Raw genomic sequence first — 1,019,462 nt, forward strand, 5'->3', positions numbered from 1 at the left:
AACATCATACGGCCCCCAGTGGGGAGCGGGGGGCCACTTAAGCCAGTTCTGCTTAGTGAATGGGTCCAACTCTTAACTTTTTCTTCTGGCTTGAACCAGACTCAAGGCAGCTCGACAACGGAAGGACCGGGGTCACTTCAAGGGGCAGATCTCCTGCTTCTTTCCCCCAAATAGCAGCTCAGGGATTGCAGGCATTCCAGGGATCAGCATTTTCCCAAAAAACTCCGCTTTCTTCCTAAGAACCCACTCGATCTGCCAATTTGCTATGTATATCGGTTTTGGTACATTTACCAGACAAATGTGATTCAGAGGGAAAAGTTTAATTGTGTTGGCGGCCCAGATGGACATTTTTATTGTCTGTGGATTAAACTGGCCGCCTCGCTTAACAGAGCCAGGAAGCTGCTCCCTGGTCGCTCCTGTACCCTGCCAAGAACATTTTAGACGCTGATATTTTTGGTAAGGCCGTTTGGATAAACAAACATGAAAAATGTCCACTGTCCAGGAAGTGGATGGCGTCCGGGGAGGACCAACAATGGTGCAAAAGAGGCATGTATGTGATCAGGAGCAATTCTGAAGCAAAGGCTGAAGAGTGATCTAATCACCATAGCAGTCATTCAAGGGTTCCAATCAGCAGGAGCATTGTATTGGTTGCCATAGTGATAAGATCCATTTTACAACTTTGCTCCATTATACGTAAAGCCCCCATGGTCTTCATGCTGGATGACCCATCGCACAATGTGCTCAGATCGATACACAAAATTAGGCAACATCCATATTCTGTCCCAAGGGACTGGAACAAATGGAATAAATACTGGCCTAGGACCCAAATCCGGTTGTCCCTGGATTGTCGACCAGGCTCCGTGTAGCGACACTATTCAAAGGGCTGGTTAAAAGGGATATCGTTGATCTCCCCAACCAACCCACTGCCTTTATGGAGTATGCCAATTCAGCACAGCCCCCATAGCTTGCTTCTAGCGCCGCACGTCTTTAAAAGGTGACATCATATCTCGCCACTCAGCGTTAGAGAAGGTCAAGGGCAGCACTGAAGATAAGCACGGCACTTGGTACAGAATGTTGACAGCCATGTTGGTATATAACTAAACATTTTCCAGCGTTTGCTTAGAAAGTCTGGTCAGCAGGGCCGGACTGGCCTGGGTCTATGTTTTTGCCGCCCGACAGCCACCTAGCCCGGGCTTGCAGCTTACCGCTGTGGAGCTCGCACACTGTGCCAGGAAACGCTCTTTCCCCGCACAGGTTCCTGCTCCCCTGGGCGTGAAAAGAGAGGTTCCTCACACGGTGAGCGGGAGCCATAGCTGCGGGCCTGCGTTAGGCGGCCATCGGGCTGCATAGACATCAACAAGGCCCAAGTGTTGCTCGATAAGTGAATGATTGTGTAAGTGTTTAGGGGCAGAGGTGGCACAGCCAGGCTGTTTAGGGGACAGAGATGAGACACACAGGCTGTTTAGGGGATAAAGATGGCACAGACAAGCTGTTTGGGTGCAAAGGTGGCACTGTGTGACATGTTGCTTGTGAAGTTGTGGTGCCCTGGGTCCGCTGCTAAAAAATCCTCACTGGTTTTTCTTAAACAGAATTCTTAACAGAAGTCGATAGCGGAAAAGTTATTTTTTTTTCTCTGTGAAGAATGGAATTTGGCTAATTTATTTTTCTTTTATATTTTTTTAATGAAGTGCTGTCAGATTATCAAAGTGATCACAAAAATAATAATTAAAAACAAACAAACAAATAAGACGCCTTATTTTCTGATCTCTACAATATGTCTTCACGATAAATCTTTCTTGGCAGATTAAACCAAGACAGACGTCTTCGAAACTGAACACCTCGAGCTGCCCTTCTTCTTAAGGTCTTGCAATGCCCAGCTGCATTCAGGAGTATTTTTAGATCTTCGGTGAATGCTAAACTTGGAGATAACAAAAAGTCGGGTGTAGGGCAGTGGGATATATATACCGATATATATATATATATATATATATATATATATATATATGTGCTTCGGACAGGGACGGTTGAGTTACCTGAGTCTTGAACGTCACACTTGATAGATAGAACCAGAACGAAATCCAGACCTGAAAACATCTAGATATTCTAAACGCTACATGCACCGCTAACGTGTGGCTGCCTGAGTGTTGTGGGAGTTGTTGCCTACAACTTTTGGACTTGCAGAGTCACACACAAACAGTCCGTTTCCTTATCTAGATCGATGCCCTGATTTATTATTCACGACAGAGGCGCCTGAGCAGGCCCTTCCCTTTTGTGTAATTATACACCCGGAAAGTGTAATTAGTATACAGCGCAGGATAAGGCATGGCTGGAATGATTAATTGCCAGGGAAGGAAAATATTGTGCGGTGAAGCATCGCATTTGTTAACCCTTCTGTTTCCACCGTCCCTGGCACATCCACAGCACCCGCTGTGTCTAAGTATCACACGTGGAATCATCACTGGTGGAAAATAAATATTTTACATTATATTCTTATAAAGCTGTATTTCCATTCATAATGAATACGGCAGATTGGGGGGGGGTAAATATGTCACGTCTGAATTTTTGGGGGAGTCCCTGGGGGGATACGCGTGTCTTTGTGGGCAGTGATTTCTTTCTTCTCCCATAACTCACCAGCCTGACGGGTCTGTTCACTAAAGTTAGAGTTTGCAGGAGAGTTGTGATTTCAGCTCCCTCACTTCACTAATCATTATTAACCCCTTATGGAGAATGGGTTGTCCTTAAACCCATTAAAAACAATGCATTGTGAGTTTCTCCAGTCTGAAGGGCTGAGCTGGCCCTGTATAATGTAAAATTTAATGTGAAGAAATCTATATGTTATACAGGGCCAGCCAAGCTCTTTTTGCAGCAGAGGTTTGCTGGGGGTGGCCCTTCCTAACGTATAGTGAAGTCATGGAGCGGAAACAGAACTGTCCTGTAAATATGTGAATCGCGGAGGAAAGAAGAGAAAGAGGAGATGTGATAGAAACATTTAAGCACTTCAAGAGATTTAACAAGGTACAGGAGGCAAGAAGCCATATCTAGAACTAGAGAATCAGAAGATTAGATGTAATGTAAGGGAGTTTTACTTTATAGAGAGGGTTGTAGATACACGGAACAGCCTCTAAGCAGTGGTAGTGATTAATACAGTAAGAGAATTTAAACATGCATGCAATAGGCATATGGCTTTTAAAAATAAAATAAGACCTTGGACTGATTAAAGTACAAATCTTACATCAGAAAAAAAACCAGGCAGACTAGAAAGGGCCAAAAGATTCTTATCTGCTAAATAAATACTCTCTGTTTAGTGAATAGACACTTTCAGTGTCACTAAGGTCTCTGAACCAAGTGACATGGCTACTGAGTAGTGTTATAATATATCTTCTAGTCTACTTGATTTGAAATGAAAATAGATGACATTTGGGGTTTTAAGCATTTTTCTTTCAAAAACGCTTTTTGTTTAAACATAACAAACACTGCCATCTGCTGGTCACCTAGAATATTACACTGTGCATAAATACACCTAGTTACCAAATAGCAGTGCACGGGATTGGATTTGATCATTAGTAAATTTATGTAAATTAGGGCAAATCTGCCATGTTTAAGTCGTGAATCTTTGATTAATTATTCCTAAATATAATTGTATAATTAGCTAAAATAATCAATTATACATTTTAAATAAATTTTCAATAAAAATATTTGCTCAGAACCATAATAGCTAATTATTTTTATCAATTATTAATTATTTTATTTTAATTCAAATTATGGACTATATTAACTGTCTTTTAACCCATTATTTCCTTATTTGTTTCAAATTATTGCTTTTTAATGTTGATTTTTATTTGTATCGTTCTTAAGTTTTAATGAAAATAAATTAGGGATTGGTCACTTTAAAAATATTTTATTAGATGTAGTTTCCCGAATGAATTAGTTGGATACAATTAATTCTTTAAAAATTTTTTTTTTTTTTATAGAAAATTAAATTCAATCAAATAGATCAAATTCGGCATTCATTCCTCGTGGAGTTCGTATTTTTAACTTGTGTACCCACTTTATCTCTACTTCACCCATTTTTGTGATAAAATTCTTCCCTATCTTAAGCTTTTACTTCCTGAAGGAATGATTCCGCCGAACTGTTCTTATATTCCTTTATCTACAATACATTTTTAATTGACCTTCTTGTTGATCGTGTTGGGTGCAAGCTGTTACAATTTCTCCTGGCATCCGGCAAACCCAAATTCGTCCATCAGACTTCCAGCTGAAACACCTTAACTCGATAATTAGGAGGGGGTCCACATGATTTCGGTCATATAGAAAAGCCCTCTCACGATTCTCTGTTAGTTTTTAATAGACTTGGGCACCAGGGGGCTCTTCGTGTTCGTCTTCGTGCTCGTCTTCGTCAAAAAAAAAATCTTCGTATTCCGCGAATATTCGCCCGTTCCTGTCTTCTCTTCGGGCGAATATTCGTTTTTTCTTCGTTTTTTCCGGTTAAGGGGTTAATACGGGGTTAACGCGTACCGCAGCAGCTCTGCTGCAACTCTATTGGTCGCCAGCAGGGGGCCTCCTGCTGGGGACCAATGAGCTCACTACCATATATAGCTAATATATTCTCGGGCAGAATATTATGCTACTCAGAGTAAAACCAACAGAGGGCAGCATTCTGTCCGAAGATATATTAGCCATATGTGGCAGTGTGTTCATTTTCATCTATTAATTATTTAAATAAAATATATCCCCATGATCCGCTGGTCTCACCGCTGCAACAGTTAAATGTCCGCACTCGCAGACATTAATTCTGTCGAACTTGCAAACTCTTTTTTTCTATTTATTTTGGGGGTTTTTTTGTATTAAACCATTACACGAAAGGATCATGGGAATATATTTTATTTGAATAAATGCAAATGAACACACTGCCACATATGCCTAATATATGTTCGGACAGAATGCTGCCCTCTGTTGGTTTTACATTAAGTAGCATAATAACTGGATTTCTTTCAAGAATATGGAACAATGCTACTTAATGTAAAACCAACAGAGGGCAGCATTCTGTCCGAACATATATTAGCCATATGTCTTCGGACAGAATGCTGCCCTCTGTTGGTTTTACATTAAGTAGCATAATAACTGGATTTCTTTCAAGAATATGGAACAATGCTACTTAATGTAAAACCAACAGAGGGCAGCATTCTGTCCGAACATATATGGCTAATATATGTTCAGACAGAATGCTGCCCTCTGTTGGTTTTACATTAAGTAGCATTGTTCCATATGCTTGAAAGAAATCCAAAGTTATTATGCAACTTAATGTAAAACCAACAGAGGGCAGCATTCTGTCCGAACATATATTAGCCATCTGTGGCAGTGAGCTCATTTGCATTTATTCAAATAAAATACATTACTATGATGCTTTCGTCTAACAGTTTAATACAAAAAAACCCCAAAATAAATAGAAAAAAAGAGTTTTCAAGTTCGACAGAATTAATGTCTGCGAGTGCGGACATTTAACTGTTGCAGCGGGGAGACCAGCGGATCATGGGGATATATTTTATTTAAATAATTAATAAATGAAAATGAACACACTGCCACATATGGCTAATATATCTTCGGACAGAATGCTGCCCTCTGTTGGTTTTACACTGAGTAGCATAATAACTTTGGATTTCAAGCATAAGCTACTTAATGTAAAACCAACAGAGGGCAGCATTGTGTCCGAAGTTATAGTAAGTTATTTATGCTAAGTTAAATGTCTGTACCGGCGACTTTGTTGGTCGCTGGCACTGACATTTAACTGACACAGCGGGGAGACCACTGGTGTCCCTGCTGTGTCAGTTAAATATCCGTACCAGCGACTTTCTTGGTCGCTGGCACGGACTTTTAACTGTTGCAGCAGGGTCCCAGGTTGATTTTTTTTTTTCTGCCTAGCAACTAGTGGTAAGGGGCTGTGCGAGTGAGCCTATTGGTCGCTTGCACAGCCCTTTACCCTACGGATTTCTGCTCCCGTTATCCAACGCAGCATCGCAGGGGTTAACGGGAGCGGAAATCAGGAGTTAAAAAGGCCGTGCGAGTGAGCCCTATTGGTCACCTGCAGGGTCCTCCTCTGGCATCAACCAATTGGTTGATGCCAGAGAAAGACCCTGCAGGTGACCAATAGGCTCACTCGCTCTGCCCTGTAACCCCTGACGACGAACCTGCGGATTTCCACTTCAGTCAACTCCCGCGATGCTGTGAAGATAAGGTAAGTTAGATGGGGAAGGGACCGGGGAGAATAGTAGACGAAGGCGAAGATTCTTCGTGTGTGAGTCTTCGTCTTCGCCTACGTTTTACCGGCACTGTCTTCTCTTCTTCATGTCTTCGGAACGAACACGAAAACGCACTCTTCGTGTTCGTTTTCATGTTCGCCCGAAGACGAATGCACAAGTCTAGTTTTTAATTGGTTCTGCAACAGGATCTGTTCATGTGATATTGAATATAATAATATAATCCTGGGGTAACCATGATGCGCACGACTCACAGGTCTCTATAGTCAGCTCTCAGAATAACATCTACCAGAAGCTTTTGGGTCTTGGTCCTACATTTAGCTGCCAGGCTATTGACTGTTTAAAGGGGGAGTGCTATAGAAAATGTAATTTTAATACACAGTCATTCTTTTATTGGGCACAGGGCAGTATGATAAGGAGTGATGGTGTTTGTCTAGTAGATTTAGAACACCTGCAAATGGCTGATAAGCAGTTGTAGAATGCATTAGAATGTGTCCTTGGTCTTATATTCAGGATAGCTTTATGTCTCTCTTTGTTAAAATTTCCTTACTCTATTAGCCTCTACCACTTCTGCTGGAAGGCTATTCCATTAATCTACCAATTTATATATAAAGTAACACTTCCTTACATTACATCTAAGCCTCTTACCCTCTTGTTTTAGATTATGGCCTCCTCTACTCCTGTACTTTATTTAATAAATGTTTATATCACATCTCCCCTCTCTTGTTCTTTTTTCTTCTTTCTTTGTCAGCTTCTCCCTGTGTCTTCAATGCATCCTATATTTTGGCACCCCACTTGTCACTGCACTGGCACACATTTTTACACAGACTCTCCAACACATACGGACACACACATACTCATACTCTACACATACTTACACCCTACACACTCATGTTAATTTATACTCCCTCTCACACACACTGTGGAGGAAGCAGGAACCTGGTCGGGAAAGAAAAGAGAGTTTCCTCGCACAGTGTGCAAGCTCTACAGCGTTAAGCTGTGGCCCCTGTTAGGCAGCCGTTGGGCCGCATAGACATCAGCTTGTCTGGCCCCCAGCCCCCCTTAGGTACACTACTGCACATAGCACTACAAGCTGGAAAATAAAATAAAAATTAACCAAAACATAATACATTTTTTTAAGAATTCTACTGTGTTTGGCCACTAGATGTCACGTTTCTCTAAGAAACGCCTTTCTAAACCGGGCATTAACAGAGAACACATACACATAATGTAGATTCTATATGGCCTGAAAATAAATGACTACAGTATTGAAGTTGAGAGCCACCAGGTTGTTTTTTTACACTTCATCACAGAGCCGTCGTTGAAAGAAGTAGTAGATGCAGCCATCCCTCACCAACTGATCTAGTACCAAACAGTAATGGTCTGTGCATTAGTAGCTAGTATGTATTCTGGTCTAGGTTTGCCTGGGGCGGCAGCACCTCTGTTACAAAAACAGCCAAACTGGCTCCCTTTTCTCGTCTGCTCAACGCATTGTTACAAGGGAGATCTCCCAAACTGTTCCATTTATCAATGGAAGACAGTGTCTAGCTGACATAGCCCCCGTAGTTGGCTTTTCCCAGATGCTGTGCATACTTTATAGGCAGAGCACTGAGATATGATGACATATCCCACCGCTCAGTACTGGGGACAATGGCGTGGACAGGGTTGCTGGGGGTTGCGCTCCCTGGGACAGGCTTACGTCAGCATCAAAAATAGTATTAGTTGGCAGATTTTCAGGGTGACACCGTCTGGGGATTTCTTCTTAATCAATTTTTTTCTTAGTGCTCAAAAACAGGTGAAAAATTCATAACTTTCTACCTCTTGGCAAACAGAGGTATATTCTGGCCAGGGCTACCCTGGACTAGGTCTTGGAACCCCTGGTGCTCTACCTTCTAGGGCAGATCATCCTACCAAGTAACTCAACTTCCTAAAATTGTACTCAACGGCTTATTAGGTAGATCAGAGATCTATCTTGTAGCCAACCTCCATAGTATCTATTTTATTGCACCACTTATATGTATTTCCAACGGGGATTGGGGGCCATCTTTCTGCATTGAGCAGAGAAGACGAGCGGCACAAGTAAGAGGAGTAATTGTTGAAGGCATGTCCTGGAGGACGGCCGGTGGCTTTGACAAGACATAGACCCTTATGTGATTGCCTCCATTAGCAAGTCACAAAAAAGTTAGCATTTTATAACTCTCACGGTCATCCCTTTTAGAAAGTTCCAAGGAACAGTATCTGCTGTCTAACGTTTTCATTTAACCCCTTCAATCCCCTATAGACGTACCGGGACGTCCAAAAAACGCCCACAAAGAAACCCCTATGGACGTCCCGGTACGTCCAGCCCTTCGTGCAGCGTCAGGGACACATCCCTGCCGCTGCACGGGAGACCAGGCTGTCGTTTGACAGCCTGGACTCCCCACTGACAGCAGAAGCCGGCTTTGCTGGCTTTCTGCTGTCCGATCGCCTGTAACAGCTTCCGGCATGAAAGCCGGTAAGCTGTTACCGGTAAACTGCCTGATCGCGCGATCGCGCAGTTGCAAACGCGCGATCGGGCATTCCCTTCCGGGTTACGTCACTGCTGACGTAACCCGGAAGGTCATCGGAGGACAGGATATCCCCTGCGGGGATATCCTGCCCTCCGATGAGGCACAGAGACGCTGCGATCTCTATGCAGGTCTGTGAGGACCTGCATAGAGATCACAGTGTGATCGGTGCAGGGGGATCGCGGGGAGGGGAGTGAGAAACCATCTCTCTCACTCCCCCTCCCGTCCTGTAACAGAAAAGCTGAAAAAAAAAAACCGGTTAGTCATTTAAAAATAATATTAAAAAAATCATTAAAATAATAATATAAATAATACTAAAAAAAATTATAATATGAGCTGTGACATCACTGGTATGTTCAGGAGGTCCCTAGGAGGACCTCTAACCATTACTGTGTAAAAAAAAAAATGTAAAAAATACAAAAAATGTAAAAAAAATGTAAATAAATTTTTTTTAAAAAAAAATATATAAAAAAAGATAATAAAAAAAATTCTTAAAAAAACCTTACATCCCGTTGCCCTAGCATAACATCTAGCCAGTATAACCCTCCTGCCCCCGTTCACAACCCCCAAACCCGTTAAGCCATAGGCATAAAAATTATACAAAATTGTACACCTAATAGTATGCTCCCTGGTGCTGGGAAAGTCTGGAAAATCTATATAAATTAGGTATTTCTGAAATCAGGACACCTGAATTGATAAACTTGGAGGGGATTTTCCATCACTTTACCTAATTTTGTGAGGATTCAGAGGGAAAATGTAAAAAAAAATTAGTTTATTTTTCTAATCTTCGCTAGTTTTTACTAAATTTCTCATTCTAAATTTTCAGCTAATCATCCAACTATGGTATCAAACGAAAGCTCTATCTCTCCTTGAAAAAACAATATATAGTTTACATGGGTACATTATTCACAGGAAAAGAGAATCATCGCTAAACCGACATACCCCAAAAATGGCAAAATTGCTCTGGGCTTTGAGGTACCAAAAACCCCTGGGATTGAAGGGGTTAATTTCTATAAAACAGGACGAGTCATGCCGTTTATATACAGATACGTGTAGTTTTAAAAAAAGCCAAATATGAGTGTTTCATGAATGTGAAACTTTAGTGAGAGGAAGGAAAGCACTTTAAATTGTAAAAGTAAATTTAGGAATAATGGCTCGAACAAACATGAATTGCCATCCAAATAACCTAAAAGTGTTTTTTTTTTTCCTATAGATGACACTTTACTGGCTCAAAGCAAGTAAAAAAAAAAAAAGACGTCTTTCTAAAAGGTTACTAAGCAACAATGTTTTATTTTAGAGAAACACAATTTGTCCCTGACGTCCTATTATCAATGGTGGACACAAAAGTAAATGAAATACATATAAAAGGTCTAGTAAACTGCATAGAACACCATTAAGTACCGACAAAGCCAAAGAGTCAAGATACTCATCTAAACGAATGTAAAAATAATTATCTGAAAGGCTATTTTTGAAGATGGGAAGTTTAGAATTTCCGGTAACTTTGAAATGGAATTTTCTCCACTAGGTCTTCTGTAGAGTTTATAAATTCAAGGTTTTTTCACTCATCCCTGTATTGTAGATGAGTTGGGGGATATCTAGTGTATAGAGATAACTACTTTAGTGGTGTAAATTTTAAGGTTTTCTTACATTTTGAGGAGGACCTTTGGTGGGTACAAAAGGGCTGCTTCTTGAGTAGGTGAAAGCTGATCATAACTGTCCCCAATATATGAAGATTGTCCCCCCGAGGACTCCATCAGGACCATTATGCACCTGACTGTGGGGGAGAAACCCTAACGATTGTGGAGGGGACTGTATATGACCTTAAAAACACCTTGTAGTAAGTTTCTTGTATTTTATTAGTTACTGAGCAATATGACTATAACATTACTGCTAAACCGGCCCGTGGTCACCGCTGCTTGCAAAACCAGGACCGTGGGGCAGCCAGGTGGCACAGTACTGAAATATCAAGACTGCTCAGGGGAATGTGAGACAGTTGGGAGTCATGGTTATTGTGACTCACCTTTTTACCTTTTGGGGCTTCCCTAGGCCTTATCCATGACAGCGCCCCCAGCAGCTGCCTCTATGGCCGACATCTGCCCTGCTCTACGGCTCCGCACAGCCTCCATATTGTTTCCCGGCCCATCAGGGTACAGCACGCTGGGGGCATGATCACCCAAAAAGACAATCTATTCCCTGATCCCCGACTTCTGCCCTAGGCCAGCCAACGTTACATCTTCACTATATATATATATATATATATATATATATAATTGTCTTTTTAAACAGATATTTTTAACCCCTTAAGCACAATGGGCGGTCCCTAAACCCATTGAAAACAATGCATTTCGATCCCATACATGTACGGGCTTTGTCATTAAGGGGTTAATATATGTGGCAGGCGGAGAATACTGTTAAACATGTACTGCAGGCTTTGTTACAATAATTTGTAGACAGGAGATTAATTTAATTATGCCCCTTGTTAATATTTCTTGTCATTAGATATTTTTATATTTATTTTTTTTCTGTATTTTCTCATTTTTAATTTAACAAGTAATTGCTGCTTAAGGCGTTTCATTTCTTTCCTATGCTCATTTGCTTATTTCATTTGGGAGCACGCATTTATTTTTATTTTTTTTTAATATGCGACGCTTGCTTTCCTTCCTTCTTTGTTAAGATCGGTAAAAAGTAATACTAATACCCTGTCCCCTTGGGAATTTTAAGGACGAGTAATGTATTCTTCTACATAAATACATTGTTATGGTATTTTAAATAGATTTATGTTTCAGATAACGCTCGCTCTTTACATCTATCAGATAAATTCTACTTTCAAGGTGTGCTTTCAATATCATGAAGCGAGGAAGGTCCCATGGGTACATCTAACGTCGTATGAAGGTTATGCATTAAAAGTGGTTCTGCGGCAAAGCTTTAAACGCGTTCCTGCCACCATAAATAGATTTACTAACATCATATCTGAGATCTGACCATTGCCTGTAAGGAGGGCTTGGGGCAAGGAGTAAGGGCTTGGGACAAGAAGTAAGGGGTTGGGGCAAGGAGTACGAGGTTGGGGCAAGAAGTAAGGGGTTGGGGCAAGGAGTAAGAGGTTGGGGCAAGGAGTAAGAGGTTGGGGCAAGGTGTAAGGGGTTGGGGCAAGGAGTAAGAGGTTGGGGCAAGGAGTACGAGGTTGGGGCAAGAAGTAAGGGGTTGGGGCAATGAGTAAGAGGTTGGGGCAAGGAGTAAGAGGTTGGGGCAAGGTTTTAAGGGGTTGGGGCAAGGAGTAAGAGGTTGGGGCAAGGAGTAAGAGGTTGGGGCAAGAAGTAAGGGGTTGGGGCAAGGAGTAAGAGGTTGGGGCAAGGAGTAAGAGGTTGGGGCAAGGTGTAAGGGGTTGGGGCAAGTAGTAAGGGGTTGGGGCAACTAGTAAGAGGTTGGGGCAAGGAGTAAGCCCCAATCTTGGTGAGTCCTATCAAATCCTAACCTGGCTTGCTTTCCATAGAACCGGGCCATTGTTAGGTTCCAAAAAGATCTATGGCTAAGTTCTAATAGTAATAGTACATGTTATTTAATAAATTTTGTCCTCATGTTTTGCTAGCTAAAATAACAGCAGAACAAATACCTCTTAAGCTCTTTGTATCCCTACACAGCTGCTTCTTAATTCACTTGTTTGCTTGTGGCTTCCTTCCTGGTATCAAAATGGGGCCTTTTGTATCATGGGCAGCCTGCAGGAATACCCTGGTGTCTGGAAGGGGGGGGGGGCAGATTGATGTCTCTATTCCCCTATACAGGAGGATCAGTCCTGAGTGGGTTCAGTTTACTTGCTCTAACACACACTCACTCTAACACCATAAACATACATACAAACATACATACATACAAACATACATACATACATACATGCAAACACACATCCTCTCCTCCTCTTTTCCCCTCTCTCACTAACCCTTGGCTCACCCCCAACACTCTAAAATTAAAAATCTATATTGGTCATTTCTACAGCAACCTAAAATCTGAGTTTATATGCTTGTTTAGGGTGTACTTCCCTTGTATTTTTTTGACTAGCTAGGAATAAATACCGTATTTGCTCGATTAGAAGACGACCCTGATTATAAGACGACCCCCCAAAATCTGAATATTAATTTAGAAAAAAAAAGAAAAAGCCTGAATATAAGATGACCCTAAAGGAAAAAAGTTTTACCAGTAAATGTTAATTCATGTAAACTATTTTTTTAAGTAAAAGCTATGATTGAGAAAAATATTTTTTTTGTTTTTATTTCCTTTTATTTTCCAACCTGCCCCCCAGTTAAGCACATACGTCCCACGGCTTGCTACTCAGACCCCTATATGCCTCTGTGCCCCATGATATGCCTTTTAACCCTCTAAATGCCACTGTGCACCATGATGTGCCTTTTAACCCTCTAAATGCCACTGTGCCCCATGATATGTCTTTTAACCTTCTATATGCCACTGTGCCACATGATATGCCTTTTAACCCTCTATATGCCACTGTGCCCCATGATATGCCTTTTGACCCCCTATGTGCCACTCTGCCTCCAGAAATGCCTTATACCCCTATATGCCACTGAATTTCTAGCGCTAGACACCACTACTGGCATTATGAATTTGGATATTAATTGTGGGTAATTGATGTTTGTGAGATAATGAGACCTTTTCGTAATAATTCAGCTTTTTTGGCATTTATTAAAAATACATTGTATAGTTGTATGTGTCTTCCTAACCGTTTGTCCAGATGATTGTTTTCACCTTCAAAGACAAGCAGTGATTTTGCATGAGAGAAAGGAGATATGATAAGGTGGTGAGAGAAGGGGTGGAAAAAGGGACAACAGGAACACTAAAGCTGAGAAAGGCAAGCTGATTTGTGTGTGTATGTATGTGTTTATGGTCAAAGCATTTTTATTCCAAAAAGAGGCCCGGAAATGAATCGTTGATCTTTTTTTTTGAACCTTTACTCCATGTAACAATAGAACAGGTGCGGCACTTCATGTATATAAATGGTTTAGAAACATAATATTGCAAGCTGATATGGCCTCCTCAAAGAGAAATACTCTACTCACTCACTAACATCCAGCGCAGGTCCAGTGGGGGGTCCATGATAGTGTTGGTGGGCTATTTATGGGTGCTCCATATTTTGGAGGAAAGAGAAAGAAGAGATGTGCTGGAAACATTGGTTTCTGTGTTTACCGTACCAAATGATCCCTGCGCGTGGATTTCATGCCCCGCTCTCTGCGAATTTTACATTTCGATCTGCGTGTTTATGATACAGGTCATTATTAGAGGTAACGCGATGCGCATGAATCGCCTCTGAGATAAACCATTAAACGCCCCTAAGGGATGCTATTTAGATCTTAATAACAAGTCGTTTCTATCTGACGGTTTACAAAAGCAGAAAACTGTCATGAATCTGAAATTGTATTATTCCGTCTGCGCATTCAGAAAACGCACCAGCGGATCTAATCGTTTTTCATGAAATATTTTGAGATTTTTAATAACAGTCTTTAAAAGTCTGTCAAAATCTTATGCATTAATCCCAGGCGCAGAAATGAGAGCTAAAGCCGAAATCGTAAAGAAAAAGGGCTCATTTTAAACATAAACAAGATAATATAACCAGACGCCAGATGGGAATGAAATTCCGGTAAAGATATACTAATAGATGTCAAATACTATATAATAAAACATTTATAAAACACATTATTTGTATTTTAAAGGTAACACTTTTGTAACTTAATTTTTGTGTAGGGAACATTTAATTTATGGCCGGACTAGAGATGACTAAGCAGCCCTAAATAGACATTATAAGGCCAGGGCCACCAAATTACTTAAATGTGGTCGTACGTTAAGTTTTTTAACCTCAGGCAGTGTGCGGCTGGGCATATTCTGCCGCAAATTACAACACCCGATCTACTACTGGAAGAGTAGACCACTTAAGTATAGGGGTCGTCCATTGGCCCAACGGGCACTTGCCCAGTGTGGTCGAGAGCCAAGTTCATGTGATTTATGATTGAAAAAAACAAGCAATTTGCAGATTCGTTAACCTGCTTGGAAGTTGCAAATTGGGACACACTTAATTGACTCGATTGTTTACGGGCGTAATAAAACATTTTTTATTAGACGTGGAACCCATAAATTAATTCTATGAAGAGGAAAGTGAAATCTAGCGGAGACATGTATATGCCAGCAGTGCAACGGACCTCAGACGCTTCTCCTTTCTCCTTTCTCCAATAGTCATTTTTCTCTTTTAGAATAGCTACCCAAAGTGTTTTTAAGGACAAGTAGGGTTTTCATTTATCTGTCTTCCTCTCTACCTCCTATCTCTCTTTCTCTGTATCTACCTCACTACCTCTTTCTTTCTTTCTTTTTCTTTCTCTTTCTTTCTTTCTTTCTTTCTTTCTTTCTTTCTCTCTCTCTCTCTCTCTTTTCTTTCTCCTTTCTTTCTTTCGTTCTTTCTTTCTTTCTTTCTTTCTTTCTCTTTCTTTCTTCTCTTTCTTCTCTCTCTCTTCTCTCTTCCTTCTTTCTCTCTTCTCTCTCATTTTAACCTCTTACAAATCATGTATTTAATTAATTAATTATGTTCATTCACATGCCCACTGGCCTTGCCTCTGACCCCACCCCTCCTCTCTCCAGCACTGCCCACTTCCGCATTTGGCCACACCTCCTAAAACAAGTTTGCCAATTTGGACATTTTTTACGGGCCATTGTGTAGGTACTATTGGAAATATTCAAGGAACTGAACTTCACGCTATAATCTCTACATTGCTCCTCAAATCCTCTGCGCTGGACAAGGACGCCAATATAATTACATCCACTTCTCCCACCAGATTCCCTTTGAAAAATCAGTGCAGGATTACTCTATTTGAAAACTGGAACGACAAATCATATTTTCTCTTCTTAAAATATATTCTTTTTAATAAAAAAAATGTTGCAAATGGCGTGACGGTCTAATTCAACCAAAAATTACAAAAAATCATTTACCTTCAGGGCTTGCATTATACATGTAAAAATATCCCTTTGCCGGCAGCTTTATTGTCACATAACTCTATTTAAACCTGATAAAATTGGGGCAATCATTAGCAAATTTGATACAGGGAGGAAATTGCATTACCTTTGTGTTTAAATTGATTCATCTACAATAAAATGTTCTTTTAAAATCATTATTGGTACATATAAAAGCGATGTTCTGCATTTATTTGTGCATATTATACCAATCTCACATTATTATTATTCCTCGGGTCTTAGGTACAATCGAAGACATTTACTGTTACCTTGGACAATATCAGTAGGGCTGCTGGATAAAATTACCCAAATTAATCAAAAGGCTTAAGTTGCTAATTAAGAAGAAAATGCAAACCAAGTGCCTAATAACTTTCATACTGGATGATCGTGTCTTCTGGGTATAAAATAAACTTATAAAATTGGAAAAAATGGCAACAGTGGAACTGCAGCGAAAGTGGGATTCAGATGGTGAAAAATCACTATGATGAAGGAAAGTGTGAGTGAAGGAATGATATGTATGGAACATTTGACAAACATCATCTAGCAGGACAGCGTTAAAAATATGTATTTACGTGAAGATTTTGTTTGATATTATTATAATCTTAAAAATCCCAAAGATTTGGGTTGTTTTTATGTACTGATGTGAGGTTTTTGTAGGTGAAAGTTCCTCTTTTTTGTTATTTACCGCAGCATATAACCTTAACGCCATCTTATATTGGTTCTCTCCTCACTATATACACCCACACACTCCAACAGCCTTGAATTTAGCAACAAAAATATTGGGAAAAGATTCAGCCGATTCTGTGGGCAGCTATTTATGTAAATTTAAGTTTTTTGTGTTTTTTTTAAGTGTAACAATTTGCCTACTTTTGTCGGGTTTGGATGAGATGCCAAAAGTGCTTCAATCTTTAATATTTTCTTTTTTTAAGTTTCATTTTTCTTTTCTCCTCTGAGAAATAGACAGACAAGCATATTTCCTTTTCATTCATCTACTCCTCGATACATCCTTTCGTTGAAACAATAGCTAATGATTGAGGCATTTTATTTACTTGTATTTTCAATCATATGTTATTAAGCAAAATTCTAGAGCTTCGGTTCTTGCCAAGGGGAGGTCCAAAACCCTCCATATGCTTTAGACTATAGAAAGTCCTTTATGATCATCAGACCATTTTTCAAGGGAATCAGGAACCTCCTGAATTTTTCTCATTCATAAACAGAAAATCAACAAAATGACTGTATTTTCTTTTCCTCGTTGGTTTTGCACAGCTAGATGGAACCTTTAAAGAACGACCATCTGCAGAGATACAAGTCACTCCAAGCGGAATGATTGGTTCTTCCTTTTTATTTTAGAACATTTTATTTATCGTGTGGTTTTCAATTAGTTTTAATTATCATAGTCGCATGGAAATGCTTTTCTGCAACTTTGGGCAGAGTTGTGCTTCAGATCTGGAACTTCAGCTTCTCCCAAAGTGCTTTTATTTATTTTTTTCACCTTTTTAAAGAGTGTATACTGAAGGAATCATGAATAACTTTGATATGCATTGTTTGGTGAGGCTCCCAGTGACCTTAAACTGTCCCTTTCACAAATGTCTGTGCAATCTTATTTAAGTACATAGTTGCTGCTTAACTTTTTTCATGTTTTGTATCACTTTGTTTTACCATAATGTTCCTGTAACACTCAGTTACTATATTTTTTTACAATTCTATCCATTATAATCCTTTAAAAGGTGAAAACAGTTCTATAACAAGAACATCCATTCCTCCCAGACGTTTCTTCTGTACCCTGGTATTATAGAAAGATATTTTACAGTTTTTATGTGTCCTTGGTACACAGTGTGATGGAAACTTTTTTATTTTCTATTCGCTTTTATGTTCATCAAGGTTTTCTTCCCTACCAGTTAGTGACAATACTGTATCGGTGAATATATATTTTTTTTCTGCCAATCTTCCAAGGTTATTCGAAGGGTTACTGAAGGCGGACATTCAAGAATACATCTTGAATCAGAATATAATTGGTAGTCAGCGTGGATTTGTGAAAGACAGGTCCTGTCAAACTAACCTAAAAGCATTCTATGAAGAAGTCAGTAAAAATATAGCTCTAGGAGCGACAGTAGATGTGATCTGTTTGGACTTTGCTAACGCATTTGATTCAGTACCACACAAGAAGTTACTGTAGAAATTGTCAGAAATATGCTTTGGGGGCGAATGTATGTATTTGGATTAGAAACTGGCTAAAATATTGAATTCAGAGTGGTTGTAAATGAAAAATTCTTAAACTGGACCAAGTTATTAAGTGGAGTACCTCAGGGGTCTGTCCTGGGTCCTCTTCTTTATAACTTCTTTATTAATGATCTCCCATATTGCATTGAGAGCCATGTCTCAGTGGTTGTTGATGACACAAAATTAGGTGGGCTAATACAGTCTAACTTTGATGCTGCTCTGTAGGAGGATTTAAACAGAGTGGGGGGCTGGGCAGGCACATGGAGGACTGGGTAGGCACGTGGGGGACTGGGCAGGCAAGTGGCAAATAAAGTTCAATACGGACAAATGTAAAGGATTGGAAGATGTTAGTTATGAAGAGAGACTAACACTACTCAATATTAGCTATGGTGTGCTATGGCTTTTTTAATCCTGCTCCTGCTGCTCCCGCTGATTTTTTTCCTGCTCCGCCCGCTCCCGCAATGTGGGTGCTCCACTCCCGCCTGCTCCCGCCACATTTGTGGCCAATTACGCCCACCTCCTTACCTGAACTGCAGATTTCCCACGCAGTCCTGCAAGGCTGCCTTCTCGCTGCTCCCTCACAGTGTCTCTTCTCTTGCTCCGCCCAAGAACAAGGCGGAGTCACGGGAAGTGACATCACATCACATGACTCCCTTTTGTTCCTGGGCAGCCTTGCGGGACTGCGCGGGATTACTGGGACTTGCAGGTACAGTGTCTGACCGCCCCTTCCCGCCCGCAGCACCAGCAAGACCGCCCGCGCCCGCAAGTTTTTTGGCGGGACCCACGGGACCCGCAGGACCCACCTCCCAATGCAGTCCTCTAGTGTGCAGTCCTCAGGGTCCCCTGATGAAGGTGCACACCATAGCACCAAAACACACGGGTTTATTGGGGGTGGGCACACTCACTTTTGGATCATGATTTAGCACCTAGCTGCACTGGCCATGTTGTGCCAAGGAGATAGTTTTAACAATTATTTTTCCTTTTTTATTTTACCTTAGCTAATACTGAGTAGTGTTAGTAGCTAGACTGCTGCAACTAGGCATATATTTGAAAGGCTGTTACCTCCAGCACAATGTTGCATAGTCCTTACCAGCACTACTACTCCTAGCAATGCTGTTTTAAGCTACTATCAGGATTAACCCTATATTCCAGTCTTGAGTTTAGAATTATTTTGATTAAGGAACCGTTTAGTAGGGCTTGTCCCGTATCAATAATTCAGACAAGATTCCTTCCTTTAATTCCTTAAATCGTGAATAAATCGTATTAATTTTTCCATACTTTTGACACTCCATTTTAGCACATCTTTGCAGACGAGAGGGTTTGCCTCTAGGGTTAATCTAAAAGGGTTATTTGTTGGCCTTATAGAGGAGGCATACACACTATTAAAGCCATTAACCTCTATTTAGGATTATACCACTTATACCCATTTTTAACGCTAAGGTATTTAGACCACTATTATAGTGGTCTATAGTGTTTGTGCACCACGGTATATATTTATTATTATTTCTTCCTTTTCATCTGTATTTACCTACATTAGCATTCGGGAACTTGTCTTTGATATTCAGGGTTCACAATATTTATTTGTATTCTGTGTTAATTAAGGGTCATTCCCCTTTCCACAGCTAGTGCTGGAAGTGACTGTCAGTGTTGCTCTGTTTCCACGGAAGCCCGAGCTAAGAGAGCGACATATCTCTTCTAATTTTCCCCCTTTTTCCCCTTTGGGTAAAAAAGCAGGCAACTCCAGCACAGCATATCTGCTCACATCCCAGTCCTGATCAGCCCCCTAAAACAACCATGCATATCAAAGTACTTTCTAAGTAATTTCACATGCAAATAAAATTATTATAAAATAATAGCAGAACAAATGTTTATGGGGACCATTAAAGAGAAGCTTCAACACATATATATATATATATATATATATATATATCCTACTTTGAAGGTTTATATTAAAATCAATCAATTTGCAAAAATATATTCTAAAGAGCGCCACCTGGTGGCTTAGCACATTTTTTTTTTATCAGACTGCACCAGGCACAAGGCTCCCATGTCTATTTATTAATAGTGATTTATTTTTACTTATTATTATTATTATTATTATTATTATTATCTTGTTGTGTCCTCCTGTTCAAGCAAAAGACTTTTGTTGGTTGGAAGTTCTGGAAACAGTTGTTCATGTCGGCTCAATGACCCATCATGCAGGACCCCTCTACTTGTACGTATCCTATTTGGGGCCACTGAAAATCATATTTTGGTACGATTGAAGTGGACGTTGAAGTTAGACAACTTCCCAGCTTGATGCTTTGATGTGAGTAGTTGATGTTAATAAATATTTTTATGAACATTTTAGAAAATTGAATTTGGCTGAATTTTCTGCTATTACAAACATAGTATTTATAGTTATAAAAAGGTTGTTAGTGTGAAAACAGTATGTTTGTTACCTCTAGGCATAATGACACTCCTTAGCAATTAACAGTGTTAAATTATATGAAAAATGGCTCTCAGGAAAAACATAATTACTGCGCCAGCTCTATTATTCCTCTTCTTTCCCCAAACCCTTGAAACTGTCTATTGCAGCTGTGCCTGTTGTGTGCAGATAAAGTGAGCGGCTTTTGTTTTATAACACACATGGTTCTCGGTGGGTTTGTAACGTCTTCCTTCGCAACATGTCATCAGCTTTCTGTGGCGTGATCTGCAAATCCGCCTGTGAGGCTGTTTCCTGCATTTAAATCACTACATTCTATAAATTAAAATGTTTGTTGATGATAACGCCTTAATGTAATGATGCAAAATTAGCCTGATGCTACAGAGTTTATGAAAAATATGAAATCAACATGAAAAATAAGACTTTTGTTCAGATTTTTCAAGATCCACCTAAAAGTTTAGATTTATCCAAAATGTCAATTTCATTATTCTTATTTGTTAAATGTTCTTTCTCAAAATTAATAATGAGTTATTTTAATTGTCTAACACAGTTTTCCAAGATAGCGTCCCCTCTATTGTAGATGTAGCGCTATCCAACCCAAATGTTGGGGTCTTATCTATATATAATTTTAATACTTTTCAATGACGGAACTTTCCCACCAATTTCTACTTTATTTTTCCATACATTTCCATTTTATGTTAGTATTCATATGTGTTAGGTGTATCCATATCTATTATTACTAAATAATAATTTAGTCATTCTTTTTTTCCACTACATCAACAATTGCATTATAGATACAGATGCATTTGCCGTTTTATATATAGACCAAAATATGTACATAACAAAAGGAAATATATTAGAGAAACAAAAAACAGTACAGAAGATATAATATAACCAAATAGTTCATATAAAAAAAATAAAAAATGTTACAGTAGCTTCAAATATGCTTATAGACAAAAAAACACGTTAGATCCATTAAAAGCTAAAAAATTAAAATGTAATTTACATTTTTTATTGTAATTGTAATAAACAATATGTAGGAAAAACTAAATGACACCTACAAATACGGATTAATGTAGATCTTATATACCTAGGAGATCAGAAAAACACCCTGTTTCTGTTCATTGCTGTCAGTGTCCATTTTTTGTTGGAATAAATGAGTTTTTTCGGGATAGAACATGTTAAAGTGGATCTGAGTGAGGCTGATGTTATCCAAAAGCTATTTAAAAACCTTAATACATTCCGGTTTAAATTTAGGAATTTAAAATATTTATGATATTGTCACGTACAAGTAGTAGGAGACACCGTGGTCGGGTAGGACTCCAGGACAGAACAGTTCATACAAGCCGAGGTCAGGATTCCGGAGAGTAGGATAATTGATAAACGTAGCCGAGGTCAGGATTCAGGAGTTCAGGATAAACAATAAACGAGCCGAGGTCAGGATACAGGAAAACAACGTAGTCAGGCAAGCCGAGGTCAAACACAGGAATCAGGCAGGTAAACGCTATCTGGGTGCTAGCACAAGGCATAGACGACCATCAGAAGGCAAGATGTAACTGGTCTGAGGGGTTTAAATGGAGAACCGCGGAGGAAGTCAGAATCTCCCATCAGCCCCTCATGACATCACTTCCGGTGTCCAGGAATCGCGACCATCATGAGGGTGGTGTAATCTTCCTTCATAAAGTCCTGCAGTTGGTGAGCGCTGAAGCAAGACTCCGTGTACCAGGAGGTCTGCCTCTCCTGTGCTGCACTTCAGAGGATGGCAGCTGAAGTGATCGTGCGGTGGAGGGGGGTCTCCCTCTCCTTCGTGGCGGCTGCTGCGGAGGTGGCCGTGCGTTGGAGGGGGGGGTCTCCCTCTCCTTCGTAGCGGCTGCTGCTGAGGTGGCCGTGCGTTGGAGGCGGGTCTCCCTCTCCTTCGTGGCGGCTGCTGCGGAGGTGGCCGTGCGTTGGAGGGGGGTCTCCCTCTCCTTCGTGGCGGCTGCTGCGGAGGTGGCCGTGCGTTGGAGGGGGGTCTCCCTCTCCTTCGCGGCGGCTGCTGCGGCAACGTGGGACCCGAGGACAGGGGAGTAACAGATATGATGTGTTTTTTAGTATAATTTTTAGGTAGGTTTTTCTTTGATTCACATTCGGATATCACTTAAATGTTATAATAATATATGATATGTGCCCCTAAATAGGCCATTTATATTAATGATAATACACAAAAAAAAATCACAACATATGGAATTGAAAGATTAAAATAATAAATATATTTTGCATGCATAATATATACATACTAATAATTATAACAGTGATTACGATTTAATCAGTTTGATCATTATATGCACACTTGATAGAATTCATTTTACTTGGTATGGTACACTTTACACAAAGTTGATATCATACAGGTTTTAGTAAATTATTATGTATTTGATTAGTATTTAATTCGTTTTGATTATTAACCCCTTAAAAATAATAAACAGAGCTGTTTTTTTATTTTTGTACCCTTTGTGACAATTTCTGCAGTGTTTGTGTTTAGGTGTAATTATATTCCTTCCAATTTTCGGAACCCACACAAAAATGTGTCCTGAATTTAGAAATACCCAATGTTTTTTGCTTTTTTACAATTTATAGGGCAATAAGTACAGCGTATTGCTATTTTTCAAATCTGGTCATACTGCACCCATGTCCTTTTTGGGACATCTTTGAAGCTAGACACCCCAGGATATTTTAAATAGTGGTGTTTTAACGCTTTCCACGCACTAGATCTACCATTACCCTTTGCCAAATTTAGCAGTAGCAAAATAATTTTTGGTTTTTTCACACATTGTTTTTTGCAATGAATTTACAGCTCCTGGTATATGTCATTGTCAAACTTAAGCAGTCCCAGGGACCAGGATAACTTCTCTGGAGGATGCATGTGCCCTCCCCAGGATCTCCAGCAGCGAGGTACTGCCATTTTTAGCAATGTAAAAAGGGATTGTATCTGAGCATCAGCCATTGCTGTAGTACAGGATTCCTGTCCAGAAGGAATCAGCCAGAAAAGCTAGGACTGCTGGCATGCCCCACACTCCAGGACTTAGCCAGCAGTCATATTCCCCTTTTCCTAATGGTCTGGGGAGGGTGGCTTGTAGAGGGCTATTTATGTTAAGCAGAGAATCAAGCCTCCTGCAAAGTGAATTTCATAATCATATAATGATGAGATAAGGGATTTTAAAAGGGACAGTATAAATTGAATACCTCAATGACTGTTAACAAGCAAGATTGGTAACGTTGATAATCTCAAAGCACCAACCCGAATTCCAAATCCATATTGAAACACTTTGTGGTCTTGGCTGTATACCTTGTAAAATTGTAGACTGATTAAAATAAAAATAAGTCAAATAAAATCGGCATGAAATAATACAGACATTAATGATTCATGACTGTATCCTTAAAATACAGAACATTTGGAGAGTATAAATTAGACAGTTTTTAAATTTGTTCCCAAATGGCAAATAGTTTTAGAGTTGCCTAATTGTCACTAAATGATTTAACATTTAGATTTGAATACTTTTTGCCAAATTCCCTGTAGTGCCATCTGAATCTGACTGTTCCGCTTTAATCAGTTCTAATTCCTCCAAAAATCTTCAGTTGCTAGGGACCTGACAGATTCTAATCATTAGCATACTTAAATATGGCCCTCTTACCTAGACTCTTACTGTTGCCAACTAAACATACTATGAATATGAAAAAGCATGATGACATAAATACCGCTGCAAATCGTTTGGTTTCCTGCAAAACTATTTCAGCATTTTGTATCGCCAATGTATTAGCGTTTCCAAAATAATCAAATGTGTGGTGACATCTAAGAGGTGTGTGCTCATGTGTATTGTGTCACCTATAGACTCCAGTGCATGGAGGATTCTAATACAGGTCCTGTACCCCAAGATCTAAATAGATCCCAAAGCTTTCAGTGTGACCTTCAGCAGTATGGGTGGAAGAGCATTATCACTCTGGAAAGAGGTAAAAGGAAAGGGAGGAAAGGTGGGGAGTGTTAAGGAAGAGCGGGTGGCCCCTTAGTGATGTATATAACCAGGAGCCATTTATATCCTGATTGTTCTCCATCCTTTATTTATCTCTTCAGTCATTTGTTTTCATTTGTAGACTGTTCCGAGGTCATGGTGGATAAACTTTTGCATAGCACTAAGTACATTTTGACAGTGGGGTACTAGCGGTACTGTTGTATCTGTACCTGAGAGAGCAGATAGGCTGGGCCCCTCTTCTTGGCCACTAGAAAGCGAGGCCCCCGTGGGCCCCTATCACCAGCTCCCAAATAACACTAGTCCAGCACTGCAGGACACGTTTCCTTAAGTTTGAGCACCGTAATATGGTCATACCTGGTTCTGAGCTCCGGCTACTCAGAGCCTTCCCTTGACGTCTGAGGGCAGTCTTGTGGCGTCAGTGGGTGGTCCCGCTGACATCAGGGGGCAGTCCTGCTGCCATCGGTGGGCGGTTCCGCTGCTGTCAGTGGTGTTCTCGATTATGTCAGGGGCGTTCCTGCTGGTGTCAGTGGGCGTTCCCATTGATATCGCAGGAAACGCTCCCATTTAACTCAGAAAGGGGCAGGGAGTGGGACGTATCAAAACCCCTCTCCCGTGACCCGGAGGATTCAGGTGTGGACCCAGAGAACCGGGGAAGCGGTGCTTCACTCAGAGTTCTCCGAGTCAAACCCGGAGAGTTCCCAGGTATGAATATGGTATAATTTCCCAACACTCAGACATAACATTTGAGGATTTGAGGGAGCAGAAAACCTGGCACCGGCCTACCTGCTCCTGAGCCAACAAAGGTAGGTTGTTCGTGTGTAAGTGTAAATAACTATGTTAGTGTGTGCAAGTATGTTGCTGTATGTGTGTAAGTTAGTATGTGTGTATAAGGATGTTAATGTGTGTGTATGTTGGTATATGTGTGTGTGAGTATGCTTTGTGCATTCGGATGAGGGGCATCATAGATGAAACACACAAAAACGAATGTCAAAAGTGCAGAACTTTCAGTAAGATTCGCCTATTTGTTTGCCATGTTTAGCCGCCATAACAACCTGTTTTGGCTCTCTTTAAAAAGGTAAAAAGGGAAGAGACTGTGTGTAGGAGGGTAAAAGTTCATTTATCAATAACATAACACCCTGGACCAAGACCTGGACCTTTCAATTCTAGACTTTTTTTCCTGAAACATTTACTAAAGAATAATCACATACCTTCTAAAATACCAAAAATGCCATACTGGTGGATTTATATTATCTACATACAAAATTCAATTTTAATTTAACCCTAACAAAAATATGTTCATGTATTAAAAAGTACTTATTATAAATATTGCCCACTGCATAAACATTTAAAACACCACAGTTCCAGAAGTGGATAAATCAGTTACAAAGTTCTACTAGTTGCTAGGGCGACTACTCAACTTTTATCACTCTCTCGAATCTATAATGGTGCCGATGCAGAATACGGCAATATCTGGCCAGGAAATAGTTAATATGTTACTTAAATACCAAGAACACTATATTCTTTTCCGATATTTTTAAATAAATACAAAATGCATTATTAAAAACAGCTGTAAAATATGACAAAAAAAGCCAATTTCCCTCTTGTTAAAAGGCACAATGGATTTTAAATTACAGGTTTTTTTTATATTCCAAAAATTGACCTAATACACGCGGAATAATAAAAAGCCAGTAATTCAGTATTTGCAGACCATGGTTTTAGATTATGTCAAAGTGGATAATTGTTGTTATCATTCACATGTTTCAAAAATAAATGGTGATTATTTGCAAACGAAAAGGTTAATTTATCGAGCCGAAAACACAAAAGGCTAATCCAACTCTCCAAAATCTGAACAGTAAGCAATAAAAGTTAGAAATTATTATATGATAATATTAAACATTTAAAGGTGCATGATCAGCATACCTGGGAACTCTCCGGGCTGATCACTGCTCCTCTGGCTCTCCGGGTCAAGACCCGAATCCTCCGGGTCGCGGGAGCGGGGTCTTGACACGCCCCGATCCCCGCCCATTTTTTCCTTTACATGGGGGTGTTTCCCCCCAGCCGTCAGTGGGAACTCCCCTGACATCAGCGGGACCGCCCACCGCAAGGGAAGGCTCCGGGTAGCCCGAGACGAGAAGTACCCAGGTATGATGATCAGTCATACGTTTAGGATTGGCACACTTGGCTGGAATTGCCCATCAGTCATGGAACTTTTACCCCAATTCCAGGGTCTCAGAGGCAGCTTCGAGACTTGTGCATTCAGATTCTTACAAAATATATATATTTTTTTAACAAAATCAGCCTGCTGTGCATTCGTACGAACCTCTAATGACGAGGAGGGTCCCCAATGGAACAACCAAAACCGAATGTCAAAAGTGCAGAACTTGCAGTAAGATTCATCCATTTGTTTGCTACGTTTAGCCGCCATTACAACCAGTTTTGATAAGGTAAAGTGGGAAGAGACTGTGTGTAGGGGGGCACATATGAATGGCTAATAGGTATTGTAGAAGTATCCATATGCTTATGGCTGTGATTGATGGGTCCAACAACCCTTGGAGTTATTCATTACTTTTTTCACTCCGGCATTTACAAGAAGAAGGGACAATCATTGGATTCTAGCTTGTCAGTTGTAGTTACAGACTGATGAGAGTTGGAGTGTGAGTCAGTGACCGTTGGTTAGCAGAGGCTGAGATTGATGCTCAATCATTGCTCACCCTATTGCGAGTTAACTCAATAGTGCAGAACAGAAAATGTGCTGGGGTGGAGTGGATTGGAGAAGATGTAGCGTACTGTATATTAGTTACCAGCAACACAAAAAAAATATTATTATATTCATTGATATTGATTGATTGTGTTTTAGTTGTTTAAATACCGTTCCTGAGCTTAGTAAGACAGTTGTCTATTTACTCTACCAGCAAAACCTCTAGTTTGTGGGCAACGCAAATTTTGTGGGTCGGACACAGCTGGCGGCAGGCGTGTTTAAAAAAAGTAGTCAGATGACCCCTGGTATTTCAGTCCCAAGTAGGCTGAAGTCTTCTTGCTGGGAGTCAGAACATGAGTTGCATGGAGCAGTTCCGAAGATCCTTGCTCTTAGTAATGCTAAAATCTTGTCCACCCGCCTTCCAAAGTAAGGTGCAATTTTAGTTACTACCAAGGACTCACAGAGGGGCATGTTCTGGTGCCCGGGTGGGATCTAAGTCCCTGTCCATTTTTTTTTGGGGGGGGGGGTCAGTCCTATAGCATGCCGCTGGATATGTATATCCATTGGTGCAGTGCTGATGTTGCTGGTGGCCCTACGCAGCAAAATCTAGTCTGGATCTCTTCCTAACCTTGTCATGGTGCTGCTGTAGGCGAGTTCAGAATGTGTCAGATACACCCCCCTTTTGAAAATGCCCCCCAATGCCGTTTCCGAATCAAAAAGACCTCCAAATCTATAAAAAAAAACTAAATTTCATCCTAATCCATTTTGCTCACCATGCACATGTCTACCAGACTCTCATGAACACACAGAGCTAACCCATTTTTTATTCTACATGGATGATATCCGAGCTTCATATTTGGTGCTTTCCTTTCTAAACAGGGACTAGGCAAGTAAAGCAATCTAAGGGAGAGCACAAATAAAGAAGATGAGAGAGAAGGAAGGGGGAGATAGAAGAAAATAAAGAGTGGGAGGAAGATGAAAGTATGAGGAGGGAAAAGAAAGAGTAGGGAGGATAGAATACAGAGGGGGAGAGAGGAGAAACAAAGAGGGTAAGTGAAAGAGAGAGAGAGCAGAAAATAAAAGTGTGGGAGAGAAAAGAAATAGAGTGATAATAAGAACACGAGAAAAAATGTACATCATTTTAAGGACACCAGTAATTAAGGAAGCTTATTTTATACTAATAACCTATGCCTATTATGGTGCCTGTTCTGATTGATTCTGTGTTTATATATATATATATATATATATATATATATATATATATATATATATATACCCACTTTAAAAGATGTTATTTATAAAGACCAGCTCCACTTGTTGCTATGGTGATAAGATCACTTTTAAAACTGCACCAGAACTACTTCTTTCAAATACCTCAAATTTGCTTCCTTCTCCCAACTTGGTTTTCAATGGTTAGATATACAGTAAAACAACATAAATAGAGCTGCCTTCTCTCTAAAATGTAACAATAAACAATAAACATAAGCTATGGTATTTATTGTTAGACTTGTTCAAATGGACCAAAAACCATTGGGATACAATATTCGGTTCAGGGAAACTAAACTCACTCTCATGCACTCCCTCACACTCTCTCTCACGCCTCTTCTTGTTCTTCACTTCTGCTGTCCTTCCTTCTTGTTCCGCATCTCCCCACTTCTTTATTCAGGTCTCCTGAAGTGCTTTTGCAAAATGGCAGAACCTCCATGCACACCCTTTCCCGATTGGAGAAATGGAGGAGAGGCCATCCCAGTGGGACGCACCATGGCTCCATCCTTTTGCGTAAGTACTTCAAGAAGCCAGCATAATACAGACAGATCCGAGGAGAAAGAAGTGTAGAAACGCTTCTCTTTCTCTACTGATCCTTCGGCATTATTTTGGCCTAGTGTAGTACTTCCTCAACAGGGTGTAGCTTCTTCCCCCATTTCTTCAAGCAGGGGAGAGGGTGTGCACCAAGAATCTGCGGAGAAAGAGAACTCATGGAGTACTTCCTCAAAATGGCGGGAACAGCCTCTGCCACATTCATCCAATAATGGGAAGAAGTGGGCGAAGAAAGAAGACCGAAGAACAAGAAGAGGCAAGACAAGAGGTGGAGCATGAGAAAAGAAGACTTGGACACAGAAGCGGTTGGCAGAGTAGGTATGCAGACATGGAGAGAGTGTGAGAAAGCGTGTAAAAGAGCATAAGTAAAAAAAAAAAATGAAATACAAATGAAAATTTGGACGTCTGTGCTTTGTTTTTATTTGTCTTGTTGGGGGCCCTCCTCGTTTTCGGACATTCGGACAAATTAACCAATTGGCTAATTTCATTAAAATTGAAATTTGTACAAATCCGAATGCACAAGTCTATTTATTATTGAAGGGCAAATCTTTATATGCGGTATAGAAATATTAAATCATAGTAACATAGTTTGTAATAGATTGTAATAGAAAATCAATTATTTGTCTTGTCGCTATTGGGTCAGGGAGGAACCTTAACATAACATGGCCATGATTGCTTTTCTCGCTTAGCCTTATATCTGATTGAGCTTCTAAACACTTCTACATATTGGAAGACATACTGAAGCACTTCCCGGGGTGAGATTATTCTTTTTTCTATTTGCTTGGAGGTCTGCGTGTCTATACTGTTTATTCGGCTATGACATATATCCCATAAGTAAATTTAATGATGGATTTTTAGATTTTTTTTTCTCTGGTGAAATATTTATGAACTCTATACAGAGTCAAAGTCATCCTCCAATAATACCATAAAAGGTGATGCTTTGCTCATGGTTATTGTAAAATTATAGCGAGAGCAGCTCTACTATTATACTATTCCACTATTATGTATTTAATATCGTATAACGTCTCATCTAACATTGTGAATGGGAAAGAAAGTCTGTTATAACGTTTAATATGGTTTTAATATGTCAAAAAAGGTTACATTTGAATAATTCTATTTTCTTACTGTCACACAATACACGTGAAGACTATCTAAACCCCAGAAGTGAAGAGTGAAAAATCACATAAACGTCGATCAAAAGAATAAATCCAATTTTTCACCAGTAAAGAAAAAAAAATTACAAAAATAAAATCCATTTCCTAGCAATTACTGTTTAGGCAAATGGACTTATACAGATCTAACAAGCATAAATGGCATGTTTTTAACACCTTTTCAGATTTTTTTTATGATGCTGTTATTAATGATTAAAAATGAAAAAGCCATCTGTTACAATATGAAATCCCTACTATAAATCCTACATTTTACATTTCGCTACGCTTGATAAATCTGTGTAATGTTTGTATTGTGTTTACAGAGTAGCAATGGAATTAACTGTGTGTGTGTTAGCAGTCGGCTCGAACTGGCCATCTGGCACTCCGGACAAAAGCCAACAGCACATTCAATCTGCCGCCCCAGTGGTATAAAAACACAGTATATATATAATTATGTTGTTTATTATCGGGTACTTTATACACTGGCGTCGCTCTCTCTCTCTCTCTATATATATATAAATAAATAAATAAAATTAGAGACGCTCTTGAGTGGGGACCACTTTGTTGCCTACATCCTTCATTAGAAGCATCATCTAAAAGGTTGCCTTATTTTAATTTTTTAATTTTTAATTTGCCATGACCATTGAATTGGCACAAAACCAAGAAACTTATGGATTCTGTATTGGTTTCATAAGCGTTTAAAAATTCAGAATTTCATATTTTATTTGCTCAACATACTAGACAGTGCGACCGATGTTTTGCTAAAGTAAAATATTTTTTATTAAAAATATAAAAAGATCTAAGAAAAACAAAATCAGCAAAATGCAGGGGGTAAACGTGACTTTTATGCATTTTGATTTTTTTATGGAACTGTGGGATGGATTTTGTTTGTGGAGATAAATTCATCCCTAATAATTAAATAAAAGTTCTCAAAATAAATATAAATAATACATCTTATATCATATAATAGAACTTGGAACTTTGCAAAGAGTCATCCTAATAATACATTACAATCCGTAATTGATCTAGTGCTTGAAAAAATTGCAAAAGATAAATCATATGTATAAAATCCAATATACTAAACCTTCTATAAGAAAATATATCATTCTATAATGATGAATTTTTCTCCTTACATTTTTAATTTTGCATGTTATGTTTTAACAATTTTTATAAGTTTTCCCAAAGAAAAGAAGGACAGAGGTGTCCACATACCTACAGTTATAATATTTTGGAAATGACACAGTATACCCTATGCTTTCATAGCTCCTATAGTGGTGACCCTTATCTCTCTTCTTATGATGGTACGCATAGTACCGTATTTGATCGATTATAAGACGACCCTGATTATAAGACGACCCCCCCAAAATCTGAAAATGAATTTAGGAAAAAAAGAAAAAGCCTGAATATAAGACGACCCTATAGGAAAAAAGTTTTACTAGTAAATATTTATTCACATGTAAACTATTTTTTTATACTTAAAAACTATGATTAAGAAAAACGCATTTCTTGTTTTTATTTTCTTTTGTTTGCTAACCTGCCCCTACATATGCACATCTGCCCCCCAGCTTGTCACTCTGCCTCCCTGATATGCCTAATACCCCCTATGTGCCGCTCTTCCCCCCTAATATGCCACTCTGTCCCCCAGACTTACCAAGGCATCCCCAGACTTGCCCACCGTGCTCCAGACTCCTTGGTGTCTAGTGAGGGCAGCCGGTGAAGGTCTGCGCAATGCTCGTAGACGACCTCTGCTGCTGCCTGGCACTTCCGCCGGGCTTCTATGACTGACGCTCCGTCATAGAAGCTCCAGAGGAAGTGCCGGGCAGCAGCGGAGGTTGTCTACGCCAGCTGCCAGAGAGGAGGATCCAGGTTCCCTGCAGCGCTGCGGTGGATCTGGATCTTAGTCTTATAGTCAGACCTCTATTTGAACTCGGATTATAAGAAAACCTCGAATATAAGATGAGAGGTATTTTTCAGAGCATTTGCACTCGTTTTATATTTGAGCAAATACAGTAATTCCAATCAGGTGTGATATATACACATTTATGTAATGTATTAACTAATGCCTATATCCTATCTGCGGCATAGAAATATCCTAAGGAATACCATATTGTGATTATTTTCTGGTCATTCTACCTTGTGACCATTGTTGCGGCTTTCCCGGTATCTACATTGCAGAAAACATAAACACAAAAATTACCAAATAACATGTTAACGTACAGTATATCCATTTAAATAAAATAACCTGAAAAATCCTTTTGGCCTATCTTGAGTTTAAGGATTATTCATCGGAAGGTAACATCTGTTACGATATTTATAACTTCTTAGAACACTGGCAATGACAATGTATTTTTACCTAGAGCTTAAAGGAGCAGACTGTACGATCCTAGAATACAAAAAAACAAAAAAAATCACACGATCCACTAATAAAAGTATCGTGGTTTGAGAATAATCACAATAATGTAATCAGGGTTCATCATGAGAATATTACTGTAAATGCTACATTCTATAGTTTCATGAAAATGATAGCCTAGTGTTTGGACTGGAAATAAAATATCCGTACCATGATTTTTTTTAAAAAAGGAAAATGATTAAAATAGTAAAATAGCTTTAGCTATTAATTTTGCGGCCGCGATGAACATGGAGTAATCACATTAAATGCAAAAATAAGAACCCAGAGAAAAGGGAATCTATTTTGCTTCATGTTCGTGTTATGGAGTCTACTGCGAGGAACTGCGGCAACAACAAAATAATAAAGGATATTGCTTATAGCTTATGGAGAAGATGGAATCTGGAAAAAAGGGACCTCTGGAACATGTTTTGAGTCTAAATAGTGTTTAATGAGCAAATAGTTCCATTAAAGGCGTATACTAACTCCTAAAGATTTAAAGGAACACATGTGAGGTCATGTGAGGTCATGTGAGGGATGAAGGTGTGAGAATTGCCATTGATACCAACCAGATTTAATATCCCTCGAGTAATCCCAAAATGAATCAGGCAAGCTCAGATAATGCCCCATGCCCAAAGGGACCTCAAGCGTAACTTAATTGCCACACGTGCAGCAGACCCCATCTTCAAGTTTGGGGCAACAGGTGGATAACGCAGGGTGTAAGAGGGTAGAGTGTGACTGCGTGTAGGTCGTTTATCATCAGAGGGCCATAAGAGTCCGGGACGATTTCATTCTTAGTCCTCACTGCAGAACATAGAGGTGGCAGGAGAAGATAGTTCTGTGTCATCAGACTCATCAATGAGTCCTCCACCACCCAAGACACGCCAACCCTTGGTCAACTCTGTCCGTCCCTTGTATGGATGGAATGTAGTTTTTTTAATATGAAATCTACTTTATTTCCTTTAATACAAATCGCAGATTCCGTGAGCGTTAATAACTGTAAGTGGAAGCAATTTACAGTCACAAAATAGAACCAAAAGTTAAGACCGTCAAAAATGTTTGCGAAAATGATGTGAAAAAAACCCCAAACATTAAAAATAATCACAGACTCGTAATGTCAGGTTCACGGTACGAATAGCAATTATCTAATCACTACAAACAGAACCTTTTTTCCTCACTGTTGACAGGAAAATCACCTACAATCATATTGATTTTTTTTTCTTTCATTTAATGTACTTGTAAAAGTTTCTTTGATTCTCCACGGAGACAAGTCAAGCTTTTCTGCAAGTTCAACATGAATGGAATTTATATTTTTTGTGTTAAGATGTTATGTTTGAAAATTATTTAAAAAATGTGTATCTCAGCCAACCCAAGCTGCTCATGTTGATGGCACAACAATATATATTGTTTTCAGGACCCCTCAGTTGTCTTCCTCCTCCACAAAACCTGCCATATGTAATTTTTTTAATCTTCAGTCTACTCTGAGGGTGAATTACAGGTGGATGAGGTGGTTCAGCCGGCTGATGGTACAGCCAGAAGCTCTACCGCCGAAAGCAGAGTCTTTTTGGCCCATTACGTAAGGAATGTCCTTCCCTGCGTTTGTATAGAGGAGAGGGATCACCAAAATACTGAACAAAATGTCCAAGTCCAGCATCACGTTGGATCCAAGCCACCAGCAGCCATTGGTGTTTGAACACAATCTACCTGGTTTATCCATTTCCTATCTCAGTGCTTTCTGCAACGTTTCATGTGTCAAGAGGCAGACATGGGACTATTCAGTTGTATATTGAATATTTAAACTTCACTTAGGAGAAACCTCCCTTCTCGCCTGCTTTACAAGCTGTTTCCTATACACTGGTTTCCAGAACCGGTTGTTCAGAGATCCTATTATTGGATTTGTTTCTTTGGACAAGTTTTCCTTTTTTGCCCCTTTGTAGCAAAGACATGTGTGAGCACTGAGCAGCGAAGTTCCAAAAGAGGCAACATTCTATTGAATGGATCATGGGAAAGTAGGGATTGTCCACCTCTAAACTGATGGAGCGGTGCTGCATTCTGTTCTGAGTTTTAATGGCCATTTTTGTGACTTTTAAATATTATGAAAACTCACTAAGATCACCCTATTTGATTTATTTGAAGATATGTCTCAAATCTATAGTATTTCAGACATAGAGATAGGACTCTTTTCTTGGTGTGCTGTTGGTTGAAATGTGTTCGTAACCAATGAATTACTGATTTCAATAAAGGATTTTAGCACTGATAAACTATGAAAGTAATCTAAAAACAAAACGCTAATCTCCAAAAACACACAAACACACAAGAGCAATAAATGTCTTTTTTATAGAGATTACTAGTGAGAAAAAAAAGATTTGACTTTCTCAATAATTAACTTTTGGGATTTGCCATCACCTAAGAACAATACGTCACTGACGCGTTTCACAATCAGCCTCCTGCATTCTTCTCACGTTCTCAAAAAAGTAAAATAAGTCCCAGGCATGTCACAGATGTATAGTTAATAACGAAACTGTTCTGTAGAGCTTAAAACGCCCGAGGACTCTTGACACTTGGCCGATACTGTTGGATTATGAATGACTGAAAGACACCTTATTATGTATCTACGTGTGCCCACCAGACTCAAAAGCTGCTTTCAGAGTAAATCGGAGTGTATAAGTCCTCGCATTTCTTTATACCACTCATCTTTATGCAAATATAAGCCAGATATATGATATCCTCAGCTTGGTCCCCATCAAGTTAAACAATGACTGGCATACAGAGACTATGACAAAAAAACCCACTTTCTAAACACTTTCTATTCTCTAGCAAAAGCCACAATGAGGTTAAAACAAATGATGTGTAAATAGCTATTAGAACATGTATTGGAATGAGAATCCTTAGAATTTTTGTGGCTGATACAAAAGTGTAGTATGTGGACACACGTACCCAGCAAGCTGCCTCAAACCTGTGATTTATCATCCGCTGGCCTTAAAGCGCCGCAGTCCGTTTTTACTGCCAGCCCAGTCCTATATATTAGCCCTATTTTCTATCATTCATAGAATGTCTGCATGATTAAATCATTCTAAATATCAATATACTATTAATCTTCTTCTTTACCAAAATTGCAAATAGAGAAAACAAAGTGAGAACAGTAAAATGTGCGCTGTCACTCATAAATAGATTATAATAAGATATAAATAAGTGTAACTGAGAGAGTGTTGGGAAAGCGGACTCTCGGACGGCGAAACGCGTCGAGTGAAGACTGTGGGATATCCTCACTTTACATTGAAAAAGCAAGCTTGGTCTTGTAAGTTTGATCCGACTATTTTGGACTCTTTATCGTGGACTGGAGGTTCTCCTGGGACTTTTAACCGGTCTGCAGACGGCCCTGATAAGGAGCGTGTTAAATCGGTTTGAGCGATTCCCAGTGATTTAATCGTGACTCCAGTATAGAGCGCATATAGCTCTTTTACTTTTGGAGGTTTAAATTGCATCTTTTTTTGGATATACACATATATGGTAAAATTGTTTATATTTCATTTTATCACATTATTTGGTTTTGTTGAATATTATTTTGGGTGGATGTTTATACTTATAGTACTTTAGTTGGAATAACTACAACTATATTAATTTATTTTATATTTATTTTATATTTTCCCATCATATTCATTAAAGCCCACGTTACAATGCTCTCTCGAATATCAGAACCAACATTTTTAAAGAAGCGTAACAATGAAAGTACAATGAAACACAAGGAATGTCCATGTCTATCCCAAAAAAATATTGACCTGCATCTACAACAAACATTTTTATGTTTGTTGTTCTCCAAGACTTAGGTTGGTCTGCAAGTAAGGAGCCCTACTTTCTATGAAGGTATGGATCATTCTCATCTTGGGTTGTTCACTTTTGCCTCCAGGAATGACACGATCCGTCTGTGGTCTTGTGGTCACTTATTCTTCTCTCTGGTAAATATCTGAAGATATTGTTCAAAATTAAATTATTGTTTCCATGTTGTTTCACAGTATATTTATTTATTTGTTCTTCTTTTCCTATTTTTTTATTTATTTGTTCAGCAGTGCCTATGGCGGCGGGTCCAGGGGGCTGCAGTCTGCTTTAATTTGATATTGCCCCTCCCTGCCCATATGTCTCCTGCCCATATGTCTCCTGCCAGCGTTCCAGCATCCCACTTTTGCTTACTTTTAACTAGACTTTGGCGCCGGCCAAGTCTTCCTGTTCGCCTTCGGGGAAAAAAAAATCTTCATATTCTACAAATATTCACCCGTGTCCGTGTTCCTTTTGGGCGAATATTTGTATATGTTTTCCTCTTAGTTTTCTAGCAGTGGTTAATACGGGGTTAACACTGTTAACACTCAATTGGTCACCGGCAGGAGGCTCCTCTGGCATAAACCAATGAAGGGAAGCTGCCTTTTACGGACCTTTAACTCTTGGCGCTGAAGCCATTGGTCTCCCCAGGCTATTATAGTGGATAAATTAACAAAATAATCTCAGTTTACAGTATATTACTCTGGGGGTCTTGAAACATTTTTCACTATAGTAAATTATAAAAAAAAATGACATAAATAATAAAAACAATAAATACAATGGAAAATATTGTAATAGTTGAAGAAGTAACTTTATGAATTAATTTTGAAGCATCTGCTGCTTGCGGCAGCAGCCAAGTCTTGTCTTAATATCAGTAACTTCTTACATTAACACTGAATGACAGCGAGGAATCAGAGGCTAGAATTACTAAGGAGATGAGATCGGTCCGTATGTTACAGCCTAATGTTTCAAACTCATTGTTATGACAGTTTCCAACTTGCTACACATTTTAAATTACTTCTCAAAATGGGCCATATTTCAATTATTTCTTTTTTTTCCTCCCTATCAACAAAATAGAATATTAAGGGGAACTTTTTTAGTGTAAATAAATCTATTTCTTAGGATCACGGTTTACTTCGCATGTACCTCTCAACATTCAAAATGGCCAAAAGTGGGGAGGTCGTTAGAGCTGTGGTTAGCAGTGGGGCTCTATCAAAACTTAAAAAATTCAGCAGTGCCTATGGCGGCGGGTCCAGGGGGCCGCAGTCTGCTTTAATTTTCCATGTGGATTCTGCAGAATCCCCTAAATGAATGTGCCCCTTCCTCTGCCCCCCCAAGTGAATACCCAGTAGGAAATGCATTCGGCTGAATGCATCTCTGTGCATGTGATATACTCATCTCTAGCCAGATCCAGCTCTGACTCTGCAGAATTCTGTATGTTTTTAAGAGTCTTCTGAATAACTTCATCGGAAGTCCTGTATTGCCACTGACTGACAACTTAAGCAGCCAATCAGTGGCAAGAAATTTGGGATGATGGAGGAAGAAAGCCGATTTTGCAGAACTGCTGCAAATTCTGTATCAGGTAAGTGGGTTTTTTTTTAAGAAGAAGAAGAAGAATGCTCAGAGAGGGTTAGTTACTCATGGAACATTAAAATGCAGTAGGGGTGTCAGAGATATTAGACTGTCCCTTTACAGATTATAAAACAGGACTGACTGAGTGGTGCGATCATTCCTATACAGGGTAAGGGCCTACCAACGAATCACTTACAACATATACTGTATATACCACCCAACGTAAGGACCATATAGCATAACCAGTTCTTCCGCTTCTTTAAAGCAGAGAGGAACACTACCTTAAATTACCCTCTACATTAATAGGTTTAGAAACAGAAAGCAAGACATATGTTAACACGCTTGAAACAAATGTATTTCGCGAAAGGCAGGCAAGGCTGACTCCCTACTTGCAAACAAATTCAGAATTAAGACGGCACAGTCACATCCGCGGTTCATAACATCCCTAATGAATGAAACAATTATTAGCCCAAAAGCGGCGCCAGATGCATTTGCTACGTGAAATGCGGAGTAATATAGCCTGCTATCCGAGATCCTACTGCTCATCATCCCGGCCCACGAGAAAGTGATTTATTAGCGCCATTCGATTCATTTACCAAAACTACCTCAGAGTGTCGAGACGCTCCATGAGGTTACACTTTATGTGAAGACGATTAAGGCAGCAATCAAAAATTCTAAAGCGACACTCATGGTATAAGATGTTTGTACCAAGAGCAAATAGTTAATGTACACAAACCTGGGAAAACTCTGGATATTTGCCCAATTTTAAAACTATTTCATGATTAAATGCTGAGATTACAATTTAGGCTAAAATCGTTGGATTTAGAATAGTTCTACATTCTTCCTCGTTTATTAGATTGTGACCAAGTTGGGCAGACAAATCACTGAAAATACTCACAAATTTGTTGACATTATTTAAGAAGCTCCTCGGTCCAACATTTCATGTATTTTACTAGAATTTCATGCTGAAAAGGTGAAAATTTTATTTTTTCCCCCCTCCAGATAATTCTCCCAAGATAAAGGGTTTCTCAAAACCCATTTGGCAGAAAAAAATATCAATTTAGGTCTCTAAGCGGTTGTTATCCTGGCCTCTATTACAAATCCCCAAATCCCACTGAATAGAGTGAAAATAGTATCACACCGTAATATGAATACCAATAAAAAAAATAAAATTGAGGCTTTTCAAGCCAAACTGTAATAGCTATTAATAATCAATATGCATTTGACCTACGTAGCGACTTTTTATTCTATTTAGGCATAGAACTAAAAAAACTCTGTTGCCTTAATGCTTTAAATTTTAATTCTATTTGGAAACCGGTGGATGGAAACAATTTGATTTATTATGGCTAGGCCCAGTCCCAGCCATACAAACGACGGCCCTACTAAAACGCTTATATGTATGGAGAATGGTTTCTACAAGGCAACTAATGAATAACATTTATGAAAATACTGGGTAGATTAAGAGGGTTTTAGATAATCCTTACTCCTTTATATTTATAAGTTTGCTTAGAAGTCCCCAGCATTGAGGTTTTTTGATATAGCCTCAAACCTTTTGTAGGCTATTCAAAGCCACACGTGGCTAGGGCTTGATCTATAGAATGAATCTGCGTCTGTACGATATTGCCCGATTACTATGGGAAGATTATTGTTATCTTACTTTCTACACGCTATGGATAAGACTTCTTACTCTTTTAGGCTACGTCATCCCAGTCCTTTCTACTTCACACATTAGAACTTCTAATGCAACATCATTGACTGGAGATGTTCGGGGACATTGGCCATTTATTTGAAAAGGCAGATTTTCTTCGATAAGTTGAACACCGTTACCTTCCCAACTGTGATTTTGTACAATTTTGGAAAATTGGATGTTACTTTCAACACGACTCTTGGTGAGCCTATCATATACTTAATCAATACCATAATGCTACCATAAGCAAACTATATCAGTTTGTTATGGCAGAATACTTGAAGCTTTCTTATCTTACCTTAAATGCTTAATGAGGTGTTGAAAACGCCAGAGGGGTATCAATTAACCTTAACCATTTAGAACTGTATAACAAACTAGCTGCGGATGGTACCTAACTCCAGTATGTCTTCTCTCCCAAGTATCTAAACTTCTCTCCTGCCTGTTGGAGTTTCTATTCTCATAAAGGTTCTATGCCCCACATCTGGTGGTCCCTACTGAACACCTCTCTGGTGCTGTCACTAATGTGACACTTACTAAAACACAATAAACTAGTTCTGTTTTACCATTCATGTTAAGTCTTCTCAGTATTTTAATTTTTAATGCGCTTATTAAGTTGGTCGTTAGAAAAAAACTTGCAGGTGGAAGTCAACTACTAGACCTTCCCTCTATTCTATCGAACACAGAAAACTTGAAAAGATGTCACATAGGGTTAGTTTTTTTAAAACAACACGAGGAGTGAGCATGTTTTCTTGTCCGGAGAAAAATGAAACTGACCCGGAGACCCAGGCAAGCAGGGCTTCACCAGGAGACTTTGGGTCAAATTCTGAGAGGACCTGGTTGTTCCAGTTGATACAATGTATTCAATTAAATGATTGAACTTTTAAACTGCATATTTTCAGATGCACTACTTAAAAACCACAAGCTATAGATAGAACTCATAAACTAATCTAATTGCGACAAAAGCAGTGACAGTTTCCCTTAAATTTTTTTTGGGGTGCTCCAGAGAGGTAACTCGTTACGCGTTGAACACCCCCTGACATTGATTATGTTAATCTATGGCCGCTTACTGTTTATGAGCCCCCGGGAAGCTCAGTCAAGCTTAGTATGCTCAAAAATCTACAAGAAATGAGTGCAAAAAATGTGAACTTTTAGCTTGATATGATTCATCATTTAACAAGCGTACTCATGCAAATTGCAAATCAGATCACAAGTTGGAAGAGTAATTCCTGATAAGTTATGGGATAATTTTCACACAAAATCATTGCATTAGCAAATGTTTAATTTGCATAAATATTTCTATTGCATCTGTTCTGTTGATCTGCCATAATGTGCTGCCCGAGACATTAGGGACTAATTAAACCAACCATAATGAGCCAATTTAAATGGTAAATTGGCTAATGGTTACAAAAAAAAAAAGGCACTCAGCGCAGTACTTGTAACGGAGCTCTCTAAACTTTCAAAACTCTTGTGATTTTGGATTAAAGCAGCCGGTTCAGTACTTAGAAAAGCTTGTTTGATCGACGTCTCCCACTGGTTGACTGCATAGAAACTCTGTGAAACATGGAACTCTTCAACCTTGAGCAATGCTTCTTTATTTTCAAAATGCAGATACACTATCCTGCCTGCCTGCCTGCCGGACGTGGTATGAATCCTACTCACAACTAATCCAAACTTTTCTTCATATAAAACAGTAATCATCATTTTTTTTTTAAAGTACCCTATATACTTTTAATATAACTTGGGCTTGTAGGGTCGATCTGTACACTATTATGTTACCAATATTGCTCTACTCTAGCAATAAAAACTTAAAAAATATATAACTTTTGGTTGCTTCTGGCTACAAGAAGTTAAAAGTCGTCCCTGTTCGCGACCCGCACTGTTGGCTAGCAACGGGCTCCATTGTCACCAAGACTGGGACAGATGACCTTAACGCGATCCTCTTAAAACAGTTTGGAGTCTAAAAATCTGTTGCCTACTATAGGAGGGGACATCACGTCGTTGGCATTCGTTCCTCGGCTGATGGCGGGCTGTGGCCAGCCATCTGGGTCCTGGGTAATTTCCCTGGTGGGCTGCCGACCAACAGCCCTGCATGTTTAGCTTTACTCTTCGGTGTGAAGCTGAAAGCTGGATCCACAAAGCCGCACACTGCAAGAGTAAAAAAGCTTGGCGTGTGGCCATGTGCCCTAAAGTGACACGGCCTCTTCTTCTCTTTTTAATAAATCTTTTTAATTATAAATAATTTTTCTATCATCTTTTATGTCTTTATAGTTAATTTGCCCTCCTTCTCAATCCAGGCTTACTTAAGGCATAAAGATAAACGCATTAGCCAACAGCTACCATCTTGAAAGGTCTCTTCTTGGTCGTCACATATAATGATCGGTCGGGCTAGATGGACCCAAGTCGAGCTACAGTATTCTGGTAGACAAGGGGTTAATTTCTCAATCTGCCATCCCCTTTCTTTTCTGTAAAATTCAGTGTTTTTGTATCTGGCAGGGAATAACGCCACAATTTAAATAATACTGTGCTGTACAATGTGCCATCATGCTAATTAACTCAATTACAGCTGCTATGTCTGCATATGATTATCTCCGTAAATAAAGCTTCAACTTCTGCAACTTCATAATATTTGTCTTGATTTTACCCGGCATAATCAAGCGAGTTCTTCATACCTTCAGTATAGCGTAATATAATGTGAATCCCTCAAATAGCCTATTTTGTGTGAATTTTATTGACGTCCGGCAATGAGTGGTTCCAGTGAGATGCACTTGTGTGGTTGGTGTATCGCAAACATTTACCTCTTATACATATACCAGAGACCGCCTTACATTTTCCGTAACCCCAAATTGTTATATTATTATTATAATTGTTATAGTTATGCCCTGTTTACTCATTGTACAACCCTCCAGAATATGATGACGCTATATTATGATAATAGTGCCTACAAATACCGTATTTGCTCGATTATAAGACGAGGTTTTTTTCAGAGCAAATGCTCTGAAAAATACCCCTCGTCTTATAATCGAGGTCGTCTTCTAATCAGACCTCAAAATGTCCGCTGGGGCCATGCTGCTTACCGGGCTTTGGTCGTGAGCAGCAGGAGAACAGGAAGCTAGCAGAGTGTCACATAACTCTGCCTCCCCCCTCCTTCCTCTGGGGGCGGGGCCCAGAGAAGTTGCTGGCACAGCCGGGCCCCTGCAGAAGTCTTCCAGTGAGAGATCTGCAGTTCAGGTAAGGGGGTGGGGGAGGGTTTTTGTGATTAATGTGTGAAATATGTGTGATTAATGGAATGAATGAGTATTTAAATGTTTGTGAATGAGTGTGTGTGTGATAGTATGGATGTGTAAGGGGGGTGGTGGTGGTAGCATGGCATAGGGAGCCTGTACTCACACTCCTATCATCCCCAGGTTCCAGCATGTACTGGCTGCCTTGGCTTGATAGGAGTGTGATTGCTGTTAGCAGTTTTATATATATATATATACCTCCAGAAATGCCTTTTAACCCCCTATATGCCACTCTGCCTCATGATATGACTTTTAACCCCCTATATGCCACTCTGGTATATAGGGGATTAAAAGGCATATCATGGGGCAGAGTGGCATATAGGAGGGTATAAGACATTTCTGGAGGCAGAGTGGCATATAGAGGGTTAAAAGGCACATCATGGGGCAGAGTGGCAAATAGGGGGTATAAGGCATCTCTGGGGCAGAGTGGCAACCCTGGGGGCAGATGTGCATAACTGGGGGGGCAGGTTGGCAAATAAAAGGAAATAAAAAAAGATATATTTTTCTCAATCATAGCTTTTATTAAATATGAAAATATTGTTTACATGAATTAATATTTACCAATAAAACCTTTTTTCCCATAGGGTAGTCTTATATTCAGGCTTTTTGTTTTTTTCCTAAATTAATATTTAGATTTTGGGGTGTCGTCTTATAATCAGGGTCGTCTTATAATCGAGCAAATACGGTATATATAATAGCAGCAGAGAATAACAAATTGGTCGTCCTTTTTTTACTCTTCTCTTTGTTGTGCCTTTAGTCTGGAAAATGTTCGAGCGCCATTATTTAGTCTCATTGACCCAGAGACGCAGACTCACATTGAAGTGCTGTGCTGTCACGTTGGAGGCTGGGGGGGGGGGCACAGAAGCATAGCTGGAAACTTCCCAAGGCAGGCTACCTGGAGCTCTTCCTCCTCTGGGAGAAGGGCTTTATGAATGGTGGGGCTGGGCGACTGTATGGGCAGGGCTAGCCTTGCATAGGGGTGGGGCTCGTCCTAGACAGTCTTAAGTAAGTGACGAGTAGGAGGGGGGAGTGGGCGTGGCTAAACACTGCTCCCCTTCCCAGAGAAACATAAAAGTGACCCAGAGACCCAGAGAAGTGGGGCTTCAGCTGGAGACTCCAGGTCAAACCCAAAGAGTTCCTAGATATGGACACCAGCCATCCTTTCCATGTGTGTCCTGGAAAACATGGGCGATGTGTTGACCTTAGTTTTTAATGTAGTTGATGCCGTCCCTAAATGACAGCACATAGAATATACATAAAGTATTTTAGTAAATAGACTGAGTAGAATCATAATAGCTACGCATTATAGTCCCAATGAAGTATGCAATAAGGTCTAATTTGTTATAACACTGTCGCTTTACGGCGAAGTGGGATTTCAGCGCACTAGCACTTCTTATTATTTAGAACGTAAATTGATAGATTAACTTAAAATACACATGTGGTTACACCAGTTCTAGCTAATTGAGTTCCATTTTATTCAGAGTATTAAGCAGACATTAAGTAAATTTAGCCGCTTGTTGATTGTACTGTTTTAATACCTTGGCGAGAGAACAATTCGTTTTTGTTCTTTGGAGCAGTAAATGGATTTAAATGCAAAAAAAAAAAGCTACCTACAATAATTGCCAGCTCAGGTATGACTCACGTGTCGAGCTTCTAAATAATGACAGCTGTTTTTCTGCACAAATAAAGGCTTTTGTTGTTGTTTTTCCAGATTTTTGTCTTAATATGTCTTTTTTTTTATTATTGTTTATGGGTTGCAATAAAAAATAATACCAACAGTTTAATGAAGAACACTAATGTCGGTTATTAAAAATGGCCAAAGAGTGACTTGAAGAAAATATTGAGAGGATGAAGTAGGGATATTATGGTTTAGGACTGCTCCTCCTAAACAAGGTCACTTGGGGAGTACGAGGAATTGCAGGACAACACAAGAATGTTGGATGATGTTCATAGGTATTCCATGGATTGTGTAGAGGCTCTAGATGTGATGTTCATGGCCAAAGGGTTGTCCTCTCTTTCTGCACCAGTGTGTCTTAACATATGTCAATGTGTGTCCACGTTATGACATACCTGGGAACTTTAAAGAGCATGCAACCTGCAGCTCTCCTTCTTTAAGAGGGAATGGGGCTAGACAAGCCTGAGGGTGTTTTTTTTTGTTGAACCAGAACACTGACCATCATGTCTTTTTAAATTCCTGTAATTGTCAATTTCTTCAAAAACACTCCTATTTTAAAAAAAAATAGTAATAAAAAGATCACATGAATAATGATATAAAACACAACTTTGAACAGAATCGGTAGAAATCCTAACGCATTGCTTCAGTCAATTAAAATTATCAAAAATACTTTTTGGAAAAACTAATTTTCTTTTGATTTTCATTCTGTGTAAATTCTACTTAAAATACATTTGGCACCTATTCTCTGCGGTTTGGGTAGGATTGAGGTATTAGAAGATTAGTGATATTAATGGATTAAGGAGTATTAATTTAAATGCATGCTCAAACCACCAGTATGTTATTTAGAGATATTTTCCACTTAAGTTACGGAGCAGTTATGCGTATATCCCCATCATTAATATGACATGCACCATTTTCTCCCCACTCTCCTCCTTTTCTATATTCTCTATTGCTCTATTTTTGAATTTTCTCAAATTCTCTATCTTTTTCCCCCCCACACACAACACTATCAATCAACCTACAGAAACACTGTATGGTACTTCTTTCCCAAGCTCTGCTACACAACACTATCTGGCAGTCCCTCCATTTACACACAACACTCTATAGCAGACCCTCCCCAACATACAATATAATCTGACAGCTCCTCTTTCCCTCTGCACACCATTTAATAGCCAGGACTTCCGTACTTCTCATACTATTCTCTAAGTATTTGTTCTTAGGTATACATAGAGTATAGGGTTATGTTAGAACTATACCAAACACAAAGCAAGGCACATTTTTTTCATGGACACAACTATGAGCCTTCTTTATTTTTCATGAATAATCTTTTTTTTTCTATGTGACCCAGGTTGATTTGAGGACCATAGTCTATTGATTTATTGAACGTCAGTGAATTATTGTTCAATGTTCTGTACCTTTGTAATTCTTATGCTTTCTCGTATGGGTTAGTATTTCATCAAGTGTAAAGAGAACTTGACAGCTCACCACTGACTTTCTTACAAAGTAATGGAATATTCTAAAAGTGGAACTTCCGGTTACAAACCCACCACTCCAGAAGATGAGACGCCACTATTATATTTATTCTATAGATTGGTACTTTTTTAGTTTTGCCATGGTCCCATCCTGCTTGTCATGGATAATACCGATTGTGGTGCTATTTACACTTTCTGTCTGAAGTGGCCACTCTACATAGTTTTGGAATTCTCCACTCAGATGGTGTCAGCTGGGGCTCGTTATCTTGTGAAGTCCTGTCCTTCCAACAACCTGCTGCTCACTGCAAACTGGCCCATTGAGTTGGGGTTTTTGCCTTGTGATTGTGACCTGCTTGATCTGGCTTCGTGTTTGGCTTTTTCTCCTGCTGCTGCTCCTAATTAGTGTTTCTTTTCCAAAGGCTATCCTGCCGTGGGTCCTATCCGAGGGTTTCCTGCCAAGTGCACTATCCAAGAGCTTACTGCCAAACGCCCTATCTGAGGGATTCCTGCAAAGTGCCCTCTCTGAGGGTTATCCTAACAAGTGCCCTGTCTAAAGGCTATCCTGCCAAGCACCCTATCCGAAGGCTTTCCTGCCAAGCATCCTGTCTGAAGGCTATCCTGCCAAGCGACCTCTCTAGGGGCTATACTGCCATGTGCCTTGTCCTGAGGACTATCCAGCTCATCCGCTGTCTGTGAGCTTCCTCTGTGTCATAGTTGCAGCCCTGCCTTGGTGCACAGGCCTTTCTCAGTGCTAAAAAGTGCTGTTTTTGCTAATCAGTCATGCTGATACCATACAATCTTGATTGTAACAATCGGCCTTGCCTGTACCTACCAATCCTGTTTGTATTTACCAGTCCTGTCAGCACTCTCGAGTCCAGCCTTCAACTTCCAAACATTTGTCATGCATCGTGGAGTACACAGTTCATCGGATCCCCTCCCTGACCTCCTTAATTTTTGTTTTTTTTTAGAAAAAGTTTTAGAATTTATACAGTACTTAAGAAAATATAAAACATTAGAATACAAATAATACAATGAGACATCTCAATATTTCATCACTGCTGTTGAGTTTGTGATCATAGAGTCCTCACATTTAATTTTCAATTACGTGTCCGCCCAAGTTTAGTTGAACTTCTCATATTAGCCACATGGTGGCGATGATTAGCTATTTTCCACCACAGTATTAAGAGATTCTGAAACTTTTTTTTTTTTTAACATATTCATTTTTTTTCAGTGTATCGATCCCCTTCTGGTCTAAAATATTGTAAACACATTTCTCATACAACAAACCAAACAATCAGCGCACCTATCTAGAAAATATATGACGCAAGTTGATTCCTTACTTTTGCTGCTGTAATGGCCAATATGTATTTACAACAAATCAAACTTTCTATTTCAATGCTTTTAGGGCATGCGTCTCTCTTTGTAGTCTTATAGAAATTGCTCAGAACTTGGTGAGAAAGTCAGAACGCAATATCCAGGGAAGCACAGGCACGCTCACAGTAACACCCACTAAAGCGCACACTAACATACACACTGACTCCATTGGCTTAAGTGAGACCCCCTCAGCCCCCACACAAACTACTCCAGCCCACCATCGGGCCTTCCATACTGCTAGTCTTCCCAGAAGAGTGGAAGCTGTTATAGCTACAAAAGGGGGGGGGGGTCAACTTCAAATTAATGTATATGTATTTACAATGTGATGTCATCAAAGTCCTTCTTGGTGTAATGGTCAGGTGTCCCAATACTTTTGTCCATATAGTGTATGTGGCATGGTCAATGCGATTTTATAAGATTATAAATTAAGTTTCTTTAGCGATATCCATTAAGGGTTCGGTTTTATACATAAAAGTATTTTGCTCTTTTTTTAGGTCCTTATTCACTCCCTCAGTGTTTGTCCCCAAAAGTGAGTAAGAACTCAGTAATTAGCAGATTCATGAAGGTTAAACAGGATCTAGCTCTTGTGATAATAAGCAGAATGCTATGCCGAACTTTAGACAAAATACAGTTTGACGTCTTACAGCAAGTAGAGGAAAGGGCAGAGTAGGTGGTCCTGACGACTCTTATCTGCTGAAAGCGTCTATCGTTATACGTTAGACATACTCCGTTAAAAAGAAAAGTTTCCAGTTATTTGTTTGTTTGTAAGTAAAAGATTTTCTGCAATATTATTATAGGTTAGACTGACCCATGAAATTATTGCATAATTAAACTGACACCTACCACATATAATGTCTTAATTACATACCATTATTTATAGTCGATTCATCCAGATATGTAATTTACATCATTTCAGGATGAGTCAGCCTACGAGGGACAGATACGTTATATATTGTACATTAAATAACATGAGATTGTTCTGCTAATATACATTTTACCGTGAAGGATACAAAATGTAACTAACCAGAAGGTAAGTCCGTTCGATTGCTAACTTTTTTCCTAACTTAATGCGGATGGCTATACAAATTTAATATATGGATTATTTGTTACAGACAGGGTAATGAGATTTTTATGTTTTCCGTATTTCCCATGTTTCCCATTTTTAGTCCTTCTGTAGCTATTTGAAATGTTAGAAGGTGTGCTTTGTACCGTCCACTTACTCATAGTTAGGACGTGTCTTTTAGAACAGAAGCGAAGGAGAAAGAAAAAGGTCTCTACAATTACAGGATGAATGGTAATTATCGGTCACCTAAGGGTTAGGGAATAACAATCATTATTCCAGAACATGATGGCTTTTTGTTATAATTTAACATGGAACACTGACTGATCGTTCCTAAAAGGCCATAAGTAGTTACATAGGAACATCATATTATTTCAACATACTTTTCTATAGTAAATGCTGTATCCATAAAAAGACCCTACGTGAATGGTGGAATTTTTAACCTTTGTGGCCAGGCCAAGAGGGGCTTATGGCTTGAGCCCTACACTGAGTCATAGTCTCTAAGATACAACATCATATCCAAGGGCTCAGCTTAATCAGGGACGTAGAGAACACAAGAACCAGGGAGAGCAGCACCCCAGCATGAAACCCTGAGAACCCTGAGAGCAGCCCTGAGTGAATCTCGCAACCCGAGTGGGTTCCAGTTGACCTGCCCCTTTTAGAACGTTTACTCAAATATGATAGGATTAATGGAAGACCATTACAGTCAACATTCTACTGGCGATGCAGAACTAAATTTAAAATTTCGTCCCTTCTCAGAATTAAAGACACAGTTCCACCAATCATCTTGTGTTTCATCCGTCATCCGTTGTACTTAGTTTGCCTAAATCTGTGAGAATTCCTGTTGCTCCCCCCAAAAAACATGTGCAGCAGTATGTAGAGCATAAATAACACATATATCATGTAATCATCTTTACATCAGACTTCCAAAATTATCCATGTAAAGTTCTATATGTCATGTTTCTATAAAAACCCACGTTACGCGGATATCTCAAATACCTGAATGTGGTGGATGTTTTGCTTTATATTTACATAATTGTATAGTTTTCTGTTTGCTCAGAACAAAAGGAGAGGTATACCTTAGATATCCGACATTTGGCTTGTAACTGCGCACATGCTTACCATACAGCTGCATGTTTATTATGAACTTTAACTATCCCAGGGACAGAAACATAGAATTTGATGGCGGATAAGAACCATGCGGCCCATCCAGCCTGCCCATTTTCCCATGTCAGATAACGTTGATGTCAGATAGCGTTATGCCCCGTCCCATTGCTAATGCATGACAGCAAGGAGAAGATGTATCATTGACCACCACAGAGGGTATTTATTCCAATACTAGGGAATTCCAAGGGTTAACCCCGGAGTAATCAGAGTCCAAGAAGAAGCAGAGCTTTTGATATCCAGGTGGGGAATTAGCATTTTTTTACAGCCGAACAGTGTGAATTGGCAGGTTTTAAAGCTTTGTGTATTTCTCAAAAAAATCCCGATTAATTTTCTGATTTACGATGATAGGACGGTTGGGACCCTTTAGAGACCCGCAGGAGCATAACTAGAAGCATAACTAGAAGCAAACTAGGAGCATAACTAGAAACCACAGCGCCCTGGTGCGTAAATTGCCCCGGGGGCCCTCAACTTCAACAGCTGGTATGTGCCTTCATTGTCCCTAGCCCCCCCTTCCAACATACACAAATTTCCCACACTTACTCATACTCACTAACACACAAGTACGCATCCGTGCTCACACACACAATTACACATCCGTGCACACACACACAATTACACACGCATGCTTTCATACACACACAATTACACATCCGTGCTCACACACATAATTACACACGCATGCTTTCACACACACACACACACACACACACACACACAATTACACATCCAGGCTTACATACACACACACAATTACACATTCGTGCTCACACACACAATTACACACACATGCTTTCACACACACACACAATTACACATCCAGGCTTACATACACACACACAATTACACATCCGTGCTCACACACACAATTACACACGCATGCTTTCACACACACGCAATTACACATCCAGGCTTACATACATAACATTGTGTCTTAGCATGTCTTATTGTTATTGTCATATTAAATTCTGTTTGTTAAACATTTTTCACTGTCCCCTATTGTAACAGCGCTACGGAATCCGCTGGCGCTATATAAATAAATGTAATGTGGTGGAATTCTGAAGGCGAATCCTGCACAATAGCACCATTATCCCCGTTCGCTGAGCACCTTTTATATGATATTTAGAGTCTCTGAAACAGAAACATGGTCCATGCCACATTTTCCATGAGTCTGGCACACAGATTCGCACATCACATAGAGGAGGGTTTGCAGCTCATCCTGTGAACGTTGGAGGCATGCAGCTACCGCGTATCACCGCAAGTGAAGTCTCTCTGCTTCTTCGCGAAGAATTGCAAAGATTCTAATGTAGAATTAAGTGTGTTTTTGCCTTCCAAGTTGGATGCCACAGTGCTTCCTTCTGTGAAATCTTTGCTAGTTATTAAACGTCGATCACTGAGGATACTTTTCCACTGATAGTTCCTGCATCTTCTGTGATTTCTGGGGGGTCTCCTGTCCCCCCCCATTTGTATTCATTTTCTTTGTTTTTCTGCACTTCCAGAAGAGATGCTGGCACATCTGACCAATGTGTTTCCATTATTAATTCTTCAAATAGCTACTGTTTCTACAGGTAAGAACAATATCAATTTCATCTTGGGTAGCACTGGGGGGGATATAAAATCATATTTTTACATAATTTGGGGTACGGTTGACCACATGGCGATACTTGTAGTCTACTCTTTTTCTTTGATGGGTTTAATAAAAATGTTAAAAATATTATTTAACCCCTTAAGGACAATGGGCGGTCCCAAAACCCATTGAAAACAATGCATTTTGAGCCCGTACATGTACAGGCTTTGTCATTAAGGGGTTAAAAAAGTATTGTTAGTTTAATTAGTTTTTGGTTAAAACATCTTGATATGTGTAAAATATAACAGCACTAGAAAAAGTAACCTTGGGGTGTCTTGTAATATTATCAATTTGTAGAAAAAAAATTAATTAGGAATATTCTAGTGAAGTATTTGTTGTCTCCGAATCAACAATATCACAGTTTCAATCGGAAGGAATTTATTATGAAAAAACACAAAAAATTAAAAAACAAATGACACGTAATTAGATCTCGAATTAGTTTTGTTTGTGACATATCCGAGAAAGGAGTAAATAAGAAAAGAAAGTGTTCTAGAATCTGCTTCAGTATAATTAGCTCTTTACACACTTTATATCATTGTTTGCGGGTTTTACTTTTGTCATTGTGTTGTTTGCTAAAGGACTCCTTCACAACACAATGTAGCCATCAAGTGGCACTTTAGTCACATGGCCATGGAATCGTATTGTGATTGGTTAGCCAGTCTTTGGAGTACAATAGTATGAAAATAGTTTTAGGTCCTGGGGGACCCCCAATGTAGCAAGATGATTGTTGGCTGCTTAATATGCAACCCCACTCTACTATCTCCTTAGCTACTGTCCTGGTAATGAACAGGTTAACCATTAAACAGGTGGGAGAGAAGTAAAAAATAGACCCTAATTTACCCAAAGAAAAATATTTCTTTTTGACTTCTCCGAAGCCAAAGGATTAACTATATATATATATATAGATGTACTTAGCACTTTACAGTGTAATAAATGGGAGGTAATAAGTGTCATCATAATATGTCATTTTATAATATGTAATATGGAATAATATGTACAGTAGCCAGATATTATGAGTTGAGTACAATAGGAAAGGATATTCCGAAGAGCTTACATTCTATCGAACCGATACTGGAAAGTTCAGAAAAAAATATATACTTAAATATAAAAAGTATAAAAATATAACTATGTAAATAACTTGCTTGGTCAAGAAAAAAGTTGTAATTTTCCTCGAATTCTTTATTGCTGTTGAGACAGTTTTGCAAATATTACTATTATATTATTTAAGACTGATGTTCAATATCAGTAATAGTTACCGTTGATATGTTTTATGACATTTAAACCATTAACACAAAATATCAGGTTTCTTATTAAATATATAATTTAGCTTTCAATTTATTCTGGTGACAGAAGTCTCAACCAAAGCCTAGGATTGGGGGCATGTGGTCACACACAGTAAGAAAACCACATTTCTATAGGTTACGACTGCCATGTCCAACGAAACTACCCTGTTTTTTTGGTAATTTCCTGAATTTGTTGTTTTTGAATATGGTACTTTTGGGGAAGGTGGGATGTTCCTGTAGAGTAGACCCCGTAGGGTTTCTTAAATAACAATTGTGTTTTTTATGTTAGGGTTAGTTTTTTTTCTACTTTTTCCCCCACACGGGCAATATAAATATATATACTGTATATTGTTTTAACAAACTTTGCCTGGGATAAGCACTTTTCAGGAATGTATAATCTATGTGAAGGTATGCAATACATAGATACAATAAATAGATGAAATAAATAAAATAGTAGGCAGCTTTAAGCTGTTTGGGGGCTTTCAGCTAAATAGCAAAACTGAGATAAAAAAAGAGCATATTGTTTATTTGCTGACACAAACTATATAGAAGTTGATGTAAGTGGAACACTACAAAACCCCTCTTCACATGTCTCCATGGAAACGCTACATCAAAATACAAGCAGACGATAAGTTATTGCTCTGTCTTACTTCAGTAACCGTGAGATTACATTTATCTTTACCGCTCCCTCTGGGGATCAGCCTTTCATCTGCCAGGGAACATCACCAGATGTATTCTGCTAACGCAGGATATAAATGATCAGACTCTCGAAAACACTATTGGCTCTGGGTACCTGAAACCAACGCAGATATCTGATTGGTGCAGATGCAGTGTCGGGATAATCTTTATAAATGCATACATCTCAGACTCTTTGTAATATTAACCATTACTAAGCCATTAACTTTAATGCATATAATACCTGTGATGTCCCTTTAAATTTTTGGGGTGTCACCCTTCCCAGTGCATGGGGGGCATTCTGAAGAATCCCCTATACACATTTGCCCCTTTTCCCACCTGCATCTATTTGCCATGCAGGAGAAGTGTTTGAGCTCCAGCTCTGGCTTGTCAAGTCTGTTCAAACCACCAAGTGCATGTGTAGAAAGCGGTCTTATTGATGTCAATGGGAGCACTTTCCTGCCACCGGTTCAAGAACAGTCAGACCATGAAGAAGGAGGGCAGCTACAGATTAAAGTACTCACAGATTGTGAGGGTTACTCACAGAGTACTTTAATATATATTCCTCTTAGTGAGGCTCTCATGGACAGTGAAAAGTCAGTTTAAATATCTCATTACATGAGAGTGTGTGGAGTGGAGTGGTTAGACACCTGCTGTCCTCATGGAAACCTCAACTTGCTCAAGGTTTTTTTAAATTGATTTTTCTGCATTGAAACAGGTGTTCCAGTTATACTGTTCTAGAAAGAAACACGTCCCTTGGGAGGCTCGGGTAACATTAAAGAGTTGTAGAACATTAAGGATTCTGCACACGGCTTAATTCATTCACTGGGAGCTGGTGAGAGCACTACATGGCGTAGACGATTTCTAGGGCAGGAAATAGAAGAGTGCAAGTGAAACAAATGTCACTGAGATACATATAATGCTAGACAGCAGAACAAAATAGCAAGTATGCCTAAAACACTGACATTAAATAAAGGAAAACTTCATATGCAACAGAAAGCTGCTTCTTATTCTGGCATTAGTGAAGTGAATCATTAGTGCATCACTGTTCCTGTTTAATTTGAGAGGAAACCAACATTAGAGTGGGAAGCACTGCTCTGGTATGGTGTGGTTCATGTTTTGGTTCTAGGTTTGGTAAACTCAACAGTGTTAACTGTGGGCATGCACAGGGCTGTCGCTTGGCCTATGCCGACTAGGACTAGGGCAGCTTTTTATGCTGCCTGTACCCAAAGCCGGCTCTTCCATGGGTTCCGGGGTTCATTATGTTTCTCACAGAATAGATCTTTACTTGGTGCACTTTTGCAAAAAGGCAGAGCCTCTTCCCTGCTCTTCCACTTGATGAGGAGAGGGTATGCACAAAAGCTCTGCCCTTTTGCAGAAGTGCCCCAGAAGCAGTGATGTACTTGGGGGGGGTCCAAAATTATTCACAAAGGGCCACCCCATGTTGGACCAGCCTGAGGGCAATTTGTCCTTGTGTGCTAATGTGGCATACCCTTGATAAGTGTCCTGGCCCCAAATGTAGCAGGGTCATGTAACGCTAAGTTATGTGACCTGGAGGTTAAATGCGAGGCTGCTTACAATCCGAGGGAAAGCTACGGTTGACATAAGGAAGAAAGTTAGGAAAGGAAGGAAAGGGGAAGGGAAGGAGTATGCATGTATGACTGTATGTATGTTAGCGTATATAAATGCTTGTATGCGACCATGTATGTATGTGTGTAAGCATGGATAAGGATGATACTATTTGGGACCAATATGGCACTGTTAAAGCTGTTTGGGCACAGCGATGGCACTCTTAAGCTTTTTTGGGCACAACAATAACACTGTTAAGCTGTTTAGGCACAAATATGGCACTGTTTAGATGTTTGGGGACAAAGATGTCAGAGACAAGCTATCTGGGCACAAAGATGGCACTGTTAAGCTGTTTGGGGACAAACATGTCAGAGACAAGCTATTTGGGCAAAAAATATGGTACTGTTAAGCTGTTAGGGGACAAATATGTCAGAGACAAGCTGTTTGGGCCCATAGAAGGTACTGTTAAGCTGTTTGGGGACAAATATGGCACTGTTAAGCTGTTTGGGCACGAAGATGGCACCGTATGCATGGCGCAAATGGTGTGTGAATGAACAGTAACAGCAGTTGATGTTCCACATGTGTAAGAGTGTTGCTTTATTTATTGCATGGTCATTTAATTAAAGCTAAATATAGCACCCAAATTGGTCCGATCCTTACCCTATGATGACAAAGTAGTGGTGTCCATATTGTTCTAATATGAATTTGATGCATAAACTGCTGGCGTTTAATTGCCAGGGACAATTTGTATACCCTGTCCATAACTACACCAAAAGTTGCTATTGTTTCTCCTTAATCTCCTTTTGAGACAGCGGGTTTCCAGTTTATGGTTGAACACGAGGGATGAGTCTATAATTATGATACTGAGCGCCATAATCTTCTGCTTACTTTGCAACTGGGCAAATTATTCGGGTGTATGTACAAATATTGGTTACGATAAAACATTTGTAATAAAGGAAAAACAATTAGCTCCGTAGCTGATACTAGAGTTCAGTTCAATATATTAGAGGCAGAATGCGCTATTGATGTTTTCGCTTGAATGCTATTGCGGATATTGATCTGTGGTTCCTTGCTCTAGCCTGTAGGATATCAATATTCACGCTGTTTCAAAAACCAGAGACATTGAGCAATGGTATGTAAATCAATGGCGGTAAATAGTGATCTCTGCGTGTTAAGTACTGGTTAAGTGCAATAGACAAGAAACCTTTAGGGCACAATTAGACAGCAGGGCTTCCAACGTTGTTTTTCTCTGTGTTACAACATCGTTGTTACATTATCCTTGTAATAATTCCTGTGCAAAGTTTTAAAAGTAGTCTTGTCACCATAGCAACCAAGGGAATATTCCAATTTGCAGGAATACTGATTGATAAGATGATTAACATTACTATATTTGGCATAGGATGACCATTGATTGCCCGGGACAGACCCTAAACCTGCGTTCCGGGTAACCTTGATTCAAGACCATGTCATGTCCTGGTAGTACAGACTGCTCTTTGCAACCCATGTCTGGAACCAACAAGGTGGAGGGCAGGAAAAGTGAAGATTCCACCTTGAAGTAAGCTCAAAGGCCAACTAGAACCTCTGATGGGGCAGCTCAAGAAGCAACCTTTCTTCCAAGGGTGTCTTAAATCAGTTTAACAAGTGTTACTGCTGTTGGAGGATTCAAGCTCCCTGGTTAATAATTTCCATGCTGAGCTGTCTGACAGTTTCATGCAGAATATTAAAATTAGAATATTAAAATGGTAAAGAAAATGCAAGGGGGTATGATAATTGGCCTTGACCTGGTGTGCTACTCCAGTGTTTACAGAACCGCTCTCAGTCAAGCTCCTTTTTTAATATTAGACACCCTCTGATTTGGGGCTGATTTCCCAGGGATTCATACTTTTTGCTGGTTGTCTATGACGAATGAACAAATGTATAGAAAGGGCCATTCTCATGGGCTTCAAAAACTCTGAAAGGATACATTTGTGCTACCACTGCTTCTTTCTGGCACTGATGGATAATTTTGTTTCATAAAACAAGACTTTTGTGTATATCTATACTTTAATAATTCAGTTTATTTGATCAAGTGATGGCTGCTGAGATTGGACCACATATTTGACCCTGTCTTGTCTTATTTAGGGAAGTATGGCTGGTATTGGGTAGTCCCAGCACCACATTATGTGGGATTTTCAACTAGGCTTATGGAGGTCCAAGGCTACATGCTCTTTGGTGTAGCTTCCTCCAATGCAAATGCAACACTGGACAAAATGCCGTATTTTCATGGTTAGAAGAAATAGAGGTCTGACTATAAGCCTAACATCCAGATCCCCGGCAGTGTTAGGGGGTTATAAGGCATTTCAGGGGGTGCGCAGAGTGGCATTATGGGGGTTAAAAAGCATATCATGGAGGCAGAGTGGCGTATAGGCAGGTATAAGGCATATCTGGGGGCCAGTGGCAACTCTAGAAACTGTAAGTTAAGTGCCAGGAAACAGATGACCAAACACACACACCAACACAGGCTCTGTCACACCGACACCCAGACACACACACCAGGACAGGCTCTGCCACACAGACAACCAAACACACACCAGGACAGGCTCTGCCACACCAACACCTATACACACACCCGAGTACAGGCTCTGCTACACTGATAACCAAAAACACATAAACAGCAGGACACAATCTACATCACAGACGTCTACATCAGGATGGATTTTTCACACTGCATTGTCGTTTATACCCCCCTTAGTGTTTTTGCCTCTTGTGTATTGATGCCCCTGCTGCCCATATATATTAATATTAACCCCAGTTGCCGATAGCAGGTATAGATCAACACATTAACACACAAACCAAGCTTTCCATGTATAGATCAACTGAAATTCACTTGTGATCTCAGCACTGAAGGTATATATCAAATTAACAGAATCAGACATACAAATCCTGTATTTGCAGGTATACAATAATAGTATATGAAACGTAGCATTGCAGGTATTAATCAACTGAATAAGACATACAAACACTGTATTTGCAGGTATACATAAATAATGTATGGAAATATATAGATATGGATCTACAGAATAACGCAAAAACCCAGCTTTGCAGGTATAGATCAATTGAAATTCACATAAAAACACGGCATTAAAGGTATATTTAAAACCCCCTAAATTACAAGCATAGATCACAGGTTGCACACCCCAAAGCCAGCCCTGGCATCCACACTGCCCACACAGCAATCACACTCCTATCATACCCAGGCAAGCAGTAAGTTGCTGGTACCTAGGCATGATGGGACTGTGCTTGCTGTGATTTCTGTTATCAATCACACTCCTATCATGCCAGGTCAGCCAGTACATGCTGTTACAGGGTGGCTGTAAGTGATGTGTAGACCCCATACTGCTGGCAGCATCAATACACAAGGGGGGCAGCTAGCTAGGTTTCAGCATGTACTGGCTGACTTGGCATGATAGGAATGTGATTGCTAACAGCAATCGAAGTCCCATCATGCCTAGGTTCCAGCACTTACACATCCAACCAGTAAATGCTGGAACCTAGGCATGATGGGACTGTGCTTGCTGTGATTGCTGTTAGCAATCACACTCCTATCATGCCAAGTCAGCCAGTACATGCTGGTACAGGGTGGCTGTAAGTGATGTGCAGACCCCATACTGCTGGCAGCATCAATACACAAGGGGGGCAGCTAGCTAGTACTGGCTGACTTGGCATGATAGGAGTGTGATTGCTAACAGCACTCACAGTCCCATCATGCCTAGGCTCCAGCACTTACACATCCATGCTATCACACACACACTCATTCATTCATATACTCATTCATTCCCTCAATCACGCATACTCATTCAAACACCCTCCCCACCCCCTTACCTGCACTGCAGCTCCTCGATGCCGCCCACAGACTTCAGCAGAGGGCGCGGCCTCCCACTGCGTTTTCTGGTACTGCACAGAGGAAGCAGGACTGGAGCAGAGTCATGTGATGTCACGTGAACTCTGCTAGGTTTGGCTTCCTCTATGCAGTACTGAAGACCCTCCCACAGGTAAGTAGCAGGGCTCGAGGTGCGGCCCGCGTAAGATCGGTTGCCCTGGCTGCCGATCTTACGCGGGCCGCACCCTCTCTCTCCTCCGCATAAAAAAAATAAAAAAAGACGGGATTTAAAGTTGCATTGCAACTTTATTCCAAATTTCGGTAGGGGGGCAAGGATTAACCTGGGGGGGGCAATTGCCCCCCCTTGCCCCCCTGTAGCGACGCCACTGCTGGGGGCAGAGTTGCATATAGGGGTATATAAGGCATATCTTGGGGGCAGAGTGGCATATAGGGGTGTATAAGGCATATCTGGGGGGCAGAGTAGCAAGCCGTGGGGCAGATGTGCATAACTGGGGGGCGGGTTGGCAAATAAAAGGAAATAAAAAAATATATATATTTTTCTCAATCATAGCGTTTATTAAAAAAAAATAGTTCACATGAATTAACATTTACTAGTAAAACTTTTTTCTTATAGGGTAGTCTAATATTCAGGCCTTTTCGTTTTCTCCAAATTTTATATTCAAATTTTGGGGGGTTGTCTTATAATCAGGGTCTTCTTATAATTGAACAAATACAGTATGTCTCGTAAAGCAGGCCGTTGGAAAGTAGACTATGCTCATGGGAGTTCCTGAGCCATATGTTCACATACGATAACATGCATGATTCACATAAATTATCACATACTCTTTCACTGAGCACACATCGTCTTGCGAAGAGTATTTCCAGTCTTGCTTTAATATCACATATCATTAATTACTTTTAATTAAAATAATAAGATGAGTGGCACAATCATCCTCTTTTGTCCCTCGTCAGGCTGTAATTGGAATTAGAGAAAAATGTGTTCTGCATTCTAGAAGACCATGTTAAAATGTCTGCTAATTAAGAAATAAAAACAGCGGAATGTCTACCTAATTTAACTAATTTTCTAAGGAAGACCTAGCATATATGCTATGCCTAAAGTCATACGCTCTGTAATAGTTACCAAGGTAACTGATTTGACTCATAGCAATGATTTCATGGCTTCTGGGACTTTCGCTAAACCTTTGACCAGATAGGACAAGACCTTGGGAAAAGGTGGCATGATGGCCAGGGTTATAAAGCTCTTTTCTAGATGGTACGGTGGATGCCATTACCGGAGCTAACTTTATTTCTCAAGCAGCAGCATATAGTAATGTGGGGACACGAGTAGGGCTGCAACTAACGATTATTTTCATAATCGATTAGTTGGCCGATTATTTTTTCGATTAATCGGATAAAAAATGTACATTTTTCATTTATTTAAAATAATTTAATAAAGTAACGTAGGATGTAAAAAACAAACCGCAGAATAAAAAAAACTTTGATAAAAATGCATTTCTTGTTTTTATTTCCCAACCTGCCCCCCCCCCAGTTATGCACATTTGAGCCCAGGCTTGCCACTGACTCCCAGACATGCCACACTGCCCTCACCACATATGCCTTATATCCCCTATATGCCATATATCCCCTATGCAGGGCCGGCCCAAGGCAAAGTGCCGCCCCCCCCCCTTATCTACCCTTTCTTTCCCTCCGTCCCTGCGGCCCCCCCTCCTGTACTTACCTTTCAGCAGTCCTGCGGCGAGTCTCCCTGTTCGGTCTCGGTGCCGGCTTGTAATGCTCAGCATTACAAGCCGGCACCGAGACCGAACAGGGAGACTCGCCACAGAGGAGAGAGAGAGAGGGGCGCCGAGCGGGTACTGACAGCTTGGTAAGCAAAAACCACTCGGCGCCCCTTTCTCTCTCTTTCAAAAAAGTGCCGCCTGGAGCGGTTGCCCCACTCGGCTCCATTGTCGGGCCGGCCCTGCCTATATGCCATATATCCCCTATATGCCTTATATACCCTATATATCCTATATGCCTTATACCCCCAGATTTGTCACTCCGTCCTCCCCAGGTATGCCGTATACCCCCCTGATATGCCATAGTGCCCTCATAGATTTGCAGACTCGTTCACAGACACAATACTTTTATAAATAAATACATGGTTAATCTTCACTGCCCCCAGGATTTAGATTCCCCTCAGTTTGCCCCCCTTTACCTCTAACTGCACCTTAAGTTAACTTTATTCAATTAATTAAATTAACCCTCAGTCCTCAGCATTAAATTAACCCTGAAGAGAAGACCCCATCAACCACAACTGCCCCTAAATTAACCCTAAACACCCCATCAACCACAACTGCCCCTAAATTAACCCTGAAGACCCCATCAACCACAACTGCCCCTAAATTAACCCTAAACACCCCATCAACAACAACTGCCCCTAAATTAACCCTGAAGACCTCATCAACCACAACTGCCCCTAAATTAACCCTGAAGACCCCATCAACCACAATTAACCCTAAACACCCCACTAACTATGACTGCCCCTAAATTAACCCTAAACACCCCACTAACTATAACTGCCCCTAAATTAACCCTAAACACCCCACTAACTATAACTGCCCCTAAATTAACCCTAAACACCCCATTAACTATAACTGCCCCTAACTTTCAGCAGCCCAAATATAAATTTTATACTCACTAGTTAGATGAGTTCTTGAGCCATGTAGATAGTATAGGAAATGGGCAGGGCCAATTGGCACTTTGGCCCGCCCCTTTCTTTCTCCCTGTCCCTCCCTGCAGTCACTGCCGATTGGCCCCGCCACTTTCTCCCTGTCCCTCCTTGCAGCCAATCGGCAGTGACTGCAGGGAGGGACTGGAAGAAGGAAGTGGGTGGGCCAATCGGCAGTGACTACAGGGAGGAACTGTAAGTAGGAGCTGCTAAGTCAGACTAAACGGATTATAAAACGAGGGGTATTTTTCAGAGCAATTGCTCTGAAAAAACCCTCATTTTATAATCGATAAAAATTGATTCAACTAATCGATAATGAAATTCATTGGCAACGATTTTCATTATCGATTATTATCGATTTTATCGATTAGTTGTTGCAGCCCTAGAAACAAGTCTCAACTTTTAACCTAGGGGCAAACCATGGCCATGTGGCCCAAAGCTCATATGGCCACCTTCATATGCTTCATATGCACACCTGTTCAATACACAGCCACTAAAATGTATTGCACATAAGAGAAGGAACGGGGTATATGTGCTGTCTATGGTTCTTGCTGTTCGTAGATACCCCAAGAACCATATGGAATTACAAGTAGAGCACACAAGTGGGAAATACAGTTTCCTGTTAAAAGGGCAGCCCAGGGGCAACTGCCTATCAGCATTGTATAGATCAATGGTGAGAGCTCATTTAGAAGGACATAAATGATTTAGACAAACTTCAAAGAAGAATCATTAAAATGGTACATGGTCTCGATGACATCACATACCAGGAAAGAATGTGTCTAATTTACAGAAAGGGTAGTAGTTACCTGGAATAGACTTTATATAAAAACAATAGATGCAAACATGATAACTGACTTCAAGAAAGCTGGTAATGAACGTAAAGCTATTCTAAAAAAAAAATAAAAGTGCTCCAAATACTTTAGGCTAGATGGGTTGTATAGTTGTTTGCTGTCATCATTATGTAGCTATGTAAAATACATAGTTTATCATGGACATATAAACAAGAAGAAAGTGAAAAATTAGGTTATGGAATGAGACTTACAAAGGGCAATGATTCTTACAGAAGCTCGGTATATCTCTTATACATTATTAATGAATGAATGTAAGTATCAGTTCCGTTTCTAATTATTTGGAAGGACTTTGGATTGTGTTTACTTGTTTTACAGGCAAAATGTCCAATCCCTAATAATTTATAAGAAGGTCATAAAGATGGAGGTGTTCTGCTTGAAGTAAAATATTGGAAATGTTTAAGGTTGAAAAAAAGAAATGCTTTTAACAGGTCAAGCCCACTGAGGCGTAGTGAAAATGGAGAAATAGCCCAATTACAGTGGGCTCAATCTACGGTAGATTAGAAGGGCTCACAACAGGTAGAGCACAAGCAATCATCATACAAGAATTAGCCGACATTGAAATGTGATGTTCAAAGCAGCTGCAGAGCCTTTTTATAAATGCCGAGTGCGACAGAGGCTTGAAGACAGAAAACTGAAAAAAATATGCTGGTGATTAATCACAATTAATTAGTTGATCTGGTGAGATATTTTTTAACATTATGTTATGAATACTCCTTTCTGTATGCAAACACTATGTCCTCTATGTACCATTACTCAATACACAGGAATTCCTAGACTTATAATATAAAATCCAGTGTTGCTCTATCACACACCTACATTTGGTCTATTCACAAAGAAATTAAATGGACAGTCAAGTTAAGAGTTAACTCGAATGACCAGACTTTACTAAATTCACATCCCCGGACTTGCTAACACTTATAAAACAACTTAAGTAAATGAGACTTTCCATCTTGTGAGTTACAGGCGAGGACATGCGAGGGTATGCAAGTTTATACCGCCTTCTAGTACGAGATAAATATCTAAAAAGCCATAGATATGCCCTTCACAATACTTCACACCCTTGCCCATCTTTAGCCATAACTCCCTGACATTTTAGGTGTCCCAGTTTGGACATCTAAAAGGTTAGGGGTAGGCTTCAACATACCGTATGGGGCAGTACTTTACATGTGCTGGTCAGTGTCACGCGCACCGCCGCGGCTCGTACCCTTGCCGCTTGCGTCGGCTCGCCTGCCGCCGGCATCTCTGTCCCTGCCTCCGATGCCGTACGGACGCGTCTGCGTCGCGGCTCCGTCTCCGCCGCGACCACACGCCGGCAATGCAGCCCCGCCTCCACATCCTCGGCCGGGCTCGCGCCTACACGTCACGGAAGTATCACCGCGTCCACTACGCATGCGCGCCGGGACAGCGGTGATGACGCACCGAAGGTTCGCGTCGGCCGCAACAACGTCACACGGCGCACACAACGCACGCCACGCACGCAACGCCCGCAACGCCCGCAACGCCGCGGCCTGTAATGTGAGTACCATCTCCTATATAAACCCCATTGGTATCCCCTGTCTTTACCCGTTCAAAGTGTTTTATATACTTTTGGGTGTGCTGTTCCTTGATCTACGGCTATTGCCTTGTGTACCGAACCTTGCCTGTTTTTTGACCATGACTCTTTGCTGCCTGCCTACGACCCCGGACCTGTTTAATCGTTTATGCTTCTGATCTGCCTGCCCTGACCTCGGATACGTTTGACTTCGCTGCTTGCTATTTCCATCGACCGCGGACTGTTTACCGGACTTCTCTAACAGTGCATATCTGCATAATTGGATCCACCTTCTATACCCGACCCCGTGACAGTCAGCAACATGTGAAATGTATGTGTCCTTAAAAAATAGTTACGGTAGTAACCCTATGTTCTGTACATTAAAAAAAAATTACTTGAAAAGGCTTTTACAGTAAATGGTGATCAAAACACCCTATTGCCCCAACAAAACAAAGTCCTTCAGTCCAGTAGGTGGTCTTCTTGTGGTGCGTCGACACTAGGGTTTCAGTAAGACATCTAGAAAAAGAATAATGTCTTATTTTTATACAATTGAATGTATCAACATGTTCTTGCTGTTTCTTAACACATTACTTGACTTTTAGTGGGACGTTCTGATCTCTCTTAGGCTTTGGGTCCCAAAGAGGGTCTGTCCCTCTTAAAGAGGATATGATAGGGAGGCAGAACCATATCAGACCTCCTAATCCCTTCTTCAGAATTCTGAATTTCATTCAGATGAAATGAGACTGGCCTAAAGTGCAAATGTCCCTCTGTAATAATTTGTGATCTGCCCCACTGAGCCTTCCAATGGCACAATCTGACAGTGAGATGCTACACAGTGAATAGATCAAGCTTAGCTCTCCAACCTAATGAAGTGATGAAAGACAGCCATTTGTGTCTTGTCCAAAGCTTAAATTCTTTTATCTATTTTCCTTTTAATTAATAATAACAGCTTCCATTTTATGCAAAAATGAAATATGTCAGTGAATGCCAGAACAGTGTGATATATCATTTTTATCATAAAAGAGCTCTAAGCCACAAACAGCTATCAGTGTGTGTTCAACCATAACGCATCATCAGTTTCAATGCTATTAGGTCGTAATTAAGTTACACAGTGTCAAAATACACTTATCGTAAGGACCCAATTATTCTTTCCACTAAAGATTCCAAGACGGATTGATGAATCAGAGTACATTTTAGAATACTGCATAATCATTTTAAGGTGGATGTTAAGGAAGCAGCTAAAGAAACAGTCCCTAAAAAAATCATTTTTATTTTCAACACATGTTGGAGTCCATTTGGCATGGAACTCTGCTACAGATTGCGAACGCTACTGAGCATGTGCAAAAGCTGTACTGATGAATGCTTCCTGGTTTCAGTAGACACAGCTGATGGATGAGTTTAATGAGAAAGAGGTCTCTTTTCTAAATAGTTCATAGAAAATTTATATTGGAGGCCATGCAATATGGACTCCAATATGGATTTTCCATGAAATATTTAGTGAGGGTCTCAAATGTCTTTCTTCAAGAGGCTACTTCCATGTGAATTAGTCTTCAAGTTATGCATAGCAAATTAACGCCTCAATCGGCCTCACATTTTTATAATCAATATTATTAATAATAACATAATATTCTAGAGGTTCCGGCAGGCCCGGACTGGCCATCTGGCACACGGGGGCAAATGCCTGGTGGGCTGCTGGCCGACAGCGCTATGAACAGCAGCAGATCGGGTGCTGAAGTGTGCCTCCAGTGCTTAGTATGCAGTGCTGTCCAAAATGTCTGTTTGGGGTGCCTAACTATTTTCCAATTTGTGAATGTCAAAAATAAAAAAGGTATATTATATATGAGCTTATTTTTGTTGCATTTATGCTCAGTTTTTGTCTTGAAACTTGTTGAAAACTACAAATTATCCTGTCTCCAATTTATGCTTGCCTGCTCGGTAAGAAATTTGTATTATGTCCATAAAAATAGCATGAGGGAACACAGAAAATGATTTTTTATAGTATGTAATTTATAGTATCCTGTTATTTTAGCTAATTTTAGCTAATTACATTGCATGTAGGTCATGCCTGTGGTCCTCATCATTATCATCAGCATAGACAAGCGCTTTTTATCTTGTGTGTTTCTTTCTTATGACCGTTCTTATCATTATATATATATATATATATATATATATATATATATATATATATATATATATCCTATTATATATTTAATAAATATTAATTATTTGATGTAGAGGTCCTTCACTTTTTATTTGGTTGATCTTCCAATGTCTCAGAAACTTAAAAAGATATCGTAAAAGAACATTTTAATATAATTACATTTTGGTACTTACATTTTTGTTTGTAATAATAGTGATTATAGTTTGATGTTATTTTGCAATTAGCATTTTTATATTTATTAGAATACTGAATTAAGAGTGAAAAAGATTTAGCTTTGTGGCTTGTGAAATGTAAATTGTATTGTATTCCTTAACTGTACTACCTGGCACATATCAAAAGTATGTCAATCAGAGGTTTTGCCCTGTGTCTAGATACATATGTATCCCATGTGCCACGTTACCAAAGACAAATCATCCTATTGGGAAATTGGTGAGTTGGCTTAGCTGGTACAGCCTCCATACAACCTTCCATACATCTTGAGGCAAAGCATTGGGATATAATGCCATGTCCTGGTGCTTAGCCCAGAGAATACACAATGTGACAAAGAGGAGATCCTCCTAGAGGTCAGCCTACGGGGGGTAATGCTGAGCATCATCCTGGTATGGACACGCCGAAGGTCAAACAAGAAGTCCACCTAGGGGTATGTCCCGGAGTACGCATTTACACATAGCATAGCTCAGAATAGAATACTAAGGGTTATAAATGTTAAGTGTTATGTTTTTTGGGTGGTTTTTTTTTTTAGCAAGTCTTCTTGCCAAGGTCTGAAGTATTATACACAAATCAGTCCAACCAGAATCTAATAATACTTAACATGGCTCCTACTGACACATAATAAACCCTACTTATAGATAATACAGGGAAATGCATGATCTGTCATATTCCTTTTTATATTATTATATTATATTATATTCCCTTTGACTAATCATAGGATACGACTCCACTTCCCCTCAGCTAAAGATCATATAATTTTATCATTTTATGGTTCTTCAGACAGGCTATAGAACATAAATACCTTCTGTGTCCCAATGCAGATGTTCCAAAATATCTACAGTCTTCAGCACACAGATAAAATGCCTCATTGCTTAATTATTATGGTAAAAGAACTTTATCTAAATATCAGATTTTTAAAAAGCTGTTTCATTTTATATCTTTTGTCTAAACAGATGACATACACTATGTGTAAAGTTAAATAGAATAATAAATTTTTATTTCAGCCTAATCAGAAAAAAAATGTGCTTTGTAATATACAAATTTCTTGATTTCTGTTCTTGCTTAAATTAAAATTCCAATTGCATTATTAAAATATGAATACAAAAATAATTGCTAAACCCAGCGAGGGAATTTAATCTAAATCTTTCATTTAAAGTAAGAAAAATTGGCATACTATTTATGCCAAATAATTATTATGTGCCATAAAATTCTTTCTTTCAATAAAACATCCTGTGGAAATGATTTATTTATTAAAAGGTGAGTTGTGTATAAATTCTTCTGTAAGCTCCACTTACTGCAAAGGCAAGATCTGTATTATAACATAGGAGCAAATCATATAAATGTTTACAGACCTGGATTTATACATTATACGGATTTTATGAAAAACAGTATTAGCTAATTATTACATTATTTATATGGGTTTTACAAGGTCTTACATCTGAATGCTGCATCTTATTGGCAGTATATAACACAGTGTGTTATGCCTTCCTTCCCAACTAATTTCTAACCAAATCCCACCATTCCCATTTGACAATTTACCGTATTTTTCGCTCTATAAGACGCACCTGCTGATAAGACGCACCTAGATTTTAGAGGAGAAAAAAAAGGAAAAAATATTTTGAGCTAAAAAATGGGCTAAAATATTTATTACAATAACTGAATAAGCTATGAACACAGTAAGACACACGCAGTAAGACACACACAGACACAGTAAGACACACACAGACACAGTGAGACACACACACACACATACACACACACACACACAGTAAGACACACACACACAGTAAGACACACACACACACAGTAAGACACACACACAGTAAGACACACACACACAAACACAGTAAGACACACACAGTAAGACCTCCCTCCCTAACCCCCCTTCTCAGTATCTCCCCTCTAACTCCCTAACCCCCCCTTCTCAGGATCTCCCCTCTAACTCCCTAACCCCCCCTTCTCAGGATCTCCCCCCCCCCCGCCCCGGTCACTTACCTTAAACTCCTGTGTTGGAAGCGTGAGGCGTTTGTCTCGGGTGCCGGCGCTTCACTGCTGAGCGCCGGCGTCTGACGTCATATGCCGGGGCCCAGCGTAAAGCGCCGGCACCCGAGACAAACGCTTCCAACACAGGAGTTGAAGCGCTGAGGCAGGCGGCGGTGGCGGTGGCGGCGGCTGCCGCCAGCAAAGGATTCCTGTATATCTGTCAGGCAGAGGGGCCCGAGAGTTGCCGAGCGGTTGTCTTCAGCAACCGCTCGGCACCCCTTGGGCCCCCCTGACTGGCAGAAATCCAGGACTCCTCTGCTGGCGGCCGCCGCCGCCTGCCTCAGTTGCGACCCCCGGATTTATCGGCGTATAACACGCAGGTAGGGTTTAAGCTCCGGATTTTAGTTAAAAAAGTGCGTGTTATACGCCGATAAATACGGTATATCGTTGCCCCCCCTCCCTCCCTCCCTGCCTGCCTGCCTGCCTGCATGCATCTTCGCTCCATAAGACGCGGCTGATTTTTCATCCTACTTTGGGAGGAAAAAAACTGCGTCTTATGGAGCGAAAAATACGGTAATTATGAAGGTAAAAAAAAGGCAAAAATTGATGGAAGGATGGAAAATCCTAATTGATGGAAGGATTATCCCAACAGTCTTAGCATAAGATATAGTAACTCTGGATGCTCCCAACATCCATGCTTCCATTCAAGTGCCTTGGGTGGACTTATTCAACCTGTAGGTCTCCTGGAATGGAGAGAAAGGATGTTATAAAGAATGAACCATAGTGGCTGAGATCTGTAGATTTCTGGACATCTGCTCAATCTGGAGTTTTAAGCTTTACCGGCAAATGACCTGGATTTATACATTATACGGATTTTATGAAAAACAGTATTAGCTAATTATTACATTATTTATATGGGTTTTACAAGGTCTCACATCTGAATGCTGCATCTTATTGGCAGTATATAACACAGTGTGTTATGCCTTCCTTCCCAACTAATTTCTAACCAAATCCCACCATTCCCATTTGACAATTTAATTATGAAGGTAAAAAAAAGGCAAAAATTGATGGAAGGATGGAAAATCCTAATTGATGGAAGGATTATCCCAACAGTCTTAGCATAAGATATAGTAACTCTGGATGCTCCCAACATCCATGCTTCCATTCAAGTGCCTTGGGTGGACTTATTCAACCTGTAGGTCTCCTGGAATGGAGAGAAAGGATGTTATAAAGAATGAACCATAGTGGCTGAGATCTGTAGATTTCTGGACATCTGCTCAATCTGGAGTTTTAAGCTTTACCGGCAAATGACGCATTGAGAGAGTTTTGGATAGATGCTGTCTTTATATAGGTTAGTCTTTGAAGGTATTGACCAAAGCTAGAAAATTCTGGGCAAAAGTTACAGATGTTCCTTAACCCCATACAAACCTTGTCAAAGACACTGTATTTGGGTCGAATACAACACTTTAATTAAACTTCACTAACTTCAAATGCAAGCGACAATCGAGAAAAGTAAGTGTATGCTTTTGTAAGACAGGCAGGATAGGTGGACAGCAACAATCTATACATTGATCTTCAGCAACAAGACATAACAGTGCTTAAATTACATGATTTATCTTTTCACACTCATTGACAGAATTATTATGTGTAATTGTTTTTTTGCCAGTATCTGAATCTGGATAACACTTTGGGATGAGGTACAATTATTTTCTGGTTGAAATCTATGAATCTGGTCACATATGGAACCTTACACCAATTGTGCACTCCCCTCCCCCCCACTCAGCAATTTAGTTTTATATGGGTACTATTTGTAGACTAAGGCTTATTTTTAAATACTAGACCTTCCACAATTTTTGCTGCACCCTTTGCTAACAAGCGTACAAAATCAAGCCCATAGGCTGCCATCTCTATAGACAAACATTGGCAGTAGAATGGGTCGTACCGAAGAGCTCACGCACACTCTAACACCATACGCTTAAACATACATACACAGGCCCTCTAACAAAATACATTTATACTTATATACTAACATACATGCATTTTTATATATATAGTTATTCACAAAGAATGCACTTGAGTTAAATCCTAGAGAATGCCTATTCTCAAACTCATTCTATAATCAGTTTTCTTTGAACACTTTATATCACTAATATGTATAATATCCACAAAGTATAAATAAATTATAAAGTAGGATATCATAGCACTGTTAACAAAAAGCCATTAAACTGAATTCTAATGACTGTAATTAAAATACATTTTGCTTTGTGTTTCTAGCAGCAGGATTAAGGTATGATAATGAAAGAACATTCTAATTATAAAGCCAAAACCTACCTAGAAAAAGATTAAATATTATACATTTGGGTCTATAACATCTAAACATTTTTTTTCAAGAAGTTTAGGCTATTTTATTAGTTATGATGTTTGCTTTACTCTTACATTGCCGCTAGGATAAAGACTGTCCAATAGGAATTGTAGGAAATTGTCCAAGAAGCACCAGTAATGGTTGTCCCCTACAGTCATAATTGTATCTAGAAAGAGTAGATGGTTACACAAGTAGATACGATACCAGGTAATGTCATCAAACCAAAGTTTGTTTCTTTTTATAATAATAAAAAAAGGGACAAGGATTCCTGAGCTTCAATTAATGATTTACTTTATATCAACAAACCGCTGCTTGTCTGCTTTTATCACATCCAAGAGATGATTACATATAATGCTTGACTGTTAACTTCTGAAACAATGACCGGCAAAGGTAAAGTTACACACAGCAAAGCCTCAATAATAAATCCATTATATAAAATATATTAATTTCCTAAAGCACGGTTATCTGCTACAGATGAGTCACACGTTACTGTTTAATGTTTGAGATGGTTAGTATGTATAATGGGCAACAAAGCAAACTGCATTTCTGTTACGCAGGTGATGTAAGAAGGCAAATCACAACTTAATTTAGTATAGTGTCAATAAATGAGTTTTTTGTTTAAAGTGTTGTATTAACAAATTGCTTTTATTACAATGCCAAGAAGAAAAAAACAAGGCTCATTGATACAGTAAATGGCTAGATTTAGTGATATGAGATCAAGCCTACCACTGATTTGCATCTCAGAATTTTCTATTGGAATCTGGAAAGCTCATATTCAATAACCAGAGATAGTTTAAGTTAAAGATAAAACCTTCTGGCACTGAAAGTGGTTTGTTCCATGGGCACTTCCTGAGTATAAGCAGACAGGAAAGTAGTTGATTCCAAGGGCATTTCCTGTTTGGTGTGTAAGTAGACAGGAAAGCGGTTTGTTCCATGGGCACTTTCTGTTTGGAGTGTAGGCAGACAGGAAAGCGGTTTGTTCCATGGGCATTTCCTGTTTGGAGTGTAAGCAGACAGGAAAGCGATTTGTTCCATGGGCACTTCCTGTTTGGAGTGTAAGCAGACAGGAAAGCATTTTTTCTATGGGCACTTCCTGTTTGGAGTGTAAGCAGACAGGAAAGCGATTTGTTCCATGGGCACTTCCTGTTTGGAGTGTAAGCAGACAGGAAAGCGTTTTTTTCTATGGGCACTTCCTGTTTGGAGTGTAAGCAGATGGGAAAGGGGTTAGTTCCATGGGCACTTCCTGTTTGGAGTGTAAGCAGACATGAAGGAGTTTGGCTTTGTGAGATGTCTCTTGTTCGAATGCAGTTGAGTGAGTGAGGACGCTATACTTATTATTAATGTTCTTGATACATTCCTGAGTTGGTATTGTTAGTGTTGATACGGTATATACCCCGGCTGGGATGGTCACAGTAAACAGAAATAATTATGGAATCGTATAAAACACACATAAAGACAACTTTAACAATAATGTTAAATCAACATTTTAAATTGTTGCCTTAATGTCTCCGAATGGGTATGTACCGTCCCCCTAATATACATTAGGGCCAGCTCCAGCTATCATACAAGGGATACTCCAGCTATCATATGCACGTTAATGCATACGGTAGGTGAGAGGACCCTTTACGTTTTCATGTGATCCCCCTTGGAAATGCAGGGGGAGATTCTGCAGAATCTTATTTCAATGGGAGCGCTTTCCTGCCACCGCTGCTTCATCGCGAATCGGCAGGCCACCGAGAAAGCGCTCTGCTGCTGTCCTGGATCTGCAGCTTCTCCCCAAGGTAAGTGCTTTTTGCCCTTTTTCAAGTAAAACACAAACAACTAAAGTTTAAGTTCATTACAATAGGCACATCCCTTTTGAACATATTCATGGGGTTACAGAGGTGTTTGCAAAACGTTAAACATTTGCCTTCTGAACCAATTATTAACATTCTCTGACTAGCAAATATTAAACGCAGACACCACAATCTCCAACGCCTCCTCTGCATGTAGTCATCTTTTTGTACCAAGACTAGCTTTAATTAAATGCTAATTACGGTTTATACATTTTCTCTTTTACCTTGCTTGTTAAAGTTTCATCCATACTTTCCAAACCTGTGTTTTATAAAAAAAAATCTTCCTCAAGCCTTGCATTATTTTATAATAAATCTTCCTCAAGCCTTACCAAACTAATTTTTTTTTTTTTATTTTGCTGGAAAATTGCTTAAAAAAAAATGAAAGGAAGAATGCCAGACTAGAATACAAACGAAAAGATCTCATTAGATGGATAGAAAACGAAGTCGTTCCGACTGGATACGTTTCTCAACTATTCCAGGCAAGCCAATAATTAATATCCTCCTTGCTGCATAAGTAACTTACATATAGTAATCCATTTTTTTTACATAATAAGACAATATTTGTGAAACTCAACTTGTCAAGTTACTTGAAGTATGTGGAAAATGTAAAATGTAGGATCTCGCTGAAATACATTTATCTGAAATAAGTCATACGTTCTCAACATTCCCAAACTTGGAAGCATGGCTTTACTATATGTAACTATATGGAGACTATATGTAACCGTGACCTATGGGTTAGGTAACTATGTAAAGCATTTAGAAGAAGAATAATGTATTTTTATTAGACGGGTTAATGTATAAACGCTTTTTCAGCTGCTGCTATACACAGTATAATAAAAATACTTTTAATGGGACAGCGGGGAGGAAAGCAGAGCAGAGGGGCTTTTGAGATGATTACTAGACTAGAGTCTATAGGAGATTTTTATAGTAATTAGAGTGGAAAGGAGACCAGAATGCTAAACGTCTAACATTCTTCCTTTTCAAAATTGGGCCAATGGGAAACCATAGGGCATGCTAACGCTTCGTTTGTGGTTTGGCATATGACATATCATGTCGCTCGCCAAATGATGTGCAGACCTCTAGGAGGAAGCGTAGCGAAGTGGGTGCAAAGAACGTCTATTCCGGATTACGGTAATTGCTTAAAATAAAGCGTTCTGTGGCCTGGTGGACTCGCCGCTCTACTACAGGAGCGGACTGGCCATCTGCCTTTGCCCGGTGGCCCACTAGCCAACAGCGCCAGGCACTCACCCGAAATGCCACTCCAGCTGCCCACCTGATCTAGTGTAGTGTGCGGGCAGCGGATGGCCGGCAGCACACTGTGTGAGCATAGAAAATAAAATAATTCATGTTCAGGGACAAGGTGGTAGGAACGCCTCTTCATCACCAGTCTGGCCCTGCTGTATTATTAAAGCTGAGGCTGAAAGTTCACATAGACCTAGACTAAAGGCATTCGAACTCAAATACTAAAGTGTATGTCAACTTTTGACCCATTCTTTCGAAATTCTGATATAGTGCATTAGAGCTGAAAGAATTCTGTTTGTAATTGATTGTTTTGAAAATTACAAAAAAAAAATCCAGAACATTTGTTGTGCAAATAAAAAAAATAAAAAATGGCATAGTTATTTGTTGCATTGAAACATATAAATTGCTTGGTTCCTGCTGCCCAGAACATCAATAACAGAGTGCAGCTGCGTTACTCAGTGTCAAACTTGGGATGGAGATCAAGTAATCCATTAAAAAGTAAAATATTCCGAGACGAATAAAACAAAGACTTTTGTTGTGTTACACAGGTGTATGCACAATGTCAAACATTCGTCTCTGAACGGAGTATTTACAGCGGTGTATCCAGACAACACTCCTGTCTGCCATCTTCAGAGGCGGATTAGAGCTCCATAGAGTCCTAGAACCCGTGAAAAATGTTTAAAAGTAGAACAGTTTACCAATTATTATGCCTGTGCAGAAGCGCTCAATGTATTCCACAGAGAACACACTGACAATGCAAACCATATACCGTTAATGCTTAGATTCAAGCTCCAAGGTGATACTTTTTTTCATCCATAGGTCCACGACTTTGAAAAAACTGGCCAAGAAGAGATGTTTTAGATCCATAAAATAAAAAATTAGCATTTTTGGACTGAGATTATATTATGTTGAACTGTTTCTAATACTATTTTTCCTTTCTTCCCATTCTATGATGTCATTTCTATTTGATCCTGCTGTATGTGTAAACATGGTTAATTGGGAAACGTCTGGGTTGGACCTGGAGTCTCCTGATGAAGCCATGTATCCCTGGGTTAGTTTCTTGTTTCTCCAGACAGGGGAGTGGTGTTTGTCCCTGCCCACTCCCCACCCATTCCCCACCCACTAAAGGGCTAGCCTCGCCCCTGCACAAAACCACTCCCAGAAGAGAGAAAGCTCCAGGTGGCCTACCCAAGAGCCAAGAGATCAACCATGACCATTACCTTGGTCTTAGTCCTTAGATGCTGGAGTCATATGCCTATCCAATGCATGTCATGCAGACACAGCTATCATACTGCAGAGTTATAGAAAGTAGCTTACAAGTTTGGTTTTCTGCACAAAAATTAATGAGCAAATCCGTTGAATTAATTGCTTTTCCTTCCAAGTCATTATGAGATTCGCAATCCCGTCACACTTTTCTAATCCAATTTTTTTACCCAGGTTTGGCTGGAAAGCAATAATTCTAGGCAAGCCTCAGTCTGTATTTATCAAGATAATATCATATTATTGTGCAGCCATTTATTTGACCACGATTCACGTAAGGTAAACCTTGTTTTCCGCAAACATAGAGTAATAAATACAAAGCAGACCTGTCACCAAAATGTAAACTTACACTATGGAGAAACATTTAAACCGCTTTCTATATGTTAACATCTTTAAACTTGTATTGGAGTTACAGAGTATGTCACAGAGGACAGTAAAGATAGCTGAGAGAGAGAGCGGAATCAATAAGTAGCTTGTAATAATCAATAACTCAAAGTGTAAGCCTACGAAATCAAAAGAAGGGCCAGAAGTTAGAAGTAGAAGAAAACTGTAAGAACAGAGAAAGAGAAATTGTGGATTTGTTGTGCTTCATTGTGGATTGATGTTCATCTGTATGCATTATAAAGATGTATAGAAAACCTCTTTTCCACTGTGGGCTGGCCTGGAAGTCTGGCCAAGCCGTGACAACATGGTGTCCCATTCTGGTACCCAACCAAGACATTTGGAGGAGAAAAAGTGCCTGACCTGGCATCTCAGCTTTGGAGGGACAGACAGGTCTTCTTGAATATCTATGCTGTAAGTTTCTCCGTTTTGAGAATCTACAAAAGTTGAGCGTTAACTTTAGAAGGTGTTCGTCTTTTCACCCTCCAATGTTGAGACAAAGGCCACATTTAGCTTCTGAACGTCAATATCTTTGGGTTTAAGTAACTAAGTGCCAAGTTGCAAACAACTTGGGGAAGCAAGGACCCTACCCTGCACCTCCACTATACAACACACCCAAACAAGGTCAATACATGCCATTAGTATTACAAAAGACTTTGGCAAGTATCGTTCCAAATACTTTGGCAGTATAGACCAGTCTTTACAAGTATAGTTCCATAACTTTTTAAAAATACACATCTTTGTATACCTACCAATTGCTTCACAACCAATCTCCTTGTAAAGTCAGAAGTGAGGGGGTTTGTTCCCACTTTTGTAAGCTGCGCAAGGTAGCCTACCTTATTCTTTGGAGTGGCTTTAAATTGGCTACCTTTGGTGGGTGGTTATGGATGATAGGAAGGCTGTAGATTGAAGAATTGGGCATAAAAATCAAGATGAATAGCTATTATATCCTGGCAACAACAATACTTTCAATTTTCTTGTAATGTTCAATTTAGGTTTTTGGTTTACATTATTATTTATTGTTTTATATAGCGCCATCATATTACGTAGCACTGTACAATGGGACATTTGTCCTCAATCGAGACTGGGTTCTTGATTGACTGCTGGCTTTACATTTTTGCCTGTTCCGGACATGCTCCCAGTCTGCTGTTGGCTTCATTAACGGGTCTCCAACCCTAGGCTGCTCATGTTGAGATCTTCTTAACTCCTGTCTCTGGTCTTTCTCCCGATCCTGCTGGATTCCTGCCGACCTGGTTTCCTTGGGCCTGAGGTTCTACCGCTGTTGTTCTAAAAGTAGATAGCTACCGTTACCTGCAACATGCTCCTCTACTCCAGCTATCGGCAATGCTTGGTTGTTTGCGCGTCTCACTTTTATTGTAAAAATCTTAAAAACTTCCATATGGTGTTTTAAAAAAAATATAACAGACATATTTATGCTCCACTAAGTAGTTTTTAAGATGACGGAGCTATTTAAAAAAACATACAAACTTTACACAACCGTTCAACAAGGGCCCTGAAAACGTTTTTAAATAGCGGGCAGCTTTTAGTACAGTTAGTACTGTAAATAACTAAACGACGACAGCTTGTAGTCTGAACATTCTCAGATTATTGCGAAATAACAAGGTGGCAAATGTCTGACGCGTTTCAAAATATGTTTGTTTTCTTCTTCTGTATCATTTTTCCCGATAAACGGTAATTAATCATTCAATTACCAAATCATTTATGCTTCAGTTCGGCTTGTTATGACAGCTCACCAGAATTCTAAACTATTCTATGGATTCTGAACCTTTAAACAGGGGAAAGCAAAACAGATTACATCTAAATTGGCTTTCAAACCTCCAAGTTAATGGGTAATTAAGGCTAGTGTCGGTGTATAATCCACAAACGTATAAAACGAACCTGGCTTTCCCTAGCTCATTTTGTTGGGCAAATGAAATGTTCAGCTGTAGGGAAGATAGAAAGCTTGCAATTAATGTTTAAGATACCCGTGAGGAACAAAATTCTAATTTAATTTGTGAAATCCCTTGCAAATTAAACCCTGTCTGTCAATATATCAAAATTCCTTATCGCTCTGTAGACATGATACTCATCAGACTGGCGATGAAGAGGCCAGGGCCTGATGAAGTAAGTGTGGCCAGATGACCACTCCGGATGACCACTTATCTTAAGTGTATCTTGAACATTATATTTTAAGAGATTAATACAAGCTACACGATGTCTCTATGAATGTCCTCGTAGAAAGACAATGTGCGTTAAACGTTTCGCAGAATGGTTACCGGAATGAGTCACGTAGTCAACATCTCCTGACCTACGATTGTGACCACGTTATGGTGGGAGGACGGTGATGATTGAGTGATGGTTTAACATCTAGTGATTAGGTTAATAACATCCTCAGAAAGACGTGGAAAAAGAGCTTCTTTTTGTCATCGCTGCATAGATTATTCCGTGTGTAGGTTCACCAGATGGCATCACATTGTTATCGTTTTTTGTTTCTTTAATTATACTCCTGCTTGCGTTTGGTAAAATAAAAAGTGCACCCGTACAAATTACTACGCGTGCGAGATTATATAGCAGGGGTCTCCAACCTTTTCTTTAGTCAGAGCTCCTTACGATTAGTTATTGAAATTACATTTTGGGAAAGCAAAGTTAAAGGTCAGTACAAGCGACCAGGAGTTAATGGTCCGTGCGAGCGACTCTATTGGTCGCCGGCAGGGGGCTCTTCTGGCATCAACCAATTAAGGGCAGCTACGCGATCCTACGGATTCCCGCTCCCATTAACCCCTGCGATGCTGTGTAGACAAGGTAGGCTGGAGGCAGTGACTTATATGGGGGGAAGGGACCAGGGAGATTAGTTCAGAGATATTAACGAAGACGAAGATTCTTCGTGCTGTGTGTCTTCATCTTCTTGTATGTTCTGCCACCGCCATGTTGGTTTCTTTGGTATTCAGGCTGAACAACAAAAACGCACCCTTCGTGTTGGTTTTCATGTTCCCCCGAATACGAATGCACAAGTCTAATAATGATGTATATAGGGGTAGTTTTAAACTAATTCATATTACCGAGTGTATAAAAATTCAGGCATAGTGAGGTCTCTCTCTTCCATCCAAGAAGCATATCCTACAGTGTAAATGTTCCACAGTCCTACTAATACTATCTTTTACCAAATCTGTGGCTTTATTGTATCCTTTGTCACTGAGTCTTTTAGTCAATCCCAAAAGAGGAGATCTAACACCCTCTATGATACACTATCATGTCACTGGCATGGAAGCCGGTCATGTGGCATAGGTTGATGGGGAGAGAGTTGGACTTTCTGCATAAAAAGGCTCATGGTGAAGGACTGTTGAGTTCAGTTCACAAAACCATTTGAAACAAACACCTAATGCTAAACTGTACAAGCTAAATAGAGAAGGATATGTGGGTGATAGCAAACGGATGGGTTCTTTGGGTGGGTGATAGCTAACTGTTGGGTTATTTGGGTGGGTGATAGCAAACTGCTGGGTTCGTTGGGTACAGTGTTGATGTTGGGGAGTGGAGAAGCCACCTCAACCATACAGAGCAAAACTAATGGTTTTTTTGGGGGGGGGGGTTGATTGCTGTTGTTTTTTTAAGAAAATATACAGACTTTAGCTTGAATTGGATCAGCTATGTGCTTTTTTTCACCCAAGGAAAATAAATTAAGGCTCTCCGACAGATCTTGTCCTTTAAAGCATATTTTATCACAGTACTTCATGGGGAACTCATAGTCCTGATAATTCTTAAACCTATATATGCTTTCTTTTACTTTTCACTTAAGTATTAGTGTTAAAAAAGTAATTTTCTGTAGTGCTGTAGACGAGATCTGTCATCTTAGTGGCACAACATGTTTTAAACGGCTTCCTTGCCTAAAGATATCGGTAGAAGTCACTTGTACTACATTACGTCTTTCGTGGTTGTCGGACCTGCAACATATTAATCTGAAAAATCATATATTAATTAATGAAATTAATAATAGTTTCAGTGCTGCAGCCAATTATGGATGTGTCTCGAGTCTGAGAATTTCCCTTGAGACTGGATTTTTCTACTTGGGTTCTTTAGAAAGCTCTTTACAAACAATAGAAAATGCAAAACGTGTAAATAAGATTCCGCGGGTCACTGAACAAGAACCTAATTAGGAATATATTTTTTTTTTCTTGTATATAATCATAGATGTATAATTTACATTTTCCAATAAGGAAATGTTCTTAGAACTAGAATTAGATCGTCTGCCTCCCTTACAGTTGATTCCACTTGATTGATAGCTCAGTTTAGCTTTGATTTCTTGTTATTCTTGTTCATTGACTTTGCTTTGAGGATGCATACAAACATCCAGACTCCTGCCATTCGCTGATTTGAGGTTTGCATGATTAACAAACCATGATTTAGACTCCTACAGATTGCTAAGTAAGACAGCAGTAAGTCATTAACATGTACAACGTCGCTTTTAAGGAACAGCTCAAACATAAGGGTTTGTTTCGTTGAAACCAAAAAATATACAGAAAGGGGAGCACAACCAAAAATTGTTAAAAAGGCATACACATTCAGATTCCTGGGTTGCTGCTAGAATAATAATGACTGATAAGTACACAGCGAATACCATAAAAAAAACATAAAGCATAAATATTGAGGAGTACTTCACGGCCATCTATTGCTTTGTCCGCCACTACCCCATCAAAGTGCCCCAAGTTTGGTCACTCCTATCTAATTTTTTTTTCTAAACCTGCCTTTTTATTTACTAATTTCCAGCCCTGACCACTATAAGCCTGGTCCCTATGTCCGCGATATTACAAGATGACTGGGGGAACTTCTCCGACATACACATAGGAGTTTAACACATTGAGGTCTGTTCGCTAAGCTGCAGGTACACGCGATTTGTTAAAATAAAAATCAAAAAGTTTTGCACTACAGTTAGACAAAAGTTCCGCCTGCGTAGTCGGTGGAAACATGTCGAATTTGCATTTAAACTGCGAACATTCAATTGCAGGAGAGTGAAGTTGATGTGAGTTTGAACTGGCACGGGGAGACTGGAGCGTATCGGGGTCACGTTACATCACATGACCCTGAAGTGAAACAGAGGCTGCTCATACAGGCAGAAAGCTGCTGGAGAAGGAAAATGTAAGCGGGGCGTTGTGTATGTATGTATGAATGTTTGTTTATATAGACTGTATGTATGTATGTCTAAGTGTGTAAGCATGGATGTGTTACTGTGTGTGTGGGTATGGATGTGTAGGTGTTTGTGTGTGAGCATGGATGTTTGTTAGAAGGCATGTGTAGGTATGTGTTAGTGTGTGTAATTCATGTAAGCATGTTTACATATTTGTGCCAGAGTGTATGTTTGAAGGAGAGGGCAAGGGGCAAAGATGGCACAAACAAGACTGTTTGGGGGTTAGGATGACACTGATAAGCTGTTTGGGGGTAAATGCACTCACATGCCCTTTAATAGCCCATACTAAGCATTCTATGCAGTGACACGCCAAATGTGTTAACCAAATGTCTCTAATACTGGTCCTCATGGAAACCGTGACTTGTCATTATTTAAAATACACTTTATTGGGTCACCTGCATTAAAGCAGGGATATCAAACATAACATACTGGTAGCAAAAGCACCAATTAGCAGTCTTATATATGATCACAACAGTGTATTATAGGAAGGAGTCAGCTCCAGACTATGTGACCTTGAGAATCTACCCCTTCACCCTGAGATTGGATCAAAAACCCTGAGACTCGGGGGCAAACTCTCTTTTTTTTCTCTCAGCTAAATTCAGGACCTATATCCAAATGGCCTTGCCTTGTTATTGTATGTATGTTATTGTATGTATGTTATTGTATGTATGTATATCACACTTTCCTTAGTGTCCATGCTGCTAGAGTTAAAATAACTAACCGTTCTCCAGTGCTGCCATTTCTCACAGAGTCAGACATAATTACTAACATAAAATACAGAGCACTGTCTCGGAGTTGCATTATAGCTTCTTGGAACTCTATGGTTCATCAATGTTGTTTTCTTTGGGGATTGTCAAGCAACAGCAAAATGTTCTGCTCTCTCTCTCCATAATTCAGACTTCGGCTGTCAGAAAAGCACGTATAACATGTAAGGGTTAAAAAAAAAATCTATAATTTCTTTGTTAGATTTATAAGACTTGATCGAACAGACACTGCTCATAGACGTTCATAATAAGAACATGCTTTTTAATGGCGGATAAAAACCATTGGCCTAGATTATTGCCTTTTGTTCCAACATTTTTCCTCCTTGGAAATAAACTTCTCTCTTTTTACTTAATTTTACAAAATTAACATGTAAATTACCGTATTGGCTCGGATATAGGCCGCACCCTAAAAGTTTGGTGCTTTTTTAAAGAAAAAGTTTTGGAATAGATATGCTGCCACTCTGTCCCCCCCACCCCCGAGATATGCTGCCACTCTGCCCCCCCCTGAGATATTCTGCCACTCTGCCCCCCCCCCGAGATATGCTGCCACTCTGTCTCTGTCCCCCCAGAAGTGCGGGCACAGGAAGTTGTATATGCGTATTGCGTAGATGTCCCCCGCCGGCCCCGCAAGACACCCAGGAGTCTGCTCTGGTAAGTCTTGGGGGCAGAGGTAAAACGCATCGTGCGGACGTTCACCGGCTGCGGCGATGCACGTAAACAACCTCCGCTGCCGGCACATCTGCACGATGTGCTTTAACAACCTCCCGTGCCGGCACCCCCCCCCGTGGGAAGTGCCGGCAGGGGAGGCTGTCTGAGCGTATCGGGGAGTAGGATGCAGGTCCCCTGCACCGCTGCGGGGGATCTGTATCCTAACCCTGCTGCTTGCCCGGCGCCCGAAACTGCATGTCCCGGGCGTCGGGCGCTAGACCCCGAATATAGGCCGCACCCCCACTTTAAAGACTTAAAGTGGGGGGGGAAAGTGCGGCCTATATTCGGGCCAATACGGTACTAATTGCCTTGTGATCAATGAAAATCCCGTGTACAAAAATCACACGTCAAATTTCTCTTCTTTGAATCTTTTGTTTAAAAACTTGTATAATATAATGGGTATTATTAATTGTGTGAAATGCAATCACCGACCACATTTAAAAAAAAAAGATGCTATTCGTGATGGATCAAAAATTAGATCTTTCATTCTCCTTAACCTGTTCATGCAATGAAGAACGTAATTGGCTTTCACTGATTTATGCAGCAATCAGTGAAATTGACACATCCAGCCATTTATTTACTTACTCACCATTTACTTACATCCCGATCTTTGGTGACGCCTAACGATTACATTTAGTGGTTTCAAATCATTAACTCCATGTTAACTGATGGAAACCGTCACTGCGAAGTAATGATTAGTGTTCTTACACAAAAGGCATAATCCGCAATTTCGCCACTTTCACCCCTAACGCTAAACCTCGCATTTGGAATGGTTTTTATTTCGCAGCACGGCCATTAGCATTTGGGGAAAATATAGCATAAGTAGAAATAGTAAAAATGGCTGTTTATTGGGATTGAGCTTTTGTATATAAGTGTTTTTCCTATTGTCTGCTTCTTTACTAATATTTTTTAAAGTAAGTTTTAAAAAGCAGCATGCTGTTTTCTGTCTTAAAACAGTTGTAGTTTATGTATAAAGTAATGGCTGCATATCAGCCATTTGTATTAGTTAATGCTCTTTTATTTGAGTCCAATCTACTAGATAAACACCCTGACACCTAGGCACTCTGACTAATAAAAGTCTATGGCGGAACGGACTTCATTAGCATTGCCATAAAGCATCAGCTCAGTGTGGTGTTTTAGCAGGAAAGTTCCCCGAAAATATCACATGACTGCCAACAATAGCAGCAGCAGACTGGCTTTAAAAGAGCAGTTTGTCAATTCCTCAAAATCGGCTCATCACCAACACGTTTTAGAATTGACCCAACTTCTAAGCAATTTCACGCAGCTATGGAAAGGATGACGAGTTCAAGTGAAAGAAGCACTCCAACTCAATAGGGTCAACTTGGGATAAAGTCATTTGATCCAACTCAAACTCTCAATGCATCAAACAGACCTAGCAATTTGACTTCCAACCCAACTTCAAATTTGAAAGCTATTTGAAAGACCAAAAATTTTAAACTCGACCACCACTTGATATTCGGCCAGTAGACACATACCTGTTCAAGTTCTAATCAATAAAGCTCGAATTATTGGTCAAGTTACAGAGTTGATTTGACTGACCTAATGCAAGAGCTCTAAACTAAAAGCCAATCAACAACTTGGTTACTCACAAAAAGTCTGATGGACCCAAAAGAACACAACTAAATCCAATTCCCTGTTCTAGGTGGACCTTTAAATGTTTCCTAGAGGTCACCATCTCACTCTTCACATGGAAGCCAATGGAGAGGCTGTGTAAATAGAGGCATGGCTAGCACCGTTTGGGGAAAAAAGGGGCAAAATCAATAGAAAGTGGGTAGAACAGGACAGGGTCCTAAATATTTTTACCCAGCGCTGAAACGTCTGCCGTCGATGCTCGGTAAGCAGTTACGTGGCGCTTTGAGGTACCTATTCTTTTATAGTCCGCTTAGCACACCAGGTGAAACCAGCATCCAAATATTTATATATTTTCCGCCACAAACATCGAAAAGAGTATAAAAAATTGATATTTTTGCTCATGTAAAAGTGAGTTATTTTGTAAAATGTTTTCTTTATTTCCAGTAAGCAGAAAATTAAATCATGAAGCATCAGTGAGGCATAGAATTATTATAAATATCGTCATACTTCAATGCCTCGTCAGTTTACAATGAAAAAATTGTTGACTATACCTATCATGTCCACAAGCCATTTAAATTGTAGCATTTTTTGTTCAAATTCATTTATGTGCTGGCTGATCTAAATAATGCATATCACAACGCCCACGAGGCAGAATTAGATTGTTCATAATGCTGTTTGCAATTTTATAAATCATCCTAGTTATTACATTTTAAACTTGCATTTATTGTTTTCAAACCTTACACTAATAAGTTTTTGATAAACGTGATTATTCTTATATGTATTTACTATTTTCTTTCTACTATTTAAGGCCACAATACTGCCACCTAGTGTTCAAAATCAGATTGCAGCTAATTACAGAACAGTCTAACACAAATAGCTACACCTAGATGGGAAAACATTTGGCAGTCTTTGGAAACATTACCTAGGGAACTTCCAAAACCATGCCAGACATTAAATTAATTTGAACTAATAAAACTGTTTGTCATCAGCAAGAACCACCTATATTTTTGGCTTCAAGGTGCGCAACCTCCTTTATAATACCTATATATATATATATATATATATATATATATATATATATATATACTATATATACGTACTGGCCACTTTATTAGGTACTCCTGTTGAATTGCTTGTTAACACAAATAGCTAATCAGCCAATCACATGGGAGAAACTCAATGCATTTAGGCACGTAGACGTGGTCAAGACAACTTGCTAAACTTCAAACTCAGCATCAGAATGGGGAAGAAAGGGGATTTAAGTGACTTTGAATGTGGCATGGTGGTTGTTGGTGCCAGATGGGCTGGTCTGAGTATTTGAGAAACTGCTGATCTACTGGGATTTTCACCCAAACCATCCCTAGGGTTTACAGAGAATGGTCCGAAAAAGAGAAAATATCCAGTGAGCGGCAGCTGTGTGACGAAAATGTCTTGCTGATTCAGAGGTCAGAGGAGAATGGGCAGACTGGTTAGAGATGACAGAAGGGCAACAGTAACTCAAATAAGCACTCGTTACAGCCAGGGCATGCAGAATTTCATCTCTGACCGCACTAAACGTCGAACCTTAAAGCAGATGGGCTACAGCAACAGAAGACCACACCGGGTGCCGCTCCTGCCAGCTAAGAACAGGAAACTGAGGCTACAATTCACACAGAATCACCAAAATTGGGCAATGGAAGACTGGAAGAACGTTGCCTGGTCTGATGAGCATCGATTCCAGCCGCGACATTCAGATGGCACCATGTAGAAAGTATGCCATGAAGAAAGAAGGCACGTGATTTGCACGTTTTTAATGAGGTCAAGTAGCTTTGTAACGTAAAGTGTGTAGTAAAGTTTCTGGTATTGCCATAGTAACAGAGTTGTCAAAGGCAATATTTTTTGCTACTTTATTGCTACCTATGGTTTAGATCTAGTGCCCAAAATTGCGTCACATGTCATTAGCAAAAGGGGGAACGCCATTGGAGGTCCACTGATTATACAGCTCCCTGGGCCGGCCGGGGATGATCAGAGGATCTCCCTGAGTAGTAGAAATCTCTGCCCCAGTATGACTTTTTTATACATTGTGCCAATGACTGCAACAACTTCCACAATCTATCTATCTATCTATCTATCTATCTATCTATATATATCTATATCTATCTATCTATATATATATATATATAGATAGATAGATATAGATATATATATAAATTTATGTAAATGTATGAGAATCTAAGTATATATATATATACTTATATTCTGTATGTATAGATATATATATATATATATATCAAAATGATATTTTAACAGCAAATTTCAAGAACGTTTCATTTTACAAAACATCCTACACTTTAAACTCTGAAGCCCCCACACGGTGTCACATCAGGCACGTAAAGTGACATTATTCAAAAAGATCTGTCACAAAAAAAAAAAGCATTTTGTATCATGACATTTTGCATTATTATTTCGAATTACGATGCCAAACACAATGCAAGTCCCCGGCTCTGCTCATTACTGTAAAAATCACACGCTCAACACCTTTTTCTCCCTATTTCGGGACACTTAGAGATGTGACGCATATCGTGAGCCGATACAAAGTAACATTCTCTGTATATATATATTTTTCCTACATAAAAATTCCTCTTCATATTAATATTTTATTTTGCTTTCACGCTAATATCTCCTTACTGCAGATATCCCTTTCTTGTTAAGTTTAGATTTCTCCTTATATTATCTTCCCCCGGTACGACGGTTTTTTGCTTTAAAATAGACAAGGTTTGCGTAGTATGGCAAGATGCCCTTGACATTAATGATCCCTGCTTTGTACAGACGCTATTTGCTTCCTATATTTGAAATGATTGCTTTTTCTCAGTCTTCCCTTCTTTTTCATCATATAGATTGTATATATTGTAGCACTGATATAGGTGTCCTTCACGGTCATAAATGCACTTTATTTAATGGATCTGTCCCATGATCGCATGGGTCTGCTATGATCGCATTTTCCCTGGTATGAAATTGCGTCCATCTATTCACTTCTTCCTCCACTCATTCGTACTGACACCAGGAGTCTACTGGTAACCCAACTGACCCAGAAGTATTCAGAACCTAAGAAGTCCTTATCAGGGGTGTATTTATGGGGAACAGCAGCCCAAGACATCCTCTGTGCACCCTTTGATCAAAAAGGTACTTGTTACATTTAATTTCCAATAATAATAATAATAAAAACAAAATCAACACATGTTTTTTCTTTGTTTTGAAAAATCTACAGTATGGGTTTCATCATCATCAGGATTTGGGGGAGCGAGCCGTCCTGGCAGTGAGAACATGCTGATAACTCAATTAAGGCTCAAAATAATGACTATTAGATTAGCTTAAGTCTCAGCGCTTTTAGGCATTATAAGGCAAATGCTGTGCCTCTCCAGGAACAGGAATTACACTATTAACACGTCAAGAATAATAATAATCCTCAACTCAAAGTATTTCCCACAGTAAAGTTAAAATAGAAGTCTTTTAAGTACGTATTATATATCTTATAATATGATGAATATACATATTCTAAAATAGGTTTATGTTTAAAAACCACTAGTTTCGGTAAAATAAAAAGAAAACTTCTATTATAAATGGAATTCATATTCAAATATTTGAATACAACATTTCTAATTGTTGCTATGATACTCATGTACATGACTGTTCCTTAATGGGTTCCAGTTTTCTGAATAATATAATCACTTTCATGCTTTAGAATAAATCCTGCATTTTATTTAAATTGTACAGTGTTGAGGAAGATATAATAGCGCTTTATAAAAAAAAAGAATGACAGTAATAATAAAGGTTACAATATGGAATTTAAAAATATTTAAAAATATTCTTTTCAGATCGTTACGGAATTATGTTTTTACCCCTTTTATTCATTCTCTAATGCATTATGACTTCAGTGATTTAGTAGGGGTGATGCATTTGACGACGAGCCATTTGGCCCACCTGGTCTGCCTTTTCTTCTGTAAAGATTTCGGACCTTTTTTCATTTCTTGGCCTTGTCTTATAACTTCCAATATGGGAGGGAAGGACGTTGACTCTCTGTATTGGTCCATGCGGGGATAACGTCACTGATTCACCTTCTTGATGTCCCTAAAAACCTATCAATGTATCAACAAAGCAGGTCAGAATTCCCAACTCTACAAGTTCCTTGGTTTCCATACCTTCAATTACAGATTTGTGCCTCTTCACTTCTACACCATTTCATAAGCACAGACTGAAATAATGCTCTTGCCATTCTTGTTTTGCATGGACATTCTTCAGGTTGCAATATTGGGTGACCCATTTACATCAATCATCAAATTAAGACAAGAGTAACTCCTACCCTCTTGTTCAAGATGTTTTTTTAATAAAGCACTAAGTATGTAAATAAGCTACGTACAATGCTTTAGCTTACCTGCCCCCATAATTATTACATTTCCACTTACCTAGTGTGCGAAATAGGTGAATGATCATGATAATGAGTAGGTAAATACCTACTCATGATCCACTTGTGCTCGTGAACCTTGCCCTTGTGACCTGAGAGCCTCCTGTAGATCGTTTGAACACGGAAAGTAATTGTGTAAATATGAATACTGTAAATGGCATCTGGCGTCCCTTACTTATTCAAAATTATTATTATTATTACAAAAAGGTGCAAAATTCAGGTTTATTTTCAGCAAAACGAGACATGATGAACGGGGTTAATGACACGACTAGGTGTCCTACTGGCTAAATGCCTATGCTACAAAGAATAACTATGCCACCAAAAAACAGGTGCCCTAAGTATTTATCAGCTTCTCCCTATTAAGAGATGATATATTAGATCATACAGTGCATCTACTAATATCGTATGGGTCCTACAAGAGCGACAAGTAAATGCTTAATGCCAATGTATCGTTTCTGATCTTGTCCAGTCAATTGAGAGTTTTGGAGAGACACACACTCCTTCACTGAGATTTTAACATATTATACACATTCATTCTATGGCCTGAAAAGACTAACCTCTGGGTACATAATATCCATTTCTCTATATCAAGAAATAAGGTTTATAGTATCATACGGAAAACTCCTTTACATCATCGGGTACATTCCACATCACCTACTCTTCCAGAATTGAAAAAGATCCTCTGACCGGGACAGAATGTCCGAATGCATCTCCTTCCAAAAAGATTTGGACAAAAACATTTTCGTTGTTGGGCTGAACATGTATTGATGGTTGACCAACCTCTACAAATCCATATCCATAATACATTTAATGAAACACAACTCAACTCCACAACTCAACTTCAAGGCTACCATGCCATGTGTTCATAGCAGGAGCCACTATATGGGTGGTATGCCAGCAGGCCATTGACCTCAACAGAGATACATGAGATACAGGAGACCTAGGAGAGAAGTGACAGATTACTTTGAGTTTTGTGTGATTCTTTTTTTTTATTTTTCTTTACTTTTGTTGACAACAGAAACAATTAGACTATTTGCTATATCTGTAATTGTGTTTAGTCACTGACACGGAATACGAAGGGCATTCTATTGTATTTTAAACCAAGGTTGAAGTAACTAGGCTATAATGAGGAGCCGACAGACAAGAATGAGACATATTGTTGCCTAACTGACATCCTTAATTGTCAAAAGATGCCCCATTAATAATATTGCTTTGCTAATACTTATTCCTGTAATGACGCATGCTTATCCTTTTTAATGAAACATTCCAAAAAAGAGATTTAAAAAAAACTCTGTTAAAGAAAACCCACCAAAAAGCAAACTGAGATGTGTTTTTTTTAAAGGAACACAGCTCAAAAAAAAAAAATAAACACCCAACAAGTTTCACTTTAAGTACCGAGGTATATCCTAAATACGCTAATGACGGTGTTGAAATACATAAAAAAAATATGCATAAAAATAAAATACAGTTGCAGGCATTTAATCACCCATGAGACAAAGAATAATGTGTAAGAAACAACCAGTTTGCTTTTCTGCATCGTAGTTGGTTTTACTATGATATTTCATTTGGCTTATAATGATTATATATGTAATAAATCCCATGTCCATTTTATACCATCAGTTTCTTTTGCCCATGCTTAACCATATTTACCTTTTTATATTTTTTTTTAATAATTGAACAACGATTTTGGAAAATAACTGCATTTACCAAGGTGCTTATGATACCTTTTGGGCAGATACTCAATGTAAAAATGAAAATGACACAATAAAAATTATTTTTTTTGTTTTGTTTGTTTTTTTGGCAATTATCCATTATTTATGATTTGGTGGATTTTGTTTTTATTTTGTATGGCTCTTGGCCAGGTTTAAGCTGGATAGGTATCTAAAAATGTCTTAGAAAATAAGGTACAAGTGCCTTTGGCAATGTGTTGTGCTGCCGGGTCGGTCACTTTAAAAATAAATAAAAATAAAAAATAATTAAAAAATAAATATAAATATATAAGACAAAACCATGTGCTTTTTGTTTGAATTGCCCAAAAAAGTAACCGTGTCATGTTGGAAATATTCTAAATTCCTTTTTTATTTACCAGGAATAAACTAAGTTTGTTGCCCAACTCCAATATCCCCCTTTTGTTAGGCACAAAAAAAGTGTTTTCTTATCCCCCTCCGACAAGCTAAATCACAGCTCAATGGCGAGGTGTTGACGCGTAGATTGTCTCTTTTGTTATGGTAAGTCCACTTAAAATACCAGACCACTTATAATAGCCAGACGGGAGCATGACCCAGCTGAGACATTGCTTGTTCAAGTGGAAGTTTTGTCATAACAGAAGCCAGTTACTCATTTCCACCATTTCCCCGACATCCACAGAATCAAGACGACCGGTAATGGATGGGTGTCATGGTCCTGAGTCCATCTTATTAATCTTGGGATATCTGAGATATCAACCGAAGGCAGTAACTGCCAACGTAATAAATTCCCTGAGTTCTACACCCAAACAGATGTTAAATTGTCTAATTCTTGTGTTATTTTTTCCGTTAATCTGTTGTGAGCTTTCTGAGCACTACTAAAGAACAAACTCTAAAACCATGATCACTAGGAAGTGATTCAACTCCCAGGGAATATAGTCAAGTAGCAAGCAATAACCGCTCAACCTCGTGTACAAGTTTAGCTAATGGAAAACAAAATTTCCCCATAGCAAATGGATAGGGGCCAGCATTCAAATGGTTATTTAAAAAAAATCTCCCTTAATTGACTTCTGTGCTTTCTGTTGCCTCCCAACTGTCCCACTTAAAAGGCAGTGGGGTCATGGATCAGTTGAGGAGATCCTGGGATCTCCCCTGACCGCCCTAGGGAGCTGTAAAATCATTGCTCCATTGCAGCCCCCATTTGGCCTCCTTACGACGCTCTGAAGCTGAGCATCGCGGTGGTGTAATCTTCGGGTAAAATGGGTAGGTGGCCATGCCCACTTCAGCCACCAACCTTATCAATCCCTGCCTCTTGCCATACCCTCAACAAGTGTCTCGATTTAGACTCCAAAAACTATGTCTCTCTTACTCACCCGCTCACTTACTCACTTACTTACTTATACACACTCTTACCTTCGGCTCAAAAACCCAGAATTCATTGGTAGATAATGAATCTGTTTTGGACTTTCTCTATGCCTGACCAAGCCTACCATATCGCATTCAGAGCATTATCACTAATGTTCTAAGACACTTAAACTAAGAATAAACTAAATATTTCTTTGCCTCTCAGTAAGACATTGATTGATTATATCATCAATAACATACTTTCTCACCGATATGCACAGTATTTTAATAATGCATTTCACTTACATAACACTTACTGTAATGGAATCTCTACATTAAAAATAACATTATTATTATCTTTTATTTTAATAACACCAACAATTTACGCAGCGCTTCATACAATACATATATTTAAGGGGTACGACAAAAGTAGACTTGACACACTAAGACAATTACATTAGGTAGAGAGGGCCCGGCTCGCAAGCTTACAATCTAGAGGGAATGGGGTGAGGAGAAACATAAGATATGGAGATCATAGGGAAGGATAGTACCGATGGCAGATTCAAACCCATTGGCAGAGTATGAGCGCTTGGCTGTAATTATTAATAGTTCTGGGTAATGAATGGATGAGACACGGAAGGGAAGTGAACTCAGCAGGGTCTCCTCGGCAAGCGAATTAGAGTGAGAATTTAATCAAGCGGGATTTGGGGCCTAATGAGATTATGGCGGCTTCCTAGAACCAGAGCCATAATGACTACGGGAATTTAGAAATGAGAGATTAACCCTTTGTAAAAACCAATGTATCACTACCTATCTAATAACTAGCTTATAACCAAATTAACAAGATGGCTCAATAGCTCAAAGGGATTTTTTTCTCTAAAATATTTTTCAGGTGATTAGTACTGCATCATTTTTTACCTTGTACATCATTATACAATTTGCAACCACTAAATGTATTTCTTTGGCAAATCTCGATATCTTCTGTTTTCTTCGACTGGCGGTACCGAGGGGGCCCCGGTACTTTAAGGCCATCGGCCGCCTGATGACATAAGTGCGGCCAGGCACATCCAGCCGATCTGCTGTTGGAGCGGTGGTGCTGTCGGCCAGAGGCCTACTAGACATTTGCTCGGTGTGCCAGATGGCCAGGCTGGGCCTGGTCCAACTTGTCATTAAATATATAGCAAATCCAGGCTTTGTGCACCAGCTCTTTGCTGTAATCACTACAAAAACAGTCAAATTTTTAGGGAGAGTTGGCAGTAGTGTCCCTTTAAAGCTTTGCTCTCATTTAATTAAAAACAACATCCAATATTTCATAATTAATTACGAAGTTGGCATTTTGATAGGACTCAGAAGAACATGAAAGATGATGAAATCCCGCATCCACAAACATAGTTTTTTAGCTTTTTCAGCAATCATAAAAAGTGGTGATTGTATCTCCATGTTCTCTCTAAGTATTGATTCTTCTTTCTGTCCTCGTGCTCGTGACATTTAGTGTATCTCAGGTATGCCTCCAGACTAGAAAACCAAGAATAAAGAATCTACCGGGAGGAAGACAAATGGTACTGAGAAATCAATATAATATAACATGAATACTGTCAGAAAATGCTTTCCAAATGCTGGTCAGGAACATGTGTAAGTTAAAAAAAAAAGGGTGATGGTGTAACCCTACTCTTCGGAGTCGGTCAGCCTTGTTGGGAGGTATACTATAACAACATCTGAAAAGTCATAAGGAGGGTCGGAGGTGGGATGGAGTGGGGTCGGAAATGGGATGGAGTGGGGTCGGAGGCAGAAGGGTAAGTTTGAAGGCAGGGAAGGGGTGAGACATTACTGGAAGAGTTACCTTACCTTATACAGAACTTTGGGTCTCTTGGAGGTTTAAGTTTTTGGGGTGCATTCTTGATAATTACTTGCAATGATTTTTTTTATTTTAAATATCACCTCAAGCTTACTTTTTTTGTTTAGTGAACAATGTAGTTAACTGTACCTGTTTTTTTTTTTTTATTTGACAGGTCAGTTTTAACATTTTATTCAAGGTTTATGGGGTTATATTATAATGAATATACATTAAAAATAAATAAATAAATGTGTATAATAAAGAAGGTTCAGTTATAAAAAAAGAGACCTTGTTTTATTTTCTTTATTTTTTTTATAGGAAATAAATAACTAATTTCACAAGACCTGAATAGATCACACGGAAAGGAGATTTGTGGACTCAGAGTTAAAAATGTCTTTTTTTAATTCATTTATTTTAAAATACTTTATTTTTAAATAAAGTATTTCAGAATCTTGAGTTATCTAGAGAGTCCCTAGAAATAGTCATGGGGTACATGATATGTGTGGGAAGGCGAGCGGGCCCTTTGGATACCCATGGCCTTACAATAGCTTTCAATTGTCTTTAGGATTGCAAGATATTTGAGAAAATATAGGTTACCTATATCGTATGGACAACCATGCCAGCAACAATTTGCCACTTGAGAGATGTGGAACGTCATACATTTTTGGTCATTTTGTATAAATAATGAGTGTAGTCCATGCAAGTTGGAAAAAACAAGCAACTGTCTACAACTTTAAACACAAGTTAGATTTTTAGTTTCAACTCACAAATGCCACCTCCCAACTCCATAGGGCTTTTAACCTTTACCTCCCACCAACATCGCTCGTGGAGGAGGAGTGAGTGTTAGTCCCACTTAGTTAATGAGGACCCGAGTTTCGTTCATAATATACATTTTTTTATCGTGTGTTTTTTAAGTGTAGGTAGGGCTATTTTGCCAGTAACAGCGGAGGATGTATGCAAGTTCACGTAGAACTTGCATGCCCTCACCTGTAAATCACAACATCTAAAGTCACAGGCACTTGCGTGCCCTTGCAAACAACTTGCAGATTAATAAATCTGCAAGTTGTTTCTCAAGTGTTAACATGGAACTTGAGTCAAGTCTGATCACTCCAGTTAACCCTTAAATGCACGTCTTAGTAAAAAGACCAAGTTTTTCTTACACTAACGCACACACTCTCATCTCATACAGTGTTACCCACACATTTGCATACAACATACACCCACACATGAGACATCCAAATACAAAGTGAGTGAATAGAAGAAAAAATCTAAATCAAATCAATATTTGGGATGACCACCCTATGCCTTCAAAACAGAATCAGTTAGAGTGTGGGAGGAATAAAACTGAGTGAGGAGAAGCCAAACTCACTAACGAAGGTTGAGGTTGGCGAGACAACTTAATTTCAAAAGTCATACACCATGGCAAGACGGAGCACAGCAACAAGACACAGGGTAGAGAATATACCTGCCAGGTAACCACAGTAGTCTTTGCTTCACTGATTCCTGAATGAAAATTGGTATGACTGTCCCTTTAAGAACCACTAGTCTAAATTAATACCAATCACTCTACATTATTAGACAACATCGGCTGTAAAGTACTGCAATTTCTAATCAAACACGATTCCAAGCCAACCAATGAGGACAGAACATTTAATGAAACCTTTATCGCAGTATTTGTTCTGCTTTCTGAAGAGCTTGGCTGGAAATCTGCCATAAAATTCAATTGGTACGACTGATTTATTATCTAAATTGGATTATACTTTGCAGAGAAAAAAAAAACTATCTGGGTCATTTTTTATAGAATACACGAAGATATTATATTTAAAAAGAAGCTTTGGGTAATAGAGTATTAGAATATTTTAATGAGAAGGAACATGATATTATGATATGTAGAAAGCCCTTATGAAATGTTCAATTTACCATCAGTATCATTGTTCAAAGCTTAACCTTAACGAAGTATGTTTAAATGAACTGTATTTTTATCAGTACTTATGAGATCAAAGGGCTCAAAATATGAAGAGATTAAAAAGTTTGAGTCTTTTTTTAAAGAAATAAACTGAAGTTCCATCAATTTTAGTCTCTTAAAAAATCAAGCCCCCTTTGCCCTTTTTCACGTCCTCATCCCTAGGTCATACCAATTGTCTCTCACCGCCATGTTACAGAACGTAGGGGCAGGGCCTTTAGTGGACGTAGAGTGCGAGGGAAGTCTTTGGGTGTTGACAGGAAGTGAATAAGTAGTGGGCGTGGCCAAACACCACTTTCCTGCACTAAAAACAATATAAACGGACCTGGAGACCCAGGGAAGCAGGGCTTCCACCAGAGACTCCGGGTCAAACCAGAAAAGCTCCCCAGTATGATTATAGAAAAAGCCCAATGGCCAGATGTTGTTCTTCGGTTCCTTGTTGTTGAAGACCACTTCCAATGCACACAACACATGTTGAAAATATTTCCAGAGGCCAAAACTCTTTGAATTATAAGAAAAATCCATTAAAATTCTCTCAACAAGAAAGAAACGTATCAGACAGATGGTATAATAGCACTGTGTGCATGGGTGACGTGGGCCGTTTTCGGACTCCACCTGCTGCTTGGATAATGGTGAAAAGCTGGGCAAATGACATAGCTTCCTAGGTTAATGTTAAGTCACAGGTCAAGAGTCACGGAACAGAAAGGATTCCTTCTTCTTTGTGGAGCTGAGATAATGCACCACTTTCCCTCAGAATCCGAACAATAGTGAATTAGCCAGCTTTTCATTTGTCTTGACGTTTGTGATTCATTACAATGTTTGTCAACGCTTGCTGATGTTAATGGCCCTCAGACAGTATACTCTTCTATTTGTTTATAGCTGTGGTTCACATTTTCCAGTTGATGGAATATTTCCTGATAATTACTCCGTAACATTTTCTTTTACGCAGTACGACATTCAGAAACATGGAATTTGATAGAAGTGAGCAATCATCAGGGCTACAAATATTCTACGCAACAGACCTATATAGTCTACATAACAAACCATACTCGGTCCTTGGCCTTTCCTTATGTTCAGGAGTAATTTTTGTAGCTGAAGAAAAGGTTGTAGAAACAAGACCCCTACATACATGGAGTCCGCAGAAATGTTCATGGAGAAGTCCAAAACATTTTTTGTCCATCTTTTTGTCCTTGGCTTCATCTAATACCGATCGTTTCTGTCCAGTTCCTCCTTTGTTTAACTTCATCCTAATTCACATGATTTGTTCCCCTCCTAAGTAAATCTATTTAATTTCTTTGCATATTTGACACCGGCATTAGTAACCTGAAGCCTTTATCAGTCTACATCTCAGATCAACCAATCACATGTTCCCTTTTTTTGTCCGTAGAGGTTCCATAAACCAGCAGATGAAAGTCTGCATAAAACTTAACATAATAAACTTGTTTTTCTTTTGTTTTGTTTTAGATGGCAACACAGAGAGGCCGCCATTAACAACACATGGAGGGCTTCATTCCATATTGGATGACACGGTTTCCCCTGCTTTCGGAGCAACCGTGATTATAATTGTAACAGTTGTCATATCCGGCAGTGCCTACCTGTGCTTTCTGAAATACATATGCTCCGGGTGTTGTAACGCTACACAGGTTGTTCCCATGAGAAGGCTTGACCCTTCAAGATCTGAAGAGCAAGTATGATTCCAAATGGAGCCAAACCACCCCCAAGACTTGGAATTGACCAACATTCTACAACAAGCAGACCAGCGCATATCTGTAAACAAAGAAGGATCCCTGATATACGTACGATATCACAAGCCATAAGACCTATTTCAACATTTCTACAAACGTTCTAGGTCTCTGGGCATGCGCTGTATCCATGGATTTCTTTAACGATAAATGCCCTTGATTTAGAGATACTTCGTGTGTCTAGAAGAAGATCGCTGAAGAAAACTAATAAGTAGGACAAAATAAACCCTTGCAAAGTAGCCGAAAGACTGGATGGTGCTCTGATTAATAAGACTTCTCTTCTGGAAAACAATTTACGAAGACAAAATATTCTAGGTCAATAGTAAAAGGAATCTACGACATGATGCGAAAAAAGGCTAATTCAGACAGAGACAATTTAATAATCTGGGATAAACAGGTTTTTTATGGAATTTGTAGCCTTCAAAGTGTATTTTAATATTCTATGGACCTCCAAGTGTATTCGACCAAATGGAGTGATTTGAAATAATTGGCAATGGTTGGATAAATTAGTATTCATTGCAATATGGTTCCCTCTTACACTGCGGCAACGCATGGAAGATGGTTAAGAGAATCATCTTTTTGATTGAATTTCTGTATTTTTTATTTATATTTTTTTTGACATTTCCTGAAACTGTTGTCCTAATAAAAAATGCTGTGTTTGCAGTCACGTGGGCCACTGATTTTCATAGTTATCCTGACTGTGTTAATAATTAAAGCGGAACTGTCAGCCTTTCAGAACTGTGATTTAGTTCAGGCATCCATCTTGGCCTCATATGCATAATTATTCCTCCCCATTAATGTATTCTGCCCCTGAATTGTCCTGACAATGTCAGAAGGGAGGTGAGCGTAGGTTGGGTACATGAATAATTATGCTGCATTTGAAATATCAGGCACAGGGAGGCATACGGCAGAACTGTGCAATGGTAAGATTGCCCTGGGAATATTGTTCCCATATGTTGCAAACTATTTGGGGGGGGGGAATAAAGAAAATGTAGCAGATCTGCCATATGTGGGCATTATTTCTTTCTGTGGAAACAATTGTAATCTATTGAAAAATATTGTCAACAGGAGAGTGTGGTGTTCTGCAGCTCTGGAGCTGCAGCTTCTTTTGAAGGTAAGTTATATGTTTGGAGGTGTAATGAGTAGATGTTAAAAATTACAAAGTACTCTAATACGCATTGTTTGCTTAGGAGGGTATCTGGGACAATGGAGATGGAATGGAATCCCCATATATCCTGAATATCCATATATAATACCAAGTATCCATCGGGCAACACAGTATAAAAGGACATTTTTACATATGTCTAGGACATTTTTCCTTGTGTTGCACATACATGCATACACCTATATTTAATAATGCTTTATATAGCGCCGCCATATGCATAGTGCAAACATATCACAAATACATACACAATGACTTTCATGAACACAGATGGAATCTCCTATCTCTTTTCCTCTAACTGTAGGCTGCTGTCAGGAGGGGGCCTTGACACATTAACTCTGAGCCTTGCCACACAGCCTCCACTCCCACCGACTGCAGCATGTGACTACAAAAGGATCTTCCTATTGGCTGACCCTTTCACATGTCAGTTTAATGTTGCTAAATATAAAATCCGAAGGCAGAAAATAACATTGTGGGCTGTTCTGTCAGTGACAACGGAAGAAAGGGACCCTGGGAATAATTATTTCTGATGACTAAACGGTAAGCAGGCCATGCAATAAAGAGTCGGAAGAAGCGTCGCAGGGTGCTGGGGTGTATGGTCGGTGGCATGAATAGCAGGAAGAGGGAGGAGGTTCTGTCACCTTACAGATCTCTGGTGAGGACAGTTCTGTAGACCCCATCTCCAGAAGGATATTGATACATTGGAGAGAGTTCAGAGGAGGGCAACAAAAATGTAGAGTGGTTTGCAGGATAAAAAATATCTGAAAAGACTAATGTCCGGCCTGGAGGAGAAAAGAGAGAAAGCAGAAACATTCTCCTCCAACAAATTACAGAGGGTGGCAGAGGTTTAGAGGTAACGTAAGGAGGTATTTTTTTTTTACTGAGAGGGTGGTAGAGAAATGGAACCGCCTCCCATCAGAAGGGGTAGATCCTAATACAGTAAGGGAATTTAAACATGCATGGGATAGGCATAAATCTATCCCAAATCTAAGAAAAGATTGAGGACCGATTACGTTTTCCAGGTGAAACGTGCAGGTTTCCATGTAAATAGGAAGCTAACTACTAAGTAGCCATAACTGATCATATAAGACTATGCAAAGAAAATTATGTTTTTAGTTTACTTTTGCCATCTTTGAGTGATGAGGGAACTTTTTAAGTTTTTATGCTAAATTTTAACACACTGCTGCTGCAATCTGACTGACACCAATTGTGTACACTCACGTAAGCAGCTGAAGAAGAGACCTCTGAGGCCAAGAAAGCTTTTCCATGATTAATACCGTATATGCATTTTGTACCATGTAGTAGGAAACCAATATCCAGATCTCATCCTCAATCCGCTACATAAAACAACAGGCTTTTTGAGTCTATAGCATCCAACCCATACGTCCTCTTCCTAGACGATGACTTAATCCCAGGAAGTTATATAAAAATGGGAATTATTCATGTGTGAGCGTTTCAGAAGATGCTACCTCAGCTCTTTCAACTGTTAATAACAAAAACATATTCAAAGCGGGACTCACTTAATATTATTCATATTCTAAACATCTTTATGGAACTGTAAAACCCAACTTACTGTCAACTCTTTCCTTTAGACAAAGACATTTAGAACATGCGGAGAACTTTCAATAACTTTGGTGTATGCAAGAATTTAAAGATAATAATCTTACGTGAGATCCCTGAGAACTTTTTTCCCTTAATCAATACTATATATAAATATATTTCATACATAATAAAGCATGGATTGTCCTGGAAAAACACAATATATATATATATTTGTGTGGATACACTAGTAGGTGTTCAGTATCCTGGTTCTTAAAGGGTTAATGATGTCAAATATTGTCTCATTTATTTATGTCACAAAAGCTGGCGCTAATAGGGTGTTGCCATAGAAACTGGAAAAAAAACCTTCTTAACATTTTTTGAATTTTTGAAGTGATTAAAGGAAAGAATAAAATGACAGATCTGCTAATGCCTATTTACTTAACATACTAGGCCAGGGGTGTCCAACCTGCGGCCCTCCAGCTGCTGCAGGACTACATCTCCCATACTCCTCAGCCAGCCCCTTCGCTGGAAGAGAATTATGGGAGATGTAGTCCTGCAGCAGCTGGAGGGCCGCAGGTTGGACACCCTTGTACCAGGCAAGGTTCAGCATATGCTCAATGAATGGCTATCTCACAGGGCACTAACCTAAGGTGAGAGCCCATCATTCACGGTGCAAATCCCAGTTTCTTAACATTTTCGTGACTTGACTACCCAATGAAGCCCAGTCTTCCAAACAGTCCAGGTTCGATCTCTCCTGACGATCTCTCCTTACGCCGGTGGGTGGTCTTGCTGATGTCAGTGGGAATTCCCACCAACGTTAGTGGGCACTCTTGCTGACCTCAGTTGGCGTTCCCACTGACATCGTGGGGAAACACCACCATTTAAAGGGGAAAAAGGTGGGGAGTGGGGCATCAGGACTCCGCTCCCGTGACCTTGAGGATTCGACCCAGAGAACAAGAGACGTGGCAATTCTCCCAAAGTACTCCGAACCAAACCCGGAGATTTCCCAGGTATGGTGATCAGGTGGCCATCCCAGACCCTGCCAACCTCTGACAGTGACCCCATCCCTACCACTTGTCACACACCCTAACACAATGGTGTCAATGTCCTCATTTGGACTCCTGAAATATAGGGGGTATAGAAACTTTATTCTCCAAAGAGAACTCACTGTATTTACAGCATCTATCTTCAATCTGTGAAATAACTGATAAAGCGACCATTTAATGCTCAGAATATACAATTGATCTTTTGGTTCCTGGAACTTAGTGTTCTCAGAGAATTCTATTCAGGAACTTAGTACAACAAAGATGTACTTAATCAGGGAAGGAACGCTAGCTTACAATCAAAGAACTTTTTCTGCTGAGCTCGGTATCCAAGGCGTGATTCGTGTTGTCGCTTATAGAGAATAATAAAGAAACGCTTGAATTCATTGCCTGCTACTTTGTCTTTTGTGAGGTTTTTATTATACGCTGCACTTAATTTTCTATGATTACGTGTGGCGTCTGTTGTGTGCTAAACAAGAAAGAACTCAGATGGAGCTTTTGTTAAATAAATACTGCATGGATCATCTGAAATCCTTGATTTATTAATGATGAAAGTCCAATTTTATGTTCTCTCAGGAGATATGTTTTTTTGCTATAAGAAAGAAAAGTAACTCCGATGGCAGGAACTCTGTAGATTTTTGCGAAACCAAGGACTGATTAAAGTTGGGTTCTTTACATCAAGAAAAGTGGGCAGACTAGATGGGCAAATTGGTCGTCAAGTTCTGTGTTGAATAAAAGGAAGAGAGTGAACTGAAAATCAAGGTAGTTAAATTATATACAAAGGGAATCTAGACTAATACCTTGCAACCCTAGCCAAGGGGGACAACAGGCTCACCCTTTCCAGGTGTCCTCTTAAGAAGAGACCACAGAGGCTCAAGAAGGTTATATGACTTAGTTTTTAAGTTATACACAATATAGGTATGATTAAACTTGGGGAATGGTGGAACTTGAGAATGATAGTGACTTAGCCCTGTTATCCCCTGCAGTTGAATACGGCTGTGCATAAAAAGGCAGCGTACGAAACCGTTCTAATGGAACAGAAATGGTGAGTATAAATAGACGTTGAATGGCTTAAGAAATTACCGTCGGAAATTATGTTCTAAATTGCCGAATGTATCTCTAATTAGATGGAACACATTTACAGGGGCGCTGGGTTTTCTTCAAATATGTTCTCCTTAAGAAGAAAACCACAAAAAAAAAAAAAATATGTGGAGTGTCAGCATGCCTCAGATAATAATATTTCAGCCAAATAGCTTAATTTCCAAAAAATTTACTTAACAACATAAAAGTATGTCTTAGGTTACTTGTACCAGAACAAAATGTTTTGCAGGAATACTTATCTTGCTGCGGACCCCGCGTCCTGCTGGCTGTTTGGGTAAATTCCGCGTGCTGTGTAGGCAACAAATGCCTTCCAACGTAATCTTACCGAGTGGGTGGGCAGCGTGCTTTCTTCTTAACAAAATATGTAGTTATGGTTTTTAATAGTTCCTCACAGAGCTCCTGGAGGAACATTTTTAATTCTAATAACCTAATTGTCCAGTTTGGGGCATTTCATATACATTCCGACTTTTTTTTATACAATAACCTTTTGTGCCGCTGAATCTCTTGCCTTGATACAATGTTTGTTGGCCGGATCAGCTTTCTGTTTTATTAATTACTTTTCACAGAATGTAGTTATATTGTTTGAAGGACCTAAATGTTGGCATCTGTACAAAATGCATAACTGGATTCTGTGATGACTCCGTCATCACAGGTTGTTAGGTGGGCAGCAACGGGATGTTACTGGGTATTTCACCCAAAGAACCCCATATCGGCCTCGTTTTCATAGGCCTGGTGCTCGATTTAGACACTGAGTATGCTAAACCATCGACAGTCCTAATAGCGGGACAAAAACACTTGTTGGGACTAGGGCTTCATTCCAGGACTGTAGGGAGCATTAAAATATCCTTTATCTTCAATAATTTACAAAAAAAAAAATTCTCAAAGAAAACAGCAGTGTTTAATGCACAGTATGATCTCCAAAGGAAAAAGAAGGAAGGAAAGAAGGAAAGAAAGAAAGAAAGAAAGAAAGAAAAGAAGGAAGAAGTTAGAGGTAGAATATATAGCCTGGGATGGAAAATCCATGGTGTCCAAATTTATTGTGCTGGTAGTGGTGTGCGTAGTGTAATTCCTGGGAAAAAAGGTATTTTTTCCCAATAATGCTTTTAAAATATGTATAAATTATACCACTGCAGCAGGCAGCTCATAAATAACCAACTAATAACCAACTTTTTATACAATCGCTGCCTACCATGTTTTCATGGTTTTCTAGATTTTAAACGAATTTTTAAATAACATTTTTTCTACCTTTCCGTTATCCACAATTATCCGGGTTTCAGTTTTGCTCACTGAGTAACTTATTGAACGTTTGGTTAATCTCTTTGCCACCTCGTCCCTTTTGAGTTCTCTCTATCACGAGGGTGCTGATCGGATACGGCACAGTTCGTCTGCCTTTGTGTAAAATTTATAACAAAACTTTCCGTTAAAGCGAAAATTGATTTCTTTAAACATTGTTTCCGCACGGTGATGCTGAAGATCTTCCACTTATCTTCTGTTATTCCTTTCCGAGAACATTTTGTTCAAGTCAATAAGCTGCACAGACACCCTCAACGTGCCAAAGTTGACCTTTGTAAAATACGGTGTCAAGTTCAAGTTACTGAACCTCGACCTTATGACCAGAGAACCAAGCGTTTCTCTCCCTAACAGGCGCTACGCTTGATGTCCCATTGTAGCCATTCTCCTGAAACGTTGCTACGTTGCGACACGGGATATAACGACGGACGATTAGACCCAGTAACAAAATCACTTCGGAGTAAGGTTTGGCACGGTAGTAAAAATAATCAGAGTTTAAGGAGGGCAGAGAAAATGAGAACATAGTGGACTGCATCATACGGCCTTTATTCCAGCAAAATATCTCACGTAACTGTTGTATTTCATGCAAACCGAACGTTACCCCAAAAGCAGAGGGCTCTTGACGTGTAGACGGGGTTCTATCACCTTTTAGCGATGACCTTTAAGAAATTATAAATAATCATTGGTGTCTCGGATGTAGTTCTTCATTCACCTGAAGGATCAAGGACTTGCTGGAGATTAAATGCTAGACAATAATGAGACGGTCTGTTGAATGTGCCCGAGGGTAAGCGTCGCCAATATATCACAGCCCTGCTGGCATCGATAGGTGTTAGCTCAGTAAATTAAACTCTTATCGGATTCTCCTTGAAAACCCTTTTCGTTTTTTTTTTACTGATGTGTGGATTCACAGTGCTGAAAAACCCCGCTGGTGAACGCTATAGGCAATCGTGCGCCACATGCCATGCCTACTTTAACCCCTTAACGTCCATTGCCGGGTCAGGCACGTCATGCAAAACGGTCACTTAACGACCTATGACGTGCCTGACACGTCATCAGACTTAAACAAGCTTAGAAAGTGATCAATGATCACTTTCTAAGCTTAAACGGTGTTGCTGTAATGCCTCGATGTCGAGGCATTCAGCAACACCGAGATCGGCATGATGGGCCATGTCTGGCCCCTCCCCGGGCGTCAACAGCCGCCATACATTGTATGGCGGCGGACGCCCGTTTTAAAAGCGTTTAGGAGGCGATCAACGATCACCTCCTAAACTTCAATGGTGTCGCTGGAATGCCTCGATCAGGAGGCATCCAGCGACACCAAACACTTACCTCTTGATGGACTGTGACCGCTCCGGAGAGCGGTCACAGCCGCAGCTGCACGCAGTCTTCACCATCCGCAAGATGGCGGCGGTCCGGGAAAAAAATAATAAAGTTGAAAAAGTTCGCTAGACAGTATCCTGACCTTCTAGAGAACTCTGGCTCCACTTGCTGGTTGAATACAGGTACTGCATTCAACCATACAAGTCAATGGAGGCCAGCTTTCTAATCACTATGTGATTAGTAAAATATTTAAAAAAAAAAGAAAAAAAATTAAAAAAAAAAAAAGAAAAAAAGAAAAAGCTTAAAAAAAACATGGTAACATTTAAAAATTATTATGCTTTAGAGGAACTATCCAGTTCCAGCAAAATGTAAAAAAAAAGTCCAAAAAGAGTAAAATAAATAAAATAAAAAAATAAAGTTTATTATTATGAGCAAGTGCTAAAATTAGCGCTGTATCTTCCCAAAAATCCTGACGTGGAAAAATTTAAATAAAAGCATTTCAAATACCCAAGGGGTGTCTAATTTAAAAAAATGAATGGTTTGATGGGGTAAATTGGAGTGGCCGGGCTCAAAGATAGGGCATAGGCACAGACTGACCGAAATGGGGGGAAAAAAAAGCGCACTTCCAAAATGTGGCATTTTAACCTCAAACACCAGACAAACCCATACATGTGGGGTATGAATGAACTCGGGAGATGTTCCTGAACACATATTAGGGTGTTGTTTGATAGTGACGTATACCTGGAGCTATAAATTTATACCCAAAGTACAATTTGTGTGAAAAAAAAAATAAAAAAAAATACTACCACAAAGTGTGGCAAAGGCTGGTGGTAGAATCTGATGCATGGAAAGGGTTAAATACTACCATTTTAAGTACCTTGGGGTGTCTAGTTTTCAAAAATATATGGTTTTATGAGGTAAATTGTAGTGGCCAGGCTCAAAGATAGGGCATAGGCACAGACTGACCAAAATAGGGGAAAAAAAGCGCACTTCCCAAATGTGGCCTTTTAACCCCAAACAGCAGTCAAACCCATGCATGGGTGGTATCACTGTACTCGAGAGATGTTATTGAACACATATTAGGGTGTTGTTTGATAGTGACGTATACCTGGAGCTATAAATGTATACCCAAAGTACAATTTGTGTAAAAAAAAATACCAAAAAAATACTAACACAAAGTGTGGCAAAGGCTGGTGGTAGAATCTTATGCATGGAAAGGGTTAAAATACTAGCATTTGAAATACCTTGGGGTGTCTAGTTTTCAAAAATATATGATTTGATGGGGTAAATTGCATTGGCCGGCTTCAAAGATACCCGAAATGGCACATGGGGGGAAGAATTACCAGATTTGGAAAAAATGGTTTTGAAATAGCAAAACGCTACCTGTACTTATTGCCCCATAACGTGCAGAAAAAAGCAAAAAAACATAAAAACATTGGGTATTTCTAAACTCAGGACAAATAGTAGAATATATTTAGTAGGTTTTTTCATTAGCTTTTTTGGATGAGTAAAAGATTTTTGGGGTAAAAGTCAGAAAATGTGGGGTTTTTTTACATTTTTCATCATATTTTATTATTTTTTTATGGGAAATTAGATAATATGATTAAAACAATGGTATCTGAAGAAAGCCCTTCTTGTCCTGAAAAAAACAACATATAATTTGGTTCACTAAATGAGTGAAGAGAAAATTACATCTAAACACGAACACCGCAAAAGTATTAAAACAGCCTCGGTCCCAATGGTACAATAGGTAAAACACAGCCTGGTCCTTAAGGGGTTAAACAAAAAAAAAAAAACAAGAATGAAATTGTCTTTTATTATACCGGTGGCTGATTTTTTTTTTTTAAATATAAAAAAATGGGTTTATTTGCCTAATAACAGAAATGCGCTAAGGAAGTAGCAAATTCAAACATGTATAAAAAGACATCCTTGGAAACTTTTGGATCCACTGATGTGGTGGATTTAGACCCTCCAGGGGCCCCTAGGCATTCTCGTTATATGTGATCAGGCAGCACTGCTTTAGTGAAACTGAACTATCTACTTAACCCCTCGGTGGCCCCAGAGCTTAGGGTACCTAGGCATGTGCCTAGAGTGAATAATGAATATTTGGACACCGGTCACACCGCTGGCTGGCTGCCTATGATAGGAGTTCTTTAGTCTACAGAAGTACAGACCAGAAATTGCTTTTTTCTACATTATTTTTTATTTAATGAAAAACACTCTAAAAGTCAGCACATCAGATTTTAATTAATTTGCAATGCATTTCTAAGATATGAAAATATTAATATATATCCCCCATTAAATAAAAAAAAATATTTATAATTAGGAACGGTAATATATCCCAGATAGGCGTTGACAGATTTTAAGTATAAATTCTCCTCTAATGATGAAAGCCATTTGCAAAATCCCATTATTGACTTGTTGTAATGTTAGAAAAATGTTCAAAATTCGCCCCGGAGTATGTTCCTTGTCTCAGTGCTGGTGGCCTTTGAAGATAAAGTGAGCTCTTGTGACTTGTGGCATTTTGTAATATTTGAGTCCTTAATGGTGACATTTGCCTCCCACCCTCAACTGTACTGAGTAAAACTGTTGTGAAGTCACACAAAAAAAATGCCTTTTGTTTTCCCAAGGTCACCAGTTTTTGTAATGCGGGGTATTGTATAAAATTATGCTAGAGATCGTTCAGCATCAGAATTTGCGAATCTGCTAAGAAAGTCATCAAGAAGTTGGTGCTCATTGAGCTCGCTCTACTGTGGCACATACAGCTTTAATTTAACCATCAGATTCCCATAGGGAAGTGCAATCCATTGTTACAGATCTCTATTGAAAAGGGGCTTAGGAAATATAAAAATTTTTTTTAATTAAAATAATTTAATTAATAAGCGTATTTAACAATTTATTTTATTTATTCTAACGAAGCCTGCATGAATTTCCCCTTATGGTGTAATGTTTTATATTGAGAAGAATATCAAAAAGGTAAAGTGACAGGTTCCAGAGAAAAAAAGTATTTAATAATGAATCAAATGACCTAATTAATATAGTGAACCAGACATTAGTAACATAAATTAAAAACTAAAGAAAAAAAAAAAACTGTCTGAAAGCACTAGTAATTGGTATCCACCTACCCAGTATAAGTAACTGATAAAAGGAATGGATAGTGCTGAGCCTACGGAGTTAAAATAGTTAACTACTTAAATGTTTTAATAACAAATATAACCAGTGAGGGGTATATTGAATATAAAATGCTTACAACCAGACAGATGAAATCCGAAAAAAAAAAGTCAATGAACAATTAACAATTAAATCCCAGATAGTCCACATACGTAAAATCTCCAATTGGAATTCTTAATGTCATAAATCCAGGAACTTTATCTGCAGCTTAAAAATAAAAAAACAACTGGCGTGATACAAAAGCCTTTAATACAAAAAATAAAACCGCTCACTTACATTGAAAATGGTGAACTCGCACTTATTTCCGAATAAGTAGTTTGAAATAAACTTCCATGAAATCATCAATAAGTGTGTATGTATGCATGTGTGTATATGTATGTGTATATGTATTAGGCTTGTGCAAATGGGCCAAAATTATCTGGACAAATTTTCATTTTCATTTTCGGACAACAAATTTATTCTTGATATAGACACAGACAGTGGTACACCATGACTCCTGTCATTATATAGTAATACAGACAGTGGTACAGCATAACTCCTGTCATTACATAGTGAGCCAGACAAAGGGGGTGGTACAGCTTGAGTCCTATCATTATATAGTGATCCAGACCCAAATAGTGGTACAGCATGACTCGTATCATTATATAGTGATTCTGACACAGACAGTGGTACAGCTTGACTCCTATAATTATTTAATGATCCAGACACAGACAGTGGTACAGCAGATGAAGAAAGAAGAGAACCTGACAAAGAAAGAAGAAGAAGAGGCAAGAAAAGAAGCAGAGTGTCAGACACCTGTTTGGAGCACCTCTCCCCAATACCCCGCCGTCCCCTGTGCATGGGGACCTGTCCCAACTACTTAACTCCGCAGTGTCAGAGATGGATGTATCCTTAGGCGTGCGCCACTCTCTCCTTCTATTCACAGCTGCCTGGATCGGTCACGCGTGCCTCCCCAGAGAGTCACAACCCGACTACTCAGACACGAGCCCTGGGAACATTTAAAACGCAGCTTCTCCTTCTCCTTGTTGTCCTGTTGTCTGCAGTACCTAGCGTTTCCTTATCTATTTACTGGATATTTGTTGCTGACCATGTAGCGTTTGATTTTTGCTTGTTTGCCTGTTGCCCCTGACCTTGGGACTGTTTTACCATTTTGCTGTTTTTCTGGTGTCCACCTTAGCTAACTTTAGTTGTCCTTTGCTATACCCTGTGCCTTACCCTGCATACTGGGCTCTTCACCTCCAGACTACCTTACACAGAGCTGCAAAAAAGAGACAGGGACACGGTCGTCGGAAAATGTACATTCCGGTACACATGTGAACTTTCTAAATGAGCTGACCATGAGCCTGTCATGGTCCATCACAAAGACTCTACTGCGGTAACTTGTCGACGGTGGGGAAAAATGGTTCCAACAACCCCTGTGAGGATGTAAAGATATTCTGAATTAAGTTGCTTGAATAAAAGCAGGTATTTCCTCTGTGATATAGCGGTAAGCAAAGCCCTAATTGGAATGCTCAGATGTCATTCACCCTAAGATTTGGGGTAAAAAAAAAACCTTGGCACTTAAGGGCAACCCTGGATGTTCCCAGGTATGCTCAGTTGGTCATGTGTAGAATTCTGGCCTGATCTTGTTCTTCCTCTACTTTCGTCGCTCGGTATAATTCAGAAGCCATGTGCTGGATATAGAACTTCTCTGTAGAGTATTGGCCTTGGGGACCTGAGTAACAGCAGCTTGGCTACAGCGGCCAGGATGTGCTCATCTTCAAAGTATGACCCATCGCTCAGCCAGTCCCACCACTGATGCAGGACCTAGTAAAACTTGGCAGTCCGCTTGTCTGTTCAAATAAACATTTTTCAGGAGTTTGGCTTCTCTGCATGTAGGTCGATAAAGCACAGAATTCAGTGTTATTTTAAGTCAAGCACATTGTCTCCTCGTCCTGGCATCCAGATGATTATTTTAACCTTGTTCGAGATAAAAATCCGGTCTGCGGTTAGGCGAGACTGCGTGTTTTCCTTGTATATTAAAAATTTTTATTTTAATATTTCTTTTTTTCCCCCATCATATCCTGTTTCTATTCTCCTAGCGGAAGGTAAAGTGTGTTTTCCTGTTGTTTTGTTCTTAATTAATGTATCCAAAAAAAGGGCAAACTTTATGAAAGTGCTAGCTCTACCGAAAACATTAATTTCCTTTCATGCTGTAGTTATTTTAATCATTTGCACCAATTTGTTAGAACGTAACATCTTCTAATATGAAAAATCATTTTTAATATCTACTCAGTGATAAGTCTAAATTACCGAACCAGGGTCACGTTAAGCAGATCTGTCACTTTTTCAGAATCCTGCATTTTATAGTTCAGTGCGCTTAATAACCACATGTAATGTCATTTACTGATTAAAATAAAACATAGAGATATTTATGAGAAAGCAACCGTATGTGTATACCATGGGAGCAGACATATTAAATCTTCTCAGGATCTGATTGGGTATACCTTTCTAATAAATGAAGCTAAGTTTCTGATTTCATTGCCCCCATTTGTATGAGGAGAGAACCCTCCTCCGTCAAATTAAAGGGCGGCTATCACATTTTGGAAAACGAGCGTGTAATACACAGGTTATACCCGTATTAGAGGCAGATGTGATGCCAGCAGAGTCTCATCCCAACACAGCTGCAATGACTGGAGCCACCAAGGAGGCACGCATCATCCTACCAAGGTAAGGAACTTGGTGAGGGTGACTTTAAGCATGAGGCATAAGAATGGCTAAGCATAGGGACTGTAGTTCACAGCAAATATGTAATTTCACCTACTGTTGACCACTTTTCACATGATTCTCAGCCAGCATTATGTGAGTGATCTGTCTACTGAGTACCTGTAGTTCATAGCAGCCCCAAACAGCTTGTCTGTGCCATCTTTGTCCCAAAACAGCTTGTCTGTGCCATCTTTGTCCCCAACCAACTTTTCAGTACCGCCAAACAGCTTGTCTGTGCCATCTTTGTCCCCAAGCAGCTTATCAGTACCGCCAAACATATTTTCTGTGCCATCTTTGTCTCCAGACAGCTTGTCAGTTCCCCCAAACAACTTGCCCGTGCAATCTTTGTCCTCAAACAAGTTGTCTGTGCCTTACTTGTACCTAAACAGCTTGTCAATGCCCCCATACAGCCTGTCTGTGCTATATTTGCCCCTAAACAGTACAACGAGTAGAAGAGAAAATCCTGGTGGTGTGTGGGGTCATTTGGGCAGGCAGACCATTTGTTCTGAAACGGGACTCAAACATTTCTGTGTAACTTAAAATGGATCATTAAATAAAACTAATGATAACAAAGGTAATTTGTTCCAGTGTCAGGATTTTACCTTAGCAGTGTCAGTTCCCCTTTTAAAGAGGACAACAAAGCTAATCCCTGGTAGGGAAAAACAGTATTTTGTGCAAATATATGCATAATGTATTGAAAATAACTGGGGGGGTTTTGTACCAAGGGTAAGTTTGGTTTTCAATTGGAAAGTCGGATGAGCTCCCCTTATGGGAACAATGAATATTACCTTTTATTTATGGAGGGATAAGAGTGCGGATCTGTTCTGTCGCGCTGTTACAATAAGGGACAGTGAACATTCGCAAAACTAATATTGGCAATACCCAAAACCGACTGCAATATTAACCCCTTAAGGACCAATGTTATTTTACAATGTTTTCAAAAAGCAAAAAAAAAGAGAATTTTTAATAGAGAGTTTGTGCTATGTATTCCCACTAACCAATTTAGTGCGCCCCCACAAATTCTATATTGTTTGTATTTTCCAGGACTAGTAGGGCTTTTAAGAAAATATTAATTATTGTACACAAACCATGGTTTAGTATGAAAAACAACACAAAAAAAAAAATCTAAGCCACATTTCTCACAGTTTTGTCTATAAAGACACACATAGCAAGTGAAAATGAAAAGAAAATACAAACAAAATGTATTTAGGCATTCTAGGTGGCACACAGCACCGTTTTACCTTTCAACTACTTTTTGGGATGGGTGCTGCATGCTGGAACATTAAAGAATAAAAACACAAAAGAGTTATCTCCCACTTCTCCTGAGCACTTAACTCAAAAGAGACCCCCGAATCATGAGAGTGCATGATTATGGTTGAACCAGAAAGGTGCACCTCATGCTTTTGGGGGTAAAACTAATCCTAAACCCCACTTACCTTTCTAGGCGACTCACTGCAGACACAAATCTAATGGAAACACAGAATTTTGTAGGGTTTTTTCTCTATTTTTTCACCTCAGGCACATTTTGGGATGGATGCTGCACATTGGGTTACCTGGGACAAAAAACAGCAACAAATAATATCCGAGGATTAATAGTTATAGTGATTTGTCCCTGAAGCTGCCTATGGCAGCTGGGACAAAATCACTGGTAAGCCGGGCATTGCATAGTTTATTGATTGATCACTCTCATAGGGGACAAACATTAACTCCTAAGATGTACCAGGTACGTCATTGGTCCGCGGGGGACATTTTTCTCATGACGTACCTGGTATGTCATTGGACACGAAGGGGTTAACACATGTTATGACATGCTGGTACTAAAGACCCAGAGAGCTTACAATCTATTAAGGATGGGGGGGTATTTGGAGATAGGAGAAGAGATAAAGAGGGTCCGGTGATGTTACGGGGTCTACAGGTAAACCATGGCAATTATTCTTCAGATACATTGATCCCAGTAGCTCCATCGTGTGCAGGGTAAGGCTCACCAGCGGCTATAATATATGTCAAGAGATGCTCCCAATGGGGTAATTCTGATCAGTTTTTATAATATCATTTAAGAATGATTTGGTGGACAACTGAACCAATATGCTGTCCTTTGCTCTTCTGTCTAGCCTACTGAACTAAATGCAGCACAAGAAGCAAGCTCAAGGCTAATTAAGGTCTTTAGCGCAGGAACAACAACATGGCGCCAAATGGGAATGATCTACCCGCAAATTCTGTTTCTTTGTTTTACCGCTAATGGGAAAAGCATTTAAAGGTGAACATTATGCTAGTTTTAAGAAGGTTTCTAGAACTATTTATTAACTATTATGTGTTTGTATTTATTTTTGGTATTTCTGATGGTAGTTTTGCATTTTTATTAAATCACTGGAAAGATGATACTACGACCAGGGGAAGACTGGCTATAATAGTTCTAAATGCCTCTGTCCGCCCCGCTGGCACATTTCGCTCCTGTAAACTCTTTGACAAAGACTCCATACAGTTTCAATAGGAATTCCACCAAGGGGGGGATAAGAAAAGGCAGATTAGATGAAGAATTGAGAAGAAATTCCTGGCATGCCTTACACTTCACGGGGGTGATCACAAAAAGAAAGTACGCTCCCAACCTTTCCAATTAAAGGCTAGTTTCACAATCTCCTTTTTTTTATACAGAGAATACAAATTCTTTGCATTTTTAAGCAAGATCTCTATTTTAATTACAAAGACTACGCAAATGTCTGATTATATTTTCTACATTTTTAATGCTTTTATGTATGTTTTAACTTTTTTTTTTTTCCGGGTGCACCTGTATTGCTTTATTAGCAGACAAATGCCTTCCACGACATTGCAAAGTACATTTTCTGTTAATTACAATCATCTCCCCACTGGAGGTAAATAAGTATTCAGCGCAGGACCATATAATGAAATTATTTATATAGATTAGAACTACAGTATAATGTTTTGTATTGTCGTGTATTTTATATTGTATGGTATTATACTGGACTCAAGCGTCTTATGTATCAACAATGATATCAGTTCAAAGTTCTAAAAGTGGTCTTAACACCATCAGAAACAAGTTCACGTTTCTGCTAATTGGACTTTTTAATAAAGGCAGGGTAATGAGTCTAACATAACAGTTTCAGATATCTGCCACACAAAGCGTCGTTATATTCACGTTTCATTGACACCACTCAATGGTCATCAACAGAATTGCTCCGCCGGAGCTTCCGAGCCTTCTTCTTTCCTTTTATTTAGTATTTTTGTTTGAGGTTATATTGTTGGTGACTCCATGGGGCATGAAGACACATATTCAACATAAAGAAATGCCCAAAGCAGAGGAAAAGAGGGTGCTGTGACCTCAAGGGGTTATCCTCATGGGGCAATACAATAAATACCTTAAAATAACACTACAAATAAATGTGCTAGCATACACGGTTTCACTCGCCGTCATTGAAGGAACGTCTTCCATATAGCCAACTGGTGCGTATCCGTGGAATTGTCTCTAACGATAATGTCTTTGTGCAGCGAGCTGTTGAGCTCCTTCCCTTAGGGGTTATAGTGATGATATATTACAGCAATATGGTGATTCGGTCTAAGAGAAACAAGTTACTTAAGCAAGGAAAAACTCTCAGGAGGTTAGAAATATTATACACAGACATTGGCATTTATTACAGCTGGACAACCAGCTTGGCCATATATTTAGAAGAAAAAAAAAGCTATTATGGCTTACAAGAGATCTGTCAACCTTAAGAATAGATTCAATAACAAAACGAATGCTTGTGTACGGGCTGATACTTGGCTTAGTTTATCAAAGGGTATGTACCGATGTGGTCCTTGTGTCAATTGTAATAGTTGTTATGGTAGGTGAGGCTTTTTTCCACAAAAACATTCCATGGTTTGGTTAATTTGCCATTCGTTTTTTTTCGATACTATAGATAGTACAGGGTGATGTGTTATTTACACTCCCTCTGTGTGTATTGTTTTTAATCTATGTTATTTTAATTGTGATGTTTATGGGCCCTCTGCTTACATTATTGGAATATACATTGCTTAACCCCTTAATGACAAAGCCACAAAGTACATGTACGGGCTCAAAATGCATTGTTTTCAATGGGTTTAGGGACCACCCATTGTCCTTAAGGGGTTAAGGACGTGTGACTTATCTACGTGAGGATACCTTACCTGTTAACCATATGAACTATCATCTTTATTCTTCCCCTTTACTGTAGGTGAATATCATGTTCAGGCATTAATTGAAGATACTCACAACATTCATATACAATGTTTTGGACATTGGGATTCTCATGGAGATTTTCATTGCCATATAATCTTAAATACTGCATTTTCTGGACATTTACTACTCTATTTTCTTTCTGATGTTGATATCTGAGTTCAAGAAATCTGAACACCTCATGAATTATTGATGAATTATTATACTTTTAGTTGATTATGTTTGTGATGTTCTCTTATGTTTAACAAGTGGAACCAATCATGCCCGTTCTGTGCTTCAAGGGTAACGGAATCTCCTAGGCCCATCGATTTATTCTGCTTTTATATCATTTTTATACACTGCTTGATTATCCATCGGGTTCGACAATCTTCTATGCTATCACATTTATTTGTGTGTTATTTTTGTTTTGCTTTTTATCTGCTAACTTGATGGAGCAAGTTGGAGAAGCCCTCAAAAGTATCTTCTTCAGCTATAACCTGAAAGGTTTTCCAAGGGGTCCAATGCCATTTGAAAATGGTTCCTTGACTTAGGGCATGTGTTGTATAGACCATTTCATTCATCTTCTTCAAATTTTATAGTGCATTTGAGTTTTCTATGCAGTGGGACGAGGCTACGGAATGGGGCATCTACTAATACAACTTCATCGCCAGGTTTAAATATCACTAAAGAGAGGAGCATGGAATGAGGTCTATGGAAGGCCTCGGACACCACATTGGGTGAAACACAAGAACTCGTATGTATCTCCCTTATCTGCACCCTCATTCTTATCATCCGATAGGTCCAGGATAGAATTCCTCATCCCCAAATGAGGTTGGATGCTCATTTTCTATCTCTTCTTAAATCTCTATAATGTTTTAGAACAGGAAGAAAAACAAGGAGATTTAGTAATTGTTTTTGATCTTTGCCCTAAGCCACTTTAGCTTAATGAGTTCCAAAATAATATCTGCTTTAAAAGAAAAATAATACTTAACCAAAATGCCAACCGCATTCCGACAGTTTTTCTCACGCTCCGGTGGTTAAAATACAAGAATTTGTTGATGTGTATTTTTTAGAAGATGCAGATATAGAAAAAAAAAGATGCTTTGTTTTGACACCGTCTTCAAAGTCTACATTCAAAAGATTTCTAGATCCCCCAGGAAAGAGACAATGAAACTACAGGGTAAGCAAACTATTATTTTTATTTGCATTGATGGAACTTTGTGTTTTTTTTGCCTTAAATAGATCTTTATTATTCTATCCCCAACAGGATGAAAACAAAATATAAAAAAAAATGAATTACAGAATTGCTTATGTCAGCAAATATTATATCTTACAGGAAGGACACACATTCAGAACAAAAAATGCTATATCTTGAGACATTAAGAAATTTAAATACAAAAAAAAATACACACACACAAGGTCCATTTTTTTGGCATTTCATAACTTTTTTGTTCTGTGTTATACATTCAAAAGAAGTGCTGTGGGCAAAACGTCCATCATAATAAACATTGCAACATGTCGTTATTAACTAGAAGTAGTAATTGTGCAAGTTTAGATTGCCGGTTCTCGTTGAGAACTCCGATAAATGCACCGATTATTAAGAACATAACTCAAACATGTACTGCAACTATATACAGTTTTGGCAAGACACTATTCAAAGCACCATAAAAAATTCTGCCAAGCAAAACTACATAGTTTGCTTTTATATTGACGCTTTCTGTTGGATGTCATCGCAAAGCCCCTGGTAATCCAGTATTCACCGACTGGTTTTGAGCTCCCCTATGCACAGACCTGACTGATCTTTATGGAGGCTGAAATAGAAATTTGGATGGTGGATTAGGATAAGCTACCCTTGATTTGAGCATCTTGGAAATCTTGATTGGCTTGTATTAGGAAGCTGAGGGACCCAAGGGAGTATTGTCCAAGTTCAGCCTCTTGACTCAAGTTAGCATAATATTTGGCAATGTTGGAATTGGCAGTGTGATGTCATTTATATAAACTTAGTGGTCATTTTGTTAATCTAGCACCAAGAGCACAGAGTGTTCTAGAAAACATAGTGGAAGCTAAATATGACTTGGAGGTCCTGGTGGGTCCATGGCACCTACGAGGATGGCAATTTGCCACTCCAAGGCATGTTCTTGTTCATGTTAAAGTATATATTCATGGAGAAAGATTCACAGAAAAACACTCTATCTGCATTGTTGTGGCCTCTTACTGCACTTCCCCATAAAGGCTCCAATCGAGGAAGAGGGTGCGCCCAGAAGCTCCACCATTTTGTTGACGTGCACCGGGAGGCCAGATTTGTGGAGGGGTGAACAAAGAAAGAAGACAGAAGAACAAGAAGAGGCAAGAGAAAAAGCAGAGCTGCAGGAAAGTTGACAGGGACACGAAAGGAGTAGATGGAGAAGGTAGGAAGACGTTGAGAGAGAGCGAATGGGAGTGTGAGAGCATGAAAACGCGAGTATATCATGATATAACATAATGGATGTGGTTTTAGTGGAGGCGGCAGCATTTCATCCTTGAAGATAATGAGGCTGTTTTCCAAAAGTACATTTTCAAAAACATAAAAATTTTTGTAAATCAGTTATATCTATCATCCTCAAAGGCAAGTTTTAAAACAACTTTTTTTTTTGTTTAATTTAATAAAAAAATATAGAAAAATAATAAAATTTAAGTGATTAAAATAGTTTAATGTAAAACCACAGTTCTGTTTTTAGTGCATTTATTCTTAAGTTTAGAAACTGTTCATTGAAATGGTTTATATTAATTTAGTAGTCAATCATTGTCAAGATATTAAAACGTATATATTATTCTACTCAGGAGCATTTTAAAATAAATGTCTAAATTATACTTTTCTAACCCAGAGGTGACAATTTGTATAAATTGCTATGACTTGTCAGCCTAAAATAGGTAGTACTGACCCTACCCTTGACAGGTGTTTTGAAGCTGTAATTGAAGGTTGTGTTCGCTACAAAACATGTAGGGTTGTAGTATAGAAATAATGTTGAAGACATTTGTGGCTGGGATATTATCACTAGTTTTTATACCTGGGAACTCTCTAGATTTACAGAACCTCTAGGGTAGCTTTTGTTCTCCAAATTGTAATTCCCCACCCCATAACTTCCCACCTACTGGGTGCTGGCCCCACCCACACTTACAGCTTTACCCTAAACCCTCCCACAAGGAGCTGGAGAGGAAGAGCTCTGGGGTCCAGACTTTCCAAGCACACCATTTATGGAGAGCTCTGCAAGATTTCAGAAAACACACAACACCCCCACTCTTTTGGGTCTTTCCAGCAAGATAGCAGCTGATTTGAGGATTCCCAAACCGGGAACGTAACTGGACATACCTGGTGGCTCTGGGTATGGCAGATGATTGCTGTTTTTTGGGGGACCTTTTTCAGTTCTGGATTGGGTGGTTCTTATTTCTGCCCCCCCTTCCAATTTAGCCCACCTGTGGCTTACCACACTTGTTGGTATGTCTAGCCCTGCACCCTCCGACACAGGCCCATAATTTCTGGTTCCCATATGGATTTAATCCTAAAAGTAGCCTTTACTGGATGATAACATTGACTAATCTGCCTAATATAGACATTAAGGGATAACAGCGTCATTTAGTTGACATGCTGCATGTAAACTGTATAGTTCAAAAAGAGGAAAAGGTTAAAAACGATAGAAACGATTAACCCTTTGGGTGCTATGACTGATCATTGATTACTTGAATGTCACGGTCTATTCAGGATTGCTCTAGCCTGAGTTGTTAAATATTTATGTCTCCCTACCACCAGGAAACAATCAATAGAAAACTCATGCCTCGTGGGTAGGAAACCACATGCTTGATATCTAGAACAGACATGAATTGCAATTATATAGAAAAATAGATATTAGCGCTTCTGCAAAGGTGGCTGTAAGAGGCATTAAGAATGGGAACTCAAGGGATCGATTTGTTTCTTGTACCTCCGGCTTAAATAATTGGAACACAAGGTCATTTATGTCTACAGAAATGTGTCCAAGGAGAGGTAAAGCCAAGATCAAAGCATTGAGTCCTTCCGTCCGGTGGATATCCGTATTATAGCAACTTGTTATTGCAAGTTGTTATGAGAGCAACTTGAGTCTGGCACGTTATCAGTCCCTAAAATCGGTATTCAGTATCAATCTATTCCCCCAGCAGACATACATTTAATTGCACTTTCTTATTCCCTTTCTACTTGTTGACCCGAGTCCTTGTTGTTCTACGGTTCTTTTTCATCTGCTTTTAGTTTGCATTTTCTTTATAACTTTTCATCTCTTGTAAGTGAAGGCATTTGCCTGCTGGTTTAAATGTGGACTGTCAAGATCAAAACATCAACCTAGATTGTTTTGAGGTCTTTCTGATTAGATTGGAGTAAGGACACAGCCGATGACTATCCATCCCTACAGTCAAGGTAGTTCCCTTTGATCCAGAAACATATCTGAGCGTATTTTAGTGGCGTGATACGCACGGCTACATTAAAATCTTGCATGTTACCGTTCTTGTCAACCCATTGGTTCCCGGAAAATATTCCGATGATCTTTCTTTCCCATTTTTGCTTCTGTCTCTTCCACATCCTCACATAGACCCCCGATCCACTAGCACCGGGCTGAGCGTCACACTGCTGGTACATAAGGTCGTACGTCTCATCTTTAACGTCGCAGAACCGGTACACTAGATTACCTGGTCTATCATTATCATAGCCAGAGAAATGGATCCTCCCGCCTGGTAACTGCCGACCACTGGGGCTGACACCGATCGTCATGAACTTTCTTTTGTGGGGTTTCTTGAGCTCCAACAAAGCATAGTCATAATCCATCCCGATATCATTCGCATTGCCTTTGATCCAACCTTTCGGAACATGTGTCCTTTTCACACGTATCCATTGGAACTTCATCTTATCAGGAGTTCTCGAATTTGTCTTATTAAGTCCTTTTTCGCCGTCTTTATACTTGGGTTTTAGGAACCCCACTCTTAGCTTCTGTGCTCCTTTAACATAACTCTTACCGTCGTGGATGCAGTGAGCTGCCGTGAGAACATGCTTTTCGGCCACCAGAGTTCCAGTGCAGCCGGTGGATAGTTTCACAGATGTTGAAAAAGGATAATTCAACAGAAAGTCTTTCCCGTATATGTTAAATCTGCTATCATATCCATAGATCTGTCTCTTGGTGCGGGATTTACCAGTGCTTTGTTCCGATTCAACCCTGTTGCCAAGCACATAAATGCCTACATTGGTTAAGGTACGGCTCCCGTTAGAATACAACGTTTCGTAGGACATGTACTCTTTAAGTTCCTCAAATGTTGGCATCGGTGAATGTTTGTGGCAGTCCGGGCCACAAGATGAAGCCACATCTAGTCTTGGCACTGCGTCAAACTGGGCTTTCTCTAAACCTGACGTAGACTGGGGAAGAACAACTGGAACTTTGAAATTGGGCCAGGTTGGTTTCCAGTTAGGGCTGTAAGGTTCCACATTGGATATTGCCAACAGGAGAAGGCAAAGAGCAGGAATTCTTGCAGGCAACATTATGGATTTAAACTGTGGGAGGAAACAAAAAGAACAAATATTATAAATAGTATATAACCAATAATCAACTTTACATTCATTATCCGCCTGATTGCCTATATGTTGTTAATATTTTAATACGCAAGAGAGAAGTTATAAAGATGTTTGCTGAAAGGTTGAGGAGCACCATCATGGCATTCATCTCCTCTTCTACATTTCTGATTATTTTAATAACTGGTGGAAAAATGGAAAGAAGAAGAGATTAATATCAGCGCCCACAATCCTCAGAAGAAACCCGGCTTCTCAGGAAATTGGACTCTTCTATTTTAAATATAGTTAAATTGCCTTAGGAAGGTTTAAAACACAGCATATAGTCATTTTTTACAAATAAAACACAACTGGGAAATAATTATGATGTATAAAACTAAAAGGAATCTGTACAAAGCGGGAGGCTCTATGTTATTTCATATAATTTAATTCACATTTAGCATTTTATTTTCTACAGCTGGAGACCATCCCTTTGTTTTCTTGAAGGCTGTTTCTACTCTACCTTTTTGCATTTTACGAACCAAAATAACTTTTAATTTTTATTATTTGTGCCTGGCATAGTTTGTTTGCTCTAATGCAGTTTGTGGTTGAATATAATGCGACATTACCAAAAAACAGTGCATGGAATAAAAAGTAACCTGTGGTTTAACATAAGACCTACGGGTTTTGAATTCAGCCAGCAGAGGGCAGTATTCCATGGCATAAATAGAGTCTGCCCCCCCTGTCTAGCATTTAGACCTTCGCAAGAACAAGTGTATGGAAAATCTAAGTCACACAAGTAATGAAGTGACTTCTTTCTGTGCAAGTTTCCAGCCCCTTGGAATTACTTGCAGTGAAGCCGTTTCCATTTCTCTTTCTTCCCGGGGTCATCCCGCATACCAAAGTTCAGAACACAGCTGTTTATTGTGCTTGGGGCTCTATGAAATTAATGAACGAGGAGCTCTCCTATTAAAAATAAATGATGCTGCACCAACATTTATGATTGCTTTATTTATCGGTTGTAGAGACAAAAAATAATGAACACACTTGGCACATGTCTAAGGATCTGCTATAGCAATAGAAATGTTAATTTAAGCCTTTCTGCGCTGGCTGAATAGCTACAACTTTTACATGCAGTTTTTCCACGTGTGATACTTTTAATAAAAGGAGACATGGCTGTCAATCGTATCATAGCCACACGCTACCATTTTTTTTGCTTTTGTAGTAAGTGGTCGGACATATCCAGCTGCTACTGAAGTGGCAGATCAGGTGTATACGGGGCGCTGTCTGCCAGCAGCCCACCGAGCAGTTGCTCAGTCTGCCAGATGGCCAGCCCAAGCCTGATTACTTCTGTACCTGGTGTTCTAAGGGTTAGAACACTACTTGCTTCTCATCTACCTTAAACATCTCTAAGCACATCTGAAAACGCCATCTACTTTGAAATTTCTGCCTGGGTGAGATGTTCCTGACACGGTATAGCTACCTTGTGGGTTGTTGCTGTGCTCAGTCTTGCCATGGTGTATGACTTTGGACAGTAAACTTTCTTCAGTTTGTTGGTGGGTTTGGCTGTTCCTTACCCCATTTTATTCCTCCTACACAGCTGTTTCTGCTTCAGTTAATGATTGTGTTTCAACTTACATATTAAATTGATGATCATTGGCACTCGTTTGGTATAATTGTTTAATCATACACCTAACCACATGCCTCCAAATCCCTGACTGTGTGCAAGCGTATAGGAATTTATATTCTGATATTTTATAGGAATTTAATAAATTTATTGTGTTATCAGTCATGCAAAAACAGGGTTTATTTTACAGATCCACTAATTTCCTGCTAGACTGCAACCAAAAAGCAGACAGTTCTGACCCCGAGCGAACGGTACTTATTGGGAATATGATACATTCTCCATGTGGTTTGCAATAGAACCTAAATTAACATTATTTAATGGATATAGAAAAAAACCCATGCATACTAACCATACAATGCTACAAAAGCAGTGTATAACTGACAGAAAAGTATTAACACTTAACTTCTAAACGGGATGCACACTTTGGGCATAATTTCCATCACATTTTACCCAGGAGACCTTTAATGTTGGGGAACTTGAAATTAAATATGTGGGGGAAACACCCTTTTTTTTTTTACCGGTATGACTCATTCTCTGAATCATTCACAGGAGAATATGAGAACATGTTAGTTCACAAATTAATGGAAAATCCCCCAGATGTTTGAAAAAAAACAACCAACAATGACGTTTTCAGGGAAAAGAAGGTATATTTCCATTATAGAAGACTCATAAAAAGTTCCATAGTAAATACTTGACACAATTTTTCAGTTTCACATTTTCCATAGATGGGTGTGTAAAGTTTACAATAAAGGTAGTCCTCATATGAATTGTGGGATCCTCTCATGGTAAGGAACTTAATTTATATTAAAGGGATGCTCCATACATAGTGAAAATGAGGACTGAGAGGTCCCTTTAAAGTTTTCTGGTTTCCCCCTTGCCTGCCTTGTTTAAATTTACGTGGTGTCCCCTATTTTCCAGGCAGGAGATGCGGGGCGACCGTGGCTGCCTGATGACCGGCAGATTGGGTTAGTCTGCCAGGATTATTTTACTCTGTTTTTCTACAAAAAGTGATCACGTTTCATACCACATTATTTCTGGTGAGCCTCATGGCTCTCAGCATTTGCCAGATGGCCAGTCCATGCCTGTGGCCGCATATTAGTAAACGTAAATATTATATATATGATATAATTATATATTATAGATAAAAAATTCCATTACTGCAATACTTTTACCAAATAAGCGAGCCAAGGTCATCTCCTATCTACAGTAGTATTATCAGTAGCATGTGAAGAATGCTATGTACTTGTGTAGTTCTTTCTTAATAGACGAAGGGTAACGGGTCAAGTGCTGACCTCAGAAATCTGACTAACAAATCCTTGGACCTGTGAAGAGGGAAAATAATAATTAGAATGCCAAAAAGCGCACCTATTTTTGTGAGTTACAATCTTATTTGTGTATTAGTGTCGCACTACAACACACGTGTACAATTTAAAATATGCACAAAAAATTATTGTACAAAATGTTATAATTCTATTCATTAAATAAAGCTATGTATTGGTGATTCCTAATTAACATAAACAATATATATGGCGTGTTTGTCCTTTAAATAAACCTACACTTTATCCCTGGGACCTCTGGGTATGCAGATAATTTAAAAATTACAAAAGGAAACCTGATCTTTCATCAGTGCTACACAATATTGCTATAGCTATAAACTGATTAAATTAGCACTCTAGCCCTATGTTCATGTTGGGTGTTGGTGCGTGTGGCCAGTGGCTTGAAATGCCTGGCCACACACTGATTGAAATCCATGACAAAATAACTTTGACATTCAGCTAAAAAATAGAAAGTACATTTAAAGAAAAAAAACTTCTTTGATGTCATATATCTCCTTTAATACATCGACAAAAATCATAATAATGAGCTGAAAATATAATCCAATGCAAACAGAGAGCCCACATACCTGCATCTATTCCAACTTTTTTATTTGTTCTAATTATTTGATTATAATAAATATCAGATTTGGTATACTATATTAAAAAAGAAGCAGAAAAATAAAAAGTTTTGGGACAATATACATTGTTTTTGTAGGGTTTTCAAAATGACATTGACAAAAAGGGACCATTCTTGACAACAATTAATTTGTATTTCCTCTTGGTTTTTCTTAAGAAAAACGATTGGATGCTTAGATCAAGCTAGGTGGAGGTAAAGATTCCAGAACCCCCGGGGAAGATAATGCCAAGGGGAAACGTACCTTAATTTAACTATATATGGAAATATGATGCCAACCTATGGTTATGACGATACGTTGGGGCCACTTTGACACAAAATAATAACTCGACTTGCATTCATAATAAAACTGCTTAAATGCTGTTACTATTTGTTAACACACCATATGGGAGCTTTTACGATATTTGCAATAAAAGATTTGCACTTACGCTTCCTGCCTTCTCCGCCGAGAATATAAGGTATCCCCGCTTTTAATTAAAACCCCCAAATTTTGGGGGGCTGCTCATTTACGAGCTTTATAACATTTTAGAACGGTGTCCAATGCCAAGGAAATTTTGTTTCAGGTCGAAATCTTTTATTGCAAAGATGTTAAGAACTGCCAAGTGCCGTATTACAAGATGCTAACGCAAGCATTGTTTATGCTCTACGGATTAATGATAAATATGTGTTTTGGTAAGAGAGTCCCCTGGGCAATATTATGGATCATATTTACCATAGCAGAGAACCTGCTCAACTAAGTTTCTAACTGTACCTGATTGTCCATCACCGCTGCCATTATAAATTGCCCGCTTCATCATATAGCTGAATTGTGATGGAATATTAAAAGGTGAGTCCCATCAATATGCAACATCATATCATACCCCAGGGAGATCAGTAGCGACCTCAGTAGCGGTTCTAGAGGGGGAAGCTGGGGGTGCTAGCCTGAATAAGGTAAATCCCCCATATATCGGGTGACACTACACAAAGCATAAAAACATTTTCTGATCTAATAGACCAGATTTATGCTGTTATAAGAGGCATGTAGATAGAGCTGATGGTCCCCAACCCAGTCCTCGAGACACACTAACAGTGCAGGATTTAGTAATTACCACGTTCTATTCCCATAGAGACATTCCAAGACCTGGACCATTGGTGTGGCTTGCGAAATGAGTTGGGGACCACCACAAAGATCTGTAAATCATACATGCTATAAGCTGTGCTTCTATATTAGTAGGTGTCTAATAGGTGTTTTTCACTCCTGTATTTTCCTTATCTTCAGACTAACCTGCCCCTTATCAGGGTAAACACAGAGCAGGAGAGAGCTAGAGGGAGGATCCGGCTGTTCTTGTGATTTAATAGGAAAGTACATAGTTACTTTGTTTCAAGAGTGAAACATTCCATGGTTCGAACTCCATATGGTGTGTAAATTTTTTTTTATTTAATATATTATGTTTAGGTGACAGGCCTCCTTTAATTTTGCTGTTATTAGTGACTAAGTAACCAAAATCATAGCTATAATGAGCTTTTCTAGAGATTTTACCCCCAATCTCAGATTTTTAGGGTGAATGGGCAGATTCTCAGGGTCACACAGTCTGGAGCTGACTCCTCCATATTCTAATCTGATTTCAAGATAAAATAGGCATCCCGTGGCTTTCTTGCTTTTACATTACCGCTAAATTCCCTGCTTGAGTACAGGTGATTTAATCCAGAATATATTTACCTCCTGACAAGTCATGGCTTTTTATAAGGACCGTTATTAGAACCATTTGGTTGTTACCATTATTGAGTCGCTACAATAGAATCTTTGTAGTAAAGGGTTAATATTGAACGACAGTCAGGGTCCCTGGATATTCATGCAGCCTCGATACATGGACATCTGGATACATGGACACCCAGGGACTTTTTAAATGAAAAGACCCTGGGAGTCTGTAAAAAAAGACTACAAAGCACCAGGGGATGCAACTAGACATGGGGGCTAAACCATAACCCAAGGAGATCTGCTTAACCCTTTCAATGACAACCACATATATGATACGCGGCTTTAAAGCAGACCAAGAGAGCTAAGGTCATCTTGGACATCTCTGTAGTATAGTGATGGCTGTTCCCATTGTTATACACATAGCATGGGTTTCTAATATATATATATATACACATTTACTGTATATATATATTTATATATTGATTATTTTACAGTATAAACACCATGAAGTATGTGTATTTAGTGGATAGAACATGAAGGACCTAAAAAGTGACATATTGATTTTAAACTTCTGAGAAAAGAAAAGATTCCTCACATTCTTTTAATCTCGTGTCACTTAAACCCTTACCCTGATCTTGCAAAATACACATGAAAGCATGTAATAAAGGTCAGCCCGGCCATAAACATTCACAGAACAGTTTATGGCTGCGAGTGATTATATAGACTGACGATAAAATATTAATACCGTTATGAATATATGTTTTTATTACAAAAACATCGAATGGAAAAACATGGGGCTGAAAAACATTTATTAATAACAATAAGAGACAACTGTTTATATGTAAACAGAGGACAGAAGATATTAAAGGTGCTGTTCCACCCAAATGCATACCTCCCAACTGTCCCAATTTGCGCCGACTGTCCCGATTTTGCCACTGTATCCCGTTGTCCTGCCAAGCTCTACCTCTGTCCCAAGGTAGACCTTGGCAGGCCTGTGCGATTCAAGACCACAATCTCTCAGTCCCAATTTCATTTTTTTGTGTCTAGGACACTGGAGAACGCATACTGTGCATGCGCAGCGCTGCCGGTGACACTCCACCTCCTAGGCTCCACCGCCAGGGGTAAAAGTTGGGAGGTATGTAAATGCAGCATTAGAAAGATCATTCCCCGTACCCTCCCCAGGAATTTTTCTTTTATCATGTAAAACGTATTATCTTTTGCCTGCTAGTCATGTGACAGAAAGGCAGATGCTCATAGGCTGTTGCCATAGAACTGGAAAAGATTCTTACATGCTTCTGTGTTATTTTTATGTGGTTAAACATTCAGAGGAAAGATTAAAATGGTCGATCTGCTAAGGTTTATTTGCTTAGTACCCTGGAGAATGCAAATCATATTTTGTGTCAGTGGAACGGCACCTTTAAGATGGCAACAGAACTGACACAGGCGTCCCTGTCCATCTCTCAGACGCTTCAAAGGTCACTTATGAGGTCATGACTTAATCATATGCTGCATTAGCTGAAATGGTTTCGATATAAACCCTTACAGAACAAAATCAAAGAGGGTTCCTTTGCAGCGATGTACTCTGGCCTGGGTCTAGAACGGCAGGTCCAGGGGGCAGCAGTCTGAGGGACCACCCGCGGTGTCCCCCCACTCAATTGGCCACTTACAAGGTAGATCTCCAATCTTCCCAAACGGCCCATTTACACTATGGAGGACTGCGCCACGGAATAAAAAGCCCTGTGCACCTTTAAGGCACGGAGCGCCAGGATATGACATCATACCCCAGTGCTCAGCTGTCAGGAGGGGGGGCTGCCCTGGGTCAGCCATAGGTCCGTAGCCATGGTAAATATACACCACTGTTCTTTGGACAGGCAGATGAGAAAAATAACACTTCTCGGTCCTGAAAATATTCCACATGATAAAGAAATATCTTCACGATGATGTTCTAAAAGTGTCTCCGCGCCGCAAATCAATTCTGTTCTCTACAGGTAACCATGACAACTAATGTATACATCATCCGGATTTCCAATATGGCCGCCTGAGGGATGCCCGCTCACCCTCCGAGGCCATCTTCTGTACTATTCCGCAAATTTACCCTTTTTAAATAACCTTCCACCTATACATTTGCTAGCCAGTTATTTTGAACAATGTATAGATGAAATATCACAGGTACATTTCAACAATTTTATTACATAATAATTAAAAAAATACCATAGAATACTAAAACATCAACACTATATTTTAGGATGTTTTTATGCAGGCGCACGCCGGTATATCTACTCCTTTGGGCGAGACCTTGTATTGTGACGCGCTCAGACTTTATAATGATATCACAGAGTTAAGATTGATTGACACGACGTAGAAGAGCTCCAACCAACTGAATAAACAAGAGAAAAGCCACAAAAGACGACATTTGCACAAAAGAGTGAGATGCCGAGGGCCTTTTGCCTTTCTTTGGTATCAGAACCACTGAAGCGTGGCATGAAGAACCTCCCAAATCCAGGCAGAATAAACGTAAAAGTGTGGACGATGGTGTCGGAGGCCAACGTCAGAAGGTAAATGTGGAGAAGAAGACCGTCCGACAAATTATAGGTCGAGCTGAGATCTGATGATAAAAAACACAGCGACAGCCCCTGAAGTTCTAAATTGAAGGGATGGTTCCTATGAAATGGTCCTTTGTGGAAAGTAAAGGGTTTGCAGGAAAGTTGGCTTTCAGCTTGAAGGACCAACAACCCCAGTGAGCTTCCGTGTAGTTAGATCAGTGCGAACTTTTAAAGTCTCTTAACCCATTGAATTACACATTATACAGGGCCGGGTCAGCCCTTACTTGCTGGAGACACCAACCAGCACTGGTGCTTCATAATAAAAAGCGAAGTGTAGGAGTTAAAATCACAAATCTCATACAGATCCCAATATCTCAAAAGTCTCACCAATCTCCATTAGACATCCGTGATCTCCTGCATCAGAGGACTGAGCATGTCAGGCAGATTTATGTTACTATTTACGAAGAGGCAGGGGTATCACTGGTTTTATTGGCTGCTTGGAGCAGCGTTTGCTTCACTTTTTGTTTCTGGAAGTTCATGTTATGTGACGCGCTACTTTTTTATGTCCCGTTTACTGTTTGTACAGCACTGTGGCATATGGGGGCGCTATATACATCAATAAATAATAACAATAGTGTGGTATATGAAGAAGACGTTATGGGAATATTAAATGGTCACTAAAAATGTGGGCTGGGGAGCCTTATTGTTGTGTATTTGTGACATTAACCCCTTTAATGACAAAGCCCGTACATGTATTGTGGGACCGCCCGTTGTCCTTAAGGGGTTAATGTAACGCATGGCTCTGTTGCCGTGTTGGTCTCCATTAAAGCTGCTGTTCTACCTACTCTGCTGAATTGAACTTTTTTGCAATTTTTAGAAAAATCACTGCTTCTTCTTTCAAATGCTCTGAACTATTTATTCAATCTTTTAAACATCTGCTTAATGCGCTATTTTTGCCTGGAACACTTAATTGTCATGGGAAACGAATGCAGGTGCTGATAGGTGCTTAAAATAATTTGGCTTTGCTGTTATGTAAAGATCTAAAGCTAGGTTTTAATGGAAGGAAGCTTTACTTTAAAGAGAGGATGGTAGATAAGTGGAACAGCCACCCAACAGAAGTGGCAAAGGCTCATATTTAAGAGGAACAGAGGCCATAAGAGGCTTCTATGCAAGTGGTTTATCCTGTGAAAGGTAATATTATGTTGGGGGGTGGATAACGCTGTAATACAGGATTACAGGTATCCAAAGCACATCCTCAAGACATACAGTACTTTCATTTGCCACATAATACAGTACTGGGTCATGTTACACCCAGTCCGGCAGACATGACCCCTGGTAAGCACTTTTCATTTCACGGCACTGAGAACTAAACCGGATTAACCTAGATTGAAAAGGCTTCCGAGAAGAAAACAGTTCTTATTTCTCTGCCGTCCCTTTTGCTCAAAAAGCAATATTGTCAGCCGCCGATAAACCGACGAGCAGACCCCAGGGCTCCCCTGCACCGAAACACGAAACGCAAGCCGTCCGGGAGCAGCGAGAAGCAAGACTTCTTTTGTAAATCAAAATAGAAAAGTTGGTTTCTAGTTTCATTTTACTTTTTTATATCATTTCATCGAAACAGAGAATTTGCCAGCAGATAAAGCCCATCTGGTCTGCCCGTTTTTCATGGCGTAGAGACTTCAGCTCGTGGTCTTCTCTTAGATTCAGGAGCCATATGCCTATGCCATGCATGTTTAAATTCCCTCACTGTATAAGCCTCTACCACCTCTGCTGGGAAGCTGTTCCCTTTATGTACCACCCTATCAGTAAAATCAAACATCCTTACATTATAGCAAACCTCTGACTCTGTAGATTTAGATTATATTACAGTCTTTGCTTATAATTACCTCTTACCAAACCAATCACTATTGAATTTAGTCTAAGACTACAAAAAATATTTCAATATACTTTCATTCTTATAAAAAATCCCCAGGTATTCACAGACTATTTTTCATTGAGTTATCGCTGCTGGTCACTCACCTACTGCCAACAGTCTCGTACACAGTCCTACAGTACCTGCCAATCATCTGCTGCCTACCATTTATAGACCAATTATATTCTTAAGAGAACATCTGAAGAAGGGACCTCTGAGGTCATGAATGCCTATGTGGCTCTACATCTGGGGTCACTAAAGGTATCACTGACTTCTTTTCTGGACCATTAAGTCCATGGGCGTCTGCAGGCAAGTAACCCCCCATAATCAATTGGTATTTATAGGGAATTGCTAATTTTGCCACAAACCGTATATACTTATTCATGCACTATTCACTCTCATCATGCACACACGTGTACTGCCAACATTCCTTCACATGGACAACACATCTGCTGCTTGGATTCCAACATGCAGGTCCATTCCTGCCAGCTGTCCCCATACAGAGAACCCATATGGCCGAGTATCTACTGCCAAATGCTCCTCATATACAGATATATCCAGCTACTGCCCCATTCTCTCACCCGGACATTGGGGTCACTTTACCAATGGCGAACCCCAGTAAGCTCGTCTTGCAAGAAGGACTGACCCTGAACAACACGACTAAGAAACGTTTTAAGAAGTCACCAAATTATCAATGTATTAAATAGGACCTGCAAATCCGTTCTTTAGTGAATAGACCTCATTATTACTTCACCAAGGTCCATAAATATAATGCCAACATTCTCACATTGACTCATAATCATGGAACTAATCACACCTTGTAAAGCCTCCTACAGGCTGCTCAGCCAATGTGATTAATACACAAACATAGAGAGGATCTGAGGTCAGATCAGACCCATTCAGCCTCGTCTAGCCTGCCCGTTTTTCCTGATGTAAAGCCTCAAACCTTAATCAGTCGTTGGTCTCGCCTTAGATTCAGGAGTCATATGCCTGTCCCATGCATGTTTAAATTCCCTCACTGTATTAACCTCTACCACTTCTGCTGGGAGGCTGTTCCACCTACCTCCTTGCCTACCAGTAAAGTAAAACATCCTTCTAAACCTCTGACCTTCTAGTTTTAGATTATATTTTCTCTTCCCTGTAAATAAACTTCCCTCCTGCACTTTGTAAAATCCCTTTAAGTATTTAAATGTTTCTATCACATCTCCTCCAAGCCAGACACATTGAGACATTTTAACACTCGCAGTCCAGGATTAATGTGATTCCTTCTCAATATGTTAATAATCACTACCTAGCTTCACAGCAACAGGGACAGGCATTGTGTATGATCATACATTTAAAAGACATTTAATCAGCAAGGAGACCCTGCATATATTGTTGGTGCAAATAAAAGATCATATTATTATTATGAATTATTATTATTTTTATTATTATTATTATTATTATTATTATTATTATTATTCAGCAGCTTCAGGGGGTGATCTGGTAACATAGTGGAAACTGTTTAAAGCAATAAGTTTGTTACAATGTGTCACTTACCAGATGTCTGTAACCAGTTAATGCTGCAGATCCTCATCCAGACTGTGCTGGGCAGCCAGGATCATAACTCCAAAATGAACTTATGCCAGGAGGGTGGTAGTTATCACAGGTCACAGAGCTGTCTCTTCCTTCTCCATGACACAGCTCACCCTGTCATCACCCACTGGGCTGTGCATTGGCTGGGCTGGGAGGTATCACAGAGCAGGTGCCTTTCTCTCTCCCCTTCTCTCTCTCCCCTTCTCTCTCTCTCCCCTTCTCTCTCTCTCTGCTGGGATCAGAGAACTTTTCCTGTGTTTAAGTCACTGAGTAAGGAAGCTCCAACACTTTCAAGGCAGCAGCAGCAGCTCCAGCATCACGTGACCCCTCCCACCCATAGGCTACTGCCCCAGAACAAACAGCTCCAGTGGGAGTGGGAGTGGGAGCTGTGTCCCTGGAAGGGGCTGTTCCAACTTAATCTGACACTTGGACTCACAAAAAAACTTGTTGAGTGAAAGGCTTCTGGTTGTGTCATGTATTCACTGCATACCCCCCCTCCAAACTATGCAAAAAGTGCCACACAATGGAAAAAACCCATGCACTGGGATTTGTTCCAGGAGAGAATGCAGAGCAGGCTTTGGGAGCTCATTTTGGCTGTTAAGTGATCTTTCTACAGAGAAAACTTTTCTGTTTCTATATAAACATGGAATATAAAGACAACACACATCATAAACTGGGATCTTACCTATACACCACACCTGCCAACTTCCTAGGGCATTAGAGACTAGTCCCTATTTTGATTTCCTTATATAGTATCCCGCTTTCCTAGAGGAACTTGTCCTGAGGTTTAAATGCATGCTTGTCTTTATGGGGTTAATACAGTTTAGTTAACCAATTGTTACTAAGCAGCATTGTGATAAATGGTTTCAATTGTATTAAAATCTAACAAAAAAAAAGTAAATCCACTAGAATTGGTAGATTTAAAGTGAATATGTTAGATTTTCTGGAGTGTATTAATCCAGCGAGGCAAGCCTAGCCTGGAATAGGAAAGTGGCGAAAATAATTACAGCCACACCAACTAAATAGAGAATTTTTTATTTATTATTATTAATGATTTGTATAGCGCCATCATATTCTGCAGCGCTGTACAATGGGAGCACGCAATATAAAAGGTACAAGCTTATGATCTAGAATTATGGCAGTTCTTATATGTGAAAAACAACCCTGCCCCTGCTAATAATATTTTCCCTAGTGTTATTAATATTATTAGTGTTATTAACCCATAAACTAGTGAGTATTTGTATTATAATTATTAGTAGTAATATTACACTAAACTAACAATTAGCCATGGAGGGATAAGCGATGCATTGCTGAGGGTGCACATCTGCACCAGAGGAATTTTCCCTGTGGAAATCCCTGCTTGAACACAGGTACATTTCTAAAACAAATAGGCTATAATGTAGAAAGAAAATCTGGCTTAACCAAAACTGAGGAAATCGTACATATTATGGTGGAGATACATACATACTATAGTACATACTAAGGCACATATAGTACATACTAAGGTGTAGATCGAGCATTTGGGGAATATGTAACATGGGAAGAGTATTATTGGAGGTAACATGATTTGTCACACAACCACAGGGCCCATATAAAATGTGAATTAAGGAACTGTCTAGACTTTTTATGGGAAACCAGATCTGTTGTTCAAAAAGTCCCTGAAAGTGACCAAATTTACCCAGAAGTAGCATTATTCACCAAGGTTAGTCTCTTTCTTCATTCAGCCCTATTGAGCTGGAACTAAAAGTCAGTTGACTATTTGATCTATACATGTTGCAGGACCAGCTCACCTCCCTGTTCAAGAAAAAAAACAAACATGCAATGGCTGGCCCTTCATAATGCATAATGCAAGCTGGAGCTGCAGCTTCCATGTAGACACCTACTTTTTGTAATGTACTAAATCTCTTGATTTATTTGACGCTGGTCCCTACGCTGTGATTGGGATTAAATGTTGACCCTATGAACATAGCCGGGGTGTTAACTAGAAAGTCCACCCTGTGTGGCTTCTGTGGCTGATTTATGAGACTCGTCATCTGGTCGCATGTTTGAGAGACGGATTCTCTGGAAGCGAGAGGTCAAGCGTAAGCATTCCTCATGGATGACACTCTAATATTTGCTTTACCTGCGGCCCCTAATAACTTAAATATTCCTCTTTAATCTACATAGACCTATAAAATGAGCTCTAGACAGGAAAAGCACAGTCAGTACAGAAGATGAAAGCTCTCTTTAATAAACAGCCATGTCATTGTTTTCTGGCTCAAATGTTCCTTTATCCCAAAAATCGATTGCTTCTAAAACGATAAAACAAGTACTAGAAAGTAAAGGACTTGCATGAGTTAAATTCTCCCAGCTGTACGAGGAGCAATGTGCTAAATGGGTTTTTCAGGATTTTTGTGAGGTCCAAACGTTCACTTTTTTTCTTTGTACAATGTGTCAAACAAATATAAATAGAAATGTATTATATTATTATTATATTTTCCTTGGGAAGCCCTTACAAAAAAATTACTGCAGTTTTTCTGAAGTAATACTGCAGTTTTTTGGACATGAAAAAACTGCAATACTGCACTTTTACTGCACTTTTTTTTTTTTATATTGCAAACCTACAGTTGTGCTTCAATGTACCGCAGCTTTATTGCATTTGTACTTCCGTACAAAAATAACTGCAGTAAAACTGCAGTACAGTGAAGTACAAATGCAGTAAAACTGCAGTAAAAGTGCAGTATTGCAGTTTTTTCATGTCCAAAAAACTGCAGTATTACTTCAGAAAAACTGCAGTACTTTTTTCGTAAGGGAGGTATAACGAAGGAAATTTGACATTAAGAAAGCCTTTAGTTGGCCTCGAGTGTTCTGGAACCTAGAAGCATGAAGGATAAACATCAGAGATTAGCCCTTTGTTAGCAATTGGCGAGCTTTTGTGGTTTCTCTGTCCCTTTCCCTTCAATTCTTGTTTGCGGTAAATCAGTGTTTATTGTGGAATGTGAAAAGTTGGCTTTTTATTGACCTCACGTTTGGCATGAAAAACACCCTTTTGCAAAATACAGAGTCCGCCGATCAATGACACTATGTAGCAAACACGGGTGAACAATTACGTACATGTAAGAATCATCTTCTTAACAAAGTTAAAAAAAAAAAATGACAGTTCTGGAATATATTGAGATTTGTATCATGATCCCGATTCTTCTGCACCTGCGAAACATGCGGGCACGTTGTAAATTAATCAAAATAATGTATTACATGCAATTTGCAGAGCGTATCCTACTTTGCAGCTCTCTCTAGACATAATACCCTCGTATCTCACGTAGTTATGATGGGACCTGAATCCAAAGATGACAGGTAAAGCCTATGAAACGGCCAGTTTAAGGTATCTAGCACAACTTTAATCTACCTGTTCGTCAGACCTGAAAAAGTCCCTTCTCTGTGTAGATACCTACTGCTAGGGTCACCACAAGGTAGCTACTACTACTACCAATGTATGAGGACTGGGCAAGGAGGGGTCCTAGCATCCCTGATCTTCCACGTAGCCCACTGCTCAGTGCCTCTTAACATGGACTCGGCCCTTACAGGCTTTTGGGCCAGGATGATCCTCATCCAGGGATTTGAGGCAATCCAACTACCTGGACACAAATCCAAAAAAAGATTGCTAACTGCTCAACTGCACGTACACCTTTAGGAAGCGTATCTCATAATCACAGTCCGGTCGATGATGTTTCCATGTTTCGACCACTCCAAGTCTAATAAGATCAAAGGAAAACTTCTATTGACATTGGAGCAGGTCATTGCCACAGCAGAAGCTCATTGTAATGATTAAGGAACAGCGTGTACTGTACTGTTTTTTTGTTTTGTTTAATGTTGCATTTTTTTTGCTTTATCCCTGTGTCAAGTATAGAAATTCCTTTGACGCTAATAATATGTATTAAAAAAACATAAAAAACTATAACATTATTACATTTAATGTGTCAAGTATTGGGATCAGCGTCAGAAATACATGTCCCAGGGAGTTCTTTCCGCACTCGGGTGTGTGGGGGGGGGTGAGTTAAATGTTGTATTGCTATTGGAAACTGTGGATTCTCATGTAAAATGCATATTGTTCACTCCATTCTAATCCTCAACGACCAGCATGATGCATTTTTTTTTTTAAGGGCTTCTGGTTCAAAAAGCCACCTGGTCACCCTTTAATTCTAAGTCATTCCAAACTTCGGAAACTATGAGCGTAAAGCGATGAAATTTTATAGCTTTCCAAGAAAAAAAATGTTTAATGTGTGGGTTATGCAGAGGAGCGGCGTCTTTAGAATGTAGAGTTAATGATAAACTGTACGAATAATGCTGATGTAACGTGTAGGCTGAAAAATTTGTTTTTGTGGAATTTATAGACTCCGGTAATCCATAGGAAGCTTAAGTTACTGAACCTTGGACAGGAGCTCCATAGCTGGGTACTTGTGAAAAATATATGTATAGTAGTGATAGAGGTGTGTTGTATCAGCTGGGCTTAAAGCGACACCTTACCCTCCATATTTTATATGATGCAATGGCGTCCACTTTGAATTTAGGAACATTGCAATTTGGTGCATGCACTTCTTTTTTATAAGAGCGAAAGAATGAGTCTTATGTACTATTTTCCTCCCCTGCTTGCTTCTACTGGATGCTTCTCGACTCTCAGGTATGTAAAGTGAACCTCTATTCATTTCAGTTGAGCTATCATGCATTACTGCTCGCCATGCGCAGGCACAGAAGGTGTAGAAGCGGAGAGGAGGAAAATACGACAGAACTCTCATTCCCTATTATAAAAGGGGAATAATAGTATATAGGAACACAATAAAATTCACCGCACTCCATGTAAAATATATCTTCCATCAGTCCAGCTTTCTCTAAAATATAACATAATGTTACATAATTATACTGACCCCACCGTCCCGGGTTTAACTGGATAAGGAAGGATTCATTAATACACTGGGCTGTACTTCTAAAGAACATTTCTGGAGGAAAATTCTAGAACTTGGCCCCAGAAATGATGTTGATAAATGTGAACTGCATACATATGCAACACTTAGTTATATTTGGAGTAATAACAACTTAGTACATCCGTATATCTGTCACCAGTTAGCCCCTTCAACTGTTCTAGAAGTATGAGCATCGATGTGTAATTGTGTGTGTGAGCATCGATGTGTAATTGTGTGTGTGAGCATGGGTGTGTAAATGGTGTGAGCACGGATGTGTGTTAGTGAGTATGAGTGTGTAATTTGTGTGTTTAGATATGTTGTATGTTGGAAGGGGGGCAAAGATGGCACAGACCAGTTGTGTGGGGGCAATAATGGCACAGACTAGCTGTTGAAGTTGGGGGTCCCCGGGGCAATTTTCGCTCTAGGGTCCTGTGGTTTCTAGTTATGCCCTTGAATACAACATGAGGTTTTCATGAATATGGGGTTTATTTACTAAAGCTCATGAATATGGGGTTTATTTACTAAAGCAGAAGTATTATGGTTTTAACTCCCAGAGTTATACTATAAGAGCCACGTCTGGTAAATGTATCTACAAAAAGGGCTTAGCTACCCTGGATAATGCACAGGATCTGCCAGGAAATTTGCTTGACAGATCGCATGGAATAAAATCATCCAGGTGAAAATGATCAGATATCAGCCAAAAAATAAAATTGGCATTATTTTGAAAAACGTGAGCAATTCCGACTCCATGGGACATGCCTTCTCGGCATTCAAGATCCGCCGCTATGAAGCGCTTGCCAATACTTGCCCTATTCTTCCCAATTTTCTTTTGCCTTGCCAAATATTTGTAACAATGAAGCCATGGTACAGGTAATCACCTGGGCTATTGTTGCAGCCTGTCAGTGTTATTTATAGCGATGACTTCAGTATAAATGCAGGTATTGTGTGGTTCCTGCCATGGAATGGGTAAACCAAATGAATACATCACGAGATAATGGCAGGGGTGGAAATGATTAACTTAAGACTAGTAAAGTCATACTGAAAATGAGCCGATTGGAAAAATGTGGAAGAATCCGGATATTCCTCACTTGTAGATGAACGTAAAGGATACTGGGGTGTATTCACCAACTTTGAAGCCATTTGAGAGTCTCCATAAGCGGGTCAGACAACAGATGTCCGATGTTGGCTCTGGTGGACGTCATGTCCAAGGGTTTGTTTAGACCCCATTGGGCGCTTGTCTTCCCATTGATTACATAATGGAAGCACTTTCCTGCCAGTGATTGGCTGCTTAATGACGTCACTTGACTTCTTCATCGTATTCGGTTTTTCTTATTATTAGAATGATTACACAAATAATAGGGGGTCAAAAAGTCTGATTGTAAAACATTTTTTGTGACGTGAGTTATTTTTTATGCAACACCCGTGGTCTGGCAAGACAAGGCAATAGCGAGGAAATTCATCCACAGCGTTCCTCCTCAAGGCCAAGTCTAAGCAATGAGACAACCAGTCATTGTACAAAAAGGTAATGAGAAAAAATAAATGGAAACAGAATTACGAAAATGTTAAATCGGCGTGTTGGCTCCGTAAAAGTCCAGGATCAAAAAGTTGAAGGCTATTATTATTTATCCGGAAAACTCACAAAACACTGATGTCCCAGGAACAATAGGATGTGATACGACCGACGGAGCTCACAGGATTCTCTAGAGTTACCCTTAATTGCAACCCTTGCCAGGTTATGACTTAAAAGGACCTCGCATGGCTAAAAATCAACACTTGGCAAAAAAAATGTTCCAATCGGACAATTCTGAACTAGACAAGAAACTTCTGGCCATATGGAGCAAGTGGAGGCTCATACCAACACTACAAGCAATAGTATTCCTATTTTACTTCTTGAATAGTCTATAAAAATTGCATTTTTGGTCATTCTGGGAATCCTGAAATCGAGTGGCAAAACGTGTTTTTTTCATTCTGTATAATATCATGATTTTAGTTTACCGAGGTGATCTGTATGACGGATAGACATGGTTTGCTGTGTTCTGATATGTATGCGCCAATGCTTCATTTTACCATTCAAGTTATATCTTATAACATCCCATGAACATAGCTGCCAAGAGTCCAAAAAAAGCTCCTGTGACTCATCTCTCCAGAAAACAAGAAGGCTGTTCCAGAAAGTTTCAGACTGCTTATAGTTGGATAACGCATTGAGAATCAATTACATTTTCTCGTACTGTATGTCTCACGCCTCACTTCTCTTTTAATGATTAAAGTATGAATAATAAAAAAAAGATAGGGATGAAAAGAGTAATCTTTAAAAAACATTGAGCTTTGTAGAGTATATTGTCAAGTTTAAAGGGACACTCTAGACATCGTATATGCTAAGTGTCCCCTTTAAATCAACATTTATTTTTCCGCGTCTTCCTGGCTTCCAAGATTTTAGTAAGGAGTCTAAAGATACTGGATGTACGGATGAGCAGAAAATGCTCTCATTCATTTTAAAGGGAACACTTTCTCACCAGCAAATGCTTTTTTTTTCTGTATCAACCCTATTTATTGGCAGATGTTAAAACCTTTTTTTTGTTTAGCTTTCAATCTTCTTACAGTTCTTATTCTTCAGCGGGTAGGACAGATTGGTGTCCGATGAATTGAATAAAGAGGTTAGAAGATGCTTGCGCTCTCTGTCACTCAAAGGGTTAAACTGAAATAGACACACTGGGTTTGTGCTTTGGGGAAGGGAAAGGAAAGGCAAAAGATGTAATAGACAGGGACATCCATGGAACAATCCGCCTTTTCATCTTAAAGTTACACAGCTCAATGACATCCAAGGAAGGAGATTCTTTTCTCTTTAGGTCTTGCTTGGTTTGTTGATGATGATGACGAAGAGCTTACAGTCCAAATACTTTTGACCACGTGGTGTATTATCTGCAGGCAGAATTTTTGAGATTAAATAGGTGAAAATCCGGTACCAGGTCACGCCGGGTAATATTATCGAAATGACGCAACGTCTGATCCTTCATTTATTGGTAAACATGCGTCTCAGATTTATTAATTTGCTGAACGCTTTACGTCTTTAAAATCCCCTTATCTGCCTGGTACCGGTCTGCTTTCTGTCCCAGAGACACTGATAACGTGCCTGAGCTGCCTAGTCCTTGTCATTCTCAAGTAAAGCACTTCTGCTGACCTCTCGCGTTGTGTATCGTTTAATTAAAGCAAGACGCTCCGCTCAGCGCGGAGATTCCTTACCATCTGATACGGACTGTCACGGAGAGAGAGGTCCGACATCAGCTGCCACGTAAGATACCGGTACTATATATAACGTATGATTAGAACGATGATTTATTTCATTGCAATTCTCCTGGTTCTCTTTCTGTTTGATTTTGGCTTATTTTATCCTATTCGTATACCTTCTTTTTTTTAAAGGCGCTGTTCTACCTGCTCTGCAGAATTTAAGACTTTGATAACTAAATGGTGCACTAGAAGCTTTAGGCTCGATTCAGCGACCCGTCTAAACCATAAATGATTTTAATTGTAGCGTCCGTCTGCGGATATCCAGCCATCGGCCGCACTTATGTCATCAGGCAGCTGCTGGCCTGAAAGCTATAGAAATAAAAGATAATAATAATAATAATACTTATAATAATTAATAATAATAATTAATAATAAAGCGGCATTGACCTGTCACGGTTCAAAGAAACTAGATTATGGCCGTTATTATGTTATTTATTATTAAGTTATTTATGGGGTCTGTAGAAGAAATAGGCGCCATTTAGTCGGATATTCTGTACGACCAAACACCACCCCTAGAAATTTGCCGACAGGTCTAAACTCAATAAATGCACCGTTAAAAGATAAAACGAACTAAAATGAGTTTTATGTTACAGTTTTAAGTTTCTTCAGTTCTCAAGAAAGAAAAAAATGATAGATCTGCTTAGGCTCATTTACTTCATATTCTAGAAAATGTAATTTTAATTAATATGTTGTCTGAGTGGAACAGCACCTTTAATGGGGTCCCTTAATCCGTCTTGTTAGAAATATTTTCATGTCTTCTGGGTGGGCTTTTGGGGGATCTTGTTAATGGAGCATCGGCGGAGGTGTCTTTCTGTTCCTCCCCCGCAAACACATGCATGACTTACATTTAGATTGCAAGCTTTATGGGGCAGGTTTCTTTTATGTCTGTATATGACAAATGATTATTGAGCCTCTGGTTATGTGCCAGTTAATTGCACACAATATACAGGAAAATTCAGGAAAAATTATACCTACATTTTTTTGGAATAAATAGGATCCTTCCGGGCCGCAAGAAGTAAGCATGTGGAACAACAATTTTTCCGGTTCGGGGTAATAGATTTATCAGCTGCTACGGCCATTAGGTTGTCCCACTGGAGATTTCCGGGTCCAAAAAACAGATTCTCGTATGACTCAGAGAAAACCGTCTGATCTTTTTTTTCCCATCGGTCTTTTGCTATGTTTATGATAACCGTGTTGAGTCATAGAGGTAATTATTATTATTATTATTTTTTTTTTTTTTTTTTTTTTTACTTATTGGTTCCCTAAAATGAGGCGATTGAAATCCCAGCTGTCAGCTTTCTTACATTCCCATGTAGGGCCGTTTATCAAGGTCACGTCTGCCTTTTTTACGTGCTTACATTTTCCACAAACGGTAATTTGGGATTCCTCTGACTCATTGCTAAAATTTGTTGGTTTCCTATTTTATGAGAAATACACTTTTTTTTTTTAAATCCAATTTCAGGTCTCCATGTGAAAGGCACAGAATATATCCACTCAGAAGACTAGTTTTTTCCTTTGGAATTTTAAGGTTTAAAAGCCCAAAGGACAGGTTTGGGAGATTTCTACATAATGTGCAAACTTATTGTTAAAGGGTAATAATTGTCACCCTTAGCGTTAAGCGTAACTATATAATAATGAAGATCCCTCGATTTATACCCGTGACTTGTTTTTAGAATCAGTTTGGGGCAGTTTAAGACCTATTTTGGTTTTCTGATAACATTATACATTTCTGTAACTGTAAATTGCTGTGGGAATACAGCGAGAAGAACACATTCCCCCGAAACGCACTGGACGCACTTTTCTAGCCGCTGCTTTAGAATGCGGCTAATTGCAGCCGATGGCGCAAATCCATAATGTCACATTTATGGTGACATTTAGCAGGCCTCGATATTTGTCAGTGACGCACTCAACAGAGAGACCGCAGTTATGTAAACAACACTTATATGAAACGTTAAAAAAAAGCACTTTTCTCAACCTAATGAAATACAGGAGTGATTTTAGTTTCCTTAAACCAAGGCAAATATATCCATTTTGCATTTAAAGTGTAAGTTTGGTTTGGCAGGATCGTTCATAGACGTCCGAGAACACTGCTTCGTGTGCTTCTATGGTTATATTGCGCTAGAATTAGGTTCTAATTTATGTCTTTACCAAAGCCTTGGACGACAAGAACTAAAGTAATGGAATGGAATGGAATCCAGGCTAGGGGCAATATGGGACCCATTGGTCACCGGTTCTTAGGGAATGGGATGATCTGCTATTGTACCTCTATATTTAGGGAGGAGGTCCACATGTTATTATTCTGATGAGATTTGTTAGCTAATAATTTAAGATAAATTCCTTAGAAGTCAGTTATTTCGCTATTCACAAGGATTGTCGTTAATGGCCAAGGGGTGAAAGGTATCTGCTCACTTGGCAAGACCTCCAAGCTCTTTAAAGAGTCACCGTACTTTTGAGTAGTCGTTGTGGGTGGGTAGAGGAGAACTCCATGGCTCTCTCCACCCTCTCAATGCTCGGAACCTTTATCTCTTGGTTTTAGACAGACGTGTTCCAGGAATAATTCCCTGTAAAGAAAGACTTCTCACGTTTGTACGGTGAGGTCTTTCCACTTACCAAGTATCTGCTGGTCTACAGACTAAAGAATAAAACGAGAATAAAAAAAAAAGCTCCAGATGTACATTAATCTCTGAATCAACAAAGCAGCTGAACAGCGTGCCCAGACACAACCGAAGTAATACAAAGACTAGACCAACTCGCATACTTACACTACATCTAAGTAATCCTCAGAATCTTATCCTTGTGAATAAATTGCTGGTATTTTGTAACTTTAACCCTTTATGTGGAAGAATTGTGATTAGAGAGAGGCAGAAATACATTGGTATTATGCTGGGGTCAGGTGAGGAAACCAGTATGCAGGGATAGGGGCGAGGTGTATAGCCGAATGTAGGTAAAGTCCAGTAACACGTACCAGAACAAGAGCAGCCAGATGGTAAGCGAGGTCTGGCAACAGGTATAAAGTCCAGAGTATTCAGGTATCAGGTGAGAGTAGTCAGATATCAAGCAAGGTTCGGCAACAGGTATCAGGTAAGAATGGTCAGGTATCAAGCAAGGTTCGGCAGCAGGTATCAGGTAAGAATGGTCAGGTATCAAGCAAGGTTCGGCAGCAGGTATCAGGTAAGAATGGTCAGGTATCAAGCAAGGTCCGGCAACAGGTATCAGGTAAGAATGGTCAGGTATCAAGCAAGGTCCGGCAACAGGTATCAGGTAAGAATGGTCATGTATCAAGCAAGGTTCGGCAACAGGTATCAGGTAAGTAAACATCCAGGACAAGGTAACAGGGAGCTCAACCGTTAAAACAACCGAGCACTGAATGAGTGTCAGTGCTCGGCTTTTAAATGTGCCGCTTCCCCAGACCCCGCCTCCTGTCTTGCCGGTGTCCAATGGACATCCCGGCGTCTCCACAGGGGTATGAGAGAGGAAGGGGGGCGTGGCGTGCAGCACTACGCACGTCCTTCTCTCTGTGGCGGTTCGTTGTTACGAACCGCCGAGCACCGGTACCGCGAGGCATCGGTGCCGCATCGTTCCGTGCATCCGGGGGATCGTGGGTGTAGGAGGACCGAGGAGGTAAGTATCGAGTACCCGCTAGCGGCGGGTACTCGGGGGACATGCTCCGTACGGGGACGTTACAATTGGTAACGATGTCTCCTTAATATTAATACATTGCGCAGGGTTTAATCAGCTAAGTAAACATATAGAAGTGATTGTCTGGTGTCTCGAGCTTTAACAGTGCAGAAAAAAAAACAAAGCATCAGCAATCAGTATGTATGTGGAGGTTGAAGGACTTTTTACGGACCTACCTGGTCTGAGCTGCAATACTACTTCTTCTTGTGGTACCTTGAAGCTGCACTCATCCCTCTGGGAGGCTGTCGAGAGTAAAACAAAAAACATTATCGATGACTGGAGTGGACGATTACCTGAATCACCACCCGGCTTATTTCTGGTGGCCATCGTCCACTTGACTCATGCACAAAGTAGGTGTGTAGGTAGAGAGTACAAGGGCTGTAATAGTATTGGAGCAGGACTCAGACAAAAGCAGCTGAAGTGTATAGTGGAACGCAACCGTGAACTAGACAGAGTAGCTGAAATACAGGCACAAAACTTGGGGCTAGGGGATAACAGGGAGGAATTATAGAGAAAGAGGTGCCAAGGGGTGTGACTTGGAGTAGGTGAAGGCCAAAAACAGAAAAGTAGTCCAAACAGGAGTTAACAAGCCAAAGTCTAAATTAACTAGCCTAGGATCTAGGCTAGGTATTACTCAACACTGGCCAGGCCTGATGGAAAGAGGGAGCAGGTAGAGGTAACAGAGTCAGAAGGAAGGGTAGGAGGGCATTGGAGAGTTCATGAATTCAGGTTCAAGCCATCTTAAACAACTGAGTGCCCTTAAGATATGACATTGCATCTTATTACATTAAATTCTAGAAGTTTTGGCCTTGGGTTTGGTGAGATATTCTTATAAATTGAATCATTGGCAGATTAGTGATCTTTTTACCAAAGCAGACAGAATTCGATCATCTTCTAGTGTGGTTAATTGGCAAACTTCCAGAGTAGGTTTTGAATCAGTGGGGGGGGGGATTTCAGAGAATCTCAAAACTGTTTGGTTTGAACGGGTTTGGAAGGTTTTGGAAAGCTCCCCATAGTTCTCTGTATCACAAAAGAAAATGTATCTCCTTGCACGATGTGGAACTTGCCTGCTAAAACTGATAGAACTCTTATTCATGTAAAAGGTCAAAGAAAGAATTGCATTTTTGCTCAAGCAAACTATTTGGAATGAATCCATTTCCATGGATTTGGGAAAGTGTCCCGAGCGGGATTGTGTATTGTGAGATCTATGACCTCTGGGTCCAGAGATTTAAAGGCTTACAATGTTCTTTGACCCCGGTAGCTGTTAAAAAATTTACTTTATTTCAGATACTGGTACCATAACATCCCAAAAATACATATTAAGTTATCCATTAGTTCTCAGAAGCATTCCACCCAAGAGTCTCTTGTTAAGAGTAATACAGTATTTTCTCTTTGGGTCCCAAATTCCCCTGTTTTTCTGCTGATGTCACTCTATGAGAGATGGTTGCTCTTTGGGCATAAATACCTCTGTTTATGGTCTCCTTATATATGTTTTTTTTTTCTAGGAGCCAGAATCTTTTGTGAGTATCAGTCCCGATTATGTTTCTGTCTCTGATGAAGCTGACTGAGTCACCTTTCAGTTCTTTCAGGTTATTTTACAATTTCAAAGCCCACAATTACACTGCGAGAAATTTTGGGATCAGAAACGTAAATCTTCTCTTTTATCTCTAAATGTAATTGGAGGGGATAAAAGGGATAATTGTCCATAAATTGATTTTTTTAGGCAGGTCTGTGAGCTTCCCGGGTATAAAACTAAGCCTAAATTGTAGTAATGGTCAATAGATATTTTAATGGGGGATGATAGTCCTAATTTTTAAAATGACCCACATGGAAATTAGGGGCTATTACCAAATTATGACACAAGTTAATTTTTTTTTTGAATAGTTGAATCCCCTCCTGGGGAGAGATAGAGAGAAGGGGAGATAATGAGAGAGAGGAGAGATAAGGGAGAAAGAGGATAGATTGAGAGAAAAGGGAGAGATAGTGAGAAGGTTGAAAGAATGAGAAAGGTGACAGATGGTGGAAAGGGATAGAGATAGAAAGAAAGAGGAGAGAAAATGAAGGAGAGAGATTGGGCAAAAGGGAGAAATAAAGAGAAAGAACAGAGATAGACATAGCGTGGAGAAGCGAGTAAAAGAAGAGAAATAAAAAGAAAATGGAGATATTAGATAAAGAGAAAGGAGAGAGATCATTAGAACAAATTAGAGAGATGGGGAGAAAAGGGAGAGATAAAAAGGCTAACATTTATTTTTATAAAAAGTATGTGGGGGAGGCCACATTTCATCCTTGGACCCAAGCAACACAATGGCTTGGGCCGGCCCTGGGCCCAAAGCAGCTGTCCCGTTAAGCCCTCAACAAAACCCTAGAGGATCAGGACTTGCACATCCATTCTGGGGGTGCGCTCAATGCAGGAGTTACGCTAGGGTCTGCAGAGCCACTGTAGAAAGTACACATGACCCCTGCATTAAGTGCCCTGTCAGCTAATAGTCACGTATTTATTTATATTATATAAACAAATACTAGCCTTCAGAAGTGTGGTTGGGCAAGTGAGTGGCACACTCACCACCAGCAAGCAAGCAAACCTGGTCCATCCATCCATGCTGCTAGGAAGTATGGGGGTCCAATCAATATGAAAGACGGCCCCGGTGCCCCAGTTTGTCCATTTGAAATGTCGGGAGGTTTGCAGAGGGCTGGTGAACTTATTATTAAATGGGAGTTTATTTGGCAGGAGTGTAGGCCGCAGCAGGAAATGTCTCTGTTTTTGGCCCCCTGAATGTACCGGGCACTTTGCTGATTCCACACTTCATTTTGCCAAACAGTAATTGTATTGTTGAGAATATTATAAAGGCTTATTGTAGATTTTTTTTTCTATAAAACACAAGAATGTTTTGGCAATAATTCAGTGGATAGATATTGGCAAGTGCAATATATACCATGATGTTAAATGTTACATTAGCAGAGTCTGCCCTGCGTGCTTTAACCAAAAGGATTTGTACATCAACATATATACATATATACATATATATAGACGTAGCCAGGGCTGGACCGGGTACTGCAGCCTCCTCGACATAGCTGAGTGCCACAGAGACAGTTGGCCATGAGGTCATAATCATACCTGGTAACTCTCCGGGTTTGACACGGAGATTGTCGGGTGAGCGCCGCTCCTCTGGTGCACCGGGTCAAGAACCGAATCCTTTGGGTCGCAGGAGCGGGGTCTTGACACGCCCCGCTCCCCTCCCATTTTTCCTTTAAATGGGAGTATTTCCCGCTGCCGTCAGCGGGAACACCCCCGACGTCAGCCAGAACTCTCCCCGACGTCAGCGGGAACTCCCCTGACGTCAGTAGGAACGCCCACTGTCACCAGGACCGCCCACTGACATCAGCAGGACCGCCCACCAACGTCAGCTGGACTGCCCGCTGACGTATATATGTGGTCACATTATATATTATGACCATACCTGGGAATTTCTGAGCTCCGGCTACTCGGAGCCTTCCCTTGTGGAAAACAGCCTGGACTGCCCAGTGACGTCAGTGGGCAGTCCCGCTGATGTTGGTGGGCGGTCCCGCTGATGTTGGTGGGCGGTCCCGCTGATGTTGGTGGGCGATCCCGCTGACATCATGGGAAATACCCCCATTTAATTGGGAACTGGGCGGGGACCCTGCTCCCGCGACCCTGAAGACCCAGAGAGTTCCCAGTTATGTCAATCACAGATAGGCCATTGCTATAGAAACCGAAAAAATTCCCTTGTGGATTGTAAACTCATTTGAGCAGGGCCTTTTGTTTCTTTAAATCCAAATTGTTATGTGATGTACTAATTGTCATGTCCTATTTACCCATTGTACAGCGCTACAGAATATGATGGCGCTATATAAAATAATATAATAATAATGTCTGTGTTATTTTAATGTGGTTAACAAGTTAGAGGAAAGAATGGAATGTCATACTTGCTTAGGTTTAATTTTTTTTTAAAGGAAAACAAGAACTTTTAATAAATGTTTCATGTAAGAAAAAAAAAAACATGGTGGTTCCATTTAAGTCTCCCTATATACTTACAAAGCACTCGATGGCGGTTTATCAAATTTTTGTATGTATAATTTACTCATTTTACCAGTCCCACACCCACAAACCCATAACGGCTCTGGGAAGAATCACATATCCTGCCTTGTGGATAATAAGAAGACGTTCCAAGAATATTTCTCAAGTAATAAGCCAAAAATATTTATAATTCCAGCTGTTTTCAGATAACAGATAAGTATTTTCAATTTTTTTTTTTTTAAATTATAAAAGGTTATTACATTTTATTTCCCAACTCAAGGGAGATCATTATTGTAACGTAATATCAGGAGGAAATAAAAGACTGATGAGAAAGAATAATTGTGAGAAGGGTTATAAAAAGTTTAGGGGATTTTAATGCAAAATTATCCTCCTCTGCATATTCAAGATGGAAGTAGTTACTTGTCATTTCATCTGGTAAATTTTACTAATTATAGTTCAAAACAAGATTTCTATTTTGAAAGGAACCAATTATGAATATTTAGAAACACATATGTGAATATGTCCTACTTTAACAGAAATATTTAAACAGGAAATATTTGAACTTCTGGATATAGTTATCCTACAGATTGGGGGAAGCTTTTTCCCTCTGCACTCTTAACTTCCTGCTCTGCTGTTTAGTAGCTTCCTGCTCTAATAGGGAACACATAACTCTAATTGGATGTGGAGAATTGTGTGATTTGTGTAGCCTGTAGCTTTTGTACGTAAATCAGATGTCAAAAGAGAGATATTTGGAGATATGTCCACCTTATATATACCATACAAAGGGGATGGCAAGCATTATTTAGCCCATGGAGCAGATCTGTCCAAGTGGCCAGTAATTGCCCTCCTTGCCTTCTCTGAGTCCCTATGCCAGCATTATAGAAACACAGAATTTTACGGCAGATAAGAGCCTTTTGGCCTATCTCCCCTGTAACCCACTGAGCAGTAAGACAGTAGGAGGGCTGATTGCCCAAGGCTGCCACCGTCCTAGTGGCCTAGGCCAGTATACATCACTGCATATAGACAAACTAGGGAACCTCCTAGGGATACCTGGGAACGTTCCAGCTTTTGCCTGGGGTCGCGGGAGTGCCATTGCGAAACATCTCACTCCCCTCCAACGTCCCCTCCAAAAATGGCGTTTGTCCCGCAACGTTAGCAAGATCACCCATCGACATCAGCAAGACCACCCACCGACATCAACAGCACCTCTTACCGCATTCTGCTAGGGGGGCTCCAGGTAGCTGGAGAGGTCCCAGGCTTGCTCCTAGGGCATGGCGATGGTGGGGGGCCTAGCCAACACAGATTGTATAGTTACCTTCCTTAGCAGCGCCTTTCTGAGAAGAAACTTATCAGAGAGTATGGCCATAAAGGTAAGCTGTGAAAAGGGGAAAATTACCGTATTTGCTCGATTATAAGACAAGGTTTTTTTCAGAGCAAATGCTCTTATAATCGGGGTCGTCTTATAATCAGACCTCAAATAGGTCTGACTATGAGACGACTAAGATCCAGATCCCCCCCAGCTGCAGGGGACCTGGATCTTCCTGTCTCCCCCCCCCCCGCCCCACTTACCGGTACTTCTGAGTCCCCAGTGTGTAGCTGGGGCAGCGTGTAGATGTCTACGCAATTCGCGTAGACAACTTCCGCTGCAGCAGGAAGGAGGTGTGGCTAGCAGCGGGGGCTGTCTGCGTCCATCGAGCAGACCTTCCCCGGCTGTCAGAGATCAGAGTTCCCCGCACTGCTAGCCACGCCTCCTTCCGGCTGCAGCGGAAGTGCGTGGGATCTTCACGCTGCCCCGGCTACATGACAGGGAAGAAGCACCGGTAAGTTGGGGGGGGGGGGGCGGGGGAGTGTTAAATGGGGGGCATAAGGCATTTCTGGAGGCAGAGTGCTCTGTGAAATGCCTTTTAATCCCCTTAATGCCACTCTGCCTCCAGAAATGCCTTTTTAACCCTCTATACGCCACTCTGCCTCCTGAATGCCTTAAACCTCCCTATATGCCACTCTTCCCCATAATATGCCTTTTAACCCTCTGAATGCCAGAGTGGCATATAGGGGTATAAGGCATTTCTGGAGGCAGAGTGGCACATAGGGAGTCAAAAGGCATATCATGGGGCACAGTGACATATAGGGTTAAAAGGCATATCATGGGCCACAGTGGCATATAGGGTTAAAAGGCATATCATGGGGCACAGTGGCATTTAGAGGGTTAAAAGGCATATCATGGGGCACAGTGGCATAGAGGGGGTATAAGGCATTTCTGGGGCAGATGTGCATAACTAGGGGGCAGGTTGGAAAATAGAAGGAAATAAAACCAAAATATTTTTCTCAATCATAGCTTTTATTAAAAAAAAATACTTTAGATGAATTAACATTTACTGGTAAAACTTTTTTCCTATAGGGTCATCTTATATTCAGGCTTTTTCTTTTTTTCCTAAATTAATATTCAGATTTGGGGGGTCGTCTTATAATCAGGGTCATCTTATAATCGAGCAAATACGGTATATATTTTATATAAAGAATATTGTGACTTTTATAAAGAATATTGTGACTTTTAGGGGTCTTGCATTTTTTTAATGTAGTTATATTATTTTTATATTTTAGGTTACTTTGGTCTGGGTTTGTGTTGTTACATTTTTCTTTCAATTATTTATGTTTTCTGATTTGCTCTGATTTTTCTGTTAGGCACTTTTTGAATTCTTATTTATGTTATTTTTTTAATGCAGTGATTGTTTTATTTTGTTATACATTTTTCAAAGGTTGCTCAGTCTCAGTCTGGTATTTTTACAAGCTGTCTTTTTTAAACTAACATTGTCTAGCGGCTGCATCTATCTGACCTTTTTTTCTTCTGTGATTGTTTTTTCATGTTTGTAATTGGTTTGATAAATGGTGCAGATCTTATCAGTGAAGGTAGGGGTGAGCGCATGTTGAGCATTTGCTATGATTTAATTATTAAAGCCAGAAACTGATTATTAAAGCTAAATGAAAAACATTTAAATAAAAAACATTTTACAAAACAGGTTATGCTCTATTGGTTGACATGATATTTCTGTAACAAATTTTGAATTTATTTGTGTTTGTTTAGCTCTGTTGATGTTAAAAAAGTACACTTTGTTTCCCTTGGCTGCCAGCAGTCCTGAATTCACCAGGGCAGTCCTGACAACTAAAACGTCTCCCTGCTGTCAGTTGTCCTAGCAAAGACTATCTTATTGGGAAGAGCATTTGTGAGGTTAGCCTATGATGTCGGATGAGCATGCTTGGGTTGCAGTCAACATTCCCATTCATCCCAAAGGTGCCCAGTGGAGTGGACCCAGTGGAGTGGACTGGGGCAGACCTAGCAGAGCAGAAGTTTCTAGGACTGATTGTGGAGTCCTATGAGAGCGCCACGGTTAAAATCACTGAGCTCTTCAGTATGGGCTGTACCGAGCTCAGGGTTTTTAAACATTCTACTTCCAATGTTTGTCAATAGAGATGGGTGCCTATGGGCTTGGTTTTATACACCTGTTAGCAATGGCTGTGGCTGAAGCACTGAAGTGAAAATAAAAACTTTGGAATGGGGAAGGGAGGGCCAGGGGGTGAGAATTAGACTTGGGCACCAGGGGGCTCTTCGTGTTCGTCTTCGTGCTCGTCTTCGTGCTCGTCTTCGGGGGAAAAAAAACCTTCGTATTCCGCGAATATTCGCCCGTTCCTGTCTTCTCTTCGGGCGAATATTCGCGGACATTCTTCGTGCTCGTTTAATCTTCGTTTCCTTTCCAGTTGCCTAGCAGGGGTTAATACGGGGTTAACAACACATCGGAGCAGCAGCAGCTGCCGTGAAGGAATGTGTGTGCAACTCTATTGGTCGTTTCGGCAGGGGGCTGGTCTGGCATCAACGAGTGAATTGCAGAACGCACTTAATTCGTTGATGGCAGGCCAGCCCCCTGCCGAAACGACCAATAGAGTTGCACACACGTACTGAGGTGTACTGTACACAAAATGACCTAGAGACAAATGCTCCAAGGAACTTGGCCTCCGTTTATCATACACAATCACACATCCATAGATGTTTAATAAAAGAATAGGGATTATTTTACATTTTTAAATTGATTTTGGACCACTTGTAATACATGGCTAACATTTGCTACCTATTCACAATGGCATACTTTGCAACAACCCAACTTTTACTGGACAGGACTGGAAAAAAGCAGGACTGTCCACCAAAATCTTGGGTGTGTTGGCAGGTATGCAGATGGAAAAATGTTGGACAAGAACTAAAAAAAAGCTTAGGGTTAATGTATGGTTATGTTTAAGATTAATAGCAGTGCACTGGTTTGGTTAAAGATGTATTATGTCTAAATAATAATTTCATTTTAATTTTAATGGGTTTTAAAAAAAATGAGGGGTTTATTTAAATGTATTTTAAAGTTAGATTTATTATTTAGTACTTTATTATATTTATTTAAAGTTTATACTAGTGCTACCTACCGAGCTATAACTACCAACGTGTATTTGCATACCTAGTTTAGCTAAATTAGATGGGACAGGACTGGAAAAAAGCAGGACTGTCCCTGAAAAAGTTGGGTCTGTTGGCAGGTATGTGGATGGAAAAATGTTATAGTATGAAGTGTGAGTTATAGCGTTAATGCTAGTGAGTGTAGAAGTGAAGGCCAGGACAAATAACAAGAGGAAAGGTCCTTGTGATTTGTGCATTGTACGTGTATGTGTTATGTGTGTTATGTGTGTTGTCACTGTGTTATATGTGTTATGTGTGTTATGTGTTATGTCACTGTGTTATTTGTGTTATTGTGTGTGTTATGTTTGGTTGGTTGGTTGTGTATCAGAAGGAAAATAATGAAATGGAAATGGACAGCATTCCCATTTTAAGCTGCCAGTCACGCACCTTGTTGGCCAATTGCTCCCGGTAGCTACTGAGAACATTAAATTTCAAAGCTAGCTTTCCCTTAATCCTTGGATCGCAAAGGCACGCTAGCATCATTTCGGGACTTTCTTCCATACGTTTGCGAAGGTGTACTTTTAGCAGATCCTTCAGCTTCCTGGCTATGGCTGCTACGTCAGGATGTAGAGTGCCACCTTGAACAGCCTCACGGTTTCCAAGGAACACATCCATCTTGCTGCCTAGATGGGAGAACACTGGGATTACCTGGGCCAGACTGGCAGTGTTTGAGCTTAAATTTTCTGTGGCATCCCTGAATGGTTTAAGGACTGCCACTAGCTGGGCGATCACTGTCCAATCCTCCCTATTCAATGGAGAGGTAATCCCAATATTATGCTCTGAGGCAAGATTATGGATTGCCCTCTGCTGCTCCAAAATCCTCTCCAGCATGTCTAACGTGGAGTTCCACCGTGTACTGACATCCTGGCGTAGGCAGTGTACGGGAAGACCTGACCTCTCTTGCTCTTCCCTCAAAAGTTGGCTAGCCTTAACACTATGGTGAAAGTGCCCAGCGATCTTTCTGCAGCGGGACAGAACTACTGCTGCTACATTAGTTCCTTCTGACATTGCTGCCTTCACTACAAGATGGATGATGTGGGCTGCACAGCGCACACCAACAATATGACCATCTCGCAGCGCTTTCACCATATTGGCACCACCGTCAGTTACCACAAAACCAACTTCAACATTGGTGCCCGCCTCTGCTCCCACCCAAAGGCTAAACATTTTCCTCATTGCATGCAGAATATTTTAGGAAGTGTGCTTTTCATCCATCACTTTTGCATGGAGAAGGAATGATCGGTAGCCTGCTGCAGCAGCTTCCTTAGACACACCGGGCTGCCACCAGTGTGCTGTCAAAGAAAGAAAGGCATGCTGGCCGCTAGGTGCACTCCACAAATCTGTAGTGAAATGAACACACTGACCAGCAGCCTTGGGAAGCTCCTCTTTCACTGCTGCAACACAGGACCGATACAATGAGGGGACAATGTTCCTGCTGAAAGTGGAACGTGACGGAACTGTATATTGTGGAGCCACAGCCGCCATCAATTGTTTGAAAGGATGCCCCTCCAACAGCAATGAACTGACCAATCAGTCGCGTTACTTTATTGGCCTGCTGTTTGGGCATTGACCTTTTGTTCCAGGGTGGGCTGGGCATGCAGTGCTCCAACCTGCCTTGGTCTCTGGCTGTCAGCACTAGCTGCTGCTGCTGCTGCTGCTGCTGCTGCTATTGGCTCAGAAGAAGAAGAAGCTGTTAGGGTTTTTCCACGGCCACCAGCTATGCTGCCTGCACTAAGTTTTACTTCTGCATCTTTCCCCAATAGCACAGCGTTGTGTTGAGTGCTGAGGTGATGCTTCATGCTAGCACTGGTAAAATGGCCAGACACTTTCCCTCTGCTTATTAGCTTCCCACAATATTTGCACTTTCCATAGCGCCCTTCTTCAACATTTTCAAAGTGCTCCCAAATTGGGGCGCGCATAGCCTTGGAGTGTGCCTTGGGTGCTGCTCCTACTGCTCGGGGTGGATGAACAGAGGTAGAACTAGTGGTGGTGGAACTGGTGGTAACAGTACTGGCCATAGTGGGACTGCTAATTGCTTTAGATTTGCTAGGTTTTCCCTACAAAGGAATGAGATCGCTTTAGTTTGGGACCCCTCTGAGTCTTGCTGCTAATTTGGCTCTGCTTGGTACCTAGCATGCTGCTCGTGGATGGGGAAGATGCTGCTTGGGGCAATAGGCACTTCTTTTTAGTCACTGGGCTGGTACTACTTGTGCTACCCTTTAACTTTGAACGTGCTTCTGGTGCTTTAGGCTTTCCGTAAAAAACCATAGAGCTTGTGGGCCTAGCCGCACTACTACTGCCTGCTTTTGGTGCCTTTCCTTTACTTGATGATCCTTCAAGCAATGCTTCCCCAAATGATAAGCGAGAGCTTGGCCTACTTGGCCGACTAGACTGACGCAAAGGCTGCATCTTAGAACTGGTGGTGGTGCTGGTGGTGGTGAAAAAAAAAAGGAAAAACGAATTAAAGACAAAAAAATTAGAGGAAGTTCTCTTCAGTGCTACTGCTTAAAAAGTAAAACTATGCACTACTGCACTGTGCTGTGTGCAATCTGCCAAAGTGCTAAAGTTATTTAAATTATTAACTCAAGATTAACTATTTAATAACTAGCAGTATTTTATTTTTAATTTGAATTTACACGGGCCTAAGAGCTTAGCCTACTACTATGCTAGCCTAAAGCTATATTTCCCTACTATAAGTCTACCTCTAGGCAGACGCTCCCAAACCCACTAAGCTAAAGTGAGGTTAAATCAGATTCAGTATATGATTTATTAATTAATATTAAGTTATATAATATTAATAGATTAGAAATAATTTACTTATATATTATGTATTATAGATAGAATAGCCTGGTCTCCCGTGCAGCGGCAGGGATGTGTCCCTGACGCTGCACGAAGGGCTAGACGTACCTGTATGTCCATAGGGGTTTCTTAGTGGGGGTTTTTTGGACGTCCCGGTACGTCTATTGGGGATTGAAGGGGTTAAAGATCCTCCATCTCTGATCTTTTATCATATATGTAGATATCTTACTTTCCATCTAAAATATTTTGCATCATTTAGCTCAGTAGGTGAACACCCCCTTGAAATATAAAAATTACAATTATTAGGATAACAAAAGAAATGCTTTTTCCGCTATATCTTTACTTTCCCTAAGGCTCTACCAGAACAAAAAAGAACAGATAGGTGATATGCTTCATCCTTAACTTTTTTTTTGTTAAATACCACTAGTAATATTTCTGTCCTTTGATGTTGAATTGTACTTACATTTCACGCCATGTAAACTGGATATCTCCCGTCAAGAGCTTTACATTGATGCAGTCGTTGGCTAGAAATCTTCCGGTTAAAGAAAGAATCATTAAAGTACATAGCGTGGGATTTTTATTTGATTTGCCCAGGAGCTATGAAAACAAAGACAGCCATCCAAATGAAATGTTCAGGTTCAATTACTTCTCAATACAATACACTAGGTTTCAGGTGTCTACCTGGAATATGGAACTTTAACATAACTGTGATGGTTGATGATTACAACTTTCTAACATTAGCGAGATTGCTAATAGTCTGTTGGCCATATTTTATCATTATGATTGAGAAAATGTGTCCATGCTAAACCACTTGAGAAGTTTAGTATAATGCATTATATCCCTCTACTGTGGAAGACCTTTAAGATCCGCTTATATGCTGATGTGTGTTTGGGGAGAGATGTCCAGGGGATGACCTTGTTGAGTAACACTAGGAAGGGCTATACCTAGCCAGCAGATGCTTGATGGGCTGGTGGCCAATGACAGCCACTTTGCCATCAAACCAAGGGCAGATGACCTTGTTGAGTAACACTAGGAAGGGCTATACCTAGCCAGCAGATGCTTGATGGACTGGTGGCCAATAGAGCCACACACTTGCCTTTACCGCCATTCGAGAAGCAGATCTGGTGCTTCAATATATGGCCGTAAAGCATAACACGCAGTACACAAGTACACAAGGCTCCTAGCCTTTAAGTCCTAGGGATCCTTTTCATTTGTAGTCAAGCCCTGATATTGGGTGTAGTTAATATGAATTTGTTTATTTCACATTTGTTACAAGTAAAGCACCAATCAAAGTTTCTTTGCCCGTTGTCCTACCCGATAAAATCAAGCCGAGCTTTAGGGTCTTTCCCATGTTCATGACCACCTTCAAAGTGAAATACAATAGTGAATACAATAGACTTCCTTCTGAACAATGAAAATTTCTGTGTAGAGAACAGATTTTACTTTCAATTTTATGTAACTCTATTATGTATTATAACTGAAACAATTTCCGTGATTTTCGACATGAATACTTAAAGATCATTAAATATAAATGTTAAAATACACAAAAAAAACATTGCTGCCTGTTTCTCAATACATTTCAATATAATGAATAATACATAATTATGACAATAAATCAGACAAAAGTGTTCCCGCTGAGCCAATATGGCTAGTAATGTACGAAAGTTAAGTTCATAGAACGTACATCTGATCTGATTACTCTCTTCACACGAAGCTGTCCTCACTCAAAGGGAACTCATTTCATTTAAAATATTTAGAGGTAATCATCGCCTTCTCAATTATTTTTTGGCACGCCAACAGGTCGGCTCTTGCGAAGCAAAACATTACTGAAAATTCAATTTAAGTACAATGAAAAAGATGTTCCGTGTTACCCATAGGAGCTCTTCAGTGTCATTCACGAAACATGATAGTAAATGTGTAAAGGAAAAAAATATATGCGACAAATAATATATATAAATATATATATATATATATAATATATATATATTATTTATATATATATTATATATAAAATAATGCCTTTTAGTATTATAATAATTATTATTTTTGTAAATATTAGTATTATACATACAGTGTTAATGAAGAATTATATATGGATATGGTATCCTTGAGTACTGTTAGAATATTGATAAGAATATTGAGAAGAAACTGGTGACTCCATGCCACCACTTTCAAGTATATTATGCATTACGAAGAACTATGTCTGGTGTGAAGAGGTATATTTTTGATAGGAGTTGCCCTAGGCTCCCCCAGTCGCCCCATATGTCCTATCCCTAGCAGATTCCCACCATAGTGTGACGTGCGGGGTGGGTAAGGTTACTACTTAAACAAATTCCAGGAATAACGAGATATGTCCTGGGTTCCAGGTTTATTCATGTATGCCCTAGAAAAAGCTGGGCTGGGAGCCATGTGAAGTGAGGTGACCTTCAGGAAAGTGAAAGGGGCTGTTATCTGCACTTAGCACGGCCCTGAAATGTGCACAAAACACATGTGGAGGTAGAGACAGTGCTCGGCATAGGTGGTAGATAGTTGGTACTCCTTTTTTGCTTGCAGTGATGCACAGGTAGAGTTGCAGTACTGGTGTGCGCATGTGCTGGAGATTTGTAAACTATGGGAAGGATCCATGGACTTCCCAGGGCAGATTCTGTGTAAGAACATACTAACTGACACCACATAAAAAGCTAAAACGTGTAAGATCCCCTTTTATTCCTTCCTATATAGAAATTAGACTTGTGCATTCGGATTTTTACGAATTGCAAAATTACCAAAAATGAGACCAGATCCCCACAAAAATGAGGCAAAAAGCTCCAAATTCACTCACACTCTCAATCTCTCACACTCTCATTCTAGTCTGCTCTCTAAATGTTTCCCTTCCCTCGCTGCCGATCACTTTCTCTTCCGCTTCTTTTCTTCCATCTTCAGTCTGATATCTTCTATAATTATCCACACCTCTGCGGACATAACCCACCAAAATGGCAGTGTATGGCGTCACTTGTAGTCAAATGTCAACAATTTCCCTTAATAAACAAAGAAATTTGTGAAGCCCAGATGGAAATAACTTTTAAATTACTTAAATGAGGCATGAAAAATATAACAGAAAACAAATATATATATATACAAATAAAAAAAATAGGATTAGGCCAGGAAAATGTAATAATAAAAACGTTACAATGTGATCACATTCAGATATGGATTGGTTTTATGAAACAAAAATGGCTAAAAATGTTTAAATTGCATAAAAAATGTTCTTATATCACATTTGTTGCATTGCAGACTAATTTTTACATTTTCCCCACAAGAGTCAATGAATAATTTCTTTTTTCTTGCTTTACATATATATATATATATATACAAGGATGAGACCATGTAAATATAATTCTTAGTTAAAGTCCTCTCCCCTAAAAAAATAGAAGTTCTCAAGTCATCGTCACCCATCGTCTGACCAATGAAAGTCAGGTTTGCCACAATACCCCAAAAAGCTAATAGTGCCCGGAAATCTAAACTCTTTATCCTGCCTTGTCTGCATTTTTAAATCATACATAATTAAGTTTGTCTTTTGAGACATAACTGTACATTCTACGAGAATGTTTCAAAGTCTTATTTTAAGGTATGCTGGCCCAGTTTATGTGATCAACGAACAGCCAATCAATTTCTTGCTACTGCTTTATATTCATGGCTGAGTGTCATGGGAGTCATGGCTCACTGACATTTTTCATTGATTTTTATTTTTAATCTCACATATAAATGTTACGGAGACTCAATCACTGGTCTTAATAACATGTTTTTAAATAGATCAAAGGACACAGTGTCTTTGATCGATTTAATTTATTCTAAGAATCTCGTGTCATATTATGGTATCCAGATCTTAAATCTAGTAAGTTGTACACATAACTACACTGTCCCGCTATTATTCAACATCCATAAGATCACACAAACTCATCATATGCAGGAGCAGGTATGTTAAAACTTTGAAACTAAATAGTAGACTGGGATTTCCTCAATCTAGCAAGGGTAACATTATTAAACTGAAACTCTCCAATATAATGCAAATAGCACAAAATAGTTAATTAAGATACTTAGATAATTGGTTAAGATAATATAGTCTGAACTAGACATTATTTCCCTGATCTCGTTAAATTGGAGGATTGGGCAGCACATGAGATTAAATGTTGATAAATATAAGGTTACGCATTTTGAGAAAATAAATAAATGTGTAAATTATTCCTTAAATGGGGTTGTGTTAGGGAAAGTGAAAAGAACTTAAATGTCAAGGAGCTGCTGCAAGGGCCAGTAAGATATTGTCCTGTATAAAGCAATATGGAGCTTGAAAAAGTTCAAAAGGCTAGAAAAGTTTATTTGGTTTACACTACAAAACAAGAGGTCACCCATTGAGATATCCAAGAGAGGAATTTTCACCCAAAGCAGCAAAAAATTTATTCTTTACCAATTTGCGTGATAAATGATATTTAATTTAATAGAGAAATATATTCAGAGTGCGTTGGGCCCTAATACCACAGCTTTACGCCAGCTGGGAAACAGTCCACAAGACAGCGGTCCAGTCGGCCACCCGGCCGGCCAATGTATTTTCTCGCAAAATAAATTACAGAGATATTAGCCGGCTGAGAAATGCAAATATTTACTCATTCTCAACTTTATTTCCTCATCTCTTGTAGGCACTCGAAAATTCAACACAAAAATCAAAGGTCGATTCATCAAAGTGAGATTTTTTAAGTTAACAGCTACACACCTTATAAAGCCAAAATAAATATAGACTTTATAAAAGAAACAAAAAAAAACACACGTTCTTTGACACATTCGTGATCACGAATATCAAACGGATATAACGCACGTGGTTCATTTTCCTTTATGGTTGTTCCAAGGTAGGTTTAATATATGTGTTTGCAACCAGATTTTCTGGATATTTGCAGTTTGGAAACAGCCAATTTTTAATGGAATCTCTTTATAGGCGTACAGAGGCTCTTTATCACTCCCATCACTCCTGTGTTCCAATGGCCCTTTATCACTCCCATCACTCCTGTGTTCCAATGGCCCTTTATCATTCCCATCACTCCTGTGTTCCAATGGCCCTTTATCACTCCCATCACTCCTGTGTTCCAATGGCCCTTTATCATTCCCATCACTCCTGTGTTCCAATGGCCCTTTATCACTCCCATCACTCCTGTGTTCCAATGGCCATTTATAACTCAAATCACTCCTTTGCCCCAATGGCCCTTTAGCACTCCCATCACTCCTGTGTTCCAATGGCCCTTTATCACTCCCATCACTCCTGTGTTCCAATGGCCCTTTATCACTCCCATCACTCCTTTGCCCCAATGGCCCTTTATCACTCCCATCACTCCTGTGTTCCAATGGCCCTTTATCACTCCCATCACTCCTGTGTTCCAATGGCATGTTGTGTTTGCTGAAGTTTAAGTTTAACCTAATTGATGGTTAGAAATTAGCAATTATGTTACAGACAGAAACGTCCCACACAGTGGGGTATTTTACTTCAGTGCTGCCCTAGGCCTAAGCCTGAGAAGCGCTAACACCTCCCCACCCCCACCCCGAGTCGTATTCTTCTTCCATATGCTCGTCACAGTCCTCCATAGTGTTAATACCCTGTTGAGGAGATCAATGACTTCTCATTTAAGCAGCTGGTTGAGCAGCGGTGCTACACGGAGTCTGATCCCCAGTAGGGCTATTGGCTCCCTTTGGGAAAACCAAACATGAACGGCACATTGCCACAAAATAAACCGGTTTTTTTTTCAAAGCACCAAGTTACTTTGCGCCCCCCGAGCCAAATTCCGATTATGGCAACGTTACTTTAAATGTGCAGCAGTTGGTGGCATCTCTTTTACCGAGGAGGCTTAAAGCTTAAGCACAGATCAAAAGCAGCAAAAGTGTTTTCAAGTCTGAAACATTCAAAGTGCTACCGAGGATTTCAGACAACGAAACTGGCGCTGGAGAAGAAAGCAATTACGTTACACAGCAAAGTAGCTTATAATCATAATAATAATTATTATGAATAATAATAATAATAACATTAAAATTAATATTTTAACCCCTTCTTTATGCCCCCAAAACCCAACACTTTTTTGGCATTTTTACACTATGATTCTCCTTTTTTAAATTTTTCGTGCACCCACACAAATTATATATATATATATATTTATTTATTTAATTTTTTTTATTATTTTTTTTAAGGACAGATAGACTTTTCTTTTGATACCATCTTTAGAGTTCAAATTCTAATCTGTTACTACGAGAATGGCCTCCAAACCAGTTTATTTGACCAAAATACCACAAAATGATGCAAAATATAATATTATATATTATATTTTTTTGGACACTTTGAAAAAGCCTTTGTAAAAGCAAAACACGTAGTGTGCTGTTTTATACTATTTTATACTTTTTATTCTGCAAAGTATAAATAAATAACCTTTTTACATTGCTCTTGGGACCATTTTCTTTTTTATCAAGACGAACACCTGCTGTTCCGATATCCTTGGCGGGGATCATAGCACCTACACCTGTAGGAAAGAGCAACCTTCAAATTGCTCTTAACCAAGATTTTAACCAACACCTGAGTGCCACACCATTGCGGCTATTTCATCCTTGGGCGAGGATTGTAGCCCTAAAAAATTGTGAGTACCACATTTGTATCTCTTTTTATATATATCTGCCGTACAAACATACTACACCATTGTGCTGCTTTTCTTTTTTCTATTTTATATTGTTGAAGCACAACCACTACCCCCTTTGTGAAGGTTTTAAGGAGTTAACGTGTTAGAACTACTAGTACAGAAGCACAAAAGGATCCTGCCCTTCTGCACTAGTAGTCTTTACAATCTATTAGGAGGTTGAGGGGGAAATGAGACACAAAGAGAGGAAATCAGTATTAGGTCATAAATTAAAGGGGCTGTTCTTTACACATATAATATATACACTTCTAAGATGATGTCATAGATGGGGTATCCAAGAGTAGCCTAGGTTACTTAGCACTTTCCATCAGATTGATTCCTACATATGACCCTTATTAGCCAAAAATGCAAAATCTCCCCTCAAGGGCACTAATGTTACCAGTTACAATGAACAATCTGTATTATTGAGTAATGGGGCATTTTGTAGCTGTTTCTCTCTTGAATCACCATAGTAACAAATGTTTCTGATATGAAAACTTTAGGTTGTTCTCCTGGCCTGGGGTCCTTCTTGAGGTTCTGATTCCTCGCTTTGTGAATGTATATCGTGTTATGACAACCAAACAAAAGGGGCGCCGAATACTGGAACATGCTAAGTGACATAATTCATTTGGAGGAAGCGATTGTCAGAGTTTCCAGGCATTTTGTGAAAATGGGTCCCAAGGGTCTAAAATAATTTTTTGGATCCATGGGCACAATAACCCTTTGACCCCCAGAGTTATGTGAAACCCCTGCTGGGGAGATTTCAAGCTCAGAAATCTTTACATTAACCTATCAGCCCTGCTTCCATATAAGCTACACTTTGGTTAATCAGCCCTTATGGCATATATAATAAAATGTTATGCTAAGTCAATAATAAAAATACCAACCCGTTCATAGTTGGAGGACTGACACTAGAGGGAGCTCCAGAAACCTGCCAAAAGGGGAATCATCTACTATTATTATTATTATTTATATAGCGCCAACAGTTTCTGCAGCGCTTCTTACAGTCCATACATTCAAAGGGTCTGACCGATCAAGACAAACCGATACATTAGGTCCCGGCTCACAAGCTTACAATCTACAATTTATTTTTGCATAATTAAATTGATTAATTAAAAAAGTAGCAAATAGGTACATATATGGGGCTGAACTAGTCCAACAGCTGTCCTTTCCTTTCTCCTCACTTGCCATTATAAAGCCCTCTAGAGTAAGCTTACATCAAATGGGGGGAATAACTTAAAATACAGGAGCAATCAGGGGGAGCTTAGAGGTTCTGACCCAGGGGGCAGGTAAATCCAAGCAGCCATATCAGCCCCTTGCCCCCACGTAACTTACAAGCACACGGGCACAGATACTTACACACACAATCTCACATTTAGACAAACCTACACACTAAGGCTTACGCATACTCACTAACACACACACACACACCCTCATGCAAACACATACTACCTCTCACACAAACGTAAACAATACACATTCATGCTCACAATCATTGAAACATACACATTCATGCTCACAATTACTGAAACATACACATTCATGCTCACACAAACATTCTCACTCTATCATGCATACATACAGGTATGTACACACTCCCTCTGTTACCCACACACTCATTTGAAAGTCAGTAAATGACTTTAGAGAGATTTCCCAGATGCATAGAATCACAGACAACATTTAGGCTTTGGACAAATGTGCAAACAATGGCCAAAAACACATTCATCAGATAATCCTCCTTAGCCAGTCCGACCAAGCCACAGTCACCAAAAGGGAGTGTGTTGAAAACCCATAAAATGAGCACAGAAATGATTCAGTCATGGTATAATTGCTGCCTAATGCCCTCTTATTCTAGATAATCTCAGTGTCATATAAAGAATAACAATGCACATAATAAGTTTTTTTTAATATTTTGCTAAAAACCTCAAATCGCACAGCGGGAACTGCCTTCCTTGCCAAACACGCACCGCTCAGATTTTACAGTAGGGAATACATAATAAATGTAGGAAATAGGGGTTTCGGTAGCTCTATGTCATTAGTGGGTGGGGCCGATGTCATTGTAGGGCAGGGCTGACATTGTTCATGGGCGGGGTCAGGGACATTGTGGGCAGGGCTAGCCCCAACCACTTTTTATTTCTATAGTGGTAGGAGGGAAATGGCCTTGGGTGGAGAGTGTGGCATGTCTGAACGGCGCTACCGAAACCTGGAGATTTTAGAACGTGACTCGGAGACCCAGAGAAGCAGCACTCCACCCGGAGTCTCTGAGCTAAACCCGGAGAGTTCCCACGTATAATGAATATATAATTAGAATATGTAGATGACACCACCGTAAGTGTATACTATAGAAAACGACCTGTTCCTAAAGGGGTCAAATAGTCCCTTACATTTAAGCCAAATATATCCACAACAATCGGCCACTATTTTGTATAAATTAATTTAATTGTATTAAAAGCAATGTTGGTGATAGGCCAACTTTAACATTACTTATCACAGAAAAAAATGCCTGATTCTACCTTCAAACTATTTAAAATAAATGTAACTAGTGTCAGACTTGAAGAATGGCGAATAACATATATTTATATATATATATATATATAATAAGTATAATAGGTATAATAAGTATATCTACAATGATTCTCAACTAAATGACAAAAAAAGAGCATAATATCTAAATATGTAATTTCAGTCATATGGTTAGGATTCGGAAAAGCCTTTAAATTTTGGTCTAATTAAAAATGATGGAGTCCTCCCTATACACGAACATTACGTATACCTATACGTCTTTTTGAAAGAAGACATTTGAGATCAGCGAGATCATTTAGAGTCACGAGTACATCTGGTCAAATCAATGCCTATGCGAGAGCGGATAATCCTGAAAACCGTTTTACTGCATTTTTCTTTCTAATTTATTGAGTTTTTGTGGCATAATCCAGCTACAGATACAAAACTTAGTTTAAAACTTGCTTCCTTTATTCTGCTTTATTGTCCTCCTGGTATTGAAAGAGCATTCCAATCCAGAGCAACCTGAAGTAATCTATTATAGTCCTCCACCCAGGCTTTTGGGACAATAATTAAGAGGAAAATATTCAATAAAAGACGGCCCCAAGGGAATTTGGATAACAGCTAAGAATTACAGCAAATGAGTCAGTATGGGTGTTCACTGTTGCACTTTTTAACGCTATGGTTGAAAAATATCACAAAGCCAAAAGACAGGGAGTATAATCTATGAGAAGAAAAAAGAGCTCAGCTCTTTATATATATTTGCTAAAAGAGGTCTCCGTGCTCAGGGTCAACGCCAACATGAAAACTGGCCAAACTTATTAGTGGAACTCGGTAGAAGCTCCTGGAACCTTGTCTAATCCAGTTTGACCTTTTGTAAATGTAGGAGTTCTCAGAGCTCACAACTGATTTCTTGGGTACCTCGAAAGTGACTCGTAAGAACTTGATACATGGGTCAACAGCACCTTGTCCTAATTTGGGGTGTAATCTCAGATTTTTGCCAATCTGTGTCATTATTAGGGGAGGGCTTGTAATCCTCATTTTGGAATCAAGACCTCCCAAAGGACCCTGTAATACAGTAGCTGAAAATGACAATTTTCTAAAAAATTAAAAGGGTGGTCCTGACGTCTTGCTCACTAGAGGGAAACCAGCCGCACCTCCCTAGCAATGACACAAGATAAGTGAGCGTAACTGTTGAGATGCTCATCAAAGTGCAAACTACTCATGCATTTGAATTCCGATGAAATAAAATGTTGCCAATTGGTATGAATGTCCGAAAACATGAGGGTCCCCAACGAAACAAAAACGAAGCAGAGAGCTCCTAATTCTCTTGGATTTCATTGTTTTTTTTAAACTAACACTCAAACTCTCTCTCATGCTCTCTCACTCTTTCTCAAGGTTTCAACATTTCAGCACCTCTCTTTCTCCAATGGAAATGAATCTGACCTTTTGGAGTACTTATCCAAAAGGACAGAGCCACGGGGGGGGCCCATAGGGACAGCCTTTAGCAGGTGGGAAGCAGACCAAAAAAAAAAAAGAAGACAGAAGAACAAGTAGCAGCACTACTGCTGCTACTTAACATGGAAGACATGGAAGAAGAAGGTAGGGAGACATTGAAAGAGAGTGAGAGAAAGCAAAGTTTCCACTTTGCACACATTCTGTGCAAAATAGATGCTAACATGCATTAAAAATATAATTTTAAGAACTAAATTGTTCTTTTTATTTATTTTTTGTCAAAATGAACTTCCAATCTCCTCGATGACTTTCCGCAAGGAACCCATTGAAGATACAGCTGTCTTTGAAATCATGACACATCACTGGCATTTTTCCTTGCTGACATTACAAATAATTAAATGAAGGAAAAGTCTGGTTCTCATATAAAAAAATTATTATGGTTTTTTTTTTATCATCGCTGGTTGGCGGGTCTTTGAAACTTCATTGTTTATCTTTTCTTCTCTGTGAAGCTTTTAAGAACTTGATTTACAATTGTAATTGCAAATTAAACTTATGGACTCAAAATTCTCCCTTTTGAAAGAAAATTATCTTCTAAAAAAACACAAAATAAAAGCATGATTTCCAGAGGTCTGCCAAACATGCAAATTTGTCTCACAAGAGAAAACATTGATTTTATTGTATCCTTTTGGCCTATTATTTCTCATAACTAGAAAAGAGACATCTGGACACGCAGCAGAACAAAGGGCCCCCATACGTTAATTTATTTGTTGTATATGCTAATAGAGCCCTTCTCCCTGGTTTATATGCCGTTCCATGTGAAGATAGACCAGGGTGGTGAATTCTGGCCTTGGGTGGCATGTCCAGGGGAGGGCAACAGCACCAAAACAGGAAGCCTATCTCCCTCTTTGGGTGATTAGGCTCCCTGTAGCACCAGAGTTTAGCAGGTCAGGTAAAAGGGAGATAAGTGATCTCCCCAGCCGGCCCAGTAGCTCAATGGAGGACTGCACAGTCGGTACAGCCGCCATAGTTCACTTCCACCCAGTGCTGTAGGTCCTGAGACTGCGGAGGACCAGGATATGACATCATATCCTAGCACTGAGCAGTAAGGAAAGCAGCATGAGGGGACAGCTGATGGCATTGCCTTGGGTAATGCCTAGTCAATGCTGCCCTGTAGATATGATGTACGTTGGCAGACGCGCAGAGGAAGACTGCACCACAGACTGCCAGACTCAATGGACAAGGACAGGGAGATAAGGGAAGAAATATGTTTGTATGAAGATGATGGGAAAATAATGCTGGGTGGGTATGGAGATGATGAGAAGTTATATTAGGGGGAATGAAGATGGAGGGGGATGATTGTAGGGGATGAAAATTTTGGTGGTTGGGATAATTATTGTGGTGGGGGCTGTGAATGAATTATGATGTGGGGGGTATGATGGGGGGTATGATGATTGCCAGGGCAGCTGTACATTTACACATACACACATACATACACAAACCGCCACTCTAACACTATACACCTACCCATACATACATACATACATTTAGTGCACACAATCTTTTGTAATATGAAAAAAATAGCATAACATAAGAATTTGGTGCACATCAACTTCTAAAACTTAGATCATAGGAGAGCTTTGGAGACCTGTGTACCAATATGGCATCAGCTTTTCAATGAGCCTTTAGCTTGGGCGTTCATTTAATATCTTTTTTCATAAAAAAAGTCTTATTTGCAGTTAATAAATAATGTATATTTGTATCGTCAGCATCTACAGTCCAGCTAATTAAGGGTGTGAATCCCATAACATTGCTCCTCAGTACACCCTGAACAATTCTATAATATAATTCTGAAATAACTCAGAACTGAGAACTGCCAACAAATCATTGCCATAACTGATGTCACTGAAAGATTCTTTTGTTCTTAGTTTCTGCTACAAATTAATGTTGCTCTTCCTTAGAATGTGGATAATATGACACAATCCCCTGGTTAATTTGATGCAATCAAGTATGAGAAACTGTAAAATGTAGTGAAGTCAATAAGTGTCTGGTAAAACCACTGGATTACTAAATGTAAAATTAAGCAAATCAACAACACGGCACTAGAAGCAGATCTGTCTTCTTCCATATCATAGATTTTACAGTTTAATGCACTAAATAATGCTATGTAATTGTGCCCTTTAGTTTAAAATATGGTACGTATAAGCAAGTGTTCCTTGTGTCCAACCTTTCCTATGGCTCCACCACTCCCTGCCTCCAACCACACCAACAAAGATGTCCTGATTTTGATAACTGAAATGTTGGTGGTCACTCAATCACACAAGATATTCTGGTCATAGAGCTACGGATCCAAACACCCCTTGTGGACCTGTCTGGTGATACATAAGAATATACGTTGCTGGTGCCCAAACCATCTATAGGTCAATGTCAACTTTTACCAAGAGCAGGACACCACTAAATCCACATTGAGCTTTTGGATTATGACATGTGGTCACCATATTTTGAATGATTGTCTTTACATTTCTCGCAGTGACGTTTGAGGTGGATATGTTTCTCTTTTTATTTCAGTTGCAACCAAATACTTCCTATATAAATATTTATTCAGATTCTCTGTAAAACTTAGTTGGCTCCCTTTTCGACGGCTCAGCAGTTTGCTTGATGAAACAGAACTAAACGTAACAAGGATTAGCCTGACAGATTCCACTCTTGGCACAGTTTCAGCAAGATTCCTCCTTAGCAGATTTTCAGCACCCAGCCTCTATATTTTAAGACTGAGATGGATTTGTTTTACATGTAAACACATTTTTAGTAACGAGATTAGGATTTTCTGGTTCTGGATTTGTGGATCAAGTGTATCCGAGACCCACATAGGTTTATGGGCGATGTCCTCTTTGTTGAAAGTATTACATTGGTCCAGCCAGGGCTGTCTTTATCACAGTGAGAAAGAAGTAACACAGGGTCTAAACATCCTCAGGGGCCCATACACAGCTGCCCCTTTCCCAACCAATTGTATTCCCATGATCTGCGGGGCCCTGTTGGGGATTAGAGGCAGAGAAACTGCAGGGGAACCATGGAGAATAGATTCCACCACCCTTCCTGACTCAAATGGTTTGCTCCATGGGCACTTCCTGCCAGAAGCAGGGAGTGCTTCCTGTGATTAGGTCACCTGGGCTGTTGTTGTCGTTTAGTATTGAGTGGGTCTCTGTTCCATGCTTGCTGTCTGAAGCTCATTGAGATCTGGTAAAAGGAAAAGTAAATGATGTCCTTCAATTGCTGACAACTCTTTCAAAGGACCATCAACCTTCTGCCCTGTCGCCCCACATCGCACAGATGTGACAATATCCATAGAATCTAAAGAACCAAGCAAATCTCTCCCACTCCAGCGGCTATCGACTACAACCCCTAGGAGTCTTGCTAACCATGTTGGGCGTCACCATCTGTGACTAGGGAATCACATGGCAGAAGATGTGTTCGGCCAACTATAAAATGTTTAATGTTTCATGTATAAGGGGTCTGGAAATACGTACTGCATATGTAATGTTGCCAAAACATACTTAGCATACACTGACACAAAACATGCACTACAATGATACATTTTATGTTAACAGTATATCTAATTCTAAAGACAAAGACGAGAGAATATCTCCAAAAAAGGGGACATAATTCACTGCAGCGCTAGGTAAATACGAAACGTTTGTGTCTTAAGCACAGGTTTTCAAAAGGTACGTTTCCAGAACATTTAAACCCAACGCTGCATGTATGTGCTTGAGATCGCTGCTGCTTGTGGTTGCATGATTAGAACACCAAAGAGAACATACTCACTTTCACCCACTGTCTAGACAAAGGTGCCAATAAAAACACAAGTAGTTTATCTATGACTAAATGATGTCTTTCAATATGTTTCACGGCAGCAACTGTAAAAATATTCCCACTTCCTTCTGAGGTTGTAAAGAAGACACAAAACAGCAACGCCTGATGTGATAATTGAATGAAACTCGTTTTCCACTAACTGTGTATATTGGGCAGCGCAATGTCCTCCAGCCATCTGGTTAGAGATGGCCCTTGTCAGCTATTTGGGAACAATACAGGGAACAAGTCCAGCGGGTAAAAAACAGAAGATTCTTATCCCAAACAAAAGTAAAAAAATAAATTTCTGTGGATTATTATCACCCTTGTACTGGGCTCCCTGTTGAGTCCTACACCTGTCCTGCCAGTGATAATTACCTATTTCTCGGGATTAGATAGGAGATGGCTGGCCCAGTATCTGATATTTGAAGGAACGCTGATCCATGACTATAGATTGCAGCAAATCTTGTATTCTGATTAAGGGGGTGCTGGTACCCAATGTGATTTAATGTCTCACCGCCTCAAAACTCTCATAAATCCTTGACAGAGAGTCCACAGCAGACAGTATCCTGTCCTACTGAGACACAGTGCTGGTTTTTCTTGGTCAATGAGGAGGTTTCTTTTATTTTATATTTTATTTTTTTTATGTATTTTATAAATTGTATTTAAATTGAAAACCAACTGCTACAGGTGAGCTAGGGTGCTAGGACCTTCTTTACGAAGCCTAAGACTGGCAACTTCTGCTCTAAAATTCTACAGTTGTATTAGTTGTATTAAGTATTAGAAACAATGGTTTGTATCAGATTTGACACGTACAGAATTGTTTCAGTTATGGCTTTAAGTCTTCTAATCATTTTACCCAAGGAACCTGTGGTTTGCAGTCGAATAGGTGGGAACTTGGCAGGTTCCTTGAAAGGTTCCTTCTCTTAACAGCTGGACCTTTCATTCTCCGCATTGAATTATTTGTAAGCTATTTTAATATTTTATGACAATATTATATATAATAATAATATTATTATATATATCAGTTTCTTAATCAAGAATCAAACTTGGGAAGGCATCGCATGCTACATTCAGAGGCTACTAGGTGATTAACTGTTTTTGCTATGGCCAGTAGAGGGCAGTAGTTATCAGGCTGCATTGTTCTTCACCTGCTGTCAAAAGGCCACCTCCGTAGCTAAGCTTTTTCTTTCAGGTTAGGTGATGGTTGGGCATTCATACAGTCAGTTAAGTCCCAGGAGGGACTTGGGGTTGGGGGAACATGGCAGAGAAATTATAACGAGTGAGGCCTCAACCAAAAGGGTCCATAGAGCATGCTCTGCCCCAGACCCTATATCACTGGTACATTCCTTAATGAAATTAATTCTTATTTTAATGCAAATGTTGACATGCCCTTTCTATCGATTGACACTGATAATAAAAAAAATAAAAATAAATAAACAATACAGTGAGTATCACTTTCATGAATGAGATGTGCAAGAGATCCCTAAAGGTTGCCAAAAAGGTGCAAATAATAATAAAAAATAAATACATATTAGAAAGCCCTTACATCCCATTGCCAAGTCATGGTGTAGACATTATTTCCCCCTCCAGTTCACTACCCCCAAACCCTCCTTAGCCAGCAGTGTTAAGAAATAATACCCTATAGGGTACAATGTAAGGGATGGGTGATCTAGAACATAAAAAATATGTATGTGGGATATGGTGCTGAAAAATAAATGTGGTTGTAACGGGTTCACCAAGAGAGCTGTAGTAACTCCCAGAGATCACCCACATGTATCCTCCTGTTGTCCCCAGAATCACTTCCAGCACCAGCCAGCATGCGCACCTTGGAACCCTGCTATGTGTACCCAATAAGTAGACACAACTACCTTGAACAGTACAGCAGGAATGAACAGTTTATTGTTGTAAAACATAGACTGATATAGCCACAGAACTTCATTAACATAAATCAACATTGATAAACAGGTAGACAACCCAACCTTTAATCCCCTTTAGCTACTGAATCTCCCTCTGGTAGCCACCCTGTTAATGGGATTAGTTTAACAATGGAGTTCCTGCCTGTTTGGCAGCCAGACTGGAGCCATCTCTGACTACCTTGGGGCCTTGTATGACAGCTCATTCTGTCACAGTGGTCATTGTTCATAAGTGGCACCTACCGTGTAGAAGAAACTAAGCACAATTGCAAAAATAATTGATTAAGTTATAATAATTGATAATTCAAGTATAGTTCTTCTACATACCCGCACACACAATTATTATTTTTTCTAGGATTCCAAAGCCCTATGTTTCCAGTAAAAAAGGATGTACAATTTGTGTGGGTACAATCACCATCTTAAATAAACCCACATATGGTAAAAATGTATGTTTACTTCTGCCACTGAAAAGCCTTGGTCAGGAAAGGGTTACACTGTATCGGATGACATATTTGCTATCAAATTCTATATTTCTATGCAGGGTTTAGCAGCCAGTTGTGGTGCGGAGGGCCATATAGCCCTAAAGCGGTGGCAGTTGGATAACCCATTTTTACAATTAGTGGAACCACCAGCTCTTCAACATCTAGGACAGCTCCAGGAGACCACCTGCTGGATCAAGTCATGGGGGCTAAAGTCCAGAGCAGCTGTGGTTCCAGACGTTTCCTGAGCCTCTTACACAACACAACACAAAGCCACTACAGTTCCAATTGCAAATGACAATAACGCATTGTATCCAAAGCAAAGATGAATTGGCGATGAATGCGCCTGGAGAGTAATGCGCTCCTCAATGGCTTGGTTTGAAAAATGTATTTTAGTGGCAGATTTATGGTTTAATTCATTTTAATAACTCTCTTTGCTTGTATTCATGCTGGGTGGTTTGCTTTGCTGGGTCCTGACATCCAAAGCTTATAAACAACATGAATCATGAATTCTCGTATAACTTATTGCAAGGTCAACGCAACGGGGCCGCACAAATCATTTTGGTGGAGAAACCACTGGTTTCACAATGGGGTCTTATGCCTCAAGTGGGTTCATGTTACACACTACACTTGTCTAAATTTAATTGAGAAATATGTTTTAGTATTCTACCTCCGCCACCTCTTGGCTATACACAACCCGATGATCAAATAATACATATAATAAAGAAAATTCAGATCCCAAAAGTTAGCGTGTGTAGCAATGAGATATGGCATAGTGATGTCCTTTAAAAAGCAGAAAAATATTTCAGTAAAGAGTATATATAATAAGGGTATGTATAAAACCTGACAGGTGTATATTAGAAGCATATTGAAGCTTCTGGAACATGCGCAGCTTAGTGGAGGGAGCCTTGACAGGGCTAGGAGGTGGGCCCTAGGAGTTTTGTTTTAATTTAATTGGTTTGCCTGGTTAGGGGGTTGGGTCTTATAAAGAGTGGAAGCCATTTTGTGAGCTCACTTTTTAATCTGCTTTCCAGACCTGTGGTTGTCCCTCCCTCCCTCCCTATTTATGGTTTGGGGGGGTGTTTTCCCCGTTTTGTCACAGCGGCGGGGTGGAGAGGCAAGTTTGGAGAGTTTTGAATGGGGGTCTGAGTGGTAAAAGTTAAATGAAGGTTGTTGGTTGGTATGTTTTTTGTAGGTTTCGAGCTGGTCTGTGGCTCAGAACCTGGGGGTGTAGGGGTAGCTGGGTATACCCCTAGTAGGATTTGTGGCAAAGTAAAGTATTGGCACTTTATTGTTATGTTTTTGGTTTATTGTCAATTTATTGTTTGGGGTCATTGTCATGGTGGGTGGTGTTGGGATACTATTGTTATATTGTGTTTTGTGTGACAATGATTTTTCGTGTATTGGTGTTTAAGCTGTGGACTTATAAATAATTTTCCACTGCAATTTGGTGTCCTCGTCTTAATTTGGGGGGTTTGGGTATGCTGGGAATTTTTCCACAGGGGGCACACGGATCGACTATGCTCCTGTCATTATTCTTCACTCACAGACCACAAGCAAGAAAATAATTTTTTTTTTTTAAAGAAAATATAAGCTTAAATTGCTTCAGAAGTGGAGAGCAACCGGATTTTAAAGAAATAAAAAATTGTAACCCAGAACTTATCAATATAAAAATACTTTATTATATTTTATAATATATAAATACTTTATTATATATATAATAAATTGAAATAAAAACAACCATTCAATAAATATTTCATATATATATATTGCAGAGTATGCGGTGATACCTTTTTTATTGGACTAACATAATATTAAAAAGACAAGCTTTCGAGAGTTATCCTCCCTTCATCAGGTCCGAAGCAATACTGATCAACATGATAGAGGTTAGAACTTTAAAAAAAATTGATGGTATAAGAGAAGGGGGGGGTGAGTGGGGTGTCGTAAATAATAGAGAGGTAGAGAGATAACCCAGGGACAGAACAAATAAACTTAGGGAAACCAATAACCACAGTAAAACATCAAAGATAATAACAGCAATTAGACATTGGATGTTTAGATGAAGTTCATATGAAGTTCTGGTAGTGTGTAAGGAAACCAGAATCCACATTAAGTCCCTCTTTTATGGTGTTAAAATGTGTAGTCATTTTCTTCTCAAATGTTTTTCTTTCCTGAGAGTCTCTGAAATTTCCTTTGAGTACTTTCATTTTTAGGTTTTGGATGGAGTGATTGTTCTGTGTGAAATGATGTCCTACCGGGGTGCAATATTAAACCTAAAAATGCAATACTCTGTTTATTGACATTGTGTCTACTGGACTAATACTGCTTCACCCTTTTACATTATATATATATATATATATATATATATATATATACACAACATACAGATATATTAGCAGAAATTAATTAATAGCAGGAAAGAATGATGTAGCAATTTATTGCATATACATTAAAAAAAAAAAATAATCAGCCCACTTACACGTTTAAAAAAAAAATGATGTTCCTGGCCGGGTCCTTCAGCTGGTGTTGGGGTAAGTCTTTGATGGATTCTGGTCTTTGAAGTGGGTGGTTTTGATCCGCTGCAAAGCTCTGATCCTCTATATGGAACTAATTGGTCCTTTCATAAAAAGAATGCCGGTCATGGGAGAACTGAACGATCCAAAAAGCGCAGTAATATTCCACTTTAGAGATTTTTATCCCCATTTTTCCACCATCCAAATATGAGTAGCAACAAACAAACACCAAAGCAAGGAACCAGCAGCAAATAGTACGGTACTTAAAAACACCAGTTGGAGATATCAGCGTTAGGCATTCCATCACATTCTACGGCCATACATTGCTTAACCCATTACTACATGCACATTTTGTTGCATTTAGGGTTTGTGCATCACTAATGATGTGTTTAGCCAAGATGGTGTCCAAAACCTGATTTCAGGTGCCACCCATTGTCTCCTTGGCATGTATACTTCCCAGTTCTAGCTCCTACAATTAGGTTCCCCAAGGTTTCTGTGATGGCCTAGAAGACATCTTCCTCTGGCATACAGATCCCTTGACCTGCTCCCTTTGGGGGCTACACTGCGCCAAGATACAAAGGGTATTCCAGCATTCTGAACAATACAAAAGTGCAAGAGAGCTAACACCAAAAGCTAATGGAGCAGAGATCTCTGATCCTCCACATGCTTTACCACTCGGATAGTCTTCCATCCTATTGATGGTGCCATTCAACCATCAGTTATGTATTGGGAACAAAAGTCCCTTTAGAAAAACAACGGTGCGGCAACACCATACAAATTGCCATGTCCCAAATAAGCCTTTCTAAGCTCCCTCAATGGTCACCTTTCCCCATAACGTTTCTTATCTGATGCTTTGTCTCATGTTTCCAAGGGTGGATAGTATATTGTACTGTCTCTGCCCCTTAGCCCCTGAAGGTGCTAAATAAGAAACAAACTGATTACTGCTAGATTCTATGTCAGCTTTTGGTGTTCAACCTCTAAAAAAAAATTTTTTAAAAAAATATATGCTGATATGGCAACTAAGCATTCCAGCCTTTAAGGGCGTATTCCTAAAGTCGTATTATCAGGTGCAATTTGGCCGAACAATTTACAACAGAGACCTAATTATGCAGCTATAGCAAGAGTTTACAATATGAGCAATATGTGATTTATTAGTGTGTTTGCGGTCAGATATTCGTTGCATTACGAGGTAATAATTTACTACACGAAGAAGTCCAGACGTGCAATCTGTTCTGATCAATAAAACAAGACAGACAATTTCTGAACCTCACGATTTCTTATCTCTGTTCCCTGTTTTCTTTCCAAGACACCTTTATCAAAAGAACTTCAGGTCAAAGTATGTTATGGTGATCACATGAATCAAATTCATGTAGATTTATTCATTTAGAGAGTGCACAGTTTGAGTTTCAGTGCTTTGTACACATAAACATTATACAAAGTTTGTAAAGTAACCCTAAAAAACAAAAAGGGAAGCAAAATCATTAAAATTCAGATTCCGGGGGTGCTTCTGAAATGACCAATATGTATACTCAATAAATCAAGGAATTAGTGCACACTCAACAAATACTATTTAAAAGCCCCGATCTAGGGCTAAACATTGGGGATTCCGTCACACTACATGGCCATATATCGTTTAGCCCGTTACTACGTCAAAGTACCCCAAGTATGGCGAGTCCTATCTGATTTTTCATGGATATATCGCTTACCAAGGAGGAGAATCGGTGGGACAGTACTGCACCTTAACACACTATGACTCTCATACAATTAAAAGCCCTCTCCAGGCATCCAGCCTCCAGGTTCTTCCCTGACCGGAATGTGGTAAACTTTAGTTCTTTATATAATTTTTTCCAGTTTTCATCAAATTAGCGAAATAACTCTCCAGCTCCATAATACCCCATAATGCCTTTTTACATTCATTATCAGGCAATACTTTCATCACCAGGACTATTGTTCTGCAACCAGCCTATTGTTCCTATACTAGTTATATTACCATTATTATTATTACTATTATATATTGATTTATACAGCACAATCCAAATCAACAGAGCTGTACAATAGGACAAGTCTTTTTGTGGTCTTTCTGCATCTTATTCCCTTAGTAGACCCTACTTTTAATCACTTAGAAGTAACATACGATACAGTGTTACAAGAAATGTTCCCTGAACCATCTATCCTGGCTTTCAGACAACCACCTAACCTAAAACAAAATCCGGCCCATAGAAAATTGCTTAATGGACAAAAACATTGGAAATGACCTCAAACCATACAATATATCTCGCTGCAAACCATGTCAAGACATCTGTAATGACAACGCTGCCCATCACAACACCAAAACATGCAACATCAAGGGGTCATACGCCAATGTCATGTATATGATCCAGTGTTCCATTGGAGAAACCAGCCAGAAACTGAACACTCCATTAACGGACACAACGAAACTTAGACTCCCCCAAATTCTTCCCACACTGGCTAAACTTATGTATGACCACCTTCAGCCGCTATCCTTCTCCTTAACCCTATACAGTGCTTCCCATGTCTCACTTAGATGTATTGTTTTTGATAAAGCGAGGTTAATTTTCTCGAAAGTTATTTTATATTGCAATAGTCATTTTTTATGTACACTGCTGTACATTAAAAAAAACATTTTAAACACTTTTTAATGTAAAAAGAATGGTAATGTGTACCTATTTACACCCTAGTGATCTGTGAAAGCTTTCAGGCACACTTGAAATTTTCCAAGTTAGTTATTCACATATAATGGATCTGATTAAATGATCTTTCTAAACCCTAATTGGACTTAGGTTGAAAAACGCACGGTTAGCAATTCAGTGTACGATCTATTAAATTAAGATGTTAAGTACCACAAAACTCTACATGGAGATCAATTAAAGCATCCAGACCCAATCAATTAAGTAGAGTGTGCTAAATTATAGCATGTCTATTTTATACAGAGAAAGAAGCTGTTCTGGAAATGTATATACACGTTTTAAAAATAACCTTTGCAATACTGGCATAATAAGAAAAGACATATTTTAAGAGAAACTTTGCAGTACTGGCACCTTTTGAAGTTTTTTATTGCATTAAAATTCACCCTTTTACAGTTATTATTTTATTATTAGTATTTATTATCACATTACTACATATACACCTATTTAAATGACCACACTCATATGTATGCAAAACAGATGTAACTTCAATAGAATGCCAGTGTGTGTGTGTGTATATATATATATATATATATGTAAAGGTTGTATCTGGACACACTATTTGCCCTGTAAGTTGACTCATTTTTAATTGAGAATGTTTCATATTTTTTTATTTTTTTGCGTGTTTTCCTTTCATTCAGTCGATGGCGTCCTTAAGTTTTTTAAGTTAAAAAAAACAATAGTTTAAAGTTATTTGGCTTAAGTGAATTTCGACCAATCCACGCAAAAGGCTTAAAACATTTGCTTTAAAAAGGTCCATGGATGGGTGATCAGTATGATCGCTGCCATTATAATTAATGGAAGTCTGCATGCTGTTTAGTGAGGGGTTATTTTGTTAGATTGACTACTCAGTCATACTCAGAGCTGGACCGGGGATATAATTTGGCCCTGACACTTTAACACCAATAGCCGATAAGTTATCTATGTGCATATATATTTGGCTTGACACTTACACTTTTGAAGAGTGCAATCGCAGCATGAATCCAACCATTGCTGCATACAAAGGACGAGACCAGCAGCACAAATGGCCGTGAAGGTGGTTTGGAGACATCAGCCAATGGTTCACTGGGCTTGATAGGCAATCCAGGCCTGATGGTACTAAACAAGAAGTTGGTGAAACCCTTCAGTGGACAAACACTCACATAACCTTAACAAAACCTCAGCATTTAACCATACGATATAAGAAGAGACATTCTATATTTAATAAATGAACCTCTAAGGGTATTAAAAACCTCTTTACACCATGAACATTCATCCACGCCATCTTTGGACATCTACAAGACCTAGATACATCATGCTACATTTTACTTAAAAAAGTATGATTTGCAAAAATCCTTCTATATCATTTCTATATTTATTTTGCAAATATGGATTAACCTGAACTGATCTAATGTTTTAAACACAAGATGCGCTCTTTGTACTCCAATGGGCAACTATTCTATAAAGCACTTTGTTTTTTGGTGTCTAGGATTAGCTTTTACAGTGGGAAACATATCGATTTGTTTAAGGAATTAAAGAAAATGGAATTCAGCACTATTTTATTGCCCTAAAATGATTCACTATAGTATATAAACAGAGCGTTTGGTTAGGAGAACCTTCAAAGGCTACAGATTTCTTTCAGTTGGAATTGGGCTCGGAGCGGAGCTCCTCAAACTTCTGCTAAAAGTGTGAATTCTGAATTAATAAATGGAAACAAGAACATTTTGAATCTTACAGAACATTACACGGGTTTCACCCATAATACCCCAAAGCTTTTAATTTTAAGGAATGGTCAGAATATTGAGTTTCCCAAAACATCACATTTTCTTGTGTAGCTGTAAATTTCCTAAATGGACAGAAATGAAGGAGATCCTTTTTTTGGTAGGAAAACAGTTATGAAGAAGAAAATAAATATAATTAGACAGCACAGGTTCCACAACAAGTGCTCTAGTTCCAGGTACAAGGTGATAACCCAAGCTATAGGTCATGTTAATCCATGCTAAAGACTTAACGGTTCCTCTTTAAAGGAGCTATGGCCGCCATACTCAACATATAAGCCCACATTAAAGACAATTCCAATGGTGTTTCAAAAAGGGGAAAAATTGTGATTTTGGTTAAATTATATGTACTTAACCTTGTATTAACCCGATATTATATGTAAAGCGTTTGCTTTAAAAATGGTCACAGGGCAGGAGGTTAGATCATATTAATAATGCAGTTAACGATGGTTAATTGGAATAAAGGGGCAGCCTAATGTCCCACACAGCCTCAACAAACGTCAACGCATATTAAATACTTTATTAATACTTTATGTATTCATGATTTAGTTAAGAAATATCATTAAGCCACTTATCTGCTGAAGATCCTGTAGCTGCAGAGCGGCAAAGGAAAGCCTGAATTTTGCAGCAATTTTGGTTCCTAAAAGCAGCCAAGGGGGGGTCTCGTTAGAACCCCCCATAACGCTCCCATAAGTCAGCGCTGAAGCAGGCTGATGGCCAGTATTTAGTTAAACGAATCTCGGCAACGCAAATAGCCGGCAATGGGGAAAGAGAGCAAATGTGTAGAGGTGACTCAAAAAATTAGAGGTCACACCGATATATATATATATACATATGTATGTATACAGTATACTGTAGATATAATGTATACATATATATAAAAAGCCCCTGAAGCAACGTGTTTTACATTATACGTTAACACAAGGTCTGTACGATGGAAAGCGTGAACGCTGAGTTAAATTAGGAACACGTGCTGAGCTGCAGCCCCCATGTTTCTGGGTTAGGATTGGAGGGGCAGGTGGGAGTGAGAGTTATGGAATGGAAAACTGGATTCCAACCAGCTACGTCAGGCACGGCATTGGCATGCGCAGGGACCGAGTGTCACCTAGAGCTGCGTATTCAGAAACCGCTCACGGCACAGGCTGCAGCTCAGGCTGAATGAGGGATTTCAGGCTCACGCAGCACAGGTAATGTATCGGCAAGTAAGGAATAAACAAAGACTAACAAAGATCGAGAAAGAAAACATTGTATATAAATGGAGAAAAAATAGACATTGTTCTATGAAACACAGAAACATAGAAATCAACAGCAGATAAGAACTATTCTAATCTACCTATTTTTCCTGATGTAAGGAGTTTAAACCCATATCGGTCTTTGGTCAGGTCCTACAGTGAGGAAAGCTTTATGTCTATCCCATTTATGTTTAAATTCCCTCACTGTATTGCCCTCCACCACTTCTGCTGGGAGACTGTTCCATTTATCTACTGGCTTCTGAGTAAAGTAGAACTTCCTTACTGACCCTCACATTTTAGACCAACATTTTTTGTTCCAATTGAAATGTTTCTATTGCATCCCCTCTCTCGTCTTTCCTTCAAGCCGTACATATTAAGATCCTTTAAAAGTTCCTGATCATTTCTGTCCTGCAAACCACTCGCCATTTTGGTCGCCCTCCTCTGAACTCTCTCCAATGTATCGATATCCTTCTGGAAATGAGATCTGTAAAGTGGCAGAACCTCCTCCCTCTTCCTGCTATTAATGCCACCGACCATACACCCCAGCACCCTGCGACGCTTTTTGAGATGCTTTATTGCATTGTCAGCTTGCCCTATACATTTATTGATGTAAAATGTATAGTCATTTTTTTTACTTATTATATATATATTTTATTGTTACATTTGGTTATCTTTTAATACATTTTTTAACTTAATTTAAATTAAATTAATTTAAAAATGAAAATGATTTAAATAATGCTATGAAAAGTTAGTTGTCTTAAAAGCTATAAACCTGGGTCGAATTTAGGACAGCGCACAAGTTCTTTGATCAATTCATAAAATAAGCCATTTATATAAACAGCCAAATGTTAAAGTATAAAATCTAAAAAGTGTTATTTTACAACATTAAGTTACTTGTTGTTACAGAATATTTAAATGGACAAACATAATGCCCCCCCCCAAATACTTCTTGTTAATTTACTATTTAAATAACCGCGTCCATTTATTTCTGTTAAATTCTTGAAAGATAAAATCTGGACTCTTGAAACCAGGTTAGGCCTCAAAGTGTCACAAGTGCTATAAAAAAAACTCATTTTTACCTTACATTACTGACAACAAGGCACCAACAAGGTGGATGAGATTAGATTGTGGTTAAAAAAATATTTTAAATTGGAACTATATGTTTTAATACCAGCAGGCGGTGGGGCATTCATCATTTTTCGGGCGCTGGCCTTAAAGTGCCAGGACTGATTTTAATCCGGTTTAAAGTAAATCAAAGCTGTTTTAAGTGAGAAACCCTACGTGTTCCCAAAAACTATACGAAGTGATACACAAACATGTATGTAAAAGGTTAATACATGCATGGCAACCAGGGCTAGATTTTCTTTAATTTGCAATGAGGCTTAAGGACTAGTAGCCCCCCTCCCCACCCAACCCAAAAAGAGTTTGGTAATATCGGTGTCCCCTGCATTGGGTTTCCAAGTTGCTTTTGGCCCCTGTGAGCCCCACAAGCCATTTTATTTGGCCTAACGTTCCTGATTGCCACGTCAGACACAATGTGGATTTTCCGATGCAGAAAACGGGCTGTTTGGGCAAATCATGTCAGACGTCACAGGGTCATATCACCTCAGTGCTGTCAACACGCACAATCTGTATTTCGTTACAAAGCTGGTGTTGCGCATGGACAGCGTCGGAAACTCTGACCTGTTATTGGTTAGGACGTTGGATTTTATGTTTTACGTAATTGTTTAAGACGTTGTTTAAATGTCCACGGACTATTTTACCTCATCAGAGCCGAATTCACGTGGTCTTTACCCGGCATATAGTAACTACCGTATTTGCTCGATTATAGGACGAGGTTTTTTTCAGAGCAAATGCTCTGAAAAATACCCCTCGTCTTATAATCGGGGTCGTCTTATAATCAGACCTCAAATAGGTCTGACTATGAGACGACTAAGATCCAGATCCCCGCAGCGATGCAGGGGACCTGGATCCTCCTGTCTCCCCCCCACACCCGGCACGGGGAACTCTGATCTCTGACAGTCGGGGAAGGTCTGCGCGATGGACGCAGAAAACCCCCGCTGCTAGCCACGCCTCCTTCCGGCTGCAGCGAAAGTGCGTGGGATCTACACGCTGCCCCGGCTGCATGACAGGGGAGTCAGAAGCACCGGTAAGTTTTGGGGGGGGTGTTAAATGGGGGGCATAAGGCATTTCTGGAGGCAGAGTGCTCTGTGAAATGCCTTTTAACCCCCTTAATGCCACTCTGCCTCCAGAAATGCCTTTTTAACCCTCTATACGCCACTCTGCCTCCTGAATGCCTTAAACCTCCCTAGATGCCACTCTGCCCCATAATATGCCTTTTAACCCTCTAAATGCCAGAGTGGCATATAGGGGTATAAGGCATTTCTGGATGCAGAGTGGCACATAGGGGGTCAAAAGGCATATCATGGGGCACAGTGGCATATAGGGTTAAAAGGCATATCATGAGGCACAGTGGCATTTAGAGGGTTAAAAGGCATATCATGGGGCACAGTGGCATATAGGGGGGGTATAAGGCATTTCTGGGGCAGATGTGCATAACTGGGGGGCAGGTTGGAAAATAGAAGGAAATAAAACCAAAATTTTTTTCTCAATCATAGCTTTTATTTAAAAAAATAGTTTACATGAATTAACATTTACTGGTAAAACTTTTTTCCTATAGGGTCGTCTTATATTCAGGCTTTTTCTTTTTTTTCCTAAATTAATATTCAGATTTGGGGGGTCGTCTTATAATGGAGCAAATACGGTAATTAAGAACATCTGCCACATATTACATACGATGTGACACAAAATAACAACATTTGGATCCTCCAAGAAACTTAGTGGTGAGAAAAAACTCTCACCGTTTTTTATTTCTAGTATCAGATTAAAATATGTTTGAAAAAAATTGTGATGTTTTATTTTTCAAAAAAATTCTAGTTTTCATATAATAAAATGTTTTCTGGCAGCCCAATTTACTAGACAAACACCCTGACTCATTTTCATACTGTCTTGAGGTAACAATAGAATAGCTCAGTCTTAATCACCCAGCTAGATACTCTGACTTACACATACACATTCACGCTTGCAGAAACACGTACACATTCATGCTCGCACAAACACACTTAAACATACACATTCACGCTCGCACAAACACTTACACATACACATTTATGCTCGCAGCAACACATACACATTCATGCTCGCAGAAACACTTACACATACACATTCACGCTCGCACAAACACTCTTACTCTAACATACACAAACACACACATCCTCCCTGGCCTGTGTTACATGACCCTGCTGCATTCGCACCTCAGCAACTGGCCCGGTCCAGCCCAGAACAGCTCTTTGTGACAAATTAAGCCCCTGGCTATCCCTCTTGGACAGCTTTTGTGCTTAATTCTCTAATTCTGCGAGTAGCTTTTTGGTATTTTCTAAACACTAATTGATTGATTTCATACTCGTCGAGTGGACTCCCCCCTCCCACTCCTGTTGTTTTTCTCATGTTTTATTCAGTGGAGAATTATCGAGAATATAGAAACAAATGCTCCAAATCCTCTTGAATTTACAGCGATATTATGTTATTTTCACAGTACCCTGTATCATTTTTAATATTAATTCTGCTTTACAACATTTTATATGGAAGATTTACACAGTAGATTTTAGCTGAGAGTTGTGTGGGTGGTTAATGCATTATTTCACAGTTTTTTCTTTAGTTGTGCATAAATATGGCTCTCCGACCAGAGCCCTCGGATCGGTTCGTCTTAGCGCTACGGACATTGTTGGCGCTATATAAATTATAAATGATGATAATAATAATTCCCTATGCCTATCCTGGGCTTTAAATAAATGTTCTGTTTTACCCTTAATTTCTAAGTGCTTTATATAGACACTTAGTAGCTTTTTAGAAAAAAATTATAACATTACATACATCTGCACCTTGTTTAGGTATCTGAGAGTGACAACCTGTGGTCATGGGGTATAACTCCTATCACCCTTTCCCAGCATGGTTCTCCGTAACTGAATCATTCTCCAGTTTAATCCACCGGTAGTAATAGTACAAAGGAGGAGAAATGTTAAAACAAGAGGTCAGAGGGTTACATGGGATGTAAGGAAGTTTTACTTTACTGAGATAGTCGTAGATAAGTGGAACAGCCTCCTAGCATTAGTGGTAAAAGGTTTTAATAGAGTCACAGTATGACCCTGAGTCTCAGATTTTTTACCCCAAGCTCAGGGTAAAGGGGCAGATTCTTAGGGTCACACAGTCTGGAACTGACTACTTCCTATTCTCCCCCCGCCGTGATCGTAAGACTTCCAACTGGTGCTTTTGCTACTCGTACATTTTATTATTATTATTATCTTTTATTTATATAGCGCCAACAGTTTACGCAGCACTTAATACAATACATATATTCAAGGGGTATGACAAGAAGAGAATTGACAGACTAACACAAACCCATACACTAGGTGGAGAGAGTTATAGTTGATATCCCTGCTTGAATGCTGGTGACTCTAACGTATCTTTAAATAACGACAAGTCAAGGTTCCTATGACGACCAATGTTAGAGTTGTTCAGTTAATGCATTTGGTTACTACATACTATCCATGAGGGGCTATTAAAGGGTTAATATTTCCAGAGTCTCTAGAAAGTTCCCAGATGTGACGATATGCAAACATGTACGTGACGTACGGCTTCCCGAATCTAAGACGAGACCAACGACTGATTAAGGTCGGAGTCTTTACAGCAGGAGCAACGGGCTGACTAGACGGGGGCCGAATGGGTTCGCTCTGCCGGCAGATTCTGTTTCTATGTTAACTATGTCTGCGTTAGCATTTTGTACTGCTCAATAAAGTTGTTGAAGAAAAAAAAAAAAAGAGGCAGAAGCGGTCTCTGGCTCTGCCCTAATAAAGAGAGCTTTAGTTGACTTAACTCCTGCCGTGCCGTGTGCAGCTGTCGGTGCACGCAGAACCCCCGCAGGTAAACGCAACAAACGACGCCAGACCGGCAGCGCGGGGTCTGCAGCCGGGGTCTCCTCTGTGTGTTTTCACGCAGGTTTCAGCCTCGCTTTCCTGCACTTTTACAGAATTAATTAACCTTGTGCTGTTCCTGGCAGGTCTGTGCCTTGTATGTATGTATATAAATGTATAGAATAATAAATAAATGTATAAAATATACATATATATATGTGTACGTCTGCGCTCGTCGTGTAGATGTATACAGATAGATTTTTCTGTGTTTCTAGTATTTGTGGGATGCCAGGAGACTGCGGAAATGACTCATTTAAGTGATGCCCAAAGCTGTTTAACCCTTACCTCCCAGAATAAATTGGTATTGATTCTTTAAGATGTTTCCCCCCCCCAAATATAATGTATTTACATTGTACAAGCGAAGCCATTTTTAAACAGCGCGTGTGGATACCGTTGGATACAATGTAATATAGAAATGTTTATTTGTTACTTTGCTGGATCTTCACCCAGGCGCTGTCTCTTAGACGGTTATGGTAATTTTATCGCTAGACGAAGAACGGCGGTTGTTTTCTCTGTTAACTTGGTAATTGCAGTAAAAACATCTGAATGGTTTTATTCCTTTGTTTCTTCCTGGGCATAATCATCTCAGTGGGTAAATACGGTAATTTATCAAGCATTAAATATCATTTGATTTATAGAACATATATGTTTTATTCTTTTACTGGTGCAGAACGTGTTGTAGGTTCTGACATGAGCTCCTTATGTGAAGCTCGGGTACCAAACCTGTAGGGCCACAAAGCACACTAGCCTGAATGGCTTTGAGAGGTCCTAATGGTCCTTCTTCCAGGCGTTGGAGTCTTCATTGTTTTACAGTAAGATAAAGTCTTGGTGTCTTTATTTATTGAGGAGTTCTGCACAAAAGCTCCAGTGAAGAACATTCCACGACTTTCTATCTATCCAAAGGTCAACATGCGGTCAGTTAGTGGTCCATCCCCAGGAGATGTGGAGATGGATGCTTAAGATTCTCCGAGAGGTTTCCTCTGTTCTATAAGAGCAGGTGATCCCTGTAGAGCGCAAATTATTCAAACAGAGACTTCAAGGTCAACACAAACCTGCAAAGTCTTGGAGAGAGGGAGGTTTTTGTCACTCTTAATCAATGAGTTGGGTCACTCTGAAGCACCACCGGACCATGAATTATGTGAGGGTCACAAGGTCAGGATTTTGGTACATATTTTCAATGGAAATCCCGTAACTGTTGAGTATACGTGTCCTTTATTTACTATTCTTTAGATTCGGTCTTCCGAGCGAGGGTTAAATGGTGATCTATTCACAAGCCAAACACAAACTATTGTATTGTAAACTTTCAAAGGTTTGGGGTCACTTAGAAATCTCCTTGTTTTTGAAAGAAAAGCACATTTTGCCCATGAGCTTAACATCAAATGAGTCAGAAACCCAGCGCAGACGGGGTTAATGTTGTAAATGACTATTGTAGCTGAAACAGCTGATTGTTAATGGAATCTCTTCATAGGCGCACAGAGGCCCTTTATCACTCCCATCACTCCTGGGTTCCAATGGCCCTTTTTATCACTCCCATCACTCCTGTGTTCCAATGACTAGATGGTGAAAAGAAAATTGTAGCAATGCTTGACTCCTACATAGCTTGGCTGAGAGTTGTAGGATTTATAGTTCAAATATACTTGGACATGACATAACGGCTATTCCTTTCTTTTCTCATTTAGATAGAAGATGAATTGCTTGATTGGGAAGCACGTGATGTCCGCTCGAGCTGTCGGCTGCACAGGGAGAGCACCGTCCTTATTCGCCCTTCTAAAGAATCCCCACCGCGCAACTTTGCCGAGAGTCTGCCATTCAGGGGCAGGAGAAGCGCAGCCGGTCCAAACACAAGCCATTAAGAAGAGGGGCTATGACATCACGAGGAACCCTCAGCTCAACAAAGTAAGAGGAGACCCCGTCTGTTTGGGGATCTGAACCGATATTAAGGGTCTCGTGATCCGTAATGCAACTTATAATGTGAGGAAAAATATTAGACGAGTATGATCTCAAAGTTTATCTGGGACAATGTGTGCATTATTCGTGAACACGTAATGTGACACGGGAGCCGCTGCCGCCATGGAAATAAAATGACCAATCAGCTGAGGTTCATTTGTTGAACGTACCAGACTGTTTAATCAATGATTGTTTTAGTGGAACAGCACCTTTAAATGTGGTATACTCCAGCCTGGGCATTGCTAGCGAGATATTAAGCAGGTGGGGAGTCTGCCTGTTTTTTGTTTTTTTTCTGGGTGCTAGCATTTCCAGATTTTGTGTGTTTATTCCTTAAATCCCAATTCCTGCCCTTGAGGTTGCTTTCCCTTGGAAGATGTTTGTGTTGACCTTGTGTGTGCGCGATATGAGTTCGAAATGCCTTTTTTTATTTTAACTACAAACCTTATTTTTTTTCACCCCAATCTGCGTAATGCACTTTTGTCAATGAAGAATTTTTTTTACGTAATATACAAAGTTAGACCAAGTTGCTCAGAACCAAATTCCTTTTAGATTGGCCTTTGATTTACAGATGGGGTAGAAATCATCCATCCTTTACCCTTCATGGATAACAAGGCTGACTGGGTCCCCCCCTGGCTTTGCAGTGTGAGTGAGGATACCCCGTGTCCACCACAAATGGTATAAAATCCGTTTGATTTAACCCCCGCCACCCCATTGTGTTTATGATCTTATTCACAACCCTTTCCATCTTGGCCTATCCCACCAGCTCTCCTAATTATTCTCACCTTTTCCGATCCACTTCGTATGGATCATGAGGAGCCCATCCTAATGATCACGGAATACAGAAGGCCCTCACAGCAAAGTGTGGATTGCGCAGAAAGTCCATACATGGACCACACAAAGGTTCCAGTAAGTGCGTAGCTGTGACCCTTATTCTATCCTTTTCTATTTAACACAGTAAGAAAAGGTAAACATGCATGGGATACCCATATGGCTCCTAATTCCAAAAGACAATAGAGTAGTGGGCAGTTCTAGCACTTTTGTTGCAAATCTTTGGACCAGCTTGCTGGGTCGTAATAAACCTTGTAATCGTACTTATTCCTAAGATTGCCTGTTTTTGGTCGTATGATAACATTTGCTTAGGGAAACAGGTAGGGTTTTCACCAAAGTGATATGTCGTAAAATGCCCGTTACAATCGTCGACACGGCGGCTGTTATCTGCCTCGGCCGGTTTCATTGAACCATCTGAACGATCGCTTGCGGCTTCTGTTTGCTCACGCAGGATACGGACCTTATTGACCGATAACGAAAGCAAACACCGCTCCGGGGTTAAAACAGCAAATCGAGTAAGTGCTGGGTTAAAATTCCGTCTCGCACCTAGAAGCCATTACAAGGTTCTAACCTGTAGACACTGGTCGGATTGGCAAATCTTGCCATACCTGGGAACTCTTAGGCTTTGCCCCCCGAGTATCAGGGGTTTTGCCCCAATCTCAGGGTGATGGGGAAGATTCTCAGGTTCGTACAGAGCGGAGCTGACTCCTTCCTGTTGTACACGGCCGTGACCACATAGAAGACTCCCAAACTGGTGTTTTTGCTGTTATGGTTGATATCCCTGCTTGAATGTAGGTGACTCAATGAAGTTTATCTTTAAAGGATGTGTTTATTTAACGAGTCAGTACATGGGATCGTCATTATGGGCTATTAAAGGGTTAATATTTCAAGTCAGCTATTCTGAATAATTGTACACAAGAAACACATTTTTATTTTTAACAGAAGACAACCCATTATGTGCTTATTGTGTAGCAGATTATTATTATTATTATTATTATTAATAATAAATAATACAATTAATAATATTATATTTTATTTGTATAGAGCCAACCTGTGGCGTATTCTAAACTAAGCACAGGCTAGAGTGGCCGGTTCCTTAATCGCCATTTAAAGTAGAGCACCGGGTTATGACATCATAAATTGATTCCAGCTAGAAAGGACAATTTTTGCCACCTTTTAATAATTTTTGTTTTTCATTAATCCTTTTGAATAAGAAGAAACAAAGGTTTTTGCAATCACCCACACAAGACTTTGCTCAGCAGAAAGTTTCATGAAATCCACAAAGTTCCTGCCAGGTTTTGTTCCTTTTTTTTTATCAATAAATGTGTTTGCTTCAGCGAATCTGCTGCTTAGCCGCTGAAAATTATCCGCGCCAGCAGATCTTGGCCATAGTTATACTGTTTACTTGCGCAATTGTCAGAAACGTGTATACCAGTTAGTGTATTAGAATAGTGATGTATCATATGATGTCATAGCTCACTGTAAAAGGGTTTTAACAAAGTACAGGAGGGAAGTTTTTATTTCAAAAGGAGGATGAATTATAGAACAAGATGTTAATCTATAAATGGGGGGTTTAGATGGGAGCTTTTCTTTACTGAGAGGGAGGTAGATAAGTGGAACAGCCTCCCAGCAGAAGTGGTAGAGGCTAATGGAGTGAGGGAATTAAAGCATGCATGGGATAATGATTAAAGTTTGAGTCTTTACATCACAGAGAATCGGCAGACTAGACGGGGGGCCGAATCGTTCATATCTGTGTATCTTCAGTTTACGTCTTTAGGACCCGTCCTCGCCATAGAGACAATGGCGAGCATGTCTATGCCCTCCTTCCACATTCTTAACTAAAAGCTGGTGTCATCCCATGACCCTACCCAGACCGTGACCCTAAGACGCTGGAAATATTAACCCTTTAATAGCCTGTGATGAAGATTCTATGTAGTGACCCTGACTCCAGGGATCAGCCCTAGATCCAGGGGGTCACGACGGCTTCTCCTGACAAGCGCATAATTGAGTTTGTGCCCAGGATGACCGTACCCGATAATGACACACACACTTTATTGGGTGCAAACATAATTTCCACAGCCTTATTTAACTATACAATATTTAAAGGTCATTGTCAAAACAGACCACCACGGTTAGAACATAAATAAGATTTCCCTTTTATTAACAATGACAATGACCCCCCCCCCATAATAAATACATTTACCGTATAACAATGGCACCAACACGTACCAGGTGCCTCCACATTAACACATTGACCACAATAGGGGCATACCAAGACACCCCTACCAGACCATTTAACCAGATTATAAACCATGTAGGGGCATACCGAGACACCCCTACACCACCAACTTAACCAAACCCCCAATGCAGGGGCATACCGAGACACCCCTACACCACCAACTTAACCAAAGCACCAATGCAGGGGCATACCGAGACACCCCTACACCACCAACTTAACCAAACCCCCAATGCAGGGGCATACCGAGACACCCCTACACCACCAACTTAACCAAACCCCCAATGCAGGGGCATACCGAGACACCCCTACACCACCAACTTAACCAAAGCACCAATGCAGGGGCATACCGAGACACCCCTACACCACCCCAGGTTCTGAGCCACAGGCCAGTTTGAAACCTACCAAACTAACTTGAACCAAGTCAAATTAGTAAACCAAACCACAAAATCCACCGTACTAAACAATAATCCCCAACTATCCCCGCCGCTGTGACAAGTAGTCACCCCCACAACCCACTATTGAAGGGAGGGAGGGTGGGACAACCAGGATTTAGAAAAGCAGTTAAGTGACCGTTTACAAAATGATAGTAACCCCACCCATAACAAATTTTGAACCAATTAAATCACTCCTTATGCACACCACCTAGCTCTGTCAAGGCCCACTCCACCTAAGCTGCGCTGTTCCATGGGCTTCAAGACCCCCCCTATAGCCAAGAAAGTACCTAATTGTTATCGTTTGTTGCCGTTGATTTATTTATTTGGGTATTCCGTTGAGTATCTGTAGGGCAGCATCTGTAATTATAACAGGGTCCTGAGTTACCATTAGGGAAAATGGCTGTTTGATTTCATGATTGTTAATAGAGGAAAATGTGTTACTCATATATATATATATTTATTTATTTTTTTTAAGTATTTAGAACCTTAGTTCCTTCTCTGCAATACAAGACGCAGCATGCCGAGTAATCTGCTTTAAACATCTTGGGCAAAGTGAGAGTGAAACGGTAGCCAAATTCTACGCATATGCTGCGCCCAGGGCCGGCCTTAGGGGTGTGCGACCTGTGCGACCGCACAGGGCGCCATGGTTGCAGGGGCGCCTGACCAGGACTTAGATGAAAGCATCGGGTTTTTTTTTGGTTTTTTTTAAAACTTTATTTAACATCATTCATGTTAAATAAAGTTTTAAAAAAAAAAACGATGCTTAAATCTAAGTCCCGGTCAGGGGCGCCAAGCGGTTGCTCGTGAAGTTCTCGGCAACCGCTCGGCGCCCCTTACTCTCCGTGACTCCGTCGCTGTGCCGGCATCTCATGTTGAGCGCCGGACTATTCCGGCTCTCAACATGAAATGCCGGCACCGTGGCAGAGCGAGAAGACGGATGCCTCCCGCTCTCACCGCAGGACTCCGGCAACAAGGTAAGTGGGGGGGGTGTAGTTTGAAGGGGCAGAGGGGGGGGGTGTAGTTTGAAGGGGCAGAGGGGGGGTGTAGTTTGAAGGGGCAGAGGGGGGGTGTAGTTTGAAGGGGCAGAGGGGGGGTGTAGTTTGAAGGGGCAGAGGGGGGGTGTAGTTTGAAGGGGCAGAGGGGGGTGTAGTTTGAAGGGGCAGAGGGGGTGTAGTTTGAAGGGGCAGAGGGGGGGTGTAGTTTGAAGGGGCAGAGGGGGGGGTGTAGTTTGAAGGGGCAGAGGGGGGGTGTAGTTTGAAGGGGCAGAGGGGGGGGTGTAGTTTGAAGGGGCAGAGGGGGGGTGTAGTTTGAAGGGGCAGAGGGGGTGTAGTTTGAATGGGCAGAGGGGGGTAGTTTGAGGGGCGGTAGTTTGAAGGGGCATGGGGGGGTAGTTTGAAGGGGCAGAGAGGGGGGGGTAGTGAGGGGGGGCGCCAGAGGAGTAGTCCGCACAGGGCGCCACAACGCCTAAGGCCGGCTCTGGCTGCGCCCCCTAAAACTATCCAAAAAATTGCAATTGTCTTCAGTTAGAAAAATCATATTGTTTATTTGGTCAATTTATATTGAGGAACACCAGCCTAATCGCCAATTTGGGAATATTTTACTTTATTTTAAAGACACAGTAAGCGAAAAGCTGGCAGTGTTTGTAGCTTATTGTCGGATGGTGACATCCAACAGTGAGGACTCGACGATGTCTATGAACGCTGTGGGCGACCGACCGGCTCTCTCCTTCGGGACACTGAAGGAAATTCTCATTGAAAGATAAATTACTTTGTTTGAACCTTTTTAAGGTCATGTTTTCAAATGTACTGTCCCTTTAAATTGTCCAGAACACCCCTTTCTCATGGATCAGTGGAACTGTGTTTGTCTACAACTATATATAGCTATAGCTATAGCTATATAGAGCGTTTCTGATGATGGGGGGGGGGTGAGGGATTTTAAGAAGCCTACAGGAACAGTCACGAAATAAAAACATTGACGGGACTGATGCTTTATTTAAGGACATTGATAGTCGAGACAAAGCCGTGTGCCGTTATTCGAATCCCAAACCCGCTGTGAAAGCCTGATTGTGAATCCATCAAAGCCACCTTCATGTCTTCACAGAATGAGATCTCGCCTCGCTTAACGCTGCGTTAAAACGTTTTTCTCCGGGAGCTTTCCAAGGCAGCGGCAAAAGCCTGGGCCAGCCTTGAATAATGCCGTGAAATTTAGTGGGATTTACGGATTGGGCACCGCGGGCTGTCATTTAAACGTCTCGTTTCCCGCACTAGTTATGAAATGTATAAAAAGTTATTCAATTAGGAGTGGGTTAGCTGTGTGCTGGGATAACCATCTCACCACAGGAGACAGAAAATAATATTTAATGGCAAATATAACCGAAAGGCTAGCAATAGGAACTGAGAGGCGATTATTTATTTATATATATATATAATATAAGAGGATGAGTAACGATCATATTATATGTCACACAGCGATGAGCTTTATGCACCTAGAAGGTTTACTTTACTAGTAGTGGCTTCCTTCCCGAGACTGCACTGCGCATGCCCAATCACATTTACTTCTCTCTTACCTGTTGCTTTGTAACCTCTATTGACATTTATACGCAAAGCATTGATTCCAATTCTTCCCCGTTCTGTGCCATTTTTTAATGATACCTGGTCTTAACGTCCCAGCCTGGGTAACGTTAATTTGCCTTATCTTTGTGGTTTTTGCAGATTTCCTAGTAGCCTGTGTAAATATTTCTTTCTGCTCTGAGTACTAAGATCTATCATGTTTGTTTTTTTACAGAGCCTTTCCAATGCTCATTAAAAAAAAAAATCACAGCCATCCATCAATTACTCTTCCGCCCGTATGGAATCTCCTTGGGGGGGGGGGGGGGGCATTTTGCAAGCAGTCCTGCTGTTTGTTTGCACAGGCAGTTTTAATGCAAGCAATCTCCATATCATCAATTATTACCAGCGTTCTATACATATATTTAACATCTCTGTAAGCTGACTTATTTACCTAAATTACACTTTTTTTGAGCAACAAGTTTTTTTGTTTTTTTTTATGCGTTTGATCTATGACTATAACCGGGCAAATATGGTAAATATATATTTATTAAAACCCCACTTTATGTGTATCCCAAGGGGTCCGGATGATTATCCATCATCATTAACTCCTTTGTGACCATAGGACGTACTATTTGTATAAATATTTTTTTGCCCCGGCGGTGACTTTTCTCGACTGGTACGCAGGAGATGAGACTGTTGTTCCTTATCAGCAGGTACCAGCGTTGCTGTCTTCAGGCTGATAGAATAAATGTAATAACACTCAGCCATTATTATTTCCTTTTTTTATATTTTAGAGGGATAATCTTATTTACGGTTTACACTTTACCTGGGGGGAGATATATATCAAAGATATATATCAAAGATAGATAAAAGATCAAAGGCTGCCCCATGGATATATTTGGGAAAATATATTGTTATTGGTTACCTAACATTGCTCTGTTATACAGAATGGCACAGAAAATGGTTAAGGATCATAGCTGTTCGGACATTTTTAGATCAGACAGCGGAAGAACAGGGAAGCCGAAACATCAATATTAACTTTCAAATTCTTAGTTTCTAAGTAAATAAACACATGGCTCATTAAATATCTCTCTAAATACTGAAGTTTTCTGTTACTGTACCAGGGGTGTTTTTATAGAAACATTGTATTTGACGGCAGATAAGAACCAGATCTGGTCTGTCTGATTTTTCTGCTCAAACCTTAGTCAGTCGTGCATCTCGTCTTAGCTTCAGGAGCCATATGTCTATCCCATGCATGTTTAATACCCTCGCTGTATTACCCTCTACCGCTTCTGATGGGAGGCTGTTCCACTTTTCTACCACCTCCTTACATTACATTACAAGCCTGAACTGAAACAACATTCAGCCGTAATGAATATTCATTCATGCACCTAAAGTGCTTAACCCAGGTATGGGGCCTTTTACTGATGGAGATTTTAATTATATATTGGAAGACCCACTCACAGTAACTGTTAATTTTACACTCATGAATGATTTAACATGACTCGTTGCTTCCCACTTACGTGACCTGAAATGAATGATTTACTGTAACAGTAGGGGGTATTTTGTGCCTTAAAAATTAGAGCATAATTGATAAAAACTATTATTATGAAAATAATTAAGCCCGTCTCACTTTTCCTGTATGTCAGTTTGTTACCCTTTAATGTAGTGGGAGATGGGCTGAAACAACATATATTGTATGTAACTTCATACAGTATATCCATTGCTCATTAGAAGTCAGGTGGCAGCCAGGAGCCGAGTAACACCTTGTTGATTTTGGTGGAAAAACGGTTCATATCTCCTTCAGAAATGGATAAAGAGAGGCAAACTTGCCTTAAGCAACTCTCTAGAGTCTACTCTCTAGTGTCTATTTACTAAGGCTAAGTTGGAGTGATGTCAACGTTAAATCAAGCTGCTAATGTTGGTTTTAATGAAGCATCTCAATAAAGTCAACTTGGCTATTGACGACCAGATCCAAACTCGTGAAGAGTCGCAGTTCTGGTCACAGAATCCAGAATCACTTCCATGTACACGGTCTGTAGCTTTTTATGGCTTTCTATCTTGCCTATACCCACCTCATCCATTCTAGACATCTTGTGATGTAATCGTCTTCATCTTTTTGTAGATTTTTTTTTTAGAATTAAAATAGACATTTTGTTATTTCAAAGGAAAAGCATAGGGCAATTTAGTAATTTTAAGCTTTATTAAAAGCAATGAATTTTGTTATAGAAATGAGCTTTTATCCTCTAAATATATGCCTCATTCATGTTTCCGCCCTGCAGAAAGTCATTTTACAACATATAATTAGAAATAATAATAAGAAGTTATTGAACGTTATTAAAGGTCAAAAATATTAGCAAATCCCTAACCACAAAATGATTGTAATTGCATGTGAAGTAAAAGGCTGTGGAAGTGGCATTACATGACTCGGGCTCCTTTTTGTCCAGGTGATGAAGAATTCTGCCATGTGTTAATCAACGTCATTTTACTTTTGCTGAAAGGCATGCTACGTGACTTCTATACAGGCTATAGCAATGGTCTCCAACCCAGTCCTAAAGGCACACCAATGGTCCATCTTTTCTGAATTTGGCTATTGAACTACAAAGTGGTAATTGGGAAATCGGGCACTGTTAGTGTGTCTTGAGGACTGGGTTGGGAGTCTCTGCTCTTCAGGGCATTGTCTACATCTAGACCGGGAACTTGATTAGAATTTCAATCATGAAGCCCTTGTAATACAACATAGTAACCTCATATTACACTGCCTGACAGCATATAGTTTTAGCATTAAAAGCTGTATGTGTCCCTCAGCTCCTTCTTCACAATTTGGGCTTTCGACTTTGAGGTCTAGTCACTTAAGGAAGAGTTGTGGTTTCAACTCCTTGACTTCACCGTCCATTATGAGAGGCCAACGCTGGAAGGTTCCTCCACCAAGTGGGACTGAGTTGACCCTTCATAATGTATAATTTAATGTGTGAGGAAACTTTGAAAATAATCTCACTGATTTCACTATGCATTATACAGGGCCAGTCAAACTCTTGCTCCAGTAGAAGCTCCCTGCGGAAGGGCCTTCATGATATAGAATTAACGCAAGCAGCTGATATCACAGCTCTCTGTTTAGTGAATATACAGCATTGTCATTTGTCCCTTTTCTGTCCGTGTTTCCTTTTTTTTTTCTTACCGAGTACCCATATAGTTACAAAAAGAGAAATGTGCTCAGAATTTGCTAAGAGCACTGGGGGGAAAAAAGAAAGTAAAGTGTTTTTTACCATTCCGTATTGTGTGAAATAGTATCTATAAGTTGCTACAGTCTTATACTCATCTAATTGCTACAAAACCGTTGCTACATTTTTCATAACTGAAATTCAATTTTGCTTTATGAACGTTCGCTTCTGTCTGAGGCCTGAGGGATTCCAGTCTTAGAAAGAATACAAAAGCAAAGAAAAGATCAAAGAAAAAGAAAAGGTCCTGTGCGTTTCGCCAACATCATTCGGCTTCGCCAGGGAAAAGACAAGAACCGCCATTACCAGGCGCTAAAAGTTAAACAAATAAAAGATCTGATTGGACGGTGGGTGAAGCTTCTCTGTCCTCAAACGCCATTCATTAGTATATTAATAATATATAATTATGATCATCACAACATTTATGCTCAACAAGGGGCAGTACACCCTCTGTATATTGATGGAGCATCTATACCGCCTTGGAACGCGTGTAATAGTTCTCTTGATGATGAAGTTTGTTGTTATTCTACAGACGATGGCGGGTAATGGATGAAGGGCAAAACTGGACAGACCTTAATTTACAAGGAAGGGTAAAGGTGGAATTAAGGAAACAGAACTCTGTTTCTCACGTAACGCAACACAATTACATTGTGGCAAACCAAGAGCACATCAGCATATCTAATAATGTATTATTACTGAACTGATGGGGTTTTTGTTTTTTTTATTGGTCATCATTGAATTTAGTGCAATAGCAAAGTCGTTATAATTTCAGATTTATTTTTATCATTTAGCTTGGAACCTCATTAAATGGAAATCTCATGACAAACATGCGCTTTGTTTTAATGCCTTACAAAGAACACTAAGATTCTAAACTGCCCCAAAGGAGCCCTTAACCTTAGCCAATGTGAGGATGCTCCATCGAAGCACTCAATAGGAGCAATGTTTTAAGATTAATTAAGGGTTATATATTAACATAATCATCATATATCATACTAATATATTGAGATTAATTATGGGTGTAAAATGCTGGGGCAGGGCTTTGTTGGGTGTCGGGGGGGGGGGGGCTGTTGAGGTCCATACTTATTCAGACTCCTATCAACACTGTGTATAAGATTTTTATTTTTAAAGGGCCAGGATTATGGCTGGCTATACCCTGCCTCATGTGCTTGAACCAAGGAGCCTCTGATGACCCTTCTAGCAGCCCCATGCTCCAAATTGTGCTTTGAAAAAGGGTGACATTATGGTTTTAGTGGCTCTTAAAGAGGCAGTAACCTTCAGATTGTGTTTGATAAATATATATGCATATAAATGGCTTTGGAGGTTTGTCAGCATTATGTTGTGATTTGTTAGAAAGGGGACAGAGTCGAGGAAGACACCTGGAAATAAACCTTTTGCTACCAGTGCCTACACCATCCCGTTACTATTTTAGCATCTAGAAGCTTTACTAATTAGATGAGTCTTTTCTAAATGAAAGGACGTGCTATACTAGGGAGTTCCTTCTGTGCCTGTCATGGTCACTTTAATTGAAACCTGTTTCTTTTCTGACCAAGTATCCACTATGTACCGTATTTCCCCATGTATAGGATGCTCCCATGTATAAGATGCACGTTCATTTTGGGGCCTGACATTTAAAAAAAAAAAAATAAAAAAAAATGATTACATAAAGTTATTGAACTCAAGTTTTATTCATCATAAAATTCATACTCCTCATCCTCATTACTCCCATCCATTAACTGCCCCTAAATTAACCCCCACCTCCCCTAACTTTCAGCAGCCCAAATATTAATTTTAAACTTACTGTTAGATGAGTTGCTGAGCAGTGTGGATGCTATAAGGAAAGGGGCGGGGCCAATCTTCGGTGTGGCTGCAGGGAGGGACTGGGAAGCAGAAATGGGCGGGGCCAATCAGCGGGACTGCGGAGAGGGACTGGGAAGCAGAAAGGGGCGGGGACAATCAGAGTGTATGCAGATAGGGACTGAGAAGTAGTAACTGCAATCTACACCCACTGTATAAGACGCACCCGTTTTTAGACCCCTCATTTTTTTAAAAAAAAGATGCGTCTTACACATGGGCAAATACGGTACATTCCTTTACCAAGTATCAACTTTTATGATTGCTTCCTATAGAATACCACTATCTTTGAGGACTAAGTAGGTTTTGGAGTTTGTTCTTGACCTGCTGTTAATCCCCCCCCCCCCCCAGAGGACAGTCATAATACAGAAATTGAGAAACGCCAAATTAAGTTTTATGTTTTACTTTGTTCTAACTTTTTCCAACTTCAGAAGATGCTCTGAAAGTAATAGGCAGCTGTGACTTTGCTACATTTAGTTATCTTTTGTATTATTTAGGTTCGCTTACCGATGCGTTCATTTACGATCGTTGTGGGGGGTTTTTCGCCTTTCAGTCTGTGTAATAGGGCCTGCTGAGAAAGAGATTGGCTTATCATGCGCTTGAAATATGGCCTTTGTCACACACAATATTTTTTTTTTTTTGAGTGCTCAAGAAGGATGGATATTTCTTAAGTTAATGCAAAAAAAAAAAGTACACTTGATAATTCAGAGGTGAAGAAATGAAGCCATTCGCTGTTAACAGCAAGACTTCCAACCCTCTTCAATTGAATTTGTTCTCTCAACTTGTCTTTAGTTTTTATTTGTTTTTTTATTAGTAGTAGTTATCCAGCAAACTCAACACACTTGAAGTACAGAATAATACATCGACCACTGATAATATAATATATAACTTCATAAAATTAATTTCCCATATAGTATGTGGCGCTTGACCAGCGGAAAGATTATATATCACTGAATTTTCTTTGAATGTGCAGTCATTTATTTTACAAATCGTATATATGCTTATTTCCTCAATGCGTGGGATCCAACACCTACTTATAAGAGGGGAGATATGATCTAATATGATATGATCTGACACATGTATCTGTTATTCTTACAAATGGAATGCGGAAACGACCAGCGAATTGTGAAATGACTGCTTGAATGATATCCCAATGGGAAGGCAGATCTAACTTCTCGTTTGCACTATCCCTTCCTGTGCAATTGATGGAAACAAAAGATATTTTGACAGGGAAGGACAATGAGGGTGTCGAACCATACATCAAGACGGGTGTTCCCGGAAACGGGAAATGTGGCATTGTTATAACACTTAAAAAGTGGGGTTCATTCAAGGGTAGCGTAGAGCCGGACTGTAGCTGCTCATCATAGGGGCTGCCCCGTGTCTGATACGGGTATTTAATTTAATTTAAACATAACCAGAGAGCGTTCTCAATGTAACGGTGGGACTTTTCAGAGCAGCAAAATGTTGAGGGTGTTTTTTTTTTTTTTTGTTTGTTTTTTTTGTTTTTTTGTTGAAAGCCTAAATTTTGTTATATGGAGGCCACACTTGATGGACGAATAGGGCGCATAGAATAGCTTATGTTTTATGTGATGTAAGAGTCTATTGCTTATTTCTGCTCCATGTCATCTTAGAACATGTGGAGAGAGTCCCAAAGAGATGGGGAGTGGGATCATACTTCTATCTCTCTGTAGAAGGCTTGCAAGCCAGTATGTGACCACGTTAGAAATTGACTGACCAAATAGAGTGTTTTTTGTGGTTTTTTTTAAAGAAAAATAAGAATGATAAAATTTATTACAAATAACTTTTAGCGTATAAGGTTTGCAGGATCTCCAGGCTGGTGGGGTAGGAATGGACAGCAATGACTTCTTCTCTAGTTTGAACCCTATACAAGCTCTCCAAAGGAGATTGCAAGGACATTATATTCTGGTACTGTGCATATGGCAGAAGCCCAATAAAGCAGATGACAGAGATCCTTGCTGGGTAAACACATCTCATCTGCCTTATAAGCAGGATCTTCTGGATGACTGCCATCACTCCCAGGGCTGTCCAAGGCTTAGGCTTCATACTACCAAATACTCTTTCATAGCAATTCATTAAATAGGTTTCCAGGAGAAAATACAAAATAAAAACATGATATTGTGTTACTGACTGCATAGGGCAGGAATTTATTGGGTTTGTGTACAAACCTAAGAGGTTTTGGCTCTCGTTGGACTCCTCCCCAGCTGTCTCTTCTGAATGGATGGAGCATACCATGGTATGCTCTTTGGACATGGTCAATGGGTGAGCTCCCATTGAAATTAGCGATATGTATGTATGTATGTATGGTGATGATAATGTCCAACATGTATTACATTTTCTTTTTTTTAAATACACAATTTTGGAGACTATTCTGTTAAACTCCACTTCTTGAATGAAATTTGCATTCTCATAATCTGAGAGTAACAAAGACCAGTTTATTGTAAATATTTTTATTGTGTGATATTTCTGGCTTTATAATTCACTCTGATCTTTCCGCTGTTATACTTTTTATAAGGGTCCCGTAACCTTCAAATAGTTCTGAGTAGATCTTTTATGGATATTCCTGGCACAAGAATAGCATACGGTGCTATACAGACTAAGATATTAGGTCATTAAAAGAAATTCCAAGCTAATTTTACAGGAAATCGGCAAATCAATCAGCTCCTATCTGCCATCAGATCCTACCAGTTGACTTTTTTCCCCCACCCACACTCTACATGCTTTTTGGCCAAAGGTTATTTCTAAATTCTTGCTTCCGTTCCTTGTTGGTCTGTGTTTGTAAATAAAAGGACGGCATTGCGGTTTTCACTGTTCAGTGTGTTTTCAAGGGAGTTCTACTGTGTTTTTTTTTTGGGGGGGTTTTAATATAAATTCATGCCAAATGAGTCTCACTTCTGTTGTAGAGACACATTACAAATTAAATTGATCTCACATTGGCGATTGCGACATTTGGTACATTAAAAGTATCGCCTTCAAAATAATTGGCCGACTTTGTACTTGTTAGTGTCCATGTCATCATTCTTTGATGTATGTCTAGTAGAAGGTCACTCACGTGCTCCAAGGAATTATACTGAATCATGAGCTCAAAAGATTAGCCACGACTATGGATAAGAACAAGGGCAGATAAATATCGGGATCTAGGAAATCTAAAGATCTCCCGACCTTACTGGGAACTTTTTATGGTGTTTTGCATCAACCTTTTTGACCTGCTCTAGATCTGTGATTCGTGACTCTATTGTGCTTGTACAATGTTTGTTGGCTAGATTTTCTGTTATGAGGATCCATTAGCGTGAGACAAAGGATTTGGCTGAGTAGACAGACATTTCTTATACTTTTGGGGCCACAGGTTAATGTTTTATTGTGGACTGCTATCTACAATAAAATACTGCTTAAACTATTCAAGTTTAATGCATTTTACTACTCCTGGTTGGTGTATACTGACCAAAGCCTACTTAGCAGCCCCTTGGTTGTTTAACTAGGGGCCAATTGCCCCCTTGGGGAATTTACCCCATAGTACACCTCCGCTTTCAAATGGCTGGTTGGGGAGGTCAGAGATCCCTTCTGAAACTTGTCTATTAAAGTCAATGCAGACCACCTAAGGCTCTTCAAGAAGATGACTCTAAGTGAAGGAGAAGGACTCTGTATGGTAAGTCTATGATGTCTGGGTTAGACCTAAGGTAGCAACCCCTATAAATGCCTAGTTCGACCTGTTTTGGGGTGACAAATTCAGGCTTAGCGGGTCAAGCTGTGGTCAAGCTGGCTTGTTTGTGGCTCTCAAGGTCCGCAGTTGAACACCCTTGATGTTTTTATTTTTTTTTTCAATTGCATGACTCCCAAATAATAACGCACATTTAATAGAGCAATAAAATATTTTACAACCCAATGGCACGGTGATATTTTCCTTCAAACCCAACGCTCTGATTTTAAGCCTGTCCAAAAGAGGAAATTTATTGTGTTTACGCTCCTTCTTTCCAAAGAGCTTGAAATTTCCTACCATCTCGTATTAGTCATCCAAGCCGACTTGAAGGCCGGTTTTGGAAATAGGCAAATATGAGCATGTTAGATCTGTCTGGCATTCCCAAGCATTGAAAAACCACAAATAGTTTTCCTGGCGGAAAGGTGCAATCCTGTCCTTATTTGTGCTAGAACAGCTTTCCGACGCGGTGACTCAGGAGGCAGAAATGCGATCTTGCATCCAGCTGACTTTAAAAAAAAAAACATTAACACCTGTTTATTGCAGAAATATTATTATTCTCGTCTCTCCGCCATGTCCGGTCGTTAGACATGAGCAGTAACTTGATGAGAAATATACACGTTTTTACCCACATAACACCTCCTAGGGTAATTCTGCCTTCTATAGTTTTTTTGGGGGGGTAAAAGGAGGTCCACCCCATCCCAGTTCCCGTATTTAACAGCGGGGAGCACCGACAGGCCCCTTTTACCTTGAAAGTGCCTGTATTTCATTATTGATCCTAAGTATAGGGTATTATTCCTGGACCTGCCTTTACCTTAATTTCCTGCAAATATTTTGGATATTGGTGCAAATCACTACGTATTGTGGTGAACAAAAAAAATTAATATTGGACGCAATAAAGACCAGAGCTATAAGAAGGGATGACATCACAGCCATTCCAGCTCATGCCACAAGGCCTAGGGTGGCAGTTCTAGTGGGTAGTAGTCAATCTGCCCGCATACCCGAGGACATACACATATAGAGTATGCGGAACTAACTCGTCAAACCTCATTAGTGAACTTACGGTGTACGTCCTTAGTGAATATGGAATATTCCCGCACTCGGCATAGAAGACCGAGACCATGGGGATGACTGGTGCGGGAGGCTGGAGCCTATGGCCGCACCCAGCCAACATACGTCACTAGGCACAAGGCCCTGCACCTTGGGCATCAACCCCTCTTGCCCAGCATAACTTATGGCCCTGACAGAGACTACTCTTTGTAGAACTTCAAACCTTCTGCCATAATAGTCAAATTGTTATGTTATATACTACTTGTTATGTCCTGTCTACCCATTGTACAGCGCTACGGAATATGATGGCGCTATATAAAACAATAAATAATAAAAGGCCCCTTTTTTTATATATAGGCTGTACTGAAGACAGCTCCGAGAGTGGCTGCCACTCTTCGTTATCTGGCACTCGTGTCCGTGTTATTCCAAAACCCACACCTAGTAAATAACACATTGTCATCAAGAATACCGATAAGCCCTCGCCGTGTACAGACGAGGCTGCTAGCACCAGATTAACGTGAATAATGACAGACGAATGGAGCTCTCAGATCAACGGGGGATCCTGACAATTCGTGATACATAAACTCTTACATGTGAGACGGTGACGTGAGCGGAGCTTCCCACGTACATTCCCCGTCCATGAGCCGCAGTCAGGGTTCATCTCCATTCACACACATAGCGTTTTCTGTGTCGGATACGACGTTTCTCAAGTTTATTTTCCAACCACGCACTCCGAAAAGCAAAATGTCGTTTTAGGGAGAACCCCTGTTCTCGTGATTTGAGGAACTCTTTCAATTCAATCATTACCCACTTGCGTATGGAATACCCTATAGGGAGTACGTAGCCCTATATGTGAAGGTTTTGTGCAAACGACTCTTTTTCTTTAAAACTACTATAAGGCTTTGCTGTGTTTCAGGAGTGATTATAGTTTAAAGGTGCTGTTCCACTCTAACTGCACATACATGCTTAGTAGATTGGTCATTTTGGTCTTTGCTCTGAGGGTTTCATCTTATAAAAATAACATGATTTTGGCCTCCATACGTTGTATTGGTTATTTACTAAGCGCCGATATATTGCGCAGCGCTGTGCAGTTTAAATACGACGTGGTTACTACTTGGCACAGCCAATCAACCTTGTTTTGAAGGGACACGTCATTGTCCAGACAGCCTCCTCCGTGCTCCAGGATTTATCACCACTCATCGTTTCACTGCTTGGAGCAGCCAACCGGGGGGCCGGAAAGTGGAGTGAAAGTCCACTTTCTGCCCAAGCGTATGGGGGGGGGTAAAGTGGGGTTCATTTAACTTGTTATGTAAGAGGAGCAGCATATTCAATCAGGTCTTGAAGTACCTCTCGGTACATTGATTCCCACCTTTAACAGGGCCCTCTTTGAGAGGTTGGGCTTGACTTGTGTGGTCAGTAAATAGAAAGTAGAAGAGACAGAGATGAGAGATCAAAAAAGAAAAAAAGAGAAGGGAGAGAAGAGAACGATAAACAATCAGAAAGAAAGGATAGAGAGGATGAAAGAGAGAAGGGGCAAAGAGGAAATGAGTGAAGGAAGAAGAGAAGTCTCTACAGAACAATCATCTGCCCAGTCCCCACTCACAGGGCCACATCATTTCCCGGGGAATTAAAATGTGTTCTTATTGATGTCTTATTTCCTAGGCTGTCAACACGAAAATGGGACAAAAAATAGGCCAGGGCATTTAAGCCCGAGCAGCCCATATTTATTTATTGTTAAAGCCCATCCTTCATGTACCATCTTTGCATTTACTCATTCACACAAATCATTAACACATTCATTAATGCAGTCTCACAAATCATTCAAGCAATTCATCCACACATGAATTCATTAATTCTCATACACATTCACACAATTCATCCACACATTTATTCATTCATTCATTCTCATATGCATTCACACTACCCCCTCTCCCCATCTTATCTGCCCCTTCTCACTGTTCCCCCTTTTCACTATGTACCCCCTCACTATCTATCCCCTCTCCCCATTTCTCACTATCTAACCCCCCTCTGCCCCTTCTCACTGCACCCCCCTCCCTCACCCTACTTACCTTGTTGCCAGAGGAAGCAGCAACTGCGGCCGGGCCCGTGGCAGGACCGGACTGACTGGGCCTATGCGGCCTCTACGGCCGCATTAACGCAGGGCATAAGGGGCACCTGCCCCTTAAGCCCGCCGCAACTGCGACCGGGTCCGCCACTCTAAGGGGCCGGGAAGCCCCCACCAGGGCCGGCCTTAGGGGTCTGCGGCCGCACAGGGCTTACATTAAAACATCGGGGTTTTGTATTTTTTTTACTTTATTTAACATCCTCCATGTTAAATAAAGTTAACAAAAACTTTCTTTAACATGGAGGATGTTAAATAAAGTTAAAAAAAAAAAAAAAAAACCCCGATGTTTTTAATTTAAACCCTGTGCAGCCGCACACTCCTAAGGCCTGCCCTGGTGGGGGCTTCCCGACTGCAGCTCCATCAGCCCCTAAGCCGGATTGGGCCTGGAGGCATCCTAGGGGCCATTAAAAGTATACTTGTATGGTGCTACATATTCGGCGGGTTAAGAAACACCGGATTACAGTCTTTGGTGAAGTTTACAAGGACCCTTGGATGACTTCTGTTAACCCAACACATTTGCCTTCACTGATATTCAGCTACTTACAAAAAACATTTCCACTTCATAACAAGATATTTATTATTTTTTTATTTTTGCCACAGGATTAATGACATGGAATCTGTCCAAGTTATTGACTGAAAACAGCTCGCTGGAACATATCCAGAAAAACGCAGTTTCTACCGTCTATGTATTTTTATCATTTTCCCTAAAAAGGTTCATGTAATATAGATGAGATCTTGAAAGTCGGGTTGATACGACTTGAAAAACAGATTTTATTTATTTTTTCTTCAAGATGGAGTGATATCTGCGGCGTAACTAGATTTGTAATGTTCTGCATCGAGACGGGGAATGTGAGAGGAAGATGACCTTCTGATTGAATTGTTTAGAGCAAACACGATACGTCGTTATTGAAGATGTAGAACGCAAGATTGCCACTGTGTGTTATACGAAACCCTTCAGAAACGAGCTTGAAAAATAATATAAATTCCGTAGCTGGGGCTTTTGAACACGAAAAAGAATAAATCAGATTGATTGTACAGAAATAGCCGTAATCTTACCTAGAAATACAATTATTTTTCAGAAATAATCCACAATATCTTTTAGATTTGCTTTTCTTGAAGGGGAAAGGTGACCGTTTACAGAAACCTTATCCTATATTAAATTATTGGAGGTAAATGGCTTACAAGTGATGGTCTCTTTGGTAGAATATCTAATGGGGAGGAATAATCACGCAGGCTATGAGAGCTCCATTGGTATATGGTATATATTGCTTATTTTAATCTGTACAAAAAAAACCAACATTACATAGGTTTATTTAGGGTATTTGGTCTGGAAAATGTATAATTTAGGGACGGATCCACTTTATTAAGGTACGTTCTTTTTTTCTGCTGTGTGATGGAATATTGTAGAAATTTAAAATAGAAATTATTAAAATTAAAATAGAGAGGCTGCAAGAAAAGCGCAACCAGCGTTTCCAAAACCTGTAATTTAATGTTTAATAAGGAACAATCCTAAAGATATAGTCTAAAAAAAAAAAAAAACTGGATTTTTAAATTAGATATGGTCCAATTTGTTTTCGTAAAAAGTCATTATAACATAGAAAGAACCATGTTTTCTTTTTCTGAAAGAAGCCAAATAATTTTTCAGATGCAGGCTGATTTTCAGAAAATTTAGTTTTTCTTATAACAAAAAAAAAACATTTTTCTCTCCCTGCCACCCCTCAGCTGAGGGGGTATGTAAACCTGCCAGCCAGGTCCTAAAGAAATGCTTTTTGGCCCCAAATCTACGGAGAGGATCTCGGTAACGTCTCCCTCTGCTGCCTGGGCAGACAGTCTTGGTTGGTCAGAGAAAGCAGCGAGTATAATCACACCTACACGCTGCTTTATCACAACTTTTTTAAAAGCTTTGGCCTACACATGTGTGATTTTTAAACTTTATTGATACTTTTAAATAGGTTTTTTTTTTGTGTGAATAGCTGTCTTCAGAAAGGATATTTTTTTTTTTTTTTTTTTTTTGACCTGATTAAAGGTTGGATATTTCAGAACTCTAGTTCATCATCTGGTTCATAGTGCGGTTTTATTTTACTTGACCCAATCCAGGGGTACAAAGATTAATTGGAGAAACCCCAGGTAGTACGTTTATATTGCCATGGAAGTACACCTTTGCTGGCTACTAAAAAGTTTGTTCAAAGGTAGAAATCTCCTTGTTTCTGAAAGAAAAGCACATTTCATTCATTTAAACATGAAATGGATCAGAAATCCAGAGAAGACGGGGTTAATGTGAATAACTATTGCAGCTGGAAACAGCTCATCATAGCTGTGCAGTGGCCCTTTATCACTCCCATCACTCCTGTGTTCCAATGGCCCTTTATCACTCCCATCACTCCTGTGTTCCAATGGCCCTTTATCACTCCCATATACTCTTAATAAAATAACTATTACCAGAAAGATTTGTACGATCATTATCGTTGCGCTTAATTTACCGCCTCTGATCACGTCCTGTCAGATGATCAAATATAAATATCTGTTATATTTATATTATATTTTATTTATTGAAAGCTAGCTATCGTCCTAATCACTTGCACCTCGATCCGAGTTACATTCCGTCCTGCGGTAACCTTTTCCGTGACCCTTGGCTCTCGCTCGAGGCAATGTCAGGATTCCGAGGTTCAAATATCTAGGCAAAGATTTCCTCCGGAAAACATCAAGCCCTGAATCATCTGGGAAGTGCGTGACATCCCGTGCGATAGGCTTCGGCCATTGTGTTTTTTTTTGCACAAGGAATTTAAAAATTTGTGTATTGTTCCAAATGCTGTGGATCAAAGAGTCAGTTTATCCTTTTCTAGTGGGAAAAAAAAGCAAACGCAAGGAGTTAAAGGTGCTGTCCCACCTAGAGTGCCTTATAAAATATCACCGGATAAAGAGAAGATAAAATAAACAAATCGCCCTTTTTAATGTTCTCCTCGCTGCATTAAAAGGTTTATTAGGATACTGGAGATCAGTTCTGGGATCCTTCAAAAGTCCTGCTCTACGTATTACATCCCAGCAGTCTGACCTCCCGCAACCAAGCCCAGTCCCCTATAGACCGTCCAGCAAATGCCTCCTTCTGTGATGTTGGAAACTGGCAGGCAGAGCAGAGGGAACAAATTAATAGACTCTGCCGAAAGGGTTTTAAACTACAAAAAAAACCAGTATATCATTTTAAACAAGAATGTGTTTATTTAACGTTTACAAGAATAGTACGTAATAATTTAAGTATAAAAGTGGGGAAAACGCATGCGGAGCGGCACCTTTAAAAAGTAGACACGCAGATGGTCCTGAGGTGCTATTATTTCTTAAAAAATGGTTTTATGGTTTTCTGTTGCTATGGCAACAAAGCTTGTCTTTTATTTTATTTTTTTTTGCAATTTTAACTCGCAATATAAATATAATATGATATGGAATGTGTAGAGCCAACCCCACAGAGCTTCTCGGCGAAGACCTATGTTGAGCCAGAATAGGTTTCATTTAACTATAAGCTAATATCTTAAGCATCACCTTTCTGAATTATACATTATACAGGGCCAGCTCGGCTTTTCTGCAGCAGAAACCTGTCCGGGTTGGCCCTTTATAATGCATAGTGAATTTGATAAGTTAAATGGGAAATTGGTCACAAACTCTAAGTGAAGTCCCCCTAGTCCACATGGTCACGGTATTGATGGCATTTTTTTTATAGTAGATGTCCATTCAGTATTTGTTTAGATGTCTGGAATACGGAACCTGAAATGGGCTGATTTGTCCTATGCCTTTTTTGTTTCAGGGGATGGCGTTTACCCTTGAAGAAAGGCTTCAGCTTGGTATCCATGGCCTCCTGCCCCCTTGCTTCTTGAGCCAAGATGTCCAAGTCCTGCGTGTTATGAAGAGTTACGAGACCAAGTCCAGTGATCTAGATAAGTATGTTATGTGACCATTTTACATTCATATTAACTCCAGTTACTAGAATGCAGTTGAATGATTTCACATCCTGGAAATCCATAACCCAAGGTGGGCTGGCCCGGTGGTGGAATGGCCCCTGACCAGATCCTCAAGGGTTGGCCTTCAATCCTAAAAGAAGGTCAGCCCAGCTTGAGCCCACCAACGTTGGAAGGTGGACACTGAGCAGGGGGACATAATGTTCCATGGTTTGTATGTGTCTACATGCACACTTTATAATGAATATGCTAGGTTTGACATTATCCTTTATTTCTTTATCGTTTTAGATATATTATCTTGATGACCTTGCAAGACAGGAACGAGAAGCTTTTCTACCGAGTTCTCACGTCCGACATTGAGAGGTTTATGCCGATTGTATACACCCCCACCGTGGGCCTGGCGTGTCAGCAGTACGGCCTGGCTTTCCGAAGACCGCGGTAACTAATGCCAGTTTCTTCCAGTTATTATTATTTATTGATTTATATAGCGCCATCATATTCCGCAGTGCTGTTGGTGTTCATCAGCATGAACGTACGTGGGTAATAATTGAGGGGCATGCCTGGGAACACTCCGGGTCTTTCCCGGAGACTCCCAGAGAGGTGGCGCTTCTCCGCGTCACCGCCCCTCTGACACGCCCCACTCCTCGCCCATCTCCGGGTGTCCTACGACATCAGCAGAGCTCTCTGCCCGCATCCTACAGAGGGGGGGCTCCGGGTAGGCGGAGCCATAAGGTTCCCAGGTACGCAGGTGGGTAAGGGGCAAATGCATTTGGGGGCAAATCCTGCAGAATCCCCAACGTGCACATGAGTTGTTGCTTTACGGCCGTCCATTACTGATTATTTAGATTAATGTGGGATAGACAAAAAAAATTTCTAAAAAAAAAAAACAACCCATTTTGAAGCCCCGTATTTTCTATACATCTTATAACTTCCAGAATGTTTTCGTGATGCCAGGTGGCTGAATCATGGGGGTATACACAGAGGTGTTTTCCTTGCTTGGTAGCTATAGAGACGGGGGCTTTCTTATTGTTTCCGTTCCCTTTTTTATTTTTTATGCATGGTGTTTTTTCAGTATTATGGCACCCCAGTGCCTCATTAGTGAAGACAATGTACTGTACATAGAAAAAATATATATATATCCCACCCTTACGACTTCCTGAGATTAACATCTTCCTTCTCAGAGACCCCCCTTGTACCGTGACCTCATGTTTTAAGTTTAAATTAAATAGCCTTGCATGTTTTCTTTGCTCACTTTGTTCTGATCGTAAATCACCTGGAATGCAGGCAGATCCTCTTTGTACCGACGTAAAAAATCGGAGTGATGTAAGGTTTTTTGTCTTATAAAAACAAGGAAATAGGGGTGTATGCGGGGTGGAGGGGTATCCTTGATCTCATCTCTAAGACATGTCGTCGGAGTTTAGTTCCTGCAGGAACAGGATGCTGATTGTGCGCAATTTTCATGCAATACTCACACTAATAGTGGAAGATTCGCATCTTTTGGCCCAAGGGACACGTACAATCAAGTGGGCCCCCTGCAGACCCCCACCATATACGTTTTACATATTGCTGACCAGCCCAGATGAAATACTGCCCTGCAGTATGTGGGATGTATAGACTCATGGAAGGGAACCAACTAGTCAGTTATACATGCCCCATACTGAAGGGCAGCATTTTATCTGGGCTGCTGAGCAATATAGCTACATAGTACATATATTGAAGAAAAAAAAAAAAAGACAAAAGTCCATCAAGTTCAACCATTCTTCCTAACCTTCCTACTAGAGCCATGCGCGGGACTCTTTCTTAATCCACCTTCTGCTGAATTTCTCACCGTTGCCGCAAACGTGTGTGATCCACTCCCGCAATATGTGTCCAGTCCCGCCTGCTCCCACAAACATCATTCACAAACATTCATTTGCTCATCCATATACTCATTCATTCCCTCATTCACGCATACTCGTTCATACAAACCCCCCCCCTTACCTGAACTGCAGATTTCCCGCGCACTCCCGCAAGGCTGCCTTCGCGTTGCTCGCACACAGTGTCTCTTCTCTTGTCCCGCCGGAATGGAGCAGAGTCATGTGGCATGACGTAAATTCACGTGATTCCGCTGGGTTCCTGGGCGGAACAGGAGAAGAGACGCAAAGGCAGCCTTGCGAGAGTGCGCAGGATTACCGGGACCTGCACGAAAAGAACCTCCGTGGATTTCAACCGGTGTAATGAAACAACCATCCGTTTATTATTATCTTTTATTTATATAGCGCCAACAGTTTACGCAGCGCTTAATACAATACATATATTCAAGGGTTATGACAAGACAAGAATTGACAGACTAAGACAACCCGATACATTAGGTGGAGAGAACCCGGCTCGCAAGCTTACAATCTAGAGTCCATGGAGGGGGTGTTCTGCTGCAGCTTCTACTTAAGGCAAGTGGATTTTTTCCCTTTTTTTTATGCATATGAAAGTACTTCCAAAGTAATTTCATATGCATTGGATGTTCAGGGGGCTCCGTGGGACACCGCAGTGTCCCTTTAAATTGAATTTACAGAGATAAAGCCTGAGCACGGTTGATTTCATGAATTTTCCTGCAGGAGACCCCGGCGCATTATCCTTATTTAACACCGGGGCAGTCTCGGAGCCCGCCGTCGGCGCAGCTGTCGGAGTAATGATGCCTGTAGACGTCTTCCCATTTTCTTCTTCCTTCCCCGTTGTTCCGTATTTCCCATCCTAATTAAGCCTGTCGTGTGATGCCGAATCCAAGCGCCTTGCGACGCGTCACGTCTGTTGTCTTCCTGTGTTCTCGGTCCAGTAGAATGGTTTATCAAGGTTTATTTAAACATTATAAGAACATATTCTGTATTAATAGAACGTTAGCAAGCTGCTTCCTGCATGGCAGCCTCCTGTTTTTCTATGTTGAAACAAAAGTCTTGTTTATATGAGTTTATTCCAATTATTGTTATCGTTATGCGAGTTCACTTCGGGACAGCGGAGGATAGGAGGCTGCGATAGTTTTAGGCTACCACCACAAACTTGATATCTCCGTAGGACGCTTCAAACGATAACTTTAGGTTATTGTCCTCATAAAAGGATCTGTTTACTACAATTGAAGTCATCGTCTTCTTTCGTTCCCAAGTCAGATGAAAGCATTGATTCCTCCGGTCATAACCTTAAAAGAGAATGCGCACCATCCCCCACCCAGCATCAGGTTAAAATACATTTTTCAAACCATTTTGCAGAATAGAATGTTTGCAGGCAGCTGCATATCAGCCATTTGTACGAGTTCTCGCTCTGTTATCTGAGCTCCGATCTACTAAACACCCCGACTCCTTATGTCTGTGAGAAACAATGGAATGGCTCAGTCTTAATATCCAGCTGGACACTCTGGCTAATGAAAGGAAAGTAGGAACAGATTTAGCATTGCTATAAATAATCAGCTTAGTGTAGTGATTGTGCAGGGAGAGTCAACTAAAATACCACTAGTTGTCAAAGCCGACCAACATTACTGTATACAGTGCTGGGGGTTATATTACTGTATACAGTGCTGGGGGTTATATTACTGTATACAGTGCTGGGGGTTATATTACTGTATACAGTGCTGGGGGTTATATTACTGTATACAGCGCTGGGGGGTTATATCACTGTATACAGCGCTGGGGGGTTATATTACTGTATACAGTGCTGGGGGTTATATTACTGTATACAGCACTGGGGGTTATATTACTGTATACAGTGCTGGGGGTTATATTACTGTATACAGTGCTGGGGGGTTATATTACTGTATACAGTGCTGGGGGGGTTATATTACTGTATGCAGCGCTGGGGGTTATATTACTCTATACAGCGCAGGGGGGTTATATTACTGTATACAGCGCTGGGGGTTATATTACTGTATACAGTGATGGGGGTTATATTACTGTATACAGTGCTGGGGGGGGTTATATTACTGTATACAGCGCTGGGGGTTATATTACTGTATACAGTGATGGGGGTTATATTACTCTATACAGCGCAGGGGGGTTATATTACTGTATACAGTGCTGGGGGGGTTATATTACTGTATACAGCGCTGGGGGTTATATTACTGTATACAGTGCTGGGGGTTATATTACTGTATACAGTGCTGGGGGTTATATTACTGTATACAGTGCTGGGGGTTATATTACTGTATACAGCGCTGGGGGGTTATATCACTGTATACAGCGCTGGGGGGTTATATTACTGTATACAGTGCTGGGGGTTATATTACTGTATACAGCACTGGGGGTTATATTACTGTATACAGTGCTGGGGGTTATATTACTGTATACAGTGCTGGGGGGTTATATTACTGTATACAGTGCTGGGGGGGTTATATTACTGTATGCAGCGCTGGGGGTTATATTACTCTATACAGCGCAGGGGGGTTATATTACTGTATACAGCGCTGGGGGTTATATTACTGTATACAGTGATGGGGGTTATATTACTGTATACAGTGCTGGGGGGGGTTATATTACTGTATACAGCGCTGGGGGTTATATTACTGTATACAGTGATGGGGGTTATATTACTCTATACAGCGCAGGGGGGTTATATTACTGTATACAGTGCTGGGGGGGTTATATTACTGTATACAGCGCTGGGGGTTATATTACTGTATACAGTGCTGGGGGGTTATATTACTGTATACAGCGCTGGGGGTTATATTACTGTATACAGCGCAGGGGGGTTATATTACTGTATACAGCGCTGGGGGTTATATTACTGTATAGAGCGCTGGGGGTTATATTACTGTATACAGCGCTGGGGGTTATATTACTGTATACAGCGCTGGGGGGTTATATTACTGTATACAGCGCTGGGGGTTATATTACTGTATACAGCGCTGGGGGTTATATTACTGTATACAGCGCGGGGGGTTATATTACTGTATACAGCGCGGGGGGTTATATTACTGTATACAGCGCTGGGGGTTATATTACTGTATACAGCGCTGGGGGGGTTATATTACTGTATACAGTGCTGGGGGGGTTATATTACTGTATACAGCGCTGGGGGGTTATATTACTGTATACAGCGCTGGGGGTTATATTACTGTATACAGCGCTGGGGGTTATATTACTGTATACAGCGCTGGGGGGTTATATTACTGTATACAGCGCTGGGGGGTTATATTACTGTATACAGCGCTGCGTCTTATGCTAAGTTGAAAAATATTTTTTCCAATAAGACTTTCTCTTTAAGAATTTGTAGAGTAATTTACCTATTTCAGTGGAAGTTCTGCCTTATAAGCGTCTGATTAACCTGAGTACAAGATTCGGTTAAAACACATTCCTGCGGTAACTCTTTATCTTATCGACATTCCAGAGCAGAAGTGGCTTACAATATGATACAATATGATACAATATGCCACTTGAGAGCGTGTAAGAGCTCTAACTCCGTACATCGTGAAAGATCATGACAACCAATGAATTGTTACAAGCCGCGGAATTCTTTCCAAATCATTTACAGAGATCAAAAAGATTCCATTCCAGTGGCTCGCCAGTGGTGTCAATCAAATAGTTCTAATAATGGTCCTATATGAAAAAACCTGACTTGTAAAGAGATATTCTGAATTAAGTCACCTATATTCAAGGAGGGATTTCAGCTGTTATAAAGTAATGAGACCAGCACTGCAGCACTCAGGTGTCATTAAATATATTCTTAAATCTAGTAGCATCTAGTATGGCGGAGTCTGCTGCAGACTGTTGGACCTTAGAAAATGCCCATTTGTGAGAACCTGAGATTGAGATAAATATCCTAAGATAACAGGGTCTTTTTTTTTTTTTTTTTTTTTTTTTTTAGACACAAAGCCCTCCATGGTACGGCCCTCATAACAAAATACTCCCCTACTCGATCTTTACCCTCTTCCCATGAGCCAAGGCTTTCCTCCTCCCTTATAACCTCTTCCGTTTCACCCTTACAAGTTACAACCCTCTCAATATTCAAGAAAATAACTCAAAACCCACTTCTTTAAAAAAGCGTACAACCCATTCAGCTAGATCTGCCACTTTTACAACAACAACTCCCATACTCATCTACGGTACTATCTACACCTCTTATACCTTATTTCTTCGACATTCCAAAAATAATTATAATAAAATGATAATTATATGTTTTAAAAGGACATAGCTATTTTTATTCTAAACAGTTTATGTAATATCTTTTCTAAAAAAAAAAAAAAAAAAAAAAAAAAACCCACAAAAAAAACAAACAAAAATAAAAGAAATCTGAATAAAAACATAAAAATCCACAGGCTTATGATCTCCGGTCCCAGTGGGAGGTCTTTAATTCTATAGTTTCAAGCAAAAATGTGGCTGAATCCACACTATAGATGATTCTGGCACACAACCTATTGATGGTTCCCTCTGATTGTGCCGGATCAGGTAACCAGCCCCATCACAGACTCTATTTCTTTTCTGCAACACTTTATCCATTTAATTATAAGACACTTAGTAGCGATATCAAGTCTCCAAAACGTACAGATGGTAATGAGATAGACGGCAAAAGAACAAGAGCACGTTTGCTTTGGTAATGGCCTTAATCCACGTGTCCATCTCATTCTAAGAGAAGGTAATGAATGGCTTCTATTCACTGAAACACCCTTTTTTTTTTTTTTTTTTCAGTTCCAAAAATCCAGATTAAGAAAGAGAAATGTAGCTAGAAAGACAAAAGATACTTCTTAAATTTCATCTCTAAAATATCTCATTTAGGAAAGTAAAGCTCGCGCAGCGCTTTATGGACACATCTGGTATGAGTTGAGTTGGTCAAAGACCAACTTCTGTAGAGAAGCGAAGGACGAGACGAAAGGTGGAGGTGAGCATCAGCGTTTTTCTGCCGAAAACCTTAGTTTTAATATTAGTAAGGTTTGTGTAACTTTTCTAATAACAATTTAAAATCTGATAAAATGTAGGGTTATGTTTCAAATGATTAATAGCTACTAGTTCCTCCAGTCTCCAGCGCCCGGGTATCGCGTCCAGCTAGTTGTCCAGATGTCGGAACGCACTATTAGCATCGGTATGAAGCGTACTGCCTGCGTTCGTTTAACCAAAGATATTTCCTCTTTAATGTTAATTATGAAGCCAGTAATGTCTAATGGAACAAGTTTCCCATGGATATATCGACCCCCTTCTGTGTTTATTTAGATTTAAATTAATCCCTTTAAATATTAGATTTTCAGTACATTACAGCAAAGAATGCATGGGGTGGTAGATTAATGGTCTACAAAGAGACTTTGTTTTTACAGAAAAAACGCATATTTACATAGTTTAATCAGACGGGTCATTGACTCGCGACAGATATAGCGCATTTACTTACGAATAATAGTATTTTTATTTATGTGTTTTACTGACTATAAAAATATTTATGCATCTAATCTGTGAAAGAAATCTGGTGGCAAATGAAAGAACTTCTCTCATGGCAAATTCTCTTGCACCTGATTGGCTGTTTTGTCCCTTTTACCTTATTGAATCCCTAGGTCACCATGAATCCAGCTTTGCTGTAAGTCAGAGTGCGCTGTTACTCATGTATGACCTCAGCTTTCCAACGTTTACAGACCTTTCTCTTCTGGTTTTGGTGTTTGGCCATTCCCACCATGTTTGACCCCAGCCTACATTCAACTATATGAGTACTTCTTGAACCCACGGCTAGATGTATAGTCACACCTGTCCCTACACCACCACTCTGTGCGTCTCTACAGTTGCTGTCGCAGAACCTCTTCAGCCCTAGGTGTCCAGTGTTGGTCGGCAGCTAATTCCTGGCAACATTTCAGTACCTAGGGGCTCAACTTGAATGGGAAACAGGGCTGTCGCAGGTGAATTTCCTGTGATTAGCATCAGACACCTAGTCCGTGGGTCTGCCTTGAGACATACGTTACACCAGGTAACAGTCTATATCACCATGGATCTATTAAAAAAAAAAAGTCCAAGTAAAGTCCTGAAAGCGCTGACTAAAAGCAGGATTCCAGTAGGAGGGAGTAAATGCTATTTCAGACCACCATGTGTTGCGCTGTTGAATACCAACACCTCTTTTATATGTTTTAACACATTAAATACCAGTGTGCTGTACCACTTAACAGGCTAATAACGTTTGTAAGTGTGGGAATGTTTCCTCTGATTATGACCCCCCCCCCATACCATTGATGATCTCTCCACAAATTGTCTTCTCCAATGGTGGCTTGAAACATGCAGCATGTCTTCCTTGACCTCACGCCGTCTTTGTGCAAACATTATTCCTTTTATCCGGCGCCCATAAAATGTCTATGCTGATGCCAAGAGTGGACTTGAAATCTCTAAGTGATGTTCTGTATCTTCTCCGTGCTGGAATGCCTTTGGAGTTTTACAAGACATGCGGCATGTTACGTTTCACCATATAACAGGGCTTTGAAATGTTGCGTCAGAGGAGCTTGAAATAAAGATAAAGTTTATCTAAGCGTGATGATGGTTTGAAAGGTGCAAATATTTGCATAAAACCCGATCCACTGTAAAGGTTATAACAATAAGAGGCAGCCATCAGTAACATTCTACAGCTTAATGCAAACATTCTAAAGTCAGTTTTCCTAAATCCTACATTTTACAGTTCTATAATATAAATACGGTATATATTTATAATACACTTTATGCGTATACCACGGGGAACTGTATCTTAGTTTCAGATTCTAGTGCTCTGCATCATTTTTCCTCCCCAATAGGTTAGAAAACAATTGCACTTAATGACGATGGTAGTAATACAACTTTTTCACCGCATTATCCAAAATAAGATGTAGGACATCACCAAAATAGCTGCATATTTTAATTAATAATTAAAATACCGTATTTGCTCGATTTATAAAGACAAGGTTTTTTTCAGAGCAAATGCTCTGAAAAATACCCCTCGTCTTGTAATCGGGGTCGTCTTATAATCAGACCTCAAATGAGGTCTGACTATTAGACTAAGATCCAGATCCCCCGCACCGCTGCAGGGGACCTGGATCCTCCTGTATGGTAACCTCAGCTGCTGCCGGCGTCTATCACCGAGCGCCGGCGAAAGTGCCGGCAGGACCCGAGGTTGCATACGCACGTACCTTCCTGCTCCTGGGATAGCAGAGCCGGTTGGGGAGATTGCTGCAGGACCGGGACCCGGCGGCACTGTGCCGTCCCAAAGCAGATCCGGTAGACCTCTTCAATTTTCTGGAGGAGGCGGGGCCTAGCGGGGTCACACAGCGTCATGCCGAAATCCCGTGGGAGCTGCAGCAAGCGCCTGCTGAGGCCAGAGTGGCATATAGGGGGTTAAAAGGCATAACATGGGGCAGAGTGGCATATAGGAGGGTATAAGGCATGCCTGGGGGCAGATGAGCATAACTGGGGGCAGGTTGTTAATAAAAGGAAATTAAAAACAAAAACAAAAAATAGACATGAATTATTATTTACTGGTAAAACTTTTTTCCTATAGGGTCGTCTTATAATCAGACTTTTTCTTTTTTTCCTAAATTAATATTCAGATTTTGGGGGGTCGTCCTATAATCGTGGTCGTCTTATAATCGCGCAAATACGGTAATTAATTTATTGTCCTGATCATTTTTTTCAACCAGAAAGTGGGCTGATGAGACACTCAAAGCCATTTCACTTCCTGTTCACAATGTTCTACTTCCTGTATGACGTATGCATGACACCATCTGAACCATGACGCCATTAAAAGCAGCAGAAAGTTAATGTTGCTTTTACATTCCTGCTTTCTGTTGGAGAGAAGAGTTGACAGCCTGGTGGATTGGTTCTCGTACCAATATTTGAGGGGTCCAGAGACCTTCTTTGGAGGGCATGGTTAGAGGTGGACCATCCACCGGCACCTGGGAACTTGCCTGGAGACTCTGGGTGAACCGCTGCTCCTCCAGGTCACTATGGGCATGCCCACTCCCCGCCCACTTCCACATTAAAAATAGTGTGTGTTCTGTGCCGATGTCAGCCAGACCTCCTACCTGCATCCGGCAAGGGGGGCTCCGGGGTGGTGCACCCACCTACCGTGCCCCTCCAGCCTTTTAATAATGCTCAGCCTCAATATACTGTGAGGCCGCCACATACGAGCTGTGGTTGAGGTCTGTGTAGACTTCTGGGTTTCTCTGTAAATTCTTGAGGTAGTGCATCAAGCTTGCCATTTCTATGCTGTTTTTTATTATATTTTTATTTTTGTGTAAATTGTTAAAGATTCAAGACTTTATCATAAAATAATTGGAATCCCATCACATTGCCATCTTCCTCGTGCCAGAGGCAAAGTTCAAAAGTGTTCCGGAGTTCTAAAGATTTTCCAGCCTCATATAATAATATAATATTTAGTGAGGTCATAAAGATGTACGTATAGAATGGTCTTATAGGTCTCATATATCCGCACCAATTTACTGCTAGTCTAATTAACCTCCCCTGTGTTGGCTGGGCATCCTATGCGTCATCATCCGCTGTAGCTGGAGAGATGTAGAAAATATAGTGATAAATAAAAACAGATGTGCAAGTAAACCGATCATTAAGAAATTACTACAAAAATGTTTTTTTTTTAAAAAACAAAATTTTGTAGATCTTTACTGTCTGCTTATGAAGAAACTTTTTTTTTTTGTGTCATCAGCTCTATGGCTTACAAATGCTGAGCAACACTCGGTTTGTTCATTCTAATTCTAATGTAGAATGTCTGTACACAGGCTGACCTATAAAATAATGCTTCTTAAGGAACCTGGCTGTATCAAATAGTAACACATATTGTATTCTATTTCTATCTACATAGTTGTCAAACCCTTTCAGATGCTTATTCTACACTTGACCCGTCCTAAGGAAATAAATTGCTCTGCTTTTGGGCAAAAAGAATGGAATCTTGGCTAAATCATTGTCGGTTTATTACAATAACACAGTGAGTCACTACATAGACTCTGGTAATCGAAATAGCTGTTTTGTCTCAAGTATATTCAAGTTTTAAACTGGCATTATAATACTTGGCACCAAGGAAGAGTTGGGAAATTGGAGGGCAAATATAAATATATCTTTGAAAAACCTATAAAAATGTCTTCACGCAGATCCCTGCTTCGTCATATTTAAAAAGCCAGTGCTTCCGTGTGGGATGTACTGGGTCACAAGGATCGATCCCGTAACCGTAGCAGCTTTTTATATAAATTTTTTTGGTTTGATTTTGGGCACCTGTCAATGATTTCCACTCAATGAGAAGATTAAGTGGAACTGTAAAGGAAACTCATACTTTGAAGGAATATAATATAATCACACCCACAAAACCAACTGCACCCCTTTGACTGAGGTGTTCAGTGGGGTCACGCAACGCATCATTATCTGAAGCCACACAAAGTAAAAGTGTGTTGGGATATGGTGTTAGAGTAAGTGTGTGTTAGCATACGGTGTTAGAGTGAGTTTCTGTGTTTGTATGTGCGTGAGTTAAGATGGGATTGAGTGTTGGTGGAGCACCAAAGAAATCCTGCACCCAGGCGACAGTAACCCTAGGCTCACCCATGTACGTTATAGACCCCATGGAGAGGAAAGTGCCTTGCTGTATAGATGTAAAAATGTTTTTGACCTGAATAATCCACCAATGCTATACATTGGTCTCATATGACTTTTGTTTCATTTTCAGTGGTCTTTTCATTACTATACACGATAAAGGCCATATAGCAACCATGCTGAATTCATGGCCGGAAGACGATATCAAGGTAAGAGCTTTACTTCACAATCTAGCAACGCAGAACGGTTAGTTTAATGAACAATGTCACAAAAAAATTAAGAAAATCAGTTATATCCTTAAATGTTGTATCATCTTTTCGTCACTACAATACTCTTTTTTGTTTAGAGCTGTCCCTCCCCACCACCATTCCTTCTCCTAAAGGGTATTTCTTTATAGAAGGGACTTCATCTAATCAGGAACCTCACCAGTGGCCCATAATTATAAAGACCAATATTAGGGGCAAAGCTCTAACTGAATTATTCCTCTGGTTTCCCTTGGGACTCCACTTCTCGGCCGATAATAAATAAGACCTCGGCAGGTGATGTGTAATGAGGCCAAGCTGTGGTCCTAGGATTAACTTTTTTTTTTATATAGAAGTGGAAATATTCTGCATTTAGATGCATGCCAAAAATATTTCAGTATTTCTGCACAGGCAGTATTTTTATGCCAAGACCAACCTGAATTTGATGGGACAGGACCCAAAAAACAGGACTGTTGCAAGAAAATTCGGCACTGTTGGCAGGTTAATACAGTGAGATATTTAAAACACGTATGGGACAGGGATATGGCTCCTGAATGTAAGACGAGACAAAAACAACCTTTTTTTTCTTTTTTTTTTTGTTAGTAAGAATTGTAGCAACCAGAATGTTCTATTGGTAAGCAAATGGATTGCGCATGTGCCGTTCCACAAAACGCTTCCATATCGGATGCGGTTTCAAATGCAACACCTGCCCGCAGGGGCCACGAGCGTTTTCTGCCAAGAAAAACAGGAAACAAAATTCAAATAAGATTTATGTTGTTTTTTTTGGATTTTTATCCCTAGCTTGAAAAAAAAATAATAGGAAAATGGCCAAAAATACAAGAGAAAAAAGTTAGACTCAAAGGAGAAAGGAAGTATCCAGCGTGCCGGTGATTAACTGTTCATCCAAAGATCAGTGATTAAGATATTATGAACCGTACATTAAGACGTCCGGGACGGTAAAAGCTTTTTTATGACAAACACCGTAATTGGGCCATTTGGAGATGTTTCAGCGTAGGAAATGTGCAGAACAAATAGGGCATATACATTGGAAATTGTGCGCAAAGGACATTAATAATGATAATTCCGCGCCCATTACCTATTTATGCACCTCGCTAAAAAAACAAACCCTATTCTGATCATCTTATGTATTATCCTGTCTTCCCCCCCCCATGACTACATATTGCAGTGAACCTGAACACATTAACACAGCGAGAATATAGATATTTACCAATCCCATCATACACAGCAAACATGGCTGCCTCATGGTACTGGGAGTTGGAGTTCAAAAGCAGCTGGGAAGATAGAAGTTACCTACTCCTGCTGAAAAATATCTTTTAACAAAAATAGTCGTTATCGATCCTGGTAATTCTTCTTGCCGCATGGCGGCTTTTGAAATGTGGCTTATATTTCTCTGTTGTAGATCGTTAATTTTTTTTTGTTTATCAGATTAAAAAACAATTCTAGTGTTTATATAATGTTTTCAGGCAGCTGCATATTAGCCATTTTTTATGAGTTGTTGCCGTGTTATCTTATCCCAATCTACTAGACAGACCCCCCGACGTACTGCCTTATGGTCATACCTGGGAACTCTCCCGGTTTGACCCGGAGAGTGCCGGGTGGAGCTCTGGTTCTCCGGTCAAGACCCAAATCCTCTGCCCCTACTCCCCACCCATTTTCCTTTTTAAATGGGGGTGTTTTCCGCCCACTGATGGCAGTGGACCACCCACTGATGTCACGGGACCGCCTGCAGACATCAGTGGGCAGTCCTGGCTGTTCCCAGGTATGCTTATGGTAGACTCAGTTTTAGTCACCCAGAAGCATGGGCGTAGGAACCGGAGGGGACGGGGGGGGGACAGATCCCCCCCAGTAACTCATGCGGGGGGGACCGATAATTAAGAAATCCCCCCCAGGCCCGTAGGAACCCCCCCAATAGAAACGCCGCAAATCCGGCCCGCGAGACCTCGAGGTGCGGCCCGCGTAAGATTGACAGCCAGGGCAACCGATCTTACGCGGTCCGCACCTCAAGCCCTGCTACTTACCTGTGGGAGGGTCTTCTGTACTGCACAGAGGAACCGGAACCCAGCAGAGTTTACGTGACATTACATCACATCCTCTGTGCAGTACCAGAGAACGCAGAGGGAGGCCGCGCCCTCTGCTGAAGCCTGTGAGCGGCATCGAGGAGCTGCAGTGCAGGTAAGGGGGTGGGGAGGGTGTTTCAATGAGTATGCGTGATTGAGGGAATGAATCTGTGAATGAATGAGTATATGAATGAATGAGTGTGTGTGTGATAGCATGGATGTGTAAGTGCTGGAACCTAGGCTGTGATTGATGTTAGCAATCACACTCCTATCATTCCAAGTCAGCCAGTACATGGTAAAACATAGCTAGCTGCCCCCTTGTGTATTGATGCTGCCAGCAGTATGGGGTCTGCACATCACTTACAGCCACCGTGTACCAGTATGTACTGGCTGACTTGGCATGATAGGAGTGTGATTGCTAACAGCAATCACAGTCCCATCATGCCTAGGTTACAGCATTTACTGGTTGGATGTGTAAGTGCTGGAACCTAGGCATGATGGGACTGTGATTGCTGTTAGCAATCACACTCCTATCATGCCAAGTCAGCCAGTACATGCTGAAACCTAGCTAGCTGCCCCCCTTGTGTATTGATGCTGCCAGCAGTATGGGGTCTGCACATCACTTACAGCCACCCTGTACCAGCATGTACGTGCTGCCTGGGTATGATAGGAGTGTGATTGCTAACAGCAATCACACTCCTATCATGCCAAGTCATATTGCTATTTTTTTTTGTCCAATTGTGGTGTGTTACCTACTTTTATTAAAAATGTGAGTTTTTATTATTTTTTTAAAAGGTGGGGGGTCATTTTCGGTTTTGGCTAAGTGAACCGTGAATATTTTGGTCCAGAATTTTCATTTTGGTGCATCCCTAGAATAAATAGAACTATTTCATTTTTAATTATCCTGAGTCCTGAATTTGTAGTCACAAAACTTTCTAGGCCCAGAAATCAGTGAGAGGAAAAGTAAAGGTTTTGTGTCATTTACTTTATTTTAATCTGCATATTTTATTAAAGGCCATATTTTCTCTCAGTGAAAAATGAGTGCGGCCCGCGCACGTATACAATTCTGATGAATTCAGAAAAAACTTGGACACCCCTGGGGTAGACAGTGAGAAGGGGGGGTAGGGAGAGGGTAGCTTGTAAGAAGGGGGGGTAGGGAGAGGGTAGCTAGTAAGAAGGGGGGGTAGGGAGAGGGTAGCTAGTGAGAAGGGGGCGTTAGGGAGAGGGTAGCTAGTGAGAAGGGAGGGTAGGGAGAGGGTAGCTAGTGAGAAGGGGGGGTAGGGAGAGGGTAGATAGTGTGAGAAGGGAGAGTAGGGAGGGGGTAGATAGTAAGAAAGTGTGAGAGGGGGAGAGGGGGTAGATAGTGTGAGAAAGTGGGGATCTGATGGGGGAAAATGCTGTCCCCCCCCAGATTTTTAGGGGTTCCTACACCCATGCCCAGAAGGACTACTGAAAGTCTATGGAAGACTGGACATCTTTAGCATTGCCATCAAGAATCAACTCAGTGTGATGTTTATGCAGGGAAAGTCACCAAAAATATCACATGACTGACAACAATGGTGGCCCCCTGGTCTGCAGATAAAGGGAGTTTATTGGTTAGATAAGAACAATGTATACAATGCTGTATATTATGCTCAAATAGACAAATAGTTTCTTCAATGGGACTTCCCCTTTAACTTCAGTCAGTAGAGATTCAAAATTGCCAAAATGTTAATGTATACTGATTATGATTTGTTCTTAAATGTACTCTTTTGTATTCATGTTAAATACATACTGAAGTCCTTTTTGGTTTTACTGCATTTTAATATAGTCATGATTTTGGTTATTTAAAGTCTTCTGTCACATTTAACCCCTACTCAAGGCCACGCGCAGTGTCAGTAAGGAAGATGCAGGCCACATCCTGTAAATACCACGGCCCCCCCTCACTGTACCGTGTGCCAGGAAATGATGTCATTTTCCAGTGCGCAGTGTCAGCAAGGGGACATTATTGCCATATCTGGGAACTACTGGGCTCCGGCTACCCAAAGACTACCCTTGCAGGACGCGGCCAGGACTGCCCACTGATGTCGGTGGCCGTTCCCGCTGAAGTCGGTGGGCGGTCTCGTTAATGTCGGTGGGCATTCTTGCTGATATCTCAGGAAACACCCCTATTTAAAAGGTAAATTATATATATATATATATATATATATATATATATATATATAACACCGCTTCAGCGGGAGTAAAATTCATTGGAGTCCATGCAAAACATAATTGAAACCCATTTTGGAGTTTAACAGCAGCACACATCAAAAAACCATATTGTTAGCTAACATTCTTCTGTGTAATAAACAAGTATTTATCGCCGCAGGACCTTTGTTGTAAATTCTTGTCCACCAGAGCATTACTGCAAATTCTCCTATTCGCATTATATCTTTAATACTTTAATACTTCCTTCTGCTTACTCGCAGGCAATTGTAGTGACGGACGGCGAGCGTATATTGGGTCTGGGTGACCTGGGAAGTTACGGCATGGGCATTCCTGTGGGAAAACTTGCCCTGTACACAGCCTGCGGTGGGGTTCACCCTCAACAATGTCTACCTGTGCTTCTAGACGTGGGCACAGACAATGAGGTATGGTTCCTGATAATAATTGTGTACATTCCTTCAAATGTGAGGGTGGAAAGTTGGTAAAATGGGCTCTCCTTATCATCAAGGCTTAATCCCAGACCCCTAGGTGCAATAGGGGAATTATTTTATAAAATAACAGAAGCTACCTTGTTCTTAGTCTGATCTTAGATCTTCAGATCGTGCAGAAATATACACTATATGACCAAAAGTATGTGGACACCACACGGTTTTTAGCAAGGCCTTCTCATCCAACATCAGTGGCTGACCTCACAAATGTGCTTTTGGTTTAATGGGCACAAATTGGTCAATAATCCAACATTCTAAACGCTTATGTGATTCCTAACCTATAAATGTTGGTTCCTTTAAAGGTTTCGTACACTTTGTTTTATTTTAGGGACAAACATTTGGTGAAAAGGTGGGATTTCATAACTGGGGTTGGGGACAATGTGAAATGCCGCAACTTCAGAAATAGTTGCAGGTTACTCCTGACTGTCTCCTTCGTGGGCAATGGCATATTCTTTACCACAACAGCAATTAAACCATCAAACTATATTTCTAGAAGAAAACTTGCACCAAAATATACTTACAGCTTTTTTATATGAAAAATCAGAACCGAAAGAGAGAGGATTCAATTCAAACCATCTTTGGTTAGGAAAATGCAGCCCTAGCTAAGAAAACAAGACTGAAATAATGTTTCCCTGAATAAACCTTTGCTAACCACTGATGGAATCCTAGAAATCCTGTTACAAGCCAAGAGAGAGTAATAAGCAGAAATAATAGATTAAATATAATATTGATAATATACAGGGCGAGAGAAGAAAAAGGGGACAGAGAGAGGAAAAAGCAAAAACGAGAAGGAGAAGAAAAGAGGAAGACAAAAAAAAGAGGGAAGTGAAGAAGAAAGAGGGATTGAAAGAAAAAAGTGGGAGAGAGAGAAAAAAAAGAGATGATAAAAAATGCACATCAATTTAATGGCTGCATATATGATAGTACATATAATAAATATATTTGGAATTCCTATTTAGAAAAACACATGGGGATTGAGAAAAACTGAATACTACATTTTAGAGGAAAGGACATTAAATGGCATTACAATTTCTCACTTATTGGGGAAATGTAGATTTTAATAATTACCCTATTATTCAAACAACCAGACATAATTTGCAGTTGTTTGCATGCTACCTCCATAGTTTCCTCATGTCGTTATGTTTGATACATATCCATTTGATCCATGCATTTAAGTTCCACTTGGGTGAGTTGTGATATATCTACGATCACAGGTGGCACCTTGCATGTATAGCCAGCTAGAATGGTGCGTTATGGATGGGAATAATCCATAGTGTTTTTTATATTTGTGTAGGTAGCATAGAGATCTAGAATCCCTATAATGTCTGAAATTAATACAAAGTAGAGAGGAACCTGAAAAATCACCAGATGCATCTGTCTGTCCGTCTGACAGCTGCAGTAGCACGAGCAGCTTGTCCAAAAGTCAAACATTTCGATCCATTTGAAGAAGTGCAGCATTTGTCTGATCAGACTCAAAAGTCTGCAGGAACTCCCATTATCCTCAGGTTTAATGCCCATGGTATACTCGGCCATATGGGAAATCGTGTGAGACCTGCAGGTACTTATACCCATGGGACCCAGTGGGGTCACATAATATGTGAATATGTGACCCTTCAGTAGTAACTAGTAGCTGGTATTGAGTGTGAGCAGGAGTGGAGCCATAACTACAGAGTCCCGCAGGTACATGTATCCATAAACTAAGACTCATAGGTTTACAAAACTTTACATACCTATGGACAGAGACCTGTAGGTACACAGACCCATAGATCGAGATCTATATGAATCAATACTCTTTGACAGATCTATAGGTATCTGTGCCAATAAACTGAAACCTATAGGTGCCTTTACTCATAGGCATCTATAACTATAGAGATCTGCAGGTACATGTATCCATAAACCTATAAATATACATGCAAATGGAAATAGACCTGTAGGTGCACAGAACTATAGATTAAGACCTATTGGAATCAATACTCATAGACTTTACAGGCATTTGTACCCCTAGACTGAGATCTATAGTTATCTGTACTGATAGACCAAGAACTATAGGTACCCCTACCCATAGACAGAGCTATAGGTACCCCTACCCATAGACTGAGAACTATAGGTACCCCTACCCATAGACAGAGCTATCGGTACCCCTACCCATAGACTGAGAGCTATAGGTACCCCTACCCATAGACTGAGAGCTATAGGTACCCCTACCCATAGACTGAGAGCTATAGGTACCCCTACCCATAGACTGAGAGCTATAGGTACCCGTACCTGTAGCAGCAAAGAAATAGCCATGGCAGGAGCTGATTTTTGTATGCTGGTTCTGTTTTAATATGGGTTGGTTGGTTGCATATTCCTTTGCCATTTCTTTATTTGCACTTTGTATAACTTTCATACAAAAAAAAAAAAATTGTTTCCCCAAAAATATTTATTATGCTCCTTACCATCATTATGACACTTACAGGAGGCATGAACTTCAGTGAATTAATGAGAGAGAATAACCATGTAAATCAGATCAAGATGGCTGCCCCACCAAGTCAACAAGTAAAGCGACCCTCTAGAATGTGGGGAATATGTTACACAGATGTGCAGCGTGTGCAACGTTCACTCTGTTTATATAAGTGAATAATCGCAAGTAATTGTACCTCTGATTACCAGCTAATGATGGCGGACAGTTATTGGATGCCTTCCTGTTTTGATTATTTTATTGACATCATTGTATGAAGAGGAACAGAGGAGGCCCATGTAAGACGTGTGGGTTCCTTTTATTTGGATGGATCAGCTGTGACAACAGCTGTTTATTATCCTGCGATGAAATACGGCCTCAGGAGGGCAGAAAACCTATGACCTGGAACACTCGATCATCATCTCTAGGAAAAGCATTTATAAAAATCCTTTCAGCTCCTGGGGAAGAATAATCATGGAGATCCTAAGAACAAACAGTTAAGATGGCTGCTCCTATGGAACCTATGTTTAAAAACATATATTTTATTTTAAGTTTGTGTGCTCTATCATATAAGATATGTGGTGATCAGTTAAATTTAGGGTAGGGGTATAGACGCTCTGTTTAAATGTCATTTTGACCTGTAAATATTTGACCTATACTTTAATTTTCTGTTCTTTTTTTTTTCAGATCCTTCTGAACGATCCCTTGTATATTGGTTTGAAACACAAGCGGGTTCGGGGGAAGGAGTACGATGAACTGATCGAGGAGTTTATGCAAGCAGTGACCAACAAGTAGGTACACAGGCATGCAATAGCGTATCTTCAGGGGTGCTGGGGGACCAGGTCCATATGGTCCATCTGGTGGGATGATGTGGGCTTCTTCCATTAACTGCCACTTCTGGCCACGCGCTGCAAGTGTAAGCATGTAGCGTGTTGCATTGTGTGTCCAGTAGGCACATCCCAGGTACAGGATCTAATTAGTACTGATATATAATAAGCATACCAGGTGAGCGCTGCTTCTCCGGGTCAAGACCCGACTCCTCCGGGTTACGGGAGCGGGGCCTTGGCACACCCCACTCCCCGCCCATTTTCCTTTAAATGGGGGTGTTTTCAGGGGCGTAACTAGACGCCTCAGGGCCCGGGTGCGAGAATCTGTTAAGGGCCCCCCAACCCCCCACCCCCTCACCCCCCCACCCCCCCAAAAAACCATGATTTTTACCCAACAATTTTTTTTCAACAAATTCAACAAATTCAATTTACATATTGAATCATATCTGTAAAAAAATCAAAGAAAAAGGGGCGCATGTACAAAGGGCATAATCCAGGGGTGTCCAAGTTTTTTCTGCAGTGGGCCACTTCATCAGAATTGTATACGTGCGCGGGCCGCACTCATTTTTCACTGTGACAAAAAATATGGCCTTTAATAAAATATGCAGATTACAATAAAGTAAATGACACAAAACCTTTACTCTTCCTCTCACTGATTTCTGGGCTCACTTAGCCAAAACCGAAAATGACCCCCACCTTTAAAAATAATAATAAAAACTCACATGTTTAATAAAAGTAGGTAACACACAATTGGACAAAATTAGCAATATGACTTGGCATGATAGGAGTGTGATTGCTAACAGCAATCACACTCCTATCATACCCAGGCAACCAGTAAATGCTGGTACCTAGGCATGATGGGACTGTGCTCTCTGTGATTGCTGTTAGCAATCACACTCCTATCAAGCCAAGTCAGCCAGTACATGCTGGTACAGGGTGGCTGTAAGTGATGTGCAGACCCCATACTGCTGGCAGCATCACTACACAAGGGGGGCAGCTAGCTAGGTTTCAGCATGTACTGGCTGACTTGGCATGATAGGAGTGTGATTGCTAACAGTAGTCACAGTCCCATCATGCCTAGGTTCCAGCACTTACACATCCATCCAGTAAATGCTGGAACCTAGGCATGATGGGACTGTGATTGCTGTTAGCAATCACACTCCTATCATGCCAAGTCAGCCAATACACGCTGGTACAGGGTGGCTGTAAGTGCAGACCCCATACTGCTGGCAGCATCACTACACAAGGGGGGCAGCTGGCCAGGTTTCAGCATGTACTGGCTGACTTGGCATGATAGGAGTGTGATTGCTAACAGCAATCACAGTCTGATCATGCCTAGGTTCCAGCACTTACACATCCATGCTATCACACACACACACACACACACACACACACACACACACACACACTAATTTATTCATATAATCATTCATTCACAGATTCATTCCCTCAATCACACACACTCATTCAAACACCCTCCCCACCCCCTTACCTGCACTGCAGCTCCTCGATCCCGCTCACAGACTTCAGCAGGGGGCGCGGCCTCCCTCTGCCTTCTCTGCTAAAGCACAGAGGAAGTAGGATGTCACGTGAACTCCACTTCCTCTGTGCAGTCCGGAAGACCCTCCCACAAGTAAGTAGCAGGGCTTGAGGTGCGGCTCGTGTAAGATCGGTTGCCCTGGCTGCCGATCTTACGCGGGCCGCACCTCGAGGTCTCGCGGGCCGTATGTTGGACGCCCCTGCCTTATTTAAAAAAAAAAAAAAAAAAAAAGGAAAAAAGATTTCGGGCGGCCCCTTGGCTTGGGCCCCCCTGCAGCCGGGGCCCGGTCGCAGTCGCGACCCCTGCGACCCCGGTAGTTCTGCCACTGGGTGTTTTCCACTGTCATCAGCGGGAACTCCCATCAAATTCAGCGGGAACTCCCATCAAATTCAGCAGGAACTCCCATCAATGTCAGCGGGCGGTCATTGTGCAGTCCTGGCTGTGCCCCACAAGGGAAGGCTCCACTTAGCCGGAGCCCAGAAGTTCCCAGGTATGATAGTAAGGTATAACTGTGACCATTCATTATTGGGGATCGATACTATGTGAGGTACAATGCAGACGCTATGGTTAGTGCACACTGGCTGATTCCACTGCAGGTACTTACAGGACTGTAATTCCCTGACCTGGACCTGAAATGTAACCCATGCCCTGCTGTTAAATTCTGAATTATTTTTTTTAAGAATAAGTCTAATTTGGGGAAAAAGTTAAATATGTAATTATTTCTTTGGTGTGCCTTGGAATGAAAAATATATTATCTTTTTTCGTCCATTAAAGATATCATATTTGGTATATTCTTTACATTTTTAGGTATAGTTTATTTCTGTTTTGTTCTGTTTCTGTGCTGTAAGAAAGCTAGAACTTTACATTTTTCCTGGTTTACGAAGCAAACCAGAATAAAGATTAAAATCCAAGAAACAACAGTTTTGTGTATCTGAAGTTTTACTTAATGTTTTTAAAGCATTTTCAGAATGTCAAAAAACGGGGTCTTTGGATCCTTAGATCAGAAGTAAACTGTAGTTGCCTATGACATTGAATATACACAAACCAAACACAGCATAGAGTTCCAATGAAGCCGATGGCCATGTGGGATCGCTTAGCGTCAAACTATAGCCCCGTTTTTTTGGCAAGTAAAATGTCTTTTGTTTGATTTGGTTTGGGTTTCTGTAGATTTGTTCTTTAGACCTCTATAGCGTAACAGCACATATGTAAAATAAACTTTCTGACAAGCGTCGTCCCGTGTTTCTGATCTTTCACAGGCCCTCAACAATTCCTATTCTTTTTGTAGGGTCAGCAAAATGTTCCGTTTCCTGTCGTTGTACTTTTTTTCTATATATATGAGTTCTAAGAACAAATATATTATTTTTGGTTACTTGTGTTTGGAGAGATTTGATTTTTTCCCACCAAACTTATATATTTCATACTGTGGAGACATGAATGATAATTTACCACACAGCTCCTACGTCAGACTAAATTTAACAAAATGCAAAGTGGGTGAACAGAATAAAAAAAAATAAAAAAAAATTAAAATCAATATTTGTTGTGACCACCCTTTGCTTTCAAAGCAGCATCTATTCTAGCATACAGATTTTTAGGGAACCCGGTAGGTAGGTTGTTCCAACCATCTTGGAGAACTAACAACGGTTCTTCTGAGGATTTAGGCACCACAGTTCTACTCTCTTTATGTAATCCCAGACAGACTTTATGATGTTAAGATCAGGGCTCTGTGGGGGCCAAACCATCACTTCCAGGACTCCTTGTTCTTCTTTACACTGCAGATAGTTCTTAATGGCTTTAGCTGTATGTTTGGGGTTGTCATGTTGCGGAATAAAGTTGGGGACTCGGATGCCTCGCTGATGGTTCTGCATGATGGATAAGTATCTGTCTGTACTTCTCAGCATTGATGCCATCATTAATTCTGGCAAAATCCCCAACTTCATTTGCAAGGAACACCTCCACCATGCTTGAAAGTTGTCTTCAAGTAATACTCTCCAGCCCTTCGGTGAACAAATTGCCTTCTGCTACAGCAAAGCATTTCCTCCAGGGCGCCTGCTGCCATCTTTCTGCACCTCAGTTCCTGTGTTTTTGTGAATAGTTGAATCAATTGGCTTTGTTTCCACTTCGGAGGTATGTTTTTTTGGCTGCGAGTCTTTCATGAAGGACACTTCTGACCCAACTTTCTCAAGCAGTAGATGGGTGTAGCAGGGTCCCACTGATTTCTGCCAATGCAGAGCTGATGGCACTGCTGAACCTTTTTGACTACGGTTCTCAACGTTGCCTGTTTCTATGTGCTTCTTCCAAAGAACTTGGACATAACATCTGTGCTCGGTTTTGCCATGGTGTATGACATTGGATATCAAAATATCTTCCTAGGTCACCTAGTGAATGTGGCTGTTTCTGCCCAGTTTTATTCCTCCCACATAGCTGATCATTAGCACCTGTTTGATATAACTACATGCCTCCAAATCCCTGACTTTTTATCATCGGCACCTACCTTGGCTTGACAGTATCCCCAGCCACCCTCCAGAGCTGCCATGCTTGCTGCTCAGGTTATTGGGAACAGCATGCTTAGAGTCCTCCATAGTAGAAATTGGCCACCTGGGGGAATCGGAGATCTCCCTTGTAACCAGCACATTGCGCGGCACCACATTGGGCAATCTGCCCTCATCTTGCCCTCGCCCCCACTGGTCCTGCTGCCCCACGCCAACAATTTCAACGGTGAACCCCATCCAAGATAGCTGATGAGGAGGAGGAGGCCATTCAAGTTTTGCACCACTAACGATGTTAGAAGAAGGACAAAAAAAGTTTTTTTTTCTAGAAAACTTTAAACACAAATGCACTCAAAATAAACTCCCCCTTAACAAACCTTCAAAAAACAGAACTATGTAGTAATTTTTCAGTAGGGGCAGTAGGGTATCCTGACTCAACTAAGAAAAATCCTTTGAATAAGTTAGCCCAAACTTTTCCTTTATTATTCTTCTCTGGTTTTCTTGATTAACTTTGTAACTATGTTTCATTCCATATTTTTTTCTGATCCTTGTTATTGAAGATGTTACAGCGTGATGTGATGAGGAATTTCCCTTTGTATGTGGGAATCACTAATGCTTATCTCTCTTTTTCCTGTATGGGATTTCCCAGAGCTCTGCGTTACGGGCCGTGTCTTTCCCTGTTTCCAATTACTACGGCAAAATGAAAACCATGTGCTGAGTGTTAGAGGGATGTGCTGTGTCACCACATCGGCTACGGGGGTTTAAAACCGCTTGACATTCAGCCAACTTCATCATGAACAGCTGCATCCCTGATCACCCCCCCCGGGGGGGCGACAAATTATACAATTTCATACTCTTGTCCAAAAAAATGCTTTCTGAGCAAAGGAACTTGTGTTTATCAAAGATATTAACTTGTTAGTTCAATTAACCAATGATGAGAGAATTATGGATACAGTTTGGCTTGACTTTTAATATAGGAGATAACACGGTTGCTGAGTGGTACCCATGTGCGTTGTCATGGTAATGTCAATATTTACCCCATGGGAGCCTGAAATACATCCAACCCAGCCGTGTTTGATTATCGTTTGAGGGGACCTGCCACTTTCAAATTTATCCCAAATTCTAATTTTTATAGCCGTAGTTAACACATTAATCAGGTTGTTTTTTTTTTCTTTTCACTTTAATATAAAATTAATATTTATTTTCCGTTTCACTCTATGCTGAGCTTCCATCTTGCTGACACTTCAGGTCTTTCTGTGCCGAGATTCGCTTAAAAATAGCTTTTCTAAGAAAATTACGCAGTTGCGACACTCCTGGTGGAATCCAGGAAGTTTGTTACAAATTCCTATTTTAGCCGACAGTAAGATTAAGATACGTCTGTGCAAGTTGTGAAGGGCTGGTCATTTGCACCACAATGTCTGTGGTTAGTATAAAGTTAGAATAAAGTGGTACACCATCAGGATTTTTACTTACAAATTGTGGTTGACCACAACAGGAGACTTAATCCATTGAATGATCCTTCTTTGAGGTTTGTAAGAAGGTTTCTGGCACAGTATACGTAGACCAGTATGCCCCCAGTCTAACATGATTTGGTGGATTAAGCTAAAGGCAGTGGCAGACTTAGTGAGGACACAACTCATCAAGTGGGTGCCACACTTGGACACAGATGTCCCAAGTGTCCCGGAAATTCCCTCTTGCTTAAGGTCCCCCTACCTTCTCTGCCGACCGTTTCCATGTCTTTGTCTCCTTTCCCGCAGCTCTACTTCTTCTCTTGCCTCCTTTCTTCTGTCTTCTTTCTTCAGCCGCATCAGCTCTGTTGACCAGGCGTCCCGGAGTACTTCTGCAAAAGGGCAGAGCCACGGCGCGCACCACGTGGACAGTCTTTCCCCTGTTCCTCCAAGCAGGGGGCAGAGGGTGTGCGTGGAGGCTGCTTTAAAGAAGTGCTTTATGAGGCCTGGTCAGCAAAGCTCGTACCGAGGAGAGGCGGACTGTATACTTTATATAATTGAGTAAGAAAACATAGAATTTAATAGCCTGTCGCTGCTTCATACCTCGTTACCAAGAACACTTTTATGGTGATTTGTACATTTTCTTGGAACTTTTCCTGTTACATTGTATAGTCCAAATATTGCCTAAAGGAACATGTCATGATCGCTTTCAATGTTACATCTGCATGATGCTGTTTCTAATTTAATATCCTGCCAACCCATGTTAGCAATTAGGCTAGAACGTATTCTTATCTGTAGTACAGAGCACTCTGTTTCCGTTCTGTCGTTGGCCTGACCCCTGACTATTCGAGGAGGCTGTTTGCCGCTTGGGTTTTGAAGAGTCCGGTTAATTATTGTTTGCTCTGATTAATTAAACCAGATTTCTTTGTTTCAGCAGCTCCATCTGTAAGGCATTGCTTCCAATTAGGAGCATTGAAGCTATCTTCATTTCTATTTCATTAGACCCTCAACTGATTTACATCTTTCTTATTATCCCTTTGGTTGCAGGGAAGACACGTAGGGCTGCATTGCAGCTAAATTCCATACGATATAACCCTTATGTCGCCGTACAATAGTTTGAAGTTACTTTTTTTTCCTCTCAATAATTTAATGGTAAAACATCTATTTCCCCCAGCTTTTATTTAATTTTTGCGAACAAAACAGGCTTAGAAGTAAGCTGCGCTTAGAAGGTAAAGCCCCATATTACTCTGGGTTTCTGTGCTATTCTCATTACTAAGTATGATGTAAAAAGAAACTTGTTAAAGAAACATAGAATTTTATGGCACGTCCATTCGGCCCATTCAGTCTGCCAACTTCACCTGCTGTAAAGATTCAGACCTTAATCAATCCTTGGCCTTGTCTTAAATTCAGAAGCCATATGCCTTTCCCATACATATTCAAATCCCCTCGCTGTATTAGCCTGTGTTACTTCTGCTGGGAGGCAGTTCCACTAATCTACTACCCTCTCTGCTTCCTCAAATCACTAACCTTTAATTACTGTTGGGGTAAATAATGCGACAATTAATACTACAAGAGAGCCATTACTGCCTCTTTTCACCCCTCCTTGATTTTAAACAATCGTGGGCTCTCATAAGCCTATCATATGGTATCACACAACCACTTTATATTAAGGAATCTTTTGCGGTTCACGTTTGTAGGTGTCCGTCATCTGCCGTCAGTAATAAACGCCATTAGTTCAACAGTGGACATCCGGGATAGTTGTTACGCAACATTAAATGGTCTTATATGATACATATTATCAAAACATTTTGAGGTTTAGCCAAACGATATATGCGGAATTTCCAAATCCCTGGCCACACTGACCTGTCTGGTAAACAAAGGGGAATTTGAGTTTGCGTCTCGACATTCTTGTCCTTCGCAAATCCTTAGTCACTTATCACTCAATAAAAAGAACCACACTCACGCTCTCTTAAGTTCAAGAAGTCAGTGTTGGAGAATTTAGATTTATACTCCCCTGGATCGCACAAAAGTGTTTTATATATATATATATATATATATATATATATATATATATATATATATATATATATATATTAATCATGTCTTAGGGAGGGATGGGTGTCTATAGAACAAAGGACGTTGAAACCTTGAAGACCTCTCAAGACCTTGGAAGTTCTTTTTTTATTTAGAATTAAACGAGGCCAAGTACTGTAACTAAACACAGCGTTACTGGTAGTCTTTCCAACTATAAACCAGATTCTGCTTCAATACCGAATCATAACTTACATCTCAAAATGGCAGTTTCTTGGCGCTTATTTTTTGGTTATGGGATTTATTGGATCTAAATGTACCGGATAAGCATAACAACGATCTGGCTTTGCTTTCAATCGTGTATTTTTTTTTTTTTTTGTCTATGTCCTGAGCCAAGCTCTGATTTCCTGTGAAAGGGGGAAAAGGAAGTAAATACTTTTATTAGATAGTTCAGCGGCGTTTCTATTATTATGTAAAATGTTTCATATGGTGCATCCTTTTTATCTGCTAGTTGATGTTGAAACCTCATTCTTTCAAATATTGGAAATCATGGGAAGAACAAGCGCTTCAGAAGATTGTGATACGGAATGTTATCAGTCAATCGTAAGGATAGTCGAAAGAATATCGATGGTCATTACCAGAATTTAAGAAGTCCAAAGCTAAACTAGTAGTAGTAGAGAACGGCGTAGAAGACAAAGTCTTGGCCAACTTCAAGAGCAGAAATAAGAACTGGAAATTATGATCTCCAGGGAATTTTTGAAGGACAACTAAGATGTCCATGGACTGGTGGAGCGGAATAAGGGATTAGGAATGTTAGATGCTTAGGAGTTCCTACATCTCCAATGCTAACGTTCCTCTGAAGAATCTTGATGACATGAGGTGTGAAAATAATAAAGAGAAAAGTTGAGGGCTACACAGTAGTTCCTGCACCCACTGAGGCTTTTTTGACCTCCAGTTAATGCCACCAATTGCCCTGCCTCTAATTAATAAGGAGCAATAATTATACGTCTAATATACAAGTTTATGCCTCTCGTTTTTTCCACATAAAAGGAAAAAAATATTGTTAGCTTAAGCAGTTTAAAATATCGTTAGTAAAGCGTGGCTGTTATGTATGTTATGACATCACGTTACATCATCTTTTGTACATCCCTGGTCCAGCTGGTCTGCTTCCTTTGGACTGGCGTTTCCCTTAATGGACAGGCCTTTAATAGCCCGTATGCTTCAGAGAACTATTAGAAATAATATGGCAATCAACCGCACATTAAGAACACCATCTCCCGTTATTTAATGTAGCTTTATTATACAGAATAGAATTTAATTTCCTGCATAACCATTATAATACTTAGCAAAATAATATAACTCTCTGAAGTATTATGGACATTTTATATTAAAGAGAAACCTACACTGTACATTAAAAACATTTAATATATATATATATATATATAGTATTTTACGCTCTTTAATGCTTGAAAAAACTTACATAGTTTTCTTTGTCAAGTTCTCTGCTCATTTTATTTTGCGAGTATAAAGTGACCCCTTTGTGCCGCTGATGACCTCATCGTCATATATTCTGGGATGAATAGCATTAAAAAGGCTCATTTAAAAGTCACCTGCGAAATTGCTCCAGCCATCATTTTGGAGATGACCCGGCGCATCATTCCCCTGATCTTCACGAGAGAAAGAAAAAGAGAAAAAAAAACCCCCGCCACATGTCGCCAGCACGTAAACCGAGAAGCTCCGAGAGGCGTGAATAGAAGTTTTTGGGGACAAGTGTTCTAAATGAATCTCGTACGGTATCGGTTTCTGCTTTCAAGCCGTAGTCAATGCAATGTGTTCACTTCGCGCGTCAATAGAAGAAACGGCAATGAATGCTAGTCTTGTGTGCGTCGCCTACGGCTGAAAAGCAAAATATCTTTTTCTTTTCTGTCCTTTCTGAAGAACGGTAATTTAAACTCATCCGAGCATAAAAACGCTCGTCACATAGAACCTTTATGGGCTTTTTTTTTTCCATTTGCGATTCAGTGGAAGATCGTTCCTTGTCCTCGTATTATAATTTTAATCCATTATCATCTTGTGCGGTTTGCTGACGATATCGAGTTCGTATTGATAACATCTGTGAATGGGTGTCGTGATTACTTCGGGGGGGGGGGGTGTTCTGCATAACCTGAGAAAATAACTCGATCTTATTTTAGTTTCAATAGAAATTCTTTCTCGTTCCCTAGATATTCTGGGTTTTTTCTTTTAAGCAAATAAAGAGTTTTTTGTTTGGTTTTTTTTTCTGGGCAAGAAACTCAATAAAATTGAGTTTTGGGAGTTGCTTGATACCGACGGATGGAGTTACAACATTTTCAGCTAATACACCAAAAAAGTCGTCTTCCTCTATATTTTCCAGAATTATATATATATATATATATATATATATATATATATATTAGATACCCTATTCAGTACGATTAATACGGACACCTCAGAACTTTCTAAATGATCGGACCTCAAGACTAACATATTAACCCTTTAATGACCCAACATGAAGAATCCATGTAGCTTCTTACCAAATGTGTTCACTAAATGGATCTAATATCATGGAACCTTGACTTGTCATTATTTAAAGATACATGTAATTAAGTCTCCTGCATTCAAGCATATCAACAATATAAAATATTAATTAGCAAAAGCCCCGATTGGGAGCGTTCTATATGATCACCGCAGTGTAGAACAGGATCTCTCTTTTGGATTGAAATCCCTCTTTCCTCCCAGAACGTTTGATATGAGTGAATGACAAGGTTCTACAGCCCTAAAAGCCAAAATAATATGAAATGAAACTAGACCCGATCATTCGTACAGTACTGAATAAACAACAAGACTTGAAGAGAGGAATTTTCACTTAAAGCAGGGGAAAAAAAGGTTCTTTACAGTAAGAACAATAAAGAATCCACATCCACTTGTTTGCCTTCTTCTGGGTCAACAGTGGGTTGAACTTGATAGACTTTTGTCACACTTCTAACCCAAAACTAATGTCCCTCGTGGCCATTTGGAATGGTGGTGGATAAGAAATATTATTACGGTGAGACCCTATCGCTGTTTGGTGTATCCGTGTATTCTAACTACCTTCTCATAATCCCTTTTCAATCTCTTTCCAGATACGGGATGAATTGCTTGATCCAATTTGAGGACTTCGCCAACTCCAACGCCTTCCGTCTTCTGAATAAATACCGCAACAAATACTGTACATTTAACGATGACATTCAAGGTAAAAAAATTATGTTTTTCACAGTTTCCTTTCCTATTGGAGATGAACTTAAAATGTAAGGTTTATTACTCTAGAAAACAGTGTTTTTTACTGAAATTGGGAAAATTATTTTGGAATAATGGGAAAAAAAACATACAGAAAATAGACCCATACATTAATGTATATGGATAGTGAATTCATTTGATAATATTTTTATATGTAAGGTCGCTGTGACTGATCAGCCTGCAGAGGGATCATCGGAGGGGTCAGAATTGACAGCGTAGGATCTAGTTTCATCTATTCAGTGTTTCCAAAAGGTGTCGGCATCGACACCAACAGAAGCCAATGTCTGAACTGAAGTTTGGCATTCTAGCCAATTTCAAGAATAACTAATGGCCGGCGATACTGGCTCATTCTCCAGGCTGTCATCAGGCTAAAGGTTTTTGCCCCAATCTCAATGTGAATCAGCAAGCCCTTACCACCAACAATTTGCCCCCATTGTTAATCTGTCCCTGGGCAGAAGGGATGCAGGCTTATGCATTGTTATATAAAGCATGTAATATGCATGAGGCTATGCTGAACATACAACAAAGACCAATGACTTTGCCCCCCCCAACATGGCGTGGTTGGGGCAGAATCATAGCCCCAGCATACCTAAGAGCATCAGCCCAGACATTCATTGATGTTGCAGCTCCCTGGGCCTGTCAGGGGAGATCAGAACTGGTCCATGATCCCCACTGTCGGAAAAAGTAGGACAGCGGGGCAGCTACTGGTACACTCAGGAGGTGTGCAACAGGGCGTACTAGATGGACCAAATGGCCTCCTAATTATGTTTTTATGTAACAAGCAACGCAGAAAACAGACTTAAGGGTTTATGTTTGGTGGTCTTTGTATGAAACGTATTCTATTGCACCGCTGATGTCGGTCTTTCTGGAAAGCCTGCAAACAATTGGGATAAAATTAAAGAAGGGAATGTGGGAATAGCATGAGATTCGCATTTGGGCCAAATGCCTGGTGAACAGGTCATCCTCCCTTACTATCGCTTCCAAACTCCGCTTCCAGTCCCATCTGTTGATACAGTTACTTTGAGACGGAAACAATGTTGTCCTAAACGCCAGAAGAATAGAAACACCGGTCTGCGGAGATGGCTGCTATGTTTATTCTCGACACACAAATGAAAAGAGACAGACGTATACAGTATAATAAATGTACAGAGCTTGCTATTTGCTTTTATATTCTATTTTTTAAGGAGGAACTATGGGACACTCCAGCCATTATATGCACTTTAAGGCACATGAAGGGTACAAGGTCCCTTTAAATGTTCGTGTGGTCAATTTTACAAATATACAGGGATTCTACAGAATCCCTTTAAAATTCTTTATATGATGATAACAAATTGCAACGCTTTATCCGACGCACAAAAACAATTAATAAATACACCATAAATTTAATGCCAGATTTTTTCCCCAACATGTTTTCCTCTAAGGCGTAAATATTTGATTCCTGTAATGTGTATATTTTAGCTCGGCAGAATACAGCTGTTACTTCTTCGCTGTTACACAATATGTTTGGTACCGTTCCTATACACTGCTGACAAGAAGTAGGTGTAAGAAATGGAATTGCTAAAGCTACGGTTCTATACCCAAAATAAGACTAGGTACCGACATTGAGACAGTTTTACTAAAAACTCACCTTAATTAGGTATCTCGGGAGCAGCAAGTATAACCTATATGATTATTCCTCCCCGTTAAGTTAAACCTTTTCTGTTGTTTGGTTAGGAGAAGGGAGAGGAGATTGATGAGATATGCTGGTTCCGATACAGATCTAAGCAGAGACGGACGGACGGGCCAGGGGTCAGGGGGGCAATTGCCCCTCTGGCCAGTCCAAGATTAGTTAAATGCCCCTGTGTTAGTAGATCAGGAACTTACTAAAGACTGGCTCCACTTCTTGTATTGTTGAATATATCAAATTTTTTTTGATGTATCTCTCAGCGCTGCATTAAAACTCTGTCAGCATGAACAGTAACCCAACCCAGTAAAAAAAAAAAAGGATTTTTGGGGATTATTTGTAAAGCCTGTATTTTTGCCAGGTTATCACAGCTGAGCCAAGCTGAGCGAAGGTCATCCCAATGGGCAGCCAACTCATGGACGTTCATTGCTTTTCTGTGACCCCTTCTCATAGCGCCGGAGAACGGGCAGCTTCGTTCCACTGCCACGACGGATGGAAGATAATAGAATCTGTTATAAAATGCACAGAAACTTGGGGGGCTGGAGGTCTGTGTCCCCTTTGACATTCATCCTGCGAGGCTGATGGAATTTTGGGTGATTGAGCAGATGGCTTATGGAAGGTAGTCATTCGTAAAAGCGGACAATGTGAGTTATAGTATATATGTGTGTGTGTGTGTGTGTATATATATATATATATACGTGTGTGTGTGTGTGTATATATATATATATATATATATATATATATATAATTACACTGACAAGAACAAGAATTCATGCAAACATGCACATATCAGACATTTGGGTCTATACACAAAGACATCAAGTGGTCGGTGGGGTTAAGGGTTAATTCGACTGACCAGACTCAACTCCAGTTGCATGCCCTCGCATGTTTAACGCTCACGAAACAGCTGGCAGGTTCACCAACCTGTGAGATGTTTGCAAGGTTAAAAAATTAACAGGGGGCCACAATTGCCCCCTCTCTTGCCCCAACCTGTGCACTGTGGAGGTGGGAGCCAATGAAAGAACCCTGTGGCAGTATACTAACCATATTGTAAATGTATATGAACAAAAATTTTTATGGAAAATATTTCATTTTTGATGCTTTGATTGTGTGGTTTGTCATATGCTGAGAAATAATGGGGAAAAATACACAGTATGCTAAAAACTGTCACGGGGAAAGTTTTTTATTGTTTTTTTGTTTTTTTTAAGGACATCTTGGGACTTGTAGTCCATATTAGCAGGACTTCCAGCAGTAACCTATCTATAATTACCTATTACTTAGTCCTGAACGTACCCGTATAACCATATAACACATTCACTAAACCATGTTAGTTGGTATAGATCTCAATAGCAGGGTGGGGATCCAGGAAATCCTTTCATAATGTTGGTGGATCCATTAAAAACCTGGATCTTGACAGCAAAGAAAAACCAAATATCACTTCTGACCTTCCACTTCCCTATCGCCAAGTTGCAGCCTTAATTGTCATGTTATTTATTCCTTTGAACAGCTGTGTCTGTCTCCTAAACATTGTAGAACTCCATCAAATCAATTCTTTCACCACCTCCCCTGGAAGCTTTTAGCACGATTCCACCAATTTATGCAAAATAAATGGAAAATTATTTTGTATTTTGAAGCATAAATTTCACACAATCTCTTCTTCTTCTGATGGTCTGTTTTCTTTTGCTGATCCTTCCTTTCTTTAACCTCTTTGCGACCAATGACATACCAGGTACATCATGATAAAATGGCCCTACGGGACCTATGACATACCTGGTAAGTCATCTGTTAAAATTGCTACCAGTCATCATAATCACCACTGTGGCTGAATGTTCAATGGCCCAAGTGATAGCTTCTACAGCTCATTTTTTTTATTTTTTTTTAGCATATTTTACTTGACCTTAAGAGGTTAATATAACAATTGGGTAAAATTCAGGTCTCAAAAGCTTGGCACAATATTCTAGGAGATATCTTTCTTGTGCCTTGGTTTTTTTCTATATGCAACCTGCAATCTTCCCACCTTCTTTTATCGCACTATTAAGTGTTTTCTGATACTGAGACCGTCTCCGCTCCTGTGTTGTGATTCCCTTCAATTACTTTCACCCTCTGGATTTTCGTACCCCCAATGCATGTTTTTGTACAGTTAGCTGTTTTAGATCCCACTTTTTTTTTTTTGTGGAAAAGTTAATTTAATCTTGTTAAGACGTTGTTTATTTGATCACGAACTTGACCACATTTTTGTGTGATACTTCACTGATCACAACCATTGCCTGGTTGCCTTTTTTTCAGCCAGTACAATCTGAAAACTGTATTTTCGTATGGTTTTGAACAGAATGTTAAGTCCATGAAAAACCTAGACAAGCCACGTCTACTGCATGACCCACATCTAAAACTGCAGTACTCTTCATCCTGAAAGACTAAATACTATGTATCTAAACACAACTTCACCGTCTAATGCTACAGCACTCCCAACTAACACTACACAGCAACCATCTAATTCTACACCACAAACAACTAACGCTAAACAACCATCTAACCCTACACTACTACCATCCAGCACTTCACCATGCAGCCATCTAACCCTACACTACTACCATCCAGCACTTCACCATGCAGCCATCTAACCCTACACTAGTACCGTCCAACACTTCACCATGCAGCCATCTAACCCTACACTACTACCGTCCAACACTTCACCATGCAGCCATCTAACCCTACACTACTACCGTCCAACACTTCACCATGCAGCCATCTAACCCTACACTAGTACCGTCCAACACTTCACCATGCAGCCATCTAACCCTACACTACTACCGTCCAACACTTCACCATGCAGCCATCTAACCCTACACTACTACCGTCCAACACTTCACCATGCAGCCATCTAACCCTACACTACTACCATTCAGCACTTTACCATGCAGCCATCTAACCCTACACTACTACCATCCAGCACTTTACCATGCAGCCATCTAATACTACACTACTACCGTCCAACACTTCACCATGCAGCCATCTAACCCTACACTACTACCGTCCAACACTTCCCCATGCAGCCATCTAACCCTACACTACTACCGTCCAACACTTCACCATGCAGCCATCTAACCCTACACTACTACCATCCAACACCATTGAAAACTAACCGTACACTGCAGCCATCTTACCCTAGACCACAACCAACACTACACAATCGGCTAATCATACACAACAGTTATCTATAAAAACATAGAATATCATAGAAGAACCACCCGGCCCATCTAGTCTGCCGATTTTTCCTGATGTAGAGACTCTGACCCTAACCAGTCTTAGATGATGACCTCTTGTTCCAACATGTTTCCTCTGAAATAAATGGCCATTCTGTACTTTGTTAAATCCCTTTAAGTATTTAAATGTTTCTATCAGATCTCCCTTCTCTCCTCCAAGCCAGACATATTCCTTTTCTATTTTGTAGCTGAACTCTCTTCACTGTCCCCAGTACATTGGCTGATGTATGTAAACTTCAACATTATGCTACAAGTTACACATATAACATGTGTGTGCTGAACACCATCAACTGTACATGTCCCAGTGGGCATAGTGGGATGAATGATAGACGATGTAGTGTGAAAGATGATGGAAGGATAACTGGGCATGAAGCAGTGAGAAATGATGGGGAATGTAGATGGATAGGTAGTGAGACAAATGATAGAGAACTAAGAGAGAGAGAGAGAGAGAGAGAGATAATGATATGAATGATGAGGAATGGAGAAGGACAGATAGTGAGAGCAATTAAAGGTAATGGAGAAGAATAGATAATGAGAGGAGTGATGGAGAATGGAGCCGGATAGATAATGAGAGGGATGATAGAGAATGGAGCAGGATTGATAGTGACTGGAATGAAAGAGAATGGAGATGGATAGATAATGAGAGGGATGATGGAGAGTGGTAGACGTTGAGAGGAATGAAGAGGATTGCAGCAGGATAGATAGATAGTGTGAGGAAATGTAAAGAATGGAGCAAGATAGATAGTGAGAGGGATGATAGAGAAAGAAGACAGGCAGACGGTGAGAAGAATGATGGGGATTGGAGCACGATTGTTTTCAGAGCAAAGAGGTGATCACAGCGTTACTTATTTGGCAAAAAAGATCCACACTCATCTTCCTTAGATATAGAAAATTCCTTTTTCCCCATGGAACCTCGGTCACACCTACACATTGAATCCGCCATTGTGTTTGCTTTAAAGATCATTGCCATGTATATTCTTTATATTATTACCAAACAGAGCTGTCAAACTGGTGTCACGGTTATTGATTCCTTTTGCTTTTTGTGCTAAAATTCCAATTTTTCTCCTGTGTCATTGTCATGTTGGCCCCTTTAGCTTTATCTGGGTTTTGATCTCCCATAATTCCAACCTTTCTTCAAGATCTCACTCCTCTATAACTGATTGGTAATAGGACACTGAGACCTAATGGCCTTCTCCATAGAGTTCTCCTGTAACTCAAGGAGGTAATTGCTAGACCTCTTTTCTTAATTTCTAAGGAATATATGTCTTCTGGCTTTAACTGACCTAGAAGTGGGTATTGAAAACAAAATGTGGGCACTGGGCAGAAATATAGCAGATGGAGGTGCAAGTAGACACAATAATAGTACACAATGTCAAGTGGCAGCTGCTAAAGCAAACAAAATAATAGTGTGCATAAAAAGGGTATTGATACAAAATCTTGTGTTACCATTACACAAAAAACACTGGTTATACCTCATTAACCGTGTGCAGCACTGTTTTGTACACAAAAAGGCTACTAAATATATGAAAGGAACAAAGGGATTGATTTATGATGAAAGAAACAAAAAAGCTAGAATCTTGCATATAAAACATAGCTTTTATTAGTAGGACGGCTATATCTATTTTGTTACAAAGTATCAGTTCTCATTTTAGTGGATACTAATAAAACCATGTTTTAGATACATGATTCTGGCTATTTTGTTTCTATCAGTTACTAACAGGGTTTGATTACCTTTTCAGAATCCTGCAGTTATTTATTTTTGAGCCATCTTTTTGAATAGTGATTTTTGATGAGCGCTGGGCCAGATTGGGTTTAATTACCCTGGGAAAAGGTGCCGTGGATGCAATTCCATTTCAGAGGAAAATTCATTTTTCATCTGGCGAAGAGAGCGCATTACAGGAGACCGTCATCCAAGACTGGAAGAACAACAGTTCCATCTTAGGGTATTCTTTACAGTGAGGGAAGTAAAGCTCTGGGTGCAGATGCTGCAGATGCTTTTACCTTGATACCTTTTAAAGGTTAAACATGATGAACTGACATTTTCTTTCAGCCTCGTTACCTTTGAAAGAATGATATTGCCATATTATTTGTCCACATAATCTCAGTACCTCACCTCTTCACCATTACCACCCTTAGTCTTCTTGCCGTGATTATAATTGGTTCGCACATACAGATACAGCTATAAAAAACACAAAAGGCTAAGGCATTTATTCTTACGGTCTGTTCATCTAGTCTTTGTTGCAGCGTGTTTGTAGGGCCGGACTGGCACTTTAAGGCCAGCGGCCAACCGATGACGTAAGCGCGGCACGTGGTTTTTATGCTCACGTAGTATGTGTCTGGCAATATCCAGCCACTGCCCGCACGCTGCAGCCCCTGCTCCTCCGCCGGACGTCAGGTGAGTGTGTGTCATTGTCGGCCGGCAGCTCTTCAGGCATTTGCCCGGTGTGCCAGATGGCCAGTCTGGACCTGTATATACGCAAATATAAACTTGTTTTAACCATTTTGGTGCCACAGGAAGCATAGTCCTATAAAAACTATACGATGACTGGTAATGAAACCACATTTCTTGCGGCAGGGCCTAATGAGGTCAAGAGATGCAGAGGTGACCTGGCTTGACCTCGTTAGAGGTGACCTTTAACGAGGGACGTGGGTGCAGGGTGTATGATGCACGGCTGCTCTAGGAGTATTCCTACGCTGGATGGTTTTTTAATACGTGTGAAAGCGGGCATCTGGTCACCTTAATGCACGGGGTGCGACTGATCGCTCGGGGACGGCTGTGACTAAGCTCCACGCTGCGGATAATCATGTAAGTGGAGTAATTAGAGCCACGGCGGATGACTAATGGAACTCCCTCTCCCAGCGGCGCGTTTCACTCAGAAGACAAAGCATACAATATACCGAGTCGTACGAATCTCTCCGCTGATGGTTAACGTTCTGATGCGTCAAGAAAGTGCCAAGACCAATTTCTATTTCCACTCTGGGTTCTGAATGTTAAAACGGTCTGAACGAATGGATCCTCCACGGCAGGTGTTGGGTGTCCTTTACTGTAAAGTAACTTACTGCTTATATCTCATGAAAAATTAGACAGGACTCACCAAACTTGGGGTACTTTGACATCATGGCGGGCTAACCAATATATGGCCATAAAGTGTGACGGAATCCCCAATATTTATTCCTTACCGCCCGTTTTTGCTTATTTCTGCTCAAGAGCAGATTATGCTTGATCCAAGGGGAACACAGGCCAGCTGGGCATAATGGGAGTTACCGGAGATATTCAACCCTGCTGTACAGTATAGTGCTTGAAGTAGAGCCCAAAGATCCGGTGGGCATGATAGGAGTTGAAGGTACGTTTCAGATAAGTTGTGCAGCCAATATTCCATATTTTATATGAAGGTGTTTTTTTTAATGCAGTAATACAGGTGTGCAGCATATCCGTGAAGCAATGAGGAAATTCTGATTGCTTTTTTCGAAATTATTTACTGTAATAATAAAGACATGGTCATAAATAGTTAATATTTTAAGGCAGTGATGATGGGAACACAGTGCCACCTAGTGGTTACTTACATATAGCACTAACAATCATCCCTTCTCTCGATATGCAAAGATCTCCCCTTAAAACTGTTAGTTGTACTACAGACCTACATAGTATCACTTTAATAAGAACTAACGCAGAACACTGGGATATGACATCATATGATGACATCTAGAAGAAGAAGACCCAGCAGAGGATGAGGTCAGGTCAGCGGCCACCTAACTACGCCGCTGGTCAATGCAAAACGGACTTCACTGTGCATTTAACTTGAAAACAGGCTGAAATGGGCGTTTAATAAATAATACACTCTTTTTATGGGCTCAATAAACTTTTATTTTTCCATTTATTTGTTTTTCTTTTGAATTCCAGAATTTTATTAGCCGCCTTGAAATACCTGTATATTTTTAGGAGGCAATCTTCCAGCCACCCACCAATTAATACATAATTAATAAAATAATGCGGCATGTCTCTTATATATATTCCTGTCTATATTCATTTCCATTTTCAGAATTTCTCAGAATATAACAGATCTTCCTGTCATTGAGTTAAGCCTTTGGCTGTTACCTCCGAGAAGAGGAAGAGCTGGGTGTTTTGATAAACGTTCAGTGTTTCCATGTATTGTTACTTACACACACTCACACACACCGCACACACACACACCGCACATACACACACACACCGTACATACATACACACACACACATACCACACACAACACACATATCACACACACACACACCATACATACACACCAGGCCCGGACTGGGACAAAAAATAGGCCCGGGCATTTAAGCCCGAGCAGCTCATTTTTATTTATTTGCTGTTAAAGCCCACCCTTCATGTACCATCTTTGCATTTACTCGTTCACACAAATCAGTAACACATTCATTAATGCAGTCTCACAAATCATTCAAGCAATTCATCCACACATGAATTTATTAATTGTTATACGCATTGACACAATTCATCCACACATTTATTCATTCATTCATTCTCATACGCATTCACACTACCCCCTTTCCCCATCTTATCTGCCCCTTCTCACTATGTACCCCCTTTTCACTATGTACCCCCTTCCCCACTTCTCAATATGTACCCCCTCTCACTATCTAACCCCCCTCTGCCCCTTCTCACTGCACCCCCCCTCCCTCACCCTACTTACCTTGTTGCCGGAGCAAGCAGCAACTGCGACCAGGCCCGCGGCAGGGCCGGATTGATTTAGGGGCTGATGAAGCTGCAGCTCCAGGCCCCTACCTTAAAATAGGCCCAGTCAGGACCGGACTGACTGAGCCTATGCGGCCTCTACGGCCGTATTAACGCAGGACCCCTTAAGCCCGCCGCAACTGCGACCGGGTCTGCCAATCTAAGGGGCCGGGAAGCCCCCACCAGGGCCGGCTTTACTTTATTTAACATCCTCCAATAATTTAAACCCTGTGCGGCCCTGGTGGGGGATTCCCGGCCCTTTAGGGTGGCGGACCCGGTCGCAGTTGCGGCGGGCTTATGGGGCAGATGCCCCTTATGCCCTGCATTAATGCGGCCGTACAGGCTGCATAGGCCCAGTCAGTCCGGTCCTGACTGGGCCTATTTTAAGGTAGGGGCCTGGAGCTGCAGCTCCATCAGCCCCTAAATCAATCCGGCCTGATATACACACACACACTATATTATATGTATTTGTTCTTTACATTGTCGTTACTCTGACCGCTATGCAGCCTACGTGGTATATGTACTCCAAAGAAATGATTAGTTTGAATCAGGCTGATAATCGTGGGCACTCATAGTCTTACTATTTCTGAAAACATGGGAGTGATGAAGGGCCATTGGAACACAGGAGTGATGGGAGTGATAAAGGGCCATTGGAACACAGGAGTGATGGGAGTCATAAAGGGCTATTGGAACACAGGAGTGATGGGAGTGACAGAGGGCAATTGGACAGGAGTGATGGGAGTGATAAAGGGCCTCTCTAAGCCTATGAAGAAATTCCATTAAAAATCAGCCGTTTCTAGCACTAGGGGTTCACTCGCAGGAATTGTGGAAGAACTCACTTTTTGGGGTGATAGTATAAATTGAAGATAACAAGAAATTGAAGGAAAGTTTTGCATTCCGTGGTCTGGCAATTCCTTGGCTGCAGGGGGTGGCAAAAAACATAATTGGATGAAAAACACCATTTAGCATGTAGAAAAAAAAACTTTTCCATAGGAAATTAATTTCACACTTTTTTTTATCACCAAAAGTATAATCATATTGTGTAATTTCCTAAGTCTTTCTTTCATGTTTTTGCGTAGGAACGGCGTCTGTGGCCGTGGCCGGTATTCTGGCGGCACTGCGAATCACGAAAAACAAGCTTTCTGACCATAAATTTGTTTTCCAAGGCGCTGGAGAGGTAACGGTCACCTTTATGGATAAACTACGCTCCGCGATATTTTTCATGTAAATGGTGGGTACTGAGCAGCCCCGTTCGGGTCAGAATCCAACGGGGTCCTACATACTGATATTTAGTGAAATTCATATAGGACACTCCTATGTATACATCAAGTAACTTATATAAACCCGTAGTGGAGATTATTCATTAAAGTACACATTGAAATGTAGTGAATAAGTCATTTTAATCTAACCTGCGTGTCCTTGAATCACAAACTCAACATCATGTCAGCTTTATCGGGAGAGACTAAGAGACAGAGGCGTATCTACTGAAAAAAGCGCCTATGGCAAGCACACAAGATCAACACACATAGATCAACACACAAACCCAGATCAATTGAAATTCACTTGTGATCTCAGCACTGAAGGGATATATCAAATAAACAGAATCAGACATACAAGTCCTGTATTTGCAGGTATACAATAATAATATATGAAACGTAGCATCGCAGGTATAGATCAAATAAATACATGGAAACAGCATTGCAGGTATTAATCAACTGAATAAGACATATTAACCCTGTATTTGCAGGTACACATAAATAATGTATGGAAACATAGCATAGCAGATACGGATCTATAGAATAACACAAAAACCCAGCTTTGCAGGTAAAGATCAATTGGAATTCACATAAAAACACGGCATTAAAGGTATATTTAAAACCCCTTAAATTACAGGCATAGATCACAGGTTGCACACCCCAAAGCCAGCCCTGGCGTCCACGCTGCCCACATAGAACCTGACCAGCACCCAGATAACACACATTGGATTTGCAATCTTTGTCCCCAAATAGCCCACCACAAGTCAACTTTGTCCCCAAACAGTCTGGCCTGTGCCATCTTTGTCCCATATACACCCTGCCTGTGCCATCTTGGTCCCCAAGGCTCAAACCTCCTGTTAGTGCCATCTTTGCCCTTCCACAATTATACATCTATGATACACAAACACTTTTACAGTCACTCACTAATTCACACTATAATTCAGACAACTCATCCACACATTAACTCATGCTCTCCCTCATTCAGACAATACATTCACATATTAATGCACACTCTTTACTTATATCTACCCCCTCTCCATCCCCTATCACTTTCTACCCCCCTCTCCCTCCCCTATCACTTTCTACCCCCCCTATCACTTTCTACCCCCCTCTCCCTCCCCTATCACTTTCTACCCCCCTCTCCCTCCCCTATCACTTTCTACCCCCTCTCCCTCCCTTATCACTTTGTAACCCCCTCTCCCTCCCCATAGCCACTATATACCCTCTCCCCCCTAGCCACTGTATACCCCCTCCCCCCCGTAGTTCTCTCACCTTGAAATCCAGCGACACGATGCTGCTGTCATCCTGCACCACTCGCTGGTGCCCTCTGCTTCACTGCTGAGCGCCGTAATATGACGTCATATTTCGGCGCCCAGCAGTGAAGCAGCGGGCACCAGCGAGCGGCTTTTAAACGCTGTCTTTTTTTTTTTGATGCGGGGGAGAACGAGGGGCGCCGAGCGGTTGCTAGGCACCCCTCTCTCTCCTCCCCATCAAAAATAAATAAATTAAAAAGACGGCGTTTGAAAGCCGCTCACTGGCGCCCCCTTCAAATGGCGCCTATGGCACGAGCCATAGGTGCCATACTCTAGATACGCCTCTGCCAAGAGATCTCACTATGTCCGGCTTGGAGGAAAGAGAGGGGATAAAAATAGATAAAGGATACAGGAGGGACGTTTATTTCAAAGGAGGAGAAATGTTAGGACAACAGACCGTCATCTAAAATGAGAGGATCAGAGGTTTAGATGTGACGTAAAGAAGATTTACTTTACTAAGAGGGTGGTGGGTAAACGGAACAGCCTCCCATCATAAGTGGTATATATTCACACATGAGGCATATGGCTCCTTAAAAACATGTACATTTTGCTTTGTTCACATTTTTTGTCGAGAATATTTTATCGTCATGTGCTACAAAAAACAGGCTCTGATAGGTGGTTGCCATAGATACCAAAAAGCAATATTCTTAAGTGGTTTCTGTTGTATCTATGTGATTGAAGTCCCAGCACACACTGTTTATTAATAACTGTGCTGTTTAGGCTGCCATGGGAATAGGGCACCTTATTATCATGGCCATGGAGAAAGAAGGCATTTCTAGAGAGGAGGCCACCAAGAAGATCTGGATGGTGGATTCAAAGGGGCTGATTGTAAAGGTAATTAAAAAGAATACTCTCTGTACAGAAACGTATACACTGCCAAGTACCGCTTTACTTAAGTGTTTAAGAACACACACACCCAAGTGTCCCGTTTAACACAGGACAGTCCTGATTTTGGGCTCTGTCCCATTGTCTCTCTTGTGAGCCTCTTAAAGAGATCCCCTGACTGGCTCACTGGGTCTAGAAAATGATGACTGCATTGAGTGCTGCGATATGATGTCATATGCAATACATCATTAGGAGGCTGGGTGGGTGGATGGTCCTGTCCCCAGCCCTGTCTCTAACCCCCCCCCCAACAAACGTGCCCTGCTTCGGACACCTGAAATGCCCAGGAGGGGGGGTATGGATGTAGGTTAGGGCTTTATTCACTGAGTAGGAAAAGGAATGCCTCTCGCCCTCTTTACAGAAGGGCTGCACCTGCCCTTAGGAGCTTTATTTTAGTGTTAAATACAAAGGAACAATCCAACCCCACGTGTCTCCACCTATCCATCAATGTCACCTAAACTGGTACAAACATACGTGTAACACTGTGATGTCACAGCTGCACCATCTATATAAAACGGATCAATACATCGTTACAAATAATAAGCAAGAATAGAAAAAGAAATATGAATATCAAATTCCAGAACGAGAAGATTATCATCTCTTTATAAGCCACCAAAGAGCCTGAACGTTCCCAGTAGGAATCTGGCGGATTAAATACCCGGCAATATTATCAAATAACTACAATCACAAGAAAAATGACTAGTGACGGAGGATAGAGAAGGAAAAACAGGCAGACTGGATTGGAGGAATGGTTCTTACCTGCCGTCACATTCTTTGGGATATTCTTGGCATCTCGCTCATACGGTCTTTGGGATGTATATTATTAGTGATCGGCGCAGTTACATTATATAAAAGTGCCGTCATTTAGATGGGGAAAAATAAATCGCCAAAATAATCCTGTATAAAAGAAGAACGGATCATAGCGTGAATATAAAAGGGACCGATTTACTGACCATTTATCACCTAGAAACTGCATCGAGCTCTAGAGACCTCTCCAGAAAGAAGACTATCCAGTAGAAAGTGGCAATAATGTAACTTGTCTCCGTCTATATTGCTGTTCCCAGGAGGTGCGTTTTATCACCAGTAAGATAACCGGTCCCTAAAGACTTGTAAATGATATATTGTGGCGGCTGTGTGCTATTGGGGGAAGAATTGCCGAAACATAATGTGAAAAAAAGCCATTCTCATCATATAAAGTTCTTGAATGTTCAGTCAATATTTTCATATACAGTTAAGTTTTCCCAAATTCATCTTGAGAATGTTTGTTTTTTGGAAGAATGAAATATGATGGAAATAGTGGGTTGTTTTTTTTAGTACTTTTGTAATCTTTTATATCACAAAAGTATACTAGAATCTATTTTCTTTAACTTAAACTATTGATATTTAATTCAGAGGCTGTGAATGGAAATTGTTTTTTCCCAGGTAATTTAAAGCTGCCGTAGACCCGATGCTGATTAAGGGCCGCCCCAGTCAGCTTCTCTTGAGGGTGAAGCAATTGGATAGAATATATGTGTTTTCCTGTAGGAAGAAGGTTTCTTCACGTAGTGCTGTTGTGTTTCTGAATCACCAAAAGTTTCAAATGTTTACAATGTAAGACAATGTAAGAGGTCCCTGCAAATTCCCACCATGAAGGGAAGCGGGAGCAGGACCTTCCATGAAACCTTCTGGAAGCCATCAACAGCTGTAAGGCGCCACCAGTCATCTTTCCTAATAGTCATTCCTCTTAGTATGTTGCCCAAAACCTTAGATAACGAAGCTAGAACGTTAGCTTCAACTCTTCTACCCGGAGATCTTCTGGTTCTTGATTCTCCAGGATTGTCTTCTCCTGTATCCCGGCCACGTTTGAATCGTTTTCTTTAATATTTCACCTATGGATTATTTATCATGCGCTACGTTAAACATTTTACGGCATCAGAGGCTGAATCTCACACGTTCTTGGTGTTGTTTGTGTTTTGCCTCCTGGACTGTTGATCTTCTTACAAATATTGGTGTTCTCTGTCAGAAGGAAAGTCTTTCCTATGCCGTTAGTTTCACAGATTGTTACGTGTTATTCATACAAGTCACCTCTGAAGCAGCATGTTTTGTCATTGGCCTGACGTCGGCCATTTTTGAATGCCGACAGATATGTTGGACTGGCTAATAAAGAGTGGCTCCTGTTTCAATGTGACGGTCCTTGGAAGGACATTTGCTGGGAATAATTGTTTAGTTTTTATTGGTTTCCAAGACACCTGAATTTTTACGTATTTGCTCATTGCATGATTTATTAATATATATTATTTATCCATAAAGCCTGTATTCAGTGCTGTAGATGTGAACTCTTGGAAGGAGGAAACTCTCTTTTCACGGGAGCTCCTTTTAAAGTGTCTTTAAAAATAGCTGTCAGTTCTAAGAAACTATTCCTCATCCAAAAAGCCACAATAACCCTTGTTATGGGGCACACAAACCCATTAAAACATGGAGGGAAAGGAAGCGGAGGGCAGTGAAGAAAGGAAAGAAGAAAGAGCCTAAACAACCAATCGGAGCGCACTCTGTTACCTAAAACCCTCCCACACAGATGGAAGAGAGGAGCCGGCTCCGAGCTGGGTTAATCGGGTTATATCCATACTTGCTGTTGAGCGGCTCCTCTGACCGTCCCTCGCGTTAATCCAGAACTCCCAGCCGGCTCAGGCTACTACAAATCAAGTCTACGACACGATGGGGTCTCAGGGGCCCTTAACACCCTAGGGCCCTTGAGCAATTAAATCAGCTAAATACAACCCAAAATTCAAACTGATTGGAAAATAATATAGTTCCTTGTTTTAGGACAACCAATTTTAGGGATATGTATATTGTGTTTACAGTTAAGGGTATTGGGGGGTATAGCTGTACTGTATACATTGAAGCCTTTCTCTAGGTCAGTATAGGTGCTCTACTGGATGGGTCTCTGCCTAACCCACCTGAAACCTCACTATGTAAAGACGGGGACCACATAACACAAACGGCAACCAAACCCGTCCTTATCTCCAAACACGAAACTGATTTTGTGAACTTCTGTTAAAGGGAAGGGGAAACCTGAACCACGAGAAGGAGATGTTCGCTCAAGATCACCCCCAAGTGAAGACACTAGAAGAAGTCGTAAAGATCCTGAAGCCAACGGCTCTGATCGGTAAAGTACAGACTGCCGCCAGCGTTACCTGCCACGCCGCGCGTGATTAACCTTCATCTTTTGACGGGGACATAAAGAATAGTTTTGTATCGTCGCCATCATTTGAATGTTATATAGTTGATACTGTGTCTCTGATTTACCTGAAACAAGCATGACATCACCCTGTTTATAGGGTTCTTTATATTCCGATCTATTCTTCAAGCCAAACATAATACAGACATAATGCGAGGAGATGAACAGTATATATAATGTGAAGCTAATGACATATGGGGGGGTTTATTCTCTGTTAACAGGAGCTGCGGCCATTGGAGGAGCTTTCACTGAGAGAATACTGAAGGACATGGCAGCTTTCAATGAACGACCAATTATATTTGCACTTAGCAACCCGACCAGCAAGGCCGAGTGTACAGCCGAGCAATGCTATCAGCTGACGGAGGTACAGTAATAAATGGATCCATATGTGACGGCACTCTCGTGTAACGTAATGGCGGACTCTTGAAGGTCCTGCTTCGGGTTCAGTTGGGTGGAAAATGCTACTTTTTCTGTCTGGTGAAACTTACCAGTTAACTCTTTATAAAAGAAGATTAATCAGCTGCTTATCACCCCGTTAGTCAAAGGGACCTTTGCAGAGCATGTAAGGGGGGTGGCACATAGATTAAAGCACCCTTACTTTAAAGCAAAGGTCCTTATTTATGACTGAGCTATGGTTATCGGTCCTCAAGACAAACCTAGATATTGTGGTATGGTCCATGTGGAGATTGTCTCAAAGTCATACTAGTTGGTGTGTGGAGGAAGATGCAGTTTTTTCTTATCATGTCTTTATCTTCTCTAACTAATGTGGTTTCCTTAGGGCCGTGGTATTTTTGCCAGCGGAAGCCCATTCTCCAAAGTGACTCTTCCAGATGGTCAGACCTTCTACCCAGGGCAGGGAAACAATGCGTACGTGTTCCCGGGGGTGGCGCTGGGAGTCATCGCTTGTGGCGTCCGGCACATCTCTGAAGATATTTTCCTCACAACCGCTGAGGTAGGATTCCCCCTGCGGGACCTACTTATATTTGTTTTGTTACACAACGGAAATGTAGTAGAATGTAACTGAGCAGCGGTCGCCCACCACATTCTAAGTCTGATTAGGCTCACCACCGTACGGACAGCGGCCATGTTGTTGAACATGGGTTGGGTTATTTGGGGTGAACTGAAGGATACGGAAAGGAAAAACAGTACAAGAAGCCTCTCTCTCTTCACTAGCCACAGGTGTTGTTGAGACTGATTGTTGTCGTAGTTCTATATTTTAAAGCGTTAGATTTGCTCATTTTGTTACCTTTCCGTGTCAGGCTATCGCTGATGATGTCACCGCAGAGCACCTGGCAGAAGGCAGACTGTACCCTCCGCTGAGCACCATCAGAGAAGTGTCCTTCAAGATCGCTGTGAAGGTAATTCCTGCACTAACCGAGCTCCGAATCATCCGCCGACGTCTGCCGTATCTTCTAACACATGATTTGTCACCTGTTGGATCTTTATCCCTCGAGCCGTCTGCCTTGCGCGGTATTTTGCCCAAGGAAGAAGCTTTCTGTTCCCATGTATTCGCTTATAAAAGAGAAAAGCCGTCAAAATAGGGATATTCTTTAAGCCGTCTTGGGGGCACCAGATATGAGAGCGCAAGGTCAGATAGAATGCGCTTCAGGTATTAGGGTCATGGGTGCCGAAGGAGAGCACGCGACCGACTCGAGCAGAGACGTTATGAGCTTTCTAATAATAAACGCCTGCGTTCTTTTTTTGTTTTTGTTTCTTTTAGATTGTTGACTATGCCTACAAGAACAACCTGGCGTCTTGGTATCCAGAACCCGAGGACAAAGAGTCTTTTGTGCGGTCCATCATTTACAGTCCCGACTACGACTCTTTCACAATCGACAGCTACCAGTGGCCTAAGCCAGCAATGGAGATCCAGGATGTCTAGTTACTGGCGCTGTTAAATTAATACTCCAGACAGGGGGGTATGGGGGGGGGTTCACAGGGAAGCTCAAGCAGAGGGTTAACCGTCCCAACAAAAGCATATCCTTACTGTATAGCTCCTAAACAATGGTGTTTAATACTTTACCCAAATAGTTTATTTGCTATATATAAATTATTTAAAGGGAAACTCCAGTCTTTTTTTAATGCCCATCGGAGGTTCATCGCCTTATATTCGTACACCGCCTGGGTCCATGGAGACATGGAGGGCCAAAGGGCCAAACTCCATAAACACATGAAAAAATGGGCCCCAATATTCATTTTCCAAATCGGTGAATAGGTTGAGTGTTCCTTTTTAAACTTTTTTTTTTTATATTTTTTTAAGAAAAAAAACCATGTCCCACTTTTTATGTTTCCTCTCGGTGGCAACCGATTTTTTTAATTTCAAATTCTTTTCTGGATCTACATGATATTTTGGAGGTTTGGCAAATCTGAAGTCTGTACACCAGCACGTAAACTTGTAATTGTATTTTAAGCGCCAGAATGGTGCCCCCCCCCACACCCCACTTATGGGTACAGAACTGGCCTTTCCGGCACTCGTACTGGTAATTTTTTTATATATGTGTAGAATGCTGCCCCCGGCAGTATGTGGATGTATGAACTTGCTGATCAATAACATGTGACATATATATACGTGTCTCTTAAAATGAAGTTTCCCAGAAACCAACCAATATTCACCAGCGTCAGAATATCTAAATCCGGGAGTTGATCTCCTTAAGGTGGGTTACTGAGCTCTCACCGACATATACCGTATATATATATAGATACGGTATATAATTTCAGAATCCAGACATTTTGGGTGGACAAAACTATTCATGTTGCAGAATTCTTTGTTATCGTGACAATTATTCTGCATATGTGCTGACTTTGTGCTATTAGAAGTTCATTGGGAGTAAGCTGATAACCCAAAGGGTTAAATTAGGACAACTGAGCTCTTTTATAGCTAATGACAGACAACTTAATCATGTAATAATGTAGAATAATTTGAAATGTAACATTCTGGATCTATTGTACTTGTCATCAAAGATAAACCTGACCGATCGCTTCTTAACTCTGTATCGTGTGTAACTTTTATTTTATATCTTCTTATACTATATGGACAAAAGTATTGGGACACCTGAGCATTACACCAACAGGGACTTTGATGACATCACATTCTAAAAATAGACATAATTATGTAGTTGCCCCCCCCCCCTTTTGCAGCTATTACAGCTTCCACAAAATTTTGGGAGTTTCTGTGGGAATTTTTGCCCATTCATCCAGCAGAGCGTTTGTGAGGTCAGACACTGACGTTGGACGAGACGCCCGGCTCTCAATCTCCGTTCCAGTTCATCCCAAAGGTGTTCGATGGGGTTGAGGCCAGGGCTCTGTGCGTCAAGTTCCTCCACCCCAAAATCATCCGACCATGTCTTTATGGACTTGCTTTGTGGGCTTGGGGGGGTAGAGTCATGCTGGAATAGAAAAGGGTCTTCCTTCTCAAACTGTCCCCATATAGTTGGAAGCAGAGTCCAAAATGTCTTGTCATCTCCCCTTCAGCATACAAAGACATCTGGTTTAATCCAAAATCCCATCACCAGGGCTAGATTGAGGACGAGAGTGGCCCCTGGCACTTTAAGGACAGCAGCTGCCAAATGGTGTATGTGCGTTAGCATTAAGCCAGGGGCCACACGCTGAAGGATCAGATCTGCTGCTCAAGTGGAACTAAAGGTAAATGTGGGGTCCCACCTTCCTCTGGGACGTCTGAGCTTAAACTTTGCACCGCATCCAGAGGACGATCCAGAATAATTTCCAGCTCTAGTATGAAGGGTCATATGTTTAATACTCGCTCTGTTTTGGGATGTAGTAGTTTTATAGTTGGACGGAGAAGTTGTGTTAAGAATCGACATCCGCAAACTTCTAATTCAATAAGAAACACAACAACGCATTTAATGCACATCTAAGAAACCTTTATTCTATTTCTTTTATCTGTCACAAAAATTATTATCTAATCGGATTCAAGTATTTGTTGACTCAATGACGTTGGCTAAGAGGTAGAGTTGGATTTACCCAAGAAGTGCGAGTAAGAGAACCATGAGATGGATCAGAATAGTTCATTAGCGTTGGAACTTTAGGATAATTATCCCATTTCTTGTTTTCAGACCATTAAGCGAGATCCAGGAATGTATCTCGATTCGCACCATATGTTGGTCTCTCCGCAATTCGTGGTGCGTCTCTTACACTGGAAGCACCGGCGATACTTTTCAAACTGATCGAGGAGGAGGTGACTTCCAGCTCTGCAAATATAATGCGGTCACGCGGTTACATTGTGAGAGTGTATTCCCAGGAGCCGCGGTGACTGATGGAAAATAGCTACACTACTGTTCAAAAGTTTGGGGTCACTTAGAAATCTCATTGTTTTTGAAAGAAAAACAGGTTTTGCCCATTTAAAAAACATGAAACAGATCAGAAATCCAGCGCAGACAGGGTTAATGTTGTAAATGACTATTGTAGCTGTAAATGACTATTGTAGCTGTAAACGGCTGATTTTTAATGGAATCACTTCATAGGTGTACAGAGGCCCTTTATCACTCCCATCACTCCTGTGTTCCAATGGCCCTTTATCACTCCTGTGTTCCAATGGCCCTTTATCACTCCCATCACTGCTGTGTTCCAATGGCCCTTTATCACTCCCATCACTCCTGTGTTCCAATGGCCCTTTATCACTCCTGTGTTACAATGATTGTTAGAAGCCCTTTTTGCAATTATGTTACAGCCAGAAATGTGCTTGTTTTCCCATGAAAAAACTAAATGATCCCAAACTCTCTATTCTGTTATTAAACCGACTTATGTACCAAAGGACAAAATGAAAGTTACGACAGATATGGGCGCCTAAAAACAGGCTTTCTGCGGCGAGTCCGAGGCACATCTATAGTCGATGTGTAGTTCACCGGTATTAATACTGCAGTTAAATCTGTTTCTCTTTAAGCTATGACTTTAGGTCCCTGATCCAGAGACAAGATGTTTTAGGCCAGAGAGCATTGTGGCTACAGTTACTACTTGGGAGAATAAATCCCAGTTCTATTTGGATCTGTAAAGAAGACTCGTATATAATAATATATATAATTATAATATAATGTTGCAGACATGAATGCGCTTCTCCGGACAGACATACATCGCTCCGTTAGTGTTTCTGTTACGAGGCTTTCGCACCCCTTTTAATCTTTGCTGTTAATACAGCTGATGCCCAAATACCCCAATGAATCAGTGACTCTGTCGGGGGGCACAAGGAACTGCCCCGGAGCCGTAAAAGATTTTACCTCTCTGGAAACACTTACCGGATGAACTGCTGCTCCTCACAGTCCTTTTGACGCTTTATTTCAGAACTCCTGGCCCAGTTGTCCGTTAGAGCTTTTTGTAACTTACTTATCTTCTCGTACTGGGCTGTTCTGTCCGCCAGCATTCTGTGAATAGATTGAAACGGAAACCTTAATTCAAGTATTCCAGAGGATGAGAGACCCTGGATTATTGGCGAGAGATGATACCGGCAGACCTTTAGCTAAACAATCTAAACATATTATCTCTACATTGGATTAGCAGGGAGGCTGAACTCTGCCATCAGTTGTGCGTCTTCATTATACAGATCTATTTAATGGTGTATTCATCGGTGCCTGGGGGGGGCAGTACATGGGGAGATTTAGGTACATCCCTCGCTTCCCCAGGACTGGGTGTATAAACACAGCTGGGAATATACAGTCCCCCCCCCCTCCCCTGCTCAGAACCAAGCCAACACCACCTGTTAATAAGGAAGGGACTGGGGTTGAATATGAGCGCTGGTGCTTTAAGGCCAGCAGCAGACATTACATTTGTACGGCCGCCTGCTGGATACACGCGGCTGCCCGCTACACACCGACATCTCCACCCTAGACATGTGGGACCTTTCTGGCTTAGCAATGAGTCCGGTCCACAAGACGGGGAGTTGCTGCATTAAACTTGCTGGGTTCCAAACCAGAAATTCTTAATCGTAGTCAACTCAGAACCCTAATAGCCGCAGCTCGTGTGCGGACCGAAGCAATATTAATTCCGACAATACAGTACCGGTGATCCGAGCTCCTAATAACGAGGGTTAAATACATAATGCATGACCGGTGCGTACTGTTGTTTTGACTTCTGCACCATGTCTGCTTCGTTCCTTTGCTGGACCAGCTCGTTGAGGATAATCAGCCTCCTCCTCTCGGCTGCGGCTTGTGTCTGGTCTTTGTACAAGTCCTGGGCTCGCTTGCTTCTCTCCGCCAGCTTCTCATTGGTCATATCATTCTTACCGAACATTGATTCTGGCGGCGGCGGCGGCGGCACGAAGCTCGGCTTCATTTTCACCTATGAAAAAAATATTTGAAATGTATTTCTTTTTAACGTTTATAGAGAATTATCCAGGATGAATGCATCGAGAACCTGCGTCATTCTCCAGTCGGGGGGGGGCAATTAAAAAGGTTGGATATCCGAGCCGATTTCTGAAAGTCTGTATTATGTCTAAAAAAATGAAATTTGATGGCAGATGAGACCTGTGTGGTCTTCTAATTTTTCCTACCGTAAAGATTCAGACCTTGATCAGTCGTTGGTCTCATCTTAGATTAAAGAGCCGTATGTCTATCCCATGCATCTTTAAATGTAATCACTGTATTAGCCATTACCACTGCTGTGGGGAGGCTATTCCACCTATCCACTACCCTCTGACTAAACTAGTTTTAAAAAAGGTTTTAAGCCCTCCCTGTGAGGTTTATAAAGCGAATGTAAGTGAAGTACCTGGGTGTCCAGGGCAGTTTTGTAGCATTGGGTCTGTTCATTCCGGTCTTTGAAATATTTGGTCCTTTGAGCGGCTAACCTAAGAGAGAGAGAAACAAAATCACACAAAGTAAGTGGTCTCCTCCAGCATACATATGGATCGCTTACACCCTTCCAAAGGGTTAAAGTTTTTTAAAGCACAGCCACATTTTTATTTTATGTGTAAATTCAGCTTTATTTCCCGAAAACACGCACGTCATGAAAAAAAATAGAGTAACAGCTGCTGTATAAAACGTTACTGTGACATGTAAGACATTTACAGTCTCGGGTGAATTTGTCTTTTGTCACTTTTAAAGTGTCGTAGGGGTTAAATGTAAGCGAAAAGTTATTTAAAGGGACAGTTTAATGTCCCAGACACCCCCTGCATATAAAAGTACTCTGCGAGTAACCCTAACCCTGCTGTGAGTACTTTAATATGCACTCTTCATAATGAACAGTAAAGGGAGAGACTTTAAACCACAGCTCTCCTGCCAGCTCTCCCTTTTGTGAATAAACTCCAACGTGACGCCCGTGGATGACGTTAAACTCGTTCCAAGGGCAGGGACAGACTTACTCTTCTGCAAGCTGAACCTTCTCCAGTCTGTCCAGCAGTTCCTGGTCTTGTTTTTGCCGTACCTCCTTCTCTTTCCGCCCCGTCATCTGTTTGGTTAAGTACTGGTAATATTCCTTTTGTTTGAGAACCGCTGGAGGGGTCAGAGGCCTATCCTCAAAAATATAGGATTTCTGAAAGCGAGAAGATTCCTGGTTATGGAGATCGGGGGCGCCGTGAAAATGTTCAGCCCCAAAATAAAGAGGAAGGGCACCCCAATACAATGGCTGCTTCTTCTACGGGGCGCCCCTTTCTCCATTCAACGTGTTCTATTTGACTCTTTAAATCCTTCGTCTTACATCACTCTGCTACCAACTGGCCTATGATCCCCACGGCCTGTAGAGCACCCCCACAGATGCCCCCTATTAAACCCGCTATTCGGTCATATTTTATCCCTTTAAAGGCCCCATTATTTTTTTCCCTCAAGGATGAAGTGGTAAGTATGAGTGTTTGGAGGATAATGGGATGAATTATGATTTCGTAATGAAATAAATTATGTTCTTACATAAAATTCTGTATTTCTCCGATTCTTTTCATCTCTTATGGCATCAGCTATCCCCAGGTTGTAGGCGGCATCTTTCTGACTCTGTTCCTTATTCATGAGGGAAGCCACCTAAGATAAATGAGATTCGTAACATCGGGGTGAAGAATATTCTACAATGTACAAACGTACCAGGTGATGTAGGAAGAAGGGACACCAACCAATCAGATGAAGCCACTGGCTTACGTGTCTCCAACTGGTTGCTAGGTGTTCTACATTAGAATGTGGGCTTTTAGGACTCATCCACCCATAGAAAAGACACGAAATAGCAGAGCCACTATGCAGCTAAGGGGGCAACGTTGGGAAGGTAAATAAGAAGAAGGGTGAAACGCTGCACTTTGGCCAATAGCATTAAAGCCCCTTTAATACATGGCTATAAAAAGAGGGATGGAGTTAAAACTGAACGGACTGCTTAGCTTTAAAAGCCATCAGACCATTGCCATGTCCTTGGAAGCCGAGACACAAACATCTCATTTAGACAATGATTGGCCTTGTAACATCTAATCATAATTATAGATGTATCGATATCCATCTACTCTTAAAGATAACATTCAGCGTGGTTGGTCATGCGTGTTCTAGAATACCTGCGTCTTCTGGAGAGCTTCCTGGTCTTTCATGTGTTGGTACTGCTGCAATACCCGCTCCTCTTCCAGCTCCCTCAGTTTCTTCTGCTCCGTGAAGTACACGGGGATGTTCTTTTTGGCCCGTTGCGTGCACAGGTAGCACAGTTCCTGGTGGGAAAAACAAGACGCTAAGGCTTGGTCAGTCACAAGACATGCAGCCCATCTAGTCAACCTACTAGTCTGAGACCTTTGTGAGTCGTATGGAGCAGACTCTTCAGAAAGTCCACAGACTAGGATCGCTATCAGATTCCTCTTTTTTTCTAAAGGGTATATCCATCACGTTGGGAAAACATCTCCAACATCTGGTCTACAGGACCCAGGAGATGACTTCCCAAAGAGAACGATATCACAAGTTCTGGAACGTTCACCCGCATCTCCAACGCAGAAGAAGTAAATACACCAGGAGCCCATCACTCAATGAATGAGGCTGGTCGCTAATGGCTGTTCCTTGGGACTTTTATGTACAGACTTCCATTTTTTTCAGGAATCACCAACTAATAAGGAAGCTCATAGCTTGGTGACTCCTGACCTGCTTCATTTACTTTTGTTTGTTTGAGTTAGTATCACCGCTCAAACATTGTCAGTAAGTTCAGAGAGAAGAATGATAACATCTTAGAGGTGTGTGAATGTGAAAGGTGTGGGTTAAAGCAGTAGATGTGACATGCAGTCCACCTACCGGTCGGATTCCGTGCGAGTACAAATCTCTGAATAAAGCGTAATTATTGTCCCGGTACCTGGCCTGCCCGGCAGTGGTCCGAACACCCCGGGGATGGAGGAGGATGGATCTGCAGGACGTCGGCCCGGCTGCTGCATCGCTCGCCCTGAGCCTTCGGGACACTGGCCGAGAGCGATGACCTCAGTCTTATAAGAATAAAAAACAAATATGTCTGTTAGACCTTATTCTTCAAACCTTAACCCGTAAAAAACACGCTTTCCTCAAACCGTTCACCCGTCACAACAGTCCTGACAACTCCAACACCAAGTTCCTTCCATTTTCCTTTTAGCTTGTGATATCTTATTTATTTATTTATATATATATATATATATATATATATATAATTTTAGGCAAATTAGTTATCATCGATATATTGGAGAATATGAATACCCAGGACTTTCATGGGAATACTTTTACAGGGGTCCCCTAAATTTATTTTTTGCGTGGTGGCGTCTGGTCACAGCTCGGAGGCGACCTCCGTTTCTCTGTGTAATGAGGGCTCCTCTCGGACGGGACGCAGATCTCCCCCTTCTCTGCACAGACCCGTCACCGTCCCACTGACACGGATACTTCTGAATAAAGCTCAGGGCATTTTGTTAGCGAGCCTATAGTGTTTATGAGACACATGAGAATGGAGATCGGCGGCCTCGGATAATAAGTGAGGTCATCGCTCGTTCTCCGTGGTGAACGTAGAAAGACGGCTCTAAATTTTAAAGCAGAAAATGGTTTCTAGTTACGCCCCTGCGTTGCCCCCTAGTGGCGATGTTCAGTATTGAATCTGGTTATCAACCAGTACTATTGTCCCGGTTGCATTACCCTTAACGGGGTGGATCCAGGTGTCTCTGCAAAGAGTTGCCATTCACAACAGTCTGTGTGCAACCCTTCGTTCCGCGCGCCACGTGACTACTGTCCGCATCTATACCATATATAATATGGCGAATATAACACAGGACTGACAGTGAAGATAACTCACCTGCTGCAATCCACTCACCTGCCCCGATATAGTCACCTGCTGCGATATACTGACCTGCGCCGATCCACTCACCTGCCGCGATCTACTCACCTGCCGCGATCTACTCTCCAGGCTTTATATAAATATTGGGGGTATGTAATAAAGTATTCCCTGGCTGAGGATGATGGGAAATGTAGTCATGGCTCGGGTGCAGTGCTTTACCCACGATTCTGGCACCCATGGGTTACGATCACTGAAGCGTGAGATGTCACTCACCTCTCCGGGGCCGTCTTTGGTTTGATAAAACCATCCAGTTCCCCGTCGAAGCTGATCCCGGTTACTCTGGCCGGAACCATGCGCTGCCGGTTCAGCAAGCGGCGTGAACTTTCTGTGGAATGAATTAAAAGTATTTGATGAAAGTAATCGGTCATTTTTTGCCATTAAGTCACAAGCAAATTCTTCCTGAGAACCTGGAAGCATATAACGAACCCTCTTGGCAGCAAAGCCCAGGCCACTGGCAGCTTCCCTGGGGGCCGTGCCATTTATCTTCATATAATCTTTCTTCAACCCCAATTTTACAGATCACAGTCAGAAACCGGCCAGGGGGATTTTACATATCAAAAAAACCACTAATCGATATATCTTTATATTAAATATATTAAAACATTCCACCCAAGTAAGTTATAGAAACAGAATCTGACGGCAGATTAGAACCATTCGGCCCATCTAGTCCATTATTCCTGATGTAAGGAGTCAACTTGCTCCTTGTTCTTATCTTGGATTCCCATGCATGTTTACATTCCCTCGCTGAATTAGCTATACCACTTCTGTCGGGGGCTGATCCACTTATCTACTACTCTCTTGGTAAAGTAAAACTTCATTACATTACATCTGGTCCTTTAGATTAGGACCTTAAACTTCCCTTCTGTACAAATCCCTTTATGCATTTAAATGTTTCTATCCCCCCGCTCTCTTCTCCTCTCCAAGTCGGACACATTGAGACCTTTCCTGATAATCTCTGACCAGAGATCTGTAAAGCGGCCGAACCTTCTTCATCCCGTGACGCCTCTCGTTACACAACCCACTGCTTTTTCTGACACTTTATCGCATTGTCTGCTTACGTTTAAGTTATATTCTGCCTCGGGATTTTTATGTTCCAAGTGCATAACTTTACATTTATCAACATTAAACTACAGCCGCCACATTCTCCACCATTCTCTCATCTAAGAAGAGTCCAAGGACTGATTAAGGTCTGAGCCTTTACAGAAAGAAAAACGGGCAGACTAGACGGGGGCCGAATGGGGCCGATCTGCCGTTTCTTTGTAATTACGTCGGACCTGAGACATTTTCGAACGAACCTCTTTTCCTAGTATTTTCCTCTTCGCGTTCTTTATCCAAATGTCCGACTTGGTCCTCTGCGGAGTCAGCGCCGGCGGTTTCTTCTGCAATCGTCTCCATCGCGGGGGAATTATGCGCTTCTTTGACCTCGATCCTAAAACATAGAGGGGGGGACCGGCTAAGAACGTCACACAGATCCAGTCCGAATGCTTAATGTAAAGCGATCGTCACGGTAACGCGTCTCGCATTCATAATTCACTGGAATTTCGTCAGCACTTCTAACATTAAGCTAACAATTAACTTTCAAAGTCTTTGCGGCCAAATGATTGATGCTTTCCTCCCAACAGAGAACCAAGTTCATCTATAAGATGGACTTCTCATGTTATATATTTCTATACTTTCTTTATAATTAATAAATACATTTTTTAACTTCAACTTTGAAGAATGGACTTCATTAGCAGTGCCATAAAGCATCAGCTCAGTGGGGTGTTTGAGACCCGTCTAGTCTGCCAGCTGGGGGTTATATTACTGTATACAGTGCTGGGGGGGTTATATTACTGTATACAGCGCTGGGGGGGTTATATTACTGTATACAGCGCTGGGGGGGTTATATTACTATATACAGCGCTGGGGGGGTTATATTACTATATACAGCGCTGGGGGGGTTATATTACTGTAAACAGCCCTGGGGGTTATATTACTGTATACAGCGCTGGGGGTTATATTACTGTATACAGCGCTGGGGGGGTTATATTACTGTAAACAGCCCTGGGGGTTATATTACTGTATACAGCGCTGGGGGTTATATTACTGTATACAGCGCTGGGGGGTTATATTACTGTATACAGCGCTGGGGGTTATATTACTGTATACAGCTCTGGGGGGTTATTACTGTATACAGCACTGGGGGGTTAAATTACTGTATACAGCGCTGGGGGGTTATATTACTGTATACAGCGCTGGGGGCGGTTATATTACTGTATACAGCGCTGGGGGTTATATTACTGTATACAGCGCTGGGGGTTATATTACTGTATACAGTGCTGGGGGATATATTACTGTATAAAGTGCTGGGGGTTATATTACTGTATACAGCACTGGGGGTTATATTACTGTATACAGCACTGGGGGGTTAAATTACTATATACACTGCTGGGGGGGTTATATTACTGTATACAGCACTGGGGGGTTATATTACTGTATACAGCGCTGGGGGTTATATTACTGTATACAGTGCTGGGGGATATATTACTGTATAAAGTGCTGGGGGTTATATTACTGTATACAGCACTGGGGGGTTATATTACTGTATACAGCACTGGGGGGTTAAATTACTATATACACTGCTGGGGGGGTTATATTACTGTATAAAGCCCTGCAGCGAGGAGACGTATGCCAATGTATGTTCACTGTTGGTTCATCGACCCTCTAGAAATGCACTGAAACGTCACCTCTTATTATATACACAGAGGCTTGTATTTCATTTATTCAAAAGACATTTGTTTGAGCTGCTGGCTTTAGAAAACTACTGGACACAGGGTGAAAGAAAAGTAGAACAGCCTCCCAGCAGGTGTGGTAGAGGCCAATACAGTGAGGGCATTTAAACATGCATGGGATAGACACATGGCTATTTGACTCCAGAGATACTCTTTAGCCATTTAATGTATGTTATTAGTCTTGAGTTACTTACGCGGGGAATAAGACAGCGCTGCAGGATCGGGGGCGCTCCAGGACACTTTGCCGGTCTGACATTACAGAATCACATGTTCCAGGTCTCTGTACAGAACACAAAAGGTATTACAGGCCGGCGGTGCTGATTAACACAATAGGACAGTTATGGGGGGGGGGGGCATTATCTGTAATAGTTTATTTCTTATTCACTAAACTGGAAGTTGCCAGGAGAGTTATGGAATTCGCTATACTTTATAAAGGGTGCAAAATAAGCTGAGCTGGCCCTGAATAATGTATAGTTCAATCACTGATTATACTGACCCATCCCAGCAATCCTTGGAAGTGAGGCTCACTGGGATCGGCCGTTCATACTCCAAAAGTCAATAAGATGGAACTGCAGCTTCCCTGCCAACCCTCTCTTATGTGTCGGGTGGGCTGCGTGTCCTCTTTGGCACACAATGCTGCACACATGCTCACGATGGGACGCAGAGGACTATAGGCGCGCGCTTGCTGTCCGCCAAGTTTACATTTTAACTATACATAAAAGTATATGCTAGCACTGTATATAGGTGAAACGTCACCCTGCCCGCTGACAGGTGCATTTAAAGGGGTATAAACCCTTATAATTAAACAATCCTTCTTTATATTAGAAGTAAGCTTTGCAGAATCGCTCCCTAAACAGTGTTTTTCTTCTTGGACTTCACTGCCATTGCCGGCCCCCGACAACCAAGCAGGCTTAGCCGTCTAAACGTCATAAAAGCAGCAGTCGTGTAATTTTTTCTACATGAAAAGGTAATCAACTGTAAAAAGGGTGTTACTGTCCCTTTAAATAAAAAAAAAGGTACAAAAAAGTGCAAATCTGTTATTCTTATATTAATGGCATGTGAAATGTGAGAACAGTGCAGACGTACATTTGAAAGGGACTTCATCAAACTGCCGGTTCCATCCAGGGAATTAATAAAGTCTTTGAAAAACTTCATTTTGACCTTGAGGTCCCTGATGTGCAGAACCCCGATGCCTTTGAAATTAAATTCCACGTTTTGTTTGGTTGCCACAGAACGGGAGAAAATATTGATAGTTTCCTTGATGCATCCCTCCACTGTGTCTCTGGTATAGGGGGTCGCCAGCGCCACAGCTACGAAATTCAACGGAACAACGGGAATGTCACCTGTAAATAAAAGAGGAGGAAATATTCGCTTATCCTGGAAATTGCATGCGATGGATAGCACATCATAGGTGCCAGCAGTCCTGATAGGATATGATGTCATATCCAGAAGCTCAGCACTGAGGGATGAAGGTCTGTAATAACAGACATTGTGTCCCACCACAAGAGCACCGGGGATTAAAAGCAAAATGTAGGGAGAAAAAGAGATCGGACAAAAGGGGAAGAGATAGTGAGAAAAAAGGAAACAAGAGAGAAAAAAAGAATAAAGAGATAAAAAAGAGAAAATGAGATCGGAAAAAAGGGAAGCGATAGTGAGAAAGAAAGAAAAGAGAGAAAAAAGGATAAAGGGATAAAAAGAGCTCTGAGAAAAGGGAAAGAGATAGTGAGAAAAAAAGGAAGAGAGAGAAAAGGATAAAGAGATAAAAAGAGAAAAGGGGGAAGAGATAAAAAGAGATCGGAGAAAAAGGGAAGAGATAGTGAGAAAGAAAGAAAGAAAAGAGATAAAAAAGGGAAAGAGATAGTGAGAAAAAAAAGGAAGAGAGAAAAAAGGATAAAGAGATAAAAAGAGCTCTGAGAAAAAGGGAAGAGATAGTGAGAAAAAAGGGAAAGAGAGAAAAAAGGATAAAGAGGTAAAAAGAAAAAAGAGAAAAGGGGGAAGAGATAAAAAGAGATCGGAGAAAAAGGGAAGAGATAGTGAGAAAGAAAGAAAGAAAAAAGATAAAAAAGGATAAAGAGATAAAAAGAGCTCTGAGAAAAAGGGAAGAGATAGTGAGAAAAAAGGAAAAGAGAGAAAAAAGGATAAAGAGATAAAAAGAAAAAAGAGAAAGGGGGGAAGAGATAAAAAGAGATCGGAGAAAAAGGGAAGAGATAGTGAGAAAGAAGGAAAAGAGAGAAATAAGGATAAAGAGATAAAAAGAGCTCTGAGAAAAGGGAAGAGATAGTGAGAAAAAAAGGAAAAGAGAGAAAAGGATAAAGAGACAAAAAGAAAAAAGAGAAAGGGGGGAAGAGATAAAAAGAGATCGGAGAAAAAAGGAAGAGATAGTGAGAAAGAAGGAAAAGAGAGGAAAAAGAGCCAAGGAGAAAAGGATAAGAGATAAATAAAGGAAAGAGAGAGAGAAAAGGAAAGGGAAGAACGACAGAGAAGAGAGGGTGTTTTGAAAGGGTTTTATGTAAGGTGTATGTTGGGGCCGGTGTACGGTACGATGTTTGTGTGTAAGGGTAAGCGTGAATACGTGTGTGTGCGTGTAACACCATGCTTCTCTCCCTGCTGCTGCTGATATCCTGATCAATGGCACGACAGGGCACTGTGGAGTTCACTAACACTCTATTTCAGACGAGATATTGATATTGATATTGAACGCCGTATCAGTTACACGATCGGCAGACGCCACTCACCTGAGCTAAACGATTTACTAAACGCCACGCCGTGAACCTGCGCGAATTTCTCGGATAAGAGAAAAATCGGCCTCTGCATGACGATAAATTTATTGTTGCCCACGTCTAGTTTGATTCTTGACAGAGTAAACGTCCCGAGTCCCGGGATCTGTACGCCCTACGAAATATAAACCGGTTAATAATACACGTATGTTCCTGATTCCAGGTAACACCACAATTATATCACCCAGCCTTTAAAATGTTACGGTTGGCTGCATTCTGGTGTTTTGGATATGAATTAAATAGGCCTCAGAGGTCTCTTCTTCATCTGACTGTGATTAAATAATTATGTAGTTATTACAATTAGGTTATAATTATTATAATTATAGCAAAGTCAAAAAATAACAGCAATCTGACATCAAAAATCTTAATGCTGTGTAAAAAATATGTTAAAAAAGCAACAGGAACATACAATATGAATTAATTAACACGCTGACATACCCATACACACACTGACATACCCACGCCAACATACCCACACGCTGACATACCCACACACACTGACATACCCACACACACACGCTGACATACCCACACACACACGCTGACATACCCACACACTGACATACACACACACACACACTGACATACCCACACACACGCTGACATACCCACACACACTGACATACACACACGCTGACATACACACACACACACGCTGACATACCCACACACTGACATACACACACACACACACTGACATACCCACACACACGCTGACATACCCACACACACTGACATACACACACACTGACATACACACACGCTGACATACACACACACACACGCTGACATACCCACACACGCTGACATACCCACACACACACGCTGACATACCCACACACGCTGACATACCCACACACACTGACATACCCACACACGCTGACATACCCACACACGCTGACATACCCACACACTGACATACCCACACACACTGACATACACATACACACGCTGACATACCCACACACACGCTGACATACCCACACACGCTGACATACCCACACACGCTGACATACCCACACACGCTGACATACCCACACACGCCGCATACCCATACACACACTGACATACCCACACACGCTGACATACACACACACACACGCTGACATACCCACACACACGCTGACATACCCACACACACGCTGACATACCCACACACACTGACATACCCACACACGCTGACATACCCACACACGCTGACATACCCACACACGCTGACATACCCACACACGCCGCATACCCATACACACACTGACATACCTACACATACATACACACTAACATACCCAGACACACGCTCACTAACATACCCAAAGACACATCTTCATACCCACACAGACATGTTTGCACACTAAAATACTCACATACACTAACACACACACATACACTAACACACACACACATACACACACACACACACATACACTAACACACACACACATACACACACACACACATACACTAACACACAGAAACACAGTGATGATTACGTTTATTTCATATTAGAATAAATTACCTTCTGCAGCGCCAGCTGGTTTTCGATGAAGTCGGAAACGCATCCCCATACGGAGCAGACATCTGGAAGCAGCAATCACATGTTGGATTATTTCAGTATGTTATAATGGGGGGGGGCAATGTTAAAATCGGGTCCTCTTCGCTAGATTCCGGATTTGACGCAGGAGAGGCATAAGATTTTAGGAGAAAATTCTTAGCCAATCAGGAAATAGCCAGAATTCAGACTGTTCTGATTGGTAACAAAATTCACAAATAGGGGCAAATTCCTAAAGCGTTTACCGGTATATTTTCAGGCCGCTATGATGTCATAGAGTAAAATGATCACACGCTACATAGAAGTCACGTGATCCTATAAATATCTCTCTACTTTTTCATTGGTCTTTTTCCGTATCTGCTAAACGAGTACATCGATTATAAAACAAAGAGAAACTCAACGCTGCGGGTGGTTCTAATAAACTGATTGCGTTGTGGCAAAAGGTGGCATTTATCTTTCTTCTGTGTGGCGTGTGAGACACATACGTGTTGATAGAAGGCACGTGTTCACCACGTAGCAATTTAATGAGCGGAAAGGGAAAAGCGCCGGATCATGTTACACGGTAAGAAAGCCGCCGGATGTTACTAAAAGATTCAGCAGATAGAAACGTAACACCTTATTAATTACGTCCGTTCGCTTCCTTTGTCAGCGAACTTACTTTATCCTAGTGTGGAACAGCCTCCCAGCAGAAGTGGTAGAGGTGAATAGGTGAATACAGTGAGGGGATTTAAACATATATGGGGTAGGGATATGGCTCCTGAATCTAAGATGAGACCAACAAGTCTTTATATACAGGCAGACTAGATGTGGCCGAACGGGTCTGACCCGCCGTCACACGCGTGTGTCGTACACCGGAGTAAAGCCTATTTTCATTTTGCGCTAGAATTAAAATGTAATTTTATTGTCACGTTAATGTATAGATTATACCATCCGCCGACAGCTTGGAGAGCGCCGGGAAGCCGCTTCGGTTGGATTCCAGTAAAAAGTCCAACATGTTCGCCGATCTCGGAGACGCTGGAAAGAGAGAGCGTGTTACACGGAGGAGGTCATACCTTTTTCCCACGTAACTGTCGGAATTGACCCCCCCACACACGGCTACTGGCGGTGCCCCTCCTAGTGACGCCCTGGCACTAACTGCCAATAGATCCAACAAGGTGCAGGACTGCACACTAAACCCAGGACACCTGGCAGGTATGCAGAGTTATTCTGTGAGATCGGAAAAATATCTCAGTGATTTTAAAATTGACTAAAGAAACAAAACATAAAGAATCCGAGGCGTTTATTACGACTAAAACATCGACCGATTACACCGCAGCGCATGGATCCTTAACCCGTTCCTCTCCGGCTGTTTGTGAACCACAAATCCCAAGACTCTCTGGAGTTAATTACAGAAACTGCAACCAACGAGATGCCAAGAGACGGCGTTCCTAAAATAAGCCGACCGATGAAATGGTTAGTGCTATATAAATAAAAGATAATAATACTAATAATAATATTAACAATAATACTAATAATACTGATATCATAGCATAACAATAATAATAATATTAACCCCTTAAGGACAATGAGCGGTGCCTAAACCCATTGAAAACAATGCATTCTAAGCCCGTACATATACGGGCTTTGTCATTAAGGGGTTAACAATACTAATAATATTATTATTAACAATAATATCATAGCATAACAATACTACTACTAATACTAATAATACAGCATAACAATAATTATTAGTAATAATAATAATATTATAGCATACAAATAATATAACATTATTAATAATAGCATAACAATAATAACATTAATATTAACAATAACAATATCATAGCATAATAATAATAATAATAATAATAATAATAATAATTATAGGATAATAATATAATAACACTAATAATAGCCCGGTCATATGAATCTACATAAAATGAAAGAGGAGGCAGCGCATGTAGATCGAGGAGCGAGACAATACGTTCTTTTGTCTGCGGCTTGCATTTGCCCCGGAGATCGCTGCATTAGATTATTGCCCCAGCCAGGGGTATTCAGCGCCTCGTACCCAGACAGCAGTGCCCATGGCCAGCGGAAGTCATTGCTGGTTATGAGCCATTTAGTCAAAGAATGCCGCTGGCTACCAGTGGGGCTTCACCTGCAGCTCCCCGAAATATCACGCACACCCCAAGTATATTGGGCTACATTCTGTGCAGAGATATTGTGGCTTATTCACTATGAGTTATTTACTATGCATTATGAAGGGCTGACTGCTGTAAAGAGAACACAGGTGGCCCTGCGTAACAAATAACCAGACCTTCACAGAAATGTCACCGGCTGAACGATATACATTGTGCAGGGCCCACTCATATACCACAGGAACCACACCTCCCATGATCCTCAGCGTGTCTTACCTGACTTTCCAAAGCTAAGGACTGGGAATAGTGGGAGATGCAGATCTCCTCAGAGGCTGCCGGTTACCCCAATGCTGCCAAAGCGCGCAGATTATGGCTGCCCTCCCCCCTCTGCTGTCTCTCACCTCAGCGGTCTCTGAGTCGCCGGAGCTGTCTCACTGGGTGGGCTCAGCCTTTGCCCTCCATCCTGAGCACCCTCTCCGGCTCACTCACCCTGCCTCTTACCTGACTGCCACTTTCCCCGGGTGCGCGCCCCGTTGCTAGGACGCACAGTGCGTTGCTACGGGAGATCACTGTGACTTCTGCTCGGGGATTCCACAGGACGGGGGCGTGGCTGTTTTTATGACACGTGTGAGGGCGTGGCAAACAGCAGCAGTGGTTTGATGGCTTTATCTGGATTTTATAATAAATAATAACATGGTATGCACGGCCGGTTATCATTTTTAATATTATAATATATATAAATACCGGTATATATACACACATATATATATATATTATACACAGCATGTTATTATATTGTATATATATATATATTATCCACAGCATGTTATTATATTGTATATATATATATATATATTATACACAGCATGTTATTATATTGTATATATATATTATACACAGCATGTTATTATATTGTATATATATATTATACACAGCATGTTATTATATTGTATATATATATTATACACAGCATGTTATTATATTGTATATATATATATATTATACACAGCATGTTATTATATTGTATATATATATTATACACAGCATGTTATCTTTTATTATATATATATATATATATTTCCAAGACTGTGTGTGAATTTATGAAATTGGTGAGAAAGAGAATAGTGTATTTACAATATTTCCTGCAGTTTCTGTACACATTATCGGGGCTTTTAGCGATATTCTCATTCCCAGCAAACACTTCGCGCTCCAAGAGAAGACGCACTGGGTGATATGAATCCAGTCTGATCAGTCCTGTCATCCAGATGAAAGATATGGGGAGCGGGCACTCCATCGCAGGGAGCGGGCACTCCATCCAACGCGACTAAAAATGGACACTTTTACGACATGGATTCCCTCGGCAGCAGCTTTGACTTTCCTAACAATAGAAACGACGACCCAAAATACACGTCACGCCCCGCGAAACGCTAAAAAACATCAACAGAAAAAAAGCAGCCCGTGTTTTTTACATGAAGTACAGCGAGCGGCCCGTGTTTATTACATAAAGTACAGCGAGCGGCCCGTGTTTATTACATAAAGTACAGCGAGCGTCCCGTGTTTATTACATAAAGTACAGCGAGCGTCCCGTGTTTATTACATGAAGTACAGCGAGCGTCCCGTGATTTAATACAGAAGCCTTAAATACAAATGAATCCCGTTTAATTTACCATTTTCCCCAGTAATTTGTTTCTTATAAACCGGTAATCCGAGGAAATAAATCCCATCTATGCCGACACACGGCATCCCCGATCTGACAAAAAAACCCCACAAAAATCCATTTTAAAAATGTAGCGTTTATCCTATTAATTTTCTTCATAATTTGGCAGCAGAGCGAGGGCGAGCATCACGTGACGGGCGATTAACCTTAAAACAGGTTAAATTACATACTTAATGGAAAAACAAGAGACGCTTTAATCGGTAAAAGCCGCCGGGAGATTATCCAGGTAATACTTTATAACAGAGACGTGTAGAGGAACGCACGGCCCCCGACTCGGCCCCCTCGGGAATCAGGCTTCCGGAATTCAATCCAAAATGCGCCCGTTGTGTAGACTACCCTTAGCTGGAGGAGGCCCCTTCCAGTAAGGAAAGGGTTAAAGAGAGTCGGCACAATGTCTTCTTCGGGACCCCCAGCTCGGTCTATGTCTTCCAGAAGAATGGGTTCTGCGTCAGGCGTCTCTGGAAGTTCTCGTACCTGCGAGGGGGGAGAAGAAAGGAAGATCCGGACTGAGCGACGCGTTTCACTACAGACAGACTTCTGCCGCTGCAGGTGCGGGGTTTAAGCCGCTGGAAGCCGGCCCCCCGTCGCCAGTTTGTTACCGAGCGAGGTCGGGGGGCTCCACCGGCTTGTAATCGCAGTAAGGTGCCAGTGGTTCTGACACTTTATCGGTCCTGATCTAGAGTATTGGGGACCGTCTCCAGAGGGATATCGACACATCGTGGAGAGGTCAGAGGAGGAGGAATAAAACAGGGAATGGTTCGCAGGATACAAACGATCAGGAAAGACTAAGAGGTCTCAATGTGTCCGACTTGGGGAAGAGAAGAGGGGGGGGGGGCAGAATAGAAACGTTTAAATATATAAAGGGGTTTAACAAAGTACAGGAGGGAATTTAGGGGCATTTATGCTTAATGAGGTGTTTAGGGTTAATTTGGGGGCAGTTATGCTTAATGGGGTGTTAAGGGTTAATTTGGGGCAGTTATGCTTAATGGGGTGTTTAGGGTTAATTTGGGGGCAGTTATGGTTGATGGGGTGTTAAGGGTTAATTTTAGGGGCAGTCATGGTTGATGGGGTGTTTAGGGTTAATTTAATGGTGAGGGTTAATTTAATTAATTTAATAAAGTTAGCTTAAGGTGCAGTTGCAGGTAAAGGGGAATGTAAATCCTGGGGGCAGTGATTATTAATGTATTATTTATAACAGTATGGTGACATTCTCTGAATGATTCGAATCCCAATGAAGGCAGAGAGTCGTTCAAAGATCCGGATCTTACAGTGATCCGGATCTTACAGTGATCCGGATCACTGTAAGATCCGAATCTTTGAACGACTCTCTGCCTTCATTGACATCACTGGAGGCAGGGGGGAGGATTCATAATGAAAGGGGCGGGGCCAATCGTTAGTGTGCCTGCACGGAGTTAATGGAAAACAGTAACTCCGTGCAGACACACTGAGTGATCCGAAGATCCGGATCATGAATCGGATCATTTCAGTGAACGAATCGAAATGATCCGATTCACTTTAATGATCCTAACTTCCCATCACTACTGCACAGAGGAAGCGGAGTTCACATGACATCCTACTTCCTCTGTGCTTTAGCAGAGAAGGCAGAGGGAGGCCGCGCCCCCTGCTGAAGTCTGTGAGCGGCATCGAGGAGCTGCAGTGCAGGTAAGGGGGTGGGGAGGGTGTTTGAATGAGTGTGTGTGATTGAGGGAATGAATCTGTGAATGAAAGATTATATGAATAAATGAGTGTGTGTGTGTGTGTTAGCATGGATGTGTAAGTGCTGGAACCTAGGCATGATCAGACTGTGATTGCTGTTAGCAATCACACTCCTATCATGCCAAGTCAGCCAGTACATGCTGAAACCTGGCCAGCTGCCCCCCTTGTGTAGTGATGCTGCCAGCAGTATGGGGTCTGCACTTACAGCCACCCTGTACCAGCATGTACTGGCTGACTTGGCATGATAGGAGTGTGATTGCTAACAGCAATCACAGTCCCATAATGCCTAGGTTCCAGCATTTACTGGATGGATGTGTAAGTGCTGGAACCTTGGCATGATGGGACTGTGATTGCTGTTAGCAATCACACTCCTATCATGCCAAGTCAGCCAGTACATGCTGAAACCTGGCTAGCTGCCCCCCTTGTGTATTGATGCTGCCAGCAGTATGGGGTCTGCACATCACTTACAGCCACCCTGTACCAGCGTGTATTGGCTGACTTGGCATGATAGGAGTGTGATTGCTAACAGCAATCACAGTCCCATCATGCCTAGGTTCCAGCATTTACTGGATGGATGTGTAAGTGCTGGAACCTAGGCATGATGGGACTGTGACTACTGTTAGCAATCACACTCCTATCATGCCAAGTCAGCCAGTACATGCTGAAACCTAGCTAGCTGCCCCCCTTGTGTATTGATGCTGCCAGCAGTATGGGGTCTGCACATCACTTACAGCCACCCTGTACCAGCATGTACTGGCTGACTTGGCATGATAGGAGTGTGATTGCTAACAGCAATCACAGCGAGCACAGTCCCATCATGCCTAGGTACCAGCATTTACTGGTTGCCTGGGTATGATAGGAGTGTGATTGCTGTTAGCAATCACACTCCTATCATGCCAAGTCATATTGCTAATTTTGTCCAATTGTGTGTTACCTACTTTTATTATTTTTAAAGGTGGGGGTCATTTTCGGTTTTGGCTAAGTGAACCTGAATGTTTTTGGTCCAGAATTTTCATTTTAGTTCATCCCCAGAGTAAATCTAGGGAATCCTGAATTTGTAGTCGCAAAACTTTCAAGGCCCAGAAATCAGTGAGAGGAAGAGTAAAGGTTTTGTGTTATTTTACTTTATTTTAATCTGCATATTTTATTAAAGGCCATATTTTTTGTCACAGTGAAAAATGAGTGCGGCCCGCGCACGTATACAATTCTGATGAAGTGGCCCACTGCAGAAAAAACTTGGACACCCCTGGATTATGCCCTTTGTACATGCGCCCCTTTTTCTTTGATTTTTTTACAGATATGATTCAATATGTAAATTGAATTTGTGGAATTTGTTGAAAAAAAATTGTTGGGTAAAAATCATGTTTTTTTGGGGGGGGGTGAGGGGGCCCTTAACAGATTCTCGCACCCGGGCCCTGAGGCGTCTAGTTACGCCCCTGCGTGTGAGAAAGCAGCAGGTACCGTGTAAACCCAGAACGCTTCGGATCCCAAGAAACTCGCTAAACAAGACCCGTCTCTCACCACTTTAGGACGACGTTCGCTGGTATGAAGACTTCGGAAGGGTTTGGCGTCATTTGGGCTTGGGACACGGCGAACGACGTGGCGAAGTTATAGAAGTTATCCAGCATCTTCTGCGTGAACTGCAAGGAAACGAGACCGGAAACGGTTACTAAATCCACCGGTAAACAGATTAACAGAAACCATTCAGCCAATCAGTGCGTTGGGTTCCGTTTCCCATAAGCTTACAATCTATGGATTCAGTAGAAACATGCTGAAGGTCGCTCCATCCAACTACACCGGGAGCACTTTCTTGACTCTGGTTGGTTGGTTTAAGCAGCCAATCGGTGGCTTGAAAAGCAGACCACAGGGGTACGGCGCTGCAGCTTCCCCCAAACGCAAGTCATTTTAATTAACGGATACATATTGTGGGACCCCCACTACTAATTACCGATTAGACCCCCAGTAAGAGAAAATCGCGTTTCCACGTTGACCACTTATGCCCACTGTGTGGCTCAGAACCCCCACACAGGGAATATTCACCTGAGTGAACGAGCCCACCGTGGACGCGGCCGCGTTGACCACCGGGGTTTGTTGCGCCAACTGATCCAGAAGCTCCACGGAAATCCCGATCTGCGCCACGGACGGGGTCTGGGGTATAGTCATGGCTCCGAAGGGATGCTGGCCGCCTTCCCCTGCGAACATAACCATCCAGCTCGGGGAATAAGAGCGACCAACAGCGCGGGTACGCGACTCGCAGCCTCCAGGGGGCAGCGGCAAAGATTTGCCGGCACATCGGCCCCATTCGGCCCGTTTCTCCTACCATTCAAACCTTAATCAATCAGTCGTTGGTCTCGTCTTAGATTTGGGAGCCATACGCCTATCCCACGCATGTTTACATTTCCTCACTTTATTACCCTCTACCACTTCTGATGAACGTTTTATCCACTTATCTACTACTCCCTCAGTGAACTAAACCAGATTTAAAGCATCGATTAGCATTAGGAATCACAAATCACATGGGATCGGCATACGGCTCCTGAATCCAAGACCGGACCAGCGCTGCATCACTCGCTGCCGATTAGTAAATAAAATGCGATAATAATAATAATAATAATACCATAAAAGTCTAATATTTGAAGTTCTGCAGCAGCGACGCGCTTCTTATTTGGGACAAACTTTTTTTGGATGAAGAATGGAAATTTTCATCCTACTTCCCAAAAATATATTTTTCTTCAACGTTCTGCGAGTGTTTGCCGCGCCCCCCCCCCCCCCGGGACCCCCTGGGACCCCCTGGGACGAGGACCTCCGAGGATTAAGCAGCCTTTCCCCCCTTACCGGACTTCAAGCCGGAGATCTTGAATATGGCGCTGGGCTTCTCGTTGGTGATGAAGCCGAGGAGCTGCCACACCGGCATCCCGCTCTGATCCGGGTACGAGATGTAGACGGACCCCCCCATCCTCTCGGGGAAGGGGATCGTGCCCAACATGAAGACCACCACATGGTTAATGCTGTCGTAGTCGGGCAGGTTGAACACAAACTTGTCCTCCGCTACCTGCTGGGCGTCCGTCTGCACCTACGAGACAAAGCGTGGAAAGAAGCCGGTCACAAGAGAAACCCACCGGATCCCACGAGAAACCCACCGGATCCCACTCACTAAAACACAATGCACATGGGGCCCTATACAGACTCCGCCTGCAGCATCTGCTGAGTTGGCGCAGGAGCTGACACTCTAGTGTCCCACGCAGCTCCACCACCGCCTGGCGGGAAGTATATAACTCGCTCGGTGTTCGGCCGGTCACATGTCCTGCATGATAAATATCTGGGGGGGGGGGGCAGAATCCCCCCACGCATTCCCACAGGGGACGCTGAAAACATTTAAAGGGGCCACGCAGCGTTCATTTACATTACATTTCATACAAAAGCTTCATAATATAAACTAAAATCTATTAACCCCCGCTGGCCTCGCCCAGACCGCCCGCAGAACACGGCCCATCACTCTCAGGCATACACCGCGGCACGTTTATGAAAAGCAATTGCAGGGCTGATGCTAAACGTGAAGCGATCGCCAAGGAAACCGACAAATCGGAGCCGAACGCCTGCCTCCCAGCTGCAGTATCCTGCGCGGCCCAGCCACGGCCGCACAAGTCCATGGGGGCCGCTGCATTATACATTAGATTGCTGGGGGGGGGATATTGGGAACCACGCACCTGCCTAATGGATAATTCAGCACTCAAAGGGGTTTATTTACTAAATAACGTCATGCAAGTCTGCAGGAGCGCTTCAGTTTCAGCTCACTGTTATCATTAACGCATAATTAGAGTGTAAGCTCACGTTCGGAGCACTCATAACCCCACAAGCTCACGGGCAGGCTATGTGTAAATGTATCTTTATTGAGTATTTGTTACCCACCCCATATTTACATTGTACAGCGCTGCAGAATATGTTAGCTCTTCATCGCAGGGATCGCCTCGTCGGAACGAACAGTGAAGTCTGTGAGGCGAAACCGCATTGAAAAGGCTAGTGCAATTTACTGAGAAAGTGGAACAGCCTCCCAGCAGAAGTGGTAGAGGGTAATACAGTAAAGGAACTTTAACATGCATGGGATAGGCATACGGCTCCTGAATCTAAGACTCTAATTTACCCTACTAGGCTGGTAACGCGACCGCAGGGGGTATATAACCCCATAAGCACCCCACAAACCTACAGAGTTTGTGCTGCTAACGGCAATCGCCGATCCACCTGTGCGCAAGCAGACGCACGACGCCCCTGTCCATGAATGGGTTAAGTCTAAGTGACGGCGATCCCATTGTACAGCGCTGTGGAACATGATGGCGCTATATACACATCAATAAATATTAACATTATACATCCCGGACAGTCTGCAGTATCAGAGCAGATTAATAGATCGAGAGATGGAACCGATATGGTTAATGAGAACAACAATTTTATTCAGAAATACATTAACAACAACAATAATAATAAATATATATATTATATACACATACATTCTCTGCGCTGTCTCTGCTGCCCCCTCCCGTGGCAGGAAGATGCCAGCCGCCCCCCCCATCACACTCACCAGCCTCCCGGCCACTAGGCAGCCGAACATGTCTCCCTGTCAGCACTGGGTTCCGGGCCCGTGAAACAGACACCTATAACCCCTGTCCGGAAACTTCCAGAAACCTGGCGAACACACGGCGTGAGAGCACCAAAAACACACACACACACACACACACACCCCAATACGCAGACCCCGCACCGCCCCTGAGCCTCGCGCCGCCATGATGGAGACTGGCAAGCCTGCTTGGGCATACTCCATCTTTGCGTCTGCAAAGGGGCCTAGAAAAGTGTCGGTTGTCGGCCATCTTTGAAAAGGGCAAGAGGCTGTTAGTGATAAACAAAGTAACGCTTACAGCTGACTTCTTGCTGAGGCCGAAGTAAACCATCAGACCGGAGCAAGGTCTATTAAAGGGGGGGGGGGCTCATTACGGCCGCTGTCTAATAAGTCAAAACAATTGATATTTCAAGGCTTGGTAGGGGACGTTAAATGGGCGCGTAGATAGCGTTGTTTCTATAGTTACTACAACCAGCACTGTCCATTTAACGATTTCCCTTTCAGACTTTATTAAACCAGTTACCCCCCCAAAAAAAATTCCAAATGACCAGTGACGCCTTTACTCTAGGGGCGGGGCTGGGGGCGGGGCTGGGGCGGAGACATGAGCTAGGGGCGTGGTTTTACAAACGTTTCGCTATGGCTAGCTGAGTAAGGCATTTAGAATTAGCAATTCTCTTATTTACATTATTTAAAAAATATGTGAATTTTTGCTGTTTCTATACACATTATCGGGGCTTTTAGGGCTGTAGAGCCCTGCGATACCCTCATACCCAGCAAACATTCCGAGCTCATAGACAGGAGGCCTCTGGGTCCCAAAACATCTGGAGCGGAGACATTCAGCGGGGCCCTTCCAAAATGTGGCCTTTTAACCCCAAACAGCAGTCAAACCCATGCATGGGTGGTATCACTGTACTCGAGAGATGTTGTTGAACACAACATGGGCTGTCTAGTTTTCAAAAATACATGATTTGATGGGGTAAATTGCATTGGCCGGCTTCAAAGATACCCGAAATGGCACATGGGGGGAAGAATTACCAGATTTGGAAAAAACTGTTTTGAAATAGCAAAACGCTACCTGTACTTATTGCCCTATAACGTGTAGAAAAAAGCAAAAAAAACATTTTTTTGTTTTAGAAACGTATTTCTAAACTCAGGACAAATAATAGAATCTATTTAGTAGCTTTTTTTGGATGAGTAAAAGATTTTTGTTTGTTTTTTTTTTTCTTACATTTCTCATCATATTTTATTATTTTTTAATGGGAAATTAGATGATATGATCAAAACTACGGTATCCGAAGAAAGCCCTTCTTGTCCCCTGAAAAAAAAAAAGCAATATATAACTTGTGTGGGTTCACCAAATGAGCGAGGAGAAAATGACATCTAAACACGAGCGCCGCAAAAGTGTTAAAAACAGCCCCGGCCCCAAAGGGTACAAAAGGTAAAACACAACCTGGTCCTTAAGGGGTTAATATGTATTTTTTTTTGTACCTACACCAATAAAAAAAAAATAATAATCCAATTACACGAGTGTAAAAGGCGTGTAGAATTAGACTACAACGTACCAGGCCAGTGTTTAAGGAATTTGTTACTTTTCACAATTAATGTTTTTTTTAATTTCTATATTTTACACTCGTACACTAAATACGCCTCTATTATTTATTGTTTTATATAGCTCCATCAAATTCTGTAGCGCTGTACAATCCTATTTTACAGCTTAAATCACGTGAGTAACCATCTTTCACCTCCTGCAGTCAGGATCTACACGGTTATTCCTCCCCATTAAGTTATCTCCTCTACCGTTAAGCAGTTGATTAGTTCAGGCAGTGTTTGTAAGGAGAAGGTATTACATAACGTCGTTTTGGTGCATGAATTTAGGTGCCTCGTCTAGTCTAACCGTTTCTCCTTAATCAGTCGTTGGTCTCGTCTTAGATTCAGGAGCCATATGCCTGTCCCATGCATGTTTAAATTCTCTCACTGTATTACCCTCTGCCACTTCTGCTGGGAGGCTGATCCATTCACTGGAACATAAGTTATGAGGCAGGCATAATATATATTATATATTATAAATGTATAATAATACAAACACAACAGTTTCCTTTCAATGTATTTTTATTGGTTTCCAAAAAAAACGTTGCAGTGATAAATTTCAGGTCACCCTATTAAGGGTAGTTTTGGATTCTTACTGTAAGCATCCATTACAGTAAAAGTTTCACTTAAATTAGCTACTTCAAACAAACAAAAAAAGGATATTTACAGAAATCGGGTCATTCTCCAGGGTTGGAGCGCGCCCGCATTAACCAGACCCGCAGAAAATACATTACGATCAATACAAAAAACATACAGACGTTACAGGAAGCTGTACAAAAATAAAGTTTTATTAAAAGCAGCTGCATTGTAGCAAGAACACAGTACAGAGAAAAAGACGAGCTTCACTAGACTCCGCTACGGGCCGGCGGGCCGACTACGAGCCCCCGGCCGCAAAACGCCAAGGCGCGTTACACCCATTTCTTACAAACAAAAAAAAAAAAAAAAAGATTTTCTGCGCAGGGAGACGGCTCACCGGAGCCTGTCCCAGCGCCAGATGCTGGAGTCGTCACACACCGCTATGAGAACACTGCTGTCTCGGCTGAAGCTGGTCTGTCGGACGGCGGCTGCGCATTTGGGATGCGTTAGGGTCGTACACCTGCGACAAATAAAGGACAGGTTACAATGAATCAAGACAGAAAGCGACAGGAAACAGTATATCTGAGATAATTCTAAATATATTTGAGATAAATATTCTACATAAATATTATATAACTAATAAAAGGGGTGGGTGTCAACTGGATACCCTTTGAAATGAGTCAAAGTTAAAACGCATAGCGTGCTTTCTGTCATATCCTGTACCTGGCCAGTACACCTGTGAAAGCCGAGATGTGATAAAAGGTGGCGTGATTAGCATCATCCAATCCCTGTGGGATCTGTGCATTTGATGTCAGCGCAAATCGCACGTGTGCCGAGTGTTCTAATCCCGTGAGTAAAAGTGGCATTATCAGAAATACATATACTAGATAAGACGATCGAGCGTCCCAGAGTGCGAGTATGAAGAACTTTCACCTTGACTGCCTTTTCAGCTGTGGCAAAAATGCGCAGTATGTCCTCACAACCAAACATTTCATTGGTTCAACGACGTAAGGGCAAAATGGCAATAAACTTGCCTCCAGGGCACGACGCTGGTTATTATCGTATTTGCTCGATTATAAGACGAGGTTTTTTTCAGAGCAAATGCTCTGAAAAATACCCCTCGTCTTGTAATCGGGGTCGTCTTCTAATCAGACCTCAAATGAGGTCTGACTATTAGACTAAGATCCAGATCCCCCGCACCGCTGCAGGGGACCTGGATCCTCCTGTATGGTAACCTCAGCTGCTGCCGGCGTCTATCACCGAGCGCCGGCGAAAGTGCCGGCAGGAGCCGAGGTTGCATACGCGCGTACCTTCCTGCTCCCGGGATAGCCCGCCCACTGCGGGGAAGCAGAGCCGGTTGGGGAGATTGCTGCAGGACCGGGACCCGGCGGCACTGTGCCGTCCCAAAGCAGATCCGGTAGACCTCTTCAATTTTCTGGAGGAGGCGGGGCCTAGCGGGGTCACACAGCGTCATGCCGAAATCCCGTGGGAGCTGCAAGCGCCTGCTGAGGCATCACGGTGAGTGAAGTGCCTGAGTATATTAGTGTCTGGGTAGGTAGGTAAGTGTCAGAGTGGGTAGGTAAGTGTAAGTGTCTGGGTATGTAAGTGTCCCCCTATATGCCACTCTGTCCCATGATATGCCTTTTAACCCCCTATATGCCAGAGTGGCATATAGGGGGTTAAAAGGCATAACATGGGGCAGAGTGGCATATAGGAGGGTATAAGGCATGCCTGGGGGCAGATGTGCATAACTGGGGGCAGGTTGGTAAATAAAAGGAAATTAAAAAAAAAAAAAAAAAAAAGACATGAATTATTATTTACTAGTAAAACTTTTTTCCTATAGGGTCGTCTTATAATCAGACTCTTTTTTTTCCTAAATTAATATTCAGATTTTGCGGGGTCGTCTTATAATCGAGCAAATACGGTAATTATATTCAGTGTATCTTACCTAGAAGGTAAGCAGGAGCTTTGCTGATAGTTTAGCTTTAAAAAGCTGTTACTGCGCTCTCTCGGTTCAAAACAATGCGATGAGATGAGATGAATTACTCAATTACCTAAGTCTATCTTATTATATACACACATACGCTGTACGTTTTAAAAAGAACTGCGTTGTTTGCAGGTGGAAAATACACTACTTTGGCATTCTTTAAATAAAACACCTTTACTAATATTGTACTAATACAAAAAAATATCCAGAGAAGCCACTTACTTGGCCTTGTGCGGATCTTCTACTTCAAGGTCCCAAACATAGAGCTTTCCAACTTGGTTTCCTAAGGCGAGCATCTAGAAATAACAGAGACATTGAGATAGCTATTAACAGGAATATTGCCGGAGTTCAAAACATAGTGGGGGCCAACCTTATCAATGCAAAAAAATGTGGAGGATGGGTAGGAGGAAGGCTCTGTTTTGTTAGGTAGAATCCAGTTAGGACCGCAGAGGTATTTAGCACAAGAAGCCTTGCTATATTTACACCGCGCGTTAAATATATACCGTATTTGCTCGATTATAAGACGGTTATAACAGGAGGATCCAGGTCCCCTGCACGATTGTATCGCGTAGAGCTCTACACGCAGCCCGGACTAAGCACCGGGGACTCAGAAGCACCGGTAAGTTGGAGGGGGGGGCATAACACAGGAGGATCCAGGTCCCCTGCATCGCTGCGGGGGATCTGGATCTTAGTCTCAATCAGATTTTTTTGAGGTCTGATTATAAGACGACCCTGATTATAAGACGAGGGGTATTTTTCAGAGCATTTGCTCTGGAAAAAACCTCGTCTTATAATCGAGCAAATACGGTATTTTACAGAGTCAGAGTACCCGGGTAAAAACACTCACCTTTTGCCAGAAGTCCATAGAAAACCGCATATACCAAATATCACACTGGCTGTAATCAAACCTCCCGAGAATGGTTACGTTGGACTCGCTGGGTTTGATCTTGTCGATGTCGTCTTCCATTTTGCCCGGCTTCCAGCACACTATGGCGTTCTCACAAGACTGAAAAATCATCAAATCAAAATGAAGTCAATAAATCCGGATTGCTAAAAATATTTCCTGTAAAGTAGTAGGACTTCGGATTGGTCACTCATCTGCGACTGCCACTCAAAGGGTTAAAAGTAGGTTTCACTCTTATAAAAGAATGGATTTTTTTAATTTTCTTTTTTAACATTTGGAACCTAATTGGCATTTAAGAACAAAGGCTCACCTTGGACAATATCAAGTCTCCCAACCACCGCACGCAGTCAACATAATTCCTGTGTATGTCTCTCGTGGAAAAGTCAGGAAAATGAATTTTCTGTGAAATGAACGGCCTGCAAAGAGAGGAGACGCCGTTACACGAGAACGGAAGCAAAAAGAAACAGCTTTATAACCGTATCAGAGGACATTCACTGGAATTCACTGATATTCAATACTGTAGTCACCAATAGTCTGTTCTTGGAGGGGTCTAACGATCAAACCTTCAATCAGTCTTGTCTTAGATTCAGGAGACATAAGTCTATCCCATGCATGTTTAAATTCCCTCATTGTATTACCCTTTACCACTTCTACTGGGTAGCTGATCCCATTATCGTGGCACAAAACAGGCAAACAAGACTTTTTTTTTTTGTTAAGTAGACAAGGGGTTACCTGTTTGTTTTATTGGGGTTGTATTCGTAGGAATCTTTGATGGCCGTCTCCATGCGCTTGGAATTAATTCTCCACAGTTTGAGGGAATGATCCATGCCACATGACATTATTTTCTCCCCCAACAGATCATAATCCTAAAAACAAGGACAGAAACAGGCCTAATGTTACACCGCACGTCCTCAGAGTATAACGGATTGACTAAAGCCATCCGCTGTTGAGTTCTGCCGGTAGAAACATCTTCCCTGTCCTTATATCTGATACGCCATCTCCATTCACTTACCGCACTTAGAACTTCATCCCTGTGACCTTCTACACCCCCGAATATGGCAACCAGCGTGTCTGTCTGAATATTCCACAGCCGCAGCGCGTGATCTGGCGGCGGACACAAGGTTTAATAAATAAATCAATCAATACAAAAAACCCAATGTACGTTGCGCTCAACAGATCGATAAATCAGTGCTCCTGACATCTTTTAATCCTCAGAAACCAATACATTTTTTGCTTTTGTATAAGCTACTTTTAATAAGAATGCTTAAAAAGGAAGTCCCATGGGGGGGAAAAAAGCTAAATTCTCCTTGAGCATAAACCCCAGCTCTGTATAAAGTAATGTCGATACTGATTTGATCTCGTGTGATGTTTTCGACGAAACACCACACATGGATGAATCTCTCTGGCAACGCTGATAAAGTCTTCTCCTCCATAGACTTATTAGTCAGAGTGCCAGGGACTGGATGATTAAGACTGAGCCATTCTATTGTTTCCCACAAGTAGTATAATAAGGAGTTGGGGTATTTGTCTATTATACTGGGGCACAGGTAATAGAGCGAGAACTCTACAAACGGCTGATATGCAGCTGCACGAAAGCACTGGAAAAAATAGAAAACTAATCTGATAACCGTTACAAAGGTTTCCAGCATTGACCGTTGTGAATTTTGGAACATCAAGGACCCGCTTGCACAGAGCGCAATTACAGCTGGGGCTCGGTAGGCATGTTTTTTTGGATCAGCCCTTTGGGAAATAAATCCTTCTTTACAGAAACTAAATCACCTAAACCGACCTTTGCTCACTGATAAGAGGAGGTTCGGGTCCCTCGGGTGAAACTTGAGCTCGTTGATAGCGTTCCCATGACCCACATAGTGCTGGGGAGAAAAAAAAGGAAACATTGAACACATGCAACACTGACTATTCTGGCTGCATACAGTACTAAATAATCTATATAGCATTTTTTTATTTTTATTTTTTAAATACGGGCCAAAAAGATGTATATAGAAGAGGGCTCATAAAGACAAAGCAAATCCTCAATTAAGGTAAACAAAGTTGACCTGTTATACTGCAACTCCCATCATCCTAATCCCATTCCCAGCCAGATCATAATCAAAACAATATTGATATAACATACATTTAGTTTGTGTGTTCAGGTTTGTAAATGGATCCCATAGGGAAGCTTACCTTAATACACTGCATTGTTATAGGATTGATTATCCTAATAATTCCCCTGGAACCGGCCACAGCAAGGAGCGGGTGGCTTGTGTTGCTATCGTACGTCCACGCACAGGTGTAAAAATTCTCATCTGCCTAAGTCTCAGAATTAAGAAAAACTGGCTGTTTGGGCACTGCCGCCAATGTTTTCACGGAGTATTGATCTTTAAATGAACACGAAAGCCAAAAAAACGGTTTCCCAAGAGGGACTCTATAAAAAAAAAAAAATAGGATCGCAGATGTGAGCACTGAGACAAAGACGGGGGAAGGAGAATCGTCTGGATGGAGTATAGGTCACGGGAGGAGGCTGATGTCCAGCAGATATATAGACATTAGACACCCAAGTACACAAGACACAGAATGAGGGAGCAGTAGCTATGGCATGTGCAGCGCAGGCCTTGACAAATTTGTTGTGAATCTCGGCGCCAGGTAAAAAAGTTAGGAGCCAGGAGTGTCATTACACAATCGTGGCATTGAAGGGGTTAACGCTGCACTGTCGCTCTCAGGGAGCGATCAGGCAGCAGGGGAGGGTTGGGGCTGCTCTCCACACTCATGTGGAGACCAAAGAACCCTCTCCCCTGTCCCTGAAGCTGCCTCTGGCAGCTGGGACTCAATTGCGGGTCTATAGACCAGCCACTGCAGGGAGGGGAGTCTTTGATGACTGCTGTAGGCTTCCATGCTTCCAAGGGCTTGTGGGGCTCGTTTTTGCTGTTGCTGGCCTGCCTAACGATCACGGCATTGAAGGGGTTAACGCTGTTAACGCTGCACTGAAGGGGTTAACGCTGCACCGTCGCTCTCATGGAGCGATCAGGCAGCTAGGGGGTGTTGGGTCAGGTCCCCACACTTGTGTGGGGAACCAATCAACACACAACCCCCTTCCCTGAAGCTGCCTGTGGCAGCTGAAAACACGATTGCTGGTTTTCCTGCAACCGCGTTTTCAGCCTACAGGATCACTCCCGTGGGAGGGATCTCAGGCTCGGGGGCGGGCTCGGAGTGGCTGTGCTGTCTGCCCAGACTCCATTTTTTTCGGGATGTAAGAGGCTGACAAACACCTAGGCGCCAGGACAAAATGCTCTGTCGCCATGGCGACCTGGGATTTGTCGAGGAAGAAACAAGGGCTTCGGGAGCTTATTTATAAAAGGAATATAGTCTGGGGGAGTTGGGGCTTTGACTACAGGAAGGTTCAGCACAAAGGCAATGAAGCGGTGTTAATAAACACACAAGATGTAAAATGGTGGCTGCTATAAAGTTTCTATAGCCTACTGTATCTGTTTGTCTTTGTCAATTCTCATCTTGTCAGACCCCTTGAATATATGTATTGTATTAAGCGCTGCGTAGATTGATGGTGCTATATAAATAAAAGATGATAATAAATAATACATAATATAGCCAAAAGGATACATCAGCATCAACATACGACTGGAGCAGCCGGATTTCTCCCTGCGAGTGGCATTCGTATAAAGTGACCTAAAAGGAAAAACAAGAGAGACTTATCGCATCTGTGTGCAAGTATGAACACTCCAAGTCCTAAGAGCTACGGTACCTAACCCTACAAAATAAATGGATCTCACCGTCTTTAAAGCCACCATAAGGTCATTAAAGAGCGGCATTACACAGCGAAGCAAAAAGAAGAAATAAAGGAATCGCGGCACTTCCAGAAGGAAAATAATACAGCAGTTTATTAATTTACTGATCACATCAAGAATTACACAACATACTCTGTTACTGCCGACGGTAGCGAACACCAGTGGGTCTCCCTCCTTACTGTGCCAGTTAAATTGGACTCCAAAGAGCGGCTGGTTGTGGTCCTCCTGTGAAGAAAAGACAAACGGAGTCAGACACTTCGCACCACTAAAGGTCAGATGACCACGGACTGGGTAAAGCAAGGCTCCATCCTTGGGTAAGTTCTGGGGGCCCGCTGATTCCTGACACTGATTGGCAATAGAAGGAAAGAGATTCTGGAGAATCCCCCCATTCCTTGGGAAGAGGGACACCATGGAAAGTTAAATAGCCCTCAGAGTGCATGATGGCGGCATCTCCCTTCATGTCATGTTCTCTCTCTCTCTGAAGGTTTATTCTGGGAACGGTTTGTACATTCAGCAGCGCTCGGAGTTATGTTCAGACTGCTGCACTCCGTTACAAGGTCGAAAAGCACTATTACATACACACAGACTGCGTCGCACCCACCTTGAGGCTGTTTACACATTTGAACGAGTATTTGCACTTTTTGGATTTCCATTTTCCTTTGCCCCAGCCCTTTCTTCCAGGGGCATTTGCGGTATTTGTCGGGGTATCCGGGCGTTCGGTGTTCGTGCCGCTCTCTATGCTCACTGTGTCGTCCTAAAACAGGAGAAAGAAAACAAAATGAGAAACAGGATATAAATTACAAAAAATTACATAAAAGCTCTGAACTGCCATTAAAATGAGAAGAGGAAGCTTGGCGTACTTTCCGGGTAAGAGCGAAACTCCACTATTTCACTTTCAGCGATGAGCGGACAATCAGCAGCTGCATCTTCTGCACGTAGTCTAGTGTTTTATATTAGGAATTACGGCATAAGCTACCACTTGAGACAGGCTTAGGTATATTGTTAGGAGGTTTCACTTACTTACGGAGAGGGTGGAACAGCCTCCCAGCAGACGCGGTAGAGGTTAATACAGTAAAGGATTTTAAACATGCATGGGATAGATATACGGTTCCTGAAGCTAAGACGAGACTGATTAAGGTTTGAGGGGGGGGGGGGGGCGAACGGGTCTGATCTGCTTTCAATGTTTCTATTAGAATGCATTGAAGGTGCATAGGGTTTTTTTTGTTTGTTTGTTTAAATCTGTGATAAATGCCCCATTTTATCTCGCGGTACGGGATGCCCCTAATAGATGGATCCACAGGACAAACCTCTAGGTACATTCACAAAGCACAAAATAAAAAAGCATTATTGGAGATTCCCACGCACCGACAGAAGAGATTGCTGTAGTGTTTTTTTACTTTAATATAAATATACATATTTTTTATTATTATTATTTTTTTATAGACACGTCATCTTATTCAGTATGTAAGATGCAGGGGAGCTTTTTCTTGGTGCGTCACTCATCCTCATAATAATGATACTAAGAAACGGACTTGAATGTAATAACGCATCCCAATCCTCTCTCGACTCAAATATGTTCTTTCGCTTTATTTTAAGATAAACCAAAAATGACTAACGGCGAGTTTCAGAATCAGGTTAAGACGTTTTATTTCCCCGCAATATCTTCTGGGGAAAGGTCTGGACATTCAGAGCCGCCGGGTATTAAGTTTCTCATGCATTTAAAGTAACTGAATTAAGAGGAATATTTCTTTAGGGGTAATTATACAATTAGTGCGATATTAAATAATAGAAAACAATGGTGGAAAGTTGTCCACTATTCTCTTACACATCCATAACGCTTTATCTGGGAAAATATATTGTTATATGTCACAAAATCTGAAATACAAGGATCATTTCTTACTAATGACATTTTGTTAAATAAAAATTAAGCCGTCCAACTAAATATACCAAGAGGGCGCGGTACACCTAATAATGAATAAAAATAATTATAACACAGCACTTTCAGATTTTGTGACAAACAAGTATATACGAAATTAGCAATGGTGACAAAATGTAAAAGGAAAGTTAAGAATCGCAGATCTAATCAGCTAACATTTATGAAGATACAGGGGCCGGGGTTACATTATATATATTGCCTACGGCAAATGCTCCCAAGAGCCAACGGACTCAGCAGGCGATGTAGTTTTATATTACAGAGTTTAATATTCTTCCAGTATTCATTCACAAAATAACCACGTACCGAGTTTAGCTAAATAAGAATACATAGCTGCATAAGGGAGTGATAAGGGAGTGATAAGGGAGTGTGATGGGAGTGTGATGGGAGTGTGATGGGAGTGTGATGGGAGTGTGATGGGAGTGTGATGGGAGTGTGATGGGAGTGTGATGGGAGTGTGATGGGAGTGATAAAGGACCTCTGTACGCCTATGAAGCGTTTCCAGTAAAAATAGTGACAACATGGACACCGTCTGCGCTGTATTTCCATTTCATGTTATTTTAATGGAAAAACGTAATTATCTTTCAAAAAAGTACATTTTTAACTGACCCAAACTTTCGAATGGTAGTGTACACACACACATATATATATATATACTCAGATTGCAATTTCATTGTAAAATGTATCACTTATGTAAAAAAATTAAAGGCAATGAAGAAAACTCTGTGTATTAAAAAACATTTAATCGCCAGTCTGCACGCACCTGTAGAACGTGGAACACACGTCGTGGACACGCGCAGCCAGATAACATTTATTTGTTACGGGAACCGTATACTCGCTGTGCAAATACCTAGAGGATTCATATTAAAAAGCACACAAAAAAAGAGCAGCAGGCAGGCGCTGCAGCTTCCCTCACCTGATAATTCTAGACAGTTAAATGGCAGCCACCGAAATAAACGGGGGCACTTTCTGTGCCCCCCACAATGATCCGCAAACCAGCGGCAGCGATGAATGGCAGTCAGCACATCAGGTGGCATAAGATGCGTTCAGCCGAATACATCTCCTGCCCAGAAGAGAGCGGGGGGGGGGCTAAAGGGGCAAATGTGTTCACAAATGGGCAATTCAAGGAAATGAATTACAGTATCTGACGGCTGGGGTGTCCCTTTAACAATGACCGGGTGAACATGGCTCAGAGCCACAGTAAGGCAGTAACCTAGCAACACCATGGTGCATATCTAATGGTTACTTAAATTGCTCACCTGCAGTTACCCCCTGGCTCCCGCGCTCCAGGCTGCCTGATGCCCCTTACCCCTCTAGCTGCCTCTTGCACTCTGGCCTCCCGCCCCCCGGTGGCTTCTGGCTCTCAAGTTCATTCCTGCCCCCTCCATTCCCCTCCTGTGCCGGTTCCCTTCTCGTCTCCCGCTGTCCCTCCGTACCCGCCGGATTACCCGCTCTCCCCCTCCCATACCCTTCACTCACGTTCTCATCTCCGGACAGCTCCGGGTTACTGTTCTCGTCGCTGCTCAGCTTCTGCTTCTTGGCCGGCATTTCGTTTCCCGCCGCACGACCGGAAACCTCAGACATCTTCCAACGCCTAGATGTGACGTCAGTATAGCGCGACACCATAGAATATGGGGAGAGCACGTGACACAGAAAGCTTTCCCAGTTTGCGCATGCGTAGTGCGAAAATCCATTCTAAACATAGAAGTAACAGAGTGTGCGTTCTAAGAACATCGCAGGCAACGATGCTATAGTATTTAGAGCGTTTCCACGTGTACCATATGATGTCATTCACTTACTATATGATGTCATTCACTCCCAGATATCCCTGAATTTACATTAATTTTGTAGTTTGAGATTTTAGACCAGATCTTTTTTTATTAATTGGGCTTTTTACAGTTTATAGTATAGGAGGTACAATAGGCGCAGCCAAATAATAACCGTCATAACGTTTAAAAGGTTTAAAACAGCCCCCACTAGTTGTGCAAAATAGGCTATTTTAAGTAAAGAGCTTTTGGAAGATACCCTGCCTGCCTATCGTTCGTTTGTATCCAGCAGATGACCGGTTTTAAAACTTTGAGGTGGTTTTAAAAGTTCCAGCAAACCTCCAGGATTCCTAAGATCCCGGCTATCTTAAAGGCGCAGTACCTACTACAATCTTGTGAGTGTGACACAACTAGTGGGGGCTGTTTTAAACCTTTTAAACGTTATTGCACCATTTGTGGTTTTTATTCTTTTTACAGAGTACTTTTAAAAGCTGTATCCCCAGAATTTGTTCTGTTTTTTCCATATATCTGTTATAAGGGGCTTTTTGAAGGAAGAGTCCTTGGGGAAGCTACCACATATGTGGTCCGAGGAATGAATAGAGGGTTAAAAAGCTAAGTACCCTGTTTTTATGTTATTTTTCATTCTTGTAGAACACAGTTACAACTTTATTGTAAATAATAACCGTCGTCTACAAACCTTTTGATTGGGGGACATTAGGAAAGGATGTCCCTGCCCCACGGAGCTTACACTCAAAGTAGTGTAAATCTAGTGTAATCTGTGCGTTTACCATTGGATTGTCAGTATGTGCCGTTATATTAATATAGATAAGTTTTTTTCTGCTTTCTTGTACTTTTTCGACATCCTTGGAAACCTCTGTATTATGAATTAAAAGTACAGACTTTCAATTACACGTAAAAAAAAAACGTTATCATGTCTTCTCCACAGATCACACACATAGACGGTCATGCACATACATGTAAAACGTGGCAGATGAGCAGTGGACGTGGAGTCAGGGCAATTGAGTTCTAATTTATTGACTGATTCAAGACCGCAGTAAATCAAACTAAAATGAATATTTATCTAAAAATGGCTAGGAAATTACATCTGGTCGGAAACTGAAATAAAAATGTCTGCTCGCCAGTCTGCTGTGAGAGAATCGTTGGGCTGGATTATTAAAAGCGAACATACATAATGACATCATCAAGGCAGACTATGAACATCATCAGGATAACCAAGTATACAGAGGCGTCACATGCGTACGTTCAATAACAGGGAAAGCAGCAAAGACATCAACAATCATTTGAACGTACAACGGGAGGTGCGAAAGTGGAGTGTGTAGCAGGAATGACAACTGGGGGTGTGTAGGAGAAAAAATGGGGCAAGGGTAATGGTTTATGACAAAGGCCAAGGTCTCAGGGCAGGTGCATACCTCCCGGCAGTCCTGGTTTTTCTGGGACAGTCACAATTTTAAGGTTTTAGTGGGCAATGGTGGAGCATGGGCCGTTTGGGGAGATCCTCTGACGTGAACCTTCCAGATCAAATCAGGGAGGTGTAAAATCAATGGAGGTCCTACTTTGATAGCGCTGTGAGGTGGGTGGGTGGATGAACCACTTCTGGACCCGCTGCATTAGATTGATGGAGTCTTTGACGGAGTCTTTGAGATAATCAACAAAAGCCTGTGCAAAAGGAACAAGAACAAGTTATCAATAAATGGAGTAAAATCTCTTGCAATATGATGGATTGTGGGCAGTGTCTCTCTAAATCACCTTCCCTGCCATGGGGGATTCAGTTGACCAAGAAGAGGACATGGTCAGGAGTGGACCACCCAGCCTCATATCCAAAGATCCATCATGTGGCCCTTGGTTGGAGTAACACAGTGGCCACATGGTAGATCCAATGGAGGTCAGTGCTACAACAACATAGACCTCCGTAGTGTTCAAAGCTTCCTGGGCTGGAGAGATCAGAATATCTCTAAGACTCGTCCATGATCCCCACCGTCCGCAAAAAAGCAGGGCTATTATCTACGCCCTGTGCCAGGAATATTAATAAAATAAATATTATTATCTTTTATTGCCGCAGAGCTTCTTACAGCCCATACATTCAGAGGGTCTGACGAAACTAGAACTGACAGACTAAGAGAAACCGATACATTAGATAAAGAGGGCTCGGCTCACAATAAATATTCCTATATATTTTTTTTCATTTTGTGATGCCATTTCCTTTTGAAAAATGCATGGAGTATTGAGTTACTTAAAATATTTATGATTATTATTACTGAGTTTTCCCAGAAACATCAATACCTGCAGATAATGGTCTTTCATCTGAACTCTTGTTATGCGCATCTGCTTATTCAGTTGTATTGCCGCATTATGCCATTGTAATACCAAGTAATTGTCACTAGAGGGCAGCGGTGCCCAATGATGTAGTCTAAAAGTTTTTTATTATTATTTTATAATTATTAGAGCCAACAATTTCCGCATTGCTTCTTACTGTCGATACATTCAACGGATCTGGCAAATCTAGAACTGACAAACTACGGCAAAGAGGAAATGTGTGGACTTTGGGACAGCTGTCCGGCAAAACATAAATATAAAAACTGAATTTTTTCTACACTATAGGCAAACTATTTAAAAAAAGTGCTGACACTGTATTAATCTCAGGGGGTGGGGGACTGATTGGGTCTGTTATTTCATCCAGCAGATGGCAACAAAGGTTCTATTTAGAGGCAACGGAAGTGGCCAAAAATTATGCAAACAGATGGTGTATTTACTAACCCTCTTAACATCAGAAGATGAGCTGTTAGAAAGTATTTATTCGCTGAAATGGAATAGCCTTCCGCCAAATGCAGCAGAGGATAATTTTTTTTGCACTTACCCCACATTTTCATTTTTAAAAACTCAGAGCAGTGCACCGTAAGAGATGCTCTTGGGGTCATCATGAACCCCAGGAATATGGCTTGTAATATCCCCGATAATATCGTAGAGGTCCGTATAAGTCTTTATTTACTTAATTCTTATTTCCCTTTTTAAAAAAAATTTAAATCTATTTTTTTATTTTTAAAAGCAAGTCGTGTTAGTGCAATCGCCTTGAAAAGGTTTATAGGGTCCATACAACAGAGCCTGACCTGGAGGTGTATTATTATGTATTGTTTTATATAGCGCTATCAGATTCTACAGCGATGTACAAAGGGCAGACAGGACATAACAATTAGTATATTAAATAACAAGATGACATACTGAAACAACAGGTGAGGAAGGACCTGATCACAGAAGCTTACATACATAGTACATAAGGTAGAAAAAAGACCTAAGTCCACCAAGTTTAACCCTTCTTCCTAACCTTCCTACTCTTGATCCAAAAGAAGGCAAAAAAACCCAATTAGGCTACTTCGAATTCTCCCATCAGGGGGGAAAATTCCTTCTTGACTCCAAAAGGCAATTGGATTTTTCCTTGGATCAAGACGCTCTAAAATATTAATTCTATTTATAGCCCTGTATGTCATGCCTTTCTAAAGAAATATCCAGACCCCTTTTGAAGGCATCTCATGTATCTGAGAGAACCCCCTCCCTTGGCAGTGAATTCCATAGCTTTATTGTCCTCACTGTAAAGAATCCCTTCCTTTGTCGTCTATGAAATCTCCGCTCTTCCAGTCTCAGAGGACGACCTCTTGTTCTTTGTACATTTCTGTTAATGAACGGGTCACTGCAGAGCTCTTTATATCGGCCCTCCATATATTTATATCACGTAGCTATCATAAGATCAGAAAGCCTTCTGTACTGGGTGCACGACCCTGGAACTCCCTCCACCTATCAGGAGAACCGAAGACCACCCCACGTTCAGGTGAAAACTAAAAACTTTAGCAAGGTATTCCCACCCGCCACCTCCTAATCACCCTTACCTTTCCCTGACAAAGCACCCCTTACTCTCTTTGCCTTTTCTTGCCCCTTAAGCCAGGTTTGCCCTGTTTATGCGCTATATAACCCGATTAACAGATTGAATTGCCTACGATGGCTGGAATTTGCCTTTAAATAATTCTCGGCCACGTTCATTCCTTCTCGAAATGTTTTTCTGGCCGAAATACTTATTTTGGATGATCGTGATGTGAACGCTTCCTGTGGTTTGGCGAGACTGCTACCTGCTACATATGAGTCACCGGGTGACGTACGGGCTAAATTTAGACCTCTTCCCCCCCCCCCCGGACTTTGTATTTTTACAGGTTACGTGAAAACTAAAATACTTCACTTGTGTGTCAACCGGCAAAACAGGCCTTTAATATTACAGCTTTCCTTATGTTCCCGAAAAACATTACAAAAACAAGAGCTGCGCTTGATACGGCAGCAAATATTTTACTTTAAATTACACTGCAAAGCATCCCCAAATTTTCCTGGCATTAAAATGGATTTGGCAATGCGAAAAGTTAAAAACACACCGGGAAGGTATGAGTCAAGGGGGGATGTTTTTAGTACTTAAAGGGACAGTCGTAAAAAAAAAAATCTGTGAAGTGAAATTGTGAAGCCTACTCATCATTAAAGGGTTAATAGAGCAGGTCCTACATACAGTCCGAATACACGCGGCTAATTGAGGATATTTGATGATGTAATAAGTATGTGTGTCAATGGATACGTCTCGAAACAAAGGGAAATTGGAACATATAGAGTCTAAATGTTTGTTTAAAATAAATAAAACAAGCAATGAATACATTAAAATAATGGTCTGCAGCGGTCAGTGTGCCATATTTTTATGGAAACTTTGGAAAAGTGACAATCACTAAATATTGGGAGAACGTTTAACATTTTTCTTCGTTCCGTTGTGATGGTTTGGCCCCCGTAGCTTAGTTAAAGGGAAATTTCCATTCAGCGTGTGGATAATTTATTCTGGCTGTGGGACACCTGGCAGTGTGTCCAAGGTGGGTTACCTACTAATGTGTAAAGCAGAAGAGCAGAAGGACTTGGGTGACATTTTGCATGGACGTTTTCAGTTCCTAGTTTTTTCCCCGTGTGCATAACATGCAATAAAGGCTTTCCGAAGCTGGACTTCATTCCTTAAATTGAGGGCAATAAATTATTGTTTGTGTCAAGCGTCAGATAAGATTACCCTAACAGCAAGGCTGGAAAAGAGGAGAAGGAGCATGAACTGGACCTAGCCAAAGTGTCTCAGTCTGTGTATGGAGGGGGGTAGTTGGCTTGGCCCATGCACAGGCTCTGCAAGTCAGGTGAGGATCTGCGGTCAGTTCTTACTGGACTGACTGGACCACATCTAGCTGACCCTACCATTAGAACTGGAAAATCTGGGTATTGCCTATGGACCTCCATACCCATCAAACCTCCTATGAGGTTAGCATGGGAAGCAGCCAGACGGAGTGCGGTATCTCTGATTCTCCTGAATTAGTTTATTAATTAGATATATTTTAGTTTCCATCGATTTAGTTACCGTTCCAATATTCCTCAGCATTTGTTTACAGAGGCCAAATAAAAGTCTTCTGTTCACATTTTGTCAATTACACTTGAAATTCTTAAGATTCTGTTTTAAAAATAGAAAGGGGAATAGGCCATCTGGAATATTTTAGTTTGAGATAAAACATGTGTGTGACTTTGATCAGCTCAGTTAAAGTGCAGGAAACATCGTTACAGATAATACCGGGACCGACGCCAATATGACTTTCGGCAAAAGCCTCGCTGCTATGTATGAAGGTTTGAATGAGTTCTCGTCTATACACGTTACCAGCAATATAATCATTGAATTTCGAAGGCTGGTTCATGTCTACTGCAAAGAAACTGAGACGAAAAAGAAGATGTAAGGGGGGTGTCTGCTCAGGATCCAGGCTTACCTCAAGGGCCCAGAGTAGCCCTCTTGGGGCCCTTCAACAGCTGCCATAGTCTGGAAGTTTAAGTCTATGCAACCACCGGCACCGACCTCTCCACTAACCCTTCCTCTTAGAGGTCTGCGCCCCGTCGGCTGTTGTAGAGTGGCGGGATATTACATCTTATCTCGGCAGACAGACAGTGGGGGAAGCATTAGGAGAGAGATGTTGACGATAACCACATAGACCTCCTTAACACCTAGGTACTATGGCGGATGAGTCTAGTATGTCAATGAGTCTAGTCCTTTCTTCACTTACAACCTTCAGGTTGCCCTACATGATAACTACAAGGTGGTTGTTCCAAGTGTTGCCCTGCAAGTTTTAAGGGGTCACAGTCAGCCTAAGATATAGTCCCACGATGAATTGTTGCTCAGCCATGCCTTAGTAGATGGCATAGATGGACAAAACACTGGCTCCTAAAAAGTTGCTATAGCTGCCTATGTTTTTTTAGCTCTGCTATATTGATATCTATAGCAGTATCTCGATCTGGCTTCCAAAAAATAAAGCTGGATATTAAGATATTGCCTTTACTCCGGAAGTTTATATAGCTTTGTCCATTTCATTAATAAGAAGTTTGTGATTATTATACATAAGGATGGTTAATTATGAGCCCCCGGTTTGCAATGGTACAATAAATGACTATGTAGCAACAATTGTAATGATAAATATGATAATTTGATAATGAGCTGGTTGGAAGGGTAGCCAGCCTGGCTGCAGTATGTCTCCAAATAAAATCATTTTATATGAAATGGAACAGCTTGTAGCTGAAAGAATGAACTTATGACATCAAGAGAAGGCTTCATGCAAAGTTCTTATGTTTAACCCATCTCTTTCCAATTGTCATGACATTTAACAACATTCTTGTGTCTGTGTCCTTCTGAGCATAATGTGATATTTAGTTCCAAACGGATGGAGAACCCTCTGTTCGAAACAAAAGCTAAGCTGGTTCTAATCAAACTCGTCCCGTGAGTGAAAAAAGTGTTCTTTCTGGTAAATCTTCTTCCTGGCACGTATTTCCTTTTAACCAGGTGACCCAAGAGTTTCAGGTGTCATTGAGGCATCAGGTCATGTCGATACATGGGAACTCTTCAGATTACACCCCACAGTTCTGGAGCTGAATTCCAGATCAGAGGCTTAGATGTAATATAAGTAAGTGAAACATGTATGGGACAGGCATGTGGCTCCTGAATCTAAGACCAGACCAATCACTGATTAAGGTCTTTACAGCATGAAAAACGGGCAGACAAGACCGGCCGAATGTGTCACACTAGGTGGACCCACAATGCAGGCCCATGGACGCCAGGTACAGACAGGGCCACAGGAGATATCTAGAGACAGCACAAGTCAGCAATGGAATAATCAGACAAATCGTGGTCAAGACAAGCCTGGGCCAGGCAATGTACAGACATCATCATCTCTAGACTGTAAGCTCTTTGAGCCGGGCCCTCCTCACCTGTTGTCTCTGTTAGTCAATTTGTTATGTTACATACTACTTGTTATATCCTGTCTACCCATTGTACAGCGCTACGGAATTTGATGGCGCTATATAAAACAATAACTAATAATAATCATCATCAGGCCATCTAAATAGTGTTCCTGATCAAAAATCCCGTCTCTGGAGTAGGAACAAGGTGTGGAAAGCATTTGGAGCTTGTGACTTTAAGAGTTTGTACAGAAACCCTAAATCGTTGTTTTCAGGGTGATCCCAAGGGAGCGGCGGCGATTCCGGGGTATTGATGGATAGCCTGGGGTCCCTAGATGATTAGGTCCAAAAAGCAACTTGATACGTGGACTGGACCAGGCAGAGGCTCCATAGGCGCAGCTGCTAAATCCCGGTCAACAAACCGGGGGTTCCCAAGGGGGCTCCCAACCACCCCTAATCTGAGCCCCACCACATGTTGTGTATTTGTGCAAAGGAGCACTCTGGTGGGGCCAGGGGCATACAAGATATTTAGGGTTAAGAAGTCCAGCACGGAGTCCTGCCAATCCTAGCCGACAAACAGTTCCAGAGAATTACGGCTAAGTCAGGTACAGGGCAAGGGCAATAAAGATCCAATGGGTCCGGGTGACACAAGGGTGGGATTATACTCATGGGCACAACGACAACAGGTAAACACAACTGAAGAAGGGATTAAAAGTCCTCTGCAGCTCTAGTTCCCTGACAGTCTCCACTACTCAAAGGCCATCTTGTTGGCTAAGAGTTCATGGTTACCAATGTGGCAGTTTCTTCCTTGAGAGCTATTGAAAAAGAAGCCAAGTGCGCTTCGAAACGCGTTTAGCTTGCTATTCCCCCTGTGCATAATCTGCATCAATATCAACACTGCTCACTGCTCACGGCACTCTGGACAGAGTAAGATTGACTTGTTAAATCAGCAATTTCTTTCAATCCAAATTTTTTTTTAAAATCTTTATCGTGCCCATAACGCACGAGGACAACACTGCTGACACCAAGGACCTCCATTAACCTACTCAGCAGACCTCTCCCTCCCTGCATCCACAACTGCCAGCAATCCGCTAACTCGGCAGCGGCTAGGCACGGTCGATAAAGCCTACAGGGTAAGTGTGAGAGCTCCGCGGGACGCAGCATAAGAAGATCGGTGAGAGGTGCACAGCACCATATTTAATTCTCCCGAAAAATCATAATAAAGACAAACGGTATCTAAAAACATTTTCACAGAAAGGATCGCTAAGGAAGTCTACACAGGAGACACAGCAAACACTGATAAGCGATATCACCTACAAACTGTGACTAATATGATATGCTGGACTATATATGATATATATGGACTATATTTGAAGTACTTTACATAACAAACAGCAATATTATTGCGTCATCCACTCGGTCTTTGATATATTTATAGAAAGCAACTATATGAAATTTGTACATATTTCACACGAGAGAGACATTATCTCTTGATGTAATAATCAACTGCCTTGAGCATATTGTGTTATTTTAATAACCAGTTTTTTTGGGGGGGGGGGTTTCTCCCATTTTATACTTATTTTATCATAACGAGATACCCTTATAGATCTTATAGGAAAGTTATTTTATGCAATTTATTTTAGAGTCTAGCTGTAAGGGCCCTGCAGCTGACCCTATTTTTTGTATTTGTTTTTTGTATTAGTTTTAATAAATGTATCTGTGTTTCTAAACCACTGCACACAGTTTTACTGATTGGATACTTTTAAACATTCTATATCACCGCACACACAACACCAGCTGTATTCTAACGCACCATTCAGGGACCTTATTAGAGAACAGTAATAGTCTTTATACTCAGTTTCTTCCTTCAGCAGAGAAACTTTTGGAAAAGAACAGGGGTATATACGGTTAGATACCTGGTCTCGAGATAATATTGCCCTTTCCCCCAACTTTGAGGTATCAACCTCCAGGATGAATGGACGGGTAGCATCTGGTCTGTGGAGGACAGGAACGGATAAGAAGGCTTGTTTGAGGTTATCAATTACCCCCTTCTTAGTGAAAGCAGAGATGGTCACCACAATTTGGGAAAAGTTTCTTATAAAACAATGGTAGAAATTGGCGAAACCTAGGAATCACTGTTTTTTTGGGGGGTTGGTAGGTCATTACCAGTCTTTGATATCTGTGACCTCCTCTGGGTCCATATCTAATCCAGTCTATGAAATGATATACCCAAGAAAGGAGATACAGTTTTGCTCAACGCACTTCTCTGTTTTAGCAAATAGGGAGTTTTCAAGAAGGTTCCATAAAACTTGCCTAACATGTTTTCTGTATTTAGTAAGATCAGGAGAGTAGATAAGGATGTTGTCTAAATAGATCAACACATCTCGGAATATGTTGTTGACAAAACCTTGGGGCATTACTCAAGCCGAATGGCATCACTAGATTTTCATAATGTCCATATCTAGTGTTGAAGGCTGTCTTCCATTCATCATTCTCTCGGATTCTAATCAAGCTGTACACCCACCAGAGATCCAGCTTGGTGAAGACTTTGAAGCTGGCCACGGCCTGGTTTTCAGGTTCGGAAAGAGGGTAGGTATGGCCTGTTGGGGGGACGTGCCAAGCTGTAATGCTGTGGGACAGTTGTGCATGCCATGGGGAGGTAGAGTATCGGCTTTCTTTTTGGAGAACACGTCACAGGAAAGGTAGGAACCTGAACTAGAGGACAAATGGGATGGAAAGTCCTCAAGATTCTCGGGTAGATCTCTGTAAATAAGTGCGTCTTTAATGGAATAATTCAGACCCCTACGAAAGGCTGCCTTGAGAGCTTGGGGATTCAATCTGTCTCATAGGCCAATGTCCAGAATTCAACCACGTTTTGAGCCACAGATTTCCTTCCCTGGTGCAGGTCCATAGAGCTGGATTCAGCAGTCTCTACTCTCCCTGGAGCGTCAAACATGGCCTTGAAGGCGGCAATAAAACCATCTGCATCCAGGGAGGACGCTATTTTTAGGCGTCTCGTTCGTAGTGGTGGACGCTTAGTGAATGACTTCATTGACCAAAAGTCGGGTAAATTACTACCTTTTGCGCAATTACAGAACAAGTTCTCCCCTATTCTACTGCATCCTATTCATTATTTACAAATCCGTAATTACCTTTGTACGATTTCCCATGGCCTATCGACCAACATTACCAATTTATTGGATCGTTTCATGTTGCTGTCTTCTCTTAAGCGACTTAAAATGGCAACGATTTGTAATCTTGTTAGACCCTCGCTGACGTGGGATACACAGGGGCTGGTGGGGCATCATGGAATGATGAATTTCCCGATCTGGTTTTGGAATTAGTTTCTAGGGACTATAGTGAAATGTTTCTAAAATTACCGAATAAAGCTTATGTTACTCCCAGACTCCGGTTTTTGATGGGCCTTGCTGACCACTCACGGTGCCCAACATGTCAGTCACCAGATGCTGACCTTTTCCATGGTTTGTGGTCATGCAGTTCTCTTGCTGCTTTCTGGGATGAATTACAAGCATATATATTTCCAGGGCCTTGGGTATATGTTTTCAAATTACAGTGGAGTGGGCGATTTTGGGGTTATTTTCACACAATTTACATCCTGGTGCTGTGCGGGCTGAACCCCTTGTCAGTTTCCTCTCGGCTGTGGGCAAGCGGGAAATACTATCTCAATGGATATTTCCTCAGCCGCCTTCCCTGGAGCTGGTCTTGTCTCAGTTGCAATTTCCGTATGGATTGGACTGAGTCCATCCTTCACAAGCAAAGCAAAGTTGCACACCTTTTTAATCGGTGGTCACCTTATATTGCAACTCTGGATAGGGCTACACAGCATACTACTGAATGGTATTGCGGTCAGGTTTTGAAAGGTCTACATCCCATTGCAGGGTTTAATGGTTAGGGAGGGTTTGGTCTTGGGATCTCTGGGAGCACCTGGGTGACTTTGCCTGATCCTAATACAGTATGTTTTGCTAGTTTAGTTTTGTGTTTCATTCTCTCAACTTGCTTTTCATTCCATGGCTTGTATAACTTCTACTCTTCCAATTACCAGTTTTATGTTGATGGGTGTCATAACGCACATTGTTACCAACATGTTGGACTACACTTTTCCTACCAATAAAGAATGTTAAACAAAAGCATCTGCATCATCCAGCATCTGGGAATTGTGTTCCGTCAAAGGAGAGGCCCAGGCTAAAGCCTCCCCACGAAACAGATTTATAATGAACCTTACCAATTGGTGTGAGCAGCAAAACCCTGTGGTTCGGTTTGAAAATGAAGTTGACACTGGTTCAAAAAGCCCCGACATTCCTGATGGTCGCCAGTGAATTTGTCAGGCACAGGCATTTTAGGGGCCTTAACGGATGTACCAGCGGCTTCTCTAAGTAAAGGGTCGAAGATAAAGCAGAGGAGGTTAGAACTCTGAGCAGATTGGTGATGGTGTCCATCCTTTGCTCCAAGGACTGTGGTCCAGTGGTCAGGGCAGGCTATGCAGGTTCACTAACGTAAAACAAGCCGAGGTGGTGGGACAGTAGTTAGCTGCGAAAGTCCAGAGTCGAGCCAAAGTCAGAAGCCGGAAGGTCAAACATGATCAAGCGGGTTCAGCGAGCTAGAGCACTAGTGTTGGGATGAATGGCTCCTGTACAAGACACTCCAGCTTAGAACACCCCGCTGGCAGAGAAGTCACCTCGCGGGATGGGGCGTGCAAGCAACACAAGGCCAGGAATGTGGGCCTCGGGACCTGACAGTAATTTTATTGCAAGACAGGAGGCTCATATTTGCATAGACTTTCTTTACTGTCACCCTAGCAGCAAAGACAAAAATAGAACATTGGTAACCAATCATATAAAAGTTCAACAATATAAACGTGGAAGCAGCCCCTCCTTCTTCCGCTTTCTTTGCTGCTCACCATGAAGTCAGGTCAGCCTTATTACATTGCATTGTGTATGCTTTCTCATATTTATGAGTAATTGTGTTGTATTACCTTTTATATATATTTTGGTCTTTTTTCTTCATTTTTGTCTATTGATCTCGTCCGTTATCTCGTCTGTTTGCCGTCCGCTTTATTTCTATTGCGGTCGCCATTTTAAAGATCTCGTTCCAGCTCTTGTGAGATTTCCGACGCCATTTTGGTTTTTTCTTTCCTACACAGCAACGTTGCAGCGCAGTTGTAATTTGATTCTCTTAGGTGCTGGTTCTTCTCCGTGCAATTACCTTACATTTCGAGTCCAGGCTGAGCCCCTGTTACTCGTTTCGTTTACCGGAGGTGCTATTTACCTTCCGGATCATCCATACTTCAATTATATATAAAAAAACAAACAAAAAAAAAAAAGGCTCGATGGATTCGTTGGCTTCTCACACTTGCGGGTGTCGATCGTCATTTTGGAGCACATTCTGTCAGAGGGGCAGCGGCCTCGGGTGCTTTTTTCGCCGGAGCTTCTCTCTCAGATATTCTTCACACAACTGATTGGTCTTGTGCATCCACTTTTAGATCTTTTTATTTTCGGCCATTATCTTCGGCTGTCTTGCCTTTATTGGCCCGACGTTAAAATCGCAAATATGAGCCTCCTGTCTTGCAATAAAATTACACAATTATTCTAGACTCGATGACCGAATAATTGGAATTTTAATAAAGCCAGTAGGCGAATATTTCCCTCCCTCCCGCCCTTTTGATTGATTATTCTTATCTTCTATTACGTTTATTGCTGCTTGGTGGGATGTTATACCTTTATTATATACGTTTTATGTTACTCTTGGTATATTGATTATCGTATGCTTCTGCTTATGGCATTCAGATACTGTCATGTGTCTCTCTTCTTTTTTCAGTGTAAGCCATTGTGTGAGATGTCCAGGTTCCAGTTTTTCCTGAGTTCTCAGGCTTAACTTTGATGCTCCGATCAAGTTTTTCTTCAGAGGGTTCCTTACCTGTTTCATCTTCCGTTCCATGGTTCGCGTACAGCAGAAAGAGGAAGGAGGGGCTGCTTCCACGTTTATATTGTTGAACTTTTATATGATTGGTTACCAATGTTCTATTTTTGTCTTTGCTGCTAGGGTGACAGTAAAGAAAGTCTATGCAAATATTCGCCTCCTGTCTTTATTAAAATTCCAATTATTCGGTCATCGAGTCTAGAATAATTGCGTAATTTAGTGCTAGCCCCGCCCCTATGTGTATCTAGCCATGCCCCTTTATATTGGACACACCCTTCCTGCCTCCTATAAAATGCAGATGAAGGATCGCTCCGGGGCTATCTCCAGGTATAGGCTGTGTTTCTGCCTTCACTACCCGGGTAAAAAGCCACCGCTGGGGTGGCGAGCCGCGATCCTGGCACCGGACGAACCTGAGTGAATGGGAGCTTAATGTGACCTTGGATAAAAGCATTCGTACGCAACATACGAGGAATGAGCATGCATATTAAGCAAAGCCAATGGACTGGGGCCGCTGTTGGGGACGTTCCAAGCACACTTTATATCAGTTTGTATTTTAACTCCACGGAAGGTTTCACTGATTACATTCTTGGGAAGCTACAAACCGACAAATATTCCGTTCAATGAATCCAGGGGACTTTTTCCATCTCAGAAACAGAATTTAACCTGCTCCAAACTTGACACTAGAATACCTTTTTATATACCGTATATATATATATATATATATATGTAATCCCCTATGAGTCGCTGTTACATTATCATTGTAACTTACCCTACAAAATATACCTACACCATACTCGCCAGCAGTCCTGATTTAGCCCTGACAGTCCTGACAATTAAGTTTACATCCCAGCTATTGGTTGTCCTGAGAACTTAACAGGGATTATTTATTAGAAATTCTTGTGCAATGGTTCCAAAGTGGTTTTGTCACCATAGCAACCAGAGGAATGGGATTTCCTTTGGTTTTAATAGAACGATTTTTTATCATCATTATTTGTCTTTATAAATAACCCCCAAAATATATTTTCTCAGAAACAGGTCTTCGGTGGGAATAGCTGCAGGCACGATACTAGCCAAAGGACTGCAGCCGTGCACCTGGCGATAACACGCAGTGCGTGTGCTGATCCTACAGACCTCCGGCAGTAATAGCGTGTCTGAACAGTACAAAAAAAAAGGCAACGCACCTGGACTTACATTGCAATGAAGCCAACTTCCAAGGGTCCAAGGAACGCGGCGTCCTGCTATTCCGATAACATACCCGAGAACTTGCCGGGTGTGACCCAGAGCCCATACAACACCTTCCAAGTGTCCTTATTGAAGAAGGTCAGTCCCTCTTGGGACTTGAACCCTCAATCCTGCTTTCTTGTTTGAGGGCATCACAGCCCTGTCTTTGGGTTGCTTTATTACTGGGCCACTTGGTATGATTTGGCCCCCAGCTTTTTAAGAATATATTGAGATGGCCGAATAATGGCATCTGGTTTTATTATTTTTGGGTTTATTTCATGTTAACTGATGCGACATTATAAACATTTTCCTTATAATAATAATAATAATAATATATTGAGATTTCTCACATTTTACTTAACTTTGTTCCAAAGATTACACAACATGTCAGAATGTACGCGCTGCTACATTATAAGAATTACCGGTAATATTACGATTTAATGACATGAGACATGTCAGCTGCTGATTTATGTTAGTATGTCTTCACGCTGTCCGAAAGGGCCGCAAACAAATGAATAAGCTTCATTCCCTGCCCATGGCCAGATCACCCTCCCACCCTCATACAAATATAAAGAGGTTTGGGGTTGGCCCCGCCTACAGCGCCCTTGCCCGCGGATGCCATTGGGCTACTCGAAGAGGGAGAGCTCTGGCAAAGAAGGCAAATAAGTGATGGGCAAGGGCACTTACTTTTGCCCCGACTCGCGTGACAGGTACAGCAGTGGGGGGTTGAGAGGCAGAAGATTGAGTGCTCTCTGGCTTTTATTCCAGAAACTGGCATTAATGCGCATGCACAAGTAGAGACCAGGGAATAATAATTAAAAAATCAAGCAAAAAGGTACAACATTTCAAAGGAACGGGATAAACATTTTTAAATGAACGGGCCGCTGATTAAAGCGATAATATGAATTGTACCGGTTTAAATAAAATCTACTGATGAGAGGGGATCAGCTCCCTGAACGTCCTCCTTGTGCCCTTGAAGCTCTTGCGATGTTAAATTTTGGCATTTCCTGTTTATCGCGTAATTGCTGGGTTAACGACCCGACGATTGCTCGTACAAACTCGTTTTTAGCTGGGAGGAAATGCCAGCCTCATTAACTGCTGGAAACCTACATTTGTTTTAATTTGTTTGCTGAAATCTTACAAAAAAATAGTCTGCTGCCTTATGTTTGATGCGCCTGCGGAGACGTCTATAAAGAAAACATATGTTCCCCGTGTAAAGTTTTGCTGTGTATCGTACCGTATGACCAGTCAGTGGGGTATTTTTGAGTCCTTGCCCCATATCTCCCGATTCGCAGGGGGGAGCTTACTGTGCATGCGCACCTAGGGTCATGTACTAGTGCACCATCATGTAGGGTCGTGCACATGCGCACCATCATGTAGGGCCGTGCAAAAGCGCCCCATCATGTAGGGCCGTGCACAAGCGCCCCATCATGTAGGGCCGTGCACAAGCGCCCCATCATGTAGGGCCGTGCACATGCGCCCCATCATGTAGGGTCGTGCACATGCGCAGTATGCATTCTCGCTGCACTGCTGTCCTGCTGAGCAGGATTGAGGGGGGAAATCAGGACAGTTGGGAGGTATGTTACCCTATCATCCATAACCATACCTGACTCTCAGGGTTTCACAGTGACAATTGCATTTGATCTTTAAATAATGACAAGTCAATGTTTCCATGACGATTGTTATTAGAGCCATTTGGGCAACACATTTGGCAAGTCACCATGTAGAATCTTCATGATGGGCTATTAAAGGACTAATATGTCAGGAGTCTCGGGACACTGTGCTGGGTCAGGACTTGGGCATACCTCCCAGCTGTCCTGTTTTCTGCATAACAGTCCTGATTTGCAAACACTGTCTCCCGGAGCTGCTCAGCTGTCCTGCTTTTTTTACTTATAGATTCCATAGCGCTATAACACAATTGACAGTAACTATACAAAATGAAAGTGACGTCCCAGCATCCCTTGCAGCCCCATCAGTGAAGAGTATATAATACGTATGGTATTCATTCCTTACTGGAAGAGAAAGGAGGCTCTTATAGCATTAAACGGAAACGTAGCTACTTGGTTTCTAGAGGATGAAAGCAGCTAAATCGTGACTGGAGCTCTGTTAGAGGAAATGTTTCAGCCTCAATCTGCTCCATTAATAAAACGGATATAACGTATGAAATGTTTTATCTATTTATCTAGAGATATCTGGTTTTATCCCTGCTGGGGGTGATCTTTTTGCTATAGAGCTGGACCTTTTAGATGATATACAGTTAAAAGCTTATGGGTTACCCATTGTACAGCTTTACAGAATATGATGGTGCTATATAAAACATCATATAAAATCAGTCATCACCAGTGAGTAGCCTCTGCCTCATTATCTACTAAAACTGAGCCATTAAGGAGCAACTCGCCGCTCTCCTGACATGCGCAGCCCCTGTTCCGTCAGCCGACCTGTGGCTTGGCACGTTTGGCATAGAAACGGTGTTTGCCGGCAGACAGGGCCAGCCCAAGACATTGTGTTGCCCCACCACCAAAACCATGCCCAAACCCAACACACATACACAAATCCAGGAAAATGCACAAACCCAGACAGACACACATATAACCAGACACACACACAAACACACTGACACTTACCCAAACATACTAACCTAGACACATACCCAAACATACTAACCCAGACACACAAAACACCAAACATACTAACCTAGACACACACATACCCAGACACACTGACACATACCCAAACATTCTAACCTAAACACACATACACCCAGACAAGCACATTGACACATACTAACCCAAACACACACACAAACCCAGACACGCATACACCCAGACAAACACACTGACACATACTAACCCAGACACAAATGCTAACATATGCACACATCCAGACATATGCAACTCACTTAACAAGTGTTCAGCTTGCCTTCCATGCAACAATGTTATATGACCCTGCTCAACCAAGCCTCCTTGAAACTAGGGGCCTAACTCTTTAGCCCTACTTGTGAAGCATACTGTTGGATTTCAGTTTGCCACCCCTGTCAAAGTGTCTCCTGGGACACACCGAAACCCATCCCGTCCGTCTAGTCTGCCTATATTTCCTGCTGTAAAGATCCAGACCTTAAATCAGTGGTTGATCGTGTTTGAATCAGGAGCCATATGCCCGGCCCATGCGTGTTCCCTCGCAGGGTATGAGTGAGGAGGTTGGATTGTTTGCTTTTCCGAAGAATGTTTTAGTGAACATTTATATTTAAGATAAATTAGTAGACATAACAAGGCTGGGAATTACAGAGCATGGGTGCGCCACAGATGAAGTCCGGGAGATGCAAGTGCGAAGAAGATAGGTTGAGAATAGAGAGAAGACAGAAGAATGTTTCGAGATAACCGCAGAGATCCAGAAGGATGTGGTGTCAGCCGCAGTTAAGGATCAAATGTTCAGATTTTCTCCTAGAGGATACTCATGGAGGCACGGTGGGGTCAGAGGTGAAGATCAAAGGGGGAAAAGAAATTAGTCTGGCACAAAATTTGAAAGTTATTACATATCAGATGTTCCCAGTTCGTTGTTTTCTGCAATAGAAAGTCTGGAATTTGGTGGCAATTGGAATTCCGTGTTAGGTACATTCCGTGTGCATGTTGGAATTCCGTGCTAGGTACCTTCCATTTCCATGTTGGAATTCTGCGTTAGCTGCATTCCGTGTCCACGTGGACATGTGCTACACACTGAAATGATTACCGAGCATTTGCTGCTCATTTAATTTAACCCATTCACTGCCCTCCACCGATTCCTCTTTCAGTGAGAACCATCTGTGGCTCCAAAGATGGACCCTTTTCGGAGGTATCTGAACCATCATCATCATACGGTGGTGCTGCTCCAATGCTACACAAAGTAAATTTAAACATGCATGGGATAGGCATACGGCTCCTGAATCTAAGACGAGACCAACGACTGATTAAGGCTTGAGTCTTTACAGCAGAAGAAATGGCCGACTAGACAGGGGACAAATTGGTCTGATCTGCAGGCAAATTCTGTGTTTCAGGTAGCCACGGAGAGAGCGTGGAAAGCAGGACCATTAAGGACCCACTAAAAAATGACCAGCAGGCCCTGTTCTCAGTAACCAGGCCCTGGCAGTGAAATTTGTGGGAAGGACTCCGACTGTATGGAGAGGTGCATGTAACCACGGACTCTTCAAATATTAGCCCTTTAGTAGCCACAGTGACCTCAAAAAATGCAACCAAATGGTTCTTATGAACACCATGACTTGTCAATTATGCCATCTGTATTCAAACAGAGATACCAGCTGTGACACAACACGAATCCAGAGCAGAACATGAAGCAGTCAGCCGTGTGCCTCACAGAATCTGCCATTCACCCTAATACTGAGGTAAAACCACCGAGACTCGGAACCACACACACAACATAACGGTGTCTGGCTCTGGCGGGCTCTCGCTTTTAGTAGTGTAGCAGTCATTAACTCCGCCCCCAAGCTGATCCTCCTCCCCCAGTAGTTCCCGCCCCCAGGACGAACCCCTGGAATTCTCCACCTCTATTCTAAACGCTCTCAGAAGCCCCGCCCGCAATCTAGTCACCAGTAGTCCCCGCCCTCAGCTGGATCTCCCGGCAATCTCCGCCCTCTAGTCTAAACTCTCTAGGAAGGCCCGCCCTTGGTCACGTGACGCCGCCGGGTCCTCGCACGGAGCCGAGGTGGAGCAGGTCCGCCATTTCCCCGCAGCTTCCCGTGCGAGTGACTTTAAGTCCCGGAAGCGGCCTGTCGGGGGCCTGCGGCCAGCGTGCGCCTGCGGCTTCCGTCCCTCCATGGTCAAGTTAGCGCCGCTGCTGGTCCCGTTACCCCTGAGTACCCCCGTGCCGCCAGCCTCCGCTGTTTAAGTCCTAGCAGGCGCACCCCGGAGCCGCCATGTCCGGTCAGAGCATCACCGACCGCATCACGGCGGCGCAGCACAGCGTTACCGGCTCCCGCTGTGTCAAAGACTGTATGCAAGGCCACAACTCACGAGATCATGGGGCCCAAGAAGAAGCACCTGGACTGTGAGTAATGGGAGTTGGCGACTGGAGCCTGTGTACTGGGCTGGCTTTTATGGGGGACTTGCTGTTGAGAGCCCCTCTGTTAGGGAAGATGGTTGCTATGGAAATAGCCTGTTACCCCCTTACTGGTAATGAATTCCTCTGAATTGAGGTGTCTGGCAGGTCGGGGGTCCCGTCAGCTGCCTCCTTTTCTAGTGTCTGTATCAGGGGGTCTGCAGCCGGGATGTTTCCGGACCCCCCCCGGGGAAGCAGAGCACCGGCTCCCTGCTGTATCGGTAAATGCATAAAACGCTTTAACTAAGTACAGGAGGGAAGTTTCTTTCAAAGGAGGGGGAATGTTACAGCGAGAGACCCGAATCTAACACTAGAGGGTCAGAGGCTCGTATCCCATGTAAGGAAGCTTTACTTTACGAGGGTGGTAGGTAAGTGGAGCAGCCTCCCAGCAGAAGAGGTAGAGGCTGATCGAGAGGGGCTTTAACATGCATGGAATCGGCGTACGGCTCCTGAATCTAAGGACTAGATTTGCCGAATGGCTCAGATCCGCCGGCAGGTTCTGCGTCTCTCAGCTTCCTCCCAATATTCTGCTTGTGGCATTTTGGGCTGGAATGGGCCTGCTTGGCTGAGCTGCAGAATTCTCCCCGTTTCCGGGTTATTATTCAGGATACGGAACATTATTTAAGGACTTCAATCAATCAAATTCTGTAGTGGCTGTTAGATTTGTTACATTTTATGGTCCCCGGGTTGTGACGGGTTCTCCCGGCTCTTGGTGGCCCCCCGGGGTTGTGACGGGGTCTCCCGGCTCTTGGTGGCCCCCCCGGGGTCTCCCGGCTCTTGGTGGCCCCCCGGGGTTGTGACGGGGTCCCCCGGCTCTCGCAGATACATCGGTCCTGTTACCGTGGGACGTGCTCAGTCCCCTTATTCCCGACGTATTTAGTTGTGGGGGGGTTTGTGTGGATGTTCGGTGTGGGAGGGTGAGTGGGCGAGCTCAGTGGTGGGAGTCACCGGTGGATCGGCGCTGCCGGTTCTCGCACCGTGTGTGATACGCTGTGTGTAGATGTCCTGTTTGCGCTCGGTAATCTCTGCTGCTGACAGTCTGTAGCTTCCCCCGCTCAGGGACCCCTGACATCCTGCCATGCTGTTTTGGAGGCATTGGCTAAAACTGGTGAATGTCATGAAGCCCCCCCCCGGCAAAAGCCTGTAATACCCACCGTGTCAGCTGTGTAACAGGTGACCCCAGCAGGGCGGTGCTGTCGGTGCGCTCGGCGTTGTGTGCCGTGTCACTCCGCGCTTGTCTTATTTCAGCCTTTGGACTGTTACCCGGTGAGCTGGAATATAGATCATTCAGACAGTCCAGGCTACTGACCCGGGCCCCTCGCCAATTAGGGCCCTCGGGCTGTAAAGGACACCCTGCTGGGGGCATGCCTTCAGAATGCAAAGCTATGCAGCGTGGCGTAGTCAGGGGCCCCGGCACCAAGCCCTGTACTGTGAATATAGTATATACTTATTTTGTTTCAGAGATCTGTGGCTGGCCGTGTAACACACACGCGGTACCCCGTTTGCCCCGTGCATGCGCAGCAGTACCGGCTGCCTGTCCTTTACATGTCGCCGAGCGGCTTTCATGTGTTGTAATTTATGGCTCTGCGTGTCGGGGGCTCCGTGATCTGTACGTGTTCCAGAACACGGAAGGAAGCGTTCAGTTCGGCTGCGGACCCCCGATACAGTCGCCCTCCTTCTCCAGGCTGAGTGAAGCGCCTGTTCTGCTGGGACTTCGTCTCGTTGGCGTTGCTGCGCTGGAGGTTAATGACCTTACAAGGGAACATACATAAACACCGCACTGCATACGGTATCATGTCCCGGGGGCAGCCCTTGCGATTGGTCAGCTGGAACACCACACTGAGCTGATGCTTTATGGCAGTGCTAATGAAGTCCGTTCCTCCATAGACTTTTGTTAACCAAAGTGTCCGGCCAGGTGATTAACACCGAGCCATTCTACTTGTTCCCCACAGGCAGTGTAAGGAGTCAGGGCGTTGGGCGTTGATATCCCATCTCGTGCCCTTTACCGCAGGGGCTGCCGGCCTTACGGGGGCGCTCCAGCCATCATACGCTTCGAATTCTCTGCGCATGCACGCGTATTTTATCAGCTCGTGTTTCCGGGGACCCGCATTACCGACGGACCCCGCTACAGGAAGTGACCATAGTGCACCATCCTGAATATCTACCCTCCCCAACTATAGAGCAGCCTATAATCAGGACAATATGTTATTATTGCACCTGGGAGCATTGGCTTCATGAACAGCAATGGTGCAGACTCCTGTGGGAGTGGGTGGGGTGAACACCAGGACTGTTGGGAGGTATGGTGACCCACAGGGAGTTGTAAGCAGCTGTAAGTGGTCTTCGCTCGATGCGTTAATGGACTACTCCATATATATATATATCTGTTACTTATTTCACCACATTATCCTGCAGCAAACGTCATGCAATTGATGCGACAAAATAATGCATTTTCCGTGTCTGGAATTTTGGGGAATTTTCTGGGAATTTCCTGCTTTAGCGCAGGTTTTGCTTTGCATGCAGAGTTGAAAATATCATCTCTTTGCTTTATAATCAGGATTGCGCAATCTGTCAGGCCGGCCATGTGCTGTGAATGGATTGGTGCCCTTAGGTGACCCCGTGCGTCGGCACTTAATCAGTCTGTCCGTATTAACGTGCAGATGGACCCCCAGGAAACATCGGAGCTAAAGTGTCAGCCAATCGTGTGCATGTCGGGTTCGGTTTGTGGCTTTGCTTCTGTAAGTCTTTTCCAAAGAGGTCAGCGAGTCCTTCGTATAGATTAGAACCCAGGAATTCTAGTGTCCAGAACAATGTAGTGTAAATGTAATGTGAATCAGTATAAGTTAGAGGGGAGCCCCCGCTACACTTGTTGTTGTCGCGTGGCTATACGGAATGGGTGATATTTGTTGCATAAATAGTAACTTTATCACTTCTTGCGGCTTCGCCCGACTCCTGGCCTGCGATCCTTTGCTGTTTGAGAAGCGGCTCTTCAGGACATGGAAGCCTCTGGGCTTGTGACTTAATGCCACTAATGACATCACAAATCCTTAATGCAGCCGCGCCTCGTCACAGAAGTAACAAAATATGTGTAAAATCACTCCGCCGGCAAAAAAAGACAAAGCGACACCTGAGCAAAACTCTGCATATGTTTTCCAGCTTCAAGTAACAGAATCCTACGTGGCGCTCCCTGCCCGGCAGCCTGCGGGTCACGTGAAGAAGCCACGTGCGGGGAAATAGCGAGGCTTCCCCAGCAGAGAGTTGGCTTGACACCCAATTCTTGACGTTTCTCTGGATTTGCTGCCGTGTTCGGTACCTGGAGGACCTTTCGTTTAACTGCCGGGTGTCCAGCAATGGCTCCCAAGATGGTCGGCCCGTCATGGGCTAGCTGAGCACCATAGTTGGAGACTTACGTGGGTTGTTGTTGCTGGATTGGGCTCTACAAAATGCGTGGGGGGGGGCATAACCATTTGTTAGGGGATTCTGAGAAAACTTTACTCTGCACAAGCATACATGTCAGTGTCAGTAAGTCCTCCCCAGCCTCCCTGGCAGCCCTTTGGGATAAGACCTTAACAAATTCTCTTACTTGTCGTTGAAGAGGATCCTATGGATGTTGTCCTTTACAATCCGCCTTTTGTCGGTGCAAATTTATGGCTTTATCGGAATCCCGCTTGCCTTCACACAGTTTCCCGGCTCCTTGGCCTGTAGGCGATGTCTTCAGCAATAATTCCAGCGCTGGCTCGCATAAGAGTTTCAGGGGGTCTGATGAGGCCCCCCCCCCCGAGCGATGAATGAGTGCGCCACGATGAATGAGTGCGCCGCGATGAATGAGTGCGCACTTGTCACTGGGGCATTTTCGGAAGTTATTGGCGGGCGTATAGAATGCAGATGCTAAGATGTTTAGTATGCCTTCTCCAGGGCAGCTGTTTTAAGTGTCGACGCGCTGCAGTGGTGAGCCGTGTCATGATTAACTCATATAACGTAGTGGATGCATGGAAGGGTAACCCAGCAGAGGTGGTTAGTTTCTTTGTTTAAGCATTCAATGAGTTAATCTGAGGTTGATTTAAATGTGTTTCTTTGTGAATGCCCTCTGTATCTGTTCTGGCTAGAGGTGTCATCTTCCCAAAGGACCCCTGTGGTGATTCATGGCCTAACAGATAAGGACCCTGAGTTATAGGAATTCCATTCCTATCTTAAGAGGGGGGGTTTCCATCACCTTTACCCCACCATAACTTATTGGCACATCAAAGATGGGACCCGATTCTTGGGGATGGTGTCATATAATCAGTCATGTGGTCAGAGGGGCGTTTGTTTGCAAAAGTCTGATTTAGGGACAAAGCAGCGACCTCAAAGCAGAACTCCATGATATACTCTGATCGGAACAACATCGTAAGAATCCATCTGGACTTAAGGAGTTCCCACAGGCCTACTTATTGGAGAAACTCGTGAGTGAGGGTCTTGTGTTTAAGTCCTATTGTTTTTAAGAACTGTTTGCTGTTTTACTTTTATTTTGTATGTCTTGTTTTTGTAATTCTGGCACTGTGTAATCTTTGTCTTTTTGTTATTAAAATATTCATAATCCAAGTCTGTCTTTGGGCTCCAGTATCGATATCCACGAACCCTAAGAGAGGATAACACGTTACCATATTGTTATTAAGTTTTACAGGATATATATATATATATATATATATATATATGTTAGTTGCCCGGGGTGGGTTGATATATATATAGAGATAAAGGTTCTAATTCGGATTTCTCACGAATCCGGTATCAAAATCGTGAGTGGTGGCAGACTACCTGGAGGGATACAGGCAGGATTTGGGGGGTAATTTGGTATAGCTTATGCCTTGTTAAGGGGTGAAGTTAGTAAATCCAGAGGCCTGGTGCTATTAACCCCTTCATGCCCACGCCCTCCACACAGTCACGGCTTGGCAAGTAGTCCTGACCGTGACAAGCCGTGTCTATGGATAAAGTCTCGTCGGTGCTTCACCGCATTACCACGTTATTTTCTCCATGGAATTTCCCCGCGCCGGGAATAGTTGCACCTTTTTAGTCATCCGTCTTAAATATCCACAAAAGGTACCCGGCAGGGGTCCGTGTCGCTCCTTCGCACGCCGCTTCGTGTGGGGTTCCCTGCCATGCGCTGCTCATTGAGTAATGTTGCTGGCGGCTCCGCGCGCCGGTACAACGTATCGCCTTCCCAACTTATGGCTCGTCCCAGAATTTTCACTCTGCTCTCGCGGAAGTTGGCTGCGTCTATTTAATATTCCCCCCTCCCCGTGTGTCAGACGTGTAACGCCGGAGTGCCGGCAGCTGAACTTCCCGCCGAGGGCGGCTCGGACTTTGCTTCGGCAAACACTGCTTGCGTTTACTAACGTTGGGAAGAAACGAGGACCCGGGAGTCAGGAACGGCCTGGAACGCCCGTCGTAGTTTATTCCTCCCCATAAAGTTATCGCACTTTTTATTGATTTTTCTGATTTGTTCCCTCTGCGTCTGTAAGAGTTGGTGTAAGGAGAGTGCAGAGGCGTTAAGGAGATGAAACGAATATGCTAATTCTGCCACATTCTGCCACAAATCTCAGCTTCCATGAGCTCAAATGTATTTCCAACCAAGTAGCTGCAGGTAGTTTTTATGACTGCAGGCGCTTCTCCGTCAGCGCGGAAGCTGCCCTCTTGCTCCCATGTTTCCATGCGTAAGCAGCTAGGGCGTACGGTGGCCGGCGTGTCCTTTTAACCGCCTTGTTGATGAGTGGGTGACAAATGGAGTCCTGCGCCGGTCCTCGAGTCGTGTCACCTGGCAGCCTAGAGGAACGAATCTCCCATAATGTATATTAACGTATCTTTGTGTAACACGGTTAGTTTGCGGGGACTGCATTTGGCAGGCGTGTTACCGATTTTATATAGCGCCATCATATTCCACATCTCTGTACAAGGAGGGTACGGAGTTTACGTCTAACGTCAGCTGATCACGCAACCGGTGCCTCGGAAACTCTGCCCCGTCTTCTGTTACCGATAAGACGTTGTTTGCGGTGGACGTGCCCGGCGAGCTCTTCTGCTCCGGGTTCCCCTTTGGTTATTGCGCAATCACATTTTTGACGTGGAAGCTAAATTCCAAGATCTTTAACTTTTTTTTTTCTGTCATTGGGAGAATAAAGCTCTCGGTATCGAAAACATACGGGATCTGTGCAGGCATTTAGAGATTCCAGGTGCAATGCGAACGTAAGGACTCGGCTGATTGTGTGATTGTGTGTTTTCTGATTGAAATAGGTTATTTTATTTATATAAGGAGTATTGTGAAAGGTGACTGTTATATCAATGGATAATGCCCACAATGCTGTCTTTGCCCTGTGTGGTGGTCGGGGGGGGGGGGGCATTTATCAAGGTCTTAGAATAATAGGAATTCACGTAGCAGAGTCCATAGGAATCCATGGAAGATAAGATCTCATAATGATGTCACTGAGTGGTTGAATGTAATGTTCGCTGACGATAAAGTATGTTGAATTATATAGACGCGTTAAGAATCTATTGCTATATATATATATATATATATATATATATATATATTATAAATGGGTTATAAATGTGTGTATATATATATATAATATAAATGGGTTATAGATATGTGTGTGTATATATATAATATAATATAATATAAATGGGTTATAGATGTGTGTGTGTATATATATATATATATATATATATATATATATATATTATATTATAAATGGGTTATAGATGTGTGTGTGTGTGTGTGTGTGTGTGTGTGTATATATATATATATATATATATATATATATATATATATATAATATAAATGGGTTATAGATATGTGTGTGTATATATATATATATAATAAATGGGTTATAGATGTGTGTGTGTGTGTGTGTGTGTGTGTATATATATATATATATATATATATATATATATAATATAAATGGGTTATAGATATGTGTGTGTATATATATATATATAATATAAATGGGTTATAGATGTGTGTGTGTGTATATATATATATATATATATATATATATATATATATATATATATATAATAAATGGGTTATAGATGTGTGTGTGTGTGTGTGTGTGTGTGTGTGTGTTATATATATATATATATATAATATAAATGGGTTATAGATATGTGTGTGTATATATATATATAATATAAATGGGTTATAGATGTGTGTGTGTGTGTATATATATATATATATATATATATATATATATATTATATATATATATATATATATATATATATATAATAAATGGGTTATAGATGTGTGTGTGTGTATATATATATAATATAAATGGGTTATAGATATGTGTGTGTATATATATATAATATAAATGGGTTATAGATATGTGTGTGTATATATATATAATATAAATGGGTTATAGATATGTGTGTGTGTATATATATATATATATATATATATATATAACATCTGTCTGCTTCTTTTCAGATTTGATTCAGTGCACAAACGAGATGAACGTCAACATCCCGCAGCTGGCCGACACGTTGTTCGAAAGGACGGCGAACAGCAGCTGGGTGGTGGTCTTCAAATCCCTCATCACAACTCACCACGTGATGGTGTACGGCAACGAGGTAACCGTCTGAACAGTCACCCGGGACCGACGGTGCTACTATTACCAAAACGTACAAGCAATTCGCACGGACGAGACGTGCGCGACCCCACGGTGTTACTATTCAAATAAATAAGGTTCCCGCACCATTGGTGGGCACTTGGCGTTGAATAAATTAAACAGTCTTTAATTAAATTGTAAATAGTCGTACTTGATAAAAATATCAAATATTTAGATTCTAATTTAACTGAAAAGACCTGAATATGGTGCAGAGAGCCTTAGGTGGGGCGTTGGTGCTCCGGGATTGTTGGCTGTGTGTATTCGGGTCAGTTTTCCCTGATCTCGTCATTGGTGTGCCCACAGTGCCGGCGGTACCGAGCACGCGCATGTATTGGGGTATTTATTTTTCTATATGCTATCCGTTCCTGGCTTCCTGTTTCTGGTCGCTCGGCTAGAATGGGGTTTATAGGAAGATATCCTCCACTTTTTATTTACACTTTAAGTAAAAAAAAACCATAGTGAGCTGGTAAGCTGTTTTGTCCGGGGTTAGCATTATCTTTTGTTTGACGTGATGAGAATTTCCTACCCATAGAGCGCTCTAGTTTAAAATATTTTTTTGTTGCATTCAACATATAAGACCAGTTTGCCTGGCTTCTTTGATACACTGATGTTCAAAAGTTTGGGGTCGCTTAGTTCCTTGTTTTTGAAAGAGAAGCACATTTTTGTCCATTAAAATAATATGAAACGGATCAGAAATCCAGCGCAGACGGGGTTAATGTTAAAAGGCTGACGGATGGTTAGAAAACCCTTTTTACAAATGATGTCACAGCCAGAAGTAATCTTGTTTTCCATGAAAACAGCTGAGTGACCCCAAACTTTTGAACCCAAGTGTTAACGTAAAACCTATTACCGGCTTCCTTCTGACACGCTGATAGCCGGTGCTGTAGCTTAGAACATACTGGCCTCCGTGTGGCAGGACGTTCCGTTGACTCATCGCACGGGGGCAAATATCTTTACAGAAAGGGCAGTAAAGGCACGACATTTATTACAATGCGTTTCTTTATATAGCACCAGCAGATTCCGTAGCGCTGTCACAACTGAGTCGGTAAAATCATTTTGATCCAAGGAGAAATCCGATTGCCTTTTGGAGTCCAGGAGGAATGGAGTAAAAAAAAAAAAAAAATAGCTTAATTCTGGTTTTTTTGCCCTTTGGATGAAAATATTCTGCATAAATCTCTTTGCCGGCAGGACGTTCTGTGTAAAAACGCCAAAACGCGGCAGCTTCCACGCGAACGTCCCGCCGCGGCGTCGGTTTGTAACGGTTATCACGTCGCCGGAGTTACCGAAAGCCCCGGTTTGTTAAACGTGTAACATGGCGGAAAAATTGTACGTTTGCACTTCTAAGGTGAATAATTAATTTGAGCAGCGTTAAGGTAATAGCGCACACTTTGGGTGAGAACACGTAGGAACCCTGACATGGAAGATGGCAGCGCATGGCGGTCACCGTCGGCACCTTTTATATAGAAATGCACGCTTTCTTCAAAAGCTATGGATAAAAAGAGCTTGCGGTGCAAAGTTAGAAAAAGTGTTATCACCATGGCAACTAGAGCAATACGACGTTTAGTGACCGTTCCGATAAGCGTTCTGGCCACGACTGCGATGTGAAGTTATAGTCGGCGTGTTGGGGATATGGAGATGTCACGACTGCGGGTTTTCATTCGTGGTTTGATGTCCCTTTAACCCCTTAAGGACATCGCTGTGTTTTACTTTTTGTACCCTTTGGGGCCGAGGGCTGTTTTTAACACTTTTGCAGAGCTTTTTCACGACAGGAAGGGCTTTATTTTGATCACACAAAATAATCTATATAAAAAAAAAAAAAAATCTCAATTTTATTTGAAAAATCTTTTACCCATCCAGAAAAAGCTAATGAAAAAAAACCTGCTAAATAGATTCTATTATTTGTCCTGAGTTTAGAAATACCCAATGTTTTTGTTTTTTTTTCCTTTTTTTTTCTGGCAATAAGTACCAGTAGCATTTTTTTCCCCAAAGCTGCTCATTCTGCCCCATGTGCCATTTCGGGTATCTTTGAAGCCGGCCAATGCAATTTACCCCATCAAACCGCGTATTTATGAAAACTAGACACCCCCAAGGTATTTCAAATGCTGGTATTTTAACCCTTTCCGTGCCTGAGATTCTACCCACCAGCCTTTGCCAAAGTTTGTGGTAGAAGAAAGTAATCGTAGGCTGGTCGTTACCTGACCGTTTGTGTCTGACGTGCCTGGCCCGTCATTGGACGCTAAGGGGTTAAGTGAATTCAAAGATACCATGAAACATGAGGGCGCTGCGTGTTTTTTTTTTTTTTTTTTTTTTTTTGTGTCCACGTGGATTCTGGGATTTCTACATGAAGGGCGTGCTGGGACCCCGGAGCGCACAGCGAACTCACTGCCTGCCTGCCATATGTGTTCCGTATAAGGTTTCAAATGCCTCAAATGATTCAAATTCTTTCGCGTGTAACAATGCGGCCCTTTTGCTGATTAGCGGTCAGCCTGTAGCCAAAGTATTTTGGAATCCGACACGCCAGCAAGCAAGCAAGCAAGCAAGCTCTGACGTGCGTCTAACGCTCTTCTCATTTCCACCCTTGGTTTAAATGGCTTCGCCCGTGACGGGAAGCGCGTTCAGGCATCTCACGGCGCGCAGCTCGCGTCCTGGAGATGGTAGAGAGAGCTCCCGACTCACAATGGAATTTTAATATCGTTTGCCTAATTCCGTCTCAGACGGTTATGATGCCCTTTCAGCCGTCATGTTTCCCAAGAAGCGCTGCGTAGAGAAGAACGGACTCTCCGGACTTCTCGATGTAGGATAAGCTCGGTAACGTTGACTCGAGGTCTGGTCCCAGAGCCGGGTGATCGGTGTTGTTTCACTTTTGTGATATACAAAGTGTGTTAGAATTGGTTATTGGCACATCTGGGCATTTTCCCCCCCACAATGTATGCGAACTCGCATCTATAAAATGAACGATTGGTCCGTAGTGGTGGTTTAGGAGGCACCAGAGCACGGAAGCAGGCGCTGACGGTGTTGCCATAGTAACTGAAGAGGCTAAAATGTTTGGCGTCCTGCTTTTGTGAAATGCGTCGTCGCGGTCACTGCGTCCCATATGATGTTAATATGCAGCTTTTAGATTCCTATGGTCAGGTCGTGTGGGCCCTGAATACGAGGGACACGGCCTTTATCTGCCTAAGACCCGTCCTTAGTCTTGTTTATGTTAGGAGTGGACCCCTGAGTTGATAACAGTCCCTGAGTTAAAGCAGCAGTCCCTTTATCATCGGTCTGGAGTAACCAGAGAGGAGCGCCGGCACGTCCTGTCCTCCCGACGGGTTGTGAGCCGCCCGTGAAGGGAAGGGGGCTGAATAATTTTGTTTGAAAGTTCAAAAGTCAAGATCAGTGGCAAAAAGTGGCCCAACTAGCATTATCTAACCAATTTGCATCACCACCTAGAGCCGATGTAACTTAATGGGGAGGAATGAATGGGGCGTTACGTCTGCTTCCGTGGGATACGTGTGCGCTATATTACTAGTGTATAGAAATGAGCCGGTGCTGCTCTTCTTGCTTCGAGGTGTATTGTTTGTGTGTATTTGCTGTTGTGTCGCACACTGCGCTTGCGTGAGTTTGTGGTAGGTGCTTGCGTGTCTCCTGATCGGCCATGACGTGATCCTTGACCTCACTATACGTTATGAAGGTCCAAACATGCATCGGACGGGCATTTGGATCCTGAATCTAAGACGAGACCAACGACTGATTAAGGTCTGAGTCTTTGCAGCAGGAGAAACGGGCCGACGGGGGCCGATCTGCCGGCCAATTCTGTGTTTCGGTACATAGACACCTCGGGTCTATTCAATAAAGTGAGTTTCCAGAAGAGTTGATCATCTCAACTCTCTGATATCACTAAAGCTTCCCGGTAAATGAAGAGCAGCCCTCTGAGGTCCCAAAAGCTTATATCACATGACATCTTTCTATGTTGACCCAACAAAAGGTATCAACTTCAGTTGGTTATTTAGTTGCAACGCTGCGTAGCGGTAACATTGTGTCTGGAAACATGCAGTCTCTTTGATCTTTGCGACATGTGAATTTGTTTGCCTCTCCTTTCTTGCAGCGGTTTATTCAGTATCTGGCGTCTCGGAATACCTTGTTCAATCTAAGCAATTTCCTGGACAAAAGCGGATTACAAGGTGAGATTGGCGGCCCCGATGGGGGCAAACGAACTTAATGGCGTTCATACGTTTTGTAGATGAAGAGGAACGTTCTTTAGGACGGACCCGTGTTCTTCACTTTAGTATCACGCCCTACCTGCCGCGTTAACCTTCTTCTCTCTCTGATGGCCCTTTATCATTCCCATCACTCCTGTGCTCAAATGGTCCTTTATCACTCCCATCACTCCTGTGCTCCAATGGTCCTTTATCACTCCCATCACTCCTGTGCTCCAATGGTCCTTTATCACTCCTGTGTTCCAGTGGTCCTTTATCACTCCCATCACTCCTGTGCTCCAATGGCCCTTTATCACTCCCATCACTCCTGTGTTCCAATGGCCCTTTATCACTCCCATCACTCCTGTGCTCCAATGGTCCTTTATCACTCCCATCACTCCTGTGCTCCAATGGTCCTTTATCACTCCTGTGTTCCAGTGGTCATTTATCACTCCCATCACTCCTGTGCTCCAATGGCCCTTTATCACTCCCATCACTCCTGTGCTCCAATGGCCCTTTATCACTCCCATCACTCCTGTGTCCCTGTTTTCTATGGAAACAGCTGAGTGACCCCAAACTTTTGACACGGCATCGTGTCCGTGTGATTTAATGCACTGCGTAGTTTCCTGGCTGACCGGATTTTGTGCGACACAAACATCTTCTGATGGCTGTTTTTTCTCCCGTGTTGTCAGGTTACGACATGTCCACGTTTATAAGACGCTACAGCCGCTATCTGAATGAGAAAGCCGTGTCGTACAGGCAGGTGGCGTTTGATTTCACCAAAGTAAAAAGAGGGTGAGTTTGTCTGTTTTGTGGATGTTTTGGGCCATACGAAGTTCTTGCGTTTAGTAACTTCCCTGATGCCCGCATGTTCCTCCGACACTCGTTCTCCGGCACGACGAGAAGCCTCATTACACCGGAGACCACCTCCTGTTTCAGTGTTTGGAACTCTTTTTACTTAATCTTTCTCATTTTATGGTTATTTTTAATATTTTTGATAACGCTCCCGTGTTAAAGCTGTCTGTCTGTCTTTAGGGCCGACGGAGTCATGAGAACAATGAGCACGGAAAAGCTCCTCAAAACCATGCCCATCATACAAAACCAAATGGACGCCCTGCTGGATTTCAATGTAAGTCGGGGATGTGCCGACGTTTCATTAACGCCAGAAACCTCGAATAAGGAATAAGCCCGGAAGTAAGGGCGAGATCCTAGTCCTGATTTCCTTTTTTTTCTCTGAATCCCAGGTTAACGCCAACGAGCTGACGAATGGCGTCATCAACGCGGCCTTCATGCTCCTCTTCAAAGACGCCATCAGGCTGTTTGCTGCGTATAACGAAGGAATCATTAACCTGTTGGGTAAATATCTCCGCGCATGTCCATCGGCTGCGGGGGGGGGGGGGGGGGGAGTCGCTCTTTAACTAAACGCAGATTACGAAAAGCATCCAGTAACTGTTCATATCCATCGGCTGCGGGGGGGGGGGGGGGGAGAGTCGCTCTTTAACTAAACGCAGATTACGAAAAGCATCCAGTAACTGTTCATATCGCAAAGCAGCCTGGAAATAAACCTTGTTCCGGCTTCGCTTATCTTTGTCTTCTTGGTGTCCCGACTTTACCCCCAACTAAAGCCGGCGGTAGTGTAGCGGGTAAACGCTCTCTGGGGCTTCTGTCTCCTTCTTCCCCAAAGAGTTTCCCGCGGCCCCTAAGTTTATTTTACTGATTTATTTGTTTGTTTTTTTTTGTGTATTCTGAATTTATCAAACTCGTTGTGTCCGTAGAAAAATACTTTGACATGAAGAAGAATCAATGCAAGGAAGGCCTGGATATCTACAAGAAGTTTCTCACCAGAATGACGCGCATCTCGGAGTTCTTGAAAGTAGCAGAGGTGAGCTTGCAATTCTTTGTGGGGCGTTTGGGCTACTGAGGTATAAATAAGACGGTTCAGCCACGGAGCTGAATTGGTGGACTAGTGGTGGCCCCAGTTTGTGGCGTGTGCAAGCGAGTCTCCCTCTGGTAAACGGCACTGTATAGAAACAGAATCTGACAGCAGATCGGCCCCCGTTCGGCCCGTCTAGTCTGCCCGTTTCTTCTGCTGTAAAGACCTTAATTAGTGGTCTTGTCTTAGATCTAATGCATGTTTTAAGTTCCCTCGCTGTATTAACCTCTGATTTCTGCTGGGAGGCTGCTCCACCTATCTACCACCCTTTCAGTAAAGTAAAACTTAAGTTACACAGCAGCTGTGTTAATGGAATTGCAAGGGAACGTGTCAAATGTGCAAATAGATCAAGATAGTTGCATTTATGATACTTATGACGCGTCACGAGGAGCCACGGGCAAATGTAAGTTAACAAGCCCACCGTATTTGCGAGGAGCTGCGTAAGGCTTGAGTGTAAGCTCATGTGCAAGCTTGCAAACTCCTCTTTTACGTTCGTGTTAAAGTGTTTGCTAATGTACATGTTAAACGGCCCATATACCCTGCGTAGGGGCGCCTAACGGTGATGACAAAAATGAGATCCAGGCACGGCATATTAACCAATTTAATGGTCTTCTGCGATGTCACCACATCTCCCAGTTGTATGATATTTAGTCCTGTAATCACATGACAGACTTTTATCCAATCAGAGCCTTCGCTTAACACCCCAGCACCCAAAGAAAACGCGACGTTTTGAAAGCCGCGCTCACAGCATTTAGGGCAACATTTTAAGCTGTTTGTTTTGGGCAGAAAATGTTTACCATAAAAATAAGGTTTAATTAGACAGTAAAAAAAAAAAAAAAAAGTACTTTCCTTGTTACTGTAACAGCAAATAAGCAATGTAAAGAATACAAAAACCCAAAAAACTGTAAATCAAGGAGACTTCTCGCTGTAACATAATTGCAAAAGGGTTTTCTAACCATCGATCAGCCTTAGTAAACTTAAACTTGGATCAGCGAACACAACGTGCCATTGGAACACAGGAGTGATGGGAGTGATAAAGGGCCACGGGAACACAGGAGTGATGGGAGTGATAAAGGGCCATTGGAAGACAGGAGTGATCGGAGTGGTAAAGGGCCATTGGAACACAGGAGTGATGGGAGTAACAAAAAGGGCCATTGGAACACAGGAGTGATGGGAGTGATAAAGGGCCATTGGAACACAGGAGTGATGGGAGTGATAAAGGGCCATTGGAACACAGGAGTGATGGGAGTGATAAAGGGCCATTGGAACACAGGAGTGATGGGTGTGATAAAGGGCCATTGGAACACAGGAGTGATGGGAGTGATAAAGGGCCATTGGAACACAGGAGTGATGGGAGTGATAAAGGGCCATTGGAACACAGGAGTGATGGGAGTGATAAAGGGCCATTGGAACATTAACCCCATCTGCGCTGGATTTCTGATCCATTTCATGTTGTAATGGGCAAAATTATTTTCTTTCAAAAGCAAACAAGTAACCCCAGACAAAGTGTGTGTGTGTGTGTGTGTTGTAAAGGCAAATCCACCTGGCGCCTATTAACCCCCACTTTGGCTATTAGAATTTTGTGGGAATTTGTTTCCTACGTGTGAATATATTAACCTGTGTAAATCTGTCGTTTCAGCAAGTTGGTATCGACAGAGGAGACATCCCGGATTTATCTCAGGTAAGGACGTTTGCGGTCCCCTTTCTTTTACTCTTTTTGTGTATACGCTGCGTGGAGAGAATAGGATGGGGTCCGGAGAAGACAAAACTCCATCCTTTGCCCAAAGATCAATCGCTTCCTGGTGAAAGTCACAGAAAGGTCCGTCGCTCAGGGCACCGGATATCACCCGTCGGCTTGGGTTCTCTTATCCCCCCGTCCTGAAATGGTTAAACCCAGACGTTTATTACTTTTTAAAGTTACCAAAACTCCTAAATGTGTTTGTTTTTCCTGTTTGTGATCCATTCTCTGTTTTGTGGAAAAATACGTTTTGGGGTTTAATAAGCCAAGTAAATAGCGCCCGTGTCATGGGAAAATATTTCTGTCGTCGGTTCCAGAAGCAGCAGATCTGGACTTTGCACAGCACACTGTAACGAGCCAACATACGGAATGAATTCAGGGGTCGGTTCGCATTCCCTAAAAATTGTTAAACTGCCAGAGAAAAAAAGACACAAAGCTTTCTTAAGGCGCTGGTCCGATGGGAGCCGTCACAGCTGCATGCGGGGCAAATGGTTCGGAGCAGAAGAGGCTTCTCATTGCTGAATGGCGCATGGACAGGGGGGGAGGGGGTACTCCTATTGGGTCCCTCCTTGGGCCTGCAGAGCACCCCCTACCCTGCTGGGCCCTTCCCAGGGGCTGCGCTGCTCTTGTTGTGGGTCCCTGCCGGGTGAGGTGCGGATCTGCCCCGCTGGGCCCTTCCTGGGTGGGGGCTGCGGATCACCCCCTGCCCCACTGGGCCAAATCGTAGACCTGGTTTGCATGGCTGGCGTTGTAGACCTCGGTATCTTTGTGAACCGAATCGCAGTACCCTTTTAATAACATTCAAATATTTTTTAACCAGTCACCAGGAGGCTTGAAGTGGCGAGTGGAAACCTGAGCGAGCACTCAGCGAGCAGACACTAAACTTAAGGCAGTTCCTCTTTCAGTAAATCGCCTCTGCTCGCGGGATCATTAAAGGCCGTCTTAAAGCGTTTTTTTTTGTTTTCAATAACTTCTCGGGCTTTATCCGCTTCTGTGTCGTATAAACTCAAAAAAAAAAAAAAAAAAAAAGACAGCGCTTGAGTAGATATAAAAACAATCATTTTAATAAAAAGACAAAAATATACAGTGCATTCAATCAAAAGAATACACAAATAAAAATAACACATTAAAAAACCTCAATATTTGAATATAAATATATTTAAAAAAACAGTAGTGATATTCAACCTGCCCCACCGGGGGTTAAAAAAAAAATATACACGAAGAACAAAAGGGAAAATATATTTCAGTGGTAAGTGTCTTTTTATATTTATATATATTTTCCTTTTTATTCTTCCTGTATATTTTTTTAACCCCTGGCGGGGCGGGTTGAATTTATTTATATTTAAATATTGAGGTTTTTTAATGTCTTTTATTTGTGTATTCTTTTGATCGAGTGTACTGTATATTTTTGTCTTTGCATTAAAATGATTGTTTTTATATCTTTGTAGGCTTTCTCTACCTGTTGGAGAACGTGTACTTATCATTTATTGGTTATGAAACCAGTTTATTGTCTATATATATATATATATATATATATATATTTTTTTTTTTTTATTTAAACACATAAGACTGGTAACTCTTATTGATTTAGATTTTGTTTACGTCACTTATTGCTGCGTGGGGTTATCCCTCCCCACCTTTGTGTTTTTTTTCCCCCCTTTTAGTGGGTCACATTAAGCGCTGTATTTCCTGTCTCTTCTGTTTCATGTACTCTTGATACGACGGCGGCGGGTTCTTGACTAAGCGCTTCGCTGTTGGATTTGATTACGACTTGGATTTGTTCTTTCGCAGGCTCCAAGCAGTCTCCTCGATGCTTTGGAGCAGCATCTCGCCTCCTTGGATGGAAAGAAAATCAAAGACTCGACGGCAGCGAGCAGGTACTCGAAACGCGCCGACGGGGATCGACAACTTTTAGCATTTAACGTGAATAATCGCTCATACTCTCGTTAGCTTATTTAACCTTTAAAGGGACGCTTCAGCTGTCATACGCCCTTTAATGCATAGGATACCTGCTTGGTCCCTTTAAGTTCTTGTAGTGTACCCCTAGCCAATTAATGGGGGGGGGGGGGATCCCGCAGAATCCTCCGCATCCATTTGCCCCTTTCCCTGGCTATTTGATCTGGCGGGGTTAGAGTAAATGATCGCGTCGCGTATGTTCTGCGAATTCCTATAAATGATATTCCTGCCGGGGGCCGAACATAATAATCGGTGGCGGATCGAGGAGCAGCAGAAACTTTCCGCTGCGTTACATCCACACCGCTTCAGAGTGACCTAGATCCTTAGACGCCCTCATAAAATATTAATCCTCAAAAAGCATTTGTTTGCGGAAATGCATTAAATCCGAGGTTAATGTTATGGAAGGCATCCTGGAAAGTGTGCCAGGTATAGCCCCCCCCCCTCGGGTCTCTTCCAGAGCGAGATATATTTGCACTCGGCGGGCGTTATTAAATATGAATGCGTACAAACGGATTTCATTTCCGCCGACTCTCGAACGACTGTTTATTTGTAAACCGTCTATCGATTTTAAAGCGGGGGGGGGTGGAAATCAGTGTTTTTATGGAAGTCATTAATTGATTTTTTTTTTTCTTTTTATTAGATTCCTGAAAATGTTGAAATCTAACTCATTGGTTAAATATTTTTTATGGGCTATAACATAAAAAAAAAAGTTTTTAATATATATATATATATGCACTTAGAGCTTTTTTATTATTTTGCTATTATGTCTTTAGCGATGTAACTTTACCGATATTGGCTTTAGGTAAAACCTGATTTTTCTTTAAAATTAATACCGTATTGGCTCGAATATAGGCCGCACTTTTTTCCCCCACTTTAAGTTTTTAAAGTGGGGGTGCGGCCTATATTTGGGGTTTGGATACAGATCCCCCGCAGCGGTGCAGGGGACCTGCATCCTACTCCCCGATACGCTCAGACAGCCTCCCCTGCCAGCACTTTCCACGGGGGGGGGGGGGGGGGTGTTTAAGTGCATCGAGCGGAACGTCCGCACGATGCGTTTTACCTCTGCCCCCCCCCCCCCCCCCGACTTACCGGAGCTGACTCCCGAGTGTCTTGCGGGGCCGGCGGGGGACATCTACGCAATACGCGTATACAACTTCCGGTGCCAGCACATCAGCTGAGTGCCGGCACCGGAAGTTGTATACGTGTATTGCGTAGATGTCCCCCGCCGGCCCCGCAAGACACCCGGGAGTCAGCTCCGGTAAGTGAGGAGGACAGTGGTAGCATATCTCGGGGGGGGGGGGGGGGGGGGACAGTGGCAGCATATGTCGGGGGGGGGGACAGTGGCAGTATATCTCGGGGGGGGGGACGGACAGTGGTAGCATATCTCGGGGGGAGGACAGTGGCAGCATATCTCGGGGGGGGGGGGGACAGTGGCAGTATATCTCGGGGGGGAGGACAGTGGCAGCATTTCTCGGGGGGGAGGACAGTGGCAGCATTTCTCGGGGGGGAGGACAGTGGCAGCATATCTCGGGGGGGGCAGAGTGGCAGCATGTTTTTTTGGTGCTTTTTTTAAAGAAAAAAACTTTTTCTTTAAAAAAGCACCAAACTTTTAGGGTGCGGCCTATATACGGGGGCGGCCTAAATCCGAGCCAATACGGTATCTTTACCCTTTGGTCCGGTAGGGTGGCTTTTGTTTTTTTTGGAGAAAAATTAGAACTTCTAAAAAATATATATATTTAAAAAAAAATAAAAATCCTTTTCCTCGTGATACTGCGGAGGGAAATCTCCCATATGGCGTGCAATCGATTTTCCGGCTATTTTAGTGACCGTGTGGGCTTCTCTCTCTTTACCAAATAACGTTTTAAGGCAACACTCAGCGACCAGACAACCCGCAGATGGAAATAAACTAATTGCTGATGTTGTTAATATCCTTTTAGACCCTTGAGTGAGAACATCTCTGGCGGTGACGGCAGGGGGGGTAGAGCCAATTTTCCTGGGGGCGCTTTTAGAACGGGCCCGGAGGGTACTTCGCTGCCTGCCTGTTTTCAGACGTTGATTGCTCTTGGGAGGAAACTCGCTGTTGATGTAGTCGGTTGGCGCCAGAAGAACCCAGTAAAAGTATACAAGTTTAAAGTGCTTAGAGATGCGGGGAAAGCTGCCAGTCAGTGATAGAGACGAGAGAGCGGGGTCCCTGGCTCTGTACATGCGCAGCCGAAGGGTCTGCGCCCCACAGCCGGTCGCTCCGTATTCTACAGGATGGATCACGTAGAAGGCAAACTATGAACGTGGACGGTTTGGGAGCGATCGCTCTGTAGTGTCCTATATGATATATCGGTATCGGTAACCGTTTTAGGAGCGCTTGCTTGCTGCATCTGCAGAGGAGTCTGAATGCGGTGCGCGGCGCTTATTCTGCGTTGCATCCACGGCATTGGAACATCGTATTCTTCAGCATTATACAATATGAACGTCTAATCTCTATATAGTTCTGAGTTCCGTCGATTTGAGAGCTTCGGAGATGGGCAAAGAATACTTTACGTTCCCAGAGGTGCCTCTCGGCGAATGTTCTAAGCTTCTGATTCGGACACAAAACCCGTTTAACATTTAAAAAGAAAATGGACCCGTTGCAGCTGTTGTGTAATGAGTATAGTTAGATGTTCTGTTCGATGCACTTAGCGGTTAGTAATGCCGTGTAAGCGGCGCACCAAATATATGACGAGGAACGTGCCAAATGTGGAGGGCGGGGGGGGGGAGGTATAAGCGAATTGTGGATAAGCAAATGAAACTGAATTCTCCATAACTCCGCCGTCATCTCGAGACACAAAAAAACCTATTTCCATAATGCTTAATGTACTCGCTCACTGCGCACGCATATAAATTGATTGAGGTGCGCTCTACCCGTATATACGTTTACCTCCCTGTTTTGCGATGGAGCGGCGTAAGCTTAGATTTACCTTGCATATGATAATTTCTTTCCCTGCCCATTTGGTTCGGCCAAAAATTCGAGGGCCTTTTCAATTTTGGATCGAAATTCGGTTCCCTCGTTCATTCTCACTCACACTCTCATTCTCATTCACTCTCTCACATAAGTGGTCGTTAGGTAGGGAGTGTGAGAGCAGGAACGATGTGTGGGGGAATGTGGACCCATGAATTTTGATTCTTGGGGGGGCTCTGGCCTTGTTTTTCGGGGCTTCGTACGAATTCAATAAATTTGCTATTCCTATGGATCTAGTCTAGAATATAACCTTGCTTTTCTTTGTGTTAAATTTTGAAGGTTAAAGTCGCAGCCAGGTGTTAATGTGCTTTCCGCAATAAAACCGTTTAATTTCTGTGAACAATGGTGCCTGTTTCCCCGTTTAGGGCTACAACGCTTTCCAACGCAGTCTCGTCCCTCGCTAGTACAGGCCTCTCACTCACCAGAGTGGACGAAAGGGAAAAGCAGGCAGCTTTAGAGGAGGAGCAGGCCCGATTAAAAGCTTTAAAGGTGAGCCCGCGATCGACAAAGAGAAATAACAGAAAATTTTTCTTTGCCAGCGGTAATATTAAAATGCCGATTGACGTGTTGTGAATGTAGGCGCTTTGTGTGCGGATGAGTCCCCGTTCATCTTTACATCTTGTTCCACCAGACACCTTTCAGATAAATAGTAATGCGTAGAGTGTTGAGAGGATTTGTGACATTCCGTGAAACTCCTATTACACTCAGACGTCCGTGCGAGACGTCGGTGTAGTGTGTGTGGCAGTGAGTTGTGATCTCTGCTACTTGTCAGATGCTCGGTAGCAGCTATACAACGGTTATGTAATACAAATTACGCTGCGATGCAATCAGTGCGTTCTTAGTTATGCAGGTCAAAAAGGACTTAGTCTACCAAGTTCACTAGCAAGAAAACTATATTTTCCCGAGATATAATAAAAAAGAAAAACTTTTTTCCCCTTGAATCTCCTTGAAACTTTTACACTACCGTTCAAAAGTTTGGGGTCACTCTGGGAAAACAAGAATTTCTGGCTGTAACATAATTGCAAAAGGGTTTTCTAACGATCAATTATCCTTTTAACGTTAAACGTGGTATCAGCGAACACAACGTGCCATTGGAACACAGGAGTGATGGGAGTGATAAAGGGCAATTGGAACACAGGAGTGATGGGAGTGATAAAGGGCCTCTGTGCGCCTATGAAGAGATTCCATTAAAAATCAGCCGTTTCCAGCTACAATAGTCATTTACAACATTAAGCCCGTCTACGCTGGATTTCTGATCCATTTCATGATGTTTTCATAGACAAAATCTCCCATTGCGAAGTGACCTTAAACTTTTGAGCGGTTGCGTAATTTGTTAAAGCTCTGAATGTCTGTTTTCGCTACAAAGCCCCTCAGCATTTATTTATTAGCCGAAGATTCCAAGGCATGGTTTTAGGGTTCTGTCCGGATCATGGATAAAAGGACAGAACCTTGGGATGCTCCACTTGATGCTTTAGTCCAACTGGCCCAATTTGTTCCAATTCATTCAGTACGCCGGGGAGGCTGTCCAGTGTTTGGGGTTCCGGGTAGCTCGGTTGTCCATGATTTCAGTAACTCTGTATTTTTCAGGAGCAGCGTCTAAAGGAGCTGGCCAAAAAACCCGGTAACACCTCCACGACCGCCTCATCGCCCGTGTCGTCCTCGGCTGGCAGTATAAACACAATGGCTGCCGTGGACATTTTTGCAACGCCTAGTTCTGTAAACAGGTAATTGCATCTGTAGTTAGCGGAAAAAATAAATACATGGATTACGTACTTTTCTTTTTTCATCTCACTACATTTCATTAAAGAAAGGAAAAGCTGGTATAGAGGATGCATGCGCTCAATAAACCCACCGACCTTTTATGCAACCCTAGCTCTTAAAGATGGCAGACAAGTGACGCGATCGGGGAAAAAAGAGGATTATTGTGTAAATTATGTCTATGTAATATATAATAGTATATCAGGATAGTATAATATATCACATGCATAATGTTATGTTTCAAAGCCGCGGGTGAGCTCCCCCTGAACAAACATGCGCCGTCTGGGTTGGGTTCACTCGGACGTGGTCTCCGATAAGTGAATGCTTTGTTCTTTGAATCTTTGGCAGTTCCAAGTTGGCGAATGACCTCCTCAATATGCAGCCATCTTTCCAGCCAGCGGGGCACCCGCTCACTGGCATACCACATGTAGCCGGGACATGGGGAGGTAAGCAATTTTAATAGTCTATGGGGGGGGGGTACCTTCTTGCATTTAATGTTTTATTCTCTTGTTTTTTTTTTTTTACTCTATTCCTCTGGTTTAACGACTTTGGTTAACCCTTCAAGTCTTCTTACTTAACCTATACGCTGGTCTTTAAGCGATGCATACCTTTGATTTGTATGGTGTGCTTTTCTTTGGTTTTTTTACTCTTTCCGCATTAGCATGACAGTATATGGTGTGATCAACCAGAGTTTTGGCATTGTGGGGGATAGGTGTGTGAAGGACTAAATGTTTCCTGGAGAGAATGGATATCTGGTAATCACTGGGCCTCCAGGACCTTGTAACATAATTCTGCGCATGAATGAAACATTTTAGACACTTGTGGGCTTCCCTTGTTGATTATCTTCAGGATACGGCCAGTATTTGGCTATGTCCGTATATCTTGATCATTTTATTATGATCAGAGGAGAGGTTAGACTGTCCTTGGGCATTAGTTCTGTAACTGGCCCGGCGTGCAGCCTCCCACTGGAAAATATTATAAAAATGGTGGGTCCTGCTGCACATATTTACTGTAAGAGAATGAAACCAACCAAGCCCCACTTCTTGTGTCACACGTAACGGTTGGTAGTAGATTGACTCTGTTCCGTTCCAGCCTTCCATATTCCTGTCTGCAAGCAGCTGGCGTATTACGTTATTTAATGGTCTGTCTGAGGTTTAACCTAACCATAGAAGCCCTTTTCTGCCGGTGTGCGCCAGGAATGAACGTCACTGCGCTCAAACTGGTTATTGCCTACTTTCTGAGCTTCGACAAGCGAGGAGATGGCAAAATATTCAGTCTGTAGAGGCACGCAGTGAAATATGGACCGGTCATAAGGAAGCATCTGCGCACATAGGAGCAATCTATATAACATTGCCATGCTTTGTGTGTATTCACCATCCTAGTGATGCCCCGCAGCAGTTATTTCACATTGAAACAGACCTTAGGCTAGAGTTTTTGTTAAAGTTCTACGTACAGATCCAGACGGAAACCAAGATCCTTCCACGATCTATTCCGTGCGTACCTCATGGGAGTTTCGGTTCGTCCACGTTGGCGAGGTGGCAGGTTTATATGGCATATGGGCCCCTCTTTCTACCTGGTGTGTAAAATCAAGGCTCCATTCCCTGGGACACCGAGACGCCCGCTGCCAGGAGCTTCCCATGTTTTACTTCTTATGGCCCTGTCTCCCAAAAGATAAGGGAAATCGGTCTCTGTATAAAGCTGATCATAGGAATCTGTTCTGTATAAAGGTGAAGCCTAGACACCAAGTAGCAATTCCTATCAGCCGCGCCGCCTGGGGTTCATCAAGGACCACGCAACGTCTCCTGGGTGTTCCTGATGTTAATCGTGTCTGTTCACCTCTGACATGTTTCTATTGTGTTCTGTCTGTTCTGTTAAACTTTCCCCTCTCTCTGTTGGGTGTGCAGATCCTTTCTCTTCTTCTGAAGCTGTCGACGAACCCATTCCGAGCCTAAATCCTTTCCTCGGTAAACCTGGTGATGGTGTCCATCCACCAGTTGTAACCACTGATGCCACCAGTTTTACAGCTAAGACACCTAACCATGACATATTTATTGGTAACGTACCGTTTGATCACTTTGCACCCATCTAGTTCGTTAATTTGAAAACAAACTTGTAGTATTTGAAGTGTTCCGTTCAAAAGATACCAATTCTCATGAGGTATATGTGGCCCTTCACTCCTTTTTCACATTGTGATCAGGGCCGTGGGGCGCTGCTGACTGATCGCTGTCCATGAACTACACAGGAGGATGGCTTCCATTAATGTTAGTTACATATTTGCTACATGGGTTGTGTTTTAGGGAGACGCGTAGCAAGTAGAGTCCCTTCGTTGCCAGTAATGATGGAAACCATGTAATAGTTGAGGCTGCTATCGCTCAGCTCCCTTTTCCGGTGTGTGGGACGACGTTCTGTGTTGTCTCTGTTTGTTATAAAGTGTCGGGGTGTCTTTCTAGGATCTTTGTGTAAAGCTTTTGTGGGTTTAGTTGAGTTGCTGTAAGGGTAAAAGGTTTCGGGAGCCGGTTCCATGCTGGTGGTGGGTGCAGCCGTTGGTCTCCATGCCACGATATGGTCCATCTCATCAGCGGTCTTCCTTGGCTCCTTATATTATGAAGCCGTGTCATACTGTCTAATGACCTTAGTTGTTTGGCTATTAACGCTTCTGACTCTCTTATAATTGGGAATATACTCTTGGCTGTGTGTAGCAGCTGGATAAATATCATTCTGCCGCCTAGAAGGGAAACACCAGCTTGGTTTGACCCGGCCGAGGATGAGGGACCTCCAAGAATTCTCCGAGTGGAGGAACAAGTAAAAGCTCTTTATTTTCTGGCTTCTGAGACCGCAGGTTTATCCTTCTTGAAGGTGATTTATTTTTTAAAATGAAACCTTCAGAGGACAGAATAATACGAGAGATCTGCTAAGGTTTGCATCTCCGAGGTTCGTAAAATCACCTCCTAACGCCTCCAGTCTCATTTTATAAAGCAAGAGGCTGGAGGATAACAGGCGTATGGTTTATATGAAAGGCTCTATAAAGTCAGATCTTTGGCCCCGGCAGTAAATGTTTCTGGCCCCCGGTCTATGGGATTTGTCAGGCCAGGATTTAACGATCAGCGGCATTTACATAAGGCTGATTAAAGAGCCTGGCCGCGTTTCAAGTTTATGGAAAGTAACGGGATAGCAGTCGCATTTACGGCTCTAAAATACACAAATTTCTGGATTACGCGAAGTAGCGTTTGTTTGAATCCGTCGGCGGGATGACCCGTCATCCTCCCGCGTTCCAGTAATCCGTCACCGGGGATTTGTCTTAACGCTGTTCTTTTTAGAACCTCGTACTCTTGTCAGTGCTGTGTAAATTATTTGGCTGTTATTTAGGGTATCGGGGAAAGGCAGTAACTTGTTTCACTTGGGGGTTCGACGGTGAAAAATTGCTTTTTATCCACCGATAAAAAGTAAAACCAGAAGCTCCAACCTGCAATTGTGAATCAAATAAAACGCTCGCGTAGGCCCCAGTATGGCTCTCCTTATGTACGATAACAATTGATGGCATCAGAATATATACATAGTCCACCTGAGCCTCCTTTCTGCTTGCGCTCAATGGCCCCGGCTGGCATATTGTATCGTAAGGTAGGAAAGATTTGTAGCTCTACAGACAGGGTGGTAGGTAAGTGGAACAGCCTCCCAGCAGATGTTATGGAGGCTAATAAAGTGACGGGGTTTGAACATGCATAGGATAGGTGTATTGGCTGCAAGGACTGGTTAAGGTCTGAGCCTTTACATCAGAAAGAACAGGCAGCCTATATGGGCCGAATGGTTCTTATCTGCCGCCATGTTCTATGTTTGTAGCCTCCTGCCTGGTGAACGCCTCCATCCTTGGATCTGGAGTGGATAGCGCGTTCGTACCGGTCTCGGAGACATCTCATAGGCTCACCCTGGTTTTGGAGCAGCTGACTTTGGGGACATTGTCTTTTTCGATTATGTACTTGGGACATTTTCACCTTGTATCGTGGGTTTTGTTTTCTCATCTACTTTTAGTGATTTCCTTTTATCTTTACGATGTGTCTGTCTTTCTCTAACACCTATCCTTCCTCTCTTCTGACCTGACTTCTCAGATTCTTTCTGTGGTCCTCAAGTCTATCCTAATGCTTCCCAATTCCGTACTGATCCTCTTGATCCTCCTACAGTAGCTGGCCTATTTGGAGGTAGGTGAGATGTGATCACTCGTGTGTATAACCATCGTATTGCATGAAATTGAGCGTTTGGCCCTCCATTGATGTGTTATGGAGTTGGAGAGTAGAAACGGTTCTTCTGTCACACAAACCCAAAGCTTTGAAGTCTGAAGACTTGTTGTCGGTAGAGAGTGGTATGGTTGCCTTGCTGCATCCAACTTACCGTATTTGCTCGATTATAAGACGAGGTTTTTTTCAGAGCAAATGCTCTGAAAAATACCCCTCGTCTTCTAATCGGGGTCGTCTTCTAATCAGACCTCAAATAGAGTCTGATTATGAGACCAAGATCCAGATCCCCCGCACCGCTGCAGGGGACCTGGATCCTCCTGTCTCCCACCCCACACACACCCCACACCCCACACCCCCCACACACACTTACCAGTGCTTCCTGCTGTATTGCCGGGGCAGCGGGTTGACGTCTAAGCGATTCACGTAGACAACGTCCGCTGCAGCCGGAAGGAGGTGTGGCTAGCAGCAGGGGTTGTCTGCGTCCGTCGCGGATACCTTCCCCGACTGTCAGAGATCAGGGGAACTCTGATCTCTGACAGCCGGGGAAGGTATCCGCGACGGACGCAGACAAACCCCCGCTGCCAACTCCACCTCCTTCCGGCTGCAGCGGAAGGAGACGTCAACCCGCTGCCCCGGCAATACAGCAGGAAATTGGAAGCCCGGTAAGTGTGTGTGTGTTAAATGGGGGCGTAGGGCATTTCTGGAATGCCTTATACCCCTATATGCCACTCTGGCACTTAGGGGGTTAAAATGCATATTATGGGGCAGAGTGGCATATAGGGAGGTATAAGGCATTTCAGGAGGCAGAGTGGCGTTAAGGGGGCATTTAATAGAGCACTCTGCCTCCTGAAATGCCTTATACCTCCCTATATGCCACTCTGCCCCATAATATGCCTTTTAACCCCCTAAATGCCAGAGTGGCATATAGGGGTATAAGGCATTTCTGGAGGCAGAGTGCTCTATACAATGCCTTTTAACTCCCTTAATGCCACTCTGCCTCCTGGAATGCCTTATTACCTCCCTATATGCCACTCTGCCCCATAATATGCATTTTAACCCCCTAAATGCCAGAATGGGAAATAGGGGTATAAGGCATTTCTGGAGGCAGAGTGGCACATAGGAGGTCAAAAGGCATACCATGGGGCACAGTGGCATATAGAGGGTTAAAAGGCATATCATGGGCCACAGTGCCATACTGGTGTGGCAAGCCTGGGGGCAGATGTGCGTAACTGGGGGACAGGTTGGAAAATACAAGGAAATAAAAACAAAAAAAAATTTTTCTCAATCATAGCTTTTATTTAAAAAAAATAGTTTACATGAATTAACATTTACTGGTAAAACTTTTTTTCCTTTAGGGTCGTCTTATATTCAGGCTTTTTCTTTTTTTCCTAAGTTAATATTCAGATTTTGGGGGGTCGTCTTATAATCAGGGTCGTCTTATAATCGAGCAAATACGGTATATGGTTGGATGCAAATAGTGGGGTGTAAGCTTTATAACTAGCTTGAGATGGTAAACCTTGTACACAGATGGTTTTCTGCACACTGAGGGCCGTTGTGTCCATGCTTTTGATGCACACAAGAGAATCTTGGCGACTCTTGGAACGAGTCTTCTGTGCCTGAGCAACGTCTGTCAGACTGTGTGTAACGCTGTTCGTTGTGATATACATGTCGTGTTTGCTTTAGCAATTTTTGTGTGTTACAAACTGTTGAATTTTTTGTTTTCAGGGTTCTCACCATCTGCAGCTGTCCAACAACAGACCTCTGGTGGCCTTAACGTTGACTTTGATTCTGTTTTCGGTAACAGATCTCCTACCAATGTCAACCTAGACGCGTCTGGTGAGTACCCATCTCCGGGTCATCTGCTATATGTTCATTAAGCGTTATAATAATCATGGCATTGTTACACTGTTGCCGACGGCATATTTGTCTCAAATGTCTGAGAAATAGTTTGTATGGACTTGACTCAGTTTGGGGTTTTTAGAAACCTAGAATGTGCCGGCAGATCAAATCCTATTCTTCCCGTCTAGTCTGCATGTATCCCCTGCTCTAAAGGCTCAGAATTTAATCAGTCGTTGGTCTCGTCTTAGATTCGGGAGCCGTATGCCTGTCTCATGCGTGTTTAATTCCCCCCCCCCCCGCTGTATTACCCTCTATAACATTGGTGCACTATAAAGGCCTTCATTAAATCTTATACATGTGCCAGAGTTTTATTGAACCTTGTCCAAATCCCAGAGTGTCTCAGGTCCTTTGCTCCACTGTCTACACAGGCCTTTTCACATAAAATTTTTTTGTACTTTTGGACTCCATGAACCCCTTGCATTTCTCTTAAATACCTTTTTTTAAAATACAATTTTTGATGTATAATTGTTTGCACATATGCAGTTTTATTTAGCGGTTTGCGCCAGGATTACATATAAATTTTGTACAAATGATAACATTTTACGGAATTGGGTATTTTTAAAGTAACCGTTCCTCCTCCCCCTGGCTTCCCTGTACTGAACGCAGGAAGTGTACTTAAATATGCTTCCTGTTTACTTCCTATTTTCCATACACACTGCAGCACAGAAGTATTCCACTATGGGGAAGTGTCAGGGAATGGAGTGAACCTCACAGCAGCCAATAGAATGCTCCGATCAGCAGGAATGTTTTTTATTAGTTGCTCTAATTAGAGCTCTTAAAAGAATCTGCTTTATAAACTTTGCCAGAGGAATAGCAATGAATTGGGAGATAACTAATAAATCTGTTAACTCTTCGAAGGCTTTGAAGACCTGGGCGGGCTCCTTAAGCCAACGGTAGCTTCTCAAAATCAGAGTCTTCCCTCCGCCAAGAACCTGCCGAACAAACTAGTGTCAGATGACCTGGATTCATCCCTGGCCAACCTCGTGGGCAGTGAGTATGATCATTCACCCGTCCGGCGCGCAAATAAGAAGCCAGCTTACACTCAGATATTTGTTTTAAGCAAAATACCTTCCCAAGGCTCCTGCAAACATAACCATGCGCGCAGAAGCCCTGCTGGTGGCATTTAGGTTCTTTACACGTGCTTGGTCGCATGTGCTATAAAACAGTAATGGTTGGTTTGATGAATTTGTTTTTTACGAGCAGCCAGTTCATTATTTTTTATTGAATTTTCTAGATTTGGGCATTGGAAATGGAACGACAAAGAAGTAAGTTTCCTTACCCGGCCGAAATGCACGCTTCCTAAATCTAGGCTCTAAGTCTCTCCCGCCAGACTCTCTGATATGAATCCTTTTTCACAGTGATGTACATTGGAATCAACCAGGAGAGAAGAAGCTAACAGGGGGTTCCAACTGGCAGCCCAAAGTGGCTCCCACCACCACCTGGAACCCCGCCACTCTGGTGAGTTCATTGCCGCTGATGCGGATTTCTGCCTCGTATTATATTTTCTTAAATATAATTTAAATAATAACACTACATGTCGTGGAGCTTATTCTGTTAAAGGTATTATTGGCACCAATTTAGGCGCCTGCTTTATACAGCGCTTTATGCTCCATTAGAATAATAGGTAATTCTTACCAATGACACTATTTTTTAAAGAACTATATATATATAATTCTTAAAACCCTTTCCAGGAGTTTAAGAAACACATTGATCGCATGACCCGCGTTGACTCCAACGTCCGTCTCTTGTGTGTATAAATTAACCCGATAACCCAACTGCTGTTTGTTATCTTGTACATTGTGCGAGGATGTATTCTAATCCTGTGTTATTGCATCGTATAACTGTCCTTCCCGGTGAAACATAAAACAGAATGGCATGCATTGTCCACAATACGTAAGTTGAACATCCCCCCCCCCACACACACCAAAAAAAAAACCCCCAAGCAATGAGCCTTTTTTGCGATAAATCGGCATGCTGCACCGTAACCGCCGCTAAAGCAGCGCTCCCGTAAGCTGCAGCTTCACACTAATCACCGGTGTGCGCCCCGATCTCGCTGCCTCCTCCCATCGCTGGCATGGACTGGTGATTTATTTCTCGCTTACCCAACGGCGTCTCTTGCACAGCTTTGGTGTAGGAGTTTGGTGCTCCCCCCCCCCCCCATGGTTTTGTTGCCTTGCTACTAATACAAGTTGGGTGAGACTCGATACTTGCAGCCAGAAGCGCTGCCTCTCACCGGTCCGATGTTCAGCCTTCTGGCTGCAAACCTGATCTGTACCTGCATGACTTCTCCTGGGTTTGGTGTGACGAGACAAAGGGTCCTCTTGGGGTTTGTTTGATTTCCTTGTTGTCCGAGGACTCGTTAATTCCGGCTCTTCCAGGTTTTTATGCCCATTAGGCTACTGTCCTCAGAAGAATACACAGTTCCCGGCCCTAAAAAAGACTGGAGTTGTGCCTCTCTGGACTGGAGGGTCTCCATTAATGGTGTGCGAATGGAACGATTCCAAACATCTTCATTGTCATCTCGGGGAGCGTCGGGCGCATGTGGGGTGAACTGGGGTCCTGTTTTGGTAGAAGTAGCAGAAGACTTTGACTTTGAAGCATTTATCAGCCGCTCGTTCCTCCCCAGTCGAGGGTGACCCGAGATGTGGCGCTCCTGGGTCCGTTGCCTGTTTGCCTTAACCTCAGCGTTATCCCGGGTCACAAGGGACTGTGCCAAGTTGGGCCAGGGACCTTTAAACACGTAGCCCGATGTATTCGTGGTGTATACTTGCAGGTACAGCTGAAGAATAAACCTGTATCCAGAAATGTCAAACATTCCTTATTTTGTCTTTAAAGAGAGACAAGCAAATGAGGAGCGCCCTTGTGTCAAAGAATGTAGGTTTTGGGTCGTCCCTTTAAATGTTGGCCAACTTCTGTATTGCAGCAGGTCTGGGCCCAAGCAAAGGAAGAAGTTATAGGTTAAAACCTTCAGAGTCCGGGTGTATGATGAGTGAGTCCGGGTGTATGATGAGTGAGTCCGGGTGTATGATGAGTGAGTCCGGGTGTATGATGAGTGAGTCCGGGTGTATGAGTGAGCGAGCCCGGGTGTATATGTGAGCGAGCGAGCCCGGGTGTATATGTGAGCGAGCGAGCCCGGGTGTATGAGTGAGCGAGCGAGCCCGGGTGTATGAGTGAGCGAGCGAGCCCGGGTGTATGAGTGAGCGAGCGAGTCCGGGTGTATGAGTGAGCGAGCGAGTCCGGGTGTATGAGTGAGCGAGCGAGTCCGGGTGTGTGAGTCTGGGTGTATGAGTGAGTGAGTCTGGGTGTATGAGTGAGTGAGTCTGGGTGTATGAGTGAGTGAGTCTGGGTGTATGAGTGAGTCTGGGTGTATGAGTGAGTGAGTGAGTCTGGGTGTATGAGTGAGTGAGTGAGTCTGGGTGTATGAGTGAGTGAGTGAGTCTGGGTGTATGAGTGAGTCTGGGTGTATGAGTGAGTGAGTGAGTCTGGGTGTATGAGTGAGTGAGTCTGGGTGTATGAGTGAGTGAGTCTGGGTGTATGAGTGAGTGAGTCTGGGTGTATGAGTGAGTGAGTCTGGGTGTATGAGTGAGTGAGTCTGGGTGTATGAGTGAGTGAGTCTGGGTGTATGAGTGAGTGAGTCTGGGTGTATGAGTGAGTGAGTCTGGGTGTATGAGTGAGTCTGGGTGTATGAGTGAGTCTGGGTGTATGAGTGAGTGAGTGAGTCTGGGTGTATGAGTGAGTGAGTGAGTCTGGGTGTGTGAGTGAGTGAGTCTGGGTGTATGAGTGAGTGAGTGAGTCTGGGTGTATGAGTGAGTGAGTGAGTCTGGGTGTATGAGTGAGTGAGTCTGGGTGTATGAGTGAGTGAGTGAGTCTGGGTGTATGAGTGAGTCTGGGTGTATGAGTGAGTGAGTGAGTCTGGGTGTATGAGTGAGTCTGGGTGTATGAGTGAGTGAGTGAGTCTGGGTGTATGAGTGAGTCTGGGTGTATGAGTGAGTCTGGGTGTATGAGTGAGTGAGTGAGTCTGGGTGTATGAGTGAGTGAGTGAGTCTGGGTGTATGAGTGAGTGAGTGAGTCTGGGTGTATGAGTGAGTGAGTGAGTCTGGGTGTGTGAGTGAGTCTGGGTGTATGAGTGAGTGAGTCTGGGTGTATGAGTGAGTGAGTCTGGGTGTATGAGTGAGTGAGTCTGGGTGTATGAGTGAGTGAGTCTGGGTGTATGAGTGAGTGAGTCTGGGTGTATGAGTGAGTCTGGGTGTATGAGTGACTGAGTGAGTCTGGGTGTATGAGTGACTGAGTGAGTCTGGGTGTATGAGTGAGTGAGTCTGGGTGTATGAGTGAGTGAGTGAGTCTGGGTGTATGAGTGAGTGAGTGAGTCTGGGTGTATGAGTGAGTGAGTGAGTCTGGGTGTATGAGTGAGTCTGGGTGTATGAGTGAGTGAGTGAGTCTGGGTGTATGAGTGAGTGAGTGAGTCTGGGTGTATGAGTGAGTGAGTGAGTCTGGGTGTGTGAGTGAGTCTGGGTGTATGAGTGAGTGAGTCTGGGTGTATGAGTGAGTGAGTCTGGGTGTATGAGTGAGTGAGTCTGGGTGTATGAGTGAGTGAGTCTGGGTGTATGAGTGAGTGAGTCTGGGTGTATGAGTGAGTGAGTCTGGGTGTATGAGTGAGTGAGTCTGGGTGTATGAGTGAGTGAGTCTGGGTGTATGAGTGACTGAGTGAGTCTGGGTGTATGAGTGACTGAGTGAGTCTGGGTGTATGAGTGACTGAGTGAGTCTGGGTGTATGAGTGAGTGAGTCTGGGTGTATGAGTGAGTGAGTGAGTCTGGGTGTATGAGTGAGTGAGTGAGTCTGGGTGTATGAGTGAGTGAGTCTGGGTGTATGAGTGAGTGAGTGAGTCTGGGTGTATGAGTGAGTGAGTGAGTCTGGGTGTATGAGTGAGTGAGTGAGTCTGGGTGTATGAGTGAGTGAGTGAGTCTGGGTGTATGAGTGAGTGAGTGAGTCTGGGTGTATGAGTGAGTGAGTGAGTCTGGGTGTATGAGTGAGTGAGTGAGTCTGGGTGTATGAGTGAGTGAGTGAGTCTGGGTGTATGAGTGAGTGAGTGAGTCTGGGTGTATGAGTGAGTGAGTGAGTCTGGGTGTATGAGTGAGTGAGTGAGTCTGGGTGTATGAGTGAGTGAGTGAGTCTGGGTGTATGAGTGAGTGAGTGAGTCTGGGTGTATGAGTGAGTGAGTGAGTCTGGGTGTATGAGTGAGTCGGTGTATGAGTGAGTCGGTGTATGAGTGAGTCTGGGTGTATGAGTGAGTCTGGGTGTATGAGTGAGTCTGGGTGTATGAGTGAGTGTGGGTGTATGAGTGAGTCTGGGTGTATGAGTGAGTGAGTGAGTCTGGGTGTATGAGTGAGTGAGTGAGTCTGGGTGTATGAGTGAGTGAGTGAGTCTGGGTGTGTGAGTGAGTGAGTCTGGGTGTATGAGTGAGTGAGTCTGGGTGTATGAGTGAGTGAGTCTGGGTGTATGAGTGAGTGAGTCTGGGTGTATGAGTGAGTGAGTCTGGGTGTATGAGTGAGTGAGTCTGGGTGTATGAGTGAGTGAGTCTGGGTGTATGAGTGAGTGAGTCTGGGTGTATGAGTGAGTGAGCGAGTCTGGGTGTATGAGTGAGTGAGCGAGTCTGGGTGTATGAGTGAGTGAGCGAGTCTGGGTGTATGAGTGAGTGAGCGAGTCTGGGTGTATGAGTGAGTGAGCGAGTCTGGGTGTATGAGTGAGTGAGCGAGTCTGGGTGTATGAGTGAGTGAGCGAGTCTGGGTGTATGAGTGAGTGAGCGAGTCTGGGTGTATGAGTGAGTGAGCGAGTCTGGGTGTATGAGTGAGTGAGTGAGTGAGTCTGGGTGTATGAGTGAGTGAGTGAGTCTGGGTGTATGAGTGAGTGAGTGAGTCTGGGTGTATGAGTGAGTGAGTGAGTCTGGGTGTATGAGTGAGTGAGTGAGTCTGGGTGTATGAGTGAGTGAGTCTGGGTGTATGAGTGAGTGAGTCTGGGTGTATGAGTGAGTGAGCGAGTCTGGGTGTATGAGTGAGTGAGCGAGTCTGGGTGTATGAGTGAGTGAGCGAGTCTGGGTGTATGAGTGAGCGAGTCTGGGTGTATAAGTGAGTGAGCGAGTCTGGGTGTATGAGTGAGTGAGTGAGTCTGGGTGTATGAGTGAGTGAGTGAGTCTGGGTGTATGAGTGAGTGAGTGAGTCTGGGTGTATGAGTGAGTGAGTCTGGGTGTATGAGTGAGTGAGTCTGGGTGTATGAGTGAGTGAGTCTGGGTGTATGAGTGAGTGAGTGAGTCTGGGTGTATGAGTGAGTGAGTGAGTCTGGGTGTATGAGTGAGTGAGTGAGTCTGGGTGTATGAGTGAGTGAGTGTGTATGATGAGTCCGCCAAAGAAGGACTGTTTGAAAGTGTAAAGGGGCCGCCATGTTGGATGTGGACACTTGGAAGTCATTAAATATGTCTGGCTTGGAGGAGAGAAGAGAGATAGATGTGATGGTAACGTTTAAATGCACGGAGGGTTTTTTTTAGGAGGGAAGATTATTTCGAGTATGGACAAATGTTAGCGCAAGAGGCCATAGGTAGCCAAGTGGAACAGCCTCCCATCAGACGTAGAGGCTAATACAGTATTTTAGGGATAGGCCATATGGCTTTTGAATCCAAGATGAGACCAACGACTGGTTAAGGTTTGAGTTTTAGAGAAGGAAAGCTGGGGGGGGGAACGGGTCTGACCGGTTTCTATGTTCTATGAAATCACAGCAGGAAAGACGGTGCATGTGTGTGATATAATGTAAAGATGGGAGAAAATAATCTGGCATCAAATTGTGAAGAACAGGCATTGTGGAGTAAGTAACCGGCGCTCTCGTGATTGCCCAGAACGCCGTCGCCGGCTCTGCGCTCGGAATACATTTTCAGAACATCTGACCTTTCAAAGCCCTGGAAGCGCTGAGCCAGCGTTCTGTGTGACAACGAGTCCTTTCAAACCCCGCTTACAAATCCAAACCCTGCGCGTCAAAAAATACATTTCTTTTAAACTCCCAGAATGCTTTGCTGAAAAGGGAAAATAGTTTCCCCTTCATCCCATTTCTTTTTTCTCCTCTGAACTCTCCATCCAACCCACACCCCTCCCCCCCTTCCAGGCGGTTCTCAGAAGAGGATCCGTAAAAGGATCCTTTTACTTGGGAACCGGCTCACCCCGTGTCTGACTCACTGAAATGTGCAGATGTGCCCTCCATCTGTACAGCACTGAGCATACTGATGCCTGGCCTAATGCCAAATAATGCTACTCTGCATGGCCACTAAACAATCAAGTGCTGATCTGTGACCGGTGTGACTGGTGATATTGTATGAAATGAATGCCATGTGGCGGTCGACGAGCTCTGCTTACCTTTTGTCTCCGTTGTATCAGGCACCCCCCATAATGGCGTATCCGGCAACCACCCCCACCGGAGTCATCGGATACGGAATGGTAAGCGATGGCCGGGTATCTTTCGTTGCCGTGCCCCTTATGTACACTTTGGACAGTTTGAAGAATTACAGCTCCTTGACTTTCCTATACATTATGGAGTCCAACCATAGTGAGCTGCAGAAAGAGCTTGGCAGGCCCTGTATAATGTATAGGTAAATCAATGACATACAGTGAGCCTTCTATAGGTATAATCCCCATTCCTTTCCATGATGTGCCATCCTGCGTACCCCAGCAAGCTTCGATAAATGCCCCGGCAGGGTACTAACACCAGAAGCCACCTGCTTTCCTTATCCCCCCCCCCCCAAACATGACCTTAACATGTTGGCTCCTTCTGGTTGTATGTATCGTATCAGGCGTGTATTTCTGTTTTTTAATGCGGTATGTATAGCATTGCTTCTTCTTGTTTTTTTTCTGTAGCCACCTCAGATGGGACCCGTCATACCCCAACAGACATTATTATATAACCAACCTGTCCTGAGACCAGCAAATCCGTTTGGCCCTGTATCAGGAGCACAGGTGGGTAGTGAGACACGGAACGCGGTGGGTAGTGAGACACGGAACGCGGTGGGTAGTGAGACACGGAACGCGGTGGGTAGTGAGACACGGAACGCGGTGGGTAGTGAGACACGGAACGCGGTGGGTAGTGAGACACGGAACGCGGTGGGTAGTGAGACACGGAACGCGGTGGGTAGTGAGACACGGAACGCGGTGGGTAGTGAGACACGGAACGCGGTGGGTAGTGAGACACGGAACGCGGTGGGGCCAAGCAAGACCATAATGAAAAGCCCAGAGCTTGCCAGTGTTTTACTCCTGGATTATTCTTTAGTTTTATAACTATTTTATTTTGTGGCAATAACCGCTGTAAGTGTTTGGGTGGGAGCTGCATGTAATACGTGCGCCGGGTTGGGATCGGCGTTCCGAGGCCGGGTTGGGATCGGTCTTCTGCTGAGAGCCCAATCTCCTCCCTGGCTTCGGGTTTTTGTGGTGGCCAGAGGCGGCTTCTCTCGCGTTTCCCTGTTTTCTTGCTTCATCCGATTTCGTCAACACGCCCCACCGATGAGAAGCATCTCCAAAACGTGATGCTGCTGCCACCACCATAAGTCACCGTAGGGGTGATGTGCGGTGAGGCCACACAGAGCTCTTTGGGTTTTGGTCAAGAAGTGCCATTATGGTTTCATCCGACCACAAAACCTGACCCACATCACAGCGCAGATGGTACTTTTTGAGTACTGGCTTCTTGCCACCTTCCCATAGAAGCCACCGTTACAATAAACTCTCAATAACATTGGTGCGCAGTTACCCCACTCCCCGCCTCAGAAGTCTGTAGCCCCTCGAGTGGTCGCTAACCTCTCTATGGCTTCTCTCGCAAGCCCTCCTTGTTTGATCGCCAAGTTCTGAGGGACAGCCTTCTCTTAATAGTTAAATTATATTGTGCGCAGCAGGGTTTTTTCTGTAAAGACATAGCCCAGAATTAGACTTTATTATAGCAGGGTTTTAAAGTGCACGCCCTGCAAAATGTACAAAATAAGAGCTGCGGCTTTTGAGGATCGCCTCGTCCGTATCTTATATTCTGCATTCAACTAGACGGTGAATGATTAACCGATTATTTTTGCCTTCGTGGATTTGGGATTAAAAATGGCGGCACAGCGTCACTTTTTTTAGTTAAATGTCCTTTTGGGGTATGAGTGTTCCTTTTACAAAAGATGGCTTCCCTCGCCCCCCGGTGCCGGTCACGCTTTCCCCCGTTCTTCCCGCCATGAGTGGGTCTTGTGTCTGGTCTCAGGTTGGCGCCCTGTTCTTTGAGCCGGCCTCACCTGTTGTCTCTGTAAGTCAAATTGTTATGTTACATACTACTTGTGTCCTGTCCACCCGTTGTACAGCGCTACGGAATTTGATGGCGCTATATAAAACAATAAATAATAATAAGGTCCTCTAATCTCGATTCCGATGTTTTTATGCTCTGTAGCAGACGTTGTTTGCAGTTCTTTCGCTCCGCGTTCGTCCTTTCGCCTGCTCACAGTAGAGAAGCGATCGAAGTTTCCCTTTCCAGCTGTGGCAGGTGGCTAAACGGCGCTCTGTGAGTTCCCGCTGATCTTTACAGCGTTCTGTTTGCGGTGGCCACGCTTCCGATGGAACGGCAGCGAGCTGAAACAAGTCCTTCTCTGTCGTCTCCGTCGGTTCTGAATCGAGCCGCTGTTGCCCGAGCCGACGCAGACTATAATGCTCTCTCACACCGCAGTCCTTGTGTGTTTTGGTTTCCATCCCTGTCTTTTATTCCGGCTGTTATTGTAAGCCTTGGCGGTCGGTGGCACGCCGCCCGTGTATTTGAGGGGCTTTGCATCCGAATCACAAAAAATATCGGAAACGAGAAGCAGTCAGTAATGGTTCCAGGATGCCATCTGCAACCGGGGGGGTTGGGGGTCTGCAATTCTGTAATTCTGTGTTCTGGGGCTAAAGGTTCTGGATTGGATTCAGTTCATTCGGTCTGTAGCCGAAGCTCGCTGGGCTCAGCGAGTCGTCCAGCTCTATCTATATATTTATTTATTGACCTGTGTTTCCTTAACCCCTTCAATCCCTTATAGACGTACCGGGACGTTAAAAAAAACCCCCACTAAGAAACCCCTATGGACGTACCGGTACGGATAGCCCTTCGTGCAGCGTCGTTTGACAGCCTGGACTCCCCCCTGGCAGCAGAAGCCAGCATCGCTGGCTTTCTGCTGCCCGATCTCCTGTAACAGCTTCCGGCGCGAACCCGGAAAGCTGTTACAGATAGAAATGCTCGATCGCGCGATCGGGCTTTCCCTTCTAGGTCACGCCACTACTGACGTGACCTGGAAGTTCACCGGACGATCAGGTATCCCTGCATGGTCTGTCTAGACCCTGCTGGGCTACCCCATCACTCAGATGGGGGAGCTGTAACGGTTTCCGGCACTAATGCTGGTAAACTGTTACAGCTGGAAATGCCCGATCGCGCGATCAGGCTTTCCCTTCCACGGGAGAACAGGGTATCCCCTGCAGGGTCTGTCCAGACCCTGCTGGGCTACCCGATAGCTCCGATGAGGGAGCTGTAACAGTTACCGGCACAAATGTGTAACCTGTTACAGATCATTCCCTCCGGTCTGTTATTAGCCCTGGGGGACTGCCCCACACCCGGGGCAGTCCCCCAGTGCCACACATCCGGCAGCAATGGCACACGATCTTTGTGACGAGTAATCACAGCGATCGTGTGACCGTTACTGCAGATGCTCTGCCTCTCTCCTCCATCTGAGAGAGAGAGAGACAGAGCATCGTGCAGAGCTGCAGGAAACTTTCTAAATTAACCCTTTACTCCCCACGATCTTCAAAAAAACCCAAAAAACAAAAAAATGTAAAAAATTTGGGTTTAGTTGGTGGGTGCCCTGTAATGTCCAGAAAACCACAAAAAACTAGGCATGTGGGGTATTTCCGTAATCAGGAGAGGCGGCTGAACAATTTAGGAAAGATTTCTTTGCCGTAACACATACCCTGTGCAAAAAATCCTAAGAATACTACAAAATACTAAGACGCGTTGGTGAGAAAAGTGCAGGAACTAATTTCTGTGGCCAAATACCTGCATGTAGAAATCCCAAATACCCCTGATAGGATAGCCTGGGTTGTCTGCTTTACAGAAATATATACCTTTGTGGGTGTTTTTGTTTTATTTGTTTAAAATTAGAGTTGCGGTCCCATCATACCTAATGTAAAAATGTAACGGCTTTGTATAAAGTAATGTACGCCTTATAGTATGTTGCCTATATGTGCTGGGAAAATATGGAAAATCTACATGAAATTAGGTATTTCTGAAATCAGGACACCTGAATTGATAAATCTGGATGGAATTTTCTGTCACTTTACCTAATTTTTTGAGGATTCAGAGGGAAAATTTAAAAAAACTTAGATGTTTTTTTCTAATTTTTGCTAGTTTTTACTAAATTTCTAATTCTAAATTTTCAGCTAATCATCCAACTATGGTATCAAAAGAAAGCTCTATCTCTCCTTGAAAAAACAATATGTAGTTTACATGGGTACATTATTCACAGGAAAAGAGAATCATCGCTGAACCGACATAGCGCAAAAATTGCAAAATTGCTCCAGGCTTTGAGGTACCAAAAACCCCCGGGATTGAAGGGGTTAATAGTCTAAACCTGATGCGGCTCAGATCCAATCATTTGTGCTTTAAATGCATCTCAAGCAAAGGGATCCGTGTTATACCGTATCTGTTCGATTATAAGACCCCCAAAATTTGAATATTAATTTAGGAAAAAAGCCTGAATATAAGACTACCCTATAAGAAAAAAGTTTTATTAGTAAATAATTAACATGTAAACGCCTGTTTTTCCTGCTGTAAGACTCAGACCGTAATCAGTCCTCGGTCTTATTTTGGATTCGGAAGCAATAGGCTTGTCCGCGCATGTTTAAATTCCCCTCATCACTTCTGCTGGGAGGCTGTTCCATTTATCTACCACCCTCTCAGTGATATAACTTCCTTACGTTCCATCTAAGCCTCTGACCCTTTAGTTTCAGATTATGGCTTCGTGTTTTCTCCTTTCTCTTCCTTTGTTTCTATTACATCTCCTTCTCTCCCTCTGTTGAGATCTTAGTTCATCCTGCAAGCCGCTCACCTTTTTATTTATTTTTTGACTTTTTCTATACATTATTCAGGGCTCGGTTACATTAGATAGGAATGATCAACATCAGTTGTGGCTAAAAATGGGATACATTTTCGAGAAACTGGCACGCGAGGGTTAAGCAAAGAACGAGGGGCAGAGAATCTGATTATCTAACGAGGTTCACGTCCAGAAAGAGGAATTCCCCAGCAGCCATTCCGGGTATAATTGTAATATTTACTGACGGGTATAGCTTTGTGATTTTTACATTTATCCTGCCGGTTCTGATTGTAAAGCGCTACGGAGTCTGCTGGCGCCATATAAATAAACGTAATGTTCGCTTCTCCACACGACGCTGCGGAGCTTTCAGAAGGTAGAACGCTGAATCCGTGCGATAGAAAAGAATTCTGGTTGGGGGTTTGGAATACTGGAGACAGTGTCCACAAATTCATTCATTCGCATCTGGTCATGTGCTTATAGGTGATGGCTGGGCAGTAGAAGCCTATGACCCACATGTTACTGGTGGCAGCACGCAGAGGCTTCTGGGTGACGGACCTCATCTCCGTGTTGGGTCTACTGGCCTTCCTAAACCCGACCTGCGGGGAGCGCGTGAACGTAACTCTGCCCACCTACCGTCTTTCCAGTCTCCTAACATTTCTTCCATAACTGCTTAAAAACCATGTTCTCTGCATTTTGGTCGTCATATCCTGTCATTCTCAGGCGTTTTTTCTCTTTCTCTCTCTCCTCCCTTGGTTCCTTTTCTTTCTCTCCCCCTTTGAACCCTCTTCTCTCCTCCTCCACCAGCTGTCTGCAGCATCCAGCCCTTCCAGTCAGAGTCCTCACAGAGCACCCGGGAAGGACCCTTATCCACAGCTCTCTGTACAGGATTTCTTGTAGGACACTTTAGGTACAGTCAGTTAACGGAGGACATTCTGCTCATTATCTATGTAGACTTGGTTGACTTGGTTCCACCACCGTTCCTTTCCGTTGGGTTGCGCTTTTTTTTTTTTTTCTCTTATACGTTCTGTTACGTTTTGAAGCCTATGACCAGCACGGCTCTCTCTGCCTTCCATCGTAGTCCAAAAATACTCCGTAATCTGTTAAATTGATGGGAAGTGAATACTTTAGCCCAATGACGGGTGGGAGAATTCATTCTTTCGATGGACTTTGCTTCTCGACCTGACGTCTGCTGCCATTTTTGTTTTCCAGATGCAGTTCATGTAATCTAGATGGATGAGAGCAGCCTTAGAACGGGCAGCGCCAAGTAACAAATCCTACTTCCAGTCCAATCCAAGCTGCTGTTAAAGCTCTATTCTTCTACACGAATGGTACAAGAACCGATCCATGGAGTCCAGAAGGCAATAGGAAGCCCCACCACCCGTAGCAAGAAGACGCCCCCAGTCTTAAGTCATTTAGTGTGATGGTAACCCGTCACATGGTGGTAGGGGGGTACTTCCCAAATATCTGGCTAAACTATCGTATTTGGCTATGCCGTGTGACTTGCAGAGGTCTTCATAGTCCAGGTACAGTAACCCAATGATCCCGTGGGTGATACCGGGGAGGAACGAAAGCCAGGACCCATGTCGCTAATCACGCCGCCATTTTTATTTTTTTATTACACATTTAGACAGTAATCGAAGTTAACACTTTTCCCCCCCCCCTTCTCGCCATCCTTTGAAATATATAAATATATATATATTCAGTTTGCAGTAGACATTCCTTATGTATTTGTATTTATTTATGATTACCAGTTTAACAATTAATGTATCAAACACCTTATGAAATATGTACGGATGTATACAGGTTTTGTTTTTTTTTTATTATAAAAATGATTCCATTCAGAGCACTAAATATTTCAGAGAACGGCCGTATGCTTTTAACGGGGAGTTAATTGAATTTTTATTCCTATTTTATTTTAATGGACTTTGAGGAATCCGTTGCATTAATCCCCCTATAGTCAATATTGTGCCTAGGATTCTGCACGGGATATGAGGGGAACGGGTCATTAAAACGCACTACATTTTAAATCCGGGGGAAAAGGAGTTTATCGCTTCGTGCTTGGCAGGTAATTATTCTACGTTTGACGTGTTATTGCCTTTTAAAGAAAAAAAAAAATTGAATGTGAGGAATTGCTTTCATTGTACCGTTTCCTTTTATATTTGCGGGACAGGAAAAAAAAAAAAGGCTAGCCGTGATTATACCTTCACTTATAAAGTGCCATAACACTTAATCTATGACGCAGAATGAGGTCTTAGCCAAAAAAAAAAAGCCATTTCTAAAAGGATTCATTTGCTTAGATTTTGAGGATTAGCCTTTTTTGGTCCTAAACTCCCACCGTAGGCGTTTGGCTTGCAAAGCATGCTGGGACATGTAGTCTACAGACATTGGAATGGCACCGGCTGCCTCTCCCCGCTCCCAAGGGGGGGGGGGGGGAGCTGTAGATCAGACCCATGGTTTGCAGCGCCATAAAGGCCAACAACACGTTATCGGCACCGAGTGCGGCGGCGGCGCCTTTCGTCCGACGTTCTCCTTTCTGTTTTAGCGAGCGCTGTTGATCAGCGCCTTCCATGTAAATATACCCGGGTTTTTAGGCGGATGCGAGGAAAGTTGGCCACGTGAAAGCAATTCTGTACATGAATGCATACTTGCTGCATTGTCTCTGCAGATTCTATTTTTGTTTAAAATATTAAGAAAAAAAATTGTACGTGATCAAGAATTGGTGGATTTTGAAATAAATTCAGCTTCAACAGACGTTTTTGAACGTTTCCCTGAATCTCGTGCTCATATTTTGAAAGGTGAGAAGGGATAGTAGTTATTAGCGATGTCCGGTGTTTCTATGTATTATGTGGGATCTGTCGCTGATATAACGAGTAATCCTCGTCGCTTTCACTCATCGGAGACTCTGCTTGGAGGAGAAAACTCATCAGGTTTTTTCGACGCTGGATGTTTCGTCCCTTGCCTTGGTGCCGCGGGGGATCATGGGAACGGAAGGAACGTTTGCATGGAATGCTGTTGCCGCTCATAAGTTACAAACGTGATATCACCGACTCAAATACACAGAATACACCTAACACGCGCGGCAGACGGCTTCTGGTGCCATGCGCTATTATATCCGTTCTTCTCAAAGGGACACGCCGGCCATCGTGTGGCCATGGAGTTCGTTTGCAGATTCCCGCCATATGCATTTGAACCGTGTCCCCTGCAACCCAGGAGATGTGGCCGGCCGAACACTGATGTACTTCAGATCGGGCCGCGGTGTGCATGCGCGGAAAGCGTTCACATTGATTCCAATAGATGTCTCCTGTCAAAGCAGCCAATCAGTGGCAAGGGAGACTAGTACAAAAAGTACTGCGCTGCTGAATATGACGCCGCCATGTAATACAAAGCATTCCTTACTATGCGTTGTGCTGAGAATAGCCATAAAAAAACCAAATACTGCTTAACGGGGAACGCAATCAAATCGATCTCACGCTAATATTTTTTGGGTTTTTTATTTTTATTGACTTATCACTAATAAGATACAGTGGATTCCATCCCGTGTGCTTTTAAGAAGCCCTGTCCATCAGTAATATGCCGCGTTACGACATGGCCATCCTTCTCATCGATGGTGTTATGGTCCATTTCTGTCTGCTGTGAGGACGCGAGTGGCGTGGATTTTCTGGATCGTCCGTTCGAGGGTCGGGTGGATGTATTGGGATAGCCCGACCTTCTACGGGTAACCATTTCTCCAGCGCTGGGCCGCGCAGTTCACCGTCCTTTAAAAAAAATGTATTTGTAAGGGCCGATGAAGACCTACGTTATAATATTCTTAACAAACATTATCGGGGGGAAAAGACTTCATTCAGTTAACTTCATCACCACCCATCCCTCAGCCCCGCAAGAGTTAATGCCCGTTATTCCAAGAGCATACCTTGATGGCTTTCGTTTTATATTGTGCTATCTGCATCTCCAGATTTTCCTGCTCAAGTTTGTGAACCTTCTCCTCCAGCTCCTGGACCTCCTTCCTATAATATGCAATCTGCAGAACAAATTAAAAAAAATATGTATTACATCATAAGTCTTAATTATCTGACCCTACATATACCTATGACATGGCTCAATCATTTTTTTGATGAGCCTTTCCATATTCTCCAAGATAAAAACAAATAATTTAAGAGAAAGTGGAGGTTTTTTTTGGCCTAAATATTTGTTTAGTGGCCAGTTTCCAAAACTTTTCAATGTCCCTAATAAAAGCAGTCATAAAGCAGTCCTTCATTATTCTTCAACAGACAAAAATAAAATGAAATACTTGGCTCTTCAGCCACGCGTTCTCATCAATGGGTTTCTGGTTTGCCGCGCTCAGGTGTTCCAAAGCTTCCTGGAAAAGAAGAATTAAACGATGAGAATCATAATAGTTTCCGATCCTAACGTCATTTATTTTTAGGGAAACATAAGAATGAAAGGGACCCAAACCGGTCTGAACATTTCTGGCAGGGGGGCGTCCTCCAGAACTTAGAATAAAACAAAACATCACCAACTTCCAAGACTTCTAGTAAGGTAGGAAATGTGGGGTCGCCCCCTTGACGGCATATAATCCGTGTATCTCTTAGTGGGAGGAGCCAGCTAAACCACATCAGCCTATGAGAGATCTCCATACTCAGGAACTCTCCAGGTTTGACCGGAGTCTCCGCGTTAAGCCCGGATTCTTTGTGTCTCCAAGTCGGTTTCTTCTGTCTCCTGGCCAGAATGCCATTCATCCAGAAAAGGGAGAGCTCGGGGTAGCCTAACCTTGGAAGTACCCAGGTATCGAGATCTCCATGTTGGGAGCAAACCTTACGGCATAAATCAAATACGTTTTATATTTGTTTTTGGTGAATTTCCTTAGGCATATAATCTGTAACAGATCTTCATCTTGGTTCCCCATATATTCCCCGTTTTGGGAATCCACGGCTGGCATACTTCCCGAATGTCACTCTAAAGGACACTCAGAGGTATGAGGACATCACCACGTTCTAACGCCCTAAAGCTCACAATAATGTGTACAAAAGCAGCACAAAATGGGTTTATAACTTAAAACTGTATACATAATATACATTATTCTTCAGTCATATATATATATATAATATAATTTAATATACAGTATACCTTAGCGGCAATTCCCAGTTTCCTTTTCTTTAACGCCTCCATTTGTCTGTTGACTTCGCCTTTAGATGTTTCCAGTTGTTTTTTAAAATATCCTTTTTGGTTAAAAGAAGAAAAATAAATGAATAATTTGCATCAAAACCCAGATTATATACCGAAAACCATTAATCACTTGTGTTATTTTTAATTTTACAATCTGTTTTCACTTTATTCGGGGTTATATTATAAATATTGTACGTTCTGGCATCATCCCAATGACAGTTTACCTTAAATCATGTCTATTAATCACATCGAGCGATTCCATTATTAATCTTTAGCTTCTACATAAAATAACACAGGGACGCGTTTATATTAACGATTAAATAATTAAAATTAAATTGTGAGACTGACCGTCCACTTCTGAGAAGCTCTGTGTAAGACTCTTGATTTCTTCTTCCAGAAGTCGGATCTGTCTGGCGTGTTCTCGGCTCCCTACGTTCTTGTACTGGAACCAGTAATCTCGCTCGCGCTGTTTTTCCGCATTCTGTTCCGCCAGACGTTTTATTTCGGAACGAAGCTCTAAAAGGCAAATATTTAAAATAAAGACGAGCGAAATAAGTGGCTGTTTTTTTTTCTTTTTCCGTACACCAAGTACAGTCATTTCCAAAGCACTTTTAGGAATATTACATAACTGCCCTCAGAACGTGGAAGAATTCCAACTGTCAGCATGTTGGTGGCCTATATCCTTAAAATAAAACCTTTTCCAGGTTGTCCCTCTAAGGAACCGGGCTGTCGGCATCGTGTGAAATCAGCCGACCCTGGATTCTCCTCCAAGGCCTCATCCACACTCTATATTATCACATTAAACTGCGTATACGGACTCAATAACTCTTCTTCTTACATGGTGTGATATGAATGTATGCTAATAATGTTACCTTCAAACAGACGTCTCTTCTCACGAATAAAGTCCCATTTCTGCTTGATCTCCATCTCTACCTGCTCTCCGTTGACCACTTCTTTCTTAGAAAGTTCTTCCTCCTCAGCTTTCGCTTCATCCAGAAGAACTTTGACGTGAGCCTTCTGCTCTGCCCGCAGGCGCTCATTCTAATCGGGACACGACAATAAGTTATAAATAACATCTGATGGTTAAGGCACTTTATAGTAACACATAAACCGCGCCGAAATAAAACCTTTCCACTGCGACAACCAAGAAAAAAAAAAATCTGAAAAGCCGATGGGCAACCAAAAGTGTGAAGCTAAAGCCGAATCAGGAGAATGCTACGTAAAAAGAATAGAACTGCATTCCTTACGTTCAACATATAAGAAATCCATGCGGTTTATACAACCCATATAAGATCAAAAAAAATACATATTAAAACTAAACGGAATTACAAAGTGACGATCGGTAATAGAGGTTATTTTAAATGAGCCGGGGGGGGGGGGGGGTCACTTACCCTTTCATTAAAGCGGGAATGCTTCTCCTCGAGTTGGGTAAACTCCGCTTGTAATATTTCAATCATCGATTCTTTTGCCTGAATCCTAGAGGAAATTTTAGGAAGAAGAGGTTTATATATATATATATATATATATATATATATATATATATATTGTATATATACCTATACATGAAATAATACATGAAATAATATAAAGGACAGTTCAAACTGGATGTAGGGTCAGCCTCAACATAGAGGTAAACCGTAAAAAATAAAACAGTGTTATAAACTCGTATAACACCATAAAACCCAAGTCCCTTTGACTTTAACCCTCTATGACATCGTACTAGGTGTCATGGACCCATCTCTGGCCTGCTGTATAAGCATTGATGGTCAATGAGATTAGAGAAGGACCTCGTTTGGCGCTCGGACCTCTCAACTCGGTGGTGGAATATTTTTCAAGTCCATTCATTACAGGAATTGGAAAACCAGCGCCGGGGTCCATCTCAGGACTTACTTAGGCTGATCCAGTCTGCATACAGCAGGGGGGTAGACAACAAGTACCTTAACGCGACCTTCATTCATTAACTGGCACCCGGGGAAGTCACTTAAGCTCCCGTGGTGGAAGAAATGGGGTTACCCTCCACCCCTGGCTGACCCCACAGCCGCCGTCCCCAGTAAAAAATAATGGATTCCCAATAGAAGGTGATAAGATTTACGTACTGATAGGCCAAGAGGGCTTCCGGAAAAGTCATGTTATCCCCCTTCTTGGCAGTTGTTCTCTTCTCCTTCTTTTTCTTTCCCTTTTTTATTGATTTGTCCATGTTTGGAAACAAGGCTCAATATCTAAAACGATAAAGATTACAATCTGCTTTAATCTTCTATCAATGGAAGCGAAGAGAATAATGTAACTTGTGAACACATTTTAGCGTCATTAAATATATTTACTACAACTATCTCCAGCCTCTGCCTTTGTTTGTTTTGTCTGTCGGTAGGAGTTGGTGGCGCTACTTCCATAATTAATTAATCTCCTGCCCTAAGCTTGCCCACTTTCTTGCCTTTTTACCATGTTTATAGCCATGTGTTTTTGGAGATAGGGTTTGAATGCCACCGTGTCATGGGTTCACTTAGTCAACTGCTTATTACATACATGGCTGGCCCTTAAAGGGTTAAGCCTGGAAGAACCGATCCCTCACAGAGAAAGAAGAAACTAACCCGGAGACCCAGGGAAGCAGAGCTTCACCAGGAGACTCTGTGGCAAACATGGCGTTCCCAGGTATGGATTTTGGGATTCAACCTAAAACACCAAACCTGCCAAGTAACCAGCGGGGGTATTTTTTCATCTTTCCAATAATTTTTTTTTTTTTCTTCTATGAAACTTTTCTACTGGCATCCAACCCAAAAGGAACAGGTTATTTAATATGGAGGGGGTGAGATAAAGAATCAATTCATTTATGAAGTTAAATAGGGATTTCTCTACTTTGGCAGCTACGCCTGAGTATGGCGAACAGCTGAACAGACAGGAAGAAGTCGGCATTGCTTCATTCTAGCCGCGTTTTATCCTGGGTTTAAACGCAGCCTTTCATTCAGCCGCTGAATTAACAGGTTTTAAGGCGTCACGTGGGAAATCCAACTTCAAATGGGCTTTTCATTGGCATCTTCAGAAATGCTAACGAGCCTCAGACAGTAGAAGGCGATCAATAGAGTTTAGTTATTTGCAATTAGAGGTTTTATCTCCATAAAAAGAATGAAAGTAGGCGGCGGGTGTTTTATAGTAACATCCAAAATTATATAAACGGGAAATAAAAGGTAAAATAAATTATCCGAAGCTGAGAAGGAACACGTTTACAAAGGGGAAAGATCAGTTAATGCACAGAATGCATACCTCCTGACTTACACCCCGAGGGACGGAGCTCGGGAGGTAAACAGGGTCATAGGTACAGCTCAGTGGGAGAGTGGGATAAAGTGGCAAAGCGGGACAGTTGAATTTCAGTATCAGGCTTGTGAAGTGGGTCCTTAATACACCCTTATATTATCATAAAAAGGCACTGTGTAACAGGAAGGGTACAGCGGCATAAATGTAAAATCCTGGGCCCCTGCGAGCTTTGCTGGGTGGCTCCCTGCATGATGTGGGCACTTGAGGGCAGAAGAGCCTCAGCTGAGCTCTCCTATTGCTCCCTCTGCTGGCTGATCCCAATTATTGCAATCTGCAATGCAGAGCTATGCAGTGTGATCAGCACAAAGAGATCAGGAGGAGTAGAGGGACAAAAATAGTTTCTCCCACTTCCAAAAAATGTAAAACATGTAAAAAAAATACAAATAAATTAAGGGATTATTAAATATAAATGAAATAAATAAAAAAATATATATATTGTTTGAGAGCCCAGTGATGTCACCATGTCATCACTGGCATAAAAATGTATGAGAGATCCCCAAAGGCATCTCGAGCCATACTGTGCTGGGAACAGAACTAACAAATAGAATGGAAATAATAATAGCCCTTCCAACTAAATGCAAAACTAAGTACTATTGTCAATAGTATTAAAAATATGTATTATGGGGGAATATGTAAAGCATGGCTGTGGCCCTCCGGAACATAAAAAATCTGTATGTGGGGTATGACTGTAATCAGGAGATGCTTCTGAACATAAATTGGGTCATTGATTAGCTGCGGCAATTTAAGTAAGTAATGTTAGCATAGGGTTTTTTTTATTTATTACCATTAATACTTAGTAGGTATGGGCTACTTCTCCTGAAAGATGTATAATTTGTGCGGGTTTATCTAATATCGAAAAGGGGAATCACAGTTTAGCAAACATATGGTAAAAATGACAAAAAATATTTTGGTCATTTGCTTATGGAATCCCCCCGGGTCTGAATAGACTTCCAGCAGAGGTGCAACATTGCTTTTCTATTATTTGCGTTAGAAGAGACAGATGTTGTTCTACAGGAGCCAATTTCACATCTTGACGTATTATAAGCATTAACTCTTTGAGGGCCAGTGACATACATGGTTGGCCAAATGAACTTAGAATGCCAACCATGTATCCCAGCTAAAAAAAAGTTAATCAAATTGCACTTTTGCTGCATGGCTGTAACGCAATAGAAAGTCTGGGTTTTAACCACCAAAATGTCTTCTAGAATTACACTGAGACCAATAAGTGATTAATGCCCCGAATGTTTATCGCAGGTTTCATTCCTGGGTTTCACGATGTAAGCTTTAGCAGTACAAATATAAAGCTAGAATGTCAGCTGTCCCAACATAAATTCTTCACTGTATTAGCCTCTATCACTTCTGCTGGGAAGTTATTCCACTCATCTACTACTCTCTGAGTTAAGTAACACATTCTCTAAACCTCTGACTCACTTATTCTAACATCCCTCCTCCATTGAAATAACCTTCCCTCCGCTACTTTCATTATTTAAATGTTTCTATCCCCTCTCTCTCCTCTCCTCCGATCTGTACATTCTGGGGTTCATAGTTTGCTGGGTATCAGAGCTCCACAAAAGCCTCATCAATGTCTATAAAACCCACATAATGTGTTTAGGAATTAAATGATGAGAATAAAATGCATTCACTTTCTAAACACATAAAGCACAGTATCAGCAAATCAGATAAAGCCTCTGCGAAGCCCCGCCCCTTATCTCCTCCTCTAACCACACCCCCAAACGCTTGACAGAGTGAAGGAATGTGTTATATTATTATTATTATTATTATCTTTTATTTATATAGCGCCAACAATTTACGCAGCGCTTATATTCCTGACTTTTCCTTCTAGGGAACCGATTTGATGACCTCCGGAGGGAGCCTCTACAACCTACCTGTGCTCTGCAGCCGCAGTCACAATGTGCGACTCATCTAACGCGTAGCGGACATTTGTAGCTGCAGCGTTCCAAGGTTACCATGGCAACCTCTACGTCACAAAGCCCTAGATAGTTACACGTTCGTGTGCTTACACCGCCACCTGGTGGCAAAACACATTATTGAATCATTGAAACCAGAATTCCATTGACTTCACACAGCCACTGATTTTATTATTATTATTGATATAATATGATACTTTTTTGACGATTTTTTTCCTATATGGTGTCTTGGCTTCTGTATTGCAATCAATTCATTAGGCACATTATTTTACCCATTGATAAACATATTTATTGCAATTAGGGTTATTAATTACTCTGTGTGACCACATTGAGCCATGTTTTCTGGGACACAGATCCATTTCACATTTTGCAGACAACACATGTACAGCGGATATATTCCCATATATGTACAGCGCTACACAATATGATGGCGCTATATAAAACAATAAAAGTAATAATATATGTGAATGAACTCACAGGATGAGTACATCACACATGCTGCAGGGGGCAGCACTTTACATGTGCAGGCCAGCAATATGTGACTGAATGTTGTTTTATATAGCACCAACATATTCTGTAGTGCTGTCTGGGACTAATTTATAAAAATCAAGTGTAATTTGTTTGACAGTAAGTCTGTTGCAAATTACCGTATTTGCTCGATTATAAGACGACCCTGATTATAAGACGACCCCCCAAATCTTAATATTAATTTAGGAAAAAAAGAAAAAGCCTGAATATAAGACGACCCTATAGGAAAAAAGTTTTACCAGTAAATGTTAATTCATTTAAACACTTTTTTTAATAAAAGCTATGCTTGAGAAAAATATTTTGGTTTTATTTCCTTCTATTTTCCAACCTGCCCCCCAGTTATGCACATCTGCCCCAGAAGTGCCTTATATCCCCTATATGCCACTGTGCCCCATGATATGCCTTTTAACCCTCTAAATGCCACAGTGCCCCATAATATGCCTTTTAACCCTATATGCCACTGTGCCCCATGATATGCCTTTTAACCCTATATGCCACTCTGGCACTTAGAGGGTTAAAAGGCATATTATGGGGAAGAGTGGCATATAGGGAGGTTTAAGGCATTTCAGGAGGCAGAGTGGCATTAAAGGGGTTAAAAGGCATTTCACAGAGCACTCTGCCTCCAGAAATGCCTTACACCCCCCATTTAACACTCCCCCTCCCTCCTCCAAACTTACCGGTGCTTCTGAGTTGGGGGGGGGCGCATAACACAGGAGGGTCCAGGTCCCCTGCATCTGAGCCCCAGGTGCTTAGTCCGGGCAGCATGTAGAGCTCCACGCGAATCGCGTAGAGCTCTAAGCACCGGGGACTCAGAAGCACCGGTAAGTTGGAGGGGGAATAACACAGGAGGATGCAGGTCCCCTGCATCCTCCTGTGTTATGCCCCCCCCCCTCCAACTTACCGGTGCTTCTGAGTCCCCAGTGCTTAGTCCGGGCAGCGTGTAGAGCTCTACGCGATTGTATCGTGTAGAGCTCTACGCGACTATATCGCGTAGAGCTCTACACGCAGCCCGGACTAAGCACCGGGGACTCAGATGCACCGGTAAGTTGGGTCGGGGGTTAACACAGGAGGATCCAGGTCCCCTGCATCTGGGTCCCCAGTGCTTAGTCCGGGAAGCGTGTAGAGCTCTACGCGCAGCCCGGACTAAGCACCGGGGACTCAGAAGCACCGGTAAGTTGGGGGGGGGTTAACACAGGAGGATCCAGGTCCTCTGCATCGCTGCGGGGGATCTGGATCTTAGTCTCATAATCAGACCTATTAGAGGTCTGATTATAAGACGACCCTGATTATAAGACGAGGGGTATTTTTCAGAGCATTTGCTCTGGAAAAAACCTCGTCTTATAATCGAGCAAATACGGTAATAAAATTACCAAGGATATTTTGCACAAGGAGTTCCCAGGTATGAAAGTAGGGAATACACATACCGCCCAAAATCTGTTTAGATGCACAAATGGTTGGTTGCCATATCAGCCAATTTTTTTCCTGGACACATCTAATTTGAACAGGTTGCTGCTCACCACCTGCAGTTCTACCTGCCATATGTGGGATCCTCAAAGGAGGAACTTAACTACTTAATCAAATTAATTTACCACCCTCCCTATGTAGGATGATAAATACATTTAGTTGTTTCGCCTGCTCTGCAGGGAAGCTCATAATAGGTGGTGGTCACCAACATGAAAAAATTAAAGGTGTCCAGGAAATAGTAGTCAATAGTGCAACCCCCCACTCCAAGGTCCAACTCACTTGTATTGATAATCTGCTTGATATTGATCAGAATGTAGATAATGTAAGTAGTGTATAACGCCTATGACCATGCATGGGTCTTCTCCAGTTCTCTGGGTCATTGGAGAGGGGTCCTGACTCACCCCACTACCCACCCATTTCACCTTTAAATGGGCGTGTTTCCTGTGATGTCAGCAGGAACACCCATTAACGTCTGTGGCACCACCAACTGATGTCAGCAGGAATGCCACCCTACGTCAGCGAGGCCGCCCACCGACATCAGCGGGAAGCCCGCCACATCAGGGAGACCGCCCACTGACATTTGTGTCCCGCAAGGGTAGGTAGGGTCCGGAGCACACAAGTTCTTAGATATACCTATGACTAAGTAATTTGTTCCCACCATGGATGATATTTTTTGGATGGAACTCTCCACCAATGATTATACTGAGTTACAGAACCACAATATTCGGCCAGAGCCGGACTGAGGATGATGATGAGGTCCTGACACTGTAAGGCCATCTGCGGCCCCCCGCAGGGACCCCCAGATACGAGGGACCCCCATGCTACGTTTTTATGCTCACATAGCGTGCGGATGGACATTTCCACCTGGTGGCCAGATGCTGTAGCAGACTAGATAAGTATGGAGCGATGTCATCCAGCAGCCCATTTGCCAGATGGCCAGTCCTGTATTTGACTACGAAGACTCAGGACTCCTAAAATATTAAGAAGGAGAGCCCTCATATTTCTGAACCCGGTATACACCCTGATATACCCAGCAACTCTCAGGGTTTAGCCCCGACGCTCTGAGAATTAGATAAAAAGATAATTGAACAGGATGAGGGGCTCAGATCAGCGGGGTCTGCAGGTGAGCTCCACCATTATCCATAGAATAATTGCAATTATTTTTATTCCTTTTTGCCCACTTTGTAATGGGGCCGAAACATTGACTCTTTCATGAAATAAAATAAATTGTGTCATTATATATTTTCTGTGAGAGTGACAATTTCTACATGTGGCAGATATCACATTGTGTGGCACCCAGATGTTGCCATGCCATGCGATTGTCTCTGCTGCCAGCCCACACCAAGTGTCTGCAGTGTGGCAAAGAGGCAAGTAGGCACTGTGCGGTGTGCATGCGCGGTAAGGTTCAGATGATGTCAACAGAACCCAAACTGCTAATAAGGGGCTGAAGGCAGCAGCAGCAAATTCTGGACTAGACCTAGGATGGCCGGTCTGCTACCCCTACTACCAAACTGGGGCCAGATCACCCTATTGAGATATTAAAATCCCCATCTATCTATCTGTGTACCGGGTGGCGCGCTAATGATTTATGATAGTCATTTTCTTCTCTCAATCCCCTATAGCCTGCTTTGTAACGCTTGAAGTATGGCAGGAACTTTCTCATGTGAAATCCTTCTCATGACTCAAATTTTTGTTCAAGGCTTTGGCCAAAGGAGCTCTTTAAGAATCAAAAATATTTCAGATTTTTTGCAAGTGACTAAAAGAGGTCACTTTATGTCCTCTAAAGATATACAATGTTTCCAGACACGTTAAAGACTTTCTATAGTCAGGCAGAGAAGGGATTCACGAAGTATGACGTGTTCAAAAGAAGAAGTTAAAGGGCTCAAACATCAACAGAGGCTTCTTGGGGGTATTTGGCGACACGATTAGCTTCAGTGGTCGTTTGATTTGTTAGTGTTCCATAGAATCCAGAATAATAGAGAAAGCGTAACAGATGGGGTTTTATTGAGTTGTGTTGGGTTCCAGGTGGCTCTTGCCCTGTAAGTAGACTTTAGCCTGGCCCATAATGTACAAGATACGTTTCGAAAGATAAGAGATAGACGGAGGTAGCGTCCAACCTGGGTTCTGAAGGGTAAGCTCTCCATGGTAAGCAGTTCCTCGGTTTGTCCAGATCTGGATTCTGCTGTCCCCTATTTTCATCCAACGCAACCCCAAAAAACTGTACGCCTTACATACTTCTGGTTACCTTGGAGAAGAAGGTCCTGACATATGTCTCCTGTCTGCCTTACTTCGCTGCCTTCTCTAATGTTCCTCTGGGTGTAGGGATGATAAATCTATCATGCTATCTTGTTGCGTTCTTCACTAATGGCACTTATTACAAAAATCAACATAGTATATTTTGGCCACTCTTCTGCTGTGCTAAAATCACCATAAGGGGGCAGCTAAAGTGCCCCATTTACAAGAAGTCTGACCATCCTCTTGTTCTGTATTCTGTTAATTGCTTTGGAGATGTGTAGTAACATTAAGATTGGTGGCAGCGTGTGGCAGAGCCAGCCTTAGGGAGAACCCAAAGATCCATTTGAATCTACTACAAATCTTATACCCTATGCAACGTTAAAGGTAGCCACATATTTACCTAGGGGGTTGCCGTAGGTCTGCCCCCCCCCCGCTTTCCTCACCGCAGACACTGTGTGCCTTAAAGGTGCAGGCCCACTCCTGTATAGTTTAAATAGGCTGATTAGCGGGGTCAATATGCCCCCTGTCATTTTTAGAGTGCTGCCCCCTGCATCCACCGCCCCAGGCCTAGGCGAGAATCCGTTGTTCTTTCACACATTGTTATCGTGACATTTGACTGAAGCTGCAGTCTAACTTCGGTGATTCACGAAACCTGAAATTTTGCATTAATTTCAGAGGCGCTCAGCGAATTCGCAGAAAGTAAAGAGAACAATAAAATGTTTATACAAGCTGCGGCGAAACAGCTGTGGTATGTTATAAAGCCGAGGTGCTCAGTTTGCTGGGTGGACGTAAGTAAAAGTCAATGTATCTATAAGCCGTACCAGCCATACGGATAACAAACCAATCACAGAAGGTGCGTTACTAGAGGTCCTTATGGCTGAAGTCCCACTGTTACTCTCTTTTGACCACAGAAGGCAAAGTATTTATCAGGACTGGCCGTTGGGGACCCTGGGCTAGTGCCCCCCCCCGAGGGCCGATGCCCAGGAGCTTGGGTGGCTTATATAGTGTGTGGCTGCGTGTATATACAGCAAGCGACCATATGCCATTGGCCTTAAAGTGCCAAGGGGCAATTTTCCAGTCCGGTCCTGTCTTTAATAAATGTAATTCCATAACTGTATTGAAACTGAATGAAAAGATTAAAAACAGAGATTTTTTTATATTCACTCAGCATACAGAATTTTTAATCATGTTGATAATAATAAGTATTATTAGAAAATGCTACCCGCTGCCCGGACAACCTCCTCTCCTGCTACTGTGTCATTTCCTTATGTCTATCTGTGGGTTGTGGCTGTTACAATATATCACAATGAGTCACGATATATCAAGAATGAGATCAGAATGTCATAGAATGTCATTGAGTGTCATAGAATGTCATTGAGTGTCATAGAATGTCATTGAGTGTCTGCACAGTACCCAAGATTGGCACCAGAAACTCTTGCTAGCCCTTAGTTCCTCTCTAGATTGTAAGCTCCTGTGACACTATTCACCTGTTTCTGTATGTCATCTTGTTATGTTATATACTAATTATTATGTCCTCTCTACCCTTTGTACAGCGCTGCAGAATCTGATGGCGCTATATAAAAGAATAAATAATAATAATAATATTAGAAGAATAGGAACTTATAGAACTATAGAACAAGTATACCTTATACAACTTTAGGGTTATGAAGGGTTCTTGCTTCCTTTCCTTCTCTCTTGACAGTCGGTTGATTACAGCACCCACTCCAAGCCCCCTTTAAAAAACACTCTAGCTGCCATCCTATACTCTGAGTGATCCTTTTACAATTTCATGGGGTCCCCTTTGCAAATGCAATGGAGGTGTTCTGCACCCCCCCCCTAAATGCATTGCCCCTTTCCCCAACCCCCCAGATATTTACAGCTTTGGCCAAATACACCTCCTGCCATGTGATATAACTACGGCTTCAACCATTCAGTGGCGTGAAATATGGGACGACCGAGGAGGCATTCAGCTGCAGCATCTCCTAAGGGTAAACCATTCTCTCTTTTAATAAATACATAGAACTGACATCTGCGTGTCCATTTAAGAAGGAGGTAATGAGGTGCCCAATGTAAAACTAGGATTGATTGAGCTTGTTGTCTTGGGTGGACCATGCACAGACTTAGTACCACTCCTGCTAGCTCAGAGATTAAAGGCTGTCCCAGAAGCTCAGAGATCATCTGCCATACCCAGAGCCTCAAGGAAGAACCATAAATTTCCTGGTCCAATAAAATATTAATAAAAGCTCCACTCAGGCTGGCACAACTGGGAAACGAGGCGGCGGCGGCGGCATTATGCATCTCTGCCTATAAGCCTAGCGTAGTATGTTAAACATTAAATCTGAGCCTGGACAACAAACTCAAGGCTCCCCTAGTAGAAAACCTACACCCAGCCATCAATCACCAGTCATCTGCAGTGAAACAATTCCTTTGAAAAGAAAACAAGCTTTGTCTGCAAAGAATTTCATAGTCTTCTGATTGAAAAAATGCAAAGAATGTTGCTAAACCTTTTAAATCAAGTTAATCCCTTCATGGTAACGGGTATGGTAACCACAATGTTCTATCATTTCCATTTTGCCTTCTTTCTACCTCAATCATCGTTCTAGCTGGTAGGACCACGGAGGTTCCTCCTTGGAGAAAGTTCCTTCACCTTGCTATAAAGATGAAAGAAATGGCCGCTCTAGTTCTGCCTCTTGTGGCATAGCATTCTTCTTTGGGTCAATTTGAATCTACAAACTCGATGTCCATATATTGAATACGTCATAACATATACATTCAGCATTCTGATGCTCTCCATTGGATCAGATATTAAACTTTCATACACAGAGTTCAAGCCTTGACCAAATCACACTAGTCTTGAAACAGTACCGTGCAGAAAGCATTGGGTTAATCTGATGATCTGATTAGGTTCCCTTCGATCAAATACAGTATTGATTATATGTCGGCAAGAACAATTACATCCGATATAAAAAAACTCATCGATTTCAGGTATTAAGGTGTTTGTGATGCTGTTCGTGTTCCAACATCACTCCTGCCTCCATAAAGCTGTCAGGGGTCCTCTGGGATTTAAACTGCCATGTTCACATGCTGGAGATATCTCTTCTGGGATGTCTACCTGGGTGAAACTGCAACTCTAGGTCCCACGTGCTCTTAACCCATTAGCCAGGCTCTAATCTGTCTAGAGAGTATCACTAGTATGTGCTGCCTACATTGATCCTAGACTTCTGGTACCTTTGCTTGTCTGACCATTCGTCTGGGACACAGGCACCAGCTTATCATCCGTTTCTATACAATTTAGTATGGTTTCCACCCAGATTTACCAACTTGGAGGCATCATCGTTCCTGACAACAGACGAGGAATTCCATGCGAGTTTCCTTTTGTTTCCCACAATTGAAGTTTTCATTGTAATTTTTCAGTCCAAGTAGAAGGTCATAATAGACTGACCCCCTACCCCAGAAATAGTAAGTAGACACGATAAGTGCCCACAGCCTGGTTGTATATTAAATACATAGAAACGGCACTCTACACGTTTCCTAGTGGAATTGAAGACTCTGCTTTTGGCCACCGTCCCCACCTTGGTTGGTCTTCTCTTGGGAGGAGACCCTAGAAGATCCGGTTCTTCCTTGATGTCGGACTGGAAGGGAAGGAAGGGGCTGCATGTCCACTAAGGGAAGAAGAAGACCAGGGACCTGGTTTTCCTGTGGCCCTAAAACCACTTGGAGCACTTGAAAACATACATTTCTAACCACCCAAAATAAACACATGGTTAAAGATTAACTCTCGATAAAGGCGTTAAGACATATTTTTGAAAAGGCTGTTTGCGTGTTGGTCATTGATATGTGATAGCAAAAAAAAACGATGAACTTCTGAGATACTATTTGTTGGGGGTTTTTGACTTCTGTAATTAACAGCTGACCCTCTTCAATCCAGTTCTACTCGTGACTCCGCATTGTACAGAGAAATATGTGGTTCAGCAGCTCCAGGAATGGCATGTTAATCGCGTACAGCGCATGGATGTGTACAAAACAGGTGTGTGGCCATGAGCGCACCGATACCTTTCGCCACATGTGAAGTACTGGCCTAGCCCCGAAGACACACTTCGATACAGTTTCTGTGTGTCGATATAACCCAGTATCACCGACGTTCAGAATAACTAACAGGTTAACGAATCCACAAGTTATTTGCCTCCCCCCCCCCGATTTGCATTAATTCAGAGCTCACGCAGGGGGGAGCGTCTGCGAGTCCAGAAAACATTATTTTTGTTGGCTTTGATGAATCGGCGACTTGGCCTTTAGTCGTGTTAAGTTTTGCTTTTGCCAACGATCTCAAATAGACCGGCGCACTCCCTTTCGCTTGTTTCTTGCAAGTAGACAAACAAACGTCCCATACTATTAACCGTTTTGTTTATTTATTTGTTTGTTTGTTTCCTTTTGTTGATATTTTTTTAAAAAAACCATATATTTCATGGGGCAAACCTCAGATTCGTGTCTTCGTAGTTTTTTTTTACTTGTGGATCCAGCAGAAGTAAGGAAGGGGGGGGGGGGGGCTCTGTGATTATTTCCAAAAGCTTTTTCTGTTTTTGTTTTTTAGAATCATAAAAGTAAGTGCACCAAATGTACCGAAAAATGCCCCGACTACGTTTGTTTGGCATCAATAGAAGCTATATTCCCAATGATAGGCCGCGTTTCAATAGGCAGTTATAAATATCTTATACTAAAATAAAATTAGAAAATATATATGATATATAATATATATAATATATATATAATAAATATATAAATCTTTATATGTAAAAATGTGCCCCGAGTCCCAAGCACTCAAAGAATGAAATACATGCAGTATATGTATGTATATGTGCGTGTGTGTGTGTGTATATGTGCGTGTGTGTGTGTTTTATGTGATGAAAGGGTTAAATCTATTTTTTTGATTGCGATGAAAGTTCTCCCGTTAAATTATTCAAGGACAAACGCTAAACAAGCATTCTGAAAGGGCCATTAATATGCGTATCGCATTCCTCTACGTACTCTCTGCAACAAAATGAACGAAACGCAGGCATTTCACTCCCGAGGCTGAAATTACCCTTCTGCTGTGCGCCGGTGAACCGCCAACAAACCCCGACCTGTAATTTTAAACGGGATTTTGTAAAAAGGTTCTACAATAGTTGCCATTTATATGTTTCGTGTTGGATGGGGGGGGGGGGTAGTCCCTTGGGCTTAAAAGCCTATTATAAAACCGTTGGTATGAAAGCCTAACTTTGGCAACACTGATGTTTTATTCCTCCCCTTTTGTCAGAGGGGCAAGTATTGAATTACCGGTAGCTCAGTGGAAGTCTGGAATATTTTTAATGCCGTGGATTGGTTTCATGCGTATCACATAGTGCCATGAACATAGCCGGTATTTCTGTACCCCCTGTGCCCCTCGCTCTCTCCTCTGCGGCGAGTCTCCCTGTTCGGTCTCGGTGCCGGCTTGTAATGCTGAGTGCCGGAAGATTTCCGCATAGCCGGCACCGAGACCGAACAGGGAGACTCGCCGCAGGACAGCTGAAAGGTAAGTACAAGGGGGGGGGGGGGCGGCAGGGACGGAAGGAGAGGAAGGGTAGATAAGGGGGGGGCGGCAGGGACGGAGGGAGAGGAAGGGTAGATAATGGGGGGGCGGCAGGGACGGAGGGAGAGGAAGGGTAGATAAGGGGGGGGGCATTTTAAAATTCGCCCCAGGCGGCATTTTGCCTTGGGCCGGCCCTGGCCCTCTCTCTTGTATCTGGCCGATACGATGGGTGGAAGATCGTAGGATTCGGTTGATCTCTGTGTATAACTGTTGAAAAGTTAGTAGAAACATCAAGACTGCGCATGTTTCCCTGCTGTAAAGACCCCTAAAGCTACCACCATTTGGAAATTGACTCGAGATGTAGCATAGAATGAATCCAGAAGTAATCTTCTAAGAGAAGTTCCCGAGGGGAATGATCCTGGGTTCCTCTTATTGCTAAGAATTTGAGACACAACCCAAGGCTCCCAAAGTCGCCCTAAGTAAGAGAGCTGTACACTTACCCTTAATTCAATTATTAATACAGCAATTCGTCATTATTGTTTGACTTGGACGTCCTTCCTAGTTAATAAATACTAGCTATATGTTTCAGAAGTTTAGGGTTTAAACTCCTGTTTCTTACTTGGTAAATTTAAGCTCTCCACGTCTGTAAAAGTCAACAGCTCCTGCCGAACTGGCCTCAGTGAGGACAACCTTTATTATTTTTAATTAATTATTCTTAATTAAGCATACATTTCAGATTTTATTAAAATGAATATATAAAACAGGAGAACCTATGGGGTCATTAAGGTATACCAAAATCTTTGGAGGTGTAGAAGAATCTTTTGAGGGACACGTGTCCCGAGGTCAACAGATGGACAACCTTTCTCTTGTAGAAGAAGACAATCCGTTAAGCATTCAATATCAAATATCCAAAGTAATCAAAAGGGTGAAATTTAGGGGTTAAATCCTTAGACAAATGTCTGCCAAGTTTTTTGCAAACTTTTATGTACTCAGAGTAAGTGATAAACCCGAGCAGATTAAAGAGGATTCCACCTTGAAGAAGCGTTAGGCCACCTCTTATCCTTGTCGATGTCATCAGCTGACATGTTAATGATGAGAGAGAGAGGTGATGACATCACGTGGAGGGTTTGTGACACTCAATGAGTTAAAAAAAGTTAAGTATTCCAATAAATGCCTGCCAAGTAAACAGAAAATTTGTTTATGGAGATATTTAAACGTTCCCAGTAGAATCCTAGCGAAAGCGTGTGTTCTAGAGGTTAAGAATCCCCCTGGGAAGAACCAAGGAAGTATTCCAGGAATTTATCTCAATGGATTTTGTATCAACGCAGAATGAACTAATTGACTAAAAGTCCAGACGGTTTCATAGTCAGGAGACCCTCTTCGTCCAAAGATAATTTTTTTCCCTTTAATGTAAAAACGTGTAGATCAATGATAACAGCACAACGCGGCGTATTGTTTTATTCCAGAAAGGGGGCTATTTTTCGGCATTTTAACGTTGCTTCCCAAAAACATGTGTTTTCAGGTTTGATAAGGAATGTAGTAAGATTGAAGACCATGCATCAGATTTTTAATGCCAGGCTGTCGCAATGGAACCGGAGAGCCAGATGTAAAGAGCCCATGAATGTCCAACACAAAGCGCCAAGAGGGGGGTAACACAACAACTAAGTGCTAGGTTAGTTATCCGCTGGTTTTAAATAGTCGTTCTTTGTACCCGTGGACTGTCTTAGTGTCACTTTTGATTGGGGTGTTTTGCAACTTGTTACCACACTGCCAAGACATACATTGGGTATGTAGCTCTTTAGCATTGACTAGCTGAGGTATCACGAAGCCCTCTGAAACCATGATGGTGGCCCAGTTTCCACAAGTGTATAACAGGAAGGACACCAATATCAAAGATCTCTGGCGCACAGAGCACGGGCCTCTTGGTGCCATAAATTTAACCAAATAATAAAAATTGCTACTTTTGAGGTCCTTTTATGAGAATGCTGATCTGCAAAGTATGTTCTCTACTTGTCCTCAAAGTCTCTTTGTGCTTCTTCAAAAGAGTTTGGAAAGAACACCTGGAGACCCCTGTTTGCCTTGAAACTTGACTTGAGTCTGGCTGTTCCTCGCCCAGTTTTTTTCAATAATGTTAATTTTTATTGAAGCATTTGTATTTGAGATACCAGATATATCTATATATCTATAAGTGGTAAGGGATACAAAAAGAAAAAAGGGGGATAAGGCATGGGGTCATAGGCAAAACAAGAAGATGTCCAGTGGCTGGCATTATGGTATTTGTTGACCCCAACATACATAACATGTGCCCACCCTTCCTATATTCCATATGCACCAAGCACGGTATCCCATATTGAGTAAATAATGTTTGAGCGGTGGATAGAGTATAGAAAAGTTATTTCTGCATTGCATATTTCATTTGGGAGCATAAGAACTTCTATGCTAAGGGGGTCTGGGATGACGCCAGTTTCTGGCCATAATATTTTTTAGGGTTAAGCATGGTTAGTTTCCTTGTGTTTCCTGTGAGGAGGGGAACATGTTTAACAAGCATTTTTCTGGGAGAAACAGAATGTCGTCTGAAGGCACTTAATGATAGGTTGGAGAATGGCTTTCCATTGTAGTGTTCCCTAACCCATGGTCCAGCATGGGTTAAGGAACACTCCAATCCTTAGCAAAGGGTGCCAAACATTTTCTAAAGCTTGCTGATTTTTTAAGACAAAAAGGGACTGGATCTTTCTGTTTTGGCAATTCTTGTTATTAAGTATTGGTTTATGTAGTGGCATCAATACCCGGGAACAGGGCCGGACTGGTGATGGCGAGGTGGCCCTGCCACTTCAAGATCAGCTGATGGCGTAAGTGTGGCCAACTGCACGTTACATTTTTATGCTCAGGTAGCGAATTCTCCGGGTTTGACCAAAAGTCTCTGGTTGAAGCTCTGATTTCTTGGGAAATTCTCCTCAATCTCATTGCACAGGAGTGGTGGTCGGCCATGTCCACGTTCTCTCCCACTTCCCATCCAGTTCCCTGCCCTCTTAAGGCTGTCTGATTCCAACCCCACCACTCACAAAGCCAACAAGAGGGAGAACTCTGGGTAGAGTATTCGGCAGAGCCTTACCATTAATGGATAACAGAGAAAATATCGATGTACCTCGAATGGAACCTTTCTTCTCCTTTAAAGGATCCTGGTTGTCTAGCTGACAAGACCCTCCTGAAAATCAGTCCTGGTGCTATTACTTGAAACTTGGGTCATCCTCTCTAGCCTGTAAGTCAATAGGCTGTATTCTGATCAATCTCATTTATTGGTTTTATATTCAAATATCGGGATAGACCAATAAATCTGTACAGGATTTCAAGCAACACACTCTTTTTGCAAAAATAGGAAGAAAAAAAATGCTCAAAAAAGAGTCAAATAGTTGTACATTTTTAGAAGGCAAATAAAAGGATACCCCGCGATACTTGTGTCCCTGTCAGAAAGAAGTGTAGGCTGGTGTTTTTTGTATGTTTTTTAGAGATGTATTCCCACAGGAGAGACAGTAGTACTTGCCTGTCTATGCCTTCCAGACTGCTTGTATTAGGTGACACCAATGGCATGAGCCATTCCATCATCATAACCTAGAACAATGGAAAGGAAGAGAGACAAAAAGCCAAGGGTGAGGGAGGGATAATGGTTCCTTTAATCAGGGTGCCTATTAAACACGGATCCTATGGGACTGCAATGTATTTAATTCAGCCCCGCAGTAAAATTTGCTGGAAACATAACCTGGTGATGTCTGGTTACCCTAATTGTAATGGTCACTAAATTAATTAAACAAATAAAATATTAATTTTGCTTTGCTCTCTTTTTACCGTTTATTTTTCGTAGCCATCCCAATTAGCCATTTCCCGTTGTAAGATTCCGTAGGAAGCCGAGAAAAATATAGCCATGCAGTTCACATGGTGACAGACATATCCTTATCAGTGCAGTAAAGCCGTACAACAAGAAAATCATATAATACGCCTAGGAATTCCAAAGTCGTCCAACCACAGGAACTGAAATGGTTCAGGATCTTGGTGCCTGACCCTAAAAACCTGTCACATGCAGCTCAACTCAACTCAACCATCTTCAAGGTCTACTCCAAAAATTAATTGAACCTGGTATCCAGGGTGCATATTAAAAATAAGTGTATTTGAATCTTTTATTATGCTTAATAATTAGAACACGGGAAACCTCAAGGGTCAATTAACATCTTTGTAAATCACAAATATTGGGAAACAAGGAAACTGCATATCAGCAAAACACAGAACCGTCATACAATGTTAAACTTAATGGACTTAATGGACTTCAACAGTTATTAGGGGTGTCCATGTGCTTTTGGTCATATAGTGTACTTCAATGTACCACTGAGCTAAATGAGACTCCTGGCTATGTCCCGAGACATGACATAATACATATTATTACATATTAACAAGCACTGCTACATTCTGCACAAACACACTCCCAGAGTGTAAATATTGACTCAAAGTTAATATCAACCCAGCTGTACAAAAGAAAAAAGATTGGCCATAAGATTATTCGCTTTGTCATCTGATCGAGGGCTGGTGGCCCTTGGATGTGCCACATTTATCGCACCCACAGGGGCCCAGTATGCTAATGGCTGCAGGTACAGGTGACACGGCTCCGAGGGAGTGATTTACAATCCGTCGGGTTCCAGATTAGGTGCTCCTTGACCACTGGCATATCATGGCTGGGCATTGCCTTAGGCCTGACCCATGCCATTGCCCTAGCTGCACCCTTGCTTACCTCCCTGCGTGTTGAGATATGATGTCATAACCTAGAGCATTGTAATTTAAAGATACGCTTCACAGAGTAAGATCATTATAGAATCTGTGCTGCCTAGACACAAAGCTCCATAGCGTACCTGGGCTGATAACAACTGGAGCCCCGGGGTGGCAGATTAGCCCATAGGGTGATCTGCCCTCCGGTTATTTGGCGGAGGGGCTCCCACCACCCCCCTGGAACTGTCACCCTAAATTCAGGATCGGGACCTTAAATTCCCTTTGCCTCCAATGCAATCTACTGCATGCAAATTGGTGAATGCATAATGTATATAACAGTAATAACTATTACTGTTATAGTTGTACTTTCTCTATAGAGTGCCGGCAAATTCCAGGAAATGCCTGCAAATACAAACAGTAGCATTAAAATTTTAATGAAACAAATTAACAGTAACACAGATAAAATATACCGGTAGAGATGGAGAAGAGGACCTGCTTTTGCAAGCTTGAAGCTTCTGTTTTATTATCTTATTATTGCTACCTGCTGCTACAGGAAGCAGGAAGTGTACTTAAGTATGCTTCCTGTACATGAGCTATAGTACATCAAGTCAAAGGGTAGCCTATTGCATGCTATCTGAACATCCTAACATGCTTTAAAAAGTGTAAAAAGACAGACTGTCCCTTTAACCTTCTTTTAATAGAAGTATTTTTATTAGTAACTTTGTAACCGCAGTTATTGCATGCGTGTAAAACTAACTCTGATAGGCAGCATGTTCATAATAACTATCCTAAAAGACCGACATAATTAGGAATTAGAAATGCCCTTCTTTGAGCTTAAATTGGAACAATAACACTCAAACTAAATAAAGCCCAAATGTTTGGAAAACGGTACTCCATGTAGAAGAATAGGAACATTTAATAAATAGGCCAATAATCGATGATTGGAAATAATGTTGCAAAGGATTCACAAAGAAAGCTTACTGATCACGCCGCCTTTTATTTTAGACTCTCGCACTATACGGTATTCATTTATTTTTACATAAATACATTTATTCTTTAAATTCCGACCACCGCAGTAATTCTGTCATATAATATAAAGTTACAGAGTAGAGCACCCAGGGCTTATCGTATAAAATCTCACCCACGCGCTGTGAGAAGAAGAGCTCCCAATCATCTGAAAACATTATCTGTCATGTTATCTTTTAACTGAAATGTCACGCTGCGAGGAGCATCTGCCCTAGAATGAGCGACCGAGGATTTATTATGTTCATGAACACAGCCTTCCATTTAATAAATATCTATATCCAACAAAGCCACCCAAAAAACTCTAAAAGGCCCAGGAACAATCCATACAGCGTGACGGAGCGCCCGATATTTATGCCGTAGGTAACGCTGGGCACGCGCTGAATTCTTGCTGTGTTTTGTTCTCTTTTTGTCAGGTTTCTCAGGGAGCCACAATGGCGGCATCTCCGCGTTATACAAAGTGCCGCCTGTTGTTGCGGGGACATAGACTCAGCGGCATCCCTCTGAGAAATGAGAATTATGGACCTAGAAGATACTTTTAATAAAGTGCGAGCCTAAAAACCCGATTTTCAAACATGTTTTAGACCTAATCAGAGATGTATGTTGCCCTAAACAGTCTCAGGCCTGACCCAGGTCAGCACTCCGGCTACCACTTACCCACCACTTACCTCTGCCGCCACCGTCCACGTCATTGAGTCCTGGGATATGATGTCATAAGTAAGGTCACTATGAAGGATGTGCTGGTTAGGGCCGGGTTACAAGATCTCAACAGGGCAATCTGCCCCCCTAGGTCTAGTTAGTCTAGGCCAGAATACGGCAGAGAATGTTATATTTGGGGGCTCGTGTGGTAGACGGGCTCAGCCCAGTACGTGCCCAGAAAGTCCACAAAGGTATATGGTTACTTCTCATTCCAGAAGCACAGCTCAATAGAGTTTTTGTTTCAGTCCAGAGAACGACGTTGCTTACAAAACAAGCGCCTTCCTAAAATATCTTTATTAACATGTATTGGAAAAAGGGAAGTTATTGTCTCATTTTAATGCAGGCATTGTTCTGTCTGAAAGGAATCTTGGAGAAAGCTTTGGTCATTTTAGTTTTTTTTTAACTTGTGTTGGAATATTGAAGTTATTCACAAAGACGGACCAGAACCGATCCCTCAGCTACTGTAATTATGAGTTCTCTCTGGACCCTGCTATGCCGATCCAAAAACAATACCCAACAAAGTACAAATATGATATTATTAAATAATAATTACTGAAATAAACTTCCCTTCCTGATCTCGTCTTTCTCTTCTCCCCTCCAGGCTTTTCATATCGAGATCCCTTCGTTTTTCCTGCAAACCATTCGCCATTTCAGTCGCTCTACTCTGAACTCCCTCCAGAATGTCAATATCCTTCTAGAGATGGGGGTCTCCAGAAGGGTCCCCAATACTCTAGGTGAGGTCTGACCAGAAATCTATAAAGTGGCATTTATAGCCTTACATTATACATAGTTAGAAAGACTGGATAATTTAGCTATACACTATACAGGGCCATCTTTGCCATTCTTCCAATAGTTTTTTTTCTATTAAACTTTGGGTTACAATGTTTCATCTTGCCTTAAAACATACAGTATATTAAATCGGCCCCCCGTACCGTATCCGCATTGCATGATTGTTTTTTTAGAAGTTGTGATTACCGGGAATATAGGAAATGTAGAGGTTCCTAGCGATCCGGTGATCTTCTGCTCCCCTACATCAAATAAACAGCAGCTGTTTCTCTGAATATTGCAGTCTGGTTCCCTAAAGCAAGAACGTTCCTCCAAATATTATATATGTGGGATACAGGGAAGCCACCGCCTCTTCTTTTATGGACGTTTAGGCATTGAATCTGATTTATTTTAAGGGAAGAAGAGGAAGCCGTGCCGTCTGGTGATCGAGTTTGTATGTAGATTTAGAAGTGAGGAGAATCTCACCCCAAGAGTTGGCCAAGGAGGACCTCTGTCCAGTTCTGCCAACAGCCGCGTCAAATGGCTAAACATTCATGGAAACGCTGTGTTCATGCAGCCATTGAATAACTTTTATATCCTTCCCTTTAAGTTCATTTGCCAAGCTGGGATCTTCTTTACAGCCATTTAAATTCTAGCTGCAGGGAGATTACTGGAAAGTCATCTCAGCATACCTCCCAACTGTCCTGGTTTTCGCAGGACAACTATGTTTACCCCAACGAAGGCAGGCTGGTCTAGCAGAATAAAGTAAAATAAGAGTTTTACATGCTATTTACAGGTTATTTTTTTAACATAAACCAGTAAAAAGGAACATAATACAAACCCTCAGGCTCTCCAGAAAGGTATAGGAATGGTGTGTGCGGAATGCTTTACTTTGTGGCTATTCAGGCGGAATGGCATTTTTTTTTAAACGTTTTCCACGTCGGTGTGAGAGTTGAAAGCGTTGATATGTAACATGGTTGTAGCCGGTAACCGGTGTTGCTTTTTTCGTACCAGTTTCCCCTGCGCCCCATGAGATTAGCTACACAAATCGCTAACACTCGGAGCACAGAGGCAGATTACTGGCGTGTCCCAGTCATGTGATCATATTAACCCTTTCCCGTTGCTTCAGTTCTATGTGCCATTGGAGAGAGGGGATGGGATAGTATTTAGTAGTCTTGGAATGGGCTCAAAACCCGGGTATTCTTATTCAGTATCGCTCTAGCGCTGTCACTTTCGGGGCAGCAGGTGCCGGGGGTACAATGTACCCAGCCCTGGGGTTACTTTTACTGCTTCCTCCTCCGCTGCTTCCTAACAAACATGAATGTCAAAGTCCTTTCTGTGCTACATGGCATTGTTGTGTCACTTCACATGACCTAAGGTAGCCCTGTGTCAAAGGAAGGTACCCCCCCCCCTCGGAAACTAACACACACACCGTCACACATATTTACACAAACACTCATGCTAACACACACACGCGTACACATGCACACTCATGCTAACACACACTCATGCTAATACACACACATACACACTCACTCTAACATACATACTTGTATATGCACATAAATACACGCATACCCTCTCTTACCCCATTACCTTCCTACCCCTTTACCTTGCCCGGATCCTTCTTCTTGTTGCTTCAGGGTAACACGGGTTACATGACCCTGCGGCATTCTCACCTCTGCAGGTTGGCTGGTCCAAGTCGAACTGGCCCTTTTTGCTTATTTTGGACGCTGGGCCAGGCTTCCCCTGCCTGTGGTGACATCCAGCACAGCTTCGGTACATGTCCTAGAGGTGCACAAACGGGCAGGAAATCATGTTTTATGTATAGAGGGCAAGCAGATCCTGCAGCAATGTTACAGCAGGGGGCGAATACAAGATTACCTATAATATCACATCCAACAACATTAACACAAACACTTATTAAGCGGGCCTCGCTCCCGTGAGTTTACAATCTGATGTCCTACGGTGTGCCCCCCCACCATAAAAGCACACTATAATTAAAAAAATAAATAAAAAGAACACTCAAAGAAACCAATTTATATCAATAAATAATATTATTTATATTTTATACAAAATAAAGTGATAAATATTAGGAAAAATATTTTGAATGTAAAAAAATAAAATAGAAAAACTCTCAGCACTGGCACGCAATGGGTTAAACAACTTGCTTGCTTTTCCTAAAAATGAAAATAAAAATAAACCCCGATTGATCGGCCCTATCAAAATAAAGGAGGCCCGTTTAATTGAACGTCTCATTGCTTATCATAAGTATTGTTCAGTAAAGGCGTTCCTGCCGGCAGTGCATGCGCAGGCACATTACAAGGAAGTGTAAGCAATTAGGGAAGAGAGGATTCCGCAGAAAGAGAATTGTAACAAAGAATGGAAAACAATAGCAGGGATTGTACGGGATATAACAGGGCGACCCGTGCTGATAATAATAATAATGATGATGAGAATAACCCCAGGCAGGTGTTTCCTGATATCTGGAAAATTATGAGAAAAATACAGTTTTTTTATGCCTTTTTAAATTGGACAATCACATAACTTCACGCATATCATAGCAAAATCCCCTGCATATTGATTTGCCCCCTTGCCCGCCACATTACCTGGACCGAGATATATATAACCGGATGAGGTGTGTGTGTGGGGGGGTTTAATAAGACCCCCACATTGCGCATGTCGAGAAAGCTTTTCCTGCCACTGATTGGCTGTTTCAAATCCCCAACTTGGTTACGCTTCATGAAGGGCCAACACTGAGAAGTTGCCTCAGACTAGGTATCTATGAATAGCTTAACTTTTCCTATTATATATAATATATATAATATATATAATATATAGTGTATATACCTCCCTAGATAAAGAATAAACTGCTGATACAGTTGTCAAAGCAAAACTAAGAGAACTGGCCTGGTTTTTCATAAGAGAATTGTGCCCAGGACACTCAAAGAGTTAAACTATTCATCTCGGAACTGCTTAATTTGCACTGCTGGGAGGCTGCTCCGCTTACCCACTGCCCTATCAGTAAAGCAAAAAACATGAATAAAATAATGGGAAATAAATTGAAGATGCACCAGGACTAACAAGCAGAGCAACTCATGAATTCCCTTCATGCTTCTGTGTTGTGTTGTCCCACTAGTTACCTCTGCAGGGCAATCTTATTGCATCAGAGTATTGTGAATTGCCTGCCTTAGGGTAGTACACAGGGGAAGGGCAGGGAAGGAGGAGGAGGTAGGGAGCAATCACTCAGAGCCCTATGGAGTCTCTCTTATTGGTACAAAGTTTTAGAGTCAAGTCTCCTCCTTCCTGCCCTGCAGAACAGCTCTGAAGACACAGCACTGATCTGGGAGCTGCTCAGGGACTGGGGAGGAAGAAATCAACTAATTAAATCATCATCAGAGGGTATTAGTACAAGGTGTGCTGGGAGGACCAGGCTGCCCTGCAGGGAAGAAACTAAGTAACAGGCACAGCAGTTGCAGTAAGTCATTCCATGACCCCCTTTTCTTGTTATTTTATATCTAATAAGTCATTTAGTTGCTGCTGTTAAGATGGGGGTGAGTCAGGAGCTGCCGCCTCCTTCATTCATATGCACATGAATAAAATACAGACAGGAATGAGACTGCATTCTAGAGCTTTGGTATAATTTACATGGCATTTAACCTGCGCTAATTAGTAATGGCTCTTCTAATGCTATGGAGTTTGGGGGAATCAACAATGTAGAACTATTAATACTATATACAGTATATGCTATGTTACTATTATATATATACACACACATACAGTAAATGCTATGTTACTATTATATATCTATATACAGTATATGCTATGTTACTATTACCGGTATATACAGTATATGCTATGTTACTATTATATATACAGTATATGCTATGCTACTATTTAGAGTATCTGCTATGTTACTATTATATACAGTATACGCTACGTTGTTAATCTTCAAGGTTGTCTGCGAGCCAATGCATCGGTTTATCTTGTCTGACCCTTTGAATGTATGGACTGTAAGAAGCACTGCTTATACTGTATACTATGCACTATGTTGGTAATACTATATACAGTATACACTGTATTAGTGTTAATATTATATGCTATGTGCTATGTTGGTAATGCTATATACAGTATACACTATTAGTGTTATTGAATGCTATGCGCTATGTTGGTAATACTATATACAGTATACACTGTATTAGCGTTAATATTATATACTATGCGCTATGTTGGTAATACTATATACCGTATACACTGTATTAGCGTTAATATTATACTATGCGCTATGTTGGTAATGCTATATACAGTATACACTATTAGTGTTATTGAATGCTATGCGCTATGTCGGTAATATATACCGTATATACTGTGTTAGCATTAATATTATATACTATGCGCTATGTTGGTAATACTATATACCGTATACACTGTATTAGCGTTAATATTATATGCTATGCACCATATCATCCCAATGAAGTGAAAAGGAAGCGCTCTATCCTCGGCACAGTGCGTGATCTGGGTGTGGAGGCATTTATTTCCAGCACATACCTAATACTCTTCACTGACTCCTATTCTTTGATTGTGAGATTGGCAGCAGGAATAACGTTTCATTCCAGATTATGTGGCCATTCCGTAGCCCTTTTGGATTTATAACCATGTTTTATGGCAGATCGGCCCCATTCGGCCCGTCTTAATCAGTCGTTGGTCTCGTCTTCAGGAGCCGTATGTCTACCCCATGCATGTTTAAATTACCTCACTGTATTACCCCCTACCACCTCCGAATCTAAGACGAGACCAATAAATTATTTATTATTATTATTATTTATCCTGTGATAAAGAGCTTGCGTTGTTTTGGCTGGCAGGGATTAGATACAGGTGTGTGCGGACCACTAGGGGGCAGTCAATTAAATTTGCTGTTAGCAGGAGGGGCAGATTCCTTAGAGGGCTCTCCTGTCCCCCCCCCCCCCCCCCCGAGGCTGGAAACAATCCCCGCGCAGGTAAATGACTGGTGGAATGCGCAGAACAATCTTCGCAATGTTTCCATTATTCCACCAAAGACATGTAGCCGGTTGTCGAAGCCTTGTCTGCAGCACGAGTCCCGGCCCTCGGGCTCTGGAATAAGTAGATGGGGTTAAAGTCGTAATAAGGACTTCTTTCCTGCAAAATGAAAATACATATTTTTTATTATTGCTTAAAGTGGTTTAACAGCACAGGAGGGAAGTTTATTTCAAAGGAGGAGAACCAACAAGAGGCCAGAATCTAACGCCAGAGCGTCAGAGGTTTCCATTCAATGTAAGGAAGTTTTATCTTACTGATAGGCTGGTAGACAAATGGAACAGCCTCCCAGCAGAAGTGGTAGAGGGTAATACAGTAAGGGAAATTTAACCTGCATGGGATAGACATATGGCTCCTGAAGTGAAGTGGCCCCGGCTCGGGGGGGGGGGGGGGGTTGTAAAACCAATGCTTTAATTTATAGCATGTGTTTTTCTCTATGTGTCTACATAGAATTTATTTACCCTTATGATGAACATCGGTCCATGACCCTGATGTTTTCATGTCGGTTGCTGAAATTATAGATTATATATTGTTTTATGTAGCTCCATCACATTCAGTAGCGCTGTACAACGGGACAGGACATAAGTAGTATATAAACATAACAATTTGACTTACAGAAACAGGTGAGGCGGGCCCGGCTCAAACGAGCTTACATATAATGTGTGTGTGTGTGTATATATATATACACACACACACGTACACGTATGTGCAATGGAGCAGCCTTGTTACTCAATGACTTAGAAATGGAAACCCTTCGTATCGCTCTTTTCAGTCTTGTCCTCGTTCTTCAGACCATTGCCTTTGAAAGCCACAAAAATGTGTTGGCGAGGCAATCATGATTTCCCTGTATCTGCCCGGAAGTGTGACTCACATATGGTTAAATAGGGAGTTAACCCCAAAAAGTAAATATAACCACCCATGTCCGCTGAATTCTAGAATCTAAGTATTAAGGCGTATTAAGTATGTTATCGGAGATAAGAAGAATCCATCATTCATATAAATGTAACATATAATGTTAATTTTTTTTATTATTTTTTTGCTTTTGATAAAGATCTCTCCGCTCGCTTTTCTCTTCTCTCCTCTCTGCTCGCTTTTCTCTTCTCTCTTCTCTCCGCTCGCTTTCCTCTTCTCTCCGCTCGCTTTCCTCTTCTCTCCGCTCGCTTTCCTCTTCTCTCCGCTCGCTTTCCTCTTCTCTCCGCTCGCTTTCCTCTTCTCTCCGCTCGCTTTCCTCTTCTCTCCGCTCGCTTTCCTCTTCTCTCCGCTCGCTTTTTTCTTCTCTCTCTCCTCTCCGCTCGCTTTTCTCTTCTCTCTCTCCTCTCCCATCGCTCTCGTGTTTGGCATCTCTGTGGGAAAAGCAATTTCCTGCTAAGTCTTAAAGCGCCCCCCCTTTTCCTGGTTCAGGAAATATATTAAGTGTGGCTACTGAAAATAAATTTTAAAATGATTTCAAGTATCTTAAAACAAAATTTATATTCAATAAGAATCCAAACATATTACCGGTAACTTGTTTGCCATATTTGACAATATTGTATGAACATAGAAACAGAAGCTAAGAGCAGATCAGACCCGTTCGGCAGCCCATCAGGTTAAAATGTTTTTATGTAAAAGTGTTGTGTAAAAGGTCCAATAAACAAAAACAAAACAAAAAAAACTGACCAGAGGTAGGAATTGGTTTTATGAGCTGTGCTGCGTGAACGTGGCGGGGTCACCCTATGTGCCAAGGCAAAGAAACTTTTACACGTCTATCTGTGAATGCTCGTGTGTTACTGTTATGTCATAAGCATACGTATTTCCCACATACCTGGGAATATGTATGTAAGGTACAGATACTGGAATCAGATTACTTACAGATGGGTATGTTCTAGAGATAAAAGGCCAGCATAAGGTATATAGAGTTAAATTGGGCATTGTACTGGGGACGTGGCTAGAGGCACACACGCATTTCACGCAACTTCCTTAGGCTGCCTCTTGTATGACTCCAATGGTCTACGAGTGTAAGGTTCAAAGATTTGATCTATACTCCGTTTCACTAACACAACCCAAAAACCTAATTGTCTTTCAAAATACACTGTTTTTTGCATGGCTGATTTGTTTCAAAGACCATTGAGTGAGGTCTGTTCACTAAAGCAAGCGTTGTAGGATGAGTTTGGTTGGAGAGTTATGATTTCAGCTCCTTGACTTCACTATACATCGTGGAAGTCTAGAGCGCTGTAAGATGAGCTTGGCTGGCCCTGTATAATGTGTAGTGAATTCAGTCTCCCTACCTATTCCATTATTCAGGCCAGCTCAGCCCTTGATGGAGAAACTTGCAGGTTGAAAGATCTTCAGCTGTTTAAAGGTTGGCCGAGAATAGTGGAAGCCATATTTAGCAGACCTACCTTTTGACTTCTATATCTGCCGAACCAGCGGTTGGTGTGCAGTTGGTGTGCATCCAGTGAGCTTCTCCTGCACGAAGGCCTGAGCTGTATAATAAATAGTTAACTCAAAGCAGATTTTAGCTCATTATAGGTGACCAGGGTTGGCCATTTCTTTTTAGAACACGGTAACGTTGTCATTGCTTTTTATATGATGATGATGTCATTGTTGAGGAAGTAGTTGTGCATATTCTAAGTGCGTCTGGACATGTCTACCAACCTTACAGATCCTGGACCAGCTGTTGAATTGCTCACAACCTGCTGATTAGTGTTGAGTCAGCTTGATTGCAAAACTTCTTTTGTTGAACAGACAATACTTTTCTAGCAAGTGACCTATTTACTAGAGCAAACGCTGATGGTTTCTAGACCCGGGTCTCTAAATAAAGGCAGTGGAATACCCTGAAAAAACACAACGGAAAAGGAGACTATTATGGCAAGCTGTGGTGGAAGAACCATTTACTAAAGGAGCACCCTGGGGTGATTTTATTTTTCCTTCTTTCTTTACTACAGACCTCATGAGTGAGGGTTGGCGTAGCAGTTAAGGGGCATCATAAAGGTCTCCCGTTTTCCTCTCCTGGGGGTAGAATTCTGGTTTGCCCATAGACTCCTACAGAAATAAACGAGATGAATAATGGCCGGTTTTAAGCTAGGTCATAGTATCTAACCCCAGGGGGGGTCTCGTTTCATATCAAAATGGCTTGACGTTTTTAAATCACTCGTGTTCCAAGCTCGGATGAACCTAAATCCTGGACTATTTGTGGCCCTCGAGGCTTGATGTTTGACACACCTGGAACGTGTCCTGGGGCTCCTTTTTTATCCTAATAATTTTTGATCATTGAATCTATACCGTATATAATGTTTAAATTGGTACATTTTCTGAAGCTTTTGTAAAACTTTTAGAAATATCGCAACCCCCCCCCCCCACACCAAAGCTTATGAATGGAAGAATATTTTTGTAACGTTAAATTCCGCCAGCTGTTCTGAGCTCCGTCTTATAGATAGTAGGGAGTCATTTGCCAGTTCCATACCATGACTTTCTTCCTTATAGCGAATGATGACTCTTGTTTGTTTTTTTTTGCTGAAGACGTTTTGTTGTGTTATGGAGCAGCTCGGTGTTATAAAAGCTTATTTTGGGATTCTGTAATGAGGCATTTTTATTTCTTACCTGGGATTGCCGTGTTTAATACGAGAGGATTGCACAATCAGGAGTGAAACCCAATACCTTTTTTCTTGTTGTGTAACGTCTCGGTACTAGGTGGGGCTACCTGTCCAACAGAGTCTGTAAAATATAATATAATTTACCTTGCCCAAACTTAATGTCTATGTTGTGATTGCGGCTGGACCTTCATTACTTCTTGCGTTTTGGGGATTTAGCATGGGGGGCATCGGCTGAGCGTTGCTACCGCTCCCAAAATATGGTCCAAAAGCGACGTACTTTGTGTCTGTGTGCATGAATGAGATACATTCACATTGGTATGATTCGATTATGCTTACGAGATATAGACAGATCTCAAGGTTTTATGTCTGGATTTGATTATTTCTTCTCGGAATGTCTGAATTTTTTCGGCTATTTGACCCTTAAATCCAACATCTCCGTTTTTATTTATCTTAAAGATCTTCTCAGGCTTTAACATATTTTCCATTTAGCGTCTGTGAGAATTTGTTAGCTTCTCGCCCCGTAATGACTTTATAATGTCACAGGAACATCTGGGCTGCGTTAACGCTTGGATTTGCAGTGGGATAAAGATCTTGGTTTGTGTGATTGTTGGGTTTAGATTCTTCTAATCCACCTCATGTCTTAATATGTTCAATTTATTATTTTTTTTTAACCAGAAAAAAAGCTGTTTTGGGGCCCGTGGTGTATTGACCCAGGTCTAGTACTTGAATACTTTTCTGATGCCATCGAGAGATATCTTTGTCCCCCAAAGCCTGTATCAAGGGGCAAAATGCCAAATTATTATAGCGGGGCTGGAGGCTATTGTAGAGTGTAGAAAACTCTTTATTTTGCATTGATCAACAAGTTAAAGGGGTTGACCAGATTGAACCTAAAAGTCTCAAAATTCCCTATTTGAATGGTCTAATTACTGAACCCTGGGTTGATATATCTTCATGATGGGGCAAAAGAGGTTGTTTAAGGTGCCAAGCTATAATAATAATAATTTTCTTCCATTCTGACCCTCACCTGCTGTGAAAGTGTTCATATATCCTTTTTCTCTTTATTACCCTTAATAGGAACAGATTAAATGCTTAGTCAACTGGAGATTATCCTCTCTAATTCCGGTTCCTGTGACTATTCCAGAACCTGACAAATCATTTTAGATGTTTAAAAAAAAAAACAAAAACAAAAAAAAAACCTGTAAAACTTTTCTTTACGCAGGCATGGAATGATCAATTTAAAAAAAAATAATATATATATATTTATTTATTTTTTGGTAGGGGTATAGATCAAGAAGTTTTGTGTTGGTTTTGGTTCTTCTGTGACCCTTTTTGTAGAGGTGTGTCTACTTTCTGTTTTTTTTATATAATTATTACTTACAAAAGTTATAAGTGAATATTACGGTAGCTGTAAGTAAGTCTTAGTTGAGCATTAGCCGTAAACCCGTGAAAGAAGAATGGGGAATCAGAAAAGTAGACGTTCCCATAACACAAACACTGATACCTGTGTAAATAAAATAAGCTCGATTTTGTCGTATGCCCAGCCTAGAAGCTTTGACAAGCTTTCGAAGTACATACCTGGGCTGTGACTGTCGCCTACTTTTTCTACACTCCTCCCTTGCGGTGGATTTTATGTTTGTGTATCTAAATCCAGTCCGACAGCCATATACCTTAAGGCTGATGTGATCTATATCGATGAAATATAAGCTTGAAAAGGGCCACGTTTCTAGAAAAAAAAAAAATCCGGTCAAGAAGCAGGAACGTTCTGTGGCGGTTGCTCTACACTTAGCTACTTGGTCCATAATTATAGAGAACAACTTGATATCACTATGTATCAAGGTCTCCGGTGAAATACTTCTACGAGAAAGCGCTGGGTTGGGTCTGTATGGCGTATAAATAGTTGAGGAGCATTTTATGGAATCCCCAAGCTATCTAGGCATCCTGTAGGTTAAGCTTCACCCTTCTTACATGAGAAAAAGGTTGAGGTTGTCTGCTTATAATCCACAGTGATTTCAAGAACTCTCCCTCTTTAGTGAATAGGTTCCTCTGTGTCTGAGCAGACCTTCCAGGAATCTACTCTTGTAGAACACCAAGGCATGACCAAATCACCCAACGTTCTTGCCTATGTATATTGTAGCCTCTCCTCTGATAGATACATATGGCTTTGGCTAAGAGCAACTTTACAAAATTATTACCCGGCTAAGATGAATCCGATGAATCCCATAAACCCCCTTTAAAAAAAAAATTAAAACTTGATAAAGACCTCATTGTGAGGTCGAAACGTTGTTGTCCGTTTCCTCCAATAAAGCTGTCTGATGGAACCCTTGAGTGCCTGGAGCCTTTTTCTATTTATATTTACAGCGGCAGACGTATTTGTTAATAAGATGTGGCTTTTACGAGAACGTTTATTGTCTTTACGAAGGAGAATACGATTCAGACGGAAGACGTGCTACGCGTGTGCGTGAAGAACTTGTAAAAGAGGCTTAGTTGTAAGAGTCTTACTCTCGCTAGGGGGTCGGGGAAGCTGAACGGTTTTCAGGTAATTTAGGACCTAATCGAGCATTATTTGTAAAAGAAAATAAATAACCGAAACAGAATATGTCTTTGTGGCTTTACAGATTCTTTTATTTTATCTTTATTGTATTTATTTTTTTGTTGTTTGGGAGGAATCTTGTGTACACCACAAGTTTCAAGAGCCAAAATCAGCCTGGAACTGTGAAAACCGGTTTTGCTGGTTAGGAATGTTTTATTTTTAATTTTATTTTTTTTTTTTTTTATCACTTCTGTCAAACTTTACAAGGTGTCAGCCTTTTTGGTAATTGTCTATAAAAACCTAGTTTTTACTGGATCATTATCAGCTGAGCATAAAGAGGGATAAAGTTTAGGGCCACACAGATATCCATTGCGTTAGGCCGGGGTAATTGCTGCTCATCTTGTTGGAAGGTTGATAAACCATATTTTTTTTTCTGATCCCCACTATAAATGTAGGTTTTCAAGCAGATGACTTTTGCTCTAGTTGAAACAGGCTATCATATGGTGAATCTTGGCGTCTGCCATTTGACCTTGAAATGTCCCCTGAACTTTGCTTTTTAATCTGTCTGTTCTAAAAAAGCTTGACGTTGTTCTATTGACCCTCGACCTTCCTCTGAGCAGATTCTACAGGACCCCAGAAGAAAAAGTCCTTACCCCAGGCCTATAGCATGCACAGGAGGTTAAAACATGTTCAGACTTATTTTAATATTTTAAAAAAAACCTCAAAAAGGGTATATTTCGTTCAAGTTAATTATATTATGATTGTTTCGTCGGGGGGGGGGGGTAAAACCTCAAGTACTCTGACCACTTTTATTTGGGTGACAGGCTGCCGGCATCTAGTAGTCCTGCGAAAAAGCCAAACAAAATGTTGTAGCCTCCCGTGATGACGCTTGGAAGCAATTTAATGAATTATGTGAGAGGGTAAAATGAAGTTTTACACATGCCTGGAACGCTAAAGGTTTTCTTCCTTGGTGTTCCGCTCCATTAACCGTGAGCTGCAACTTAATTATACCAAATTATACTGAATTAAATCTTTATTCAATTTCTTGCTGTATCGATGATGTACCGGGTACGTCATGAAAAGATGACCCCGGATGACAAACGACTTATCACTTTCACAGCCAATCACATGCAGGCATACTATCAGCTGTAAGCACTGCTCTTGTCTTGGCCTCTCCCAAGATTCCCAAGACCCATGTTAAAAAAAATAAAAAAATAAAAAAATAAAAAAAAAATAATAAACCCCTTAATTGGTTAATCTTTAAAAAAGAAAAAATTAATGAAATTGCTCTGGTCCTATAGTGTAAAAAACAAAACATGGTCCTTAAGGGGTTAATTGGTACATTGTTTTAATAAACTATTCCATACAGAAGTAAAGCCTCCTCGGTCACCCTACTTGCACTTTGTTGTCTTTGCAGCGATGCCACAAAGTAATGACAACATGACTCTTCGACCAGCAACAAGTGTCGCTTAACCCTTTGCATTACAGAAAGAGATTGAACAACGATGGTGGCTCACAGAACATTTAATATTCAAGCATGCGTTTGGATTGGGATTAAATAGCCGCGCATGGTTCCTAACTGAAATGCGTTCTAGTGAATGATTTATTAGAATGTCCTGCTTCCGTGGGCAAATGCCAAATGGATACTTCGGAGCTAATTCCTTTTTTGGCAAAACTATTCGGCCGACGGCTTTTAATCCACTTCTATTTTAAGGAGCAGTGTTTTGGCTTCCAGGAGTTCTTCAGATCTCCGATCACACAAGCTTTGCTACTTTAAAGTTCATGTTTAATTCTAAGTTCTGTTGACAATAACCTTCTGATCCATCTGTTGCTCATTTGACATGGAGAATGAGTTTCTTTAGGTAAACACGTGTTTAAAGGAACAGCCAGATCCTGTAGCACCCCCAAAAGAATAAAGTGCAGCATCGTAAATTCCCTTAACTATGGTGTCGTCGGCCATACATTATAAAGTTCATGAACTTGTCCTACTCTTGTTTCCTTGTCGTCCGTACTTGGAGGTAACCCAAGTCTCATCTGCCGCTGGGGAAAACTTGTATTACATTGCTGGGCAAACCAGCAGAGGTGTGGGGAACTCCATCCAATGGTGGACTATATCCATCGGGCACAATAGGCCCGTGCCTAGGGGACCCTGAGACTTGGGTTCCCCATTGACTGGAACTGCAGTAGCCTCAATGCGCAGGCTGCTGTAGCAGAGTTGCATTGACCCCCCCATAGTGTTCACCACAAGGAGGCAGTAGAGGACTTTGGGGGGCTTGTAATCCAGCCTTGCCTATTCTGGTTGAGCCCATAAAAAGGGGTACTCTACCATTTTTGGATGATTGAGTTGGTGGCTACATGTTGGTGATCATTGGCGACAAAGGATATAGAAGAGGACCTTTTAAGCTGGAAGAACTTATCGTAAAATGAGGTTCTTGACTTCAGAACTTAACCCTGGGCATTTTTATTTTGTACAAAGTATTTTTCATCCCTTATAAATATAAAAGAAAAAAATGTGAAGGACGGTTTGAATCCCTGGTGTTCTCATGCGTAATGTCTATGCCTTTCTTCACGATTCTCCTTGTATCTCCTTGGACCTTTTGGTTATTTGAAGGAAAGCCGAGGTGAGGATTTCGATAAACTGGTCTCGGGTACAATTTGTAGAACTAGAAATGTCGAGGGCCTTTGGGCTGATGGCAAGCAATCCAATGGAATACTTTGTGGAACTTGTGGAATTTTGTCAATGTCTGTCGTAAAAGAACAAGGCAGGGCAAGTTAGATGGAGGAGGGAAATGGCTTGAGGGTGGATAACCAGTTGTGGCAGTAAGAAAGAAAAATGGGGTAGGGGAAGATAAGCTTGTAAAAGCAGTTTGCCGCGTACCGAATGCCTTTCCCCGGCCTATCCGTCTTCCCCTGCCTTCGGTCATTCCAAAAATCCCTCAAGACTCACTCTTTTTAAGGACGCCCATGAATTTACGCCTTAACGCCTTTCCTCCCATATTGCTTTAACTCGCCTTTCCTATAATATAGTCTGGCTGGTCAACGGCGACACTTGTACCTCTTGTGTGATACACTCCAACTCCCTCTAGATTGTAAGCTCCTTCGCGCAGGGCCCTACTCACCTGTTGTTCTGTAAGTCAATGATTTGTACAGCGCTACGGAATATGATGGATCTATATAAAAGAATTAACAATGACAATTTGTTGGCTGCAGCAAGCAGAACTCTTGCCTGGTGGGCGATGCGCGCCGAGCTATTCTGGACATACAAATCAGAGGAATAAACGTACACGATGTACCAAGTAATACAGCAGACAAGGCATCCGCCTGTGTGTTTTGGGGGGATTGTGAGGTTTGGGGGCGCCCGCAGCCTGGACCGGCGTATATCTCGCATCTGTCGCGTCTGGGTTTTTGTAGAATAACTTCTGCAGAGAAATGAATGATGCCAAACCAGATCTGGTGAGTCCCGGCAGGTCACCGTAGACCTGTTTTCACAGGCGGCTCACTAGGTAGCCGAGCAGCTACCATGAACGCCTCTGCTTCCCGTAAATCTCCCTTCTGCTTCAGAAAACATTATTTATTAATAATTCTCTTCACGTTATTCATGGGTTAACTCCAACCACACCGCCGGAATACGGCAGCGATAAAGTTCACCGCACTCCGTGTTCCTTTGATCCTCCTGCTCTTTTTGGATGTTTTTGTTGTAATTATGCATTGAAAACTTGTGTGAGACTTTGACTTTTCTGGCAACTCCTGGATAGAATCCACAACCTTTTTTCTTTCCCTTTTCTTCACTAAATTTACGCGTTTTGTAACCGCAAAGGCTTTATTATATTTTTTTTTTATTTTTTTTTGAAATTTCCATTTTTTAGTTTTTTTTATTTATTTTTTTTACCGCACCTTCTTGTGTCTTTACCAGTAGGTTCCAATTACCTTGCCTTAAGGTACAGCCAATAGACTGTAAGCTCACAAGGTTAGGGCCCTCTTCTCCTTCAGTATCATGTCTCAGCTTGGTTTAATGTAACTTTTTAAATTGTCTGTTACTTATTGTCACTGTCCTCTATTGTAAGAGCGCTATGGTATGTGCTGGCGCTAGATAAATGTAATGTAATGGATAGTATGACAGTTGACTATAATTGTAAGTGGAGGTTTTGGGGGGTGCTTTTTTTTTTATATATATATATAAATAACATAGAAGTGTTTTAACCTTTTAACAAACGGTTAAGCTTAAGGGTCCCGGTTTTAAGGGTCCTTCAGGAATATACAGGGGGTGGACATGCAGATTCCTCATTTAAATGATGAACTATTTTGACCGCTACTACAAAACTGACTTATGTGTAAGAAGTAACGGTTTAGGCATTAGGGATATATTAGATATTTTATTCCATTATTGTGTAATTATATATATATATATATATATATATATATATATATATATATATATATATATATTTTTTTTTTATATATATATATATATAATTAAATTTTTTAGAATAGAAACCTGTATCACACCTTACTCTCTAGGCAAGGGGTGCTGGTCGTTCTACTTGGTGGTAGCCGCTACCAGTAACTCGACAGGGGGTCTACTCTTTGGAGACCCTTGTTACAGATATGCCCAAGCATCGCACTAAATGAAAACATAAAGCGAAATGTTTATGTATGCAGAAATATGGATGGAAACATAGAATTTAGCAGATAAGACCCATTTTTCCTGCTGTAGAGCCTCAGCATCGGTCTCATGAATCGGGAGCCGTAAGCCTATCCCATGCATGTTTAAATTCCATGGCTGTATTAGCCTCTACCACTTCTGCTGGGAGGCTATTCCATTTAGCTACCAGCCTCTCCATAAGTAAAATGAGTGTGTGTTTCCTGCTAAGGCTTATTTGCTTAGCGTGCTTGTACAGTGCTGCGGAATCTGATGTGCTTTATAACTCAATGATTTAAATAATTGAATGATTTATCTGTTTGTCTCCGAGTTAGTAATTTTATATATATATATATATATATTTTTTTTTTTAGGTGATGCTTTTTTAAACGATGAACGAGCCTGTCCTGTGTCACCGGAATACTGCCGTCAAGAGCATGTGATCAAGAGAAATCCGGAGAGCGGCCCCCTTTCTCGAGAACTTGATAAGTAATGCTCGGTTCTGCTGACCCCCAGGCCAGGACTCCGCACGCGTTCCCTTTAGTAAAGTCTGGACCCTTCCGTCTGTCTGCGAGGAGTCTGATCGCTCTGTGACCCGCCGGACGGAGCCAGCGCTTCATCGTCGGCTGATATTGATTGAGAAACTCATAATGATTGATCTGAGCTTCCTGACGGAGGCTGAGCAGGAGGCGATCCTGCAAGTTCTTCAACGAGACGCTGAGCTGAAGAAGGCTGAAGAAGATCGGATTCGGTAAGGAAACCGGTTTTCATGCTTGTTAAAGACCTTAATCAGTCGTTGGTCTCGTCTTAGATTCAGGAGCCGTATGTATATCCCGTGCATGTTTAAATTCCCTCACTGTATTAACATCTGCCACCTCTACTAGGAGGCTGTTCCACTTATATACCACCCTCTCAGTAAAGTATTGTCTCGCTTATTTTGATCTCAAAGGATTTCGCTTTTTAACCTTCTGTAGTCTCTTGGTGCATATATATATATATATATATATATATATATAATACATACATACATACATAAAATAATTGCCTTGTGAGATTTAAATAATGTTAACGTCTTGCTGGGGGGGGGCCTCGTTCCTTAGGGGTTTAAACGATGACTGGAGTTCATTGTTACGTTTCTCTGAGGATTTCTATCGTAAGTCATGGTTTTTCTGTAAATAGTTACCTGCAAAACGCGACAAAGTGTTGGTTATTCACAGACACGTAACGTAACTTGCAGCATCGCTTTGCTATGAAGGACTAACCCCATTGAGGTCCTCCTGCCAGAAGAGTTGGTCCAGCACCATATTAGTGACTTTTCTTTAATTATCGTGCTTGATATTATACAACAACCGCTCTGCCCTTGCCGGAGAGATTAATTTTGTGAATAAACCCCATGCAGTGCTGTATATCCAAACCAAAGGAATTATCGCTATGGTGACAAGTTCACTTTTGAAACTGTATTGGCATTGAGCTATACCAGATTGCAGGGTTCTCCGGTTATTTGGATTTTCCGCAGGTCAACGCGAGGCTCTCCAGCTGCTAACTTTCTTTGTTTACCCACCAAGAGCATGTTTGTCTGACCCAAAGGGCCCGTTAGACATACAAGGTAGTGTTAGCGTGGGTGTTAGTGTGCGTGTGTGTATCGGGCTGAGGATGTTGAGGCAGCTTTAAGGCCACCAAATGACAGCGGGGCGGCTGTTGGCAGGATAGAAGAGGCCACACTTTATATCTTTGTGCTTACGCAGCGTACGGCCTGGCATATTGAGCCTTATGGGTCGATGCCGGCCGGCAGCCCACCGGGCACTTCCCCCGGTATCCCAGATGGCCAATCTAGGCCTGTGTATGTCTGGGTGTGGTTGAAACACACTCCTTGTTTACTTTTTACCAATGGCTCCAATACCGGCCCTAATGAAAATGTGTTTAACAATATGCTTAATTGAGTCACCTGTATTCAAGCAGGGATATAAACTGTAACATAAGAGTAGCAAAATCGCCGGGCGTCTTTTATATATGACCGGAGTAGGAATGAGTCGGCTCCAGACTGCGTGACCCCAAGATTCAGCTCCTTCACCCTGAGATTGGGGCAGAACCCCCTGAGAGTCCCCATGAATGCATTTTTTAAGAAAAAGTAGCTTGGAAACTTTCAAAAAATTAAAAAAAAAAAAAAAGTTAAAAAGGAATTTAGGAAACTACCCGTATAGCTTCCTTACAGCACTTAACGGGTTACGACGTCTTTGCAGTTTAACCTCGTCTCCTGTAACTTAGAGGATTGGTTGCATTTGCCCTTCGGGACGTCCACCGATGTCACCGCAAACGTCTTTCTGCCTTCGCTGCCTTCCTGTTCCTGCAGAACGCCACAGAATGGGTATCGATCCGCTTAATGCGTTCTTTTTTTGGGAATCCATGCCCTTGGTCGGAGCAGGGGGGTGGGGTACTAAAGACGGGGGATGGGAAGCTTTGGTGGAATCCAACACGACGAGATGACTTTTAAGTAATATTTTTCTTTTAAAGGGACACGTACCTGCAGTTTATTATTCTGCATTGCTAGTTAGTGGGGCTGACGGGGCAGTAAACTGTACATTTAAAAATAAATAATAAAAAAAAATTCCTTCTTTCATAAGTGCCTATATAGTCCAAGAACTATAATAAAAAAAACAAAAAACCCATATTTTTGTGCGTGAGATTTATCTGTGGAATTGTTTAAAGGGAAACTGTCAGCTTTTTGCATAATTAAATGTATTAACCCTTTTGAGTGTTGGGTGATTTTTTTTTTTTTTTGTAAAAACCTTTTACTTTAACTTTTCAGGACAAGGTATTCATAAAGACTCTGTTAATAGTACAATAGAAAAAAAGACAATCCCGCTTAGTAAATATATCCAGTGTAAGTAGTTATACATATATGTAGATTGCCATAGCAGGACGCGCTCTGGGTTTGACCCGGAGTCTCCAAATGAAGCACGGCTTCCCTGAGTCTCTGGGTCACTTTTTCTCTTTCTCTTAGCAAAGTGTTGGTGTTGAGCGTTCCTGTCCGCTCGCTACTCTCTAGGGGCTCGCCCCACCGCCCCTTGAAGCCGTTCCTCCAGAAAAGGGACAATCCAGGTAGCCTACCCTGAGAAGTGCCTCCAACCTGGCTCATAGCCCGTGCATTGTCCCTTTTCCCGGGGCTGATGGGCCGTATGGTCTTTAGTCCTGTGCCTTTAATACACCACGTATTCAGGTTTCAGCATTGAGCCCGCGTTGTCTCGGCATCTCGCTCGGCCGTCTCTAATGATATTACCAGGGCTGGGTAATTATAGTTGAAGAAACTACCAATTTTTTTAAGCGACCATAATTAAAACCCATAACACACTTTTTCTTAAATGCACGCCAGGTTTACTTGGCACGGTTGGCACTTTAAGAGGTTAAATGCTCCTTATTTGAGATGAGCGAGGGTGTATATACACTTAATATACAGTAAATGTTACTTTTCCACCCACTCTGTGAATATAATCTGCTGTTTTGTATCTAAACACCGCGTTGGAGACGCAGCCGGCGTAGAATTTGATGGCAGGTCGTCCCCGTTCAGGTTCAAGAACACATACGATGCGATGTTGTGGTCTGGCTCATCAAATGGCGACATAGCTTCTGCAACCTTAGTACTGGAGAAATAAAAGATGCTTTAAGGAATGTTGGGAAAGCTCCGGAGATGACTTCTTTTTATAGAGATCCCTATCTATTTAATCGGTTAAACCTCTCCGCGCGTTCTCCTGCCGGGCTAAGAAGTCACTTGACGTACGGATTGCTTCGGCTGATCCGCTGAAATCTCCTTGGCTCTGGTATTTGCCTCCGGTTTATACCTTTCATCGTGTTCAAAGCTCCGGGTCAACGTTGTGATACAGCTGCTTTAACTTTAACCCCGCGGGGAAGGTTCCCAGGGATGTAATATTTCGCTGGACACTGTGTTTGCACCGTCTAGTAGAAAAATAAGCGGTACGTATCCTTTTCTGTAATCGTTTTTTTTCTTCAAGCCACTTTTCTAAATCCAATTGCGTTGCGCTTTAAACAGAACCACCGAGAGGGTGGTGGATAAGTGGAACAGCCTCCCAGCAGAAGTGGTAGAGGTTAATACAGTGAGGGCAGGCGTACGGCTCCTGGGTTTAAGACGAGGCCAACGACTTATTATCCTCTTACATCGGCAAGAATGGGCAGAATTCATGGGTCTGATCTGCAGTCAAAATTCTAGACTTTGAAAAGTGTTTAACGATTGTATTCTAACCGTTTTTAATTCCTTATTTTTTTTTTTTTTTGCTGTGTAAATGTACATTATCGTAATTGGCTTAAGAACGGCATGTTTAGTTTACATTTTATGCATCCATTTGTGTCCGTGAATGCTGATGTTCTCCATACTATTGGAGGATTCTTATCGGAGGATACGGTTTAAATATTGAGATTATGTTGCGATTCCCTTGAGGTTTTACGTTCTTTCTCTTTATTCTGAGCTTTCTTTGCTTGCTTAGTTTTTGTTTAGGATTATAGTTATAATAAAGTTAATATATAATAAAATAAAAAGCAAAAAAAACTATACTTTGATGTTCTAATATATAATTTTTCTTTATCCGTTAAATACATTTTTTTTTCTGCTTTTGTTTATTAAGCGGAACAGTACATTTTTTGACCCTGAAACTTTAATACTTAATCGCTCTGGTTATTCAGGGCAGGGTGTCCGTAATGTCACACTTACGCATGCAACGCAGACTCGGGCTTACACATACACTATAACTTGGAATTTCCGCGTTGCAGGTCGGTGGTATGGGGGGGGGGGGAGGGGGTATTTTTTATCTGTAATAGTTAAAAGTTCAAAAATGATCTTTTCTCACAGCTAATGAAACTAGAGTATCATCTAGGATGGGGCTGCCCTTCTTGGTCCTTCAACGGCCTTTCCGTCAGCTGTTGGACGACATGTTGGTTTGAGTGGTCTCTGATTTCATTTCTCTCTATTCTAAAATTGTGTGTGGGGTCTTCAAGGACCCCAGCGCTCCTTGTCCTGACTACATTAGCAGGGGGGGGGTGGTTCGGCTCCTTCGATGATTAACCGGGGTGCGGTTCGCCATGTTGGCTCAGGCGTAGGGCAGCACGTCGGCAAGATATGCCCCTGTATGGAAAAGTAAGGAAAGTTTACTGGTTGTAAATAACTGGAATTTAGGCATGTATGAGATGGGCATATGGCTCCCGAGTCTAAGACGAGACCAGTGATTGAGGTTGGAGTCTTTACAGCAGGTTCAGTGATGTATTGACCTCTTGGACCTCTTGGGCTGCCCTAGGGCAGTTCCTCAAGACGCCATTGGCATCCTTTAAGGCGCGCATCTCCTTTTATTGGTGTACTGGCCATAACACACGAGTGCGTTAAGGGGAATGCTGTGGCCCTCGAACCGCCGTCCCAGAGCTAGGCCAGGATAACGTCACTGAATGTAATTCTAGTCCCCCTGGGCATGATCTATATTTCAGTGTTGGTCTAGGATTCTTCTGCTAGAACGCTAGGAATGTATTTTTCCAAACAAACTGGTTTCTTTTTAAGATGACTTTTTCAAATATTACATTTTGCTGTCTTTGTGTAGTTTTTACCTTTTCCTGGAATATCCTACTTTTGTATTGTTCTAGAAGACGGGTGAACCACCACTAAAACACTGTAGTTTAATGGTTTTTTCCTCCCGTTTATATATATATTTTTTTTTTATTTTTTTTTATTTTTTGCAGACATCTAGAAAATGTAATTGATGATGAGAATGAGCTGAAATATAAAAGCGGGCAGTGGTTTTATGAGGCCAAATCAAAGAGGCACCGAGATAAAATCCATGGAGCCGATCTGGTCCGAGCATCCATCCGAAAGCGGAAAAAGCCGACGACCCTAGGTAGGTGCTGCGTCTCCGCTAGAGATCGAAGTGTCTGAATTTGGTTGATTCTTTCTGCCAGTCTGCACAGTTAAACGCTGATATTTCACCCCAAATCCTACTGATGGTACAAAAATCAAGGCGAGACATGATGAAGGCTGCCATGTGGTGGACATGTTATGGATGGATCATTCAGACCCTTCTAAACCTTCTGCCCATTTTATATAGGAATTGTATACTGTTTGTTCATATGGACTGATGTAATCCTAGGAATGGATTTACCTCTTGGGGCTACCTTAGGGCAGTTGGCCCAAGCCAAACCCTTACCTTTTAAGACACGGAGTACCGAAACATGACTTCTACCTACATATATGGTATTTCAAAGCATTTCTTAGTAGGCACACTGCATCTGGTTCCTTTAAAGCCCTCCTGGTTCTCCTCCAGCTCCGGGGGAAGCAAAGGAAGGGGGTCACTTACTTTTGTCTTTTTTAGTGTCTTTTGGGGTCTTGCAAATATATTAGTTTTCATTTTTTCCCCCCAATTCTAAATCTCTGCGTTGAGGTTAGCCCAATGGCTAATGTGAGACTTTCCATGTTGTTCTATGAAACCTTTTGACAGATGAAGCATCGTGGGGATTGTAGTACCATAGCAGCGGGAGATCTACCTGCCAAGTACCTCCTGTACTCCGTAATTGTGTTTTTTTTCTTTTCTTTTCTTTTCTTTTTTAACATTCTGTGACCATTTGGGTAGAAACGAAATTCAGCAGCTGATCCGAACATCACCGCGGGGTAGAGTGTGTCCAGTGTTGACCGGGCTTAATCCTTTTAATTAAAATGTTCTTACAGCACCTGCTGAGTAATGAGAAGATTGAGCGGCACAGTAAGAACGCAAATTATCCCCGAAGGTCCTTCTATGCGCTGGCTGGCGGGGCCATTCGCTTTAAAGCAAGTGAACGTTAACAGCCAATTTTTATATTTTAGCAGAGTTAAGTAAAAGCAGTAAGAACAAAGGAAAGAAGAGCTGGGTGAACAGTGTCAACAAAGACCTTTTTATCCCTCCAGAACAACGTGGTGTTATGGAAGACTCAGAAGATGATTTAGAAGATCTCAGACCAACTAAGGTGGAAACCAATCAAAGGTAATTGATCATTTTTAATTTTTTTTTTTTTTTAACCAAAAGTAAACATTGTGCTGCGTTACAGAGGAAAGTTTGGGCATAAATAAGCCATTGTGGGAGTCGGTGGGGCTTGGCGGAAGTCCCCTGGATTTTTTTGGGGGGGATCTTATAGTGACGTCCAACTCTCTAGACCTTGGGGTTTGTTTTTTTTTGGTAGATCTGGAATATCACTACTAAATTCTATAGGACTAAACTTCCTTTGCTTACATTATCGAATTCTGCAGATGTGTTCCTTCCATCAGTTAATAGAATTTAGTTTTCTAAGGATATTGTCACCATGCATTGAGCCAGTCCATGGATCATGGATGATCTCACAGAATCTTTAGGAGAAAGGAAGATGTTTTTTTTATGTTCTTTCAAAAAAAACATTTTTTTTCCTGCTTTAAGTAGACCGAACTTTGATGTATTGTTGACCTGTGTAATAGTGAAGGCATTGATCACTTTCGCTGGTATGTGGTGCGTTCGGCTGATATATTGACATTGAGTCACTCTTCATATTTGCTTAGGTCGCGATTGCCCTCCCAAAAGTAAACCTCCCACACCTAGCTCACTTGTGCCGTCTGAATGTCCTTTACAGAACCTATTTGTTTAAAAGGAGCGTGTTTTCTTGATATGAAAAATCTATATATTCAGCTACCTGGTAGCCCTGCCTCTCATACCATTGTACTCGGAGCGGAGAGTTCGATATTTCTTTATAACAAAACAGAAATTTGCTATAGTTATCGAAGAAACGTTTACAGATCCTTACTAAAGCAAATTGCTTATTTCACCCCGACCAATTTAAGTCTTAAGGTCCGTATACCCTGGGTTTACCTGGCCATGTGTCTAATCCTTAGAAGTCCCATGAAATCAAGCTTCAAGTTCTGTTTAAAATGTTTCATTAAATGTTTTTCCTAATCTGATTTATTCATTTATTTTTTTTTTTATATTAATTTAAAAAAAACAAACAGTGCGAAAAAAGTTAGCTTCTTCCCAACGGATAAAGAGAAGGATTCATTAAACAACGGGACCGCATCACCAGCAAAGGTAGGCTTCCTCACCTCACGGGAATCATTTATTTGTTATAAAATACACTGCAATTCTGTGGATATTTTTAAATGGGGGGGGGGGATATTTTATTAATAAAAGCTACCAAATCTGAAATAGCTGGGTGGAATCTTTGGTTAAATATAAGTAAATATATCTATTTTTTTTTTTTTTGTAGTAGATATTAAATTTTTTTCTACAGCACTAGAAATAGTACATTTTAGTTTGCATTTCCATAAAATCTTTTTTTATGATTTTTTTTTTTTTTTTTTTTTTTTTAGCAAAGGAAAAATCCATTTAATTCAGCAAACTTAGAGGAACCAGATTTTGAAAATGAGAACCACAGGCCGGGTCTGGAAAATGGCACCGGACCAGTCAAAGACCAGCAAAGAACAGGTATTGAATTTATTTCTTTTTTTTTCTCCTAGTTACCTACTAATCTGCATTGTTTCTATAATATCTATTTTTTTTTTCTTCTCTATAATATAATTTCTTAAGGGTAGCCATCACATGATCAGTCGCATGATTCCTGTATGTGTAGCAGGCACTCCTTTCCAACAAATATTTCATATGCAATGAGAGTTCCTGTATAGAAAATGTCAGTGACTCTGATATATATTTTTTTTAATATATTTTTGTGAAGGACCGGTTGCAGACTTGAAATCCACTCTAACTATACTAACTTGTACCTGTGTTAGAAGCCCTGATACCGTTTACCTTGCACGCAATGTAAGTTTATTAGGATTGTTTCTTCGGCCAGCTTGCTAGGTTCTGGGACCCCTAGGTACATAAAAGGGGAGAAAACCCACACAAAATGCAGCTTGTTGCATACGATGCTTGTGACCCCACTGAGCACGTCTCCCAGCTATATTGTAGTGTAAAGCAACAAGGGGCCCCAGAACACAGGGGTCCCTAGACACGTTTTAGTGTTCCTAATGGATGATGACGACAACCTTGTAAAACCAGGGTATCTCCTTCCCGCCTGTGGCAGCTCAGCTGCTACTTCCTACCGCAAAGCAAGTCCATGCGTCTTCTCTCCGACAACCTCATGTGCAGAGGATCTTGATGGCGGCTCACAGGAAGTGCTTGGAAGTTGACCATCCTTCTCGCTCTGGCCTCTGCTGTCTGTTTTATCTGGGCATCTGTGTTCCTTAAGGCAGTATGGTGTGTCGCCATCTTTGTGGAATCCATGACAGATCATCGCGTTACTCCGTTACGCATTAATCGCACGCCAGTTATCTGGTCTTATACCCTGAAATGAACATCCCTCAGAAGATGGAAGCAAAGGCGTTCTGTACAGTACTTCATTCCATGGACCCTTTTTGTACAATATGCATGCAAATAGGCTTCTTTGTAAAGTGAACAAAACTTTGGTTTTCCAGCGTTCAAATTTAGGTTCCTTTTTGAGTCTTAAGGCACAATTTGGTTTCATTCCAATACCAATATCACGCTAAACGCCGCCATATTGGGGTTTGTTGGCCTTCATACCGTACTTAATGATTTTATGGAGGGGTCAGATGTCATTTGTAACATTGATTGCGTTTCCTGTGGATCTTTTCACTTGTAAAACTTTACAGATAGCACAGAGACATCATCTAAGGAGAAAGGGGGGGGGGAGATCCCCTGTTAAGTTAAGAAAAGGTAGTTTTTGAAGTGTATGGAAATGGTGATAAATAAATGGAACAGCCTAATCGCAGAAGTGATGGAGGATAATGGTGAGGGAATGTAAACATGCACGGGATAGGCATATGACTCCTGAATCTAAGACGAGACCAACGACGGATTAAGGTTTGAGTCTCTGCAGACTAGACGGGCCGAATGGGGCCGATCTGCTGCCAAATTCTCTGAATCTGTGATAAACCCCAATAAGTTCGGGATGGCTTTCAGTTATGTTTTTCTTTAACTTTCTTTTGCATCAACCGATGTGGAAAGCGTAAACTTGATGAACTTAAGTCTTTGTTTTTTTGTCTCAATAGTAACTACTACTTTAACAGAAAAATAGCATAAATATCCCACATATATTAATATGATAAATAGGTATACTACTTGAATTTAGTGAGCCACTTAGTCTGTATAGGCTGTGAAAAATAGTAGCATGATGGTATTTCTAGTCTATTTTATTTTTATCTACCATTGAATGTCGAAGTTAAAACCTCACGCATTTCTTGGTCCATAGCCTTGCCTAATGTCTGTCCCGTGTATGTTTAAAATCTTTTGTAGAAGTAACCTAAAATTCATCTGCTGCATGTCTTCTCCTAGTAGAAGTTATGACTTCCCACCTTATTTCTACTGAGAGACAATAGAATTCCTTCTTTAGGAATCTATTCCAAACCTTTTCTTATCCGGACTACCGACTCTCCCTAACTCTTCCGTCTTTTTTGCACTTATTGCTATCCGCTGACCGTTCCTAGGTGGTAGTTCTACGCGCCCTTATTCATCCGTTCAACTTTGTATTAGCACGCTGATCGCTGCTATGCCTTGTGCAGCGATCGGGTATCTTCTGGTTTTCTTTGTGGTTACTCGGTGTGGGTTTCCTCTTTCCGGACCTGCCCGAGGCACTATGCGCTCTTCTCGTATGCCTTTTTGGTTTCTGTAGCTTGGCCAAATCAGGAGCCATAATAAACTAGTCCAAAGTACTTTTTTCCCCCCAAACAATTCTGAAAAACAAGACAGTTCTGCCTGGATCCTTGACGCCTTGTTCTAAGGAAGCTGCCAAATAGTCCTTATTCAGTTAAATTCTTGCCAGCCAGATAATCCATTTGGATAGTTGAAGCTCAGTCTACAGGTGTTGTCTCGATACCACCATGGTTTTAACTAGAACTCTGCCATCTTGGGATAGAGAATGCCATTGTTTGGGATTCCACTTCTAGCGCCCCCCCCCCTCCCCCCCCAGCTATAGTGATCAAGAATTGTCCGTGTCTGGACTCTCGTTTCGGATCTAGACTGCTCTAGAATGGAGATTCACCATGAGGCAGGTCCTTTAGGTGCCGTCTGTTCTTGGCCGAGCTAGTCCCGTAAGCCAATAACCTATTGCATATTTATTTTCAATGCCTAACGTGTCTGGTAAAAATTTTTTTTTTTTATATATAAATTAAATGATATTCTAACAATTGAATGTAGGTAGAGATAAATGTGTTTTTTGTTTTTTTTTTAAAAACTGTTTTTTTTTGTTTTTTTTTTATCCGGTTTGAGGAAATCACTTTTAACCACTTAGACATCTTTATTATATATACCGTATTTGCTCGATTATAAGACGAGGTTTTTTTCAGAGCAAATGCTCTGAAAAATATCCCTCGTCTTATAATCAGACCTCAAATAGATCTGACTATGAGACGACTAAGATCCTCCTGTCTCCCCCCCGGCTGTCTGATCTCTGACAGTCGGGGAAGGTCTGCGCGATGGACGCAGACAACCCCTGCTGCTAGCCACGCCTCCTTCCGGCTGCAGCGTAAGTGCGTGGGATCTACAAGCTGCCCCGGCTACATGACAGGGGAGTCAGAAGCACCGGTTAGTTGGGGGGGGCCAGGGGAGTGTTAAATGGGGGGCATAAGGCATTTCTGATGCCTCCAGAAATGCCTTTTTAACCCTCTATACGCCACTCTGCCTCCTGAATGCCTTAAACCTCCCTATATGCCACTCTTCCCCATAAAATGCCTTTTAACCCTCTGAATGCCAGAGTGGCATATAGGGGTATAAGGCATATCATGGGACACAGTGGCATATATGGTTAAAAGGCATATCATGGGGCACAGTGGCATATAGGGGGTATAAGGCATTTCTGGGGCAGATGTGCATAAATGGGGGGCAGGTTGGAAAATAGAAGGAAATAAAACCAAAATATTTTTCTCAATCATAGCTTTTATTAAAAAAAAATAGTTTAGATGAATTAACATTTACTGGTAAAACTTTTTTCCTAAAGGGTCGTCTTATATTCAGGCTTTTTCTTTTTTTCCTAAATTAATATTCAGATTTGGGGGGTCGTCTTATAATCAGGGTCGTCTTATAATCGAGCAAATACGGTATATATTTTTTATGTTGAAGCCCATTTTAGACATTGCACACAGTGACTTGTTATGCGGTCTATGCTGATATATATATATATATTAGCAGAAATAGAGCAACGTGACTTTTTAATACTACCTTTAATGGAATATTTAAAAAAAAAAAAATTGCATCCCAATTTAACCCAAAAAGAGGGGTTAAATAGCTTTTATAATCAAATTTTCTCTGCATTGTAATTTTTCTTGTATAATTTAACAAATAAAAACCGGTCTAAAAAAAAATCTGCCTGCTTTTTAATTCATTTAATCATTCTTTTCATACTTCCCTCTCCTTCAGAGTGCATGCTGCTTTTTTTTCATTTTTTGCCCTTATTGCATGTTTTTTTCCAGACAATTTGTCATCAAAAGTAAAATTTGGTGTGAAATTACCTTACCCCGAATTAAACGAAGGCTCACAGACACCGAGCGCTGCTGTCGGCTCACCAAAGAGTGTTGGCCAGGCTCCGTTACCAAAACCAAGAAAACTGTTAAAAAATGCTCAGAACGGCCAAAGTTTGGACGCCACCTGCACGTCGCTAAAAAGAGGAGACTCTGTCAATAGTACGGGCAAACCAAGAGGGATTTTGAAACGTTGTTCAAGCTCCAGCTCTACGGACTCTGAAAATCTAAGATTAGCGTATAATATCGACAGCAAACTGGCTTTGCCCGTTTCCCATATTTCTGAAGTTGGCGGAAAGAGCGCGGTAACGGCACTGGATTCATCACCTGAAAGCACAGCGGACAAACTAAAACAAGTCAGGTTTTCTTCGAAAGTTCTTCAGAAACCGCCTTCTCCGGGTCTGGAGCCCTTCACTGGCCGCGAAATTGGAGAGTTCAGAATCCTAGAGCCTAAGTTATCGCAAGCAGAAGGCCACCATGCTGTTCATGATCATACTACATCTTCCCAAAACCCCGTTAATGTTCAGGATTCTGTGCCTAGCTTGGATTCATTAAGTGTGTCTGCTCAGAGAAATATTTTAGAGGACATGGATGCTCGGGTTCCGTCAAATGCGTCGGTCAATTCTGATGTAGAGGAGGTATTAGAGAACGCCACTTACTCAACTGGAGTAGAAAACCAAACTAAAAACATTGGAAAAGACTGTCCCCGAACTTAATCTTGTGTTGCAGACTAATTCCTCTACTGGTAAGGGAGAATGTAAAATGGCTATGATGCCACTGAACACCCTTTTCTCTTTTATTTATTTTATTCTTTTAATTTAATAAATACCTTACTTTGAACGCATTATCAAATTACGTTAATCTGGAAAAAAATCTAATTGTCTAATTGATCCACTGAAAATAGTTTGGCATGTACATTTATAATTTTCTTCCAAGAATCTCTGATCAGATTTTTTTTTTTAATTTTTTTTAATTTATTTTTTTAATAACAAACATGTAATTCACGTTAATTGCTTGTAATTGTACTTATTTATTCTGCCATACTGGTCTTTATCAAATTTTCCAAAGTAGTTTGTAAACTGGAGCCTGGTCTTTTTATTTTATATATATTTTGGCATTTTATTTAAAAAAAAAAAAAAATACATTTAAATACATCATTCTATATAAATAGTAATGAAGAACATTTTACTTTGAACCTGCTTTTACAAACTATTTTGGTGACTATGTTTTATCTGTCTTATTTGTAATTGTAGTCAAAGAAAAATATATTAATGTGCAGCGTTTAATAATAATATTATTACCTCTGCAGGTCCAGAGCCTATTTATGCTCAAGTGAAGAAGATGCCAAAGATCCCATCAACAGATACATCGACAGGTAATTTTTTTTTTTTTAATTTTTTTTTGTGTGTGTAAAACCTTTGGCTACATGGATGACCCACAGTTTGTTGAATCCTTTGAAACTTAGGTTAAAAAACTAAAAATTAGAGGGAACGGATGATTTATAGTCGGCTTGGGTGTATTAATGGACATAATACTGACAATTCACCCAAATAAATGTAATATTGGAAATTAGCCTTTTTTATCGTGGAGTATTGATTGGGCTGATGCTGGAAACTTTTTTTTTATATGCATATGAGAAACTCGCGTATCAGTTGATACAACTTTGCTGAAGCTGTGTTGGCAGAAGCTGATATTTAAATGGGACCCTAAAGAAAGGCGTTCCACAAGAAGGAACATTGTAATAGTGGTGAGGCAGGGCCATTTTTTTTCCTGGCAAAAATCTGATTTCATAGTGGTTATTGGATATATGAAATGGCATTCCAGCAGAAGTGGTAAAGGTTAATACAGTAAGGGGATTTAAACATGTATGAGAAACTAAGGCTATCCTCCATATAAGACAAGACCAAGGGCCAGGTAAGATTTGAAGTCCTTTGAGGACCAAATTGCACATTTTGTTTGGGGGTCTGGCTTTCTTTGTTTGATTTATTATTCCGTATAATCTGTGTAGTTTCTATGGACAGTTATTTCCATAGCTACTTGTAATTTAAAGTGCACTTTAAAGCTATGAACTTTAACCCACAAGGTTTATGTTTAACTGTACTTTTTATTACACATTTTATTGATCTCTTTTGCAAATACAGCTAATGTTGATTTTCCCACAGAGTTTGATATGGAAGACTCACATATGGCACCAAGATTCATTGGCCAGAGAGGGAAGATTCAAAATATTGGTGGAATGGGACAACCACTGGAATTTGGAAAGAGTTATGGTGGCAGTGGTAAAACAAGGAATGTAGTTAGCCCCCTGAGTCGCACATCTCAAGGTCCATATACATTCTTAAGTGAAGAGAACGAAAAGCCAGAAGACTATAAAGTCGATCAAGTGGCGTATAGTGGCATTCAGGTTGTACAGATGCCTGAAATAGAACGGGGCAGTGATGCAAGTGGATCCCCGCATTCTCTTCTAGAATGGAAACGACCACCAATGTTGCGAGATGAAACCTGGAATCCATCCTCTGCCACCTTAGGACCAAGGATCTATGAGCATTCCCAACAGGAAAATGCTAAAGCTCGCTCAGATTCCAGTTTTGATGGCACAAAGTTTGGAACATCTTACCTAGGGGATACCCAGCATTTGGGTGAACTGAGAGGAGAGAGCAAGTATATGCCTGTAAATAAAAAGATTGTACGTGAAGTTGAAGAGGATAAGCCACGTAGCTTGGTCACGCTTTCTCCAGAAAGACCTCAATTATCAAGAAATAGTGGTGATAGATTAAATGTAACATTTTCAAGAGACTATCAAAGGGAAATGTCGCCCAAATCCGCCAACTTTAAAGTCATGTCTTTGAAAGACAGGATTCCTGATGCTTCAGTGGGAGAACGACCTAATCCAACACAATTTCAGAACATAAGAAGCTTCTGGAATGTGGAAGGAAAAAGTCCACCTTCGCAGGATATAGACGGATCGCCAAGTAAAACTCTTGATAATATGTTAAACAAAAGTAGGCTTGAGGAAAACCTTCAGCCCAGAAGCTCTAGAGAAGATTCCATAGATTACCTTCTACCAAACTCCTACGGTGTCCTCTCTGAAGAAGAGCAGACTTCTCACAAAGTTGCCTCTTGGCTAGCACAAACCCCTGCTATTTATGAAAATGAACAGGCTGATCCAGTAGAACAAGCTGGTCCTAGTGAGGAAGTTGTGGAAGAAGTTCAAAAGTCTGTGTCAAGGCAAAGAGTGAAGGATGAGGAGTTTAGCAATGCTTTACAAAAGCTCCGAGAAGAGGCATCTCAAATTCCTCAAGTTCCTAAAATGGAAAAGAGTACATCAAGCGGAGATGTGAAAGTGTTGCCTGTAGAGGAATCACAAATTCCAGGCTTCAAAATAAAGACAGCCACCAAAATGGATTATAATTCAGAAAATAACCCATTAGGTTTGCCCCCTGTAGAAATTATAGAGAAACAAGTTGTCTCCAACAAGATGGCAAGTGACGACTTTAAAATTGGTCTTGAGAAACTTTTGGCAGAACATGAATCACTTGGTGATGACGACAAAATACATGAAAAGCCAACAAAAAAAAGTGAATTAAATGAATCAAACCGAACCCAGAATATTACGTTTAATAATGAAATGAATGACTCCGATGGAACAGTTGAGAAAACCAGTGTGTCGTCAAGAAAAGGCCAAGATGAGTTTGCAGTTTCCTTGAAGAAACCAGATATTGAAGTATCTATGCCACCCAGTGGTATAGACAACCATGTTGATGAAGAAAGTTCTGAAGAATCTGGAGAATCATTTGATTACCATCCAGAAGAAGAAGTGGTTGAAACTACTGCACCAATGAAATCTTCCAAAGCATTAAAGATTGGTTTTGAAGAATTTTTGGACTCTGAACAAAGAACGCATGAGGCAGAAGAAGTAATTGAGAAAACCATAGTGACCAAAAATGATAACCTGGAGTTTGTTTCTGCCTTAAACAAGCTAAAAACTGAAGCGTCGTTACCTGAAGATACTCCAATGGTTGAGCAGAATATTGAATTTGAAAAACAAGGAAAAGATGTTTCTACAAAAGAAGTCCCAGAAAACATTGGTAGTGTCGGGAAAATATCTTCAATGGTTTATGAGAAAGATGAAAAGGAGAAAACTGTGAAGACACAACACTCAATGAATGAGGCAACACCAGTACCTGTTACAGAAGAAACTGTTGTAAAGGATGATGTTCAAACAAACGAAAATGCAGATTTTTATAAACGATTATTGCAACTTCAACAAGAAGCATCTGATCCTTTGCCACAAGAGCTCGACAAACAAGTTGCATCAAAAAGCATTGAACAGAACACCAAAGCTGAGGAGCCCAAAGATCTGACAGCTGATAAGAACATCACGGTTTCGTTGTTTCCAAATAAAGAAGTCTATATTACCAAAAAGGTGTATTCTGACATTGATTTAAAGCAATCTTCTAGTGAAGAATATCAAGATGGAGAGACAACCAAAGAAACTTCAAGTGATTTGTCCTCTCCAGGAGAAACCAAATCTGAGCCACCAAACAAACCTACGGAAAGAACCCTGCTGGATATTTACCTTGCTTCCAATGCTAGAAGCCGGGCTAAAAGCTCTGGCTCTAGCGCAGATCAAACTGGCTCAAAAAGGACAAGCTTGGGGAATGTAATATGTGAGCATTTCACTTTAATTTCACTATCTCATATTTGCACAGGCAGCTAAATTTAAAGAAGGAATCAGCCTTGTTGGCTGACTACAACGTAACCACAATTTGTTTCCTTGCCATTAAAGCCAAAATGACAACGCATTTTAAAAGATATTTTATAATTATTTTTTGTAGTAGTTTTTCTTTTTAATTTGAGCAACTACACACCACGTTATTATGACCAAATACCTCCAATATTTATATTATCTAGCAGTGAGTGTTGCATATTATAACAATATGTACAGTGTATTATCTACAAAATGTAGTGTTTTTTGTTTTGTTTTGCTGACAAAAATAAGTGTTAAGTGATCTAGAGTTTTTCAGCTTACTGATAACATTCAAAGCATCATATGACTTATAAGACTTGAAGCATTCACCAGAATTACAAAGTTTTCTCCGATATTGGTTCATAGTATAACTGTGCACACCGGCCATTTAAAAAAAAAAAAATAATTATTACGTTATTTTGCTTTTGTGTTTTTATATTTTTTATATGCGTAATAAGTTTAAAATTATTTAAAGCAAGTGGAAATCAAAAAAGCTGTGTGGCAATACCATGTCGTAAGCTTTTGAAGCTACAGTATAAGACGCACTTATAGGCTGTGAGATGCCACCTTGTCTGTGTATCTTATTATATTTCTCGCAACTTCATTTTTAACATTTAATGGACTTAGATTTGCTTGATGATTGAGCTTGGTAGCATGGAAGCAGTTAATAGTTTCCCTAGTTAGTGTTGCTCGCTTGTGCATTACTTGTTTTAATGAACAATTCTGAATGCATTTGTTAAATGGTTTTAAAACGCCATGCAAAATTATAGAAAGGCATCCATTTTTGTTGCAGATAAGAAGCCAGTAACTGAATCCCCTGATGTGTCAAAAGCCAACTCCGTAGACACTAAGCAAGGTAAGCCAGTCCAGGTAGTCATTCCCCATGACGCAGACTCAAGCAAATTTGACAAATACACGATCGAGGTCATGAAGGCAAAGGATGAATCCATATCTAAAGTACTAGATTGGTTTAATAGAAGCTCTGAGACGACTGATGATGAAAATCCTGCTCTAGGCATGGCGAAAACCAAAACGGACAACAATGATCAGCCAATGAAGGTTCATCAATTTAAAGAAGAAAAGGGGAAAAATGTAGACATGGTACCAGTTGCCTCCATATCAGAGAGAACGCCCATGTCTGATCTTGACCGACCTTTGATAGACAAACCATCTCAACCAATAAATCTCTCTCTAGGTCCTGATAATATCAATGGCCAAAAAGATACTGTAAATCAGTGGTTACAGACCATTGCCACTTTAGAAAGTATTCCTGTTATATTGAGAAACCCACCTTATCAGTCTTCAACCCTTCAAGCTGGCAAAGAGTTGGAATTTGGAAAGAGCAATAGTGGACTTGGCAAAATGAAGCATGAAGTAGACAAGGTTGAGAGCATTGCAGAGCCTGAAGGAACACATGTTTTAGAGAAAATTAAGGATTCATATGTTGAACTCAGACAAAGTGAGCCTGTCCCACTGGTTAAAGTAAGTACAACTGAGTTTGCTGGTAAAACTCCAGTATTACTTAATCAGGAGAGTGGAGAAGAGGAGATTCCAGTAACGTGGAAAAGACCTCCTATATTAGAGAAAAGCGAATCTCTTCAACAACCTGTTAGTCAGGAACCGAAGTCACCAAATAAGGTACAAAAGAGAGTTAGTGAATTTAAATTGCTCTCTGAAGTAGATAAAAGGGCTCAATATGGGGACGCGGCAGGTAGTCCAAGTGTAATCGCGGTGGCCGACGCAAACAAATTGACCGCTCAAAGTTCAACTGAGAGTGATGGAAGCCTGGTAACATTTAAAAAAATCATACTGGAAGATGAACATCCATCCCACATTTCTCAACTGAAGTCATTTTGGGAGAAGAACAAAGCCGAAGCAACAAAAGATGATTCACGGACAAATGAGTTAGAGAATCAAGTTCAGAAACCCGCTATCAAACAGTCTTCAAAGGAAGATGGCTTGAATGCTGACCAATCACGCTCTACCAAAGAGCACAGTAAGAAGGTTCGGAAGAGGCATACATTACATAATTTCTTTGAAAAAGATCTGGCTACCGAAGAAGTGCAGAAGCATTCTGTTAGGAGTTGGTCTGTAAGTGAGAGCACAAGTAATAAGGTAGATACGTTGTACAAACCCTCATCTTTCCAAAACCTGAGAAGCTTTTGGAATGTTGGAAATAATTTGAAGGGTAATATGGCCCCACAAGTTGAAAGACCCTCCTCAAACACAGACAGGCCATCTAATACCTCTGACACCGTTAAAAGCAACAAACCTTTTTTAATAAAAGACAAGGGTAGGCAAAGCACAGGAAGTTTAGAAGACCTGTGTTATGATATGCAGGCAGCTCCCCAGAAAGAGATTACACAACCCTTAAAAACTGACCTTAAAACAGAGGTTAAGGTTTTAAATCAACCCAATAGGGTAGACGGCTATGGTGGAAAAACAAATGACTTCTCTAACATACAAGGTGTAACAGAAACTATAAGCAAAACAACTGTAGTACCTAATAAGGACTTAACTACAAGACTTCAGAAGTTAAAAGAAATGTCTGCAGAGCCTCCTCTTTCTGTAGACAACAAAGTAGAACCATCTTCTCCTGTGGCAACTACTCAGTCCAGCCCACCGATCCATGGCAGACCTTCTGGGCAAACTGAGTACTTAGAAATTACAAGGCAGGAAAAAACCCTTGCTTCAGAGGTGATGGAACCTCCTGATCAATCAGAGCTTCAAATTGCGCAACATATCTTGGAATTTGGAACCCCAAAACTAAACATGGAGCCTAAATTGCAAAAAGCTTCTTTAGACGAAATGAACGATGGTGGGCTTTGCTCAACAACCCAAACCAAATCATCTGACAAAAAAGAAATTGAGGAAGTCATAGAAAATTCTGTTGTTCCGAAACCTCTGTCAAGTTCCTTGAGTTCTCGGCTTCAAAACTTATACGACGAGTATTCCAAATCTAAAACTGAATCGGAGGAGGTCGCTGGGACAGATGAGGTTCTACCTACAAGTGGGGCTTTGAGTGAGGTTTATGGGACTCCTACGTTGGGTAAAGAGGACAACTCCCCTTCAACCCATGAGAGGGACCATTCTGTTTCTTCTAATAAATCAATAGAAATACGGATTTCATCAAAAAAGGACAAACTTGATGAATCGAGAACGTGCCACAACGAGAGCGTCCATTTACAAAGTCCTTCCAATACTGTTGTGCCTGAAGTAATAATAAAATCTTCTATTCCCTGTAAACCAGAGTTTGGGGAATTTAACATAAAGTTGCAGAAATTGAGTAAGGAGTTATATGAAGAACCCAGTACTACCTCTGAAAATGTTCACCCGCAAATTGGAAACGTTGATGAGACGCAGTCTTCACAAGATAATATTGAGGAACAGCAGAATGGGGTAAAATCGCATCCCCAAGAAGTAACAGAAATTGTTGAGAAATCATTTGTTCCCAGGAAATCGGATCCATTTAATGTAAGTCTTGAAAAATTGGCTAACGAATCCTCACTATTGGTGCCTCATGACTTTGATCCGGATCACAGTACATTGGAGAATGAGATCTTTAGTCAAGATGATTTAAAAGAAAATCAAAACGAGGAGAAACCGAACCCTCAAGAATCAAATGAGGTTGTTGAAAATGGATCTTTAACCAGGGAATCAGAAAATAACGCCTCATCTGCTAAAGAGGCTACAGAGGATGAAATAGTAAAAACTACTACGCGGCCCGGAACTTGGTTTAATGATTTTGATGCAGGCCTACAAAAACTGTACAAGGAGTCTTTGAATACGGTACCTATTATTGGTGAAAAGGGGAAGAGTCTGGAAATTGTAAACAAAATAAAACCTGATGGGGAATCTACCAATGTCTTGGTTTCGCCTTCAAGTGGCACTGAGGTGCGGAATTCGGCACTTCCAAGTGACGGCACTATGTCTACTTTTCATCCAGTTGTAATTAATGTCGCTGACAAAAAAGGTGAAGGTGACTCTTTGAGTCATGAGTCGCAATCACTAAAAACACCTGGTTCCTTTGTGGTTAGACACTCGTTGGAAGTTTCCAAAGATGTTCCTCACAAGATGAAGGTAACTGATTTGAAACCAGGGCAAGAAGAGGTCCAAACTATTGTGGGTACAAGTGAATCTCCAATAGCTTCCTCTATGGGAAGTGTTCAACAATCAGTGAGCAAATCTGATGGGAAAACAATAATTACTCAATCTAACCAAGATATCGATGTAGAATCTGATGATTCTGTTTCTCTGCCTGAAAAGGTAAAACAGGAGGAAAATGTACAAGGGAGGGTTGCTATACCGGAAAGACAAAATCGAAAGGAAATTATAGAAAAAATTGAGAAGCCGGTTATTCTACCCAGAACTAGGTTAAACTTTGCAACAGGACTTCTTAAATTGTACAAAGAGGCATTGGAAGCCGATAAGACGCTCCTGGTAACCAAGGATGACCTTAAACATACGGAGAATACTGAAGAAGTGCCACAGAATGCAAACAAGGAAGAGGTGTGTTCCTCGGAACAAAAAACGGCTTTCACAGAAAATGCTGAGCCAAATTACAGCACGATACCAGCAAACAAAGTCGCAGTTTCCGATGAACCCATTGCTTCTGACTCAAGGTGTCAAGGCATAGAGGAGACCGTTGAGAAATCTGTTGCACCACCAAGACCATCGTATGCTGGGAGTTTGGAAAAGCTTAAAAAGGAAGCAATGGATGATGAAAGCGGGAAATTTGGTGGAAACCCAACGCTTCCCAATTGTAATAGACTTCAAAGTGCCTCATTGGAACAAGAAATTCCTCCTTTGGGAGAATATGGAATATCTGAGGATAGCCCACTAGAAAGAAGGTTTGGCAAAGGAACCATAAATATAACCCTTTCGCAGGAAGCAAGAAAGAAGTCGGAATTATATGAAGACCATCTCGAGCCTACGGGTGGTACGCCTGTGAGCAGCAACGCATCTGTCAATGAGTCCAACAGTTCGCTGAGGAGGAGTACCCTGGAGCTTTATTTAGAAACTCCGTACAGGAGGGAAATCTCCGGGAGTATGGATTTCGAGCTTGCGGGATATGTCACAACACAGGCTGGCAATATAAGATGTATGTCTTGTGTTATTACCTACCCATGTTTCTGTTTAGTTTTATTAGCATTTTGTGTATTTTAAGAAATTTTTTTTTTTTTTTTTTTTCTCCTATGTAGAATATTCCAATTTGGAAGACTCTACATAATAATTTTTCATAAATATGATGGCACACAATAAATCTTTTTTATATCTATGAAAAAATATATAATCTTGTGTGTGCGCAGTCCTCACGTGCTTTGTTTCACAACAGGTTCAGAAGATTCTAATCCCATATTGACCGCTTTGAGAAGGAGTGAAGCTAAAGCACTTTCCAAACCTCTAGTGGAAGTTGCCCCCACAAGTTCAAGTGAGAATATAGCATGTCTGCTGTCTCTTAAGGCCCAACTAAACCAGCTAACGTGCTCTAACCTTTGGTACGCCGGCCGTTGCGGACTCTTCCCAAAAATGATTCACACTATATGTTGTGGAAACCATAATCCACAGTAGCCGGTGTACTAAAGGCTAACTATTGCTGTTCTAAACTTTCACTGCAATATACCTACATCACTAACCCCTGAACAATCTGGAGTATCTCTAGATTTGACTATATGGATGTCACCAGAGCCGTTGGATTATATCTGTGTAGATTCCTCCGCTAAATCACAATGCATTGAGTCTTAAGAGCATTTATATATAATAAGCCCATTGCTCTGATCACATCCGTGTAATGCAGCTTCGCATGAACGTTTTTTATATTTGTAACGTAAAAAAAAAAAAATCCTTCATATTTAACATTGTCGTTTTTTTTTTACTTTAGTATTTTCTTTAACATTTCGTGTCATTTTCTCAATCGCAAAATAATTTGGGTAAAACAGCTAAGGCACTCTGTTAATTACATAAGGGGCAAAATCAATTAAGCTGCCCATGTTATTTCTTTATCCAAAACATGGTTACCCTGCCCTGGGATTGAAATGATATCACCTTTTGTCTGCATTTGGGACATATGGCGAAGATACGCTTCATGATACGTAGATATCAGGGCTGACACTACTCCCTAGTCTCTCTTACTATTTTAAACCCATGGTAGATAACGTTTGCACTTATCCCAAAATAACTAAGCCTAATTCCTAGAAATGTATCAATATCAAAAAAGTTAAGTCTTAAATGTTTGGCAAGGAGCCATAAGCCTACACAACCAGCGTCTCCTCTTTCCACTAGATCATGGAATCCCTACATTGTGAAGCCCAATTGTTGGCCATCTAACCAGGCTTATCAAACCACATCTTTTGTCCTCATTTCCCCATGATGTACCACCCCTATTCTTCTTATGATCTATTACTGTAGATCACAAACTCGATAATCTTCACAGGTAAAAAAATAAAGTTTAAGTGAATGGTCCAAGATAATTGCAAGGTCCATCGATTGAGAAAATGGCACATCTTGCATAAAGCGCATGGTAGTAAGTTTAAAGGGAACGTATCACTGTTCATAGAAAATGTGTATCGATGGCTCTCCTAATCATTGACATTATAGATGTTTCTTTATAGGAGAACCCTGTCCCGCGTGTGGTACACGGATAACTTTTACGAGCCAAATATATTCAGCAGTCGGTAGCTCTAGGGATGTCTGCCAAATCACCTACGAGAGTCATGGATGGACATTTACAGTGATTTTCTCTTTAAATAGCTCATTTTTACTGTACTATTTTTACAAAATTGTTTGTTTTTTGTGTTTTTCTTTTCTATATCCAAAGCCAAGAATGTTTTTAATGTAATGACTGATAGGGTCCTTACTGTCTTTTAAAACAAGGCAAACAGACATAGGAGTGGCTTCATTAACCTGGGAGTTTGCAGGAGAGCTGCATAGTCCTGCTCCCTGAGTCGCTATACATTAAAGGACCAAAGCCACCGAGCTTCCCCTGCAAGAAGAGCTGATCTGGCCACGTATAACACACAGAAGGATAAATTACCGGATCCAGACCTACAAACCGGTGCCTTTAAAAAAACATGAAGCTTTAGTTCTATATTTTGGCCAAATCACATAAGCTCACCTGCTACATCAAGGCACCCCATGAGAGAAGAGTCCCGAAACCGATAAGACTGTTGGGCTTCCAAACCAAAAATATACAATCAGCTGGAGGACAGACTTTAGATACTTTGCATAATAAACCCTTAAACCAAAAAGGGGGGGCTTTTTCTCGTCCAGCCTAATTGTAGGTGTGCTTTTTTTACTTAAAAAGGAAAAACCTTAGAATAGAAGGTGAGTGATCACAGATACAATGTATAGGTTGATCAGTGAGCATTATACAGGGCCAGCTCCGCTATTCTCGCTGGAGAAGCTTGCTGAGGTTAGTCCTTCGTAACGCACAGTAATGTGAGGTTACTAAACTGTCCGCCCTAAGTTTAAGAATTTAGCTATATTAATGTTGTCAGAATTGGCACCAGAGCCTTTAAAGTTTGCTAAAAAAAGGTAAGTGATAAGGAAATGGGCAGACATCTCGTGCGCCAACTGCCATCAGAGTCTATTTGTGAGACAAAGTAGAACATAAGACAATTCAGTGGAACATCACGTAATCATTACATAGAATCTTAGGTGACGTTAGACCTTAAAAATCAAGGTCCATAATAAGCTTGCGCAAGCAAATTGTATTCACTATTTCCGTTAACGATCCCAGTTTTTTGCGGACTGATCTAATTAAGTTTATATTCTAAAAGTTTCTAATTAGCTCCTGAAGAAATGCAGAGATGAGAGACGGTGAGAGGTCTGCTTTTTCTGACCGAAAAAAATGTGACCCTATTTTTTAGTTTAAAGTTGGGTATTTTTACACATATACATATTATTTTACATTCTAATATGCTGCAGTACCTTGTAAATGATATTGTAAAATGGAGCTGTTAGGGGTTCATTTAGGGAATAAAAAAGTTTCTTTTGTATAAAGTGCAGTTGGCTGCCCTACATCAGGTGGCTCAGCGACTACTGTCTAATCGCCAGGGATGGGGCAGATAAGGATGTAGGGACGCCTCAAGGGTTTTTAATTCTGTTGCACCCCCCCCCATCATATAGCCAATGGCTTGGTGCTATGTTGACAACATACTAACGTAGACGTATAACTAAAAAAAACAACCTGATAATTTGTACAATTTTTCTTTCACTCCATAATATTTAGAACCTCGCATCTGACCCATATTATTTATATAGCTATATATAAATATGTATTTTTTTTATAATTTGGTGATAACTGGAACAGAGCACTGATTAAATTGCTCTATGCGTTCCTTTATCAGACAGCATTAAAAAAAACAAAAACAAAAAAAAACAAAAAAAACAATTATGGGATTTTAGAATTTTTATGTTAAAACTTCCTTAAACTTATTTTTTCCGTGATACCCCATTTTATGCTCTATTTAAATGTAATAAATTTATATAATGCATTAGGTCTTCCTGTCCAAGTGTGTGTTAACATGTTTATAGTATCTGTATCCTACTAATATCCAACTCTGGTTGCATGTTTTGATATTTGTACTTTTTTTTTCCTGGATTTCTGGCTGCGTTTTACTAATTACCTTAAAAACTGAAGTCTTCCTTTTGATTTAAAATGTAACAAGGTAAGTGGTGTTCAGATATCTACGTCTGGCTTTATCAATTAACCTTTTTGCGCTGTCTTTCTTACATGAATAGATCAGAGCCAGACAGATATCCCAAAAGAAGATGTAGAACTTGGTAACCCAGAAGGTATATATCTTAATTTTAATTTTTTCTTTCAGTTATATTTCTTTTGTGAACGCAAATACTTTGTGTGTTCTTCGTGTGTCCCTCTGGGAGCTCTTCCTCTTCTGGTTCTAATGTCTGAAGGAGCTCTTCCATGTACCCTTCTCAATTTAACCCTTTTGCAATGAAATAAAGCATTAGACTCTAAACGTATAGTTTAAAAAAAAAAATAATAAAAAAAAAAATGTTTTTTTTTCTTAAATGTTTGCGAGTTTTTGTAGGAAAAAGAAATAATATTATAAATCACTAAAATAGAACATCTGAAGATGTCTTAATGGTCGGTATACCTGCAGATACAGCCATTTAAAAAAAAATTATTCTTTATTCTTTTTGCACATTTTTAAATTTCTTCTACACGCGTAGGCCATGTAAGCAAAATAATTTAATAGAATTTGACAGCAGAGAAGAACCATTTGGCCCATCTAGTCCGCCCGCTTCAGGTGAACGAATAGCTTTTAGAAAGAGGGTTGCTATAGAATTTTTTATTTTTTATTTTATTAATATATATTTGCGGATCCATCTAATCTGAATTGACAAATATGTAAAACTACCAAATGTAGGAAATATTTACCAAAAAATCACACAATAATGGTGTTGAATTGAGACTTTATTTTATTAATATTTAAATCTTGGATCAATGACGTGAGGGGATGTATGAACACCAGAGCCAGTGGTTATGGTATATGTACAAACGCCCCTATTTTTTTTGGAGGCTATATCATTGCTGGTCCTATACAAGTAGGCAGGGTTCTCCACCTTGTCCTGTCGTTCAGGTTGTGTCGGGCTGAGGTGTGTGTCGAGTCCTTTAACCTGAATATCTGACATAGCTGGATTAACAGGAAGAAATCCTCTACCTGCCGGACAGGTTCATGTAATGGGTACGGAGGCTTTGCTGGTTTGCACGTTAGCAGGGTTTTATTGGGTAATGGAAATTTCTGTAGTGCCTGAATGTGTTTATGAAACTCACTTTATCAATGGAAATAAACCCAATCTTAACTGCCATATTTAAGGCTCTTCATGTGCTATGGTTGCACATAACCTACACAGTCTGCCTGGCACTGAAAAGATTAACCCTTTTGCTTTGCTCTGTTAAAAGGACTGTCTATTAGCATTTTAGCGCATGCGTTCTTTGGTTATTGGCGTAAGAAAAAGGAGACTTATCTAAACCCCCCCCCCCCCCACCTTAGCTGCTTCTACTGAAACCAGGAAGTGAAAGCAGGAAGCATACTTAAGTACACTTCCTGGATATGAAACATTAGTGTTTAACATGTAATTGGCTACCACTACTCGTCCATACTAAGCATATGCAGAAAGTGTACATAACAATCCTTTCAGTGCCACTCAAGTTTAAAGTCAAGTGGGAGCCAAGCTCCCATTGAAATCCATGGGACTTTTGGCACACATGCTAACTGAACATCCGTGTGCAGCTGGCCTACACGTGATTGACTTCATGCATGTAGTAAAGTACATTGGAGTCCATGTATGCATTTCACATTACAACAGAGCTGGAGTGCGCCTTTTAAAAAGAGTATTGACGACAATAACTGTTCCGCTCTATCGAGAACCTTGTAACACCTAAATGTATTTTTATTTAAAGAAATTTAAAAAAAGTTTTTCTTTTTATGCAAATGAGCATTTAGTGAAAGAAGTAAAGATTTGTATTTAAGGTGCTGCGTTTGTTCAGTTCCCACAGAAACCTCGTTCTCGGAAAGCCAGTTTTCAAACCCAGAAAAGCTCAAACGACTGAGCCAGTCTGTCCCGTCATTCCTTCACGAAGAGGCAAGTTTGAAAAATGAAACTATTACTGTTTTATATTTATTTTTCTTTTTTTTCATCACTATTCTGATTAGGGATTGATTTTTAAGGCAGAGAAGTCAGATTTTGTACAAAGAAACCTATTATTCCCTATTTAACAATACAACATGTACGAGACACTTATGACGATGCAATGTCTCTCTTGCATGAGCTCATATAAGATATCAAATGTCAGAATTCTGCAGCCCAAGCTTGCTTAAGGAATACTACAGCAAATGATGTGTGATGTGATATGCGATGACATAATAGCCCGAGACTTACTAGAGGTAGAACGAGTATTTAGTTGAAGGTGATACGGGGTCACCAAAGCTTTCATTCCACGAGAAGAAGACATCTCAGGTCCCAGAAGCTTGATTGTGATTCCATCTTTCGATACGATGAAAGGTATCACATAATATAAGGGTGGAGTGGACCCACCAAACATTGATGCATTTACCAACAGATACTATTCTGGATTAATATATAATCTGCCTTTTATGTAAATTAACAACTTTATGAAGCGGTGCTGAATAATATTTTTTACTGATATGCTATGAAGCCGTTCAGTTACATGCCAATGGTTTATTCATAAGCGGGTAAGTCGAAGATTTCAAATTGCCAGTTTCACCGAAGATCATAGTAAAATTAACTTTAACGGATGCAAATTGTTCAGTGAATACGCCCTGATGTGTTTAAATTCACAGAATAACCTTTTTAGCCTTTTAACATTGCTTGACAAAATATAAAGGCCTGAAAAATGAAATCTAAAGAAACGCAAAAACTTTTATATTCTGGCAAGATCAAGAAGCTCTTTATATGTGAATATAAGTGGAAGTTGAACAATTTTTTTTTTCTGTCTAAGTGTATATAAATAATTAAAAATAAATAATAAAAAAATAAATATATATATATATATATATATATATATATATATATATATAAAATATAAAACTAGACATTATAAAGAATTACTTAAAGGTTCCCAGACACTTTCTTTGCAACGTACAGACACATTTGCTATTTTTCCTCTTCTGCCCTTAACATTAACCTCCATCTCTTAACTGTAGAAGAAACAAAAAGCCTTTGAAGTGATTGTTTTTCTCCCTTTTTTTCACGTGAAATTAACATTATGACTTTTGGAAATGTAGACCCCTTTTTTTCTTCAATTGTTCCTTGATGTTTAGGAAGTAACCCCCCCCATGTTCCTGTAAATGTTGTGCTGGAGCGCTGTCGTGTCCACCGTCTGCGAATGACTCTTCCTAGTGGGGAGGAAATACTGCCGTTGTCGTTTTCTCGTCATTTTGTTGACCTGTAGTGTGACTTTTGTGTATAATGTCTTCTAGACTGATGGCAGAGACACTGATTCAGCATCAGAGAGCAGTTTTAGGATTGGCAGACACAAGAAGAGTCCCAGCTCTCTAACCAATCTTAGTGGCTCATCTGGCATGGCGTCCTTGTCCTCTGTATGTAAAGCGTAACGTCGTTCTGTATTGCACGGCTTGTACTAATCCTGTCCTTGTTTATTAAAGACTGTAACATTCTGTGTGCCGCGTATTAACCTAAACAAAAGGCATGTTGGTAAGTTTGTGTTTTCGTTGCCTTTCTGGATTTAGGGATTCTAACTTAATATTGGCATGCAATTACGTCACACTTTAGGTTTTCCAAATGCTCACCTTACAGTGGTCGCCGTTATATAGTGAATTGCGTGATTTACATCCCGAGTAGTGAAATTTTGTGAAAAGAAAAAATTGTTGTTTTTTTTTTTTACATTTTTTTTTTTTTTTTTTTATAAATAAATATTGGGTATAGTTTTTTGTTTTGTTTTTTTAATTGATTGAAGACCCCAAAGTTAATTTAATTTTTGAACACCAATTTTTGTAACTAATAGACATAATTCTCAGTTCTCTTTAACATCCCGATGTTTCCAAGAAATCTTTAACTGCGTTTAAACAAAAAAAAAATAATAATAATAAAAAAAAATGGCTTCAGTCATATATTTGCTGGGAACACTTAATTGTCACATGACACGAAAGCAGGCATTGGTAGGTTGTTGCCATAGAAACTGGTAAAGCTCTTATGTTTTTGTTAAACTAGAAAAGAAAACATGAAATGGGAGAGGTTGCTAAAGATTTATTCGCTTAACGTGGTAGACGGTGCAATGAATGGTTCTTCCTATCACCCGATTGATGGCGTATCCTTAATGAGACCGTATACAGCCATCAAAATCACTGCAAAGAGAGGGCATTAATCAGACTTTAGTAACTGCCCAGAGCGTGGAACACGGCCAACGATTATTTCAGGAATATTGAGGATTACGCAATCTATTTGAACATGCGCCCAGGACGCTCTTTTCCTAATGTCCCTTTTTTTCGTCTTAGTCCGTCAGTTTTTGTTTTGTCGGCCCCTCTGAATGTATGGACTATAAGAGGTGCTGTGGAAATTGTTGGCCCTATATAAATAAAAGATATTAATAATAATCCAAGTGGAAGACGGCTTGGGAATTGTTATTTAAAGAATGGTAGATGAGATACGTTTTGATCTGAAATCTTTTATATTGTTTATATCTCTACGCTGGTGGAGATATTGAGGAGGCGTTATGTATATTCTGTTCCTTTACTGTGGGGTGTTCGTTCCCTGTGTTTCCAGGTGAGTGGAAGCGTTATGAGCGTATACAGTGGGGATTTTGGCAGCGTGGACGTTAAAGGCAACATCCAGTTTGCCATCGATTACGTGGAACAGCTGAAGGAGTTCCATGTCTTCGTCTCCCAGTGCAAGGATTTGGCCGTGGCTGATGTGAAGAAACAACGCTCTGACCCGTAAGTTTAATTTGCACTTTTTTTTTTAATAGAGTACAATTCTAAAGATGCGTTCTTGGCAAACCGTTCCATGAAGCCTTTAATGTACCGGTATATGGCGTTATTTTCCTTCTAGATATGTGAAGAGCTATTTACTGCCAGACAAAGCAAAAATGGGCAAAAGAAAAACGGCTGTTAAGAAGAAGACCCTGAATCCTGCGTACAACGAAATACTACGGGTGAGATATCGCTTTCTTGATTTCTTTTGGTATTTAAACTCGGGCTTCCATTTTTTTGATGGTTCCGTTCCGTGCCTTGCGGTTGTAAGTAGTAAGAATGTATATAATGTGTGGTCATTATTGATGTTTAGAAGCCAACTCAAGTTTAAGGGTCTTCTAATGTACTTTAAATAGGAACGGAGTAACTGGATGATCTTAAGACAGAAGTCATAATGGCGGAATGCTGGGAGCGTCTTATTATTTGATTATTATGTTAATATTTATAAGAGTGACACCAAATCTTCATGGACTTGGGGGTCCACATTTCTTCAGCTTGCCAAATCCTAAATTCCATAAATAATAATAAAAAAAATACTTTTCTTGCCATTTTTCTGTATAACCAGTATGTTCATTTTTTATATAATTGCATTGATTTGGTGAATTTCTTTCTTTCAGTATAAAATAGAAAAGAATGCGCTTCTCAATCAAAGATTGAACCTCTCTGTCTGGCACAACGATGCCCTCGGCCGCAATAGTTTTCTGGGTGAAGTTGATATTGATCTGGCAACGTGGGACTGGAATAACAAACAGATGAACTGGTATCCGCTCCAGCCGCGGGTAAGAAACATCCGCGCTTTTAACACTCGATTGCTCTTTTCGTACTGTTGGGGTCTTTGTGATTCAAACGTTGTTTGCACGACCCCTTTGAATCCCACTGAAACGGGAGCTCATTGATGATCCAATTTATGATGATTCTGTTCAGTATCTTACAATGTTAAGTGCTCTTAAACAGTTATGACTTTTTGTCCATTGAAACCTAGAGTCAGTTTCTAAAGTTTGTTGATATTTAATGTAATTTATTTTTTTTTAAGACGCCTGCAGCTGGAATTGGATTGGAAAACCGGGGCGAGATGAAACTGGCTTTAAAGTATGTCCCAGCGGCGGTTCTGGGTATGTGTTCGCATTTTCAAGTAATCACAAGTAGTTCTTCTAGATGTGAAAGCGACAAGAGGCAAAAATATATTTTTTAAAGGCATCTAGATTCACCTGCTGGTATAAGGGAGGCAAATCCAATGGAACACTCTTGAATCGAGTTTAGGGGTCCCTATAGAGTCGAGTTATTTTGATACATCCTGAGTAGAATGAGAATGCTACTGAGCATGTGCAAGATGTGTTCATAGGAACGCTTCCTGCTTTCGGTATAAGCAGCAGGAGGAGGAGCACAGCACCTATTTGCATGCAGCAGAATACATTATATTCCCAGCATGCATTCATCATGTCCCCTTTTTCCGGTAACATACCATTGTCTCAGCTTGAGTTCCTGTAGTCGTTAATTAGTAAATGGGTTTATTGTGTTTTTGAGTGTAAATGTTAATTTCTATTTTAAGCAGGCAGAGGAAAGACCTCCGTTTCTGGCGAGGTGCACATCTGGATTAAAGACTGCAGCGATCTGCCCCTGCTCCGAGGAAACAAAATAAACTCCTTTGTGAAATGGTAATTCGGTTTCGCCGCTTCTGCCTATGTAACAGTTTGATTGTTCGTTGCACGGGTTACAGACGTAGCACTGGAACCTGAAACGAATGACCGTTCCGAGTATCAGTCGGGCCAGATTGAAGCGTGTTCCGTGTGATGTTACGTTATTATGACATCTTATTATTAAACGTAGAAGTCGATTCAGAACTTTTAATGTTTCCTCTCTTTTTTAGCACAATACTCCCAGACACAAGCAGAAAAAGCCGGCAGAAAACACGGACCGTGGACAAAACGCCTAATCCGCATTTTAACCATACGATGGTTTATGACGGGTTCAAAGCGGAAGACCTGAGAGAGGCTTGCGTGGAACTCACCGTCTGGGACCATAACAGATTGACAAATCACTTTTTGGGAGGCTTGCGAATTGGACTTGGAACAGGTAAGGTTTTGTGGTTTCAGATATTGCCCTCCGTTCTAGTGAAAGGATTTCATAGGCCATGTGGTTTATACTATGCAGGACAAAAATGGATATGAGAGCCCCCCCCATCTAAATCAGTCTATATTGTTGTGGTCATTGAGTTGAAGACCTCTTTGTGCTTTCTGGGCACTCTTGCATTTGGTTTTTTACTTCGAAGAGGGTTCAGTTTCTGTGCGGATTTCAGGTATGTCAACAACAATGTCCGCCTCCAGGCCTGCAGACAAGAGAAGTTTATCCGAACGCTGGGAGATAAAAATCTGTTTTTGGCAATGCTGACCTACATTGCTGTACACAGCGCTGGGTTTTATGCTCAAGTTGAACATGTATTTTCCATCTGACTTTTGCTTTAAGTCCCGGCTTATAGGTCACACCAGTGATTTATGGGGTTAACCTAAGGGAGAAAATTATGAACTAGGACTTTATAGTAGGTTGGAGCTATAAACTTTACATTCTTAATTTGTCCACAGTTTGCCCCATAAACCTTTGCACATTCTCCCTGCAAGGTTGTTGTTGACGTTTAGTAAAGTTTAGGTTAACATAATGTCTCTTTTTTTGTAAACTTTTAATGTAAACAAAATTTACATTTGGCAACCTTGTGCCCCCCCCCCCCTCCCTTTTAGGTAAAAGTTACGGGACTGTCGTGGACTGGATGGACTCCAGCATAGAAGAGTCTACCGTGTGGGAAAAAATGATGAGTTCTCCAGACACGTGGATCGAAGCTATATTGCCACTTAGGATGCTAAAAGTAGCCAAACTGGTGAAATAAACCAGAGCTTTATGTCCATGAGCCTTCAACCTCCATTGCTACTATAGCGCAAGATGTTGTTCATGTGTTCTATGTATGTCTATACTGCCAGGTGAAGCCTGTAGCACGCCATGACATTTCTGTGCAGGGTTCTTTAGGCTGTATAATCTATGGATTATTTGTCGCTGTACATTGACCGGTGGTTGTGGCAATAATTGCATTATCATGTGGGTTTCCCCACACATTCCATTACACTTTGCTACATGTGTTTACATTTCTTTTTTTTTTTTAAATATATATGCTTTATATCAGGATTCCTATTTTAATACATTTTCGTTTAGAAACTGCCCAGACAAACAAAGGGTTAAAAAGGGATCTTGGAGGTTTACAATAAATGGAATCGAAACTTAAATCCTGACGGATTTACAGATCTGGTATTCGCTGTCTGCTTGGCCATTGGCTGTGTTCCGTGTGGGTTCATAGCCAATAGCAGTCCTTGCAGTTTCCAGCCAGGGCGAAGGGTACGTCTGATTTTCTTTTTAGGACTTCTGGCTTCTAAAAGTTAAAAGTGTCCGTTCTTTTAATGTTAAATAAGCGTGTTTATCTGAAACTACGTAGCCTTTACGCTATGGCTTCTCCCCCCTACCCCATTTAACGCTGCTATGGAACTTTTGTTCCCGAAGTAAATCTGTTTTGGAATTTGGATCTGTTTTGTTCTGAACTCCCTTTCTGTCGTGAGTGTAACTCGGCTTGGATCCTGTGTTTCCGCCCGCAGGTCCTTCCGCTTTTTGTAAACACTCGACAGGAAAGGGACAAAAAGGTGTAAAATATGGTAAATAAGAATCTCTATTATACATACTTTGTAAAACATAAATGTATTAAATATAAAAAAAAAAAAGCCAGCATGGTGTACTCATGAATGTTGCTGTTAATGGGTTAATAGAGTAGATCTTATTATTCCTTTTTTTCCGGTACTTGAACCAAGTAATTTACGCCACGTACGTGTATAGCGGGTACTGTGGACAAGAGATGAAACTTTTATAATAATTATGTAAATATGTGCTAATAATTTCAATAAAATGATTTAATGCTCTAGATGTGTCGTCTCCTTTACATATGATAAGGAAGGCGAGTCGTCGTCTGTGCGCTTGGCTGTAGACGGCATTTTAGATCTGTACCTCCAGGCCACACTCCCCGGAGATCTGTCAAGGAATTTAGACCCTGGAGATAACAAGTCTTTAATTTGAGTCCCTCTTGTTGATGATCATTGGGTGTCTCTTTAAACACTTTCTGAAGAGGGATACACTGTATCCTCTTCCTGCTCTGATCTTAGTATAAGCGGTGCAGTGCTTTAGTTGAGTAGGGCACCCCCTCCCTCTTTTTGCTCCTGCTGGGGCAGTAAGTGGCTTCTCCCGGGGGGGGGGGGGGACATTTGGTACAGTCCCAAGGGGTGGGAACAATATAAGCAGCTGGCAGATAGTGCTGGGCCTGTTTCAGGAGGAGGTTAAATCACGTTTGGCCAGATGTTAGAATGTGATGGTTTACAAAATCACGTTTTACTCTTATGTAACTAAGTTTCAAATGCGTTTTTAATTTGGGAATAGAATTTGTTTCCCATTGCCCGCATTCACTCGCCCTCGCTAAACATTAACTATATTACAGAGCCAAGGTTTCTTCTTTTTTTATTCTTTGAGCGTGAGGTTTAAATTTCAGTTGAATTTTTTTTTTTCTTGGTGTAATAAAATTTTAGATTTCTCAGTATTCTCTGCTTTTCCCCGTCTTAATCAGACTTTCTTCCTTGTACTCAATTTTAAAAAGCTCTCTGAAAACCCACCTTTTTCGAGAAGCGTACAACCGTTCCTCCTAACACTCCCAGCATCCTAACCAAGCCATCTGAACCACCAACATTCTCTACAGATCATCCGGACCGACAAACTCATCCCCCTCCAAGCCGTCCTCTACTACTGTTTCACTTCCCTCTAAACCACCAATTGACGAGCCACGACCGTCATGACTTCAAAAGGGTACAGAAAGCGATCTACGTTCGAGGCATTCAGCAACACCGTGATCGGCATCAGGGGCCATGTCTGGCCCCTCCCCGGGGCGTCAACGTCTGCTGTGCGCTGTATGGTGGAGGACGCCCATTTTAAAAGTTTAGGAGGCGATCAACGATTGCTTCCTAAACTTCAATGGTGTCGCTTAAATGCCTCAATCAATAGGCATTCAGCCACACCGAACTCCCACCCCAGGACGCGCCGTGTCCGCTCCAGAGAGTGGTCACAACCGCCACTGCCCAGCTTTCTAATCACAATGTGATTAGTAACATAATTTTAAAAAAAAAATTTAAAATTATTTCCCACTGATGGCACCATCAAGGGAACCTTCAAGTTCCAAAAAAATTTGATAAAAATAATTAGAAAAGCAAGTCCTAAAATTAGCGCTTTAGCTTAAAACAATTCTCGCATGGAAAGAGTTAAAATACTGGCATGTTAAATGCCCATTGGGGTGGCTACTTTTAAAAATTGTATGATTTGAAATTGAATTGGCCGGGTTCAACAATGTCCCAATTAACACCGGGGGAAATTTCCAATTTGAAGAATGCACATGCCCCAAATGTGGCCCCCAACAGCGTGACAGCGGCATATACCAGGACCTGTAAATTCATACCTAAAGTAGGTGCGTGGGGGAAAAATACACACAAAAAAATACTATTGCAAACTTTGCATGCACACATTTTACCAACAGCATGTTTTCAAAGAGTTAAAATACCAGCATTTGAAATACCCTGGGGTGTCTAGTTTTCAAAAATATATGGTTTTATTTGGCACACTGAAATGGCCCGGCTCAAAGATGTAGGGCATGGGCAGTGGATCTCCAGATGTCAAAGTTTAACATTGAAAAATGCACATGCCCCAAATGTAGCCCTTTTGCCCCCAGCAAGGCAAAGCAATTCATTTTTATGACAGCGACATATACCAGGATGTGTTAATTCATACCTGAAGTAAAATGTGTGTGTTAAAAAAAAAAAAATAAAAAAAAAAATGCAAAAACATGACTACCACAAACTTTAGCAAAGGCTGGTGGAAGAATTTCATGCATGAAAAGGGTTAAAATACCGGCATTTGAAATACATTGGGGTGTCTAGTTTTCAAAAATATATGGTTTGGTGGGGATAAATTTAGTTAACCGGCTTCAAAATGTTCCAAAGAGGGCATGGAGGCAGAATGACCAGATTTGGGAAAAGAGGTTTGGAAATCATAAAACACTACTTGTACTTATTGCCCTATAACAATACCTGGGAACTCTCTGGGTTTGACCCGTTGATTGCAGGGAGAGCACTGCTCCTCCGGGTCAAGACACGGTCTTGATGCGCCCCGCCCATTTCCCCTTTAAATGGGGTGTTTCCTGCTGCCATCAGCGGGATCATCGCCGACGTGAGCAGGACCGCCCGCTGACGTCAGTGGGCAGTCCTGGCTGCCTCGAGGCAAATAGCAGAATATGTTTAGCTAGTTTTTTTACTTGCTTTTGTAGGTGAGTTAAAAAAAAAAAAATCCAAGTAAGTCATAAAAGGTGTTTTTTTTCAAATTTTCACCATGTTTTTTTTTTTTTATATAGTAAATAAGATATGATCAAAATAACCGTATCTGACGAAAGCCCATATTGTCCTGAAAAAAACCCAACATATAACTTGTGTTGTGGGTGAAGGGTGTGGGGAAAATTACATCTAAACACGAGCTCCGCAAAAGTGTTAAAACAGCCTCGGTCCCAAAGGGTACAAAAAGAAAACATAAGGGGTTAAATAAGCTTGATCTCTTTATTTATGCAACTATGAAGTAAGAATAATGCATTTTATTAACATAACAATTTTTAATCATTGCTGCTTCTTTATACATTATCGGGGCTGTAAAACCCTGAGATACCCAGCAAACAGTCTAAAAGAGGGGGACTGGTCCTGCAGGAAGGGGCACTTGGGAGGTATGGGAGTGATATACCCTTTGCCTTTTTCCATCTACAGTGAGTCGCGCTCCCACTAGAGTCCCTCCCCTCATTATACGGCACTTCCTGCTCGTGTACTTCCGGTACAGGGGGTTACCCGCCATCTTCACGTTTGACGTAGCGGTTGGGTCTGGTCGATCGCAGGCATTACGCGGCTGTATACAGAGTGAAGGGCGGTATGAGTTAACCAGGGCCGTCGACTAACCACCAGGAAGCTTACCCGCTGTCCCGTGACCATGCGGCACCGGCTCAAAGACGACCGCGCTAAAATCACCGCGTCCCCACCCTCCCGCCGCCGTACAACGGTTCGTAGACGCGACAAAAAGGCCTCTAGCGCAGAATGGCCCGAAGTGGACGGCGTTTCAGTCATAAAACGCGAAGAAAGCCCCCAGGTAGACGCTGGTGGCTGTACGGAGTGGCGCGGCCAGGGATATGAAGGGAGTTTCCAGTCAGTCGCGGACCTCGATGAATTGCTAGATATAGAGGAGGCCTCGGACTGGGGGGAAGAGGGCGACCGCTCCCAGTCTGAGGATTCGCCGTTTGCTGACCTCCTGCAACAGCTGGTAGGCTGTGTGGATATTGACACCACCGAGATTAATACCCGGCCTTTTCGCAACGCGGCCTCTTCGTCTGTCTCGGGTACTATGGCTCGCTCTAATGAAATGGCTGCCCCATACACCAAAAAGATGGCGGCTGCAGGCTCCCCTACCGTGTCATCACGGAAGAGCGCCCGTTATGAGGGAAACAAGAACGCGCTTGCTGCGCGCCTCAATCGCCTCCGCAAGAAGGAGTACGTGAGTGGACTGGAGGGCCGGGTCACGCGCCTGGCCGACGAGAACCAGCAGCTTCAGAGAGAGCGGCAGGCCCTGGGAGCGCGCGTCCGAGAACTTGAGCACGAGGCACGCTACCTGCGGGCGGTCCTGGCCAATGACAGCGCCCTGTCTCAGCTGCTGGGGAGACTGACGGGATTTGGCGGGGTCCGCCTTACTACGTCACTTTTCCGCGACCCTCCAGAAGTTGGCGACCACGATTATGCTTTACCGGGCGTCAAGGGGAATCAAGAAGACGAGGAGGAAGAGGCGCCGTCCAGCGGAGTGTGTCTGCATGTGGACAAGGAGAGGGTGTCGGTGGAGTTCTGCGCGTCCTGTTCCCGGAATGCTTCTTCTGCAAACAAAATGTAGGGTCAAGTACCTCTTGTGACTCACTGTGTTGGACGTCTGCTGCCAGAGGACACATGCTTAGAACCATTAACGCTTTGTCATTATATTGTAGGGTGGTCATCGCTGCTGGGCATCTCCTTATACTCTGACCGGTTTGTGGCACAATATGCCACCCCATTCATTAATGTATTCTATACCCAATGGGTGCATGCCTTTAACTGTGAATTATAAGAGCGCCAAGCTGGTTGGGTAACCCGGGTATGCGTACGGACGAGCGGCATGACCAAGAGTTATAAACTTTAAATGACTGACATTTGCTAAAGTCTCTATTCAGCGGGGGGAAAGGGGTTGATGGGAAATGAAATGTTGATCGCGGGTGTTAATGCATTACCAGATCTGCCTGCATAAGCTAAATGGTAAACACAACTGCATGAAGACTGTCTGCATCCATTTTACATTACTAGTAAACCTCTCTGGCAGTTTCTCTTTTAGGTGATTTCTCGCCTTGCTCCGTTGTAGGAGTTAAAGAGCAGTCGATTCCGTCTCGCAACCTGGTAAGGATCCCTATAATTACCCTAACGCAGCACTAAGCATTTTACAGGGGGCTGTTTATGGACAGGGACAACATACATTGCAGTTCTATTGCTCAGATGTTTCAAACTGCATATCACATTATTTTAGAATGTTGAACTACAGAATTCTCACCTGATGGAGAACTTACCTTGGTGCTTTGTCACCTGTATTAAGTAGGCGAGCTCCCCCCATAAAGCATTTTTATATTTTTTAAATAAGTCAAAGATCTGGTGTGAGAAGCTATCATTGCCCGTTGGAGGTGGCCACCATGCAGCTAAGGGACTGATTAGAAGCTACATTAAAACTCCTCTTTAATTTTGTTTGTTGTGTAGACATATGAAGCTAAAGTGCCATTTTATTGCTTTTTCACTTTTTTTGGTCCTTTGAGGCTCTTGCTTCTTCCCTCCCTGGAGTTATCAAACTGACTGTTAGGCCGACGCTTCCATAACTACACGTATATTTACAGCCCCTCTAAATACAGCCCTAAGCTGGATGTCGTGTCTGATGTCTCTGAGCAGAGCTTAACAACCAACGAAATCAATCTTTGCGCATTATCGCACTGCCCTTGTTAGATTGATGGCACCGGGGGCCGGGCAGCAGCACAAACTCCAGCAAAAGTGAACCTGCATGATGGCTGCTTTCAAATGAGGTTGTGTGGTTGGTACACATTAGAGTGGCCATCATATAAGAGGGTCGATACCCTTTCATTTTTTCGAGCTTTAGTTCAGTGTTAATGTTAAATATTAGGTTTTACGATGATTTGTAAAGTGAGATTTCACAAAGAATCTGAAGTGTGTTGATGCATTTTCCAAACAGCCGTACTCATCATCCTGCTTTTGCAGTAATGCGTATCCGAGCCCGTTGGCGTAGTAACTCGCAAACATATCAATACCAGCTTATTGTATACAATAATAGTCTGCAATTCAGCACTAAAATACAAGCGCTATCCTATTTTAGGATAATCCTCTTGACTGGCAAAATCCAACTGATGGTTTTGAGTAATAAGCGCGCGTTTTACGTCAACACACTGCTCTATTCTTTTTGAAATTTCGCTTCCCTTTCGAACATGTGTATTTAGCATCCTTGTTTTTCTTTATGCTAAAGTGGATTCAGCGGTGGGCAGAAGATTCGGGACCGGCTGCTGACACCCTGCTTTGTTTTAAAAGGTAGTATGGTACATGAGGTAACTGGGGTAATATCAGGGGTTTTCTCTGTTTATGTTCTGTATGCAGATGCCGGGGTGGAAAGAGATTGGAAATTGTCCACTGTTGAGAAATAACTCATTGGGTCGGACCTTAGTCTAAAAGCAGATCATCTTTAATTATCATAAGGCTGGAGCTTATTTACTTTTATAAATGTCCAGAACACTTAAATCTGTTATCACCGGGAAATGTAATTTTTATTTCAAGTTATTTAATTGTTTAACATTGAAGAATGTAAATTAGAAAACGGTATTTACGTCAGTTTATCAGGGTCTACCTCTTAACTATTAATATGGCAATAATGTACTCATTCCTTGTCTGTTTGGCCCTTCTAAGTAGGGTATCCAAACCCCAGAGAACATGCTGCTCATTAAGTACTCGCATCTCCGGGTTAGTTGGTAGTTATGTGTAGGAAATAACCCAGTTATAGCTGTTATTGTAAATGGCGGTCTCTTAATTTTAGTCCCCAAGGGTCTTCTCCTAGATGGAGTGTAACTTCTATGGGTTGGGATTGTGTCCAATTATTACTGTTGCTGAATAGTAATTTCTACTATAAGACTTCTTAAAAACTTGATCTGGAAGAAAATCCATATCGGTGGCACTAGAAGCCGCTACAGTGGGGATAGCACTTACTTGTGATGTACCGTCGGTTACATTCTGGGGATATACTTGGCAAAACCTCCTGCTTTTAGACTGAAGTCCTTCGCCATTCTATTTACAAGATTGTACATTTAAACTTTGCTTTCTTTATAGTTGACATTAGAAATGATGCTCAGGGAGGTCCAAGTTCTGCATCGTTTGCTTATTATTTACTAAATAGACCATTGTCTTTAATAATGCAGTCTTTTGTTTAAAATATGAAACACAAGCCTTGATTAATGTTTTAAATACTTGAATTAGTGATTTTTTTTTGTGTGTGTGTGTAATATATACAGTATGTTTGTAAATGACTTTGCAAGCAGTGCAGCGTTACCCGGCTGTTGCATCCATACAATGCTCGCGTTTTACTGTAGCCACATTGAGTTTCATGATGTTTGATTTAGAACAAACAAGGACAGCCATTCGTCTATTAATGGTTATGATGGAAAGCCGGCTGATTGCAAAAAAAAAAAACAACAAACCTGTAAATTGTTCTATTAAATACTTTTCTTTCTGAAAATGTGTTCTTTTGATTTGTTTAATCTTCAAGATCTTGAAGGTTTATTTGTGAGCGTGTGACCTGCAAACTCTTTGCTTCTGTACTCTGTAAACGGTAAATTAAAGGGAGTAATCTGAAATATGCCTTTAGCTGTGTCATAAACTAATGCAATTTCTTTTTTTTTTTTTCCTTAAAACAGCTCCACACCACAGTCCAGATCTTAATTATACACAAGTGGGGAGTACACAAAAACAAACTTGATGTGAGGTTTTTTTTGTTTTTTTAAGGGTTAAGACGATCTTGGTATGTTTTTTTTCAGTTAATTTACATATGAGCAGCGTTTTTATAGAAATGTTTTCCCTTATTCTTTAGCAAGGAGAAGGATACCGGTGCTTCCCTGCAGCACCATCTTTTAACCCCTTAAGGACCAGGCTGTTTTTTTTTTTTACTTTTTGTACACTTTGGGGCCGAGGCTATTTTAACACTTTTGCGTCCGCTGATATACAGTGTATGGCGGATGTTGATGCCCCGGGGAGGCATCGAGGCGTTACAGCAACACCGTTTAAGCGAAGAAAGTGATCGTAGATCTTTCTAAGCTTGTTTAAGGAAATGAAATGATGTCATTGGTCGTTATGGGGTTAATTCCCAATGACACACAGTGGCAGGAAGAAGTGATCCCTTTGGCATTACAGCGGTTATGTATACACTTAAAGTATTATGTGATCTTCTAAGTTACAATGACGAACAAACACAATCTGTTTTAACAAATCATACAAAGGTGTTGTATTGTTCATGTCCACGTTCAATACATCATTCAAACATTCAGAGTGGGTTGGAAAAGCCTGTACCCCAAAAACATCCTAAAGCAAAGTATGATGGAAGGAGTAGCATAGTTTAGGGCAGCTTTGCTATCTCAGGGCCTGGAACGCATGCCATCATCCAGGGGACAAGGAATTCCCAGGTTTAACAAGGTATCGTACAGGCTGACTGTCTGCCAAGGGAAGCTCAGTAGAAGTTGGGTGATTATTTTATTATCCTTTATTTATAAAGCGCCGACAGATTCTGCAGTGCTGTACAATATGAAAATTTTACAGATAGCGACGAATACAATACAGCAACTGACCTACAGATACAAGAGGAATGGAGGGCACTGTTCCCACAGAAACTTACTATCTAGGTGGATAAGGGTGAGAAACAGGAGGTGAGGACTGCGTGGTAGTGAATGATGTTAATGTTGGACGAGATAAGGGTTGTAGGTGGGTGAGAGAGAGAAGTTTTGATGTTTGTCAGTGGTGGGCTTTCCTGAAGAGAGGTTTTTAGGAGTTTGAAGGAGGGTAGAGTTGGTGAGACTCGGACAGCACGGGGAAGAGAGTTCCAGAGGGTTGGTGCTGCGCGAGAGAAGTCCTGTAGGCTGGCATGGGAGGAGGTCATTGTTGGATCTTAGAGGGTGAGCTGGAGTACATTTGCTGATGAGGGAGGAATAAGTAGAGGGGATTGGCGTTAGTGAGAGTTTTGTAGCATAGAGTTAGTATTTTGATGCAGCAGGACAGCGACCCTAAACAGTAAATAATAAAGAATCTGCTTTTTGGAGTTGCTCAGCCCGGACCTCAACTCATTTGCGATGCGGTGCAATGACCTTAAGAGAGCCGTTCATACCAGACATCCTAGGCATATGACTGCATATGTGTCCACCCCTCCAAAATTCCTCCTGAACGCTGCGTGGGTCTGATCGGCAGTTACCGGAAGCGCTTGTTTGAGGTTATTGCTGCCAAAGGAGGTTTCGCTGGTTATTAACCCCTTAAGGACAATGGGCGGTCCCAAAACCCATTGAAAACAATGCATTTTGAGCCTGTACATGTACAGGCTTTGTCATTAAGGAGTTAAATCCAAGGGTTCACTTTTTTCCCCATGAGCGCTGTGAATGTTTAATAGCGCGTTCAATAAAGACATGAAAGATTATCATTGGAATTCCAAAGGGTTCATTGACTTTTTCTTGCCACTAGTATTACATCCTACATTGTTTTGCATTAGTCGGCAGGCTCGCTGCTTTCTGCTGCAGGCAGCTTTGATACATGTAAGCAATTTTTTCCCCCTGCTAGGTCAGTAGTGACATAGATAGGGAACACGGCGTGGTCTCTAAAAAGGACCATAGTGTAAAGTAAATGCATATTCCCCCAATGCGCGGCGTTATACGTATTAAAATGCATATGGTGTTTCTGATGACCCCTGTTGAAAACACAGTATGAAAAAATGTAGAATCGAAAATAAAACCATTTCAAAACTTTTAGATCGCTTGCACTGTGGCTGCCAACTATAAATATATATAGGCTCCCTAAGGCTACGTTTCCACTTGGGTTTTAGTCCTGCGTTTTTTTCTTGAAGAAAAACTGCCACTGCATTCTCCTGCGTTTTGGAGTTTTTTTTCGGGCGTTTCAGCCTTTCTGTGGAAATTGCTTTTTTTGACCTTAGGCAGTTTTTCCAGCCTTTACACGTTAGAATTGTCACCCAGCTAAAAGGGATTGGGATAAATGGCAAGAATCTGCCCCCTCCTGATGTCATTTCCTTGGTAGAGTTCTACGCCCTTTTGTCTCTTTTCTGTGGTTTGTAAGGCATGCTTTATTCCGAATGTCTGCCCCTCTAGGAAGATTGGCCCCAAATGATGGTGCAAATTGTTTGCTGTTGCTTTTGGCAGGCAGGATCCAGTTGGTTTGTTTGTAATGGGATGTTTGTTCCAAATGGTGTAAAATTCAATATGAACTTTGTTTTGTGTGAAACTGTTTGTTTCCCGCCTATTTCTCGTAGGACACACAGATACTGGGTCCATCCTCTGCATTGTAACTGTGGAAAAAAACGCCATAAAAAACGCCAAGGCAAAACCCACATGGCTTTTTCATGGCGTTTTTTTCTCTCCCATAGACTTCTATTGGAGAAAAACGCCAAGATTTCCGTGCAAAAAACGCCAGAGCGTCAACATGCTGCGATTCTGAAAAACTGCCACAGAGCCCAAAAAAGCAGAAAAACGCCAAAGAGGACTGAAAAAACGCCAAACAGAAAAACGCCAAGTGGAAACCTAGCCTTACAGACAGAATTACATTTATCATTTTGTCCGTAAGGAAGTAATCCAGGCCTTCAATGTCCTCTAAAACCTGTCCATGTATAATGAAAATGGGAGCTTTCAACTGCAGACGAGTGATTTGTATATCTGTTTTTTGGTTTTTTTAATATCAAATTAATCTTTTAGGGCAGGAAAAATTCATTACATTTCCCACATTTGCTCTGTTGAATAAAAAAAAAAAATATATAAAAATGCATTCCACTAAAATTTATTGGGACAGTTCGCTCTCCTCCGTATCCGAAGGCAGTTGAAGCATTTTTTCATACAGTACGAAATGCCGAGAGCTGATATAAACCCCAAACATTGCTTGAAGGATGAGGGCGAAGGCCATTTTCTTAACGACCGGCTGTGTGACTGCGGTCCAGAAGCGCACGATATTCCCTTTCTCCGGCAGAGGCGCTGTCTGGTAGCTGAAAAACGTAAGACAAAAAACGTCATGTAAGCAGAAGCATCGAACACCATGCAGCTCCCGGGCGGTTTTGGAGAACTACGACAAATACCCCACTAAATCCATATGCATCAAAAGAGATAGTTATTAAATATGTGCCTTGACATAATTACGTCTTGTGGAACTCGTGTGAGTTACAAAGCTGGTTAGTAGTGGGGTGCTTTAGGCCTATGCGTTTAGGGCAGGGGTTCTCAAACTGCGGCCCTCCAGCTGCTGCAGGACTACATCTCCCATAATGCTCCTTCAGCTAAGGGGCTGGCTGAGGAGTATGGGAGATGTAGTCCTGCAGCAGCTGGAGGGCCGCAGTTTGAGAACCCCTGGTTTAGGGGTTCAGCGTATTTTGTGCCACAGAGCAATCCCTCAAGATTGTAAGCAGGGCTCTTGCCACCTAATGTGACGGTTTGTCTTTGTCACTTCTCGTCTTGTCAGACCCCTCGAATATATGTATTGTATTAAGCGCTGCGGAAATTATCGGTGCTATATATATAAAAGATAATAATCTCGGGATATATCCCGAGGGTAAACTATTCCAAAGGTTCCTTGCGTGAAGCTTACCGGGCCGCCAGTCCTCCGTTGATAGGCAGAGCTAAGAGAATTGGATAAAAACCGCCAGCAATGGATCCAACTAATCCTCCCCGAATCATGGTGCAGACGGAACAGTTCAGATCACCTGGAAACAGGGAAAGCAAATAATACAAGTCAGCGTGCAGTCCAGTTTATGACGAGGAGGAAGTATAAGATGTTTAAGAGATCACGTAAACTCTGAAGAACATAAAGATAATGTAAGGCTCCTTAACATACAATTTGCTGGCGCATCAGACCCATTTGGCCCGTCTATTTGCCCGTTTTTCCTGCTGTAAAGACGCAGCCCTTGTTCGGTCCTTGGCCTTGTTTTAGTTTCAGGAGCCATATTCCCTATCTCGTGCATACTTACATCTCCCACTTCTGATGGGAGGCTGTTCTACTTATCTGCCACCCTTCCTGTAAAGGGGGTATGATTCCAGAGACGGGGATTTTTTTTCTAAGCCTTTTATCATCTCGCTGATGGAAACTCAAATTAAAATGACGCCGGTGTTTCTGCCAGGGCTGCATCAGCGGCAGGAAATATAAACTGCGAGGCGTAACTCGCCGAAAGCGGATTAGAATGACCATTAACAGAAATTACCGGGAAATGCCAGCAAGCACAACGTAATCCCATCATACTAATCCGCTGACAGCAGGACGTGCACTCAAATGGTTAATCGCATCATGTTATTCAAACAGCAAAGACATTCTGAGACACACTCCCCTGTAAGCACTACTATACTGACTAAACGTAAAAGGTTTGTGAGAATGGAGATCACGACCGTAAGCCACGTGCCCGGTTTCACTGCCAAATGCGGTAATTCTCATTGTGTGGGACGCGTGGGGCCCCCCCCCCCCGTGTGTACCGTGAAGGAGAGGCTGGGATACGGTGCCGTTGTAGGTGACCACGGTAGTCAAGAAGGGAAGGATGGCCATTGGAAGACTGGATGTAAAACGAGCCTGAGAGATGTTCAGAATTCGTCTAAACAAGCTGTTCGCGATGAGCCCGGCAAACGCTGCGTTGATCCCGAGGTAGACCGATCCGTACGAAAACAGCTTGCTGCAGAGCATATAATACGGAATTATAGCCCGGGTTATAACAGACAGCCAGAAACATGAGAGCAGAGTGTGACACAGCGCATACATTAGTGCATAACACACATGTATGGACAACTACGCCTAACGCATGTGCTTTATTCACTAATCACGACTTAATATACAAGGCGTATATCATATCACCTAAATAAAAGTATAGTAAAACTATGAAAATTGGCCTTGGGGTATAGATGTGTGTATACGTCATGGCCCCTGGCACTTACATGGTTAATGCACGGGGTCCAGGAATATAATCCGATCCCTGCACCTTTTTCTACCCATCAAACTACAGAAATGATTTGTTTCCAAGTTCTTACAAACCGAGGCTCCCGCTTACCGTTCATTCTCAGGAAGGCGAGCAAACCGATCGGCCAGGAGTTTCACGATGTCTTGTTTTGAAAAGGTTTTTTCTTTTTCCGCGGGCGAGTTCACTAAAGCGTTGTCCTCCTCTGACGGCGACATGCTGGCCCCCTGGCAAAATGAAGCGGCGTGTTACAAACATGTGAATGCGCGTCCTTACACTAGTACTGAGCTCACATCAAAACAGAGGTAAAACATGTCACTCGGGCTATACATTTCTATACATTCACATTAATTGCTTTCTCATTCATATCACCGTTCTATAAAAGCTCTGGGACGCTTCATCGACAACTATACATTATAAAAGCTGCAGCCAATCATACGCAGGTTAGCTGAACAGTGCTGAATACAGCAGTGTAGTGTACTTAAGTATGCTTTCTTTTTGAACATCTTAGTTCCAGCAGAAGCAGCCGGGGGAGAAGGGAAATGAGACCGCGGACATTTAATTCGGATGCACAGACCAGGTCGCACGCAGTAAAAGGCATCGGACGCCGTGCAAAATAAACGCATCAGACGCGTTTAAACAAAAAAAAAAACCTGGGGACTTGACTGTCCCTTTAATGTAAACAAAAACTCGGAATAGGTTTCTATACACTGTAACAGGTTGGGGGGGGGGGTATATAATGTATCTCTAAAACTACTTTGGCAGTTAAAGCGTAAGTTGCACAAAATGTTTATCTAAAAACACAGAAAAAAAACTTATCAGAACACAAAAGCTGCACAGTAAAGTCCCAGAGAATGCGTTAAGGAGGCATATCAAATTATACAAAATGAATATTTTGTTCATTATATGTTCACCAAAATGAACTGTATAAAAGAAGCACAGAAAGGATCTTGCCAGGGTGTAAATGCTGCCCGAAGCTCCGAGGGACCGATGGTAATATGCAGAACTACAAATAAAACACAGTGACCCGAAAGCTTTCGGAGGAGCCCAGGGAGTTATTGCCTCCTCCCCCTGGACAATCCGATGTCCATAACTTTATGGGAATTTGGTCATTTTACTCCAATCTAAACAAAGGGAGTAGAATTTCTTGTAAAATGACAGCATTCCTCTGTGTGACGCGCATATTCTACTTCACTGTCATCCTACATAAGAGGTTCTGCAGCAGCCAGGGTCTCGGGTACACAATACCCAGTGGGCCACTAGTCACAGACCAGAGGGCTAGTGAGCTGTATGAGCCCAATATAATCAGACATGTTAACATAATACACAGCAGCTCTGTATGCCCGATATAAATCCACGGTTACAGCTCAGCATGTTTCTTTTTAGATAGATATATATATATATACCCCAGTTACCCGACAATGTTACTGCCCCGCCACCCCATGACCTTGACCTGATGTCTCTGTCAAACCCAAACAAGCCACCCCCGGGCCTTCTATCACCCCTTTCACCTCTCACCTTGTCTCCGGTACACGTAGGGTGAACCAGATACGATTCCCCCGCGCTGGAGTCGGTGAGAAGAAGCTCGGAGTTTCACGAATCCTGCGCTTCCCTGGGCGCCGCCATGTTTGCACGTCACGTGACAGGAGCCGGGCGACGTCACGTGGCCGCCCGGACCTGGCGCTCGCGTGCGGTGTGTGTGTATATGTTCTCAGGACGCACCTGACATGACCCCCTTCGCGGTGCGTCCGGTCTGACAGAAGGGGGCAACTACTCCCAGAGCCATGAGGTGACCGGATTATCTGCCCCTGCCGCGAATAATCCTCCCCACCGGCGTGGCATGGTTTCCTAGAGCAGCGATTGGCTCCCCTGCCTAATCCCCCTTTCCCTGTCAGGGGGCAGGAGACCCCAGGGGGCATCAGTGCGAGTGCAGACTGCAACATGAGGGGCAGGAGCTGCTGAGGATCCCACCCCGGCATATAGAGGAGTCCGGTTCGGGGGATGCTGCTGATCCATAGGTGCTTAACCTGGTGATCTATAGGGGCTGCTGGATGCCCTGCATGGTGCTGGCAGACTGGAGTGAGCCTGGATCCTGCCCTCATCAAACTGCCATCCTGGGGGGCTATTGTGTGATATTACCCTCATCAAACTGCCATCCTGGGGGGCTATTGTGTGATATTACCCTCATCAAACTGCCATCCTGGAGGGGCTATTGTGTGATATTACCCTCATCAAACTGCCATCCTGGGGGGGGCTATTGTGTGATATTACCCTCATCAAACTGCCATCCTGGGGGGGGCTATTGTGTGATATTACCCTCATCAACCTGCCATCCTGGAGGGCTATTGTGTGATATTACCCTCATCAACCTGCCAACCTGGAGGGCTATTGTGTGATATTACCCTCATCAACCTGCCAACCTGGAGGGCTATTGTGTGATATTGCCCAATTCTGGAGGGGGCAAAGCCTTAGACTCCGGCTGCCGCGCTCTGCGATGATCTCCTGTCCTCTCAGGCACTGATTTTGTGAAACTTTGGGCGGTTTTATACCCAGATGGCATTATTTTTATAGCTTTTTTTCTTGTTGCGGTCGGATGTAATTCTCTGCTCCTTGGCATACAGTCAGATACGGTGGACGGCGGTGCCCCTGTGTACATGCGCGGCTGCTGATAATAAAACTGCCCCGTGCCCTGCGGGTAAATACCTCCGCATACAGCCGCTGCCACTCTGAAGAATCTTTTTTTTTTTTTTTTTTAAGAATGCCAGTGAAGAAGAAAGGTGGGCAAATAAATCCTCATCCCCCATCTCGCTTTGTATGGATGTGCGTTCATTATCATCGAAATTAAACCCTAAATGGCCGAAGTCTAGGATTTTTGGCTAAATTTCATTTATGGTATTTTCTCTCTCTGTATGGTTTCCTTTTAGATTTGAAGTCAATCTTTGGTGCACAAAAGCATCATATTGGTGAAAAAGTACCCCATGGTGCTATCGCTCCATCTAGTCTGCCGTAAAGATGTAAATCAGTCGTTGGTCTCGTCTTAGATTCAGGAGCCATATGCCTATCCCAAAGATGTTTAAATCCCTTCACTGGATCAGCCTCTACCACGTCAGATGGGAGGCTGTTCCACGTATCTACCACCTCACTTACTCACCTCAATCGCCTGACTCTTTTTGTTTCAAAGGTGCCGTTCCTCGATAAACTTTAGCAGGTGTGTCGTCTTATTATTTCCGCATAATGTTTTTAACCCTGAACAACAGAGAAACATCTAAGGCTTTTTTGGTTTGTATGGCAACAAGCATTCCCGGAAAAAGACATGATTAAAGAATTGGGGTTTTGGGGGGGTTTTTTTTGTTTTTTTTTTAAAGGGTTTTGGCATCCAGCGGTGCCGGGAATTGTGCTTGTAACGTTGCCTTTATTTATGAAAGTGTTTAAATTCTGCGTTGTGTTTAATGTATACGTGACTTTTTACAGTTGTACGTCCATCAGACGACAGCAAGTGTGATTTCTTTTGTATATGTCAGGGTTTAACTCTATATTGGAACAGATATTATATATATATTTGTCTCTATATAGTGACTTAAAAAGTAAACAGGCCATGTGTTGAAGAGTCTGAGGAAGAGTCGCAGGGTGCTGGGGTGTATGGTCGGTGGCATGAGTAGCAAGAAGAGGGAGGAGGTTCTGCTACCTTATAGATCTCTGGTCAGACCTCACCTAGAGTATCGGGTTCGGTTCTGGAGACCCCATCTCTAGAAGGATATTTATCCATCAAAAATTCTAAGGAGGACAACTAAAATGGTGAGTGGTTTGCAGGAGATGTCCGGCTTGGAGGAGAGAAGAGAGACTTAATGTGAGAGAAACATCCAAATAATTAACGGGATTTAACACGATACAGGAGGGACGTTTATTTCAAAGGAGGAGAAATGTTAGAATAAGAGGTCGTGATCTAAAACTAGAGTTTCAGAGGTTTAGATGGAATTTAAGTAAGTTTTACTTGACTGAGTGGGTGGTAGTTAAGGGGAGCTGCCTCCAAGCAGAAGTGGTAGAGACTAATACATTGAGAGAATATGGGATAGGTGTACGGCTCCTGAATTAAAGAGAAGACCAACGACTGACTAAGACCTGAGTCTTTACATAAGGAAAAACAGGCAGACCAGACGGGCCGAATGGTTCTATTATATAGAAACATAGAACGTGACGGCAGATAAGAACCATTCGGCCCGTCTGGTCTGCCTGTTTTTTCCTGGTGTAAAACGACTAAATGATGCATTCGTTGGGAGACAGGTCCACTAAAAAGAAATCTCCTCGATTTAATGCCTTCCGTTCTTTTTATCTTTGCATGCGAACATTGAATAGTTTCACGTGTGTCTGGATGCCGCGTCCACGTTGTGGATCTCATTTCACATGCGTTGTAAAAGTGCAAATGTCTTGAATCTGTTCCCCCGGTCGGGTATTTTTGTCGTTCGGTGGCTACGTAGTCCCGGAATATTCTCTGTTTCCATATACCAGGAATCTTCCGCTCACCTGGCTGTATTTGTGCTTTGAGAAAGTTAATGTTTTATGGTAAACAAAAGAAAGCCTGGGCTTTAGTCACCCAGAGGACCATTTGGCTAAAGAAAGTCTGCGGAGGAAGATCTGCCGAAATCAGTCCGTACAGTAAGAAAGTGAATCGGGCAATACCTTGTACCTGAGCTCGGAGTCAGGAGATAAAGTATAATAACGAGAAACAAAATAGTTATATATATTATACAAAAACGCAGAACAAGCCTGAAACGTGAACAGCGTGTATTAAAAATAATATATTTTTTTGGGATAGGTTACAATTTATTACTGAATGTATCCGATAAACATACAACGGAAACATAGTATTTGCCAGCAGATCGGCCCCATTTGGCCCCCGTCTAGCCTGCCCGTTTTTCCTGCTTTAAAGACTAAAACCTTAATCAGTCGTTGGTCTCCTCTTAGAGCCATACGCCTATCCCATGCATGTTTAAATTCCATCACTGCATTAACCTCTACCACTTCTCCTGGAAGGCTGTTCCACTTATCTATCACCCTCTGAGCAAAGTAAATGTTCCCTACATTAGATCCCAGCCTCTGACCCTCTAGTTTTAGATTATGATCTCCCGTTCTAACATTTCTCCTCCTTTTGAAATAAGCTTGATTTACTTTTTATGGTGCATTAAGTATCTTTAGACTTAACCGAGGATTTCTAGATAGAGTTCTTCGTAAGTTTGACATTTTCTATAGTTTTTTTTTTTGGACACAAAATAATACAAGAAGGAAAGCACGCTGTAAAAAGCATATAAATTCAGATGTTGGGGTGCTGCTGAAATGACCAATATGTGCACACAACAAATTAGTGCAGATATTACATAAAAACACCTATATGAGACATAACTACCACGGATCCGTCACACTGTCTAACCAGATATTGCTCATCCCGCCACTATGTCAAAATACAGAAAGTTTGGCGAGTTCTGTCTAAGCCTAGCGTGGCTGTATCGCTTACCGAGGAGCTGAATCAGTGGGACAGAACTGCACCTTAACACACTAAGACTCTCAACGCTGTTTAAAGCCCTCTCGGGACCCCGTCAATGAGGCCCCTGTATGGTAGGAGGGGCACTCAACTCTAAGGTCTGGTCAGAACCTGAAATACCCATTTCTATATGAGTTTTTCTGATGGTTGGAATCTCGATTCTATGGGGGCCAACCTGTTTTTAGACATGTAGCTGAAGCACAAGCCATGCAATTAAGAATTATACATATTATGTCTCACCACACAGAGCTCATACTTTATGGCAATGCTGATGAAGTCTGTTTTTTTTCCCCCCTCCACAGACTTTCATTGGTTAGTGTGTCCTGCTGAGTGATTAAGACCGAGGCATTCTATTGTTTTACCACTAGGCATTCTATTGTTTTACCACTAGGCATTGTGGTAAGGAGTCAGGCTTTGTATAGTACATGGCAACTTATTCCCACAGTCACTTCTGTTGGAAAAAGCATGCTGTCGGCTGATCTGCTGTGATGTCGGTTTTCCAGCATGCAGGAGGGATATTTGAACAACAAGGGTGAGAAATATACCGGTAGTTGTCCGCAAAATCTGGTCCATACTCTTAAAAGTGAAGTAATCACTAAAGCAACCAAAATAATGTTTCTGCTGGTTGCGCCACACTTGGTACTTTGCATCAGAATTGCTCTTCATACGTATTTAATGTGCCGTTCAGACCTTATAGATATGCCTGGAAATTTTAGTTTACTGAGAGGGTGGTAGATAATTGTAACAGCCTCCCAGCAGAAGCGGTAGAGGTTAATACAGCGAGGGAATTTAAACATGCATGGGATAGACGTATGGTTCCTGGATCTAGGACGAGACCAACGACTGATTAAGAAGTTTCTACTACCGATTTAACAGCAAATTCTATGTTTGTATGTTTGCTATGAGGTGGGAATAAAATCAAGGAAATTCAACCCAAAACCAGTAGACTGTAGTCCTAGAATGGTGAATACAAGTGTTTACTATGAGCCAAGATAAACCAGTTATTTGAGTCCACATTATTGCCATACCTGGGAACTTCTGGGCTCCGGCTACCCGGAGTCTGCCCTTTGGGGGGGGGCAGCCAGGAGTGCACACTGATGCCAGTGGGTGGTCCCACTGCCATCGGGTTAAAAACCCCCAATTTAAAGGGTAAATGGGTGAGGAGAAGGGCCCGTCAAGACCCTGAGAACCAGAGAAGCGGCGCTTCTCCTGGAGTTCTCCAGTTCCCAGGTATGATTATTGCTATCGGTCAGTAACTCTCTTCATTCATTCTATAACCCTGCATTAAAATGATAGCAGAATCCCAGCAACTGCAAATAAAGGACAGCTGAAGATCAGATGAGCCTCGGGGGGGGGGGGGGGCAATGTGTTTGTTGCACTCCGCAGCTCGGCTGTCAGAGCGCCATGCCTGCATATCCCCCCCCCCCCACACTGCGCTACAGGTGCCTTTCCTCCAAGCCGGACATATTGAGTTTCCTTACTCTTCTTGGTAATTTTTATCCTGCAAACCCTAGAAAACAAAGGATTTCTATTTCAAGAGTCTCAGCATCAGCTCATTTAGAAAGTTCCAAGGTATGGCTACAGTTGATTGTCCCTTTCCCTGGTTGGACTCTTATTAGTTTAGTATTAGCCCAAGCTGGCATCAGAAACGCCGTGCGTGAAGCCACAGTATTTGCGGCATATTTACCCGATTACGTTGCGCGCCGCATCACGTGTGACACAATCAACGCCGTGTCCCGATCTCCAAGAACTAGCTTCAAATCGATGAGGACCATGGGTAGGTGAGTATACACGTGAGGCAAGAAAAGTTACCATCGATGAGACCTTTTTGCAGCAAATAATACTTATACAGAGCAATAACAACATGAAACTAAAGTATGGTGGAAGTCAGCAAGGCCTGAGAAACCTTTACCCCGTAGGTTTTATCTACTTACACTATTCCGGACTTTGAAAAACACACTTTTTGATGTAGAAAACTTAACTTTTTTAGTACACATGTCCATAGCTTAGGACATTTGCTACATCTACGCTATTCACAATCGTAATCTCAGCACCGTGGATGGAATGGATCTCTGGAGTTGGAGGATCTGCATCCCACCCAGAGTAATGTCTATCAACCAGCTCTCAAACCTTAAACCTCTACGAAATACGTAGGGATAATATGTACTGCAGGACAACACCATATGTTTCCAGCCATATCTTTTTATTTTAGCGTGTTTTGCAGTGACAGACCCATTTTAAGTACTTATATTGTTTTGTTATTTTAACAGATACTGAGCGAGCTCTGAAATTATTGGAGGAATATTGCAGCAAGTTACAGAAACCAGAGGAGCAGCAGCTCAGACAGGCCATCGAGAAGGTCATACGTATGTTTAAAAGTAACTTGTTCAAAGCATTGATAGGTAAGTGCTTGAATTACTCTTTGAATTCCTCGATAAGGTTGTTCCTTGTTAATTAAATGTATGAGGTATAGTTCTTCATGGTCAACCCCCATGGCCATTGTATCAAGTCATGCGTGCAATCCACCTCTGAAGCATCTACAAAGTTGCTATGGGGCTGTGACACCCAGTGGTGTATGTTGGCCCACGTCAACTAGTCCAAGGGTGGCAAGTCCAGGAATGATGGCAGCCCCTCTGCATCATAACAGAGAGCCAATCACCCTGTTGGGTAGTCAGGCTCCCTGTAGCACCACTGCTCAATGGGCTCACCGATGTCCCCAACCAGGCATTTATCGCTATATTGAGATGCTCGGAAGAAGGATCGCGGCAGAGAGAGAGCAGCTGGCGGTGCTATCTCGGCTTAAGCTTAGAGCACCACCGAAGATTAATACGTCACTGCTAGGCACAGATCTCCATGGTATAACGGGGACGGTTACAAGGGAGTTGCCTGATTGCCAAACAGATGATATTTCCCATGTTTTTTTTTTGGAAGAGGTGCTGCCACCACCCCCCGACCTGCTGTCCTATTTTTAGACAACATAGGCCAGTATAGACAGCTGAGCCAAAGGGGGTTATATACTGTGTATATATTTCTTCTAGACGGTAAACTCATTAAAACAGGGTCGTTGTCACCGTTTGTATCTGTGTGTGACAATTGTCATGTTATGCACTATTTGTTATGCTCTGTTTACCCGTCGTAATGTGCTGCAAAATATGATGACGCTATGTAAATAAATAATAATATTACCACATACAGATGGGGCATATGTGTGCAATCATGATCCCCCAATTCTTTATTTTACAGGTCAATGCATTATATGAAGGATATCTTATTGGGAAGGGATGACCCTCTAGATTCTACCTTCTCCATTCCACTTAATATATCAGTCTAGAGACAGCAACGTTGGCTCTTGCTGATAGAGAATGTGTGTGTGAGACCGCTATAAAAATAATTTGGCAGCTCTTGGCCTTCTATTGGTTGCTTAGTCCCCCCCCTCCGACCTGGCTCGTTTTTTTTACCACTTGCCTCAGATTTCAACTTCTCTAAGATGATATAATTGATGTAAAATTATCTTAAAAACAAATATGCTTACGTAGCCCAGTGACTTCGCTATACATTATGAAGGACTCCAGTGAAATTCTGCTAGACGAAATCAAAGTCCACCATAAAAAAAATCAGAGTCTAGTTCAGGGGCGTCCAACCTGCGACCCTCCAGCTGCTGCAGGACTACAGCTCTTTCAGCTAAGGGGCTGGCTGAGGAGGATGGGAGATGTAGTCCTGCAGCAGCTGGAGGGCTGCAGGTTGGACGCCTCTGGGCTAGATGATCATAATCAATGCGGTACAAAAGGGCAAAGCAGGATCGTTGCCGGAGCACAAGCCAAGGGTCCAAATAAAAGAATTAGCTATGATACCGAAATCCACTAGATCAACTATCAGGGCCAGGAACTACAATGTTCTAGCAGGGAAAGCTGGACGCATGCCCGTCATATAATGGTCCTTAATTGCAGAAATGAGAAAGGTTTGTTCAGAGCAGGTAGGCATCTTACGTCCAGGGGGAGGCACACCAGAAGCTACCTGGTGGAGTAAAGGATAGGTATGGTACCTTTTACACGCAGGATCGCTGGTTCAAACAACTGCACTGTAGTGTTAGAATCAGCGTGTGTGTGTGTATAACGCCAGAGTCAGTGTATATGTGTGTATGTGTATAGTGCTTGAGTGTATATGTACAGTGTTAAACTGGCTCCAAAATTGTCAACCCCTGTGTTAATTGGTCCAATTGTATGCCAGCTATAATTTGATATGTATATAGATTACAACCATTTTAACAGCCCCCAAAATAAACAGGACAATCAGTCACGAACAGGCCTGGACTGGCCATCTGGCACACCTTGGAGTTTAGCTCCCCATACTTATCCTGTAGTGTGCGGCCGCTGGCTAGATACACGTAGCCTCACAGTGTGTCGGCCGTGCGTATCTAGCCAGTGGCTGCACCGGCAACATTTTGTGGCCGCTGGCCTTAAAGTGCCAGTGCCACTTAGTCTTCCTTAGTCTGGCCCTGCTCAGAAACACAGCTGAGTTGCATGTGTTTGGGCACATTTGAAACAGGAAGTTAGTAACGATTTGGTCACTTCCTGTAGTGGGATAATAAAAGTCTAACCCGATTGGTCGTGGCATGTGACTGACTTACATTTAGTGAAACCAGGCTGATAAAATGTATGTATGTAATGCAGATCATCGTAGGGCTGCTAGCAGGCCATGGGTTAATTGCGAAAAATCCTTTTTGTTTTCTTATTTTGAGCGGATATTCCCCCCCCCCTCCAACATTTTCTATGACATTTGCTTTGGTCTTTGGTTAAATGCTAGCATGATCTTTGATTTGTACTGTTTTTGCAGGGAAACTTTGACCTTTTAACCAATTTAAATGGCAATAGTCACAAAAGCATCAATTAAACCCACTGTAAGCTTGGCATCAGAGCCATTTTCACTGTGAATCTGTCAACGTCTTCTAAGAGAACACTTCACCGCTGACAAGTAATTTAATATACTGCGTGGAGATACCTGGGAAATGTCTGCTCCCATTCCCCGGGCTCCTCCGATCCTTAAAGGTATAAGGGGGGGGGGGTTGGGAAGACAGTGTGATTACTATAGCTGGAGGGCTCCCCTTCAAATAATCTCCTCGTACATACCCTGGCCCTGGGGAGACGTAGATAGTCGTGCGGGATCATCATACCTGGACACTTGTGGGCTGTGGCTACCCTCTGAGCGTCCGGGGAGTTCCCGCAGGCAATGGTGGTCCAGCTGTCATCAGTCGGCGTTCCCGCCGACATGGCGGGAAACACCCCCTTTTAAAAGGGAAAATGGAGTGGGGCGGGTCAGGATCCTTCTCCCCTGTCCCAAAGGATTCAGTTCCCAGGTATGAAGATCATGAGTAGCCATGAGTACAAATATATTTAACCCCTTCTGTACCGGCGACGTACCTGGTACGTCCTGGCGATCCGTAGCAGCCACTCCCCCCTCAATTCCGTTCATTTAAAATATTTAAATAAAACTGCGGTCTTCAAGGGAAGACGCAGTACGAGAACGCCGATCCTGAAGGGGTTAATGTCCCTATAAGACCATCTAAGGGGAAGAACAAAGCAGATAAGAGGCCACATATAGTGAACCAGTAGAGAGAACTTCATTCTTTACAGTGAGGGCAGTAAAGCTCCAGAATGCTCAGCCTATGGTGGTGGTGACTATAGGGAATGTGGCGGTAAAAAAGAATAAACTGGAATACATTTTTTCTGCCAAATATTGGTATTAAGCAATACACTTTTTAACGTCTTTCTTGATCTATATTAATGCAATTTGAGATATTTTAGGCAGATTGAACTTATTTGGTTTTTGTCTTTTTTATAATCTTTGAATGGGAAGTGGCTGAAATGTCCTCAAATCACCTGTAGAGCTTTATAAAAAAAACTATAGCACGGATAATTAAACAAAACGTCACAATATTACTGCAGAATTTTTGTTTTGCTTTGTTTTAATGATCTTTTGGGAAAACTGAGATTTGTTAAGCGTAGGCTGAAAACAAGTGTTTAAAACAACCCTTTTGTAGCAAAACATATTCTATTCACTCGAGAGGTCTGCGTTATCAAAAGAAGTACATGCTGGTTTTAACTTTGTAATCAGCTTTTCGCGAGTGGAAAACCAAAAGAGGTTTATTCGTGGGGATATTGTGTGTTTGGACTCATCTCCATAAAATATTATATGTTTTAGTTTGGATTTAATGTGCCCCAAATAGCTCTAATCACCTTACGCAGCATTAGGTAAAGATTAATCTCTGTTGGCTCGCCCTGCGGGATGCAATGTACTGTGAAAGCACAATACAGACATTAAAAAATAAGTCTGATTTTTATTTTTCCTTTAAAATTTTTTTTCTAAATCATGGTTTAGACAGCGAAAGAATAATTTCCAATATTTGTGCCGACTTTCTTTTGTCATTCGTGCGGAACGTATTCCCTGTTAATGTTCTTATTTAACGAAATCCTATAAAATCGTTATTTTTCCTGTCAATATTTTCTGTAATTTTTATTTGAATATATTAATTTATTTAATATATGAATTTTAATAATAAAGATTTATTTATATAATATAAATATTATAAAAGACAACCTACTCTTCCATAAACGCAAAGCTTCTACAATGAACGTAAGGCTTTGTGGTTAAGTCCCTCGCGCGCTTGAACCACAGTCTGTCTGGCAGGTTAATGTGGTTTGGACAGGGAGCTGTTGGGTTCATTACTAATTTTTTTTAGCTTCAGAGGGGCAAGAAAAGCACTGGGACTGAACAGACATTGCCCCCCCAGAAAAATCTTGTTTCTGTTGCCGTAGATTTGACTGAGAGAGTCTGATTTGGTGCCCTACCAAGACATAGTCCCATAGCCCTCCGGTTTGGAATGGGCTTGTGTCCCAATGGTTGGCTCTGGGCAGGGTATTAGTGGTGACACCCAATGTTCTGATTGATTGAACTTGAGATACCCTTAAAAAGAAGCAACATCAAAAGCATTGAAGAACATGAATCAGGACCTCTGAGATATTGAAACCTTAGATCGCTCTATGTCTTGTTCTATGAATTTGATGACACACTCAAAGGCGTCGCAAACCTCTACAAGCTCCTCACTTGAACGTAAGGGCAAAATGGCGCCGGAAGTTCTCGCCAGGTTATGTCTGCGGAGATGCGGATGAAGACAGAAGATTGTAGATAAAAGATGAAGAAAGAAGATAGAAGACATCAAATGACAGGGAAGGTAGGGAAACATTTAGAGAGCATGAGAGACAGATTGAACGAGAATGAGAGTAAGTGCTTATGTGGGCAACAAAATTTCTTTTTTGCCCACTTGCACCTCTCTAGATCTGACCACATTAAGAAGACTGAAAATGGGTTTCATGGAGAATGAGATGGTCTAAGATTCTCACCCCTTGCAACCTGGTCCTTTATCACTTTTGGACTTCTGGCCATTTCAGAAGAGCTGTCAATACCCATAAATTAGAAATGATTTATTCCTGTAGAATTTGTACTCTGTATGCTTTTAGTAAGTTTCATGAAATTCAGCCAATCTTTCAATTAACGCTTCATGGCCTCTAATAATCATACCTGCTAATAATTACATCACAGCCGGTTCTAATTCAGAGTGTCGATCATTCCACACTGTTCAATGTTTAGCTGTTCCAAGAATGCCCCCTCTTTATTACGCCTTTCACTGGTGGGAGGTTAATGGAAATCCCGTAGTTATAATATTTAGACAGTTCCTGTTGGGTCACTTGCTAGTTGCCAGACTGCTGTAATTTTAATGACTGCATATTTTGCATTTGGCTGTGCATTTAAGAGAAATTCTATTAACCGTTCAAAATAATGTACAAAACAATTGTTATGTGTGGTGAAAAGGCTAACAAAAACTGTATGATCCATTTCTTAGGTGTTGAGTTGTCAGTCAAATGAAACGGTTGACATGACTTGATTCATTTTGATGATTGAAATTGTGAACTGATATGAGTGAATGTGACTTGCCTGTAACTTCAACTTGCAAATTGCCCCCATAGATAAGCAAATAGATAAGTAAATAATAAAATATAATAAGAAGTGAATTAAAAAGGGGGACCATAGGGACTCTTGTTAAAAATTGACCCCCACCCATAATCCCATTTAGAATTTTGTCCTCAGCATCAATATGAAATAATCCTATCCATACTAGTTTTGCATGTGTGTTTATGTGTATATATATTTATATATATATATATGTATTATGTATATATATATTTTTATATATATATATATATATTTTTATATATATATATATATATATATATATATATATATATATATATATATATACTCGTGTACCAGCAGCACCTAATGGTTGAAAAATGTATTACACCCTCCAAGCACCATCGGGTGCTGCGGTGTGCCTCAGCAGCATAAAAACGTAGCATTCCTACGTCATCATGGCTCATTATCACCAGTCCTGCTCTGATAGTGCCTTAACTACTAGTGCTGCTACTGCCACAGTTTCCAGCACTGCACACAGAGTTAATTCAACTGACTAGAAGAGTTTAAGTTTTCCAAGTTTCAGGCGAGGTCATGTTAGCTAAATGACAAGTTGTATATCCTTGCCTGCATCTTGCAAAATTAAAACAAATACCAAGTCTCTCTACCAAAAAAAAAAACGACAAAAAATGATCCTCTGTACCCTCTCTTTACTGGCAAGTGCCTCCTCATCTCTCACCATGTGTGCAGTATGGATTAAGAGAAAAAAATAATACCCAGGCAGACATAAAGCCCAGCTATGCTTCCTTGCCTACCATCCCATTTCTAATGGGATGCGGGAGGGGGAGTGAAAAAAAACTAACCCAGCATGCCTCCCACATTGCTCCCTATCACGTGTTTTATGGGATGGTTGAGCAAGAAAACGTTTGGAAAGGTACAAAGCCCCCCTCCCCTCATTCCATCACTCGTCCTATGAGAATATGTAAATTACATTCAAAACAGTAAACATAATGTGTGTATATATATATATATATATATATATATAATAGCAAATCAAGTTGATGCACTCAAAGCGAGTCTTCATATAAAATGTATTAACTTGTGGAAGGTCCAACGTTTCGGCTCTCAATGTACATACTTTTTGGATTGTTAGCACCCTGGCATATTACAAGTGCTTCCAGTCAAGTGAGTGCGTTACATTCTATATCTTTTGTTTTTATATATATATATATATATATATATATATATATATATATATATATATATCACACTATCTGCCAACGGGCATGTATTTGCATTTTAGTGAATAGACCTAGAGTAACCGATGAGCAAAACTATCGACATCAGATTCATTCAGGTAAGAGAATATGTGGATTATGTACAAAATATAATTTTGATCCAGTGTTATCACCATAGCAACTAATGCAATGTTCCTGCAGATTGCACAGTTCCAATTGTTGCTATGGTGATGAAACCACTTTTACCTCCTATGAATTAGCCAAATTAGTCATTCTCCCATAAGATAGCCTTCAATGCTTACCATTAATATTACACTTCAAGAAATCTATATATTTATATGTCTGGTTAAACGTATTGAAATTTTCTGGCTGACATCCATGGGAGTTGCAGTTTAAGATCCCCAAGAAATGGGGATTGACGGATCATCCACCACTATCTTTACTTGCATGCATCTAGTAGTAGAATTGAAAAGGCTGCGGTGGAAGTACAACTCCTATAATTCTTAGCCTGTACCCTCAAAGCATATGAGTGAAAATATACAGTAGCTGGCTGAGCATTGAGGGAGTTGCTGAAGAGGTACCTGACTCCTTGTAGTATAATTCCCACCACCAGGTGGCAGTGTGTTGCTACTTTTCCATATTTTATTTCTCATATACAAGTCTTTCATGTTAAGAACTTTACGAAAAAAAGGAATAATATTTATTTGCAGCTTTTATGCACTTTTAAAAGTTGATAGTACTAGATCATAAAATGTCTCATTGATTTAGCTTGATGGTATCTGACATTTGTCATCCTAATATAACAGTGCGAAGTGTTGGTATACGGTATACCACAATGCACTTGTTCATGTTTAAATCACATTTGAAACTATATGTAACATTTTAAATTCATTTTACAGATGTCTAAATTATAGCAATATAAATATGTGATTCTTAGGACTAAAGGGGCAGCCGTGCAGAATTTAGGCATCATTAGGGGCCCCTACACAGCTGTCCCTTTCCCCACTGATTGACTTTGCTGAGCCTTGAGTGTGATTAGAGACGGAATATCTGCAATGAAAGTGAGGTGTTTAGTAACTGAACTTTGAAGTAATTCAAACAGGGTCGGCCTGCTGATGGAAGCAAGTGATAAGCGGGGTCACGTAATGCTTTACCCGCAGCAACTGTGTGTGAGATGTTCTGAACGCAGGCTCTGCATAAGGTTAATGTATGTGGGCACTTGTCTTTAGTTGCGGGCCTCAAGGTGCCTGCCGAATACATTTTATAGATAACATACTTAATGTGCACAGTCTATTCCTGTCCAAAACATATGTAAAAGAAAAGGAATCAGTCAGGGTGTTAATGCTACACAAAGTCCTTTTTGCTTCAGACCTCCTAGTGGCTATATGAGGAACTGCAAGTAGAATTCATAAAAAACCTTCAGGGAGTGGCCCAAAAACTGCCCAAAAATCATGGCAGCCCTAGGGGTGATTCCTCTCCTGCCTCTTCCCTTTATGTTTAGATATCCTTAAAGGAACAGTCATGTGTGACATGTCTATAAATGTTTCTATATATGTACCAGTCCTCCCTTCTACCCTTTACAGACTGATGACACGTTAGCCTGTTATTGACACAGATGGACCAACCTTGAATTCCACTGCTAATGTAGGATGCCCCTGAAGGGTGCCAAGATAAACCGCCAATACCTGCATATACATAGATGTACAGTGTCTTCCATGCATGCATAGCACACTCAGACGCGCTCCCCGTCAGCTGACAACTGGAAAGAAAGTGGAACGCTGCCCATTTACCCAAAATAAGTGTATTACACTGAGAATAAAATACATGATCACGATGGCACTCTGTGCTGGTACAAAATCCCTGAATACCCAGGTATGCAAATGGTTGCTGCAACTGGATTGTTCAATGAACAGTTTTTTTGCATCTTTACTCAGCAAAAACCATGGTCCGTGGGTGTAAAGAACGTATGTGTGTAGCCGGTACTTTGTCACAATGTAGCCATTTAATGAAAATGTGTAATTTTCCTGATTACGAGTTTCATATTCCACACCCAACAATTAACGTCACCATGTGTTCTACAATCATGCATGGGCACTCCACGGGCACTTATGAAACACTGTGAACTCTGTAAAGTTATACAATTGTATTCAAGAGAAAATATTGTCCATTTGAATAAAGAAAAAACTAAACTACTAAGAAAAAAAGATCGAAGAAACAAGATTTTAAAACGTGATGTACATTAAGAAGTATACAAAAGTCTGTACATCCTCCATACGATTGAAGACAAAACTAAAATCTGAGCACTCCTCAAATGTAAGAAAAAATTTAAAATATTTATTACATCATCGGTGATGTCATCAAAATACACATTTTGAATGGACTTAAGTGCATTTTACTGCCTGTCTGTTATTGGGTGTATTCTTTATTTATTGGAGTTGGAAAACAAGACTTACGTCTCATCTAACTTTTCCCCTGGCTACTAAAACCAGGAAGTGAAAGCAGGAAGCATACTTAAGTACACTTCCTGGATATGATCTGTAGTACTCTCTATAAAACATCATACATGTGATTGGCTACCACTACTCGTCCTGATTTCTGTAAAGGCAGGTGAAGGAAGAGTTAAAATGATACAGACGTCTAATTTTCCAACTCCACCAATTCGCATATAGTAAGAAACCGTGGAATCCATGCAAAATGTTCCCCAATGTGCATTTAACATGCATAGTAGGGTCCTTTAAATTTATAAATTCATCAATTTATGGTATGAAGGCTCTGTGTTTGTTGAAAATATTGAGACCCTGATATTGGATTATAAATATTTGAGGGCCTGTGTATTAAAGTATTACTAGTATCATATTAAAATTACGTTTTTTTAAGCAGTTTTTAATAGTTCTGGTCCAATATACTGCTTATAGGAAGTTACATATTAGCCATTTGTATGTGTTCTAGCTCTGTTATCTTAGCTCAAACCCTGACACCTTATTGCCTGTGATAAATAGAATGGCTCAGTTGTGCCAAGATGCCTACAGTGTGATCAGCACAGAAAGGTTAGAGGGAGGAGAGGGAGAAACAAAATCTGAATAAGAAAAATAAAAAAATAGGGAAAAAATGAAATATAACTAAAACAAGTAAATTAAATGTGTCTGCCAGTTTCCCCTATCTAGTGTTTTTTAGTTTTGTACAATTTACAAACTGGTGTAATGTATTAGGAACTTAGCTTATTTGTATACCATGTGGGCGAAACAATTCACTGAAAAAAATCACAAACTATGCATACTTTAATAATTTCATGTAATGCTAATAATTAAGTCTGTGATGAGTCTGTGATTTACTCCAGATCAACTTAGGTGGGCCCCAGGTACTACTTCTAGGGAGAAATAATATTTCTTTACCGTTGCTGATTGGCTTGGGTGCGTATATTAATTCGGCAGCAGCTGGGGAGTTGCCTATTGGCTAAATGTGTGCCTTTTTGATGATGGTTTAACTGATGACCCCCTTTATGGCAAAGATTGGTAAATAAACTTTTTTTTCATCCTCCGAGCGTTACCCTATGGTATTATCCCTTTCTACACCAAAGGATAAACATGCCTGAAGACGAGACCAACGACTGCTTAATGTCTGAGTCTTTACAACAGCAAAAAACGGGCGTACTAGAAGGGGCCAAATTGTATGTAAAAGTATAGTGGAGTTAGTCTTTTTAGTTGCACCATAGTAACCATAACTAATAAATCTTTATCTATGTATAATCCAAACTAGTAAAGTTTACTGATCTTTATTGAAATTTCCCAGTTTCGCAAAAAATAACTTTGGCTTCTTCCAAAAGTTCCATATGAATTTTAATGGCTCTTTGAAACAAGCTGGGATTGGTTTTCCAGACTTTTTCGAGTTTGGGAAAAAATGGCCCCTGAAGAAAAGAAGGGAGCACAGGTCAGATTAAAAAGTCTACAAATCCCTGCATCTCGAAGAGCGTTCCACCCATGTGAAGTTTAAGTTTTTGATTTTAGAACTCTCCTATTCTGTACGTGATTCCAGATTCTAAATTCTCAATTTCTTACAAGAAAAGGGAAGACATTCTACAAGATCCACTTCACGAAGACAAACACAAACTTAAGCGCAGTTCATAAAGTAGACTCTTACTAACACTTCACAGTTGCCGGGGAATTCTGGTATTTTATCATTAAAAAGACTTGTTACTCTTTGGGGATTTCAGAGTAGAATTCTGAATAGACACAAAATAACTCAAGAATCTCAAAGTCTCCTATTGTAATAGGCTCGCACCATTAAACCTATTGGCAGGGTTTATCGTCATGTTCTTTGGGACTAAGTAATACTGATGGCATCATCTGCTTTTCATAGTAAAGCATATTTAATATTTTACTGTATAGCTTAATTACTGATTTGATAAGGGTTGGGGTGAACATTATAGCTTAAGGCAGGCCCGGACTGGGACAAAAAATAGGCCCGGGCATTTAAGCCTGAGCAGCCCATATTTATTTATTTATTGTTAAAGCCCACCCTTCATGTACCCTCTTTGCATTTAATCATTCACACAAATCATCAACACATTCATTAATGCAGTCTCACAAATCATTCAAGCAATTCAGCCACACATGAATTCATTAATTGTCATACGCATTCACACAATTGATCCACACATTTATTCATTCATTCTCATACACATTCACACTACCCCCTCTCATCATCTTATCTGCCCCTTCTCACTATGTTCCCCCTTCTCACTATGTTCCCCCTTTTCACTATGTAACCCCCTTCCCCACTTCTCAATATGTACCGCCTCTATCTATCCCCTCTCCCCCTTTCTCACTACCTAACCCCCCTCTGCCCCTTCTCACTGCAGCCCCTTCCCTCACCCTATTTACCTTGTTGCCAGAGCAAGCAGCAACTGCGACCGCGCCTGTGGCAGAGCAGGATTGACTTAGGGGCTGATGGAGCTGCAGCTCCAGGCTCCTACCTTAAAATAGGCCCAGTCAGGACCGGACTGACTGGGCCTATATGGCCGCATTAAGGCAGAGCCACTTAAGCCCGCTGCAACTGCAACCGGGTCCGCCACTCTAAGGCAGAGCCGGCCTTAGGTGTTCTGGTGCCCTGTGCGGACTACTCCTCTGGTGCCCCCCCCATCCCAAAAAAAGAAAAGAATAAAAACTTGTAACAAAACTCCCCTTTCTCACTATCTATCCCCCTGTATCACTATCTACCACCTCTGCCTCTTCTCACTGTTATCATTATATACTGAGGCAGACATTGACGGTGGTACAGCATAATACTTATCACTATATACTGAGGCAGAAATTGACGGTGGTACAGCATAACACCTACCACTATATACTGAGGCAGACAATGACGGTGGTACAGCATAACACCTATCACTATATACTGAGGCACACATTGACAGTGGTACAGCGTAATCCCTATCACTATACATTGAGCCAGACATTGACAATAGTGCAGCATAACCCCAATCACTATATACTACGCCAAACATTGTTGTGGTGTAGGCCTACCACTTCATTGTCTGGCTTAGTAGTAGGGATGCACCGAAACGAATTCTGGACTGAAACCGAAAATGCAGCATTTACCTGTCCGAAACCGAATATGACCTCCCCACACCATAAAAAAAACCCTTTTATTTAAAGTAAGTAACACACCAAAATAGGACAAAACAATTAAAAAACAATATTATATGTATATATATATGATTGTTAACAGCAATCACATTCCTATCATGCCCAGGCATACCCAGATTCCAGGATGTACTCGCAGACTTGGCATGATAGGAGTATGATTGCCCTATCTACCCCTTCTCACTCCCTTCTGCCCCATCTACCCCTTCTCACTCCCTTCTCCCCTATCTACCCCCTTTCCCCCTATCTACCCCCTTTCCCCGTCTCACGCCCTTCTACCTATCTACCCCCTCCTAACTATCTACCCTCTCCCTCTTTGAAGTTCACTTACCTTTCAGGAGTCCTGCGGTGAGGGTGCAAGGCCTCTGCCTCCCAGCTCTGCCACTGTATGGAACAGTATAGAGTGATGGGAGTTATGATGTACTTTTAGAGCATAATTAGATCATGAAAAAGACATTGGAAATGGTACAGCATAACACCCATCACTCTCACATACTTACCAATCCACACATATATACCAATCCACACATATATACCAATCCACACCTATACCAATCCACACGTATATACCAATCCACACGGATATACCAATCCACACGTATATACCAATCCACACGTATACCAATCCACACGTATATACCAATCCACACGTATATACCAATCCACACGTATATACCAATCCACACGTATATACCAATCCACACGTATACCAATCCACACGTATATACCAATCCACACGTATATATCAATCCACACGTATATACCAATCCACACGTATATACCAATCCACACATATATAACAATCCACACATATATAACAATCCACACATATATACCAATCCACACATATATACCAATCCACACATATATACTAATCCACTCTCACTGAATATTTTCCTACCTTTCCTCTTTTCTCCTTACAGCTCCTTTTCCTCCTCTTCGTTCTTCTTCTTCAGTTCTTCTGTCTTCTTCCGGTTCAGAGGGCACGGACAGCGGTGGGCGCGGCTTCAGTGTTGTGCGCCGGGATCTAACAACAAACCCCGGCGCACAGCAGCTGTTGCCGCGCGGATCACAAGGGAGCGGTATCGGAGGTCTTTAGCAGACCTCCGGCTCCCTTGAGTGATTTTAAGCCGGGTTGAACCCGGCTTAAAATCACTCAAGGGAACCGGAGGTCTGTTAAAGACCTCCGATACCGCTCCCTTGCGAGCCTGCTCCTCCAGCGGCGGACATTACTGTCTGTCTCTGGAGGGGTGCCGGGTGCCGCAAGTTGGCACCCGCTGATGAGCGGCACCCGGTGCGGACCGCCCCCTAGAGTGTGACGCCCTGTGCGGTCGCACACCCCAAAGGCCGGTCCTGCTCTGAGGGGTCGGGAAGCCCCCACCAGGGCCGGCCTTAGTGGTTTGCGGCCGCACAGGGTTTAAATTAAAACATCGGGGTTTTTTTTCAACTTTATTTAACATCCTCCATGTTAAATAAAGTTAAAAAAAACTTTATTTAACATGGAGGATGTTAAATAAAGTTAAAAAAACCCCGATGTTTTAATTTAAACCCTGTGCGGCCGCAGACCTGTAAGGCCGGCCTTGGTGGGGACATCCCGGCTCCTTAGAGTGGCGGACCCGGTCGTAGTTGCGGCGGGCTTAAGGGGCAGGTGCCCCTTATGCCCTGCGTTAATGCGGCCGTAGGTAGGATAGGGGCCTGGAGCTGCAGCTCCATCAGCCCCTAAGTCAATGCGGCCCTGCCGTGGCCCAATGGCCAGTCCGGGCCTGGCTTAAGGGATTTTTGGGGCTATTATGATGTGCGGGGTTTTAAGTGGGTCATCATATTTTGTGATCAAATATTTAATTTGTCATTGCAATGTTTTTCTTTTAAGAAGTATGTGTTTTCTGGTGAGCTTGGGTGGTGGGGTAATGTCACGGTTGAGTATAGCGCTTGAGTATAGCCCAAGAGAGCTGTGTGAAGCCTGGGATTTGTTTGAGTTGGAGTTCCAATCGTTCTCTTTTCAACTGTTTCCAGGTTGTCTTTAAGCTTATGAGCAGGTGGTCTCACTAAAGATCCCAAATCTCTCCTTATACAAGAAACTTCCATTCTATACCACTTTTGAACTACTGTATTGCCCGTGCAGCTGTAGACCCTTCTAACCCCTACTTTTGCCCACCACAAATACATACAGCATAGATTAAAAGATTGTATTTATTTCGGTTTAAACAAATGCACGCTGCTACCTGCCAAATCCCAATGCAATGGACTACCTCACACTTAAGGCGGTCCTCGGGAACCAGTATTGAAGCACCACGATTCATTGTTGCCTGCAAGCAACCGCTCTCCAGCTCTTCAACGAGCATACTGCCTTCTGCTACAGTCAAATATTAAAAAATTTGACTCATCAATCCAGAGCCCCTAGTGCCATTTTTCTGCATCCCAGTTGCTGTGTTGTGAATTGTTGAGTTGCTTGGCCTTGTTTCCATGTAGGAAGTTTGGCTTTTTCGCCACAAGTCTTCCATGAAGACAACCTCTGACCAGACTTCACCAAACAGTAGATGGGTGTACCAGGGTCCTACTGTTTTCTACCAGTGCCAATTAATATGGAGTTGGCCCCTTTTTGCGGCTGTAACAAACTCCACTCTTCTGGGAAAGCTTTCCACCTTTTGGAGTGTGTCTATGGGAATTTGTGCCCATTTAGCCGAAAGAGCATTTGTGAGGTCAGACACTGACACATTTGGAGTTCTAATTTATCCCAAATGTGTTCTGTGGCCTCTGTCAGGGCTCTAGGAGGGTTCCTCCACACCAAACTAATAAAACAATGTCTTTATGTAGCTTTGTGCACATGGGCACAGTCATACTGGAACAGGGAAGGGCCTTCCCTAAACTGGTGCCACCAAGTTGAAAGCACAGAATTGTCTAATTCTCCAGCCACTCCAGCCAACCCACGTATCTTTGACTTGGAAACCCACTTCATGTAGCTCCCGGCAAGCAGTGCTTGTACTGATATTTCAAACTCTTTAGTGAGTGATGCAACAGAGCACAAGCGGTTTTTACTCACTACTTGCTTCAGCGCTCATCAGCTCCACTCTTTGAGTGTGCGTGGCCTACCACTTACTGCTTCATGACTGAGCTGTTAGTCCTAGACGCTTCTACTTCACAATTAGGGTTGCTACCTTTTCCTAAAAGGAAAAAGAATGCCGGCCATAGTTGTGGATCTTGAGGGCAGAGCTACAAAAGGGCAGGGCCATGAAGTGTGGAGCCATCATGCAATGCATTAAAAGTAGTCTGGGGTAGTTTTGGGGCCCCTTACAAAACAAATGGCCTGGACCCCCCTACTCAGTGCCACTAGCCATACACATCTTTTTTGGTGGCAAAGATTGCTCATACAAGCAATCATGGTGCAAATATGGAGCAGACAAGCTGTTTGGAGGCACAGACATAATAGATGTGTCGCATGAGACTAGCGAGGCCTCTACCAGTCAGGGCTAAGGTGACCACATTTTATTTCTGCCATTCAGGAACATAGTATAGAATTGATGACATTACACACCCAGGCATGAATTATAATTAGCTTTTTGGCTTACCTTGGGCAGCCATTTTCTGGTCTCCTCTGATCTCTCTTTGCAGAAGTAGAGACCATGCTGATAGAAAAGGTGGGAGAAGAGAGTAAGCAGAAGAGGAGTGTCCGTATGTGAGATAATGCCCTGTCACAGGACAGGAAAAAGGGGAAGGGTGTAGTGTACAAAGTGCCTGCAATAGAAGCTGCCCTAAATTATAATGTAACACTGGCTTGTCTGTAGATAAATTCTTACAGGCACTGAAATTGTAAATTGTCATTTGCATATTAATTATGCTCCCCTGAGATTTTTACATTCTACTTAATGTAAGGAAGACTTACTTTACCGAGCCTCCCAGCAGAAGAAGCTTGAGGTCCACAGAACGTTTATTTAATGTAATACAGTCTTTGCTGTATTTGCTAATACTTAATAAGCAGCAGCTGTTACATTTATTGGACCCACTTTGAACCTTAACCACACTTTCTGGGAATGCTGCCAAAAATGCTAATCACAGCTTGTTTAAGCCTGCCTGATCCATCTTGGCAACTGTCCCAGAAAATGTAGAAGAGGTGCCGCTTGACAAAAAATACAGCTTTTGCATGAATTTTACTGATGCTGGTACCCCTATAACACTTATAGCGGTCCTGGAGCAGATCACTGAGCTGTTCAGTATGACCCATACTACTGCCAATGTTTGTCTTTAGAGATGGCTGCCTATGGGCTTGATTTTTTACACCTATTAGCAATGGATGTGGCTGAAACACTTGAACTCCATGATTAGAAGTGGAGACTAAATACTTTTGGTCATGTAGTGGAGCTTTTAGACCATAGCTTGGGGTTTTAAGTGCATGAGCACGAGTGTTCAAGCTACAGAGACCTTTTTCTGATCCCTTCAATGCAGCCCTACTCCATGCTCAGTCTTTATAAAAAGCAAAAAACATATGTATGCACATAAGATTATCACGCCGTCATGTTACATTTTGCAGCGTGTTCTGGATCCCTATATTTTTTGTTATGCAATCTTAGCAAAGTCTCCACTGTTGAAAGATGCGTCTTTTCATCAATCTGTTTCAGTTATTCCACCTACACACTCCCGGTTCCACGAAGACAAGCAGATATCTGTTCAGGGCAGATGCTGTATGGTTTGCCTGCTGCTGTTCTGATTCTTTTTATCTTTCTATAAATACTTATAATTTTTATAGGAAGTGTCTCAAATTAAAGGTGCTGTTCCACCTACTATGCCGACTCTGACACTTCTGTAACCGAATGCTTATAAACATAATTTCTAGTATCATTTAATTCCCAGAAATCTTTTTTTCCCCCCTTTGCCTTGTTCATAATTTTTGCCAGGAAGACCTAATTGTCATGTGTCCGAAAATCATAGGCTTTTGCCTAAGAAACCAAAAATGCTTCTTAAAAAGTTTCTATGTTGCTTTTATGTCATTTAATCTTGAGAAAAAATAATGAAATTACGTATCTGCCAAAGTTCATTTGCTTAACATACGAGTACAATTAATGTTTTCTCTTTATTATTATTATTAAGATAATTGGAGTTTCCCAGCCCCATGTGCCCTATATAATGCAGTAAAGCAGTGCGCACCGCGGGAGAGCAGGGAGACTCGCCGCAGAACTGCTGGAAAGTAAGTGCAGTACAAAGGGGGGGTAGGGTAGATAATAGGGAGGGAGGTAGATAATGAGAAGGTAGGGAGAGGAAGGGTAGATAATGAGACGTGGCATCGGCATGGGGGAGGGGTGTCATTTAAAACTTCGCCCCATGTCTTGGGCCGGCCCTGGCCCTCCAATATGTTCAGGATTCAGGAGCCCATTTGAAGAGAGCGTCAAAGTACCAGCTGAAAGAGAGGGCTTCTTCCCAGTGAAGTCAATAAAGCATGACAACGGACCGGCTGTGTAGGTCTGAACACAGCTCAGTGTTCTGCATCATTTTTAATTTTTTTTTTTTTAGATTTGTAGTTTAACCCCTTAATGACAATTCCCGGTTCTGGCACGACACGGAAAAACAAGTCGTTTACGACAGATGACGTGCCAGAACCGGCACGTCTTTAAACGGGTGCAGAAAGCGATCTACTGCACCCAAACGGCGCTGCTGTAATGCCTCGACCTCGAGGCATTCAGCAACGCCACGATCGGCACCAGGGGCCATCTCTGGCCCCTCCCCGGGGCGTCAAGCGTTTAGGAGGCGATCAACGATCGCCTCCTAAACTTAAATGGTGTCACTGGAATGCCTCGATCAGGAGGCATCCAGCGACACCAAACACTTACCTCTAGACGGAATGTGACCGCTCTCCAGCCGCAGCTGCCGGTGATGGCGGCGGCCCGGGAAAAAAAATAATAAAGATAAAAGAGTTCGTTAGACGGTCTCCAGACCCTTTAGAGAACTCTGGCTCCACTTGCAGGTTGAATACAGGTACTGCATTCAACCATGCAAGTCAATGGAGCCCAGCATTCTAATCACAGTGTGATTAGTAAAACTAAAATAAAAAATAAAACAAAATTAATAATAATTAGAAAAAAATAGTAAAAAAACCCAGTAAAATGTAAAAATAATTTCCCACTGATGTCACTATCAAGGGAACCTTCAAGTAGAAAAAATGTTTTACATTTTTTTTTAAAAAAGGCAAAAAAAATAAAATATATATATAAAAAATATATTTTTGTGAGCAAGTCCTAAAATTAGCACATTAGCTTAAAACAATTCTCGCATGGAAAGAGTTAAAATATTGGCATATTAAATGCCCATGTATGATTTGATGGGGTAAATTGAATTGGCTGGGTTCAACAATGTCCCAATTAACACGGTGGGAAGGATGGCCACAGATCTAATTTCCAATTAGAAAAATGCACACGTACCAAATGTGGCCTTTTAGTTCCCCCCAAAAATGACAAACCCATGCATGTGGGGTATCACTGTACTCAGGAGATGTTGCTGAACACATATTGGGGTGTCGTGTGACAGCGGCATATACCAGGAGCTGTAAATTCTTACATTACATAGGTGTGTGGGGGAAAAATACACACAAAAGAATACTACTGCAAACTTTGAAAAAATTCAGGTGGTAAAATGTGTGCATGCAAAGAGTTAAAATACCAGCATTTAAAATACCCTGGGGTGTCTAGTTTTCAAAAATATATGGTTTTGTTGGGCACACTGAAATGGCCCGGCTCAAAGATATACCAAATAGGGCATGGGCAACATTGAAAAATGCGCATGTCCCAAATGTGGCCTTTTTGCCCCCAAACAGCCAGGCAAAATCATTCATGTGAGGTATCGCTGTACTCAGGAGATGTTGCCGAACACATATTGGGGTGTTTTGTGATAGTGACATATACGAGAATCTTTTAATTCATACCTGAAGTAAAATGTGTGTGTGACAAAACAAATACAAAAAAATTACTACCACAAAGTTTGACAAAGACTGGTGGTAGATATGGTGCATGGAAAGAGTTAAAATACTAGCATTTGAAATACCCTGGGGTATCTAGTTTTCAAAAATATATGGCTTTATTGGGCATACTGAAATGGCCCGGCTCAAAGATGTACCAAATAGGGTATGGGCAGTTGATTGCCAAAGTTCAACATTGAAAATGCGCATGCCCCAAATGTGGCCCTTTTGCCCCCAAACAGCCAGGAAAAATCATTCATGTGAGGTATCGCTGTACTCAGGAGATGTTGCTAAACACATATTGGGGTGTTTTTGATACTGACATATACCAGAACCTGTTTATTCATACCTAAAGTAAAATGTGTGTGAAAAAACAAATGCAAAAAAAATTACTAGCATAAAGTTTGACAAAGGGTAATGGTAGAATTAGTGCTTGTAAAGGGTTAAAATACTAGCATTTGGAATACCCTGGGCTGTCTAGTTTTCCAAAAAAATATGACTTGATGGGGTAAATTGCATTGGCCGGCTTCAAATATACCCGAAATGGACATGGGGGGAAGAATTCCCAGATTTGGAAAAAATGGCTTTGAAATAGCAAAACGCTACCTGTACTTATTGCCCCATAATGTGTAGAAAAAAGCAAAAAAACATAAAAACATTGGGTATTTCATAATCAGGACAAATAGTAGAATCTATTTAGCAGGTTTTTTTATTACCTTTTATAGATGAGTAAAAGATTTTTCAACTAAAAGTTAGAAACAGTCATTGTTTTCTAAATTTTTCACCATATTTTATACTTTTTTTAATAGTAAATAATATGATACAGTCAAAACAATGTCACTAAAGAAAGCCCTTCTTGTCCTGAAAAAAACAATATATAATGTGTGTGGGTTCAGTAAACGGGAAAGAAGAAAATTACAGCTAAACACGAGCAGCGCAGAAATGTTAAAACGGCCATTGTCACGAAGGGTACAAAAAGTAAAATCAGCCTTTGTCACCAAGGGGTTAAACTCACCTAATATTTTTAAGGCTTTCACAGACCTCCAAAACATATCCCTGTATCGATAGTACTCCATCCCTTTCACAAGGGTTATTTGAGATGACATCCAACTGAGCATAACGTGTTTTATTTCTAAAACGGTTTTCTTCTTATTTTGCCTGTGGTTTCCCCAAAGTGTGATCTTTGAGTGAAGGAGTTTCTTTTTGGACAATAGAATCTATTCACAACATCAATTTAGCCTTGAAGTAAAATCTCCAAGTGGACGGGCAAACCTATTGGTTGTATTCAATAAGTTACATTTTACAGAAACGGCACTGAAGTGGAATAAAAGCTATCTGAGCACAAAATAACGGATCGGAATACTCAAGGAGAAAAGACACAGATAAAGAAATGTTTAGCAAAATGTTTTCTGAGTACTCAGCATTTTGGAACACCACGAATAGTCATTGTTGACTCTCTCTCTAGTCACCATTTGATTAATGATGCTTAATGCTTTAGGGGCATCACTAGGGATTCTAAGGTGAGATGAAGCCCAGACTGTCCCAAAATAAAAGACCTGAATCTCAGTTTGCAAGCAGCGGTCCGGTTAAGGGGGATCTGAAGATCTTAAGCTCAGATTTCATGGACAATGTCAGTTGCTCCAATATTCTATTTCAATGCATAATCTCAGCCTTTAAAGACAATTACATTCAAAAGAAATTAGTCTGTATCTCCTAACGGAGGATCTAATTAATTTTAAAAACATAAAATTGTATATATTTCAACCCTAATGTGAGGAAGTTCATAGGCATTCCCATGACTGTAATGCAGCGATGAGACTACATTGGGGTCCAAACAGAGAGCTACAGTCTCCTACCTTTCAAGAAGCCCTAAACAATCATGAGCTAAATGTGGGTATTTAGTAGACTTGGGCACCAGGGGGCTCTTCGTGTTCGTCTTCATGTTCGTCTTCGTGCTCGTCTTCGGCAAAAAAAAAAACTTCGTATTCCGCGAATATTCGCCTGGTCCTGTCTTCTCTTCGGGCGAATATTCGCGGACATTCTTCGTGTTCGGGTTTTCTTCGTTTTCCCCGGTTAAGGGGTTAATACGGGGTTAAAGCCGCTCTGGCGCCAGGAGTTTAAATGTCCGTATGAGCAACTCTATTGGTCGTCAGCAGGGGGCTGGTCTGCCATTGGTTGATGGCAGACGAGCCCCCTGCTGGCGACCAATAGGGTCGCTCGTAGAGACTGTTAAACTCCTGGTGCCGTAATTGTCCGGCAGATCCCGCTGGTCTCCCTGTTCTATCATTTATTAACTGATAGAACAGGGAGACCAGTGGGATCTGCAGGGTAAGTTGCAGCATTGGGATTTTAAAAGTCTGTACGAGCGACTCTGTTGGTCGCTCGTACAGACTTTTAGGGTCCTGGTGCTGTAACTTACCCGGCACATCCCACTGGTCTCCCTGTTCTATCAGTTAAATGTCCGTACGAGCGACCAATAAAGTCGTTCGTACGGACATTTAACTGATAGAACAGGGAGACCAGTGGGATGTGCCGGGTAAGTTGCAGCATTGGGGTTTTAAAAGTCTGCACGAGCCACTCTGTTGGTCGCTCGTGCAGACTTTTAAAACCCCAATGCTGCAACTTACCCGGCACATCCCACTGGTCTCCCTCCCTGTTCAGTTAATTAAATGTCCGTACGAGCGAACAATAAAGTCACTCGTATGGACATGTAACTAATGGAACAGGGAGGGAGACCAGTGGCATCTGCAGGGTAAGTTGCAGCATTGGGGTTTTAAAACCCCAATGCTGCAACTTACCCGGCACATCCCACTGGCCTCCCTCCCTGTTCAATTAGTAAGTCTGAGTTCGAAAAGAGTTCGTTAGACGGTCTCCAGACCCTCTAGAGAACTCTGGCTCCACTTGCAGGTTGAATACAGGTACTGCATTCAACCATGCAAGTCAATGGAGCCCAGCTTTCTAATCACAGTGTGATTAGTAAAAATAAAATAAAAAATAAAATAAAATTAATAATAATTAGAAAATTTTTTATAATAATTAGAAAAAAATAGTAAAAACTAATTGAACAGGGAGGGAGACCAGTGGCATCTGCAGGGTAAGTTGCAGCATTGAGGTTTTAGCAATATGTGTTTAGCAACATCTCCTGAGTACAGCGATACCTCACATGAATGATTTTGCCTGGCTGTTTGGGGGCAAAAGGGCCACATTTGGGGCATGCACATTTTTCAATGTTGAACTTTGGCATTTGGGGATCCACTGCCCATGCCCTATTTGGTACATCTTTGAGCCGGGCCATTTCGGTGTGGCCAATAAAGCCATATATTTTTGAAAACTAGACACCCCAGGGTATTTTAAATGCTGGTATTTTAACTCTTTGCATGCACCATATCTACCACCAGTCTTTGTAAAACTTTGTGGTAGTAATTTTTTGCATTTGTTTTGTCACACACATTTTACTTCATCGTTGATCGCCTCCTAAACGCTTTTAAAACGGGCGTCCGCCGATGGCGGATGTTGACGCCCCGGGGGGGGGCCAGAGATGGCCCCTTTCTGCCGATAATGGCGTTGCTGAATGCCTCGAGGCCGAGGCATTACAGCAACGCCGTTTCGGTGCAGAAAGCGTAAATAGATCGCTTTCTGCACCCGTTTAATGACGTGCCGGTCCTGGCACGTCATTTGTCGTTATCGACTTGAATTTCCGTGACGTGCCCGGAAAATAAGAAGTAGCCCCAATAAAGCGTAGGCTCTCAAAGGAATAAGCCACACTTGAATATGGTGCACCAATTCTTACATATCACCTTTAAGAGCCTACTTGGCAACTCATACCAGTTTGTTAACAAACCTAGCTGGGGCTAAAGCCAGGGTATATAGATTGCATGGGAATTGAATGAAAGATTATTGATAATAATATATAAGGCTACCTTATGTAACATCCCTTGGAAGAAGCTTCAGCTGCATCTGGTAGTGAAATGACATCTATAGGTGATCTATAGGTGATACAGGCTTATGTCATAACATTATTCTTTGATTACATGTCCTTCTTCATTAACAACACTTGGTAAAGTGCATTAGGACTAATGCCTTATTGCCGGAATACATAAATAGCTAATGGGATTATACCCATACATGTGCCAGATATACCGCTGTCTAAACAAACTATATTATCTGAGTACTAAAACCGTTTATAACAATATAATATTTTTGAAAATAAATTTTTATTGTGATTCAAAGACGGGCAACCAGAGTAATAAGGGGAATGGGAGGACTACAGTACCCAGAAAGATTATCAGAATTGGGGTTATTTAGTTTGGAAAAAAGACGGCTTAGGGGGGACTTAATAACTATGTATAAATATATAAGGGGACAGTACAGAGATCACTCCCAGGACCTATTTATACCCAGGACTGTATCTATAACAAGGGGACATCCTCTACGGCTGGAGGAAAGAAGGTTTCTACACCAGCACAGACGGGGGTTCTTTACAGTAAGAGCGGTGAGATTATGGAACTCTCTGCCAGAGGAAGTGGTGATGGTAAACTCAATAAAAGAGTTCAAAAGGAGCCTGGACGTGTTTCTTGAAAGCAATAATATTACAAGTTATGGATATTAGATTAATAGGGACAGAACGTTGATCCAGGGATTTATTCTGATTGCCATATTTGGAGTCGGGAAGGAATTTTCCCCCTGGTATGGGGCAATTGGCATCTGCTTCATAAGGGTTTTTTGCCTTCCTCTGGATCAACACAGTAGGGACACAATATGTATATAGGTTGAACTTGATGGACTTTGGTCTTTTTTCAACCTTATGAACTATGTTACTATGTTACTAGTAATAATAGATGTTGATGTTTTTTTGAAATGCCCCTTGAAAGAAATAGTCTAAATTATGCTTGTAAAAGTTAGATAATGCACATGATATCTAAAACCATAGAAACTCATGCATTTTGTGTAAACAAAAAATATATATATATATATCTTATATATATATAAGTATGCAAAATAAATCTACAATATGAAGCGGCCAACATTCTTATATCTGCCAATGGTGTAGCTTGGGTGCCATTGGGTTCATTAGCGAACACCCAAGTGGGAAAAGCACTGGGAGGGTATTTCTGCATGTCCCCGTTTGCATTGCAAAGCTGTTTTTAAAATATTAGTAATAATAACGTTGTGTGACATATATGCCCAGTGGGGCATAAAGGTGAATGCTGTGGGCACGTGGCACCCAGGCACCCTAGTGACCGAGGTGCCTAGCAGAGTCAGAGAAATGCATGTTACATGACCCATTGGTTGTAGATGATGGCATCAATAACGTTCAGGCACTGTGCAAGATAAGAGGGAGGGAAGGACAGGGAGGAACAACTGTGTGAGCTGCATGGATGGTGGAAGAGTGTTAGTGTGTGTATATGTATTCAAGTGTAAGTGTATGGTCTTAGAGTAAAAGTGCATGCATGTTAGGGTGAGCAGCAACATGTATGGCATTAGTGTGGGTTAGTGTATAGTGTTGACAAGTTTGAGTGTATGTTGTTAGCATGTGTGTTAGTGTACAGTGTTAGAGTATATGCTAGTGTATTCTGTTAGCATGGGTGTGCAGGTATTAGTGTATGATTTTAGTGTGAGTGTCAGCATAGGGTGTCGTCAGGGTGAACCTAGGGTTAGTTGTGAGGAGTTAGTGTGTATGTGTCAGAGTGAGTAAGTGACGCTTGGCGTTTAAACCATGCCCGCTGTGTTCCCGTTCCCCGAGTCAGTGCCGGAGCTGACTGGAGGGGAATATATCCCATGCATGTAGATGTGTTCAGCCAAACCTGTCCTGCACCCGAAATAGCTGGCGAGTGGGGAAAGGGCACATGCCTATATGTATACATCTGCAAAAGCAACACCACAAAGCCAGTTGAATTGATAGTGAGTATGGGTTCACTATCCATTACACGGCCATTAAAGTGTAATTGATGGCTGCGGTATCCCTTTAAACCATGCCTAGCTGCTATTTTTTGTTGTTGTTCGTTTTAGGACAGACCTTATTTGCAGCACCGCACATACCTCTGTATATTTATTCTCTTAGATCTCTATAAATAGAAACACGCATTTGTAAATTGTCCTATCTATTTAGAAAATGCCAAGAAAGTGCTATATAATTGTGCAGTTTACTTCGAATGTGTAAATATGTTCTGAAGTCTTGTCTGAAGCTATAAAGTCTCTTAGAGTTTCGTAAAGATAAAAAAATAACTACATTGAATTTGTAGATTGGCATAGTTACAAAGTAAGGTATAACGTGTAGACACGGGTTAATCATCTTTCTAAGATATCCCTAATTGTACTAATCCAATACATTTACAATTTAGTCACATCTTTCTTAATAATTGGTGCCCATCAATGAATTCCATAAAGTAAAAGAGACCTACTACTTCTTTATATAAAGGGACAATCACACTTTCAGAACATGCGTTGATATCCTTTTAATGCATGCTAGTAATTAGCTACCCTTAGAACCCACAACTTGGGAGTTTAAGTTGACTTGTGTCACCATACGTTTCTAACCTGGGACCATTAGGTTTATAGTTAGCATGTATGTTTATACTAACCAAATGCATTACTTTACATTTATCAATGTTGAATAACACCTGCCGTTTCTCAGAACTTTTCCCCAAATTAATCTAGTCGGCGGTTGATGGGGAAGTGAAACAGTAGTAAGAGAGGACGGCTTGGATGGGGATGAGTTGATTGAGTCAGGGTGATCTGTAGGGGTTGTTGGTCCTTCAGATGGCTTGATTGGGACGATGGCTAAGCGTGTTAAGAGGAAAGGTTGTATGTTTCTCGATAAAAGTGGGTTTTCAGAGCTTGCATATGAGATAAAGTTTGATGGAACGGGGATGGGAAATCCAGAGAAGGGGTGCAGCACGGTGAAATCCTGAATGTGGGAATGAGAAGAGAGGGTATGATGGTAGAAGAGAGATGCAGGTCATGAAAGGAAAGAAAAGGGGCGGATATAATAATGGGGTGCGGAGTTATTACGGGGTCTGTAGGTCAGAGTGAGGAGTACAAATTTGATTGGAACGATTCACACAGAGGAGCGGTGACAGAGAAAGATGAATCTAAGTGCAGCGTTGAGGACAAATTGGAATGGTGAAAGGTGGGAAAGGGGAGACCGGGAGCTGCAATAATCCAGATGGGATATCACAAGGACATGGATTATTATTTTGGTTGTTCTTGTGTGAGAAAGTGTGCTTGGGCCGCCTAGTCATTGGCCCTACCTGCATCTAGGTATACCATGTGTCAGCATATGTATTCAGCCGAATATCTCCTGTGCGACTGTAACGGGTTCACCAAGAGAGCTGTAGTAACTCCCAGAGATCACCCACATGTATCCTCCTGTTGTCCCAGGAATCACTTCCAGCACCAGCCAGCATGCGCACCTTGGAACCCTGCTATGTGTACCCAATAAGTAGACACAACTACCTTGAACTGAGTACAGCAGGAATGAACAGTTTATTGTTGTAAAACATAGACTGATATAGTCACAGAACTTCATTAACATAAATTAACATTGATAAACAGGTAGACAACCCAACCTTTAATCCCCTTTAGCTACTGAATATCCCCCTGGCAGCGATCCTGTTAATGGGATTAGTTTAACAATGGAGTTCCTGCCTGTTTGGCAACCAGACTGGAGCCATCTCTGAGTACCTTGGGGCCCTGTATGACAGCTCATTCTGTCACAGCGACCAATAGCGGAGGTGCAGGGAAAGGGGCAAATTAATCTGGGGGTATTCTGCATGGGGGTATTCCTAGTTTCTACATGTATAGAGTGCATGCACTTTAGTACACTTTACTACACAATATCGTAGTGTTATATAAAACCAGTATAGCATCCATTACACTTTTATTGTAAAGATTTTTGTACACAGAATTAAACCACGGCACATAAAACCATTCTGTTCAGTCTCCAGGATTGTGTGTCATTTTTGTCAAACATTTTCATTTTTCTTTGTGCTAACAAGCACCCTACAGAGCTGACAGCATTCAAACGGCAAGCTGTCACACGTGATGTCTCCCGGACAGATTTGATTGAGTCTAATGTACAGTTTAGAAGTAAAGGAGTGCAGAAGGTGTTCAAATACTACCTTGACCTCGAAGTCAATCGGTTTCACAGTTCAAGTGAGAAACGTAGATACCTGACCCTTAAACGCAAAGAAATATCAAGAACAAGAGGGTCTCGCTATGGTCTTGCCTGGGAACTTTGGCATTGAGTATTAACCCTTCATTGGCCCATCATGCAGCTTTTATTTATCGACCCAAATGGTTCTAATACCAGTCCTCATGGAAACCTTGACTTGCAATAATTTAAAGATACACATAAATGAGCCACCTGTATTCAAGCAGGAATGCCAACCATAACATACCAGGAGCTAAAGTACCAGCTGGGTGTCATATATATATAACCACAGCAGGGTAGAATAAGAAGGAGTCCGCACCAGATCGTGTGAACCTGAGAATCTGCCGCTTTACCCTGAGATTGGGGTAACCCTGAGAATTCCTGGGTACGGCTATGATGCCTCTAAGGACTCAACAAAATACATGTGTGGGCACACATACAGCATAAAAAGCAAAAAAAAAGGTTTCTTATAGCTATTAGACATACTACCGTATTTGCTCGATTATAAGACGACACCCCAAATCTTAATATTAATTTAGGAAAAAAAATGAAAAGCCTGAATATAAGACGACCCTATAGGAAAAACGTTTTACCAGTAAATGTTAATTCATTTAAACTATTTTTTTTTAATAAAAGCTATGATTGAGAAACATATTTTGGTTTTATTTCCTTCTATTTTCCAACCTGCCCCCCAGTTATGCACATCTGCCCCAGAAATGCCTTATACCCCCTATATGCCACTGTGCCCCATGATATGCCTTTTAACCCTATATGCCACTGTGGCACTTAGAGGGCTAAAAGGCATATTATGGGGAAGAGTGGCATATAGGGAGGTTTAAGGCATTTCAGGAGGCAGAGTGGCGTATAGAGGGTTAAAAAGGCATTTCTGGAGGCAGAGTGGCATTAAGGCACCCTGCCTCCAGAAATGCCTTATGCCCCCCATTTACCCCCCCCGTCCCACTTACCGTTACTTCTGAGTCTCCTGTCATGTAGCTGGGGCAGCGTGTATACTCATGCTGCAGCCGGAAGGAGGCGTGGCTAGCAGCGGGGGTTGTCTGCGTGCATCGCGCAGACCTTCCCCGGCTGTCAGAGATCAGAGTTCCCAGCGCCGGTGCCGGTGCTGGGAACTCTGATCTTTGACAGCCGGGGAAGGTCTGCGCGATGCACGCAGACAACCCCCGCTGCAAGCCACACCTCCTTCCGGCTGCAGCGGAAGTTGTCTACGCGAATCGCGTAGACATCTACACGCTGCCCCAGCTGCACACCGGGGACTCTGAAGTACCGGTAAGTGGGGCGGGGGGGGGGGAGACAGGAGGATCCAGGTCCCATGCAGCTGCGGGGGATCTGGATCCTAGTCGTCTCATAGTCAGACTTTGAGGTCTGATTATAAGACGACCCCGATTATAAGACGAGGGGTATTTTTCAGAGCATTTGCTCTGAAAAAAACCTCGTCTTATAATCGAGCAAATACGGTATTTGGCTATTTATGTTTAGATCACTGATCCTTCAGCTGCCTAATTATGAATATTTATGACAATAATATATTAATGAAGCAGCTACACATATAGAAGAGGAAAACAATGTTTATGATAAAGCAAACATGGTGTGGCACCATCCATGGAAACCGTAAGACCACAAAAGAGGACTGTATTTAGGGCCGGACTGGGCTTAATTAAGTGGCCATGGCACTTTAATGGCAGTGGCCGCCAAATGATGTACCGTTAACAGCCAGAACAGAAAAAAATAACGCATTGGATAACAATCTGAATATATGAGGATCGCTTCTATGACCAAAGTGAAGAATCCTGACATGGCTTGTTCATCATGGTCTTCAATCATTTCTATTCCTTCCGCTTGATACTTTTGTACATAAACATAATATCTTTCGGTGCCTGCTCGGAATAAACTAGGCAAAAACAAAGTTCGTTTGCCAAATACACTTCTAAGGTACTTATTGACTTAATCGTTCCATTAGCGCTACATTATCACGTTTTCTTCGACGGCTCGTCCGCAGCTACCTGTCTAATTGAGCATCCCCCATGTGTGGCGCATCGCTTTGAGTAAAAGTGCTTTGCCAAATTCAGTAATGAAAATAGCTTTGGCTGTGAGGTGCTGATGCTGATACATTAAATCATGTCTTGTCTTAATGATCTTTAAGCCAGTAGGGAGAGTAATTAAGATTTATCGCAAATGACTAATGTGTACTCTGGAATTTTTACTCATTGCCAAAAAAAATAAATAAAAAAATAATAATATTGCAGTTAAATGTTCAAGTAACAAAATATAAGCCATTTTTTCATTCTTTTTTTTAATGGATTTTGGATGGGTCTAAGCTTTAAAGTGGAGATTTTATAGAATGTAATATTTACAAAAGAGACTTTAAAAACTAGCCTGATTAAAAGTCACTGGCAACCAAGACCGTCTTAGTATTCAGTGCCAGCCACCCGGAGCTGTATCATCAAACAGATGGTCTTTTAATCAGTAGTCAATCGAATAGAAGAAGCTATTTAGCATAATTTTCCAGGAAATTAATTATTTATGTTCCACGTAAAGTGATAAGATATGCTGGAAATATTAAACACAAAAAATCATACATTAAATCTATTTAACTTACATCCTGTCTGAAACCTTTGGCTAAACTATATATATTTTTTCTATTGGTTCAAGGTCATATTTGCAATTGGGAATCTCAAAATTCTGGTTTCATTTATGGCAAATTTGCAGTTGAATGGACATACGTACAGTAGATGGTCCTAGCTGTAGAATGATCAACACATGGACATGATGCCTTCAAATATGGGATGGATGATTTTCTTTTTAACAAAGAAGAATATACAGGAATGTAACAGGTCATGAGGACAGAATTAGTTAGTTTTTGTTGATCTACTCGGGTCATATTTTGGAGTTGAGAAGAGATTTCCCCCCTTTGATACCTGGAGATCTAGAGCTAGTTTAGGTGTTGTGTTTTCTGTAGAAAATAGTCTGGGAACCATTGGCGCTGTAGTGCACATCCATCTACCCTAACTTCTGCACTAACTAGTTTTTATTGTAGGAAAGGATCTTTTACAGTTCTTTTGTCACCTACTCTACTATGATCCTCTGGATCCTGTCTGATATTTAGTGTTTAGTATAGGTTCTTGACCAATTACCATGAAAAGATGTCCCCAGAGGACCAATGGCGTACCCGGTACGTCATCAGTAAAAACTGGTTTTATGTCACCGCAATCAGGGGGTAGCGTCACCACCGTAGCCGATCTGTCCATGACTCGAGCAGTCAGCCTAAAGCAGATTCCATGTGATCGCTGTTACAGCCAATCACTTGCACGAATACAGCCTGAAGACAAAGGCAGTGCTTGGAAGACCCTTGTCCTAAGACCCAGGTTTAAATAAAAAAATAAAAAAAATAAATATATATATATTTTAATTTTAACCTGATGCTAAGGGGTTAATTTTTTTATATGTAATTTTTTATTTATATTGGGTAATTAATGTGTTGGGGGTTAGTTAGTAGGGAATTAGAGATATAGGGTTAGGTAGAGGTTAAAAAATGTAAAATATAATGAAAAAAATAAATGAAAATACAGATAAAATACAGAGTTAAATCAGGACAAACTAATGGATATATGCAGAGGTTGGGCAGAATGGTTTGTATCTGCTGTCACTTTCTATGTTTCTATATTTTTGGTACTTTGTAACATTTATACTATCTGTGGATAATTTATATGCATATAAAATGGTGATTTTTATTTTTCATAAAAAATAATGTCTTGCATATATCAATATAGTTTTAAAAAAAACCCTACTAAAAAAGAAAACATATATTTTGTGTGGGTACGCTAAATAAAAAAGAGGAAAATAAGTAACTGTTGAAGAAGGGCATAGAAAAACCCCAAAATCGCTCTTGTCCCACAGCGTAAAAAAGCCCTGGTCCTTAAGGGGTTAAAGTATGCAATAGTTTGTCAGCATTTGAACTGAACTGATTGGCGTCGATTCTCCGCAGCGTTAGTGACCGATAGGATGACAATGCCAAGCAATCTTCCGTCTCACAGCTGCGACCCCTGTACCTGTCGTTCCTCACCAACCATGGTGATTATCGGCGGATATTCAGAACAGATTGTTTTCGTTTTTATTTAGAATTCTGGCAGGAATTGCTTAATGGAAGACCGCAAGAATTATAATACCCTAATCAGAGGTCCATTAGGATGTTTAACGATGAATTCAGTAGCGCAGCCTTGATTGTTAATCAGCCTATTACAGACATGCTGTCTTTTTTCTTTTTTTTTTGCCACGTACATAATCCCCGGTGTTTGGAAAAGAGAGGGGCATGGTAAATATTTGTCATAATTTAATACCTTAACTCACTACAATTCCATTTAAATAAAACATTACATGCATTCTCATGGGTGTTAAGCAAATAGACCTTAACAGAACCGTTATACTTGCTCTGAAAGAGTAATCGCTTAAAAACAACTCAGCAGAAGTCTTTTTTTCCCCCTTTTTCATTTTCTATGGCAACAACCAATCGGTATCTTCTTTTGTGTCACATGACATTTAAGCATGCCCTGAGAAATTTCGAGCAAGATTTTGGACATCAAGCCAACCATACTAGGAATGATATATCTAAGACGGCATTTAGTTGCAAAAGTGCTCAAGTCAGCAGCGTAAATAAAAAACAGCACATTTAAATAAAAAAAAACCCCAGCATTATTACCCATTATGTCTTTGATTTTTTTTTTTATATCCTTTCTCTGTTTTTGACTACAGTAAACAGATATAACAGATTTAATAGGGCTGGGGATATAGCCATATGGATTGCATCACCATAAAACATCGGCCCTCCTGCTGCTGCAGGACTACATCTCCCATAATGCTCTTTCAGCTAAGGGGCTGGCTGAGGATTATGGGAGATGTAGTCCTGCAGCAGGTTGGACACCCCTGCTATATAATCATATTAATTGCACATCAGGCTTTTTAAAACTTTTTTCATTTAATTAATTTAGTTTGATTTCACATTGGAATCATTTTTTTTCACATTGGAATTTCCTTTTTGTACGATTCTAGGTAAATTCGACCATTTATATGAGTTTGCCCTTGAATTCCCAAAGGCTGTAATTTTTTGATCTCAATTTCACGGCACGGTAATCCTGCTCACTCTAGTTTATTGTGACCCCTGGAATATCCTCAAGGTCAATAGGGATTCTCCCTTCTCCTCTGCCTGCTGTGCCAACTACATGGAAAGGACATCGCTGCATCTATATAATCAATCAAAACAAAGAAACGGGAGACAAGAACTGATATACCGAGTACGGTATATAGATTCATAGCTGTGCAAACATTTATGTTTTAGAAGAACAATTAACATTTAAATGCTACATCCTCTAGTTCTAGTTTTGTCAGACCCGCTGAATGTATGGACTGTTAGTTGCGCTGCGGAAATTGTTGGCGCTTTATAAATAAAAGAATATCACCTGTCTATCTAAAATTGTTCATGCTGTTGTAATACAGGAGATGTGCCCCCATACTACATGCACCTCCATGACTGCCTATCATAGTTCTCTACAGCATATATTCCTATGGGTAAAAAAACATGTCCATAATGTCCATAATTCTTGCACAGTTGGTTAAACATTAGGAAAACGTTTGCTCGTTACTCTCCGCTCTCATCCCTGGATTCTGTCATCTATGATGGGTTCTCCTAACCTATCTGAATTATGGATGCCACTTCTCCCATCCCAGCTGGTTATTGACTTTCCCAAACCCTTACTTATCTTAATCTGTCCCTATCTGTAATCTGATGCCCACCAATCGGTTACCTTCCACATTGTGCCCATCTTTCCTAGCTTTTCTATGCACCTGACTATCTCCATAGACAAAGATTGAGGCAACATCAAAAAGTACCTGACTGTCGACCCTTGTGAGCTTTTGGTTGATGGGCAATACCTTTCTGCAGCTGTGGTCTATATCCCAAACTCGAGCCCTGACCAGCAACTAAACAGTTCCCAGCTATATGTGGTTATTTTACTTTAATTTCTCATGTTCCTATTATTTTATGTGTCCTACATGGCCATTGATATACTTAAATCACCGCAAGTGATTGATAGACGTAAATTACTGCAAGTTATTTAGCGTCGCGGCATCCATTTATTCCTACAGCCAGTGGGTTTTCCGGCTAGTCCGAGAAGGTTTGTGCCCCGGATTTCTTTCCCTGTAGATTTATACCCTTGATATACAGACATAAGCCTTTGTTGAATAAATACCGGTTTCAGGAATGTGATCATGTACCACGACGGTTTGCTGCGTCATTCAGTCGCCATAACAGTCGCCGGTTTCATTCAAAGCACAGCTAGAATTTAGTCTTGGTTCACAGACTTGCAGGCGATAGAGACAGCAGTCTGATTCTATATTCTTCTACTTAATAAGTATTTATTCATATTAATACTTCTGAACAGGGATTAAAAAATAATAATAATCTTATTAAGGAGTGCAATGTATCGGTCTTCTTCTGAACATGCTCCACAAAGAAACTCGAAATTCGAGAGACCCTTTTGCTCACACTCTCACTCACACTCTCTAAATGTTTCCTTCTGTGCCAACCACTACCGCTTCTGCTTCCGCATCTTCTTGATCATCTTCCCTCTCCTATCTTCCTTCTATCATTTTCTTTTTTATTTTCTCTCTTTTAACTTCATCCGCATCTCCGGGGACATAATTAAAAAGCCCCCCCCCCGTCTTGATTTTTGTCCGAACCCAATGGGCAGGGAACATAATTCATTGTCTTAAAAGATTGGGCCAAAACCAGAGACATCTAAACAAGCAAACATATTGTAGGATAGGTACATATAAAATGGGGTTCAATTATTTAGGGATAAAAAACACATTTCCACAATCATTACCGCCATTTTGCACTGCTGCTGTGCCTGCTTTTATGGATTATGGTTCTGATGACCCTCATCAAAATTTCAAGTGAGGGTCCTGGTAGTAGTTGCAATCCACAAGAGCTCATCCTCCATGTTTTGTATATATTTATATGAATATTTGTGTGTTTAATTTGTTTTATTTATTTATTGGGGTTTTGAAAGGTGAATAAAATAATGTTGGATTCTTGCATGTCAGCAGGGATTAGGCAATTGTTCCTGCATGCTGGCAAGTTTTTCTAAGAATATATCAGTTGCCGGCATGTTGTGCGTGTTCATTTAAACACGGGTTACCATGGAACAGGCAGCTACACTAAGCTGCTGGCTCCATGCACTGCTCACTGCCTACAAACAGGTATCAAATCGTTTCTTTTTCTACCCCGAAGAGAAGCTACTAATCACTAATCAGGGAAAGTGAAACACATCAGCTCGACTTAACTGCAAAAAGCCATACTGTGGGGGGAGGACATTGCCACCACATATTGGTTGTCCCACTTGGCCAATTACTTATAAGAGTTGGCACCTATCAATAGTTACATTTATTGATCGGAAGGACTTGTAGAATAACATGGATGCACATGGATAGAGTTCAAGATCGTAGGACCTTTGTTTAGATTGAGGTTCATGTGAGTCCACAATAGCAAAGACTGAGTGTAAACTCTTGGCTCTCTTTTGGATAATGCGAGTGCAGGGATACATTCATAGCCACCGGGGTGACCGTGCATGTAACTATTGTGGGGACCTATGTTTGCCCTGCTGGTATTGTAAGGTGAAGAGGAAGCTTTCTCTTCTCTTTTGACACAGACCTCCTTTATTTCAGCACCGAACCGGCTTTTGTCATTGTTGCTGACAGTACTGGAAATATGATGTCATATATACGGGCTCTATTTTTGTCAGTGACACATGGCACACACGTCTGCTGAATATAGAATGTGTGTGTGTGATATGATGGAGTACCTGTCATTCTCCTTTTGCTAGGCAGCAGGTCTTCTTTATACCTGCCTTGCCTGCACCCGCAGGAGATTTCATATACATATATAAACATTCTAATTGTTTGCATTTATGTATTGTATATTCTACTATATTCTACTAGCGTGCAGTTTATGTATTTAGAAACCTATGATTTAGCAAAGGTTTATGTTTTATCCTTTGTTTGTACCGTATATAGGTCTACCATCGTTGATTCTATTCTTATTGACTCATCAAATAATTTTCCCCAGAAGTCAAAATACATTTAAACCAGGCAACATTCGCTTTGGATCCCATTACTTCCAAATCTAGGACGCAATTTCCAATGCGATTATAGAGTTTTCTCCTTCAAAATTGAATTTTCTCTAATAACACCTTCAGGGGCATGTCCTGTATTTTCCTTATGCTGCGTTTGTCATGGGTTCCAAAGTGTGTCTAACTTTTTACGCAGACATAAATATTCCATGAATTTTGAAAGGAGTCCTTTTGTTCTTCATTATTTGATGTTTCTCATTTCTAGTAAGTTCTCTATCAAGATTAAAACTAACTAACTATACACACATATATATTTGAAAAAAACCCACCTAATGTGGATAACCATGGGGAAAAGTACTGGTTAACTTCCTGTTTCCAGAATCTGTGTGTTTAAATTGCTGATTGGTCAGTCTTTGTAAATGTGGGCGTGGATGAGGGAGGGAACGTCAGGACAGGAAATTGGTTATAGAATGTTAGCCGAGAAGCAGGGGTCAAGACGTTTAGATGAAATATAATGAAGTTTTATTTTACTGAGAGGGGGACAAGAAAAAAATAAGTGAACCCTTTGAAATTACCTGATTTTCTGCAAAATGTGATCCGATAGGCAAACACATTGTTGCTTAAGCTAATAACATGTCTTTAATGAACGCATTCAATAGAAGTATGTAATCAAGTGTAGCAAGTCCATCTCCTGCGATTCTAGTACTTGCCTGCAGCACATAGGAATCCTCAGCCTTGGTGCTCCACGCCGAGAATATAAACCAATAAATAAACCAATTCCTCCTCCACTCAGTAGCCGGTGCGGACCCCGAACAGCCGGCTTAAATCAATCGAAGCGCACCTTGATAACCATGATAATGCGTTTTGTCTTTCCGACACCGACTAAGGTTCTCTGACACACGATGCACTGTGCCGTATAATCCTGCTGCTGACCTTTTTAAATGGGAATTAATACATCTTTGATTCTTCAATGCTACATAGGAGTGCGCTTGGATATATTGAAGCCGGGTGGGTCCAACCTCCTTTGGCAGAGATAACCTCTAAGAAGCGCTTCCAGTAGCTGCGGGTCAGACCTGCACAACATTCAGGAGAAATTTTAGACTGTTCTTCCTTACAGAACTGCTTAGACTCAGCCATATTCTTAGGACGTCTGGTGTGTGTCTCTCTTGAGGTCATTCAACAGCATCTCGAATGGGTTAAGGTCTGTAGTAGATTTACTCTGATGTTTAGGGTCGCTGTCCTGCTGCATCACCCAACTTCTACTGAGCTTCAGCTGGCGGACAGTCACCCTGACATTTTACTGTATGATACCTTCATAAACTTGGGAATTCATTGTCCCCTCGATGATGGCAAGCTGGCCGTGAAGTAGCAAAACAGCCCCAAATCCAGATGCTCCCTCCCTTTTTATGCTTCTAGATCTCAGCTTTCAAATTAGTATTTATCAAAAAACAATACTTACTCACAAACAAAAAGTATAAGTAAAAGTAGATTTCTTAAGTGTATTTGGTAATGATAAGGTTTGTGTCTTTAACTATGACAATTATATGTTAGGGCTCTCCTGTATAATCTTCAATGCTGTACAGATCAAATGCCGAAAAAATGTATAAACTAGAAATGCTCCAAAAACAGCACCATTTGTATAGCAGATGTAATGTGTAAATTACACATGACCTGTTTTAACATACGGTAAAAAAAAATATTGCCTGACTAGAGAGATAACGGAACTTGGAGTGAATAATGTTCCTCAAGTGGTTTCCAACCAAGGTAACCAAGTCACCTTCTCCAATGCTTGGATGGGCACATCCACCATGAGCTGACTTCCATGAGAAGAAGTCAAACTTCAAGCTAAACATTTCTAAACAACTGTTTGTCAAATAATAAGTTAGTCTAAGGTAAATAATTTAATTATGCTGAAGTCGTGACAGTACCCCTTTAAGTTTTATATGCTTCCTTTAATTGTAGATACATTATTGTGACTTATATGTAGAACCTTGTGATGCCCAGCAAACCTTCCGAGCGCCATGAAATTCAGGGGCATCGAGAAAGGAGACAATAGAAGCTATTTTCTGTGTAGGCTTTCTACTGGCCTCACGTTCAATGTTTCCTGAGCTGGCACTGAAATACCATCAACTATCATGGACTGCTTAGAGTTAAGACCCATGGGATAAGATTTCTTGAGCACTTAATGTAGTGTTTTATATATTGATGTAGTGTAGCATGAAGTAAACGTTTCATTTTCTTCCAATAAACATCTTTTATCTGCAGATCTGAAGGTCGCTGTTTTAGACTTTCCCCGCTCAATCACCACACTGTGCTGATTCTTTATGGCAATGCTAATGAAGTCCGGCTGTAGTCCTTTGCCCCATAGACTTTAATTTGTCAAAGGTATCTTCTGACTGTGACAATCAATTGTTTGGCTTAGTGTGTTTGTCTAGTCGATTGGGCTACAATAATATAGCTAGGACATATTATTTTAATGATTATTATTTGAAAACTATTGGTTTTAAACAGAAAATAAGACATTTTTTTAAATGATTCTTAATAATAAAATATTGTGGGATTTCAATTTTAACTCGGGAACTTTCAAATAAAATGAAATAAACCGGAATTATTTTTATTGCTAAAATCCGCAAATCACAAAGTTCTTTCCAACATGAATGAAATCACCGCAGGTGCTAACAAGTCCAAGATACGTCTTAACCATAACAAAAAAATATAAATATAAAAATGGAATTTCAAGTGGGATTAAAGAATAACATGAATATATAAAAGTACTTTTATAAAAAGTTAGACAATGATAAAAAAATATGTTTCCCTAGTTACAACTTTTTTTTTATATAATTAGGAGACATTATCTACATTTTTTTTATATTGAAAAAAAAGAGATGTTTTACTCTTACTTTACTCTCTTTGAAAGCTGCATTTAGCAGATTGATTTTAGAATCCTTATTCACAAATGTATTTCTTATTTGATCAGCCTGCTCTTCAAGAGCTTTATTCTCAAGATAATTTGTTCCAGTCTTTAAAACCAGCAGGGTTATTGATCCGTTTGCTATCACAAATTCTGATGGGGTTCAAATTGGACTTCGCACATACATTTTTAAAAGGTGGATAAAGTACCAAAACTTAAAAGAAATGAAATATAAATTAGAAAAGGCGAATGGACAATATTTTTATTTATATATTATTATATTATACATCAGAATATCTGAGCTATTAGTTTTGGATTTTAACTTTATATATATCTTCCAAGCATATTTTAATCAAAAAGTGAAAAGCATCCCATCTTTTATATTAATAATAATAATAAAAACCCCCAAAAACTTAAAAAAAAAATGATTTATATAAACATGACAATAAAGAAAATAATCTAGATGTTTCAGTCCTTATTTGATAGATTTAGCAAACGAACAGAAACATACAAAACATAACAGCATGTTGAAGAAATAATAATAATAACTTAAAGGGGCTGAAAGTACAGGAGGGAAGTTAATTTCAAAGGTGGAGAAAAAGACCAAGAAGCCATAGTCTTAAACTAGTGGGTCATAGACTTACATGCAATAAAAGAAAGTTATTTTATTTAGAGGGTGGTAGATAAATGGAACTGTCCTGAATCTAAAATGAGACTAATTTAGAGTTTTTACATCTTTTCTGCAATGAAATTCTATGTTTCTTTGACATGAACCCAATAAGCCCTGGGAGCATAAAGGAACTTCTTCTCCGCTCAACATTCTCCCTGCGTGTCTTACCCCGAACTTTCCCGACTGAATAGTCAAAACTATTTGATTTGGGCAGAAATGCCACAATTGAATTAATGGTTGAGAACCAATCACGGTATTAACAGCTAGGAGGATATTTAAACCAGCCTTAAAAGAACCCCCCGCACTTCTGCTGCTAATGTACAATACATCAGTTCAGTTACTTTATTGTTATTTTTGGCAACTACTAACTTTTACTCGAAGTGTTACATTGTATAATTTACAGCGCATGACTTGGTAAAATCTGAGCCGAGTCAGCACGAAGAACACAGAAGGAGAAACATCGATATCATGCTGCACATTTAAAACTGCAGGTTTCAAAAGGGGCAGTAAAGCAATTTTTGTGCAACATTTCTTACAGAAATAAGGATTTGGTTCTTATTAGACTTGTGCATTCGTCTTCGGGCGAACATGGAAACGAACACGAAGAGTGCGTTTTCGTGTTCGTTCCGAAGACACGCCGAAGAGAAGACGGCGGCGGTAAAACGTAGGCGAAGACGAAGACACACACCACGAAGATCTTCGTGATTGTCTTCGTCTTCGTCTACCATTCCCCCCCTTCATCTTACCTTGTCTTGTCTTTGCGGCTTCGCGGCAGTTCCCGGAAGTGGAAATCCGCAGGTTCGCCGTCACGGGTTACAGGGCAGTGCGAATGAGCCTATTGGTCGCCTACAGGGACCTCCTCTGGCATCAACCAATTGGCTGATGCCAGAGAAAGACCCTGCAGGTGACCAATAGGCTCACTCGCACGGTCTTTGTAGCCCCTGACAGCGAACCTATGGATTTCCGCTCCCGTTAACCCCTTCGATGCTGCGTTAACACAGCATCGAAGGGGTTAACGGGAGCAGAAATCCATAGGTTAAAGGGCCGTGCAAGCGACCAATAGGCTCACTTGCACGGCCCCTTAACCCTTTAAAAAAAAGTTAACCCCTAACTAATTGAACAGGGAGGGAGACCAGTGGCATCGGCAGTGCCGATGCCACTGGTCTCCCTCCCTGTTCAATTAGTTAAATGTCCGTACGAGCGACTTTATTGGTCGCTCGTACGGACATTTAACCCGGCACAGACTAACTAATTGAACAGGGAGGGAGACCAGTGGCATCGGTCTCCCTCCCTGTTCAATTAGTTAAAGACCAGTGGCATCGGCAGGGCAAGTTGCAGCATTGGGGTTTTAAAACCCCAATGCTGCAACTTACCCTACCGATGCCACTGGTCTCCCTCCCTGTACAGAGTTAAATGTCCGTACGAGCGACTTTATTGTTCGCTCGTACGGACATTTAATTAATTGAACAGGGAGGGAGACCAGTGGGATGTGCCGGGTAAGTTGTAGCATTGGGGTTTTAAAAGTCTGCACGAGCGACCAACAGAGTCGCTCGTGCAGACTTTTAAAACCCCAATGCTGTAACTTACCCGGCACATCCCACTGGTCTCCCTGTTCTATCAGTTAAATGTCCGTACGAGCGACTCTATTGGTCGCTCGTACGGACATTTAACTCATAGAACAGGGAGACCAGTGGGATCTGCCGAACAATTACGGCACCAGGAGTATAACAGTCTGTACGAGCGACCCTATTGGTCGCCAGCAGGGGGCTCCCCCTGCTGACGACCAATAGAGTTGCTCATACGGACATTTAAACTCCTGGCGCCAGAGCGGCTTTAACCCCGTTTTAACCCCTTAACCGGGGAAAACGAAGAAAACCCGAGCACGAAGAATGTCCGCGAATATTCGCCCGAAGAGAAGACAGGACCAGGCGAATATTCGCGGAATACGAAGTTTTTTTTTTTGCCGAAGACGAGCACGAAGACGAACACGAAGAGCCCCCTGGTGCCCAAGTCTAGTTCTTATGATCGAGGCGTATTGTGGCTAAGGGATACATATTTGGGGGAAATAATGCTCCTCTTAGAACATTGTCTTCACTCCCTTTCTTAGGGTGATGCGACTCCAGACATGTGAGGTCACCTCATGTTCTGCCACCCCATGGCCAACCCTAGATCTCCTCGGCAGCCAGCCATTCGAAGGAGGCTTTCAGACCCCAGGGCAGGCAGCCTACCGTGAATGTCTCCAGTATTCTGGTAATCCGGTCCAGCCCTGGTTGAGAGAAAAAATATTAATAATCTCTCGCTTTAGGGTAGAATGTAAGGCACTAGAAGAGACCCTGCAATTGTTATCTCCAGTAACTTTGGTCCAAAGATGATTGTGATGTGAAGCCACAGAATCCAAGTCCCTGCAACACTTATTATAAATAATCGTGGGCTTTTGTGGACCAATACAACAATGTCCATTTCTATATCGTATGACCTTAAAATGTGTTAATTTTCACAAAATAAAGCAGGATCCGGTTTGCGTGAAGTTCTATACCACTCGATATTGTGTGGGCATTAAGAAGCCATGATCTACAGCTGGTGGGTCAGAGGTTTAGATGTAATGTAAGAAAGTTTCACCTTATAGACAAATGGAACAGCCTCCCAGCAGAAGTGGTAGATGTTAGTATGGTAAAAGAACTTAAACATGCATGGGACAGGCATTTGGCCCCCGAGTCTAAGACGAGACCAACGACTGATTAAGATCAGAGTCTTTACATAAGGAAAAGACTAGACGGGCCGAGTAGCTTTTATCTGCTGTCAAATTCTATGATAAAATTAACAAAATTAGAATACAGTTAAATTGGAAGTGGAATTTAAATCCCTGGAGAATATTATATGCAGGGATTCAGCAAAAATTACTTAAAATATAATGGAAAGGCCTGAGATACCAACATAATGCTAACATAAGATGATCTAAGTGGAAATTTGTTATGTCCTCAACTCAAAGGCGCTCACAGCAGGTTAACCAAATAAACCTTAGCAGATCTATCATTTTATTATTTATGCTAAAGGTTAAAATCACATAAAACAGAGAATGTTTTAAGAAGCCTTTTCAGTTTCTATGACAACAACTTATCGGTGCCTGTTTTTATGTCACATGATGACCAATCCTAAAAAATAAAAATAAAAAATATAATTTAGCAAAAAAATCTACACAATTAAGGTATTGTTTTGGGGAAGGATTTCAGCATTTGAGCAAATATTACATTTTTTTCCAATGCTGGGTATGCTATATATTTTCATTTGCTATGAATTATCTTTATGAAGCGTTGACCTATCTCACTTTGTTCTAATTAAATAATTATTCGCTAATAATATCATAGTTAAATATAATTAAATTCAAGAGTTTGATTAAAATGTAATGAATTACAATAAATAAATGAAGTCGTTAATTCACTCACCTCATCTGAGTTTCACCTGGTTTCTTCTCATGGAAGTCAGCTCTTGGTGGATGTGACCCGCCAACAAAACGAGAAGGTGACAGGTCTGCTCGGTACAGCGGTACTTGGATGGAAACCACTTGAGGAACACGGACATAAACAGCTTGTGTGGCTCCACGCCAAATCATTCACTCCTGGTTCCATTATCTCCGCGATACTTTTTCTTTTTTTATTTTTCCCTTTCATACCGTGTGCCAAAACAGCTCATGTGTAATTTATACATTACATCTGCTATAAAAACGCTGCTGTTTATAGTTTACAATTTTTTGGCACTGGATCCGTACGGCGTTGAAAATGATACAGGAGTAGCCCTCTCGTATAATTGTCATGGTTAAAGGAATCTGTTGCCTTCACAACTTTTATCATAACTAAATTCACTTAAACAAAACTTCCTGAAGCTTGAACTTTTCGTTTTTGTGATTCCCCCCCCCCCCCCCAAAGAATACTTGGCTTTAGAAGCTGAGATCTCCATCTGGGTATGGAGCCTCTCAACTAGCATTATCTAATCAATGCCCTGTCCTGAAATTCTTTGCCTTCTCCGCACCATTAACTAAAGGATGGAGATAACAATGGACAGGAATAATCATGTAGATCCGGAATAGGGCTGATTTTGTCGGTTCCTAATACAAGGGAAGACAAAGCACTCCTCATTGTAATGTTGTCATGGTGGCTTTCCGTGGAAACTAGTAGGTAAAGAAGTGTTCGTGGAGAGAAGATGCCAATTTTTGTTCACTATAAGTTTCGATGAGGAGATTAGGAACATTTGGGGACAAAGTCAGCAGCATATTCTGGGCTTGACTGGCTAGGCCTAGAATGGCAAGTCGGCATCCTCAGGGACAGATCGACTTGTTGGACAATCAGGTTCTCCAGTGATCAGAGATCTCCTTTATAACCAATCCATTTACTCTATGGTGCTTTGCTGGCACAGACCTGCATAGCATTTCTTCCTCCTGATGAGTGACTTTATGAGGTAGAGCGTCGGGATGTGATGTCATATGCCAGATCGCAAAAGGGGCTGTTTAGTACAAGGACAAGATCTGAGTTAAGCCAAGGACAGTGCCGCTTACAAATTCACCACTAAAACAAAGCTGGTCATTTAAAATAATCAGACATACTTTCCATTCCAACGGTGCGCTTCTCCCCTTTGTTAACGTATTGTTCTCATACTGATAATTGTTCCTTTTTAACTAAAAACACGGCTCAGCGTAGAACCTGTTTGAAAAAAGACCTACTTGCAACTAGAGACTATAAAGCTGATTTAACATACAGAGCCATCCTCATTTTCCTGCACAAACGGCCACATTCTTAATTAAAAGTGGCACTACTGGGATTTAATTACTTATCTCGCACAATAAGGTGATTGGTAGCATTTTACAGCCGAGAGTTCACTACGCTGAGATAAAATGACTTTGGCTGTTCATCTGCTGCCAATTAACATCTATCATTGGCTGGTCTGAATCCAAGCAAATCTATTAATTTTGCTGATGGGTTACCATTAATATTGCCCTTTGGGGAACAAGGGTAACTTCTAGCTTAATGAGCACATAGCTGCTATTGTCTGAGTCAAAGAAACAAAGTATATCAGAGAATACCAGCGATAAATAACAAGGTTTCCCAAATCTTTAATTTAATTATATGAAGTTAATTAAATACGGTAATTGTCTGTTGACTGCAAACTTAATCAGAGACCATATAGTTTTTAACGGCAAGAGGTGACAAGCAATTAGGCTTTTTTATTTCCAAAAATGTGTTTCATTATTTAAGAGATTCAATTCTTTTTTTTTCTGAAATAATATATATTCACGACAAGGTGCTTAACTGATGTAATTGATGATTTATTAAGTGGCGATGAGTTAGTTTCTCTATTTTCTATTAAGTTCTTCTGAATCACATCTTCCTGGTCAAATTTTGCACAAGATACATTCTTGGATTTTTTCTCCCATTGTACAGCACTATGGAATATGATGGAGCTTTATAAATATATTATATATTAGCCTGTATGCCTAACTCTGTTTTTTCCCCATTGTGCTATTTTCACAGTTCTACAAATATATATATTTTTTTAACAAACAAGAAAAATGATAAAAAATACAATTATATACATCAACCCCTACATCCAGGGAGACATACAAGGGATAACCCTCAATAATAGAAATTCAACAGACAGGAATAGCTATATATATATATATATATATATATATATATATATATATATATATATATATATATATATATATATATATATAAATAAATATATCCCCTATAAATACATATTATTTAAAACCTAACTTTTAATCTAACAATTAAAATTATATTATAGTAAGATACAGCTTTTTCTGTTTGATCATATACAGTATGCAGTAATGTGGGTCAGAATTCACAAAAAATGGTTTTATCTCATTTTGTTCCAATAAACTCCCTTTATCTGCAGACCTGGAGGCGGCCATTGTTGTCAGTCATTTTGGATGACTTTCCAGCTCAAACACCACACTGAGCTGATGCTTTATGGCAATGCTAATGAAGTCTGTTCCTCTATAGAATTTCATTAGCAGAGGTCTTCTTTGCTTCTTTACAATGTCAGAAAAGCCTTTTCTGACATAAGAACTAATACTTATAAAGCGCCCTTCTCCCAGGGAATTAACCGTATCGGCAGCTGAACAATATTACCTAAGGGTCCAGGAAAAAGCAACGCAAGTTGTCACAGGAGGCCGGGGGCAAACTACACATACTGTGTACAGCAGGGCTATATTATCCAAAGCACAACCAGGTCCCACCGGTACAAGTGGCCCCCAAGCTACAAGATAGCTGCCAAGGTGAGAAGCTAGCCAAGCTACATGTTCCTGGTCAGCTGGAGAGATCTGATTCAGCGCTTCAACTACTCCCAAAATAATGATGAGCACTGAATAGAGCTCCTCTCCAAATTTAGGACACTATTCGCTAAATGGGAATAAAAGCCAGCCCTCAAAATGTTATAGTGCCATTGTTGCGCAGTGCATTTGAGTGGTGTAGACACAGAAATGTTTTATATTCTATTTTATAATAAATAGACCACCACCGTGTCTCTACTACTCTCATCATACCCTACGATCTTGTGATAATAAGACGTTTTCACAGAGCCAAGTCACATTTTTTACGCCGCTCTGCGAATTTCTGGCCAGTGACATCATTATGCGGAACAACAATTATTCAGCACTTGGGTGTTTTCTTTTTAATCTGTGTCTGATAGGCATGTGTATGAACTGCATATTAAATGGGAGAGAAGCCTCCATGTGGATGCGTCTCTGCAGGCCATTTTATATTCGTCTCTGTATTTCAGAATAAATTCACTCTGCCTTCCTATGTAACAGAGCCACCGGAAATCCAAGAAGGGTGCTAAGTAGTTCTTCAATGAGAGGGAAGTGGAAAAGTAGAGAAGTCCCAGCAGAAGTGGTAGAGGTTAATACAGTGATGGGCATAAGGATACCCCAAACAAAAGACAACATAGGACAATTATTACCTGTCATATTCTATTATTTCTGTCTGTCTTAGAGTAGTTATTATAATATACAGGATATTGTCTTATTTTATATCATTTTAGTATTTTTCTAAATTTGAGTGGGAATAGACATCATTGAGGAGACATTTCCCAAATTCTAGATTTTACAGTTTTGCAGGCATACATTTTTTTTGGAAATTAAGTTAATTGTCTTTTGTTTATTATAATGTCTTTCTTTCTATTTACAGATATACAGGAATTTTATGAAGTTACGTTACTGAGTGCGCACATAAACGAAGAAGAAAAATTAGCTGAACTGAATCATGTAGCAGAATTATACGAGAAAAGCAATTCTTCGTCTACTGGCCGAGAGAGCTTACAACGAGCCTCAGAGGTACCGTGCATTAAATACATTCTGTGTAATGAAATTTCACATTTACAGGCAGCAAGACTATGAAGTGTGTCCTCTAAGGTGAGTTCAGGTGAGCATTGAAACTATTCTATAGTATATATATGGACAGTAGTACTGCCCGGTGCCCACCATTGCCCTACATCTGCTTAGGAGTTCTAGGGGTCATAGAGACCCTCTTGACAAAAGGACCAATTGGCATTACTGGGAACTTTGTGAGTTTCACCCAGAGTCTCCAGATAAAGTGTCACTTTGCTGGGGTCTTCTGGTCACTCTGCTCCATCTCCTGGATACAGGAGCATGGTTTAGCCATGCCTATTACCAGCACCATATATACAGTAGCTACATAGAGCTGGTCTCGCTTGCCACGTCCCTCGAGTGGTCAACCTCGTTCATGTGTGCCCTACAAGAAGTCCCTTCCTGGGAGAGGGAGGACTTCAGGTAGCCAAACCTCAGAAGTTTCCAAGTATGCCGAATGGTGAAATGCCACCAAACATAATAGCCATATTATTAGTACGCCAATAAAGAAAAAGCAAGTGTGTATGCGATGGAAGACTTGGTGATATGACAACGTTCTGCATCGTGGACACATATATATGGAGGGTCTATATCTTTTATTGCAAGCGAACACATACACTTTGGATGAATAAAGTATCTTTTTAATGGAGTTAAGCAGGATTTTGTTTCTTTCCGCTTTTTAAGAAAATTGACTACATGGAAACATAGAATTTGCCAGCAGATCAGACCCATTCGGCCCATTTCTCCTGCTCTAAAGACTCCAAACCTTAATCAGTCTATCCCATGCATGTTACATTTCCCTCACTATATTACCCTCTGCCACTTCCACTTTGTGGTTTTGAATATTTATCTTTGTAGAAATATCCTATACAGATTTCATAATAATTAGTGCCAATGTTTTATAGTTTTTAAAGTTTTCTTTATAGTTCTGAGGGTTATAGGGTTGAGCTCATTTCCCAGGCAGCTTTTCTGTGTGCTGTTACCATTGTTAATGAATTGTCCATAGTGCTAGTTGATCTATATACAACCTTTTAAATTGTAATCGTTCCATACCGATGAATTAGACTTGGAACAAGAACTTGTAAAACCTTAACCTAAAATGTCTTTCTTGCTTATGCAACGAGAAGGGTAAAGTTGTAACACAGACCAAGAGTTTGTACCGTGGCTCTCTGAAAGGACCATCACCATACCTGGGAACTATCTAGGTTTGGTCTGGAGGCTCCGGGAATTAGAGCTAATTACGAGGCTCCAGTGCAGACTTTTTTGCCGGCGGGTTATGTTTGGCCCTCACCACCATCCTCGTCAGCCATTAAAAAGACTGTAAGCTTGCAAGAGCATGGCCCTCTTTCCCTTCTCTACCAGCACAGGCTTCCTTAGTGCTCCATGACTAGAAGAAAATATAGAAAACGGAAAAGTGAAAATGTGCGCTAAAATATACTCAATAAATAATGCCCAACAATAAAAACAATTATAAATATAAAGCAGACACTTCAAGCTTATTTCAAATGTAGCAAGATCAGTTCTCCTTCATAAAGGATCAGAACCTCACAAGGAAAAAAAACAGAATAAAGTGCATGGTGCAGTATAGTCCATATCAAAAACAGACATATATTCATAAAATATGTATTATTCTCACTCTTTGGTGAGCAGTAAACTTCTCAATATATCCAGCGCTTTTGATCAGATCTCTCAGGTTTCTGTATGAAGTATGAGAGGTCAAACACCACCGGTCTTCATTCTCGAGTAGAGCAACGGAGAAGCGTCCACGGAAACAGAATTTATTACATATCATAAGTGCATAAAATATCTTACAATTTAAAAACAATGACTCCCCCGGTTTCCTCCTCCCAAGTCCTTCAAGCCGTCTCTGTATAGAGCAAACGGTTCTACAACTCGTTATAGAAGGTCGTCAATCCTCTCCCACAAATAAGTTTGCCTTTTGCAGACTTCAGCTGGTGTCCACATCTTCACTTTTCCATTTTGCGTTAAACTAATGTGTAGCAAAAACCATTGTCGGTGTAAAACCACACATAGTACAGTCATAGTTAAGATGAGAAAAGAAAAACCACAGGAGCCATCGCTTATAAAGCTCATGTTAGTCTTCCAAAGTAAGCAGATGAAGGCTATTCAGATCTCCTGGTACCTTCGCAGTGGTGGCAGACAACATTTTTAATATATATAATGTTCAAAATGATACAATCTTTCTTGTTCTTTCCCACAGTAGTTAACAAATGGAGTACAAATTGGGGTGATGGTGAGAATTCGCAGGAAACCAGGTGAAGAGTTGCTGTTATGGCCTTTCTTCCACATTATAAGGATGAGGTCTAAGGTCCTCATTTTTAAATTGACCAAGAGCTTGTGAAAGGGGTTATTGTCCATTGCATTAGCAGTTGTAGACAAATCCGCAAAGATGTTCAGCTCTTTAAACCTATCTGGGAGAACAATCTGTTGGCTCACCACAAAGTATTTGAAAGAGTGTGGATATCCTTCAATAAAGCCACAAAGTATGCAAAGTATGAAGCAACTGCACTGGTGTCCCTCTATTGTGAGAAATATGTCTGGATCTATCCTCTAGATCCATCATTTTCAGCTAGTAGCACTTGAACTTTGCTTTACCAGCTCCATGTTCTGGGCAGTGACATCATTGTGTGCCAGTACAAATTCCTCCATCTTGTGTTCTAGGCGATCAGTCCGGTCACTCATTTCTCTGATCTCTTTCTTGATATCAGTATGTTGCATTATTGTTTCTGGATCGAATCCTGTATCCTCTGGATCAACACAGTAGGGACACAATATGTATATAGGTTGAACTTGATGGACTTTGGTCTTTTTTCAACCTTATGAACTATGTTACTATGTTCTGGAGAAGTTTTTTTTATGGCTTGATCAGACACGGATCGATTGACCTTTTCAGACATTCTCTTCTCCGTCGGTGTGAGACGGTATTCACAGGCCTCTGACCTGTCGGTTTCTTCACCACCATCGAGGGCTGTTGTTTTGAAGGGTAAATGCGCCCTCTCTGAACTGGGTCAGAAATTCGAGCCATTTTCACTGAATTTTTCATTTGTCTAGCCATAGCCATCTGTAACAGGCATGGCTCTTCCACCTTAATTGTTATTTATTATTAATCCGAAGTAAATGCTGCTTTGACACTTTTTACTCGCTACGAATAGCAGAGACTCACTCACTTGTGAGTGTCCATTCTGTTCCAATCTTCCAGGAAAATACTGGCTAGCAGGCCTGGACTGGCCATCTGGCATACAGACTCCATACTCAATATGCCACCCCAGCAGCAGATTGGGTCATGCAATGTGTGTCCACCACTGGATATTCCTGGCCGTACGCTTCGTGACAATAGAACCGTACCGTACAGCCTCTCGTATCTGGCCGTCAGCTGCAGTTATGTTATTGGGGGCCACCGGCTATAAAATGCCAGGGCCACTTTGTGGTGCCCAGTCCGGCCCTGCTCGCTAGATGACATCTGCAAGACTGAGCATTCACCGTACTGCTAGAAAAATACCTTATGGTAACTACGTAGATTAACAGTCTAATAAATGGAAATGGAAAACAATGTTTTGCTTATTTATATTCATAAATACATTAATAATACTAAATAGTTTGAATTTACACACATTAGGCAGAAGAAGCTTAATCGGAATATTCAGTTGTGGCCATTAGAACACGGAGAAAAAATCCTTAATTCAACAATATTTTAGTGAAACCATTCTTTCTGAGATCCGTGGACATTAATAATTCATGGGTTTCTATTCATAAAACAGACACAGCTGTTAGCCAGAGGTATCATCTTTGAATCTCGTAGAGTCTTTTCTTGACACCGACTTGCCAGAATCTGTGTTTCCATAGCAACCCGGGTAAAAAGTAACAGGACATTAGAGTTATATATGTGTAAACTATAATTAAGAGAACACACTGATTATTCTAAATAGACAATGGCGTTATTTTACCTTTACGTACACGCGGCTTTCACAAAATCACTAGAAATACGGTATAATTATAACGCTGATAGGCTGGGGTGGGAAACCTTTTAAAAGTGCAAATAAAGGTGTAGAGTTTGAAATCGGAACAGTGACCGAGTGTCAATCAAGGTCTTACGGGTTCTAACGCAAGTTGTCAAAAATCTCAAAAGCAGAGTTAAAGGTTGGCAGATAATCCCCTCCAATTATTATCGGCATGGATTGTGACCTTTGGCATCATTGTTTAACCTGTATTCTTCATGACATTTTCATATATTATAATTCACACGAATCCAGGACCCCCGAGCGTCGCACGTAACACCTTCCGGTTACTGCACATAATGTTTATATGTTGTACTCGATAAATGCAAAGACCAGGCATGATCACTGCTAGACATACAGCTGCTGATGCCACCAACAAGGCGAGGTTTTGACCCCGTTGGCCATTCATCAGTACCAACAGTGAATGTAATTTTCATCAGCGAGACATCATTTTGACCCTTATCACACTTAATGTCCAGTGACATTCATTCCACCAACGAGACCAATGAGGCAACATTCTAGCTTTTGTTATTGTCATCTTTTTAAGGCAGGCGATGAACAGCAATCTTTTCACCCTGTTGTTTTTTTTTGTTTTATTTTTAAGTTATTTTGTTTTTTTGACAATTGACTAACGGATATTGTGAGATTAGTGTCAGTAGATTTGGCAATAACCACATGTTTAATATGGTTTTTTGTTAATTACAGAATAAATATTCCTGACTTGTATTGAAAATTTTTATTTTATTAATATATATCAGAAATAATTCACCATATATATATATATATACACATATATATACATATATATACTCAGATCTAAAAATATTTAAATATATTTCATGCAAAATTACAGAAAAAAAATGAAAAAAGGATTAAAACCTCAAAAAAATGCTTTCTATACAATTGTTTTCACGGACTAAGCCACCCTTCTGTAACCGTCCATACTGTCCTTTACCCTAAATGCTCAGAATCACAGGTTCTCCGAATATGTCTTAGTAGTCTTTGAAGAGCTTAAGCAAACGATATTTTTTGTTTCTTTGGGGTAGGTATAGAGCCCACCAGTAACCAACCTCCCCCCACCCAATGCTTGGTGGGATGTGGGAGTTATATGCTAATAAAAGATGCTATGAGAAGCACTCAAACTCGTACTTTTTTAGAGGCCATCCAGCATTGTCGTCACATGGACATGAGATCAAGGTCAAATAACCAAGAGTGGAATTAAAACATTTGTGAAGCTTTCCTCATTTAGTACAAAATGCTGTTAGTGACAAGTAGCAGCCATTTATTTTATTGTCCGTTAATGATAATTAACTTCTACTACACTTGAGCAGGTTGTTACAGCAATCCCAGATGGAAATATACAGCCACAAGCTCCAATAGACTTTATGTCCCCTAAATTAGTTTTTTCAAAGTAAAATCACAATTAAATGGACAAATGTAATGTCTTTAATGTCTGCAACTATTATCTGCAGATGTTAATTTTATTTTTCAAAATGGTTCTGTAAGAATTCTAAAATCTCGGCTCACTGGCAGCATCTGTCTTGACCCCCGTGCGCATGCACAGAAAGCCCTCCCATTGATTTCAATAGGAGCTCTTTCCTACCAATAATTGACGGCTTCAAGCAACCAATCAGTGGCATGAAACGATGGACAGGTTCTCCCTATGGAAAGTTAATATACCGTATTGTCCCGTATTGCTCTCTCTCAATGTCTCCCTACCATATCCGCTGTCTTTTGCTTGTCCCTGTGTGTTCCCGCAGACTTCAGCAAAAGGGCGGAGCTTCCAGGAACACCCGCTCCCCCGATTGGAGGAATGGGGGTGACTCTAAGAAGCCAGAATATTGCAGACAGATTTGCAGAGACAGAGAGGGGCAGAAACGCATCTCTTTCTCTGAGAATCTGTTTGAATTATTGGGGCTTCTTAGGGTACTTCCTCAAAAGAGCGGAGTCACAGGGACAGCCTCTCCCCCCTTCGTCCAATGGGGGAATGGGTGTACCCAGAAGCTCCGCCCTTTTGTGCAAGTCTGCCGGGAGTCAAGACTGAATACAGGGGGACACGAGGAAGACAGAAGATAGAAGAAAGAAGAAGACAGAAAAGGAAAATACAAGAGAAGCCACATGAAAGGAGACAGGGGCACAGCGGTCTGCGGACATTGAAAATATGTAAACCCCAATTATAGACCACATCCATAATTTCAACATTTACATGAGGGGAAAAAAAGGTATTTTAAAGTTACCATCAGACTCTGCGTCATAGTATAATCTCTGTCATACCCTATACTTGTTACATTTTAGGCTCTTGAAAATCATGTGAAAATAAAATAAAACATATAGTTTATGTAATGAACATTTTACCCATCCTTTTTTCCCCCCAAACTTATTTGGTGGTTGATTGATAAGCTGAATAGTTTCCTTACCATACTAACTTCTACGACTAAACAATAATTTAACAAAAAGAAAAGTCTGCTTCCTGCATTATCTATGTAAACACAGCATGCGTTTGCGGAAATACTATTCCATTTCATTACGTTTTCGACTACACCCTTTTAGACTTGATCTATCCTCATAAAAAAATGTTGAAGCGGGGAATATTGAAATGCGTTCGTGATTAATTTTGCATGGGCATAGTTATTACAATCCTAATTGCATGCCGTCCTGGCATCTTGAGACATATTCAAATTACCTGGCTATTTGTTTTAAGAAATGGCACCCTTAAAATGTTTATTGACAGATCATTCTAGGCTATAATTAGGCAGCTGTAATGTTAATGTGAAGTGAAGATGTAGTAGGTCACCTCAACCTGGCTGTCTTGTATGGGCGATCATTACTGCTAAAACAAATGTTTATGGGAGGACAGACGGTAGTATCTCAAATTCAGACCTTAAAACCACTTAAAATGTTGATGTCGAGTTGTGTCAAGTGTTGTCAAGTGGGACACAGTGAGCCTCCCATTGAGCTCTGTCTAGATTGTTTTGAGATCAAAGCAATAACAAAAGGCAAAAAGTTCATGCAAATATAATAACTAATTTAATAATGGTGAACCTTCTCTGTAAACTGAATCTGTGGTGGACATCATGAGTCTTCAACTGCTTACCGAAAGGGCCCTCCAAGGTAAGGAATTCTAAAGGCTATATATCCGGGTCAACTTTGCCTCTTCTTGAGGTCAAGCTGAGTAGCAATCTTGTGTTGAGTTAGTATTTGTGAATATGCGAGTTGGGTATGCAAACTTTACTCAGCTGCATTTTGGGACTTTACAACAGTAATATTACTTACCGTGGTCAGAGCATATCAAGTCAGAAGAGTATTCTGGAAAGGTTTAGGTAAGTAGTGACGAGGACGCGAGGACACTAACCTACCATTATAAGTGATGGCTTACAACATGATGAGAAGTTTTGCTCTTCAAAACTGATGAGGTTAAAAATGTACACACATGTGTGTAAGGGATCTTGTTCATCATACCCCCAGAGCAGGATACCTCTGTTTGGTGATGTGGTGAGATAGGGGTTGGATCAGAGGTGAGTAGGGCCAGAGGCAGGGCTACCCAGTTACCCTACCCAAAGTGCCACCACACGACACTCGGCTTCATAAGATGCCCAAGTGGGAGCTGCAATAGAGGTCTATGCAGACCGTCAATGATCTTACATCTTCCTGGGTCAGAGAATATGGCCCATGATTCCCCCTGTCCACAAAAACTTGGTGGGTCAGGAGGACATTGCCTTAAAAATCCGGATTGTCCCAAGAAAACATATTTGTTTCATTCCTCTGCTGCGTTACATAGTACAAGTTAAGTTTGACTTATTTTTATTGTCCAAATCTACTATTGCCCCCATACTGCTCTTCTCAATATTGGCAGATGATGTGTCTGTTCACAAGTACTGTCACACCGATGACAAACTAGGGCAAGCTTCATTACCAATTCTAAGGAGAAAAAAAAAATGGAAAAGCTGACGCACATCCTGATAATCAGTAGCCAGGGTGTATCCTAGTAAACAGATTGAAGATGGAATGTTTACAGAAGAGGTGAGATTTAATGTTAGTGTTTGTATTGTGTTACATTAATCATCACCTTGTGTGATGTTTTTTAATGGGTGAAAAATGAATTAAAGAAATGAAACATATTTTGTTAATTGGATAAAACCGGACGTTATAGTGAGAACTTTGATGATTAATAGATGAAACACAGTTGTTGAGTCTGACATTAATGTCACTGTGTAGGTTCTCTGATGTTTTTCCAACCTCTGTGTAGCGATTAGTGTCTCATCCATCTGTTAATATTCTCTTGAGAAGGTTTTAGTCTTTATGTCATGATGCTTTGTTTAATGCCATATCCTTGTGAAATCAGATTACATCAAATAACATCTTGATGAAGTGTTTTGAGGATTACAGATCGTACGGGGCAGACAGAATGATGGGATATTCAGTTGTACGCAAGAATCCTTACAGGAAATGTATTGGGAAAACATTGGGTTTGTTCATCATTTTTATGTGTTACAGATGAAGGATTTAGAACATTTGTATTGTATGTTTGTTTATTTTTTTAAATGAAAAATATGAATCTCTGATTCTGTATGTTTTCGGCCATTTTGTGTCAAAATGTTCCAGCCCTCTAGTTCCTCTCCAGGAACCAACTTGAGTCATCTTACTGTCTCCATATTGACACATAGAGGGCTTTTTTAACAGTGGTGTAGAAAATTAGTATCAGGGATGAGCTGCAACAAATTTAGCTCAGAGGATCTTTGAATAGAATTTGACCTCCTGGTTGGGGATACTGGAGCTTACCTACTCTCTACTCAGGTCCTTCCTTTTTAAGGGAGCCAACTAGAGAAAAAAATAATATGAAACTACTTTTTGAGTAAAACATAAAACAAAAAGTCCTGAGGAAGAAGATGCAGCTCTGGAGCTGGAGCTAGCGGCCTCAGACGCATTCTGGGAATTCTCACCACTGATTGGCTGCTTGAATTAGCATCAGGAAAGCAATGAGAAGACGTTCTGCGAATGCACTCATGGTCTCAATAGACTATGCCCAGATCATTTGCAGAGCCAGCGTTCAACAAGACTGGGGGTAAGTATGTCACATGTACTATACGTTTATCACGTGGACATAGTCTACCCTCACACTTTGCAAAGCACTGTATCATTTTTATACCTCTCATATTTAAATAGGAGGCTTCATCATGTTGTCTTGCTAAGTAATCCGTATTAGTCTGTATTCATGCGCCACGCTTACGCTGATAGGGATTCAATTAGTGTTGTTTATATCAGTTCAATCTTTATTTCCCGGTAGCCAATACGGTATAGTGAAGGGGCAGATAAAGGAAGAGATTTAAAGAGAGTGAATCAAATCACTTTTTATTAGAATTATGGAGATAAAGGTATCCCTTGGGTGGATTTTCTTTTACGAAAGGACTGATCTCATCTTCAATTATCTTCTACACAACCTGAGACGATATAAAAATATATTTACAGCATAAATGACTACTATGAAAGTTGTATAATATGTAATTCATTTAAAAAATTAAATGTCCCATTTAGGTTATCCCCAAGCTTGTTTACTTGTTACTAGGGCTGACATTAGGATTCCTGGTAGATAGACACATGCAGCCCCTTGGTGCAGGGCCGAATTGACCAATATTAAAAATAATATATAAATAACATAATTGACAACCCCAGAGTAAGGAAGGATATAGATATTAAATTTTTTTTTTAATAGATATTTCATTTTCTGTCCTTTCAGTCCAGAGGCACTTCCGCATTACAGGGACAACCTCTTCCCTGATTGGTTGTCCTGTGGCGCACTCCAACCTGATGCGGAAGTGCTTGTAGACAGATCCACAGAGAAAGAGAAGTTCAGAAACACTTCTTTTTCTCCAAAGATCTGTCTGCATTATTCTGGCTTCCCAGAGCCTCCTGGTGCACATCTGCATCATGGTGGAGCCTCGGCAGGCAATATGGGGACAACCTCTCAACATTTCCTCCAATTGGGGGAGAGGATGTCCCAGGGGTGTGCGTCGAGGCTCCACCCTGATGGGGAAGCGAGATTGAAACGAAAATTCAGAGCTAGCAGCTTTATTTTCATGTTTTGCTGGGGTCCCCTCCTTGTTATTGAACATTCGGACTAATTAAAGAAATTGGCTAGGTTCGTAAAATGTATTAAAATCTAAGTGTAGCCGAGAGGCACATCCAGCTGCTTGTTGCAGGATTGAATTTCCACAATATTAAAAAAATGAAGAATGAATCACTTCAAAGTAACTGCTGCACTGTGGTGTGTATGCAGCTGTTGGTTCGTACTAGAATTGGTGAGATGTCCTAACGTTTTATCCCGGCTCATTTCCTTATGACAACTTGCACCTTGCAATCTCCCATATTCTTACTTTACTACAGCGCTATACACCTGGAAGGTAGTAGTGCTTTTTCTTTCCTTTATTATTTTTAAATAGTGATGGTGGGCATGGGGGTGGCGGTAGTCAGCATTCTAATCAAGCCACCTGCAAGACCAACAGACCTCTACATATTATCCTAGTTTCAATCAACTTATCCTCATCCAAGAAGTCCTCTCTTACTGTTTCACTTCATCCCTCAACTACCGACTAGATTGTAAGCTCTCAAGAGCAGGGGGTTTCTATTCCTTCTGGACCAGTATGTGCGTTACATCATTTTTAATTGTAATTCATTTTCACTACCTCTTATTGTATCGGGACTACAGAATCTACTGGTGCTATATAAATAAATGTAATTTAATTTAATCCAGTGGGGATCATTGGCCGGTTAGGGATCTTCTCTGAAAGGCCCAGGGAGCAGTACGATCAATAAAGGTCTGTGCTGTTGCAGTGGAGATCTCCATTAAAGCTCCTATGTGGCCACCTCGCAATGTTAGATATGCAAGGCTATTCATGTAAGATGGGCGGCCACGTCTTCAGCCCTGTCCCTCCTCACCTCTTGCCTTAGCTAAACATTACCTACGTGTCCTGATTTGGACACCTGTAATTTTGGGGTTATAGGATTCTTCTACCCTCAAAGCATTACCAAGTGATCTTGGCTGCTACAGACACGATTTAGGAAGACAGACAAAAATGGCAGTCCCAATACTTTTCATAAAATGTGTGGTTCATTATCTTACATTTTGATATTGTGGAATTCATATCCTTTGTACATAGTTGAGTTTGACTTCCTCCCATGCTTCAGTTGGCTACCAGTAGATCCTAACAAACTGGACTGCCAACATTTTAAGAATTCTACAATTCCCTATGTATATAATGAGCTAGATCATATTCTAGATGACCAAGCTATCTTTCTGATAGGTATGCCGCTAATGTGAGGAGTCAGTGGAGAAAGATCATTGCGAAGGCTTTAAAATGGCATACATTTAAGACGATTGGCAGTTCTAATGTCCAAAAGTTCAAAATTAAAACCAAATCTCTTAATAATATTTAATGAGATGTCTAGTAGCAACAGATGAGCAAATCTAACAGAACATCTCATTAGCAAAAAGGTTAAGAATAAATCTCAAACCATCTAAATTTTAACATCCCCAGATTCCTCAACTAAATCTTTGCTTAGAAAAATATCTAAATGTATAAAACTTTATAATCTAGATAAAACTAAAACATTCTGTCCATGTGAGTAAAATCAATGTGTTTTTAGATTGCAAAGCCATGAATTCTGTGTATGAGTCCAGAAAAGTGTGTGCTACCCTTTAGTGGACCATTGTACTGTATATAGTATAAAATGTATTTTATATGTATGTCACATAAGCTTCCAAGACCCCTTCTTTGTGATTGTATTGTAGACTTGGAGGCCGCCATTGTTATCAGTCATGTGATTTTTGGGCGACTTTTCCTGCTTAAAATCCACACTGAGCTGATTTTTTATGGCAATGCTAATGAAGTTGATTCCTCCATAGATGTTTATTAGTCAGAGTGTCTGACTGGGCGATTCTGGTCACTTCTGGGAGGCTGGCTAACAAGATCGTTGCCTTTTACTGAGTAAACAATCCTTTTAATTTAAAATATTTGTCTCCAGCAGTACTGGCGACCAGGGGATCATCATGCTAATATTTTTTTGATAACTCACTTGAATAAAGCCAGAATGGAGTGGAGAGGTGCTGGAGGTGGCAAGAACCCCTCGGGACTTTCCTGTCCAAAGTCAGGCTTGGCGGATAAGCTGGGTTCCCACATTATGGGTGACGTTAAAATCATTCTACCATTACTATTGATCATTAAGCTGTCGGTGGTGATCTATGAGTTGCTCCCTTTGAATCAAGGGTTTCCCACTAGACGGCCATTCTATTTTGGCACAAGGAATAGTGCAATAGTTTACAGTAATTGGGTGCAACAAACGAGAAGGATTTCAACTTTTATCTAAAAAGTTATATCTTGCAAGGTTAATGTCACGGCTAGAGGACCAGCAGTGCAGGAACTTGGTATCATCCACCGGTACAGGAGCAGAGCAGTATACTGGTAGCAGCAGGCAAAAGAGTAGTCGTTACACGGAGCCGACGTCAGGAGAAGGCGAGGACAGGATAATCAAAAACAAGCCGGGTCAAACACAGGAGATAGACAGGAACGTCAAAAACAAGCCAAGGTCAGAAGCCAAAATCACAAGGTATTTAATAAGCACAGCCAACACGCACAAGGCACTATCACAGGCAATGAGCTAATGCAACAGCCAGGTTTAAATAGACATACTAATTGCATTTCCCACCCAGCATGAAACGGAGGCTTGGAACGCACAAGGGTAGTTCCTATAAGAGGCCGCACGGTGGCGCGCGTGTACACAGAACCAGAGTCCATGCAGTCTGTGTTCAGGAAACCTGCCAGTGGCTACAGGCGTCGAGGGGTTTCAGAAGAAAGGCGGTTGGGACAGACAGAAGGTAAGTACCCCGCAGTTACACTACCCCCCCTTAAAAGGGAGCCGTGCTGGCGACCAGGAGCTGGTTTGGTAGGATGACGGCGATGAAAAGCACGAATCAGACGGGGTGCATGGACATCTGTAGCATCAATCCAAGATCGCTCTTCTGGTCCGTATCCCAACCAGTGGACGAGATATTGTAGTCTGCGTCTGAATATTCTTGAATCGATGATAGCCTCCAGCTCATACTCATCCGGACCTTGGACCAAAACGGGTTTCGGAGTGGACAATCGTCGAGAGAATCGATTACAGACAACAGGTTTCAATAGCGATACGTGGAAGACGTTGTGTATTCGCATGTTGGATGGAAGTTCCAGGGCGTAAGAGACGTCATTTATTTTAGCCAGGACTTTGAAAGGACCAACATACTTGGGACCTAAGGTCTTTGTGTTCTGTTTGAGATGTAAATTCTTTGTAGAAAGCCAGACCGAGTCCCCAGGTGATATCGGTGGTCCTACGGAACGACGTTTATCCGCAGCCCGTTTTTGAAGTAGCTTAGCTTTAGAGATAGCCTCTGAAACTACTTTCCAATGTTGTTGTAGAGATCTGTGATGAGAGTCGGCAGCCGGAACGTCAGAAGGGAAACTGTTGGGTGGCCATAAGTTAGGTTCAAATCCCATGGCCGCACAGAAGGGAGAGGTCTTGAGGACTTCATGGTATGAGGAATTATAAGACAGTTCAGCCAGGTGAAGTAATGATGCCCAATTGGACTGATCCTTAGTGACGTAGACACGAAGGTATTGTTTTAACACTTGATTAGTCCGTTCGGCTTGCCCATTAGTTTCAGGATGATAGGCAGATGAAAATTGTAGACGAATGCCCAGGTGGGAACACACGGCCCTCCAAAATCTGAAGAAAAATTGCGAACCTCTGTCAGAGGTGATGCTTTGAGGAATCCCATGAAGTCGAAAGATCTCTTTAAAAATTATTGTTGCTAGTTCCGCAGCAGTGGGTAACTTGGCTAGCGCGATAAAATGGGCTTGCTTAGAGAACAGATCAACAACTACTAGGATAGTAGTCTTTCCTTCGGAAGGTGGTAAATCAGTAACGAAGTCCATAGCTAGTTGTGTCCAAGGCCGAGTGGGGGTTGGCAATGGTTGGAGAAGGCCAGCGGGCCTCTTTCTGGGTACTTTGTATCTTGCACAAACGTCACAGGACTGTACGAATTCTTCAATGTCAGGGAGCATAGAGGGCCACCAAAAACGTGGTTGTAGGAGAAAACGCACATTACGGATTCCGCGATGCCCAGCTATAGGGGAATTGTGGGCCCATGACAAAACTTTACTGCGATGTACAGGGGGTACGTACAGACGACCAGGAGGAACTGCCAGATCTTTGGGTCGGTAGCGTTGAGAGCGAGAGATGCTTTGGAGAATGGCAGTCGAGATGTTGGCAACAATACAATGGGACGGAATGATGGTCTCATCTTTTACAACAGTATTAGGACCCTCAAATTGTCTAGATAAAGCATCAGCCTTGGTATTCTTAGATCCAGGGCGATAGGTAATTATAAAATTAAAGCGAGTAAAGAATAAGGCCCAGCGTGCTTGGCGAGGATTGAGTCTTTTAGCCTTTTCCAGATAAAGTAAATTTTTATGGTCAGTAATTATAGTGATCGGTGTCTCCGTCCCTTCCAGGAGATGTCTCCACTCTTCTAGAGCCATCTTGATGGCCAACAATTCCCTATTTCCCACATCATAATTAGTCTCTGCATCAGAGAATTTTTTAGAAAAAAACGAACAAGGATGTATTCTGTTGGTCTTGCAGTCTCTTTGAGACAGGATAGCACCGGCACCTGTCTCCGACGCATCCACTTCGAGAATAAAGGGCAAGGAAGTGTCAGGTCTGCGAAGAACTGGAGCAGATAGGAAGACCCTCTTTAGTTTTTCAAAAGCCGCAACAGCCTCGGTAGGCCAATTGTTGGGAGTGGCCCCCTTACGGGTTAAAGCGGTAATAGGAGACACTATGCGAGAGAAATTACGAATGAAGCGGCGATAATAATTGGCAAAACCTAAAAACGTTGAATTCCTTTGAGATCAGTGGGTCTCTTCCACTCCTTGATGGCTGTGGCCTTCTCCGGATCCATCTCTAATCCGGTGTCGGATATTATATATCCTAGAAACTTGATATGTTTGCGTTCAAACTCACATTTCTCAGCTTTGGCACAAAGGAAATTTTCTCTTAAACGTTGCAACACCTGCCGAACATGTCTCCTATGGTCTTCTAGGGTGGCCGAGAAAATCAGGATATCGTCTAAATAAATCATGACATGAGACAGAAGCATATCACGCAAAATGTCGTTGATGAAATTTTGGAATACCGCGGGAGCATTACAAAGTCCAAAAGGCATCACCAGATACTCATAATGACCGAATCGGGTGTTAAAAGCGGTTTTCCACTCATGTCCCTCTTTGATCCTGATTAAATTGTATGCACCCCGAAGATCTAGTTTAGTGAAGATCTTAGCGTCCTTTAGGAGGTCATAAAATTCTGTGATGAGGGGCAATGGGTATTTATTCTTCATGGTTACTTTATTCAGCCCCCTATAGTCTATGCAAGGTCTAAGGGATCCATCTTTCTTTTTAACAAAGAAGAACCCTGCACCTGCTGGGGAGGAGGAAGGGCGTATGAACCCCTTTTCCAGACAGTCCTTAATATATATCGATAAGGCCTGGTTCTCAGGTCCAGACAGTGGGTATGTGCGACCTGAAGGGGGAGATGTTCCTGGAAAGAGTTCGATGGCACAATCATAAGTGCGATGAGGGGGTAAAGTATCCGCCTTCTGTTTTGAGAACACGTCCAGATAGTCCCAATATTGAATAGGAACTATGCCTTTAGGATCAAGTGAGGAGCTTTCAAGAATAGAGTTCACTTTTATGGGACGTAGACAGCAAGTTTGAAAACAGCTGGAACCCCAAGCCGTAATTTGTCCCTCACTCCAGTTAATCGTAGGGTTATGTCTCCTCAGCCACGGTAATCCCAAAATAACCGGAAGGTGCGGACTGGAGAGAACATCTAAGCAAATTTGTTCATTATGAAGGAGACCCACAACCAGACGAAGACTAGGCGTCTCATAGGCGATGATGCCGGGACCGAGAGGTGTCCCATCTACTGCTGCCACGGTACTGCTGTGAGATTTGGAAACCAGTGGAATACCCTGGAGCAGAGCCCAGGTCTGGTCAATGAAGTTCCCAGCGGCACCAGAGTCAATAAAAGCTTGTGTGGCCACTTGGTGACCTTGCCACTGCAGCGTGATGGGTACGAGAAATCGGGTATCAGATGGAGAAGTCGAGGCTTTAATATTGCTCAGTGGGATGCCTCGGTTGCCCATTAAGCTTGGGTGTTTTCCAGACTTCCTGGGACAGCTTAAAGCCAAATGACCCTTTTGCCCACAATACAAACAGAGTCCCAGCATACGTCTCCACTGTTTCTCAGAATCGAATAGACGGAGAAGGGGACCAATCTCCATGGGTTCTGGAAACGGGGTAGGAGATTCTATCATGATGGGTACGGAATGAGGGCGTGGAGACGGGCGATATCTTCTTTCAATCTCAAGACGTCTCTCCTGGCCCCGTGCATCTAATTTTAGACACAAGGCAATAAAGTCCTCTCGGGAAGATCTCGATAGGTAAGGGCGTCTTTGATTGAGTCGTTTAACCCCCTGCGGAATACTGCTTTCAATGCTTGAGTGTTCCATTCAGTCTCATAAGCGAGAGTACGGAACTCAATCGCATACTGGGCCACGGATCGTTTGCCCTGTTGAAGTTCCATAATGTTTGCCTCAGCAGATTCAACACGTCCAGGAGCATCAAACACGGCACGAAAAGCAGCGAGAAAGGCGTCCACATCGTCCAACAGGGGTGAATAATGTTCCATGAGGGGAGAAGCCCAAGCAAGGGCCTCACCCCGGAGTAAGTTAATAATAAACGCCACACGGTTAGCATGAGAGGAAAAAGTCTCTGGTCGGGTTCTGAAATGGAGTTGGCATTGATTCAAAAACCCCCTGCATTCACGAGGATCCCCACCATACTTGTCAGGAACAGGCATCTTAGGAGGTTTTCCGCCCCGTAGGCTGTCGGTCTCTGAAGAAATAGAAGCTGCATGGAGAGTCGGCGAGGCCACAGAGGAGGACAATGGACCAGAGGCGGTTAAAGATCGGAGTAACTCTGTAATAGAGTCCATCTTTGGTTCCAGCAACTGCAGGTGGGAAGCATGCAAAGCCAGCAGTTGATCTTGGTGGTCTAGATGAGAGGACACACGAACCAAGTCTGTTCATGGTCCATGGGGGCCTGTGATAATCTGTCACGGCTAGAGGACCAGCAGTGCAGGAACTTGGTATCATCCACCGGTACAGGAGCAGAGCAGTATACTGGTAGCAGCAGGCAAAAGAGTAGTCGTTACACGGAGCCGACGTCAGGAGAAGGCGAGGACAGGATAATCAAAAACAAGCCGGGTCAAACACAGGAGATAGACAGGAACGTCAAAAACAAGCCAAGGTCAGAAGCCAAAATCACAAGGTATTTAATAAGCACAGCCAACACGCACAAGGCACTATCACAGGCAATGAGCTAATGCAACAGCCAGGTTTAAATAGACATACTAATTGCATTTCCCGCCCAGCATGAAACGGAGGCTTGGAATGCACAAGGGTAGTTCCTATAAGAGGCCGCACGGTGGCGCGCGTGTACACAGAACCAGAGTCCATGCAGTCTGTGTTCAGGAAACCTGCCAGTGGCTACAGGCGTCGAGGGGTTTCAGAAGAACGGCAGTTGGGACAGACAGAAGGTAAGTACCCCGCAGTTACAGTTAAGAGTTCAAGAAGAATGTGGAAGCTTCCTCTCCTTACCGACAGCCCCAGGAGGTTCTTCCTTCTTCTCCTTCTCCTTTTTCTTGTTCATTCTTCTCCTTCTACTTCTCCTAAACCATGCAGATCCTAACTGCCATTTCGGCATTCACAATTAGTTCCTTACATGATATTCAGAATTGAAAATGTTATTTAAGTTGTTACGTTGGGTGCTGGTTTGTAGGCACCACACTTTGGTTATTAAACATTGGAGGAAATCTCATTATTAAACGCCACCACTATTTCCTAAGTATTTGCGCTCATCTTGGACAGCTTTTGGGAAAGTTTTCTGGGACCCCTCGAGGCCACAAATTAGGATTTATCTAAACTTTCTCCTCCACGGCTCCTTATAGGCTTAGCACAACATTTCTGAGCCATACCAATGAAAGGTACATACTTTAAATTGAATTTGCTTTTTATCTTTGAAAGTAGATGGCCTAAACTCATCTTAAGAAGCTGTGCCCTGATATCATTTATCTACAGGAGACACATTGGTGCGAGCCAACAAAACAAAATACATTAAAGGCCACATAGATTAGTAATTGCTATTCAGCTATGTACACGGAAAAGTCTAGAAGCACCTCTATTATTTTAACTACAAATTTGTCTTACTCAGTTGAGGCGGCAGTCCAGGACCTCAAGGGAATTATACCATATTAAAAACTTAAATGGAAAATGGGTTATTTACTCTGGTTAATGTTTATGTCAGGAATTCGAGTCAATATACCTTCCTAGCCAAACTTTTTTTTCAATTTCCTACCCTATCAGAAATGTCTGCATCTAACATTATCCTAGGTAGAGATTATTAATGGAAAGGTATAACCCAATTCCAAAATGTTAGAGCATTGTTTGGAGACATTCTCACCCGATTGACAAAACAAGTCACATTTTACTCACGTCTTTTCCCGACTGGGCTATTTTATTATCCCTAATACACTTCCGTGTATGACTTTGGATGTACAGATAGGTTCTATAGTTATTTCAGACTATGCTCCTATCTGGTTGGGTTTTTTGTTGACAAAATTGTGTCAGATATCATGGAACTGGAGATTCCCGACTACTCCTTACCATTCGAATGCTTTCTGTTCCTTTCTGAAAAGAGAATAGATCAATTACATTGATGACAACATAGAGCATCTAGATGATGTAAGGTTATTTTGGGAAGCCTCTAAGCCAATTATTATTGGAATATATTTTGTTGACATTTATAATGACCTGCTAGGAGGTAAGGTCCCTCCTAGGGATTTTAATGTTTCCCGGATCATAGTTCTTCCGAAGCCAAATATGTTGTTGGCAAATATGTCTTCTAAACCAAGGTCAATGATATTGTAAAGTATTATATGTTTCTTCTTTTAATAAGCAATACATTTAATTACAATAAATAAAAAATTTTTGTAAAAAAGTTTAAACTGCTTAAAAAAAAAAAAGAAACCAGCACAATATAATCATATATATCTACTTTAAATCTCATACTTGTGGCAACAAAAATGGTGGGAGTTCCCCTTTAAACATTTTTAAAAAGCTTAATTTGAGTCTTCCCAAGGCAAACTAAGGACGGGAATCGACTTTTTATTTTTTATTAGCTGTAGTTTGGACATCAGTTGGTATTATTACAGTTTTTTAAGCTATTCCATATTGTGTATAATTTTAATATTATATTGAATGAACGAATAGTCATTATGGTTTATGTACTGGGTCTCTCCTAGAAACAAACGTAATGAATAATACAAACAAAACAGTAATTTGAATGAATTATTTCTTGTTTCTTTTATTGTAATATTCACTTCATTGTTGCAACAATAACATTTGAGGACTATAAGAACGGAAACAAAATGAACTATAAAATGTACCCTTCTGGGAAATCTCGATGTTATTCGGAGTAACATAAATTAGTAAACCAGAATAGTACGGAAATTCAAATGTAGCTTAACGTATTGAAATAACAAAGTACAATAAACATTTAGCTTCTTTTTTCCCCCATTATTTCCAGGGAATTGCATGGATCGCTATACCTGTTGGGGACATCTGCAACTACATCTGTTTTATAAAGGTTTACATGGCATTAACATCTGTTGTGTCCCATACAAGGGATTATTCACAGAAAAATTCAATTCCCTCACATGCTACAATGAGATTGTTTTAGGAAAAGCTATCGCTGACTGCATAATACATAGTTTAGTAAATATAAATATATAAATATATATATATATATATATATATATAGACACCGATCAGCCATAACATTATGACCACCTGCCTAATATTGTGTAGGTCCCCCTTTTGTTGCCAAAACAGCCCTGACCTGTCGAGGCATGGACTCCACTTGACCTCTGAAGGTATCTTCAAGACGCTAGCAGCAGGTCCTTTAAGTCCTGTAAGTTGCGAGGTGGGGGCTCCATGGATGCGTCCCGGTGCCGCGTGTTCTCCAGGTAAACGACGCACCCGGCCATCCATGTGATGTAAAAGAAAACGTGATTCATCAGACCGGCCACCTTCTTCCATCGCCCCATGGACCAGTTCTTATGCTCACATACCCATTGCAGGCGCTTTCGGCAGAGGACGGGGGTCAGCACTCGCATATCAGAACTCGCATTAACTTTTTCAGCAATTGGAGCTACAGTAGCTCGTTTGTTGGATTTGACCACACGAGCAGCCTTCACCCACCACATGTGCATGACCAAGAGTTACAGTTTTGATATACTCTGACCCAGCCATCACAATTTTGCCCTTGTCAAAGTCACTTAGATCCTTACACATTCTTCCTGCATAGGAACCATAAACATTTTCTCTGATTCTGACGTGAAGAAGCCTCCAACTGGTCCATCTCCTGCACTTCATCAAAGTCTCTACCTGGAAAGGCTGGCATGGATTTCCAGTTTGTTGCAATGTAAATCTCCCTGAGGATATACAATGTCTATTATTCTGTAGCACAATAGACATGTATAGAAAATTAACCAGAACATTAACACACTAATACAGACACTTACATTCTTTACAAACTTACTCTGCTTCTTTCTTCTCCAGTGTAATTAGAATACCCACCGGTGTGGGTATACCTTCTTTTTATTAACCCACACCAAATTTCCCTCTAAGCCGGTCTCTCCTACTAGTCTTTTATCTACGGCCAATTATAATTTGTCGTTTTATCTAATTTTTAATTCCGTACCTTCTACCGCTATGATTGAAAGACGAGAGCTCCTGTAAGGAGAAAATCATTACCGCCTCTTTGAACTGAAGCACCCATTTATTTATTATTTTATTTTATAAAGAGGTAAAATCATTTTTATATATATTTTTTTAAATTCTTAACTGAATGAATATATATATTTTTTTAATGCCACAATCAGTGCATTTAGCTCTCCGTGACAGTTGTGGAAGAGGGATAACGTTACCATGGAAACAATGGGAAATTCTGGAGAAGAGACAATTTGGAAGCTGACATACTTATCTCAAGTACAAATTATTTGTTTCTACCTTGTTATTAAAGGAAGCCCCGTAGAGAACAGAAACTGAGTGAAATAGTTCCACATATTGCGATCGTCATCTCAGCATCGGTTCATGACATTTTTACCGAGTATGGCATTGTTTAACGGGTTAGGAAAAAATGTTTATGATCGTGGACATGGTCCAAATATCCGTAATATGCATGTATATTGGATATGTTAATGAAACAGATACTCCAGCCATCAAATGCTTATGGTATGGTATCCCTCCTTCCAAATGTACCCCTTTTCTTATGACCCCAGATATTTTCTGTTTAAAAGATGTGTTTTGGCTGAATCCATTTCCATGCATGTGATATACTTACCTCCAGTCCGCTCCAACACTGGCTCTGCGAATGCTGATGTTGGGGGGTCTGTTGAGAAAAGCCCTTGATGTCAATGGGATCGCCTTCTATAGACTGTAGGGCTGCCTGGTCATCGGACTGTTGCAGGGATCACAGAGTACTTTAACATGAGTTCTTACTTAGTGGGGCTGCCGTTGACATTAAACTGTCCCTTTAAAACTTCACTGGTCCTCGAAAGATAGTGAAACCTAACCAACTTAACCCAGAGGTGTCAATTTAATTACGTTTCCTTGTGAATCTGTTCTGTATAACCTATTAAATGAATGATGTTTGTACAGAAAGAGAAAGACGTGTGGATATGCCAGCACTTTATTAACGATGTAAAAAAATATTGTATTATCAGGAGCTCCGTATCCACGTACTGAACTTGTTAGCAGCAACAATAGTATGGGCTTCACCAAATAGGCATTTCATTTAAATTGTTAAAATCATAGCATTTCTTTAGTGCCTTTAATATAAAAAAATCCAATTCTCTAAAAAAAAAAACTGGGGGAAAGTGGAAATTTAATGAAAAATTGATAATTTAATGAATTTAATGGTGGATAAGTGTCTGGGAAGGCAAAAGGAGATCTGAACGTACTTCCTCGCAGTTGTACAGAACAGGAGGCGATCAGGGGCAAGTTTGGGATGAGTTAGAAATATTCCGCTGGTTCAATTTAATTTGGGCCCTTGTTCAGAGTTGTGTGGTCCCACTAATTGTACACCAATGTTGGGCTTATTACCCATGGGAAGAGTGATGTCCTCACCTGAGAACTACATTGGTTTCCTAGGAGCTTCCCGTCTTCTGGGGCAGGGGCTGTGGCTCCATTCTGTTGCAGGATTAGTTGTATGGGGAAAATAGGGACAGGGGCAGCTCCAGTTATTTTTTTTTTTGTATGTAGGAAGTAGGAGGGAGTAAAATAAATGGTGCCCTCATGCACAGAGACTGAAGACCCAGAATCCTGGAGGAAGCAGGGCTTCACCTAAGGGACTCCTTGTCCAACCTAGAAAGTTCCCAGGAAGGCACGTACTGGCCATCTGGAAATGCCTATTAGGACGGTGGCTGGATACACATACATACATCATTTGGCCAGTCAGGCTGCTTAGTTGTCCCCAATACAGCCCTGTTCCCAAGTATGGTGACGTCATTAAGATCTTACTCTAGAATGTCCGTCTCCTTAATTAACCAAACCTTCAATCTGATTATACTTTCCTAGAAGCAGCCCTTGGTGCAGGCAGCAGGGGGCTGGTGTCACATAGGACGCGTATCTCTTATTGTCAGCTCTAACACAAACTGAAGATGCTAATTTGCGACTTCACATGAATTACCCCACCAACATACAGTTTTGCGCACCATTACTTGGTTTATGTTCGTTTTATAATGGTCTATGCCAAAAGGACAATTGACATTGATTATTTTTTACCTGCCAAGTACCTTCTACTTGATTTCTTGTGTCATGGACTTGTATATCAATTGCATTTTATTTCCATTAAATCAATAGATTCAATGTTTACAAATGTAATTCCCTTTATTTATTTATTTATTTAGCTTGATGGCTTAAATGGCTCAAACGGATACACAACCAGTGAAGATCTGAACACTGAGAATCATGTTCCAGGCATTATTTCTTCAGCCAAAAAGGTAAACTAACTCTACCTGTTGATACTTAAGTACAAAAGATTGATGATAACAGTCTTGCTGTTGATGAGTGAACATTGACGTTTATTAGAACTCCATTGTCCCATAGGAGTTATGGAGTAAATTTTACGTTGACTGCTTCTTTAGTAATTCCTGCGGGAGTAAGATGTATCCTTGTTGTGACATTGTGAATTATCCAGTGATATGAACACCACTGGAGATTTTGGAAGAAAAGTGCAACTTCTTCACTTTATATAAGAACTTTCACTATGTATTAAGGTCAGCCTTGGACCTGCTCCTTAGCTTAGAACTTAGAACTTTAAACCCAACAATAATTTGCCAACTAGATGACGTTGTCCACAATTTAGAACAGTTTGATTTGTCAGCTCTAAAGTCATCTCTAAGTGTTATCTTCAGTGATTACATTTTCACAATTTTATCACAAGACATTTAGCTGACTTCACTATAAATTTTGAGTCACAGTCATTTTGTTACAAATTCATGACCATTTTCGTTCACTGCAATAGACAATACCCTCCTTAAAATTCAATTCCATTTGGCTTCTGAAAGCAATTGATACAACCAGTCTCTGAGTTCAACTAGATACACCTATGTAATTAACCCTTTTATTACTGAATGGTTTAATTGTAATTCAGGTGTCTGATTTAAGTTCATCTATCTTTAAATTCATTCATTCAACATGACACACAGCAACCCTTGAGTGAAACCACAGGACTCCCAGTACATTCAGTCGTGAATAAGGCAGCGCTGTGACCAGTATCCTCAGGGAGTAAGCTCGAGTATTATCATGTATTATCGGGGAGAGCAGTCTCATGTCTGGCTATGAGTTCTGTACTCGGGAAATAGACAGCAGAAGAGCTTTTCTCTACTCCTGCTTTGGAATAAATCTTCTGACAAACTTCACCTACATTATCCATGATTACAGTATCCACCATGATGTCCAAATTATAACCTAGGAGGTCACTAAAGAAACATGTGAAAGCCATCATCTACTTTATCAGCACCGGTGGTCCCCTTGGCTGCATCACTTTCTGTGGTCAGACATCTTTTCAACCTTCATCTTCTTAGTCAATCTCCTTTATTGCATTCCTGGCTTGTTTAATACATTTAAAGTAACTTTTGATTATAAATGTATTATACTTATTAATCCGGATACACATGTTATAATAATCAATAAGACTATCCACAAAAAATTCATATATCCCAATATACTTGAAAATGGTGACTTTCAAGTCATCCATTCCAACCTTTTAATGTTTAAATCTAGAAGATCATAGATCATAACGTAACCCTTTAAAAATATGACCGTCTTTATCGTCCAGGGTAACCTCTTGCTTTCAATCAGTAGCAGCCAAGCGGTTGCATTATTGTGAACTTCGCTTATACCAAAAATGAAGAAGATCTGGAACACTCATTTGAGGCTAATAGATTGCAAGTTTGTAGGAGCAGGGTCCTCTTCTCCAGTTGTATCAGTATGTATTAGGAGAGTGGTCTATAAAAGAAATATATTAATATAGTAATAACTCCATCATACATACTGTGTGCCATGTAGTCCTCCTTGCCACTAGGTAGCAGCATTGCACAACCGTGTCTACTTACACATTCTGTTTTGACATGTCCTGTCTATCTAGTAAGATGTATCTCTGGTTTTAAGGTTTATAGAAGTTCCAGTCTCAGTCTCTGATTTTTTTTTGCTCCCACTGTGCATCTGTGAATTAATTTCATTCTCAAATAATGTACAAACATGTACAACTCTGTATGGATGGATAAGATTGTGTTGGTTAATATAGCAAAACGATAGGTTTATTTAATGCACAAAATGTGTCTGAATTTATAGAGATGGAGGGTTTTATGCTGAGAAATATGATCTGGCACTTAACCAGTTAGCACAATAGAAGCTATGCTGTTCTGGCAGCTGGTTAATGTCTTTTAATGCTTTTCACAAAGCATGAAAAGATGGTTTTAAAGACATGTGAATGCTGCTCTATTAGTTGATGTTGTAAGTGACACAGATCTCTTCTTGAGCTTGACCTTGTATCCAAAGAGTATGCTTTCATCTGGGGCAGACTGAGTAACCAAGATAAAGACTACAGAAATCAAAGCTGATGTTACTTTTTTCTCATCTGATCTGTATTATATCCTCCGCTCATCTTTGTGGGGAATGCTTGCGCACGAGTAGGCAATAAACAAATAAAGGTTTTTGACTATGGAGCACATGGTGGGGATCTTCTACTGAGTTGCATGGTGCGCACACAAAAAGGAGACAAGGCATGTGTTAATGTGAACAGTTTAAATATATATATATATCCATTTCTCTCCCTCACTAGCTCTTTCACACCCATCCCTCCCTCTCTCGAGGGACCAAGGTTATCCTGCAAAATTTGGCTGATTTATTTGTTAGCGACAAAATCATCCAAAATCATCCTTCATCAACCCATGTCCTTTAACTTAATCAAAACTGTGAATACCAATGGAAAGTGTTATGTAATAAAAATTTTCTTGAGCGAGATATTTTTTTTTAAAAAAAAGCTCAGATATCTGCAAGTAACATTCTTGGCAGAGCAGCATGCTTTGTCTTTGGTTACCATAGCAACGAGAACATTTCTGAATGATCTTTGCAAATTATACCTCCTGAATTGAGCAGATGACAAAAGCTAATGAATGAAGTGTACTACGCAAAGTAAAGTAATCCTTTCCTTTGTGCAAACTTCCAAGTCCACTAAGGCTAGCATGTTGTAAATCTGGAATGGACTGTAGTCAAGTTCTTCCACGCCAACATCATCCAACCATGCCTTTAGGGACCTTGCTTTGCCGGCCACTATATGGACAAAAGTATTGGGGCACTATCTTAATTATTGAAATCTGAGTTTGGGCCTTTACTTCCAGTGAAGGAAAATCTTACTGCTTCAGCATACCAATACATTTTGGACAATGCTCTGCTTCCAACTTTGTGAGAACAGTTTGGGGAAGACCCTTTTCTATTCCGGCACGACTGCCCCCGCGCACAAAGCAAGCTCCATAAAGACATGGTCGGATAAGTTTGGTGTGGAAGAACTTGACCGGCTGCACAGAGCCCTGACTTCAACCCCATCCAACACCTTTGGGATGAACTGGAACGGAGACTGTGAGCCGGGCGTCTCATCCAACATCAGTGCCTGACCTCACAAATGCTCTACTGGATGAATGGGCAAAAATTCTCACAGATACTCTCCAAAATCTTGTGGAAAGCCTTCCCAGAAGAGTGGAAGCCGTTATAGCTACAAAGGGGGACCAACTACATATTAATGTCTATTAATTCTGTATTCAGAATGCAATGTCATAAAAGTCCCAGTTGGTGTAAGGGTCAGGTGTCCCAATACTTTTGTCCATATAGCGTATTTTGTATAGGAGCCACCAAAATTTTTTGGGCGGGACCTCTTCACACTTAAGTTTGCTAACCACCTCATGTTGTCCTTGGATACAGTAAGTGAAAAAATAAATATTTGCTCTTTGATAGTTGCTGTTTAGCCTGGCAAATCTTCTTGCAGCAAATTAGGATAAGTTTGGCTATGGGCGAAAAATGTCCAAGTTCTGTGGTTGGCCTAAAAGGAACTGTACATTCTTGGTATTACAATTAACATCATGTGGGGTGGCCTTCTTCATTAATATACTCAAATGATAGCGGCATATATCAGCCTTGGCGGTCTAACCACCACACCCCCAATTTTGTTTTTTAAGAACTAGCAACTCTCTATTATATTTTTGCTTGCTTCCTAACTTTTCCAAAACCAATATTTATAATTTTTTTTGCTCACATTTTGGAATTACTGGCTTCAGTCACGTGAATCGATATTAATTTATTTAAATTTTCCTGTGAGACGTGTCCAAACACTTAATTATCTCGGTAAAAAAAAAGCAGTTTGCTTAAACACCAGATGTATTCACAAGAACATCGGAATTTAAATTTTAAAGTACACCCAAAATGGATGTTTACAACAAATACAAATTTGCATAGCCAGTTATATGTAAAGAACAATTTATAATTGCATGTTTTGTTTGTCCTTTTTAAAGTGTGTCCTGCGTTTCAAAAAAAAAAAATGACAATCGTGTTGCAGTTTTTAAGGATTAAGGAGGATTATGTACTTTTAGATGACTTCGGTGTCATTTCACCAGCTAATGGAATGTTTATGCCAATTGGGCCATCTTATTGGTTGCTATAGTCAGGGCCGGACTGGGACTGAAAAGCAGCCCTGGAAAAATTTGGAGACCAGCCCCATATAGTTTATCTCACGGTCAAGCTCTTATACCCACACGCACCCCTTATACACACCCGAGTCACACTATGTGCCATTCTTTTTATCTCATTATTTGTATTAAAATGCCAGAAAGCAAAAGTGTTAAAAGGCCCTAATAAATGAAATACATTACACATAATGGGATCAAAACATTTGCTACTGCGAACATTTTTAGATGAAAGAGTTCCATTTTATTTAGTGGAACAAAACACTGATCACATTATTCTTCATGATATTCTGGTAAGAAACTTTTATTTCTTTATTAATTCATGTAGACTATTTTTTCCATATTTAATAAAAGCTATGATTGAGACATGTTTGGTTTTTATTTCCTTTCATTTGACAACCTACCCCCGAGTTATGCACCTCTGCCCCCAGGCTTGCCACTCTGCCCCCTGATATGCCTTCTAACCCCCTATATGCCACTCTGCCTCCAGAAATGCCTTATACCCCCTATATGCCACTCTGTCCCATGATATGCCTTCTAACCCCCTATATGCCACTCTGCCATATAGGGGGTTAAAAGGCATATCATGGGGCACTCTGCCTCCAGAAAAGCCTTATGCCCCACTATATGCCACTCTGCCTCCCCGATATGCTTTATACCCTCTCTTTATACCCTCACTCTGCATCCAGAAATGCCTTATACCCCTATATGCCACTCTGTCCCATGATATGCCTTCTAACCCCCTATATGCCACTCTGCCATATAGGGGGTTAAAAGGCATATCATGGGACAGAGTGGCATATAGGGGGTATAAGGCATTTCTGGAGGCAGAGTGGCATGAAGGGGGTTAAAAGGCATATCATGGGGCACTCTGCCTCCAGAAAAGCCTTATGCCCCCTTTATGCCACTCTGCCTCCCCGATATGCTTTATACCCTCCTATATGCTCCTCTGCCCCATGATATACCTTTTAACCCCCTTTATGCCACTCTGCCTCCAGATATGCCTTTTGACCCCCTATATGGCACTCTGCATCCAGAAATGCCTTATACCCCTATATGCAACTCTGGCATATAGGGGGTTAAAAGGCATATCATGGGACAGAGTGGCATATAGGGGGGTATAAGGCATTTCTGGAGGCAGAGTGGCATATAGGGGGACACACTTACATACACACACATGCCGATTTTGTTTGTTTTTAACAAATACAAAAAACATTATACAGTACAAAAAATACATTATTTTACTCACCTTCTACTTCTCTTGACTTCCTGGTAGCTGCACACTGTTCTCCTCTATGCTGACAGGATGCCACTGACCTGACATCCGGTGCTGCAGCAGTCTGATAGCGAGGGGGCGGAGCTTTCACCTCACGCTGCTCCCACACTATGCAGCCATCAGACTGCTGGGAATGTAATCTGAACGGCCGGTGCGTGCTGATGCCGCCGGCCGGAGCTACTTTAACACTTTTTTTTTTATTTATATGGTAAGCTGGATCGGCTTGCCATATAAAGTAAAAAAAAGTATTGAAGCAGAGCCGGCCGGCGGCATCAGCACGCACCGGCCGTTCAGATTACATTCCCAGCAATCTGATGGCCGCATAGTGATGGGAGCAGCGTGAGGGGTGAAAGGTCAGTGCGAGGGGGCGGAGCTTTCACCCCTCACACTGCTCCCATCACTAGACGGCCACCGCACACGGCTGCTGGGTGCTGATGCCGGCCGGCCGCATCAGCACCCAGCGGCCGCTTTGATTAGATTTCGGGAAGCCTGGGGGGCAATTGCCCCCCTGCCCAGCCCGCCCCTGGCACCGAGGGAGGCGTTCATTGCCATTTGCAGCCGCTCAGCGGCTGTCTTCATGGTAAGTCTGCCGGCCGCCCAGCCCACGGACCTTCCGGCCCACCGGGAAATTTCCCGGTATCCCGGTGGGCCAGTCCGGCCCTGGCTATAGTAATAAGACCACCTTTTTTTTATTCTAGAATCATTTTTATATATAAACCCTATGTTTCATTTCTGTTGATACATTTCCAGTTACATGCCAGGGACTGATCCAAAGTTACCAATAAAAAAGTTAAGGTGCTGCAGTATACTCCTGCCTGATCTGGAGCTGGTCATGGTGGGGCAAGAATTGAGCTGGGGCTTGCTAGACCCTTAGGCATGCCTAGCCCCTACAAGAGCCAAGCTAGACCTATGTTTCGGATACCCAGATTCATGTGAGCGTCTTTCAGTTGCCTTCTTCAAAAGACCAATTTATTACAGTTCATTCATGGTTTACCCGTGACCCTCTTTGATGACTCAATGGCAGTAGGTAATGTGATGTGCATCAAGTACTATGGTATTGTCAACCTCCAAGATGACATGTCTACAAGGACCCTTAATCATGTAAATTACATGTGAATTCACAAGTAGTCCTTGACCGAACAAGAATTATTATTAAATATGTATGCAGGCTATAAATTACAATAATTTATGTGCATTCATTATTATTTTTTTTTATCCTGGTAAGTTTAATTTAAATGACATTGCAATGTACACTTATTCACCAATGGCTGGTTCATATCTACATCTATCTCTCTACCACAAAGAATATTACCATCCTAATACGATCCTTTCTATCTCACCATTTCGCCTATTACCAGGTCAAACTTCGATTGAGAATCAAAAATGTACTTTTAGCGAACCCATACACAATTCCACAGTTCTAGTTCCTAGTTTTCAGTTTAGCCGTAAAAGTTCTTTAACTGAAATTAGACTCTCGACCTCTTAACCCAGTGTATTGAATTCCATTACGTACTTTTTGACCTTGACCTTGATTCAAAAAGGACTGATCAAGCTTGGATACAGAGCAGTTCTAATCAGCTAGAGGTTACAAAGTTACATTACATCGCTAACTAGAGAAAGGGTCATTACAAACCTACTGAAAGACTCTTGAACAGTAGATTTTATTTTGATAAATGCACATTTGAACTTTAAAATACTTGCCTTGCTAAAAGCATCCTCTCGACTGTTTCATTCGCAGTCTTGGTTTCTTAAATAAATAGAAGACCCTCCTGCGCATGAGCGCTGTCTTGTTAGACCACCTGAAGCTCATAAGTAAGCACTGGTATTTGCATGCATGGACGGATGCATCACCTATGACCAAACACACGTCCTGCAAAGCACATAGAGGGAGTTCGGGGAAAGAGAGCCAATACATAGAGGGAATTCTATGGAATAAGTAACAAACATGGTAGTCGACCTGGCGTGACCTTGCTGGAAATCAGCCCTGTGAAGAGTGCAGCGTTCACACTTTACTCCTGATAACACAGTTGGGAGAAAAGCCTCCTTTAGTTGATGATACTCACTTTCATCTAGGCATCTTCTAAAACAACTTGAGATGTTACAGCCAAGCTACTAATGTACTAGTTCATTATGGTATTCTGTATGGATTGAGACTCTTCCGCTACCTGGGCTCTCCCAACATTCAGCCCTCCAACCCATTCTAACATCTTCTCCAGACATTTTTCTTATACCATCTGTGTCGGGAACCTGAATAGGCCACCGGGATGTCCGTGGCCATGGTTGCCTTCATAGCAAAAGCTGGCTCCTGTTCTCAGAGAAAAGGTGCTCATCTGAAAAGAAAGGGTCTCCCAAAGGACCGTACCACCAGACACAACATGACCCAGCAGTCAGGATGCAAGAGAACCTATTTATTGAGCCTGAGCATATTTTATAATCTCCTCACACATTCAACAATGGCGAATACACAACAGTGGTGAAGGGATTAAGGAAGTAACACTTAAACGCAGACTAGATGGCAAATCATTCTTGAGATGGAATCAAGAGGGTGAACATAAAAAATATTACAATTTAACCCCTGTGAGTAATTTTCCTAAAAAGAGGGTCAAGCTCCTGTTACACCATCGAACCTCATCTGCTGCCCCACCATACCAGTCCCACCACTGTCTCTGCATACCCACCGGGATAGAATGTTACTTGTGACTCTTACCTACAGAGCTTTTAACAGCATTGTACCCCTAGACCTCCACTCTCTAAATACTCTCCTAACCACATTCTCCGTTCTGCTTTTCTCTTCAACCGTTCTCCCCACCTAACTCGTTTTACTAATGCTGTACTCATCCTCCAGAATTTTCTTATCTTGTTCTATCAGACGTTCCTCTATTCTAACTTTACTGTAAAACGCTCACTAAATACCGACCTTCACAATGGTAAGGAAAAAAAAAGAGAACGTCGGTTCCCCCTGACTTCGAGCTCTCCATGGCACAGACTTCTCCGCATCACCCTTGCTTCGCCGAAATCATCCTCATCCAAGCAATCCCTTTCCTTCTCATTCCTCCTAATAGATTGTAAGCTCCCAAGAGCAGGGCCCACTTTTCCTTTTGTATCAGTCTTAAAGTGTCTTAATGTTATAGAACAATATGGATTTTAGATTTTGCACTAGGGAATCTGCTGGCGCTCCATAAAATAGAACGTAATGTAACATTTATACATATATTACAAGCAACAATGCACAACTTTAGCCAGCATAACAAGGCATTATTTCACATTATAATAGCAATGTTTTCCGTGGGAAGTCTGTACATCGGACGTGTCCTGGGGTTTGGGTTGACTGTTAAATCTTTTGTTTCAAGTCAGCGTTTATTTTCTTCCCAGCCCGTAACACTAGTTCCTTCAAGATTTCTTTGCACCAAAATATTTTTATCTTATGACATTAATGTTTGAATTTCCACCGGGGATGACTATTTCATATTTAATGCCCTTAAGCCCGTATAACTCTTCTACAGCAGAAGCTACTTTTACGTATAATTGGAACATTCGAACACAGAGCATCTGTTAGAATACCGAGTTCAAGTGAACTGCAATGCAGAACATGCAACTGCTGTTAAGTCTTTTGATATATTGATGAACAAAAACTTGGGTTCCGTTGAAACAATCGGGATGTCTATGGATACAGCTGGGGCATTACTGGTTTCCGTTCCCCTCTAGCCTTTAATAATTTGATAATAAATATTAGGGATGGGTAAAATGTCCTAATATCTACATCTAGAAATGATACCTTTTTAAAAAAAGAACCTGTACATCATAGTATGGTTTATGTGTTTTAGGACACAGACAGAAACTTGGCTAATGAATACATGATAATTGATTATTTTTCTTAGATTAAAGTAAGCCAAGTATACTTTTAGGAGGTCCTTATGAACCGCAGCTCTCAGTGGGCCATGTAGGCAGATCAGAGATTTGTATTATGTCCTGTTTTCGTGTGAACTAATGCAGAATATTGGGATATGGCATCAAAAACAAGAGAGGAGTCCTCCTCTGCTTGGTAGGTTGGGAGGCTATGGCCATTGCCCTGGAGCAGGCCTTGGATACCAACCCTCATAAATATATCACTGAGTAACAATAATTAGGATTTTTATGACATAAAAGTGGTAGGATGGATGCTCAAAATGATCAAAGCATGATAATTTTCACAACAGGTGGGCAGAAATCTTACATTACCCCAACGGTGTCTTACATTGTTTGGGTCCAGATAAGAACCATTCGGCCCATCTTGCTCGTTTCTCATCTTCTTTAAAGACTCAAACCTTCATCGGCCGTCGGTGCCATTTTAGATGCAGGATGGCCGTGTGTTATCTCATAGGTGAACAGTTTATTTATGTTGGAGGGTTAAAGCCACCAGTAAATGGAGCAGCCTGAGCTCCTCACCAAACTTTGTCTTCACTCCAGGCAGACACATTTTGTTTGATGTCTCATGAGAAATGACCCTGTATTTTTTCCACGCACCTGGCAGCCAATAAGCCATATGTTCCATCATATCAAATTCAATTACACAGTAATTTAGTAAATCTGTCTCAACCACGACAGGGCAATTATGAAAACAGATTGGCGCAATTATATCAACATTCTAAATAAAGTGATTTTTGTTTTATATTGATAAATCTAGAATGTCAGGAAGTATTTTACCGATGTAAAGTGTGCATAGCCATGTGTAAAAAATGGAAATTGGCGTCAGTCACATGAAAATGTTCTTTGGAAACCATATTCTTTGGTGTAGTAAGAATGCCGGGCTGTATAGGGAGAGGTATTAGCAGTAGATAGAGGGAAGAGCTCATGCCGTTGTACAGAGGACCGCTGAGACCTCACTTAGAGTATTGTGTACAGTACTGGAGACCGTATGTCAAGAAGGATATACCGTATTTGCTCGATTATAAGACGACACTGATTATAAGACGACCCCCCCCAAAATCTGAATATTAATTTAGGAAAAAAAGAAAATCCTGAATATAAGACGACCCTATAGGAAAAAAGTTTTACCAGTAAATGTTAATTCATGTAAACTATTATTGAGAAAAATATTTTTTTGTTTTTATTTCTTTGTATTTTCCAACCTGCCCCCCAGTTACGCACATCTGCCCCCAGGCTTGCCACTCCAATATGGCACTGTGGCCCATGATATGCCTTTTAACCCTCTATATGCCACTGTGCCCCATGATATGCCTTTTAACCCCCTATGTGCCACTCTGCCTCCAGAAATGCCTTATACCCCTATATGTCACTCTAGCATTTAGGGGGTTAAAAGGCATATTATGGGGCAGAGTGGCATATAGGGAGGTATAAGGCATTTCAGGAGGCAGAGTGGCTTCAGGGGGTTAAAAGGCATTTCATAGAGCACTCTGCCTCCAGAAATGCCCTATGCCCCCATTTAACACTCCCCCCCACACACACACACTTACCGGTGCTTCCAATTTCCTGCTGTATACCGGGGCAGCAGTCTTCCTTCTGTCTCCCCCCCATTTAACACTCCCCCCCCACCCCACACACACTTAACGGTGCTTCCAATTTCCTGTTGTATTGCCGGGGCAGCGGGTTGACGTCTACACGATTCGCTGCAGCCGGAAGGAGGTGGAGTTGGCTACTGGGGGTTTGTCTGCGTCCATCTCGCGATGGACGATGGACGCAGACAACCCCTGCTGCTAGCCACACCTCCATCTGGCTGCAGCGGAAGTTGTCTATGCGGATCGCGTGGACGTCAACCCGCTGCCCCGGTATACAGTAGGAAATTGGAAGCACCGGTAAGTGTGTATGGGGTAGGGGAATGTTAAATGGGGGGGAGACAGAAGGATCCAGGTCCCCTGCAGCGGTGCGGGGGATCTGGATCTTAGTCTCATAGTCAGACCTCTATTTGTGGTCTGATTATAAGACGACCCCGATTAGAAGACGAGGGGTATTTTTCAGAGCATTTGCTCTGAAAAAAACCTCGTCTTATAATCGAGCAAATACGCTAGATATATTGGAGAAAGTTCAGAGAAGGGCTACTAAAATGCTTCATGGATTACAGGATAAAACTTACCAGGACAGGTTAAAGGATCTTAAAGGAAGATAGTTTATTTAAAAGGAGAAATACTACCACAACGAGAGGGCATAGTCATAAGCTGGAGGGGCAAAGGTTTGATCTTTGTTTCTAGATTACTCCAGAAAGAGAACCAATAGCGGCATAGACAAAAAGCAAAGTTTTCCTCCAGAGTAGATACTGTAACATCTAACATTATCTTTGTAAAAGGAACAAAGCTTATCGTTGGTCTCTGCTCGCTGATATCATAGATAACATGTAAAGTTATAACTATGTGTCCCACGAGCAATTCATTGTACAGCGCTACGGAATTAGATGGCGCTATATAAAACAATAACTAATAATAATAATTCTATTCCTGAAGGAAAGAGGAACAATAGACATTAATACCCCATTAGTAGTGTCACATTCTCCTCAATTTTTGTTGGGCTGTGTTAATTCTGATAATTCTAGACAGTTACTTGATACAAGCTGTCATCACTGAATGGCTAAAAGGCTCTATTGCCATGGCAGCAGAAATAGATTCTTCCTTTTGTGGTTTGTCCAAAAGACCAGTTGTGATATTGCTATTTATTCCTTTCTGATTTGTGACAGTAAACTATTATATATTCCAAGAAGACCTGAATTAGATACAATTAATTGTTCCTTAGTCTAAATACTTATACATACTGAGACAAGGCCGCTTAGTTGAGGGGAATAAAAGTTGTTTTCAGGGACCTTAATCATAGTCTTCTAGGACAATAAGTCCTAGGAACACTGATTTGAGGGAAACTGTGTGGAAAAAAACACAGGACCATAAATATGAAGCTTAGCTCCATATTGGAATGCTCTCTGCTATTCTTTGTTGGGCCTACTAACTTAAACCCCCAGCCAGACCCCGCTAAACCAGTCCCCCCAGACAAAACACACAGGTCCAGCCAGTTAATGCCACTCCTGGCACTCTTCAGTGCTTCTCCATGCCCTGGATGCTCAGCGAAACTTTCTCTCCCCTCAACATTTTGTCCAATTGTAAGGCTTTAGGGAGTTTAAATGTCCATGACCTTCGCCTACACCACCAAATGCAGTAACTTCATCAAACCAAGGGGTCTCAGACATACAGTATGATGTAATGAAGAAGGATCAGGGTGTGGAATCGTGGTGGAAACCTTGAGAGGCGGTAAGCATGGTTTGAGGGCTCACCGTTAGGGACCTGAAGATAAAGATAAGTAGAACTAGGGTTTGCAGAATGAGGTAAGATTCAGGACGGGGTAGGTTAGAGGGTATTAAATAGACCTCCAGCCCCTCACACAAAATTAGGCAATACCTTTAACATATAATGATTACATTCTTCTGAACTGTGAAGTTACGGTTCCTTCAAAAAGCGTCAGGGCGTCATTCAACACAGCTTGGTGCAACCCATATGATGGTTATTGCACGACATGCACTTGATGAAGAAACAAGCTTACTCAGTAAGGATCTGATCTTTAGGATTATACAATAAGGAGCAAAGTTTACAAAAAGACAACGCAACCCTAATATAGACCAGCGGATGCTGGATAACATAGAAGGCTACAAATTTTGTCTAAAAGATAAATAAAGGCTCCAGGCACTCAAGGGTTCCAGCGTCAGGCAGATTTATTAGAGGAAGAAAAAAAACAACGTTTCGACCTCACTATTTAAAAATTTTGTCTAGACTTTGATAAAATCATAAAAAAAAGTATCTATCTATGACTGGTATGGATATTTAATATCTTGGATGTTACAACATTTCCAAACTTCTTTAATGTACCGTTGAATACAGGAAATAATACTTACAAAGAGAATATGTTATCGCGTCAATTAACTTTACTTCTCGTCTCAGATAAAACTGTGTTATGTTATTGACCAGAGCATTTTCGTAAAAGATTAATACCTCACTCCTAATGCCTTTCAGACGGCTCTGCCTCCCCTAGCATTGTCTGCAGTTCTCTGTATCGGTTATCTCCAGAGCATTAATCTAACTTAAAATGTCAGTGTTGTTCGAAAAATAATTTATGGTCTTTACATAATATATGAATTATGCTCATTTCAATGACCTCTGCTTTTTAAGCAATATTTCTTAAGAACTACCACATTGCCTGAATTACCAACATCAGCACCTAAAAGGTTTATTAAAATATTATGTTACAGTCAAGACCTCAAATATCTATCACGTGTACGGTATATATCCATACGGTGCTAAGTCTGAAATCCTGACTCAAATAAAACCTGGCCCCACATTTTAAAAATGTTATAGGCAAACGTAAGATTGCCACAGCAGAAGCTTATTACCTCTGACGTAGTACAGCAAGCAGTGTGAGTACTTTTGTATTTGCTAATTTATGTTTTGACATGTTACATGGTGGCCATGTTCAGCGCCAACTGGATCAGTGGGGGACACCATCAATGTTTTTTTTCATTTAAAACAATGGGTAATAGTTTCACTTTGTTACACCACATATTTGTAATGAAATTATTCTATTCCCTGTATAAAGGACCAAAACAGAAACAGTAATGAACAAAGCGTAAAGCTAGCATTTTGCAAATAATGATGCTATGATTTTAAAATGTTTAAAAACTAAAAAGATGAAATAAATCAATAGAGAAACCCCTCAGGGTCTGCTCAAGCCACCTTGCACATGCGCCACACGATTGCAGACAGGCCTACATTTTTGCAATTTTACAAGCTCTCCTCCTTACTATCCTCTCTCCTTTCTACCATTTCTCTCCTTTTACTGTCCATTCTGCCTACTTCTTACAGTCTATTTTTTACTTTTGACCTTCCTTCCCTTTTCCCCTTCTCTCTCTTGGTGTTCCCTTTTATTCTTGCTTGCCTGCCCTTTCCTTTCTTTTCTTCTCTACATTCTGTTCCATTCAATCTTAACAATTTATTTTAACTAACCCCCCACTCCCAAAAAAAGCCACCACCGCTAGCTACTTCCTCCAAGGTCCTCCCACACATTACTCTCGGCCTTGCAGTTACCAATCGCCCTCATTGCTCTGCCCGCCTGGAAATGACATCATTTTTTGGCACACAGTGTAGAGAGACAACTTCCTTAAAAGAGACCACATCACAGGACCAGATCAGGTCGCTACGACGTGGCAGGTTTCAGCAGTTTTTCATTCTTTAGTGGTCAAGTGGCGGACACTGGAATTCTTTGTGATGTCCACTGATAACCACTGGAAATGAGGGAGGTATGTGGTGCGTGGATAGACATGCCAGACCATGGGAAAGCTCCAACATGAGGTCATTTGTCAAAATGTCCTATCGATTTATTTTTCATGATGACATGGGCCATGTATATTTAGGCGAGACTGATGCAATCCTGCTGCTAGCTTGGGGGGACAATCATTAGGAAGATCCCAATGTTTTTTTTTTTTAACTATTGCTATAAAAATAACACTTCCAGTCTAACCTTAAAATATGACCTAAAGAAGAGGAGAAGAAGAGCTGGAGAATTACAGAATTAAAATTATAGGCGCATATAACTCGTTCAAAACTGTTTCCAATGACATTATGGGTCAACAAAAGCAGTTGCCATTAACATTGATGATGATCTTAGAGGGGATATGATAACTTTATACAAAAACTTTCGGGGACAATACTACACTATTCCCAGATGAACTGTTCATTAATAGGACAAAGAACTATTACGAGTTTAATGCATTTTTACAGCAAAAAGTGTAAGAACTATAAAGATGTGGAATTTACTATATACAGTAGTTGTGCTAGCAGATTTCAAATATATATTTAAATATAGACTAGGCTTTTAGCAAAGAATAACATAAAAAGATTCGAACGTTAATATGGACATGATTAATTATAGATTTTTTTAATCAAGTGAGAAATTAGGTTGCCGTTTTGGAGCCCTGGGTTTTCTTTCGTATGAAACATTTTAATGTATGTTTTGGTAAGCAGGCTCTTCTTCTTCTTGTCAGTCATATATGGTCAATACTCTCCTTATCTAACCTGGCTTCCAAATGCTCCTTCTCCTGTATTTCATACTCAATCTTGTTTTAATTATGAACATGTTCATCCAATTTTTCATCAAAAGGTGCTCTTTCCATACTACATTTCTTTTTCTGTTAGTGTACAGTTTTCTTATAATTATTCCAAATTTGTGTCAGGACCTGGGCGAGCAGGTCGGGTAGGAGTCCATGTGCAGGGGATACGGGGGAGTCTGTCTGTACCCCTTTATGCATATTGACGGAGAGGTAGGTGGAGACAGAGTAGCAGAACTGGAAAACGGATAGAAGGGAGCTGAGGCAGAGACAGGGGAGCTGAGGCAGACACAGGGGAGCTGAGGCAGACACAGGGGAGCTGAGGCAGACACAGAGGAGCTGAGGCAGAGGTAGGGCCAACGGTAGGTACAGGCTCGGGTTCAGGCACAGGCTCGGGTTCAGGGACAGGCACAGGCCCACTGGCAGGTAAGCCCACTGGCAGGGCGGATTGCCGGTTCAGGCTCACTGGAAGCCCACTGGAAGGGTGGACGGGAACGGAGGCCCACTGGAAAGGGCGGACGGGAACGGAGGCCCACTGGAAAGGGTGGACGGGAACGGAGGCCCACTGGAAGGGAGGAGGGGAACAGAACAATACAGCGCCAGGCACGGGAACAGGCTCAGGCACGGGTACAGGCTCAGGCACGGGAACAGGAACAGGAACAGAGCAGTCCTTACACTTCAATGTCAAGGCCCTGACTGAAAGGCAGGGCAGGACTTAAAAAGGCAGGGCTTCACTCAGGTAATTAGGTGCAGCTGTACCTAAAGACCTTTTTTATACATTCTTTGAAATGCTTGCAAAATTTTGAGGGCGGTGGTGTTGCTTAAATATTTTTTCTTTAATTAAACTGCATTTTAATATATTTTATACATTTTATTTGCCAGTTTTTCTTTTGAGTCCAGGAAGGTGATACATACATTCTGCGCTAAATATAATTAAATAAGCCTAATACCCATTGCAGTCTCACACATGAAGATAAGGCATGATTGAATAATTTGTCTTCTGGTTTACAGATGTCATTTGTATATTAGGTAATTACAAGATAATGGCATTTCAGCTTTCGGAGAATTAGTACCTTCACACAGCATTAAAGATGTGCGTATACCAATTTGTGCTTTCCTGCCTCTGATACGGGATTTTACGATGTGTGCAGAAAAATATAAAATCGCCAGCTACCGTGTGAATGTAAAACCACGGGCAATAATGACACTTTTAAAATTAAACAAAAAGATGAAACCTGCAGTCTCTTCGATTAACATTTTAATATTCATAAGATCTCCTCTCACTGTTGTCTTACCATGAATTAGGGTCAATTAATTTACTCTACCACCTGGCTTCATAGGAAACTAACCCTGTATATCAACATTCCATTTAGAGAACATTCTGTGGTCTAGTCTAGAGTGATTTAGGTACTTCAATTGTAAAAAAAGTTAACATATGGACAGTGCTGATAACTAATCGGGTTTCAACTGATGTCTCTGGATGAAGCACTTCTTCCTCAGGGACCTGGGTTAATGTCATTAATTTTATGGCATAGGTGTGACCTTTGGTTATGTCCACACTCCGGCAGGGTTCCTTCAAGTCCATGCCCAGTTCCTTCCTACTCTTGTCTAACTGGGACTAACCCTGGCCTATAACTAGGTCGTTTTGTCACAGCCAAACTCAGTTTTGCCCAAAAAAGGGCAACAAGCCCTGAGAAGTTCCCAGGTATACCTATGGATCATGCTAGGCCAGATGACCTTTGGTCAGGTTGGAACCTTTTGGAGCTCTGAAAAATCAAAATGTTTCAAATTAACTGCTTTTAATACAAGTCAAATGTATCTTAAGGGTAGTAAATGAAGCCTTGAATTTAGTAGCAGATAAGAGATGCTTGATCATCTAGTCTGCCAGTTTCTTGTTTCTTACTGTAATATCTCAACCTTTACTTGGTCTTTTGTCTTAAGTTCAGCCTTATGCCCATCCCATGTGTATTACTCATTGCATTAAACTTTACCACTTCTGTTGAAAAGGTCATGAGTCTGGCCTTGAGATTTGGTAAATGGCAGGAGAATAGCATAATGTTCATTGTAGCTTTCACTCCCAAACTTCTTTGCCTTTTGTGAATCCTTCAAAGGCGTAAAGTTGAATCTTGGCTTGTCAAAGATTGCAATTGTTATGGATCTACTGTTTCAGGATAGTGTGGGCGAAAGAGAGAGAGTGAATATAGATGGAAACATAAGGAGATCATTAGTAAATTAGCATCCCATCATTATACTTATATCAGACGGTAGAGTGGCCGTTGCAAGTATGCCCGAGTTGAATTTGCCTATGACCAATGCTAGGGCCCGTAGGCATTCCATGGATACATCCCATTCTTCATCTCATGATTCTTGTTAACTATTAAGCATCTGTCTCAAAAAATTAACATCTAAAAGCCAGGCGTCTCCCAATAAGTCTCCCACTCCTCGAGGGAAGAAAGTCGATGCTCTGCAGACCAGGGGCCAGATCTTTCAAGCAAACACACACAATAAATACAGGTTAGCGGCACTCAAGTTTACTCCCATCAAATAAATTCCGTAGACTTTGCTGTGATAGTAATAGTCTTCTTTATTAAACATACATCATATAAAAGCATATATAGCCAGGCACCTGTCTATTATCACAGCAAAGTCTACTGAATTTATTTGACTGGAGTAGACCCGAGTGCCTCTAACCTGTATTCCCGGTGTGTTCTCAAAAAATTCTGCACTGAGAAATTCTCAAAGATTAGATTGCACATTTTTGCTATATTTTACATGAGCCTCTTACCATTTTAATAGTGTAAAATTATTAAAAGAAATAAGCTTTATATGGAAACAAAATGTATTTTTTGCTCACTGGGTTTGCGGAAGACAAATTCATATAGCCAAGGGCAAGATCCATCTAGGAATGTGATTTATTATAACCCCTCTTGGGAAACTAAACCATTATGAAGAGCTGCCTTATAATGGCCACTGACTCCGTGATTGACAGGTCTGTTACTTATGGTTCCATTTTATATGTCACCTCTAATTTTCCGTAGTCTGGTATATTGAGTATACTGAATATAGACATAAACGTTAAGTATAAAAGATAGGCTAGTCATTAAGAACCACTGATTGATGGAACTCAATGCCAGTATTGTTAAGTTTGGCCTGCAATTGTTATTTTTGTAGTGTTTGGCTATTGGCTATTAGACATATTATATTTCTGATATATTTAACATGTGTTATGACATCATTATGACTAAATACATTTATTAAAACTGCCAATCAGTTTCAATCAGTGTAATTGTTTAAAAATTGAACAAAAGTAAAGCCGATGTGTTTTTAGCTATCACTGGAATTTTAATTGAAAAATTAATAAAACGAGTAGTCACCCTTAAATGATTATTCAGAAGTGTTCTATGTTATTATGTGTTCTTGACAATGCAAAATAACATAAAAATGTATTTTAGTGATATTATAGCTATTACTCCGAAAAATAAGGGTTATGCCCCTCTGTATTGTCTCCACATTTCAGAGGGTGCATCATTCAAGCAGTAGTGGCTTAGATAGGTGCCAAAATTCATGTTATTAGCATTTTTATAAAAATAATTAGCTTGTAATTAAATGTTATATGCTGTGCTGAGTTCATTGTAGTTGTGCAGGGTTCCACTTGATGGTAAAGGAAAGAGAAGCACGCTAGGAACATACATTGTTCCAGATATTGAAGTAGAGTTGAGGTTTCAACTTACCAACGTCACCATACATTATAAAAGTCTAGCAACCTGTATAAGGTATAATAAAATAAGTGAAATATCTTGAGTCACTTTACCGATTGTATTGTGCTTTATGTAAGGCCAGTTCAGCCCTTCATGCAGAAGGAAATTGGACAGAATGGCCTTTTATTATGCGTAATGAATTTGGTGAACGGAAACCGCTGCTAAACCCCATTTTAATGAATAAGAAGAAGAGTTGGCAACATTACATTTATTTATATAGTGCTAGCAGGTTCCATAGAGCTGTGCAACAGTAGATCATCTATGAGAAGCTCATAGTCAAGGAATGGCCATGTCTAAACACAAACTATCAGGGATCCTTTCGTTATTTTTTAGTTTTATATTTTATAGCTTATAGATAATGCCACATTACTTTAATAATAGTAATAAATAATAGCCCTTTAACTCATAGAGAATTTCTTTTAAGTACTAGAGCCCAAGAGGTGGGAGTCGGCGCAGGGAATCTTTTGTGAACAAATCGAGATGATGTCAGTGGCGGACAGCATGGGATTATAGTTGTAAAACCAAACAAAGATCAGGAAGGCATGAATTTTAGAAACACAAATTCTAGCGTCAAAAGGCTGCTTTTAGCAATGGCACTTGTAATTCATGTTACTTGTTGCGGTTTATGAATAATGCACAATTCATATGAAGAACATTAGTCAACGTGAAGACTTGGCCTATGGTGCCTTCTAGAATGTTGATTATCTAAACTTTCACACCTCACAACTGAATATAGTTGCCATATAATAGTACTTTCCACAATGAATTCTACTCCATGTTTTTGTAGACCCAGAAGTCATGTAGATATTGTTCTTATGTTTTTTTAATGCCGAGATTTTTTCATCTGATGCTTGGGTTTCATTGACGTATGTAAACTGAAGACCAACACCGGCTCCACATATGGATGTATTTGTCCATGGGACTAAATATAGCAGTATTTGTTCTCAATTAATATCGATGACCCCTCTGATTGGAGGAAAACGTTATTAAAATGCCTAATAAGTATGTGGAGAAATCTTCATTTTGATTTACCATTACTAGCAGGAACATCATTCAACTGACCTAGAGCTAACTAGTAGTCTACAAGTCGTCACTATAACCCCATGTGACTTTAAGGGTAGACAGTCCAGGTTACATACCCAGGGCACAACTAATATTAGTGTACAAATTATCCACCCGGGGCTTTTTAAGGTTGCCATGTCGCATTAGAAAAAACATCCATTTGGGGTAGGGTTGCCATCTTTTTCACAGCCATTTCCTGAACAATCGGTTGCACTTGGGGGTGTGTGACTGACAAATGGTCAAGGATTTCACGAGTGGGAGTTAAAATGGCGAGAGGAGAGAAAAAGGAGAGAGAAAGCAGGAGGAGAGAGAGAAAGGAGAAAACAAAAATGAGTGAAGGTGGGAAAAATTTAAAGACGAGAGAAAAAGAGAGGGTAAGAGACAAGAGTGAAAAGAGATAAATGCGATTAGAGAAAATGAGCAGAGGACTGAAAGAAGAGTAAAACAATATAAGCGGATATGATCACAGGGCTTTCTACCCTGCATGATTACATGTACACACCTAGGATCTTACCCTGGCTGGCTGCCCAGAGTGTGGCCAAGTACAATTTCCCCACGTTAGAGATTAAAGACACTAGCCCAGTGGCCTTGGCAAAGCAGTGTTTTGCCCATAGACCCCAGTTAAAACGCCATTTATATGTTAAAATCGTATATAAATATCGACAAATAAATCTATGCAACTCTTAATATACATAAAAATATGGATATATGCACTATTAGTGCACTTACATATATTAAATATTTATTAAAGCATCCCAGTCCAAGTTGTTACTGTCTCATTTTGAAGCCAAGTCTTGCCTGATTATACGGCATTAATTGCTGAGGTAGGCATTCTTCAGTTAACTATTTCATGTTCCCTAAAGCAGTAACTATCGCACTATAAAAAAAAATCAAGTTTTCACATCATCTTTAGCAAAGAGGCTTTTCTCAAGGGATGCCTAAACTTATTTGTTTGGCACTGAAGTACAAATTGCTTTGTTTTATGACAATAATGGCTTGTCACTGTTTTGGAGGTATAATTTATTCTGCAGGCAAGGAAGAGCCCGGCCTGCAAACGGAATAATTTATGAACGATAACCGCACGTTTCGAGTCATTTTACTCTTTGAAAGTCCTATAGCAGGTGTGTGTTTAGTTGTAGGTCTATGACCCCTAGTGTAGGCAGAGAAACCTATATTTTCATAGAAATGTACACTATATATGTTTATTTTATTTCCTTTTTTATTGTTATTGGTCAGGCAGCTTTTTTTTTCTGTGTGAATAAGAAGCATTGATTTTTACCCATCGACCTGTACGCTGGTCCCGTCTACAGTCGATGTCTATCTCATTGCCTGTTTTTTGGTCTCCCTTATGAACAGAGGGTAGCAGCCTGCATTGCTTGCCATAAACTTTACATCGGCAGGTCCACATATTCATCTGAATTTAAAATTTTATAACTAAATGATAAATTCTGGACATTATGCATAGCACTTTTAAATAAATTTTGCCTTGTTCATGATTTTTGTTGGGAACACTTATTTGTCATGTGACACAAAAGCAGGCACTGATAGGTTGCTGCCATAACAACTGAAAAAACTTCTTTAAAACTTTTATTACTTTAGTTTTATTAAACTAACATTTAAGACATCAAATCTGCGTCCCCTGAGTGCATAGCAAAGGCAATCCATGCAAAATTTAAGCATTTCCTTTCTTTTTCCATGGGCTACCAGTTAAGACTGGAATCCTAATGTCCGCAGCAAATTATAACCTGTTGTCTGGACTCTACTTGGCATGGTTTCAGCAGATTACATAGACCAGGGGGAGTCTAGGGTTAGTGACACTTGGGTTCAGTATTTCTTTCCCCCCCTCCTCGGGATCTAAAACACATGCACATACTAATATGTAAACTCGCACTTATACCCACTCACTCTACACTTACACGTATCTCCCTCGGACCATCAACCCTAGGCTCACCCTTCACACTCAAACCATATACTGATACACACCCTTACTCAAACACCATACACTAGCACTCACGCTGACACCAAATACTGACACATATACACACATGGCAACCATGCATTAACCTATACGCTCTAACGCCACATGCTGACACAAACACTCATGCTAACAACCACTCACTCGTGCATTCTAACACCAGATACTAACACACACCCTCATGCTAATATCATATGCTAACATACATGCACTTTAGCACCATATGCTTGCGCATACTTATTCTAAAACCATACACTAACACACACTCTAACATCATACAATAAGACGCACACAGACACACATGCTAACAGCATTCCGTCACATAAGCTCGCACACATTCACTTGCACACATGCTAGCACCATAAACAAACATATAAGCTAACACCATACACTTACACGTGTACACTCTACCACCATACAATAACACACACTTTACTACCATAGTTACACATACATACACATTTACCCCAGCACCATATAATACACACACTAAAACTATAGCACCATACACTTACACATACACACACTTGCCATATATATACATAGAAAGACAGACACTCTTACTCTCTTTCTTATTATCTGTTCAGCTTGCCTGCCCCTCCCTCCCTTACCTTGTGCGGAGCCCTTCTTTACTGCAACTTGCACTCTTGCACCTGCAGATTGGAGTATGGAGCGCAGATGGCCAGTGGCCCACCAGGCCTGTATGATATTGGTTATATTATTTATATTCATTCACATTACTAAATGATGGACAGTACACAAAAAAAAATACCAAAAGGCAATATATAACTTGAGTGGGAACACTAAAAAAAAAAAAAAAAAAGGAAAAAGTTGTCATAAACATAACTAATCTGACAAGAGGTGACTCCAGTGCAGCTGCTCTTCATTGGTTGATGTCAGACGAGCCCCCTGCCGGCGACCAATAGAGTCGCTCGTACAGACCTTTAACTCTTGACGGCGGTAACTTGGCCTTCGGAGGTTCCAGGAGTTAAAGGTCCCTGCGAGCGACTCTATTAGTCACAGGAAGCTCCTCTGGCATCAACCAATGAAGGAGCTCCCTGTCGGCAACCAATAGTCGCTTGTACTGACCTGAAGCCGAAACCAGGTCTGGCAAGACCAGGTGCTTTCCCGCTCCAAGAGTTAAAGGTTTGTACAAGTGACTCTATTGGTCGCCTGCAGGCATCAACCAATAAATAAGGGTGTCCAAGAGGGACAATATTGTTCAGATTAACATTTTTCTGGAATTATGTACTCACCTGTTTATATAAAGCCCCTGCTAAAAGGATAACCCATTCTATTTATTTAGAAAAACATTAATAAACTGAAGGAAGAGGCAGTATTTTTGTTATTATTATTATTACAGAAATATTTGTTATTATTTCATGATTAAACTATGTTTAGTTAGCTATGCCCGTTCCGTTACTAATTACATGTCCATGTTGTTTAGAAGTTAAATATATTGATTTATTTTCTGTTCTTCCGCTATGTAAAAATCTGGTTTAAACACGGCATCCGAGCAGATGGTGTGTGCACTTAGCAGACGCTGTCTTTAAACAAGACATGTTCAGAGTAAAATAGGATTCTCGGTAAGAAAAGCCAGTTTTTGCAAAAGGCATACTGTGCACTTGATGCACCGCAAACTTGCAAGGATCACATTGTAAGTAAATCGTTGTGTCGGTATGTATGGAAACTACCGAGGCAGCCCGCTGGGACCGTTATGATACCGGTGCCCTGTAGTGGCTCAGGCTAAGTGGGGGGGGGGGGGAGAAAAAAAAAAAGAAACTTGGCAGGAGAAACATTTGTGGCATGATGAAGCAGTTCAGTATTCGCAAAGCATGGACAGAAATTTAGTCTTGCTGTCTTCCGCACGTTGCATCCCAGATCGTCTTGTTGCGTTGAGCTAAAGGAACACTTTTGATTACAAAAGTAACCTTGAGTCATGCAGGAAACACGCCCGACGAACCACATGGAAGTTTTGATTCACATTGTCATCATCATCACTCGTGGATTCCCAGATACCTGTGAGAATAGAGACAGCCTTTAGCATTGTCAACGACGACTCGAGGATTTCTTGTTAAGGGGCCCATTGAGAAAAGAACCGGCTCTGCAGCTACGAGACCCTTTTGTATCGTTCCGGCTTTTGTGTTGCTACAAAGAATTGGTCTGGATTTTTCTAATGGTTTGCGTTTACTCCGGCTGAGCCCTGCAGAATGGATTGTCTGTGTATCGTTACAACCAAGGTAGGACTGAAAATCATTCTGCTGCATCTTAGCTGTGCTGTGGTTGTGATTAAGCAGGGTGAGCTCAGAAAATCTATTTTCGGTTCAGTTTCAATTTGGATTATTACGCATATTTTACATTCATTTTTCTTTATGTTAATGTGTATCTTTCAAAAATTCTTATGTCGATATATCTTATTCTATAATAAAGATAAAGATTATATATATTCCTTTTAAGGTAAAGGGAAACCCTTTTTTTCCGGTAAATTGAAAGGATGTGAATATCCCATCAGATTAGATTAATGTAATTTATACTGCGAAGACAAAAAGTATATATTTATCTGTATTTGTTATTATGAAAATACAAGGTAGATATTAAATAAAAATAATACAAGAGAAAGAAGACATTTATTTGGAAGCAAAGTTATTGGTGTGGATTAATAAGGGTAATGTCCAATGGTTAAGCCTTAAAATTTTTATTATATGATTTATTATACTCAGCATAATCATTCCATATTGTTATATGTATTATATATATATATATATATATATATATATATATATATATATATATATATATGTCACATTATTTCTTAAAGGTGTTCCAGGTGGTGGTGTCTAACGTATTCCAAATAGGTCCCAATTATTTATACGAAAATGAAATTTAAGTACTGTATTATCTCATGTGTAATACATTTGTTCCCTTTTACAGAGACTTAGTGTCTTTTATACACAAATAGGAAATAGCATGACCTTTATGGAAACATAGTGCAGAATACACGTGAAGTTCAATCACTAGTTATATCTAAGCTGAGCATTCATCTGAATGAAGAGTATCCCCCATCCCTTCCAGATTTATTTTTTTAACCTTTTGTCCCAAATTCCTTTTAATATTTATATATTATAATATTTATATATTATATTGCCCTAAGCCCATTCTCCACCCTTGCTTCACTCTCATTCCTTCACTATCTGTGTATCTCATCCAACTACTGTCCTCGAGTACCCCAAAGAGACCAGGAATTCTATATATCCTAGTTTGGATGAATGTTTAATTGAAATGCCTGTGTTTAAACTGGGATATCCAAAACTGTGGCCTGTTTGTGGCCCTCAAGTTTACTAGTGGCAGTACAGGGAGTCCGACTGCCTAATAGGGCGATCAAGCCCCCTGTTTTACAGCAGTGGGGCTTCTGCCCCCCCCCAGACCTGCTGCCTTAGGCCTGGGCCTAGTCGACTGGGCCAGAATGCGCTACTGATGGCCAACACCAAAATAAGTAGAACTTTGCTTTATATTAATCGCCATTATATTGCTTTTCATTGTATTGGCCCAACTGGCAGAGTCATTTGTCTGTTGTTGGCATGTCTGCCCACATAGGCTTAAATTTCCTACTACTAGGGTAGTAGTACTAGGGCAGGGGTGCCCAACCTGCGGCCCTCCAGCTGCTACAGGACTACATCTTCCATAATGCTCTTTCAGGTCAGGGGCTGGCAGAGGAGTATGAGATATGTAGTCGTTGGACACCCTTGTCCTAGGGTTTGCAGCTGTCTAGCTTTGAACAAAATATGCATTGTGTGCTCTATACCAATGACAAGCCTTTAGCTTAATATGTGGCCACTGGCAATAAAGTATGCAACTGGTGGTCCCCTTGCCTGGATTGCCAAGGGAACAATCTTGTCCCCAAAATTTTATTTTTATTTTTAATAGACTTTGCATGAATGCCAATGGATTTTACCGCAAACAAATTTATGATTTCTTCTTTCGTTATTGGATTCCGCCCCTGGCTGACACCATGAAGTGTGCTTTCTGCTCATGCTCAGTATCACTCCCATCAGTGGGTGTAATTACTGCCCATCGCATATATGCTAGGTAAATATCACTGTACAGTTAGCATAGACACGATTGGCTGCTGCTGCCGCCGCTCCCATTGATTTCAGGGAAGTGTACATACGAATGCTTCCTGCTTTTTGTAGAGACAGAAGTTTTATATTCTAACTCCTATAACTAATGGATTCCAGCACCGATTTACATGCAGTAAAATGCATTGGAAGCCATGTGACATTGACTCCAGTATGCATTTAACATTAAAATAAAACTGGAGCGGATCTTTACGTTACTCCTAGAGAGGTTTGGGTACTCAGACCGCCCATTCCCACGAAACATTAACTGTTATAACCTCAGTGTATTAGTGATTTGCGGTATTGAGCTTCATTATAATCTGAGCATATCTGGGAGATTACCCCAGACCCTACCCTTGCAGAACCACTTCCTGCTGATGTCGGGTGCGTTCCCACTGACGTTGGGGTAGTCCCCGCTGACGTTGCGGGAAACACCCCCCATTTAAAGGGCAAATGGGTGGGGAGTTGGACCTGTCAAGACCCCACGAGCCGGAGAATTCTCCGGGTCACGGGAGCAGGGCTTTTCCGGGTCAAACCCCAAGAGTTCCCAGGTATGAATATGAGGGATTTTATTCATATTATACCGTATTTCCTCGATTATCAAATGACCCTGACTATAAGACGACCCCCCAAAATTTGAAAATTAATTAACTTAGAAAAAAAAGCCTGAATATAACACTATAAGATAGGAGAAAAGTTTTACTAGTAAATATTAATTCACATGCAAACTATTTTTTCATATTCAATAAAATCTATGATTGCGAAAAATGCATTTCTTGTTTTTATTTCCATATATTTGCCAACCTGCCCCCCAGTTACACACATCTGACCCCAGTTATGCACCTCCCTGATGTCTAGTGGGGGCAGCCGATGGACGTCTGCATGATACGCGTAGACAATTCTGCTGCTACCCGGCACTTCCGGAAGGTCATGTCACGCAAATGTCCACCGGCTGCCAGAGAAGAGGATCCAGGTTCCCTGCAGCGCTGTGGGGGATCTGGATCTTAGTCTTGTAGTCAGACCTCTATTTGAGGTTGGATTATAAAATGACCTTGAATATAAAACGAGGGGTATTTTTCAGAGCATTTATTCTGAAAAAACCTTGTCCTGTATTCGAGCAAATAGTCGAGCTCTTCAAATCACCCTGTTCTTCAGGTAATGGACTTTTTGTACATCCCGGTGGATGCTAAATTCTGATAAAGGAATCCAGCTGCACCATTAACATTCTGGAATGGTAACTGCCATCTTGGTTATAAGATAAACAACTTACTTAAAAAAAGCCATCTGTTACTGGAAGAACATATAGCAACCACTCTTTACCACCTATAATTTAATTCCAACTTTATAAACACACCTTAATAAAATTAAAAAAAGTTACTTGCATTTAAATAGATTAAAAGTGTAACTAATTTTCTTTACGACATGCAATCACAAACCTCCTTTTAGACACATATTAATCTCAATTCCGAGATTACTATTCATGTTTTATAAATAGGTTTCCATTTAGTCCTATTTAGTCCTATATACTATACTAATCCTATATACACGGACGTCAGAGGGACCACCCACCGTCAGTGGGCAGTCTGGCCGCGTCCCGCAAAGGGAAGGCTCCGGGGAGCCGGAGTCCTAAAGTTCCCAGGTATGACCATGACCCATGGTGTTCCCTCCTTTTCTCCCTCCTTAAGTTTGTGGTCTGATGTCTCGCATGTACCAAGACAACTTCAGACAGGTAGGGGGAAGGAGGATACGTCTGGCCGTTGGGAACAATGCTGTCTGCCGGTCCTTGAGTAACACTTAAAAAATATAAAGTGCTGCTCAAGGGAAAACTGCTATGGGCCCCTAAAGTAAACCTGGGTCCAGGTAAACCATCTCTTTAAAGACGTCGCATTCAGTCCTCTTTGTATATATTTTCTCTAAGTAGAAAGCAAAATTCACTCTGTTTGTTTGTTTGCCCTGCGCATATCCAGAATTGCAATAAATAATTGACATAATGATAATGCTTTTAGCATAGCTGTTAAATGGTTTATTTAGTTTGTCTTGTAGAAATAATTCACGTTACATCCTTTTAGCTAAATATTATAGTCCAAATGCATGGAATCAGTTCTATTACAATTAACTGGTAATAACATTAAATAAAAAATGTGTGTAAAATGCGTATTATATTTTAACTGCACATTTTTGTGTCTTAAAAAAGTTGGCACATCTTGAGTTTGTAAATCAATGGCAGAATGCCATAGTCAATGATACAGCTGACGGTTTGCGGCACTTTTTTTAAGTTGTACTTTATAAATGAATGTTAATAGCATTAATAGTATTTATTTTTTACGGGGTAGCATGGTGTTGACATGGAATGGTGCCAGAAGGGGTTAGTTCAGATTTTAGGAGAGGAAATACTGGTAGTCAGCAACGTATTTGGGCATAGACCGACTAGGCGTAGATAGTTCTCTTAGTGCTGCTTAATGAGACCGTTATAAGAAACGTCTCTGATCTCCCCAACTAGCATGGCGGGCACAGCCTCCATAGCATGCAATTAAATATTTTAAGGCACCGGGATGTGAGACCATAACCCAGCTCAGCGGTAAGTATGGCATCCATGGCTGGGGAGCTGACCAAGGCAAATACATTACCACATGGGCCCCAAAGGTCTGTATCTCATCAGGAAACCCAACCATGCCACCAGCCAGGAGGGTGCAACACCTACCCATCAGAGAACATTGCTTCTCAGAACTTACTGCCTCTGATAACAGGAACCGCAAACAGAAGTTTTGCTATCTTCGACTTTTATTGACATGGATGTACAGCCTACACTAAATGTTAATCATTTGGAATGACATGTTAGTGAAACAAATGCAAATTGAATTCAATTGGTTTATTTAATTTTTTTCTCTATTAGTTAGGATTTAGGAACATTCAATGACGCCCCCAAACATTTTGTTATTTTTGCATATTACTCACCAAACAAAAAGAATCCAATTAAGAATAGCAGGATACAGAAGTCAAAATGAATTGCTATACCCTGCTTTTTATGTATCATGCCAAATGCCTGGGATTTGAAAAAACCCCAAAACCAATGGATCTAATTTTAAAGTAATCATTGACCATTCCTCAGTGATCAGTGTGACAAAAGAATTTCTTACACTAATAAGACCCTCTGGAGTTTTCCTGAACCCATCAGTACACATTATATTTGGTAACATTTGTGTCTGGGGGACACACTTAACAAAAACTGAAAGCGCTGGGATCGTTGAAATAGACAATGATTAGTCTAATCAATTGTAAGATTGCGACAGCAAGTTCCTATTCTTCTGCACCAGTACGTCTCATGTGTGTTCGTGGTATTGTTTATTTTGTATGTAAATTTTATTGTCAATTTCCAAATTATATAGAGTGAAAGCCTCAGGTTTTGTAAATCTGAAGGCTCGCTGCCAAACCTCTGGAGCTCTTAACCTCTTTTTTACCCACATCCCCATCTCTCATTTGCCCCATAACATGATAAAACCAACAATAAGGTTCTCTGGCCACTTATCTAATACCTTTCCTAGCTATATTAATACAGTAAACAGTATTAGAAAGATCCGTAACACCAATTTTTGGGATAAAGTTCACATTCTTTTTATCTAGGACCTTTTGACGTAACGTAGCATAACTATTACATACATAAATTCAGTTTTATGTAAAACAAAAAAAGTGGTATAATTTCCATGGTAAATGTCCAAATAATTATTCATTTATATGATCAGTCACATGTTAAATAATTGCTTGTACAAAGGTACAATACAGTACCATTTTATTTATATACTTATCATCCAAATGATACTTATACTGGAGTTTAATATATTTAATTTAAACCAGATGCATGTTTTATTCACTGAGTGTGAAACCGCACTTCTTAAAATGGTCAACAACTGCTGATCAAGTTTACTAAAGCCAAGCTAAGGAGTCATATTGGGTGCCAAACGTCTTACTTAACCGGAGACAGAACAGAAATTAATTATCAAATATCAGGATAATTGCTTCCTTGGGTTGTGTCATTCTGACATGCAGTGGTTGACCACTCAAATGTTGTGAACTTGACTGACCAGACATGACTTATTCTACATGCTTGCCAATATACGTTGTTTGTGAGTACATGTACCTTACTGCAGCTTTTAAGTTTTGCAAGTTTTAGATGAGGGAATGCGAGTGCAATCTCCATTCACATGTTTTTACCTGCAACTACCAAGAAAAAAGTGTGACAACAATAAAACAACGCAGGGGGTGAAACTGCAATAACCCTTTAGCGAGGCAGGTGGACAACAAAAATCAGCAATTTCCATTCTAGGGACCATCCCCTGACAATCATCACTTCTCTGCAGAACACACCTTCCACTTAAAGAAAAAGCCCATTCAAAAAATGAAAAAAATCCATAACAAAACCATATTTTGTCTTTTACACACGCATATACTATCCAACAACACTCTAACACTATAAATATATATACAGACACACACACTGTATATAGGTATATAGATATATCTCACTTGGTGATAGTGTTAGAGTCTGTGAGTGTTGTTGGATAGTGTGTGCATGTGTAAAAGAGTGTGGTGGTGTTGTATGGCATTAGCGTGAGTGTCATATAGTGATTGTATTTGCATACTGTACATTTTATATATAGTATACATACATACATACATGGCACCTACTTCAGCACACCCTGGTAGCCAAACAGAGGGGTCCGACCTGCTATTTCATGTACCCCCCCCCATAACAACCCTGTGTACATACTCTTTGTCCCCGAACCGACTATAGTTATGTTTATCAAAACGCTTGCAGGCAGGCCAGCAGTTTGCCTAAGGTACTTCTAGATATATTTATTATTATCAAAAAATGTAAAAAAGAGCTGTCAGCCTTAAAGTAAAACATAGTTACAGATAGTTATACATAGGATATTTTGCTTTCTAGGTTAGATATATAATATTTTTTCCAAGCAAGAATGGTGTTTTGTGTCTTCTTTAAATGCGCTTTGCATATATGATGAGAATAATTATGTAGTGTCAGGAGCTTAGTTTTTACTCTTTGTAAATATGGTAATTGTCTCTTTTCCTATGCTGTTAATTACAAATTTGAGTAAGAATTAAACCTCTTAAATATATATTTTTTAGTCTCTATGGTAGCAAGAGGAGAAAGCAGCTTTGGTCGGTCTCTGAATGACAAAATCACTAGGCATCCATCAAACGCTATTATAAATGACAACTGGATCTTCCTCTATACAAACATTATATACATTTTGGGTGATACCCTGGGTATAAAGGTGCCACAAGTGCATTATGGGTAGAATGCCTTCAACTCGGCTTGTGATATAATTATACCTTGGAACTGCCCGGAAATTCCTGGGGAGTGTGACCATGCCTACTTCCTGCCCAGATTCTGCCTACTTCCTGCCTGGTCCGAGGCCACTAAATGTTTGTGGTAGCCCCCCAACATGCAAAACCCCTCCCCCAGAATTGGGAGAGCTCTGGGTAGCCTATCCTGGGAAGATACAGATATAATGAAATTACCAACCTTCATAGTTATATCTGCAGTAATGGATATGGTAGATGACAGGTAGAGCTTTTTTGGGGGGATACAGAATTGCAGTATTGTAAGAATACAAATAGTACAATAAATATAAAATGCAGTTGTAGATAAAAAGTTGAGTGATATCCTCCGGAATTCTTCAACATAAGTAGGTATGTCGTGGTAACAGATGTAAAAGTTATGACTTGTGATTTATTATTTATTAAATGTTTTTAATATGAACTTTTATTGTTATATGAGGTGCATTGAGGTTATGTGTTGTGAGTGTAATGGTGCCACGGAACATCACATAACAATTTCTCAAAACAGACTTGGAGAATGTTGTATAAGAGATGCTGAGTCTTCTTAGCTTGACTTGTGTGACCTGTAGTACCCCAAATTATTCATTAAGTTATTTATCGCACATGGGCTTAGTGACTGAGGTAGTGGGGTACTTAGGCATTGGTTCCGTAGACTTTTAATGCAGGGAAGACAGGGGCTATGGATGGGGTGGCTAGAGTCCTGCTCTGGGTCAGGCCAAGGGCAGCATTGCTGGGCCCATGGCAGAAGCCTGCAGAGGGCTTGCCAAATACTATAAAGTTCAATGAAGGAACATAAAGGGGCTCTTGGTTTAGCTTTGACTATCATGAAATATCAGTCAATTATGTTTAAATTCAGATTTTAAACTTGATGGCAGAGGTCTCCTAACCCTACCAGCGCCCTTCAGGATGTTGGTTAACTCTAAAATAACATCTAGTATAGTTAAGGTAACTTCTGTTTTCTTTAGGAAAAAGATTTAAAAGTATAATTCCCACACCGCCTGTCAAAGCAAGTTCCTTCTGTGATGCAGGAGGATGGATTATACTTGTTGCCAAGGAAACAGAATGTAGCAATGTAAAAGCCACAGGTTGTAAACTGTTTTATATGTTTTCATAATATCTTTTATTTTACTGTAAAGCTAAAGAGCTTTGTGTGGGTACCTGGGATTCCACTCCTGTGTGAGCTCCTTAACGTGTTTTTCATGGTTGGAGTATGGATGCAAAATGGCCTTGTTACTTTAAAGCCAGGGGCCACTAAATAACAATGCCAATTGTACAGTTAATATAGAGAATCACAGTTAAAAAAAGATAACAAGGATTTTTTCCCTTTCTCATTCCCACCAAGACACAATGATGAAGTCAAAACTTTACTTTCTGCTGTAACGTGATTTCCTAAAGATCTCAAGTGGGACTAGAGCTGCAACTCATAGTTTTTTGCCAAAGACCCTTTCCCCTTCACAATAACCAATTGTGGATACATTGTCGTATAATTTTATAGGATACACATTGCTGTGTGTCTGTCCACAATTAGTGTATCATTTCTCTACCCAATAGAAGAACTGACTGGTTATTAAAAGTTGAAGGGAATCTTCCATCCATTTTTTTATTACTAATATCAGATTTAAATGTAAGGCTGCATATCAGCCATTTGTATGAGTTCTCGCTCTCTTATCTGAGCCCCAATCTACTAGACAAAAACCGTGACTTATCATACTGCCTGTGGGAAACAATAGCATGGCTCAGTCTTAATCACACAGTCGGCACTTTGACTAATGAAAGTCTGTGGCAAGGTCACATTTAGGAGCTTGTGACATTTATGTCCAATTTTTCCAGCACCCAACTTTTCACATAAAAAAAATTAAAATAAATCCGATTCCTCTACATTGCTTCATGATGTCACACTGTGTTCATATTAATATAATATAATTCTAACCTGCATTATTGTATACAGCACTGGGCTTTATGCTCATTACATTACATTTATTTATAAAGCGCCGACAGATTCCGCAGCGCTGTTACAGTCAGAATAACAAATTTATAAACACATACAATATCAAACTGGTGCAAAGGAGAAGAGGGCCCTGCTCTTGCGAGCTCACAATCTAGTCGGTGGTTGAGGGGGGTGAGACAATAGGAGAGGGCGGCTTGGATGAGGATGAGTTGATCTGCTTGCGATGATGTGTTGAAGCGGTTTGTTCAGATGGCTATGATTAGGATGATGGTTGGGAGTACTGTAAAGGAATGTTGTACGCTTCCCTGAACAAGTGGGTTTTTAGAGAGGTTTTGAAAGTTGCGTATGAGGTAGAAAGTCTGACGGAACGGGGAAGGGAATTCCACAGGAGGGGAGCGGCGCGGGTGAAATCCTGAATACAGGAGTGGGAAGAGGTAACAGTAGAAGAAAGCCGCAGGTCGTGAGAGGAGCGAAGAGGGCAGGTAGGGGTGTATTTGGATAGGAGGATAGAGATGTAAGGGGGTGCAGAGTTGTTGAGGGCTCTATAGGTCAGGGTCAGAAGTTTACATTCGATTCTGGAGAGTATGGGGAGCCAATGAAGTGATTGGCATAGTGGAGTAGCGGATGAGGAACGACGGCAGAGAAAAATTAATCTAGCTGCAGTGTTGAGGATAGATTGAAGCGGTGAAAGGCAGGAGAGGGGGAGACCAGTTAGTAGGGAGTTGCAATAATCCAGGCGGGAATCCATGCTCAAGGAAAAATATATACAGTATCTCACAAAAGTGAGTACACCCCTCACATTTTTATATGTTTTCATGTGACAACACTGAAGAAATGACAATGTAAAGTAGTGAGTGTACAGCCTGAAGAACAGTGTAAATTTGCTGTCCCCTCAAAATAACTCAACACACAGCCATTAATGTCTAAACCTTGGCAACAAAAGTGAGTACACCCCTAATTGGAAATGTCCAAATTCTGCCCAAAGTGTCAATATTTTGTGTGGCCACCATTATCTCACCCGTGCTGCACACCTCCTGTAGCTTTATTGGAATTTACCCTTGTGTTATATTTGCAATTGTGGGTAATCTCCTTGTCTTGAGTAATTTTCTTAATTTCCGTTTCTGAGCTTTTGGTCACTCGGCATATTGGCTCAGTCACAGAGAACTGAATAGCTTTGCCGTGTTAAACCATATAAACATTCAATAAGTTCTGTTGTACGGTGTGAGAATAAGCGACAGTAAGGAGTTCACCCTGCCTGACACTACTTTGACACTATAAAAGACATTCAGAATTCTCACTCCAACAGTTTTAATAAGCCTGTCAAATATCCACCTCATAGAGAATAAACGAAAAGTCTATTTACTGGAATATAATAGCAGCAACCCTTACAGAATAAAAAGAAATAGTGAGCCCTGTACCTTTTTCTGGTTTTATTTTTTTTTTAAAGGCATAAATACAAATTAAATTGTTTAACCCAATAAGGATTGCGGTTGAGGCGTATTTTCCCCACAACTCTTAGTAAATGTATCCAATAGATGTGGCCATGAAGGTTAAATTCATACGCCATTTTTTTCTACCTCTGGCTCACATGCTTTTGTGGACTACAACTTCATATCCCTTGGATCAAAATTGTCAACAATCTCAAGTCAACAATCAGACTGTATTTTAAAAATGTATTTTAATAAATTGTGTGCATCAATGGCTGATACGTAGAAGAGAAGTAGCCAAAAAAAAAGGTGGTCTCATTGATGGCTATGGCTGTGACTGATGGCTCCAACAACCTGTCGGAGTTTTTCCTTGCTTTTTTTTCACTCTGGCCAATCAGCATTTACAAGGGGCGGGGAAAAGTATTAGATATATGTGTAACTTGTCAGTAGCAGCAGTTACCGACTGATGAGAGTTGAAGTTTGAGACAGTTGCAGGAGTTATAATCTCTAGTTTCTCATAAAAGCGGAGAATGGCTGAACTTCCATTGTGACCCCGCTGGAAACAGCATGCAGTAAAAAAAGATTACCAGAGCGTTTGTGCAGACCCTCCTGAGACCTGTAATGCACTCCCCCTGCAGGCTAATCACAGGTACTGTGATCAGCAATGTAGGCCAACGAAGCCCTGCTTACTGATCACTCTGATCAGCAGCAGTGCTAATTAATTTGAAAAGAGAGAGAAACAGTGCTAAGGTTTGTATAGACCTCAAATGGATCATCAGCCAAATAATGGAAAAATTTAAATTTTTTTTTTTTTAAATGTGTCCAAAAGCCTTGTGCCCTTACCCCTAGAAATATACATAATTAAGAAGTATCATATAAGGGGGCATTTTACTCCCTTATAAAATTTAAAAAATACATGTGTGATATTATTCTATTCTTGATATTCTAAGTAAAATTGCAAAAATCTTTTTATTTTTTATTTTTAAAATGTTTTTGCAATACTATTTATAATAAATGACAGACTATACAAAAGTGTATTAAAAGTGGTATTAAGAGAAAGCCCTATCCTTAAATATATAATTTGTGTGGTCACGCTAAACAAGGAAAAGGGGAATCATTGTTGAACAAAGATATATAGGTATTGTAGATGCATCTTCCTTTGTTTACTTGTCATAACTACTTCAGTTTATATTTACAATGGGACATGTAATGTTTTTAGCAAGAGCGGGCTAATAAAAATAAGCCATTCTCAGAAAATCAATATGTCCTCGTGGTGGATTTTATAGTATACAGTTAAAACATTTTTTTTAAATAAATATGAATAAGGAATATGATAACTTATTATACTCGGTTATGGTTTATAAAATGTCGGTTAAGGAAATCCGTACATACCGTATTATGCTTTGAATTTTTCCAGAAATATTTGATTTGTGTAATAGCTTTGCTTTCAGCGAATATTTTTAATCAAGATTTCTGATATATGGTTGCACTCTCCAGTATTGGATTATGATGCGCAAGTACCCAAAGGGAACTTTTCAATTTCAATCTCACACAAAGAAATGAATTTTTTTCATTCACTCTGCATTAGTATCATATTTAATGAAATTTTAGCCAATGAATTATATCAATTCCTTTCTAGTGAATAAATTTGACTAAAAAAAAAACAAAAGTCCAACAAAATCATTTTTCATGGATAGTAACAAAGCTAAAAAGATGACAAAACATTCAGCTAGGACTTTTTTTGTTTCCTTTAACTTCTCCACCCTGCTACCTCTGCAAAAAACATGGATCATCATATCATAACATGCTTCTTGCACATGCTAGCATACATGCGATTGGCTGCTGCTTCATTGACATCAATGGGAATGCTACCGATTACATACTAATGTTCCCTAGCTATTTAAACACTTAGGCTGAATTAAGGTAAAGTAGCGATAAAAATGTGTCCAGATCCCCTTGATACAAAGCAAATATCTGTATCGCTAATTGACCTTAATTCATCCTTAATTGACCCTAATTGTTTAAAGATACTCTCACTAATTGTGTGAGTTTGAGCGATTATAGCTCACTACTTAGATATGTGCACTGGGAGTTAAATTACTTTTATTTTATTATTGGGTAATCGTTATTTTCCTTTTTTGTAAAGTCCTTGTTTAAGACATCTAATCGAAACGTTCCCCGTGTGTCAAGATTTCCTTATAGGAAAACCGTTAGAAGGAGGTATTGACTTGGGGTAATACTGTGTATCCTGCTGGGAGTACTAGTGAAACTCCATACTAATTGCACGCACTTAGCAGGAGTTTAACCTTTAATACGAAATGTATACATAATTCATAGAATTCATCAATTAAGGTTACAGACAAAAGAAACTATTAACAATACTAATTTCTTAAAATTAAATTAAAATTCATTTTCTAAATTATTTTTAGACAATTGTATGCCTTCTAATGCATTGTACTAAACATTCCATGGGCACAGTTTGTACCGTTTAGAAAATAGCTGTTACAATGCAGTGAGACGTTATTAAGCAGATGTAATTATCAGCATTATTTTTTATTTTTTTTTTAAGCATAGCAGAAATTGAAAGAAAATACCTTTTCACGGCATGGAAATGCGTAAATGATTAATGGCAAAAAGAAAAACTCAGCAGGGTCGCATCAGAAAAACAGTGAAATCCGTAGAGCGTACACTATTTAACTTAATAAGAATCAATGGTCTGTGCTGAATAACTTCGTTGGAAATGAAACTCAAGTTTTAGTTTTCAACGGGGGCAAAAAAAAAAACTAAGATCATTTATGAAATAGACATAACCTTTATGGAACGGAATTTATTTTTGGTTGTCCTAAAAGAATTATGATAAAATTGTAAATTTTCTGTTTTTTTTTTTTTTTTATTATTTTTTTATAATCCCATTAAGGAACAGGGCGTTTAAAAAAAAATAAAAAATTTGGAATTAAAAAACATATATTCACAGCCAAATGTGAAAAAAATGCCAAACAAATTATTAATTAACTTAATTTGAAAACAACCCGTTATTTAGGTAGAATTTTTAGTTTTTTTAACCCCTACCTGACCCTAGCTTACTGATTTCCTAACTAACTAACCCCCACTACACTAGCTACCCAAGATGCATTAAAAGTTACATATTAAACATTAACCCCTCAGGGTCAGGTAAAAAAGCCAAGATCAGGTGCTGGAATGGATAGTCACACAAGCCAAGGTCAGGGGTCCAAAAATTTGTGTAGTCCAGAATCAGACAGGAATCAAAAACCAGAATGGCAGTCAGTCGGGTCAGGTCGTACACTGAGACCGTACACTGGAGAAACACACTCATGGGTCTGAAACCACAAAACAGCAATTGGCAACTGAACCAGCATGGTAATTATTGGCACAGCCTGAAGGAAGAGGAGGGGTTTTGTCAGGGTTCAACCCTGCCAGCCAGGACTATGCGATAATTATTCATTGTCATGTCTACCTGCAGCCACTAGTGGCCACCCTTTTCTCTCTCAGCAGCACCCCTTTCTAATTACTTGGGACAGCTAAGCCACACTACCCGAGTTTAGCACTGCTCTTATATACCTGCTCTGCCTTTCAGTCTGGGCCATTGCATTGTTTGGCTTTGGTTTCTGTTAGTCTGCGTGTATTTTGTTTTGATCTTCTGTGTATGACCTTGGTTACGTTCACAACCAACTTTGTGTCCCAGATTCACCTACCTGTCCAGCCATTTCCAAGCCATGTGCCCTGCCTGAGGGCTTCCAAGCCCTGCCACTCTGGTTTACCCTATCCTCGCTACAGTTCCCCTTTATTCTTTGATTCCAGTCTTGCTTTTCTGTCTGTTGTGTGCCTACCTACCAGTCATGATGCATCAATGGGTACAGACAGAGCCCCTGGTATCCCCCCTGCAACTGGGCTCCTACTCAACCTGCTGGCCTGGGCCCTGACAGGTTTATCTGGGTTCACAAGCTGTAAGGGGTAGTAGGTGCGCCCTAACACCCAGAAAGTCAAACCCTGACACTTTTGCATTTTCGATACAAGATCGTATGTCCATTTGTTTTAACTTGTCTCTGTTATGCTTTTTACTATTATTATTATTATTACAAGCACATTATTATTACAAATGTGCTTGTACTGCCACGCTATGGTGGTATGAGATTAAAAACAAATAATGATCAACCCTAGTAAGGTATTTCCCCGCTGCATGTTGATAACCTAAAGTGAAATACCTGTACATTCTATAAATATCTTTTTTTTTTTTATTTTTTTTATTATTGAGGAATAAGTAAGAATTACACAGTGGGGGCACCTCATCTCTGCTCCCCCTCTCACTGTGAAGGCATACTCTCACCGCACCAGCTCTCCCCTATTCTGCTCTCTCCGCAGCACCACTCACTCCATTGATCCCCCCCCCCCCCGTCTTTACCGTATTACACTTTTTGGCATATGTTATCTTTTGTTTTTCGGAGTCATTGAGATCGGTGGTTACAAGCGTCCCTAGACGGAAGTCTTTTGTCAGAGTTATTGTTTCAACATTCTGTGGAGAGTATTACATAGGGTTGCAGCTGTACACACGACCAATAAGAGGAAAGTATCTCTTTGATTTTATTACCTTTGCTTTCACTTTTCTGAACACTGGTTTTCCCTTTTCTTTATGCGTCACTAGTGCCAGTTTTTATGGAACGTACTTGGTATTAAGTACCAAATTTTGCCTTAAAATCATTTGTGTGATTTGCATATGATAGGGGTAAAGCATGCTTAAAGGCTGTATTTAGACTGGGGCAAGCAGGACTCACACCGCAAGCCCCGCACTTAGGATGGTCCAACACAAGGTGACCACATCAGCCATGTTTTCCAGGACGCGTATAAATTTTATATATTGATGACCAGCCCAGATAAAGTGCTGCCCTGCAGTATGGGGCATGTATAACTGACTAATCGGTTCCCTTCCATAAGTCTATACATCCTCCATACTGCAGGACAGCATTTTATCTGGGCTGGTCAGCAATATGTTAAAATTATATGTCCTGGAAAACATGGCGGTTGTGGTCACCCTAGTCCCACATTGCCACAATTATTGGAACGCTCTCTCACATTCATGGTCTCTGAATAGAGTGAGATGAAGCACTAAGATATGATATCATAAAGCAGTGTTCTGGCAAAAAGGCAAAGACCACAAAGGAGAGAACTGCACCCACGTTTGCCACTTCCTAAGAAAGGGAACAAATGGGGCTTTGCAAACCCTCCAGGCCCCACAAACCCAGAGGGCAACTCCTCTAGATGGTCTTATCTGCAATCAGTAAAGGTAGTAGTGCTATATTAGCAGCTTCTTAGGTCCCCTGTGGTTAAGGGCTCATTAGAGGATGACTGGGAGACATCTTTTATTCTAGGGATTTTGGTAACACCTGTGACTTCACATGACATCGACCTATTGAGAATATTGGATCTACTAGTGTATTTATTTTGACAATTGAATTTATAAACCCCTCTTCTGTGGATTCAATACCCATTATTACGACTCTCACTTTGACACATTCATTACCAGCCAACGTTCTGAGCTACTAGAAAGGAGATATATTAGGGGAAGAAATAAGCACTCAGATTCCTCATAAATATATGATATTAAATAAAATATATATTCTTTAAAATACTCTGTTCCTCAGTGTATGCCAAGAGTTTTTTTTAAAAAAAATCTGAAAAATGTAAAACCTCTCCTGCTTGTCACATTCTACATTTTTATAAATTTATGACACTTTAGGGGATGGTTTGAATTCTGCAGGGTCTTGTGCTTTGGATACTTTTTTATCCTTTAGTATCTGTGAGTGCAGTTGACACGAATGCTAATACATGAATCGGGATTCCCTGCGGTTTACCGCACCAGACAAAGTCTGTAGATAAAAGCATCTCTTTCTTTTAGTATTTTGATCATTATACAGTTCTGCAATTAAGGCTTTATTTAATCATATTAATTGTTACAGATAATGACTGTGTTCTAAATTTGTCTAGAAGAAAGTGTGTTTTTCCACTTGCACTAAACACTTTTTTAGTGGTTTTAGAAAAAAAATGGGTGTCCTTAAGAAATAAAGTTGCTGGCACTTATCCATAACAGATGGATCCGAATGACTGCAGTATTTTAGATTTCAGTAGAGATGGAACTAAAATAGTAATTTGTTCCACTTCCACAACCAAACTAAACTGCGAGCGCTAACAGGGGTAGGACTAGGGTTGGTGGTGCCTGGGTGCAGTATTTCTTTGGTGCCCCTGTTAACTAAAGCACGCACAAAAAAAAAAAACATGCAAAAATACCCACTCACTCTACACCAACACATAACACACACACACACTATCTTTCTCCTTCTCCCATGTGCCACTAACCATAGGCTTACTCCATACACTCTAATGTATATGCTGACACACACACTCATGCTAACACCATACACATTATCTCTCTTCCTCTTGTCCCTTGTTACACACTCACCCCTGACACTAACACAATATGCCGATGCACTCATTTACGCTAACACCATACACTAAGACATACATACATGCTGACATCAAACACCATACAATAACATATACGCATGCTAGCCTACACAAACGCTAAAACCATACAATAACGTGCATTAACACAATTTGCCTACACACTTACTCTATCACCATACACTTACACACTCTAATACCAAACACATTAACATACACACACACAATTACCATACACTTACTCTCACTTTCCTGTTATCCATGTCATTCACAGAGTTCTCCCTCCTCCTTTCCCTTTTTGTCCCTGTCTTTTCTGCAGCTCGCACTCTCCATGTGAGCTGCTGCCTCCCTGCTTCTGAAGGGTCATATAATGTAAGTTACATGACCTTGCTGGACACCTGGATGCTTGTGAGATGTTAGCAGCTTACATGCACAACTTTGACAAAATTCCAACTTGCCAACTCGTCAACTCACTGGCACACATAGTTGCGCACACTTACACTAACATACACACATTCATACTAACACATGCATACTTGCATTAGTACACACTTACACTAACACACACTCTAAGAAACACATTCATGCTAACATGCACACTTACACACACATGCTTACACTAACACACATACTTACTCTAACACAAACTTACACAATCATGCTAACACTCCCTTTAATACATACATACATATTCATGCTAACACAGTCACTCTAACATGCATACATACATTCTCCCTCTCTCTCACCCTTACCTCTTTACCTTACTCTGACGCTTCTTTCTTGCTGATCTGTGCAAGCAGTCTCGCTTTTATCTCTGGGTCACATTACATCAGATTTTGTGACCCTTCGTCTTCATACCACCTCAGTGTGTTGGTACAAGTCAGACTGGCCCTTGTTGAAGGATCCTTGGCTTGTCTCTGCTTGCCAGGTGTTATGACAAAGCTAGAAGGGGGGGGGGGGTGAATCAAAGATGGGCATTAGACATGTGCAAATGGGCCAAAAATGATTTAGACACATTTTTTGGTTTGTTTCTGGCCAATGAGTTTAGTTCAGCTCACCTCAATGAGACAAAACACTATGCTTTTCATAAGAACTTGATGTTTGCTGACAGTTGAGTTGATGTTAAGACATATGCAAACTTAATATGACCCTAAGCCTGTTCCCCTTCTGTAGCTGTATATCTGAAAATGTGCTAATGTTATTGTCAATTTTGTATATTGTCAATTTTTTATGATATTTCAAGTTTCCTCCCTATCTTAAAAGTTTTACCCCAGATTTCTTTTGGTCAAACATGTAATACAGTTTATCGATCAAAAATAATAGGATATTCTATTTAAATTAGAGTTTTTATTAGCTTAAAAGGTCATTGTTATCTGAAAGTTCTTCACATTGTAAATGTTGAGCGTTAAAAACATTCTATAACTTGTGTGGAAGAACAGCATACAGATGTATGGAAAAAACCATATACATTTGCTAAACCTGCTTACTCGCTTGAAACATCACCACGTGGGGCAAAATGCTAATGAATTAGTCTCATTTGCCATAGTTTATTTAAATATGGTGTCCCGTGGTAACATTATGCCCACGGAAACCACCTAATTGTGATGTAGTAACACGGGCCAACAAAGCTTTCAAATTCTCAACAACAAGTTTTTGGCCAATTTTCCTTAGAAGTACAAAAAACACGCCTGTGTCACCAACATCAAACAATGGAACAACTTCTTTGATTATAATTGCAATTTGTTCTAGCTGGAAATCAATGTTGGACGTATCAGTCACATCCTAGACTCTGTAAATGAGCATACGTAGCAAACAAAGATCATTTGGTGATTTTTAGATAATACATTAGGGGTTTCTGTGCCTGAGGGAAAAAGATCTGGAAATGATATTTAGCCAAATCTTTTTTTTTTTTTGTTATTCTTGTATATATAACCTGTGACTAATAAGAAAATGGCACATTTATTATCAGAAAGAAAATAACCTTTGTAGTGATGGTATTCAAGTTTTTTTTTTTTTTTTACATTACTTAAAGAAAAACTTGATATTATAAAACAATTGTTAAAAAGTATAGTTTATTTTAAACAAAGCGGCATTGATAACATCTCTGGAAAATGATACATCAAAACAATAAAGGTCTATGTGTGTAAGAACTAGCGAGTGCGTAGGGGCCAATATCCACTAATATTGTTCTTCTAGAGAGAGAGAGAATAATTGTGATTTATGCACCTTTGTTTTTATTCCTTTTATAGGAGGAATGCTTTCAAGTTGTGAAGCAATCTCAGGTTTTAGTCTTCCAATGTGTCGCTTGACACCAAAGTCATTCTTCAATGAGTGCTTACTTTACATAAAAAAGAAGCCTCTGTTTTTAATACAAATAACAGTTATTTTACCTTCCCTTTTCTTGAACTGGTCGCAGTAGAACACATGACACAACCTGGACCAGATCAGATGCTTATCTGGTTGCATCCAGTATATTCTTGAATGGAGGAAATCAGCAAGGTTGTCTCGCCCTTACGTTCTCCTAAAATGAAAAGTAGTTCCTTCTTCACCTTGCATACATTGAATGTGGCTGCTTTATTCTATACCTACCAACCTGAGGGAGTTCAGTCTCCAAAGGGTTTTTCAGACCAACCAAAGAGATTTCTTCTCTAGTTGGGCGGCTCCGGCTATGATGCAAAGCACCGTCAGAGCTGCTACTAATACCTAAATTAGATGCTATCTTCTTGAAAGCTATTAACTATGTGTACTTATTTAAATTGATTCCTTCCCTTTTGGAGTTCTTCCTATTTTATTGCTTCCGGAATACTCGATTAATACTTCCACGAGAAGTCATTAATCTAATACGTTTGTTTGTTCCTAGTAATATTCTATAATATCATTATTATTCCACCATATTGGGTAGAGAGAGTATAAAGAGCCTAATATTTCCATATTCATATATGAAACGTGGCACTGATAAGGGTAATGAAGATGCACCGTACATTGTAGTCAGGAAAGTAACCCTTCGATGGACGGCGTCTATGTGACCTGCAAGCGGCTGGTATAGAATTTGAACTTCAGTAAAACGAGACAGAATGCATGCACAAACATGCACTTATCCAACAAATCTTAAAAAAAAAAAAAAGCTGACTCATAAAAATGTATTATACCTTATTTCCCAGAATATTTAACTTTTTTTCATTTTTAATTAAACATTTCCACAATGTAGAAATGTAAAAGCATAAAACAATACCGGAACCGTAGTGTTCAACCGGAAGTATTCTGACGGTTCGAATAGCCTCACAATTCTAGCCGCTGCGCTTCCGTACGGCAAGCAACAAACCATCCTGTGCGGCTTGGGGGAGCAGCTGTGGAAAAGGATGCTGGGGGTTGTTGTTGCAAGGCACTGAGAGGCTGTCTAGAGGTACCGGATCTTCACTGGGTCCACTAAACCAAGTCATGTTTAAATAGCCTGGGAGTCTATAGTTGCAGCCTATCGACACAATAATTAATAAGCATTTCTGAAATCATCCGATGTGACTAACAGTAGCAACAGTACGTCATCGGGCTCCAAAAGGCACCAAAAGGGTATTTGCGTCTATATTTATGAAGGATGATTACAAGGGTATACGAAATGATTATGTGTTTCCTCCAGGGATGTTTAATCATACAGAAGTGTCCTGCTCAACGTTAAAAAATAAATAAATCAAGAGAATGTGTAATCCATAAATGTCACCTTCATTAACCCTTAATGACCAAAAATATCCCAAAAGCTGGAACTTTTCTGCCATTTTTACCATATGTTTGTTTAACCTTTGTATGTTTATTGCATTAATTAGATAATTAGGGCATTCTTTTTAATACATATAAAGCAATATTTATTTCTAATATATAATATTTGATCCCCCCCCCCCAATTTTGCTCAGGATTTCTTCTATGGGGATAGGTGCCGCTGCTGAAAAATAACCCCACAACAACATCCTACCATTAGAGTAATGCCCCACATACGGGGTATTTATTGGGACACATTTTTTTTATTATATTTATTATAGTTTTATTATATCAGAGCCTAATCAGCCTAGAGCAGAATACATCTCTGCCAGACTTTGATCGCTTCAGGGCTTCAAACCTAATAAAATAAGGTAATACTTCATCAGTTTTTGTGAAGCTGCTTGTTCTTTATAGAACTTTAAGCTTATGGTCACGATTGATGTCAGTTCTATGTGATAGTTTCCAAAAACATTCAATACACAATAGCATAAAAATTTCGGATTCCCTGGTTGCTGTTAGAATAATAATGACCAATAGATACCCAAACCAGAGCAAGAATTCAGCGCATACCCAGCGAATACCATTTAAAAAAAACACCTATCTGGGGCATAAATATTGGGGATTCCATCACACTAAATGGCCATATATTGCTTCGCCCGCCACTACGTCAAAGTACCCCAAGTTTGGTGAGCCCTATCTAATTTTTCACGGCCATATTCCTTACCAATGAGCTGAATTAGTGGGACTGCAGCGCATTTTTACCTACTGAGACCCTCAAGCAATTTAAAGCCTTCTCCTGTGTGGCAGGGGTAGGCGATGCATGCCTCTTGGGGCACAAGGTACCAGCAGTCCCCTGTTTAGTAAGATCTCCAAACCCTTTTTCCACCGCAGATACAAATATTCCTACAAAAAGAAAGAAGGTTATATAATCCCCTGAAGCATACCTCCCAGCATCTGAAATCGCGCAAAGGGAGACTTTTATTTTTGAGGCTGCGGTTCAAAGTGTGGCTGGATTTAACTGAGGCTTTTTATGTGAGTTGTAGGTATCTATGTAACTGAGAAAGAAAAAAAAAAAAGAAAAACATTTTCATTAACCAATTTATTGTACAGTTATTCCACTACACATTATTGTGACCTTCAGGGTAGTAGAACCCGTTGATGCCCTCACACCCAGCAAACACTCTAAGATCCTAGAAAAGAGGGTGATCGGGGACACACACACACACACAGGGGTTTGGGTACCAAACAAGACTGGAGATATGCAAATGTCTGCTAACACGCATTGCATTCGTCTGGATTTTTTTATACCGCGGACGTGGTGTGGCGAGCAAATCTAAAATATTCTTCTTCTCTTAACCCTGTGAGTGTCATTGAAGTGAGTGCTGTGTTAGTGTATGCTCTGGCACCCAAGGGGTTAATGATGTGCCTGTTGCACCGAAGCCACATTCACGCTATCTGCCTCCGCACCAGTACTGCAGATCAAGTGCCTGCAGAATTCAGATGATCTGCACAATTTTGTTTCCAGCAGAATAATGTAATGTTTTGTTATTTTATGTGCTTTGCTTTCTTGGCTTTTTTTTTGTTTTTTGTAATACATTTATTTGGCTTTCATTGTATTTGTAATATAAGACATTATGATATGTTTTATTCTAATAGTTAATATTTTAACAGCACAAATTCACATTTAAATTCAGCATTGGTCTTCTGCAAATAGAATACTGTTGTTTCACAGGAGCATTTTACAGGATTCTCCAGAATACTCACACGCAAGGTTGGCAGATATGTACAGTTACTAAACCCTATATATTTAATAGTCATGAAATATAAATGCTAGGTATTTAAAATATATGTATACTATCATTCAAAAGTTTGGAGTCACTTAGAATTGTCCTTGTTTTTAAAAGAAAACCAAGGAAAATAACATGAAATTGATCAGACAGTGTTAATGTTGTAATTGTCTATTTTAGCTGCAAATGGGTGATTTTTCATGGAACGTCTTTATAGGCATATGGAGGCCCTTTATCACTCCCATCACTCCTGTGTTCCAATGGCCCTTTATCACTCCCATCACTCCTGTGTTCCAATGGCCCTTTATCACTCCCATCACTCCTGTGTTCCAATGGCCCTTTATCACTCCCATCACTTCTGTGTTTCCGTGGCCCTTTATCACTCCCATCACTCCTGTGTTCCAATGGCCCTTTATCACTCCCATCACTCCTGTGTTCCAATGGCCCTTTATCACTCCCATCACTTCTGTGTTCCCGTGGCCCTTTATCACTCCCATCACTCCTGTGTTCCAATGGCCCTTTATCACTCCCATCACTCCTGTGTTCCAATGGCCCTTTATCACTCCCATCACTTCTGTGTTCCCGTGGCCCTTTATCACTCCCATCACTCCTGTGTTCCCGTGGCCCTTTATCACTCCCATCACTCCTGTGTTCCAATGGCCCTTTATCACTCCCATCACTCCTGTGTTCCAATGGCCCTTTATCACTCCCATCACTCCTGTGTTCCCGTGGCCCTTTATCACTCCCATCACTCCTGTGTTCCAATGGCCCTTTATCACTCCCATCACTCCTGTGTTCCAATGGCCCTTTATCACTCCCATCACTCCTGTGTTCCTGTGGCCCTTTATCACTCCCATCACTCCTGTGTTCCAATGGCCCTTTATCACTCCCATCACTCCTGTGTTCTAATGGCCCTTTATCACTCCCATCACTCCTGTGTTCTAATGGCACGTTGTGTTCGCTGATCCAAGTTTAAGCTTAAGGGCTAATTGATCGTTAAAAAAACCAAACATTTTTCAAATTTGTTAGCGGTTAGAAATTTCCTTGTTTTCCCATGTAAAATGTGACCCCAAATTTTTGAACAATAGTGTGTATATATTATGCAAATACGTATAGTATGTGGATCAACTGATAAAGAACATATTATGTACTAAGGTACAAGATTGATTAAAAAAACAACAAGAGAACCAATGTCCAAAAGTGCAGTTTTAAACAGCTGAACTTGAAGGGATCTCTCACTTCCAGACCATAAGAGCAGATAACTATAGGCAGATGTCAGAAAATATGCTGTCTCTATTCATACCCTATAAGCTTCTGACGTCCCATCAAGAAGGAGCCCATGAGCAGTGGTCTAGTGATAAGAGAACATGAAATGTCTGTGTCTACTGGCAAATATCTCTCTGGAACTGCTTCTTTAAACTGCTTGGTATTTAATGCCCAAGGCCACCCAAGCTGCCATGTTTCTTTAGAATGCACAACTAAAGGGATGGCATCCTCTCCATTCATGGGAAGAAGATGGAAAATGGTTTTAGAGTTACACAAATCCTGGTCATGGCATGCTCTCCATGAGTGCGCTCTAAGCCCCCATTGTATAACATACAAAATGTCATCGATATAACCGAGACTTCTCAATACATAACACATTGTAAAGCCACTATTATGACAAACAAAATACATAAAATCGATAATAAAAAATACACTTATAACAGCCATATGTTAACGCTGTAAAGAGACATAGATTCCATTTCATTTCGTAATAATTTCCTAACAGCATAAAGCCTTAACGATGTTGCCTTCATATATTGTGACCCCCCCAAAAAAGTCCCCTTTGCCAATAAATTGTGATTGACACCCTAGTGACCACTTCTGCAAATCACTGATCGTTTCTCTTATTCCGCTTCAGTATCACTCCTGCTGCAGAGCTTCATTTTGGCTGCCAAAAGACACGCGTTCTCTTCCAGACCATCTGTTAACACGCTAATAAAGATATTAAATCGCACCATTCCCAACACTGATCTCAAAGGCATTCGATCCCTGTCAACCCCTCGAAATAAACGTCTTTAACAAAATGTCCGTGACATCTATCCTTGGCCGTGCTTCTGTGGGTATAATGCGTTAGTTGGGAATGCTCTGTAGAAACAGTTTCCAGACACATTTTGAGAAACCTTGTCCATCAAACCATACAACCTCTAAACAAAATTACAATTTTTTTTTTTTATCTGTTTGCTGTTTTTTTGGGTACCCTATAAGCAGCCCGGAAGATGATAGAGAAGCCGACTTTCTAGAAAAATAGAAAAGATTTTGAAACTGATCTGGATATTCAACAAACACAATAGGTTTTAAATAGCATCGTTTAATCTGGCTTGTCATGTATGTGAGGCAGTTTTTCTCTCTGCAGAGTCCCCTTCCAGTCTGACTCACGTCAAAGGGATGCTGGTTTTTAGTGACTAAACAAGGCAATTAAGGTCCTAAGTTTGGATAATTAGCACATTAAGCTGCACTGCTGTAATTGTTCTAAAAGAAAAAAAAAAAAAAAGTCAATCCGTAGTACGTTAAAGGACGTTTAACACTTCACGGAGACAGATATCATTCAGGCGTAACCAGATTTTTCTAGGGTGGGGTTGGTTTTCATCAACCACAAATGCATAATATACAATTTTATATGTTTTTTAAATGCCGTTGGTAACCTGGACCACCATTGGCTCCATTAAGGTCTCCATTTTTTTTGTTTTATTTCATTTTTATTTAAGGATATTTTTATTAAAAAAAATGAACCATTGCCGTTTGCTCAGGGTGTGAATGAGTTAAAGGGATTCACATCTCATTCCCGATTAAAAGCTGTCAAAAGATAAATCTGTTTTCAACGCAGACACTTGTTGAAATTAGCTCATTGTAGTTCACCTGGACGCGGCAAATGCACGCTGGCTCATGTCTAGTTTTAGGGATACAATTTCATCATTCAGTTGAACTTGGTGGGAACCGGCAGCTTTTGGGTTCAGCTGATTATCCAATTTCATACTGAAATCCGTTGAACCGGCCCATTTAATGTCGTCATGAACAGTGATTTCTCTGCCCATCATTGAAACACTTTTTTTTTTTAATGCACATATTTCTTAACCATGTTTACATTCAATAAAAAACTTACAGTGCAAGCATTTTCACCTTTTTGGTGGTATGAAAAAAATATGCGTTTTCCCCCTTTTTCAACAAAACGTTTTTAGAATTCTTATTCTGCACGTGAAAAAATACACTATGAAATAACAAGCAAAAAGTAAAAACATCAAGAGGAAGTATTTACATTTTACAATATGAAGTTTAATGACATCACACGCATCATTATCGCATACATATGGATGGAGGGATTGCTGTCTAACTTTCTTACACAGCTGTCTTCATGGCGTCACACGTATGGGGCATCTCATGTCGGCTCAGGCTAGGTCCAACTCTTAAAGTGATAAGATTTGCAGAATGCTATTAACTCTGGACATCCATGCAAGTGTCACAGCGCCCTATTTACAAAGTAGATATACAATGAACAAAAAAAGGTGAGAGTTCCCTCTAAAGTTGCTGAAAAATCTCACTCTGTAATGTAATATTTCTCTGAAAAACAAAAAAATCATTTAAATTCGCTCAGTAACAAAAGGCATAGGTTACGATGATCTGTGTAATTCCATGTTTCTTTAACATTGCGCTTTAATGCCGTTGAGGTAATAACTAAAAATTGTTTCAACTGACCATGTTTTTCACGGACTGTCTCTTTCCTGAGCCGCCCCGCCGAAATATTGAATAGAATCCAATAAAAAGTTTTTCAGCAGAGAATAGAAACGGTCCCTGGCTGATATATCACCAGGCTGCGTTTTATTTTTAGAATGAAAAAAAAAAAAAGAACACAGTTTTGAAACGTCTGTTGCATAAGTTTAACTTAAGGTAGAATCCTGTCTTTCTTGGCTGGCCTAAAAGACACGAGAAGGTTTGCCATGGCAACGCTAGAATCACCCACTCGTTGTGTAGTAGGACGTACAACATGGTTTCTTCCCCAGCCAAGTCTACAGTTTTATCATTTCATGAATGTTCCTCCGTACTCCCATCTGTTTTATGTACGAGGGCTTGCGAGAAGAATTAGAATCGTATGTTGGATTATATAAATGCAAGGATTCAATGTAAGGACGTTTTGCTTTATTATAGAAATGGGGCAGCCTTCCAGCAGAAGTGGTAGAGGGTACTATAGGGAGATAATGTAAACATGCAAGGGATAGGCATATGGCTTCTGAATCATAGATCAAGGAGTTATTATTATTAGACTTGTGCATTCGTATTCAGGGGCGGAAAATGAAAACGAATATGAAGGGTGCGTTTTCGTTGTTCAGCCCGAATACCGAACATACGAACATGGCGGCGGCAAAACGTATACGAAGACGAAGACACACACAACGAAGAATCTTCGTGTTCATCTTCGTTTACTAATCTCCCTGGCCTTTTCTCTATCTAACCTACCTTATCTATGCAGTATCACAGGGGTTAACGGGAGCGGAAATCTCATATTACATATATTACTCTACTTTTAGAATTCTCTCAATGTTCTAGGGTTCATCACCAGCCATGATTATATATATATATATATGTTAGGTTAATATTCTAAAATACCCCTTTACAGCAAAATAAAAGGTTTTTTGTCGCTGTATTGATCAGGGGGTCCTTATACAGCCTGGCCATGAAAGTGCACTCACCAAGTTATAATTATAACGCATTCTTTTATTAACAAGTGCTTGCATTGCTTGCTCGCATCGGGCAGCGTGCACTGAGCTTGCCTGAATACTTTTTGTGCCATATGTGCCAACACATTTTTAGCTTGTTTGGCTCGGCTTTCGTCATTGGTAAAGGTTGCCAGCCTGTCCTACAATAACCCTGAAGGAATAGATTTTTTACAGGTGGGTATTTCCAGTTTCAGCACTTCCTCTGCTGGACAGTTCCCTAATAAGATGTAACAATGAATGGTATTATACGTAAGGAATGTGTCATACTCTATCCAGGGCCAGGAATTTTGGTGCCCTGTACAGATGTGTGCTACTGGGCCCCCCCATCAGCATTGTACCCCTCCCCATGTTCTCTGAGACCGCTTCTCTTCCCACTCCCCTATTTCAGTTTTCCTGTCCCCTTAGTGGGTCAATGCCAGTGTATATGCCCCTCTTCCTCAGTGTCCATGCCCCTGTACCCCTCCACCCTTCAGTGTCCATCTCCGTCCCCTCCTTGATGTCTATACCCATCTTCCTTCATCCCCACCCCAGTTGACTTATTCCTCTGCGCAGGCCCCTCTGAAAGCCCCTTACAGCTGTATCGGCTATACTGGCCTGATGGGGGCCATGACCCATTTTTATACACAGTTTTGGCTGTTCTGACTTCTTCCAACTCATCATTTTATACATCTGTAGACTAAACCCACATAACTGTGTTAGGGAAAGATACCGTAAATGTCTTCATTATTACTTCTCACGAACTTATGTGTTCCCAAATTGCTAGTTGTTGTTGACTCGAGCAGACTTTGTAAGGGTTGGGGACAATGAATAGAGAGTACTTTAGGAAAGAAATTGAGATATTGTTGGCCCTTCCACCCTATGACAAAGATCTCAGCTTCCATGGGGTTCCCTCACCGTAGTAACCCTACCACTTCTGGAGAATGTTCCGTTTATCTACCACCCTCTTAGTAAAGTAAAATTTCCTTCAGTTTTAGATTATGACATCTTGTTCTAAAATAAACTTTCCTTCTTTACTTAGTTAAATACCTTTATGTTTTTTAGTGCTTCTGTCTTCCAAGCTGTACATAATCAGTTTGCTTAGTCTTTCCTGATAATTTTTGCAAACCATTCACTCTTTCAGTTGCCCTCCTCTAAACTCTCTCCAGAGAGAGAGAGTGGGGTCTCCAGCACTGTACACAATACTCTGACCAGTGACACTGACTGACAGGGCTACCATCTTGGGGGCACAACCAGTACCCATGTATGATGCCCAGTCAAGTAGGGGGCGGTCTCCTTGACCTGTCACAGGCCCCCTATTTGGTCCTTACGGCTTGCTAGTCATATCTGGACCCTTCTGGGGTTTCAAGCCGTTTGGCCCCTTTCTGGGTTTTGGCGCTTAGTGACCCCTGTCCAAAGGTTGGGGCCTTGTGGCCCCCATTGCGAGGTGGGGCAATGGGAGGAGAATGGGATAGGATGGGGCAGGGGGCTGTAGGTTTCTACTGAGCCATTAGATTTTAAATGGCAGCCATGTACTGTCTGCTTAAAACCGTGCTTCTAGAGAAATCACGAAGGCTATTTACTAATGAGACCTTCTCCTCTATATCTGCAGTGGGGTTTTGTTGTCTTGGTCTGGTCACAAATTGTTTACATTCCTGAATCTTTTCTGTGTTTTATGTAACAATGGTATGCAGCAGGTATGAATTTTCAAGACTGAGAACTAACATAACAATAAAATAATTACAGATGTTGAAACAGGAAAACCTCTAGGAAAAGACAAAGAATTCAGAGTCAAGGAATGTGTTTTGTTAAATCTTTTTCATTGGTTTTCAAGTATAAAAGATAAAGAATCTAAGAAGAATTCTCTCAGTATTATAAACAATACTCAGGGCCATATCATCAGAATGAATATTTTCAGCACAGAGCATACAATTACAGCTATGAACAGAAGAAAGCCTGGTCTAAAGAGAGGACATCTCCTTTATGTTCTTCCCTAGGCCAACATCCCAACATCTCTTCCATTCACTTAGACTTATCTTAAAAAAGTAGAGTATGTGCCCTCCTTAAAATGACATGACCAAAATTCCTTCTCTTTTACCCTTTCTCCCCACTCTCTACCCAGATCACTTATTTTCTTTTCTCTGTTTCCCTTTTCCCTTCTCTCACCCCTGTTTGTGCTCTCTCCCTTGCCTCCATAGACCCCCTCTTTGTTCTCTTCCTCCCTCCCACCCATCTCTCTTTCATCTCTCTTTCATCTCTCTTCTCTACTCTTTCTTCTTCTCTCCTCTACTCTTTTCCCCCTTTTCCCCCTTTTCAGACTATCTCAAACTGGAATGGACAGAGCTTTAATACCATGACCTATGGTGAGTTACGCAGAAATGACCATAATCCAGCAGAATCAGGACTGCAGGATCAAAGCAAATGTTGTGGTATGGGAGGAAACCACTGAAATGTTGGGGGGGGGGGCAAAAAGCCTTCTAAAGGACAGAACATTAATAACCTAAGCACACTGGTATATATATATATATTCCTGGCCAGATACTACGTGAGCATAAAAACACAGCGTGTGGCCGTGCATATCAAGCCTTCGTCGGCACTTACGTCATCCATGGCCGCCCGTCATCGTCAGTCTGGCCTTGCTTGTGTATATATCGAGTGACAGTTTCTTCATAATAGCTGATATAAGCTGTTCGTCATTCTTTCATTCTCATTATTTTCACAAATGTTACCATTGGTTATTACAACGTGACCCTGACCAGGCATGATGTGTGTATAGTATATAAAGAGACCTGATGGATGCCTTTATTTCCATTTAATTGATTTGGACGTTACCACAAAAAAAAATTTGGGTCATGTGTAAGGAAAAGTCTGTGTTGTAAAAACTTTATTTCTGCAGGGAAACAGGGGAATTGGCCTTGGTTTGAAATACAAGTTTATGGAAATTTTCCTATTTAAATAATTCATGTGATTCTTTATCTTTCTATAAAATACGCTTGTGCCTAAGTGAAAAAAGTTATGAGAGTTGAACTTTAAAGCTTTTATTTTACAAATCCCTATAGGGGACATTTAACAGCTGGATGTAAGCTTTGGCGGTATTGCTGGATACTTCTGAAATATTGTAGCTGTAGTTAATGTGTAGGTTATTAAGCTTATGTATTGGTCAAATGCCTGCTTATCTGAGCTGATGGGGAGCTTTTGGGGGGGACTTAAAACATATTTTTAAAGGGTGCATTTTTCTTTAAGATGTGCCTTAAGGTGGAACAACTAGAAAAGCTGTTGAAGCTCTTGCCTATCCTTACAAAGACTTCTTGAACCAATCAAGAACAATGAGCAACAATAGCGGAGCAATAACTTAGGAGGAGGAATAATTATTAAGATTCTGAAAACAGGGAGTTTAGTTAACCTCTCCAATGCTGTATACCTAAGGCATTATTTCATATATATTGTTACTTACCCGTCCTCGGTTCCCACGTCGCCGCAGCAGCCGCCACGCAGGAGAGGGAGACCCCCCTCCACCGCACGGCCACCTCCGCAGCAGCCGACAAGAGGGAGAGGGAGACCCCCCTCCACCGCACGGCCACCTCCGCAGCAGCCGACAAGAGGGAGACCCCCCTCCACCGCACGGCCACCTCCGCAGCAGCCGACAAGAGGGAGAGGGAGACCCCCCTCCACCGCACGCCCACCTCCGCAGCAGCCGCCACGAAGGAGAGGGAGACCCCCCTCCACCGCACGGCCACCTCCGCAGCAGCCGCCACGAGGGAGAGGGAGACCCCCCTCCACCGCAAGGCCGCTTCCGCTGCCTTCCTCTGAAGTGCCGCGCAGGAGAGGCAGACCTCCTGGTACACGGCGTCCAGCTGCTGCGCATGCGCGACCTCTAGTGGCGAACTCGCATACTAGAGGAATTTATGAAGGGAGATTACGCCATCCACAAGATGGCCGCGAGTCACAGACACCGGAAGTGATGTCATGAGGGGCTGATGGGAGATTCAGACTTCCTCTGCGGTTCTCCATTTAAACCCCTCAGACCAGTTTCACCTTGCCTTCTGATGGTCGTCTATGCCTTGTGCTAGCACCCAGATAGCGTTTTGGTTCCTGTATTCTCGTGTATGATCCCGGCTTGTCTGACTTTGTTGTGTTCCTGATTCCTGACCTCGGCTACGTTTACGTTTATCCTGTTTTCCTGAATCCTGACCTCGGCTACGTTATATGACTATCCTGCTCTCCGGAAACCTGACCTCGGCTTGTTTGACCTGTTCTGTCCTGGAGTCCTACCTGACCACGGTGTCTCCTAACTACTTGTACGTGACAGAATCAGAAGGCCATCATGAGACCCGCTTCGGTGGGACTTCAAGGTTCCTGTGAGGATCGTCTAGATGAGATGGATCATCGTCTGGATCAGTTTGCCCAGGCGCTCGAGACGCTTCTTCAGCGCACTGATCCCGGACTACAGATGCACGCTCCAGCAGTAGCGCCCCCACCGGTTCCTTCTCCGACTCCAGTTCCTGTGGTTCATGTTCCTATGAATCTTCCACCGCCACAACGTTACGGAGGAGATCCTGCTGCTTGTCGGGGGTTCCTGAATCAGTGCGAGATACATTTCGAACTTTCACCTTACGCCTTTGCTTCTGACCGGGCCAAGGTTGGGTACATTATTTCGCTCCTCACCGACAAGGCTCTGGCATGGGCATCTCCTTTATGGGAGAGGAGTACTCCAGTAGTTTGCTCCTACTCGGAATTTGTCTCTGCACTACGCTCCGTATTCGACGTGCCAGGCAGGAGGTCTACCGCTTCCTCCTCTCTGTTTAACATTCGTCAAGGGGAGCGTCCTCTAATGGACTATGCTATTGAATGTCGCACCCTTATGGCAGAGGTGAACTGGACTGGTGAGGCACTTATTGCAGCTTTTCTGAATGGATTATCAGAGACTTTGAAGGATGAGATCGCTGCTCGAGATCTTCCCTCTGATCTGGATTCTGTAATTTCTTACGTAACTCAGATCGACCTTCGTCTCCGCGAGCGTCAGGTGCAACGGGACAGTTTGAGAGCACGTGAGAGAGGACCTGCTTTGGGTATGCTGCGTCTGTCCTCTGTTTCTAGCGGCACTCGGATGACGGTGCCGATTCGAGTATCCTGGCCTGAGGGATCCGTTTGCACAGAGGCTTTTTTGGACTCGGGAGCTGCAGAGAACTTTATCGATGCCCGTTTTTGTGGACAGCAGCTCATTCCCACCATGCCTAAAGACACGCCTGTCAGACTTGAGGCCATTGACGGCAGACCGCTTCACCCGGCTCAGGTTACTCAGACTACTATACCTGTGACACTCTCCGTAGGCATGCTTCACAATGAGAGACTTCAGTTCCTGGTTATCTGCTCTCCCTCTACTCCAGTCGTTTTGGGGTTTCCGTGGTTGCAGACACACAATCCTACCATCAATTGGACGACAGGAGAGATCACTTCTTGGAGTCATACCTGTGGGGAGCACTGCACCGAACCCATCAGGCTGGCCATGGTGTCTACTACGTCGGAGATCGTCGCGACAGCCCTTCCCAGTCAATACCGAGACTTTGCTGATGTGTTTGACAAGAAGGAGGCTGAAAAGTTGCCCCCGCACAGACCTTACGATTGTCCTATTGATCTCCTTCCGGGTACCATGCCACCCAGAGGCCGAGTCTACCCCTTGTCTGTTCCTGAGACTAAGGCCATGGAGACATACATAGAGGAGAATCTGAAGCGGGGTTTCATCCGTCGGTCTACCTCCCCGGCTGGCGCTGGGTTTTTTTTTGTCAAGAAGAAGAACGGGGAGTTGAGGCCATGTATCGACTATAGGGGCCTGAATAGAATTACGAGACGCAATTCGTATCCTATTCCCCTCATCTCCGAACTCTTTGATAGGTTACGTGGGGCCCAGATCTTTACCAAGTTGGATCTTCGTGGGGCCTACAACTTGGTCCGTATCCGTGCCGGCCATGAATGGAGGACAGCATTCAACACACGGTCCGGACACTATGAGTACCTGGTTATGCCGTTCGGCCTGTGCAATGCCCCGGCGGTGTTTCAGGAGTTTATTAACGACTGTCTCCGGGACTTTCTCCAGCAGTTTGTCGTTGTCTATCTGGACGACATTCTGATCTACTCTGCAGACTTGTCCACCCATCGCGAACAAGTTCGTCTAGTACTGAGTTGTCTTCGACGACACGGACTGTTTGCTAAATTAGACAAGTGCGTCTTTGAGACCCGTAAAGTGACTTTCTTGGGGTACATCATCACTCCTGAGGGGTTCGACATGGATCCATCTAAAGTACTGGCGATCAAAGACTGGCCACGCCCAATGGGCCTCAAGGCTCTTCAACGTTTCCTGGGGTTTGCCAATTACTACAGGCGCTTTATCCGTAACTACTCAAGGATTGTTGCACCGCTCACGGACTTGACCAAGAAAGGGGCCAATGTCTCCGAGTGGTCTTCCGAGGCCGTTTCTGCGTTCACCCTTCTCAAAGAGAAATTCACGACGGCTCCGGTGTTACGGCATCCCAATCCTCTTCTGCCGTTTGTCCTCGAGGTGGATGCTTCCGAATCCGGGGTTGGAGCGGTGCTCTCGCAACGTGCTTCGTACAGTGGTCCACTACATCCTTGCGGCTTTTTCTCCAGACACTTCTCCACAGCCGAAAGGAATTATGATATCGGCAATAAGGAGCTGTTGGCGGTTATTCTGGCCCTGGAGGAGTGGCGTCACCTTTTGGAGGGGGCTTCGGTACCTACCTTGATCCTGACCGATCATAAGAACCTCCAATACATGGAATCTGCCAAGTGTCTCAATCCACGTCAAGCTAGATGGGCGCTCTTCCTCTCCCGCTTTCCCTTTGTGCTGACGTACCGTCCCGGATCTAAGAACACTAAGGCTGACGCTTTGTCCCGCATGCATGTACGACCAGAGGAGGAGAGCAGGGAGCCTGAACCGATTGTCCCTTCTACCAAGGTCGTGGCAGCCATTCAATTACGAGGTTATGCACCTCTCCTGGATCGCATCACTCGCTCTCAGGGTCAAGCTCCGGATTCCAGGCCTCCAGGGAAACTGTACGTCCCTCCCAGTTTGCGGGTGCCTATCCTTCGCACACTCCATGGCGCCAGAACCTCGGGACATGCGGGAGTGGCGCGCACCAAGGACTTACTTTCTCGGACTTTTTGGTGGCCTCACTGGGGCAGGGATGTTACGGCTTTCATCCAATCGTGTACCAGGTGTGCAGCTAACAAGTCCTCTCGCACTCGGCCTGCTGGACTCCTTCGGCCTCTGCCTTGTCCCTCTGTCCCCTGGACTCATGTGGCCATGGATTTTATTGTCGAGTTGCCTTCGTCCAGGGGACATACCGTGATTCTTGTAGTGGTCGACCGGTTCTCAAAGATGGCTCACTTTGTTCCGCTACGGAAATTGCCCAGCGCCTCCTCCTTGGCAGACATTTTTATCCGGGAGATTGTGCGGCTCCACGGAGTGCCTTCGGAAATTGTGTCAGACAGGGGGACGCAATTCATAGCAAGATTCTGGCGCGAATTCACGAGATCCTTGGGCATCACCTTAGCCTTCTCCTCGGCTTATCACCCTCAAACGAACGGTCTGGTTGAGAGGGCTAATCAACATCTAGAGCAATACCTGCGTCTCTTCATTAATGACCACCAGGATGACTGGGTCGATCTACTGCCGTTCGCGGAGTTTGCCAGGAACAACACGCTCCAGGAGTCCACCGGAATCTCTCCATTTTTCTGTCTGTATGGTCTTCACCCACAGTCTCTTCCGGATACAGTACCAGTATCGCCTGTTCCGGACCTGGAGGGAAGACTTGCTTCTATCCGTGCCACCTGGGCTTCTGTCCATTCTGCACTGGAACGCGCTGCCCAGCTTCAACAACGTCAGGCCAACAAGAGGCGTTCACCCAACCCATCGTATCGGCCTGGCGATAGGGTGTGGCTATCTACGCGGTTCCTGAGACTCCGGGTTCCCTCCATGAAATTGGCTCCGAGGTTTATTGGACCCTTTCCGGTTCTGCGTCGGATCAACCCAGTGGCCTATGAACTCTCGCTGCCCAGGACTCTTCGCATTCCTAGAGTATTTCACACCTCCTTGCTGAAACCTTTGGTCTGTAACCAGTTTACCCGAGGCGAACGTTCCACGACTGAGACTGCCCAGAGGGCTTCCGAGAGACGCACTCCGCGGGTCATTCTCGATTCCCGGCGGCAGCAAGGCAGCCTACAATATCTGGTGCAGTGGAGAGGTCTCGGTCCCGAGGAGCGTTCCTGGATACCAGCGGCACGCCTTGCTGTGCCAAGATTGATACGTGCATTCCACGCTAGACACCCGTCGCGTCCTGGTGGTCGCCCTGAGGGCGCCCTTTTGAGGGGGGATACTGTTACTTACCCGTCCTCGGTTCCCACGTCGCCGCAGCAGCCGCCACGCAGGAGAGGGAGACCCCCCTCCACCGCACGGCCACCTCCGCAGCAGCCGACAAGAGGGAGAGGGAGACCCCCCTCCACCGCACGGCCACCTCCGCAGCAGCCGACAAGAGGGAGACCCCCCTCCACCGCACGGCCACCTCCGCAGCAGCCGACAAGAGGGAGAGGGAGACCCCCCTCCACCGCACGCCCACCTCCGCAGCAGCCGCCACGAAGGAGAGGGAGACCCCCCTCCACCGCACGGCCACCTCCGCAGCAGCCGCCACGAGGGAGAGGGAGACCCCCCTCCACCGCAAGGCCGCTTCCGCTGCCTTCCTCTGAAGTGCCGCGCAGGAGAGGCAGACCTCCTGGTACACGGCGTCCAGCTGCTGCGCATGCGCGACCTCTAGTGGCGAACTCGCATACTAGAGGAATTTATGAAGGGAGATTACGCCATCCACAAGATGGCCGCGAGTCACAGACACCGGAAGTGATGTCATGAGGGGCTGATGGGAGATTCAGACTTCCTCTGCGGTTCTCCATTTAAACCCCTCAGACCAGTTTCACCTTGCCTTCTGATGGTCGTCTATGCCTTGTGCTAGCACCCAGATAGCGTTTTGGTTCCTGTATTCTCGTGTATGATCCCGGCTTGTCTGACTTTGTTGTGTTCCTGATTCCTGACCTCGGCTACGTTTACGTTTATCCTGTTTTCCTGAATCCTGACCTCGGCTACGTTATATGACTATCCTGCTCTCCGGAAACCTGACCTCGGCTTGTTTGACCTGTTCTGTCCTGGAGTCCTACCTGACCACGGTGTCTCCTAACTACTTGTACGTGACATATATTGGGTATTAATAGCTGGAGGACCAAATAACTCCTTCAGCAGACAAGGTCCCGAATTTCTGCGGAAGACGGATTCATATGGAAGCCAATCTGCAATGGGGAACACAGCAGCTTAAATGCAGCTGGAGTCAGGATAGATCAAAACGTATGTGCAGCCCCCTATATATGGCAGAGCAGGAATATTCTGACACCCCAGCCATTATGGACTCCATTATATCATGTATGTTCTCTAGCTGCTTTGGTGTCCTATGGGCTTAGATAATTAGATGAAAAATATCTAGACATATTGGAATGCCTTTATGACGTTAGACACACTATTCTTTCATCATGGATGATGTCATGTGTTAAAAAGGTGTTGGCTAGAACCTACAACGATATTTAGTGACTAGGTCTGGAAACGTGTACAGTAAGTGGTTAAAATTTTTTATTAATCACCTAACTTAAAGGAATACTTTGTAGAACCCCTACTCTATGCTGGCGGTTGCAGCCCGGTCTGTCCAGCAGGTGTCTTTGCCCCATGCATACAATGTTTTTTGGGTCCATTTCCTGCAAGCCCACAGAAATTCATGGGAAATATTCATTGTTGAAGTATAGAGCTTATATTCTTTGAGATGGGGAGGCGGTATTGAGTGTTTCTTAAGGCAACACCCTTAAAAATAACTGATATTACCGCCAAATTAGAACAGTGAATTTGAAATTTGATTAAAAGGAATGTGGATTACAGAGTGATATGTGCTGAAAGCAAGTTTTGGAATTAAATGTGAGCCGTTAAGCTTGTGATATGTAATATTTAGGTCAGCAATCCTGATCTCTAGTGTGTTGAAGCTGAATTTTTAATGTAATTACAACTAAATTCCAATGATTATAAATTAGCAAAAAGCTTCAGTTTTCAGGAGAGGACATGCAACTTAAACAGGTTCAATGATTTTTAGTGTACATGATATTTTTATCAGACAGTTATCCATCATAATGATTTTAATTCTTCTGACTTTTAAAACCAAAAGCGTGGTTTATCATTTGTGTGGCCAGATGAAAGAGCAGCGCAATACACTGATCTCAAACTATAGAATTGTAAACATTTTGGGAAAGTTGTGATAAAGAATGCCAAACAGAACACTTCTTTTTGTCTTTTTATCTCTTTAGTTTTGTTTTTTATACCATAGTATTGTGGCTAAATCTCTCCCCTTGATGATATTCCTCAAGCATGGCAACCGTAGCTGGAGACGAACCAGAACTTATCCATCTACAGTCACAATATGACATCATAATCTCTTTCCATGTGCTAAAGATGATGAGAGAGGGCATTGGCTTACAACAAACTGGATAGATATTAAGTTGTTTTTTTTGTTAAGTGCAACCTTGTGCTATGATAATAGGATAATAGCTCCTGCCCCGTTATTAAATACTCCCCCACCACACAGGTGGGCACAGGGGGCAACCGTACTCAACTGTTAAACTTGACTACAACACAACAAAATGTAAACGTGCAATCACTCACATCAGTTGAATTTATTTTTTTTTTGAAAATACTCAAGTTGTTGGTAATGTTGTGGCACGGGGGTTACATTGATAACATGTAATTCAAATAAACCTATTAAATAGAGTATCTAGCAATGCCTTACTGGCGAGGGGGGCAGGAGACAAAACATCTGTTCGAATTCTCTTCTAGTTGACCAAGGACATTGGTTCCAAGACACTTCACCATCTATGAGTTTGGGTAAGGGGGGTAAGACAACGAGCTGGGCGAAGACTCAAAGGCTTCAGGACATTTAGACTCTAAGTGTTCTTATATCGCTGCTGGAATAAATTTGATTTGTTCGCCAGAAACAAGAGCTTTGATTTAATTAACACACTCCCTTATTTTAAACAATACGGTTTTTCCCCTTTTCCCCTGTAGAATTAAAAAAAACAAACTTGTCACGCTGCGGAGAAGACATGCATGTCACGCCAAAAAGTTTCTGAAATAGTTTCTTTTCCTTGAAGGCAGGGTTTACTGTCAGCTCCTGAAGAGACGTCTTTTGTTCTTGCTTCATATACATATAAAGCTTTTATAATTTGAACAAAGGACTCCACCGTATTGAAAGAACTGGCTCTAACAATTAAAAGAAAAGAAAAAAAAAAAGAAAAGATTAGTACCCTCTAAATGTCTTGTAAGAAACATAAGTTGAATAACAATTTGTTTCCCTTAAGTAAATGATGTATTAAGAAGCGGAAGCGAAGGAATTAGTCACGGCTTGTGGTACTAATTCATTCTTAAGGGTGTGTTGGCACTTTAAGAACACTTGAAAAAAAAAATGATCGCAGCGCCTGAAATAAATCTTGGAAGAGCGAGAAAAAAAAAATGGATGCGTTAGTCACTTTCTACATGCAAAATTAATTCAATTTCTAAAATATTTACTAGGGAATCATCAAAGCCAGTTAGAACGGTAAGAAAGGGACTGTTTATATTTCACTCCCCCCCCTCCTCTCTACCCTTTCACTTAAATCCCTTTAAATACACAGCGAGGAAGGAGGGTTAAAAACAAAATTGCTACAAAAAATGGAACTTTGTGATGCCGATCTGCCGCCTTGTTGAAGCTCAGAGGCAAAAGATGCTGCCCGTCGTCTGAGAAGAGATTCGAAGCGCTGGCTTTCTTCTTTTTTTTTTTTTGTGTAGTCAGGGAAGCAGAGATCAATGCTATTTCAAACTGCCGGAGAAACGGAAGCTTCTCCCCCAACACACGCTCGGGATCTCGTGTGCCGTTCGTGCTGACAAGAGACACTAAATTCTGGTCCATATGTTCCTTGTTTACGGCGATGTTTTTTGCTTGCTACTGTGCCCTCCGGACTAACGTCAAGGTAGGAAGAAACCAGATATTCCTCTCGGTTTATTGTGCATGCAAAGCCATCTGCAGAAAATGTCTACCTTGTAGGTTTCAGTACTTTACAACAGCTGAGGTGCCTCGTTACAGGTGGTTGGGAAGGGTCTTCTTCCGATCCCTCTTCTGTCTAGAACTCGCCGAGTGTAATTGTTGACTTCTACCTCTCCCAAAGCTCTGCCGGTTAGTTCTCCGTCAGCCGTGAAGGGGAATCGATTTGTGTAAACCCGTTCGTTTTACAAAGAAGGCCATAAGGAATCAAACACTTCAATACGCGTCTTCCGGCTTTTTTTTCCGGAGACATAATCCAAATATAGACATTTATCTCCGTATGTCACGCGTTCTGCCTTAACAGATTTTTTCTAGACAGGTTAGGAACACGAGGTGCGTAACTTTGAAATCATATTGTACAGGGGGGCTATTGTGTTAAATAATTCACCGCTAAGGAATTCCTTAAATTAAGCGCGAGGAACTCTCGTTAATTCAGTACAGACTTATAGCTTGGATGAGGATCAGCATCCTGCCAGAGTGTTGGCTGAGGACACGGGTGAGGACACGGGTGAGGACACGGGTGTCACGGGTGTCATTGAACCGAGAGGTAGATCTTGGCAGTTCATTGAGTGGGTTAGCTTGGGATTCCACTTGCATAATTTGACTCTATCGCACGTGATCTTGAGATAATGTATCTGTTATATTCACACTTCTTTTGTCTAGAAAAGAGCCTGCGCTTACATTATAGGTTTCTATCTATATAGTTTGCTCTCCCGTTCCTGATACATATGAGTTAACCGTTTAAGAACTGTTCTACACTTTTCATGCATGCAAGTATTTTGGGGTATTTTGAGAAATTGGTTTGTCATTTTTTTTTTTTTTAAATATATAACTAAATATTCAAAATTATTATTTAAGTAATTAATTTATGAATTTATGAATAAACTTACATATATTAAAGGACATAAATCTCAAATTTGTTTAGTGGGCTAAATAGGCAATAATATATTATAGGCAATTATATTTTTTTAGTTTTTTTATGCTATGGTATTTAAATATTTTTTTACATTTTTCCTGCATTTCCACAATTTTCATAAGACTAGAATTTTTTTAAGCATGGTATGAAAAGATAACAGCCAAGCATAACATATGTTTAAATAATCCGCTCCGACACATTGATATGTACCCGGAGATGACCTCTCTGGATTGTGTGTGTTAATACTGCACACCTGTAACTATGCCACATCGTACTCCAGTCTACTTTTTGTTAAATCATGCCATTCCGACGTGCTGCTTTAGTAGCCAACAATAACGTCTTCCACCAGGTAAAACAAAAAAATATTTATATACTAAGTAACTCAAATATCCGAAACCATGAGTTTTAAATATCTACCAAAAGATATAGGGAAAAGAAAAAAAAAATATAAGAACAGGTTCCCTATGAACCTGTATACAGATATATATATATATTGTAAATTAACTGATGGATATGTATTCTTTGTTGAGCCTTCCATCTTGCAATTATTTCACTACAGTGATTAAATTAACCTATACTTGTTAATTAATCTTTTATATCATTAAATATATATTTTGATATTTAAAGGCACTGGCTCCGTTCCCAAAATATTAACTTCAATAATTAATTAAAAAAAAAGAAACAAAAACCCTAGTTTGGCCAAACAGATTGTCTGATCATAAGGACCCTTATGGTTACAATGTGTTTATCCTGTGTGATCATATTGAACTGTAAGGGTTTAAGATGTCCTTATGCTTATGCTGGCCCAAGTTACAGCTTGCAATCTTACTGTGCGTTTTCCCTTGTCTAGATCATAGAATGTAAGTTATGTAATTGCCTTTAAAATATGAATGACTTGGGATATAGTACATAATGCTTTACTTCATATGGACTGATTGCTTTTGGCCGCCTGCATCTCAGCTGTGTTCTCTCCAGGACTCTCTCTACCTGCTTATAGAAGCTTAGAATTTGACAGCAGATAAGAATCATCGCCCATCTAGTCTGCCCATTTTACCTTCTGTAAAGTCCTTAGTCTCGTCTTAGATTCAGTCTTGTCAGACTTTATTGAGAGGATGGTAGATAATTGGAACAGCCTTTCCTTCTGTATTAACCTCTACCTTTTCTCTCATGTATCTCCCACCCTGTCAATAAAGATCAACTTCCTTGAGTTACATCTAAGACTCTGACCTATAGTTTTACAGTATGACCTCTTGTTCTAACACTTATCCTCCTATGAAATAAGCTTTTCCTGTTAAATCTGTTTATGTATTTAAATATTTTTAATATCACCTCTCTCCTCTCTCTTCTACCCCCTAAGCTATATATATTGAGATCCTTTAGTCTTTCCTGATATCTTTCTGTGACGGCCCCGGGTTAATCGGTGCCGTCTGTCGTAGTGGTTGCGACCATCCGGGGTTAAAATGTGTGGATTCATGTTCTTTCCCCATGTATGTGGTGTTTATTCGTGTATACTGTGTTCTCTTTCATGCCCTACCCTATCCATGTGCCACATGTCCTGCCCCCAGACTTTTAACCCTGTATAACCCAAAAACGATGGTTGAAAGCTATACGGACAATGTGGGGGCCGGACTGTCTGGGCTGGGCGGGGCTATGTGGACATGGCCTTTTCCTGTGTTGGACTGTATATAAGCCCGGGTGTTTCCCAAATAAAGAGTCCCTGTTTTACCTCACTACGAGTCCTGTCTTGTTATTGAGGTAAGCCTCGGCGGTGCCCTTACCAGGGCGGTAGAGCGCTGTATTGCTATACTTCTGTATACTACAGCGCCGCCGAGGTTCCTGAAGAGCTGTGTTCTCTGCTATGATCACTTATTGTTCTTTTCAGGACAATAGTCCCACAGCTAGCCACAGTGGTAAGGCAGCCCCTTCTCTCTGTACGCTGGTTCTGTCTGGCACTGAAGGGGTTAATCGCTGGTGTCCCGGTGGCCATGGGGTGGAGGAAGCAACATTCAGCGGGCGTACCGAGTCGGGGTACAGGTCGGTCCAGTCACACTTTCATCCTGCAAACCATTGCCCACTTTAATCGCCCTCGTCTAAACTCTCTCCAGAATATAATTCTGGAACTGGGGTCTCCAGAACTGTACCTGATACAGTAAATGAGGTCTGACCAGAGATCTGTAAAGTGGCAGAACCTCCTCCCTCTTCCTGCTATTCATGCCACCGACCATACAACCCAGCACCCTGCATGCTTTTTTCCCACACCAACAAAATACCCTGTACACCGTAATCTGCCTTTGCATTTATAAGTCCTCTTTATATATGTACTGCTTCTGCACATGTCTTTAATATGGGAAAGGGAATCCTCTGAAGGCCACACTGTATACCAATGGAAGTAATATAAGCTGGGTTCTCAAGCAAGGAGGACATCACAATAATGTAAGCAGAGACAGTTGAGATGAACAAACAACAGATAAAAGAAATACAATCATAGAACTGAAACATGGCAAGAGTCAAAGCTATTAGCTTGGCGAATACCATATAATATGACCGTCCATGCTACTGCGCTTACATTACCAAGTGATCATAAGCCTTGCCTCTAGCTGTTTGACTAATAACTCCCTGTACCTTAAATCCTGGAAAATAATAGATAAATGCAGACTTTAATGACATCTTTGAGAATCCTGTTGCTATTGATCAGTAAGACTCCAAATAAGTTTCTCAGCAAGAACTCGAGAAGACCTGCTGGTCCCGTTCACTGTTAGTTTAAGAGTAGGGTTGATTTGTTAGGCAAGTAGTCGTGAAACTTTGTTGCAAGCAAACAAGATCAAGTAGAATTCAATGAGATTGTTAGATTATATAGTTTTTTAATTATTGGTCTCGGTATCACACAACAAAATACGTAGCTTAGAAAATTGGATTATTTTTCCATTAATAAAATATTTTAAAGTTTATGATAAAGTCAATATGCCACTTTTTTAGCTCTTAAAGTAATACATGAATCCAGAATATAATTGCATATTGAATGTAATAATTACGTTAGACTATAACAGTATAAAGTAAAGAAACCCTCAAAATCTTTTACACATTCTTTGTCTGATAATAAAGTCGCTACTATTTGGGAATGTAACTTTTTAAGCATTTAAAGACTCTTTGTCGGTTTTTGCACTTGCCTAAATCTTCATGTGAGATTCATAGACACGTCAATACTTAATGCGGTATGAATAATAAAGATTGATCTGTGGATTACGATTGATCTCGGATATACCATCCTCCACTTCCAAGTAATTTGGTGTGCATGCGAAGAAAGAGTGTTTGCGGGTAACAGTGAAGCTTTGTGAAGGTTCCTTGCAAGATTGGGGGTTGCATTTCTGTAACTGGAGTTGGGGATTTGGTCAGAACCAAGGAGGCATCTGATTGGCGCCAAATTTATTCTGCAGCATGACAATGACTCTAAACATACAGCTAAAGCTATTAAGAACTATCTTCAGCGTAAAGAAGAACAAGGAGTGGTGGTGTGGACCCCACAAAGCTCAACATCATCTAGCCTGTCTGGAACAACCTACCAAATATTGATTTAGATTTTTCTTCTGTTTGCTCACTTTGTATTTTGTTGTTAAAGATAAAAATAGACTATTACCTTGTCTATTTTTAAAAGCATTCTTACGTCACAGCATTTTTTCGGCCTAAACCTTTGCACGGCACAGTATACGAGAATATCTTCAGGTTCTTCCGATAGGGTAACATTTTAGGATCTCCTCTCATTAGTGTATAGCTGTCCAGTCTTTGATGCACAGATTTTGTTGTAATATTAGGGCACTTTGGCTAATCCTGTGCAACAATGGCACTTTTACCTCTTGTATAATACACTTTAACTCCCTCTAGAGTGTAAGCTCATTCGCACAGGGCCCTCTTTACCTGGTGTTCTGTCAAATTGTTATGTCCTTCTGGAGATACGGTCTCCAGTACTGTACACAATTCTCCAAGTGGCGTCTCCCCAGTGCTGTCTACAACGGCATAAAACTTCCCTCTTTCTACTGCTAATACCCCTCGCTATACAACCAAGCATTCTGCTAGCATTACCTGCTGCTCTACTGCATTGTCTGCCTACCTTTAAATCCTCAGAAATAATTACCCCTAAATCCCTTTCCTCACACTTTGAGGTTAGGACAGTACCAAATATTCTATACTCGGCCCTTGGGGTTTTATGTCCCAGATGCATTACTTTGCATTTATCTACATTAAATGCCAGTTGCCACAGCTCTGACCTTTATTCCGGTTTACCCAAATCGTTTGCCATTTGGCTTCTCCCTCCATCAACTCTGCTGCAAATCTTTGTGTCGTCAGCAAAAAGACATACCTTTCCATCAAGACCTTCTGCAATGTCACTAATGGAAATATTATAGGGACTAGTACTAGAGGAAGCTCTCTCCAAAGACCTTGGACATGGTAAAAATATTAAGTAATGCATTAGATGTTCTCTGTAGTTTGGGTTAAATTTCAAGCGCTGCCTATTCCCATTCCAAAGATGTCTGTTCAGTCTACCCTATCATGCGATTCTGTTGAGTTTACAAACATTGATTATCTTTTTTTCAGTCGCCATAATGCGATAAACTAGAAAGGAAGAACATGGGCTCGCGGGCATTTTAACTAAAATAAGTCAGAAATCATCCTGCAGCATGTTTTGTCTGCGTTTTCTACTCTTTGCCGATTCTTATTAATGTGCAGGGCATCCGACGGCGCACAGAGTATAAAACCTTACGATGAGAATCTTGGAAAGTTTTATGTTCTATGCAATCTCAAAGTCCCCGGAATGTTCTTACTATTTTATGGATTGTTTCTAGATACAAAATACTCCTTGTAACAAATCTTCCAACCGAATCCCTCTCGTAACGTGAACACAGAGTTTAATAAAAACTTAAATCTGTCCATTTCCCCAAATCCTACATTTTATAATTCTTTGGGGTCCATGGAATACAAAATAAGCACATTGTAATGGTGTTTACAGGTTAAAATAATCAGCGATAATAATAATAATAAAATAATAATAATAAAATAATAATAATAAATAATAATAAAATAATAAAAAAAATAATAATAAAAGAGTCAGCGGGAGTCTCTGTGACCCTGAGAATCTGCCCTTTTACCCTGAGATTGGGGCAAAAAAACACTTTTAATGTATACAATAGAAGCATGCTTATTTATCCACTTTACGTTCTCCATGTCCTAGTGTTAAGATATATATATATATATATATATACTTATAATCTAAATGTCTTGCTGGTTGTCAGACAGTATATGCCCAAACTATGATGTCACATAGGTGATGTCATCACTTAATTCAACAGCTTTGTTCAGCTGTGTATAGCCAATGTACCATGCAGTCCCACGAACCTGCTTTATAACAAAGTGTGCATTCATAAAAAAGCGGGTAAAAAAGCTCTTTCCATTTTCAAGTATTTTTCATCAATTACGAAGAGTACAACTTTGAATCACGCACTTGTAAAGCTGAATTACTGACAAAATAAAATGCTCTTTTTGACAAGCGGCATAAAAACCTAAAATTACTGTGTACCCATTTTTTTTTTTTAAATCTAATTTTGTCAAGTATGTTAAGTGACCAGGTAACCAAAATGACTATGTATTTTTAGTAAAATGTTCAACCTCAAATAGGCAAGAACAAGAAGTTAAAATACTTTTATTTATTTTCATAAGCTTAGAAGTAGCTTGATGGTTCTCAACTAAAGGAAAATAACTAATATCTCAATTTAATACCACAGAAACGAGAAACAACTTCGGTCTTTTCAATAAAATGTGAGTTCAGGTGAGTTGCGATCAAACATTTCTCCTCACCTATAAGAAGAGTTGAGCTGACCCTGTATGATGTATATTAAAATCTATTGTTTTTTTTTATTTATGGGATTAATTTGCCTGGCTTTGGAGACAGGATTTCAGCTAAAATTGACATGAGTTTGAGATGTTTTTTTTTGTTTTTACTGTATATGCCAACTCGGCATTCCTATAGAAGAATACATACTAAAATACTCCGTGAGTAACCCTAACTCTCTATGAGTACTCTAATGTAGAGCCCTGCGCGGGACTGCTTTTTTAATCCCGCCCGACAGATTTTTTGTCCAATCCCGCGCGTTCCCGCAGTGCGTGTGTTCCACTCCCGCCACATTTGTGGCCAATCCCGCCCGCTCCCGCCACAAATGTGGCCAATCACGCCCACCTCCTTACCTGAACTGCAGATTTCCCGCGCTGACCCGCAAGGCTGCCCTCAAGTGGCTCCCTCACAGCGCCTCTTCTCTTGCTCCGCCCAGGAACAAGGAGGAGTCACGGGAAGTGACGTCACATCACGTGACTCCTTTTTGTTCCTGGGCAGAGCAAGAGAGGGGACACTGTAAGGGAGCAGCGAGAAGGCAGCCTTGCGGGACTGCGCGGGATTACCGGGACCCGCAGGTACAGTGCCTGACCGCCCGCAACACCAGCAAGGAAACTGTTCCTATTTAAATCAATGGGAAGACTTTACACATGCGCACCAGGATCTAACCACAGTGTTCAGCGTTTCGGAGCTGACCGGAGGTGAGTGCGTCACGTGCAAGGAGATGCATTCGACATTCCCAGCATTTAGCAAATGCATTTGGGGGGATTCTTCGGAACCCAGACCACACAAAAGGGACCACCTGCCTTTCACATCCCTTTAAAAAATGCTTATATGAATGTTTTCTATGTCTTTTTATTTTAATATACAAAAGGTTCATTTTTCATTTTTTTTTTTTTAAAGAGTATAATAACAAGTCAATGAATCCAGCTCAGATATGCACTAGTTCTAACAGACTCATAAACAAAATACTGACCTTTCTTTTATATCCATTTCCTTTATTTTGATGAGAAACATTTCTGTTTCTAATCCACGCAGCCAAATATTCATCCCCAATGATCCCAGTTAGCGCTTCCAGTCGCCGTTTTGAAGCCAGTGGCACAGCGTGTTACATCAGTTTCCCGTAATCATATAATCCTGGTGTGAACTTTCAATGTATTTAAAACCCAACCGTCTGGCGTGGACTACCACGTTCTACGTTCTTCGGCGTTCAAAAGACATGATTGCTTTTTCATCTAAAGGATACCCTCTATTTTTGGAAAACATTCATGTTGCATTCTGCATACAAAATAAGAAAATCAAAGTCAAGAGGCTTATCAAAGTAGTCAAATCATCAGAGATGTAACCCTGTTAATTTGTGCAATTAAAAACCGAAAGCTTCTGTCACATCTTAATATTCAACGTATCTAAAGATCTGTCTACTCGTTCACATCTAACTGGTGCCTTTTATAAAACTTAATAGGGAAGTCATCGGGGATTTTAATTGGGGGGAAAAAAGGGAATTCGGGTAAAGCAATGAGGCAGACGTACCAGAATCTAACTGTCCCACGTTGGGTTAGGGACATAATTACGGGTGTAACAAAGATTACTGGAGCCCCCTTGCCTTTATTGAGGGGTCCGTATCTCTATCAATACCCATTCCCTTGGCTTCATTCTTCTCCATGGTGGATTCCCTCTCCAATACACGTAGAGGTGGATTAAGCCTGGATATATAAGAATAATATATATTAAAAACATAAATGATGATTTTACCTTTAAATGAACCAAAATTTGTGACATATTTCTCAAGTTCAATAGAAACTTTGTATTTTTTTCATCTGGCGCATTGGGTGTATCGTCTTAAATTTTTAATTTACTTGTGACAAGAGATCAAGACTGCGGCTTGGAAAACAAAAGAACCCCCCCGTCTTTGTTATCTTTTCGGTTTTAGCTGGCTCATTAGGGCTTATCTAGCATGATTTTTCCAGCTGAAATTTAATGACTGCTTTCTGTGCGCAGGGATAGAGAGACCTGCGAGCGTGAAGCGGAGATGTTAGTTTCTGAAGAGCTTATGTGAATACAGCTGTGATCCTTAGCATAGGTTTGTCCACTTTTTTTTATTTTATTTAACCGTTTCAGTGACTTTTTCAGTAGATTATATTTTTTTCCAGAGAAATTTTGTTTAACATTAAGAGAAACTGGTGGCAAAGTGTGGCAAAACTAGCATATCCAATCAATGTCTTCTTCATTCTCGTCCCCCCACCCTTTAAAAGCTGCCTGAACGGCTTCCACCGAAGAAGAGCGGTAAACTAATAGCACACCTACCAATATGTCTAATACTTTTTATGTTACAGCTGCCCTTCATTGGTTGATGCCAGAGGAGCTCAGTGCCAGGGACCAATAGAGTCCCTAATATGGAAGTTTGACTCCTGGAACCTCCCCAGGCCAAGTTTCGGCATCAGGAATAAAAGGTCCGCACCAACGACTCTATTGGTCACTGGCAGAGTCACTTTTACGGACCTTTAATTCCTGACTCCAAAACTTGGCCTGAGGAAGCTCCCGAAATGAAAGGTCTGGATTAGTGACTCTATTGGTTGCCGGCCACCAATAGAGTCACTCGTAAGGACCTTTAACTCCTGGTGCGATCCTATGGATTCTCGTTCTCGTTAACCCCTGCGATGCTGCATAGAGAAGGTAGGGTAGAGGCAGTGGGAAGGGACCAGGGAGATTAGGTAGGAGATATAAATTATGAATAATACGAAGATTGTTTGCGTTGTGCTTCTTCGTCTTCGTGTACTTTACGTTTACCAGTACAACGTATTCGGTTTGAACAACGAAAACGCTTTTTATGTTCTCCCGAATACAAATGCACAATCTTAAGAAAACCCCTTTGGCACTGAAGAGGTTAATAAATAATAATTTCTTCAGTGTACAGATATAGGATTATTTTATGCAAGATTAAGTCTGAATTTATTTGTCTAAAAATTATTAATTATAATTCTGATGCTATAGTAGTATAATCTAAATGTTTAGTTTAAGAAGTTAATATTTTTTGCCTAGATTATAGCCAAGTCTATTGAAAATCAATTCGATTGATGTTCAAAATAATATTGGATGAGGACATGTGCCGAGGAAGCCATGTGCATCTCGCTATGACACACTTGCAATACATGAGTCATGGATCAGACTCAGTGCCTACTTAGTCAACGGTTTTTCTTGGGCCAATCGTCACTCATATCCAAGAGACGGAACTAACATCCATTATAAACTCATTAAGCATCCAGCCGACAACATCCTTTCGTTATTGCCTTAAAGTGATGGTTCTACCTAAACATTTGGTGGTAACAATAAGCATGGTGTAGATCTATCCAAGACTCTTGTCTCCTCTACATGAAATAAAAAATAATTACAGAATATAACTAAAGTGTCCAAATTAGTAGCTATATTATTCCTTCTTAATAAACCTGGGGGACTATATTGCTAATATATACTACCCTCATCCCCATCCACTGCTACAGGGGGACGGGAAAGGTTAATTATACAAACAAATACCCAAATGGGAGGCCGCAGACCCCACGCCACACCTTACCCCCATCCCATTCCCAGCGTGATCAGAGTCAAATGCCATTGTGGTGGACATCCTAGCCAATGCCTTATCCTTGCCAGTGCCACCACCATACTTCTTCTGAGTGCCAGGATATGACACATTTTAAGGATGTATGGCACCATGGCGAAGTAAGCCATGCAAGTTTGGCATGGTCTTCTGTAGTGTTGATTGAGCATTGGTGCTACAGAGTGCCTGATTCACCAGTAGGGTGATTGACTGTCTGTTATGTGGCAGAAGGGGTACCGCTCCAGAGGTAGTTGTTCTAAGTCAGAATGCCCCACCCGTATTCCCTGCCTAACGGGTTGAGGGGTTAGCATATCTAAATGCCCCCTTGGAGGTCTACTATTTGATCGGAACGGTCAATTGAGCCCTGCTAACCAGAGAGTATTATTTCCATGAATTACTCAACCTGCAAGGTCACACTCGTGAGTTAGGTATTTTTGCAACTTATGGGAGCAGGAAGTTGTTTTTTTTTTACAATTTTTTGCAGTTTTAAGATGGAAAAATCATTACAAATAATATCAAGAAGAGTCATGTCTTGATCATGCCTAAGCAAATATAAGCCAAAGCAGAAAATCTTAATGCTAAAACCATCTGTTCTTGGAAAGAAGTCCCTTAAAAAGAACACTGAGTTATTTGATGTTCTTCTTATCATTTGCATTTAAAAAATATTTTAGAATTCTCCCGAAAAGAAAAATCAAAAGATATTAAGATTTAGTAGTGGAACCCTTTCCCCGTGCTATGCGGACTGAGCTCATGACTTGGTACTATGCTGCATAGTTGGTGGAATGTAGTAAAACAAATAAAATTGAAGGAGACAGGGGTAAAATATGCATTGCAAACCAGGACTAGATATATATATATATATATGGAAATAGATCTTAAGAATAAAGGTATTGCCCCTCAGCCCCATAACCACCTATCAAATGTGGATTTCTAAGGTAAAGCTACAAGATAAGCTACAAGCTGCAATTCATGATTGAAGACGCATTTAGTTAAGCAGGGCTCCTCCAGGCAGCTGTGGCTATATTACTAACCCCTCCACTTAACAACCATAACACTTCTAACTACATCCATTTTCTAAGGCAACCAATTTACTTCTTAGGGCTCCCCAACACCACCAAGTAACATGTCACTTGCCATAGAGCCAGGTTTGCCCCCAAACTACTTGTCAGTGTCATTTTTGTGCCCAAACAGTTTGTCAGTGCCATCTTCGACTGTTTACATTTTCTCACTGTATTAGCGATTCTCTAAGATTCTGACCTCCTTTGAGATAAACTTGTACTTTGTTAAATCCCTTTCTATATTTATTTTTTTTCTCTTCTTTCCCCGATGCCATACATATTGAGTTCCATTAGTCTTTTCTGATAAATGTTTATCCCACAAACTACTGGAGATGGGGTCTCCAGAACTGTACACAATACAATTTCTGTATCTATGCTGACCCCATCATTCCTTTCCCAACTTCCCAAAGCTAAGCCCTGCCCTGAATCTGCACTAGCTACCCCTTTAGCTCGTCCAAGACTCAGAACACTCTTAGGAACTCACAACACACACAGACACTCACACTATCACACACATCCAGGCACTCATACCAATACACACACACATAGACAAACTAACCCACACACTCACACTAATACACCATGATACTCAACACTTACACACACCCAGACACTCAACACTTACACACACCCAGATGTCACGGTCAGGACTACTTGCCAAGCCGTGACTGTGTGGAGGGCGTGGGCATGAAGGGGTTAATAGCACCAGGCCTCTGGATTTACTAACTTGACCCCTTAACAAGGCATAAGCTATACCAAATTAACCCCCAAATCCTGCCTGTATCCCTCCAGGTAGTCTGCCACCACTCACGATTTTGATACCGGATTCGTGAGAAATCCGAATTAGAACCTTTATCTCTATATATATATCAACCCACCCCGGGCAACTAACATATATATATATATATCCTGTAAAACTTAATAACAATATGGTAACGTGTTATCCTCTCTTAGGGTTTGTGGATATCGATACTAGAGCCCAAAGACAGACTTGGATTATGAATATTTTAATAACAAAAAGACAAAGATTACACAGTGCCAGAATTACAAAAACAAGACATACAAAATAAAAGTAAAACAGCAAACAGTTCTTAAAAACAATAGGACTTAAACACAAGACCCTCACTCACGAGTTTCTCCAATAAGTAGGCCTGTGGGAACTCCTTAAGTCCAGATGGATTCTTACGATGTTGTTCCGATCAGAGTATATCATGGAGTTCTGCTTTGAGGTCGCTGCTTTGTCCCTAAATCAGACTTTTGCAAACAAACGCCCCTCTGACCACATGACTGATTATATGACACCATCCCCAAGAATCGGGTCCCATCTTTGATGTGCCAATAAGTTATGGTGGGGTAAAGGTGATGGAAACCCCCCACTTAAGATAGGAATGGAATTCCTATAACTCAGGTCCTTATCTGTTAGGCCATGAATCACCACAGGGGTCCTTTGGGAAGATGACACCTCTAGCCAGAACAGATACAGAGGGCATGCACAAAGAAACAAATTTAAATCAACCTCAGATTAACTCATTGAATGCTTAAACAAAGAAGCTAACCACCTCTGCTGGGTTACCCTTCCATGCATCCACTACGTTATATGAGTTAATCATGACACCTCCCCCTTTAAGATGGTGGACAGAGGAGGTCAGCACACGCTGATCTACTATGTCTGCCTAAATCCTAGTCTCCCCCTGACAAGACAAACTGTCAGCACGGGACTCCATCTGAGCAACTTGCTAAACTTCCCATCTACTCTATCTGCCTGAAGAGAAGGGTTGTGATAGATTATAACAATGAAGTCACAACCATACAAGCATGGCCGTAACTCCTGCAAAGCACACACCATAGCTAAGCACTCTCTGCCAACCCTTGAATAAGCCTCTTCCTTTGGCGATAACTTACTCGGATGTTTTAAGGCCTCATCCATTTGTTTCTCTGCCCTGCTTAGGATAGCTAAACGCTGCCCATTCCCAAGCAAGACAGCAAACGGGTGTCCATTGTCCTGGGCTTCCTGTGTGGATCCCAGGCTCTGCGCTTCACCTACACTCACAGGGCTAAGGGTTTCTTGCTGACTGGTCAATGTAGCTGTCTTTTCATCAACCTTTACTATATTATCCTCTGTAGCTGTTGCCCCAGCATCTTGCTGGTATGCCACTACAGCTACAGGGGAAATATTCTGCCCCTCACACTGCCCACTCAGTGAACACACAAAAGGGATATCAAGATGTGAATTTTCCTCCCCCTCCTCCTTATCTCCAGACTGTACAGCTTTAGGGGTCTTAGGCACCGTGGAGAAACTACCCCCTTCCTGCTTCTTAACCTCCAGCACTTTAAGAGTTAAATGAAGCATTTCCTCTGGAGCATGAAAGCAGGGTTTTGGCTGTTGACACACAGATACATCACATTCCATATATCTCTTGTTTTCCCTTTGAGGAAAGTCAGTAACATGAATATCCGCAGACACCCCTATATCATGTATACTTTCTCCTGCACCCAAACCTAAATACTCAGGTGCTGTAGGCATGGTTGGCCACACATCCCCAGTCCCCTTTAGTTTTTCAGGGATAATACCTTCTGGGCATACAACTTCTGAAGACACTTTGGCCGAAGTATCCCCAGCATGCCCGAATCCCTTGGCTACCTGATCACCCATAGTAACACTATGCTTTTCCGTATCAGGGGGCATTGAACCAGAAGAGCCACTACAGACTCCCTGTTCCTGAAACTCTGCCCCTCCAAAGGTCAAACCACACTTTTCCCCTAGAGCTTGCTCGCTAGGTGTGGTCCCTTGGTGCACATCCCCCTTCATCCCTTCAGGAGACAGGATCCTGGGTGCTGGTTCAGACAGGCATACCTCTACCTTCTGGGCTCCCTCCCAGCTACCCACTACTCCCAAAGTTTCAGACAGTACCTTAGGTTGGACAGGGCTCTCTACCAGCCCTCCAGGTTTGCAGGTTTCCTCAACTGGTGCATACTGGCAAACAAGTCGACCCAGATCCTTGCCCAGCAAAACATTAACAGGAATATCCTCGGATATCCCCACCTCCCGCAAACCCTTGCCCACACCCCAATCAAGGTACACACGTGCCACTGGCACTGCAGGGCGCACCCCGCCAATTCCATGGATGGACATGGTCTTCCCAGGGATAAGATCCTCCAACCTTACCATCTCAGGCCGCACCAGAGTGCAAGCAGCCCCCGTATCCCTGAGTCCCATAGTCACACGGCCACCTACAGTTACTCTTTGTAGGTTCTCTTCTTCATTCCCCTGAAACCTGGAAACAAACAAGACAGCTGGGTGTTCCCCAACTGTTACACACTGCAAATTGTCTCCTTGTGCCTCCTTTGGTCTAGCCACAAATAAAACAGGTACAGCTCCCCCAGCTGTACCTCCATTTCCACTTGTCCATGGAGATGGTCTCTTAGAGGGGCAGGTGGCACTCAAGTGCCCAATCTGGTTACACCGATAACACCGGCGGGTATCCCCCTGGCCCGATGTGGCCCCTGCTCTGTTGGCTAGAAAAGGTGTGGGTGATGGTCTCCCTGCTGGCTTAGGAGTTGGTGGCTGGTAGGCTGCTCCTTTCCAGGTAGATGGTCCTTGTGATGCTTGTACCCGCTTGGTTGTTGGAGTACGGTTGTTGGCATAATCGTTAGCCAGATCTGCCGCCTCTGCCGTGGTTTTAGGTTTTCTGTCCAGAATCCACTCTCGGGCCTCCGGACTTCGTGTCCTCAGGAACTGCTCCAAAATCATCAGATCCTCCAGAGCCTCATATGTAGTAACTTGTAGGCCTCCAGTCCACTGCCGGAAAATAGTCCGAAGCTGTCCCGCATATTCGGTGCAACTGTCCGATGTAGCTTGCTGCATCTCTCGAAACTTTTTTCTGTAGAATTCAGGGGTGAGGTTAAAACTTTTTAACAAGGCAGATTTTATGGCCTCATAGTCCTGATCAACTTCCATTGGTAAGGAAGCAAACACATCCAGGGCTTTCCCCTTCAGACGTGGGGTTAAATACTTTCCCCACTCTTCCTTGGGCAGCTGGTACTGCCGGCACACTTTCTCAAATCCTCTCAAAAACACATCCAAGTCAGTGTCCTTTTCCAGCATTGGAAAGTGTTCCAGGCGAGGTCGGTTAGCATATCCATCTCCGTTAACTATGCTTTGGGGAGACGGACTATATTGCTTTAACCGTAGAAGTTCCAGCTGGTACCTCCGCTCAGCTTCTCGTTCAGCAGCTGCCCGCTCCGCAGCTCTCTCAGCAGCCTCCCTCTCTCTCTCTCTTTCCGCAGCCTCCCTCTCTCTCTCTCTTTCCGCAGCCTCCCTCTCTCTCTCTCTTTCCGCAGCCTCCCTCTCTCTCTCTTTTTCCGCAGCCTCCCTCTCTCTCTCCTTGTACTGCAGAATCAGGTTGAACTTTAGCTGAGGATCCACGCTCCCCAGATCTTTTAGTGCCACTTGTAACTCAGAGTCCATTACACTCAAGGCGTTAACTTTATCAGGAAAACATCCTTGATCCACAGGCTCTTCCAAAATCACATCTGCTCCAATGGCCTGCTCTGCACAGAGTTTATCAAATTCCAGGAGATCCAAAATCAGCTGCTCTTTGCTTTTGCCAAAAATTTGTATATTCCTTTCTTGACAAACCAGCTCCAGAGATTCTTTTGGCTGTCGTCGATATGCCTCCATAATGCAGTATGGTAGAGAAAAATAAAAGGGAGAAGAACGAACTGTTTTGCACTGTATGTCTGTAATTAGGCACTGAGTAATGTCTTTGGGAAATTACACAAAACCCATGTAATTTCTTCTAGTACTAAAATCACCAAACCGGCAATATAAATAGCACTAAAAAACTCTAGATATCCCACCTAGCTGCCGCCAAGTTTGTCACGGTCAGGACTACTTGCCAAGCCGTGACTGTGTGGAGGGCGTGGGCATGAAGGGGTTAATAGCACCAGGCCTCTGGATTTACTAACTTGACCCCTTAACAAGGCATAAGCTATACCAAATTAACCCCCAAATCCTGCCTGTATCCCCCCAGGTAGTCTGCCACCACTCACGATTTTGATACCGGATTCGTGAGAAATCCGAATTAGAACCTTTATCTCTATATATATATCAACCCACCCCGGGCAACTAACATATATATATATATATCCTGTAAAACTTAATAACAATATGGTAACGTGTTATCCTCTCTTAGGGTTTGTGGATATCGATACTAGAGCCCAAAGACAGACTTGGATTATGAATATTTTAATAACAAAAAGACAAAGATTACACAGTGCCAGAATTACAAAAACAAGACATACAAAATAAAAGTAAAACAGCAAACAGTTCTTAAAAACAATAGGACTTAAACACAAGACCCTCACTCACGAGTTTCTCCAATAAGTAGGCCTGTGGGAACTCCTTAAGTCCAGATGGATTCTTACGGTGTTGTTCCGATCAGAGTATATCATGGAGTTCTGCTTTGAGGTCGCTGCTTTGTCCCTAAATCAGACTTTTGCAAACAAACGCCCCTCTGACCACATGACTGATTATATGACACCATCCCCAAGAATCGGGTCCCATCTTTGATGTGCCAATAAGTTATGGTGGGGTAAAGGTGATGGAAACCCCCCACTTAAGATAGGAATGGAATTCCTATAACTCAGGTCCTTATCTGTTAGGCCATGAATCACCACAGGGGTCCTTTGGGAAGATGACACCTCTAGCCAGAACAGATACAGAGGGCATGCACAAAGAAACACATTTAAATCAACCTCAGATTAACTCATTGAATGCTTAAACAAAGAAGCTAACCACCTCTGCTGGGTTACCCTTCCATGCATCCACTACGTTATATGAGTTAATCATGACACCAGACACTCACACTAACATACCCAGACACACATGCGCACACACTAGTAACATACCCAAACATGCAACCTTGTGAAGCCTCAGCCTGTGCGCTACTAATGCAGAGTCATGCAATACAACATGCATATGTGACCCTGCCTAATCCTTGAAAGTAGAGCCATAGAGAGGTCATTTAGATAAGGACCACTCTCCTGCAGTCTCCACCGACTCTCACCGACATCAACATGCAGCACAATAACAGGCAGGTAATAGCAAAAAAAGATACAAACTGCTTGATGTGCAAAATATTTATTTATTGCAAGTTTGTAATCCACCGCATAGCACACAGCAGAGGGATATCGCCCAGGGAGGAGACATAAAAGCAAATGCCTCTTAAAATGCAAATTAAAAAGTCCGGGACTTCTAAACAGAAAAAAAATAATACTGAAAGTGAGAGAAAGGATGGGCAAACAATGAGGGCAACCCAAAATCTGGTTGTCAATATGGGGCATTCTTATTTAACCAGCATTTGAGCAAAAGGTGCTGGTGGATTTGAAATTTTTTTTTGCCCAGCCCTAAATATCTCTCAATCCAAAAACATTCCGTTTTTCATCCCCAGTAGTTGCCTAATACTCATACCTGCGAACTTCTGGGCTCCGGCTACCCGGAGCCTTCCCTTGCGGGACACGGCCAGGACTGCACACTGACGGGCAGTCCCGCTGACCTCAGTGGGCGGTCCCGCTGACCTCAGTGGGCGGTCCCGCTGACCTCAGTGGGCGGTCCCGCTGACCTCAGTGGGTGGTCCCGCTGATGTCAGTGGGCGGTCCCGCTGACATTAATGGGGGTTCCCGCTGATGTCGGGGGCGTTCCTGCTGACGCAGTGGGAAATACCCCCATTTAAAGGGAAAATGGGCGGGGAGTGGGCGTGTCAAGACCCCGCTCCTGCGACCCGGAGGATTCTTGACCCGGGTCTTGATCCGGGGAAGCAGGGCTCACTCAGCTCACTCTGGTTTTACCTGGAGAGTTCCCAGGTATGCTCATATGAAACACTACTGCTCTAACGTCTTTAATTAAAGGAGAAGTCTAGTGTCATAAAGCAAGTACTTACCCCAGCCATCGTTCCCACGCTGACATCTCTGCTCCTTCCCGGCTTACTGACACAGCAGCAAGCAGGGCCTCTCCAGCTACACTCCCACGCAGCTGCAGCCGGAGGTTAACAGGAGGGAGGGGGCGCTCGCTCCGTTGCCAGGGAGACGCGTCTCTCTCTAGCTGCCGGCAGAATCCAGTGAGACGCAGGACACGCTCCACCGTTGCCATAGCAACACGTTTCAAATACTGAAGTCATATTGGCGCCAAATTCAAACGTATTTAGACGCTTCAGTCCCAGTATCCTTTGCTGAAGTATCAGTTGAAGTTGGATTCCTATACCGAAGCGTTCTCTGTGTTTTGACCCTTTGTGTACCAGACCCTATTCTCGCTTACTGACCATTATCTATTTGCTGCCTGCCTCTGACCCCCTGCTTGTTTTTTGACTCTGCCTCCGCTCGTGCCCTATTGTACCTCGCCTGGATTTGTGTCCTGTGTGTATTGGAGTTTTTTGCTATTAGGAACCTTTCACTTACCAGCTCACTTCCGGATAGTGACAGTATACTTCAGCCATTACTATGGTTCCTGCAGGACTCCAAGCCACACTTTCAGATATGAACGACAAGATGGAGAAGCTGGCCCAAATGATGATGGACATGCAAGCTCAATATGGAAATCTTCATAATGAAGTAGCTGACCTCAAAAACCAAGTTGCTGCTCCTATTAACCCTTCTCCACCACCTGCTCCCTCCGTTGCAGCTCCAGAGTTAGGACCGTCGTTTGAACCCCAAGTTCCTTTACCAACCAAATTCTCCGGAGACCGAAAGACTTTCCGTGCATTTATTACTAATTGCGAACTCATTTTTTCTGTTAAACCACGTACTTATAATTCTGACTCCGTGAAGATTCGTTCAATGATTTTGTTAATGGAGGGTGAACCTGCAAGTTGGGCACATCGTTTATTATCTTCAAATGATCCTGTTATTCATAATTACACCTCCTTTATTGCTACTTTGTCCTCATTATACGATGACCCACACCTCCACTCCTCGGCATGTTCAGCTATCCGTACCTTATCGCAAGGCCGCCGTCCAGTGGAGGAGTACATTACCGAGTTCCGATGCCTCGTTGCAGATACTAAATGGAACGATTACGCCCTTGCTGACCAATTTCGCCTGGGTCTTTCGGATGCTGTTCGTGACGAATTGGCTCATGGCCAAGTTCCCGATTCACTTGAACCTCTGATGGCTTTGGCTCTTTCTATTGATCGGAGATTGCGAGAACGTAGGGCCGAGAAACAACGTCCCTGGACTCCCTCATGGAGAACATCTATGCCTCGTTCACAGGATCCTACTCCTACACCCTCACCTCTATCGGAGGTGGAACCTATGCAGATCGGGCTAGCCAGATCTTCTCTGTCCGTTCAGGAAAAGAACAGACGTAGGGACAATAATTTATGTTTATATTGTGGAGCGGATTCCCATCTCCTGTCGGCCTGCCCTATCTGTCCTAAATCACCTAGAGGTGAGTCCAGAAACAGATCCTATTGTATTTCGTCCATACTTCTGGAGACCGCTACTCACCTATCTGTTCCTCTGCGTTTACAGTGGGGATCTCATCAACTTCATCTCCAAGCCATCATCGATTCCGGGGCAAGCAGCAATATAATTGATAAAGAATACCTCGCCAAACAGAAGATCCCTACCTCTTCTAAGAAACATGAGGTATTTATCCAGACCATTGATGGCTCACCCGTGTCTTCCGGACCAGTGCATTTAGAAACTGTCCCACTCACCTGTTCCATAGGGAATAGGCATACAGAGAGAATAACCTTTGATGTCATCAATTCCCCTTTATTTCCATTAATCTTGGGCCTGCCCTGGCTCAAGCAACATGATCCCGTCATTCATTGGACTACAGGACAAGTAACATTTTCCTCTCCGTTCTGCATCCGCCATTGTCTCAGTACTGCACATATTTCTCTTCAAACGTCCCCTACTGTATCCAGAACCTCCATACCGGGTTTGCCTTCATGCTATATGGAATTCCAGGACGTGTTTGATGAGAAGGGAGTTGAATGTCTTCCGCCACACCGTTCATACGACTGTCCTATAGACCTCATACCTGGATCTAAAATTCCTTACGGCCGTATATATCCCTTGTCGGAATCAGAACTGAGAGTACTACGAGATTACCTCGACGAACACCTAGCCAAGGGTTTTATTCGTCCATCCACCTCTCCGGCCGGGGCAGGAATATTCTTTGTAGGAAAGAAGGATGGGGGTTTACGGCCCTGCGTGGACTACAGAGAACTAAACGCTATAACCATAAAAAATCGATACCCTCTTCCTCTCATCCCGGAATTATTCGAACGTTTAAAGCAAGCCGCTATTTTCACTAAACTAGATCTACGAGGAGCATATAACCTTGTGCGTATTAAAGACGGTCATGAGTGGAAGACTGCATTTCGTACTCGTTATGGACACTTCGAATACTTAGTGATGCCCTATGGACTATGTAATGCTCCAGCTACCTTTCAAAACTTTGTCAACGATATTTTCCGGGATTTATTAGATACTTTCATGGTTGTCTATCTTGATGATATATTGATCTTTTCCGCTACCCTCCAAGAGCACCGCAGCCATGTACACCAGGTTCTTTCACGTCTTCGTGCCCACCGTTTGTTCGCCAAAATAGAAAAATGCAAGTTTGAAACTAATAATATAGACTTCTTGGGATTTCACATTTCATCCAAAGGCATCGAAATGGACAAAACTAAAGTGAAGGCCATTGAACAGTGGCCACAGCCTCAATCACGTAAAGATGTGCAACGATTCCTTGGATTTGCTAATTTCTATAGGCGTTTCATTCATAATTTTTCCAGAGTCGTCCTTCCTCTCACAACCCTAACATCCAAAAATACCAAGTTTTTATGGAGCACAAAGGCCGAGGAGGCTTTCGCCACGCTTAAACAAAGATTTACCTCTGCTCCTATACTGGTACATCCCAATTCTGATCTGCCTTTTATTTTGGAGGTAGACACCTCTACAGTAGCGGTGGGGGCTATCCTTTCTCAAAGACAAGGACCTAAAAATCTACTTCACTCTATAGCATTTTTCTCTCGCAAACTCTCACCGGCTGAGAAGAATTACGACATAGGCGATCGTGAGTTGCTATCAATAAAGTGTGCACTAGAGGAATGGAGACATCATCTCGAGGGGTCTCGACATCCGTTTGTTATCTTTACCGACCACCGCAATCTGGAATATCTTCAACGAGCCAAGAGACTACGACCTCGTCAGGCGCGCTGGTCTCTTTTTTTTACAAGATTCAATTTTCACATAACTTACAGACCAGGAAGTAAAAATGGCAAGGCTGACGCTTTATCTCGCCAATATGTCAATGAACAGGATGACCCCAACACCACCCAACCAATAATTCCCCCGAGACATTTTTTGGTCACCAAGAAAGATTTTATTAGCTCCCTGAGGGACTACTTCAAATTCAGAGTTCATCGTCCTACAGTTCAACCGTTGCAGAGGAAAGGAGGACTCTTTTACCATCAAAATAAATTGATAATACCTCCACCTTTTGTGACCGACGCTCTCCGCATCTGCCATGACGCCCCGTTGGCAGGGCATCCAGGGATCTCAGGAACGCTCAGTTTGCTTCGCCGTCGCTTCTGGTGGCCTAACATGGCAATGAATGCAAAAGACTATGTGAACTCATGCCAAGTTTGTGCAAGGAACAAGACCTCACACCAATGCCCTCCGGGATTGTTACAAATTATTCCCACTCCCCAATCGCCATGGTCCTCCGTATCAATGGACTTTATAGTGGAATTACCTTTATCTAACGGATATAATACCATCATGGTTGTTGTAGACAGACTGACCAAAATGGCGCATTTCATACCACTGAAACACCTCCCATCAGCAACTGAGACAGCTGACATGTTCATAAGAGAGATTGTTCGCTTACATGGAGTTCCTCTTCAAATACTGACTGACCGGGGTTCTCAGTTCACTTCAAAATTCTGGAGGTCATTTTGTAAAGGGTTGAAGATTGAACCAGCCCTATCTTCTGGTTATCACCCTCAAACTAATGGTCAGACGGAGCGAATAAATCAAAGTCTAGAACAATATATTCGTTGTTTCACATCTTACCTCCAATCGGACTGGTCCTCTTTGCTACCTATGGCAGAATTTGCACACAATAATATTAAGAACTCATCAACACAAGAAACCCCGTTCTTTCTGCTATACGGTTATCATCCTCCTGACCTACCTATATCCATAACCCCAGTAATGGTGCCAGAGGCGGCGAAAAGACTGCGAATAATACATAAAGCATTACGTATGGCAAAACAAAATCTGACGATTGCTCAACAACGATATAAGGGTCAAGCGGATAAACATAGACGTACTGGCCCTGACTATCAACCCGGGGATAAAGTATGGTTATCTACTCGAAATATGAAACTAGCCATACCCTCTTTAAAGTTGGGACCCCGATTTATTGGTCCATATACCATCACTCACCGTATTAACCCAGTCACTTATCGACTTGCGTTACCGCCATCTGTCAAAATCCATCCGGTTTTCCACACCTCTCTGCTCAAACCAGTTATTGCCAATAGACTGGCCACACGGTCTTCCTTACCTCCTCCTCCTGTCATTGTTGAAGGTTATCCTGAATATATCGTTCAAGACATTTTGGATTCCCGTCTTAGGGGAGGCCGTTTGTATTATTTAGTGGATTGGGAGGGTTACGGACCTGCTGACCGTTCCTGGGAACCGGCCTCTTTAGTTCACTCACCTGTCTTGGTTCGTCGGTTTCACAGGAGTTACCCCTCTAAACCTGGTCCTATCGGTTCCCGGAGGTTACCGTTCGGGAGGGGGTACTGTCATAAAGCAAGTACTTACCCCAGCCATCGTTCCCACGCTGACATCTCTGCTCCTTCCCGGCTTACTGACACAGCAGCAAGCAGGGCCTCTCCAGCTACACTCCCACGCAGCTGCAGCTGGAGGTTAACAGGAGGGAGGGGGCGCTCGCTCCGTTGCCAGGGAGACGCGTCTCTCTCTAGCTGCCGGCAGAATCCAGTGAGACGCAGGACACGCTCCACCGTTGCCATAGCAACACGTTTCAAATACTGACGTCATTTTGGCGCCAAATTCGAACGTATTTAGACGCTTCAGTCCCAGTATCCTTTGCTGAAGTATCAGTTGAAGTTGGATTCCTATACCGAAGCGTTCTCTGTGTTTTGACCCTTTGTGTACCAGACCCTATTCTCGCTTACTGACCATTATCTATTTGCTGCCTGCCTCTGACCCCCTGCTTGTTTTTTGACTCTGCCTCCGCTCGTGCCCTATTGTACCTCGCCTGGATTTGTGTCCTGTGTGTATTGGAGTTTTTTGCTATTAGGAACCTTTCACTTACCAGCTCACTTCCGGATAGTGACATCTAGTCCATATGTTTAATTTATGTTGGAGTCAGTGGACAAATTGGAGCATACATTTTTTATTGGCGTCTGATTTTCCTCCGGTACATGCTGTTCTCCGAAGCAGCGGGCAATCACAATATACTCCATAGACTACAACCCTCTGCTGTCTGACAATATTGGGATCGAAACTCAAAAGTCTTCTCTGTATCTAGATACGCAATGTCTACTGCACCACCTCGGTCAATCAAAAAAAATCATTGAGATTAGTTTTGCGGATCGCCCCGAAGTAAACCTACGTTGTTTTTGATCATGAAATCCAAGTATTTGAAAGTAATCTAATGGGAGGCAAAACTGGCCTGTTGCCCAGCTCTTGTCAAGAGTTTTGTTTAGCAGTAAATTAAATTTTATTACATTATATCTGGGACATAATGCTTGGAGCGTGTTCAGATTTTAATGGAGGCAACAAAATGTAGCTCCTGTTTAGAAGCGGCTTAACAATGATAGATTTGGATTCTGTTTCTGTAGAGAAATAAATACACTGCACTCCAACAAATCTAATAATATGGTATATTATCCTTGGCTGAAAGTGTGAATATGTGAATGTTGGCTCCGTGATAGAGACGACATCATAATCCTTGAGACAATATTCAAGTAACAAGCTATTTGCTCAGCAGATTTAATGCCGTTGTGGAACGTTTGGGACGTTTGTTTTACTTACATGGCCAGGAGCAAGAAATCCCCAAACGTGATTGAATTGTACGTGAAGAATTGTATTTTGGTCTTTTATTACGGTGACAGTAAAATAAATAAATAACTTATCAGTAAGTGGGAAGCCACTGTGGTCCTCTGCAAAAGGGAAGCACATATTAAAGGACAAAAAGACAAAAAGGAATCATTTAGGAACTAAACGCAGACTCAAAATGAGGAAGATGAGAGTAAATCCAAAGATAGCATTATTAGATGCTCCAAAGAGCACACAGGAGAAATTTGCCCAGTTTATAAAAAAATAAAATAAAAAATAAGCTATCGTTAGACTGAAGACAAAAGAAGGGAGTAATGTAAATGGGACTAAAATATTACAAAAGGTCTTAAAGCTAAAGTCTGACTTCTTGCAGACAATACAAAGGGTAGACATTACTGTTGGAATAGGCCAAATAAATAATGATTTAGAATAAATTAGAAGAGTGTGTCAGCTGCAGTTTAACGTTGATAAATGTAAAATAACGCACTTTAGATGGAAAAGTTGTAGAGGTTATTACAATTAGGGAATTGGTATAGGATTATCCTGAATCTAAGACAACTCAGGTCAATTAGTTCAAGTATTTTTAATGCTATTTTATGCAATATTTTGGAAACAATACACTCCAACATAGACCAGACATCAGAAGGTGGGACTCTACATAAGCTAGCATGAGAATATACATAAAGGAAGAAAAAGTAGGGCTTTCACTTGGCCATACTGCTTTTCTTCCATTTTCTACCTCTTTTATATGTTAATTTGATTTAGTGTTTTACAGACTTTATGCATGAAGTCATGTATTTAAATTCAATTAAGCAGATTTAGCATTACCCATCATATTCAACGAACACAACAAATCCTAAAAGTTTAGAAAAGTTAAGGGACGTTTTTTTTTTGGGAATCAAATTCTTATAATCATGGTTCAATTAATAAGAAAATCATTCTGCAGCCTTTCTCCGCAAAGCTGTGGGAGGCTGTCGTATGTCTTAATAGGCTAATTAAGAATGTGAAAGCTAGTTCCTCGTGGGAGGTGATGACCAAACTATTTGCAACTTCGCATCACCGTGTGTCAGGAAATTAGCTGCATGTACATTAGAAATTCCTTGAAAATTAGATTTAGTGTTATTTTAATGAGAGGATGGCAGAGCCTTAGCATGAATGTATTAGTAAGTATTGCCAGTCAATGTGTGGATGAGTATTTAAATATGCAACTTTAGAAAAACAAAATCTGACAAATATTGCAATATCCTGGCCAGTTTAGTTTTCCGTATGGACCCACTAATGAAGAACGCTTATTAAAGTACTTTGCGTACCTTAATATGCATTCTTCAATCTAAAGGCAAAAGAGTAATTACCATACCTGGGAACTCTCCGAGTTTGACCCGGAGATTGCCGGGTGAGCACTGCTTCTCCGGTTCTCCGGGTCAAGACCCGAATCCTCCGGGGAGCGGGGTCTTGACACGCCTTGCTCCCCGCCCAATTTTCCTTTAAATGGGCGTGGTTCCAGCTGCGGTCAGCGGGAACGCCACCCGACATCAACAGGACGGCCCACCGATGTCAGCGGGCAGTCCAGGCCGCATCCCGCAAGGGAAGGCTCTGGGTAGCCGGAGCCCAGAAGTTCCCAGGTATGGTGATTACGTTAAAGAGAAGCTGAAGCTCCAGACTTTCTTGAAACCTGTGGCAAAACAAGCCAGTATAGGTATGGGCCTATAGTTTTGGAATGCAATGTCTAAGAAGCTCGTATAGATGTGATGGTCACATGTCCACATACTTTTGGTCTAATAGTGTATATAATATAATATATTATAAAATAGTTTTTTTTTTCTTCTCACCATGTGTATATATGTGTGTGTGTATATAACTAAGAGGCCTGCTGGGCAAAATTTCTATTTCTGCTGTTGGCAAATGTCAATTATTAATTTGCAAGGCTCTTTTGATCCATATTACGCTGCAATCCTTTTCATGCTGTGTGAGAGAAACGCAGTGAAGATCCCAGCCATGCGATGCAGACACGGTACATGTTGTACAGAGAACAGTCTTGGAAACGGATTTGATTTGATAGGAACTGTGCCTGTTGCGTAGGAGAATCTCGCCATATATAGAATACTCCCACATTCTGACTGCTACAATTATTATTCATCATCAGTGAGGATGAGCTTAAAAGCTTTAGCAAAGCTTCACAAGTGCATGAAGCAAATGGACGGCTTACATGGCTACACATTATATCTTCAAACTGTGGGAGAGGTTAAGTCACGGACTTTCAGGTTACATGTCGTCAGACCTGAATGCAAGTTGTTCTGGAAAAAAGTGCAGGAAGTAACAAATTATGCTTTGTGGGGAAAGGGGCACTTGCTTATGTAGAGGAGAACCTTGGTGGCAGCACCTCCCCAAGCAAAGTGCATGAGGCCTAGACGGTATCGCCGATCCCGATGTTAACCTAACCATGCATTCCATCTTAGGTGAGCCACTGCTACGTATGCACTTATGAAGCCATTGTACTTAGAATGGACCATGCAAAATATATACAAAAAATTAAATAACGGAGCCATGTGTCCTGGCCTAGGAAGGCATTGACCTTTAGCCACCATAGTCGTATAAACAAGCTGGGGTCAGGAACCAGAACAGGTAGTCAGACAAGTCAGGAATTGTCAGGATTCTGCCCCAGCCCTGCAAACTGCCAGGCTTGGCCGCCCCCTTTAAGAGGTCTGGCTGGAGTTGAACTCCTCTCCACAGCTTGCTGTTTTGTTTACTTGTTTGTCTGTATTTTATGTACCTTTCCCTTATATATCTGAGGATCTTGGTCCTATCCCCATGTGCCATTTGAGATATCCTATCCTTGTTTAAAGGAGAAGCGTCTGAGGATCTCGGCTCCGCACTCCACATTCAGCTTTTGTCTCATTTGTGAAGTGTATGTCAATCGCTGTGTGCGTTCTTACACTCATGCGCCCTGGACTCGAATATCCAGTAAGGATAGCACTTAAGCCCTTCTCAAATGTGGGGTTATGCAACCAAAGCCACCGGTATCCAAAGATAATGTGGTGAATGGATTACCGGAAATTGGATCACCTCACTCTAAAGAACTCCTACAGCCATAGTCAAGGTCTCTTGAGTAACGTGTGCAGGCTGTAGGGGTCTACCATCAATGGTGTGTGGAGAGGCGCTCAGTTGTAGTGGAATGGAGTACCCCCCCCATGAAGGCAGTGTGGATAAATAACCCAGCAGCCCCAGAGTCAATCAGTGTTTGTCTTGTCCCAGGACAGGAGGACTGTAATCGAGGGTTTTTCTTTTAGAGTTTCTCAAATCTCAAGTGTGGCTGTGAAACCATGACACTCACCGCGTCTGCCTGATTGCGAGTCTGACCGTGAGGGAGATATTGCGGCAGGACCACCGGATACTTAATCAGCTACAGTGGGGACTATGAGAAAGCTGCTGGGGGAGCTCTACTATAAATCCGGATATGAAGATTCTCATAGGAGATATGCATTAAGAGGTTAATGCGTTGGGGGAAAGGGCCATGGGCAATGTTGGGTTTATTTGGCGATGGTACTTTATCTGTGGCAGATGGCAGGACATCGCCCTTCTATGCCCCTAGTGATACTAGCCGATTCACTCTCCTTTGGCCAGGTTGATGCAGAATAGTGCCATGTGGAGAACAACACACATTCACACACATTGTGGTTCAGGTTCCACACGCCACACATAGAGTTATCCAAGGATTTGTGGTTTGTTTTTTTATTCCAGACTGTTACAACTTTCTCATTGCCCAAACTCACAAAATGACGTTGAAGTGGAAGAAAAGCACTCGCCACTGAGTTTTGTAAGGAACAATGGCAGAAAGCTTTGCCCAGCATGTTGGCGGTTTCTTGGTGTACCTCACACTGGCAGAGTAACAGAAAAGTGCTTTACCCATGGTATTTTGTCCTCTCTAGGTTGGCCCATATTTATCACTCCTACTCTATTGCTGGAGGTGGTGTCAGGGGGTGGGCACCATGATCCATGATTGGTGGAAATGTCTATATTTGAACAATATCTACCAAAGTTTTGCCCGCTTTTACCTCATTTTACCCTCTATGCCTGCCCCTGTGTACAGCCACAGGGTGAGCCAAGGTCATCCAGCCCCGAGAAGTTCCCAGGTATGAGGATGTCTGACATAATTCACTGGGTTGTCAATGTGGGCAGCCGGAGATAGTTTAATAAATTTCAGCAGGAAAGTTCTGTTTGCATTTCCCCTGATAAATCGGAACGACACATATGTATTCTATCAATTTAGTCCAGAAATAAAAATGTTTATATTTCCAGTCCACTGCACACAAGGTTAACGTTTGTCGGTTCTATCATTCCCTGCTCTATGTGTAAGAACAGTTTGCTTCTTCATTTTTTTTGTGATTCATCTTGTTCTTCTTTGTTCTTTTAAAGTTTAGTTTTCATTTAATCACCAATAAGACTGACTAGTATAAGATACGGGAGGGGGGAAAAAAACTTCAGCGGACTTGTATATTCTCCAAAGGGACCAATTATCGTATCTTTCTTCCCTGTGATCTACAACATGTTGATTAGATACATCAACTGGATGTATTTTTACGTATATTATTAATATACTTCTTTGTATGAGAATTTTAGAAATATCTTTGCTAAAATCTCCTTTTGGATTCCTCGTGTTTATTCCTTACAAAGAGTACCATCATTTTTTTTATCTTGATAAATACAAATCTACAGTATATGTACATACAGTGAGTTGCACATGCAAGTAGACCAAAAACAGAGTGAAAACTAAAAAAAATGAAGCCTCTGAAAATATCAAGCAGTTTCATTTTCAACAACTTGTATGCAATAAATTGTCCCAATGGCAATCCCCAATCAGGTTAAGAAAATGTTTCCATTACATGCATAACAATAGGATTTAGACAATTAACTTTACAGAGAGGATGGTAGATAAATAGCCTCTGAGCAGACCTGTTAGAGGCTAATGCACTGCGGTAATTTAAACATGCGTGGGATACACATATGGCTCCTGGATCTAAGACAAGGGCTGGTTTGGGTCTTTACAGCAGGAAAAACAGTGAACGGTTCTTATCTGTGTCTAACTATACTCTATAGTATCTTTACAAAATAAAGATTAAAGAGAGAGAGAGAGATAGGAAAGAAGGGAAAAATAGTTGAGGAGAGAAATGAGATAGTGGATAGATAGATGTGGAGAAAAGCAGAGGGGAAAAAAAAGACAAGAGAATGGAGATGAGGAGAGAGAAAAAGGAGAGGGGCCAGAGAAAAGAGGGAAATGAGAGAAGCAGAACTGAGAGAGGATGGAAAAGAGACAAGAAAGACAAGAGACGAGAAAAGGGTGAGAATTGGGGTGGGACAAAAGAAAAGAAGAAAAAAAATAAAGGGAAGGGGGAAAGACAAGGCAAAAATTCAGAATTTAGACGAGTGAGACACATATGTACACTCACTCTAACACTAATAGCATAATTAACCATTTTTAACTCATTTTTGTCTGGAACACTTAATTGTCATGTGACAGAAAAACAGACACTAGGTTGTTGCCACAAAAAAGTGTGAAGGTTAATTAAACCTTCAGAGGAAAGCATAAAATGTACACATCTGCTAAGGTTTAGCATACTAGAGAGTGCAACTAATGTTTTGGAACAGCACCTTTATCTGTATATTTCAATTAAAGCAAGCTTTGAGAATACTGTCATGTTTGTATCAGCACACATCTAATTATTTTCATATGGGGCGAACTTGAAGAAATTATTTTGTGAATGTTTACAATAAAAAGATAAGTAAATTTTGCATAAATTGTAGGCTAATGGGATATTTTAGCTGTACGAAGAATAGACAAAAAAAATGAAGCACTTATCTAATAAAGTTAGGAAACAGATACTGATGACGGGAGGCAGTATTTATGAACAAATCAATATATGTATGCGAGAGTGTATGTATAAGTGAGTTTGTGTGCCATCATGTATTGTGTGTGTGAGCATGTATGTGTATTTGTTTATAAGCATGTACAGTATGTGAAAGTGTGTGAGCATGAATATATATGTATGAGTATGAATGTGTATGTGTGTGTAAGCATGAATGTGTGAGGGAGTGTGTGTTTGCATTAGTTTGTGTTGAGTAGTCATGAAAGTTTGTGTCAGTGTGAGTGTGTACGTTTGTATGTGGGGGGCCAGGGGCCGATGGACTGTACTTGCCCCCCCCAGGCCAGCAAGTGCCCCTCCCTTGGATACTGACCACCTTTGCAGATGTTTTCCATGCCCCTATCTCGGCCAAAGTTAATGAAACATTGTAAAATATGTATATATTTCTACTAAAAATGTTCCAAGTTTATGTATATTAAAAATGAAGAATACATGGCTGGCCTTATTATATTTTACATAGGCGATAAACAGTTGCTAATAATGGTATTTATTTATTTTTTACATATTTATTCTGGGAATTTGTTGTAATTTTTGCTCTATAATACAATTTAATTTTTCGTTAGATTATTTTAAACCAATAATCTAGCAGGTAAACAAAGATTATTACTGAATTAGTTCCATTGCAAACATCATGCCAGATATGAAATAAATTAGCCATGTGTACATTTTAGCATCATAATTGTGACTTTCTTTTAGACTTACCCAAGCATTGCCCCCATGTTTTTAAAAATAAATATAAACTTTACATTTCAGTGGAAGACCAGCTTGTTGGGGGAATTGTTTCTGAAAGCCTATATATTTTTTCTTTTGACACTTTCTTGAATTTGAATCATAGGAATCTAAAATGCGAATAAGAAACCTTCAGCCAACCTGGTCTTCCATAAAATCAATCGGCCCTTGATCTCGTCTTACATTCACGAGAGCATTATGGCTGTCCTATACATGTTCAAATCTCCCCACTGCTACCTCTGCTGGAAAACTTTCATTACAGACTATTTCCAGACTTTGATAATTATTTGATATTTCATACGGGCGAAGAAAATTATCTTTTTTGGGGGGGGCATGGCAAGGGATGTAAAAATACTGATAACCATTGGCTTTGGTTTGATAGGAATTTGCTAAATCATTTAAAACAAATGGTCTTGAAAGTTTCTTGCCAGTGTTCATAATGTATTACAAAGCTGTTGAGTGGACACTTTAGTCTTTGTATGCACTTTAATGCTATTTAACATTCAGGAGGTATGCATGTGTGGAAAGTGTTCCCATTGGTTTCAGTAGGAGCACTTTTTGCCTGATGGGCTGCTTCCGTGGAAGATGAGGGCAGCTGCAGCTCCAGGGCTGCCTCTTCCACGTCAGGTAGGTGCTTAATTTTTATTTTTGCAAGAATGCATATTAAACATACTTACCGAGTAATTTAGGTATTTGTGTATTATCACAGCGCCACCTAGTGTATTTTCCGGGTACCAACTTTCTTTTTTATTATTAAAGGAAAATAATTTTCAATTACAACATCATTATATTTATGACATATTTTACTTTTACTAAACTTTCTAAACAAAATTAATGTTACAGACAGGTAATTATTTATTACATTTCTTAACACACGTTAATTTGTAGAGGCCAATAATGTTTCATTGAATCACACATCACATTAAAGAGATTTTCTTGTATAATAAGTTGTCGCCACATAAATTCTGCAAGGTAACTTTGGATGAACCGCCAAAAGCGCCACAATGTTTCTTATTACTCTATTTAACCGGACCCCGTAATCTCTCAACTTTTTTTTTTGTATCTGGATCGCCAAAAATGTATTTATGTTTTACTGTAAAATCCAGGTCATAGTCCATGTTTATTTCGGCAGACGTGCTTATTGCATCACCATAAACCACCATCTTTTAAGAACGCATCATTTGGTTTTAAGGTATCTGAGATTATTTTTCACACTATCAGAATTATTGTAGATGTAACTGGCCACACAAATTAAAAAAGAGATTTTGTGTCTCTTAAAAAAAAATTAAAACATAAAAATAATAATAAAATAACAAAAAAATAAATTATAGGGACACCTATAACATCATTAGGGGTCTCCTCTAGTATAAAAGAGATCCTTGGGGGTCTACCAAAACCCCAGGGGTATCTATTGTCATGTTGCACTGGGACACAGCAAGGACTGCCCACTGACATCTAGGCCAAACCCGGTTCTCAGGTATGGCTCTTCATGTAAGGTGGATGCCTCTGACCCTGTCCATTCTCTGTCCTGGTCTACCCATTTCCGTCGCTGACACTGTCCCTTCTCACTTTTAACCACACCACACTTAATCACACCCGAAATTTTGAGGGTATGATATTTCTAAAAGAATTACGCTGATCGCATGTGAAAACCTGTGATGGCGGCACTTACCCTTTAATTCTAAGCCTTGGAATCACAAAAAAAAGTCTGTATCTGCTGTGGTCGGCTTTCAAACCAAAAGAACAATATCTACGCTCCAGGCACCTCCGCATATCATGAAGGTCGATGTGACCTTTTTAATAAATGTGAAAATTGGGACCCTGCAATGAAATATGAAAGGTAGGACCAGGTGGCGAAAGGTTTGTATTGAGGAGGAATGTTCTTCCATTCTTCAGGAAACGTTGTGTAATAATAAGTGCCCCTTTATGAATGTCAGATGTTATAGCTCTTTTCCAAAAAACTAATCTTGCCGACTGTAAGTCACCTCTTACCATTTAGCCTATGGGTCTGTAGACAGCAAGAAAATTTATTGTAGAACATTGAAGGGGCAAGGGTGGCTCGAATAAGTATTATGGTCCTGTAGAAAGAACGCCTACTGCTTCCATACAATGATGGATCGCACCCTTTTAACTATAAATCAGGCATATGTTTAAGCACTTCATTATTTTTTTTACCGTATAAACTTGTAGTGAACTAAACTAAAATGGGATCGTTTATCATAATCTGTAAAACGGAGCTATCGGGGTTTGCGCTTACTGCAAATAAATGTCACCTTCTGAACTCTCTAAAATTAGTCAAAGAAATAGATTCATTTTATTACACAACGTGTTATTATATGCCTGGCTTACAGAAACACGATGGAAATGATAGCGGTAAGCGCCAGTGCGTTAGTGTAATACCCCGGTCTGTTATTAGATTTGTTTCCTGCGTATTATTTCCATGGCTGGCAACATTCCTGAATTTGCCAGGTAAGTCCTGGGAACAGGTCTTACGTCAGATACATGCCATGTATTGGGGTGATCCATAGGAAGACACAGGGGGTTTCAGGCACTTACTTGGATATAGGGCATTAATATTTAATACTTGATTTTTACTGGAAATTATCATACCTGGGAACTCTCCGGGGTAAGCCCGGAGAACTCTGAACACCTGAATTCTCCAGGTTGCGGGAGCGGGGTCTTGACACACCCCACTCCCTGCCCATTTCCCCTTTAAATGCAAGTGTTTCCCGCAATGAACGCCCCCTGACAACAGCAAGAACGCCCACTGACATCAGCTGGACCGTCCAATGACGTCAGTGAGCAGTCCTGGCAACGTCCTGCAAGGGTAGGTTTCGGGTAGCCGGAGCCCAGAAGTTCCCAGGCAGGGAAATGATTGATTTAGTGAATTTATTACCAAAACTGAGTGCTTGGATGACCAAAATATTCCATGGGAGAGCCCACCAAAACTAAAGGGGTTATACACTAAAGAAAGAGTCTGCCGGTAAGTTTGCCAGAGGGTTGTGTTTTCAATTTATTGGGACAGTTTGATGTCCGTGACACCCTTCTATAGAAGAATGTATATTAAATGACGGTACTTGTGTATTATCCGGGCGCCACTTATGTTTTTTTTTCAAACTGGAACTGAAGAAGGTTCCATGATGGTTCTGCAATGAAAATTGAGAGATTATGGGGTTAATTTCAATGGCGTAATAGAAACATCGCCTTCATCCAAACTTACTTTGCAGAATTAATGTGGGGCCAAAAAACAACGTGAGATTCAATTAAATGTTATTGGCCTCCAATGTGTTAAGAATGTCATGTGTTAAGAAACCGAATAAATAATTACCTGTTTGTAACATTCATTGTGTTTAGTAAAAGTAAAATATGTAATAAATATTATTATGTGGTAATTGCTCCCGTATATAATATATCAGGTGGTGCCTGGATAATACACAAGTAGCTCGGCCCGCAGTACAGCTGAGGGGTGCTGGATTTCTCCACAAGGATCTGATTGTCCACTTTTTTGATAACACAGATTGGTTGCGCAAACTGTGTAGAAGAATTTAGGAAATAGTTATTTCTGGTGCTCAGAAAAGCAGTAATACATCAGAAAAAAGCAAGCGGGGTGCCCGGTTGTATAGCGAGAGGCATTAGTTGCAGGAAGCAGGAGGTGGTTCTTCCACTTTACAGATCTCTGTTAGACCTCATCTAGAATACCAGGGCAAGTTCTGGAGACCCCATCTACAGAAGGATATTGACACATCGGAGAGAGTTTAGAAGGGGGCGACTGAAACGGTAAAATGGTTTGTCAGATTAAAATTATCAGGTAAGACTAAGAGATCTCAAAATGTCCTACTTGGAGGAAAGAAAAAAAAAAAAGGGACATGTAATAGAAATACTTAAATACTTAACAGGTTCGTGACCCTTAGGACGTTCTATTACGTCCTTAATATCTCTGCTATACACACAAAAACTACTTTATCCAGATCTCCAATTTCAATTTTTCTACACTTTGTACATCATAAAAAATATAGATGCTATATATTTTGTAGATTCAAGATTAGAATACACTTTTGGGTTCTTACATATACATTTGCTCAGTAGGCCCATAGGGGATAGAGATTCTGAATTTTTGGCTTCGCATTTCATATATATCACTAAACTGGAAAGACTCCAGATCTATCTATCTTTGCATATATTGCATATATTGTTACGTTGTAGCCACAGAAAATATAGTTTATAAACGTGTATAAATAAATCTTAGCTTTTTCACGTCTGTAAAACTCGTCCATTTTGCTGATTTTGTATGGAATCCCAGATGATGAAGCAGACAAGCGTACAGAGGATGTTCCCTAACTGCTCAGAGATTTAATCCTTGAAGGAATTTGCTGCCATCTAGCTATGTGTGTATGACAAGCAGGACTGACATACATTTTTAACAACTCGGAAATATTTATATTCATGTTTCTTCTTGGAGAACCTACATGGTGATAAATATGAACAAGATATACTTCGGGCTAAAAACATTATATTTTGAAATTTTGGAGCTACTACAAAAACCTGAGGTTTTTTTCTGCCAGCCAACAAAATGGGATTTCAGTATTTTCCATTGTCTAACATGTTTTTACATTTTTCATTACCTCTATCTTCCTTTTCTCTGTTTCTGCATGATTTTTCCTCCATTACGTTATCTATCATCTATGGTTAAGTTGCTGACTATTATTGATTGCTTCAGGCAACCTTTGTAAGGGAGTGGTGAAGAGAAGGGAGAGACATTAATCTGATAATGCTGCCTCCGCCGCATTGAGATAGAGATTCCATGAGGTTAATATTTAAACTATTTTCGCCCATATGTTGCCCAAATTCACCTGGGACGCAGCTATAATGCATTTCTTGATCAGACGCACATGCCAATCGTTGGCATTAGAGGATCTGGGATTAAAATAGGCCTTGGTACTTTAAGGCCAGTAGGCCAGTGCTCCACACTAAGAGATGGGATCTGCAGGATGAACTTCAATAATAGTATGTGGGAGGCACCATTAGGCACCGGCCCTCTGAGAATTTTGCCTATTTGCCCAATGGCCAGTCTGGGCTTGACAGAGAATCACAAAGTTTGATTGTACCTCACGCAAGCTGGTTATATTGACTTATATTCTTTATAATTATTTTAATCGCACCAGTCTCCTAGACAGTGTCTTCTGATCACTTTAGATATATTCTCTGTTTTGATCAGCGGAGGGGGTCCAGCCCAGGAGACACGTAAAGGCAAGCGGACCCTTTGGCCCTTTGCCCCCCCAACATGCACATTGGCACATGTATGTGCACATAGTTATACACTCACGATAGCATACATTCACAAGCTTCCACATACTAACATTAACGTACACTTACTCATACTAACACATATTTAACATAACACACACTCCCCCTCGCACCATTTACACACACATCCATGCTAACACACAAACACATGTACACGCTTACACATTCATGTTAACACACTTTTACATACATTCCCATTCTAAAATACATACTTTCATATGCACTCATACATACATACTCCCTCCAGTACCCACTCACTCACTCCCTTCCCCTCACACCCCCTTACCTTACTAGAAGCTTTCTCTCTGGCTATTTGGACATTGTGTCAGCAGGCTCGATTTCACTGCAGGGTCACTCACTTAACTTCACGTAACGTGACCTTGCTGTGTTTCTGCCTCCCTGTGTCAGTCCAAAATTGTTCACAAAGGGCCCCTCTGCCCCCGGGCCATTCTGCCCTTGCTTTTGGCTATCTCAACCAATCCTTAACAAAATCCAACTGTTTTTCTTTTTTGTAACATTTGAACACACTTTCCTCAACTAAAAGGTGTGTTTATGCATTTGAACTAATGAAATTTCTTACCAGTCATCTGTTTTCTCCAAAGACTTTAACCGGCCCAGGACATAAATACCATAGAATTGTACACAAAAGCCTGGTTTTTACTGATATTTATTTCTGCTTAACTGTAAAACCCAAGAATGCTGTTCTGCAAAACATTTAAGCGCACACTCTCCATAATGTTAAGCAAATAAACGTCTGCCGCTTTACTCTTTCCTCTGAAGGTTTAATCACACATTTTCGGTTTATATGGCAACAGCCTACCAGTGACTGCTGGTGACTGCCATTTAGCTGAAAAACAAGTTAAATTTGAATGTTGCGTTTAGTTGCAAAAGTGTTACGTAGGTGGAACAGTACTTTCAAAGACATTGTTTCATGTAAGATTGGGAAATGGGGAAGAAACAAGATGGAACAGCGTCCCGATCTACAGGATATCAAGGCGGTAGTGGGCCATGACTATATTGGCCAACTTTCTTGGTGGTCTCGAGCAGTCTTTAGCAACCTTTTAATAATCTAGCAGCGTCTGTTATATTCTTCCCTATTGTAGATGTTCCGCTAGCGGTAACTGTTTTCCGGAAAACGCCATTTTTTTTTTTTGTATATAAAGTAGGTACCAGAGCCCCCTGAACTAATAAGAAATATTACATTTGGAGATAGTCCACAGGATCAGCCATTAGATCTATAGACCGCTTAGCTTTAAGCCACCAGATTGTTGTGTGTGACAAGGTGAAAAGAGATTTATTCCTCTAGTAAAGGGATTCTAAAGTTAAGCTACTGGTCTACCCTAAAATGATTGTGGACCACTGTAATTGTATTAAATATACTGCACATATGAGAAACTTTTCCAAGGTGCCAATAATATAAAAGGGTCTAGGGGGTCACATTTAATGGCAGACCTGCTTGAGTCCTTTCCTCCATAGACTTTCATTAGTCAGATGGTCCTTCTGGGTGATTAAGACTGAGACGCTCTAATGTTAACCTCAAGCTGTATGGCAGACTGTGCATCTGTCTAGTATCTTGCGCTAAGGAAACAGACTTAAAACACAGTCAAATACATTGTGTTAAAAAAAAAACTATAATTTTTTTTTAAACAAAAAGAAAACGGCAGTATTTTTATGCTAATTTAAAATAAGGTTGGCAGGGGAATTGTCTTCTGTCAGGCTAAAATTATAAACACTTAAACAGATTTATGTGCACTTTATGTAGAAAAAAGCCCATAGCAGAAAACGAATTGTAATAATGTGAGCAGGGGATATCTCTTTATTTCCAAGAGTTCATTTATATCCCTGCATGACTTGCTGATAACACCGTGGGCTCCCCTACTTAACTCAAATGTTCACCGCGTTTCCGTAGCAGAAATCATGTCATATCACCAATTATTACGACGACCAAGAATATGTCACAGCTTTAGACATCTTCCAACCAAATAAAATGACCTTCCAACCCACAAAAAATGCTCTGAATATTTTAGTTTGGAAGGCAAGGCGTATTCCTTTGAATGGTTTAACAGAAACAATGAGAAGATTTCTTATTATCTTGTTTTTTTTTTTTATTTGTTGAAGCGACGTGACCTTTAATTAGCCCTTAGGATGGAAACTGAAAAGCAATCTCCTAATGGGTGCACGTGATTAGTTCATTTTAATTCAAAATAACCATTTACATCTTGCAAAGTTTGGGTTTCCACCACAATTTTTTAACGTATAAATTTAAAAAACCCAACATAGCTGTGCTTTCTCCAAAACAATTTCATTTTGGACTTACATCTTTCGTTACTGCTCACCGCGTCCCTTTCCATCCAATTTGATTATTTTTTATTCTGCACAATTATTAATACTGGCACTTTAAGGCCAGTGGCCACCCGATGATGTATTTGCAGCCAATGGCTGGATATGTGTGGCTGGAGCAGCAGATCGGGTGAGCATGAGGCACTCTTGGCCAGCAGCCCACCGGGCATTTGCCAGATGGCCAGCCCAGGCCTGTACACTTATATTTCATACCTCGGTTTACTTAATCTAAACCTAAACCACCCTATTGCTTCTCCTCAACGAATAAGTAATGTACCATAGGAGTATGGTACATACTTCCCCATGATTTTTCCTCCCCAAGACAATATCCCCCCCCCCCAATTGTTGTAGATTGCTTTTTTTTCAACTTAAGAGTTGGAGGGGAGGAAATAAATAATACTTAAGGAAAGGGAACTAAGTTAATGCATGCAACGTTTCCGCAACCTAGTAATGCCATATTGTAATTATCTTTATTATTTATTCATAATTGCTAAGCTATATTGCAGCCCTTGAGCCAATTTACTATTATAAAATAGGGCATCTTAATGCAAACATCAAAAGAAATTACCCTTCAAAGCTGTTGGCTATTCCCAGCTTACTGAATAAATTGTTATCTTCTAGGTTAATGTACTTGGACCACATCCTACCCAACTTCTACCGTCGTAACCGACTATATAAGCCCCATCTCCCTCGCTCGGTTTAAGCAGGAGATGGTATCGATTTCTGTGATTGAGTGTAGATTATAGAAGACCCACAGATAACGATTATCTTTATCACTCATAAGCATCATAAGCATCTGCTAAGTGTCATGGATATCCAACCGTGAAAGCCTTTTAAACTACTTCTTGTTGGCTTTTGTAGTTTACGCTCTTCCTAAAGTACAAAGTATTTGATTGTAAGCTCATAAGATCATTACTCTCTTCTCCGTATGTACTGATATGTTATATTTTATTGTTAATTATAAGTTGACAGTGGTACGGTGTTAGCTTTGGCCACTTGCCCCGTTGCCCCGTGGATCTGGACCAACCTATATCTCAGCATTCCTTATAATATCAAATTATCAAAGGTTTTCCATTAGAGAGAGATGCCAAAGCCTCTTAATGGTGAATGCAGATCAGGTATTTTAATCAAAGGTTTTTTTAATTCAATTTCATTTTATACCATATTTATCCGATTTATATCAAACTGCTTAAATTCTTTGATGCAAAGTCGTACCTCGAAGATCCAAACAAAAATAAAATATGTTTGAGAACAAATAGGCTTTAAAATCCTTGTGTCACAGTAATTCAGCTTTATGCTATTATTTAGGTAGAGTGTAAAACTGCTATAAATCTGAACAATTCGATTGTTTAAAGCAAATTGTTCTTTTTTATTATTATTTCTGTATTTTATTTTCTGGTTAAATAAAACAGAAAATTGGAATAAAACTTACCAAACACTGCCCTGGGGTGTAGTGGGATTTCTCTTAATAGGAATTACTTTGGCCAGACTTGTCATGTATTGTGCCTTTTGTAATTATTGTGGAGATATTTACTAAACTATTTTCTAGACCCCTATATGCATCTGTAAGGGGAGGCCCCTGCGTACAACGAAAAGGGACCACTCGGCTATCACATGCATTGTTCTTCATTGATCTCCATCCCTGGGAACTCTCCAGGTTTGACATGGAGTCTCCAGGTGAAGCTCTACTTACCAAGGTCTCCGGGTCAGTTTCTTCTTTCTCTGGATGGGATGTAGTCATACCTATTTTCCCTACCCATCTTCCACCGACTCCCCACCAGTTTACCCACCCTGGCACACACACATGTAGACCTGCCTCTACTCAGAGTAACAGCTCTGGTTAGCCTACCTTGAGAAGTTCCCACTTATGCTGATCCCTTATATAAAAACGTTGGGTATGGCTGCCCCGTTAAGTCTAATTTCTAGTAGGAACTTGGGAATTAGAGTTCGACAACAGCTAGAAGCCTACATGTTGGTTACATGAGCTTTTTAGGTATCTTGTGTCAAAATCATTTGACGTTGTGGTTGCACTATAACACCCAGCATCCTCATTGAGCAGCTTAACAAGGTAAATGGGGATCCAATGAGTACAATAATTACATCAACTAATTTTGACTGTGCCCTCTAACTATCTCCGGTGTCACTGCTGTTTTTGTTAATCCATTGTTATTTTAATGGCTGTAGCATGTTGAAGATTTCCCAAGAGGTTTTAAATACCTATCTGTTTTCCATCAAACAGTCTTAGCAGACCACACCACTTATGATTTATTAATGAGACTGCCGGTCTGCAGATAGCAGTGATATCGGGTTCCGTTCTCATTATCGCAGATTCATTAAATATTTTGGAGTTAGAAAATTAAGTTTTTAGGTTTTCCAATATTATATTGCGAATGTAATATAAACTGGCATAATTACGGGTTAAATGCAAACAAAAGTAATTTGCTATTTCAAAAAAGTTACAAATTATATTAAGGTTACAGCTAAAAATCACATGCCAAAGTTAACACTGGCTGTACGAAAAACATGTGTCAGGATAAATGAGCAGCTCAAGAGATATTAGTTGATTAGAGTTTGCTTGAGTACGATGGTATGTCCTGAGTACGATGGTATGGCCTGAGTACGATGGTATGGCCTGAGTACGATGGTATGGCCTGAGTACGATGGTATGGCCTGAGTACGATGGTATGGCCTGAGTACAATGGTATGGCCTGAGGATGATGGTATAGCCCGAGTACGATGGTATGGTTTATGTATGATGGTATGACCTCAGTATGATGGTACGGCGTGTGTATGATGGTATAACCCCAGTATGATGGTACGGCCTGTGTATGATGGTATAACCTCAGTACGATGGTACGGCCTGAATATGATGGTATGATCTCAGTATGATGGTATGACCTCAGGTACGATGGTGTGGCCTGTGTATGATGGTATAACCTCAGTATGATGGTACGGCCTGTGTATGATGGTATAACCTCAGTATGCGGGTACAGCCTGACGACAATAGTATGATCTCAGTATGATGGTATGACCTCCGGACGATGTTTTTCTCCTGATAAGCTAGCCAACGGTAGGTATTTAGCTTGAAGAGCAACAAACCAACTGATGGGATGATGTCAGCACATGTCTTAACCAATCATTTTAGACCAAAAGTTCAACATGCAGTGAAGAACACTGATTTCAGCTTACAAACAGTAGGCAACCATATTACAATGTAAACTCGGTACACAACTACATTATATTATTCCGTCTTAACAAAACACAGGGAATTTGACCTATAGTTTAGTGCGTTTAGTCGGCGGCTATTTAATTTGATGCTTCACTTTGACACAGAGTCTCTGGGTGAAGTACTGCTTCCATGGGTCTTTGACCCGGTCTATTGGGTCTCCGACTCAGGCGGTCAGATCCACTCGCCGTCTTCTTCTTGTCTAATGCCACATACACTAAATGCTGTTTGAGGCTATCAATGATAGGCATGATTTCTGTATAGTAGGATGTTTCTCAGATTTTTCCTCAGCCTCCCACCTTTTGACTTTAAAATTAAAAATATTGAGGCAATTGCAAGGGGTGCACCATGAATTTGTTACCGGCTCACACAGCAATCTTATGGTTTTAAGTGCATATGATGGTCGGTGTGTCCTTCTAAGAGGCATGAGTGTGTGTATGGGCATGCTTTGCCTCTAAAACACAGAATGACATTGATTTGTTGATCCAATTATTACACCAACTTAACCGAGTGATTATTCCGTACACCAGAGGGTGCAGCCTACATTAAGAATCAAACGCTCCTACAGACTCATGGCAAGAAGTGTCGTTTCATTCTGCCTGTGACAGATCCCTCCATCACTGGGGTCCCTGGAGAGGCCTGAGAGCCAGCCTCCTCCCTATCGACTATGGGCCCAGGCCTTGTAGAGACTTCTGTGTGTGGATACAGGGGTTCAGTCTGCTGATGTACCCCATGTTTTAGCACTCAGAGTCTCAGAACTGTAACGTCAGCTGGACATCCTGTGGTAGGAAGAAGGCTGATTATCTGTACATTGTTAATTGTATAGGTGTGAAGTGTTTCCCCTGTTATTGTGTGAGTTAGCCCTTGGTGTCACTGCTGCATACCTAATTATCCATTACATAACAGGTAGCTGTTAATCCTGTGAGCTCCTGTTATCCCTGTGTCCTGGCCATTGTCTGTCTCAAGCCAATTATATGTCTATCGTCATTCCACGTCTACGTCCCCAGTTAATGTCATTATTTATGTCTCGTGTCATCCTGTCCTTCCCCCAGATATTGTGTTGCAGGATTTGATCTAATTACTTCCTTCCTGACATGGTAATTGGATCATGTGATATTTGTCTTGCCCCTTTTCTACTTGTGTATATATAGTCCTGTATTTGGCTTTAATAGATGAGTCCTGTTTTCACCTCAACATGAGTGTTGCCTGATGTTTGGGGTGGGCTGTAGCCACACTGTGTAGCTAAGCTTCGGATAGCCACAGTGCCAATGCGGCTTCGGTGCAGCGACGTCCCTCCTTCTATCTACAACGCTGGTTCTGACTGGTGCTGAAGGGGTTACTTGTTGGTGTACCGGCAGGGGGAAGCAACGTTTGGCAGGAGTACCCAGTCGGGGTACAGGTCGGTCCCGCCATTTAGAAATCATGGGGCATTGCAGGAAAAGCTTGCAGCTGGTTATAGCTGATGTAGCGATGTAACCAAAAAAGTGAGGTCATCGTCATCAATCTGAAACGTTGTTTGTGAATCAAGTCGTATAGAATCAGAGTGACATATCTTTATTTCCTTGATATTTGATAAAATGAAGCTTTGTGGATGATATTGCACTATATGTCTCATATCCACCAATGACCTCATTAGTATCCATCTATAGTAAATCTTTAAATATGTATTTTTGTAAACACTCCAGATGTACCCCTGATGCCTCAGTCACAGGTGGGCACAGGTGAAGGGGCAGTTGTCTTAGTCCTGACAGCTCCTCCATTCCTTTGCAGCACAGACCGCAGTCACAGCTCCCACGTGGCTTCCTGAAAAATTATGAATGTGTTCTGATTAAAGAAATATTTCGGGGAATGGGTTGGGTAGTGAGTCGTTTTATTTATATGCTGTTTTTAAGTATAACTATGATAAAATACACAAGGTAAGTGGAACTGCATATTTAAGTCTCCTCACTTTTCAGTTTGCAATTATCTGAAGATAAGCGCTTTGACGTCTAGGAAGTCTATGTGACTCTACGTCTTAGTCCAAAAACATCTACTAAGAGGTACATCAGATAAATTCTCTGTCTTCTAAATCCATGGCTACCTCCTTGCCCACCTGGCTTATCACCATACCAAGGAACTCTCCAGACCTGGAGTCTCAGAGGGAAGCCTTTCTTCTCTGGCTCTCCGGGTTTTTGACCACGCCCACTTCCCACCCCTTTCCACCTGTTCCTCTCCCAGTTCCATCCCACTAAAGGCTGCCCTGCCCCTATGTGAAGCCACTCCCCACAAAAGAGGGCAGCCTAGGAAGTTTCCAGTTAACTCTTAGAATACTAATAATTCTAATTACATGACCAAAAACATGTTATATTCTGACATTAGCAAAGTCTCACATACAGTATAAAAAAAATATATAAAATGTTGTATCCGCCCCCATTCAAAATTATAGTTTATTGAACTGGTAAAAGCGTTTTTACTTTAGGTTAAAAGTCTGACTCATGTTTAATGATAGTTTCTGTGAGCTGTGATTATGCATGTATTGCCATGGAAACCACACTAAATTTACTCTCAAGCTGGTTATGATAGTGACAAAATATGAAAGAAATTCTGTTTCGTATTTACTGTAACTTAGTAATCAGCGTGACTGGGGTGAAAAAGGGTAAAGCGGATAAAAAGAATGATTTTCTTGTAAATAGTTGGGAAGCACATACTGTAGGTGCTTTTTAAGTACTATTATAAATAATATGACCATAAATAATGAATGGTTAAAAAAAAATGTAAATGTTGTTGTAAATGTGCCCAATATACAACGTTTCACACTCATATTATGTCCCTCAGGTTACATCATAGTAGGCTCAGACTTACATCGTGCCATCTTCTTATTATAGAAGCTGTTTGACTACTAAAAGTAATGCTGTCCCATGTTCCGATTTAAGCACCCTCACTGGTATCATGGACGTGCTCCCCTAGGTTTTAAGAACTTTTACACAAACCTTGTAAGACAATACAATGAAAGTGTAAGGGATTCCCACAGCAGCCTGTGTTTTGCAGCAGTATTAATGGTTTAATGATAAAAGGGATGTCTATGTGCTGAAAATGGTACATAGTTGCCCCATGCAAGAGGAAAAAGATGCACAAATAATAATAAAAAAAACCCCAGTCATTATTGATTAGATTAAGTGGATGAGCTGCATCACCAATGTCTAAAACTCTATTTGGCTTATCGGAAAAGTAAACCCCCGGTACCAAGGGGGTGCAGCAAAAAGCAAAAAAAGGAAAGGACACCAGCTATCTCTTCTCTGGCTGTCTCTCTGTGTCATGTACCACGTAACGGTAGATACCCCCAACATTTCAGGTGGGACACCTTTGTTGGGGTTTGTGGCCAGAGCTGATGTTTTGTCCACCTTACCCTAATAACCACCATGCGGTGCTCCACATTGGAAGATGGCCACCTGGGAATTGTGGTTGAGGTTTGTGCTGCAACAGTGGAGGCCTCCATTGATTCTAGAGCTCATTGGGATAGTCAGGGAAGATCAGAGGATCTCTTCAACCAGCAGATGATCCCCACTATCATCAAAATGAAGACAATGGACAGTTCCTTTAATACAGGACTGTCTCACAACACCAGAGAGTCTTGGGAGGTATTTTGGCAATTGCTTTAGAGACTACAACATGCTTGGGAATATAATTAGAGACATTCTTTCTGTTTTACGATTTTTTTTTGTACAATGACAAAACTCTATTCGGTTTACTACTTCAAAAAATATAGTTTTCTGCTCTGTGAAGCAACGAGTGGCCAAACGCTTATCAACCACTTCTTATACTGCTCTAAAAATCAAATTATAGGACACTAGGAGAAGCCCGCAGGACTCAGAGAAAGGTTAGTATTGCAGACACAGAAACCTTGATAGGTTTCCTTGATGAGACGTGCTGATTGTTGAATACTGATGATCCTGAGCGTCTGGAGTTTGTACGTATCAGTATGTATCTGGGGGTGATAATGCCAAGAGGGTGATGTGTAGAGGACACAGACCAGAAATAGTTTGGAAGAGCGGAAGATATTTGTGCCGTTGCACAATTATCTTGACATTTACTCTTCTGTTCAAGGCTCCTAGGCATGACTGTACGTGACGTCGAAAACAAATGGGGGGCCAAAGGGAACAGCGTATCGAATGGGCTCATTTGTGATATATCAACATGTATTGAAAGTTAGAATGTTTATTATAGGCTAATATCTTACACGTTATGGAATGTGTCAATCATCACGGAACACGTCTAGCACAATGGCCAGCCTGTTATATATGATGATGCAGTATTCCCGTGCCCGGGATCTTCTCAGGGTATTTTATCTGAGGGGGGGGGTCTCGCTCTTCTGGGGGGAGTGGCTTTGTAAGGAGGTGGAGCTATCTGTACATGGAGTCATGGCTAGCTATGCAAAGGGGTGGAGCTAGCCCGAGGCAGCCTTAAGTAGGGTTAGGAAAATATATATATATATGATTAAACCTTTAGTGGAAAAATAAAATGGCAGATCTTCTAAAGTTTTTTAGCTTACCATACTAGAGCGTGTAATTATTATTATTATTTAATGTTATATATAGCGCCTTCAGATTAATTTTTAGGTTAAGTAGGAAAACACCCATCTTTGGTGTCTAAAATTATACATTGTTGCTGGAAGGTTTTAATATGTAGAGGAGAGAAATAAAGGGAAATAAGAGGGCAGAGTCTGGCAGCAGCAATAAGTTATTTGGAGGAAACATAATTGGCAGAGAGGACGCCAGCCAACGAAAACCACGCGTGCCAAGCCCGAGAATGATTTCGCCGGCCATTATTTGTTTACAGTCATATGACATTGTAACAGATGTTTTTGCAAAACGACTGGGTCTGGCATTCACAGTCAAGCCATAAACACCACGACACATGAAGCAGCCTAATAACTACTATTGTGAGCACAATAGGCCATGTTGGCAACGCTCAAGTGGAGCGTTTTTGGAGCTCTGAGTTAAATTTGGAGCAATCCTTAAAGAACTCAGCGGAGTGTTTCTGCCAGCCGTGTTCCAAATTTAGCATGTGTCCCAAAATCATTCGTTCTTCCCGTGCCTCGAAATATCTATATGGCTCGGAGACTTTAAATGTATCCTCAGCATTTCCTGTTTCCCGAATGCGCCATCTGTCCGTGCGCGGGATACAGCTGTTTTGGGAAATTTATGCTGTTCAAAGCAGTTAGATTGGCTCCGATGATTCATTATCCAGCTAGTTTCAGATGCATGGAATCGGGTCCCAGTTCAGAAAAGTCCCATCGAAACAGAGGCTCTTGGAAGAGAAACTTTCTATATTATCTGCTCCCGGGACTCTTCCAAATATTAACTCTTTAGTAGTCCAAGATTCTACGCACTAACCCACTATTAATATTATTATTACTATCATTATTCATAACAACCAAATGAGTCTAACAGTCCTTATTACAACAGGACATATCGGTGGCTTTGGATATTTCAGAAGCGTGAACAGCTTCGGACGCGTTGGTTAATTTTTTTTATTTTTTTATTTTTTTGGGGGGGGCCACAAAAACATCAAATAGTTATATATATGGGATACACGACTTGCTACCACCAAAATTGCCTTTTGTCATGTTAAAAAGACATTCTAACCATATCTGATATTTTTTTTTCATCTGAATATTTAATTGAATGAAAAAGAAACATTTAAGAAGCTTTTTCAGTTTCAGTGTCTGATTTTGTGTCACATGTCCATTAAGTGTTCCCAGCTAAAATATAAATGAGGCACAATGTTAGGGTTACAAAGTATCCCTTGGAATGGTTTGGGAATTTACCTTAAAGGAGACAATGTTTCTGGTGCTTCTGGATCCAAACCCAATGGTCACCCTCAATATGATTTTTTTAATAGGGTTTTAAATCCTAAAGTATATGTTGAAGGAGAGGGCTGTCAAGGGGTCTCCTTGGGTGTTTTTGACTACTGGTTGAGTTGAGTTGCGTCTGGTTGCTCACTTCAGCCGTTGGGTATTTCACTCATGTTACTCGGGTCTGCTAAGCCAACCTCCTAAGGGTTTCATTAGTCCTGGTTCAATTAATCAAATTTAAAATATGTAGGATCATTCTGTAGCATTTGTAACCCTACTCAACGCTGATTATAAAAGTTGGCCATGCAAAAAAGCGAGCTTACTTTAGGTATTACAGGAACCGTCAATGCTATTCAACTCGAGTGGAGTATTGAGTAGAACCCCAAGTCACCCTTGGGAGTCTCTCTTTTAGCATTGAGTTGCTGTGCCAATCCTGGCCTTGTATCATTGGCGGAACTACCGGGGTCGCAGGGGTCGCGACTGCGACCGGGCTCTGGAGTTCTGCCAGTCAGGGGGGCCCAAGGGGTGCCGAGCGGTTGCTGAAAACGACCGCTCGGCACCTCTTGGGCCCCCCTGACTGACAGAAATCCAGGACTCCTCTGCTCCCCGCCGCTGCCGCCTGCCTCAGCGCTGCCCAGAGTGCAGTGTTGGGAGCGTGAGGCGTTTGTCTCGGGTGCCGGTGCTTCACGCTGAGGGCCGGCATATGACGTCATATGCCGGCACTCAGCAGTGAAGCGCTGGCACCCGAGACAAACGCCTCACGTTCCCAACACAGGAGTTGACGGTAAGTGACCTACAAAGGGGGGTAGGGAGAGAGTGGGTAGATCGTGAGAAGGGGGGGGTAGGGAGGGAGTGGATAGATCGTGAGAAGGGGGGGTAGGGAGGGAGTGGGTAGATCGTGAGAAGGGAGGGTAGGGAGGGAGTGGGTAGATTGTGAGAAGGGGGGTAGGGAGGGAGTGGGTAGATCGTGAGAAGGGGGGTAGGGAGGGAGTGGGTAGATTGTGAGAAGGGGGTAGGGAGGGAGTGGGTAGATTGTGAGAAGGGGGGTAGGGAGGGAGTGGGTAGATCGTGAGAAGGGGGGGTAGGGAAGGAGTGGGTAGATCGTGAGAAGGGGGGGTAGGGAGGGAGTGGGTAGATCGTGAGAAGGGGGGGTAGGGAGGGAGAGGGTAGATCGTGAGAAGGGGAGGAGGGAGTGGGTAGATCGTGAGAAGGGGGGGTAGGGAGGGAGTGGATAGATCGTGAGAAGGGGGGGTAGGGAGGGAGTGGGTAGATTGTGAGAAGGGGGTAGGGAGGGAGTGGGTAGATCGTGAGAAGGGGGGGTAGGGAGGGAGTGGGTAGATCGTGAGAAGGGGGGGTAGGGAGGGAGAGGGTAGATCGTGAGAAGGGGAGGAGGGAGTGGGTAAATCGTGAGAAGGGGGGTAGGGAGGGAGTGGGTAGATCGTGAGAAGGGGGGATAGGGAGGGAGAGGGTAGACCGTGAGAAGGGGGGGTATGGAGGGAGAGGGTAGACCGTGAGAAGGGGGGGTAGGGAGGAAGAGGGTAGATCGTGAGAAGGGGGGGTAGGGAGGGAGAGGGTAGAACGTGAGAAGGGGGGTAGGGAGGGAGAGGGGAGATAGTGAGAAAGGGATAGATGGGTTGGAGGGGGCCCTTAACAGATTCTCGCACCGGGGCCCAGAGGTTTCTAGTAACGCCCCTGCCTTGTATTTATATTTACAGGAATTAGGCAGGTAAGATTTGACTGGGTTTATAGTATGGCAGAGGAGACAGACAGATCTAAGCACCACAATTTATCAAGCTATAATTAGAAGAAACCCTAAATTTGATTAGTGTGACATCACAATGGAGGTGAAACTTCTCATCCGTAGGCTGGTACCGAATTGCATGGGAACATGTGGTCTTCCTGGACTACTAACAGGCTGAATGGTAGAGTACAAGTGAAATTTTAGGTACTTCTGATCATTGGGCTTGATATAGCATCACCTTTAATATACTTAGATCTTGCTCAGGTCAGAACATTGTGATCACAGAAACGGGACTTCATCAGGCTACAGGAAGACTTCGCTGCTCCTTTTCATTGTTTAAAGTGATGGTATCAGCCACATTTCTTGTTTAAAATCTGCGTCGATGTCCAGTTCATTTGTGACAGATATGGGGCGCCATGATTACTGTCATCCACTAAATTCCATAGTAGTTTGGGGTATTGGTAGATAGAATGGTATAGGGGCATGGAGGTACATTCAGCTACTTAATACATTTGTCGGCGGGGGGGTTTTGGTAGTGGGCAGAATATTGGCAGAAATTGATGGAGTATGGGCGTAATGAGTAGGAAGGGATGGTGGTCCCATTGTGCCATGCATAATACCAGAGGCACCAGCATTCCCTTTAATCAAGGAACCTCACGGGACAGCTACTGTATCACTTGTCGGGTCAGTGCTGGCAAATTAGGGATTGTTGGCAGCTATAGTTATTTTTCTATATATAGTGCCAGTACCCTGCTAGAGAAGGCTAGAATTAGTTTATTCTTATGGAATACGTCCGAGGACAGCTCACTGGTGTCAGGATATCTTTCCCGAAAGGCACTCACTGCTGCGAGTTCTCCGATGACATAGCTTGACATGTGTTGGATTAAAGCTGCGAGCAGTCTGCTTCCCCCGTGAGCTGCATTAAAAAAATAAAAAGGTTCCAGCTCCGACTGAGAAGTGATGCAATTGATTTCCCTCCTCCAATATATATATATTTTTTTTCATGGAGGAAACCCTTACGTGTGAATGCATACTGATAACGGCTGTGGATCCTGTATCTTTTCGGTTGCAGTAATTCACTGGCTTCCAACCAGATCGCAAGCTGCAGTATTTTGCTTCTGATGGGGAAAAAAAGCATGCAGCCCACTAGTGCTGGCATCACAAGCCTATGTGATTATTCCGAGTAGGCGTTCATACCGTTGTACACGCTAATCTTTCTTCAACACCTGCTTTTTTTTTATATATATATATTTTTTTTTTATTTTTTTTTTTGCAACTCATTCTTTTTCCGAATGATAAAAAAAAAAATTATAATAAGAATAATAAAAAAAATCCAGCCTGTGGAAATGTTCTGTGATCACGGCTGCACCGCTGATTCATCAGCAACAGAAGATATTGTGAATGGAGTTGGTAGAGATGCTTATGATTGACTTGAAAGAAGTAGACGGGCTGCTGTCGTGTAGTATATACTTGGAGTCCATGTGCTGGGAATTCTCTCTTCTCTCCCTGTGAAGATGACAAGGCTTCGGCAGTAAAGGAATGTCCCCTATTTATAAAAGCCCCGACTGTGCTATTCCAATGATTTGCCACTGTAAAGTTGCATGTACCAACAACACGTTATCGTTGATGTTTGGCTGCAAGGTAAGATGTGATTTAATATGTATTCAGTTTTGTGTTTTTTTTAGGACGGTGCAGGATGGTAATCCGTCTGCTGACTGTAGAGCCGGTGGCACATTTTGACTCAGAGACTCGAATGGCAGATTGCAGAATGTAGGAAAAAACAAGGGAAAATGTCCAGATTCGTAGAAGGGGTTAATAAAAACAAATGCACATTGAAGTTCTATTATTTCACTTGTTTAAGGCTATCATTCGGCTCTTCAGAATTCCACTTATGTTTGAAGTGCCGTTAGAATGAAGAACTCGGATTGTTACTTGTTTGGGGTTGGAGTCTCGTTTTTTTTGGCCACTTCAGTGGACCCTTAAGCACCAAATTAAAATGATCATAGCTGGTATTTATTTCTATACAGAAATCTGGATATTATTTGCTCTTAACCCCACTAGCGCAGAATACGGTGTACTTTGTGCATAAAAGTTTATGTTTATGGAGATCAGTAGGTCAAACTTAGCTATAAAACATGAATCTAAAACTGTATTGGGAACAGGGTAAATTTAAATACCCCCATAATACGAAACATGTTAACGTGTGCATCCTGTTCAGGAATGAGTGTTGGAAATAGTGTCTTAAATCGCATTAAGGAAAAAGAAACTAGAAATAAGTTTCTTCTGAGCTCAGGTGCAATTCTTGAGGGACATATTAGCATACCTGGGAACCCTCTGGGTTTTGCCCCGGAGACTCCAGGTGAAGCACCGCATCTCCAGGTCACTGCGGGGATACTCTGGGTTGTTGCGGCGTGCCCCACTCTGTGCCCACTTCCCCTCCAAAAATGGCGTGTGTCCTGCGACCTCAGCAGGACCACCCACCGTCAGTGGGACCACCCACTGACATCACCAGGACCTTTTACCTGCAACCCACAAGGGGGGGCTCTAGGTAGCTGGAGCGTTCCCAGGTATGCATATTAGGAGAGTAGCTATAATAATACTGCCTGAGGTCTCTAAGCCAAATGAAGACTCTCATGGACCACAGGCAGGTTTTAGGGCTATGCATACTCCTTGGGACCCCCTGTAAGGGTTACATGATAGAAGTGGACCCTTACTTTGGAAATATGGAATGGTAACCCAACTCTGCAATCAAAAAATTACCTGAGAATTTACCTTGAGGTCTCTGGGGCAACACTTTATAAGGGGTGGGGGTTGTTTTGGTTCCACTTCCTTCCAACCAAGTTCTACTCACTAGTGCCCCCCTTGTAATGTAATATGTTTAATTCTAAACCGTGTCTGTTACCCGGAGCTCTCCGTTTCCTGGGAGTGTGATTGTTATAAGATGGTGGGGTAACCACACATTGGGGCAAGTCTAGCCCTAGTTAGACTTTTAATGGCTTGGAAGTTGGTGGGCAAAAGGCCAGAGGGGGCATAACCTGAGGTTGGCAGAACCTGGGCATGAAGAGGGTTGGATGAGGGTGGGGTGTGGGGAGACCCAAATAACTTTCCCAAACCCAGAGATTAAAGACACAAACCCGGAGCTCCAGGAATCACCCCGAAACTCCGGGTAAAACCCAATAAATGGTGATATGTGCTAGCCTTATCTCTATGTTCAGCCAATGTCACAACCATATACCCCAAGTCCAGGACCACCTCCTGGAACCCAAATTGTGTTGCCAGCCACATTGTGTATGTGTATATATATATATATATCAGATAAAGGTCTGTGTTTGACTACACTTGGTAACAATGTGCAAGGTGTTTTGCTTAATATCTTCCTTGTTTTTTGGGCCCTACGCCTAGAATTATAGATTAAATACTAAATATATGTAAATATAAATTTTTTTAAGTGTTTAAAATCAGAAACAGACAGTACTGGCTACCAGGATAACATTTATCAGTATCAGCCCGTGTTGGAAAACCAAAGTAGAAGACAATGCAGACCCCATGTTCCCGTAGACAATTAGGTGCACTGAGCAGTATATACGCCGATCACTCTCAGCCGGCTCCATAGACACAACCATGTTTCCCCAAACTGTATTTGGAATATAACTCTCATCCAATCCATTAAGCTTTTTCCTAAAATAAAAAGGCTTGTTGTCCTGGATTGACTTGGGGGCGATATAGTACACGAGACACCCATGCCTTCCCGGCCATACCTGTGTGCATAGATTTAGTGCAGACCCTGATTTTATCACCAGAGATCAGCTGACCAGAAATAGGACATTACTGATAAAACCCAAAAATGACCTCGCGCTACAACATTACTAAACGGAGCAGTGAAGGCTCCTTAATGCATTAGCAGCTTCCAAACAGAATGTTACCGAATGTTTTCTTTTTTTTCCTTTTTTTGTTTCGGAATGTTTTCTTTTTTTTTGTTACCGAATGTTTTGGTTTTTTTGTTACTGAATGTTTTTTGGTTTTTTTGTTACCGAATGTTTTCTAATAGCGTTCCGGTTTTAACACTTCTATGTTTTAATTCATATGATGCCATACAGCACCTAGAAAAGACGGGGGGAAGCCGTTCGGAGGGGAAGATGCTGGCGAGGCATCATTTCAGGCTATAAGTGCTCGTGTTTTAGGATGTGCTGTGAATACAGAGAGAAGCAGCTGCAGCTGGTGTTACATAATCGCCGGGCTGCAAAAGTGCTACCGACGTGGAAATGATTCCAGATGGTTTAGAGCAGCAACATCTAACCCTTAGCCGCCCGGCTGCCGTTGTAGATGGCTGGCTGAGCGTCATGGGAGCTGTAGTAAGCTGCAGGTGTGAAAAAAGTTGGTGGTGTAGACACTTTGCAATGTGAGCCTGAGCCTTGATTTCAATATTCACTCTAAAAAAATTTTTTTTTTATATGTTTTCAAATAATGACCTATTGTGCATTTTGCCCCTTTTTATATCTAATGAAAATAATGTTACAGAGACAGGGTGGTGGATACGTGGAAGTGCATACCAGCAGAGGTGGGACAGTCAAATCCAGTCCCTCTTGCTTCCCCTTGGTATGTAGCGTGTTACTATCTGAAATATATTGCAGACCGTATCGGTTCACCCCCCTTATCATGATGGATTATCAACCTGCATAGCCAACAAGGGTCGATCCGGGCGCCATCTGAAATTGCGCATGGAGACCACATGACAGCACCCCAGTGTGCGGCTGCGTCCTTAAAGTGGCGGGGCTGCCTTTTTGTCCCCAGTCCAGCCTTGGTTATAATACGAAAGAACATGGAAAGACATCTTGGACCAGTAAACCTTTTCTTACCGGAAGCTGGGATCAAGCGCCACATTCTCTAATTAAACTGGATGATGTGCTTTTTAGTCCTAGTGTGGCCGAAAACTCCGAAGAGTTACAATAACCATAGGAATTGCAAATTTATTGGTGGATCTTCAAACCTTATGCAGTCCCTGGGTTTTTCGTACGCCCGGGATATACCGCTTTGGCCCGAATATAATTGGGGGTTTAGCGCAGGGATGTGCAGTTCGTATCGCCGGGCGGGTGGGTTTCTTTCTTTTTCATTTAGTCCTGCCTGGATCCTTCTCTCCGGCAGCCGTGGAAGTCTGCGCGATTCGCGTACACAACCTCTGCTGCCGGCACTTCTGCCGGGGCTTCTATGGTGGAGCACCGACGTGACATAACCTTCCAGTGCTCCACCATAGAAGCCATCAGCGGAGGTTGACTATGTGCATTGCCGCAGCCGGTGAACGCCTGCATGATGCGCGTAGACAACCTCCGCTGCCGGCACTTCCGCAGGTGCTCCATCATAGAAGCCCTGGCGGAAGTGCTGGAAGCGGAGGTTGTATGCGCACATCGTACAGACATATAAACCGGCCGGCCCCGCTAGACACCAGGGAGTCTGAGGGTGCATTGGAAAGTCAGGGGGGGAGTGGCACTTCTAGGGGGCAGGTGGGCATTTCTTAGGGGCATAAGACATATCTGGGCATATCTGAGGGGCATAAAGCATATCAGAGGTTATAAAGCATATCAGGGGCAGAGTGGCATATCAGGGGTTACAAAGTATATATGGGGGGCAGAGTGACATATCAGGGGTTATAAAGCATATGTGGGGGCAGAGCTGCATATCATGGGGCAGAGGGAGATATCTATAAGTACGGTGCATTATGAACTAAGGGGGGGGGCTTAAAATGTATAAAAGATACCAAAAATGTTATAATACATGTATGCCTGTTGATTAGATAAAATACTGTTTTACCATCCCACTCATGTGTATCTTTTCTTTAAAAATATATGTTTTTCTTTAAAATAGCACCCAACTTTAAGGGTGCGGCCTATATTCGACCCAATGTAGTATATACATGGGCTTTTTCACCTACTACTTGCTGATCCCAAAATAAATATACAACCGCAGTGAATGATGAGAACAAAACGTAGTCCCTTATCCGCGGCAGCCCTGCGCCTCTCACGTTCAGGCTTAAAGTCAACCAGAAAAGAATCCTTCGGCCCATCTAGCCCGCCAATTGTTTTCCAGATTTTACTCAAATTATTTTCCATGTTGCATAAGGGCAAGCTGTTTTCTCTTATAATACGACTTGGAAAATAAAATAAATACAAATTATAACACCTTTAACCGAATGAATACTTATTTATGGTTTGTGCACCCCCCCAAATCTTTTTTTGTAGAAAATTATTTAAAGTTTAGCCAGCAATTTCTTTTATGATTTACAGTTTCAACCGTGAGAATTCCCTTTTTTTTTTATTTTTCAAATGTTTTGCAGCTCATTTTAAATCAACATTTAGAAAATGATCTCCAAAATGGAATTTTCTGCTTATTTTTTTTTTTCCAAAACTGTTTATTCAAGCACAGCGTATACATTAGTAAAACATTTGAGTTCAACATGAAGTAAATGTATCGACAGTCCAGAATGGAGAGATCTGATAACAGTAAAGGTAAAGTCACATCTAGTTGGTGTCGCATTGGAGTTACAGAGTATGCGGGGTCAACCCAGCCAAGGCATCATATCATGTATACAAAGAATGCGCAGTGAACTCAAAACTGCAGCGTAACTCATTGTAGAGATAAGACTAAACACTTGTGCTTTTTTTTTTTTGTGTTTTTGAGAAAATAACAAAAATTAACAAAGACAAGAAATGAAATGAAAAATAACAGTAAACGAAAGAGACCGAGACCAGGAGAAGTATATGCAAGTACCACGCTTCGTCCGACCAAGGGGCCAAGCAACAAAAGCCATTGTATCGCATGTAGATTATGATTCACAACATAGCGATGGAAGACAAGACATATACACCATTAGTTAGGTAGAGGTTAATACCCGCGAACAAAACCATACAGTATGCTGAAAGACCATAGTAACTTGACGTTGCAGTTTTGATGGCAGGGTGAGTATGTACGGTTCCCACATCTCATAAAATTTCTCACCACGTCCCTCCTTATCGCGTAGGACTATAGTCCATTCCAGAAACATGGCCTTAGTGACCTTATTCTTCCAATAAGATAAAGAAGGAGCTAACGGCTTTAGCCAGTGATCCAAAATAGATTTAACTGCTATCAGTATTAAGTAGTCTAGCAAGGCTATCCTGTACCTCCCCCTGATCTCTAATGAATCATAGATGCCCAGCAGAATATCAAAAGACATAGTAATGGGATCACCACCCAGTATGGTGCCTATGACACGGCCCATAGACCTCCAAAAGGCGAGAAGGTTGGGGCAGGTAAGTAAGCAGTGATCCATATCAGCCGATATCATGGCACACTTACAACAGTGGCATGGTGTATGGGGGGTAAATGTGGATAGCTGTCTTGGAGATATGTAAGCTCTATGCAGCAACTTGAGTGTGGTGTCATGGAACCAAGAGGCTTGTAGGTTCTTCAGTCTACGAGTATAAGCTTGTAATAGATCACGTGTAGTGAGAGAGCTAGTATGGAGGATAGTAGACCATCTGGTGATGCCAGATGTGGAATCGGAATAATTCAGGGGATGGAAAATCGCCCTGTATAGAGTGGATATGGAGACTTTGCCTGAGTATGAGGGATTAAGAAGCAAATCCAATATATGGTTCCTTTGGGTGGGATGTATACGGCGTACGGTTTGTTGTAGATAATGTTTAGCTTGCATATACGGCCATATATGGGAAGGAGGTAAGGAGTACTTTTCCTTGAGGAAAGGAAATGTATGACAATCCCCGGAAGATGGGTTGAAAATATCTGCTAATAAGTTTATACCCTTGGCCCTCCAACTCTGAAATCTGGTGTCTGGACTCAGCCCTTGAAATTTACAGTTGCCAGTGAGAGGCAAAAAGAGCGAGTAGGCAGAGTTGCCATAGAGCGACCTACGGGCACTACGCCAGGCTTGTATAGTAGCCATTATAAGGGGATTAGAGCGACAGGAGACTGGGATGTCTCTTGTGGGAGCGTGTAAGAGATAATTTAAGCTCCACTCTAAGCAAAAGGTTTGGTCGCGTCTCCAATCAGTGTAGTGGTCAGTGTGAGAGATCCAGTCCTTCGCAAACCGGAGAAGACAAGCAATGTTGTATAATTTGATATTGGGAAGGTTTAGTCCACCATTGGACTTTTGTTGTGTCAGTTTCTGAAAGCTAATTCTGGGCCTCTTTCCTCTCCATATAAAGCGAGAGAATGCGTTGTGTATTTTCCTGATATCGTTTCTGCTTATTTTTAACATGGTTTTATGGATTATTTTTAAATCTCCGCACTAAATGTACGGATGGAATATTCCCCCCCAAGAAGTGGAAAATGCTGTTTTATTTAGCAAATGTTTTTTTTAATCTGCAAATTTCTACCATCCATAAATAAATAAATAAATAAATAAAATGCTCTATTCAAAATTATTTTTCTACGGTATTTTTTTTTTGTTTTTGCCAGAATGAAAAGTTTTCATAAATAACCAAGCTGAAAGTTGACTTTCTGAAGGCCAGGGGATGATGGATATTATTCATAATCCAGTGTACAGGGTGCTTTTAATCAGCTGGAATATATCACTCCAGGCTACAGGGCAAGAGGAGGCCTTAGGTTCTGTCCGGCACATCGATGACATTTTTTTGACATTTGTTTGTCTCAATGAGGAAAAAAAAATCCAAGGCGTGACCGCTCCGAGCAGATTTCAGCTCTTGATTTCAAGGTCACTTTTGATTTTACTTTCACCAATTAATTCCTGCGAAAACCATTCATTAACCCTTTGTGCTCCAGAGGGACGAGCCAACGATTTCGTTGGGTTTATTTCAAACAAAAATTAACGGATGCATGCAGCTGGCTTTGCCAGCAGACTTTCTAGGTCGTGTTATTATGCTAAATGTAATAATAGAATTTAACCTGATTCACTTTGTCCCCGTTTAACTTCTTATTCTGAACATGTGATGTCTCCTTTCCTCGGTTCTTTACATTTTTTCTAAAAGGCGCAAGGATTAATATTAAAAGACATTGGTATTTTATAATGCAATTTTCAACTACACAAAGTAACCAATGGAAAAAGTAAATGAAATGGTCAGCAATATATAAGATCTATTTCGTCATAGGCAAAGATGAAAAAAACTTAAGATTGGCCTCTGAGTCTTGGGGGTTTTACCCCAATTTCAAAGTCTTTTGGCAGATTTGCAGGGTCTTGTAGTCTAGACACAGCGCCTTTATTTTCATCTCTGATTTAGTTATATCTGAGCATCCCAAGTATTGCTTTTCTTGCTGTTAGATTGCAACTGCTTGAATACAGGTGCCTTGATTCAGAATATATTTATCTCTCCACATGTCAAGAACCATTTGGTAGACTCCACAGACTGGTTGACTTGGTTGATTGGCGACTTGGTTTTATTTGCAGTAGAAGGCTGTGGTCAACTCTTCAGAGAGGATAGAAGATCATCCCTTCTTTCCCTGGCAGTGAAGCTAGTGAATTATAATCATTTATTCATTTATGCAGCACCGCCATAGTCCTTAGTGCTATACAATGAGATGTGTGAATATATATATATATATATATATATATATATACAGAGCCGGCCTTAGGTGTTCTGGCGCCCCCCATCCCAAAAAAAGAAAGGAATAAAAACTTGTAACAAAACTTGTAACAAAACCCAAATCACTATATACTACGCCAAACATTGATGTGGTGTAGGCCTACCACTTCATTGTCTGGCTTAGTAGTAGGGATGCACCGAAACGAATTCTGGACTGAAACCGAAAGTGCAGCATTTACCTGGCCAAAACCGAATATGAACCCCCCAACACCATGAAAAATCTAACACTTTTATTTAAAGTAAGTAACACACCAAAATAGGACAAAACAATTAAATAATATTATATATATATATATATATATATATATATATATAAAGTCCAAAAATAGTTACCGGCACTCCAGGGACTTTCCAAATAACCACACAAACAACTTCGGTTTTCAAGTCTATATATATCATATATATATATGATTAACAGCAATCACATTCCTATCATGCCCAGTCATACCCAGATTTCAGGATTTACTCGCAGACTTGGCATGATAGGAGTATGATTGCCCTATCTACCCCTTCTCACTCCCTTCTCCCTATCTACCCCCTTTCCCCTGTCTCACTCCCTTCTCCCTATATACGCCCTCCTAACTATCTACCCTCTCCCTCTTTGAAGTTCACTTACCTTTCAGGAGTCCTGCGGTGGGGGTGCAAGGCCTCTGCCTCCCAGCTCTGCCACTGTATGGAACAGTATAGAATGATGGGAGTTATGATGCACTTTTAGAGCATAATTAGATCATGAAAAAGACATTGGAAATGGTACAGCATAACACCCATCACTCTCACACACTTACCAATCCACACATATACTAATCCACACGCATACCAATCCACACGTATACCAATCCACACGTATACCAATCTACACGTATACCAATCCACACGTATACCAATCCACACGTATATACCAATCCACACGTATACACTAATCCACACATATATACCAATCCACACACATACCAATCCACACACATACCAATCCACACATACATACCAATCCACACATACATACCAATCCACACACATACCAATCCACACACATACCAATCCACACACATACCAATCCACACACACACCAATCCACACGTATACCAATCCAGACGTATACCAATCCACACGTATACCAATCCACACATATATACCAATCCACACATATACACTAATCCAACAAACCCCGGCGCACAGCAGCTGTTGCCGCGCGGATCACAAGGGAGCGGTATCGGAGATCTTTAGCAGACCTCCGGCTCCCTTGAGTGATGTTAAGCCGGGTTCAAGGGAGATCCTTGAACCGACTTAAAATCACTCTGTTAAAGACCTCCGATACCGCTCCCTTGTGAGCCTGCTCCTCCAGCGGCGGACATTACTGTCCGTCTCTGGAGGGGTGCCAGGTGCCTCCCTGATGAGCCCCCCCCTGCTAGGTACGCTGCTGGCGGCAACGGTACGCTACGGTGGCGGCGGCGCCCCCTGGAGTGTGGCGCCCTGTGCGGTCGCACAGGTCGCACACCCCAAAGGCCGGCCCTGTATATATAAATGTAGAAAAGCCTCTCTGAACCACCATAAGCGGTCTGCTAGCAAACATCCGAAACCAAGCAGCCCAAGAATACAGAAAAGGTATTCAACCTCCTCTGGCCCATCATACCAGATCTGCAAGCAAGTTTACTAATTCATATAATGTATTATTATTCCTGTATATGTACTTAATATGTACTTTGGGGACATTGTTTCTTTTTTGGCCAAATGCTGGTATTTACCTTTTCTAATGCACATTCCTTTGTCCTCATGCTCTTCCCCTCTGGCCTCCTACAGCCATAAGTCCTCCTTTTTCTAAATTCAAAAACTTTCTCTGTATTATTTATCTATCTTTCCCTTCCTTTTAGCCTCTTTGAACCACCATAAGCTGTTCTTCTGCACCTTAAGACCACTTAGCCCTACAAGAGTTGATGACAGTCTCCAATGACAAAGAAAATTCAGTACCGATGTCACCCAAGCTGTTTAGACAATTAATTATCTCGGAAACAGTATTTAGTTTAGACACTGAGAGTCACCGTTGATCTAATAGAAGTATGCATTTTAATATATGTCTCTATGCACTTAACGATAGTTCTCCTTTTATTAAACAGAACAAGTTTATAGTTCTTTGAAGCAATGATTTTTTTAAATATATATATATATATATAACTATCACAATCCCCATCAGTTTGAAAATCCTGAACAAAATAAATCAACATCATTGTAAACAAACCACTAATTTTTTCCCCCTCGTATCATTGTAGGGAAATTTGTCTCTGTTCTCTGTTATGCTTTGCCTTTGTCACGTCGCACGCTGAGCTCTCTCCACAGCCGGGGGGGATTTGTATCCGATAGGTTTTCAGGATGGTATAAAGAGACACAAAGCATTTGATCAATTTCTAAGAGCAGAGAATTGTTCTCACAATGTTTTCCTAATCATAGGGATTCATAGGGATGCCTGATTTCCATGGGCACAAGAACTCTTCATGCGCAGCAATAGCTGAAAGGTCCTGTTTTTTGCTTTCAGCAAAATTTTCAAACTCAATTACGGCAAGGAGAAAAAATGTTAACAAAATATTTACCTCTTTTTGTCCTGTATAAAAAAGAAATGTAGGTACTATGGCTATATTTGCCTTTGTGTTTTGTTTATACATTCGATATGCTGGTAGGGCCATATGCAGGGAGTTATATCTGAGGTCTCTCCAGGTTTGGCCCGGGTTTTTTTATATCTCTCCAAGCAGGGGAAACGTGTTTGGCTATGATAACCCTTTGCCCACTTCCCTTCTTCTTCCGCTGGCTTTCCCCCCGTTCTTCACCCACCCAAGGCTTCTGCAGGTAGCCATACCCCTTTACAAATCCATTACCCAAGAAGAAGGAGAGTTCCTACCCTGGGGTGGTTCATGTATGGTTATGCCTTTTTTTGTTAAGAGGGGGTAGCAAAACATACCCAAAGACTCTTCAAGATCTAAGTAAGGTAAGCAAGGCTAGCTCAACGTGTATGAGTACTTTATATTAAATCACCATACCTGGAAACTATCCAAGTTTGACTTGGAGTTTCCTGGTGAAGGACCTGGTTTCTGGGTCAGTTTCTTCTTTCTCTCGGCATAGGAGCAACATTTGGCAATGCCCACTCCATAAAGCCCCTCTCCCAGAAAAGTGTGGATCAAAATAATTTTTAATGAAGGCAGACAAAGATAAGCTGATAAAGCAGTATCGATTAATAAACCCTATTAAAGCAATAATGGCAATCTTTGGGGGAAAAACTGTGGTGAGCCCAAGTGTAAAGTAAAGCCTTATCTAATTCATATTATTTCGGGGGGGGGGTGAATATGGAACAGGGCATTGGTTTTCGGAATGCATGGCGCATCGCCTGATAATTCTTCAGCCCATTTCCAAAACCATTTCGTCCTTCACAAGAAATGTAAACCGAAAGGGTGCATCTGCCTGCCCAGAGGTAATGTCTGAAGCCACGTCTGGAATAGCAAAGTGTCCTTCACACCAGGTCGCTGATTCCAGGGATGATGTATATGGCATTTCAGTTGGTTTTACCCCGAGCAGAACTGTGAATATGTTTGTGTTGGTTAATAATAACCTGTCATCCCACGATGGATGGGGTAGACGATCTGCATGCAAGTCACACACATCCTATTCATACAGATGAATGGATCCTGTATAAAGAGGCAGACAGAAGTTTAAACAGGTTGCTGTGTTTTAAGGAAAGCTGCTGAGGAGGTTATTAACAATCGCTCCCTGCGCAGGTGTTACCCACTCCCCAGCCCTTTAACGTTAACCTGAAAGGGTACACCACTATGCAAGCAAGAGCCGCCATTATGCACGGCTTTACCTGCCTCATATTGACTGCTCTGAGAAGGAGCAGGGAAGAAGCAACCAGCCAGTCATTAGAAGTTGGATACGTTAGATACTTAGTTACTTAGATACAGTCTATCTAAGTTCTTTGTGCTTCTTCTGTGTGAAGGACTGCGCTGGCCAGGTATAATGTATTGTTTAATGGGTGAAGAATCTTTCTTGGTGTCAAGAAAACCTCTGGTCTTCGCTCAGAGACTCCAGAAATCACAACTGATAAGGGGGTGAGTGTTTTCTGGTTTCATCAACACAATAGCTCCATTCTGCCCCTTCCAAGGCATGTATAGACCTGTACTTTCCACATGTCCCATTCTAGCTTCCAGTAATGAGCAGTAGAGAGAGACCACCTGGGCCCAACCTCGAGTAGAGAGAGAGAGACCTCCTGGGTCCAACCTCGAGTAGAGAGAGAGACCTCCTGGGTCCAACCTTGAGAAGTTCTTAGGTTTGTACTTCATGCAGAACCAACATAGCTCTTCTTGCAGGAGAAACTTACTGTAGTTGGCCCTTCATAATGAATTGTCCAAACTAAAATCCTCCCCTCCCCCGCAAACTCACCAATAAACTCCTGCTTTAATGAATCAACCCCAGTCCATGTGCACGGAGGAAAAAATGACTTATTTTGGAATAAGCTGAATTCCATTTGGTTATAAAGGGTATAATGTAATGGACTGGTCCAGTCACTAGAACCATTTCACAATGGTTGCTATGATGATAAGGGCAACATTTAAAACTTTGTACATAATCCTATGTCGTACTTCATACATAATCTCCAGTTTCAGTGACAAGATGTGTCAGGGCTGACTCGAAATATCCAAAAATCGATAAACATGATCTTTTTTTTAATGTTCTGCTCGCTTCTTGTCTTCCTGAGTGTGAGATTAGCATCTCACGCTGTAAACCGTTGACATTCTCTGCACATTCTTGATTCGCTTACTCAGATTCATTTTTTTCCGACTGCGCGAGTTCAAACCCTATATAAATAGCTGACCTAATTTGCCTTTAGCAATTAGTATAAGAGATTGTGACCCTTTCAACCACTATTTCCTGAGGTGATTTGGATCAACAGAATTAATTACAGAACTCAGCTGTATTTTTTTTTTTTTTTACTATTTTACTTTAAATAAAGCATAAAATGAACAATTGTTCTAAAATTTCCATCGATGTTGCGAGACACAGTCCCATGTCAGAGTCGAAATTGGGGGGAAGGATGATGCCCGGAAGATCCACCCTTTTGTGAGGGAAGACCCCGATTATAGGGCCAAAATCTTTAAATTAGGGGGAAAAGTGCGGCCTATAATAGGGACAATAGGGTATGTACACACATATACATCTATACACACATACGTACACCCAAGTCTAATTGGAACCCCTCTGCATAAGGTGTATACGTTACCCTCTGTTATCATTCCAGAATCCACAGAGAACTTTAACGTTTCCAGTGAATAATTATGAATTCGCCTAAAAATCCAGTTTGCTGTAAATTGTGCAGCTCCCTCTAATTTTAATCAGCTTCTCGTTTACGGAATTTATAAGTTAGCATGATCTTTACTTCACCTTGAGTGCCTCCTCTGCGTGCAATCTTTTACACTTCGCTCGGTCTCATTAGGCGTACTGTGCTAATTTATCGCCGTATAGAGGGCTCGTTCAGCTCTACGAGCGGAAATATATACGCAAACGTATTAAACTGTGCAGCCCGGTCAAAAGGGCAAAATCTTTCCCCAAAAATATGTGGTTTTCTGCTTTCCACAAATTTCACATGGAAAGTGGGATATTATACCGTCCTAACCTCAACGTGTGATTATTATTATTTCAGAGGATTTAAAGGTAGCAATAGAGCTGCAGGAGATGCTAGCAGAGTTCTTGGTTGCAAAGGGAGAGACGTTTATTTAAAAGGTTTAAAAGTAACATCAGGAAATATGACTTTACGGAAAGGGTAGTGAATGCATGGAATAACCTTCCAACTGAAGTGGTAGAGGTTAATACAGTGAAGGCGTTTAAGCGAGTATAGGATAAGCATAAGGCCAAGCTAGATATAAGACTAAGGGACTAAGTACTAAGCCAGGGGCTAAGGAACGTATTCAGAGGTTGTACAGACTAGATTATTTGCTTTGTTGTTGCATATATATATATATATGGCTACTTTTCATGAAATATGACGGCGTACATTTACAGCGGTTTCCATGACCCTCCAATAGCCCTACAGAGTTGTCCATTGGATGATGCAATCCGTATCGCCTATAGCCAATGGAGGTGTCAGAACCAGCGACCCTGAACATTGGAGATGTTTCTCCCACCCCTATAACCATCAGGAGGCTCTTTGGTCCCTGGGATTTCTGTCTCCTCATCGTGCTATCCTTGTTCGGGTTTCTGATTTGGAGCTCTGTTTGGATTATTGGTCATCTGACTGTTTGACCTTGGACTGTTCTTAGTTTATGCATCCGTCTCATCCCAATGTACCATGGTTTGATCTTGCTACGTATAGATAATGCACAGTAAGATCAAATCATGGTACCTCATCTCCCTGAATCCCCAGACTCTGCTGCCGTCTGCCAGTCTCCCCGAACTCTGCTGCCAGTTTCCTCAGTCCACCTGCCAGTCTCCAGACTCTGCTGTCTGACGGTTTCTCAGTCCTGTCCCAGTAGATGGAAAAAGTCTAAAGCTGCAGCAGACAGCCGTCTGCAACCAGGCAAAGCTATACCTGCCGGGCTCACTCAGGGTTTTGAGTCCGAACCTGTCCCTCCACATAATGCGCTACCTGCAAGTGTTAGAGAGCCGATCGTTAAAATACTACAGCAGGTGGACAATTCGGTTCTAATATTTTTAGTAACAGAATGAACAGGGGTTTGTTTTTTTTCTGTGTTTCTTAGTATATTTTGTGAGCATTTGTCCATTTAGAGTGTAACGTTATATTACATTCTAATCAGTAAAACAAATGGAGTTTCACAGTTTAGTAGACACGTCTGAAGCTGCCACCGGTTTGCACGGCACTGCATGCCATGTGTAATAATGACCTCAATCTACCAAAGAGAGCTTGTGTGCGAATATGTGTTTCTATCGATTTTCTTTGCCGATACTGTTATTGTCGCATCTCATTATTTACTGCTACAAAAAGGACTGAACGGCATATTACAGATCAATGCATCTCTTGTCATAAAGATGTTAAGAGGATTATAACCCTATTTTGGGTCCATATAATTATTTTGCTATACATTTAATGGGTCAATTAACATTTGGCCTCTCTTAATGTTTCATACTATACGGAACCGTCAACAACAACAGCACGGAAGCAGAGTTTTTCGAAGTAAAATGGACATTTGTCTGGGGAACAGAGAGTCCGGAGTGTAAGCTCACTTGTCAGGACTGCCTTGGTAAAGTCGAAACTGTTGGCAGCCATAGTCCTGTCCACTCGCATGTACAGGTTCTTTCTATTTACTCTTTTCCCAGATTTTACCTATATCTTTTTTGCTTTTGTCTTTATTCTTCAATCTTGAGGGCACCGGTAGCCTGTACACCTAGGGACACCTGTGAGTTGAATCCATGATGGGAGCAAGTCTATGGTCTTTCACCCACACGTAATTTTTGCCATTAATTAAAAACTTTTCAGGATCTACATGATTATTCCTCATCGTTAAGTTCTCTCTCCTCTTTTTGTGGTGAAATGAGGAGAAGGGAGAGAACTTAAGGACAGAACAAAGGAGAAAACTCCAAAAGGTCTCGCTCAATGTTTAACTACCGCCTCCGACAACAGCCTTTTCTGTCTCCCTCTCCGCTTCTTTTCCTCCCTTTTCACATGCCAACTTCTCCCTTCTCCGATGTTCCTCTTCTCCTGCTCCACTGATATGTCTGCAACAAGGCACACCATGAGGACAACCTCTTCCTTGATTAGCGGAATGGGGGAGAGGTTGTCCCCGTGGCTTGCAGGGAGGCTTCGGCCCTTTGTTTCGGAAACAGATAATGATGGAGAAGGATCAGAAGAGCAGGAGGAAAAAAAAGCAAGAGAAGCAGAGCTGCTGAGAAGGAGACCGAGAAGCGAAGGAGGAGAAGCAGTTGTCGGAAGAGGTATTGAGTGAGTGACAACAAATTTCTTTAAAAAGCGAAAAAGCCCTATGAATGCTGTCCAAACGGAAAGGGCAAGAAACAAAAACCATCATCCGAAAGCAAATGGACCAAAAATTAAACAAAATATCTGTTCAAATTGTTCAAACTCTACTAGCAACAGTGTGCCACTGACCTCATCTTCATTGAGGCTGAACTTTTAAACTAAATATCTCCAAAAACAACTACTCTTAAACCTTTAGTTATTCTAAAACCTATGACAGTTCCCCTTTTAAATAACCGGTAAGAATGGAACTCGTTGGTAGATGAAATAATGTATTTCAAGCTGTTTATTTTAATTTGTGGTATACGAACACAAATACAATTCCTCTAATGTATTCATATTGCTCTCATACCTTTTATGAAGCACAGGAGGGCACCTTATTGACAACGTTTGGCTACAAAAGGAGAGACTTTTTCCAGCTGTAACAAAGTTTGGTCCTCCCGCCGCTGCAAACATTCACACTGAGCTCCGAAAACCGAAAATTAAATTCCCAGCTGTGTGTTTGATTCTACGGTCTACAAGAAATAAAAACGGGTCTCTACTGAAATGCTCGTTTGCGTCTGTTCCCGGTAACGCCGGGCTTTTAATAAAGCATGATGCAGATATCCGAGGGGAAAAAAATGGATACAGAAATACGTAATAACGTGATTGGAAATGATATCACGTATATTCCTCAAGAGAAAGAGAAATGTTTGTATTTTATTTGTAATTTTCAGCTAGGGGTCTTGTTTGTATTTTCGGTGAGAATGAAGCGTTGACGTGGACATTTAGTTGAAGTTAACCATTTATTGGGCCAACACGGTTAAAGACGTGGCGTCGCATACGCTTTCAGGGCCTCTGAATTCTCTTCTTTCCTTCCGACTCCTTGGTTTCCAAATGGTGTATTGGGTAGACCTCACCCCGTACCTGGGGACTTTAGAGCGGAAGGCTTGTAGCCTACAGGGCAGGGGATGGAGGGCTGGAAGCACTAGGTGGGCTTCGTGCCTCTCCTTTTAGCAGGGGATGGACGCCAGGGGTTATAGAAAGGGTCCATGCTCTCTACAGGGCATTTCTTGGGTCTTAACCCTGACTCCATCCTACTGGGCACAGAATCTCCACAGGTCTATGTACAATATTTTAGCAAACCCATCACACAGGATGGGGGGTATAGTTGGACTTTATATCCCCTTGAACATCGCGCTGGGTAAGAGGGGGTAGATTGTCATCCCATCTTTGTTAAGAAGAGGACTAGGGGGAGCCCCGTTTCTTCTTTGTTCATTAATGACTCCAGTTGCATTTGTGAACTTACATCAACCCAACCCTCACCGAGTCTATGCAAGTGCAAATGCAAACTGGCAATGGTGAATGTATGTGTTAGTGAATAGACCTGCTCGGGTTTTTAACCTATAGACCCCAGAACGGCAACAAATTTCCACTCCCTGTGTGACTAGCCCCACATCAGAATTACGCTCCTTATGTAAAGGGAAGAGGAGAACACCACAATAGTGTGACCAGAGTTGCATCAAAGCTCTGGAAGTATCCTGGGACCAAAACTCTCTTTTAAAAACACGATAGCTGAAAGTCCTAACCCGAATAATAAACTCAGCAGCGCCACGTGAAGAATTTAGAGTGCATTTAAAAGATATTTAGAAATCCTGATAAATCTGTCTTTCTACACTTTTTCCCTTATTTTCTTTCATACACGTTTACTTTACCACTCAACCTCATCGACCAGGTGGACGCCCAAAGAAAACGACATAAAAATCGATTTCATTTTTTTCTTTTTGAATGATGCTGCGATATCTTACACCCTGATCTGGATTACATAAAGATCCCTGACTCTTCTGATTTTACTAGTTCCGGAAGATGAAGAATATAATTTCCAACAAAATTCTAAACTGACTCGCAGACCGAGTGGGTCGTAGAAGAATGCCGAGTAATTTCCATTCTAAACAGATCCTTGCCGAGGTTTAAGAGTCTATATTACTATTAACACCTTGATGAACGCACATTAAGTTGCGGAACTGATACTCAAATGCCTCGGAACACCGACACACAATGCCTTTTGTACATGTCATTATTTTACATTCTTTTTGGCCGCTGTATTTTTTTTGGTTATTGTTAAACGCAAATGTAGCGGAATGAATGCCGTAGAAAGTATTGTTTACCCATAATCGTTGTGTGTAAAGCATCCAAATCTGATATTTTTATGGATGATTGTAAAATACCTCTTCCAGCAGGGTTACTGACCATCAATTTTCAGAGCCAAAGAAAAAAAAGCGCATAAAATATAGGAATAATAGGAACGTTGTGAAGAAGGACAAGGCAGAATCAAGCTGAGGTTGGGTATACCGGAGCAGGACTCATGTCATCAGTACAAGGGGTTAAGGTAGGAATGAAGGTCAAAGCAAGGCCACAGTTCAGGATCCAATGGGGAGAGTACAAGAGAATAAGACAACTCATAGGCAAGGCAAGGAACTGGAAACTGGTGCAGGACTCAGGGCAAGGCCCAACAAACACAACACCCTAAAAAGAGCTCTTGCATGGGCTACAAGGTAAGTGAGGGTATATATAGGTTTAATGGGAAGAAAGTGCACACCCAGCAATGAAAACTTGGCATGTGTTCCACTTTAAAAATATAGAGCGGGTGTTTATATCCTTGCTGATGCCGGCACCTAAAACGCTGCAAGAGAAGAGGATTCCCTGTCCTCGAAACATGCTATAACTGAACATACACTATTGTAAATCTATGTTTATAACATTGTTATTACCCCTGTTTTACACCAAAATGCCATGGGAGCAAAAACATTTAAGTGCTTTCTGGCACTTAGGGTTAAGCACATTTAACCCTTCTTCAACTGGTAGGCTGCTGGCTGTTAAATTCAGATGTAATATTGTTTTTTTATTACCCAACTGGGATTAAATCTTTCCCGGGAAAAAAAATAAATCTCAATTTTCAAATATTTAATAATATCACACAATCTAGAATCAATCTAATTTTAAGGGGAAAATATGTTAATTTCTGGAGCAACAGCATCATAATCCACCTAGTTATATTTATTTAAATCACAAAAATGATAGTAATTTATCCTTAGTAACCAACACTAATACTACCGGGTATTTTAATATTTTATTTGCTTTTTTTTTCTTTGGATCTGAAAATTGATGGTCAGTAACCCTGCTGAAAGAGGTATTTTACAACCATCCATAAAAAATCAGATTTGGATGCTTTACACACAACGATTATGGATAAACAATACTTTCTACGGCATTCATTCCGCTACATTTGCGTTTAAAAATAACCCCCCAAAAAATACGGCGGCCAAAAAGAATGTAAAATAATGACATCTACAAAAGCCATTGTGTGTCGGTGTTCTGAGGTATGAGTTCCGCTACTTAATGTGCGTTCATCAAGGTATTAATAGTAATATAGACTCTTAAACCTTGTCAAGGATCTGTTTAGAATGGAAATTACTCGGCATTCTTCTACGACCCACTCAGTCTGTGAGTCAGTTTAGAATTTTGTTGGAAATTATATTCTTCATCTTCCGGAACTAGTAAAATCAGAAGAGTCAGGGAAGTAATCGTGTGATTTACATCATGTAATCTAGATCAGGGTGAGAGATATTGCAGCAGGGAAGGAAATGAAATAGATTTTATGTCGTTCTCTTTGGGCGCCCACCTTGGCCGATCGATAAGGATCGATGAGGTTGAGACGCTTTGGGAGGGATCTACTACCCTTTCTGTAATAAAACTGTAATGTATCTGCATTAAGAACATCAAGTATTCAGTGTCATTGATAATATTATAACTGGGTAATACTCCCTCTCCAATCAGATGCAGCGCCTACTTATTATATTATCGTTTTGTTCCCAAAGCCCCCTGCCCGTTTTTCCTATAACGAACATACATTATGCTTATAAGACATTCCCCCGTCCATGCGCCGGCACCCTAACAGGCTGCCGCTGGGTTTGTTACTAAACCTAGTTGCATTGGGAGCGTCCATAGAAACTTGCACAAACTCGAGCGCATGCTCAGATACCCAGTGTTACCAGATACAGAATACACACTTCTTCTAAACAAACCACTACTTGGATCGCAGGTAGACTGGGACAATAGTTTGCTTTATCGAATCTTGAAAAGACAATTTTTGGACATGCCTGTCACTCCACAAAGTACCCCATAGGAAAGACGATCGGAACATTGGGAGAACCATTGTACATCATGATGGCGCTGTAAAAATGTATAATAAAAATAAACAGTTGTCACTTGCTCAGGTCCATATAACTGTGTAATGTGTGATGTTCTAGTGGAACACAATAAAGACACTGCGACGGTATAATAACTATAATAAGCAAGGAGGCTTTCTCTGCCTTTCCCTTAAATTATATTGAGTGTTTCACTCAATGGAGTGAGATGAATACATCCAGTCCTCATTCAAGCAGCATTCTGCTGGACACCCCCTGCTATTAAATGAATCATACTCTGCTTCGGTCACTTTGAATTAATTTTGTAAAAGAGTCTTCTTTTTTGCCGAATCAATGCTTTGTATTCATGGGTCCAGCTGCGCAGACCGTGACTCTGCTGAGATCTGCGGATTTTGTGTCACTGGATGGGGTTTTTTTTCTCCCGTTTTCTGACCGTTTCCACCATTTCCACCATTTACTCTCCTGATTATCAATATTGACTTTTTTTTGAGATTGCGACAATAGCAAGGTGCCTTTAAATGCAGGTCTTCTCTCCCAGCTACCTGGAGAGCTATGGAAGGGATTGGATGTTATCTGCTCTGACCCGATGTGCTGGAAAATTTACTTTTCTGAGCGAAACTTTACAGAGGGCACAAATTTAGTAGTGTTTAGGGAAATACCTTACTTCCACAACCAATGTATGGGTCTTACTGAAGAGCTCATTGACTTTAACCGTGGCGCCTTTGCCACAAGTCAGGTCATGAAATTCCTGCCTTGTCAAATCTTTCCTGGTCTCCTGTAAGTGCTATTATCGTGAAGTGGAAGCGTCTAGGAGTAACAACAGCTCTGCCATGAAGCATTAGTCCATGGACACTTAACAAGTTGTGCCTGCTCAGCGTTGAAGCGAGTAGTGTGTAAAAATCACCTGTCCTCAGTAGCATCTCTCACTACAGAGATCCAAATTGCTTCCGGAAGTGACATCAGCACCAGCGCTGTGTGTTAGGAACGTCATGAAAGAGGGATAATGGTCTGGGGTTTGTTTTTCAGAGTTTGGGCCCCTTAGTTCCAGTGAAAGGAAATGTTAATTCTTCAGCATACAAAGACATTTTGGACAATGCTCTGCTTCTAACTTTGTGGGGACAGTTTGGGGAAGACCCTTTTCTATTCCCGCATGACTGCCCCCCAGTGCACAAATCAAGGTCCATAAAGACTTGGTTTGATGAGTTGGGGGTAGAGGAACTCAAGTTGCCTGTACAGAGCCCTGGCCTGACAGAACTCGACTAAGCACCTTTGGGATGAATTGAACATCTCGTCCAACATCAGTGCTTGACCTCAAAAGTGGTCTTTTGGTTGAATGGGCAAAAATGCCAACAATCACTCCACCATCTTGTGGAATATCAACATGCATGGGATAGGCATATACCTCCTGAATCTAAAATGAGATTAACAACTGAGTACGGTCTGAGTCTTAACATCAAAAAAACCAGGCAGTATTGATGGGCTCTGTGTATCCTTCTCAGCAGAGAGTTTGGATATGACTTCATATCCCAGCTCTCAGTAGAAAGGACGATGGTAGAGGATGTTGCTAGTAATAAGTTCCCATTGAAAAAGTAGACTTACAATGGTTGTCACTGGGGGAGAGGACATCAGCGGAAGCTTCATAATTTTGGCGGAAGTTCATCCAAAGGTTATGTCCGCAGAGATCAGGACAAAGAAAGAAGATAGAAGAGATGAGAAAAGAGAGCAAGAAGATGTGAGACACGGTAGTGGTTTGGCAGAGAAGGTAGGGAGACATTCAGAGAGCATGAGAGAGGGAGTAAACAAAGATGAGAGTGTGAGTGATAAACTGAGAGTGTGAGAAAGTGAATGCGAGTGAATGTTGGTGCCGCACAATGAATTTGGTTCCCGAATTTAAATTGACCCCTGATTTTTGTCCAAAAATGAATGAGCCAAGGATTAGTTTTCTCATATGAAACCAAAGGGGTGCCAATAATTGCGCCAAACATACTGTATATTTCAAATTTTTTTTATTTGGGTAAACCCGTGTTGTGTTTGCAATTGTTATATATCTATGAGAGCAGAATTTTTTTTTGTGTATTGTTTGAAGAAAAGTTCAAAAGGTTAAATAATAAAGACAACCTTTTTCACAGCCTTCTTTGCTCATATTTACCAAGAGTGCCAATATTTGTGAAGGGCACCGTATGTATCTATGATAACCATGTTTTAGTCTGGTTTATACAGAAAAGACGATTGTAGGAGCTGTTTCTTTATGGTTATATTTTTTCACAAAAAAGAGATTTTTTTAGATGTTTGATGTTGGAACATTCTGTCTCCGATGTTAGCAGGAGATTGAGTTTAAAGGCCACACGTAACAAAAAGGACCCAATTATACCATATAACTCTTTACCTGTTTCCATTGTGTCTGTTATAGTTTATAAATGTTTTATGCCTTAAATGCATACTTTCCCTTTTAGTTTCTTTTTTTAAAAACTGTAAAATATATTATAAAATTATCAGAGGTGTTTAGTGTGATTTTTGTTCCAAAGATGTAAACTTAAAGAGGAATTGTCTCATACCCAGCTTTTAACACCATTAAAGGGACACACCAGCCATCATATACTCTTTAATTCACATGATAGCTGAGAGGCATACCTGGGAACTCTCTGAGTTTGACCCGGAGATTGCCAGGTGAGCGCTGCTCCTCCGGTTCTCCGGGTCAAGACCCGAATCCTCTGGGTTGCGGGAGCATGGTCTTGACATACCCCACTCCCCGCCCATTTTTTCCTTGAACTCCCCCGACATCAGCGGGACCGCCCACCAATGGCAGCAGGACCGCCTACCGACAGAGGGCCTGCCCACCGACAGCGGGACCATCCACCGTCATCGGGACCGCCCACTGCCATCGGGACCACCCACCAACGTCAGCGGGACCGCCGGCTGACGTCAGTGTGCAGTCCTGGCCGGGTCCCACAAGGGAAGGCCGAGATGTTCCCAGGTATGCTGAGAGGTCCCTTTAAATGCATTGGGTGATTCTTCAGAATCACATTTTAACACCTAAGGAATTTGGCAGGGAGTGGGCATGCCTAGGTGCACCCATGACCTGGAGATTTAGCGCCCTGACCCAGAGAACCAGAGAAGCGACACAAAACCCAGAGGGTTCCCAAGTATGCCCAGTCTACTAATGGAATCAACCATGACTTGGCCAATCAAGCCCAAAAGATGGATCCAGTTTGAGCTTTGCAAGTAAGATGAAATAGATTAAGAGAAAGGGGACTAATTTACAGTTAATTCAACTTTTCCACCCATCCAGTAGTACTTTCTGTAATTTAGCAGCATATATTTAAGAAGATCGGTGCCAGCCTATCCATAATGATTGTTGACTTAGTCTCGCCAACCGAGCTGTTGGAAATTAGATGTGTCGAAACATTCCACGTTGCCATTACTAAGCACAGCATGTTCACTCAGTAAGTGTCATAGAGACAATAGAAAACAATATCGCATAAATATTCTCTTCACTGGGATTATAGATTTTTTTTTTTTATAGTCTGCTCAGTGGAAAATATTATATTTAAAAAGGAGGACGCTATTATAGCTAAACAAACACAGCTCATGGAAGCGATCATTTTAATGGCTCAGAGTCATGTCATAATATGAGATTTTAGGATAATGAGCTATCTGAAAAATCAACTTCTATTTTCTTTGTATTTATATTTTTAAAGAACATCCATTTTTTTTTTATACCGATCACAATTTATTCCACAATTTAAAGATTAAGATATACTCTGGCTAGCAAAGATGAACTAGATCTGATTTGACAATTGTGAACCAAAGTTTTTGGTGGCAGTTCCTCCTATCGCCACCAAGAGTTGGGTTATTAAATCCTCCCGTTTTTGTTTTTCTTATAATGTTTATATTCCTGTTTATTTGATACATATTTTCTTGTAATCATAAAACTGGGTCTTATGTCAGCTGATCGGTTTGGTGATTTAAACACCTCTTGTTTTCTTTGATCTTCCATAGAAAAAGGTAACTTCTCCAGGTTTGTGATAATGGGCATCCATAATAGTTTGTTTTTTTTCTCAACGTGGGTCAAAACCATGGATAAATCATTATTGGATTTATTGACTTAACACGTTAATGTTATTGCGAAATGGCATACTGTAAATTTTTATGTAGTAGCAATGATTATGATTAACTTTCAGCAGTGGCAATAGTTCTATAGAATCTGCTGGAAATCCATTTCAATTTAATGAAAAGATTGAACAAGAGCTATAAAAAGTATATGTGTGCTAGAGTAATGGTGTATGTGTTAGTGTGAGTGTGTGTACTGGTAAGCAGGGCCGGCCTTAGGGGTGTGCGACCTGTGCGGCTGCACAGGGCGCCATGGCAACAGGGGCGCCTGCCCGGGAGTTAAATTAAAGCATCGTTTTTTTGTTTTGTTTTTTTAAAACTTTATTTAACATCCTCCATATTAAATAAAGTTGGTTTAACTTTATTTAACATGGAGGATGTTAAATAAAGTTAAAACAAACAAAAAAAAAGTTTTAAGTCCCGGGCAGGGACGCCGAGCGGTCGCTCGTGAAGTTTTCAGCGACGGCTCCGCGCCCCTCACTCTCCGTGACTCCGTCTGTGAAGCGCGCACCGCGGCAGATCGGGAAGACGGACGCCTCCCGCTCCCACCGCAGGACTCCGGCAACAAGGTAAGTAAGGGGCAGAGGGGGGGCAGTGAGAAGGGGCGGGGGGGAGGCAGTGAGAAGGGACAGAGGGGGGGCGCAGTGAGAAGGGGTAGAGGGGGGCACAGTGAGAAGGGGCGGGCAGTGAGAAGGGGATGGGGGGGCGCCAGAGGTGTAGTCCGCACAGGGCGCCAGAACACTTAAGGCCGGCTCTGCTGGTACGTAAATGAGTTACTGGGACGGCGCTTTAAAGCCACTCAGCAGTACCTGCCCCACTCCTTGGAAATCAAGGGCTTGTCCACTGGTCTTCTTTAAATTATTCAAGAGTGTGGGAACAAATATTTATTAATATGAGTATTAGCTCAGAAGTGCAGGGTCCTTGTTTTCTTCTGTACCAGGTGTTCAGGTTATTGATAATCGTATTCTAATAGCTTCGCAGAATCTGCTGTCTCTTTATAAATTAAAATGTAATAAAACAATTATAACAGTCTGTTTCTCATTCATAACACCTAATAGTAATCCCAATATTGTGCATCCTTGAATTGAACAATGCTAAAAAAAAAACCCAAAAAACAATCATTCTGTGCTGGATATTTATAAAGCATTGAGTAAAAACAATAGAAAAATTATATTAAGAACACATTTCAGATCTTGATACGGGATTTTACGTCACCCTAATTTCATACACTATTTATAAAAAAAAAGTAATAAAATTGGCATTGGAAAAGCCTGCAGTAAACAGCTTAATTCTATGAAAATCAGACATTTGTTGTTTATTTATAGGTTTATTTATAAAACCAGCTGTAATTTTAACTTTATTGTCTTAATACATGTTGGATTTAGTCTCTGTGATGTTGTAAAGGGTTTGTATTTAAATTGACATTTAATATAAAAAAATAGCTAAAATATAAGCAAAGTCTAAATTTTAAAACAAACAGATAAAAAAAATGTAACCTGAATTTTTTGGTGCCCCCAGGTGGGTGTGGCTATATTGCTAACCCCTCCCCTTAAAAGACATAACCCTTCTAACCATACACATGGCTTGGTCCTCCGACCAAGTAACATGTCACTTTACTTCCCACAGTACCAGCTTTGCCCTCAAACAACTTACCAATTTTGAACCCAAGTAACTTACCAGTGCCCTCTTTGTCTTCCAGTGCCATATTTGTGCCTAAACAGCTCATTAGTGCCATCTTTGCCCCAAACAGATTATCTGTGTCATATGTGCCCCAATGCCATCTTTGTCCCCAAACATCTTGTAAGTATCACCTCTGCCCCTAAACAACTTACTAGTGCCAATAGTGCACCCAAACAACTTACCAGTGCCATATTTGCCCTCCAAACATACCATTGTCATATGTGTCTCCAGACAGCTTGTCAGTCCCATCTTTGTGCCCAGTTTGTCAGTGTCATATTTGTCCCCAGCTTGTCAGTGCCACATTTGCACCTACACAGCATATCAGTGTCATCCTTGCCTCCAACCAGCTTGTCAGTCCCAGAACACTGAACGTGTCACTGCCATCTGTCATGCCGACTTTATAGAAGCTGCTGAACGAAAGGGGCAAAGTCGTAACTAGCTCTGTTTGTGTCAGAGGGAATAACAGAAAATTGTGCCCCAACACATGGAAACAAAGTAATGCAAGTATAGATCAACTGAATAAGACATACAAACCCTGTATTTGCAGGTATTGAGTAAAGAAACAAAACATACAAACATATATTGCATTTATAGAGAAGCCAACTAACACAAACCCAGACTAGCAGGTATAGATCATCTGAAAAAAAATCACATGCAAACGCAGCATTAAACGTATAGATCAAACAAATAATGTATGGAAAGTCTAAATTGCAGGCATAGATCACAGGTTTTACACCCCAACGGCCAGCCCTGGCACCTATATTTCACACATATTGCATCCACAAGACTTGCCCAGCATCCAGATTGCACACAGAAGCAGGACTTGCCCAAATTGCCCCCCAACTTTACCAAGCAACATGTCCAATTTCCCCTAACCCACAAACAGTCTGCATGTGTCATCTTTGTCCCTTGACAGCTGGTCAGCACTATCATTGGCCTCAAACATCTTCTCTGTGCCTTCTTTGCCCCTTGCAACATACACTCTGGAACACATATGTAAATACACCTACTCAAATTTAGACATGCTAACATACATACACTTATCATACTCACTAACACACATGTAAGCACTTATTTTAACACATATACTCCTCTCACACCACAGAAACGATTGGTTGGAGGGGTTGCCCAGGTCCCCTAGTGGGACGGGCCCGTTGCAGTTGTGACCCCGTGGTTACACCACTGTCTATCTCATTGTCTCTCCTCTTTCTCATAACCTCTTCCCTTTCTCTTTATCTCTCTTCTTCTCTTTGATCCTCCTCTTTCTCATTATCTCTCCCATTTGTCTTTAGAGGCACCAAGACAGTTTTATAGTACACCCAATTATCTTTTGGTTTTTATTCACTAAGGAAAACATTTGCAGGAGAGTTGCAGTTTTTACTCCCTAACTTCTCAATGCATTATGAGGGCCAAGCCCAGTAAACTGCCCCTGCGGAAAGGGCTGAGCCGGTCCTATATAATGGATATTTAATGTAGCGAGAGTCATAGAATGTTATCTCACTGTTTGAACTATACATTATACCTGGCCATCACGCAAGTAAAGCTCCCCATGGTCAGGCCCACATAATGCATACTATAGATTCCTGATTTAGTGAATAAACCCTTGCAAGGAATATCATTATTTTCCTCTAAACAGAACCTCTATTACCGCATGTGAGTGAACTAATTATATAATCACTAGTAAGACAGAACACAAGCATAAAATTCTTATAGTCTCAGTGAATGGATTTAGACATGTTCGGGGTGTAATCGCTGCAATGTGAATGTCTTCCAATTTTCTGAGGTTTCATACTTTCATATTAAACGCTGTCTTTCAGAAGAATGCAGATTATTCCCTTGGCGTAAATTGCCTGTGATTTACTTGTACTATGTTGCTAGGTTACCTTTCGATTGACAGCTTAATTCCCCTGTTCATGTTTTAATTTTCTTTTTTTTTGTAAACAATGAATTGTCGTAAAGCTTCGGTTTCTGAGTTACTGAGTCTCGAGATCATACTGCGTAATTACTGTAGTCATCACGTAACCCAACACCTCGATGTAGTCTTTGTTGGCCGAGAATTGTTTATGAAAGTAAAATAAATGTTAATTGGAAACTCCAGCCATTATACAGAAACAGAGAATGTGCCGGCAGATCGGCCCCATCTAGTCTGCCTGTTTCTCCTGCTGTAAAAACTCAAACCTTAATCAATCGTTGGTCTTGTCTCTGATTCAGGAGTTATATGACTATGCCATGCATGCTTAAATCCCCTCACTGTAAGAAGCCCTTCTACCTCTGCCGGGTGGCTGTTCCACTTATCTAACACCATGTTGGTAATGTAAAACTTACATTAAAGTAAAATGACATCTAAACCTATACGACATGTAAGCTGCCTCTTCAAGTGATAGTTTCCCCCCTGGCAAATGCATGTAGTTGTTCTGCTGAACCCCCTCATACATTTGCAGCATTCCCCACCTCACAGGCTTAGTTTGCAGGAGATGGTGGAATTCGCCACCAGCCAGCTCCAGTGTTCAGCAAGGGCTCCGCCGGGGGGCATAACAAGTAGACTTGTGCATTCGTATTCGGGCGAACATGAAAGCGAACACGAAGGGTGCGTTTTCGTTGTTCAGCTTGAATACGGAACATGGCCAGGGGAGGGCTGGCAGCCTAAGGCCTGGGGGCGAGTCTAGTCAACTGGCCCGTTGCACCATCAAAGCGGCTGCGAGCGACATTGAAAGCGGCCGTCGTGCGGCAGTCACTCCACCAGCGCCTAATGAAATTAAAGTGGCCGGCGTGCACGCACCGCATGCCTCAGCTCTTCATCCCACCACTTTTAAGACGTGGGAAGAGGAGCTGAGGCATGGCCATTGGGTCTGACAGCCGCATGATGCAGGGGGGTACCTAGAGTATTTGGCACCTGTGGCATACCCTGTATGTGGCACCCCCCCCACACACACACTTTAAAACTGCATAGTTTCTATGGTTAGGCAAACATTGACAGGGGTACAGCATATTTGTTATCATTATATGCTTAGGGATTATGCAGTACCACCGTCAATGTGTGCCTATACATTGAGCCAGACACTGACAACCCCTATCACTATATACTAAGCCAAACATTGATGTGGTGTAGGCTTACCACTTTAGTGACTGGCATAGTATATAGTAGGGATGCAACGAAATGAAAATTCTGGACTGAAACTAAAAATTCAGCATTCACTTGGCCAAAACTGAAAAAAAAAACAAAAAAAACCTTTAAAATACTTTATTAAAAGTAACACCAAAATTAGACAAAAAAATCAACAACAATATTAACATATATATACACACAAACACACATATATATAACAACAATCACAATCCTATCATGCCCAGGTTCTAGCATGTGCTGGCTGACTTAGCATGATAGGAGTGTGATTGCTGTTTGCAATTATATATATATATATATATATATATATATATATATTAATACTGTCATTGAATTATTCTGTCCAATAAAAGTGTTAACACACCAAAGTTGGACCAAAAAATAATTTATAACAGCAATCACACTCCTATCATGCCTAGGCTACCACTACATGCTGGAATCTGGGCATGAAAGGAATGTGATTACGGACTCCCTATGCCAAGCTATCCCCCAACACTTACACATCCATGCTATCTGAAACCCTCATTCACAAACATTCAGCATAACACCCATCACTCTCACACACTTACATTCAGCATAACACCCATCACTCTCACACACTTACATTCAGCATAACACCCATCACTCTCACACACTTACATTCAGCATAACACCCATAACTCTCACACACTTACATTCAGCATAACACCCATCACTCTCACACACTTACATTCAGCATAACACCCATCACTCTCACACACTTACATTCAGCATAACACCCATAACTCTCACACACTTACATTCAGCATAACACCCATCACTCTCACACACTTACATTCAGCATAACACCCATCACTCTCACACACTTACATTCAGCATAACACCCATCACTCTCACACACTTACTAATCCACTCTTTCCTACCTTTTCTTCTTTCACTCTCACTTTTCCTCCTCCTCCTCTTCTTCTTCTTCCTGTCCTTCCGGTGCACTGAGCGCGGAAGACGGTGGGCGTGGCTTCAATGTTGTGCCGCGCGCATCGTTTCTGAAGGCGTGCCGGCATGGTGGCACCCCTCAGATGAGCGGCAGCCGGGGCGGACCGCCCCCCTCCCCCCCACGCCAGGTACGCATGACGGCCGCATTCAATCCTGCTCGCGGCCGCTTAGTTTTTAACTTTGCGGCCGCAGCCGCATTGAATGCTCGTCAGTCCGGCCCACCGGCCCGGATTTAGGGCGGCCTGGGGGGCAATTGCCCCCCTGCCCCCCGGCCCAGTCCGCCCCTGAACATGGCGGCGGCAAAACGTAGACAAAAACAAAGACATACACCACCAATCCTCTGGCATCATCCAATTGGTTGATGCTTGAGGAGGCCCCTGCCGGCGACCAATAAAGTTGTTCTTTTGGCCCTTTAACTCCTGACGGCAAACCTATGGAGTTAAAGACCTTTAACTCTTGGAGCGGTGAGACAGAGCCAAGTTTCTGCCAGGAGTTAAAGGGCCTTGCAAGCGACCCTACTGGTGGCCTGCAGGGGCCTCCTCTGGCATCAACCGGAGATCTCCGGGTGAAGCACCACTTTGCCGGTTCTCCGGGTCAAGACCCGAATCCTCTGGGTTGCGGGGTCTTGACACTCCCCACACATTTTCCCTTTGAATGGTGAACACCCCCAATGTCGGCAGGAACACCCCTGATGTCAGCGAGAGCGCCCCTGACCACAGCGGGAACTCCCGGCCGTGTCCTGCAAGGGAAGGCTCCGGGTAGCTGGAGTGATAATAAGACCCTACTGCGTATGTGCATAAAGCACCCCCACTGATTTCTACGGGAGCATATTCCTGCCAGCGGTATTCAATGAGTGGCACAAAAATAGGACCATAGACGATCATTGGGCTGCTTCTCTGGAGCTGCAGCTTCTCCTTTAAGGTTAGTTATTTTATTTTTTTAGCAGGTTTAATGAATGCATATTAACATATTCACATGGCACTGATTTCCGGTACAGACAGGGGTATAATTATGCTTCACATTCTAAATATTCCACGGGCCCCACTTTTGTTTATTTCCTCCCCTACGTAAAGCCTCATAAACTCACAGTGCTGCTTATGACTTCATAACCGTGGCGGGAATTTCTCAGTACATGCAAATTGTCAGAGAGCACGATATGTGGTGTCTAGAGAGGAATTTGTTATCTCGCTGCCTCGATAGACCGTCAGGACAAGGTGTTGGAGTGCGGTGGGTTGTCCACACAGTGGGACTATTCAGACAATATTTTTTTTAGTATACCATACAATCTTGTGTCATAAAAATGGCCCAGTACCTTGTAATGTGCTTGTTGTATCCCCCAATGGCGACCCCAATGGTGGTAGATTTTTTCACAAACCTTTTCAGTGGGCAAGATGTTTAGAAAAATGCCCTTGAGAACAATTTCATACTTGGCAACTTACCCAAACACCCCTTGGAAAAAAGCTTAATTTGTTAGACCACCTTTCAAAAGGTTATGACCTCACAGCTATATTACATCATTTTAAAGGGACCCTGTCAACTAATTGTAGCTGCTGCCCAGGAGAATTGGAGGTTTGGCTGCACATTCAGCTTGGTTACAGAACCAGAAGGTAGTCCAAAGAAAACCATCTTAATAATAAAATAAAACAGAACATACTTAACCCCTTAAGGACAATGGGCAGTCCCTAAACCCATTGAAAACAATGCATTTTGAGCCCCGTACATGTACAGGCTCTGTCATTAAGGGGTTAATATGAAGGCACCGTGGTTCAGGAGGCCTCTGTTCAACTAATGTAAAAAAATTATTTAATGCACGGACGTACCCCGAACCAGCTGAGGTCCGTATTACCTAAACCGCCAGGTTATAAAGCCCTATATTATTATGTTTTTAATAAAAAGCATTACGTCGCTGTCACTGCTTGTTAAGCGGGGAGTTTGCCAGGAGAAGCCGTCACAATCTGTTCTCCAAGTCATAACTCGCAGGTATTTCCTGCCTCAGATTACATCAACGCAGGAGGTTATGTTATGATGTAAGAAGGGCAGACAGTTTAGTCAGAAATTATTATTATTATCAGAGAATTGTCTTTAACTCTTTGGGGACCAAGTTGTTGTATCGCAATGCTTCATGTTGTATGGGTTGAAAATATGTTTAATGATTTTGGAAACCAGCAAACTGATGGCTTCATTAATACTGAATGTGATTTTTCATTCTTTTAACCCAAATCAGTTAACCCTTGCACTGCAGAGCGTTTCTTTGTATGCAGGATAAACACCGCTTTGCTTTCTCGCGACGCTACCATTGTAACGTGGCTATTTGGGGATGCCTCCAATCCTGCCCATCCCAAGCTCATTCCACCCATTCCCTCACCACAGGTGCCTTGATTTGGACACCTAAAATGTCGTGGTGTATGTTGTACACCGACCTAAGTGAGCATCTGCTGTCTGGAGGGCCCTGTATAATGTATAATGCATAATTAACCAGTAAGATTCAAGACTGAATACAGGGTCTACTTAGTCCTTCTTGCCAGGCAAAGCCTCTCATAATACATAATGAATTCAGCTCAAATATAGGCCGCACTTTTTTCCCCCACTTTAAATCTCTAAAGTGGGGGTGCGGCCTATATTCGGGGTCTAGCGCAGGAATGCGCAATTCGTATCGCCCGACGCCCGGGACATGCATTTCCAGGTGCCGGGCAGGCAGCAGGGTTAGGATGCAGATCCCCCGCAGCGGTGCAGGGGACCCATATCCTACTCTCCGATACGCTCAGACAGCCTCCCCTGCCAGCACTTCCCACGGGGGGGTGCCGGCAAGGGAGATTGTTAAAGCACATCGTGCAGACGTGCCGGCAGCGGAGGTCGTTTACGTGCATCGCCGCAGCCAGTGAACGTCTGCATGATGCGCTTAGACAATCTCCCATGCCGGCACCGGAAGTTGTCTACGCCTATTGCGTAGGTGTCCCCTGCCGGCCCCGCAAGACACACAGGATTCTGCTTTAGTAAGTTGTGGGGGGGGCACATCTTGGGGGCAGAGTGGCAGCGTATCTCGGGGGGAGGGCAGAGTGACAGTATATATCGGGTGGAGGGCAGAGTGGCAGTATATATCGGGTGGAGGGCAGAGTGGCAGCATGTCTCGGGGGAGGGCAGAGTGGCAACAGATCTATTCTACGTTTGTTTTTTTTTTAAATGTTCCTTAGGGTGCGGCCTATATTCGGGTGCGGCCTATAACCAAGCCAATACGGTAAGTAAAAAAGTCACTCAAAAAAGACTTGATGGGCCAATAATGTGTCAACACTGTCCATGTATCTCCTACTAACCCCCACTTTAGTGAATAAACCCCAGTGTGTTGAAGCAATAAGCGTATAAATTACAGCATAACAAGTGCTCCATCGAGGCAGAACCCAAAAGCAAAACTGTAGTTTCAAGCCAAATAGAGATGATAACACAGTACGACAAATTCTAAAAAGGGCACTTCACAGAGGGAAAGAACAATCAGGATTCTCCTTGTGAAAGAACAATGATTTTTTTCTTCATAAAAGCCAGAATGCTGTAGGTCAAACATACTACATTTCCTTCTTAAGTCATTTTTGAAGGCTAGTTTGAACATATATTTATTTTCAATAAATGTTAAAGTGCTTAAAATGAAGATGTGTGCATTATTCAGTTGATATTGAAATAACAAATGGGTTTATTCACTAACCAGGGAGTTGTGGGTGAGCAGGGATGCAAGATTGCTTTTGCTGATTAAACTATATTTTATGAACTGGTACCTTAGTAATTCTTAGGGAAAAAGTTTAGAGGGTTGATCTTTCATATTGTTCATCGAATCGATTATGGTACTTGTTATGGTACTAGTCGAAAATCAGGATGGTTAGGTTTGAGACACTCTAATGCAGAGATGCTCAGTTGTCCCTTCTCGGTTTGACTGTTCTCTTTGTATGCAATTTCTTCAATTGGGGATCTCTTTGAGTTCAACTCAGATGAAAAGGTGAGCCCAGACATAGACCTCCTTGATAACTTCTGCCTAGAGGGATACCAACCTCACTCCACTGACGAGGTCCGTAAAGCCAAAACATGTCGGGAGCTCTTGGTTCCCACATGCAGAATAAATTTGCCTTGTATTCTGGTTTTTGACTGTCCATGTGGGTTGGATCAGACTGATATGTCAATGGAGATTTTTCCTCTGAAGTGGCACAAGGGAGCAAAGCCTTGAAAAGCTCCAGAAGCGATGCACCATAGAAATGGTTATTAAGTTGCTGTCCATTATCGGTTGGCTCATACCTTTTTGTATCCATACTGTTTATCACTTTAAAAGTCAAATTGCCTGGATCCACCCTGGTTCTCCTCATTTTACACTGCTTACCAAGGTGAGTCTCGTCAGTCTACATGTAGATGAAAAGAGTTTCATCACGATTACGCTACAGCTCTTCACAGTTAAAATGGGTCTAGCTCTGCCCCCCCACAACTCGTCTCTATTCCTATATATAGGGTGAAAGCGATGAAGCCCTCCAGTGCTGTAGAAATGGAATAAGTTCTCGCTGTGCTATTCTGAGTAACACTCATAGAAAAATAGAATTTGATGGCCCATCTAGTCTGCCCTTTTTTCCTGATGTAAGGGATTCAAACCCCTATCAGTCTTTGGTCTGGTGAGGAAAGCTTTATGTCTGTCCCATGCCTGTTTAAATTCCCTCACTGTATTAGTCTCCACCACTTCTGATGGGAGACTGTATCTACCACTCTTTCGGTAAAGGTGAACTCCATTACATAACCTTTTAGACTATGACCTCTTGTTCTAACATGTCTTCTCCCTTCCTGTACTTTGTTCAATCCATTTATGTATTTAAATATTTCTGTTACATCCCCTCCTCTTCTTTCCTCCAGGCTGGACATATCGAGATCTTGTAATCTTTCCTGATAATTTTTATCCTGAAACCACTCACCATTTTAGTTGATCTCCTCTGAACTCTCCCATATGCGTCAATATTCTTCGGGGGTCTCCAGAACTGAACACAATACTCTAGATGAGGCCAGACTCTTCCTTCTACTAATGCCTCTCGCTATACAACCCAGCACCCTGCTTGCTTTTTCTGACACTTTATGAAATTTTCTGGTTACCATTTAGTCATCAAAAATTATTACTCCTGGGTCCCTCTCTTTTGTTGTCACTGACAGAACAGTGTCCCGTATTCCTTGGGACTTCTCAAGTGCATTGCTTTACATTTATCAACATTAAACTGCAGCTGCCGCACTCTAGACCATTCATTTAATTTACCATTCGGTTCTTTTTATGATCAACTTGGTAAAGATAGCATTTGAAGTTCCAATGAGAGATTTTTGTGTTTCTCAGGCTACATCACATGTGGAACACACGTGGTGAGCAAGCAGACAACCCTACATTTTTACAAGTATTTTCATTTACAACATCAGTTCCAGTCCTAGGCTACAATTAAAAGTGTGTTTTAGGCCTTAGAATCCCCAGGGCATAAATATCTATGGTAAAATTACAGCAGATTACACGGTTTAAAATATTATGGGGCAAAAAAACAACAGAACAGAACTAGGGATGTTAAGTTAAATTATACTAGAATAGATAAAGGGTGTTATGTATACAGCTTTAGGGATTGGATATATTGCTTTCTGCTTATAGTATTAAATATCTATGTATATACAGATTTAAATGAATCAATAGATGATAGTGGTAGCATGGAATTATCACGGCATAAATAATTAGGTGAATGGTAAAAAAAAAATCAAAATAATTATGGCATGTCAATGATGTAAATGGCTGTGTCTTCCTGGGGTGGCTTCTTCAAATATCTTTAACGATGAGAAGAGGCAACACGAGAAGCGGAGTTGCGAAAAAAAGATGAGGACACAGAAGCGGTCAGCGCAGAAGGTAAGGAGACATTGAGGTGGAACATGAGAATGAAAATAACATAAGGGAAATGCAGAATGTGTAGAAGTGAATTTTCAGTGTATTGTTACCTTTATTTCTGGCATCCAAATAAAATACAAAAGTTTCTGACCTTCTTTTCTGTGTGCTCAGTCAAATGGATTTGCACGACACATTAATAAACATGTTATTCTTGCATTTGACAGGCAACATCATTTAGAATTGTGAAGCATCACTAAAGCAGACGCGATGCTAATTAATTCCATCTCATCTGTTTTTTCATTATCTTTTGAATCCCATTAGATAGTATCAACAGTAGCTAAGGTTTGTCTTTTTTTTCCCCAATACTAAAGCATTTTCCCAAGTGAATTATTAAAATTAACGCGTAAAAGCTGTTATTTCATCCACTACATATTGCGAAAAAGCTTCCGTTTGAAGTTTGCCACATTTAACGTCCACTAGTTTCACCTGGCCCTTCACAAGGCGTGATGGAGTGGACAAGTACAAATATTTTGACTCATCTGGAAACTCATGATTTAGGGTATGAACCCCCTAATCATGGAGAGTGCATTTTTTCGGCAGATTGTGACAGCTAAATTGTGATGCCCAAAACACGTTTCGAGATGATATCTGTCCTTTCAGCCGTGCAATTTTAGATGTTACATACAAACTAAGTAACCATGAATAATAATAATTTCCAAATCTAATTTTCACAAGCAATATAATCATCGGTGACCTGCCCGTGGTACACCTTCAAGAGGCAATTTATGTTCTTAATTTCCGATGCCCATAGATCAGAAAACGCTGTTGTCTTTTTTTTTTCTTTCCATTTCGGATTTAAAAGCCGCTGATAAACTCTGACATTTGTACTACTGGATAAAATAGAAATCGTTCTGGTGTGAAGTGGCACTTTAATCTCATAATAGGTTTTTTTGACGCATCAACGGATCACGCCGTCAAAGCTCACATTGTTATTGTAAATGTCCGTTACTACAGACAACTGTAAACGCACGCGTGACTAAATGCTCGATAAACAGGAATTTGGGAAAGAGAGCCACGGGTGAAAGAATAAGGGCAAAATTATTCAAATACATGGAAAAGAACGCAAATTGTAAATTATAGTAAATCTATTAATTGACTTGGCATAATTTATTGTTCTTCCTCATACAGTTTAAATTATTATTAATGGGAATATAGTGACTTGAAATAACATTATTTGCTTGGGGTGAATGGTGGTGATTTGAAAGTAAATAATTGCCATTTTTATAAGTTATTTTCTTTATATCCCCAAAAATGAGCTCTTGTGTTTAACCTGCTAGCATGATGGATTAAGAAATTACAGAATGCTATGAGTTTAAGGTTATATACTGTATAAACGGCATATATGGTGTAAAAAAATGCTGTAACGGAAGAATGCTTTAAAAAATAAAATGTTAATAGTTTATTTTAGTGAGTAAACATGTAATTTAAATCAATATTTGGTGTGACCACCCTTTGCCTTCAAAACAACATCAATTCTTCTAGGTATACTTGCACAAAATCAATGATCTTGTAGGCATAGAGTTGTATGATTAAACAATTATACCAAACAGATGCCGATGATCATCAATTTCATATGTAGGACTGAAACAGAATCATGAAACGGCTGTGTAGGACGAATAAACCTGGGTGAGGAACAGCCAAACTTACTAACAAGGTGAGTTTGCTGAAGACAGTTTAATGTCAAAAGTCATACACCATGGCAAGACTCAGCACAGCAACAACACACAAGGTAGCTATACCTCTTCTGCACCATCTCTACCAGGCAGAAATTTCAAGGAAGACAGGGGTTTCCAGATGTTCTGTTCTAAACTCTTTCGAAGAGGCACAAAGAAATGGGCAGTGCTGAGAATTGTAGACGCAGTGGTCGGCCAAGAAAACTAAGTGCAGCAGATGAAAGACACATCATGCCTAATTCTTTTAAAAGGTTGGCACATATCAAACCTGCCAGTATACGCTGGCTTGATATTTGCTGGGTGGAAACCTTAAATCATTTACTCAGGGGCAACGGTCTGAGATTAAGGCATCTGAAACCTGTTTTCTTTTTTTTATACTAAAATTTTTCCTTGATACGAACATGGTCTAACTTACAAGAAGTTTCAATATGTTTTGTGCTAAAATCCCACACATATACCAGATGAACATAATTAACATTTTTAATCACCAGATTGGCTTTAGCAAGAAGAGACACAAAGTTTATGAACTTCCAAATAAAATACTCTCAGTTGATGTCTCAAATGATCTTTTAACCCCTTAAGGACAATGGGCGGTCCCTAAACCCACTGAAAACAATGCATTTTGATGTCATTAAGGGGTTAAGGCTGAATTCCAAAAGAAGGACACATCACTCTCTCTAGGAGACAAAAGAAGAGAGCAATTTAGAGTAAGGTTTTAGTTCCACCCGGTTTTGGATATATTTTCATTAAACTATTTTACCCAAGGTTACGTTTATTTTATTTATTTTTCATTTATTTTCAAAAGTACTTTGGAATTTCTATTTCCTAAGGAAAAGATTCTGTTGTTGAGCTCCGACTTGTAACGGGTTCCAGAAGAGAAAAAGCATCCAGGGAAAGATGCAGCAATTATATGGAATCATGGTGTGAGATAGCGGAAAATTACACACAATTCTCAAAGTTCATTGTTTATTAAATATGCTTGTCTAATCTCACAGCTCAGTTACCTGCGGTCAAGTTGACACCATTACTGTAAAAAAAAAAAAAAAAGAAAAGTACCTTTATTTTTCTAAAGAAATACTGTCCACTATATTAACCATTTAAGTCCTATAAGCAATATCTAAGCCTGCTAGCCTTCAGCTGCCTCCCTATATGTTCATTTAGGGACATCCCATTAGCTGAATTTATCAGAATGAAATTTAATTGTTAAGGACCACTTACCTTTGTAATAAAAACTGTTTGAAAAGAGCCTGAGCCTCAGGGGCTGTCTAAATGTGATATTAACCAGAGGTTATCAGATTTAAAAAAAGAAGGGGTAGAAAGTGCCTTCTGCAAGCAGAACAAAAACCCAAATTGTTTACCAGCTATAGTCCACAATATTGCAAATTACGGTAATTAACATTGATAGGAAGTGTCTACTAATTCTAGGAATGGATAAATATTATTTACAATTATGGGGGTATAAAAACAGTGGCCCTCGAGGATACGAGATTTAACAGTGGACCAAAAAGTCTCAAAATGCTGCAGGTTTGTTATTATTTGTTGATCGTCTTCAGTAATTTCTTAGTTTTATAACAATGTAAGTTTTGTGAATTGGAAAATTGTTGCTAGGGTAATCTTTATTTTTTCTGTGTTTCAAGGCAGTGGTATATTTAAGACTAGTCTAAGAACAGCAGAGGGGCTGTGGTTCTAAGCCTTAGCTTAAAAAGGCAGCCCATCTGCCACCAAATCAGGGCAAACAGTCCTATAGGGCGATCAGAACCCCTGGTGCATCGCTGCCAGGCCTAGACTGGCTATCTTGCGCACTGGACAAATGCCCAGCGGGCCTCTGGTCGTCGGTGACGGCGGCATATCTCCCCAACTGACCCATTTACACCATGGAGGGCTGTGACAAGCAGGTATAACCTCTATTGCCCTATGACAATTAGAAAATTAGACTTGTGCCTCAGTTAACTCCTCCCTGGTGGCTGTAATGAGAGCAGGAAGTGTACTCGAGTACACTTAATGCACATGTATTGTAGTACAGAGCTGAGTGAACCTAAAACACTTCATTGGCTGCACTCTTGGGTTTCTTATGCTGTCCAAGTGAGTATCGAGAATCGAGAATGTGTTTCTTGAGCACTCAGCTTTTGCTCTAGCGTTTTGTCCAACTCTAGTTAAAACAATTATCCATGAAATTCTAGTCCACATGTACACTTTAATTATTAGTACAATGTATTAAATATAGCTTCATTTTGAGAGGGCTCATTAGTCATATTATTATTATTACAAATTTGTTTTTATTGGTGTATATTTTAACAATGTCCTTTGTGTAGAATTTGTATATATATATCGGGGTACAGAAAGAACAAGAAGATGGGCAAAAGTGAATTGCTATGGATCTGCAGAAATGATAGAGCTGAGGGAAGCAATTTTCTTACACACAAAGAACCAGTTAGACAAACAAAGGACTCTACCAAAGCGTTTGCAATGTCAGTTCTGCTGGCTGACGTTTTTCAGACAGGCTTTTGGGAAAGATTAAGATGCCATCCAAAAGGCAAAGAAGAATTGATTTATACGATTGACAAAACCCTAGAAGATGACAGTGTTGTTGCTTAGATCATACATCATAGTCAAGTGCTTGAATGATGGCATAAATGATTAGACTGGGTCATACTTGACACATTTGTACAATATCAAAGGCTTATCTCGAGCCTCATTTAGAAAGAGGTATTACAGTCCCCCTTTAGAGGAAAAACTTTGCTGATAAACTACAAGGAATATATGTCATTTTATTCATGTTATGGTAATCAATACCTTTTATACGAACACGGATGTTCTAATTACATCCTGTAAGAGCTTCATTTTGAACTATGATGGCTAAGGTTTCAACTACCATTTTTCCTTTCCCATGAGTTCAACGGGAGCTGTGGTGAAAGACAAAATTCTTCATTACCAAACAGTAAGTGCACGCGAGTTGTCAGAAAATGTGGAATGGGTGGTTAAAATCAAATGAATCCTGTGCTAGTTTCTATTATAGTCAAAGGAGGATGCAATGCGTTCTCCAACCACTTGGGAATGCTGGTGAGCAGGAGTATATAAACACGCTTCTGTACAACCAGCTACCTATCTGTTGCAGCGGAGCGGGCTGAAAATACTTTTCTGTTGCTACCACTCCGACAGCTTTAATTTTGTTGTTTTTTATAAATAATACATTTAACCGAGACTTAGATTTTCATACAGATATTTCCTGATGTACATGTACTGACTGCCAAATTGGTCAATTTGGCAGCATGTATTTGGTTAAATGAGTTATTAGTCTTCAAAACAGCCACAAAACAAAGCTCACTGCCAAATGACACCCTGCTGTCACTATAGGTAAACGGAAATGAGCAGACTTCAGCAGCTTAATGCATTGTGGAAGCTAAATCAACATCAGCTCTATACTATGCCAGCATACAGTTCTGATAATGGCCATTTCCGACTCGCGCCCGACGAATAAACTTCCCCCAGAGGTGACCTTGGTGCACTGCCAACCACTCTGGGTCTCTGCAGCGCTGCCTCTTCCTACTTCTAGTGGCCAGCCCCATCTCCACTACCTTCTTGGCTACCTGCTCGGCACAGTTAGGCTCCTTCTTGCGTTCTGTTACACTCTTCAGCCTCTTTAAGTATTTTGTATTTACTTGTTACTGTTCTCTACCTTTCACCGATACGCAGCATCCATAATGGGATATGAATAGAAAAAGTCACAGGGGAGGGCAGCCCAGCCAATGGAATTGGCAAATAATTATTATTTATTGATGTATAAAGTGCCATCATATTCCGCAGCACTTTACAATGGGTAAACAGAACATAACAAATAGCACATAAACATTTTCACCAACAGAAACAAAAGGTAAGGACGGACCTGCTTAAACCAGCTTCCAATCTAGGAGTGCCATTCGTTAATAGACCAACCACGAGTATAACGCAGTGTAAGCACTAGATGAAAAGATAGAAATATGGCCCTAATATAGGACGCAAATCAGGAAAGGTGAGCTAGAGTTAGGTAGGGGGTAACCTGTTGATAGAAATGGGTCTTAAGGGTTTTTTAAGGACCGAAGGCATGGGGCGAGTCTGATAGGATGGAGAGAAGTAGAAATAGGAATGGAGGACAGACGAAGATCTTAAGATGAGCGGATAGAACGGGTCTTTGGAGATAAGTGAGGAGATGTGAGTAGGGGAACTGCTGTGAAGAGGTTTGAAAGTAAGAGTCAGGATGTTAAATTGAATCCTGAAGCATATGGTCCAATATACATTAGACAGCCAATGCACACACACATGCACACCCTCCAACACCGTTTTCACATATACTTCCCAAAGGGATTTTTGCAGAATCTCATACAAGGAGCACAGTAAAGATCCATTTAAGGTGTAAATTCTGCCTCCTCCTAGTGGCAACATATGGAATTACAACTAAAGCCCTCTGAGGTTCTCATCCACCAGCCCACAATCCCCAATGCTAGGAAAAGTTGAGCAGTGGGCTGCTCTGTGGGACAGCGGCTAAAAATTGTGGTATGATAATCCATTGTGCTGAACCGACGCGCCTCTTTTTACAGTAAATTGCAATTTACAGAGAGGGTGATTTTAGAGACAAGCGGAACGGCCTCCCAGCAGAAGCGGAAGAGCTTGACATTGTAACATACTATAATTTAAACATACATGGGATGAGACCAGGGACAGATTAAGTATTGAGTCTGTAAAGCAGAATAATTGAGCAGATTTGATGGGTCGAATGGGTCTTTTCTGCTGTCAAATTGTTTCTTTCTTTGGAACTTACCCAAAACACATGCAAGCAGTCACTGTAACTTTTGTTCTCAGGATTTATTATTATTAATAATATTACTGTATTATTAATATTATTTTTTGCATGGATCTGTTATCAGTTATCTTAAATCTATTAAATTACTAGTTTCAATAAATGAATATAGTTGTGATGCCGACAGTTCCCCGCGCACACCCTCGTTCCAAATCCAACCTCCGGAACCCCCCGGTCTGACTGGTGGAGGACTCTGGGAGACCGATATAATGTTTCTCTGTAGAATTATATATATATATATATATATATATATATATATATATATATATATGCCTTTAAAATTAAAAAAAAAATCTTTTTTTCCAACTAAACCGTAGATTTCCCTGCTTCAAAAAACCCTACTTGGAATTCTAGGGAAACAAGGAAATATATATATCAAAAGAATGAGTATCTCACTCTCTATTGTTATAATCGCCATCAACAAGAGACCCCCGGCTGTCAGCGATTCGGAGGAAATGTCTGCGACAGGCAGATAATGCGTTGTAATGTAGGTCAGCGTCACATAAAGCCCGTTTCAACATGACTCTCTTTGGAAGCTGACATTGCAGACATCGCGGTATTGAAACCAGCATTATAATATTTTCAGGTAAACTACTCTCTAAGTAGTAAGGTTATTAATATCTTCACTTCATTGCGCACTTTAAGGAAATCTGGGGGAATATCTGGTCCTTTTGCTTTGGGCATTTTTTAAGAATAATCTAGGTTGCCATGGTGATTGTTTCCGTAGTAACCTTTCTGCAAATGTTTCCATGTAAAAAAAAAAAAAAAAAAAAAGTACAGTATTAGTAGGAAATGCTGAAATAATGGAGCCGCGCAAGTTTAACCTACATGTTTCTGAAAAAGAAATGAATTCATGACAAATTTACCGTAATTGTGTCAGTGGTATGTTTTTTTTTACTTTTGTGAAGTCTCATAATAACAGCCCTTTAATCCAACGGCAAACTTTTAAAAATAAGATCAACTGTGGATATTTGTAATATAGGTCACGCTAGCAAATGGAAGATGGACACTAAAACGGGAAAAAAATATTTAAAAAAATCTTCTAAATTATTTAACTTAAATAAAATTTTGAAATAATGCTCCACCTTGTGTATATATATATATATATTAGTGAATATAACATATTCAATAATACTTTACAGGTTTTCTGCTGGATTTGAAACATTTTAGAGGTAGATGTAGCTGTAGAAACGTTGTTCCAACAATGGCTGCCTCCGGGTCTGCAGATAACAAAGTTTATCGCCACAAAATCAAATAAAAGCACATTTTTAATGCTAGCCTATTTCAGTTATATAGCACTATTTAACGCCCAAAGAAAAATGTCAAAGTAGGTTGTTTTTCCATGCGAATTTCCTTTTAAAGTTAGACAACCAGCAATCAGAAGATAGATGCTTATAACCCGATTACACCAAGCCATATACCCCAACATTTAATGTGCCCAAAAAAACTTTAGTTTGGGGAGGGGTGTTAAAGTTCTGGCTGGGGGGCTACATGACCAAACACAGCTCCCCTGTCCAGAGAGGTTTTCCAGGTATGGCCATGTCAGAGCTGTGATCTAGAGACATGTTCTGCATATGTACGTCCGAACGTAGGACATTATCTCGCATCCCAAACATTCCCGTAATCGTAATCCCAAAGCGGAATAGCAGGGTGGCACATTGGGACAGTGCCAAAACATTAGGCTGCTTGAAATAAGGTGATTGGGATGTATGTACAATCTCTTCTCTTGTCAAGCAAACTGCGCGCCCCCTGCACAGTGACCACTAAGTAAAATGCCCACTCTCTCTTGGACTCTTTTGACCTAGGAACAGCAGCGCTGCAATGCTGCCATCTAGTGGTAAAAGTGTGTTATACATAATGTGTTACAAATATATTCTATTAATATTATTATAATTATTATTATTTATTTACTGACTTGTATAGCACCATCATATTCCCCAGCGCAGTACAGTCAGTAAAAAGGACATAACAAGAAGTGCATACCATAACAATGTTTATAGGGTATACAACACAAGGGGTAAAAGGGAGTTAAACTCTCCGTTGAAAGACTTCCCTTTAGAGGGTTTAGAGGCACTTTTGGTAAATATATCTAGCAGTTAGAGGATAACGTAAGGGGTAGCGCTGTAATATGAGAAGCAGAACCAGTTGATATAGTTGATATTTTCATACAGGTTCCTTTATCATGTAGAGAGCAGAAAAGGGAAGCTGCTAGTGAATCACTTTCATTGTTAAATCACCTCTTAAGATGTATTCAGACACACAGAAGCCTCTTCACAACTCTTCAGCTTGCTTACTTATATTTAAAGAGCTCCTCATTGTCTCTGTTTTTGTTGATCAATCAGCCCTTTTAGCATTCACCTCTCTTCACATTTAGGATGAGAACATCCTTATTATCTCGTAAGCAGGTAACTGCCTCCCTTGATTGTTTTATCTACGCAGGCCAATTACTTCCCATTATTCCAACTGCTTTCCGCTGAAACCAGGAGAACAAACAGATTTAGTGTTTAGATTCGATTCACACCTCATCAGCCGTTCGGCTGGCAGTTTCTCTCTCGCTGGATTTATAACTGCGCTGTTACATTCAGTGAATCTGTTGCATTAGGTAAATGACATCTTCTTTTTCCCCAACACTAAAGTATCTTAGGTTTGGTGTATCTGGTATAATTTAAGTTACTGCTTGACTTGGATCAACCGGACACCGGCGCTCATATTTTATTAGCCAGCATTAGATGCTGAGTTCAACAAGTACAATGCTCATTCCATCCTCTTCATGTCAATACCTTGTGCCTGGCATCCAGCATCAAACATGTATATAAGTCATACATCGCACCTTATGCTTGATCTCTTGGCCCCATTTGGCCACTGACATGGCTCTATCACGTCCTTCTCTTGCTTGTCTCTCGTTCCTCCCTATTTGCTGCCAGCTCTGACCTTTTCTAGTTTTTGACCTTGCCAAATTACTCCAATTACTTTTCAATAACTTTTCCAATTACTCAACCTCAGTTTGACGTTGATCTCCAGCTTCAAATATTCAATTGTCATACACAAAATAGGGTGAGGAGCTTCACCTGGAGTCATCGGGCAAAACCCAGAGAGCTCCCAGGAACGGTCATTACTTATTGGAAATGGAAAGCAAATCCATGTTGAACAAATCTGGGAGAATCTATAAATATATGGTCAAAAGTGAAGGAGATAGAAGTAAGTAAAGTCAGAGCTCGTGGGCACAGAGGGAAATACTTCCCACCATTTATGCTATTGAGCAGCTGGTGTCCCTCTTAATGGTTTGGCTGAGGAGGTCAAAGATGTCCCCTGAAACCGGCCCATTTATATTACCGAGGTATGACCTGTATAGTATCTTTACGGCACATCCTAAGGTGAAGTGCTGGGAGATAACATCATATCCTGAGACTGTGCACAAAGGAGAATGTCAGAGTAGGGGAAGGACCTTCTCGGAATGTTAGAATTAGAATCAGTGCCCTGGGTCATGCCCTCTGTAAATATGTCATAGACTGGAATTGGGTTTTTCCTCCCCACTGACGAAGCTACATGTTACTGCAGTAAAACGCACCGCAGGGTTATTTAGTTCCTGTGTCTTTATCTTTAAGTTAAATTGTCAGCTTTTAATGTGTGACCTAACCCGATTAATGCTTTATTTGTTACTCGGTTGACTCAGAATATGCAATCCCTACCTAACTGCTCAGCATTATTCATTTTATCGTAAAACTGCTGAGATATACAAAAGGAAACAAGGCAAGGTTTTTAAAGAGCCTTTTTAAAGAGCCTTTTGTCCACTGGCAATTCAGTAGACGAGCTGGAACCTGGCACAGAGCTGCAGTGTGTCTGCCAAATAAAAAACAGGATTTATGTATTTTAAAAAAAATTAACCCCCCCACACTTTTATTCCTAGCAATGCAGAATTTTAAAAATCTTTCCCCCAAGCCTCAAAACAGGGCACGCGATCCGATCCATGCTACTTACTGATGGCCGAGAGAACCCAGCCAGAGAGGAGCTCGTCAAAAACTCTCCGACTCTGGGGTTCATTCAAGGCCAAATTCTCCATAACGCAGGCCAAGCAGCTGCCTAGGTTAGTGTTCTTAATGATGTTGTTGGTCACCTTGGATTGGTTCCTTCTCACCTGTGGCCAATCAAGCAAACCAGGTCCTTAGGTGCCTTGCGTTGCTGATAGATTATCTCTATGATCTTGTTCTTCTGATACCTGGTTACACCCTCATGTGTTCTTTAACTGGCTCTTGGATTACCCCTCCGAAATTGTTTGCTTGGACTTTGTTGACATCTGCCCCTGACCAGGCTCCTAGTATTGTTTGCGTTCCTTAATTCCCCCTTATCTGGTGTCTTGAATTGGACTGACTTCTGGTTGACCCCGCTTTTGGATTTTGGCTTATGGTTTGCCTTTCGGCCAGGTCTTTTGAATTGGAATTTTTGGATTAGGTGGCTTGTCCCTGACCTCTCAACCATGCCTGGTCTGACCTTACCACATCTGAGTTTCTCAGTCCATTTTGAGACTTCCACTAGGAGTTCATCCTCCTAAAAAAAATAAAAAAATCAGCGCTGACCATTCCAGTAGTAGAGGCTGGTGAGGGAAGACAGGGTGATAGTTTGAGGGGTATATGGAATATAGGGAAGGCTATTTTAAAAAGAGAGAGGTGAGGCCATGTTTTAATGGGGTGGTGGGAACACATTAGTGGAATGAGAGATGTTGAAAAAACATTTTTAGGGTAAGTCAAGCGTGCAGATGGTGAGGTGGGTGGACAAGAATATTAAGTATGTGTCCTGACAGCAAACTTGCAGGATTCTACTAACAGCCTTCGGATTCCGGCAGCGATGTTTGTCACGTTCCCACTACAAGAAAGAAAATAGTAATCTTTAGGAAGGATGTGCTCTAATTAAGTCAAGGGTTTTTTTTGTTTTTGTTTTTTTTATAGCATCACCCTCCGAAGTTCACATGAACTTCTTGTAAGAAGTGAAATATAATACATATATAAAAGTAAAACAGATTGGTACTCATTCCCGTGGAGGCCAGTAAAACCAGAACGATAAAAATACCGCTATTCTGATGAAAGTTAAACCTAAAGATTTATTGCTAAATGCACAAAAATGTTTTATTTATTGCTTAAAGTACGTGTCTCCTTATGGCATGATTACTGTTTGTTCAAAGCTGTTTTTTTCCCAGTAAATGTAAAAAAACTATTTTGCGTAGGTGTGATGTTCTTTCTGTTGAAATTTTTTCAATTAAACATTTTGTAAGAATTGTTCACGTCCTCCTTTTAAAAGCTTATAAAATCTTGACTAGTCCTAAGCTCCCAGTATGTTCCTTGGCTATTTCCCCTTGGCCGCAGTGTTAAATGGTTATCCACCAGATGTCATCTACGTCATGTTCCTTTAATGTCTAAATTAAGACTTTCATAGATGCTACAAGATCTCAAAGATTACAGGCAAAAGGTTTTGTATAAAGTAAACTTCCCAAACCGAGGACACTAAATTGTGGCCCTATAGAGTTAGTGAGGTTACCTTGTGACACACATACATACATGCTCACACACAAACACTCTCACTCTAACATACATACAGTCATAGATCCATTCGGCAGCGTTTAGTTGAGCTCCTCAGGGGGTATTAGAGAGGTATTGTAAACCAGGCCTGAATAAAAGGCACTTCATCCCCATCATGTAGATCTTGTGGACAATCCAGCTTGGTTTTTGCCCCACCACAGCTGGCTCTCTAACCTCTCTACTAGAAGAGCAGAATTAATTCATCCACCCACCACCTCTCGTTATATTTTTAATTCACCTTTACCTGTTTCCTTTCATCCAGACATCTTGTTTACCTAATTTGTTTACTTAATGGTCTACTTTGGTAAATACGTGGGTTGATTTCCAGAAGAGAACGAGGTATAATATTTCCAATGATCTCATGGTGCAAGTCAATGCCTCTGTATGCCGATGGGTCCTGTTACATGGCACTACTGCCAGAACTGGCGTTAATAGGGAATTAAAAGATTGTCCTATATTTTTTAGATCTGACCTTTTCCCATATCACGTGTCACAATCCATTGTAGAGCTTGTAGGTTGTAGAGTGTCATAAGATGTATGGCCTTGCCATGTAGTCAATGCTTGTTGCCTGAGGTAACTCTGGATTCAGCTCTTTCACTCCCACTTCTGACATTAAGGAAGTAATCAAAATGTGTCGCTTCTTTCTTCCACATATTCAATTTTTTTTTCTTGCTCTAAAAACACTTTTTCATGCCCTAATCATTTCCCATCTTGACTACTGTAATCGCTAGCTCACTGCTGCCCTTGCTTCACCTATCATGTTAGAAAACACTCCCTCTCAAACACACTTGCACATACTGTACATATATATGCTCACATACACATTCATGCTCTCACACACTTACGCATATTCATTCATGCTCAAATACTGACACATTCATGCTTACACAGGCTTGTACATATGCATCCATGATCACACACACACACACACACACACTTACACATCCATGCTCATATACATTTACACATATACATTCATGCTAACACATACACATGCTGATACATTTTCCCACACACGTTCATGCTCACACACTTATACATCCATGCTCACTCACACACAAACACATATACATCCACGATCATACACACTTCCTCAATGCTCAATATCTCTGAAGCACCCTACCACCCTAATACAAGTCAGACATGCACATGCAATTTCTAACAGTCATCGCTATCCACAGCTATTATGAAAATACATATCCACATCTATGCATGTAGAGCTAAATATATGAACAGTATTTATTAAACTACCATACAAGAAGAGGGATTCTTTTAGCCATTGTATTTTGTTCTGCAAACTAGCAGATTTTTTATTTAATGTAGTAGATGTTCTCACTTATATCTTTAGTGGCGAGTCAGCAATGCATTTATTTTGGTTGTTGCCCTGGGTTGGGCTACCCTAGAAACTTGTCTGCACAGCCGCTATGCTTTACTGTTGAGTGCTGGTATATGACGCCATATCCCACCATTCCAACTTTTGAGAAAACGCAGAGTTGGGTATACCAGCCATGGAGGATGTCCCATCTGTCAGAGATCTCCCTTGCAAACAGCCCATGAAGCAACAGAGCACCAGAAGAGCCTGATGTCCCAATAGAGCTATCTGTCCCTGCCCTGTGGACCTGCCTTTCTAGTCCTATTTGGCCTAGGCCAGAATAGGCAGCTGGTGACTAGTGTTTGAATTTGATCTCTCTTTTTCTTACTTCTAATTAAAAAAATTACGACTTGCTCACATTTCGACTCTATATTAAAGATATGGTAACATTTTTTGGAACTCCTAATAAAATGAAAAAGCAAACATTACTTTGGATAGTTATGGGCCATACAAGAAGTAAGGATGAGGTACATTGACTGGCATGTTTATTTAACGTCTTAAACTGTACAAACCTTACTTTTGATAAAAAATGGACATAATTGTTTTTTTGAGAGTTTACAATGGGAGCTACCAGCATCCTGGTCCTGATTTTATCAGCCTTTCCACAGATCAAAGCTTTCCTTACATACGAAGGTCTCCAAAACTATTACCAGAGCCGGCCTTAGGTGTTCTGGCGCCCTGTGCGGACTACTCCTCTGGCGCCCCACCCCCCATCCCAAAAGAAGAAAGGAATAAAAACTTGTAACAAAACTTGTAACAAAACCCCAATCACTATATACTACGCCAAACATTCATGTGGTGTAGGCCTACCACTTCATTGTCTGGCTTAGTAGTAGGGATGCACCGAAACTAATTCTGGACTGAAACCGAAAGTGCAGCATTTACCTGGCCAAAACCGAATATGACCCCCCCACACACCATAAAAAAATCTAACACTTTTATTTAAAGTAAGTAACACACCAAAATAGGACAAAACAATTAAATAACAATATTATATATATATATATATATATATATATATATATATATATATATATATATATATATATATATGATTAACAGCAATCACATTCCTATCATGCCCAGGCATACCCAGATTCCAGGATGTACTCGCAGACTTGGCATGATAGGAGTATGATTGCCCTATCTACCCCTTCTCACTCTCTTCTGCCCTATCTACCCCTTCTCACTCCCTTCTCCCTATCTACCCCCTTTCCCCTGTCTCACTCCCTTCTCCCTATCTACCCCCTCCTAACTATCTACCCTTTCCCTCTTTGAAGTTCACTTACCTTTCAGGAGTCCTGTGGTGGGGGTGCAAGGCCTCTGCCTCCCAGCTCTGCCACTGTATGGAACAGTATAGAGTGATGGGAGTTATGATGTACTTTTAGAGCATAATTAGATCATGAAAAAGACATTGGAAATGGTACAGCATAACACCCATCACTCTCACACACTTACCAATCCACACATATACTAATCCACACATATACTAATCCACACATATACCAATCCACACGCATACCAATCCACACGCATACCAATCCACATGCATACCAATCCACACATATACACTAATCCACACATATACCAATCCACACGCATACCAATCCACACGCATACCAATCCACATGCATACCAATCCACACGCATACCAATCCACACATATACACTAATCCACACATATATACCAATCCACACGTATACCAATCCACACGTATACCAATCCACACATATATACCAATCCACACACATACCAATCCACACATATACCAATCCACACATATACCAATCCACACACATACCAATCCACACACATACCAATCCACACATACACTAATCCACACATATACCAATCCACATATATACCAATCCACACATATACCAATCCACTCTCACTGAATGCTTTCCTACCTTTCCTCTTTTCTCCTTACAGCTCCTTTTCCTTCTCTTCGCTCCTCTTCTTCAGTTCTTCTGTCTTCTTCCGGGTCAGAGGGCACGGACAGCGGTGGGCGCGGCTTCAGTGTTGTGCGCCGGGATCTGACAACAAACCCCGGCGCACAGCAGCTGTTGCCGCGCGGATCACAAGGGAGCGGAAGTGATGGGAAGTTCGGATCATTAAAGTGAATCGGATCATTTCGATTCGTTCACTGAAATGATCCGATTCATGATCCGAATCTTCGGATCACTCAGTGTGACTCACAGGAGTTACTGTTTTCCAGTAACTCCGTGCAGGCACACTAACGATTGGCCCCGCCCCTTTCATTATGAATCCTCCCCCCTGCCTCCAGTGATGTCAATGAAGGCAGAGAGTCGTTCAAAGATTCGAATCTTACAGGGGTCCGAATCTTACAGTGATCCGGATCACTGTAAGATCCGGATCATTGTAAGATCCGGATCTTTGAACGACTCTCTGCCTTCATTGGGATTCGAATCAGTCAGATAATATTACCATACTGTTATAAATAATACATTAATAATCACTGCCCCCAGGATTTACATTCCCCTTTACCTGCAACTGCACCTTAAGCTAACTTTATTAAATTAATTAAATTAACCCTCACCCCATCAACCATGTCTGCCCCTAAAATTAACCCTTAACACCCCATCAACCATGATTGCCCCTAAAATTAACCCTTAACACCCCATTAAGCATAACTGCCCCTAAATTAACCCTAAACACCCCATTAAGCATAACTGCCCCCAAATTAACCCTAAACACCCCATTAAGCATAACTGCCCCCAAATTAACACTAAAGACTCCATTAAGCATAACTGCCCCCAAATTAACACTAAAGACCCCATTAAGCATAACTGCCCCTAAATTAACACTAAAGACCCCATTAAGCATAACTGCCCCTAAAGTAACCCTAATCACCTCATTAAGCATAACTGCCCCTAAATTAACACTAAAGACCCCATTAAGCATAACTGCCCCCAAATTAACCCTAAACACCTCATTAAGCATAACTGCCCCTAAATTAACACTAAAGACCCCATTAAGCATAACTGCCCCTAAATTAACCCTAAACACCCCATTAAGCATAACTGCCCCTAAATTAACACTAAAGAACCCATCAACCATACCAATTTATTAGGTAATTTATCTGGAACACATGCAATTAATTTAGGGGCAGTTATGGTTAATGGAGTATTTAGGGTTAATTTCAGGGGCCGTTATGGTTAATGGGGTCTTTAGGGTTAATTTCAGGGGCTGTTATGGTTAATGGGATCTTTACGGTTAATTTCAGGGGCAGTTATGGTTGATGGGGTTAAGGGTTAATTTTATGCTGATGACTGAGGGTTAATTTAATTAATTTAATAAAGTTAACTGTAGGTGCAGTTATAGGTAAAGGGGGGCAAACTTAGGGGAATCTAAATCCTGGGGGCAGTGTGAACATTATTAATGTATTTATTTATAAAAGTATGGTATCAGTAATATTCTCTGTAAGATTTGAATCTCTGTAAGATTCGGATCTTTGTAAGATCCGGATCCCTGTAAGATTCGAATCATTTGAATCATTGAATCATTCGAACCTTCGGATCATTCGAGTCTTCGGATCATTCGAGTCTTCGGATCATTCGAATCATTGAACGAGTCTCTGACTCTATGAGTCATCGTTCCTGTGTGAATTAATGAGCTGTACCCTGACCCCAGAGTCTGTGTCTGAGTGCTCTGCAGATGACTCACAGCTCTAGGATCAGGTTACAGCTGAATTATTCACAGACTGAACCGCTACAAATGAATCGTTCAGTCTACTGAACCAATTCATCCGGATCACTAAAAAGACCCGGATCAAATGAACGATTCGTTCATGATCCGGACATCACTAGGGAGCGGTATCGGAGGTCTTTAACAGACCTCCGGCTCCCTTGAGTGATTTTAAGCCGGGTTCAAGGGAGATCCTTGAACCGGCTTAAAATCACTCAAGGGAGCCGGAGGTCTGTTAAAGACCTCCGATACCGCTCCCTTGCGAGCCTGCTCCTCCAGCGGCGGACATTAATGTCCGTCTCTGGAGGGGTGCCGGGTGCCCCCCTGATGAGCGGCACCGGTGTGGACCGCCCCTCCCCCGCTAGGTACGCTGGTGGCGGCAGCGGTACGCTACGGTGGCGGCGGATCCCGCGGCAGCGGCGGCGGACCCCGCGGTCGCACAGGTCGCACACAACCCCAAAGGCCGGCCCTGACTATTACAGACTGAAAACCGAACATCACAAGCCATTTATTATTTTTAATAAATTTATTTAGCTATGCTGAACGCCGTGAAGGTGAACATTCCACTTTAATCATTTGTTCCTTTTTGTTTTCTAAAATGAACCAATTACAGATTCAAGTGGCTCAATGAATTCCATATTATATCTGACAATGCTTAAAGCAAAATGCAACGTTACAACAATGAAAAGGTTAATGCAGAGGTAACTGACTTAAAGACGAATTAGCACTTAATGGGCACAGAAGAAGGCAGATGATGGACTGAACACATTGGATTTATTAATGCCGAGAATTCCAACTCGGATCAGCAGGCATAAATGTGACCTTGGTGCTTCTGTTTACTCCTGCCAGACTCAACCAGCAAGGCAATCCAGGCTTTCGATTTAATGGAATTTTTCATAGTAAATTAACCACTTCTTTCCCACAGGATAGGGCATGTAGGCAGGGGAAGGGGCAATGGTTACCACTGTGACTTTCTAAAAGGTTACAATTCTTAGAGGAACAATGCAACTTTTCTTATAGTTATTCCAGTTTTTACTTTGATTTGTATAACCGTGTCTGTGATTGACCTGGAGTCTCCATGTAAACCTACGTATTTGCCTCCCACCATAATCCACTAAAGGCTGCCCGGGGTAGCTAGCCCTGCAACTTCATCAAGCCCCTTCTGAACGGGTCGTCAGGTAGCTCATCCTGGGCACTTCCCATGTATGAATGTGAGCCGGACAGAACAAAGAAGAAACCGAGTTCCATCAAGATTCTGTTCTGTATATCGAGGTTACTCTGGCATTCACTTCTGATAACTGGAAGCCCATACGTCAACTCTTCAGCTCTCCAAAGAGCTATCAATAAACTCAACATGTTGGTTTCTCTTATGTGTTCTTGGTTGATGGATAATCTCATCTCATTTCTCCCATAAACTGTACATTAATAAACAGTTGGGGGGCGCACAATAAAAATTGACAAGGCAGATGGTTGGAAGCATAACCCTAGATTGTCCTTTCTTAAAAGATGAAGTGCCATGACAATCTAGTCATAACAATAGTGTCGAGACACTTAACAGTCCTTTCTTCTACTTTCTGTTGGAATAACATTGATCTCACCTCGTACAGTCACATCTCAGAGTATTCCTTCTGCCTTTCTTTGCAGGAATGAATTTCTGATCTTCTATGGTTTCTAGCCTCAGAGAGTTCACGTTTTCGCATGTCGAGAACATTTCTACTAATTCAGTGTTTTGGCTCAGAGCTGATTCATTGAAGTGTCAAGACAAATCATTACTTTAAAACGAGAACACTTGAATGGTTTTAAATTAGAAGAGGCTTTCTCAGATTTGGATAAATCAATGCCACGGGGTTGTGTTTCAGCCTTAAGGCTTTGAGACGTGTTCAGTAGAGATGGGTGAAATATTAAAAAATTCTCTTTTTTTAGTTCTTTATCCATGTCTACTGAACATTGATGAGTGCAAAGGTGAGTGGGATTAGCCATGGTCTTCATAAACTGTTGTAAAACAAGGTTTTCATCCAGCTCTGGAGTTCATTCCTACGAAGTCCTGTTATTCTGCAATCTCTCTGCTGATTGGATTGTTTGTCTCTAAAACCGCTTTTCACCCAAATCTCCTTAAAACATTTGACTTAACTTATGTTCATAACCTCCATTGCCAGATTCACACATAGTCAATCTTTTTTTTTTTTATCTATCTATCTATCTATCTATCTATCTATCTATCTATCTATCTATCTATCTATCTATCTGTCACAACTAGAAAAGCAACAGCTGGCAAAATAAATGGATGCTCAGCACCATCTTGTGGTTATATTTGGAAGTGCATAACTTTCAAACATTCTAAGGTTTCGAAACCAGAGCCCCCTTCTTCTGTTCCAGTAAGTTATTGTTAATTTTAACATTATCATTAATTTTCACTCTCTTCTGGAAGCTTCTGGCATTATATGCATCTACTGCACCTGAAATAAAAAGTAAATATTGGTTTGAATTAATATTGTTGTGGTATTACCGAATAAATTAATTATGAATTCCACTACATATACTTTAAGGACAGGAAAGTGAGTAGATATTTAAGTGAAATGCTACAGATCAAATCATGTGCGTTTTACATGGATAAGAAATAAGGGGTGCGATTCAATGCCAGAGATAACTATCTCTATTTGAATAGAGATTTGTAATTGAATAGCAATGCTCGTATCGATGCAACAGTAAAAATGTGATAAACATTTTATCTCAGTTAATTAACCTCATTTTCAACATCCCAAAGTATGTCTATATTGCTATTCGATTACTTCTAATGGGGTTATCTCCAGCAGCGAACTGAATCTAGCCAGTATCACTAATTTCAAACATTCATAGAGTCAAAGTATATCAAAGGAAAGCATGGCTTATTACGCAAGATGAAACTCTTACAGGCATAAATTCAACCCTCCTCTTGTTTCCTGATTACAGCACCAAATATTAAAGGGACGGTTTAATGTTCCTTACAGCCTCACCAACACAAGAATGCATATACAAGCTTTCTTTTGTTGATAAAAATGTTAATAAAGACTAACCTTAGGTAGAAGCTGAAGCTCCTTTCCTCCTCCATGGCCCAACGAGTCCGTGGCAGGAAAGCCATCCCATTGAAATCAATGGAATCGCTTTCCGCATGCGCGCACAAGATTGTAGCCGACTGTCAGCAAGCATAAAACCGTGCCAGGAGATCGGTTTAGCCGGACACATCTCCTGGCACAGATAATAGCTGTCCAGCGGGCAAAGGCATATGGAGGGATCGTGCAAAATCGCCCCCATGCATTGCAATGGGCGCACCACGTAAATCTAAAGAGACCTCTCAGCTATCATATGCATGAAGGTGCATGAGCAGGCAACCGGGGAAGGCGGGTAACAAAAGTCGGGAACATGTTGCAAGCACAGGAGACAATTATCGAAAATAATGTGTTTTTTCCAAATATGTTGAAAAAGCTGTGAACATTGAGATATTCTTAGGCTGTTTTTCTCGTACTTTTTTTTTTTAATCTCATGCCCTTTTCATTAGGTAACACGTTAGCTTTAAGGGACAAAACAAGGATGCTTATGCTTGCCTCGCTTTGTTTTCAGAAATATCGTTACCAAGATGAGGATACCCCTCCGCATGACCACTCGCTTCCACGCCTAACCCACGATGGGAAAGGTCCAGAGCTCGTCCATGTGTCCGAAAAGAACCTGTCTCAGATCGAAAATGTTCACGGCTATGTGATGCAATCACATATATCACCACTAAAGGTAAGACTACTGGCTCTAGATCCGCGTGAATCGGGGGTACGTTTGCTTGGTATGTTCTTATGGTAATGTACACCAGTGTCCATGATAAGGCACGGGGAAGTCATTGTTGCAGAGACAATTTAGAATGTCTTGATATTTATTTGTATGAAACATGGAATGCGTATAGAAGGAGCTCTTCAAATGAATTGTGTTATCTAGAATTTTAAGCAAGTAAAAGGTGAAAAGGAGTATGTCTAGTAAGAGAGATGTCGGGTAATAGTACTAATTGTCTGTAGCTGTAGATCAAGCAGGAGGATATGAAGCTGTATGAAGGAGCATGGGTGTCAAAAGGGGTTCTACTGGTAAATAACCCCAGGAATAACAGCTTAGTAGACCCCTAGCCAAAAAGTGTCCAGTGTTTCCACACACGTCAGGCTGAGATGTAAAGGAACGAGGATGAGCACCTTGAGACTTTCTTGTTTCTTCTTTCCTTCTTTCTTCTATACCCCACTTTTCCTCATCTCATACTTTCCCTACGTCTATCCCGCTCTCTGCCTTTCCTTCTGTCTGATTGATTGAAGAGGTCCATTCTAGTATCGCTTACACTACATGCAGTCCTCTTCTAGCATTTTCTATTATAGAGCTAATAACGGTCATTTTTATAATTAAACGCATACTCTGTCAGCAACCTCTGACAGCTCAGTACATTCCCATTATATCCTAGGGTCACCAAAAAAGCATACATCATCCCAAAATGACACCTCAATGCCTTAATGGAGTGTTCCGTGTGATTGTATTAAGTGTCTGATATGGGCAGTAAATGAATGGTTTACTTTATGGCATTTATTCCCCCAATATATAACTGGGCTCTGAAACTCAGCTTTCCAAATCATTACAAATAACATTTGTGAATATTAGGAAAATAAACATTATCATATTATAAGCTAAAGATACTCCATCCCATGGTCATTTGAATTTCAACAAACAAATGTCCTATAGGTTATTTTTCATGGTGCATTTAGAAAAGGTCAGGGTTAAATATTTAAGTCAGGTTCAATATATATAGAAAACTACTCTGGAAGTTAGGGCTTGTAAGAGAAAATGTATAACTACACTGTACACGAGATACATTGGGCATGCCGACAACTTTTACACTATATATATTCTAAACGGGTCTATTTAAACAATGTTTCAAAAGACTTATAGTATTGTAGACTCGTCTTTGAAGATGAAAGTTCTCTGTAACGATATATTGAGTTGTTTAGGAGGAAAATACCAACCATGTCATTGGTGAACCTTGGCTGAGCTCTACCCTAAGCCTGAGTCACGGCAGAGACCAGAGCCGTGAGGACCAGAATACGATGTTGTATCCCAACACTCTTCATTTTGAAGATGCGCGGCATAGACTGAGATCATTATGGAACCTGTACCGGGAAGACACAGTGCTCCATAGTGTATAAGGGCCAGTTGCAAGGGAGATCTCTCATCTACTTAACTATCCCACAGAGCAGCAGCGCGCTGGGGAGCCGGATCACCCAATGGGGAGATCTACCTCTATGGTTATGTGGCAGAGGGGCCACCACCTGCTGGAACTACCCCCTAGGCAGACTACTGCACCCAGTCTCATTCCCGGTGTTCTCAGTTGTCTCCTAGACTTTGCTGCCACTATTTTAAGGAAATATCCTCACTGTTATTGACCAGGATTAAAGACGTATGAATCAGAAGTGACTACAGTCCCTAGGCGGCTGCTGTAAAATCACCCGTTCCTTCTCCTAAGACAATGATAGCTAAATGGCATAATCAAGAATTCAACATATATATAGATATCATTCAACATATATATCATTCATATATTCAACATATATATATCATTCAAATGTAGACAGTGGAGGGGGTAAGCACTCTATTTTTTTCTTTTAATTTTTGTTTTTATTAACCCTTACATGTAAAGAATACATATTGAATAACTAAGTATTTCTTTGATAGTGGGAATGCATGGGACGTTCAGCTGTCCTTTTAATCCCTATTCTGTAGCAGAATCCCTATCTCCCCCCACAGATTTTTTTATAGAATTAAGGTCTGAAGACTGGGTAGGTCACTCCAGGACCTTAATGCGCTTCTAATTGTTCCACTCCTTTGTGTGGCCATGTGTTTTGGGTCATTGTCATGCTGGAATACCCATCCATGACCCATTTTCAATATCCTGGCTGAGGGAAGGAGGTTCTCACCCAAGATTTGACGGGACATGGCCCCATCCATCTTCCCATCCATCGTCCCCTTAGCAGAAAAACACCCCCAAAGCATAATGTTTCCACTTCCATGTTTGACTACGGGGATGGTGTTCTTGGCGTCATAGGCAGCATTCCTCATCCTCCAAACACGGCGAGTTGAGTAGCTCGATTTTGGTCTCATCTGACAACAACACCTTTGCCCAGTTCTCCTCTGAATCCTTCAGATGTTTATTGGCAAACTTTAGACGGGCTGTACATATGCTTTATTTGTTAAGAAGTCCTGGGGACCTTAGCTTGATTTTACAATATATTTTTTAACTGTTTATTGTTGGGACATAATTTTGCTAGTTTCATGCGAGATCATGGGCGCTGCCATCGGATTTGCATGCCCTCACCTGAAACTCTTGCATGCCATTGCAAACAACTTGCGAATCTGCAAGTTGTTTTGCTAGTGTTGAGTTAGACCTCAATCAAGTCAACCCTTATTTTATTATAAATGGTAGCCATTATATTTTATAATTATTTTTAGTATTTGGTTTCAGGATTTTTATTAGCCAACACCAATGCTGAAGCTATAATGCATTATTTAAGAAATGTCAAGGTATCAGCCTAGGTTTAGAAATCTTGCTATTAGGGAGCCTGGTTGGTCGCAGCTCAATGGACCTGTTGGGGATATCTACGGAGGACTGTGCTTCATTGGCACAGACTTATTTAGTATTGCACAGCGTCATTGAGGGACTGCGCTCTGGGAAACAGCACGAGGAGAAGTGATCAGTCTGGAGAGCAGTTGGGGACATTGCTCGGGGTCAGCCTAAGGCAAGATCCAAGTATAGAAATTACTTTGACATGCACTCTGGTGCATAGCTGCCAACAGTACATGCTTCTAAGTCAACAAATAAGTTCCATTTATTGTACAAGTACAGATGGGACATTCAGAATGCTCCATTATGTCACAATGCTGCTCAAATAATGTGGGCTGAGTGGTATGTGGCTTTGAGTTGAGTTGAGATTGGAGCCATGCATGATGCCATTCAAGCTTTTAAGTTCCAGATCAATAGTTGTGCAAGAAATTTAGCTAGCATAATCTGGTTCGTAGAGTTGTAATTAATATATGATATACGGTATCTAAAACATAATACATATAAAATATATATTTTTTTTAAATATGATTTTTGAAAGAGAATAGCGGCAAACATTCAAAAAGAAATGTCAGACATTTATATGCCTACACTGTCTTAAAAATATCAATAAACAATTCCACTTGTTTAAGGTTGTTTTAATAAACTGCATATTATTAAGTCAAATTCACTAAAACACTTCTGCTATGCATTCTCAATCTTGACCAGTAGATGGTGTTTGTTGATAAGCTATTTTTGGCAGGAGCTGCTGCTGATACAAGTCACTTATGTAATTCTGAATTAAATGTATCAAAAATTGGCACAATTATTTTTCGTTCAGCAAATTCTTTAAGTACTAAAGACTGGTTACATTATTTAAGTACTGAACACTGACGATTATATTGTTTTTGGAGTTAAAGTAGTCTCTTCTAATAGAACTCTGGCATTTTTTTTTACATTTAAACAGCATGTTGATGCAACAAAATATTAAAATAGGAATTGAATCCATAATTGTGAGCTACAAATGTGAAACAAAAATCAAACCTAAAACTTAACGTTTGCTCACAATTTTGTTAAAATGTGAATTCCATAAACAAAGTAAAAATGAAATAGTTCTATTTATTCTAGGGATCCACCAAAATGAACATTCTGGATCAAAAGCGAAAATTCAAGGTTCACTTAGCCGAAAATGACCCCCCCACCTTTAAAAATAATTTAAAAAATCCCGCACTTTTAATAAAAGTAAGTTACACACCAAAATTGTACAAAAAGTGTAATAATGTCAATATATATATATATATATATATATATATATATTATGATTGTTAACCGCAATCTCAGGCATACCCAGATTCCAGCATGTACTGGTTGGCTGGGCATGATAGGAGTGTGATTGCTGTCAACAATCATATATAAATTAATATTGTTATTGTATTGTGTATTTTGGTGTGTTAACCACACTTTTTATTAAAAGTAACTAACACACCAAAAGTGGGGGGAAAAAACAACAATATGACTTGGCATGATAGGAGTGTGATTGCCAGGGCCGGCCCAAGACAAAATGCCGCCTGGGGCAAAGTTTAAAATGCCGCCCCCCCCATTATCTACCCTTCCTCTCCCTGCCGCCCCCCCCCATTATCTACCCCCCCCCCCACTTACCTTTCAGCAGTCCTGCGGTGAGTCTCCCTGCTCGGTCTCGGTGCCGGCTTGTAATGCTGAGCGCCGGAAATGACGTCACTTCCGGCGCTCAAAATTACAAGCCGGCACCGAGACCGAGCTAGAGGGCTCACAGAGGAGAGAGGGGCACTGAGCGGGTACTGACAAATTGGTAAGATAAAACCACTCGGCGCCCCTCTCTCTCTCTCTCTCTCTCTTCTCGGTTTAAAAAAAAAAAAAAAGGGCTTGGAGCGGCAAAGTGCCGCCCCTTCAAAAGTGCCGCCTGGAGCGGTTGCCCCACTCGGCTCCATTTTCGGGCCGGCCCTGGTGATTGCTAACAGCAATCACACTCCTATCATACCCAGGCAACCAGTAAATGCTGAAACCTGGCTAGCTGCCCCCCTTGTGTATTGATGCTGCCAGCAGCATGGGGTCTGCACATCACTTACAGCCACCCTGCACCATGCCCCCCACTTACAGATCCATGCTGCTACACACACACACACACACTCATTCATTCACAGATTAATTCCCTCACTCACGCATACTCATTCAAACATCCTCCCCCACCCCCTTACCTGCACTGCAGCTCTCTCAATGCCGCTCTCAGACTTCAGCAGGGGCCGCGGCTTCCCTCGGCGTTCTCTATTACTGCACTTCTCTTGTACTGCACAGAGGAAGCAGGACTGGAGCAGAGTCATGTGATGTCACGTACATTCACGTGACTCTGCTGGGTTCCGCTTCCTCTGTGCAGTACAAAAGACCCTCCCACAGGTAAGCAGAAGGGCCCTTGTGATCCCAGTTGCCCTGGCTGCCAATCTCACGCGGGCCACACCTAGAGGTCCCGCGGACCGCATGTTGGATGCCCCTGACATAAACGTTGCATTGATACACAGTCACTCACTCCCTTCTATAGATAAACTCTTCTCTGCCACTTTATGAGTGTTTGTGTTACGCCATTTTTCTACAGGTTATATGTAGACTATATCATGAGTTTTATTATTGGTGATGAATATATTTAGCAGTGGTTCTATGACAACAAACTTATCAGCACATTATTTGATGACAATTAAGCTTTTCCTGAAAAAAATTATCACTTGTACAAAGTTTTCCAAAGCAACAAGTAGATAAGAACCATTCGGCCGGTCTAGTCTGCCCATTATTTCCTGCTTGAAAGACTCAAATCTTAATAAGTCCTTGGTCTTATCTTGATAGAATGATTCTTGAAATTATTTCTGGGAAGGGTTTGGGCATTCGACACTACTAGGAACGGTGTTTCTAATGCTGCATTTAGCTATAAAAAAGAAAATTGTAGTTATAAAAGTAAATTGATCTTTCTGATGGCAGTCGGCTGTCTATTTCCATGGGTATTTGTCATGTGGAATGAGCTCTGAGTCCTGATAAATCTCTATTTTGACTGTAATTTAAGTGCTTGCATATATGTTTTCTTGTTGCTGTGGAATTAGTAAATACATCAATAAAATCTAAATGCGCCAGACTGTCCTTCCCTGTTAATGACATTTTTTCCTTCGCTCCGGTCTCAAAGCTCTTTCTTTGTAGAACATCAGACGTAATTCCATAGCTTTCAAAAAAAAAAAAAGATGAAGAAACGTCAACGTTTGAAAATAAGCGAATAAAATGTACCAGGAAATAAATAGGCATTTTCCTTGGAAAATGGAAAAAAAAGCACAAATAATAAAAATCTATTAAGAGCTTCACTAGATGTCAGAAGAAAGTGTATACTTAAAAAAAAAAAAATATCCTTCTTCTGAATATGTTATCAATTTTCTGCCATTTTACGGTGCTTTCAAAATTGATATCACATTTGAAAAGGAAAAGGGTTCAGAGGGGTTCCTGTAAGCAACGATTTCTTTTATCGTTCTGTATCGCGTTCGGTAGCATGACTGGCGCTAAGACTCGATGAGGGGGTCTGGCGTTGTGAGTGGGAGTCCAATATGGAGTGGGAGTACTTTTTAAAACATTGCCCCTCTGTTGTATATCCGTCAAATTCGCAAGTTCACAGGTTCTTTTGAAGAGTAAATAGGATACCTAAATATATTATATGTTCTTTAATTATAAAACAAGTATTTTTTTTTCTGGGGGGAATTAATTAAAAAAATCTAAGTGACCGCTGTGTATGCGTCTCATTTTATGGAATGAAAATTAAATTCTATATATATATATTTTTTTAAATTAGAGTTTTTCCTGTCAACAAACCCATATTAGTTAAATTGGTTGCTTTTTAGGATAATAACCCATTCAAACTTTACTCCGAAGAGAGCGTTTTCTTGCGTTTGATTGCATTAAGCAATTTACTCCTTGGTTCCTAATGATTCCCCATAGTGCAATAGGAAACAAAGTAATTGATTTTTGTATTTTAAACGTTTCCAGCGTTATCTACTATTTAGGTTCTTAACGGCCCAATTCAATTAAAGCAACTCTTTCCCGGAATCTAAAACCATATTATGATTTGGTGGTAAACAAAAGAAAGCAACAAAGTTGTTTTTCTCAATGCTTAACCCATTCTTTTCAAGCCTGGCTGGCCGTTTCGCTCACCTCCGAAAAGGGTTAACACATAGAAACATAGAATTTGACGGCAAATCAGAACCTTGTCTGGTGGTACAGGTGCAGATCAAGGTGAGCACGAAACAAAACAAGGATACCAACGAACCATACAGGCTAGGTCCAGGACCTGAGACTAGTGCAAATACACTATATGGACAAAAGTATTGGGACGCCTGACCATAACACCAACAGGGACTTTTGTGACATCGCATTCTGAATACATTAATATGTAGTTGGTCCCCCCCCTTGCAGCTATAACAGCTGCCACTCTTCTGGGAAGCATCTCCACAAGATTTTAGAGTGTTTCTGTGGGAATTTTTGCCCACATTTTTGCCCTGATGTTGGATGAGACGCCCGGCTCGGAATCTCCGCTCCAGTTCGTCCCAAAGGTGTTCGATGAGGTTGAGGTCAGGGGTGTGTGCGACCGCTCAAGTTCTTCCACCCCAAACTCATCCAACCATGGATGGACCTTGCTTTGTGCGCTGGGGCACAGTCATGCTGGAATAGAAGAGGGTCTTCCCCAAACTGTTCCCACAAAGTTGGAAGTAGAGCATTGCCCAAAATGTCTTCGTATCTCCCCTTCAGACAAATATTTCATCAAACCCCATTTCATATATTCCTTACGGAAGTCCACCTTGGCCCTCCTCACAGAAGAAATGGGGCAGGGATGGCTCTTCGTAATTCAAAGTTAATTGTTAATAAACCTTACTTCCCACCTACTGCAGCTAATCAGCTTTCTATACACACCGCATTTCCCTTCTGCTGTCCCACATTGCTTCACTACCACTAAATTAATCATCTGAAAACACTCGTTCCTCTATCCCCTGAAGCAGGAGGAATAATGGTATCATTTATCTTAATATTTTAGCATAGCCTTCACTTCCAGCTTACGTTTGAAACTTCTTTTCATTTTTATTTTTTTTTAAATGTATTCTCTGGTTCTTTTTGAATTTATTTTTATTATTGCCCATACTGTCACAATATTAAAGAGTTTAACCAGAGGAAAGACTCTCCAACTTCCGAGTTCATGTTTAACCAGTTCTGTGTTGTTTTTAAATTATTTATTAATAATAATAATAATAATAATATATATTTTACATTGTAAACCCAGCCTTTGTCATTCGTTATTTTAGAATTTTACTTTCCTAACGACGATTATGATACCTGGGTACTCTCTGGGTTTGACCCAAGTTAAGACTACTGAGACTAGCCCTATCCATGCCCTGGTCAAATCTCTAGGACCCTAACAACGATCTAATGCCCCTGGGGGGACAATACATGAGCATGTGATTATGATAAACAATGTAATTTATTGGAGATAAGAAGAGACATGAAGACCAAATTTTAGAATGTTGCTTTTGATAATAAAGCTGAAAATGGCTCCTTAGTCACTGGAGAGACACATATAATACATGCGTGCATAAAAATATATGGTGCATCCAGAGCTTGATCTCGGGAAGGGCACTTTTTTTCTATCTGCCACAAAAAATAGTGGAATGTTTTACTCTGTGAATTATGCCATCTTAAAATTGTTTGTGATAGTCCCCAGCCTCCTAGTCTCAGCCATGTCCACCCTGTCCCCAGCTATATCTCACAAGTCCAGACCCCGGACCCCAGTCCCCAGCAATATGGCTCCAGTCTTCCTCATCTATATGCCCTAAACCTATCCTCCCTTTTCTCACTCATATCCCCCCCAGTCCCCATATATATACCCCAGACATATCCTCCCGTTGCCCAGCCATATCACCCCAGTCCCCAACCCAGCCCAAACTTGCTGAAGTCCAGAGCAGTGCTTGTTCCTGATGCTATGATGTCATAACTTCACAAGTCACGTGTGGGGACGGACAACCACTCACAGCAATAGCTGTCATAAAGTGCTTGCGACGAGGTAGTAAGATGTTTGGATGTGCACTCAGCTAATTTTTAAATGTACAAAAAAAAATAGTTTTGCCTGTAATTGGTTCAGCTGCATTTCCGGACATTCGCATCTATTAACAAAACTGGCAAATTCCGTTAAAATTAAAATTTGTACAAATCAGAATTCACAAGTCTAGTACTCACCCTGGTCATTCAGTGCCGGAGGAATAATGATCCCCAAAGCAAATAAGATGATGTTTATCGTACAAAATGTCTGAAAACTGCACAGAAGTTTGACATTGTTAAATTTGACTTGTCCCCGTTAATGCAATTTTAACACGCTGCTATAAAGTAAAGATTAGGTGATAAATTCACCGTAATCGGAAGGATTGTATCGTGAATTTATCCTTGAATTTATGTTGTAATGGTGCTGTACAGTGCATCAGAGACTTTGAAATAAAGTAAATCGGTGTGTTTTTATATATATCAAAACTGAGATAACTCAATCCAGGTCTATAATTGAAATGTCCTGAAAAAGAAATAGTAACTACATTTTATAGGTAAAAAGAAAAACTTTTCTCTATCAAGTAACAATGATACAAGCTCGGATTTTACTGAACGCCCAACAGCACAGAATAAGATAATGTTTTCAATGTCAAAATTTACATTTCTCAAATATATATTTAATTTTTTGTGCATAACAGTGGTGATTCTGTTAAGCAGAGCAACAAAAAACAGTGTTCGCAAAGCACTAAATATTAATTTTCCCTCCATCTGGCGCTGCTTAAATAGCATAAAATTATTTTTAATGGAAGTTGTTCTGAAAGCTATGCAAATGAATCTAAATCATAATAATTTAGACCCACTAAAGGTTAATTGAGCATAATAGCGGAGGTACAGTCATTTTTACCTTTTACCTCGATGAGCTTCACATCTCCCTCATTAAATTGGCAGTTTGGTGAAGGTTAATAGGGAAGGGCAAAAAAAATAAACGTTTGGAAACCTGCAAATAAATAGGCAATCTGCTAAACATCTGGGGTGTCAACCACGGCAATCTTATTTTTCAAATTAAAAGCCACCAATGTGTAAATCCAAAGAGAATTAAATCCCCACGATCCTAACCATGCCTGGGGACTCTCAGGGTTTGACTTAGAGTCTCCGGGTAAAGCCCTGCTACCCGGTGTCTTCAGGTCCGTTTCTCAAGACATGGGCTTGGCATGTGGCCACACCCATTCCCCCTCCCAAGCTCCGCCTACCCCCCTTTCCCAGGCTTTCCGCCTAGTTCCATCACACTAAATGCTGCGTGGGTCTAGCCTTACCCCTGTGCAAGTGTATGATCCTAACTCATCTATGGATGGGGTACATGCTTTTATGAAAACTTACGTTAATTCATTAAAAACAAAGAGAATTAGTTTAGCTTTCTTCAGTAGGATGCTGTTAATGTAGATATTTCATAAGAAAAATAAATAAATACAGTACCAGATTAAATAAGTGAATTTGGAAAACGTTTGGTCAAAAGGACACTTGGTTGATGACTTAGAATTCTCAGCTATATATCATCAGTATCATGAAGGGCCGAGTTTCAGCATAGGCTGATACAATAAGTAGAACAAAATGACACTCATTGGGATCAGTGAGACCGATAAGGAATGTTGTAAGTGCAAGTAATTAAGAAACATTTAAACACTCCAATGAGGAGAGGGTTGGTCAGGGATTTGTAGGACAATTGTGGTTCATAGTCACCTAACATGGTACTCTTATCCATCAGCACAGTATTGACAATTTTGTTCTTGTGTTGGAAACCAGCCCCTTACTATGGCTCTTTACAGAGTTCAGAAATCACGGATCTGCCTACATAAGGTTGTGAGGTTGGAAGACCACCAGATTTGTACATAAGTGCCTGCTTATGCATTCATTCAAAAATAGATCTCAAGAGCATTGGGGTATAAAAGGAAGGGGTGATATACCACCCACAGAGCATTTCATATGTTTGTTTGTTTCCGGTATATCATATATATAGAAGCTGTGGCCCCCAGATGATTCATCAATCCCCTCCTTCAATATAGGATTGTTTTCTCTATCTTAGAGATATAAGTCAGAGGCGATATTGGCTCCATGAGCAACATGCAAGAAAATGGCAACAATATGGCTTTTATTTAAAAAAAAATAAGATCATTTTTAAAAAAGCAACCATGTAGCAGCATGATAGCAGATCTTACGTACAGCACAAAACAAGACAATTTTAACTAATATTTATATTGTTCTATGTAGGGGTAAGGATTATAGTTGTATATACAGAAAAGAAAATACTTCAAGTTATTGCTGCTATAGGTGGTTCTACACGGTATTGAATCATAAGGTGTACTTTCACACATGGCTTCTCCATTTTGGCTTTATTTTTATTGACTAAATCATGACTCTGTAATATATGCTATGTGTTGTTGTTCATCTGAGGCTGTATTTACCTAATTTTAGACATGCTAAGGAACAAATGATTGTTATTATGTCCTGGTATGTAAAACCATAGAATTCAAATATGGTATACTTTCTTTTTCACGTGACTGCACACACATACCATATCTATCTATCTATCTATCTATACTTTACATGGGCTGCAGAAGTGGTCTCCAGCCATTTCTTTATGCTTATATAAAAATTATATTTTTAACATATTGGATTTGTTGGCGAATGGGAATGTATCATTTATAATTATTAATCAGAAACACAAGTCTGCATTGAGTAGGTGGGAATGAGCTACCTTGCACAGTATTTGGCACTAACAAATAGGGTTTTTGTGCCCATAATGTGTCCTGCCAGAGGCCTGAGAGGGTTTAAATGACTGCCAGAGGAAAATAATCCAAATTAGACTATTGTTTTTTGGTTTTTAAATCTGTATTTTTCAATCAACTCCGTTATATTATTTTTGTATTACATGAGTTCTCATTACTGCTTAAGCCGGTAGCCTAAAAAAACAGATCTGCTAACACCCCCAGGATAAACTGATCAGTCATTTAACTTGGGACATACACAATTTATACTGCATAAACTTCCCTTCCAAGTTTTAATTGCACAGTTATGTGTGCACAGTTATATATTCTAAAAACATTTTCTGCTGTCTTTTTTTTTTAATGTCAAGGCTTCAGAACCCTGTGATACACTTATATCCAGCAAACATTCTGACCTTCTAGGAAACAGGGGCATCAGGGGAGGAAAGAAGGGCAGAGGGACACCTGGTAGTTATGCCAATTTTGTCACTTTACTATAGTTATCTAGCTAAACACCGAATCAAAGGATTTTGTATGTAATATAATATATAACTGACTTGACGTTTATAAATGAATTCAGTAGAGGGATGGGGGGTTATTGTGCCTACGAATGTCTAAAAAAATTAGAGGATTTGTTTTCTTCGCAGGGCCTTCCTGAACCTCAAAACCCCAATAGCATGAGTGTTGCATTCTGTGTTAAACTGGCTGAGTCTCCTCATAGTTACTTTTAGTCATCATCCAGGAGAAGACATATTCCATTCTTCTACTTATTGTAGTTTAGGATATGTAAATATTTAACCTAGTAAAAATTGTCATAATAGGGGGTTGTCATAAAATAATTTTAATAATCTTTAATAGTTATAGGCAGTTATGGCTATAGGTTAATTCCATACAGCAAAATAATAGGGAGATAGTGGACATCATAGATTTGTACCTTGCTATGTTTTTCAGCGTCTGCCGGTGCTTTATAAATAAATGTCATGTAAATGTAATTTAACTTCTTTTTTTTTTTAATTTTTGGAAATGTTTTGAATTGCTATATTTGATCTTTATTTTCACAAACATTTTTACATTTTCTTTTTAGTGTAAGCAAGTCAAAAGAAATGATGGTGTTACAGATATTTTCAACATTCTTGCTTTAAATATTGAATGCAGATCTAGATTTGTAAGATCAATATTCATACTGATAACATCTAAACCCCATTTTTTATTCTTTTTTATTTGTCCAATGCAGTATTAATGTAATTGCTTTTGGGTTTTCTTTCTTATCTTATCTATTTTACACTTAATGATTCTGTAAAAAAAAACAAAAAACTGTTAATTAACTATTTTAGACCTATGTGATACAAATTTTTGATTGTATTTTTTTGTAGTTCTTCTTGGCTGCTCAGGCCAAAAGCCCTGTACCCCAATCCATCCCATAATAACGACATTACACCAGTACTTGGATAAGCACATTGGCCACAGCATTAAATTTATCCCATGCCCATAACATAATAAGTAACATCAACAAAAAGAGTCCTGGTCCAGCGGGTGCCATGGCTGCCTCCCCATGCATCAGGTGCCCTCCATCAAACACTGGTCAAGAATGGGACTCCACAGTTGTGACTTAAACCAATGACAACACAGTTGCCGCCCAGTGTTTATCATCAGCCTTCGTTAGTAATCATTGCCCAATTTACACAGTCGATTCCTCTAAGGATGTCTACAGATTTAGCACATACCAAAACTGGGAAACATCCCAAGTGTGCCCCAGCAGCTCCTTTTTTTTTTTTGCTCATTGTAGGAGCTTGGCGGACACGGTCGGGACTTTATGGGGTGAGGAGCAAAGCCAAACACTACTCCCCCCACATAGACACTACCCCAGAGGCCCGGGAATCAATTCTGACTATTGTATTTAAAACAAATACAAGCTTTTGTAGACAGGGTGTAGTCAAGAAAACAGAGTAACACAGGAGAAGAGTACACCAACATAGGAAAAACAAGTAGTAGCGATAAGAATACAATTAACTAAGATGCAGTTACTTTAGTTTGTCATCAGCTTGAGTTGCCCTGTCCTCCAGCTAATGATGTTAATGATATAGGTCTGTCCAATTGATATTAAACAGATATTAAACAATTTGTTATTATGCTAAATTAATTTTAGTCAGCACTCTAAAGGCAGTTGTTTCAGATTGTACAGCCAAGTTTCACGACAATTTCAAGATAAACAATATGAACCTTTTTGTCTTCCTCTCCGTTTGATATTCCAAGGGTGCTACATCTTTAGCTCGGCTGTCTTGTTATCCATCACATTTTAAGAAGACAAATAAATATTCAGCTAACAACTGTGAATATAATTTGAAAAGCTTTATAGTTTTAAACTTTGTCACAATTTCTTGCGTCTCTATGCTGGATAGTGAGTGAAATTGATTGACACATTCGTCGGAATGCTTGACAGCTACAAGAGCTTGTTTTATCGACCTGTCCATCATCTAATTGTTTACCGACAGGGCTTAGAGATGGCTAAAGATTTCTCTTATTTCCACCTCCAAGGAAAAAAATGATTTCTGAACTGTGTTACAAAATTCCATCACAATAGCTCAGAACTTAAAAATAACCATTATGTGTGTGTATAAAAGTGCTATGATTGTGGTTGAATTTTATTTTTGGGCTTTTTTTCTAAAAAAAACTAAATGACAGGTTTGTACTATGCCATTCTCTATCAAAACAACCTTTAAACATCATTCTGGCGCAGAACAGATTGTACAGGTTTTAGACGGCTGTGGAATTTTAAAAAGCCTATATAGAGAAAAAATTCCGAAAGAAAATGCTTTTATGGAAGTCTTTATTTTGTAACACCATCCTATGTTTGCATCATACAACAAAAGTCCAACACACAAATTCACTAAAGCCAACTCTTATTGGCAACCGCAAAACAAATAAGAAAAAAAATGTACTTAGACATGCAGGAGAGGAGAGTGCATGTGAGTTGAAAAATGTAAGCAACTCAACAAAATTCACTAAATTGTGAGTTACCTGTGGAATTTTATTCACCGTGTCACTGTGCAAACCCAAAGGGGTTAAATAAATGATGAAACAGGGGTCCCTAAGACTCTATTGAACAAATTACACCCTGAACCAATGTTCAGCCACTCGGGTACTTTTACATTTTGTCTCCCTGGACACAGTGCATGTTTGTACCATCGGTGAAACTCTTTTTCCATTTTATATTTTCTTTTGTTTTCTGGTTAGAGACCTACTTATTATGACGGGGTATTCCCAGTCCGTCTGCGGTTAGGGCAGTCTTAGTTGCGTAGGGGAGTGTTCACTGCAGTTAAGGCAGCAAGATCTAATTGATTGTCAGGCTATATTAAGGGAAGATACCCTTCAGTATACTACTATGCACTTTTTTGTTGTTTTTTTTCGCCATACTTTCAGTGATTTTATTCATGACCATTAAAAGTGACGTTTTCAAATGTTTTTATTGTTATTTTTTAATTAGTTGGGGGAAGAAGAGGGGCTCCTGAGAAACTTTCATTTATTTTCTTAATTTGCCTATTTTTAGATTTTACCAGGATTTTTCTTTAATATAGTTATAGGCGAGGGCATTCAAGTTCACATTTTAACTTGCATGCCCTTGTCTTTAACTCACAAAATTTGAAGTCACAGGCACTTACAAGCCCTGGCAAACAACTCACAGATTAGTGAATCTGAGAGTTGTTTTGCCAGTGTTAGTATGCAAGGGCATGTGACCGGAGTCTGGACAATTGAGTTAACCCTTAACTCGACTGACTACTCCACTTCTTAGTAAATAGACCCTATTAAGTCAGCTTTACTAAATTTTGTTTTGTGAATATAAAGAGGCTATGGATAGTGCCTTTGTTATAAAAATAGCACAATTGTGACATAATTACTGTCTACACCTACGTACAGAACAACTTCTGATTTTGCCGAAACAAACAAAAAATTGTCATTTTAAATTAAACATTTTGAGGCAATCAATACATTAAAAAGTTTCAAATATCTGTTATATGTCAGACTTTTGATGAAGCATTTAGATGGTTTTCAAGCTGTCCTGTATTTAACTACTTGTGACAATCTAGTGTAAATTAATGTTTGGCAACCAATGGCAAGTTCTTGAGGGTTTTTAGCCCAACAGCACTTAGCCCTCAGTCACCACCAGACGTGGTAAAGGTGAGCACAGCGAGGGAATTTAAACATGCATGGTATAAGCATATCGCTATCCTAAATCTAAGACGAGACGACTGATTGAGGTCTGAATCTTTACCACGGGAAAAACGGGCAGACTAGACGGGGCCGAATGGTTCTTTTCTGATCTCAAGTACTATGTTTCTATCTTCAGTTATTATTTCAGTTGCCTATGCTCCCATTAACCACCTGCTTTTGTTAATCCAGCTTTTCTCTACATGAAACAATTTAGTTTAGAAATACTATTCAGACTTGAAAACAAGACGTCATTCTGAGATCACAGATTCCTGGCTCAACATTTATTAAAAAAAATGCTGCCTTTTTTATGAAAAAACAGATGGGCATTAGAAAGTAAAGCAAGTTCGTTCTGAAGTGGTAGAAAGGTAAGTGCAGAAGTTCAGCCATTTGTTGTCGAGTCTTTACTTCCAATGAAATGACTCTGTAAATTCCTTTTACTCTTGTGGATTTTTGCTGCCACGAGCATTCTTTCAGAAAGAATACTGCGACTACAGCTTTACAGAGGTTCATATTATATTTATATGTATCTAGGGGGATCTACAATGCAGGGTTACATTGGTAGATCCGTCTCTAATGTTGTCAACAACACTAAATAAACTACAGCTGCTTATACAGTTTAACACTTCGCACCCCAATACCCTCCTTCGCGCTTAAAAGATTGATTAAAGTGTTAAAACATGGCAGGTGGCCCAATGCATACTTTGGCCCTTCTGTAATGGAATTCCCTACTATCCCATCTCACATTCTGTATATCTGTCAAGGAGGGACATTGTAACAACAATGGGGTCTGCAGTTATACGTGGGAACTTTCCAGGTTTGACCCAGAGTCTCCTGTGAAGCCCTGCTTTCCCCGGATCTCCCTGGTAGTTACTTCTGTTACTGCTTCTTTTGTCTATTCCTTATACCTCCTTTAGATAGGCAGAAGTAATTGTTTGTTCCTACTATCATGCAGCGCAAAAGACAATATGCCATTTCAAGTGCCCCCAACACCTTTTTCCTAAATAAATAAAAAACGAAATAATGGTAATAAAAAAACACATATAATACAAATAATTATAAAAGTATTTTTTAATTAAAAAAATTGATAGATGAGCTTTTGCGGACTGCAAGTCCCATGATCTCCACTGGCCACAAAAGCGAGACAGAAGGGCTGCTCAACGGGACAATGTCCAAAAAATGGACTCTCGGGAGGTATGCCACCAGCCGTATTGATGATGAGTGTGATGGGAGATGTATTCCACACCAGCAATGCACAAAGGGTGACATTCTTGTAGAAATGTCTATTTTGTCCCTAGATTATGTTTCTATACTGTATGGCATTTAACCCTATCCTATATACGCCTACTCTCCCATATGTAAACGGTCACATACATGGGCTGCATATGCAAACTACGTGTCTCTACAACACGATACATACCTGCCTTTCACCAAAAACAAAACTGCCGCTCTTTGATCATTTAGGATTTTGATAGGTATGTTAATCCTATCACCATTAGTTTATTCCCTTGGCAATTTGGGATAGTCTATGAAAGGGGGCCATAACTTCTGCAGGGCAACAAGGCAATGTTCTCACCACTCCTTTCAAAGCTAGTGTGACATCATAGTTGGGCGCGACATTTGACCTTCTCCAGGTGCCTAGATCCCTAGTTATGACCCATCAATTCCTGTTATACATTTTTGGAGCTTTTTTTAATAAACAAAAATACTTTTTTTGTCCTTGGGGTAAATAGGGAGCTCCAATTATAATTAATGTGACAGTCGGAGGATATAAACATTTTCAATCTTGCATTAACCATCCTTGGTTTTGTCACTAAGTTTAAGTGTTCATTTTATTTTATTCATCGATTAATCTCACGCCATTTTAACACATCTCGTGGTGCTTTTGATATGCTATTCTAAACCGAATGGCGTATAAAATAATTAATTCAGGAGTGCTGAATCACGGCAGATAAACTTTAGCTTTGCTGTTTTATTTCCTGCCATTGAGAGATTTATGAACAAATAAAGTATACACCAGTAAAATTCAGTATTACAAACAGAATGACATTTAAAAAAACATGCAGCAAAAGTAATTTATTAAATATTAGAATAAAAAAAAATATATTGACACATTTTAAAGTGGATCTTTTAAGGTCTCAAATCCAATTAAAAATACAGTAAATTAACCTATTATTGCTGTTTACAGATTAAAATACGCTATATAGGCATACCTAAGAACAGTTTTTGCCCCAATTTCAGGGTGAAAGGGCAGATTCTCAGGGTGACACCTACATACTGTATATACACATGCCTTCATACCTGGGAATTCTCCGGGGTTTCCCAGATGAAGCACTTCTTCTCCGGCTCTCAGGTCTCTGTGCCCTTTCTAGGCGCGGAAGGAGCAGCATATAGGCACACCCACTCCCCGCCCTATCCCCCTCCCACTACCATAGAGATTTGAGTGATCTGGGTTAGCCCCTCCCATATAAACAGCTAGCTCCACCTCTCACTAAGCCCACTTGAAGAGGGAGCACTCTGGGTATCCTGGCCATTAAAATGTGTATCACATCACTAGTACCTTGTAGTCTCATTGATCCGTCTGACAAAGTTCTTTTAACCTTACTCGACCCAGAAAACTCTGTTCAGTTGACCTTTAACCTTCTCTTTAGGATGCATTTTCTAGTCTGTGCAACAGATGCAATCTATCCTTAATTTTAACATTTATGGCGTTCTGAAGGATAAGTGTTCTCACAGCATAGATATACGCGAGGCACGACGACATAAAACAAAACTCATAAAGAAGAAGTTTGCAATTTCCATCTCGCTTTATTGCCACCTAAAAAAGAAGAAGAACGTATCAAATCTGCAAGGAAAAGCCGCTGTCCACCTGTTTATGGCCTTTTTTTCTATTTGAACCAATGAAGATACTGAAGTTGATCAAATAGAAGCGATAGATTGACAATCTTGGTACTCTACCAGTTACGTCAGCTTCAGATAATTTCAGACGCTTGTTACCGTGGCAACCTTGAAGTGGACACATGGAATCTAGATTGAAAGGCATGTTATTAACTCTTGCTGAAATACGACTAATTTGTTTTTCATTCTGACCTATAAATGCGACACACATAAAAACTAAAATCTGGGTCACAGGGGCACTTCCACTGGGGTTGGGGAGGTTAAAGTGCCTTAAAGTTTGAATAATTCAATTGTCTATCTTACCCAACAGTATAGGGTACATTTGCTCCACCCATGTTCCACCTTGTCCCACCCATTCTCCACCCATTGGGCAGGGCTAGTATTTTGCCCCTCCCTGAAAATAAAATTGCGTGGACATCCCTGGCCCCAAGAGATTTTTTTAAAAATATATTCACAGTTGCATAAAAAACTATAATGCCTTACATCATAATTTTATAACCAGAAACTATAATAGCCCCAGGCAGCATGTATAGGTTAATGGGATATGTATTCCAGGTACTGGCAATCATAAAATTTGAACTGTTAAACTGCATCTGTATTTTTTTTCCTCAAATCCAACATTTTATATGTCTATACACTTAACCAATGTAACTGTGTTTAATATATACACTACCATTCAAAAGTTTGGGGTCACTTTCAGTCCTGTTTCTGAAAGAAAAGCCGATTCTCGCCATTAAAGCAACCCAAAATGACTTCTTGAAGCATTACGAAGGGCCAGCACCGACATTTTTTAAGCAAGATGGGCTGAGCTGGCCCTGCAGTAGGTATACTAAAAGCTGTGTCTCCCTTTAAGGGTCTCAACAACTAGTAGGATCTTGTACATTTATATTCGAGCTGGAATCATAAGGTATACAACCTGGCTCGGCCTGGAAATAGGGCAAGCCAGAACCAAGATGGCTAAAATGTTCTTCTATGTTTTTGGGTACATACCAGCTCATTCTTGGTCTGTCTTGTGCTGTGCTGCAGCCGGCTCATATCAATCTTGGGTAAAGCAGTGTTTGTCTATCCCTAATAATGGTTATTTGAGATGATTTTCTGGAAAATTATAACATTTGAGAATCTCACACTACGGTACATACTATCCTCTACTGTGAGTTACCAGGTAACAAGTTATATTCCGCTGAGCCGTTAAGTTGTAAATAATTAGTGAAATGTTACATTCTATCATTAGACAAAATAAAAAGCTTTCACCAACACTTATTAAATAAATGTTAATTATGCTTAACTACTAATGAAATAACTTACCACATACACCTGTTTTGTTCCAATTAGACAATAAAACCATGATCTGTAATGCTCTCGGCTGTTGCTAGCATAACGTACCGAGTCCCGTTGGTCTGCGTTGCCATTGATTTTTTATGAGAGCAGAAAATAACTTCAAAAAAATTTACTTTCACACAGCAATAGATTTGTTGCCAGTATTCATGTAGAAACGTTGAAAGGTTCAGTCTAAAATAGACACGCCAGGCTTGTCTCAGCTCGCAAAAAGTGGACAAACTAGATGTAGCAGATGGTTGTAAACTGCTGTCATGTTCCATGTTCTATGTGTACGGTGTCACTGGTTAGGTGAACAAGTGTGGTTTATCAGAACGGAAGACAATAGTGAGGCAGACGTTTATGGTGCATGGACCTCCTTTCCTAATGTAGTTATACCTCTTGTAGACATAGAGACACAGAAACATTAAATGTGATGGCCGATAAGGACCAATTGGCCCATCTAGTCTGCCCATTTTACCCTTAAGTCCTCAGAAATAATTATTCTTTCCTCTGTTGTGACTGACAGAACTGTGCCCCCAATGCTATATTCTGTCTTGTGATTTTTATGACCCAAGTGCATTATTTTACATTTATCAACGTTAAACTGTAGCTGCCACACTCTCAACCATTCATCATAATGCCTGTATGACTGATGTGCTTATTATACAACTGGGTTTATTGTACCTCCCTTTCATGTACTATAAACAGTAAAGCTCTAAGTACATTCCTTAGCGCTAAAGCAATAAAAAAATACTGTACATACATACATAAAAACGCTGTTTGTTTTACTGATGCTGGAAGGAAAACAAAGGACTACCATGAGGTTCTTTTCTAGATCAGCAAGCAATTCAATGCGGGAGGCAGCATAGAGAAGTAACAATTTTTGTATGTAGAATGTAGTGTGCTGGGAAAATTGCCGCATAATTAGCAGATATGTTGAAAATTATATACTTTGCACCAAGTGTACTTGTGATACCGTATGAGTTGTTTATCAAGTAACGTTTCTAGATCTAGAACAAAACCGTAGGCTACACTGATAGGCTGAAGAAGGAATATATTGTTATCTGCTTTGTTGGCTGTGACCTTTCATGTAGTTCCATCAAAAAGTGCACATGTTGTGAATGATTCTGTTGTTCCTCACGACCATGTCTGGTCGGATTGTCTACATCTGTGTTATTTGGCTGCCAGAGCTTCTGAGACCATTTGCTAGACCCAATTAAACGGTAATTGTCATGATAAAACCCGGGGCAGGCTGCGCTAAGCCTGATCTTAAAATTTTGCAAATGAAGAAAAAAAACAAAAAACTTCCCTTAAATCTTAGTATAAAAAGAACAGTCCCAAGGCATCAACGTCAATAAAGGCTATTAGGATCTTTTCAATGTGATCAGCAAGCAAGCCGTTGCTCTCTGGGGGGGATTTTAATATCCCACCCAGAGTAGTAATCGGAAACCTATTAACTTTATAAAATCTGCTTGGTGAATGGACTGTGTCCTTTGTAAATGTTTTGTTTTTGAGTTGTGGTAGTATTGCCTACGTCTGAATATGGAAATCGTTGGGGATTGCAAGAAATCCCCATCAGTCCTATACTCAGTTCTATGTATTACTTACCCTTCTCAAACAATAAATGCACTTACAAATATATATTTAGTAAATGTCCTACACTACTTTGCATAAGGAAGCATCTAGCAGCAGAAAAATAACCATTTTCTTTAAATCAGTGATTAGTACTCTTTTTCTACAAAAGCTAACATTCCACTACAATCAACTTGCTTTTCTCTAAGAGTGGTAATCTAATTTGGGATAAACAATTTGTGTGTTCTTATAGCGAATGCATTAAGGTTGCATGTTCTCTTAAATCCAATCTTTCTTTAATTTAAGATTATCTCATCGGATGTGTGGGCAAGGTATTCAGAAAGGAGACACATTTAACACATTGCAAAATATATTAAATGGCGTATATCTCTTAAACGCAAAGACGCACAAAAACAGCTAAGAAAGGCTTTAATTAAACGGTAATAAGGTGTCATTTGTGTTAGGATGAGCAGAAATTGAAAGAGAAAAGGGTTGCAGAAAAGATAAACGTTCCATAAAGTGTAGAGATCCAAGCGAGGGCAGACAAAATTCAATATCCTATCTGCAGTCCTGAAAGCTTCCCAGGGCTGCTATCCCTTAGAACATACATGGAATTTCTCCAAGTTTGACCCGGATCACTCCAGGTCACTCTTCTAATTCTCTGGGGCAGGGAAAGGACATTTAGCCGCATCCAATCTCTGACCGAGTCATCTCCCACTTCCAACCCATTCAATAGTTCTTGGGGCTAGCCCTACAGCTCCCAAGGCTCGCCATATCCATTGAGCTGCTATGTCCCAACACCTCGCAAAGCCAATCCATCAGATAAAGGACAGCTCCAAGTGGCCTGCTGTCAAAAGTTCCTGTCTATGAAACGCTACTCTTCACATGAAGGGAAGTCATACGCCCGCATGGTAGGAATGCCTTGTCCCTGCTCCACTCTTTCTAGATAGCATGTGGAGTGGGGAACTCCAAGGCATACCTGGGAACTTTTGACAGCAGGTATGAAATGCAATAACTTAAGACACAAATTATATTGGAAAATAACTAAGGCTTAATTAACTTTAAAGAAAATGTTTGATATCTCCTGACATTTCCTGACATAGCCTTCTGATATTTACTGACAATATCATCAAATATGCCACAGTTTCACAGGCACAGGGAATAGTTTACCTTCCAGCTAATTAGTTTATTATTCCTAATTTATTCATGTCAAAAAGATTACTGTCATATCCTGCTGTGAGTGGACAAAAAGGTTACCTATACCTATTTATGGACTTATATTTCAGAAGACCTGTTACAAGGCAAACTTAGAATTATAACATTCATGAAAAAGACAGAATTGATCAATTTGTACACCAGAGATTAATAGCATGGGCAATTTTGGCAGACTAGAAGGGGCAAAAAGTTTTTATCTGCCGTCAATTTGTTTCTTTTTGCTTGGGACATTGGTTGTGTCCTGCACGTATGTCACAGTGGTAGGAAGATCAAGGAGGCTCATGAACATTACAGCCTGGGGCAGTTGTCCATCTTGTCCCCAGTCTAGGTACAAGCCACTGGGGGTTGCAGCTTTGACCCCTGTGACCACTTCTTCTTGTCTCCTCACACTGGTTCAAAATAGTGCCCTTCCAACCTGGACCACACCGATCCAGGTCAAAAGGGCCCTTTCTAAACTATTTTGAACCGTCACTGAGAGATAGGAACGTGTCGGAGGTCACGTGATGTCATATGAGACTATGATCCCATTTGATTTAAGAGTTTCTGCTTAATACCAGGAAGTAAACTCTGCCCAACCCACATAATTGGATGCCTATTCATTATGGTGCAGATTATACACAAACATACCCGCCCACACCCATACACACACACTTTCACTAACATACCCTATATATATGTGTGTGTTGTTACATGATATTCTAAATAGTAGTACGTTTGTGTGCCATACCTTGGTGCCCAAATATTTAAAAGGAATTCCAAAGGATTTCTATAGAGAACTCAGACTGCCCTCGTGGAACTGGAAATAGTCCGAATACATAAAGCAACAGCCACATCCTACGGGCTATATTTATAAAGAGAAGTTCTGGGTCAAAGTTCTAGATGTGTAGTGATCACCATGGAAACCAAAAGGGCGCCCTTATATTTGTTCTTTTGGCCCCCAATAGCTCTACGTAAATATGGCATTGAATGATTAAATTGCCCACCACAAACCCCAGTAAATGTCCACCATGAGCAACGTTGGCGCCTTCCCTGGGTTTGGTAATTCCCTCCCCGCACACTTCTGCCGACAGCCTGAACATTTTCGTTCCCCCGCAACGCAAACACTGCTAATAAAACAGGATATTACCTCAACAAATATATGGTGTGACATCATTAGCCCCAACTAACCGGGATCAAAAGAGTTGTGTATCCGATTATGATCTACTTGAGGAGTTAAAGCCAAACGGGCCCAGGATTTTCTAACAGCCTTTTTAAAGCTCTATAAGATGTTTGCAAACAATATTTAGATTCATGTTGGTTATTACTGAATAAAAAAACGCAGTTGTGAATCTCAAATAAAATGTTCTTCTTGTACCTGACATTGTTTGATGACTTCCCTTCTATTTTGGGAGACTTTCTAATCAAATGTAACCAACTCAGCACAGTCATTTGTTACCATGGAGCTGCTCGCTCTCTTTTTATCGCTCACAATCCGTACAATTTCCATTCACTGATTTCATTTAGCATTCTTCAAAGGGGGGGTGGGGAGTGAAACATCATCAGTTTCTCAAACAGAGAAAATCTGAAATAGGCAAAAAGAAATATAAAAGGAGCCGATTCTGATTTGAATTACATAAAGTTACAAATATTATCCAAGGCTTTACTACCAGAGCTGCAGAAGGTGAAACCCAAGCCAAGGATGGGGTACCCAGCAGAAACCCTTTCATTGGTGGTCTAGTGGTAGACCATGAAGATCTGTTTATCCTTCAGCACAGCTGTTGTCCATTCTATGACTATTATGGGTCTATTTTGATTATTTCGGGTACTGTTTTATGACATCATAACTTGGAACGCTTACACTCTCTGATAGGTAGACAGGAAGGAAACTGGAGACAAGAGAGATGAACCAGATCTCCCCCAGAAGATACCAATGTTTTCTCAAGACACCTCAACCACCCTCCCTAAAGATAAACACGGGGGGGGGGTCAGGAGATTAATAGCTGGAGAACAGGACAGAATCTTTAAAACACAGAGAGTTAATTTCACTCTAGATTATTAGATTATTTTACTTCTATTGCTTTAAATTAGGTCCATCTAGTCTGCCCATATTTAAGGACTCTTTAAACAGTCATTGGTCTTCTCCTATAGGCGCCATATGTCTACCCCACGTAGCTGACGCAAGAGATTGAGTTGTATCACACGCGCATGCACACATACGCAACACATTAAAAAGTTTCCAAAGATTGATCTCGGTTTGAAATTGGTTTGTGACATTTTAAAGCCGTTCCCAGAAATGTCTACAGCTTATCACTAAAATAGAGAGGAACATAAATTAATTTAAAGCCAGCAGCGAGACATGAATATATAAATAACTGGCATCCTAAGTATGGTTCAATTATTCCACGTATCTTTTTTTCTCCTTCTACATTATTGCTTCACCGATCCTGCTTAACACATTCAAGCAAATAGACCAACAATGTTAACTTTTTTTTTGTTCTTTTACTTAAGATAAAATGTATTTTAATAGCATTTATCCTTAAAGAAGAACTATTTTTTTCACATTAAATAGTTTCCAATAATATTATATTTTTTCTATTTTAAAACAGGTTTAGTTTACAGAAACTACAATATTTTCAGACAGCTCCTTATCATACTGCCAGGAGGTCAGTTGGACTGACTAATGACAGTCTATAGAGGAACGGACTTCATTAGCATTGCCATAAAGCATCAGCTTAGTGTGGTGTTTGAGCCGGGAAAGTCACCCGAAATATCACATGACTGACAGCAATGGCTGACTGACAACCACGTTATTTTCAGTGATATACTGTGTTACTGTATACAGGGTGATTATTTTTCTTTAGGACTTGCCCATCAAAGAGGAACTGCCCTAATTAATTAATTAATTCTACACATAGCTTGTGCTTTTTGCCAATCCCTGTAATTGTTTTGGAAGTATTTTGTTTAATGTTAGATATATTTGACTAAATATGAAACTTAGTGAATCGTTTCCCTGTCTCTCACTTTTACTCCCCACCCTACCGAAGACTACCTGAACCAATGAACAACCAGAAGCTTTTAAGGGCAGCGATAACATAATGGGGAGGAATAAGCTTATAGTTCTTAACAGGAAGTTAAGATGGCTTTGCCTACACATCAGCAGATTTTTAAATGTCACTATATTGGTTATTTTAATTGGTAAATACCTAATCGACCAATATTTGGCAAAGTTTATCATCTTCAGGTCATCTGAAGACCTTTAAAACGTTTTTGTGACTCTCCATCTGTTGGCTGACAATGACCACTCTTTTCTGGAACCATTTCCATTTTATCGCCATTTTACCCAGTCATCTCTAGAAACAAGGAAAACGCTGATTTATTTTTTTTACATCAGTAAAGCATCATTTGGTTTAATTCCGCAGTTACCGTCACATCCTTCCAAGAACAGCTATTGCGATCGGCAACCACCGATTCAAATTATCCCAACTCTATCGCAATTCTTTTTTTTCGGGTAACAGAAGATAAAAACTTCAGTGTTGATGGAAAATAATACATATTGTCCAACTTTTTAGTTGAGCTGAAGGCAATCTATTGAACCTGCGCACCTGTACGCTGTGATCCCAGTGATATGAAATCTATAACAATAGAAATGTATTCTTTATTTAAAAATACATTCCAAGCGACGTATATATCACTGCATCAGATATCCACACTAATGTAAAAAAATAATAAAATATTTTTTTTAAAAATATATATATATATATATATATATATGTACAGAAAAAGCAGTTTTTGGCGATCGGATCACTTTATTTGATTTACATGAGCATATCAACATAAAATCTTCATATAAATAAAACTCAACTAACCCCCGTAAACATGGCTACATCTGTATGTATGTGCAGGTATAGGGGTCATTTTCTTTGTTTTAGGGGTCATTTTCTTTTTTGTTTAAAACTACATATGGAATTGCACATTTTTTATTTTTTTTAAACTTAGATTTTATTGCATTTTCCATCCAAGTATGCAACAAATGAATTGCACATGTTGACCAACATGCTTTATCGTGACGCTCCGGAGCGCGTAGGGTTAAGAGTTCCCAAAAAAGAGGGGATCCGCTCAGCACCAACCAGCGCAGCCTCAGCCCACACTGACACACATGTAGTTAGTAGCGTCTTCGCTAAAGAACTGCAGGCAAGCACTTAGCAGACGAGACGTGTGAGCTGGATGCAAAGATGCCTCATCCAAGAATCCCTCCTGCTGGCAATATGTAAATCTACCTGCAGCCTGACTGTCTCTGCCTGCCCACAACCCAAAAAAAAAACACAACACGTTAACAAACAACAAGCCGCAAGCAAGCTTTTATTCCGCTACAGCTCCTGATTCTCGGGACTTCCTCGTAAATATATTCTTTTATCGACTAAGTACCCCCATCGCAAGTATGTTTGCCTCTATCTGGTACGCCAAGAAGCTTGGACGCAGATTCGTCCAAAATGCCAGGAAAGCAAAACTCCAAAAGGTATGAGATTACTTAGAATTATAACCTGTGTGTGTGTGTTAAATATACAGGTTTAATACAATGTTTCATTGTTTTTTTTTTTTTATTTTATTGTTTTTTGGCTTTTTTTTGTTTTTTTTTTAAATCCATCAAAAAAAAATGTCCGTACCCTTTTAAATGCCAGACAAAAACAACAAACAGCCTGTTCGAGTTGCTATTTAATCTTAATCGTTTTAACCCACGGCTAAAAAAAAAAAATAAAGAACGTCGAAATGCTGCCTTTTAGTTTTTAACCCTTTGGGTACCAAGAGGTTGTTTCTTTCTTTTTTTTTTTTTTTTTACTAGTTTCTCTTTCCTTTCTTTTTTTAATTGCTTATCTTTTCTCCCAACTGTTTTATTTTGTTATACTGATTTTATTTGGTAGCCTTTTTGAGTTCCAAAACCGAAAGAAACATATTATTGACACAAGGGGGTTTTTATGTTCCAAAAATGAACTAAAATAATCTCTGAGCTGGTTGCTATGCTGCATCATTTTATTTTTAGACCGATACTAAAGACGCTATCATTAATTAGAAGTCATTCATTATTAACATAGTCTGAAGGCTTAGTTGTACAAGTTGTCATACTAGCTCTCTGCGTAGAAAATGTGTACCTTCCCAAACTGATTTCACTTTTGTTTGTTATTTATATAATAAAACATAAATTTCTATTACAAATGGGTTCAGTTCCCCTTTCCTGTCTATTTTCTTTTTTGAATATTAATTCATAATAGCTTTAATAATGATTACTTTATTGACCCATGTTCTTGCAACATATAAAATATTATATATATATATCTATATATATATATCTATAGATATAGATATATATATAGCTATCCCAGAAATAAGCATTTATTTTAGATTATTCCATCTATTCTAGAATATCCTTAATGTTATCATTAGTTCTCTGTAAGGGTTATGATGTAATAAGATGTTTGATAAGAGAACTTTCACTGCTGAAAGGGAATCCCCTCCAAACCTACCGTACCCTACGGCACCTAGAATTTTTATTTAATGAACGTGTTTTTTTTCTGGATTAAATTGTCTACTGCTTTCCAAGCTAAAACACTGAGTAATCTGTTAAGTAAAGAAAACAAAGCACATCTGTTATTTTATTTTTGAAAGGTAAAAACATGTAAAAACAGCTTTTTATGTTGCCATGGCAGCAAGAACTTTCAGCCTATTCGTAAGCCCAAGCAACCATGGCTAAGGTGTCAAAAAGCGGCAAGCCTTGTGTCATTGTATGTGCGTATTAGTCTTAGACAGGTGTGTGTTGGCATTAGTGTATTTTGCTTGCCGTGCGCCATTTGCGTCACATGACTATAGGCAACAATTAAGCATTCCCTATGAAAATAATGAATGGTCAAATCTGGAATAATTGAATGCTTCTGGGCTGGGTCTGGGTATTCACCAATAGCTGCAGGGAAGCGTCTAATGGCATGTTTAAAAATGTATATACTGCAAAGTATGTGGGACTCAGCTGAATTTAAGCTTATGCGGGGCTGGATTTACAAGGAAGGTTGTAGAATAGCGTGGTCAAAGCTCGGTTAATGCTCCTTGCTGGAATCATGACTTGCTTCTGCTCATGGGAGATTTCATTCCACTGGGTGCGTGACTATTGGCACTCCTTGATGGAGTAATATGCATCTCAATAGGTTGCTCCAAAAGTCTCCTTGATATGTGAACCAAAATGATGGTCCAGGGCTGGTAGGGCTCCCTGTGGGGAGAACGGCTAACATGAAGGTGGAATTGGCCAGAGAATAGACAAGAGTAAAAGCTACTCCCCACTATCTACTATCCACAGATCACAAGGCAGCCCAGACACCCGCCAACCGGTGGCTATTCATAGAGCCTATAGGGCAAAACACGTTGGTCCCTGGTTTAATTATATATATATTTTTATATAGTATATATATAATAAGCAGTATAGTAAATCTACATGAAAGATGATATAAATTGACATGAAATCACGAATCCATGTTTTTTTGGCAAGTTTTTGCCTGCAGTCTTGTCAGCGCCAGCCGATGTTTATAATTACATATTTACAAAGGCTCTTTAATAATGCAGGTGCAGTATAGATACTAAAACAGGCAAATATCTTCTCTTGACACATTCACCTGGGATTTACTTACTGGGGGTCTCCTGGAATATATTGCCCCTTAGCAATTTTTTTAGGTTTACATGTCAGTTTGTCATCTACTACCTATTCGCTTTAAACTTTAGCACTTGTGGGTTTTTTACATGAAAAGCTGTGTAGTATGTATAGATATATTGGGATATGTGAAAAAGGGGTATAGATTTTGAAAAAATGTCTAAATACCATAGAGACTGATGGTTTCGTCAGCAGGATAATCAACTTTTTGTTATGCTTTATACTTTGCTCCAGACTCCCATAGAATGCATTTTGAGATGTCGGTTCATTGATCAATTTTCATGGACATAATGGTCAATTAGGCCCAGGATCACTGTTCTTTTAACTCACATGGAGTGCTTTTAACTCACATTTCTCCTTAGAGAGGCCAGTGGCCATACGCTAATTGCCAGAAAGGCTTGACTATTGCTTAATGCAGAAGCTACGTACAACGGTGCCTATCCAGCAATTTTTTTAAAATAAATTAAAAAAAATACATAGCTGTCATTTGATATAAAAGCAGTCACTGATAGGTCGTTGCCATATAAACCTTAAAGGTTTTTTTTTTTTAGTTTTTTTTTATTTCTTAGACAACGTAATGTTGTTTTACTAAGTGAAGCAGCACTTTTAAAAATCAAGAACATTTAGAAACTTCCATTGGGATTATTCCTAGAAAGTGCCTCTAACCCAAGCAAAACGTAATGACTTAAAGGGCTAACTCCCTGAACACCACATAATGCTTTGCACTCTCGACGAACTGTAATGCGTCTATAATTTCCATTCTATGGAGAATGTAATGCATCCTCTACAGTTATACAAATAAAGACTGCTATTGAGATTCTGTTTTCTTTCAACACTTACCAAAATATTGTTTTTCTCTTGTTTTTGAAAATCAACAGGTTTACATAATTATTGTAGCTTGTGTCATAGAATAAAGAATATTCTTTAAGGATTTTTTTTTTTTTTTTTTAACTGTGTTATATTTTCTTTCCCTGGTGATTCCCGTTCCCCTGGCTAGTTTCTCTCCCCCTCGGCCGTCCTCTCCGTTACCTGATATGTTTTCAATACCCCCCCCTGTTATGCTTTCACTTTCCCCTCCAAGGATTTAAGCTTCTGAAGCGAGGAATATCATTTTAAATGGGAAACTAGTTAGAAATGTACTTACTGCCTCCTCGTTGACCAGCAGGTGGTTGGATCCAACGCAGCGATCTAGCACAGGTCTTTATGTATTTCGGTGCTGAAGGCCAATGAGCTTTTGGACTTCTTATGGAGACATGAAATTTAGCTTTATGACTTAGTTTCTGAATTCTCATTGCAGGAGAATCTTTAGAAGACCTCTTACCTTAGTCTTAATATATGCAACTCCTAAAAAGTAATTCGATACAGAAGTGCATGCTGGCAAACATTTTGGAAGGCTTCCGTACTTACCCTATAACTCCATACCATAGACTGATTTTCATGCGGACCTTACTTCTATTGTGTTTGCTTTTATATTCCCTCTGTGCAAATCAATTACAGTTTTTATCTGATTAAACAAAGAAAATAAACGTTTGAGAAAGCTACAGTCATAATAAAGCGTCCCGGTGCTCGTGTAATCCAGTATAATTAAAAAAACAAAAGGAAAAGTGATTACGGAGCATTTCTACATGCGAGATGTTGCTTCCTTTATCCCCACCAAAAAGTCTATCCTACTTTGAACAAGAACTGTCTTCATCACAGCTTTCGTAATTCAATTCACTCGTTGACCCTGCAGAGATCAGTGGCAGCCTGTGGCAGAGTCAGCATTATCTGATCACATTTCTGTCCTCAAGATCTCTCCGCTTTATTCTTACAAAGGCTGCTTGAACCAAGCAACAACAACCAGCAACTTAACAATAGTGGAGCGATAACCTAATAGGAAGTAAGCTGGCTCCATTGTCGACACTTACAGCAGGATTCTAGTACATGTATGTTACTTATTTTTAAACGCATATGTTTACTTTTGGTGGAGAACAGTGAAATATAGGATTTGAGAAGAAGTGGCAGATTATTTTTTAAGTCTAGTACAAAATATACGTTGTGTCAACATGGGAGGATTTAACGATTTGGATACAGCCTCAGATTGCTCTTAAATCTGATCCAAGTTCTAACTCTTATCTATGAAGACAAATGTCCCTAGCAGTAATCTCTGAACCAATTTTCTTTCTTAGCACGGTTATTTATTACCAGACCCGTTGATACTTTTTCTAACAATTCTCACTAGACAAAGTGGAACGCTCTTTAGATTAACCCTGTTCATGCCAGATGACAAAGTAATATATTTCAAAGTCTTTTTGACATTCAAAGGGAGAGTTCCGCATTTAAAAATACATATATTTATATTTTTCACAAGTTTTTTAAATACAAAATCAAATGTGGTCTCATGGTTGTATAGGGAATACAACTTTAAGAATTTAATATATCATTTTTAAGCCAAAAAAAAACCAAGAAAAAATATTCTCTTATTTTGACTTATATTACATTTTATTTTAATCAAGGAAACATAACGAATGATCCAAAACACTGGCACCCCAGACTACTAACAAGGCATTTCTATCCCACTTGATTTTTTATATCTTTACTTGGCACACACAAGGGTGGTGTTATTTACTTTGATATTTTTTATATAGTTTATTTTTTAAGAATTTTTATAATAAAGGATTTTATTCTAGGAGGACTGAACATAGCTCATTATAGATTAGAAGGTTGCTGGCAGTGCACCATTAAACAGGGCAGCAAGAAAAGTGAGATCATGTGTTTAATTGCTGTAATAACAGGTTTATTTTCCCCTTTTCTGAAAAAACAAAAGCATGTGTTTAAGAGCATTTTTTCTTTAACCCCACAAACTAAATGTACCTGCGTATCAAAGCGTAGAAATGTATGTAATGATGAACCAATCCCTATTCCTTATATTTCCTTATTTTAACTTTGGGTATATGGCAGTAGTGCCACAAAGTTGGAAATGAAGCATTGTCCAAAACGTCATGGTATGCCCCCTTACGCACATTTTGGACAATGCTTTGTTTCCAACTTGGGAACAGTTTGGTGAAGACCCTATTCTATTCCAGCATGACTGCGCCCCAGCACACAAAGCAAGGTCCATTCATGGTTGGATGAGTTTGGGGTGGAAGAACTTGACCGGCCGCACAGAGCCCTGACCTCAACCCCATCAAACACCTTTGGGATGAACTGGAACGGAGATTGTGAGCCGGGCGTCTCATCCAACGTCAGTGCCTGACCTCACAAACGCTCTACTGGATGGATAGATGGATGAACACAAATTTCCTCAGACACTCCAAAATCTTGTGGAAAGTCTTCCCAGAAGAACTGCAAGTAGGAAGGAGACTACATATTAATGTTTGTTTTTAGAAAGTCCCCATTGGTGTAATGGTCAGGTGTCCGAATACTTTTGTCCATATAGTGTAGATGTAAAGTATATAACATAACATCCTAGGACAGGAGTGGGATAAAATGCTAGATGAATAATATGTTTCAGTAAGTAGAAGAACTGTAAAAATACGTCTGCTTTTTATTTCATACAAGCTACATAGAAGTATAGCAACCTCAGCTGTGAATATAACACTAAAATTCAATGAGCTGTTACGTTGTGACAGCTGTTATAGAAGCCCACCAAGCTTTAGCCTGAGGTGTTAGAGAAATGTATCCGCAAGAGCTGCAGAGTGATTTCAAAAAACATATTTGATATTTTTAAAAAGAACAACAGTGCCGATGACAGCCCTACCACACAGGCAACCAAAACAGCTACCTAGAGCACCGAGATTGCTTGTTTTCACCGGGTAATAGAAGAAAAAAAAGATGAGATTAAAATAAGTGTGTGTGTGTGTGTGTGTGTGTGTATATACGTGTGTGTGTGTGTGTGTGGTTACCATGTGTTTACCAATGGAACAGCCATTTAACTTCCTGTTCTCAGGATGTTTATTCTTTCCTATCATGTTATCTCCATTAATAAACTTGCTGGTTGTTGCTGATTGGTTCAGGCAGGCTTTGCAGGAGGGGGGTAAACATGGAGATAACCTCAGGACAGGGTAATGATTTACATTTGCCAGAAATATCTGCTTTCCTAATGTTTAGTAGACCCTTACCCTTTGAACAAAATATCTAAAAAAAAAATATTATATATATATATATATATATAATATAATATATATTTAAAAACACCTTATTTCCCCTCTGGGTTAATAGTCAAGGTCTTCCTGAGAATTGTTCTTTAGTGTACTTTCTTCTCCATTTATAGTGACACCAAAAAGAGTAAAAAAACATGTGACCATTTAGGTGTGTTTATTAAAGCAATGTTTTTGTTGGTTGGCATTTTCACAGAACATAGTTCAAGCAGTCTATTCCCTGTAGGCCAATTATAGTTTAACAGACATGGTTTTATATTTTTTTTCCAGAAAATTATTTCTATCGGGGAAAAAAAACCCATTTTTCAAAGTAAAATATAAAGCCGTGTTCTCTGGAATTTTTTCATATACCTACAAAAACCTGCACAAAACAAGCACGTGGCTATGATGCAATAGGTGGAATAATTAATGGTGTAGTTCTACGACTATTTACCATAGTTATTTTTTTTATGAATTTTGCCTTTGTGCGCCCAAGTGCCAAGAAAACAGACCTTGGAGTCTGAGTAAAAAAAAAAATTTAAATAAATAAAATGTAATTTTGCAGGCTGAAAATATTCAGTCATATTAGAGATGAATGTCTCACAAATGAGGATTTTACAGTTTGTTCCTTGAGATTGCAAAAAAAAAAAAAAAAAGAATATTGAACCTCATAAATAATCCCTACCAACATAATCAGAATGATTTCTGTTTGTTTTATTGTATCATTGTGTCATTTCAAGGCTGATGTGAAAAAATAACCCATAGTACAATAATTCAATTATATAAAAAGTGACTAAAATATGTAAAAAACATTGATCATGGTCTTTCTTGAGGCGATATCTATCTGGTGGAGGCATTGCTACTTCATATAAGCAATCCAGAAGATCCCTAGGGGAGCAGCCATGTCCCACCTTCCCTATTTATCCAGGGGGCTTCTTTGCTATGTTTGTAAGCAATTGTATGCAGCCAGAGGATATCCAGCATAGGTTTACCAGGGCTCTCCCTCTTCCTCAGGGGTGGTCTTGTGGAGGGGAGGAGCAATATATATGTGTGTGTAACCAAAGAAAAATGGGCACTCACGGGTCTTCGCAGTAAGGTGCATTAAACACTATTTTATTTCAATCAAATACAAAAATATCCAAGGGTTAGCTTTTTACGATTGAATATATAGCTATATCTTAAAACAGATATAAGCATCAGCACTGATAATATGTACACGTTATGATGCTTTGCTCATCCTTTGGCATCCGTTTAGTACACAGGATATATACGGTGACTCAGAGGGAGAGAGCGCATGGAGCACATGTGTTTAAAAGCAGGAGGACCTTGAGTGACTATGGTTACTTGCTCTAGATAGATCAAACGGTTCTTGGTAAATTATATCTTTTTACTAATTTTCCATATGAATTTCAAATAATTCATTTGATGATTGTAGAGGCTGTGGTTGGTTTCGGCAGAAGACGTCTTCTAGTCTTTGGAAATCTGTAGAAAGTACTATTAATTGACATCTATAAAATCCAAAAAAGACATTTACCTGCTGTTAGTCGGTTATTTCTCACATAGAATGTATGTCATTTAGCAGATTGCTCCAGAACACATTTTTGGCTCATGTTATAACTCAGTCGACTGGCTCTGTCCTTCTCTTCTCATTGCGATAAAGATTGGAGTACTATCCGCACATAAGAGTCACGCTTTTAATATCTACATAATATATTCGTACCCTGCCATAATCTGGCCTAACGCCATACGCAGAACAGTTTAACGTGACACATATCTCATATGCATGACCCACCACAGTCCTACAGCTTGCCAAGACAAAATGAGTCTGGCAGTGAGTCACCCTATATATGTTTAGTATCTTCTTGTTGTTGTTCCCCCAATGGAACGTAATGGAAAATAATCCTTTCCTAAAAGCTGCCGAAATAATCCATCAAAAAGTACTCTGTTAGTAAATCCAACCATCTGTGAGTTCTCGCCATTTTAGAACAACATGTGATGCTTTGTGGTCATAACCAAACGCAAAAACCTCAGCTGCTGGTTGCTTTACAACAGGGAATAGTAAACTCAAGTCATCTTGTGACCTGGGAACAATTCGATCTAAGCTCCGCTTCCCCGGGTCATTTTGCTTTCTCTTTAGCGATGCTCACTCCCAACCCAATTCTCCTCCCGCTCCCAACCCGATTCTCCTCCCGCTCCCAACCCGATTCTCCTCCCGCTCCCAACCCGATTCTCCTCCCGCTCCCAACCCGATTCTCTTCCCGCTCCCAACCCGATTCTCCTCCCGCTCCCAACCCGATTCTCTTCCCGCTCCCAACCCGATTCTCCTCCCGCTCCCAACCCGATTCTCCTCCCGCTCCCAACCCATTTAGTGTTATCAACAGCCAGCGTTGTCCGTGGCTAGCCCTACCCCTCAAAGCCACGTCCCTCAAGCAGTTATACCTCGTGGTTGAGCCTACACTCATTAGTTCCCAGGAATGGTAGTCTGCCCATGGACCTATACTAGTCATATAGTCCTTGTAGAGAAATTAAGAAATTGTATTTATCCCCTTACAAAACAGACCCACAGAGCATTAACAAAATGAAAATCCTGTTTTTTCTAATAAAAATAAATAGAATTTTTTAGTGTTTCTGTTATTCAGTTTGCTTTCCAGCCAACTAAGAATGCTATGAGGTATATTATAGATCCATGGTTTTGCTCCTACATGTTGGAAAATATCCCTGCTATTTATATCTCATGAAGCTCTTCAGTGTTTTTTTTTTTTAAAATGTAGATTATTTGAAGAGAAAATATATTGTGTAGGAGTAACGGAAAAACAGAATTTTGTGGAAGGTTACAATTCTTTCGAAAAGTACGTTGTGTTATGGAAGGTCAAGGGGTAAAGTTTTAATTGTTACTGTAAATTTTGGAGCTATATGTTGTCCTCATTCCAAAACCACCTGGCCTATGACTTAAAATGGACAAATAGTAAATGGATGGGTTGAATCTATTACTATGGCAACCGGCGATTATAAAAGTTGAAGATATTTATGTGTGTGTGGGCACTCAGCTGATAAAATATATACAGCACCCAGATACATCGGAACAAAAATACACAAAATATGGGATATAAAAGTCAAAGTGCATACTAAATTTATAAACTCTGAAACTCATATCTTAAGTCGTAAAACATTATAATTTCTTTTATTAAGAAGAAAAAAAAAAAAGGTTTTCATATGACAAAGGGACAAATTATACCTAATATTTTATTCCGGTACTGAAGCTGCCACTGGCCACCGGAATTCTGATGTTACTCATCACACATGTGCATTTATTTTTTATTTCTCAATAAAAATATTTGATCTTGTTAAACACTCCAGCCATGGTCCCTTTAAATTTTTGTACAGTCCATTTTGCAAATGCATTAAGTACTTTACTGCCACTGATTGACAGGTTAAGCAGCCAATCAGTGGCAAAAAGAAAAAAATCCAGATCATGGAGGGAGAAATTATATTTTGCACAGTAGCAAAATTTCAGGAAAGTGTTTTTTTTTTTATTATTATTTATCAGTTTTCCACACTTAGCCATAATATTAGATGTATTGTGCAATATCAAATGTAGTAAATAATATTATTAATATTTTAATCAGTAATAGGCTGTCCAATTGGTCTTCAAACAATTTTCATTTGTTATCGAAGTTTTAATTTGTTTCTGTTATACATTTCTATATTTATATATTTTTAAGGCATACACCAGGGGTCGACAAATTTGGTTTGGATCTAGAAGCCAGCCAACTATGTTTTTATTTTCATAAAATATATTTTCAGTCATATATCCTAAGGTATATGTCTAAGGTGATGCTCTACCATCAAATGTTCCCTTAATACATATGTATCCCAATGCATGATCATAATTAAGAAAAACTCCTATTATAAAGATAAACACACACATATATATATATATACCGTATTTTTCGCTCCATAAGACGCAGTTTTTTTCCTCCCAAAGTAGGATGAAAAATCAGCCGCGTCTTATGGAGCGAAGATGCATGCATGCAGGGAGGGAGGGAGGGAGGGAGGGGGGGGGGCAACGATATACCGTATTTATCGGCGTATAACACGCACTTTTTTAACTAAAATCCGGAGCTTAAACCCTACCTGCGTGTTATACGCCGATAAATCCGGGGTCGCAACTGAGGCAGGCGGCGGCGGCCGCCAGCAGAGGAGTCCTGGATTTCTGCCAGTCAGGGGGGCCCAAGGGGTGCCGAGCGGTTGCTGAAGACAACCGCTCGGCAACTCTCGGGCCCCCCTGCCTGACAGATATACAGGAATCCTTTGCTGGCGGCGGCCGCCACCGCCACCGCCGCCTGCCTCAGCGCTTCAACTCCTGTGTTGGAAGCGTTTGTCTCGGGTGCCGGCGCTTTACGCTGGGCGCCGGCATATGACGTCAGACGCCGGCGCTCAGCAGTGAAGCGCCGGCACCCGAGACAAACGCCTCACGCTTCCAACACAGGAGTTTAAGGTAAGTGACCGGGGCGGGGGGGGGATCCTGAGAAGGGGGGGGTTAGGGAGTTAGAGGGGAGATCCTGAGAAGGGGGGGTTAGGGAGTTAGAGGGGAGATCCTGAGAAGGGGGGGTTAGGGAGGGAGGTCTTACTGTGTGTGTCTTACTGTGTGTGTGTGTCTCACTGTGTCTGTGTGTGTCTCACTGTGTCTGTGTGTGTCTTACTGTGTCTGTCTTACTGTGTCTGTGTGTGTCTTACTGTGTCTGTGTGTGTCTCACTGTGTCTGTGTGTGTCTTACTGTGTCTGTGTGTGTCTTACTGTGTCTGTGTGTGTCTTACTGCGTGTGTCTTACTGTGTTCATAGCTTATTCAGTTATTGTAATAAATATTTTAGCCCATTTTTTAGCTCAAAATATTTTTTCCTTTTTTTTCTCCTCTAAAATCTAGGTGCGTCTTATCAGCAGGTGCGTCTTATAGAGCGAAAAATACGGTATATATATATATATATATAATAAAACAGCACATTAAATATTTCTTGTTTGTGATTTAGTAGGAAATGCAGAGCGATAATCAATTTGTAGGATTATGTATGATCCCAAGGCTTACATCAGGAGACTCATTAAACAACCATGTTTTTTGGCCAATATATACTGAAAATTTACTTTGTTTAATGATTTAGACCAACAGAGTTAATTGATTACTTGCTAATTAGGAAGATGAGAAAATGCTGGCAGATCTCGGGGGGGGGGAATTGGACAAACCCAAATTAGTAATTCTAGAACTAAAAGTTACTGGTTGGTCTCCAAAACAGGACGATAGGTCAGGACGCACATTTGTTACTGTTTACATGCCAATACATTTTTAATTCACTGGATCTTTTTTTCCAGTGTCTAACATACACAAAGCCAGGAAGAGCTTTTACATTGCACGGCAGAGATAGAGCAACACCCTTATTTACCTTGTCTGTGTGCAGGGCCGGCCCTACCATGGAGCAGAGTGGGGCAATTAAATAAAGCGGAGGAGAGAGAGGGGCGCCGAGTGGTTTTCGCTTACCAAGTTGTCAGTACCCGCTCGGCAGCCCTCTCTCCCCTCTGCGGGCCCTCTAGCTCGGCGCCGGCTTGTAATGCTGAGCGCCGGAATATGACTTAATTTCCGACGCTCAGCAGTAAAGCAGCGCGCACCGCGGCAGAGCAGGGAGACTCACCGCAGGACTGCTGAAAGGTAAGTGAAGTACAGAGGGCGTAGGGTAGTTAATAGGAAGGGAGGGGGGCAGAGGAAGGGTAGATAATAGAGAAAGGGAGGGAGAGGAAGGGTAGATAATGACCCCTAGCGTCGGTGGGGGGGGGGATTTTAAATTTTGCCCCAGGCGGCATTATGTCTTGGGCCGGCCCTGTCTGTGTGTGATATATATATCATGATGCTCCCTCCACCATACTTTACCATTGGGATGATGTTTTCATCCCAATGGTGAAGTATGGTGGGAACAGAGAAGTTAACCAGTTCTAATAAAACATTCAAGCCTTTAGCTGTTACTCTAGGGTTCTTTTTCACCTCATTAAGCATTCTGCTTTATGCCCTTGGAGTCATCTTAGTTAAGCGCCCACCACCTCTGGACTGATGAATACGTAAACTCTTTGAGATCACTTTGTAACCTTTTCCAGATTTACACAAAAAAAACAATTCTTGATTGTAGCTCTTCTGAGATTTCTCTTTTGTGAGGCATGGTTCACATCAGCAGGTGCTTCTTGAGAATCGCAAACTCAAAATGTTTGAGGGTTTGTTCATTATTCTAACTTAGATGAAGATCATATCATATTTTAGGACAAATGTATACAAAAATGCTAAAGTAGTAAGCAAACATTTCGGCATCTCGTTATAAAACATAACCAATCTAAGGAAAATTAGTGCCCAATGACATAGTTGAGGTGCATGATGTCATAAAATAAAGGGGTATAAAAGAAGTGGCGGCTAAGGCATCTGGTGGGCAGCACAAGCTGAGCCAGGCGTAAACCTGAGCCTCACCAGGTACAGATACTCATGAGGACCAAATCCTGATAGAGTGGACGTCCTCCAATTTTCCTGAGAAACTATAATGCTACACAACGGTATTCATTATTTTATTTGAAAGCTACAAACAGGTGTGGATGATACATGTCATCTATCACAATGTATCTTTTGATCTCTACAGTTGCTGTCAAGAACTTAGCACACACATATTTATATATATTATAGACATGTTTTTCTTGACAATGCAACTGAAGTGTCGTCGCTAAGTTGTATTGTAACAGGAATCCCGTCCAGTCTAACAGCATTTCATTTCGTGATGATTGTTCATGCTGTGCCAAATAATGAGCCATTTGTCCTCAAAGTGCTTATTGTGCATAAAATATAACCTAGATATTCATAAGGAGCTTATAAATTAGATAATTATATGTACATCTAATGTAACCTAAGCGTTGAGTTAATTATTAGTAATAAGGCGTGCGTAATAAGCACCGCATCACGTAAACCTAAGCGTGAAATCAATTCTAATGAACTAGAAAACATCATTTAAAAACAAGACAAGGGACACTCAGAATTTAATTTCTTTGCATGTTATTGAAGCTGTTCACTTGATTTTTTTTGTGTTTATCACACCATTCTCTCTAACCCTTTGAGACTTTGGTACATTAAACCAGGAGGTCAGCCGTCTCTAAGATGATGGGCAACACAATCAAACTCAATTAAATCACATAGTTCCTCCATGCTATTGTTTGGTTGAACGACAACATAATCCCTGGATTGTGTCTTATTGTTAATTTGCAAAATCACAATATGCTGTTTGTGTTAACAAGCAGGTGTATATATTAATATACAGTATATTAAACCAATAAACTAAATGTGTGCATTGCTTAAATGTTCATACGCCATCCAATTTTTCCTTAATTTATTAGATTTATTTATCCTGAAACTGCGGAATTTTTAATAGAATTGAAAATGGTTTTAGAAAAAGAGCCATCTTTACATCAGCATTTATTTCATCAAATAAAATTCAAACTACTTCATCCATTTTGTTTTTAATTATTATTCTTTAAGCTGAGATGTTAAACAGCGTGTGAATTTTAATTCTTCATTAAAAGCAATAGCTCGGGTTCATTAAGAAGAAAAAAAAGGTATCGTGCGTAGAAGTACGGAGTTATTTAACTTAATGTACCATCAAAGAGACTGTTTTGGGGTTTTTTCCTTCTCTTAAGTAAATGTTGATTTCAAGTTAGGTGACAGATGGCATCCGTACTAAAGGAAACCAAAGACTTGGAAGGATATCGGAATTTCCGCCATTAGAACCCAAATGGGTGACCCGATTCCTACTTTTTTTTAATCCCGCAGTTAGTAGGTCATTTGATAGAGGTACATAAAGCATGCGGAGGACTTAGCAGCAGGTGGTAGGCTGTGCAACCTGAAATTAGATTCGAAAAAGTGCGACTAATGATCGATTGCTCATGTAGAGCTAGAGTAATGGTCTACAAGTCTCTTTCTTTCTTTTTATCTAGCGGGCTTAATGGATTAGTTTGGCAGTCTTATTGTATTTCCTTAAGTAACAAGGGACTGGGGGTGCGTTTACTAAATCTAAGTTTTATTAACTAAATTACAGGTTTAGTCATTATTTGTATGTATTAAAGCTTGTGGTTTTTTTTGTTATTTTTAACTGTTTCACCCCCAAGGCGCACATCCTACATTGTTTTACATATTTTAGGAAAGCCCATAATTGGATTTTCTGTAGAGGAATGGAGGCTGCATTTTGCAACCACTAAAGAGATGAATAGAAATACATCAGCCATAACATTATGACCACTGACAGGTGAAGTGAATAATATGGATAATCTTGTTATCATGGCACCTGTCAGTGGGTGGGATATATTAGGCAGCAAGTGAACATTTCCTCCTCAAAGTTAATGTGTTAGAAGCAGGAAAAATGGGCAAGCGTAAGGATCTGAGCGACTTTGACAAGGACCAAATTGTGATGGCGAGATGACAGGGTCAGAGCATCTCCAAAACTGCAGCTCTTGTGGGATGTTCCTGGTCTGCAAGGGTCGGTACCTGACAAAAGTGGTCCAAAGAAAGCAAAAGCGGTGAACCAGATACAGGCTCATCAAATCACGTGAAGGGCGATGGCTGCCCATGTGGTCAAATCCAACAGACGAGCTGCTGTAGCTCAAATTGCTGAAAAAGTTCTGATAGAAAGGAGTCAGAACACACAGAGCATCTCAGTTTGTAGCGTTTGGGGCTGAGTAGCCGCAGGCCAGTCAAGGAGCCCATGCTGACCCCTGTCCTCTGCCAAAAGCGCCTGCAATGGGCACGCGAGCAGAAGAACCGGACCCCGGAGCGATGGAAGAAGGTGGCCGGTCTGATGAATCACGTTTTCTCTTACATCACGTTGATGGCCGGGTGCATCTCTTACCTGAAGAATGCGGCACCGGGACGCATCCATGGGGGCCGCACCTCGCAACTTACAGGAGTTAAAGGATCTGCTGCTAACGCCTACCACAGCACAGCTTCAGAGGTCTAGTGAAGTCCATGCCTCGTCCGGTCAGGGCTGTTCTGGCAACAACAGGGGGACATGTTAGGCAGGTGGTCATCATGTTATGGCTGATCGGTGTATAAGGATCTATGCTGCCCTACACCTAACCCAGGTCAGCACAACCCCCTCTTTTCTTTGGGAACAACAAAACTTAACTTCTTTGGTGGTCATGTGATGGAAAGTCACAATACCCCAGGGGTTGAACACACGGGGTAGAAAGTGGAAACCCACTGTTTCTGCAGATAGGAGTGAAACATTTACCCCTAATTGTATTCCATTATTATTCTGTGGATAACATATGTGAGCATAAAAAAATATTAAATGTATGTATGTACCTAAACATATGATAAGTTACTTCTATTTGTATAGCGAACAGTGACGGTTTGCTCTTTGGTAATATGGTTAAAACAATTACCTCTATTTCTAGAGGTTCTAATACTGTTTTAGTTTAGTTTGTAAAGGAAATCAATTAACCAAAGTAATGTCAGCTAAAAGGCTTTGGGCATCTTTTTTTTTATTCCAATGTAATTTCCTTATAAAATTTGTACATTACTTAAATTACTTAATCACAATTTAATTTCAACATTTTTGTATTATTATGGACAGTAATATTCAGCTTTTAGAGAACATTGTGGTGCACTAAGGTCCAATTTTCCTTACGGGCAACAGTGAATTGCCAATTACTTGATGTTCTGTTATCGTTAAGTTGTTTATTTTCCGTAAAAGAAAAAAAAATACAAAAAAAAATGGAAATATCCGAGGCATGGTCATTAAGATCAGTTAGTTGACTAATGGCATCTCTGCTACAATATCTGCTCTTGATATTAGTAGCTATTTTTCATCGCCCACAGACTTGGCTTGAAATGATTCACGTAAAACTAAAACCATCTCATCTATGTGACCTACACTGGATTTCTGTGATCACATTGTGTTAACCCCATAATATCCAGAGCAGTGAAAAACATAATATACAGCCTAACTGAAATAGCTATATCCACTAAAATGCACGTTTGCAGTAACATTCCAACTTCAACTATGACAAGCCAACTTTGGTGGGCTTCTCTTGCATGAAGGGCTCAGATGGCCCTGTATAATGTATGATTAAATCTCTAAAATAGATTTCTTAAAAGTTATTTTAATTTATTATGGTCTGGACAGGAAGAAAAAGTAAGATTTCCAGTTTTTGTAAATAAATCTTCAACCCACTCCTGACGGTGGAATCTCAATTTCCATGTACGACTTGTGTCTTTTGACCAGGCATGTACACTAAGCGTGTACCTAAAGAGGCAACATGGCTATGATGGCAGCCCTAGTCCTGTCCCGCATGCTCCACCCACAGCACCTTATTCCCATATTTGGTAATGCGCCACCCATTGGTCAATTTTGTTCATGTTCCACCCATTTCCCTCCCACGCCCTAAGCATGTATATAAATAGAGAGTGGGGGGCATCGATACCCAGTTGTGCTTAGTCGGCATGGGATCGAAACTCCACCTCTTGATCTTTACTCTTAAGTCTTGGTGATATAATAACAATGACAAGTGAAGTTAATACTGGTGATTCGTGTCTTTCTAGCAAATGTAGGCTTTTGGGGTTATAACATAAAAAATTCAAATTTAAAATGGATGATGATACATTGATAAATCTGCCTTGGGAATCAAGAAGGGTTATTTTTGGAGGAAGGGGGATAAAAGTCTTTTGGGGGTTACACAGCTGGCTTTGGGAGAAAATCACTGCACAATGTGAGGCTCCTGCCATTAAAACCAAGCCAGCTATTTATTTTTTTTAACATTGTACTCTCTTTACTTTAAAGATAAACCATTAGAGGTAGCTACGCTCTTATTAGAATTTGAAATGACATCTTGACTTATGTTGATGGACTTGTCAAACCTTCCATTTTAGGTCATCAACTTTTATCTTGTTTTATTCATGATGTTGCTGTGCTGAATGCAGAGTACGCAAGTTGGAGCAGTAGAATTGTTAATACTCGGCTACTTCGTATCAAGTAAAAAATTAAAAGCTAGACATAGCTAAATATCCATGGAGGAGTGATGAGGACTGCGTGCGTCAGTCCATTTTTAATGAGGTTATTGGGATGACTTAGTGGACAATGCTAAATAAATAATAACATATAACATTGATTCTAGAAAACCACAATATAAGATAATATATATATTGTAAGAATGTCAGTATTGTTTTTAGTTTTTAGACATTAAGAACCCCCCCCACACAAAAAATGTATTTGTTACTAGTATCCCGTTAAAAAAAAAAAATATTTTAAAAATATTTTAGTTTCTACATAATACCTACCGTATTTGCTCGATTATAAGACGACCCCCCAAAATCTGAATATTAACTTAGGAAAAAAAAAAGAAAAAGCCTGAATATAAGACGACCCTAAAGGAAAAAAGTTTTACCAGTAAATGTTAATTCATGTAAACTATTTTTTTAAATAAAAGCTATGATTGAGAAAAATACTTTTTTTGTTTTATTTTCCAACCTGTCCCCCAGTTACGCACTTCTGCCCCCAGGCTTGCCACACCAATATGGCACTGTGGCCCATGATATGCCTTTAACCCTCTATATGCCACTGTCCCCCATGGAATGCCTTTTGACCCCCTATGTGCCACTCTGCCTCCAGAAATGCCTTATACCCCTATATCCCATTCTGGCATTTAGGGGGTTAAAATGCATATTATGGGGCAGAGTGGCATATAGGGAGGTATAAGGCATTTCAGGAGGCAGAGTGCTCTATTAAATGCCCACTTAACGCCACTCTGCCTCCTGAAATGCCTTATACCTCCCTATATGCCACTCTGCCCCATAATATGCCTTTTAACCCCCTAGGTGCCAGAGTGGCATATAGGGGTATAAGGCATTCCAGAAATGCCCTATGCCCCCATTTAACACACACACACGCAGACACACACACTTACCGGTGCTTCCAATTTCCTGCTGTATTGCCGGGGCAGCGGGTTGACGTCTCCTTCCGCTGCAGCCGGAAGGAGGTGTGGCTAGCAGCGGGGGTTTGTCTGCGTCCGTCGCGCATACCTTCCCCGGCTGTCAGAGAGAGTTCCCCACACCGGTGCGGCACCGGTGCGGGGAACTCTGATCTCTGACAGTCGGGGAAGGTATGCGCGACGGACGCAGACAACCCCCGCTGCTAGCCACACCTCCTTCCGGCTGCAGCGGACGTTGTCTACACGGATCGCGTAGACGTCAACCCGCTGCCCCGGCAATACAGCAGGAAGCAACAAAAAGAGTATCCCTCCTATATGCCAACTAAGAGTATGGCTGATTGTAGTTCTAAGTAATTTAGATTTTTCTGATGTCACTGTTTTCTAAACCTAAATGTTTCATTCACACATGTTGTATGAATGTGAATTTACTACGAAAGGTCTGAACATTACTCTAAAAGCGACAACATGCTTTCCAGTAGAATGAAATATAATCTCCACACATAAAAATGGCGACCCTAAGTAGTGAAAGTTATTGTGTTACTTCTGTTTTATTATGCCATGAATGAACATTTATGTTACTAGAGAAAAGACTTGATATTTTGCTTTTAGATCATTAAGCTCCGTCAAGACAGATAACGTTTACAGATCAGTGCCAGGAGTGGTGTTAGTTCCTCGGGATTATAGAGAAAGAATTATTATTATTAATATTAATATGTTAATATTATTAATAAAATAATAAATGGGAAAAAAATGAAATAGGGAAGGTAGGCTGCTAGAACACCAGTCTCGAGCTATTCCCAAATGCCCCTCGATAGATTTTGTAACAGTTAAATCGCCACATACAGATTCAGGTTATACATACACACACACACACACACACACACACACACAATTTTGGAACACACAGTTTATCCCTGCAATACTTAAAATCTTCAAGAAAAAGATCTAAATCTAATTACTACAAGACTACTTCCCTGTAGTAACAAACAATTAATCTGTATAATATATAAACAAACAAAATACAGATACTAGTACTTCCTTCCATCGCAGGAATACGACGCCTCAAGCAAATAAGGTCACTCTAGACAATCCATCATCTACCCACTGATGAAGCCTTGTGGCAAAACGCGTTAGGGTAGGCGAATAATCTGACGTGGATAACAATAAAATATTGTAATTTGATTTTATGTGTATTATATTTATTTGACTGAACCTTTTAGAAATAAAACTGATGTAACCGAAATCTGTATGTGGCAATAACACCCATTCCATCAATCATCGAGGCAGTGTTTCAACTAGATTATGGTAAAGTAGACAATGAAATGCATCATCATTAAGATATCACTTAGTGGTTTGGGTTGAGTTTTCTCCTGAAGAAACGTACGGAGGTCTAATTATGTTTCTCTAGAACAACAATTTTGAGTATTTTACCTATTTTTTCCACTGCTTGGATTTTGCCTTACTAGTGGCATTTTAACATTTTAATGCATCTTCTCATGTGTTTTTAACCTTTTATCGGCTATCATTTTTTCACAAGCCACTGCTGGGTCCGCATTCTAGAAAATATTGATTTTGACCTTGACCTGCTCAACCAATTCATGATTTTGAGTTGGTTATGTTAGTGAGCTGAAGTGTTTCGTACATATACATAGTGTTTTTTTAATATAATTTAAAGGCTTAGAGTGCCACGGGCTTGAGGAATGTTAATTTTAGTACCTATGTATTTAAAAGTTAACATCTCAAATCAACATGCTGTAATATTATTATCCTGTTGGGCAGCACCCAATGTGTGTGAAACATGATTTAGGTTCATACTGCTACAATGTTTTTTATTTATTTATTTATTATTGAACTACATGAAGGTTACATTTTTACATTGTCTGTTGGTTGTCTGTTTTCCCTAGCCATGTGCAGAAACTGCATTTAATAGTGTTGGGTACATATAAGTATGGAGGCTAAAATTAAAGCCCTAGGCTGTAATAAGCAAATTAGTAGTGTGTATTAGTGTGTTTTGAATTGACAATGATGAATAATAAATGTTAAAAATATGATTCTTTCTAGCGTAAACAATCTGACAGCATTCTTCTGTTCTTCTTATCTAACTTGGTCCTGGTGCTTTTAATTTAGGGTTTTTTGCCATTGGAGCTGAGATATTAATATGATTTACAAACCTATGCTGGAAATACATCTCTTATGTTCAGTTAAATGTATACATAAAACGCATCTTTGTTTGCATTGTATGTAATGCTAAAGTTTACAAAATTAAAGTAAACTTGAAGAAAAGTTTACATGCACCCTTTACGCAAAACATATTGTAGTTCACTGTTTCATGATTCGAATAACATGGAAAAAAGAAACACGGAAATCCCAGACAGCCTTAATGGACAGGAAGTATGACATTAAATGTGTGCGGAATGGGTGCGACCGAATACCGCTCCACTGCCTGGACAAAGAAAAAACAGACCCGGAGACCCTGGTGAAACATCACTTCACCCAGAGACTCCGGGTCAGACCTGGCTAGTTTCCAGCTATGATAACAGGACATATAAGAATAAATTAGTAAGAATAAGCCAAACGGTTCCTAATTGGAAGCCCTCTTATTGTTCTGTTTCAGCATACAGCTTGCTTCTAATGAAAAAGGTGTTAATTACCTTGATGTCACATAATATAATAGCTTTCTGACAGACTTGAAGTCTAGGTGGTCACATTTGACATCAGATTACCGTGGAGGTCTTGTCATCCTCCATACACACATAGCACTAGGTTCTTGAGCTGCGTGCAAATTATATTCTTAGAGATGTTTCTTTACAAGGGGAGGAAACATGCCTACCGGCTAAACTAAATATGTCAATAAAGCTGTTTTCCATGAAATCCCCTTTATTGCATGATTGCTCAGATGCTGCAATTTGCTTTTGGCAACAGTTAATAGAAGCTGGTAGAGATACCCTTTTACAACAGAGGAGTAGAAGGCGAAGCAAAGGAACCAATTCTTTTCATAGCAGATAATGCACATAAACGCATTGACAGTAACACGTGCTACCCCGAGAGTAGGGACGATGGAACAAACTCTGATGACAGGCATTTTTCATAAGAAATTAAGCGACAGACACACACTCAACACACATTCTCTCTGCAAAACATCAACCCAGTCATCAGGATGCTATACGTTCTCTGTACATTTTCAGCTGAAATAATTCAGTGTTCTTTTGTATGCCAGCTTCACATAGTTATAATGTACCATAGAACCATTATGGAAGTACATAACGGACTACTTAGTCATTAAATCGATATGGGTGACAATCGTTCATTGTTGACTGGTTCTATATATGAAATTACATTCATGTTGCTGACGGTAGCTTCAATCGACCCACCATCCCTGTATTAGCTAAAAGTCTGTAACGTTTAATATGTTTACACAATCAACATACAATTTTGTTATGTGTGCTGGTTTTGCCGTTTCACATATTCAATGGAGAATTGACTATAAATCTTTCTATGATGTGAAGTCTGTTTTCTGGGGAGCCAAACATTTTATTTAATGAATGTCATAACATCTCTCAACTCATGGTTGTGACGTGCATTCTTTCAGTCTTACAGAAGATATGAATCTTTCTGGGGCAAGAAGTTTTAGAGAAATATGATTTAAGCTGAGATAGAAAGGGCCACACTACCCTATAATCAATGAATCTTTGGATAGGCTTGTGAGCATGGTCCTTCTAAACATTCTCTGCACGGGAGAAGGTCTCAGGGACAGACAATTTTCCACTAGATGAAAGATACTCTTTGTAATGTAGGTTTATCTACAGTATCCATATACACCAGCCATAACATTATGACCACTTGCATAATATTGTGTAGGTCCCTCTTTTGCCGCCATAACAGCCCTGACCCATCGAGGCATGGTCTCTACTAGACCTCTGAAGCTGCGCTGTGGTATCCGGCACCAAGACAAGGTCCTGTAAATTACGAGGTGCGGCCTCCATGGATGCGTCAGACCAGAGGACTGCATTCGGGGGGCGGGTCCCGCCAAAAAACTTGCGGGCGTGGGCGGTCTTGTTGGGGCTGCGGGCGGGAGCGGGCAGTCAGGCACTGTACCTGTGGGTAATCCCGCGCAGTCCCGCAAGGCTGTCTTCTCGCTGCTCCATAACAGTGTCTCCTATCTTGCTCCGCCCAGGAACAAGGCGGAGTCACGTGATGTGATGTCACTTCCTGTGACTCCGCCTTGTTCCTGGGCGGAGCAAGAGAAGAGACGCTGTGAGGGAACAACTTGCGGGACTGCGCGGGAAATCAGGTAAGGAGGCGGGCGTGATTGGCCACAAATGTGGCGGGAGCGGGCGGGATTGGCCACAAATGTGGCGGGAGCGGAACACCCACATTGCGGGAGCGGGCGGGAGTGGGATTAAAAACAGCGGGAGCGGGATTAAAAAAGCATTCCCGCGCAGGGCTCTACATCAGACCATGCCACCTTTTTCCATTGCTCCGTGGTCCAGTTCAGTGGACAGGGGTCAACATGGGCTCATTGACTAGTCTGCGGCTACAAAGCCCCATACGCAACAAACTGCAATGCACTGTGTTCTGACACACTTTCTATCAGAACCATCATTAATTTAGTACCATCTAAAAACTCACGTTAGATTTTGTTTTACAAGATGTTTAATTACTTACGTTTATAATGGTAAATACGGCAGCTAAATTAACATAGGTATTAAGGAAAATAAACTGCTAATACTAATCTATACCAGAACACTTACATAAAAAAACATACTAACGTACACACCAGTTCCTGCTGCTCATTGGTCAGTGTGTAGGGCAATCCCTGGTGCATCTGGCATTATAACCCTACAAGTCTCCATTTTCCACCTGTAGACCACCTAACATAGGACCCAGTAGTAACACATAAGTGACACATGTGAACATAAGTGTGATACGGTAATCTCTAGATAAGACATCAAATTTCCTGCGACCATTTACTCTTTGCCAAACTTCATTCATACAAAGTACAAATTAACTAAATGCCGTGTCTTCATTCCTGCAGGTTCATACACGCTTGAAAATATTTTCCTGAAACATTATAAAATGATAAGGATTTAGCGCTGTCTTTGAGTAAAATCCACTGCATGATTTCTCTCGCAGTAAAATCATCACCCTTATCTGTCCTAATAATAGAAAACCTAATAGCCTTTAAAGAAGCAGGGCATATCGATAGTAAATGGATGTTCTTATCTGAAACACCAGTTGGCTATGTTTCAGAAATAAACTAACAACGTTAGAACAAAATAGCTTTATTTTACTTTTTCCCAACATCTATTTTTACTACTTATTTTACCTTTTCAACTGACCAAATTCTACATTTTATTGACCTCTATTCAAACAAACTCAAACGCCATTCTAGAAAAGTATAAGATTATAAAGGTCATTGTATCTAATTAGTTTATCCAATGAATCTTCTTAGTATGGGGGCTTTGTGAAATAAAAGCCTTGAGGAGTCTTTTGTTGCTATGAAACACAGTATGTGGACATTGTATGAAGAGGACATTGTATGAAATGCACATGTTGTAAAGGAGAACGACAAAGCTTTAGAAAGGTACTTGGATTATACATCTGTTGATCTGCTGGTTGCTTAAAAGATCTATAGTGGTAAATGAAATAGTCTATAACCTGTAACAATAACCCGTTAATGATCTGGCTACACCCTACGAAAGTTTGGAAAAGACTGTTGAACACTCAACAAAAACTAATTTGCACACATTTTCAAATTTTTTCCCTTTTCAACAAAGAATTGTTAAATGATATCATATGTAATTAATCAGTTTGGACATCAGTACATTCTATGTCATTCTTAAAATGCCGGACCAAAAAAGACCAGAAGGGTGGCATGGAACAAATGGCTGTAATCATTGTGGCATCCCTTTCGAATGTACTGCACACTGCCCTATCATTGTGTAGAGGTCTACCTCCCAACTGACCTCAATTGGACTGCTCCCCTGTCATGTGATCATGAATCACAGTGATCATTTTGTTATGAAAAGTCAATGGTATAACATTTGGGTCTGTTCGTTCAACTGTCAAATGGTCAGTTCAGTGAACCTTCAACTCAGCTGGCAAAACTTCACTGAAGCTAGATGCCCTCACATGCTACCACTTGCAAACCCACTAGCATATTCACCAACATGTGAGTTGTTTGAGCATTTGAGAATATGCAACTTTAAATCTTGTAAGTTAAATGCGAGGGTATGCAAGTTTAATAAAAAAGGTTCATGTTCTCACATGAAAGTCACAAAATGTACCGTCAAAACACCGACTGCTGTCTCGACACGGGCAAAGAAATTAGGGAGGAGAATAGATGCAGGGTATATGATGAACGTTTCACGTACATCACGGTGCATGACAAATAACCGGTAGGTACAGGCAGGCTAGATTAAACACACAGAGCTGGGTATACAGGCTGGATAGGAGAGTACCAACAGGACCGGTAAGTACAAAACAGGACTAGTTACTACATACAGGACCAAGCACAGAGAATGAGCCGTTGCACAACAGCAGGACAGCAACTAGGCCAGGTGGGTAGAATACACTGGAGGCTCACAGATCGGGCTGGAGCTGGCAAGTCAAACAGAAAAAGCCTGGACAACTCACACAATGGAAAGGCCCCATTTGCAGAAAACAGCATGTATTAAAAGGGCAAGGCTGCACCAGATAATGAGAGCCGAGACACTATTCACTTTTAGCCAGAGTTCCCAAACCCTGGAAATCCGAAACCGTTCCTTTACTCTTCGAGATAATTTAATTGGTATAGTTTCATAGGAGTATTATAGAAATGCCTCATACTTCCAACAATATTATGGAAATATAATTGAGTGTGGAATACTTGGTTGCAGATGTTGCTCTGTCACTGCTGACGTAACCCGGAAGGATGAGGCACAGAGACGCTGCATAGAGATCACAGTGTGATCGGGGCAGGGGGATCGCAGGGAGGGGAGTGAGAAACCATCTCTCTCACTCCCCCTTCCGTCCTGAAACGGAAAAGCTGGAAAAAAAAAAGTTAAACCATTTAAAAAATAATATTAAATAAATCATTAAAATAATTATATAAATTCCTCTGATTGGGGGGAGATTTATGAGAACATTTGGAAAGTCACCGCCTGCACTCTTGTGCAGGAGAACTGCTTTAAGGTGTTGTCTCGCTGGCATCTCACCCCTTCACGCCTGCACCGTATGTTCCCGACGCATTCCCCTCTCTGTTTTCGTGGCTGTGACGAGGTGGGGACCCCGCTGCATATTTGGTGGACCTGCCCCAAGCTTGTGCCGATATGGGCCCATTTCTTCAGTTTGCTGAGCGATGCTCTTGGGGAATCCCTCCGACCCGAGCCTTGGTCGGCTCTTCTCTGTAGATGCTATCCTTCGGATACTCTGTCTAAACCAGCGCATCGTCTTATATTTCGAGTCTGTACGGCGGTCCGTCTCGCTATTGCCCAAGTATGGAAATCTGGCACTCCTGAGCTGCACGTCGTTGAAGCTAAAATTTGGCATATGCTGAAGATGGAAAAGATCACGGCTTACCTGCATGACAAGTCCCACATTTTCTTTCTCACCTGGGGTCCGTGGATGGAGAAATTTCGGATGTCGCCAGCAACGGTTTCGTGGATCTGACCTGTGACTGCTACCTGTTGTTCGGCTGGCTGAGGCTCTGAGGTTTCTGAGAGTTCTATCTCTTTTTTTTATTTATTTATTTATTTATTTATTTTTTTGTAATTTTAATTTTTTTTATTTTTTTTTATTTTTTTTCCCCCCCTCTCCTTTTTTCGGTGCTTCTCTTTGGTCTTCTGGCTTTATCTCTTTTCTTTTCTCTGCATTTCTCTCTGGAGATGATTTTCGATACTTACACCTACTCCAGACTCACCGGCGCTGATATTCTGTGCGCTCAATGTGTGCCTTTCTGGGCCTTCGTCTTTTGGGCGTTGTGCCAGGGGCCTATTATTAGGGTACATTCTGTTTACATTATCTCCTGTTCCGCGCTCATTGGCGTTGTCGTGATATGTACACTGTACCTATGATGTGGTGTGTTGTCTGTATTTAAGTTTATTTGGAAGTCATCTTTTCTATTGACAAAATAAAAATTACTTTTCAAAAAAAAAATAATAATAATGATATAAATAATACTAAAAAAAATTATAATGTTAGCTCGAGAGAGGACCTCTAACCATTACTGTGTAAAAAAAAATATATATATAAAAAATACAAAAAAAGTAAAAAAATAAAAATAAAAAATATATAAAAAAAGATAATAAAAATTATTAAAAAACCTTACTTCCCATTGCCCTAGCATAACATCTAGCCAGTATAGCCCTCCTGCCCCCGTTCACAACCCCCAAACCCGTTAAGCCATAGGCATAAAAATTATACAAAATTGTACACCTTATAGTATGCTCCCTGGTGCTGGGAAAGTCTGGAAAATCTATATAAATTAGGTATTTCTGAAATCAGGACACCTGAATTAATAAACTTGGAGGGGATTTTCCATCACTTTACCTAATTTTGTGAGGATTCAGAGGGAAAATGTAAAAAAAAATTAGTTTATTTTTCTAATCTTCGCTAGTTTTTACTAAATTTCTCATTCTAAATTTTCAGCTAATCATCCAACTATGGTATCAAACAAAAGCTCTATCTCTCCTTGAAAAAACAATATATAGTTTACATGGGTACACTATTCACAGGAAAAGAGAATCATCGCTAAACCGACATACCCCAAAAATGGCAAAATTGCTCTGGGCTTTGAGGTACCAAAAAACCCTGGGATTTAAGGGGTTAAAGTCTATGGAGCCTATTTTAATAAAAAAAACACATTGAAGTCAAGGAGGAAAGGAAAACGGCATGACTGTGGGGGTGGAGCACTGTGTGGGGTTCATGACTCATGTTTTTTTTTTTAATTTATTTAATATGGCCACAGAACATTAAAACGATGATGTTTTCATACATTATACAGTAGTTAGGCTTCAGCGATTTAAAAAAGCCTTCCAGTGCAGCGATCTTCAGACTGTTCCGAAAGTAAATCACAAATAAAGATACTCCTTTAACACAGGGGGCGTGTAACTCCGCTCAACACTGTTACAAACATAAATCACCCTAAAGACTCCTAAACACAAACTTTTGCTGCTATATTCTTGCTTCCCATAACCTGATAGCAAAACGCACAACACAGGCATTCTTTTTGTTTGACCGCGTAATGGAACTTTTTTTTTTTTTTTTTTTTGGAAAGGGAGAGAGTTGCTGGTATATTTACCCTTTCTATGAACTTCATTCATACACAATACACAATATTAAGTCAGTATTTCTGCACTATTCAATACTTTGTATGTGGCATTTCTAACAATGGGACAATAAAAATAGCAATGAAGAGATGGGAATGCGAAGGTTCAAGGGTAATTGCTCACTGAGCAGAATATAATTAGACATTGTGGTTAGTGTTAGCAGTTGTAGAAAAGAACATAGTTCCAGGGCAAGTATTAATTGCTGTTAGTCCAGCAGGACTTTTCCATTGATTTCCATGGTAACTGCACACATTTAGAACACTGCCAATAACAGACACGATTGTATCTGGTGAAATTCTTTTTCTTTTGCAGTTTATCCACAATATTATCTATAAGAGAAAAACGAAAAACAAAAATGAGAATTATACAGTATAACAAGTTGAAAGAGAATGAATTAAGAATAAATGTCTTAATGTCTCTTTTTCACCCACTTCTCTTTCCGTCGTTATCATGGAACTCTTTTATGTATGGCGGTGATTTAAATCTGTAAACACTATTACATACTTTTAGTGTGGTCACAGTAAAAAAACCTCAAACTAAATATTTAGTAAAGTCAAACTTTACCCTTTTGTCAATCAACTACAACACTGCCGTCCTTTAAAGAATCGGACGGCTCATTTTTGGACAATATTTTCTTTTAATGTTCAAATTTGGACGTATCTCCCACAAGCCAAAGATTGTCGAAATTTCTATGGAGAAAAATATGTGAAGGTAACATTCAGCTCTTGTATGCACTAAATTGCTTGATTTCAAAATAGAGAGGGCTTGAAAATCTCAATAAATTCCTGACATACTCAGTATACCTTAGTATGCCCACAGGTAGCTCTCCAGACGTTGAGTCCTCTCCCCGCAGTACAAACTGATTAATGGGGTCTTGCCCCACTTCCAATCATTTTACAGATTGAGGGGGTCTGCTCAGACTGTAAACGTATAGAAAATATCAATGTCCAGGCTCTTTCTGGAAGGTGATTCTGCAACATTAGAACATTGGTTTGCTGGCACGCTGATGAACATTTAAAATGTGAGACTCTAAGCGAGATCCTGCATTATTTTTTTAGCCTAGGTTTTCCTTAAGATACGTGGATAGCTTCAGATAATGCAGGGACTGGACAGTGACAAAGATATCATCCGACACACATTGATAGTTTTAACAGACATATCTACAACTGAATAGTTCGTTTTTGCTGGGTTTTTTCCCCGTTATAATTAATAAAGATTATATTTTATATTGTTATTTGGTGGGTCTCAACGTTACAACATTACAGAGATTCCTTTAGGCAGGATAGCACCACAGATACTCAGAGGGGCCAATTACTAAGTACAGACCACCAGCTGAATCCTTTTGGATATTTGCTCTAGTCTGATGACTTTCTCAACATGTTTAATTGAAAGAGCCAGCAGCGTGTGCGTTCTCACTTTTTTACCCTTCTAATGGTTTAGATCTTGTTGTCCAATGTGTGCAACATCATGTGGCCCCTGAGGCTTAATCTTTAACAGTGTACTCCGTACTGTAGTGGTTGTCAACTTTAAACATTTATATTAATTGGTCATTTACATTTGTGCCCTAAAAGTCCTCGTCAGCTTTGCTGAATTAAACTTTGTGCCGAGAAGCGGTGCATAACTATGGGCTTTGGTCAGATACAGCTAATGGCCTATATCAATCAGAGGTGAGGATTTACAGACACAAGCGTTTCACAATAACCGAGTAATTTATACCTATAGCACTTTGGGAACTGTAGGGTCATCCATCATGCTTACTGTCGAGTATGTTATATTTATAACTATCCACACATGCCACCTTGTGGTCGGCAGAGTTACTGCAGCCTGATTTGTTATTACCGTATTTGCTCGATTATAAGACGACCCCCCAAAATCTGAATATTAATTTAGGAAAAAAAGAAAAAGCCTGAATATAAGACGACCCTATAGGAAAAAAGTTTTACCAGTAAATGTTAATTCATCTAAACTATTACATTTTTTAATAAGTAAATATATAAAGTGTCGCGCAAAAAGAAAAAAAAAAAAAAAACAAAAAAAAAAAACACCACAATTTAAAGATATAAAATTCACCAAAGTTGTGACACACACAGTGTATAATCCACCAGAAATATAATTGAAAACAATACTTATATCCTCAATTAAGTGGAATTGGCATCCAACCGTTTTCAAATGGAGGCTTGTTGACATATGAAAATCAAAAACAAATAATAATCATAGTGCTTTCTATATTATATCAGTGAAAGACTTCCCCCCCCAGGATAATATTGCACTCACGTAAGGTTGAGCAAAACAGCTTGCTCAAACTAGACAAGCGTTGTGGGATTTCTCTCCCAAGTTGTATCTCCTCCGTTGTTTACGTTTGAACCGTTTTCTGATCCATACAAATAGCGAAATGCAGATGGGGAGACAGGATATGTATTGCAAAAAGATTTATTTGCAGCAATAAAGTGCAATGTGCTCTTGAATTAAAGTCTCAAAGTATCGGAGTCCTCTTTGTAGCTCCAACCGGCGAGAAACAGCTCCCGGGTATAACGTCAAACACCTAAACGCGTTTCGCCCTATCAGCAGGCTTCTTCAGTAGTGTGATGTTGCTCCAACTCCACCTCCCTTAAATAACTGATTCCATTTAAATTGTGTCCATTCCTGCAGCTCGTTAAGATGTATCACAGGTGTAGCCAAGTCAATATCACAGACTCTTAAGTGAAACAACAATTAGAAAGTAGTTTGTTCCAAAAAAGACACGGGAATCCGATATCAAGTACATCATATATAATATAAATATAAATATTAAAGACATAGTCATATTAATTCATATATAATGATTTTAGAAGACTGGTTTTAAAAGAGTTTAAATAAAATGTGTTCAAAGAGCATAGAGTTAAATCTAAAGTGCATATTAAATACTATCATACAGATAACAATTGTATAGCAGATAGAGTATTTCAGATTAATTTAGAGTATTATAAATATTTTAAATAATTTCAAATAATCTTAAAATGCACAAATAGATACCCATCATTGTTGCCACCAATAAAAATATATAGAAAAGTAGATAAAAACATTTTATTAACACTTTAAAAAAATATATAAAAGTATATTAAATTAAAAATAATTAGTTTTATTAAATTTAATGCTAATATTAATATTTATGATGTTTAAAAATCCTAAATCAACTTAAAAAATTAAACAAATCAAAATCCTGATTCAAACCTTTTGGGGCTAGGGTTTTAAGGTTATAGACCCATTGCATTTCTATCCGGCCTATTTTCTTCTCATAATCACCCCCTCTCCAGTCCCTTCTAACTATATGAATCCCCATAAAGGTTAAGAATTTTGGATCACTACCATGGAACTCTCTAAAGTGTGACGGTACGGAGTGATTATCTTTTCCTGTTTTAATCGCCCTAACATGCTCGTCCAATCTCTTATGTAATGGACGAATAGTTCTTCCTATATATTGTAGATTGCAGGGGCACTGTAATAGATAGATGACTCCTTTTGTATGGCATGTTATCATGTGTTTAATATCATATTCTTTTCCAGTAATGTTAGATTTAAAACTACTGACTGCACCATTGCTTCTAGTACCGGTACTTTTGCAGGTTGTACAGTGGCCACATCTAAAAAAGCCTTTTTTATCATTTAAAAAATGTTGATTGTCTTTGTTGTTTTTATTCTCTGCCCGTGTGTAACTAGATGTTAATTCGCAACCTAGATTGGGTGCACCTCTAAAGGTTACTTTAGGTTTTTCTGGGAGTAGTTGTCGTAAATCCTCATCTTTTAATAAAAGGGGCCAATGTCGTCTAATTATTCTTTTAAGGTCCTGATGACATTTGTCATAATTCAAGACTAGAGGTATATCCTCCCTATTGTTCGCCTGTCCTGTTCTTGGTTGCAATAGGTCCTTTTGTTCTATTTTGAATATCTCTTCCAGAGTTTTTTCTAATAAATCGTTTGGGTAACCTTTTTGTAAAAAATCACTTTTTATTTTATTGGCCTGCTCTTGAAAGACTTCCTCATCTGTACAATTGCGTCTAACTCTGGTAAATTCTCCTTTTGGGATACCGGTTAACCAGGGACTGTAGTGTCCACTGTTGTATAACACATAACTATTTACATCCACTTTTTTAAAGTGCGTTTTAGTGTAGAGTTGTAGATTATGGATATAGATTGAAAGGTCTAAAAAAGAGGATTTACGACAACTACTCCCAGAAAAACCTAAAGTAACCTTTAGAGGTGCACCCAATCTAGGTTGCGAATTAACATCTAGTTACACACGGGCAGAGAATAAAAACAACAAAGACAATCAACATTTTTTAAATGATAAAAAAGGCTTTTTTAGATGTGGCCACTGTACAACCTGCAAAAGTACCGGTACTAGAAGCAATGGTGCAGTCAGTAGTTTTAAATCTAACATTACTGGAAAAGAATATGATATTAAACACATGATAACATGCCATACAAAAGGAGTCATCTATCTATTACAGTGCCCCTGCAATCTACAATATATAGGAAGAACTATTCGTCCATTACATAAGAGATTGGACGAGCATGTTAGGGCGATTAAAACAGGAAAAGATAATCACTCCGTACCGTCACACTTTAGAGAGTTCCATGGTAGTGATCCAAAATTCTTAACCTTTATGGGGATTCATATAGTTAGAAGGGACTGGAGAGGGGGTGATTATGAGAAGAAAATAGGCCGGATAGAAATGCAATGGGTCTATAACCTTAAAACCCTAGCCCCAAAAGGTTTGAATCAGGATTTTGATTTGTTTAATTTTTTAAGTTGATTTAGGATTTTTAAACATCATAAATATTAATATTAGCATTAAATTTAATAAAACTAATTATTTTTAATTTAATATACTTTTATATATTTTTTTAAAGTGTTAATAAAATGTTTTTATCTACTTTTCTATATATTTTTATTGGTGGCAACAATGATGGGTATCTATTTGTGCATTTTAAGATTATTTGAAATTATTTAAAATATTTATAATACTCTAAATTAATCTGAAATACTCTATCTGCTATACAATTGTTATCTGTATGATAGTATTTAATATGCACTTTAGATTTAACTCTATGCTCTTTGAACACATTTTATTTAAACTCTTTTAAAACCAGTCTTCTAAAATCATTATATATGAATTAATATGACTATGTCTTTAATATTTATATTTATATTATATATGATGTACTTGATATCGGATTCCCGTGTCTTTTTTGGAACAAACTACTTTCTAATTGTTGTTTCACTTAAGAGTCTGTGATATTGACTTGGCTACACCTGTGATACATCTTAACGAGCTGCAGGAATGGACACAATTTAAATGGAATCAGTTATTTAAGGGAGGTGGAGTTGGAGCAACATCACACTACTGAAGAAGCCTGCTGATAGGGCGAAACGCGTTTAGGTGTTTGACGTTATACCCGGGAGCTGTTTCTCGCCGGTTGGAGCTACAAAGAGGACTCCGATACTTTGAGACTTTAATTCAAGAGCACATTGCACTTTATTGCTGCAAATAAATCTTTTTGCAATACATATCCTGTCTCCCCATCTGCATTTCGCTATTTGTATGGATCAGAAAACGGTTCAAACGTAAACAACGGAGGAGATACAACTTGGGAGAGAAATCCCACAACGCTTGTCTAGTTTGAGCAAGCTGTTTTGCTCAACCTTACGTGAGTGCAATATTATCCTGGGGGGGGAAGTCTTTCACTGATATAATATAGAAAGCACTATGATTATTATTTGTTTTTGATTTTCATATGTCAACAAGCCTCCATTTGAAAACGGTTGGATGCCAATTCCACTTAATTGAGGATATAAGTATTGTTTTCAATTATATTTCTGGTGGATTATACACTGTGTGTGTCACAACTTTGGTGAATTTTATATCTTTAAATTGTGGTGTTTTTTTTTTTGTTTTTTTTTTTTCTTTTTGCGCGACACTTTATATATTTATTTATTTTTTGGGTATAGGGGGTATACCTCTAGTGCTCGCAGCATCCACTTATTCTTTTGAGTAGTATTTACATTTTTTTGGAGCTATATATTCTTGTATACTTTAGCGCTTGATCACTATATAAATTATCCATTTTTTAATAAGAGCTATGATTGAGAAAAATATTTTTTTGTTTTTATTTCCTTGTATTTTCCAACCTGCCCCCCAGTTACGCACATCTGCCCCCAGGCTTGCCACTCCAATATGGCACTGTGGCCCATGATATGCCTTTTAACCCTCTATATGTCACTGTGCCCCATGATATGCCTTTTAACCCCCTATGTGCCACTCTGCCTCCAGAAATGCCTTATACCCCTATATGCCACTCTGGTATTTAGGGGGTTAAAAGGCATATTATGGGGCAGAGTGGCATATAGGGAGGTATAAGGCATTTCAGGAGGCAGAGTGACGCATTTTCTTGAGTGCACTCTGCCTCCAGAAATGCCCTATGCCCCCATTTAACACTCCCCCCACCCCACACACACTTACCGGTGCTTCCAATTTCCTGCTGTATACCGGGGCAGCGGGTTGACGTCAACTCGATCTGCGTAGACAACTTACGCTGCAGCCGGAAGGAGGTGTGGCTAGCAGCGGGGGTTGTCTGCGTCCATCGCGCAGACCTTCCCCGGCTGTCAGAGATCAGAGTTCCCCGCACTGGTCAGATCTCTGACAGCCGGTATACCCGCTGCCCCGGTATACAGCAGGAAATTGGAAGCACCGGTAAGTGTGTGTGGGGTGGGGGAGTGTTAAATGGGGGGGAGACAGAAGGATCCAGGTCCCCTGCAGCGGTGCTGGGGATCTGGATCTTAGTCTCATAGTCAGACCTCTATTTGAGATCTGATTATAAGACGACCCCGAAAAAAACCTCGTCTTATAATCGAGCAAATACGGTATTATTTTTATTTACAATTACACACAGTTGCAAATTATACAAGAAAGTACATTTTAACAGCAAAAACCTACAGAGTTTGTTATCTTTCTACTCTACTTTTAAATATTAATCCCTCATTCCCCCTGCCACGTGATGAGGGGCAAATGTAGATATAAGTGGGCTCTACAGTCCCTGATTATTTTAGTATTCCACCACATGCAAGGAGGGGGGTAGGAATGACAGCTCTTTTAGTTAACAGGGTTCCATGATTAAATATCCTATCCCGAGGATGCAATATTTGTAAATCGTAATACAGTTCCAGCTCACATTTGGAACTCCGAAGTGACTCCTGGGTTTAGAACTCCTTGAGCTGCTTTTTTTTTTTTTTTTAATTAGCATCAAATGGACTATCCTGCAGTCAAATACATGCAAATTCCATGTTAATTTATGCAAATGTAAAAGCACATTGGCAACAGTGAATTCACAAGTTGGATTTAAGTCGCTGCAAACTCGCATTTTCTGCCAACTTACATGCACTCCTTTAGAGAATGGACTTCTATAACCGTTCTAAATTGCAAGCCAATTAAGATCGTTAATAGAAATCTATGGGATTATAACATTAACCCTGTGAATTAAATTCAAACTGAAAACAGTTCAGGACCTTGGACAGTTACAGTATTCATCCCAAGTGTCTTTTAGACTTGATTTTGTAACCAGGCGACATTTGTTGTTGGAATGCTGATCTCTTTTAAGGTTTATATAAAACCCTGTTGCGTAGCTGGATAGCCAAGGATATTTGTCTCATCCTGAAACATCCAGAAAAGCTCATATAGTGTTTGGTGTTAGATCAATAAGTCTTTATTAACCCAAGCAAATATTCTGCACAATAAGTGGTATTCCACAAAGGTAAGCAGACAATGCAATAAAGCATCAGTAAAGCCATGCAGGGTGCTGGGTTGCATGGCCGATGGCATTAATAGCAGGAAGCTACTATTTGTATTGGATATTTTTGTTTATTACATTGATTCCTACACTACATTTTCTTGAGTGCCAAACATGGGGGCAAGAAGACCATTACCACCACTATTGAGGACCCTATACATTGTCACCCCTATGTGAGTGCATAATATAAAAGCATATTTACATTACTATACTATGATTTTTTTTTTTCTTTTCCATGTTTATACAAATTTCTGAAGCTTGATTGCATCATTTATACGCATCTAAGGTTATACATTTTTGGGGGAATATTTTTTACCCCTACAATAAATACCTAGACTCAAACATTATGCTATCATAACCATCCCAACATTATTATATTTCCAAAGAAAGACCCCAGCAAATTTAAAAAATAAAGTTTAAAATTTAGATTAAACATAACCTCCATAAATAAGTATTGTTTGACAGCCTCATAAGACACATGCTCATACGACTACTTATCACTCGCCACAGAGCAAGGATCTTCTTTGTATTCATACACTACATTTTCACAGCACAATTTGCCCATCTAGTCTGCCTATTTCTCCCGATGTAGAGACCTTAATCAGTCGTTGGTCCCGTCTTAGATTCACGAGCCATATGGCTACCCCATGCATGTTTAAATTAATCCTCTGACCTCCTAGCAAATTGCATGTGCAGGTCGCTGGGATGGAGCATTTGGGGAGCATTTGGAGAGCAGGGGGCTCCAAAGCTCCAACTCAAAGTTTCCCAAACTGGATGTCCAAGACACAGAAAGCCACAATCCTGGATTTTCATGGATAGATCAACATGTAAAGGCCAAGGCCATTTAAACTAGCTTAAGATCCCAAAAAGTGACATTTATGACCCGCAGTAACATGCACACACACACACACATGCTAACCATACTTCGTCACATTGGCGCAAACTCAACCTCACTGACCACTTACAGTCCTACTGATGCAAATCCAACCCCACCGACCATCCTAACCACAAACACACTAACTACTCTCAGCCACACTGTCAACGTCAGAAAATATATGTTTTACAGAAATGTTGTATGCGTAGATTTGCATTTATCCAGATGTGCCGGGGTGACTGACCGTTATTAATCAAGTCACCTTTATTCATAAAAAAAAAAGAGCAGCGAAGTGTAATCACAGCAGTATAAGATAGACATACAGGTATGTGTCAGTGAAATTCCAACGTACAACACCTCTGAGCGAGGGGAGAAATGTACAGGAAAAGGATACATACTGCAGCAGAATAACTCCGTTATCCCAAAATAAAGTATGACATTGCTCGAATAAAAGTGACAAAATGAACCGTACAATCAGAAATAACAACGACACAGTAAAACAAACAGGACCCCGTATCAATGAAATAACGGAGGAAGAGAAAAATTCCCATGGAGCGGTAGGAGTCCAAATAACAGTTGTAGGCACCACCGCAACGCCGGACAACAGAGCGACGAAGCGGGGATCCCAAACATACGCTGGATACAGTAAACAAAAAACAAAGGAAAGGAGGGAAGAAAAGATGAGGTCTCCCCCACCTGGCAGGCGACACGGACAGACACAAAGTGGCATGAGAAATGTTTGACGAGGCAACACGTAAAAAGAACGACAGTGGCCTAAACTGAATAAGGTGAGTCTGAGTAACAAAGGACCCCTCCGGCTCGGAGGCTGTACGTGCGTGGAGGCCGAGCATGGGGATCAACAGGTGGATGGGGGTGGAGACTGAAAAATGGCTGTGAACCTAGGAGAGGAGAGAAATTGGTGCCAAGGTAGCCATTTAAGATCATTCTTATAGCCCCGACCGTGGGCGGTCGCGATTAAATCTTCCATATTACATATGTACATAACCTGCTTCAACCAAGTCTCGAGAGACGGAGGCTTGTCAGAGCGACAAAATCTTCTAGCCGCATTAAGGAATTGAAAGGTAAGTGTTCGTTTATATGTGCCAAAGGACATGGGGGTGTGATGTAGCAGGATTAGTTCAGGGGTGAGGCGGAACTCCGGGTCTATGATCTCCCCAATGACCTCCCCTATCTTACCCCAAAAAGGACGCAATAGTGTGCAGGCCCACCAGATGTGGAGATATGTGCCACGATCTAAACCACATCTCCAACACAATGGGGATACTTGGGGGATGAAGCGAAACAAATCCACGGGGAGCCTGTACCATCTAGACAAGAGCTTAAAAGCAGTTTCCTGCGTTTTACTTGAGATGGAACCCCTGTGAGTCAGAAGGACCATGGAGTCCCAGTCCTCTGACGAGAATGACCTGCCCAGATCGTGTTCCCAAAGCTTGAAATAATACGGCTTATCAGGAAGGCGTGACGAAACCACTATGGCATACAGTCTGGAGAGGAGATGGGCCGGTGTCGCATAGCTGCTCGAGGGCCGTGAGCGGTCTATGGAAAAGAGGATTAGAGACACGTTTAGCGAGGAAGTGTTGCATCTGACGGTAAAAAAAAAACAGGAGTGTCGGGGGGTTTGAGTGCGTAATATATCGGCGAGAGGCATAACACCTCCATTAGTCAGCACGTGAGCCATCCGGAGCACTCCAGACCCAGCCGGGAGCAGGGATCGTACAAGAGGATTACGCAACCCGGGGGTGAACTCCGGGTTACCCGAGATTGGGAAGAAAGGGCCCGGATAAGAGGAGAGAGCACCCGTGGAATACATCCGAGAGATAACCCGGAGGGTTGGGAAATAGTGGGGTGACTGCGCATAGTGGGAACCCTAAATTTTCCCTCAATCCACGGGACGACAGAGATGTCGACCGTGAAGAAGGACTGCTCGATCTGAATCCAAGGTTTCGCAGGTTGTATGGTCCACTCTATTAGCCTGCGGAGATGAGAGAAAATCCAATACATCTCCACAACAGAGACGGACCACCCCGGTCACGCACGTGAGTCAAGATATTCAGCGCCCTAATGGTGTTGTCCCTGGCCTCCCTCCCCGGGACAAAACCAACCTGATCAGGGTGGATCAAACCCGGGATCAAAGGTTGTAATCTGAGCGCCAGGACTTTTGCAAGGATTTTAAGATCCGTATTGATCAGTGAGATCGGTCGATAACTCCCACAGTCATCTCTATCTTTATTGGGCTTCGGGATCACGGAAATATATGCAGAATTGGTATGGGGGTGAGGGGGGGACCCTTCCGCCAAGGACTTAACCCCTTAACGTCCATTGCCGGGTCAGGCACGTCATGCAAAACGGTCACTTAACGACCTATGACGTGCCTGACACGTCATCAGACTTAAACAAGCTTAGAAAGTGATCAATGATCACTTTCTAAGCTTAAACGGTGTTGCTGTAATGCCTCGATGTCGAGGCATTCAGCAACACCGAGATCGGCATGATGGGCCATGTCTGGCCCCTCCCCGGGGCGTCAACAGCCGCCATACATTGTATGGCGGCGGACGCCCGTTTTAAAAGCGTTTAGGAGGCGATCAACGATCACCTCCTAAACTTCAATGGTGTCGCTGGAATGCCTCGATCAGGAGGCATCCAGCGACACCAAACACTTACCTCTTGATGGACTGTGACCGCTCCGGAGAGCGGTCACAGCCGCAGCTGCACGCAGTCTTCACCATCCGCAAGATGGCGGCGGTCCGGGAAAAAAATAATAAAGTTGAAAAAGTTCGCTAGACGGTCTCCTGACCTTCTAGAGAACTCTGGCTCCACTTGCTGGTTGAATACAGGTACTGCATTCAACCATACAAGTCAATGGAGGCCAGCTTTCTAATCACTATGTGATTAGTAAAATATTTAAAAAAAAAAGAAAAAAAAGAAAAAAAAAAAAAAGAAAAAAAGAAAAAGCTTAAAAAAAACATGGTAACATTTAAAAATTATTATGCTTTAGAGGAACTATCCAGTTCCAGCAAAATGTAAAAAAAAAGTCCAAAAAGAGTAAAATAAATAAAATAAAAAAATTTATTAAAAGTTTATTATTATGAGCAAGTGCTAAAATTAGCGCTGTATCTTCCCAAAAATCCTGACGTGGAAAAATTTAAATAAAAGCATTTCAAATACCCAAGGGGTGTCTAATTTAAAAAAATGAATGGTTTGATGGGGTAAATTGGAGTGGCCGGGCTCAAAGATAGGGCATAGGCACAGACTGACTGAAATGGGGGGGAAAAAAAGCGCACTTCCAAAATGTGGCATTTTAACCTCAAACACCAGACAAACCCATACATGTGGGGTATGAATGAACTCGGGAGATGTTCCTGAACACATATTAGGGTGTTGTTTGATAGTGACGTATACCTGGAGCTATAAATTTATACCCAAAGTACAATTTGTGTGAAAAAAAAAAATAAAAAAAATACTACCACAAAGTGTGGCAAAGGCTGGTGGTAGAATCTGATGCATGGAAAGGGTTAAATACTACCATTTTAAGTACCTTGGGGTGTCTAGTTTTCAAAAATATATGGTTTTATGAGGTAAATTGTAGTGGCCAGGCTCAAAGATAGGGCATAGGCACAGACTGACCAAAATAGGGGAAAAAAAGCGCACTTCCCAAATGTGGCCTTTTAACCCCAAACAGCAGTCAAACCCATGCATGGGTGGTATCACTGTACTCGAGAGATGTTATTGAACACATATTAGGGTGTTGTTTGATAGTGACGTATACCTGGAGCTATAAATGTATACCCAAAGTACAATTTGTGTAAAAAAAATACCAAAAAAATACTAACACAAAGTGTGGCAAAGGCTGGTGGTAGAATCTCATGCATGGAAAGGGTTAAAATACTAGCATTTGAAATACCTTGGGGTGTCTAGTTTTCAAAAATATATGGCTTGATGGGGTAAATTGCATTGGCCGGCTTCAAAGATACCCGAAATGGCACATGGGGGGAAGAATTACCAGATTTGGAAAAAATGGTTTTGAAATAGCAAAACGCTACCTGTACTTAATGCTCCATAACGTGCAGAAAAAAGCAAAAAAACATAAAAACATTGGGTATTTCTAAACTCAGGACAAATAGTAGAATATATTTAGTAGGTTTTTTCATTAGCTTTTTTGGATGAGTAAAAGATTTTTGGGGTAAAAGTCAGAAAACGTGGGTTTTTTTTACATTTTTCATCATATTTTATTATTTTTTTTATGGGAAATTAGATAATATGATTAAAACAATGGTATCTGAAGAAAGCCCTTCTTGTCCTGAAAAAAACAACATATAATTTGTGTGGGTTCACTAAATGAGTGAAGAGAAAATTACATCTAAACACGAACACCGCAAAAGTATTAAAACAGCCTCGGTCCCAATGGTACAATAGGTAAAACACAGCCTGGTCCTTAAGGGGTTAAACAGGGCCAATAATTGTGGATCCAGGACAGGGAGTAGTTTTTTATAATATAGGGGCGTCAGTCCATCAGGTCCTGGGCACTTGCCCGACGGCAAGACCTTGAGAGCCAATTCGATCTCGTCTAGTTGAATAGGGGCGTCTAAGGTGGACCTGGCGTCCGCCGAAATACGTTTTTTGAGGAATTTCAACAAATAAGCCTCAATAGACAAAGCCGCAGATGGCAGAGAGGCCTCCGAGGGGGGGAGGTTGTATAAGGAATGATAAGGCGTCAGCAATTTTGTCAGAACTATGATGAATCGTGCCCTTGGCATCCCTAATCCTGGGAATAAAAGTGGTGGATCTCTTAGCCCTAAGTGCCCTAGCCAGTAATTTGCCCGGTTTATTGCCTAATTCGTAGAAGTGGCTTTTGAGCAATAAAAAGTGGCGCCTGATTTTATCATTTAGAAGAGACGCCAAGGAGGTGCGTAGGGCTTGCAATTGTACCAAGACGTCGGGAGATCGCGTTGCTTTATGCAGGGCATCTAACCTGGATATTTGCTGAGTGAGTGCGAGAATCCTGGCCCTATTCAGTCGCTTCCTCTCCGCCCCCAATTTGATTAAATGTCCACGAATAACTGATTTATGTGCCTCCCAGATAGTCGGGAAATCAACCTCAGGAGAAACATTTTCAGAAAAGAAATTACGTAGGTGATCCGTGAGAGTAGCCACATTATGAGGATTATCAAGTAAATTCTCATTCAATCTCCAGGACCAAGCCCGGGGAGGCAGGGATGTGATATTAAGAGAGACATGTATCGGAGCGTGATCGCTGATAGACGAAGTGCCAATCTCCGAGGAGACGAGAGAGCACAAGTGATAATGTGATAAAAAAAAATAATCTATTCTGGTATACCTGTTGTGCAGTGGTGAATAATATGTATAGTCTAGATCCACCGGATGTTGAGCCCGCCAGACATCAGTTAACTGGTTGAGAAAGAGACGTCTCTTGATAACATTGATATGGGCAAAGGACATATGAGAGACCTTGGCCGAACAATCAAGAAGGGGATTAAAGACCATGTTAAAGTCCCCACCCAGCAACGTCACGCCCTCCTGAAAATCTGCCAACTGATCAAGAACGTATTTGAAAAACGAAACCTGCGATTTATTGGGGGCATAAACATTGGCTAAGGTGAATTTTTGGGTACCAATATAGCATTTAAGAAAAATGTAACGACCCTCAGGATCCCTCCAAACCTCCAGCGGCTGCAAAGGAATGTCTTTGTGTATAAGGATGGCTACACCTTTTGTTTTAGAATGTGGCGAACTAGCGTAAAACGCAGAAGGAAAGTATCTATTAGTTAAGGAGGGCTGTTTGGCTTGCAAAAAGTGGGTTTCCTGTATGAAAGCAATTTTAGTGTGAAAGGTGTGAAGCAAATACAGCAACTTAGAGCGCTGTTGAGGCTTATTAAGGCCCCGGACATTTAGAGACGTGAATTTCGTTCCTAAAGCGGCCATTGTGTAGGTTGGGAGTAAGACCCGTAAGCTCGCCACTCATGCCACCCGCCAGGAGAAAGACACAGACAAAATAGAACATAACACCATAAAACACAATACAAGGGGAATAACAAAGGCTGATGTAGAGCCAGATGCCGAATCATCGAAGAGTGAGCCAAGTGGTCGCAACAGCGACCTGTAACCATAAACCCTGACCCCCGAGAGCCAGGGCAGGTCGGCCCTGACAGGGCGGAACATAGGTGAGTACATCCATATGACCAGTGGGAACACATGACAGCGGAGTACGCAGACCCCCGAATGATTTGTATATAGGCAAAAGTAATTTGCATACAACCTCAATAAACGCAATGAATAGAAAATAAAATAATAATAATTAAAAAAAAACAAAAAAAAACGAAAATCGAAAAATGAAGGGCAAGGTATGAGTGAAAGAAGCTGAATGTGTAAGGCACAAGATGTGCGTGAAGGTGGAAGAAGGACCTCAGAGTGGCCAGATAGACCCCCGAGCGACCCCAGAGCACCAAAACAATGGCGTCGCGGGAATCAAAGCCGCCGCCATTTTGGTCAAATGTGAGGGTTTCAGAAAGGCGAAAAAGCGGGAGGGAAAGTGTATGTGCAATGTGTATTGTGGAATATGTAATCTGTAATGGCCAACTATCGCTTAATAGCGAATAACAAAATGCGTGGGCAAAACATGTACAGAAAGGCAAAACAAAATATATAAAAGGATAAACAGAACCTGTGAACAGGAGCAGCGACCTGTCATCAAGACAGGAATGGAGGACAGTCCCCATCCCCATGCGGGGAGGTAAGTTCAGAAGAAAGGAGCCGAAAGTCCAAAGGAGACGATGAGGGAAGTTCGGAAGAAAGGAGCCGAAAGTCCAAAGGAGACAATGAAAAGAGAAGGTGTGCGAAGCAATCCATCACCGAAGAATGGAGACAGTACAAGAGAAGAGTAGACGAGGACTTGTAGAGATGCAGAACGTTCCGGTTAGGAGAAAAAACCTGTTACGACGCGCACCTCACTTGTCGGTGGCACGGGTTCGTTTCTGACGCTGTGGACGAGGCAGCCACTCCGAGGATGGGTCGGACAGCTTCGACGGTGGAGGAACAGGGGTCTCCCAATCCGGGACCTCAACGGTAGGTAAGCCCAACGCCGCCAAAAAGGACGGGAGATCACCATGTTGACGAACGGCAAACGTATCAGAGTCCTTCCGTGCGATGAGGCCAAAGGGAAATCCCCACTGGTACGATATGCCGGCTTGGCGTAGTACCTCAGTGACGGGATTGAGGGCCCTCCGGTATTGCAAAGTTAGGGGTGAGAGGTCCGGAAAGATGAGGATCATGTGGCCTTCCCAGTCGACTGAATTGGTGGGTCGATATTTTCGAAGGATGGATTCCTTAAGCGCAAACTCGTGTATACGACATATAATGTCTCTAGGTGGTTGCGAGGCGTTCAGACGGGGTCGTAAGGCTCTGTGGGCCCTATCAAAGATGATTTTCGTGTCGAGTGGGCGCTGCAGCACCGTGTTAAAGATGATCTGGAGGGTGGGAATAATATCCTCCGGGGAAACGGTTTCTGGAACTCCCCGAACACGTAGATTGTTCCGTCTGCCCCTATTGTCGACGTCGTCTAGTTTTCGGGTAAGTTGAATGATTTGGCTCGCCTGATTCCTGAGTTGCAAGGAGAGAACATCTACCGCCTTGGTCACCGTAGAATGGGACTCACCGTTATTAAACCCATAACATTATTCCAATTAAGAGGCTTTGAAAAAAATATATTATAAGAATATGTATTTTAATAAACCAATTTGCACATTTTAAAATGATGAAACATGATTTTTCTTCCCCTAATTAATATTCTTTATCCTCAGGTAATGAGAACCCCAGAGAACCGATTTAAACATACCCAATATGTAGATGCGCATGTTTTCTGTAACGTAACTTTTTTTTTAATGAAAGACAACTACGAGATGATCTAAGTTTGTATAAAGGACATATTATGTCTGTCAGCAAATTAGTTATAAAAGAGTGCAAACAAGGAGGGCGAGAGTGAGCCGTCTATCAAAAGCCCTTTTTTTAGAGGCTGTTAACGAGCGCAATTAGTCAGAGGTTTTCATTAAGAGGGTAATTACAAAAATCAAAGCTTATAATGGGCCTCTAATCTTTTTTTTACTCAGTTTGATGGGACACGTAGTAATATGGTGATGAACACACCAAATCTGTGCTTGTTTTACCTTTCAAAATGTTACTGTAAAGTCAAACCACATTCATTAAAGACATTTCAGTTACACACCTATGGGAATTGTATTAAAGGGAATAAAAGATGGTGTAGTGCAAAAGTTTATACTTTTTTAGTTACATATTAGGGGCATTATGGGCAGAAAATAGGATGGAACTGTGTGGGCATGTGCAAAAATGTCTGGATTATGGTACTTGTTGCTAAATTGCCAAACTCCCCACCACCACAACCATTCCTCCCATGGTCAACCTTGGGGATGTCCCAGAAGTGGTCCTCCAGACCTCTCCTTCTCCAGGTTTGGCCAAATTGCATGTTTTGGTCTTTGGTCTTGTGTTATATTCAGGGTAGCCGTATTCATTTGTATCACTCCTACCGGAAGGCTGTTCCACTCACTTACCACCCTGAATGCCACGTAACCACCTATACCTATATAAGAAATGTGCCAAAATTCATTTTATCCATAGCTATAATTAATTTATATGTAATCCCATAAGGGTTACTCATGACTGGGGGAGCAGGAAAACTCCTGTTGCTGGTGTCTGACCTGTAGCCAGTAGATCCTTTTCCTGGATCCACTTTGGCTCCTCTGCCTGACAGGAAAGGGGTGATTTGGGCTGGGCACCACAAGACTAACCAGAGAGTGGAGTCCACCATACTCCGACACCGGCACACCAAGTTTCTGTTGATGAGGGCGACCAATGAATAAGTATAGTTGAACAGATCTGTTATCCAAAAGTATCCCTTATATGAAATACCTCTGGTCCCAAGCCATTCTTAATAAAGGATACCCAACCTGTATGACACTTATAAAGTTGTTAGCACATGTATGTGTACCCCTTTATTATTTCAGTCATGAGGTTATAGCCAACTTGTGATTGCAATAGTGTCTTAAAGGGACTGCAGAGCCCTCTATGACCAGTAGACTGCCCCCTCCTTCTGTCTTCTATGCAAACACATCTCCTGCCATGGGATATACTTACTGCCAGTCAGTTCCAGTGCTAGCGGTCTAACTAGTTCTCACCCCATGTGCAAGTGGAAACCACTGCCATCCATTTAAATCCACTTTTCCACCACTGATGGGACTACGGAGGATGGAGAGCTGCAGCTTCCACCTCTGGTACATACCTTTTGGTGAGTCTGTCTGGGACATTACACTGTCCCTTTAATGAGTTTGGCAGTGCCTCGATTTAGCTGGAAACCTTACACCATATGATATAATCCCAATATTAAAACATAAAATTTCACATACATTTAAAATGGCTAGCACAATATGAAGGTGGAATGCTAACCCTCTATTAAATGATAACGTGTCATTTGTATGATGGCAGGTGCATAAGGACTTAGATGATCTTCCTTGGAGAATAACAGAAAAGTTAGCAGCTGCAAATGTTTGGCTTAGTATTTTCAAGAAAGGCCAACTTTCACAGCAATATAGTGGCTTCAAATATAAACTATTTAGCTATTACACATTATATATATATATATATATATATATATATGCCCAAAATGGATTGCCAACACCATAAGGACCCCCATTAGAAAAATAATCCAGATCCAGATGCATACTCAAAATGCCCCCAGTGGCCACATGTGGAAATGCACTTTTGTTTTAATAGAGTTGCTAGAAGCAATCCTAGCAGCCTGAAGCTTGCATTTAAATAAGGAAAATCCATGCAAACCTTTACACAGAAATATTTAGGGAAACTTTTAAGTCCATTACAATCGCAACATCTTCAGTTTTATGAAACCATTAATTATTCAGTGTCCCAATAATTGTTAACGATATTAAGCTTTTTGCCTGATTTGTGTTTTAGATATACTTTATTTGGAGCTTCTTAGCCATTAAAAATACACCAGTGCAGTGATGTTATGATTTATGACAGAATTACTCAGATCCCTCATCTTGGCCTTCACTATGCGTACTTAGATTAATTTGAAATTCAAGAGCTAATTAATTTTTTCTGGATGTTTTGTTGCTAGGATGTTAACAATATCAGCCACGTATGATATAATTAGGACTCTAATTAAATGATGCAGGCTTCTGTTTTTATCTTTTGTGCTAATTTAAGGCAGTATTAAAGGATGTATATGCCGACATACGCACCATAAAAGTGAAGCCAGCCTCTTATCGTTGCAGCCATGTGTGTATTTCGCTTGAAGGGATGCAGCAGATGGAGAGCATATACTTAAAGCTCTGTGAATTCAGATCTTTGAAGTCATAGATCTCTGTAGTATTTATCATCATATCTATGCGTGGGTGATCTGTAGAGTTTGGTTAGAGCGGATGTTGACCGGGCAACGGCTAAATATTGTGTGAACTACCCCAAAAATGGCCCTCAGGGTAGCTATAAGGATTGCCATACTGATGTCTCTTTATGCACCCAATGGGATGCCTTGTGGAGTAGTCTGTCAAGTTAGGTTAGTTAGACCGAGTAGACTTGTCTGATGCCACATACCCATGAATGGCAATACAGCGTGCATATTAATTAATATTTGCTGTTCAGGAGAACACATGATATAGTCAGCTCCAGCACTCTAATGCCCCTGGGGGCTCTAATGAGACTCCCAATGCCCACACAAAGAAAGCTTCCATTGATTTAAATGGCAGCAATTTCCTGTTACTGATTGGCCACTTTGAGTAGCCAATCAGTGTCACTAACCAATGGACTGCAGCGGAAGTGTTCTGCTGCTTTAACTTTAATCTGCGTTCTTCTTTTATGAGGCCACTAAAAAGCTATAGTCACCCATCAGGGCTGTTATTTCCAACACCGCATTGCCAGTTTATTATAAATGTGGCATTTTGGTTGGTTAATTTTGCTATTTCAGGAGATGACAGTTCTGTAATCAAATGTATTTTCATTTTAAGTGCCCAGGTATGATTATTCATCCTTCCCATAATTCCCAAAACTAAAAGGTCACCAAATAGGTCGGCACTAACAGAATATAAGAAGCCCGCACACACTGTCGGTAAATTGACTTTAATTATATTTGCGTTGTATGAATAATGACAACGTAGCTTAACATAATTTCAACAATGCCTAACTGATTCCATTAGCGCACAGGACAATCCCCTAATGTTTCCCCCCCTCCTCTTAATTAGACAATTATACACTAAACGGTTTAGCGTGCACGGATGATACAGTGGAGGGAACTTTAGCTATTATATTTGCAAAAAAATAACTTGATTTTTTTAACTCATAGAAATTTGTACAGCAAGGTTTAATTTTCAGAGGAACCATCAACCAATTGAAACAATTAACATTTTGAAATTACCAAACAAGAAATATATACCCTATTTTTTTTTTGTATTTATAGATGTAATATAATGGTGTAATGGTATATTTTTTTTAGGGATTTAGGCTTTTGTGGGCAGTGGGATAAAGTCACAAAAACACAAAAAAGGATGCTTCAAATTATAAGTCTATAAATCAGACTCCCCAGTGTCTAGTGGGGGCAGCCAGTGAATGTGTTTGCGATGCCAGTGGACAACCTCCACTTCTGCCCGGCACTTCCGCCGGAGCTTCTATGACTGAGCACCATCGTAGAAGCCCCAGCGGAAGTTCCGGGAAGCAGCGGAGGTTGTCTGCGCACATCGCGCAGGCGTTCACCGGCTGCCAGAGAGGAACATTCAGGTCCCCTGCTTCTAACACATCAACTTTGGGGACGAAATGTTCACTTACTGCCTAATATATCCCACCCACTGACAGGTGACATAAGATTTTTAGTGGAATTCGCTTCACCTGTCAGGGGTCATATTGTTCAGGCTGATCGGCGTATATTAAAGTACTATGAAAATACTTTAATACACCTTTTTTTTTATTAGGGCTGCCCCTTTAATATCTAGCATTGGTCCGTTGTATGAGGACCGAGGCTAAACATGACTCGGTGAAAGCGTCTTTCATTATCTTTGACATTTGTTTTATTAAACAGTTTTATACATCTGATCCTTATCACTTAAAGTTTTGCAAGCAGCACTCTGACAGCAGGAACCATCAAAGCAATTAAATAAAGTTGTTATATGTTTTATATTTCTCCTGCATCGGGGCTTCTCTATATTATGAACATACCTGTTTCGTAGCATTTCCATAGATGTGTTGGAAACATTGCATAACACGAACGAAGGTGGTTTAAGAATATGTACAATAATAATATAATCTTTTGCCCTGGAACGCACCGTAAATAATCCGTCTGATTATATGCTCAGAAAAGAAAGGACATCAGCTGGATTGTAACCATGCCCCAGCGATTTGTTGCCCTTGGGGAATAAATGCAAAGAATTTGGCGGACGGCAAATCAGAATTTTCTATGGATTCTTCCGTAAAACAAACACAAAACTGAATTAACACAGTGATGTGATTGCCATGATCAGATCGCAGCTGTCCACATTTATTGTTACTGTAAGGCAGATGGCTAAAGTCCTTCTTAATCTGCTGGGTTAGATAACAGAGACAGTTAATGCATGTTATGAAATACCAAATTTGTTACCTTTCAGCTGTATGATTGAAACAGGGGATGTTTGTGTTTTGTATCATTGTATCAAATGCATTGTTCCTCATCTACAACTTAATTCTTCTTAGTGTTACCTTTGTTGGTAATATTTGGTAATATTTTATGGTTCTCATCTCTGGTATACAGTCTTTCATTTAATGATTGTCGAACTTTACAAACACAGCCTTCCATATTCCATTCCCAATGTCCAGCATAGTTATCCCATTGCCCTGCTTTTGTGGGCAGTGATGATTATAGGGATCCAATGATCTCCCCCTGACCTGCTCATCCTTTTAAAATCAAAGGAGGCCTGTGCCATTGGAACACAGATCTTCCTTGCTGGTCCCATATGTCCAACTTGTGATCCTCTGTAGCTGATCACCACAAGTTGGCTCTTCGGCAAGACGGGTGGTGGCCACACCTTCAGCTCCACCCACTCCTGCATACAGCTCCACAAATTTTGACACCTGAAATTTTGGGGGCATGGGCGTCTGGAGGGGGCTACTGGAGCAGCAGCAGGGGAGGAAGAGACGGCAGGTTAACAAGACAGAACATGAATCAGCAAAATAAAAGTTTAATTCTATACGCCCTCTGCTTTTAGAGTGACTTGATCTGCTCTCTCACTCTAGCTGGTCTTCTACCTTCCCTCTAGCAGTTGCTCCTTCACAGCCACAGAGTACCAACTGGGCAGAGAGACAGTTGGCAGGCTGTAGACTCAAGGTAGTTTATTTCACAGCTAGGGCAGTTACTACTCCAGCTGTTTACACTACATTTCCCAGTCTGGTATTATTCTTTATTTCTAAAGCGCCAACAGATTCCGCAGCGCTGTACAAGGTGAAAAGGTTACATATAATGACAGGTACAATACAACAATTTACATACAGATACAAGAGGAATTTGGGGAATGTTAAGCATCATGGGAAAGTGAGTACTGAGCAACTAGAGTGACACTGAACATCATGAAACCAAGTGTTTGCAGGTAGATAGGTGAGTTGAGACAGTTTATCTTCTTATAGACCATATTTGATAAAGCCAGTCTCATGGCTAATATTTGACAGACCCCTAGTACAGCTGCCCAGGAGCTGCCACCCCTTTGGACCTGCCTCCCAAGGCCTAGGCAAGAATATGTCACTAGGTGAAGATAGTAACTTTCTAGGACCTAAGGATATTTCTTTTCAGTAGTCACATTCTCATACAATAACTTGTTAAGCCTGATCTCACCCTTTCCAATTCTCCATAGGTCTAGAAAACTATGGTTGGATCCTTAAGAACCTTAATTTTAATTTTCAGAGCATCAATATCTTCTGAACGTCACTCTGGACAAACTATATGTCTCCTTAAACATTATCTTTCCAGATTAGGAGAAAGCCCCTCTCTAGATACAGAAATCGTCGATCAACTCCTAAAGCACTAAGCCAGGGGTGTCCAAGTTGTTTCTGCAGTGGGCCACTTCATCAGAATTGTATACGTGCGCGGGCCGCACTCATTTTTCACTGAGAGAAAATATGGCCTTTAATAAAATATGCAGATTAAAATAAAGTAAATGACACAAAACCTTTACTTTTCCTCTCACTGATTTCTGGGATTTCTGGGCCTACAAATTCAGGATTCTGGATAATTAAAAATAAAATAGTTCTATTTATTTTAGCGATGCACTAAAATGAAAATTCTGGACCAAAACCGAAAATTCAGGGTTCACTTAGCCGAAACTGAAGGTGACCCCCCACACACTTTTAATAAAAGTTACACACCAAAATTGTACAAACAAATTATATATTATGATTGTTAACAGCAATCTCAGGCATACCCAGATTCCAGCATGTACTGGTTGGCTGGGCATTGTATTTTTTGTTCAATTTTAGTGTTAACCACACTTTTATTAAAAGTAACACAACAATATGACTTGGCATGATAGGAGTGTGATTGCTAACAGCAAACACACTCTTTTTATACCCAGGCAACCAGTGAATGCTGGAACCTAGGCATGATGGGACTGTGATTGCTGTTAGCAGATTGCTGTTAGCTGTTAGCAATCACACTCCTATCATCCCAAGTCAGCCAATACGTGCTGGTACAGGGTGGCTGTAAGTGCAGACCCCATACTGCTGGCAGCATCAATATACAAGGGGGGCAGCTAGCCAGGTTTCAGCATGTACTGGCTGACTTGGCATGATAGGAGTGTGATTGCTAACAGCTAACAGCAATCTGCTAACAGACCTCGAGGTGCGGTCCGCGTAAGATCGGCAGCCAGGGCAACCGATCTTACGCGAGCCGCACCTCAAGCCCTGCTACTTACTTGTGGGAGGGTCTTCTGGACTGCACAGAGGAAGCGGAGTTCACGTGACATCCTACTTCCTCTGTGCTTTAGCAGAGGGAGGCCGCGCCCTCTGCTGAAGTCTGTGAGCGGCATCGTGGAGCTGCAGTGCAGGTAAGGGGGTGGGGAGGGTGTTTGAATGAGTGTGTGTGATTGAGGGAATGAATCTGTGAATGAATGATTATATGAATAAATGAGTGTGTGTGATAGCATGGATGTGTAAGTGCTGGAACCTAGGCATGATGGGACTGTGATTGCTGTTAGCAATCACACTCCTATCATGCCAAGTCAGCCAGTACATGCTGAAACCTGGCCAGCTGCCCCCCTTGTGTAGTGATGCTGCCAGCAGTATGGGGTCTGCACTTACAGCCACCCTGTACCAGCATGTACTGGCTGACTTGGCATGATAGGAGTGTGATTGCTAACAGCAATCACAGTCCCATCATGCCTAGGTTCCAGCATTTACTGGATGGATGTGTAAGTGCTGGAACCTAGGCATGATGGGACTGTGACTACTGTTAGCAATCACACTCCTATCATGTCAAGTCAGCCAGTACATGCTAAAACCTAGCTAGCTGCCCCCCTTGTGTAGTGATGCTGCCAGCAGTATGGGGTCTGCACATCACTTACAGCCACCCTGTACCAGCATGTACTGGCTGACTTGGCATGATAGGAGTGTGATTGCTAACAGCAATCACAGCGAACACAGTCCCATCATGCCTAGGTACCAGCATTTACTGGTTGCCTGGGTATGATAGGAGTGTGATTGCTGTTAGCAATCACACTCCTATCATGCCAAGTCATATTGCTAATTTTGTCCAATTGTGTGTTACCTACTTTTATTAAACATGTGAGTTTTTATTATTATTTTTAAAGGTGGGGGTCATTTTCGGTTTTGGCTAAGTGAACCCTGAATGTTTTGGTCCAGAATTTTCATTTTAGTTCATCCCTAGAATAAATCTAGGGAATCCTGAATTTGTAGTCGCAAAACTTTCAAGGCCCAGAAATCAGTGAGAGGAAGAGTAAAGGTTTTGTGTTATTTACTTTATTTTAATCTGCATATTTTATTAAAGGCCATATTTTTTGTCACAGTGAAAAATGAGTGCGGCCCGCGCACGTATACAATTCTGATGAAGTGGCCCACTGCAGAAAAAACTTGGACACCCCTGGATAATGCCCTTTGTACATGCGCCCCTTTTTCTTTGATTTTTTTACAGATATGATTCAATATGTAAATTGAATTTGTGGAATTTGTTGAAAAAAAAATTGTTGGGTAAAAATCATGTTTTTTGGGGGGGGGTGAGGGGGTGGGGGGGCCCTTAACAGATTCTCGCACCCGGGCCCTGAGGCGTCTAGTTACGCCCCTGAAGGCCACATTAGTTTTGGTCTTCCTACATTTAATTTTCCTGGCACTTATATACACACACACATACACATTATATATATATATATATATACACACACACATACTTATTAAATCTAAATTTATATCTATTAAGTTGAAACCCATTGCTTGCTGCAGTAGTTGCCATATCCCAATTTGTTCTAGTTTTCTCTCTTTTCCTTCCACTTTAAGCCCGTTATCCGCTATTCACATTACCTAAATTAAATTACCGTCCAGTGGTTTCACTGATAAATGCCTTTTGACATCGGACTCACAGTCATCACGCTTGCACAGAACACATGGCATTATGATCGTTTCGGTCTCGCTGCTAAGAAATGTTTTCCGTAGCCTTCAGAAATGAATATTCTTTGCGCATAAAATTATCTTTCCTAGAAATGTGTGTGTGTGGGGGGTGCCTCCTAGCCCTTGCGGCAAATAATCATGTTTAGATTTTTAAGATATTTAAGCACCACAAAGGTTTGGAATAGAACAACCTTATATTATATTGCAGCCTTTTGGCAGATGAACAGCATAGAATTGTCTAGTATCCCAGCTGTGTGGAGCATTGATTGCGTCTGCCTAAAGCGGGGATGCTGTCAAGTTGTTCTCCGAGTTGACTCATCTATTGACAAAGAGCTAGGAGCCAGCAGATACCGCTGTGCAGTTCTGATCTCCCAGCTTCCACGTTGCTTCCCATCGTCCAAAACAGCCGGGCAAGCATTCTCTGCAACCAAAGGACTCCTTTCTCAAGATCTGTGAAGGGGGTTCACCTGTATCGTGCCAATGCGTTCACTACGTAAGGAGAAATAAACACTTTAAAAGACCACAGCCTCTGCTGAAGGCAGTGTGGAATACGTGGATGATGTGTGATTCCAACTGTGCCTGTGGTTGGCAAAAGCCACCTCCGGGACTTTATTACAATACCCAACATGTAGCAAATTTGATACCCATGGAATCGCCGCACAACAGGAATAAGTTTGCTGGTCATTGGGGCAGTGTCCAGAAAAACGGTAACCAGTCAATGAAAAAAAACAAAGGATCTGGAAGGGGATGGTGTTCAGAATGTACCTGTTCACAAGGCTGGTTCAGATCACTCCAGGTGAGTATAGATTGTCTACACAGTAATAAATATATTTTTTGATGAAAAGTTACAATGGAACATGGAATTTTTTTTCATTTGTAATGTATGTACATTGCTCGCTTTCTACATATGGTTAGTATGTATTTTTATATTTTTTATAATATTTAGTTATCTTTTGCTTACAATATTATTCTAAAAACTTTGAATTTGATGGCATAAACTGTATTAATTAAACTAAACTAATATTGATAGAAGGGGGAAAAATAGGAAATATTTTGTTGAAAAGAGCCAGCGTGGAACCATTAGAAAGAATCTTTGAAACTTTTTATGGTATATTAAATTAGCAGCCGCTATAATTGTGTTTATGTTCATTTATGTTTTCAATTTATTTCTAGATTAAAAAACTACAATCAAATTAAAATTTAATTTTCAGAGATTGTTGTATAGTATAGACAAAATATAAGTGCTACTTATTTTGCTACATGTAAAAACAAACCTGGCAACTATCAGATCTTAATATTTGTAACTTGACCCAAAGCATGTTCCTATAAAATCACAATTGTTTGACACATACCATAATATGAACATTCTAACCAAAACCCTTTTTAGAATGTTAAAGCAACAATATACTCAATAGAAAAAACATATCCATGCATTAATAACCGAAAAAAATACTTAAAATATTTAACTTAAATACTTAAAATATACCAAACACCTTTAACAAAAGAAAAACTACCATCTATAGATTATAAGGTAGAGAAGACTTTAGAATAATTGTTATTATTCCACAAAATTACCATGTGTAAAGCATTTTACGGACATATTTTCTTTATGCTGGCATGCAAATCCCAATAAATCAAATATGTAATTAAACCAGAGTGAGTTGTGCAGAGTTTGGCCTCTGGTAGATAGAATGGACTCAATTCAGTGACCCGTCAAAAATGTAGACTTTTGCCGATAATGAAGCTTGCACGATAAACCCATACCCACACGTAAGCAAGTCAACTCCCAGGAATCTAATCCAAAAAACTCTCATAATCATACCACAGCATTTCACCACCATGCTTCTAATGCAGGGGTCGACACATTGGGAAGAGCCAGCCCAAAAATGTAGCAGCCATTTTTTTTAAATCATGTTTTTATTTTCATAAATGTAAAGTTTTGCTCATATCCCCCTCTCCCTTCTGTTTAAGGTAATGCTCCACCATAAGTCCTCTTAATATTATACATATACAGCATATCATAATTAAGAAATGTGTCCTATTCTAAAGACAGAGATATCACACAAAATATATGTAATACATAATAGAAAGTTTTTTGTTTTTTTTTGTATAGTATGGCTCAATACACAAAATATTTTGCAAATATTTATTAGATATTTCATAAAGAACTGATAAATGGATTGATGTTTTCAGTAAATTAACAAGCTAATAAACTAAAATATTAAATTATTGGTTAATAAAGTAAATAATTGGAGAAAAATAAAATCAATATTCATTAAATAACGTTAATGCATTTATACATTATTAAAAATAAATGAAGCAACATGAATCTACCTGGAATGGATCTTACTATGACTGTCACTTCTGTTCCGTGTATCCTTGGTTCTTGCACAAGTGACGTGATGCTGCTTAACCCCATGCAGCCTGCATTGTCTCAGGCACCTCATCTCTATATCCCAGGTGCCACTAACCCAAAGGCTCACCCCTGACACACACGCTTACACCCTACGCTGACATCCATGCATGCTACCAGCAAATAACACACACGCTAACACCATACAGTAACACACACACATGCTAACACCATACACTTAATACCACAAGGTTACACATACATGCTAACACCGTACACAAAAATACACTTGCAGTAACAGACCCACTAGCACCACATGCTAATGTACACACATGCTAACACCATACACTAGTGCACACCCTCTATATGCTGACATACACACTAATGCTAAAGCCATATGACAACACCCACACCACCATATCCAAATACATGCATTTATACACATTCACAAACTACCCAACAACATGCAACGTGCTGCTCAGGGGCTAAAACATATTGCAAGAAATTCTGAAAACAGATAATTGCAATCAACTGAGGCCAGTAATTCATATTTATTGTCCATTTTGTTACTTTACAAGTAAAAAAAACATATTACTCAAGTAAAACCACTTGTGTGTTACCAAAGAAAAGACTAGATTACTGCTCCTGCAGATATTGTGTCCTTAGAGAAGCAGACAGAATCTAATGAGATTACTTAACCAAATACTGGGCTGTTTGTTAAATGCTTTCATTACAAAAACAACAAAAAAAGGAGCCCTAGTCAATTGTAAAAAAAAATTTTTTAAATGCAGATGATTCTCCGTTTAGACATTCTTATGCTTGATACCAAGTCTTTATTTTTTTAATGGTAGATCTACAGATCTCATTAAAATGCCCCTGGAACTCCAATTAGTTACTTTGTAACACAAAACATAACTTCAGAAAATAAGATAGAAAAATGAAGTAGAGAGCTCAGTTTAGAGTTTGTCATTTTTGAAAGGCCTATATTTGTTGCAGTGTATTGTTTGAAAAGATTAAAGGGTTAAACAATAGACAATTTGTCACGGCCTTCTTTGCCCTTATTCATTACAGGACATGGAGACAAAAAGAAAAATTAGCTATAGGAATTCTTAATGTATTAATATAATAATAATACTAAAAGCCATGTTGGTCACAGTTCCCCTTTTAAGGCTGATTTCTGTTTACGAAAATTTTCAGAAATGCCAATTCCACGATTATGTAACTCTTAATTAAAGCTGTTTGCAATTACAAAAAAATTACGCACATATATTATCGTGCGATTATGTTTTTACTGTTCCACGCTCTGATTTTTGGAAAGCCCCGATCATCTAAAAGACAAGGAAATGGGCTTCTTTGACAAATGTTTAGTTATAATGGCCATTTCTGCTATAAAAAAAACACAGAATATAATTATTGTTCGTTATTCTCTATAGCTATTTATTTGGCAAAATAAAAATATAAGTATGCGTGATTTGTATTTTTCTACAGTTTTTTGGATATTAAGAAGGGAAACATGAGTTTAGATTTTACAAAAATAAGCCCATTAGAAACGTGCAGAATACTCTTCCATTGCAATTTGTGTTATTTGTAGCCCGATAAAAAAAGCAACCAAGTATTGTAAAATTCCAAATGGGTGATCATAGAAACATAATTTGACAGAACATAAGAATCTTTCACTGCGTTTTATTGACGCCAAGACTCAAAATATATTTAACAAAATGCAAAGTGAGTGAAGAAAAATCTAAACCAAATCCATTTTTATTGTGACCGTCCTTTGCCTTCAAAACAGCATCAATTCTTCTAGGTGCACTCGCACACAGTTTAAGAAACCAGGTTGTTCTAAACATCTTGGAGAACTAACCGCTGTTCTTCTGTGGATTAAGGCAGTCTCAGTCACGTCTCTCTCTTCATGTAACCTCAAACTCAATGATGTTGAGTTCAGGGCTCTGTGGAGTCCGTACCATCATGTCCAGTATTTCTTGTTCTTCGTGATGCTGAAGTTACTTCTTAATAAACTTTGGCTGTATGTTTGGGGGCAGTCAGATGCCTCCTTGATGGTTCTGCATGATGGATAATTATCTGCCTGTACTTCTCAGCACTGAGGAGACCATGAATTCCGCCTGAATCCCCAACTCCATTGGCAAGAAATACAGCGCCAAACCTGCAAGGAACCTTTACCATGCGTCACCGTTGCCTGCAAACACTTTCTTGTACCTCTTTTCAGCCGTTTCGGTGAACAAACTGCCTTATGCTACATCCAAATATTTAAAATTTTGACTCATCAGTCCAGGGCACCTGCTGCTATTTTTTTCACCCCAGTTCCTGTGTTGTCATTAATAGTGGAGTCGCTTGGCCTTGTTTTCACAACAGAGTTATAGCTTTTTGGCCACACGTCTTCCATGAAGACCACCTCTGATGAGACTTCTCTGGACAGTAGATGAGTGTACCAGGGTCACACTATTTTCTGCCAATGCTAAGCTATCGGTACTACTAGACATCTTATGATTGCGAAGGGAACTAAGCATGATATGTCTTTAATCTGCCGCATTAAGTTTCCTTAACCAACCACGGTGTCGATGATCCTCAACATTGCCCATTTCTTTGTGCTTCTTCAAAAGCGATTGGAAAGCAGTGTAACTACCTTGTGTCTTGTTGCTGTGCTCAGTATTGTGAGTTTGGCTGTTCCTCACCCGGCTTTCTTCCTCCTATGTTTTGAAGGCAGACAATGTTCACACCAAATATTGATTGGATTTAGATTTTTCTTCTGTTCACTCACTTTGCATTTTGTGAAATGATAGAAAAAAAACTATTAATATGTCTATTTTTCAAAGCATTGTTAATTTTTTCACACCTGACTAAATCGTTTGCACAGTACTGTATTACCGTATTTGCTCGATTATAAGACAACCCTGATTAGAAGATGACCCACCCAAAATCTGAATATTAATTTATGAAAAAAAGAAAAAGCCTGAATATAAGACGACCCTATAGGAAAAAAGTTTTACCAGTAAATGTTAATTCATGTAAACTATCTGAACTATTTTTTTTTTTTTAATAAAAGCTATGATTGAGAAAAATATTTTCTTTTTATTTCCTTTTTCCCAACCTGCCCCACCAGTTATGCACATCTGCCCCCAGGCTTGCCACTCTGCCCCAGAAATGCCTCATACCCCCTATATGCCACTGTGCCCCATGATATGCTTTTTAACCCCCTATGTGCCACTCTGCCTACAGAAATGCCTTATGCCCCCCATTTAACACTCCCTGCCCCTCCCTCCTCCAAACTTACCGGTGCTTCTGAGTCCCCGGTGTGTAGTCCGGGCAGCGTGTAGACGTGCGCGCGATTCGGGTAGACAACTTCCGCTGCAGCCGGAAGGAGGTGCAGTTAGCAGCCGGGGGTTGTCTGCATCCATCGCGCAGACCTTCCCCGGCTGTCAGTGAGAATTCCCTGCACCGGAACTCTCGTCACTGACAGCCGGGGAAGGTCTGCGCGATGGACGCAGACAACCCCCGCTGCTAACTGCACCTCCTTCCGGCTGCAGCGGAGGTTGTCTACGCGAATCGTGTAGCGCTCTACACGCTGCCCCGGCTTCACACCAGGGACTCAGAAGCACCGGTAAGTTGGGGGGGGGCCTAACACAGGAGGATCCAGGTCCCCTGCAGCGCTGTGGGGGATCTGGATCTTAGTCTCATAGTCAGACTTATTTGAGGTCTAATTATAAAACGACCCGATTATAAGACGAGGGGTATTTTTCATTTGCTCTGAAAAAAAACCATGTCTTATAATTGAGCAAATACGGTATATATATATATATATACACATGTACTTCCACTAGGAAAATGTAAAAAAAAGAAATTATTAAATAAAAAATCTGTTTTATCGTGTATCATTAAAGATGCAACAATCTGACTATGCCAGATTAAGCAAAATACAAAAGAGAAGCATATTTCAGAGGAAGAGAAACATGAATACAATAGCTCAAAGTCTAAATTAGGCAAATCAAAAACAATGGAGCGTTAAAACAAAAAAAATTGAAAGCTCGTCAATGTTTTAAAACCTTATTTTTGAGAAAAAGTTATGTTGGAAATGTTTAAATTCACTTATGGCTGTAAGAACGAAGGGTGAGAGAAACCAGAATTTGGTGCGCGTATTAATAAACATGATGTTATATCTGTAAGTGGAACCCCCACCATTTTTGTTACTGGCATCGGATTAAAATATATATATAAATTGCACTAAAAAAATGAAAATAAATAAAAAAAAACAAAACAGTTCTACAAATCAGATGAAACCACATATTTGTCGGTGTTAATCTACATCAGTGTATGCACTACTGGGTTTTATGCTCAAGGTGAAAATATTGTTTAATACACAGCAGTGGACCTCTCGATGTACAGCAATGTTTTGCAGTTCTTACTTATTAATTCTAGACTTGTTTAATGTGATATTCTGTTTTATTTTTTCCAGGCTAGTCCCGCACCAATAATTGTGAATACAGATACTCTGGATACTATTCCTTATGTCAGCTACACCCCATTTCATGAAAATGCAGTAAGTAATATTACGCTGTACGGTTAATAATTTTCAAACATTTTTGTCTATTTTCTGGATTTTGTTTATAGATTTGTAAAAACCAAAACCTAAGCTGGTACTCAAAACTAAAATATTTTATTTCCAATAATATATTTGGCTGCACATAAAATTATCCTGAACATAGTTTGGAAATTTCTAGAGTTTTCTGCCTCTTGGGTTCATACAGAAGCTGGAATGGGTGGAGCCATAAAGAGGGGCGGGGTCAGCATAGGTCAGATAATGAAGGCAAGAATCTTCAGAACACGGAGGAGGGCAGCTGCAGGGCTGCAGCTTCTATCTCTGAGTACCTTAGTATGCATTGTTCTTTAGTGGGGTAATCAGGGACAGGAACGTGTCCCTTTCGATCTACACAGTCATTTGTTTAGATATTTATAGAAATTCAGAATTTTAACATGATTTACCTTTTTTTATTTTTTTTATGTATCAGCTGTGGTAATTTACTTCACTGAAATATTACCAAACATGGTAATAGTTATAGTTTGCTATACATTAGTCAAAGCAAACCTTTAAATGTATAATTAAAATTAGTTTTATAGTCTAAACACTGTACATTTTTTTTTTTTTGGAAAACATTTTGTCAAATAAAGTTTAACCTTTTGGCATTCACAATAAAATTTGATTAGAAGTAATGCCGTTTTTAGTGTGTATTTACTGCTTGTTAATTAGCCTAGGAGCTAAAAGTTAAGGAATCTTTCTAAACAAATCAATTATAATGGTTTGACCGAACTATATTATTGTTGTATAGCTGCATAAGATATTGTTATCAGGCCAGGGTTGGCTATGGAACGGGTTTAATTGGAGTATCGCCTACATCCGATTTTGCCCTGCTCGCTCTCCTAAGCTTTGACTTGACATGTGAAGTATCAGCGTCATTTTAGACACCTCGATGGGGACTATAAATATGGCTGCCAAAAGCAATACCCACATTCGTCTCCATTCTTCGACAGAATCCTGTTTGATGTCATACTTGGCCAGCCATATGTAAAGTTTTTAATCTTTTTACTGTCTGTAACAAACAGCATAAAGATGAAGGTTGGAATGTTTTAGTTAACATTGTGTTTGACCCATACATTTGCTATCAAAATGGTGATTTACCGTATTGGCTCGGATATAGGCCGCCCCCGTATATAGGCCGCACCCTAAAAGTTTGGTGCTTTTTTAAAGAAAAAGTTTTTTTCTTTAAAAAAGCACCAAAAAAACATGCTGCCGCTCTGTCTCCCCCCCCCCCCCGAGATATGCTGCCACTGTCCTCCCCCCCTTGGATCAAGAAGCTCTAAAATAGTAAATAGTATGTTCTGCTTTTTACCCCTTTTGAAGGCACCCATTGTATTTGATGAAACCCCTTCTCTTGGCAGTGAATTCCATACCTTTATTGCCCTCTCTGTAAAGAATCTCTTCCTTCGTCTATGAAATCCCCGCTCTTCCTGCCTCTTGTTCTTTGCACATTTCGGTTAATGAACAGGTCACTGGAGAGCTTTTTATATCGGCCCCGCACATATTTATTAGTAGTTTGTATCACATACCACACAATGACCTTTACCATGTATTGTCAAGATTCTAATATCTTTTCTGCCAAGCAACTTATATCCAAATACTACAAAGTTGTGTAAATGAAGCTGTCGATTGTGTAGCGCCTCATTAAATTTATTCAAGAGCTGCTGAGTATCAATCATCCCGCATATAGCATGGCAGAGCAGCTCTGCCGATTCGTGAAACAGCTTATTAGTGCTGGGATACGCCAGAACTGAACCGTGTTAGGTGTTACAATGTCAGCTAACTGGGCGAATGCCCTGGCTCGTTAAATGTTACTTTTCATGGTCTGCTTAAATAATTGTACATTGTCCCATTTAAGCCGTTGTCAAGTAAGGCATCTTGACACTTGTCATAAGGCCCACCTGGTGAGTTATTGATGTACACCTAAGGTTCATTTAAAGAAAAGTGAACAGAATGGGAACGTTGGATTCATTTTCAGTGACTCTAATAATTAGACAGACTTTTTTTGCCTGGGGATGTAATGCATATCTGAGACGTCCAACTGTCTGTCATAAGGATAAGCGTGTGCCACGGGAGGATTTCGTGTGGCATATCAGTCGCCAGAGAATCTAACTTGATTATGCAATTATTTTTTTTTTCTAGTAGTTCCAATCCTAATTGTGCTTTATCTTTACAAAATGCCCTATTGTGCATTTATTTTGTGACAATTTCATATTGTATCATGGGAGGATCTTGGCTAAGTCAACGATACTCGTGAGGGCAAAAACAGATTCAGACTTTGTCTGCTTGCTTTAATTATGTACCTAATGAATTACATTTCAAAGAGCAGTACATTTGCCACCCCCGTTTGATTATACTGGCAGCATGAAGAATGAGTTTTAATAGCGCCATTTTCTATCAGTGAGCTTGAGGTTTGCTGCCCCTTAAAACCCCTATGGATTGTGACAAATGTATTTACATCTAAGCATATTGGGCCTACGACCCCACTCCGAGAAGGTCAACAGGTACCATGCCATAAATGAGCATTGACCTCTTGCCACTCTGTCCCTCAAAGGCCAGTGTTTTGCACAATTTTCAGTAGCCATAGTGCAAAAGTGGAATTATATGAGGCACAGATCAGTCTCACTCATGAAGAAACTCACCCTCACCCTTTTTTTCTTTCTTTGGGGAGCAGCCTGAGGTCAGACCTCGAACACCACCAACCAGTGAGACCGTAAATCTATGGATAATTATAATTCCATAACTGTTTCAAGTAGGAATGAGCTGAATACAAGTATTTTTCTAGATGAAGGTTGGATAAGTAGCCCAGCAGCACTACTAATTGGACAACCCTTGGAAATCAGAAAATTTCAACCCAATCACCAGTTTGGGTCATGTATGTCATACAGATCAACAACCCTGGTCTAAGATGTGTTGGCTGCAGACCATGTTCCGGTCCACTTTTCTCTCGTTCTGAAATAATGAGTCAAAAAGACGCTACCCATGGTGGTCAAGATCTACGTCACCCACATTTTGTAATTGGCTTATGTGGAACAGACACCAAGATTTATGATAATTTAAAGTCACATGTTGGCTTTCTCTGTATTACAAATACATTAAAGTGCCTGGATCATATTTATGTATAGCAATACACTTTATTGGAACGTTCCGTTAAAAATTAATTATGGCTTAATTGCATTAAGCAATGTGATATCTTCCCTGCAGTTATGCATTTTATTGAATGCGGTTGTAATCTTCAAATACAGAAATCAGCAATTTTTGAGAATTAATCTCCTGTGGGAAAGTTAATTTTAATATCCAGCACTTTTGTGATTGTTTTAAAGTTTATGCATAATTCTAAATATCATTGTCATCTCTTAAATCAGTGTTTGTATGCTCATAATACTATTTTTAGGACAGCACCCTTGCTTTATTGGCCCGCTCACCAGGGGTGCCTGCTGGATCTTTAACACTTAATTTAGGGTGCGTAACTTTTCATTGTGACCCGCTCTGGATTTGCCAGACAGTCTCGGTTGTCCCATGATTTGCTCTGTTTATTGGAACTGCTTGTAGCTTAGAAAGAAAGACACAAGGTATTCTATTGGTGGACAGTCCCATGATATCACAACACCACCTATATATAGTGGGTAGCATTATGTGTGACGTGTGAGGTCATGCGTGACGTAACATACACGATTGTCCCACAATGGCACACCAATATAATTTAGGTGATGGCGATTTTATAACGATGTTGACTAGGATTAATAGCCTCTATCACAGGGTTATTTTTAAAATGTAATTTGCCTTCAGTTTAACAAGGCTTCAGTGGACTCTGAGGACTAATAGTAACTAGAGAAAAAGTTTCCCTTAATGGACATCCAGTGACCCAACTTACCCCACCACGGCCAATTTGAGTCTACAGGAATAATGGTTGGGAGCAAAACTTAAAGGGACACTCCAGCCATCCTATTCACTTTAATGCACATGATAGCTAAGTAATGTGTGTGAATGCGTGTGTGAATGCGTGTGTGAATGCGTGTGTGAATGCGTGTGTGAATGCGTGTGTGTCCCACCTGTTCTGCAGAATTCCCCCCTTTCACAGACATAACCTGGACAATTGTTTATAGACATCCCTTTTGGTGTTGTTTTTACTTTTTGTTCAAAATAAAATGTTAACTTTTCTATTATTGATATTTGTGTTCTGTTATATGACTGAAAATTCTGAACTTTGAACATTATTAACAAAAGAAAACCTTGAAATCCCAAGGTTAATGGAATGGCGTAGTAAGAATTTTTACTTCTTTTAGTTTTCTTCAGTGATAGAACATTGTATTTTATTTATTATGTTTACTTATCTCAGTTTTGTAAAAATATGGCTCAAAATATTAGTTTTCCTCTCTGTGGAAATGTATATGCTAATAGAATTATGTTTGTTTCTAGATCAACGGTTCAGAGATTGAATATGAATTTGAAGAAATTACATTGGAGCGGGTAAGTTTAAGTAAAGTAATGAGGTTTTGATACATTGTTAAATTTTTTTATTTTTTTTTTACATAAGTTGATTTCTTAACTTTTAGTGTCCATGTTTGTTGATTGAGAATACAGAATTATTTTTCTATAGGTGGGATATTTTGCGAGATATATGTTAAGTGCAAAGTTTACTGAGTATATACAGTATATTTGTGTTGAGTGGAAAATTAATTGATTAATATCACCGTTTTACAGGTTGAGTTACTGTTGCAGATGAAAGCAGGAAAGCTTTCAGACACTTACTTGATGTTGACTTATCTGGAAATTTTCCCAGCTATGTCCACATGAATAAAGACGGGAGTTTCTTTGCGTCTCTAGGATATTGAGATATATGAAAAAGAAATCGGGAGCTCAATGTTAGGAGCAGAGATAGCGAGGCGACATGAGTAGATGGCCAGATGATGACTTCTGTTTTTTCTGATCAATTAGTATTGATCATATGCATTATTTGAGTGCATCTTGGCTATGGCTTCTGGCAGTGGCAAATAACAACGGGGCAAAAGTGGCACTAACACAGCAGCAAGTTGCTGTTATGTCATTTATAGATTTGTCTGCACAGCATACACAGTGGTTGATGTGAAGGCTGAGGTGCGTCTCATATGGGGCCATTTGGTCCATGGTGTCCGTCTCTTCCAGCAGGGGTATTTGCAGTGACGTTGACAGACTCCATTACTGGAATATGGTCAGTAATGGCAGAGGGGGCATCTTTCTTCCTTTAGTGAGACAGGCCTCATTTAGTTAGTGAGTAGGAGAGGGGACACTACATGACTTGCTGCTTGTAAAGAAAAGGCAAGGCTCAGAGTTAATGCCAGGATCCCCCAACCAGCAGCCTGCGGTCACAGAAGCAGAGATACTCTTTATAGTAAAGGGTGATGGATCTATGTGCATGGATGTCAGTATGCGGTGTTGTCTCTCAAATGGAGTCATAGCTCTGAGTTTGAGTGAGTGTGAAAACATTTTGCCTTTGTGTATACCAGCGAACCACCATAAAAAAAAGCAGTAATTCAGTTTCTGTGACATCCATCTAAAGATTACTCTTCATGCTCTGATTTGGTTGTATCTGGACATTCACTTAGCTGTGAAACAGGGTCCCACCAAAATTGTCATTTTTTAGAAAATGTTATCTTTAGCTTAGAAGCTTTTTAGAATACTGAAAAATAATAAAGGCTTTCCTAATAATATTTCCAAAAACAAATTCAATTAATCCTCCTTGCCTTCTAAAAATGAAATGTTAGTCTAAATAATCATATTTTGATGACACAATCCAGTTGCAGTCTCAAAAATGCCCACAATCCCATCCAGCACACGGACATAACATCAATGACTACTGAATTATTGTTATCCTTTGGACGCTGAGATTAGAAAGTATCTGACTTCCTCGTAACTTTAATTATCTGTAGGTTTCTGGATATAAGTGAAAATCTATAAGTAGTCATTTAGGATGAAAATACGTCTTTTTTTTTTTTTTTTTTTTTTTTTTAATGTGCTTAATCTCTGACTTAGAACATTAATAATTATCGCAATCAGGGCCGGCCTTTGGGGTGTGCCTATTGTCATAATTTTCAGGCTTTTCCCCGCAGAGCTGCCCTAATCTCCCACTTTTACTGGCAGTGGGGATCACGGGACAGTTAGAAAGATCCCCACCATCCTCCATACTGTGACTAGATAGAAGTCTGTGTGGCCACCTTGCTATCCACCGACGCTGAGGTGGCCAGAAGGGCAAGATAGGCAGATGGTCCATCTAACCACCCCATGACCACAGCCTATCCCACCCGGGCAAAGGTCTGTAATTTTCCTCCATGGCAATATGTATTTCACTTATACACTTAGGATTTGAGATGCTATGTTACTTCTTTAAACACATTGTTCCAACACCGTATTCTTTCAGATTCTATAAGTCAAAAAGTGTTTTATTTCCAATACAAAACAATGTTTTTATTTGTGTGTCATTAGAAATTGCATCCTTGCAGCATTAAAACTCATTAGGGGCGCATTCAGCACCAAATCATATCGAAGCGATTCACAGGAGAGTTGTTTAAAAGCTGCGAGATATTTCACGCATAACCATAAAATCCCACAAGCCCGACTTGGTTTATCTTCCGCTTAAAATGAACCCACACTAAATCACTTTCATAATTCATTTTAACATCTTCATTACGTGGAATTTATATTTCTAATGTCTGTAATCTATGTTACTCATTAAGAATCAATAGTATATAATAATAATGGAGCGGGCTTGATTTCAAGCATTTACACTGTGTATAAGGAACCATTCTAGGGCAAATTGGTAAAAGTAAAGCATCAGCACAAACATTCCAGTTGCTATAGTGATTGCAATGCTTTGCACCAGAATAATGTTTTTAACGTTGCCCCAAAAACCACTAGTATCAGAGGAATAAGCTTTGCATTAAAAGGACAGTATACTGCAAACTGGACCTTTTTCTCTAAGATTTACCTAATGGTTCCTTCATGTAATCTTTTTGGGGTTTTTTGACATATGACATAGCTGGGGAGTAACAGACGTGGATAGCCCTGGATGACATTTTGATCAAACGGTCAAAAAATCTTTCCATGTTCACTTTGCACTAAATTAATGAGCTCAGGCATCAGATCCTGGCAATCTCAATTATAGATACAATGGACCATGGCGATAGACCAAAGAGAAATCTTTGCCATATGTAGAACATCTCACCCAGTTCTCTCACTCCTTAAACAGATTGAGAAATCCTAGAGGATGCAAAAGCCTCTTTGGCACCCACCTCCTGAGTGTAGCAACTCCTAGATTTGACAAGGAAAGGGGCAGAAGGGTATTTATCCAGCGGCCAAGTATCTCCAAGAAGTAATAGTCCAATTGTAGTGCTTCTGGAAACGGATTGATTTAGATTGGAATAATCACTAATGCAGGAGCTTTGGAAATATCCCCTGAAACGTCCAAAAAAATGTTTATTTATAAAACAAAAAATCAGAAGATGCAATTGAAGGCGGGAGTTGAAATTGACTATATCTACAGATTCTAAGGCAGACCCCTGAATGCTGCTTAGACAATCATTCAAGTCTTTAAAACTAGACAGAGCTGACATTTGGTATGTTATTTGATTATAATTCTTTCAGATTCTCAAGTTTTATTATTTAGTTAATTTTAAGGTTATTTTAATACTCCCTTAATGTTTCCTGATCTTACGCAGTGTTTGTTCAGCTGTAATTTTAAAATGATTTATCGTTTTTATGGAAATGTTATGGACTTTTGGTAAACTCCCATCTACACAAATGTATCTGCAACCTCACACCACCAACCCCTCTTTGCTTCCTCCATTGCTGGTCTCTAATGTCACTATGCATAATGAGGGGCCATCCTTAGTGAGCCTCTCAGCTTCTTGAGGGTCTTCTGATGGCCCAGCTTTACAAAACATGAAGCAAAAGCAGACAACTGTTTTTGGAACAGTTTGGACAGTCAAAAGAACTAGGAACATCGTTTCTAATGTTGGATTAGAAATTCAGAACAGTAGTTGGACCAGAACCTTTAAGTATGCATCAAGCAGGGCCAGCTTAGTTTCACTCGTTGTAGATCCAAAGTGAGATGGTCCTTCTTGATACATAGTGAGAAACGTTCAGCTGCCCTGCTAACTCCTATAGTAGTGTACTATAGTTTGCATACTCTCCATGGAGAATAAAAATATAAAACAATAAGTGAATTGTAAAAAAAAAAAAAGAGAGACACTTAAAGTATGTGCAGAACTTACATTGTAAACAGATTGATCACCATAACTAATATGGGGCCCCTAAATTCATTTAAATCAGGGCCCATAGAAACTGAGACACCTCTTCTCCCTGGTATTTAACCGAGACAATAACCACAGAAGCTTAAAGTATGTGCAGAACTTACATTGTAAACAGATTGATCACCATAACTAATATGGGGCCCCTAAATTCATTTAAATCAGGGCCCATAGAAACTGAGACACCTCTTCTCCCTGGTATTTAACCGAGACAATAACCACAGAAGCTTAAAGTATGTGCAGAACTTACATTATTGTATAAAAATGTTTCATTTCAAGGCAAATATACATCTACGCCATGCTAATATTACCAGGGCCTTTTAAAAGCATCCCAGACTTTTCAACAGTTAAAAAAAATTTAAAATTATTTATTTATTTCTTTTTTTAACACTGGGCACAGTTTATCCTTTTTTTTTTCTTCAGGGAAATCATTAAGTATCATTTACCCAGCTGGCAATTAGGAAATGTGCCCAGTAAATAGGTTATTGTATTTTAAATAATGGACCCCATAAGCACCCGCTAATGAAAAACCCCGGCTTTACTTTAATAGCAACGTCTGCAGCTACAAAAAAAAAAAAAAAAAAAAAAAAAAGGACAGATTTATCGATTGATTCTTAACAAAATAAACAGAACTTGGAAAATATCACTATCAGTAGTTTTTACTTTGTTTGCCAAAATCAACTGTTTCAATTTCGGTAGACGTCGCTCCCATCCATTCTCGGCAAAAATCAATGCCGTGGGATTATTTGTTTTGTTAAAGGAGAATTTAGAACAAAAATGATGTGGCCATTGAGATTGATTTACAGAATTGCATCTCCCTGTCCACTTAAGGAAGACAAATGAAGCTTTATTTGGGGTCATTTATTTAAAAACCAGGGTAAAAATAAACCTGAAATATGGATTTTCAGTTCCCTTTGTCCTTATAGACAAGTCTTATCTATAAACCATTGAAAGCATAAATCAGACGATCCAATGTAGTCCTGCATCATGAAAATTCATATACTAAGTTATTTTACTAGCTTATTCTTTTATAAACATAAATGTGGCCCATTTTTTTAAAACAGGGAAGGGGGGTTCAGATTGGAGGAGAGAAAGGATTATAAAAGAAATAATCCATTATCTACTAGTTATGGCTGTACACCATAGGCCGTACGTCTGGCTTTGGCTGATGGGGTAAGTACAGCCAAGTGGGCCGGGTAAGATTGTGGCACTTACAAAAACACAAAATACTAGAAATATGTATTTTTTGACCCAAGAAATTCTTTGCGATTATGGCGTTGAGTGTTATTGTACCCATTGACATCATACAGCCCAGTACTGGATCCCAACTGGTTTTAGAAATCATTGTTTTTATACATTTGATTATTGGCATCTCAAATAGAAATTTTTAAGAAATAAATTCTTAAAATACTGGTAAATCCATCTTTTAAAGTAATGGACGATATATCAGTAGTTTCTTTTTTTTTTTTTCTTTTCTTATTTCACAGGGTAATTCAGGATTGGGATTTAGTATCGCCGGCGGCATAGATAACCCGCATGTCGGCGATGACCCAGGGATATTCATTACAAAGATTATCCCCGGCGGAGCAGCAGCTGAAGATGGGAGACTCAGGTAAAGTGACCGCCTACACAAAATAGTCAAAGTCCATATTAACCCGACTTGTTTTCTTTTAGTGGCCACATAACAGAAATTACAGCTTGTTCTTATGGATAGGATCATGACACAATGTATCACATGTCAATAATGTATTTCTATTGAGATTTAGAATTTTGCTACAGAATTTCTCTAGTTGGTGACATAATACCTACAAAGGAACGCAAAAGGTAGGAACTCAGGTTACAGAGACACAATTTCATATACAGCACCCCACCCCCATACAATAAAAAAAATAACTTAAAAAACATATATATATTTTATTGTATATGATTTTCTAAGTAACAGGCATAAGACTCTCCACCCTGCACCTGGTAATTGCCGGCCAAGATAAGATCCTAGGATCAAGATGACTTGTTCTCGGTGGTTCCTTCTCCATGGTTATGTTAACCAAGAGTTAACATAAATGTAGCTTATTCATTAAAGCAGGAGTTTGGTTTTAAGTTATAAATTTCATAATGCATTATAAAAGATCAACTCGGACAGCCTTACCCCAGAATGATGGATGGGTTGAGCTGGCCCTTTACAGTGCATGGTTCAATAACTAAGCTGATCTTTAAGAAACTTGATTTATTATGCATGATCCAGGGCCAGCTCAGCTCTTCTTGCTGGAGGAACTAACTGATCCTTCACAACGCATAGAGGTATCTGGGAGATGAAACCCTAACTCTTCTGCAAAATCCCCATTTAGTGAATAAACTCCAATAGGAAAATGAAGATGTATGTTTTTTTTCCCCCCTGTTTTTAGGCTTCAAAGTTTAATTCTCATACTTTTTTTATCTTTTAAATTATCAGATGTGCATTTCTTTATCAAAGTTACTAATGAATATCTAGCAATTGACACTAATGTATGAAGAATGCAAATTATTGTTATTTGTTTTAAAAATCTGTTATGTGCATTTATTCTGCCAAGAAAATAAATTCAGGCTAGGTAATTGCATTCAATGCCACACGGGCACCTCATTTTCTTTTTTTTTTTTTTTTTCTTCTGATAAAATAAATTTACAATCCGTATAACCAGCGTTTCAGCATTTGGACGCTGTTTAGATACATTTCAGTGATTATTCTTAAGGCTTAAATTATTTTGTTCTCAGAAATGAATAAAAGATGTAATTCGTATCTGTTTACGAAAGCGAGAGAGGGGACACGGCCGAGATTTGACGAGATTTACTATGTAAATTCACTTCAAAAGAAAACATAGCCATTAAGAACCTGAAATCTAGTATTTATTGTTATATCATTTAATTACATCTCCATGAAAGAGAACACGATACCCGAGTAACATAAAACGATGTAAACGTAGAATATACAAAACTCCATTCTTGTGCCAGAAGGACAGTTATCTAATGCAGAGTTAAAAATGTTGTTTGTGATCCCATCACATAACCGGACCATAATTAACCTGGCTGTTTCTTTATGATAGCCGGAGAAAAAGCGTTACTACATTTACAATTATTATTTCATATGATGTCACTCTTAATGCATAGAACTAGAATTAGCATAACATTCGAAGTAGTCCGTAAAAAGAGTCTACAGGGTTCTCAGCCGCCTATTTCTAATATGCTAATTAAAATACAAGGTTATTAGAAATCTGCCGGCAGATCGGCCCCATTCGGCCCCCGTCTAGTCTGCCCGTTTCTCCTGCTGTAAAGACTCAAACCTTAATCAGTCGTTAGTCTCGTCGTAGATCCAGGAGCCGTACGCCTGTCCCATGCATCTTTAAATCCCTCTAGACTTGTGGCTTTTAGACCAAAGATGAGAACTATTAGACTACTTATCGACCTTGACAGGACTAACTACAAAAAGTCCATGTCATTAGTGGTCTAGCTTTGGGCTCCTACAGATTTCAGGCTTTAAGTGAAAATTAAAGGTTCAACATTTGGTTGTCACAAATTTAGATTCAAGAATTCATATTCCATATTGTTTCTCTAGAACAGAAGAGAAGGGCAACCGCTAAATGGCTTCATACAGTAATATTTAACTTGAACGCTAGAATGTGTCATGTCTATGGGATACATTTATATATAATATATATATAATATATATTTTTTTATTATTATTATTATTTATTTTTTTTGATTCATAAGGGCACAAAACCCCCCCCAAAAAAGTAAACAGATGCTCCACTTACAACAGTGCATACTCATTTTGGAATCATCAACATCAGCTGCGTCTGGAGTCTGAGAGCCACGTCTTCATCATACATCACTGTCATGTGGAGAACTTTCCTCAGTGATTCAGTCCAATAACTCAAATTCTTTGACAAGCCAAATAGTTTTATGAACTGGAAACATTTTAACCAATTTGTACCGAAATTATCATTTTTTTTAAATTAATGTATCACTTGTCAAAAAAAGCTGCACGTTTATGGGGAGTCTATTCACAAAGACACTCGCATGTCCTCGCCTGAAATGTCTGCTTTTTTATTTATTTATTTAACTAACTAAGGGTAGGGGGTGGCTCGCACCTCCAGAAAATTGGAATTTGAATATAGTTCTAAACAGTATTTGCTACTTGCAAGTAGCTCAAGGGTTAATTAAGTTTGGTATTTTCAACACACATCAACTTGACTCTCCAGAAGGGTGGGGGCTTTTATTTTTAAACTTTACCCCCTAATACCACAAGGTAGGTCTGGAGGGAACAGGAAGGGCACAGGATGGGCTCCATGTCCCTCTGAAGGAATTTTTTGGAGGCTTTTAATCCTCCTTGCCTCAGTAGGCAAGGGATGGGGGAAATCACACTGGGAATAAGATGGGGTAAGGGGGAGTCACTTTTGCATTTTTAACCGCCCCAATCCCCCTGAGCAAACGAAAAGGTTGAGGTGTGTATATATATATATATGTCACTTTTTTAAAATAAATGTACTTAAAGCTTAAAATTTTGTCCTATGTTACAACATTCAAGGTGCTACTAGTAGAAAACTGAAGTTCTGTCAAAAATATATATATATATATATTTTTTTTTTTCTTCATGGTAAAGTGAAAGGGAGAAATATTTACCCAGACCTCCTCTGGGACTCAAATGGTTAATTCAGACTGTGGATTGCTCACGGTCAGATGTGACCTTTCAGTCAAATGAACCAGATGCATGGAATTGTTCACGATGGATGCCGTTATATTTCTCGCTGCGTATTTCAACCCACAAGTGGGGGAATTAACAGACCCAGACTCATGAAATCCAACCGCAAAGCTACCCCGCATTTAACATACCTAAGATTTGGAGAAGAGGAGCTCAGCTTCCCAACTCCATTCTTGATATCCTGAACTAGAAAGTAGATGTTGGGAATCAGAGAAAGTCATATGTCTCTAGGATTACAGACTCCATGTTTGCTATCGGCATATAAAATAAAGTTTTGGTCTATAAAATATATTCAGTGGATCTGGGAGAAAATGAAACTCTATGAAATTAAGAGTTTTAGCTCTTACTCATCTGGAACCTGACAGTTGCTTACGATATCAGATGTAACAGCCGTGTTACATTTCGTGTGTAATTCCTTTATTCAGTTCATTATAAAGGCGACATTTTATTTGCTTTCCAGGGTCAACGACTGTATTCTGCGAGTGAATGAAGTGGATGTTTCTGAAGTCTCACACAGCAGAGCGGTGGAAGCACTTAAAGAAGCCGGTTCTATTGTCCGACTCTATGTTCGTAGAAGACGACCCATTCTGGAAACTGTTGTAGAAATCAAACTATTCAAAGGCCCAAAAGGTAACGTTAGCGTTCACCGTTCATTATTGTGAATACAATGTTACAGATTGAGGATTCGTACGCATTTCAATGTGTGTTTGTTATCTATCCTGTGTCTCAACTGGACTTGACAATAAATAAGACTTGATTTTGCAGAACATATTGTTACTGGAGAGGTTTAGTTAAGGTAAATGTTCAGGTTTTAAAAGCAATATACCAAAAGTCCTTTTGAAGTTTGTACACATCAACTCATATTCCAACGAAGCTAAAATAGAAAAAATGATTTTTGTTCCAGAAAAACACTAGATTCTAAACTGTTCAAATGGAGCAGAAGATTCCACTACTGTCCACAAAACTTGTGTCACCTTAAAGTGGAATAAATCATTCTTTCAGTTCAATGATGGTGTTTCTGTTAAGCTTTCACACTATTTCTAATAGATAAGGCAATTATGAAGTGTCTTGAACCTCCAATGTCTTGAACCTATGCCTACAATGCTGTTTATGACTATACATTGTTTCCGTACTGCACAGTTGAAGATTCTATACAAAATCTCATAATTCTTTTCATTTGAACAGAATGCGAGATTTTCCATAACTATAACATTGAAAAATAATCCAATATAAAACTACTGTATCCAATAAAAAAATAAGTTTGTAGGGGAGTATGCTTCTCCAAGGAGATAACCCGGTACAGTACATGGTTAAATCAAACATTCATTGAAAACTGGCCCTTCATAACTTATAGTAAAGTCAGTACATTTCTACCCTCCAGTAAACACCAGAAAACACTGGTTGCTATTACTGTTTATACTATCCCAAAAAACATTGTATCGGCAGCATCATTCTTTAGGCATATTTTTTTTCCTTTAGGTTTGGGATTCAGTATTGCCGGAGGAGTTGGAAACCAACACATTCCTGGAGATAATAGTATTTACGTAACCAAAATAATTGATGGAGGGGCAGCGCAAAAAGATGGTCGACTACAAGTTGGAGATCGGCTACTAATGGTGAGATAAACATTTTTAGAAATCTTATAGAAAATTTTATAGGGTCCACAGGGTGAGAGGTTGACTTGTAGAACAGTCATCACTGGGACACATTCCTTTACAGTTGGATCAATTACTGGATGTTGGCCTCTAACATAATATTGTACCAGCCTTTCTATATATTTCTAGTCTACCACCCTGTAAGACCACCAAATGGGGAAGGATCGATTTGACATAAGCTATACCCACCCTTCATAGGTTTCGATGTTTTTAAGAAATGCTGCAACCAGTATAATTCTTTTTTATTTTTTTTTATTTGTTTTCTTTTTGTTTGTCTTATGTTCTTTCGAATGAGACAGTAAGCCACCTCTTCCTCATACGGAATCATTTCTGTTGACATTCTATGGTTTTTATCTTTAGATCCTTCAAGTGGATGAGCTTGGGTGTTTCCGGCCCCCTCTGTCATTTTAAAAATGTTGGCTATTTGCAGGACAAAGACAAATTGTTAGCGGTTGAAGGGATGCACCCCAATCTTGTCTGGTCAGTTGACCAACCACTCAACCGAATATACCGAAAGATCTAACTAATGTCTTTACCATTCTAAGGTCAATAACTACTGTCTAGAAGAAGTGACCCATGAAGAGGCAGTGGCAATTTTGAAAAACACATCTGATGTTGTTTACCTAAAAGTGGGAAAGCCTACAACAATATATATGAATGATCCCTATGGTCCCCCGGACATCACTCACTGTAAGTGTGTTCGATCTTTGTGATGCATGAGTACACTTTTCTTAAATGGTTAATTTTTTTTTAAATGGTTACCAAATGTGAAAATATGTATATCCAAACTCCTAAACATCACTCTCATAGACCCTTTCCTAAAAGTATTGCTTCTCTTGGTACAATTTGATAAACATTTTTCAATTTTCAAAAAGTTGAAAGAACATTGAAACAGAAGATACAGATTGCACTCCTTGGCTTGTGTATTAAAAAAAACCCCAAAAAACAAACAAACAACAATTCCTTGTGTTATATACATACAGCACCTAAACATTTTTTTTCCATTAGGGTACACAGATCTTCCAATGGTATTGATTGAAAAAATAATTGTAAATACATTAAGAAATACTTAAATTTCCTATTAAAAACACCAACCACATGTACTTCTCTTATCTAGACATGGGTCCATTTGATTTAGTTTCATATACTTGAAAGACCTTAACCGGGTATGATGCCTTTGCCAATAAGCCGTGCAAACAGAGGCTTACATTAATGGTTGCCTTCTTTCAATCGTAGCCTATTCTCCACCTCTGGAAAGCCACATTCTGAGTTCCGCCAATAATGGGACATTGGAGTACAAGAGCTCCCTAGCTCCCATCTCTCCTGGGAGATACTCCCCAATCGCAAAGCACATGCTCGTGGAGGATGACTACACCAGGTCAGAGATGAACGTTTAATTAAAATATTTTTGTTGTTGCCTTTGTTTTGTTTGTTTTTTTGCATTTTTTTTTTTATATTTGAATGTTGAGACAATGCCGCTCCATCTAAATAGGTGTTAAAAGGTTCTAAAAGTCTATTGGTCAGTTAAGAGATTTATGGTCGGCCTTTCATAACTTGAGGCTTTTCTAGAGTATAATGTATAAACTTGGATGCCATTACTCACTAAAGTGACATTTTATAAAGAATCACCACCGACCGGTGAGATAATACAATAAAGCCTGTTGGATTTTCAGGCTGGGGGCCATTAGCACGATGAGTACGATTCCAATATGAAGAAGTTTTTGCCTAATATTGACCAGCCTTACAGTTATTTAAGCCATGTGGCTTTATTTATTGACAATGGAATATAGAATATTTAAAATATTTCCCAATATGTCAGCATTTTAACAGGTTCAGAAATGTATCTTCCATGATTTTAAATAATTTATTGATCAACCACTTAAAAAAATTAACTTATAAATCTGCACGTTTTTACGTATTGCAAGAATTATAGGTAATCATGGGAATATGTCCTATAATAGCTGCTGCATATTAATAATTTGTTATCCTTGTCAGAATAAAATACATTGAAATTAGAAAATTTTAAATGTTCTAAATTTAAATATTTAATTGTAAAATAATTAGAATATTGAAATTAAACTTAAATTTCATTAAGTTAAAATGAATTATTCAAATGAACAGTCCACTGTGTATTCAACTACAAAAAACAAACATTCTCTTAAAATGCACTTTAAGGATTACAAAAACCTTTAAGGTTTTAAAATTCCTAACACAGATTATGGGCAACAATTCCATATAAAAATGTAAAAAGGACCCCTTTTTTTCATTGTATTTTCTGTATTTATGGGATAAAAAAGGTCTCTTTGCCCTTGTTTTTAGTTATATAATAAAGAACATTTCTGAAAAGGCAACTCTCTAAGTGCTGAGATAATTATAACATGTACTGTGTGCAGAAGTAGGTACAGAATGAAGACATATGACAATGAAACATGTAGGTACGGTTGTAAAAAATTAGCCAAAAGCATATGTTCATACATGGAAACGCTCATGTTTTTGCCCCAGTCTCGGGGTGAAGGGGCAGATGACTCCTTCCTATTTCTACACAGTTGTGATCATATATAAGACTCATATATGTCTCCCGGTTGTTGCTTTTGTCAGTCCTTGTTCTTGTCTTAAATATATTAATAATGACAAGTCATGCTTTCCTTTAAGACTACTATTTGGTGGACACACGTTATTAGCAACGACATAAAACCGTAACAATGGGCTTTTACAGGGTTAATATTTCAAGAGTCTCGGGGTCAGCTCATTTAGACAGTTCCCACGTGTGATTATATTCAGGCTTATACATTAGCTGGTGTTCACAGATTAAAGTAAGCCTAACGTGCATTACAAAACCAATGTGCATGCCATTGGAGAAGCCATCTCAACGCCCTGTTCTCCCCCCGGTTAAGTTGCTGGTAGTTGTTGATTTGTCCAGACAACCCTCGTAAAATGATCAGCTGGCAGAACTTTAAGGCACGTTCATGGTGTGCCCTGTTCTTCAATGGGAAGGCATTAAAGGTCCTAGTTCTTTTTAATTTACCTAGGTAGACCATATATATCTATTTATCTTATGATTAACTGTTATGAAATATGTTTCCCCCGCAAAAAAAAGTAAATTCTCATAAAAATGTTAATGCTTTTGGTTTAAAAATATGTATTTTAGGCCACCGGTAATCGTCCTGTGCCTGTGATACATTTTTTATTTTTTTGGTAGTAGATTTTAAGTGAGAGATCGACACGGAGATTCCACGGACAGGGCTTCATGTAAAGATGCACTTCAAAAAAAAATACAACAAAAAAAACTGCGTTTGTATCAATTTATGCTATGAAGAATTGGAATTTCTACAAGATATGTCCATTTTCCTGCACAGTATTGAAGTTGTTGTTTATTTAATTCACTTGTGACTCTGTTTTTACTAGGGTATTACGTGTTGAAATTTTTTTTTTTATTATTTTATTATGGGACATTCATCAAAACGTTTACCAGAAAAAATTTGCAGTTTCCGTGCCAGAGGCTTGGGCAACATGTAGGTCACCTCTTTGGCATAGAAACGAACCAAACCTTGATTATTTTAGCATATATGATACATACATTGCTCTATAAATAATTAACACTTTCAGTACCACGAGAAAATGCATTATGTTCAGTGCCAACTCCATCTGCCACCCAAAGTGTGACACTTTATTTTACCAAATGCGTCACTAAAAATGACAAAACTTTGATCCTGTCCTAAATTTTCTAAAATAGTTATGATATACATTATACAATTATTTGGAGACAACATGTTTTTTTGTTTTTTTTTAAATCTTTGGGATTCTGTTTACTTTCATAAAAACAGTTCTGTTTTTGCCCAGTTTGCGCAGTAAAAAAACCTTACTTCTACCCCGCTTTCCCAAGCGCAACAGTTTGCCAAATTTAGAGACATTAACATAGATTTTTTCTAATTTTGGTTTATTTTACCGGTTTCAGCTCTGTTTAGCGATCGTTTTATATAGAAACAACTTGTAGTGATTTTTTAGAACAGTTGCCCGTTTCAACATGTCCAATATGTCAACCAAATCTGGCTGGATAGTTAGGGACAGAGGTTGCCATCTGGACAGTCCAGGAATTTAGAGGCAAGTCCCAGGACGCGGATTTACCTCTTTATGTCTCAGAAAATGCTAGGCCAGTGGCCATGTAAATCGACATTATTCAGAATAGGGTCTGGTGAAATCTGTTAACTCCTGCACTAGGATGTATCTGTAATGATACAATAACTACATTTTCTATTTTTTCTGATGAAGCTGCTGGGGATCCAAAATGTCGTTCACATCTAGAGAACAGGTTTTAATTGTCATCCTCTCCTTTGCGCTTTCCTGCTTTTTTGGTCTTCCCTCCTTTTCTCTTCTCTCCTATTCATCACTGCTTTCTCGCCCCCCCCCTCATCCCCTGCCCTTTTCCTGCTCCACTTTCTCTCTTTAAACTTTTCCCTAACTTTTCTTTCCTCTTAATTTTCACCCTTTTTCTCCTCTCCTTTTTTCTCTTTTCTATCCTTTCTATTCACTTCTCTATTTCCTGTTCTCTTTTCTCCCATCTCCTTTTGGCCTTGTATTAAATAACAACTTTCTTATATTATGTCACAGCTTATAACCTGCCTCGTATTCTAGCCTTTCTCCTCCTTTTAAGTAGCAAATAAAACCACAAAACGTAATATTAACACTAAAAAATTCAAATAAATCTCTAAACGCTGATATGTTTACATATACAATGATATAGCATATACATTGTATATACTGTGGACTATTCAACGCTGTAAGGAATGAATGTGAAGGATTAATAACCCGTTTCGTGCCAAAGGAGTATAACCCATCAATAATTTTACCTATAAAAAGATTTTTGCTTATTTATAAAGAAACAGGGTTTAAACAGGTTTAACAACATTGTCATTGTTCCACTGCCTTTCAGAACATTACAAGTTTAAATAATTCAAATAATGTATGGTTAGTTTTCTACTCAGCAGAACTTTCTAATGGTAGAACATTCTACTTGGGCATTACCTGCCCCGATCGCTGCTTCTGGTTACTGCATGTTCGTTTCTAAAAAAAATAAAAAAATGATGTTTACGGCTGCATGATTGGTACCTTCACAAAACCCCAATGTTACTCTGTCTCACTGGGAATGTCATACGTGTAATAATCCGGGATGTTGACTTGAGTTGTACGTACGAAGGTCCCTGTGGTTGAACCATTCACGGCAGGCTGGTGATACATTTGGCATAGTCTTGTATTTTAAGCTTTGGTCCTCAGTAAATTACGATAGGACCATTGGTAGAGCTAAGTTTGTATATTTAAATGATTTCAATGTGTTGGATCTTTACCCCTAACTAAGCATGTTCCATGATATTAGTTCCAAGATTCAGGATACTGAAACATTCCGTTCAAACTTGAGGAAGCTAACCAGATCTTGGCAGTCTATATAAAGCTAGAAGAACCAGATCTGGGTCCGCCATATTGGGGATGATCATTTTGGCATCTATGGTCCAAATAGCAAATGTACTCTCCTGGGATAAAACATTAACATCTTAAATCTAGAAACCTATATCGTATTTGTTACTGTTCTAATTCTAGATTGAAACAGTAGCTAATATAGTATATGTAGTATTCTACATTGAATATCAATAATGATCACAGAAACATAGAATTTGACGCAGATGAGAACCATCGGACCCATCTAGTCTACACTGAAAAGGTTCAATGGCCGGGTCTGTGTACCTTCTTTCCTATTTCACGATTGTATATGGCTAATAGTCTTGCTTTTTTTGTATTGTACTCCATATATGTCACTGTTCTATGGACAATTTTCCCTCTTGGGAAATGTTGGTGCTTCTATTTGATATTGTATATGATAATTTATGCAAATAATACATTTTATTGAATGTTATTATCAATCATTCCATATCACTCAATAGCCATTAAGGATTGAAAATAATATTTATATGACAATCATACAATTGGACGTAGTAAGGTTGTTGTTTTTTTTACATTGAGAGTATGCCATTTAAATACTTCTATGCATTTATTTTAAATACGTCATTAATACATAATTTTTTCTGGTATCGGTGGATGGCAACCACATAGATAAGATTATTTTCAATCTATATCTGCACTATAAAATGTTTATATTTTAGCACTTATATTAACCCTTTCTCTGCAATAGGGGCAGTTGCTATGTGATATCCATCAAGCCAAAATAGTGGTGAATGGGGTTAATTTTGCACTAATGCAGGTACTATGATTGCCAATGTTTATACAATCTGTTTACTGAGCTATGTAAAAGTATACAGAGAGAAACTAGGGTTTTAATCACTAAGCCATGAGTTGCAATGAGTAAGATTAGGGAACCAGATATCCCTGTTTTAAGGTGACAGTCCCCCAAGTGAGACTTGGGTCCGCACTTTTCTTTTAGTTATTAACCCTTTAGTGCCAACCTGGTGCCATAGTTGGCAAAGTGGACCAAGCCATTCCATAATGCCACAGGATGCAACTGTGAGCAACTTAAGGAGACAGTTTACAGTTTTATGCACCTTCAACAATGAATTCATAGAAAAGTACATTAAGTACTACAACAAACAATATTTACTTGTTAAAAAAAAAGAAATCAATAGGAACATGCACATGGAGGGGCATGGTAGAGTATACCCCACATGTTGAAGCCAAGTGAATGGGAAGGGCACCCTCAGTTATAATTTGTATTAAAGTGTATGATGGCTGGGGTATCTATTAAACCTATAAATAAATAAAAAAGTGTCCCTAACCCAAGGGTTAAGAGGTTTTTTTCCATAGTAAAATATTAAATTATAATTTTTTTATTTTTTTTTTGAGTACCAACTATAAATGTTTGTGAATCTAAAAAAATATTTGTGTAGGTTGTTTTTATCTCTGTACCGGATAAATTTCTTTTCATTCCACCAAGTAGTTTCCGCTTATTTACCTATATTTTGTTGTATTGAGGAAAAAAAAAAATCTTTAAAAATTTTCCCAAATTGATTTTAATAATCTTAGAATTTTAATAAGGTAGGAAAAAAATGTTCAGTATTTAATTGATTAACAGAGACAACAGGTGAGGAGGGCCCGGCTCAAAGAGCTTACAGTCTAGAGGGATTTAGGGTGTAAAATTTATCTAAAGCAGCAAAAAAGGTAATTTACAGGGAGGACAATAAACTTATGGAATCCACAGTTGACATGTCATAAAATTCCAGATACCTTTAAATTTGAAGGATATACACGGTATATAACAGGTTATAAGCACAGGGTTAGCGTTTGTTGACTTGCATTTTAAAATGGCCAGCCCTGTTGAGTTTCTCCTCCAATAAACACCTGCTAGCCCAGAAAAAGGTATAGTTACCTACATGACATGAGATCTGAAAATTTTAACTGCGAACTATGCAGGGTCAACACAGGTGTCCATGCAGAAGAAACTCTTGAGAGTTGGGCTTTTATATAACGCAAAGCTCAACCCTCGAGAATGAAATGTTTCATCTGAGCCACAACTCAATTGCAACTCATGCTTCTATTATATTATAAACACAATATATTATATTTCTAAACGTTTTTCTCCCTACCCCACCAGACAATTAAGACATGATGGCTTAAAGTATATATTTCTATGGTTGAAAAGCTCAATAGTTGTTTTTTTCTCAAATGTGCTTCTGTGCCAATAGGACTCGGGAATGTGAAATTTATTTATGTTGTTAAACAAAATCCCTATTGATACATTTGTTGCTATTTGACATGGTGGGGGGGTGGAAGGAAACGCAAGCCGATGAGAAAATGCTATGAACGGTTTTACACTTTGAATTGTCTCATAACTTGATTTTGTAACCTGTATCTTATTAACATAATTAAAGGCACAATGTTGTTTGGAAAAAATATTTGTCATAATAAGTTGTTTTTTTTTATAGAGTGTGAGAGATAATGACAGTTGTGTTTCTTGTATAACTTATTATTAATAATACATAATATAGAAGAGTAGTGTTAAAAAAGCATATAGTAAATCAGTGTATGTGGGAGACGTGTGTGTTTAATTGTGGATGCTTGCATACCCTTTGTACAGCTCTGCAAAATATGATGGTGCTATAGAAAACAAATAAAAAAAATTAAAAAAATTATTGAGCTCTACCAAATTTTGCATTTTTAGTGAACCTGTCAGCTCTGCATGTTTAATAGTGAGTCTCCGGGCGAAGCCCTGCTTCCCAGGGAATCCAGGATAGCTTTTTTTTTTTTCTAGGCAGGGGAGCAATGTTTGGCCACTCCCACTCCAGCCCAAGTTCTGCCTACTCCCTGCCCAGTTCCTCCCACTATAGGCTGTCTGGAGCGAGCCCCACCCCTTCACAAAACCACTCCCCCCAGAAGAGGGAGAGCTCCAAGTAGCCTCCCATGGGAAGTTCCCAGTTAAGATTATGAAGCCCCTTAAAGAAACAGCTGCTAAAAGCTGCCAATATAGAATGGTTAATGCATACTATTTCACTTGAGACGCTCACTGCGGGGGGTAGGTTCACTATGGTGGGTGTGTTATAAAAGCGCGCTATTTGGTGAATGTACGGACCCGACACACAGAAAAAGTGGACAACAGAAACAACCTAAAAAACATGGCATGTGACACACACGTCAAAGAGACTCAACAAGTTGGCAGCCTGGTACAATAAAACTCTGCCACGATAGAAAACATTAGAAATCTTTTAGAACTTAACTAGATACATAAAATTTGTTGGACAAATAAAAAAATATTTCAAATAGTACATTGTTTTTAAGTTTTTAACCCAAACTGAGCGGGCATGGGCAGATTCTCAGGGTAACAGTCTGTAGCTCACTCTTTAGTATATAGCACTACACAGTCTGCTGCTGACTTCTTTATATATATTGGTCATACATAATGCAATTTTTTTAGCTAAAAATTAGTACAGGAAGCGAACAGGTGGAGGGAAATCAAAGATCTCTTGATTAAAGGAGATGCTACTTCCTATTCCTGTAGTCATACGGCAATGCTGGTTGGAAAGGAATATAATAATGATAGCAATTAAAATAATATTTAACAAGAGCAATACATAACGATATTAATAAACAAAAATCCTAACATCAAGAATGCACCTGAAGGATAGGTTTGGTGATGTTTATTCATTATCATTTTTAAGGGTAATAGTACAAAAGAAACATCTGCCAGTCTTTGGGTGTTAAATCTGGAAAATGGTTGTATCCTCCTTTCGCTGCTTCTACGAATGTGTTAGAGGAAATTGTCATTTTCTGACATTCCTCTTGTAGTCCCATAGACACACAGAGTGTTATACTAACCTTTTCTGTAGGAAAGAACAGAACAGTCTTCATAGACCTCTCACCGACCAATGTCAGATACACAAGGATCAAAAGTTGAGATTAATTTATCAGCGAGAAACCAGTAATATCCCCAAGAGCTGGCATTCCTGATCTCCTGATAGATAATGTTGCCTATGTGCCATTTAGGTTGAACCACAAGTGAAAAATGTAAACTCAGATTAACCTATTAAAGGAAGTTGTTTTAAATCATCCACAATAAATAGTAATTCGACAAATAATTGTGTGTGTATATTATAGGGCATAGGTAATATCTTTGGAATGTTACGTATCATGTGAAACACATGAAGTCATTTTGGTTATCTATATTTAAACACAACCTGATAACCAAAGACATTTGACTATAGTGTATCACGATCTCATCTTTCCGGATTTTAAAATGACCAAAGAGAATGATACTCAAGAAAACTCTAGGTGTTATTAAATAATGCAAAAAAAAAACTAAATTTGTCAATTACATCAGCGTATAATTTAATTGAGAAATTAACAATTTAAATTATGTAACGTTTAAAGAGCTCTACACCAACGACTATACTGAGAAATAATTCCCACAAATCAAATGGGAAAAAAACACAGAAGTCATTGAATCTAACTTCAACCACATTCTTAAATGTAAACATTATAATTATTATAAAAGCTTAAGGTTAAAAACTAACTGTACTGCGACAAGCCCTTCGGCCTTGCCTTCATTTTTCCTAGCCTAGACGCTACAAGGACAGTTGGCCTCATAGGAGGGTCCATCCATGGTGAGACGAGTGCTTGAATGAAGCAAGTGGTGGATTTTCGGGTAAGAAATTGTGGGTCATTTGTAACAACGGTATATGAATAAATAGGCAGCCCATATTTTGATAAGTTGGGGGACAATATATTTAAGTAAGCTTTGCATTGGTATATTAAATATACCTAAGTAAATTATTAGTATCCAAAAGAGCTTTCAATCAAAATATTCCATTCTCCAAATGCTAATTTAATTCTATTCCCCTTTATCTGTGACTGATAAAGATGCCATAGAGTGTAAGTGTAACAGCTAGTTAGGTTCAAATAAATAATTTAATAGACATCAGCTATCGACTATCACATTATGATCGGTTCTAGATTGTTTAGGTGGAATCCAGTTAATGGCCAGTAGTATTAAAAAAAAAAAAAAAAAAAAAAAAAAAAGTACAAGTGGCTTTGTTATTTGTCCTGTAGCTTAGAGATATTTTATATTACAGCTAAAACAATCACAAGGAATCCAGTATTAAAGCCTATTCCGATTTCATTTTCACAGGTGCAGTAAGTCGATAAAGTTAAGTTTTTGAGAGATCTACTGTAAAATCTTCACCACAAGCCAGGCTGTCCCGAAATTCTGCTAGAGCTGAGGAAGTAGCTACACTGCTTGATTTGGGGAGATTAGTGAAGCTTGCACCACCCAGATCATGCCAGATCTGCCCAAGGTGAGAAGAGGCTTCTTTGACCTGTTTCTATGCAGGATCACTTATCTAACTACTCCTACTGCACCTTTATCTATAGACTTCATAATGGCGGCACTGGGTCACGGAAATTAGTTTGACATGGTCTAAACGTCCAGTTGACCATCTCCTATGCAATTCCATTAATATAGGCTTATTTGTATCTTAAATATATATATTTTTTAATTTATGTTTTTTTTTTTTTTTAAATCACTTGCAAAAATATATGTACGAGTACAAGGGAATTCTCATTTTAATTACCATATTAAAATTGTAATTATTAACTGAGGATAGAGGCTATGAGGATAGGAAGTTCATTTTAAAGAAATATTAGAGCAGCGAGAAACTTCAACAATAGCTGATTTGATAATAGTTGTTTTCTTTCCAGCTTCTCTGCTACAATGTTTTTACTAAAGTGTTAATAGTGTACCGTTCAAGAATATATATATATATATATATATATATATATATATATATATATATATATATATATTTACTCACAGAGTCCATTGCACACCATTCCAAATATTCCAAGCCCGGTGCTAGTAACCAGCAGTTTCCATGTAAAACACTTTCAAAAAGAAGGTCAGCACTCCAGGTCTTTAAATAGACAATTTCATTTTATTGACTTGACTTTGAATAAAATGAAATTGTCTATTTAAAGACCTGGAGTGCTGACCTTCTTTTTGAAAGTGTTTTATATATATATATATATATATATATATATATATATATATATATAAAATAGCGTCCTTATCCATGAATGATCTTGATATTTTTAATTAGAAAAGGTAGTGATATCCCCTTCCTGGTAGGATAATGAGATATGCTATGAGATAACAATACAAAATAAATATACACCTTCCAACAGTTTGATGGGAAAATGTATTTTAAATAGGTCATCAGAAAAAAAAGCTATAGTTTACATAGAAAATCTGAAATTAGACCATTTTAGTAAAAAAAAAAGTTAATATATTACACACACACACACACACAACATATAACATTATACATATAAAGGTTATAATATATAAAAAGAAAGGGTAGTTTACCCCACATTGAGATGATCTGTGTGTGTGTGTGTGCGTGTTTGATTCCAGAAATAAATTACTCACATCATAATTATAAAACAAATTTCAATGGCATTGGTAGATTATTGCAAAAACAAATATATTTATTGTTATATTAGGTGTTTAATCAGTTTGAACACAAATGTATATCGATGTGCTATTTACTGAATATGACAGTATAATTACCTTAGAGGATCTGGTTATATGATTAGAATTTAAGTCAATTGTACCGTAAAAGATGTCATGATTTATAATTAATAAGTCTATGTAACTCCACATTCAATGACATAATACAGTGTAAGGGTTTTTATTTTAGGCTTCTTTTGTCATACGATAGCACGCATATTGATATTCAAGACGGGTCACCATCAGTGTGACGAACTATCAAAACTTGGTTTATCGTGTCACTTTGCTTTTTTTTTTTATCGTTAACAGCAATGTCACGGTACATTTGGTAACGTGGGAGGGTATTTTGGATACGTATCATCTACTAGCCTGTTCAGGGCTGGCCCAAGACAAAATGCGCCTGGGGCGAAATTTAAAATGCCGCCCCCCCATTATCTACCCTTCTTCTCCCTCCGTCCCTGCCGCCCCCCCATTATCTACCCTTCCTCTCCCTCCCTACCTATTATCTACCTTCACTCTCCCTCCCCCCTCCCTATTATCTACCCTTACTCTGACTACCCCCCCCCTTGTACTTACCTTTCAGCAGTCCTGCGGCGAGTCTCCCTGTTCGGTCTCGGTGCCGGCTTGTAATGCTGAGCGCCGGAAATGACGTCATCTTCCGGCGCTCAGCATTACAAGCCGGCACCAAGACCGAACAGGGAGACTCGCCGCAGAGGAGAGAGAGAGAGGGGCGCCGAGCGGGTACTGACAACTTGGTAAGTGAAAACCACTCGCCCCTCTCTCTTTCTTATGCTTTATAAAAAAAAAAGCAGTTGCCCCACTCGGCTCCATTGTCGGGCCGGCCCTGAGCCTGTTTTATGACCAAACACAAATCTTACAGCTCGTCTTTTGTAACTTGAAAAAACATTCCAGATTCTCGAATGCTACGGGCCCCGATGGTCCTGAATGCATAGTGCCCAATTTACGTGCCGTGCATGTAAATTATACGCTGAATTCTTATAATTTTCCTGACAAATACAGGACTGTTTAGAGAGCCATCTTCTAGGCTGTCCCATAGGTTTAAATGTGCTGCCTATGGTACCCACAATAACAAGTAATGTTGGGTGCTCTTTAATGCCATGGCTTCATTGAATGGTTAATGGTTAACTCAATGAGACGCCATAAAGTAACTATTTATACAGTTAAATAACCTAATATAACTTTCTGCATTCGATTTAAACATTTTTGATCATGTTAAGCTATTTTTTGTGAAATTGTGGGTCAGTCTTGTATTATAACAAATGTGTTTCCAAACTGCTCGAAAACCTAGATCGGAACGTCCCTTTTTCCTTTCAGTTATGGTTGGAATGATAAGGTAAACATGGAATGAAAAAAAAAAACAGACCATCTCATGTTGGGACATTCAAATATGTAACGTGTTGACAAGATCATCATGTGTCAGAAAGCCAGAAGACATTAGGCTGTCCTTTTTGGCCAAGACTACAAAAATCATGGCGAAGGGAACCGAGGAGCTGCAAGAGAGATCCTGAACGTTCAAGATCCGGATGACTTATCGATCGTTTTTAGTTTTTTCAGCTGTTTTTTTTCTCATTAAATTTACCATTTCGCTCTTTATGAGTATAAGGAAGGAACTGTTCTATTACTAATCAATATATTTTTGGCTCATTCTAATACAAGGAGTTGCAAGTAGATACTTAATGTTATTGTGCCCCAAATATTCTCAGGTAGTATAACGCATTTGTATTTTGTTTTATATTAAGTTAGATTTCATTTTCTAACCATCTTGGTCACATAGTGTCCACTAATTACGTTGGGGTTTTCTTCAAGTAGAAATTAGACCAAAATCATGTTCCTATTTCCAACACTATATTACTCTATATGGCTTTCGTGTTGGTTTGTTGGCTAATGGACCTCCCTCTTCTGTATCCAACAAACGTGCACCTAAAGAGTTCCACTCGTAAGGAACTGATTCTGTAGACCTTAAATTTCATATAATTACGCTATAATAGGTTAAAAAAAAAATAAAAAAAAAAATAAAGAATTCTACTTGAGCACTGATGTTGAGATAAGGGAAGTTAAATGCCTTGACCATTTTGCACTCACGGGCACTTTATACGCTGTTCTTTTAGATTAATGCTACCTAATATTTAATCCTACATGAGAAACATAAGTAAACAGACTCACCACGTATATATGCAAGTATATATATATATATATATATATATATATATTTAAAAAAATCTGAATAATGCAAACAAAAAATAAAAATTTAGTACTACATTTGTATATATATATATATATATATATATATATATATATATATATATATAAATTTAGTACATGGTACTAAACAAAGAGGAAATTTTTTGAGCGCCTCGATCCACAGATACAGAAAATAACTTTTAGAAGAAATGTACTATCCAGTCTTGTGCTTTTCCTCTGCTGATACAAAATGTCATCACAATCGATGCTCTCTGTTAGAGGTTGATTTATGCACTTTCTTGATTTAGAGAACATGAAATCGTAGATCAATACCAGACTTTAAAACACTTTCAACTATTTCCTTCACGTGGCATCATCCCAAGCTGTAGTAAGCGCTACAGGAAAAGTGCACTTCATTGATTTTTTTTTTACAGTAAAAGGTTTAAATGCAGTGTCTTTAGACCATGGCCTGTAGTGTCTTTAGTAACCACAATGCAGTAGAATAAAATTTCATGGGGTTCATTACTTTGAGAGTCTCCAGCTGTTTTTTTTTTGTTTGCTTGTTTTTTTACTATAGCTGCCATCAGCCTTATCTACCCAGAAAAGAACATCAAACTATAAAAACGTTCAATTATTTCAATTATTATTATTAGTTTTGATTAGAATCAAGGTGGCTCAGGCCAAGCCAATGGACCCAAATGAAACAAGTAGTACATACCCTGCTCTTTATTGACAATTCAACTACATTTCGGGTGGACTCAAGCCAAATTGCAAAAATCTATAACGAAAGGCATAGAAATTTGTCTATTTACAGGGAACCATTGGACAAAACCAATGTGACTTCTACCAAACCTCAATAGGAATGAGTCCATCCCTTTTAGGTACTTAACTGACCGAGCCAACCAGCTTACTGACCAACCTCAAAAATATACAGTAAGGGGAGCATACACATTCAGATTCCCAGGTTGCAGCTAAAATAATAATGACCAATTAGTACATAATTGAGGGCTAAGCAATATGTGGCTATAGGGTGTGACGGAATCCCCAATATTGATGCCTTAGACTGGTGTTTTGTGAATGATATTTCTGTTTTGTGTAAAAATCTAACAAAAGTAAAATCTGCTGTTTCTATATGATTTTTAGGGCTGTATTATACTGTGATACTCAAATCTAAACAGGATTTTTACATGCATTTCCACTCCCCCCCCCCCCAATCATGATACATTTGCTGCCGAGACTTCAGGCATTTCTTGCCTGGTTGAATTTAATGCGGTGCAAACGGGGTTAATTGAGTAAGTAATGCTGACTCTGCCACACGCTACCACTAAACTAAATAGCTCCAAAGGTTGCACCGATAAACAATATAACCAAGATACAAGTTCTTGGAGCTTTTTTTAAAAAAAACAGGTAAGGTCTTGATATCTAATCCAGTGTGTATGATGGAGCGCATACGGTTGTATACACATGCAGCCTTAAAGGTATAAAGAACATATAGTTTATTTTCAGAATTGAGGTGGTTGGTATAAGGAAGATAGATTGTAAGCTTCTTTGAACGGGGGAGTTTTTAGTAAGCATTTAAAGTTAGTATAAATTGCGGGCGGTCTTGTTGGTGTTGAGGGAGCGGGCAGTCAGGCACTGTACCTGCGGGTCCCGGTAATCCCGCGCAGTCCCGCAAGGCTGCCTTCTCGCTGCTCCCTTACAGTGTCCCCTCTCTTGCTCCGCCCAGGAACAAAACTGAGTCACGTGATGTGACGTCACTTCCCGTGACTCCGCCTTGTTCCTGGGCGGAGCAAGAGAAGAGACGCTGTGAGAAAGCAACTCGAGGGCAGCCTCGCGGGACTGCGCGGGAAATCTGCAGTTAAGGTAAGGAGGTGGGCTTGATTGGCCACAAATGTGGCGGGAGCGGGCGGGATTGGCCACAAATGTGGCGGGAGCGGAACACCCACATTGCGGGAGCGGGATTAAAAAAGCAGTCCCGCGCAGGGCTCTAGTATGCGGCCAACACCAAGGCAGGGAACATGAGATGCTGAGCAGATAGTAGAATTCTCGATAGTTAGACATATTAGAAATTGGGGATTTAAGAGATTTAGGAAGAACCAGAAGCTCAATCTTTGTGGTTGGGCTTGGGGCAGTGGGATATCATCCAGGAAGCAATTTTAAAGATACAGTTTGAGATGAATTAGAAAGAAAAGTCATTTTTCAGGAGAGGAACTGGGAACAGAGCCCTAAGACACACCAGCAGAGAGAGATGGAGGAGATGAATAAATGACAGAGAAGGCTATGCTCATGGCACGGTCAGAGAGGTAGGATTTGGGCCAGGGGAGAGCTGTCATGGATGCCATAAGGATTAAAGGTTTGTAGAAGGGGCTTGCCAATGTGTCAAAGGCTAGAGCCAGGTTCACAAAAATGATTTATTTTCTTTTCAGCAACAAGGAAATTCAGAATTTTGCTGAGTGTGCTCTCAGTAGAGTGTTGCAAGGAGAAAGAGGGCCATGGAGGATGATAAAAGTGGAAAACAGACATTTATGGTGCTGAGTGATGGAAGCAGGTTCGGTGAGGTGAAGAGCGGAAGTATAGCGACGTAGCATGCATCTGTAATGTGCCGGGACCTTGGCTAGAAGTGTTTTCCTTCACAGACATTCATACAAAAGCACCTTTGGGAAAACCATGACCGAGGTGCAATGTGTGGTGGGTGAGACTGAGGTTAACATATGGCTGTACTAGAATTTTGCGTATAGACCAAACAATTTGGACAAATGTTTAATTTTGTTTTTGGTCCTTTAGTTTTTGGACAACTAATCTTGTTTCCTGCGCTTTGAGTTTGGATTAAAATTTCTAAATTTAAAATCTGTTGTTGCTTAAACTCATTCACACCTTTCTCTGTCCCTTTATCTTTCCTGCCAACTTCTTTGGTGTCCCCATCTCCTTTTCTGCAGCTCCACATCTTGTCTTGCATCTGCTGTGTTATCCAGACCTCCTGGAACGCTTCTGCACACACCCTCTCTCCCAATTACTGGAATGGGGTAAATCATGGCTCCTCAATTTGCAGAACTCCAAGAGGCCATAACGTAGCAGGCGGCTTCGCGGAGAGAGGATGTCTGCGGATCTGTCTGCATTATTCTGGCCAGGTGTAGCGCTTCCACAACAGAGCCTAGCCTCTTCCCCATTCCTCCAATCAGGGGAGAGAGTGCACAGAGGTTGCTACCTTTTGTGGAAGAGCTCCGGGAGGCCTTGATAACACAGCGGATGGGGGGGGGGGGGCAGCGGACCACAAAGAAAAAATACAGAAGAACAAGAAGAGGCAAGACAAGTAGCGGAGCTGCGAAAAAGGAGACACAGAAGCGGTTGGCAGAGAAGACATTAAGAGAAAGTGTATGAATGAGAGAGTGAGTGGGAAAACAATGTAATGCAAACAAAAATTCAGAACTCTTTTTTATTTGTTTTGTTTGGGGTCCCTACTTTCCGGACATTTGTACGAACAAAATTGGTGAATTTCATTAAAATTCATACAAATCTGAATGCACACCTCTAGCTTGTACTGTACACTATGGCAGCATGAGGGCAGGAGGGGGTAGGGATGTTGGAAAGTGGAGGTAGATGTGTGTTAGTTGTAGCAGGTCAAGGTCTTGCAAGTTACTGTTCTTTTTGGTGGCATAGGAGTGGAAAGTATAGCAAGCTTGCAGGTTAAGAAGCGGTCACACAACAGACGCTGGGTGTTTCAGAACCCGGAGACGGTAGAGAAAAAGGAGAAGAGGTCAGTTTGTGGCCATAATGGTGCACAGGGGTTCTGTGTTAGAGACTAAAGGAGGACACAAGGGATAACAGTGTAGAGGCAACATGGGAAGAGGCATTGTGAAGAAGCATGTTGGAATCATTCAGGATTAGTGTGAAGCCGTTACATTAGAGAAAAATAAAACATGCAGCAAAGTGACTACTAAATGTATGACCAGGGGGATGGAAAAATGCTCCCATGTGGATGGCAAGTAGATAGAAGAAAGCAATTGAGTGAACTTTAGAAGAAGAGGAAGAAAGTGGGAATTGATGGCAAACTGAAAGGTCCAGCGAAGAGAAAGAATGTTACAAATACCCCTTGTCTGTCTTCACGTCAAAGAGTTTGACTGAAATGCAGGCATCCATAAGAAAGAACAGCTGCAGGAGTAGTCACAAGATTAAAGTCGGGCTTCAGTTATAGCAGGGAGGTCGAGGAGGTTAAAGAGCTCATGAACAGAGGTTACATAGGGTGTGCATTCCACAGGGCACAAGAGAAGAGGGTTGAGGGGTAACAATGACCTAATGTGAGGTTGGGGGCATTCTGTTTGGTTTCTTATTAAAAGTCCAAGGTGCAGAATGAGACAGGAATAGAACGCCCAGGGTTGGATTCAATGTCACCTGAACATTGAAGGTGGATAAAGACATAGAAGAGGAACACCTTGGATTTGTAGGGACGTGATCTGAGTTTGGTTAGTAGTAAGGACAGGTTTAAGAAGAGAGAGAAGTGCAAAAGCTGGACTGGTCAGAGAACTGGTATGGATTGCAATGGGGGTGCTATGAGAAGATTGTGAAACAGTACATTAAAGGAGGAGAGGGATAACAAGTAGAAAACCATGATAAAAGTTGGAAAATGTGACTTAATAAAAAGGAAGTTGTGATGCCAAAGGGTGGAAGTTTCATTCTATCGTTCGCTTGAGAAAAGTCCACTTTGGAACTGTGAACTACATAGCGCCGTACAATGAGATTTCAGCCTTTGGTGCAACAGAAGTGGGGTTGGCCTTTCATAATGCAGATTAAATTACTTGACCTTGAAGGATTGTAACAGGGCACTATACGAAATAGCTTGACCTATTCATTAAAGTTAAAATAGTCAGCTGAATGAGTAGTTACCGAATTCCAAAGTTTCTACATCCACAGATTGAATCCACAAAGCAGGAATTTAAATTTAACCTTTCTTTTTGCCTATTTTTTTTTTTTTTTAGGTCCTTGGAACCCGTTTACAGCACTGTTAATAAACTCGGTGAAAAACCTTCTTCTCCACGAGAATATTCTCCTATAGAATGCGACAAAAGCTTCCACCTGCCATCTGCCTATCCCAATTTCCATGGAAGCCTCCTCATCGACTCAGAGATGTCTAGGTATTCTACTATTTAGATGTACCATTTACCTAGATAATAAATAAAAAATAATCAGCAGAGCCCATAGGTAGGATTAATATGTAAATTTAGTGTAATTTAACGGCGCGCAGAGTCATGATTGCCACGGAATTATTACATTAAAATAGAATTTCTGTTGTGGATATTGTCTGATGCTATTAGCAGTCGTTCTGCTGCAAATCCAGATATTTTTCAGCAAGCCGCAGGAACATACTAATCATATAAACCTTTGGAAGGGCTTAAAGCAAGGAGTTAAATAAAAGTAGCTTCTACAAAAAAGCACCTGTTTCTCCGCTTAAGATCAGTCTGGAACCAGAATTGACGATGGCGTTGTATGAGTAATGATCTCAAAGCCGTCCACAAGAAACATTATCGTAGCCCATTATATTCACATTGCGTGGGCTGTACACTTACCAGTCTTATGAAATAAATATCGATTCACTTATTTTTTTTCTTTTTTGCTGTATTAAATAAAAACGTAGCATTTAGCACCGTCACATCGAGCTTGTACTACGATGTCTGTTAAAGTATATAGAAGGAGGAATACTACTGCAGCACACTGGTGCCACCTAGTGTCTTAATGAGGGAATGCAAAGTGTTTGTTATTGGGCCAACAGAAAAAGGTGCAGAGCCGGATATATATTTTGGGACCTCGGAGGTCTCTTCGTGAGATGGAATCGGAGGTGCCAACAGCTTATACGGATTCACATTTTTCTATGTTGCCCATAAAAAAACAATTGCATTCGACTAAAGACTCCATTTTCTCAGAGCAATATGGCAGTTTCTCTTTCTCATTAGTCAGAGAATACAGTTGCAAGAACTTGTTACAGTGTAAGTCTACATAGCTAGCTGAGCTAGAAATTCCCAGGTTTGCCTATGTATGACACTAGGGGGTCCCTAAGACAAGTCATTAAAAGGATAGATACACACATATATATATACACATATATATATAATACACACACACGTTTCAGTATGTGGAAATTAAATAAAATAGATATGTTCACTCTTTGAATATGCAGCATCAGTGTAACCATATGTGAGATGTATATACAATGTTTATGTTTGTTTATCCTCCATCTATAGATTGGGATCCAGTGGATCACGGTGACCCAAGCAGCTTTTACGCACTGTTCAGTGAATAGACATTTAGTTATAATTTCCAAAGAAGGAACACTTACTGTGTTAATGTCACTTGTTCCCACAGGGAACCCCGTAAAGTGATACTGCACAAAGGGTCAACAGGACTAGGGTTCAACATTGTCGGGGGAGAAGATGGAGAAGGAATTTTCATATCCTTTATCCTAGCTGGCGGTCCGGCAGATCTGAGCGGGGAGCTGCAGCGAGGGGATCAGATCCTATCAGTGAGTATCTAGACTTTTAGAGTATTAAAGGGATTGTAAGTCCCAGTCCAATATTTCAGCATTTCATTCAGATCACGCCAGAATGTTAAACGGTAACGACAGCTTGTGCCGTCGCCGTGCTGAGAGAGTCAGGCCTTTTGGGCTAAAAAATAAAGACTTACCTTTTGTGCTGTCATTGAGTTAAACAGTAGAGACAGACCTCTTGTGCATTCAACGGGCAAAAAAAGTGCTAAACGGTACAAATGCTTTTGTGCTGCCAGCGGGCTTGAGACTTTTTTGTGTTAACTACTAGTATAAATGTAAACACAAAGATTACAATAGTTTTGAAAAAGTTACAATGATATTTATTAGACCAGCAAAAGCCCATCGGACAAAATTTTCGGAGTGTTCAGACCCTCAGCTCTCGGGGTTCATGTTTCTAGCACACTGATATAAGGGAAAGAACTACCCATTGTACGGCGCTGCAGAATATGATGGCGCTATATAAAACAAACTGTTGTGTTCCGGATTGAAAAGCAACTTGGAACATATAGTCTTTACGTTGTAGCAGCCATACATTATTGTTTTCAGGGGACAGTCCCTAATTGAGACTTCTGTCCCAGGAAATGTCCTCTGATCCCCTCTTAAGTCTTAATGTAAAATATAAATTTGGCTCCACCTACAAAAGGCTGGCTGAGGCTAGTCCCACCCTAAACCATAGCTAGCCCCACCCCTACACCTCCATGAAGCCACTCCCCCAGAAGACGGAGCGGTCCAGGTAGCCTATCTACCCTGCCATGTTGCAGATAGGATAATATATTAGTAAACTACGAGACCCATACAGTATATTATATATAATATACTGTATTTTATATTATATATTCCTTGTAACTTGGGCAGAAAATGATAAAATGGCATTATTATGGAGAGGAGAGAGTTGTTATTAATTCAGATATGCCGGGCCTGTTACGGGAGGGGATTTAACTATTTAAAAATTGGATCTAGATAAATGCCTAATATATATATATATATATATATATATATATATATATATATATATATATATACATATACATATACATATACACTTTTTCCAGGGTGTGCTGATTTCATGACCAATTATTGACCATTTATAAAAACAAAGGCAAATTACTTACTGGAGAAACAAAGGTTAAATACCCTGCACAGACCAGTCAAGATACGCAGTGACCCCGAGGGGTGACTATAAATGTTATTACCAGTAACACAGACAGTCTTAACAATTCATAAAGATAATATATATTTCTCACATAAACATTTAGCCTGTTATATAAATGCACCCCAAACAAATATGGTAATGGCTAAAAATGTTTTTAAATCCAAATAATAAATCCTGCTTTACCATTCAGTTCCACTAGATGGCAGTAAAGGATTGTACTTTTCCAGTCAACCGGACAACAATATAGATGCTATTATCATCATTATCATCATTTTATTTATATAGCGCCAACAATTTAAGCAGTGTTCTTACAATACATATATTCATGGGGTCTGACAAAACTAGAACTGACAGACAGATACATTAGGAAACACTAAGACAGGAGGTAATTTTAAAGCCACGGATAGCCAAAGTGTCTTTCACTATGTAGCTCACCACCCCCCATAATAGAAATGGAGAGGAAGGTTATTAGAACCTGTTAGAGGCTAAATGCTACTTTTTATGCTCGCGTATCGTGCCGCTGGGCTTATACCTGCCAGTGCCACTGAACCTCCGGCTCCACCATGTGGCGATGTGGGGCAGTAGTCCACAGGGCCCTTGCCCGGTGTGCCAGTCCGCTCTTAGTGATGTAGCGTGCTATAAAGTGTCAGCTTTTCCTTGATACAGAATGATAACATTGCAAGTTACATTGCCCAGCTACCAACTAGCATGAAAAATGTACTGTATATTATCCGGAGCACGTCGAAGCGGCACCTGACCCAGTGACATTTCAAATCTTTGCGAAAGACGAATGGCTTGAAAATTGAACCTGACATTTGGATTTCCTTTTAGTTTGTCATTTCAGGACACATGACAGTGACCGTGCCAGTATATCTGGGAATTGCTGAAGCACAGAAATTTGTATAAATACAATTACATAAAATGTGAACAAAAAAACCCTACGTCAGGGATACCAAGTTTAAAAAGTAAAGATAGCAATCACGTAGACATATTTTGCTTTTTATTGTTCATATATGTTTATCAAACTAAAGCCAAATGCCTACCCCGCTGGCACCCAACACATATAATGATGCTACAGTCTACCACAGGCTCTCAAATCCATTCAAATCCACACTCTCCCTAACACCACACTCGAACACACACTCTCCCTAACACCACACTCGAACACACACACACACACACACTCTCCTTAACACCACACTCGAACACACACTCTCCCTAACACCACACTCGAACACAGACACACTCTCCCTAACGCCACACTCGAACACACACACTCAAACACACACGCTTACCTTGCATAGAGCATGTCTTTAAAGCAGTTTGCACATGGTGTGAGCTGCCACACGTTACCACAGGGTCACGTAACGTGACCCCTTTAAGCCCCTACCTCCGCAAGTAGGCCAGGCCAATTCGGAATATGCCCCCTTTGAAGAATCTGGCCCCTGCCAAGTGCCAACCTACCACTTTTCTGCCTGTAAAGTACGTGCTTTGTGAGCTGTTGGTAATCCTAGAGCATTCGCCAGAACAGTTGACAGTCACCAAATAAGCACAGTTTTGAGGATTGTTGTGAGCTACGAGCTAGCCGTAATGGAAGATGTATCTGCACAACAGCTCCACCCATTAAACATATTTATTTTCACCGGATCCTCAGACATTTCTCAAGTTTATTATCCATCATCTCTTTCTACGCTCTCATAAATCTCTCGCCTGCCCTGTGCTTTAACCGAAGCGAACAATGACGCTTTTCATAAATGATAGACAAACGCTACGATAAGACCACCGGATGCTATAATAAATTTGCCGCAGATGCAATAATACTATAATATGTTTCAATACCAAGTTCCACCGCAGGTTAAAAAAATCCTTTTTGGAACAATCCAGACGATATCAGACAGCACGTACAATTTTTTGACATTTTTATATAATTTTTTTTACATTTAGCATTTCATAAAAAAGGATAGCAGAGGAAACATAATTTTCCACTAACGCAATCTTATGAACATGAATTTGCTAAACGAAGGGCCACATGACATTGGAAAGCATAGATATTAGAAATGTGTTTTAATTGTAATCATGTTAATGCAATGCTTTTTTTCCAGTCTGGGGGGGGGTCATGTGGCATAAGGGTACAGGGGAGAAGAGGAGCTTACAATCTATTAGTGGGCTGAGGGCAAATGAGGCAGAAGGTGAGGCACAACCTCCCAACTTTTCAGAGCCTTGCAAGGTGGCCCTGTGGAGCTCCAAGGTCTCCCCTCCAAGGTCTCCCCTCCAAGGTCCCCCTCCAAGGTCTCCCCTCCAAGGTCTCCCCTCCAAGGTCCCCCTCCAAGGTCTCCCCTCCAAGGTCCCCCTCCAAGGTCTCCCCTCCAAGGTCTCCCCTCCAAGGTCTCCCCTCCAAGGTCCCCCTCCAAGGTCTCCCCTCCAAGGTCCCCCTCCAAGGTCTCCCCTCCAAGGTCTCCCCTCCAAGGTCTCCCCCTGTTAATACGTTATTCATTCCTTTAATAGAAACTGATTGGTTCTGGTACCGAAGGACAAGAAATGTAAATAAAATCCAGAAAAGTAAGATATTACGGGAGACGTAAAGATATTTTTTATTGTGTCTGGGGAACTCAAACGCTTATGGTCACCTGGAGGAAAAATTGTACAATACATATTTCTTGTAACAGCATTAATGTGTCTTTTTACTCGCCTCCGGAATCACTGCTCAGTTGGCGAGGCATTGACTGGGTAGAATGGTTAGTGATTATCTGCCCATAACGGAAAAAAAAATGCCGCCAAAATGCTCAAAGTCTATTTCCGCTTTTGTCAGATTAATTCTGGAGTAGAACATTGTAATCAGGAAAGATTCCGACGCTTTGTGAAATACTCGGGCTCTGTTTGGTAAAAATGCCCTTTGATTCAGGTTGAAACCCAGCACCTCTCGGGAAATATTTCAATGAAACTTTTTTTTTTTTTTAGATTAGAAAAAAGTTAATTTAGCTAAAGAGTTAATGTTACTCTAATTATCTAACCGTGTTATAAGACAACAAACTCAACATATGGCAGATTCCTGTAACATTTAGAAGGATTAAAGCCATTCCAAAATAACATAAATTACAAACAGTAAAGAAATATTGAGTGCATTCCTCATTTTTCATGTATTTTCTATTTTAAACACAATTAAATAGTAGATTTGGTACAGTCAGTGTATGGGTAGAATTTTATGGGTTTCATACATTTATATGTCAAACTGGAAAGAACGTGTGGGTAGTCAGGGAGTGATGGGCAGCCTTCGCTGGGTATGACTACTAATCCCAAGGCCGCAGGGCAGCTCAGGACAGTAGCCTTTCTGCTGGAGTCTCGTTGGAAGCCTTGCACAAGCAGCGGTATAACACGCGTGTTCGGGGGGGAGTAGGAGATGGACTTGGCCAACTGCATCTCCTGCAAACCATGGGGTTTGGAATATGCATAGGAGGATTCTGCTAAAAAGTGGACAGCAAATCCACCCTACTGGCAACCAAAGGGTATCGAGATGGACTTCATCCTCCCCTTCATGGGGGATTTAAAGGAAGGGGGATTCTAGGGATTTACTTAAATTTTATTTTTAAGCACTAATCCTTTGCATTGCCCAGGGCAGGAATGGAGGAAAGGGGAGACCGATGAGATCCTTGCCTCTCCAAAGGGTTAATGCTAGAAAAACATTTCTGTGCTGTTTTGTGTCATTAAACTATCAGAGAAAAGACTAAAAATGCCAGATCTGATTATTTGCGTAACATACCAGAGAGTGCAAATAACTGTTTCTCAAAGTGGAACAGCACCATTACGTGGGTTTATGGAGCACATAGAACCGGAAAAATGTAGAACTATACTTTGAACATAAAACATTTATTCAACTTGCAATGTATATATTGTTTGCTTGCATAAAAATATGACAGCAGATACGACCCGTTCTCCCCGTCTAGTCGCCCGTTTCTCCTGCTGTAAAGACTCAAACCTTAATCAGTCGTTGGTCTTGTCTTAGATTCAGGAGCCGTACGCCTATCCCGTGCGTGTTTAATACCCTCGCTGTATTACCCTCTACCACTTCTGCTGGGAGGCTGTTCCACTTATATACCACTCTCTCGGTAGAGTAAAACCTCCTTACATTAGCTCCGAGCCTCTTTAGTTTTAGAATATGGCTTCTCGTTCTAACATTTCCCCTCCTTTGACATAAACCTCCCGAATTACTTTCATTTTTTTTTTTATGTAAATGTTCACTAGTGAAACATACTCTTCTCTTTAGGTTAACGGCATTGACCTCCGCGGTGCTACGCACGAACAAGCGGCAGCTGCTCTTAAAGGTGCAGGACAGACGGTGACAATGGTAGCACAATATCAACCAGAAGGTAAGCGGTCCAGCCTTTTCTTGCCCTCTGCCAGATGCTGTTATTTGTGCCGGAGGCAGGGACTGACCTTTTATTACGAAGCACAAGTTCTCTGCATCGTGGACACAGATTTGCATTAAGATCCATTATTCCTGTCCTGATGCATTTTCGTCCATCTAAGCTAATCAAGAGAACGTTATTATAATATGATGCATATAGGACAGCCGGGCAGACGTTGGCAAGTGATTTTCCTAATGACTACCCCTTTTATGTAGAGTTTGTTTAACCCTACGCTATCCTTGAAATGTATAATTTGTGTATATTTGAAGATTATGTCTATATTAATACATGAAGAAAAAAGTATATATATATATAATTTATTTTTTTTGGCATATTCCTGTTACCATGTGGTCCATATTTATAAAGAGTAATTCATCCCCGAGCTCATATCTGGCCTTTTCTAACTGCTATATCATAGCTGGAATCCCTGCTTGAACACAGGTTACTTCATCTAGAATATTGTTCCCTCCTGATGACATGGTTTTCCTAATATCTTTAATTACAACCTCCGGTTTCCACCCTTAGTGATCAGCTACAATAGAATCGTCGCCATGTCTCAATAAGTGTTTATATTGGGAGAATCCCGGGGTCTATTAAGTTCTCAGATATGGAAGAACTCTGATGTAAAGGAGTAAAATATACATTTTAGTTTATAAAGTGAATGCTTCATATTTAGCTTCAGAAATAATTATAAATATGGCCGGAGGCTCAGGTTCCCCCAAGTGATACAGTTACAGTGAGATAGACAGGGAGATGCGCTAAAGGAAAGTCCTGTACGTTTTATATGGGAAAAAGAATGGTATATATCAAATACTTGTAATAATGTGAAAAAAAAAGATAAAATGCATCAGAATATTAAAAAAAAAGTAAAAAAAAAAATAATATCGAAAATGATTTTTATTCCAGTTTTAAATTTATTTCAAAATCCTATTGTGCGATTTTATTCTGCAGTATGGCAATGAAAAAACATTCCAAGAGATAAAATATTGAGATCAGCAGATATATTAACTGGGGAATATCCGTTAAAAAGCCGGAGGATCAATGGGTTTTACTTTACCTGCCATTATTTGAATTCTGTGGGTTATTAAAGTTTGTTTTATTGATGAAAATAAAAGTGAATTTGGAAGTACATGCCGGGGTGTCTCGGGGGGGGGGGGGGGGTCTGCTGACGAGAGGTTGTTTGTCTTGTCTTTTTATGAATTTATATGATTTGCTGTTGTAAGTATGTAAGAAAAACGCATGTTACTGTTTCAGCCCAAGAGACAATTGAGTTGAAGTTTTTTTTTTTTATTGGGCCAACATAAAAAAAAAAAATGAAAGTACATCAAATCACATTGTTTTGGGATCTCAAATATCTGTTCTGCAGATAGAAAATGCTGGCCCAGTAAAAAGCATACACTTTGATTAGACTCCTGTTGGGACTCTAAAGCGATAATATAATCTAGTTGGGCGAATGAAACATAGCGGTAATCCTGCGTGAGAAAAAAAGCTAGCGCTCAATAAAGCCTTTTACGGTTATGAATGGGTATCAAGAATGAATGTTTGCGGATATGAATAATTAAATGTGAATATGGATTTTTTTCCACTTTTTAGAATTAATTCCTTTGATCAAAACGAAATTATCAAGCATGTTCACACAGAAGCGTAGCTTTCCACTCGAATTTGGTGAAGTAATCGTTGTCGCTGTGCGATGAACATGACTTGGAACTCCCTCACTTTACTTCTATTTATAGGAGGCAGGGCAGGGGCGTGGCTGTGCCAAGGAGAGGGAGGGGTTTTAGCCACAGATAGGAATAGACAGTAAGGCGGTAGGACATTGGTGGAACCTGACCAGGGAGTGGTTTGGAGACCCAATGAGCTTTAACACTTTTATTTAAACAATGATAACCCAAGTATGCTGTCCCTTTAACCCCTTTGTGACCAGAGGTTTTACTCCCTTAAGTGTCCGGAGCTTTTTTAGCCATTTTTTTTCCATGGTTTTCTCATGGTTAATGTACCGACACACTTTTTTCCCCTGAAGGACGGAAGGACTTGTGTTCATCAACATCCCCCGAGAATACCCCACAGTCATTTTTTATTTTTTTTTAAATGTATAAGGTAGCAAAATGTTCACTACATACCACACCATTTTTTATGTAGACCTTTGGTAATTGGGGGCAAAGAATGGGTTATATCTAATGGCAGGAGCACAAGGTGTTTGGATACACCCCCCCCCCCAATTTTTATTACACACCTTGAGGTCTTTAAAGACCTTAGGGTCTGTACTTGAACTGAATGGTAGCCCTTATGTTACATAAGTTACATTTGCTGAAAAAGATATGCATCCATCAAGTTCAGCCTTTCCCATAATTTGTTAATGTTAGATTTAACTTTTTTATATTAAAATGTTTTTGAAGAAGACTTACTGTTTCTCCCTTTTTTCACTTTGACCCCCCCCCCGCTGATCACAGAGCGATCAGTAAGCAGGGCTCCATTGCCCTGTATTACTGGATCTCAGTACCCGAGGGGGCTCAGAGGTCTCAGGGGGATCTGGATAGAACCCCCTGGGAAGTTTTTTTTTTTACATTTAATGTTGTTTCCTACATTGCATGATAGACACCTGCAGGGTAGAATGCCTAAACTTCCATTCAGTATTTGCCATCATTTTGGTGTACTCTGTGCACCCGTTGAGTGCTGTTACACCTAGCAACACTAACTGCTGTAAGTGTCCTTTTTACATTTACAAATGTATGGAGTCACTTGGGTTGTTTACACTTAGTACTCTAGTCACTATGTATGCCCAGACCGGGCGGATGAGCCTAAACACCCGCTAACTATACCTTCCTGCCAGACCCAGCTCCAGGCAGATAACGTCCCACTTGGCTCAGGGATATTCAGGGGCCTCTGAATCCTGGACTGGATCCTGCAGACATTCGGTCTTGTTTTCATTTCATTTTTAAAGAAAATATTGTTGGTCCAATGTTATTTATTATCAAACTGAGTTTGTTTGTGCAAACTTTTATGAATAGATGTCAATGATACAGTCATTTGCAGGAAAAATAAGAAAATCCTAGAAAAGGAATTAAAACAAGAGAAGTTGCTAAGCGTACAAAGCCAGATGGAACACTTTGTTAAATGCCTTTTTAGAATGTGTATCAGGAAATTGTACAACGAAAAACAGCAGATGATACTGAAATATATTAAGATGACTTAAAGTTCCTAGAACACACTGTCTTGCATTATATACAGCAATTTAATGAAAGCGAAGGGAAAAAGTGTTTATGAATCAATGAAATTGTGACTAATTGTGCCTTACTTGGCAAGGTCACTCAATGGGGGGGGCGGTGTTGCACATCCCTAGCCCTAATTCCATACCCTGTACAAGAAAAGGACAATGCAAACATTTTGTGTGATATGATATAAATGGAACACTGAACAAAAAGCATAACTTTCCATGAACCTTTTAATCAGGACTACTTGCTCTCCTTCTCATCACAAAATTATTGGAAGGGAAATACCATATTTATAGCACGTGGTATTCCAGTATTGGGGTCTGTATTCAATATAATTTACAAAACACACAGTGGAGAAGGCAGGTCCATTGATATGCTGGTTGGAAGGAATTCCACAGGCACCTTCATTGATTTTTTTGTCTCATGGCTGAGAGTGGTCAACGCGCTTGGGTCTGCGCTAGTGCGCCAAAGAGTGGTCAGCGTGACGTTGTCTTTGGGACTGAGTGTGCATAGGTGGGGCTGAGAATGATCAGTGAGTTTGAGTTAACATCAGTTTGGCTCCACGAGATGAATGCTGACCTTTAAAGCATAAGAACGTCATGCCCTCGGCTAAATACTTTTGGAGTGCTTGTATAACCATAACCAATTAATCTACTAATATAAGACAGAAACATCTACCTGGGCATTCAGCGCTCAGACATATAAGAAATCCACTGGATTTGTCTGCAATATATTTGGTTAAAAAAATCTAGTTCAATAATGTTCTTAATGCTCTGTTGGGGCAACTCATAGTTACATTGTGGCAAGCTATCAGTTACTTGTCAGGATGAATTTATCAAATTTGTCCTCTTTGCACAATAAAATGGCCAAGATGTGTCTCTTGTTGGAAGGTAAATGCTATATTTATTATTTGCTTAACTTGCTTCTAATTTAAGAGATCTATATATCTGCTTGTAATTGCCACCAGAGCTATACTTCACCCTGATTTCTGATCTCCATGTTCTTCTGGAAGTTGCCAGCACTGTGACTGAGTTTGAGTATAAATCTAAATCTGTCAATCTTAAAACGAACTCTGAGTAAAAGAAAATGTACATTTACAATTTAGATTTATCAAAAAGAGGAAAAAGTCCAATATAAATGCAAAAAAAAACTAAAGGTACAAAAATGATTTGGTCGCTATCCTTATATGTTGAAGAAGTCGTCCAACTGGAGGAGGCAAATAAAGGAGGTTAGAGAATGGGATGATTGTTGTGGATATTTACAAGTACAATGGGGCAAGTGGGTATACCTGGATCCAATTTCTTCTGGGGTCTATCATATTAACCACTGTACATAGGTGGGGCAAGAGGGGGATAATTTGTTTCTTTTTATTCATTTATTTTATCTGACTTGTCTTACTATTTATATTACGGGTGGGGGGAGAGGGGAGGTGGTCGTTCAATAATCTTCAGTTTGGTAAGTATTACAGTTTCAAAACTATAGCGGCTGGGGTGATTAGCCTTAATTCATTTTATTCTATGAGTGATCCAGTTTAACAGTTAAAAGATCAAAGAGAGGAATGGACGATCAAGGAACCGGGGAGAAATGTGAAAAGTAAATTTAAAGATTTTGAGAGACTGCGAGATGCAACATGTGCATGATTTTGTCTCATTGAATGCTCATAGTCTTCTGACAAGTACCCTGGGTAGAGGCTATGGGATATGGTGTCTATGGGCATATGTTTCTTTAGCTTTATATAAAAAAAAAAATATATATATATATATATATATATATAAAAAATTTACACAACAAAACTTGTAGCTTCAGTAGTAAAAAAAAAATAAAAATAAATCTGACAAATGAGATTTGTAAAATTACCAAAATATTCCTATGATATGCTCACAAAATAAAAATAATGAGTCACCGCTTGCCTACAGAAAATTATTTGGCAGATTTATTAAATGGGACAGCGTGCATCCAGCTCGATGCTGCTAAAGTGCATTTCAAAGTGAACTGTGCCACTTCCGATTAACCCCTTAAGGACAAAGCCCGTACATGTACGGGCTCAAAATGCATCGTTTTCCATGAGTTTAGGGACCGCCCATCGTCCTTAAGGGGGTAATAACCCCTAATTTCTACGCACCCATAAGGGAAACCACAAAAAGCCGTGTTACGGTTTCTCCTGCTTACATGGCTCCACTATTTCGTAAAGAAATGGTAATTAAATTATTCACTGGGCAATTAAGTATTAAAATATTATCTTTATGTAAAATTACATTTCAGATTAAAAAAAATGAATAAAAAATAAAACATGACAGTATATAGTTTGGAATTTCAAATTATATTACAATCATAACATGAGTGAATGCATATCAGAAATAAAATGCATTCCACACAACATTTTTTATGTTTTTGCGTCATTTTTTTTAAATCTGAAATGTACTTTTACTTAAAGCCAATGTTTTTTTTTATAAAGTATATTTTTTGTAAAATAGAAATGTAGTGCCTTCATTTTCTTTTTCATAAATTGATTTAAGTTTTGCACAAAGGGGGGGGGGAGTTCAAGTCTCATTTTGCTTCCAGTTATTTATTTTATTTTATACAAAAACTAAGATCGCATGGTTTCAGATCATAGAGAAAGAAACTCAGCGGGAATATCGTTCTTTGTTAAAAGTGATAGTTTCCTTCTTTTCCTTTTTTTAAATTAGTCATTAGAGTAAAGTAACACACTGGGATCATACAATATGTCTTTGGAAATATGTTTCTTGTGGCTAGCTTGTTGGAAATGAAGGGTTTTGTAAGGAAAACAAAATATATTTTTCTCAAAGTAACAGAATTATCTCATTCGGAGTCTAGAGATGTTATGGAAACAACGAAACAGTTGGCAGATAACCATTTTTGCTTAGTTTCATCTTCTCAGTTTTGAACCAGCAGAACATCTTAGATTCTTCAATGTCTCAATCTCGGTCTCACAGACAGTATTTCTGATTTTTCTTTTACCCCATACGGTTTGAAATCTAGAATTTTCTTAATTTCTATCATCTCTGTTTTTTGTTTTTTTGTACCATTATCCAAGAGGACAAAGTACAGAAGATCTTTGTCTGAAACGGACTGTAAAACAGAATTTGAAACATGATACAAAAAAATATTTGGCAATGTCTCTACTGTTCCGCTGCTCATTATGTCTGCTGTACCCTATATTTAGTAATATACTGATTTGTCAACTTTTATTTAAAATATGCAAAAAACATTAAAATTATATTTTCTTAGAATACATTTAAAACGGTTAAACAGCAGTATTTTCCGGTGTTCATTTAATATCCGTTGATATTTTATAGGCTACATGCCATCATGGACTAACAAAATGTTGCGGTCCTCTGGCAGAAAAACATCAAGTTCAGCCTTTCCTATATCTGTTAATTTTTTGCTGTTGATCCAAAAGAAGGCAAAAAAACCCAGTCTGGCTCTTTCCAATTTTGCACTAACTAGGAAAAAATTCCATCTTGGGAATATATAATTTTCTCATATGAATTCATAGGGGTTCCAATAATTGTGCCAAACAATTATATTTATAATTTATTTATTTATTATATTTGTTATATTTAACACTTTTTTGGAATTGGTGTGTCTGCAATTGTTTGATATCCATGAGAGCAGATCATTGTGTATTTTCTTTTAAGAAAAGATCAAAGGGCTAAACGATGGACGATATTTCACAACATTCACACACACACACATGCACATATCACACACACACATGCACATATCACACACACTGAGCCCTTATGAAACAGTAATTTTTATTAATGCAGTTTACAAATAAATAAGGATGTATTAAACGTGATATTCTGTCTACGTAACAGGGAGCCCCAATGATCTCCCTAACCACCCCATTAACACTAGAAGGCTGTGCTGAGTTGGCTCATTCCTCCATAGTTCCCTTCCATGCCTCCTGTAAAGGACATCATTTCCCAACACCCAGTAGAAAGGACGGCAGCGCAGAGGGTGCAGGTGGAGCTGCCCTAGTTAGGCCTCAGGTAAATACACCACTGATTCCATCAAAGTTAAGTCATATGCAATAAAAATATAATTGTAATAAAGTGCTCTTGAGGAAAATGAGTTCAGCAAGATATTTCAATGATACCGCCATTTTCTTAATTTACATACGAGAGGAAAATATTAAGGTAAGTTCTTTGTAATGTTAGAAAAGGAAAAAAAAACAAGTGGTTTACCAGTTGAATAATCAAAGTAATTTATCATTTGTTTTAGAGACACCTTTTCTCTTTGCTATACATTAAACTGAGTGGTCTCGCATATTAATCAACGACAAGTGAACAAATCGGTATCATTGTTTTCTGTTCTCACAGGAAAAAAAAAAAAATTTTTAGGAAAACCAATAAAAACAAAGTCCTTTAACGTATCAGGGCCTTTGTGCTACATGAGAATAGACTAAAATTAGTGTGGCCTAAGAGAAATGGAACGCTTGGCCAAAGTCGAGATTTGGTTCGGCATAGGAAAAAAAAGATGTGAGGTCACAAATTTTCAAGACCTCATATGGGCTAAAAAAATATGGATGGGCTAAAATGTGATTAAAAGAATAGGAATTCTTGTACCGCTACATATGAGTTACTAAATTGTTCCTATTCAAGATCCTTGAGGTTAAAAAAAAAATATATATATATATACAATGCAGTGAAATTGGTTAAGCTGTTAGTTAACACAATGAAGCAAATGCTTCATTTCTCAATGAATTTACTTTAAAGGGGAAGTCATGTGATATTTTGGTTGACTCCGTGCTCACACACCACACTGAGTTCATTAGCATCGCCATAAAGAATGACGTCTTTCTCCCAATAGACTTCTAGCCGGAGTGTCCAGTTGGGTGATTAAGACCGAGGCATTCTTTTATTTACCATAGGCAGTATAAGGAGTCAGGGTGTTTGTCCAGTAAATTAGGCTCGCATAAGAGTGAGAGCTCATACAAAACGGCTAATATACAGCTTCCTGAAAACATAATAGACAAGACCGGCTGCTGTTTTAACAAAATCATATTTTTAAAAATGTTTCCAATCTGATACCAATAAAAATTGGTGGGAGTTACCCTTCAACTGGCAGAGTCCCTGGCCTGTTTATTTTGTTTGATGTATTTCCATCTGTAGAAGATTATACAGTATGTCTATGTACAAGCTATGTGTAGGCTTAAATACCAAAAAAAGAAAAAGCCAAAACCAGACAACAAATAAAACATTGAACAAAAAAACGTAATGCCGACGATAACTCTCTTGCTAAACCAGGATGCATATCACCCAGCTGGCCTATTTTTTGAGCTCTGTCAAGCTGAGACTCCCAGTGACCGGCTCAGGGAGCTGGAAAATTAATGGAGTTCTGAGAATTAATGGTTCTCACGGAACAGCGCTACGGAATTGGATAGCGCTATATCAAACAATAAATAATAATAACCAGCTTGAACACTATTTAGCTAACGTTCGTCCCCGAGCCGTGTATCCAATACTGCACTGCTGACCCCACTCCTCGCTGCCCCCGACCCCAAACATGTCCCAGGTCAGGCACCCAAAATGTCGGATAAACAGTCAGATGAAGGCAGGCATCGGCGTCACAAAAGATAATGTGGGTCCAAAATAATCAGAAAGACCCACAATGAGGGTAAAGAGATTATTTATCAGTGCAGGGGTAAGCCCATCCCGTCTACATTACCTATCAGCGTATTAAGTTATTAGCTGGCACCGAATGAGTTAAAGGTGTTTTTTGGTTTTTTTTTTACCTTAAATGTTGGGAGCTATGTGGATGGGCTACCTCTGATAACATGCCAAAGGGATAAAGATTTAGTATTTACTATGTATTACTCATTTCAACTTTTTATTTTTTTATTTTTTTTTTATAATCGCAACTATCCGTCACCTCGAGTGAATTCTAATGTCTGTTGAATAACGAGGCACTGTGCTGGCCGTTATACGTACACTGGGCATAATAGATAAACCTGGAGTTTTGAAACATTCACACAGTCCCCAAGCAAAACTGTCAAAGTAAATATTTATAACAAATAACGCTTTAAAATTTCAATTTTTTTTTTCCCGTGAGCGCAGAAAACTTTGTCTGTGCCTTCTAGCTATTTACATTATTTATACTTTGCATTTTCACGGATATTGCTACAAAAAACATTAACATTTATATGACTTTCAAGTCACACTGCAACACTCAGATAGCTCTCTGTACACTCTGACTTAATTCTATATGCGACCGTGTAAAATATATATATTATATTTTACATACACTATATGGACAAAAGTATTGGGACACCACACCATCATCCAACATCTGCGCCTGACCTCACAAATGCTCTGCTGGATAAATAGGCAAAAATCTTGTGGAAAGACTTTTTCAGAAGAGTGAAAGCTATAATAGCTGCAAAGGGGGGACCAACTTCTTATTAATGAATGTGTATATAGAATGAGATGTAATCAAAGTCCCTTTTGGTGTAATGGTCAGGTGTCCCAATACTTTTGTCCATATATTATATCTAGACATCCTCTGTCTAGACAGATATAAAAGATTACATTTTAGTTTAGTTATGGCATTTTTAGATGTCTGCTATTCATTTCTGATATCCATTCCTTGACAAAATTAAAATGTGTAAGACGACCCTGATTATAAGACGACCCCCAAAAATCTGAATATTCATTTAGGAAAGAAAGAAAGAAAGAATATAAGAAGACCCTATAAGATAAACATTTTACTAGTAAACGTTAATTCATGTAAACTATGTATTTTTTATTTTTTTTAATAAAAGCTATGACTGAGAAAAATATTTTTTTGCTTTTATTTCCTTTTATTTTCCAACTGGCCACCCCTTTTTTGCCCCATGATATGACTTTTGACCCCCCCCCATGTGCCACTCTGCCTCATACCCCTAAATGCCCTTCTGGCATTTAGGGGGTTAAAAGGCATATTATGGGCAGAGCGGCATATAGGGGTATAAGGCTTTTCAGGAAGCAGAGTGGCGTATAGAAGGTTAAAAGGCATTTCTGGAGGCAGAGTGGCATGAAGGGGGTTAAAATGCATATCTGGAGGAAGAGTGGCATTAAGGGGGTTAAAAGGCATATCATAGAGCACTCTGCCTACAGAAATCCTTATGCCCACAAACTTACCGGTGCTTCTGACTCCCTGGTGTGTAGTCGGAGCACCGGGTAGACATCTACGTGATTCGCGTAGGCTAAGGAGGTGCGGTTAGCAGCGGGGTCATCTGCGTCCATCGCGCACACACCCTCCGGCTGTCAGAGAGGAGAGTTCCCCGCATTGATTGACGCAGACGACCCCCGCAGCTAACTGCACATCCTTTCGGCTGCAGGGGAAGTTGCCTACACAAATCGACAGGACATAAGACAGGAGGATCCAGGTCCCCTGCAGCGATGCGGGGGATCTGGATCTTCGTCTCATAGTCAAACCTATGTGAAGTCTGATTAAAGGCGAGAGGTATTTTTCAGATCATTTGCTCTGAAAAAAAAAACCTTGTCTTATAATCGAGCAAATACAGTATTTCCTAAATATATTTATAATTTCATTTTAAATATTTTGAGCTAGTTTACTAGTTTGATATTATATTTTGTCTCAAACACCTTGTGCCTTGTTTTGCCTTTATAATGATTAACTTCGCTACATGAAAAAATCACTTCCTTGCTTCTCAGATCAGACCCTTTGAAATTGCCAAGATGTACTACCTGACACTGATTGTGTAGAATTAATTAATGGGGAGGAATCAAACTGATGAAAGTTCCAAGTAATTAAAAGTTATAATCCTAGCTTGGCAAGATGTCATTGACTAGAGTTGTTTTACAGGGGAAGTTCCATGGGGAAAAAATAAAGATGGAGTACAAAATACAGCGTTGTAAGCAGTAATCTAGGTAAACAAACAATGGTTCTGTTTTTGTTCTTATAAGATTCCTTCATCTGCAGACCTGGAGGCCACCATTGTTGTCAGTCATGTGACATTTTGGATGACTTTCCCAGCTCAAACACCACACTGAGCTGATGCTTTATGGCAAAGCTAATGAAGTCCATTCCTCCATAGGTCAAGAGTGTCCAGCTGTGTGATTAAGACTGAGCCATTCCATTGTTTACAGTGGGCAGTACAATAAGGAGTCGGGGGTTTGACTAGTAGATTGGGCTAAGATAACAGAGCTAGTATGCCTACAGATGGCCAATATCCAGTTGCCTGAAAACATTTGGTATAGATGCTCAAAAGTATTTATATTATAAATATATATAATTCATGTTGCATCTAGTGGCGTTTGGTTTGCAAAGTGCTGAACAAGCAGATCCCGTTGTCCCATAGAATTATTATACCAGTTACTGAACGAGAAGCCTCACATACCGAAGGTCTAAATCTCCTAGCACTTAAATCTACATTTATCTGGTGAATTACACCAAGTAGCATTGGCTATAGTAAGCGAGACCCCTCATTACTTCTGTATTCTAAATGCTTTGCGACTCTATATATGCATTATAATCCCAGGAAAGTATTCTTTACGAAGGAATTATGGCGGCTTCTATTCACTAACCTAGCTGCATAGTCTCTCTTCACTTATGAATGCTTTTTACCAGGACTGACACACTTAGCTTTTCACTCTATACATGAAAGCTATTTATTGCACATAAAACGGGCTGAGTCAGCCATTCGCCGTTTTAAGCCTCAAAAGGTATGTCAGTGACAAATGAGATATGGCATAAGGTCCTGCGAAGCAGTTCTGTGACAGATGTGTTCTGAAATAAGGAGGAAATAGGCCGCTTCAAGTTTTCTTGTGTCTCATTTTGGTGATTTTCAGATGAATGGCAGATGATCGGTTCTTTCTATTTAATAATTTTTTCTTAAATGGATTCAATGTGTGTTTTGATTGGGATAAATGGAAAGGAACAAAGTATCTAATGTGCGCGGTTCTGTCAGAGCTATGGGTGAAGGACTTGCCTTTTCCTTGGGAAACCATAGCAGCCATATTTACTAATGTAACACCTTCTTCCTCTGGCTTCACGTGCCTAAGGGCGTTTTCAGCCTCGTCGGCACTCACAGGAGATCCTGGGCTCTGTTTAATTGAGAGTTAGGGGTTATATTCCATATAACAGACGATGCCTCCACCTACTAAAACTCGAGACCACTATAGTATACAAGGACACTAGTGTGCCTACACCATACCTGCCAATAGTTCTAGTTTTCACGGGACACCCGAAGTGTTGGTCACGTAGCCCCTGAGGGTAACATTGGTGCACACAATAGTGGGAACCTTGATGGCGGTAGCACTAGGAGGCCTACACTCTGGGAACAGACAGCAACAGGTCTCTCCTGCCTTGAAAAAAAAACCCAGTTATCGACAAACACCCCTCCGCTCAAACCCCTGTACTCTGTGACGGGGAATGTTGCGAGGACCAGTCTTACACAGCGCCCAAAGTAACTGGAGGTATGCCAAACCACACCAAGGCTACACTTTACATTTTAATCGTCCCATTTAAGCGTCCACTCACAAGAAGCAGGCAACGTTATTGCATCAGACCCCACCCATATTACATTGTTGGGGGACATTCACTTGATATTTCTACCATGGAACTCCCCATCTCTGTCCCTATTTCCACATGCACGATATCTGATGTAAACCTGCCAGAAGTCCCAATATCGGGTTGGCAGGATCGACCTGTCAATTTCGGGCACCACTGGCAGCTATGCGAGAACCACATGTGAACTCGAAAAAGAAATAGTTGGGCAATGGAATTAAAAATGTCGCTGCTGTTAAAATTAGGGCAAAATATACACAAAAAATACACATAAAACAATTACAGTATTTCCTTTAAGATATCAATTATAGACCTAAATTTGCTGCAACACTTTTGTAACAAAATGCATTATATATGAATTGGCTTGCTCAGAAAGTGGTCCTATCTGGTATATTACGTTTTAGATATAATTTATTCAAGCAATTACGAATTAAGTACCCGTTTCTTCTCTGTTATTACAAACGCTATGTGGTTTGTGTCTAATATTTTTGCCAGTTTATGAGATACTCGCTCAAATTAAGGCCAAAACCAGAAGAAACCATAAATATTTTAATATGATCTAACTTTATTATGCATTCTAAACTCCGTCTCCTCCGCAGTGTCCAACAAATCCACAGGTTACTCAATTACAGAAAAACTTCTCTCGGCTTTTCTCTGTAGTCTTAATTAAAACTACATTACATTGTGGAAATATAACATGTTTAGTAAAATGTAGTATTTCTAAGCAGACAATATTGTTCCTGATTTCTTTGTATAGTCCTAAGGTGGTCTTTTTCTGTTCCTTTCCAAATCTTCTAGGACTTTTGGTAGTGGACATATATTTTTGCTTGCCATAAGAGTACATATTACATCAGGTGTTGAGAACCCGGCCCCTGAGCTTGCCATCTAGCCTTATGGTACCTAAGATCCCGTCTTTGTGAGCTTACTAGATACCATGTTAGATGATAATCTTGGATACACCATCAAAATGATGGACCTTATTGACAAGTGCATTTATGTAGGAACTACATATCTTTTTTTTATGAAGCACACTCTCTGACAATTCTAATATTTTACAATAAAAATTTATAAATATATAAGGGGACAGTACAGAGATCACTCCCAGGACCTATTTATACCCAGGACTGTATCTATAACAAGGGGACATCCTCTACGGCTGGAGGAAAGAAGGTTTCTACACTAGCACAGACGGGGGTTCTTTACAGTAAGAGCGGTGAGATTATGGAACTCTCTGCCAGAGGAAGTGGTGATGGTAAACTCAATAAAAGAGTTCAAAAGGAGCCTGGACGTGTTTCTTGAAAGCAATAATATTACAAGTTATGGATATTAGATTAATAGGGACAGAACGTTGATCCAGGGATTTATTCTGATTGCCATATTTGGAGTCGGGAAGGAATTTTCCCCCTGGTATGGGGCAATTGGCATCTGCTTCATAAGGGTTTTTTGCCTTCCTCTGGATCAACACAGTAGGGACACAATATGTATATAGGTTGAACTTGATGGACTTTGGTCTTTTTTCAACCTTATGAACTATGTTACTATGTTACAATTGTCCCTCTTTTTGAGAAACCGTTCCTCATGGGCACCTAAGTCATTTTCACCACGACACTTTGCTAGCTACTAAGAATCTATGGCGTGCATGAGTGTCCCACAGCACTAGAAAGCAATAGAGCCATCACTAAAATGTATTTGAACATCAATAAATGCGTTCTTGGTGAGGTTATAAATTACTAACCTAAAAAAACATGGATATTGTCTCGTTGGCTCCAGAGGACATAGCTCAAACAACTTTGTGATAACCTGTAGTTGACCGACCGTCGTAGAGTAAGATGTAGGATCTATGAACTTCCTTGCATCTCAACCAGAGATCTCTATAGACTTGAAAGCATAGATAAGTCTACGTTGTTGCTCTATGATGGAAGGGTTCTTAGCCTGTTGTCTATATTATATCAATTCAGCAGGCAATATATATCTATCAATAAATCATGAAGTCGTACCTTGCTTGTTGCCCCCCAGATTTGCCATGGGTGGGTTCCTTTGGGTATTATCCATCCCAGTGCAGTAATCAGGGTGTGAATTTATATACCAATCGGTGATTACTCTGCTGTAGGCAAAATAACTTACTTTGGGATGCAACAATGCAAATTGAATAGAGAAATATTTGCCTTGCTAATTATCTGCTTGCAACATTTCCTTTCACCATTAAATACAAAATATAGCAGATCAGACCTTTTTTTGATTTTCAGAATTTTTACAATAAATAAGCTAATTATTCTGCGTCACATTTTAACTCATGAATTTTTTATCCTTAGATCTGGCCTTAAAAGAATGACAGCTGGAGCCGTCATGCTACATACTCTTCATTTCCTATAATATTTTACTCTCATTATATTCACATTTTCTCTCGCAGTAACCCACTTTTATTGACCTTATTTCATAATAATTGAAAAGAAAATACTGTATGAGGCAAACGGGGTCAGACAGAAAAGCAGTCTTTGAAAAGCAATTGTAAAAACATGTTTTTCCCGGTGCTGATTATTAACTCATACATTCTCCAAAGATCCAGAAGACAGTTGCTTATGCACATGGACCAAAAATTCAGAATTTTTTCTTAATATAGTTTTTGGGCTATTTGTTTTCAAAGAATATCATCTCCTGCGTTTTCAGTTCGGATGAAATTCGGAGGGTTTTTCAATTCGGAAAAAAAAATTCATGGTCACCTACTTCTCAGTCTCTTACTGTCCCGATTAGTCCCTACAATCTCTGCCAACTGCCTTCTTATCCGTCTCCTTTTCCACAGCTCCACTTCTTGTCTTGCCTCGTCTCGTTCACTTCTCCTGTCTTGGCTTGCCTGGATACGCGGAGACAGAAGGGTTTCTGTACCTTTCTTTGCATTATTCTGGCCTCTCCCCCCACCTTTTTTTTTTTTTTTTAAAACACTCCCGAGAGGCCTGGATAACATAGCGGATAGCAGGTAGAAGCAGATAAAAAAAGAAGAAAGAATACAGATGACCGAAGAGGCAAGACAAGAAGTGAAGCTGCAGAAAAGACAGGGACACTGAAGCAGTTGTCAGAGAAGGTAAACAGACATGAGAAAGAGTGCGAGTGAGTGAATGAGGTTGGACAATGATTTTTGTTTCTGAATGAAAACATTTTGTGAGGAGGCTGTCCCCGTGGGGTGTGCGTGGTCCCCCCGTTGCAAAAGTACTACACCAGGCCGGAATATTACAGACAGATCCGCAGAGAAAGAAGCCTTTCTACACTTCTACTTCTCCGTCTGCATTTGTTTAAAATTCAGATGAATCCAGATACACTAGATTTTGTGTAAGCCATATTCTTTGGCCAGATGCATCATAAACTACAATTCTGCATCCCGCACAACCGTAGTCTAGATTGGGGATGATGAGTTGGCCCTGGCACTTTCTCCCATGGTGAGCCAGAGTAGCGGTAGCCCAAAGCAGGGGGTGGGGGGGAAAGGTGGTCTAACTCCTGACCTGGGTGCCTTAAATGGCTACATTTTTAAATGACCTTTACAATTACATTCGGACAGGTCTAATTTTTCAATAAGATCGTGCTATATACTTGATGCCGTGTACCGTGCATCAAGTACAGTCCTGCGTTACCAGAAGCGGTGAACCTTCTCGCGTTTGATTGCTTCTCAATCTGTTACAGCCTGGCTACAAATCATACTGACACTTACGGGACAGCAAGTCAAGAACTTCATATTGTGATGGGACCAAGGTCCAATGATAAGTCGTCTCTACATGTACAGTATATTCTGCGTATGTCTAGAAGAGTTATGTTTTATAAGAACTTGTTCTAGCTTTACAGCAAATGTCATTTTTTTAATACTCCTTCATTTTACAGCTGTTACAGTGTAACAGTGTTTACAAACAGGAGCAGCCATGTTAACGTCCTGCATTTTGAGCCCGTACATGTACGGGCTTTGTCATTAAGGGGTTAAATACAAGAAATTTTACATAATTAAAAACAAGGACTAAATGGCGTTTTTGAACTATTAAAATACCGCAGTTCAGAAAAACGTAATGAAACAGTTTGATTTCACACAGGGGCGTAACTAGACGCCTCAGGGCCCGGGTGCGAGAATCTGTTAAGGGCCCCCCCACCCCCTCACCCCACCCCAAAAAACATGATTTTTACCCAAAAAATTTTTTTTAACTAATTCAACAAATTCAATTTACATATTGAATCATATCTGTAAAAAAAATCTAAGAAAAAGGGGCGCATGTACAAAGGGCATAATGCAGGGGTGTCCAAGTTTTTTCTGCAGTGGGCCACTTCATCAGAATTGTATACGTGCACGGGCCGCACTCATTTTTCACTGTGACAAAAAATATGGCCTTTAATAAAATATGCAGATTAAAATAAAGTAAATAACACAAAACCTTTACTCTTCCTCTCACTGATTTCTGGGCCTTGAAAGTTTTGCGACTACAAATTCAGGATTCCCTAGATTTATTCTAGGGATGAAGTAAAATGAAAATTCTGGACCAAAACATTCAGGGTTCACTTAGCCAAAACTGAAAATGACCCCCACCTTTAAAAATAATAATAAAAACTCACATGTTTAATAAAAGTAGGTAACACACAATTGGACAAAATTAGCAATATGACTTGGCATGATAGGAGTGTGATTGCTAACAGCAATCACACTCCTATCATACCCAGGCAACCAGTAAATGCTGGTACCTAGGCATGATGGGACTGTGCTCGCTGTTAGCAATCACACTCCTATCATGCCAAGTCAGCCAGTACATGCTGGTACAGGGTGGCTGTAAGTGATGTGCAGACCCCATACTGCTGGCAGCATCACTACACAAGGGGGGCAGCTAGCTAGGTTTCAGCATGTACTGGCTGACTTGGCATGATAGGAGTGTGATTGCTAACAGTAGTCACAGTCCCATAATGCCTAGGTTCCAGCACTTACACATCCATCCAGTAAATGCTGGAACCTAGGCATGATGGGACTGTGATTGCTGTTAGCAATCACACTCCTATCATGCCAAGTCAGCCAATACACGCTGGTACAGGGTGGCTGTAAGTGATGTGCAGACCCCATACTGCTGGCAGCATCAATACACAAGGGGGGCAGCTAGCCAGGTTTCAGCATGTACTGGAGTGTGATTGCTAACAGCAATCACAGTCCCATAATGCCAAGGTTCCAGCACTTACACATCCATCCAGTAAATGCTGGAACCTAGGCATTATGGGACTGTGATTGCTGTTAGCAATCACACTCCTATCATGCCAAGTCAGCCAGTACATGCTGGTACAGGGTGGCTGTAAGTGCAGACCCCATACTGCTGGCAGCATCACTACACAAGGGGGGCAGCTGGCCAGGTTTCAGCATGTACTGGCTGACTTGGCATGATAGGAGTGTGATTGCTAACAGCAATCACAGTCCCATCATGCCTAGGTTCCAGCACTTACACATCCATGCTATCACACACACACACACACACACACACTCATTTATTCATATAATCATTAATTCACAGATTCATTCCCTCAATCACACACACTCATTCAAACACCCTCCCCACCCCCTTACCTGCACTGCATCGAGGGGATGCTGCTCACAGACTTCAGCAGCCCTGGCTGCCGATCTTACGCGGGCCGCACCTCGAGGTCTCGCGGGCCGCATGTTGGACGCCCCTGCGCTTATTTAAAAAAAAAAAAACGTAAAAAAGATTTCGGGCGGCCCCTTGGCTTGGGCCCCCCTGCCGCCGGGGCCCGGTCGCAGTCCCGACCCCTGCGACCCCAGTAGTTCCGCCACTGATTTCACATGAAAATATAGGACTGGGTTGAGCTAAAAAAAAAAAAATTTTTAATACTCACATTCCAGTGCATTTTTAAAAAGACTCAAGAAAGGATAAATTGTCAATATTTGAAATTTATATAACATATTAAATATTAGCTTTCAGGAAAAAAAAAACACAAAACAAGCTAAACAAAGAAACCGTTCAAGTCACAATAAAAAAGTTAATGCATTTTAGGATACATGGAAGACGTGTCTATTTCCTCTCCATAAGGGCGGTGGCTCCTGGGAAACGATGGTAAATCTGGGTCCATATATGTGGCTTGCATTGCTGGCCTAGCGGTGCTTCCCACAGTAAATGCAAAACAGCATTTCTATGTCACGTACTACCTTTTAACGTAAAAGAACGGCATAAGGAAAAGCAAAATGTCTCACGGCTGGCCTTTTAATATACTTCTTGTTGGTTAGGCAGGTTCACTTTAATAGCCGAGTACCACCGAGGACGACGGTGGCTCAGGAGTGACAACACAGAGGTGGTACACATAATACATCAATAGTAAACAAAAGCGAAGAAGTGATCTCACATGCATATGGCAGCAACGCCATCTTTTTTTATTATAAATAATTACATTTATTTAAATACATTGTGTGTATTAAGTACAATTGGTATTCCAGCAAATGAGCATACAAAAATGTGTATAATATTGTTTAATTTATGTTGTATGTTTAAAATAAACATTTATTTCAGTTTGTGTTAATGTTTAGTGGGGAATATTTTTTTTTTTTTTTTTTTAATCGTTTGGTCAGTTGGTTAATAGCAGGAATAATCGTCAAAGCAAAAATACTAGTTTGTATAAATTTGTTATCGCAATGCATAACGTTCTTTGCTATCAAATCAGCTGCAAGCACTGTAAATTTATGGGCCATTGCGGGAAGAGAAAAAGTAATTTATGCCATCAATCACAATGGGATAGTTAAACCAGAGACAAAAAGCAGAATCGAGAAACCATAATGGACAACAAAGCTTTCTTTTCCTGGTTTGTTCTTGTCTCTAAAAGGGAACATTTGGTTGATTATTGAATCAAAGAAGAATGATAAATAGGTATGTCTGCCTTGCAGTCATTAATTAATTTAACTAATGAGATCAATTCCTTGGTTATTGTCAAAAGGCAGCCAAGATGTATACGCTGAGTAAATGTCATCGCACCCGACCACGGAGCCGGTCTCCATTAAAATTCCTAAAGTTATTTTTCTTCTACAGATTTTAAACCAACACATATTAGAACAAGGTTTGGGGTCATTTCGCACAAATTCCAAGGACTGGACACCATGTTGCCAACCGGCATATGGGGCTAGATGTACAGGCCAACTAAAAATAGTGATATTTAGAATTTTAATAAACTATACCTGGGAACCTATTGCCAGGCCTCTGGGGCAGTCCTTTTGGTTTCACCCACCTTCTGTCCCTTCTCGTCCCACTCATGCCCACCAAGCAATATATGAGCCATTAATTTAGGGGTGGGGGCAGCTTTAGGCCAAAATACTCAAAGTTCCTTGTAGGCCTGGAGTGGTCATCTGGCCTGATGGGCCACTACCCAACATCGCTCCATACCCAGCCGATGCGTATGGCCACAACCTGCATATGGCCGGCCGCACGCTGCTTGAGCATAGAAATGGTGGCCTGTTGAGGTCATTAGGCCAAAGCCATTATCCCCACTCCATCCCTGTTTATTAATGCATTGGACCTTATATATGAAGGTGTGGAAGTCACATGTTAAAAATTGCCAGTATTTTACAATTGCAATAATTTATAAGGTGCCTTAGGACAAATTCGCCATGTTTGCAACACATGACCCAAATATGAGGTCTGAATTGTAGAGGGGCAAATTCACATCATAGGATATTGTGCATATTATATATACTAAGCTAATTATTTAATGTACATATCTGATGTATCTATACGCAGACATATCTATATATACTTGTGCATTCTTTCAAGGTAATTAACTCTCGGGAATTTTGCTTCTTTTCGTTACCCTTATTTCTCTATCAATTAAGATCTACCTATTCCATTATATATAACTGCTCAGCAAATGGTCAACGTAGGAAATTACATTTTTAATCTCTCCGTTTTGCCCTTTTGTAATATTCATTATGTACCTTATAGTCAATATGTTATGCATAATGGCTGGATGCCATACATTAAATACATTATTAATTTTTAAGAATGTATAGTCTAGATAGACCTTTTTTTTTATTTCACATCAGTAAATTAATGGATTGTTAATCTACCCAAAGTTTTACATTTAGGAATTTGCCCAGGAATTTAGTTTCCTAGGCAGAAATAACAGTGGCTATCAGGGCTCATATTTGCACTATAATTATAAGTTAATGTGAATGTTTTATTTTTATTTTGCTATTTGCCTAAGAGTGCCAAAGTAAAAGGACACGGAATGAGGCCGCTACAGAAACATTTTGAATATGTGGAAATGTTTAATGAAAACATAGCAGATCCTACACACATGTAGCCAAGTTAGAACAATGTGCTACAGCAAGCAGCTTACCTGGAAATTAATTAACTCATACATTTAATTATAATTAAATCAATAAATATGTGGATAATAAAGCCCACTTCACATATGGTACAAAATGCCCCTTCTGTTCGTAGATGGACTGTGCGGGCGTCCTAGTGCACACTCATGATACACTTGACACCAGAGCTGGATATGGATTTCAATATTTTGATGGGGGGGGTAGTGGAGATGTATTGATGGGATATGTAAAGGAGAAATGGTAGGAATATGGAAATTACGGTGGTAAAAATGATGCTAGTATGCGGTAGGAAGAAATATGATGATAGCGTTATTAAGAAGAGGGAACATGATGATAATTGGGTATGATAAAGGTGAGATTAAGGTGGTAGGGTATTATATTTTGGGTGCTTTTTTGTATTATGTAGGGGGGGATGATGTCATTTAGTATAATAGTGGTTGAAAGTGTTTATTTTTGGAATAATAGTGAGACCTTAAATCTCAGAGTGGGCATTGGCATTTGGGTTCATCCACCCAAGTGAGAGCCTAGGGTCAGTGACACCTGGGGTGCAGCTTCCCTCCCTAGTAACTAAAACAAACGCACATCACACAAACATCATACAATAACACATTATCTCCCCCCCCCTTTGCCTCTTAACGCTAACCCTGGGCTCACTCCTGACACTCTAGCAACAAAGACTGAATTATACACACACTAACACCATACACATACAACAGGCACACACTCTCACTCGTCCATCATCCATGCAGCCTAAACTGCCACTACCTTGAGTGGATCCCATTCTTCACTGCAGCTCGGGCACTCTGCCTTTTCTACACTACAACATAATAAATATAACCGTGAAATAATCAATGTGGGCTTTATAGACCCTGTGTGTATGTATTAATTTAGTCAAGGAAGAAGATATGGGAAAGTGTAAAAAAAAAATAATCCAGGAATGCAACATCGTGTCTTAAGACATCCTTTGGAATTTTGGAACATCAGAGTGGGAGGTTGCTATGGAGATCACAACATTTATTTCCACTCACCGCAGATAATGCTGAAATGGTGACATCCATGAACAAAAGGCAAAATGCATGCCTCAACGTGAAATGGAAAACACGTTCGCAAGGAGCCTTTATTTGATCAATTAACATAATAAAATCCCGAGCATCTAATGCTGCTGTAAATGCGCTTATTTGATGTCATCCAGCAATTTGTTTCCTTTTTAAATGTAAATGTAGGTGTTGTTGAGATACATTATCATATTCAGTGAAAAGGGCTATTATAAGAGAAAGATGTCATTTTAGGGCATGTATGATTGCACACCATCTCTAAAAGTATGGCAGAAACCAAGAGATCATTTCACTTGAGTCTCGAGTTATCCAAAGTCTCATGAAAATACATCTAGTCTGGTATAGGATGGGTTAAAGTATCTTGCCTGTCCATTTAAATATCTAAATATCTTACAAATGACAGATGGTGCCACAAGGTTCTCCAGACCTTGTTGTGAGATAATTATCCAAAGAAGACCGCCCAGCAGGCTAGCGCCCAAAAGGGTACAGAGATCATATACCAGGGTCTTCACAACCAATTAGGGACAAAAGTTGGATCAAAAATATGTTCTATGGTCCAATCACGGCCTATCGGACAAGAATGGTTTAGCCCGTGTATGAAAAATAAAAATCACCAGTTTCCCAAAAGGTAGCATTCTACCTGTGTGTTTGTAATATGGGGGATACAATTAACTCAAAGTTATTAATGTATGAAGTTCTATAGAATTCTTACTCTGATTATACATACACAGTTCTGTTCTTGTGCTGTAAACTGATAACTCATAATATTTGGGGATAGCAGCTTGCCTTTTCCTAGTGTTTTCTTGGAATGTATGTATGTGTGTGTATGTGTATATATATATATATATATATATATATATAGCAAATATGGGGTTTTGTCAGTGGAGTTACCCAAGCCTACTGGGTTACAATAAAGTCCTCAAATACCCCTTGTTGGTGTTAGTCTGAACCTTCACAGTGGTAATAAAGATAGACTGAGAACTGGTGTAAACGTAGACAAAGCCACAACCAAGCAGGGTCAGTAACGATGGATGAATCTGATGAGCGGAGGTAGAAGACGTTTGATGGGAATCGGTCATACTACAAGCCAGGTCAGGATCAGATCTATAGAAGCCAAAGCGCAGGACAAAGTCAGCAGACAGCCAGGTAATAACACGATCAAACCTACCGCTCGAGGTGTGACAGTAGGGATTAAGAAATGATAGAGGCGATACTGTTCCTAAAGAGGAAGTGTTATATTCTTTCATTTAAGTATTAATGTCAGGACTCGGGTGATCAGGTCGGGTAAGAGCCCATGCGCAGGGGATACTTGGGGTTCAGTATGTAACCCAGGGTGCATGATTATGCAAACAAAGACACTACCAACAGAAATCCAGGTAATGCAGTGTATTTTATGTATATAACAGAACCAGCAAATAAGGGTAATAGTCTAAGCAAGTAACCGGACGTATGGCAAAATAAAATACAGGTAATAAGTCTTTTGGCAGGGAGCCCGCTTGGAAGGGCACGACAGACAGAGAGCCCGCTTGGAAGGGCGCAACAGACAGAGAGCCCGCTTGGAAGGGCACGAAAGGCACACAGCCCGCTTGGAAGGGCACGACAGACAGAGAGCCCGCTTGGAAGGGTACGAAAGGCACACAGCCCGCTTGGAAGGGTACGAAAGGCACACAGCCCGCTTGGAAGGGTACGAAAGGCACACAGCCCGCTTGGAAGGACACAAAGCAGGGAGTCCACTTGGAAGGACACAATAGCAGGGAGTCCACTTGGAAGGACACAATAGCAGGGAGTCCACTTGGAAGGACACAATAGCAGGGAGTCCACTTGGAAGGACACAATAGCAGGGAGTCCACTTGGAAGGACACAATAGCAGGGAACCAGGAACAGTACAGGTGCAGAGCCACAGCAGGAAGGTCCATAGACTTCAATACAAAGGCCCTCACTGAAGGGCAGGGCAGGTTCATAAAGGCAGGGTAATCCAGGTAATAAGGCCCAGCTGGATGTAGACTAGTGCTCAACCCAGGTAACAAGGCACACCTGAGTTCTGAGTGCTCCAGAGGGTGGAGGGTGGCCACTAGTGGTTGCAGATGTAAACACCACAGGTATTAAAAAAGCCATGGTTCAGGCAGCGAAATATTGGTTCCTGACAGTACCCCCTCCCCAAGGAGCGGTCACTGAACGCGAACAGACTGAACAAAATCTGTACACCTTTAATAAACTGAGCAGAAGGGTGTACTTAACGTGATTTCTTCTTCTTCTTCTTCTTTTTCGGTAAAGCTTGTTCACAGATCTCCAGGTCTTCCTTTCTGATTATATTGCCATTAGAGGTAATAACACAATCAAAGGAAAGGTTATCTGTGGTGCAATCGTAGGTCAAATTAGGACTGGGTGCTGAAGAAGTTGATGAGAAGGTATGATTCAGTGCTTTCTCTTTCCATGTACCAGGGGTCACATAGCTGCCCTGTACCCAGGGCACTACTGGGAGCAGGGGGGTAGTACCAGAACTGCACTGGGTCAAAACGGGAGAAGCAGGCTTGGTATGGGAAGCACTGATGGAAGGCCCCTTCTTCCTCAGAGATGGAATAGGGTCATGTATCTTTGCTATCAGTCCAGAGGTGATACTAGGGGCTATGGTAGTCTCTGGTGTATCACACTTTGCTGAGGTAGCAGTGATAGGAGTTGCAATCACGGCTGAACAGAAAGCAATAGGAAGTTCATCCATATGGGAGCAACCCACACTGCCACAGACTGTAGGATCACAGACGCTGCATTCCATCACAGAACAATCATCAGGCTTCAGCTGGACATCCACCGGAGTTTGAGAAGCACCAGGAATCACCAGGGTTGGTATATACTCCATGGGTTCACTATCCTGGGGAATAAAGCTACTTCCCCTTTTAGCAGAGCTCTGTGGTTGTGACGTAGACTGCTCAATCGGTACAGAGGGTTTAGGAGGTTTCAGAGGACATTGGGTGATCCAGTGTCCCTTTTTGCCACAGTAAAAGCAAGATTCCTCATCACGCCTTTGTTGTAATTCGGTTGTGGTAAGGGGTTCACGTTTCCTAGATTTCCTAGGAGATTCCTTTTTAACACTGGTAACAGGCTTGTTGGATTTCTCAGGTGATGTAGCAGGTGTAGGTGAATGGTCTTCATGAGAGTGATTGGAGTTGGAGTCCCAGATTTGCATTAATGATTTGCACAGTTCAAGCAAGCATTCTCCTATCATTTTGATGACTGAAAGTAACCCCGCTGACTCCTTGTAATGGCCTTTGTATTCTGTCAGGACTCGGGTGATCAGGTCAGGTAGGAGCCCATGCGCAGGGGATACTTGGGGTTCAGTATGTAACCCAGGGTGCATGATTATGCAAACAAAGACACTACCAACAGAAATCCAGGTAATGCAGTGTATTTTATGTATATAACAGAACCAGCAAATAAGGGTAATAGTCTAAGCAAGTAACCGGACGTATGGCAAAATAAAATACAGGTAATAAGTCTTTTGGCAGGGAGCCCGCTTGGAAGGGCACGACAGACAGAGAGCCCGCTTGGAAGGGTGCAACAGACAGAGAGCCCGCTTGGAAGGGCACGAAAGGCACACAGCCCGCTTGGAAGGGCACGACAGACAGAGAGCCCGCTTGGAAGGGTACGAAAGGCACACAGCCCGCTTGGAAGGGTACGAAAGGCACACAGCCCGCTTGGAAGGGTACGAAAGGCACACAGCCCGCTTGGAAGGGTACGAAAGGCACACAGCCCGCTTGGAAGGGTACGAAAGGCACACAGCCCGCTTGGAAGGACACAAAGCAGGGAGTCCACTTGGAAGGACACAATAGCAGGGAGTCCACTTGGAAGGACACAATAGCAGGGAGTCCACTTGGAAGGACACAATAGCAGGGAGTCCACTTGGAAGGACACAATAGCAGGGAGTCCACTTGGAAGGACACAATAGCAGGGAGTCCACTTGGAAGGACACAATAGCAGGGAGTCCACTTGGAAGGACACAATAGCAGGGAGTCCACTTGGAAGGACACAATAGCAGGGAACCAGGAACAGTACAGGTGCAGAGCCACAGCAGGAAGGTCCATAGACTTCAATACAAAGGCCCTCACTGAAGGGCAGGGCAGGTTCATAAAGGCAGGGTAATCCAGGTAATAAGGCCCAGCTGGATGTAGACTAGTGCTCAACCCAGGTAACAAGGCACACCTGAGTTCTGAGTGCTCCAGAGGGTGGAGGGTGGCCACTAGTGGTTGCAGATGTAAACACCACAGGTATTAAAAAAGCCATGGTTCAGGCAGCGAAATATTGGTTCCTGACAATTAAAATGAAAGTGCAGGTAAAGTCCACGAAGCCGGCTGTGACTTCCCACTTGGGTTGAAAATAGAATTTTTAATGCAGTCTACTTCGAGGGCTCATGGGCAAAGGCGGCAAACTTGCAGAACCCGTCCTGTCTTTTCCTTTAGTGGATGCCACAGCTTGACAATGTAAATAGGAATAACTTAATAACAGAACATTACATATACATTTACCATGGTTTTCAGCGCTGGATTCAATTATAGTTTATCTGATGTGACAGCTCGTCTTTCCGTTTATTCTTAACCTGTAACAGCTTTCCAAAGAAGAAAATATACTACAGCATGCTGTAATAACGTCTAAGTTCTCATATGTTATTATCAGGATGCACACAATTTTTATGAGAACGTCATAAGGTGCTGGCAAGACGTAAACCACTCATTCCAAACGCCGACATTCCAAAAGAATTAACTAATAAAACACTTTAACTATGTTTATAAATGCATCGCAGAGATCGTCAATCTGGCATTACAGAAACGGGCATGGAATGGGAATAAATAGGAAGGGAAAGAGTGGGGATGAAAAAGGCGGCTGCATGCAACGATCTCACGCCAAGGGACTAGAGCAGCGATCACAAATGTTTTTGGGTCCACTTTTCTGCATTAAACCAGTTGCAGACCTCAAAGTGCCAAGAAGAGAGATAAAGGAAAAAGCGAGCGATAGTAATACAGGGGAGAGAGAGTATGCATTTTGTATGCAAAGTGTTTGTATGTTAGGGCAACACTTGCATGTGGCTGTAAGGGCAAGTATAAGCCAGGATGTGTGTAAGGACAAGTATGAGTGAGTGTGTGTATGTGTGTGTATTTATGTATTCAATTCATTTAAGCAGTCAGCTACATCTTTACCCTTATTTACCCTTGTTTATTAGTTGTGCCAAAGCACACACACACACAAAGGAGACAGTTGCCCCATTAATAAAAAAAATATATATTTTGCCTCCTTAAACCTAGCTTGTATTGAGTCTTCTCTTTCTCATTTTAATGTGAGCTCTATTCCTATCGGTTGAATGTTTTCACAAATCCCATAATAGAATCACCTTGCTGAACAAAGAATATTTGTACGCAACAGAAAAAAAGTTGCATGAAACCCCAAAGTAAGGTTCAATATATAAATTGTGAACCTAGTTCGGTAAAAAAAATAAACAAAAACAAAATAAAAAAAATGGGATGAATTGTTTATAAGCACATAGGAATTACTTTATTTATACCATAAAAAACATAAGAGGCACCCCCATGTGAAAAGTGTGAAAATCTTTCATTTAAAGTAACTTCCTTATAAAGGTTTATCCAGTGGTTTATATCAGAATCGAAGGAGAAACATTGCATGCCAAGAGGATGACTTCTCTTGAGTATCATAGAAAATCAACATTCTGCCCGGTAAAAAGTGGTTCTTTGGGGAAATACAAATATATGACAATATTTGTTCACTGTCAAAAAGAGGAGAATACATTTAATTTCTCAACTTACACTGAGTGCCTTCTCATGGTCCAAAAGAGACATCTGATGGGGGCTTAGATGGCAGTGGGACATGAACAAAATATGCGGAACCTTCTTAAAAATGAATTGAACACAGCTTCATTTGGGTTTCTGTCCTTAGTCTGAGATGTGGGTTCTACACAGGTTTGCTAGTAGTGTCCACACTACTCTTGTGCTTTTGGTGAACGGGTGTTTGACAGCAGATCCGGGGTCCACAGCAGATCCTCATTTTGTGGCACAACCACATGAGATATAACAGATCAGTCTCTCTCACTATTAAAAAAACAAACAAACAAAAAAAAAACATGCCAAAGGCATTGGTTCCAAAATCAATCATGCATGGGGTTAGTAACTTACTATTGTAACTGGGTGAAGAATACATTTTCTCCCCCGGCAGGAGCGTTCCCAGATACCTCATGGCTCTTCTACTTTTTCAAAAACTCCTTCATGGATGTCTGTCTACAAAATTACAATAACTGCTCACCAACATCATGATGCTCGCAAAGACTCTACTTTTCTTTGCCTCCGTGGTTCTACTGGCTGCAGAAACTCGGGAATGTTTTTTTTTTTGTCCCATGAAAGCTTCCACGAGATGTAATGTGTCTACATTCCCTCAGCAAATCCACGTACACTATGAGCACCTCCGACCTTTATCAAAGAAAAAGGAAGCTGCTTGAAGTCAAACTTGCCTTTGTAGTTCGTGGGAGACTTGAGTTATCTATCGTATATAGGTTTTTGAATTAAACCTAGTAGGATCAATCCAATCCACCATAACCTTCAGAAATTGCTTTTGAGTAAAGGGAATCCCAGACTCCCCAGGCAAGATTTTTCTAGAGTTATCTAGCTGGGAGGGATTCTGGGACTTGGTAAAAGCAAATACTACTTTGCCTACTTGTAGGTAACCTCCTAAGCTTTGTTTTGTGACATTTTATTAGACTGGACAATTAAAGTGCGGAGTATGTAACCTTCGAAAAGGCATCTCCCTATGTGATTCCGAACTAGGATAGGAAATAAGAAATAAAAACTTTGACTGCTTTATTCATGCAAAATGAGTGTGTAGAAGGTCCGATTCTGATAGTATACAATTAATTTTCATTTTAAATGAGAAACTGTAAATGCATAATATTAAATGGGTGACCGCGGTCACCTATATATGTTTTTGCAGTTTTTCTTTAACAAAGTGGGGGATTTGTTCTGAGGTGTACCAGCAGCACATTCACATTTATTTATTACATTTTTTTGCTTGTATAATTGTATTTTATATTATCTATATAATTTTATTGCGCACTACTCACTTTTTATTCTAGCATAATAGTAAACACTTTTAACAGACATCTGGCTACCTAAATCTAAGAATACTGATATTTACATTTGTTTCCTCCCTATTTATGAATACAGAGCTTGAACAAAATTTTTTTATCCTCATGGGCTGATCAATAGCTCAGTGGTTAACTAAACAGGATACAGCATCTCTCTTCCCAATAATATATAGTTCGTTATTTATAAGAAAAAAACTTTTAGCTCTAGTCACTGAGAAGTTGAGCTGTCTGTTGTGTTGAGATTTGCATGAATGACCAGACTGTCAGTCATGTCACTGTTCATGAAGGTATGCAATTGCCAGAATCTGAATTTTGGCGTTACAGGCAAGGAAATGCAAGGGTATGCACAGGCCCGGACTGGGACAAAAAAATAGGCCCGGGCATTTAAGCCTGAGCAGCCCATTTTTATTTATTTATTTATTGTTAAAGCCCACCCTTCATGTACCATCTTTGCATTTACTCACTCATTCACACAAATTATTAACACATTCATTAATGCAGTCTCACAAATCATTCAAGCAATTCATCCACACATGAACTCATTAATTGTCATACGCATTCACACAATTCATCTACACATTTATTCATTCATTCTCATACGCATTCATACTACCCCCTCTCCCCATCTTATCTGCCCCTTTCTTACTATGTTTCCCCTTTTCACTATGTACCCCCTTCCCCACTTCTCAATATGTACCCCCTCTCACTACCTATCCCCTCTCACCATTTCTCACCATCTAACCCCCCTCTGGCCCTTCTCACTGCACCCTCCTCCCTCACCCTACTTACCTTTTTGCCGGAGCAAGCAGCAACTGCGACCGGGCCCACGGCAGGGCCGGATTGACTTAGGGGATGATGGAGCTGCATCTGCAGCTACCTTAAAATAGGCCCAGTATTAAATTAAAATATTGGGGGGGGTTTGGGGGTTTTTTTTTTTTTTTTTTTACTTTAACATCCTCCATTTTAAATAAAGTTAAGAAAAAGTTTATTTAACATGGAGGATGTTAAAGTAAACCCCCCCCCCCCCGATGTTTTAATTTAAACCCTGTGCGGCCGCACACCCGTAAGGCCGGCCCTGGTGGGGGCTTCCCGGCCCCTTAGAATGGTGGACCCGGTCGCAGTTGCGGCGGGCTTAAGGAACAGGTGCCCCTCATGCCCTGAGTTAATGCGGCCGTAGAGGTAGGGGCCTGGAGCTGCAGCTCCATCAGCCCCTAAGTCAATCCGGCCCTGCCGCAGCCCGGCCCACCGGGCAAATGCCCGGTGTGCCCCATGGCCAGTCCGGGCCTGGTTATGCACATGCAATGTTACCACTGCCCCGCAACATTAATCTTAAAGAAGTATTAATAATTAAAATATTAAACTAGGGTCCCCATAACCCCCAATTTACTGGGTGGAGGGTGATTGCATGGTGGAGTAGGGGTATAATTAAATATACATGGGGTATATGTTCTTTATACCGACTTCTCCATCTCCTGCTAATGGAAACTAGGGTTAAAATTATATATAAAAAAAATAGGGAGGCACGGGCCACCAGCCAATGCCACCCCCACACCCCTATCCCCCAGGTGGACATCGAGGTCAACACACAAAAAATGCCCCACAGTGGATGTCGTTGTCCCCCTGCCAGAAGCCCTCAGTTTCCGGCCCATAGTAAAGGCGCCATTCAACAAAAAAGGTAAGAAGCAAAAGAAAATTAATCCATGTTTGCCCAATGGCACTCTTTTAAAATGTTCGCCGGCTGCGCAGGATCATTCTTAAATACTAATAAGTGTTAATAAAACCCTATTACATCTCAATTGAACTCAATAAACCCCATTCAAGTCTATAAATTTGAGTGCATCCTACCGCATTCACTCCCAAATACTTAAAAGCATCCAGGTTCTTCGTTCTTCGTTCTTATTTTTCAATAAGTCATTGCTATACTTTTGATTTCCAAAAGTTGAAAGCAATAGTAAAGACATTTCTAATGTATTCGTTATAAAGAGCTGACTGCACTTCTCAACAGTGTAAATCTATTCAAATCTCAAGTGTTTGAGCTGCTAAGAGCAAATTTGTTTAATAATATATAGTTGATGAAATTATTGGAGCACAAAGAGCACAGAGTCTTTGGCTGTTCCATGTTTAGAGACAGAAAAAATTTTGTATTGCGAAGGAATGCTGAAAGAAACAGAATGTATATTTCTTCTAGACAAAGACACTTGTTATCCATACATATGCAATGCTTTGCTAAAAGTGATGTTGAAGCCTCAGAACTAGAAGTATGTATACGAGCAGGGCCGGCCCTGCCATGGAGCAGAGTGGCGCAATAGCCCCAGGCGGCACTTTTGAAAAGGCGGCACTTTGCCGCCCGAAACGCCTTTTTAGGAAGCCCTCTAGCTTGGTCTCAGTGCCGGCTTGTAATGCTGAGCGCCGGAATATGACGTCATTTCCAGCGCTCAGCAGTGAAGCAGCGCACACCGCGGCAGGACAGGGAGACTAGCGCGAGAACTGCAGGAAGGTAAGTGAAGTACAAATGGGGGGGGTAGGGTTTTGTTTTTTAATTGTGTACAAAACATGATAATATAAATGTCGAGTTAAGTTTTTATTTAATTTTTTAAGCCTTAACAAAATGTAGAAAACAAATGAAATTGATATAGGAATTTCCAAAATCAGGGCAAGTTATCAAAAATATTTTTGGTATTTTTTTCCCCATTTATACTATCTATATTTAATTTATGTACTTGTGAAACTATTAATAATTTTTAAGAAATTTGATTTTTTTTTTACATGCTCGATTATAAGACAATCCCGATAAGACGATCCCCCAAAATCTGAATATTTAAGAAAAAGTCAGAAGCACCGGTAAGTTTCGGGGGGTTACCAGACATGAGGATCCAGGTGCCATGCAGTGATACGGTCTGATAAGACGACCCCGATTATAAGACGAGGGATCTTCATTTGCTCTGAAAAAAACTCGTCTTATAATCGAGCAAATACGGTCATATATATATATACATGAAAATTCCTCTGGTCCAAAGGGGTTAACATTGACTACTTTTTACAGAAGCATATTTGTTGCCTGATTTTTTATTATTTTTTACCAATTCTAGTCTATGAAAGTATTACAAACTTATCGCACTTTACTTTTATAATGTTAAACAGTAGTATGTATGCCTACTTTGTTAATGAAACCGTGTATTTATATATATACCGCTCTATAAGACGCACCTGCTGATAAGACGCACCTAGATTTTAGAGGAGAAAAAAAAGGAAAAAATATTTTGAGCTAAAAAATGGGCTATAAAAAAAGGACATCATCCTCCCGTCATGCCTGCACAGAAAAAAGCTGGTCAGACATGATGGGAAGTGTAGTTGGACTACAAGCACCGTACTGCGCATGCGCCGGCGCCATACGTGACACGGCGCTTGCGTCAAATCCCCCCGTCCTCTCCATCCAGTCCGCCCTTAGCCGTCGCAACGGACCAGAGAAGAGGAGAGGCGGCGACAGAGGCGGCGGTCTCCAGATGAAGACCTCCCCTGGACGGCGAAGCGAGACAGAGACTGTCCGGGACACTTTTGGTGAGTACCGTATTGGCTCGGATATAGGCCGCCCCCGTATATAGGCCGCACCCTAAAAGTTTGGTGCTTTTTTAAAGAAAAAGTTTTTTTCTTTAAAAAAGCACCAAAAAACATACTGCCACTCTGCCCCCCCCGCCCCCCGAGATATGCTACCACTGTCCTCCCTCCCCGAGATACGCTGCCACTGTCCTCCCTCCCCGAGATACGCTGCCACTGTCCTCCCTCCCCGAGATACGCTGCCACTGTCCTCCCTCCCCGAGATACGCTGCCACTGTCCTCCCTCCCCGAGATACGCTGCCACTGTCCTCCCTCCCCGAGATACGCTGCCACTGTCCTCCCTCCCCGAGATACGCTGCCACTGTCCCCCTCTGCCCCCCCCTCCCCAACTTACCGGAGCAGACTCCCGGGTGTCTTGCGGGGCCGGCGGGGGACATCTACGCAATACAACTTCCGGTGCGGCACATCCGGCACCGGAAGTTGTATTGCGTAGACGTCCCCCGCCGACCCCGCAAGACACCCGGGAGTCTGCTCCGGTAAGTCCGCGGGGGGTGCAGAGGTAAAACGCATCCGCACGATGCGCTTAGACAACCTCCCGTGCCGGCACCCCCCCCCGTGGGAAGTGCTGGCAGGGGAGGCTGTCTGAGCGTATCGGGGAGTAGGATGCAGGTCCCCTGCACCGCTGCGGGGGATCTGTATCCTAACCCCGCTGCCTGCCCGGCGCCCGGGACTGCATGTCCCGGGCGTCGGGCGCTAGACCCCGAATATAGGCCGCACCCCCACTTTAAAGTCTTAAAGTGGGGGAAAAAAGTGCGGCCTATATTCGAGCCAATACGGTATATCGTTGCCCCTCCCCCCTCCCTGCCTGCATCTTCGCTCCATAAGACGCGGCTGATTTTTCATCCTACTTTGGGAGGAAAAAAACTGCGTCTTATGGAGCGAAAAATACGGTATTTTTTATTCTGCACGGAACAAAAAAGTATAAAAATATCCTTTTCCTGATTGGCTAGTTTATATCTTTATATGCTTAGTAAAATCCTGCTACTTTCTGGTTATATCAGATGTTGTGAACAGTGGCTTCTACTTCTTTTCTGATAACCTTAGGAGTAAATAGGAGATGAAGTACTCATTAGCTTTTAGTGTCTATGCCTCTGCCACCCCTCCAGAAAAAAAACAAAAAAACAATGGCACATTTACTGTGCTCTTTGCAAGCAAACTAAATTTGTTTAGTGGTTTCATTAGAGTCCCAGTGGCAGCCAGGCATGTTTATGTGTTAATACATAAGGTGTTAACCTGGAACAGTGGATAAGCTGTCAAAAGATATTCAGCAGTAAAGTTGAGGTCTTCTGGCACTTCTACGTTTAATGGAATCTTGGTTCAACAGAAATTTGGTAATCCATGAACCAATCATTTTCCCATAAACCAGTTGTTTTGCATCTGTTTCTTGCCCCCAATGGCTGATCCTTTACGCCGTTTGGTTCTCTGTCAAAAAAGATTAAGCCTCTCTTTCAGAATTCAGTGTATTACCCAAACATGTCTCTATTTCATTGAAAATGTAAACTGAAACACTTTTTTATATTTTTGCTATTACTATATCTGTTTGCGTCATTTTGTGGTGCATGCCAATAAAAATGAACTCAACTCTCAATTGAATTAACCACATCAAAACTACTTAATTGTACAGCCTGCTATAAATGGAATGACTTAAGAGGGATTTTACCAATTATTATAGTGACCGGGCCGGCTGGCTATGATGGGGGGGGGGCTCTGGCACTTTAAGGCCAGCGATTGCCTTATGCCATAACTGCAGGCGATGGCTGGGTAAGTGTGGCAGCGAGCACAGTAGCGTGTGGCCGGGCAAGTTTGATAGTAAACTGTTCAGTTAACTAACTTTCTCGCGTTAAGTAAAATAATCAATTCTATGTCTAGCTGTCAATACGTACAGTAATAGTAATGTTTACGTGAATGCGGAATATAAAGAGAACAAAAATCAATGGCCAATTTCTTTTTCATTCTGCTGTAAATCATATTAGTATGTACGGCAGTCGGTGGCTTTGTTTTCAGAAAGTCTGTGGAGCTTTACATAAATTCATTATGTATCAGGACTGACAGACTTGAATCACATTGCTCGGTTAGTTGATAATACGGTTTTTCTTTGTGACTGCCCAGTGGGAAGCATACAGTCTGGATTAAAGCCGTGGCACTGGTAAAACTCTTTAAATGCCAAAAAGATGAGTAGTAATTGCAGAATAAAAAAAATTAAAAATAAAACATTTTCTGTGTCAGGCAGAAGGGAAGACTTCAGTTATACATGTAGAAGAATATTATATATAGAAGCCTTCCATGTATGTGCTGGAAACTGATCTATTGCAGGGACAATAATGGAAACCCCAAAGTCCCCACAATAAAGTAAAAAAAAAAATAAGACAAATATATACATGTTTAATTTTTAAGGAGAAAAAAAAATAATGGGTGGGTGATTTATAGTTTTTCTGTTTATTGAGGTTATATGAATGTTGGCCCAGGCCAATAATAACTAGGCCATAATGTCATCGTCACTTCTGCCCTTTGAGTTTGAACTGGCCAGTTTATTATAGTTTGGGTTGGGTTTCTTCACTTGACCAGTGGCATCAAGTCCCTATTCCGAAGCACTGACCCTTATATGCCTCAGATTGTCAAATTGCTATTTATAGGCTATATGCACACTTTTGGTCAAGTCTAGAAGATCACAGACACCTAAACCGTCTATAATCCAGCACATACCTTCGTTGCAGCCCCAATATGGCCACATAGTGGCTCTTTGGGTACGGTAGGCAGTCTTGGCCTCACCTCCAGCACTCCCACCTCCAGTCCTGCCTCTCCTTACCTCCAGCACTCCTACCTCCAGCCCTGCCTCTCCCTACCTCCAGCACTCCCACCTCCAGCCCTGCCTCTCCTTACCTCCAGCACTCCCACCTCCAGCCCTGCCTCTCCTTAACTCCAGCCCTGCCTCTCCTTACCTCCAGCACTCCCACCTCCATTCCTGCCTCTCCTTACCTCCAGCACTCCCACCTCCAGCCCTGCCTCTCCTTAACTCCAGCACTCCCACCTCCATTCCTGCCTCTCCTTACCTCCAGCACTCCCACCTCCAGCCCTGCCTCTCCTTACCTCCAGCACTCCTACCTCCAGCCCTGCCTCTCCTTACCTCCAGCACTCCCACCTACCACTCTGCCTCTCCTTACCTCCAGCACTCCCACCTACTCTCTGCATGGGGCCATATCTCCCAAATATCTAGATTTCACCTGGTTTCCACAGGAGGGTACTAGGCAGCCTTTGGACAGATGAAAACCGTTGATTGACACACAGAGTTGATGTGCCATATGTTCCTATGCAAATATGTGGATTCAGTGCTGAGGATGTGTCGAACACTACAATCATTACCAGGTTTTGCAGGTATAATTTTCTATATTTCTGACAGAGCTAGTAGGGGGTTCAAAATACACTATCTTTCAGGTTTTTAGCCTTCTTTCTTCCTTCTTCCATTTTACTTCTCTTTTCTCCCCTGTGCTCTCAATCACAGGAATTGTGCCTTCTCTCTCCTACCATTTATCTAATTTTCCTTCTTTTCACCCCACTTACATCTGTTTTTATTACCTCTCCTTTCTTTTTGTCTTTCCTTTCTGCCTGCTAAACCAAACATTTACCTGTCGACGCCTTAAGTGTTGGGCGGTATGTCAATTGTAATATTCCTAGCTTCAACAGAACAGGTATCGGGCACAACATTTGCAAGAAAGAAATACATCATATTATATCAATTCACAACAGAATCTTCCTTTTCTTAAACTACCGAAAGATGTTTCTATAACTATTCTTCTGTAAATGAATATTCCCATACATAAAAAACATTAAAAATCTATTTTTTAACAGTTATAGTTTTTATGGATTTTAGAGTGCCATCATCTGAAAAACACATTGCTTGCTTTCAAAAAAATAAAAATAAAATTCATGCTCAATCACCCTAATGCATTTTGACAAGAGTTTGCCTTTGGAAAGATTTTTTTATGAATTTTTTTATGAAGTGACTAATAAGTTGGTGACGAGATTCCCTTTTAGATAGCGGCCTGACTTTTAAAGAAAAAACAAAAAACGAGCTGGCTTCTGGCAAGATCTGGCTCATGAGTTTCATATCAAATCTTCCTTAGCTTCGTCAAGTGGACTGGAAAGCCATTCCTTCCATAAAGTATCTATCGTGCATAAGAAATGTCTGTGTTAATACCACCCTTCAGCTCCAATTAAAAAAATAGATCAACATATATAAATCATGTAACACAGTAAAGGAGGGGTTAAAAACCTAAGCCTAGGACTAGGTGTTCCCCAAAACCTTGAACATTGGTTGCATGTTTACAATATGCTTGGTCAGGCCCGGACTGGCCATCGGGCACACCGGGCATTTTACCGGAGGGCCGGGCGGCCCAGGGCCAGATTGACGTAGGGGCTGATGGAGCTGCAGCTCCAGGTCCCTACCTTAAAATAGGCTCAGTCAGGACTGGACTGACTGGGCCTATGCGGCCGCATTAACACAGGGCATAAGGGGCACCTGCCCCTTAAGCCCGCAGCAAATGCGACCGGGTCTGCCACTCTAGGGGCCGGGCAGCCCCAACCAGGGCCGGCCTTAGGGGTGCGCGGCCGCACAGGGCTTAAATTAAAACATCGGGGTTTTTTTTTTTTTTGTTTACTTTATTTAACATCCTTCATGTTAAATAAAGTTTGTTTAACTTTATTTAACATGGAGGATGTTAAATACAGTTAAAAAAAACCCCAAAAAACACAGATGTTTTAATTTAAGCCCTGTGCTGCCGCGCACCCCTAAGGCCAGCCCAGGTGGGGGCTGCCCGGCCCCCTAGAGTGGCGGACCCGGTCGCAGTTGCTGCTTACTCCGGCAACAAGGTAAGTAGGGTAAGGGAGGGGGGTGCAGTGAGAGGGGGGACAGGGGTTAGATAGAAAGGGGTAGAGGGGATAGATAGTGAGAAGGGGTACATATTGAGAAATGGGGAAGGGGGTACAGAGTGATAAGGGGGAACATAGTTAGAAGGGGCAGATAAGAAGGGGATGGGGAGAGGGGGTAGTGTGAATGCGTACAAGAATGAATGAATAAATGTGTGGATGAATTGTGTGAATGCGTATGAGAATTAATGAATTCATGTGTGGATGAATTGCTTGAATGATTTGTGAGACTGCATTAATGAATGTGTGTTAATGATTTGTGTGAATGAATGAGTAAGTGTTTGTGTCTATCATGAATGTTTAAGTGATTTGGGGAAATGCAAAGATGGTACATGAAGGGTGGGCTTTAACAATAAATAAATAAATAAATAAAAATGGGCTGCTCAGTCTTAAATGCCCGGGCCTATTTTTTGTCCCAGTCCGGGCCTGTGCTTGGTCAACCGTGATCTTCTCTAGATTTTTATTATACATATTTTTTTTTTGTTGTTTTTTTCTGGCCCTAAAGCGATTAATATATAAAAAAATATATAAAGCAAATGCAGTTAGTGTCCGAATGCAATAATAACCCGTGGTTCTTTAAGAACTTCGATACGAACCTGGAACTTACTATTCTTACATTCCGGAAACAAAGTAACACTTCAAATAAGGTTGTTGCAATCCATAACACACCCTCTGGTTTATTCATAGTGGAACAGCAATTACAAGACACTTCTGCGTTCCTTGAAGCCCCAGGTTCTCCACTCCAAGACCCTTCTTTTGGCCAATATAAGTTACAGATTCATATTAGAGTTCTTCAAGATCAACGGTTTGGTACTGTTTTGATCTGGGCCACAGTGTAATGCAAAAAAAAGAAAAAAGTAGATGAAAGACTGCTGCAATATTACCAAAGCATGCGCTAAGGATAACGCAGTTAGAAAATTAAAATACCGTAATAAATGCCAGTGACCTAATGCGTTTCACCCAATTACAGGCTTCTTCAGAGGATTTTGAACCGGCCCAACTATGCAGAAAATTGTAACCTTTAAACAGAGAAAACAGACAAGATAAGAAAGAAAAAAAAGAATGTAAAAAATAAAGATAATTGTTTTATCTTTATTTCTTGCATTTTTTTCCTCTTCTATTCTTGTCTGTTTTCTCTTTAGATAAGCCTCAATGCCGTAATGTACTGCATCTATGGGCTTAGATACCTGCCCATAGGAGAAACACAAAAGAAGTTTCCATACATCATGGTAGAACTGGTCAAAAATCTTCATTCAATTTATTGTGAACACCACTGTGATCACATGCAGAACGCAAGAGCAAAGTAAAGTTAGTGACCCTATTTTATCTGTGAGGGTTGCTGCTTAACATTAACCTCAATGATTTGCTAAAGAAACCGAGGTCTTCTGCCATGTTGAACTCCCCAACCATCTCATCTTTTCTGTATCCAAAGAAAACCTGCATATTTTGCTCCATAAATCAACCCTTCCCAGTGTAGATTGTGAGATCAGGAACTCATTCCTTCAGTATTTTCCAATCTTTGCACAAATATATATCGTGAGGATTTTAAATTGGGAGAAATGTCCGCAGGTCATACTTTTCATCTGATTGAGAGGTGAAATTTATTGCGTCGCTGCCTACAAAATGCTGTATAAATAGAATATAAACAAAATAAATTATCTTTATATGCGAGACTGGAGATGACAGAGTCAGAGCATCTAGCAAAAACCTCAGAACACTAAAATCTGATAAATGTGTCCATTTTTATAGAAAAGAGAATATACGTTACTTGGATCTCATCTTTCCCCATCCCTACATTTTATAGTGTAGTTAATATGTCCCAATGTTTACAGATTAGCGTACAGTAGGGTCACCCCATCGGCCATGTTTTTCAGAAGACACGCATTCTTTGCGTGCTGTTGACCAGTGCTGCCCCCTGCAGTATGTAGGATGTATAAATTCATGGAAGTACTTTTTCGGTGTGGGCCGTCTTAAAATTATTCCTCCCCATTTAAGTATATGGTATGCTTACAAAGGAGCTATAAGCTTGAGATTTAAATGTCTAACAGTGATGACAGGATGTTTTGTATTGAGTAGTATGTGCATAGCCAGCCCTACCAGCAGATGACAACACTGGGAATTTGTATCCATTTATATCTTCTCATGTCTGGTTGTTTAGAAGAAACAGTCTCAAGTTCCCTTTGTAACCATGTGACTTTATTATTACATAAACTATTCCCATGGATAAGCCCCTGCCGTCTCTTGGCAATGTTCCCATCATATGCATGCTGGTAAATATTTCCTAAGCATGCTGCACACGAAATAGAACGCAGATATAAAATATGATTACAATGTATATTTATTAAAAACCATCTGTAATAGCATGGGGGTAGTTCCTATGCTCTAGTGATAGATATAACTTTCTTTCAGGAGTTTATACTACTGCAAATGTTTTATTAGGCAAATGCTTATAGCCAGTGCCATGTATATTATAAAAGCCAGCTGAACCTTATCTTTGGGGAAACAAGTCTGCAGACTGATGTATACAGACGATATCTTGCCTTTGTTAATAGACGCAGCAGTGACTATTGACTGATGGAGGTCCTGCTGCTGCCATTATGACAGCTTTACAATCTGTTTTCAAACTTACATAAAACTTGTAATTATTTTTTACTGTATTATGCAACGTAATCCTCCGGGTGAGAAAAATGCATTCATGTTTTTTCCGATACTAAAGTGAAAAGCAAAAAGAGGTCCAGTCCAATTATGTTTTTGTTTAAGTTCTATTTGCGGAATGTCCTATGGCAAGCAGATGCCCCCCCAGCATTACGTAGCTGGAGACAAGGTGGGTTCATATGCAGGAGACGGGGTGCTAAAAGTATGGCCTTCTTTTCTTGAAGAGCCACTTTGCACCCCTCGTCAAGGTGGTGTCACAAGGTGGCCATGCAGGGGTGAGCTAAAGCAGTACCCACCCAGGCACTTAGCAAGGTCACAATACGGATTATATGGCCCTGTGGTAGCAGCATGGCAGCCCAGCGGAGAGCAATACTGAAGGCCGTGAGAAGTTGGGAGAGTGGCATAGGAGAGGATGAGGAGAGTCTGTATGTGTCTGTATGTATCCGAGTACATTTATGTGTTAGAGTGTGTATATGTGTGTGAGCGTGTATATATTAGTATACAGTGTTAGTGTGTGTGAGCATATGGTGTTAGAGTGTATATATGTATGTGAGCGTGTGTATATATTAGTATACAGTGTTAGTGTGTGCGAGCATATGGTGTTAGAGTGTATATATGTGTGTGAGCGTGTGTATATATTAGTATACAGTGTTAGTGTGTCTGAGCATATGGTGTTAGAGTGTATTAAGTCGGATTAAATGCCAGAACACCTTTTACAACACCTCTGAAAGTTCACCTTTTTTTTTTTTCATATAGGATTGTACCCAGCTGTAAAATGTAAGTGTTACGCCTGATTCTCAGAAAGATTAGCTTGTGGGATAAGTGTCATTGGTATTTGCCAAAGGTAATTCCTTTTTAGTCATTTAAACTCTTCAGATAGAAAATTACATTACTTGTGGAACACCGAGTCGTGCTGTAAATGTGCTGAAGAGTAAACGGCTTGGCAGCGGAGATCCTTGATCATAGTGTGATAAAACAGATGGTACCTGAGCCCGTGCGTTACCTTGTGCCTGGTTTCCTTGTACAATCTCCTCATCTGGCAAATTCTGTTTCCGTACACCGTGGTTTGTCTCTTGGAAATATCCAATATGCTGCTCTCTTTATTTTTTCATCTGCCAGAACATTTTTATGTTCTTCTTAACACAAACAAGAGTCATTTAGAGAGGAGTCAATGACAACTAAAACCACACAAATGTTTAAAAGTTACTTTAAATGCTATTTTTTGGAAAGACTAATATAATTTTGTATTCTGCTGGAAGTGTTGGCATATTAGCCTTTTTACATCCCAATGTGTGTTCACTAAGAAGTGGAATGGTCAGTCGAGTTAAAGGTTAAGTCTTCTGAGACTCTACTGAGGTCTTGTGCCTTCATCTGCCAACACTTGTAAAACAATATTATCTTAATAAAATACATTTTTATATATGTTCCAAAAGGGGCGTGGAAGTTGGAAAGTCAACTAGTAGGTTAATGAATCCACAAGTTGGTTCCTTTTTAATCTTCAGCCAACTAGAATCAAACTTGACGCTTCAGTTATGGAGTGTATGCAAGCCGAGTGTGAGTTGTCACGAGTGCAAACACAAATTGGTTGTGAGCGGAACAATCAGTTTACCTTACAATCTCACATTGGAGAAGAACGCGACGCCATATCACCGTGCGCAGCTTCAACGCATGGATAGCTGGCCAAGTGGGAGCAGACATTGAGGTCAAAACCACCGATCTCGCTCAATTTTACAGGTCGGAGGGACATTCACAAAATATTCTCCCAAACCATGATCCCCACCGCCCAAAAAAGCCGGACACCGAGGCTGCTCACTAAGTACATAGGGCTATGGATGGTTAATACAAAAGGCAATAAACTCACGCGTTGGTATTTTCTAGCTCATTGTTAGCAAGTAATTGATATTAAAGGATTATTGTAGAGTTGGGATCTCTTGCTTCAGGCAGTGATAGAAACTTTTAGAAACACTAACGTGAATAAAAAGAACCTGACTGGTGGGGTTTGCCACAGTGAGAATCAGGATGAATATAGGTAGTGTGAGAACTCTCAGTGCTGGAACATGGCGGCATGGACGAAGGAAGTGGAAATGCGTAGCGGGAGGTCAGGCAGGTAGATAGCAAGTCAGTCTCACAGCCAATGGTCAGAAAATCCAGAAACAATAAAGGTGCAGAAAAATATGATGGCAGATCAGTCAACCAAAACCAATTTCATATAACTCACTAACCCATGCAAAACACGCCCGATTTCATATTCAAAATAGGGTTAGTCACCGAGTCAGAATCATGTCAGTTATACAACAAAGTAATTAGTTCAAAGCTATCACTGGAATATAAATAGTTTCACAGAACCAGCGAAACGGGCGATACGGCAGAAAATAATTGGCTCCCATCAATAAAACACAACGCAGACATGTGGAAGGATAATCTCATGTGTAGTGCTAACGTACTAACTCACTCTGAACTCTGATGACAGCCTGGGGCGGTCTGCAAATATGTCTTACAAAACACAAAAATGTAAAAAGGAGATTAACATGAATGCGCAAAAATATAATATCAATATCAAAATGACAGTAGGTGTCCTACCAAGAAAGGACAGAATCCAGACGCGTAATACAGGACTGCTCTGCTTTTATATTTAAAAAATTTTTAATATATTGATAGATTCATGTATATATAATAAACTTAAATTCTCCATGTGTTGACCAGAGACTCTGGGTGAAGCACCACTGGCTAAATTCTGTGCCCATCCTCATACAATTTAAGGTGTTTCGGTCTATCCACCCCCTCCATCTATGTGGGTAGCCCCACCCACACATCACAAGCCACACCCACACACAATAAATACTGCCTGTGTGCATAAGAAGTCCGACTCCCCCCCGCCCCCCACAAGGTCACTATCCTCCGAAGAGCGGGTAACCAGAGCCTGAAATTTCCCAGGCATGATAATAAACCTTTTATCGTTGGAATTCCACCCAAGACCAAAGCTCTGATTTTACTAAGTGTATCTCACGAGGAGTTTATACTCAAATAGCTTCTACAAGACAAAAATAAATATTGGAAAAGCACATTTAATATATTCTTGTTAACTTTTTCAAATCAGCGTAGTCTCTCACGAGCATCGTCAATGATTAAAGAAATATTTCTAGAGGGAGCGCTCCAATAAAACAGGATCCAAAATTTACATAGAAAATTCCCTTTTATACACGGTGTCCTAAGATTTCAAAGACTTCAAAATGAGAACCATCACTAGTTATGACTAATGATGATTGATGATTTTTTTTTCATTTTTTATTAAAAAAAATTGTTTTTTTAATATATATATTATATATAACTACCTTCAAACAAAACCAGGGTTGGCTCTACCAATTAAGCAGCAGATGAAGCAACCACTTAGGGCCCACAATGGTCTTAAGGCCCCCATAGATCATGTGGGGCTTACACAAAAAAATTATAGAACAGAAAATTATTTTTCTTTAATACAGCTTTTTTTTTAATTTTTTTTTTAAAGGAGCCTCAATAAACCTCTTCACGTTCGGCCCGCAAAAATCCAGTACTGTCTCAAACAAATAAAAATAAAATGTAATGTATTTCCCTCCGAAAACAATTTTTGCAAAAAATTTGCTTTTACAAACAAGCATCAGCTCGTGAGCCTACTGAGATACACGAAGCATAACATGAGCAGAAGTATTTTTACAACTAAAACGTACATTTTACGATCTTTATGAATGTATTCTATGCTGTTCATGGCAACAGAATCAAAAACTGTACATTTTCTGAAAATCTTAACACTTCTCTACATGAATGCAAAAAATCCTTAAAAGAAAAAAAATCAATTATAAAATAAACTGCACCTGTCATCAAAAAAAATACCTCAACGTGTGACCCAAGGCGTGACTTTTAATCTTTAGTGGAGGTCCTACATAAAGAACGCCTTAGCAACCAATCATATGTTCCTGCTGAATGGACCATGCTGTCGGTTGCTATGGAGACAAGACCACTTTTAGAGTCTCAACCCCAGAAGGATATTGGCATCGTGGAGAGAGTTCAAAGAAGGGCTACTGACATGGTGGATAGTTTGCAGGATAACAACAATCAGAAAAGACTCTAGGATCTCGATACGGCTTGGAGGAGAGATAGAAGTGTTTAAATATTTATAACTGAATAGGGATTTAACAAAATACAGGGGGGGGCGCAGTTTATTTCAAAGGAGAAAAGTTAGAACAAGAGGCTGTAATCTAAAACTAGAGGATCCGATGGAATGTAAGGGACCTTTACTTTACTGCGAGGGTGGTAGATAAGTGGAACAGCCTTTCAGTAGAAGTGGTAGGTGAATCTAAACATGCATGGGATGGGCATGTGGCTGCAGAATCTAAGACAAAACCCAATGACCAATTGGGCCAGCTAGACTGTGCCAAATAGTTCATTCCTGCTGTCAATTTTTATTTCTATAACTTTCGAATTATACTTTTTATTCAAACTTTTGTTAAGAATCGCATGATGCAAAGAGATTTTTTCTTTTTAATAATCTAATAATGTTTCATTTGAATGTTGCACTCTCTTCAAATCAATTATGAAGGAAATCTTGGATTCATTTTATTATTTTACGTCTATACTAAAATGTAATTAAAATACAGGGAATGGTGAATATTAACAGCACAGTGAATAATTACGATTATATGGTTAATTTATTACAAAAATCCCGTGGAAATAGGGTGTAATAAAAGGCAGTGTTGAGTTTACAGGCGTTGAGGGCGCTTCCGATTCCAGAATATATTTTACATATTAATTACAAACCAAATGTAAAATAGGAGATTTTTCTATCAGTTTAACAGCATTAAACACAAAACTTTACTGATTTATAAATATGTAAACTGACTTTAATACTAAATATGAGGTCACTTTTGTAAACCAATCAAACATTATCCAAAATGTTTTTGAGGCTCGGCTCAAATGCTGAAACATTAATTATAACTATAACTAAATGTTTTTCATGATTTCCTGCAAATTTTTTTTTTGGGGGGGTGGGGCACAAAATTAGGGGGCTGTACAAAATGTTGGGGCTCCTCAGCAAACTGAAGGGGGGGGCCTTCCCCATTGTAGCTTTGAATGCCTGTGTATCTCTACATGTCACTCCACAGGTAGGGAATTAGAACTCATTATGTGCAGTTATCTTATGGAGATTATAAAACCTGGGCCAATTTTGATATGATTACAATAACACATTATATCTGGCCTGGTAATGAATACTGTAATTACAAAATGTATTAGCAGCAGCCATCATTAGCAGAGACATATTTAATCTCAATCCCACCATAGGTCTGACCCAAGGCACACATTTATACACTCTTACACTTAAACGTACACACTCACCCTAATACGCACACCTACACTCATGCTAACACACTTACATATATTTACATGTTAACACTTCCTGTAACTCTTACACATACACATTCATACACACACACACACCAATATATATGTGTATAAGCAATAAGAATTGTTGACCGGCCTGGAGGGTAATTGCCGCCCTGCCCCTTGGACCAGCCCTCCTCTCCATATTACAGCTGTACATACTTAAGAATCCTACTGATACTATATGTAGTCTACATGAACATCCCACTGGCGGCTGGGGTGACTGCATCACTTGAAGGAACCTGCTCCTGAAGTTGTCTATATGCAGCGTTCATTGGTCAGCAGATATTTGGGGTTGTAACAATGTTTCCGCAACATTTCGATAGCTTATGTGACCCTGTACTGATATTTACCACTGCCACATATTCCTTCTGGGATGGCACCAGTTGTAACAACGTGCCAAGAACAAAGGAGCTTGGAGCTGACCCCATTTAAAAAAAAAATAATCTAGTTTTAGTTAAATAGCTGTAATTGAAGGCGTACATTCCTTTTAGGTGTAGCATTTGATAGGTTTATATTTTTTGTGAAAAACGAGTAATATTCCTTCCATTCCTCTATATTTTGCAAAATGAATAATATATGTTACACGATTAAGATGCTTCACTTACATTCAGCCCATCTTTGCTTAATTCATAATTCTCACCAACTGTATTAGCAGCCCCCAGACACTGGGAATAGGGTTCAGATACAAAAGGCCAACGGCAAAGCCTCTGGATGGCTACTGCTTTCGGGGCTAAACAAAATGGGATTTGCTCCTTAGGCGCTTGAAACTTACAGATTTTATTACGAAAAAAAATAAATAAATAAAAGAAATGAATCAATCACAAAACAACTTTGTTAGAGCTGGCGGTATTCAGCACAGTGCCCCTGGGTAACGAGCATCACAGCTCACAAACTTTAGAAGAATGGACAGATGGAGATTAGAAAATACGCTGCCAAATGCTTTCATTTATAAAGTAATGTCCTGTTAAACAGCTCTTAAATGAGTTTATGGAACACGAGAGAACCACGGTACAGAAACAGGGGTTTTGGATATATGGTAGGGACATTTTTTGTTATATTTTTAGAGAAATTCTTTGTCCAAATTACTAATTATTGTGTGATCAGCAGGAACATCACTATGGTTTCTATGGTTCATATTCCCATGCTATATCTTTGTATCAGAACTGGCACAATCTGAACATATGGCTCTCTGTCCTTAACAGAAATGTAACCCTTACGGTTACAAATACATATGTGGTACGCAGTAGACAAAGTGGATATAGATAGAAAGGCCCCCTGTAAGAATAACTGGCGGCGAGCGCTAAAAATAATACATTTTGGGGCACAGAGTCTTCATCAGGGAAGAGGATGCCGATGTTTGGTCAACGACCAACCAGCAGCCTCAGTGTGCGAAAATAGGTTAATACACTGGCTACAAAAAGTCTACACACCCCTGTTAAAATGCCAGGTTCTTGTGATTTTAAAGAATGAGACAAAGATAAATCCTGTCAGAGCTTTTAATGTGACCTATAACGTAAACCATTCAATTGCAAAAACTGAAATCTTTGAGGGGGAAAAAAAAAAAAAAATTCACAATAACCTGGTTGCATAACTGTGCACACGCTTAAACTAATACTTTGTGGAAGTACCTTTTGATTTTATTACAGCAATCAGTCTTTTTGGGTAGGACTCTATTAGCATGGTACATCTTGACATGTCTCTTCTTCGCAAAAGCGCTCCAAATCAGTCAGATTGCGAGGACATCTCCTGTGCACAGCCCTCTTCCGTGGACTACAACACATATGACCCTTACATTGTAGAGGGTTGTGAGAGTTGTATTAAACAAAAGCAGTTGCATCAACAGTTAAACAGGGGTATCCTTGTGCTAATGTATATTTTGTCTATTTATTATTATTATTATATTTATATAGTGCCACAGCGCTTAATACAAAACATAAATTCAAGGGGTCTGACAAGACAAGAATTGACAGACTGAGACAAATCGATACATTAGGCGGAGAGAGCCCGGCTCGCAAGCTTACAATCTTGAGGGAATGGGGTGACAAACATAAGGCACAGAGAAAGGGTGGTAGTGTGGTGGTTATATCAATAACAGGGAAGTTCTGGCAGCTAAGATGGTGCGGCTTCTCTGAAGAAGTGGGTTTTGAGATGTTTCTTGAATGCTGGGAGGTAGTTTATGTCTCTACAGTATACATATACCGTATTTGCTCGATTATAAGACGAGGTCTTTTTCAGAGCAAATGCTCTGAAAAATACCCCTCGTCTTATAATCGGGGTCGTCTTATAATCAGACCTCAAATAGGTCTGACTATGAGACGACTAAGATCCAGATCCCCCGCAGCTGCAGGGGACCTGGATCCTCCTGTTAAATGGGGGGGGGCATAAGGCATTTCTGGAGGCAGAGTGGCATTAAGGGGGTTAAAAGGCATTTCATAGAACACTCTGCTTCCAGAAATGCCTTATGCCCCCCATTTAACACTCCCCCCCCCAAACTTACCGGTGCTTCTGACTCCCCTGTCATGCAGCTGGGGCAGTGTATAGATGTGTATCGCGCAGACCTTCCCCGGCTGTCACCGGCACCGGTGAGGGGAATTCTCTCTGACAGTCGGGGAAGGTCTGCGCGATGGACGCAGACAACCCCTGCTGCTAACCGCACCTCCTTCCGGCTGCAGCGTAAGTTGTCTACGCGAATCACATACACATCTACACACTGCCCCGGCTGCATGCCAGGGGAGTCAGAAGCACTGGTAAGTTTGGGGGGGGAGTGTTAAATGGGGGGCATAAGGCATTTCTGGAGGCAGAGTGTTCTATGAAATGCCTTTTAACCCCCTTAATGCCCTCTGCCTCCAGAAATGCTTTTTTAACTCTCTATACGCCACTCTGCCTCCTGAATTGCCTTAAACCTCCCTATATGTCACTCTGCCCCATAATATGCCTTTTAACCCCCTTAATGCCAGAGTGACATATAGGGGTATAAGGCATTTCTGGAGGCAGAGTGGCACATAGGGGGTCAAAAGGCATATCATGGGGCACAGTGGCATATAGGGGGTATAAGGCATTTCTGGGGTAGATGTGCATAACAGGGGGGGCAGGTTTGAAAATAGAAGGAAATAAAACCAAAATATTTTTCTCAATCATAGCTTTTATTAAAAAAAATAGTTTACATGAATTAACATTTACTGGTAAAACTTTTTTCCTATAGGGTCATCTTATATTCAGGCTTTTTCTTTTTTTTCCTAAATCAATATTCAGATTTGGGGGGGTCGTCTTATAATCAAGCAAATACGGTAATTTATGTGGCCCCTCCATAACATAAAAGTCCGCACAACATAACATTAAGGTAATTTAACGACATCTCATGGAATATTGGACACCCAAGTGCATTGAACCTTTCTTCATGTTGGCTTCCTCAATTGAGGAGATATTCAGTTAATAATAATAATTCTGCATCTTGTTCTAGCTCCTTCCACTTTATGTTGGGGGTTTCTCCCGCGTAACAATTACTTAATAGGTATCCATGGTCAGAGACCATTCGCCGCAGAGACCTTCTAATGGATTGGATAGAATAACATTTCTTGGGACCGTTTTTTCTGTCCTTATTTTCTCTTATTCTCTTATTTTCGCGTAAATGTCAGTTTATTCCGCTAACGAATGCACACATTTATCATAGAAAACTCCTCCAATTAATCAAGATCTTGCCTTGACTGTTAGATCTCAGATTTGGCATCATACGATTTGTTTTACATTTAGTTAGATAAATGGATAGCAGTTTGGCTGCCAATTTAGTTCAATGCCAGTTGGCTCAGTTTAAAAAAGGAGTAAATGCTAATTACCCTGCTTTCTATAGATTTAGAATAAGATGTATCGGGGTTTTATTGGCACCATTCTCGCTAAATTTATTGCGCTTTTTGGCGATACCATCGTGCTTATACATAGATCATGGCAGACCATGGCAACCTGGGCTATGGCAACCATGACTATATCCCATTCACTTATGATGGCATCTGACATGGAGAATGAGAAGCCAGGTTGTTGGACACAACGCAGCTCCATTAAGAGTTAAAATTGAACCTGAACAGTGCTTGACATTATCGGTGCAAGTAACATATTCCAGAAATTGATTAGAATCTAGAACAGTTTATATTTTTGTATTACTAATCTAATCTCATAATCCAATTAAATAATTATGGTGTATATAGCGTTCCTGATGAGTCATTGTTTTTATACAGATCATAAGTGTATTAAAGACTTGGTCCTCAACTTCAGCAGAAACTTTGTCATGGGCTATAAGAGGGCTAATATATAACAATATTTTGTATCCAGTATTGTTTGGGTTTTTATACATATCTGTGTGCAGGGCCGGACTGGCCCACCGGGATACCGGGAAATTTCCCGGTGGGCCGGAAGGTCCGTGGGCTGGGCGGCCGGCAGACTTACCATGAAGACAGCCGCTGAGCGGCTGCAAATGGCAATGAACGCCTCCCTCGGTGCCAGGGGCGGGCTGGGCAGGGGGGCAATTGCCCCCCAGGCTGCCCGAAATCTAATCAAAGCGGCCGCTGGGTGCTGACGCGGCCGGCCGGCATCAGCACCCAGCAGCCGTGTGCGATGGCCGTCTAGTGATGGGAGCAGTGTGAGGGGTGAAAGCTCCGCCCCCTCGCACTGACCTTTCACCCCTCACGCTGCTCCCATCACTATGCGGCCATCAGATTGCTGGGAATGTAATCTGAACGGCCGGTGCGTGCTGATGCCGCCGGCCGGCTCTGCTTTAATACTTTTTTTTTACTTTATATGGCAAGCCGATCCAGCTTACCATATAAATTAAAAAAAAAGTGTTAAAGTAGCTCCGGCCGGCGGCATCAGCACGCACCGGCCGTTTAGATTACATTCCCAGCAGTCTGATGGCTGCATAGTGTGGGAGCAGCGTGAGGTGAAAGCTCCGCCCCCTCGCTATCAGACTGCTGCAGCACCGGATGTCAGGTCAGTGGCATCCTGTCAGCATAGAGGAGAACAGTGTGCAGCTAACAGGAAGTCAAGAGAAGTAGAAGGTGAGTAAAATAATGTATTTTTTGTACTGTATAATGTTTTTTGTATTTGTTAAAAACCAAAAAAATCGGCATGTGTGTATGTAAGTGTGTCCCCCTATATGCTCCTCTGCCTCCAGAAATGCCTTATACCCCCCTATATGCCACTCTGTCCCATGATATGCCTTTTAACCCCCTATATGCCAGAGTGGCATATAGGGGTATAAGGCATTTCTGGATGTAGAGTGGCATAAAGGGGGTTAAAAGGTATATCATGGGGCAGAGGAGCATATAGGAGGGTATAAAGCATATCGGGGAGGCAGAGTGGCATATAGGGGACATAAGGCTTTTCTGGAGGCAGAGTGCCCCATGATATGCCTTTTAACCCCCTTCATGCCACTCTGCCTCCAGAAATGCCTTATACCCCCTATATGCCACTCTGTCCCATGATATGCCTTTTAACCCCCTATATGGCAGAGTGGCATATATTATTTTTTATTTAATATGGCAAGCTGGATCGGCTTGCCATATAAAGTAAACAAAAATGTCCCATGATATGCCTTTTAACCTCCTATATGGCAGAGTGGCATATAGGGGGTTAGAAGGCATATCATGGGACAGAGTGGCATATAGGAGGGTTGAGGCATATCAGGGAGGCAGAGTGGCATATAGGGGGGTATAAGGCTTTTCTGGAGGCAGAGTGCCCCATGATATGCCTTTTAACCCCCTTTATTCCACTCTGCCTCCTGAAATGCCTTATACCCCCCTATATGCCACTCTGTCCCATGATATGCCTTTTAACCCCCTATATGCCAGAGTGGCATATAGGGGTATAAGGCATTTCTGGATGCAGAGTGACAAATAATGAGATAAAAAGAATGGCGAATAGTGTGACGCGGGTATGTATAAGGGGTGCGTGTGGGTATAAGAGCTTCACCGTGAGATAAACTATATGGGGCTGGTCTCCAAATTTTTCCAGGGCTGCTTTTCAGTCCCAGTCCGGCCCTGTCTGTGTGTGTGTGTGTGTGTGTTTCTCTCCATAAAGACACACACATAACCAGACACAAGGCTAACTTAAATAGGATTGTGTATTGTGCAATAACACAATTCTGTGCCATAATATACAGCAGTGAAAATCGATGCAATGCAGGTAAACAATTCAGAATAAGGTAACATATAACCATAGCAACTTCACCCACCCGCAAGAAAATTCTGCAACCCACCCTAGCGGAAGTCTGGTATTTTCAGTTGGGGGCCATAGTTGGCGCCCATAAAAGCCAGCAATCCACACAGGCTTTGGTTATGCCGCCCCATCCGCCATTAACGTAAGTCAGTGTAAACTGAAATGCTATGTGTGGCATAACGTTCAAGGCGCCCTGTTGTGTGACAGGGGAGAGATCTCAAGTTTACCGCCCCACCAGTCCGCAACCAAATCAGTCTGCCAGGTGCCGGCTCCTTCAGCTACTGCTGGGCCTTCCTCACTGCTCACAGCCAGAAGGGTTAGGTATCTTGTCCTGGTTCAGCTGTCTGCAGAGTTCCACCTTCCAGACTCTCCTAGACCCCACCGCACACCTTGATGGACAGGCCTCTATCATCATCATCATCATCATCATCATCATCATCATCATCATCATCATCATCATCATCATCATCATCATCATCATCATCATCATCATCATCATCATCATCCCCCCCCCCGGCCTCAACCACTGAAACAAAACCTCCCCCCAAAACTCCCAATGGCTCCTTTTATAACCTCTGCCATGTGCTTTGCAGTTCGCCATCTGCTGGTCACTCGACAGGAACTGCAGGTGAGTCAGTGACACAGCAGCAATTACTGAACTCCCCAGAGTTTTATATATACACTATAGTTTGGGGTCACTTAGACATTTCCTTGTTTTTGACTTTAAATGGAATATATTCATAGGCATACAGAGGCCCTTTATCACTCCCATCACTCCTGTGTTCCAATGGCCCTTTATCACTCCCATCACTCCTGTGTTCCAATGGCCCTTTATCACTCCCATCACTCCTGAGTTCCAATGGCCCTTTATCACTCCCATCACTCCTGTGTCCCAGTAGCCCTTTATCACTCCCATAACTCTTGTATCCCAATGACCATTTATCACTCCCATCACTCCTGTGTTCCAATGGCACGTTGTGTTCGCTGATACCAAGTTTAACTTTAAAAGGCTAATTGATCATTATAAATCCATTTTGCAATTATGTTACAGCCAGAAATGTCATTGTTTTCACTCAAAACAGCTCAGTGACCCCAAACAAATAAAAAAAACAGCTTTACCACCTAAGATTTATGGCCTGGTAATAGTTGCATCACAATATGGGCCCAGAAGCCTGTCATGCCACAGCTCTACTTACAATAAAGTCACACTACTGTTTACTACTAATGTTTTATAGGACTAGGGTTGCTAGCTAGCCAACATTTCAACAGAAGGCCACTAAAAGGTATCATGGGACCTCCAACAATCCTAGCCCAACATTATTATTGGTACAATATTTTTTCCAGTAATTTGGCATCTGTCTCCATTTCCTGGCCATTAGCTAAAGAAAAATGGCGCCCCTAGACAACACTTAGTGCATCACTAAAGCGATAGAGAAAATATATTAAAAGCTATTCTCTGTGTCTGGAAAGCCATCTTTTTTCTTCCTGGTCTCCTGCGTGTGTTTTGTCAGCCACAGCTCCATTTAATTTCCTGTATTTTCCTTACATTGATCAGGAAGAGTCCCGCACTATATTCTTTTCCTGGTTACCACGGAAACAAAACAATGTTCTGTACAGAATGAGACTCACTTAGCTCGGCAGTGCTAATTCTCCACTGTTATTACCCTCCTGGACTAAACCTATGAATGTCTAATCTCATAGAAAAATATAAAATAAGAGGACCAGATTTATTTTTTTTTATCAAGATGTTGGGACATTTTATTCAATTTTTTAAGCAGAATAAGCATTGTCCCCAACATTGTCTCCTAGTCCACCGAGCCAGAACGTGGATACGTGCATGAAGCACAAGTTTGTGTCACCCTCTGCCCACATTACTTAAATCAAGGAAGTTTAACCCTACTTGAAAATGTCATTTGTCTAAAAAGCTCCATCGCTATGGATACCATGTCACATGAATTTAAGGGGGGCATTCGACCTCTCTCTAGATTGTAAGCTCATGTGAGCAGGGCCCTCCTCACCTGTTGTTTCAGTATGTCATCTTGTTATGTTATATACTAATTGTTATGTCCTCTCTACCCTTTGTACAGCCCTATGGAATTTGATGGCGCTATATAAAACAATTAATAATAATAATATAAAGACGAATTGTCTGGTGACTATTATATATGACTATTAAACATACTTTTTTGTGATTGGAAGCAAAATATTTAGTTACTTTTGAAATGTACTTTACCGGTAGCTGTAAAATATGGTCTCGGGGACAATAGATTGTAAGCTCATGTGAGCAGTGCCCCTATCACCTTATATGAGTTCAGATCTTTAAATGATGGACTCCTTTTTATGTCGTATTTGCCCATTGTACAACACTGTGGAATATGATAGCACTATATAAATCAATAAGCAATACATTAGAATAATTCTGGGGACAGAAAGCTTAATCATGTGCCCAGAAAACAATGATATCCGATCAGCATAATATAAAAGAACAAATCTAAACCACAATGCAAATATACTCCCAGAGCTAAATTAAGGAGTATTATATTAACACCTTTGTGACAACTGACGTACCAGGTACATAATAAAAAAATGTGCCTGGAGGACCAATGGCGTACTTGATACGTCATGGGTTAAATCGGCCACACATACCCGTACAGTTAACTGACAAAGACTGTGTTTGGAAGCTCTTCCTTGGTCTCTGTTTCCTGTCCCTCCTTTTCTGATCGTGACTCTAAGGGGTTAATATAGCATTTATACATGTATTTTTAATGTTTACTTGGTAGTTAGTGTGGTGGGTGTTAGTTAGTAGGGAATTAGGTTAGGTTAATGGTTAGGTAGGGGTTAAACAAAACTTAAAGTGTTAGAAATGTTAAATAAATACATGAATATATAGTGGTTCTAAAATCAGTGCAAGTTAACACATTTATTTTTGGTATGTGGATAATTTAGATCATTATTGATGCAAAGGGATCCTTTTTCATAACTATTGTTCACGGGAGATCAATAGTTTTAGTTACTGTCCCTTTAAAAGTATTTTTTGATCCATATTATTATTATTAGCTGCAAAGAGAAACAAATATATTTAATGAATATCAGCATAAATCAGAAAGCTCTCACGCTAGTGGTTGTAATGAGCTTCTGCTGGAGTCAATGAGAAGTTTCCTTTGATCTAATTAAACATGCAGTTTCCAAAGACTATTGTGCTACATGTTCAGTTTTCACATGTTCTTTATGATGTGGTTTTTTTTTGCTTTTTTTTTTTTTTGCTTTTGGTCACTATTTAAAAATGTGACAACCCTGTTTATAGCTCATTTACAGGGCTGGACTGGAAGTTAAAACCTTTTTCGTTGGACTATTCCGTACCTCGTTCTATCAGACTGTCCCCTTTAAACAATCTTCAATTCAATTCAGAGAAGCATGCAGCCTCTCCTCCTAACACCATTAGATCCCGAAGAAACCATCCATCCAACCCACCTTCAAGATCTCCACGTCCCCCACCCTACCGTCAGATCATTCTCAAAGAAGCCGTTTATCTCCTTTCCTCTCATTGTCCTTCAACCTCCTAATAGCTTGTAAGCTAGCAAGAGCGAAGCCTTCTTCTCCTTCAGTACCACCATGTCATAGAGGAATATGCAGACGCTCTGTAAGTAAATGTAATGTGATGGGTAGCCTTTAAATTACTGAAAATAATACATGTATTTGAAAGGCTGGCATCTGAATCACTCATAACTGACTTCTTCTCTGACTGCATAGCAAAGACCGGTCTAATTCTTCACTATACAGCATATACGGTATATATATATATATATATATATATATATATAAAAAAAAACCTAACCAAAAAAACAAATAAAAAAATATATATATATATTTTTTTTTATTATTATTTTTTTGTTTAGGTTTTTTTTTTCCTTCTTCTGTAGATTAGTAAATTCACAGTTATTATCCTTTAAAGTCAACGACCACTTTTCCTATAGGAATCAGGGATCAGCGGCAACAGGTGTTGGATTATAATAGGTTGCCTTCTTATACAGTGGCCCTGTCATCACGTATAAATTTCACCTTAATCAAGCGAGCATAAAATGTTCTTAATGTTAAGATATTTACAGAAACAATTTGTACTCTCGTTTCTGCTAATAACATTCAATTCACACTTTTGAAACCTGTTACATACTAACGTAGTAATTTTGGTTGAATTCCTTAAAGTACTTGATTTTTTTGCCACTTAGGGGTAAAACAATCCTTCTTAACGTCAAAAGGCAATAACATTTCTCCGTGAATCAAGAAGCTCTAAAATATGTATGTTAATTCTATTATTTATAGCCCTGAATGTTCTCCTTTTTCTTCAAAAAGGGTCTGGATATTTTTTTTTTTAAGGCATAGGTTGTATTTGATAGAACCACCTCTCTTGGCAATACCTTTATTGTCCTTACTGTAAAGAATCCCTTCCTTTGTTGTCCATGAATTCTTCGCTCTTCCAGTCTCAGAGGACGGCCTCTACTTCTTTGTACATTTCGCTGATTTTATTGAAATATATTAATCTATGGTGTCTGCTGGACTGAACATCAAACTGTAAGAAACTAGAAAGTCACCTAGAAAACATTAAAAGTAAACATTATTATGTAGTTTTAAGATAGTATTGGCTATTTTTTATCAACTTACATTTTTTTTTGCCAGCAGACATTTTTTTGCCAGTCGTCTGTACAAAAATGGGTCCAATTCTACCTCTAAGATGACCAGAAAGCAGGGTTGCAGTGAGCACCATTGCTGAATACAGAACAGTTATTATTATATTAAGAAGAAGTGTACTGCTTCATTTCAAGAAGTTTCAGAAAACTCTATACTACGAAGTCTAATTCTGTCTATAAACCTCCACCAGCCACACAAAATCACCATTGGTCAGAAACACAACTTTCTTTTATCAGTAGCAAATAGAATTTCCACACCTTTTACTTCTTAAGTGCTAATGACCTATAATTTCCTTTGGTTCATTGAAGTGTCTGGCGGTGAAGATCATTTTCGGAGAGTACATGTTGGCAGATCCGAACCGATGAAGGTCATTATGACTGTTTCATTTTCTATTGACCCTGAAGAGCCCAGTGCCGGAAACAATGACAAAAGCATCTCTACCTTTCCCTGTTAGCCTTTCCTGCCCTCTCTCGGATGAATTTATGATCTTTTTGACTTTTCTGCCACCGGGAAATACATACGTCTTGCTTTGTGTTATTTGTCACTGTTGCCACCTCATTGTTACTGCAATATTTCCGATCTCTTCTAATTCCAAATCCTTTTTTATTGTATCTCTCGCGGTTGCACACGGAACAATATACTCTCAGCTTTTCTATTCTTTTCCATTGGTGCAAACGATTTTAAAAACTGATAGTTTCCAAACCACATATACTTTTTGGAATGGCCTCTATTAACTGATCCCATAAGAAAAATTGATATTTCCCTATCAGCCCAAGACTGAAATAGAGTCTTTAGTCAAGGATGATACTTTTTATTCGACAAACTTTATCGCACTTTACTTTTCATCATCTTTTTAACTTCTATTCTGCCCCCCCCCCGGCACATACATATACACACGGATACACATATAATGTACATATTGTGACAGAGTTTATGGGATGGTTGTAAATGGAAGGTTTTTAGGACTCTGAATCCTCCATAGCCTGTAGTACCCCTTATACCCCTTTTACCCTCTCCTAGCAGATCGTGAGACTTTAACTAGAAGACATCAGAGCTGAAGGGTAGTATGGAGCTTAAGCAGAAGTGTGTAGCAGGTTGGTTAAAACTTTCCGAATTGTCATTTTGGGAATTTACTTTTAAGTTACGGTAGAGAAGGATCTACTGCGTGTTTAGTCCGTACTCAGTTTTGTTTCTTTTCATTGAAACCATTTGGAAACCTGTCTGTTTATAACGTTGCTGGATTGTTCAGAACTGTGAATTAGCTAAAATAAACCTACACTATTTTGAAGATTTGTGGACTATGTAATTACCATACCTGGGAACTTCTGGTCTCTAGTTACCCGGAGACTTCCCTTGCTGTGGGAGGTCTACCTGACGTCAGTGGGTGGTCCCGCTGACTTCGGTGGGAGGTCCCCCATTAAAGGTGAAATGGGAGGAGAACGGGAGCGTGTCAAGACCCCGCTTCCGCCACCCAGAGGATTTGGGTCTTCACCCGGAGAGTTCCCAGGTATGGTAATTACCCTAGAAGACCCTTGCTGTCTGCTGGAAACGGGCAGATTTTCTCCTTTACAAACATACATTTTCATCAGAGCCTAATATAATTAGATGTTTTGCAGTGTCCAGTACAGGCCCACACTGGCCATCTGGCTAGATACTGTATGTCTGGCCACACACGGTGTGAGCAATAAAAGTGTAGGACACAGCCTCTCGTATCCAGCCGTCATTGTTGGCGGTCTGCCTTAAGGTGCCAGGGCCCCCTCCTCGTCCCCAGTCCGACCCTGGCGCAGATAACAGATATGTGATTGGCTCTTGCTGCAATTCCAGCTGTCATTGGCTAGAATGCGCAAGAGGTGTACATACAAATGCTTCCTGCTCCCGTTAAAGACAGCTGGGGCGGAGTTTAATAAGATAGCGGACTCGCTGTCAAAAGCAAATTTACTTAAGAATGCCGGCAGCAATTTGCGTGCAGTAAAATGCGTCGGGAGTCAAAATGGTCTTTAAAATGCAGTTAACATAAAAATAGGGCTGGAGCATGCCTTTAAAAAAACCCCAGACCATTCCCTAACTCCAAAATGCTAACCTCTAATTCTTGATTACAATATATGGTCTGCTTAATGTAACAATCGATTAAGCATTATTGCTGCGATGAAAACGTTTCCGCAGCAAAGCAAACAAAAACATAAGGCGTCCAATTACAGAAGGTTTTTTTTGTGTGCAATCCCTCTCCAGCGTTCTAATGAGTTTCAGGCTGTGTCAGTAAATACAGTTTATATAGCTTAATCCTGGGCTGGAGAAATGACGGCTTAATATTCCGTTGCCATCTGCAGCTAGCCTTTATACTTCGGTTTTGTTCTTATGCTGTAGGTGGATATTTAAGCAGACGATTTAACACAATATTTGCCAGCTCTGCTTTTCAAGGCATTGCAAACTGTTTTTGTTCTCAAGGCATCAATCATTGCCAGCTCTCACAAGCATGTTTGGTATTTCATTATATGAACTCTTTTGCTTTTCCAATACATTTCTCGGGGGTTAAACAACCCCTCCATGGCCCTCGGTGACTGACAGGTTGATTGAAGAGACCTTAAGACAGGTTCCCCGGGTTGTTCAAGGAGCAAGTGAGAAATGTGTGTGTCTTTTGGTGCATGTCTCCAGAAGATCTTCCCAACCATCCAGAAGATCTTCCCAACCATCCCATGATCCTCACCCACTGCGGTGGGGCAGTAACCCGGGACAGCAGCACAGTGGCTGAAAATTGGGACTGTCCTGGGAAAACTGGGACTGTAAGGAGGTATAATGTTGCACAATATTCAGTACACTATGTGGTCTCTCTTTAGATTTATAACACCACCACCACCTGTTGCTCCCACCACCATATCTCGGCGTTCCACTTTTAAAGGAAGTACGGTGCAGAAGGTCTGTGATCTCCCTTTTAACCGCCCCATTAACTGTGGCATTACAGGGACCCTGATGACCCACTCCCTGTCATGCAGCAGAGGGACTGCGACTGCCCTGAACCTGCCAGAAGCCACCAGTGCGTGTAGCCCCAAACTATAGCTTGGCCTGTAGCCCCAAACTATAGCAAGCCACATAACCTTTAACTACAGCCTACCCCATAGCCCTAAACTATAGCCTGCCACGTCACCCTAAACTATAGCCTGCCATGTAACCCTAGACTATAACTTGCCATGTAACCCCAAAATATAACCTTCCATGTAACCCTAAACTATAACCTGCCATATATCCCCAAACTATAACATGCCACTTAACCCCAAACTGTAACCTGCCAAGTAACCCTAAGCTATAACCTGCACCGTATCCACAAACTATAGCCTGCCATTTTGCCCCAAACTGTAGCCTGCACCGTATCCCTAAACTATAGGCTGCCATGTAACCCCAAACTGTAACCTGCCACGTAACCCTAAATTATAACCTGCCATGTTACCCCAAACTATAACCTGCCATGTAACCCCGAACTATAACCTGCCATGTTACCCCAAACTGTAGCCTGCACCATATCCCTAAACTATAGGCTGCCATGTAGCCCACAGCCGCAGAATTTTCCCCGTTAACCAAAGTCCTGTCTGTCTTCTGCTGTTATTAAACCAGAAACCAATGTAGTAGAGATAGTTCATTTCCTTCACTGATGTGACCTACGCGTCACATCATTCACTCGCTATTCCTTCTCAGTATTAACTTTTTCGTTCTGACCAAATCTAGTTACTCTTTTAATAAATAAATTGGTCATTTTGGAAGGTCACTTTTTTATGTCGAGAAAGAGAGAATAGATGAGACGCGCATGGTTAGATCTAATCTAGGGGCCAACAATGAGTAGCGCCACTTTAAAAAAAAGTATCACAGGGAGTGAATATAGGAATAGAAACTCTTTGTTATTTGAGAAAACCAGGACTTTTATTTTCCCGAATAAATCACATCACATAGAGTTCATGGTTGCTTCAGCGAGGAAGACGCTAAATAAATACAGATTATTCCCAAAGCTTCTCGTGGATTGTTACGGATGGATTGATGGAATCCCTATCGCTGCCGAGCAGTTCCACCTTAAGAAGGTGCTGCGGGCGACACATCTACTGTAGCGTGGTGCGGGCGGTGGGGGTAACGTCCATTCCATTGGCTTGCGCTTGTACATCATGAACACCAATTACTGTCAGCGTTTCCAGCAGTGATGTGCTTATCGGGAGGCTGGAGAGTTATATGAGAAGGCATCTGCGAAGCGTTCCCGTGTGAGTGTGTACGCTGTGCACACAGCATCGCCACCCCCTGTGATGTAGAATACAGGACCCTGGGAGATTTCAGTGTATAATTCAGCAGTTTCAGCGAGCGAATGTTGCTTCTTGGAATAGTGATGCAGGCGAAGGAAGCGAATGAGCACAGCAGGTTACAATAAGCCCCGTACAAGGCTTTGTTCACTTGGAGCATCTTCTTCGGGAAAGACATTCAGTGTGGGGTGAGTTGCCGGATCAACCTTTTTTGTTTTTTAACGATTGTGTAGCCTCCCCGAAAATCAGGCAGTGTAGTCTTAACGATCAGCAATTGTCTACGCTGCACACTTTTAACCCCCCCAAAAAAGTGGTTAAAAAATTATTTAATTGCTGATACTCTGCATGACAATGGGCTGCTTACTGCCGCGGCGCTTCAAAGGTTACGTTCTATTATGAAGAAATGTTAACGTCAAGCATGGCAACGAGAAGCAGTGCATTCTGAGACTTTTTCAGTTTAAATAATAAAAAAAAGTATAAGATACATTATGCTAGTGTCAGTATAACCTATTGGGTGCCTGCAAGAAGAGCAGTGTGGCAGTGTGACTAACCCCCTTGGTACCTAAAGGGTTCAACCCCCCAAAAAAAGTCAGTCTCAGAATGTGCTACTTCTCGTTGCAAGATAAAATTAACCATTTCATTAATAGTATACATCTAATGTAACCTTTGAAGTGCCGCAGTATTCAACAGCTCTTTGCTATACAGTGCATTGTGGCACTTAAATGGTAAATATTTTATCACCATATTCAGAAGGAAAGACACATCTGCTTTGTTAGAACCGGAGGAGTGGAATTAGTTCTCCATGGATACAATAATGAATTGAAATGGTTTTAAATATATATATATATATATATATATATATATATATATATATGTGTGTGTGTGTATCTATATATATATATATATATGTATTTATATATATATAATATATATATTTAAATATATATTAATATATACATATATATATGTATGTGTGTGTATCTATATATATATATATTTATATTTATTTATATATACATATATATATCTATATTTGTGTATGTGTGTGTGTATATATATATATATATATATATATTATATTATATTTATATATATATATATATACATATTTAAATAGTTATATATATTTATTTTTATATATATATGTGTATCTGCGAACATACCTTTGACTCTTTGACATAGACTAATAGAGACATTGTTTTTTTCTAGTTAATTTTACTTATTTATTGATGAGGACGCATTACGAGAAGGAATGCAAAGCAAAATATTATGATTATTTAGTTTACGTTGAAAAGTAGCCTGATTAAGATTCTCTGTAATTTGCAGTAATGAATGCAGATGTCACTGGCAGATTGCGCTGGAAATATGCACGTGCGATAATCTAGTGAAAAACGATTTTTTTGTAGCACGTTAGACACAGAACTACAGAAAAAGAAATAATTAACCATTGAAACACCAAGAACAGCATCACCCACCTATTCCCTATCCGAATGTTGAAATAGCATGTGTTAAAAAAAAATGCCCCGTCTTTGATTAAAATATAATTATCTGTCTATTCACGCATAAATGCAAGTTCGCAATGTTAAACCCTTTCAGTACCAGAGGGCTAACCGGTAACCAGTAATGGCATTGAAAGGGTTGATTGCAGAGTGGATACATATATTTAGTGATTTGTAAGACAGTGCCTGTTAAGGTAAGCACTTAAGGTCAGTACTTACAGATGTTTTCTGGTTCTAATACAAAAAAAAGTGTAATTTCACCGCAACCTATTTAATCCAACACGGGGGGTTTTGATAAACAATCTTTTCATGTTTCAATGATTCATTAGTTGTTTTTATTTATTTATTTAATTTTTTATTTTTTTTTAAAAAAACATGCTTCAGCATTTAACAAATATTCCAAGATATTTAGATTTGGGTATTGGGTATTCCTGAGGGATTTACCCTACATACAATTATCACCTGGTTTTATAAAACATAGTAATACTTTAAATTTTTTCTTGTGGTAATAAAGTTTATATATAGGGCATTTTTTCCTGATATTTAGGTGTAAGTAATATTGTAAGTAATAATATCCCTAGGGTTACTGTTGGAAAGTTGTGTTGTTGTGTATGTTATGACATCATGGGGGTTATCTGTGTTAATGCAGAGATGAACAACGAGAGGGGACGCTGGAATGGAGATACCTATACATCCTTTTACTCACATGTAGGTAGTTGGGGTTAGAATGGGAACTACCAGAGTTGGTACCGTGTTAGCCGTAGAATTACAGGAGACAAGTGGAGTTTGAATGATACCTTTATTGGCTAACTGAGTAAATATAGATTGCAAGCTTTCAAGACCTCTCAGGTCCCTTCATCAGGCATCATGTTATTAGTTATTATATAAGACCCCTTGCCGGTAGCTTTTGCTTGTGATGTCACGGGTCATCACTTCCCATGTTAGCTTGCATGCTAGTTTAGCAATTACTTAGGATATGAAGTCATATTCCACAACTTTGTTCAGGTATTTGTGCTAGCCATGCAAGGGAAAAGTGATAAAAAAAAAAAAGTTGTTATGAGCGCCAGATACGTCCGAGAACAGAAGGAGAGTCCACTAAATTGGGCATAAATCAAAGTTTGGAACTTATAGGCCTTTCTGTGTCTCCTAGAAAAACTGGTTTAATGGCACTAAAAGATTTCTCATCTCTATAATAAGACAGACTTGGGTAACTAAGTGAGTAAGGCAGCATGTCAACTTTTTAAAAGATAAATTAACAGCAAAACACCCATTTATCTTTTAAAGTAAAATACACTGTTAAAATATAATTCATTGATAACCAGTGTCACACCTTAGAGCCAATTTTATTGGCATTATACAGAGATTAACCCTTTGTTGCAAATGTCAAGTAAGGTTGGAATATGCTTTTCCTGTCCCATATTAAGTCAGTTTTACTAGAGCTGCAGCTAAAAAGGCAGTCAAGGTGGAAAATTCTTCATACTCTCACTCTGGGTCGCTCGATACCCTCAAGTAAAACAGTTTATACCCCAAATGTTGCTTACAAAGACATTTATCTTTTAAGGGCCACTCAGTGACTTAGGTCTATTAACAAAACTTGCTTAGATGCCTCCTCGGCATAGCCGAGATGTGCTGTGTATTGGATAAATTAAAACATGATGGTTTATCACACGCTATTTAAGATAGCGTGTGAATGCCAGTATTGGGTTAAAATATAACAAAAGTTGTATCTGACGATCGCTAACATACAAGAAGACTCAAGATCACATTATTGAGAACTGGGTTTGGACCTTTTATTGCACATGCATTTTCATAACACCAAGTGCTGAGGCACCTCAGAGGTCCCCTTTTAAAAAAATGCAATTGTTAAATCTGAATTTAACAACAGCTGAGGTTTTTTGAACTCTAGATACTGTTCAGTGTCATCCCATGAAAACAGAACCACGCATTTCTAAAGACTGTGTTTGCTCGAGGACACGATAGACCCCTCTAAACCCAGATATAAGATAAGCAACTTGGACTGGGTGGTAGAAAAGCAGCACATGTGCGCCCACTGGAAAGCAAGCCAAGGAGCTGGGGAGGATGGGGGAAGGGAGCAAATGTATAGGAGGGTGAGGATTCTGCTGAATCCCTAAATGCATTTTCAAGGGAGAAAAGGTGTTAATTTAAAGGGGACACTCGGCTATATTGTACATTCAAATGCATATGATAGCTTTTAGTAATAAAAGTGTTTAATTCAGATGAGCCGCTGGCATCCCTATAAGTTAAAATGATTGGACCGCAAGCAGGAAGTGTGTGTTAAAAGGAAGATTCGTAAAAAAAGGAGGATCTGGGGTACGATTCGGCAAAACTACCATTAAGCCCCAGCCCCTTTAAACCTAACAGCTCTGAAATACATGCCTAAGCGTCCTTATGGCGAATTGTCTCTAATATCGACCGTGTCTTACAATACTAAGCCATTTAGTGTCACGGGAAATAATGAGATGTAAAGTAATGTAATTCAGCCATTATATGTCTACCTGTGTCCCTTACTAGTTACTAAACTGTCCCTGGCGTCAAACTAAATTCTTAATGGATGCCGACCAGAAAATGTAGGACAGGCAACTGCTTAGGATAATCCTAGAAACATATGACTACAATAACTATGACCAGACCCGGACTGGCCATCTGACACAGCGGCAAATGCCTGGTGGGCCACTGTGTGACATCCCCCCATTACACACCCAATCTGCCCCTGCAGCTTCGTGAGCGGAAAACAGAGTTTGCAGCCACGCGTATCCAGCCGATGTCATCAGGTGGCTGCCAAGCTTAAAGAGTCAGGGCCGTCCGACCACCTCCACTCTAGTCCTGACTATGATTATTTACATCCATTGGGAAATTAGCCCCTTCCGACTTTGCTATGCGGTCTTTCCTTCAGACTGTGTAGATGAAGTCGCACGTTGTCATTATGGGGTTAAAATGTGTCCAGGAGCTCAGCTTTTGCCTCATGTTAAGGATTTACATAATTATGTTGGGAAGGCTCGCCGTGGGCACTATCATTACAGCGTGTAACCGTTTCTGTCTGTAACGGCCTCTGTATCCCTGCAACATCTCTGTTCAACAAATTGTAATCCGCCGTAACAAAAAATGGATACACAGTAGACTGAATCGAACTAATAACACCAAGGATACATTTATAAAACCAGATACCTGGGAATTTATATTATTAACTCAAATTATACCTCCCCCGAGGGAAGGTAAAACCTCCCCGGAGGAAGCTAAGAAAAGGGGCAGGGAATGGGCGGAACTGCCTTAAGAGTGGGTGGAGCTTAAAGGGGTAACTTACTGTCCCTAACAGCGCCGCTAAAGAAGAATGCATGTAAAAGTACATTATGAGCACTAACATGCTCTGTTGGATGATTCCCACCATTGATTGGCTGCTTACAGCTGCCAATCAGTGTCAGGAAAGTGCTCCCACCTGCACAGAACATAGCTGGGGCAAAGGAGCAAATGCACGTTGAGGGATTCGGCATAATATAAAACAATAAATAATAATAATCTAGGGCTGAAACAACTAATCGATAAAATCGATAATAATCGATAATGAAAATCGTTGTCAACGATTTTCATTATCGATAATCGAATCGATTTTTATCGATTATAAAAAGAGGTTTTTTTCAGAGCAAATGCTCTGAAAAACTCCTCTCCTTATATAATGCGACCTCAAACAAAGATCGGATTATAATACTAGAAACGCTGCAGGGGACCCGGATTCCCCTCACTGTCGGCCGGTCTCTCACTTCCGTCTCTCTCCCCCCTCCCATACACCCCTCTGACTCCTCCCCCCTCCCATACATCACTCTGCCTCTCTCCCGACTCGTTACTGACAGGCACTTTCACTGCAGCCTCAGCGTAAGTGAAGGGCAGGGCTGTGCGCATCGTGCAGACCCCCACCGGCTGACAGAGAATCATCCTCTCTGTCAGCCGGTGGGGGTCTGCATCGCACAGACAGCCTCCGTTACTCACCTTCACTTACGCTGAGGCTTCTATGAAGCTGCAGTGAAAGTTCCTGTCAGTAACGGAGCCGGGTAGAGAGGCAGAGCGGTGTATGGGAGGGGGTAGGAGTCAGAGGGGTGTATGGGAGCCACCCTCCCATACACCACTCTGGCTCCTCCCCCTCCCATACACCACATACTCTCTACCCGGCTCCCTGGTGTCTTGTGAACCTCCGTTGCTGACAGGAGGCAGAGTGGAGTATGGGAGTGGGGAGGAGGCAGAGTGGAGTATGGGAGGGGGGAGGAGGCAGCGTGGAGTATGGGAGGGGGAGGAGCCAAAGTGGTGTATGGGAGGGGGAGGAGCCAGAGTGGTGTATGGGAGGGGGGAGGAGCCAGAGTGGTGTATGGGAGGGGGGAGGAGGCAGAGTGGAGTATGGGAGGGGGGAGGAGGCAGAGTGGATTATGGGAGGGGGAGGAGGCAAAGTGGTATATTGGAGGGGGAGGAGGCAAAGTGGTGTATGGGAGGGGGGAGGAGGCAGAGTGGAGTATGGGAGGGGGGAGGAGGCAGAGTGGAGTATGGGAGGGGGAGGAGGCAGAGTGGAGTATGGGAGGGGGAGGAGGCAGAGTGGTGTATGGGAGGGGGAGGAGCCAGAGTGGTGTATGGGTGAGTTATAGTGGTGTATGGGGGTATAATGAATTTCAGGGCATATAGGGGGTATAAGGCATATCGATATTAGGCATATCAGGGGGGCATAAAACATATCTGGGGTAAAAGGTATATCAGGGGGCTCAGTGGCATATAGGGGGTATAAGGCATATCGATATTAGGCATATCAGGGGGGGCATAAAACATATCTGGGGGTAAAAGGTATATCAGGGGGCTCAGTTGCATATCACTGGCATATAAGGAGTATAAGGCATATCAGGGGCACAGTGGCATATCAGGGGGCCCAGTGGAATCTGGCATATAAGAGCTATAAGGCATATATGGGGGCAGAGTGGCAAGCTGGGGGTCAGATGTGCCTAACCGGGGGCAGTTTGGTAAATAAAAGAAAATATAAACAAGGCTTTCTTCTCATAGTTTTTATTAAATATAAAAAATAGTTAACATATGAATTAATATTTACTAATAACTTTGCTTTAAAACCTAGTTTGAGAAACACTGTGTTTGGCTTCTTGTAGCTTTTATTATTATGTCAGTAAAATAAGAAGGTGAATAGTGAGAGGCCATTGCAATAAAGAGATGAAAGTGTCAATTGTACATTTTTTATTACATTATTTTAAATTGAAAAAAAATTGCATTTTTTTATCCGATTAATCGATTAATCGAAAAAATAATCGGCCAACTAATCGATTATTAAAATAATCGTTAGTTGCAGCCCTAATAATATCTTTTAGACCCCACAAAGATTCAAAGGAGCCCCTCAGCTATCATATCAAAGGACCAAGGGGCACATTCTCTGCCAATGAACACATAATGCGTACATAAAAAGGTAAAACGGAATATTTTAAAATCTAAACTAAACAGGATAACAAGAGAGATGATCCTGAAATCACACGTGAGGAGTCAAATGTGTTAGCGTGTACAGTAATAGGGTCAATGGATCATTTCTTTAACTATGCATGCTAATATAGCTTTATATAACAGTGTTAATTAGTATGGGAGCCAAAGAATAATACAATAATTAGCAAATATCTGCTAATACTGTAATTTAATTGTTTTAAGCATCAGGTCTTAATCTCAAACTCCCCATGTGATCTCGGAGCAGTGATAATCTCAGTGCAATCTCATCTCCTTTTTTCGTTTTTTCTCCTCTCCGGGCTTCTCTGCCGTAGTGGGGAATAAACGTTGTTACGAAATTAGGAAATCGTTCTTAGTGTAAGGCTTTTCGATTTTGAAGAAATCTAGAAGATATTTCAGAATGTAAGTGGTACTGGAAGACATAACCGAACTTTCATGAAAAATGTTGACCATTTTTAATTGAAAATACAATAATCAAACAGGAATTGGGGTTTAATAGAGACAGGTGGCAAGTAAGCATACCTGGGAACTTTCTAAATGAGCTGACCCTGAGACTCTTGATGTATTAACTCTTTAATTTCCCATTGTGACGATTCTACGCAGTGACTTGCCAAATGTGTTGCCCAAATGGCTGTAATACCGGTCGTCATGGAAACCTGAACTTGTCATTATTTAAGCATACACTTAGTGTATCTGTGTTTAAGCAGGGATATCAACAATAACATACTGGTAGCAAAGCACCAATTGGGAGTCCTATAAATGGTCACAGTGTAGATTAGGAAGAAGTCAGCTCCAGACTCTGTGACTCTACCCCTCACCCTGAAATCCTGAGATGGGGCAAAAACTCAGAACTCCATAGAGTAAATGGGCCTGTTCTGGAGATCAGACAGCCTTCTAGCCCATTGGGCCTGGGGATCGATTACTCAATAGGGTGATCTCCCCCCCAGTTTTGTGAACCAGCAGTTCCGGTGCTCACAATGGCTAGAAATGCCCAGCCGCAAACTACATGAGCAGAGAAAAGTAGCGCATATCCACCTTAAAGTGCCAAGGCCTCCTGACCTTGCCGATCTAAAACCGATATTATTAATAGATAGTAGGCAGATATTTTTATATAACATAATTTTTAGTGCATGTTAGTTACACATATGTGTAAAAACAATTTGATTACAAATAATGCCATTTATCATTTGTAAAAAGCTTGGAGTTTGCAGGATAGTTGTGTGTTTCAGCTCCTTGACATCATTATGTGGTGTATAAAAAAAAATATTCCTATAAAGAGACGCGGATAACCGGCAACATATGTGATAAATACATTGCCTGGAACAGATATTCTCAACACAACAGGACTGCTTGTAACTTAATGAAACCTTTGCTCCTAAATGCTAGATTATATAGATGCAAAATATTCATTCCAGCCAAGATCTAAATGACAGAAAGGGGGCATATTGTCAGACTTGAGCATTTGGAAAGCATGTATAACCCTTTTTTCCAGATGTTTTATTATAGTCAATAGAACAATAAAGAGATACAATTGTTTTATAATCGTTTATATAAACCATTCCATAGACTCTTTTTGTAATAACACCCTGGACAACGCAGACACTTAAAACAGCTTGGGAAATGTTCATTTTTGGCAGAAATCAGTCTTAAAGAATTGAGCAATCGACAGTTTGCAGTGATCCGTCGCTATACCCGTGTTTATATAGGAAAAAAAGAGCTAATTTAGTAAACATGATAACCTTTTTGGGTAAATGAAGTATTATAGACTACAGGTTTTCAAGGCTAATATGTCTGAAGAACTAGATAGCCATGAAAGCTTGCAATCTATTATACTTCGGTAAGACAGTAAAGGTATAATCTTTACCAAAATGTGCTCAAATTCATATAAGAAAGAATACGTTCCTGGTAGATATCCAGAGTACGGTTGCTACTGTTTCATGTCAGTATATTACTTCTGGACAGGGCTTGTTCTCTAGAAGAAATTTCTCAAATGATTTATTAGGATACTCCACAGGGTGTAGAGACTGAACCAACACGCAGTGTCAAGTGGTCTCGAGTTGATAATTTGCCTTTGGCAGCTTAGAACCTGCCAGGTTCAATATTAAATCGAGAGGTGAACACGCTTCGGATTCTCGGCTGCTAAATCTGCGAGCAATTTCCTAAAGATTTCCAAAGACGTTCTTATTAAATTTAACCAGGCTTCCTGGAATCTCTAAAGTTCTAGCTGCAAAGCTCAACCTTTAGTGGCATATGAGTTAGTTAAGTGAGCTGATCTATAAGGTCAGTGGGTGTGCTTTATTATTATTATTAATTATTATAATTATTATTATCATCATCATCTGTGCATCAAGGGTCCTTTCTTTAATGTCCCTCATACCCCAACTTAAGAAGAATGCATATTACGGTAAATTACTCTGCGAGGAACCCTAACCCAATGCAAACTGAAAAAAACCTGATCTAGAATCTGCAGCCTTGTTGCTGAAGCTGCCCTCCTCCTCCATGGTGTTTCCTCCGTGTTCCGACATTTCTTGCCACTGATTGGCAGTTTGAAGCAGCCAACCAGTGGCAAGAATGTGCTGCCACTGAAATCAGTGAGAGATCTTGCCCGCAGTGTTTGCCGAGCTAGAGCTGGAGCTGCCTAGAGATGGGTATATCATGTGGCCGAACGCATCTCCTGCACAAAAAAGAGCCGAGGTCAAGGGGCAAATGCATATGAAGGGGTTATGCTGATACCTTTCACGCAAAATGAACACCACCAACATTAAAAGGGACTATGCATGCATTAAAGTGGATGTGATGTTCTATCAGGGCCGTGCCTTGTATAAATGGCACCCTATGGAAGAATACCCTTTGGTGTCCATCCGCCATTTTTTAACTCTTTATATTTTAGATAGATGACAAGCTGTTTCATTGGTAAAGAAATTGACAAATGAAAAGGATCAGCTCTAAACAACTCAGATTACATTTTATCAAAATGGTCATCAGACCCAATTGTAATCGCACAAGAAGATCAGCACCATATCCATATTGTGTTGGGCCAAATTACCAAACTGGTTTTCAACCCAAATAACCCAAATTCTTTATTTTGCCGTTCAGAATAAATCCTAAAAGGCATATAATTTGTACATAAATGCAGTAATCCGCATTACATATATTGTATAGAAAACACCTCTGGCATTTTTTTTTTACCTTCTTGTAATATATATCTTCAAAGAAAATTAAATTTAAAAAAATTGTTTAATAATACATTTCCGGTCTATTATTAGTAACTATTTTTAAATGTATCATTTCAGTATTATTCAACGTGTACAGGATTGTGAAGGATGCCTAGAAATTTAAATTTAATTTTTTTTTTTTTTCTGAAATACTAAATTTAATTAGAAAATACATTTTTCCTCTGAACTTCTTTAGCGCTAGAAAATGCAGATAACGGCAACACTACAAACCCTTCACATCATGCGGTTATATTTAGCTCTGAAGCTGAGCCCCCGGGGAAATTACAGACTGTATTATTGTGGGGGGGGGGAATGAAAGACCCAGAAACCTAATATTTATTAAATTGACAGAAAGTAAATTTGATTATCCTGGGATTTTTTTTTCTGGGTAATTGTATGTAAATGACTAATGATGACGAAAGTATGGTACTAAACGTTTAATTTTTTCCCCCACGCTTTTTTAGTTTGCATTTTCGGTCTCTCCTAGAGCTTTTAAACTGCAGACTATGAGCTTTATATTCAGATATAAAAAAAAAAAAAAAAAGATTTATGTTTCTTTGTTCAAAAAATAGTTGGCTTATTTTTGAATTTGTCTTTTAATTAAAATTTTCAATACAATTGATATATATTTTAGCTTCTGAAATGATTTCCAAATTGTTATATATATATATTTTTTTTTATTATTTGGGATTATATGGAGGGGTACACTTTTTCAGATCAGGGTTGGGGTAACTGGTAAAGAGACCCTTTTGTGAATTGCATTGCACTCAGTATATATAAATGCCCAAATTCTTCCCGAAAATAACCCATGCAGATTGTTTGTCCCAACGTATAATTGTCATGTGACTCAAAAGCTGGCAGTGATAGGTTGTTTCCTACGAAACCAAAAAAGCTTCTTAAAAGATTCCGTGTTGGCTTTATGTGATTAAACATAAGCACAAAATGACGGATCTGGCAAACATCTATCTGTTTTACATACTAGAAAGTTAAATTAATGTTTTGTCTTGGTGAAACAGCATCTTCAACTGGTTTGTGGTCCTATAGGTGCCATGCTTGTGGCTCACTCTTTGGCAAGTTTTTTTTACAACTTATCTCTTCACCAGAGGTGTACACGGTGGTGCACTCACTAGCATACCTGGGGACTTGTGGGCTCCGGCTACCTGTAGCCTACCCTTGTGGGATGTGGCCAGGACTGCCCGCCGACATTGGTGGGCAGTCCAGGTGACGTCGTAGGCGTTCACGCTGATGTCAGTGGGCGTTTCCTGCGGGAAACACCCCCATTTAAAGAGGAAATTGGCGGAGAGTGGGGAGTGTTTCATTCCATCAAGACGTCGCTCCCGCCACCAAGAGAATTCCGTTGTTGACCCGGAGAACCGGAGAGGTAGCGCTTCTCCCGGAGTTCTCCAAGCCAAACCAGGAGAGCACAACTGACTATCACCAATGATATCATTTCTTCATCCTGGAAAGCCAGTTACATTAAGGAAGCACCATTTGAAGGGGCTTTACGAATGAATCTAATTGAAGTCAACTTATTATTAGTCTTACCAAACTGAATGAACTTCAAGAGCGACGTACACAATATGGTTCTTTTTTATCTTACGAAAATGAAGAGTGCACGATGCGAGCCTTTCATGTAAGATTAAAGGAATATGGTCATTCAGACTTGGCGTTTTTGGCCTTTAATCTTTAGTATTTGACGTATACAGTTAATTATTAAAGCCTCTCACTATGCACTCAGGGAGGAAAAAGGACCCTTGAAATACGTGTATCGTGGCAAGGCATGCTAATGGAACAAACTAAGATTCTCTGGTGAATTCGTGGATTTTGCTAGGAAATGGATCTTCTCTTTTGCGACATTTTAAACAGTAAACAAAATGTAAAAAATTATACAAAGATACACAAACAGGAGTCAATCTAAGTGAAACAAAATAAGCAGAAAATGGAAAAACACTTTTAATATGTCAAAAAACACATGAAGAAATGCAGATTTTGTATATTTGGAAGTAAGGCAGTTAATGGGAAAAGTAGAACACCAATGAGTAAAAACAAGAGATTTAACCCACTTACTTATATATTTTATTATATTATTTTTATTTCTCCAGCAGTGGGCAATTAAAACATGGAGTGATTAACAAATACATAGCAACAATGACACTTACATATACAGACACAACAAGAGTTGAGGACCCAGCCTGTGGGCTTGTAATTGAACTTCATTGTATTTTCATACAAAGTTCTTCGCTAGAATGGTGGTCTTATATGATTGGGCTACAATAAATATGAATACATTAAGAAAGAAGCTCCCTGCCCCATGGAGCTTACATTCTAAGTACTGATCAATACCTGCCCAAGGCCTTTAACCAGAGGAACACTACAAATAATTATTGATAATGTTAATAATAATGTCATTCATACATTTATTTCTTGGCGGAACCTGGGTTCTCCACATAACAAGTCTAGGATTCCATTACCTTCCTAAAATCAATTACAGTTGGTATCAGTGACAGTGTATCCCACATAAATATTTTTTTCTATTAGTTTAGTAAATATCTATTACCTTAAGGCTGTATTGATTCTGTATCGTGCAAGTGATGAAATATTAATGGAATGACTAACACAAAATCTTTAACGTAACAAAATGTATAAAACAAATTCCTTTACTAGAAGGAGTTTCATGTCATTCAGGAAAAGGGCTTTTTTGCACAATTTGTACAATTTTGTACAATGAAGTGGATTGCACCCAGGGCGGCCATATTGGAATGCCTCAGCAATTGGCACCATTCAGGAAAGTATAACTAACTAAATCATGTCAGTAAACCTGCTTTAAAACCGGAACCTGGGTTTTCGCCTTTCCGAAGAGTTGGAAAAAGGTTGGAGGCTATTCAAAAAAAAATTCACTGCCTTTAAAACTTTTAAACATATCTGCTAAAGATCGACTGCTAGTCAAATGCTATGAGTTTCTCAGTATGCCCCGAAACACCGTTTTACATGTTATAAATGCAAATCCAAACATAAAGAGGAGCACCCAATTGCATATCATTACCCAGAGTATTTTTCTGTATTGGAAATCCTTGTGGAGTAAGCACTTTCTTAATCTTTATTTCTGAGGACTTAAAAGTTAGCCGGTAATGCAATCAAGTGTTGGAAAAAGCAAGCAGTTTGCTGGGTATAGCGAGAGGCGTTAGTAGCGGGAACAGAGGGGTGGTTCTGCCCCTTTACAGACCTCACCTAGAGTACTGGGTACAGTTCTTGAGACCCCATCAAATTCTAAGTTTCTATGTTTATTTTATTTTTTTAAACTGTTGTAATTGCTCTTTCTATTATGCCATTTCTTAGTTTGCCCAGTTGCTCTGGTCTTTATATATAAATACACGAGGGGCTGGATGGGAGGCTGTTTTTTTTGTCATTTTAAGATTTCATATTTTTTCACCTTGGGAACAGTACAGATCACTGCTTGCGTTAGCTTTTACGACAGCATAAATGATTCATCTCTTTCTTGCATTTTTGTTTTATTGGCTTGTGAATTGCTAGCAGGAATGGTTTGGTAAACCAGTCCCGGTAAATTGAAAGTCAGAAGTGTTTTCACCTTTAGTATAGCGCAAGCAATCATATTACCCCAGCATCCAATTTTTGGTTCATACATATATCCATCATATTTTACTTTCTTTGGAGTGAGTGCTAGCAGTGGGTTACATGACGATGAAGGAGGCTCTGACATTTGAGTTAAAATTTGGTCTACTGTTTGGCGCTTTCCTTTGATATTCTTTTTCAGATGTCTCTCTTATATAGTGCGGTCATTTTGATGATAAAAAAATAATTTTTGTAAATAAAATGAAAAAAAATGAATTCCTTTTTTGAGATTCTTTACTGATTTCTATCTATCGATAAGTCACTTAACAATCTCGGTAAAGCATGTGGCTATCCTAAATGTAGGAAAAAAACAAGGACCACTTAAGGTCTTTACAGGAGAAATAATGTGCAGACTGCATGGGCTAAATGTGAAATTCTATTTTTTGTCTTAAGTCACAGACAAAAAGATAACAGTTCTATAATAAGTTGATTTCAGACAACAAATTTAATTTCTTGTCCTTTTGGTTCTGATCAAGTTTGGAGGGATTTTTTGATTCCAAAACAAAATTCGTTGACACTAACCCTCATTCATTCTCTCCCTCATTTACTCCATATCACGCTTCCTCTCAAGATTGCCCTATCTTCTCCGTCAACTGCTTTCCGCTTCTTGTTCTTCTGTCTTCTTTCTTGGTCCACTTCATCCCACTATCTTCTCCCTTAGCCTGGCCTCCTGGAGCACTTCAGCAAAGGGGCGGAGCCTCCACGGAGCCATTGTGTGCCCCATGGGGAAGAAGTGGACCAAGAAAGAAGAACAAGAAGTATTATACCAGGTCAGAAAAATGCAGATGGATCCGCGTGGGAAAGAGAAGCATCCAAATGAATGGAGCGGGTAGTGAAGAGACGCGTACCAGGAAAGAAGAAAGAGTACAGAAGAGCAAGAATGAGCAAGACAAGAAGCGGGGCTGCAAAAGAGACAAAGACACAGAAATGCTTGGCGGAGAAGACAGAGAGACATTGAGCGAGTGCGTGACTGAGTAAAAAAGAGTATGAGAGTGAAATCTCTGCTTCGGTTTTGTGTGTTTTGTTGGGATCTCTCCTTGTTTTTGTACAGTTGAACAAATTATTGAATAATAGCATGTTTGGGTTTGCATTTTTCTTAATCCCCTGCGCCACCCAACCTCCCCTCATCTCTAATACCAACTAGTTTTCAGTTCAACGTACAAACCTTCCATGAGTGCCTTTTTAGATACGCATGAAATCTGCTTGTCATTCTCAGGGCTGTGTGAACATCTAAAAAGGCAGTGATGTTTGTTTCATTCCATCATATCTCTTGCCTTAAGGTAGATGAGTTCAGAGGATATTGACATTAAAGATTCTTTGCTTGGAGGCACGTGGGATATTAATCTCATCCTAGGTGCACTTATCTTCTTCTACATGTTTGCGTCATATAGACAATCCTTCAGCTAAAATAAAAACAGGTCGATATTCACAACACATTAATTTTAGAATCCCCTTTTCTGCTCGACTGACTTTATATGGCCGACAGTGACAAACACACTTGTCGGCCATATGTATCCCCAGTGCATGCTACATCATACATACAAACACATTCTGTATACACGTGCGGTAGAAAATCGTATGTTTTTTACTCCTAGCATGTTTCTATAAGTATAGAGGCTTTTAATACTGCAATTATTTTTGAGCCATTAAAAAAAGAGGGACATCGGTCGGAGAAAAAGGGACTGTCCCTCCTAAATGGGGACTCTTGGGAGCTGTGTATCGGCTAAAAAAATGTAATGCGGAAAAAATGAACCAAAAAAAACTATTACCATATTTGCTCGATTATAAGACGACCCTGATTCTTATAATCGAGCAAATATGGTAATCGTCCCCCAAAATCTGAATATTAATTTAGGAAAAAAAAGAAATGCCTTATGCCCTCCATTTAACACTCCCCCTCCCTCCTCCAAACTTACCGGTGCTTCTGAGACCCCGGTGCTTAGTCCGGACAGCGTGTAGAGCTCTTCGCGATTCGTGTAGACAACTTCCGCTTGAGCTCTACACGCTGCCTGGACTAAGCACCGGGGACTCAGAAGCACCGGTAAGTTGGGGGGGGGGGCATAACACAGGAGGATCCAGGTCCCCTGCATCGCTAGTCTCATAGTCAGACCTATTTGAGGTCTGATTATAAGACGATCCTGATTATAAGACAAGGGGTATTTTTCAGAGCATTTGCTCTGGAAAAAAACTCGTCTTATAATCGAGCAAATACGGTAATTATTTCTAATCATTTAAAACATTTTGGTGGTAGGGATGGATAATGAGAATATTATATGAAGTGCTTATTTACCGTCCTAATGCTGAACTTTAGGCACACAGAGAGTAAAAAAAATGACAAAAAATAAAAAATAAATAAATAAAAATATATATATAACATGACTACCTAGATCGCACCTCTATTCTGTCACATACATCACATTATCGTTAATGTTCCAAATTAGAATGTCTCTAGCATGTCGGTAGATATCGCCAATAACTGCACTTAACATAAATGTGCAAAGATGCATTTTATCGTCGCCCACTACTCACTGATCCTGTGCCAGGTATAATTTTTTCGTAACAAGGATAAAGCAGCTCGGCTAAATAAAATATCCATAAGCAAAATATGTTGCTAGGCAACGTTGTTGAGAACGTTCCTACAAACACCACCATTTTCAGTACGCCTCATTTAAGAGATTTGTAAATCAGTGTAAGCTTGCGAGCAGGGCTCTCTCCACCAAATGTATCGGTTTGTCTTAGTCTGTCAATTCTTGTCTTGTCATATCCCTTGAATTTATTTATTGTATTAAGCGCTGCGTAAACTGTTGGCGCTATATAAATAAAGGATAATAATAAAAATAATAACAGTGCAATTTTTATAAACTATGTTTTCACGTTGAAAGCGTTCCTCGTAAATCGCTGCTTTTTATCATTTTAATGGAACCAATACTCTGATGCTTGAGTTTAATAACGAGTTAAAATTCGAAACATTCCTTTGATATTCTTTTTTAAGATGTGTCTCTCTCTGTCTGTCTTTTGTCATATAGATAATAAATTAATTTGTGTAAATAAAACATATTTATTTTTTTGAGATTCTTTTACTGATTTCTATCGATAGGCTAAAGAGCCACTCGTAAAGTCTCGTTAAAGCATATGGCTAATCTAAATTAAAAAAAAAACATTACAGGAAAAATAATGGGAAGGCGAGATGGGCCAATTCTCAAATTCTATGTGACGGTAAAAAATGATGATATTTTCTTGTTCTTTCTGCCATATACATGAGCAAATGGGCGAAAAAACAATTATTTGTTAATTTTTTGTTTTGTTTTTGGTCCATTCATTTTTTGGTCAACGAGTTTTGTTTCCTGCCCTTTTGAGTTTTAAAGGGTTGTTTCGATTTGGAAAAAAAAATTGTTGTCATTCATTGTCATTCACCCTCATTCACACTCTCGCTCACACTCTCTCACGCTTTGTAATTGTGGACAGGAAGAGACATTCTACAAAGACTTAGATACTTGAGGGATTCGAATGATACAAACGTAACGATCGCAGCTACTAAAAGATATTTATTCTTCACAAATGGTCTGGAGCATAAGTGCCTAGTGCTGATGCAGGGGAACAGATCATATCCAAAGTGTCTTCTCTTACTCGAAACACAAACTAACGCCACGCCACAAGCAGCCACTAACCGTGTGCAGTCCCTCATCAACAAAAGTGGGATCGACAAAAAGTCCCACTGTCTGACGGCAGATACGACCCATTCGGCACAAGACTCAAACCTTCATCAGTCATTGGTCTCATAATTTGCCTATCCTATGCATTTTTAAATTCCCTCATTGTATTAGCCTCTACCATTTCTGCTGGGAGGCCATTCCACTTATCTACCACCCACTTATCATCAATGCAAAGCTTTCCTACATTACATCATACTTCCTAAGGATTACATTTGAACTACCAAACCCATTGAGTATGGCGTTAGCAGACCTTGCTATAAGTGATATCGATGCGTGATATGGGGAGTGCTAGCTCCTGCGGCCACAGAGAAGAGCAAGGAGAAGGCCGCAGACTGACGTGAGCCTCAGTGGGCACGTTAAGGGCATTTTTCCTGTTAAATTCTTGTGTTCAACCGCCCTTTAATATAATTTTTATAAGAGCAAAAACATAAAAATAATGGCACTTTAGACCTAATGCACCAAGAGAAATCTTTTTCTGCAGTCACAATTATCCTGTGGGGGAAATCCGAAATAAATTTGCCAAGGGTTGCAAAAACTGCATAGTTTTATTTTTTTCCCCCACCTAATTTAGAAGAAGTTTATGGGTTAACGGCTGCATTAAAAGGGGTAAAATGACCCTTGTGAGACACCCTGCAAGGAATAGACGGAAATCTCATGGATATGCGGTATTTTCAAGTAAATTAATATATTTTGAGGTTTAACTGCCAATATGAAGAATACAGTCCCAATTTGTGACCCATGTCCCACTCTCTCCACTATTTCCTCTCATACGCTGCTCTTCTTGGACTCCAGAGAAATATGCTGATTAACGGAGACCTACATTGATCAGATAGCAATTTATTAGGTTAAACATTAAAAAAATTTAAAATTGTATTGTATTGTAAAATAAAAAATATGTAACTGCTATTAGATCACTTATAAGTGACAAGTTTAGGCCACAGACATTGATCGGTGAATCAGACCAATAATCAGAGACCTAAATGTCTTTAATCAGTGATCAGATTATCACTATCAGTAATCAGTTATGTGATAAAAGTGTGAACATTATAATTTTTTTTTATTAATCATGTTTGGTTCTTTTTTTTACCTTAGGCCCCGGAGGACCCCTTTCTCTTTCTCTCTTTGGCAGGAGTCACTGAGGAGCGGGGAGGGGTCATCCAGTGTCTGTCATAATGATGACATCACTACTGACCAATAGGAGTGATCTGGTCATCAGCAGTTTGACCTGCTGCAGAGTGTAGCTGGCAGCAACTGACCTGAAACCTTTTACTGCAATGTTAATGCTGTTAATGATTATTATTATAATTTTTATTTTCATTTTTGACCATTGAGTGGGACTTGGTCCTCACAAGCCTGCGGGAATTGAAGACACGAGTGTTAACCCCTCTCTCCATGACAGCGATTGTGCAGCGTTAACCCCTTTAATGCCACCATCATTTATATGACTTGATTGCGGTTGCGAGTTAACACCGCACAGCATGGGGAGGTCAGGGCTAGTCCCCAAACCCAGGACTTTTTTCACTATTGAAAAAAAGACCAGTTGTGAGTATTCTACCCCAGATTTTACGCTACTCCAAAATTCACCCGGATCAAACTGTTGATTTTAAAAGTGCTGCTGAATTCAGACAAGACATTATGGATTATGCATTCTACAGCATGCTAAGCAAAAGAAAGAGCAGCCCTGTGTCCACCTATCACTGCAATGGAGAATGCATTGAAAAAATGTAGACATTAAGGTCCCATGCACATGGATATGACCCAGTGTATGCCCTCATCCAGCAGAAGTCAAGAAGCAGCTACTGGTAAGCTCAGCTTTGCCGCCAGACAAGGATCAATTAAGGCAATAATGCCCCTTTGATCATCAAGGGGATCTAGAAATATCAGAGCTCTGGGTCATTGACGCAGGCTATATCCCATGTTATGTGTAATAATTTTATCAAGGGTCTTAAAATGGTCGGGGCAGAATATTTTAGTAAAAAAAATATATTTTTGGATAAATAGATAATATTTTTTTTAACAGCAGTCCTCGCGTACTTCTTTTCTTCCGAACCTTTTTAAGCGATTCCCTTTTTGCATGCGTAATGTCTTCATTTCTCATCGAGTCCTGCGAGTCTCTGTGTGGGGTTTAATCTCCCTGGAAGTCTGCGGCTCTAACCAAGCACAGCGTGAGCTTTTCCAACCCGCCGTACGAACGCTAATGCCCGGCTGCTACACTAATCTGTTCGGAAATCCATGTGGCGCGTTTTGACCCCGCACTAATTACGTCTTCAGTGCTTTCATGTACTTGTTAGTCTACGTTGTAGTTCTAGAAAAATCATTCATGACCCTCGTCCAGTTTTTAACCATTATGGAGCACAATCTACTCTACTATTTCTACATCTTTTCCTATTTTTTTTTCCGGCCAGGATAAACCCAAAGACAAATTTATGTGTATAGGGCTATTATTTTCATCGTGGGGTTTTAGAAGGCCACCTTCACTGTGGCCAGAGGAGCAGCGCAGCTTAGCGGAGCAGGCCTTGACAGCGCTAGGAGGAGGGCTTGTGTTATGTCACTAGGTCTGGGGTTGGTTACAGGGTTCAGTAGGTGGGGTCTTTCTGGTGCTATAAATGGGCGGACATTTTAGATAACGGTCACTTTTAATTTGAGCCACTTACCTGCTTTTGTCCCACCCTCCCTCCCTAATTTTTTTTTTTTGTCTTCTGGCTTCGCTTTGTCACAGCGGCGGTGCCGGTTTGGTTAGGCGGGGTAGAATTGGGATGTTTCAGTTCATTTTGGTTGATTGGTTGGTGTTGTTGGTTGGTATGGTAGGTTTCGAGCTGGTCTGTGGCTCAGAACCTGGGGGTGTAGGGGTGTCACGGTATGCCCCTACTGTTGGTTTGGTAAGGTATTGTACCTTAAAGGTATGGTGATGTTTATTGTTAGATCTGTTATCTTGGGGGTCATTGTCTATGTGTTTTGACAGGTGGGAAGGTGTAATGGGTTTACATTGTTTTCATGTTTGGACAATGACTTATTGTTATGTTTTGATATGTATATATCATATATATATTTTATATTGAATTCTGTGGTTATAATAAAGCTGTGGACAATATTTTTCCAACATATATGGTGTGGTCTCAGTTATTGGGTCAATGTTTGGGGGGTTTTTTATCGGTTCCTTTAGCCCTAACTGGACGATGCGCCTGTCATGTAAAACACAATTGTTAAAAAGAAACAATGGCGTATTTCAGCGTTTAGCTACAGATTTTTCATCGGTTTTTTTTCTACACTTTTTAGTTTGTTATTATATGAAAACATAAACCTGTCTAAATGATACCCTGGTGTTAGACCCGTTTCAAAAGGGTACCAAGACCAAATAAGTAAGATGTATCAAAAATGTGAGCACTAAGGGTCCTAAATTTCCAAACAGGGTTGCCCCCTACTTGGGCAGGCCCACTATGGTAGATAGGAGTGCAGTGGGGTGCAGAAACAGCATGGTAGCTCGCAGCTTATGTGAGGAGTGAGCAAGGAAGGCTCCAAGTAAGTGTGAGAGAGGAACAGTGTTAGTAATTAGGTGTGTGTCGACAGAGGGGGAAGGGGTTAGAGATCAGGGGCCACTTGGCTTTTCTTGCTCCATAGTCCAAAAGGTGTCATCCCTCCCCTGGAATAAACCAATTCATTCTTATCTCGTAATCTACATTTTTAGTTTACTCAGTTGGCAGCCGACAGATGGTACCCCTCATTGCACACCAAGTTGAAACATATTTGTAGGCTAACTTACAACTTTTTAGCACATTAGGATTGCCATGGTAACTAGCGAGTGCAGCACAGCAGAACATTTACGCTCATAATGGAGAAAGAAAGCAGTTAATGTGTAAAATGCAAAGACAAATAGAAGGGGTGGGTGGGGTGGGTGGAGTGGAAAAAGTATTTTCTTACTGAAATTATGAAGTGGGCAGTTACACTCTAATTAACAGTATATAACATTATGTAAAGTGAGTAACTGGCACAAAGATCTATGTAGAACCTGGTGGAGCTGGTTAACTGTTATGCAAGTGCATGAGTTACCCTATTCCAGAACACGGGAAGGGTTAACAAAGCATAGCTTATGTATGTTACAAATCACACACCCTGCCATTATGTTTCTTTGGGATCCAGGACAGGGCTGGCACCTTTAGGCTTGGGATAGCTAAACCGCCTGTCCACGTTTCACCCGGGTCACAGATTTACCTCTTTATGTCCTGGGAAATGGTGAGCGAGCTGGTGGCCATGGGGGACATGTGAAAGCGCGTGTCTTCAACACATAGCACTAGAATGAGCACAGAATACACGTGATGTGTATGTTGGGTGGAGGAGACACCATGCATGGAAGTAGGTTGACCAACAGTAGTGAAGTGTGCATGTGCTGGAGACTATGGAGAAGACCCATGATCCGGTCAGTGCTGGACAAGAAGAGTATACGTATCCTGAGTATGACGTAGACATTTTGAGTCTTTTATCAGTTTTAAACAGATACATTACTTTTGGGACAAAAGCGCAATTATATTTGGTTTTGATATGTTCAGTGTTTCTGTGGGATTTTTGCCCGTTCATCCAGCAGAGCGTTTCTGAGGTCAGGCACTGAAGTTGGATGAGACGCCCAGCTCGCAATCTCCATTCCAGTCCTATATCATCTTGTTAAGTGGGGGCTATAAAATCTATGTCACTTGATTCACAAAATGTTGATTTGATGAGCATCTCTTTAACAAGATTCCACTTTTTTTAATCTCTTATTAGAGTACGCTCGATTTGAGGCAAAAATCCATGATCTACGTGAGCAGATGATGAATCACAGTATGAGTTCTGGCTCCGGCTCCCTGAGAACTAACCAAAAGCGTTCACTATACGTCAGGTAAGAATTATTCCTCCGCATCTATCGCTGGACTCTTAAAACAGGAATTTCACTGATTAGGCAAAGGTTTGTCATTTTTGTTGTACTACATATTATTATTTCTATTATTATTATTAGTACTACCACCTTTTTTTAATTAAGCGATATATATATATATATATATATATATATATATATAATAGCCAGAAAGATCTCATTGCGGGTCACTATTCGTACTCTTGTGCAATAAGCCCCGGTTTAATCTTCAATGATAAGCTTTGACATCCGAGATATATTGTTTCTTTGTATGGGATGCGCACATAACAAGGCAATTTCATTGAAAGTATTTACTTGATGATGAGAGTGCAGTAAATCGATCAAAGCAGCAAAGGTTGATTATATCTTCAATAGGTCACTACGGCGCCGGTCACCTTGACCTTGAGTAACGTCCCTGTGGATAGTTTTGAACGTCCCTGTGGATAGTTTTGTGGACACGTTGACTAAATGACATTAAAACAAAAATGAATTTGTCATTCGCAAATAAATGAGAGATACCGGCAGGTACCTGGTTGGCCGGTGGTCGGTAGGGCCACATACTTACCGATACTGCCACCCTAGCAGCAGATCGGGTCCTGCGGTTTGAGACCACCGGCTGGATACTGATAAAAAGGTGTATAAAAATGTAACATTAGCCCACCCCGTATCCAGCCGGCAGCCTGACGCACGTCATTTAGCCGCCATGTTCCTTAAAGTGCCAAGGCTATCCTAACACATCTCTATGCCAGCGACATTGGCCGGGTATTCGCCTATAACCAATGCCTCCAACAGACATCTTTCAGTGAATGAGTCCTTGATGCTTACATAGCAGGTGCCATTAACGCTATAGTAGAACCCAATTGTTCCACTAATCACCGGTTCCATCAATTTTTAATCAGGAATGGCTTCTCCGATTAGAATTTAATTGAATGCAACATGCCATTGCTTTATAAACGTACCAGGAACGATTCCCGTTAGAGGCTTTTGTGTCACTCGATGTACTTCTTCTAAAACGAGGCACTAAGGAATAAAAGACATATTTGTCAAACTAATGTTCATTTCATGGAAAATGTGAATATTATATTCAAACTTATCAGCTGTCACAAAAAAATATATATATAAAACGCCTGCATTCGTTTAATGAAATGAAACGTTAGACAAATTAGACAAATATAGGTTTGAGGTTGGAATGCTTCCAGGAGCGCGATAACGTGGGATGCTCTGGAACAGATTGTGAAAGTATTCAATGTACATATGTGATCCAATTTTGCGGCGTTGCTCGGCACTTCGGCGATCACATGGTTGCACCATGACAGATGTTGCGCATGCATTGTGTGTGCCGTTAATATTTTATCTTGCACCCTGAGGACATGGAGCCGGGTATAAGGTTAGCCTTGGTATATATTGATAAAAAAGATCACATTTTATGCAGGAGCTATGACACCTGATTTGTGTTTTTTTTTTTTTTCTTGCACGAGTTGAACTTATCAGTTCAAAATAATCAGTAATAAAATAGAAAAAAGGTAACTTAAAGCGGATTTCTCCAGTTTTGTAAATACCGTTCCGTATACTAAATGAACCCCTCTGTCTCAAAATGAAAACAAGTAATACGAACATATAAGAAACCAAATTTGTGTATACATCCTAACTCGCCATACATGATTATCCCCTCCCATGAAGTTCTCTCCTCTGTAAAGTTGCTGATTGTTGTTGATTGGTTCTGGCAGCCTTTGTAAGTGTGTGTGTGGGGGGTGGACATTCATTATACCCATTGTACAGCGCTTTGGAATTTGATGGCGCTATATAAAACAATACATAATAATAATAAAATAATGATAAACATTTCATGTATTTTTTTTGGTTATGTTGTGCTATGAGAGCAGGATCTTGCCGCAATTTCACATTTTTTGTGGCTCATCCCAAATCTTTTAGATAATAGCTAACAAAAGATCTGAATTTATAAATAATTCCTAATGATAGAAGTATTTATATATATATAAAAAAAAAATAATATCCCCTGTAATAAGATACAGTTTCAGTATTTAGAAATTTTATTTATTTATATATTAAAAAAAAAAAAAAATTCTAAATGAATTTCAAGAAGCAGCCCTGAGTAGGAATCACACATTTTTATTTTGTCTAATTAAGTTATTGTAGTTATTATATTAATACGTTGTTTTACACATTTCTTGCTGAATGTATTACTTTTATTCGTGTAATAAGTACAGTAGTCATACAGTGGGGGGCCCTTGTTAGAGTGTTGCACCAGGGCCCCACCTTACCTTGATCTGCCCCTGACAGACGCTATGATTGGGGTACCATAGTTATAAATGCATTAGGCAAAGAGGTCCCTGTCCTGAAGAGCTTACACTCTATGTCATTGCATGTGCTGGTTGAAAGAAGGAAATCAATGAAGGCAGCGCTGGAAAATTAGAACTGCACTATAAACGATTTCTTATACATTTATTCATTTTGAGGAAATAAAGGTAAAAAGTAGAAATATAGTATCTGCATTTTTCCCGTAATGTTATGTTCTCTACCCTTTGCATATATGTTAGAAAATCAATAGGTGTCCATGAATAATAAAAAGGCAACTGCGATGATATTCTGTGAACATTATTCTCGCACAGTATCGCTGTCAAAAAAGTAATCGGGAAAACTCCTTAAAATAGAGCCAAGCAAGTTTTTTTTTTTGCAGAAGTACCAATTTTCTCATCGCTTGTGTGCCGTTCTAAAAATGACTTTCATCTTGCATTACTGCCGCTCTCAGACCTTGGGGAGCAGGTTTCATAAGTGGACTCGGTAGCATTATACATGCCTGTATTATTTTATCTAGATGGAATGCACGCAGGGGGTCCATTTTCTGATCGTACTGCCTTACCAGGCACGGTATTTGAAGTCCTGTATCCATAAGAAAGACGCGAGTTAGAATATGACACGCGGTGGGGGGGTTCTTTGAAGACCCTATCGTATTCCTCATATTCCAGCCTGAAAAAGTAATCGTTTTCAGGGGCAATGTCAGCGGGCTCTCGGTTCTGTAGTCGGGGCGAAGCTAAACCAGTAGTGGGGTATTTAAATTCCATCCGCCATCCCCAAACTGTCCTTCACGAATGGTGTCACGAAATGATGTCATATGGAAACAATGGAGGACTTTGGCGACTTCTGCCCAGTGAGATCTTCCTTTTAACCTGCCCATTGTGTAGTGGAGTTACAGTCCTAATTGCCCTACTGTTATGCCCTCCCTCCCCTGGACCTGCCACCACCCAGGATCCACCGCCCGACCAGGATAGGCCGTAATACATCACTGTAACCAAGATGCAGGAGTCTTTCAGTATGAGGATCATAAGGACAGTTTTTGTATAGCAACTGTACAAATGGTGACATTTTACGGGAATTATATCAAATATTGACTTTTCTCTGAGATTTTGTTTCAGAGAATATTAAAAACTTTTCAGCAAACTGCAAGAACATATTACTTTTTTATTTCTCCTCGGTAGTAACGCACTTGAAAGATTTAAGGAAGGATAACAGAATGACAAAATTTTAGCATTTATAACAAAAACGGTTATTAAACCTCTCCAACGGTTATAGTGTGTCTTGAGAAAGATTGTAAATATTCAGTTGGATGAGAACATGGCTGGATTTTACTCGTTCCTCGACATGTTCTGCATGCGCCACCTAACTCCAGATTATTTATGAATCCACTTTGGGAATACAGGATGGCTTGCTTGCTGTCTGCAATAGAAAGACAAAGCTGGTATCCGGACTTAATTAGGGATGTTATTGTTACTTTTATAGAGATTTAAATTTATGTAAATTGATCCAACTGGGGATTTTTTGGGGTCGATGAAAAGTCTCCAAAATTTTTTTTTTTTAATATTCATCAATTTAGCGTTTCTTTTTTTATGAATCAGACTCCTATCCTAAATAGATTTTTGGTAGGACCACATTTGCATTAAAATGATTATATTTTGGATTCCATAGAATAGAAAAGTTAATTTAGGCCATGTATGGTGACCTAAAAGAATCTGGTTGTGGATCATATACAATCTTTAGTTCTCTAGCTGAATTCCATACATCGGTGAATCATTCTGAAAGTTTTTATCTCTAAATTGACCCCCACATCTGCTGTCAGACTCATGTTCGCAGTTTATTAATCACCAGACAGAATGTCAGCTCAGCCCAGAAACGCAAGCGTAGCTAAGTCACGCACCCTTTCCAGAGAGCAGACCCCTGGGTGTCGTAGGTCACTGCCGAACATGGGAGCTCTGGTCTTTGTAAGGGTTAAGTTAGATTACATTGGAAGCTGTTGTGATTTGTAACTGGATACATTTGTAAGAGAAATTGGATTTTTGCCAAAAGTCTCTTTTGGTGAATGTGATTTGGATAGCACAGGACAGAGAGCGCCGAGCGAGTTGTCTGATTGGGTTACTTTACTTTCTGCTTGACTCTCTACAATTCCGTCCACAGCATTCCACTAAGATCGCACTCACTAAAGTTACTAACAATCTTCTTGTCGCTAAAACAAGGCCACTTCTCACTGCTCATACACTTGGACCTCTCCACAGCCTTTGACACAGTTGAAGGGACTACAAACCCTTCATTCTCATGGCATTCTCTTCTAACTCGCCACACCGACTGTCTTTCTGGAATTGCTGCAAGGATGCCGTCCCATTACCCTGAAGCTCAACATTTGCAAGACTGACATTATGGTTTGTTCTGCCACCCCCTGTGTCCACAATTCCTGACATCTCTATCACTGTTGACAACTTCGCTATCCAACCAGCTCGCTGCCTTGGTATCATGCTTGATCTGCTCTTCCTTCATCCCTCACATCCAGTCTCCCACCAAATCCTGCCACCTTCACCTGAAAAACATCTTCTGAATCCGCTAATGCCTCACACAAGAAACAACAAAAGTATTAATCCACCCCCTTGTGATATCCAGTCTGGATTATTGTAACTCCCTACTAACTAGTCTCCCCCTCTCCTGCTCCAATCTGTCCTCAACGCTGCAGCTAGATTCATCTTTCTCTTTCCCCGTTCCTCATCTGCTGCTCCACTATGCCAATCGCTCCACTGGCTCCCCATACCCTTCAAAGTCAAATTAAAACTTCTGACCTTGACCTACAGAGCCCTTAACACTTCCCCCCCATATCTCTACCCTCCAATCCAAATACACCCCTTATCTCCTCTTTGTTCCTATCATGACTTGCTCTCTCTTCTACCATCATTACCTCTTCCCACTCCAGTATTCAAGATTTCACCAGTGCTTCATCCCTTCTCTGTAACTCCCGTCCCTGGAATTCCCTTTCCCTTTCCGTCAGACCTTCTTCCTCGTACATAACTTTCAAAAGCTCTCTGAAAACCCACCTTTTTCGAAAAGCATACCAACTCTCCTATCACACTCATGGCCAACAATTCCTATATATCATCGTTGATTCAATCAACTCATTCAAGCAGTCCTCTCCTACAGTTTCATCACCCCCCTCAACCACCGACTAGATTGTAAGCTTGGAAGATCAGGGCCCTCTTCTCCTTTTGTACCAGAATGTTATTTTACTGCGTCCTTTTGTGCTATGGAATTTGCTGTTGTATTTAAATAGAGGTAATGTAATGTAATGAGCCATTTGGCCAAACTTGACCCAACGGGAATATAGGTTATCAGCCACCCCTGTTATCTGGTTTCTCTGTTATTGCTCTGCATGTTGAGAGCTAGTTGTAGATGCAATACTTTATGGTTCTCAGGCTTACACTTAAAGTAACAATCTAGTGCTAATTTTAATGCATATTGGTGCAGGCATTCTTTAGTATATGGAAAATTATTTTCTAATTTACTACATCCTCCTCCGGCTGCCTTTACTGAAACCAGAAAGTGTAAGAAACTGGTTTTTCGTGGGACAGTCCTGTTTGTTGGGCGCCATCCCATGCAGCTGCTCCATTGTCCTGCTTTTGGGGATCCTGGGCCAGTTGGCCAGCAAGGATAACATCTGCTTTTTTGTTAGCTATTACTTTGTTACTATTGTATTGAACATAATCAGATTTTTATAATCAGCATATCTTTACATTATGTTCCCTTTCGCCATTTGCGCCATTAATGCATGCTATACTCCTATAATATACTGTATATGTATACTGTTATACCATATCCTGGGATATCTACATCGTACTTATATATTGGTTTACCTTTTTTGGGTTTTTTTAAGCCTCTCATGTTTTTGCTTTGTATATTTTTTGCTTTTTCTTTTCAATTACTTAAATTTACAAAAATAAAGATTAAAAAGAAGCAAATTCAGAACAGGGAAATCAATAGATTTTTGCCACAACTCAGGGTCTGTGCTTCCCTTAAAATCATATATATATATATATATAATATTTATTTATATTATTTATGTATATAAAAGGCCGTATACCCCACAGGTTTACTTAATTACTCCTTACCGTGCACAGGGAGGGGGAAGAGTAGGGAGCGATCACACCCCTGCCCCAGTTAATGTGGACCCCCACTAGGTTTCATTATGATTTGTTTTTTGGTGTTTCATTTTTGGAGTTAAAGAGTATGAACATGTGAGTACACATTGAAATTTTAAGTCGCAGGTGCTCACATGCCCTCGCCAACAACTCACATATTGGTGAATCTGCAAGTTGTTTCACAACTGTTAGAGAGTGAGGACATGTTTCCTTAGTGGAGCCTGATCAGGCAAGTTAACCGTTAATTCAACCGATCACTTGACTTGTGTTCTGTGTTTCTTTCTTGACTAGGGTTTAAATATTTCTAAAATTATTACACTGATTGGAAGACAATGTGTCACATACTATTGACAGTTGTGATAAGTGAAGTACCTAAGCACGCCGAAAACTGTATAGATGACAGGTCCTCTTTAAACATTTTATACCTCCAAAACGAGTAAAACCGTTAATGAAACAGAGTGCCCTCCAAGCCAGCAATTCATATGTATGATATGTAAAATGTTAACATTCATGGCACTTTCGGGAACTGTTAACTGGAAGGGATTATAACAGCAGCAGGCGTCTGGGAAGGCATGAATAATGCATGAGAGGACACGAAGAGTGTGACCTTTTTATGAATTCCAGAATCAGTGCTAGGATTGATATGTCCTCTCCAATCTTTATATAATCAAAAAATACATTACTTTTTAAAATATACTAGTTACTCATATATTATAAGAAGGGCACATGGATCCGCATTTTATGTTGCTTTATTTTTTATTTATTTTTAGGTTAAAATCAATACAGAAACGTGAATAAACCTAAAATCACGTGCTATGTGCTTAAAAGAGGGTAAATACAAATAATACTTCCCAAATAGGACCGCAGCAGCCCAAAAAAACATTAATTCTTTACCCGGATACTGCACTATTTTAAGTTTATTTTTTAGAGTCAACACTAGAAGATTATTAAAGATATTATTGCATTCTACTTGGAAGGGTCTGAATCATCTATTCCACTTGTGAGTGCAACACTTCACCCACACATAAAAAATTGGTCTTATATTCTACACTATATTGTTTTTGTTTTTTTCCCTTATATGTATCTGCGCCCCATCATTTTTTGGTTGGTAGGTTAAAATCAAGTCTATTCTATTTCCATACCTAAAAAAAACAATATCCATGAGGGCTGGTATAAATGTTCATAGGCAACCGTGGCTCAGGTAGACAATTTACAGACAGCCCATACCAATTTTTGTGCCTGATATAGAAATGGGTAATAACCTTATTTTTTAATTTATTATGTTCTTTATTTTTTGTAGGAGGATTATTAAACATAAAAGAGGTTTGTATGTGAATATAGCTCTCCAATATTTATGTTTTTGTGTACATGAGTTAGAGCACCAATAACCTATCTCTTTATATCCTGCTATTCACCAAGAAGAAAAACATGAAGCCCCGGTTAAAAATTGGTTTTAACCCCTTAATGACAAAGCAAAATGAATTGTTTTCAATGGGTTTAGGGACCGCCCATTGTCCTTAAGAGGTTAATTAAATTTCATGACAATTGATCCTTGATTTTTTTCCACCTGGAGAAATTCAGGCGGATTCTAAAATTTTATTATTTTGAGAACTATTTTATTTTCAGAGGAGCACTTCCTCTGATTATAAAATATTTTTTAAAATATTTAAAAAAATTTAAATATGGCATTTAGAGTTAATTGTGGAAAATAGACATTCTCTGTATTATTATTCTCTGTATTCATGTGTACCCTGGATCTATAGAAGAGAAGTCAGTTCCTTCTAGTTCCCTGCACTCGTTATCTATTATTTAAATCTCCTTATATATAATTTTATGAAACAAAATGAAGCAAAACATTCAAGGAAAACCAGTCATTACCTAATCTTTCAAGTGGATAGAGGAACTGAGTTGCTCCTTTAAGTGGACAGGTTTCGTGGTTTTCCAAATAGCAACATTGTTATTAATTGTGTAATCAGCTGTGTTACAATGTTACAGATATGCCTTAAAACATTGGGCCCCTGGCTCCGTCATGTCTTACTGTCTGTGAAAGAGGAGTATCATGGGGCTTTTCTCTTAATATTCTATTAAATAGAGACCTTCGCCACCTCAACAAAGATCTCTCATTCTCTGGTTCTCTTGTAGAATGGCAAGTTATGACATCTTAATGTGCATGGGCCAATGGAAGCAGGATAAAATATCTACTCTGACAAAATTATAGATCTTATTGGGATCCCTGTAATTAGGCCACTGGCTTTGTTTATTTAGCTAAAGAACTCTCTGGTGCAATAATGCCTTGTTTATTGACAACTTTTGCTATCAAAATTGACACAATTGACTTTCAATTAATGAAAATCATTGTCACATAAATACTGAGCAAGGAAGCAACGATACCCAAATCAATGTAGCAAGACAAATGCTAGTCTAGTAATACTGAAAATAAATCAAACTGTGACTGACCTTTGTTTCTCAATATTCCCCAAAAAATAAGGATTCTGCTACTCAGCTGTCCACTTTAATCATACAACAAAAAACTGCTACAGTCATGCAGAGTTTACACAAACTCTCTTTAAGGACTTACCTGTGTCCAGGTGTACACAAGAACATCAGCTGCAGGTAATAAAATACACAATATGGACAAAAATATTGGGACACCTGACCAGTACACCAACAGAGACTTTGATTACATCATATTCTAAATACATAGACATTAATATGAAGTTGTTCCCCTCTTTCACTCTTCTTGGAAGGCTTTCCACAAGAGTTTGTGTGGGATTTTTTTGTCGCACATTCATCCAGTAGAGCATTTGTGAGGCCAGTATTGTCCAAAATGTCTTGATATGACACCTTTAGTATGCCAAGACATTTTGGACAATGCTATGCTTCCAACTTTGTGGGAACCGTTTGGGGAAGGAAAGCCTTCCCAGAACACCATGCTATATCAGGTGGTCTTCAAAAAGTGGAATTGAAGAAATTAATGTCCACAACATCTAGAAAACAAACCTTGCTATTGGAGGTATATGCCATACCTCCTAAGTGTCCAAGTTTTTGTAGGACAGTCTCAATTTTCTTTTACTGTCCTGCTGTCACAGGTAGCTGCCCCACTGTCTCTTTTTTTAAAGGCACTGAGAATCATTGCCACTTGGGGAGATCCTGACCGACACAGAGAGCTGTAAAACAGGTCTCACCTGGCCAATTTAATGTTGTCCATGGCCATACCCTTCCTGGGTTAAGCCACCCTCCCCACCTCCAACCACACTCCCACAAAGGTGTTCCAATTTGGACACCTGATATGTTGGGGGGAGTTATATTCCTGATATAATACTTCACTGTAGAGGATAAAGTGATCAGTTTAGCTATAAACATCATGGAATGTATGTGAAATGACATGGCTTATTTGGGCAAAGTAGGCTATTCCCCAACAAATAATCAAAGCATCTGAGTGTATTGGAAAAATAGACCTTTTGTTTAAAAAAAAATTATGTATTCTGTACTAAAAACCTCATATCAGTTCTGAACATTATATTTTATACCTTGTATAATACCCATTATGGAAGCTTGGCTTGTTCTTCTCAAATCCTTGTACAGACCCATCTAGCAGAACAGAATCCAATTAGAATTCTATTGTGTTCGCACAGCGCACATCATAATTTCTTTATAAATAACATTATCATTGATAATCACCGAATTCACTGTAGCATATAAATTCAGCTCAAACGGATTTGTGTTCAGCCCAAATTGCGTTATCTTTGTAGGATTGTTATTTAATTGTTAAGAAATTAGAATTTCCTTATCTACTCATAGTTAATATTTCCACGGGCATTTGTCAAATAATTTCATTTATCTACTTGCATACATTACAAAAATACATTTGATATCCCAATCTCCAAATCACACTTAAGTGGAATGAAGCTTTATAGCAGTAGCGTCACGCCTCGAAGACAGAAATTGGGTCTCATGTTTTGAATCACTATTTAACATGTGATCGCATAATTAAAGGCGAACTCCCACCAGTTTTGGACGCCATTTGCAGCGTCAGTATTTACGCAATTCCGTCAAACATTCTAAGCTTCTGAAGCCTCCTGTGTTGCCAGGAGAAGAGTGGTTAGGTGAGTAGTCACATGGAACATGAAGGTAAATAAAATAAGAATTAAATATCTCTTACTTACATACATAATGCTTTATTTAAAGAAAAAATGTTGAATAGGATGGTTGGGTAGCTGCCTGGAGGGACCTCATTTTAACATGCCAGCATGGTTTTATAGAGATATGATAGAACAGGGTCAGCCAACAAGTAGTACTTTAGAAGTTCTGGAACTTCAACTTCGCTTATGCTTCACTACAGACTTTCTGAGTATCACGAGAATTCTGGTTCCATGAGAAATAAATAAAGTTTGCTGAAGGTCCTATTTTTCTTTGCTAGAACCTTCTTCTATAGTGCATTCCAAGTTGCATTCTGCATCTTCTATAGGTAAATAGATATGTAGGTAGGAATGTTTTTTTTATTAATGGTATTGATGATGTCATTCTTTCTTTGAAATCTGTAGACGCCGCTTTAGATACTTAATTTGGTAAAAGCGAATGTCCAATGAAATGGTTCTAGATAACAACATGTAGTATAAGTAGAGCAAGTGAGGAGGTTTAGTGATATCCATTGTTCTACTTATATCCGTATTTGCTCGATTATAAGACAAGGTTTTTTCCAGAGCAAATGCTCTGAAAAATACCCCTCGTGTTATAATCGAGGTCGTCTTCTAATCAGACCTCATTCTGCTGGGGCCAGGCTGCTTACCGGGCTTTGTTCGGGAGCAGCGTCTCCTCTAGCAGCAGGAGAACAGGAAGCTAGCAGAATCCTCACATAATCTGCCTCCCCCTCCTTCCTCTGGGGGCGGGGCCAGAGAAGTTGCTGGCACAGCCGGGCCCCTGCAGAAGTCTGCGAGTGAGAGATCTGCAGTTCAGGTAAGGGGGTGGGGAAGGGTTTTTGTGATAAATGTGTGATTAATGGAATGAATGAGTATTTAAATGTTTGTGAATGAGTGTGTGATAGCATGGATGTGTAAGGGGGGGGTGGTGGTGGTAGCATGGCATAGGGAGGCTGTAATCCCACTGCTATCATCCCCAGGTTCCAGCATGTACTGGCTGCCTTGGCTTGATAGGAGTGTGATTGCAATTAGCAGTTATATATATATATACCTCCAGAAATGCATTTTAACCCCCTATATGCCACTCAGCCCCATGATATGCCTTTTAATCCCCTATATGCCAGAGTGGCATATAGGGGTATAAGGCATATCATGGGGCAGAGGGACATATAGGGGGTTAAAAGGCATATCATGGGGGACAGTGACATATAGGAGGGTATAAGACATTTCTGGAGGCAGAGTGGCATATAGAGGGTTAAAAGGCACATCATGGGACAGAGTGGCAAATAGGGGGGTATAAGGCATTTCTGGGGGCAGAGTGGCAAGCCTGGGGGCAGATGTGCATAACTTGGGGGGGCAGGTTAGCAAATAAAAGGAAATAAAAAAATATATATTTTTCTCAATCATAGCTTTTATTAAATATGAAAAACTAGTTTACATGAATTAATATTTACTAGTAAAACTTTTCCTATAGGGTAGTCTTATAATCAGACTTTTTGTTTTTTTCCTAAATTAATATTTTGATTTTGGGGGGTCGTCTTATAATCAAGGTCGTCTTATAATCGAGCAAATACGTTATCTCTATAATTTACAGATTTCTGTTATAGATGTTTTACTTTTATTATTATGTGGCTTTAGTTGATAACTTCCATACCATTGTCTTAGACGGTTTAAAAGAAGGTTTATGTTACTCATGAGTGGTAGGGAGCAGGCGAGGCATTGCTCATAAAATATAGACTATATATAGATTGTGTAGACAAAGCCCTTGCTATGTATTTTTAACCCTTTAATGACAAAGCCCGTACTTGTACGGGCTCAAAATGGGTTTAGGGACCGCCCATTGTCCTTAAGGGGTTAACATTATCCCAAAAGACAATTACAAATATCTCTTTGACTCTTAGAGTCTTTGCTGAAATGTCAGCCTAATTGCTCAGTGTCCTGGCAAACCATGTTATGGATGGCTGAGTGGGTTTTATCTGTTTAACTTTAAGGTTTGACCTAATAAGTAAAGAGAAGGTCTCTAGAAGGTGGAAAACGTTGAATTTAATAAATGTGCCCCAATAATCAGATTTATTTGTATTAATGATTTATATGCGCGTCGGTACAAATGTCCTCTGTCTGCTAGGTATTCCATTATTTTGCCGTCCACGGATTTCATCAAAAAATTCTACCACATAGCGGAAAAAAAACACTCCATGCATGCAAATTTATAGATACTGACTTATTAACAATCATATTATAAAATGGATTAAAAACAGCTTTATAGATTAAAATAAGCATTATATATTAATGTAATAAGGGAAATATTCTCGACTTATTTTTAACCCAGTTACTACATTTTTTCAACAATAACTGCTGACAATGTAAATATATTTAATTACCCAGCCTAATAATTAAATGATTATGCAAGCAATAATTATTCTATTATGTGATTCACCCCCCCCACACACACACATACATACACTTTTAGAATTAATAAAATGAATAATATAGAATTGTAAAACGTATTAATTCTTATATATCTCTAAAAGATAAAACATAAAAGCTACCTTGACCAACACACTATAGTTGGGCTAAAAAAAACATAATTATGGTTAGTCTTACAGGTAGAAGACTTTAGTTGGGCATCCAATCACCATCCAACATTGGAGCCAGAGATTAACCGGAGACCACAGATTGGCTGGAGTCCATCTTAATGAGCCAATGGAAGACTTCACTGTTCATTTAAGGCTATCACGGGATACCTCCCAAGTGTCCTGCTTTAGAAATTCTTGTGACCCTCTCTCGTCCCCTGATGCCCCCCGTTTCTAGGCGCTTAGAATGTTTGCTGGGTTCTAAAGCCCCAAAAGCCACAATAATGTGTACAGAAAGAGTGTTAATGGGTTTATAAATTAAGCCATGTAATAAAAATGGATTATTTTTATTTTAAGTGCCTTAAATAATAATGTCTCACCTTTAACCACAACCCCAAAGGGCCGACTGAAATAAAGTGAGGTATGTAACAGATTAGAACATAATATTAGTCAGTTTTACTTTAGGGTTATGCATAAAGAGCCTAGACCGGTCGTATGGATGGCAGACGGTGGTGGAACTACCATAGTATTATATTTAGCAGCTGCTTAGGGCCCTATTTGTATAAAAGCCCCCTCAGAGGGTATGGCTGGGTAAATCACAATATATATAATGGTAATAACTACTATGTTTCTTTGTTTATTAGAATTGTCAATTTTCACCAATTGTTCTTAAGATGGGTCCTCCTGGAATATTTTTGTAGAGGGCCGCTGAAAAACCTAGTTTTCCTAAAGACTCGCACCCCTTCTCCTTATTCTTTGCTTTTCTGAAGTAGGACTAACTGCGGAAATAAAAATAGCAGATAACAATAAAGATCCTCCGATGTTGATTGACACACCGAGCTCAGCTTCATTTTCCAGGCCGCTTCCACTCCACGTTCTTCAGAGCGAACTTTAATTTGCTGTAGGTTGTTCGCCGCGAACGAGGTTACGTCTGGGCGGCTTTAAATAGAACGCCTGTGTTTTCTTTTTCACAAATGTTACTCTGCGGAGATTTATTGTCTTCTTAGAACAGCACAAACATCTCTGCAGTGCAAATGTTACACATAATTAATTTCGCTGTGGATTATTAATGGATGCGTCCCGAGCAAAGCTCTATATCCAGCAGGCCTGAAACAACAATAATTATTGTTTAACCTTGTGTTTTGTTGCAAAAATACATTTTTTAATGGAATTTTAAAAAAAAAGATTAGTGTTTGTGCAGATCACTGATCCGCAGTCAGTATAACTCGGAACCATTGGGATTTAAAACTTCGTTTCAGGGTTATTACCTTAGTCGGTGTTTTTGTTAAAGTAGATGGACAGGTTCTCAAGATGACAGTCTGAAGATGTCTTTATATTCTATTCTTATTTGATGATACCTGAACACCCTAATTATATCACAGCCGAAATCCCTGCTTGAATACAGGTGACTTTGTTCTGAATATCCTAAGACCACTCATGGTTTTAATAAGTACAGTTATTAAAACCAATTGGTTGTCACCCTTGGTTAAGCCACTACAAGAGAATTGTGATGAGTTAATATTTGGGGAGTCGGAGACAGTAGAGATCACTCTTCCGTAGTCCCAGTTAAGTAAATGTGGTAACCTGGATAAAGGGAAAAGGGTTGTTGTAACTTCATAGCTCAATGCAGGTCTTTGTATACACAGCCTGGAAGGAACGAGAGTTTTCTCGGAGACACAGATCTCCACGCGTCCCACCGATCCCACCTGTGATGTTGACTCCTGCAATGTCCTCCTAGTGCAGGAGGGCGAGAGGAGATGATGGGATTCGCACTCCTGTTTGCAATCAAGATACTTAATTATAAACCGCAAAAGAGGTTTAAGGAAAAGTCATTTCACTGTCACAAACAAGAACGTGACGAGATCAAGGGTGATGTTACCACCACTTGGGGTAGTACCACCATCAATGCTTTTAGGGTCTGTGGTAAATTTCTGCTGAAACATCATAGATGTAAGCAATATAGATTCTAAAGTATTATTGGGCACAGTGCAGCGGAACATTTATTTTGCACATAGTGTCCTGTTTTGGTAGACAGTGATGGTATCCTCACAATTCAGTCTAGGACTACTGGGACTTGTTGCCCTCACATGAGAAATACTATTCTAGATTTCAATTTCTAAAATCTCCACCTAAGTTTGAAAGTGAATTTTGAACATTTGAAAAGACACTTTGAAACCTCTATTAATATCTACATTTTAATTCACATAGCAACCAATGCATCTTTGAATGTTTCCATGGAAACCATATATCAAGTTAGAATTATGAGAATCAAAGATATGGAGGACAGAACGGCCTGCGGTTATTATGTAACAATCTGCAATCTAACAGTTAAAAGGTCTAGAACAATGGAATTAACAACGTCACAAATATCTGACGTTCTATGCAATTACAATTAGGTCATATAATAAAATATAATTTTTATATAATAAAATATTACTCTACGTCATTCCCTACGCATAAATATAATATTAAAATATATAATTAAAATATATTAAAATATAATTCTGTTGTTTCAATTTGTGTTTTATTTTATTTTTTCTCATTAAGAGACACCGTTATGTACAGTCAACCAAATATAAAACCTTAGCAAGGGTGTTTAACCCTTTCAGTGCTGACACAATAACTTTCCATTTCAAGTTCTGTTAATAGTAGACTTCAATCAATATAATTAAGAAGAGACACATGTTTCTAATTGAGTTGGCTGAGATCCCAGGCTACTGGAACGGGCTTACCACTATTACTCTAATATCTAATCCAACTCAGTTAGAAACACGTGTCCCTTATAATTTATGTTGATTGATGTCTCCTATTCCCAGAACAGTTACTGTTTCTATATTCATTTAATACATCATTAAACCGTCCTCACAGCACATGTTGTGGTGTTCCCGATTATACGTATTTTGGCTGAATTGCATTGTACGTCCCGTACACCACCAGCTTCTGCTGTTATAAAATAGACCCCATCATGTAAGATATCTGTTTAATTGTTAATTTTGGTGAGTATTAGATCTCAGTTTTTACCAATATTTCTGAAACAGTAGAGCCATGAGCGATTGACTGACGCACAGCTCTACTCACTGCAAGTAACAATGAAACTGTGTAGTTTGCTGCATGTGCACAGTAAATTTGCCCTGGGTCCCCCAACTATCCTGGTGCGGCTATTTAACCCCTTTGTGACACTGGACGTTTTATTATGTCCGCTTAAACATGCTGTAGGTGACAGAGGACATAATAGTATGTCCTATGGTTTTTACAACAGCGAGGGCATTTCCCGCTGGTACACGCAGGGTGTCATTTTGAAAGCCTGGGGTCTGCCGCTGGCAGATCCGGTTACACTGGAGTTCTAGCGTTCTCTGCCTGCTGTGTCAGTCCTGACACCACCAGAAACAATATTAAATGTGAAAAGGTTCTCTCTATACTCTCTTGAATCCTTTGATGAGTGGGGATCAAAGTGAAAAAAGGGAGAAACTCTGTTCAAACAATACTTTAAAAAATAGACAATTAGATATTTTCAAAAATATAAAAAATAACATAAAAATAGGTGCCCAAACACCTCATACCCCTCCCACTACCAATATACCTTAAAATGTTTGTTTTTTAAAAATTAAACCCCAATCCAAAGTTTAATAATAATAATAAATATTGTACTATGTAAATGCAAAAAAATAAAATATATATCCATGTGGGGTATTATTCTACACAGGGGATGTTGTTACACATAAACCAGGGGTTTATTTTATCAGTGGTACCCTAATTCTTCTCTTTTTTTTACATTGAACTCTTACTAAATGACAGGCTATATATAAAAAAGCAGTTTAAAATAACTAATTTCTAAACATATTTTACATGTAGCTCTAGAATACTGTGATACACTAAGTACAATACACAACAAAAACATGGGGGGATAAAACAGGGAACGAAGAAATTGGGTCCCAAAATGAGTCTAGCCCTCCTAAACAGGGACACATGGGAGGTATGTTAATGTTGGGTATGCAACCATATGAAAACCATCTATTATCCTACAGAGCAATCCATCTCCTGGCCTCTGTGGCAGCAGACGCAGCAGATTTCAAGGCAAATAATTAACATTTTTCCCGGTGACTCATAAATATAATTATTTGTTGGTTATTATAATACTCTGCTGAAAGAATGGCTTCCAAAAAGAACGGCGTTGGACAGATCTGTAAATGCTTTTTAATTGACAGCAAGAAAAATAAACAAGGCTCATTCCATATGGTAATCCTGAAAGCCTAAATAAGGAGCAGCATAAATAAGGTTGGCAGAGCTGTGACACAACGAAATTCATCATTACCAGTTATTACAAAGTCGGTTCCTGACGACAGGAGTGGAGCTGGCTACTGATGATAGCACCAAATAAAAACAGAATGACAAAAGTGACCCAACTTGTCCTGATACTGTGAAGGTGTAGGGTGAGGTGACCACATCGGCCATGTTTTCCTTGACACATTCAATTTCTACATATTACTGACCGTATAACTAACCCCTTCCATAAGTCTATACGTCCCGCATACTGCAGGGCAGCATTTTATCTGGGCTGGTCAGCAATATGTAAAAATGATGTGTCCTCGAAAACATGGCCGATGTGGTCACCCTAGTGTAGGGTGGCGGGCCAAGTTGGTCCACTTTCTGCCTGCGCCAGGCAGGCTTAACCTAAAGTAGAAAAAGAAACATAACGTGGCTCTCTTACTAAATAAAATAAGCAGAATAGATATTTTGAATATGCAAACTATGCCCTGCAGTTGACCGCACGATATATCTACTGATATCTTAGTATAGTTAAAGGCATTATAGGTATATCATCACTGTTTGCATGGTGTGAGCTGTTCCGTACAGTATATTCTTTGTTTCTCAATATAAAATGTAAACAATGACTTCCTGATTTTGTTTTTATTCCGTACAGAGCCATGTTCGACTACGATAAAAGCAAAGACAGTGGTCTCCCTAGCCAAGGGCTGAGCTTTAAATATGGGGAAATCCTTCATGTGATCAACGCTTCCGACGATGAGTGGTGGCAAGCGAGGAGAGTCACAGAGGATGGGGACAGTGAGGAGATGGGTGTCATCCCCAGCAAACGAAGGTATCCTTAGAGCTCATATATGTTTTATATTGAAATTATACTGAGTGTATAAATGATGAAAATATTCATTGATAGGCAGCATCTGGTGCCCCGTTTGATGCATTGTAAGACTCAATGATGGTCTTGGTTGATGCCATGGTTTTGGATGTATAGATGGATATTGTTTCTGTTAAAATCAGCTTGTCTTACTTATTACATATATTATATATAGCATTACATATCAGAAAAAAAACATTGTGCCAAATGTTAGGGCAATTTCAGCTCTAGGGGAGAAGGAAAGCCTCATGTCTTTAAAGGAAAGCTTTAAATCTGGAAGAATACAAAGTCAATTTGATGAAGAGAAAAGAGAACGAACCACAAAGAGAGGGTCCTCATAGAAAGCTTTTGATGTTTGAACATTGAATGTTTGTTGGAGATCTATTGAAGTTGCCGAGAACTTATGCACCAAGTATGAACCTAAGGATATATAATATAAAAAAATATGTATTCTACATTTTGGTTACTGAGAAATGCTGCAATAAGTCTCTTGTTTATTGGCGATTAATTCCTCTGTGAGTACTAATGTTCTCACCAGTCCAGTGACACAAATATAATAATAGTATAGCTAGTGACCTCCAAAATGACATTAATTACATGTTACATGTACAAATTGTATCTTGACTGAGATTTGGTAAAGAAAGCCATTATAAGACGACCCCCTCAAAATTTGAATATCAATTTAGAAAAAAAAGAAAAAGCCTGAATATAAGACTACCCTTTTTGCTCTGAAAAAGACCTTGTCTTATAATCGAGCAAATACGTTACTTATAGATTTTCCATATTGACCTTATGGACCGATTACTGTTGGGTCAGGGTTTTCTTTTTAAATTATTGAGTAGCTTAAATGAATATTATGTTATGGCTTAATTAACATATTTCAACAAAACTCTTACCGGAGCCTTCTTGCTTGCTTCGCTGTTCTGCCATCATTAACATATTAAATGTATTTAGCAGTATCAGGAAACGGGTGGTTTTTAGGAAACAATTTTAATGATTTACAAAACTGAGCCTGACAGCTACTAAATCAACAATTAATAGTTAATTGTAATTAATAAAATGTATCATAGGAGAACTACCAAAAATAGGTATGGTTTTTCTGACTTTTAAATCAAGCCTCCTTTTTGGGGTAGGTTGTGACAAAATAACAATAGTATTTTAAAAAGGTTTTTTTTATCTGGCCAGATTAACTGGGTAACAGATACACGGAATAGAACGGCATTATTATGCACCTATCTATAGAAAATTATATGCGATTCATTGGTAATTCCATTGGTTGGGAGTGGTGGAACATGGGAACCCATTGCTTATATGGTGGCACATTAACCGTCTTCCCAAGCATCATAGATTCCTACATTTTATCTTTACAGTTATATCATGAGTGAGAATTAAACTCTGTTCATAGTATAAAACCGAAACATTTTTTTCCCCTCAAACCATAAAGGCGGAAGGTTCTCAACTAATCTCACAATACTGTCTTTCTTAAAGTTCTTGATGTCAGAGTTCTGCTATTATAGGATATGACCGCCAATCTATTTGTTCTTTAGCGAAGTGTTCCATAAAAAAGAGATTGAGAGACTTTTCTACCCCCGGCGTCGATGTGTTTGTGTAACGCACTGTAATATTGTCAGAAAAGATTTCATTTTTTTGCAATTAAATTCATCTCTGCCAGGTAGGGTGCCTAAACCTTTCCAACAAAAATAAAAATCAAATCTGTCAGCGCTCTTAGAAAGAGGATCAATTAAGCCACACTCTTGACATGGTACGGTAATATCTTTTTTTTACAGGCATCCATAAATCTGGAATCAGAAAGCAGGAAGCACAAAAATAAGCTTACCTTTTAATATGTTATTAATATATATACACACTATATGGACAAAAGTATTGGGACACCTGACCATTGCACCAACAGTGACACCAAGTGTATATTAGTGAGGCAGAATGGCATAGAGGGGTATAATGCATATCTGGGGGGCAGACTAGCATATAGGAGGTATAAGGAGTATTGGGGGCAGAGTGGTATAAAAGGGGGCAAAGTGGCATATCCGCGAGGCAGAGTGGCATATAGGGGGTATAAGGCATATCTAAGGGGGCAGAGTAGCATCCGTGGGGCAGATGTGCATAACCGGGGCGCAGGTTGGCAAAAAAAAAGAAACAAAAAATGCATTCTTCTCATTCATTTTTTATTAAATATGAAAAAAATAGTTTACATGTGAATTACCGTATTGGCCCAAATATAGGCCGCACTTTTCCCCCCACTTTAAGTCTTTAAAGTGGAGGTGTGGCCTATATTCGGGGTCTAGTGCCGGGTAGGCAGCGGGGTTAGGATACAGATCCCCCGCAGCGGTGCAGGGGACCCGCATCCTACTCTCTGATACGCTCAGACAGCCCCCCCTGCCAGCACTTCCCACGGGGGGAGTCCCGGCGAGGGAGATTGTCTAAGCGCATCACGCAGACGTTCACCGGCAGCGGCGATACGAGCATAAACAACCTCCGCTGCCGGCAGTGGGAGTGGCAGAAGCCAATTGCGTGTAACAGGAAGTGTACACACGAATGCTCCCAGCCTTCAGTAGTGTCACCTGGGGGAGGAGTTACACTAGACAAAAGCCTAATATTCTAACTACTATAACTAAAGAATGGCTGCACCAATTTGAATGCAGTGAAATAAATTGGATTCTGTGCGAAACCCAATATGCACTTAACGTGAAAATTGAAGTTGGGATGTGTCTGTCAGCAGCCCAGGACAGTGTTGAGTTTGTACAAAAATTTAAACGGTGCTGCTGAACATATATTCTGTCACACACCACAGCTGTCAAGTAGTCTGTATTATTTCATACTTCCCAACTGTCCCTACTTCGTGCCTCTCAGTGACCCAAAGGCCTCTGTCCCTCTGTGTTACCTGTAAATAAGTGGCCAAGAAAGGTGTCCCTCTGGTTATTTGAAGTGTTGGGAGATGTTGTTCATTTTGTAGTCATGTGTGCAATTTGGGCATGTTTGACTGAGGCAATGGTGTTGGTCACCTGAAACAATTCTTGAAAAAACCTATTGCGGGACCGCTAACTCAGCACTTCCCAGACGCTAAAGACCCCTGTAGCAGGTGGTGATAATTGCCCAACACACTGTAATTATCATTAACTATTGGTTGGATGTCTCATTTAGCTTCACTTAGGTAACATGTATTCATGGTAAAATTGGGAATTTGCTTCTTCCACCAAAGGTAGACAAGTCTACAGATTTCCATAGGGCAGAATAACCAATACTCCCTTTATACATAATAATTGCAATCAACTTTAGATTATATATATTATCTGTTTTATATTTTATAATTTATAAAATCAGAGGTTTTCTTTGTTGGATCGGTAGTGCTGTACATTGTGTATAGTCATACCACATTGAATTACTACTACATTTAAGTATTAAATTTGTTCCATTGCACACTTACTGTGGATAAAAGAAATGATAAAAAAGCACCTAAAGATTCACATTATTGGCTCATTATTGCAGATAGAAATCTGTCAACGCGACATTGAGGTAGGTGAGCAATATTATGCTTTGGAGTCAGCATTGTCACTGATATTTCAGATGCAGGTAGACACTTTTTTTTTTCTCCCGCTACTATCACTTTTCAACTATCGCTGCATTTTACAGGAACCTAACCTCAGGCTACATGTCATCTAGGAAGCTTCAAGGTGACCGAGCTTATCACACACAGACCAATGTTTCCTACACATTCTGAGCATCAACAGTCATCATCTCAAACAAAGTGAAAGAAGAACCAGGTGTACATTGTGATTTTTATATTGATGGAAGAATATTCGGTAACTAAATACGTTAAGATAGAGGATTAACAGATATCCAGTTTTACCCTGGGCAATACTGTATTTGGATACTTTGTTCAGGAAAAAGGTGAAACAAGATGGTTGAATTAAGACACGGGCTGAGCTAAAGATGAGCTTGAGCCCAGCTGGTAAAGCCGAAATTTGAACTGAGCCCAATATTCAGCCTGGAACTAAACTGTGAGGACCATCTGTTGGAAGTGGAGCTTGTGCTTCTAGATGGTACCACTTCCAGCTCTGGATCACAATATAACCCAAAAGCCAACCAGGCATCTGGCTCACACTAGGTCATAAAGAGTATCCCCTTTGACGCAGGCCCATATGGCGATACATTGCCTTGGCCTGGATTAACTAGCTGAATTTTCTGATGGCGATCACCGAGGTCACCAACCCAATGACAATCCAATACTGTGGTTCTCAAAAACATCAGTTGTTGAGGCTCTTACATCTTGGCATCACTAAAGCAGATCAATTGGTCTACCAGACAGAACCAACTGTGTCAATTAAGATGTAACCCGGGCATTTGGGAAGGCATTACAGGCCCCCTGCATGTCTGTAAAGGCCCATGTTGGACATTTTGGTGCCTTAGTCTTTACTTGATTGTCTTTTGCTGTCCCAAGAATAAACAACCCAAGTCCGTAAAATTATTATTCAATAGCACAGAAATGCAAAAATCACCCTTTCAGGGCACCATACTAAATATTAATGAAGACGATGAGTGGTGTTCCATCTAAAAATCTAAAGTTCAATTTACATTCATTATTACGATGATCAAATGACATAAGGATGGTACAGATGGGAAAATATACACTAAAAAAGTGTTAATATTCATCAATTTCAAATATGTATTCTATAAAGGATGTTTCAGAAATAAAACATTTAACTGTGTTAATTTGATTGTCTACCTAAAATTTCCCATTGAATAAAATATTTATAATTGTGATATATTTTCTAAAAGTATGGAGATTTATTAGGGGTTACATGAGATGTAATAATTAGTTTATAAACTGTTCTAGATTTGTTCCCTACTAGAACTGTTTATGATGACACCTTCTGGATATTGGAACTATATCTGGAACCGGTAATTTGACTAAAGTTACAAGTTGAAATACCGTTATATGTTAAAAAATACCTGGATCAGCACCGGTTTTAGACTAACTTGGATCTTTTTCCTTGCGTCACTTACCAGATTCTGAGAAACACATTGAAATACTACATTAAGATTTTTTGCTGATTGCTCCAAATTGCTGCTCCAATTTTCTCATGATAGATATTTAGTACTTTGTACGTGTAATAACGTAAATGTGGTTTGAAACTCTGGTAAGTGAAGGAAAACAAATAAAATAAAACCGTTTCCACATAGCTTGGTCTCTGAGTCCATTTTGGATGTGTTAGCTGGGAGAAATGGAGGACCTGGAATTTGTGCTTTGAGCAGTGGGGGTGCGACCCCATAAAAAGGTCATACAAGCGATTAGGGCTCTAATTACTAAGTGCACTCCTCTCATTGGCTTGATGCTCTGTGTTTGTGAGGGTTCTTATCCAAGGACATTGAAGAGCATGATTGACTATGTGAACACAAGGGATCTAATATAAATATATATATATATATATATATATATATACTGTATATATAACAATTTTCTCTGGATGAGCTGCCTTGGCGCTCACTGGGGGATCCTGAGCCGCTGCGATCATCGACAGCGGCTCCACTTGGCTAGAAGCCTAGGATGCAGGTTATGTTCCCTAACCAGGACCTTTGTGATACAACACAATAAAACTGCACTGAAGGTGCAAAAAGGGAATAATACCAGCATATATTATATGATAGAACGATAATAACATAATAGGAGCAATTCTGCAAATGATACAATTTATTAAATAAATAGAAACAGTCAAATACACCCTCTCTGGCCTTTCCACCCCATGATGTTTGCCTCCAGCAGCCTCCACTCTTCCCCCAAACAACCTCTGTAGAAATCGGTGGTGCACTTGTTTGGCCCCTTAGGTTGGGTATGTTAGAGTTCCTGGGGTCTAATCACCCAGCCCACTGACACAGTAGAGCTCCTTCAACATGATCCTTATTAGTCCACTCTGTGACCACCGACATCCGGTTGGCAAAAGCCACTTTAAAACTCTTGCTGGCCTCCAATATTTGCGCAGTTCATATACCCCAGCAGTAGGGGGTGACAGGAGCACCAGGATTTCTCCATTAGAAGTCCCAGCTGCAGCAGAGAGGCAGCATATTACATGGAGAGAGAATAGCCTGCAAACCTGTGGACTTTCGGTGGCTGTTTTCAGGTTTTTTTTGCCTTTTTTTGGCTTGTTTGCTAATTTGGGGGTTAATTTTTAGGGAGGTGCTTTTGGTGCAGAGGAGAAATTTGCAGAATCTCTGGCACCAAATAGGCTATAAACCATTTTATGGCTATGTGTCCAGATTATACATCCCAGGTGCTGCAGGGGGGGCACATGGGCTTGAGATTTGCCCCTTAATTATTGCCTAGGGCCTCTAAAAACCAATGGTCCTTCCCGACTTCAGTACCTAGTAAGCACATATTTACATTTAATTGCATTGATGTACAACTGTACATACACAAAAAAAGAAAATGTTGTACTAATGCCCCCCCCACACACACACACACTTTTGCTTGGGCAAAATGGTGTCACCAGGAAGGCTATTGATCCTGGCTTAATTTGGATCAATATTTCCTGGGAGAAAGTTAATTTGCATAAAATGACATTTTTCCGAGAATGAATCCCCTAATTATCTGCGGCATGTCGGTGTACACAAACAGCTGTCTTTTTTCACGTAAGAAATTACAACAGAAATCATGCGTGTCATGTAATCACGAAGTCTAGAAAGAAAACAAAATTTAAGAAGATAATATGGGTCATTAGAGAATTACCAAAGGGACTGGTGTTCCTGCATCTTTTACTTCTCTGCTGAATTTTGTTTCCGTAAATCGCGACTAAATTCCTTGCTACAGCTTGAAATAATCACTTAAGACGTAAGATGAAATAATGTGTCCCTTATTTATTTATTGTGCTATTTTCATATAGAAATCTCTTATTAGAAATGTGCAGTCCACTTCAGATCGTGTCTAAAATGGCATGATGTAAGTCTGGATCTAACACTGCTAGTATAATTCTAATAATGAATGCAAATGGTGTTTGCTGAGGAACATGTAACCCTTTCATGTAATACTTGGTTAGCAAAGTGGAACCATGAGCGTCAACCACGTGATGGCGCTGAAAGGGTTCTGTCTCCTTTCCCATCTTCCTCCCTCCCAGTGGATGTCTGGTATGTTTACCTCTATATAGAAGTGTTCTGTTAAAAAACATTACAGTAAGTTATTTATATATCAGCTGCAAGTGATATAAAGAGGCAAGAGAGAGTAAGAGAGTGAGTGAATTAATATGTATAGAGTCAGTGTATATGTATGTGTAAATGTATGTTAGCATGAATGTGTTTGTGTGTTAGCATGTGTATGTGTAAGTGTTTGTGCATGAGTGTGTATGTGTAAGTGTGTGTCAACATGAATGTGTGTGTAAATCTGTGTTAGCATGAATGTGAATGTGTGAGAGGGCATGTGTGTTAGAATGAGTGTGTAAGTTTGTATGTTTGAATGAGTATTAGATTATGTGTTAGTGTAAGCATGTGTGTGAGTGTGTGTGTGTGTGTGTATGTATGTGTGCTAGCACGTAAGTGAGTTACCTGAGCGGTGCCTTATCTTTACTATGAAATTATGCAATCATATGCACTGCTCATATAGATGTCACCGAGCTATAACTGTATAAAAACTATGAAAAATGTACTGTCTTCCCGCAATGAAAGATGTGTCCCAATTCCAGCACACAGGGGGTTAAACCACATGATTGAACAGCAGTTCATATGTTGTATAAACATTGTTCAACTGATCAAAATCTATTAGATTTAATTCAGTCAAATCCCCCCTTCGTCTTTTACATTCTCGTGTCGTAGTCTAAAATTATAGCTAAAATAATTAAATTTAATTAATTAGCACAATGATTAGCAATTAACTATTCATGGGGTGTACTGACTAAATCGAAGCTGTTGTCCACAGAAGCTGTGATGATAGAGGTTGTCTGCCCTTGGGGGGGGATTAAAAATATATCAGAAAATACTCTATTAGCTAATGATTATCAAAAACTGAACAGCAGTGCAGTTAAATTGCGAACATTAGGCAGCAGAAGCAAATGTTAACCCCTTAAGGACAATGAGCGGTCCCTAAACCCATTGACAACAATGCATTTTGAGCCTGTACATGTACGGGCTTTGTCGTTAAGGGGTTAACATTTAAATGAATTTTCATAATGACAGTAAATGATTTGTATTGTTCGCTGAGCCTAATGTAATAAGAAAGAAGAGAAACCTAATTCAAATTTCTATGCATAAAGACAAAAACATCATAAATACTTGAAAAGGCTTAGCTGAAGGTACAAGACAGACTATTTTCCAAGTACAAATGGTAATTACAGTCTGCAACAAAAAAAATCGGAGTGCTTAGCAACGATAAGTATTAAAATACATTAGCTTGTAGGTGGCGAGGGTTGGGGCGAGATACATTTAAATTCTGCTATATCCGAAGGAAATAACATTATGTGTTCAGGGCAAGTCGCTTGCTTTTAAATGTTATAATGAAGTCATAACCTCACAAAAATTAAGAAATCTTCATTGACAGTCTAACTTGGATGCTATTAAACCCTCCAATTCCAACTGTGACATAGTCAGTGGTACAATTAAAAAAAAAATAATAATATAGGCGAATTGTTTCGTGGGCCAACGTGCTGCTCGGTTGGCATTCAATGGTTCTTTTTAATGGTCATTGTAACTACGGTCCAGCAGATAAAGCCTATTCCATTCTGCCGGGTCTCGCCTCGCTACTCTACACACAAATCAAAATGGTTAGGAAGCATCGTTCCCAAAATTGTATAAGCTCTATAATTCTGTATGGTTCTTCCTACCAGGCATGAGCTTCACCCACAAGGACCATCTCTGGAGCTCCAGCTTTCTATGATGGTGGAAGTAGAAGCACAGACATGGCTTTAGCAGTCAAATCACAAAAATATTCAGCTAAATCCATTTCTGTGCTTCTACTTCCACCATCTACGTTAATATTAGGGTTTGTTAGTAAATTTGTTTGCTACAAGCCACATTTTTTACATTTTATATGTGTGGATACTGATTATTTTATTATATTTCTAAAATGTTCTAATTCTCCAGTCTAGTCTTAAAATATGCTTTAACATCATAGGTTGACATTTTTTTTATCAGCCAATAAAAGATAAAAGAGAAAGTATAAACAATATTTTGAGAAAAAAATATAATAGCGGAAAGCAAAAGAATTTTCTCAAAATAGTCAAAATAAACTTTTCCTTATTACATTGGGAGGGCTTGTGCTTAAATTTTGAAAAAAAAATTGTTCTTAGTAAAAACAGTTAAAACGTGGTTAAAAAATGGTTAACGGAAGAATATGGGCCGTCAACATAAATTGTCAGAGCTGATAGCCTTTGCTGGGAGCATTTAATATATACAATTATAAGCATTTATATAGAATTATGATTTAGTTAATTTTTTTATGCTTCACATAACTTGTATAAAATACTTTTGATGTTATGTTTGATTTTGTGTTTGTAAAATTGCAATAAAAAAATAAAATTGAAGGAAAAAACAACTTGCTTTAGACTTTTTTTTTTGCAAAATTGGATAGATCTAGTTTCCAAAGCTAATGATGTAACACCATGGAAATTAAAACAGCAGGAAGAAATTCTACATGGCTTAACTGAACCGTGAAAAGAGCAAATGTATATTGTGAGTGCCCCAATATCTGTTTTATTTATTAAATATACTAAATATGATAATATATATACAGTACTGTACAGTATATATATATATATATATTTCAATTTATGGTGTCATCAGATATATTGGTTTCTATGGTGATTTGTCTTCTGTTACTGAGAAAGGAGTAAGAAAAACATTCAAACTGATTGGACAAAGGTTTAAAGAGCCGAGTGTTAAATACTCGTTCTTTCCGTTGATTAAAAATTCATACGCACAGAAGTTCAGTTTTTTCTGCCACTTCTCTCCATCATCATAAGAAATCATCAACCAGGAAATACTGTATGTCCTAGCGTTAGGTCTATAAATAAAACGTTCACACACATTGTCGAAAATGGACATATGCTAACCAGATCGCTGGTCCGTTACTAAAAAGATCGACCGGGATCGGTAGCGAGGCACACTTAATTAGAAAACATAAGGAATCCTTCTGAATTGATCTACCACATTGTACTCATCATGGTATATATATATATATATATATATATATATATATATATATATATATATATATATATATATGAGCCCAACCAAGAGATTTTTCTGGCGCTTAACTCCTTCAGGCCCAGGGGTTTTTGGTCCCTGACGCCCCAGAGCTATTTTGCCATTTTAGCTACACTTGGGGTTAATTAAGATTCCCCTTTTCCGTGTTTGATGAACCCATACAAAGTACAATTTCAGAACAAATACGGCTTTCACCTGAAAACATAGAGACATGGATAAAATAATAATTTGTAAGTGCTAGTATGTAAAAAAAAAAACTAAAAATGACCCAATTTATGTCCTGTAACATCCCCTGATTACAGACATACCCCACATACATTTTTTTTGTTTTTTTTAGATGGCCACATCCATCCCTTACATGGTGCCCTATAGGATATTTTAATAGTTATGGCTTAATGTCCATAGGGGACGGAAGGAGTTAAGGGCACCTCACTAACGAAGAATGCATATAAAAGTGCCTTCTGAGAACATTAGTATGCATTCCTTACAGGTATGGTATACAAAAAAAAGACTTGCCTACAGGGGGTATTCTTATCAATCCCCCCATGCATTTGGGGGATTAATCTAAAGATGACACTCAGAGATCATATGCATTAAAGTGCATTTAATTGATTAAGTGACCATTTCAGTTTGGGGGTCCAACATAATTGGATATAATTTGCTTGAATTAATGCGCGCTCTAGAAATTAGACTACTTGACAAAATCCTTTCAGCAGCCAAACATGATCAAAATAATTGAACAATTAGGTTCCATTGAGTTAAACAAGCCGTAAAACTGAGTCCAGATCCCCATGATACAAACTATAAACTGATAAAATATACAGTAACCATTAGATATATTTTTAAAGTGCTACATATTATCATATTATATCACATTATCATCATATTTATGTTACAGATGGTTTGCATACACGTGCCTGTAGTAAATCGCCTTTGCCTGCATGTGATATATTACATTACACGTAACAGTGTTGTTGCAACAGTATTTGTAATAATAATAATATTTCACACAATAAAGATTAACAATAACTTTAACACACATAAGACATACTGGTACAGGAGGAGAAGATGACCCCCCTCTTGCAAGCGTACAATCTATTAGGTGGATCTTTATTGTTACTGCCACAAAAAGTACTGGGTAAGTCTGGGTGCATTCTATCTGAAAAATAAAATATGCGCTAGCATTACAAGGGTTATTTTTTCAAACATGATTGAATTTGTGCCAGCAGTACAAGGGTTAATAATATTATGTCTCTTCCCTCTTCATATTGTTGTAAATGCTTTTAAGTATCACTGTAACTAAACTAACCACAGAAAAGCTTTTTATTGCTCAGCTTTCTACAATGTATCAATATTAACAATTGGTAACCTGAGTTTAGACAGATCATTCAATTGCTAATCACAACACAAAGAGGGGAACATCTTTGGGGAACTTAACCCCATACATATTTCACCATCCTTCTTTAAGACAACATCTGGACAACATCAGGATCACAGAAAAACTCAATGATAAAAATCCCATTACACCTGCTGAACAATGATCATGTTTTTTCAACAATAAGTGTTTTTCTCCCAGATTTTGTGGATTTGATGTGTAAAAAAAACAAATATAATCTGTCACCATAAGATACATTAAATGTAATTTAAGTAAGTTGATTTAAAAAAGTTATTTTAAATCATTCAGTCAATGTAACAACTGTATACTATCCATCATTCTGCTCTTCTAGTTTACAAGAATGGAATAAGGACACATTAATATATGAATGTAAAAAGGGGAACTGCATTTATAAAAGAAAAAAAATAAAGAATGAAAGATTAGGAGCCATGGCGCTTAAAAAGTGAATAATTTAGAGACCGATCATCTCATAAATCAACAGAAAGTCTGACAAGTAACAAACTCCTGTGTCTGTAAATAACGGAACGCTAAATCAAACCTGTCATCTGCAAATGGAAGGATGAAAAGATCTTCTTTAAGTAGGAAGTGAAATCAGATTTAAAACAAGTGCTTTCGCTTTTGCATATATAAAACTCTCTTAACTGTTGCATATATACTACATATATGCATATACATAACTATATATATATATATCTTAGATCTTAGCTGACAATGTGCAGATGGTATGGTTGCTGGAAGCCATATTTGGCTGCCTGCTTCATGTACCCATCGTTAAAGGCAGCAATCATATTTTTTCTTTTACTACTTTTTGCACTTTTTAAAGCTGCTGATCAGTCATTGACTAATCAGCAGCATTCTCTACCTCACTATCAGAGCCTCCACATTTAGTGTAAACATGAGGCTTCCATACTCACAGGAAGTCTAGGGCTCATTGATGGTTCCTGCAGACTGCCCTAGGAGGTCTTATTATAACGTACAATGTTCTCATAAATGGTTTAAAGCCCAATAATTTTATCATGACATGGCCCATCAAAAAGGACGAACGGGGTTAATGAACAAACTTTTAAAATATTTGTTATATTTGTTTAATCATTCAGTATATATGTTTGTTGGTGTGGTGGCAAGTCTTTGGAGGGGGACTGGCTCCCTTGAGCTTGGAGTTCAGTGAACTCATTGTCATGTTCAAGAAACCAATTTGAGATGATATGAACTTTGTCATATGGTGCATTAACCTGCTTGATGTAGGCATCAGAAGATGGGTTCACTGTGGTCATAAAGGGATGGACATGGTCAGCAACAATACTCAGGTAGGCTGCCGCGTTTAAACAATGCTCAATTGGTACTAAGGAGCCCAAAGTGTGCCAAGAAAATGTCCCCCACACCACTACACCACCGCCACCAGCCTGAACCATTGATACAAGGCAGGGTGGATCCATGCGTTCATGTTGTTTATGCCAAAGTCTGACCCTGCCATCTGAATGTCACAGCTGGAATCGAGACTCATCAGACCAGGCAACGTTCTTCCAGTCTTCCATTGTCCAATTTTGGTGAGCCTGTGCGAATTGTAGCCTCAGTTCCCTGTTCGAGGTGTTGTGCGTTCAGAGATGGTATTCTGCATACCTTGGTTTTAATGAGTGGTTATTTGAGTTACTGTTGCCATCTGTCAATTCTCCTCTGACATCAACAAGGCTTTGAGGCCACGTTCAAAGTCGCTTAAATCCCCTTTCTTTCCCATTCTGATGCTCAGCTTGAACTTCGGCGAGTTGTCTTGACCACGTTGCTGCCATGTTGATTAGCTATTTGTGCTAACAAGCAATTGAACAGGTGTACCTAATAAAGTGGCCAGTGAGTGTGTATATATATATCTATCTTGAAGGAGATGAGAGATGAGAGGAAATAATGCAAAGATCCTAGATGGGCCATGAGAATTATGATACAAAATGTCAATAGAATTAAGGCTTTTGATTGCAAAATAATTTTTTACATTTATATAATATTAAAATTAATTTATTTAATTATATATATTATATATATTTATATATAATATATATATTTTTTTAATATGTAAATTTGGCTTAAAATAAAACGTCTATTATATATCATGTATATCTTAATTACCCATGGCTTAATTGTAGTTTATTATCCTAGGGTGGAAAGGAAGGAACGCGCACGGTTGAAGACAGTAAAATTTAATGCAAAGCCAGGAGTTATTGATGCCAAAGGGGTAAGTAATTCAATAAAAGTTTCCATTTAATAAATGCACTGAAAGTTTGAATTTCAAAAATATGTTAATGACATGTAGAATAAAATTAAAATATCATTTATTCAGCAGCATTTATCGATATCTTTGGTGTATCCAGTACAAGCTCACTAAGAAAAATCCACTTTTTTCTATTGATTTTTCCCAATAAACTCTCTGATGTATCAATCAAAAAAGTAATTTAAAGTGATGCAGACCTGCCACATTTTAAAGCTCATAAAACTCCATTTCTTTTAGAGACAGGGCATGAAATGAGCATATTAAATAGTTCTGCAGAGATCTCCAATGTACTGAAATAATTGCTGGTAATTCCATATGTATAAATCTGGAGAGAGGAAAAGAGAGAGCGAGAACACCTGAGGTTTTAGTACTTTAGTAGCAATTTTTCCTTTTTTTTTTTTTTTTTAATATTTAACTTATTCAGTTCCAGAGGGGTAAAAAGTAAAGCTGATATACTGCATCTTTGGTATCTTATGATTAACTGCTTATTCATGTAAATCGTGGTTATTGTGACAGACATTTAGAATAACATTGGGTATTTTGGTGAAGAGAAGCTAAAAAAAGATAAAAAATACAAGTAAATTGAAAAATATGTACTATACAACACATTACACATGACTTATATAAGCTGTCGGTTGTCTTTTTTTATCAAATTTGTCCCCAATTTAGGCATAATTTAAAAAACAATACAGACAGATTAGACCCATTCTGCCCCATCTAGTCTGCCTGTTCTAAGTTCTGTAAAGTCTCAAACCTTAATAAGTCGTTGGTCTCGTCTTAGATTCAGGAGCCGTACGCCTATCCCATGCATGTTTAAATTCTACCTTTTCCGCTGGGAGGCTGTTGCATTTAGGGTAAATACCTCTTCTGCACCATGATCCTATTGCCCTGTAAAACAATTGACCGTCGTACTTACATACGTGACTTCATAAGGTCCTGTTACAGTTTACTAGCCTGGGCTACATAAAGTATGAAGCTTGGCTAGGAAATTGGGCTCTGGGCCCCCGTTGCGGCGGAGGACGAGGAAAACAGATATCGCATTACATAAGTTATGGTGTGTAAATGGTGATGGAAACCCTTCCATTTAAATTTAAGGGGTAGTAGAAGTATTATTAAACACCCATCTACAGACACCAGAGAAGCCGGAAGGCTTGTTTTTCCCTCAGAAATCTCATGGTGCTGCCACAACCACAAGGGATTCTGGGTAGGCACATGCAAATAAGGTTAACAATTATCACCTTTGCCTCTATATCCACTTTATACACGGATCCCTTGAAAGTAATTGCCCGCTGTACAGGACAGCCTTTAGAAAAAACCTGGGTAAGGGGTGCAATAGCCAGATCACCACTCATGGACAGCTGTTTCGTCCTTCATGGGACTCGTCAGCATGAGGTTGGGATACTGGCTTAATAGTTGAGGCTTGGGGTAGCTAAGAAATACCATTACATGAAGGACGAAACAGCTGTCCATGAGCGGTGATCTGGCTATTGTACCTCTTCCCAAGTTTTGTCTAAAGGCTGTCCTGTACAGCGGGCAATTACTTTCAAGGGATCCATGTATAAAGTGGATATAGAGGCAAAGGTGATAATTGTTAAGTGTTTAATAATACTTCTACTACCCCTTATATCTATATCTATATCTATATATATATATATATATATATATATATATATATATGTTGCGTTGCACAAGGCATAGGTCCCATTCTTTACTTCTAACGCCGGCTTTTTAGCCTCGTTACTATGTAACATCTTGGTTGAGTCCCTTTAATGGATGTTCTCATCTTTTGTTCTTGCAAAATTACCAGCAAATAAACAGCTTCGGCTAGTCCCAGCTCATTCTCTTTTTTCTTCTAATGTCACTCACGGTTAATTTACTGTAGATGTGTTGCAGACGGCCGTATTTTTTAATTGATCGATAAGCACGTTCCTCGAAGATGTTACTGCAGCGCGGAGCTTTGGAAACCCTCAAAGGTCTTTAGGAGACTTTCTTCAGTGATACTTTAACAAAAGGCAATAAATGCGGAGGAAATATGTCCCTAAAGCTTTAGTGCTTTAGTGCGAATAGATGAAGTAGAGGTCTGGTAAATTATCAAGATTCATAAAGACACCTTAAAGATATTGCAATTCAAAGCACTTCATATAAAATACGTTAAAGCTAAACTTCCAAAATTGGCCATAAACGTATCCGACTTCTGAATGTGCAGACTCCACTAATAATAAGATCGGAATACAACCGAGGAACCTAGAATTTGATGGCAGATATCAAACATTTAGCCCATCTTGTAAGCCCTTTATTTGTAACAATTGCAAAAACCTCCAAGGATTCTAAAAAAATGATTCTATTTATTAGCCACACAAGGAATCAGGAAGAAGATCGCCGACGGAATAAGTATTCGGAATCAGGGTTGAGAACTTCACATTGGGTTGACCCATCCAGTTCCTTTTTGGGGAGAGCATGACCACGTTTGTAGTTGAAGAACTTCAGAGTATTTTCCTGGAGCCCACCAGAGAGTCACATGTATTAAGGAAAACCTATTCTTTATCGAAAAATGAGTGACAACTGAAAACCTAGAGATCTGACTTCTTATGTCTTGGAACGTACAAGTTTTTAATCTTATTCAGAATGCCAAACTAATGGGGCAACAAATTAATATTGAAACAAGGATGGAAGATGAAAGCTGTGCTGCATCTGATTTTATTATTGAAGAGATGACCCGAAGACACTAGAAGCTCTTGCCAGACTTTAACTAAAATCTGGTATTTGGAGCAAGAGTTAGATTAAAAAATTCAAGGCTAGGCAAACACTTGTTTAGACTAGATCAGGCTCATTTAGAGAACTTGAGCAACTTCGAAACAGTAATCATGAAAAATTACATATTATTTAGAATATTTCCGAAGGACTGTTTTGGATTTAATTTTTAAACACAATAGACCGGTTGCTAAAGCCATTTCTTTTCAAATGAAAGTTATCATTTTTTCATTCATAGTTATAAGGTTAAGGAGGTCAAAAAAACAGGAAAACATCAGATCTCTCCATGGATCAACCCATATTAATCCAAAACACTGTGTCAATGAATACCGCATTATCTGCACTCATCACTCATCCCAGACAACGCATTCCAGTTTTACAGCCCTCACTGTAAAGAATGCCTTCCACTGTTTAAGAGAGAAAATCCAATCTTAAGCGATGGAATCTGCTCAGTCCATGGGATGAATAATTACCCCGAAAGGCCTTGTACTGATCTGGGTGTATAACTTTAAACCCAGTTTGGCCAAGTACTCATCATAATGCATTTTTCCATTTATTTAATTAATTCAGTCTCGCTTTTAGAATCTTTCCAATTCGCTTTCTTGTGGATCGGAGACCAAAACTGTACTGCATACGCTCAGTGAGGTCTAACCAGAACTTTTGTTGCATTATTACTCTTCTTATGTTTGTTTTTGCAGCCACTACTTGAGTTTACATGCCACAATTAAGTATAGACTTTAGTATTGCTCCAACAGTGATTCCCCTAGTCTAACCTCTTTTAGCTCATAGAGAGCATTCATGCTTTTACTTCCCAAGTGCATCCTTTTACATTGATCAGTGTTGAATCGCATCTGCCATTTTTCTGCCCGGTGCCGCCATTTTGTAAAAATCATTCTCAACCACCGAACATTCTGATCAGATCATCATATGATTCCGCTATCTACTTTTAAGTCCTTTATGTGTTGATTAAAGAGACATAGACCGAGAATTGTACCCAGAGGTAACCCAATTAACAGTAACACAATTAGAGGAGTCCCTCCATTTCTTGTCTTTCAATTTTTCTGTTCAAATACAAAAGTTTTCAACGCCTTGCCCCCTTATTTAAAATATTACATTTGCATAGGAACTGCAACAAATACTTCTGTAAAATCCAAATAGACATTGTCCATCACTAATACTTTCCCACATTTTTCCCACAATTGATGTTAAATTTACCAGTCTGTAATTTCCAGATTGAGTTTATGATCCTTTTTTAAACAAAGGTATTACGTTGGTTTTTATCCAATCCAGAAGACTACTGATCTAAAATTTCCATGTCCTTCCATGTATGTACGTTGGTCCAAGAGAAGATGGTGGCTTTAGTCAAAGATGGTACCTTCTATTGGGCCAACATAGTAAAAGATGTAAGTCACATAAGCTTTCGGGATCTCAGTGGTCTCTTCTTCTGAGGAAGTCCCTTTCATCAAGAAGTAGACCTTGGAGATCCTGACAGTTTACGTTATTTTACATTTTTAATTATGTCTGCCTGATAAAGCTATTGCCTTTAACTAAAGACTTTATCACAGAAGGAGGCAGAAATAGAAACTAATTGACTCTAACAAATAATCTGCTGTTGGGTTTTCTAGACTCTATTGAGTTATTCAGTGCTGTATAAACATACTGTAATTAATTAGTTTATGGATGAATTTGGCTTACTCGACGGGCGCCTCTTAACTGCACATTCGGTTATTGGCAGGATGTATTTTCTTTCCATCCAATCAATAACTTCTGGGTGAGGGCAAACATTAAAAATAGAATCTCTAGTTTTTCTACGGCGTGCGATATGCGTTGTGTCAGACGGAGATCGAGTCTGTTTTATGAAACATGTATAATTTTAATAGAATTTATTATGACGCGTCTGCGGAAGAGCCGGCGGTTACATTTTATCTCAGAATTATGCCATTGCATAAATGAATTTCAAAGGGAGCTACTGCACTGTAACGCAGAAGGTAATCATTAAGCTCTCCGGCATCCTCTACATTCACATGGGTTGAGGATCCTTAGTAATGGAGCCTGGTTATTATGTCACGTTTGCCTCAGCTCTGTGCATGGGAGTTGGCTGCTGGACCTTCATAGCTGCCAACAGTCTCAAGAACTGGGCTTCTGTCCCACCTGTTAGCTGCCCCGGCATATGTTTAAGTTATAGGCAGTGTGGCATGCAAAATGCTAAAAGGGGGCTTTCTATCTTTATAGCCCCCAGATGGTCTCCTGATTATATTTATTCCCCACCCAATGCCATTCTTCCCCCCTACCCTATCCTTTCTGGTCTTTAGCCCGTCCTTCGCTAGGAATGGGTTAATGAACCTGTTTCACTGTAGATCTCTTCTCAGTCCTCCCCAGAAGTATTGTATATTGTAAAGGAGACCCCGTACACATTTATCATTTCTAGTTAAAGTACGGCCTGTTTATCTACACGTAGGGCTGGGGTAAAAAATATTTTTCTTACTGTTCCTTTAAGAGATTATTAATATAATGAAGCAAGAAACTGTATTTTTTTCTGCAATATTTGGAAAACATGCTAGATATTCATTATACTTAAACATATGTTTAGCAGCGATTTTTATGTTCTATATTTTTTATTATCTACACGCCCTTTCTAAATGTCTGTTACAAAACAAACCGTTGACTTCTCTAGTTATCAAGTAATCAACTTGGGAACTTATTTTCAGTTCATGTAGAATTTCTTTTTAGCTCAATGACATAAATAGCATATGTTTGTTGATATTTTAATGCAAGTAAAATTGACACTAAAAATGTGGCAGAAAATATGGAGTCTGCATTGAATATGTACCAATAATCAGAAGTACTAATTAATAACAATTATATTACAATACAATTTACTATACCTGGGAACTCCGGGTGAAGCATTGCTTCCAGAGTCTCCGGGTCACTCTGCTCTTTCTCCATGCCACAGTAGTGGTGTTTAGCCACTCCTACCCACACCCTATTCCCCTCCCACACTAACCCAGCCCCTTGTAAAGCCACTCCCCCAAACCGGGAGGGGCTCTGGGTAGCGTGACCTGCCAAGTTCCCATAAAGTATTTTTTTCTCTCTATGCCAAGTTCTTCTATAATATAATGTTATACAAAACTTCCTGTATATATATATATATATATATATATATGATTAATAAATATTATATATATATATATATATAATATTTATTAAAAAATAATTATATAATGATGGGAGTACCAAAATATGCATTTTAATTGAAAAGGTATGTTTCTAAAATATTGTTTGGTAAGTAAAGAAAAAAAGTGTTTTTTGGTTTTCTGAGAATAATATAATAGCTACTATAGATAAGGTGACCAAACGGTATAATTAATTAATGAACGTATAACCGCTGTATCCTCCGGGGCAGGTATGATTTTAATACCGCCCTATCATATATTTTCCACTGGGATTTATAATTAATTATGAGATATGGTCACCTTAACTATACATTGTGTATATATATATATACGTTTTGGATCTTTCAGTGTAATATACGATTGTATTGCATTTATACACAGTGCCTTTTTTCACCTACCAGTTTGACATTAATAATTTAAAGGGACCTTACACTATTTTAATGGCATACTATTCTGCATTTTTTATGTGTTGTAATTATTATTACATTAAACCCCCAAGACACCATTAACAGATAACATCTCCATAGCAGGAAATTATCGAGACATTCCATCCCCTGTATTAGAAACCATACACTCGGTTCATGCGCTAAGCATCCCAGGTTCCGTTATAAAACGCCTTTACGTTATATGCCTTTTGCATGCCAAGACCTATACATTATCAGAGATTTATTTACATCATATTCATAAGTCATATCCTGGCAAACATGTTTTTTCTTTTCACGTTATACATAAGCATGACTTTTGTTTAATTTTCTTTTCTTTTAGCATGATTTATGTATTTATTTAACATCTGGTTTATTGAACTCTTTCACCCCTGGTGTTAATGATATTAACGCACTAAAAGCTGTTTTTTTTTTTAAGTATTAAAATTAGTCATTCACCTTGTCGGTCCGCCTTACTAAGACCTATTACATCTCAGGGGTGGAAGAGTTAATAGATATTTATAGATGTGAATTAATTTCATGTTATTTTATGTTTTTTATTTGTTTTGTTTTTTTATTTGTTATAGCTCTAAAATTCAAAAATGCTTCAAATGTAAAAGTGGTATGAAACTTCAGTGACGGAGAAGTGTACATTTTTTTTTTTTTGGCGATGGTGGAATCCAGTAGGACTTCTTGAAGCTCTTTTTCCTTAAATAATAAAAATTATTCGACTGATAGAAAAGTTCACATAAATTACATTCAATATGTGTGCGTAATATGTCATATAGGAGTTCTGGAAATCAAAAAAGGCAATATAAATCTAGTACTAATCTTTAGTATTGCAAGGGACCAAAAAAAAAGCATATTTTTAAGTTTTCATCTGCAAAATTGTCAAATTTGCTGTTTTCTATTCTAGCTTTTTCTATTCTATTCTATCTTTCTTTTTTCTATTTTAATATATATATATATATATATATATATATATATATATATATATATATATATATATATTCCATGCGCTTCTAAATAAATTGTAACCCAGAAAATAAATTATTTCTTTTATAAAGGGCTCATGTTGGTAGAAATATTTATCTTATCACCCTAGCAGCCAAAAAAATATTCCTGTAGACTTTTAAAATTTTGCACCAGGATGAATCAAAACCCCCTATCTCTGAGCAGCATTTTTTTTTACAACTGGCACATTAGCTAAAACATTTCAGATGAAAATGCTATATTTTTCCAGTAGTGTTCTAAGTGGAAACCTAAAATAGTACATATAAAATAAAAGTTCCTAAAAACTGTATGTCTAGAGGGCCGTGTCAGGAGAAAATATAATACCAGGTTGGCGTGAAGACTATGAATTTTAGTGTCAATTCCTTAAACTAGTACGAAACAGGCTTATTGTCAACCCCATCTTTCTTTTCTTGAACGGGAAGAAATTGAATAAATTATTTAGACAGGAGAACAAACACATTTGAGACAAATTTGTGGGTAAACCAACATTTTTGGAAAAAAAAAAAAAATAGATTTAGCTTTCCTGTGAATCGTGTATGACACTTCTGTCACTGTAGTTTTGCCCACGTTTACGAACTAGTTTTGTCAGCATGAGTGTGACAACAATTAGACGTCCCTGTTTTTTGCCCCATGCCCTTTCTCCTTCACAGTCATTCAATGACAAGCGTAAAAAGAACCTCATCTTTTCACGAAAGTTCCCATTCTACAAGAACAAGGAGCAGAGTGATCAGGAAACAAGTGACCCGGAAAGTAAGTAATCTCTTACAGATGATGTCACGTGTGGCACAAAGTGGGTGACACGCATGACACGTTCCCTCCCCTCCCCCTTCACAACATCTAGGCATACGGTTCTCGTAGGAAGGTTAGGCATTGCTACTGTGACCGGTGAATGAGTGTTATCTGGATCCGTTGACTTTTATGCACTGTAAAGTAATCTTTAGCAAATTTAAATTTAATCTCAAAGACAGTGGCCGAGGTCGGATGAGCAAATAATTGTTCTGTTCCGGAAAAAAAAAAGACATAGATAAGGTTATCGGCAGACAAGGTAGTGGAGCATAATGATTTTACTCAAGGCAACATGAAATGAAACATCTGGTTACCTACTGTAGCTGGCATCAGTAATTATTTTTTTTCCCAGCCATTATCTACCTTCTAGTCAAGTGCTAATAGTGTTTGTGAAGACAAAAAAAGTGTTTCTTAAAGAGAAAATCCATGACACATTATTGATTTTTTTAGCAGGTCTAAAAATTAGGTAAATACAACCTCAGATGAACAACACATATTACACAGTGTCATGATTTATTCAATGAAAATAAAGCCAAAATGGAGAAGCTGTGGGTTAGCTGTGAGTACAGAATAGGTCCAACAGTCGGTAGAATTTGATGGTAATATTTCAGCATAGTTGTTCCACATTCAATTACTAAAATATTCCTTGCATTCTTTGGCACCAATTCCTTAGCAATGATTTACATGTTGAGATTCAGTTTCTAATATGACTCTGTAGATCCTGATTCGATTTTAAATTTTTTATTGCTTGCTGTCTGTTTTGCTTAAATGGACAGTTTATAATATTCACAGCAGGACATTTGAGAAATTTCATGCCTCATGCTGAGGCCGTTACCTAAGTTTTTATTGTGTTCCGTAAAATACAAACAATTTATCTGTATCCCCGCAAAATATATAATATATAATAAAAACAACCTAATGAGAACTCTTCTGTGCAGTTAACTCCCTTACGAGTATCTACCAAGTTCAGGGAATGAGTCTCAGTACTTTTCACTACCAGATAATCTTCCCGACAGATAAAAAAATGAGTGCCACCTAAAGATTTTGCTTTTAAGTAAGACGTTGTTCATATGGATGTTCTCTGTGCTACAGTCCGGAACCAGATGGAACCTCGTAACTTGCGTGTCAATATTAATGTTATTTATTGTTTTATATAGCGCCATCAAATTCCATAGCGCTGTACATTAGGAAAGATGCCAATGGAGAACTAAACCTAAATTTATACGCGCTAAACAAAGACTTCAAAAAACACTTCAAAATAAAGGCAGGATCCAGATCTGTACTCATCGTGGTCTGTCATAGTAGTATCCATTTCAATTCCACTGACTTCTTCCTTCCTCTTCTGCGGCTGTCTTCCTCTTTCATTGCTCACTCTCTGGGTACGGCGGGGCAGGACATCTCGGGATTAGGTGACGACGGTTATGGAGCAAAGACTCTGAGTAAGTTCCCAGGAATGGTCGCTAAGACATTTAAATTTAATATTTTTTCCCTTTTTTTTTTTTATTTACGTTGTTTTTTTATTTATTAATTTATATTTCTTTTAAAACTTTCCGAGGACCCCCCTTTCCTAGCATGCACAGACAAGACTTTCATCTGTTGCCCAGTCGTGAATGCTACAATACTCTATGTTTTTAATAGCCTTGTAATTGCATGATAATGTGATGAAAAGCTTTATGTATAACCGAAACTTGCTGGTTTAAAATATTATTTTATGGATTGTATTTTTTTTTCTTGTCTAAAATAATGTTTTTTCAGCATGTTTGTCATTCTGACTTAGATTTTAAAAACTGATCAGATGTTCAGACGACTGAGCTTTTTTTTGTTTAAATAAATTATTTGATTGATGGATTAAATTATTGATTTATTTATTAGTTTGGATGTCACAGGAAGGTAGGTTCTTTCAACTAAATAAGTAATTTACGGATAACCAGAAGATATTTTTTTTGTAAATTTTTTTTTTAAGCCAAGCATTGAAAATACATATTTTTTATATTACAAAATTAACTTTTACCTACCAACAAAGGGCCAAAGAGGGACACATTTGCTTTAGGGAGTGTGATCTATTGCTAGCTGATTATATAATTAAATAACACACCTTTCAAAACAGCCAAGTAACCATTTTTAGCCTTCTGTCTTCTCCCGTAAATTGTCTGTTAACGGAATAAACACCGTGTATAATCTAAACGCAAAAAAGCATAAAGGGAAGCATGGAATAGCTGAACCGAGTGCCAGTCTTCAAAGAAACATTTTTCTCGTCTTGAGTTTCTTTTAACAGATACATTTTAGTGAATCACAAGCCGGGATACTTAGTATGTGGGAATAACACACATTAAGATGTTGCATTCAAATCCCCGGTGAATGACGCTCCTACTGTCCGCCTGCATTAAGTGCTGATGTCATAGCTAGTTATGTTTTCATTCAGAATTAACCCTATAAGTAAACAGAAGAATGAAATGTTTAAGCTTTCCAATGCAATGCACATCACATTCAGAATCTGAAGGGTTAATAATAAACATTCTCATCCCCTGTTCGTTGCCATTGGCCCATAAACACTTTACCTCCCAGGTAAAATAAAATCACGACAGTAGCAACCTTTCCTTATTTTGGCCATTGGTGATGTCTACTATCCCTTTCTATTCACACAAAGGTTAATTGTTAGTGGTGGAGGGTGCCGACTCTGTTGGCACTCAGGGGGTTAATGATGATTACAGCAATGCAATGATTGAACGACCAATCAGAGCACACTCTGTGACCTAAAGCCCTCCCACACTGTCTGGGTACAGCTGGACACTGGGGTAGAGGAGCCGGCTTTGCACTAGGCTCCTCTCTGATTGGGGTCTCACCGTCCCTCACATTAATCCAGAACTCACAGCTCCCTCAGCCTACTACAACTCAAGTCTACAACACAATGGGGGCTCAGGGCTCCTTTACCACCCTGGGGCCCCAGAGCAATTGCTTTACGTGCCCCCTCGATTAATCCAGTCCAGCTTTTAACCATTGGCTGTGGCCGGTTTAGAAGGCCGGTGATTTCAGGATCCAATAGTAATTAATTGTAACGGATTATAATTATGCAGAGTTTGCCACAGTTCTATTACTTTTCAAAGCAGAAATTTGAAAAAAAAGATTTTTTTTCCGGAGCATTGCGTTCAACGTCTGAGAACATCTGCCTGGCGTTTAAAGAGTGTAAACTATAATGAGGTTATTTCTGTGTTACTCCGCTCCGCTGGATCCATTTTCACCGGGCTGGCGGATTGGGACGCTCGTTTGCAATCCCCCCATTGTTCACAGTGAAGCTTAATTGCTATCGTATTAAAAGCAACAGGGAGATAGAGAAATAAAATAAAAATAAAAAAGCGGCGGTTATTAGGCGGATAAAAGACTAAATATCTGATCTTGGCGTTACCGGCAAACTTTTGCATAAGCACAATGCAACTTTGGCTCAGTAGGTAGTAAATGAGAAATAGCGAGGGGTCCATTATCGTTAACAATATAAAAGCGCCGATTTGGTCCTGCTCGGGAGACGAATACTAAAATGCTTATAGTTGTGTTTTTTCGTATGTTCAAATCATTTGATTTGGTCATTAAGCATTTGCTTTGATCATTAATCTGATTTGGATCAACTATTAAATTGTGTCAAATCTTCCTAATGTCCATTAACTAAATTGCTTAAAAAAAGGGTTAGTTGTAACTAAAATAAAGTTTGATATATGCAAATAATTTCTTTCAATAATTTGATTTACATCCACTGACAGAAGTCGCTAAAAACAGCGTTTGGAGCAATTTAAAATGATTAGGGTTGTAGAATATTGTCACTTAGGCTCGTGGATTGCGACTCCCATCATGAATAGGCAAACGTAACTGTATTAAACCTATTAAACAGGCTTGGATTTAAGAATTCAAAAAGCAAAGTTCTGATGTGAAGATTTGCTCAAGACTCATACTGCTAGTTTAACAAAAACCACTACGGCTTTTCGCATAATTTAAACTAATTTATTAAAAATGCCTGTAATTTGGGGTTTTGTTTTTCTATCAATGTTTAATCATTTGGTAGTAGGGTTGCCCCAGTCCAGGTTTCATCTTCTGGGATAAATAGGTAGTCCTGGATCTCAGACATACCTCTTTATGTCTCGGGGAACATTGGGTCAGCGGCTGTGTTATTCCACATTCCTTAACATTCTCACATCTCCTTCTTTGCTCTTCTTCCCTACTTTCTATCTTTTTTCTTCTCTCCCTCTTTTTTCTTCTACGTCTTTTTTTTTGCTCTCTCTCTTCTTTCTTCTCTTTCTTCCCTCTCATCTATCTCTCATTTCATTTCTCTCTCCTCTCATTTCTCTCTTTTCTATTGGTTTAAACCAATATCAGTCTTTGGTCAGGTCCTATAGTGAGGAAAGCTTTATGTCTATCCCATGCATGCAGGGCCGGCCGAAGACTTAACGCCGCCTGGGGCGAGGTTTAAAATGCCGCCCCCCGCCGACGCCGGGGGGGGGGCGGCATTATCTACCCCCCACCACCACCGGTACTTACCTGCGGCGAGTCTCCCTGTGCTGCCACGGTGCCGGCTTGTAATGCTGAGCGCCGGAAATTCACGTCACTTCCGGCGCTCTGCATTACAAGCCGGCACAGAGACCGAACAGGGAAACTCGCCGCAGAGGAGAGAGAGAGGGGCGCCGAGCGGGTAAGCGAAAACCACTCGGTGCCCCTCTCTCTCTCCTCCGCTTCAAAAAAAACAAAAAAAAAAGTGCCGCCCCTTCTGAAGTGCCGCCTGGGGCAATTGCCCCAGTCGGCTCCATTGTAGGGCCGGCCCTGCATGCATGTTTAAATTCCCTCACTGTATTAGCCTGTATTAGCCTCCACTAATGCTACTGCTGGGGGACTGTTCTATTTATCTACTACCCTCTGAGTAAATTAGAACTTACTTCCATTACCTCCATTACCTCTAAGTTTTAGACCATGACCTCTTGTTCTAACATTGTTCCTCATTTTTAATACGTTTCTTTCATGTACTTTGTTAAATGTTTGTTTCAATTGCATCCCTCCTCTCTCTTCTTTCCTCCAAGCCGTACATATTAAGATCTTTTAACCTTTCCTGATAATTGCTGTCCTGCAAACCACTCGGCATTTTGGTCACCCTCCTCTGAACTCTGTATCAATATCCTTCTAGAGATGGGGTTTCCAGAACTGTACGCAATACTCTAGATGAGGTCTGTAAGGTGGCAGAACCTCCTCCTGCTATTAATGCCACCGACCATACACCCCAGCACCCTACTTGCTTTTTGAGATGCTTTATTGCATTGTCCGCCTACTTTTAAGTCTATGTTCTTTCATTTCTCCCTTTTCTATTCTCTCTTTTTTTTCTCTACTCTCCTTTCTTTCTTGTCTTCCTTTCTTCTCCTTTTTCTCCCCAGCCTCAGCAAAAGACATTTGTTTTATATGCAAGCACCGTTTACTTAGTGTATACAATGTACACATTTAGGATTTGGGAAAAAAGTGATCAGTTCACTTTAATGATGAGAATTGTGGTTAACATAAAGTCTCGCCACTTAGTGAATCCAGCCTAGTGTTGTTTGTTTGATTATATGTCAATTAGTGAAATTTAACCCCTTAATGACAAAGCCTGTACATGTACAGGCTCAAAATGCATTGTTTTCATTGTCCTTAAGGGGTTAAAAACTCAAAAAGGATTCTACCCTCCCTAAGGACCGCGTCCGGCGCTTTTAATGTAGAGGAAACCCACTTTTGTTTTTCATTGCGAAAGTGACAGTTTCCTGACTCTCCAAATGAAGTGTCTGTAAACACTAAGCAAGTTTAATTCTATGCCTCAGTAATTATAGATGATAACTTCTCGTGGCATGAAATAATCCACCGAGTCTCCTCATTCGCGCAGGAGAATATTAATGACTGTCCGCACCGTGTGTTTGTGTGGGAGTGCTGCTTGTCATTCTGAAGCACTTATCATTTTCAGTATTTTGACTCAAACACCATTAATAGGAAAGAGACGGCGCGCTCTCGTCTCATGAAACCGCATTTCATTGTTTTTGGCAGGTTAAAATGCGAAAGCTGGGATTTATCAATAGGCGACAGCATCTCCCGGAGGGGGGGGGGGAGCAAACTTCTGTCATTATTTGACAAATCGAGGCTTGTATTCATTTTAAGTGTTGTGTGATGACAGGTCTTCATGAAATGCATTTTTTTTATTAATTTAAAGAAAAAAATATATAGAAAAATGCTATAATGGTCCCAGAGAACAGAGTGTCCGCAGTAGTCAAGAATGATGCCGAGCTCTTTTGAATTTGAAATTAAAAAGGTGCCAAGGCTGCATTAAAACATGGAGCATCGGGATATGAAGTCGGCCGCGGGGTAGGCAGCTGGGGGAAGACATAACTAAATGTACTGCTGGCCTTATCCTAATAAATTTATATTCTACATATATCCTAATAAATAGATTCTACATCATGTACCAAGCAGTTGTAAGCCAAGTGTGACGCAGTATTTAGGCATTTTAACAGTCCGATGAGTTATGTGGATCTTCCAGTATCTTTGGAGATCAAGCCAGTGGTGGGAAGAATGCCTCTGGTTCAAAAATATCCATACCACGACAATAATTCATTAAAACGGATTGGCAGCATCTCTTCTCCTGTTGGTAGAGGACCTGTTCAGTGCTCCATAAAATATTGGTTTCCTACGACCATACCTGGGAACTCTCCGGGTTTTGCCGGAAGACTCCGGGAGAAGCGCCGCTCCTCCGGTTGTCCGGGTCAACAACCAAATTCTCCTGTTCGCGGGAGCAGGGTCCTGACACACACCACTCCCCAACCATTTACAACTTAAATTGTGTTGTGTCCCGCGACCTCAGCGGGGATGACTACTCACGTCTGCAGAACTGCCCACTGATGTCAGCGGGTAGTCCTGGCCGTGTCCCACCGGCTGCGGGTAGCCGAAGCTCAATAGCTCCCAGGTGTGCTTACAACCCAGACAACCAATGAACAGGGAAGAGGTAAGAGGTGAAAATCCTTATTTTGGACGTGTAAAAACCAGATACATGTGTTTTTACCAGAATATAATCCACAAAAGGGTTGCCACTAAAATAATAAAATAAAATCACTTCCATCCAATGAAAAAAAGTTTTTTCGTTTAGAAATGACCACAGTTTGATAGCCTAGACACGTTACAACATCATTCTCTTTGAGATAATTCATCTTGAAAGCCTCGGTTCTAATGTCCCATAGAGGGTCTGTTCAGCCTCAATCTATTTGCGAATTTCATCTAGCCGTTATTATTTTGTCTAGTGCATCCTTATCAAAATAATAGCTCTGTGCATATGGCGCGGGTGATAAGGTGCTTGTCGCCGTCATTGTCTTACTAGCTCTGTGCAGAATGTCCATAAATTGCACAGGATGAAATACCAAATGAATTACATATTTTTCAAAATGTTTTAGAACTACATTGTCTATTGTACAAAAACAAACGTGATATCGTTAGACAATTGAATAGTCACCAAAAAGTAGTCATCAAATATACGCCAACATCTTCACCAAACAGGGTCTGTATCTGTAGATAAACAGGCTTTAGAAACCCGTCGGCTGTCAGCCTGGCCAATACCCATAAATTTATTCTGCCCCCAGGAATCAGAAGGCGTATAATCAGAAAAATATTCAAGGGATTGTAGTTTTTATTAGAAGATACATATTTTTGAGAAGTAGCCTAAATAATAAGTCAGTTCTCTATATACCGGTAGTACGTACATCATACATCTACTAAGAAGACCATCGATATTGTTCTAGAATGTGGTGATGACTTGAAAAATCTGTATGTTTAAAATATAAAATGCAAAGTAGGGCTTTTTGAAGACAAATAAAATGATAGAAAAAAAGGACACGATCTTTACAATTGCTTTAATTTTATTCCTTCCCCGGCTGACTCTTCTAAAAGCACGGAGTATTTGTATGTATACGTCATGCGGAAGCTCAGCAGCACTCCCGTTCTACTCAATAGGAGCTGAGCTCTCATTGAAATCAATGATATAGCCTTAAAGAAGTTTACATTTTGTTTTAAGGATATGCAGGCCTTTGGGACCTCAGAGTTCTCCTCTTCAGATGGAATAGCAAACTAAGGAGTGGGTAGTCTTAAAAAGAATACCATGTATAAAAAGAGACTGTGATGTTATGCGATAAAATCAAAGCAAAATCAATAGAAAGCAAGAGACCAAACTTCCTATGGATTTCTTTCTGAGAAGACATCTCTAGGGTCCCTAAACTCCAGTCTTCTTTTTCTATGTTGGTCCAATAAAAGGTACACTATATGACCAAAATTAGACTATATCTAATTAAATCTTTGAGTGTGCATAGTCTTTACATGTCCTGTGTATCTATATTGGAACTTTGAGATATCCCCTATACCTTTTGCACCTCTATAATTTCAATTTATTTTGCAACTAATTTGTTTTGACGAGCACCACCAAACTATATATATACATATTGATCTGGAAGTCTGAGGGATGAATCTTGTTTGATGGATGCCGGGAGAACATTACCTACATGAATTCATAGCGCCTGCTGTAAATGTTGATGGAAGAAGGATATTGGTCTCGGGGCTGTTTTTCAGGGTTTGGGCCTCTTAGTACCAACACATTTTGGACAATGCTCTGCTTCTGAGTTTGTGGGAACCGTTTGGGGAAGACCCTTTTCTATTCCAGTATGACTGCCCCAGCACACAAAGCAGGGTCCATAAGGACATGGGATGAGTTTGATGTGGAAGAACTTGAGCCCTGACCTCAACCCCATCGAACTACTTTGGGATGAACTGGAATGGAGATTGTGAGCCAGGCATCTCGTCCAACATCAGTGCCTGACCTCATAAATGCTCTTTTGGCCCTTAGGAGGCTGTTTAATTTACTTATATAATACCTTAGGGATAATTTCTCTATAGATTAAAAAAGGTGTCTTTCATCTGCTTATGTAGAATATAATGTGAGCATTCAGCTCCACTGTAATATGCTGTAAGAGAGTTGAGCACTGCTTATAAACTGGTTATTTCCATTTTTGAAACATTTCCAAAGACAAATTAAATTCTACAACCGAATAGCCTAAGTGGAACTGTCAGCTTAAGGAAAATGTGCATGAGTCAGTAGAGCACTATATGTCACGTTGGCAATTTTATAAGTGGTTCAGCAGCTTTGTAGGGTATTTACAAGGTAATATATTCTTTTATTTACCTGTTTTGTGGTTGTTAGAATACTAAACACAGCATTCTTCTCATATTATAATACTTCAAGTCAGAGCTGTAGCTAGCTCATTTTGCACCCAAGGCAAGAATAAAAAAATTGCCCCCCCCAGCTATTATTTTTACAAAGGTTATTTTATTTACACTGGGTGCGCACTGTCCACGGAGACGCCCGATGAGCAGGGTTGGTTGGGGAGATCACAATCATGCAGCTGCCTCGGCAGTCCCCTGAAGACCAGTCCAGGGGTGGTGGTCCCTTCCCCTATAGATACACTACTATTTTTTAGGGGGCTTCGTGGTGAATCACATTGCTGGCGCAATGTGATTCATCACGGAGCCCTGCTGAGCTGGTTAGAGAGATCTCCCCAACCAGTCCTGGAGGCTGCAGCTGCTAATGGGGGGGCTGTGCGCCGCCTTGCAGCTGCGCCCGAGGCGAGTGTCTCTCTCTCCTCACTCTTTCTACGGCCTTGCTTCAAATCAGTTCATAAGTAAGAGGCAGTTACATAGTTACATAGTACATAAGGTTAATAAGATCAAAGATCAAAAAGGCTAAAGAAAAAATATTATTTTTCACAGCCTTCTTTGCCCATATATACCTTTGTGGAGGGCACTGTATAGAAAGTACACCCTCTTTGAATTATATGGTTTTACATATCAGGGCAAAATAACAATCATCTGTTCATTAGCAGGTACAAAAATTAGGTAAATACAACCTCAGATGAACAGCAACACATGACATATTACACTGTCAACAAAAATAAGGCCAAAATGGAGAAGCCATGTGTGAAAAAAACAGAACCATCTTTAGCAGCAATGACTTGAAGTAATTGTTTCCTGTATCAGTCTCTCTTTACAATGTTGCTTCATTGAGGTTCATTGAGGTTTGAGGTCATGTGTTCATGCATAGGTCCTGCCACAGCAAGCATTTCAGTTGGGTTGGGGTCTGGACGTTGACTGGGCCATTTCAACACCTTTTCTTTTTCAGCCATTCAGTTGTAGATTTTCTGGTGCGTTTGGGATCATTGTCCTATTGCAAGACCCAATTTCGGCCAAGCTTTAGCTGTCAGACAGATGGCCTCACATTTGATTCTAGAATACTTTGGTATACAGAGGAGTTCATGGTCGACTCAATGACTGTAAAGTTCCCAAGTCCTGTGGCTGTAAAACACAAATCATCACTCCTTCACCACTGTGTTTGACAGTTGGTATAAGGTGTTTGTGGTGTAGAGCTGGTCACCCTTTTTAATGATCAATTAATCAAGGGCATTTGATTAGCAGCGTCTGTCTGCTACATAGTATTTTAATTCCTATGTAAGCAGTAGAGGTGTACTTCGTTTTTCACACATGGCTTCTCCATGTTGGCTTTATTTTTGTTGAATAAATCATGACACTGTGTAATATGTCATATGTTGTTCTTCATCTGAGGATGTATTTACCTACTTTTTAGACCTTCTAAGGTACAGATGATTGTTATTATGCCCTGATATGTAAAACCACAGAATTCAAAGAGGGTGTACATTATTTCTTTAATAAAAGCATGAAGAGAGAGATAATTTAAAAAAACAACAACTAATAATCATTCTAGTAGAAATCCCATTAACGTGCAGTATTTTCAATTAGTGGGGAAAAGCCATACATTTCTCTGGTGAACACAAGTAGGTTCATAAACTCTAAATTGATTTTCTACAATGACACTCAAAGTGTGAAATTCAAGGCAATAACTAACGGCTAAATTCATTTTCTGACATCTGCATAATTCAGCACTCCTAAGCAGACATGTTATTAGCAAAGAAAGTGGTGTCAGCAGGACCTCTTGCAAATAATACTGGGACGGTAAAAAATATGGCCTTATAAAGTGGAAGCATTATGTTAAGACACGCTGGTTCACAAGGTTTTCAGTGTGAGTAGTTTAAGATTTAATAGGCTTCTCCTAACAGGGTATTCAAGTAAGGAGATGATTTACAAAGAGACTGCAGGTAATCAATCTTTGTATTGATTTCTGAATATCTGTTGGACAAGAGGTCTGTCCATCGCTCTGCAGAGAACGTAATTAGGAAAGACCTTGCTGTTATTATATGGGAATGACTAGAAGGGAAATACTATTCAGCAGCAAGTCATTCCAATCAATTGGCAATTACACACACACAAGAGAGGAATAAGCAACTTTCAAAGGTTCTATTTTAAACTAGGGCAGGAGACCATACTCTCTATTATGTGGAAGCTATAATATTTGGGTATATACATTGTACTTACTACACCTTAGGTATTTTAATGTCTATATGCCAATAGACGTGGTTTGGCGATGTAAGTGTGGCTGAATCTGGATATGGGCAGAGGTGCGCTACGGTTTTATGCTCATGTAGCGAGTGGTCGGGCATATTCAGCCAATGGCTGCCATCTACATCACCCAATCTACAGCTGGAGTGACGCAGTCGGCCAGAGTAAGAGAAGAATAACATCGGAGAGCTTAAGGAACACATTTGGTGGAGAAAATGTACAAAATTCCAGCGAGGGAAAACATTTTTAGGAGAGAGTTATTTTTAGGGTGCGAATGAGGATCCAGCTATGCAGATATGCACTGTAGAGAAGTCCAGTAAACAGTCCGCGGTCAAGGGCAATGGCAGGCAGCGAGGTCAAATGTATCCGAGGTCAAGGCAGGCAGATCAGAAGCAAAATCGATTAAACAGGTCCAGGGTCGTAGGCAGGCAGCGAAGAATCGTGGTCAAATAACAGGCAAAGGTCGGTACACAAGGCAATAGAGAAATGGCAGGAAACAGCACACCCAAAAAGCATAACACTTTGAACGGGTAAAGACTGGGGATTCAAATGGGGCTTAAATAGGAGACGGTACTCACATACAGGCCGTGGCGTTGCGTGCGTGGCGTGCGTTGCGTACGTCGCGTGACGTCGACGCGGTCCGTCGGCACGTCATAACCGCGGTACACGTAGGGGACGTGCCTTCACGTCCTCGGCCGACATTGGATCGCGGCGGAGGCGGAGCCGCGACACAGACGTGTGCGCACAGCGTCGGGGGCTATGACAAAGGTGCCGGGGACAGACGAGCCGACGCGAGCACCAAAGGTACGAGCCGCGGCGGCGCGCGTGACATTGGGGTTGTAAAAAGGTGTATAATACAGTGTTGAGAAAAAGGTGAGTTTGGAAGAGAGAAGGGAAATTGTGTTGGAGGAGAGAGAGGAGAATAAAAAGGAAAAGAGACAAGAATCACTCAAACATTCAGAACTTCTGTTTCCCTGACAGACAAGGCTGTAGGGAATACCAAAAATATTACAGAAAATCAAAGGAAGATATGAGTTGTCCAAGTGAAGAGGTGTAGATGGAGAAGAGTAGAGGCCCAAGAATTGAGCCCTGGGGAACATCAACAGTGATAGGGGAGAGAAACAAGTTCTTTTGAAGGAGACACTAAAAGTAGGGTCAGAAAGGTAGAATTTGAACCAGGAGGAGGTCGTTAGTAATTTTAGGTCGTTAAGGGGGGTCTCGGAATGCTGTGGACGGAAACCAGATTGTAGAGGGTCAAGCAGAGAGTTTGTGAAGAGAAATGTAGTTAGTTGACTTGCTAGGAGCTTGACTTTATACACCTGTGGCAATGGGTCTGATTGAAACACACCGGAATTCAATAATTAAGAGGTGCGTCCCAATACTTTTGTCCATTTAATGTGTGTGTGTGACTATACCCAGATCCCCATAAATAGCTCCTTTGTTGAGGTCGTTGTATGAAATAAAAATGTTGGAAATGTTGTCACATTGTATTAACAAATAATGTCAGTACAAGGACTTTGCCAAGGTTGGACAATGCTTGCCTCCAGCGGAAATGTTCTACATTCATCTAATCTGAGAAACAATTATCTCCTTGCAGAAGTGTAACAGAGGGTCATCGCTCATTTGCATGATATACTGAAGTACAAAATTTACTAAATGTACTTCCCGTATGTCCTTAGAACTGTTTTTCATTATTTTTATTGTTAACGTAACAATAAATTGATTTGGAGAACTAAATAGAAAATTAACGGAAGTAAAGAGAATAAAATATTATTGGGTATTATTTGGTACCATCAAATAAGGAACAAGGTCATCTTAAAGTCTCGTTTAAAAAAAAGTTCCTTGAACAAAATAGCTTAATTATCATTAATTATGAATCCTTAAATAGGTAGTTGTTTAACCCTTTGAATAACTTGGAAGCCAGGCCAATTTCTGTAGTTTTGCTATAGTTAAAGGCAATCTTAAAAATGAATTAAACGTTTCCCAGGAAAACATATATATATTTTTTGAGTATCTAGCTTAAGACCAACTGTGCATCCTATCGTGTGATATAATTGTTATATATATGCCAAACCAAATAATAAAGGTACCAAAATTATTTTCTTTAAAAAAATGACCCAACCACCTTAGTAAATTAGTACAATAGATGTGGCTTTACATACATGTAGACTGCACGCATAGACCATGTCAGTGTCATTACACAACATACTTCCCATCACCCACATGATTATTCTCACTGAGGGTGGTGGGGGTTGTAGTTCACAAAAGCTTATTAGCTGATTTGTTTTTGTTTTTAACACCGGGGTCACTTCGCTGTTTTCATGGAAAACAAAGAAATTTCTAGCTGTGACATAATTTGCAAAAGGGTTTAATAACCATCAGTTATCCTTTTAAACTTAATCTTGGATCAGCGAACACAACATGACATTGGAACAAAGGCGTGATGGGAGTGATAAAGGGCCATTGGAACACAGGAGTGATGGGAGTGATAAAGGGCCGTTGGAACACAGGAGTGATGGGAGCGATAAAGGGCCGTTGGAACACAGGCGTGATGGGAGTGATAAAGGGCCATTGGAACACAGGAGTGATGGGAGTGATAAAGGGCCGTTGGAACACAGGAGTGATGGGAGTGATAAAGGGCCGTTGGAACACAGGAGTGATGGAAGTGATAAAGGGCCGTTGGAACACAGGAGTGATGGGAGTGATAAAGGGCCATTAGAACACAGGAGTGATGGAAGTGATAAAGGGCCGATGGAACACAGGAGTGATGGGAGTGATAAAGGGCCATTAGAACACAGGAGTGATGGGAGTGATAAAGGGCCATTGGAAAACAGGAGTGATGGGAGTGATAAAGGGCCATTGGAAAACAGGAGTGATGGGAGTGATAAAGGGCCATTGGAACACAGGAGTGATGGGAGTGATAAAGGGCCATTGGAACATAGGCGTGATGGGAGTGATAAAGGTCCTCTGTACGCCTATGAAGAGATTCCATTAAAAATCAGCCGTTTCTAGCTACAATAGTCATTTGAAACATTAACCCCGTCTGCGCTGGATTTCTGATCCATTTCATGTTATTTTAATGGACAAAATTACCTTTTCTTTCAAAAACAAGGACGTTTCTGAGTGACCCCAAACGCTCTCTATACAGTCTATTTTATTATATTCCTAATGTGTTTTTTTCTTTGTTCTCATTTGTAAGGAGGCCAAGAAGACTACATTTTATCGTATGAACCTGTCACAAGACAAGAAAGTAAGTTTTTGCTTCTTAAATTCATATATATGTTTCAGCCGTGCGCGTGAATATAAAGTCACTCATCCTGATATTGTTGTTTTTGATCAACGTAAATCATGTACGTGTACAGATTTTACATAAACCAGAGGGGATGGCTAAATTCATGACTCACCAAGAGAAATACCGTATTTGCTCGATTATAAGACGACCCTGATTATAAGACGACCCCCCAAAATCTGAATATTAACTTAGGAAAAAAAGAAAAAGCCTGAATATAAGACGACCCTAAAGGAAAAAAGTTTTACCAGTAAATGTTAATTCATGTAAACTATTTTTTTTAATAAAAGCTATGATTGAGAAAAATATTTTTTTTGTTTTTATTTCTTGTATTTTCCAACCTGTCCCCCAGTTATGCACATCTGCCCCCAGGCTTGCCACTCCAATATGGCACTGTGGCCCATGATATGCCTTTTAACCCTCTATATGCCACTGTGCCCCATGGTATGCCTTTTGACCCCCTATGTGCCACTCTGCCTCCAGAAATGCCTTATACCCCTATATGCCACTCTGCCTCCAGAAATGCCTTATACCCCTATATCCCATTCTGGCATTTAGGGGGTTAAAATGCATATTATGGGGCAGAGTGGCATATAGGGAGGTATAAGGCATTTCAGGAGGCAGAGTGGCATTAAGGGAGTTAAAAGGCATTGTATAGAGCACTCTGCCTCCAGAAATGCCTTATACCCCTATATGCCACTCTGGCATTTAGGGGGTTAAAATGCATATTATGGGGCAGAGTGGCATATAGGTGTATAAGGCATTTCAGGAGGCAGAGTGCTCTATTAAATGCCCCCTTAACGCCACTCCAGAAATGCCCTATGCCCCCATTTAACACACACACACACACACACACACACACACACACACACACCCTATACCCCCATTTAACTAACACACACACACACACTCTCCCCTCCCCTCTCAGCCCTCTCAGCCCTCTCTTACCGGTGCTTCCAGCCGGGGCAGCGGGTTGACGTCGCCTTCTGCTGCAGCCGGAAGGAGGTGGAGTTGGCAGCGGGGGTTTGTCTGCGTCCGTCGCGTATACTTTCCCCGGCTGTCAGAGATCAGAGTTCCCCGCACCGGTGCGGGGAACTCTGATCTCTGACAGTCGGGGAAGGTTTGCGCGACGGACGCAGACAACCCCCGCTGCTAGCCACACCTCCTTCCGGCTGCAGCGGACATTGTCTACGCGGATCGCGTAGACGTCAACCCGCTGCCCCGGCAATACAGCAGGAAGCACCGGTAAGTGTGTGTATGATGGGGGGGGGGGACAGGAGGATCCAGGTCCCCTGCAGCGGTGCGGGGGATCTGGATCTTAGTCTCCTAATCAGACTCTATTTGAGGTCTGATTAGAAGACGACCCCGATTAGAAGACGAGGGGTATTTTTCAGAGCATTTGCTCTGAAAAAAACCTCGTCTTATAATCGAGCAAATACGGTACCTTTTTTAAAATAAAAAAGTCCATGTGTAACTACATCTAAATATTAAATGACGATGTGGTTCCGTAACTTAGTGATTTGGTATTGCCATAAAATAAAATAGAGGAACACCACAATAATTTATTTATGTTATGTAGTAATATTCTGCTTATGTTCCAAACAATATATACAGAAAAATGCAATCAATTCCAAAAACGGGGAAATTTCTCCAGGCCATATGGTAATGGGTAAAGCCACAGGCTGTTTAATATTTCATGAAATATTAATATTCTCTTAATATTCTTGAATTCCGTAAGGATGCATTATTCGGGTAGTAGATATACTACACTCAAGAGGAATAAGCCTCTCTGGCAAAGATACCTGTTTAAAACTGTTTACAGAAGGCTGGAGGAATAGGCGTAGAGATGGACAAAGCTTTGGTAGCTGATTGTGGAAATGCAGGCAAAAAAAGGCAATTTTTGCCCAAACATGATCTAATGAGTTATCTACTCAAGGGCACAGAACATATCAACTCATCAAGGTCTGGCGTATTAATTCAGGGGTTAAATTTAGTATCTCATGGACCTGATAGTTTCATGACCAGAAAATGTTGAATAGAGTTCTAAACCTGATATACCAGGTCCTTTTTTTCCACCTAAATTCTTCATATCTACTAATTTAATCTCTACTTGAATTTGGAATAAATATCTGTAAAGATTTTTTTTGTGCACTTCAATTTAAAGGAAAATCAAAATAAATAAGCAGTGTGATAGACTTCTCATATTTGATATCAGGTAGACGTGCAAATGGGCCAAACACGTTTCGGACAAATTTTGCGGTACGTTTTCGGCCTATTCGTTTTCGGGCAATGAATTTCGCTCCCTTCCCATTCAGTTCAAGCGAAATTTGTTGCCCGGTGCCCACATTCATGATCACTCACTGTCTCACACTCTCATTCTCGTTCACTCTTTCTCTTACACTCTCCAAATTATTCCCTACCTTCTCTGCCGACCACTTCCGCTTCTGCTGACCTCTTCTGCTTCTGCATCTTCTTCTCCTTCATCTCCTGTCTTCTATCTTTGTCCATATTTCCATGGACATAACCCAGCAGGAAGTTCTGCCAAATGGTGGCAGTGACTTCCTCTCCCCTGAACCCGAACTGAGGGCAATATGGTGCCGCGTCCTCTCCCTAATCCTCCAAATGGGGGAGAGGACGTCATCAGACGCACCTCAATATTGCCCCCAATTCAAGTTAGGGCAAAATAAAGGCACTTTTGGTAATGTCCTCTTCTCCGATTGGAGGATCGAGGGAAAGGACATCACTGGAGATGCCACCATATTGCTCTCAGTTCTGGTAAGGGCAAAATAACCGCTCTGTAGGTCAATTCCTCTCCCCCCATTGGAGGATCTGGGAGAGGACATCACCACACGCGCTGCCATTTTGGCGGAAGTTCCCGAACGCACAAGTCTAACATCAGACTCTTTCTTCTGTTACATTTCATCCTAGATTGTAACTGTGCCTTTGTCATCAGTCTTCAACATGGGCCATGTTGAACTTCAAGTTATTATTTTATACTAAGACTGTAGGATACAACTTAAAGTATAAATCCTGCAAAGAGGAGCTATTGATATGCATATAAAATAAGTTAATCATTTCTGATTCTTTTTCTAAACTCAAAATGTCATAGACGCGTGCTTAGATGTCTAGGATATGTTATAGCTTTAAAATATAGATAACGTTTAAGCCTAGGTTTGGGCTTCTACCTCCAGACAATTTTCTTGTGTTACTCTACCATATCATGTCTAACCATACATATGCATTTACTTACAAGAAGTCAATATGAACAAGAATTAAGAAATATTATTTTTTTACATTTTAAATAAATGTAATAATTCATTGACCCTTGTTTTCTACTTAGTTAATTACACCAGGCCTGTTATTATTCTGGGTCCTATGAAAGACCGGATCAATGATGACCTCATCTCCGAATTCCCGGATAAATTTGGCTCATGTGTTCCACGTAAGTATAGAAGTAAATTCCTAATTAAACGTTATAGACGTTTCATATGGTTAATTAATGAATATTTTAGGCTTTTTTTTGGATTTAATAGAAATGTTCATTTTCTGTTGTGTTATTATTTCTTGACCACACAAATCCTAAAACAAAGGGTACTTTCAAAACAAGGCTTTGCAAATATAAGGGCAAAAACTTTAAATATGCAATTAAAAAAAAATTGTTTTACAGTACAAGCTAATAACAGTTTCTTCTGAGAAGATACTTTTTTTTCTCTCTGAAATCATCTTAAATATATTAGACCCCCAATGATTGGGTATCCCGTACTTAACAAGCGATTGCTATTAACAATCCAATAGACTTGACTCTCCAAACAGGTGGTACTTCCTTGATACCCAATTACAAGATGTGCAGTGTTTCAGTTTAAAGTGTATCTATATCACACCTAAGTAACCGATGGATTTGTTCTGCTCGTTCCAAGCGTTTCTACGCTCATGGCAGAACATTCCAGAACACTGTATTGCTCTAGGTGGTATAGTAAAAAATAATAGACGCCATAAACGTTAGCAGCGTCAGGGACGTTTGTTGATGTAACTATAAAGCTGCGCTACCCTAATTAGCACTGGATTATAAATATAGTATTAAAAACATTAAGTGATAACACTATGATTCTGGCATATCTAGCATTATTCGAAATAAAAAGAAATCCCTTTAGTTCTAGGAGAATCCAAAAATACAATCCTGTAAAAAAAATCCACACAATATAACAAAAAAGTTATTTTGGTCTACCTGTTAAGGAGTATATATATAGTATATGACCAAGAGTATATGAACACCTGACCATCACTCCATCATGTAGAACATCCCATTCCAAAATCATTGATATTAACATGGAGTAGCCCCCCTGCTCATATAACCGCCTCCACTCTTCTGGGAAAGCTTTTCACAAGATTTTGGAGAGTTTCTTTGGGAATTTCTGCCCATCCTTCAGTAGAGCGTTTGTGAGGTCCGGCACTGATGTTTGAGGAGTCTCCGTTCCAGTTCATCCCAAAGGTGTTCGATGGGGTTGAGGTCAGGGCTCTGTGCGGCCGGTCAAGTTCTTCCACCCCAAACTCATCCCAACCATCTCTTTATGGAGCTTGCTTTGTGCGCTGGGCACAGTCAGGCTGGAATAGAAAAAGGTCTTCCCCCAAACTGTTCCCACAAAGTTGGAAGCAGAGCATTGTCCAAAATGTCTTGGTATGCTGTAGCATTAAGATTACCCTTCACTGGAACTAAGGGGCCCAAACCTTGAGAAACAGCCCAAGACCATTCATTATCCCTCCTCCACCAAACTTTATAGTAGGCCCTATGCATTTCAGTAGGTAACGTTCTCCTGACATCTGCCAAACCCAGATTCATTTCTATGTACTACATTCTTCAGCACTCAGTGTCCGCTCTCTGTGAGTGTGCGTGGTCTACCGCTTCATGGTTGAGCTGTTGTTACTCATAGATGCTTCACTTAAAAATAATAGCACAGTGGACGGGGGCATATCAAGCAGGACAGAACTTTTATGGACTGCCTTATGGCAAAGGTGGCATTCGATGGCGACGACACAGTAAAAGTCACTGAGCTCTTCAGTACGACCCGTTCTACCGACAATGAGATGGCTGCCCATTTTATACTCCTGCAATGGGTGCGGCTGAAACCCCAGAAAATGAATAACACTCAATTATATCTGTAATTAGAAACGCCATATTGAAGTAAATTCCCAGTGAAAAGGGCCAAATTGGGGGCAGTGGAGATTGCGCTTTTTTATATAGAACATTTTTCGTATTTAACCAAAACGTATGGTGGTTGATACTATGTCAGTAAAGGTTCCATACCTAGCTATCAATGTACTATAAAATGTTTATTTTCTCTATAGATACCACAAGACCAAAGAGAGACTATGAAGTAGATGGAAGAGATTACCATTTTGTCATCTCAAGAGAACAAATGGAAAAGGATATTCAAGAGCACAAATTCATAGAGGCCGGGCAGTACAATGATAACTTATATGGGACGAGCGTACAATCAGTAAAATTCGTGGCAGAAAGGGTAAGCTGCAATAATTTATAATTAACCGATATTTTATTTTATTCTCTTTAAATGTGTTTCCCAAGCTAGATCAATATTTAGCAATAGTAAATGTGCCGCGAGGATGCTATGGGGGCAAATGCCCCCTGGTCTACTTTGATTAAATGAATTTAATGGTAAAATGAAAAAAGAAATATTACTATAATATAGCCATTGTTTTATTAGCTAATTAAAAATGAGTCCAATTCGCTTTTATGGAATATTTTAAACAGATTCTGTCCCCTATGCAGTCTATTAATCTGATTGACCTATACATTGGGGGGGGGGATTATTTCATGATTTTAGCTAGGCCTCTTTGTGACATCATCATGAGCTAATTGTTATATGATGCACTACTTCCTATGTACTGTTTGTCCATTTTGCCATGCTGTAGAATATGACAGCAATATATAAATCAATAATAATAATTAGCACATGACTTCTTACTATTTCACTGTGCATTAATGTTTTAAACATGTTTAATTGTACAGATCAGCTGAATATGCTGTCACTTTATAAATAATTTAAATAATGATGTCAACCAGTGATGTCATGCAGCAGGCAGAGCCAGCAAGTTAAACCATTAGGCTCTCTTAATCCAGTACTAGATATTTTCTTATGATCCATATTCTTATCGTCAACATTCATTCCATCGAGCGGTTTCTTTTAATGAAGCTTTTATTTGATTGAATTGGTATAAGAAGCCAATGTTTTTATTTGCCCCGCAGGGCAAGCACTGTATACTGGACGTATCAGGAAATGCTATCAAGCGACTTCAAGTAGCACAACTTTACCCCATAGCCATCTTCATTAAACCTAAGTCTGTGGAGTCATTAATGTGAGTATTATCTGCAGATCAAAGTTTATATTTTTTTTCTTTATTCCCAACAGTCGAGGGATGAATGCAGTATTCTGGTCGTCTCGGGAGGGCTGGGAAGTGGGCTGAATGCGATTTCCCATTTATTGTGCATTGTGGAGGCACTCCATTTTTTTTAGCAATTATGTTAGCGAGCCATTTATATGGGGTATTCTGTAAATCCGCAGCTCTGGATTTGGCACCTGATTGCAGCCCCTCCATTACAGTCTGATTATATCTGAGTTGGTGGATCGATGTTGGCCGCTCTACACTCCTTGACTACTTCCACAAAATGCCCGCTTGTCCCGTCCCAATTTCAACCCCCTTGCTCCTAAACCCATCTCCCCTTGTGCAGGTTCGCCTCCTTTAAGTTTAGATATAACACCTCCCAAGTGTCCATGTTTTGCTTGGCAAGTCCCTCTTTCCTCCCCTGTCATCGCTCTTTTTCAGGAGGTTAAATTGTGTTATAATAAGAACCATCAATAGTTCACATTCACTTAAAGTTCTCAGCAAATCTTTGCCTAAAACAAAACCTTCTTTGGCCATTTTACATGTTGGAAGATGCGATATACTGAGAACCTCTGAACTAATTTAGGCACCCACTCAAAAATCTTTTAAAAAAATCTCTGCACAAGAAATGGAATGTTTAAAATATTAAAGTGGGGAGAAAAGCGCATATTTATAGACTAAAGCGGGTAAAGCGGGAGACCTTTACAAAAAGTTCCACATCTGTTTTTTTTTTGTTATTCCAAATATGTAGGCATTTCATAAGAATTAAAGAGCCAGTCAAATTCCCAGTGAAAAGGGCCAAATTGGGGGCAGTGGAGAATGTGCTTTTTTATATAGAACAGACATTTTTTATTTATTTTTTTCATTTTATGACTGCATTTTTCGTATTTAACCAAAACGTATGGTGGTTCATACTATGAAAGCACTAAGAACCATTTATGCTCAAACTACCAACTCCCCTAACTTATAACAATTTCAGGATACCACTGAATATATCTTTCTCGGCTTTAAAAACATTTGAAAACCCAAATTCTGTTACTTTTTTTAAGACAGGTTTAACAATGTAACATTTTACCTTGCTGTTCAAGTCCTTGGGACGCTTATTCACAAAATAAATAGTTGAATTTTTTTTTTTTTTATTTAAAAATATTTTACTTTTGCTTTTAGGGAAATCAGCAAACGTCTCACAGAAGAACAAGCTAAGAAAACCTTTGACCGGGCACTCAAGTTAGAACAAGAATTTGGAGAGTTTTTTACAGGTGATTCTTTTTTTCCTCATTTAATCTTTATGTTCCCTTTTCAAATTCTTTTATATTGTTTCCTATTTTTTAAAAAAATGCACACAACAGCTCCATCACCATACCTGCCAGTAAAGTTTAATGTGAAAAAAATTACATTTTACAATTGCTAATACTAATCCTAAATAATCAGAGGAGCTCATGTTTTCTTGGCTAAAAACCTATATAGCCAACTGTAGAAATATATCATCGATGTGTCGATCTACATGAAAACATCTCTACTTGTGATTATGGCATTCCTTCCCAGCCTACCACATGTATTTTAATATGACATCATTTTTAATTTTGTTTTCAGCTATTGTTCAAGGTGACACTTTGGAAGATATATATAACTCGTGCAAATTGGTAATCGAAGACCAATCGGGGCCTTTTATCTGGATTCCTTCGAAGGAGAAGCTATAACTTAGCCGCAGATGGGATTGAAAGCTGGGAGAATGCTCTATTATTTGAAAGGGGGTTTTTTTATGGTTCATTGTAATTAGGATCTTGAAGTCTGTGAACTGTTAATGAATGTAGAACAAACGGTGTGTCACAGGCTGAGACTCGAAACAAATGGTGAGTGCCCATTGCGGTGTTGATGGGGCGAACAATGCATTGAGGGGAACTACTCCTTGACCCCTCGATCAACCCCTACCTATAGGAAAGAACAGCGCTACAAGCCCCATAAACAACTTTATATACTCTTGGCATGGAATATCAACTATAGAAATGCATCGTACCACCAGAATGCAAGAGACATCGAGTTCTTCTGTGCTTGCTGAGCTCACCGAAATATCCCAACCTCGTTAGGCTTTTCCTAATCAATGGCACACATCGGTATCCCTTTCATCCACTCGGAAAATACATTGATTTTTTTTTATTATTAATATTATTATTAATTTATTAAATGGCCAATTTTGCATTGATCTGACAAACAAGTAAAATATCATAAAACAAGCAAACATGCCTGTGAATTAAAAAAAAGGGTTAAATAGCATGTTTAATACAAACATTCGTTTATAAAGGATGGTTTTACGTTGACGTCTTTTGTGTTCGTGTTTATGCTTAGTCTTTGATTACATTACGTCAGTTATGTTAAATGTTACAATAGATTACTATACTCAAAACCATTATTTTATGTGGCCAAACCCTCCCCCCCACACAAAGAATAAAGGTCTATGTAAAGCATCAAAAATAGTGATGTTAATTCTATTATCTTTTAATTCTCTTGTTTTTAGCTGAAACCTTTTTTTTTTCAATAAATAAAAAAATTTATGTATTATGTAGAAAAAAATCCATTATGTTTTAACTTAAATATTTAAACTTAGGGTTTCTTATTGACCTTGATTAGACTTTAGTGACTAATTATTGTATTTATTTATTTGGGATGAAATGTGTAATTGTTTGGAAAATTATCATAGATTCATTTAATTGTCTGAAGGATTTTTTAAAATATTTTCTATGAAAATTCTTTGAAAGATGAATGAACGTATAACCGGATTATGTTTTCATAGAACCAAAAAAAATTTAATATATGTTTTATAACTGAGGGCATCATATAAATGCTCTTTAGAGCACTTGGATGTGGAAATGTGGTCACGTCTCATTAAAAGGCTAACATATACGGGGATAAGAAAAGCAAAAAGATTGCAGTAAATGCTTTACTCTTGTATTCAGTTAACCTTAAATATATGTAATGCAAAAAATATACAGCATTTGGACTTTTATCTGTCACCTACGGTTTATATTTTATTTTTTTATATGTTTATTGCAAAATGAGACCCTCCACTACAACAAAATTGCATTAGGTAGATGTTTATTGTGATTGACATATTCCCAAGGAACATATCAACTTAAAAAGTGCTGCTACATATAGAAAATATAGTGATTTGTAGTGAATAATGTATTTTTATATGTTATATATTATATGTTATATGTTTATGTATTCTTTTGTTATATACGTAACCACGGATACAAAGTCCTGAAGGTTCCTGCTTCCAGAAAAAAAACCCAAACTTGTCTTTGTAACTGCTGGAATATTTCTGGATCCATGAAAAAGTAGCTCAATATCCAGAAAAATGCTGGGGTCTAGGAGTCAAGTGAGGTAGTCTTAATCCAACATATTATTATTTATTGTTTTATATAGGTAACATATAACGTGTTACTCCCACCGTCATGGGAACTTGGAATCATTTTTTAAAGCGAAAGGGAGAGGCTCTAACCAAAGGCGCTCTTTCGGATAGGGCCAATAGGGCCAGACTGGGGACGACAAGGTGGCCCTGGCACTTTAAGGCAGGTGGCCACCAATGACGGCTTGATGTAAGAGGCTTCACGCTATGTATTTATGCCCACACTGACTGCAACTGGGCCACACGCTGTGGTGCGTATGGAGCGATGTTGGCCAGAGGCACTCCATATAGCCGGTCCAGGTCTGCTTTTGGAGGAACAAGTCTCCACTCCCTAGAACCTTACGATTAGGAGATGTGGCGAGTGAAGTTTCATTGTATGATTTGATCACTTCATACGTGATATGGCCCCGTATGGAGAGATCGAAACACACTTTGGTCTTGTCCACCTCTATGCTAAATGTTACCTTTTTTTGGAATTACGTAATAGATTAAATATATTACTTTCATTTGTTTTGTTTTTTTTATCCAGATCAGACAGACAACAAATTGAAATTTCCAAATCTAAAATATGATATGCAACTAAAATCAGCCAAAAAAACAATATATTATTTTTTCATGCAACTGGCAATTATTAATCCGCTCACTCAACATATATTGTCTCCCATCAATTTGTCTGCATATAGGTCTATTTTGCATTTTATTAAGTGATGATTTATATGCCACCATAATTGGCCAAATGCCCAATCATTTTGGAGCGATAAGCGTATAGTTGAAGTTACTGCATAGTATTCTTTGGATATGAATTCATAAACAGTATCAATAGTTACCTTTATTTATTTTTTTTAAGTTTCACGGATTCTTGGAAAACACACAGTGCTGTGTACCAAACATTTCATATTTCACAGTATGAATGTATCATTAAATTAAGAAAACAGGGGGGAAAAAAATAGAATTGAGTAAAAAATATTCCACATTTCAGAATCTGTTTTTCTTTCAGAGCATTTTTTTGGGGTGAAAATAATTAATATTTATATAATATTTGTTTCGTCATGTTCTGCGCATTCAAGTCAAGGGTAATACTGTGGCTAAGTACAATCAGTATGTCATTCAAGCCATCGTAATGCTTTATTCATTGATCTGTTTCTTGTCCATAATTCTGATTAATGTTCAACGTTTAGACATGCCATTGCACTTTTTAATGTATATATATGTACATATATATATATAAACGTGTAACAAAATCACCATGATCTGTGTCGAACAGTGTTATTTATTTATTCACTGTGTTCTGAACCCTTCCATTTATTAACACATATGTTATGGGAATATATTTTTATTAAAAAAGAACGGCAGTCTTGAGCTTCAGCCCTTCGGGTCGTGTTCTATACAGTAACAATAAAGTGCATAATAATAACGATTATACCGATAAAGGGTTTTAAGACCATATTGGTGCTAAATACAACGACACAGTGTACGTAAGCTATTACATATATAAAAATAAAATACAAATGTAAAAAACAGCGAGGAATCTAGACTGTAGGGGGAAAGAAGAGAAATTGGTGCTATATCCCTATAGTGTAGCACCTCCGGGTCTAACATAACATTTTCTATTATATGTTTTATGAGTTTCATATCTTGGTAACATCTGGGTGCCATTGTAGAACGGAGGGTTATTGGTGGTTTTTTTTTTCTCCATTTGTCCTTTTAGAGTGGTTATTCGTTATGTACGGTGTGCTATCTTCCATCACCCAAGTCGTAAGATGAAAAACTGTACAGAAAGGTGGATACAATGTATCTTTATACATGTAACAATGATATCATATATATTATCCCTTTAAGGCAAATGGGTACAATTGAATTACTTAAATATTATTATAAAAAAAAAATAAAAAAAATACAGCCTTGAATTATAAAATATGCTGATTAGCATGTTATATGAAAGATGTTATTGTGCTCCACACAATGCGTTTATCTGATTTTTATAAACAAAATATATAATTTATACGTGAAAATGATCTATAATGTTAAGTTCAACAGATTTATTAAATATACCTCAAAAAAGTAAATATTAATTAATAACACATATACATAAATAGATACATTAAAAATAAAGCATTCTCCTTTTTGTCACTTTACCTTCAGTATTTTTTTTTTTGATCATACAATTTAATTATTTAAACATATAGTATAATTTGTGTGAAAAAAAATAAAATTACATTCTTATTAACGCTTAAAAATAAAGTTATGTAAATGATAACTCAAAACATAAAATGAAGTAAAATAACAAATATAAAGAATGCTTTTTTTTCCTGATTTCCCAGTAGACTTTTCAAATATGAAATATAGTTCACTCTGGATATAATATAAAAGAATTCTACTTATAGTGAGAAATTAGGACAGGTCCTTAGAGGTGGCCTAGTTTAGAAAAAAATAGGGGGGGGGGATTGGAAAAAAAATGTAATGCATCTTTTTCTCCAAGGAATTACTTTGAAAATCTAAATTATATATATATATATATAAAAAAAATTAGAATCAATTTTATAAAATTGAAACCCATTGTAAAAATAGTTTATAGCCGTCATTAACCCTGCAATGAGTACTTTACGGTATGAGCTTGGTTATTCATCTGACTTTTTCATTCTTTATATTACCCTTCTGTATTTTATTATTATTATTATATTTTCAAGCAAAAGAATGATAACCTATATTTCCAAGAAAGTAGTAGATTAACTAAATATGTTTACCAATAATTCGTTTGCATCATTTCTAAATGAGGTAATATGTTTTTTTAAATACATGCCTCTTCTTTTTATGGATATTAAGACCCATTTGGCCCATCAATTCTTCCCCTTTTCCCTGCTGTAAAGACTCAAACCTTAATCAGTCGTCGGTCTCATCTTATATTCAGGAGCTGTATGCCTATCCCATGCATGTTTAAATCCCCTCACTGTATTAACCCCTGCCACTATTGCTGAGAGGCTGTTCCATTGACCTACCACTCTCTTCCTTAAGTTACATCTAAGCCTCTTACCCTCTAGTTTTAGATTATGACTTTTCTTCTAACATTTCTCCTCCTTTGAATTAAACTTCCTTACTGTACCATGTGAATTCCCTTTATATATTTAAAGGTAAATCCCATATTTTGCTTATTTTTCATACTTGGTTGACTACAGTAGGTCAGGGGGTCTCTGGTGGGTTGGTGGGCTTTCTGCTAACCATAGCTCCTTATCAGAGGTCCATTGCATCAACATCAAACCTTTCTGTAGTAGTTACTCCCTGAGAAAAGCACTTAAAACCATAACGAAAGTAAGTAATCTCTAACTAGTAACCTTCAAGTAACGATCAAAAAACATGGGTATTCATAAAATATATTAACCTTTTTTTACAAGAGGGTGGAGAAGAACCCTTCTCAATGGTCCTCTATTCCTTAACTGATCTCCCGTAATTAATTCTGTTTTCTTGAAATAAATGTCTTATTTTACATCAAATCTTAGCTAGAAACCTGGATGTGTTCTGTTTATGTGAACCATTAATGCACAATTCATTTTATTTGTAACAATCACAGCTGTCAAGTATGATAAAGAAATCTAGATATATATTGAATTGAAAGATTTGTTTTATTTTCTGTGCATGTATTTAAAGTTCCTTTGTGATTTTTCCATCCAATTTAAATTAAACCTTTTTTTTTTATAATGTATTATAGTGTTTCTTTCTTGAGTAGTTTTATTTTTTTACGCTTCGAAACCACAAATGAAATAAAAAAGACTATCACAGTATGGTAGACCAGGTTAAAAACTAATATTACATTTAGGTATCAAATCCATTTATTCGTAGCCCATGTTAAGTGTCCCTTAGCGAGCACTCAACAAGTCAATGGTTACCAAAAGAAAATGGAGGACATGGTAGACGTGTAAAGAATGCAAATGTTTTCCAAGGATAGATAACCTTAAACTACAGTATTGTTTCCATAATGCTGAAAGAGGCAGCTAAACGCAGATAGAACATCAATGTCGTCCAAAGTCATTCGATGCCGCCATGTTTTATCGGTTCCACCAAGAACGAGTAACCGGAATGTTCAAAGACGTCATCAGTAAACTTTGGCAAGTTCCCAATGAGGAAAGCTAAGCTCTCAGTTCATCCTAGTGTTTGGAATTGCTTGGCTCTAATCATTCTGTGATCTGCTGGCTGTAGCTTTCCAGTCCAGTAAGAATGGGACCAAGTCTACCCCGGGCGAGAAGGCTGAACTGTACGATCTTGCCTAATTTTGCCAACTTTTGCAGAACATTAAATAATTTCTGCCTTTGTTACAAAAAATATATAATTTACTTGGTTGCCTTATGTCCTGCATTATAAACATGTGTTTCTACACTCTCATATGTATTTGCCTATGCACGGTGAATTTAATATGTGTACAAGATAAAAACATTATTTTGTAAGCACTGTTGACTGCGTAAAAATGCTTTTTTCCCGTGGTTTTCCAATTATTAGAATGTATTTTGAAAAAGGGAACCCTAAAACCTAATGTATCAAAAACGACCTATAGCTTTTGTGGTCAATATAATTGTTTTACGGATGTTTACTTTGTGAATTCTCGGGGTTTGACCCAGATTCTGAAGTTTACATCATGGTGGCCAAAATTGCATCATATAATCAATTAGCCAGAAGATAAAAAATATCTTAGTTTTGCCACCTATTGCCATAGATCTCAACTTAGGTTAAGATTAAATACTTCAATATTTTTAAATCATATTTCTCCTAATTTCACACATTAAAAAAATATAAAAACACAAGATTGTGGGTGGACTAATGTTACTATTTTTCTTTAATTTTTAATAATTATTTTTATATTTTTATCCCAACTTGACTGAGAAAATAAACTTTAGTGATCGAGGTGAAAAATAAATAAATGAACAAATATGCATATTAACTAAACTGCAGATCTACCAAAGGTTATAGTATTTAAAAATGAGTATTTTGTTTCTTGCTCTTATGACTCGGAGGTTATTACTACATTTTATTTACCTGTAGAGAACAACGAGGAGAGAATTCAAAATTAGCAATAACAATGAAATTTACAAAAAACAAAAACAAACAAAACACAAGACGTAACGGTGCAGAAGGAGCAGAGGGTCGGGTTTTGGTCATCTTACAATCCTTCGGCATGGATATCTTGAAGGTGTAAAGGACAGATGATGGCTTCAGAATGCCGGCTGAAGGTATTAGGCGGGGATGGTGTTGGTTCTCTCTTACTCGATGGGTTTTAAGCGAGCATTTCATGTTAGAATACATTTTAAGTATTTTCCACAATATGTACTGAATGTTTAAAGATAAGAGGAGAGGTATGGGAGGATTTGGGATTTTTTTGGATAATATTACTTAACTGGCATTCCAACTTTTCATTTTCTGAAACTCATGCATATTAGCCTTGAGTAGCCTCGAACCCGTGTGAAATATATTCTTATAGAATATAAAAGTGTAGATGAACCTGAAAAGTAATACTTATTAAAGGAAGAAATTCTCAGAGAAGCATAAATATAATTTTCTATTCATTGATGGTATTGAGGCAGACTTACTGCACAGTGAATATACAAAATATGGAATACCATTTGCAAGTTGATGAATCGTCTCATTGGCTACTACCGGTGGTATATCTCATGCCCGTAGTAAGAATGTTCACTAAAGGGATCCCATTGTAATCAATAGGAGTTCAACGCATAAGAGCCAATCGTACATATGCTGGCCGAACACCCAGCTGCAGCGCATGTGCAGGAAATGTACCAAAGTACACTTCCTGTTTTCAGTAGAGGTAGCCAGGGGAAGGCTTTCAATAAGACAGAATTCTAATTACAATAACAAAATAATGCACGATGTGCAATATGTATTTCTCATATCGGTAGGGATAGAGTGTTCCTGTAATGAAGGCAGGCAGTAACAAATTCTAAAAAAAAAAATATACAATAACCAAATTTAAAAGCAAAAACGTTCCAGACTATGTGGACAAATTGTCTGTGTTTGCAGGTTGCCACCCAGGACTGGACTGGGACAGCGAGGCAGCCTGGCTGTATAAGAGTGGGCTTTTATGCTTGAGGCTAGGCAAATTCAGCCGGCGGCCATGCACCGTAGCACCCAATCTGCTTCCCGGCGTGCCATATGGCCAGTCTGAGCCCGCGTCTACCATAGGTACGTAGGTAAAGCAGTACATTTCGTGTTCTCAGTGTTTTTCTAACTATTCAGTAAGAATCAGACTTTACCCCTTTATCGACAATACTATAAATGGGGGGGGGGGGGTTTGCATCTGTAGAGGAACAGTTTGTATCCACATGAAATGTTATAAATTCCCCGCAGTTTACAGCAAGCCGTGTTGATCTAAAATCCTTCGTGTCATGAAAACCAAAGCAACAAATTAAACATTTTACCAGCGTGGGTCCTTTATAAAACTGCCCGTCTGCGGATATTAAATTAGCAGTCAAGCTTCTAGGGCAGAAACCTGTTTACTTATCGAAACAGCAGCTATAAAGCTAAAAGATTTAGATATATTCAAGACTCTAGTCGGGGAGGAAACATTACAAGAACAAGATCCTGAGCGTCTAACACAAACATATGGTTTCATAACCATTACAACCCAATTGAAAGAGCATAGCCATTTGCTATTAACTCCTTAATGACAAAGCCCGTACATGTACGGGCTCAAAATGCATTGTTTTCAATGGGTTTAGGGACCGCCCATTGTCCTTAAGGGGTTAACCTCATGAAGAAGTAACACGCTGGGGACGATCTCACTGAAAGATAAAACATATTGTGAGAGGAGGTTTAGTAAGTACAAGAAAACTTTGTATCTCTATTAGTTTCGGAAAGAACACGATGTAAAATGTTACTGAAAGAATCATTTCCGGGAGTGGGATTAAGCATACGATTGTTCTAGGAACGATTATAATACACAATATGTGCCGCTGCTGGAAAAAAAGAAATAACAATGCTCAACAACATACTCCAACTACAATAAAAGTGCAGAGGGTTTTTAATTGAATTTTGCTGTAGGTAAGGGGATGTTGGGGCATCTCTTATTTTTTATTTTTTATTAATTTATCGACGCTGCTCTTAAAGCAACATAACTAGAAAGACCGGTTTGTGGATCCCTATTATTATTTTTTAAAAATAGTTACATTATTTATAATATAATAATTATACTGTTAATAATAATGTATATAAAATTATAATATAATTATATTATTTAATTATATTAGAATAATTATATTATTAATAATGTAGCATTATATTTGCCATTACTTTTTGTATTTATCATTTTTGGAAGAGGTAGAAACCCTGTAAGAGAAGTCACTGGCCACGAGTGAGACCAATCGTGTCCATCTAAGCAGTGTTTTTTACATGGACTTATAAGTACACTATATGGCCAAAGGTATGAGGACTCACGTCCTAATTATTGTGTTTAGGTGCTTAAGTCTCACCCATTGGTGTATAAAATCAGTCGTATAGGCAGCCATCTCCTTAGACAAACATTGAACAGCCTATGGTTTGTGGTCCCTGGGTGCAATATTTCTTCCGTGCCCCTCATAACTAACATGCATTCATACTAACATGCAAACTCACACTAACACTATCCACTTACATACAGACACACGCCTCCTTGCTATAATAAGGATTATAAGGTGGGGTGAGGGGCCCTAGGATTTCTGATCGTGGCCCTAAAACTGACTAATAAACTCCATTATTTACTTGTGGTCTCTCAATATAAAATCTTGGGTAGCGTTTGATGGGAAAAAAAAAAACAACTAAGGAGAATTTCAAAATAGCCATAGTTAAATTCTATCATCATCTCCCTTTTTTAAATTAGTTTGCTCTTTGAAAATAACAAAAAATGGTAATTTGTCCAATTACACTGATCTAATGCATTTCTGTCTCCCTTAATTTGCTTTTTAAAGACAAGCATTTCAAAGAAAAATCTACTTATACTGTAATCTTAGGGGGAAAAAATTGATCTGTAATCAAGTAATTTTTAGTTTCCATATTTGTACGGTCTGATTGTATACCGGCAGACATATATTTTCCCAATCAGACAGACAATAGAATCATGTGAGGGCAGTTTTAGGAGATCAGCTCATGTATGAGTAGTTATCATGGTTCCGTGTTAGTCTCAAGTGCAAAAAGTTTAATCTATGAATTAACCCTGAGAATTCCAATAATTTTGACCCTTGGTTAATATGACGTCAGGGAGGACTCATTGGTCTGCGTGCTATGTAGCAGCAATGTGACCATAAAGACAAACTTCCACATATATATGCTCCAAATAGTTTATTTAAACACATTAATTGATATTTAAACAGGCAGTAATGTCCAATTAGTACCATTGATCAGTAAGTTCCTGTTTGTTGCTGTTCCTTCACTTTCCTGATACATCAGTCACTAAATATCAAAGGGTATCTGCACCCTCCTATCACACCCAGCTATCATATCTCATGCCCATCACACCTTACACCTCACAGCCATCACAACTCTAACCCATCACACACACACTCGCTCCCTCTTACCTTGAGAAAAGCTAGGAGCTCTGACAGCTGTAAAATGTGGTGGTCCAGACCAGAGGAAGCAAGAATGGAAAGGAAGGGACATTTTAAAAATGAGAGAAGCGGTGAATGTCCCTCATCTGTGTTTCTATTGGCGCTGGCAGCCGAAGAGGGAGCTCAAGAGGGAAAGTCTGCTCTCCGATCCCACTGTAGCAAAAAAAATAAAAAATTACTGGCTTTGCATTGCGGTATTTTATACTTATGCCGGCACTGGGTTCAAAGGGCTGATTATTGGCTATGCCGTAAAATACCGGCCAGGTGGCAACCCTAATTGCCCTTAAAAATCAGCTCGGTGAATTGTTTGAGCAGGGAAAGCTACCCAAAATATTTAACCTAACAACAATGATAAAAGAACGTTTATTGGAGCAAAATAAGATAAAACCATGTTTTTGTCAATGCTGACCTACATTACTGTAGATTTTTTCAATGGGACTTTAAAGTCTCAACTCTAGTTCTGCAGAGCATCCGCTCCCTAATGCATTACGTGTAGTGAGTCTGCATCCCGGATGGAAAATCCGTCACATACTGTTAGTTTATTCAGACGAGATATGTTTGCGTAAAAATATTTTTTGAAGTTTTACCGTGCTTACAAAACATGCCTGGGGGGAAAAAAAATGGGTGACTAGTTAAAAACAGTTTTTGTCAGGATGAATACATTCAGCAGGAGCGATGGGAAGAAGGAAAATATAGAAGTTTTTAGCAATACATAATTCTAGAAAGCATGCAGTCAACTGAAAAATAAGTCTGACTTTTTATTTTCAGCCAATCTCAAGATTTGTTTCAAGACTTGGTCAGCTCAGGTAGCCAAGTTCTCAATTATTTCAAGAAAAATTGAATCTAGGCTTCCTGAGCGGCTCACGTTTAGGAATTTTGGTATGGCAAGCGATCCATAGTTTAGCTCCTGAGCCAAGAACCCAACAAGATGGTTAATTGTTATAATTCTTCAGGTTTTGGTAAGTGGAAACGCAGTGATTTAATTATGATCTGTAACTTTTCTAAAATCCTATATGTTACAATTCCATGCACTATATAAACTTATGTAATGGTATTTATAGAAAGAAGAAAAAAAAACTAAATATATATAAGAGAAACCTACCTTATGTACAGTGTATGCCATGGAAGCAGTATATAAAATAGGTTGCAAAGTCATATAAAAAGTTTTGGTAAAGCAGTGCTGCCCAGGCCACACGTCTTACTGCACTCCCAAAATAAAATGAGAAGATCGGAGAGAACTTCAGAATGTGAAACTGATTAACCCCTTGAGGACAACTGACGTGCCAGGCATGGCACAGAAATACGTCCCGTTGATGACAGTTGACATGCTTCCTTCTCCCAAGCGGTGTTGCTGGAATGCCTTGATGTTGAGGCATTCAGCAGCACCGAAAACTGCAGCACGGGCCCCCGTCCGATTGCTCCCCAGAGAGTCAACGTGCACCATATTAAATATGGCACCGGCCACCTGCTTTAAAAGAAGTTAGGAGGCGATCAAGAATCACCTCCTAAGCTCAAACGCGGTCAGGGCAGGCAGGTCGGTTAGAAGCCCAGTTCCAGGGGATAACAGGGGCTCTGTCTGTACCCCACAATGCATCATGAATGGTAGGTAAGTACAGGTGAGCAAATAAAAAAACGCACAAGGTTGGATATATATACAGATAACAGTCTTTATTGGACTGTGCTGGCAGAACAGGTGAAACAGGACTGGTCAACAAGCATTTTTGGACATTTTGGAGATTTTTGGTTATTAAATCATCACAGAGAACAAAATGCTTCATAGTGGCTAAAGTGTTAACATCTAATGCTGCACCCATTTCCCCCAGATATAAAACCCACTAATAAATCTTGTTTTTTCTATGTTTTTCCAGATATTTTCTTGTCTTGTTTTTAATAGCCAATATCCAATTTGCCAGCTGAATATACTAAGGGCAGATGGCAATTAATGCAAATATAAGCCAACAGACCTATAAATTGATTTTCTTACTTGGAAACAGATTCAAGTGGTTTTTTTTTTTTTTGGTTTTTTTTTGCAGAACTATAAATATAAAACTTTCTAAATGCCCAAGGGAATGCACAATTTATATGATAGCAGTGTTTTGATAAACCGCATTCTCTTCTGAACATCGGTGGGAAAAAAAGGCAAAAAAATATGTCAAATTATTATTATTATTTTCATGATTACTGTGTTCGTAATATGCACTTAATAATAAAGCATTATTATTGAGAATAAAATAATATCAATGGATCTTAATAACATTGTGAGCACATCGAGAGATGCTTATACTTCCAGGTGAAGTTATTGGATTTTTGACAGTCCAGGTGTATGAAAAATGCCAAAAAATAAATTAATGGATTGATAACAGGCAGTGGGGATTATTCCCTAAATCAGAAAAGGTACAGGTTCCAAAAAGTTCCAGTTTCCCCTATTCAACATCATGATATGAAGGGTTAACTATGGCACATTTCTCTTGCAAGAAGCACTGAGCTGGAATAGATCCCAATTCAGACGCCTGGGGATGTATAACTGACTAATTCCTTCCATGAGTCTATATATTCCACATACTGCAGGGCAGCACTTTATCTGGGCTGGTCAGCAATATGTAATAATTATATGTGTCCTGGAAAGCATGGCCGCTGTGCATACCTGGGAACTCTGGGTCTGACCCAGAGATTGCTGTGTGAGCGCTCCCCGAATCCTCCTGGTCGCGGGGTCTTGACACGCCCTGCTCGCCACCCATGTTTTCCTTTACATGGGAATTTTTTCCTTTACATTCCTTCGGTCGATGGGACCGCCCCTGATGTCAGTGGGACCGCCCACCAATGTTAGTGGGAACTCCCCCAATGTCAGCGGGACCGCCCACCAACGTCAGTGCGCAGTCCTGGCGGCATCCCGCAAGGGAAGGCTCCGGGTACACGGAGCCGAGAAGTTCCCAGGTATGCCGATGTGGTCACCCTAAGTGATACCCTATAGAAGTCTACAATGATTTATTCGTGCCGCAGTCGGCCATATGGGTGTGCAGCCCTACAGGACACTGTAAGGAGGAGGAGTTTCCCGCTAACAGGCCAAGGCCACTGATTGGCAGGAAGCAGCCAATCACTGGCAGTAAAGCGCTCCTAATTAAATAAGTGGAGGCATTTTTCACTCATGTGGCCTAGGGGTCCCATTAGATAGTATAAGTATATCACGCGCAGGGAGAATAATAGCTGAGGGTGGGGAAAGGTGCAAATGGGGGAGATCACGAAAATTTAAAGGGACCCCTCAGCTGTCATACCCATTAACGTGCATTTGATGGCTGAAGGGTCCCCTGAATGCTTCTCCCCGGAAGGCGAGGGTGTAATGCAGCTCATTTACCAAAATGTTACTAATCACCAAATTCCATCTATCTATCAAAAAAAAACTTCCTTTTGATGATTTTATTCACTTCTCTAAAAAAGACTGAAATGACTTGCATCGAACCTGCCTAATGTTTTCTATATAATTTCCATTTAATGCCTGAAGCAGAGTTACATTTAACACCGTTGGAGTTATTATACTTTTTAAAAAACTCACGGCAACGGTAACATTTTTATCTCCTCCGACAGCCGAAATGAGAGAATTACAAAGATATCAATAATAATAGCTTTTAGTGCCCAATTACCACGGCACATCACTGGCGCATGTTTTCCCAGCAACGTAATATTGGCATCAGAAAACAATCCACGCCAGCTCTTTGAAAATAAGTATATTTAACAACAAGACAAAAAAGCAATAAATGTGCTCTCCGCGCCCACGACTCTTCATATTGATTTAATAAACTGAGAACGTCTGAGAAATTGTATCAAACGATGAATGATTACAATAGAGAATGGCTGTATATACTGGTAACATTGTCTAATATTTAAAGCCCCAACGCCTTCCTATGTTCTACTTGGGGTGACATCCTTTATGAGACGCACAACCCATTTTTTCTAAATTAATGTCACGGACGGGTAGCAACCGGGTCCAATCAATATATTGTAAGATCCCGCTTGCGACAAAGAACCTTTTGGTGCGAAACGCGTCGAGCCGGTTCCTTCTGCTGCGGTATCATTGGGTTTGACCGGCTGACATGTTTATTCTTTTGGGATTACAGACCCGAATAAATGATCTATTGGATTTTTTTGCGATATGCTACTTGTTTGTCTCTTCTTTGAAGGAGTGTCAGCTCTTTGTTACATTCTGTAAGATCCAGTAGGCACATATTGTGGAGCATTCACCATGGATACCATTATGATTGCTCCTCATTGACCAGAACTCTCCTCGCGCCTACAGAGAGCGTCCGGGACATTCTGTCCCGAGTTGTAGAACCGTTTGCTCTATACAGAGACGGCTTGAAGGACTTGGGGAGGAATCCAGGGGACTCATTGTTTTTAAGATATTTTATGCACTTATGATATGTAATAAATTCTGTTTCCGTGGACGCTTCTCCGTTGCTCAACTCGAGAATGAAGACCAGTGGTGTTTGACCTCTCATACTTCATACAGAAACCTGAGAGATCTGATCAAAAGCGCTGGATATATCACTGCTCACCAAAAAGTGAGAATAATACATATTTTATGAATATATGTCTGTTTTTGATATGGACTATACTGCTTTTTAACTTGTGAGGTTCTGATCCTTTATGAAGGAGAACGGATCTTGCTACATTTGAGATAAGCTTGAAGTGTCTACTTTACTATTTTACACAGAATGTTTTTATCGTTGGACATTATTTATTAAGTATATTTTTAGCACACTTTTTGATTTTGTATATTTTTCTTCTGGTTGGGAGGCACCTCTGTTTTATACGATTCAGTCAATGTCATCTTTGTCATTGATAGGTCATCAGGAACCAGACACTCTGCCATAACTCCTGTGATCCAATCAATCGCCGGTTGATTCCTTTACCTATGCTCATTCTTCTGCGTGTGTATAAAAACCCTTGAAAACCCCAATTAAGTCGTTCACCCTTTCCAAGACGTAACCAGTCTCCCAAACAGGGGCTGATAAGCTATCTCAAGGCTATCCTAAAGCGGGTCTACTGGTAGGCTGGTGGCTCTTCTCGACTGTTGGGACCCAGCAAGATTTATGTTTCAAGGCTTACCCCAGGGCCAGGAACTGCAGACAATATGCCTGGTTTCCCTCGAGTCTTGTTTTGTGACAATGAACACGGCTTAATATCGGAGGGGACTGACACGATTGCAAAATGAACTAGATAATTGTGTAAATTAACATGGAATCTGGAAACACCATGAAAGCGAATGCCTCCTGCTGTGCTTTGTCAACGTTTCTGCATTTTTTATCACTCCTAAAAAAAATATGACAGAAAATTTGTCAGAAACTCATAGGAAAAAAAAGATGAAAAAGGTCCCAAAACCAATTAAAGACGAATGGAAATTTCTTTGTAGTCATAAAATTGCTTTCAGGAAACACATCTTAAAGTGAGAATAAGTGTGAAAGGACTGATTGCCGAGACGCCCCAGGAGACGACACACTTTAAGAAACAATACGTGACCCCGTGAAAGCTGGAAGCCGGTCAACCTGCGTACCTTCCTGGCCTCCGCAGATGTGTGAAACCTTTTGTAATGAGAATGTATATTCCTATTACTAAAATCATATCTGCCTATTATTTGGGGCATTCGTCATTGAAATGAATATTTAAAGGGACCACTCCGCTATCATATGCATTAAAGTGCCCCTTTAAATTTATATATATTAATAAAATATTGTAAAATTAAAAAAAGATATATATATATTAATAGGCACAGAAGAAGAGACCTCCCAAAAGCATATTTGAATTTACACCTTTTTTTTCTTATGTTGGCTCAATAAAAGGTATCAACTAAAGACAAAACAATAAAACAGATCATCCACATGCGCCCTATAAAAATGTATTAAAAATCAGATAAAACAAAATGACTATATAGTAGATATCCATCTCCAATATTTAATGCATGTTAAAGTAGGGGACAGTCCGGTCCAGTGACAATAAGTATTTTGCCCCGGAAGAGTCCCCTAAAGCTCTCTTTAAGTCTATGGTATTTTTGCGAATCTAACATGCATTGAGTATCACATTCAGCTAACGTTTTATTAAGGGGGAAAAAGTACATGCTTAAGCATAGCTACCAACTGCCCTCCTCACCTGTTGCCTCTGTAAGTCAATTTGTTATGTTACATACTACTTGTTATGTCCTGTCTACCCATTGTACAGCGCTACGGAATCTGATGGCGCTATATAAAACAATAAATAATAATACAAATAATTTGATTAAGTAATGTGGGTGGAGCCTGACACAAAATGATGCTACAGTCCCCGTATCCGCTTTCTGTCCTGAGGGACCAGTACTTAGACCAGGTAATTAAAGATAACCATGTTATCTTTATATCTCTTATAAATTGCATAAAATGTCCTTGATTAAGAACCAGTTAGGCTAGGAACCTCTACCGAGGATCACCTCAACGCCTGGTGCTCACGGTATACATGCACGGATGCTACACGGACGATTCAAATCTTTTTTTGTGAGACTGGTATCGTCTTTCATTACTTTGGTTCCACCATAAATTTCTTTTTGGAGTACATTTTGGCAAAAATTGTTTTATTTGTTAGGAACTTAAACAACGTAAATGGTGATTTCCTCCATTCCACCAAAGTAACAAAGTAAACTGCCACTGTTTCCCCTTACAAATTCACATCGCTAGCACGTCCCTGACTTGACAGAAATCGTACGGATTAATCCGTTCCCCGATGAGCCGTACGTTTTTAGTAAAAGTGCGCTTTGCTTTGTGTTTGTTGCGTTAACGTAAAACTAAATTACTTCATTGATGCATTAACAGACCAAGTGACCATCTGAGACTTATTGGAGTTCCATAAAAGGCTGAAGGGACCCAAATTCAGCTACCAAGACAAGCCTGTTATGGCTTCATAGATAGTCGCTGACAGAAAAGGAAAGATGCCGTAAACATGGCGGCTACAGACCAGAGGACGCAGGAGTCCATCAATAAAAGGTGGACCAACTGTACGAGAATATTCAAGATGGCAGATGTGGTAAAATATATATGGGGTTTGAGTGAAGATTCCCCAGTATTATCACCTTCAACAGCTGAGAGAGCTGAGTGGTCTGCCAGAGATGGACCTCCAGCAGATGTGGTAGATGCTAGCACACCGAGGGAGTTTAAACAACATGGGGTAGGCATATGGCCCCCCAGAGATGAGACCAACAACTGATTACGGTCTTATACATCATGAAAAATGGGCCGACTGGATCTGATCTGCCATAAAAGTCTAGGAGAGGGTTGGGGGGCACAGAGACCCTCGCACCCTCCATACACCTTTCGAATAAATCGCACCCACATCTCAAAATGCCTTAGTTGATTTGTACAGACATTCTATTTTTTAACGTGAAATAGCCCTACCGATTACTCATATTTGCTCTGCGGGGAAAGGTTACTGATTTGAAACATATTTCGGGACGTAACAGAATGTGCAAATGAAAGCAGCAGGAGACGTATTGGGTCTTTCAGACAGATACCCTATGTTCTGAGTACCTTAATGAGATTTCAAGCGTCAGATTATATTTTACAGAGTAGAGTGCCATGGTGTGAAGTTTGACATTATTACACGCTACTGTTTAAAAGTTTGGGGTCACTTTGAAATGTCGGGGCGGATAGAGTGGCAGCATATCTCGGGGGGGTACATCTTCGGGACAGAGTGGCAGCATATCTCGGGGGGGGTAGAGTGGCAGCATATCTCGGGGCGGATAGAGTGGCAGCATATCTCGGGGGGGAGAAACTTTTTTCTTTAAAAAAGCACCTAACTTTTGGGGTGCGGCCTATATCCGAGCCAATACGGTATATATATATATATATATATATATATATATATATATATATATATATATATATATACACACACATTTCTATAAAATAAATAAAAAATATTTAAAATACAGAAACCTAGAGAATAGCTAGCCAATCAACCAGCATATTGTGTGGATCATAGAATACTAGCAAAGGCAATCCTATATAGATTTTGGATTTTATTATGTTATTTCATGGTTTTTGTAGCCCATTTATCCTGTCGCCCGTTTACTATGCATACAATTTACCCACAAGAGGTATACCCTACTACATACCAAACGAACCAGTGTCCTGGACAGGAGGTAAGGATTGTTAAATAGCTTGTGGTCATAAATACCCCTTAAATGAAGTACTGACAGACTAAAAGGTGTTAGTTTATAACCGTTTAAGAGGGGTGAGGCATTCATTTTAAACGCTGATTTAAACTAAATTAGAATGTTGTAGGCTTGATAGTCAATCAGATAAGAGGCTTAATTAAAACTGCAGGGGTTCTAATTACATGCAGGGGACACTGATGTACATGGCCTAAAAACTATAAAAAGCAGAGTTATACTAGAAACCTCATGGGTGCTTCATAAAAACAACCATCAGCGTATTTCTTCTCAGCATCTGCATGATTTTTTCCTCCCCGTTATCTCTCTTGGCTATATTCAGGCCCGGGACTGGGCATCTGGCACACGGGGAAAATGGTCCAGCGGCCGATTGGATGCTTCAGCATCTGTCCAGCAGCCATGGCAGTGAAGCAACAGCTGTTGGCTTCACTTATGCCATTGGGCGGCCGCTGGCTTTAAATCGGCAGGGTCGCCTTGTTATCGTCAGTCTGTTGTTACGCCATACTGCTGGCAGCATCACTACACAAGGGGGGCAGCTGGCCAGGTTTCAGCATGTACTGGCTGACTTGGCATGATAGGAGTGTGATTGCTAACAGCAATCACAGTCCCATCATGCCTAGGTTCCAGCACTTACACATCCATGCTATCACACACACACACACACTAATTTATTCATATAATCATTAATTCACAGATTCATTCCCTCAATCACACACACTCATTCAAACACCCTCCCCACCCCCTTACCTGCACTGCAGCTCCCTCGATGCCGCTCACAGACTTCAGCAGGGGGCGCGGCCTCCCTCTGCCTTCTATGCTAAAGCACAGAGGAAGTAGGAAGTCACGTGAACTCCGCTTCCTCTGTGCTGTCCAGAAGACCCTCCCACAAGTAAGTAGCAGGGCTTGAGGTGCGGCTCGTGTAAGATCGGTTGCCCTGGCTGCCGATCTTACGCGGGCCGCACCTCGAGGTCTCGCGGGCCGCACCTCGAGGTCTCGCGGGCCGCACCTCGAGGTCTCGCGGGCCGCACCTCGAGGTCTCGCGGGCCGCACCTCGAGGTCTCGCGGGCCGCACCTCGAGGTCTCGTGGGCCGCATGTTGGACGCCCCTGCCTTATTTAAAAAAAAAAAAAAAAAAGGAAAAAAGATTTCGGGCGGCCCCTTGGCTTGGGCCCCCCTGCCGCCGGGGCCCAGTCGCAGTCGCGACCCCTGCGACCCCGGTAGATCCGCCACTGCCTGTGTGTCATGGAGTCTGTCGGGGTATATGATTCCCCGTGTGTCATGGAGTCTGTCGGGGTATAAGATTCCCTGTGTGTCATGGAGTCTGTCGGGGGATATGATTCCCTGTGTGTCATGGAGTCTGTCGGGGTATATGATTCCCCGTGTGTCATGGAGTCTGTCGGGGTATAAGATTCCCCGTGTGTCATGGAGTCTGTCGGGGGATATGATTCCCCGTGTGTCATGGAGTCTGTGTATCATGTGTTTCTATGATTTTAAATGAGGGCCCTACTTCTCCTGAACAAAATGATGTATAATCTTTGTGGGTTCATCAAATACGGAAAAGGACAATCATGGGTTAACATACATATGGTAAAAATGAGGGAAATATTTTGGTCCTTTGGTTATGAAAACCCCCGGGATTGAAGGCATTAGTGTAAATTATTCTATAGTGGGGGTGTCAGGGACATTAAACTTTCACTTTCATACGTCTTTTCCTGGTGCGTTCAGATTTCTCGCCAGCTTTTGTGTAACGATTGTTGAAAGGGCTTTGTATAAATTGCTTCTTGGTTGTTTGCTATAAAACATTTTTGGGAGGCGGGGGTGAAAATGTAGCTTTCGGTAAAAACAAGCAATCTGTTCGTTTTGACAAGCCAAGTTTTAACAAATGGCTTTGACCAAACAAGAAGAAAGCAGAACTAATTACCTTGAACCTACATCACCCAAGAGGTATCTTTTAGCATGGTGTGCGGATGCGGTTGTGTTCTTTTCTGTGACTTGGCAGCAGATGATATGGAAAATTGGAAGAACTGTCAAAGATTACTTTTGGGACTAAAAGAATCCAGGGCATGAGACTCGATTTTTAAAGAAAATCGCTTTACCTGCTTCGTCACTGTATTTAACTTAAAAAAAACATGTTATCTTTGTCTAACATTAAAAATTGTTCAGCTGATCTAAAACATGCGTGTGACATATATACAAAAATCACAGCATTGTAGTATCATAGATGGAGCTAAATCATTAACTAATAAGGCTTCTATAGGATTAATGCAAATGATCCCTCAAAGCTTGCATCAAAGGTGTTTGAGTAACTCGTTAGTGTGATGTAACTAGTTAGTTTAGTAAAATAAGTAGTATTTGGGTCTTTGCTAACACTTGTAGAACTATTAGTATTAAATATGTGAACATGATAAAAATATGTATTAAATATGTGAACATGTGAAGAATTCCGTGGCTCCCCCGATACTTTGTTCCATTCCTGCTACTTTTGTTTCCAGATCTCTGGCCGTTCTCAATGCAAATTTCTCGAGGGTTATAAACCCTTCATTTTTTTAAGCAAGGAAATGTATAATTAATAAGACTTACCCCAACACCAAGATGTGTCGGCATTTGAAAATACCTTAATTCCCTTCAAAAAAACCTGAAATCAATACGATTCCCTGTGTGTCATGGAGTCCGTTACTTACTAGGTGTGATGGTGACTTGAACCCTCTACATATTAATGTCGTTTTGCCACTTTCCAACTTCTGTTCCCCAAGGGTTGAGCTCTGCGGCCAGGGTCTCGACCCAGCGGCACCCCCAAGGGAATGGAGATTTGCAAGAGATCTGTGCTGGAAGAGGAACCGATCCCTGACATCTGGCATCTTAAATGGTCTTAAATGTTTAATACTGCGGTGGTAAAGCTAGCCGACGGACCAGGATGCCATAACCTATGAGGTGGTACTCCTTAGCACATTGCTGTTTCCGGCAGCTCTGATTTGTAGCAGGGTCACCACATTTTGACAGCTGGGTTGTTTTTTAGGGACAACCCAACAAGGTTTTCTTGGTGAAGGACATCATTGTCCTTCCTTGCCAAGCCAGCTACAGCTTCACGTGTGCACTTCGGCATAAAACAGACCCAATGGACCCAAACCTTTGCAAAGTTAGCCCAGGTTCCTGAAGCACGTTTGGCTTCTTCTCCTCTCAGACAAAGAGTCAGACCCGAAAAGGCACTTAAAAGCTGACCATTTCTGGAGGCTTGGTGGCAGGCCATCCTCAAGTCCTTGGACATGGGACAACTGTGAATTTTTCTCCCAAACGCTGGATTTGATTGTAGCATCTACTTAATTTAGCCTTCATTCTTCACAGTCAGTGAGAACCGGGTTCCTTTCGACACTTAGAATAAGTTTAACCTATAATTAAACAATGTAGGCGATCAAAATACTTTTTAAAAAAAAATTACTTTTATCAAGAAATAAAATATATATGAGAATTTGAGCCCAAACTACAAAATTTTATTTTTATTTATTTTTTTATATTTTATTTTATATTTTAATTATATTTTTTTTATTAGATGTCGTAAATCTACAACTCGTTTTCAAGAGAAGAAATACATTAAATTCAGTAACATTTATAGCTGGAGTTCTCCATAAGACTGAACAAAACTGCTTTAATTGCCTTTTTTTTCTAAAGTTTCTCCTTACTTGTGTTAACTACGAGCCACGGCTTGTGCAAAGCCATGTACCGAGGTAAACATTGATTCGGGTGGAACATAAGATCACTATAAAATCAGATTTTTCTTTAATGATTTGTTACGCTCTGCATGCCGGCCACAGGCGATTCCCAAGCTGGGGTTTTAAATAAGACCCCACAGGACAACCCGGGACAAATAATGCAACTTTTAAAATAGATTTAATGGCTTCTGATACACGGTGAATTTGTACTGTATTTTTTTAGAAGGCACAATTTGCTTTTACCTATAAAAAAAAAGCTTTGAAAAGAAAAATCCCCAAATACCACCAAATACCAAATAAATTGTTTTCCTAATGTTTTATTTTTGAAGAGGACCTGACATTTCCCTATCGTTCTGCCTTTACGGCATTAAGAAACATGTGGCTGACAAGGTATTTAATAGGATTTAAAGTATTTATATATCGTGGTCGTGCAATTGTTGTCTAAAATGATATCTGATTGATGTCATATGGCTTTCTGTATGACAGAGAGGACCGTGGGTATCCGCGTATGCACACAGTACCCTTGGCCGCCATATTTATAGGCATCATCAAGCCTGGAGTGGCCATCTGGCACACTGGGCAAATGGTTGGTTGGCCACTGGTCGGCAGTGACCCATAGATACCCAAACTGGGGCAGATTGGATGCTGAAGTTGGGGCCACCGGCTCGACATACCCGTTCTCACGCTACACCAATAAAAATATAACAGCCGGCCGCACATATCCATATGGTGGCCAATCTTGCGTCACTTGGCCATAAAGTGCCAGGGCTGCCTCGTCATTCCCAGGCTGGGCCTGAACGTATCAGCGTATTTAAATCTTGCATCTAATATATATAATTGCCAGTCCTAACCTACATCAATTATATTAAATATTAAATATATATTAATATAATTAAATGTAATTATATTAAATTATATTAAATAAAAATAGTAATTAAAATTCAATTTAAAAAAAAACATTGTATCTATTAGGAATATTCTTTGCACAGATGGCAGATTAACGATTATCTTCTCAGATGCCCGGCATTCATTTCACGACCAAAGGAGCCCAAATCTCCGCTCCTTAGCGCTCTAATCGTCACTTATTACACCTAGTAAGTACCGGTGTACGTCATTGATGCCAGAAATAAGGTGTATTGTAGGGAATTAAGGGATTTCCAAATGCCAAAACATCTTGGTCTAGAGGTAATTAATTAATCCACAAATTATTATTTGGAATATTTATGGATTTTTATTTATTTATTTTTTTAATTAAAAATAAAAAATTCTTTGGTTACCTCCTCAAATTTGTTAGGTACGTAGAAATGCTTCTTAGTCTTTTGTGTAAAAAAAAACCACAAAAAAAAAACCACAATACATTTACAAACAATTAAATGCTCCCCTTAGAATTCAATGAAGGACCTAAAGATTATGTTCGACTGAAATTATTTTATAAAATATTTTCCTTAAAAAAAAAAGTCAATAAAGTTAATAAATATTTCACCTGTCAAAATGCATTTTAAAACATCACAAGATGAAAAATGTGAGGGTGCAGCACAGAGCCGCGGCACAGCGAACGAAACGAAATTGCTTCCGGATAGGAAGAAAATTGTTTATTTTCTGTAATCCCCGGGAGCTGTTGACTAAATTCCCCGGCGCGGTTCTATGAAGTGCATTAACACTGACAGAAAGCACTTCGGGCTCTAAGGAACCTGGCGCTTCTTTTAGGATTATTATTTACCAAAAAAAAAAAAAGTAAAAGTAGCTTAAAGGGACAGTCCAGCCATCCCGTGCACTTTAATGCATATGGCAGCTGTGGGGTCCCTTTAAATGTTCATGGTGGTCCTTTTGGCAAATGAATGGGGGGGGGGTCTGCAAATTCCCCCACCATATGCATACCTGCCAACAGTCCTGAATTTCTTAGGACAGCCCCTTTTTGGGGGGTCCTGTCCCGTCAAATTCGGGTCTGTCCCGGCATAAAAACACTCCCCGTGCAGAGTGCGTTACACGGTGTACAGACAGCACTGCGTTTTAACTGTGTATGTGTACGCGGGGGGGGGGGCTACTATTCAGACCACCCTGCGCATGCACAGCAAGTGCTCACATTGATTTAGATTGTAAGCTCTTTTGAGCAGGACCCTCCTCAACTCTTATCTCTGTAAGTGAAATTGTTTTGTTATATACCACTTGTTATGTCCTGTTTACCCATTGTACAGCGCTGCTGAATTTGATGACGCTATATAAAACAATACATAATAAATAATATAATAACGAGTCATTATACTGTCCCTTTAGGTGCTTTTATTGGATAAAGCCTGTGTGGGCCATTGGAACACGGGAGTGATGGGGGTGATAAAGGGTCATTGGAACACAGGAGTGATGGGAGTGATAAAAGGCCATTGGAACACGGGAGTGATGGGAGTGATAAAGGGTCATTGGAACACAGGAGTGATGGGAGTGATAAAAGGCCATTGGAACACGGGAGTGATGGGAGTGATAAAGGGCCATTGGAACACGGGAGTGATGGGAGTGATAAAGGGCCATTGGAACACAGGAGTGATGGGAGTGATAAAGAGCCATTGGAACACGGGAGTGATGGGAGTGATAAAGGGCCATTGGAACACAGGAGTGATGGGAGTGATAAAGGGCCATTGGAACACAGGAGTGATGGGAGTGATAAAGGGACATTGGAACACGGGAGTGATGGGAGTGATAAAGGGCCATTGGAACACAGGAGTGATGGGAATGATAAAGGGCCACGGGAACACAGGAGTGATGGGAGTGATAAAGGGCTTCTGTACGACTATGAAGGGATTCCATTAAAAATCAGCCATTTACAACAGTCATTTACAACATTAACCCTGTCTGCGCTGGATTTCTCATCCATTTAATGATATTCTAATGGACAAAATTTGCTTTTCTTTCAAAAACTAGGAACTTTCTAAGTGACCCCAAACTTTTGAATGGCATATATATATATATACACAAGAAGTTAGGGCACAGGATAGTATAATGTATTTTAAGGAGAGATGTAGTAGGGTTTTGACCAATATTTGTTGTCTAAACACGCCTGGCGCACGGCCTGTAGTGAAGTAGCGCAAACAGCAATTGAAATCATTTATGCAGTCTATACAGAAAGAGACATTTTGGCCCATCTAGTGAGACCATTTTTCCCGATGTAAAGTCCGTGGTCTCGTCTTAGATTCAGGAGCAGTATGCCTGTCCCACGCATGTTTAAATTCCATCCCTGTATTAACATCTACCACTTCTGCTGGGAGGCTGTTACAACACGGTAAGTAAAAAGTACAATTTCCTTAAGTTACGTGTAAGCCTCTGACATTGTTTGCTGTGCCTAGAAAAAACAATGCCTTTCCCCTTTAAGGGCAGAGGAACAATGTTAGAAGGGCAGAGAGCCTCTAGCACTGCTAGAACTACATTTCCCAGGATGCTTGGGGGGCAGTCAGGAAGTGGCCTACCAGGAAGTATAATGTGACAGTGGCTGTTTGGTGGAGTGTTACATTGTTAGTGGCACACAGTAAAGGAGATCCTGATGTATAGACGCATGTACCTGCAGGGCAGCAAGCTGCAGCTTCTCACAGCTGGGAGGAAAGGTAAAGAGGAGCTGCCACTTCCCTTAATGCTGCATTTTTACAGTTCGGCGCACTATTTGTGTGAGAATCCCGCTTTATGTGTATATGGTGGGGGGGGAAGCATATAAAAGTTACATGAAGGAAACCAAAGTGACTTACCTTTAGGAGAAGCTCCAGCTTCACCGCTACAGTGCGCAGCCCCTTGTGGGTCCTGGCTTTTAAACAGCCAATCAGTGGCAGTAAAGCGGTCCCATAGAAATTAGTAGTGGGGGGTAAGAGGAAAACACATGGGGGAGAGTACCGCACAGTCCTTCAATGGGTGGGAGACTTTAAAGGGGACGCTCACTAAAGTGCATGTGGAGGCTGGAGTGTCTCTTTAAGCTAACCCCCCCCCCCCCCCATTGTTGGAGCGATGACACTGGAGATGAGTTCAGGGAAAGGCAATAGTTAGTTGTCCAGGTTTTACCACTGCGGTTAACTAGTCCCTAACTTAGAGACTTAAGGAACGTCTATGCAGGTTAAAGCAGCGCTGTACAGATGACACCCTGTGACCTCATCATCATACAGAGGATAAATATTTTCGATACATTGTATTAGCCAACATACGAGTGACATTTAAAGGTGCCCCAAAGTTTCTTGCCTTCTTCTGTATACTTACGCAGTTGCTAGTGGTAAAGGCTTTAAATACTGCTACCTTTTGGCGAGGCTGCGGGCAGATGCGGACCACCCAGCGGGCTTCGGGAAAGTATGTGTATATATATATATATATATATATATATATATATATATATATATGTCTCGTGTAATTGTTCTAGAGGTTTTGTGGGCAGTAAATGTCAGACTTGATGGAAGTCAGCTGGCGCTGTATAAATGTAATGTGTGATCCCGAGAGACTCGGGGAGCGAGCTGGCCCTGCATAGTAACATAGTAACATAGTTCATAAGGTTGAAAAAAGACCAAAGTCCATCAAGTTCAACCTATATTGTGTCCCTACTGTGTTGATCCAGAGGAAGGCAAAAAAACCCTTATGAAGAAGATGCCAATTGCCCCATACCAGGGGGAAAATTCCTTCCCGACTCTAAATATGGCAATCAGAATAAATCCCTGGATCAACGTTCTGTCCCTATTAATCTAATATCCATAACTTGTAATATTATTGCTTTCAAGAAACACATCCAGGCTCCTTTTGAACTCTTTTATTGAGTTTACCATCACCACTTCCTCTGGCAGAGAGTTCCATAATCTCACCGCTCTTACTGTAAAGAACCCCCGTCTGTGCTGGTGTAGAAACCTTCTTTCCTCCAGCCGTAGAGGATGTCCCCTTGTTATAGATACAGTCCTGGGTATAAATAGGTCCTGGGAGTGATCTCTGTACTGCCCCCTTATATATTTATACATAGTTATTAAGTCCCCCCTAAACCGTCTTTTTTCCAAACTAAATAACCCCAATTCTGATAATCTTTCTGGGTACTGTAGTCCTCCCATTCCCCTTATTACTCTGGTTGCCCGTCTTTGAACCCTCTCCAGCTCCACTATATCTTTCTTGTACACTGGTACCCAGTACTGTACACAGTATTCCATGTGTGGTCTGACTAGTGACTTGTACAGGGGTAGAATTATTTCCTTGTCGTGGGCATCTATGCCCCTTTTGATGCACCCCATGATTTTATTTGCCTTAGCAGCAGCTGCCTGACACTGGTCGCTACAGGTAAATTTACTGTTAACTAAAACTCCTAAGTCCTTTTCCATGTCAGTCGTCCCCAGTGTTTTCCCATTTAATACATATTCCCAGCCTGGATTTTTCTTCCCCATGTGCATAACCTTACATTTATCTGTGTTGAACCTCATCTGCCACATCCCAGCCCAAGCCTCCAACCTATGCAGATCCATTTGTAATCGTGCACTGTCCTCTATTGTGTTAACCACGTTACAGAGCTTAGTATCGTCTGCAAAGATTGATACTTTACTATACAATCCCTCTACAAGGTCATTAATAAATATATTAAAAAGAATAGGACCCAAAACTGACCCCTGTGGTACCCCACTAGCAACAGTAACCCACTCAGAGTATGTACCATTAATAACCACCCTCTGTTTCCTATCACTGAGCCAGTTACTTACCCACACACACACATTCTCCCCCAGCCCAAGCATTCTCATTTTATGTACCAGCCTTTTATGTGGCACCGTATCAAATGCTTTGGAAAAATCAAGATATACGACATCCAGCGATTCACCCCGATCCAGTCTTGAGCTCACCTCCTCATAAAAGCTGATCAGGTTAGTTTGACAGGACCGATCCCTTGTAAACCCATGCTGATATGGAGTCATACACTTATTTTCATTGAGATACTCCAAAATAGCATCTCTTAGGAAACCCTCAAACAGTTTACAGAAGTTAAACTAACAGGCCTATAATTCCCCGGGTCGCTTTTTGTCCCCTTTTTGAATATTGGCACAACATTTGCTATGCGCCAGTCCTGGGGAACAGACCCTGTCACTATAGAGTCCTTGAATATTAGAAATAGGGGTCTGTCTATTACATTACTTAACTCCCTTAGAACGCGGGGGTGAATGCCATCTGGACCTGGTGATTTGTCTATTTTGATTTTTTTTAGGCGGCACTGCACATAGTGCTATGAAACTTCTTGAAAGGCATCATACTGACTTAACTATGCATCATACAGGGCCAGCTCGGCCCTTCTTGCAGGGTATGCTTACTTTCTTGCCAACGTCTTGAGCGTATTCCAGAGCGCCCAGGAGAAGTCTGGCTCTGTAGGTCATATATATATATATGTATGTATAAGTTCATGTAATGCAGCTGTCTGTAACCACGACGGTCTTTTTATGTTTCTTTGTAGGCTTTCTGACCTCATTATCTGATCCGTCCAATTATGACGTCCGAAGGGTGGAAATCACGCCATCGGAGCAGCGAAAGTTAACCTTTGACACCCATGCCTTGGTACGAGACCTGGAGACGCACGGTGAGATATTTATCCTGTTTATAGCATAAATGCTTATTGCAGGGGCGTCCAACCTCGACCAGTCTTCTACGGCAGAAGTGGGTCATTAAAATATTTCCCATGACCCCTTTGTGTGTCCGTTCCACTTCATCCAGGGAGGTCCATGTAATCCATTTTAATTCTTTGAGCACAGTTTTACTATTGTCCTACATAAAATGATCAAAAATAGGAAAACATAAAAGGATGTTAAACTGGAGTCCTGCGGGACCATAAAACCAGTGCTTTGTCATCATCTTACAAAAGCAAAGCAGGACTAGAAAGGCCGACTGATTAAAAAATGAAAAACAATTATTTTAATTATTATTAAAAATGAAAAACAATTATTATTTTAATTATTAAAAATAAAAAAAATATTTTAATTATTAAAAAAAACAATTATTCTTATTATTAAAAATAAAAAACAAGTATTATGTTTATTATTAAAAATGAAAAACAATTATTATTTTAATTATTAAAAATAAAAAAAAATATTTTAATTATTAAAAAAAAAATTATTCTTATTATTATTACAAATAAAAAACAAGTATTATGTTAATTATTATTAAAAATGAAAAACAATTCTAATTGTTATTAATTATTCCTCATGCAGGGGTGGCGTGCCGGCCAAAACAGAGAAATGGACTTTGAATAGTCAAATGAAGCGGGAACTTAACGTGTTGATACAATGTAATAATCTTTTTTTACAAATTTCTCGCTAAATTAAGAAGAGAAGCAATTTATTTAATTTTTTTACTACTAATTCAAAATATTTTTTTTCTCACCCGATAAGAATTCTAATTTTGATCATCTGTTATTATTTTAGGCAATGTAACGTATATGTTAACCCTTCGTATGTTCAGCTGTCACACGTGAATGAGCCCTGGTTTTTATTTATTGCTTTGTGGAGATAAAAAAAAAAAAGATTAAAATAGAATTGGTTGGTACTCCTTTAAGGCTTTACTTTAATACGTTTAATATGAGTGGAGAATGACAATACAACGCCTTTTACATGCTATAAAGACACTTTGAAGGACATTTTGTATGGTATTCCCATTGATCAGAGCGGGCCGATGTGGGAGATCGGGTTGCCGATGCGGTAGGTTTATTGATTTTGTCATTGTGTCTCCTGCTATCTGTAAGAAGTAAGATTAAAGGTTAGGAAAAGGACATAGCTTTGGTTTCCATTAACTTTTGCTTTGACAAAAGGCGCGGTGAAGCCTGTCACCCGATATATTCTTCGCCTTAAGCAATTGTCCGCAGGTTTATAGGATTAGCCGGTGTTATCTTTTGGGCATTGAAAAGGATGTCTTCCTGATAAAGAAACCAAAGAACTCTCAGTCATTAATTTTAAATCGAGGTTTCACCTTAAAAATATTTAAAAAAATAAAAATAAATTGTATTGTAAAACGCGTTGTCCTATGTAAAGGATAATCCCTGGTAAAAGGCCAAAAAAATGTTTTATGAGAATAGCCTTCCGGAAAATTTTAGATTAAGCCCGATCATTTATACAGAAAAGACAAACTTATTTATTAATACATTCAAAGCCAACGTATCGTCTATGTCTAGTGGTGGGGATCAACAGTGCATCTTCTTAGTTGGTGAACTACAATTCCCATGATTCCTCACCAGCCTATGGGATAGTGGACACTGGCATTCAACTCCATGTAGACCCATGTGTACAACCCGGTATAACAAGCGTGTTTCATGTCCTTCAGGTTTCGACAAAGGTCAAGCTGAGACCATTGTGTCGGCTTTGGCTACGCTGACAAACACCAGCATAGACACCGTATACAGGGACATGGTGACAAGAGCCCAGCAGGTAAAACGTTTCAACCTTCCTTCCTGCCTATTAAAAAAAAATAATAATAATAATAATTAGGGTGCCACTGGGGCATTACACTGGTTATCCATCAATTATATTCAACAGTTTATATTACTTTGAAGGTAAGTGGATATTTTGCCGTTAGTTTAGCTTCAAAACACCATCCGTGAGCTTTTCCGTTTTTAAAATAATGCAATGAGATACTGAATTACTCACAGTTACCCAAGTCTATCTTATTATAGAGATGGATGCAACTCGGCGCAAACTTGTTAGAATATTAGGAGTTTACAAGTTCCCAAGTTCCATATTGACATCAAATTCAGCATCTGATTACATCAGCTCTGAATCCCGTGGCTAATGAGCCGCTAGAAGAGCAAACATTCACACTTTTTTAATATGAATGGTGAAGAACAAAAAAATCCCATCGCTCTAAACCAGAGCCGCATGCAGTGTGCAGAAAAATGAGTTCTAAATGTCGTGTTCCCGTACCGTATGCCTATAAAAATAAATAAATCAGAACGCGACTGCTAGGTAATACTATTAAAAAAAAACAAAAAGCAGAAAACGAATAACCCCAGACAAACGCTGAATGTTAAAGTAAATCCATCACGTTTTTCACAAATCCTACCTTTTTCCAGCCTGGAATGCTTAATAAATGTACAAAAACGTGCTTACGGATGAAAATAAGCGATATCTACTTATTATAAACCCGTAATGCGTATAACATGGAGAAACGTATCCCAGGATCTGCTAAAGTGGATTGCAAAATTCTGACTCTGCCACAGGCTGCCACCGATCCCAGCCTCAATGAGGCCATTTTTGATACAATGGATCACCTCGCGCTGGAAATCTTTACGCCGTCTCTGGAGGGTGACGTCTTCTCTTTCGGGGATTAAATAGTTAAACTTTTGGTTCCTTGCTCAGCCCCTACTCACCGCGTGTGCGATCAATGCTCGCTTCTCTGCGGACCGTCGCTGATATAACGTACCGTGAAATCTTCTCTAAAGCAGATATTGATCTCCTTAAAAGAGCACAATTAGAGCTCCAACTATATGGGAAGTTTTTATTTTTTTTTATTTTTTCCCCTCTACGGTGTTTTGGGGCAACTTGCTGAAGTTTACAGCCAGGTGTGGAACTTATACCCTCCAGAAAACAATTATAATAATAAAACTTTATACTAATCAATTTAACCTCAAGACCGATCCTCAGAGAAGTATGAATATAAAAATTAAATTTTTTTTTTTAATTTGTCTATTTATTTGTATGAAAAGAAAATAATATATATATTTTTTTTTATTCCTAGACATAAATTTCAACTTAACTGCTATAAGTCTCATAGGGGGTTTATTCACTAAAGGGAGAGTTGTGTTTCAGCTAAGTGACTTCATCATACATTATGTAGGTCCAACCCCAGTGAGCTTCTGCTGCGGGGAGCGCTCGGCTGGCCCTGTATAATGTATAGTTGACTCAGTGGGATTTCTTCACCCTTTGGCTTATAAAATATACAGGGCCAGCTCAGCCTTCTGACTTTCCTGTGAAAGGGTTAAAACCCAAACTCGTTTCGGGGCTCCTGAGCAGCAGAAGCTCGCCGAGGTCGGCCCTTCATTAGAAACAGTGATGTGAAATATTAAACTTTCCCACGGACTTTCTCTTTTATTATTTCTTATTTTGTTGACGGTTTATAACTCATAAATTGTGTAAAAATAAATAAATAAAATAATTATTTAGCCGATTATTTTTTATTTTCTTAATTTCACTAAATTTCCCAGGGTAAGAACAATTTCGGCCGGCAGATAGCAGGTATTTATTGCAGGCGATATATCTCGGCGCTCTTGCTTATTAGAGTCTTGCCAGCAAAGCGCAAGCGTGTTGTTAGTAGTTAACCCCTCGGTCTACTCCGCAATCTCTAACAAGCTTATATATCCATTGTTCTAGGAGATTACGGTGCAGCAAATAATGGCTCATTTGGACTCCATCCGAAAAGACATGGTCATTCTGGAGAAAAGCGAGTTTGCCACTCTGCGGGCAGAAAACGAGGTACGGCGATAAAACCCTCATTAGAGCGCACCGCGTGTCCGCAGTGATGTCTCATTTTTATTAGCAGTGGAGGTTAATCCGTCCCAAAGCACAAAATACGCCGAAGAGCTTATGGTTTGTAGCCGTTCTAAATCTATGTGTTTTACTTTGATATATGCACCTGTGCTATACAGCTGATATTTCTTCTTTCACTATAATGAGAGGGTGGTAGATGAGTGGCACAGCCTCCCTGCAGATGTGTTAGAGGCTAATACAGTGAGGGAATTTAAAACACGCATGGGTTTTTACAACAGGAAGATTCTATGGGGCAAATGATTCTTGTCTTCTTTTGGATTCTAAGATATTGATTGAGATAATGGACGCAACGGTTAATGATTTAGGAGCTTTCCACATTTACAGCTGCGGGAACGAATCGTTCTGCAAACCTTAACGGGTACGTATTAGTACAGTTTGCCCTTCGCCGATTGTATGGTTCAAGGTTACAGGGGATGGGGGTCTCCCAATGGAGATGTCTGAGTGATCTATCCTTATCAAGTTATGGCAAATACTTTACTTAGAGGGTGGTAGATAAATGCCCCCCCGTAGAAGTGCTAAAGGGTTATATAGGAAAGGAATTTAAGCATGCATGGGGCAGACGTAAGGCTAGGCGTGTGAGTCCCTTCGACGGGAGAAACGGACAGACTAGATCAGGGGCGTCCAACCTGCGGCCCTCCAGCTGCTGCGGGACTGCATCTCCCATAATGCTCTTTCAGCTAAGGGTCTGGCTGAGGGGCCGCAGGTTGGACGCCCCTGGAATAGACGGGCCGCGTGGGTCTGATCTGCTCTCAAATTCTTTGTTATCCAGATGAAAATGATACCGGGAATCCAACCCTTCTTCCGGGTTATATGTACAAAAAAAGATCGACCGTTTTAAGAAAACATAAGGAAAATGCAAAATGTGTTCAAAATTATTTGACGTCGTCATCTAACACGGGGAAAAAATAAATGCTGAACGTTTTGTACAAACAACAAAAAGACGCAAGCCGACGTCTAGCTTTTACTTCCCAAACCAAGCGTGGGTTCCGTCCGACAAGGAACGGCGTTTGGACCCGTTAGGAAGTTTGAAGGAGAGGGACAGAGGAAGAGCGTGGTGGGTCAGAGAGAGAGTTTCAGCAAAGACTCGTGGCAATCCAGACCGGGAATAGATGACTCGTAAACGTCATCTCCCAAAGTTTTACCGAATTTGTCAAAACTCTCTGTTTTAACCCCTTCATGACAAAGCCCGTACGGGCTCACAATGCATTCTTTTTAATGGGGTTAAGGACAACCCATGGTCCTTCAGGGGGCTAAATTGTAGACTTATTTTATCCTAATGACTACGCTGAACTCCAACCGTCCTTCAGAAAGTAGTTCTAGATCATTGCAGATCAGATACAATGTTACTCATGTCTGAGAAGCTCATCAGTCTCTGAAGTTACGGTAGGGAAGACGTTTTATTTTGGGAATGTGATATCCTCAATGAAGAGAGATTATAATCGCATGTCGGGGGGGGGGGGTTTGTTAAAATCAACGTTTGCTTCACTTCGGTTTTCTGTTTGAAAGAGAAGTGCCCCTTTTTGGCATTGATATGCTACCAGCTTTCAGTCCGTGCCACGACACGCGACACACCACCTGTGCAAAGCCCAGTGCCAGGCCCTCCGTGCCAGCGACCGGTGCCAATATGGAGGAAAGAATAAGACCCATCGACTCTACGAGGTCCGAGGAAACTAGCGTTTATTCTTGGACCTCGTTCCTCCTTTACCTGGAACCACCTGTTATCTGGGCTTTGGAGTGCTTCTGTCACTCTCCCAAATTATTTATTTTTCGGTTCAGTACCCCATAAGTAAAGCACTTAGACGAAGATGTATATACATGCATCAGAAGCCCCTCTTATGTGTCTACCGCGGGGGCAGCCGCCTTAACTTTATGCACCCTCGTATTACGTTGCTGATGATTGGCATCAACAGTCTTGGTACGGGTGGGAGAGAAGGACACATATGTTGGATAATAAGTTGCGCCACCTTTTGCCACGGATCACACGCTTGCCAAGTGAAAATTGTTATTTTTTAACTAAATTCCTTTAGGAGCCGTTCTGCGGAAAGCTGTGAAGGTGGCTGTTCTCCTTTAATCGTCTGTCAAAAAAAAAAAAGGGGGGGGGGCGGAAGGTGCCTTATTTTGGATCTCAGACAGGGAGGTGCTTTTGCTGAGACCAAGAATTATCTGTTTACTTAATTTTTTTTGCAGCTTTTCCATAAAACGCCGTAGCGCTCTGAGCTCCCTGGACTCGTCTAATTACTCCGGTTTGTGGGGTTTGATGTATTGTGTTCTGAATTGTTATTGCTGCACAGAGACGATAAAACAAACTGCTATTAAACAATGCATGTTCGAGGAAATGGGCAGCTTTAGTGTGATGAATGTATGCTTTAATTATTTATTGTGCCATTTTCTTGGTTTTGAAACAGTTCTAGTTGTTGCGTAATATGTTTTCAGGCCGCTGCATATCAGCCGTTTGTATAAATTCTCGTTCTGTTATCTGAGCCCCGATCTACTAGACACCCCGACTCCTTATCATGCTGGGGAAAAAATAGAATGGCTCAGTCTTAATGGCCCAACCGGACACTTAGATTAATAAAAGTCTATGGAGGAACGGACTTCATTATCATCCCCATAAAGCATCAGCTCAGTGCGGTGTTTGAGCTGGGAAAGTCACCCAAAATATCACATGACTGACAGCAACGGCGGCCTCCAGGCTTGGCTCGTTGGGTGTCTTGGGTCCAGCTTGGCTCCCGCGTCCAACCAGCCGGCTCCCCACCTCCAAACACCGATAACAATGAGCTGTGTTTTAGCTGAAAACCTCTCCTTTTTTAAACCAGGATAAATTTGCCTTTTTAAGCAATATGTTCCATTTTTGTCTAACGCCGCCCGCCCACAACCTTTGCCAAGATTCCTGCGGAGAATTGTCTGAAAAATTGGATCACGTGAATAAAAACATTATATGCTGTCAAGGCCGCGACGGTGACATTTTTTATAAAAGCCGCTTTTATAACACTTCCGTCCGCAGTCACTGATTAAAGCCGCGCTCTTTTCCAGTTGTGTAGTTTGACCTACGATATGTTATGCGATGTCTCGCTTGTCTACGACATCTATACCAGCTGGGCAGGAGGCCAACGTATGAGAATAAAACACTTTATTAGTCATGTGACCTCTTTAAAATTGGCCCAATGGTGACCAAACCAGCTATGGATGAAATTTTATTCTGAAGAACCCCACGAGGGCTGCTTTTACTCTGCCAGGCTGTGATTGTCTAAATTTTATATATTACTTTATAATTTATTACTGTTTATATTCCTCATTGGTGCTGAAGGCACTTTGATGGAAATACAAATGTAATTAAAATGATTTTTATGAGAATGTTGAAATAGTTTCTTGGGGATAATGCCTGAGGAGAATAATTGAATGGCTCAGTCTTAATCCCCCAGCCGGACCCTCTGACTAATGGAAGTCTATGGAAGAACGGACTTCATTAGCATTGCCAAAAAGCATCAGCTCAGTGTGGTGTTTGAGCTGGGAAAGTCACCCAAAATATCACATGAATGACAGCAATTTTTTTTTTAACTTTTATTTTTTTTTATTTTTTTTTTAATTGTTTGTTACATAGTTTTGCCAGTTGGCTTCTACACAAAAACCCGGATTATTATTAAAAATAAAATACATGGCACGTATATGTTAAAGTACTCAGTTCAGTTCTTTCTGATAAAAACTGGCTATTCTATTAACAATATCAGTGGCACTTTTACCTTTTACCTTTTATGTAATACAACCCAACTCCCTCTAGATTGTAAGCTCGTTTGAGCCGGGCCCTCCTCACCTGTTGTCTCTGTTAGTCAATTTATGTTACATACTACTTGTTATGTCCTGTCTACCCATTGTACAGCGCTACGGAATTTGATGGCGCTATATAAAACAATAAATAATAATACCGTATTTGCTCGATTATAAGACGAGGTTTTTTTTCAGCGCAAATGCTCTGGAAAAATACCCCTCGTCTTATAATCGAGGTCGTCTTCTAATCAGACCTCCGCTGGGGCCAGGCTGCTTACCGGTGCTTTGGTCGCGAGCAGCTTCTCTTCTACCAGCGGCAGGAGAACAGGAAGCTAGCAGAGTGTCACATAACTCTGCCTCCCCCCGCCTTCCTCTGGGGGCGGGGCCAGAGAAGTTGCTCGCACAGCCGGGCCCCTGCAGAAGTCTTAGAGTGAGAGATCTGCAGTTCAGGTAAGGGGGTGGGGGAGGGTTTTTGAATGGAATGAATGAGTATTTAAATGTTTGTGAATGAGTGTCTGATAGCATGGATGTGTAAGGGGGGTGGTAGCATGGCATAGGGAGGCTGTACTCACACTCCTATCATCCCCAGGTTCCAGCATGTACTGGCTGCCTTGGCTTGATAGGAGTGTGATTGCTGTTAGCATATATATATATATATACCTCCAGAAATGCCTTTTAACCCCCTATATGCCACTCTGCCCCATGATATGCCTTTTAACCCCCTATATGCCACTCTGGCATATAGAGGGTTAAAAGGCATATCATGGGGCAGAGTGGCATATAGGAGGGTATTAGACATTTCTGGGGGCAGAGTGGCATATAGAGGGTTAAAAGGCACATCATGGGGCAGACTGGCAAATAGGGGGTATAAGGCATTTCTGGGAGCAGAGTGGCAACCCTGGGGGCAGATGTGCATAACTGGGGGGGCAGGTTGGCAAATAAAAGGAAATAAAAAAATATATATTTTTCTCAATCATAGCTTTTATTAAATATGAAAAAATTGTTTACATGAATTAATATTTACTAGTAAAACTTTTTTTCCTATAGGGTAGTCTTATATTCAGGCTTTTTGTTTTTTTCCTAAATTAATATTTAGATTTTGGGGGGTCGTCTTATAATCAGAGTTCTGTGAAGCTCTTCCCTTTTTAGTTAATTGGACTGTTTTCTGATTGTTTTAGACCCTATACTGCAAATCACATTACTCTCGGGTTGTCGTTATTGGGGCCCGCTGACCTAATGTTATTTATTGAGAATAATGTCAATAATCTGTATAACCTGTAGATACCTGAATAACCTGTCTTCTGCTGACTAGAATTCTAAAGTTTTTTTGGTTTTTGTTCCTCCCTAGAAAATGAAAATTGAATTGGAACACGTCAAGCAGCATCTCTTGGTAAGCGATCTGGCTTTAATTAATGGAATTATAGAATATATGAACTGGTTATCCGGAGGGACCAAAAAAAGGTCATTTTCTGGAAGCTCTTCAGACTTACAGTAAAACAAAAAAAGTCATGATATACCCAGAGGCACTTGTTTGTATGTATATCTATATATATATATAAGCAACCTTGCATCTAGCCCTTCTACAAACTGGAATAATAATTTTAATGGGGAGGAATAATCATTCAGGAAGTTAAAATGGCTGCTTCTTTATTATACACATAATGGAGGTTTTTTATAAACGTATCTATTTAGTGTGTTGCTGCCTTTTTCATTGTCCTGTTTATTTACGTTCTCTAAGAATGAAGCCAATAGAATCCGCGCTGACACAAAGCTGGATATCAATCTTGAAAGAAGCCGTTTAGCAGACATGGTAAGTTATTCCCGCCGGGCGATCACAGCGGCCTATAAAATGTTGTGTATTTACTGCCATCTAGTGGTCAAAAATCGAAATTGTCTGAATGGAATTTTTTTCAGTGATATAAACATTCTTCTGGAAAAAAAAATAAGACATTCTAAAAAGTATTTTTTTAATTTATTTTTTTATCAATACAATCATTAATTGACGATCACCAGGGTGCTGTATTTTATTTCAAATGTTGCTAATGTTAATGGATTTCTAGGCTTAATTCGATATTGTATCCCAAAGCAACTTCATCCTTTTTCTTTTATTGTATATTCAGCTTTTTTAACTCTCTATATTATTGTATTTTTCTATATTTGCCAGGTAATTATGTAATTATCTGGTATTACACCATGAAACAAAGAATATGTGAGCAGATGCCTGATTTGGCCCATTTCCACTGCATTTAAAAAAATTTAATTTCTTTCCAGTCCTTATCTAAAATTGCAACAAAAGTACACTTTTGTGAGATTTCATTGGAATTTAGTTTTATGCATATTAAAACAAATATATACGAAATCAGAATTTGTTATTGTTGTTAGTGGGGGGGGGGTTTGCGCTACAAATTGGCTGGTTTGTAAGAAACATTTAAAATGCTCTAATTTAATTTAGTTCACTGAACAAGAAAAGAAGCTCATGGAAACAAACACAGAGTTTTACAAAAAGGTATGTAATAAAATACCTGTGCTTGGTTTTCTACCTTTTCATAATATAACCTTAACAGCCAAAAACATCCTCTTTAAAATGTTTTTTTTTTTTTTAAATTATGAAATATATCCTGGCGTTTAAATATTTTTGGTTGTTTTGTTTCGAAATACTAAATTTAGAGGTCCTGTCCCACCTACTAAATGCAGTATTAGCAACAGTGTTCCCATAACTTGTAAAATACTGTTAAACGCAAAAAGCCTTTCCCAGAAATAATTCTTTAAAAAAAAATGTACAATTTTTCCTTGTAAATGTTTTTTCAGGAACACTTTATTGCCATGTGACACAAAACCAGGCAGCGATTGGTTGTTGCCATGCAAGCATAATAACCTCCGAAAACATGTTCTGTATTTGTTAGCAAAATTACAGATTTTTTACGGAATATGATGGCGATATATAAAACAATAAATAATAATAATTAAACCTTCATATCTCCTTCTTAGTACAGCAGACCTGTTATCCCTTTCTGTGCGGATCATCCTGTGTCATTATTCTATTTGCTGTAGACAACCTTCCAAACGCTGTATAATGTGCTAGCAAAATTATTTTCGAGATATATATATATATATATATATGTTTTACTATTTACTGCAGAATGCAAGTACAGACAACATTATCACAGAAATCCACAAAAAGATTGATATAGACATAGCTTCCCTCAAAACGCTCATGGAGTCTCATAAACTGGACACCATCCGCTACCTGGCAGGTAAGTTACCCATCACATGTCATTAAAGCTGCGGTATATCACATGTATATGTATATCACATGTATGTGTATGTCACAGGCAGGACGTGTATTCCCTGCCTAGAACCTGTTTGAAGCTGTAATACTGAAGTCTCTCTGATTTTATAATCGGAGAGTAGACCATTTCTAATTGTTATCGATAAAAAGCTATTCTGGTGAAAAATTTGAGAAGTGGCTTAAACGAGGCATGAATGTCATGTTCCTGCCGACGGGACAATTCCTTTTGCCGCTGGATATAAGACTACTGTTCAAACTTTGCACTGGGACGTTTTCTCCTCTCCTCTGATCCCTTACCATAGAGGCTGAAGTAACAAAGGGCAAAGGGAAGATTCCAAACCTTTTCTTTAAGCCAACTTAGTCCTTAAATAGAACACCATAAAGTCTGACCGATGTGTCCATCGGGTATCATCTCATTTAAATCTCTTCTCTTTCTTTGCAGCTTCTGTGTTTGCCTGCTTAGCGATAGCCTTGGGATTTTATCGACTGTGGAAGTAGGAGAAAACCCCTGCCTCTAGTAAATAAAGAAGCACATGCACAACCCTATATAATATATTATGTATAGATACATCTATCTATAAAAGCGGCAGCTGCTGTTATCCTGGCTTACTATGCATATATTACATCACTAAGTACTGTTCATTTTTATAAACTTATTATATTAGGGAAAAAGCAAAGGGCAAGTGATCTGGAATCATCCCCCCGGGATAATTACCGAGGTATAGGAATTTTAAGCAGATGGATGGAGCTGTAACCAAAGAATGCCGCAGAGCCGAGGTTATGACTCTAATGGTTCCCATTATTACGTTCAGCCGGCTACTTTGTTGCCGCTTGCTTTTTTTGACGCACAATGCCGCCTGTGGTGTGGGCCGTTCCTCTATTATCGCTGATGTGCACCGTTACATCCCACGGGAAACGAGTGGGATCCGTGAACGTTGGATTTAAAGTGCCTTTGTGTTATGATCATCAGACCAGTGTGTTCTATACATCTCTGTACTGTAGCTGTTACAATAAATTTGGTTTAAGTCGTCGGTCCTTTAGAAAAATGTATTTTTTATTTTTAAGATGATTTTTTGTTTTGGGGGTGATGTTAGAGTTATAGCTACAGGTCGGGCTTTATTAAGGCTTTTTATGTGGCTGTGACCCATTGACAGCTGTTTAAATACATGAGTAAAGAATTTGGAACGATAATATACTCGATATACACGATGTAATTATAACACACACATTCTGCTCTTAAGGACACTCAAGAAGGTACACGTAATAGGTGCCGACAACCTTCTGCATTAAGGGTGAATAAGTAAAACCTGTAGAGTTTGAATGAATATATTTGTCGCCGGCGGCAAGGCCAGCGCGTCCGTGCCTTGTCGCTTTCATTGAGCCTCTAGTGACGTGCGGCGGTGGCTCGGAGCACCAGCCTGGCGTTTTAGGACAATGCTTCCTGAAGCTTCGCTGCTCGCTGAGTCATTCAACATTTTGGAATTTATTTAAAATTCCTTTGCTGGTCTTGGTGACCTTAAAGCAGCACAAGAAACGAACAAAACGTACAAGCTGCAGGGTGAATCAACATAGAAAGTGTGCTTTTATTTGCAGATTTTCGGTATTACATACTTATCTAATTACGCTGTTTCTGCAGCTTACTGTGATTTATCAGCTAAACGGCACTTTGGGTTTTAGTTGATTCATTGATGTACCAAGAAATATCCAACTGTAAGGGCTGTCCGGTACAAAACAATGTAACTGATCAGATGCACACGTTTCTCCTGAATCAATAGCATCTTTGCTGTTTTATCTGATCCTTTGGTGGCCGGTGCTTCAAATGGGTGAACTGGGTTAGATACCAAGTATAGTGTATGAGGACCTCCTGTGCCACCAGTGGGTAACTGGAATATTTTGGCCAGGGCTGGCTCTATCATTAAAGCAAACCAGGAGGCTGCCGATGACACTGTGAAGGTGGTGTGGTGCTACCTGTGTTTTCCTTATATAGATATAGAATAGGCAACCTATGGGCCATACAGATTGTAATACAGCAATGGCGTAACTACAGGGGGGGATGCGACCCCTTCTTCAGGTCTCCTTGTACCGGTTCAAAATTGTTTGGAAAGGTCCCTTCCGACCTGGACCGCACCAATCCCACAGTAAAACCGAGCCTGCTCGCACGGTGTGAGCAGCTGGGGTATTAGGTTGCAGGAGCGGTGAGAGGTAAGCAGGGGCGGGAGGTGGGATTTGTGAGCATGGGTGTGTGTGTGTTTGTGTACATGCCTGCTAGTGAGTATGTGTAAATGTGTAATTTGTGTGTTTACGTATTTTGGAAGAGGGGGGTCAAGGGGCAAAGAAGGCGCAGACCAGTTGTGTGGAGGGGGGCAATGTTGGCACAGACTAGCTGTTGAAGTTGGGGGCACGGGGGGGTTCTCACCAGGGCGCCGTGGTTTCTAGTTATGCTTCTGTAATACAGCATACAAAGGTATGAATAATGTATAGTTCTCTAAGCAAAGTGACTGCCGAGAAATTTCACTGACTTAAACATACTTAATTCAGGACCTGCCAAGCTATTCATTGGAGCTGACGCTCAGAATGTGCTACCGTTATTCTGTTTAGTGAAAAATATACTGAAACAAATAGCAGTCTCATGCTGCTGCAGAATCTTTCCTCACGCCCCTGACATTTGAATACGTTTTAGGCTATTTAATAAATGTTTATTCCGCGCTGTGTTTTGCTCTCTGCAATTCTGATGATTTTCTTAAAGCAAGAATAACAGTTTCTTATGAAATAAAAAATATGAAAATTAGGTTACATTAGGTTACATTGCTATATCCCCACCCCCATAACGTCATTAGTATACAAATCTGCAGATGTTCCCCTAATTATTTCTCAATGCCTCTTTTCATGAAGACACCGCTGGGGATGCGCTGCGCAGGAGTTTTTTTCTTTGCCTTCTTTTTTTCTTTGTACTCGTCAGACAGTTTTACCACCTTGAGAAACATCATATAAAAGTCAATAAACATGCTTAAAATCAATTTTCTAAAAAAAAAGAAAAAAAAAAAGTAATCAGTCATCTACTGTCACACCAGGGCTCTGTAGCCTGGCATTGCTGACCGCAATGTGCACGATCAGCCAGCGGGGGAGCAATTGGAGATTCCAGCAGGGTCTGTCTCTGCTCTCCTCCAAAAGATGTCTGGTGAATATCAGAAGTGACACCTACCGGAAGGGGATGTCTGATTTCACGATCCTTATTTAACAGTGTACTCGCACTCACGCCGAGCGCCATTACACACAATTGGTCAGCAGGAACTAAGCGATGCTGGCTTTTGCCGACGGGGAAGTCCAGGCTCCACGGGAGGGAGAGATCCCTGCCACTGTGAAAAACGCATGACATACAGGTATGTACCTGTACGTCTATAGGGTAGTGAAGGGGTTAATGTCCCAACAACTTAAGAGCATTGTGATCTCAAAGTCTTTTTTTTTTCCCCATTGTCAAAACTGTTGTTTCTTGGTCAACAAGAGTGGGAGTGAAACACTCTGAGCAGGGATGTACTTACAGATGGGCTTGATGGCGGCTTCATCTTTTCCAGACACTGGCTGAGATGGGCAATTTCTACCCTGTATTCGTCCATCTTGATTTCCATTTTTTCCCTCCGCAGGCGTTCGTATTCCAGCTGCTCTTCCAGCTCCTTTATCTTACTGGGGGGGAAAAAAGATAGCTGTCAATATAGTCCAAGGTATAATGCAAAACCAGTTGCCACGATCAATGGGGGGGGGGGCTAGACAATGTTTTTGTGGGCTAGACTAGAATTTGGTGCTCAGCACTTATACTCATGTTGAGCTAACCTAAGTTTTTGTGTAAATTGGAGAAAAGAAAACCCATTGGAGGAAAAAACCCAGGTTGAAACTTTCCCCATGTAACGCATGTTGCAATTGCCTTAGGCATTAAGTGGAATACTGTGATTAGGAGAAAGTATAAAAGCCCGTTTTTTTAGGAGTCTCCGACGTTACTTTTCGGATTCCTTCTGCTCTCGCTTCTTCTGGCTTTCTTCCTCTAGGATGCCACCGAGATGCTTGTAATTGTTCTTTGCGATCTCCATCAGGCTCTCGAGTTCCTTCAGCTTTTTGTAAGCCCTCACTGCGAGATAAATGACTTGTATGACATTTTCCATCAGTCTCCTAACCGAAATACCAGCCTGGGAACGTAGTCTGCTGGACAGGTTGGGAATCTGTATAAGGGAGCATTTTCTAGAGGCTCAGACTTTTAAGGGGTGGTGAACACACGGTTTAAGATTAGGCAAAACATTGGGACATTTTAACCATCCTCCTTCGAGTTCTGACCCAGGATCAACACATTTTTTTTCTTCCGCTTTGTTTCAATGGGCTTGGTAGCATCAGTTGTCCTTGTACCTACGGAAGCCCCTCCGATTGTTTCCACCTGTTAAATAACTACGTTTTCATTTATATATATTATATCATTATATATTTTTTCCTCTACTTACATATTTAAATAATGAACTTTGCAGACACATCATTTAGAACTCCGTAAGAGCATACCTGACGCGCTGTTACAAATGTTAAGGAATCTGTCAAGCTCACCTTTCTCTCCCCTTAGATTTTGTGCTCCAGCCAATCACAGCTCAAGTAACATCCCATTGGTCACAGAAATTATTACAATGGATCTTTTTGTTGCAACACAGGTACTAACCTGACTGTCAGGCTGTATTCATTTATTTAAGGCAGATCCTGTTAGATTGTATATTATCAAAATACCCACATTAGTAATTCTTCTAAATCCCTAATAACTCTCGCTTTTTGCAATTTCGCGAGACAAAGTCTTGGTAGGTTTATCTTGCAGACTGAGAACTAAACATCTGATGCTTCTCTTGAGTTTTATTCAGGCCTAAAAAAAAAAATTTCAAAGAATAAACAATACCGGACATTTTTACGGAATGACTGTAATTAACATACCGCGTGCCTGCTTTTTCTGCGCAGCACTCAGATTTAAATCGTCGAGCTGATCAGTGCTCCCCTCCACTCCGTGTCTTTCAAAGTAATGTGGATCATCGTCGGTTATTTCCTCATCTGAATCCACGTCCGCGTTGCCCCCGAGGAGTTTTACAGCTGCCAGCTGGGCAAACCTGCCAGGAAAATAAAGATATTATTAAAAAAAGCCTTCCCAACTGTCCCGGCAAAGGTCTTATTTTTAGGGAATACTTAGAACCATTGTTAATGAATATATTACCTTCTAGCTACGTCTTTTGCAGTTTCTCCAGCTTCGTTGTTAATGTTGTAATCGGCGCCCATCTCCAGGAGCCATTGCAGACACTCTATGCGACCTTGCCCTGCGGCTATTCAGAACGGCGCGTGTTTAGTCCGTGTGAACGCATTCTCAGACGCTCAGAAAGCAGGGCAGTACCCCAGAGAACGCATGAAACCGTTATCTCGGTTACAATAAACACATCAGATCATCGCTTGCCTTCTGCACATTCTAGTTTAGTGTTACACGAAGATACTGTCCATTAAGACAAATCATATGGATCCTTTTAATGGTCGTATGCTTAGCGGGAGATGTTCAAGGTGCCTGTGAAATTATGAGAAAATCCTTAAACTATTTGGGGAACCTGCTGAAGAAGTCTTCTTGACTTTACTTAAGCGTCATTTATCTATATTAATGCACAAGCTAGAAACAGAATTTGATGGCATATAAGACCCATTCGGCCCCCGTCTAGTCTCCCCCTTCCTCCTGCTGTAAAGACTCAGGCCGTAATCTGTCGTTGGTCTTGTCTTAGATTCAGGAGCCGTATGTCTATCCCGTACATGTTTAAATTCCCTTGCTGTATTAAAATGTGTTTGTCGAGTTAAATCAGCCAAGCAGCAATCCACACGCAAACTCACCCGCAAAAACCACACTGTTGGATGATGGATTTCTAGCCTTTTCGACGTCATATGTAGCATTTAAGCTAAGAAAACGGTTTGGGGTGTATAAGCAGAAGATTTGTAGTAATTAAATACTAATTAAGGAGGTGAAGTCTTACCTTTGTGCAGCGGAGTAGCTCCTTTGTCATCACGTTCATTAATGTTGATTATTCCGTTTTCCACCAATTTCCTAAGGGTTACGAGGTCACCTTTGAAGGCAGCAACATGGGCTGGAAATGCCAAATCTAATAGGAAAATCCCCAAAGGACTGGTTAAAAACTGAAACTTTTTTTTTTCTATTATCTATTATACCAGTATATTGAATACAATATATTCCTTTAGAGGAGTTTAAGCGCTAAATGATACCAATACATGTAAGTTTCGTAATTAACACTAAGTATGCTCCAGCAGGACTGTATTTGGGTGCTTAGTGGGTAGTAGATACAGGGTAGTGGGTACTGTAGTATGGGAATTTAAACATGCATGGGATGCAATGGGCAGACTACTTAGGCTTCTCTATGGTCTTTTCTACCAACGGTGACTCTCTAGTAGTTTTTTCTCATCGATGGTCTTCAATCCTATCCAAAAATGTCTTACAACATGCTCTCTCTCATGGGCACAGTAAGTCCAGCCAGTATATTTGACAGTTCCATGGGTTCAGGAGAAAGGTCCACACGTGGACCACGTGGAGACCCGTCAAACTTCAACCATAGGGGTAACGTTAGATCAATCTATAGTAAATCAGGTAGACTGTCCTCAGAAATGAACTCACTTTGTTGCTCCTCTGGATGGTCTCTTTCATATTCTACCCCTTCAATATACCGAACAATATCGTCTTTAAAGAATCTCTGGGCCAGCTCCTTTGGAGTCCTTCTCTCGTTGTTCCTTGCTTCAAGAGTTTGAGTCACACCGGCCACTTTGCTGAGTAGAAACTTTAAGCAATGCAGATGTCCTTCCATGGCGGCTAAGTGTGCTTTGGGCAGTCACAGAATATCTGTTAGCAACGTGCATAAAGGTGTAGCTGCACACCGATAAAACATTCATTGTGCTTTCTATCATGTTAGTGCCTCGTTTTGTGTTACATGACAATGAAGTGTTCTTGGAGGATTCTTTTGGAATGTTTTGGGGGCATTTAACAGTGATGCTTTCATATACTGGTGGCAACAAATGTCGGTCTACAGGGGAGGAGGGCAGCTGCTGCAGGCTCCGGGTCAGGTAAGTTTAAGGTAATCTGCCCTGTCCAATCAAACCCATCTGCTACATGTACATAAGGTGTTTTTATGGCACTTGTGTACACATACCTGGAGTGTTTCCACTGTAATCACAGTCCTCTACAGTCGCTCCCCACCTTACGAGTAGTTGAAGACAGCCGAGCCTTCCGTGGAAGGCTGCATAGTGAACCGGCGTCCAGCCACTTCTATCGGGGGTGTTGGTGTCCTATTCAATACCCAACGGCTTTACATATATACATAATATCCTATATGTCATATTATATCAATACAATACATATAACATGCCAGAGACAACCCGTGAACGTCAAGCTGCTCTGGACTAAACAGCTGGTCTCTACCTGGACCATACCACGTTTTTCTTAATGAAAGGAGTGCCTGATATTCTTAAAATGTATAATAATAATAATTAGTACAATGTTTACCAATATGTAGAAATTATATAATGCATGTTTTGTCATTATGAATAGTACATCATGTTGAACATATATGTAAAAAGCAGCTGATTCATACTAATCACGGTCTATTCCAATGCATTGATTGCAGCACTGGAACCATGCGATCATGCTTAGTGTTTATAAAGGAATCTTCTCTATACGTGTGATATCCGGTTTGCATGCTCTATTTTTACACACATAAAACAATCCATGCGCGTCAGATACGAGACATATTTGCTCACCACTCCACTTCGAAGTATGGTCTGCAGAGTGAATGAATGTCCGTGGGCCGAGGCCAGATGAGCGGGACAGCACAGCCGGTCATCCTTGGCTAAAAGGTCTGCTCCGTTAATAACCAGCGCCTGCCACAGAATTACACGTAAAGCAAAATGCAATAACTACACGCGAGCGTGAGTTTAAAAGGACGTTAAAGGGGCAGTTCCACCTACTCTGCTGAATTCACTACTTGGTATCAGCGCTACGGAATTTGATGGCGCCATATAAAACAAGAAATAATAATACTAATAACTAAATGCAGCATTAGGAACATCGTTCCTGGTGAATTCCCTAAACTCTCCCAGCTATGATTACTTACTCAATTCTTGGCTCATTCAGTCAGACTGTCATGTGACACAGACGCGGACACTGATAGGTCATTGCCATACAGGCTTATCAAAAGATTTTGTACCAAAACGACAGATGTGCTAAGGTTAACTTGCCAACATACTAGAGAGTGTAATGAATATATGTGGAACAGCACCCTTAATAACGGTGTTTAACATATGGAGAGTGCTTGTGGCTGGTATTTAGTATTTAAACTACAAATAGCACCCATTTTCTATTTTTGATAACCAGAATAGAACAATGGCCAGACAAAAACCCCCCAAACGGTTATAATTAAAGGGTCTTCAACTAGAATATCAAGGGAGAGAGAAAATTTTTAGCCACCCCCAGGTTGGTCGGCACTAATACTACTGCAGATTCCAATAACCCTTCATTTCTCAACAATATGTACGTCAGAAAAAAAAAGTAAAAAAATAAATAGGTGATTCGCTGCATTTTACGATAGGATTAAGGTGAAATCAAGTCAAATATTGTGATCGTTATGGATTCAGGTGTTCTGGAAGTACTGCACCTGCATACAGGCATCCTGGCCCTTTATAGCCGCCAGGTGGGCTGCGCTCCAACCTCTTGTTGTAACATCTGAGACGTTCGCCCGGTGCCACAACAGCCAATGAAGACACTACAAAAAATAAGCAATATAAAATAGAGAAGATATAAAGATCAATAATTAGAAGTGGAAATGAACTGAAATATAACCACGCGTGTTAACGTCATAGAGGTATTGTAAATATCACACAGCTTAATTCACTGTATTTAGGAATATTCCTGCAGTACTGGATCCGTTTATTGAATTCCAATCCACAAAAATGGAGATTGACGTTATGGTTCAAGTGCAGATAATTTTCTACAACACAGAGTAAATTGTAGAGCTTGTAAGACCTCAGAGGTCTCTTTTTCAGACGGTGAGGGAGGTTATACCCCAAGGCGTATGTAACGCTTCATCTTACTCTGTGACCTGGTCGATTAAAAGTCACTCCAGATGAGAATACTGTCATACACCCTCACCTCGAGGCTACCAGAATGGGCAGCCCAGTGGAGCGGCGTGAACTTATGGACTGGATCGACCTCGTTGATGTTTGTTCCACTTTTCATGAAGATGGCGAGTTGTTCCACGTCTCCGGCTTTCACTGCCTCGTGGATGCTACTGTAGCTTCTCTTCTTCTTCTTCTGGCCCTCTGTTAGGAAAAGTGGACGTCATTGAAAGGTTGACCGTAGTCAGTATCAAGCATATGATAGTATTAAGTATATGATAGTAGAAAAAAATAGAACATAGTTGTAATGGTATTAACCCCT

The 1,019,462-nt window shown here is 40.6% G+C and overlaps 10 protein-coding genes and 1 pseudogene across 23 annotated transcripts in view; 4 read left to right on the forward strand and 7 right to left on the reverse strand.

Annotated features, from left to right (window-relative positions):
* Nucleotides 1–118,377: 118,377 nt before the first annotated feature.
* Nucleotides 118,378–119,508, reverse strand: LOC149280620 (serine protease 23-like). Its single transcript, XM_089500320.1, has one exon. It carries the CDS (start codon nt 119,506–119,508, stop codon nt 118,378–118,380), a length of 1,131 nt encoding a protein of 376 aa, XP_089356446.1.
* A 66,337-nt stretch (nt 119,509–185,845) lies between these two features.
* LOC149280621 (NADP-dependent malic enzyme, mitochondrial-like) lies at nt 185,846–256,787 on the forward strand. The gene is made up of 14 exons (XM_089500327.1): nt 185,846–186,028; nt 207,882–208,015; nt 208,321–208,470; nt 219,649–219,724; nt 224,286–224,447; nt 227,638–227,741; nt 238,423–238,532; nt 249,317–249,414; nt 251,527–251,640; nt 254,728–254,833; nt 255,127–255,269; nt 255,684–255,857; nt 256,165–256,263; nt 256,626–256,787. Exons 1-14 carry the CDS (start codon nt 185,846–185,848, stop codon nt 256,785–256,787), a joined length of 1,815 nt encoding a protein of 604 aa, XP_089356453.1.
* A 2,187-nt stretch (nt 256,788–258,974) lies between these two features.
* Nucleotides 258,975–273,232, reverse strand: LOC149280622 (coiled-coil domain-containing protein 81-like). The gene is made up of 16 exons (XM_089500329.1): nt 273,166–273,232; nt 272,206–272,267; nt 270,648–270,804; nt 268,999–269,255; nt 268,107–268,192; nt 266,437–266,570; nt 265,355–265,466; nt 264,146–264,272; nt 263,373–263,519; nt 262,753–262,860; nt 262,212–262,381; nt 261,620–261,698; nt 261,379–261,390; nt 260,973–261,193; nt 260,155–260,280; nt 258,975–259,113 (listed from the first exon to the last, which is right to left on the reverse strand). Exons 1-16 carry the CDS (start codon nt 273,230–273,232, stop codon nt 258,975–258,977), a joined length of 2,004 nt encoding a protein of 667 aa, XP_089356455.1.
* A 3,259-nt stretch (nt 273,233–276,491) lies between these two features.
* Nucleotides 276,492–282,394, reverse strand: LOC149280623 (protein Hikeshi). 2 transcript variants are annotated; one of them, XM_089500322.1, is made up of 5 exons: nt 282,365–282,394; nt 280,624–280,861; nt 279,829–279,980; nt 279,310–279,428; nt 276,492–276,546 (listed from the first exon to the last, which is right to left on the reverse strand). In XM_089500322.1, the coding sequence occupies exons 1-5, from the start codon at nt 282,392–282,394 to the stop codon at nt 276,492–276,494; spliced, it is 594 nt and encodes a 197-aa protein (XP_089356448.1). The 2 variants fall into 2 exon arrangements, with proteins under 2 accessions (XP_089356448.1, XP_089356449.1); XM_089500323.1 differs by having other exon boundaries at nt 279,310–279,367; nt 279,816–279,980.
* A 2,562-nt stretch (nt 282,395–284,956) lies between these two features.
* LOC149280624 (polycomb protein eed) lies at nt 284,957–294,768 on the reverse strand. Of its 7 annotated transcripts, XM_089500296.1 has the most exons (12): nt 294,664–294,768; nt 291,853–292,005; nt 291,384–291,476; nt 291,067–291,132; nt 289,636–289,761; nt 289,244–289,325; nt 288,467–288,558; nt 288,187–288,320; nt 287,765–287,870; nt 287,398–287,556; nt 286,773–286,846; nt 284,957–285,083 (listed from the first exon to the last, which is right to left on the reverse strand). In XM_089500296.1, the coding sequence occupies exons 1-12, from the start codon at nt 294,766–294,768 to the stop codon at nt 284,957–284,959; spliced, it is 1,317 nt and encodes a 438-aa protein (XP_089356422.1). The 7 variants fall into 7 exon arrangements, with proteins under 7 accessions (XP_089356422.1, XP_089356424.1, XP_089356423.1 ...); XM_089500298.1 differs by lacking the exon at nt 291,384–291,476; XM_089500297.1 differs by lacking the exon at nt 291,067–291,132.
* Nucleotides 294,769–314,298: 19,530 nt separating this feature from the next.
* LOC149280625 (phosphatidylinositol-binding clathrin assembly protein-like) lies at nt 314,299–355,800 on the forward strand (annotated as a pseudogene).
* Nucleotides 355,801–358,024: 2,224 nt separating this feature from the next.
* On the reverse strand, nt 358,025–361,523 carry LOC149280626 (coiled-coil domain-containing protein 83-like). Its single transcript, XM_089500330.1, has 7 exons — nt 361,458–361,523; nt 360,939–361,107; nt 360,415–360,582; nt 360,028–360,119; nt 359,192–359,260; nt 358,814–358,921; nt 358,025–358,204 (listed from the first exon to the last, which is right to left on the reverse strand). The coding sequence occupies exons 1-7, from the start codon at nt 361,521–361,523 to the stop codon at nt 358,025–358,027; spliced, it is 852 nt and encodes a 283-aa protein (XP_089356456.1).
* Nucleotides 361,524–443,092: 81,569 nt separating this feature from the next.
* Nucleotides 443,093–445,453, reverse strand: LOC149280627 (transmembrane protein 126A-like). The gene is made up of 4 exons (XM_089500331.1): nt 445,329–445,453; nt 444,763–444,956; nt 443,888–444,002; nt 443,093–443,294 (listed from the first exon to the last, which is right to left on the reverse strand). Exons 1-4 carry the CDS (start codon nt 445,451–445,453, stop codon nt 443,093–443,095), a joined length of 636 nt encoding a protein of 211 aa, XP_089356457.1.
* A 2,540-nt stretch (nt 445,454–447,993) lies between these two features.
* LOC149280628 (disks large homolog 2-like) lies at nt 447,994–970,243 on the forward strand. 7 transcript variants are annotated; one of them, XM_089500312.1, is made up of 28 exons: nt 447,994–448,012; nt 453,042–453,173; nt 499,633–499,783; nt 656,946–656,979; nt 660,893–660,897; nt 671,844–671,892; nt 675,335–675,340; nt 695,136–695,300; nt 782,478–782,531; nt 787,017–787,067; nt 792,370–792,494; nt 796,075–796,244; nt 797,094–797,230; nt 797,815–797,959; nt 798,506–798,647; nt 816,443–816,598; nt 817,770–817,980; nt 823,419–823,521; nt 906,912–907,026; nt 925,145–925,321; nt 939,102–939,177; nt 948,753–948,798; nt 962,055–962,105; nt 965,485–965,586; nt 967,488–967,660; nt 968,407–968,516; nt 969,711–969,802; nt 970,137–970,243. In XM_089500312.1, exons 1-28 carry the CDS (start codon nt 447,994–447,996, stop codon nt 970,241–970,243), a joined length of 2,904 nt encoding a protein of 967 aa, XP_089356438.1. The 7 variants fall into 7 exon arrangements, with proteins under 7 accessions (XP_089356438.1, XP_089356436.1, XP_089356439.1 ...); XM_089500310.1 differs by lacking the exons at nt 656,946–656,979; nt 660,893–660,897; nt 671,844–671,892; nt 675,335–675,340; nt 948,753–948,798 and adding exons at nt 501,846–501,855; nt 540,576–540,592; nt 661,238–661,259; nt 672,312–672,337; nt 947,224–947,323 and having other exon boundaries at nt 499,633–499,778; XM_089500313.1 differs by lacking the exon at nt 675,335–675,340.
* Nucleotides 970,244–1,000,788: 30,545 nt separating this feature from the next.
* On the forward strand, nt 1,000,789–1,010,476 carry LOC149280629 (coiled-coil domain-containing protein 90B, mitochondrial). Its single transcript, XM_089500308.1, has 7 exons — nt 1,000,789–1,000,809; nt 1,002,748–1,002,849; nt 1,008,038–1,008,079; nt 1,008,428–1,008,499; nt 1,009,142–1,009,195; nt 1,009,829–1,009,943; nt 1,010,421–1,010,476. The coding sequence occupies exons 1-7, from the start codon at nt 1,000,789–1,000,791 to the stop codon at nt 1,010,474–1,010,476; spliced, it is 462 nt and encodes a 153-aa protein (XP_089356434.1).
* A 2,366-nt stretch (nt 1,010,477–1,012,842) lies between these two features.
* The window catches only part of LOC149280630 (ankyrin repeat domain-containing protein 42-like), a 6,966-nt gene continuing 346 nt past the window's right edge, over nt 1,012,843–1,019,462 (reverse strand). Inside the window, exons 2-12 of the mRNA XM_089500332.1 lie at nt 1,019,175–1,019,344; nt 1,018,681–1,018,788; nt 1,017,788–1,017,907; nt 1,017,181–1,017,316; nt 1,016,652–1,016,852; nt 1,015,999–1,016,124; nt 1,015,206–1,015,311; nt 1,014,932–1,015,101; nt 1,013,972–1,014,098; nt 1,013,518–1,013,659; nt 1,012,843–1,012,950 (exon numbers count right to left, since the gene is read on the reverse strand). Of these exons, the coding sequence (XP_089356458.1) occupies nt 1,012,843–1,012,950; nt 1,013,518–1,013,659; nt 1,013,972–1,014,098; nt 1,014,932–1,015,101; nt 1,015,206–1,015,311; nt 1,015,999–1,016,124; nt 1,016,652–1,016,852; nt 1,017,181–1,017,316; nt 1,017,788–1,017,907; nt 1,018,681–1,018,788; nt 1,019,175–1,019,344 (1,514 nt within the window). The remainder of the gene's footprint in view (nt 1,012,951–1,013,517; nt 1,013,660–1,013,971; nt 1,014,099–1,014,931; nt 1,015,102–1,015,205; nt 1,015,312–1,015,998; nt 1,016,125–1,016,651; nt 1,016,853–1,017,180; nt 1,017,317–1,017,787; nt 1,017,908–1,018,680; nt 1,018,789–1,019,174; nt 1,019,345–1,019,462) is intronic.

Source organism: Sceloporus occidentalis, unplaced genomic scaffold (assembly GCF_023333645.1).
Source record: "Sceloporus occidentalis isolate IW3139 unplaced genomic scaffold, rSceOcc1.0.p SCAF_151, whole genome shotgun sequence".
Classification (NCBI taxonomy): Eukaryota; Metazoa; Chordata; class Lepidosauria; order Squamata; family Phrynosomatidae; genus Sceloporus; species Sceloporus occidentalis.

Excerpts from the sequence above, each read along its gene's own strand:
- LOC149280620 (XM_089500320.1), bottom strand. The coding sequence starts at position 119,508 with ATGTTGCCTGCAAGAATTCCTGCTCTTTGCCTTCTCCTGTTGGCAATA.
- LOC149280621 (XM_089500327.1), top strand. The coding sequence starts at position 185,846 with ATGTCCGCTCGAGCTGTCGGCTGCACAGGGAGAGCACCGTCCTTATTC. Across the intron at positions 208,471-219,648 it reads CTGGCTTTCCGAAGACCGCG|TGGTCTTTTCATTACTATAC; the intron begins GTAACTAATGCC and ends TTTCATTTTCAG. Across the intron at positions 254,834-255,126 it reads GAAGCCAACGGCTCTGATCG|GAGCTGCGGCCATTGGAGGA; the intron begins GTAAAGTACAGA and ends CTCTGTTAACAG.
- LOC149280622 (XM_089500329.1), bottom strand. The coding sequence starts at position 273,232 with ATGTTGGACTTTTTACTGGAATCCAACCGAAGCGGCTTCCCGGCGCTC. Across the intron at positions 268,193-268,998 it reads TGATGAAGTCCCTTTCAAAT|AGACCTGGAACATGTGATTC; the intron begins GTACGTCTGCAC and ends TGTTCTGTACAG. Across the intron at positions 263,520-264,145 it reads ACCACTGCCGGGCAGGCCAG|GAACTGTGCTACCTGTGCAC; the intron begins GTACCGGGACAA and ends TTTTCCCACCAG.
- LOC149280623 (XM_089500322.1), bottom strand. The coding sequence starts at position 282,394 with ATGTTCGGCTGCCTAGTGGCCGGGAGGCTG. Across the intron at positions 279,981-280,623 it reads GATCTCCGGCTTGAAGTCCG|GGGAAGGCGGCCAGCATCCC; the intron begins GTAAGGGGGGAA and ends TTATGTTCGCAG. Across the intron at positions 279,429-279,828 it reads CGGTGGGCTCGTTCACTCAG|TTCACGCAGAAGATGCTGGA; the intron begins GTGAATATTCCC and ends GTTTCCTTGCAG.
- LOC149280624 (XM_089500296.1), bottom strand. The coding sequence starts at position 294,768 with ATGTCTGAGGTTTCCGGTCGTGCGGCGGGAAACGAAATGCCGGCCAAG. Across the intron at positions 287,871-288,186 it reads AACCCCAATAAAACAAACAG|GCCGTTCATTTCACAGAAAA; the intron begins GTAACCCCTTGT and ends CTCTCTTTGCAG. Across the intron at positions 286,847-287,397 it reads CTATGGACTTCTGGCAAAAG|ATGCTCGCCTTAGGAAACCA; the intron begins GTGAGTGTTTTT and ends TGTTATTTCTAG.
- LOC149280626 (XM_089500330.1), bottom strand. The coding sequence starts at position 361,523 with ATGATTGAAATATTACAAGCGGAGTTTACCCAACTCGAGGAGAAGCAT. Across the intron at positions 361,108-361,457 it reads ATTCCCGCTTTAATGAAAGG|AATGAGCGCCTGCGGGCAGA; the intron begins GTAAGTGACCCC and ends TGTCCCGATTAG. Across the intron at positions 360,120-360,414 it reads GAGCTTCTCAGAAGTGGACG|GATATTTTAAAAAACAACTG; the intron begins GTCAGTCTCACA and ends TTAACCAAAAAG.
- LOC149280627 (XM_089500331.1), bottom strand. The coding sequence starts at position 445,453 with ATGTCGCCGTCAGAGGAGGACAACGCTTTAGTGAACTCGCCCGCGGAA. Across the intron at positions 444,957-445,328 it reads CGCCTTCCTGAGAATGAACG|CAAGCTGTTTTCGTACGGAT; the intron begins GTAAGCGGGAGC and ends TATGCTCTGCAG. Across the intron at positions 444,003-444,762 it reads ATCCCAGCCTCTCCTTCACG|GTGATCTGAACTGTTCCGTC; the intron begins GTACACACGGGG and ends CCCTGTTTCCAG.
- LOC149280628 (XM_089500310.1), top strand. Across the intron at positions 792,495-796,074 it reads GCTGAAGATGGGAGACTCAG|GGTCAACGACTGTATTCTGC; the intron begins GTAAAGTGACCG and ends TTTGCTTTCCAG. Across the intron at positions 817,981-823,418 it reads GAGGGGATCAGATCCTATCA|GTTAACGGCATTGACCTCCG; the intron begins GTGAGTATCTAG and ends TCTTCTCTTTAG.
- LOC149280629 (XM_089500308.1), top strand. The coding sequence starts at position 1,000,789 with ATGGTGACAAGAGCCCAGCAG. Across the intron at positions 1,002,850-1,008,037 it reads CTCTGCGGGCAGAAAACGAG|AAAATGAAAATTGAATTGGA; the intron begins GTACGGCGATAA and ends GTTCCTCCCTAG. Across the intron at positions 1,009,944-1,010,420 it reads CACCATCCGCTACCTGGCAG|CTTCTGTGTTTGCCTGCTTA; the intron begins GTAAGTTACCCA and ends CTTTCTTTGCAG.